Source organism: Haliotis asinina, chromosome 10 (genome assembly GCF_037392515.1).
Source record: "Haliotis asinina isolate JCU_RB_2024 chromosome 10, JCU_Hal_asi_v2, whole genome shotgun sequence".
Lineage (NCBI taxonomy): Eukaryota > Metazoa > Mollusca > Gastropoda > Lepetellida > Haliotidae > Haliotis > Haliotis asinina.
The window spans coordinates 5,050,725-6,204,157 of NC_090289.1; the positions used below are offsets into that span (position 1 = coordinate 5,050,725).

General features: G+C 38.8%; 23 protein-coding genes and 1 long non-coding RNA gene across 45 annotated transcripts; 11 read left to right on the forward strand and 13 right to left on the reverse strand.

Moving 5' to 3' along the window:
• Window positions 1-35,045: 35,045 nt before the first annotated feature.
• LOC137298455 (NGFI-A-binding protein 1-like) lies at window positions 35,046-99,042 on the forward strand. 2 transcript variants are annotated; one of them, XM_067830725.1, is made up of 12 exons: window positions 35,046-35,135; window positions 65,621-65,737; window positions 81,412-81,549; window positions 82,756-83,000; window positions 83,995-84,201; window positions 85,432-85,551; window positions 86,032-86,165; window positions 87,242-87,280; window positions 89,099-89,210; window positions 90,100-90,305; window positions 91,700-91,758; window positions 93,291-99,042. In XM_067830725.1, exons 2-12 carry the CDS (start codon window positions 65,638-65,640, stop codon window positions 93,881-93,883), a joined length of 1,953 nt encoding a protein of 650 aa, XP_067686826.1. In that variant the 5' UTR covers window positions 35,046-35,135; window positions 65,621-65,637; the 3' UTR covers window positions 93,884-99,042. The 2 variants fall into 2 exon arrangements, with proteins under 2 accessions (XP_067686826.1, XP_067686825.1); XM_067830724.1 differs by lacking the exon at window positions 35,046-35,135 and adding an exon at window positions 51,777-52,040 and having other exon boundaries at window positions 93,291-94,930.
• A 3,082-nt stretch (window positions 99,043-102,124) lies between these two features.
• On the reverse strand, window positions 102,125-153,619 carry LOC137298454 (signal transducer and activator of transcription 5A-like). Its single transcript, XM_067830723.1, has 22 exons — window positions 153,506-153,619; window positions 149,774-149,937; window positions 148,267-148,423; window positions 147,394-147,483; window positions 146,313-146,402; window positions 145,598-145,679; window positions 144,694-144,827; window positions 143,596-143,747; window positions 139,665-139,826; window positions 139,042-139,176; window positions 138,752-138,887; window positions 138,344-138,385; window positions 138,128-138,208; window positions 135,470-135,562; window positions 134,218-134,406; window positions 133,697-133,791; window positions 133,420-133,559; window positions 132,081-132,227; window positions 131,692-131,746; window positions 107,968-108,102; window positions 106,863-107,008; window positions 102,125-105,815 (listed from the first exon to the last, which is right to left on the reverse strand). Exons 2-21 carry the CDS (start codon window positions 149,896-149,898, stop codon window positions 106,876-106,878), a joined length of 2,373 nt encoding a protein of 790 aa, XP_067686824.1. The 5' UTR covers window positions 149,899-149,937; window positions 153,506-153,619; the 3' UTR covers window positions 102,125-105,815; window positions 106,863-106,875.
• On the reverse strand, window positions 117,196-118,254 carry LOC137297730 (histamine H2 receptor-like). The gene has a single exon (XM_067829673.1). It carries the CDS (start codon window positions 118,252-118,254, stop codon window positions 117,196-117,198), a length of 1,059 nt encoding a protein of 352 aa, XP_067685774.1.
• Window positions 153,620-154,142: 523 nt separating the features above from the next.
• On the forward strand, window positions 154,143-202,737 carry LOC137298457 (uncharacterized). The gene is made up of 16 exons (XM_067830727.1): window positions 154,143-154,248; window positions 163,947-164,204; window positions 169,666-169,788; window positions 170,707-170,785; window positions 172,767-172,914; window positions 173,567-173,705; window positions 174,004-174,159; window positions 175,856-175,925; window positions 179,344-179,450; window positions 183,637-183,726; window positions 184,355-184,384; window positions 184,689-184,909; window positions 185,125-185,200; window positions 185,816-185,893; window positions 186,280-186,312; window positions 202,472-202,737. Exons 2-16 carry the CDS (start codon window positions 164,106-164,108, stop codon window positions 202,661-202,663), a joined length of 1,641 nt encoding a protein of 546 aa, XP_067686828.1. The 5' UTR covers window positions 154,143-154,248; window positions 163,947-164,105; the 3' UTR covers window positions 202,664-202,737.
• An 11,726-nt stretch (window positions 202,738-214,463) lies between these two features.
• Window positions 214,464-261,683, reverse strand: LOC137254679 (uncharacterized). Of its 6 annotated transcripts, none has more exons than XM_067792527.1 (13): window positions 261,502-261,660; window positions 251,835-251,889; window positions 238,810-238,962; window positions 231,776-231,858; window positions 230,613-230,724; window positions 229,447-229,566; window positions 227,454-227,480; window positions 225,910-225,933; window positions 223,655-223,763; window positions 223,150-223,268; window positions 222,768-222,911; window positions 221,579-221,704; window positions 217,965-221,166 (listed from the first exon to the last, which is right to left on the reverse strand). In XM_067792527.1, the coding sequence occupies exons 2-13, from the start codon at window positions 251,851-251,853 to the stop codon at window positions 220,430-220,432; spliced, it is 1,773 nt and encodes a 590-aa protein (XP_067648628.1). In that variant the 5' UTR covers window positions 251,854-251,889; window positions 261,502-261,660; the 3' UTR covers window positions 217,965-220,429. The 6 variants fall into 6 exon arrangements, with proteins under 6 accessions (XP_067648630.1, XP_067648628.1, XP_067648629.1 ...); XM_067792524.1 differs by lacking the exon at window positions 261,502-261,660 and adding an exon at window positions 257,074-257,143 and having other exon boundaries at window positions 217,971-221,166; XM_067792528.1 differs by lacking the exon at window positions 227,454-227,480 and having other exon boundaries at window positions 261,502-261,683.
• Window positions 261,684-269,732: 8,049 nt separating this feature from the next.
• Window positions 269,733-273,339, reverse strand: LOC137298459 (heterogeneous nuclear ribonucleoprotein A1-like). Of its 3 annotated transcripts, none has more exons than XM_067830728.1 (9): window positions 272,948-273,339; window positions 272,174-272,472; window positions 271,947-272,067; window positions 271,491-271,698; window positions 271,241-271,345; window positions 270,972-271,052; window positions 270,626-270,865; window positions 270,414-270,499; window positions 269,733-270,208 (listed from the first exon to the last, which is right to left on the reverse strand). In XM_067830728.1, the coding sequence occupies exons 1-8, from the start codon at window positions 272,957-272,959 to the stop codon at window positions 270,441-270,443; spliced, it is 1,125 nt and encodes a 374-aa protein (XP_067686829.1). In that variant the 5' UTR covers window positions 272,960-273,339; the 3' UTR covers window positions 269,733-270,208; window positions 270,414-270,440. The 3 variants fall into 3 exon arrangements, with proteins under 3 accessions (XP_067686829.1, XP_067686831.1, XP_067686830.1); XM_067830730.1 differs by having other exon boundaries at window positions 270,665-270,865; window positions 272,948-273,266; XM_067830729.1 differs by having other exon boundaries at window positions 271,250-271,345; window positions 272,948-273,057.
• On the forward strand, window positions 273,249-282,746 carry LOC137298460 (chromobox protein homolog 1-like). 4 transcript variants are annotated; one of them, XM_067830731.1, is made up of 6 exons: window positions 273,261-273,350; window positions 274,484-274,545; window positions 278,227-278,389; window positions 278,806-278,977; window positions 279,949-280,049; window positions 280,678-282,746. In XM_067830731.1, the coding sequence occupies exons 2-6, from the start codon at window positions 274,539-274,541 to the stop codon at window positions 280,829-280,831; spliced, it is 597 nt and encodes a 198-aa protein (XP_067686832.1). In that variant the 5' UTR covers window positions 273,261-273,350; window positions 274,484-274,538; the 3' UTR covers window positions 280,832-282,746. The 4 variants fall into 4 exon arrangements, with proteins under 4 accessions (XP_067686834.1, XP_067686832.1, XP_067686833.1 ...); XM_067830732.1 differs by having other exon boundaries at window positions 273,273-273,350; window positions 278,806-278,962; XM_067830733.1 differs by lacking the exon at window positions 274,484-274,545 and having other exon boundaries at window positions 273,249-273,350.
• An 8,171-nt stretch (window positions 282,747-290,917) lies between these two features.
• Window positions 290,918-302,450, reverse strand: LOC137298988 (heme transporter hrg1-B-like). The gene is made up of 3 exons (XM_067831449.1): window positions 302,312-302,450; window positions 298,256-298,423; window positions 290,918-297,096 (listed from the first exon to the last, which is right to left on the reverse strand). The coding sequence occupies exons 1-3, from the start codon at window positions 302,448-302,450 to the stop codon at window positions 296,918-296,920; spliced, it is 486 nt and encodes a 161-aa protein (XP_067687550.1). The 3' UTR covers window positions 290,918-296,917.
• Window positions 302,451-304,163: 1,713 nt separating this feature from the next.
• LOC137298453 (double-stranded RNA-specific editase 1-like) lies at window positions 304,164-495,126 on the forward strand. Its single transcript, XM_067830722.1, has 5 exons — window positions 304,164-304,324; window positions 313,023-313,340; window positions 462,597-463,481; window positions 471,843-472,508; window positions 491,360-495,126. Exons 1-5 carry the CDS (start codon window positions 304,273-304,275, stop codon window positions 491,878-491,880), a joined length of 2,442 nt encoding a protein of 813 aa, XP_067686823.1. The 5' UTR covers window positions 304,164-304,272; the 3' UTR covers window positions 491,881-495,126.
• A 4,823-nt stretch (window positions 495,127-499,949) lies between these two features.
• Window positions 499,950-534,084, reverse strand: LOC137298402 (WD repeat-containing protein 37-like). 3 transcript variants are annotated; one of them, XM_067830662.1, is made up of 12 exons: window positions 534,008-534,025; window positions 531,648-531,679; window positions 526,620-526,921; window positions 516,689-516,759; window positions 515,535-515,642; window positions 514,587-514,772; window positions 513,187-513,371; window positions 512,324-512,384; window positions 512,001-512,186; window positions 509,078-509,216; window positions 508,288-508,422; window positions 499,950-505,282 (listed from the first exon to the last, which is right to left on the reverse strand). In XM_067830662.1, exons 3-12 carry the CDS (start codon window positions 526,772-526,774, stop codon window positions 505,045-505,047), a joined length of 1,464 nt encoding a protein of 487 aa, XP_067686763.1. In that variant the 5' UTR covers window positions 526,775-526,921; window positions 531,648-531,679; window positions 534,008-534,025; the 3' UTR covers window positions 499,950-505,044. The 3 variants fall into 3 exon arrangements, with proteins under 3 accessions (XP_067686763.1, XP_067686762.1, XP_067686764.1); XM_067830661.1 differs by lacking the exon at window positions 531,648-531,679 and having other exon boundaries at window positions 534,008-534,084; XM_067830663.1 differs by lacking the exon at window positions 531,648-531,679 and having other exon boundaries at window positions 526,620-526,916; window positions 534,008-534,075.
• Window positions 534,085-587,140: 53,056 nt separating this feature from the next.
• LOC137298330 (uncharacterized) lies at window positions 587,141-618,160 on the reverse strand. Its single transcript, XM_067830541.1, has 13 exons — window positions 618,103-618,160; window positions 605,419-605,541; window positions 604,804-604,874; window positions 603,548-603,602; window positions 598,835-598,948; window positions 598,533-598,598; window positions 597,849-597,958; window positions 597,326-597,395; window positions 595,820-595,949; window positions 590,986-591,043; window positions 590,684-590,755; window positions 588,264-588,408; window positions 587,141-587,797 (listed from the first exon to the last, which is right to left on the reverse strand). The coding sequence occupies exons 2-13, from the start codon at window positions 605,496-605,498 to the stop codon at window positions 587,686-587,688; spliced, it is 1,083 nt and encodes a 360-aa protein (XP_067686642.1). The 5' UTR covers window positions 605,499-605,541; window positions 618,103-618,160; the 3' UTR covers window positions 587,141-587,685.
• A 200-nt stretch (window positions 618,161-618,360) lies between these two features.
• Window positions 618,361-622,079, forward strand: LOC137297792 (uncharacterized). The gene is made up of 3 exons (XR_010957700.1): window positions 618,361-618,474; window positions 620,564-620,690; window positions 621,136-622,079. It is a non-coding gene; the product is annotated as an uncharacterized lncRNA (long non-coding RNA).
• Window positions 622,080-624,402: 2,323 nt separating this feature from the next.
• LOC137297610 (INO80 complex subunit D-like) lies at window positions 624,403-642,700 on the reverse strand. The gene is made up of 11 exons (XM_067829476.1): window positions 642,101-642,700; window positions 639,847-640,120; window positions 638,415-639,595; window positions 635,324-635,429; window positions 634,473-634,703; window positions 634,083-634,186; window positions 632,591-632,724; window positions 631,112-631,286; window positions 630,184-630,516; window positions 629,785-629,898; window positions 624,403-629,146 (listed from the first exon to the last, which is right to left on the reverse strand). Exons 2-11 carry the CDS (start codon window positions 640,083-640,085, stop codon window positions 628,077-628,079), a joined length of 3,687 nt encoding a protein of 1,228 aa, XP_067685577.1. The 5' UTR covers window positions 640,086-640,120; window positions 642,101-642,700; the 3' UTR covers window positions 624,403-628,076.
• A 5,883-nt stretch (window positions 642,701-648,583) lies between these two features.
• Window positions 648,584-662,706, reverse strand: LOC137298843 (uncharacterized). The gene is made up of 10 exons (XM_067831166.1): window positions 662,420-662,706; window positions 658,052-658,161; window positions 657,728-657,802; window positions 656,744-656,807; window positions 654,445-654,536; window positions 653,257-653,375; window positions 653,044-653,136; window positions 652,350-652,462; window positions 651,638-651,715; window positions 648,584-651,478 (listed from the first exon to the last, which is right to left on the reverse strand). Exons 1-10 carry the CDS (start codon window positions 662,552-662,554, stop codon window positions 651,353-651,355), a joined length of 1,005 nt encoding a protein of 334 aa, XP_067687267.1. The 5' UTR covers window positions 662,555-662,706; the 3' UTR covers window positions 648,584-651,352.
• A 9,896-nt stretch (window positions 662,707-672,602) lies between these two features.
• Window positions 672,603-692,688, forward strand: LOC137299203 (activin receptor type-2B-like). Its single transcript, XM_067831791.1, has 5 exons — window positions 672,603-672,891; window positions 679,019-680,067; window positions 681,130-681,268; window positions 683,172-683,299; window positions 684,036-692,688. Exons 1-5 carry the CDS (start codon window positions 672,843-672,845, stop codon window positions 684,234-684,236), a joined length of 1,566 nt encoding a protein of 521 aa, XP_067687892.1. The 5' UTR covers window positions 672,603-672,842; the 3' UTR covers window positions 684,237-692,688.
• A 5,306-nt stretch (window positions 692,689-697,994) lies between these two features.
• On the forward strand, window positions 697,995-702,489 carry LOC137297663 (uncharacterized). The gene is made up of 4 exons (XM_067829570.1): window positions 697,995-698,139; window positions 698,256-698,561; window positions 699,427-699,608; window positions 699,813-702,489. Exons 2-4 carry the CDS (start codon window positions 698,483-698,485, stop codon window positions 700,302-700,304), a joined length of 753 nt encoding a protein of 250 aa, XP_067685671.1. The 5' UTR covers window positions 697,995-698,139; window positions 698,256-698,482; the 3' UTR covers window positions 700,305-702,489.
• A 2,580-nt stretch (window positions 702,490-705,069) lies between these two features.
• On the reverse strand, window positions 705,070-825,670 carry LOC137299201 (zinc finger protein GLI4-like). 5 transcript variants are annotated; one of them, XM_067831788.1, is made up of 19 exons: window positions 825,600-825,670; window positions 805,105-805,247; window positions 766,719-766,826; window positions 732,043-732,291; window positions 727,387-727,504; window positions 726,288-726,463; window positions 725,864-725,992; window positions 725,120-725,323; window positions 724,415-724,611; window positions 723,844-723,958; window positions 722,678-722,823; window positions 719,642-719,791; window positions 714,316-714,480; window positions 713,680-713,847; window positions 713,449-713,544; window positions 712,856-713,056; window positions 712,197-712,338; window positions 711,130-711,225; window positions 705,070-710,933 (listed from the first exon to the last, which is right to left on the reverse strand). In XM_067831788.1, the coding sequence occupies exons 3-19, from the start codon at window positions 766,795-766,797 to the stop codon at window positions 708,682-708,684; spliced, it is 4,683 nt and encodes a 1,560-aa protein (XP_067687889.1). In that variant the 5' UTR covers window positions 766,798-766,826; window positions 805,105-805,247; window positions 825,600-825,670; the 3' UTR covers window positions 705,070-708,681. The 5 variants fall into 5 exon arrangements, with proteins under 5 accessions (XP_067687889.1, XP_067687886.1, XP_067687888.1 ...); XM_067831785.1 differs by having other exon boundaries at window positions 722,678-722,826; XM_067831787.1 differs by lacking the exons at window positions 805,105-805,247; window positions 825,600-825,670 and adding an exon at window positions 796,577-796,655 and having other exon boundaries at window positions 722,678-722,826.
• Window positions 825,671-850,190: 24,520 nt separating this feature from the next.
• Window positions 850,191-859,265, reverse strand: LOC137297836 (adhesive plaque matrix protein-like). The gene is made up of 3 exons (XM_067829799.1): window positions 859,248-859,265; window positions 852,262-852,471; window positions 850,191-852,170 (listed from the first exon to the last, which is right to left on the reverse strand). Exons 1-3 carry the CDS (start codon window positions 859,263-859,265, stop codon window positions 850,191-850,193), a joined length of 2,208 nt encoding a protein of 735 aa, XP_067685900.1.
• Window positions 859,266-864,145: 4,880 nt separating this feature from the next.
• LOC137297791 (tetraspanin-13-like) lies at window positions 864,146-880,208 on the reverse strand. Of its 2 annotated transcripts, XM_067829741.1 has the most exons (6): window positions 880,066-880,208; window positions 877,041-877,208; window positions 876,185-876,403; window positions 873,847-874,017; window positions 870,309-870,414; window positions 864,146-865,952 (listed from the first exon to the last, which is right to left on the reverse strand). In XM_067829741.1, the coding sequence occupies exons 1-5, from the start codon at window positions 880,126-880,128 to the stop codon at window positions 870,340-870,342; spliced, it is 696 nt and encodes a 231-aa protein (XP_067685842.1). In that variant the 5' UTR covers window positions 880,129-880,208; the 3' UTR covers window positions 864,146-865,952; window positions 870,309-870,339. The 2 variants fall into 2 exon arrangements, with proteins under 2 accessions (XP_067685842.1, XP_067685841.1); XM_067829740.1 differs by lacking the exon at window positions 870,309-870,414 and having other exon boundaries at window positions 864,148-865,952.
• Window positions 880,209-881,670: 1,462 nt separating this feature from the next.
• LOC137297623 (serine-rich adhesin for platelets-like) lies at window positions 881,671-1,004,262 on the forward strand. Of its 3 annotated transcripts, none has more exons than XM_067829497.1 (9): window positions 881,671-881,745; window positions 893,110-893,196; window positions 936,858-938,580; window positions 988,914-989,449; window positions 997,592-997,697; window positions 998,593-998,684; window positions 999,377-999,523; window positions 999,994-1,000,072; window positions 1,000,718-1,004,262. In XM_067829497.1, exons 3-9 carry the CDS (start codon window positions 936,912-936,914, stop codon window positions 1,000,909-1,000,911), a joined length of 2,823 nt encoding a protein of 940 aa, XP_067685598.1. In that variant the 5' UTR covers window positions 881,671-881,745; window positions 893,110-893,196; window positions 936,858-936,911; the 3' UTR covers window positions 1,000,912-1,004,262. The 3 variants fall into 3 exon arrangements, with proteins under 3 accessions (XP_067685598.1, XP_067685599.1, XP_067685597.1); XM_067829498.1 differs by lacking the exons at window positions 881,671-881,745; window positions 893,110-893,196 and adding exons at window positions 925,571-926,082; window positions 931,841-931,937; XM_067829496.1 differs by lacking the exons at window positions 881,671-881,745; window positions 893,110-893,196 and adding an exon at window positions 925,742-926,082.
• Window positions 1,004,263-1,021,746: 17,484 nt separating this feature from the next.
• On the forward strand, window positions 1,021,747-1,034,759 carry LOC137299159 (arsenite methyltransferase-like). Of its 2 annotated transcripts, none has more exons than XM_067831711.1 (10): window positions 1,021,747-1,021,889; window positions 1,025,318-1,025,478; window positions 1,026,115-1,026,265; window positions 1,028,718-1,028,848; window positions 1,029,636-1,029,705; window positions 1,030,901-1,030,982; window positions 1,032,001-1,032,129; window positions 1,032,501-1,032,643; window positions 1,033,272-1,033,382; window positions 1,034,107-1,034,759. In XM_067831711.1, exons 2-10 carry the CDS (start codon window positions 1,025,336-1,025,338, stop codon window positions 1,034,182-1,034,184), a joined length of 1,038 nt encoding a protein of 345 aa, XP_067687812.1. In that variant the 5' UTR covers window positions 1,021,747-1,021,889; window positions 1,025,318-1,025,335; the 3' UTR covers window positions 1,034,185-1,034,759. The 2 variants fall into 2 exon arrangements, with proteins under 2 accessions (XP_067687812.1, XP_067687813.1); XM_067831712.1 differs by lacking the exon at window positions 1,021,747-1,021,889 and adding an exon at window positions 1,023,716-1,023,857.
• Window positions 1,034,760-1,047,370: 12,611 nt separating this feature from the next.
• Window positions 1,047,371-1,066,464, forward strand: LOC137299158 (arsenite methyltransferase-like). Its single transcript, XM_067831710.1, has 10 exons — window positions 1,047,371-1,047,543; window positions 1,048,498-1,048,658; window positions 1,048,805-1,048,955; window positions 1,049,261-1,049,391; window positions 1,052,408-1,052,477; window positions 1,053,145-1,053,226; window positions 1,054,675-1,054,803; window positions 1,064,091-1,064,233; window positions 1,064,783-1,064,893; window positions 1,065,545-1,066,464. The coding sequence occupies exons 2-10, from the start codon at window positions 1,048,516-1,048,518 to the stop codon at window positions 1,065,620-1,065,622; spliced, it is 1,038 nt and encodes a 345-aa protein (XP_067687811.1). The 5' UTR covers window positions 1,047,371-1,047,543; window positions 1,048,498-1,048,515; the 3' UTR covers window positions 1,065,623-1,066,464.
• Window positions 1,066,465-1,069,308: 2,844 nt separating this feature from the next.
• Window positions 1,069,309-1,086,600, forward strand: LOC137299160 (arsenite methyltransferase-like). Its single transcript, XM_067831713.1, has 10 exons — window positions 1,069,309-1,069,523; window positions 1,078,541-1,078,696; window positions 1,082,016-1,082,166; window positions 1,082,556-1,082,686; window positions 1,082,940-1,083,009; window positions 1,083,336-1,083,417; window positions 1,084,352-1,084,480; window positions 1,084,963-1,085,093; window positions 1,085,264-1,085,374; window positions 1,086,146-1,086,600. The coding sequence occupies exons 2-10, from the start codon at window positions 1,078,551-1,078,553 to the stop codon at window positions 1,086,221-1,086,223; spliced, it is 1,029 nt and encodes a 342-aa protein (XP_067687814.1). The 5' UTR covers window positions 1,069,309-1,069,523; window positions 1,078,541-1,078,550; the 3' UTR covers window positions 1,086,224-1,086,600.
• A 5,611-nt stretch (window positions 1,086,601-1,092,211) lies between these two features.
• LOC137298229 (arsenite methyltransferase-like) lies at window positions 1,092,212-1,105,810 on the reverse strand. Its single transcript, XM_067830401.1, has 10 exons — window positions 1,105,691-1,105,810; window positions 1,103,547-1,104,618; window positions 1,102,693-1,102,843; window positions 1,102,159-1,102,289; window positions 1,100,330-1,100,399; window positions 1,099,722-1,099,803; window positions 1,098,537-1,098,665; window positions 1,097,733-1,097,875; window positions 1,092,745-1,092,855; window positions 1,092,212-1,092,374 (listed from the first exon to the last, which is right to left on the reverse strand). The coding sequence occupies exons 2-10, from the start codon at window positions 1,103,687-1,103,689 to the stop codon at window positions 1,092,288-1,092,290; spliced, it is 1,047 nt and encodes a 348-aa protein (XP_067686502.1). The 5' UTR covers window positions 1,103,690-1,104,618; window positions 1,105,691-1,105,810; the 3' UTR covers window positions 1,092,212-1,092,287.
• Window positions 1,105,811-1,153,433: the final 47,623 nt, after the last annotated feature.

Sequence of the window (1,153,433 nt, forward strand, 5' to 3'; positions counted from 1 at the left end):
CAATCTCCGTTAGTTTCCGTACAGGGAAACAGCTGTGATGTGAACGAAGTGATAAGCGGAAGCGACACACCTTCCCCTCCACGACAGAGGAAAGTCATTGCACAGTATAGTCACAGTGTCATACAAAGTCCTTTACAAGGGTCTCGTCAGTGTATTGGTTACATTTTAATGCCAAGAAAATAGAAATACTTCAAAGGCAATGAAGCTCACCTGCACTTTATTGATATCATTCAAGTTAACTGCAGTGAGACAGATATAGATAATTACATAATTCCTGTCGTTCACTTACTCATTATGCGCAGATCAACCGTACAATCGGCTTCAGTTCAATTAGCTTGTGATGCCACGACCACAATAGGTCCTATGTTATTTAAACTAGAAGCAAAAAAAAACCAAAAAACAAAAAACAAAGAAAGAAAGAAAAAAGAACAACCTCTGTATCCTAGTTTATAATATAGGAAAATTGGTTAAAACCCACAGAGCATAGAAGCATGAAGTACTTGTATTGAAAAGATCAAAATCTCAACGAAATCAAGGTTTGCTGAAAAGAAACAGGTGCCCGACGTAGGATGGGGTAGCAAAACATTGTAACGGACAATTAGCACCAGTTTAATGACACGTCGTTGTCTCACCTTGATAGTGTTTATGCCAACCTTTAATACAGATTACGGACAAACTATCCGACGCATCAGTCAGTAGACAATTCACCATTCTTCTTGGACGTCTTGGGTCAGTTCCCATCGGTTGGCTGGATGGTTGTCGAGCACATGACGTCCCAGGGGGTTCTTTGGTGGGGACATGGCTAGTGAGTCCTGGCCCCGACAACACGGTGAACATACCTTGTTCATTTCATGCAGTTTCTCCACAGAATGGCCTGTGGCGTTCAGGCGATGGCATACAGATAATGGACATCTGGTGGCGCTGTTGTATAATTGGTATGACAGTTAGACTAAGAATGTTACCCATGTGACCTGCCAAATCTCCGTTACCTATGACCCGTGGAAGAATGGTCCCCTGACTATGGTACCCTTCCGCCATACATCACAATTTCTCACCCCCAAATCCCCCGTTCGTTCTAACCCGTGAACATCCGGAGTAGAAGTCTTCACTAACCCATGCTTGTCGTAAGAGGCAACTAACGGGATCGGGTGGTGCCCTCGTATAAATCATTGATCATGCTGTTGATCAGTGGATTGTCTGGTCCAGACTCGATTATTTAGACTGACGACATACAGCAGGAATTTTGCTTGGTGCGGCGTAACACAAGCAATCAACCAACGCCATACGTTCTCCCCACCAGGGGGTGGATTTGTGCATTTTCTGGCAAATCAAAACTTGCCGTGGACTTGCATCAGCCTCACTTGCGTTTTTTAGATTAAATTGTGGTGTAGTTTCTGTTGATCTGTTGACAGACATTATAGCTGTATAATACATCTTTTGGACATACCTTTTGTAGTTTTAGTACCATGGTTCATGATCAGTTCGTGGTTCTTCGAGTTCAATATGTCTTCTGGTATCACATGTCTTGTCGTTACTTCCTGGCTGAAAAAACAGCTCTTCACACTGCATTGTTTGGTGGTTATGAGATTTCGTTTTACTAAGTTAAACCAAGTTTTGTTGTTTTGTTTTAGTCCCAGCGTCCTATGTTGTTTGTCGTTGTTCTATACCGCATTGAACAACGCCCTCACGTCATACGATGACGTCGTTAGCTGTGTATATCAGTATGTAGGCATACAGGAATTGAAGCTTTAGGAAAGAATCGGTTTTGAGCATCAGAATTGGAAGCTACTGTTTGGCAATGATATCAATGAGTATAGTTTCCCGATAATCCTCTCATGCCTGTTATAACATAGCTCATTACAGATGTGAGAACGTGTTTTATCACCAATTTCGCTGGTGAAACTGTTCCTGTTCGCTGAGCGCAACTAATTAGTTAGTAAACGAATAAAAGTTTATTCGTGTCTGTGCATTAAGCATTAAATTATTACCTAGAATCTTGCTCCAGAAACACGCAAAGCCAAGAAAGGAAATGTTTCTGCTCCAACACTGTGTCCATACTGGCAGTGTGCGCTGACGTCACAAAGTGGGGTACCAGTCACTCAGTCGACAAAGAAGTATTCATTTATCGTAGGTTCGAATCCAAGGGAATGAGCTGGGTTCGATTTCGATTCCCCACTTAGATACAGCGCGTGACGCTCATTTCTTGTGTCCGCAGTTATACTGTTGGAATATTGCTAAAGACGGTGTAGACTATACTCACTCCTTTGCCGTTCCCAGAATGTCATCTTATATGCAAAAGAAAAGAATTACCATTCACAAGTACAGTAGCACTGTTATTCAGATGTATTCACCTTTTAATCCGTTATAATGATATGCCTGTATTTTGTTATAGAACGACATTGAAAGTGAAAAAAACGATGATTGAAAGATACGAACACAATCTTAACACGTTGCATTCAGGATGAAAATCAAATTCTGAACCTTAATCCAATGTACGTATGACATAGGCTACAAAATATACACATATTTAACCATATTTTTAAATTATTTTTTAATCAAATTTCAAGAAAAAATGTAAAATGTTACTATATGCCAGCTGGTCCCTACAACAAGAACTTCCAGATTCAGGACCACAGACCCTTTATGGCAGGGTATCTGTTGTTTAATTTTCTACAGAATATATGAAACGCCTCGTTACAAAACAGAAATCAAATTTCCCGTCTACGCTGAAGGCCGAATGCCATTTTAATTAGCGAGTCCCCTTTTTTGTGCTTTTTCCCTTAATCATTGTAATTTTCCGACTGGATAAGGTTTTCTAATAATACTGCGAAAATTCAGTTTGGTCCACTTTTTTGTATGTAAGGAAAGAATCTAATTAATTCCAAACAAAAAAATCTTTGGCATTTTTTGTATCCATTATTAAGATCATACTCTTCACAAGACTCTTTTTTACCGCATAATTCGATATTAGGTATCAGAAGCAAGGAGTTATTACTAATCAATTTTTTCCTGGATTAATCATAGTTATCATGAATACACATAACATGATCCTTGCAATAAGCGCTAAGCAATATAGTCACTTTAGTGATTTACTAGGGTTACAGCATATCTGTATTTACGTGGAGGAACATTCGTGCTTTCGCGACAGCAACGATTAGAAATTTTATCTTCAGACATTTATGACCTTTAAACGAAACCCAGTATTTTCCTTTTAAAAATAATTTGAAACCATGTTTTTATGGCACCTTAACCGTCACTGCAGAGAGTTGGTGAGTTTAACTGTTAAAGAACACCATAATCAGATTGAAAATTGTCTTATTTTGACTTGTGACATGAAAGTTAACTCTGGAATTGCAATCCAAATCATGGATTTAAAACATATTTAAATATTACCTGTACATTCAAACTGTACTATCAAATCAACTCCAGGAAATCAGTTTCATAATCAGAAATATATATTTTTGAGACACTAACTTTTTACATATATTTTTATCGTCATACAGTGGCCAGCCATTACTCTGGATAACAGAACAACAGCGAGTGAGTTTAGTTTTACGCTTCACTCAGAAATGTTGCAGCTGTATGTTCCAGTCTGATATAATCGAGTCTGGACCAGACTCTCCAGTGATCGACAGCATGAGCAGTTGGGATACGATGAAATGAGTGAACAAAGTCAACGAGCCTTTAGTCACCTCTTGCGAGAAGCATGGGTTACTATGGATCAATTCCATTCCGGATCCGCACGGATCCGAACAATTTAGAAATATATGATACCAGTGTTTGCGACACTTTTATTTAGCAGCTGGCTCCCAGGGCCTGCTGCTACCAGCAAGCTTTAACATGTACAGGCCCTGAATGAATATGTATTTGGTCAAGGTCAAAGTCAAACCAATAAAAACAAAAGAGCCTACTTTGTACACAGTTTCGCACTGTTTCTAAACATTCTAGGGTGTAGGAAAGTTCAGACTGTGGATCTACGGGTGTTCAGTTTGTGGGTCTTGGAGAGTTCAGAGAAATGGCCGAACCCCCATAGCACTCACTCCTCCCACCCCTGCCTAACTAGGCGGACACATGTTAGACATGTCCAAATTAGGGAAGCACATTTTCTCTCACTCTCTTATTATTTATTACCATTTCGAATGACGAATTAAACCCCGTATCAATCACAGATCGATTATCTCAGCGCTGTAGTTGGCAAACAGTCGACCTGTTAACCCTATTTACCAGTCATCAATAAGCCTCGCTTAACGCCGGATCTGTTTGAAGGGAGCGGCAGGGGGCTCGGTGAAAAATCCCCAAATGATGATGTTTTAAAAGAATTTATCAGTGATACACACTTATCGTTCGATACATCTATACACCTCTCCTATACCACCATGAACTCATTCTCTTATGTACTGCGCAGTAATATTCTGCCCCTCTCATACATACACAAACGCGCGCACGGACACACATACCGCACATGCACACGTAAACGCACATAGACAACTTTACAACCCAATAACACATCACACCCGCTCAAATTCATATATTCATCTATACCTCTTGCTTCACCGACTCTCATTCACATTTATCCCACTCAACTCTACCACCTCCACGGGCGTACCTGCCATAACTTAGTCAGAAAAGCCCACGCTTACACACAGTTAGTGTTGGCTTGACAGGCCCTCAATAGCCCACACACATCCCGCTCTATCCCACCCCCTCTCATCCACATACATCACACTCTACCCCAACCCCTCTCATCCACATACACCACACTCTGCCTCACCCTCTCTCATCCACATACATCACGCTCTGCCTCACCCCGTCTCATCCACATACACCACACTCTACCCCACCCCCTCTCATCCACATACATCCCACTCTACCCCACCCCTCTCATCCACATACATCTCACTCTGCCTCACCCCCTCTCATCCACATACATCCCGCTCTACCCCACCCCCTCTCATCCACATACATCCCGCTCTACCCCTCCCCCTCTCATCCACATACATCCCACTCTACCCCACCCCTCTCATCCACATGCACCCTCTCTACCCCACACCCTCTCATCCACATACATCTCGCTCTACCCCACCCCCTCTCATCCACACACATCCCACTCTACCCCACCCCCTCTCATCCACATACATCCCACTCTGCCTCACCCTCTCTCATCCACATACATCACACTCTGCCTCACCCCCTCACATCCACACACACCACACTCTACCCCACTCCCTCTCATCCACATACATCCAGCCCTACCCCACCCCTCTCATCCACATACATCATACTCTACCCCACCCCCTCTCATCCACATGCATCCCACTCTACCCCACCCCCTCTCATCCACTTACATCACACTCTACCTCACCCCTTCTCATCCACATACATCACGCTCTACCTCACCCCCTCTCATCCACATACATCACACTCTACCCCACCCCCTCTCATCCACATACATTCCGCTCTACCCCACCCCTTCTCATCCACATACATCACACTCTACCCCACCCCCTCTCATCCACATACATCACACTCTACCTCACCCCCTCTCATCCACATACATCACACTCTACCCCACCCCCTCTCATCCACTTACATCACACTCTACCTCACCCCCTCTCATCCACATACATCACACTCTACCCCACCCCCTCTCATCCACATACATCACACTCTACCCCATTCCCTCTCATCCACATACATCCAGCTCTACCCCACCCCCTCTCATCCACATACATCACTCTCTACCCCACCCCTTCTCATCCACATACATCACGCTCTACCTCACCCCCTCTCATCTACATACATCCAGCCCTACCCCACCCCTCTCATCTACATACATCCCACTCTACCCCACCCCTATCATCCACATACACCCTCTCTACCCCACCCCCTCTCATCCACATACATCCCGCTCTACCTCACCCACTCTCATCCACATACATCCCGCTCTACTTCACCCCCTCTCATCCACATACATCCCACCCTGCCCCACCCCCTCTCATCCACATACATCCCACTCTACCCCACCCACCCCCTCATCCACTTACATCATGCTCTACCCCACCCCCTCTCATCCACTTACATCCCACTCTACCCCACTCAACCCCTCATCCACTTACATCCCGCTCTACCCCACCCCCTCTCATCCACATACATCATGCTCTACCCCACCCCCTCTCATCCACATGCATCCCACTCTACCCCACTCCCTCTCATCCACATACATCACACTCTACCTCACCCCCTCTCATCCACATACATCACACTCTACCTCACCCCCTATCATCCACATACATCACACTCTACCCCACCCCCTCTCATCCACATACATCACACTCTACCTCACCCCCTCTCATCCACATACATCCCGCTCTACCCCACCCCCTCTCATCCACATACATCCCGCTCTACCCCACCCCCTCTCATCCACATACATCACACTCTACCCCACCCCCTCTCATCCACATACATCACTCTCTACCCCACCCCCTCTCATCCACATACATAACACTCTACCCCACCCTCTCTCATCCACATACATCCAGCCCTACCCCACCCCTCTCATCCACATACATCACACTCTACCCCACTCCCTCTCATCCACATGCATCCCGCCTACCCCACCCTCTCATCCACATACACCACACTCTACCCCACCCCCTCTCATCCACTTATATCCCACTCTACCCCACCCCCTCTCATCCACATACATCACACTCTACCTCACCCCCTCTCATCTACATACATCCCACTCTACCCCACCCCCTCTCATCTACATACATCCCACTCTACCCCAACCCCTCTCATCCACATACATCCAGCCCTACCCCACCCCTCTCATCTACATACATCACACTCTACCCCACCCCCTCTCATCCACTTATATCCCACTCTACCCCACCCCCTCTCATCCACTTATATCCCACTCTACCCCACCCCCTCTCATCCACATACATCACACTCTACCCCACCCCCTCTCATCTACATACATCCCACTCTACCCCACCCCCTCTCATCTACATACATCCCGCTCTACCCCACCCCCTCTCATCCACATACATCCAGCCCTACCCCACCCCTCTCATCTACATACATCACGCTCTACCCCACCCCCTCCCATCTACATACATCCCACTCTACCCACCCGCTCTCATCCACATACATCCAGCCCTACCCCACCCCCTCTCATCTACATACATCACACTCTACCCCACCCCCTCTCATCCACTTATATCCCACTCTACCCCACCCCCTCTCATCCACATACATCACACTCTACCCCACCCCCTCTCATCTACATACATCCCACTCTACCCCACCCCCTCTCATCTACATACATCCCGCTCTACCCCACCCCCTCTCATCCACATACATCCAGCCCTACCCCACCCCTCTCATCTACATACATCACGCTCTACCCCACCCCCTCTCATCTACATACATCCCACTCTACCCCACCCGCTCTCATCCACATACATCCAGCCCTACCCCACCCCTCTCATCTACATACATCACACTCTACACCACCCCCTCTCATCCACATACATCCCACTCTACCCCACCCCCTCTCATCCACATACACCCTCTTTTCCCAGCCCCCTCTTATCTGTATTATCCTTTCTACCCAGCACCCTCTCATCCACATACATCCCACTCTATCCCACCCCTCTCATTCCATATATTCCACTCTACCTCACCCCTCTCATCCACATACATCCCACTCTACCTCACCCCCTCTCATCCACATACATCACTCTCTACCCCGCCCCCTCTCATCCACATATATCACACTCTACCTCACCCCATTTCATCCACATACATCCCGCTCTACCCCACCCCCTCTCATCTACATACATCCCACTCTACCCCACCCCCTCTCATCCACATATATCACACTCTACCTCATCCCATTTCATCCACATACATCCCGCTCTACCCCACCCCCTCTCATCTACATACATCACACTCTACCCCACCCCCTCTCATCCACATACATCCAGCCCTACCCCACCCCTCTCATCTACATACATCCCACTCTACCCCACCCCCTCTCGTCTACATACATCCCACTCTACCCCACCCGCTCTCATCCACATACATCCAGCCCTACCCCACCCCTCTCATCTACATACATCACACTCTACACCACCCCCTCTCATCCACTTCCATCCCACTCTACCCCACCCACTCTCATCCACATACACCCTCTTTACCCAGCCCCCTCTCATCTATATTATCCTTTCTACCCAGCCCCCTCTCATCCACATACATCACACTCTACCCCACCCCTCTCATTCCATATATTTCACTCTACCTCACCCCTCTCATCCACATGCATCACACTCTACCCCACCCCCTCTCATCCACATATATCACACTCTACCTCACCCCATTTCATCCACATACATCCCGCTCTACCCCACCCCCTCTCATCTACATACATCCCACTCTACCCCACCCCCTCTCATCCACATACATCCTCTCTACCTACCCCTCTCTCATCCACGTACATCCCACTCTACCTCACCTCCTCTCATCCACATACATCCACTCTACCCACCCCGCTCTCATCCACATACATCCCACTCTACCCCACCCCCTCTCATCCACATACATCCTCTCTAGTCAGCCCCCTCTCATCTACATTATCCTCTCTACCCAGCCCCCTCTCATCCACATACATCACACTCTACCCCACCCCCTCTCATCCACATACATCACGCTCTACCTCACCCCCTATCATCCACATGCATCCCACTCTACACCACCCCCTCTCATCTACATACATCCCACTCTACCCCACCCCCTCTCATCCACATACATCCAGCCCTACCCCACCCCTCTCATCTACATACATCACACTCTACCCCACCCCCTCTCATCTACATACATTCCACTCTACCCCACCCGCTCTCATCCACTTATATCCCACTCTACCCCACCCCCTCTCATCTACATACATCACACTCTACCCCACCCCCTCTCATCCACTTACATCCCACTCTACCCCACCCCCTCTCATCCACATACATCACACTCTACTCACCCCCTCTCATCCACAAACATCACTCTCTACCCCACCCCCTCTCATCCACATATATCACACTCTACCTCACCCCATTTCATCCACATACATCCCGCTCTACCCCACCCCCTCTCATCTACATACATCCCACTCTACCCCACCCCCTCTCATCCACATATATCACACTCTACCTCACCCCATTTCATCCACATACATCCCGCTCTACCCCACCCCCTCTCATCTACATACATCCCACTCTACCCCACCCCCTCTCATCCACATACATCACACTCTACTCACCCCCTCTCATCTACATACATCCCACTCTACCCCACCCCCTCTCATCTACATACATCCCACTCTACCCCACCCCCTCTCATCCACATACATCCAGCCCTACCCCACCCCTCTCATCTACATACATCACACTCTACCCCACCCCCTCTCATCTACATACATCCCACTCTACCCCACCCGCTCTCATCCACATACATCCAGCCCTACCCCACCCCTCTCATCTACATACATCACACTCTACACCACCCCCTCTCATCCACTTCCATCCCACTCTACCCCACCCACTCTCATCCACATACACCCTCTTTACCCAGCCCCCTCTCATCTATAATATCCTTTCTACCCAGCCCCCTCTCATCCACATACATCCCACTCTACCCCACCCCTCTCATTCCATATATTCCACTCTACCTCACCCCTCTCATCCACATACATCCCACTCTACATCACCCCCTCTCATCCACATACATCACACTCTACCCCACCCCCTCTCATCCACATATATCACACTGTACCTCACCCCATTTCATCCACATACATCCCGCTCTACCCCACCCCCTCTCATCTACATACATCCCACTCTACCCCACCCGCTCTCATCCACATACATCCAGCCCTACCCCACCCCTCTCATCTACATACATCACACTCTACACCACCCCCTCTCATCCACTTCCATCCCACTCTACCCCACCCACTCTCATCCACATACACCCTCTTTTCCCAGTCCCCTCTCATCTATGTTATCCTTTCTACCCAGCCCCCTCTCATCCACATACATCCCACTCTATCCCACCCCTCTCATTCCATATATTCCACTCTACCTCACCCCTCTCATCCACATACATCCCACTCTACCCCACCCACTCTCATCCACATACACCCTCTTTTCCCAGTCCCCTCTCATCTATATTATCCTTTCTACCCAGCCCCCTCTCATCCACATACATCCCACTCTACATCACCCCCTCTCATCCACATGCATCACTCTCTACCCCACCCCCTCTCATCCACATATATCACACTCTACCTCACCCCATTTCATCCACATACATCCCGCTCTACACCACCCCCTCTCATCCACTTACATCCCACTCTACCCCACCCACTCTCATCCACATACACCCTCTTTACCCAGTGGCCTCTCATCTATATTATCCTTTCTACCCAGCCCCCTCTCATCCACATACATCCCACTCTATCCCACCCCTCTCATTCCATATATTCCACTCTACCTCACCCCTCTCATCCACATACATCCCACTCTACATCACCCCCTCTCATCCACATGCATCACTCTCTACCCCACCCCCTCTCATCCACATATATCACACTCTACCTCACCCCATTTCATCCACATACATCCCGCTCTACCCCACCCCCTCTCATCTACATACATCCCACTCTACCCCACCCCCTCTCATCCACATACATCCAGCCCTACCCCACCCCTCTCATCTACATACATCACACTCTACACCACCCCCTCTCATCCACTTACATCCCACTCTACCCCACCCACTCTCATCCACATACACCCTCTTTTCCCAGTCCCCTCTCATCTATATTATCCTTTCTACCCAGCCCCCTCTCATCCACATACATCCCACTCTATCCCACCCCTCTCATTCCATATATTCCACTCTACCTCACCCCTCTCATCCACATACATCCCACTCTACATCACCCCCTCTCATCCACATGCATCACTCTCTACCCCACCCCCTCTCATCCACATATATCACACTCTACCTCACCCCATTTCATCCACATACATCCCGCTCTACCCCACCCCCTCTCATCTACATACATCCCACTCTACCCCACCCCCTCTCATCCACATACATCCAGCCCTACCCCACCCCTCTCATCTACATACATCACACTCTACCCCACCCCCTCTCATCTACATACATCCCACTCTACCCCACCCGCTCTCATCCACATACATCCCGCTCTACCCCACCCCCTCTCATCTACATACATCCCACTCTACCCACCCGCTCTCATCCACATACATCCAGCCCTACCCCACCCCCTCTCATCTACATACATCACACTCTACCCCACCCCCTCTCATCCACTTATATCCCACTCTACCCCACCCCCTCTCATCCACATACATCACACTCTACCCCACCCCCTCTCATCTACATACATCCCACTCTACCCCACCCCCTCTCATCTACATACATCCCGCTCTACCCCACCCCCTCTCATCCACATACATCCAGCCCTACCCCACCCCTCTCATCTACATACATCACGCTCTACCCCACCCCCTCTCATCTACATACATCCCACTCTACCCCACCCGCTCTCATCCACATACATCCAGCCCTACCCCACCCCTCTCATCTACATACATCACACTCTACACCACCCCCTCTCATCCACATACATCCCACTCTACCCCACCCCCTCTCATCCACATACACCCTCTTTTCCCAGCCCCCTCTTATCTGTATTATCCTTTCTACCCAGCACCCTCTCATCCACATACATCCCACTCTATCCCACCCCTCTCATTCCATATATTCCACTCTACCTCACCCCTCTCATCCACATACATCCCACTCTACCTCACCCCATCTCATCCACATACATCACTCTCTACCCCGCCCCCTCTCATCCACATATATCACACTCTACCTCACCCCATTTCATCCACATACATCCCGCTCTACCCCACCCCCTCTCATCTACATACATCCCACTCTACCCCACCCCCTCTCATCCACATATATCACACTCTACCTCATCCCATTTCATCCACATACATCCCGCTCTACCCCACCCCCTCTCATCTACATACATCACACTCTACCCCACCCCCTCTCATCCACATACATCCAGCCCTACCCCACCCCTCTCATCTACATACATCCCACTCTACCCCACCCCCTCTCGTCTACATACATCCCACTCTACCCCACCCGCTCTCATCCACATACATCCAGCCCTACCCCACCCCTCTCATCTACATACATCACACTCTACACCACCCCCTCTCATCCACTTCCATCCCACTCTACCCCACCCACTCTCATCCACATACACCCTCTTTACCCAGCCCCCTCTCATCTATATTATCCTTTCTACCCAGCCCCCTCTCATCCACATACATCACACTCTACCCCACCCCTCTCATTCCATATATTTCACTCTACCTCACCCCTCTCATCCACATGCATCACACTCTACCCCACCCCCTCTCATCCACATATATCACACTCTACCTCACCCCATTTCATCCACATACATCCCGCTCTACCCCACCCCCTCTCATCTACATACATCCCACTCTACCCCACCCCCTCTCATCCACATACATCCTCTCTACCTACCCCTCTCTCATCCACGTACATCCCACTCTACCTCACCTCCTCTCATCCACATACATCCACTCTACCCACCCCGCTCTCATCCACATACATCCCACTCTACCCCACCCCCTCTCATCCACATACATCCTCTCTAGTCAGCCCCCTCTCATCTACATTATCCTCTCTACCCAGCCCCCTCTCATCCACATACATCACACTCTACCCCACCCCCTCTCATCCACATACATCACGCTCTACCTCACCCCCTATCATCCACATGCATCCCACTCTACACCACCCCCTCTCATCTACATACATCCCACTCTACCCCACCCCCTCTCATCCACATACATCCAGCCCTACCCCACCCCTCTCATCTACATACATCACACTCTACCCCACCCCCTCTCATCTACATACATTCCACTCTACCCCACCCGCTCTCATCCACTTATATCCCACTCTACCCCACCCCCTCTCATCTACATACATCACACTCTACCCCACCCCCTCTCATCCACTTACATCCCACTCTACCCCACCCCCTCTCATCCACATACATCACACTCTACTCACCCCCTCTCATCCACAAACATCACTCTCTACCCCACCCCCTCTCATCCACATATATCACACTCTACCTCACCCCATTTCATCCACATACATCCCGCTCTACCCCACCCCCTCTCATCTACATACATCCCACTCTACCCCACCCCCTCTCATCCACATATATCACACTCTACCTCACCCCATTTCATCCACATACATCCCGCTCTACCCCACCCCCTCTCATCTACATACATCCCACTCTACCCCACCCCCTCTCATCCACATACATCACACTCTACTCACCCCCTCTCATCTACATACATCCCACTCTACCCCACCCCCTCTCATCTACATACATCCCACTCTACCCCACCCCCTCTCATCCACATACATCCAGCCCTACCCCACCCCTCTCATCTACATACATCACACTCTACCCCACCCCCTCTCATCTACATACATCCCACTCTACCCCACCCGCTCTCATCCACATACATCCAGCCCTACCCCACCCCTCTCATCTACATACATCACACTCTACACCACCCCCTCTCATCCACTTCCATCCCACTCTACCCCACCCACTCTCATCCACATACACCCTCTTTACCCAGCCCCCTCTCATCTATAATATCCTTTCTACCCAGCCCCCTCTCATCCACATACATCCCACTCTACCCCACCCCTCTCATTCCATATATTCCACTCTACCTCACCCCTCTCATCCACATACATCCCACTCTACATCACCCCCTCTCATCCACATACATCACACTCTACCCCACCCCCTCTCATCCACATATATCACACTGTACCTCACCCCATTTCATCCACATACATCCCGCTCTACCCCACCCCCTCTCATCTACATACATCCCACTCTACCCCACCCGCTCTCATCCACATACATCCAGCCCTACCCCACCCCTCTCATCTACATACATCACACTCTACACCACCCCCTCTCATCCACTTCCATCCCACTCTACCCCACCCACTCTCATCCACATACACCCTCTTTTCCCAGTCCCCTCTCATCTATGTTATCCTTTCTACCCAGCCCCCTCTCATCCACATACATCCCACTCTATCCCACCCCTCTCATTCCATATATTCCACTCTACCTCACCCCTCTCATCCACATACATCCCACTCTACCCCACCCACTCTCATCCACATACACCCTCTTTTCCCAGTCCCCTCTCATCTATATTATCCTTTCTACCCAGCCCCCTCTCATCCACATACATCCCACTCTACATCACCCCCTCTCATCCACATGCATCACTCTCTACCCCACCCCCTCTCATCCACATATATCACACTCTACCTCACCCCATTTCATCCACATACATCCCGCTCTACACCACCCCCTCTCATCCACTTACATCCCACTCTACCCCACCCACTCTCATCCACATACACCCTCTTTACCCAGTGGCCTCTCATCTATATTATCCTTTCTACCCAGCCCCCTCTCATCCACATACATCCCACTCTATCCCACCCCTCTCATTCCATATATTCCACTCTACCTCACCCCTCTCATCCACATACATCCCACTCTACATCACCCCCTCTCATCCACATGCATCACTCTCTACCCCACCCCCTCTCATCCACATATATCACACTCTACCTCACCCCATTTCATCCACATACATCCCGCTCTACCCCACCCCCTCTCATCTACATACATCCCACTCTACCCCACCCCCTCTCATCCACATACATCCAGCCCTACCCCACCCCTCTCATCTACATACATCACACTCTACACCACCCCCTCTCATCCACTTACATCCCACTCTACCCCACCCACTCTCATCCACATACACCCTCTTTTCCCAGTCCCCTCTCATCTATATTATCCTTTCTACCCAGCCCCCTCTCATCCACATACATCCCACTCTATCCCACCCCTCTCATTCCATATATTCCACTCTACCTCACCCCTCTCATCCACATACATCCCACTCTACATCACCCCCTCTCATCCACATGCATCACTCTCTACCCCACCCCCTCTCATCCACATATATCACACTCTACCTCACCCCATTTCATCCACATACATCCCGCTCTACCCCACCCCCTCTCATCTACATACATCCCACTCTACCCCACCCCCTCTCATCCACATACATCCAGCCCTACCCCACCCCTCTCATCTACATACATCACACTCTACCCCACCCCCTCTCATCTACATACATCCCACTCTACCCCACCCGCTCTCATCCACATACATCACACTCTACCCCACCCCTCTCATCTACATACATCACACTCTACACCACCCCCTCTCTTCCACTTACATCCCACTCTACCCCACCCACTCTCATCCACATACACCCTCTTTACCCAGCCCCCTCTCATCTATATTATCCTTTCTACCCAGCCCCCTCTCATCCTCATACATCACACTCTACCCCACCCCTCTCATTCCATATATTCCACTCTACCTCACCCCTCTCATCCACATACATCACACTCTACCCCACCCCCTCTCATCCACATATATCACGCTCTACCTCACCCCATTTCATCCACATACATCCCGCTCTACCCCACCCCATTTCATCCACATACATCCCGCTCTACCCCACCCCCTCTCATCTACATACATCCCGCTCTACCCCACCCCCTCTCATCTACATACATCCTCTCTACCTACCCCCCTCTCATCCACGTACATCCCACTCTACCTCACCTCCTCTCATCCACATACATCCTCTCTACCCCACCCACTCTAATCCACATACACCCTCTCTACCCAGCCACGTCTCGTCCACATACATCCCACTCTACCCCACCCCATCTCACCCACATACATCCTCTCTAGTCAGCCCCCTCTCATCTGCATTATCCTCTCTACCCAGCCCCCTCTCATCCACATACATCACACTCTACCCCACCCCCTCTCATCCACATACATCACGCTCTACCTCACCCCCTATCATCCACATGCATCCCACTCTACACCACCCCCTCTCATCCACATACATCCTCTCTAGCCAGCCCCCTCTCATCCACATACATCCCGCTCTACCTCACCCCTTCTCACCCACATACGTCCTCTCTAGCCAGTCCCCTCTCATCCACGTACATCCCACTCTACCCCACCCTCTCTCACCCATATACATCCTCTCTTCCCAGCCCCCTCTCATCTACATACATCCCCTGAACCCTACACCCTCAATCCTTGCTCATACACCCTTACACCTCTCTTGCACATACCCATCCCAACCACTTTCTTACCCATACCCTGTATAACACATACCCTGTATAACACATACCCTGTATAACATATACCCCCATCTCCACTTTCCGGACTGAGAACCACGCATCACAATAAGCTGCACCAAGCTACCCGCACACGGGCCTGGCAACAACCCTCCACTCGCACACAGAAAACCCATCCAGCGGCACAACCTACTTGAATTTAACCTTCTCTTCTCCAAGTTTAGTTTGATCCGAAACCCGTTTAAACCAGTAGTGTAGAAAATATGTACTGGAGTGCAAACAAATACTATTTAATGAATGCGCACATAATTACTCTGTTAAACGTAGTTTTTGTATAGCTTGCCCTTGCAGCGTACTGCGGTGGTCCGATCTGGGACCTCCTCGTCCTCCGTGCAAGGACTGCTAATACCGTGTAGCTGTTTAACATGCACCGCCTACATGTTTGTTAATATTTGTGACAATTGCAGCGGTGGATTTTTTTCCCTCTGTTGCCAACTTCCCATGACAACTGCCATCGAGATCAAGCAACGCATTAGGATATTTATTCTCATTCCAGATTGCTCAATCCGGAACCGGTTTAGCTAGAAGCAAAAAATGCCATAAAAAGTTAAGGTTTGTTCTGAAAACGGGTTGAAAAACTGAAAAATCAATACTGGCATTCGGGTTAAAAACGCCATGTGCTTCCTTGGCGAATCGCAATCTAGCATACCAGCTTCCAAGCATTCGCCCTTTCTGAAAAATAATGTAATTATAGCTAAAATAGAGGTTTTATGACAAAACATGGATATGACGATTGCAGTTTCAGCCTGCATTTGAAATTGGAGCGATTAGGGAGGAATATGTACTGCCATACAACACAACGTGTCACGTAATTTACATCGGACTAGCATGCGCAAAAGTGCTTGTTATGCCGTACATTTCATAGCAAATATTTCATCATGGAAATCGGCTGGTACTTTGCTACATTAATGTCCATAAAAGCGATTATTCGGATTTGCAGTGCACATGAAATGAGGTTGATTTCTTCAAAGTGTTCATAAAACCCCCAAACATTAAGCGATATTTCTATAAATTACGATTGTAGGAAAACTTAACCTGCTTACAACATCTAACAAATTCGGTTGCACTTGTGTAATTAATTTAATTGTGAAAATAACAATTGGAGCTCATTTACATAATTAATTTATCTTGCAGCTCTGTTTAGCTAGTAAGTGTCCCGTCCTCACATTCGTGCTCCGAGTAAAGCGCTGTTTGTCTTTCACCCTGGTGTTTATGCTCGCAGTTCTGAATTTCTACGTTTAAAATTGTTAAAGATTTTCATGTTCTTTTAAGATCAGCATGTTGGCGCGCCCTAACAAGGTAAATCGCATTATAAACGGGTCCATACGGCGATGAGATAGTTAAATAGTTGAGTCAAAGAATTTCAAGAAATCGATGCCTATGTATTAATATTCATCAGTGCTGTATCCCTAGGCCTGGATGCTATGAGGCTTTGAACAAGCGGGAATGGGTTTATTTTGTGCAGTTTTATCTGTCGCCAGTGCACAACACTTAACGTCACACCCGGTACAATTCGAGAGTGAAAGAGGAAGTTTATTGGTTCAGTTTTCGGTAAACTTATTTCAACTGTATTTAGGGACACAAAACACTGAGTTATTAAAGAAAAAATACCAAAAAACAGAGATCTAGGATAGGACGCGTTACCTTTGGATTTAAACATTTCCCAAAACACATGTTGAACAACAAAGGTTTTGCAACGTAACCTGTTAATCCACATACGTCGCTTTCTGTATAATACGATCCCCTCCACACGCGCAGTATACTGACCTAGAGTCAACCCTTTCTTGTTGTATCCATTTACACTGGTAGACGCACTCTCTACTGGACCATAGAGGCAGTGTTCGGATCACCGTATCGTGGGCAGATGATTATATGCAATTATTGCTGAAAACAATAACCGTACTGACTGTGGAGTGTCCGCACAAATTTGTTGATCGAGTCATTTGTTCAGCGGGGATATTCGCTGCTTCAAGCTACTTTCCCTCCTCTGGTCCCAGCAACCCATGCTTCACGTAATAAGCGACTGATGAATCGGATGGTCAGGCAGGCTCGCGGACATGGGGGATATTCCTGATCGTATCCCACTTGCGTAGACCGATACACATTAGGTTAGATCGGTCCAGACGCGATTATTCACAGACATGTAGCTACGATATTTGGCTTTTTACAGCTTTTGAAAAGAAAAACAAAAAGAAAACAGAACGTGAATCTTATCTAGGGACTCCGGATCAGGTTATGGGGTATCTTAACAACATAGAGGGCTTAATCCTGAAAACATGCATTCACCTGTAAGACAGGCAAAGCCTGGCCCGAATAACCTTCTACAGAAGTCTACTGGTTTAGTCAGGGTACATCGTTTTCCTCATTACTCCTGACTGGTCTTCCACAACTTTACACCCCTGCGACAACCAGTGGACCCTGCCACCGGAGGTCACGACCTCAACGCGTTGAGTTGTGAGCCATTGTTTCACAAAACATCACTTGCAACACGAACCTAATAACCCGCGTATATAGCTAGTTCTGAAATCAGTCACCGTCCCTTGACATTCATGACAAGCGTATACTTTACATCAAGTTGATTCTGCGTTTTACCTTATTGTACTCAAAGGCTAAAGTATCAGAGTTAAACCTTTACTGCCTCAAATTTAATGTTAGCACATGGAAAGAAGGTTCAAGGAATGGTAATGATCAAAATATGCAAATGAGACATGATCACCGACGAATGCGTCCATCTTGTGCATTTATGCAGGCCTGGCATCGCTGAACGTCGACGTAGGTTCTGGGGAGATCACACTATATCCCAGGACGGATATGGGCTGTTCCAGAATTCAGATGACGTCGTGAACGTCGCTCCACTTCACCCCAAATCTGGAATTTTTGGAACTCTGAGGACAGTTTATAACTTTATTGCCTCGCTGGAAACGAAGCCATATATACCAAATGATGTGTCTATAGGCGTTGTATCGGCGTCACGTTGCATGGCGTCACGTGTAAAGAATACCTATAGCATTTCATCTGTCATTTGGCGCCGAGGTGTGGCTTTTCTGCCTCTTTTTCAAGAACAATGAATAAACGTGTTTTTCTGAATCCTACAGTTTACAAGAAGGAAGTGTCCTGTTGTCTGTGCCTTCTACACTGATGACTAGTTATACGTCACGTTTCTTGAAATTTCGTGCAATTCGAACACCAATTATTTGATTGCGTTTCTCTTTCTCTGGATAAAGTCCATAAATTCATTCACAAGATTACAAAACATCCATATCACAATAACTTTTGCCGCTGTATATTCATTAAAATAATAAACACTCATTAATGACAAAACCTTATATGACATTCATTTTTGGAAATAATCCAGCAGTATCTTGTCTTGAAAGGTCATTATCATGTAAAAGTGAAATTAATAATGGTTTACAAAGAATGTGATATCGATAAGATTAAGAGCGTCTGTTCACTGATGTAGTCTGGCTATCCACGTCGATGTTCATCAGCGGCCTGGGTTTGCAAGTAAGAAACTGAATGGCATTCTCTACTACTAGACCACGACCACGACGACGTACAGATAACCTAAAAATATAAACCAATGATTGACAGCATGAGCAAAACCGTTGGGTACGGTGGATCACAAAGCACTTTGGTGCCAAGACAACCTTTGTGCTATGACTACAGTGTCTATGTTAAGGTATAGGAGTTACGGCACCTTTGCGTTAAAATCACTTTGTACAACGTCACCCTGGGCCTCCTTTCACAAAACACTAAGTTGACCGTGAGTCACTTACGTAACGTCAGTTAATGTTAAAGAATGGGAGTTAAGGTTACCCTTAGTAAAGGCTGCTTCGTCAAAGGAGCCCCAGAGTGTTGAGGCCACTGGAATGACATTCATCATAAATCATGCAGAGTTTGTGTAAGTGCAAAACTTACAACCCTGTGGCCCCACATTCCGGATCCTGCAGCCTCACTGAAATCAAAACACATTTGCATATTCCTTTCTCAGAAGTGTCACTGCAAACGGCGTATTTAGACCTACTTGTGAGTTTTGTAACTGATTTGTTATTATATTTTCTTTTCAAATTAAACCTGTTTGTCTAGTGAGTTTTGTCTTGAGAGCATGACACAAGTAATAAAAGCGTGCATCTCATTCCAAGTGCGTGAGATTTGGCAGGTATGAGAGTTGGCAGGTTTGAGAATGGGACTTTCTGTCCCGAATGTCCTTGCATGATTGCATGTTCAGAAGTCATTTACTTTACGCTTGGTTTGGACTGTCTGAAATTGTGACTGATCAGACTATTGGGTAGATGTTCATGGTTCAAATCAGTGATTGCCTGGTCCAAACTCTGTTATTCGCAGACCGCCGTCATATGTATGGAATATGGCTGAGTTTAACAAGAAGACAACATGCACACAATGGACTAATGGTTTGCTCAGCTCGGGACTTTATGACGATTACTTTGGCCAACCTGAGTCGTATGGTGCCGTAGGTGTAGATTTCTGGACGTTGATTGGAATAATGCATAGATGTGATCGAGCATATTGGACGTTGATTGAAAAAAATGCATAGATATAATTGAGCATTTTGAACGTTTCAAGTGATTGGCCGCAGACATGCCTTTACTGTTCTTAGCGTAAATATTGACTGGAAGAATGCATGCTGGATGTTTTAACTGGGCGAGCTAACGAGAAGCTCAGGTTTAGAGTATTTCATGATCAAGTCGCTTGTCTATATCGTGTTTTACCTACAACAGAAATAATGCATAGCTTTGTTAAAGTTTATCACAGAAAAACACATATCTAAGATACAGACTATCTAATGATTCAGTTACTCTACATATTCATACTTTCTGTCTGTAGATCATGATAGAGCAACGTCTAATGAACTACTTTTGACTAAGGACGTTTACCTCCCTTATCTGTTCCACAGCCCTATGTTCGTTTGTTTGAATCCGATATTCTTATAATTCTTGGTTTGTTAAAACCATGCTGCGCGTTTATCGAATAGTGATCACCAACAATAATCACTGTTCGATAGTGTTTCCTCAACATGACAAAGATACAATAGCACAATGGTGATTTCAGTGTCCTCTTGGGCGACGCCAGGCAACAAAGTGACACATGCTAATTTATGAAAATTATGTGTGTGGCAGGTGATTCTGGATCCGTATGACGTCGTTGCTGATTTTCAGTTATCCATTCATAACTTCGACCGCTCTTTTCCGTTTTTCGGTTGCAGATAAATCTGTTCCGGGACTTTTAATTCTTTAGCCTGTGAAGAGAAATTGATATTTCCAATCGGTTTGAGCGCCTCTTGGTTATAATTAGATATAACAGCTAGTAGTTTTTTTGAGTTACACAGAAAATGTAGAGACATAGGCTGGGTTCCGGATCGTATATCGCAGTCTCCCCTTAACATGACACCGTCTTCTATTCAACTAAGATTGTCATACCTCAACTATGATTGTCTATCAGTTCCTTCAACAAACGTGTCGTAGTCAATGTTCGTCATATACCGTATTCAAACCAATATAAGTCACTATGACGACCGCATAGGCTTTATATTAGTTTCAGAAGATTGCAACAAAGTGCATCAACATACTTACACAAATGGTTGAATGTGTTGTTCAACACAGCCATAGGCCATAGGGAAAATAAGACTGTTACGGTTTAAAGATGTCGCCATGATTCTGGACCTTCTTGCCCAAGTCATATGTTAAGGTAGGTTGTTGGGTGACAATGGTCAGAGCAGACCATGCAGAGAACTCGTCCCAAGTAGCCATGTTGCCTGGCTGTGTCTAAATGTTCCCTTTTCGGGGCAATAAATATTGTTTCGATCCAATAAATGAGACCAACATATCTTCAAGGACACAATGCGAGGTAGCTCATTGGGTAAAGCGCATGTCACGGAATGTTGAAAGAAAGTTATTTCCCCGGATGCATTCACTACAGATATAGTCTTAAATGTATGTTTAGTTGCTGAATATGCGATTAAGCTTAAGAGCATCGAGTTAAATGACTATTCTAGTTATTATGAATCACATTTGACTGTTTATTGCTTCATACGTTAACGCAGAACACATTCTAATTAATGTTTGAATCGATGTTTGATAAGACAATTTGTAAATGTCGTTATTGTAAAGTTGATGTAGATAATACATGTGCTACATTATTCAGTGTTTGGAAATAACGTACAGTGTTCATGGCCTCTATTCTGTTGAATCATGGGTAAATGATGAGGTTTCATCATGTGACCTTTGGCAAGAGTACCCAGTAGGGTGTGTTGGAAAGACGTGTTGTGCTTTCAAGTACGCTTTTCATCGAGGTTTCACCATCAAACGCCTGATTAAGTCATTTCAGAAATGATATACAGTGGAAGCATCGGGATTGAAGAAATAATCCAGTTTAGAAAGCGTGTCGGACAGTAGAACTGATGATAAATGGACCAGCCACAAACGGGGCTGAGTGTTTATGCTAGTGTTGATGACTTGCCAGATTGAACAGATGCCGGTTTGGACAGTTTTCCCTGTGGTATACTTCACATAGTAACTACCTCAATATGACACATCGCTTGTCAACATGTGGGACTTACTACCCTTTAACATGGTTGTTGGGAGTTTTCGCACATTCTTACTCGAAAATGTTTTGATGCCAATTTTGTGAATTAAAGTGCTGCAAATCAAGAATTCTCCTTTTATGAAAACCCGGTGACACCACTGACTTACGGTGACCCGTAAATGTTCTGATTGAAACTGAACTATGGGGTCGTGAGGGAACTTGTCATGCGTTGCTTGTCGTAAGAAATAAAACTTTAATTTCTTAATAGAATCTATGAAAAATAGCTAACATTATTAGAATGTATTTTCGTATCTTATATATCACGTATTAGGAATTAATATCATATCAGACAAGCACTAGGCAAAAGTAATGCGTATATCGTCAGTGTAATGATCTCTTTACCAGATATTGGTATGTTTGATGATATGAGGCTTAACGAGTACTTCTATTCTTTGCTCGAAACTGTGGAGGACTAATAGGCTCAGTGAACTGTCGCTTTCATGACATAGTGCCAGTTGTGTGAGCCATATCTCTTTTATGACATAGTGCCAGTTGTGTGAGCCATATCTCTTTTATGACATAGTGCCAGGTGTGTGAGCCATATCTCTTTTATGACATAGTGCCAGTTGTGTGAGCCATATCTCTTTTATGACATAGTGCCAGTTGTGTGAGCCATATCTCTTTTATGACATAGTGCCAGGTGTGTGAGTCATATCTCTTTCCCTAACTATTTACGCGTTTTATCATTTTGGGAGCGCAATGCAAAAAATATGAAGCCAGTAAACATCACAGTCATGTTGGGAGACTACTAACATACGTTCCGGATAGGTAATTCCACTAGTCCATTTATCGGATGTAAATACCAGGTGTATCGAATCATATCAGGTTACCTGATCGTAATATCATGTGTATCGGATCGTAACACTATGTTATCGGGTCGTACTATCAGGTGTATGGAATCGTAATAATGGGTTTATCAGGTTTATCGGATCGTAACACCAGATTTATCTGATCGTACTACAAGGTGATCGGGTCGTAACACGCGGGGTATTGGAAGATGACATTCCTGCCACTATCAATCACTTGACATACCCCGTCCCTAGATATTCACGCTTTCCACTCACAGGTTGTGTGCTTGGTTCTACCAAAAGTTGGTCCATACGGTTCCAGACCATCTAACAACGTCCTAATCTGGTTGTTCAGCATACCGCTGAGCTCATGTTGGTTGCTTACGTTACTTCGAAATAAGATGTTTAGGTTTGTTACTTACCTGAAAGTGTTTTGATTTCTTACGCTTCAATATGATTGTTATCTTTTCTGAAAGGGCGTTGATAGTTCATGCTCTTACCCATAAACCCATAAACCAATAAACCTATACCCATAAACCCACACCTATACTCGAGCCCATACACATACCCATATTCATACCCATAGCCATAAACCCATAAACCAATACTCATACCCAGGCCCATAAACCCAGACCAATGTCCATATTCATACCAATAGACCCATGAACCAAAACCTATAAACCAATACTCATACCCAGGCCCATAAACCCAGACCCAAACCCATATTCATACCAAAAGGCCTATACCTATAGACCCATACCATGCCCATGACCAAATACCCATAAACCCATAACCCATAAACCCACACCTATAAACCATACCCATGCCCATAGACCCAGACCCACATTCATACCCAAACCAATAAACCCATACCGTAAACCAATATACCCAAACCAATAAACCCATACCGTAAACCAATATACCCAAACCAATAAACCCATACCGTAAACCAATAAACCCAAACCAATAAACCCATAGCGTAAACCAATATACCCAAACCAATAAACCCATACCATAAACCAATATACCCAAACCAATAAACCCATACCGTAAACCAATATACCCAAACCAATAAACCCATAGCGTAAACCAATATACCCAAACCAATAAACCCATAGCGTAAACCAATATACCCAAACCAATAAACCCATAGCGTAAACCAATATACCCAAACCAATAAACCCATACCGTAAACCAGTATACCCAAACCATTAAATCCATACCGTAAACCAATATACCCAAACCAGTAAACCCATACCGTAAACCAATATACCCAAACCAATAAACCCATACCGTAAACCAATATACCCAAACCAATGCTCATGTTATTGATCACTGGATTGTCTGGTCCAGACTCGATTATTTACAGACCGTCGCCATATAGCTGGAATATTGCTAAGTGCGACGTAAAACTAAACTCACTCACTCACTCTATAAAAAGTTAATGTCCATAGTCGTATGTCAATTTTCATGTCATATTCATGTCATATCTATAGCAATTTCATAGCCATTATCCATATCATAGCTATTTCTCTTTCATATCCATTTCATACCCATGTCATATCTATATCCATTTCATACCCATGTCATATCTATATCCATTTCATACCCATGTCATATCTATATCCATTTCATACCCATGTCATATCTATATCCGTTTCATACCCATGTCATATCTATATCCGTTTCATACCCATGTCATATCTGTATCCATTTCATACCCATGTCATATCTATATCCATTTCATACCCATGTCATATCTCTATCCTTTTCATACCCATGTCATATCTATATCCTTTTCATACTCAATATCTATATCCATTACATACCCATGTCATATCTATATCCTTTTCATACCCATGTCATATCTATATCCTTTTCATACTCAATATCTATATCCTTTTCATACTCAATATCTATATCCATTTCATACCCATTTCATATCTATATCCTCTTCATACCCATGTCATATCTATATCCTTTTCATACCCATGTCATATCTGTATCCATTTCATACCCATGTCATATCTATATCCATTTCATACCCATGTAATATCTACATCCTTTTCATACCCATTTTATATCTATATCCTCTTCATACCCATGTCATATCTATATCCTTTTCATACCCATTTTATATCTATATCCTCTTCATACCCATGTCATATCTATATCCTCTTCATACCCATGTCATATCTATATCCTTTTCATACCCATGTCATATCTATATCCTTTTCATACCCGTGTCGTATCTATATCCTTTTCATACCCATGTTATATCTATATCCTTTTCATACCTATGTCATATCTATATCCATTTCATACCCATATCGAACGTGCAACTAACTGATAAGTACTGTTTAAATTCTTCTCATTACTGATGTGGACCTCGTGAACATAATAGAAAACACGCATCGAACGATGTTTTCCAGTTTCAAGCTGTTTATTTGCACGCTTCAAAAACTCTCGGTGAAGATATTTCTATGTGTACCCTACAGCCTAACTTTAAAAGAAACTAAAAGTTATAAAAATGATAAACGTGAAACCTCACCTTCAACAGATCGACAGAGTAAAACACAATGTTTGCATCACGTAACATTATGACTGTAATACTGTTTTTTGCGTTGTTTCTTAATATGTTCGAGAACATATTTGATCCTAATGAAATTACAAAAGCGTAGCAGCAGGAGAAAAAAATAATATTGCGTTCAAACAGACAGAAAAAATGCTCCTTCAGACAAAAGCCTATAAGCGTATGGAAAAATTAGAATTTGAAATGCGACCCCTGTTAGGTAATAACATTTGTTGAAAATGATTTCAGAAAGATAAGAAGTAGAGTTTGTCAAACAAAACAATCAGGGTTTTTTCGTGATTTATTCCTCAGGGCAAAACGGTACACAAACATCGTGCATCATTTTCAAAATTGGCACGATATTCAATACTAACGTTTATGCCATGTCATGTCATGCTATGCTGTGCTATCGTCTTGTAAGTCATATATCATATCGTATTACAGAGCCAGTTGTCTACCATTATAACACTGCTTTCATTATATGATTGAAACAGGCAGTAATGTCGACTTCCGAGTGTGAACGCGTTTTATTTTTACACTTTTAGAAATATTCCAGCAATATCACGGCGGTAGACATTGTACCCATGTGGGGAATCGAACCGGGGTCTTCGGCATGACGAGCGAACGCTTAAACCACTAGGCTACTCCACCACCGTAACAAGTGGTGTCTGTTTTCGATGGTTACAAGAGTAACACAGATAGTCCTGGAAACAGTCTAATAGTTTGAATGCATTTGTATGCATCGGGGGGCTTCAGTTTCAACAACACAAGAAGGGTTGAGTCCTTGGGCGTGCCAGGAACCTATCATCGTGGGTTCAAATCCCGGGTGGCCATGTAGGCTAGTCCCTTTATCTAAGCTCGGTGGTACCGACACTTTGACACGCAGAAATATTTGTCAAAGAGGGGTTGAATTAACGGCACAGGTCGATCGAATTTGTCATTACTGAAGACTTGCTCACCTATTTGACCTAATATCTATCAACCTAATATTGACTTAATATTTTGTCAGTATATGAACAATATCTATCCACAGTCAACATTTGGACAATACGTTTTCATATTGTTAGTATATGAACAATAGTTATCTGTGTTGTCAGAACATGAGCACTATCTACATACTTTCTCAGCATATCAACAATATTTATCTGCCCCGTCGGATTATGAACAACATCTATCGAAGTTATCAGCATATGATCAGTATCTAGTAACCTTTTCTTTGGCACACACACATACACACACACACATACACACACACACATACACATACATACACACACACACACATACACGCACACACATACACGCACACACATACACGCACACACATACACGCACACACATACACACACACACATACACACACATACACATACACACATACACATACACACACACACATACACACACACATACACACACACACATACACGCACACACATACACACACACACATACACACACACATACACACACATACACATACACACATACACATACACACACACACATACACACACACACATACACACACACACATACACGCACACACATACACGCACACACATACACGCACACACATACACACACACACATACACACACATACACATACACACATACACATACACACACACACATACACGCACACACATACACGCACACACATACACACACACACATACACACACACACATACACACACACACATACACGCACACACATACACACACACACATACACACACACACATACACACACATACACATACACACACACACATACACGCACACACATACACACACATACACACACACACATACACACACACATACACACACACATACACGCACACACATACACGCACACACATACACGCACGCTCGCGCATGTATGCACGCACACACATACACGCACACACATACACGCACGCTCGCGCATGTATGCACGCACACACACATACACGCACACACATACACGCACACACACACACATACACGCACACACACACACGCACACATACACGCACACACATACACGCACACACACACATACACGCACACACATACACGCACACACACACACATACACGCACACACACATACACACACACACATACACGCACGCTCGCGCATGTATGCACGCACACACACATACACGCACACACATACACGCACGCTCGCGCATGTATGCACGCACACACACATACACACACACACATACACGCACGCTCGCGCATGTATGCACGCACACACACATACACACACACACATACACGCACGCTCGCGCATGTATGCACGCACACACACATACACGCACGCTCGCGCATGTATGCACGCACACACACATACACACACACACATACACGCACGCTCGCGCATGTATGCACGCACACACACATACACACACACATACACGCACCCTCGCGCATGTATGCACGCACACACACATACACACACACATACACGCACGCTCGCGCATGTATGCACGCACACACACATACACACACACACATATATATATTGTTTGTATATGGACAATGTTTACAGATTTTATCCGTATGGGGACAATATCTATATATTTTGTATCGATAATTTCTATATCGTTATCAGTATATTGACAATGGCTTAATACTTTATCAGTATATAGACAATATCTGTGTTATCAGTAGATGGACAATATCTATCTGTTTGGTCAGTATATGGAGAATATCTATCTATTATGTCAGTATATGGACAATATATGTATATTTTGTCATTATGTGGACAATATCTACGTTTTCGGCATATGAGCACATGGGTTTTTAAAGGTCATACTCACAGTGGCTCGGGGTGAATGCCCATGGTTGCCGACATCACAACCTTGATGCCCACTCTATTCAATGAACTGATTGGCTTTTCAAGTAGCGCTGTCCAGATCATCAGCGTCTTCTCAAATACGTACTTGTGCTGTTTTACGTTGTTTAATATTTACAACCATTCTGTTAATTGCAACCATTCGTATTTCCATGTCGGGTTGTCTTGACCGGGAACTACATAAAACATTAAACAGTTTATTTTTAAGATGTCAATTCCAATGTCACGTGACATGGCAAGAAGAGGCATTATTCCCAAATTGACCAAAATAATGGAAACGGTTATTTCATAGCTCCCAGAAAAGGCTGAATTATAGAATTAATATACGTAACGCGTTTTCCATGGAAACCGTTAGAAGGCCTTTCACTGAAGTTTGAATGTGTTTAGCTGTAGACGGTGATGTGCTTATTGGAGACTTGGTACGTCTCCTCCTAGTTCTACAGTAAACATGAACGTATATCTCTCTAAACCCTACCTCGTCTTGTATATATCTAAACATGGTCCATGGGTGTAACTAAAAATACAAAGTGCCCACTTTAATTTCCTTGTTAAAACGTTTTCTTAATGCATGTAATACGACCACCCCATCCCTGAGTTGGAATTGGTCGTAAAGCTTAATGGGTGGGGTGGTCAGGTTGGTCAACAGTGTGTCACTGTGCCAGGGTGGCGTAATCCGATCGGACAAATACGTATAATCCGTATACGTTTAACTTCACATACTACTCTAGATTCTGATGTATAGCTAAAAATTATTCTATACGTCCTGGGTTATAACTAAACATTATTCTGTAAGTTCTTGTGTCTAACTAAGCTGTTGGTGTGTAACTATATAATACTGCTGGTACTGGAGTATAACTAAACATTCATCTATAAGATCCAGTGCTTTACTAAACATGCTTCCCTAGGTTCGGGCACATCAGTGAACACACCTCTGAAAGTTGTGGTACATAGTTTACTTAACCTAGGCATAATACTGTAAGTGTATAACTAAACATTAGTCTGCGGATCCTGGTGTGGGACTAAACATACTTCCGTCGGTTCTGGTGCATTATTAAAGCTTACATCTACGTACTACGCAGGTTCTGGTATACGATGAAAGATTATTCTGAAGTAAAGTTAAACGAAGGTCTGCAAGTTCTGGGCCCCGTTTCACAAAGCTCTCTTAAGCCTAAGATCTCGTAGCTTTTGTCGTAGCATCCGCATCTCATGTGCTACAGTATAGGAGGCACAATGGCTCCGAAAATACTTACGAGATCTTAGGCTTGCGAGAGTTTTGTGAAACGGACCCCTGGTACATAGCTGAACATGACTTCCTGTGTGTAGCTAAACATAAACGTTATTTTGTGGTTTCTGGTGTAAGCTAAACAGGTGTCTATTGCTTCTGGTGTAAGCTAAACAGGTGTCTGTTGCTTCTGGTGTAAGCTAAACAGGCGTCTATTGCTTCTAGTGTAAGCTCAACAGGTGCCCATTGCTTCTGGTGTAACCTAAACTTCAGAGTCCTGGTGTTCAACATATTTCTGTTCGTATTGGTAACAGCTAAACATATACATCTGTCGCTAAATATATTTCTGTGGTATCAGGGGTGTAACTAATGATATTTCTGTTTTCTTTTCTGCATGTCTGTGTTCGTTCTGGTAAACAGCTAAACATATTTCTGTTGCTCAACATATTTCTGTTCACTGTTGTAACCTGCTAATCATATTTCTTTTGCCCAGCATATTTTTGTTCCATCTAGTGTGTAGCTAAGCATATTTCTGTTGGTTAGTATATTTGCTGAACACATTTCTGTTCGTTCTTCTAGCCATATTTTTGTTGCTCAACAGAGTTCTGTGGTATCTGGAGTGCAGGTAATCATACGTCCATGGCTTCCGGTACACCGCTAAACACACCCCTTTAGCGTCTGTGTACACCATAGCTTATGACAGACAAGGTGACTGGATGAATCTCAGCACATATTCATCGACGTATCCTCTAAACTGACATCAGACTACATTTCTTGTTCGATGGTATATCAGGATGCAGGTCGAGGCGAACTCGAGACATGTTTGCGCGTAGACACAGCAGTTCGTGGAGATATATTGCTTGGGGTCGGGTGCTTTACGATGGGGCGGTGACCCATGCCTCAGTGAGCTGCTTGACCTTGAGTGGGAGGTGCTTTCCCTCGATTATCCACTCTGCAATGTACCTGTTATGTAACATACTAGAATGGGTTTCTCATGCGCTGGATAACCGAGGTCAGGGCTTGAAACGAAGGTAGATATTCGTTCACAAGACATCCTCGATGCAAAATCGAGGTTACACTTTAATGGTGGAATTCTAGACAGCGTCAGTTTCATATTGCGCCGGCGTCGTCTCCCGGAGTATGGTTACCCAACATGATACGCAGGTGCCCATGCGATATTGTTGACTTGGGGACACATGTGTTCTATGTTCAGGGTTCAGGGTTCATGAAAGGTCATGTATATATTTAATGTGAACATTGACATGCTCCTTAGGGCCACACTGTTATGGTACATCCATGGCGGTGGTTGTATCACCCGGTGTACTGATTCATTTTTAACTATCGATTAATCAGTGAACATTCGTCGGTTTCTCTGTACCGGATCAGATTCGACAATTACAATACACATAAGAACACACGCGTCCCTGGTTCGAATCCCTATGTAAGTACATTATGTGCTGTCCTTTTCTGATGATTGGATACTATGTGTGACACACGGCTCCACAGGAGTTTGGGGTGTGCAAGGGAGCGCAACACCTTTTTGTCCTGAAAGCTTATTAAATGCCCTTTGAAAGCCTCGTGAAAAAGGAGAAAATAAACTGTGCATCCCCTCACCACCATCCTTTTTAAAAAAAGATGCATCTGGATGTAATAATAATAGCCTTTTTTCTATGTGGGGAACCCGATTTTTTGTTCGAACACTTTAACCACTAGGCCAACTCACATCATCAATTTCATGTGGTTGTGGATAAACAAACATATGGATTGATAGCAGGGTGCACATCTGGGTATATTTGATGTTTCCCAGCCTGGTCAAATTGGCAAAGACGTTCTTCACTAGACACCCAGACTCGAACATCGTCTCATATTTGGGTAGTACGTTTCTTCAAGTGTCTGGGCGGTTGGGTAGCCTAGTGGTTAAAGCGTTCGCTCTTTACGTCGAATACCGGGTTCGATTCCTCGCATGGGTACAGAAATTGAAACCCATTTCTGGTGTCTCCCGTCATGATATTGTTGGAATATTGCTAAAAGCGATGAAAAATCAAATTAACTCACTCACTCACGCAACCAGTGTGTGTTATCTGGAAATGGTGTCAAATGTCATGCTACACCAAACTCCAAACTCCAGCAGAAAATGTTCCAAATATGTCCGCATGCGAAACTAAACCGGTGTCGTGCTCCACATACCGACATATAACTTCGGATAAACGTGATATCACTTATAAAAAGCGAATTTCCGGTTAATGTTCTGTACTCAAAGTATGTCAAACTAAAAAATAGCATCACATATAGAATAATCTTGTATCGTGCGTGTTCGGCACTCAGACGTTGCCTACCTAAACACCACATCGCCATTTGTTTCAAATCGAACATGTAATAAGCATGTGTTGTTATAAAGAGTCTATACTGTTCAAACTAAGAGGTCGGTTTACAGTTCTTATCGAAGATCCGCTTCAGAATACCCGTATATCCGGGTTTGGTTAGGTCTTCAGTAACCCATGCTTGTCATAAGAGGCGGCTGACGGGATCGGGTGGTGAGGCTCGCTGATTTGGATGACATATATGGCATCGTATCATTGTTGCGTAGATCGATGTCATACTGTTGATCACTGGATTGTCGGGCCCAGACTCGATTACTCACAGACCGACAACTTACACATGTAAGGAAAACTTCTCACTCCGACACCTCGACATCCTGACAGCCGTAACTGGTGACGCTATCGACCAGTACATTCGTTTGTATACTGAACGCTGTCAGAACCGAAACACCCTATTAGCCATAATCGAATGGTGAATATCCTCCACCACGTCAACAGATGATGTTGGGTATCCAATGGTTAAAGCGTTCGAAAACACGGGTTCGATCCCCACACTGGAGAAAGTGTGTGGAGCCTATAACGTCACATTGCCGAAAACTTAGCACGCTCGACTAACTCACTCACTCACTCACAGAGAGGCTGGAATTTGTGCCAAGACTTAAAGGGCGGATTAATAAGGGAACAAAGGCAGTGATTATGATCCGTAATTTCAGCTTATCAAAGTGTAGTCTGTTACGATGCTGGTCGATATAGGGCACTCGGGGAAACCTATGCCCGCTGTGCGAATTCGCAGCACGATTTACCTCCCGATGTGACTTGCTTATTAACACGCGTGCATTTATTAAATGGTTTATTTTCACCTGTAAGTTGACTGCAACGACAGTTATTTCTTCCAGTACATTTATCCTCATTTCATTGTGTCTTATCTGAATATTGTCTGACAAAGTTAAAAATCTGTCTGTTAATTCTTGCTTGTCATGGAAAACCACTGCATGGGAATAGTGGTTTTGCAAAACGTTGCGAATCTAACAAGTGGCCAGAGTTCCCTGTGGTCCAAGCGATCATCATGTCGATTTTATGCTACATATCACGTCGGTTACATATTTTCCTTTTTCTCTCACTTTTTAGAAGAAGGCAACTTTTTTACTTATTTGATTTTTTTAACAATTTGGGAGTGGACTCTAGATACACAGAGGCGGTCGCCCTGCACGTGTGTTCGGCGTTTGCCCGATATTCCCCGATGGGTATTCCTTCAGATCTCAAAACCGTGTACACAAGCGAAAGGAAAGTATTTTCTTGTTAGCTTTTTTTCTTGTGAGAGGATGAACAAAATTCGAAAAATCTTTTATTTATTTGCCCGTGGTATTGAGCGCTCGTGCCCCTGTGCGAGCTGTGGCTCTCACTCTCATCTCATCCGCTTTGCCGGTCGTCAGCTGGGCTGGCTCTGAATAATGTATGCAATCCCGGGGGTGAGAGCTTCATGGACCCTGGGTTTAGAAGCACTATGTCGTACAATACTCTCTATAGAAAACTCGTCTCTGGCGTTGAAATCAGGGATGTTACCACAGGCAGCAGTGTGTTTATGTCTGGGAGAGGCCTCCCTCACGGACCCACTCCCGCCTCTGATACACGAGACAAAAATCAATACCTTGCCGGCCCCGCGTGACAAATTATTTCTGGGTCTGGCGTATGCAGGCAGCCCTAATCACTGCCCGACCCTCCCCCAGCTTGGAGTATATCCAAGCCTCACCGACGGGCGGCACGGTCAAAATTGAAAATCAACAGGGGTGATAGCACGAAATGGGAACCAACAGGCAACGCCCCCCTCACCCCCTGTTCTTTCTACCTTTTGGACACACCTGTCCCAAACACGACAGTGGGGACCGTAAAACCGTCACCGCCAGTCCCTTGGTTGATTAATCGCTAGGTAAGTTTGTCACGCCAGGCCGAGACCCCTGGTGGAGCATATACTTCCCTGCTTTGTTATTTATATAGTGGAGGCACGAATACACCGCCACGCCCTCCGGGGGGAAACCTACGTCACTTGCCTAGGCCGTGCTACCCACGTTCACGTGGGTCAAATCGCATTCACGTGGGTCGGCTGCCCAATCACGGCAGGGACAGGCGCGCGTGACGCAGGCACGCGGAGAACCTTATATGGAAATCTACCCAGCCGCCCCCCACCCAACATAACGTGTTAGGGACGGGACGACAACCAGTACTCCCACAGGCCCATCAACCCTGGTGTAAAAACTGGTTGATTTTAGTCATTGACTAGGTAAGTAGTATATATTTCTGACTCCTATCATGTCACACATATCAGTGTGCTTATGAATATCGTGGACGCGTGTGTACAGCGGCCGTGCCTGTCCCCGCGATAATCTAGCCCCAGGGTCAGGCAAGCGATATGGCGACGACCAACACACTACCAGCAATGGCGGACTCGCTAACAAAAATTGGCTCACATTCATAATCTTTCTTGAGCGTTTTCTCTCTGTTTGTGAATGAAAAGTATTAATGTCTGGTCATCCCTGGTTTGTTTACATTGTCTTTAGCGTGTGTTGGTAAGTATTTTGCACGACTGACTCGAAAATATTCGCCAGCGAGTGAAATGTGGGTGTGGGTCCGTGACTATGTCGCGACCATGCAGAGAAGCATTTAGTCCAATGTGTGGACGACGCGAAATAGGGAAGTATATTTACTGTCTGCCTAGGTCGAAGTTGTGTATCAATGCTTGGACTTTCACATGACCCTCTCATATTGTTAGTTTCGCCTTCGAATCTTTCCGCGGAACGTAAACAAATCAGAACGCACCCGGAAATAAACTGCAATATTGACTGCTGCGCGAATGTTGCATGAGATATATAGTGTATATTGCTCAACCACTATGGCGTTTCATTGCCAAATAAAAATGAAAACTTGTTTTGGTGTTTGAGTTTTCAATGAGTTTTCGTGAAACCGTTGAATTATCTCGTAAACGCTAAACCGAGTGGGTTCAATCGGTGTTGTCACCAGCATGCGTTTCCAAAGATGCAATGTTTTTATTTAGAAACAGGAATGTCCAATGGCTTTGCGATGATTTGTGACGTCATAGCACAATTCTTCAGGCCCAACTGGAAGTGGTTTCGGGTGCTCTCTGTGGCATATACACATCTAAATCATAAAACTTTCGTGAACTACATCCTTTATTTTTTGCATTTCTTTGAACCTCTTTTACATATAAATTTTGGGATTTTAGAAGGTACGATGTTACACAGGTCTAAGTGGTACCTGGGCCTGTGTTCCCTAATGTTGTGCAAGGAATGCTGATGAGAATATTTATTTTAATTGATTGAACATATATATTCTGATTGTGAATATTTTTAGGCTTATCTCAGTTCTCAGAATGCATTAAATTTTACTATTGTCTCTTTAACATTTTACTAAAAGGTCTTTTTGATAGCAAAGATAAGCATGTTCACGCATAGCTTCACACTGAGGATGGGTTCTTTTACATTTCAGTGTGTATTTGCTAAATGATAAGAAAAACTCAGCAAATTCTCAATTTTCAATGTTATTATACATGTTTAATTAAATTTTTAATTTACATGAAATGAAATAACGCATGGTCTGTTAGGCTCTAAGTATTTCATGTGACTAATTTAAATTTTCAGAATTACTATTTTTAGATAAGTTATTTTGGAATTTATGTCTTTGAATTTGCAATGGTTTTGTTTACGGTTTTGTTAGTCTGGTATTGTCAGTGTATCAGTGATTGCCACAGTATATGACAACGAAAATGACACACATCGTTGTGTGTCTGTGCAAAATTAGTGGTCGAGATGTAAATGTAGGGTGGGAGAGCATTCAGTGAATGTTGTTGGATTTTTTATACCAGATTGTAATACAGTCAGATTTGAAATCAATTACATCATTAATAATTACAAGGAAAATGACAGCTGAATTTCTTAATCAATTTCCTTAAAATTTAAGGCATAATGTGGAAGGAAAATTTGTTAAAATAATACAGATCTTGACATCTAAAAATATGTCATACCCCAATATATATATCTATATGTATATATGAATTAGAATGTTTCTGAAACAATTATTTCTATATTGCTTGATATAATATATCAGAGTTCAGTTCATTTTCAAGGAATTTGTCGTGATATTCAAGTTCACAAATACGAACAGTAATGGTGAAAGTGACCAGCCACCATCAATCACATCAATTCGCCAGCCCACATTACAGCAAATGACCGATGAATGTGAAGATGCACTTGAAGATCTCCCTCTTGTCTCCCCCACTTCTGTACCCCACTCCTCTCTAAAGATGATGGCTGTCTGTGGGAACCTTCTGTTGTCTTTTTCCATAATTGTTTACTTTCCCATACAAGTTATTTGTTTTGCTCTCTGGCCTGACATGGAGGTATGCTGGGGTTTCTTACTTGCTTCTTTTCATTGTCTTTGTAGCCCCTTCGCCAAATTTTACGCGATACTCTCTGCCGATTATTTTGTGATTCCATGTTGCCAGCTCGCAAAGGATGCAATATCATGCTGTAAATATTGGCAACTAACACACAGTTTTCCGGCCTCAGTGAAGTAAATATTAGTTTTGATGTTGAGCTCACAATATTACTGATATCCCCATTCTGTTCGGGGGGGGGTTCACAAGTCTAGGTGTTGGTGGAACCGTAAATCTCAATTTTGAGAAACATTGTGTTGGGATGGTTGTAACAAGATGGTGATGATGTGGCCGACAGGTTGTTGGATGAAGGGTGTGCAGGTCATTGTCGGTTTTTTTCTGTCTATGTCTTTTGAGAAAGTAGACGTAAAACAAATTGTCAAGATGTTGGCCTCTTATATATCCTCGGACTGACATGAATTACATTTGGAAGTAAGTGGGTTGATGTATTTTCTGCAAGTGTTATGGGTTTACCCTTATAATAGATTGGGAATAGTTGTCAGTTTAATTTTATATTAATGCAAATCCAAGTGTAGTTGTTGATTTAATGTTATCACAGACTAGGAGAAGGGTAGTTGTCAGTTTAGCCTTATATTATAACAGATTAGGAGTTGTTGTCAGTTTTAACTTTATAACACACTGGGAGTAGTTGTCAGTTTAACCTTATTTTATGGCAGACTGGGAGTAGTTGTCAGGTTTACCTTATCTTATAACTGATTTGGAGTAGTTGTAGTTTAACCTTATATTATAACAGGCTGGGAGCAGCTATAAGTGAAGAACCACCACCTAGGCATTTAACTTAGCAAACCTTTTCTAATGTATTTGACTAAAAGAGACACTAGAGATATTTAGCTGAATGTGCAGGAGGCATTAAGTGAATAGTTGTTGGTTTTGTTGCTTGTCTGGACCTGTTTCATTAGACTGGTTATAGACTGAAACACTTTTATTGGCAAATAAGGATAAGTTGAGCACCGCACTGACATTTTACCCATGATAGTATTATGAGGGCTTGCCATTGTGAGCGAACCTACCCCAGATTTTCCGCGATCAAGTGTACTTGCTATACCGACAATGTTACTGCACATGCACTAGCCTGCATCTGCTCTACAAACCAAATGGGTATACTCACTGCTGTTCACTGCCTACTTATCGTAAAGGCATTCTTTGCATGGGTCCTTGTCCTTGTTTGCCAGTAGGGTAGATTTATGTCTGTAAATAACAGGGGGTTAGACATTTCCTTCTAGTTGTATATACCAGCAAAATGACAGTATTGCACCATTTAGGAGCTAAACTGAAGACATGAATGCTGTGTGTCAGGCATGGCAGCAACAAGTACCATAGTTTATTGCTCATGTCTTCCACCACTGGTTTGCTCATGTTGATGAGGTGTAGCTGCAATTGTGCTGTCTGCTTTTGCCTGTAGTGACCCAGTGACTTCTGTGAGTGGCATATTGAGAAGTTAGGTTACTTGACTATAATAGAAGAATCTGTATCGAAAGGTCGTATAAGTCAAATATAGAAGTTGTGCATCCATAAAGTTTGTCCTTACCTATGTAGTGATCATGAACTACCCAGTTATTACATGTTATATATTGTTATATATTGGTCTGTTGTCATGTATCTTTAATACACTGATTATTCTGGAATATGGACCTTCTAGCGCTTTTCAAATCTCTCTGTACTTCTGGCAATGTCTAAATATAGCTCACCACTTCCCATACAGAAGCTACAGGTACAATATGTAACACTCAAAAGACTATTTCACAATGTATAACACTGCCTCATAACATTGGGAAAGAGGTAATGAAGTATTTAATTTATTTATTAGATATATGACATCTTGGTCGAATACACCTCCTGGTTCAGAACCTCAGGACTGATGCACACAAGGCTTATCTCACTTAGGTACACAGTTAATTCTGTTTTCATAGGGGGACACATGTGTTGAAGGAAAGGCATGTTTTTTCAATTTATTCAAAATTACAAATTTCGGCACCTGGTACACCACATTACAGATCCTACCTGGGTAACTTTTATTTTGTGTGAAATTTTACAGGATTGGTGAGGGTGTAAATGGGGTAGCCAAACAGTTTGAATCATATTATCATTTAGGGCTTCTTCAAGGGTTTCAGGGAAAATGTGGACAGAAAACATTAATAAGAGCTGGTGTACATTGTTAGCAGGGGAGACTAAATATTGCACTGTACTTTACTTTCATGTACCAACATGACCCCACCCTTGAGATGAGACAAGGTTGTCATCTGAACTTGGAAAGGTCTACTCGATACTAGGACTTATCTATAGGCATAAGGTGGGAAGGGGGCTTGTTGGGTGTGGTCAGGGGGAGGGGGTGAGACTGGGTGGAGGGGGATAAGAACGCATAAGTCGACTGCAATCAAAGGACTAGGTAACTGCTGAAGCCATTGTTCTATATACCGGTAGTCGACCAGGGCCTTTATGTCACAAAGACCTAACTAAGCTCATTAAGTCTTACACATCCCTCATTATAAGGCTAGTAATTAACGTATATATTTTTCTCACCTGATTTAATTTTTTCCAGGCAAATGTAAAATTTCAAAGGTTATCCTTTGGTTCTGAATCCAAGATAGAGCAGTGTTTTGATACTTCTTGGAAGAATGTTTGAAAGTTCTTGCCATAGGTGTTGGTGTTATAATGAGGGCGTGTTATATGAACACTGACATACCACATCCAGCAAACTCTTGGGGCAGTTCATTTTTTGCATATTCTATTTACATATTTTTTATTTTTAGGTATTTTGTGTATCACCAGCTGGTTCTCTTCACGTGTAATTTGAATTATAACTATTCAAAGTATACAATTGTCAATAGCTGAACACCTTTGGAATCAGTTATCTACTTCACACGATGTGTCACAAGTTATTTTTTAATTGGGAAAGTAGTGTTTATTGATTGTTTAATTTATTTAGTTGCGTAGAATCTGCACATGATTGCCTTTGTCTAAGTGTGTGTAGTGTTTAATTGTTTATTTATCTTACTGTCCTATGTATCGATTCTCTATGACATTGATTCTCACACTGAGCAAGATTTCCCAGACATAAATCTAAGCTGAAACACCTGTAGTGCTCCCACTGTAGGAGCTACATACTTGTCCGTCCCTGTCGGGAGATAGGTAAACTTTATCTACCTGTAGCCAGTCATGCATTGAGCTGGCCCCACCCCTAGAGAAAGTCCTGCTTTGTGTGCGTGACCCCCTGGTTTGTGGAGTGTAGAGGAGCGGCTGTCAGGTCAGCGCTTACTGCATGTCACAGCCCTTTGAGACACTTGTAGTACACAATCAGACTGGTTTCTAATGCCCATTGTTGAGAAGGAAATGTTTTTGTGTTTGAAGAGATATTTTGCAGTATTTTTGTCCCTTTCCTCTAAGAAATGGGTTGAATGCTTTCAGTTCAAGTTACTTGTGGTGAACAAGTTAAGTTCAGAGAAAAGTCCAAGTATTGAGGAATGGGATGATTCGCTTAATTTGGGGGAATCTGTTTTTAATAAATATCTTTCCAGATGTTTGGTGTTAATGTTCTGACTGCATATATTTCAAGTTGACTGTGACAGATTTTATTGCTTAGTTTGTACTGAGGAGATTCACACAGAATTATTAGTGTTGATTCTAGCAAGGAGAGATCACTGGATACACAGTATTCTGGAATCCACCTGTAGTGGGGACAATACAACAGACATGAGTTAACATTTACCTTCTCATACATTACCTTCAATACGTGCTGAAGATAATATCGATAGATGTTCTTTTTTCTTTCTTTTTTTCTATCACTTATTTTGACTTTAGGCTTAAAGTGAGTGACTCCTTGCATGATTTATAGACGTAACTGGTTCAATGAATTGTCGTGGTGGATGGGACCTCTTAATGAATTAGATCCAGACTTGGACATGAAAAGCAAGGACGTAAACCACTGGGCTACCCTCCAGCCCCACAATTTGATATTCATTTACTGCTTAGTACATTTCAGATCTTCTTTTTTTTTGCAGCAGTGAAGCATGTTTTACAAACATTTCTGATGGTTTCAATATTTCATTTCATCTCAGCATAAGTCTTGAAAGCAGTCAGACGTTTGTATCTTGAGCAGGAGTGTTTGACAAACACAAGAAATATAAAAAAAATGTAAGATACACATGTTGTATGGAATGTCGTTCGGTTTGATACACTTTGTATAACCAGGAGTAAACAATCCTGTATTAAAGTTTCTTCAGAAAACAGTTTTATCAGGCAATGTTGCCATGGTTTCTCTAGTTCCTTCTTGAGATAAAGTGACCATATCTTACAATCATGCTATATTAAGACAAGCAGGCCTGGGTACTGGGAAGACAACATACTGCTAGTGTGGTGTTAGGGAGTTAAGCAATGACATTTTTTATATATCTTAGTTTTAGAGGTGATGACCAGGTCATGTAGGTATGTCAGTCGTTGTTCAAGGTAGGGTGGCCATTTTAGTGGCTATTTCAGAATAATTGTGATACATGATTAAAATGATTATTACAATTCAATTACAGTTATAGTGATGCTACGTTTGTTGCATGATTCACACTCGTGTTTTAATGTAAATGACTGTTCATTGCTGGAAAAAATTAAGATATATGATTCAGATTTTTACAGCAAAATTATTTATGTTGATATTTTTGCAATGCTAATCTTGCATCATTGCAGCATGCATTTTATAAGTGATTTTAAGGAGTATTTTTTAACTCGTTAGATTTCTAGTTGAGTTCTCTGTTTGGAGGAATGTCTTGTCTCCACACTACTTGCGTACTAACGCAGTATGTTTTATGTTGACAGATGCTCACTTCCAACATTCCAGCATTTAACGTTTAGTTTTTGACTTAAATATATGCAAATGACACTGTGACTAATAATCAGTGTTTTGAACAAGATTTACTGAACATTAATAATAATTAACCTCTGAATATTGCTAAACCCTTCAAAACTTTGAGTTGTGTTTGACATCACTGTGAAATCTTGTAGTTGCCTGTCAGAACAGGTGGCATTTTTATTTATTTATAATATGTATCTGCTAGTTTACAAGCAAGATTCATCAATAGTTCATTTGTGCATTACTACATGTATATGTCAGAACGAAGAAGTGTCTGAGAGTTATCAAATGTCTGAACTGAGGGAGTCTCTTTCTGGATAATTGTGAAATAACTTGAGGGCAGATAAAGTTGATATTACAACAGTTGTGACTGTCTAGACACTCACTGTGTAAGATAAAATAGGGTCAAACAAGGCAGTTTCAGCTTTCAGGTCTCAAGTTGGTATTTATACATAACTGAAAAACAATACATCCATTGATTTTTGATGTCAGTAAAAATCCTCTTGCAAAAACTCATGTGGGTTATGAGTGATTAAGTTGCCATTATGATATATTATGTATACCACTTTGAAATGCAGTAAAGCGTTTGTTCTAGATATCAATAGCAACGTATTCATGACTCTAAGTGTATTATTCATGTGCATTTTTATCTTCACAAGGAAAATAAAATTATGAAATTTGACTGTTCACAAAGATTACGTTCCCATAGTGACTTGCACAAAACCAAGTTATCAGTAAGGCCGGCCCATTGGACACAATGGGTTAGACAAAGTCCGTTTGATCTGAGTGGACCTTTAATCCCTGTGGGGTCAGCGACAAGGGTCACCCATCCCCAGGGTGAGGCCTCATAGCATGCTATTATTATCAGAATAAGGCATAGTGCAGGCCTAGGGCTATTGTCCTCTGCAGTTGGTAACAACACCTTGTCCTTTCTTCCCATCCCCTCCCCCCTCTCCCCTGTGACTTCTCCCCCCATCTGCTTTACATGCCCCTTCCCCACCTCCACGTGGCCACAGTGGAGAGCTAGTATTGCCATGCTATGTGTACAGGTATATAGATAAAGCTCTGTGACTAGAACTGTGTCTGTACCTTTATTACTACCCTGTCTTGTTACCTGTATCACAACCCAGTCTCATAACCTAGTCTTGTTACCTGTATCACTAAACAATCTTGTTACCTGTATCACTAAACAATCTTGTTACCTGTATCACTACCCAATCTTGTTACCTGTTTCACTACCCAGTCTAATTACCTGTATCACTACCCTTAATCTTTGTTACCTGTTTCACTACCCTGAATCTTGTTACTGCATCACTACCCTGAATCTTGTTACCTGTATCACTACCCTGAATCTTGTTACTGGTTTCACTACCCAGTCTAGTTACCTGTATCACTATCCTGAATCTTGTTACCTTTTTCACTACCCAGTCTAGTTACCTGTATCACTACCCTTAATCTTTGTTACCCGTTTCACTACCCTTAATCTTGTTACTTGCATCACTACCCTGAATCTTGTTACCTTTTTCACTACCCTGAATCTTGTTACCTGTATCACTTCTTGTCTCACTAGTCAGTCATTAATATATCTGATGGAGGAACTCACTCACTCACTCACTTGCAATAGTACATGACAGTTTGAAGTCAACCCTATGCTGATCACTGCCTGTTAAGTTCAAGAATACACCTTGTATACAAGGCAGACAGATGAAGTACTCTTTGTGAACTAGGCAACAATAGAAATTCAAAACTTTTTTACTTTTGCCATTAGAAAAAAACATGAGAATATGTTCTCTTTAAACAGAATCCCAATAAAATTCCAATATAGTATCCAGTTTATTTTGTTCCTGAGATGACCTATTTGTTGTCCAGCCATTGTGTTGTCAAAGTTGCTATGTGCTTGCAGTGACGGGGCAGTGCAGTAAAGAATTTGCTTCTCACGCTGAAGACCTGGGTTCGATTCCCCACATGAGTACAATGTGTTAAGCCCATTTCAAGTGTCCCATGCTATGATACTGCTTAAACATTGCTAAAAGCAGCATTAAAGCAAACTCACTCACTTACTCACTTGCAGTAAAAGACTAAGGTATGGCATCATCCATGATGTCTGTGTGACATGACCATCTAATTCTGATGTGTTTAAAAAAGACAGCAGCATCTGTTGCCATATTTTTCTCTTGATGTACTGTGCGCATACCATTATAGAAATCGTGTGCTGATACGAGGTATTGATCATCAAGACATATGTTGACAAATGTGTGATCGTGCACAACTGTGGCAAGCCATGTCACCTGTGCTGCACAAGTTTAAGCAGGGTAGAAATATATGTCATCATGTGTATACAATGTGTATTGTCGTTCTGACAAAATCATCCTTACAATATGAATGTCTTCAGCTTACTAACATACTACTGACTTACTAAACTTTCTTATGAATTTGTTTTTCTTTTTCTTACTGAGATATTTGAATATGAAAAGTATGTCACATTTTGAAATGTTACCTTTTCTGGTCATTTGGCTTACTTTTGAAACAGTCCTATGAAATGTTTAATATGACAGACTAAGTCGATATTTGAGTTTGGCCATGGTTTAGGCTACTGGAGTCGCTGTGACTCCTTAGGTGGTAAAATATGAAGTCACTCAGCTGATCTCGCTGTGGGAACAGTAAACAAAAAACTGGATATCATATCGACGAAAACAGGCTCGAGGTCAAAGAAAATGTCATTTCTATTTCTCGGCAAAACTTGCATTTAAGATATCATCTCATAAAAATATAATGATGAAATGGAATGCAAATTCAAGTGCATGAATGAAAAACTAGTTGTCATTTAATTTGGAACTGTGTAGTTTTAAAAAGTAGATTTAATGTGATAAGAACTTTACCATAAACATTATTTGGTTTTGCTGTATAATATAACAAAATATTTGAAAAAGATGTTTCAAAAAGGGTTCCCATCAAAAGATATTAGTTTGTCCTATGAAATATATATTCAAAGCTACAGAAACAGTAAAGTTCAAATCAATATCAGAAATATTTCAACAGAGGGGATTTGGAAGTGTTCACCTGACCCTTAAAGCATATGTAGGTAAGTTTGTAGTGTAGCAAGAGTTGTCTACCTTTATCATTTGCCTTGCTAGATTATCTACGTCTAGTTTGTATCTTCTGTTTCTAAAAACTGAATTGGCATCCTTCCCAGTCAAATTAAAGAGAAGTATCATTGAGCTTTTGGGATAATGTCTTGAGTCTTATCAAATATGATCATTTAGGTACCCTCTTTGGCTGTAAGGTATACCTTAATGGTTTTAGATAGGAATTCAATAGAATGATGGTAATTAAAATTGCTTTGAAAACTTTTTAAATGGGAAACGTTATATGAAATCATATCATGAAATCATGCTGAAGAATTAGTCTGATACTTTAAACTCATTTTCAAAAATGTTTGGCATCTTTTAATATTTGAAATATTAGAATTATGTTCTAAATATCATATTCCATGGTATATCTGAAAGACATCAATTGCAAGAATTATATTACAATAATATGTATTGCTTTAATCAAATGTGTTTGCCAAAGTGTATCAAATGTTTCTGTGAATTTAACATATCAGTAATGGTAACCCATGCAATACTGTATTGTTATGTATAAATTTTCTTATTAGCTTATATGGTTTACAAACTCTTGATATTTAAATAATCTTTTCTGAAAATGAAGTTTTCTAATGAAAGTTGATTTTTTGTCAAGCGAAATACGTATATTTGCTACTAATGAAGCTTCCCTAACACAAAATCACACCAGATTATATCTTGAAAGAGTAAAACACAACAAATTGAAAGTCCTAGAAAAACAGTCTTAACAGTGTGTATCTTTATTATGTTAAGCAGAAAATACAAATATCCTTTGCACATAAAAAAATGACACTGGCCTATTTTTGAATTATTTATTTTTGTTGACTTGAAGGAGCACATTCCAAAATGAAATCCTTTTCATATTCCATAGAATACATACGGATTATTTCTGATTGAAGAGCAAAGACATTTGTAGCTGTGCCAGAGTGTTTAACAAGGAAAACAGATTCCCACCAAGTAACGGCCCAAGCCCACCTTCAGCACCTGAAACCCTTAGGGACCTGGGAAAGTTGAAGAGTCTGGCCTGTATTGTTTGCCAGAGCAATTTGGTTGACAGTTTATACTCTCTGAAAACTCTGGTGGTGTGGAGAGCTACACATTCTGTGGACAGTGGTTGAGTGGTGGTCAAGTAGTGGCCGTAGAAGTGGAAGTGTTTATGAACATATTAGCCATGGTGTGAGATTGTTTCAGTCATGGTATTAAATACACTCACTTTGGAGAGGTAGTTTTGTTTTGATGTTCTGTGATAGTGATAATTTCTTGTATAAATAATGCATTGATTTTTTTTTACCATGTTGAATGAAAATGCTGAAAGGCTTCAGAGCATATGAATGTTGGGGTGTATGGGGGTTTTTTTGTTGAGGGAAGGGGGTTCAGCATTCATTTTTTCCACGTTCAGTCTTTATCTTCATAATCCCTTCATAAAAAATAACTACTGATGATTGCTGAAAGAAAACAAAGTCATGTTAGTGAGAAGGATTTTTTTTTAGAAACAGCCAAAGTTAAGTTTTGTGTGCAGTAGCCATAAATAAACATGGCCGATTTCGATTGTTTTATCATGAACAGAATCTAGGCCTGAATGTCAATATTTCATGGTGTTTTTAAAAAGGGCTTTGACACTTCAAAAGGTATGAATACATTAAAAAGAGGAGCTATGCTATATGTATTCAACTTCCCTGTAGTCATTTACAATTTTTGATGCACCTTTCTCCAATGACAATGTTATTTCCTCCAACAAAGTGGGTGTGGCAGACAAGTGATTTCAGTGGCCATAGTTTGCAGTCTGCGCAAAAGGAGAAATTTGTCTACTTTCATCTGAATGTAATTAACATCCATAACTGAGAAATTTGTGCTCTGTGATGTCTGTGATATTTCATCTTCTTATTTTGAATACTTTGTTATTGTGAATGCTTTGTTCATTTATTCCCAAAATTATCATAGTAAAGTAATACTGGCTAATCTATGTTTGTTGTTTGAAAAAAAAGTTGTACCATGGTTGATGACCTTTTGTCATATTCTATCGAGCATTTTGGGTTCTCTCTCCGTCATGAAATCAGCAATAGGATATAATCTGACAGCAGAGGTGATGACAATATTGAGTAATCTATTGTTCATGGCATCAGAGATGATGACAATATAGAGTGATCTATTGTTCATGACATCAGAGATGATGACAATATAGAGTAATCTATTGTTCATGACTTCAAAGATGACGACAATATGGAGTAATCTATTGTTCATGACATCAGAGATGATGACAATATGGAGTAATATATTGTTCATGGCATCAGAGATGATGACAATATAGAGTGATCTATTGTTCATGACATCAGAGATGATGACAATATAGAGTAATCTATTGTTCATGACATCAAAGATGATGACAATATAGAGTAATCTATTGTTCATGACATCAAATATGATGACAATATGGAGTAATCTATTGTTCATGGCATCAGAGATGATGACAATATGGAGTGATCTATTGTTCATGGCATCAGAGATGATGACAATATAGAGTGATCTATTGTTCATGACATCAGTGAGTGAGTGAGTTTAGTTTTACGCCACACCCAGCAATATTACAGCTATATGGCGGCGGTCTGTAAATAATCGAGTCTGGACCAGACAATCCAGTGATCAACAACATGAGCATCGATCTGCGCAATTGGGAACCGATGACATGTGTCAACCAAGTCAGCGAGCCTGACCACCCGATCCCGTTAGTTGCCTCTTACGACAAGCTGAGTCGCCTTTTTATGGCAAACATGGGTTGCTGAAGGCCTATTCTACCCCGGGACCTTCACAGGTCTTCATGACATCAAAGATGATGACAATATGGAGTGATCTATTGTTCATGACATCAAAGATGATGACAATATAGAGTAATCTATTGTTCATGGCATCAGAGATGATGACAATATGGAGTGATATATTGTTCAGGGCATCAGAGATGATGACAATATGGAGTGATCTATTGTTCATGGCATCAGAGATGATGACAATATGGAGTGATCTATTGTTCATGGCATCAGAGATGATGACAATATAGAGTGATCTATTGTTCATGGCATCAGAGATGATGACAATATAGAGTGATCTATTGTTCATGGCATCAGAGATGATGACAATATGGAGTGATCTATTGTTCATGGCATCAGAGATGATGACAATATAGAGTAATCTATTGTTCATGACATCTGAAATCATGACAGTATTGTGTTAATCATGATGTCAGATATCACAAAAGTAAGATGTTATCTTTGTTCAGTACATCAGAGATCACTAAACATGAAACAGCTTCTTCATGGTTCAGACTAAAATAATATATTCTACTAAATTACTGTACTGCAGGTAATCACTTGACCCATACATAAGTATGCTTTAATAATATGTTCATAAATTAATTTTAAATGTATGTTCAATGCAACAAGGCCCATGATATTTGAACAGCCTATCTTCAACTTATTAAATCTGGTTGTCTCAAGAAATTACTGGTCTAAAACAGATTTTGTTTAAAGTTGATTAAAAACAGGTTTTCCAAAGTGAAAAATGTATTTAATTTTAATGAACCCAGACCCTTAATTTTATTTCCAAACCGATGCTTTCTTAGAGCAACCTTCTGAAAATATCATTTTTCTTTGTTCTCGCAGCTATGGTTCGCATTTGCTTTATTGGACAACATATAACTTTTCTCATTCAGTCATGGTTTGGAATCATCTTAAGTTCTGCAATTGGCTATGCAGAATTATGTGACTTGGGCATACCAGGATCCTATGTTGTGTCTTGGTTTGTCAGCACTGTGCCTTTTCTTGTAGGTATCACAAGTTGTAAACAAGTAGCACATCCTTCTCATCTTCCACCCCAAGCAGACACACTGTTCTTTCCTCTGTTAAAAATCCATGTTATGTTCCATATGACAAAATAAAATATTTAAAAAAAATTGACTGTATCATATGACTGGCATTTGAATACTGATGCATTATCATATCATCAGTTCATCATGTCACATGATGAATATTGATGTATTTGGGGGTAGCCTATTGGTATATATGACTTAAATATATGATGCACATGTATTGTTTTAACATTGTGATACATATGTAGGTTTTTATGTCAGCCTCAGGTGACATATTTGGTAAGGTGTGTCACCTGAATGCAAAACAGTGTGGAAATTGTACTTTATACATAAAACAACAATTCAGATTAGGTAATGGCATTACATGCTGACCTGTAGAGGTGGGTACCTTTGTCTTTAGTACTTAATTGTCAAAGGGTTTCGATACCTGTAGAGGTGGGTACCTTTGTCCTTTCACTTGTTAGCCAAAGCATGCCAATACCATTACAGGTGGTACCTTTGTCTTTAGTACTTAATTGTCAAAGGGTTTCGATACCTGTAGAGGTGGGTACCTTTGTCCTTTCACTTGTTTGTCAAAGGGTCTTGATACCCTCAATTCTGGCTTGTCAATCTAGGAACCTTAATACCTGTAGAGCTCTGTCTCCTTGATTCTGAATTGTTAAGCCAGGAACCTCAACTGCTGTAAGGGTGTTTCTGCTCCATAGTGAATTCTATGGAATGTTGGCAAATATACTGTCTTGCAATATATTGCTATATGGGTACCCATATTGTGATACATATGTGTATGTGTAGATTTTTATTCAAGCCATAAAGACAGTCACAAAAAATTCAAATTAAATATTGCAATACTTATACTTTGAAAAATGTATTGTGGTATACAAATATACTGGTAATACTGTACAGTGCTAGTACAAACCATTACCACTGTGATGTTCTGTGGATAAACAACACAGATGAACACAAGAAGGTAGGATTTGGGCACTTGTTGCATCAAGCTATTGAACCAAACGTGCAGAAATTGTCAAGAAGTCATAAGATGTCTTCGTTCACTTCATAAATGAGATATGTCTTTGTACATGTCAATACATGCAGTAGAAACCTGTGTATTAATGTAAAGCTTTGAAATGGAAATCAAACCGCAGTTTTGTGGTTGTTTGAACAAATCTTTGACACAAAGCGATTTCTGTAGTAAATTAAAACAGTACAAAAGTTTATTAAAAACCTGAATCTTGTTGTTTTTCTTATTGATTTGCAGTTTTAGCTATTTTTTTTGTCATGACAGAAGTTCAAACATTTAAGTATGAGAAAGGAAAAATACTAGTCAGCCATGTTACAAAGTCTAGTAATTTTAATGTATTTTTCAGTTTTCCAGAAATTCAATTATTGATTTGTCCATGAGGTCAAACTGAGGGCCTGTCCAGCACCTCCTGTCAAATTTTGTCAGTACAACCCACCTTACATTATATAATCATTCCAATCCCAAACGTTCCGGATAGACATGGTGCTTTTTCTTTTGTCATTGTTTCCCTGTTGCCAAGTAACACTGGCTTAAAGAAACTGAAGCATGAGAGTATTTTAACTATCAGTATATTTATAACAATAACTTGGGGAATTAATTTTCTCTGTCCATTTTCTTTTTGTGTTACAAATAATTTAGTTTACATTGAAACAATAGGTTTTTAATTTTCTTTAAATGTTATGTACAATTTCAACAAATTCCAACAAATTTCAACTAATGGTATTAAACCAAACTTTTCAACTGAATTAGGATTCGTTGACTATCTAACATTTCCAAGTAGAACATATCATCTATGCACCTTAAAAAATGTCTTTTTTCTGATGCAATAAGTTAAAAAACAGTGCAACAGACTTTAACATGCAAATGGACATAATTATTGTGGAACCTACCATTGATCACTGCTAAAGAAGTTAAAATGTGGAATGAGGTAATTACTGTATACAGGTTGGTGAATAACATATCAAATATTCTCATAGAGGCACTTGAAAACCTACATTTAAAGGATGTCATCAAACAGTAAATGTATCCCTGGGTTTTTTTTATACTATACAATGAATTATGTAAATTACCCGCCAATCATTCCTTATATGTACATACAGTTGTGGGGTTTATTCAGTAGGCCTGAATGATGCATAATTCATTTTCCAAGTTGCTGTAGCAGTTTGATTTATGCTTTCATAATGCGCTGGCAAAATGTGTTATATAATTGAGCAAAAACATTCATGGACATAATTCATCATACGATTCTGTTTCTTGGTTGAACATGCAGTGCATTTAAATTGAGTGTCATTTTGTTGGAGTTGTGAAAAACCGAACTGGGTCTTTATACATGCTGATGCAATTTAACTCGTTGCTTTGGACCGCTCGAGGGAAAAGTCTCAAATGCTGTGTTTATCTGGGAACAAATCTCTTAAAATTCGAGAAAGGGGAGTAAAAAAGTTGTCTATCTCTAAGGGGCCCAAGTTACCAAACTAGTTTGCTGGCAGATATGCAAGGCAGCCTTTTTTTCCATCTTCCTTTGAAATAGCAGTTGCGCATCATGAATACATTTAGCTTAACCAGAGCCATAACTGCAGTGGATTTTTTTGGGGTGTCTGACTTACGCTAAAAACTTTTGTCGGTCATATGATAGTAGAGCCATAAGTGATGGCGGAGCGCAACGGTGGAGCTCCAAGTGCCAGGCCGGACCATGGGTGCGGGACCCCCCCAGAACGGGATAGCTGGCACCCCCTGGGGAACCCCTTACCCCCAGGATTGTTAGAAGAATGGCGGAAGACACACGGACATATCCCATCTCTGCCTGCATACTGGGCGCAGCAGCAACAGTTTAATGGCCCAGTTGAATTCCGGCCCGACTGGAATGCACTGCAATACACTGGTGAGCGAACTCGTTGCATATGTATAGTGTTGATCAACTCGCCAATTTAATCTACGGGTAAATTCATGATTTCTCTCTTTCAATCATTCAAGGACCGTAGCCCATCTCACTGTGGGACCAGTGAGTCCATGTCTATGTAACAATGCTTGTTGAAGGACTTATATTGTGGGGGGTAATTGTGCGTTGTTTGCAAGCACGCCAGGCTTCAGCAAGTTTTCACTGACTCCTATCTGTCAGCTGAAATCAATATGTGAGGCAGTTTTTAATCATTTCTCAATTTCTTGTGAGTAATTTGTGCAGTGGGCTATCATTTATCAGAAAGGATGCCTTACTTGTATGTTGAGATGTACGGGTATCGTTTCTCTTGGAAGGCACAGATGTTTGTCTCTTATTGAAACTATCCTCAAGTTTGCAAGGTGAAGAAAAGGATTGTCTCCCTTTGTTTTTGATCATTGAATGTTCATCATTTGAAAGCTCAGAATTATTTGTCAGTTCTTTCACATAAAGATACATAGTAATTGTTACAGAGTAAACTTTAACATTTGTTTGTTGATGATTTTCACAAAATGTGTAAGTTTCAAATTTTACCCGCAGCATCCTTGAATTTTGTATAACATTTTATTCCTCATGCCTGAAAGTTAATTGCAGGAATTAATTAAAGTTAATTTGATTATGATCCTCATCTCTGGTCATTAGTGTTGGTCATTTGCAGACTTTGTATTAACATGTCTACTAAGATTGAGGATGGTAATTGACTCAGATTGGTGTTGAGAGTTTTAGCTGGAATACCAAGCATGTACAGCCCTACAGTAGTATGACCTGGTTAAACTAAATTATCTAAAACTTCAGGACAGGTTGAACTTCAGTTGTATGAGGAGACATTGAAAACAAATAAACTCTGAAATATGTTCAGAGGTAAACTATTTATTATATTCAAAGGGAAGGCTCACTATTTGGTTGAACATAGTGAATGGATAGCTGAGATAAGGCAGAATAACCCAAACAAAACACCAACAGTCAGAGAGGTTTGATGATTTAAGAGGGTATAAAACTTCTAAATATGTCACAGAACTGAAGACAAGTAGTGTTGAACTCTTTGTAACAGCTTAAGTAGCCCAGGTCCAAATAAACCATTGCCCCTCACACAAATATGAGCCCTTTTAGAAGCACTTTTTTTCAAGAATTCTGGAGAATGAGCATCATCGTTTTTGTCATAAGAAGTATGTTTCCTAGCAACCCCATGTTGATTCTAGACAACAATAAACTGTAAGAGGGAGTGAGGTAAGATTTTATGTCAAATTGGCAGTATTTCGCCACGTATGTTTGTCGTATGATTTAACTATTATGTACATTCTAAGGAAGAGGTTTTGTCATAACTCAATGCATTTGACAGGCTGGATGAGTTCAGAACTCCCCAGGGAGTTAAGCTGGTCAAAAGAATGCGAGGAAAAAAGACATCTGTCGATAAAGGGAACACTTCGATAAAGGGAACACTCCGGTGCCTGGAGCATGTACTAGGTACATGGATATGTATGCTATGTAACGATAATAACAATAATTATAACAGTTATAATAATAATAATACATTTGTATATCTGTCGCTTTGTTGATATAACACAAATTTCTGAAATGGCATTAAAGTATTTTTAATTTTTATTACTGTTATCAAATGGATTGGTGGTCAGGGTCTGTATGTGGGATGACTGTCCTCAAGGATCAGTCTCAATCACTGGATTGTCTTGTCTATATTCAAATAATATGCATCCTACATTTAGCCTTCATTTGGTGTAAGATGTCTAGCAGACAATCTGCAAAGCAAGAACATCGTTTGATGCTTTTTTGAACAAAGTCATTTTGTTGTGGAAACCTGTAGCTATCATTACTTTTTAATTTTGTTTGATCTCAAGCAGTCAACAGTAAGTACAATGTTATCCTTGTCTTGGGATTTTGTCATAAGTGTGTATCATTTCTGTAGTTGCTAATCAAGTCAAGTAAGTTTGGAAATTACATAGGTCTCCCAAGAAAGCGAATACTTGTCAGAAACTTTTTAAAACTTTCTTGAATTCAAGCTCAGGCAAGTTAGATTAGAAATGCGATTATCAGTAAAGTGAATCCCAAAAAATGTTTAAAACTTTCATGCTTCAAAAATAGTACAATTCCTCTCTGAACACATGAGACCAAGGAGAGTTTTATCAAGAGATAAACCAGTTTCATTCTGTATTTGAATCTAGCCTAGCATGAAAATTAACTAACCATATCCTGGTATGTATGTAAAATCTGATTTATAATTTGTGTCCCTGCTGTAGGTCACGGTGACCTAGACGAAATGATAGGAAGAAAAAAACCGGCCTGGTGCACCCCAGCTGAAGTTCATGCCCAGCTAGGTCACTGTGACCCAGCTTCATAATGCATGTTTTATAAGTTCTTGTTGAAGCATGGAGAACAAGAAAAAATTGCCTGTAGAGCTGGCCTATATCAAAGTTTCCTCACAATAGACGTACAAAGAGGAGTTTTTTTACACGCTTTCAAGCTGCATGCATTAGTCAATTGAGCTGAGGTTGTTAGTTAATATGTATGTTATTGTTATCTTCCCAGTCCATGGCTTTAGGAAGGGTCTATAACTACGTAGTTCAAGAATTAATTCTAAAGTTCTTTTTTATATAGCTGGTACTTGTATAGTTTTATACAGTTGGTTGTTGTATAGTTTTATGAAGTTGGTAGTTGTATAGTTTTATACAGTTGGTAGTTGTTTAGTTTTATACAGTTGGTAGTTGTATAGTTTTATACAGTTGGTAGTAGTATAGTTGTAAGGTGATGTAACATTTTTTATCAACTTTTTACAGCATATTCACCGGCATTGAGTTTCAGTATTACATTTTTCGTTTGTCTCAACATGTAGAAAAATACTCCATGGTCTTCAATGAATTCTGTGTGTCACCATCATGATAATTATAAGTTGCTACTGCTTTTTGTTTATTTTTGCAAGTTGTTGCCATGATATGTCTCTATGTATTTGTCAAATGGTACCAGGTAGATTTTTTTATGTTGTGGAAAACTGGTTTCAGTGAATGCTGTCAGTGTTTGGATGTATTATCACAAAAGTGTTAGGTAGCTCTTTATTGCAGAAAACTGTGTTAGGAAGCTCTTTATCTTGGAAAAGTGTGTTAGGAAGTTCTTCATCTCAGAAAAGTGTGTTAGGAACCTCTTTATCTCAGAAAAGTGTGTTAGGAAGTTCTTTATCTTAGAAAAGAGTGTTAGGAAGTTATTTATCTTAGAAAAGTGTGTTAGGAACCTCTTTATCTCAGGAAGTTTGTTAGGAAGTTCTTTATCTTAGAAAAGTGTGTTAGGAAGCTCTTTATCTTAGAAACGTGTGTTAGGAAGCTCTTTATCTTAGAAAAGTGTGTTGGGAAGCTCTTTGGGGAAGCTCTTTAATATTATATTAAAACTGTCTGTGAGGAGGCACTTTACATTTGATTTGTGTGTGAGGAAACTAATTATGTTAAAATTGAGAGCCTTCTTTATTGAAATGTGTGTGAGGAAGCTCTTTATGTGAAAGATTTCACTGAAAATAGTATTTTGTAATAGTTTACTGGTCAAACAGTCCAAGACACAAAATTGTTGTGCAGAGATGAAGGCCTCACAGCTCCGAAACATAGTCATTGATTGCTGAGACATGGCTGAACTACTGGTCAACAGGATGTTATGTTGTTCTAACTCTGTCTCTCACACTCTCACTCTCGCTCTCACTTGACTCGTGAAGGTCCCGGGGTAGAATAGGCTTTCAGCAACCCATGCTCGCCAAAAAAGCCGACTATGCTTGTCACAAGAGGCATCTAACGGGATCAGGTGGTCAGGCTTACTGACTTGGTTTACACATGTCATTGGTTCCCAACTGCGCAGACTGATGCTCATGTTGTTGGTCACAGGATTGTCTGGTCCAGACTCGATTATTCACAGACCGCCCCCATATAACTGGAATATTGCTGAGTGCAGCGTAAAACTAAACTCACTCACTCACTCTTACTCACTAATATTCTTTCATTTTCCTTTACACACTCTTTCACCTCCTATCACTCGCACTCACTTATTCACACGCTTTCACTCTTTCTTTCACACATTCTTTCACTTCCTCATTTACTGTCATTCACACTCTCACCTTTACACTTCCTTTTTTGCTCTCAGTAACACTTTCACTCCCTGTCACTCTCAGTCACTCACTCTTTCACTCTCACTAACACTTTCACTCCATCAAACTCACTCACTCACTTTCACTTCTTCTTTCACTCTAACACTTTTACTCCCTGTCACTCTAACAAACATGTTCACTCCCTGTCACTCTCTCTCACTAACACTTTCATTCCCCTCACTCTCACTCACTAACACCACTTCCTGTCACTCTCACGAACACTTTCACTTCTTCTTTCTCTCACTCACTCTTTCACTTCTTTCACTCTATTTCACTCACACTCTTTCACTCATTTGCTTTCTCTTTTACTCACTCACTCACCAATCCCATGTTAACCTTCAAGGCCATGACACGGGTCTGGAGTAGTCGCCACAAGACCCAACCCATGTCGGGAAAGTTTTTTCTTTTTTTGTTTCAATCCCTTCTGTTCGAGATAACATGGCTCTTATCAGTTCTGTAATACCAAGCAGCCAGCGAAGGTGCACATTATAAGACACTCTGTTTTGGGATGAATCCACAAGACATTTGTAAGTTGTCATTCTTTTGAAAAATATATTATGTATGATGGAGGTGTTTTCTGTTTCTGTAGCAATATCAGAACATGTTGTCTGTCATGCTGTAGTGAGGAATGGCAAGCAGGCTGATACTGAGTAATTTAGGTAACATTTAGAGAATGATGTACCTGTAACAAGGAATTACAAATTACCTTTCTCTGACTAAATGAACTGTCACAGCAGAACCACGATGTAGTGACATGCTGACAAGGGTGATATTGCTATAGGCCACCTGTAAACGGTGTAACAAATTGTCTTGAACTGCACAATCACCATGAAGCAGTTAGTATAATGTTTCCTGGGAATTATCGAAAACTATGTTACCGATCCTCATTCCTAGTGTATCCAGCGTGGAGATGAAACACAACTACTGTTATCAGAGTCGGGATGCTGGAATATATAAAAACCTTGGAATAAACAGATTTATGCTTAATTTCTGATTCAAACAATGCACAATTAACAAACTTTCATGGCATGTTAAATGAAAACCAAATAAAACTAGTTATTAAATGTTTTTTATCAAATATACTTATGGAAAAAAGAAACTGCATGACATAAAATTGCATACAATAAAAGTTATTTGTAAAGTTAAAACACTAACCATTCATAAACATATATCAAAGCACTGTGCATGAAATTTGATGTCAGGTGGCACATGCACTTTGTGCCCAATGAACTTACTAACTTTTGCTTTTTAACACCCGAAGTTCACACACCTGATATTGAAAATTGGAGAACGATAGATTATTCTCAAACCTTTGAATTTTGTGGGAAGCATATTAATTTCAATGCCATGGCTTACAGGAAATCAGTCTCCCTTCGCAGTGGGTATGCTGGAGACTGGAATGGTCCGAAATGAAGTGGCCAAGGATTTTGGTGTCCACAAACACATGATCTCATCCCTAGAGAGATATTTCAAATATTATGGCAACATGAGTGACTTTACTCAGACTGGCCATCCATGCATGGCATCACATCAGTAAGTCAACCACATCTAAGGAATATATTCCAGATTGTCGCTTTTAGGTCCTATCAGTTCCACAACTATACCGAAGCGATTGAGCGAGCACAACATCTGATTCCATCAGCCAGCAATACCTCCAATTTTGTTCCAATATCACCTACAGGCACATCTTGCCTGGTTCAGACAGCATCTACAGCACATGAGACGGGATTTGGGTGGTGTTTTGTTCCCTGATGAGACAAAGTTTCTTCTTGACAGCTCAGACAACAGGGCAAAAGGTGTACAGATGGCGATGCTGAACAGTATGCTGAATGCTGAACAGTTGTTCAACATTGACAGTTTGGTAGAGAAAGTGTTATGGTGTGGGACATCACATCTCATGGTCGAACACAACTTGTCATTGTCAAATGATAATTTGACTGCAATACAAGAGCAAGCTTTGGGTCAGACATGGAACATCACACTCCAAGCTTTCTTCAGTCACTTAGTGTCATCTGTGCATCGTCATTGTGAAACCTGCATCAATGGTGGACACATACACCATGCTGAATACATGAACTGACACTTGACACTACATCGCTTCAAGGGTATCTCAAAAAGCCTCGTGTCAAATCGTACATGTTACTGTGTTTTTTAGTTAAAAATATTGAATAACATCAAATGATGCAGTTACTGTATTCTAGTATACTGTCCCATGAGACAATAATGACATACATTGTATGTTTTGTTAAGCCGCCATGCCATGCCATGCCATGCCATTAAAATATGAATATATAAAAAATGTCCATGAGTCATGGATTGGATTTAATTTGGTTTAGTTTCTTATAGTTTTTGAGATGATCTTCCTGCATTGGTGATGGTTGGTAAAGAGTACACTGTCAGACAGATTGATTGAAGCATGGTGTTTTAAACTTTTCTCTGCATTGTCCTGTCAGAAATTTCCTTTGAAGTTTTTAACTCATTTGATAAGGCCTAAGTCATGGTGACATGATAATCATGCTGTCCTGGAGTCAGGTTATCATTCAAAGTACTCTCAGGGTTGCCTCCCTTAGCCACAGTAGAATCTGCTAGTTGTGTATTGTGTTTTATCACAATTGGTGAACTATGTGAAGGCATAGTACAGTGTGTTTTAACAGAGTTGGTGAAGAATAATACAGTCACGGTATAGTGTTTTGTCACGGTTGTGAAGTATGTTCCTGTCATGGTACAGTCTGTTTTATCACAGTTGTGAAGTATGTTCCAGTCATGGTACAGTCTGTTTTATCACAGTTGTGAAGTATGTTCCAGTCATGGTACAGTCTGTTTTATCACAGTTGTGAAGTATGTTCCAGTCATGGTACAGTCTGTTTTATCACAGTTGTGAAGTATGTTCCAGTCATGGTACAGTCTGTTTTATCACAGTTGGTGAAGTATGTTCCAGTCATGGTACAGTCTGTTTTATCACAGTTGTGAAGTATGTTCCAGTCATGGTACAGTCTGTTTTATCACAGTTGGTGAAGTATGTTACATAGTACAGTGTGTCATCTAGTTGTGGGGCAAGAAGGAATTAATTATTACCTTTCTGAGATATAATTACAGATCTTGGGGAGAATGTAAGATTGGTGGCATTTTTACCTCTCCCTTTCTGTTCTAACTGCCATGTTTGAAAAATGGAAAACCATCTAGCAACTTGCAATACAGTGTAAAGCAAGCTGTTTGATCTTGAGGCTGGCACAATGAAATATTTAATGATTTTTATTGCATTAATTAAATTTGAATTTCTGGGACCTGTTTTATGTCCTGTTTCAGGAGTACTGAATAACCTTTGATGTTAGTCGCACACCTTTCTACTGTGGGCTTTACATGATCCCATTTCCTCTTAGTATCCCTCAACCCCCTCAAACCATCTCAAACCCCCAAGTGTGCCTGTACCAGATTTTTGTCTCCCAAGCCACACAATTTCATTATGAACTGTTTAACAATATCATCATGACTGCTATTGTATAATCTGTCTATGAATGATTTTATATCTAGTTGGAAAAAAAACACTGTTTGTGTTTCTATGAAATACGCTGGGATTATGTGCACAAAAGCTTGGCCCTAATCCATCCTCCATGATATCAGAGGCTACAGTCAGCTTTCAGATTTTAAATCATTCATATCCAACTCCATGTAAATTTCTTTAAAAAACCCTTTGTGAACATGTCAGCTTCAGATCTGTAGCCATTTCATATAAATCTTCCAGCAATATTTACAACGCTATGTAAAAGCTAATATGTGACTGGAGACTGTTTGTTTATTTCACTATGGAATATTCCTTGTTTTATTGAGTCCCTGTAGAAAATTCATTGGCATTACTATGCAGTGTCCCATGCCATGATGTGCATGTCGTATACAGTCATCAACCTTCACCACCTGACCCATTTAGATGCCTCATACTTCATGCGTAGGTTGTTGCTGGTGTAGACCTATATTGTAACCCAGAATTTCATCTTGGGGAGGGGATGGTGACTGAAACATCCCAGAATTTCATCTTAGGGAGGGGAATGGTGTCAGAACCATCCCAGAATTTCATCTTAGGAGGGGGATGATGTCAGAAATATCCCAGAATTTCATCTTAGGAGGGGGATGATGTCAGAAGCATCCCAGAATGTCATCTTAGGGAGGGGAATGGTGTCAGAAACATCCCAGAATTTCCTCTCAAGGAGGGAGTGGTGTCAGAAACATCCCAGAATCTCCTCTCAAGGATGAGTATGGTGACAGAAACATCCCCGAATGTCATCTTTGGAGGGGGATGGTGACAGAAACATCCCAGAATTTCCTCTCAAGGAGGGAGTGGTGTCAGAAACATCCCAGAATTTCATCTTAGGAGGGGGATAGTGACAGAAACATCCCAGAATGTCATCTTAGGGATGGGGATGTTGACAGAAACATCCCAGAATGTCATCTTAGGAGGAGGATGGTGACCGAAACATCCCAGAATTTCCTCTCAAGGAGGGAGTGGTGTCAGAAACATCCCGGAATTTCATCTTAGGAGGGGGATAGTGACAGAAACATCCCAGAATGTCATCTTAGGGATGGGGATGTTGACAGAAACATCCCAGAATGTCATCTTAGGAGGAGGATGGTGACCGAAACATCTCAGAATTTCATCTTAGGGATGGGGATGTTGACAGAAACATCCCAGAATGTCATCTTAGGAGGAGGATGGTGACAGAAACATCCCAGAATGTCATCTTAGGAGGAGGATAGTGACAGAAACATCCCAGAATGTCATCTTAGGGATGGGGATGTTGACAGAAACATCCCAGAATGTCATCTTAGGAGGAGGATGGTGACAGAAACATCCCAGATTTTCACCTTAGGTATTCCATATCTCTAAGATTTTGTCTGGGCAAAGCATGAAGGACTTTACATTTTGTTTTTGAGAGTTGTCCTTTCCTTTTCCTCCTAGATTATTTTCTCAGAATGTAGAGTGCAAAGTTTTCATGAACGAAGGAGAAGACCTTTTTTACCTTTTATAGTTGACAATTGTAATTCTTATGCATGTAAACTCCTCCCTGGAAATCATATGTAGAAGCTGGCAGTGATGGGATGAGCACTTGGCTCATGTCAACATTTATTTAGTTTTTCATTGATGTTGTCATACTGCTAGATCTATAGTTATGGTGGTATCGGGTAATGATGTTTCTACATGTCCTTCACTGTGTGAGTCTCACACTGTGTCATTGTAAGCTCAGTCTCTACCCTTCAAACTACCATCTCCCTGTCCCACACCCTCCATTAGTGTAATGGCACACTAGCAGGCTGGCTCTGTGGCCCTGCTCATGTTGAGTGTCGTCCCAAATGTCTGGATCCATCTTCACCCAAATTCTGTCCCTAGGTTTGTTGGCATTCTGGTGGGTTATGGTGAAGTGGTGACCCCAGCTTTATTTTGGACACTATACCTTGTGATGTTTCTAGAATACCATTCAAGCTGGTCTTGCTCACTCACTCACTTTTGCAAGATGCAGCTTGAAGCTGCCAGGTTTCCTGCAACCATGGATGGTTTCCATTACATTCCCTGCTTCTGCCATTTTGGTTTATTCAACCTTCGAACTGAATGACAACTACTGTCAACTGACAATATTACATTCCATAAGTTACTGATCTTTTTGAGGAAATATGTTGCGTTTTTGTAATGATAACGTGATATCATCTGGAGTTGTTCCCTTGATAATAGAGTAGATTTGAATGGGCACAGTATTGCTTCCATGGTTTACTTTGATTATATCATTGTTGAGATACAGATTTGTTTCAGGAAAAGTTTTGGCACTTGATGAATCAGCCCTTTAGTTCTGTCTTGAATTAACGCTTGTATAACAAACAATACCCTCTTGTGACCTCTCAGATTGCCCTGGTTGTCAAGTCCTATCAGTGATAGAAAGTCTTGTATTGAGAAAAGCCATGCTTGAGAATTAAAGAAGTTGTCATATATATGTACTTGTTCTATCTGACTTAAAAAATGCCATTCAAAAAAGAGGTCCTGTATCATAAGGTGTAATTAGGTCAGAGATAAACATGGTGGTATGATACTGACTGTTTTATATTATCAAATCTCAAACCTCAACCTTGGTAACATCACAACCTGAGTTGATGGGAAAGTGATATGATCAAGGAGATTTTTCTGGAGTTCCTTACTCTCCCCCAGGGTATCAGGACCAGCAGAGTCATCTGCAGGAGAACATTCATCAGGCCTCAGAGGCATTTGTTGCAGCACACCTTAAACAATGCCGGGAATATCTCATTGTGCTGAATTATCATGAGCCTACACCATCACCCAAGACACAGAGATCTTCCTTCTAACCACATACAGTTTCGTCATCCCAAGAGACATGTCCTATCAAGTCCATCCTTAGTATCCACCCTTATACATTACAACATTCATCCTTCTCTTCAAAGACACACCCTTGCCTTAAGGGAGTTACACCAGCCTTTATCTCCGCTCCCCCTACCCTGTCCTAAGGTAGTTATTCCAACCCCCAACCCACCCCTGTCCTAGGGGAATTATACCAACCCCAACCCCAACCCCTGTCCTAAGGGAATTATACCAAATCCCAACCCCAACCTGTCCTAAGGGAGTTATACCAAATCCCAACACCATCCCTGTCCTAAGGGAATTATACCAAATCCCAACCCCAATCCCAATCCCACCCTTTCTCCCAGTGCCTCCCCTGTCCTAAGGGGGTTATGCCACCCTCTCTCCCCAATGCCACCCCTGTCCAAAGGGGTTTATACCAACCTCTCTCCCTAATGTCACCCCTGTCCTAAGGGATTTATACCACCCCCCAACCTCTCTGTCGCAAGGGAGTTACACCAACCTCTCTCCCCATCCCCCTGAAGGAGTTATACGAACCTCCATTCCCTGCCTACTCTCAATGTTACCTTCTTTAACAAACCGTGTTACTCTCACCCCAGCCCTGCTCACTCACATACTGGAAATATTTAATCTTTTATCCCTCACAAGGAACCCATCAACGCAGGAACACCAACAATCAAAACAGGTAGCCCTCAGAAATGGGATATGAATTGATGAGATCTGTGCTCATGAGAGCTGAAATAAGAAATATGATATCCTTCAATGTGAATAATTTGTTGCATGTACATCACCAATAACCAATACAAAAGATTACACAATCTCAATATGGTGTTTTGCTAAGTTCGCAAGTACCGGTGATATTGATTCAGCCTGGGATCTTATGTTCACAGCTGTGGCTTTGATGTGTTTGTGGGGTGGGGCAGGAGAGAGGAGGGATGGGAGTAGCTGTGTCAGTATCCCATCACTTCAGATGTAGACAGTGAATAGCTGTCCTGAATTATTACATAAATTTCACTGTTAAATTGTTTGACATGTTTTTAATTGCAATTTGAAAACGATTCTTTTCATGAGTTGTCAAAAACTAATTAGTTTCGACCCAGATAGGGATGATTTATGTGTGTAATATACATGGTTTAACATGTATGATTGAATAAAGGTTATCTCACATATGTTCAAAAGTAAATAAATACGCATATGAAATATATAATTTATGGAAATTTTGATGTCATTTAACATTAACAGAGAAATGCTCATTATAAACATAACAATTTCAGGGCTTTTTGTCTTCTTCTCAGTTAGAGTTACACAAGGCCTAACTGGCATTTGAGTGGCTGAGAGATTTATAAGAAACAGTAATATGGGGCCATTTACATCCAAGATTAAAAATACTTAATCATTCTTGTGAATAATTAAAATTTAAAAGCCTATTTTCAGTATTTAGATTAGGTCTAATGTTCAGAAATGGAAAAAAAACAGTTATGGCAATGCTGGTGTTTCTTATTTGCTGGCAGGCCTACAATTTACTAATTCCCAGAATGAGTATCTGGGACCTTAGTAACAGGGGCCTTAACATGGTGATTATATTTTTAGCTCTGAGTCATCAATATTTATTCAGTATCCATGGCAATGGTATTTGTTTTTCCTTTTCAAGATAATTTGAATCCGTTTTTGCCCAGGGAAGCCTGGCACTTGTTAATCAGCATTCAAGGAAAGAATTTGAAATAGCGTTTTTCATTTCACTTTATGAAACATTTCATCAAAGTAAATGAGAAATGTTTGTAATTTGAATCAAAATATCAAGGTCCTGTTCTGCAGTTGCTTTTTTCCTGAAATCCATAAAACCTGCACTCAGTAACAATACCTTATTTGATAAAATATGATACTTGCATTTTTGCTTGCGTGTTACGAAACCTGTCCTTAGAAGTGGAGTTAGTGGTCTTGTGTTCTTGTTTTTTCAAAATATGTTTCTATTCAGAAAGGTATCTTGGGTAATGGGATAGGATCCACTTTAGGTAATTTTACAAGTAAAATTCATTGCATTGAAAATATATCTCTTACTTTTGAAATAACTTGAAAACAGAGCTTGAAAAAAGTGTTGACATATCACATAAGTTCATGCAATGAAAATCTGAAGCATTTTTTTTAAAACATGAAGATAGAGTTTAAGAGATGCATCCTTGACGCACACCACTTTTAATGCCATATGCAACATCTGGCTGCTTCAAATAGTGTCCATATCAAATAATTATACTTTAACACACACAAAAAACCATGAAAGAGCTCAGGAGGCTGACATAAGCCCATGATTATTGCTGTAGTTTCATACCGAATCTACAGTAAACATAACTGTACCTTTCAAAAATCTTGGAATAGTTCCCAGTTAATTTATCTCCTATGTGATATTTGTGACTGATAGTAATGAGAATGCAGGATTTACAAAGCTAGCTAACTGGTGTACATGGTGTGGCTACTTCCCTGTTGGTCAAGGGGCCTGTCCGTCTGCCCATCCCTGAGCTCTTGCAGCGACATGACTAGGGGTCTGTATATGAACAGTGGGGGCCCGGGCCGACCCCTGTGGAGGTACGCCTGGGTATTTGGCAACTAATCTTGAGGGGAGAAGGCAGGCTGTTTTTGTTTGAACTTTCTTAAAGCTTTGTCAGGAAGCCAGCTAGTGTGTGTGTCTCTCTTTGTGGCTTGCATTCCTGTGTGTGTCGCCAACTGGCCATGTGTTTACCCTGGGATGTCAGGCTGTGGGGGAGCCGGGGCCCTCTAGGCTGTCACCGGCATTAGATCGGTAGGGAGGCACGTCACCGTGTCATTCCTCCGTCCGGTGCCGCTCCCTCACTTTGATGACGGGGGACAGGCCGCAGTCAATGCTTGGCACATCGTCACAGTCTCCAACCACACCAGCAATTCTATCTACACTCCTACCGTTACAATGTGTTTCCATGTTGGCCGAAACTTCGTCCATGTATACTGATCCACATCAGTTCCAAATTTGTGCTCAGCCTAAAGTGACTTCTTTCTTGGAAATTTCAGGGAACTTTTCGGTTGCTATGGCAACCACGCAACCTTCAAATGCCTCGGAATGGCAGCTATATCGGGTGCTACAGCGGGCAAACCTACTACAGTATTACGACACATTCATAGCGCAAGGTGAGTGGTCGAAACGTTTGTCTGTCAACAATTTGCATATCATTTGCATATCACACTTTTGCCCCTATTCATGTTTGTTTTCTTAGCCTTCTGCAAGGCTCATCACCTTAGTGTAGAATTGATTTGTAATTATTTTTTGTCTTAAATACAAAAGATTCAAATGTTCTTCACAGAGGATGACATAAAAAAATCTACAGTTTAAAATTTTTCAGAGGAGTTTTTTAGTTGCTTCAGTGTGACTACCAGGCCATTGAGGCCCGTATGATGCGTGCCCTTGTACCTTGAAGAACAAATAAATGAACACATTTACATTTGTCACTGTTCAGATTCAGTGTTAAAAAAAAATGCTTTTGTGAAAATGTGATGCATTCTACTGGTAGCTTAAGCATTTCAGCTGTGAAACTATGTTAGATAAGTGACAAGTCCCATGGTTTTGGTGAACACACTGAAGATTTAATACCAGGAAATGACTTCAAATTTACGTAGACACGACAAACTGATCAAAAGACAAGCAGTGTTGAAAAAAACACTTTTTACTTCTAATCTTCATTTTGAATAAGGAACTGTCTCTATTTGACCAATATGAGGTCGTCAGTGTGTGAAGGCACGGACAGTGCCTGCTTTGTGAAGCCATGGACAGTGCCTGCTAGCATACGTATCTTTCATCCCTGCCACTGTGAGAATGGAGGCCAAAGTTAGTAAAGATTTTCTGTTTCCGCAAATATGCCAGATCTTTAAAAAATGGCCAAGATTGCAAATAATACCAAGATGCAAACATTGATTAATTCTTTGATTTCATTCCTGCCTCCGTAGCTCTGTCCATCCATCTTCAGTCACTTTATTTCCATAGAATGAAAAATAGGATGAAATTTTAAGAAGGATGTCCTTTGCCTGAGTTCATTTGAGCTGGAAATGACTTGGCTCCCTTGAATGAGGCGAAAGCTCTGGGAGGATAGATCTGCTTTTTCCAAGGTAGAGCCAGGGTTCTTTTGTCATCCGAAGAACTAGTGTTACAGGTTGAAGAGATACATTCTTCATCAGTGTTGCATATCATGAAGCAGTGTCACACTGTGATGTTCATTACGTTATGTGTACTTCGTAGCATTGCTACTGCATCTCATGTACCAATGTTACATCTGACAACAATGTCACTTTGTGTACATGACAATACATTATTACATTGTGTATAACTTGTAACATTGTAGGTATGTACAGTATCTTTAATTATTGCTCTCAGTGTTGTCACATTGGTGATTTATGTTACATTGTATATATCATGAACCAATGTTAGTTTGTTCGAAGACTATTAAATCGTGTATATCATGTAACCATGTTACTTTGTATGTTGTAACACTGGTTAACAGTGTATATCATGTAACCGTGTTACTTTGTATGTTGTAACACTGGTAAACCGTGTATATCATGTAACTGTGTTACTTTGCATGTTGTAACACAGGTAAGCTGTGTATATCATGTAACACTTTTACCTTGTATATAGGTTGTAACAATGTTACATTGTATATATCATGAACCAGTGTTATATTGCATGTTGTAACACAGGTAAGCTGTGTATATCATGTAACACTTTTACCTTGTATATAGGTTGTAACAATGTTACATTGTATATATCATGAACCAGTGTTATATTGCATGTTGTAACACAGGTAAGCTGTGTATATCATGTAACAATGTTACTTATTTCAGACTGGATGTCATATGAAGGGTAAATGTGAAATATTTCACCATTAGAACATTGAGAGAGCACAGTACGACAATGATGGATGATATAAAAGAAGTGCTGAGCAGCTTCTACACTTTGAACCTTTGTTGTATGACAGTGTCATGATGCATTGCACACAGTGTTGTGTTATGTTGCAGTGTCATCAAGCAACTGCTCCATCATGCAGCAATGTGATATTGTCATGCAACTTGAGTACGCACTTGACAATGTAACAAAAGTGCAATATTGCATGTTACATAATGTTACATTGTGTTACAGTTTCACACTGTTGTAGTGGGATGTGGCCTTTTCAACAAAACAAAAGTGCAATATTGCATGTTACATAATGTTACATTGTGTTACAGTTTCACACTGTTGTAGTGGGACGTTGCCTTTTCAATTTAAGTATATATATACTGTTTCAATTTTAAATTGAATAATGCATCACTGTTACCATGGCATGTTACATTGTTACATAAAGTTACTGTTTCACATTGAATCATTGAGGGGGTAGGCTAGTGATTAAAACATGCTAAAGACCTCTGTTCTTGTCCTCACATGGGTACAGCGTGCAATGCCCATTTGTGGCGTCCCCAGCCATGGTATTGCTGAAATACTGCCAATATAGCCATAAAACCATTCTCGCTCATTGAATCATTGCATACTTTAGCCTTGCAATGGCAGAAACATTTCAATTTCAAATTGTCACATTGCAACTGACGTATATGCAAGGGGGGTTTCACATCAAGGTTCAGTGAAGTGAATGTTTCTGAGTTTTACCTCTGGACACAGACATCATTGGACCGACCATCTGTGTCACAGTGTATCAATCCCAACACTTTTGTTGTCAGCAGAAGCCATGGAAGCAAGCTCCATGATTACTCACTCATATTAAAGGACACTGACAGTTAATTGCAACTTACGATGTTATGCTATGCCAAAAGTCTGGACTCTCTAATTTGTCAGTATATGGCTTAGGTTCAGACTTACTAATTACTGGCCCCAGTATCAATGCCATGATTGAATACTATTCTGATAATTTGATTTTTTAGAAATATCTGGAAAACAGAAATACGTTTCTAGTACAGCCAAGGATTAGTTGTCATAAGTGTCTCTTAGTAGAGATGCATGAAACAGAATCAGCTGATGTGACCTAACTTGGACTTAATGATGTGAATAAAGATGGATTCATTGAGTGGTTCACATCTTTGGCTCTTAACATGTAAAATGATTTTAGTGTGAAGTGTTTATGGTTTAACAGTAACTTTTAAGAGTGTTTTTAACAGTTGTTTGAATACTTCAGCCTTAAAACACTTTAAATGTTTCCGAAAGATTGATTTGTTTGTTGTGCTCTGATGAGTGAAGGTCAAGTGATCATCACAGATGCTTGTAGGTTTTCTCCCCATGGATTTCATTCTCCCCGTGAATTTAGATTTGTGGTTCTGGTTCCAAGCAGTAGAGTGGAATGTTTTCTTGGTTTCATGGCCATGACATTAACATTACCATTTACTGAATGAAAAAACAATCAATATCTGAAATATTACTGTCATATCTGGATGTCTTTAAGCAGCATACCTCACTGCTGAGTGTCCACAATGTGTTTGTGTGCTTATCAGAGCATACCCATCCTTTGGGGTTTACCAAATGTCTGAGATCGACGTTATTTTCAGGATTCCCTGACACTGGCCTGATATTTCAGAAACACTGTCCCAGATGGTATTTAATCTAACTCACTCACTCACTCACATGTAAACATCTATGAATAGACGTATATGATGGATCACCTTGCTGTTGTATCACCATCTTTTGAAGACTTCTCTCCTTGCTATTTTGGCGCTAATATTTTGCAGCTGTGGCATTATATGCAGTGATTGAGGTTGACAGGTATTTTTGGGTTATCACCAGTCAGAACATATTGGTTATCAGTAGTATCCACACAGTCTATACTCACTCACTCACTCACTCACTCACTCACTCTCACACATCACACATCACAACACACATGTCCTCAAATGGTCATACTCAGTGACTTGTTGGATGATATACTTTGAGTCTGTGCTCTTTATATCAATCACTAGACTGACTCCAGACACCGTTATGTAGTATCTACCATCTTTAAACTGGTATACATTTTGCTGAAAGTGTCTTTAACAACAACAGTCTTTTGGAGTGGAGGGGAGAAATTTGGTGGTGTATTGGTTGATGGCGTGCACCCACTCAGTGCAGGTGATGAGCCGATAATATGACAGGTCAGAGAGGTTTTGTTTCATGGTTACTTGTTGTTATTCTTACCAAATCCTTACATGTTGTCTAGCACTTCACTACAAATACCCAAAACTGCTGATGCTATCGCTCTACTTTGTGCTGTACTTTTTCTGTATTTATTGGGAAATAAATGTTTGGAAACGGTTTCTGAGCCACCTTACAGGTTTTAGACTGTGATTATCAGCCAGTGAGCTTGATGAAAGATATTCTGGAGGGAATGCATGCATAACTTCATCTGACGAGTTCTGGGAACTTATCACTTGTTTGAATTCCAGGTTCATCCCAAGTATTTTCTTTGGTTTGTCAACACCATGGAATTTTGCTCGTTCACACTCACTCGCTCACTTGCTCACTTGCTCGCATTCACTCACTAACATGTTCACTTGCTTGCGACTTGTGAAGGTTGCAGGGTAGAATAAGCCTTCAGCAACCCATGCTTGCCATAACAGGTGACTATTCTTGTTGTAAGGGGCGACTAACAGGATCGGATGGTCAGTCTCGCTGACGTGGATGATACATGTCATCAGTTCCCAATTGCGCAGGTCGATGCCCGTGCTGTTGACCACTGGATTGTCTGGTCCAGACTCAATTATGTACAGACTGTCGCCATATAGCTGGAATATTGCTGAGTGCAGCTTAAAACTGGACTCACTCATTCACACTGTCTCTCACTTGCTCACTTTCTCTCATTCACTCACTTGCTCACTCGTTCACACTAACTTGTTTTTACTCACTTTCTCTTATCCACTCACTTGCTCACTCATTCACACTCACTCACTCATTCACATCCACTCACTCGCTCTGTCTGGTGGAAGAGATCTCCACACAAGATGATAAATGGGCAGCCTTCATATGCATGAGTGTTTTATCCCCAAGATTAAATAATGCTAATACATGTAACACATGACTCCCACACAGACCTTGCCAGTGGCTTGTAATGTGGGAGCCATGTTTCTCAAATTTACTTTTAGAGGTAATTAGTTTCTCAAAATTACTAATGTAGATTTTCAAAATTCAATTTTCAAAAATGCTAATATGTACATGGATACATTTTTTTCTTAAAGTACTTGTGAACATAAGACAATGAATGTAAATATTGGGGAACCATTTGCATTTTATAGCCCCAGAATCGCCAGTTGATGTTTCTATGTTTTTCAGGTGCATGTTCTTAGCTGACCTGAAACATTGCATGAACTTATATTGTTTAGAGCATCCGTCATTAACTTTTGATATGTTTGACAACTTTAGGTAACAAATTCAGCAGAAACTCTGTCTTGCCTCTTCATTTCAAGGCATCATTTTAAATTTTATTATGGTAATGTTTGATTAAAATAAGATATAAAATATGTTCTTCAAAATTCATAGAGCCATAGTCTCAAAACTTGATGTAAAACAGTCACTATCTGTGGTACTGAAAGATCCACAATGAACACGTGTTCCATTCATTGAGGGATATATCGCACCTTTTTGTTTGAGAAGTCCACAATGAAGTGAGTTTGAACACACATGTTCCATTCATTCAGGGATGTATTTCACCTTTTTAGACTTTGTCAGTTTGGACCCTGCTCTTCATTTCTCTCAAAATTCTGAACAGGTTCATGAGTATCAGCTTAGAAAAGATGACTCCATCAGTCTAGCTTCATACTCATGTATCCATGATCTTGAATTTGTTAAAGAGCTTTGAATCTGCTTTTAATAAGGCCACCAGAGTGTCGATGTTGGAAAACGTGTCAATTGCCACTGCTTGCCCCGTTCTGCTCTTAATATGGTGTAAGTCTCTGATTGTGAAAATATAGTGTAAGTCTCTCATTGTCCAAATGGACTAAAACTCTCTGATTGTCAACGTCAACTGTAAGTCTGTGATTGTCAAAATGGAGTTGTGGGTCTGTACGTGTCTTTTCCAGACTGAGGAAGCAGAACTATGGCATGTTTTGTTCTCTTAAAGGTGATATCATATTTTGTTCAAATCATTATTGGTTATGTTTCGAGTTTTTATGAAACAGTTTGAAAATACCCTTTTGTAAGAAGTTTATATGGCTCTGAGCTGAAGCTTTATTATAAAGTAAATTTAATTATACATTCAATCTTACAGATTTAGAAATGTAGGGGAAAGTGATTGACATGTTTGTTTATCCTTTAGCAGATCATTGTTTTAAGTGGCTGGCTTTGTTGTCTTGAACAGTTAGCTACGTGTCCAGGCAGGGTAGAGTTTTGTGACATATTATTTCACCTCCAACTATGATAACTATGGTTACGCATGGAGGATCTGCTCTTAACACCTCTTGACCTGCACGTGTTAGCATCTTATCATATAAAAGATGATGGTTTTATGAGCTACAGGTTACTCTGAATGTCCGTGCAGCTTCTTCCGACATAACCACTTCGAGTGGAAACGGTAGTTTACATGTGTCTTGTGGATAACTTGCATTTGATTACGATTGTTTGTGTGTGTCTTGTGAATAGGTTGTCATATTTACTTCTAATTGGTGGTCGTTGTGTGAAATGAACCAGTCATTCCAACCAACCCACAAGGAAAAGGGGAGCGGGCATTGTGTCCTTGTAGAATATTAAACTGGTTTAATTCACTGAGGATCATTCTGATTTCTTGCTTCATAATTCTTGAATTTTGTCCTCGGTGACTTTCAAGCATGAAAAAAGACTGTTTTATAATCTCAGGTGAATGTCGTAGTATTTTACCTTTAGGGTAAATTGCAAATTGGGTCTCAAGGGAGGTGATTTTCTTTTCATTCTTAAGCAGAGATAGAGAGATTGCAATATAATTTTTCCTGATAATATTGATGTGTAAATTTGAAAAATCTATGCATATACTTAAGGACAACACCAGTGTGTCTGATGTACTGTGTGTCTGATGTATTCTGTGTCTGATGTATCATGTGTCTGAAGTATTGTGTGTCTGATGTATTGTAGACCAAAGTCAAGGCTCCAACTCCACTGTCAGCTGTAGAATTCATAAAAATGTCAGAAGATAGTTCTTTCAGATGTTTAATATATCAGATGTTAAAGGCTGCAAAAAATGCCTGTTATGTTGATGAAAATGTTTTATATTGGAAGTAATAAAGGGAATCATATGCTTATAGACACAATGGTCCACAAACAGCTTGTTAGAAACTAGTAAGAAATAATAATTAAGATAATCAATTCAACAATGTTTTGTAACATGACATTAGTTTGAGGAAAACATGTTTAACAGATAATTAATGTTGTACGATCATAATTTTTCTTTTCCTCCAGAAAACTTTGAAATTTACTGACTTTCCTACGACTAAGAAGAGGTGATTGACAGTTACATAGCAGTGCATGTTACATGGTGCCCCTGTTATAGCAGACAGTGGTTCCAGACAAGAAGTGGGGCTGATTTGTTGGGAGGTCCGGTATTGACCATATGGCGACTTTGGTAACAGTAATACTGTTTAAGGGGATGTTCAACCCCAGACTTGCCCACTATTTTAAACTCTGACCCTAGACTGGGTCCTTGGTAGATGAAAGTGACCAAGACTAACTCCAACACTTCTTGTACTTAGGTATTGAACACTTAGTCTCTGAATATATATAATGTGATAGAACAAACAATTCCTTCAGTAAGATTGAGGTTCAGACGTCATTAAATGTAGACTTGTTAAATTTAGGACTTTAGCATTGTAGAAGTGGCAGAGCAGAAGGGAAAATAATATGGTTTGGGACTGTGAGGCTACTCTGTCCATTATACAGGAAAGTGATGGAGGTGGCTATCACAGTGCCAGAATTGAGGCTCAACCCCCAAACTGACTCACTATGTCTTGTGGAGTAGGCCTGGATGACCTCATTTAGATTAACCACACAGAAATTAGCAGCCACATTCCACAGGGTAGTTGTTTATTTTCCAACTGTTGGAGCTGATGTTGTGTTTGGCTGACTGACCCCACATTGTACAGAAAAACATGGAGGACAGACAGTATTCAGACTGTAAAAACATGGAAGGTGAATGCAAGATATTTTCTCAGTTATGTATATGTCCCAGATAAAATAACTACCATGGTTATCTCCTCTTTGATGCACTTGCAGATGTTGATGGTGAAGTTGGTGAAAAGAATGTTGTTTTTAATTTTCTCTGTGAAATGAATTGAATATTTGTAGTCAAGTTGTTTTTGAATGCAACATCCCAATGGTGACTGTATTTTGGAGGTGTTATGCTTTTTCTTGATTTTCTTTTAGATATTTTTCATTGTGAAATTCCTTGGAAGCCATTTACTTTAGTGGTGATGTGACAAAATGAAACTGATTCCTGAATGTCAACAAAATCATGCATATTTGAAGAAATCCTTTGACAGTGTTTAGAATGTTTGCCCAGCATTTTTATCCTTTTCTGTAGGTGAAAATGCTTTTCCACATTTTGCGCAAAACTATTACTCTAAACCTACAACAAATACACCTGGAAACGATGAACAATTCACATGTCTTGAAAGATAAGATTTCCACATGTTTCATCTTTGCCACGTTTCTCAGTTCACAACCAGAATATCTACTAACTTATGGATTTTACATTCAAAGATGCTCATGAAAAATGTATAACAGAAATAAATATGAGTACAAAATAACCCAGAGCAGTTAATTCCTTCCAGGATGCCTTCATGCTGGAAAATGTATGTATTCCAGAATGTTGCTTGAGAGTTCGTTTGGATGTTTATGAAAACTTCAGCTGAAAACGTAAAAAAATAAAGCATTTCACAGGATGAGTGGAAGCATGTGTCATTTGGTGTACACCTTGCTTGAAAAACTCTGGTTTTGATCGTAAGATTAAAACCTTTAAATAACAACACAAGACCATTTGATATTATGGTCTTTTAATTTGTTGAGCTTCGCAGAACTAACATGATGCTTTGATAAAAACTTCACATCTCATTTGTGAAAAAGCCTATGCGGAATATTTGTTGTGGAGAACACTGAAACAGATCAGGTTTTAAATATTTCAGTTTTTTCAAGAAAAGCGAAGTCCAGAAGATTAAGTAAAGAAAATAAATATCTTGTGTTCTTTTTACAATCATAATAGCCTTTCAGAAAGATATTGTATACGGCACTGTAGTATTTCCTGCCTCAGTGTAACATTTTCCTGAGTTTTACTGGAGAAATATTGACCCATCAATTCTTGTAATAAAATTCCTTGAAAACTTTTCAGAGAGAGATGATTTAATGGAATTATTTAAAGTTACCTTGAAATAATAATCTGGATTGAAACTAATAGTTTGTTTGATTAATGATTTCACCCTGAAAACATCACTGCATGCATATGAGGGTTTGTTGACGTTTTACTGCCAAACAGTGACGCAGCGTTCCGCAAATGCGTTCTTGTTACAGCTGCATCAAAATGCAGCCTGGTTTGGAAATGGGATGAAAAAATTAAAAAAGGTGGGGGGAAAAAAGATGGAGGTCCCCAGCAAAATAGTTATGAGCTGGATACGAGATGGTGCCAGAATCTAAGAGGTCTTTTTATGTTGCAGGCTGTCGGTCCGGGAATCGTGCATGATAAATGCAGGCAGAGTCTTATGTAATACAGGCTGCCTCTCTATAACAACGAGAACGGGATTCAATTAGTTCACTTCCCTTTCATGAAATGACCTCGACAAGATCAATGAAGTTATGTTTTGTTAAATGGAATTGTTTCTAAGTTGAGGTTTTTCTAGGTGTCATAAAGCGCAGTGCATTACGCGAAGGGGCGTTTTATACGGGGCCTTCTGCACATGCTCTGCACATCTTCAGTGCAGCCATTTTGCGAATTTGTAATTGCAGGTTTTTCCTCAAATTCATCATCTTCACTTAAAGTGCAGTGTTTTACAAGTGTTTTTTGACACATTTTGAAATTTTGACTTTAATGAAGAACACACGGTTCCGTTGTGATGATTTTCAAATTCCCTCATCTTGATTTGAAATGAAATTTTCAGTTCCTATTAGGCGAAGATCACAGTGACATGTTGTAAAACACGGAAAGCTGGCTTTTTGCTTCCACTTTCAGCCTATCAACTGAGCTGTCTTTTTCCATCCGACATCAACTTTTGGATGCATATGCATAAATTCATTACTGGTACATGGCTGCATCACACAAGCATGAAATGTGAATGTTTTGCCCTGTAAATTACTAGAAATATTAGGATTAGCGTGGATTAAGTTCTGTGCTTCTGCACATTCGTTCTCTCATCATAAGTTTAATATTTTTAGCTTGATTATCAGAGCACGATGACATTTTAAGCTCAAACCTTGCTGCATTGTCATCTTTGAGAAATTAACATTTTGTTAACTATAAAACACAGTACTTGAAATTGTTTAATTTAAACAAACGCAATGTTTAGCTGTTCCAAGAGGGTAAAGTAAGATTGGAATGGTTCTTTCATTTATAATTGGCCATGGAGTGAAGCTGATGTTTTATGGCGAGGCCGTTGAAACAAGTTTATGACCTCTTCTAGGTTATAGTTTGAATTTTATAATAAAATGATTGTGGAAAATTTAACTGGCTTTCAAATTTTTAACAGGGAAATGTATGCCACCAAGAGCTGACAATGAGATCAAGAGATGTGCTATTTTTGTGTGCAGTGCAAACGATCAAGGATGTTTAAAGTGACTTAAACAGCATGGCTTGTTCAATCTTCTAATTCTTTCTGTAAAGCAGGATTCATGTTAAGATTGTGTGGTTAAGATACGGGTTGTTAAAGGACTGTCAGTTTGTAGGTACTTTATAGAAGTGTTTTTGTAGTGTGCATTATTGAAGTGGGCTTTCTTCCTCCAGGATTATTGAAGTCTATATGTAAACTTTATGCTCCTGCAAATGTTTTTTTATAGTCAATGACCTGATTTCACTGTTAATGGCCATGGCTTGTTATTCTAACCAGTTTCAGTTTTATTCACAAATGGAGTATAATGTTTAGTCAGTTTTGATAGGTAGCTAGATTTCGGAAAATGCTGCTCAATAATTTGATATTATGTTGTTCCACACTTAGAAATAATGCTGACAGATCACAAGTGGAGTTCACAAACTTTACCCAGAATCAAACTCAAGACTGCAAAATAATAAACTGACACTTCATTCACCAGGCAACCAAGTAACCAACTCACTGATGATAATGACAGACGAGTGAGAGTGGCAAGGAGAAAATTTACACCATCATTAGTGGCCAAGTGGCCAAATAAATGAATGACCACTTGTCTCAGACATCAGACTTCTAGTTCAGGGTAGATTTTAATGGAATCTGAATATTGTCGTTTGTTTTCAGTTTGTATGATCATCCCAGAAACAATTCAGGGGTTAAATCCTATATCACCACAGTTGTGTTTCAAGGTTTACCTGAGTGTAGTGTAGTGTAGTGTAGTGTAGTGTAGTGTAGTGTAGTGTAGTGTAGTGTAGTGTAGTGTAGTGTAGTGTAGTGTAGTGTAGTGTAGTGTAGTGTAGTGGTGTAGTGTAGTTTATGCTACTCAGAAATATTCCAGCCATATGGCTTCGGTCTGTAAATAATCAAGTGTGGCCCAGAGAATCCAGTGATCAACATCATGAGCATCGATCTGCGCAATTGCGAACCAATGACATTTGTCCAAGAAGTCAGCGAGTCTGACCACCCAATCCCATTAGTCGCCTCTTACGACTAGCATAATCACCTTTTGTGGCAAGCATGGGTTGCTGAAGGCCTATTCTACCCCGGGACCTTCACGGGTCCGTACACTAAGTTGGCTCAGTGTAACAGAACCGGAATAGCATTCAAAGCACTATAAAACCTAACTCACTCACTCACTCACTCACTCACTCACTCTTCAGTGTACAAAAAGGAAAAATATATAAGCAAGTTCCAGACCTTGTGAACAATGTCACTTCACCTATTCTGAAAGGTGCTCAAGTTGGGTCAGATAAGCCTGTGGTCAAATAATGTGAGCATAGGCTGGTTGTAACACCTCTAGTCAAGTAAGAATATCAGTGGGCTACCTCTGTGGTCCACCTGTCAGGAGAACACACAGTTGATGTTTCATTCCCAGCATTGTCATACCAAACAAGGCTTAAAAGATGGCACTTGTTTCACTGTTTGGTGCATTCTAAGGGATACACCATCAACTGGCTGAGCCCAGGACTAATATGCGTGTTGACTGAAGATAGCTATCCGAATTGGGTTTCAGCTTATATTATGCCAAGATAGATGTGGTAAGAATATGCCTGGTCATAGATGGATCCAGAGGGGGTGCAAGAGTGAGACGTTTTTTCTAAATGACCATGGCAACTCGGATGAAAATGTAGTGTGCCCCCACCCCCCTCAAAATGCTATATCTGCTCCTGCTGGAACTCAGGTTAAAAGACTCACAAGAGTTTCATGTTGGGGATAGATCTCCTTCCCATAAGGTGATAGTGTTGCTACCTGTGTTTTCTTGCTGATTGACCTTACTGATTGTGTCATGTCTTTGTGGCATGGGATGTTTCAGTCTTGTACACACAGATCTGTGTCACAAACACACCATTCACTCAATTGTAACACCTTGGTCTGATTCCATGTATACAGGAACAGTCTGGCAGGTTATGAAAATTACTTAGTATCCTTTTGATCTCACAAAATCATGATATCAAACATATATCTAACATGTAATCCAGTCTCTCAGTTACTGCAGCACCAAGGTCATATTACAGACCTTATTGTCTTTGAGACACACTACTTAGGGCCATGTTCTGCATTCTAGCCTTCTGTGCCCAATTTGTCACAAAATTGAATATATCATATCGTGCAACTGACATATATGCTTAATTAAACATCAAGAAACAGTTCTGCATAAAAAGCAGGCCCTTTGTCGGACAATTTGTCACAGTTTTCTTTCATATTTGAATATGCTACCCATAATTCATCTCCATATTACCAGAGTAGGGAATACATTAATTGAGCCCACCACTTCTTCAACTCGGTCGGTATCTGATGTACAAACGTGTCAACTCTGGACATTGCAAATCAGATTCTTGAAGCATGTTGTTGGTGTGTACCCACATAACTGTTCACAATATTTCCGGTTTCAGGAAATAACCTTTGTTTGTTTGATGTTATTGTGAAAACCCATCTGAGTATGATTGAAGACAGCTACCTCCTCCTCATCCTCATATATTGGATAAGTGATTTGGAACTCTGTCAGATTTTCTGTTGCTGTATTGGTGAGAGTAGCTGCATCTCGACCCCCAAATTATGGCGCTGTAGATGTGCCAGTTTCTGGCGTATCCTGCCATCATGATGTAATGTTGCCTGGGGCGGTGGGATAGCCTAGTGGTTAAAGCGTTTGCTTATCATACCAAAGACACTGGTTTGATTGTCCACATAGGTACATTATGTGAAGCACGTGTCTGGTGTTGTCTACCATAATATTGCAATATTGCTACAAGCAGCGTAAAACTAACTCACTGTAATATTGCTGAATATGGCCTTAAATTTCTTCTTCTCACTCTCAGTCTCTCTCTGGAGAGGTGGCAAGTCTTTGATATTAGTTTATTGTGCCCTTCAGACTGACAGCCATTTGTGACTGCTACTTGTCTCTAGAATACAAAAAAATGTAAATCATTTTGAAAAGAATGGTAGAGAGCATGAGGAATTTGCTTTGAAAATACATTTAAAATGTGTTTGTTTTTTTCTGCACATTATCTTCTGATTGCTGAGTGCTATCATTCTCATACTTGCTGCAGTCAAAAAATGATATGTCATTACAATCAGAAAGATTCATGTTTAGTTGTATAAATTTCTGAATGTCAGATTGAATCTTGCCCATGCACATCCAAGCCTGCACCCACTTTGACCTGTGAGTTCTTGGTGTTCTCATGAACAGCAGACTTGAGTCTGGTTAAACATGGGTGGGAGGGAAAAGATGCAAGTGAGAGAGAATATACTTGCAAGAAGTATAATATGACAGTGATTGAAGGAAATATAAGGTTGATATCATTGAGTGAGTGAGTTTAGTTTCACTATGCTTTAAGCTACATTCCAGCAATGTCACATCAGAGGACACCCAAAATGGGCTTCACACATTGTACCCATGTGGGGGATCAAACCCAGGTCTTAGGTGTATTGAGCCAACACTTTAACCACAAGGCTACACAAATGCCCCTAGTATCAAAGAGGTTACTAGGAGGGATGAACACAAGAAAGAGAGGATTAACACAAGTGAGAGAGGGAAGATAGAATGAACACAAGTAAGAGATGGAATGGACACAACTGAGAAGGAATGAAAAGTAATAGAGGTGGAGGGCAAGGATGAATACAAGAAAGACAGATAAGAGGATTACAAGACAGAATGAACACAAATGAGAGAAAAGAGGATTACAAAACAGAATGAACACAAGTGAGAGAAAATAGGATTACAAGACAGAATGAACACAAGTGAGAGAAAAGAGGATTACAAGACAGAATGAACATTAGAGAAAATAGGACTACAAGACAGAATGAACACAAGTGAGATACAATAAACACAAGGGAGGTAGGATGAACACAAGTGAAAGAAGATGAACTCGAGGGAGAGAGGTAGAGAAGATGAACACAAGTGAAAGATGATGAGCTCGACGGAGAGAAGTAGAAAAGATGATCACAAGGGACAGAGTAACCGTAGTCCAGACCTTCTTTGTCTGTGAACACACTAGATAAAGTGTGTGGGTATACGAGCCAGTGGTTATGTGTCTACTCTACACACAACGCTGAGTGCAATATGAGGCTGGTCACCAGACCGAACACAGTCACTCCCACTTTGAAAAAAAATGAAAAACTCCATAGGTTTCTATTGTCATACCTACAACATCTTTAAGCAGTTCGTGTATGTTAATAGTGTTTGCGCTTGACTGATGCAGATACTTTTTTATAAGATTTGCCGAAGGTAAATTGTGATTCATGGAGCATGATGTACGCGGTGACATTGAAGGGCTTTTTCACATGCCAAATTTTACTATCATCAAAATATATATTAGGAATGTTGAAGTATTCAAATTGCTGGGTGTGATAACTCTTTCACTGGAATTGCATCTAAATACTGAGGCAGATCAAACGTAAAACCTGTCTTTAAAGCCTGACTGATATACCTGCCGATTAGGTGATACTGTAGTAGTAGTAGTGTACACTATTTGTATTTAGCTATCACAAAATGTAAATTAACACTCCTTTAGAAATCAATCATCACTCACTGGCAGTGTGGATTGCCACAGCTGGGATTGTTAAACGTCTAGTATTTCAACATTCCAAGGGGTGGTGGGGTAGCCTAGTGGTTAGAGCATTCACACATCACGCTGAAGACCCGGGTTCAATTCCCAGCACGAGTACAGTGTGTGAAGCCCATTTCTGATGTTACCCACTTTGATATTGTTGGAAGATCGCTAAAGGCGGTGTAAAACTAAACTCACTCACAAGCAATTGTGATTGTTAAAACATCGCATTAACCCAGCAGAATTATTATGTTATCAGCCGTTTGTTTATCTCTCGTTGACTTGATATTTACAACCTGGTGTGATAAAACTTTGTCTCAGACATGAAACAATATTCGCTCACTCTCATTAATAATTTGGACTTATTTGACCCCCTGTGGTGGGACATTATTTTGCATTCATTTTTAAGATTCCCATGACCAGGTGTCATTGAGACGCCAACAACACAATTGTTTAATCATCGATTGTTAACAATGTTTATATTTTAATTACTTGTTATGTAACCAGGTGGTGATGATGTACAACAGCTGTGTGAGGCCGGTGAGGAGGAATTTCTGGAGATAATGGCCTTGGTGGGGATGGCATCCAAGCCGCTCCATGTCCGACGCCTTCAGAAGGCACTACAGGAATGGGTGGCCAATCCAGGTAAGATAAACACAGTTTCAGTATTGATTTTAATATTTTTATGTTTATAGTGATATGAACAGAAACTTCGTGATGCAAAGGGTGCACTATGTTTTGATGTTTTTCCTTAATGTGATCACAAAACATCAATGCCGGCTGAAAGTGGTGAAACAAACCACATGCCATCTGTTGCCGTATTGGTGACCTTTACCATAGAGAAATCAAGAGAAGGTATCTCTTCATGAAGATAGGGACGAGAGACATTGTTGCAGCATGTCAGTCAGTTTCTTTTGTTGTGGAGTGGGCTCTGTGTGCCTTCTTGTGTGTTCATGTGTGGTTTGTAGCAGAAATGTGGAAAGTGTTACCCATCACTTTCATTTCATTTTCGGTAAAAATGTCTGTGTAACTTTAGCCCATCCACAAGACAGAGAGAAATATGTCAGTGAAACAGATTTTCTCTTTATGCAGCCTTATACTCATGTCACAGAGCTGCACCTATAGACTGACTGGAACAGTAATTGAAGTCAAGAGACTAATGCATGCATTATTTATTTTGTAGTTGGAGGATAAATATCTGAAAACTAAAAGAATCCTAAGATAACTTGCATTTAATATGAAAAAACAGATCCATGTGTAAATAGGTTGGTTTGTATCAGGAAAGATTCTTATGAATTGATTACTCCTGTATTTTTCAATGTTGGTTATCTCTGACAGTAATGAAAAATATTTGAAAGCAAGTTTGACATCTATCCTGTGCCTTAAATAGTTTGGAGAGTCCTTGAAAAGATTTCTGAATATCACTTCATCTTTTGGGACAAAATAATGAAGACTCCACTTTTTCCAAATCCAAGCCTCTCTCTTGTAAAGGTGCTCTTTATCACTAAACCTTCTCATGAACTCTGTCTTGCACAGGTGCATGTCATCACTAAACCTTCTCATGAACTCTGTCTTGCACAGGTGCATGTCATCACTAAACCTTCTCATGAACTCTGTCTTGCACAGGTGCATGTCATCACTAAACCTTCTCATGAACTCTGTCTTGCACAGGTGCATGTCATCACTAAACCTTCTCATGAACTCTGTCTTGCACAGGTGCATGTCATCACTGAACCTTCTCATGAACTCTGTCTTGCACAGGTGCATGTCATCACTGAACCTTCTCATGAACTCTGTCTTGCACAGGTGCATGTCATCACTAAACCTTCTCATGAACTCTGTCTTGCACAGGTGCATTCCAGGGACCAGGAACAACTCAATCTTCGAGCCCCGCCCCCGGGAGTATCACTGCGGTGGTGCGGGACCAGAACCTCGGCTACATTCATTCCACACCCCCTACATCTGTGGTGAACGCTCCTACATGGAACCCTCAACCAGCTCCTAGGAGTGTCAGCCCTGCGGCACCGGCTCCCGATGCCCCCAGTCCCTCCTCTGGGTCTCCACAGAGTGACATGAAGGATATACCTGTCACAATGGTAAGTCACCAATATGTGGTATGTACTTGGTGTGTTGGTGTTTCAACCCAATACTACAGTGAAGCGTTATTCTTTACAAAATGTTTCTGTTGAGATTGGTCTTCAGTAACCCATGCTTGTGATGAGAGGCAATTGATGGTATTGGGTGCTTAGGCTTGCTGGCTCGGCTGACATATGTCATTGTATCCAAAGTGCAAAGCTAATGATGTTGATCACTGGATTGTCTGGTCCAGACTATTTACAGACCACCATCTTATAGCTGCAGTATTACTGAGTGCGGCATTTAATAACAACCAAAGCAAATATTTTCACCTTGAAATATAGATCGTGAACATACACAGATTTGTTGTGTGATGGTGTACAAGGTGGACATGTATACATGGGGAGACATGGCAGTGTCATGGATCCACTGATACAAAAAGCCCAATGGCTTCATCTTTGGACCACTATGAACTGATACCTTTCTGAGATCTCTGTGGTAGCAGTTCCCAGCTCTGCTGACAGAAAGCATGGTTCAGTTCCACATGCTGGCATACTCTGACACCCTTTCTGGTACATCCCTTCATGCTGTCTCCAGTTCCCTGATGAGATTGCTATGTAAGCCCTTTACAACACTTTAAACCCTAAAAACCTTTCTTACAGTCTGAGGAGGCAATGAGACATACAACAGTTAACTAGGAATGTCATATCAACTAGAACTTCTTCATCCTTTGGTTAATAAATACCTTGACATAGATTCAGGTCTGAGAATTCAGAGCAGAAAAGGTCACCATTTTCGAATGGTTTACTGACCAACTCATATTCATGTTTTCTTGTAGTATATGACATGTCATATTGTTTGTCACCACACTCTGACAATGTGGCCTGTTGCTGATACTATCAGCCACTGGTTTGGCAGGCACAGATTACTTTACTACAAATTCATTATGAATTTAGTTAAGATCCATTCATAATTCAGTGACATTTTAATTAGTTAATCCTATGTTTATTTCAGAGTGGTCTCCAAGACGACCTTGGTTTAAACATGTGCGGTTATCCCATGCAAACAAGTCAACATTCCTCGTCCCCCTTGCCAACACCCGTCCTCGTTGAGAGTCAGATTCAGTCCATTGCAGAGGCTGCTGCTCAACTCTCGAAGGAGTTACCTCCCTTTGATGCTAAAGAACTCAATATGAAGAAACAGATTAATCGTGAAATACAAGTGAGTTCTTGAGTAACTGGTGCATGATTATTGATTATGTTGGGTAAAGTTGACCAGTATTTGCAATTGGCAATTCCTCGAAATTTAATGACAGAAAGACTTGCTGTGGTTTTTAACAAATTTTCTTGAAGTCTGTTTAATGAGGTTTTAAAAAATGTGATTTATTGCCATTTGTCTTGGAAAAAAATGAAAGAGTGGATGTTAAACAGCTCTGATGGGATGGTTTTTTTGCTCGAACTTCATTTGGTGATGTTGGTAATACCAGGTTTGTAATGTGCTTATTTTTCTATTTACCATAATTAATTAAATACGTTCCGTGTAATTTGAGTGTTTTCTGTAGTCAAAGTTGCCAAAAGCGTTGCATATATGGCTTAAGGAGTTTTTTCTTGCATCCTTAGTAAAACTTCCAAATCTGTTTATTTGTTCAGTGTCATATTTTAAGAGCAAAAGTTTCCATCAAAACAAAATGCATTGCATGTTTTTTTATTTTGGTTTGGAAAGTCAGGCCCCACTAAGTAGATTTTTTATGTGGAAGTGGAATATGAATGACTGTAGGTAAAAATGCATCCATGCTTATCAGTTGATATAGGTTGGGGGAGGTTTATAATGTTCATCCTGATGTGTTTGTAAGTTTTGGGGGAAATTGTATTAGTTGTTGATTTTCAGTTCACCCTATAATGGCATAAATAACATCATAAAAATATCTATATGATCAAAAAGGAGCAGAAAAGGTCAATTATGACTGTTAAGCCATCAGTAGGTGGGTACCTGGTAGGTTGAAATTGTGGTTATGAGCTTTTAACACCTCACAGGCAGCTTGGGGTTGTATATTCTCCACAGAGAGGCCCATGAAGATCCGGGGTAGAATGGCCATTTGTTTGTCTTATGAGGCAACTAATGGGATCAGGTGGTCAGACTCACTGCCTTGGTTGACACATGTCATCAGTTCCGAACTGCGCAGATCGATGCTCATGCTGGTGACCTCTGGACTATCTGGTCCAGACTCGATTATTTACAGACCGCCGCCATATGGCTGGAATATTGCTGAGTACAGCATAAAACGAAACTCACTCGCTCACCCCATAGAGATGAGTAAAATAATCATGTTTCAGTTGTTCCATCGATATGATGGAAAAGGTATGTGTCAGTTTGAGCATGGAAATATGGCGCAGTATAAATGTATTGCTTTTGATAACTGCACAGGTTACTGAATGATGCATTTTATTGCAGTCTGTGATGCAACTGACAGACGACGACCCGTCGCGACTGGATGAACTTAGGAAGTATGCAGCCATATATGGTCGCTTTGACTCCAAGAGGAAAAATGATAGGCCGATGTCATTACACGAGGTAAGGTTCCACCATTGTAAGCATAGTCTATGGGAGACAACTCTTGCTGAAATGCACCGCAATATAGTTCCCAATTGACTGTACGAAGGAAATATGTCTGAGAATAGTTCACAGGTCCTTATGGGCTCCATGTAAGTAAACCATGAAAATTGGGTCCCCAGTCGGCTTGAGTTCCATGTAAGTAAACCCTGAAAAATAGGTCTCCACTCTGCGTGAGGTCCATGTGAGAAAACCCTGATAAATAGGTCCCTAGTCAGCTTGAGTTCCATGTAAGAAAACCGTGAAGAATAGGTCTCCTGTATGTGTGAGACCCATGTGAGAACTTCCTAAAGAATAGGTGATCAGTCTGCGTGAGGCCGATGTGAGAACACCGGGATGGAAAGCCCCCAGTCCTTACACTAGTGTGCAGTGCAAGTGGCTGTATTGTAAGATTAACTCCTTCACTGAACCAAACACTGACCCTGTTTTTTGTCTTTTCAGATATCAGTTAATGAGGCCGCTGCCCAGTTATGTCGCCATATACCTACATTACTGACTCGTAGAGAAGACTTATTTCCACTGGCAAGACAAGTTGTTCGTGACAGTGGTTACCAATATTCAAAAGGGCATTCCAGGTAATTGGCATGAGATGTTTCTCTATCTTTTGGAAGTATTCCTTGTTATCTCCCCTGAATATAGTCATCTCTATAGAACAGTTTTCATTGGCTCGTTTTTGAGGCACATTCTTTCCATTGGTCTGTGATATAAATAAATGTAACTGCTGGCTTTTTGAGGAAAATTGTTTTATATATCCATGGTTTTAATTTATCCTGTATCTGTATGTTCACAATATTTGGCTAATCCAACATTCTCAGGATATTAACAATTATCAAAAGTGAGAGCATCAATTGTTTTTCTTGATTTTGCATTGATTCAGAATGAGGTATCAAATGTTATTCAGGGGAGATAATTCTGTAGTAATAAAATATCCACTAGTCAATGTAGTCATAGAAATGTGTGCTGTTATAGTATAAGTATAGATACTTATATTTTTGTGTTAAGTGAAAGTTTTGTTATTCCAGATGCCTATATAAATGAATTTCTTTTCATGTACAATTCCACAAAATAAGCACACCAACAAAGATGTTGTTTGTGGTTTTGATACATTGTTATAGTAGAATATGAGAGCTGGTTAATAATTTTTCAACTCAAAATAGATGTTGTCTATTATAACTTACTCCGTAGTACTCAGTTCAAACTTTTGACCGACTTTAGAGATTTGTGTAAGATGTTTTAATGGAAATAGAATGATGTTCCGAGGATGCATCATGCTTTGGTTGCTTTGATTAAAGTTAATCATTAAGGTACTAGTCCAATGCTATTTGTCTTCACACAATCTATGAGTATGTATGGGCACTTCCAAATATGGTCATTTCTCTTACATAGTCAGTGGAGTCAATCCACCCAATCGTTATGGTGTACCATTTCAGTAAGCGTTGCAAGATTAACATTTGTCTGTTTTTATGAATTTGCTGTCCTAAATTTCCCTTTCAAAAAAACCCCAAGAATTTACAGTCATTGGCTCTTGTTATAAAATTGTTCACATTCATGTCAAATGTGGGGTGAAATTTTGGGGGATATATTGTGTTTTGTAAATTGTGTAACTCTGTTTTCCTTAGCCGAGACTGAGCTCTATTTCCGAACTTTTCAGTGTTGTGAAGAGTGAAATATTGGACCCTAGAGAGTTAAAGTAAGTGGAACAACTCCTACACTATTTGAATACTGGGATGGATGGGCCAGTCAAATTCTTCTCTCTCACATATGCATGAGACATTCTCCTTGAGCAGCTATTCCTTATGGAGCAGCTTTGTTTAATGTGTTCTTACTGTTTTCGTGGTTAACTTTCGCTTAAACATTTGAGTTTGGTACCTGCTTATATCTTCTTCATGTCTCGATTTTAATCTGTAATTCTGTCATGATTTTGCCTTTATTTGATATCGGTTGCAGTATGAGGTATTGTTTGTTAATGTTGGGGTCATTTGCGGTAATTGTGCATTGAATTTCAGAATAATGTCATATTTCATTATAATTCCATATCATAAAACCACTGGGGCTTTGTTTGACATACATATGTCGTGAATGTCTTCACTAACCTCCTCTGTTGATAGCACCCAACTAACTTTACAACTGCACGCTATATCAACGTAGAAAAATTAAATATACCCAGGCTGTTCAGTTCATATAAACTGGATGGTTTTGGAACTAATCTAAGAATGGCATACAAGCATGTCTTAGTTGAACTGCATTCAAAATTTGAGATGCACATATTAAGTATTTTGATATTTTATCATTTAGTGAAATTGCTCAATAACTGAAAAATCTCCGAATGTCGGTCAAAGGTTATTAGCTTGCATCATGTTTCATTGGTTTTTGTTTTCTCACACACTACATAGCAGCTCTGAGTGGAATAGACTGTGCATTGATACAGAGTTGTCTCCCTTCCGAATAAGTTATCTCCCTTGACAATTTTCTGACTTTGAATTTTATCAGTTGCAAACTGTCAGAAACTAACTGTGCCTAAAGAATGAATAATATCCTTAACTATAGCAATGTTCAATGTCATTGTAATGTGGAGTTAATCCATTGGATACTTTTCTGTGTATGCACTCTTTTTTCCATTCTATTTTTCGTTCAATTTTCTTTCATTCTTCAGTATTTCAATCCAAAAGGAGAATGAAAATTTTGCAAGATCTTTTTATTTTTTGGATTGCATGTAACGACATAAAGTGTGAATTTTTCATTTTCAAAGATATCATTTTGGTATGGGACGACAATCTTTAGTGGAGGTCAAATAACGCTAACTGATATCAGTTTCAAGTTTGCTTTCATAATGGCTTTCATGATCTTAAGGTTACTTGAAATACACATGAAGATGCATTGAACTGAAATTATTAATTTGTTGATTCATTTAATTTAATGCAAAGTGACTAGTCTATAGATCACATGTGTGTTCTTTAAGGTTATTTATTTATGTGAGGCTTTCAGTAATTATGTGGACGGACGATTTCTTGCTGTTTCTGCTATTACCATGAGATTGGGTCATTTTGTCACAGAAATGCTCCTGTAATGTAAATTATTTCACTAGAAAATGACTGAGTAAAATTTGAAATGACCATCATTATGATTACAGGAATATGAGCTAAATTGCTTCGCTTCATTTCAGGCTGTGTTTATTTGATTTGATTTTGGGAGACCAGAATTGAACCTAAAACATTTGCCTCTAGTTTCAGACTAGCTGGGCCTTCCTGAAAACTGAATATCTGAAAAATTTAATAATTATATTGTTTATTCTAGTTCAGCCAACAACATAGGACAAAAGTTTCGTTTTCATATTTGATATGTTTTAATAGTTTCACTGAGGGAAAAACATTGAGTGAAAGCCTGTGAAAGGAAACGTGACAGTTACAGTAGTGTTTATTTGACCCCTGCCAATATGACCGATGGATTAGCCTAATGGAGGCCAACCGGTGACGAGACGGTTGATGCATGTCTAAATACTCCTTCTTAGGGCTGCCGATGTAGTTGTGTCAAAGAAGCCACGAGTTGATCCTGTTTTCCAGAGAATGCACGACGCCAACCCCAAAACAGTGAAAGCAGAGCTTGACAAGATTCATAGAGAGGTGAGAGCTATTCCCTTTAAGAGCAGCTTTTGTAACACTGCCTTTGTAAACTTTCAACTTTTGATTGCGTAGGTCACTTGTATGTAAACATGAGCGTTATCCATTTGGTTAGGTCAAGGAAGAGTCTAGAAACTTCTGACTCTACTCATGATTAGATCTTTATGCATACATTGGTTATGATGTCAAGAAAATGTCAGAATGTAATGTTGAATTACGTAAGACTTCAGTCTGTGATTCCTTTATCTCAGGCAAAGTGTAAAATTTGTGTACGAACCCCAATGTCAAACAATGTCACACCCAGGTAGACATCCTATAAAAATAGAACCCAGTATGACATCTTAATGTGATGTCATTGAGGATACTGTACAATTTAGTTTCACTTAAAGTCAAACTCCCTCCACCTTCCATCTGGTCTGTCAACAGCTAAAAATATGAACTATGCAACAGCAATCATGATAAACACACCCCATCACCTACTAAGACCAAGATCAAACAAATCTAACATACCACAGGTCAGAACATCCAGTATACCCTACCATGCATCACAGTCTGACATGATCTTATGTATCATTAGAATGTTGTATTCTGTCAGTTGTTTAGCAAATGAATGATTAAAGATTTTCTGAAATGGGCTTTAATCTTCTGTGAGTCAATTGTCAACCGATTGACCACAGTGGCTTTAACATTCATGCCGTCGGTAGTCTGTCAACTGGCTATCAGGGTTGTCTTAAAAATCTTGCAGTTGATTGTCAACTGGCTATCAGAATTGGCTAGAACAGTCTTGTAGTTAACTGACCGCCACTTTGTTGTCAGTATTGATGAGGAAGCAATCAGCAAACTTCCACATTCTGCAAGTTTACTGTGAATCCTGTTTGTTTGTATTTTGCAGGAGAGAATGAATTGCATCAACCAGGACATGAAACGAATTAAGGATCGACAAGAGGCCATAAAAACTGAGATTGTAACAGCCCGTGACACACAAAACAGCCCTCTAGTGCAGAAGCTCCAGCAAGAACTAGAGACATTAACAGCCCAGCAACTTGCTCTTCTTACAGAACAAGGCGAGATTCTACGTAAACAGAAGCGTTCAGAAAGGTGGGTGTAGTTGACATCATATGACATTATTGTTAGATTAACCTTTACAATAATACAGTATTAAGGATTTTAGATAGCTGACAGGATGGTATAGTGGGCCACTCAGAAAATAGCAGCTGTAGGTCTGTTGGTAATCTTGCTTGCTCCATTGCATTTCATGTTACACAATGCAAATCTACTGGATGCAGGCAAAATTATATTAGCACCATGGCTGCTTTGGCTGTAAGTAATGCTCTTTGTCACAGATCTACTTGCCATCAATCATTGAGGGTCATGATACATAAAGGCTAATTTCCCAACATTGCTTTTGCTGTCAACCCCAATATTGCCTCACCCAAACATTTTGAGTGAAAAAGGTTTTATTCTGCTTTTAGCATTACACCAGAAATGGGCTTCACATGTTGTGTCCTTGTTGGGAATCAAGCCAGCACTTCTGTATGACAAGCAAACACTTAACCAACAAGGCTACCCCACCATGCAACCCAGACATAAATGCTTTAAATTGCTATAAGACTGTGATACTCACTTCAATACAGTTTTTTAGAAAAAAAAAACATTATTGCCTTATGCTCATATAGATTTCTTTTAGCCCTTGGAATGGTAGTGCACTGTATGACTTAAGGGATTTTTATTCCAGCATATGAATCATGTTGATCAAAGCCATGTCGGTATAATTCCACTTTATTCATTTTCAGAGTTTCATGTCTTTTGTTTAACAGCCCATGCTGCTCGAGTTTAGAAACACGTTTTTGAGATACTTGAGCACTATTGCTAGTGCTCAGGAAGTTTTTGTCACAAGAAAATAATTGATTACTACAATGAACCATGTCTGAGTAACTTGAATCAAAGTGTTTGATTCTGGCTTATTAGACCTTTGATATTTCTGTGAACAAGATCATAAATATCATTTCATATTAGTTGTAATATGTTTCTTTCTAAGTTTAGAAGAGGTATTTTGAAGCAAGTAATATCCTCTATTAGTTCATCTCAATATCGATCATGTAAAAACATTAATGAAAAATGTGTTTCTTGGAAATATCGAGCAATAAAGTTTGAGAGAACTTTCCTTTCAAAGAACTGACCTATAATACTGGTTGAAGAAAGTATTATATTGCTGTAATAATGATTCGTAATTATGATATGATATATTTTTGAGTGTTTCATTAGTTTATCGCAGTGGTAAAATGAGAATTTCATCTGTCTACAGATATTGTTTTCATAAAGTGATCTGTTTTGCCAATTTGAAACAATTAGTCTCAAATTTGTATTGAAGGCAAATACTTAAGCTAATTAGTGGCATAATTACTGTCATCATCATTGACTTGAGTGCTCAGATAGCTAGTCACTAATTATATTACCAATAATGAAAATTGATTTTTGTTTTATCGTCACAGGTATCTTATGACGAAGCCAGAAAGGCCATGCGGGCAGTATGGCGATGATGATTTCACAGGTGAGTTTTTACATAATGGAAATCATGGTTACAGTTTTTTTTAAACAGACATATCAGACTTGTAATCATGTTTGAAAACAGTGGGAACCTATTAATACAAAAACCTCCTCAAAGTGGACAGTCCTTACAGTAAATTATGCAAATCAGATTCACAGTTTTCCAGATTTGTACATAGATCCGTTTATCATGGCAACTATATTTCCTTCACAGTTTTCCTCTTTTTTTGCCTATGATATTCACTGTCAGTGTAATTGTTACCAATTCATTTCTCTTGCCCAAGAACTTTCTGGTTTCACAGTCATATTCTCATTATCAGGGTGCCTTTGTACAAAACAACCTTATTGGTATGGCAGTCATAAATCAATGTTAAGGTATAAGACTTATGATCACCTTAGTGCTAAGACTATCTTAAGTCTGTGTTCAGGTATGAGACTTATGATCACCTTAGTGCTAAGACTACCTAAAGTCTATGTTCAGGTATGAGACTTGCGATCACCTTGGTACTAAGACTACCTTAAGTCTGTGTTGAGGTATGAGAGTTACGATCACCTTAGTGCGAAGACTACCTAAAATCTATGTTCAGGTATGGGACTTACGGTCACCTTGGTACTAAGACTACCTTGAGTCTGTGTTGAGGTATGAGAGTTACGATCACCTTGGTACTAAGACTACCTTAAGTCTGTGTTGAGGTATGAGAGTTACGATCACCATGGTACTAAGACTACCTTAAGTCTGTGTTGAGGTATGAGAGTTACAATCACCTCAGTACTAAGACTACCTTAAGTCTGTGTTGAGGTATGAGAGTTACGATCACCTTGGTACTAAGACTACCTTGAGTCTGTGTTGAGGTATGAGAGTTACGATCACCTTGGTACTAAGACTACCTTAAGTCTGTGTTGAGGTATGAGAGTTACAATCACCTCAGTACTAAGACTACCTTAAGTCTGTGTTGAGGTATGAGAGTTACGATCACCTTGGTACTAAGACTACCTTAAGTCTGTGTTGAGGTACGAGAGTTACGATCACTTTAGTGCTAAGACTACCTTGAGTCTGTGTTGAGGTATGGGAGTTACGATCACCTTAGTGTTAAGACTACCTTAAGTCTGTGTTGAGGTATGAGAGTTACGATCACCTTAGTGCTAAGACTACCTTGAGTCTGTGTTGAGGTATGGGAGTTACGATCACCTTAGTGCTAAGACTACCTTAAGTCTGTGTTGAGGTATGAGAGTTACGATCACCTTAGTGCTAAGACTACCTTGAGTCTGTGTTGAGGTATGGGAGTTAAAATGACCTTAAGAATGCAAGGATTGCATTGTACAATGTCACCCAGGACTTATACTCTTGTACCATTACTTGCCTTGACTGACCTGTAACTGGAATATTGCTCTGATGATCATGGTCTCATGTGTCGTCTGCATGACGCAGCCACAGACGCACCAAATGTGTAATAATAACCTTTAAATCCTCTTTCCCCTCACTTTGTCCATTTACCCATGAATGTCCTCATTTTAATAATGCATGTTTTACTTCAGATTCTTCCAACTTTCCAAGTGGCAACTCTTCCCCAATGAACTCACAAGACGGAACTGAACTGGACTTTACAAAAGTAGCAGTTTATGCAGCAAATTTCCGTTCTTCAACTGCTCAAAAGTTCATGCAAGAGACCTTGTTTGATGAGGGTTTGAGAATTGCTCAACAGTATGGCATGGCTGATTTTGCAGAGGAGTTAAAGGAACTGAAATCTAGAAAAATTCCCAAAGAAAATGGTCAAGATTCAGATTCAGAAATGTCAGACACTGCGAGTGAGAGTGGGCAGAATGGACGGAAGAGAAAACATTCTGACTCTGAAACCCTTCCCGAAGAAAGGAATGGGAAAAGGGAAAAAGATGATTTGTCATCAGATGTGAAACTTCAGCATAACAATAACGAGGCCGACATTGCTCAAGCTCCAAAGTCTGCTGGCTTCGATACATCCCAGCAAAATTCCCTGCAGTCCACTTCAAGTGAAGAAAGTGATGACGACAATGAGGCTGATTCCATAAAAGGGAAGAAGGGCTATTTAGCACGACCGAATCACAATGGAATCAGAAACGAAATTTCTGAACCTCTGCAAAATGGGGACTGACATACGCTTCTTGCAAGACAATACAATGGCTGTGGCGTTAAAATTATCTGTGAATGTGTGTGTCGTATGTGAAAGCTGGAAAAGCAATTCTGTGAAATCTACATTGAAATGTCACGTTGTTTTCGCCAAGAATGTGACTATTCCATCGTCAGATCAGAATAGGTACTTTTTTCAACCAAGTCCAAGACTTGTTTCTGATTAGTCAGATTCTTGGCGAGACTGTTGTACTCAGTTTGTGATTGGTCCGTCGAACAGACCGCTGTTTAACTTTATTTTGTCACCTTTGACTCCTGGGAGACACTAAATCTAAGGGGAGACAACTCTGACAGGAAGGCGTAGATATTAGCCAATCACCCAATGCTGTTTCTGTACAAGTTGCCTCTCCTGTGATGGAGTCGAGATCATTGTCATCAGTGGCTTTATTATTACTCAGACATTTTTGCTTCCACCGTTACAATTTAAAAAGTTGTAAAAGCCTTCACCATCTGTTGCCAAACTCATTAGTTACCATGGAAACAGTACCCTCATCCATGCTATTACCAATTTCACACTTTTTAGTTACCTTTGTGATAAAATGTTTCATGAGATAATTCATTAAATAAAACAGTGTAAGTTGAAACATGATGCTGAAATCCAATACCATGAAATATGTTTTCAGGTAAATACTAATCTACAAAGATGTTTCAAATCAGTTTAAAGATGGTACAGTTATTTCCATCTGAAAGGTTTATGTCTTCACACGAAATATATTTTCAGGTAAATACTGTTTTACACTGGTGTTTCAAATCAGTTTAAGGTGGTACAGTTATTTTCTTCACATGAAATATGTTTTCAGGTCAGTACTATTCTACGTAAGTGTTTAAAGGTGGTATGGTTATTTCCAAATGAAATTTTTACATATAAGATGCAGTAAAAGAGAGGGATCAGAACAGTAAGGGATTAAATGAGGGATAAATATATCTCTATAAGAGAAACAAAAGGTATCAAACTTGACAACACAAAGATTTGAATGTAAACCAAAAATACATCATTTTGAGAGATTTAATATTAAGGAAGAAAATTGACAGAGATGGTGAGGTTCTGTTTCCATGGTTACAGTTGCTGCTGCTTGTGGCTTCCTCACGTCTCTCCTCTGCAATGGAGAACTTGTCCTGCTCTGGGCATACATGCGTATGTGCGTCGTGCAATGTGTTGTCGTGTATTTATTTGGAGAAACAGACAGTTTTTTGTCTTGCCGTTGTACATAGTTATTTATTTTCATTATTGAGATCATGTAGTTAGCTTGGCCTAGCAAGCAGAATCGAGATGAAGAATCATGGTTCAAATTATGGCCTTCCTTCCTGTTGGTCTGTTCACTCAAGTGTTGTTACAACAACTGTTTCCAAGAGACTTCTTGCAGCAGAGTTGTCTTGTTCTATTTCATGCTTGTCTTGTATACTCTATCACATGTATAGTAGACACTGGAATAATATTTGGCCATTTTCACAAAACAGTCAAACTTAAGCACTGAAATTATGCATGGGGAGAAAACATGGAAACAGTTCAACTGAAAATGGTATTTACTATCAGAATTTGAATTGTATTGACTTATTTTGTTAAACAGTTGTGAGAGTGGGAAAATCTAGAAAAATGTCAGTGAATTTATGAAGTTGTAAGTATGATAGCCTTAGAAACTGACCCAAAAGTACTCAGAAATCTCAGCCAAAAAACATAAAGGTTTTAAGAAGTATTCTTCTGGTGTACAGAACATGACACAAACATGCAATATTTCTAACCTGAAGTCATCAAGACATGTACACTGAATGGAATTAAATTCAAAAGAGCGGAACAGCCATTTATCACTTTTGTTCATATCAACTATGTTATTGCTGATGTTAATTTGAATTCTGAGGGTATTCAGTTTACTGTAGTTATCTTCATGAATATTACAAGAAGAGAAATGTAATGGTGAATTTTTTCATCTTTGACACTGACTCTGGTTGAAATACTTTGGGATGTCTACGGCAGCTATCATGATGGTGTGTAGGTTAGATGATGTCACTTTATGTCACACCATCCATCTTCCAGCCCCTCTCACTCCTCTCATAGACGTACTGAACCAAATCTACATGGGTTTGCGGAAACACACAGAGTTTATGGCCAGACAACTGTATGATTTATTTTGATGAGATGCAAAAATATGGTTCCGATTATTCAACCAAACTCTTATGGTGGTGTCTTCAGCAAACTGATCTCTTTGTCTTCTGGCAAACAATGGATATTTTTTCAGAACAGTAAGAAAAGTGCATTTGTCTGGCAAGGAAAGATTTGATTAATTATGATGACAACATCTATCTTTCTAAGCGTAATTTAACAAAATAAACAGGAGAAGTGTCAAAACTTGAAACATTCTGAATACATCAGCTTTATTTATTTAAAACTAAAACTTGCTTTGCGCTTATATTATGATTTTCATGGCTTTGTTCCTAGATGAAATATGGGAAGTGTTTCTGGTGTTTTGAAGAAACACAGATACTCAATACTATAGTCTCCCCACAGTGATTACACTCCGACATAATCGATTGGTGAAAACCACCTAAACAGTGAACTAGGACTGGAACCAGGATGTCCCACACTATCACCAGTACTAGAAAGCAATGATAGAGACATTTTGTCACTTTAGCTTCCAATCAAAGTTATTTGTCAGGATATTTTATCAAATATACATTTGTGACGTATGGGCTTATATCACTTCATATCACAAGCTAAGACCGCATCATGTCAAAACACTTAAATATGCTTTAAAAAACAGTTGTCAAAATGCTTAAATGTCATTAAATAGAGACAGAAGGCATTAGCCATTGTTTTCAGTCGTCATACAGTGGTGGCCCACATGCACAGTGTGTAAATCTATTTTTTGTCACCATTTCTGGTGATTTTGCAAACCTATTTCTAACAGCAGGCACACTCAGTCAAAGAATGCGAGAACCTCAGACTCTGCCTGAATCAGTTCTGTTGACAGGTTCCTTTGTTATTATGTCGACAGTAGTAACAACTAGACACAGGTCTGAGACTGGACCGTATTTCATCTGTACATTACGATATTAACTTCATGCAAGTGATTTTGTGAACATTTTGCAGTTACGAGGAGTGATAAATGCCTATATTCCCAACATATCAACACTAAATAACACAGGGGAAGCTGAAGACAAGAATCAGTCAAATTTCACACTGAACATTTAAAATCTGTTCAAAGGGTTTATATTTTCGTCATATTTGACTTAAACCTAACTTTTCAGACAAAGCTGTCTCTATATTTCTTTTTGGTATGTGATAGTTGTCTTTTAATCCCATGATCAGGTATGGAAGTGTATGAATATGTTGTTTATGAAGAAACCATGTGACCACAGATCGTCATGATATATATATTATATATACACACTGTGAAATAGTTGAAGCAACAAAAAAACATTACATTCCACAAGTGTTTGTCTGTTGTTATAGTTGTATATCCTTGAATAAATTCTTCATTGTAAGATGAAATCTTCAAAAATCAGTTTTAAACTGAGTAGTGGTAGAATTATATTGGAGTATAATTACCTCCCTTCAAGTTAACAAATTCAAATTTGTGGTTAGTGGGTGTTTCTTGCATTAGTGTGATTCAAGTGTTTTAAACTTCTTACATGTTCACGTTTGTAGGTTACTGATGGACAACATATGTAGCCAATAAAATCACAGCAAACATTCTCCAATGCCAAATCAAAATATCAGGAAGTAAAGAGTAGGTCCATCTTTGCCATGTGATACAGATTTTATCAGCCTACTTTCAGCAGGCATCTTAGTCCTACAATCATACAAGTGCTATGTGATATGTTTTGTCATATTGAGTCAAAATCAGCAATTTGAAAACTGTTTCAGACCGTAATAGATGATTTATGAGGACAATTTTTGAACATTAGTTGCCCTTCTTGAACTCATGCTTCCAAGAAAAGTAAAGGACCTCCTATTCTTTCATATTACTATACTACATGTAACACTATGACAGATTAACTATGGTAAGAGAATGCAATATGAAAGAATCAGGTGGTTCTTATCATGAACAATATAACAACTAAAATCGAAATGGAATCTTTGCCAAAGTTTGCTTGTCTCAGTGAAACCCACAGTTTCCATAAAAACACAACTTGTGGCTGTATCAAGAGAGGTGGTCGTGTTCGTCCCCAGTTGGGTATTAAGCCAGTCAGCCCTGACTTGTGTAAAACCCAAGAAGAGGCAGATAAAACCACATATATTCTCATGGCACTACTATGATGAATTTATCTTGCCATGTTCCATTTTGTCACTGTGAAAACTGAAGCTTATTGAAAATTTATAGAAAAAAGTTGTTCCACTGAGCTGAAGTTTACTGGTGTTTTGTCAAGTGACTAGCTGACATTTTTTACTTCATGGCGGTATAAAGAATGTATTCTCCCACTTGGAAAACCATGAGCAGCTTGTTTTCTTTGTCTGGGTAGGAAGGTTTATTTCACCCTGTCTAATCATATATCTTTTTCCTCCCATGCATGGGATATGTGATGTTTTGAAGAAGTAAGATCTCAGCATGAACACTGACTTTAAAATAACGATCTTTCATCATTTGTGGACAAAATGGAAAATCTAACAAATACTTTACTGTGATTATACATCATGTTTGAGTTGAAGCTGTGATTTTTCCAGTTTCAGGTTACATTTATTTAAATTTATACTGTCCATATACGAAAACGGATATTTTTTTCTGACTCACCCACTAATCAAACATCTATCCAAAACTATTGAATAGATTTAGTTTTGTGCAGGGACTCTGATACACTTTTTGTTAAATTTGATTTAATTGTTGACTGATGCAGTTCCAGACAGCACCGACATTACCTCTTATGCATTTAGTTAAACTAACATTTGAAGTGTATGCACTTTTTGGAATGAGAATCAAGTAATTTATCCAATGGCCATTTCATTTGCCTTAGAGTCATATTATATTGTAAATAACATGTGGCAATCAATATTCTTGACTTTTGTTACTCTCAGTATGGAAGGATGAGAACCTGTTCTTGTGGGAAATATTCTGTTTTTTTAAATGTTTTTGTTAAGTCTTGTTCAATTCTCATGTACTTGATTCTGAAAATAAAGTACAGTTACAATGATCATTGTTTCATGTTGGTGAAAAGAGGTTTAGCATCGTTGACAAAACTGATGCACTTATACATACTTGCATATACTTCTCATCAAAAGCTTTGACTCCCTGTCTATATGTTATGTGTGGTTACATGAAAGATTGATTACTCCTCAAATATGCATGTGAACAGCTTTTTATCCCCCCGGCATGTAATGCAGGGGGGATATAGTCGACGCGTCTGTCCGTCCGTAATCATTTTGTTTCCGGAGCATAACTCAGAAACCATTCAATATTTTCAGACCAAACGTAATAGATATAGTAATCTCAGCCCATAGTTGTGCCTTTTGCTATTTACAGATTTTTGGCATTTATATTTTTGTTGTTTTTCCATGGCACATTTTGGTGTTAGTCTTTGGTGGGGTGGTCTTCGTTTCTGGAGCAGAACTCAAAAACTGTTCAATATCTTTCTGCAAAACTTGGTATATATATCAATCAGAACCTAAAGTGGTGCCTTTTGCTATGTACAGGTTTATGTGATTTATTATTTTCTTGGTTTCCATGGAAATGTTTCAGACATAGTCTCAAAAAGTGAGAGGTATGTTTCGTTTCCGGAGCAGAACTCAAAAGCCGTTCAACATTTTTCTGCAAAACTTGGTAGATATATCAGTCAGAAGCTGAAGTGGTGCCCTTTGCTATGTACAGGTTTTACATGCCAGGGGGGATATAGTCGCTGCCTCGTCTGTCCGTCCGTCCGTAATCATTTTGTTTCCGGAGCATAACTCAGAAACCATTCAATATTTTTAGACCAAACTTGAGAGATCTAATGATCTCAACCTATAGTTTTGCCTTTTGCTGGTTACAGAGTTTTGGCATTTTTATTTTTTTTCGTTTTTCCATGGAACATTTTGATGTTAGTCGAAATGGTGGGGCAGGCTTCGTTTCCGGAGCATAACTCAAAAACCGTTTAATATTTTTCTGCAAAACTTGGTAGATATGTGTGGCAGACCCCAAAGTGGTACCTTTTGCTATGTACAGGTTTTTGTGATTTATTATTTTCTTGGTTTCCATCGAAATGTTTCAGACTTAGTCTCAAAATGGAGGAATGGGCTTCATTTCCGGAGCAGAACTCAAAAACCCTTCAATATGTTTCTGTAAAACTTGGTAGATATGTGTGGCAGGACCCAAAGTGGTGCCTTTTGCTATTTACAGGTTTTTATGATGTATTATTATTATTCTTTGAACATGTTGCTGACTTTGTTTCTGGAGCACTACTCGAAAACCATTTCATACATTTCAAAAGACCTTGGCAGATATACAAGATTTTTTCTGATTACAGATATATGGCATTTATATTTTTCATGAATTCCATGGAAACAATTCAGACTTGGTCTAAAAACACAATAAGTAATTGTCGGATGATTTGTCCTTTCAAATATGTGGGGGCCGGTGGGGGATATGTCATCTTCTGATGACTCTTGTTGTGATTTATTATTTTCTGGGTTTCCATGGAAACGTTTCAGACATAGTCTCAAAAGTGAGAGGTGTGTTTCGTTTCCAGAGCAGAACTCAAAAGCCGTTCAATATTTTTCTGCAAAACTTGGTAGATATATCAGTCAGAAGCTGAAGTGGTGCCTTTTGCTACTTACAGGTTTTTGAGATTTTTTATTTTCTGGGTTTCCATGGAAACGTCTCGGACATAGTCTCAAAAGTGAGAGGTGTGTTTCGTTTCCGGAGCAGAACTCAAAAGCCGTTCAATATTTTTCTGCAAAACTTGGTAGATATATCAGTCAGAAGCTGAAGTGGTGCCTTCTGCTATATACAGGTGTTTGTGATTATTTTCTCGGTTTCCATGGAAATGTTTCGGACCTAGTCTTAAATTGGAAGGATGGGCTTCATTTCCGGAGCATAACTCAAAACCATTTCTTATCTTTCAACAGATCTTAGCAGATATATGAAACAGATCTTGAAATTATGACTTTGCTGGTTACAGATATATGGCATTTATAATTTTCATGAATTGCAAGGAAACAATTCAAACTTAATCTAAGAAAACAATGAGTAACTCTCAAATTATTTGTCCTTTCAAACATGGGGGGGCGGGGGGGTTATCTTCTGATGACTCGTGTTAGAATTTTAAGAATTCTCCAATTTGTCACTAGTTCATTAATGACAATATTCTATTGAAATGTATGAATTTATTTACAACACATTAGTTCATGTGTAAACAATACCTGTAAATAGAATGGAGTATTTAGCAAAATTTAGTTTATAACAGTTACCTCAAGTAAGTGGCTATCGAGTCTAAACTTTTGATGGGAAGTATTGTTCATACGTGCATGCATATGCAGCTGTACTCATTAATCCTGGTTTTATCATGCTAGACCACCAGTTAGAATAATATGGACATTTAATAGATACAAGTCAGTACGGTTGTCATATTATAAGTTATCACATCGTGTCTTGGGAAATACGGGGTTTTATCAGTCCCAAGTAAGGTTGTATACAACCTTGTCGATGCACGCTTTTCTCCCTTTGCGTCGTCACCGAGGCGTAGCGGGGTGATATGACTTTCGCAGCGGATCGTGATGGATGTACATGGTATTTTATCACGTCACGTGGACCAATCAAAACTCGACATTCTTACATGAGGCTAGATAACCTCAAATATCACAATGCTGTCTCTTTCTCCATCCCATGGAAATGGTTCTCGTTTTATACACTTCCTACCATGCACCAGGCAGGGCAACAAGAACTAGTATCATTTAACATTTTCAAGGCCAAGGTATCAATTGACCTCCTCTCAGACACCACCCGAAGTTAGTGCAGTGTGCACTTTCTCTAGGAAACTCGAAATGTGTTTGCAAATCTCTAGGAAGCTATCAAAACATTGTATCCTTTTGGAGATATTATTCTATTTTTTGTGCCTGTTCCAGTTCTTGAATGCCTTCAAGAAGATGGCTCTTAATCGGAACTGGTCCAACAGCCCAGTTCGAAGTGTCAACAGTTTGAAAGGTCTATTAAAACACAGTTATTCTTCAGTTCTTTCTTATGATGGGGTTAGAACAGGTCCCGAAACGCTGTACTCCAAAATGAAACAAGAAAGATGTAACCCAGAAATAAAATCTCTGTTTATTCAAACTTGATTTTTATGGGATCCATAAAGATGAGGGCCAGGAAGGTGGTTGTCAAAATGGTGAAGGATATTTGTCAGATGGCTCTTCCTGTTCAGGGTCCCCTCAACTGTCATGAAGTCCAGTTTAGAATCATATATGATACCTTGCCACTATGGCTGCAACAATTCGGTTTGATTCATCAAAAGTCAAATTGAACACCTTTGTTTTGATTTTTGATAACCATTATCACTATTTTGATTTGATATTTAAATACCTATTTCCACAAAGCTAGAACATAATTTTGACGACAACTCGAGCAGTTTTGTGTGCTGAAATAAGGGAAACTGGTGATTGGTTGATGCTGGGCTTAGTATCCAACGAGACTTTGGAGTTTTGGAGGTACATCAAATCTGATGTTTTTACATGTATGAAGAATCAAGTAGAAAATGATTGGGTCCAACATGACAAATAAAATCAAATCGAGGTCTGGTTGAATCGTTGAAGCCCTACTCATCACGCCTTGTCAAAACCACCAGCAAATGGCACTGAAGGATAAATGTTCAGATCATCATATGTCATATTATGACATATATAGACAAGCTGATAGTAGTAAGTTATAGGTAAGAGGAACTGACTTTTGTTGGAACATTGGATTTTCCTCCAAGATTGCAAGTTCCAGTTCTAATTCCAGGTGAATTAAAAGCTCTCAGCTATGTCTAGGTAACATCTTTGTCGGGTGAACTTGCTTGAAATCCAGCGGCGCAGTGCATGTCAGTGCACAGTGCATGTTGAATGGGTAACTCCAGTATTCTATGCCTCCTATAACAACCCTGAATCTTGTTAACGGAGAAAATATGGACTGTGCTAATACCACTCTGTTCCCATGTACAATACGTCAAGGAATTTGCTCTCTTTTTTTTCAACAATTTTATTTAATAGATACAAGTCAGTAGGGTTGTCATATCATCAAATATCACAATGCTGTTTCTTTCTCCATCCCAAGTCCACTATAATGTCAAACCATATCGTTACCATGGTTATTGTGGCAGGGCAGCACCAACTCCTGATGAAAGGTGTAGACATCACCTGAAGCATATCTGCTATACTCAAACATCTAGGCACTGTCCAATGCTAAGATAGGTCAAAAGCCTTTGTAGAAACAATTCTTCAACTTGAAACTCCTAATTCGATATGAAAGTATGCAATAACAATGTTATCACCATGCACCTATATCTGTAACATACCCTTCTGCATTACATGCAAATACTGACATGCTGAGAAATAAAAGTGTCAGTAGACATGTTGCCATACCAGCTTGTGAGAAACAAACACAAGATTTCTTGGTTAAATGGCATGATATAGGATAAAACTGAAAGCGAGATTGTGTGTCAGACACAATGGCATGAAGTTGAAACAAGGGAGACAACTCTGCACCTTCACAGTTGCCACCCACTTGATTTCTCACAGAGTTCAGTCAGTTCACAGTAATCCATGTACCTTCTTGCATCCTTTACTGAGTATATACAATTTTATTCAGATTAACAAATGACAAAGTTTGTCATTTACATCTGGGTCTGAACTCCCATCCAGATTGCAGCAGACCACAAGATACCTGTAAATGTACCAACAGAGTCCTTCCTGGAAACCCAGGTGAAACTGAAGTGAGTGACTGGGAGTCACTTAGTTACAGGTATCTTTGTCTCACATTGTTGGATTCTCATATGTTTACAGGTCAAGCTGGAATCCATGGAGAAGAATAATTGCCACCATCACATGGTGTAACATTTATGTGAGTAATTGGGATAACAAACTGTACGCGCACATGAACAAGTTTGGTAATCAAAATGGCAAAAATGTGTAGAGTCAGCCCACAGTTGGAACTCCTACTGTGTGACGAACTCATAAGTAGTTGCATTACTGACAAGAATTTCAGACAACACCTGCATAAATCTGTACATTCTTGTCTTGTTTCTACAAAAATATCCATGGCCAAGGTTATTTTACATAATGGATACCATGTTTAGTTAACATGTGTATACATTAACAAATACTATTTCACAAAACTAATCCCAAAATGTTATTTTACAAAGTAATAATTGAACTGCACTCAAAACTGTTGTTGGTAACCAGTTTCATATTCGCTTTGCATGTGTCATTCATGGCCATATAACACCAGCAAATGGCTCTAAACGATGTACACACATAATAATACCCAACACGATTGATATGGATAAATCAATAACCAATCAATAATCATGTACAAGTGAATAGAAAGACGGTGAAGGTTACAGATATATTATATATATGTTGTACCTAAAACACTCTATGGAATGCTAGCCAAATCAATATTTTCAGTTCCATAATGTCAGACTCACTATCAATTCCTTCAACTGTTTCACGCTGATGATAAGATCAGTATACACTGGAATGAAAAATAACTGTTGTCTAGTGACAGTCTTGCAATGCTGATACGCAAAACACATTGATGAATAATAAGAACTAAAAACTGTTTTAAATATACTTTTAAGTCTGTTTAACAGCAAGTAGCAAACTAAATCAACAAGCAAAACAAGTACACTGTAACAAGGGAGAGCACTCTGCTTGTTTCCAGATCTCAAGCAAGAGCAAAACAATCCAAATGAAATGTGAATATAAATCTGTGAATGAAAATAATTGTTAAAATGTCAAACAAGCATGATAAAAGATATTTGCAGGCTTTTGTTTATTTTTATTATAGCAAACTCCAAAGCCTGCATTCTGGAAAAAATGCAAATAGACAAAGAATAAGAACATTTTCAACTTTAACGAATGTTGGTGAATTTGGCATTCAACAAAACATGTATTTTACAATTCATTACAAAGCCTAGTCTTAACATGAAACAGTTCTGTCATGAAGCAAGCTTTCTGGCCATTCAGGACCAGATGTCCCCTTTCATAAACTGTAGACAGGAGGTGACAATATATTTAAACCGAAGAACAAGCTTCATCAAAATATGACATAGTAATTTTCTGTACACAAAGAGAAGCAATAACTATGAGGATCTTAATCATGAAATGAGTTTGCCATATTTGTATGTACAATACAACAGGTTACATGAGTTTGTGCCTCAAGAATATTGTCTATTGAAGTCCTCCTACCTCCAGATGGACCGTTAGTCTCACTTGAAGCTTTGAACAAAGATCCTTTAATTGACCAAAAGGGTGAGAACAATTGTTGTTTCTACATGAAAGACACCCCAAAACATGTTTTGACACACAGACTGACAACTACAACTGAAATATGCCTGACTATGGCAAAATTCAGACCTTCTTGATCATCAGCTGTCATACAATGTGCATTCAACTAGAGGCCAGACATTCTGTGACTCTACAGACAATCCTGCATGTTAACATGTCACCTGATTTACCCTTTCATTACCAGACTGCGATTCTTATGTACAGAGGGAAACAAATTAGCTGTTGTGTTGGTATTCTGGCCAGACAGGACAATGAACGTCCACTTGATTGTTAGTATCAAGCTGTAGTACAAGAGGCAAAGTCCAATGTGAAACAAGCGGAGTACCCTTGATACTGAACATGCGATTGGTTAAACGATGAATCAAAAGAGGTTGAAAACTGTTTCAGGGGAGATAATTCTGTTACAAGCTGAAGTGTACTTGGTAGAAGCTGCAGCCCATCTAGCAGTCACCTGTAAGAGAATCAATATGGCGCTAGAAAAATTGGCCCATTACAAAACACAGCCTTTCTCAATTCTACAGACGACCATACTTTGTGTTCTGCTTGTGTCAGGTACATTTTCTAATATTAATTGCTGATATATACACCCATCAGAAGTTTAGACTCACTAATGTCAATTTCTGTCAACTGTTCTAAACCAGAATTTACAAAATATTCCAAACTGTTTAAAGGTTCTGTTATTTGAAGGTTTAGATACTGTTCAAAAAGTGTTGAAAGATCTGAAATCTGAAAATTAGAATTGTGGAAAATGGCAGTCTTCAGACTCGATTAAAAGCTGCTAAGTTCCTGTAGTGTCCTTATCTCAAGTCTTATTCCATAGGAATGAGATAAGGACAAAACCTTATGGGCGAACAACTTCTTTATTTGGGTGGAGTGACGTTTCAATACAGCTTCTTGTATCGTTGTCAAGCAAGTAAGAGGCCTCCTACTTGCTTGACAACGATACAAGAAGCTGTATCGAAAGGCGCTCCGCCCAAATAAAGAAGTTGTTCATCCATAAAGTTTTGTGCTTATCTTATTCACCAACTTCTAAACATGCCTCTCAAAGAAGTTGTCCACTGGCATGGTTCATCAGCCTGAAAAGACTGACAGCCAAATACCCAAGTCCTTGTTGTAACCGTCCTGGATGTGCACTGATGATCTGATCCATTTACTTGATCCATGTTTCTGGACAAGATTTGCTAAGTAGGCCTCGGGAACTTTAACCTCATGAATTACTCCATTGCAGCTTGTGTACTGTTACATGTAACCTTATCAAGTGTGTGAGTTGGGTGCATGATGACATGAGGAATTTGAACTCTGTTTATTGATCCAACGCAACTTGTGTCCTGTTACTTGTAACTGTAGCATCAAAACACTTCCCACTGACACCACAGTTTGTAAATTCAGATATATACTCTGGACCAGAGTCAAACCTGCCGCTATCGTCAACACAGAGAGCTGTTAATTCTACTCCTTCCCCATCCTCAGGGCTAAGATTGTTGTTATGGCTCCTCACCTGCAATGCTGGTTCACGTAGTGGGAATGTGACTGTTGGTCAGCAGCTCATTCACATTGATCTGCCCAAAGTCATCAGGATAATTGTAGTCCATGTCACCCATGAGGAAGTCATCCAGTTGAATGTGATTTGTATCAGCTGTCATCCTAGGAAACAAACAAGGTAATTATTGCCTGAAATGAGGGAGTTTCACACCAAGTTATAATCAAGGTCACAGTGGTCAGTTACAGACATGAAAATATATATTTAGAAAGCCCACACATACCACTCATCTTCATAAAAATAGAGACTTGAGAACTCGGAGACAATGGAGCTATAGTAAAACATATTATGCTTAAGATGACTGCAGAGTTATCCTACAGAGCTATGAGCAATCACTGAGCTATGATATGATCACTGAGCTGCAACATGACCACTGAGCTATGACAAGATCTCTGAGCCATGATATGATCCCTAAGCCATGATTATGATTCCTAAGCCATGATTATGATCCCTGAGCTATGATATGATCACTGAGCTATGATGCCTGAGCTATGACAAGACCTCTAAGCCATGATATGATCCCTAAGCCATGAGTATGATCCCTGAGCTATGATATGATCCATGAGCTATGACATGATCCATGAGTTATGATATGATCCCCGAGCTATGACGTGATCCATGAGTTATGATATGACCTCTGAGCCATGACATGATGCATGAGCTATGACATGACCACAAAGTTATGATATGATCCTTAAGATTTATGTCTACTGATCTAAAATATGACCACTGATCTTTGACATGTTTCCTGAACTAAGACATGACAAATGAGATATGATATGTCTATGGATGTAGGACATGACTACTGAGCTATGACATGTCTATTGGTAGGTATATGACCCCGAGCTATATGTCTATGGATCTAGAAAATAACTGAGCCATGATATGTCTGTGGATCTATGACATCACTAATGAGATGTATGTCTATCGATATAGGATAAGAGTAGTCAGCTATATGTCTACTGATCTAAGATATGATCATTGAGCCTAAACCACAGAGCTATGACCATCAATGTGTCCACGGATGTACAGGGATGTAGTAAAGCACAGTAGCGGAACTTACTCCTCCATGTTCTGCTGTGTGCTGTGGACTGAGCCCGGACTCCGGTCATAGACGGTTGTGGCAGGGGAGAGTGGAGACATTAACTGGGGGGTCTGCGGGTTGTCATAGTTCATTGGAGCACCATAGGGAACCGGACTGAAACAGAACCAGAAAATATTAAAAAATTCTAGAAAGATAGTCAATAGATACATGGCTATCTGTATTAGGTTAGACTTTTCTATACCTGTTGCACTTAATATGGTCTAGTTAAGAATCCTGATTGACAGACAGGCAATGAAAGAGTCCTGTAAGTTCAAACTATGGGTCGAAGTAAAAATTTGTTTAATGTATGATCCTGTGACATCGGTGTTGTTTTAAGGGATTAAGAAAGAATGGAGACAAAGGATCTCATGAAAATGCATTCAGAAAGACAGCAGATCAGTCTCAACAGCGAACAACCTAATCTCCAAAATACCTGGAGACCACATCCATGGACCTGTACATAACGAAGTCAAGATGGATGTTTTGACTGTACCAAAAATACTGACTGTCCCCACACAAACCTCGGGGTTGACATTGCAGTCTCAACAAGGATGTGGGGAAACAATATCCCAACCTTTCCTGGAAGACAAAGTTCTTGGAGGGTGAACAAGTACTGAATGAGGCAAAGATGATTCAGAACAATGTTGGCCAAAGATGAAATACACAGATTTTGGAGAGACGACTACCCGGTAGACAATGGTAGATACCTTGTAGCTCAAGCTTGCAAATAACGACCTGACATTGATGGAGTATCTGGACAATGCCTCCTATTCTGTGAAGTTGTTGAGCTCATGATTCTTGGTTCTGGTATATCTGTGTTGCTTGTATGCTCTCATTTCCCCCAATATGTATTGCATTATTTAGTTCAATTCACAAGGAAAAAGTCATTTGCTTCATCTATTCTTGTCTGAAATCGCTTCCAGGTGAACTTTGTTCGTTTTGCCAACATTGTTATGCTGTTTGACCCAGGACTTTAAACTTTTAACATACACACATCTGTTAATGAATGTACTCATCTTGTTTCTTGGATTACAGAACCAATCAAATGTGCTCTATGGAACTGAGGTTGTTACAATACTGAATGACTGAGTGAGGTTAGTTTTACACCACACTGTGCAATATTCCCGCAAAAATGGCAGATGTCTGTAAATAATAAAGTCTGGAAAAGTCAATCTGGTGATCAAAAGCATGAGCATTGCTCTACACAACTGGAATATAATGATGTGCGGGTCAACCCAAATCAATTCTACCCTAGATCTTCACAGGTAACAACACTGAATGAATACTCTGATAAACTCTGAATGAATAAACTACGACTACACACTTTCAGTATGTGATCAAGACTACAACAAGTCAAACTTTCTTACTTCTTACTTTCGCTATAACTGAAGGTAAAAAGTCCTAAAAAATCTAACAAAATAGACAGTAATTTCTAACAAAACGATTGTCACAAGGACCACCATCGACACCACCAACCTACAAGAGATGGATCAGTCGGAGACTGTTGATAGAAGAAAAGTTCACTTCAATCTAGTGTATGTGTGTACTGTATACCATACAGAAAAATTATGAGGTTTTTCAAACAACAATGGTGTAACATGTCAAGGGGAGGTAACTCTATCAGTTAGGAGGGAGGCATACCACTAGGGACAGCTATGACTTAGTGTTAAAACTTTCATTTCATTTTCTGTATGTGTCTGTGGGACCACAGAATTAAGGCATGCTGTAATTTTATGTGATCAAGACTACAAGTAGTCAGACTTCCATGTTTTACAGGAAGTCAGAGTTGCTAAGTTGATTAGAGTGTTATCCATTAGGTGCCTAATGCTTACAGTGTGGACTTGAATCCCAGACAGGATTCAACCTTCCAAAAAGTATTAGAATCTGTACTGAAAAGTCTGTTCCCAAAAACGCTACAATTCTGAATGTCAAAAATAAGTAATGTTTTTTTTTCGTAATTAATATTTTATTTCTGAGTCCCTTTTACATGTAGAACAGATACTCTAGGTAGAAGCAATACTACACCAGAGATGAAAGGGCAGATGTTACATAAATAAGTTCTGTTACTGAGGTTCATATTAAGGTATGATGGTATGGACTCAGAACATTTAAAAAAATGAACACTCACACCATACATACTGTAAATCATGAAATTAATGCGAGCATTTTATTAATGCGAAAAATGCGTCTGTACATGTGTCGCATTATCAAAATGACGCATTTCAGTCTGGGGGTGTACTTTTGAATAAACATCAGACAACGGATATCTCTTCTTGTCTTTATCATGTTTTATTGTCTTCAATACAATCAATACAGAATGAAACAACAATTTAGTCATCTTGTATAACATTAATTGACAAGCGAGCACTCGTTTCATTGACACTACTTGTTCATCGGCAGAAGCAGAAGTGTTGACACTACACACTACACCAGTCAATACAGGTCACTTCCTTATTACAGGTATAACATGTCAGTTATCACTGGTTACAGTAATCACTGTCAATTATTCAAAGTCATTGAAGCACATCAGCCAGACCGGACATTCTCCAGCCATGCAGGATCATTTCGTGATCTTTGCTCACCTTTGCAATCGCGGCCTCCATCCATTTGGCATGCAGAGGCTTCATCACACTTATTCGTAAGTCCACATGTGTGTCCTTTTTGGAACCTGTCAAACTGTCTGACACCTTGTTGGTGTACCAATTAATGAATTGGTTCTTCATGGCCACCTTGAATTCACCATTCACCGACAAATCCATGGGCTGTAACTCTCCTGTGCATCCTGCGGGCACAAATCTTACTTCAAAATGGTTTTTTTTCAATCGATCCAGGACATTTTCACGCCTGTGCGCTGCAAAGACATCAAAAATCAATAACGATTTTTGTCTCACTCCAAGTCCAAGTTGTTTTTTTACTTTTTTTGTGTGTGGGATTAGCACATTGTCTATGTAGGTAAGCATAGTTTCCTCTGTGCTCCAATGATTGGCCGAATGAGTCATGTGCCACTCCTCTGGAAAGTTGTGATTGGCCTGACACTTGTTTGTGGTACCCTGGTAAATAACTTGCTGGGGGAGTAAGATCCCTGAAGCGGAACTGCCAAGGACCATGGTGATTTCCCGTTTGTCTTCCACTCCGGCTACGTCCACTTGTTTTGCATTGACAATTCCACCCGCCGCTCTGATCTCCTTCACGTGTTCATATACAAGTCTGTCCAACTCCCCTAGCAGTAATGGACAGCCACGTGACTTATGGTCAAGTTTGGTGATGTCTTCATTAGGCTTCACTTTACTCTTTGCAACGATGTATGCTTTCTTCATAACACGAATGGCACTTTCCCCTAAACTAACATCTAACACCTTACTAAAGTGCTCCGCTGCACATGTGTTGCCATGGTCCACTGCATACTTGGCAATCTTGGCTCTTGTCTCTGGTGAATAGTGGTTGTTGATTCTTTTCCTCTTCACACCTCTGCGAGATGTAACAGCATCTGGGTTGTACTCAGATATCTTCATGATTTCTTTGTTGGCTGACTCCATTCGCGAGGCTTTTTCAGGTGTCTTGGCTGTCGCGGGGTCTGGAAGGCCAACAGGCTGGTGCTTGGTCATGGTAACGAACTTCAGCATGATTTTGCCATTGTGACATTGCACAATTACCGAGGTTTTTTATATGTTAACATGTGTCACCTCAAATTAATTTGAGCAAATCCTTTCTACAGAAGTCTTTCAAGTCGGATTACATTTTTAATTGTTGTCATAAGACAAGTAGTAGCAAGCAATCATGTGATCAAACATGGCAGCGTAATCAAAACATCGTCAGCTCCATTCCATTCTAAGCTTAACAAGTTCAATTCAGGTCACTACTAGTGTGTGGTAATAAGAAATGAACTTCAAAGAATCAGGGTGTCGCATTTTCTGATCAAAACAGCTACCTGACGCATTTTAGACAAGACCTTTGCACTCGCATTAAATTCACGCGTTAATTTCATGATTTACAGTATTCATTCACATAAAACATAGACACTTCAAAACATAACTATAAGTAGTCAAGAGTGGTAGTACTCATTAGATCAAGATTACTTAACTTCTGAAATTGACATTAGCTAGTTCATAGGACAGCATCCAATTTGTTTTGAACTTGGCATGTTGTTTTATGCTATTAAATTGGGTACACCAGTTCATGAGATATTGCATAAACATGACTGTGTAAAGTGTCATGTTGACCTTGAAAATAAGTCAATGACAACAAATCAACTGACGTCTGGGTAACTGCCATGTAAACATGTGTTCTATGTTGTCCATACAAAATAGTTATGAGAGGTTTTCAACAGCTATGATGTGATGTGACAGCTAAGGGAGATAACTGCATAATGCTTTAAGAATACCACTCGGGATAGCTATGACTCAGTTAAAATTTTCATTTCCATTCTGTATGTGCCTATGGAATCCACAGGAGAAAGGCAACCATAATACAGAGGAAATGTTTACACCATAATTAGACAGGTTCTGTTATTAAGTCATGAAATGATTCAGACTGTTTTAATATATAAAATATATTAAAACATATAAAATATGTTTTCCATTTAGATTCATTTGTGATGTTTAACAGCTGTCTTATCCATGAGAGCTTCAACAAATTTACATAGGAAAAACCTTCAACTAGACCAAGACCACCCTCTTTAACAGATTTACACACATAACAGTTCGATCTTGACTGGTTTCCTGCTCCAGAGACATTTGAACATGATATTCAGCTCCATCTGGAAATGACCTGGAAGGCCAAGGAGATCAGGAATAGATAATTCAATTTTGACATCAATAGAACCTTGACAACAGCAATTCCACCGAGTAGTGATTCTTTTCATCCATGTGTTCATAATGATGGATTATCTGTCCCAAGTGAATCAAATCTTGTGATACACTTAGAGACATTCAGTTCTATGTGATCAAATGTTTTCCACCCAAAGACCAAGTGAAATAAATAAATCAGGATGTCTGCAACCCAGATCTTGATGTGAGCAGTGTTTCAAACCACAAAATTACCAAACAACTCGTCAGCGAAAGTTCACTATTGTATGGAAACAATTTATGCTGGGAAGTGCCGTCTGATTCTCTACAATACGTTTGGATGAAACTTCTTTCCTCAACGACCGGCAAGACAGACTTGCATATAACAAATGTTCCATGGGTTGGCCCTGTGGACAAAGCATTCACTCATCACGCCAAGGACACAGACATGATTCCACACCTGGTAAAATGTGTGAAGCCCATTTCTGGTGTCTCCCCCAACCCCACCCTCCCCCAGTGATACTGCTGGAATACTGTTAAAGCAGCATGAAACCACAGTTAATATGTTCTGTGAATAAACTCTTCTCCATTAAACGAGGCAATCTATGGATATGAAGTCGTTATAGCACTGAATCCTATTTACAGATGTACTTGGAAATCAGTGTCTGTTGGGAGAATGATCAATTTGAGCTCAAGGCAAAGGTTGAAGATACTCATCAAGATGAACAAAAGTACAAGAGGTTATCTGTCTTCAGGGAGACATTCCAATAACTTGACCTTGGCAATCTGCTTCCCACAGCTTGAATAGTGGGCTATAAAATATATCAATAAAAATAAAATGGAAAACACAGCCAAGCTCGCACTTCAGACAAATTGGCACTTCTGAAAAACAATCTTTAAAATGCCATATGTACAAACTGCTAAGGGTAGCATATAACTGTGAACAAACCGTATGATCTTTTAAAAAAACATTCCAACATGCAGAACAAGATCAATATTTGAATAACCATGCCATTTAGAATATGGCTATATTATTTGACATATTTAGTGCTCAGGCTGTTCATAAAATTAAAAAGAAGAAGAAGACAAAGTCATCAATACCCTCCACAACAGCAAAGTATCCTTCATGAATATGTCAACAAATTCTGATTATGCCAAATGATTTTTGTGTATACAAGAAAAGTGGGAGGAGAGTAATGAAAAGTTTTTAAAGTTCTTCTTTGGAAAAGAGCACTACCACCAATTTTAGTTCAAGTCAAACTTGTTACCATGGAAACACAGAACAAGAGTCATCAGAAGATGACATATCCCCCCAGCCCCCACATGTTTGAAAGGACAAATTATCTGAGAGTTACTCATTGTTTTTCTAGACTAAGTTTGAATTGTTTCCATGGAATTCATGAAAATTATAAATGCCATATATCTGTAACCAGCCAAGTCACAATTTCAAGATCTGTCTCATATATCTGCTAAGACCTGTTGAAAGATATGAAATGGTTTTCGAGTTGTGCTCTGGGAATGAAGTCCACCCCTCCATTTTGAGACTAAGTCCGAAACATCTCCATGGAAACCAAGAAAATAATACATAACAAAAACCTTTAAAAAAAAGGCACCGATCTGGGGTCTGCCACACATATCTAGAAAGTTTTACTAACAGACATTAAGATGTTTTTGAGTCCTGTCACTTTTCAGACTAGATCCAAAACGTTTCCATGGTAACCAAGAAAATAATAAATGACAAGATCCTGTACATAGCAAAAGGCACCATGTCAGGTTCTGATTGATATATCTACCAAGTTTTGCAGAAAAATATTGAATGGTTTTTGAGTTCTGCTCTGGAAATGAAGCCCATCCCTCCATTTTGAGACTAAGTCTGAAACGTTTCCATGGAAACCGAGAAAATAATAAAGCACAAAAACCTGTATATAGCAAAAGGCACCACTTTGGGGTCTGCAACACATATCTGCCACGTTTTACAAACAGATATTAAGACGTTTTTGAATTCTGCTCTGGAAACGAAGCCCATCCCTCCATTTGGAGACTATGTCTGAAATGTTTCCATGGAAACCAAGAAAATAATAAATCACAAAAACCTGTATATAGCAAAAGGCACCACTTCAGCTTCTGACTGATATATCTACCAAGTTTTGCAGACAATTATTGAACGGCTTTTGAGTTCTGCTCCGGAAATGAAACACACCTCTCACTTTTGAGGCTAAGTCCGAAACGTTTCCATGGAAACCAAGAAAATAATAAAGCACAAAAACCTGTACATAGCAAAAGGCACCATGTCAGGTTCTGACTGATATATCTACCAGGTTTTGCAGAAAACTATCGAACGGTTTTTGAGTTCTGCTCCAGAAACGAAGCCCATCCCACCATAAGACTAACACCAAAATGTTCCATCGAAAAACAAAAAAAATATAAATGCCAAAAATCTGTAGATAGCAAAAGGCACAACCATAGGCTGAGATTACTACGTCTATCAAGTTTCGTCTAAAAATAATGAACGGTTTCTGAGTTCTGCTCCGGAAACAAAATGATTACGGACGGACGGACGGACGGACGGACGGACGGACGGACGGACGGACGGACGGACGAGGTGTCGACTATATCCCCCCTGCATTACATGCCGGGTGGATAAAAATACTTTAGTCATAATTACAAAACTATCAAAATGCACCAGTACACCACCAGAACAATCTATGAGTCATGTTTGGCGAAGAAACAGTGAATGGTTTTAGAATTCAACTCTGGAAAAGAGCACTACCACCAATTTCTGTCCACATCAAACTTGTTGACATGGAAACATCAAAAATATTTCATTAAGTATACCCAAACTACCAAAAGGCACCAGTACACCAGCAGATCTATCTGTGTGGTGAAGAAATATTTGATGGTTTTTAAATTTCTGCTCCAGAAAAGATATATGTGCACAGACTAATGCACTAAGGACGGAAGGATGGAGCGCATTTTAATAACCCCTCCTGCAAAACTCATTGTAGGGGATAAAGATGACCAGAAAGGGAATGTAATTAGGAAAATGTTTAAAATTATACAAAACAGTCAATCTACAGGTATCACTTCAACATCGCAGGAAGACCTGAAATACTGAGTGTACCCATGTGTGTACCCTACATGTTTGTCAATCTACTGAGAAGAATTAGCTGTATATACATAAACAGACTCCTACAAAATACACCAGAAGGGATTTTGCATACTATATATGTACTATTTATGCATACCTTCTCCTTGAAGAACGAACAAACCTCAGAGTTTAGTGTCAAAACATATGAGAAAAAGTAATATATATCCATATAGATGAAACATCTGCAAAGAAATGGAATAAATTGTCATATTTTCACATAACATCTACTCCTCATCTGTTTCCTCCTTGATGTCATCACTGACTGTGTTTTATCAATGTTGTATAGTCAATATCCCCTGCTTTTTTAAATGTATATTTGTGAATGAAAAGGATTTGCCACAAGTTATCTAACTCAGAGATGTCTTTTGGGAAATGAAAATGATATTCCATGGCAGATGCTGTCATACAAATCCACACATAGGTAAACAACACCAAACAACACTGTGTCCTACCGTTAGTTTTTCTGTTTCCGGGGCAGTTTGAGCAATCCATCACATCTTTCTTTCTCCTTTACAAACTCAGTTTATGACATCTAATAACTGCTCCTGAATTCCATGAAGTATGCAGTCCTTACATCACAACATAACACTTTCAAAGACCATGAACAAAATGTTTGTAAAATTTAACAAGAAAACAGGTCAACAATCCTTTAACAAAATGTTTGTACAGTCAAACAAGAAAATAATTCACCAGTCTTGCACTGATTAACGCACCTGTATAAAAAATGCAGACAAATGATGACACTTTGTAAACTATACCCTGAAGAAACTGTTTTAACAATGAAAATACTTAGACACATAAGGAAATTATTTACTGCAAGATTTTCGCTGTCCTTTACTCTATAGATTTCACCACTACTATGCAATCAAGAATTCTTTATATCTGATCACATGACCGTATCTAACATTGCAGAGGCCAATAGTCTGACCCAAGTGTGCAGCATATGCCAGTAAACATTCCCCATATTGATTTTTCCAAATTATATCACAGTTACACTTGTTTCAGATCAAGTGAATCATATATTGTGGATAAATAGGAGGGGGCTTCATTGCTTAGGCTACATTACTGAAAGCAATGTTAATTAATCATAAAGAAACAGTCACTGAAATATATCAGATTTTCCCCAATTTGTATACAAACAACACTTTATATGGAACCCTAGATGAATCCCTAGTCCATAGAACAGCTGGGATGTCCCACTTCGCTTAAACAACAGTGTTGTACTAGTTGGAAAGACAAGAAGTACTTTCAGACCAAGTGTATCAAACCTTGTCTTTAACAACTGTCAGATGCCAGATCAGGAGATATCCTGAACAGTTTTTGGAAAGCAGTTTTAAAACTGCTGTGACTGAGGGCGTAGATTATAGGATTTAAAACTGAGTTTGTAAATGCCAGGTAAAGCACCACATCCATTGCATAGCCTGGTTCACATGCCTCACAGAAGATGAAGACGAGTATTAGGATTGAAAATGGAAGCCATGCAAGCAGAAAGCAGCTGAATACAATTATGATAGTCTTGGTCGTCTGTATCCGTAGTGTGGAACTCCGTCTCCGTCGGTTACCAGAAGACAAGAAGGTCTGTGTCTGATGGTGATGCTTCATGTCCAAGGCTCTCGATATTAGGAAAATTCTCAGATGGAAATATGCCAAGCATGTACATGTAACTAAAGCCCCCACTATCACTGAAAGAAGCAGGAATGTTTTGTCGAAAACTTTGTAATAAATACACTCATCAAAGCCAGAGTTCATTGCAAAATAGGACAAGGCTGTAGTTAGCAAACTGATCGTCCATACCACTGCAATCACCACAGGTGGTAGGTGTGGTTTCAAGGAAATAATCCGGTGGTGCCAAAAAGGATAGCATATCGCCAAATAGTGATCAAATGTAACGACAGTCAAATTCAAGACGGAGGCTGTGACAACCATGAGACAACTCAATAAAGCTAAGTAACACAATGTCTCATTGTAAAACAGGGTGGGCACCAACACACATGTAATGTACAGTGGAATCGTCACAGTTCCTTGCAGCAGGTCGGCAACTGACAGAGAAACCAACAATATATGTCGAAACTGTTGCAGGAAATGAAATTTGCCAACAGCCAGGATGACCACCGTGTTCCCTGCAATGATGCCAAGTGCCAGAATGACCAGATACAGAATGGACAGCACTTTAACAAGTGTGAAATCCTCCATGTTGTTTGAATTTGTACTGTTCATCACCAACAGATGATTTCGGTCACCTTTAAACCCAGACACATTTGTGGAAGTCATGAAGGTGTTCACCAAAACTTGGGTATAATTTGAATCAAGTCCATGAAAAGTCTTCCACAGCATCTTGACAGGGACACAGGTGTTAGGTTTCGTCAGTTGTAAACTTCCTCCAGTGTTAGTAATAGGTTCTGTCTCTCACAATCCATGTTCCCATAACAGTAATGACGTGTTGCATGTGCAGCTACAAGAGGGCCAACGTCATGGCTCTCCACAATAAACCCAATTATCCTGCTAAGATAGTTCTACAACATGACAGCAGTTGTGTTCTGACCAATTGGAGGGATCTTCTGCGAGTATTGATCTACATGAACATAGCCTGCTGACTCTCAGACAGGGAATACGATATCCATCATTGCTGGCTGCTTTGTCATGTAAGGACACCCAGCTAGTTGGAGATCCCCATTCAGTGTGTAATAATTCCAGACAATACTGTAAATGAACTATATATGTCTAAAGTTCTGCAGTTTCTACTGCCATGAAACTTTAAGAACAACAAAGTAATGAATCATGTATCTACGCATAGGTCCTTAAGATAGCATCTAGCAGTCTATTTCAGCATGAATCTCAGTTGGTTACACAACGCCACATTCAGAAAAATGCAAGTTACACAAGAACATCAATTAACATGATTTATCGTTTGAGAAGGCAGTGAAACCCGTATTTGTATGGTTTGATAAAGAAATATTAAAATATTATGCAATTTCAGAATTCATTGCATTTTCATTTTCTAATTGTAAGTATGCAAGTTTTCATTCTTTATGGTCATTTCTTCCATTCTTTCCTCATACATGAATGCCATTTCCTGACTAGCTTAAGTGAACTTCTATTATTTTCAATGTACCCCACTTACAAATGAGGTACAGTTCAATGTACCCCGCTGCCAATGTCAACTCATTCTGTACTTCAAGGTGGTACTAGTTCATCTCAAACAACACTGAATCATGTAAAATGCATGGAAATCTCTTATTTTGAGAATGCAGTGATAGTACAAAAAGATCTACCTCGTATACCGATAAATAAATTTTGCCAAAATGTTTAAATTTGTCCCTGTGAATATTTAGAAGGGAAATTACACTGCAGCGACTTTTCTAAGATAACACCTGCAGGAAAAAACAGCAAGATGCCAGATTCAAATTGTTTGATTCACACAGGTTGACTGAAGTGTATCAACAGTTTGAAATTAACATTGAGGTGTTTGGTAAGATAAATACATTGTTCGGTGGTCCCTCAGGGCTCATGGGTTAATGTACCCTTGACCTTTGTTCATGTAACCCTTGCCCTTTGGGCTCAGGGTATCCATGGTACATCAACCCATGCCCACCTCGTGACCAGTGAACAGCTTATAATGTACACAAAATATATTGTCATCAACACTATTCACAGTACATTTAAAATACTATCTGAAACACGAACATACTGTAGTGGAAATTGTAACATAAAAACGGAAATTAAAAGAGAACATTAAAAAATCATTTATAGTTTGTTTTCAACACCATATGCAGTAATACTCAAACCACTTCTGACCATAATGAACTACAAGGGGTTTGAGATATTAGTTCAATTTACATTTTGTTTCTTATATATGTTTTCTTTCAGATATGTCTGCAGTCATAAATCAAAGAAAAATAAACAGTAATTGCTGCATATGTTTTCAATGTTTACTCCACAATTATATTAGTCCAGTCAGATAAGAATAATTTCATTGTTAATCAGGTTGTACTGTCACACCTCATTGTGTCAACATGAGTCATTGCTAATGATTTGTCCATGGCTTCAGCTATTAGTCAGCTACACTGAAGGGGATTACTCTTGGCTTTACAGTAATCAGTTGTGATCGGCTTGTCAGGAAGCAAATATCAGTTGTACAATATGTGCTATGCTCTCAGATGTAGAAAGAATGTCATAGAGAATACATTATCCATAGCAGACAAATTGAGGATCTTGTAACAGTTTGTTAAGCATGTTTATTTTATCTGTTTCTATGGATCATATTTCTGTGCTTTGTTCTGTCTGTTTGCTCCATTGATCTTCACTTTGTGTGTTGTTCTGTTTGATGTATCAATCCCCATTCTGTTTTGTTCTGTCTGTTTGCTGTATCCATGTTCACTGTGTTGTTCTGTTTGATCCACTGATCTTCACTGTTTTGTTCTGCTTGCTCCATTAATCTTCATGAAATTTTGTTCTCTGTTTGCTCCATTGATCTTCACTATGTGTTTTGTTCTGTTTGTTTGTTCCATCGACCTTTACTCTATATTTTATGCTGTTTGTTCGCTCCATCGATCTTCATGCCATTTTGCTCTGTCTGTTTACTCCATATATCTTCACTGTCGGTTTTGTTCTGTCTGCTACATCATCTCTACTCTGTATTTTCTGCAGTCTGCTGCTCCATCAATTTTTACTCTGTTTATGCCTACTCTATTGATCTTCATTCTGTAATTTGTTTACTTGATGTTTACATACATAATTCTGTATGTTTGATCTACTGATCTTCACTGTTTTGTTCTATCAATCTTCACTGTTTTGTTCTATTCATCTTCACTGTTTTGTTCTTTCATTCACTTTACTGATCTTCACACATTTTTTTTCTGTTTATGCCTACTCTATTCAGCTTCACTCTGTACTTTGTTCTGTCTATGTTTGATCTATGGTTCTTCACTCTGTTTTGCTCTTTGTTTGTTCTGTCCTCCCTTTATCCAAGTCCATTCTGTATGTGTTATGTAGTATGTGGTAGGGGACTGTAAATAATCTAGTCTGGATCAAACAATTCAGTGACTGAAATATCAGACAATATGTCTGCCCTGACAGATCCAGCAGATCCAGAGATGCCAAACCCGAAGTGTTGCAAATAGTAGTTTCAAGGATCAAAATTAGTAGCTTGACCATAAAATTAGCAGTCAACTAAATACTTATCATGATGGTTTCTGAGAAACATAATATGACACTAATCATGAGCAGATTTCTAAATTATCAGCATTACATCTTTCTAGCTGCTTCTTTCTGGCAAAAATGCATTAAATGGAAAACACGTTTTTGTTCTTAGATCTGAACTGTAATGAATTTTCTTCAATTTTCATAGAATTTCTGGTGCACTTGTAGTAGCAAAAATGTGAGGCTAAAATCTTCAGTGACTATGATAAAACATGTGCTTAAAGCTAAATGTGGAGTAAACCCCTACCCACTCAGTCATATTAGCTTAACATACAAGCCAAAGTAAAACAGACCATGGTTTTACTTCTAGCAATAATGCTGCATTTGACACTGGAATTAGCGTCAACACATGTGGAGAATCAATCCTGGTCTACATAACCACTTTAACCATGTTTCAGCACTGTCTTCAAATACATGATTACAGCTACAGATTATGTCATGACGTCATTATGTTATGACATCACAATGCGAGAGTACACAAAGAGCTTAATGACATTACATTAGCAGTTATAGTGACAGTGGTAACGATGAATATATAACTTGTATACACTGTGAACCTATTAAGGATGACAGAACTATCATTTGAAAGAACAGGAATACGTTAAATATCTTTTCTTGTTCCCTATTTGTCAATGTAAGTGCCAAAGGGGGTGAACCTTGCTTTTAAAATGTTTTTACTCCAAAAAGCACTCGATTTGTACAACAAAATGAAACACACACACACCTCCCAAAACCCCGAATCCACAACCCATGAGATTGCTGAGGCCAGTGACCAACATTTTACAGGTTGGTCCTTCCAGAGTAATCATTTATTTGTTTTGGTGAAATTCACTTCAAAATCCAAGAAGCCTCTTACTGTTTTTGAGAGACTACACAAAATGCATTGTTTCACTATATGCTCTAATTAACCCTACGAATTGCAAGATTTACAAAACTATAGTTGTAAACTAGGTACAAACAACATAAACTTGGAGGCAGAATATAAACATATTCCTCTTGTCACAACTTAGTTCTTTCAGTTTCAATGAGCTTCTTAAACAGATTCAGCAACCCATGCTTGCCATAAAGGGCGACTATGCTTGTCGTAAGAGGCGACTAATGGGATCGGGTGGTCAGGCTCGCTGACTTGGTTGATACATGTCATCGGTTCCCAATTGCGCAGATCGATGCTCATGTTGTTGATCACTGGATTGTCTGGTCCGGACTTGATTATTTACAGACCGCCGAGTCCGGACCACACAATCCAGTGATCAACAACATGACCATCCATCTGTGCACTTGGGAACCAATGACATGTGTCAACCAAGTCAGCAAGCCTGATCACCTGATCCTGTTAGTCGCCTCTTACGACAAACACAGTCGCCTTTTATGGCAAACATGGGTTGCTGAAGGCCTATTCTACCCCAGAACCTTCACGGGGTAACGTGTTGTAACGTGTCATGTTTGTAACACAGTCTAAGTAAACTTATCCTCAGTACTTTTCGTTACTGAGTCTAACAAAACCTTATGGGAGGTCGAGTCAGGTAACCTTTGAGATTGACCAATCAGAACAGAGCTTACCAAATTGTGAAAGTGGATATTTGCACATATTTTATCACAAAAAGATTCGTACCCGAATGATTCCCAATGCTGTTTAGCGTATGCTCACTTCCGGGTGATGCACACGGCGTATGTACAACCATGACAACGGTGAGTAAACAGTCGCTGAAAATAGTGTTTTTGGCAGTATTCAAGCATGTCATCTTGCGGAAATATTCGCTAACGGTAACCATGTCAACAGAAACCCCAAAGCGTATATACTGCAGGTCAAATAACTGTTACATGCGGGTTTTTGTTTGTGGAGTGATCTGTGTCAGTGACCTGAATAATGTGAAAGTCCCTCCGATCACTCTGATAGTAGCCGTTGTCTGATTGGTTGAATCTATTTAACCGTCTCGCGTTTGATTGGACGGTCATTGGTCGCTCAGAGGTTACCTGACGCGACCTTCTACTAGGATTTGTTAGACTCAGTGGTGGAGTGTAACAAAATACACTGAGACTATGTTTACTTAGACTGGTTTGTAACATGTACATTCTCTTACAGAGTTTAGTGATTGAGTGGGTTAGATCATCTTGTTCCCTCGGTCCAACTGAACTTATTTAATTTTGTTATTATTTCCACTGATAATCTGATCAGGGAAAACTGTAAACAAACTGAAACCTGATGGACACTGACCAGTTAAAAATATATAAATCATTCACTCAGTTGTAAATAGCTCTCATCCAATATCATACTGATTCAGCAATCATACTGTAATTTTGTTTGACCTGGTCAGTGAATACTTTTATCATTGTCATGTCTTTAGCTTTATAATCTTCCATATCACATGACTCTTTTGGGGGATATATCCTCATAAGCAATACTTATGTTTCTTAAATTAGCTCCATATAATTTTTGTAACAAATGATAATGAATACCAACAGAACTTGAAGAAGTGTACTGATAAAAGATAATGATGACATATTGCCAGCTAAAATATCGCAGGTTGTCAATGTCCAGCAAGCAACAATGTAGACAGACTAAGATGAGATCAACAGATACGGCAAGCGAAATGTGCTCGGTCTGCTTTGGATGTTAGTTAATTAAGCCTTAGAATCCTATTAAACATTCCAACAATATCTCTGCAGCCTATAAAAAGATATGTCTAAACCAGACAATTCAATAATCAATATTAATAGTAAAGATCCAATTTGTGGAGTGATAAGCATTTGGCCAAGTCATCAAGCCTGACGACCAAATCTCATTAGTACCTTAATACTGTGGAACCCCAAATGTTCATGAAGGCCTCCGAGCCATGTGAACCCCACGCCTAAATCAGTCAGTTTTAATATGCTAAAACACAGATGTTATCTACCAAAGTATTACTTGACAAAGTAGAAAAATTTGAGCTGATCAGCAATGGACTGAGACAGACAGGCAGATAGTGAGTGAGTGAGCGTGTTCTTACAAAGGCTTTTAGCAGTATTCCAGCAATGTGCCCATACAGGGAATTAAACCTGGATCTTCAGTATGACCAGTGAACGCTTCAACCACTAGGTTGCCCTACAGCCCGACAGGCAGACACAAAGACATGCACAAACATCATGTTTCAGTGAGCAAGTGAAGGAGTAAGTGAGTGAGTGTACATTTATGCTGCTTTTAGCAAAATTCCCGCAATCTCACGGCAGAGAACACCAGAAATGGGCTTCACACATTGTATCCATGTGGGGACTCCTTGGCGTGACAAGGAAACGCCTTAACCATGCCGTCCTCTGTGTTAAAATGAAACAAGAGCAATATTATGAAATGAAAAACAACAAACCCCCCCAAAAACATGAGAAAAAACATGCAAACTGCTCATGTGTCTGAAAGAATGCATCAGACAATCACACAGGTCACAAAGTACTATTTCATAAGTTCTTTGCCACACTGAAAAACCTACAAGAGCCTTTTAGACTAACTGTCCCTGGAAATGACTTCTCATTATGAGAAAGATGGAACCTCATGTCAGTTCTCGTGTATGGCCTCCTGACTTCATTTATGTCTGTCCAAGTGACACGTAGAAGTAACAACTTGAACACTATCATGTCCAACCTCAACCAGCAGTGACAGGTATTAGTTCAATGACAGATGGCTGGAGGGATTTGACGCCTTTTAGTTGGAAATGATATCACTGTGTGATAATTACATGAAGATTACCTGCCTGTGATAACAGCTCCAAAATAAATCAATAATCCTTGACAAATAGTGAATTTAAATGCTGAATATGGCCATGGTTTGAAACATTTTGTCAGAATTGTGCATGTTATGAAATAAATAGCTGATTTGCTGAGTTAGAGAATGTTTTTGATGGGTTTGGGGTGAGGGGTGGGGGTAAGGGGGAAGATGGGTTTGTGGTGAGGGGCGGGGGTAAAGGGCAGATGGGTTTGTGGTGACGGGTGGGGGTGAGGGATAGATGGGTTTGTGGTGAGGGGCTGGAGGTAAAGAGCAGATGGGTTTGTGGTGATGGGTGGGGGTGAGGAGTAGATGGGTTTATGGTGATGGGTGGGGGTAAGGGATAGATGGGTTTGTGGTGAGGGGTGGAGGTAAGGGGCAGATGGGTTTGTGGTGAGGGGTAGGCGTGAGGGGTAAATGGGTTTGCAGTGAGGGGTGGGGGTGAGGGATAGATGGGTTTATGGTGATGGGTGGGGGTAAGGGGTAGATGGGATTGTAGTGAGGGGTGGAAGTAAGGGGCAGACGGGGTTATGGTGAGGGGTGGAGGTAAAGGGGTTATGGTGAGGGTGTACGGTGGCCAAGTTGTGGTGGACGTCATGGGGTGGAGTTGAGATAAGGTTTGGCATGACTGTTGTTTAAGTGAATGGATTGTGTGTTCAGGCTGTGTTCCATTATGTTGGCTTTCATTTAGAATTTGGTCAGTGCCCAAACGTCTAGCCATTCCATGCATGAAATAGAAGTGATAGCCCCCATTCTGCTGTCCATTCAAGTTCACTAATTTTACTGCTGGGAGCATCGATTAGGTCTGACGAAATTAAATATCTCTCTTGGCTTGTTTGCAACTAACTGGAGGCCTCTAGCATTCATTGACAAAATAATAAACCCATCCATTGTCATACATTGTTTCACTAATAATACCAATAAATCTACACTCGTCTTGTGTGCAGTGAAGTTGAAAAATCTTGCAGCATACAGATGCCGAGTAGAAGTGTGAAGAAAAGAAGGAAGTTGGTAGCAAATGAGAAATGAGAGGAGATAAAAATAAAATGGTTACCTGAAAGCCACCCAACTGCATTACATAAAGGGCCAAGAGGTAGAGCATACAAATGAAATGTAAATATACATTATACAACTTAACATATGGATTAAAACTTAGCATTTCTAAGTCACCATATTGCTATGTATAACAGAGAAACTTGTAGAAATTTAGAATCTGGTCATCCCTTCGAACCACTCATACTATCATAGTATGGTCTGAACAGTTATCTGACTTGGGTCTTTACAAAGTGCTGATGTCTCTGAGTCTAGTTAATGATGTACGGGCAAAGAAGACCTATGTTAACTGGAGCCAAATTGAGCCCTAGAGGTAAGGACCTGATCAGAGTGTCCACTGATAAAGATATGCACTTCACTGTGACAATTTGCCCAATCATTTTCACATCAGACAGTTTCCTTTCCTGTGATCATAGTGGAGTATCTGAATGATGTGTGAAGAGCAGCTCCTGCAACTAGTATTGAAGGGATACTTGTTTCCACCATACCAAAACATGAGCTGGTTAATTCACACACATGAAAGAGACACATCTTGTGATCATTTCCAGATCATGGCTTCTTTCATCAAATCAAACAATATCAACAAAAACGACAGTATGCCACAACATTTGAATTATTTTGCCAGGTCAATGATGTTAGATATCCTATCTATTCCACTCACTATCATAATACTGATCAATACAGCTGGTGTCAAAGTTGATACAGATCATTAGACTCTAAATTATAGAATAATTTAATCAAAGACAAAACATTTGTTTTAAAGCACCGCTTTCCTTCTTTATAAGGATCAAGTGGAGTGCTTCTGTACTTCATGTTTTCCACCTAAAGCAGAAGGTAACTGATGATAACAGCAAATTATGTAAATAAATACGTAACATTAAGTAGTATGCACATAATTGTAACATGACAGAATCAAGCAATTTTCATACAGGGTTGTTAAATTCAAACATCATTCAAAATTTGTGTGTACCAATACCATTAATTGAACCACAGGTACACAACTTCAAATTGAATCTCATGTACATCACAAAGACAACAACTCTTTTGAGCCACAATCAACAATATGCAATTATCAATTAAGTGAAAGGTGCAATTTCAAAATGATTACAATTGTCAACTTAATGCAAGGACCAAGTCCCTACAGTGTCAAAATATTGCAGCTGTCAAGCATGGGCAACCATCACCTAGCAACTAGGCCACCTTACTGCTAGCCGACAGTGTCAGCTAAACCCTGATGCTTACAAGTACAAAACTTAATTGTAAAAAGAGTATGAATTTATCTTATCTGATTCTTGACTCTTTTAACACAATCCTTTACATGTGTTAACTCACATTGACACTCAAAAAGTCTAGGGTGACAGTTTTAGCTTATCAAGGATATTATCAGCTTTGCTACTACATGCCAGATGCCAAATGGAAGGTCTAATATTAACAAAATTTTATGAAATTTTTGTAAAAATGAAGAGTATGTTTATTGCATTTTCTACAAAATGCAATTAAAACTTAATTAACTTGGTTCTGAATTAAGATTTAACACCTCAATAACATCTCTAAGATTTGGTCTTATGGAAGAGTAGACAAGATTAGTCAAGCCACTTGTCAGAAAACCTGAACATTTAGGACTTTAGTTAAGACACAGAGGACCATCTGAATGTATTGAAGTAGTACAGCTCTGAAAATCCCCAGTCAGTTAAATCAGATCCATTAACAAGCACTGACCCAGTTTCTCCAACTGTACAAAGGCGACCAAACTTTTCTGTTCCATGTAATGCAATTATATTTAAATTGCTTTTCCTTGGGTGCAATCCTAATAAAGACTGTAATTGTTCAAACTGACTTATCACTTATCACTATTTCTGTATAATTAACTGTTAATTATTGTTTGATGAACTTGATAAGGATGTGTTGTCAAAACTAGTGTTTCAGAGCTGTTCTTTTCAATAACCGGCCACATTATAATAATATAAAACATGGACAACTTTGCTATGTAACCCAGAACTTATCCTTTTTTCAGAAAAATGAATGACATAGTTAGTAATTCTACAGTTTCCTTAAAAGTTCCACCCATACTTTCAGACATTGAGAAAGTGATACAGTAAATTGCAAATGATGCACATTAATTTGACATTGCCATGGTCTGGCTGGTGTATTCACCCGTGGTGTTTGACGACTATCACACCTTCCCCACCGGCAGAGTTGAAAGCATTTAAGTACCTAATTACATGAGATTGGAACAGAACCAGACCTATGTATTTTCTGACTAAGCCAATACAAATGTATCTAATCTCCCTTGATATAAAATCAATCTGCTTCAGACATGTAACTGATTCTCCAATTACGGCTTGTGGTCATGAAACAATCACACAAATCCTCACCAGTATATCTGAAATAGATCATACTATTAAAGGGTCCAGCAAAGTGTGTCAGCAGAGTCATCACTAATGGCAGATGAAATTCCTGTCAATGTCTATTATGACACTGTCATTGTTCCAGATTCTGGGCTTTTTGACCAAATTGCAGCGCTATGTAACTTGTACTTAGCTAATACAAAGCTTGTAAAACTAATGCTCGAAATATACACAATCCTCATCAAATAATTAGGGTTGTTTGTTTGCTTGTTGGACGTTTAATCTGCCTTCAGTAGTATTCAACTTTTCAAGGCAGTCAATAATAGAATCTGGACCAGAAAACCTAGTGACCAATACCATGAGCATCATTCCACACCATACTGACTCTGATGACACACAAGCAAACAGACCACCCAATCCCTAAGGTTGCCACATCAACTCACATATCACAACAGAAATGTTCACTAACTCCTTGCATCTCACTAGACCTCTGTCTCCTGATATAAGCCCCCTACTTCCCAAGTGTCCCTTCAGTCACATACTACCAGCATGGATGGTAGGGACAATTATCACAGGAAACAACAAGTGATGAGTACTGCTCGTGTTATTTCCCTACAACTAATGTTTTACAACTTGAGTTATACTGGTTAAGTACATCAGAGCCATACATGCTGTGCTGCTGCTGCCACTATATTCTGCATGTAATTTACTCATTCCCCCATTTCCAACCCACGAAGAAGTAAAAAAAACAACATCACCTGTGTAGAAGAGGGTTTTTACGCCAATAAACACCATATTCAATAATGATGTTTTAATCCTTTCTATCCCACAGCACAATCACTGTACCAGATAAACTAAAAATGCTTTATGGTTCAACTTCTTTATTATACAAGGTCACAACGTTTCAAGACAGATCCTAGTCTCTTCTTCAGGTGAAGTGAGGGTAAAACTAATGGGTTGTAGTATATATACACATAACAGTAGACCGATAACAATGGGTAACAATATATACAGGTTTTCCCATTGCAAGATATACATTGTTACCCATTGTTATCGGTCTACTCTTATGTGTATATATACCATAAAGCATCTTTAATTTGATTTCTCCAACTTCTAAATGCCTTTGAAACAACTTGTAACAGATAACTCGTGATGGTCCCAGGGTAGAATAGGCCTTCAACCCATGCTTGCCATAAAAGGCGACTGTGCTTGTCGTAAGAGGCGACTAACAGGATTGGGTGGTCAGGCTCGCTAACTTGGTTGACACATGTCATCAGTACCCTACTGAGCAGACCGATGCTCATTTTGTTGATCACTGGATTGTCTGGTCCAGACTAAATTTTTTACAGACTGCCGCCATATAGCTGGAATATTGCTGAGTGTGGTGTAAAACTAAACTCACTCACTCATCGTACCAAATACAAAAGAATTAGCATGCCAACAAATCTTTAAATAAATTTGTCATTTAATTAGATAATTTCATTAGATAATTAAAAATATTGTTCATGTTCATTGTATCCCAGGCATTATACTTTCAATCTTCTCCATAGATTTTAATCACTACTGCTTACAAATTACATCTAAATCATGTGTGAATAACACACCTTTGTTTAAAGTAACCAGACTCATACCACTACTAGATTTTAGCTGACAGAAAATGGTTGCATTTATCAAACTACTATGCTTGACTCAACTGTCGTATTTGTGGCAGATTAACTTTTATGTTAACAAACCTTTGATGATTATGAGCCAAATGTTTATGACAAACATTTTCTGACCATCAGGCATACCATACTAACAGTGATGTAGGATCTGTCTCGAAACGTTGTGACCCTGTATAATAAAGAAGTTGAACCATAAAGCACTTTCAGTTTGATTCCTCCAACTTCTAAATGCCTTGAAACAACTTATACGACATCATCATGGAGATGAGGCAGTCTCAGCGCTCAACCGATTGACCAACTTCATCAAAACTGAACTCATATAGACCAAAACAGAACAAAAATCACCAAAATAGGGAAATAAACTTCCCAAACTACTACAATACCCTCTAAAACCAAAACAAACCCACTGTAACGGAAAACTAATTGTTTGAAATAGAAACAAAACTCACACATAGGCTACCACAGCACCCGAGAATGGTGGCCAAGTGTACAAAAAGGCAGTCATAGCATCCTGAATCAGCATAAATATCATCGAAGATGGCAGTGAGGATGCCAAGGCAGTCATAGCATCCCGAAGCAAAGATGGCAGTGAGGATGGGGAGAAGAATAGACTGTGGTGAATAATGCAATATGCCACCATGAGTCTAATCTTTAAAATATGATATAGGGATATAGCACATGGACCCCCTCCTGCATTAATCTTCAAACCAATGTTCATACTTCTCAGTGTCAAGCTTGTGATTCAGCAAAATTTGGTCACCCAAACAGACTGGTGTCTGTGTAATCCCCCAATGTAGGCAATCAGCAAATTTGAAGATACTGAGTAAAAACAGTTTATGAGATATCACATTAATGAGAATTGGGATGTATGTACAAATGGACGCAGCTGAATACATAGTTCCTCGTTCTACACTGCAGCTGAAGACAAATATGAGAGTCATTAGAAGATGACATATCCCCCTGACACCCACATATTTGAAAGGGCAAATCATCTGACAGTTACTTTATGTTTGTGTAGACTACGTCTGAACTGTTTCCATGGAACTAATGAAAAATATAAATGCCATATATCTGCAAACAGCAAAAGGTACCACTTCAAGATCTGTCTAACATATCTGCCAAGATCTGTTGAAAGATACCAAATGGTCTTCGAGTTGTGCTCTGGAAACGAAGCCTATCCTTCCATTTTGAGACTAAGTCCGAATTGTTTCAATGGAAACCGGGAAAAACTAACAAGAGTAATCAGAAGATGACATATCCCCCCGGACCCCACATATTTGAAAGGACAAATCATGTGACAGTTACTTGATGTTTTCTTAGATTAAGTTTGAAACATTCCACGGAAGTCATGAAAAGTATAAATGCCACATATCTGTAAACACCATTACATGCCGGGAGTATAATAAGGCATACTCATCTGTGATGTTGTTAACTGTGTTCAGGTGCACCCATGTAACATAACCAACTGTCCAGATTATCTGGACATGAATCAGTGTGCTGAGGTTAGTGTTGCTTGGAACAAACACATATTATTTAATCACAGATTGGTAGCTCATCACTATTCCCGGAGGACAGCCTGCATTAATGCAAGTTGTGGCACTTTTGCGGCACACACTAGCATGGGTCTTGTGCTCATGGGTCTTTCACATTCATGGAGATTCTGGAATTGAAGCCCATTATCATATCCTGGAACATCTAAGTTCCAGAACTCTGCACACCAAGTTTTAAGAAACCAGGACCACCATCGGCCCACTGAAGGTAAGAAGGTACTCACATGACATTGACCAGGGTGGGTTTGATGTAGCCATCTACAGCAGAACTAGGCTGCTCTGGAACACAAACACAACATGTAACTGTCAGGTTCAGTACTCCCCTGGGAGTTTAGAATAATAACTGTATTCACTTAGACACAGACTTTTGTGGTATTTATTATTCAATCATATTGTCATTATTCATCATCATCATCATCATCATCATCATCATCATCATGAATGAGATCTGCTATATTTAGCCTAACAATGGGTGAAACATTTCTACCTGAATATAACAGGTGCAGCAAAACCACTGGGCTAACCCACTCTATGGTCACACCATGGTAAGTGTGCTACAACACTGTTCACCATTACTTGATGGTTATTCCAACAAGGATTGAGTTGTGGTTACCTGGATTTGACACATAATACTTGGAGAAGGCCTGATTCTTCGGTATGTCTGGATACAGGTAGGCCAAGTTGCTGAGGTCCTTGATTCTGTCGGCCAGACCTCGGATGGAGAAGTCTTTTGATGTGAATGGAGCCAAGTTCCACACCTCTGATATGAGAAAGTCATACATATAACATTTCCAGCATGTCCTGGTAATGTCAGTTTGTTTGATTAAATATATAGAGCATCATACTAGAGCATTTAGTAGGATAAAAACATCCTGTTATTCACACTCATTTCTTCCTCACTCTGGTTGAATGAGTGAGTGTGTTGAGTTTTGCGCTGCTCTCAGCTGTATTCCAGCCATATGGCAGCGGTCTGTAAATAATTGAGCATGGACCAGAAAATCCAGTGATCAACAGCATGAGCATTTATCTACACAACTGGGAAGCGATGAAATGCATCAACCAGGTCAATGAGCCTGATCACCAGTTCCCATTAATGCCTCTTACAAGTATAGGTTACTAAAAGATCAATCCTAACACAGATCTTCACAGGGCTAATGCATAAATATGTCATTGTAGGAGAGAAGTAAGTTCAGAGAACTGGATCTTTCTTTCCTACCATGACACCTTCGAGTTTAATACGTAAGGTCAATTCTGATGTTCTATAATAATTACATTATCTATTCATGACACAGACTGTTTTCACGTCACTACCAGTACCAAAACTACCACAACTGCACAAGGAGGGTATCACACATGTATACACGAGAACGTATTCCTCCACCTGACATCATTAAACAAGTGCAAGGTTTTGATCAAGAAAGAAACAAAACAGAATACCCTTTGTCACAAAACAACAAAAATGTTTCAAAGATTTCATTTTGAACAATCTTTAGAGATCACACCATCTTTCAAATGTTTCTGATCTAAGTACTGGCAATAGATCTGGTTGTCATGTTATACAGAAATGGGAGGGTGATATAGATATCGATTGCTGTATTACATGGCTGTACTCTATCTTAAGATAAAATGGGTATGCAAGAACAACAAAGAACTTATGGCAACTGTCAAATGTTGGGTATTTTCATACCACTGGAGACTCAACATGTGAGTAGGAACTGTTGCAGAAGGCATTTTTGTATAAAAAAAGAAATAGCAATTTTTTCACAAGAGGTACAAAAGAGAAAAACACCAGCATTCAAAGACGACATTATCATTCTGGCCAGAAGTGACAGAAGTGTTGAGTCATGAACGTCTGATTTCAGGTTCTAGATACTGCAGGTGTCACATCTGCATGAGAGTTGAGCTACAAAGGTTTGCGCATAGTTGACTAAGTGTTGGTGCAACAAACTTACCAAGCTTGCCGTTGTCTGCTACCCAGGCAATTGTGATGCCACCCATCTCAGAATCACTATATCGCAGGAGGAATGTTCCATTGGGCTTTGTGAGGAGCCATTCCTGGGCCTCGAACTTGCTGATGAAGCCGATAATTGATCTGGAAACAACAAAACAAGACATATCATCCTCAAATAATATTTTCTCCTCCACTCCTATATTGTACAAACACCTGCGCTCTCATGTTGTAAGCTTTCTGCACATTCATACATTGCATGTCACATGTCCAGTACCTACCCATCATTCCACGGCGCCTTCAGGTGCTCCTTCGTCAGTTTCAGTACTGCGTAGAACCACTCCCAGAAGGTGAAGTTCCTTCCTGGCAATGCCTCCTGGGTAAAGATGCAAACCAATGACAAGAACATACTCCATATTATTGGGTATTGATCAGAAGTCAGCACACTCAACCATCCTTCATGTCATATAATGATACAAAACTCATCTGATCCTCATCATTGCATGTTTGTGGCAAGTTTTGGGAACTGAGGACGGACACCAATCAACAAATTATTCTACCAGGAATCATTGATTTTGCCAAAGTTGACATGGGCCCCTCAAAGTCAATATTTACCTAGGCCTCTCAAAGTCAAAACATACCTGGGCCCCACAAAGTCAAACCTTACCTGTGCCCTCAAAACCAAAACATTACCTGGGCCCCTGAAAGTCAAAGTTTACCTGGACCCTGGAATTCAGCTTTCTTACATTGATATTGGAAAGCGTCCAAGTACTAAGGTAACTAGTGAAAGAGTGACCCTGACCTTGTTAAAATGTGCCCAAGACACTTGCATGCTGGTGTAGTCATCACTCTGTCCCAGGATCTTGCTGGCCAGGTACTTCATGTTGTTGTCAGTCAGCCCTCTGCCAGTAGCAGCCTTGAACTTCACGTTCAATTGTTCAGCCAACAAAGGCCAAGGTACCGATTCTGGTACCTCAAATGGATTGCGCCCCTGGAGTAAAGCACTCATGAGGTTTGAACACGCTAATGTTCTATCAAATGACTTCAATAGACTATGCTTTTCTTTCGTTTACACTTATTGTTGAAGTTGGCAATATTCCAACTCAACACAGCCATGATGTACTGGAATCTGGGTCTGGCCAGTCACACTTCAAGCTGAAGACATGAGCACCATCTCTCACCACAGAGATCTGATCACACAACTATGCAAGTCTGAATTCTCAACTTAACTTATTCACAATTACACCACAAAACGGTGCCAGAAACCTGTCTCCATGGTTACCATAGACAAAAATGGTAGACAACTGTTTCTAGTTCGCTAGTGTTCTTCATAACACTTTTTGTGCATTATATTTCTTACATGAATTCAATTCAAGTCATTGTTTGCTATTCTACTGACTTACCAAACATTTTCATTTGTTTACATCAGCATCAAAGTCCCTCCCACTAATGTGGTAATGTTTTTTGATTGGCTGATAACAGAATGGATGGCAAATGTGTTTCATTATTGCCCAGAACGATGTCACTGATTTTGTGTCACACAGTCAGTGAGTGTGTTTAGTTTTACAATGCACTCAACAGTATTCCAGCTGTATGGTGGCTGTACATTATCAAGTCTGGACCAAACAATCCAGTGATCAACAGCATGAGCATTGATCTGCGCTACTGGGAACTGATGACATGTTCAGCCAAGTCTGCAAGCCTGATCACCCAATCCCATTAGTTGCCTCTTACAACAAGCATAGTCACCTGTTGTGGCAAGCACCATTCTACTCTGGATCTTCATGGTTCCAGTGAAGATCTTATTGTTGAAGCATTCATACAAACCTACAGCAATTTGTTTGTGGCAGTTATGGAGTTTCATACATCAAAACTGTTTTTTTTTTCTAAACATCCAAAAGGAAAAGAGATCAATTCTTAATTTAAAAAACATTGAGCTAAACATTTTACGGAATTAAATATGAAAAGTTTCAAAACAAAAACAAAGCTTTCTTGTTCATAGTGTCCATAGATGCACATCAAATGGGAAATAACTCTTTGATTTGTCAACTTACAGGTGCAGAGAAAGCATTGTCCCACAAGATGGTTGCTAAGGCATTGCATTCCTGGTTACCATGGACAGTCACCACAACAGGTAATGACAATGTCTGAAACAAAACAATTGCAGGTAAGTTACAGGTAAATTGCAGGTAGTTATTGTGCACAATGACCTGTTAAATACATCAGTGTACAGACTTCATTGATACCCATTTATTGCTGGTTGACAGTAAGGACGGCTCTTGCTACAGGAGCTTATATAAGGAGATATTAGTTAAAAATGAAACATACAGCTTTATGGATTACAATTTCTTGTTTATTACGTTGAGCGACGTTTCGATGTAGATTCTTACATCGTTTTCAAGCTAAATGTGAATAGAGTAAACAAGTGGTACATAACTGGAAGAGGCCAGTAGGGAACGAAAACAACAAAGAGCACTAATGATAAAGCCAATGACGAGTGGGATTAAGTAGTAACAATAAGCAGACACAATGCCTAGATAGTCTATGGTTTGATTAGTTCTTCATAGGCCAATGGCATGTAGTATATCCATGGTCTCTATTGATCAAAGAATTATTGATATATGAATTACCACATTCACAGTTGATCTTTTAAATCACTCCTTTTGGGGGGATGCATGCTAGAGGGTGGGTTACAGCCATTGGCTTATAGGATGGTCATGACGGTTGGTGAGCCAGAGAAGATGGTGTTGATGCCTGCTTGGTGTTTTAGGAGCCTGCTGATTTGATCACAGGTCTAGCCAATATAAGGAACGGTAATTCTAATGGGGACAGTTTCTTTCTTGGTCAGTTTGGGTTTGTCCTAGAGTGTGGTGGAGATGGTCCTCTTGATTAGGTTAGATGGATACTAGCTGAAGTTGGTGAAGACATGTTGTAAGTGGCTGAGTTCCTGTTCTAGGTCATCACTGCTGGAACAAATATTCTTGGTGCGTCCTGTCAGGGTTGAAATGACACCAGACTTGATTTTAGGAGGGGTGGTTGGAGCTGAAGTGAATGTTCTCGTCAGAGTGGGTGGGTTTCCTGTAGACTGTGGTTTTGATCTTCTTGTTGCAGGGGTGTTGAGGTGCTGGAGTAGTGAGGTGGGATCTTGGTCTTTCCTGAGGATAACAAAGGTATCATCCACCTTCCTATACCAGCAGACAGGATGGATGGGGAGGAGGCCAGGGTGTTTTCTTCAAAATGGGTCATGTAGATTTCAGTGAGAATAGGGGAAAGAGGGGATCCCATGGGGAGACAGTGGATCTGTCCAAAAATGTTGTCTCCCTAGGTGAAGTAGGCAGACATTATACAGGATTTGGTGAAGCTGATGATGGAGTCTATGGAGAGGTTGTTGTCAAGGGGTTGGTCCAGGGTGGAGATACACTGACAGAGGATTTGTAGCGCTTCTTCGGTAGGGACGTTGGTAAAGAGGTGAAGAACATCCTAGCAGATCATATAGTCAGGTTCAGTGATGCTGCTTATCTTTTGGCAGAAATCTGTGGAGTCTTTGATGTAGGAGTTAGCTGTTTTGCCTTGAGGGGACAGTATTTGGGTGAGGTACTGGGCGATGCTGTAGAAAACTGTGTCCCTTGAACATATGAGTAGTCTGGGCTTGATTGGGTCTTTGTGAATCTTAATGGTGGCATGGGCGTAGGGAGGTTTTGGGTGCAAGGAAGATGATACTGTTCATGAAGTTCATGATACTGTTGGGTGGTAATCTCAAAGGTGTCTTTCAGGCATTTCAATGTGGACCTGTGTTGGTGCTGAAGTGAGCTGGTGGGATCTTTCTTGAGTTTTCTCTAGGTGGTGGGGTCAGTGAGCATCTTGTTGACCAACTCAGTCCCTTGTCGGCTGGGACCATGGCAATGTCTGGGTCTTGATTGAGGTCCTTCAAGTCTAGTTTCCCCAATGTAGTGTCATATAACTCACTTTAGATCAGTGTGTGAAAGGACCTCTGCTGTACTGGTGGTCGTGTCAATATTTATGGAACAATCTGCCTGCAGCACTTGGTTGGCACAAGCCAACCTGACACTTTGGGGCTAAAATTTAATATGTAAATAAAAACTAATACAGTGAGTGAGTATAGGTTCATGCCACTTTCAGCAGTATCTCAGCAATGTCATGGCAGGGGACATCAGTAATGGACTTCCCACATTGTACTCATGTAGGATAACGAACCAGGGTCTCTGGCGTTACGAGTGAAGGCTGTAACCATTAAGCTATCCCACTGCCCCCCAAGTTACAATATGGGGGTTTTTATGATCTGCATTATCACCTATATGTGAGAAGAACTTCCGTTGATTGTACCGAACAGACATGATAACACAGCCATGAAAGAGTGAGTGTTTGAGTGTGTGCGTGAGTGAGCAAGTGAATGAGGCTTGAATCGATGCAGATATTTACCACTTAAAACCAACTGACGTAGAAATGGTGTCCTGTGTACTGTTGAACTAACTTTTGGTTCTACATCTACTGAATCAGTCAGAAGCTGCACTGTTAGACATGTGAGAAAGCGAACTACAATGTGTTCAGACCTTACGTCCACTAGAGACCATGCTAACAAACATCACATACACTGCTTGGTATAAATTATTGAACTTGACATGTAAACATGTTTGGTGGGGATCAAACATAACTTGTAGAACACTGTTCTCTCCAGAAACATAGATACTCACCCATACTTGAAACACAAGTTCATTGCCTCCGACGTTAAAGTCTGACTGGAACAGGATGCAGAACTTCTCCTCTGTTACTGCCTGAAGAAGATATAACAGGTGTAGACTGTGGAGTTAGTTTGATGCCACTCTGCAATATTTCAGCTATAGCTACTCATTTAGGTTCACAGTTTCATCAGTTACGCTTTCCTTCCAAAATGAAAGATGGCTTCTTACCTCAGTACCTTTCCTATCTGCCCTCTTAATTTTCTTCAGTTGCTGAAAGCAAAATGTCATCATTATGCACAGGATTTGTTTTTTGTCATCTTTATCCGAATCATTATTACAAGCAAAACCTAACTATGACTATCATTCCAAGACATCACCATGGCAACCATCAGCATTCCAAGACATCACCATGGCAACCAACACCATTCCAAGACATGACCAAGAAATCACTAGGATAATTTTCAGCATAGTCAGTTTGATTTAATCAAAAAAAAGCAGATGATGAAGAAAGGTCAGTTCTCCATGTTTCTGAAGGTCAAGTCACCATTTCCCTCCCAGTCAACACACTAAATTTCTCAGTGTCAAGTCACCATGTGCTTGACGGGTAACTCACTGGGTTTCTGAAGGTCAACTCACCATGTTTCTGAAGGTAATACTGAGCTGACCAGAACTAGACTGGTACTCCATTGTCCCAACATTGTTCAGTATCTCCCCACTCGTCTCATTCTTCGCCTTTACATCACTCTTCAGCAAGTCCTGAGCTTGCTTCTCACTGGAAAAAAAGAGTTCATACCCTGAGTTTTAATATACTTTCTCAATTCTCATCTTGTCACAAACAAATCATTCATATCATGTGCTTATTTGAAGCTAGGTGTAAAGATAAACTCACACCTCTTTAACGTAACGCTGTCAGATATACTCCTTACCTGATAATGGTTGCTTTCACTTGCGGAGGGTTCATATGGACGTTGAGTTTTCCTCCAACCAAGAGACGAACTGTAGCAGCAAATCGAGCATCTTTCTTTAATACTTGGGGAGGCTGTGTTTCCACTATAAACGTGCTGCAAAATGGATTTTTTAGAGGAAAAGTAGTAACTTTCATGCAATGTAAGATGAAAATATATTTATATCAAAGGTATATCTATTTGCCATTTCATCAGTACGATTTTGCAGCAAATGCACTATCATATCTGTCATTCAAATCTTAAGACTCATACCAATAACCCAGTTACTTATCACTCTAAACAAGCCAAAAATTTATTGCATACTTTCACTAGTACACAAAAATGATCAGCTACAAAGTTATGACTACAGAAGTGCAAAGTGATTATCAACAAAAAAATGTTATGAAGCCTGTGTGCATACTGCTGGCCTCAGTTTGTCTAGGTTTAACCCTGCTACTACAAAGTCCAGATTTCACTGCAAGTCAATACTGTACAACTCTGAAGTCACATAAAAGTCAAGTTGCCGTCTTTCCTTTCCCATGGGATCCACAGCTTTGTAAATCTGGAAATCAAGCGACAAGAGTAACCCTTTGATGTCAACCTACCTGGTCACAAGTGAGGACAATAGTCCAGTAATGTTGTCATTGAGCTCCGGGAGTAGGTTCTTGGTCCCTGGAGGAAGGTCGATTGGAAGCTGTGCTCTCAACAAGTTCACTTTTTTTATTTGTTGCCGATTCTGCCATATGAGGTCTGCCAACAGTTCACACCTGGTCAACATGGAAAAACATTTATTACCTTCTAGGTGTGACCCAAGCTATTAATCAGTAATTCATGTCACTATAAGTAAAGTCTGGACACACCAGACAGTGATATAATATCCCACACCTAAGAGTAGAATAACATGCAATAAACCATGTCACTATAAGTAAAGTCTGGACACACCAGACAATGATATAATATCCCACACCTAAGAGTAGAATAACACGCAATAAACCATGTCACTATAAGTAAAGTCTGGACACACCAGACAGTGATATAATATCCCACACCTAAGAGTAGAATAACACACAATAAACCATGTCACTATAAGTAAAGTCTGGACACACCAGACAATGATATAATATCCCACACCTAAGAGTAGAATAACATGCAATAAACCATGTCACTATAAGTAAAGTCTGGACACACCAGACAGTGATATAATATCCCACACCTAAGAGTAGAATAACACACAATAAACCATGTCACTATAAGTAAAGTCTGGACACACCAGACAATGATATAATATCCCACACCTAAGAGTAGAATAACATGCAATAAACCATGTCACTATAAGTAAAGTCTGGACACACCAGACAATGATATAATATCCCACACCTAAGAGTAGAATAACATGCAATAAACCATGTCACTATAAGTAAAGTCTGGACACACCAGACAGTGATATAATATCCCACACCTAAGAGTAGAATAACATGCAATAAACCATGTCACTATAAGTAAAGTCTGGACACACCAGACAATGATATAATATCCCACACCTAAGAGTAGAATAACATGCAATAAACCATGTCACTATAAGTAAAGTCTGGACACACCAGACAGTGATATAATATCCCACACCTAAGAGTAGAATAACACACAATAAACCATGTCACTATAAGTAAAGTCTGGACACACCAGACAGTGATATAATATCCCACACCTAAGAGTAGAATAACACACAATAAACCATGTCACTATAAGTAAAGTCTGGACACACCAGACAATGATATAATATCCCACACCTAAGAGTAGAATAACATGCAATAAACCATGTCACTATAAGTAAAGTCTGGACACACCAGACAGTGATATAATATCCCACACCTAAGAGTAGAATAACACACAATAAACCATGTCACTATAAGTAAAGTCTGGACACACCAGACAGTGATATAATATCCCACACCTAAGAGTAGAATAACACACAATAAACCATGTCACTATAAGTAAAGTCTGGACACACCAGACAATGATATAATATCCCACATCTAAGGGTAGAATAACATGCAATAAACCATGTCACTATAAGTAAAGTCTGGACACACCAGACAATGATATAATATCCCACATCTAAGGGTAGAATAACACACAATAAACCATGTCACTATAAGTAAAGTCTGGACACACCAGACAATGATATAATATCCCACATCTAAGGGTAGAATAACATGCAATAAACCATGTCATCAAATCTGACCCCTAGTCATCACTTATGACCAACACTGGTTATTGGTGACATATTGTAACCCAGAATAGTTCCCACATATGACCCAAGTGTCAGTTGTTGGTTCCCTATTCAGTTGTCAGTTACTTATTCTAACATGGAATCATGTGATGAGTCACGTGACTTTGTATCACTTACGACCAACACTGGTTATTGGTGACATATTGTAACCCAAAATTCTCAGAAACACCTGATATGGTACGCTGTAGAGAACAACTTGGCCCCTTAATAGCTGATGTTTGTTGAAAACGCGACAAAACAGATTGGGTAGCCAGACTTGGTGATTGCTATCTCAACCCTAGTTGCCACATATGACCCAAGTGTCAGTTGTTGGTTACCTTTTCAGTTGTCAGTTACTTATTCTAACATGGAATCATGTGATGAGTCATGTGACTTTGTAGTGACACTGTCGCTACCTTCAGTCATGCTCAGAGTCAAGTGTTTTAATATGAGTTTTCTCAATTTATATACTATCGACAAAAAAGTAAGGGAACTAAGAAATTGAATGCAGCAAACTTGGAGGTGAAAGGGTGCATTACCATAGCATTGCACCCAAACACAAAATCCAATGACAATGAAATTCCACATGATGCTGTCTTTACCAACACGTGATGAAAGTGCACACAGACGTTAACTTCTGTAAACATATTGGAGAAATCATGATCACTAATGCAATAGAGTTGAACACATGCTGGAAAATGCCTCCGAGGCAGTGAGTGAGTGAGTGAGTTTGGTTTTACGCCGCTTTTAGCAATATTCCAGCAACATCACGGCAGGGGACACCACAAAATGGGCCTCACACATTGTACCCATGTGGGGAATCGAATCTGGGTCTTCGGCGAGACGAGCGAACGCTTTAACCACTAGGCTACCCCACCACCACCCTCTGAGGCAGTACCTCAATGAACAACCACAATGTATGTGTGTGTGTGTGTGTGTCTGTCTGTGTGTGTGTGTGTGTCTGTGTGTGTCTGTGCGTGCTTGCGTGCGTGCGTGTGTGCGTGCGTCTGTCTGTTAATTACATTACATTACTCACATTAATGGCCCCACGAAAAAAATTCATATCACCATCTGCATCAACAGGGAATTCCATGCATGCACTCACTGGGCGACGAATTCCACACTCAACCATTTAAAAACAGATCTACCAAGCATGTCTGAAAGCAAGGCGGCTCTTCAAGGGTGTTAAACTTACAGCTCACCATAGGTGCCAAAGTTTGGCATGGGCTAGACAGCATCACAGACATGCTTTGCTCCACTGGCATTACACCATGTTCTCAGATGAGCCCAGTTTTTGTCTCAGATTCGCAAATGGCAGAAAACGTGGTTGGTGCTGTACCAGTGAGCAGTATGCCAGAGCGGCAATTACTGATCATGATCGATATGGGGCGTGGCAGTGTCATGGTGTGGGATGAGGTTACACATTACAGGCGATCAGATCTGGTCATCATTAATGAATCTTTGACTGGTCAGTAATACGTTGAAGAAATTTTGTGTCGTGTAGTGGCTAGAATCATCAGTAGGAATTTTGAATTCCAAGGTGATAAAGCCAGACCAGATCGGGCCCAAATTGTCACAGCTTATCTTTAACAAGAGGGCATACAGACACTGGACTGGATGTCAAAGTCCCCACACCTGTCCCCAATTGAACATCTATGGGACATTCTCAGTCTAAGGCTGTACACATGAGACCCTGCACCCATCAACCTGGCCCAGCTTGGTGCAGCTCTTCAGGAGGAATGGCGGGCAATGTCAAGGGTAACAACCTGGAAATTAATGACCAGTATGCCATCAAGGTGTCGTGAATGTGTTGCCCAAGATGGTGGACACACCTGATATTGAACTTCACACCCATATTTGATTTAGTGGACATTCAGAGCATCTTCACATTCACTGTCATTTCATCAGTTCCCTTACTTTTTGTCTGTAGTACATGTTGATTGTGAGCGGGGAGTACTTAGAGTAGAGATTAGGCATATGTTCAAATATATTATGCGATTGTTATTTGAAATTCAAATAAATGTTTGTAACATTCATTTTTGCTGGATCATAACTGGTCACTAATGATGCAAGTTTAACAAGCCCAGAATTTTCACTGTGAACCTGTAACTGAAACACCAGATGTAGAGTAGAGACCGAGGACACTGTACCTTAAAACACAATATGGGTTGTCGCGCGCCATATCAACCACAGACTAAAACAGACATAGAGCTGGAATGCTGAACACTGAATCACAAACCAAAAATGAAAGACTATTATCAACTGACCATTTCTGCAGTGTCTCAAGCCCTTCATTGAGAGGGGCGCCATTGCCAGCCTGCTGCTGCTGCCTCTTCCACTGAATGAGTTCCGTGTCAAGCACCTGCTTCTGCAACTCCTGCAGACCCAGCAGGGTTTGATGGTAGTACATGGCGATCTCCTGCAGCCACATAACATGGGACAGTGAATACTGGGATAAAAGATACTTTTATTTCATATCCACATTAGCAGATGAATGAATGGGTTGTTGCTTCTGATAATATGGATCATGTCGGTTAAACATATGGACCATCTCTATGAAAAATATGGACCATATCTGATGGCCATCTTAAGTAGTTTGGGGGACCATGTCTGTTTAACCTATGGACCATATCTGATGGCCATCTTAAGTAGTTTGGGGGACCATGTCTGTTTAACCTATGGACCATATCTGATGGCCATCTTAAGTAGTTTGGGGGACCATGTCTGTTTAACCTATGGACCATATCTGATGGCCATCTTAAGTAGTTTGGGGGACCATGTCTGTTTAACCTATGGACCATATCTGATGGCCATCTTAAGTAGTTTGGGGGACCATGTCTGTTTAACCTATGGACCATATCTGATGGCCATCTTAAGTAGTTTGGGGGACCATGTCTGTTTAACCTATGGACCATATCTGATGGCCATCTTAAGTAGTTTGGGGGACCATGTCTGTTTAACCTATGGACCATATCTGATGGCCATCTTAAGTAGTTTGGGGGACCATGTCTGTTTAACCTATGGACCATATCTGCAGAATGCATGGACCATAACCAATGTTTGTATGGACCATTATTTAGATATGTAAGGACCATGTCTGTTAAATTCAGATCTCTGATATATGAAACATGTCTGTTGAATGTATGGACCATCTTTGTTGAATGTAAGGAGCTTTAACTATTGAATATAATTGAGCATCCATGATAACGCATTGACACAATTCAGATGAATTTCATACCCTATTTGAATGAATGGACCCTCTATGCTGGATACATGGATCATCCCTAGTGTATGAGTGAGGTTCTGTTGTATGTACTTCCCATTCAATGTTTGGCCAGTCACTGTTGAATGGACACATGACTCACAATTCTGTGCTGTAACAGCTCCTGTGCTTTCTGCGTCAACTGCACCTCCACCTTCTCCTTCTCCTTCTGCATCAACGTCTCCTTGCTGACAATCTCTGGTGTCCGGGGCTGGGTCTGCAGCTGCTGGATCTGAGCTGAAACCATTAACAGATATGACTTCACAGATGAAGTTCTTCTATCACATGCTTCAAACAGGAAAGCAGACAATCTTTTCATAGGTTAGAAACCAACAACGTATTCTCCACTGTATGTCTAAATGAAATCTCACTCTGTAAGTCTGAAACCAATAATAATTGCAAAGTTCACAGCGAACAGTGGATGAACAAATAGGTTTGCATGAAGGGCATACTACATGCGGATCAAATGCTGACTGCTGTAATTTACACTGAGAACCCAATTTCATCAAAATAGACCAAGTCTAAGTTGACCCCAAAAATGTGTAAAAAACACAATAAAATTTACAAATTTTATATAAAAACAATAGTAATTACGATCCCAAAACCGAATACGACATAATTTAGATTATTTAGATAGACCCAAAATTATGCAAAAATTTATCGCCATATTGTGACCCAAAGTGCCTCTAACCGTCCTCATCGGGTGATGAAGGAGAGTGTGGCAAGTATGGGTGGTCATGTGACTGTAATGGCAGGAAAGGGAGGCTTCCAGAGGGTGAATGTATGGTACATCCACTTCAGTTAAAAGGGAACTTCAAGGGATTTCAAGCGTTCCACTATCTTTTCACAGAGGGAGTAGATAAGCATAGTACGCATGAATCAGCATGAGGAAATATAAAACATCTCACCAACAAAGCTTCATGATTTTATGACATTCTTATCAAAACTGAGCTGCAGACAACTGAGATTCTGAATTCCCCTTAATCTACAATGGAGAAAGAACTCACCAGTTATTTTGAGGCTGTCTTGATACTGAATTATAAAGGACTCCTGTTCAGACTGTAAGTGTTTCAACGTCTGTTCACTTGTCTGAAAAGAAACATTGCTTTTCAACAGCATACCCTGCAATCTTGTTTTTTATCTAGAAGTTGTGTATAAGATATGAATTAACAAACCCATGTGTAACCAAACCTAAGTCTAGTAAAGTGGAACAGAGATAACTGGCAATTTAATTACAGGACAAAGACATTTTTGATGAGCATAAGGATTTTCCTCGGTTACATCTTCTTTCTATTCTTGAGTTCCGCCTGTAGTTCTCCCTGTAGTTCTACGTGATGATGGGGCTAGAAAAAGCCCTGAAACGTACACCAGAATAGACAGAAGATGCAACCCAGAAAAATCTATATGTTCATCAAATAGCATCCTCTTAAATGCCAGTCAAACATCTAGAGACATTTTGTCCAGCTTTCTTCAGTATTCAGAACTAACTGTTCTCTTATTGTCACCAATTTGTTGTCTCACAGTGTTGAAAAAAAAAGATGAGTTATATGCTACAGTTTACCTGATTAAGGATTGTATGAAAACATAACCAAACTCATACATGTTTTTACGGCAATCTAAGTTAGAATCAATTTTGAAGGTTTATACTTGGAGGTCACTTAAATGTCTGGTAGCTTCAAAATCAGCGATATACAGTATATGTCTATCTGTGCATGGGCATACCTGAGTTCTCTGTACTTGTTCCTCTAGCTTCAGTTCTATCTGAGCGCCTACAGACGGCATCATCGGAGTGGCATCTATTTTCTGTTCAGGCTGAAAACACAGCATCATACTCTCTTGATAAGGGACCGTACATAATGTATAGCTTAGGGGTGGTGATTGTTAGGGTGGGTGGGGATATCATCTCATTTTGTTTTTCACTCTGTACATGCTTCTTTTCCCCCCTACACCCCCACCCAACAAATACATTATGAACTGTTCCTTACTACTTATCTCATGAAGTGGTTTCAGAACTTCAGCTTTTTTAAATCTATGTCATGGAAACCGAGAAAATAACAAAGCACAAAAACCTGTAAATACCAAAAGGCACCACATTAAGGTCTGCCACAAATATCTACCAACTTTTACTGAGGGATATTAAGAAGTTTTTGAGTTCTGCTCCGGAACAAAACACACCTCTCACTTTTGAGACTAAGTCCAAAATGTTTCCATGGAAACCGAGAAAATAAGAAATCCCAAAAGCCTGTACATAGCAAAAGGCACCACTTTAGGTTCTGATTGATAGATGTAACAAGTTTTGCAGAAAATTATTGAATGGTTTTTGAGTTCTGCTCCGGAAACGAAGCCCTCCATTTTGAGACTAAGTCCGAAACGTTTCCATTGCAACTGAGAAAATAATACATCATAAAAACCTAAAAGTAGCAAAAGGCACCTTTTCAGGCTATGATTGATATATCTACCAAGTTTTGCAGAAAATATTGAATAGTTTTTTATGCTAACACCAAAATGTTCCATGGAAAAACCAAAAAAATAAAAATGCCCAAACTCTAGAAATATCTATCAAGTTTGGTCTGAAAATATTGAATAGTTTCTGAGTTATACTCCGGAAACAAAGTGATGACGGACAGACGAGGCGTTGACTATATCACCCGCATTACATGCCGGGGGGATAAAAAAAAATGAAAATGGTGCAAAACACATCTGTTTTATCTATTAAAATGAGCTCTATTCAAAACAACACAACTTAATGACGGAATGGGTTGCTTTAAAGATGGGTCAAGGTGAGATTATTCTTGACACTCACTGCTTTAGCTTGCTCAATGAGCTTTTTCTCCATCTGAAGGCAGTTCTTGATGACTCGGACTAACTGGAAGGGGTTCTGTTCATACGTTTGCTGAAAACAATTTGATTCCATTATGAACGTTCAGAACACATCACAATGATTTGTGCATACATGTTTGTCGTACAGTCCATTTGGCTCAAAAGCGGACCAATGAATTCCAAATCAACTCAAAAACTAATGAAGATATAATCTTCAATGAAACACTGATCATAAATGAAAACATCAGACCAGCTCTACGTTTTTTTGCAGAATTTAAGTCCTGAAAATAAAAACTATGTGCTACAAGAGATAACGGCAGGGAAAGGGACAAAACACAGTTCTAACAGGATGAGATTATTTATTTATCAGTGTTCACATTAACGCAGAAACCTGTGTTATATTTAAGCCTGCACTCATACATAACCTACTGCAATCACTGTTTGTTTGTTTGTTTGTTCGTGAGTGAGTGCGTGAGAGAGAGAGAGTGAGTGAGTGAGGTTTTACTGTGTTTTTAGTAATATTCCAGCAACATGATCAGTATGAGAACACCAGAAATAGGAAACACAGGAAATCAGCTAGTCTGTCTCACTGAACCATATTACTTTCCCTACTTCCAAGAGCTCTCTGCAATACTTAATCCCTAGATAAACTAAGTCTGTATTTCCTTAGTAATCTCTGGTCTCCCTGGGACACCTTTTCAATGTACATGGGTTTGTTAGTATCAAATCAATATACATTCAGAGACTAGGCGCTCCTCTATAAATCAGCATAACAAGTAAACACTTTAACTGCTAGGCTACCCCACCACCCCAAAAGAGATAAATTGTCACACAACATCAGGGTAGTCTGTGTTACCTTGAATGTTGCTGTTGCCTCCTGCAGCTTGAGTCTGATTGGGAAGAACTGGTCACCGTCAAACTCCTGTACTTTATTGGCCAGGTTGGTGACCAGCTGTTCCAGGAGGGTGCTGGCCACACCCTCATGCTGGGCATTCTCCAGATCGATATTCATCCTGAAACAGATCATTCACTGTGAAACCCTTGGGAGGCACTAGAAGTAGGTTTCACTTTTACAAACATTGATATCAGTATTACCAACATGGGTTTTGCTATTACCAAAATGGGTTTCACTGTTACCAACATGGACTTCACCATTGCCAACATGGTTTTCACAATTATTATTACGGGTTTTGTTATTACTAAAATGGGTTTCCCATTACCAACATGGGTATCACTAATACCAACATGAGCTTAACTAGTACCAACATGGGCTTCACTGCTACCAACATGGGTTTCACCGTCACCAACATAACATGGGTTTCACTATTTCCAACATGGGTTTCACTGTCACCAACATGGGCCTTACTGTTATCAGCATGGGGGAAAAGAGGGAAGTAGAAGAATGAGGAGAGCACCAGAAATGGACTTGACCCACTGTTTCAAAATAATCAAACCTAGTCTTCACCATGACCAGCTTATGCTTTAATCATTAGGCTACCCCACCATCCCACTATATTTCAGTGAGTGAGCAGCTGCGTATGGTTTTATGTCACTTTTAGCAAGGTTCCAGCAATATTACCGCAGCAGGCTTCACACACTTCATTTGAGAAGGAAACCTGAAGTGATGCTGGTTTCAAATACTAATCAATTTGGCGAAACCTATGGCCTGAGATTCAACCCCATAAGCATGTACTTCTCTGCACACTGACCCGTGAAGGTCCCAGGGTAGAATAGGCCTTCCGCAACCCATGTTTGCCATAAAAGGCGACTAAGTTTGTCGTAAGAGGCGACTAACGGGATCAGGTGGTCAGGCTCGCTGACTTGGTTGACACATGTCATCGGTTCCAAATTGCGCAGATCGATGCTCATGTTGTTCATCACTGGATTGTCTGGTCCAGACTCGATTATTTACAGACCGCCGCCATATAGCTGGAATATTGCTGAGTGCGGCATAAAACTAAACTCACTCACTCACTCTCTGCACACTGAAGTTCAGCGCCTTAGATGACCAAAGAAAGTACCCTCCTCCATCAACTCCCCCTGCAACATGTCATATTTGGAATTTCACTTCCTTACTAAAGTACAAATTCTAGTACTGTTTTGGGTTGGGTCCCATCCGGGAATTCGAACCAGCACAAACAATAGTGGAAGTTGTGCTGGGCGGATGACTTAGGCGCCTGACTCTGAGGGTGTGGGTTCGAATCCCAGATGAGACTCAACTCAAGATGAGACTCAACTCAAGAAAGTACTCGAATTTGTACTTTACAAAGGAAGTGAAATCCCAAATATGACATATGTTGCATTTGACCATTTTCTAAATGGCATTGTGTAATCATCCCCTGCAACAGCAATGAATGGCTTACCATGGCTGGTCCTCTATCCACTGAGCCAAGAAGTGTCTGACCTCGATGGGGAACTGACTGGAGTAGATGGACTGGATCTGCTGAGTTGCCTGAGGGTACTGTTGAATGGTAGCCCACTGGGCCATGATGGATGACAACTGTTTATGCTGTCTCCTTCAGTGTAGCTGTACATGCAGAATTTACACTTACATTAAAAAAAACCAAGTGCTGTCATGCATACATAAGACAGAATCCTTATACTCTACTGCTTACCTACTTCAAAGTAAAAGGTATCTGGAAAATCCAAGTAAATATCATACCCGAAGAATATTAATTGCTCAAAATGTGACACAACTTCCTCACAAAACCCCAACAATGACCATCAACTAATTCAAAATTTCAAAACTGCCACACCCTTTGGGTGCAGTGTACAACTTTACAACCAGCTTCATGAGTTCCCTCTTCCAAACAAGTTCAAGGGTTTGAACATAACAATGATTTACATAAAGCATATAGAAACATAGTGCAAGGATTTTTGCCAGGAAAACGTTTTCAACAAGTACATTTTTTTGTATTTTGTCTCATTTTCCCAACAATAGTGATGTTGTTCAGCTCCAGTCTGGATCTGTTATTTAAATGCTCGAACCTATTTACCCATGACCAAAACTTAGCAAACAAAATTTGGTTACTCAACATCTTTATCTTTGATATATGAATGAGTGAGTGAGTGAGTGAGTTTAGTTTTACGCTGCTTTTATCAATATTCCAGCAATATCACGGTGGGGGACACCACAAAATGGGCTTCACACATTGTACCCATGTGGGGAATCGAACCCGGGTCTTCAGCGTGACAAGCGAACACTATAACCACTAGGCTACCCCACCGCCCCTCTTTGATATATGAAGAGTCATCTGCTGTTAATCTTAAATAATACTTTTTCTACATGCAGTAACAGCAAGTTCTTGACCTTCTGGTCATCTTTCCAAAATCTAATTAATGATAATATTATGTCAGGAAACATGTTGTTAGTGCATCTAACACACTGATTGCCTGTTAGGAGCATACTCTTCGTATCAATGTCTGTTCAAATTTGCCACTACTTGTAGCTACATTTGACATGTTGGTCAAATAGGCACATGAAACAAAAGTTCCCTGACATTCTTTGTTTGCCCTGACACATAAAACCTGGGTATTTGACGAACAAATTATCTCACATATGCAGCGAATATAAAAGTCTGCAGCACAGTACTACTGGATCCTTACTTCAGATATTCCAAACTTGCTGCTGTTTAAAACTACTTAGTTTATTGTTAGATAGTTAACTGCTTGGTCCTGATTAAATACCTGACTGCTTTACCTCATTGATGAAAGCTCCATACTGAAGTTGACTCCAAAAAAGATGATCATGACGCCTCCTCCTAACACCAGGGAGTCATGATGATGACTCCTCATAACACCAGGGAGTCATGATGATGACTCCTCATAACACCAGGAAGTCATGATGACTCCTCCTCATAACACCAGGGAGTCATGATGACCCCTAAATTTTCATGTCTAGGGCACACACTGTTGTTACCACCAGGAGATAACTGTTTCTTGTTTGCAAACATATGAAACCTGTTTTAAAATACCACAGATACAGCTACAAGATAACTCAAGGTGGTAACCATGAACAGACATAGATACGTGCATACTCATGGAGGCAGTCAACATGTTAATCATTACCACTACTAGATAGATAGAGATAAAATGTGCAAAATATATTCAAAGATATGTATTCATTGTATGATGGTGATTTGAGAAAGTATATTGAGTATACTGATGTAAACAAATATTACACTGTGGAAATAAAGATGTTAAGAAAAATCAACTAAAAAAATCCTTTACACCTGACATATGCATAAAGAGTCCATTTAATCATAAATTATCTAGTGTAACCTTGAAACATGACCTAATTACACAATGTTCAAGACCTTAAATTTCAGAGCCACTGATAACTTACATAAACCTTTCTTGTTGGTTGTGAACTAAGGTACTATAAGGTTTATCTGGGTAATCAATATATTTTCTCTAAGAATTGGCTATCCTGATATTAATAACTCTGCATACCATCCTTTTGCTGGTGACACCTGTTTTGTTAGTGACAACCGAGAGTTAGTTGCTTTGACTGGATTTTAATGAGTAGTCCAAGAGATCGCTGGTTACATGCTGACACATGGTGGGTACGCCACAACCTTGACGTCATTCACATTAGCATACATCAGGGGAGGTTACTCCTGAAATGGGTCGTCTGGAACACTGATGCACTTAACATTACAACACCAAAACATTAATGCAGTGTTTAATTCTGCTCTTATGACCATGAGTCAAAATGACTCACTACAACTTCATACCCTGAGTCAAATTTGACTCAAACCAATATAGTTTGCTCTGACCTTTTATGAAAAACAGTTTGACATTCAACGACCTGTGAAGGTCCAGGGGTAGAATAGGCCTTCAGCAACCCACGCTTGCCACAAAAGGTGACTAAGCTTGTCGTAAGAGGCGACTAAAGGGATCGGGTGGTCAGGCTCGCTGACTTGGTTGACGAATGTCATCGGTTCCCAATTGTGCAGATCAACGCTCATGTTGTTGATCACTGGATTGTCTGGTCCAGACTCGATTATTTAGAGACCGCCACCATATAGCTGGAATATTGCTGAGTGCGGCGATACAAATCGATTTTCTGTCATCCGCACTTCCTTTTGAGGCAGAATATATTGTGATTTCTGTGAATGGTATGGATTGAAGTTATTCACTATTCAGTACTGTTGTTGGAGGAATCATCAGCAACAACTATGAACATGATGAAATTAAGCAATTGATTGAATAAAATCTTCATGTCTGCATTCCACCTCACTCCATGCATGTACTTCAGTTTACCATGTTCATGAGGGTACATTTTTCACTCCAATCGTGATAGCGCCAATTTCACATTATTCTCAACTATTCATAGACCGCTACTTGTTATCCCCAGCTGCTCCACATACACTTGTGCTACTTCCTTCTTCATGCATACACTCATACTTTATAGATATAGATAGACATGTTTTTGACAACCTCAACAAGCAGTCCCCTGTTTGGGGATCTATTTCATTTGGTTCCACGGTTCCACCAGTGGATCTAATGCAAGCTACGGATCCTGATCAACCAAATATATGCAAGCTACAGATTCTAATCAACCAAATATATATATATATGTCACCAGGAATTAATGTATTCCTGGAATAAACCTCAGCATCCCCAGGTAGAACGATTTTAGTAAGACAATAACAAAATACAATTTAACTCTAGTTTTATAAAACCTAGCAGAGTCAAGGGCTTGTACATGATAAACATGACCCAGCCGTGAACGCATGGTGCGACTTGTTGGAGAATATCCCCCAAGAGTCATTTTGTCGGGGGGAGTATTAGTGTTGTTTATCCATCTGTGTCGCGGTGTCAACAGCAGCCTCTTCGTGCAACCTTCGCAAAAACAGTCAGCTCTGTTGTTCGAGGCGTGGGGCAATGATACATTACATGGAGGTACGGACACACGTATCAAACAAACACGTACCTACAAACGAATCGACTCAGGACAGGACATGGTGTTGTGGACTACGACCACACCATGTTTTGCAATTGACGTCCATCGTATCGGTATACGAGCCATAACATTTCCACAACATCACACAAATAATAGCTTATCAACAAGCGGATGTTAAAATACGCACCTGTTCCGCAACAAACTCTTGGGCACCTACAACTTGCGCTGCTCGGACGCGCTTTCTCTAAGTTCGTGGAACTGCTCGGGGTCGGGGGAAGTCTTTCCAGGAATTGACAAAAATAGAAAGGGGGTTATTTGTGAACGTAAATGTGATTGGACTGCTTTCCCGATATTTTGGGAATTCCCCTTTCTGTGACCAATGAAAACTCGCGTTTTGTATTAATTATGGGAAATTCCAGTCACTATTTAGAAGATGGAGTTTCGCTCTTTCAGTTGGGAAAATGATTTCCTGGATTTTCCAGTCACTGACAAAAGCGAAAAAAGCAAGTACATAACCTTGGCGCCAATTCAAACCAAAGATGGAAAATGTGGAGTCACGGTCGAGGATCGTATGTCGTAAACAAACGACAGGTGCTCGATGACCGGTGAAACGGTAAAATGTGTCGTCATCGAGACTTGATAATAAAGGTCATTATGTAATAATATCAAAAACATGATCACGTCTTGATCACGAATCATCCCCTTGTGAAGAGTTTTCGTAAACACATCATGAGGCTCTGCTAAAATGTTGTTAATTACATATATATAATACCCAGGATAGGGTGACAATTTTGGGGATGTGTAGTCGAAGGCGCACCGTCTTGAAGATGACACAGGTAGCGGGGATGTGTCACAGGTCATGATGAGAAAGGGCTGTTGACTTTATGGTATCCGGATGTTTACCGTATATTCAGCCATTTTATTATTGTGGTAAACATAATATACACCTTTAAGCCCAGAGGAACTTGTTTTGTATGAATCAATCTGTTAGTTATCAATATCATGGATATCATGTGAGATACTCAAATTTAAAGGGCTCTGATGCAGAGCAATTTCCGTGGACTGGTTTATACTTTTGTTATTGTTTTTCTCCCTTGAGTACCTGGATGATATCCAGAATTTGTGACTGGTTCGTGACCTCAGCTGCGCACTCCGTATGCGCAACTGAGAGTTTAATTCTAGACAGATCAACTAAGGTGAAGTCATTTTTACTTCATTACAAATGTATTATGAAAACAAATTAAACACTTTAAAGGTTAATCATCTGTCAATGGTGGAAATGGTAAAAAACTATTAGGATGGAAAAATAACGAAGCAAATGTACGTCTCTATATTTTGTCTCATAACCCTAATTAGTTAGTAGTCATATTTCTATGATTTTGAAAATTGATAAAAGAACACACGGTCTGCTTATACTTATAGTAAATTTCTAACATGACTGTAACATTTAAACATTGTATAGGCTGCCAATGTGGATCCTATTTCACACACATACGCGATCTAGTGTGTGTTTTCTGTCATATAGATTCTTCTGAATGCTGCAACAAATAAATTAAAACAAAATGCAAATAATGAATATAATTTTATAGCAACAATGCCAGGCTACTACCTTTTTCAGGAATGTATCCATCAATATCCACATAAAAGAACGATATTCCATTCATTTGAAGCTTGTAAATAATCCTACTCTGTCATGTTTCTTACAACAGTCTAATATGCAAAAAAGTAACACATCGTTTCACGTCTTTCACATTGGTGAAAACGTCATAAACGTCTCATTGGTCAACCAAGATAGCACACCTGGCAACTAATTGTATGATGTCCGCCTTTCTAAGTAATTTAGTTCACCAATAATGAGCAATCAATCAATCAACGAGATGGTGGTTAATTCTTTGAAGGGAGGATATTGTTTTTACATTTGCACTTTACGACAGGGTGTAGTCAGTATAGATTAGTACATCTACACACACTGCCTCTTGACAAATCCGCTGTTAATGATAAAAGTAATTAATCAATCAGTGTGTTATCGGTTAATCCTTTGATCGAGGTTTGTTTTTGTAATTCAGCTGATAAACCCTCTTGCATCACTTACATGCACATATTACATAACATACAATACATTTGCCACTACTGACCTTAATTTATAATGTTGAGTATTTACTCCAGACAGGAGGAATGCCAAATGGGAACCTTTGTTGAGTAACCTGAGTGGTGTTACCACCAATTATACCTGTTATTAATTCATTAACTGACCACCAAGAGAATGATGACAAATAACACGTATAGGTTTACACCATCAAACGTGAGTTACAAGGAAGATGTAATCTCTGTGTCGCATGCAGCTTGAAAACACTTATGGACCGAAACTGTACATAAGAAATACATACAGGCAATGGCTGTGTACTTGGGTAAATAGATGTAATCAGTATTTTTACGTAAGGAAATTTTCAGATTTCTCTACCAATGGCAAAGTCATTGTTTTTAGTTTACAATTTCAAATAAATCAACTCTGTGTTTTTGTTATCATAGATAATAAGCCAGGGTAGCTACCATAGCTACCAAAATTTACGTATGATATTTTCTATCACAGCTGGGCCAACTCTCAAAACTATCTAAATATATAGCTTTTGCAATCTTTTGGACTGAAACAAATGGCTTGCTACTTGCCTGTAGACATCATATTTTCACATATCATTATTAAATATTGAGGTACAAAACACAGAAATAGGATCAAATTGGATCAGTCACTATACCATCCAAGCATCCGAAAAAAAACTACACTACTGGGATATTTTGTTATGATCAAACAAGGAATACCATGGATATTTTTAAATAATGGCATATGATGGGCATCCGGCCTCTTGACTGTTTAGGTGAAGAAATTCTGCTAAGACGGACCGGAGCCCAGTCCTTTTGTCCGTCACGTCACGGTCGAGGGAGCGGGCGCTGACCAATTTGCAGTTTGGTTTCGTAATTTGACCGTTGGCGAGAAACATTATTCGCTCCACATCAGTGCCCCTTTAACAAACTTGCACAGTGGGCCATATCAGTGGCTTGTTAGTTTTAGTGAGTGAGTTTAGTTTTAGGCCGCACTCAGCAATATTCCAGCTATATGGCGGCGATCTGCCAATAATCAAGTCTGTACCAGACAATTTATTAGTATTAGCTATTGATTACATATATTCCTGTAGTCTGACAAAAAAGAGACAGTTTAGGGGACATAGGTGCAGTTAAAATTTGTAATAGACCTACACAGGTCTGATTTTTTTAAAAATTCCAACTCATATTTTTTTGTTTTTCCAATTTAAGTGACGTATATACATAGATGTTTTAATGTAAGTAGTTATAACTGAGTGCATGTTGACATAATGTTTAATGTCACTGATGTTAAGTTTTCAGGGAATACTGCTTATTTCGTTTTTGTGTGGGTCTGACATTTCGAAACAACTGTAATTAGTAGATTAGTTTGAAAAGTGACATTTTGTCTTCAGTGTGAGATACAAGTCATGACTACCACTAGTTAATACAGCTGGCCAAACCATATAGATACTATCTGTGTGGTTTCAGACTTGACTTCCTTGTGTTGAAGGCTTTGTTTCTCTGAGAGGTCATTTGAAGCTTTTCTCATCATCATTCTTATTGGACAAGATTTGTAAAGAATAAGTAAACTGCACTGTTATCTCGGTAACCCTTTTTACATGGCTGATATACTGAAGACATTTTGTCAGACTGACTACATATTACATGTTAATCATGAGTGGTGATGATGTGATGACAGTGATGACTATTGACACTACAGGAAGTACCTGTGACAACGGAGGTACAATGTAACTAGGAGATAAAACATACTGTGTTGGAAAATCAGGGGTATATAACAGAATTATAATAACTCTGAATAGGGTGTGGTTTTTAGTAAAAAATTTAGAGCTGTTGAAACTTCCGCTGTGCACACTGACAGGTAAAGACAGCTGGAGTAATGGTGCTCTCGCTATCCTTATTAATCTTTAATAATGAATGCCTCTGGGAGAAAATCAAGTGGCAAAGAAGGTACAGGGGATGGTCAGGTCGGGAGGGTGATATAGAGCTGACTGTGGCCTGTGAGATTCAAGAGGATCAAACTAACTCTTCTCAGCATGATTCACCCCCCCCCACCATAATGGCAGCCAACGTCGAAAAGTTTGAAGAGTTTCTGGATAAACAGACAGAAAAAATACGTGAAAAAATAACTATGGAGATAAGGAAAGTGTTGGACTGAGTTGATGTTGAAGAAGGCCTACGATCCCATGAAAAGGACATAACCAATCTGAAAGCAAGCATGGAAATGGAAAACACTCTTAGAGAGGAGATTGCCATGTGTAGTCAAAGATGGCTGCAAATTTCATGCTATTCACGCTGAAGAAATTGACTGATCTATAGTATAACAGAATCTACTGGTGAAGATGTTGTGAAGAAAATCAGGGATTTTCTGAAGACTTCCTTGATGTTAATTGAAAACGCAGTCGATTCTATGCTGTTCATCAATGCCCACAGCAATTACCGCGGATGCCTCGCCCTGACGGACACATGGCACTGGGTCCTACCCTTATCATTGTGGAGTTTGTTTCAATGTTTTGACAGAAACATTTTGCTATTTGCTGCCCCCCAAAAAACTGAGGAATTCTAAGCAAAGCATGGTAACAGATTTACCCGGTATCCTAAAAGAGAAAAGAGCAAATCTACTGACAAAAGTCAAGGAACTACGACAGACTGGCATGATTGCTTGTGTCCAGGAATCTAACTCCGACATCTGTATCATTACCAAAAAGTCTCCTAAGGACAAGTGGACAAAATTCGAACATTAGATTCAGAGATTGTAGATAAATCTGCAATTTCCCCAAGTTTCGCGGAATGGAATCTTGGTCCTTGGTTTTCCTTTCTTGTGATTTCTTTGACCGTATGTTAAACTTGGAAAATTCAACCAAAAATAGCATTTTTTGCTTTTCATGATAAATTGTTGAAACATGTTGGCTACAATTCTGCTAAGTGAAAGGCTTTTGAGATCTACTAGATCTAATGCTTAGATATTACTTGCCAGCCACCAAAGACAGTGGCAATGAAATGGAATGCACTTTTGTCTTGAAAATACAGAAGAAGGATTTTGTGCTGATCTTGTGATTTCTTGGAATATTCAACCAAAGATGTATGTTCTACTTTCCCTGTTAAAATAGTAAAATAATTCTATTTGCTGTAGTTTTGCTCTATCGAGGGCTTGACCTGCTCACATGTGAACATACTACTTGCAAGCCACGAATGACAGTGGAAATGAAACAATATGTACAGTCATCTGGAAAAAACACTATTATAGCTTTGTGCATATGAATATCCACCTTAATATCTCAGTATCCGGAGAATTTCGTTTGCATTAATATAATATTGTGCTTTCATTTGTATTTCTACGTTAATTAATTCCGTCAATTCGTAGTGTAGTTATCTCCCTTTACGTCTGAACTCAAAGGGAATTTTCTGATTGTTGCTATAACAATATGTGAAAAACAATTAACGCTGGTGAATCTTTACGGGCCTAACGAGCATTGTCCGAATTGTTATATTTCCATACTTATACAAGCTTTAATCTTTGACAATGCACATTTCATTTTTGGTGGTGACTGGAATCTTGTTTTAAACCCAGATGTTGATGTTTATAATTATGTTAATGTCAATATTCCAAATGCTTAGGAGCAAGTATTGATTGATGAGCTTAATCTAATTGATATAAGGATAGATCACAATCTATTAAATTCACTTGGCATAGAAAAAATCCTCTTGAACAAGCTCGGCTAGACTTCTTTCTCGTGTCTGAATCTCTGTTCCCTTAAGTTCAGTCTACAGGTATCAGCGTTGGCTACAGAACAGACCATTCACTTACAGATGTTTAATTTAGTTTCTGTGATCAGGAAAAATGAAGTTCATATCGGAAATTTCTACTACTGAAAGATTATGTTTGGACTGTAAAAGAAGTGATTTCAAACGTGATTAAGCAATATCCTGCACTTGTTAACAGTATTGATAGCTTAAATAAAGTACCTACCTGTGACATTCAATTTAGAATAAGTGATCATCTGTTTCTAGAAACTCTCTTAATGGAAATAAGATGAAAATCAATATCCTACTCTTCATACATGAAAAACAAAAACTCCAAGAAAGAACATGACTTGACTGTAGAAATTGGAAATTTAGAAAACTCAATCCTACCATCTCAAGATGTAGAAATTTTTTATGCTAAGAGAAATAGAGTTGGAATGTTTGAGAAAAAGGGATATGGAAGGGATATTTGTTAGATCAAGGGTCGAATGGATCGATGAGGAAGAGAAAGTTATTTCTAGTTAGAGTAAGAACAGCAGACATCAGTCACAAAGTCCGACAGCAAATCAACCATCCATGATCACATCCAGTCTAACCGCAATCACCTCATTAAGTGGGCCGACATCACCATCCTGGCCAACAACCAAAAGGACTTCACCAAATGCAAACTCACTGAAGCCATTCATATCAAACGCCACAAGCCCACCATCAACCGAGATCAAGGATATTACATTCCATCAGCTTATGGTGCACACCTCCAGCCCAATCAACTGTATACATTCTCTGCCTTGTTTAACTATCCCTTACATCTGTACATTGTTGACTTCTACTCCCTACCCCATTGTCTACCCACTGGCTTCATCAGCTCAGTCCTCACCCTATTGTGTTAATTACCTTGTTATCTTGTTGTCTTTGTTAGCCTCACTATATATACTTTGCCGACACTGTATGTTTCATTCCCGCCTGACAACAGTGCAAGAATCTGTACCGAAACATCGCACTATCGTAATAAAGAACTTGTTATCCATAAAGTTTGTCAACATTTGACATGTGTTAAGTGACGATTTATTGGTCTTGGGTAAAGCTGCTTCTGATTCTCTAGAAGGTTACATCACTTATGACGAATTATTGAAGTCTTTGGAAAGCATGAAAGACAACGAAAGTGCTGGTATAGATGGTTTTACTGCAGAATTCTTCAAGATGTTTTGTATTGATATGGGTTATTTTGTGTTGCAGTCAATCAATAGTGCTATCGTCATTGGCGAGATATCCATTACACAAAAATTAGGTGTTATTACTTGGATACCTAAGGGTGATAAACCTAAGCGTTTTCTCACAAATTTGGAGGCCCCTTTCCTTACTTAATGTAGTTTACCAAATGGCTTCTTCATGCATTGCAGAGAGGCTTAAACAAGTTTTACCGATTCTAATTAATAATGAGCAAACTGGATTTATGTCCAGTAGATATATTGGTGACAACATAAGAATTGTTTATGATACTTTAGTTTTTACAGAATCACAAAGTATTTCAGGTATGTTATTTAGAGTTGATTTTTTTAAAGCATTTGATTCTGTTTCATGGACTTTTATGTAGAAAACATTATCTTTCTTCAGCTTTGGACCTTTTATAAGAAGATGGATTGAATTTTTTTATAAGAATATTAAATCTTGTATTACTATAAATAGCAAAATGTCCTCCTCTTTTAAAGTTCTAAGGGGCTGTAGACCCCCTGTCACCGTATATTTTTTTGCTGTGTGTGGAAATATTGGTTGGCATGGTGTGTGAAAATAAGGATATAAAGGGCATACATGTAAACAATACAGAGTATTTAATTTCACGGTATGCAGATAATACTGCCTTTCTTCTTGATGGGAGCAAACGTTCTCTTCAAAGATGGGAACAAACGTTCTCTTCAAGCTGTTGTTGAATCACTGGACGTCTTTGATAGTATATCAGGTGTGGAGCTTAATAATGATAAATCCCAGGTGATACGGATTGGCAGTATGAAAAACAGTGCAAAAAGATATTTATCTCATTTAAAACGTCAGTGGAACCCCTCAACATTCAAGGTTTTAGGTGTTACTCTTAGCACGGATATTTCAGATATTGTTCATTACAATTTTAGCTCAATACTTTTTTAATTAAAACAGGTGATAATAAATGGATAAACAGAATCGTAACCCCGCTTGGAAAGATTGCTTTGATCAAATTGCTACTTATTTCCAATCTTAATTGTCTTTTTCTAACTCTACCTAATCCTCCTGGTGTTTTTTCTGAAGGAACTTAACAAAATGTTATTTGAGCTTGTGTGGAATCAAAAACCTGACAGGATAAAGAGAGAAACATTGTTTAGACCAGTTAAAGAGGGTGGATTGGGCATGATTAATATATTTGAATATGTCAGAGCTTTGAAGGTGACTTGGATGAAGAAACTAGTTACTAAGAATCCAAAGTGGAAATATATTTTAAATGCTAGCTATTCCAATGTAGCAAATTTGATAGGCATGGCAAAGAATTTTTGAAAGAAATAGTAATCTCAAAAATCCTTTCTGGATTGCTTGTTTTAATGCTTTTTATGATTTTTCAAGTAAAATTAAACCTGATAATTTTGATGATTTCCTGTCTGATCATACATTTTATATTAGCAGTATCATTGTAGATAAGAAAATTATTTTCTATGAAGAGTGGTTCCAAAAAGGTATGTCTCAAATTTGTGATCTTGTTGATGAAAATGGCAGTTGTCTGTCTCTGGTTGATTTTAAAGAAAGGTATCAGATGAATGTGTGTTTTTTTAGAATATTATGGTGTCATTAACTCTATAAGAAAATATTTTGCTGGCTTGCCAATAGTGAAAGAAAACACTGGACTGTGTGCAGGAAATACTCCACTTGCACAGCTGTTGCTTTCAATCAACAAAGGCTCTAAAACCTATCACTATATCCTCTGTCCTTCAAACAGGACACCAAGAGCACAGTTAAAGTGGCAAGAAAATTTCCAGTGTGGTCTTGACTGGAACTGTATTTTCCTAAAATCGTTTAAATCAACACAAGACACCAAACTGAGATGGTTTCAGTACAGGATACATTTTAACTACCAAAACATTTCTTAAAAAAATAAAAATTAAAGATTCAGATTTATGTTCATTCTGTAATGAAGAAAAGGAATCTATTTGCTACTTGTCTTTGGAATGTGAATTTGTGCATATCTTTTGGTCAAAATTTTTATCATGGTTAACAGAAGGTTGTGATCACATACATAATCTCACACTCACTATGGAACTGATAATATTTGGCTGTAAGAAAAATGTTTTTACTGACCCTGTTTTTGACTTGTTCATATGACTGGTAAAATACTACTTGTAACAATGCAAGCTCAATTCTGCTTTACCAAATGTTGCTCAATTCAGACGGGAGCAGAAATTGAGTTATAGTATTGAAAAATGTATTTTCTTTAACAAAACCTGTGAAGCTGAATTTTATTCTAAATGGCGTTTATATCATGACTTATTTAAAGATGACTGAACTAATTATATTCTGTATTAATATGTTTGATAATTAAAGGTCTTGTGTTTGTGTGGATGGTGAGTGAATGGATTGTCTTGATTTAGTTAAAAAAAATGCACCTGTATCCCATTACATTACTCTATATTCTGTGAGTGAGCAGTCCCCAGGATGCTTTGTTTTTTTCTTGTAATAGGGATTCAGAAATAAAATTTAAATTAAAAAAAAATTAGAGCTGTTATAATTTCATTAGATACCTCTGATTTTCCAACTCAGTATGTTTGTCATCCATTCTACCATAACTGCATTACTAAGATTTAAAACAGTACATACTGTGTTGGAAAATTAGAGGTAAATAACATGATTATATACTTCTGAATGACTTTGATTAGCCAATCAAAATCCAGTATTTCTTGAAGTCATGGTAGAGTACCTGTTACACTAGCTGTACAACTAGTCCTGACACTAGCCATATGACTAGTCATGGCACTAGAGGGAGGTGTGACATTAGGACTGTAACTAGTCATGACACAAGAGCATTTAGGACACTAGCTTTGTGACTAGTCATGACACAAGATCAAGGGTGATACTAGCACTGTGACTAGTCATGACACTAGAGCAGATGTTACACTAGCACTGTGACTAGCCATGACACTAGAGCACTAGGACTCTAGCACTGTGACTAGTCATGACAAATGAGATCGAAAGCGTGATACTAACACAATGTCTAGTCATTTCACAAGAGCAGATGATGTGACACTAGCTTTGTAACTAGTCATGATACTAGAGCAGGTAGGACACTAGCACTAGCTTGAAAACGGTATAAGAATCCATACCGAAACGTCTCCATTGTGAAAATAAAGAAGTTGATCATCCATAAAACTTGTTCCTTCACCTTTAGCACTTTAACTAGTCATGACACTAGAGGAGTAGGTGAGACACATTCAATATGGCTAGTCATGACACTAGCATTATCTAGTCATTACACTAAGACACTAGAGGAAGTGACTTCAGAAAAGGGCACCTGTCATAACAGTAATGCTTTAGCATGCATATAATTAGTTCAGTCTTGCTTTACTGTGACTCAAAACATTGCAATAGGAAGGTAATAACCAATGGGGAAATTATTGTTAACACAAATACCAGAAATATGGCAATACCTGTAATACACCATGCAGCAATAGATGCCGTGGGGATCATATTAAATCTGAACTTAGTTTGTGCTTTGTTCCATTCACAGCTGTTGCAGCAGGTATATTTAATACATGACCATATGTCCATTACAGATGAGACAAGCACCTGTTCTATTAAAGTAACAGCAGCATGGGTGGCTACAACTGAAAACTGTCTGGCCTCTACCTTGTGACAGTTACGTAAGTCAAATGTCGTTATCTGGGCCTCGTTGAGGTGGCGACCCTGAGAACGCTACAAGGAGAATACATTTAATGTGGAGCATCACAGTATGTTTGAATGATTGTCTGACAATGGCAGAAGAGGAGTCCGAGCCACTGATACACTCCCAATCAAGGGAGGAGGTGCAAGGTGTAAGTGCAGCATCACTGGAATATGCATGAGTAGATAAGCAGCATGGAGGCACTACTAACCCTGCACCTAACCCTCAGTTTAAAGTGCATGGACAGGTCACAGGCCAGCCAACAGCACATTGGACTGTTTTTCTCTGTATCATTAACAGTGCTTACATTTTGTTTTGTTTGTAGAATTGCTTGTTTATGAGTTTTATGATTTGCTGTTACATGGCTTGAATTTGTTTGCATGTTTTTGCAATGTTTATAGTACTACCTCTTTCTTGGCACAAATATTATTTCAAATAACTTTTTCTGTAACCTGAATTTGCTATACAATAATTTTACATTTATGTTCCAATTTTGAATATCATGGTGATGTGTAACAATTTAAATAATAAATTTATAGGTGGAATTGTTGTGACAATGACTTACTTGACTTATGCCTTTTCACTCATGGTAGAGCATATGTCACAAACAGACATCTCACTTGGTTTTAGGCATGTTGTACAATGGTGCTCTATGAGTAACAGGCTTTAGTCATCCTCTCCATGGTTGTACTTTGCTGTGTTTATGTTTGTGTCTTATATTTAAAAACTAACGTGACAAAAAGCCACAGTTGTGTTTCTTTTGCTGTTCAGTATGTTATTTTGATATATACTTTGCAGCAGTACCAATATTGCCATAGCAGACATATGTCTCCATTGAAGATGCAACATACTGATGTTAATTTATAATACACTTACAGCACACCTGAACACCACTAACAAACTACAACACACCTGAACACACCATTGATAAACAACTGTGTGTTACATACTCATTTTCCATGAACCTGGAAACAGGTGTCACATCTCTCTCTCTCTCTCTTTCTCTCTCTCTCTCACGCACGCACACACACGCACACACACACACACACACACATACACACACACACAGTGCTTCCCTAGGCTAGAGATATGTATGGACAGCTATTTACTATAAATACATCACCTGAAATGGAGGTCACTGGTTTACAATTTCTCGTAGTAGAGCCACCAAATGAGAGAAAGACAAGTGTATCTATGTTGTTTACCAATACTTCCTTCTTATAATATGGCTCAGTGGCCAACCAGTATTATTATAGATCTATTTGGTATTCATTTTCAATCCCTTTAAAATTTGTGCTTGGCAACTGAGTTGATTGTCATTATTTTGGCGAAGATTGATGGTTTATGCAATTAATCTTGCAACAGATGTGTCAGAAATTGTGTGTAGTATAAACGAACTTGTGGAGATCAGGATTAGAACTGACCTTCAACAACCCATTCTTGTCATTAGTGGGCCACTAGCGAGATCGGGTTGTTGGATTTGCTGACTTGGATGACACATATCGTATCCCACTTACATTGATGAATGCTCATGATATCAATCACTGGATAGTGTGGTCCAGACTTAGTTATTGCAGACTGATGTCCTATGGCTGGAGCACTGCTGAGTGCAATGTTAAACAATAAAGAAACAAACCAATCACATAAACATTAGCAAAATATCCTGCCAGTGATCACCAAACACTTTGTACATTTGCCATAGATATAAATGCATATGACATGATGCAGAGGATATGCAATGAATGACATAACACATGTACTACGCCATTCGTTGTTTCTTAGTGCAGTATGTCATTATGTACTCAGGGGAACAAGCTCATTAATCTCAGAATGTTGTTCATTGGCATGTGGAATTGTTTGGTGGATTTTGTGTGTTGTGATGTTTTTTTGTCACACTGAGCGGTGGGGTAGTCTAATAGATAGAGTGTTCATCCAGCTCGACTCCCCACATGGCTGTAATGTATGAAACCTATTTCTAGTGTTCCCTGCTGCAGAGTTGCTGGAATATTGCAAAAGGTGGTATAAAACCCATACTTACTTACTTATATACTATAGCTTCCAACTGTTTTTTTTTTTACTTTTATTGGTGACATGTTGTAATGTAAATATTGAAAAAATACTCTTATTGCACTGACTGGAGTAAAATTTCATGTTCAAACCTGAGGAAATATTTGTCATTCAATTTCACGTTATTCAATGCAGTTCCATATGGCTGTTCAAATGTAAACAGCAGGCCTAGGACATTTACATGCAGCAGGGTCTCAGAAACTGGTAAATATGAACACCCCAGGATGTTACATAAAACACTTCTTACACTGAAAACCCTTAAAATATTCCTAATTATGAAATTTAATTTAATTGGAGAACTAAGAATTTTAAGACAACACATAGAGGGCAAGTAACGGTTGTCTTGCTCGATGTAGAAATGAGAATACTACAACATAGGGAACAAACTGCGAAACTTTTAAAGAGGCACTGATGCAGAGCGAATAATGTTTCTCGGCGACGGTCTAATTACAAAACCAAACTGCAAATTGGTCAGCGCCCGCTCCTTCGACCATGATGGACAAAGGGACTAGGCTCCTGTCCATATTAGCAGAATTTCACCACCTAAACAGTCAGGAGGCTGGATGGATATCATATGCCATTATTTAAAAATATCCATGGTATTCCTTGTCTGATCGTAACAAAATATCCCAGCAGTGTAGTTTTTTTTCGGATGCTTGGATGGTATAGTGACTGATCCAATTTGATCCTATTTCTGTGTTTTTTACCTCAATATTAAATCATGTTATGCAAAAATATGATGTCTACAGGCATGTAGCAAGCCATTAGTTTCGGTCTGAAAGATTGCAAAGCTTTATATTCAGATAGGTTTGAGTGTTGGCCCAGCTGTGATAGCAAATATCATACGTAAATTTTGGTAGCTATGGTAGCTACCCTGGTTTTTTGTCTATGATAATAGAAACACACAGTTGATTTATTTGAATTCTTAAACTAAAAACAATTCTAAGGCGGTACACCATTGCTGTCCTGCGTATCTGCCAATTTCTGGGTTTTTTTCCTACCGTTTCATGCATATTTTTTATCTGTACATAAGCCAATACAACCCTTATCTGGAGCCCTGCATCAATGAAGACTTAGAACAACACTTAAACTTCACCTTTCTCATTCGAAACAAGCCCCAGTGAATGTGTAAATCTCGAGGTGCATGCCATCATGTAAAATACTGTTGAATTATGTTTAAGGGTGTCATAACGCAGCTGTATGACACATGGCTTGAACGGTAATTGGACTGAAGCATGTAGGTTATGTTCATGATACTGGCATTGTATCAAGAATGGGCTTTTGAAGTTAGTGAGGCTACGAACATTTCAAGAATAGCTAGCAAGGTCTACAGCAAATGTATCTGTTTTATCTATTATTGCCACACATAGCAGTAATTCAGTTAAATGATGGCAGTCTTCCAATAATTTAGACACAACAAGAACAACAAATTACTGGTATCATGTGCAACATCCTAGGTAGGGTGCACAGACAGTCATGGTTACCAGTTTAGACATCATTGCTGAACATAGCCCAGACAGTTGGATATTATATGTGTCTTGTAACCAATCATTCTCCACTAGCTCTGTAGGTGTTCAATGAAAAACTGAATAACTTTCAAAGCTCTAAAATGCTAAAACATATCATATGCTTCTGTTACGACCGGACTTACATCACAAAGGCAAGAGACAATAACTTTCAAGAACATCTAGTTTTAATGTTTGAGTGTTTCTGCTGCATAATACAGAGATCATCTGAAGTTTTTCTATGTTGCCTCTTTAGTGGTGTTGATATTCTATGGGGTGTTAAGTTACGAACATGAACATATTATACACGCCAGCATTACATGTGACAAAGTTCCAGACATGTTCACCGATGGAAGTTTTCATGTTGACAAGTGGACAAAATTCACAGCCTCTTGAGTGTCCATTCCCAAACAATGTCTTTATCAAACACTGAAATACATCAACACAAGATTTTATCAACACATATTTCACAGTAACCTTTCAGTAATTTATTGTTAATAAATCTATAAACATGTAAACCTGTAAACTTGAGATTTATGCTACATTTCCTGAACACTCTCATGACTGCGAGAATAGTTCAGCTTCACATGTCCGGGACCCGTAAACGAACCCACAAACTATGGTATCATCCAACATGGGACTGAATGGTATGTGCAGTTATTGTAGAGACCCAAATAAGCTACATATGTGTATAGAAAGTTTCAAATTATGCATTGAAAAGTAATTGTTGCGGAACAGTTATGCATTTAAAATGTTAGATACGCAAAAAGTTGAAAACATATGCATATGGGATATATTTATATAATCGCTTGTGTAATGAAAATGACATCAGTTGCTATCAAGTAGTACCATTAGTACAGGACTAGCTTTGTACTGTCTGTATAGGATGAGTGATTTTTTATGAATCATTTCTGATATAATTTAGTTAGTTTTGCTCAGGTATGACATAAGACAGTACATACTTGCTTACTCAACTATGTGTACATAAGTGAGTAAAATCACTGAAATGACCATGTATTTGAAAGAAGTGAGAAACGTAAAATAATATACCCACTGAGCATGTATAATACCTGCTCCAAAAACATACATTAGGCTCAGTACCCACATGAGCTAAATGTTATCTAAAGCTGTATTATTAAGAATGACCATGCCTGTGGTTACCTGTGAGATAGTGATTGACACAGATACACAATTTCGGTTGTTTTGAATCCTTTTCAAGAGATGGAGTAGTATACAGAATGGGAATCCTGGACTGCAGAGTCAAATTGCCTGCAAATTTGCAGGGGAAAAAGAGGTGCAGTAAATCTGAGACTCATTTGAGTCGCATTTTTATCGTCTAGGAGAAATGTAGATAAAAGTGCAATTAGATTAGATTAGATTAATTAAAGATATTGTAGGTATATGGAATAGAAGTAACCAAAATGCCAGGAACCAAACTATTGCATGAAGCCTATGCCGAGATTCGATCAGGTCGTTTGCCCCTTTAGGAAGTGAAGAGGAAATATCACATATTGCAAGCCAGATCTGAGGTGAACTACAAACAAAGACAACTAATAGTCAAATTTTGTAGCATTTTTAATTACATGAATTGTGAGAATTATTTTCATAATTTTTGTCATGCCACCTGGGCACCCTGAAAATATTTATTGTATGGTAGGTCAATAGTTACCTTATCAAGGCACGGAAACTACGCATTAGTTCCTGGTTTTGAACTGGTTTAATCTACAGCCATGCAAATAGCAAATGCTGAATTCCTGATTTCCTTGATCACTATCACACATAGTTATAACAGGACATATCCACACTGCATCATAATGAGGATGTCATACAAGTGCTAATGTTGAGATAAAGGCTGATGTTAAAATGCATCAGGAATGCAACTGTTGCAAGCCCTGCTTCCAAAAATATATCAGTATCAAATACAAACTCAGAGTTTTGTTTTTCATGCCACATTTTGTTACAAATAGTTCAACATAAAAAGAAGTAATTATTCAATCCTGTAGTGTACAACACTAACATGAACCAAACCCTGTGTTGTAGGCTGGCTTCAGCTTCAAGAAACTATGGACCTTTACAGGACCAGGCTTCTTGATGAGCATTGCTTATCTGGATCCTGGGAATATCGAGTCTGACTTGCAGTCAGGAGCCATTGCTAAGTACAAGGTAATTATTGTTTTTTTAATTCAATGGTTTTGTTGTCCAAAAGTCCCTGTTTTGAGGATTGAGGATCACATTCAGGGCAAGGAGGATTCTTATTTGTAAGTTACGAATTCTAACGGGCAGACAATGTTACTTTTTCTTTAAAAAAAATAGAAAGAAATCCATTCACTTTGACAATCATGCTAGTGCTAGATGATTTCATAGAGGATATAACTTCATATGTCATATTTGGGATTTCACTTTCTTAGTAAAGTACAAATTCTAGTACTTTTTTCGGTTGAGTCCCATCCAGGATTCGAACCCGCACCCTCAGAGTCAGGCACCTAATCGCCAGCACACAAAGTCAGCCGCCTAGCCCGCTCAGCGGATGGGACTCAACCGAAAAAAGTACTAGAATTTGTACTTTACTAAGAAAGTGAAATCCCAAATATGACATATGTTGCATTTGACCACTTTCTAAATGGCATCGTGTAATCACAGGATATAACTTCATCTGCAGAAAGGATTGCATTGTGTTAACGGAACAGTTTCTAAACATCTTGAAATTGTGAGAAAATAGTCATTACAGGCATGGATGAAGCATTTGAATCATATATTAATGTCACTGGTGTGGTAGATGTGTGGGTAAAGCCCCAAAGACTTGGGACTTCCAGTGAGTCAGCCTTTACTTGGGTTATCTTCCTTTATGTAAGTAGAGCATGCACAGGGTTGGTTTATTGATGATTGCAGTCAAACAAAATTAAATATCCGGTTGAACATGGTTAGGAATGTATGGGTTAAGGATGGAAGAGGTGGGGAAGCATGTAAGACGATAATGAGGAGGAAGTGTTGTCAAGGCTCTAATTCATCATTCACTCACTCACTCACTCACTCTCTCCAGCATTCCCTACCACACAGACCTAGTGTGTTTTGTTGTTACAGCTGCTGTGGGTGTTGATGTGGGCAACAGTGATGGGGTTGGTGCTGCAGCTGCTGGCGGCCAGACTAGGATGTGTGACAGGCAAGATACTTCTTGTCCCAGTGTTAGTCTATTCTACAAAAGCTTTAGGGGTATTTGCTGTAAAACCAAATTCAAAAGCAAAATAATTCATCCTTTTTAAGTGACATTATGTAGAAGTTTGAGAACAATATATGGACAAGCTTTTTGGATGAACATCTTCTTTATTCAGATGGTGTAACATTTTGATACAGATTCTTGTATCATTGTCAGGCAAGTATTTGTCAAGCAAGAATCTGTATCAAAACATCGCATCATCTGAATGGAGAAGTTGTTCATCCATAAAGCTGGCCCATTTATTATTATTTATGTGAGAAATAAATAAATCTACCTGCACATACTATAAGATGTGCTGTTTTCAAGATGGTAATGAAGTTTCCAAGCAGAGAAGTGATGACTCTATCGTCTTTGCTAAGTCAGACAAGTCCATGGTATAACAATGGAGGTGATGGGGTTCCATGAACATCAGTATATGTGTGTGTATATACAGTATGGTTCAAAATTATTGAGAATAGCTAAAGCATTTCATATTATTAAACGAGAACAAATCAGATAAAATTGAATGTATTGTGAACGTGAACTGACCTTTTCATGTTGTGTAGGTAACAATTTAATATTTTATCAAGTCTCCTTGAGCTTCACGGCACAGTCTAAGACGGGTAGGCATACTTCCTATCAGAGAGGTTAGTGTCTCGTGAGTTATGCTGTCCCAGTATCGGACCACTTCTCTCTTCATGTCTACAATTTTTGTCAACCCCTTTTGATTCACACATTCCTTCATCATCCCCCAAATGTTCTCAATGGGATTTAAGTCAGGACTATATGCAGGAAATGGTAATGCAGTCACATTTTTCTCCTGAAACCACTGCTTGGCATGTTTTGCGGTGTGTTTAGGATCATTATCTTGCTGCAAAATCCAGTCATTTCCATAAAACACATGTGCACTTGGAAGCAGAAAATTATCTAATATGTTAGTGTAGCGTTGACTTGTCAGATTTCCCTCAAACACACACAGCGGGGTCGTTCCTAATAAGGATATCCCTCCCCATACATGAAACTTTGGGCTGTATTTAGGTCGTCGATACAACGGTGCTGACGCAGACTTTGTCCATATTTTCACATTATTGGGATATACCGATATTGAGCTTTCATCAGTAAAAATCACATTTTCCCATTCAAAGTTTTCATGTGCCAAACACCACTCAACACGCCTGTCTTTATGTTCTTGTTTCATGAGAGGAGAAGGAATTCCAGTCTTTTTCTCCCATCCAAGATCAATCAAATTTCTTCTAACTGTAGATTTTGATACAACTGTTGATCCCCTTTCTATCATTTCATACCTGATGTTGGAGATGCTTGCCCTTTGCTTTTTAGACGCTAAAATTCCCAGCCGGACGCGATCTGAGAAGTCCAATTTTCTGGGTCTCCCTGCTCCTTTCTGGTGCCCAAAATCCTTTCCCTCTTTAAAATTCTTCCTAATCCTATACACAGTAGAAAGAGGAGTTCCTGTTCTCTTTGCCAATGTATTTACATCATCAATTCCTTGATTACACAACTCAAAAATCAACCTTCTTTTATCTTCAGCAGACATTGTTGACAGTGCTGAGGAAAATGACGTCTGCTACAAATTCAGGGGAGGTAACTAATTGTACTATACTCAGTAGGCCAAGATGAGTTACCTCCCTTATACCATTACTTAGTTTTAAGTATCAGTGAATCAGTTGAGGTGTTAGGATAGCTCAAAGTAAGAAGAAAAATTCTCAATAATTATGAACCAGACTATATATATTATCAGAAAGGGAAGTGGAGTATATAGGAAAAAATTCAAGAATAACCTTCCAGAATATTGCATGTGTATGTATTCAACAAAGAGCTGGAGGCAATAGTACTCAAAAGAAAAACTCACTACCCTCACAAAAGAGGCATTGCCCAAGTTGCAAGCATATTTTATGTCCACTTAAACTATGTCCTGTGTACTTTTTAGGAATGAACTTGGCCGAGGTTTGTCGACATGAATACCCTAAAGCTCCACGTATTGTGTTGTGGTTGATGACAGAGCTGGCTATCATAGGAAGTGACATTCAGGAGGTCATTGGATCCGCCATTGCCATCAACCTTCTGTCCAATCACATGCAAGTGTCATTTATTTTTCCATATCCTGATGCTATATGCTTGTTGCCCTTCCCTTTGATGGTTTTCATGGAAAACTTGGAACCCTTTGCTCCCTGAAGCCAATGTAAAATCTCTCATAGGCAAGTTGCCTCCCCTTTCCCTGCCATTAGTGTCTCACGTGACCTGAACACTGGCTTGCGCTTGTCTGTTTCGTTGGTTTTCCTGGGTCCGTCTTACAGGTTATATCCTTTATAATTTTGGTCAGATTTTCAGTCTGGATAAGTATATGTTAATATTATCATAGAAATACATCCTGCTATATTAGATATCACATGACAGAACACCTTGCATAAGTTGGAGAAAGCAATGTGCAGTAATGTGCCTCATAATCAGTTAATCTATTGCCTATGGGTTGCCAGTATCTTTCCATCAGTCCTTTCAGATGTTATCTGTCCATCCTTCTGTCATTCATGCTGGTTATTACTCATCAGTTCTTAAAAAATCTGCTCTTTGACCCAATGTAAATTTATGAACAGCTCTACCTTTCTCCCAGAAATCGTTAAAAGATCAATGTGGAGAGTTGCTTGTCTAAAGAACAATATGTTTGTGTCATTAGTTCATAGTGGGGAATATTCTTCCTAAGTGAGAGTTATGTTATGCGACTGTGTACAGAATCCCCATCTGGGCAGGTGTGTTGATCACTGGTGTGGACACCTTCACATTCCTCCTCCTGGAGAATGCTGGGCTCCGCAAACTTGAGGCACTGTTTGGAGTTTTCATCACAACAATGGCAGTTGCCTTCCTGTACATGGCAAGTAAAGTCCATTTGAGTCAACATCTCAATGAATTATAATGTAACTCAAAAACAAATAATTCTAAATGACTGAAACCAACACCAAATTCAATAGGAAATTTTGTTCTAATTTTGTCAACAGTGAAAAAATTGTTTAACAAACCATCATTGTTCTCACTCAATATGTCAAGATTTGTGACAAAGGTGTAGTGACAGCTCAAGAGGCACTTCAGATGCTGATTTCATTGGTAAGGCATGGTATCAAAAGTCATCACAGTGTGTTGGAGGTATTTGTCTCACTCACTCACTCTTGCAGTACATTAAGGTCAAGCCAGACCAACTAGCCATCCTGCAAGGTCTCTGGTTTCCATGGTGCCAAGACTGTGACAAGAATGCCATCCAACAGCTTGTGGGCATTGTTGGTGCCATTATCATGCCACACAACATCTACCTGCACAGCGCTCTAGTACTGGTTAGTAGCATGTATCAGAATGGATCATTAACGTTCAGTATCCATTCATGTTCTCATTCTAGCATTTTTGTTTTGACATAGCCTTTCTTTCGGAAGTACAGTGCACTCTGTCCAACTCAGACTCGGCCTTTCTCGGATTGCTCTAGTTCCAGCCTGAACTTACAGTCCCGATGTGATCCTTCTTTGTTGTCATAATGATATAGCTCTGTATCTTGGACTCTCATTATTTCAGATTTCAGACCATAGTGTCAGCCAGAAAAAGTAGTTACATATGAATACATTACTATATAATCCAGACTGAGGAACAAGTCTGCTTGGCCATTAAACTTCGAATAAACAACCTGTTGAATGGTTTGTGTAATTTGGCTAGTGGTCAACGCTTATGTACCTTTGGTGTGATTAACACTAATTTGTATACCAAAATTGAGATGTTCATGTAAGCGGCCTTCAGACACATTGTGATTGATGGTGCACTAATCGATCAAATAATCAGTTTATTGATAGTTGTCTAACATGTTGACCAGGGAAAATTTGAGTCTTCAGGAAGGAAATTTCTGTTTCTCAGACTGGTGTTTAGGTCAGACTTTTTAGTCAGTCCCAAGTAAGTCTGAATTAGACAGAGTGCACTATATAGAGAATTTTCAAAATAGATGTCTTGGCCCCATTGCACAAAGGTGATGTTAGCCCAAGACTTTGATGAGCCTGAAGCAAGATATGTGAGTTTCAGTGACCTGAGTGCTACAATCACATTGTGGCTTCTTCATTTTGGTGCCCAGTTTTCTGGACTATAACATCTACAGTCAGTTTTAGTCAAAAGTGGACTGATGAATTGCAATCTAACTCAACAGCAATATATAATACTTAATGAAATGCTGATCATAATCAAAACGTCCCTGGTACGTCACAGGTTAGTCCAAGTACCTAGGACTCAGTACCCGAAGATCAGACATTGGTAAACCACAAGGTCATGTATCATTGCTTATACCGTTGATCTTTGGTTTCTCTGATCCAGGCTCGAACACAGTTGATGCCACATTGATGAGACATTTAATGCCTGCATAAGATAACAGTTGCCTTCTCATTCCAAATGGCTTCCAAGTAACTGTTGTCCCCGGCAACCTGTGCTTGATACAAGAAGTTGCTGAATGAATCAGATGGTCAGACTCAATGAGTTAATGGGTTAATATCATGTATGCTGGGACATTGCTTAAAATATCAGTCACCAGATTAAGTGGTCTGAATTCATTGATCACAGACTGCTGTTATATAGCTGGAATATTGCTGCAAACACCAGTAAACAACAAACACTGGAAGCTTTCTAAGCTTGACCTTGCAAATGCATGTCTTTGTGTAAATGAAACGTTTCCTTTCTGATTTTTCATGATAGTGATACACAACTGGTTCTCCAAATTGCATTGTACAGGGTAATTTACATCTAATGTTTTTGTTTCACATATTTGTGAAAATTGTAATGGACATATGTTCTTGAAATCTGCAACCCTGTATTTGTGTGCACTTTTTTTCCACCATATGCATAATAATTGTATTTTACAGTCTTCAGTGATGTTTCTGTGAAAAGCCAGAGTAATATGCAGGAGTTTATGTTCTAGTGTTGATCCTATTGCTGGACCATTTCAGGCAAGTGAGTGTAACATCCTCATTGTTCTCACAGCCCTGTACGTACATTTCATTCCAGTCCCGAAGTATAGATCGAAGCAAGAGAAACAGCGTGAAGGAGGCCAATATGTATTATGCTATTGAATCAGGTAAGTTTAATCCTTATGGGTTGATAAAAGGAAATATTAATCATATCTTAAACTATATCACAACAGGAAAGCATTTTGTGTTTGTTGACTGTCAGGTCAGTGTTTGACGTGTCAGGCATGATCCGACAAGGCAAAAACATCCAATGGAGGAACTGAGCTCAAAGCTGAATTCACCATCGGAAGCTATTTCCGTTTGCAAACTGAGTTAGTGTTGGATTAGTGTCAAGTCTGTCCAATGTGTGTCAGATTTATGTCATGCAACAATCGGACATGATGGCAATCTGATCAGTATCTGATGATTAACAGTCAACTGACGCTCGTCTCCCTGCAATAATCTGCCATCTGCTCGACGCTGCCCATCACCAATTCAGTTCTTATCGGAGGGCAACATGACATGTAGCAATCTGGAAGTGTCAGATTTGTGTCAGGTCACCCTTGAATTACAATTGGACCTCAGTCGCTTCAGTTGGATGCCGCCGTTGAATATGGCGGACAGACATCACACCGCTACCAGTCTTTTATCTGATTAACCCAGATTTTACCAAAAAGGGGGAACACCCAAAAAAGATGTGGGGTGAATTTTCTGCGGAACTCATCAGTACGGTGAAATTTTCACAAAATTGGCATTAGATGGGCTTCAGATGAGGTTCCAGTGGTCAGTTGAATGGGGGCATTACCAACTGAGCTATGTCAACTCTGACTGATGCACAATGCGCAAATTTAGCTAGTCATTCTGGTGACATCACGGAAATGAAGAGAAAGAGTCTAAATAGGTTATGGACAATTACGAAGGTTATGGGTAGACTTGGTGTATCATGATTTTAATCTACAGACGGTTGCCTAATGGCCCCAATACCATTTGGCACATTCGTCCTGGTCTGTAATCTATAAGATACAATGTACATGGTGTGAAATGATCCGATATGTCTTGAACTTGAGACGGTTGTTAACGTCAGGCATCAGACGTCGATTTCACACTGCATGCATGAATGATGTGCGTGTAAAAATATCATTGGGTGTTTTTTTGACAGAAGTGTTTTGCAGGGAATAAGGTAAGGATAATGTTGATCGCGCTGAGGAATGAGTGAGACATGGGCATGTCTAGTGATGGCACAAGGGTGAGTTTGAATCATTTTTTGAACATATGCAGTAGTGAAAGTGGCTGGAGTTCAAGTTCCAGGCCAATTTCCGTTAGCCCAAAATTTGACATTAAAACATTTCATGGTGTATTTAACTTTTGACATATTTTATCCCTCATTTTTGTGTGCATAAAGTATTAAAATGCAAAAGGAAAACAAATGGTACACATGCACTATACTGAACATCTACCTACTATATATTGGATTAGGTCCCTTACCTTAAGCCTATACCCTAAACCTAAACTAAACCTAAACCTATGCCAAAACCCTAAACCCCAAACCCACACCCTGAGCCTAAGCCTAAGCCTCAGCCTAAGTAAACTTAGTCTCAGCACTTTTCGTTACACTTCACTACTGAGTCTAAAAAAAACTTATGGGAGGTCACATCAGGTAACAAAGCTTTGAGATTGACCAATCAGAACACAGCTTACCAAATCGCAAAAGTGCACATCCGCACATACCTTTTTAACTTTTTTTACCTCGAAAAGATTCGTACTCGAATGAATCTGAATGCTATATAGCATACACTCACTTCTGGGTGATGCACACTGTAGGTACAACCTTGACAACGGTGAGTAAACAGTCGCTGAAAATGGTGTTTTGGGCAATATTCAAGGATGTCATCTTATCTAATGGTAACCATGTCAACAGAAACCCAAAAGCGTATATACTGCAGGTCAAATAACTGTGTTATATGCAGATTTTTGTTTATGGAGATCTGTGTCTGTGACCTGAATATTTTGAAAGTCCCTCCGATCCCTAAATAGTAGCCGTTGTCTGATTGGTTAAATCTACTTGACGGTCTCTTGTTTGATTGGACGGTCATTGGTCGCTCAAAGGTTACCTGACACAACCTTCTACTACGTTTTGTTAGAGTCAGTGGTGGAGTGTAACGAAAATACACTGAGACTAAGTTTACTTAGACTGGCCTAAACCTAAACCTAAACCTAAACCATAACCAGTTGAAATAATTATAATAAATAGAATACATTGACCAAACTGGCACAAAAATGGCTGACGTGTTCAGTGCAATGCATTCCTAATTCTTTGAAATATAAATACTAATAAACTCCATTTCAGTGTAATGATGAAAATTACTGAATTAAAAAGTTATATTTCTATATTAGTTTACATTTGTAATTCATCTGGTCCAAACAGTTACGTTTAAATCGAAATATAGAATATATTCAGATTATTTAAATTGACCAAAACTGCAAAAAGTAGAAATTGACAGAATGTGACCAATATATCGCATTCTGACTATATTTAAAAAATACAATATATAAAAAATACACAAAATATAACAATTCAGCACCTCTTATTACAAAGAAATATGAGTGTACTGGTCATAAAGCAAAATATTTTAAACTGGTGCTTGAGGAAAATTGGGCATCCGCCAATGAAGAAATACTGGAAACTCACAACATTGTTGGGATTCTGCATTGACATAGCTGGCAGAGATATAATGAAACATGAGTGAGCAGAGCTTATACACTGAGCTTGACGACCTTCTTGCTATGCCGGCGTCATAGGGCACTGTTTCGTGAACATACTTTTGAACAAAATCGCCAACAATTACATAAAAGGGTATTATGACGTCTTTTTAAAGTTAGTGGTGCTGTATTCTAAAGGTAGACCCTCACACCCCTAGATTAGGCTTTCTCACCTATTTGCAGACCCGTGAAGGTCCCGGGGTAGAATAGGCCTTCAGCAACCCATAAAAGGTGACTGTGCTTGACGTAAAAGTCGACTAACGGGATCGGGTGGTCAGACTCGCTGCCTTGGTTGACATATGTCATCGGTTCCCAATTATGCAGATCGATGCTCATGTTGTTGATCACTGGATTGTCTGGTCCAGAGTCGATTATTTACAGACCGCCGCCATATAGCTGGAATATTGCTGAGTGCGGCGTAAAACTAAACTCACTCACTCACTCACTATTTGCATGCCCATGGCCAAATGATGGAAGAAACATTATTCTCTTACAGTGTTTTAATGTCAAAGCAAGCACAATGATTCTCTTTGTGTAGTGAGAATAGAGATCAAGATCAAGATTAAGGATGGCTTTAATTGTGCACTGGGGACTGCAGTTGTTTAAGAGGTTCTGTGTTATGTATCAGAAGTGAAGACCGATATTGTAACTTGTTCACTTGTCCCTCGTTTACCATGGATTGAGGTATCTCAGGCTCAGGTAACATAAACAAACATTGAGGGTACCTCAACCCTTATCTTACAAATGACAAATGTACAAATTCATGTCTTATTCTATTTCTTTCAGCCATTGCTCTGTTTGTGTCCTTCCTCATCAACCTCTTTGTGGTGGCCGTTTTTGCAGCAGCCTTCTCTGAACCCAAATATGCTGCTAGTGCAAGTCTACGCAAGGCTGTAAGTACTTCGTCTAGGGACATACTTGTTTAATGGTTTATTGTCCCTTGCCATGCATTTAGCATAAAGCAAGGGGATAAAGTATTAGGATCCAGCCATCCGTTCCAGCCAGGTCTAATGACCTTGACCTTCATTTCAAGATCACAAGGGGACTTTAACATTTTATCCGTGTCAGCAAGATATCTCAAGTACCATTCTCTGGATATTTTTCACATTCGACGCCAAGCGTATATTTCATACACCATGACATTGATGTCAAGGTCAAAGTGAATCTTGAAAATATTTGTTTGTTTGAACAATTACAGAACATATCAAGTGAGGTTGACAGGTCATAACTACGACTATTAATTTTATTGCTTTTTAAGTTTGATTTGATAAATTGCGATAGTGGATTATGTCAGCTAAGTGACAATGCTTGTATGTATGCTCCCACTCAAGGAGGTCATCTCTGTCGTCTATGTCCTCGCGTCGCAGTCTGGAAAGGGATCCACCTATGCACTCTTTGAGTGCGTGCACTCGCAGGTCTACTCATGAGCGCAGACGATCCTCATCAGTCTCCCCAGTACGTCAAAGGTGCCGTCTGCACTTGTCGTCCCCTTTAGACTCGGACTCACATAGGAAGTATCATCGGCAAGTGAAAATTTGACAAGGCCCTTACATCGAGCCCCTTGGTCAGCGCCTACAGTTTTTGATGGGAAAATTGAAGAGGTAGCTAGTTCGGTCACCCAAGATTCAAGAGAGGTCATGATGATCAAGTCCACTGACACTTTGACAATGGTGCTCAAGCAAACAACTCAGCGTTACACTAACAAGCCCAAGTTCTCCAGAGGGGCAAGAGACAAGAAGTTTAATACTTGTCGAGGCAAGTCTTCTTCTTTTCGCCACCCCTGTGGAGGAAATAGGCACTCTCAGATGTCAGGCTATCCGTCCAAGGACGTTGAAAGAGGTAAACATTGAAGATCAGGTTTAGAACGACTGAAGTCTTCCACCTCCACCCATTGCTGTACAACCGTCTCAAGTGGGTGGACGTCTTCAACTCTGCTGGAGGAATTGGGGAATTCTCAACGCTGAGTACGTCACGAAGATCAACTAGACGAATTGACCAAAGCTATAGGAAAGCTGATACAGAAGGGAGCAGTAGAAGTATTACAGCCACAGAGTCTAACGCCAGGCTTGTACTCCCCAATTTCTCTGGTACCCAAGACGAATTCCAAAGACTAGGCTTATATACAACATGAAGGAATTCAACTAGAAGTTTCTATGGAAACCAGAGCACTTCAGAATGATCTTCCACAACTAAGGCTCCTCATCCAACAAGCACACTATCTCATCAGCATCGATCTACAGGATGCATATCTACACATCCTGATACTCTGAGAATCCAGGAAATATCTACCCTTCCTTTTCAACAGTCAGCATTACCAATGGACAGTTCTACCGTTTGAAATATCTTCAGCCCCGTGGCTATTTACTTGGGTCACCAAACCCAGTGTCAATTATCTACACCTGAGAGGGCTAAGCAGCGCTTTTTACCTGGATGACAGCGTACAAGCCCATCAAGAGTAAGGTGAACTCAGAATGTAGTTAGACTTCACCATCAGGCTACTGACACAAATGGGAAGGTTAGTAAATCACTTGAAGCTAGCTCTACAACTACCAGATTGGAAGAATCTTCTCATCCATCCACTCACCAAACAGGTGCACGGCAATCCATCTGCCTTCTGACTTCACATATGGACCATATTAAAGCCTGTTTAAAACACAGAGGATACTCCACAAGGGCAGACACCTTTACGGAAATCCACTCATACCTTATGTGATGACAACTGGAAACGGTTTGAGACATATGCCAGGAAGAAAGGATTCGTGGCTATGAAGGCTACCCATCCTCAAATAGCGGATCATCTATGTCATTTACAACATTCCAGAAGTCTGAAAGGTTCTACATCATCTACATACTAAGTGGAATTCACCTCAGTCATCACAATGAAAACAGGGATCAAGTTGACTAGAGTGCCTGAGCTACTTTCCCCATTACGCTCCTTCAAGTTGGAAGACCAACAACGCATGTTTAGAACTCCAACTTGGGATGTAAACATCGTACTCCAACATCTCACAAGTGATGTGTACAAGCCACTAGAAAGGACCTCATTTGAACTGCTGACTCAGAAGACGCTGTTTCTGCTTGCCTTGGCTACAGCTGCACGAATGTCAGAAATTCATGCTCTCAACTTCAGTTGCACAAGATTTGATTCATTTCATCAAAAGACGGTACATCTTGGTCTAAGATGGGATTTTATTGCAAAGACTCAACTGCCAGGTCAACCGGATAGACAATTCCACATACCCCCATTATCCTCAGTTTAAAGGCCTCATGATACTCAAGACCTATCATAATGCCCAATCAGAGCGGTGAAGATATATCTCTCACGTACCAAGTCTAGAAGACTACGTTTCAAGCGCCTATTTATCCCTACATCTACTTAGACACCTACGGAAGTATCCTGCAATACTACCTCAGTGTGGATCAGAGCTGTTAAACTGAGGGCCTACAAAGCAGCAGGAATGGAACCTCCAACCCACATGAAGTCAGAGTTTTGGCCTCTGCACCAGATCTGCATGGGAATTGCTCACTATCAACTATAATGGAGGGCTGCTTCTGGAGATCAAACACGGTGCTTGCCAATCATTATCTATGAGACATAGCCATAGAGGCTGTCACCAGCATTCATCAGTTTGGGATTCTTGTTGTTGCACTGCAACTAACGGTTCCTCAAAGGCACTGAGTTTACTCACCCATTTATCACGTGACTTGTGGAGACCAAGACACTATACAGAGTATAATGGTCAAGAGTCCAGACGCACGTCTCAAACAGACTAGCATGAGTGATTATGACTCGTAATGAAGATACTTGTGCATGAAGAAGGGTCGCAACTAGTCTTGATTATAATCTTGACATTCAGTTGCATTAGATACTAGATACTAATCTAGATAGCATCACATTCCAGTCAATGAAGCCTTCTTCAGAAGAGAAGGTCGACTGGATGTGATCCACTCAGAAAATTACAGATGCATATTGGAAGAACAGGACCAAATTATCGTCGCTACAGGTTCCCGTTAAGGAGGGAATATGCACTCTCTGATTTGTCTATATGCAAGGCACGACTCAGCTTACTTTAAATTCAGGGTTGGCATCCCTGCGATGATGATCGATGGCAAAGCCAGTGGCAGACTAGACATTGGAGGTTACCTGTAATACATAGTACCATATAACCATCCAAAGTTACTGACACTGCTGAGGTCGAAACAACATATCAGGAGGATGTCTGTTGTGTAGAAACGTCTGTTCTTTGTTTTTCTTTTTCCTCTTTACCCATCATTGCATGCAGATCAAATATACCATTCAAAACATGTAGGGAATATTCCACTTTGTGAGCATACCACTAGCCAGTGCCAATGCATATATCAATACATAAGAAACATTTCCAAAGGAATGGAATAAATTATCACATTTTCCCTCAATTTCTCTTCATCATCTACTTCCTCCTTGGCTTCATCATTTGTATTTTATCAGTCTTGTGAATCCAATATCCCTACCTTTTTTGAGTGGTATATAATGTTGCAGAAACTCATCAGGTGAGCCACAGAGTATTTGTGCTCTCATATTTGTGAAATCTGTTATGAGGGAGATTTTTGGTCAGATAGAGATCTATTTCCTTAGTACTGGGGTAGAGGTTATCTGAATTTCCTTCAGTAAAATAATTTTAGGTGATTTTAATAAACAGGATGCCTCGTAGTCATTCCCAGAGAATGTGCAACCATCTCCATTTCCTGTTTGAGAAAGAGTTGTGTTCTCACACATCACCAGCATTGTGAATTGTCCTGAAGTAAGACTGAATGTTGAACTATTCCAGATTACCTTCATTTTCAATTGTCACGACCTAAGATTGAATATTATGCCCCTCCATATGTTATTCACTTTGTACAGGCTCCACCATTAAAACTTGAGAGTCCCTAATCCACAACTCAAGGATATCAATGTAGTAATCTACACTGAGCTTTTGAAATGGTCCCTGGACGAATTACTCACTCACTCACTCACTCACTCACTCACTCTGACTCACTCACTCACTCACTCGCTCACGGAAGTTCACTTTATTCACACTATGCACCTCTTGTTTCCAGGGTGATTGGATTGCCGAGAACTATGGTCTTGGTATGAAGATAGTCTGGGGTATTGGGCTGTTAGCTGCAGGGCAGAGCTCCACCATGACTGTGAGTCTGTAATTGTTGTCACAGTATATAGGAATACTCTATATATTGAAATTAATGTAGTGCAAGTCCTTGCACACCTTTTATAAACTTGAAAATAATAGGCGTTAACAAACTTGATCAATAGAACTGTGAAATTTGTGATGAAATAACAGACATGATATTTTCCTAATACTGTTGTAGTTAGTAATATTTCTTCGTATATATTCATTTTTGCCAGTTTGATAGTATGTCTCCTTGTATTAGGCATTGCATTCTGTGCCAAGATTAAGATATACCTACCTTCTGTTTTTTTCTGCAATGTTCACATTTCAAAACTACAAACTGAAAACACATTAGGTTTTCTCTTTGATGACTCATTACATCATACCTACTAAAGTAAGTATCTACAAGCTCATATTACAGTTTAGATTCATGTCACTAAAAAGTGTTATAGAATTGTTCTTCTGAAACTTGAATGAGAAAGAAATTTCAGGCAAGAGAACTATACTCCATGTTCTGTGGAATCCTGTACTATTTAGACACAAATACCATAACATGGAGTTGTATTTTGAAAAATGGGGGGAAATTGTTAAAACATCACCAAATCCGCATTGATATATGATTTACACTGCCTTGATTCCTATTTCAGGGTACTTATGCTGGACAGTTTGTGATGGAGGTAAGAAATGGTCTACCGAGAGAACTATGTCCATCCACTGCCCATATTAACAGGCGTCCAATCAGGTTGGGATTTACCAGGGATATATATTTTCAGTCAAAATCAAACTGAAGATGATATTGAAAAGTAATCAAGCTGTTGTTCGTCAAGTTGTGTAAATACTGCTGTTGAAAAATGTGTATTATTAACTGGTGAGTCGATACACTACCTATGAAATGTTCAGGTGTAAATTTGCAGTGCATCGTTTCATCAAATAGGTGTGTATATTTATAGCCTGAATATTATATTGTTTGCTTTTTGGTAGGGATTTTTGGACATTCGTTGGGCAAAATGGAAGCGGGTGCTGGTGACTCGTTGCATAGCAATGGTGCCCACAATCGCCGTAGCCTTGCTGGCCACCACTGAGCTGGACCAACTCAACAACTGGCTCAATGTCCTGCAGAGTGTACAGCTACCATTTGCGTTATTACCTGTCCTGCATTTCACCAGCAGCACCAGGATCATGGGAAGTTTCAAGAATGGGAGGTAACTGAAATAAGATACTCACTGGTATAGTGAGCTCTCAACTAGTACTTCTGACATATTTCCTAAACAGCTTTCTCTTGTTTCATGCAGATTTCAAACAAAATGTTGAAGTTGTGGAAACGTTTGCTCAAATTAATGTTTGGAAGTAATGTATATATACATTTGTTATGTCCATGAATATTTTGTTCATGATCATGAAATCTTGTTTGTTGAAGATTGCTGCAAATGGTTGTGTGGATACTGGCATTGTTGGTGATGGGCATTAACCTATATCTCATCTACTTGTTTGTGGTAAGTAGAACATGAATACAACGCATTGCCCAGCTGTAATAGGGTTGGCATATATGATCATGTTATTATACAAATAAACAGTAGCATAATTTTAAAGTGTTGAAATGTATTCTTGTAACCCATTCATAATAACATGTGAAGTTCACAATTTTACATTATTCTTGTGAAGTATATATGCATTTTCAAGTGGAAGAAATATATTTTAGACACCCTGTGCACCATTACATTGGTCAAATAGGTAATACTATAATTTTAGGAAACTGCCATATAATTCGATTAGCTGAGGCACATCTAGTCTGTCGCACAGTCCCTGAACCACATTATTTTCCCTCTCTGCGATGCTAGGGCCCAGATGAAGCATTGGTCTACATTTCCTCAGTTCTGATTCTCTGGTATCCCTAGGGCTCCTTTTCAGTTTAAATGGGTTAATTTGATACTATCAAAATTATGTATATTCAGATACTAAGCATTGGTCTAATGTAAGGTGGCTTATGGTGCACCTAACAAGTTCATTTATAGAAGTGTTGGCAGTTCTTCTCAGTAGGGGAATGATATGTGAGGGAAACATCTGATTTTCCAATGCAGCTTATATATACATGTATTTCCTATTTCCAGGGCACTAACCAGAACTGGTATATCTATATTGTGGTTGCTGTAGCAATCCTGGTGTATCTGACATATGTCCTGTATTTGGTAAGTGTTGAACTGCACTGTACCCTATAGGTGGCTTCTGTACTGGTATAATCACTGTCTCCTGGACTGACTTGAATGTAGACTTCAGTCCCTGACTCTACAGATCATTGAGAACAGCTTTTCATTAACATATTTGGATATCTTTTTTCTGTTTTCAAGCAACTGAAACAAACTGTGTAACATTGGTTTTTCTTAACTTTAAAAAAAAATCCCGACAAGATCTGTAAATTCTGTAAAAATATTATTGCAAGTTTTGCCGAGCACAAGAGAGTATATGATTATTATCATATAATCATTTTATAACTAATGAGTTTCCTGCCCAATCACAAAATGTATGTTTCTGCATTTGTGCTAATTAAATTAATCTTCAGCCTTTTTCTTTTCAGGCTTTAGGATTACGACTATATTCAAAGCTGAAAGTAAGTTTTTCGTCAGTATATGGGATCAGTTGTTAAATGACCTTTATAAGGGAAACCAGTGCTGAATGTGTGCTGATGATGAGGCTCCTCACTCTTTGAAGTATGAGTATGAGTCCACGATGGTGCTTCTACCCAAATAGTATTGACTTTAACCTAGGTCTATTTTGAAACCTTCAGAAGTATGGCAAGTAATAGCAAGTACTTGCTGTTGTATCTGTTTAGGACAATGCTAAAAATAGTAAAGTACAAATTCTCCTTTTGAATGGCAAGAAATGTCAGTTTTAGAAGTTGGGGAAAACTTTAAATTGTCCTTTGAAACTGGTCAGACACATACCAAAGTCTGAAAACTATGGCCTCATACACTCTTTCATGTACAAGGTCAGAACTTGCTTCTTTCATGTAGAAACAAAAGACGAACACACAACCTAATGCTTGTACATTAAATTCTGTAATAAGTAAGGTACATACAAGTGCTGGTTGTATGGACTAGTTCTCCTTCACATAAACACATCCAACATTTGTCTAGCACACCTCAGTGGCTGACTGTGTGCAGTACTAAACTTGCTCACTCAGAAGCGCTGGCCATAGCTGGTGGAACTCATGTCATGTGTTACTCTGGTGTTCACATTCATGCAGTCTAGTTGTGGATATCACCATTTCAGCTATTGGTATGCCCTTCAATATTGAGATAAGGGTGATAACTGCAGTCTAGTTGTTGATATCACCATTTCAGCTATTGGTATGCCCTTCAATATTGAGATAAGGGTGATAACTGCAGTCTAGTTGTGGATATCACCATTTCAGCTATTGGTATGCCCTTCAATATTGAGATAAGGGTGATAACTGCAGTCTAGTTGTGGATATCACCATTTCAGCTATTGGTATGTCCTTCAATATTGAGATAAGGGTGATAACTGTAGTCTAGTTGTGGATATCACCATTTCAGCTATTGGTATGCCCTTCAATATTGAGATAAGGGTGATAACTGTAGTCTAGTTGTGGATATCACCATTTCAGCTATTGGTATGCCCTTCAATATTGAGATAAGGGTGATAACTGCAGTCTAGTTGTGGATATCACCATTTCAGCTATTGGTATGCCCTTCAATATTGAGATATGGGTGATAACTGCAGTCTAGTTGTTGATATCACCATTTCAGCTATTGGTATGCCCTTCAATATTGAGATAAGAGTGATAACTGCAGTCTAGTTGTGGATATCACCATTTCAGCTATTGGTATGCCCTTCAATATTGAGATAAGGGTGATAACTGTAGTCTAATTGTGGATATCACAATGTCAGCTATTGCTGTGCTCTTCAATATTGAGATAAGGGTGATAACTGCAGTCTAATTGTGGATATCACCATTTCATCTATTGCTTTGTTCTTCAACATTGAGATAATGGTATTATAGCTAAAATGGATAGAATTATCATTAAAATGACCGCGCGTTATCAGAAATGAGCGGTCCACTGTAACTTGATAATGCCCGCAAAATGCTTGACGACGGGCCATTATCAAGCCCGTTGTTAGGTGACGTTATAAGTAGCTCAGCTGTTGAGGTTCAATCACCTACGGCTCGATTGAACTTGGGTTCATTATTGACCATATATTTGGCTCACATTCATAGCATGTGCCAGTGCCATTATGCACTTTCCTGCCTGTGCCAACCGTAACAATTGTACCATATCATTTGCAGTCTGCCAATGATAATGCCCTGAAAAATAGCGTTACCCTTATAATAACTGCAGTCTAGTGACCAATATCAGATTCTTTTTCAGAAGAAGTCCTCCTTGGGGTACATATATAGCATTAAAATGTCCATTTAAAAATGCCTACGACAGTTGTAACAATATTGAATAAATATTTTACAAAACAAAAAACTCGTTTTTGTCTTGTGAGACCACCCCTACAGGGCCCCCACTCGGGCCCCTTAACAGCCAAGAGCAGGTAACTCTCGCTGCGTACCTCATACCTCACTTTTCATGCTGTCGTCATTGAGGACAGTCGTCCATCAGCAAGCTCTCATACTTAGAGAACCTACGAATTGAAGAGAATGAGTGAGAAAGCTACGAAAACCGTATGTATGGTTCCTTTTTAACGCACGGGCGGTATTAGGAATGCATATTTCACTCTTTTTCATTCATGAAATGTTGTAACTTTCCGTGGCTACCGTGGTCTTCAGCCATGTGGCTGACAAGATGGCGGGCGGCACGTACCTGGTGGTTATTTCTTCTGCCTATTCTTTTAGGTGGTTTTAAATACAAACCGGATATTTGTATGGTTTTTTACCTTTCTTTTCCATGGTAAAAAAAAAAAAAAAAAAAAAAATCCTTATATGCTATTGTATGTTTTCATAAATAGCTTTCTTATTATTTAACGGTTAAATATCGCCAGTGCGTATTATTGTTTCTGTTAAATACTCATGTGTTTGTTGGATTAACGGGCCTTGCTAATAATCATAGCACGGTTCGGTTTTTTCCAGTTCAAGGGGTGTGCTACTTGTAACGCAAGACTCCCCCCGAGGGATAAGCATATTCTGTGCCTGCGTTGCTTGGCGGAGGAAGCTCACGACGAGCAAGGATGCGCCGTATGTCAGGACTTTTCCCCCAGGGCTCAAAAATCCCGTCATGCAGACTTGATCTTTTATAGATCTTTGATCCAGGCGGGGGGGGATATTTGGGCTCAGGAGCCGCCTTCAAAAAAAGCTAAAAAAGATATTAAGAAGGCGTCTTCGGCTTCAGTCTCGGGGGGGGATACGGCAAAACCAGCGAAGGGTACTTCGGTTCCACCTCCAGCGGTGGCTTCTACCTCCGCAGCACCTCCCACTGAACCCTCGCAACCGTTAACATTTGATTTACTGTCGTCTTTGTTGCAGCAGCAAATGGCGTCGGTGCATACCCTGATTTCGGATGCGATGTCCGGTCTCCGTCAGGAGATCGGCGTTCGTCCGGAGTCGGGTGTGTATCCGGCTTCGGCTTCCGTGGGACTCCCCAGCCACGCTTCTGGCGCCGGTGTGGGGACTTCCATTAGGGGTGCGCAGGAACCGACTTTAGAGTCGGTTGCCAGCCACTCCGAGGTTGCCAGTGTTGGTCATGGGACCATGCCTATGTTGGGAGCGTTGCCGGCGATCCGCCACCCAGACTCAGTCTCGGGCGTCGGGTCTATGGCGTCGGGCCGCTCGGCTCTGCTCGGGCCTTTCTCTCTTTCGGATGTTCCCTCGACCGATCCCCCGGAGCTATCCTTAGATGACAGATCTGAGGTGTCACTCATGGGGGATCGCGCCGAGGAGATAATGGAGGAGGGGGAGGACCGGGGTGGGCCGAGTGAGTTTTCGTTTTCGCTCGGCGCCTCGCTGAGGCAGGTACGGGAGCGTATTGCTTCTGTCCTGCCGCAGGTCGTGGTTGCTTCGGCGACACCTGACCCCGAGGAATTCCGACTGCCGGGTGAGGCTTTTGCCCCAGCCAAGGTGGTGGATTCTCGGTTGCGCATCCTCCCTTCTATATTGTCAGAAGTGATTAACCCTCTTTTAACGGGAGCGCGGTCACGCTTCGATTTGCCGGAGCTAGACCGACGTTACCTTATGGGTGATCTTGACTTGTATAACCCTCCAGTGGTCGACGACTGTATCTATGCGTCGGTCGCCCTGGGGGGTTCCTCTGGCAGCTCCTTAGCTTCGGCTAAGCAAGGACGCCGCCTGCCTCCGTTCACCTCTAACGTTACTGCCCTCAAATCGGCTTATAGGTCGTTTGAGGAGCAGTACCGAAATGCAGCTCAGTGCCTGAAAGTCACAATACACGCCGCATATACTTCGGTATTGCAGCGTCGGCTTGTTGACGGCGGCGGTGTTGAGGAGGAGTGTGTTTCCCCTACGCTCGCTCAACAGCTTACGGAGGTGCAGTCACATCTGGCGCGGGACTCGATCAGGTCCTCGGCGTGTCAGATGATGTCTGCAGTTATGGGCCTCCGTAGACTGTGGCTGTCCGTGGCACGGTATTCGCCGGCCACTCAGCAAGCGCTACTTTCACTGCCATTCCGGATGGGATCTACTCTCTTCCCGGGAGCGGCATCAGTAGTCCGGGAGGCCGCGGAGGCTGTGTCTACATTCAAGGAGTCTAAACCCTTGTTAGAACAGCCTCACACTTCTCGTGCGCGTCCCCCGGTGCTTTCCTCCGCTTATCCTTCGGCTCCGGCCAAGGACTCTGCTAAGTGGGCACAGCCCTTGCAGGCGCGGAAGGGTAAGGGTAGGGGCAAGGGCAAGGCTGCGGCGCCCCAGCATCCTTTTCCGAGGAAAGGGAAGTCGGCCCCGGCTTCCCAGTAAGTCATCCTCCGGAGCCCTTGCAAGTGAACCCGAATCAAGCAGTCGGAGCACTGCCGACGTCGGGCATTCATTGCCTTCTGCCAAACCTTCCTGTGGGTGGCCGCCTTTCCCACTTCCTGTCGGATTGGGAAAAGGTAACCTCCAACCCCTGGGTCCTATCCACACTCAGGGACGGCCACTTACCACTATGGAAGAGAGACCCGCCTCCCTTTTCCGGAATTCGGCGCACTCCTGTGCCGGTAGTTCCGGAGAAAGCCGAGGTTCTCCGCGCCGAGGTTCAGTCTTTACTGGACAAGGCGGCCATCGAGGTGGTTCCAGGGGGCCAGGAACAAGAGGGATTTTACTCCACTTATTTCCTGGTCACCAAAAAGGACGGAGGGTTCAGACCGATTCTCAATCTCAAACGGCTGAACACTATGCTGCAGGTACCGTCATTCAAGATGGAGACACTACGGTCAGTGATCTCATCTGTAGAAAGAGGCGACTGGCTTACGTCCATCGACCTCAAGGATGCGTACCTGCATGTTCCGATGCATCCCGAGTTCAGGAAGTACCTGCGGTTCTCCTTCGACGGGGTATGCTATCAGTTTCGGGTGCTTCCCTTCGGCATCGCTACGGCTCCGAGGGTATTCACCAAGCTTATGTTAATCCCAGCGCAAGTGGCCAGGTCACAGGGCAGGTGTTGTCACCCGTACCTGGACGATTGGCTTATACGAGCACTTGCCACTCACTTGAGTCGAGACGCAACATTCGCCATAATGTGTATTCTCACCAGGTTGGGCTGGATTATCAATCTCAAGAAGTCAGACCTAGTTCCTACACAGGATCTGATCTTCTTAGGCGCTCGGTTCGACACAGCGAGAGGCGTAGTCTCCCTCTCGCCGGATCGGATCTCCAAAGTTCAGAGAGTTGTTATGCAATTCCTCGAGTCCCCCTCGGCTTCGGCTCGGGTTTGGCTCCAGTTGCTAGGCAACATGGCAGCGACGGTGGACGTTGTTTGGAGGGCGCGGTTGAGGATGCGACCTATTCAGTACGCCTTGGCGCGAATGTGGTCCCACGGCAGGAGTTACGAGATGATTCTCCTCACTCCGGAGTGGCTCCTTCCTCATTTACGGTGGTGGACAGTGGTAGGGAATCTATCCAGGGGGTTACACCTGGACGCTCCCTCACCAACCCTTTCAATTCAGACGGACGCTTCCCTCACAGGGTGGGGTGGCGTGCTGGGCGCCCATTCAGTTTCGGGCCTATGGTTACGGCACGAAACGCGCCTGCACATCAATGTGCTCGAATTGAGAGCTGTCCGGCTAGTGTTCCAACACTTTCGGGAGACGGTTCGAGGCTGTGTGGTACGTCTAGAGATGGACAACCAGACGGCAATGACCTATATCCTGAAACAGGGCGGTACGGTTTCTCCGTCCCTCCTAGAGGAGGCGTGGCACTTTCTACAGTGGTGCGACCGGTTCAATGTTCGGGTGTGTCCCGTGTATCTCCCCGGGGTGGACAATGTTCGAGCAGACGCGCTCTCTCGACGTGTCCTAGCTCCTCACGAGTGGATGTTGCATCGGGAGATATTCGGGATTATCTCCCGGTTGTTCGGATCGTTCCAGGTGGATCTGTTTGCCTCTGGGGGGACGAACCAGATTCCGGTGTTTTGTTCTCGGATACCGGATCCGAGAGCCATCGCTCAGGACGCTTTCCAGCTCGATTGGACGGACAGGGTATTGTGGGCGTTCCCACCTCTGCCGCTGATTCCCAGGGTCCTCTCGCAGCTTGCCACCCAACCAGCTCGACTGTTAGTGCTTCTTGCTCCTCTTTGGTCGTCTCAAAGCTGGTTTCCGGTAATGATGAGGTTTCTGGCATTGCCTCCTGTCCTTTTACCCTTTCGACCGGACTTACTATCCCAGAACGGAGCGCCGCACCCGAATCCCAGGATTCAGTGGGTGGCCTGGCCACTGTCAGGAATCGCCTCCAAGCGAGCGGAATTTCTGCACCAGTTGCAGACACAATTCTGGCTTCGCGGAGGGATTCGACAAACGTTCAATATGAGGATAGATGGGCCTGTTATGCGCGCTGGTGTGTCAACAGGGGGATTCTTGATCCCTTTTCTTCAACTCTAGTTGAAGTACTGGAATTTTTGCAGTCCCGGTTAGAGTCAGGCCTAGCCGCCTCTACTATTCGGGGCTATTCCACGGCCATTTCGGCATTCCATATTCCTGTTGACGGTGCTCTCTTGGGGCAGCACCCTCTTGTTCAGCGTTTTTTAGCGGGTGTGGATAGGATCCGTCCGACTGTCCGGCGGATTAGTCCCCCGTGGGACTTGTCAGTCGTTCTTGACTGGTTGTCCGGTCCTCTTTTTCACGAGCTATCGTCTCTTTCTCTCCAGCTGTTAACGTGGAGGGCTGCCTTTCTTGTGGCGGTAACGTCTGGCAGGCGGGTAGGTGACATTCATGCAATGTCAGCGGATCCTGCTTTGACCGTCTTTCACAAAGACAGGGTCAGTATTAGACTGCCGGATTCTTACCGTCCTAAGATCGCAGGCGCTTTTCATGTTACAGCGCCTATCGAGCTCCCTAAGCTCATGCAGCCTCCCTCGCCCGGTACCTCTCTTCGACGTGCTCACGTCTTAGATGTCCGTAAGACCCTTAGGGCTTATATCAAACGAACTGCTGATATCCGAAAAGATAACCAGTTGTTTTGTTGTTATGGCGGGGGAAGAGCTGGTCTGCCGGCGAACAAGCAAACCATATCTAGGTGGCTTGTCTCTGCCATTTGTATGGCATATACTCATAAAGGGTTACCTATCCCTAATGGGTTAAAGGCTCATTCTGTTAGGGCAGTGGCTACGTCACAGGCTTATGCCGCGGCTCTGCCCATTGAGGAGATCTGCTCTGCGGCTATTTGGAGCCGACCGAGCACGTTTATCCGTCACTACCAACTGGACAAACATTCACGGGAACGTGCTCGGTTTGGCCATACAGTTCTCACCAGTGGGCAGAGTCGTGATTCCCCTAGCTGAATGAGCGTCGGAGATCTCGACTTTGTTTATCATGAGGTGGTGGGGTTTTCACGAAACATTTCTTGTTATATTGGTGACGGATATCCCCTGGTGGTGGTGGTGTTTTTATATATATATATATAAAAAAAAAAAAAAAAAACACACAAAGAGAAACTACCTATAGACGGTTTTTTCACTATTAGCGTCGACATACGCTCATATTTACTCTTGCACTGTTATTCCCGGCACTACTTCGCTGGTTTGGGGGAATATTTACAGTGAATGGCATGAGGTGTGGTCATATGTCAATCACCTTTGCTGGGTTATTATCGATTGGCTCTTTCGGCCTTATGTTGCCCCGCCCCCGCCTGATTGACATCAGCGGCTTGGTGATTGGGTAAGTGTATTTCTCTATCTCTCGCAGCTTCGGCAGTGTATGAGAGTGTGTGTAGGGTACACATCAGCAGACAGAATGCCGCTCCCGACTCACGTTCGTTGGGAGTCTGTCTTATGCTATATATGTACCCCAAGGAGGACTTCTTCTGAAAAAGAATTATACAAACCTGTAGAGGTTATGAATTCTTTGAAGAATGTCCTCCTTGGGGTACGGCCACCCGCCTCCCCACATTCTGTCTGACAATCTCAGCATGAAAAGTGAGGTATGAGGTACGCAGCGAGAGTTACCTGCTCTTGGCTGTTAAGGGGCCCGAGTGGGGGCCCTGTAGGGGTGGTCTCACAAGACAAAAACGAGTTTTTTGTTTTGTAAAATATTTATTCAATATTGTTACAACTGTCGTAGGCATTTTTAAATGGACATTTTAATGCTATATATGTACCCCAAGGAGGACATTCTTCAAAGAATTCATAACCTCTACAGGTTTGTATAAATTTCATCTATTGGTGTGCTTTTCAACATTGAGGGGCACCCGTGGCGAGCCACCTCCTCGTGGTGGGTGCTGGGTAACGCCAAGAGCTCGCCGACATCCCCGTAGTGGACCCGGGGGGATATTTGGTCCACCAACCCGTTTGCCGTGGGTTGCAGCCCTGTGTCAGCGGAGGAGGGGATCCTGGTGGTTGAGGGCAATAGGAGCTTGCAACCGTGTTCCTGTTGCTCAATACACCACTTCGGCCCTGACTTCGCCTAGACGGGTGGTCGAATAGGCCCGGTTCGACCAATCGGCTGGTCATGCCAAGCCCTGTGCATGGGGTATTATTATATTTATCAATGCACATATATCATTTGGAATCGTTGTAAATATGGACTTGGCTTTATAATCTAAAACATTTTGAATTTGAAGTATGTTGTTCTGTAATTTGCCTAGAGTCCTATGCCAGAAGGTGGTGGCTCATGGGCCAATCTGGTAGAATTATTTATCTCTTAATTCTTCTGCTGGAGTATATCATCCAGGTATCCTTGGTGCTGCAAGCTGGAGGCCCGCTTGCTTTAGCATTGTCCTTGTGATACTCCGTGGTGGGTGAGGAGCTCGGATGATGAATCATATGACACCAATCTTGGCTTATGAAATACCCCCCAGAAATAACAAACGTCCACTTGAAATTGATCCCATTGATACTTCTCATAGACCGTCTCTATCGATTGAGTATTGGCCACGTTTCCTCGTTATTGAGACTCCGGACAAGACACCATTGAAGTTGAACCCTTTCGCAGTGTCTAAGGGCATTCAAGGTATTGCTGGGGATGTTAAGAACATTAGACGCTTGCGTTCGGGTGCACTGCTAATTGAGTGTGGCAAGAAACAGCAGACAACCAATCTGATGAACATTGAATCTTTTGTGGGCATTCTGGTCACGGTCTCTGCTCACAAGACCTTGAACACAAGTAAAGGTATCGTCAGAGATCGTGATCGGTTGTTTGCTGACATGTCCGAGCTTGATATAGCATGCGAAATGAAGGATCAAGGTGTGCTGTATGTGAAGCGCTTTTCCACCCGAAAAAAACAATGAAACAATCCAAACAAATACCTATCTGTTTTCTTTTTCATTGCCAAATGCTCCTAAATCAGTAAAGGCGGGTTACTGCAATATCCAAGTTGAAACCTACATCCCCAACCCGCTCAGGTGTTTTAAATGTCAGAAATATGGACACGGTGTATCTACCTGCACATTGTCTGTTGTGTGTGCTCACTGTGGTGAGAAGACACACACAACAGAAGATTGTGACAGTGACTTTAAAAAATGCACTAACTGCTCAGGCGACCATTCATCTTCGTCAAAACAGTGTCTAATATGGAAAGAGCAAATGGCGATTAACAAAATAAAGTTCACCCAAAATATCTCTTTTTCTGAGGCAAAGAAACTGGTAAAGAGATCTGACCTTCTAGAAAGTTATGCTACAGTAGCAAAATCATCATCTGAATCCAGCTCTAAAATAACAAAATCATCCACAGGATGCCAAACTACCTTGACTTGGGTCAGTTCCGACTCCCCACAGGTTTTATACCCTGCTATATCATCCCAGACTGAGGAATCACTTCCTACTACATCAAAGTCCTCTGATCATAAGTCATCTTCACAGTCACGCTCTGAGTCTCATTCAACAGCTGATAGACAACAAATTGTTAAAACTAAACCCAAACCTAAGTCTGATGCTTCAAAACAACAAAGTGGCAGAGCTCCTAAGGGGTCACAAAATAAAATTCAATTGTTTAATAAATATGGGTCTCTTGAAGATATGGACATTTCTGAAAACGTCCATTTTAGGGCACATAGCTTGTCGCCCTCAAAAAGAGTGCGGGGTAGATCCCAAAAAAATCCCCCCAAAAGATAGTTTATTCCAATAATATTGTACAATGGAACTGCAGAGGATTGAGGACTAATTTACATGAATTACAGCTTCATCATTTTAATGCATATCATTGTTTTTCACCTCTGGGTGATAGGGCCACTGGCGGATCATCCATTCTAGTCAAACAAAACGTTATTCAAAGCCCTGTTTCACTTAATACTAATATGCAGGCTGTTGCAGTGAGAATTACTTTACATGTAGCGTTTACGCTATGCTCTCTTTATATTTCACCATCTTCGGCTTTTGCCAAAACAGATCTTCAAGCTCTATATGATCAGTCCCGAAGCCCTGTATTATAATGGGAGATTTAAATGGCCACAACCCACTCTGGGGTAGTGTAAATACAAACACTAGAGGTAAATTGTTGGAGGACTTTTGTTCTGACAATGATTTATGTATTTATAATGATGGTTCCAACACATATTTACACCCTGGTACAGGGACTTATTCTGCTCTCGACTTGTCACTTACAAATTCAGAACTATTAAATGAATTTGAATGGTCAGTCCACGATGACCTCTGTGGAAGTGACCATTTTCCTACTATATTAAAAGCTGTAACTCCATCTGATGTTCCTCCATCATCAAGGCGGAATTTTACAAAGGCTAACTGGACTTTATATGAAACACTGTGTGCAGAAAAACTTAAACCCCGAACTTTTTATTGACGTTCCTGATGCTATTAAATGTTTTTCTGATGAACTGAATTCCATAGCTGATGAGTGTATACCAAATTCTTCTGTAGTTTCACACATAAGAAAACCATGGTTCAACGATGAGTGCAAACAAGCTAGGAAGGCAAGGAAAAAGGCAGAACAATATTTCCGTCGCCATCCTATGGTACATAATTTAAATAAATTTAAAATTTTAAATGCTAAAGCGTGGCGTACTTTTAAACAAAACAAACGCCAATCTTGGCAAAATTATGTGTCCAAAATAATTCTCGGACACCCATGTCCAAGGTATGGAACATGGTCCAGAAAATCAAAGGTAAAGGTACTAAATCTACTGTCCATCATCTCAAACATGGAGATCAATTGCTTACTGATAAATCAGATATTGCTAATAAACTAGGTGAAACCCTTGCTAAACACTCTTCCTCTTCAAATTATGTTCCAAAATTCCAACAATATCAAAAACAAGAAGAAAAGAAAACTATTAATTTCAATTCTGATAATGGGGAAGATTATAATGAAACGTTTTCTATTCATGAACTCCATACTGCTCTTGATCAAGCTCATGACACTGCTACTGGAGCTGATAACATACATTATCAACTCCTGAAGCACTTACCAGAATCCTGCCTAGAAACTCTTCTCAATATTTTTTATGATATTTGGACATCGGGTAACTTTCCTCCCTCATGGCGTGACGCCATAGTAGTACCCATACCTAAACCTGGACGTGATCATACGGATCCATCCAATTATCGTCCGATTTCATTAACTAGCTGTGTTTGCAAGACCATGGAACGCATGATAAATAATCGACTAGTTTGGTACTTGGAAACAAATAACCTTATAACTGATATACAGTGTGGTTTCCGTAAAAACAGAAGTACTGTCGATCACTTAGTGTGTTTAGAATCATTTGTTAAAAATGCACTATTTAATAAACAACATGCTGTGTCTATCTTTTTTGATCTAGAAAAAGCATATGACACAACCTGGAAATATGGTATTTTAAGAGACCTACATGACTTCGGCTTGCGAGGTCGTTTACCTCAATTTATAGCAATTTTTTTAAATGACAGACAGTTTCAAGTTCGAGTGGGTTCTACCCTGTCTGATCATTACAATCAGGATCAGGGTGTTCCACAAGGCAGTATTTTGTCTGTCACACTTTTTAGCATAAAGATAAACAGTTTATCAAAAGTTTTAAACGATTTAATTGATGGATCGTTATTTGTGGATGATTTTAATATTTCTTGTCATGGGAAAAATATGCATACTATTGAACGGCAACTGCAGTTGTGTTTAAACAAAATAAATAAATGGTGTCTTGAAAACGGCTTTAAATTTACTAAATCCAAATCTAACTGTATACATTTTTGCAGAAAATATAAACCACATAAGGACCCTGAACTATCTCTAGATGGCACTCCCATCAAAGTTGTAAAGGAGGCCAAGTTCTTGGGCCTAATCTTTGATTCCCATTTAACATTTCTGCCCCAACTCAAAGTGGGGAGGGGATCAAGCAACCCTCTTACACCTGTATCGATCACTCGTACGTTCGAAACTCGATTATGGTTCCATCGTATATGGTGGAGCCTGCAACAGCAACCTTAAACTTCTTGATTCTGTCCACCATCAAGGCTTAAGACTTTGCCTTGGGTCTTTCAGAACTTCACCTATTGATAGTCTCTACGTTGAGGCCGATGAACCATCTCTTACTCAACGTCGTATAAAATTGTCTTTACAATACATTGCTAAATTATATTCTAATGAATCTAACCCTGGCTATAACTGTGTGTTCAATCCCCTTTATGAGGATTTGTATAGCAAAAAGTCTTCTCTTGTTCCACCTCTTGGGCACAGAATTAAACCATTTATTTCTTCTGCCGGTATTGAGCTGGAAAGTATATCGCCTTCCTGTCTTCTTTCTTCTCTTCCTTGGCAGTTGGTTAGGCCACAAGTTGACCTAACATTAACATCCTTTAAAAAATCAGAAACAAATGACTTACAATATAAACAAGAATATCATCAATTAAAGCATAAATATAGCATTTACAAACCCTTATTTACAGATGGGTCCAAGGACGGTGGCGCAGTGGCTTGTGCCACTGTCATTGGATCCAGAACAATGTCTTCTAGATTACCAGATAATAGTTCTATTTTTACAGCAGAAGCTAACGCCATATTAACAGCTCTCAAATATATTCAAAGACACCCGAAACGTAAACAATATATAATCTATTCCGATTCTCTTTCTTGCCTTCAGGCTATTAAAAATATTTCTTGCAAACATCCACTTTTAATAGAAATTATTGAATTGTATAATGATCTTGCTACTGGCCAATATGACATCATCTTTTGTTGGTTACCCAGCCATGTAGGCATTTCTGGTAACACATTGGCTGACCTTGCTGCTAAAGCAGCACTCAACAAATCTGTGACACCACTTCTTATTCCTTATAGTGATTACAAAGCCACCATTAGATCTTATATCTGTGATCTGATGCAAAAGAAGTGGGACACCCAAGTGGGTATCAATAAATTACATGAGACAAAACCTTACATTGGTTATACCCACTTGGGTTGTCAGTCCAGATTTGAAGAGGTTATTTTATGACGATGTCGTGTTGGCCACACTCGATACACTCATGCATACCTGTTAAAAGGTGAAGATCCTCCATTTTGTATCCCTTGTGATGAGAGAGTCACGGTCAAGCATATTCTGCTTGACTGTGTTGAATTCTCCATCACAAGGGATAAGTATTTTACAGTTAAAACAATTAAGGATCTTTTTACCAGCGTTAATTCTCATTTAATTATAGTTTTTTTAAAAGAAATTGATTTTTTGGTTGAATTTTGAATAATATGTTTCTGTAAATAGATGTATTTTAATGATTATAGTTTGAATTAGTAACTTGAATTGTTAGTGGCTGTACCCTCAAAGGGGGTTGAAATATTGTAAAATTATTGTCCTCCTGAGTCCACAAACACAAACATACAAAGTAAATTCTAAATTTCCACGTTTTTAATGGTAGTATAAGTGTATTTTTATTGTATGGCTAGATTTCCGAAATTGCTGACGGCTGAGGGGATGATGTAAATCCAGCTAGGGTCCATGCAGGTAGCAAAAGTACTGTAAGTCCCCATGGTCCCTAGTATGGTGATCTACCTTCAGTTGTTGGCAATCTATAGCCCGGTTTTATATTGTATTGTCCTCTATAGATAAATTGTTTTAGGCATAGCTACTAGTTTTACATTCATTTCTGTGATGTTCTAGTTGTTTTACTGTCCTTCGTCGACTGATTGTTATAATACTCATATATTCCATTTTAATGTTCCTTTCCCGTCATGATATGGCTGAAATATTGCCGATGTGACATTAAATTTTAACTTACTCACTCACTCACTCACTCACTCAACATTGAGGTAAGGGAGATAGCTGACGTACTATTGTTGCCCTGACCAAACAAACTGCTCCTTTGTCAGGTTTCTACTATTATTTGCTTATACCAAGGCTAGGAAACCTGCATACTATTTGATATTGTTTCCTTTGCACTTATATTTTCATGCTCTATTTCTAAAGTAAGGAATTAAGTTTACAATCTTCATAATGCTAAGGTTGCCTTTTTTTCAAATCAAGGCCCATGTGCTGAAGAAAAATATTCAGTTTTATGAATCCAAGGGGTCCAGGCTAACTAAGATATATCATGTCCTGCTTATCATTTCTCTAAAATGATAATGTAGCAGTATTGCAGGAACGTTTGGATTGAAAAATCAGTTTTCTTGTACGTTTGGTGTCAGGGGATCACATGAAACATGTGACCGTCTGCCAGCTATGTTTGCTCCCAGCAGGTGACCTTGACAGATATGTTCCTGATGAAAGACAATCACCCATTCCCTCACCCACGCATGCTAGCGTTACAAGGAAACAGAATACCTGTCTCATATCCAGGTCACTTGGATAAAAATGGTTGGGTGTCTGTATAGAAGTAATATGCACTTCAAGGAGGAAATATGAACAGGCATTAAATTCAGTATTTCCTAGTTAAAGCTTTTCAAACATTGATCTATTTGACCAGCATTGCAAACTCCCACCTGTTGAGGGTGGTCTGTTTTGTGACCGGAGAAGCAGTTTTAGAAAGTTGCATGCCTGATGGTCTTGGACAAATCTGACTTTAAGTATAAGGACTAAATTGATTTTAAAACATTAACCAGTTTCTTTCGTTTTATCTTACTATTTTCCTTAATCCAGAAAATTCTGGACTGTCAACATTCCAACCAGTCCGGTAACTTTTCAGATTTACTAGATCAGTTGTCTGGCTGAAATTTTGGAGAGTTTCCAACACTGTGTTTAACTATCTGTTTCGGAGCACTGGAGACCCTTTTGATTGAGATGCCTCATTGGTTAGCAATGATTGGAGTAATGTCCCTTTGTGTGTAAGGATTTGATGATTATGTTTGAGTCTCAAACTCTTCAAAGTATGGTCTATGGTTCTTCACCAAAACGGGAAACAGACTTGAGGTTTCTCTCCTCTATTAAGCTGACCTACATATTGTGAGACACTTGAAATACCATTCAAAGCCTTGTAGAATTCATAGCTTCCTCAGTGAAGATATGACAAAACTCCCAAGAGTTAACAGATGTTGAACAGTTTGTCATCCTCCTTTGTCATCTCTTTCCTCAAATACTGTCTAGATGTTAGAGAGGTGAAGTGGCATGGTTCAGAGTTGAGGTCAAGGTTAAAGCACTTATAGAGCATGCTGCATGTTCTACCCTAGACCAACGCCAGTATGATATTGCTAGCCATTTGAGATACCATGCACTAGACAAATATGGCTACCCATCTCAGACTCAGTATTCTGACACAAAGTCAAAAACTTGTTGGATGTGATGTGTTTTCATGCTCTTTAGTGCCAAGCACCATGCACAGTGAAAAGCACCATTTGTAATGTTTTTTTTTTCATGTTATGTGTCTGATGATCAAACCATCAATCATCTGGACCTGGTTGTATCAAGCTTTATAATAAAGCTTTAAGCATTAATTTTACTATAATTAGTTAATCATTGATTATCTTCAGTTGCATGAAACCCTTAATAAATAACGGTTTATACAACCAGGTTTTATAAAACACTTGATTAACTAATCACACATTAAGAATTAATCAATGGTTAGTGTTTAATTGATGATTACATAATTACGTGTTGAATACAGCCGGGTCCTGCTCCTCAAATGATGTCTACTCTGGCCATTGGACCAAAGAGATAATTCTGTTGGATAGAGAACACAACATTTCCATGTTGGCATGTGATGTGAATTCCAAGAAGGTGTTGTCAGATTCTTTCATTGTCTCTTATCTGTTCCAGATGATGTTGATGTCCAAATTAGGCATAAGTACAGAGACATGTATGAATGAGCAGCTTCAACGGGAGAGTCTCCATTATCCAATTAGAAGCCTCAATGAAGACACAGATTACAGGATGGGTGATGGAGTAACCAGTGAGAATGATCCTTCAAAAGAGGGCGGAGTCAGATCATACGGTTATGGGTCTTTTTGATATTTGCCAACTCTGATGAATTTTGTTTATAACCATTTAGAGAATATACAGAAAACATATATCTTTACATATCACTATACTGTTTGTTTTTTATCCCCCTGACATGTATGCAGGGAGATATAGTCGTCGCCTTGTCTATCTATCCATCCAACCATAATCATTTTGTTTCTGGAGCATAACTCGAAAACTGTTCAATATTTTTACACCAAAATTAGTAGATATAATGAATTGGACCTATGGTTGTGCATTTTGCTGTTTACAGATTTTTGGCATTTTTTTTTCTTTCTTTTTTTCTTTTTTTGTTTCCATGGAAATGTTTTGGTCTTAGTCTTTTGGGAGGGGTGGGCTTTGTTTCCAGAGCAAGACTAAAAAAACATTAAATATTTTTCTGAAAAACATGGTAGCTATATCATTCAGAACCTAAAGTGGTGCCTTTTGCTATTTACAGGTTTTTGTGATTTATTATTTTCTCGGTTTCCATGAAAACGATTTTAATCTCAAAAGGGAGAGGTGTGTTTTGTTTCCAGAGCACAACTTGAAAACTTTTTAATATTTCTCAGCAATACTTGTCAGATGTGTGAGGCAGATCTCAGCGTGTCATTTTTATTTTTGTGAGTTTCCTTGGTAACGATTTGGACTTAGTCTCAGAAGGGAAGGATGGGCTTCGTTTCTGGAGCACAACTCGAAACCTTCTTAATATCTTCCAGCAAAACTTGGCAGATATGTGAGGCAGACCCTAAAGTGGTGCCTTTTGCTGTTTTGCAGATTTTGGTGATTTATCATTTTCTGGGTTTCCATGGAAACGATTCGGACTTAGTCTCAAAAGGGAGGGATGGGCTTTGTTTCTGGAGCACAACTTGGGAGCTTCTTGATATCTTTAAGTAGATCTTTTCAGATATATGAGACAGATCTTGAAGTGGTGCCTTTTACTATTTACAGATTTTGGTCATTTTTATTTTTCTTAGTTTCTATGGAAACGATTTGTACTTTGTCTCAAAAGGGACGGATGGACACCGTTTCTGGAGCACAACTTGAAAACTTCTGAATATCTTTCAGCAAAGCTTGGCAAATATGTGAGCTAGATCCCAAAGTGATGCCGTTTGCTATTTACAAATTTTGATCATTTTTATTTTTCCTTCGTTTCCAGGGAAACGATTTGGACTTTGTCTCAGAATGGGTGGAATGGGCTTCGTTTCCAGGGCACAACTCAAAAAATATTTGATATCTTTTAACAAATCTTGGCAGATATGTGAGAAAGATCCTGAAGTGGTGCCTTTTGCTGTATACAGATGTATGGCATTTATATTTTTTATGATTTCCATGGAAATCATGCAAACTTAGTCTAAAAAAAACATCAAGTAACTCTCAGATAATTTGCCCTTTGAAATATGTTAGGGCTGGGGGGATATGTCAGTAACTCTCACATGATTTGTCCTTTTAGATATGTGTCGGCCGGGGGATATGTCATTTTCTGATGACTCTTGTATAGAAATGTGAATATATCAATTTAATTTCAAGTTTGCACAGATGTTATTTTCACAGGTAAGCACCTGTGCAAAATAAATGAGATGAGCCTTGGTAAACAACTAGACACAAGTTTAAAAATAACTATTGTCTTGTGGTCTTGTGAAGAAGAGGGTTAGAATTATTCATCAACCCAGCCTAGGTAACAAGCAGGATTGGGTGGTGAAGCTTGCTGACTTGGTTTGTTCATCATATCCCAAGTGCCTTGATCAATACTTACAAAGTCAAACACTGGATTGTCTGGACCAGACTCTACAGAATCTGCAGAAACCATCATATAGCTGAAATATTGTTGATTGTAGGGTTTGACAACAAATGAAAAGATGAATTCTGTCTGTCTCATTTTTTTTTTTTTTTCAATCATATTTGTTGGTATGTATGATTGTGTATAGTGTAGCATAGAGCTCATGGCATATCATGGGTAGACCATTTCTATCTGTTAATGCTGCTACTTAAACACAACAAACACTGAAGCAGTGTCACTAAGCAATACAATGTATGTTTCCCACTGGTCCATAGAAAAAAGCTCAGACAGTGTACCATGATATTTGTCAAACACTGAATGTTTTGATAACCTGTGTGTGTATAATGTGTTCAAATACTGGAAAATGTTTGATATTTCAGTAAGCGATATATCACAAGTTTTATTGGTGGTTTTGTGAGCTGCATGACATTACAGATCTGATGATGAAGCCTGCTCCCTGCAGTTGTAATAGTGAAATCAGATTGTGGCTGATTTTTCTATGGTACTAAATCCATTGTAACATAGAAATATTGTACACAGTCAAAACCAATCAGTGCCAGTCCCAGCCTAGTAACAGTAATGAGTCCACCTTTAAGAACGATGGTGTCTTTCCCTCCCTCTAATTACCCCACGATATTATTGGAGTATTGCAAAATGCAGCACTAAACCATGATCTTTCTTTCACTTAAGAGCAGCATATTTTCCCCATTTTATCTTACATTACTTTTAACCTTGTATTAGTTTGTAAATATTTATGAACAGATTTCTCAACTTCTTAAAATACACAGTTATTTGTGTTTCATGGGCATTTAGTGATGGAATTTGTTCCAAAGACTTTTACTAATCACGCAGACAGCTAGTATCTACAGAGTCATCATTACGGCTGAAGGGACTATTGTCAACAGTGGTATAACTGACATACCAGTATCCTTGTATACAGAAATAAGACCAGCCAGAGTGCAGAACGCTGTCCTAGGATTAGTCCATTCCACATTGTGAAGTGGGCTTAACCAGAATCTTAGCACAGAACATTTTCTCCAGTTTTTTAATTGGAACAATCATATTGTTGAATGGCATGAATTCCAACACACTATATAAAAAGCTCACACACATAGTGAGGTACCTACAGTGATCATATGTTCTCAGATGTATGTCAGGATGCAACAGCAGTTGAAATCAGCTGTACAAGAACAGTAACATCACTGGTTCCAGTTTCCGGTTTATGAACATGGGCCTGTTCACCTCGTAAGGTATTGGGTTTTGTTCTGTATTCTGATTCCAGAGTAAATGTCAGGACATAGAAATGTATACATAATCTACCATGTCTTTGTATTAGTTTTAATATGCTTTGAAGTATTTTTAAATACTTTTAAGTATTTCAAAATATTTTACAAAGCAGAAGTGTGATGGTTGTTCATCATGTCTGTGATTTATGAAAACTATCAAATTGATAATTATGCACGTCAGGTTTGCTCAAGTTTAGTTTGTTAGATATCAGTAGATTAAATGAATGGATTTGTACCCAGCCTAACTGTGATACTTCTTCCAGTGATCAGTCCACGTATTGTGATATAAAACTGCATTCCCTATATGAGGGGCTATCCACAATCTTTGAGCCTACAATACTTCTGATATTTGCATGATAAAAATAACTATATGATATTGAAGAATGATTTATGTCATTCATATAAACAAAATAGTGACCTGCACATGTCACTTATTTCCAGTTATGTGACATCTAATAACCCGCTTCAAGACTTGGGACAAAACAAATAGCCCCCCACGCATTCTATGTACAAAACACATAACCACCACCACCCCCTACCCCACCTGGTACTGGTGAATCAAGGGTGATATCAACAGCTTTTGTCCATGTAGAAAATAGCTGACCCCCCCTAAAATATCTGTACAAAACAGCTGACCCCCCCTATATTCTGTGGACTAAATGAATGACCCCCCTGAAAATCCTCGTCCCCCCGGTAATAAATTATGAACTTTTTGATAGCCCCTCATACATCTGTAAGTTACTGTTAAACAGAGTCTAGATTATGTATTAGCTTGATGCTATGGTATTTATTCTGATCTGTTATTCTTTTCCTAAAATCTATATTGGGTAAAAGTCAAAATACTTTGTATCTGTTCTAGGGCTGGCTGAAGAAATTGATCATCAGAAATATGACAACTGGGAAAAATTATTGATGATTAGCAATATGAAAACTATATCAGCAATTTTATTCTACATATATATACTCTTGAATGAAATGAAGTTTTAATTTGCTCAGACAATACTGAAGAGTTAAGTCTTCATTCATCGGCTGCTTCTAAGTTTTATTTGGGACTGTATATTTTTTAGTTATCCCAGCCTTGTTATGTCAAAACTCACAAGTAATATGAATTACACTGATTTTTTTTAATTTGTTTTAATTTGTTTTGGCATTTTGCTCCAAGTTACAAGATACACTGCTATTTACTGATGATTGATCAATATTCAGTTTATGATTATGTTTATTGTTTACACAATCATATTCTAAACACAGGAGTTCAACATTTTTAGAAATGTTTTGATAGTTTGTAGGAAAATGTTTTTACACCTAAAGAATTAATTTTTTACCCAACATCAATTTGTTGAAGTGGCCTCTAACAGAGATATGATAGTGTAAATATTCCAGGTTATTAACATATATGGATCGGCAATCAAGGATTTGGTAGTGATTTTATTCTGGGAGAGTTGCGAGGATGATGACTGGCATTTAGTCTATTTCCTACCTCTTTGAAAAAGGAATCCTACTTAAATCTGTAATAAGGATTGTTCTGGACTTTGTTTAGATATTATTGATGTTATTTATTATATTGATGTTATTTTTCTCATATATGTGTTTCGATTGGATGAGTGTTAAGCCAACAACCTTCTCCTCTGCCCCAGATTTCCCGAAACAAGCTAAAGTCTGTGTTTTGACTTAAGTCTGAGATTTTTCTCAAATTTGAGAAAACGCATTGCACAGAATGAACTGAAATCGAAAAAACTCAAACTACAGGAAACAGTTGAGTTCTGTGGATAGATTACTTAAGTTGTTTGGGTTTTTATATTAAAAAATGCTGTTGAGTTAAAAATTCAGCTGTTTCAAATTGTGAAATTCAGGTTGAGATTTGAGTAAAAACTTAAGTTTGTTTCAAGAAATCAGGGCCTGGGAAGTTCCATGATTTGTGCCAGTGAAACACATTTCTTGTGTTTAATAGAATTATATGAAGTGTGGATGAATCCATGTACATTGTATGATTTTAGTTTGATATTTGAACTAGCTTCACCAGTTCACACCAGCTGATAGTTTGTATCTCATATATTTTTTAAGCATTCTCGACTGTATCCACAGAAACGAAATAGGGATGACATGGATTTAACTATGCTAGTTTATTTAAAGAAGCAAACATGACTCATTCAGAAGTACTGATAGCCATGCATTATGAGGTCACATGACATTAACAAATGCTGTAATTATTAAAAATATGACGTGCAATCCTCAAGAAGTCATTAAAGTGTCTATATCCATGCACAATATCCATATTTGATGTAAACACCACCAGCTGTCATAAAATCCTTAACAATGTCATCCTCGCTGACTGTGTCAGGGGCTTAATTTGATATTATGGTATTATATCAAGATGTATCAAGATTTTGTATTGGAGGATCTGTGGCATATTCAGAAACCCATGATGCCCCAAACATGCTTAATGGGAGTTGTGACTGCCTCTTGATGTAATAAATCTCCAACAGCATATGCAGACTATGGCCTGGTATTGTCAACCATAAAGGCTGGCCTTGTGAAGTGTGAGAACAGTTCAGTGGAAAACGATGCCTGCTTGATGACAGGTACCCATATTGCTTGTGATCCTCGCCTGTGAACATAGCATGTGCATATGAAATCACTGCATGGTTTAACTGAAGGGTAAAAATAATCATACAACATAGTTATGATATGAATGTGAATATCTGTATGAGGATAACAATCTCATAGGCATTGTGATATTTTTTCCCATGTGTATACATATATACATGTATTTATGCAATCAGATTTACATGTAATCTTTTACGCGCTAGATATTTCCTGTTTCAGATGCGAGTGTTAATCATTTAATAATTTCCATGCCTGACATACACTGTCAAATCTAGATACTGAAAAAAGAACTTCTTGACATGCATTTGATAATAATCTATTATTTTCATCAATATTGCTTTGTGGTACTATGATGTTATGTAATAATTGGTCATATAGCAACAAATCATTGCAGATATATCACTTGGACAGATTGGCCCGCAAGGAACAATTATGGCCTATGAAAATGTGATGTCATATAACAGTCAACTATTGCATATGTTTTCTTGGTGACATGATCAAATCAAGATATACAGAAGGCAAATGTTGTTCCTTGCAAATGCTGTTTGCACATTTATCTTTCTCTTTTTTGTATATTTAATTTTTCCTTCATTTTGCATCATGAATACAGTTCATGTTCTTCAAAAGTCTTGAAAATGTCCAGATTTTTAATGTCATTACAGGTTTTAGTCAGTCAGAATTTCAAATTATATTTAGTTTTAATGCTATTTGATGACACTGTGGAGAGAGTATTACATACATTAAGGCTATCGTACACCAGTCACTAATTCAGAAGTAACCACAAATTACACAACATTCAGGCAAAAGTACACCATACAAATGAGGATACGAAACACTCCTCACTCCAAGTACTAACCGTCACACAATTCTCCTCATTCCTACTGCTACTTGTCACACAACTGTCCTCACTCCAAGTATTACTTGTCACTAAACTCTCTCCTCACTCCAAGTACTGTCACACAACTCTCCTAATTCCTACAACTACTTGTCACACAACTGTCCTCACTCCAAGTATTACTTGTCACACAACTCTCTCCTCACTCCAAGTAATGTTACACAACTCTCCGCATTCCTACTACTACTTGTCACACAACTCTCCTCACTCCAAGTACTACTTGTGACACTAACTCCCTCCTCACTCCAAGTACTACTTGCCACACAACTTTCACCACATTCCAAGTACTACTTGTCACACACACACAACTCTCTCCTCACTCCAAGTACTAGTTCCCACACAACTTTCACCACATTCCAAGTACTACTTGTCACACAACTCTCCTCACTCCAACTTCCTAATCCACTCCACTGTTGACACTACTAGACACATCAACAAGTAGTTTGCAGATTCTGTTTTCTCGAGGCAATATATTCTGAGCCATTTTTATCAGTTACATAACATGGATGTCAAGGTTTGGTTTGAAAAAGAAAAAGACCAAAAAAGTTTTCCTTGCTAAGATAATATTCAACATTAATTCTGAGTAACATATCTCATAATCTCGCCACATACCTTTTGTTAGTAAGCTCTGAATTGAACAAAATAATTTTTGCTTCTCATAGATAAAAATAATTGTCAGTTTGGTTATGCTGATCACATATATAGTTTTTCAATTAAGAGCAGTCATTTCTGTGTCATAAGTTTTCTAATACTCTTTCATATTCAAATTTACCATAGAAAACATACATTTCACATGTAGTTCTGGGTTTTCAAAATCTATTTTCTTTAACTTTGGTGTACAATCATGAAATACCTCACTTCCTACATCTAACTTTCTACATGTATTTTACAGCGCTACAGCGTTTCTAAGCCAGTGATCAAATGTAGAGTAATGACAGGTCGTAACGTTATGAACACTTTGTGGATGGGGCCCAGATGTTTCATGTTGTTATACGGAGTAGTCAGAAAAGGTGTTCTTTAGTGGAGTGTTGGTGTGAATATGACTTGTCTTTGTTCTTCAGACTATTGTATTGCTGGCACATCAATCATGACGTGACTTGCAGGATATTTACGTCTGATATTCTCCTAGTTCCGCTGTGCCATACCCTTATACATGATATATTTACTAGAATGTAAAAGTATATTTTCTTGTGTACTTATGACTTTGTTTTCTTTCCCCTATAAATTGAAACTGATGTTAGGTTCAGGGTTGGTGTTGGCTAGAAACAAGGGTTGGGTTTTAGTCTTGCCTATCCTCAAGCGCGGTGACATAGAAGGTAATGTCTGTGTAACTCTCTATTCCTAAAACAATTATGGAGCTGAGGCCCATTAGGTTTATGGAATATTGGGTTACAAGGATATTACCCAACTTAAATTGTATTCAAAGTATTGTCAGTATTTCTGTTGTAAAAATTAAATGTCAGACTAAATCGAACGTTCACACTGTTACATTTGAAACTAGTACACATCGCTCCATTCGTGATAAATAATGGAACCAGCAGACTATGGAATGACGTCACAAAGATATTTTAAGTGTCTTGCCAAGTCACAAGGGTAGACTTGCCTGGTTATGCCACAACAATAATGACTTGTGTTGTCTGGCTGTGGCAAGTGGCAAACAATCCTCCACATCCTACTTTCCAGACCTGCATGACTATCACCATGTTTGCTGAAATAGTTGCCTGGTTAGGACCAGCGTGTTGAGATCGTGATGGTCGTTACTCCATGTCCTCCACATCCTACTTTCCAGACCTGCATGACTATCACCATGTTTGCTGAAATAGTTGCCTGGTTAGGACCAGCATGTAGAGATCGTGATGGTCGTTACTCCATGTCCTCCACATCCTACTTTCGAGAACTGCATGACTATCACCATGTTTGCTGAAATAGTTGCCTGGTTAGGACCAGCATGTAGAGATCGTGATGGTCGTTACTCCATGTCCTCCACATCCTACTTTCCAGACCTGCATGACTATCACCATGTTTGCTGAAATAGTTGCCTGGTTAGGACCAGCATGTAGAGATCGTGATGGTCGTTACTCCATGTCCTCCACATCCTACTTTCGAGAACTGCATGACTATCACCATGTTTGCTGAAATAGTTGCCTGGTTAGGACCAGCATGTAGAGATCGTGATGGTCGTTACTCCATGTCACCATGACATTGCTGGCTGACATTGGTTCCTCCCTCACAAATGTAAATGACCATGATGATTACAACATAACAATATATACTCAAACACAAGCTGAACTTGAATGTCACCCGTCCTGACTTACTCCATCAGCTGTATTGTATATGCCTGGGTGAGGTGCCAGCTGTTGGATGCCTGACCTCAGCAGATAATCCGAATATGCTCACCAGCTATCAACCATTTTGTCCCCTCCATAACCAGTACAGTTTGCTGGGACTACACAACTCAGAATGCCCTTTGGTGTAGTGATTAAGGAAACTGACCCAGGTATCACATAAGATGGAATTGAGAAAGCTGTATTTATCAATATGCTTGTTAAAAAAATACATGTGTAGATGTGCATGATTATATGCAATTATCTTTACTAATGCTGGGTAAAACCCACTAATGGATGACCTCACATACATACCAGAAATTTTTTTTTTTTTTTTTTTTTTCATTTTGTTTGCATATTTAAAAAAATTGCATCCTGTTTTGGCGTTATTTCCGTTTCCACAGAATCATACTCCCACATAAATACAGAAACTGAAATTATTCAGGAAATATTCATGAATAATTTGGTTTGTAAAAACATGCTGACAGTAACTTAGTTCCTTTCTCTTGCTTTCTCTGTCTCTTTGTATCTTTGGGTAGCTGATTGGTTAAAGTGCTTACTTGTAGTGACAAAGACCTTGGTTCGATTCCTCACTAGGACAGTGTGAGGAACTGGTGATCTCCAACTCTGATATTGCAGAAGCTCCCTTAATTTTTACATAACCTTGACCTCCACACTCACTCTTAAAATAACCTTGACCTTGTCATCTAGAGGTACAACCCATTTTCCTACCCCAGCCATGAAATATCAGCCATGTTAGTCATCAAAGTTATATCAATGTAACAAATATATATTTCTCAAATATGGAAGTTTGAAATATGACAAAATTTGCAATACCTTTTAATGTGTACAAATATAATGAAAACTTTATTGGACATTGTTTGGGTTATAGCAGGAAATATTTGGGTGACCTTTTTTGAGACATGTAAAACAGATCTGCTCTCAGTGTCACAGTCAGATGTCATAAACAGGAAGGTGCATCTGGACTGAATGCAGGTCATGCAACGTTTCCTTTCCCAGTGCAGCTCACAGGGAACAGGCAACAAATATCGAGGAATATTATAAAAGAATGTCACATAAATCTCCATGTTTTCTTCATGTCATATTTATGATAGTTGTGAGAAGTCAACATACAGCTCACAGGGAACAGGCGACAAATATTGAGGAATACATATCAGAGAATGTCACAAAAATCGCCACATTTTCTCCATGTGATGTTTTTGGCAGCTGTCAGAAGTGTGTTTGTAATCACCAGGTACTGTAGCTCACCTAGATACGAAGAGGGCGTGAATGTGCTTATACACCACTTTCAGCAATATTCCAAATATCACAGTGAGGGGGGCATGGCGGGGGGTAGACACCAGAAATTGTCTTCACACATGGAATCAATCCCGGGACTTCAAAGTGACTACCATTAGGCTACCCCACTGCTCCAGATATGAAGACAGCACTGACATGCCATGAACTTAACAGAATTTGCCGTCAACATTTTCTTCACAAATACATGTGCTGACAACAGTAACATCAAAATCAGATGACTTCATATATGATGTGATTATAAGAGAATATACATGCCAAAGTTGGGATCCTCAATTTCAAAGTGAAGTATGTCTTCTGAGTGAGCACAGGACCATGATAAAGAAGTCAAGTGAACATAATGAAAAATCCCTGGGACATACCTTTAGTAAAGAAATAATTTAAAAAATCAAGTAACGAAGTTAATGCATTTGAAAAAATACATTCAATATGGCTGATGTGGTGGCAAGGTCCCGGGGTAGAATAGGCCTTCAGCAACCCATGCTTGCCATAAAAGGTGACTATGCTTGTCGTAAGAGGCGACTAACGGGATCGGGTGGTCAGACTAGCTGACTTGGTTGACACATGCCATCGGTTCCCCATTGCGCAGATTGATGCTCATGTTGTTGATCACTGGATTGTCTGGTCCAGACTCGATTATTTACAGACCGTCGCCATATAGCTGGAATATTGCTAAGTGTGACGTAAAACTAAACTCACTCACTCACTCACTGATGTGGTGGCCACATTAAAATGGATTCTGAACTCTGGAACAAATGATAATGACTTTACTCAATCAGATGTTTTTAATATTCACAGTGTGAATACATACATCTTGAGAGAATTCAATGCTGTATTCAGCAGCACTACATCCACACAATGGCACTTAGTAAACAGTTAAGTCTGGCCATGCCAACCACAGACCTGTATTGTCAGCAAAGATACATGCCATATAGGAACACAAGGCATGTATCATGTCACAAGGTATTATGCAATCCGTAGAGTCAGGTTTTGTGACTGGCATCATTTGTCTAGAACTTGTCTGGGATTCAAATTGATACCAAAGATTCCCACAGGATCTGACCAGCATATGATGCCAAACACCAATATTCTTAAATGGAATTCCCACAGGATTTGACCAGCATATGATGTCAAACACCAATATCCTTACATGGAATTCCCACAGGATTTGACCAGCTTATGTTGAGAAACACCAATATCCTTACATGGAATTCCCACAGGATTTGACCAGCATATGATGCCAAACACCAATATCCTTACATGGAATTCCCACTTGATTTGACCAGCATATGTTGCTAAGGGCCCATATTTTAACCTGTGATACCCACAAGATTTAGTCAGAACAGATTGCTGTGGATCTGTTCATACCTCAGCAACTCCATGAGGTATTTTCTCACCTTGGATCTTTTGTCAGTGTATCAGTTGAGTACCTAAGGTGATCTGGATGCTGGTAGCATGTCACTGTGAACTGTTGCTCAAATTATCACGTCACTAGTTATCCCAGACATGACGTCTCACAGGCTTTAATGAAATGGCTTGAAAACTTCGGACTGTGGCACGATTTGTGTTCTAGTACAATCAGCAAACAATACACAACACTTCACACCATTCACAAGTTATTTATTGCCCATGAAGCAAGTATTTCTTATTAAGGTAGGTCGACAGTGTCTGGAACCTGGCTTTACTTCAAATAAATCTCAAGCCAACGCTCATTTTGCTGCAGCAAACGGACTTGCAAGCCAACCTCGGATGATCTGGATCAGTCTATATTTAGACAACTATGTGTCTACTGCCTACTCCATTAACAGGAATAGATTTCCAACACAACCACTAACCAAAACAGGACATACTGGTTCTACAAGGTCTTCTACTGTCTAACAATGGTTTCTTTCTTGTGGAAAGAATAACACACACCTATGGTGTGCAGTCCCAGCCCTTCATCTTCAAGTGGATTCTACTAGTATTATCTCTTGGACAAAAAAAAAAAAAAAACACTTCTCAGAAGCTGGCTTACAGTGCTGTTATGGGCAGTCGTGAAAGAAATTGCTTCAACTAAAACTGTCTTGAAATATACTGTAATGGTGTAAGGAATATGTCTTGGTGTAACAAAAGCTAGCATGTGAGGAGTATCTAATCTAGAGAATGGTCAAAAATAATCAGCTGCTCATAGTATTACCAGTACTGAAAAATAATATTGAAAACAGTTTCACATTTTGTTATTTGTTATTCAGTGACTATCTACAAAGAATCAGGCAAATTATTGATATATTCAAAGAAAACAAGACATAGGTACAACTCATTTGTTGACTTATGCTTTGAAAGTGAAAAAATTGTTTACAATAAATTGCTTCTCAGCCAATGCAAGTACCACTTAAGGCAACATGGCAGCCATATTTTGACGGAAGCTCCAAAAATAGATTATTCACTCCATATTAACCTAATTGCTCTGAAACTACCTACCTGACAACAACCTTTCAACTACTCTTAAGTAATGTGTCAGGCTTGAATTTTACTTTTTTTCTAGTGTATGTTTCTCAATTGTTTTACTGAAATCAGATGATCCCTGGAAATACAGTAAATCATTCATGTGATTTCAATAAAAAATACCCTCATAATTTCTTTAAAGCATCTTAGACACCTATTTCAGCAAATACCAAACCGGATCTTCAGTGTGACAAGCTATCAAACACGATATTTCTTTTCCCCCTATAATAAATGGTCTGTTTCTTGAGTAAAAGGATACACTCTATGACTTCACCTGTGAACCAATATAATTACACATTTTTTTCTCAGTTATATCAAAGTCAACATAAGACATGCAAAACATTGATAGTACTTGTCTGCTATTACATGAATGAAATGTAAACATATATGTAGAAAATTCGTACAATGGAGTAAACATCTGTAAATATAACACATGACAGTCTACATCTAAAAATTAACTCAAACTAAAAATACACAAAATATTGAACTCTGTCCCAAAGCAATCTATACAAAATACACAAATCTGCTGCACGCCTGTAAAGCACTTATTCCAAACACTGAAAGCACAGATAACAAACTGATGAAAACTAGCAATAACAGATACACTGGCTAAATATCACTACACTGAAAACTCCCTGACTTCCAGCAAAGAAAAGCAACAAACAAGATTCAAAGACTTGTGAATAATGTCGGTTAATACAAACTACACTTCCAGGGAGCATAAGTTAAATTTCCTTGAGATCGAATTTTGTCTCATGAATTAAATTCACGATGTAGACAATCACTGGACCACCTTATTTTGTGTTCATTGATAATCTGTCACAGCAAGGTGGTATGTTTGAGTCTTCAACACTATGAAGTCAGGGAAGCAGGGAGCTTTCAAACAAGCAGCTACAAATATGACAATAAATAAAACTGATGAAATAGTTACACACCTTTAAAACATCAAATACTGAATTATGATTGGGCAAGTCATCGTAAGAGCACTTATGAAATAGTCAATAAATAGGAATTGTATTATGATAGAATCAGAACAATTATTGCTATGGAAAATGTTTTTATCTCTCACTTTTGGTTTCTAGACAAATATGTCTGCATATCAGAGTCTGACTGCAACAATGCCTGGTTCATTTACCATGTCCCACACTAAAAGTTAGAAAGCCATCAGCGGCCATTTATGACATACTGGTACATGTCATTACAGTAATGTCATTGCACTATTGAATAATTCAGTTACATCACATCTTGTATCAGAAGATGACTATGTATACCGTGTAAAACAGGGAAGATATGAAATCAGATTTGCCTCTCCCTGTTTCCCACCCAGAGATATGTGAAAGATCTTTTAACACATACAAACACTGCATAACGACAAGCCTCATGCACATCAGTAAAAAATATTGACTTGCAGAAACGATAAGGACAGTGTTTGTATAATACAGATAGTATAACAAATATACCGGATGCTAAATGTCCTATATCATCAAAAACCATAATCTATATATACACAAGATATCTGCATATATAATGGATGGCCAGGGAGGACAATACCCAATCTTGGGATGGACAATTTATATAAATAGTACAGAATATCCTCTGTTTCAAAAAATAGTAAGAGTGTTTTATTTAAAGCACAAAAGGTGGACAGATAACCATGATTGTTTGAGGGACATTTCAAAATATAGCTCACTGACATTGAAAAGAATCTATAATTTAAGTGATCACCTAATTAAGCTCCTAGTACACATTAGCTTCAGCAAAATATGTAGCTCAGTAACCACAGTAACAAATTTAAATTGCTTGAATAAACTCAACCAGATATACACTGAGATCAGCAGAATATATTTTCCTAACAACAGGAACACAAGAGTAACAGGCATGTTTAACCAGAAACAAAATCATTGCTGGACAGTTATAGCACAAATAAAATTAACAATTGTCCAAAATATATATCTCTGAAAACACAACCAGCTGGAGACATGAAGGTAAGATAACAACAGAATTAGAATTTATTGAGGGAACAAATTTACTTGTACTCACCAGAAAAATGACAAATGACAATCTTAACTTGTTCTGACAAAGCCAGAAAGAATGTTGTCTCTGACTTAGGAAAATTTAACAATAAGGACAAAATTTGGTGCTCGAAGAAAGATGTGTTACAGCATTAGAAACAGTTTTCCTAAATACTGGGTACGAAACAATTCATATGTGGTTGAGGAAAGTGCAAAGACACTGTTCACTGTTTTATCACTGTTCAACTTCAACCAAAGAGAAAATTTGTGAAACATTTTCGGACTTTTTTTATATCGCCATTCATTATTGTCTTTTCAATTACTTCATGAACCAATATTCTTAACTGTTTCAAGGTCAAGGTCATATAAAGATTATATGTAACCATAATAATTTTCAATATGTAAAAAGAATGAAAAAATGCAGACATCAAAGGAAGACTTGACCCAAAACATGTACGTTACAAACACTCAAATATCACTGCCACTCAACAATATACAGAGAAGCGTCAACATTAATAAATGATTGCCATATATTTAATACAATGAAAGTTATCAGCCACAAGGATCAATTTAATAGAAAAATGATAAAAATGTTATACAGATAATTATTTTTTTCTTTTTTGAATTTAATAAATCTGATTAGGTGTATGCATCCAGTAACAGGGAACAGATGTGATTCACATGATATCTGTTGGGACTATATTCTGGCACATTATGGTTTAGAATTACAAAAGACACACAACGGTTTTGTCAGCTTCTCTCACAAGGTTAACATCTAATAATAAAACTGTGAACAGTGTGACACAAAAAACAACATTATCCTTGAGCTTCTTTCTAGTTGGCACTGGGGCTTCCAACCATACCACACACAAGAGTCGTCGTAACACTGATCACAACAAGGACTAGCCAGTAGGTTATATTGACAAGTCAGTGTAGTTTTACGCTGTTTTTAGCAATATTCCATCAATATGGGAAAACTCAGCATGGTGGGAGAACACCAGAAGTTGGCTTCCCACTCTGTACTCACGTGGGGGATCAAACCCATGTCTTCAGTGTGATGGTGAACACTTTAACCACTAGGCTACCCAACCACCCCTTGTTAACTACAGATATAATAACATTGATTGTGACAATGTGTAGTCTGTTATACTGAAGGCTTCAAAAGGGTTTGCACAAGTGCATTAAAAGGACTTCCAGTTGTACAGAACCTTCTTGTACCAATCATAAGACTACAATTTCAACATGTGCAACATTCAGCTCAATGCTACACATGTAATGGAGAACCATATTGTAAAAAGACTGTGAAGGACAGACGATGAAAGTAAAACAGATTTAAACAATTTGCCATAAAGTTGTAAAAGTACTTTAGAGTTGGAATGGTTTATTAATGTAACTGAATTTCTGAGAAAAGTATAAGATCATGACAAGTGTTCTCAGTTTAAATATCAGACCTAATGGTGAGCAACTCAATAAAGCTGAAACTACATAACAATATTTCCACCAGATATATATATCTCTCAAGTCGCAGAAATAGACAATTTGACCAGGCAGAACTTTACCAGAATAGAATTCAATCAAAGCTTACTTTGTAACTATGTTTTCCCTGTTAAACACCCAAGTGAGAACAGCTACTTAAATCTTGACAAGGGAGATAATCAGGAAACCCAAGAATGAAACCAGCAAGGGGAAGGACAGACCAACAACTTAACCTCGGGGCTAAAATCAGACTCTCCTAGTGTCTAAGGTAGTCTTCCTTTTTGGTGTCACTTACATATCACTGCGAAGGGTTTGATGTGTGGTGAAACTACTAGATCATATGTTTTCATATTTTATCATGTATTCTCTCTCACATGAATGACCATCTACAGGGTTTATACTGGGTATATTTATCTGAACCCATTCTCAAAATACAGAAACAGTATCACTTAACAAAGAATGGATGCTTTCAACATTACACAATCTGGAAAATATGACATGAGAAGCTGACAGTCAAGGCATACCGCATACACACAAGCAGAATGTGCTCTTCCTAGTTGTACACCCAAGCATTTAAGTCAGTAAGATAAAAAAAATAGAGCACTTATGATGGGATTATTACTGGGATTAAATGTACAATGCATAGGTGACTGTGAAAGGCAGGGAATGATGGAATGTTAATGGTAGGGATGATCTGGTAAAATACATGGGTGCTTTGGCAAGATCATGCAGGCTATTAATGAACAGTATACACATATATCTACCCAAAACAATTTATCTACCAAATATGATGCCAGAATAGGGAAATATTACAGATTTAAGTAGGCATTAAGTTTGAATTTGTTTCTTGATTGTACATGAAATGAATAGAAATTGCAAAAAAGGCAACATCAGTACTTTGTTTCATACATATTTTTGTAACAAAAAAAAAAAAAGGGGAATTATCATGATATGTAACCTGTACATCATACAGTCACTCACTGAAAACTGCCTTGGAAGACAAAGTACTGACTTGTCCATCTTGAAAATTGAACAGGTGCTTCAACCAAATTACTGGTAAATATAGATATTGCTGACACTGGAATAGTCAGTTCATTGACTTGTACAACAGAGGTTATTTTGTGGGTTTCTCTGTGTATTTTTTTTTTTTCATTTAAAAACCCCATTTACATATCATTCAAATTGCAATACTTGACTGACCTTTTCGGACTGAGTCAGTTTAGTTTTACACCGTTTTAGCAATATTCCAGCAATATTCCAGCAATATCACGGTGGGGGACACCAGAAATGGGCTTCACTTTTAATACCCATGTAGGGAATCAAACCCAGGTCTTAAACATGACAAGTGAACGCTTTAACCATTGGGCTACCCCACTGACACTGTACGAAGCATTTGCTCAGAAACTTCATGCCATGGTTAAAGGGAAACAACTTATTTTCATCTTTCATCTTTCTATTATGCAAAAAATCTTAAACATAGCCACATGAATACATCATGTAATAAAAAACTCGCCAAAGCACCAATTTTCACCAAATTCGAGTAATAAGGTAATTGTTATTCTATGATTGCATGTTATGATTGATCAAGGGTAAGCACCTACAGATCATCAAGTTGGCGATTTTTCAACGATTTAATGATGGTCTTAACAACGGCAGCTGCAGCCAGGGAGGAGTATGGCGCCCATTCCTTTCCTTTCGACCCATCTCGGTAATCAGCGATTCCCCGGACAAACATGAAACTTTCCTTCACATTTCCACAGATTGAATCTAAAACTTGATCAAATTCTGTATCAAAAGCGCAAATGCCATACTTTGTTGCAAAGTCTAATTTGGTGGAATCGTTCCTCACAACACGGGCACCCGATCCAAACACTCCAAAATGCAATTTTGGTACGTCGTGACGAGCAATGACGCCATCTGTTGGTTCTGGGTGCTGGACTTCTATGACCTGACCTTCACCTACGTTGATGTACAGACGGTCAGAAGAAGGTGCTGGGCGGGCAAAGTTGGCTTCTTGAGCCATCAGGAGCTCTTGACCTTCTCGTATGTAATCCTCCCATGGGGCATAATCAGGGTTAGTGTGTAGGGATTCTTCAATGCACTCAGCAATTCTTTGTAGGACCATGTCCCTAGGAGCCCAGTTCTTGAGGTTGTAGTGGACTTGTTGCTCACGATCCTGCACAATCTTCTCACAGTAGTAATAGATGTAGCCCTTGTCATTTCTACGGGAGATTATGACATCGCCCAGACGGATGTGTTTGCTGTAGTCAGTAACATGTGGCACACCGCCAGCAACACCCACAACAAACACGTGTTCAATGTTCTGGAATGATCCTGCAAACAACAGATGAGGATTCAGGATAAACTGAACATTTATACTCAGTAAGTTCCCTTGGGTAATACAAAAAGGTCAACATGGTCTTCACACATTTAAGTTTTCAGTGAGGATATAAACATAGCGCACATATGCACAAAAGTACATGATCAAAGTGCTTTTTCCGCCCCTACCCCACCCCACCCCACCCACACTCTCAATCATTGGATTTCTATCTCAAAAGCACATCATATTATCAATCTCAATTCCCTGGGGATCATACAACTCTAGCAGCCACTAGCAGCCACTTTATTACATCTTTTCTATCCTTACCCTTATGTTACCCCCTGATAATTTCTATATGACCTCCTGTACCTTCCAGGCCAAGTCATAACAAACTTGTGTACATTGTATTCAAACTTGTACACTCACCAAGAAGTCTGGTCGTGGAATTTCCTGAAGAAATCTGAGCAGCCCTGAAATGTCCTATAGCTGGAAGTTTAGTGGACACCACCTTGTGCTCTCCAATATACCCAATTGTGTATACGTTGGATTCACCTGACAAGAGAAACTTCAATAAAAACACATGGAAAAATGCCACAGTAAGAACATAGGAACTTATTTGCACAATTTAATCTTCAGTTTTGTCTGCAGAGAAGTTCTTAGGTAATATGCACACCTGTACTGACTCTTAACTGTCTTCCGTATGGTGTTGCCATATTTGAAATAGACCTTTTCAATTCTTAATCAACACAACTGGTGTTCTACAACCTAAGCTGATGGAAAAACCTGACCAATGTGATCAGTTGGTCAGGCTCAGTGTCTTATTCTCACTGTAAAGGTTGTCACTTGTGATGTTAGCCATTAAATTGTCTGGTGAAGACTTATTATTTATAGACTGCAGTCATATGGCTAGGAAGCTACAGACTGGCATTAAATGTTGGATCAAGAAGGAATTATTATAATACTCAGTACTGACTAAACCTCAGTTTATGAAACAATACACAAGTCAATCGTTGTATCTACATGCACAACAACACTAAGCAGAACAGATGTATTTTACATGTAAGTCATGTACGGATGTTGAAACATGTTCAATGATTGTCGAATTTGCTGAAGGAACACAATGAATTTTCTGGACTGAGCACAAAACTTAGAATATGTTGGGTGATTTTCCCCCAAATATTGAAAACCCATAAAGAAGTGTAATATATTTGGATCCACACTCTACCCAAGAAAACATCCTAAGTGAAATTCCATTCAAACTGGTTTCACAACAAAACCCTTCACATATTAAACTGTAGCCTTTGTTGCTGATTGGTCTTTCTTGTCCTACTACCTGTTGACAAGAGTTTGGGAATTGTCTTTCCCTGATTAACCATACAATGGGTACAAAAGACCCATAACCTGTACTGTGTCAGAGTGACCACCCCCAGTACTGACCTTCAGTCTAGTACTTCACGATTAACCATACAATGGGTACAAGAGTCCCATAACCTGTGCTGTGTCCGAGTGACCACCCCCGTACTGACCTTCAGTCTTGTACTTCACGATTAACCATACAATGGGTACAAGAGTCCCGTAACCTGTGGAGTGTCCGAGTGACCACCCCCGTACTGACCTTCAGTCTTGTACTTCACGTAGGTGGTCTTGTTCTCCATCATGGCGTCAATGGCAAGTTTCTCACAGTACATAGCAGTAATGATGGCGATGGTGGGCTGCTGGCCGGAGGCAATGGTGGGCATCTGTTTCACCATCTTCACCTCTACAACACATAGGCATGCCATAGGCACATGGTTTTGAATCATCAATAAATCCCATGCAATCAAGTTAAACAGACGAAAATCTAATGTATTATCTTTTTAAGTCATTTCCTTTTCTAATCAGCTAAGGTTGGACAAGTAAAACTTTCTTCCTAGAATTAATGTAAGAAAGTCAAGGTATGTTACTGTGTAACTTTCAGAAATGTTCATGAAGCACAACACTAGCAGCTGGTCTCTCACCTGTCTTTGTATCAAGCACCTGTCTGACAATTCCTCCATTTTCCATCTCCTTCACAAGCTCCTTATCATACAGACTTTTCAGTTGCTCTGTGACCATAACCTCTTCTGAGGCTGTGATTCTGAAAACAGATTCAGTGAAACATATCATAGCTTAAAGTCTGCTGATGGCTTATGTCAGGTGACAGCATGACTCGGAACAGCAGCCAGACCATAAGTCTTGTGTTTCCTGAAGACTGTTGTATATCCTGGGTGGATAATACATTTGACATTAACATTGCCATGGTGTGAATCTTGAGTCACACACTGAGATACCTTTCATAATAAACACATAACTCATTCTTGTGGCATCGGTTCAAGCTCTAAAGACTTGAGAAGCGTCAATCTAGGAATCACACCCACAATCACCAAAGACTTCTGGCAACCTTAAGACAAATAAACAACTTTAACTCCGAGAATCCAAGGCTCCGGTCAACAGAACATGGCATCAATATGGATCTCCACCCACCTGACAAGGTCCTCCACAGCCAAGACGTTGGGGTAGGCAGATTCCAGCACTGTAAGAATCTTCTCACGAACAATCTCCTCCTTCGGTCTTGTGTCTTCTTTCATCAGACCTGCAACAATGGAAATACAACTGACTCCTTTGCTGAACAGCCAGACTGAACACAGGACTTATATCCCGAAACTCCCCAAATCCTGATTCGTATGCTGCTTCTGCACCAAGGCCTGGAAGTATATATAGTGCTTCAACATTTGTCAGCTAATTAGAACCTAAAGTCACACAGGCTACGAATGCTTTGAGGAATGGAATAAAAGACCTAACCAAAGTGATAAACTCAGATATACATGCATACACATGTCCAGTTGTAATGAATGAAATACAAAATGATGATTTGATCGCATAACTCCACCATTATGATGCATCCAAGACAACATAGCAAACAGATCACATAGAAGGTGGCGATTCAGTCATTATGATGGCCTGTATGAACAGTTTACACATTTACTTCATCTAACAGTCATATATTTATCTTACTTCCCTAATTTCCTTAATAAAATCTGCAATATTCAATCGATGCACTTTAACAACACTGAACATGCCACCAAACAGCCCACACCAAACCAGGTTCAACTACACTAAATCAGAATCACATGCTCCCCAAGCGAGGACTGTATGGAAACAATTCAAACGGACATGTTTTAAAAACACATCCATCCAGTAATTAAAACTGACCACAATTGTAAGTATTTTGTGCTGTCATTTTTATCACCATAATGTATACTTGTGTGTGCACTGATATTTTCAAGTAGGTGACATTTGATGCGGAATGGAGGGTTGATGTGTTCTTGTGCTCTGAAAAATCGCCAGACAAGCTGGACAGAATTATCTTTCTTTTTTTTCAGTGTAGTTTAATGGCCAGACTGTACCCCTGTGTACACGGAATGGCTGTTGATAGGCTAGATATTCCTTTTTTTCAAAAAACAGTGTTGTTATAGAAGTTTATGGGAAAACATTTGTTGTCGTGTAACCACCAGATTGCCAACTACTTGCATCACAAGAGTTACCTCCCCTCACCTAACATCCTATTTCATTTAAAACAAACACTGCTTCTTGCATTATTTCAACAGTGTAATAATGATGTACAGGCAGTACCCTTGGTGTCAAGGTGAGTGAAGAGGTGGAGGTGTATGCTGTAAAAATATTCCAGCACTACACAAGACCTGACTCAACAAGCAACAGATGCTGATGGTACAATGGCTTCTCCTTAAGCTGATGATACCATGACTTGAAGTCACATCCTTGCCATCTCATCCCCATAGAAATCTGACACAGTAATCAGAGGGAGTGCTGCTCTACCATGTCAAAAATAGCAAGACTGTGCTTCGGGATCTGTACCAGAAATATGTGAAATGTGTTTCAGTATCTGTACCAGGAACACAAGGAATGTTCTCCAGTATCTCTACCAGAAACAGAAAGAATGTGCTTCAGGATCTGTACATGAAGCACAAGGAATGTCCTGCAAAGTCTGTACTAGAAATACCAGGAATGTGCTTCAGGATCTGTACTTGTAGCACAAGGAATGTCCTTCAGTATATGTACCAGAAACACAAGGAATGTGCTTCAGGATCTGTACCAGAAACACAACGAATGAGCCTTAGAAAGTGTACTGTTCTTCAGGAAGTGTAACAGCCTGGGATATTAAAAGTGACTGCAATATGATGACCAACAATTAATACATACCATTACACACTGATCATGAATAAATTTTTGGAGTTTGGATGTTGACACACAACACAGCAAAAAGCATGATCTTCCAAGCCGCTTGCCTGTTGCATTTCTAGAGTCTTGCACGCGTTCTGGTCACACATCTCTCATAATGCCACAAAACATGTACAAGGTCAGTGATCAAGTCAAAAAAACAGCAAACCCCTAACAAAACAAAGGAACTGAAAAGCCAAACAAAACAAACTCCCACCTCAACATAATAACATGCAACTGTCATGCAAACTGATTTAACACAGGGAACTGTTGTGGCTGTTACAACTGAAAAGGAAACAGTTTTGAAAATAAAGAAAAAAATATATCTAAAGTATACACAAAAAAAAATGTGATATCAACAAAGAGACTGGTTTTGTCTAACCAAAAGGCTTCTTGTAACCATGGTAACAGTGCAAAGTAGACACGAGAGTAGACAGTGCAGACTCCTCACACCACAACGATCCACACACCAACAACAACACCAAACAGGAGATACTTACCAAACCCATCAAACCCATCTTCTCCTATGCAGCAGAGGAAACGATCTCAGTATTAGACAGAGTGATACATACTGTAGTCAACTTATTTCACCAACCGACACAATGTATTTAAAAAACAAAATAATGTAATCTGTAATGAAAGTAATAATGCATTTGAAGGCAATACAAAAAATGCTACAATTAAAAGTTGCGTTTCTTCACATATGACTACTTATCTAACTTTAGAATTGTGACTACATAATTTTGTTGCAGTTCTTAACTCACAACACAAATCTTGGAAATAGTATAATGCAGGCCACACACATGCACAAGAAACTGTCTGGAGGTCAAATAGAAAACATGACACTCCAAATGGGTGTACAGTCATAGGTATACCCAGACGCGAACCAACAAGGGAGACAACTACGAAGGAATCAGATCATTAGGTACCAAACCAGTACTATCACATCATAGAATATTCTTGTTTTATACCATAGTAAATAAATATGGAAGTTCATAATAGAAAATAAAATAAAAATAAAAACACCAATTAAATCTAATTAGTCACCAATCATGATATATCACCAAATATGCCAAGTTGTAATAAGTAACTGGTGGAATTAGGTTCACAGTATTCAATAACCACCAAATAATACACACTTATTAATAGTAAACAATACCTGCATAACTGTCGCTTCGGATCCTTAACAAATTGTGTCAGTACACCATCCATTTTCATATGATAATAAACAGCATCATAAAACTAAAATGTTGGCAATGGTGCTCGTGCAATAATTCAAAATCAGATGTTTATGTGAGTTTACACTGCAATCAGCCATATTCCAGATTTCATCCAATTGGACTACTGAAATTAGTCATTCTCTCATGAACCTTCACAGTAATGCACAACCTCTACCAGTGTGAACTGAAGACACCCATATTCTTGCAAAAGCAAATGATTTCAGACTACAAGGCGAGTTGTGAACAGGGCACATGCAGACGGTTGACTCTGTACTACAAAGGATACACACAGTTCCATTTCTTTATGTTTTAAAATATTAGCAAACTATCCCTTGGATTCAAAATTGATGAGCTCACCAAAATCTGTGATAAAACAATACAAAACCCACAATGAATGAATGAATGAATGAATGAATGAATGAATGAATGAATGAATGAATGAATGAATGAATATTCAGACCTACCAGGCACAACACCCAAATGTGCATTAACTGTTTCGCAGACTCTCATCACTAAACCATGCACTAAATATCAACAGTGCAACAAATGTTATCACAACCAGGTTTCAATCAATCAAATCTTCAGAAAAACAAGGACATAATTATCAGTTTATCGAAAGACAAGATGTTTATGTCAAAAATCAACCCAATAAAAAATTCACATGTAAACAATTTCATGTTGTCCAATTCTGAAACATTATTCACCTGTTTTTTCTTCAAAAACGAATGTTTTGAACTCAATATAGTAGCCATTATTAATAGCACCTGGTTGCAATAAAAACAAGTTAGCAAGACAATGTTTGTTTAGTGGATCCCTTCACCTACCTAGCTGGTCCAGCGAGATTGTCCTGCCTTAGTGGCAGAAGCAAACAAAGAGAGAAATACAGGTCAACTTGCAGTCTCAGAATTCAAGAGTTACTCCCCCTTATGGGAGAAACTATGGCAGTGCAAACTTAATTCTACACTACTCAAAAGAAGGTACAGACCACCCAATACTTGCGCATTTCTATATTTGATCACTCATGGCATGACAGAGTAACAATAGCAATGAAAATGAATCAGGTGGTATTCCTTTGAGAACTGAGATAGGTACTTTGTTTCTACATGATAGTCATGCCTTAAGTACTGCCAGAAATAGAATAAAACTGTTTTTCGACTGTTCCGTTGTATTCCTCAAATTTACACAACAGCAAATAAGATATGTCGAAATCCTATTTTCTCACTTCGGCCTAACTGGGCATTCAGTGGGATGCATAAGAGAATATCCAGAAAAGCATGGGGTCATCTCAAAGATACTTATGCCATCTACTGATTAACATCTTACATGTCGTTCTTCAGGAAGTTAATGTTGAGACTGGATATTATTTGTAAATTGTCATCATACGCTGAGCATTTCCCCAGTTCAATTACCCTAAAGGGTTATCATATTGTAGTTGATAACTGTATCCCCCAGTCTGACCCCAACCCATCGTCTGCGACAACAGGGCTGGTTTTGCTTTCGCGACGACCCCCTCCTACCTGCTTCTCTTTATAGTGATAGTGAGACTCCATGGCAGCTATGTCCTTAATGGTTTCAGCATGAAAATTTTTTTTTTTTTAGGACAGCTATCGTTTATGATGAAGCTAAGTCTAATCTAAAAATGGGCATTTAAAAAGTGTCCTTCTTAATAAAATATCATCGCACTGTTCCAAATAAAATGCTTCCAACTTTGAAAAAAATCTGCATTGCTAATTTCTGAACTTATTTCTCCTCAGTAAAGTCCTTTATTCACGGTTTCTATCTCCCTACCACTGGAACTGTAGGTAGGATGAACTTAGTTTAACAGATATATCACACTTTCACATATCAACTACATAAATACGTGAGATAAAGTTAAAAAAAAGCAAACGTTTATTCTATTTCCGACAGTACTTTAGGTAAAGAAGACAGTAGGACACGTTCAAGATACACAAAGTGACAGATATTTTGAGTAAAGACAACACTGCCAAAAAGCAATATAAAGAATCAATTTCTAAGAAGTATTTTGTATGCTGAAAAGAAAAATATCAAATCATTCTCAGGTAACAGTAAGGAAATACTGGTGGTAGGCAATCCACACTTGATACCTTTTAAATCAAAATGACTGTGCTATGACAAGATTGTCTTTAGTGTTCTTCCGGTGCCTGAGAAGTAAGATTTTGTTTACTCCAAACAATTATTCTTTCAGAAACAAAATATTGTCTTTTAGAATAAACAGTAAATGTTCACAGTATCCATGCATTAACATTGTGACCCCTACACCTAGGTTATTTTCTGTAATGATAAAGGACTGATTTTTCCAAGATGCCTGCTACTAGTAGTTAAGTACCGTAACACCCTGATATAACGAGACAGTCAGTAGTGATGTGGAGCAGACGGACTACATCATGTCAACAGGAATCAAGTGTTTGAATCTGGCCCTTCTGAAGCTTCTTGCATACGAACAAATGTTCCTTCTATACCATAATTTGCTGAAAGCACACCCACCTGCTACTTCTGTAACATTCCTGTTGCATTCAACCCTTCAACTTGTCCTGGACCAACCTCATGAACTACCCTGTTTACAATGCAGTACACCCTTGACCTTATTAGGGTTCACACACATCTATGCTACTTTCCTGAGATGTTTATCAAACCATCCCTCATTCCTGTTATCCCCATCAAGTATCTCTTGGCTGATAGACACAAATAAATGACCAGAGAGAGTTTCAAGGAAACCCCCAATTTCGAACATCATCAAGTCTTGTCTATCCTCAGCAACTACCATGGGTACAGCCACTGGCCTGTGTGTGTGCCTACCTGGGGTCATTGGGGCCTCTCCTTCATCCAACTTCTCAATCTCCAGGTCCACCTTCCTGGCCATGCGGAACTTATCACCCTGCATCTGCTTCATACACTTCTTGATGAACCCAATATAATCTGCCAACAAACAAACAAACACACACGGTTTTACATATTGGCAGGGTATGATGAATTTCAGTTATATCACTCCTTTTTCTATATTATCACTGTTTCAGTTGTATCATTCCATCTATATTATTTTTTCAGTTGTATCACTTGCATCGATATTATTCAGTTATATCACTCTTTCATTGATATTATTCAGTTACATCACTCCCTCGTCAATAATCTCTGAATACATTCCTTTCTACGTCAAGTTATAATGATCTTTCATGAATTTTTACCAATCAAACAACTAATCAGAAAGCAGCACTAGTTTCAACTTGCGATTACCATTTAAGGCTTTGCTATTAAACACTTCAATAAATAATTTCAAACCTGACCAAAAGAAAGGTTGACAAGTCAGCATCACACTAATGCAATAATTTGACAGAAACAGCTGTACAGCCTGTTACTGTCATTCAGAATACCCATGATGTAGAAAACATATTCCAAATGTTATTTTCCCAACCTGGTAAGCACAGTACCGATTGGCAGGATCAAAATTTTACTTGAACATGTTCTGTGATAGAACATCCTCAGGTGTTTAATGAGCAGTATTCAGAAATAAGATCTGCTTAATGCAGTCACTGATGAACCAGATGAAACTTCATTAAAAACAAAACTGCAGGCATTAATGAAAGAAAGAGAGACCTCAACAGTTAATACGCTGATCCACAAGATACACTATGATTCAAACTGACACTGATCGGGTGACAAAGAGACTAGCAGGTAACCTGAGGTCACACAGAGGTCACTGTTAACCTTAGTAATTTTTCAACAGAAATATATGATTTGTAACACAAAACATTTTTATAGAAAAATGTTACCACTTCACTTGGAATATTTCGGGAGAATTAACAGTTAGCTAATGACAAATGTTTCTGCAGGAACTGGCTTGCAATGTGTTAAAATGTCACCTGAATTACGAGAAACAGAAACATTAATCCCTGGATTTGTGTTTCAAATAAGCTCAGTTGCAATGTTCCCTCTAACAATGCAAGTTACACAGCCACACATCTAACCTCGAGGGAAGTTCTCAGGTCGGACAAGCTCTTTGAAGAAGTCATAGGCTGTTGTCACTTGATGATAGTAATCTGTGTTTTCTTGGTACCAGAACTTCAGTTTCCGACTTTCCTGAAAGATGAGTAACAATGGTTAGGGTTATATCTTGTAAGGCTGTACATATCTTAGTCTGTATACCGTGCATACCATGCTTCTTCATTCTGACATAAAATGATACACAGTGTTCTTCTCTCAATTTCACATGCTACTGAGGAAACGTTTGCCCCCATGAGGTAGGTAAAAAGTACTCTTGCACTATATGGAAAAGAAAAGTTCAGCCTAATTATTTTCACCCAATTTGAAAAAGAAAGGAAGAAGAGTTAGTGAAGTCGAACAGCTCGAATAATTTAAAGATTATTGCTCAGTGATCTAAATGTAAAAATCATCAGTAAAAAACTTACATTTAGCGAAAAAACCTTCATAAATTTAGATTTTTATTCTTTTTTTCTACTCATGCACACTCTTGCTGGTTACAACTTAGAAACATCATCAAGGCAAACATGGATTTGATGTCATAATCATCAGTTTCAGGAAGATAGTATTGCCACAAGTGTGTAAAAAATCTACATACACATTTTAAACCATGGAATGGCAGTAGTCATACTGAGGCAATTATCAAAGTAACACAACATGCAATAAAAAAATATGCACCAGCAAACAAAAGACAACAATAATAAATATTGTAATTAAGCTACAGCCTATCAGGAAATAGAAGTGAAACTGTGAAATCTGATTTTTACCCACTTTCAGTTAGTGTTTACCAGTTTCTACATCAATAAAACTTGTAATGCGACATGCCGTCTGAAACACTGTAAGTCAATGTCTGGATCATGGGTCTCGGAAACAGTGTACAACATAGTTTTACCATATCATCACACTAATACCACCAAGGTTATACACCTCAAACCGACATGCTTAATAGGGTATGACATGAGCATACAAAATCTTCACACAGTATATTCTGTTTCTTATGACTGAAATTTACATTTTCAAAGCGCTACGATAGTCTTAAGTTAATGTTAATGAACGGCACTAACGGCTATCTCGGTGCTTAGAAGAGCATGGAAAATCTAGGCCCATCAGTGTAAAATAACAAGAATTGTTATTAATTGTAAGTTTTTACCACATAATGCTGCCCCGTCTTCTGATCCACCAAGAAGCACATGAACCCCAGTTGTAGCTGAGGCTTGCCGAACAAGTCTTCACCTGGAACACATCATACTTTCATTCACTATCATCGTAACACAGGAATAGAGTAGTTAGCATACTATCACTATTTGATATAACCAGTGTGAACTGTGGGCTGGCAGTGTAACAATGGCTTATAACGTTGTAATGATGCAAACCAGTATCAAAACTACTGTCATAAAACAAACAAGTATTATTTGATCTGTTCAGAGGAGTGATGATTATGCTTTTATGCTTTCAGCAGCTTCACAGCTATATCACAGCAGTGGACACCACAAATGGGCCTCACACAGTCACTTTGGCATGATAAGGCTCCATAAAAAAATTCAATGTTTCTCGGGCACATTTTTTCAAAAGAGGGAGGTAGCCCCAATTTTTGCATAGTTTTGACAGAAAAGAAGTGACGAGGGAGTCACGTATTTTTATTTTTTTCTCTCAGAAATACAGCTTGGAAAATTTAGCCATGTGTTGAGAAGTTGTAGATTCAGTCGTTCTTACCAACACTCACCCTTATAGTGAACCAATGGATGATTGGGACAAAATTATTTTTTTTAAATGGCAATAACAAATGGTTACATGCACAAATAAAAGTGACACGCCAATACCCTAGAAACACTTCAGTTTTTTTTGATTTAGCCTAAGTGAATGCTGTAACCACTTGGCTATCCTACTCAGTTTCAGAAATCATGGAGAACTCCATACAACAAGCAGCATGAAGCCAGCAAGTCAAAGCTTTACATCACAGCTTCACAGTTACAAAGTGAGTGAGTGAGTGTATGTTGGGTTACATCCTGCCAGCAACTTTACCACAATCAAAGGCATGTGTTGAAACAAACCGATGGCTGATAATATGAGCAAATAATAAATCTGGTTTTCAAGAACAAAGACTGAGATTTGATACTTACAGTTACAGTTAAATAGCTAACAAAATGCCTGAAAATGTCTTGAAGTGATCTTACATAACACTGAGGGTGACCAATTCAGCACACTGAGGGTGATCAATTCAGCACAGAAGCCATTAAAGGGAGATAACACTGGATCACTTCATTACAAAACATTCTTTCACTTGACGACATGGGACAAACATGCTAGGTGAACAATCCTTCAACACCATCAGAAAAGCCATGTTTAACACTGATTCAAAGTTAATTATCCCCTTGCATCTTGCAAAGCAATCTATTATTACATAAATTCTTTGGTAAAAATGCAAGAATTTTGATTATGAATAGTGAGTCTTTGCTCAATCTCAACTGGCAAATCTCTCTTTAATCTCTTTCATAAAAATAACAATAAAATCAATACTTCTCATTCAATTACATTCCTACATGACGTTGGCTGCAGTATCTCAAATTAGGTTTTGTCAAATCACATGTTCTCTACTCAGGTTTTCTAATCATCTGTCAAGTTTCTTTGTTTGATTACTAATTAAAGACTTCATCTATTAGCAATTTACAGGAAGACTGGGTCAAAAATCAATACGGCATAAACAGTTGTCAAACAAATGTAATCTGAGTGGCAACCTGATGGTAATTTGCCTGCAATGAAGAGTGCACTGTGTTCATGCCGACATCAGATTGTGTGCAAGCGTCTATTACAAAGTAGTATGACTGAGGCATATTAAACTGCCATTGATTTGTCAAATATCCCTGCGAACATGATTGCTTTTAACTATTCATGGCAGCAGACATACTATTATCCTCAAACCTGTCAATAATGGTCATAGGATTAAAGAATCCTGATGCATTTACGCATTGGTTAAGTACCATTTACTTGACCACCAATTTCCATTTCTTTCACTACATATAGAGCATGTGTTTGCAAACAAAGTATAACGTAAGGAATGCCATCATCCTTACCTCCTCAGTAAACCAATACCAGTACAATAATCAACTGTAGTATAATTCAACTATTTCAAGAATCAGAAACATGGAACACAAAGTGCATTTGAGATTTGATGTACTCACTAACACATAGCCAAAAAAGACCAAATAAATGAAATGAGAGATAAAGAGAATGTGTGTACATGCGGTTATTCTTCCAACATTGGTAATACTAATCTTCAAATGTCAGCATAGCAATGGCCCTGACCAACACTCTGCCCCAAGACTACAGAAGCCAACATTGTTACCACCCAGTCCTGAATCGTCATTCCTCTAGTGGGCATTCCCATGGATTCACGCAACCCTCAATCATTTTTCATCATATTCATCACTGGATTGCATCTGTATGCAACTGTCTACAGACTACCATCATATAGCGGAGCTATTTCTGAATGGAGAATTGCACAAGAAGCAAGACACACTGCAGCAGCAACTGGTTGTACAACTAGTCTCAGATCCTCCATCATCCAGCAGCTTGGCTGGTGGATGACTAGCACCAGCTTGTGCGAGAGTAGGAGCACAACGGTGCTACTCCCCTGACAGTGCCTGAACTCCGCTTCACTCCACATGTGCAGACCTGGTTACACCCAATCAATAGGTTCTGCATTATCTCTCATCTTCATTAGCAAATTAGCCATCAACCAACCGGAAGATGTGGAACAGATCTGCAAGTAATTCCTTAGAGGCTACGAGGCAGGGATCTGGGCAAATCTATTACATGATTACTTTCCCATAGTTCCATTAAATCAATGTGCTTTATGAATGAGACTTTGTGCTGTATTCTGACAGAAGGGTTTTTCTTCGTAATACTGTAAAAACTGTAAAGAGCTAATGAGAAAAGGGTGTTTTACGTTGTAACCAAAGCTGTGATCAATACATCATCAATGTCAATGTGTAATAAACATTGCACCCTCACACCTTTTTCATTCCCAGGAATTAACAATGTATTTGCAAATAGGAACCAAAGGGTTAAACATAAAGATATATTCTGCAAATTTAAATCAAATGATGCTGAAAATATCCTTAGCTATCTACCAACTACTTCATAGTGAAATGTTTATTTCTAATTTGTCCCATCCGCACTGTGTATATCTGAGAAACTTCCCAGGAAAGTAGCACAACAAACAAGTACATCTCCTGAGGTTAGAGAGTAAGTGAGGGAAGTGGGTATGACAAATGTTCCTTTTTTCGAGGATATTTCTCATGCATCATGGTAATCCAGATCACTGTGGACAGACAGACAGACAGACAGACAGACAAGGTTATGGTGCTCAGAAAATTGAGGAAACATAATTACAACAACTTTGGGACTTGAGCACATGTTTACTGGATTCCTGCATCTTTAATGTAAGAAGCTAACCAGTTTCAGTGCCAGGAAGATTAGTGATGTAATTTCACTGGGATGTTGAGGTACAGATGATGTTACAGATACAATCTATCCTCAGTTGCATTTCTTGTGAATGTGTGTTTTGAACAATGACTATGCTTCTCAATGGTAATGAATCTCCTGCATGTATGAGGGCCCTGGTACGAGGAGGCTGATGATGGCTGATAGCGCGAGGCAATCAGGGCAATCAATACAATCAGGTATACACCAAACATGCCTTGAGATTCTGTCCAGCTTGATCATGTCAACTATTGACCCAAGTGACTGTAGGCTACCTCACCAATCTCCATTACAGCAGAATGGGCTGTTTGTCAGGAACATGCACCATTGGCAAATACAAAAAACTTTAATGAATGTTTTTGCATAAATGTGATATGTGCAAATATTTCCACAAGTCCATGGCATGGGTTCCATTTCCATGGTCAGGAGAAAATGAAAACTACAGAAGATGCTAACACTATTGCATGATAGTGTCACATAAATGCTTATTCACTGTTAATTCACTGTGCAGTAAATGCAGGAGCATATGATACAGTTACACGGAAACCCCAATCACAGCAACCACCTTGGTTTGATAAGGACTGTAGTCAATTAAAAACGAGGAAATATTTTCTACTAAACAAATTTAGACGATTTAAATGTGACTTAAACTTAAACTCATATGTGGATGCCAAAACGGAATATAAAAAATGTTGTGAAATGAAGAAACGTTTTCATAGTATCAAAATATGTGATGATATAAAGAAGTCTGCCGAGCTTGGAGACTGTAAGAGTTTTTGGAAGACATTAAAGAAAGCAATACATGGGAATGCTCCAAGTTGTTCGATATCTCCTGATATTTGGTACAATTACTTCAACAATTTGCTAAATCCGAAAGGTGAATATGCTGATGTAAACGATTTTGACTGTTTTATCTCCAAATTTATAAATTCACATTTGTGTGAACATTGTAATGATTTGCCTATCACCGATGATCTTTTTGTCAGGTGAAATAACTGATAGAGAAAGAGTAGATGCTTTGAAAAGTTTAAAAAGTGGTAAATCTGCAGGTCAGGATGGTTTACCCCCAGAATTTATTAAGATGTCGGGAAATATTATTATACCTTATTTGAAACTTCTTTTTGATAGGGTCTTAAATACTGGCGATTTTCCAGAATCATGGAATATAGGCATGGTTTTGCCTTTGTATAAGTCTGGGTTAACGTTCCGACCCCAACAATTATAGAGGTATTTCTATTCTGAAGGTCACAGGTAAATTGTTCACTATTGTTATAGAAAAGCATCTTAGAATTTGGTTAGATATAAATGATCTTTTATCAGAATGTCAAGCTGGTTTTCGCCAAAATTACTCGACAGTTGATAATCTATTCATATTGCAAGCATTGTGTACAAAATATTTATGCAAGCCGTGAGGTAGGGTAGATTCTATTGTGCATTTACTGACTTTAAAAAAGCTTTTGATTACGTTGATAGAAAGAAATTGTTATATGCACTGCTTACTAAAGGTTGTCATGGAAAATTGCTTAACGTCATTCGCAATATGTATTCTTCTGTAAAAGCTTGTATTAAAACTTCATCTGGTAGAACAAAAGGGTTTTCCACTTCTAGTGGCGTGAGACAAGGTTGCATTTTAAGCCCAGCCCTATTTATCTTGTTCATTAATGAACTCGGAGCAGAAGTATATAAAGCGTGTAGTTATGGTGTATTTGTGACACAGGATATTGTTGATTTAATGTTACTTCTTTTTGCTGATGATGTAGCCATGTTTTCATATACTGTCAGTGGCCTGCAGAAACAATTAAACGTGCTGTCCTCTTTTTGTAAGAAATGGGGTTTGGAAGTCAACTTACAAAAAACAAATGTCACTGTATTTAGAAATGGCAGTAAAATTGCTCAGCATGAACACTGGACATACGATGGTGTTCCCTTAGAAATTAAGACATTATAAGTATTTAGGATTATTCATTTCTTCTAGGCTATCATGGTCAGTATCTTGTAAGCAATTAGCATGTCAAGTGTCCAAAGCTCTTATTCCAGTTTATACACTTTTTCAAAAAATTGTAAATGTTCCATTTCCTACAGCGTGTTCTATTTTTGATGGGAAAATTGCGCCGATTTTGTTATACGGGTCAGAGATATGGGGTACAAAATATTGTGAGGCAATAGAGAAAGTTCAGTCATCATACTTTAAACGCTTTTTACGGGTTGGGAAATTTGCTTCAAATAAGGCCATCTTAGGCGATATAGGGCGCTATCCTCTTTTCATTCTCAGCCAAGTTAGAGTGGTCAAATATTGGTGTAAATTACTAAAGATGGAACGACATCGATATCCTTATCATTGTTATAATGTATTAAAAACTCTAGATGAAAATGGTAAGACCAGTTGTAACTGGGTTTCAAATGTTAGAACTTTGCTGTTCACTTGTGGGTATTCTTTTGTCTCGATTGAGCAAGACTTCGGTGATGAAGAGCTATTTCTATCCTCAACAAAGATTGCAAGATATGTATTATCAAAATTGGCACAATAGTATTTCATCTTCATCCTTTTTATGTCATTATCAATCGATAAAATCAGCTATAGAGCCAGAAAAATATTTAACATTTTTAGAAAACAAGGATTTGATGATAAGAGCCATGTGTAAATTTAGACTTTCCCTACACAATTTCAATGTCAATTTTTCCAGAAGGCATAAACAAGAAGATATTGAGCTAATTACATGTGCAAACTGTAAACTGGGTTGTATTGAAGATGAATTTCATGTACTATTAGTCTGCGATAAATATAAAGATCTGAGAGAGAGATATATTCCACATATTAAACATGTCCATAAAAACAATATGTTAATGGTACATTTACTAACATCTCAAAATCCTCTTCTTATACATTCAGTTGCAACTTTGTTAAAACATATATTTATTGCTAGATAATTATTTTAATTTGTGTTCACGTGACATTATAAATGCAGTATATCTCAACTGTAAATTGGGCCATAAGCCTGTATATTACCGAATAAAACTGTCTGTCTGATAGTGTCACAGTCTTGTATTCAAAGCAAACAGATACATAGAAATACACCAAAACTCCTTAAATAACACAAGTCATCCACACGATGTCATCAGAGACATATAATGATAAAAACGAATGAGCATGATAACTTACCCTGTCAGATCAATGTGTACTACATCTTAACGATGAGGCTTTGTGCAATCATCCCAAACTGCCACAGATTGGAATCTGTCTCTTTGACATGTGCGAAAAGTGAACTAGTGGTGTATGAAGGCCTCTTTGTTATACGGTCACAGATATGAGCAGGTTTTTCAAAGTGACTTCCCTTACAAATTTATCTTTCTCCTTCAGGGAAACCTTTTCTGCTTTGACTCCAAACAGCATTACACCAGCATTCATATTAAGTAGTTCACCTTTTTCAACCTAAATGCTAATTTACCAATGATCTTGTTTCAGAAGCTTGTTGTTTAAGACAACATTCATCATTATTCTTGCTACATGATTGTGGCGAGTAAACCAGTGGTTGAGGTTGTGAGCAAACACACACACCACTGTGGCACAATATTGAACGCTTGAACAATCCCCTGGGTGGTACCACCTGATCCTCAAAAGTCATACAATGTGACTGAGGAACCCTTCTCCATTGAAATCTTTGGGTTCCTTGACAAGACACAAATCCATGTGCAGGATCTCACCTGCAACATCCTGTTTCTTGTTGATGACGATTCCTTTGTGCTGACCTCCAGCAACATGGGCAACTTGTGGTGACGATGAATCATTGACCTTTTTATTCCTCTCCATTTTGATATAAGTGGCCTTGCCCTTCTTTGAAGGTGTCATCACGATTTCTGGAATAACAATTGTAAGCATATAAATTACAGCAACCTCTGTATATAACATTACCATAACAGTTGTCACAAAATGTCTTGTAGGTCAAGGTCATCTTTGTATATTTTAGCTGAGATGCATATAACGAAGTACAGTTGAACTAAATTTAGTAGTTCTTTTCAGTAGTTACAACTGCAGCTTTTTATATTGATTTGACATTTCTGCCATCTTTTACTAGGGAAATGTTCTAAGGAACTTCGGACAATGCACATACAAATCTGTTTTGGATACTACAGCAGCACAGTGACTGGGTGAGTGAATGTTGCTTTATGGCACTATTCAGCAACATCACAAGAGTCTATATACAACCACTCAGGTAAACATGAGATGGAAAGCAGGACCACTGATTCACAACAAGGACCAAACATCATCCAGGATACAGAATCCTCACTGCCATCATCAGACACGAGTCTAAAGTATAGTTCTATGCAGTACCCACCCATCCAGTAATATCTTGGCCGAGACACTTGACATGGGCTTCACACACTGTACTCATGGAAAATCAACTGTTTTAACCAATAGGCTACCCCATTGCCCCACTTTATGAATAAATACTAAGGACCTTCCATAAGTCCATGTTTCCATGATTAGTTCCTCTTGTTGATGGCTATGTATAAACTCCTGTTGTCTGGTGCCAGGTCCTTTCAGTATGCAGCTGCTACCCTTAGAAACTGACTGCCTCTTGACCTAAAACTAGTACTAACTCTGCCACTCTTCAAAAACACACTCAAAAAACACCTCTTTCAACCATATGTTTCATAAATCCATGTATTTTCTTGTACATATGAACTGTGACTTGTCAGCTCTATGTCCCTGTGTGGTGGAAGAGCAGCGATATGTAAATACTCATATTAGTTTTGTTCCCACTGGTTGAAAAAGGTGCCTGGCAAACACCAAAGATGACGGATGTTGTCCAATAGCATAATCCCAGCATACCTACACCCAGCTGAATTCATTAAAACTTTTCAACTCCAAACAGGAGTTAAAAAATCCCATTGCCCCACACCCGAGACAATTCAGTTGTCATTTCAGGCAATAAAATAATGGTATCTTACTTGTCTGTGGGTTACTAGAAAATTTCCACTTATGGTTTCAAACTGCAAATAAATTTGAATTTCTTTTCCTGTCTGCTCTAAATGTAACCATTAAATTTCACAATTATAATAATGTAGAGTTGTCTTTCTTTGCTATTTATTACTTTTCGATAGATAGTCCAGGAAACATCAACATCAAATACCATGTTGATTAATTCTTTCATATTTACATCATCATGTTTGTGTCATAAAATCAGGACACGTGGAAACCTAGTCAGGACAAGTTACTTTCTTAAAATCACTTGCCCTGTGGCAAGTGGCTTTTACAAAAAAATGTTTAACCCCTGCCAAACAATCACACCTTGCTTAACGTTCAACCTATTCTGTCAACCTTACAACATCTGTCAATCTATGACCTAGAGCACCAAACCTAGAAAAACAATATTTCAGATTAGCGATGCTGGACTTAGACAGCTTAGCCAATCAGACGAGTAGCACAGATATGAAAATGCCTTGCTTCTGACTGGATGAAGGGTCTGTAATAACTTCTTCAGAATGACTTTCACTGTGCCAATAATGGAACTATTTTGGCAGGGTTTGCCGGGGCACTATGTTCGTGCTGATTTTGCATCTGCAGGATCATCAGTATTGATCAGAATGTGGAAATGAAGATATCAGAGATGAGGAGGATGCAGGCTAACGTCTAGATGATATTTGCTCATGGTGAGATAACAAGGTAATGTTGCAAGGACCTGAAGCCCGATCTATATATAGATCTGCAGTTCCACTAACAATACCACATGGACAACATACTGAATCCAGAGTTCCCTTCTATCCTATAGTCACTCACGGGCCTATACAGCTATCACCAATGTCCTTGCACAATACTCATTCAAGAGTCAACCTATGACCTTATCAGAAAACATTGATCGTATTTGCAAGCTACAATTGTCAAAAGAAACTTAAGGACAACCCAATTAGCTTTTTCATATGAATCATTCATGTTTTTGTTTATTGTATATTGTATATATTTGCATAGCACCAATATCAAGCTCAGTCTAGCTAAGGCAATTTAGTTTTCTCGATCACTGGATGTCAATATCAAACAGCAAAATGTATTATTAATCTCAACTCCCTGGCATCATACAACTCTTGGAACCACTAGACGTGCCAAGTTAATGTGGCTTTGCCATCTTTTGTTGCATCATGTTGAATGATGCAATTATCAATATTGAGGGCATCTGATGAATCAAATTTGGACGAGATGAACCAATGATTGAAATTATGGCAGTCTTACGCATTGTGGGAGTATGCAATGAACCAAGCTGCCATGTCTGTTCCATGAAGCTGCTTCTTCCTACCAGAATACAGTCATCCCTCGCAAGAACGCACTTCGCGATACCGCTGATTCGGCTAAACCGTGGGGTAATCCATGGCTCCCATAAAAATATTTGAACTGCAATCACACCCCTTCAGGAAATTACCTCATCAACAAATCTGCCGCTGAGCTCTTATAAATTATGTCAACTAGTTAAATTCAGTCCCGCGTTTATCGTACATATCCATTGTGTTTCAGTTGCTTAAAACATGATGGGTTTTCTCAATAATAATCACAACAACATCGTAGTAGTAAGTAGTAAGTAGACAAGACATGCTATCAGTTGAGTTATGACGAGTACTTACAATGTTTGCTGTGATGCAACTCTCCGCACTCTAGCGCGGTAAAACACATTCATCCCAGAACGTATGGTGTCAGAAATTCAATCCCAATTTTATTTATTAAAACAGTTGACAGAAACAACGGAAACACAATGAGAGAATGGCATTACCTCATTCCATACGCATACAACTTTCGCTTACCACATTTTTGAGGATCCGTTTTTCGTGCCTACCAAGCACCAATTTCACGTTACTCTTAGCAATCACTAACAGATTACAGTCTTGTAATCCATGGACTCAGAGCTCCACGTTATTTACTCACTCAAATCACTTTCAAAGACTAAATGGCCAACATTTTGGTTTTTTTTCACAATCAGAGTTGCAAGTACCGTGGGAAGTCAGAGGTGACTTGTCAAACTGTCTCCTACGTAAAATGTATCCAGACTGGTAACAGCTTGTGTTCATTGTTATATTAAATACGGTTGCAGAAAACATGCCTTATATACTAGCCAGATAGCAAAGTAAAATAATCTGTCACAATAACAGCTTAATATGTAAAATATACTGATAATGGAATAGAAGTTCCTTGATGTAATATTATGGGATCGTTTTTACCTGAATCACCGGTACCTTTGACCAAAACATCTGTGCACAGCTGATCGCTATTTCCGGCTTAGTTGAATAACAGCAAAGAAGTATATTCATGTGAATATACATCTTTGATAACAGGTAGCATAACAGGAACAACAATTAAATTATCATGTCTAGTGATTTTGGGTTGCAAGTTTTAGCAGTTTTGTTATGTCCTTGGAAAATATGATCTTACTTGGCCTCTGTTCCACATTATCTGTGGACCAAAAGACCCGCGTTATGGCGAGGGGTGACAGTACATTGCTGGAGCCCAGTTTTAACCCTTACCCCAGACGGGGCACACTGAAATAAATGCTTCAAAAACTACAAGATACTGAAAATGGTCTCACATTCTAACTTTTGTTGCAAAAAGATCCAGCTTAACCATACTGCAATATCATTCTCACATTATGCTATTGCACTGCATGATAAATCAGTTTATGTAGAGATATCCTACCCTTAGAACAGGCAAGTATAGATATCGGTACTGTATACAGGTCTTTTTTTTGTTCTGACAATTTCTAAAATACAGGAAATTTGACATAAAATAATGATCATTTTGCCCAATTATTTCATCTAACTAACTGTGCTGGAGCATTTTAACTTGTCAATATGTATCCATTAGATCACTGATCTTACAATGAGAGGTTCATACAGTGTGTGAAATCAACCTTAACATTTATTATGCTTGTTGGATGTGCCACCATGTGTGTCAATAGTTTTGTACCCAAAGGACCCTCATTATAAAGCTATGTACTGTTGTTCATCATTCTATCAACATGTCTGGCGATGTGATGACAGAAAGTGATCCACTTTTCAAGGCAGTGTTCTAATTCTGTAGTTTAGTTTTGCAATGAAATGTATTAATCACATTTAATCCTAAACAAAGGCAATCCCATATTATAACAACAGAGCATAATCTTTTACTATGAGTGCTATTTTAAGGTGACATGTAAAAGTCTTTCATTTCACCAAATATGTACAAACTGTGAATTTAAATTTGTGCAAGCAAGTGAATCAATAGAGTTTGAAACCTGGAGCATTCCCTCTCTATAACACAAATAGCCAATCCTTGATTACACAAATGTTTCTGGGTGAGACTGTTTCATTTTTCAAAACATGTGCAAATTGATACACCAAACATGCCATAGCATGCAAACAGAACAGCAGACACTGTAGGGAGGCTTGCGCTATAATGAGGTAGCAAGGTGTATCGCTGTTACAGGATGTGACATTTGTAGCCTGGAGACATTTTACTAGCTGTTATGATAAAGACATGGGTCATTGACTTCACGTCTGGATCAAGGACACAAGAAAACAACTTCTCTTCAACACTGCAATACAAATAAGCCTGTTAAAGTTTACTTAAATCCACTTGACTGAGTCATGCGTCAGCTAGTGTAAAGGAGCTTAAAACCATAAATATGATAAGCGGTTAACACTGGTTTCCAAATCGTATTTATTACATTTTAACCATCTTAACATGATTCACTGATGTAAAATTTGACAATGACAAAAAACTTAATGTCTGTTACAAGTGTTCATTCTCCAGGTGGCATCAAATGTCCTGTTTTTCCTACATACCATTAGCATCTCGATGTTCATGTTAACTGCATAAAATGAATCTGCATTCATTATCTAAGGTTTTACCTTGACTCATAAATATTGCATCCCAGGAACCTCTATTATCCTTGCAGGTAATACAAAGTGATTGATTGGTTGGTTGGTTGGTTGGTTGGTTGGTTGGTTGGTTGGTTGGTTGGTTGGTTGGTTGGTTGGTTGGTTGGTTGGTTGGTTGGTTGGTTGGTTGGTTGAGTGAGTGAGTGAGTGAGTGAGTGAGTGAGTGAGTGAGTGAGTGAGTGAGAGAGTGAGTGAGTGAGTGAGTGAGTGAGTGAGTGAGTGAGTGAGTGAGTGAGTGAGTGATATGGCGGCGGTCTGTAAACAATGGAGCCAGGACCAGACAATCCAGTGATCAACAACATGAACATCAATCTGCGCAATTGGGAACCGATGACATGTGTCAACCAAGTCAGCGAGCCTGACCACCCGATCCAGTTAGTCAGGTAATACAAAGGTCCTGTGAAGCAACAGTTTAGAGCACTTCATGCTGGGAAATCTTCTTTAGACCCTGAATGAATCTCTGATCATGCGGACTGATGAAGCACATTTGTGTTACATTATGCCCTAATTATCCATCATGCATCTGTTAAGATGGACACTGCATCCAGAACCATGGTAAGACTTACATGAAGACATCAATAAATAAGGCTTCAGAGGGCAGTGCTGGCACAGGTACTACAGAAATGTACCCAAAGCTACATTTCTATATACAGAACAAAAACCCCCAAAGAACCAGGTTCAAGTTATAGCTATCTTTCGCCTTATTACCATGGATATTATGCATCATGGATTTTTCATCACTAAGTGCATCGCATTTCTTATGTACAGGGGCAGTGGGGTAGCCTAGTGGTTAGAGAGTTTGCTTGTCACGCCAAAGACCCAGGTTTGATTCCCCACATGGGTACATGTGAAGGCCATTTCTGGTGTCCCTGCCATGATATTGCTGGAATAGTGCTAGAAGTAGTGTAAAGCCATACTCACTCACTCCTAGACAACTAACACTCTCGAATGCATCTCATAACAGTTCCAATCAATAAGTGGTGTGGGGTAGACTCATACGCAAGTAGATTTTTGTATTCTGATTTTGGCCAGAGTAAGTTTCTGCATACAAAAACGTACTTGGGGTACATGTCTGTGGTACCTGTGACTGTAAGACCCTTTCAGCAATAAATAAGCATAAACTTCAAAACAATGAAATTTAAGATAATACATTGGTACATTAAATGTTAAAATAATCTCCACTAAAACACACTGATGACTTCTTCACAGGATTCTAATAGTACACTATGGTATTGATAGAGCATGACCTTTAGATATTATTGATATTTGCAAGGTTTACACAGCTATAAATATCCCATTCACAGCATAGAAATTGTATCCTTTGTGACATAAGTATGGGAACATTCAGTTAGAAGAACAATCTATACATGTAAGATATAGCTACATGGACTGGGTGATCAGGCTTGATGACATGATGGGATAGCATGCCATGTCTTCCTTTCTCAGCTACATAACTTGATGTGGTGACGCCTGTCACTGGATCATTTGGCTACCATTCAGTTATTTAAGAGGCTGTGGCCACACATTTTGAAGACAGGTTATTGGGGGTGAACAACAAACAAAACAACCTACACAAATCTGCTATTTACCAGGTCACCTTCTCTAACTATATTCCTGGTTGTACATGGTCATCTGGTAGCCATGGTTACTGTCAAAATGCAGGCACATCTGGTAGTCAGAGTTACTGTTAGAATACTGATATATATGACAGTGATTGTTATTGTCAAGCAGCATTTGAAACAATTGCCAGCTCAGGGTCCCAGCGCTGGTTGTTTTTGTATGGGGGTCTGTTTTTGTATGGGGGTCGGTAGTTTCAAATATCTGCATGCCCTTATGACCTTCAGTAAATTATCCGTCATGTATAATTGGAATCTCACCCCTGTTTTTTTTTTGTTTGTTTCATTCATTTTAAAGCCTGCAGGCCAACTTGCAAAATACAGTAAAGAACTTGTAAACACTGCTGTCACGTGATCAGGTGGTCAGGCTCGCTGACTTGGTTGACACATGTAACTGTATCCCAGTTGCACAGATCGATGTTTATCTTGTTTATCACTGGAATGTCTGGTCTAACACCGATTATCTACAGACTGTCATGATACAGCTGGAATACTGCTCAGTGTCGTTTAAAAGTAAACTCACTCACTTGTTCATACTTATTGCCACAGCATAGGTACATCTGATAGTTATAGACAGATATTGCTTAACACCTTTTAGGAACAATAGTACTCTGAAGTATTTTCAAATGAATTCATGTCAAGAATCGCAATAAATGTGTTCCTGTCTTACTTAACATTAATACAAACCATATCATACAGTGTTTTATATTGTCATTCATCATAATAAATAACCTGGAACCATTCACTTTGTTTCCAAGGTGATGTCCACAAATGATTTCTATCCCTCATGAATGTACACTGATTGAACAGCTGTTATTTCTGATTTGACTTTGAAATATGGTTCAGCATTATGCCATCCAAGTTAACCAAACCAGGCCAGTTATCAGGCCAGAAGGCAACATATTAGTTAGCTGTTTAACACAATACTCAACAATTCTCCAACGACATTATAGTGGTCTGTAAATAATCAGGACCAGACCTTTGTGTTGATATCGTGAGCATCGATATAGGAAACAGGGATATGATGACATGCATCATCCACATCAGTGAGTCAACCAGATCTAGTCTGTCTCACAGCCTCTGAACCACATTGTTTTCCCCACTGCCTAGCCCTCCCTGCAATATAGTGAGTCTCACAGCCTCTGAACCACATTGTTTTCCCCACTGCCTAGCCCTCCCTGCAATATAGTGAGTCTCACAGCCTCTGAACCACATTGTTTTCCCCACTGCCTAGCCCTCCCTGCAATATAGTGAGTCTCACAGCCTCTGAACCACATTGTTTTCCCCACTGCCTAGCCCTCCCTGCAATATAGTGAGTCTCACAGCCTCTGAACCACATTGTTTTCCCCACTGCCTAGCCCTCCCTGCAATACAGTGAGTCTCACAGTCTCTGAACCACATTGTTTTCCCCACTGCCTAGCCCTCCCTGCAATATAGTGAGTCTCACAGTCTCTGAACCACACTGTTTTCCCCACTGCCTAGCCCTCCCTGCAATATAGTGAGTCTCACAGCCTCTGAACCACATTGTTTTCCCCACTGCCTAGCCCTCCCTGCAATATAGTGAGTCTCACAGCCTCTGAACCACATTGTTTTCCCCACTGCCTAGCCCTCCCTGCAATATAGTGAGTCTCACAGTCTCTGAACCACATTGTTTTCCCCACTGCCTAGCCCTCCCTGCAATATAGTGAGTCTCACAGTCTCTGAACCACATTGTTTTCCCCACTGCCTAGCCGTCCCTGCAATATAGTGAGTCTCACAACCTCTGAACCACATTGTTTTCCCCACTGCCTAGCCCTCCTTGCAATATAGTGAGTCTCACAGCCTCTGAACCACATTGTTTTCCCCATTGCCTAGCCCTCCCTGCAATATAGTGAGTCTCACAGTCCCTGAACCACATTGTTTTCCCCACTGCCTAGCCCTCCCTTCAATATAGTGAATTTCACAACCTCTGAACCACATTGTTTTCCCCACTGCCTAGCCCTCCCTGCAATATAGTGAGTCTCACAGCCTCTGAACCACATTGTTTTCCCCACTGCCTAGCCCTCCCTGCAATATAGTGAGTCTCACAGTCCCTGAACCACATTGTTTTCCCCACTGCCTAGCCCTCCCTGCAATATAGTGAGTCTCACAGTCTCTGAACCACATTGTTTTCCCCACTGCCTAGCCGTCCCTGCAATATAGTGAGTCTCACAGCCTCTGAACCACATTGTTTTCCCCACTGCCTAGCCCTCCCTGCAATATAGTGAGTCTCACAGCCTCTGAACCACATTGTTTTCCCCACTGCCCAGCCCTCCCTGCAATATAGTGAGTCTCACAGCCTCTGAACCACATTGTTTTCCCCACTGTCTAGCCCTCCCTGCAATATAGTGAGTCTCACAGCCTCTGAACCACATTGTTTTCCCCACTGCCTAGCCCTCCCTGCAATATAGTGAGTCTCACAGCCTCTGAACCACATTGTTTTCCCCACTGCCCAGCCCTCCCTGCAATATAGTGAGTCTCACAGCCTCTGAACCACATTGTTTTCCCCACTGCCTAGCCCTCTCTGCAATATAGTCTGTCTCACAGCCCCTGAACCACATTATTTTCCCTAGAGCCTAGCCCTCCCTGCAATATAGTGAGTCTCACAGTCCCTGAACCACATTATTTTCCCTTAAGCCTAAACCTCCCTGTAATGCTAAAGCCCTAAATGAAGCAAGTTTAGACTTCCCTTGGTTCGGATCCTCTGGTTTCCATGGGGCTCCTTTTCAATTGAAATGGGTTCATTTGTTATAACCAAAATCATATATATTCAGAGACTAAGCATTAATCTACACCCAATCCAGCTAGTTGTTTCTGGGGCTGAACACCAGGTCTAACCCACATCTTCATGTGTCAAAAGGCAATATGGTACACTATTTACTCAAGAATGTACACAATTCCATTTTTAAACTGACTTTTACCTGCCCTCCCTTCTCCACCAAGGCTGATGCATTTACCTGGGAGAGGGTTGTAAATGTTTAAGGGATGGATATGTTGAAGTTTAATGTTAAAGTATTGGCAAGGCAACACTACCATGTCAGGCTAACAGGCTGACTGACCTCCAATAAATCAAATATGTGTGTCAAGTCTCCGGTTCACTGCAAGGCTTACTGACTGCACTTTTATGACACATCATATTGGATACTCCAACGTTCTAGGTCATGTGGTTTCTGTTTCACTTTAGATTTACCAAAGCATGTACAGCAATTCTGACTCAGAATACAGCTACTTAACAAGGCTAGAGCTCCACTACAACTGAACTTTGACTGCCTTTCACATAAAGCATCAGAAACTGTGATCACTGTATCAATCGAAAACCAAGACCTAACCATAATCCAGAAACAAATGAATACAAAGGCCATCTTCCAGAGTCTCAATGGACACTATGTTAACTGAATCAGTGTGCTACATAGAGAGAGTCTCTCTCTCTCTCTCTCTCCATCTGTGTGTGTGTGCGTGCATGTTCGCACATGCGTCTGTTTGTCTCTGCATGTGTGTTTGAGTGTGTTTATCTGGACCAGACAATCCAGTGACTGACATCATGAACATGTACTTACGTAGCTACCACACAATGACATGCATCAGCAAGTCTGACAGCCCTCCGAGTTGTCAGACACAATGAGTATCATAGTTTATTATCTTCTTTCATCATCACAAATAAACTCCCCGCAATGGAAGGGACATGACCACAGTGTCCAGAGTGTGCAGTCCATGCTCAATTGACTTATACAAGTCATTAAGGTAAAAATTAATACTTTAAATTATAATTTCTAAAGATAATAAATAACTGGGGGTCCTTAGACTATCTGCTTATCCAGACTTGGTCCTTCGAAGGATAGAAATACTATACAACCATTGTTTCAGCATTCAGTACAGCCTTGAAGCAAGGCTAACACTCCATACACAGGCGGCAGTGATGAGGCTCTGGTATTGCTCACTGTGGCTAAACAATGTCAGCTCACTTCTGGCCTGATGTATTGACATTCCCGTCTGACACACTTGGCTTGTGTTTGTTGCACCCTTGATTTATATAGTGTCGAGACTGTGTTTAATTAGGCCTTGCTCAGTATATATGTCCATGTCAACAGTCTGCATCACTTATTGATCTCCGCTGTGTGGTAAAGCATCCACACAGCTGTGACAGGAGTCTCCAGGTTATCACTGTCAAATCTTCTCACCATTCACACTATGCTTGCTTAACATTTTATGTTACATCACTGTACATCAGGATAACGTGTAAAGAACGCTTGAAAGGAAGCACAAGGTTTACCTTGAGTCCTGTATTTTAGGATCCCTGGGACACATACTTATGATTTTCAGGGGTCCTTGACAACAAAATGGAAGTCCCAGACACTTAAATTTTATAAGTAGTACTGTTATTGTATTGTGTATCAGGATCAACACATTAACTGTTACAGTAATGAAATAGCAAATGATACCATAACCTCGCTAGTATCTAAACTCTGCGATAACTTCATTGAAAGTTTTACTGAAGTATTTGAACTTTTTCTGTGTCCCTGAGGATGCGCGGATATATTTTGTTGAGTCATTAGTCAATTTTTATGATAGGATGCAGAAATTCCTGTCTTGTAAATCCCTAAAGCATACTGTTTCCTGTGAACACCTGACGTGCCTTTGCATGTATTTCTGACATAGGATACAGTCACCATGTCACAAACACTACTTATCACCACTATTTCATAGTAATTTATATACCTGTTTAAGATTTTGGAATTTAAGTGTTTAAATTCTTGTGTTCTTCTAGCAGAGATTTGCTAATGGCTTTGGAAATTGGTTAATTATGTATCATTTTGAGTGCTAATGGACACAGGATCATTATCAAAGGAAGGATTCAAACCAAATATCGAAATTAACAAACACTAATAGGCTAAATGTGATTAAACTTCATAATACCATTTAATTTTATAATATAAAGGGCAAGTTTTTTACAATGTCATGTTACAGATGATTTACATCAGGAAAGAAAATGAAAATGCTCACATACTTATTATATCATTTAACATGTTCAGTTAAGGTTGTGAGAAAGAAAAAAACACAGATTTTGTAACTATTTTTATGCTTTTCCATATTAACATTTCATTAAGCCTGCAGCTTAAAATCTTTTGAAATCATTTGCTTGTGCTTTAAAAAGTTGAGTTCCAAACCTACAAACTCAAAATAGAATCCTGCACCTCCAAAAGTTTCACTATTTTCTACTGTCATAGAACTGATTTTAAAATCTGTTACCTAAGAAGCCCAAATGGAGCCACACACACAGGTCAGCCAGAGTGAACGTATAACCTTGAAAAGTGGTTGTTAACATATTTATGTTTGTAGTATGGTAAAGTTGGTCAGCTGATGGTAATGTAGTGCCCAAATTTAACGTGACTCACCGATCACTGTCCATCATCACTATATATCAACTGTCTCACCTGGTGTGGAAGACACCTGGGTTATCCCTCCACCAATTTGATGTCATCTACCATCTCACCATCTACCAAACTTACAATCTACCAACTTGGGTTGGTTTAGATTTGTACAAATCTTTACGAATGAGTTTTAGTCATAATTATTTCATTATAGAAATGACAAGAAGTTGTTCCTATCAAAGACTGGCCTCTGTTTATTTATCTAGGCTTGGCTCTTAAAAGGATCAAAATTACCTTACATCCTGGGACTTACTCAGTACAGATTTGGAGCTAGGGCTCACAAACTGGGTACATCTGGGACTAATGATCATATCATTCTGCTCTGCCTCTAGGAAGCATCTAAGGATCAAGACGTTACATTACTGAAGACATCAAGACATCATTTATATACACAGGCCACACCACTGATAAGAATGACTTGTCAAAAACTATTTTGTCTTAAAGGTTTGTTCATTGACTAACATTAAAACTGTTTTACAATTTCTTCAAATAATTGGAATTTATGTTTTCGATAAAACCTGTTCCTTTCCCATATAAATGAGGGAACTAACTTTTCTCAAACAAAAGGTTCCTTTCCAACAGCATCCCTCTTCAAAATGAAAATTCTCAAAGAATAAACATCATGATTGAAATGAATAAGGTACCATATGAGAGAACACATGTTAATGTATACTCTACCTGTGGGTGAAAATATGAGAGTATACAAGAAAAACAGGTACTGTCATGTGTTCCCTTATTTGTTTCCATCAGTATATTATAATCCTACCTTCTTCTTCTGACGCCATTGTGACAACCTGCTTCTCCTGGTTTTCTCGATAAATCTGGAACAAGAAATCAAATCAGAGTTATGTAAGCTGAAACAGAAACAAGGATCCTATTGTCAACATAGCACATGACACTTGCTTAGTCCTGATTTTTACATGAGTAATACCTACAAATATACATACATTGCTGTGTACATGATGTAAAACTCTACTTCATGTCCTATCTCCTGATGGCACAGTGGACACCACTGGCCCCCATTCTGATGCCTGTGAACCCCAAAACTTTGGCACATAAGTGAAATAATTTTTAATTATCTTGAATTTCCTTCAAAATAAAAAAATTCCCCAAAACTGTTACATGTGGCCACAGGGTAGAAAAAGTAACAAAAACAGAAACATTTCCTTGTATCAAAATGGAGCATTGATATTGTAATTGGATGTAATTATTTATAGGCACAACACTTTGCCAGTGATAAAAATACCAGTACAAAGGTCACAGCTCACAATGGCAACCTACACAGATCCTTCCTTGTGGAATTTCAGCCAAAAAGAGCTAAAAATGGACATGACCTAATATGGCCATGTAGTGTCACGTGCCTGGTGTAGGTCTTGACTGTACTAACTAAAGGGTGGGTGATACAACCAGATAACTGGTACATTGCAATTCGATTTCAAATACAATATATTGTGATACACTTTTTGCAATTAATAGCCAATTCTGTGACTATGATCAATTATTTTCATGATGACATATTTCCTTTACATCATTATTCATCAATAGTTTTGAGAATGGTTATTGGCCATATAATTGCACTTTTTCTCAAGTACCAAGTCTTCAATTTGGAAACATTTTTAACTGATCCTTTGTACAATCACATCAGAGTCCTAATGGGCCATCAGGGCTGTGTATTGGCAACAAAACTGTACTGCAATATATTGCGATATTGGCACCCCTATTATGATACACACTGTGACATATTGGGACCTTAAGTATTTGACAGTGAGTGGCACCAGTTGTGCATGTCAATCATATTTCTACACTCTAAGTCCCGAAATACATATTTTATGGTTCTGTAACAGCAATATCAAAATTAGGGTGCATTATCATGGATACTACATTTTTTATACAATTTATGGTTTTTACAGTATGCAGTTTTCTCAGTGAATAACGAAGGAAAACATCTGTTGTGAATAAGAGTATATTTTAGTGTATATTTTATTTGAAACCATAAAGATTATCACAAAAACTTCTGATATGTTCTGTAGCCAATATAAACCACTTCTTAGAAAAAATATTGCAATATGTATCATTTAAAAAGCGTGATATACTGGTAATACCATGCAGCCCTAGCAGCCATGCAGTGGCATTGTTTCAAAAGAAAAGAAACAATAATTTTACTACCTTAGCCATGTGTTACACTTTCACAAAATATATTGCAATACATATTCTGATATGTATTGGCATTATTCTAATGCATATCGCAATACGAAAATGTTGGTAATACCCTAGTAGTAGTACTGTCATGCTAAAACTACACTGTTGTATTACCACAGTCTCTCCTCATAGTCTCCATAGTCATTATTCTACATATGATTTTCTTGAATTGTTATAATGTACATCATTTATATGTGAAATGTATGTGTATACTTCTATATCTTTGTACCTACTGTGAATATGTTATAGAATATTGCCACTGTTCCTTCATGGAATGCTATGCAATATAGGTCTTATGTTATCTCTTGTTATGTTACATGTAAGCATATTCAAAGTTTGACCAGCTGCAGCAGATTGTTTGGGTTCAGGGTTTTATGGAATGATGCAGACAGCACTATTTTATTTTCCATGTCTTTCCGAAAATAACAAAGTCTTGAAAGGAGTAAGCAGATCTGAAATATGAGCATGGGATTTATAACAGCATCAGTGCAATAGGATAAAACTTTCATAACATGATCTAGAACGCATAAGATGATTTTGAGAACAAAGAGATCTTGCAATAGTTAATCTGTGAAATTTGTTTGACTTTAGACAGGTATTGAATGAGCATATACTCCACATAACAGGATGATGACCAATACCCCACATACTCCACATTGTGTGCATATCTACGTGCATTCCAAACATCAACAAGTTACTGTGAGTCTGTGTTTTTTATGTCACATATCAATATTATCATAATAAGTCTGATAAACAAAGTGACAATGAAAGCCCAAAGTTTATGGCATCGTGTGGACTAGGTAAACAAATCATGCTATTCCCAGCTGGAAGCATCATCAACCATGTGGCTCAACATGGGGGGGCTGCCAATTTCCTATGCTAAGCAGTTTAATGTAAATGTTGAGAATCACATACTGGCTTTAGTACATCAAACCATAGTAGCCAATCTTCCCATTCCAGCTGAAATACCTGGAGCTCTCTTTTCCACATGTTGAGAATTACAGGTGATGAAGAAACCCATATTCAAGAGGATATCAATATCAGCACTCAATCCTAGTGCAGATATGGTAGAGCAAAACTGGGTTTTGACCAGGACATCCAAACATATTTATCACTGTATGAACCAAGGGAGTAAGTGAACAAAATGCCATCATCATCAATCTTATTTTCAGCTGAAAACTTGATATTGTGTCATGGGAAGCTTCAGATGATTCACAGAATAGATCAATTTGAAATATACTTGGTGGAAATCTAATGATCAGGACTCCGATTGCAATCTCTACCCTGACATACACACAATGAAATATAATGATGCAAAATATATTTTTCACTGTTTCATGAGAGAGATAATTCATTATTTTCAGCTTCTAGAATAAGCAAACATTAAATTCATTTAAGGGAATGTATTTTTGGGGTAATAAACTTTCCATGAATTGCTTATTCCTGATTTTGAAAAGACTTAAATAAATGACCCATGAAACATTGAGAACTGTTTTGCATCACTACACGTCATTATCTGATATTCAGGTAAAACTGTATCCTTAGTGTATCCACTTGTATTCTGGCCTTCAGAATACAAGTACAGCACTGCTATTTATTTCCGCCAAAATGGACTGAACTATAATTAACTTTCCAGTATCTCTTTGACGGGGCATGAACGATTTACTTATCATCATTACAAAAACACCTGATACTGTCTGCATGAAGTGAGTATCAGTCTATCTGTGATTGACCTAACAGCCTTGTATTACATTCTAGTAACAGACTGGGACAGAAGATAGAATGATAATGACATTATTTGTAGGGGCAGACAGCTGCCGACAAATTATCCATCAACATAAACACATCCTGATAAATCCCAACAAGATACAAATGCTGCATACCTCAGGAGACTGTATAAAACTGGGTCTGTGTAAACTTGACTGACGTACATTCTGTACATGACAAAAAGTTTATTCTAAAAATGTCACATTCAAGAATTTACTTCATGTTGCATTAATGAAAACATTTGATTACACTAAATTATTGGCACCATAATGGGACCCTTATGGTGCCAATGACAAACATATTCTGTGTTTCCAAAGTGTGAGTGAGTCCTACAGCAATATTCAAGAAATATCACAGTAGAAAAGGGCTTCTCACACATTTTCCCCACTGCCTTGTGTTTCTAAAGAACATTCTCCTGAAAATGTAAACTGGGAAAAGAGATTTTCCTTCCCAAGTCATGCATTTGCTGATTATGCTATGAAGATTTAACGCAGAGCAAAAGATCAAAGAAAACATGGTCACTAATGGAATTCGATCAAAAGTGAACCAAAAATGTCAGATATGCACAACAGGATTTGCTTTCACTGATATAACATCACTCTCATCCATGACACACATGTACTTTTATAGACTTCAGGGTGTCACACATATCAAATGCCTTCATTGACTAAGTAGGCTTACAGTCCAGTCATTAATGAGTTAGACTTAATTCTGCTTTGTATTCCAACTGTATATAAGAGTAATCCATTTATACTCTAACATGTCAGCTTGATGTGGGATGAAAGCCCAACTAATACAGGTGTCAGATGATTCCACTTCGGTGAGACCAGGGAGAATATGGTGCTGACATACTGAGTCACATAGGAGCAAACTCAGCATTAAAGCTTTCTGGCATGCCCAAGGAAGTGAACATGTACAGGTACTAGCAAAACCTCATTAACCTGTACCCATATCTTCTCCCCCAAATGCTGCTAACTCTTCCTACCTACATGCTTGGATTCCTCAGGAATGGGCAAAGTTAGAGAATGGGGAACTCCCTATAAGCACAATAGACTGTGTTTGTCAACAGTCATTCATGTGTTCCTTTGTATGCATACAGTGAAGTGACACATCACACCTACATGAAGGGGTGATAGGTCTGAGATGAAACAAACAGGGTCTCTTAATGAGCATTCAGGAAGCTCTGTATTGACCCTTATCGCCGTCAGACCAGTCACTGCATATACATGTATGTTTGTCCATTAGATGTTTAGAGGTTGGTTCAAGAACAGAGATTTCTCCAGGATTCTGAAGTAAAGCCCTTCATAAGTAAATTAAGGAAACTCTTTAATTTATCCATAATAAGCTTCTTCTAAACATTCAAACTCTATGTTTATCATTATTCAATAAAATCATGTAACTCTAAACATTAAAGCCTCCTATCCTGTATTAATCTTGCTAGCAGTGAGAGGGTGAGTGAGATTAGTCTTATACCAATTTTAGAAATGTTCCAGCAATATCATAGTGATTTGCTATCAGTGTAATATATGTGGCATATACAAAATCAAAACATGACCCATAGCCTGAAATAGAAAGGCAAGACTGTGACATACAGGACCTCTAATTTGAGACATTTTACTACCAGGTAATACTTGAAGCAAACTAGGCACTAAAGTCAGCCTCTATTACCAGTTGGATAAATCCCTGTACATGATACCTTTGAAACGTTATCATGATGGTGGGTTTGAGTCACACTGCATGCAAAAGTCATGAAAATATGATTTGCTAATTTCTTTAAAAAATCACACTGTTTCAAACTGAATCAAAAGAGAAAATATTGATTTAGATACAATGGATTCCCCAAAGCTTAACAAGTTTCAGGATTCTAAACACAATGACATCTACAGAATTCCTAAAATACTTCAGGAATAGATCTAAAATAGCTCTACAAATGAATGAATACTAATAACCACATGATTGATGACTGTGTAGCCACTCAAGGCTTACACTAAGTTACAGGAACAAAAACAAGAGATCAATGGACATGTGAGATAGCTTACAAATGCTTGTGGAGCCTCAAGCATAGATCCAGTTGACATCATGGCTGTTGTTTCTAATGAGGGTGTTTTAATGTCAGAACCACTCGTCCCCCTGGCCTATCACAGGAAACAGTAATGGCCCTTAGGTCAGGAACAGGAAGCTGAGGGGTGGGATGGGACAGTCCAACATGACAACATGGCCTTCATCCCCCTGTACATTGACAGACCCTACATCACCGGAATAAGGATGTGATCAAGCCTATCTCAAAATAATGGCCCGATTGTTTCACTTCCTACTGGGTTCTGTAATAATGGAGATTCCTCCCACTATCAATTGTGCATGCCAAGCCTTGCTGTTAAAGTTCATCATCAGATCAGTCTCACAATAACTGCTTTGAATTGTTTATCAAAATGTTATCAGTCCTACAAATATTGTATCATGAAATTGGTTATTTTCTAAAAAGTCACATCTGTGATGAGCTGAATATCTGTGTGACGTGTATTACAACAGGACCACTATCATGTGTTTTTAAGATTGGATTAAAAGACAGTCGGTCTGCTCACCATGAAAATGGGATTATTTCCAAAGACATCGTGTCTCTGATATGACTGCATGTATGGGAAAACAATGCTAACAGCAGCCAGGCTAAAGTCATATCTGCCATGTGTTTTTCCAGAATGGGTCAGTGTCTCTATACCTAACATTATTGCTGTCGACCTCTCTAATGCTGTTGAAGTTTTAACAGTATTTCCCTAATTGTTAAAGACCATGTCAACAAAATCTCTGCTCCTTATTTTGTGTGAGCCAGGAACTGAATCATAAACTTCAATGCAAAGAAAATGGGCAAATGTTATAAAATACAACAGCTCATTATCTAATTTATGGTGAAACGACATTCAGAGTGTTCACTGATAATTCAAAACTAACTATTCGCTGGCACAAAACATTCAACAGTCAAAACCTAAGCACTGTATTTAGTGTTGCTACACACATAAATAGTCATGTCTTTACCCAAATCCTTACAATGCATCTGCCAATATCTTGTTTTAATGTTAACAAGTTAAGCCATCTTTGATTCATTTCCTTTAGCACATACCCAATGCCCAATTTTACACTCAACCAGTGCCCACTGCCCCATTCATTAAACTGATAAAGTAAAGGTTGTTGAATACTATTCTCAGCAATACTTCAGCTACACAACAACAAGCAGTTAATAATCTGGGCTAGAAAAAAATGGTTACACAGACAATGGCCAGGTACCCACAGTCCATAGCAACAAACTACTCTCTGGTCAAGGCTTTTGACTGACATGTTGCACTGACACTTTTGCTGCCAAAACACTCAAAAGAGACAATCCATTCAGGGAAAAAGAGCCCAATTGTCTTTTCAATTAGTTTTCAAACCTATATTTGCATTTGTTCATCAAAGACACTGTTTTCATATCTTTTATCGTTTATACTTCTTCTCACTGAAAATTCTTCTGATTAACTTTTTTTAACCAGCACAATCTCAAGTTAATTACAGATTGATGCTTCCAACAATCCAGTGTATATGTAACTGGGACTAATGCTCTTGGCCTCTTGGCAATAGTATCACAGTTGTATTTAGTAGAAATGTCATCATTAACATCTGTGATATCAATCACTTGAATGAATAGTTCACTAATCCATGTGGTGGTGTGCTCAATCAGGATGAAAACAAAGCTTTGGCAACAAATGAGTCCAGAATATTATCATGCAAGAAAAAAAGACTGATGAATCTTGTATGCACCTTTTTAATGGCCATCTGATTGGAGTTCACCAGCAACCTACCCATAATCCAATAACATATCTTATAAAAACCCTGTAGAGGGAACCATTTGTCTAACATCAAGACTGTATGCATCCTATGGGTGGGATTCACATTACACCTGTATGTCCCAAGTTAAGACCTGGGCCAATCCACTCAGTAAACAAACGTCTCGGTGACTTTTCACTTTAATGGTCTGCTGTGAAAACACCATTTAGTATGTTGTCATACTTTCCTGAATAGGAAAATAGAACAGACATCTGAAACATAGCCTTCCTAAATATTCATTAATTCATGTCAAATTAATTTTTCTGAGACTGGTGTAATTTCCACAAACTGTGAAGCTATTTCCACACATCATGCAGTGTACACATTTCCACCACACAGCATTATTTCCAGATCTTTCTAAAGCATGGAACAAGTGACTGGGCAATAATGAAATGACTGACACCACAGTGCAAGGAAATAATTTAGCATTAAAGGTCACATGCAACGTAAAACACAACTTTGCGGATTCTGGTACCTTTCGGTATGCATTTACCGAAACAAATCATAAAAAATGCCAATTCAACCTATAAAGTTGAAAAAAAACGTGATGAAAAAAAAGCCCGCGAAATCGGAGTTCAAACGTTTCACTAAATTCCCCCCAGCGCTGGGGGGAAAACTGGTTTCAACAGCTGTGCTGCGCTGCGCCGGTGACGCATGCGCAGTGAATAGGTTCGCGGAGCTCGAAACAGTATGCATGCCCAGCGTCTGAGGTTGTGAGCAGTAGTCTAATCTTGGTTGTGTACACAAACAATTAAATAATCTTCTCGTTACGTTAAAAAAATCTTGTTGATTGTGGTAAGCAGTCTCTGTCACAGAGAAAGCTCAGTGTCTGGTTTATTCACACCTATATGTCTGCCTGCCTGTCTGCTAAAGACAATATGCAATACACAGCTTCAATCATTGACCACGTGCAATTTGAACTTAACACCTATCAGACTATACGACATAAAGAAAATAAGTTGAATTATGACTCGTGCACCCGAGTCCCGTGTCTGCCACATTATGTAATTAGGCACGTGTGATACACATGACATGTTTTTATGTCTGTGGGTTGCAGACATACTACATTCATTTTTTTCGGATGACTGGATCTGACGGAAACTGGTGCAAACTCTTGTCAGTTTCAAGTCATGCTTTGTACTTGGACGAATGACAGATTCCAGCCACGCAGTAGTTGACCATCTCTATTGACATGATTTTTAATTGGATCGAGCGCAAATTCAGAGAACATGTATTTTCCAAACCCAACATCTCTCTGTACATTCTTCATGGATAACGACTTCTTTTAGTGTATATGATTTTGTTTGACAACAGTATATGAATCCACACTGAAACGATGCATCAAGTACACAAAAAGAAGTTGTTATCCATACAGAATCTTACTTTCTTGTTACTGGCTATACTTCTAAAATGCCCATCAAACAGCTCATCTTTCTGTACACATAATGAACCCTCAGCATATCAGCAAATGAAACAGCCAATCGGAAACCGTCCTTACACTTGAGTGCATATCCACCCGCTATGACTGGGTTCGGTCTCCCGCAGCTTTCGTTTCGAGGGAAGTGAGCCCAAGTACAAAATATTGCACTTTTGAATCGCGATTGTACGCTTATAATTTTGTTTATTCGTTTTTTTAAAAGCAGCAATGTATATTATATGTCATGAATAAGTGATAAATGTGTTTTAATAATGTTTGATTTTTTGGTTGCATGTGACCTTTAAACAAGAACTAATGTGTTCCGTAAGACTTCTGCCAATATCACCCTCTAAATTTAAACTGCAAAAGTAAATTACGAGTGATATTTTTAGAAGCTGAATATGTCTCTTAATATTGCTAAGATACAATTAAAACATGTTAAAACTCATCCTTGTCAGATGAGGAATATATATTCTGGTGATATCATATGGGTAGAAGTCTTCCCATGGGTTCTTGATGTATTTAAAGGCTAGTAGGGTGTCACAATAATGTTTTCACATGAGTTGTTCAATTTACGTAAGAAATGTGGATACTCCAATAATTCAAAACAAAACACATGATTAGTTTTCCATCTGTCATGTAACAATACTAAACATGTACAGTTTTAAAACAGTAGATTCAAGTCCCATGCATAACCATATGCACCAGTACCTCTGAGAACAATGACCGCCCCATAATTGGGTGTGTCTTCAGGTGCACAGGCTCCTATATTATACATATGACTCCATACGTTAACTGACATTCATAGAAATAAACTCTGCGACATCGAATCGGCATAAAAAAATGCCCTCAACAGACCGGGAGGATGTTGGAAACTACCTTTCTGGGAAATTAATTTTGATAACCGCGTATCTGCTTACATACTCACCTGAGAATTTTCGGAAACGATTTCGACGATACAATTCAACTCGACGAAAAAAACGCTCAGCAACTATTATATAGACAATCTAGGAGTTCTAAGTTACGGTCATATTATTTCCGCACAACTGGATATAAAGGAACGTCGACACAATCATCTGTTGATCTCAACATGTCAATCCGAAGCTAATATAGGAACTGGGAGTTCAAACCTGTTAGCTGTTTCGATTCATTTGCCCAGCAGATCCAGCATGATCCGTGCAAAACTACACTTTACCTGTAGACGTCTGCGAGCCGGGACCGGTGTAGACTTTTTGAACAAGTACAATGTCCGTGCTGACTCAAATCCTAACTATTCCGCTCCGCGCCCACAGGTGACAACAGTCATCAAACCTCAGCCGCCATTAACGGTAGCGTAGGCATGCGTACACTCAACGCGGAAGCAGGTGCCCGTCACGTGACGTTTGTAGTCGCTGTAGCTCTTCACGCGGACCGTTTGAAAACACGTTATTTCACACATAATGAATATAATCTACTATCTGAAACCCAAATACACACGCAAATGTCACTCCCATGAGTATATCATGTAAGTACAAGTGAAAAATAACGCTTTTACAAGATCAGAATACAAGGGGCGAGTAGATTTGTAGTATGTGCAGTATTAATGCACATTGCACTGTGTATCTTCTTTAAATTTGTCTGGATGAAAGGGTCTTACAACAGACAAGTAAGAACATATCTGTTGCGGCAAATATGTTCCGCACGTGCAAATGGAAACACATGAAAAGAGTATCAGTGAGTTAAAGCAGGGAGACTATATATACAATATATACATACATATATAAAACGAAATGTTAGGGTGTATTTGGGGTGTGTGAAAAATAAGACATATCGCCTATCTGATCTGATCCGCCATTGATGATTGTGATGCTTGTGGGCTATTGTTCCATAACTTCTTTCTTTCTTGTTGATCTTACTACAAATGTATTTGACAAAACTGGAAAAGTGTTAAGGGCCCTTTGTGACAGTTTAACACTTTCTGTTTTTGAGGGGTGTGTGACAGTGTCAGTGAACATTCTGTTAATGTCCATTCTATTCCCCATATGGAATAAGATATCTCAATTATTTATTAATGTAAACAAAAATGTCTCAAAGTAGATTTTTTAAAAAGGACAGCTGGAGTTACCACGTGTTCTCGCGATATACTTTTGCGTTCTTTGACATGTTTTGAGAGGGAAGGTCGTGGTGTATCATTTATTCTTTCATTCATTCACCTATTTTCTTTTATTGTTTCTTTCATTCATTCACATAATTCTTGCTCTTATTTCTTACTATAATTCATTCATTCATTGTAAATTTCCAACTGAAGTTCCGTTAAACACAGCTGAAGTAGCGCCGGGAACGAGCCAAGTCACTGTGTGCTTTAATTAGTACAAATGGTAAAGAATGCAAGCGAGTGACCTATCCCTGTTGTAGATTATCCCTGGCTAAAAGCAACCAACGTGCTGAAATGACAGCGACGGGTTTTACACCTTACTTTCCGAATGAACAGAAATACAGACACTAATCAAGCGATTACTAAAGAAGTTATCAGCTTCTAATAAATGCCACTTGAAGAAGTGTTGCCATCATTTGCGAAAAGCGACTAACACCAGTAGAATAGAGTTTGTGGCCACATGTGTCTACAAAATTTACTGTCGGCAATAGAGAAACAAATTGGTAGGTTACTGTATCCCTAAATTTACACAATTGCAAAAGCAAACATCGAATTAAATGGTCGTTAAGTTTGATGCGTGAAGCATGTTTACTTGTAAAATCGGGCAAAAGTTTGAAAAAAAAAAGATTTTGAAAACAGTGGATCAGACTATAATTGGCAATTAGGTAGCTCGGTCGGGTAAGTATGACGACGGACCGACGGACACAGGTTCACTCCCAGTTTTGGCAGTGAGTTTTGACACCGCGGTAACGAACTACAATAGTTGTCCCAGTTTGGGCAGTTTATGACTCACACCGAACAATTAGCCCCATGACACCTCGTTAAGGAGTCTTACTTGATTTAATCAGCTTCAATGAAGAAGAGAACAGAATAACAAAAATGTTTATTGGTGATGATTAGTTTATTCGCAATGCATTTGGGAAGTATTTCTAATGTTCCACCAATTCCATGGAATTGTGCCATTCTCTTATTCATTTTCCGTGTGAGGTAGCGATAGCCATCCAAAAGCATGTCGGCACCTTGCTTTCTTCCATCCAGGATCTGCCCTTTCTCTTCCATAGGTGTAACAACAAATTCAGCTTCAAATCTATGCATACTCTAAATAAAACATCCTTATTTTTTTAAAGTTCGTTACTTTTACAAACATCCTCAGTGCCTGATTGATCCTAATTATCGCTGTAGCAAAACAGTAACCACCTTCCTGACGAGACCTAATTGATCTGAATTTACTAGCCTACTCAACATCCTCAGTGCCTAACTGATCCTAACTGTTCCGGTTACTGACGAGACTTGATTGATCTTAAGTGGTCACACCAGTTGTCACAGCTTTGGCAGTGAGCTACAGCACCTGCATGGACCAGTGCACAACAGACTGCTGAAAATGGGAGTATACCCATGAAATGCATGAACTGCTATTAGACTCAAGGGGTCATCTCAAAGATATTTTATGCTTCTACCTGTGTTTTCAATATGTCTCATCTACTGATTAACATTTAAGTGTTTCTCTTTCATGAAGTTTATGTTGAGATATGTAAAAGATGGGACTTGATATGCATAGAAAAGCTAAGATCTGCCATCGTATATATTAAATGTCTAAAAATATATGGTGGCATGACAATCAGAAGATCAACAGGACTGAATTTTATCTGTAAGTTGTTACGACATTCCGTTTACTTCCCATGGTAGCATCTGGAGCTGCTCATTTGTGACGTCATTCTGACCTTACTTCACAATATGATTTGAATGACGTCACCGCTGTTGATGACGCAACAAAATTTCGATGTTTCTACTCAATACGCAGTGAATAGTCGAATGGTCTTGCCGGAATCAAATCCCATTTGATCATGTTTTTCAACCAATCAGATTACAGAACACAGTGACTTTTGGTTTACAATTCCCCATAAGGATTAAATTTTCTTAAAGGCATGAATTTTATGGATGTCAACTTCTCTCTTGCGATGGCCCGACCCTAACCATGTCCGCATATCCTAGTTTTGCTTTTGTTTTTATGGTGAGTTCGTGAGTGAGTTTCAATGGTACACTTTGAAGCTACATCCTTAATTTTTTCAGTACTAAAGTTATTATTTGTACGTTAGCTATCCGCAGTTTATATTGAAGCTAAGCCTATTTTTTAAAATGAGTATTTAAATCGTGCATGTTTTTTGTCATAAACTCTTAAAAAAATTAGGAGATCATTTTATTTATTTGCGATTAAAATATTTAGGGGATTTATCGGAGTCAATCAATGTTGATATGAAATTACTGAATGTTTCTATGTGATTTCTCGACCTTGAAAAAACGTCAAAATCAAGAATGGGACCCCATACACGTGTATGGGGCTAATGTGTTGCGCGCGTGCATATTATGCGTTGTGTTTAGGAGTGGTAATAGAGGGAAATGGGGGTGCGTTCACAAGATGTCTGTCCTTGAAACTTTTGTTAACGGTTACACTTCCTACCCAGAGTGAAAGTTCACTATCCCCTACTTTTTTAACAGTATACAATATCATCGCACACTAATTGCATAAAGCCAGTACATGGTCTGTTCCAAATAGGTCGCCTTAAATTTGGGGGAAAACGTAATGCTCATTTCTGCACTAATATTTACTCGGTGAAGTCCTTTTACCTTTCCTCTCAACCACCTAGGCTACTTAGACCGAACATACAGTTTAACAGATTTTTCACACCTTCACATATTAAATACATACATTGTAGACGTCAATGCGAAAAAGGCACTTCCGAGAGGGCTTTAATGTTCTGATAAAATGCTTTCCCAGTGCTTATGTTTTACAAATGTACTCTTATATCAAATTCAGATTATTGGTAATTGCACTGGAAAGGGATATGTTCGGGGCATTTCTAGCTTGTAGCGTAAGAAGTTGCTGTAAATACATCGACCGTGTAAGAAGTTACTAACTTGCAGTTGTACTGGGTCAGGCGAGTCCACTTAATTCCACTGTCTCTTGACTGTGTACATAATAGTAAGGCTCTGTTGAGCAAGACTCTAATGTCGGGTTACATGACAGTTTGGATTAAGCGCCTTATCACTGACATCAGTGTCTTGTGCAGGCGTTAAGATGGCAGTTTCTCCTATAGATGAAATGGAACAAAGCCTCCACAAGAAACGAAATTAACAGAAATTCAGGATAAAGACCATTGACGTGAGTTTGAAAGGTGTCTGTGGGTGAAAACTGGAGGAAATATAAATGTGAGAACAGGAACGTTTAGGACAGGATAAAGATGTGGCATTGACTCCATCACTTCAACAACACAAGCAGATGTCTCTTGGGAAACGTAATGAAATATCATACACCGCACCTACAGTCCATTGACAATACAGAGATAGGTTGTACGCCAGACAAAAATAACAACATCAATACTTTAACTCAGTGGGGTGTTTATTGTGCAGGAGACCCGTGAAGGTCCCGGGGTGGAATAGGCCTTCATCAACCCATGCTTGCCATAAAAGGCGATTCAGCTTGTCGTAAGAGGCGACTAACGGGTCGGATGGTCAGACTCGCTGACTTGGTTGACACATGTCATCGGTTCCCAACTGCGCAGATCGATGCTCATGTTATTGGTCACTGGACTGTCTGGTCCAAACTCGATTATTTACAGACCGCCGCCATACAGATGGAATATTGCGGAGTGCGGTGTAAAACTAAACTCACTCACTATTGTGCAGGACTAACCTTCGTCGGATTGTATGGACACTTGTTATATGTACTTAAGTAATCTATAATGTGCCAGTGTGTTTAGGGTTCAGTCTAGAGCAAAACCTTTTGCTGATGTGGCGCACAGTTTTGGCAAGGTGCACTTCTACAACTCTTAAAACGTGAATTCATGTTTGTGACATTTTATCGGTATTGAAGTGGACGCGGGCATTTAGCGATGCACCAATCATGGGAATCGAAAAAATGTCGACGGCCCACTACAGCGGGGTAGTGTCTGCAATTGAAGAAAGTATGGCAGGACAGAGACACCCACAACCAAAACAGGAAGAATGCTGCTAGAGAAACGAATGGACGCTCTCACAATTAATCCACTTAAGTAAGGATGTTGTTCTGCACCGGTCTCGAGCAGACAACCGAGTGAATGACATACTGGGCGCCATGTTCCTCTCAACTTGAGCATGATGAAATACTAATAACCTGTTGATGATAAATAACGTACTAGTATTCATCAAGGATCGAAGTAAGTTTAAGTGCTTTCTTTCCTATCCGGACCCCCAAGGTCAATACGATCGGATATCGGGGAGCAAAAAAAAAGAGCAAGATTATTTTTGTATATGCGGAGTGCATACTTCCTGAAACGTCAATAAAATATCAGGTTCACCTGAAAGTTTTTCTGCATCCTCGTGGCCAAAACTTCCTAGTTTTGCAATCCACACCAGCCGTGTATATCAATGGGAGGTGTTCATGTGTTTGAATACGTATAAAAACCTGCAGTGTGTGCGATCCCTAACATAACGCGGTTTGCGTTTCCATGACCATGTTTGAGTGTAACAGTTGTGTCAGGTAAGCTAGCAAAGGAGATGTGTGATGTGACAAGCTGTCTGCTGTGTGACAACCTCAGTAATCATATTTAGGCATCATAAAGGACCTTTGGGCAAACATTCTCTACCAGAATCCTTATGGGTGTAGCTGGACTAAAACTAGCACACAATACAGAGTGTGCAGACTTTTAAAAGTTGGCAATATTTCCACCATCAATTAATTCTAAATACACTTGCCCCTTAAAAACTAGCTTGTCAGGTCGCCATGCCTCACTGCATCTACAGAAGCCTCTTGCCTAAAACTCACGATCTCGGGCAGGTTCAAGGTTTCAAGTTGTACAAAGCTCAAGACCATCCAATGAGGACAAAATCATTCAATTATCTACAAATATAACCTACATCAAACTGCCTTGGTGCATGTGTGGCAGGCGATATTCAGCAACATTCCATAATGATTACTTTCCGTGAAACAACACAACATAAGATATTATAGCACTCGTGTTTATTGACTTATACACAAACTGAAAGTTCCTGGTGTCTAGGAACTACATTGCACTGCATCTGGCCCTTGGAAACTGAAAGAAAATACAGACAACATTAACATAATGCAGAGGCATATTTCTAGGTGCTTGCCTGGTTATCACATTACCCTCAAGATTCAAAAGTACAGCCGAGGAAAGATAATATACATAACTCTTCATGAGGACATTTCTCCAAAACACTCAAGGATAAATAAAAAAGTGAAACGTTTCATGGGCATCAGTGCGTCACTTATTTGTGGATGTATAATTTATTTTAATGCCATAAATTATTTACTCTGTCGTCTCCACAAATGTCCATGTGTCCACTACAAGAATGAGTGCATCTACAACTCATTAACACGTGCTGAACTTCCCATGATGTATTTCAGACAGAAAAAAGTAAGTGTCCTGATATATCTTACGTACCACTGATGCAGGGATTTTTCTTCTGTGGTTCTTTCCCCATTCAGTCCTTTCATCAATCTAAACACATAATGATAGGTGAAAGAAAACGTGGGGGGGGGGGGGGGGGGGGTAGAGAGAGAGAGAGAGAGAGAAACATCACTAAGTTTAGTTTTAGACTGCACTCAATATTACAACTACATGGCAGCTATCTACAGTCCTGACCAGACAATCCAATGTGCAACAGGAGGACCGATCATAACAGCCCTTTTTTATTGCAGCTGTTCCAAGTCAGACCGATGTATTAGACCAAGATCTGCAGCATATCTGCTGTGGACTTTCATTCCAGGGCACCTGTACTACAAACTGGGTTCAATTGAAAGCGAAGGACTAAAATTACCCTTAAATAAGGACAAGTGCTTAACAGAAGTAAGACATGGCCATAAAACCTTAACGAACACAATCAGAAAAATGATGCATTATGATACATCACAGAATATGTGAAAGAATCTATGCAACATGTTTCTACTGAACTTTGCACTAAAAGGTTACAAGAGCACGCACTTTCACTCTGCACAGCCTCAAACATTCATGATACAGCCTGCCTTTCACCAACAGTTTGCCACCACTTGGAGTGAGAATACAACAATGTTACATGTTGAATTTCTTAACTTTTTGTGTTTGATCATTCAGCATCAGATCTTATTGAGTCAAGGTTTCAGCACCATGTGATTTATAGATGCTTTGTGCACTTATCCCTATTTTGAGTTATGGAATCATTTCTTCTCATCTCAAACGGACTGTACACATTTTCACTACCTTATGACATCGGACTGGCACGGATTACGAGCAAGGAGCCACATATCCTTGGTCCATTTGAACCTGTACAAAAATCCAAAACTACTGATCAACAAGTAATCTGTACCTTACGATGCACATGTGCACAGATGTTGCTACTTTTACTTCAAGATATCTTTGAAATATTCACTACCCATGGGACTATGTTAGATATGATTCTTACTACCATGTACGTTTCTAGTTGTCAGCTTTAGTATGTAGTAGTTGTATTGAAGAATGTTGAGCAGAACTTTCAACTTACCTCCACCTACAAGGATTACTAGGGACATCGTACTCGGGACCTGTACTATTAAATGGACTAACACCACATTCAGCAAGTTCTCTTCACAAACTATTCCAAGATTCAACAAACATGTTTTGTAAAGCATGCAAAGGTTTATGGGCAGTAACATATTTTTTCGAGTAAAAATTTCAAATATATTGACTAGCATCTGAAGACACAAGGAGTGATCATGAAAGCATGTGATAGGGCAAACTAGCCTTTACGAAATAGTTAGGTCCAACTAATTTGGCATCACAGGAGGTCCTACAATGACAATGTACCTCATTTAAGTGAAATTCAGATCCATTTGAATTGTTTATTTCCATCCTTTCCCATCTACTATAACATGATCAATCCTATAGCTCAAAAAGCCATCATCAGCAAAGTCTTATCATACATTATAATTTCCTATCTTGGAATTCATAATGTCTTGAGTATGTATTAACAATTTATAAATTTTAAATTCAATTCTAAATTAAAACAAATTTGTAACATTTGCTGAGTAACCAAGCAAATAACTTAATAAAGTCTAAGTGATACTAAATGGCAATAACTGTCAATACATTCTCTTCATACTAAGATAAGACTTTCGATTTGTCTACAGGTTTGCTTGTCCTCATTTGCTTTCAGACATTCAAGCAATTAACTCCAAACATTTGCCCTACCAATCAACACAGAACAAATCTTCCAGAGTATGGAACTTCATGGGGAAGTTGTCAAAGTTTCTGGCAACTTAGGAAAATGAGACTTAGTGGCATATTTCTATACAAATTTATTCTCATGATGATACCAAACATACAATGATGTTACAATACGACACGGACAGAATATAAAATATGACAACGTCAGTGTGACATGAAATGAAGTTAAAACATAACAGGATCTTTGAAGACGACATCTATGTACAAGAGCTGGTTGGTAGTTTCCTGTGGGCTCGATGGGAAGAATATATCCAATAACCTGCAGTCGTAGGTTAATATCAGCTAGACTCCAACTCCTTCCTTCTATATATCTTCTTAGATTATCTACGTAGATGTGTAAGAGTCCTTTGAAGTCTATTTTAGAGCCCAGGGCACTTACTCAGGTTCATTCATGGCTACCTGTCACCCTAATGCCCTGATAAGGGCATCTAGTTCACTTTGTAGACTGGTTGCTAAGGTAACTGGTAGCTATGGATACTCGATATCTGCCTGTCTGCATTTCTTGTGATATTTTCACTCACTGAGCCTACCTATATATATTTAAGAGAACAAAATACCTAGTTATTAGGGCATAGCAAAAGCATACATTCATGGTAATTGTAGAACAAGTGATTTAAACTAGACACTGTTATTTGATTGATCTTCAAGAAAAGCTACAGAAGTAACTTTGGAATTGATTCTTTTTATAACTCATTTAATTAGATCATCATGAGATTAACATTTCCAAGTACTTACAGAAAATCCATGTTGTCTAAATACTGTTCAGCGCCTGTTGTAGCCACCACCGTAGCCACCACCACCTCCTCCACTCCCGTAAGAGCCTGAAACAGCACCAAAAACGATATCACTTCCATTCTTGGAAAAACAAAAGAATTTCTAAGAAACGATCCACAAAATCCTTTAAACACTATGCGTTTCGAAGTGACTTAAGGTCAAACTAAACTAACCCCCATATGGTCCCGATCCTCTTTGTGAATAGTTTCCACCTTTCATCACGCCACCTCCATACGATGAGCCATAGTTGGAGCCAAAGTTCGAGTTGTCTCCCCATCCATTTCCTCCCTGGTTGCCCCCATAGCCGCCTCCATTGTTGTAATCATTGTAGCCGCCTTGGTTCCAGTTGTCGCTGCCATAACCTCCACCATAGCCTCCACTCTGCTGGTTGTAACCGCCACCATAGCCTCCACCTGAAATGGAAACGTGTCCATGACTAGCATTCTCTAAAAGAAATTGGATCTCATAATTGTTAATGTTTAGTTCCCCTTACAGTTACATTAATGTAGAAAAGAATACCTTGGTTGTAGCCATTTCCATAGTTATCACCATAGCCACCGCCACCACCATAGCCGCCACCTTGTTGGTAGCCACCACGACCTGCAATATATTAAATTGTTTTACATGTATATGTGCCAATAGTATCAACATGTAATTCTGACAAAGGCCAAGGAAAGCAAGTCTGAGAAGGGCACAGTTCTAACATTGTCTTAAAGTTCAGTCAAAACTGTAGAAATCACACTTCGACCTTTCATAAGAAGAGTTTAATGCCAAAATAACAATCTCACCACCACGACCTCCGCGGCCACCTCCACGGGCTCCACCTTGGTTCTCACGAGATGTTGCCTTCTTAACTTCAACTTGACGGCCATTTACTTCATGGTACTTCTTCACTGTAACAAATAGTCTCTTTGATTATCGTAGATAAATTGGGTCTCATATTTCATTAGACAAGAAACTGCTAATGTGCATCTTAATTCTGTTGTATGAAGTATCTGTACAAGCTTTTAATTCTGAAGATGTTTCTCCATTACTTACGGACAGCTTTGTCAACACAGTCATGGTCATCATATGAAATGAAACAGAAGCCCTTTGGTTTTCCTGTTGTCTTGTCCATGATGAAATCAACTGATGTTACTTCACCAAACTCTGAGAAGACATCTTTCAACATTTCCTCTGTGAACTCTTCTTTGATTCCACCTACGAACATCTTCTTGACAGATTGTTGAGAGGAGCCACCCCCATCCTTTGAAAATAATTGAACAAAAATGTTATGAGATACATTCACAACCTGCCATCAATCTACCTCTATGCAGATACACAGAAAATGGGGGAATGGTTTTAAACACTAGCCATAAACAAATCAGAGCATGACTAATCCAGAAAAAAAACAGTTCTTGTTCAGAAAGTAAACTGTTTAAGACATAAGGGCTCAAACATGACAGCAGCTGACAATGCGTAGATCAGTAAAACTGCAACAGAACAACAACATACCTCCCTGGGCATAGCACGCTTTGTTTCCACTTCTCGGTTGTCAATGATATGAGGTCTGTGGTTCTGGGCAGCATCAATTTCAGCAGCTGCCTTGTATGTGATGAAGCCAAATCCCCTCGATCTGTCAGCAAAATATACAAAATCAAAGAAATGGTTGGACATCCGATGTTCATGTTGTCTTGCTTATAAAAAAAAACCTACTACAATTATATAACAATTGTACTTACCGCTTTGTAGTTGGGTCCTTCATTACAACACAGTCTACAACTTCGCCCCATTCTTCAAAATGTGCCTTCAAACTTTCGTCCGTTGTCTCGTAACTGAGGCCACCAATGAAGAGCTTTCTGAACTGCTCATCTTCAGGGTCGGTTGGGTGCTCGCGGGGGTTTCTCCTCCCACCACCACGGCCGCCGCCTCCCCCATAGCCACCGCCGCCGCCGTATCCGCCGCCACCACCACCGAAACCTCCTCCCCCATAGCCTCCGCCGCCACGGCCTCTTCCTCCTCCCCGACCTCTACCTCCAAACTTTAACAAAGAAAAACATTTTGATAAAAAGCAAAATGTACACACAATCAAATGGCGAGTTCAAAACTAAGAATGAAATGGTGATAGTGAGAAGTGAGGACACAAGCTGCAACAAGGAAGAACCAAAGTATCAACGCAACGCGCACATGCGCCCTTTGTTCTTGATCACGTGTTCTTACTAATTTCCACTTGCAAATGTGCGTACAACTTAACATTACACAAACAGCGTATCTGTAAAAGATATACGTACAATACTAAATAAGTGCACAACAAATTAAGGGTTGGGAGACATTAATTTTTTACCAACAGCGCAAAATCTAATGTAGGTCATGAAAGGAAGCCATTTTGCTTGCGCTTTCCTGCGAACAAAGGCCGGAAAGCGGGTCCGGGTAAAAACGCAAATTAACCTTGCATTCTTCATGTAAAAGGCACAAAATGTTAATAAAAGTGGTCACTAAAGCTCAAAGATACTTACACCGCCAGACATTTTCCACAGATGCTTGTTACAAACGAGTTTTTTCAGCTCAGAGAACCGCTCTTACTGCTCCCTACACGTGCCCGGTTTGAAATGGCAGAGGAGTGGTCACGTGATCGATGATGTCATCTAGAATCAACATAAATTGGCTTTTTTCCACCGAGTGTTTCTTAGCAAATACCAGACCTTTCATTATACTTATATCACATATTTCTTACATCTCTGGACATAAATTACAGGTTATTTCCAGAAATGAAACTTTAGTTCATATCACGAAAAAAGCCGAGGTGTTTTCCCGCGTAAAACATCGCCAAAATTTCCCGGATGTGTGTCTCGCGCTTGCGCAGATAGTTAAAGGAAATCGCGGCATTTCAGCTTTGAGGGAAAGTAACGTCTCAAGCATGTAAGTTTGAAGTCAATTGAAGGAGAACTAGATTGAGCCTAATTTCTGGAATGAAAATAATTCAATTCCAAGAATTCATTCTCTCAGATTTTGATTTTTTTAAACATACTTTTAAGGCATAGGTACTGAATTTGCATGCTTTTTGTGTTACATCTCGCACAAAATGGCGCCTCACGTTGTCAACAAAATAGCCGGTTTTCAGCAGTATTGAATGAAAACGTTTCGAATCAAAAGGAAATCAGGGAAGTTCACAAATAGTGTCTGTATGTTAGCCGTAATTTCAATTATGTGCATCGGTGGTATTCTTGAGATGTTCCTTACCCAATACAAGAGTTCATAATTTTGTGACGAGTGTTTGACAATGAAGGATCATTACATGAAAGTAGCCAGCATACAACTGTTAACCGGCCATAACTCTGTCTGTCTTAAATGAAGTAATTTTAATATAGTCAATTATTAATAGATATCGATTTTGTATGGACTAGTGAACCATTCATAAGTGATAAAACAATGAAACAAACAGAAGCCGACTTACTGACAGCTTCAAAACACATGACATTTACGTTTTCTCAACTCAAAGGTTGGTTCAATTGTAATAACTTACAACATAGCTAAGTATACTATGCAGCCATGCAAAGATGTTATAGATTGTTTCATTTCAGCGACATTAAAGTAGTGTCGTTTGTTATTTTGAAACGTTATCAAAGAACTCTATATGAAATAGTTCCAATGTTTTGTGATCTGGAAGTCACTAACAGGTCTAACAAGTGTTATTTAAGTTGCCTCACCACAGTTCAGACTATGAACAATCTGTAGGACTTGAATTAACTTATTTCTGGAACATGTAATCAACAACACTGCCACAAGCAGAGGCTGAAGATTCTTTAGCTTATAAGTTCATTGTACAGTGTTTGCAGCTAAGGGGAGTTGAGAGCATTTGGTCTCATGAAGTGCAATCTGATTTGAACCTTCACTAGTTTTACAACCCTGACACTCTTTCAGTTGGAATAGTGATGAATACAGAGCTCATATTTAGATTTTCTTTCATTTTTTTGGTCATGTTTTCTTTATTCTTATTACCATATTGACTGTTGAATAATCTGCTTGTTACTGATATTTCTCTTCCAAACCAGAACAACAACTGAGACCAGAATCCTTTCAACACTCCAGTAACCAAGAAACATCAATATGGCAGGTGAATGATGATAATCAGGCAGACATGGGTCTTTCAGTTCCATGTTTGTTATATTTAATAAGGCCATCAAATATCTGAACAAGATATGGAGTAATTAATTTATGAGAAGTGTGTTTCTAACTAAAATTATATAAGAGTCATCTAAGGATTCCAAAATATCTTTGTCTAAATTTGAAAATGCTACAAATTGCGTGTTTAAAACACTGCATTGGTGGTGGTATTGTTATAAGGAACAATCACAGCAAATACCAAACACATTATTTAAGTTGGAGGAATTATCTCCCTTGAAGAAGCAGGGTTATGTTACTGGATCTTTTTGACACTAGCGTAAAGCCTCCATTATTTATCAAGTATCGGTTGAAATTCTTGCCATTTATGACATGCAGTGCAGTGTTCACGAATAGTGTCTGACCCTCTGACAAATCTGGCAGATTCGCCAGTGGTCAGATAGAAATCACCAAACTGCCAGCCCCAGTCTGACTGAATATTTCACAATGTCTTTGTGTGAAGTTATTTGCAGCATCTGACACTTGTTTGCTGTTCTGAAATGTTATGTTTGTTATCATATAATGTTAATAATTTCAATGCCAATTATAAGAAATGTTAAATCTGAAATGTTTCTTTAACTTTATTCTTTGGGTCCTGTGACTTTTCAGTTGGTCAGACAGACATCTGAAACTTACAGGACCCAATGTCCTGTTACTTTGAAACACCATTGTGAACACTGGCAGTGCAATTTTCAGTCTTAATAATAAAAGAGGTAATTTACATAGTGAACAAAACTAAAGGGGTAGCGGGGATTTGAACAAACCATATGCCCATTGCTCGAGGTTCTGGAAACCTTTACTAACCCCATATCTTTGGAAGGATGCAATTGTTCAATACAAACCATATAGAGAAACAAGAAAATACGCTTCACCTCTTCTGGTAGTCTAAGAACAGCCAGTATTCTAGTACATTGTATTGCTACTATGCAGTCTTCATAATTATTTAAATGTGTTGTAGTGTTAACTTTTTTAGACCCCCCATCAAAGCTTCATTAGGAATTTAAAGAAATGTCTGGCAAATCGTGCTTCGTGTCAAGCAGCGATGTAAGAACAGGTGTTATAAACATTTGGACCTAATGACGTTATGTTAGTATCATCAGCGATAGTGATATTGACTTGCAGAACAAGTTTCTTATCCTTATATTTCTTTATATGTTAAACTTTGAGGAAAAAATGTTAGATACATGCCATTTCCTCCCCAGTTGTAGTGTTAGGTAGAGATGAGCAATAACGAAGTAATATCAGTAAGGATACATGGTATCCAGGTAGAGTTAGGCATGAGATTGTTGTGAAAACTTGTTTGACTGTTGCTTGGATTTAAACATGGCTTGAGAGAATTATTTACACACTTCTTAGAGTTCTCAAAAATTAATAAGAAATTTACAAAGATGTAAACTGGCATCATTGTTACCTCTATAGAAATTCATATTTAGCATATTGAAATGTGTTCCTGCATGAGCTTGGAAATATTCAGTCATTACATAGTATTTTGGCTGATTTGGGAAGTCAAAATTTGTTTTCCTTTGTTTTTGAGATATGCCTTTAACATGAAAGCAACTGCTGAAACAAGGATGTTGGTAACAGTATCTAATTCCTATCCAGGTAAAAATGCTCTATACTGAACATTGACTTGTTAGCATAACATATACAATCCACTACATGAACGGTGCCTTATCAAGTTTTTTTTTTGTAGAATAGCTCGTCTTTTCTATGTACCCCAGCATTTGTGTAGTATCAATCTGAACTTGAATCCAACACTTGTTGGTCATAAGAGGCAAATTGATGTGATTGACAATATAAATGTGGATAGTCATTGATTTCTATATTTGAGTGTCCCTTTTACTCCTAATTTTCAGGAGTCCTGGACAACAAAATTGAGGTCCCAGACTTTTAAGTATTATATTGAGACAATGTTGTAACAGTATTGTAATTCACTTATTGTTGTTGTATTTGTATTCTGATCATCACATTGTAATAGCAATTTTAAAAAGTCAAATGGCGTCATAACCCAGCTAGTAGCAGATTCGGTTATTACTTGAAAGAATTATTTTTTTTAAAAACATATTGACTTTTTCTGCATCCTAAAGAATATTGTTGCATCCATTGTTAATTTTTATAGGATGCAGGAGTTCACATCACGTAAATCCTTGGATAGTTGTTAAAAATGTAAATCACTAGACTTCCTTGTTCTGACTTGATCTACATGTCACTCACATGTATACTACTCATCAAAAGGTTTACACTTGCTTACATAACACTGTTATGTATGTATATATGGTTACAAGTAGGGTAAATTTCTGCATTAGCTTGGGAGAAACAGTTGCAAACATCAAGATTAATTATAAGAGAATCTTGCCTCAGTTTAGTGAAGAGCATATGCAAATGTTGTGCATGTGACCAGCTACGTTCTAAAGTTTTGATAAAAATTCACCAATTTTTCTCTTAGTTACATCATTTATTGAACGCATCTTTTCAATGATACAAATTTATTTTACAATACATCAGTTCGTGTATAAACAGTATGTAAACTTCAAACACTGTGGATTATTTTGCAAATCTGTTTCAGACCAGTTGCTTGAAGTAAATAGTTACATTTACAAGAGAAAGTCTAATTTCTTACTTGGCAGGGTTGCTAGATTATTGCTGGATGCAGTAGCACTCAGCCCATTAATAAGAAGCTGATTATCAAGTGGTAACAATGTGAAACCTAATTTCCAGTCAGATAACAGGAAATTTTGTCAGTGAGAGCACCTAACAATGTGAAAGTGAAAAAAGCAGGGCAGTGTGGTGACCTAGTGTTGGAAGTGTTTGTTATGCCAAGGGCCTGGTTTCGACTCCCCACATGGATACAATGTGTGAAGCCCCTGCTGAGATATTGCTGTAATGTTGCTATAAGCGGCATAAAATCATTATTCAATAATAAATTGTGTTGATGTAGATTTCTGGAGATAACTTGCAAATCGTTGTACCCAGCTGTGTTGTTACACTCTGATTTGTCTGGACCAGGCTGCCTTTATGTAGCTGGATTCTAGCTATAGCTTACTATCTTAAACAGCTAAATCATCTCCTTTCTTTATGTTTATTGTATTCATGTTCATGTCCATGTCAGCCCTGTTTTACATACATTTTCAAAACACCATACAGGTGATAAACATTAAAAAAAACATCAGACTGTGTAGAGCATTGCTTGTTGCTCAAATGTTGCCATTAGTTTGTCAGAGTTTGATACCATACAGGCTGTCAAGATAAGTCGATTTTCTGAAGTAAATATTATAAATCACTGAAGTCAATCTCATCTCAATTATCTACCACCTGGAGAGCTTTCTTCAGCAAGCCATTCTTCTTGAAATTTGCAAGTAATCTAATCAGGAATTTAGAAAGACCTCACTTGGATTACCTCAAATCTAAAGGGGAAGTGGGGGTAGCTCAAGTAGTCATGCCAGTGACCCAAGTTGGATCCTCACATGGGTACACCGTGTGAAGCCCTTTTCTGGTGCCCACCACGATGATATTGCTGGAATAATACTAAATGCGACATGAAACCAAACTCATTTAACTCCAAAGTTGGATCAGCTGTCTGAAAGAATAGTAATATTCCACTTGGTTAACAGAGTTTGTTGTATGGATGTTGCAGCACCATTAACAGCAATGAGTAAGAAAACAAAGAAGGATGTTGGAGAAGACGGTATTGATGCTGAGGAGGAAGAGGAGGAGGAGTACACTGTGGAGAAGGTTGTGGATGGGAGAATGAGGAACGGAAAGAAGGAATACCTTCTCAAGTGGAAGGGGTATCCGGAGTAAGTACTCTGCTGCAATCAGCTAGCATTACATATATGTCTTTGTTGTAATTAATTAGATATTTAGAAGATAGGCTTAGAATTTGGCTTAAGCAACCCTGGCTTATCATAACAGACAGTTATGATTGTCAGACATGTTGATTTAATAGATGGTTTTGTACCGAACCTGAGTAGATTGTAGTTCAGGATGTCAATCACTAGGTTTCATTCCCTACATGGCTACGATGTGTTAAGCCCAATTCTGGTGTTCACTTCCTTTCTCTATTCTCTCCCTCCTCTTTCTCCCCACCCCTCCCCCTTTTTACTTTCCTTGCTCGCTCTGTTATTGCTGGAATAATACTAAACTAACTTCATGCCAACATTCACTCATTTTCTCTCCAGTGTGCCATTGATTTTATGGAGTGTACCCATTTCAGCTCTGAAAATACATGGGAACCTGAAGAAAACCTAGATTGTCCTGACCTGATAGCGGACTATGAAGACAAGAGGAAAAAGAAAGAACAAGAAAAGAAAAGGAAACAAGCCAATGGAATGGATGACGGTTCATCTAAGAAGAAGAAGAAAGTAGCTGAAGTAAAAACGGCTCCCGTATGTTTTGTTAAAGTGCTATAATGGTGTTATGATAATAATAATAATACATTTACATGACATATAATATCCAACATATGCCCCTTAATGGTGCTATAAATACATGAGAAAGGAGGATATCTACTGAATAAAAACTTTCTAATTTGGAAGCTATCCAACTCTGTAATGTAAAGGTCAGATGCAACATAAAACACAACTTTTCAGATTCTGATATCTTTCAGAATGGACTCAGAGAAATGAGTCACCCAAAATGCAAATTCAACTCATAAAGTTGGAAAATAACACAAGAAAAATCCGCTTAATCAAAGTTGAAACCATTCACTAATTTTCCCTCAGCTCTTGGTGGGGGCGGGGACAGTGGTATCAACAGCTGTGCTGCACTGCGTTCATAGCATACATAGTGATTATGTTTGTGTGGCTTGAACGGGGAAGGCGAGTCATACAAACACAATAAGTGAGGCTTGGAAGGATTATTGCTATGGTCGAATTAGAAGAACAAGGTGTTTCTTGAGGTTACAAACATCTTGGGTCAGCAGTAATAAATATACACTACTCCCATATATGCAGATATGCAAACCAAATTTTCAAGAAAGTGTAGTATTGGAAATACGAATTTCATTTGCTCAGCTTGAAAACTAAAATGTTTTGATACACGTTTATGGAAACATAGAAAATGTTGATTGTGACAAGCTGTCTCTGTAACTGACAAAACTTGACACCTATGTGTCTGCCTGCTAATGACACAATGCAGTATGACTGACCTCGTGCAATTTCATCCATGTCAAACATGGTTTGGGGGTTGGTGTTTTCATCATTTGTGGATGTGACCTTTAACCTTTAAGCTGCCAGATTTTGCCCTGATTACCCGCACAGTAGCTAAATTTGGAATCTTGAATAAGTCCCTGATATCTTATGACAAAGACCCTCAATTGCCACAGAGATGCATTAAGTATAATCCTTGTTTCTTGCAGGAAGATGACAATAAACCTCGAGGCTTCGACCGTGGGTTACAGCCAGAGAGAATTATAGGAGCAACCGACAGTAGTGGGGAGCTTATGTTCCTAATGAAATGGTAAGCGTATGATAACTATGGAATACTAAGTGATGTAGGTTCGAATGCAAGTGGTTGATCAGTCTTGCAAGAGGTCTTTGGTGCCTGCTTACTACCTCCCACCCAAGCAGTTTCCATGTACGAGGTAGATCTGAGGTGGAAGTACCCAGTGGTAATATGGTTTCATTTGAATAGGACCTGTAGTCCACTGGGTCAAATGACTGTTTAAAAACTTTGTCACACGTAAAATGTCCCATCTTTGACCACACATAATTTTCTGTGTATGAATAGATAAGGTGGTCAGGCTCTACAGACTGTATGTCTTTAGTGAATGCATTTTAGTTCAGGCACAGTATTGTCTTATCTAAATTTGATTACTTGCATGTCACTCTCATAGCCAGGCGCCAGCAACGTTTCTGTGATCTCCAGTTCTGGACAAAGAGTCTGAATTTTACTCCCTAAAGATTTGTAAAGTTGATTTGATAAAAGTTGTGATGTTACTACAGTGGCTTTGGATTGAGTATAGGTACCATCAACCAATGCTCATTGTTAAGGTCAACTAAATGAATCTGGCATCTGACTGTTAATTTTATTAATTGTCATTGCACAAAGGTGGTATTGATGTCAGTGTCTTTGGGTTCTTTTACAGGAAAGACAGTGATGAGGCAGATTTAGTTCCTGCGAGGCAGGCAAACGTGAAGTGTCCACAGATAGTTATTGCTTTTTACGAGGAGCGTCTCACTTGGCATACACATAATGACAACGATGATGACGAGAAAGGAAAAGATGAAAACAAGTCTTAAAACGACAGTTGAAGACAGTCATTGTTTTATCAAACTCATTGTGTATAAACATCGTTTCCATGGATACTAAACATCACCATGGGGAAAGAGGGAATGTATTTTATCATGGATCTGTTTGCCCCATCAGCTGTCGTCATTATTAACGTGGACGATATTTTCACGGATCGTGACAAAAGGTGAAACCTGCAGTGTGGGAGTAAGCTCCTAATCCAGGGAAGTCAAGATGGATTCTCTCAGTATTTCTGTGGATCTTAGCATCATTTGTCACAACCAAAGAAATCAAACTGTCAAAGTAGTTTTCTATTAGCACATTGTGGACAGTCATGAAAACAACTTAGGGCATTCAAGATGGAAATTGTTGGCTTTGACGGTTATAATTGTATTTTTTTAATTTTGACCAATCTGGTAGCATTTTGTCCCGTACAGTGTTTTAATGGTGTTCAAAACGTTTTCCTTTTCTTTTCTTTTTTTTTTTTCTTTTCTTTTTTTTTTTCCGTGACATTGTCAAGCTGGGAGAATGTTTTAAATTCTTATGACAAATGAACCCACCAGTACTGTGAAGAACTCAAATCATGTCATAGAATGCTGGTTTGTTTATACATCATTCAGATTGTAAAGAAAGTGCTAATATGTATCACATGTTCCATCATTCATTGAAATCGGTAACCTGTTTCAACTTTCTGCAGATATCTTGTGAGAAGGTCAGGCGTTCATGGCAGCTGAGATGCTGCAGTTCAAGTGTACTCTAAGTTACTGACCAATTTAAGTTTGATTCTCTTGTATGGATCCTGTTGTCCTGATTATGTTTTGCGGCAATGTTTAAGTGGTAAGGAGTATTAGTTGATATCCTGAAAACATTAATCATACAGTATTCAAGTATTTGGAGACGTAATATTAGACCACGCTGTCAGTTCTATTGTTGATATGAATTGGTTTTCAAGTCTATTCCAGATTGTCTTTTCTTTCTTATCGCTACCATTCATGTAAGCTTCACAATTATGAGTTCTTGTATTTGAGTTTGTCAGTATATCTTGTTTTTTATCATGTAAAATGTCACATACCTTTCACGTTGTCAAAGACTTGTATGTCTCAATCATCTCTGCAGGCATTTGGTACCCTTGGTGATCTTGAAGTTCTTCCCAGATGGCAAAACCGCCTGGGTCTTATGATTTTATCACTGGTCAATTACAGTTGGCCGAACTTGATTGACTTAGATGAACCATTTTGGAGAAGCAGGTTGGACTCAATTAGCATGCATGGTGTATAGAAACTAGAACAACTTCATTGGGATGTTAATAGTGCATCAGGTGTTTGGACTTGGTTAATACAAAAGTTAAAGACAACTCTTGACACACCGAATCTGTTGACATACCAGTAGCATCCATTCATGTGGTGCATTATTTACATTCCAGATCAGATCATAAATTTTAAACTAAAGTGTAGCCTGTTTGTGTACCTGGCCCTCACCATCTTTGTACATTTTTTAGAATGGAAATTTGAAAAACAATAAGCTTCTGAATAAATATGAAATATGAATTATTGTGTCTGTTTTCTAAGAGTGAGGAATTCTCAAAACAGGCTGTGAAAGCAAGCACCTGCAGCTTCAAAATGTTTAAATTGTAAGTTTAAATATCTGCCAACTGAAGAAAGAAGCAATGGGGCTATTATTACACGAATTCTTAACCATTTGGCTCATTGACAACATAGGTTACAGAAACCTTTTGAATAATGTGAATGTATGGTTGTGTTCAGATAGGTGTTTGTGATTAATAACACATTATTTAATGTGTCCCTTTCACTACACAGCTGACTTACAGGTTTCCACTGTTCATTGGAATAATAAATGGAGGTGTCGATTTCTCAAACTAAACTAGCATTTACATTGTGGATATGTGAATAAATGCCAAAGTGACAATTACTTTGTTTTATGGTATGTCATATCAGCTGATCCTATACTGATGGAAGAGGGAGGACATCAGTTTGTCCCTCTATGAGTCTCATTACTGACTCATAATGGAAAGCCTTCCTCTATGGCCACATAGCATGACCCATGTTAGTGTTGCGAAACTTGGGGTGCAATCTGGAATGTTTGCAGGTTATCTCCAGAAATTCAAGAAAGCTGTATAATGGTCCAGCTTGCCATTGTCCTCTGTAGTTATCTTAACGTACAAAATGGTAACAGATTTGTAGCTCCACAAAATAAGTTTTTATTATATACATTTGATCTAACAGACAAACACATTCGTAGCGGTATTGCTGCAGTTGAGTGAGTGAGTTTAGTTTTACGCTGCTCTCAGCAATTTGGCAGTGGACTGTTGAGTCATGTTTGGACCAGAAAATCCTGCAATCAAAAGCATGATCATCAATCTGCAAAATTGTCAACCACGTCAGTCAGCATATTCACTGCGGTCTGACGGCGGCTAGGAAGATCAAACATTGACAGGCAGAAAGATATAAACTCCAGTGAATGAATGTGCATGTGTCCATGTCGAACATGGCAACTAGCCTTTATATGTACTTTAAGTCATTTCCCGAAAGTGCGAGCACCTACGGTCATTGCCAACATCGTAGAACGCCCCAGAATAACCTCCTGGAAGTAAACAAATAGGAAGTCAAGGGCAGATAATTCCCAGACAAGCCAAAATCATCAAAATGTTGACCATCTTTAAAACGAAATGAGATCCATCATAATTATTATTCAAAACACTAAGCGTTGTGACCCAATAATAATTATTACTGAATTAATAACAAAATAAACAGAAAATACACACTCGTATCACTCTCCCCCTTGAGGAAAAGAAAGTTTCGCAGAAACTTTCTTTTACAATCATAGCAATAATAACATAATAACATGACATGTAACACTATGAGTAATATGAGAAACTTCTTCCAGAATTACTATGACAAAATGCAGATACATGCATACATTCAGCATCAGCAAGTCATTGTACACTTATAACCTGGAAAGTGCATCAGCACAAACATTGTCTTTGCCTTTCGTTTGATCACAAGATTGAACCCTTGTAAGGTCAAATTCCACCTCATAAACTTCAATTGGCAAAGTGGTGGTACCAAGGTATACTTCAAAATGCTGTAAAGGTAACAAAAAAACTAATGTCTCTTTCTCAATGGTTGAATAATTTCTTTGGTGCTTGTCAAATTTCTTGGAAAAATATCAAACTGGATGTTCAATTCCTGAATCATCCTCTCGAATCAGGACAGCATCTGCACCAACATCAATTGCATCAATTTTCAACTTTAATGCTTTCTCAAAATTTGGTGCCTGCAATACTGGAGAATTCATGAGTATGGCTTTGACTTTTTCAAGTGCTGTCTGACAATTGCTATCCTACTGGAATTTTACCTTTTCCCCAAGAGGTTGGTAAGTGGAGATAAAACATCTGAGAAGTTTTGACAAAACTTTCTGTAATAGCCAGTCGTACCCAAGAATCTCATGAGTTCTCTCTTAAATTGAGGTACTGGAAAATGTACAATTGCTTCAACTTTAGCATGAACTGGTTGTACCTGGCCGTGCCCTACAACATGTCCTAAAAATTCAACTTGTGCCTTCCTGAATTCACACTTGGCAAGACTCACAGTCAACTTTGCCTCAGGCAGTCTTTCGAACAAAGCACGAGTCCTTTTCAGATGGTCCTCCCACTCCATGTCATAATCAATGACATCATCCATGTAAGCCTCGGCACGATCAAGGCCTGATGTGACATTGTTGACGAGTCTCTGGAACGTCGCTGGAGCATTCTTCAGACCAAACGGCATCACTTTGTATTGATACAGTCCATCTACTGTAGCGAATGCTGATATTTTCTTTGCACGGTCTGTGAGAGGAATCTGTCAGCAGCCCTTCAGTAAGTCAAACTTACTAATATATTTAGCTTGACCAATGCGATCAATGCAATCGTCCACTCTCGGAATAGAATACGAGTAAGTTCGTGAGAGCGCATTGACAGCTTTCATGTCAGCACAGCAGCGCCAACCACCTCCATTCTTCGGCACAAGAACACACGGACTGTCGCTGGGTTCAATAATGTCATTGACCAGCATGTATTTCACCTCCTTCCGCAGAATTTCACATTTCACTGGATTCATCCTACATGAGTGTTGTTTTACAGGCACAGCATCATCTACATCTATATCATGGCTAAGAACATCAGTTCGACCAGGCACATCAGGAAATAAGTGAGAGAACTCATGAATCAAATCTGACATTTGAACTTTCTGCTCAGGGGATAAATGTGATAGTTTCTCATCAAGGTGAGCTAACACATCAGAATTTCTCAGCTTTGGTGAAACATTATCACTAAGATCATCAAACTTCACATTGCTAACACAATCATCAATGTTGTCAACATTTTCACAATTGTCTTTAGTACAATCAGTTACTGGGGAGAGTGTGGCAATACAATTGACATGTTTGGTTTCTAACCTGTCATGATATGTCTTAATCATGTTGACATGACACAATCTCTTCTGTTTACAACGACCAGGCATCAGGACAACACAGTCTGTGTCGCTAACCTTTTTGTCAACAACATATGGTTCTTGATATCTTGCTCTCAGTGGCTGACCAGGAATGGAAAGCAAAACTAACACTTTCTCACCACAAGGGAAATTTCTCTCTCTTGACTTTCTGTCAATTTCTTAGCTTCATTTTTTCTTGTGAAACTTTCAAGTTCTTTCTGGCCAACTCACCTGCTTTTGATAGTCTGTCCCTAAATGTAGACACATAGTTTAAGAGATTGATCTAAGGTCTGTCATTGAGCCATTGTTCTTTTAAGTGTTTTAGTGGACCACGCACACTGTGACCAAATACAAGTTCAAAGGGGTTAAACCCTAAACTTTCCTGAACTGACTCTCTGACAGCAAACAACAACAAATGCACACCCTCATCCCAATCTTTCTCTGTCTCAAAACAATAAGTTTTGATCATATTTTTCAAAGTTTGATGAAACCTTTCTAAAGCTCCCTGTGACTCTGGATGATAAGCACTAGACTTAACTTGCTTTAATACCTAACTGATACATAGCTTGTTGAAACACCTTAGTCATACAATTTGAGCCCTGATCAGACTGAACAACAACTGGCAAACCAAATAAGATTAAAAACTTGATCAAAGCCTTGACAATTGCAGGAGCAACTATCCTACGAAGCGGAATTGCTTCAGGAAATCTGGTAGAAGCACACATGATTGTGAGTAAATACTAATTACCAGACTTAGTCTTAGGTAGTGGACCAACACAATAAATAATAACTCTACTGAAAGGTTCCTCAAAAGCCGTTATTGGAGCAGAAGGAATTCTCTGATTTGGTTTCCCAACAATTTGGCATGTATGACAGGTCTTGCAAAATTCAGCCACATCTTGTCTCAAAGTGGGCCAAAGAAATGCGCCAAAATTTTCTCACAAGGTTTGTTTACACCCAAATGACCTGCCATGGGACTTTCATGTGCTAATGGAAGTACATGTTTTCGAAATAATTTTGGTACCATGCTTTGCTGGTACAGTTTCCATTCATCCTCTGCAGGAACATCCGGCGACCTATATTTCCTCATCAGAACACCATCCTCGTAGTAATAACAAACTGGAACCTTGCTAACCTCCTCAAAAGAAACAGCCTTACTAGCCAACTTCTGCACATCAACATCCTCAAACTGTGCACTAATAAGCTGCACTCTGGAAAGAATGTGTTCACCACCTGACAAACTATCAGACTTATCAAGAAGTCCTGAAGAGCTACTACTCTTTGAAGATAAGTCATCTGTCTCTACCTCACACAAAGAATGATCCATGAATGTACCTGACAAATCATAAATGGTATCATTCTGTAAAGAAGTCTTGGAAGAAATGCCTACTGATCAACAAATCGACACCCGGAACTGGGAGAGAGAGTCAAGAACACCAACTTTCACCTCAACTGAAATCAGATTTGAAGTCAAATTAACAAAATGGAGAGGAGCAGAAGAATTGCCACCTATACCCTGAAGCAAAACATCTGAGTTAGCTGAAGACTCATCTGAAAAAGGCAAAATATCCTTCAAAATAATAATGGGCCGTGGGGTAGAATTATCTCTGTGACACAGAACCCTTATAAACAAAGGGCAAAAACTCCTTCCGAACTACAGAATCTGGTGACTTACTCTCACAAACAAAACTCTCCTCAGAACCACCTGGAAAGAAAGGCTTAGGATGGTGATGGACACAAAAGCATTTGGGGAACCTGTAGCCTGATTTCTAAACTGGAGTTTGTAACATGCAGAAATCAAATGACCTGGCTTCTTACAATATGCACGAACAGGATCAGAACCACTGGTAGTGGCTGAAAAGTAAGTGACTGCTTGCCACTAGAATTTGAACCTGTTCTAACACCACTGGAGACTTAAAAGAACTCTTGTGAGTCAGTGAGTCAAACAATAATCATCTGCCAATATTGCTGCCTTATGTAAGTCATCAATCTTTGAACACTGCTTGAAATCTTCCATCAACACTAACACAAACTATCAAAATCTGTGACCTCCTTAGACCCACACCACCTATCCAAACAATGTTTCCTTTTCTCGAGCAAACTCTACAAAAGTCTCATTTCTGAATTTCTGATGATAAACCTCAGGCACTAACTCATAAGCTTTCAAAAGTGTATTCTTGACAAGTTCATAATCTGAGCTTTGATGTACTGACAAGGCTGAATAAGCATCCTGAGCTTTACCCTTCAAAACAGTTTGCAATAACATAGTCCATGACTCTCTAGGCCACTTGAGATTTTCAGCAACTTCATCAAAATGTAGAAAATATTTGTCGACTTCTTTCTCATTAAAAGGGGTTACAAGCCTAGCATGCCTTGCAATGTCAAAAGAGGAAGAATCTAAGGGCTGAGAAGGGTTTTCAAGTTTTTTCAGAGCAATTTCTCTATCAACTTGCAATTTCTTCAATTGTATTTCTTTTTCCATATCAAACTTCATTTCCATCCTTTTCAATTCTTCCTGTTTTCTATTTTCCTCTTTTTGAATCTGAAACTGAATTTCAAGTTTCTTTATTTCCAACTGATCTGAACCTTCCTCTGGCACCATTTCCAAAATATCATCTTCAAAAATTCCCTCATCAATATAGTGAGTGATTCAACACAATTTTCAAAATCTGAAATTTCCTCATTGCAGGTTTGGCATCAAGTTTGAGATGTGAAGAAATTTGCAAGAAATTTGATTTCCTCCACTGACTAATTGTCTCAGAGTCAGGGGACAATACAAACTTCTCAAGTTCAAACACCATTTTGCTGGTTCCACAATTAACTAATTGTTGCAAAAATGCAAAAATGTGAAAAATATTTCACAAAAGGTCTCATATGTCAAATGAATTCTATCCCAGGCAAGCCCCCAATTTTGTTACAGTTAAGAATTTAGTGTGCCAAAAGGTGCAAGAAATCTCCTGTGAACCAGCAAAACAGAACGACAAGTTAAAAATATTCAAATACTGTATTAAGGCAATGAGAGCAAGTTATAAAAAGTCACAAGTCAATATCATAATATCTATTTCAAATACAATACAAGTGAGACAAAATCTAAGGCAATGGGTCACAAAATATATTGTACAGCAAACTCACCAAAAGTCTTAGTGTGAGAGAAAAACAGTCCTGCAGAATGTAACAAGTGGTCTGACGGCGTCAAGGAATATCAAACATTGACAGGCAGAAAGATATAAACTCCAGTGATGAATGTGCATGTGTCCGTGTCGAACGTGGCAACTAGCCTTTATATACACTTTTGGTAATTTCCCGAAAGTGCGAGCACCTGCGACCATCGCCAACACCGTAGAATGCCCCAGAATAACCTCCTGGAAGTAAAGAAATTGGAAGTCAAGGGCAGGTAATTCCCAGACAAGCCTTCCTGGACAATGGTCTTCCCTGCAAAGATGTATGAAGGACCTCCCACATTATACACCAGTGTCCGACTGGCATCCCTGTACAAGGCAGTGCTAACTCTGTGGATACCATCTGTTAACTGGCACCATGAATTAACTGAGGTAAAATGTGCTGACTGTGTTATTTTTTAACTGTGATGTACTGAGGTACAATGTCTTAAGTTTGTGGTACCAAGTATTCACTGTGTCATCACTTATTAACTTAGTACCTTGTGCTGACTATGTGGTACAATGTGTCACCACTTGTTGACATGATGGTACCATTTATTGACTGTTGGTACCATTTCTTAACTCAGTTCATTGACTTAAATATGTGATACCATGAGTTGACCGTGTCACTTGCTAAATTGGTACCATGTGTTAACAGTGTGGTACCATGTGGCGATTGAGTTGCCATTTGTTAGCCATTGAATGTTACATGGTAACTATGTACCATATTTTGACTATATGGTACCATCCATTGAATGTCACATGGCAACTCTGTACCATATTTTGACTATGTGGTACCATTCACTGAATGTCACTGTTTGTTAACTCAGTACCAAGTGCCGGCTATGAGGTACCATTCATTGAATGTCACTATCTGTCAACTCAGTACCATTCATTGTCCATGTGGTACAGTACCTTACACTGAATGCAATCATGTGTTAACTCAGTACCATGTGTTGACTATGTGGTACAGTACCTTACACTGAATGCAATCATGTGCTAACTCAGTACCATGTGTTGACCATGTGGTACAGTACCTTACACTGAATGCAATCATGTGTTAACTCAGTACCATGTGTTGACTATGTGGTACAGTACCTTACACTGAATGCAATCATGTGATAACTCAGTACCATGTGTTGACTATGTGGTACAGTACCTTACACTGAATGCAATCATGTGTTAACTCAGTACCATGTGTTGACTATGTGGTACAGTACCTTACACTGAATGCCATCACATGTTAATTCAGTACCATGTGTTGACTATGTGGTACAGTACCTTTCACTGAATGCCATCACATGTTAACTCAGTACCATGCATTGACTATGTGGTACCTTTCACTAAATGTCATCACATGTTAACTCTATTGGTACCATCTATTAACTGTGTGGCACCATGTGCTGACTGTGGTATCATGTATTGACTTTATGAAAGGCTGATGCTGAAAACAAGGATGAAATCTGGACATCCCAAATCAAATATATCACATCTCTGTTCCAGGATGATAAATAATATTGATCCATTCACCACTTCAAATCACAGGAAAATAATAACAGGAACTCTGATTTTGAGTCGTCCAATACTTCCTCTGTCTTGTTATCTGTACTGTCTCAAACACAAAAAAACAGCTTCCCATGTCTATATACTCAAGACATCTTTTCAAGTCCATCTATTTTGAATGTAGACTTCTGCTTAACAATATTCTAGAAAGGTAGTTTTGAGACTGTAATGGTTCATCTGCAATAAAGCCTTGTGATGTCTGGGTCAGGCTATCTGCATAGCTATGTGTATGGAGACACAATAATCCCAGTCACAAATGTGGATGATACATTTAATTTCACATGGGTTTTAATTTTTCCCAGCAACATTTCTTACTGTCAATTAAGAAATGCATCTGAAAATATACTGATATGTGTAAAGCCAACTGAACATGGATCAGTCATTTAACTGCATAAATGAAAGGCACTGAACAGTTCTGCATTTTGTGGAAAGTCATTGACATACTGGGTTTGATCTACAGTCACAAGCCATTTCCGTTCCTGCTCCTGACATTGTGTTCAGTGTCACATACTAGACATTGTCCTAATTCACATTTTCTGATGTGATGAAAATAATGATACCTAAAATGTGATTGAGGTGCAAAGTTAGAAAAATGTATGTCTGGCATACACTGAGAGGTATCAACTGAACATGTCCTTCCTGATTGAACCCTCCCACCATCTTTGTGTATCCTGAACACTACAGGTGATTTACTAAATGTAATCACTAAGTCAGCACAATAACACTACTAGCCGACAGTTTCACCACAACTGACTAAACACGAATTATCAGATGACAAAATGCATCCCTCCTTTAGCAGGATGGTAAATAGTCTTGACAGTCAAACAGTTGAATTGGTAAGTAGTCTTGACAGTCAAACAGTCGAATGAAGAGACAAAACCCAAAGTGAGATTCCTATTGCATATATTTGTGTATAAATAACAGATAAACAATGTGGGTCAAAACTTCAATGATGCTCCATTGATACAATTCCTTTCAGACCAGTCACACAAATATTTTCTTTGTAATTCAAGGAATAAGGAAAGCAAGTCCAGTTTTCACAAATTTGAATAACAGTTGTAAGCTTCAATCTTACAGTCATCATCACAGCACATAGTAAAACACAGAAAAATGCCAAACCTTTGACTGAAAACTACAACAGAGAAATATAAAACACACTCTTGAGTGTGAAATTAATATTGCCATTAATGTTAGACTATTGATAAATGGTTCAGGACTATCGGTCATACAGACAATCAGGCATTTGGACCCTTAAAATTATAATCACAACAGCCAGTACACCACAACACTATCCCAGTCAATCAAAGAGGTAGAACTTACATTTACGTATAAGGTTCAAGTTAACCTGTGTGTTGTAAGGGAGACAACTCTTTCTCCACTAGAAAATGACAATACAGGTAGCAGCAAAAAGGACAATGCAGTAATAGGATTATGCACTTAAGACATTGAACTTCATACAACCTACAAACTGTTAAACATCTGTCAGTACTACCTAGAATTAAATTATTAATAAGTTCAATGTAAGCAGTAAACAAAATATATACTAGACACATTAACTCATAAGAGGAATACAATGTACCTCATTCACATGCTTACAAATTCTTTCATTGTCATAAATTAATTAAATAGATATTTCTGATTATCTTTTCATTTCTGAAATCATATACTTTTATTAATTAATCAAGCAGGTGACTTGATTAATGTATTGTCATGGCTGCTTTTACACACATCTTTAAACACAGAATTAATAACTGTCTGTTCACCGACAATGTTTGTTTAATTTTTACATCAGCATATAGAAAGTCTGTACACACAATTCAAACAAAATCAATATATATGATTAAATAGAATGAAAAGAACACAACATAAATATGTCACTTGGCATTTACTTGAAAGCGGATGCAAATGTGTATCAAACAGCAAAAGAATTAAGCAAAATGCGGAGCACAATATCATAAAATAAGTACAAACCAGAAAACATTGTTTTAGAAACTTCGAAAGCTTGCACAAGATCACATCATTTGACTATGTTCTTCCCATCAGAAACAATACAGCAAAGTCATATTCTTTGAAACTTCTAAACAAAGTGGTCATCATTCATTCATTCATTCTAACAAAGAATGCTTCAGCTCTTTCTCTTATTAATAACGTTATTTTGTAAAACCCACATTTCGGTAATAATTGATTTTGCGAGATGATTACATCATCTGACTAAGTTCTCCTTATCACAAACAATACAGCAAAGTCATATTTTTCAAATTTCTTAAAATGAACTTAAAAAGAATAATGGAAAGTGCCATTCAAAGTCTTAACCTTCCTCAATAACAGTCCTACATTCATGGAAGCAAACAAAGTAATGTACATGATTTCAGTGAGATATACTAACAAACAGAAACATATTTATCTTGACAGGCAATAAGGCATGACTGAGCAGGTAGCAAAACTTCTGAAACTGTAAACATCAATTTGGACTTGCCAATTTCTAGAATGCTGGTCAAACAATTCATAAATATCACATGTTGTAAAACAATAAAGAATTAGAAAGTAAACACATACATGGGTAAGTGTCTAGTTTTTCATGCAGATTTGATTTAGTGATACATTGCTGAAGTTCTCAAACCAACACGTAACCAATGTTTATGCCATTGTAATTATACTCCTCCGTATTGTAGCAAAACAACAGAACGTGCCAATTGCTTCACCCATTCTTTGTTTTCTAAATGTCAGTGCTTCTGCATATTTGTTTTTACTAGAGGTGCATATTTCCACACCAAGGAACCGGGAATCCTAACATTTCTAGAGGACATGAGGTACCAGCTGTAGCTGGGATGCCATCCGAAGTAAATTGGAAAGAAACAAGATGTTGGTGTCTTGCTAAAACTTTAATTTTTGATAAAAAAATATCCCACAAACATACACAATATAAAATGGAGTAAACAAATATAATATTTGCAATACAAAAAGCTATTGACTCAATTTATCATTTGTAGGATTTTGTTCCTGAATAACTCCTTGAAGGATGTAGCCATCATGAATTTCAGCAATATCACTATAATGACACCTTACGTCAGATACCATAACAAGCATATCAGTGAAAAAAAAATGACATGAGATAGTTCTGATATAAAAAGTGAAAGAGAATGTTAGAATAACACAAACATAACAGTAACTAAAACTATTGTGCTATTATGGCCTCATCAAGCTCACACCCCAGAATGACATATCAGTTCATCCCTTTGTTATGCATGGCTCCAGATAATTTCTCAACATCAGGAGTACCTGCTTCTTATTTTTACAAAAATAGGAGTGCAGGAAAAACTAGAGCACCTTAAGAGTCCTGAATTCCCGGAATTCTTTCGAGTCTGACTATGACAAGGTGAACGTGTGATGCTAGTGAGCAGTCTGTTTATTATATGTACTGCAATACAACATCTAAACATAAGTTTTAAGTTTTCCATCATTCAAACAACAGAATAGTAAATTGGAAATTCAGCCCATGAGTGCCAAATTTGGGCAATTCTGTGCAACAAAAGACACATTGGTCTGGCCTGTCGAAATACTGAACACAACCTGAAAGTGAAAACAATTCACAACACTTGGGAATAAGTGGGCAACATGGTAGGAACAACAACAGTCCAGAAACAATGTCTGCAAGTTCAACCATGGGCTAGTAATATCACCTACAGCAGTGTGACAGAAGGAAAAGTCATAAAAATCAACTCCCTCACATACATTAAGTACATGTCTTGTAAACGTAAACTCACTCGACTGAGTGAGTGGGCTTTGGGTGGGCGAGTGAGGGAGGGAGGGAGGGAGCTGAAGATAAGATATCATAAAAATAACAAGAGTCATCAGAAGATGACATATCCCCCCCGGCCCCCACATGTTTGAAAGGACAAATCATCAGACAGTTACTCATTGTTTTTTTAGACTAAGTTTGAATTGTTTCCATGGAATTCATGAAAATTATAAATGTGCCATATATCTGTAACCAGCAAAGTCACAATTTCAAGATCTGTCTCATATATCTGCCAAGATCTGTTGAAAGATATGAAATGGTTTTCGATTTGTCCTCTGGGAACGAAGCCCACCCCTCCATTTTCAGACTAAGTCCAAAACGTTTCCATGGAAACCAAGAAAATAATAAATCACAAAAACCTTTAAAAACCAAAAGGCACCACTTTGGGGTCTGCCACACATATCTAGAAAGTTTTACTGACAGATATTATGATGTTTTTGAGTTCTGCTCTGGAAATGAAACACACCTCTCACTTTTCAGACAAGGTCAAAAACATTTCCATGGGAAGAAAACAATAAATCACAAGATCCTGCACATACAAAAAAGGAACCACTATAGGTTCTGATTGATATATCTACCCAGTTTTGGAGAAAAATATTGAATGGTTTTGAGTTCTGCTCCGGAAACAAAGTCCATTACTCTGAAGTCTGAAACGCTTCCATGGAAACCGAGAAAATAATATATCATAAAAACCTGTAGAGGGCAATAGGCACCACTTTGGGCTCTGCAACACATATCTGCCACGTTTTATGGACAGATATTAAGAAGTTCTTGAGTTCTGCTCTGGAAACGAAACACACCTCTCACTTTTCAGACTAAGTCTGAAACGTTTCCATGGAAACCGAGAAAATAATAAATCACAAAAACCTGTACATAGCAAAAGGCACCACTTCAGCTTCTGACTGATATATCTACCACGTTTTGCAGAAAAATATTGAACGGCTTTTGAGTTCTGCTCCGGAAACAAAGCCCACCCCACCATAACACCAAAATGTTCCATGGAAAAACAAAAAAAAATATAAATGCCAAAAATCTGTAAATAGCAAAAGGCACAACCATAGGCTGAGATTACTATATCCAGCAAGTTTGGGCTAAAAATATTGAATGTTTTTTTGAGTTATGCTCTGGAAACAAAATAATTACGGACCGACAGACGAGGCGTCAACTATATCCCCCCCGCATTACATGCTGGGGGGATAGACAGATTTCTCCCACTTCAAACTGAAAATTACCCCCTAATGTTTCTTTCAGTCCAGAAAACGATCACATGTGCATTAATTTTGATATAATGAAAACAAATGTTCAAATGGTCAGTCTAAGACTGAACAGATAACACAATTCTGTGCAAATGAACATGAAAACAGATAACAAGAAACCTTTGTTGTCTGAAAGACAAACTCCTTAAGCTCTGAGTACACTTGCATTGAACAGCTGTGGTGAAGACCGAGTGCCAAGAGATCTCCCCTGGGTTTTGTTTGACGATTACACTCCTGGGATATTTAGCCAAGTACAACAACTGACCTAGCCTATCTGAGTGGTTGAATTTGTGTTGAACACATCATAGTATGTACAGTGAAAACCCTTCACCTTCTAGTGTAATCCATTTCAAGTTTAATGAATTGTAGCTACAGGGTAATGTCCCCTTGTCACCAGGTGACTAAAGATCTAACAACTCCACTATGAGGTTAATGTAGGGCATATACAAATATTGGGTAAACTATAGCTACATTTCTCCCAAATATCATACCACACACCCAGTTGACGTATTAACTGTAATATTCATTGTAATAATATAATATAATATATGTTTTGATCTTGGGAACAGTATCAAATCTTTACTACGGTGATCAGTGAGGTCATTACTCTCAAAACAAATATCACAGGAGGATCCATGGGGAGTGCAGGGGTGCGCACCCTTCCTTTTATCCTGAAAGTTTATTAAATGATAATTGAAAATGGGTGAAACTGTAGTGTACACTCCCTCTTTCTAAAGTGTGTGCAGCCATCCTTCCTCTAAAAGCTGTATCTGGCTCTGAATATATACTAATTCTTGCCTTTTTGCCTTATCTTCCATTTTGCTTTTCATCCTTGGATGAAAAAGAGACCAATTCAAGTAAAATACATTCTTTCAACATTCAAAATTAATAAATATTGTACTCTAATGATCACAGACAAAAAACAGACTTCATTAATTGAGATCCTATTTCATGAGTTGCAACAGTGATTACATGACTATATGTGGGCATTCCAGGCCCCATTTGTCTGGAATACGAAGGTCCCTGTTTGTTTTGTGTGTTTATTTGTTGTCTAACACCGTACTCAGCAATATTCCAGCTATGTAATGGTGGACTAGAAATAATCAATCTGTACCAGAAAATCCAGTGATGAACATCTTGAGCATCCATTTGTACAGCTGGGATATGATGACATGTGTCAACTAAGTCAGAGAGCGTGACCACCTGACCCCATCACTTAAATACTTTACATGTGTTAGTACATGTATTACAAATCAAATACATAAAGAGAACAAGGCCTGTATTCATAACTTATAGAACCTCTTCCACTTTCTTTCATTCATCTGTCTCAATAATCTCACATCAAAACATAAAATGGAAGACAATATATCATCATAATATAACGTAATCTCGGATGTCTAAACTATCACTCATGAAACAACATGTAAAGTAAACACAGAAGTAAAACACTTCACCAAGACAACGAATGGTCACCTTTGCAACTACTTCTATATATTTGGTAAAGATAAAGTGCCTACATTGAGAAAAACAATCATACACTGAAGACAACATTATTATTATTACTTCAGGTAATGTCAGAGTCTTAGTGATTATGGTTTCTTTCAAACAGGCAGCTGTATGATATTGTACAATCAATAATCTGAATCCTCAAATCAAATACTTCCAAAAGATATAAAAGTAAACACATGCAAAGATCTATGGCAGGAACTACTAGAAATTTAGCAACCATTAACATGAGAATAACTGATCTGAATCTGTTCCCATTTCACTGTGTTGCATATAGGGCATCTTGAGCATGTTTTGTTAACGTAGAAGAGTTGTGTCCCTTGGTTCAATTGTCAGAATAGTAGCCATGGATGTTGTCTTTGGGATCTTGAGGGAGGATGGTGTAGATGTCGCCGTACAATCGTTTGTATGAGCGGGAGAAGTAGAAGAGTAGGAAGCCCCATTTCCACGTCATGAAGCACCACACTGCTGTCAGGTAGTAGCCATTGCCATACACGATCAGACCTGAACAAAGAAACAATCCAATCTTGATGACACCAACAGGATGTGAGTGAGTGAGCTTTGCTTTACTCCGCTTTTAGCAATATTTCAGCAATATCACAGATAAGGACCCAAGTGGCCATTGGTGCGATAAGCAAACGCTTTAGTCCACACCAACAGGATGTGAGTGAGATTAATTTAACTCCACTTTTTAGCACAATTTAAAGCCTTGGTCAATTGCCTTTCTGCCAACAGCTATCTTCCTCAGTGACACAAACAGTAAAGATACACAGTATCAAAGAATACTTTCAATGAAGCTTTCTGGATAAGAATAATAGTATTAATACTCACCAGTTACATTAAAATCAGGCCTTAGCACTGGCTACTGTGCAAAAAGTAATGGCAGAAGGTGGCTCATCTTACCATGGGGTACGACAACTGACTATTTAGTGATGTTTTGGGATAGTGGTGTTCCCATTAATTGAAATAATCAAAGATTGGTCGCAGTGACTAAACAACCAAGCAGTTGAACGCATTTTCTCATTATCGAACACAAAACAATTTTGGAGCTACTGTTTTGGTCTTTGAAACACATGGCCATGGAACATATCTTCGAAGCTGTCAGGTCTGAAAACTTGTTCAGTTCTTAGAAAACACACTTCACTGACACAACATTTCTTCAAGACCCCAGGAAGTTTGTGTTCATGATATATTGGTCATAACTTTTAATAAGCAAGCCGCATCATGTTATACATATGTACAATAACAGCTTAGAAAGGAAAATCTGAAAAATGATGCTAACCAATTTTATCGATGACTGTTCATTTGTAATGAATCTATCATCAATTGTGAGATTCAACCAATTCCCAACACTGTTTGGGCAGGCTGCCAGGGAGAGATGAAGACAAATTTAGCTATTCAAGTTTTATCATTTGAAGGGATGATTCCCCTCCTTACCAACTGTGAACGTTAATGGATATATACTGTATGTTCTGTATAAATCAGTACCTGAATTAGTAAATGAATAAATTAAACAATTCAACAAACACAAATACGTTTTGAAGGTCAAGTGCACCAGTGATTTCAAAAAAATATCCAGACAAGATCCTCAGGACTTACTTTGCACCATGTCACAAAAAGATGGACGGATATACTTCTTCATATAAGTAAACATGTTTCTTACCCTGGCCCATGGTGACAGCCAGTGTGATGTAGGCCACGAAGCCACAGACCCCTGCAAGCTGTATGAAGCATCCTAGTAACATCCAGTACTTCAGTCTGTAGGGAAATGTCTGCCATACCTTCCTGGTGTACTGCATGTGGATGAACAGAGTCAGTGCTGCTCCAATACCTAGAAGCAGAGGAATGTGTCAGTGAGCTGGCTGTTGTCAACAGTAAGTCAATTGTTCAACATCTCACATCAGTGTGGGAGTTGAGTTCACAGGAACACCATCCATAATGACAATAACAATAATTTTCAAGCCACATCTAGGATTCAATAGATCCTGGCATACCTAAGGGAACTAACTCTGTCTATCAAAATCTGGTGACAAAGTTGGATAAGGTTTTATGATGGCACATTCACATATTTAGCAGACCTGTTAAACCCAGTGACAGTTTGACCAACTTATTCATTGGATCACTTGTCCACAGACTAACAACTCTATAGATCTATTACTGATGTTAAGCTATCATTAGAAAACAATTCACACTTAATAACACTACATTAAATCATCTTGAAAATGTGATAACAATTAATGCTCATGAATGGCTGTTTTCCAAAAAATATTTGTCACAGACAAAATGATAATGTAGACTAAATCATTGGTCAAAAAGCCTGGGTCTTCCACTTTGACAGTTGACATAGTTCTGTAGCCAATACATTAACTACAACTGGAGTCACTTGAGGTATAAGGTTTAGGCAAGGATACTCTGAATGTGGGTGTGTCATATTTTGAAGAGCATAAAACACTCACACTTTCTGCAATCTGTTAAACTTGACAGTTATGTATGACAGATGTTTTGGGATCAAAACCCAAATTACAAACTAACATGCATACCTCACCCCAACCTAAACATCTCCTGGGTATACATTCCGATAAGTCTCCACTATACCCTGGATGCATCTTTATTACTTTGCTGGTTCCACATTCTTACAGTAGCCAGTCAGCTAAGCCACCTTTACAACCGAACTTGCCAGAATTTATTACCTCCCTTAGCCAGCCTTTCATCCCATCAGGTGTGTACACTGGCAAGTAGAGCGAACCAATCACAGATCACTTTCACTTTATAAACTATCTAACCGGTTAAACTTGGCAACACAAACCAAGAGCTTCTCTGAAAGAGCTAGAAGGAGTTCCTGTGCACATGTTTTAAAGTTTCGGACCTACTACTACTCTTCTACTTCTCCTGCTCATACACACGATTGTACGGTGACATCTACACCATCCTCCCTCAAGATCCCAAAGACATGCTCAAAATGTTGGCATGATTTTCCCCAAACCTGAGTCACACTGTGAACAAACCTTTGCAGCTGCAACTGCTATCTTTGCTGACAGTGGCAAGCTCAGTTGTAAGGGTGACTTAGCTGACTGGCTACTGTGAGAATGCAGAGCCAGCAAAGGGAGGTAAAAGAATTATTGGGCCATTGATGCATCCAGGGTACAGTGGAGATTTATCCTAACCCTGGTGATATCAAGGATGACCTAACCCCAAATATACATTCAATAAACTAGAACAGGTATCTCAGTGTAAAGGGTTTTTGACGATGTAAGACAAAAATGTAATTATAATCTTTAAAGGGGCACTAATGCGGAGCATTTTCCGTGGACTGGTGTAAACTTTTGTTATTGTTTTTCTCCCGTGAGTACCCGGATGATATCCCAGAATTCGTGACTGGTTCGTGACCTCTGCTGCGCAGTCCGTAGGTGCAACTGATAGTTTAATTATAGACAGATCAACTGAGGTGAAGTCATTTTTTACTTCATTACAAATGTATTATGAAAACAAATGAAACACTTTGAAGGTTAATCATCTGCCAGTGGTAGAAATGGTAAAAAAACTATTAGGACGGAAAAATAACGAAGCCAATGTACGTCTCTATATTTTGCCTCATTGTCATATTTGTATGATTCTGAAAATAAATAAAAGAACACACGATCTGCTTATACTCATAGTAAATTTCTAACATAACAGCAACATTTATACATTGTATAGATTGCCATTGTGGATCCTATTTCACACACATACGCGATCTAGTGTCTCTTTTCTGTCATACAGATTCTGCTGAATGCTACAACAAATAAATTAAAACAAAATGCAAATAATGAATGTAAAACAGACTAATTTTATAGGAACAATGTCAGGCTACTACCTTGTTCAGGAGTGTATCCATCAATATCCACGTAAAAGAAACCATATTCCATTCATCTGCAGCTGGTAAATAATCCTGCTCTGTGTCGCGTGTCTTGCAACTGTCTCATTTGCGAAAAAGTAACATATCGTTTCACGTCTTTCGTTGGTGAAAACCAGATAAACCTCTCATTGGTCTCCCAAGATAGCACACCTGGCAACTAATTGTATGATGTCCACTATTCTAAGTAATTTAGTTAACCAATAATGAGCAATCAGTCAATCAACGCAAGGGTGGTTAATTCTTTGAAGGGAGGATGTTGTTTTTGCACTCACACTTTACGACAGGGTGTTGTCATCTACACACTCTGCCTTTTGACAAATCCGCTAGAAGATAAGAGTAATTAATCAATCAGTGTGTTATCAGTTAATCCTTTGATCGATGTTTGCTTTTGTAACTCAGCTGATAAAACCTCTTGCATGACTTACATGCACATATTACATAACATACAATACATTTGCCATTACAGACCTTAATTTATAATGTTGAGTATTTACTCCAGACAGGAGAAATGCCAAATGGGAACCTTTGTTGAGTAACCGAAGTGGTGTTACTACTAATTATACTTGTTAAAAAATCATTAATTGACCATCCAGGGAATGATGACAAATAACACGTGTATTTACACCATCAAGCGCGAGTTACAGCAAGGAAGATGTAATCTCTGTGTCGCATGCAGCCTGAAAACACTTATGGGCCGAAACTGTTTTGAGGATACCAACGGAATTTCGTTACATAAGGAATACACACTGGCATTTGATGTGTACTTTGGTAAATAGGTGAAATAAGGGGTTTTTCACGTAAGAAAATTTTCAGATTTCTCTACCAAAGGCAAAGTCATCGTTTTTTTGTTTACGAATTCAAATAAATCAACTGTGTGTTTTTATTATCATAAATAAGAAACCATTGTAGCTACCATAGCTACCAAAATTTACGTATGATATTTGCTATCACAGCTCAACCAACACTCAAAACTACCTAAATATAAAGCTTTGCAATCTTCCGTACTGAAACAAATGGCTTGCTACGTGCCTGTAGACATCATATTTTCATGTAACATGATTAAATATCGAGGTTAAAACGCAGAAATAGGATCAAATTGGATCAGTAACTATACCATCCAAGCATCCGAAAAGTACTACACTGCTGGGATATTTGGTTACGATCGGACAAGGAATACCATAGATATTTTTAAACAAATGGCATATGATAGGCATCCGGCCTCCTGACTGTTTAGGTGAAAAAATTCTGCTAATATGGACAGTAGCCCAGTTCCTTTGTCCGTCACGGTCGAAGGAGCCGGCGCTGACCAAATTGCGGTTTGGTTTCGTAACTAGACCGTTGGCGAGAAACATTATTCGCTCCGCATCAGTGCCCCTTTAACATCATTTAAAGTTCTGATTTTACAAACCTATTCATCTATTTCACACAAAAATATCAACGCCAGGGGTGTTGTGTTTATGTTATTACTGCTAAAGTACCAATATCGCTGCAATTGTTTCGCGAGTGGGCTGCGTTTGTTTACATTTGAGATGCAATTCCTTCAAATTTGCCGTAATTCCTTGGGGGTGGGGGGCTGATTTCGACTCAGAGTAAACAAGATTTTTTCAACCTCATAATTAGTCATCGTTGAGTTACCAAAGCATGATGGCGTCTTTCATGAAGTTTAAATAAGAGAGTAGTATTAGTCCCACAGAGTGATAGGTTCAAACAGTGTTCAGACGTTAGTCCATATTGTCAAATCAATTTGTTGACATGTTGACATTGTTGTACCCGACTGAGTTCAAAATATGTAACGAAATCATGGCCCGATGACAACCAACATACCTGACAGCAAACCCCACAATGCCACGTTCCAGTTCTTATAGTGGAGTCCAAATGTGAGAAATATGGACACACCAATTAAAATTCCAATAATACTAAAGCTAAATCTTGCTTTGATTCCGCATTCGCTGGGGGCGGCCATGTTGGAGAATGTGAAGTTATAATGTACTATTTACCTAGCAACTGTTAGAGAACAAAGACAAAAGTTTTTATGGATCAGGTGATGAAGAAGTAAGAGCATACTTCGAAACGTGGTGACTCTTCACAATAAAGAAGTTGACATCCATAAAAAGTCTTGTCTTTATGTGTATCACCTCTTAATGCCCTTCAAAGACTCTGTTAGAGAATACCTTCTTTCCCGAAATGAACTCTACAGGTAATGTATACTTTAGATGCACGTCCTTGTTAATTGTTAGAAATTCACCTAACATGTTGAATTTACATATAGTTTCTCACAACAGAATTTACAACCTGAGTACAGAATTAAAACATCCAAGGGCATGTAAGTACAATTAATTTATTGCTCACGAAGAATTATACGTTTTTTTTGTGTGGGAGATTACCCACCTGACCCCCACCCTCAACACACCCCACTTTAAAAATTCCCGGATCCGCCTTTAAAGTTATATACATTGTAAATAATACTACTAACAATTTTATTTTCTCTGGCAGTGTCCATGCCACAGTGGAAGTAGGTAGGTGCAGTTTCCATTCCTTTGCTGGACAGTGACGAAATGTCGTTGTTTAAACAGATAGGTTTTGTCTCCATCATGCTAAATACTAGTTATTGAATATAAGGTTGCATGATTAGTTAATTTACATACATGGCCGGTTGATGTGGGCAACACACATGATTGAGAATCTTTACCTATGACTTGTATTCTGTATAGTCCATGCAAGAGCTTGATTGGTTGTCTATAAGGTAGGTGTCAAGCATGAGTGGTTTGGTTGTCTGTAAGGTAGGTGTCAAGCATGAGTGGTTTGGTTGTCTATAAGGTAGGTGTCAAGCATGAGTGGTTTGGTTGTCTATAAGGTAGGTGTCAAGCATGAGAGGTTAGTTTAGGATCATACGTGATTGGTTAGTCTAGTAAATCGACCGTGATTGGTGAAGTAAGGATTGTGTTTGTTGTGATTAGAAAACGGAAAAACTATGACTGTGTATACATCTCAACAGATTATGGCAAAATGCATTTAGACATTCCAGTTTTGGCTCACATTCCGTGTTCAAGTCTGTGTAAATTTGCGGTGCATCGACGGATCGTGAAATCGTGAGGTAACAATTTTTGTTGACAATTACTCCATGGAAAGGTGTCCCTGTTTGTAATTTGTGAAAGGAATGGTTATACACTACTCAAAGGGAGTCGACGAACACAAGATTTTGCTATAGCTACCAGTTGGAGCTGCAATTCCTAAGTTACAAATCGTGTGTCTTCTTTAACTTGTTTTGGGTAGAATATAAGACACCTAGAACCTTGCAGACAGTATCTAAAAGCTGTGTCAAAACACTACTGATCTTGACACGATCAGGCTAAAACGGTCTGGTGCCAAAGAGAGACTAATAGCGTCACAACAAACGCGCCAGCTGTGAAGAGAAACAACCAGTGTGTTATCATCGGGGTCGCGAGATAAAAAAAAGTGTGTTTGTTTACCAGATCGTCATCAATGCTTATCTTTGGGAGATGGGTCGATACTCCAACCTGGAGCTTGTTAGCAAGATACAGTTTAAATAAACAGGTTAGTTAAGTGCATAATCGGACACGTTTGCAACCTTTAAAGCGAAAATGTATTTATATCGTCTTTATTTCGGGGAGACCAGTTGCAGTGCTCCAGCGATTCAAACTCTTGGAGAGAGTTGTCAAGATAGTAGAATATAGAGCCGCACGCTGAACTTCCGCTAGTTTGAAGCACGGCCGGAATAAGTCATTCCAAGTTTCTCTTTCTGTTTTTATCATTATCTCGTTACAATGGACAACATCGAACGAGGAGAATCTTCACTTACTTCTGGGGGCACCAGAGGTTTGTTTTCATGTAGACCGTTGTTATTTGTTTAGGGGGTTGATGGAAAGAGAGTGTCAGACACACTATCCATTCCTTGGTCTTGCATTCACTCATCATTATTCCCTTTTACATGATCGAAGACTTAACAGGATTGAATGATATTTGTAGGCACACTATTTCCGTTTTAATCGAAATCCAAGACCTGTCATTAATACTAGTCCAGTGTTTAACATCTCAGTGATTTTTGACATCACTAGGAGAGAACTAGAGTAGACACGATCAGATTCAGAGAAGCTCCTTAATCTGTTATAGTTTAGTTGACATTGCATGTAAAAGTGTGAAACACAAGATGATCTAAGTTTATTTTGAGAAGTGTCTTACACATATAAGCAGCTCTTTCTCTAAAATCTGACCCAGATGAGAAGATTTTAATAAATGTTTTTAGACCAAGATATTTTCAAGATGACTAATTTTGCATGTGGTTAGTTAAAGCTTTTTAAAGACATTTCATAGATAAATATCAGTGTTTCATTTGATACCATTATTATCAGTGACCACGATGAATACTTATGTACTATATGTCATTAAATACATGTGAAGTGAGCAGTCCCACATCGAGGATACACGTCTTACGTTCACAAAGTGAATGACACTGTCTTCTAATCCACCATGGCACCATTTATATCATCCTTTTATAATGGTTGAAATTGTTGTTATATATGTTTCATTAGCTTAATTCCTATTGTTAGTATAACAGAATCAAGTTATAGAGGCTAATAAACTTACAGTTTGATATCAAAGTCTTCTGACGTCAGTGAAATCAAATGTTGTTTGATGATTTTGTTCTTTCTTTTCTTTGCAATATCCTCTTTACAATAGGATGACTGATTCCTAAAACTGACCCTGAATCATATCTGTCTTTAACAAGTTATTTTTTTAACAAATTAAGCTACAATTGTCGTTCATTGTACACTGATGAATAATTAAGTCCATGTTGCTGTCATGTGCACCAAATTAACTATTTTAAATTCCTCTGTGATATTTTAAAGATGCATATATATTTGCCTAAAAATGTTATGGTTCTTTTGAACATGTGAAACAGTGAAAATGCTGCTATGAAGACACCAATTTTCTTCTGTTCTATCAATGTAAGCAGAATTCTTGAAGAATAGAATAATTTTGTTTGTTGAAGGATATATGTTAATGTCCCACTGCACTCTGAAGTGAACAAATAATCTTATAGAGGCTGATGATGCTATAATACATGTGCTTATGCAAGCCTCACAACCACTGTTTTCCATCCAACCAATGTGCTCTTTATATCCAGTTCCTCTAGACAAACTGATGTGTTTGTTATTGAAATGACTTGATCTGATCATCAAGTTCACCAGTGCATCTATCAGTCTTTGGGTGTTCACTTCGTGAATCACAGCCGTGAGACTTAGTTGGAAGCCTCTTGGATTATTTATTGCAACCTGTGCTTGTGCAAAGATTGACAAAATAGATTGGACAATCAGCCTTGGTTGCATTGCATCGCATACCAACACACCACAGACTTAGCTGGAATATTGCTTTGTGTGATGTTAAGCAGTTAACCAAGAAATTACAACCACTGTCATAATATATGAGTACAAACTAAATTAACATTTAATAGTATTTAATATCTTCTGTTGATCTTTCTTCACAATGTCACTGGATTATCTGGTCCATATTGAATTATTTTCAGACAGCTGTTAATTTGATGGAATATTGCTGAGTGTAGTGTTAATCAACAAATATACAACTGGCCTAACAACTGTTAGGGCAATCTTGTGATTAACAGATCGGTTTGTGACAGGAATACAGGTTTAATTCCTTTACATTATGTGAACATGTTGTTAGTTTCACCTACCACATGGGTGTGACAGTGTTAAAAGTAACATATAACTTTATTCACATGTCAACGCTAGAAACGCTTTTGAAAAAGATCAGGCTGATATCACAATGTTCAGACAATGGATTATCTCCCTTTGACTAATAACTGAATTCAAATCTCCATTGAACTGATCATTTTTTCTTCTTTCTTGTTTTTGAACATGTATGAGATAAAGTAAAAAAAACTGTTTGATTACTTGACTTTTGACTAGTGTTCAGGTATGACATATTGTTCTTTAGATTTCCAACCATCTGTTCTCTGTATGTATGTGAAAGGTTTTTGTTAACAATCCCAAGTGTGTCTATATATTTTTATTATACTGACTTTTCCTGTTTACATCATGTACACTAAGGCTTTCATAGGTCAGCTGACATGGTAGAGTGAATGTGTGCAAGAATTAGCCTGTGACCAGTTGCCCAAAGTGTCCAACTGCAGCTGTGTCGTTTTGTCATCTCAGACTGTCTTGTAGTGCTTGATTATTGTTTCTAGACTGCTGGACTATGTGAACCCCATTAATCTTTGACTTTGACCACATGGGCAATGACAAGGACATAATGCTTACTCTAATGCAAGGTCTAAATACCGAACCTTCATCATTTTGATTTCTGCCTGTTCATTGACATTAACTTGAACTTTACATAACATAGTCATGATAACTGGATGTTCTCTGCTTTTGTTGAATATGATGAATAATTATTTCTGTCATTTATCTGTGTGAAAGGTTCTGGCCATGGCTACACAAGGGAAATCATATTTAAAAAGTCAGGAGGCTGAAAGTGTCATATGTATGTATGACTTGGTAAGATCTGATTTCACTGTTTTGGCATCAACGGCAGATTGCACGTTCACCGAGACTGCTGTTTTTCTCAGCCAATTGAGCATTTCAGCTGACTTGAGATGTCTTTTTTGGGTGACAAGGACAGGAAATTGAAAAGAAATTGCAGTTTGCCATTTTGAACATTAAGTTGAATTCTGTTGGCCAGAATTGCTGTGCTTCAACAGTGTTGGCATCAAGTAGTGTTGTTGCGTATAACCCAGCCCAGTAATGCATTGTGGGTAAGGAAGTTACATTTCAATGCTTTGTTGTCCATGATGCATCACTAGGTTAGATTATTTGCACCAATATTCTGATGCGAAATGCTGTCCCATATGTTTTCACAAATCTTTGTTAGATCAAATGGACTTCAAAGTGACAAGGTGAACCCTTATACATTAAAGGGAGACAGAGGGCCGTTATATTATTTTTCCTCAGTAAATCAGACAATGCTGTCAGAGAACAGAAACATTATCAGAACACAGTTCTAACATAGAGCAAGTATTAATTCACAGTCTTAAGGTGCCATCTTAGGATAGAGCCAGTCACCATATTCTCTTAAAACAGAACCAGTATCATTGCTTAGTGTTAGATCAGGACCATTATCAGTGTATAGGACATTAAGAGTGCACAGTGTAAGGATGAGGCCAGTAAAAGGCTAGGGAAAGTGCACAATCTGAGGCAGAGGCTTGGGAGAGTGCACAATCTAAGGCAGAGGCTAGGAGAGTGCACAATCTGAGGCAGAGGCTTGGGAGAGTGCACAATCTAAGGCAGAGGCTAGGAGAGTGCACAATCTGAGGCAGAGGCTTGGGAGAGTGCACAATCTAAGGCAGAGGCTAGGAGAGTGCACAATCTGAGGCAGAGGCTAGTAAGAGTGGACAGTCTAAGGATGAGTTGAATAATAGTGCACAGTCTAAGGGTGAGGCACAGTCTAGGGGCAGTAATATTAGTGCATAGTCTAGTGATAGAGCCATTATCAATACACAATCTAAGGACAACGCTAGTAACAGTGCACAGGCTAGGGCAGAGGCTAGTAACAGTGAAGCGAATAATAGTGCACAGTTTGAGGGTGAGGCACAGTCTGAGGGCAATAATGATAGTGCATAGTAGTCTTAGCACAAGTATGAATGCAGTCTTGGCACAGAACCAATAACAGCGACGTTTTAGACTGGAACTAGCATTAATGTAGAATCTGATGCTTATTACAAACATTTGAAGTCTTATTCTGGTGAACTTAGAAAGGACATTCCTTGGTTTATTGTGTCTTAATTAAAATTGATAAGAATTTAGGGATTACTATTTTGTACTCCCTGAAATAGACAGAAAACACCCAAAAATATTATGGCAGTGTCTAGTGATGAGTTTGAGGTAAGTTGCTCTCTCCATTCACCTGTAATTAATGCTAACCCACGCTTCCTCCTGATTGTTCTTAGATCTTGAAATAATCCCATCAGTCAACTTAAATTTTATCAGTATAATGAACCCGATCCTCTCGACTCTATCATGTTTAATCACAGCAAATGTCCAATCACGTCTCAATGTAAATGGCAAGCTAGATTGGTTGAGATTTTTGATGGAAACTCATTCACTTGTTAAGTGCAGCCATTTGCATTGAGATAGCATTTCAAGTCCATTTGGGTAACAGTGTTTGTGACCCGCTCAGCAGAAGTCAAGACTTGTAGAAACAGTCGATGCAGCTTCGTTCAGATATCTGTTGGTTTCATGGCGCGGAGGAACAGGCTGAAACACAGAGATCTGAGGGAAGAGGGCATTTCTGTGGATCATACTTTGTTTTAGTAGATTAGAACATGTGGAAAAGTATGGTCATGGAATGCTTAAACTACACAAGATTAAGTTGAAATGATTTCTTTTAATGTAAATGTTTGCCAGGGCGAGTTTCTTTCACAATGTCAGGTGTTCCATGAGGGTTGACACCTTTGTGGGCAAGCAAGATATTGATAAAACCTTAGACTGATGAACAACAGATGAAACAGTTTGTAATCACAATGCATTTTCATGTATTGAAGTGTAATGGAACTTTTTTGAAATTCATAATCTGTGTAAAATGCTCTCTTTATGTATCTGTATAATTTTTTGTCAAAACCTATCTGAATTTTACCTTTGGAATTGTCATGGACTCACCTCTTTCTGCAATTTGACATAGTTGGGTTTTTTTGCAAGTCATTAGAAAGCATATTGTGTGAAATCTTATTCTCTTGTAATGTCAGAAGGTTGGTGCTTGATCAAATCTGGTACACAGGCAGTGGGGTAGCCCATTAGTGACTATGATATTAGTTTGACACAGCAAAACCCAGGGTGTTCATTCCACACGTGTGTACTCTGTGTGAAGACTATTTCTGGTGTACTCTGTCCTTATAATGTCATTATTGCTGAAAGTGGGGTAGAATCATACTAATTAGATATTTATGAATTTTTGTCTTTTGAATGAAGACAGCTAATGATTAACAGTAGTATTTCAATGTATTGTTTGTTTTGATACATAGTCTTGATGTTCAGTATCAGTGTTTTAACTTATCTTTGATATATTGATATTGTCAGTGAATGAATAGTCCCAGGCACTGTACATATCATGTGTGAGCCAGGCAAACCAGGGTCGATCACATAACAAATATTTTAAACTATATTGTGTGGCAAAATGTTCTATCACAAAACAGTTTATGTAACTCATTGTTCTTACCTCGTGTGTACCTAGCATGTATATAAACATGGCTGGTTAGGACCACCAGACTATCAGCAGTATCCTGTAGATTAAAACAGGATGTCTTAAAACATGTTTTTCAATCCCACTATACAGTAGAAGCTACTGGCAAATAAGTCCAAGTTTAACAGCTGCCTGACAATTAACAGGTATTAGGATGTATGAGTACCGCTCACTGGCACTTGCCATAGTGACGAAAGGGGCCCCAGATTGTCTATGAATAAGTGTAGCACATGGGTGAAGCACATGGCCTGTCTCAGCACAGAATCTCAGCACTCAGCTACATGTACTGTCCCTTTCACAAACCTTTGCTCATTGCAGTGCTCCAACTACTTTTCATAAACATGTTCTCTGCCCCAGCCCAACTTATCCTTGTTTGCCGGTACGTAGTTTAAACGTCTTCAGGGATTGGGAAAGAGAAATTTGATAATGGTCCATTTTCAGGATTATTAGCCATTTTCTGAATTTGGAATGGGCCCATTGCCCTTGTGTCAATAGTAAACATAAAAATTTTAATGTGCAAAATGGCCCATGGCCCCAGCCTTTCCTAATGCCTGCATCTTAGATAGAGAAAAAGTGAGCAAGTGAGTATGGCTCACACTGCTTTTAGCTATACTCCAGCAATATCAGGGCAGGGGACACCAGAAATGGACTTCACACATTGTACCCATGTGGAGAATTGCACCTGGGTTTTGGGCATGGCAAACAAATCTTAACTACTATGCTACCCCTCAAAGTGAATGAATTTGATTGCAAACTTAATTCCAATTAACATGTTTCATTCCAAGATAGCGTAACAACAGGATGAACTTGTGTAATTCAATACATGTTTGTTGGTCATGGTTGGATTGAATCATAGATTACTTGGATTATGATTCTTGGAATGTTGAAAACATGCACATGCTTGGTGTCACCAGAGTAGTTAACGATACGCATCTTCATCGCTTGGGAATTTTTTAACAGCTCGATTCATGAAGTGTTAACTTGTCAATGTATGTGGTAGCAGACATTTCGGTAAATGTTTAGATATGGCATTTATCATTTTATAGGAGAAACTAGAAGGTAACGTTAACTTCAATCCAAATTGTATAGATGGAGGTGATTATTTTGAGAAATGGGTTTCTTATACTTACCAACTGAACCTTGTACAGATAGCAAAATATTTGCAATGTGAGGGAGATAGTATCATGTGAAGGTTATGTGGAAGGTTTCAAATGTAAATATTAATATATCCTCCGTAAATAATATCCCACGTAGGTAAACACTCACTTCCGGAATGTAAGAACCACCTTATGTTTTACATGACTGCTGGATGTTGAGCATCAGGAACAAAAATATCATGTTGCGTGTTTATGCTGGTATCAGACAAAATAATTTATGTTAAAAGAAAAAGAACCAAGACAGCAAAATGAATTGCTCCTGTGTACTAATGCAGCTGCAGCAGTTCACTGTTGTGTTCGTTACGTGGCCAGAAAACAGTGCCGATTGAAACTCCAGAATCATTCTGAGAATCTTGTGGGTTTGACATCACTATGCCCTGATCATAGTTTCCACCAAAACTGCAGCAGGCTTTCCTGTCACTTTGCTGTACAATGAGCTAGTGAGGAAGTATGGTTTTACGTCGCTCTTGGCAATATTCCAGCATTATCATGATGGGGACACCAGAAATATGTTTCAGTAGAACTTTCACACACTGTACCCATGTGGAAATAGAACCTGTTTTTTTAGCAAGATGAGCAGACATTTAATCATTGTGCTACCCTGCCACTGTAATGTCTATGAGTTATGATATCATTGTCTGATTGCTATGTTTTAGACAGGTTAAATTGTGCTGCTGTGCTTAAGCTTTGATTGTTTTGTTGTCAGTAGAGTGGTCTAGTGGTTAAATGTTCACTTGTTCCTGTAAATGCCTGAGTTCGTGTCTCAGCTTGTATGAGGTTTACATGGTCTCCATCATGCTGCTGCTGCTGCTATACTATTGCTGAGAGCAGCTTACTCTAAAGTGGTCTTGACACGGCAAGTTAAAGCTTGACAACAAAAGAACATTCCATGAACATTCCAACAACTGTCCACCAACAACATTTTCAGAGTTGTCACACTGTTGTCAAGAAATAGGATAGGTTTCTATTCCCACCAACTTTTCCATCAAACTTTCTGTGTTATCAAACTTGTGTTGTTCAGAAACAACCAATCACATTCATTGATTCAATGAAATTGTCATGTGACCGCACTGATAGAGACGTCTTAAATGGCATGAAAGTTTGACAACATGTGTTTGACATGCAAAAGCATGAGTGACAACTTTTAAACTTTCAACAGCAGGTGTTGTCAAACTTTGTTTTCCGTGTAGAGACTGTTAAACACTGTTGGTGAATGTATGTGCAGATGAGTAATGAATCTCAACAGTGGGAATAGTTGCTCACAATATCGATCACTGGATTGTCTGGTCCTAACTCAGTTATTTACAGGCTGCTGAAGTAGTTCTAGGTGATTCATGAAAGAACTAACCAAAAAAAACTTTCAATTCAATTATTATAGTAAGTCACGCCTACTGTAAGCTATTATTGTTCGATGCTTCCAGGATTGATCATCAGTTTGACCAGCTTGACGTTCAGTCACATATTTGTAACTCTGGCAATAAACAAATTAGTCACAGCTGTTGCTACATGCTCTGAAAATTATGTTATAAACTATGCATCAATTTCTGGTACCATGTCTGAATGTTGGACCTTGTTGGATAATTCAGTGTAGAAGCATTCCATGAGTGTACTTATTCACTGACCATGACATATCTTGTGTATACCACGCCTGATATGTGGTTGATTTGGACCACTTACCCATCCCTTTGTTTTCCCATGAATACTATCAGTGATTCTGTGTACTTCACATCACTGATACTAATAATGCCTTTCTAATCCTTTCAGGAAGTTTGCCATTTGGTGTAGGAATTTCAAGCTATTATTGTTCGGACAGTCGTCATCTTATGGGTTTTGGAATATGTGAATCCTAAGGGAAACAAATGCATATTGTTTAAATTGTTCAGTGAAAAATGTTGATGTAACCAGGTGACCTATTGTTTTAGTAGTTTGTTTTGTATTTTTAATGAGGCAAACATTTTGATGTTAAATCATGGGATATTCTGTGAAGAATTTTTTTATATATTTTTTTTTGTGTGGAAAAGGTGTGAAGTTTTGTAGTTCCAAATGAAGAATTCATAGAGATATTGGAGATACAGGTCAGGGATTACAAATGTCTTCCGTTTCTACAGATCAACAGCCCCAAGGAGATGACCAGAGAGCTGCTATTAATGCCCTGATAGAACAGTGCAGAAATACAGCAGGCCCTGAGCCAAAGCTGATGATTTCAAACAAACATCCTGTCATGCTGTTGAATGAGATGAGAAGAGATGCTGTGTACCAACTGACAGCGGAAAAGGGAGACAATCTTCTCAGGATCTTTGAGATGACACTGAGCGTTGCTGACAAGAATTTTGTTGGATCAGGACTGACCAAGAAGACCGCCAAGCAAGATGCAGCAGAGAAGGCCTTGAAAGAGATGTACAACATTCTCTACGTTCCAGATGAAGGTATGTACCAAAGGTTATCTCCCCTTGTTTACAGTCATGTCACTTGAAGTGTGGTCTGTCATGTTTACCAGTATATGTGTCAATATGGACAGCTCCCCTGCTTAACATGAAGAGTTGCTTCCCTTGGACATACCATGATCCTCTGGTTGTGGTTTCAGAGCAAAGATTCTTATCTTCTTAGGTTTATCAGCTCCTGCTTGTATGGCTTACCATAGTGGTGAATGTGTATCCTGTGTCACTGCACTGTTAATATAATCGAATTTCTTGTCAAGTGTTAAAAACAAGTTCATCTTCCCTATAAAGAGATGGTTTATACAACTCCAGAAATTGTATGTTTAGAGAGAGGTGACATGTTGGCTTGTGCTGGTTTTGTGGTTTTCTGAACACAACACTGGGCTAGCAGCATCTAGTAAAACTCTGCCGAGTTGACAGCTGTTGGAGTATTACATGGCCAGACACTAGTCAAGAGCCTGAGCGTATTACAGTTGTGGCTCTGTGTCATAAGGTCAGCTAATAATAACTGTCCGTATGGTGACACTATACTCCACTGAAAACAATGTCCTAATGAGTCTTGACACAGACATGATTTTACTGGTTAATCTGGATATTTGTTCACATTCATCATTTATAAAGTAAATCACTAGAAACAGCATCTTCATGTGCCAATATTTCCAGTTTAGTAATGCATCCTAGTTGAATCATCCAGTTCTATCCTGAAGGTTATCAGTAATGGTGTGACTGAAAAACTACAATGATATATCCAGTAATCTTGTTTGGAAACAAAGTGAATATTTACTTCATTGATGATTTATGTATATATTTCTGCAAATTCTGACCAGTATAATAAATGCATACTTATAATGCGCCTGTTCCACACCCTAAGGCATGCTCAAAGCATATTTACAGTTGAAATAATTAGTAGTATGCTGTGAAAAAGTGAGTTTTAAGTCTGGACTTAAAAATGTCAATTGTGTTCGAGCTTTTAATGGTCCAAGGGAGAGAGTTCCAAAGCACAGCTGCAGAGTACGAGAATGACCAGTAGCCAAAGGATTTCAGTTTGTAGGGTGGGATGACCAGTAGATCTTGAGTGTTTGAGCGCAAGTTGCGTGCGGGGACATACGGATGTAGCAGTTCAGACAGGTAGGAGGGAGCCAATCCTTGGAGGCACTTGTATGTCAAATAGAGGATCTTGAAGTCAATTCTGGCCTTTACTGGTAGCCAATGCAAATCTTTCAGCACAGGTGTTATACGGGAACGTTTAGAAGTCTTGCTGATGATGCGGGCAGAAGTGTTTTGTATCTTTTGAAGTTTCTCGAGGAGTGTAGAACTGAGGCCTGAAAGGATGCTATTGCAGTAATCAAGCCTTGATGTAACAAGAGCTCGAACAAGGGCTTCAGTTGCAGCAGTTGTTAGGTATTGCCGGATGTTACCAATGGATTTCAGGTGAAAGTAGCAGATCCTGCTCAAATGATTAACATGAGAATCCAGAGTCAAAGAAGAGTCAATGTAGACACCCAAGTCCTTAACAACATCAGAGAACTTGATGTCTGTATCTGCAACTTTAAGGAAATCGGTTTTGACTTTGTTGAGTTGTTGCTTTGTACCAACGAGAACTGCTTCTGTTTTAGTGTCATTGAGTTTAAGCATATTTGTAGTCATCCAGCACTTGATGTCCTGTGTACATTTAGCTAAACAGTGAAGAGATGTGGAGAGATCTGACAGACAGAAGGCTTTCAGGAGCTGAGTGTCATCAGCATAGGTGTGGTGAGAAACTGTGTGGCTTTTAGTAATCATTCAGACATATCCAGTATACAATACTGGATATACAAACAGGACCAGACCAAGGACTGACCCCTGTGGCACACCACATGTGATTGCAGCGCCTTTAGATCTCTCACTACCAATGACAACAGATTGCTGTCGGTCGGACAGATAAGATGATACCCATTGAAGGGCATGACCTTCAAGTCCGTACTGTTTTTTAAGCCTAGACAGGAGTCTATGGTGGTCAATTGTGTCGAAGGCCGCAGACAGGTCCAGCAACACTAGAACAGCAATCCTACCGTCATCGACAGCACAACAGAGCTCATTTGTCACCTGCAGTAGTGCAGTCTCTGTACTATAGTATGTTGATTTTGTTAGTTTATTGTTATGGTTGTTCGAAGTGGTTGTGACCATCGCCATATAGCTGGAATATTGCTGAGTGAGGCGTAAAACTAAAATCACTCACTCACTCACTCACTTGAACTGGTTGTCCCTTTTTTACATGATAATGCTGCTATACAGATTTGCAGATATACAAATTAATATACTGGCCATTCTTTATAAGAATGCTTGTCGTAAGAGGCGACTAACGGGATCGGGTGGTCAGGCTCGCTGACTTGGCTGACACATGTCATCGGTTCCCAATTGCGCAGATCGATGTTCATGTTGTTGGTCACTGGATTGTCTGGTCCAGACTCGATTATTTACAGACCGCCGCCATATAGCTGGAATATTGCTGAGTGCGGCGTAAAACTAAACTCACTCACTCACTCTTTATAAGAAACACAGTTTAACCATAAGATTACATTTTACATGTTCCATGCTTACTACTGTTTACAAGCTAAGAGGCTGATGTTGAAAATGGCAAAATCTCAGCATTTTGATATGGAAATATGGAGTATGTCACCACTGATCAAGTCTAAAAAGGCTGTTGGAGATTTGGACATTAGTTAGTTCATGTTTATGTATTATTTGTCCAAAAGCAAATGGAAGATGGTGTTCACACTACTGTTTTCATCCTACGTAACATACCATTCCAAGCACCCTTGTATCTTCAAACATCCCATGTGTATCTTGTGAAGGCATCTTTGTTCCTTTTGCATCAGATTGGGTGATGATAGTGAGGTTATCTGTCTCCATTTCCTGTTGATCATAAACTCTTGGATGATGCAGAACAAGGGAGATAATTCATCACATCTTATCATCTGACAGAGATATGGCATGAGCAACTGAACTGCAAACTATTCCACTTCTAACACAGAGATTAATTGATGTGGAGAATGATTCTGTAAACATTTCTACTTGACCTTTGTTTAACAGCCTGTTACATTTAGTCTCTGGTGATATCTGCCAGAACCTGAGTTTGCATGAATAATATTTTAGCAAATCTTACGATTTTACTGATTCTGTCACACCTATTTAGCATCATTCCTTGGATAATGTAGGATTTGTGTCAAGAAATATAATTATGACATTTTGATTTACTATTACAAGTCTGCTGATAGATTATGGTATGATGAATGAGCAGAAAGTTGATTAAATGTGGAGAATTATGAACTAGGAGTGACTGTAAGGTTCAAATATAAGATTTTATGGTAGTGAACAAACTTTGTTCTAATGACAGAAATTAAACACACTTCTGTGACATGACAGTTGTATGCACCATCAACATGGTGTTGTTAGTGATAAATGTCAATAATATATTTGGTGAATTACCATGGTACATAGGTCATGTGTTTGCCTGTTGTGAATGTTCACACTTGTCATAAGCTCTGTCTTGGACTCACAAGGTAGGCCCAATTTTTTGGCCCACCTTAAGAAATGAGCACTAGGATATCATTGTGGTCAGAAGCAGGCAGCAGGGTAGCCTTGTGGTGAGAAGCAGGCAGTATGGTAGCCTTGTATTCAGAAGCATGCAGTATGGTAGCCTTATGTTCAGAAGCAGGCAGTAGGGTAGCCTTGAGTTCAGAAGCAGGCATAGGGTAGCCTCGTATTCAGAAGCAGGCAGTAGAGTAGCCTTGTGTTCAGAAGCAGTCAGTAGGGTAGCCTTGTGTTCAGAAGGAAGCTGTATGGTAGCCTTGTGTTCAGAAGGAAGCTGTATGGTAGCCTTGTGTTCAGAAGGAAGCTGTATGGTAGCCTTGTATTCAGGAGGAAGTAGTATGGTAGCCTTCTGTTCAGAAGGAAGCTGTATGGTAGCCTTGTGTTCAGAAGCAGTCAGTAGGGTAGCCTTGTGCTAAGAAGGAAGCTGTATGGTAGCCTTGTATTCAGAAGGAAGCTGTATGGTAGCCTTGTATTCAGAAGGAAGCAGTATGGTAGCCTTGTGTTCAGAAGGAAGCTGTAGGGTAGCCTTGTGTACAGAAGCAGTCAGTAGGGTAGCCTTGTGCTAAGAAGGAAGCTGTATGGTAGCCTTGTATTCAGGAGGAAGCTGTATGGTAGCCTTGTATTCAGAAGGAATCTGTAGGGTAGCCTTGTGTTCAGAAGGAAGCTGTATGGTAGCATTGTGTTCAGAAGGAAGCTGTATGGTAGCCTTGAGTTCATAAGCAGGCAGTATGGTAGCCTTGTATTCAGGAGGAAGCAGTATGGTAGCCTTGTGTTCAGAAGGAATCTGTAGGGTAGCCCTGTGTTCAGAAGCAGGCAGTATGGTAGCCTTGTGTTCATAAGCAGGCAGTATGGTAGCCTTGTGTTCAGAAGGAAGCTGTATGGTAGCCTTGTGTTCAGAAGCAGGCAGTAGGGTAGCCTTGTGTTCAGAAGGAAGCTGTAGGGTAAGCATCTGTTTAAAAACACTGCTCAAGCATCCTGGTACCTAGAAGCTTGTGCATGTCATGCTTAACCCTGTACATGTGTACTGAAAGAATCTCCAGATCTCGTACTATTTGCTGATGGTTTTATGTATATATGTTATTTTTCACAGTGGAGTACATGCTATGCACAGCCATGATATCATTATGTAATCATGTGAGATCACCAGCCTGTAAGTTAGTGTATGATTCCTTGATGTAATGGTGTGTGTGTGTGTGCATTATGTGTACATTACATGTTTGAAAGATGCCTGTCACTATGAAAAGTTGACGTAGTGAACATTATTGATTTCAATTTGCAGCATTCCATATGGGTTATAATAAGTGCTTACAAAATCAATGGTAGGTGGATTGTGCATTTTTTAAAGCTCACACAAGTTCAATTTGTTCTCATTCAGTGAACAAACCTAGCTCAAACAGAAATATACCTAAACGTCCTTGTACTACCTAGATGCAAGTAGTTCCTGCTGTCATTTTTGGAATACAGTCAAAAATATATACCATTACCAGAATATTGTGCAGATATTGCAGAGGATGCTCACAAAGGTTACTTACAGGCTTGTCTGGTTCTTGGAACAAGGTGTGGGGTTCCCATCAGTATAAGACTGGTAGTCTTAGACTGTTAAAACTCAAGGTGGAAAGGCCAATAAAATTTATTTCAGTGGTAAAAGATTACCCCATCTTCTTTCGTTTAAAGTCCATTTTTTTGGGGGGGGGGTTATATTTTGATGAATAGTACCAACAACCTCTTATTTTCTTCAGCAATAAAATTGAAATATTAGAATTGAAGAATACTGCTGTTAAAGATTCTATAACAGTCCAGCAGACGTCGATAGAATGTGTATCTGGTTGGTAATGAAATTACATATTATAAATAAGTACCATGCAAGGAGATTTGGGGTCATCATTACTGAAAATGGAGGTCATGTGAGAACCAGTTACAGCTGAATATTGGATTGACTTATTTTCTGCAATTTACTCATCACATCAGGACCAGTGATGTAGGGCTGCAATTGGTCAGGGTGAGCAGGTTGGCCTCTGGAGAATTCACCAGTGCAAAGACAGCAGACGTAATGAATGATAGGATGTTGCTGCAGCGGTGATCTGGAAACGAGCGATCTGTAATTATCAGTGGCGTAATGTTCTGTTATCTTCAGTTTGATAAGACTGAAGAGGAAAATGTGCAATGATCAGTTCTCTTGAGGAAAACGGTATGGAAGTATGTCCAAGAAAAGATAACCCAAGCATCACCTGACATTTCCTGAGCAGCTAAGACAACAGAAAAGGATATTGTTAAGTAGCTGGCATTTGTGGGAGATGTCCCAAGCATGGTGTTATCACAGCAATTGAGATTTGGTCATGCCAGCTGCAATAATCTATTATGGAGGACGAAGAATATGTCAGATGGGCGATGTTCCACAGCTTCACCTTTCAGTCAGGTGCAGGGCTTGTGTGTGTGCTGGGGTAATGATGGCAGACCATTTGCTGGAAAGATGTGATTGGTGAACAGAAAATGGAATGGAAGAGAGATAGAGTTGTATGGAACAGCACTTGTTGTAATGTGTTAGTGAAGTACAGATGGTAGACAGGGATGGTAGAGAGATAGGGTTGTATGGATCAGCACTGGTTGTGATGTGTTAGTGAAGTACAGATGGTAGACGGCGATGGTAGAGAGATAGGGTTGTATGGATTATCACTGGTTGTGATGTGTTAGTGAAGTACAGATGTAGACGGGGATGGTAGAGAGATAGGGTTGTATGGATCATCACTGGTTGTGATGTGTTAGTGAAGTACAGATGGTAGATGGGGATGGTAGAGAGATAGGGTTGTATGGAACAGCAGTGGTTGTAATATTTTAGGTGTAGATGGTTGATAGAGAGGTAGGGTTGTATGGATCAGCACTGGTTGTAATATTTCAGGTGTAGATGATTGATAGAGAGATAGGGTTGTAGGGGCAGTATGGTATCTTTATGATTAAAGTGTTTGCTTGTTATGCTGAAGACCCAGATTCGATTCCCCACATTGGTACAGTGTGGGAAAACCCCACTGTATTATTGCTGGAATGCTGCTTAAAGCGACGTAAAACTACTCACTCACTCAGCGAGATATGGTTGTAATGTTGTTACTGGCTGTTATGTGTTAGTGAGGTACAGATGGTGAACAGAGGATAGAGAGATAGGGTTGAACAGGCCAGCATTGTCATACTCTATATGTTGATTTTACTGTCTGTTGGCCTAACTGTTCCCGCTCTTCCCTAAGTACCCTATACCAAGCTGCAGTTGTCAAGATGAATGTTCACTGAGCCAAACATGTGTCACATGGCCAAGGATGAGCTGCTGGCCACAAACTAGACTAATTGCTTTGTCTCTGAATTTATTATTTTGATTGTGACAAACCCATTTAAATTGGAAAGAAGACCAAGGGAGACTTGAGATTCAGAACCTGAGAAAATACAGACTTGCCTCATTTAGGACTTTAGCATCACAGAGAGGGCATAGCAGTAGGGAAAATAATGTGGTTCTGTGCGACAGACTCTCTGCAAACCTGAAGGCACAGCTTGGCTGATTGTAGCAAGACTGAGTATTTAGCTGGTTAAGTGGTAACCTCAATACATTCATCAATGTAGCAGAGATAACAGTGAATTGTACCAGTCATGTCCAGTCAGATTTCATTACTGGCCAATCTTGAAATTGGTGTGCTTTGGATGGAAACATGTCACTGGTAGAATGACCACGTTGATTGCTTTTCATAACTTTTTCATAACAGACGTGGAATACTGGAGTAATTTATGAAGCCTAGTATGAGGTGAGCATAGATTTTCGGTCATAGATGCTGTTTGCTTCTGTGGCATAAAATGGGATTGAGATTAACAAAAACACTGCATCCAGGATGCCTCAAATATGAAATTGCTTTTAATCTTAACACATATGTTCGCAGGTATTGGATATTGAGTACATAATCCATCACAGATCTCCCACACTTGAAAATGAGGTGGAATATGGATGGCTTCATGTGAGAATGTTGACCAAAGTCGATACACAAAATAGTCAACAATAACAAGACTGTCAGTCAGTGCTAAGGGAAATGTTGCTGCATGTTGTGCTTTTCCAGTACATAAAGATAGAGCTACATCGAACCCTATGAAAAACGGATACAAACATGTGGAGATGGAATGTCTGCTTCATGTAGCTGGGTTATTTCACATCCTGGAACCTGAATCTGGAAAACAGCAGCCTTTTGATATCTGTTCACCTGCTGAAACTTGTTGCTCAAAGTTCATTGTTTTCTCAGTGTGTGTCCTTTGGCACATCTACCATGATCAGATTATGATTACTGGGGACATGTTTCAGACAAACACCACATGAGGTGCAGACTGAATAACCTTCAAGGACTATCCATTATGAAGTCATCATCTCCCCACTGTAAAAAGTGTGTGAGACTATGTGTGATCTGACATTGCCAGAGAGTTAACATTAGCAATACTGTCACTGAGGCAGCACAGTGGATCAAGTGCATGCTTGTCTCCTGGAGACCTGGGTTCGATGCTCTGTACAGATTGAATTCAGGGTGCCGTCACTGCAGTATGGTAGGAATGTTAAGAGCATGACCACACTGACTCAATGATGAAGGAGCAAGCATATGCTCCCAAATGTTGTTGGGCAGTGGGGTAGCCTAGTGGTTAAGGCGTTCGCTTGTCACGCCGAAGACCCGGGTTTGGTTCCCCACATGGGTACAATGTGAGAAGCCCATTTTCTGGTGTCCCCTGCCGTGATATTGCTGGAATATTGCTAAGAGACTAAACTCACTCACTCACTCACTCATTCCCAAATGTTGTGTTATGCACAATAAAGAAGTTGACATCAATAAATCTGGCTTTTCTCACACTGACTCAAGATAAGCGCCATCAAATACAGGACATTTTCACAGGCATTTTCCCACCTTGTAAGCGATACAGTTACCATCGTTATTTAACAGGTCACCAGATAAGAAGAAAGACATATTCAAGATACACCCATTGTCAGCTTCAAAGATGGAGTTCAGCTGCATCTAGAATAAACCATTTTATAGCTATATCGACTGTTGTTTATCATGTAGTACATCAGCATGGGCATGGTTCACTCATGAATTACATTTAATTTGGCTGTATTTTTTCCATCACCTTCACCTTGGTTTTTTCATTGTATTTTCATGGTCATCCATGTTCAGTAACAACACTCAGTGTGACAGGCATGAACAACATATTAGTCAGCGTTTAATGACTGGTTGATGGCTGTTGGTCTTCCTTCTTACCAGACACAGCTAGATGGATGACACTGCAGTAATAAAGCTGATGATAACTCACACTGAAAAGGATTTCTGAAAATGTGGAATTGGAAGAACTTGCAAATACTTCTCCTGCTGCTTATGCTGTTAGAGTGGTCTGGACTCATTTTCTATACACGCTGTTGTGACAGCTCCATTGGCACTCGTGATGTAAGACAACCTTCACTCTCTCAATCTCTCCAGTATTCATCCATATTTAAGGGTCAGAGATACTAAATGAAGTGACCTATTGCTCCACACACAGACAGTAAGTGTCGTGATGGAATCACAATATTTTTCTTGTACATGCTTTTTCGATGTTCTTTTTACATAAAGCTTTGCAAAACATGACCTGTACATCATCAAACTACCTCTAAGCCTGCAATGTTTACGTTGGAATTTATTCAGTTTATTTATGTTACTACCTGATTTTTTATTGGGAAGACATGTAGTTTATTTGTACAGGAGAGACAGTATTTACATGCTGCAAGGCCTTCTCGGTCCACTGTCTTACCATTGGAGCTCTCCCACAGGGCTGGTAGTATGTTTTGCATCCAGTTCTGTAATTGAACATAAGAGTTAGATCCAGAGGAGCAGGTGCAGAGTTTATCAAAGAGGCTTAGAACACTGCATGACAAGTTGTGGACAAATCCTTCCCGAGTCCAGCATGAGACAACGGTTTGAAAAAGAGTGTGCTAGTTTTCTCCAGGTTTACTGGATGGTGGTGTCAGTGCAAGGAGATACTGGCTACATTAGGTTGCAGTGCAGATTGTTTGAAGGTCTTGCAGATGTAAACATCTGCACTGGTTTGTTTAAAATACTGTCTCAGTGTAATTAGTATATAATCAACGCCAAACACAGAGCACAGTGGTCTGAAATATGAGCAGAAGTCGATGCACTTCACTGTTATTGAGTATATACAGTTTTGAGAGAAAAAATAGACAATTTTTTATTCCACATCATGATTGATTAATTGACATAGATTTCTGAAAATTGGCACAGATTGATGAAAATTGGCACTCATGCAGACAATGCATTGTTAAATTGTTCACAATAAGTCAGTAGCCAATCAGTCCACCATTTCACTCCAAACACTGTTCAGTCCTGCGAGGCATGGAATTTACAATATGGTCTGAAAGTTACAGAGGTAGATCATGCCACTTTTCATGAATCACTTGTTTCCAGTCTGCAGTGTCTTGTGGCACCAAGTTTTCCGCTATGTCCTTGATGATTTGAAATTCCACTACCTGAATGCAGTTCCGACAAAGCCAAGCTTTGATGTGGGCAGACATGTAAACGTAGACATTTTCTTGTTGCATTACATAGAGAGAATTCCTCTCTGTCTGATATTTGAATCTAGTACTACGTCTTGAAAATCCTCACAGTACTTCCTCGAATCAATGTGGCCTGTAATTTCCAGAAGCCGCATTTACCCAAATTTCCCAATCCCTCCCCACACCATTACAGAAGGTCAGAACTTTGGGCATATTTTTCGCATATTCCATTTCAAAACCACCTTTTCCTTGTAAAATGGGAACTTCGATTCATCCTTAAGTACCCAGTTTGAAAAGACTGTGTCCCTATTTCACTCACACCACTTCCGTCTTTTCTGCTTGTGCTCTTGCGTCATCAACAGAACCTTTTTTCAGCACTGTCTTCACGATACCTGATTCTTTTGAACTCTGCCTTACAGTCCATTCGGATTCTCTAGTACTCCCCAAAGCCGTGGCTAGCTCACCCAGTTGTTTAGCCAAGCAGTTTGGATGCACCGTCGCCAGTTGGGCGAGTTGTCACCTGTCATTTCCACCAAGTTTATGACAACGTCCCGATCCCAACTTGTACTGAAAACTGCTAGCAGCTTGAAATCTGGCAAAGGGTGCTCCAAGGAAGCCCCAATATTTTCTGTAACTTCTGAACTGACTTACACCCCACTTCACATAAAGCGAGAAGTTGACATGTCGCATCAGATTTCAACTTGACGTCAGTTACTAAGACGTCATCTGCTACAGCGCCATCACGTGACATGACCCAACAATAATGCTGAGAATGTCATACTGCTGTCAGTGGAGCAAAATATTACCCAAACAAGTTCGAATTCACCATGCAGCGACAAAAAACTTTATGCAAGTGTCTCTTTGTTTTGGCTCAGAGCAATATATATAGATGTATTGTGGCGTTAAGTCCTCAAGAGGAGGGCTGCAAAGAATACACTATGTGGCGACTATGATATGTATCACAAATATCTCAAAGGCCTACAGATCAGTTAACTGAATGTGTCAGTGAATCTTAACAGCTTCACACCCAAGACAAACCAGCAATTGTTATGATGAACAAAGATCCATACCATTTGGCAGCAATGTCTGTCACCAACCCCAACTCAGCAGGCTATTAAATCACCCTTTTATTTCTTCTTGTATAACCATGAGAAGAATAGTCTGCAATATCGAAGGGATGTAAACATTTTTAATATTCCTGCTGGTTGAATAAGTCTGAAACCAACAAATGTTTTGATAAAACCTTTTTTCATTTGTACATGTAGGATGGAAATAAGCTCCTTTTTTTCGAAATGTTGTGCATGCTATAAATATGATTTATCAGAATGTACATGTCAAATGCCACAAAAATTAAATTCTGTAAAATTAATGTCTACTCATAATATCTCCAGAACTTGCATGAAAAACATTCTAGTTTAGTTAATGATATGGTAATAATGTTTTCCTATATTACACACAAGTAAAAACATATTATTCAAGTTGAATCGAGTCATTGAAAACAACCAGCACATGAATGATAAATGTCTTGGAATGATAAATGTTTGTGATCTTTGTCCAATATTGCGCTGAGTCTGGCCTCTGCTGCAGACGGGCCAGGTGGAACCGATTTGGTCTTGATATCGCCAAACAGGCAGGCATTCCTTCCACCCTGATAAAACATGTCTCTGTAAATACCAGCGTCAGACTGATAAAATTACAATGTCTAAGGTGCAAGATTAATGCTCTAACATTACAGATATGAGGCTTTTTTCCCATGTATACTGCTTTCCCTTGATTGGAAGGAGTGCCGTTCCTCAGGATGGGTAATAGATTCAGATCTTATTAAAAGGATTGGAGTTATGGATTCAGCCGCTGATGTGGCAAATGATAGAATGTGTTTTTGTTGGATCCTTAGTCAAGTGGTGAACCTTCAAAAACGACTGCACAAAGGAAGATTCAGTGGCTTCCCAAAATAAGACTTCTGCATGCCGGGGTATCTGCTTCTATTGAAAACTTATATCTCTGAATCTTACGGCTAGAAATTCTTGGATAAATCAGAGTGTTTCTGTAAAGAGATACTAAGGTGTAGTGCTGGAGTTCTGCTGGATGATAACCCCACTTATGGTACTAGCTCCAGTCAGAAAGGGGATTCGGCTACAATGCAGATTTTGCATGTAAAACAGTTTGATTTGATGCATTTGAATTTTTTCTAGAATATTCTGCAAGGTGCTAGTTCGTGCCTTCTCAAATTATGTGAGATATTAATCATCACAGTGCAAAGTACTGTACCTCATGGCAATGGTAGGTGACTTGAATCCCAGAATCCCACAGCTTGTGGTGCTTCTTCACATGCTGGCATGCTACCAGTGTGTTAAGACTTTACCAAAGACTATGGCCTTACTGTCACAGTTGGTTCACTGTCACATGACTAAAAGTGTTCTTATTGGTATAAGTGGGTAATTGCTAATTACGCAGTGGTCCATAAACTGTATTAATATGTTTGCCATATTTAGACCCAGATATCCAGATTTTTAAGATATAAGCCAAAGTTGCCTAGTTTGGGTTGTCATGTGGGTAAGGTGTTTCCTCATCACCATCTTGGCCTTTGTTCTGTTGTAACATTGGATGTGTGAAATGGATGTGTGAAGTCCATTTTGTAATGTTGCAGAAATGTTTCTGAAAGCTGTGTAAAACTATGTGTGCTCTTTCGAGTTAATTAATGTGTGCGGAAATTCTCCTAAGGTATTTTTGCCTCTTGTAGTAGGCATGCCAACATACATGTGTCAAGTTTGAGAGCCTGAGAATGTTTTGGTGGTGGTGGTACCCTACAAATACAACAGCAGTAGACAAGTGTGAAGTTTGACAAACTGAGAACACCTTGTAGTGATAGACGCAATGGCGCAATTTCGCAATGGCGTCAAGCAACATTCAATGCCCTTCTTTGCCTTACTGGGTACATAACTCATGTTACAAATATATTTTACTGATAACCCTGACTCTTACACAATAATAAATTTATTTTCGTGCTAGCCAAGGTACGATTTGTCTTGGTAACCTTGACAACAGGTGTGCCTGCTTGTCAGTTGTCAGATTTCTGAACCATGTTCAAAGGCTTCAGTAGATTGCTTGTGTGATTTATTAGCCTGAAACACCCAATTTGTATTTGTTTTAGATAGAGGCCATACATGTTGTAGATCATTTATTGAGATCAGGCAACATGGGTGTTGTGGTTGCTGACAGAGCAACCGACTGAACAGTCATTAGAAAAGTGTCATTTTACAGTGAATACTGCTAGTTATGTAAAGGTGGGTTCCAGCTGTTTTTTATTTCTGTACCCCACGGATGTAATCCAACAAGTTCAAAGTACCTCATGTTTGTGATCCCTCAAGCCACCAGTACCTCTGCATGTGATCCAGCAAGCCCCCCCACACACACACATTACCACTGGATGTGATCCATTACCTGTAGATGTGATCTGACAAGTCCCTGTTTATCTCTGGATGTGATCCAACAAGCCCCCAGATACTGCTAGATGTGATCTAACAATTTACTAGTACTACCTGAATGTGATCCAACAAGCACCCAGATACTGCTAGATGTGATCTAACAATTTACTAGTACTACCTGAATGTGATCCAACAAGCCCCCAGGTACTGCTAGATGTGATCTAACAGTTACCTAGTACTGCCAGGTTGTGATACAACAAGCCCCCAGGTACTGCTAGATGTGATCTAACAGTTACCTAGTACTGCCAGGTTGTGATACAACAAGCCCCCAGGTACTGCTAGATGTGATCTAACAGTTACCTAGTACTGCCAGGATGTGATCCAACAAGCCCCCAGGTACTGCTAGATGTGATCTAACAGTTACCTAGTACTGCCAGGTTGTGATACAACAAGCCCCCAGGTACTGCTAGATGTGATCTAACAGTTACCTAGTACTGCCAGGTTGTGATACAACAAGCCCCCAGGTACTGCTAGATGTGATCTAACAGTTACCTAGTACTGCCAGGTTGTGATACAACAAGCCCCCAGGTACTGCTAGATGTGATCTAACAGTTACCTAGTACTGCCAGGTTGTGATACAACAAGCCCCCAGGTACTGCTAGATGTGATCTAACAGTTACCTAGTACTGCCAGGTTGTGATACAACAAGCCCCCAGGTACTGCTAGATGTGATCTAACAGTTACCTAGTACTGCCAGGTTTTGTATAATTAGTATACATCCATCAACTCAACATTTAGTACAGCATTGGAGCATAGCTATCACATGTGTGATCCTACAAGTCCCTAGTTACCTGTGGTCGGGTTCTGTCACGTTCCTATTAGCATGGCTGTACTGATATTGGTGCACTATAACCCAGGAGTTCCACAGGTTTCTGTCTTGCTGACGATACATCTATGAAAGACTTTGTCCATTGTGAAAATAAACATTTGCTTGTTATCTATACTCAAACTTCCCAAGGAATTATTCACATAATGTTTCTCTTTGTGATACTTGATACGCTCTGATGAAATGCTTGCTTTGAATGAAATACATCATTAGCAGCTTTTGACCCTTAATTCAGAGACTGTTCGTATAGCGGAATGTTTATTTGAAACATATGCAGTATTCACTGTAATTAGTAATTATTCCATATAACTCTCAATCCTGCTGCATAATGCACATATGAAGAGGAGCCAATCAGAACTGCTCTCTGGGAATGTTGGGCAGCAAAACATGCACTCTGTCTGTGAGAGAGGTAGCCTAGCAGTTAAACCATCTGCTCTTGGTGCCAAGGATTGAGTCTTGTCATGTGTGAAATCTTAATCTGTTGCTAACTGTAGCATCATGTGATCTTTGCTGAGTGAATGAGAGAAGTTTAAATCGTTGTAGCACTATCATGGCAAGTGACACAAGAACTGAATCCAGGTTTTCAGTGTGATAAGCAAACTCTTGAACCACTTGGCTATGCCTCCACCTTTGCTGACTGACCACCCCTTTGATGATCTTTACACTAATGTTATGTAAGAAAATAATGAAATCTTTCTTCATGTTTGTCCAAATCTCACTGATTTGTATTATTGATCCGTAGTATATTGCTATGACTGTAAGATTGCAGTCTGTAACAGGAAGTAACAGTTTGATAGTTCTTTTCATGTTACCCGTATTCGGACAGGGTACTAATAGTTTATGCATCCTCTCTTTACGCTGAAGACCCAGGTTCAATTGCCCATATAGGTACAATGTGTGAAGCCCTTTTCTGGTATCTTCTGCCCTGGTATTGCTGGAGTAAAAGCGCTGTTTAACCATACTCACTCACTCACTTGAATATTTTGGAAACCCCAATCATGCAGGTCTTGAAGTTCAGACAGTTCAGTTTTACCACCTACATCCTCTGAAACATCACTACAAATTGTTAGGGTTTTTATTGTGCTGTAGTTCACATTCCTGATCTATTCTGTAAACTAATAACATGCTTTTGATGCTGTTGATGAACAGGTGCCCTGTGGCTGGATTAATAATATGGAAGAATGTCCAATAGAAAAGTCATAGACAAGTCACTATGTAACACTTTCTTGCAACATCATTGCAAATCAACTATGTATTCTGTTCAGGCTACTATTCATTGCAAGTTTTGATGGACATATCATCAACATGTCAGATGTTTTGTATATAGTGAGTGAGTTAGTTTAGTTTTAAGCCGCACTCAGCAATATTCCAGCTATATGGCAGTGATCTGTAAATAATCGAGTCTGGACCAGACAATCCAGTGACCAACAACATGAGCATCAATCTGCGCAATTGGGAACCGGTGACATGTGTCAACCAAGTCAGCAAGTCTGACACCCTGATCCTGTTAGTCGCCTCTTATGACAAGCATAGTCGCCTTTTATGGCATTTTATGTACAATGAATTCTGGTATGACCATTATGTCAAGGTCGTAAATTTGCATGTTCAAATATTAAAATGGATTTTATTAACATGAGCCTTTACCCCTCCTCTCAACATTTCTTAGCACCCATGGTATTTATTTTGAATATGTCAACTGACAAACATTCACATGCATTTCAAACTCAAGCAAGAAATAAACACCCAAGTTATGACAGAAAGTGTCCTCGGTCACTATAGGAGCAAACCTCAAGTCCTGTATCATGCATTATGTCTTGATTCTCTTCACCAGAGTTTACTATGTTGTCCATCTTAGCCATCATCAGTGATACTTCCTAATTTGATTTCCTAGACCATGTCAGACAGTTGTAGATAAACTGATAATGCAGAAACAGAACCTTTGCTTTGGTGTCTAAACTGTCACGTGCAACTTCAAAGGATTCCTGCAAGTAAAATCGGTTCGGTAATTGTACTGTATGTCGAGAAACTGACAAAATTCCTGATCGTAACCTACAGAAGATGTGGTGTTAATCCCTGAGGATTAAATCTGACTGTACAAAGAATGTTGATTAAGAAAATATTATTGCTGAAATCACACACGGAGACATTGCAGTAATATTATTTTTAGCTTCGTATAATTGTTGTTATACAATCGAAACAGCAATCCCCCTACTCTTTAATTTGTGAGGGGAGACACTCATCTGTGGCCCATGTGCCTGGGGTAATGCTAAGCTTCCTGTCTCAGTATTTATAAATTTGTATAGCAGCTTCCAAAACATAAATGAAACAACTCTGGAATGGAGACTAGTTTCTTTGAAGGTTGTTCCCTTATGTTTCTTCATTTGTAGAAATTGTTGATCTTTTCTTGGCTGATCTTTTTCATGTGTTTGAATTTGTCTATTCAAGGACATGAAGTTAACAAAAAAATATATTAGCATTGGCTTATGTATAGAGTTACTGTTCTTCAACATACACTGTTTGTTTCCCCAGACAGTGTTTATTATTGTCTGCAGTGGGAAAAATGGTGATGATTATACAATTTATGTTGAATGCACAATGTATCTTTGTGTGCTTATAATGAGTGAAAGCCTGTAGCTTCTGTATCTTACAGGAACATCATGGACGTATGTCACGTTGGCAGCTGTAGGCGAACAAGATTTATCTTATACATCATGTCAGACAGTTTGATAAATGGATGTGACTAGAGGAATAACTTATGTTTGAGATATGTTACCAGGCCAAATACTTACGAATGTGATACGATTCATACACATTACTCTTATTTCATAAGTTTATATTTAGCCATTTTGCAGATTAATCACAACCTGAACAAATGGCTATGAATTCAGAGATTGAAGATAGAACATAACATGGAAGAAACATATCTGCTTGATGCAGTGTGAATGTTATCTTTTTAATAGCCACCCTGGAAATACTACAAAAAAAATCTGCATAATCAATTACTGCATAGTTTCAGTTAATTTTCTCATATTTTGACATCAACATGTCTTCTAATATGAAGCATGTGATAACAGGGTTATAAACTAATCATGTATCTTGGCCTTCTATCAGTATACAGTATTGTTTCACCAGTTTGTTGGAAAACTGGTAGAGAAGGAATTTTATTTATTCACTTTGGCTCAACTGATCCATCTGAGAATTTGAACCTTGGAACCCCTAAATCTTTACCTGTTGACCTAAGGGCAAATCCTGTTGGCATGTAAAATTCATTTTTAGTTTTAAGTCATTCAGTGATTAAATTATTTCTTAGACTTGAATTATAAATGAAACTATCAACAAGCTACAGAGGAAGTCATTAAGGAGATAATTAAGTCTTCCTGTCACTTAAATTCAAAATGTTTTTCAGTGGAACCAGAATTGTAACAGTAAATGTATCTTTATCAACATGAAAAATTTTCCTTAATGAGAAAGGAGACATATTTCGGTCAACCTTGAGCATAAACATTTTTTATTTTGGTGTGTGGCAAAAAATAAATTAGAAATAAATTGAATTATTTCTTGTTAACTTTAATGGTTCTCATACAGGTTTTGACTTGTCCTTTTTACTGTTCTGCTTCACCAAGAAGTTAGTTGTAGTAATTACCAACAATGATCAGCATTCAGATGAAGTGTTACACTGATTATTCCTAGAGGCCAGTCATTGGTTCACAGAAGCCATGTTGGATGAGTTGAGGTGGAGAAGTGGAGGGTCATACTAGTGACTTGGTTGGTTAAGATGCATCCTTCCAACAACACTGGTACTATGACCACAAAGTGCTGTTTAGAAGTGGTTAAATGTGACATGTTTAGGATTACAATTTTACAATATTGGCACTTTGATGCATGATTTGATGGAGGAGAATCTGTTGAATCTTCGATTGTCCCAACTTAACTAAAGTACCAGAATCTGTATTTACTGGGAAAATCACAAATATGACATGTTAGCACTGATACTATCTCTAACTGTTTCTGTCATGGTATTGCCGAAACATTGCCGATGTGACATTAATTATTAGCTCACTCTGTTTCCTGCTAGAACATGATTTGTTGACAGGCCCTTGTTATACTGCTTAGTGAGTGTGATTGGTAAGTGGATAGCGATCACAATCCATGTTGTGCACTGGAGTCTCCCCATGGAAGATGTCTGTCCATGTGTCCTGTCTCAGCAGCTTCAACAAGTGTCAGTTACTGTCATCCTTTCTATCTAACTTCATATCATGTTTGTGAGATACTTTCTGTTACTGAGTTGGTTCGATCTCCAGTCTTCTGGACATTTTTTGTCAAGCATGTTCTCAGATAATATGTTGATTGTTTCAATCTTGGCCTTCTGCTCTTGCGTCTGGTGTCAGAACTGCTCTCAGTCTGGACCAATGAGGCTTTACATGCTTGATAACACCTTTAATATGAAAGGGTGTTGTCATAATGATTGCAAACAGTCTGTTCAGAGTAGTCTACCATAACAGAGCCAGGATCTACTGCTCATGGCACTAAATCCTTCACTTCTCAGTTACAATCCTTGGTTTGCTTCCTACCTATGCTGATCAGGAAAGGCTAAATCTACACACACTGCATCACTAGTCTTTCCTCCTACATCTAATTGACACACTTTTGAAGCTTTGCTCACAGCAGCTCATAACTAAATAACACTTGATAAATATTTTCGAAGGTCTGGGTTAGCGTTGGTCTGAAGTAACCCATGTTTGTCCTCTGTGAAGGTCTGGGTTAGCGTTGGTCTGTAGTATCCCATGCTTGTCTCCTGCGAAGGTCTGGGTTAGCACTGGTCTGTAGTATCCCATACTTGTCTCCTGCGAAGGTCTGGGTTAGCACTGGTCTGTAGTATCCCATACTTGTCTCCTGCGAAGGTCTGGGTTAGCACTGGTCTGTAGTAACCCATGCTTGTCTCCTGTGAAGGTCTGGTTTAGCACTGGTCTGTAGTATCCCATACTTGTCTCCTGCGAAGGTCTGGGTTAGCACTGGTCTGTAGTAACCCATGCTTGTCTCCTGCGAAGGTCTGGTTTAGCACTGGTCTGTAGTATCCCATGCTTGTCTCCTGTGAAGGTCTGGTTTAGCACTGGTCTGTAGTATCCCATGCTTGTCTCCTGTGAAGGTCCGGGTTAGCACTGGTCTGTAGTAACCCATGCTTGTCTCCTGTGAAGGTCTGGGTTAGCACTGGTCTGTAGTAACCCATGCTTGTCTCCTGTGAAGGTCTGGGTTAGCATTGGTCTGTAGTATCCCATGCTTGTCTCCTGTGAAGGTCCGGGTTAGCATTGGTCTGTAGTATCCCATGCTTGTCTCCTGTGAAGGTTCGGGTTAGCATTGGTCTGTAGTATCCCATGCTTGTCTCCTGCGAAGGTCCGGGTTAGCACTGGTCTGTAGTATCCCATGCTTGTTTCCTGTGAAGGTCTGGGTTAGCATTGGTCTGTAGTAACCCATGCTTGTCTCCTGTGAAGGTCCGGGTTAGCATTGGTCTGTAGTAACCCATGCTTGTCTCCTGTGAAGGTCTGGGTTAGCATTGGTCTGTAGTATCCCATGCTTGTCTCCTGTGAAGGTTCGGGTCAGCATTGGTCTGTAGTAACCCATGCTTGTCTCCTGTGAAGGTCTGGGTTAGCACTGGTCTGTAGTAACCCATGCTTGTCTCCTGTGAAGGTTCGGGTTAGCATTGGTCTGTAGTATCCCATGCTTGTCTCCTGTGAAGGTCTGGGTTAGCATTGGTCTGTAGTATCCCATGCTTGTCTCCTGTGAAGGTTCGGGTTAGCATTGGTCTGTAGTATCCCATGCTTGTCTCCTGTGAAGGTCTGGGTTAGCACTGGTCTGTAGTAACCCATGCTTGTCTCCTGTGAAGGTCTGGGTTAGCATTGGTCTGTAGTATCCCATGCTTGTCTCCTGTGAAGGTCCGGGTTGGCATTGGTCTGTAGTATCCCATGCTTGTCTCCTGTGAAGGTTCGGGTTAGCATTGGTCTGTAGTATCCCATGCTTGTCTCCTGCGAAGGTCCGGGTTAGCACTGGTCTGTAGTATCCCATGCTTGTTTCCTGTGAAGGTCTGGGTTAGCATTGGTCTGTAGTAACCCATGCTTGTCTCCTGTGAAGGTCCGGGTTAGCATTGGTCTGTAGTAACCCATGCTTGTCTCCTGTGAAGGTCTGGGTTAGCATTGGTCTGTAGTATCCCATGCTTGTCTCCTGTGAAGGTTCGGGTTAGCATTGGTCTGTAGTAACCCATGCTTGTCTCCTGTGAAGGTCTGGGTTAGCACTGGTCTGTAGTAACCCATGCTTGTCTCCTGTGAAGGTTCGGGTTAGCATTGGTCTGTAGTATCCCATGCTTGTCTCCTGTGAAGGTCTGGGTTAGCACTGGTCTTTAGTAACCCATGCTTGTCTCCTGTGAAGGTCTGGGTTAGCACTGGTCTGTAGTAACCCATGCTTGTCTCCTGTGAAGGTCTGGTTTAGCATTGGTCTTTAGTAACCCATGCTTGTCCTGAGAGAGGCCTAAGTGGATTGGATAGTGTGTAACACAAAGTTATGTCTCTTTTCATTTGACCTTTTCTGTATCAAAGCCAAATAAATAGTAATCACAAATTCAACCAAAAAGTATTATACGTGGCCTTGGACATTTTTTCTTTAGATCAGTTCCAAGTTAATGGGTGTGGCAGTCTGTGCAGACCTGATCATGCTTAATACTCCTAAGGAAAAACATCAGTGTTCATTTTAGAATCTATAAATATTTTACTGCAAAATGACATGAACCGCAACTGATGCATTTCTTTGATCTTTGGTCTAGCATTTTTTGTGCTATGGTTTTTGCACCTGGGTGTTGCAAATGAACATACTTGATAATGAAACGGACCTGCCCTTCCAGTTTTCATGGCAAGAAAGAGCTCAACAATAATGGATTCTGTTTTCTTTACAATGTCACTACCGGTAAAGTGCATTCAGGTTTCTCATTAGAAAGCAGAGCTGCTGATTAATATATGAAAAAAAGAGAATGCGGTCTGCTTCTTTGGAAATAGGTTTGAGCCCGCCTTGTTAAGGCTGCTGAAGATTACTTGCATGCTCTACTTGTCATTTTGTTATTTAAGCCTAAATGATGATGAGGCATTGGCAGGAGGTGTTGGTGGTTATATTTTATTATGAACACTGTTTAAATGATTTTTGAAATATGGAGGACATTAAGAGGTTGTAATTGAAGAAAATGGACCAGAAGTGATTCTGTGAGATAATGTCAGGCAAACTTCAAGTTAATTAAGTTTGAAAATATCATTGATTTAAGCAAGAAGGCATTCAGTATATGCTCCATGTTGTACACTATATTGCAGAACAACAAATGGATGCTGGACGGTTTGAAAGAAGCATGTACCAGTATGGCTCTATTTTAGTGTACAAGAACGAGGGAGAACAAATATTCTGCAGTAATGTCTGAAAATAAATATTTTCAGAGGTATTTAAGAAATTGAGAAAGATTAAGATGCAGAATTTCACAAAAACAAAGAAGGTGGAGTGGTTACGGATCATATAGAATCTGTAGTTTTGTGTTTATGAAGACATGTGAATAGTTAACAGGTTATCAATATCTGAATGTCAAAAAGATATGAATATTTAAAGCATCATGTAAGTGAGGTTAAGTAAGAAACATCCTGCTCCCGAGTAAATAGACCCATGAATGTCGGGGTTAGAATTGGTGTTCAGCAACCCGTGCTTGCAGTGAGAGATAACTAACAGGAATTGGTGTTCTGGCTTGCTGAGTCAGTTAACATGCTTCATCATATCTCAATTGACTAGATCAGTGCTCATGCAGTTGATCACGGAATTGTCTGGTCAAGACGCAGTTATTTGCAGACTTCCGTCATATAGCTAGAATATTGTTGAAAACAGCATTAAACAACAAATCAACCAACCAGAGTAAATATTTGTTGGAGCTCTTGTCATTACTATAAGAAAGATCAGAAGCATAAATATTCAAGATGTGTACACAATACCAGGCATTGTTCTATAGGAAGGAATAATACATTTGAGGACACACAAGCATGTCCAACAAATAATGTATAATTAATTAGATCAGTGATTGTTGTCATTTTAGAACTGATTGATCTTGGGTATTTTTCAGTGTTATTATTTCAACCTCATCCAATCTTCTGATTGTGGTATGTTAGTTTCAATAATTAGTCCAAACAAACTCTAATTTTGCTCAGGAGTGTCATGACAATGAATAATGAATGCTAGGGTCATTTCTATGTTGTTGATATTGTGTGATAAATCCTATAAACAACATCCAAAATTAATCAGTTGAGAGAAAGTTACTGTACAATGGACAACTTTGTAATCAACTGTCAAGAGAGGAATAGATTCAGAGATCATAGGAATTGATATAAAGCATTATCAGTGAATTTCAAATAACAGTGGCAATCTTGAGAGCAAAATTCAACATGGCCGACACCTACCAGCTTACACTGTGATAAAAAGTTAATGTTAACAAGGAATGTTTCCTGGATTGAGGGCTTTTGTAATTTTTTCTTTCAGTTTTTTGGTTTATGTGTTTTTGTTTTGTTTTTTGTTTTAGTTTTGTGTGTTTTTTCTGTTTGATCAAAGTTTGGCTTCTGGGAATAGAAAATTATGATTCTTTTATGCTTGATAATTTTCTTCTCTGACACTGATATCTGATAAGAAATATCATTTTCATATATCTTCTCCATGGCACAGTTTGAATGAGATATAGTTCATGTTAGTATGCTACAGATAGTGGTTTATGAAATATGGTTTCTGTTAGTATGCTGCTGATAGTAATTTTGTCATGTTTTCACTTTCACTTGGGTGGGAAATATGTCGATTTCTGTTTCATTTGAATTTCCTTGTATGTTTAACTATTTGAATAGTGAAACGTTTCAAATGTGGTGAATCTTTACAACTTATGTAGCAATAATACTGCATCAGTACCATGAATGGTACATCAGTAATTGGCTTCATATACTGAACACGTCACTTTGGAAATGAATTAACCACAATAACCTTTACCATACGACTGACTACCACACTGTCTCTCCCTCAGTGGCAAGGGAAACAGTCATGTCGGAGTAGTCTTTACTTCCTTGATGTCACGCCATCAAAGGTTTAACATGTGCTTCAAACTGATACATCTAAAGCTATTAGCATTTGATTCAAAATCTGACAGTTGTAAAGACAATGACTTTGTCTATTTTCTTTGTGTTCAGTCTTAAAAACTCTTAGCTGAAGTAAAGGAAAAGCTGTCTCCAACATGCCTGTTCCGTCTGTTCATATGTTGACACATCAAGCATTTTCTTTTGATGTGTAAATGCTTTTATTTTTCCAAATTAGATACATGTTTATGCTCAATCGCGCAAGATCTATTCATAGTGTCAATTCATCCTTGTATCACCAATAGAGACGGACATTCCACATGAGGTTGTGAGGACATGCTGCTTTGTACATGTCCTTATTGTATGCTCAGAGTACATTGTGGATATGTCTTTATAGGAAAGAGTTATACTCTGAGGACATTGTGGAAATGTTAGAGATAGTTATACTCTGAGGACATTGTGGTCACATCTTTATTAGAGAGAGTTACTCTCTGAGGATGTGGTCATGTGTTTATTGGAGAGTTATACTCTGAGGACATTGTGGTCACATCTTTATTAGAGAGAGTTACTCTCTGAGGATGTGGTCATGTGTTTATTGGAGAGTTATACTCTGAAGACATTATGATCTTGTCTTTATTGGAGAGAGTTACACACTGAGGACATTGTGGTCGTGTCTTTATTGGAGAGAGTTACACACTGAGGACATTGTGGTCGTGTCTTTATTGGAGAGTTACACACTGAGGACATTGTGGTCGTGTCTTTATTGGAGAGAGTTACACACTGAGGACATTGTGGTCATGTCTTTATAAGAGAGAATTATACTCTGAGGACATTGTGGTCATGTCTTTATAAGAGAGAGTTATACTCTGAGGACATTGTGGCCGTGTCTTTATTGGAGAGAGTTACACACTGAGGACATTGTGGTCGTGTCTTTATTGGAGAGAGTTACACACTGAGGACATTGTGGTCATGTCTTTATAAGAGAGAATTATACTCTGAGGACATTGTGGTCAAATCTTTATTAGAAAGAGTTATACTCTGACAACATTGTGGTCGTGTCTTTATTGGAGAGAGTTATACTCTGAGGACATTGTGGACATGTTTGTATTGGAGAGAGTTATACCCTGAGGACAATGTGGACGTTTTTATTGGAGAGAGTTATACCCAAAGGACTTTGTGGACGTGTTTTTATTGGAGAGAGTTATTTTGTGAGGAAATTGTGGACATGTTTTTATTGCAGAGAGTTATACCTGAGGACATTGTGGAAATGTTTTTCTTGGAGAGAGTTATACCCTGAGCGCATTGTGGAGATGTTTTATTGGAGAGAGTTATACTCTGAGGACATTGTTGACATATTTTTATTGGAGAGAGTTATACTTTGAGGACATTTTGGACATGTTTTTATTGGAGAGAGTTATACTCTGAGGACATCGTGTCAGTATATAAAATGTGCAACAAGCTTGTCAATTTGCTGAGTTCTCGATGTTAAGAAAGACATGCCAAATTGTGAGGCTGCCATCAAATGCTGCCAGGTGTTGGGTGATTGTGTCACCACACACAGATTTACACAGGATCCGTCATTTCATGCTAAATATGTTGTTTTTGAGTGCAAAGAGAACATTGTTGAAGCCTATACATATTAAATTAGGTGATTGGACATCTACCTTGATTCCAAGGATTTTCCATGACACAACTTGTTTCATAAGGATTTCTTCCTCAGAAGCGATCATTATGACAACAAGCAATTTTGACAGAATTGTCTATGAAAACAAGTTGTATCTTGGAGAATAAGCAAAGTAGGTGACAATATTAAATGATTATGAAAACCTATAGCTTTCATTCTTCAAAACAAGGTCCATGATTGCAAGTTTAGACAAACCTATAAGCAAGACATTCTACCACCAGACATGTACATGTATACTACAGCAACCCACATTGGTATGCCTCATATTACATCACTGAGGCACGCCCCTCTGATTTGTTGAAATTTTGTTCACAGGACAGAATTGTGCACTGTTGTCAAGAAGGTTGATTTATGGTAATTAATTAGTTTTAATGATGGGGTTTCATTTATAACAATGTCAATAAATAATTTATGTATTTGTACCCTCCTAGATAGTATGTGATCTTTAAAATTTGTGTTTGAAAATATGAATTTTTAACAACATTTTGTTGGAAATATTACTTGAGAATTGCTTGATGAAAAGCTTTGAAGTACCATCTTTGTGTGGAATGATCTTACTAAGAACTAAAGAAATTTTATTGACAGTTTTGGAACCAGGCAGTAGTACCAGTATTTTAAGGGGCTGTCCAGTTGGCTGAAATGTATTTACTGAAAGGAAAACTTGAGGTGAATGAATGAATCTTTTGTTTGTGCAAAAAAAAAAAAAATACTTTACGCACACATATGCAGGGCACTGAACATTTATTATAGATTCCTGCAACTGGTGCTCTTTTACAGACTAGGTTCCCATGGGAATGTAAAAGTTAGCGTTAATAGCTATTTTGTGTGATGGCCATAAGAAATTTCAGAATGTACAGAAACTGGTAGATATTTGTGGCCTGTGTGACATTTATTGGCACACATCTGCATGTTTGCTAATTGTCATTGATCAAAATGTTGACCAAACACTAAAACTTTTGTTTGATGTATTTATGAAGATGGTGATGTTGTTTAAGGTATTGATTAAGATGGTGATGTTGTTTAAGGTATTTATTAAGATGGTGATGTTGTTTAAGGTATTTATGAAGATGGTGATGTTGTTTAAGGTATTTATTAAGATGGTGATGTTGTTTAAGGTATTTATTAAGATGGTGATGTGGAATGTGTTAACAATAACATAGATTTCAGTTAGTTTCTTGAATTTGGAGAATGGCACCATGGTTTGACAGAGACCTCAGACTTTAGAATACTATGCCATAGTTTGATAGAGATCCCAGTTGGTATTGTGCCATGGTTTAAAAGAGATCCCAGACTTTTCAGTATGATGCCATGATTTGAGAGAGTTCTCCCCATTTCCAGTGTCCTTCACCATGATATTAATGGAATATTTCCCCAAACAGCATAAAATTCCACTCACTCACTCACTCACTCACTCACTGATAGAGATCCCAGACTTTGAAGTATGAGGCCATGGTTTGATGGAGGTCCAAGTGTATTATTGTTTGCTGTTTCTTGACCAGTCAATGTAACCTTCAGTCTTAGCACATTATGTATAAACAACTTGATAACGCTATGTTGATTTATCATAGGAAGGTACTTTCTGGGTTACTTTCACTAGTAAAGCACCTTCCATAATTCTGGTGACATCCTTTTACATTGGAAGATCGGGCAGTATTTTCCTTGAATTATGCATTCTGAGAAGTCATTGTAACTGACTGGCTTGTAGTCTCTGTTACCAGGTAAACTAGAAGAATGGTTACAAACGCCTCACACTCACTGAAAGCCTTCTTTGGCATCACATTCTATATAAGTGCTGCCATCTCAGTCAGCGGAATTTAGTTGATTAAAGACACAAATTAAACTCGGGCAGTTCCTTAGTTGAGTTAATCCCAAGTTACAGAAAGGGTTGATGGTAGGGTAAATTATGTTATTAACCTTGGGATCGGATTTAATCTCTTGAGGCACATGTCTTTTAGTCTGGAGTTCATGACCTCAGGGACCTGGACACTTCATGAATGGAATACAGTGCAGATCAAAAGTAAATGCCTGTCAGGGATTCATGAGGAATGCAACAAACATGTTTCTGTAGTTGTTATGCATGCTTTAACTTGAATCATCTTCGTGGTGTATGGAAGAAAGGAGCTTAGAGATTTTCTTCCTTTTCAAATCAAAGAAATTTGACTTGGCAAAATATTGAAGTATTGAAGATTTGCTTTTGAATTTTCTGTCATCAAAGACAAATGTATTCAGTTTAGCTGATCAGGTGTCAGACTGAATTAATGTCTAGGCCTGTGACTTGTAAGTAATTGGTAAACCAGTGGTTGATAGGATGAACAACAGACAAGAAATGTCTAGCTATGAAGGTGGTTCAACCTGGTCACTTATGGCCTGTAAAAAGGTATTAGGTACCACCATGAAACTGCGCTGTGTGTTGATGTAGGTGGGTTTGTCTATTCAAGGAACATTAATAGTATTTCTCAGCTACAACACGGTGGAAACATTGACCGGTGTGGTTAAAGCACTTGCTTATCACACTGAAGATCCAAGTTTGATTCCTCACATGGATACAATGTGTGAAGCTCATTGATATTGCTGAAATATTTATGAAAGTGGTGTGAAACCATACACACTTACTGGCTTACTTACAAAACATTGGCTGAAGGTCAGGGATGCAAGTATTGGAGTAAATGTCATTGGCTGAAGGTCACTCAGGGTTGCAAGTACTGGAGTGAAGGTCATTAGCTGAAGGTCAGATTGGTCAGGGATGCAAGTACTGGAGTGAATGTCATTGGATTATGTGGAGTGAAGAGTGGATAGTGTGTGATTTACCTCTGCAAAGAAAGTGGTATCCCATTTCAGGTCAGTACTGTATCTGGCCATATGAGCATCTCTGACCTTAGCAAATGATTTCCATTGTTTAGGTTAACTGTAACAAACATGAGCCCTTATTATGATAGGATTCATTCCTATCAGCTGCAAATAAGTGATAACAGTGTTACAGAGGGCAGCGATTCCCTTGGAGGTGGTCTCACTTTTACTTCTGTGTTTGTGGATTTTCTCCTGATCAGCTGCAAATGGCTGCTAACAGTGTTACAGGAGAGGGTTGGCAATGTCGGGGGAGAGGGTCTCTCTTTGACTTCTACTTTCCTGGCACTTTCCTGTCTTCAACAAAATAGATTACAACCAACCACTTTCTGTGTGATGTGGTATAATCAACTCTTATGAATGTTGTGGACAAACACCAGAAGAGCTATGAACTAATGGGCTACTTATGTGGCTCTGATAGCTGAGCTTGTATAAGAAATGGCTGTACTTGATGGGCAATTATTGCTGGCTGTTTAGATAGCCAAACATTGCTGATACCAAAATAGGTGGACGCAGTAATAAAATGTCAGATTAACCAAAATTATATTTGCTGTTATCAAGTGACAATTAAAATTGTGATTCGCTTAACTCAGAATTGATTGGTTGCCGATGTAGTGAGGACAACAGATAGCTAATAGAATCTTTAATTACACGATTAGTCATGGTGTGTGAGTTTGTGAGGGTCATATTGTCTGACCTTTACAAAACTATGTGACACAATACAGCATTCATATACCAGTCATCCAAAAAGCTGTGTGTTGTCTGAACTTCACAAAATATATATTGGGCCAAAACAATGGTGAAAGTAATTATTTATATTTGTAATTTTAAGGTTGTCATTTCTTCTTTGAAGAAATAGAGTGGATTCCAAATGAGCTTTTTGAGAATGATCTTTTTAGCTTTTCCTTATTGATCCTTTCCTTGCAGTGTCCAAGAATCATGAATGTCAATAATCATGAATTTGTTCAAATTTCAAAACACTGGCAATTCTGTTACAGATGTGAGAACACCTTAACTAAAACAGGATGGAATGACTCTTTCACAGAGCTTGGTAACATGACCCTTTGCCATCATGGCATCACAAGACATAGACACAGTAGTCATCTTCAGACTTTCTCAGAGCATGGTCAGATGTGATCCTTTGTCATCACATGATAATAAGACACAGACAAAGTGGTCATCTTATTGACTCTTTCACAGAATATGGTCACATGCCTCTATGTCATGATGTGATCACAAGATTTAGGTACATAAGTTATTAGTACATGACAATATGCCCCTTTGTTAACACACCAACAAGTGAGTCATTGGCCCTACTTTATCAGAATTACATGCAATCCAGGAAAGTTGTCAGTAATCAGCGGTGTAAGAGCTGCAATCCTGACATTTATCAGTACTTGATGTAAGCCATTTGTCCGCGAGGGCAACAGATCGTGCCATGTGCCTGTATGGCCTTGTCTGGCAGCCAACTTCAGTGTCAGCCTATTGATTCCTGATCAGTATCCTTTAGTGCTGGTTGACATTCAAAGTAAATATCAGTTAATCTTCTCAGGATGTATAACAGTTAGGGTTGTATGTTTGTAGATCTGTGTATGGAGGTTTGTGTGTGGACATATGTTTAAGTTACTGTAAGGTCCAGTAACTGTCGGATCTGTAGATATATACTGATCAGAATTGATGTTCAGCAGACCATTGTTTGTAGTGAGCAGATGGTCAGACATGTGAAGCATGTCACCATGTCCCAATTTTGTAGATCAATGCTTTTAATGTCAGTCACTGGTTTGTTTGACCCTGACTCCATTATGTTTACCGACTGAAGTCATAAGTATTGAATACTGAGCTCTAAACAAATAGAGGAATCATTCTTGTAGAAATATTGTCAAAAGATTGTCACTGATATGGCAGAAATATGCAATCATTCAGGGATGTTCCTCTGTTGCACCATCCAGTAGGGAACCAAGGATACAGGTATTCAGTCAAGAGCAAATGAGTATTTCATGGATTCTGAGGCTTGAGAACAACTCCATTGCTCATGTGGAGTTTGTATTTACTTTACTCCTCCGTTACCTCCTGGGATATTTAATCATGGGTTTCATATCCAAGTTTGACATGATTATGTTTCTAAGTTTGTCAGAACCATCCTGGTGCTTGTTAGCTTCAGAAATTGCCAGTCGCATGAGACCTGCATCATTGAATGCATTCCTCTTACATAAGACAATGTGATCTGGGCCCTGATCCACAAAGCAATCGTAGCAATAAGGTGATCGTAACTGTCATACTTTAACATTGATTTACAACAGTCATAGCGCTACAATCGCTTTGAGGAATGAGGCCCTGATGTTACCTGAAAACTGTTCAAAGCAGTGTTAAACCCAACTCACTCACTCACTCCACTGGCTCACTTCATTGGTTTTAGGACAAAATCAAAATAGGGTGAGTTGTACATACATTGTTGATGTAATCCTTGTTCTGGTTTGTGATAAAGTTATCACAGGGATAAGATAGGTCTGTGTGTTGGTTCTGCAGGGCAGAAGAGATTCAGCACAGTAAACCAATGCAGTGTGTATTTCCTCATGTGCTCAGTTATTACGGTAAATATGGTGGAGCATACGCTGCCAGCAGCATTGCTCAGAATATTTACTGAATCATTAAGTATTTCTGTCCTAAGTGTGCAGATGCAGATAAATATTCAAGTATTTTCTAGGAACAGCTCTCCTATCAAGTATTTTTTAGGAACAGCATGCCTTATCAAGTATTTTTTTAATGACAGTTCACCTTAACAAGTATTTTTAGGGACAGCTAGCTTTATTGTGTTTTGTCAGAAGTTGCTGTTTAAACTAATAGCAATTGCTGTAGAGACCTGTAGAAGTGAATGAAGTCAGTATCATCCATATTTGCTCTGTATGGTGTGTATTTCTTTTAACTCTTACTCTGCATAAATTGATCATTCTCACCTGATTTTCACTGACAGTGATTCTGAATTATGCCAACCACTTCACACGATGTCTGCAGTGATTTGTAGGCAGTGATTTGAAAGGGTGGCGAGCTTATTTGAAAGTCATATGAGCTTATATCAGGTTGTACATATGAATATTCATGAACCTAGATGGACAGAACTCCATAAAAAAGTGTCTTTTATGTTTTAAGATCAATACTACTTTCTTCATAATGTACATATTCCAACTAACAAAACATAACAAATAAATTTGGGATCCATGTTTCGTCCTATCACATTTCAAACTGATGTCTGTGTATTCAAGAGCTGTGCACTTGCTCTAGTTAGCGATTCATCTGAAATAAAATTATTGATTTTCAATGTAATGCTGGACAATCAGTCTTTCATCTTGCAGTAAATTTTTGTGAAGGGTTTCATAAATTTATACTTTACAGGAAATAACATGAGAGTTGCAGACAACTGAAGTTCAGACTGTTGGTATTCTGTAGGAATATAACATATGATAACTTGTGAAATGTACTTTTCCATTTCTATCTTTGTCAGGATTTTGATATTATTAATGTTGTCAATTTGGGAATTTGGTAGAGCATTAATTCAGCATTAGACAGTCGGAACATCCAGTCTTCCTACTTCTCCAGCACCTGTTGTTTCAGGTTTAAAATCATCCGTGCATCCTCATTGGTCAGTCAGTCAAAATTAGGGGAGTATCTCTAATAATGGAGAGAATTGTTGTTAAAAAATTTTGTTGACGTGAACATTTTTCACTTCGTGCTGAATTGCTGGATCAATTGGTAAACTATTTAAAAGAAAAATGGTGGAATTGATTAGATGATTAATTGGTGAACATAACTGGAAATTGGTGAACTAATTAGCAAAGTGACTAAACTGTACTACTAAAGATTGTCTGAGAGCATTCAGTGTCGCAGCTTAACGGATGCTGCTGCTGTTGCTGCTACTGCTGTTGCTGTCGGGTTCATTGATCAATGATTGCCCAATTATTTTCTTAATGTTTGACTTTGTTGTCCTCACACGAGGGAGACTACGTGTGGATTGGATATAATTAAAGTCATTGAACATGTCTGCATTATTGATTAACCAGCTGAGATGTGTTTACATGGAGCCTGATTAAGATGACATTATCTCCCATTATGGTGTTGATTAGCCTTCTGGCTACATGTCAACAAGCACCTGCTTTGTAATATGGGAAATTTCAGGAGGACTTCACCTGATTTGTTTTGGGAGAAGCTAATGAACCATTGGGACAAAAATTATTTTCTACATTTTTTTATATGTTTGGTTGATTTAGTTATTACTCATTATTGTATTTCTTTCAGCAGCTGAGATTAGGACTGTGCAATATAACTGGTTTACCGTTATTTACCAGTTCAGATATGAAAATGATGTGAATTACAATATGCTGATCGAAAACCAGTATTTTGACATGCATTTGGAAAATTACTTAACACTCGGAAATCTTCGGATATTTCACACCTAAAGTCATGTGAATGTTGTAAAATGGTGACCCTCCAACAACGAACAATTTATTGTGGTGCCAAATACAATGGCTTAAGTATGGCAGCATTTGGGGTTGAAAAAGTTCATGGTAAGGGGAACTTTTGATGAGAGTCATGATTAAAAGTTTTTGTTAAAGCTTAATCAGTCATAGTGACTTTGTATTGTTTTTGCTTTATAAGTCAAGCATTAGCTCAATTTACATAGTTGCTTGTTTAAAATAAAAGTCTTGCAATGTACTGCAATACTTATCACAATATATGCTTTTGCATCACAATATATCACAGTGTGGAAATTCCCTGCAATACCCACCCCAAGGGGAGATTCACAGGGGTGTAAAAGTTTGTGATAGTTCTAATTCACAGCTAGTACTAGCTAGAACCTAATCATTCTTCACACTTGTTCCTGCTGTCTGGCTCCAACTCAAAGACCACTGGGAGAATCCTTGACACTGAATACATGGAATAGCTCAACTGTTTCAGTGTGTTGAATGAGGACGTTCTTATGGATACACAACTTCTTTATTCTGGCCACAGTTTGATATAGATGCTAATGTAACTGTCAAGCGTTATCTCTCCAACATTTAGATGGCTAGTCACAGATATCATGGTGTGTTGTAGCTAGTGTATGATGATAGACAACTTCTCCTAAACTTGTCAGAAGTGTTAAAACAAGAGGAATTGATTTCTGGTGAACAGGCAATATAATATGTCCAACCACATGGACAACTGATCAATTTTAAATCCAGAAAACAAAGTTTGTTATTGGTCATATTTTTATATTTTCATGTGTCATTTTCAATACAGCAATGTAATTAGACTTCCATTAGTGGAAAATGGATATGAATCTTTTGGAAAAAGTTTGTGTTATGTTTTAGATGTTTTATGATTTGACATGATTCTGCCCTTGCTTACTCTGGCCCCCCCACTGAATCAATTCCTTTAGGTGCATCAGCTGCCATGGCAGTCAGTATGCCAGGAAGATTCATTTGAACTTTTTAAAATGTTATATTATGGACAAGGAATACAGGGGCAATATTTTTGTAACCCAGATGGGAGTTTCTCACTATATATTAGATATCGAACCTTGGACTATAGAGGATAGTGGGTCACATGGGATATAAGATCTCGTACTCTCATCTCCCCATCCTTCAGTCTTGCTGTGTCCTACACATCAGTGTCTAGCTGGTAGTCAAGCACCTGTTTGACATCACAACTGGAACCTGAAGGTGATACAGCTGGTAAAGAATCTTATGTCACATGTGACCCACTATCCCCTAGTCCTAGGTTCAATAGGTGGCTATGAAAGGCAGGAACATTCAAGGAAGGATATCTAAATAATTACTACTTCAGCCCAAGTAGAATGGCCCATAGTCAAGTCAGACATTTTGAAAAATTATGTAAAGAACTGTAAATAGCTGTTCAAGTCCAACCTGTACAGCCCAAGAATGTTCTTGTCACAGATTCATAATCATATCAGTTTATTGTTATGGCCATGAATAGTTCTTTCTGTATGTAGTAATACGGAGGAACTGTTTTTAAATATTTAAATGATGTTCTGTTTTCAGACATTTTTCACCTTTGTTCCCTGTTTGTATACGTACGTCCTTTAGACACATTAATTATACTGAAAAATAAGGAACTTATGTTTTCTAGTCAGCATAATTGTTTTAATTTAGTGAAAATCAGAGAGAAATGGTATATTACAAAATACAAAATTTGTATCCCACAGTGGTATTCATATAAGCTTATTTTTGTTTACAATCCAGTTCCTTTCATTGGAAATAAATATGTTCAAGTCACATGAGTGTTTGGGTGAAATTGCTTTTTATTCATATACCTCTGCATAAACTGTGAAAAGGCATATCCTTGTGATTCACAGGAAGGCATGTGATGTGTTCAGATAACTTGTCCGTTTATAAATAGTTACATCCTCAACTACCTCTCTCCAGAGTGAAAAATTGAAAAAGAATGCATGTTTTCCTCAACAATTTCATATTGGTCAAGTCCTTTTTGAGATTATCTACAGCAATCTGTGATTGGTAAAGCAACAATGAGAAAAGTAGATAAAACCAAGAGCTGTTAAGCCCAGATAGTTAAGCACCAAGTACCAGCAATCTGCCATGGGAGCCCTTCAATTGATTATGTATAATTACAAGTAGACAAGCACCTGCCAAGTGGAGGAGCAATGATGAGGAGCAGGTACCCTTTCAATATTGATAATTCCCATGTCCAATCCGAGCTGACAAATAATACTTTGTCTTGACCTCTTATTATGTCCTGCAGGAATTGGTCAGCTCACACTGGAGTGGTCAGTTTTATCTTTGTTAGTCTCTAATTCAAGAGCTGGGAATGATATATGGTATCTGTTCGGTAGAGGAGGTGGTTCTAAGCATTGGAGGCCATTATTAGGTATTCTAAGTAGCAATGAGTGTTCACACGTTTTGGTAATTTCTACTGGCTCAAGTGTTTTAGGAAATACTTGTGGACAATTATTTTGGAAACGTTCCTGGTTGATGAAATATGTATTGTTTCCTGGAGGAGATTATTTCTTGGCCATCTGTCAATATTGGGTATGAAGTGTTGGTTCTACTGATGTGTTGCAGGTGTGATATGGTAAGGTCAGAGTATGCTAAATGAATTCTATAATGAGGGAACAGTTGGTAATAAATAAATAAACATACCTTTTGAAGCTCTTCGCCAGTCTAGTACATATTACAAAATCACCTTTTGTTTGAGGTAGGTGAGTTTTGTGATTGATCTTTGTCACAATCCCACATTGCTGAAGGAGGAAAGAAAAAATGGAGGTTACTGTCAGGTTAATTTGTTTCAAAAGTAAACTTTTACAAAACAAAAACAAATATGCTGAAAAAAAAAAGTGAATATGTAGATTTTTTCGAGATGTCTAATTGTTTTAATTTAGCTGAATGGACTATAGAAAGAAATGTTATCTTACAGAATGCAAACTTTGCCCAAGGGTTTTTAATAGTAACTTTAAAAAAAACACAGAATTTACTCAAGGATAAATGATGGGAATTTTAGTAAATAGGGCTGAGGTGGATGGGTAGCCCAGTGGTTAAAATGTTCGCTCGTCATGCTGAAAATCCGGGTTTGAATCCCTACATAAGTAGTATGTGTGAAGCCCATTTCTGGTGTGCCCCTCTGTGATATTCCTGGAATATTGCTTACAGCGGCTGCAAACCATACTCACTCACTTCGAGATGGGCTTGGTAATTTCCAAATATGGGATATATACAGGGTTAGGATTGGTACATTTACCCAGGGGAAGCAAATGATTGTTGTTTGTAAAACATGGACATCAACTCAATTCAGGTGAAGATACCTAAATGGAATGGGATGGTAAGGAATGTACCCAGTAATGATTCTTAACAAAATGTCGAGTTTATCAAATGGTAAATACAGTACACTCTGTTTATCTCGGACTCAGTCTTTCTTGGATTGCTGTAAAAAGCGGACTGAACATACGAGTCCTGACGTAATCCCTCGTTGTTATAATGAAATAGCTGTATTTCTCGGACTTGCATTATTTCGGATTTTGGACCAAGGTAACGGCCTGAAAGGTAGTTAAACATAGAAAAATTGTTTTTTAATTCAGACAGAGCATAATGTCCGTCTGGCCAGTAAGCCTTGAATAAACAACCTGTGGATTGGTTTTGGATATTTTGTCTTATTTACTGATCAGGAAGTCCGCTTGGCCATTACATTTTGAGTAAACAACATGTTGTGAATTGTGACTCTGACATTCCAACAGTGTACTCAGAAAGTAAAGACTGGGAAGCGGAAATATTGGATAAACTGCATGGTTGTAATGAGGACAATGAAGAATGTGACGAAGAGGGTGACAATGACACTGAAGAAAGTGATTCAGTAGGCAGCAACCTCACATATCCAAAGGTTCTAGAAATGCTTAGGGAAATAAAACATTTTGCCATGGTGCAGACCTCATTGGAACTGTTGAATCCCGTGGCTGCACTCGAATCCACTACAGAAACTCTCATACTCAAACAGTCAATTAGCCATCAGTCACAGTCGTTGATAACTGATTTTTTAAGAAAATAAGCTTTGGTATCATAAATGAATGAATGTATGTAAACAAACAAATGACTATGTCAGTAAGTGTTTCGTCTTTCTATGTGTGATTATCGAAGGGATATAACTCCATTTCAGTCGGTTGCAAACCAGTCCAAATTAAACAGAGTGCACTGTAGTGAAACAAGAAGACATGAAGCAACATGATAAGATCATCACTTTATATAATCTGGTCGTTAATACTCCAACAGGGAAGCTAGAGGGAGATCACAATGTAACATTGACAAAAACAGACGTTATCGTTGCCATTGGTCTCTCTTGCAGACCTTGAACTGAGAAATGCGGACTTGACACTACACATGCATCTGATGAGCACATTGCATGATAAACCTCTGTTTCTGCTTCCTTCGCTGCTAATAGTGCAGTTCTACATCAGTGGGGATATTATTGAAGAATAATGGTCAGTTTGGAAATGATTGTTGAGAGCTTCTCAGATCCAGGTGTCTGTAGCTGGCAGTTTGATACATGGGAGCACGGGAAATGTGGCAGTTACCTGCAGCTGCAAGGAATAGTTTTGAAAATAGTGGAATTTGTGTTGTTCTCTTTAAACCTTGATTAATATAGATGAAGATTATTGACATTTTTAAATTTACAAACCTACAGGTGTCCATTCGTCATTCTTTGGTAGTGAATATTCAAGGCAGCCTATATTTTTTAAATGTGAGAATTTGAAAATATGAAAAATAGTTTTGGGAAAAGATTTTTGTTTTACAGGAAATGATAAAACTGAGAAAACTACAAAGTCCCTTTAATCCAATAAGGACAGTTGAATGAAAATTGTGCTGTAATTATTGATGCATCTGAAGTTGATAAGCCATATGGCAAGATGCATGTTCGATATATTTGTCGCATCATATGGAAAGTTCGAGTTGGAATCCCGAAGTGGCTACAATATATGTACAACTAAAAGCTGTGTAAAACCATACAGGTTAACTTTAACTCTACAATTTAGCCATAAACTGTAGCAGAGACAAACATACACTGGATTTACACAACTCCAGGGACATAGATTGAGAATTTTGCTTCAAGACTCCTTGCCAAATTGAAAACTCTGTGGAATATTGTGGATCTATTCTTAGAGACATAGGTACCATTTGAAGCAAGATAATGAATATTTATTGTCATCATCTCCTTAAGCAAGTGTGCACACAGATCTGTTTATGCATCAGTTGGGTTGTAGTTACATTGTTGTAAGAAGCAGACGACTAGTGAGAAATGGCCAATCTCACACAGTGTGAATGATGTGTTCTTCATCTGGCTCCAACTTTCAGCCAAAGACATGCAGGGCAATGGGATTTACATGCTGTGCAAATAATAGAGTCGTGAGGATGAAATTGAACTTTATCTAGACTCTAGCGGAATAATTATCGTTTTTGGTATGTGCACTGACATTCTCCCCATCATCTTGCTCTTGGTTCCTGATCTTCTACCATGTAATCTCAGGACCCTGCAGAGTGTGAGGCTGGCAAACAGTAGGAACCTTCTGTACAAATTTCCTGTCAAAGGAAATTACAAGATACTTCTTTAGTAGCTTCTATTTGTACAACTTCGAGGATACTTTAGTTTCACTGTTGTTGTGCCTGCATTCCTTGGACATCTCACTGTTGTAATGTCTTCTTAAGCTCTGATTTTCGCCAACAACATCTACATAAAGTTTGTTCAGATCAAAGATGAACTTGAGAACTTGCAAATGTTGAAGGTGGCCATAAATACTGATAGAAGGCTCTGATGCTCGGTATAGGTTTGGAGGGAACTGTATTTATATTATTACTGCAGTTTGGATGAACCTTTAAGAATTTTGTTTGCATGTAATTTCAGAAAGAAAGCAATAATACTGTCATGTTCAGCACCAAAAAATAACTGTTATCTATAGCTTGATATATGTTTGGGAACAACCATAATTATGTATGTGATCAGTTTTGTGCTGTCTCTTTTGCGTGATGTGTTGCTTACATGACATATACAGATATGGTGTCTCATTTGTCTTTATAATCAAAAGTAGTAATGACAAGATTTCAAAATCATTTACATTTGTCTGTCAGTGAATGTCCAAATGTGTAAAATTAGTTTATTTCTGTTCACACAGTGTTATAAAAGCTTCTGCATTGCATGATGGATAAATAGTAACTGTTAGGCTGCCTTTAGACTAATCAGAATGCTTTCTGCAATTTCAGTCTATAATTATGCAAGGTTATGGTAAGTGGGGCTCATTCTGGCGTCAGGCACCTCACAGCCTGTCTGATTTGAAGGAAGTAATGTCTTGATTGGCTTGAAAAACTTCACAATCCCAGTGGATTTGATGTCTGCTGATCCTTGATGGTGATCAATTTTCTTAAAGTCATAATTTGCAAGTCTTTTCAAACAAAACAATTCTTTGGCAGACGCAAATATTTTAATGACTTTGAAATACCTTATGAATATGCAGTATCATATGAAAAACTATGCAAGTTTTAATCAATTATCTGATGCTGTGAATTTTATGTAACTCTGATGGTTGTGTTTTGAATGAATTTTGGCCAAGATTGTGTCAACTGAGGTGAGATGTGGAAAAATGTATGTGATTTTGTGATTTAAAGAACAGCTGGTTATGATAACTCACCATCACAGGCTGAGATGACCTTGCAGTGCTATTCATAGACTAATGCTTAGTCTCTGAATATATATATAATTTTGATAGTAACAAACAAACCCATTTTAATTGAAAAAGAGCCCCAGGGAGACAAGAGATTCAGAACCTAAATCTGTGTAATCTCACAGTGTTCTGTCAACCTGGATAAACAGGAAGCTAGCTCAGGAATACTTGAATAAAGTCTCATACGAATGCTGTATACAGAACTTCATAAGTCTCATAGTCTGGACAGCTTTGTGGCTGCTGTGGAATATCCTGTGATTTCCCTTTGATGGTTGATGGCTGTAGAAGTACATTGAGATATGATGAGATATGATGATGCAGTTTAAATCTAGAGTCTGTCGCATGTTATGATGGAGATGTATAGCTGCTCCACTGCAAGCACAGATGTGGAATTCTTTAAAAGAAGGATGGTGTATTTGTAAACTTGAATGTCTGAGATGAGGGGGAAGGTGATGTGTTATGTGAAGTTGGGATAATCCCTGTTTCACATCTGCGAAGATTTGGTTCGAGTCAGTAACTTCAGAAACATTTTCAAGGTTCACAAGATATATTAGTTAGACTTTATAACTTAAACTTAGGAGAACAGAATAAAAGATACACTCTGCAGAAATGTTTATTACTTCCACCCATTTAATATGGCAGAAACTGGACCCTCGTTTTATCAAACAGGTTGCATCAGTTGTACAACTTCCAGCCTTGTTTCCATACTTAGACATTGTTTCACTGATAGAAGGGACACATAGATTAATGCCATACTGCAATGCCATTGAGAACATTGAGGCAGACGCTGGAGGATCATGAAGAACGCCCTCTATGATCTCCCCGTGCAGATGCCTTACATGCCAACATGTGAGCCCCATCATTCCAGTCTGTTTCAGTCTGTTCCAGGTCACAGACCTGCCCACCCTACATGTAACGTTTTGAATAATACACCTTGGAATACTCCATCAGGTGGTAGCTAAGGTTTAACAGGCCTTCAGTTTCTGTCTGTCAAATTGTTCTTCTGAAAAAGCCTCAGAGATTAATCTTTCTTGAAAAGGCTTCAAACCTTGATAAAATGACATGGAACGGCCTTGGACTTGGCAACCAGTCTTTTCTCTGCTGTATATAAATATTCAGAGAAAAACTACCAACAAACAAGGAAAGTACAAATGATCTGCCCAGGAAATTCTCTTTGAAGCACTTTGAAAGTTCCAAGCTGAACTTTGTGAACTTTCAGTAACTATTCCTGAGGGCTTTATGATCAATATTCTGAGTTACTAGTGTGTTTTTTCTTTATATAATAGAATTTTTGTTGAATCCATACCTTGAGTGAAGACACTGCCTAGTCTGATGCTTTAATGATAGCACATAAAATCATGATGAGAAGGTCTCACCGTCATGGTGAGAAGGTGCTCTTATGTCACATTGCTGAGGCCACTTTACAAACAATATAATACTTCTTCCAACTTGCAGAAACAACTCAAAACTACAAAAAATATTTTCTTGCTTATCCTTGTAGTCAGGGGTAGTACGTTGCAATTAGTTTTTCTACCAGATAAGGCATTATGACTACATGAGTAAAGGTAACACAGTGTATTTTACTTTATTGATAAGCGACAGTGAAACATTGTAATAAATGTATTGGGATGGACATTATGTTTGACAAAATATAGTCTTGGCTTCTGTCAAATTCTTTGCTATTTTTCAGTGCCTGAGGTTTTGCATGGTCCTGCCCTTGATGGTGTGGGGCATTTATATGGGTCTGGTGAAATGGTGGCTGTACGCATATAACTTTGTTCACAAATTATTGGTATATGACAATAATCAATATTTTCATTTTCCTACAACAGCCAATGACTCGTACAGTCAGCCAGACAAGTCTTTGGTTGGTGACATGAGCAGTGATCCACACTGGCAGGTCTTATGACACACAGTCAACCGGTTGACACATTGTAACCACCTGATCGGCATTTCATTTGGTTGGTATGACAGGCATCGGTGCTGCTGACTTCATCTCCCTTTGCACAGGGGAGCCAGGGTCTGGACAGCAATCATGGGCTGCCTTGTGAATAAATATATATGTATATATGTCCATGTGTGTGTGTGCATCTGTGTAATACTGATGTCTCAAAGCTGTGGGTCTTCCATGGACTTCAAATCACTCATCATTATGAAGGATAACTATTTACTGCTATTGTAGGGTACAAGTAAACTGTTCTTCCATTAAGAAAAGAGGGGGCAATGGTGTAGCCTTGTGGTTCACTTGTTCACTTGTCATTCCAAAGACGCTGGTTTGATTCCCCACTTTGGTACAACCCATGCTTGCCATAAAAGGCAACTATGCTTGTCATAAGAGGCAACTAACGGGATCGGGTGGTCAGGCTTGGTGACTTGGTTGACACATGTCATTGGTTCCCAAATGCACAGATTGATGCTCATGCTGTTGATCACTGGATTGTCTCGTTCAGACTCGATTATTTACAGACCGCCACCATATGGCTTGAATATTGCTGAGTGCGACATAAAACTAAACTCACCAACTCACATACAATGTGTGAAGCCCATGATACTGTGGGAATATTGCTGAAAGTGGAACAAAACTAAACTTGTCACTCACTTACTCCTTTAAGAAACTGATATACTGGTTGTTACTCTGTGTTCCAGATGCAGGTGTAAGTGGTAACATGAACATGGATATCCACACATATCCACACATATCCACACATCCACACATATCCATACACTGGGTTGTCCAAGTCATCAACCTGACACCCTAGCCAACTACCTCACTTACTGAACTGTGTAGATTCATGTTCATGATGTTGTCACTGGATTGTCTTGTCCAGACCCAAGTTACAGACCACTGTCATAAATGTGGACTCTTGCTGAGCAATAAAGAAACAAAGTATAGGTGGCCTTGTTGTCTAAGGTGTTCCAATTACTTAAAATTATCAAAGATTTGTTGCTGTGACCAAAACAGTTGATCACAATTTCTCATAATTGCACAGAAACCATTTTGGAACAACTGTGTTAGTGAACATAGAGAATTTTCTAGGTTTTATCTTCTTTTTATTCTTGGATAAAAAAATTAAATAAAGTGAAACCAAGAAAATTTTCTGTGTTCATCAAATGGCATCTTCTAAAATGCCAATCAAGCATCTACTGTGTAGTGTTGGAAACACTTGACAGTGGATCACACCCTAGAAGTTGTTAGGGCCTGAAAACATGTTCAGTTTGTAGAAATCTCACTTTACTTACTGAAAAGTCATGACTGAATATTTCTTGAAGACTCCCGGGAATTTTGTGTTCCTGATATATAATTCATTACTTTAAAGTAGCAGGGTGCATCATTTCACATTAGCTATGAAATTGCCAATGCAGTCTGCACAGTTCCTGTGTTGAAAAAAAAAAAAACCAAAAAAAAAAAACCCAGAAATTCATGTTATATCCTGGGGTCACCTGTTTTCACTCAGATAAGAGACAAGTGCTCATAAAATATAGACAAGTAACAGAATAAGCGTTTGATCATACCCTCTAGGTAATATGATGTACTAGCTTTCTTATCATTGATTGCTGTGACACAAAATGAAGTGAAAGTCAGTTTCGTACTCTTGGGAGGACTCCAAGCTGCCATGATACTTTGACGTTACCTATTTTCACTCACCTCATTGGTTGGCTATTTATGTTATGCCAGGGAATTCCTATCATGAAGAGAAATTAATGAACTTGAATTGAGGTGGCAGACAAAGTATCACTTGGAAATTTGACACGTCTAAACTGTTTTAATACATAGTTTACTGTCTTGGTGATCTCTGTTAAAAATAAAAACCTTGTTTCGATAACTCAGCATTTTGTTACTTGAACAGCAGTGGTACGATGTTTGTTTGCAGACAAGCTCCCGGTGACGTCACATGTCGTCAAGTCTCATTGGTTTCAGGATTTAAATTTGGCAGAAGGAAAATAGGGCTTCGGTGGAAATGAGTGTTGGTATCATATTTATCAATGACACAGATCAGGTTTTTTATGGTTGGTCACTATGTATGAACCAGACATCAATTGTGAGATTTCAACCAGTTCTCCACACCAGTGCAGGAAGCTATAATTGTGAGTGTTAATCCTAATTAGCCTCAAATGTTTCTTGGTTCATTAGTACCTCATCTGTACTTGTTGAAATAACACTTAATCTGAGACCTGCTTCACTTGGACTCTCCTCCTATATGCTGTGATGTAAATGAAATGTTGTTAAAAGTGTCATTTAGAGGCATCAAACTTTTCTTTGACAGATGTACCCATGGAAACGTAATCTTTAACTTGGTATGTGTTTCTTAAAATGTCTGCAAGATAAACCGTTGTAGTAAAAATGATGCCTCAGGTGTAAATACAATCTTCAGATGATCTTGAAACTTTTTGAAGGGAACCTAGACTAATCAAATTGAGAAGACTTCGAAAATTGAATTATCTCAGAATTTCGCTAAATTTTGAAGTAAGATGGATAACATGATTTTTTGTTAAAAGTCTGTTTTGGATTAGTAAACCAATTTCTTCAACACTTTGGCAGTCATTGAAAGAATTCAACTTGTCAGTTCACTTTCTCTTTAAGACATCCAAAGGGAAAAATCTATGTTCTTTTAAGATGGATTTAATTGAAAAAAACTGAGAAACCTTCCACTGTGCAAAAACATCTAGTCAATAGCCAAGATGGTTGAGGTGATGATTTTGTCTTTATTAAGATAATATCAGTTGGAGAGTGTGTTGCTGATGTTGGAGGCCACAGTGAATGGTTAGGTGCCACCAGATAATACTGCAGGAACTGTTTTGACGATGTTCTTGTGTCTTTTAAGAGTTTTCTCCTATTAAACAGTAACTTACTACACATTGCCTACACCAAGGGACCTGTGTATTCGCAACATTAGAGTAACTTTAATTACTGGTAGTCAGTTTTCTTTCAGTTTATGTGCAAGTCTGCCTCTAATTCAAATGCATAAATAGGTCCATTCTGCTAGGAGTGGTTTAATGTAGAGGGTATTGATCAATATCAAATTAGTGTCCTGATATAATGTATTAAATTCACAAACTATATAACAAGCTAAGCTTGGAAATAAAAAAAATGTTTCTTCAAACATTGTATTGTTTTTTTTGTGATGACTCAGTAAGAGTTTACTTAAGCTCACCTGTAAATGTAAGTATTCATAAAATGCTTAAATATCTGTGGCCTGTTTGATATTTCTTTGCTTATGATTCATACAAGGACAGGCATTGGTTGGGCATGATAGAGTAACACGACTCTTTGTTTCCTTTATCACTAACATGCACTTGCAGAGGGACCCTGTTTTGAAGGTTAGATAGTCCTTTGTTTATATACATTATGAGACTGTTTATGGAAAACCCTTTTTCCTGAGAATGGATTTTGAACACTACCTTGAGAACTGTAAAACTGGAGAGATAAATTTTCCTGAACAAATTAGAGGCTTTTTCTGATTGGAGAGATTTGAATAGGAGGTCCATCGGTTGAAGCCGTAAAAGATTCTATACATCATGCTTTAGTTCTATAGAGTTTCATCCTGATTTACAGGCTCTAATCCAACTAGGTTTCAATTTATTTATCATGGATTTATTGCACTAGTCTAATATGCAATTTCAAAAAGTTGGACAAGTTATTTTGTGTCCAGTCTACTGCAGTGAGATAAAAGAAGGGAATGATGATTCCCATCATTTCAGTGCACAATAAAATATATGTCATGTTTAAAGTGGGTTGTGTTAATTTTTCATTAAGAATGTGAGGTTCCAATTTTGTCTCGTAGAGACTGACATTGGACAGATGGATATAGTGTTGTGTCCCTTAGCTTCCTCAAGATCTGTTTACAGGTTTAAATCCAATATAAGCACTATTAATGTTCCGCTTCATACTGATGCTCATTAACTGTATAACAGTGCTCTGTTGACTTACCTCCCAATGAAACCATGTGGCTGAGGAGGATGAGCACATTCTGCCTTGTGTGTGGCAGAATTCACACACATCTGCAGAGCTAAGGCAGCATATGGAGCACATGGTACATTGTGTTGGTCATATGTTTTGTTGCTGATGCATAAAATATGGAAACATCTCTCTTCAACACTGTTTGGAATCTTTACTAAGTCCTTTTATGATGGAACTCTCGAGCCACTGCTGAGCTAGACTTATTACAGCCTTTGAAGTCTTCCAGGAAGGAATATCTTGATAGTACTGTAGAAGATCTGGCATGTAGACAACAAAGGGTGGAGCTGGTGAAATATTGCTTGACATGAAGGGAAAGTTGACTGTGGGAACATTGAAGTCATCTCACTTGTCATACAGTTTTTAGTAAAGAATGGTGAGTGGCAAGAAGCAACTTCTTAGTAAGTTAGGATTTCTTATAAAGGTGGACATCATTCTGGTCTCATATCAAAGATACTGGCAGTGTAATTGGGAAGGTTCTGTTGTTTGGTGAAGATTTTGCCTGGTCGGTGTGTGCTTCACTCAGATAATCTGCCTCTCGGAGATTCTGTGCTCGGGAGCTCCAGCAGTTCATGGTATTGTTAGGTGAATGGGCATTTTTCTTGCCTGAAGTATCTCAACTTTGATATTTAGTTTTTGTATGAGTTCACCATGATGTGTATAATAGGCCTTCATGATTGTACAGATTTGCTGAGTGGGCTTGTAAACAGCAAACAAATATATACATGTGGTCTGTAATCCTTCTGAAACTAGTGCTTCAAAAATCATTGCAAACATCTTTTTAACACCAGGGAATAATCACATTTCATTTGTGGAGACAATTAGGTCCGCTGTATTTTCATCATCAGTTGGAAATACCAGTCTCACTTGTAGATATCCTCTCTGTTGCTTTTAGCAAAGTCAATTTAGTTAAAAAAAAACCACTTCAAAAGCTTGTGATATTCACATTAACATATTGTATAGTGCATAATGGTGTGCTGTTTTCCTATCCTTGACAAGCAGACAGGCAAACTTGTATATGTTAATGTGGAGAAGTGAAGCCTAGGTAGGGCTATTTTGGAGGATAAATTTGGTTGACAGTGAAAAGTTAATCATATTGTTTTCAATTTATGGAAAAGCATGTTGCCTTGATTCTTTTCTTGACAATACTTTGTTGCTTTTGATGCAGTGCTAAATGTGAAGCAGATAGGTTTGGTTGCCCTGGTGACAGAAACAAAGTTTTGTAAAAAAGTACTTTGTTAGAGGGGAAAAGTTAGCAATTACATCTAAGGTAAGACTTTGAAAACAAAAGCTGTTACTGATTCTGCTGTACTATGTACTGTGGAGCTATGACAGAATGACTGTGACAAATGTACTGTGGAGGGATGGCAGAATGACTGTGACAAATGTAAGAGTGTATGGGTTTATTAAGATTGATTTCATATTGCAACAATGTGAATGTTTTATGAATTTCTATAAAACTGTATATATGTCTCTCTCACACACACACACACACACACACACACACACACACACACACACACACACGCACACGATTATCTCAAGATTGATACCTTTTTGCAACAAAGTGAATGTTTTATGAGTTCCGATTGAACTTTATGATGTCAAATGCAGATGGTTTTGCAGTACACAAAAAATCATCTTTCATGTGGGGAAAGAAGTTTGGCTGAATCGAATATAAAGGCAGTGTTTTATTGTCATCTGTTCCACAAGAGAAACCTTAGTTTGAAGGAGGTCTGAAACTCTCCATGATAGATTGTATGCAATATTCCTTGGGTTTGCTGACAAGCACAACAAGGCAAAAATCTATATCTGCTACATGTGTAACACAAGTTTGTCATTTCTTAGTGACATGACCAAAAAAACTAGTAGCAGGCTGAGTCACTTTCAAAGCTAGGCAGCATTTAGATTGTTCAAAATCATATTACAATGAACGTTCTGGAAGTAAGGTGGAGAAGTAATTTGCCTCATTGAAATGAATTCTGCTTCAGGGCAAGTAGAAATAATTGATATTGTTAGACTGAACTTTACATCTTGTGGACTTAGGAACAAGGCTTTGATTTCCTGTCATATCTGAATTTGATACAGAGCATTGTCATATCAAAGCTTGAATTTAGAATCCAACATAATTATGTCAACCATTAACGGTTATTTTCAGGCTTGAAAGAAAGGTCACCTATATTTCTTTGTACTAACATACATATGATCTTGGAAAGCTGAACACTTGGTTTCAGTACTGTCCATCTAAGTCAGAGGTTTCAAAGCAATACTTTCATCCATGTTTTTGTAGTGAAGCATTTGGTTCTCTCTTGTTCCTTGAGGGTACTTCACAGTCTTCACAGTGAATAAAGTTGCTACAATTTTCTTCATTGTTTGGGATCACAAGCTCATGTGTGTTTAGTCAGTCAGCTCACCTTTCACAAGAAGCCTGAGTATTTGTTGCCATTGTGTGATGTGATTGTAATGAGAAGCATTTTTAACAGCTGTGACAAGATAGCCACTATCAGGAGGTTTAAAGATCAAGTAATGCGTGCCAACAGAAATTGATAGTAATTTGTTCTTATGTTTGACATGTTCTATTCATGTTGGATGCAGTTTGACTACATTTGGGACTGACAGTATAATTGCAAGTTTCAATATTATTTGTATAATTTTACCTAAACTCTATAAAATATCAGTCTGAAATGATATTCTGCTTTGAAATTGAATTTCACAACAGTCAAGTTACAACCAAGATTTTTCTCATAAGCTGTTATCTCCCCTTGTATCCTTAAATTCAAAATGACAACCACTGACTATGGTGACCTTGACATGTAAATATAGGATAGGATCTTCCCATTCAACCTGTGTTAGTCACTGTCAAACACTTTAGCTTCCAGTGTTTTGTAGCCAATACTGCTACATGGATGCCTTGCCTTGTATAGTGATATACTTGCAGTACATTTGTCTATAGACAACCCTACTCAGCAGGTTACTTGTTAGATCACTTAGTTTTGGTACAGGCAGTCATGATAGTACTCCCCCAAGTCAGTTCAACCCGTGAAGGTCCCAGCGTAGAATAGGCCTGCAGCAACCCATGCTTGCCATAAAAGGCGACTATGCTTGTCGTAAGAGGCAACTAACGGGATCGGGTGGTCAGGCTCGGTGACTTGGTTGACACATGTCATCAGTTCCCATTGGTACAGATCGATGTTCATGTTGTTGATCACTGGATTGTCTTGTCCAGACTCGATTATTTACAGACCGCCGCCATATGGCTGGAATATTGCTGAATGTGGCGTAAAATTAAACTCACTCACTCACCCAAGCCTATTCACCCACAACATTGTTATCATCTGTTGATATCTAGATTCTCTGGTCCAGATAATTTGCAGAACAGTGCTAACATAGCTGGAATATTGCGTTTAACAACAAACCAAACTAAATTGTTTCTTGGGCCTCAGTCCTCTTGAAGCATGTCTAACATGTATGACCTGATGCAGGTGCCTTTGTTGGGTACTCAGAATGTTAATGTGACTGTTTACCAATAAGCTTTTCACAGGTAAAGTCAGTTGGGTACTTCCCAGGGAGCTGAGAATGGCCTTCAAGTAAACACAGATCTTTGGAATGGAGTCAAAATAATGTAGCACTAAATTCCACTGAATAAGAGAAGTGATAATATCCTATATCCTAGTCCCATGTGGAGATGTGATTGTATTGTGACACGAAGATGTACATTAAGGGTCGTGGCATGGTGTGGCTAGTATATATGACCTTGAATACTGTTATTTTAAACATGAATAGTTGCATATCTGATGTGAAATCTTGTGTGGAGACTTCTGTTCAAGAAGTGACTGACACTATCCCGATGCTCATGATATAAAAACATTAAAGAAGCAAGTCATCATCTAAGTCAGCTCATTCCCAGGCCCAAGGAAACCAGCAAGTGTAATAAATGTAATTAATCAATTTGATTGCAAGATGGATTAAGGCGTATCTGTTTATTTTACTCCCGCTGAGTTTTGAGGAAGACAGTACACCTCTTTTTCAGTAATGATGGGAACAAACTGCTTGTGGATAAAATGTAAGCATGTTAAGGGTAATTGTTTTTAAGTGAACTCATGTATGTAACACAAATATCCAGCTTTTCAACTCTTCTTAGATTCATTTGTCAGCTGGAAAGGGTGCTGAAATTTCAAAATATTAGTGCAGGATGTGTTAATATGTAGGATGTTTCTAATTTTAAACAAATATACCGTGGTGGTAGATTTTCAAAGAGAGAAATATATATCACTTGAATTGGACTACAGAACATGGAATCATGATTCACACATCAGAATCCCTTCCTGTGGAACGTGTGTTACTGGCATGGTTGTGTCATAGCTGAGTTTCAGTGCATGTGAAGTGCACAAGTGTCAAGACAGTTATGCCAAGGAATACCAAATTTTTGAATGTTGAATTTTGTTTGTTCTACAAGTGGAAAAGTATTGGTCAAAAGGTTTTCATATTTGGAGAACAGCTAAGTTTTCTATAGGAAAAGCTGGAGTGCCATGTTGGGTTCCAGTGTTTTGAAAGAACTCATCAGTTTACATATTTGGAACCTTTCAATTTTTGTTCATCCAGTAACTTTTGACATAGTTTAATGGATTTTCTGATTATGTGTTTTCAGTATCGATAATAGATAATAGATAATAGATAATAATAATAATAATAATAGATAATAGAAGTGCAAAGGTTTGATATGTTTTGATATTTGTTGTTTATCAAGAATTATCAAGAAGTATCAAGAAGTACATTTCTTGAACGTTGAGAGAGAAATTCGCTCATGGAATTTGCTCAGCCAATAACTTTACAAGCATTTAATGGATTGTTGTCTGATTTGGGTTATGGCCTCTTTGTTAATGGGAAAGGTGCTGTTTATAGTAATTTGTTTTGTCAATAATGATCATTATTATTTGTTGTAGAGCTGAAGTAAGTCATGGTCGAGAGTATAAGTGAGGCTTGCTCAAGTTTTGTTTGTTTCAGATGTGGGGAGCCTTGTCATTCTCAGAGATACATGACATAGGAACCTCCAGTATTTTTTTGTTGATTGATTTTTTTCTGTCTAGATTTGAGACATGTCATTCACTGCAACTGATATCTTTCAACCTTCACTGTCAGCCATAGTGAGTTAACCTTCCATCTCAAGTTAGGTGTAACAGACAACTAGTATTTATGATGAAATTTGTGGGAGTCACTTACATTTCTTGTGTAAGTTCAATGATTACAAAGTTCTTCTGGTAGAAAATGTCAAGTATGTACACATCTGCTGTCATATCCACTCATGATGGAATCCAAGACTACAGTAATCTTGGTTTGCAGCATGTAAATATAAAAAAAATGGTTCTAGAGAAAGTCATTCTTTTCAAATAAATGTTCTTATCAAAACAAGGTGGAATTGCGATTTCGGTAAAAAGGTTTTGCGATAGCATGTTTTGAATTCCTACATTATGGCTTCCGTTCAGTTAACACTTTCCATGTTGTAGTTTGTATTCAGCTGCTTGGAGGGAATGTTACTCTAGATACATGCCATTATTTTCAAGTGATAAATTCTGTTCTTTCCTTTTAAGTATTTATATGATTAAACTGTTCCCTGAACTGTTCTTTGAACTGTTCTTTATGCTGTTCTGTAAACTGTCCTCTGTTCACTCAGAAGCCAAGTTGTTGTAGGTGTGGAAGAATGGCCATGATGGACGCCTGATGTAGAGTTCCTTGTTTTCAGCGGCTCTGTTAAATTGGAAACCATTATCATCTGCCCACTAGATCTTACATGCTCACGTACCATCGGTCTCTGACTGTGTCGTCTTTACATCCAGTGGTGTCTGTCTGTTCACTACATGCCTGCAGGTTATCTCTTTGTATTTTGACCGTCTGCTCTCAAACTACTGTTAAAGGCCTGTTAATCTACAATCCTGTGTGAATGATTTCACTATGTTGTCTATAAAACAAATAGCTTCAAGAAATTTGATTCCATGAAAATTTGGTATTTGTCTTGTAAGCAAGTTCTTCATGGATCACAGTGACATCTGGTATTCAGCAAGTTTCTGAATAACACTGACATAATTTTTGGCACGTATTGTTTTTTTTATCCAGCCACAATGTTTGATTAAATATACTAACTGAATTGTTGCTTTTTGCATTCTTCAGCAGCAGTGTTCAGAAATCTATTAATGTCAGAAATACTTCTTTCAAATGTGCTGATATATGTCTAAAAATGTAGTCAGAATTGAGTTTGAAGCATGTGCTCGATATTTTACAGTATGTAACATTGCAACCAAACTCTGAAGTTCAGTGCTTCTAGCAGGCTCATCATCTTTGATACAGTTTGAACATGTATTATTTTTTTTATTAGTGCCAAATTATCTGTTACTCACTGAAGATATCTGTACCAAAAGAAAGTACAGGTTTTATAAGATTCTTTCTTTAGTATTCAAGGTAGGTGAACTGTAAATCCTCATTCTGATGTTCTGTAAATCTTTGAAAGAAATACATGACATGTCTCAAAGTTTGAAAAGTATCCTTTTGAAAATGAAAACCCCACCCTTACGCACTAAACATTTTACGTAAGGTGGTTCTTGTGAAATGTATTTAGTTCTGCCATCAGTGAGGATTCAGTGTTGCCACAGAAATCCCCATTAATCAAACTCCACAGCAAAAAAAAAGTCAACAGTTATTTGAATCGTTATATTAAAAGACTCAAAGTCTGAAATGTTCTTAAACAGAGAATTTGCAATGATTATGCATGAAGCTGTTTTGACAAACTTTAATTTGCTGTAAATCCATTGGGTATCAAACAGGGTGTTTCTCATGACATTCTTGATTAACTGCTGTATTGTCAAGAATTTCCTAAATCCTCTGTACGATTAATTTGCACCATTCAATTACTCTGTGCCATCTTCCATGAAAGATCAATAGAACTGTGCCTGACTTGAATTTCTGACCCATATGAAGGTGGTTTGGTGTTTACTAGTTTTTGGAAGATAGTTTCTTTTGCTTTAGCAAACTATGGAGTGCAACTTAGGAAGAAAGTGGAGATGATCTTGGAGCTTCCTGTGTTGCCGTATTAACTCTACAAAGATGGTCTGAGCACATATTGAGAATAATACATGAACTTGGAGAAATTGCTTGTAATGTGTCCTGAGTAAATAAAAAAATATGGACTGTGTTTGTGATGTCATCAATAATGGATAGTGTCATCCTGCATTATTTTCTGACAATGGTCATCTTTGCAAACATGGAAAACAGTGGTACATTAGCACAATAAACCAGCTGTCGTAAAGTTATCATGTTCTTTGACCATAATTTTATTACTTGGGTGGGTTTTTTTTAAATTTTCTTGTGTTCTGTAACATTAGAAAATCAGCGACTTATGAGTGTTGGATGCTGTTGAAGTTTTTACTGCCACTTCAAGTGAAACCACCTTCCATTTTGACAGTTCAATAAAAGCAAGAAAATTATTGATGTAATAGTAAGAAATTTTCCCCAAAAGAAAGTCAGTATGTATGATTCTGGCAACATCATAAGTATGTATATTTTAATCACTACTAAGTATGTGTTTTTAAGTCGCTACTTGGCAAACTTTCCTATTCGTGAAGTTTGGTATCAGCCATTGGAATGTCACTATGTCTGTTATAGCTGTGCTGCCTTTTTCAGTGTGGCCAAAATATCATCCCACCCAGACAGTTGATTTCAGAGGAAGTGGTTGTCTGTTTCTACAGTGAAGAGTAAATTAATGAATTACAAAATCCCCATTTAATCATGAGAAATCAATTACAGTGTTGCATGGATGTTCAGATTTCTCAAACAGCACAATGAAAGGCCATGCCCAGATTAAGGATCGTCTTTCATTGCTCCCACTTTTTTTCAAATGAATCAACCTTTTTTTTAGGCATTAGTGGGTATTAGGAGACAGTCCTTTGTGTGACATACAATGATCACTTTGGTACAGTATGCTCTCCACAAATAGCTGCAAAATTGCTGATGCAGTGTTAAGCAATTTTCACTCACTGGGTACAACATGTGAAACCCATTTTTGGTTTCTGCATGGTCAGATGGTGGGAATATTGCTGAATGGGATGTCAACATTTCATTCAAACTTTTTAGTGGTGTACAAATGGTCTTTCCGGAGTAGAAGTGGGCAGATCACTTTGATACATAGCTTGATTTTTCTTGGAAGACCAGTGTGTTTGTGGAGAAAAAGGGGCAGATCATATGATTCATCACCTGTGTTTGTGGAGTAGAAGGGGGCAGATCACTTGATGCATCACCAGTGTTAGTGGAGTAGAAGAGGGCACATCACTTGATGCATCACCAGCTTTAGTGAAGTAGGCTAAGCACTTGATGCATCACCAGCTTTAGTGAAGTAGGCTAAGCACTTGATGCATCGCCAGTGTTAGTGGAGTAGAAGAGGGCAGATCACTTGATGCATCACCAGCTTTAGTGAAGTAGGCTAAGCACTTGGTGCATCACCAGTGTTAGTGGAGTAGAAGAGGCGTAAGCGCTTGTTCATGCTGTCTGTCACTGGTTTCCATTGACTAGCTCTGATTACTGACACTGCATTGACATAGTTGGAATATACTGTGCAGAGCTGTGTCCTTTGTACAGGCCACAATCCCCTTGTAGGTTCAAAGACTGGCTGGCCACCATTCTGTTCCTGGATAGACAAGACTTTATCCTAACTCATGAGTTTAACTGAAGCGATAAATGTCTGAGACTCTTTGACTATAGGTCTCGCTTCCAACATTGAGTTGACAACTGGTGATAAAAGTGGGATACTGTTTCAAGATGTGTTAACCTAACTCAATGTCATGATGTGTGAAACAACCTGAAATTGGTTACTGTAGTTTTGCATTATTACTGTTTTTTCATACAGGACAAAATTGATGTATATTCTGACATATGTGCCCTATTTGGTGTCTTCAAATAGTGCAGTCTTGTTGGGAGATCAGTCTGATTAATCAGACAAGCAACAAACATTCTGCTCATGTTACACATTCTTTATGACTGTTTCCCTTCGCGCCTGTGTAGCATCATTCTATCAATATTAATCTGACAATTATCTCTGCAGTTGAGACATAAGTACAGCAAACAGCTTATAAAAGTGAAATTTGCCATCCAGCCATTGATCAGTAGGTCGAGAGGTCGGTTAAAAACCAATAGTTGGAAGACAATTTCTTCTTTATTGTTAGCTGCATCAAGTCTGAGTTGGGAAATCGTCCAACGCACCACAAATAGACACACTATAAAGGAAATACAGTCCAAAGTGACTTAAACCACACTCACCTTGTCACTCTCTTCATATCTGGCTTATATGCTTTAATAGCAGTACAATAATGTTGTGTATTACCTGTTAAAGCTTCATAGCAGTACAGTAATATTGTTAAGTACTGTCACATGACACTTAAAGGGACATATTATTGTCATTAAAGTATCAGCATACAGTTGTGAAATTGCTGAAAAATTTGGTCTTATGGTCACAATGAATGTTTTAATGTGACACTAGATCGAGTGTTTTCTGGTATTAAAGAATGCTTTTATAGTGTATTTAAGTTGATAGTATTTATGCCCAAACTGTTTTCAACGTCATTAGCATGACTTTAGTTTAGATACTTGTTATTATTTTGTATAGTTTTCAATTGATATGGTCTTTGTATGTGTAGGGACAGTGGGATAGCCTGGTGCTGGTTTGTTACTCTGAAGACATGAGTTTGACTTCCCACATAGGTACAATGTGTGAGGCCCATTTCTGGTTTCCCCCTCCATAATATTGCTGAAATACGCATAACTCACTCACTCACTCACTCACTCACTCACTGCTTCATACAAGCACTATTTAGAGCACAACTTATAATCAGACTACTGATAACCAGTCCCTGTTTCTTGCAGTCTGTGCTCTAATTCCATTCCCTTATGGGGTCCATATACATCTTGGTGCACACATGGCACGGAAGGTCTAGGAAAATAATTAAAGTTAGGGCAAATTAATATTGGAAATATGTAGCATTAACAATTCTTGTACATCCAGAACTGATGAGGTTACACTATGAGATCTAGAAAGACCATTAGTACCATGGAGATTATATCAATGTTAGTATCAGAGACTCCTATTGATTACATACCGGTTATGAGGCTGAGATTAGATCCTGTTTTGAATAGAGATTGAAAAGGAAATCAGTATAATTTCAGGGATCTTCAAGCCCACTTTGTAGTCTTTTTAGGGTCAGTGTCTCCATATGCCAAAGATTAGCTGAAGAACTTCTGTGAAAAGACTTGAGAATTCCATGATTTTAACTGATGTGTTTTCATGGAGCATGAACTCTTTTAATCTATCATAACAGAAAGTGTTCTCCCAGCTGATGAATTAACACATTTGGTATGTTTTAAAAAAAGTAATGTTATTCATGTCTAAATGGAAGCAAAACTCATCAGAATTAGCTTTGAACTTCTGATGAAAAGCTCCTCTTGTGCTTCAACCCTTCTTGGTAAAATCATTACAGGGCCGTACCAGAAGTCTGAAAAACATTGATTCAATTATCCGAAAAGGTGACAAATTAGTTGAATACTAAGCCATGGTATGTAATTTGTGTCAGTTGAAGGCTGTTGCTGACCTTATTACTTAGAAGTTGACAAGTTGTGAGAGAATTAGCATCTGTGAAGCTTCCTGTGGGACTGTCTGCCATTTTTGTCATTAAAGATTAAACATCCCAGATGTCTGACTCGTGTGCTCATGGGATAATTTGTCTTCAAAATAATCTCATTTGAACTGAAAGTTAAAGAAGATGCATTGTTTCAGATGGATAGAACTTATGACATACCAACAGTTTTTGCTAAAAACTCCTGATCCATTAGAAGACCTTATTACCCAGGTATTTGATGCTGATGTCCCTAAAGAAAGAAAGTCCCTAAATTACTATTCAAGGCCCTTATTTCTCAACTGGGATTCAATGACAATTAGAACCATTTACATATTCCTTAAATCACTTTCTATCGGTGTGTGCTGAACCATTTTAATGGCTGTCCCTGCCGAGGAGATCAAAATGAAAAAAATGTCTGTAAGTTTAAGTCTGGCTAATGTTACTAACTCAAGAAACAAGGCATATTTCAGGTCAAAGGTCACATGGCCAATTTGTAATCCAATTGGTTCTGTAATTCATTCTGTGGTGGTTGTTTTTAGCTATATGCCTACACTGTTAAGTACAGTAATCACATTAGGATTGAAACTTGGACATTTTCTAGACTGAAATATCAAATTAGATACAGGCGTTTCTGTGTTAAGACCAACACAGACAATGAAATTTGAGTGTGCTTGGGCGTATTAGAATCACTGATGGTGGCATGTCCCCATCAGACAGGCCTGCAAGCTAACTGAGGGGATGTGTGCTGTAATTTGCTGCTTATTTCTTACATCATTAACCCCCTGGGATTACAAAGCTTGAGAAGCTAATTACAGCCAAGGGAGTTATTCTGGACACAGACAATTAGACAGAAGCTTCGGTTTGGAACTTATTAGTCACTGCTGAAGGGAATGATATTAGGAGTGCTACTATACAGATGCTGTGGCACTGAAGAACAGAAATCTGTCAGACGTGATTCCATAAATGAGCAGCTTCATCTGGTGTTCTTTCTTTGTTGGCCTGTCTGTCTGGTCTTGTTCCTGGTGGTGTTCAGTGGAGTTGTTTGTGGTCTAGGATATGATTGTGAAGCTTTTGGACCCAATTCCTTGACATGGCCATTTTTGGCTTAGCTTTATGTAGAGGTAAAGTTCAGATGTAGAGGAAGTGTTACCTATTCCCACATTGGCACATTTGAAATGCATCTACAGTCATGGTTCTGTTTGTGAATTCTAATAGCACAAAATACATCATTTCAACTTCAGTGAGGGACCTTTTTAATACTAGTATTTAGAAATGTGAATGTATGTAGGACTGAATTGATGGCAGTGTTGATTTTATACTGTTTCATGCCACACTGGTCACAGGCTAGTTATACATCCTGTCAAAGATCAGAGAGCAAGAGCTCTCGCAAAGGTTGGTTACTCTCTTTTTGTCCAAAGTGGTAACAATGTAGCCTTTATCTCTTTCAGTGTTCATTACAGGCCATTATATGATTAGAAAAGTGTTAAAAAGTCACTGACACTCATCCACTGACCCTTTGACCTTGATAATGGTGTTGGAATCTACACTGAAATGTTGATCAATGCAATAAAAAAATGTTATCCATAAAGTGCCATTCTTCAAATGTTGACTCATCAAGTTCTAGCATGCTGATCCAACAATTAATATGTGATGCCTTTGTCATGATCTCTGTACTTCTGTTATGACAATGCTGATTGTTTCCGTGTTGGAATGTCTGCTGAAGGCCATTATGCTTGCCAGGAGGCCCAAAAGAGAGACACTCTAGCAGTATTCTTATGAACTTTTGCAATTACATGTATGGCTTAAAGATTTCATAGGTTTTCCTTGCATTTTTATGTCTTTAAGGAATAGATTTCTTTTCTTTTTTATTCATGAAACTTCTAAGCTCCTTCAAGACTTTCTTGTTGCTGCTATGGTATGTTTATGGATTCCTCCACGAGGAACGGTGAAGAACCATTTAAATACACATTGTAGCAAGAAATACTGTCAGTAGTCTTGTAATCTTTATTTCAAGACTTGATGTAACAGGGATGGTTTGATTGATTCCTTATACCAAGACTTTACTTTTTAGAAACTACCGAGTTATCTATTTAGAACTTCTGGAAACTTCCCTGGAGAGTTGAGCAAAGAACTGGGTGTGTGATAGGAGGTGTTGGAGAACGGCATATTCTATACAGTTGCATATTATGTTCAAGAGAGCATGGTCATACGAGACTCATAAAAATATGATGGTGTGATGATAAGCTTATACTTTGACAGTGCAGGAAATGTGCAGGAATGAATATGTTAAAATATAAGCCAACAGTAACCAATATCCTATTCACTTGAGCTTGTCTTCATAAGGAGACGGTAGGGTAGCCTACTAGTTAAAGCATTTGCATGTCATGCCGAAGACCCAGGTTCGATTCCCCATGTGGGATCAATGTGTCATGCCCATTTCTGGTGTGTCTTGCTGTGATATTGCTGTAATGTTGCTAAAAGTAGCATAAAACTAATGCACTCACTTATTTTTATAACCAGTATATGAAAAATTATGACTCCAGATTACTAGATGAGTAGCTAAAGTTACGGGGTGACTAATGGGGTTGGGTGGCAAGACATGTATGTTTGTTTGTGACGTCATTGTGTGGTAATTACATACACTGATGATCATAATGTGAATCAGCAGACGCACTTGTTTTCAACATATCATTTGTTTGAATAGCATTCTAAAAATTGGTGGTAAAGAGATGACAAAACTTCATTGGTCTGGAGACAAAAACAGTTGGAACACAGATCCACCACTTGGGGAAACAATCAAATCGATCAGTTGTGTGCAGGTTTTGCCTGGGTTAAGGTCTGACTTGAGTCTAGATGTCGGTTAAGTTCAGGTTTCACTGGCATTCAGGTATTGGTTAGGTTATGAGTCAGGTTACTGTTTGTCATGATTTGTACCATTAGCTTGTCCAGGTAGGATACAGACATATTGTTAAATAGAATTTCATAGTTGATCCAAATATAAGTAGCATGGATCTAGCTGCAATAGAGCTAGATACTAGTAGACTGTGTGGATGACAAAATTTAAAGGTATCACAGCAAGTTACTTAACACATTCACATTGGTTATAATAGTTTTGTTGTTTGAATTATTTCATTCGTCTAACCAAGAGAATCACTTTTAGTTCAACAAAAAACATCATAAGTTTAGTAAGTTTAGTTTTCAATTCCACTGCACAACATTTATGGTTGATCAACTTCTTTATTTTCTCAATGGTGACTTTTCGTTGGTATAGATATGTACATCGTTTTCAAACAAAAGAATCTATACTGAAATGTCGCCATTGTGAAAAAAAGTAGTTGATCATCCAATAAAATCGGTCATCTTGACATGACATATCAGAAATATTGCCTATTACAATGGAAGCTGTCTTACTTGGACCCTAAGTAACTCAGTTTTCTTTATAATTCGGACTGAATTGTTGGTCGCGGCAAAAGTTAAATAAGTTATCATTACATATAGGCTAACTAATTCGGATTTCATGTAACTCGGATTTCGGACTGAAATCTCTGCCCTTCAACATCTCTAATTAACTCGAACTAGCGGGACTGCCTGAGGCTGAAGTGCTTTGTAGTTAGCCGATTACCGACTTCAAATGGATTATCAGGTGTGGTGGTAACCAATTAACAAAAGGAATTAACAAAGCAGTTCAGCAAGCTGACACAACTCACTCAGTGTCATTTTGATGGTATGCGATTTTGTTATAAAAAGATGATACTCCAGTAATTTCTCATCAGTGTCAAAATGGTTGAACCACCAACCGAAGCGGAGACGTCCAAATGCAGCCCTTACCTTGACTGACAAGATCAAGTTGATCAACCATGCCGAGAGGCTACCGGCAGTGAAGCAGAAGGACCTTGCAGAAAAGTATAAAATAAGAAAACAGACAGTCTTGGACATTCTAAGAAGACGGGAGTATTACCGCGAGCAGTTCGAGACGAATGTCAACGGCGACTCAAAAAGACGACGCAACGGAAAGTTTGCCGAGATCAGCGTAATGCTACATGACTGTTTTTCTTGTGTGCAAAGCAAGAATATGCCACTTTCCGGGCCAATTCTAAAAGAGCAGGCGCTTCAGTTTTCTGTTGAACTTGGTGTTGGCGACTTCAAGGCTTCAGACGGATGGTTTTCTAGCTGGAAACAACGATACAACACAAAACAGTTCAGTGTTAGTGGTGAGAGTGCTCGTGTTGACAGTGATGTGCCTGACAGCATCAAGGACCGCCTTCCGACTATCATTGGAGATTATCGTATGGAGGATGTTTTCAGTTCTGATGAAACTGGATTGTTTTTCCATGCTCTACCCGACAAGACTCTGCCAGATAAACACTACCCATCAAATGGAGGCAAAGTTTCTAAGGAACGACTGACTGTTCTTTTGTGCTGCAGTGCAATGGGAGAAAAGCTGACACCTCTTGTAATCGGTAAGGTGGAAAATCCCGGGTGCTTTAAAAACGTTAAGTCCCTCCCCGTGACCTGGGCAGCCAATAAGAAGGCTTGGATGAACCAGTCATTGTTTGCAGACTGGTTAGGAGAAATTAATCGCCAGATGAGGAAGCAGCGACGCAAGATTCTTCTGTTCATAGACAATGCGCCTTCCCATGGACGTGACTTTAGTTACAGTAATGTGAGTGTGAAATTTCTGCCTGCAAACACAACATCTGTTTTGCAACCGCTTGATCAAGGTATCATTCGTGCTTTCAAAGCAAGGTACAGGCGACACATGTTGAAGGCATTGTTGGCTAGGATTGACAAGAGTGAAAATGTAAGGGAAGTTTGTAAATCATTGACGGTGTTAGATGCGGTAAATTGGATTAAGATTGCTTGGTCTGAGACAACTGTGGCGACATTTGTTAAGTGTTTTACTGCATGTGGTTTCATTACCCCAATGATGAAGGCGACTCAGGTGACAGTGAGGAAGACGATATCCCCTTGGCCAAGCTGATATCCTCCATGAGTTCAGATGTGACTGAGGATGAGTATGTGACTTTTGACAATGACATTCCAATGGAAAATCCATCAGATAAAGATTGGGAATGTGAAATGATTGCTTCACATGTGATTGTGACTAAGAGTGAGACACTGCCTGATGATGATGACGATCAGCCTGAGGAGCCCGATAACACAATGCCGAATGTATCCCATGTTGCTGTGCTTGAGATGCTACAAAAAATCAAGTATTTTGCTCAGACCCATGATGACAGGATGCTGCAATGCGCTTTGTCGTTAGAAACAGTGATGCAAAACTTTGTACTGAATCAGCGTTTCGCACAACACAATCAAACCAACCTGAGGGACTTTTTCTGCAAGTAAAGCATGGCCATGCTGTCAATCAAACCATTCAATAAATAAGTTAATCTATGTTTACTTGTTCATTTGTTCATTTATTCATTTGCTTGTGTCTTTCATCATAAAAGTACTGTGCATGTGTATCTCCTGGTCAAGGGAGCTAACTCTTGGCTCTCACCAGTTCAATTTGGACTCCTCGTAATTCGGACACAAAAGTTGAGTCCGAATTAGACAGCTTCCACTGTACAATTTTAACAGAAGGATACAATGAGCACTGACCTAACAGTTGTATTATCATGTATGATTGCTGACCACTAGCGCTTTTCATTGTGAGTGAAGGGGCCCAAGGATGTCTGTGATCAAGTGTAGAATATTACCAACTTTCTAGACTGAACACTTTAGAGCCTTGCTCATTAGTTTGCTTATGGCCATGTACCAACTTATCTGTGCGGGTCCAACTTATCCTTGTTTGCCAGTAAGTGGTGTCATGACCAGTGGTGTCTGCCATGTTCTGAGTTCTGTTGACTGTAGTTTCCATGTAGAATTTTTTGTGTAAAAACTTGCATGTGGTGGGTTCTTTGCTTCAAACATGATGATAAGGATAAGTATTTTATAAGTATTTATTTATATTATCAGCAGGTTGGGTAAAGTGTATCGCTATTATGTGAATAATTATTAGTCAAGCAAGGAGATTGTTGATCACTGTTGAAAATATTGTTTACTTTATACACTATTGAGTACTTTCTTTTGTTTCAGGTAAGTGTCATGTGACCACTCTTCCTTGTACAGTTGCAGACATTGATGCCGGGAGGAAACATCTGTAGATTGTATTCAAGATGAGGTCTTCATTAGCTGCATTGTACACAGAATTCAAATTGAGAAGGTTGGATGTAAATTAAGGGGAGAAAAATGTTAAATTGTTGACTTGAAAGTTGGAACTTCAGTGTGACCGTGTTTTTTATATCCAGGTAACTTGAAACCTTTGCAGTAGGGAATAAAGGCCATAGTTGGCTTGTATTGAGTGAAAGGCAGTTACCTGCACTATGTGAGGTTTGATAGCAGTGGGACCACCTCCATGGTCTTGTGGATGGAGCGCCTTCCCAGATGGGGGCAGTAGGGTAGCCTAATGCTTGAAACATTTGCTTGTCATGCTGAAGACCCAGGCTCAGTTCCCCACATAGGCAATATGTGTTAAGTCAATTTCCTGCTGGAATATCGACAAAAAGGACCTCATTCATATGACACATTCACTTGCCCATACTCCTACCCAGATGTTGGCAGATCCTCATCCTCATAGTCCTTGAAGACTGTCAGAGGTCTGATACTTCGCTACTGGCATGGCAGCCCTCTGTTAATGAATCTTGGACATGTTTTTTATTACAAACAGTTCAAGCCACTTCTTAATGCTGAAAAGTATCTATGTTATGATTCTTCATCATTTGCAAGCAGTCCTTTCACCAGTTAGATGGTCTTATTTAAAACAGGTTGGAAATGGAAACATTTAAAATAGGAAAAGGCTGTGCTGTTGCTATTGTAAACCATAGGTGTTAGTCCATAGAGAGAATGGACTGCATGTATGTTCTTATCTGTGAAATTTATTCAACACAAAGAAACACATATTGCTGAGTATGCTACAAAACCATATACAGCTTTCACTTAAGTAGAACAATAATCCTGATATTATCAAACCTGTTGCTATATACCTTTATTGTATCAGAAATATTTAAGTCCCAAATAGTTGATAAATAAGGAAGTAAATTATCATGTATTTTCTGGGTCTGTCTGTCTGGTGGAAAAAGTGGTCACAGATCAGGTTTGGGGTGAAAACATCCATGTTTGCCATATTGGGGTCTCATGGTTATTAGGTGTGAGACTGACGGCAAGTCTTAAACTTTCCAACAGTTTACTGTCCAATAGTTGTTATTTCAGTTCCTCTAACAGTCTGTTGCCAGTCGAAGTCTGTTCCCAGTACGAGTCTGTCTAAACATAGCCCCCCAGTTTGAGGTTGATAAGACAGGCTTTATGCCTATCTGATAATCATAAGAAAGTGAATGTGAAAAATGGTTCAGATCTGTGGATCAGAAAGTGTTGAGTTCACTGCCAATGCCATTTATGTGCTGGTCCCACACTGGCCAGCACCTGATAAAGTTCAAACAGACAAGATATCAATGATCTTCATTTTCCAACAGCGACCTGCCCTGTTTGTTTTGGGCGAGTGGCAAATGTTCACACAGATGATGTGGAAGGATTTGTTCAACTTCTCACATGTTTTCACAGATAAGCTCTAGAATTGGGGGCCATGAAGTTTGAGATTGGAAGAATGTGAAAGAAGATCTTTGTGAACTGTTAGGGCTGGATAAACTTGGTAATCAAATGCCGTAAGACTTTTTCACAGTGCATTGTTAACTTCTGATTAAGACACAAGTATTGCCAACTTTATGCCTCAATATAATTTTGTTTTGTCACAGGGCCAATAATGAACCAGTGTAAACACTTTGAAAGATATTCGTATTCACTAACTCCTTGTCTGCGAAGTCCCCTACATATGTGGGTGTTATTCCGGATAATGATGATGGTGATGACGACAACAACATCTATTTTATTTGATTGCCATACTTCAAAAATTTTTTAACGCTTTAAGTTAGCCTTGTTAGGTTTGTGTGTATTTTACTTCAATATTTCCTGCTTTGCTACATGGAGGTCTAACAGCAGTAGGGAGACTTCAGGAACAAGAAATACCGATGAGGTTGAGGTCCTTACAGCATCAGCACCACGTTACATCATTACTTGGTGAAGACCTTCAGCCTTATGTCATCAATCAAATGCTTTCCTCATTTGTAACACACATTTCATGATGTACTTAAGTGTTGAAGGTTCCATGGAATAAGTTGCTGGAACCAGACATGAGTCAGTGTAGGCTTTTCCCTGCATCAGGTCCTGGTGACGTGATCTGGTAGATGTACCACCCCTGAAGGTACTGGCTAGAATAGGCCTTAAGCCACCCATGCTTGCCATAAAAGGCGACTGTTCTTGCATAAGAGGTGACTAACAGGATCAAGTGGTGAAGCTTGCTGTATTGGTTGACACGTCATCAGTTTCCAGTTGCGTAGATTGATGCTTTTGCTCTTGATCACTGGATTGTTTTGTTCAGACTCGATTATTTACAGACCTCTGCTATATAGCTGGAATATTGCTGAGTGAGCGTAAAACTGGTGTTTTTTTCCCGTCTGTAAACATACCCATATACCTCAATCACTTCCTCACACACTCACACACACTCACCCGAGGCCATCCAGACACTTCTATTAATACTGAGCTAGTAAACATAACTGCTCGCTCACCCACTCACGTTTCTCACTCACTCACTCACTCACTCACTCACTCACTCACTCACTCACTCACTCACTCACTCACTCACTAGGGCAGCCAGACACACTTCTATCTATTAAAACTGCATGAGCCTGTAAACATAACTGCTCACTCACTCACTCAACCACAGACGCACTTCCATCTTTATGTACTGAAAGCATCTGTGCATGTAACCACTCACTCACTCATTCCTACAAGTGACAATGACACACTTTCAATGTCGGTATGTATGCCATTGGGTTGAGTACATTCAGGTTTAGTTGCGCTGGTTCCCAGTCGGCATGTAAAGTTGTGTGAGACTGCAGGGTGATTATGTAAGGCTATAGGACGGCCCATAGAGCACGTCCCCATGTGCAGTGTTTAGTCTATTGATCTGGTGCTGATACAGAAGTCTTCAAGCCCATAGACCTGCTCCTCCTCCATCGGAGAGAGACACAATTACCGTATTTACCATATATTACATCCTAAACTTGTTGACGCACACTTAGGATCTAGTAGTATTTCATCTGTGAGAATGTTTTGATAAGCTGGGATACTGGCTGAGGCAGTGATGATATATTCATATAGCTGTAACTGTGTAAAAGTCTGTAAAAAATATGGCCTGCCACTGTGAGCTAAGAATGTGAAGGTTTTGCCAGTTATCAGCTGTAGACACCCACCTCTTCATGGCTCTTCCTCATCATTTGTTGCCTCAGCTGTCTGAGCTATTCCAAAAGAAAGTGAATGTCTCAGACGAGGGTGAGTGAATCTAGTTTTACTCTGCCTTTTGCAGTATTCCTATAATATCATGGCGAAGGACACCAGAATAAGGCTTCACACATCATACCCATTTGGGAAATCAAGCCCAGGTCTTCAGTGAGACCAACGAATGCTTTAATACTAGGCCACCCTACCACCTTCTTAGACTAGAAGTAGAGGCACTTTCACTCTAAACATACAGAAGATTGAGTCGTACATAAGAGTTTGGTATGAGTTTATTAGGGGATGATGTCATCTCATGTGTATTCTTGTGGATATTTTACACACATTGTTTCTAGCGTCATCTACAAATAAAACGGATGTTTTGTGTTGCATCATTTTTTTCATCATTTGGATGTATTCTAGACTCGACATTTTGACACAAAACTCTTCACAACCTTCATCGATATATCATATTCTGCCCAGGATTCTTAATTGTGATATCCTGCTTGCTTGAGGCTGAATATGTTAAATGCGGTAGAAACCAGGCCTACAGTGTGTGGGTGTTTCCCCAACTGACTGAGATCGAGTTCACTTTCAAATGACAAAAAGTCAAATCAGGTCGCAAGATCTTGTTTGTTGAGTTTAGAATTCATCATTAGTTATGGTGAAACTTGTCTTACTCAGTTTGGGCGTCTGTTAAACCACTTGTATTTCTTTGTACTCTTAGCACAAGTAATGAACTGGTCTTGTCATGTACTGTGTAGAGAGTGAAGAAAGTCGAACACCACTTTCAGGCTATTGCAGCCTATTTCCTCCTATGTTATACCAGTCTTGTTCTCATTCATGAATAGCTGTAAGGTGGCCTAGTGGTTAACGAGTTCGCTCAGCACGCTACCAGTGTTAAATCCTCCACCTTTGTACCATACTTATGTGAAGCTAATTCCTGGTGTCCTCTGGTGTGAAATATTTCAGAAATATTTTTACAAATGGTGTATAACTACACTTCCTCTTTTTAAAGAAGTACTCTTTCTGTTTATCTGTAAATGTCCTTGAAGTTTTTGAAGATACTTCTTGGTGACAATAATGTGAAATTACAGCTTGCACCCCATCACTGGCTGGAAAACTTTGTCTTGTAACCTTTCTGTATGCCTTGTAACCTAATAATGCCTTGCCCGTCAAAATTATGGAGGAAGGTTTAATTATAGTGGTGTCCAATGAGCTGGTGGGAATTGTAGTGCGAAAAGTTTGGGGTATAGGTTTCAGGTTTATTCCTTAATATAGATTTTTTCTTGGGAACATGTATTTCTGGATTATATGAAGAAATAGGTCCCCTTGTGGTTTTCGTTGTTTTTCTCAGTGGCTTACTAGTATCTGCTTATGTGTCATTTTACTGCAGTTTGAGGAAATGCCACTAAATGCAGATTTAAAAGTATTGATAAATGTTTTTAATAATTTGTTGAATAAAACATTTAAAAACATTATTTTGAAATGACAAATAGAGAATAGGCCCTTATGTTGTGTTTACACAGTGATCCTTACACAGGATTTCTATATTAGAAGAAACCCTTACACCGTAGTCTCTTGGGGATTCTATGTAAGAAGAGTTTCTTACACAGGGTTCCCTTAGGGATTCTGTGTTAGACGAGGCCCTTACACGATGGGACCCTTGAAGATCCTGGGGTAGAATAGGCCTTCAGCAACCCATGCCTGCCATAAAAGACTACTATGCTTGTCGTAGGAGGTGACTAACGGGATCGGGTGGTCAGGCTCGCTGACTTGGTTGACACATGTCATCGGTTCCCAATTGTGCAGATCAATGTTCATGTTGCTGATCACTGGATTTTCTGGTCCAGACTCGATTATTTACAGACCGCTGCCATATAGCTGGAATATTGCTAAGTGCGGCGTAAAGCTAAACTCACTCACTCACTCACTCACTCACTCACTCACTCACTCACTCACTCACTCACTCACTCACTCACCGTACATGGTGGTCCCTTAGAGATTCTATGTTAGACGAGGCCCTTACACAGTGATTCCTTTGAGATTCTATATCAAAAGAGATCTTTACACAGAGTTCCCTAAGGGATTCTATGTTAGAAGAGCTTGTTTCACTGTGGTCCTTTGGGAATTCTATAGGATTCTATGTTAGAATAGGCCCTTGCACTGTGGTTTGTTAAGGATTTCACAAGAGAATAAGTCCATTAACAGTAGTCACATGGTGGAACACTTGTCTACATGGTGATCCCAGAAGGGCTCCACTCCATGTTACAATATTCACCTTAAGTCAGAGTTGACCGGAATAGGTCATGTTCTCTCATTCAACACACTGGATTCCATTTTTGCACCAGTTAGGTTGATTGTTATTCATGCTTTTAGTCCCTAGTTTGTCCTGACAATAAAACACATTCACTATCTCCTATCTGGATGGAGTTATTATTGAATCCAGAAGGTTGTAGAGTTCACCTAATGTATGGGGCTGACTTGCTGTCATGTTGTCTCATCATATACATCAGGACCACCAATACGTCCCAATATTGTCCAAGGGGCTTACTTCAAGAAAACCTATGTCTTTGAGGCTAAAGATGTGTTGAAAGGGTGACTACTTACACTGAAAGAGGTTTCTGTCGTCAGTTGTAGTTGGCAATTCCTACAGTTGTTGAAGCAAACATGATCTCGTGGCAGTATGAGAGACCTTGTGTGCCAGTCTCCTCCTACTGTCTACCCTGGTTGAGTGTTCAATGGTTATTACTGCCATCATCAGCTCAGGATGAGGTGAGGAATCTAGTTTGGTGAGAGGTAACTACTGATGCTGTCTTGTCCTGGATGGTCGGCCTTTCTTCTTGAGTTCGAAGTCATCTGATGGATGTGTGAGTGGCCTGTCTGTACAGAGGAAGTAGCCACCCTATGTGTTATCTGAGACTTGTTGCCAAGAGTTTCTTGTTCCTTGGTATTTATGGTAACATTCAGTACTTAATCAATATGACATTTCGTTTTAGCTGTCTCCTGTCATATGGGGCACAACTTTTATGACTTGGTGCAACTAGAGTTGCTAGACTTAATGGTTTCCAGCATGTCTGTCATACAGACAGGAGACAGACTTGTGTAATGAATTGATTAACAAAGATGGCATCTGAACGTTAGATGAGTGTGAAGCTTCTCTTGCCATGGTTGCCATTATATCACATTGGCTTTCTTTTTCAGGACATTTTAGATCCATTTTCAGATTTGTGTGATAAAGAAGTTCTGATAATAAAATGTACCTCCCAATCCAGAGTTCTATAGTGAATCCTGGGTAATCTGTAACTTTATTATTATTTCATCGCAGGTAGAATTCATCCATCATAATGAATGTGACTTGCTGTTGATGATCATGAGTTGACTTCTTTTGACCTTGTTAATTGAAACTGGGTACAAGTGGTACCTACTAATGTATCTGACTCCCTATCTGTAACCATGAGGTGACTCCTCACCTATGACCTTGTGTAGGAAATCTTATCTTTGCAATTACACTTTCTTATTAAAGTACAGATTCCAGTCCTATGCAGCTTTGGAACCCATGTTCAGACACATAATCGACAGTGTACTTAACTGAGACAACATGATCCCAAATGAAATGAGTTCATCACCGTGTGTCCAACCTAAAAGGTATCTGGAGTTTATGCGACCTCCCTGAACTGTTCCAGCCAGCAGGACTCTCTGGCAGCCTACTTGACTTAGCATGGATTCCTTCAGAACCTGTTTTAAGAAAGCAGAGACACTGACTTTTTCCTCTTTAGTAATAAGCTTTTCTTGCCACCCAGGTGTGTTAGCCCTGTGAGTGGTTATTGTGATAACTTTGTACATGACATCAACATTGGATTCTGTTTCTTCCTGTACCCATCATCCTGAACTTACTCCAGATTGTCTGATATGAACTCTCAAGTGTTTAATATTTTAGGACACAGTAGGATCACCCTTATCTCCACAAATGACTGGTTTTATCAGATTTGTACTGAGTATGTGCAGGAACCCTGGTCTTTTAATGTTATCTTTTGTCAAAAGAAAGTATTTTTGTATATTTGCCAACCTTTGTACCTGTACATTTTTAAATTCTTTACTGCTGAGATCAGACCAGTTATATTTCTTATTTTGCAGGTCTGCCTGTCATATGTTTTCAAGAATAAGAAGAAAAAGAAAAATTAAATGTCCTCACCCAAATATACAATCCTAATGTTTTTATTGGTTACAATGTAAACTTACAGGAATTTTTTTTTTTTTTTCAGATTATTTTTTGCTCCATGTACACTTTATACGTTTCCAAAAGTAAAATACTTGTAGTATTTAGAAGGAATATTACTTTGACTGATGATTTTATTGACCTTTTCCCTGCAGCCATTAGGTTTTCTGAAGATCAACATCCTTAAAACAAGAAATAAAATTGATGTGGTCTGTACATCCAATCTAACGCCTTGTGGTGGCAACATGACATCATGGTTGGGCCAGGTTGTTACTTGCTTGGAGTAGAGGGCACAAAGTTCTATAAGAAGTTTGTGTGATGCAGTGTCGTCACATACTGAGGTACCTGGTGGGTATCTCATGTCAGAAAGTTGTCTGCCAATCACAACATGCTCACCCAACACATTGACAGTTGTACAGAGCACTTTCTGATCTGACGTCTAGGTTAAATTCAGAAAATATTGTTTGAAGACGAGACAATTAACAAAAAGAACATTCCAATCCGGTATCTAAATACAGATGTTATCTTTGAGACTTAATCTCTGGAAATTCTTAACGAACGACGTGTATTTTGGCTTCCCACATTTTACTCCTTGTGCCATAAATTTAGTGTCAGTAAATAGGTACAAGCTGCATTATTTTACCTCCCTCGAAATGATGCAGCCACGATACCAAACTCAGTCAAGGCTGGTGGATGTGCACTCATGTGTAACGACGCCTTGTCATTGACCACTGGTTCATTTGCTGACACACTTAGCTGGCTCTTTGTTCATGGCTTATAAGCCCTATAGGTGTTAATTTCAAATTGCAAATGCAAATTTCAAATTCAGTAATTGAAGTCAGTAATTGAAGTGTATTGAATTTTGTCATTAGCATACAGGCAGGCAGGCAGACATATAGGTGTCAATAAACCAGACATTGAGTTTTCTCAGTGACAGAGTCTGCTTATCACAATCAACATGCTTTTTTAAGTAACCAGTAGATTATTTACTTGTTTGTGTACACAACCATGGTTAGACTTCTGCTCACAACCTCATACTAAGGGGCAGGCATACCATTTCAAACTCCATGAACCTACTCACTATGCATGTGTTATGAACGCAGCACAGCATAGCTTTTGAAACCACTTTTCCCCCCAAATTAGTGAATCATCTGAACTCCAATTTCATGGGCTTTTGTTTTTCATCGCATTTTGTTTTTCCACTTTATAGGTTGAATTGGCATATTTGATGATTTGTTTTGGTAAGATATCAGAATCTGAAAAGTGTTTTACATTGCATGTGACCTTTAACCATCAGCACCCAAAAAATGCTGAGTGTTATGGAAATGATCCTGTATTAGTATGTATGGTACCAGAATCCATGTGTTGAAGGACTGAAAGGTGCATGTGATTGGCTATGATGCTTGGTGGGCTGGCACTATACCAGGGAGATCAGTAACATCTTTCCCCAGTGTTGCTTCAGGCTTTCCTCCCAAATTATACTTTTTCGGGACAATGAGTAACACATGCAGGTTTAAGCAATTGTCATGTTTTTTTGCAACTTCGATCAATCTTCAGTAAAACGCAGTGCTTCAGTTATCAATGCTTGTCTAAAACCTGCCTTTTTCTTCAAATCAATCTGTCCAACACTCTTTCTTCTGAAAATACTTCAAGTGCAAAAACATTATTCCCAATCCATCCAAACACATGTCGTGGACCTCGCATCAGTTTGGGGTGATTCTTGCACCAAGTGTGTAACTCAAACAACAGCCAAATTAATTCTTCTGCCAGTCACATTTGAAGCCTAACCTGACTACTCCATCTCTACAGCTAGACAGACAGAACACATGCATTTAGAAGAGACACTGCCGTTAGTTTCACTTCCACCAGTCTTTGTCCAACATGTGGACACAAATCTCTTAAGTACATCAAGTACATTGTTAAGTCTCCCCTGAAAGCAATTCCACTTGTCAAACAACAGACTTTCCAAGCACCTCTGTAACATCATCTGTCACTCTGTCCAAATACATTCATGGCAAAGTTTTCTCATTTTAGCAGAATCATTTTAGCAGAAAACAAACTAAGTCATGATTCATCGAAGCATGACCATCATCATATTTCTTTGACAGTTTTATTTTTCAAACAACCAAGGCTTTCAAACTCTTCATCGATGCAACTGTTCCTGAAGCACAGAACCAACACATCCTGTTGCCATTTCCACAACTCCTCTCAACTAAACTGTGGCAAATGCCAAATGGCTGATTCATTCTCCATAGCTACCAGGGGATTCATTATCTTCAAAAAAAGGAGCACTTTAATGTAAAAATCGATAAGTTCTTTACTTATTGTCCAGTATCTGGGATCTTCCATGTTTGCCCATTACCTCAAGGACCATGAAGAGCGTCACACAAGAGTCCTTGCACTACAATACACAGTACATACGGAGGACTAGTGTGAAACTTGTTTAATGGTTAATCAATATTCTTCGGTTGTTGTGTTGTTACTTTGTGGGGAATGGGATAATTTTTCCAGTATGAAACATGATAACACTGATGAAAATGTCAAAGCTTTTCCGGGGTAGTTGAAGAAGGACCACTGGTTAAATATCCAGCAGACGCAGGAAAAACCAAGGTTGGTAGAGTTGTGTGGTTGACATAAACTGGGTTTTCAGGAAGTGATGAGTTACTCACACTCGGTTGGTTCTGACAGGAACATTGACAGTCAGTGGAATTACTTTTGACCTCCATTTTAGTTATGAGGTGCTATTACAGGATTTAACATAATGTGAAACATTTGTCCTTTCTACAAAATAGCTGCACTTTACAAATGTTTAGAAGGTTACCATCAAGAATCAACAGATTTGGTAGAAATGCATCAAGACTGAATAAAATGTATTTGACAAACGTTGCCAGACATGGTAAGAGAGAATGGACACAATCCCAGACACCCTGTGTTGAGGCTGGCCAGTAGTACTAGGAGACTGTGGACACCAAGACATGACACCCTGTGTTGAGGCTGTGTTCAAACTTCCTTCAGTGTGGCCAAAGTTTGGAGCCAATTACCCAGCTTGAAAACGGCTTTTATGTTTTTATGTTTAATCAATCATTTATATATTATTCAATCATGTGTATGTGTTTTTCAGATATGAATTACATTGTATTCAATACAGACTTCTTGAAATCCTCAGGCTGAACATAATATTTTTCAGACTTCTTTAGTTGATGGCTAAATGTCATCATTACGCTTGTCTTGTTATCTGTCTTACAAGTGACATGTTTCTTGTGATGTGCAATCTGTTTTTTAACGGATTTCTTTCACAAGATATTTATTTATACAGATTCTTTTAACTCAGTTCATGATCAATAAGCCATTTTCTTCCTCAGCTAGGATGCCAAGCTTGTGGCGAGATGAGCCGCCTAACTGATGGTTAATCCACCAGGGCAAGTGTGCCCATCATTCAGTGTGCTTTTCCTTTAGTTCATTAAGGCGCAGAACCATGTATTAGAAAGTGAAGCCAAAGATTTGAGAACTTATTTACTCTGCAAAGCTTGCTCTGCACCTCTTACCCTGATGGGCCAATCAGATCTTGTGTTTCATTTCCCACACCAAGGCTATCAGGCTAATGAGGAGTTGTAAGCTTGATACTATCGGCTTGTTGACTATTCATTATCGGAAGTCAGTACTAAGCCTGTCTTGTAACTGTCCCATCCTGAACTGACCCGCAGAACAGCTGGTCAGTTATTTCTAGTCTTTGATGGTTTGGATAATTAAAGAGGTAGCTCATGTTTCTTGCTTGGTGTTGAGGTTGAGTCATTCTGTTGGAAAATCAGATCTTTAGATTCTGTTCTCACAGACATATTTTAATCAACAGGATATTTTGCACCTTTTGTCTTGTAATGGTTTTGTGTGTGTTGTAAGCAATATTTTTGAATTTTGGACATGTTTCCTAGTAAGTAAGGAATAAAGGGAATAAAATGCAGGGACAAACAGAAGATCTGTTTATCTCCATCTGTCGTCATAGAGCAGAATCTGAATTTCCTGGCTGTGCTCCCACATCTATACAAGCACTCTAGATGTCCATTATAATTGAAAGCAGCATTGAATCCTCTCTCACTCACTCATTTTTTGCTAGGGATGCTTTGATAGTACGAAACATTTATTGTGTGATTGATGGATGTTGGGTGGGACATGCTTACCCTTGTTATGAACACCTGGTGTCATTGATGATTTTCTCTGAACCATTATCTAATTTTTACAGCCTTTTCCCTTCTCAATCCATCAAATATGTTCAGACATGTAATCCAGACTAGTTATTCTCTGACGCACATGTATTGTTAAGGAGCATTAGCTAATAATGACTGTCTGAGAAAAGTTTGTTGTTTCACTGAATGTACAGAAAACTCTAGTGTTGAATATTTTTTTTTTTACTTTTTTTCTTGTAATTCATAAAAAAATTTAAAAGAATGAAAATAATTTCAATGAAAAGTAAAGTTTATTTCATACAAAATTATGTGGTTTATATTCTTTGAGTGTCTTTCAACTTTTAAGTGTATGAGATAATAGTCTACTATTCTAGTCTAATTCAATAAAAAGTTTCACTGTCCACATTATTTTGAATGATGGCCCAGAGCATCTGAGTAGTCTCGGAGGTGACTTCTTACCAAAACGTCACACAGAAATAACCCCTAAGGTATAATGGAAAAATTCCCCATTTTATATCATTGTCAAGGTGGAAAAAGAACTTGCCAATTTAGTTGGGTTTTTTTCCCAGGTCTTCTCTGCTTGTTTTATATGTTTTCAGTATATTTGTTGAGTCTCTCTGTCTCTCCCAGACAATCTGCCTAAGGTGTTAACAGTAATAATAGTTGCCAAGGTATATCCCCCAATGGACCCTGTTTGGAATTGGCCTTCAGCAGCTCATGTATGTTCTTAGACACCAGAAAGGTAGTCAGATGTAAGGTATTGTTTGATGGGTGTCGTCGTATTCCATTGGCGTAGTTATTCTTGATTCCTGGCTAGTCAAAGACTAGAAATCTGCTCATGGGGCTAGAGTCACTTTTAATTCCCAACACTGACAAATGTGTGAGGCTGATTTTGTTTTTTGTTTTTCCTTGTACTGGTGAAATATTTCGCTAACACTGGCATAAACAGATTCACTCACTCACTTGCTCATTCGCATCCAGGGAAAGGGTAGACATTTCTACTGATAGACTAAAGTGAATATGTTGCTATAATTGAAACTGAAACATTGTGTTGCTTCTGACTTACCTGAGATGAAGTGAACACATAAGATTTCTTCCCTTAGGTACATTCGAGGATAAAAGTTACCAGTATGTAATATTTCATTAGGAAATCAACAAATTGACTGAAATGCCAATGTTACCATGGTGATGAGGGAGATGATTCTCCAAAAGCCCAGTACAGACGGTGAAGCCCATCCAATTTCCTCTAACTAAGAAGGGGGGGGGGGAAGTCCTGCACAGGTCAGCAGAAGATATTGCCTTTGTCAAATTGTTTGGGCAAACCAGAAAAATCAATGTACAGATGCGCCTTGTAGCAGCAGACGACATTGTTGAGGTGTATCCTTACGGACATTTCTATGATGAACTATTCACACACACAAAAATAGAAGTTATGTACAATGAACAATAATAGTTCACAGTGTTTGCCTTCATGAAAATTGAAGAGTCATCGTGACTCCCTGGTATCATGATAAGAAGTCATGGACATGTTTCGTCCAGTCAACTACAGTTTGGAACAAATATCAAAACAACCACTGTATTGTTTAATAATTGACAAAAAGCCAAGTCAGGCTGTCAAGTGTTTAATCAGCACTAAGTAGTTAACTGGCAAACTGAAACTGAACTAAGGCCGAGTAGCATTGCATCAACAATTAATGACACAAGGCTCCTAGAGTCACTGCGTATTTAAGATCATTTGTGTGTGAAATATGTAGCTTTTCTGCAGCATGGCATGAGTTTGTGATCAGAAGTTGGGATGTGTTCAGCGCTGCTCTGAACTCTGTTCCAGTTATGTGATTGTATGCCAGCTTCACATGGGAGGTGAACATGAACAGGTCTTCCACATATATTCCTTTTCTTTGACCAGTTTCCTCCACTTGTACCACCTTGAAGTTCTTCAACGTTTTCCCAAGGGCAATCCTTGCAGGTTTTGAGAAATATCTGTTTTATATAACCTGTGTTTTCAGGGAATGGCCTACGTACTAAGCTCACTTGCTGTAATAGAACAAAAATAATATTCAAAGGTGACATTAAAATCAGTCCAATCACTCTTGGAAAATATTTGACAACATATCTAGTCTTCTGTGGACAAATATAGTAATAGCGTAGCTACGTTTACTGCTCTCCTAATGATGATCACAATTAAGTAAGGTTCTACAATTGTAGGAATCATACTACTCAGATCAGTATAAGGAGAATGAGACTTTTGTTTTTTTGGATGACTACAGTTAGACTGATGGGTTGGTTTTGCAACACTCCAGCTTTCTGTTGTGGCTGTCCTTGAGTTGGTTTGAGTAGTATATTTTGGAATATTTTATATAGTATTGTCTATTCTGTAAAAGTAATCACTTTTACTCACAGATTTGATCAACCTCTTCTAGCAGGATATAGTTATCCTGCTGGCAAATATATATATAAATATATATGTAAGTCAGACGAAACTGAAGGCACCAACATAAAAGCTTTGAATTGTCTATTTAAAGCCACAAAATGATGACAGTATATAGAAAATATGTATGTACCCAGCCTTTACATCAAAGATGACAGTAAGCTCCCAACAATCTTAGGCAATGGGGTTTGACTGTAGTCTTCGATAAAACAGGCAATATTGGATACATTAAACGTTCACTTCATTTGTTGTCATGGCAACATATCGTCCTCCAAGTGATATGCAACTGTTATTGTTTGTTTTTGCAATTGAAAGTATTTTTATCTGCTTATTTGATATCAAGTTTGAAATTTGAAATCATCAGTTGATGTTGCTGGTTTCTCATGGAAATTACATGCCAGGCATTTAATACTTGGACACTATTGAATTCTGCTTGAAGTGAGAAGTCATGTTGATGAACAACCACACGTATGTTCAGGTGTATTTTCCTCATGTGAACTTGCTGCTTGTTTTATTAGCAATTGTTCAGAAGGCTAGTAACAGCCATGGTCTGTCTGTCACCATTATCTCTAATGAATTACTGTGAAAGTCCACAAGCTTGACATCGTGTTCAGTGGTGGTTCAATCTGCAGGGAGACGATCATACATAAGGTTACTATACTGACACAAATGCCAGAAGAATTAATTAGCTTGGTGATAATCACTTGGGAGTTAACTGATTATGAATAGTAGGCCTCGTTGTAGTAAGCTGTTTGGCTGCAGGACAGCGCAGATTACAAAATGGTAATCTGAATATGCCATGGGACAAATATTGTTTTAATTGTTCAGCTGATATGCAAGTTGAAGCATGTGTGTATCAGCCTTTGTGTAGGTCTGATAACATTCCTTAAACAACCCCAACATTTCTCAGGTTATCACAGCACTCACAGCACATTTCCACATTTTTATTGGCAGAAAAAGGGATTCTGACTAATACAGTGTAATTGTTGAGATGACTTTTTGCCAATTTGTTAGTAAAACGAGAATTTAGGAACTGTTTGTAATTGTCCAGGAATTTGCAGCAATACTCATCCTCTGTAGATTGTCTGATAGAGGTGTTTTGATGCCCCCCCCCCAAGCTGCCGACTTGACAGGGAGGTAACGATCCTAATTGCCAATGTCCTAATGGAACGTTCAAACTAGGGGCTTCCCTGTGGTTTCAGACCTTGTTCAATCAGATCCAGATCTTGAGGTTAAAACCAACAGGAAAAGGGTGGCCAATAGAATTCATGGTGTTTTGAGATTTTGCCTTTCTGTGCCAGATTGCGTATCTTTTTGGTATTTTGGAATTTAAACACTATTGGCAGATTTGCAATGAGCCTGCTCTGTGTGATGTAATGTTGATGTGTAACACTAAATCTGTCTCTGTACTTTAAACAGTTACATTAACTGGATATATCCAGGATGGTAAGGCATTTGTAGAATGTATTGTGACATCATTCCAAATGGATGCTGTTTTTCTGACTGTGTTATACGATGCTTCAAAATGTCCCTTTGAATTTGGTCAGATTGGAAAATAGAAGTGGAAATGTTCTTGCTGGCTTTGATCTTTCAAACCACAGCAGTCAACAAACACCCATTACAGTAATTGGTAGCTCCAAACAATGTAAGGTACAGATGACATGGGTGATCCCTATAGATGACCTCCACTGGTGACCTTCCACAGGTGACTTGTTTATTAGCTCATGCTGTCAAGTACTAGTTTGCATGGTCCAACCTCAACCACCTACTACCATGATATATCTGTAATATTCTGAGCATCCTCATTTCAGTTGCTGCACAGAAAACTCTTCTTGGGTGATGGGGTGGTGGGGTAGCCCAGTGTTCATGAATGGTGTGTCTAAGTAACAGGACATTGGGTCATGACTCACTGAAAATCCACAGGATCCCATAACACAAAAATTCAACACATATTTCAGATTTAACATTTCTTATATTAAGTTATAATTAACACTTAGAATATTAACAAACGTAAAAGGTATTAGCAGCAAACATGTGCAACATGTCACATATGACAACTTTAGTGGAAGATGGCAAATTGTAGACTACCACTGGACTGAGGGCGAATTTGCTGGATTTGTCAGAGGGTCAGACATTATTTGTGAACACTGGGTAGCCTGCTGGTTAAAGCATTTGCTCATTATGCAGAATACCCAGGTTCAATATTACCCACATAGGGACAATGTGTGATGCCCATTTCTGGTGTCCCCTCCATGATGTTTTGCTGGAATATTGCTACAAGAAGCATAAAACTAAACTCACTGGCTCCTCTTGGGTGACATGAATCAGATGGTCAGACTAATGGCTTGGTTGACTAGTATCGTACAGCAAGAATATGGTGTTTTTCGGCCTCAAAGAATAATCAGGCATTTAGTTATTGACTATGCCTAGGTTTCTTCCTCTTCAATGTATTGCAGCCAACACATAACTCAGTTGCATGATTAGCTGTGTTTTTACAGCTCCTCATGCTCTGTTGTTCCTTCTGTCAGTACCAGACCATTTATCTGTGCAAATCTGCACTCACAACTAAATGCTATTTATTCGGTGCAACCCAGAGATCATCCAAATTTATATGTTAAAAAAGGAAACAGGAAAGAAACAACTTGATTTATTCCCATATTTAGAATATTCATGGTGTTTGGGTACGGCTCCCATAGATCATATAACAGGAGTTCTGTAATGTATTAGTCACAATACACACACCACTGGGGCTGTAAGTGTCCTACGTTTCAGACATTAGTAGGGTTTATGAGGGTGTGTATACTCAAATGGAATTTATTCCTGTCTGTTGAACCCCAGCATGGATTCCATAGAGAGAATGGTCTCATGTTTTCTGCTTGGAAATAGGTAGAGATCTGGGTGGGACACAGTGACTGATAGATCGCATGATGGATTGTGCTGCACAGTATTATAATTGTTTCACATATCAGTTTAGATTTATGCCAGTGGGATACACATAAGCAATGAATGCTATATTTGCTAGTGACTACACAGGAAGACCTGTTGGTTGAAATCTAGTGTATAGAACTGTCATCAGCTGTTTCCAAGACCCATGGGAATAAATCAGAAAAGTGTCCAAGACAGGTCAAGAATGATTTGGCAAGCTAAGCTTGCTTCAACTCTAAAATCCAGGAAGTTCCATCAGATGTTGTTTTATCTTTCATTTCATTTCATAGTTTTGTTTGTTCATTCATTTGTTGATACATTCATTTGTTCATTCGTCTGTTTGTCCACCCATCTGTTCATTTGTTTATATTACCCAGGTTTTCATTTTCATCATCATGCTCATACTCTTGACCACTTGTTTCCCTGAACAACAGGTGAGATGACATGGTATGGTTCTGACATAAAACAACATTCACTTCTTAGATGCATAAGACCTCTACCTTAAGCCAATACAACACATTCATAAGGTGCAACATGCAAACAAGGGATTGTTGAGTACAACCTATCCTACTCTTTATGATTTTTTAGATGAACAAAACTGCCTCATTTATTGCATGATTGCAGCCCTTTGAGCAGCAAATTCTCTGATTCTGAAGTATGTGCTAAACAGTTGTAGTGGAATAATTGTTGAGTCATGGCCAATGTACTGTTTGCATTTTCTGGCAGGAGTTAGTTCTACAAGATGTACAAGTTGTTCTGCATGATCCAGTACAGAATGTGAAAAAAGTCAAATATGAAGAGGAAAGAAGCTCTCTGTAAATGTTGGTTTAATTATCATATGCATGACTCACGTTTCAAAGAGATGAAACATTTTTGTAGATCCGAGGAAAAGTTGGCAAAGAGGTAATTTCTAAATCCCTGATGAAGGAATGTATATTTTGTTGCAGAGTATGTATGTAAGAGCCAGAATGTATGGTTAATCAGCTTCAGGCATGTGTTACAAAACCGACAGGGTATACTATGTTCTTCACTGATTTGGTGATGTAATTTTGCTTGTTTGGTCAGACTAGTAACCATCTTCCTTTTCTATCCCTTAGGCTTCTAGTATTAGGCTGACAAGACTGACAAGACGAACTCCACAGGAGCATATCTATCTATCTGTCTGTCTGTCTGTCTGTCTGTCACCAAGCTCTTTCAATCATTCTCACAAACTCAATCATAAAAATAGACATTTTCTAATGTATTGGAGAACATATACCATCTTCCTGTCAGAGATGTTCTCAATGTTTAATCAGTTTGATATTTGCTATTTATGGAATGCTTAGAATTATTGGCATGCTTAATGTTTAATGAACACGGAATAATCCAGCTGATGTGTGTTGAATACCTGATATTTATAGATTTACATTTACACTGTTGTGCTGTTTTAGTGACTATCTAAGTGGCCTTTCTGTCAAGTCATTATAATCACACACTATGGAGGTGGATGGCTTTCTGAGCTATTCCAAGACAGATATCTATTTGTTCTTGCAGCAAATTGCTACAATCAAATGTTGTAGACAATTCCTGGTATTTAATTGCTAAGAAACCTATTAATATATCTCAAACACACATTCTAAATGTCATGGTTTCTGTTGCCACAGAAACTAATCATTGTTATGGAAACATAAAAATCCTCAGTCTTTATTGGAGTTTATTTCTGCTTTCTCTTTTGATTTACTTGATTTGGGGTTCTTTCATCATAGAAATGTTGCAAGTGAATTTTTTACAATGAGTACAATGAAATCATATCAAACAAACGATTAAATGATAGTTAAGTGAAGTGAGTTGAAAGTAAAAGACATTACTGGATAAATATATTTTTAATGACATGTTTCGCTTTTATCAGACATTATTAAACATTGTGTTGTAGTCTAGTGGTTAAAGCATTCGCTTGTCACACCCAAACCTTGGGTTTGATTCCCCACATGGGTACAATGTGTGAAGCCCAATAGTGGTGTTCCTGGACCTGATATTGCTAAAAGCAGCATAAAACCAAACTCACACACTCACTTACTGTTAGATATTGCTGTATGATGTAGTGGTGAATCAGGTGGCCTTTGTTCTGGCTGTCAACAGTGAAACTAAAATGGCTGTCAGCAGTACGGTGTTGCGTCTACATTATTCAACAAGTAAAGTGACATCTACTCATGCACTCACTCAAGTAAGATGGATGCACATGCTTATGAATACTGCTCAAAACAAATGAGAGAACTGCTGATTTTTCATAATGTTTTTGTAATGAATAGTCATTAGAAATTAACAAGAACCTAATTCTTTCATAACTTGAAATAGGGGAGTGTTCTTAAACTTATTTTGAGTAGAATGTATCAGTTTAAGATACTGAGTAAGAAAGAAAGTGATGTGAAAGTGATGTGTAAACATCAGTTTGTTACTTATATCGCTCATAGTCCAATAAAATTCTGAAATGTGCTTATAACACTGAGCCATATTTCGACATGTAGACTTCAGATATTTGTCACAGACTATGTATGGACATGTTTCAGGTTAATTTGCTCATGGGCTGCATGCGTCAAGGTTTCAATATATTCATCAGCTGCATTGCCCCTGGCTTACAAAATAACATCCTGTTGCAAAATGCATTCAAGTGCCTTTTCAGATATTCAATTTGTATTTTAGGCGAAAAGTTAACATTGTATGTTTGTTACATGTATTTTCTATGTAAATTTCAAGGTTGGGAATAGCTACCTCATTTATCTCTGATGGAAGGTGATGACAGGTGTCACCCTAAAGGCTCATGGGAAATCATCAAGCTTGGGTACTTTGTGCACGAGACTGTAATAGTAACAGATATTTTCTCTACGCAAGAATATAAAGAATTTGTTCAACTAATCAGTTTTTCTACAATACGGTGCATGTGTGGTTGACAGTAGATAACAATGGAATCTGTGTGAAATATTTATTTATTCCCAGACTTCTGTAATATGCATGGAACTTACACCTGATTGGTGCTGATCGGGGACATGATGGAGACTCATTGCAGTGATTCGTCATCTTGATGTGGAGATATTGATTGATTGGTTCCGGAGTGATCAGATATCCTGAGTTTTTATCTTTTTCAGTATTGTTCTATACAAGATTATAGTTATGTTTTCAGTGGTGTATAAATGATTAATTCGATATATAGCTTTATGTCATTAATTGAGAAAGGCTGTTAAAGATCTTATCCTTCAACGGATGTTATATTATTCTATATCGAATTCACATTAAACTGTACCATTTGTATTCGTGTCTAGATCATGTTCCAGTTGTCAAAATATTTATGCTGTTGTTCAGCCAGTGGAACTATTTGTTCATTAAGAAGCCTATCTTATGATCAGTACAGTCTGTTTACATATTGATCTAATTTTCTTTTGTTGATATATTTTAGAACTTGCCCAAATTGCCATCAGTATTACTGTTTTTTGGATGATGGTGTCATGTTTTAAGAGGAAACATCAATGCCACAGGATTGGCCAGGTGACAACACATAAGCAACTAACGTGATTGTTGTATTTACGGCATGGCATAGATGAAGTATTATTGTAGAAATAATGATTTCCAATACCGCTTCCTGCATGAATAATCCGCACAGGATATGAACTTAACACCTTGATGATATGGTGTCACTGATGACAGTTCACCATTGATTGTGAGATTGTCAGGTGTGAATGCCAGTCAGATTTTGTGCGCAGATAATTTTGGTATCTTCCTACACCATTTTTGTTCAGCAGACCAGCATGGTTATTTGGGGGAAAATGGGTCTTGGATCAGTCTTGGATTTGAACAGGATCAGAAGTGGATCACAAAGTGACAATGCAAAGTACCAATCCACAACATGAATATATATCTAACTGTAAGTTGTGTTTTGCAGGTTTCTTAACAAAGCATCAGTTCTAACACTGGAAGTCTGTTGAATGTGGGAATGTTGTGTGCCTGACACTATTTAAACCCATGAAGATGCCCAATCACAAAACCATATCATTGTAATATCTGACATTTGTACCATTCAAGGGTTTGCTAGCATGCATCAGAGACACAGTGTGTAGAGTGTATAGCTGTTCTCTTGATGCCTGAACTTGGTTCCCATTGCTCATACTCCTACATTCCTATCACTGTGATGTACGTAAATAGACCGTGATCATGATCCACAGTTCCTGTTGTCAGCTGTTCAGGACTTTCAGTTCTAAATATTGGGTAGCAAAGTGGTTCAAGCATTTACTTTTCGTACCCTAAACTTCAGTTTGATTCCCAACATTGGTACAGTGTGTGGAGCATATTACTGATCACCTTGCTGAGGAGTAGCTTGAATATTGCTAAAAGGGCCAAAATACTGTACTTGTTCATTTCCTCACCAACTCAAGATCTGTAATCAAACACTGCTGTGTTATTATATGAAAGAGATCTTCATCATTGGTCTTTCTGTCACTTGGACAAAAGAGATGGTTTCTGAATCATAAACTGTAATCCTGCATCAAACACCTCACGCTCCAGCACTGCAGTGACTTCACTCCATGGGGTCTGTGATTACAAGACATGTAGCTGAAGGCATGGTCTGAAAACCCTCACTCCCTCTGTAATCAAGAACAATCCTGGCATGTCTCAGTGTCAATGAATTGTTAACAGGTTTCATTTGCAAACACAATAACATCTTGCTCTTTTTCAGCCAATATCTTCCATTTTGTTGCCGTGGAAGCTAACTCCATAAAATTAGCGCCTCTTCTGTATTATGTGAGCAAACTTCTCCCATCCCCTGGTTCATCTGATCATACATATGGACTCGGGTGTGAAATTGCTGAAATTGTCTTGACTTTTCGTCACTCCTTTCTGAGGCAAGAGAAACAAAAATTCTCTTGGCTGGGCTGACCAATTACTAGTGTCAGTAGTTTGATTCCATTAAGGCATAAATCCATTGTCCATCCATGAAGATTTGCCATGCAGGTGACAGTGCTTTGGGCAATGTAGAGGAAGATTTTCATGTCCATTGAAGGGCTGAGAAGATCCTGTAAAGGCTGCCTGCGGCTATCACTTGATTGAATTGCCATCCTGGATAGCGACCCAAGTTGCTGTAAGCCGATCTCATCGTATTTGAATATCTAACATATAATCATGAAATGGCTGAAGCCTTATTGGGCAACTACTTTGAAAGGCTTAACGCATTTTCGAAAATCGTGTACAGTCTGCTGGCCTGAGGTTTATTCAATTGGTAACGAAATCAAACTGATCGCTGTGTCAACAACTGTAAGGGGTTCTGCAGTGTTGTAAAAGTTTGTGTTAATGTAAATGGAATGGCATATCGTTCAAATACAGATAAGGGGCAGTGGGGTAGCCTAGTTATTCAAGCATTAGATTGTCACACCGAAGACCCTGGTTTGATTCCCTGCATGAGTAATGCGTGTGAAGCCCATTTCTGATGTCCCCTTTTGTGATATTGCTGGAATATTGCTAAAAGTGGTGTAAAACTAAACTCACATGTAATCGTGTACCAGTTGTATATAACGATGGTCATGAAGTTGATCACTCGATTGCCTGGTACAGACATGATTATTTACAGACTGCTGGAGTATTGCTCAAGGCAGCAATATACAACATACCATCCAACCAATGTTACACTTTGAGGATCACTGTTTGTCTCCAACATCAATCCTCATACACCTCCAGTAACATCACTGTTTGCCTGAGCATATAATCATATTAGTTTCACACTAAAACAGTCATTGTTTTGATTTAATTTACATCATCATGCTTTATCAACTCAATGAGTTGCAGCATATTTGAGTATTTGTGGATCTTCGGTTTCTAAACCATGATCTAGAGGCAGTTGACATGAAACCTAACGAGGAATGCATAATAGCACATACACCCTTCATGGCACTGCAAACCTTTTACAGCAAATATGGCTTACTGATGTGTTTCAGTCTGTCATTGTGCAACAAGTGGCACAAACTGCAAGTTATAGAAAAATGAATAGATTATGGCTGAGGTTAAGTTATACTGTGTCACATATTGACAACCTGCAGCTTTCCAGTCAGCAGCAGAGTGCAAGAGGTTTAATCTACCACTTACAATTCATGATCTTCCTGGTGGGGTATAAGGGATTTATTCTCCGAGTCAGGAATGTACTTCCCTTCCAGGGTGCATGTGTAGTATTTGATCAGGATCATGTGAATCAATCAGATCTCAACATTCTGACATGAAGTGAGATAACAGATCTGCAAATCTTATTGTAGTGGATTGATAACTGACATTATGTAGATTTAAATCATTTTGTACCAACCTTTACGTCAAAGCTGTGAACTGCATGTAGCTTCTACTTTGTTAGGACGTAAGTTGAAGTGGGTGAAGCCACTGCTGTTCAGAGTGATGCCTCATGGGTAACAGATCATTTCACCTCAAACACATTCACCCCAAGTCGTTTCATTGGGTTGTTTCAACCCCAATATTAGTTGTTTCACCCCAGCAAAAAAACATTATTATCAACTATAAAATTGTTTCAGTATTCAGTTTATCAGTTAAATTTACTCATTGGATATTTAGAAGGTATCAATTAAACATTATTTTCAAGTTCTGTGTGCTAGCATGCATGCACAATTCTTATCAAACAGTTGTTACGACTAAATATTACATGTAGCTCATATTCTGTGTTTCACTCAACAGTCCCTCTTGACATGCCCTTACTCTCATCTTGCAGCTGAGGCAATCCTCCAAACATGCAGTCACAATGGCAGAAATTCATGTGTAGTGTCTAACTCAGTGTCGACTTAGTTGAATGTTTATTCAAGTTTTAAGCATTTTGGGATGAAATGAGATGAGATTTCAGATGGAGTCTGGTGAGCCATCTCAACACAGACACAGTAGCATTCACCTGGTTGTTGTAAAACATTGCTGAATTAGGATTAACACATTTCAGCATTGATATTATTCTTCATGTATACTCATTTAGTTAAGGTGAAACAACTGTTGGTTAGTTGTGAAATGACCCCTAATATGGGATGAATTGACCTAGTTTGGAATTGGGATGAAACAACCCAGATGAAATGACTGAGGAGACTTTTGGTGAAATGACCCAGAATCTCTGTTAGTCACCAGGATCTGCTTGACTGTGGATTAAATCTTGCAGTTGTCAGTTACGATCTGTAATCTGACGGAACCATACTAGTACTGGCTTGTGACAGAAACATTCATCCTTAGCTAAACCACAAACCTGAAGCACAGGCAGAGGAACCTCACTACTCTCGAGAGAAAACATTTAGCCAAATCGAAGGTGGTTCCATCAGATGCTTTTATAAGAATTCAAACAAGGTAAACACTCGACTGTGAACACATAAGGAAATGCTACATCAAGCAGAATTCAGCTGTATCGTACTGCTTTGTAATGCAGGAGACTGAAGAAGAGGTTTTTATTTGTACAGAATAAGGTTGATCTTCTTGTATTGAGATGTTTAAGTCCACTTGATACAGATTCAGAGCTCTTATTATGTGTAAATCTAATTATACTCTTTGTTGATGGAGTCAAATTTGTTCAATTTCCTTGCCAGTAAAATGATAAACTGTGACAACTTGAATAACTTTGGAAAATAAACTGATTAAAACTGCTGTAGGAGATTACAGATTTTTTCAAGGAGGTAATTGCTCAGAAATGTGTGAATACCCGACACATTTCTACAAGGAGCTTTTGGTAATGAGATATGGATATTTCTTCCGATCACTGATCACTGAGCATATTTGTCTTGGGATGCTTCTTTGAAGTGTCAGTTGAAGTGTCTAGATTGACATTGATTCATTCATAGAAGCTGTGGTGAGTTTTGTGAGACATTTTTTAAAGGATATTTGGGTCTTTCTTTCCCTCATGGCAAGAGGATTTTGGAATATGGCTTATTCATAGAATCTCATTTTTATCAAAGTTTTTAATTTTGTTTATGCCAATCAAGACATGTTATTGTTAAGTGTTGCTGATAGCATTAAATACTGGCTTACAACCTGTCAGATAGCTCATCTCCAGCTTCGGGGATCCTGTGTTTACTCAAGAATTGACTTAATTGTTGAAAATTTAAATCATGTTACAACAAGATCATCGTTCAAAACTGCATTAAATCCAACTTCTTTATGATCAGCATTGCAGAGTTCACTCTGGGTGGCGCCGTCAAGCAATTGGCGCACATTCAGATTTGAAATCGCACGCATTGAAATTGCAGAGAGGGCATGATGGCGTCCAGTGTTTGAATTAATTCCAGTCGTATAAACAACATAATGTATCTCAGTACTAAATCAATAGGATTTGTTTTTCTTGTAATCTTATTCAAACTTCAAATCATACATTCCCAAATAATGTTTGAAGTACTGTACCATTAGAACACCTTCTATGTGTCTGTGAATGAAGATATCGTTGTTTAGTAATATTCATCTTTATATAGAGACACATGTTCTTGTATAGCAATGCATCATTGTATTGTAATCTTCTTAATATAGACAATAATTACACCTCCGTGGAGAACATGAAACAATGTCTGGTTCCTACACCAACAAGCTTTTTAGCCAACTTCAGTGAAAGGTCCTTTAACCAGTTGGAGCCAGCCAGGTGGTGATGAGAGTCCGAGGATACAATGAAAAAGTTTGCATTGTTCAAGTGAGGTGATCTTTCTTTTTTAAATTACGCTTCTAGATTTAAATCAGAACTGTTCCTAGTGCTAATGACTGGCATTTTGAGACAATGTATGATGTAAGACATAAACAATGGTCTGTCAGATTTTCTAAATGTTCCTTTTTCAGAGGATTGAGTGGGCCAAGGGACCCACCATTTTTTTTCAAATCTAGAATGGGTTCTGAACATGCTACAAGTGTGATATATTTCTTTCTCTTGTTAAGGTTTTGCTTCCTATGAGGTCATTGTAAGTTATGTACTTGGATGTCACCCAGAATTTTACAAAGTGCATTTGTGTGTTTAAGGGAAAGTGTTTAATTCTTTCTGTTTTGTAATTGAACCCTTTCGAAGGCATGTGTGACTGGACCCTGACTGGAGAGATGTGAAGTATGTAGAACTATGTGTATATATTATATTTCATTAAAATACAGAAGGAAATTGTCATTTTGCCAAGTGTCATCCTTTGGCACTGAATACTAAACTATTTGAAGAAGTGTTTGGTATGATACAATTGGGATAAAGATTTATAGGTTAGTTGTGACTTCACACTGACTTAATTATACACATGCATATCAGCTGCATCTGTGAAGGTGTGGATTGTACTCAGTCGTCAGTGACACATGGATTGTGTACAAAGAATTGCTCACTTGTTTGATGTTTATCATCATATTCCCAGCAGTTACACTTATGCTCATGATATTAATCCCTAGATTATCTGCTCATTTACTCACCAGCATCATTTAGCTGAACAATGGAAACAACAAACACAAAATATCATCTTTTTTGTTGTGATGAATAAATGCAGTTTTGATTAGATTACTGAACTCTGCCTTCATCCAGTGTGTAAACAAAAGAAGATGCCAGAAACTCAGATAGGTATATATCACTTTTTACTGATTTTCTCGCAGTGGTATTTTTAGAAGGACATATTGTACATATTGCCTTATGAATCTCATATCTGATAACAATGGTATATACTTCATTACAATGTGAACATTGTTTAATCTCAAGGCTTCCAGATTAGCTAGGAGAATTTGTGAAGTAGGTAATAAATGGCTCTATTGATTCATAAAGTTGACTTAAATAAAGTCTGGAAAGGAATAATAGAATGATATTGTTTCTCTTTTCCCATGGGTGAAGTTGTTCAGTGCATTTATAACGCAAGTTCACTGCTGTGTGTGGTTTGCATTGCTAATAATTAACGCTACCACACCAGCACAATGAGAGGGACATATGAGGGGCTGAACCACTAGCTGTCTCAGAGGGGAATGGAGAAATGCCATCAAATGTAGGATTTAATGTTTGTGATGCAACCAATAAGGTTTTTACTGCTCCTAGCAATTATCAAGTGGATGTTTATTCCAACCCTTCCATCATTTCAAACCGAGGAAATGTGACCTTTGGAATTGAATGGTACATGGAGTTACCTCCCTTTGTGGTTACAATGTCTGAAGCCTTAGGGGCAGGTATTGTTTAATTGTCTCACCCATTCTTTTTATGTTGAAAACTGCATTAAAAAATGCAGCAAAAATTAAGATATGGAGCATTGTTGTGTGTGTCATGATCACTTATTTCTTTCAGAATATCTGATGATGCATTAGGAATATCAACTCTGGTTGTGCAACTCTTGACACTTCATGCACCAAGCTAAAGGATAGTGTGCTTCTTTGTCACACTTGCAATACTGTTTGGTTTCCTTCATCTGTGTTCTATTGCTAAAAGCTGTGTAAAACTAAGCTCGGTCACTCAAATGTGTCTATTCTGCCATAACTTATGAATGAATTTACTAAGCTGTTCACAAATATCACAATCTCTTGCACTCAACACTCATTTAGAGCCTCTGTGCTGCTATAGTATACAAAACAATAAAATCCCACTGCATTGATAAAGTTCACCTAGCACCTACTATTGATCACAGAGCCAGCCACATACAAATGAACATTTGTTGAATTTCCAACATGCATTATATAGTACCTACCATGACAGCAGAATGTTTGTCAAATCATTTTGCACAATATGTGATTGTTATCAACATTCATTTCAATGTACCAGACATGGCAGAATATGATATTTCCATACTCTGTAGGTTTCTTCATATAGTTGATTAATCTATATTTATCAGTGGCAATTAAAGCTCATGTATTATTCAACATCATTGTTGAGCTGCCTGATTAGGAAGTGTTTAGTTGACAGGAAATACTGCTGGAAGGGACCTGATATTAATGTGACACCGCCCCCGAGATAGTCCAAGTCAGAAACTGTACTCTTGTAAAGAGAACACAGTGAAGATGTAATAAATGAACTATTGATCATCAATTTATACTTTTAATTATGTTTTGTTTAGGGAATTCCATTTACAAAAGTATTCCATATGTACTTAGAAACAAGCATTTATTTCACTATTACCATAGTCCACACATAGGTGTTATTTCCTATTTCACTGGCCTAATTCAGGTAAAAATATAGATTAAATTTTAACTCACTAAATTTGTAAGTACAACCAAACATTTACAAAACTGTTTTTCACCTTCAGCTGGTTCTTTTCACTCAAAAATGTATGAGTTTTTGGGGGATGGCATTAACCCTTTACACCTTGACATCTTTTTATTACTCTTCTTTCACTGCTGCCCCTTGGCATATTGACCATCATGCTGAGCAAGAAATTAATTTGTCTAGCCCAGTCAACTGGTTGCACAATAAATTTCTATCATGCAGTGAATTTCTTTCACAATGAATCTGAAGCAGTGTCTATACATTCACTCAGTGTCAACATCGATGCTGCACCTGCCATACAGGACTGCACATAGTGGAAATAAATCACAACTTTTATGATGAGCTGGAGCACACAACTCGGTCAAATGAGAGACTGGGCTTGAAGGTTTATGGCTTAAGTGGCCCAATATGATCATTCCAGCCCCCAACCTATATAAACTAATTAACATGCTGTGGTGTTTGTTTTTCATTAACTGGTCAGACCTTGCAGTGAAATTAATCAGCTACATTCTTTGATGTATGCGCTGTTTCGACCAACAGACTCTCACTGTCAAGGCATTGGAATTTGTAAGGTTCTCTTGTAAGGTGGTAATAAAAAACTGGTTCTCAAACTTAGTTGGTTTTGTCTTTAAACAGGATATATTCACAAACATAAACATCAGAGAATGCTTTTGTGATACACATTTGCTATCCCCCGCTGCACGTTTAACAGGAAGCCAAGCATTTAGAATTAGGCTTCCTCCGTCATGGACGTATGAATTGGAATATCTTAAGAACCATTGACTGGATTCTTTTCATATTTTGTATCAAGGTTCATCACAGTATAAGAAAGGTCCCAATCAGTTTAGTGACCTTGACCTTCATTTCAAGGTCACAAGGGGACTTTAATTTGTGAGCGAGATATCTCAAGAACCATTTTCTGGATTTTCTTCCTGTTTGACACTAAGCTTCGTCTAAGGAAGTGACCTGTGAAGGTCCCAGGGTAGAATAATCCTTCAACAACAAATATTTGCATGTTTTGACAGCTACAGAGCACGGTATCAAGAGAAATTGACTGGTCATGGTTTAGTTATCATTTTACTTTATCTAAAACTTTCATTACTTTTTAAGTTTAATTTAATAATTTGTGGCCTGGGATTATGTCACCTTAGTGACAATGCTGGTTTTATGTGAATTAATGTATATTGTCCGTGTGTTATCTAATACCATGAAGCATGATGGTAATTGTATTTTTACGTCATCACAGGGGCATGGGGTAGCCTGATGGTTCAAACATTCGCTTGTCACACTGAGCACCCAGTTTTGATCCTCACAAGGGTACAATGTGTGAAGTGAAATTTTTGTTGTTCCTTGCTGTGATATCGCTGAAATATTGCTGAGAGCAGCATGAAACCACAATCACTCACTATCATGGGACACAAGTGAAGCATCATGGGTATTGTATCATAGTACTCGTGGTACACCACTGAATCATGATTTACTACAGTGCAAATGTCCAGGACTCGTAGCCAAGTGCGATATCATGTCAGGTTTTAGAAGAGCTTGAACTGACAAGACAGCCATGGAAGGTTCTTTAAAGGGAATGGGTTGCTTGAGTGGCCGAAAAGTCCTTGAAATCCACTGACAGTCCTTAGGAATGCTTGAAGTTCAAGGAGAGAGCACATGATTCATGTTGGGAATGGCTGCAGAAAGATGTCTACTGCCCTGTGTTTGCTCCGCAATCACGAGTCATTTCGGTCAATCTGGGAAATGAACTTTGAGTTTTCAGTGCCATCATTTCTGAAGCTCTTGCACTGAGATGAGTAACCTGCTAATAGGAATGCTCTTAGATGAAGTGTTTCCGATAAAATGTTCTTAATGTATTTGCAATATTGTCTCCTGGAAAGTGCAGATTGTCAACCTTTTCTACAGATGGTGACACCCACCCATCATTTGAGCTGCAGGCCAGCGTGATACTGATGAAATACTGTATACTTTATCATACTGATGAATTACTGTATACTTTATCATACTGATGAATTACTGTATACTTTATCATAGTGATGAATTACTGTATACTTTATCATACTGATGAATTACTGTATACTTTATCATACTGATGAAATATTCTACACTTCACCATACTGTTGAAATACTGTATACTTTTCATACTGATGAATTACTGTATACTTTATCATACTGATGAAATATTCTACACTTCACCATACTGTTGAAATACTGTATACTTTTCATACTGATGAATTACTGTATACTTTATCATACTGATGAATTACTGTATACTTTATCATACTGTTGAAATACTGTATACTTTTCATACTGATGAATTACTGTATACTTTATCATACTGATGAATTACTGTATACTTTATCATACTGTTGAAATACTGTATACTTTTCATACTGATGAAGTACTCTATACTTTATCATACTGATGAAATGCTGTAGACTTTATCATACTGATAAAAAACTGAATACTTAATCATACTGATGAAGTACTGTATACTTTATCTTAACCGAAAAGAACCAAGTATTCTAGTTCAGTATATCCATAGTTCATTGCAGGGAGAGAGTATTGCTCAACGCCACAGCATCTATTTGTTGTGAGAAAATATCAGGTTTTACAGTAAATGTTCATGAAACAAAGGTTGTGCTCTTTGTCATGGCCAAATATCAATTAGGAAAAATTAATACAGTACATGACGTTAAATAAAAACATTTCGCATAATACTGACTAAAAATCCATTTTCAAAAAGACACCTTCTCCCCAAACAAGAAAAAATATTTTTCTCTGATTTTCCATGTCTCGAGATTTGAATGGTGTAGGGAATTCCATTGTTTTGCTTGCAGTGACATGCTTCAACTGTATTTTGAATATATTGTTGAGTTTCGGAGTAGTTTAATGTTGACAGCCAGGATGTTCTGTTGACTGATCAGTAAAATCCCTACTTGGCTCATGTGCTGGTCTCTTCCATTGTCAGTCATCATTGTTTCCTCTCTGGCAGACTGTCCAGGAACTTCTTTACCATGTTACAAAAAATACTGTTACAATGTTTTCAAATTGTGTTTTTGGATGGATAGATCACCTTGGAATTTACTTTCATTTGATCAAGATTTTGTTTTTCATAATAATAGAAACTTGTTAGAATTGGTATGATATGATTTTGATATTATTATCAGTATTTCAAGAAGTATCAATACTGGATGTCCTATGTTTAAATGTGAATAGTGGGATCATGATTCAGACTATTGAAAATTAGACATAACAACAACTGGAGGAATGTTATCTTCTTAATGTATATTAGTATTACATTGATGTACCTTGACATGAACTGAAATAATGGTGAGTGAACTCACTCACTCACTCACTCATGTTTCTTGTCATCTGCCAAGTATACACATCAGTCTACTAAGTTCTACCTTTCATTTAAAGTCCAATTCTACCTACTAAAGCTGTATAATGACCCAGCTCCAGACCTCATTGCATATACAACCAATTAACAGTCAACTTGTTTCAGTTTATGTCGGGAAGGATTTGAGGAGTTAAGGTGATAAATTGTAATGTAGAAGATGATGTTTTACTACAATCCTATCATCTGATGTGTTTATATTGGTCACTGATTCTAAAAGAACTGCTAATTTTAGACTCCACTGGTCTCAAACACTCCTAATTACCTCTATTGGCATCTTTGCATTCATTTTCTTCATGAAATTCTTGATAAGATTCCATTGCTGAGCAGCAAGATTATGTCCAATAAGATTCTGCTGGTGGAATAAAACAAATATTTACCTGTTGGAGCGTGGCCTGAAGATGAACCAGACCTACTTTTGTGAAGCTTGTATTTCCAACAGCTTCTAAACTCAGTCATGCTTCAGTTACAGTCCCACAGCTAGAACCAGTTTCATTCTGAAAACCTGTCCTCTTCTTGAGAAATAAGGAACAGAATTGCCATTAAGTAACATTAAAACCACACCAACAAGTCCCAGCAAATCTCCACGGAGACTTGAAGGAAATGTGCAATATTGCGCATCATATTTCACACCAGTTGCAGCTTGTGAATACCACATCTATCGCATCAACATTAGCAGGCTTATGAAAAAGACAGCTACGACCCACCCATCTGCATTATCCGATCACAAACCTAAACTGTAGGCAGGCCAGTTGTTAAGAAAGGGCCCACTGATTGTAAAGCACTACCACTCAATCAAGGAGTTCAGTAGCTAGCAGTGAGAGTGTTGTGAGCCCAGTGAGGCAGTCTGTACTCAGCTCTCTGTTGGTCCACGACCCACACGCCTGCTCCTTCTCTACTGAGCACATGCTGGTGTAGGAACACTGCAGAGAGAAGGAATCGGAGAATTACATCAAGGATTCTACCTAGTGTTCCGATCTCACCTGCCCAGGAAGGATTATCGGTCTGCTGACAGACGAGGATCCGTGTGGTGCTGTACACACTGGTTGTCATTCAGTGTTAGGGATATATACCGAGCTTGTTTCACCTCAGGAACGTGATGCCGGTTGGGTGCACTTGGTGAGTATTGGTGTGTCATTATTTGCATTAACTTACAGTTAAGACACTGGCACAATATCCCTAGGAATACAATATTGCAGCTGGATGTACTGTATGTACATTACTATTTCCTCATGTTTCAAGGATATTTGACAAATACATGCTGTGCTGTATCAGTTATAGATTTTGGAAGATGTTTTGTTAAGTTTTATCATTTTGAAACATGGACAACTCAACCCACAAGTCTTTGATGAAACAATCCTGTCTTTGGAGGAAATTCAGCTTGCAGCTCTGCTTGTTGTGTATTTGTAATTGTGAAAGGCTTCTACACGAGTTTAGTCTGATTTATGAATTGTTGGTTGTTGATGTAATTTGTCACCCTGAGAAGCTGCGAGACTGCCTTTCAAGTGCCTCACCTCAGAGTAAGCTAAGGAGATAGTAAAAGTTTCTGAACTCAACCAATTTCATTTTGTTTTCATAATCAAACGCATGCAACCCTTTTCTGTGATCCTCAACACTGGCATATTTGTTGATAGTAAACCCTTCACCTGAAGAGTAAGTGAGAGTAAAGTTGTGAAACTCTTTAATGCTGGTGTTTAAAACACTTTGTTGCATTGTGGCCTACAATACATTCAAGGCATTCAGGCCCTCAACTTAAAATGATTCTTTTAAAAACTCTTTTTATTAAATATGCAGTTCAATTATTACAACAGAACTTAGAAAAATGTTTATTGTGAGGGTTTAAGTTTCTGTAATTTTGAATTATTTTTATTAGATAAAAACCGAGGCTATTTAATATGGTCATGTGATAATGTAGATGGATGTGGTGTGAGTATTGTGCACGATATTAATTCTTTAGAGTGGAAGTGTGGTTCACAGATCAGTATATCTACAGAATATTTCACCTGGTGTCAATTACAGCTTTAACTCCTCAATCCCAGTTTTCCATGGCAACATTATTTTCTGTTTAAAATATATTTGACTTTGAATGTTATCTATCCTCTTTGTCAGTCAAATGAAAAAAATGAAAAATTTGTCAGTTGTTATTAGATACTTATGTTTGAGGTTGTAAGCCACTTGAAGCCCACATTCTCTGCTATATTTATGATGTTTTTAAATGTGGTCACAAATCTGCCTGTTTCATGCAAATACATGCAGTGGACAATAAATCCCATTTGTGTTCCTGAGATGGTCCCTGAAAGATATCATGGCTAGTACCTGTAATAAACTGACTAGAAGGACATTTCCTCTAGGAACTTTACAATGCTGTCATTTGAGATAAATGGAGACTCTTGAATACTAACTATTGAGACTTACAGTAGTACAGAAGCCCATTACTGTCCATGTACAATGAACATAACCTGGCTCACAGCACATGTTGCCATGTACAAACATGTCTCCGTGTTCAATCATTAATAATTAAGCACATAAAGAATGCTTCTATGAATTTTTAAAATTTTGTCAAAACGATCAGTATTAATATTGATCATTTAACAGAAATGCTTGCATGCAATCGAATTATTCAAGGCTGTTATGAATAGATGCATATGTGTCAGAATAATTATGATAAATATCTGCAGGATACATTTTTTCCTGATGGTATATGTAGACATATGGATTGGTTAAAATGGTCAGTAGTTGTAATTTTTTAAATATTACAGAATTCTCGGGTTATCGCCTTGATTTTTAACAAAAGGTTGAACACAACCCCTTAACTTCCTATCTGAACATTAGAGATACCTTTGCAGCCAACTGAAATTCTGAATGGGTGTCTAAGTATGACAACTTATTGACTGACGTTAGTGTTTAAGAATAACATTGATGTTTCTCACACCCTTATCTTGCCTGAAAATAGGTATGTGCTTATTGCAGTGAACAAATTTCGCAGAAGTGGAACTTTTTGTACATCTCGGAACAAATTGCTGTCTGTCATTGGTGCTTGAAAAGATTGTCACGATTCTCTAACACAGACTAATAGATGCCTGTTAGTAATGGATATTATTGAGATTTTCCTTGTGAAGATCAGCAATAACCAGTATGGTATTTGAAGTCAGTATTTTCCTTAATCACATTTGACGTCCTGTGTTTTCACACATTTTGAAGTGAAGTCTACAAATAACAAACACATACATTCCCCAAGAGCAGATTTTACAATGGGCAAGTCTGTTTAATGCAACCCACTTTGTAGACAATCAAGGAACACAACAAATTATCTGTAAATGTTTAGTAGGCTTGCAAGTTTTCTTCTTAATAAAGGAAACACAGATTTTTCTGAGTAACACAGCTAAAACATGAACTGAGAATAACAGGACACTTAATCCTGCCTGACATCCAGTGTTTTTCCAACATGTGTGAAAGGGCACTTTGAATGTTATTACACAGTTCATACACTTCGTCAGGGTGAAAAAAACCTGAGATTCACCAAGAGCAGCTCAAGAATTAATACATTTTATACCTTAATCTAGAGGGGCAACCAGTATTTTCCATATGTGTTTGGAAGAATGTCCATGTTTGAATAGGGCTATACACCCAAGAAACTTGTTCTTAATGCAAAATATAGAAAATCCCCTTGAATAAATAACGTGTTTAAGTGATCTGATGTTTTTGGTTTAATCCAGAAGGACAATCAGTGTTATCAGACTGATTGAAAAGGTCGTCCTTCTTTGGATAAATCTCTGTCCAATGTCTCTGGACACTGATGATGAACAATGATCAAAATTCACTGGCATAAAAACAAATATTGATATTTAAGTGATTTATTCCTTAATCTAACAGGACAGCTAGTGTTTTCTCTCATGTGGTTTAAATATAACAATGTTCAACAGATGCTTTAGTGTTAAAGAATAATAAAAAAAAGATACCACTCACGTAAATTAGCAAAAACAGCTATTGCTATTGAAGCTGATTATTGGTTAATCCAGAGCAACCATTTCTGTCACAGACGTGTTTGAAATGCTGTTATAGTTTGAATAAAGCCATATACTACACATGCTTTATCTTTTGGCCAAGAAGTGCTGTTGAAGGCCTGGCACAAAGACTGTGGAGTATTGATTGTAAAGTCCTGTGTACGTACAAGAAGTGAGGCTGCATTAGTCTCACTTCCTCTTTATTGGAGGGAAAGAGGAGCCAAGATGTTGTCGTTGTTGTGGACTTCCCTATGATGTATTTGATCTTCGGTTGCCTTTGTGTTATCTTTGAAGGTGTAAGGTCAGGGTGCTCCACCATCTGAATCCAGATTGAAATCCAATTTTCTTCTTGTCAGCATTAGGTCCTTGGTAGATCACTTCACCATTTTGGATGTTTTCCTTGGTGCGTGTAAACTTGGTAACATCAGGCTGATAATGGTGGGCCTGGAGTCAGTCAGTGTGCGGTGGGAAGCAGTTGGTTGTTGTTAGTGTAGCATTAAACAGATGGTCAGCAGGAACAGGCCTATTGCAGTGTCATTAGGTCTGTAGCCTGGTAATGGGACAGATATTGTTTATATTGTTTTTGTAACTTAAGTGTTATGTTTGCTTTCCACCTTGAACTGTTAGTCTTCTTGATGAAAGAAATTAAAATATTTTGGATGAACATCCAAGATTGACTCGGGTCAGTTATTTTGTAAACCTGTGGGATCATTTGATTGTTTGTTGTTTGATACTGTATTCCACCTGTACGAAGTCAGACTTTAGATGAAAGCATCTGGGCTAGACAATCCAATAATTAACATTAGCAGGAATCCCCCTCAATTAGGTAGTGACACGCCTGTTTCATAGATCTCTCCTCGTCAAACACACTTGACTCACAGATCTCACCTTGTCAGACACACCTGACTCACAGATCTTACTTCATCAAACACATCTGACTCACAGATCTCACCTTGTCAAACATACTTGACTCACAGTTCTGACCTCGTCATACACACCTGACTCAAAGATCTTGCTTCATCAAACACATCTTACTCACAGATCTCGCTTCATCAAACACACCTGACTCACAGCTCTGACCTCGTCATACACACCTGACTCACAGATCTTACTTCATCAAACACATCTTACTCACAGATCTCGCTTCATCAAACACACCTGACTCACAGTTCTCACCTTGTCAAACATACTTCACTCACAGCTCTGACCTCGTCATACACACCTGACTCACAGATCTTACTTCAACAAACACACCTGACTCACAGATCTCACCTCATGAGTGAAGCATCGACTGCTGGTGATTGTGGCATGAAACTCTGAAATCTTTTGTACCAAAAGCAAATACAGTTCACAGTATTTGTTAAATGTTATGAATATATTCATCCTGGGGTGTCCTAGTTTCCATCAAACCTCTCTGGAGAACGTGACATTATAATCAGGACATTTAAACTAATTGGGATCTGAAATGTTCATAATAACAAAGGGCATGCTGCAACTGATTATTCCTGGCCACAAAACCTAAGAATATTTTGAAATATGAGTTTGTTTTTTTGGTGGGGTGAGAATACTCTTCAGATCATCCCTTAAGTTCCATCATCACGATATGGCTGTAATATTGCCGATGTGATGTTAAATATGAACTCACTCACTCAAGTTATGACTGTGTGCAATGAATGCCTCTACCTCACAGTGAGTACACACATGCAGAGAGAAAGACTCTCATACACTGAAACAAACACACACATGCACTGAACTAAACCCCATCCTCCAAACAGCCATACATCCCTCTGTCAGTTTAATAATCTTGAACATAATGTTAAACCCCATTTCGTCTCATCTCACTGGTGTGCACTAACTCATTCAAGCATGTTACACATTAGACAGTTTTAGCACAAGCGTTACTATAGGGGTGTAAAAACTATAAAAGCTATGGTAAACACAGCTGTGACAATCTTGGCAATAGTATAGGACTCTAATTCTTGCCATGTTTAAATTGGTATCATAGATGTTCTGGATGAAAGGTTAAACGTCAGTGAGATTTGTTTTGCCATCAGCAGGATTTCAGGCTCTGACAGCTCTGTGGCATGTTTTGAGAATCCTCAGTTTAAACTCTAAACCAGTCAGCCCTGCTAATGTCAGATCTATCAGGCAGCTGAGCATGAGTGTAGGACACTGTGGAGGACCCACCCTGGAAGTCTAGGATAGTGTGTGGTAAACAGACACCCCCTGACACCCGATGAGGAGACCTCCAAGCCAGCCATGCCCCCAGGGTCACCCCTGGAGTGCAGTCTTGAAAAGCTATCGTTGATGCACATGCCAATACTGACAACAGCAGTGGTACCTGTGCATCTTCCCACCAGGAGGTGAGGGAGCAGTTATTGTGAGAGCAGCATGGGTAAAAGGTGCACCTTCCAACCCAACACTGAGTTGCAATTGGTACACTAGGAAACGTCAGTTGTGTCTGATGTACAGTTGCTGTCTACCTTAAGGTGCTAATGGTAGTACTCAAGGAAACGTCAGTTGTGTCTGATGTACAGTTGCTGTCTACCTTAAGGTGCTAATGGTAGTGCTCAAGGAAAAGTCAGTTGTGTCTGATGTACAGTTGCTGTCTACCTTAAGGTGCTAATGGTAGTACTCAAGGAAAAGTCAGTTGTGTCTGATGTACAGTTGTTGTCTACCTTAAGGTGCTAATGGTATTACTCAAGGAAAAGTCAGTTGTGTCTGATGTACATTTGCTGTCTACCTAAACGTGCTAATGGTAGTGCTCAAGGAAAAGTCAGTTGTGTCTGATGTACAGTTGCTGTCTACCTTAAGGTGCTAATGGTAGTACTCAAGGAAACGTCAGTTGTGTCTGATGTACAGTTGCTGTCTACCTTAAGGTGCTAATGGTAGTACTCAAGGAAAAGTCAGTTGTGTCTGATGTACATTTGCTGTCTACCTAAACGTGCTAATGGTAGTGCTCAAGGAAAAGTCAATTGTGTCTGATGTACATTTGCTGTCTACCTTAAGGTGCTAATGGTAGTACACAAGGAAAAGTCAGTTGTGTCTGATGTACAGTTGCTGTCTACCTTAAGGTGCTAATGGTATTACTCAAGGAAAAGTCTGTTGTGTCTGATGTACAGTTGGTGTCTACCTTAAGGTGCTAATGGTAGTACTCAAGGAAACGTCAGTTGTGTCTGATATACAGTTGCTGTCTACCTTAAGGTGCTAATGGTAGTACTCAAGGAAAAGTCTGTTGTGTCTGATATACAGTTGCTGTCTACCTTAAGGTGCTAATGGTAGTACTCAAGGAAAAGTCAGTTGTCTCTGATGTACAGTTGGTGTCTATCATAAGGTGCTAATGGTAGTACACAAGGAAAAGTCTGTTGTGTCTGATGTACATTTGCTGTCTACCTTAAGGTGCTAATGGTAGTACTCAAGGAAAAGTCTGTTGTGTCTGATATACAGTTGCTGTCTACCTTAAGGTGCTAATGGTAGTACTCAAGGAAAAGTCAGTTGTGTCTGATGTACAGTTGCTGTCTACCTTAAGGTGCTAATGGTAGTACACAAGGAAAAGTCTGTTGTGTCTGATATACATTTGCTGTCTACCTTAAGGTGCTAATGGTAGTACTCAAGGAAAAGTCAGTTGTGTCTGATGTACATTTGCTGTCTACCTTAAGGTGCTAATGGTAGTACACAAGGAAAAGTCAATTGTGTCTGATATACAGTTGCTGTCTACCTTAAGGTGCTAATGGTAGTACTCAAGGAAAAGTCTGTTGTGTCTGATGTACAGTTGCTGTCTATCTTAAGGTGCTAATGGTAGTACACAAGAAAAAGTCTGTTGTCTCTGAGGTACAGTTGGTGTCTATCATAAAGGTGCGAATGGTAGTACACAAGGAAAAGTCTGTTGTGTCTGATGTACATTTGCTGTCTACCTTAAGGTGCTAATGGTAGTACTCAAGGAAAAGTCTGTTGTGTCTGATATACAGTTGCTGTCTACCTTAAGGTGCTAATGGTAGTACTCAAGGAAAAGTCAGTTGTGTCTGATGTACAGTTGCTGTCTACCTTAAGGTGCTAATGGTAGTACACAAGGAAAAGTCTGTTGTGTCTGATATACATTTGCTGTCTACCTTAAGGTGCTAATGGTAGTACTCAAGGAAAAGTCAGTTGCTGTCTGATGTACAGTTGCTGTCTACCTTAAGGTGCTAATGGTATTACTCAAGGAAAAGTCAGTTGTGTCTGATGTACAGTTGCTGTCTACCTTAAGGTGCTAATGGTAGTACTCAAGGAAAAGTCAGTTGTGTCTGATGTACATTTGCTGTCTACCTAAACGTGCTAATGGTAGTACACAAGGAAAAGTCAATTGTGTCTGATGTACATTTGCTGTCTACCTTAAGGTGCTAATGGTAGTACTCAAGGAAAAGTCTGTTGTGTCTGATGTACAGTTGCTGTCTATCTTAAGGTGCTAATGGTAGTACACAAGAAAAAGTCTGTTGTCTCTGAGGTACAGTTGGTGTCTATCATAAAGGTGCGAATGGTAGTACACAAGGAAAAGTCAGTTGTGTCTGATGTACATTTGCTGTCTACCTTAAGGTGCTAATGGTAGTACTCAAGGAAACGTCAGTTGTGTCTGATGTACAGTTGGTGTCTATCTTAAGGTGCTAATGGTAGTACACAAGAAAAAGTCTGTTGTCTCTGATGTACAGTTGGTGTCTGTCATAAAGGTGCTAATGGTAGTACTCAAGGAAAAGTCAGTTGTGTCTGATATACAGTTGGTGTCTATCTTAAGGTGCTAATGGTAGTACACAAGGAAAAGTCTGTTGTCTCTGATGTACAGTTGGTGTCTATCTTAAGGTGCTAATGGTAGTACTCAAGGAAAAGTCAGTTGTGTCTGATATACAGTTGGTGTCTATCTTAAGGTGCTAATGGTAGTACACAAGGAAAAGTCTGTTGTCTCTGATGTACAGTTGGTGTCTACCTTAAGGTGCTAATGGTAGTACACAAGAAAAAGTCTGTTGTCTCTGATGTACAGTTGGTGTCTACCTTAAGGTGCTAATGGTAGTACTCAAGGAAAAGTCTGTTGTGTCTGATGTACAGTTGGTGTCTACCTTAAGGTGCTAATGGTAGTACACAAGAAAAAGTCTGTTGTCTCTGATGTACAGTTGGTGTCTACCTTAAGGTGCTAATGGTAGTACTCAAGGAAAAGTCTGTTGTGTCTGATGTACAGTTGCTGTCTACCTTAAGGTGCTAATGGTAGTACACAAGAAAAAGTCTGTTGTCTCTGATGTACAGTTGGTGTCTATCTTAAGGTGCTAATGGTAGTACTCAAGGAAAAGTCTGTTGTCTCTGATGTACAGTTGGTGTCTACCTTAAGGTGCTAATGGTAGTACTCAAGGAAAAGTCTGTTGTGTCTGAGGTACAGTTGGTGTCTATCATAAAGGTGCTAATGGTAGTACACAAGAAAAAGTCTGTTGTCTCTGATGTACAGTTGGTGTCTATCTTAAGGTGCTAATGGTAGTACACAAGAAAAAGTCTGTTGTCTCTGATGTACAGTTGGTGTCTACCTTAAGGTGCTAATGGTAGTACTCAAGGAAAAGTCTGTTGTGTCTGAGGTACAGTTGGTGTCTATCATAAAGGTGCTAATGGTAGTACACTAGGAAACGTCAGTTGTGTCTGATGTACAGTTGCTGTCTACCTTAAGGTGCTAATGGTAGTACTCAAGGAAACGTCAGTTGTGTCTGATGTACAGTTGCTGTCTACCTTAAGGTGCTAATGGTAGTACACAAGAAAAAGTCTGTTGTCTCTGATGTACAGTTGGTGTCTATCTTAAGGTGCTAATGGTCGTACTCAAGGAAAAGTCTGTTGTGTCTGATATACAGTTGGTGTCTATCTTAAGGTGCTAATGGTAGTACACAAGGAAAAGTCTGTTGTGTCTGATGTACATTTGCTGTCTACCTTAAGGTGCTAATGGTAGTACACAAGAAAAAGTCTGTTGTGTCTGATGTACAGTTGGTGTCTATCTTAAGGTGCTAATGGTAGTACACAAGGAAAAGTCTGTTGTGTCTGAGGTACAGTTGGTGTCTATCATAAAGGTGCTAATGGTAGTACACAAGGAAAAGTCTGTTGTGTCTGATATACAGTTGGTGTCTATCTTAAGGTGCTAATGGTAGTAGACAAGAAAAAGTCTGTTGTCTCTGAGGTACAGTTGGTGTCTGTCATAAAGGTGCTAATGGTAGTACACAAGGAAAAGTCTGTTGTGTCTGATATACAGTTGGTGTCTATCTTAAGGTGCTAATGGTAGTACTCAAGGAAAAGTCTGTTGTGTCTGATGTACAGTTGGTGTCTACCTTAAGGTGCTAATGGTAGTACACAAGGAAAAGTCTGTTGTGTCTGATGTACAGTTGGTGTCTACCTTGAGGTGCTAATGGTAGTACTCAAGGAAAAGTCTGTTGTGTCTGATATACAGTTGGTGTCTACCTTAAGGTGCTAATGGTAGTACACAAGGAAAAGTCTGTTGTCTCTGATGTACAGTTGGTGTCTACCTTAAGGTGCTAATGGTAGTACTCAAGGAAAAGTCAGTTGTGTCTGATGTACATTTGCTGTCTACCTTAAGGTGCTAATGGTAGTACACAAGGAAAAGTCTGTTGTCTCTGATGTACATTTGCTGTCTACCTTAAGGTGCTAATGGTAGTACTCAAGGAAACGTCAGTTGTGTCTGATGTACAGTTGGTGTCTACCTTAAGGTGCTAATGGTAGTACTCAAGGAAAAGTCTGTTGTGTCTGATGTACAGTTGCTGTCTACCTTAAGGTGCTAATGGTAGTACACAAGGAAAAGTCTGTTGTGTCTGAGGTACAGTTGGTGTCTATCTTAAGGTGCTAATGGTAGTACACAAGGAAAAGTCTGTTGTGTCTGATGTACATTTGCTGTCTACCTTAAGGTGCTAATGGTAGTACACAAGGAAAAGTCTGTTGTACATTTGCTGTCTACCTTAAGGTGTTAATGGTAGTACTCAAGGAAACGTCAGTTGTGTCTGATGTACAGTTGGTGTCTATCTTAAGGTGCTAATGGTAGTACACAAGGAAAAGTCTGTTGTCTCTGATGTACAGTTGGTGTCTACCTTAAGGTGCTAATGGTCGTACTCAAGGAAAAGTCTGTTGTGTCTGATGTACAGTTGCTGTCTACCTTAAGGTGCTAATGGTAGTACACAAGGAAAAGTCAGTTGTGTCTGATGTACATTTGCTGTCTACCTTAAGGTGCTAATGGTAGTACACAAGGAAAAGGCGACTACCAACTAGTCTCTGAAATGAGCATATTTAACAGCAAAATCTCATACTAAAAAAAGATAATATATATCGAAAAGGAGGCCTGAGATATTCTTCTATGCTGTGGAAATCTAGACATTTTCTTGACTTGTGTGGGCTTTTCTTGTGTGTACTTGCTTCAGGGTGTGTATGACAGACTAAGGGAAAAGTCACTAGTGTCTGATACACAGTTGCCATCTATTTAAAGATACTAATGGTAGCACGCAATCAAATTTCGTTGTTCTTGCTACGAAGTTGCAGTTACATGATGGTAATACCAGCAGTCCACAAGCAAAAGCTGCTCCAGCTACAGTTGCTGTCTACATAATGATAAAAGTGGTGAACAAGGAAAAGTCACTAGTCCAGGTAGGCACTTGCTAGCTACCGGCCTAATAGTGTAAAGTAGTGGTTGCCATCTACACAACGGTAATTATGGGGGATGTCATGATACATAAGGTTCATGAATCGATACATATCATGATACCCATGTCACTATTTGATACGTCCCGTATCACGATACCTATTTTTGTGACATTATTACATAAATATAGGTATATTATTTCTTATTAATGAGAAGATCAGCGTTTTTTTTATTTTCAGAGATAAAAAGGTTCTAATTTCCTATTTTTGTGCATGAAAAATAGTCATTTATAAGTCTCATGCATAAAAAAAAATGCAAAATGTAAATGATACATAAACATATGTACACGTAATACTTTCAGAACTAAATATCGATAAAGCTGTGATGGTATCGATAGTTGTATCATCTTAGAAATAGTATTGATGCATCGATATATCATGGCATCCATAGTAATAACAGTAGTCGACAAACAAAAGGTAGTCCATGAACAGTCACTATCTACCTGTTGGTAAAAGTGGTAGTTCACAAGAAAATGTCATTTGTCCTTATTATTTGACTGTCACAGGCAAGCAAATATAAATCCCAGGCAATATTATGAGAACAGCAGTGGTCTGTATTGCATGTCACTGTTTGAAGCCAGACCAGGGCTAGAAATGCTAGAGAATTCTTCATGTACTGGGATTTGATCCATTAGAACACAGCTCCCTGTAACAGTTGGTGGTCCCTAGATTTCTGAGTCTTGTTGGAAAACAGTGAGGGATTAACTGAAGATGAGTTGCTGTTTGAGAAAATATTTTCCCTAGGTATCATGGGGGTTGCTGATTTCTGGATAGTTTATCATCCCCCACAGAGTAATTAATGCTGTTCAAGTTGTCTGATATGTTATTTATTTAATTGTATCATACTGTGGTAAATGCAAACAGGTACTGACATGGTTTTTTGTTATTATTTTCAGTTGTACTTGTGTTATGCATGCAATGGTACATGATGATTTGTACAGTCAGCAACAATGCAGGAATAGCAAATAAGATTTTTAGTATGAAAGAATGGGCCGTACTAATCAGTGTTTAATGATTGAACAGTGAACTAAACCACAACACTCTGATCCAGGTCTTGGGTTATAGTCACCAAGTCCACTTTTGTCCTTGAGTACAAGGAGCAGATGCAGGTCTCAGGTTATAGTCACCAAGTCCTCTTTTGTCCCCTAGTACATGGAGCAGGGGCTCAAGGGGTCTGTTTGGTTGCAGATTCTCCTCTGGGAAATCAGATTTCAATCAAGTTTGTTGATTAAGACTTCCAAATAAATGAAATATTTGGAATTAATTTGTTCAGAAATTTCAAATTTGGGGGGTTCTCATGGAATGCTGAATTTGAACTGAACGGCAAAGTCCTATATATTTTCAAACATATGCGGTATATATGCTGTATATACACTACTGTTAAAGAACTACCTGTTGGTTAGAACTGTTCTTCAGCAACCCATGATTGTCATAAGAGTGACTAACAGGATTCCGTGGTCAGCCTTACTGATTTGGTTGACGTGTATCACCCTATCCCAGATGCATAGATCAATGATCATGCTATTGATGACTGCATTGTGTGGTTCAGACTTGATTATTAACAGACTCTGCCATATATCTGGAATATTACACAGTAAGGGCTGTAAACAACAGTTAAAGAACACACAAAATGAAGTGTGTATGTTATGGTGCCTACAGCTATGACAGGTTATCTATAGCTGTATGGTGTGTGGGTATTCTGTAACCTGTATGGCGTAGTGCAGTTGGCTACGCCAGACCTGACTGCCTACATGCCATGGTGTAGATGACAGATGAACAAGCAGGGTAAGTGTAATACAACGGCCCTATATCCTACTTTCTCACCATGTGATGTAACAATCTGATTGACAGACATGGATTCCAAATCAATATCAGTCAGTGTACTGTCCCGTTCATGAGATTATGTGAATCGTATCATGTTTTGCTCACTATGTCCGCTTACACAATATTGATTGTCCACTGTCCAGGAAATTAGCCTTTCACAATAATACCTCCAGACATGTACTCTTAATGTTTAATGCGCAGTGCTTAGTGCTCAATAAGCTTTGGACACATGCTCTGGTTATGGCTTGTCTTTACTTTTTGTTAGTGGCCATTATTTTACGTGAATCAATCATAAAGATATTTTGATTCACCTCGACTGAATCGAAGACAGGAAGCTTTTAGTATTGAATCTGTGGGATGAGACTGAGCAAGAAATTGATGTGACTCTCTTCTTTGGTGCCGCCATGCATGACAATATGCGTGTTACCTCCTGGAATTTGTGACAGGTAGTGGGGATGTGGTTGAAAGGATTATTGGTTTATTGGAACAAAGGCAGTCAATTTCAGGACAAGAGACTTCTTGGTTGTGTTTAGATACACAGTGTTAAGGTTTGACAGCTTTGAGTTTATTCATTGTAACTAAATATACAGAGGTAAATAGCTGAACTGAGAGGAAGACTCTGAGAGTTAGTGAGACTAGGCTCTGTATAGTGGTCAGATTGGATTGGTTCAAAATAGATGCAATATGTCTATGGGATATTGCTTTTGAGACATTACTCTGTATGCATTGCTCCATTAACCTGCACTTATGTCAATGTGGATATCTTCTGTATTACTAAGGTTTCACTTCATATTAGTCCATCTGTCAGTTCATATTAATCACCTCTGGTTATCCCATAGTTTCTCTGTAGCTGCTGTCAGCTGGAGGTGATGGTTCCACAATGTAATGTAGACTAGTGTAGCTTGCTGTTTTCGCAGTGAACCGAATGAAGTCATGATGAAAGTTTCAAATAGTCATGTTTAAACATGACTTGGTTCAGTCAAATCCCAGACACTCAATCTGTTGCAGTATTTAATTAGATGGCTGGTTATTGGTATGTGCGATTCCACCAGACTTCAGCAGACGCACTATTTATGACCATGAATAAACTCTCTCCCCCATTAACAGACTTCCTTATCGGGACCTTTTTATCGTTCTTATTGCTTAGAGTTACATGCTGTGCGATTCATTCCGATGAAATCCAGGAGTGGGAGGACCTAGGATACAGTTATCAGAGGCCCCAGAGGATTTCTTCAACTTTCCCATCCCATATGCTGTCACACCACACACTTTTATCAAGTGTTGAAGGTCCATAAACATTCCTTAATGCTATACAGTAGGAAATCTCCCATGAATTCCCAAACCTTATATTCACATTTTGCTGAGTGTAATTAAATTGTCATTTAGATGCATTTATATTTAATTATTTGCTTTCCAAATTTTGTGTAATATCCACTATCATGTGTTCCTTTTGGGGTAAAGGCCCTGTGGTTAAAGAGTTGTCACGCTGAAGTCCCACCGTTGATCCCCTCCTGACTTCAATGTGTAAAGCCATATCTGGTGTCCCTTGTTGTGATTCTGATAAAGTATTTTTGAAAGGGATGTAAAAACATGCTCCATCCCTGGAGCTCTATTAGTATGTGAAAATCTTTTCAACAGGATCAAGTGAAGAAACTGCTCTCTACCTAAAAACAAGCACCAGTTTGTTTTTTTTATTAAATGCTGAATCAGTTTCTGTATAATAGATGTATTGTTATTGGACTGAAATAAGTAGTTGGCCAAGTTGGGTTTGATCATCATTGTAGTTGAAAGACAATGTGGAATATCACAACATCCCGCCTGTGGTTGTACCCTTCTCATTGAAGACTTCCAGCAATATGCCTGCATAATCATCTCCTTTGAGGGCTGATCAACTTGATCTGGCTCCTGTTAAAATGGTTAAGTCGACCTGCATGTTTTTTAAGCGTTGGTTCCAAGAAATATTTTATTCTTTGCGTTGAGAAATATCGTCTGACAGCACAGGTAATCAATTGTTGTTGAAAGAAGTTTGTTTCTTGGATAAAAAATGTCTTGGTTTTAAATTAGTGTAAACAGTTGAGTGTTTACAGACAGGTGGATTGCCTGCTGCCATTGCCACCAGCGATCAGTGTCTGTTGTGGCAGACTTGATGACCTTGGCCATAGAACAGTTGATGCAGGCAGGAGTACTGTGACAGTGTGGAAGGATTCTGTATGGAAGCTTGTCAGTGCTACTGTTGGCTGGGGAGGTAGCCGAGTGGTTGTAGCATTTGCTCCTCATGCTAAGGACCAGGTTTGATTCCTCACATGGCTCAATGTCATGTTTGTCGCTTCGCTATGCATGCTCTTTAGCCTATGTTGGAATAGAAGTAGGTGGAGAATCCATGGGTATTCCAGTAGTATTTGTCTGCAGCATTCATTGAATGAAGTCATACAACATGATTGAGAGGGTGCCAGCTGGGTCCAATGGCAAGGATTCTTTGTCATAATATCGATCACTGTTTCTTGTTGTGTAGAATCCATTATGACCAGATTGATATCATGCAGTTGTTGATTGAAGCATCAATTATCATATATACAAATCATTTAGTTTATTGTTTTGGGTATGGAGGCACAGTTCAGATGTCATTATGAGATATCCTTGGCTGACTGACTGACTGTCTGTCTGACTGACCAACATCGGTGTGTCATGCAATTTTCTGGTCAAAATCTCCAATATGACTTGATACACTCACACTCGCTCATGGCCTGGGTCCCTTGTCCTACATGGCTACCATAATGAAGTCTCGTCGTCCCCCAGTCATATTGGTGCAAAGATGACCCAAAACACTTCTCACTCCGTGTGGTCAACATGATGAATGTTGGTTAGATTCTTTGTAGGAACCAGTAAGATTATTGAGGCAGCTGAATCGTCAGTCGTAGCTGTAAAGAGAGCTCTGTTAAGTCTTAAGTTGTAGACAAGACACTGACATGCAAGCCACGGTGATCCGGCTTCCTGTTGAAAGTTGGTAATCTGGGCTGCTTGATCCTCCGATGGGAGTTGGTTTGTCATTATTGAGAAATGTTTGAGAGTAGTTGATGTTTATTTGGTAGACAGGTAGATTATAGCCTTACATGGGGACATTTCGAAACCAGGATACTGAGCGTCTGTCCCAGTAATAAATTCTGTCAGGGCTGGTGAGAATCTAAAACGTCAATCTAATGGACAATATTGGTAAAGGTTGGCATGTTGTGGCTCCCTAGTTTGGTGTGGAAGTAGACTAGGGTCTTACAGAGGATGATGTTGATCCAGGCAGGCGATGATGGACTGCAGGGAGAGACAGTTGTAACTAGGTGTGTGTCACTCATGGACATGATGGAGGAAATATTGAATTTGGTTGATGCTCACTTGGGAGACAGGTAGAATGCAGTCCAACTAGCACAGGTTATTCGGACTAAGCGTCGGATGTTATTTGAAAATGTGGTTTTATCAATTTATTGATTGCTATTATGGAAAGTCCCCCATGGGATGGCCATCTGAGAGATCAGCTTCAAGATGGTGTCAGTTGGTGCTTGTTTGTTATCTGACTGGGTCAGTAGCTTGTCGTTGATGGTGGATGACTAGGGGAGTATCTGAGAGGGTGATAGAAACTGAGTTTATCAGATGTGTAAGCAACTCTGTGATAATATTGATGGGATGCTAGTAGCTCAAGGGTAGACACAGTTGTCTTAAGTTTTCACAATTAGCTGAGCAGAGTTGTATTCCATTAGTCATACCAGAAACCTTTATCCTTGAATTCTGTTCCCGAAAACTCCCAAATCATTCTTTCTGGTATTACCCCTTACTCCTGGTTTGTACGAAGGGGGTATCCGTCAAGGACCTGCCTCCAGCTTCACTCCCAGTCCACCTGACTTACTATGAAAGTGCTGAATTACAAGTCAGAGTTGTGTTAGAACTAGCTCACTAAAGTTAGTCAAGTTCTTCGAGTCAAGGAAAACTCTTTCATAAATTCTACCAGCTCTCATTGCCTAATTCAAACTTTCTGAAGTTTTCTTTGCTGCAGATGTTACTGACGATTATTGAGTCGGAACACTACTGACATGAAACACTAGCTCAGTTTCATTGCAATTAGTTACTGGTAACAAATATTGATTTCACCATGAGAATCCTGTGCTCCCAAACCATTACAGTTGTAGGACCAATGCTTCACCCCAGACTTACCATTGCTATGGTGCCAGAGGCACTTTATGCAAGTAGGCTCAACATTGGAAGAGGACCTGGTCTGAAAAAGCTTAATACTCAGGAATCACTGTGCAATTTCCTATAAGACATATCAATACAGTGCTCAGGCTGGCGAAATCATGGACTATCAAAGAGATCTGGAAGCATACCATCGAGTGGTCAATACTGCGATCACAAAGGAAACTATCCCATTCTGGCTCCAATGACAGGTACATTAGTATTATGGAAAGATATGTCAATAGTGGTGGGGTTTCTAGAGCTGCTGGTGGATCTGTAGGCGACTCTGTTTCATGGTTATTGGTGTCAGGCCCTGTGATTGATGGGGTCGGACAGCTTCAGACCTTCTTCCTTGTCTGTAATGTTACTGGGGCAAGTAGTGGGAGGCTGACTTTTGTTTGTGGATGGGATGTGGAAAAAATGTTGACGTTTTCATTACTTCACTCTCTTTTTGATCTTAACAAATTTATCAACATTGTATCAAAGGGATAACATGTAATCTTTCAATTGTGTGACTGCAGAAATAAATAATTTGTACGAGGTGGCAGGTTTGAGGTTGAGTCCTGCACTAGTTTTGACTGAAGACTTGAATAGCAATGATATATTATGTGAAATAAAAATGGTTTTTGCTTGAATAAGTAGCTCTTTCTGAATACACAGCACTGATTTAATGGTGAATGGCACTGATATCATGGAAACTGGTGTATATGAGAATGTTTCTGTGGACGAGTAACACCTGATGTACATCAGAGGTCTGTTACACGCAGTGTGGAGATGAAGGCTGGTATTTGGCCCTTTGCTGTTGTATTATGTAAAGCTTGCCCTTGAGAATCTTATAGTAGTGGAAGTTCATCTTCAATTAAGTGTCTCAGACTGCATCCACCCTCCCTGTGAGTTGATCTAACTGGGGCAGATAAGGTCAGTGACTGGAACAGTTGGGCTGTCTCTGCTGGATGCTTCAGTTGGTAAGGCATTCACTTTCTAAGTATATCTAATATGTAAACATATTTATCTGATTTACATATCTGAAGTGGGCCAAAAACTGAGCTGCAAATCATAGCCATAGTCTGAGTGTGAACTTCAGACTTCTCCATTTTGTAGATGGCAACACTAGCAAATCACATGACTAATTTCAAGTAAAGTTCATGAAAATGTGATCCAACACACAAAACATCATATTATACATTGCTTTCTTTGCTTGTTGTTAGCACCCCAGTGTTGTCCAACTCACTCACTCACTCACTCACTCACTCACTCACTCACTCTAAAACCGATATAAGGGATGGTAGTCGGAACCAGACAATGATTGATGTCATCAGTATCAGTGTATGTGACTGCGATGCTGTGGAGTTCATGAACTAAGTCTGCAAGTTTTAAAACCCGATCACATTAGTTCTCCCGAATAACAGCCATGAGATTCAGAGGAATATTTCTGACTCCAAAATCTCTTGAAAAGATACAAAACTGCATGCAAGGCATGCCATACTAGCACCATGTGCTTGTTACCTTGTTTTTCAATCAGCACTTGTACAGTTCCATGTTTTGGAGTACTACTGCCCCAACAGATAATGCAGAAATAGCATGTGTTGGGTGAATCAGGATCATATTGTCTTATCCCATGAGTAGTGGAATGATATGGACCTCCTGGTAATGGTGTGATTCATTTACATACCTTCCTGCTTGACATAAATTCCTGTTTTTGTTGTAATCACGCTGTAAAATGTATAGATTTTTCAATCGACATCCTCTTCTAATAACAATAATACGTATGTCTCTTATGATGTAAAGAACTTTCTCCAGCGGCAGCAATATTGACATTGCATGGTATGGTGGACATGCTGAGTGATATGGAGACCATGCAGGCAGGCTTGTCTGCCTTTGCCAGTGACACTGATCAAGCAATATAGTCTCACTCACTCACTCACCCACTCACTCACTCACTCACTCACTCACTGGCAAGGTGTTAACATGATGCTGTGACAAACTCAAGAGCCCACTTTCTTCAATAGACTTGTTCAGATATAGTCTCTCCTTTCTTGGATGTTCTTAATCTGATAATGGTAATGCTTCATTTTAGGAACACCAACAAATACATATAATTCTTTCTAATCCTTCAAGCAAAATCTTGCTTTTGTTTAAAGCCTTAAAGTAAACTTTGTCAAGTAGAGACATGTGAGAGTTAAGGCATGGTAGGTTTTGTGTGATAAATTCTCCTGCTGTTTACTCTGAAGTTGTAGATAAACGTCATTCCTTCTAAACACTAAGTGATATATTGATCGTGGATGATTTAGGTAGTTTTCTAGACGTTTTAATGGCTAATTTATATGCTGTATTCAGCTGGCAGTGATGCTCCATGGGGTGTTCAGAGGACACCGGCATCTAAATTGTGCCTTGTTTCATGGTGATTTCTTGAAGGATGTCCCTGCTGGTTATGCTTGGGATGGTTATTCATGTATGTGACAACTCCATTCAGCTGTCAGGGATAACCTACCATATTGGGCTCCTGTCTTGACCTCCATTGAAAGTTCAGTATTTGAATATGCCCCCTTGGTTCTCTGCAGCTTTGCCGTCCCCGTTATTTCTCTTATGGTTTTCTCTGGTACCCTGCCCAGGGATGTTGAGATTCTCCACTCATGTATAGGGGCTTCAGCTTATCCCTGTCCTGTCTGTATGGAGTGACACCTTTGACATTTTAGGGCTGGTAATAGATCCCATTTAGGTTGTCATTGGTACCTGTTGTTATGTCTACGATTTTCTGTGGCTCTTTGGAGGTTATGTAAGAGTATATCGTGTTTTGGGTTTGAAATGGTGTCTTATTTTCAGGGTTGAATTAATTCCTTTTTGGGTGTTAATTGGACCCCCACTGTTCATATCAGGGTCTCGTTTCCCTGAATATGCTCAAATATACTCTCAGCATGGTCTTCCTGCCTGAGGCAGACCTCACCACACCCCAGCATGTTAGACCTCAATGATATGCCTGAATTTTGCAATGGGGTTTGTAAACTATGATGTCATAGTATGCTCTTCCAATTCAGTTGCGAACTAATCACAGGTTGACTATTGCATCAGTACAGATATGTGTCCTGAAAAACTTCAGATCACAGATAAATTCATTATTGTAAGAAAAACTTCAATATTTGAACTTCTCATGTTCAGTTTAAACACCATTGCCGTGAATATTTTCATGTGTTTGTTCAGAACTTTAACAGCTTTAGTATTGAAGTGCAGTGTCAACGAATTGAGTGATAAAGAAATCACAGCGAGACTGCAATTATGTCACATGTCTCATTCAAGGGCATTCAACTTCAGAATAACTCCAACAAGTCTATTTATACTCAAATGTAGCACAAAGACACACCCTTCATGAACATTTGAAATTCTTCACCTTGTTTATGAATTTATGTCAAGAAAGAAAAAGATTAAATTTATTCTAAAATTCCTTTTAAGTGCCAGTAATAGGGCATGTGCACTGTTTATTTACCTAGGCTAAAGCAATAAATCTGGGGATTCACTGTTGTCTTTCATAACAAAGCTCCTACTCCATCTAAATGTTTTTTTGCCATTAAATTTGATAATTTCATGTGTTTTGGTGAAGTTTCATCCGTGTTATGTTATATGAACCCTGTTTGGTTATTATTGTGAATTATATACCTCTGACAACGCCTTTGTGTTGGAGAAGGGTGATGTGGGAGATTAATGAATAAAGGGGAAAGGAGTGTGCATGTAAATATACAACATTGTTACAAAACTTTGAACTTTAAAATTTATGGTTGACAGCAGTGTATGATTATAAAAATAGAAATATTTGAACATTATAATTAATGTCATGAGGTTAAGAACTATGTGACACTTTTTTGTTTCCTGTCTTGAAAGATTCTGTTACCTTATGTTTTTGCGAGGGTGTTTTTTGTTGCTTCATGAGAAGCTGTTATTGTCATGCCTTGAATGCCTGGCAAGCCTTCCATTTCCTGTGAAAGGTTTGTGATACTGAGATGGGACTGGCCTCCTTACACTTTGTCTCAGACAGAACAGCCAGACATGATTCCCAATGATTTCAGGACCATGCTGTTGACTTGAGCAGCTGCTAACGTCGCTGGGAGAATAATGACAAACTCCTACACTTGGATGTAAATATGTCTATGTAGGTATAGAAAGTATTATTTAATATGCCAGTCCATATTGTAACCTTCTCAAGCATGACTGTTCCCAGTGGTGTGTACCAACCGCATCAAGGTTAATGTGATTCATTGAAAATGAAATATGACACCTTTATTTCAATTTCCAATTACCATTAATTCTACTTCGATATTTGAATACCTATTTAAATTATTTCCACTTAGCCAGAGCATAATTTTGATTCCAAGTGAGGCTCAGTTGGTTTGTGCCAGACTATTTATCAAGTGAGAATTGCTGTTAGTAGACATCGCCAAATTGATGATAGATTTCATGCAAAAATGCTGAAACTGATAGTTAAATGAAATTTGAAATTTTTATTTGTATGAAGAATTGAATCCACAATGATCATCAAATCAAGGGTTCAATATTGAAAATCAAATGGAATCGAGGTGTGTGTGAATTGTTGCAGCCCTGTACAAAACATGCCACTCTGTTGTTAACAATCATACACTTCCTCCTCTCCACCATGTCCCAGGCTGTAAACAGAAGGCTAGCACCTACCCTGTTCTCAACCACCACCTCACATTTCTACCCATACGCCTGCTGGTGACCTCACACCTCACACCCATCACTATAAAAGTCGCTTTCAGCATATGGTATGGACATTCCTTTGGTTTCAGTGTGATCAGCAGTTTGCTGTCTTGTGCTTATTCTCTTGAAAAAATAAACAGTAAAATTAAATAATTGACAACCTGATATGATAGTTTTTGTGTGGACTTTTTGTAAGTAATGTACACAACATGACCTACTGACTACAATGCATGTATATTCAGCGAGCTATTTCTGTGATTCATGAGTCCAGAATACACTGAGAACTATGACATGTTGCATGGTTAGTTCCAAGATGGCCTTCTCCTAGCCTGCACACAGATCCTGAACCAGGTTATTTTCCCGACTACCCAGCCCTCTCTGCAATGCTAAAGTCTTAAATTAAGCAAGTCAAGATTTCCTCAGGTTCTGAATCTTTGGTCTCCCTGGGGCTCCTTTTTGATTTGTATGTCTTAGTTTGTTACTATCAAAATTATATATATTCAGAGACTAAGCATTAGTCTAGCCTTAGCCTAATGACTGTAGACACTCTAGTTATATGACAGATGTCATTACATCAGGCTGCGATAGCATGCCATGGTTAAGAGATATTAAGGACCTCTGTACCTCCAGTAGATAGTCTGTTGGACCTTGGAAACTCTGGCAATGCCAGATGTATTTGTTTATGTTCTGGATGAAATGGTGTTAAGTGTTACTAGTGTATAACATCATCAAGGAAGATGACATGTGGTTGTAATGCGTGGCAGTAAATATTAATCTTCCTGACACACTGCTTGCAGTTAGCTTTGACCTGAAGATATCATCCATTTATTTACTTTTCTCATCAATGTTATGTTGGTTAAGAAAAACATCTGGCCATTTACAAACAGAGCTTGTTTGTAAGTAAAAGATTATCCAAGTTTTTAGAAAAATATTAAGTTGTTATTGAAGGAGGTTTTGTGTTTTGAGAAGAATAATGTATGTGTTTTGTGAGCATTAAACTGTTTTTATAAGAAATAATATCTGCTTGAAACACAGTATATATGACTCCAAGTGCATCCAGAGCTTGAAAAACTGATTTTCATACCATATTGAAAAAGAAATTATTTACAAAACTCTGATTCCTGCATTGATTTCTCCTTGAGAAAAAGCAGAAATATCGTGTGGAAATTTGTCACAAAATGAAAGTTTTGGGAAACTTCTTAAGATGAAGAATACAATGAGAACTTATTCAATAGCAGCCAGTTAACTGCTGCAAAGGGCTGATGATTTATTGGAAAAAGTTATTTGGTTGGGCAAAATATGAGAAAATATTATTTTTGTCAGTTTAACTTTTGGATAAATGAAAAAGTATTGTCAAATGAAAGGAAAAATATTATTTAATTTAGAATGCTAATAAGCTGTGCTGTCATCCCATGATGTATTTAGAAATAGTTCATGTGCAGATCCAGACTGTTGGTGGAGAGCCATGTGATTTTTTTCATTGAATGTCTAGTTCAGTGTATTGATTTTAAGAGCTATCAGAGTTTGTTGTATATTTTCATTACAGCTGAAATAAATCATGTTAGATTTGACATTATCTCACATGATCTGAGACAAGATATTACAAATAACACACCAGGAAGGATATAAGTGAAGATAACATCCCAAATTAGACATCATGACAACCCAAGTTACATAGAAGAACATTAATGCCTATCACACCTTTGACTGAGTGTTGGATTCTGACTGGTTTAGAGACACATGCTGGCTTTTTACGTTTAACATATTATTTCTTTTCTTCCCTAATCAAACTGTTGAATTGTTGCCTTTGCATTTTCTTTGCATGTTCAAGACAATTTTGTAAGTTAACTTAAGATGATTTTCTTCCATTTGACACAACATCGTAGTGCTAAGTCAATTGTAACTCCATTGCTCAAATATAAACTTACTGTTCCAGTGGAAAGATTACTTTTAGCTTCAAGCTGAAGATATTTATCACTTCTCTGGAAGGGAATAGAGCAAGGGGAAATAATTCCCTGTGTGTTTTCTGGCATCCACTGCTCATCAGTGATGGTGAAAACTGAAAGAAGTGGATAAATTGATGACCAATTCCAACATGTCCAACACAAGCCTGCAATATAACTAGGTTTGCTCACAAATTAATGTGTTGTCCACCAATTCTTTAGGTGACCTGGGTTGATGTTCCCTCAGTCTTTGTTTATTACCACAGACAGATTGTTAAATCACTGTGTTTACAGTTTACTGGGGTATCCTACAGGTTAATGTGTTGACTCATCATGCTCAATGCTCTGGATTGATTCCCCTCTTTGGTACAATGCATGAAGATGTTGTCTCCAGATAGCACTGTAAAACCTTACTCACTTACTTAAAGTTTTTGCCCCGAAGACCATTGGACAGCTTATTGCGTGCTGGCTGGAAAAGTATTACATTTAGCATGCAATATGAGATATTCTGCATTGCCATGTGACTTAAGTTGCCAAATACTCAGAGAGATGTTATTTAACTCTGTGGCCAGATAGTTTCCCAAGTGGCAAAGGAAATATATTTTTTTAAATCAACAAGCTGAGACAATTCTTCTGTTTCTTCATGTGATGTAAAAAAACACCATACTTTTAACACATAATTACATAAACTCTGTATTCAGTAGAGAATACTTTCATCTTTACATCAACAATCCACCTGATTATTTTGTGAAAAAAGTTCACAAGAAATACTTTTTCTGGCTTGACTATTGTATCATGTTGCAGTTGTCATGTCATCATGTGGTGTTCACAATTATTAGTTCTCTGTGTTGTCTTATCAGCTGCGCAGTAATTCAGCTGCGGTGCCATAAAAAGGATGTTTATTTAGAACAAAGAGACCCAATTCCAGTAGACAGGGTGAACTATGTCTTTATGGCCCCTGGGACATTGGTGTTTTAATTGTTCCTTTCGTAACATTACCAGCAAGGCTGTGTATATCTTCTTAAGTAGGGGTGCAGAAAATGATTTTGCCCTTGATAACTGAAGAGTAGTTGTGTTTAATTTGTTGTATTGTACTTTCATTTGAGTTTAGTGTAATAAATCAAGTAGAAAAAAATGGGTCCTTGTGCTTTTCAGAATAACGACCCTATTAATCTTCCCTTTAAACATTGTGTTGTGTACAGTTATCTGCTATCATTATGTTCCTAGAATTGGTGTTTACTGTGAGATTCACCCATTCCAAAGCTTTAGTTATGTTATGTACTTAATTTGTCCAGAGTCTGTCATCATTATATTCCGGGGAATTGTTGTTGTAGTAAAACTCAGCACTGAATATGCACTGAGTAATAGGGAGATAGTTTATTGCTTCAAAGAATACTCCCCATAGAATTTTATATGTCATCATGCAAATCAAATATTCCATTATATCAGTCTGTTTTACTCCTAGTGTCAATGCTCTTTTTTCTATGAAGACTTTCTTGCCATCAATGTTTTACTTGTCTCTTTCATTTCCTCTAATGTCTCTGAGGTGAAACAATTTGGAATTTCTAAAGATATTTTCTGACATTTTCAATGCAAAACTGAATATAATCTCTCTAATTTTCCTCAGACAGTTTGAACATACATGTCCTCACGGCTATCACAGACAAATCGAAACTTCAGGACAATTTTAACGCTTTTGAGGCTAAAAATAAATATAATTGCTTCGCTGCATTGTCTGGACAAGCCTATGAAGCTTTGGGGTGAGAGATGCCTAGTTTCTTGTGTTCGAATGTCAAACAATCGTCATTATTGAATGTAATTCAAAGAATATAACGATCACATCTGGAGTGTAAGGTACATGAAACCTCTCGTAACAAGATGGACGAGAGGATACCAGACTGGTGCCACACACCAATCAGAGGAGCCAGGAATCCATTTCCCAACACGTTCACAGAACAATCTGCTGATTGGAAAGTCCTCTGGTAACCAGATTAATAGCCAGTAATTATTATGAATTAACTGTGAAAAACGTTAATTATAGTGTGAAAGAGCAAACCAAGTGTACACTAATTCTCATGGGGACAAAAAGCGACCTTGTTTTCCACAGCATGCACAGAAGTGGCTGTTTCCCACCTTGGACATACACAGATACTGTTGCCAGGAGAATACTATTCCAGTCAACTTTATTAGATTGTTGCCAGTGATAAAAAGCAAATCATTGTTTGAAATCATTTAACAAATCTTTAATTTTGAAAAGCACTCTTTCAATTGACCACTATTACTCTGATGTGCAAGTAGTTCATTGCTCTTGAAACATTCATATCAAGAAAAAAAGGAATAATTTTTGCAGCCAAATAGAATGAATCTGGATTTTAAGTGACGACACTTGTCAGAACAAAGTGACCCAGTTGGGAATCAGAAGATGGTATCAGTGTCCAAATGTCAGAGGACCGAGCATGCAGGTGATGCATCTGGCAACCTTTGGTCTGAAGAAGTGCCTGAATGGCTATCTTATGCAAAAAGGCTGTATGATCAGGAATCATTCCCTCATGGGACGTGATGTAAGTCTAGCCAAGGCTATTGTAGTCAAGATGGTGGTCCATCAGAATGACAATATAGACTCAAAAGCCATTGGGTGAAGCTGTTGACAGAGGGGAAGATGTGAAAGTGTGACCTGCTGGTTGATGACCTGTTCCATGGGACTAGGCCTTTGAAGGATGACACAGTTTCGACAGTCTGAGAATGTCGCTGGAGATCTATATCTCCTCAGATATGCACAGGACATATAGACGGCTATGTAATAGGATTAAAACTCATCCGAACATTGACACATGGGGAGTAGACCTCTGTGGAATGTGATTATGTTACAGTCAAGAGATGGGTTCGGGGATGGGTGGGGTTTGTCTGGGTCATTTCACCAAGCTTGGGCAAGTATTTGTGTTTATGACTATGGGGAAAACAGTTTCATCGCTGTGAGTCTGTGTTTGTCACACTCTGCAGCTACAGACATAAGTATGATTGTACTAAAATTTGTCCCAGTTAAGTGAGCATGTGACTTCTCCCATGTGGGTGGTGCATAGCTCTCTTGAACACTGATGTACAGTGTAATAGTTACAGAAAACAGATGGAAAATATTTGTAAGTTTTGTTATCAAGTTTAGAAACCGAGTAAATATCTTAACCTCTAAACAGTGTTACATTTTCACATTTTCCAAAAATTGGCATGGAATATGACATAAAGGGAAATGACAGGTTACACTGGTGCACCTTGCCAATCAAACGTGAATGCATTCACTCTATCAAACACCAGTTTAAGGAACTCAGTTGCACAGACATATCTGTTCTCACAGCTTCACTCTTTCTATTGCCATCTCTTCCTGACTGAGCTGTCGTAGCCTAGTGGTTAAAGCGTTTATTTGTGACACTGGACACCATGGTTTGATTACTGACATGGATACAGTTTGCAAGGCCCATTTCTGCTTTCCTACCATGATACTACAGGAATACTGCTAACAACAGTGTACAGCCATACCACTCATATTCACTCACTCCTGTTTGGAAGAATAGAACTGTGAACAAATGATGAGTGATTCACATAGCAAAACGACATACAATGATTCTAAGTTGTTTCAGACAGGGAACATTCCTGGATAATGAGACAGTTGTTTGTTATTACTGTTATCACATGTAGCTTTGATGTATGACTCAACTCTAACTACACTCTAGTAAAGTAACATGTGTTCCGTCATGTCTTACTGGGAATACTAGCCCAGCATTCATGTTAACAAAGTCTCAAGTACTTGCAAAAAGTTCGAACCCTGGATGTTGCTGTGGCTGTATCTCCTGTGTACTATTTACACATGAGTGACATATTCACAGTATTGTGAGAACATCCCAGTAGGTGGCGCTGCATGGAGATAAACATCTCATGGCTCTGTACAGACAGGTGTGGAGAGTAGGTGCATTGAGGCATGCTAGTACAGTATTACACCTCTTAGTTCATGTGCACTCAAGGTGCAGGCAGGCTCCATCAAGAAAGATAACACAATTTGTGTTTCAGGATTGTCTGTAGCAGCTTCTGGAGACATGTCATGGGTTTGAATCCCAGTTTTACTTGATACGTGTTTCCTGTTTGTCTGCTCCACACCACGGTCATGGGTATGCACCAATGTAGTGATTGTTTAGGAATTACGTTGTGCTCAACACACGGGCAGTGGGGTAGCCTTGTGATTAAAGTGTTCACTCATCATGCCGAAGACCCAGGTTCAATTCCCCATTTCTGGGAACCCCTGCTTTAATGTTGCTGGAATATCGCTAAAACTACACTTACTTATTTTGCTTAATTCAAGTCACCTGATTTTGCGTCATATTACTGATATACTTTCCAAGGCTGTGTTACAACCAAACATGTTAGCTCACTCTCACTCACTCACTCACTCACTCACTCACTCACTCACTCACTCACTCACTCAGTGTTTTGGAGGATCCACTTGTGTGTTGAGTAAATGAAACAAAGTCAAGGTCACTTTAATGGTGGGGGTGACTTCATCTCTTATCTGTATAGTTGATTAGTATATGACACATGTATGGTTTTGGTGAGTTGGATATTTGCAAGTTGACCCAAGATAACCTGAACCCATCTACTGCCTTGCCATCTCTGCAGTGCTAAAGCCCTATATGAAGAAGTCTCAGTTTCTGAATCTCAGGTCTTCATGAGGTTCCTTTCCAATTTAAATGGGTTTTTATGTTACAATCATATATATATATATATGTTTGGGTGGGAAGTCTGTCAGGGCAGACTAGTAAACACCACCTCTGATCTATAACCTGTGCTCACACAATCTCACCCAAGTGTCATTGGATGCCATATGCCTTAGCATAAGTCAATAAAACTATAAAACTCTCAGTCTTTATTGATGTGGGTCATATATGACAAGACACTTGTGTTAGATTCTATTTATAGTCAATCCTCAAACCTTCGAAGTTTGTAAACAATAATGTGCAATTTTATTTGCTGCAGAATCTCCAATGATATATTACTATGAGTAGTAAGAATTGGCCTGTCTTTTGGCAAAGGGATTTTCTGCACATTCCATTTTATTTCCACACCACTTCTCTTCACCTTAGTCATTTATTCCTTTTGAAAACCAAGCTTCAGTTCCCCAGACGATTGTAACTGTGTGGTAAAAACTCACTCACTCACTCACTCACTCACTCACTCACTCACTCACTCACTCACTCACTCACTCACTCACTGAGGTTAGCCCAAATCCATCTTGTGCGTTCAATCACACTTCCTTCATTCGCCAGCCGATGATCAGGCCCTTGATGCTGTCGAGTGGCTTGTGGGATGCCATTAATAATGTCATCAAGATACATGTATCATCTTCATCCAATAATAACTTGAGATCACAAATGCTGATTTGGGATAATAGTGAGAGGAAGCCAGATAATTATAGTGCTCATGTTCTTTTGTAGTGTTTCTGTTGTGTTCTGCTATTTCGGGACATTGATGATTTTTCTGCCCTGAATGAGTCCTGCAAGAAGACACCATGATCGGGATTAATCACAAATATTCTGTTTGATGGTTTTGTTATTGATTTAATCGCAGAGAATGAAATAATATACACATGGTCCAAAACGTTTAAGAACATCTGATTATTTCAGGTTGTTCTTGAACTGAGTTTTATTTGAACTGAGTTTTATTTGTATGAAATAATTGATATAACATGTGTAAAAGTTATGCTAAACATATAGGAATATTTCCAGAACAAGAGACACTCAGATGATTTTCTAGGCTCAAAAATGGCTTCTGCCTATGGCCAGTGTCTCTAGTCATAGAACACTGTGTGTAAAGTTGTTTGATCGAGGCTGCATGTTTTCACAAATCACCTGTATCATCATTAACTTTGTCGTTATAAAAATTATGTATTTGAGAGTCATGTATACTGACGGTAGAGGCGACTGAGCGAAGATGGCAACTCGGTGTCATGGTTGATAGTCTCAGAGTCAGACCACTCTTTCTCAAGGTCAAGCAACTACTTATGACAGTCTATGTGTTCACAGAACTAGTGTTTATTTTGTGATGAAATTCAGCTGCCTGGGTTTATGAACATACAAAGAAAATGCTCTGTTCCTTGACTCATGTAAAGTGCGACTGCTTTTGACATAGTAGCAAGGGTTAATGTTGCTACTATCTTGCCTCACTGTGTCGGGAGAGGTCTGTCAATTGAATGTCATGGTTCTGTTTGTGTAAGATCACATTTAGCCCTTTTGCATTTTAGAATATGAACAACTTTGTTGAATATATTAAGTTTGTTTTCTTTAGTTCATGCAAACAGTTTAGTTCTTTAGCCAGATGCCTGACTCCTATAAACTTCATTCATTCTTCTAGCCCAGCAGAAAAATGTCCATACATGCCTACACACAACTTTAATGTCAGTGATGATTAGATCCCTGCTCAGATTCATATTCCTTGGATGGCATGAATGTTATTTTGAAAGGTGTATTGATTTTTGTATGATAAAATGACAAATGGTTTTGTTAACTTTTTTATGAATTTAACATCTGAAAGGTTTGCCATGAGTACCAGGAACGTGATGCATAGTGGTACTTGTAAATACAGCCTCCCCTTGATCCAGATTGGTGCTTGTAAATACAGCCTCCCCTTCATCCAAATTGGTGTTTGTAAATACAGCCTCCCCTTCATCCAGATTGGTGCTTGTAAATACAGCCTCCCCGTGATCCAGATTGGTGTTTGAAGATACAGCCTCCCCGTGATCCAGATTGGTACTTGTAAATACAGCCTCCCCTTCATCCAAATTGGTACTTGTAAATACAGCCTCCCCTTGATCCAGATTGGTGCAGACGTAAAAAAAATAGCTATGTTTTCTACTTTACTGGTAAACCATTGCAGAGCAGACACACTTGGATTATTGGAGCTATCAACCATTCAATGTTTCACAATATTGTACAATATTTGATGTATTAGTCAATTCCATTCTTTCTCAGCAACATTTTATGAATTTCTTGTCTGGTTTTTAAGAAAATTGATTGATTTGTCATGTGTGCCGTTGTTAGATTTTCCCCAAATCTATAGAAATGCTTTATCATCTTCATACATTTGCTTTGTGTGATTACACAACATGAGTTGTGTTGCTCTATTTTGATAAAATTGCAGTATTTCATACCTTAAAAGATTGGATTTTCTCAATTTCAAAATCCTAATATTTCATTACCATGACGCTTAGATTTTCTCGTTCTTACAATTCTTTTGATTCAACATTATGAAGTAGCTCAGTGTTAAATCAATCTGAAGATTAAAGATCGTGAAATATTGTCATGGATCCATCCCGAAGCTGTGTGTGATGCAATTTACTAGGGAACATACTGATTACTGACTGCAGCTCGAGATCTCTAATTTGATTAAGTGATGAGTCTCTGTCAGTGGTAAGAAAGCTTCCTATGATAACTGGCTTGATGTGGATCCATACACAGTTATTAGCTGCCAGATATTGCAGTGCTCACTTTGATGATATGCTTGTGGTTCCATGCTGCTGTAAGGACGACATAATCTGATGGTTCAGCTGCACAATCAACAATTATCACACATTTATTGTATTTTTTTTATCCTTAATTTTATTGGTATTGATCTGTGCTTTTGAGTTTGTATTTGTTTGTCAGGTTTTGCTTCTGAAGTCATTTGGAATCAGGTCAGTGTTGGTCCATGCTTGTTGGAGCTGATATTAAGGATCTTGTGACAATGCTAGATGACTTTAGTGTCACTGGACAAGGTGGGTGGGATCAGTGCAAATGTGAATCATGGGTTTGACAGGTCCACATATTTTTCAGTTGCCTTCATTTTATAGTTAAGGTATCATTAAGTGTGGCTTTGACAAACAGCTTTACACATTCTGGCATGGATTTTGAGTCATGCATAGAATTAGAAGTTTTGTGGGCCGTCCAAGTCATTGTCTCTCGTAATAAGAATAATGCTTGCTAGATGGAGGGGATGAGGGTAGCCTAGTACTTAAGCAGTGTTTGCCCTGGATATGACAATTTAGTAGCCATTATGACACCCTGGTGTCATGAGGAGTCATGGAGTCAACTTCAGTATGGAACTTTCATCAAGATATCAATTGTGATTGTTTAATAACGATAAAAAAGCAGGTCAGTTATTTCATCAACAGTTAACAGGCAAGCAACAAGCTAAGCAGTTTTGAACCACAGCAAATATCAAGATTAGAGCATCTAAACTTAGGGCTCAGTAGCATTGTGGCAACAATGATGCAATCTTTTATATTCACTGTGTATTTGATATAATTTGCACGGCAAATATGCAGGTTTTTCCGTCAGGGCAAATGTTTAAAGTGTTTGCTCATCACGCTGAAGGCCTGGGTTTTATTCCCAACAAGGGTTCAAAGTGTGAAGCTCATTTGTGATGTCTCCAGCCATGATATTGCTGGAAGTTTGCTGGAAGAGAAGCAGCATGAAACTAACTTCTAGATCTCTCACTCACAACAGTTGGAGCTTTGCATCCTTTTTAGCCATCTTGATGCACATTTGTGTAGATTCCAGTTGGTCCGTCAGTTTTTTGGAGATCCTGTAGTTTGTTGTAAAGCATCCCTTATATTATTGTTTATCAGTCAGTGATGACTGACACCAAATGTCTACACTACAGTCTGCCAATGTTAAAAACTTGTTTTGTTTGATTTGAGAGAATTTTAGGAACATGGATATTGCCAAGGCATTGATAGACAAGTATACCCTCAGAACTCTGTGGTCTGATTTAGGTGAGTTAATTTGTTTTTATGGACAGTGGATTGTATGTTCTTCATTAATTTTGACACACTCCGTTTCTGTGCCTTTGTACTCAAGTATGTTAATAAGACTGTTACAGTCTCTGTTGGCTTGTTTGGTTTGTAATACTGGATCTGATGTTTGGTATATTTCCATGGTATTTTTTGCCATGTACTTTGAGGTTTACCTCTCAAGTCATATGCAGCTGTGCATTTCTATGCATCTCACATACAGGACGTGAGTTATCATTTAAATCTTCTGTCCATAGTTTTAGAAAACATATTAGATGCAGAGAATACAAACATTCATTGAGAATAACCTTAAGAATTTAACACTATGCAAAACTTGCCCCATGGCTAGAGAAGCCATCAGACAGGTTGTGCAAGACTTGGCCAACACAGTCCTGGATCAAATAGGGGAAGTGTAGTTATCTAGCATGGAATTGTTTGGCCTACTCATCACTAATTTCCACATAATAGATTCTGGGTCATCTCTGTTGAAAAAACATGATTAACTGGGCGTGAAAGCACTGACACTAGGCTTGTAAGGAGGGTAATAAGCTAAGTAACAAGATCTTATCACATTTGACATTTTTGGTGGGCGTCAGTGACACGCCTGGTGAAAGCTCACTGCAGATTCCAGGGTGTAATATACATGTTATCCCATGGGAGGTTTCAGCAAGCTGTCAACACTGGTGTTTATTTCAAGGGCAATTGGCATGATTTACACACTTCTGAAACCTTAAACCATGTGAATTCATAAAGACTTTGTGAATATTGAAAGGGTTAAAAAAGAGAAACAATCAGAAAATCTGATGTTACAACAATTTTCTTTATTATAATTTTCTAAATTATTTGGATTGTTGTAAAATCAACCACAGTCTTTTCTCTTTTTTTTATTTTACTTTGGATCAGGAAGTTATGATTGATTGGTGGTGTTATTTATGATTTGCCTAGAATGTCATAATCAGTATATAAGAACTTTTTGATTCTCCCCTCTCAGAAAACTTGCAAACTTAGTATATGTTCCCTGTTCCACTCTCTGGTCAGACCGATTTACTTGTGTATCTTCAGTACTTGTTAATAACAACAGGTTATATCTGAGGAGGGCCACTTACACCATCTAGTTCCACAGGAACAGATATTGAATTTTGACAAATGGTTGAAAACTCTCAGGCTTGCTTGTAGGCCAAGCTAATATTTCACATGATCTCAAGAGATTTACCATAATGATTCAACCAATATGAGAAATAAAATGAATAATGATTTTCCTGATAAGAAGCAGGATTTCGATGATAACAGATTTGGCTGGCTGATAATTACTTTTCTTGGAGACTCGTCAGGCACAGCAAGTAAGCAGCACGCGTTGCCATTATCGCAATCATACCAGTTCAAGATTGCTAGTTTTTTCCTGGCGCAGGAATATTATGAATGATGATGGAATGATGTCTTTGAATCTGTACACACTCATGTAATAAAAAATATTCAGTTAAAACTTTTTGTTCCATCATATTTTTGTAATCCTCAGTACTTCTTGTAAAGGGGGTCTCATTTCAACATGTCTTTATAAGCATGTATTGTGTGCTCTGCTTTGATAGTGGAATAGCTGCACATATTTCCATGAAACCCTTTCTCTCACTCGCTAGTTAGGTGTGGAAAACCTCAGAATTTTTAACATGAAGTGAAAAAGTCTGGATTGACAGGGCAGTTCTTGTTATCTACTTTTCCATGTATAATTGAATAATTTGTCATAAAGACTTGAGAGGAATTACATAAAGAAACCCCTCTTTTCCATTGACATATTTTATGAAAGATTTTGATTTGTCACGGTGTTCCAGCATCATGTATAATCATTCATCTTGCCTCACTGGGATCTCTGAAGCAAGTCAGGGCCGGTAGGATAGCCTTGTGGTTAAAGTGTTCACTTGTCAAGTAAAGACCCAGGTTGGATTCTCTTCATGGATACAATGTCTGAAGCCCATTTCTTGTGTCCCCAACTGTGATACCTCTGGAATATTGCTAACAGTGTCGTAAAACCAAACTCACATAGTGTTGTGATGAAAGATGCCAGGTAATGGTTGGTGCTCATGCACTCTCCCACCAGCTTGTCTGGCTCAGACACAGGTTATACTTGCAAGCAGTATGTAACTGGAAGATGTGCTGCCATAACAGTCACACTACATCAGTTTAATATATTGGGTAAGTGAGTGAGATGAAGTTAAAGCTGCATTGGCCTTGTTTCAGTTATATAGCGACGAGATCAGTCACTACATTGAAACCATATTCTCTGACACAGACTCTGAAAGTAAAATCTTTGAAATTTCCCAACCAAGGCTACAGTATGTTTGCAAATCATCCTTTCAACCATTCATGGGGGAAATAGTACAAATGTTAATATTTTCCCCATCAGCAAGAAACAGAACTACACCCTACTACTTTCTGTGGGAGAAGCCAACACTTTGATTAAAGACTTGGTAAAAGGTTTCATTTTGTCATCAAAGATACAGATACAAACAGCAATTCATTTAAACGCATCAAAAGGCACTTTCTGCCTCGATGTATGCATGTTGTTTTTCACAAATTGCAAAAAAACGTCAGGTAGATATTATTCCTAAGTAACATAAACGTCTGGGCAGTATCAAATGGAGAATATTAAATATACATGGGCCCATGTGTTAACACCTGTATCAGCGGTGTGGAAGCCAAATATTTGCCAAAGCGGCCCATCTCGTCATGAACCTGATAGAGGTAATGACCCAGGAAGTTGTTTAGTGGCTTGCACAAGGGGAGGTAATCAGATTCATGGCTTGGAGGCCGTAGGGAGCAGTGCCATGTGTTTGTAGTAGAAATGTGTCTTACAGCTTGATAAAGACCGTGATTAACTTGGACTTAGTGTTTAGGGTTCAAATAGTGTGTAAAGGCTTACAGGTAATTACTCTCAGTCTATTTGGAGAAATATAGAGTTCCAAGATAATGTGACATCATCCAGGCAGAATTCTTTTCAACAAACAGTTGTCTTGAAAGAAAAGTTCATGTTTAGCTCATGGTATTCAAAACTGAAAGTATATGTGTATAATTATTTGAAAAGCTCTTCTGGTTGAAATCTGGTGAATTTTACAGCATTTCTCTGTTTACATTGTGAATAAATACAGTCGTTACTAGTGCTCTGTTGCAAAAACAGTTGGAGTGTGTGAGCCAGAAAGTGTTTGTGTCATGCCAACATGATGTTGATGGAACATTACTGACAGAGGCATTGAACAGTATTCTGTAAACTCTTGAAGGATTTCATGTGAAACTACGCTCATTATGACACTCTGTATATACCACTCACGGGCTGTGTGTTAGTTTTGTGTATGTCACAACTGTTTCAGTGTACAGAGAACAGTTTTCAAACCAGAAATACTATGACCTCGGAAAGTCCTATGACATTTAACAAGCATTCCATAACATTTGTTCTGACTTGAAACTTGCCTATCTAACATTGACTTTTGTGCTGATCACAAAAACGTAAATGCCTGTGATTGTTTGGCTGGTTATGATTACAAGAGGCTATATTATGTGATTACGTCGTCCTCCTTGAGCTCAGATGATAGTGATACTGCGTTTAGCTTGGCCTGTGTTGTGAGTGTGGTGTAGACAGTGAGCTGGGGAGATCCAGACTACACTGGTGGTGGGATCTAGCCAGATGGCTTGTACAATTTACCAGGCTATTGAAAACTCCTCCACAAATACACTCTGAAGTTGAACTGGGAGAAGGTAGGTGAAGGAGGTTTGGTTATGTTTACCTTTGTTGCGACTCCATTGGTGATTTTATTTGCTGTGATTTATCAATCAGGCTCCACTCTCCTGTGATGTATTGGTGCAATCAGCTACACAGTTATATAGCTACACAGAGCTTTTTCTGGATATCGTAGCTCATGTTTGCAGGCCAGGTGTGAAGTCTTAAGCATGTAGTGTTAAGCTTGTGTGTGATTGCCACTACTTCTTTGTGACAAAAGGGGAATGGATCATGCTTGTTGATGACATTGATGGCGATTTAATTGTGTGCTGAAGATGTAAGTGTGGCATGAACTTACTTCTTTGATGGCATTCTTCATGGTGGCATAGATGTATGTGCTGAAGATATTCAGGTAGAATGGCTGCTGGCATTCTGTAGAATAATTGTACAAGTTGAAGGTGTGAAGGTGGAATGTAACTTGTAGGATGGTATTTTCTTCACAGTGGCATTGGCATTTTGTGACATACATTTTGTGGCATTTTACTTTTCAGATGGTATGCTCAGTTATGAACAAGGAGTTTGCTGATGGCTTTCTGACATGGTGTATGTGTAGTCTCAATAATGAATATTAAAATCTCAACTGTTCAATCTAGCCTAAGATCCAAATCACAACAATATGAATCTCATTCATCTGAGCACCGACACCAGTGACCCATGACCTTTAATTACACAGGTGAATAGGTTGAAAGTGATATTCTTGTCTTGGATAAAAAGACTCACAAATCATGAAGGGTAAGATCAGTACTTCTGAACAAAATGGTTTTGCCACCAATTTGCTGCCAATTTCAAGCCATGTTGATTATGTTTTTTTGGGTTTTTCATGCACACTGACTCTTTCAAGATTACAATCTGCTGATTTTATCACCCCCTCTTGACAGCTTTATTCTCGGGGGAATATGATACTATAAGGAACATGTGCCCGTGTAATAGGTGCAGATTAGCTTGTAATTAAGACAATGTGACTTCAAGAGTTGACAAGATTTGCACAGGACACTGCTGGTGGGGAAGTTTAGGCACAAATTGTTCTCCAGCTTGATTTGAAAATTTGTCCTGATGTATTGTGTGCTGGTGTAGTTGACAGAAGATTGTCCTGAATGACCTTCAGAGTTATGGTATGTTCAGAAATATTGTCTCCAGCAGGTTAGGAGGGCCTTGGCTGTTGATTGCAATTCTGTCAGTTTTTGTGATTTACTTAAGGTCTTTGTTTGAAGAAATTCATTTTACATTTTCTATGTCATCCATCATGTACTCTATATGATGAAACCTTTAGGGTTTATAGAACAATAGCAGACAGCCAACTACCCACAACCCACAGCTCACAGCCCACTGTCTACATGTGGGAACCCTAGCCCCTGATCATGCCTTAGCTCAAGGGAGAAATAGTTTGTTGACGGGTGTACCGTAATACAAATTATGCTTAATACAAATATTTTGGTTACTGTGGTTACAGATTTTAAAAAATGACAATAATTGAAAGTAGCTATATCCTTAGTTTGTGTCAGATGATATTGTTAGATCTTCATTTGGTCTCTGTCTTGACACTGAATAATGTCTGTCATATTTCATTTTTCATGAAGTTGTCAACTGAAATTCACAAGCCTACTGAACTAAACACCTGCAAGTGAACACTGCACTGCCAGACCCAGAAAGTCATGCTGACAGCCAATAAACAACAGTTTCCCTCCACTGAAACAAAAAGCTGTTTGTCTGGGCTGCTCATAATGAATATAGTTTTCCATTGGTGCATTGCTCCCTTGGGGTTATGATTGCAGGTATCTCATAATTAATTCACCGAGGAACTCACAGGTACTAAAAGCAGGTGTACTTTGTGTGGTTCTTTATGTTGAAGTCATGCCATGTCAGTCTGTGATGCATAATAATCAGCTACATTTACAGAAATTATGTAAACACATGGTTGTTAGCTGTCTGTACAAAGATAAAGGAGCTGTCTGTACATAGATAAAGGATAATCAACTTCATGCCGGAAGATACATGATAATTAACTGCTTTATCAGATATCATCACTGCATGTTCAATGCACTCGATAATCAGTGCATGTACAATGACACTATATATACTTATGATATCTAATTGTCACTAATAGACAGTATGAGCCTTGGAGTTCAAAGACTGGTTTCCTGTCTAGCAGAATTTCATAGATGAAGATTTAGCTGCCCATTGGTGAGTTTCACAGACTCCCAGCTGTCAAACATGTTCCCACCTCATGGAGGAACCAGCTGAAATCAACATGAATATGCACCCTCGGGAATGTAAGACTTGGAGATACAGTTACAGACACTGACCATGCTATGCCTGTCCAGTCAATCATCCTCCATCCTGTTCACATATGCTACGTCTGCCAAACATAACCCAACCATGACCTGCAATATACTTTCAGAAACATGTATTGTACTGAATAACTGTAGATCTTTTAAAGTTGTGAGCATTGGTATTTTTCCATTGGTGTCCTATTCTTCCTTGAATTTTTTGAATTTTTCAAATACTGGTGGTATTCTCACTTTTCAACTGAGCAGCTGCTTTCTGTTGAGCAGAACTTGTTTCTTACTTTACTATGAAAGTCAACATTGTTGCCTTCAGGATACTGCTATGCTTGTTTGTACAAGTGAAACAGTCAGTATTCAGATGGAACTCTGCAATGCCTTTAAGAATGCTTGATTCTGATTGGCCAAAACTGCATCAAAATCAAATATGTAATTTCAGTGAATGTGCCCAGATGAACAGCCCTGCACACACAGAGGAATACCTGTGAATACATTGATCAATCAACAGCTACATTTAAGACATTTGACAGGACTGCAGATAACCTATCAATATCAGAACATTGTTACGATAGTGTGTTAAAGGTTGCATGAAATTCAATCAACTCTAGGAAGAAAAGATGGATTAAATGACTCAAGAAAAAGTTCTTTTTTTTTTTTATTTTTATCTCATGTTAGAAATTATTCATGTTTATAGTTTGACTTAATGTTGAAGAAACGATTTTCAAAACACTTGGCCTAATGAAATGCAAAAGATGACACCATGATTGAATGAATATTTGAATATATATTGAACAGAGATCAACTACATTAGAAAACTTATGTTGACATGAAAAATGTTCAGCAAGTCAGTCATGCAATAATCCAATCAAAATGAAGTTCTTGCATGCCAGAAAGAAGAGAAGAATACACTGACATTGGATTGACAGACATTTGCATTGACTGCAGTTTCTTTATGCTATCATCTTGTGTTGCTCCATTCAATGTTGTATTTTTCAATACACCCATTCATCTAATGCTGTCCTAGAAACAGGTGATAGTTGAATATACTCAACGTTCATCTTTATTCAAGGAAGTTGGGACTGGCTGAAGAATGACTGACACAAAGTCCGGTCAGTGTGACATAACAATTGTCAATACACCGGATATCAGTACCTTCAGATTCAGAAAGACATTAGGTCTAAAGTATCTGCATTTTCAGAAAATGTAGGGGATGTTTTGGATGTTAATATTTATGAAATCATGTTGCACATAAAGGCCAGACTTCAAGCTCACCTTTACATTAAGCAGCATCACTGTTTTCAACATTGACTGTTACTAAAGCTAGGTTTGTCAGTTATGATGTCTCAGAATTAGCATAATAATTATTAATGTATCGGGTCTGATGATTAGATTGTGATCATGTTTACAGGATAATAGTTATAGTATATCAGTTGTGATGACTGGATTGTGATAATGGTAGACAGTGGATTGTGATAATGGTAGACAGTGGATTGTGATAATGGTAGACAGTGGATTGTGATAATGGTAGACAGTGGATTGTGATAATAGTTACAGTATGTCAGTTGTGGTGACATTTGCATTGTGATAAAGGTAGACAGTGGATTGTTATAATTTTTACAAAATGTCAGTTGTATTGTTAGTGGATTGTGATAATGCTTACAGTATGTCAGTTTTAATGACAATGTAATGCAGCATTAAATAGTATTCACTCACATGCAAAAGATAGGACAATTTCGTAGTTTTAGTAGTATTGTTTTGTTTCATGAGCAAGTTAGGACAGATGGAATCACTTAATAGTCAGCAGCGAGCACTGACCATGGGGGCCTGTTTCAGTGGGTGGGCTGTAGCAGTACTGTCGAGCACTGACCATGGGGACCTGTTTCAGTGGGTGGGCTGTAGCAGTACTGTCGAGCACTGACCATGGGGGACTGTTTCATTGGGTGGGCTGTAGCAGTACTGTCGAGCACTGACCATGGGGGACTGTAGTAGTACTGTCGAGCATTTGGCCATGGGGGCCTGTTTCATTGGGCGGGCTGTAGCAGTACTGTCGAGCACTGACCATGGGGGACTGTACCAGTACTGTCGAGCATTTGGCCATGGGGGCCTGTTTCATTGGGTGGGCTGTAGCAGTACTGTCGAGTTGTGACCATGGGGGACTGTAGTAGTACTGTCGAGCATTGGCCATCGGGGCCTGTTTCATTGGGTGGGCTGTAGCAATACTGTCGAGCATTGGCCATGGGGAGCTGTAGCAGTACTGTTGGGCATTGGCCATGGGGGACTGTAGCAGTACTGTCGAGCATTGGCCATGAGGAGCCTGTTTTATGGGGACTGTAGCAGTACTATCGAGCATTGGCCATGGGGAGCCTGTTTTATGGCAGACTGTAGCAGTACTGTCAGTACTCATGTTTGTTATGATATTGGTGATGCTGTGCACAGTGAGTGACGTTGGCTCTCAACAGATAACATGTGACAGTTCTGTCAGCTCATCTACAGCTGATCCATGTCACGTTACAAATATGCATCAGATTTATTTCCAGAGGTAAGTAAACAAGATAACCACTGACGTCAGTGGGTTGAGTCCCCTTTGGACATTATTAAATTCGTAGTCCAGTTTGTTGAAGCTTAACATTAACTGGTTGGTATAGACTGACATCAGGTTAGATAAGAGAACAGTTGGTCTGGGAATGTGGTTAAGGGACTTGAATGAAATTCATTATCTTGTGCCATTATGAAGATGGCAAACTAGTCAAATATGACATTTTCACAGCAAACCTTTTTTCGTTTGATTGATGGTACTACAATGTGTCCTGCTGTGAGGAAGGCAGGGTAAGTGAGTGAGTATGTTTAGTCACTGCTTTAAGCAACATTATGGATAGAAACTCCAGAAATAGGCTTTATACATTGTACCCATGTGGAGAATCGAACACAGGCCATTGGCATGACATGCAAACACTTTAACTACTGTGCTACCCCACCACTCTGAAGAAGGTAGAAAACACCAGATTGGGGTATCAGAGGTTAACTGTAGTCATGTGATGAAAGTAAATCTATACATGTATGTTAATTTTAGTTGTTTTTATTTATTTGCATTCCTGAAGCAACCTATTCTTGACATAAGTGAGAGTCTCCTTATTTGCCAATGACTTTATTAAGAATGAACCATATAACAGGGTAATTTGAATTCCTAATAAATTTTGTTGAATTTGAATTCCTAATACATTTTGTTGAGATCTAATTCACTAAGAATTGTTGTCTGTCACTACAATTGACTTAGTGAGAATCCTTCCAATTGGCTGATCCTTAAATCTTCATCAGATCCAAATTGCAGTTCTGAATAATTGTGTAAATAGATTGTGCCTCTTTTAGCCTAAACTCTTATTTGTTTAGTTTTCATTAATTTCCATGGTTCTTCCTTAACCCCAAATCTCTGGACTTGGAAGACAATGCAACCATGGCTCCCTTCTCAGAGATCAGAGGATGTCTCCCATTGATTGGCAACTAATTCCAGTCACATGTTCGATTACCTTCCCCCAAAAATGTGTTTTCTGAAAATAGAGTGTCCCATTTGCCCAGGACTATCATGGAGAAGGGGACGATCTAAGGGATTGCATTCTGGATGTTAGTTAAGGTCCCAGGAGGCTGTCCTTATTGACTGAAGAAATCCATCTTATTTGCAAAAAAACTCTTTGCAATGCTGAAATGACTTGGGTTGACTCCCAGCGTTAAGTGTAACCTAATCGCGGAGAGAGATTCATAAGCGCAGTGACAATTGGATTCACGATGGCTTGTTAATGAGAGCTGTATTAGGCTTATTTACTTGCATTACGTTTTCATTGCTCAACCCGCCTAGTTTCATCATTTCCATGCATAGGAATTTGTCCAGAAAGGAATTAAGATGGAGAGGACTGGTACAGCAATTCCAGTCCAGTCCCCAGTTAAAATTATATCTCACTTCTGTGCACTTGTCAAATTAACATCACTATTAGTGGAAGGCACCAGTTTGACATGAGACAAGTATGAGCTAAAAAGAAATGTATGCATTTGTGCTAAATTTATCAATTAGTGTGATGAGTTTAAGAACACATCACTTACATAGAAGTTTATAAGAATGCGTCACCAATACAAAAATTGATGAAAGTTAATTAGAAACCCATTTTCTTCAAATATTTACACTTTGGAACCATGTTCCTGTTCTGATGGTAAATGGCTGTTTTCAGCCCTACACGGCAATGGTAGGACTCTGGTGAACCCTTGTAGCCGTGAATGTGTTCAGAAAACATGACATGTTGGGGGTGAAGTCATGGTCATACAGGGAATGAGGTGCTTGTCTAGTAGAGCAGGCCTGATCCAGGACACACGTCTTGCAGGTCAATAGGCCATAAGTCCAAGTCCTTGTAGCATCAGGCTCAAGTAGGGACCCAGAGGCCAACAAGGAGCCCATATTAGCTGGATGGGGGCTTTTAAGGGAGACTCTAATCACATCTAATTTGATGTGTTGTCTTGTCCAATTTGATGCTCATGCCTGCCATAGTTGCCGAATGGGGTTGCTTATATTGATTTCATGTATTGTATTATATGGTTGGGGTTGATAGATGTCATGCTTGCTGTGGTTGGGGTTGATAGATGTCATGCCTGTCATGGTAGGGGTTGATAGAAGACATGCTTGCTGTGGTTGGGGTTGATAAATGTCATGCTTGCTGTGGTTGGGGTTGATAAATGTCATGCTTGCTGTGGTTGGGGTTGATAAATGTCATGCCTTGGGTTGATAGATGTCATGCTTGCTGTGGTTGGGGTTGATAAATGTCATGCTTGCTGTGGTTGGGGTTGATAAATGTCGTGCTTGCTGTGGTTGGGGTTAATAAATGTCATGCTTGCTGTGGTTGGGGTTGATAAATGTCATGCCTTGGGTTGATAAATGTCATGCTTGCTGTGGTTGGGGTTGATAAATGTCATGCCTTGGGTTGATAGATGTCATGCTTGCTGTGGTTGGGGTTGATAAATGTCATGCTTGCTGTGGTTGGGGTTGATAAATGTCATGCCTTGGGTTGATAAATGTCATGCTTGCTGTGGTTGGGGTTGATAAATGTCATGCCTTGGGTTGATAGATGTCATGCTTGCTGTGGTTGGGGTTGATAAATGTCATGCTTGCTGTGGCTGGGGTTGATAGATGTCATGCTTGCTGTGGTTGGGGTTGATAAATGTCATGCTTGCTGTGGTTGGGGTTGATAGATGTCATGCTTGCTGTGGTTGGGGTTAATAGGTGTCATGCTTGCTGTGGTTGGGGTTGATAAATGTCATGCTTGCTGTGGTTGGGGTTGATAAATGTCATGCCTTGGGTTGATAGATGTCATGCTTGCTGTGGTTGGGGTTGATAAATGTCATGCCTTGGGTTGATAGATATCATGCCTGTCATGATTGGGGTTGATAGATTGCTACCTCTCAACATGTCTCCGATCTGAGACTATACTGCTGTTTTACTGTTGACTTTTGTATTCAAAATCTGAGCTTGTTTTAAATATGGTTCACATGGTGTAAGGAGACATTTAGCGACACATCTTATTTGCTCAGAAGTTGATACACTTTTACCAACAGAACTGAGAACCAGACTCGTTGACTGCACCAGTTGTTTCAGAGATGTCCCTGCATGTATGCCAACCAAGGGTTGATACTGAGGGCATCCACTGTAGTTTACCCAACTGCTGTCACAGGGTTAAAACTCAGTTAGATCGTCCATCATATGGTAGACAAAGACATTGAGAGGAAATGTCTCCCAAAATAGTCCTCCATCATGTTTCTCCTGTGCACAGTACAACATCTCAAGAGTTGCAAGGACAGTATGTGTGCTTTAGCATTAGAGGGAGGGCTTGGCTGTGGGAAAGTACGTTTGACTGAGATAGACCATGTGTTGGGTTGCAGACACTAGTCCTGAGACAGTGCAGGCTGTATCAGTCAATACATTGTATCATTGTAGGATCATTCAGTGTGCTGTTTAAGATTGAAAATGCAGTGTCCAAGTGTGCAGTTAATCTTGATTTGAACTTCAAAACTTGCAACCAGGCACTGTTGACCTTAGCCAGTAAGATTTAGGTGAGAAGACTGACAAGGGGATTTATGTGTGCTTAACATTGTTATGTATGAAGCAGAGATGCTACCAGCTTCCAGGTGTGCAGCTGGGTAGTCAGACGGTCTCCTTTTGTGAATAATAGTTGCCATCAGAATAAATTTTAAATGTATTGTTATCTGGAATATGTCTGTTTAAATGTTTAATTATTTCATCCGTTGATGTGCAGCATCATTCTCTCCTGTGTGGTCTGGCTCAGAAATGTCAAGAAAATGGCATATATCCATCCTTCTCAAACACTGGCGATTTTGAGTGATAATAAAGATGATATGTGTTGTCACATATTAGTGAAATCCACCCATCAGTGTACTGGCAATTCAACACCTACAGTGCCATAAAAAGAGCAAGCTTTCTGTTTTTCCTTATGGAGCATACAACATTCCAATTTTTTTTTAAATTATTTTTATTTTTTATTTTTTTCTGGTCCAGATTTGATATTGATGTACCACCATATGGCTGAAACAAACACTGAATACCTACTGCTGAAGTGTTTCCCCACATGCTCCCTCTCAGACATTCACATAAGTAATCATATTAATATCTCTGCATCAGCAGTGAAAGAGTTAATACATACCTATCACCAACAAGAACTGCTCTTCCAAAAGAATAATAGCAGCATTGTGCTTCTTACTGCTATCTGTAAATACCAGTTGACATGAACATATATCAGCATCCAAGTAATGTCTGAAAAACACTTGAGCAGTGAAAGGGTGTATAGACAATTGTCATGGCCAAAGTGAGTAGTAAGTGTATTAAGAACATGATATTTCCCTCTCCTTGAGAAGCAGCATGGTAAGCACATGGTGCATTGCAGCACTTCAGGGAGATGCATGTACTCGGCCCATGCACAAAGATTGCATTCCACAACATGTGATATGCAAACATATCTTGCAATCAAAGCCTGAGGAAATGAATTCCTTACAGGATGGTTTATGTTGCCCAGTACAAACATCCACGTCAGTGAGAGGTTGTTACGTGTGGGAAATGAAAGTACTACTTGTAACTTTCGTAGATGTCCAGTTTAGAAAATCTGGGTGTGTGTTTATATGGTGTGCATATTGCTGAAGTCCTGTTTATATTTTCTGGGTTTGTGTCATCAGCATGCATGTGTAACAAATGTGACTGTCAGATGGGCTGTTTCATGTAATGGATGTGCTTCATGTGAAGACAGTGAGAAGAACTGTGTTACTTATTGCAGTTAGAAGGGCTGTTGCATGTAAGGCAGTCAAAAGGGCAATGTCCAGTATGAAGGCAGTCAGAAGGGTTGTGCTTTGGTTATATTCATGCAATTTTCTAAATATAAACCACACAAACCACTACCTGAACGTATCTGTTAATGTAAATTTAGAGAAGACTTGTACAGCAAGTTTTAATAAGATTGATGTACAATCACAGTGTGTTATTTCTGATGTATGCTGTACTAGTTGTAGTTGCCGAACTGCAGCCACCCAGCAAATAACATACAGCTTCAGAGATGATCTATGAATTTTAACCCTGCACTATGTTGTAACTGGAGGTGGACTTGCTCTACAGGATCTGATTTTTTTTTGATTGATGTGATTTCACACTTGTTTGCCTGCTTATTGCATCACTGACATTCAGAGGCCACCTTAACATAGCTGAGAGAATGCTGTCTGAAGTATATGTTTATACTTGGCACTCTACCTGACACAACTGTTCACCTGACACGGGTACTGCAAAGCGGTTTTAGATTCAAAAATAAATGTCACGGTTAGATTCAACAATCAAATTTTTTTTACTATATTCAACAATCAATTTTGTGATATTCACTAACCAATGTGGCAGTGGGGTAGCAAAGTTCATCACATTTTGTATCAATTTTGTTTTGATTCTTTTGTATGGAAGTACAAATTAAGCCCATTTATGATGTTCCCTGCCATGATATTCTTAGAGATGTACTGAATGTCATAAAACAGTCCTCATTCACTCACACATTAATGAATGTTTTAAATGAGGGGCCCTTGTTTGTTCCTTGTTCGTATGTGAATGTATGGACCCTTAAATGTTTCTGTTATATTTTCAAACTCTGCTTAAAACATGTTGTTACAAATTATATGAACTCGGTTTCATCATATCAATTGCTAGACTTGTCTTGATGAGATAATCAGTAGATAAGGCAGTTCTCCTGGGATTTAGAACCTGTTTGTTCTAATTAGCAGTCGGTCTGGTGTAAACTGATGCTCCATAACCCCACCAGTTATACCATGTTGTATAAGGGTATATAGCATGATCAATATCAGACTGGTTTGAGAGCAAAGCGTCTTCGGGTTCGACTTATGACAAGCCTTCGTGGCTAAGTTTTCTGATCTCCTCCACGACTGAAAAGTCTTAATTAAATTTCAGACCATCGACTTATATCTTTGGATCTTTAGTCATTGCAATGACTAATGAGTTTATAACATTCCAATAATAATGTTCATATTTCAAACCAGATAAAGAGCACACAACCATGCATCATGTCGGCCCGGATAAGCAAGGGAGATAACTGTCCTCTTGACAGTATTTGTAGTTCTGGTATTCACAAATCAAATTATTAGGAGTTTGTTTTCGCTAACTGTGATGGTCGTAATGTGATCAACAAGGAATGTGAAGTTCCATTAGTGAGAAGACATCTTCCACAATATGTCATCGTACTAACAGTTGATGCTGGGGAGACATTGGTCATGCCCACTTGTCAATAAGTGACGGTAGTGCAAAAACTTGCTTACTGTTTTTGTGTGGTGTCAGTGGCAGTTGTATGACAAGGAGTTCCGATGTCGTGTTGTTACTGACGATGTGGCTTCAACAGCAGTTGCCTACTTTCACAGAGTTGGCAGAGTGGGATGTGGATCCTGCCGTGGATCTGTAGATTGGGGGTTTGTATGTTTTAATATCATCCTGTTGTAATACTGGTCTGCTCATATACAGGAATGATTTATGCTTTTTTAATGATTTTGTCTGGAGTACTGACTTTTAGATTAGTAAAATTAGACCTGGGTACTTGTTTGGACATGTAGAATGGTGGCTTGTATCATGGTATGTCATTCCTGTTTGCAGTACTACTTGAATGCACAGAGTAAATGTATCTTATTGATTACTTCTCTCTGGACCATTGGATTTGGAAACAAATTCAAATGTATACAAAAGTGCCTTGTTTCTTTGGAATAGTGACTTGCATACTTAGCTCATTTGACCTGTTGGGTTAGCCTAGTGGTCAAAGCTTTTGCTCGTCATACCAAAGACCTGGGTTTCATTCCCACGTTGTTACAATGTAAGAAACCCATTTCTGGTATCCCCATCTGTGATATTGCTGGAATATTGCTAAAAGCGAAATAAACCTGTACTCACTTATTTGATCTGGGTAACTGTTTGGATATGTGGAATTGTTGTATGTATGCTTGGAATAGAATTGGATGTGACTTGGATGCGTGGAAAAATAGAATAGTGCTTTGTGTAAAATTTGCAAGACCATATATTGTTTAAAACAGTGTTATGCCAAACGCACACATTGGGAACTCAATGTTCCTCATTTCAGACATCACCTTGCTTGTTAAAAGATGGAATCCTCTGTTGTATCAACATGCAATATAAATATGTCTGTTTTAGACTGGTTTTGTTGCCATTAAAACTGAGGTGTTTTGGAAGCATGTATCAATATCTTTTTGATTAGATGCTTAGTTGCTTCAGACGTACTTCAAAGGTCATATGCAGCAATATGACATGCAGCAGTATTAGCAACAAATCGCCTACAAATACATTTTGACATGTTTCAGAACAATTGTCTGTAAGCGCCTTGACCACAAGATAAACATAGAAATGTAATCAGTCCTATAAGTGCCAAGATCAGATTCTGTGACACTGAAGATATAAATTTTCAGAAACTGAAAGAAATTAATCAGTGATAGTCTGTCAATGTGTGATTGAAGGTCTTCTTACTGGATCTATGACAACATTTTGGAAGTGGAGACAGCGAAATTGGACTCCAAACACAATACACCATCTTCATCATTACTGACATTTCATTGGAACGCAATTGTGCAATGATAACGCCAAGTGAAAAGGCTCATCCGACCAAGGACATTTTTTACATGCGATTGATCCATTGTGAATGAATATGTGATCTGACTGACAGCTGCTGCACTTGTGAGATGATTTCTTTATCAAAAAGACATGGGGGTTTTTTCATGAAAGACAAAGGCATGAAGGGTGTAAATAAACTTGGATTCTCCTGAGATGACAACATTTGAATCTGAGTCTGTCATTAGTCAGTTGAGGGAATTGTCAAGAAAAGAATCAGTATCGATTGTCTTGAAATTACATTCAAAACAGTGTCGCATCTCCAGGGCGTATTTTTAGGATAACTCATACCCTAGGGTGATTTAATTCTGAGGTTAATGGTGGTGAGCTCCTTACCTTGTACAGGCAATGTATGATGTCTCGTCATCTAAGAGTCATTGACATTAGAAATGTTAAAAAGGACTGTGAGGAATTTGTTTAAATTGTTGATGGACCTAGTTGTGCCAGGAGTCTATTATGATGAGTTTGAATCCCATTTTTGGCCTGATTATGATTTTTGGATTATTTGCACAATACCTGACTGAGTTGAACCAGTATGGAAGATATCTAATATCTGAATCACTTTAAATCATTGGTAAATCTCGGGATGGTGGGGTGGCCCAGTGGTTGAAGTGTTTGCTTGTCATGCCTAAGGCCTGGGTTCGATTTCCCACAGGGTACAATGTGTGAAGCCCATTTCTGGTGTCCCCTGCTAAATATGGCGTAACACCTAACTTCCTCATTTACTGGTAAACCTGACTGACATGTTGAGTCTTTTCACTTTCATTAAAACATGGAGTAAAATATTTAAGTCCTAAAATCCAAGATTACAGTCCCCAGCCTTGTTTTGCATATTCATCAATAAAACTTATTTAAACAAAACAAAGCAATTGAATGAAATACTGTCTTACCAATGTATACACCCATTGTGTATATTCAGTTAACTACAGTCGATAATACAATGCATTGAACGAGCGGCACTGCACAACAGCTGGCAATGACACACGTTAGGGGACCAGCGACTCTGCATGCCAGTGATCTAACTAAATTAGATTTGTTGCAGCTCTGAACTACGAGGCATGTCTCAGTTTCCTGAGAGTTAGATTACCACTGTATGCGCAAGACTTTGCAGGAAGCAAATGAGGTTAACCGATGAAGAAATTATCCATCCTTGTAATGGCTGAAGCCGAGACCATGACTTAGCGATTGTAAAGAAGATCTGCCTCCGGTAGTGGCACATTGACAGCAATATACCCAGTCCTTAGTAAATACTTCCACATTAACCCAGAAATATTTGGTGTCGTCTGGATCATGTCTCTCTTATGTTGAATCCGTTATTTCTGGAACTGAGCCGACCATGGGCTTGAAGACTAATGTCAGTCTTAAGGTTCCAAATTGTCTGAGAGACTGCACGATGGAAATACCACCACTTTAATCTCTGATTGATTACAAAGTTTAGTGCTTGCTTTTATTCTCTGACCTGAACTAGTGCCTGTATGTAGTTGTCAGGCCTTCATGTAGAATTTACTAAAGAAACATGACTACTATTTTCATCGTGTAGACGCTTAGAGACATTGATTTCTTTTTTAAATCTGTGATTAGTGTACTTTTTTCATTACTTCTCATCAAAGTGTTTTCTTGTAGTTAATGCTTTGTAATGTATGGTGAAATATGTTTTATGAAAAATTGAGATGAGAAGTTTTGTTGAGATCCTTTTGGAGAAAAGAGCCATCAGTTCTGTAATTTAAGTCACGTCAAACCCGTTTTTCAATATTTTGTTTGTCTTTATGCCATTACTCATTCTTCCTGATTGCTGAATCTGAATGCAGTGTATAATTAGAGGAACACAAGTTTTCTTCCTTAATCTTGTAATCTGATTTTGAAGATGGTTTCCATGGAAACAGGATTGTTTAGATACACAGGGCTTCTCTTTACTGGGGTCTTTGATTTCTACACATTTCCAACTGTTTCTTAGGTAATACATTCAGATAAACGATTGTATTGATCAATCCAAGATACAGCCATTTTAATTTCAGTATCTTGCATGGACATATCTTTTCAGTCAATGCAATCTATTTCTGTATTTCTGTTGACAATTTAACGAACAAAATGGATTGTGAACTATATGAGACTTCAATACACAGTGATGGCAGATACTAACATAATGCCAAAGATGAGGACTGTTCTTGTGCTAAGTGTATTGTGTCCGGGGGTTTTACTGACTAAGGCCCCTGCAACTCTGTTTCATAGTTTTCTGTATTCATACAAGGAAACATATCCAATATTGCAGGGTCTAATCATTATGAAACTAACCTGAACTTCATGATCTTTTCATATTCCTGGATATGGTGTGATATAAATTAGACTTGGGGACCAAAGCAACATTGCTCCACAATGACTACAACCTAGTCATCTGATGCCAATTTTTGTTAAGAATTCTCAGAATTATCAGATTCATGGCTGTTCCTTCCTTGTAATTAACGTTGCGTTGATTGGCAACGCCATTAATAGTACCTGTGACAGAGCCTCAATCAACAATTCCATTTTGTTTCTTTCCCAGAAAGAAACGTAATAAAGTTTTCTGTTTCTGTCAGCCTTCAATCATGACCTATTGTCCCTGGTTGAGCTTGTGCCATGTGCAGGTGTTTTCAGCCGATCACTTGTCACGTACCCAACAACCAGCATGTATTAACAAAGCACCAGCAGTTCAAATTAACTTCACTGATAAGAGATGACTGATGTATTTTCTGAATATTGTACAGGAATGCCACAAGGGTGTGTCCCAGATTGAACAGTGAATGTGCTTCATACATGAATATATATCTATATCTGCATCTGGCCGCGACTGTCTTGTTTACTTCATAACATCTTGGATATTTCTATATCTCACAGACATTTATAGATCATCAGTCTGTATTTTCAAGTCGGGGGGAAAGAAGTTTCAGCTGATGAAGAGCCTGAATAGTTGAAAGATGAGCAGTGGTGGAAGAAATAGACATAAAGTAGATCAAGTGAGAATAATGACTTGGTCTAACTGTTCCATGACTATGAGGCATCCTCAGGTTGCAGTGTTGATCAGCTGAATCACTGTAATGAGTCTTGACCTCTGTAGAAAAGCGTATGATAGTTGAAGTTCGTCAAGACCTTTGTGTACGACTCGTCTTTAACCCATCTGCTCAATCCACTTCACTCTGCTGCTAATGCAATTACAAAAAAAGAACAAATGGAACCAATTCATTTAATTCCTGGAGACTCCTCAAAGTTCATTTTAACGAGGTAATTGACTTTGTGAAGACATTTTTGGATAATCATTATCTTCCCATCTGTATTTAAGGTCTGTGTTCTTGTGGAAGAACAGACCCATCGTTTGGGGTTCTTTTGTGTTTAACGTAGTCAGCATGTTTTCAAGGTTGAAATTTTTACTTTGATAGCTCACAGAAGTTAACAATATGCAATAGTTTTTAATCTATGATTTTCTATTGGATCAAATTTATCTTGGAAATCAGAAAACATCATCACATCGTCTTGAGGTACTTGTCTGACCTTAGCTGTCTTTTAAATGGAGTTAGGGGCTGGGATAGCCTAATGGTTACAGCATTCACTTGTCATGCCAGACCCAAGTTCAGTTCCCCACATTGCTACATAAACCTGATATTGCTAAAAGGGATGTAAAATCCATGCTCTCTCACTAATAGGTAGATCATCTGCATGAAAGCTGAACATCAGTTTGAACCCTGGGCACATGATACCAACACGTCTTACGAGATGGAACTTGTTGTCTCCCTGCCTGCTGCTTACCATTATGGGACTGATCAGTCTAGAGTCAGTGTAATGTCAAGTCTTAGTAGACTAGAACAATAAATCATGAATTAAGACAGGCATGCACATGCTCTAACATTGACTACTGTTCTGTCAATCCCCCATTCACTTCACCATGAGTATTTGACACTTTCATTGTAATTGACATAGGCTAATGTTTAACTCTGAATATATTAAATTCTGATAGAACAAATAATTCCACTGAGATTTATAAGAAAACCCAGTGAAGTAGGAGACTTTCTTCATTAAACGTTTTGGCATTTCAGAAACAATTTGGATAGAAGGTAAAATAATGTGGTTCAGGGATGGGGAAACACACTATCCTTGCCCACCCCCTACAGTAATATTCCAGTTGGTAAATGGAGATTTCTCTTCTTTACCATAGACTTGTCACCATGTGCCAAGGATCACCACTGTACAGAATGATATTATTGTTGTTTGAAACTCCAAAGACCAAACATTTCTTTCAATGGAAAGTATGTCAGACCTAGCTTCACTATTTTGAAGGACTGAAAATATTGAATAGTGACTGAAAATTTTATTTTGGTAAATTGATCCTTCCAGTTATGTTTTCCTGTGGTAAGGAACAGACTTGACAAGGTTAAAGGACAACATTTTTTTTGTTCCACAATCATAACATGATTCAGTAGTGTATGATATTCAAAAGGAGCTTTGAAAATCAAGATAGACATTGGTAGGGGAAGTATTATCAGTCTGATAAGTACATTACACGAACTATTATCATGAAGAACAAGGCCAAGAATACAATAATCTTGTGCTTTTCTGCTGCATTGGCAAACACATCAGTAACTATACTCATTAACAGCAATAGACAAGGTTTATAGTGTCTTTAGCTGGGGTTAAATCTTTGAGGTCTAGAGCTTAATTGTAAGTGAAAGTGGACCTGAGCTTGGTGATGTTGTTCACCATGGAAGATTTACTGGCTTGTTTAATGTGGTCAACAAGCTAGAACTGAGACTCCTGGGATTGGAGAGACAAGACACACAGATTGCAGGATTACCTTTCAAGTTGATAATGTTCCATCATGGGAAATATTTAGCATATTTGTGTTGTATGTAGGAGAAATGCATCAAAGCTAAGCCAATATCTGTTTTCAATTAAAAAAAAACAAACAAAAAAACATTTGCTGAAATGTGACAATATTTGGCAAAAGTAATTTGCACAGGGTCTTCAAGACTCTCTACTGCTGTATCTCGCTTTATCTATTTCCCGATCAACATCAGTTTCAGATTTTAACAGATGCAGTTCTTGTTAGAAGCAGTGCAAGCCTGTTTGAACCTTCTGACTATTAAAACACTATTGTCTTATAGTAGAATATATTAAGTTTTGAAGTGTTGTTTCACAGATCTATGTATTTATTTACATTGTGTTTGCAAGTGATATGTATCAGATCATGAAATGACTGTCCTGACCTCTGTTCTTTTTGTGTTTAAGGATGATTCTATCTCCCTTGGGTCATGATTAGATTGGTTGTGTGTTTGGATTTTGAAAATATCATCTAGACGCTTATAGTAAGCTCTTAGGCTGAGTGGAAAGCTAGTCACTATGTGAATGTTAATGTCAGATTCGAAAAGACATCCCACAGGATCTTGATGAAGGCCATCGTACCTTCTGCTTCACATTTGATAAGCTTTTAAGTACTCTTCGATGTCTTTAGGTCTGCCTTCACAACAAACATTTGAATTTCTTTATCTCTTTAAATGGACACTTTATCGTCAGAGGATTTGAGTTCAGATTCAAATTGGGACTTCCTTCAAGATTAGGTCTTGCACAGCTCCTGTTCTGATCCTTACTTTAAGTCAACGTCAACTTTAATTGCCATCTTAGGTGAGGAATCATTTGTGTGCTGTTGCTTTGTTCTGCTTACACATACTTGGTGGAGCTGTAGTTCAGACAAGAACAGCATATCTCTTTCTTGTACAGTGGGTAGGTTGAAGAATGATTTTGTGAAACTGGTATGGGTTTTCTGGTTAACATTTCAAGAAGTTTCTTTGTTTTGGTTCTAGCATAGTCATTTTACGTTGATAATTGTTAGATCTGAAATGTGTGAATTGAGAAATAAGTGTTTATGTGATTCATTTTGCTGCAGGATAATTAAAACACGAAGCTTTTCTTACTCAACCCAGTGTGCAACACAAACAAAGTTTGTGTTATGGAAAACTACAAAGTGCAGTTTTGTGACCTTGATCTTTCGACAGTAAACAAGTGGTGTTAGTTTCTGTTGACCAGGATTTCATGACAGTGAACTAGGGCATGGGAAACTGCAGACAAAATAGACTTTGACTCTGGACATAGATGTCAACACTGTTTACATGTTCTGACTGTAATGCTAGACGAATGTCTCATTGTTGAATCTCTTCTGCAGATGCTGTAGGGAAGAAGGCCAAGAAAAGGACAGCTCAGGAGGTGGGTGGGCTAGAGGAAGACAACAGCAAGGAGGAAGAGAGTTCAGTAAAAGCAGAGGAAGGACAAGAAGCTGGGGAGGAGGCAGCTGAGTCACAGACAGACGCAGACGGCGACGACAAGATGCTGGGGAAGAAGAGAGCCTTCCCCACACATGGGGCAAATGGACACATGCTCAAGGCCAAGAAACGAAAAATGCATGGACCTCCCACACCTAAAAATGCCCTGATGCAGCTGAACGAACTGAAACCAGGACTGACATTCCAGTTTGTTTCTCAGACTGGTCCTGTGCATGCACCGGTGTTCACAATGTCCGTCGAGGTGAATGGGCAAGTGTTCGATGGAGCAGGGACCACAAAGAAAAAGGCCAAACTGTTGGCTGCTGAGAAAGCTTTGGGATCATTTGTGCAGTTTCCTAATGCTTCTGAGGCACATCAAGCTATGGGGAGACAGATCACCAATGCAGATTTCACGTCAGACAGTGCGGACACTGATGTCAATTTGTTTAACAACTTTGAAGGTGAGAAGGGCAAAGTGATTGAGACCATGGATACAGCACCTACTGCTGTCCAGAATGGCTCCAGTCATCCGCCTGGACGGAAGGCAGCTGTTCCTTCTCAACCTACTGGAAAGAATCCTGTAATGATTCTGAATGAACTCCGACCAGGCCTGAAGTATGACTTTGTATCCGAGACAGGCGAGAGTCACTCCAAGTGTTTTGTGATGTCAGTGACAGTAGACAGTGAAACATTTCAAGGATCTGGACGCAACAAGAAGCTGGCAAAGGCTCGGGCAGCACAAGCCGCACTGACCAAAATCTTCAACCTTGAGTTCAGCCATGCTCCTGGTAGGTACTTTTTTGTAATTTTTTATGTATTGTGTTAAACGTGGTTATCTGATTGCCTTGATGCCATCTTGAAACGCATCATCCCATTGGGCCTGTACAGTGACATCATGTTTTCTGATAGCTATAAACAGAATATGGCCTATCAGACCGAGTCATGGTCAAGATCAAGGTCGTCAGTTGTGACAAGGGTCTGACTGCATTGTATAAATCTACGTAAACTAATTATGGCAGTAAGATGTACGTGTCTCAGAAAGAAGTGCGACATGCACAGACAGGTGCCATTGATTCCATTTGTTTTAGGGTTATACAAGAAATTTAGTTAGTTTGCAGGACAAGATCAACAAATCATGAGCTTCAGAAGGCCTTTGCCCCCAAAGTACTGCTCCTTTTATATAATCTGTCTCAAGTTGAAGGTAAATGTATTGCCTCGAATTGTGTGCAAAGTCATACAGAGGCACATACAGCAAGCATTGTTGAAGTTATCCTGAAATGAACATAGTGTTTTGACCTTGTTTCACCCCTACCCTTCCATGTAGTGTTAAAATCCTTCAGTGATATTATATACCTTCATGCCATTTGTTTCGCATGACAAGCCAATAAGCAATACTGTTACGTTACTTTTGGCAAAATTGTGTACCAAGTCATGAGCAAGTCAGATGACTTCAGCGATACTTACTATAAACCACTTTTTATACTGTATGTCAACATAATGTCTTTACAATGGAAACAGCATCATAAAGCTTTAATGGTAACAGGTCAAATTGTTCCACAAATGAAAAATATCCAGGAAAAACAATCAGCTGTGCCAAAGAGAGATTATCGTTATAACTACTTTTTTAAAAGTAAAAGCAGCAGTTACAAAGATATGAGATTGGAATAAAATATTCCTAAATACACATGAATAGTTCAAGACATGATTTCTTGAAATCATTCACCAAACTTTGATTATTATTTGATTGGGTAGTGTTTAACTGAATCTACCATAGATAATTTTTGTACAGCTGATTTCTATTTTGAACTAATTTTATAAGAAAATACACACAGCATTTTTGCATAGCAGCACAGAAATACAATGTAAATTGTAGATAATCACTGTCAGTGATGCTTCATTTCAGATTTAAAGCCTTAAATGTTCGATTTTTAAATCACCTATTTGTTCAAGAGGAACAAAAGTTTTGGTATTTTTTTGAAGTTTGAATCTCCTAGTAGGCTGTGTGCACACATTACTGAATAAAAGCATGTGTTATGCAAATATGCAAATCATCAACACCAAAGAGGTATTTGAACCTTGGGATGACACTGTCTTAGTAATGCACTAATTCTAGTACTTTTGTTAGGTTGAGTCCACCCTGGATTGGAACACGCACTTTCAGTATCAGGCACATAATAACGAGCACACCGTGTCACCCATCTAACCCACTCGGCCACTGTTTCTTCCACAGAAATAGAACTCGGACAACTGGTAGTCTAGATCAAATATGTTGCGTCCCTCAAATGCTGCTGTCAGTATGAAACTTGAACATAAATTGAACATGAGTATGAGAATTATAAGCCTAGATTTTAATGGTTTCTAAAATCTTTAAAAATTGCAATACAAAAATATGATGAATTAAACTACATCTGACTACTGGCAGCATGATGCGCAGTTTCCACTGAAGGCCAATTTGACTTCAACCAGAGCACAACTGCGTCTCAAGTACCATCTGTTTACAGAAAACAATTGCTTTTTTGGCACAGAGTTTAACAACTGTTAAGCTTTTTCCACACTGGAACGCAAACTTGATATTCCGATGAAATATGTCTCTCAGAAGGCCAGACAGGTTTACGAGCACGTCCAAATTGAAGATATTCTGTTGCCTCATGGGAAGCATAATGTTGTGTGAGAGTTGCCCGTTTTGGGGTTGTGAATACAGTTATTGACAACTTCGGTAATCATGTATGATGAACGTATAGACCAGACTCGACATAGCTGCACCGATAGCCATAAGAAGAGATTGAAATTACAGATGTCCTGCTCTGACCATATGGCCTTTGTGGTTTACTTCAGCTTCCTGATGGGGAAGATGTAGATAGATGTTGTACAGTCAGTATTGGTATTTTATTGTCGCTCAGGTGCCCAATCCAGAACATTGCAATCATAATCCTAATAAAACCAAAATTGTGCAAAGATTGCGCTTATCAAACCAGTGCATTAGGGCCAAAAATATGATTATTTCACCATTATTAAATGGATGGATGGATCATTTAGTATTGTCATCAAGATACCTGTATCCCTTTGGAATAGTTTCAGCACCCAATTTCAAGTTTAGCATTTGAATCGTGGCTGCTTTTCTATTGGGATTTTGTAACTTTGGTTGATATTTATTTTATTGAAATCTTCTGTACATTTTTCCCTTCAAAATGATCTTAGATCAAGAATGAATTCTGTTTGGTGAATATTTATGTGACAAAGTCTTGAGTGGATTTAAAATAGTTGTCATTAAGTGCAGGAGTTGTGCTCATGTTAAACGCTTTTGATGGTCCATATGTTGTGGAAAACTTTGAATGGTTTCTCCATATCTACACAATGGAGAGCGATACAAGAGTCAGATATGGCTTTCAGTTAATCTAGAAGTAATTTTCGGTTTAAGTAGACTGGAAGTACCATGGTCATTAAATCCACATAAACCAACCAATTAAAATGGGATTTATAAACATTAAGAAAAAGTAATTTCCCTGAAGTGACACTGCCTAATTGCCATGACAACAGGATTCCTGGGAGCGTTGTCCACATTGTATGGATTTTCATCTATTGGCTTGGCAGTTGAATCATGGTTGCCATCTATTAAGCAGTCTTGATAGATTAGGTTCTGATTTCACCTTTCATTACCTCCCTTTGATCTTTTGTAATTTGAACAACTGAGGCTGTTCTTGCAGTTCGATGGAATCTGAGCTTTTTGTCTTGATAGCGACTAATGATCATAAGAATATTTGTATATAGATTGAGTTTCGTCAAAATGTCATCTTTCAGGAGAATGGATAGGAGAACTACTGTATTCTATGTTACATTTGATTCTGATGAAGTTATTCCATGAGTGATGTTGGTTTAGAATTTCATGAAATATTAAACCAGAGACTGCTTGTCAAAATCAATAAGTGTCCAGATTTTTCTTGTCACGAGAATGTAGGTCTATATCATGTGAGTGTAATCTTGGTAAGTGTAATGTTAGCTTGTGATTTATGGAGAAGAAATTCTTATGTCACTATGCCTAGAACACCACACTAGTTCCATTCTTTCTGGACATAAACCCAATAAGTCACTTTTTTAACAACTTGTCGGCTTACTGGTCTACATCACTGACGGCCAGATTTGATGATATTGGTGGAAATCCCAAAATGAATTCCAACCTTGATCATGTATTTGTCGGCATCATGCCAGTGTACCTGATATTCCCCAAGATGTGTATGGAGATCTGCATGTCCTAGGTTCAAAATCCAAATTTCCACCTGTTTTAGACCCTGATATCTGGTAAGTCCATGCCGAAAGGATTAACTGGAGTGGTCCGTGCTTACTGAAGTGTACAGCAACTCTTTTTTTCTCTCATTCTATGTTTCACTTTTTCTCACATTCTCTTGCTCTTCTTCCCTCCATCCACCCATCTCCTCATGTTCATCTTACTGACTGCAACAAAATCCACTTGTCCTTGTCCATCTTCATACTCTGCACCATGTTTATTCCAGTTTGTAGTCACTAAAAAGCGTAACCTTTCTGCAACAGAATGATAATAGTCTTGACACATGCTGAGAGTGGCTCCCTACTTTCAAGGTTTGCACAAGTTGGATTAAGTCTTTAGTTAAATCTTGACTTGAATAAGGTCTTAAATTTTGATAAAATCAACTTAAATTTAGCAGCCTTAATCAACTCTGCTTTTTGATAAATATGTTAGAATATGGTTTTATTCTGGTAGTTGTGTGATGGCATGATGTTGCAAAAGAAAACTTGATGTACGGCTGTATTAGACAGTTTCAAAAGGCACATGGCTGTTACTTTGGGCCTTAAAAAGTGTGATCATAACTTAAAATGGTCTTAGAAAGGACAGTTTTTGTGGCTAAAACTTTATAAGAAGCATGGATACTTTGTCATGTTCAAGGAGGCATTGACCGCGTACTGTAACCTACATCATGTTACTTCATGCATGACAAGTTATGCTTGGAACATTTCCTTTCTTCCGATGAAAGATCAAAATATTTCGAGCAGTTCATATGGTGGTTTGAAATCAATTCAATTATTTAATCAGACAACAAAGTTAGAAATGAAAGGTGATAAATTGTACTTGAATCATGTTTTCCAGTGTTATTCTCTGGAGATTCTCAATCAGCTGGAGATCAGTCATCTTAATGTCTATTTCACATTTGAAATATTGTCAAGGCAGTTATTATGTCTCTGCTGCCTGGGTGATTCTGCCGTTCAGCATGATGTCACTGAGTCTAATAACACAATGCCAAGGTGGTGTGTTGCTGTCTTTTCTGGCACATGTGATACTAGTAGCCTAGTGGTTAAAGCGTTCGCTCGTCACACCAAAAACGGGTTCCATTCTCCACTTGGGTACAATGTGTGAAGCCCATTTTCTGGTGTCGCCTGCCATGATATTGCTGGAATATTGCTAAAAGTGGCATAAAACTAAACTGACTCATTCACTCACCCAACAAATCTATGTGCATCTCTCCTTGTGTCCCATGTGCATTCAAATGATCCTGAGTCTTGGTAGTATATTGTTTTCTTGGTCTCCAACCAAATATGGATTTTAAAAGTGTGAAAATTACTGTGGTATTATTTTAAAACATCAGGGACAGTGCAATGTTATTCATAGTGTGAGAGAGGAACACGACTGATCTCAGTACATGGTCTTATTAAAGGATATTGAATAAAACATGCTTTAATTTCAACTCAGAATGAGGGAGTCAAAGGTTCTGTACAGATCAATTTTAGTTCAAGTGCATTTTAAATATATCTGCAAGGCCTGTATTGAATTCTCTGCTTTTGAACAAATTGTCCACATTTCATCATTTAAGAGTAATGGTTCCAAGTACCCTTAGCGGTACTAAAGCTTGGTCCCTGGTACAGGGAGTAATGAAGTCACTTCCCCAGTGGGGATTGATATCCATATTGCATGCGTTACAGACTTTCTTGTCAAATATAGCCCTCCAGGGAGTCTATGATCATAATAGCTGGCTCTAGCTGGAATTGGGTAGTCTTAGGATATGTCAGCTATTTTGAAACTGTTTTCGTTGCTTCAGTCTTTTCCATTTTCTATGGTTTTTCATTAAGTGATGAAGTAATGCAGAATGAGATGTCATTTGGGAGCTGCATTGTTTCCAGGATAGTGCAGTAGTTAGTTTAGCAACATTGTTTTATTTGCTTCAATGTTTTCAATTTAAAATGATTTTAATCATGCTGTAGTCTTTCTTTTCTTTTTATCAAGATTTTACATTTACTTGCTGTCAGTCCTTTTGCTGCTTGTCAAATGCTTGATTACTGGATCTTTGGGATTCTTAGATTCAGATGATTTGACAGCAAACCTTCAACACCCATGTATTTGGGTGTGATAGTTGAAGCCCATTCCAGAAGGTTTCTAACTGGAAAATTGGTATACAGTGATTTACACTTATTCACTCACTCACTCACTCACTCACTAGACTGACAACTAGTCTCTGAAATGAACATATTTTACTGCAAAAAGTTCATATTGAAAAAAATATATAATAAAAGGAAATGGAGCCCTGAGACTTCCTTCATTTTGAGAAGCTAGGGGAATCTAGACTTGCCCCATTTTCTAGACTTACGTGGGCTTTCTTGGATATATTTGCTTCAGGTCTGTACGACAGACTACTCACTCACTTTTTGGAAAGGTTTTGGAAAAAGGAGAATTTACCTGTCGTCATCTGGAGCCCGTCATGTTGATCACCTTCACAACAGAGTACTGTGGGCTTCACCTTCCTACAAGCTTAGAAAATCTCTGAACAAATTCTGTAGTTTCATCAGTGCAAATTTGTTGGCTTCTTGCTAAATAAGGAAATCTCTTTCGAATTTTCAATAGTTGATGCTAAAATCAATTTATCTTGACTCTGAGGCTGCTTTGGTTGACTGACTACTATCAAAGAATGATTTATGTGTAGGTCTCAAGTCTTATCCATGACTGACTCAGATCCTCTTGATGCAAGTTAAATTACTGTGAAGGGAGAGAGTTCTTGTTCATAAAAAAAACCAAAGCCACTCAACAGGACGAGATAGTTACATCAGAAATGTAGGAGGTGTTTCTGGCATGAACATGAACCAAACAATACTTTCCATACAGTGGGTCTTTCTAGACAAAAACTGATGTAGTTCAACAACATATTCATAAAGTGTTTTAAGAGAGATACTTACTGTACAGCTCTATTGTGATGTTGGATCATTGTTCCAGAACCTGTTATTGTTGTGTGAGTTTTTTTAGCAATAGTCAAGATGTAGCAAGGTGTAGACACTAGACATGGACTTAACACAGTGTCTTCAGCAAACAATTGAATCAGGGGATGCTGTCTTGAAGGAACTTTTACAAAGGCAATCCCTACCTCCAATTCTTTAACATTGCACTAAGGTTGCCTTAGTGACTTCCGATCATCTTACAGTCACCTTAGCACTAAGTACAACAGTGCCCTGATCCTAAGATATGAAGCCTACCACTCCTACCTAGGGAGAACTGACTACTGTAGAGTTATTGTTATACACGTTATTGTGATACGTAGGATGTCACTGAAAATTTTAATGTCTTGATTTTATTTAAATCTACTGTTGGAGGGGGTTGCACTCCGCTCTCCACCATTATGGGTGATTCTGATCCAGTCCAATCCTCTGCTCTTCTCTGATCTGCTTTGTTCTGTCCTCTCTTCATTTTGGGTTTTGCTGATGAACTCCACTATACCTCTTCAACTTGGTGCTGCTCTGCTCTGATCTGCTCCATTTTGACCCACACTTCACTCCATTCTGCTCTATTCCATGCTACTCCATTCTGATCTACTCTTCTCCACACTGCTCTTATCCATTGCTTGCTGATTTCTTTCACTGCATTCTGATGCACTCCATGCTGCCTATCTCCCCTGCACAGCTCTGCTCCATTCGTCTTCTTAACTTTTCTTCGATCTGCTCCTCTGAACTGCTTCACACCACACCACACCGAAACACTCATCCACCTTACGATTGGATGAACAAAACTGCAGCAATCAGTGTTAAATGTCCCATACAATGTTTTCATCAGCCAGTACTAATAGGTCAGATGTGTCGTCATGTCCTCTTCTAATCTGTGCGATGTTCATTACCCAGAAGCTAAATGAAGCTGTGCTGATGTGATTGTGAATTATACAGCAATGTGATTATGATGCTAAGCTGTTGTGATTATCAAGCCTCTGGTTAAATGTGGCAGTTACAGCCAAGTTGAAAGCACATCAGTACCTTGTGTGAACAATTCCTGATAAACGTCTTCCTGGCCTTTGATTTTTCTTGTAATAATTTCCAAATTTAATTTTTTAGAGTAAACTTATTTCATGTGTTGTTAACTACACTGATGTCCATTGGAAGCAGATTGACCAAACTTGGAAAAGCCCCTTTCCTTCTGTGCAGATGCCTTACTGCATTTTGTTACTGCTTATGAGTCGGCACATCAGCAAAATCTGTGTTTCATAATGACTATGTCACAGTTAATTTTTGTTTTATCATCACATGTAGTAAAGAAACTTTTGGAATGAATGTGGACTGTAAGCAAGTAACATGTTAACCATTATTATATTTTGGTTCTGGGCATGTTGCTCCCTAGTACCACTCGATTGTCTCCCATGCATGCAGGGTCATGAAGCAAAATAGACTCGTGTGTCATAAAGGCATTTTTATCAAATCTTCTAGCTACCCTAGCCACATATAATCAGCAAAATATTGAGTCTAAAAAGCATTTTTCAAGGCAGCCTCTAAGAAGTGGTGTGTTACATTGCCTTGTCAGGCTTTGCAATCCAGATGTTATGTGTCAGCTCTATTTCCAGACATAACCAAACTCCTTTGCCTTGTAGTTTCACCTGAAAATCACTAGTTCCCCCTCTTTCCTTAGGTTCAACCTCACTAATAAGAGATTTAGCACATAAACTTCGATTCAAGACTATTTCTTGGCTTGTGAATTTGGGTAGGAGCAAATCTAAAGTGGCAAATGGATTTCTGGTATTCTTCCTGACAGTGAGAAATTGTTCCCTGGATTACATAGAGTGGGTTTGTCACATCTGACAGGTAATGCAGAATATAGTTACGTGCAGAAGCACCACTGACTATTGATCCTTGTGTCATGAACTTTTCTGTTACAGGTACACTACCAGTTCCTCGTGATGGTGCTCTTCAAGTGCCCCAAATCCTGGCGGATGTTGTATCCAAGCTTGTTCTGGACAAGTTCAGTGAACTGACCGATGGCTTCACCAGCCAGTACGCCCGTCGGAAAGTCCTTGCTGGCTTTGTGATGACTCAGGGTCCAGAGACAGACAATGCTCAGGTGATCTGTGTCACAACCGGCACCAAGTGCATCAATGGGGAATACATGAGCAGTCAGGGCCAGGCAGTCAATGACTGTCATGCAGAGATCATGGCCAGGAGGTCTTTATTGAGGTTCCTGTACTCCCAGTTAGAAATGCATCTTGGTTCTGACCCTGTGGCAGAGGGGTCCATATTTGTCAAGAAGGAAAATGGAGGCTATAGTTTGAAGGAGAACATTCAGTTCCATCTGTACATAAGCACAGCTCCTTGTGGTGACTCCCGGATATTTTCCCCCCATGAGAAGGAGGCAGAGTTGGCTGACAGACACCCCAACAGGAAGGCTCGAGGACAGCTGAGGACAAAGATCGAGTCCGGGGAGGGGACGATCCCAGTGAAGACGTCAGGGGCGATCCAGACCTGGGATGGAGTACTGCAAGGGGAACGTCTGCTCACCATGTCCTGTAGTGACAAGATTGCCAGGTGGAATGTCCTTGGTGTTCAAGGTGAGTAGATCGTCATAATGATCTTTGTCCTGTAGTAAGAGAATCACTAGATAGAACATCCTTGATTGGTGTTCAAGGTGAGTGAAGGTCAGAGTTCTCTTGGTAAATCTAGTCTCTTGGTAAATTTTTATTTCAATGTCAGTCTGAATAACACAACTGGCAGAATATATTCTAATAAGTTTTAAAATTACAATCTGATGCTATACATATAGAAACATTCCATCACATGTAGGGTAGGGTAGTTTTACTACATGGTAGCAAAATGATATACACTGTGTGCAGCTGTGGGTTATCCCAATGGTCAGTGGTCATGCCAAAGAACTGGATTCATTTCCCGACAACCACTCATACAGCATCATTTCTGGTGTCAAACACCTTTCCATCATATGGTTTAAAAGCCACATGGATGTCATGCATGAACAACAAAGCAAACCTTAAAATTTTAAGACCCATGAAGGTCGGGGTAGAACAGGCCTTCAGCAACCCAGGCTTGCCATGAAAGGTGACTATGCTTGTCGTATTAGGCAACTAATGGGATCAGGTGGTCAGGCTCGCTGATTTGGTTGACACATGTCATCAGTTTGCAGTTGTGCGGATTGATGCTCATGTTGTTGATCACTGGATTGTCTTCTCCAGACACGATTATTTACACACCGCCGCCATATAGCTGGAATATTGTTGAGCGCGGTGTAAAACTAAGATCCCTCACTCACTTTTAGTTTTAAAAGAAGCCAGGACTGATCTCTGGTCATCAGAAGGTACACTGTTTGGGAATGTCTGGAAATGTCAGAATTATCCTAGTAATTGCTTCAAATTAAGGTTCCTTTATTTAAAGGTGGGAGAATCCTTCATATATCTTCTTCCAATTTCTGATAAGGGAACTCTTGAGTGAGATGTTACACTTTGTGTAAATCACACATATGGGAACTACATCAGCATCTGCATGCACATCATCTACTGCACCAAGATATGGTTAATGGACCTATCTCTCCATGTCCTCCTAGTAATGCAAACAGTTGTTCGGCTTATAGGATCTTTTTTAGCAGCTAATGCTTCTGTCGAATCGTGAAGACGCACCCTTTTTCGTTATCATTCACACCTGCTGTGAGGGAAGATTCCTACGAACATTTTTTATTGGATTAATGGAAGTAAATTTGCTACATGTGTTTGCTTAGACGGGGCTGTTTGTTAGATCAACTCACGGTCACGTCTGGATCTGACACTTCAATTATTGTTAGGAAATTATCATTATGGTATTCCCTCAGGGAGGTAAACTGAACAGCTGAAGGCTTAATGGTTGCATTTTAAATGGGAGGTTCTTAAGTTGTGTCAATTATTTGCCTGCAGATGATTCTGGGTTCGTTTGATTTTGCCAAGAAGGTAAATTTATTAATTGGCTTTTAGACACTATTTGTTGAAATACATAGTGCTCAAAAGGAAAGAAGTGTAATTATATTACATTTGTTTGCATTCCGTGCTTGAAGTTTATTGGATTTGTGTCTTGCATTGGTATCAATTGGTGGGAAAGAATTAATGAAGTAATTATATTCATATTGATTGGAAATGTATCAAGATTGAATTTGGAAAAATGTTTTGTGTACAGTGTAGGATAAAAAGATTTTCATGAGCTGGAGATCACAGGGGTCTTACATGAAAAGCTAACAGACCTTTTCTCAACATCTATAGAACAGGCAGAAATAGTCAGGAGGATGAAATTATATCTGTTGGTGTTGAATGTTCTCCTCTGCCATTGCACTGAGAATATTGGCTTCACTGTTTCCCATGCTACAACAAATTACCATTGTTAACTTGAAAAAATCATAATGGCTGCCACAGCAGGATTGCTTTTAAGAATGAGAATCAACGATATATTTCAGAAAGCAATCATAGTGTGTAATAAGAATGTTCAACTAAACAGCATCTTATTTTAAAAGTATAAGCTCCAGATTGATCAAAAATATCATCTGACATTCAGTCACAGCACATGTCTGACGTCATTGTGTCTACAGTGACGGGCCTGAATGTATAGTTAAGGTAGATACAGGATCATTGAGATCCATCCATTCTTTGGGCTGTACAAGATACCTTCATTTTGGTTGAATGCTACTTGCCTTACAACTGTCAGTATTTTCTAGGACCAGTTCCATGGTGTAGTGGTTAGAGCATCCACCTATAGAGAATGGAAGGTTGCGGGTTCGAATTCCAGCCACATCGTACCAAATGATATTAAAATATGGTACTTGCCTGGCACTTGGCATTAATGGGTACAAGGACTGGTCAGTTCAGAGTCAGTATGATGTGTCAGAGTGGACTATTTATGCTTAAGCGTGGCATGGTAATTCAGTGTGCTAGCACTATAAAACCAGCTTAAATCTGGAATAGTACAAGCAGCCACGTATACACATGCACATTCTCATATGAGCAAAATATTCTCAAAAGCAATGTTGAACCACATTTCACCTCACTGGTAGTCTCTAGCAAACTAATTCTGAAACTACACTTGTTATTAGTAAATAGGTATGGCACAAATTCCTTAATTTCAATAGAAGTCAAGAAGTATTGATTTGTGCAAGTAATAAGTATGATAAGGACTATGGGTATAGTTCATATCTGTACTGAGAAGTCAGCCATTATTACTGATATTAACACAAAGTGACATTGTTAACACTGAAGATGAGGAATTATTACTTCTGACTTGAGAGTGGATTAGTTGGGTTGTAATGAATGTCAGCCCACTCTTCTCACACTTCCTTTGACAGACAGTACCAGTGTCATTAGAGGTAATTAGGTCATATGACTGTCATATTAACATTGGCAGAGAATAGAATCAACTTGAAAATTATCGACAAATTTCAGCCAGGTACCACCTCTCAAATCCCCAGAAAGACCAGAGTTGTCCATGGATGTAAGACAGTCACATAATGAGCTTTAACAAACTCCCCTTGAGGGCTGTTTGAGAGAAATTTGCCTGGCTGAAACGTGTCTTGGGTGATTTCCCCTGAGGAGTAATGTGGTAGAACCTCCATATATTAACAGTATGGGTGATTCATGGGGTGAGGGCTGCAAGATTCAATGAAAAAATCATGGAATCAAATGACGTAGCTGCTCTTATCTATTCCCTCTCCATAAAACTGCCTGTTTGTCTCAGTCTTCCTAGATTCATACTTGAGGTTATTTTATGTTTTATGCATGCGTTGTCATTTCTCATCAGTTTGTAATAATAAAAGTTTCTGTTATGGGAGAATTTAATCTTTGTGATTCCACTTGGTGGATTTATGTCCCGATACTATCTACATTTTTAATTATACTTGATGTGCAGTGCCATGTTAAATATCAACATCTGGATGATATGAAGTGTTCTCCTCTACATGCTGTGTTAAGGCCCCAACTGTGCTTGAGACCAAGCGTTTCCAAGTGGAGCACCTAGAGAAGCAGAAGTACTTCTGCTGCTAGCAGATCACCCTACATGGGCAATCAATTGTTGTATCAAAACGATACCTCCAACATTTTGGGGCATAAATAAGGTATTTGTGGTAGGTAATTTGTCTGCAGCACAATTATGATCATGGTGAATGTTTCTGTGATATGAGTTGTTATTGATTTGCCAAGAGGCTTAGACTGTGTAGACTAACTATACATGGGTGTAAGTATATACATTGTATTGAAGGCCCTGTCTAACATGCTGGCAACACACACACTTCTACAGTCTGGTATCTTGTCACTACTGATACTGATACATTGTTGACAGTACTAATACTGATACTTTGTTGACAGTGCTGATACCAATACTTTGTTGACAGTACTGATACATTGTTGTCATTACAGATACTGATACATTGTTGACTATGCTGATACATTGTTGACAGTACCAGTGCTCATACATTGTTGACAGCACTGATACATTGTTGACAGTACTGGTACTGATACATTGTTGACAGCACTGATACATTGTTGACAGTACTGATACATTGTTGACAGTACCAGTGCTCATACATTGTTGACAGCACTGATACATTGTTGACAGCACTGATACATTGTTGACAGTACTGATACATTGTTGACAGTACTGGTACTGATACATTGTTGACAGTATTGATGCATTGTTGGCTTTACTTATGCTAATACATTGTTGACTGTACAGATACTGATTAATTGTTGACAGTACTACAACTAATACATTGTTGGCAGTACTGATACAGATACATTGTTAGCAACACTGCTTCTGATAGCAGAAGTTGATGATACTCCTACTCATAAAATAATAAATGATACTGCAACTTTTTGATCCAAAACTGCTAAATGTGTTAAAGTCTAGTTCACTAACTGCATATTACCTCTAACACTGCTTCCTACACAGTAAGTCTGTACAAGAGTGTGCATGCGTTATTTCCTTCAGAAATTATCCTTGAAGGTTGTAATTTTGTAGATCAATTTAATGTACCGGTTTACATTTAATGTCAGTGAAGCATGGCAGAACACAATGCAGTAATATGTTTCTTGAAACATGGTGTAGCTGTGAGTTCTTGTTGTCTCTGTGATCTATATTCTACATCAGCAGCAGCATCTGCTGCCTAGAGAGATATGAGCTACTCAGTACACTTACTGTTGATAAATACACCCCTCTATTACGACAGAGTTTGTTTGTACTCACCAAACTAAACTATGTCACATACATTGTGTTTTAGGTGTGATGGCTGAAAAAAGAGGTTCTGGTGTGTTGGTTATGTGTGTAGGATTTTGTATTAATGTTGTATTATTTGTACTTGTAGCAACAAACTAGTTGACCTTCTGAAGGGAATATTGCTACTCTGCTGTTTATGATTGGAGGGATATTTTTAAAATAAATGAAGTTTAAAAAAATGGGATTATACCATATAAGCAGGCATGGGTCACATCATACTGTGTATCAAAGAATAGTAAGACGTCCGTTTCTTGTGACAGGATACAAGGGTTAGTTATGCAATGTTTCCTAAGTGTAACAAGAGCAGGTGTCAGACACCAATTTCATGATGACAGGTTTAATGATTCAGTATTCAAGAGGTTTGTCAGGATCCATTTTATTTTTAAACGTAGTAGATGTTACAGTAAACAGATGTTAAGTTGTTGTAGGTGGACAGCTTGATACGAATCATAATACTACAAAGATTTCTTTGCTGAAGATGTTTTTAGTCTATTAGTCTAATAACAAGAGATCTACACAGCTGCCTAACAAGAGTCCAGGGGTGATCGCCCATGTGGAAGTACTGCTTCTCGGACAACTTTTAATATCAATTTGCATGACATTCGCAACATGGAATCAGAACATTTTGGAAAGAAACCAAAAGCTGACAATTTCTTATGAATTATTTATGATTCAATTTTCCGTCTTGGCAAATTCCATTCAGTCCCTTGGGAATATTTGAATTGGATGTAGTCTTTTGCAAGATGGCTGGTCCCCCATGCCTACACATGGAGGTTTTTGGCTGATATATGATGTATGAAGCAACCATATAGGAAAATGGTTAGATATTACCCAGAGATAAACATTTCCTGTTGACTGTGGTAACTACATCTAGGCAACTACTTCTTAGGGGCATTCCACAGAGCACAACTTGAAACAGGTCCCTAGGAGTTGACGGAGTAATGCAGCTATTCAATATTGTATCTTTACACAGGGCCTAGGATACAATGCATTCAATTATGAGCCCGAGCCCAAGATACATACAATACATTACAAGGTAAATTTTGAACATTCTCTGAACTCTTCCCTGTCCAGACTCATGCAGACCACCAACAAGGATTTTTGGGCTTGATTACTTTAGAAGTGTCTTCATATTCCAGGTTGGCTTAAAGATCCTGGGAGATTTCCAAACACTGCAGAAGAGCATTCCTTGTATTGCTGGAATGATTTAAAAGTTACGTCAATAAACTGAAGTGTAATTCATCTTAGGAAATGATTGGGGGAAACTGTTAAAGTGTCCTTTATAATGCCTGATAAACTTTCCCACAGTTGTGAAATAAATGTCTAAAACCTGATTGTCTAAAGACCATCATTTGTGTTGAAATGGGAAAATAAAATTCCAAAATAAGATGTAAACTGTTCATCTGCAAGTACGTCACTCAGTGTATCATGCTCTGACGGCTTTCCAAGCCTCTTATGACCTTTTTGCTGAATATTTTAGTGCATTTGACATCAGTTGTCAGTCACTTCAGCCAGATTTGTTGATTCATTGAAACTGCACTTAGCAATATTTCAGTGTTTGGACAATATTGCTTGTGATGCATCATAGCAATCAGAAAGGAACAGTCCAGTAGCCCTGTGGTTAAAGCATTCACTTGTGATCCCAAAGACTCGGGTTCCATTCCTCACATGAGTTTAATGTGTATAGCCCGTTTCTGGTGTCCCCTGCCATGGTGTTGCTGGAATAGTGCTAAAAGCGGCTTCAAACTAAACTCTTTCACTCACTGCAGCAGAAAATCCTGTGATGTATGGGCGACAATCTGCACTCCCAGGGTACATTCAAAAACTATCAAACATGTCACTAAGCATCACGATATTATTTCAGATGCCTCTCACTATCAGCAGTGGTTGCTGGGGATGTATTCTAACCTAGAATCTCTGGGTATTAGAAGGAAGACGTCAAAGATCAATAATCATATACTTTTTGAGTGTCATAAAATGAAATCTGTGAAATTCCATTGATATTGTCAGTGAAACGTTAGATGTGTTTTATGGGAAGGAGTGAATCTAGTGTAATTTACGTTTCGTGAGAAGACACGGCAAAATGTCATGGTTATTAGGATCACTTGTTCCCAGACTAAGTCTCCTTTGTCCAGAGGAATAAAGTTTCTATCACTGAACAGAAGCATCATTTGAGCATTCTCAATAAAAAAAAAAAAAGAGCCGAAAGAATTTCACACAGAAATTATTTGTAATCTCTAAACTGATGAAATAATGAAGCGACATGGAATTACTGCGGCATCCATCTTTTCTCCAGCTTTGACAAGATTGGAACATTGTGTTCTGCTGAGTAGAATTAAGTGAGCCAAAGTGCGGCTAGCCAGTGGAAGCTGGTGGCGAAACTGCTTAGTATGGTACTGAATCAACTCTTTATTCTGTCATTACTTCACTGAAACTTGTTTTAAGTAATGACAGTTTGATGCTTTCACAGGAAACTTTTTTTTATGTTTTCCGCAAACCTTCTTTCGTGTGTACTGACATAATGTTTTGGTTTTTTTATCCTTGAAGTTCTTGTCTTAGAGATGTGATGATAGATGCAATTTTAGCGATTCTGATGTGTTTGGAGAGATATTGTGAGGCAGCCATCAAGTCATAGTGAACCATGAGGTTTTGGCGCTTCATTTTGAATATCGATATTTTTGTGGGCTGAGAAATTGATTTCTTAACATCATAAAAACTGTGGAGACTGATCATTTCTGACACTTGTGTAATGATTCAAAGTTTGTCTTAAAGGGAAAATGAAGAATATCAGAGACCAGGGTATGCATGGAGGTCAATAAAACATGATTATTTTCAGATAATTTTCACACTTACATTATTTTTATGAGGTATTCAAATGATAGTTCAGTTGTGTATGTACTAAATTTGTCTTAGGTTTTGCTTTGTGGGATGTGTATGATCTTATGTGGTAGTGTAGTTATTGAAATATTTCCTCACCAGTCCATCTGATTTGATTTCCCACATTGCTAGAATACTGCTTAAAGCTATGTGAAACCTAACTCACACCGAGAAATGGGTGTTCGTTTAATTCATGATCTGAACTTACTGAACTTGTCGATATTGCATTTGGTAGTTAGATCCAATAATCTGATAAAGAAAGACATTATCTTGAGCTGTTTGACAGGTAAATTTGATAAATTACATAAACAAGATCTAATAGCCCCATTCAAGTCTGGAAAATGGATTTCACTTATTACATGCAAGGGGCTCCTCGAATTTTAAGGGTGCTTTCATCCAAATGGGGATCTGAATCAAGATGTCTGCTCTTGTGGATGCAAAAATGGTAGACAGGATTACTTTGTCAACCAGGGGATTTCAACCAAATTCGTTGACTAAAAACATTGACTGAAGGTGTATTTCTTTACACCGAAGGTTAAGTCAGGGATTTTACAACAGCATTAGTTGATCCAAACCAAGATGTCTGCCACATGGGCAGACGGATGATAGATCATGTCTATGAATACAAATTGGTCAGTTAATGCTTGGCTGTCATAAACAGTTGGTAGAACAAATCTCTGTGTTGCTTGGGTGTTTATTAACTGTTCCATGCCCCGCTGCTGATGCTGATGGATTGTGCATCTGTGGTAGGATGTCATGCAGATAGTCATGTCACTTGTCTTCACTGTTGTTTATGGTTTTTTGGCTTAGAGTTTGTTAGAAGTTATTGATTTGTTAGTGGAATCTCTTCACTTTCTGCAAAGTTTTCTGTCCTGTTTGAGTTTGTCTGAAGTAACAATCAAACTGTTGTTTATTGGCACAGCTCCAGTGTTTGTCTCTTTGATGTCAAATAGAGATAAACCAGAAGGTCAGCGGGTTCATCTTCCACCGCATCAGCAACATACATTAAAACATGGCACCTCTTGTTACCCTCTCTGATGCTAACCGTCATGGTGATAGTACAATGTCTGATCTTAAACGTCAACTGGTTGACTTGGTACCTGGAGTTGAAACAAGGACTTTTCTTTGGCTTGGCACCAATGTGCTCAGGCAACAACAAGATGACTTGGCACCAGGTACTCAAATAACCCGTCATCAGAGCACCAAGAGATACTAACAACTGACAGGCCCGGCACCAGGTGTTCAAAGAAAGACCCATCACCTTGGCACCAAGGGATACTAACAACTTGTTGGACTAGCACCAGGTGTTCAAGCAAAGACTCTTCAGCTTGGCATTAATGGGCTCAAACAACTGGTTGGCCTGGCTGATGGTATTAAAACCAGCACAGGTCAGCTTGGTAAGCAAACAGGGACGGATAAGCTTCAGACAAGGACTGTTAGATTCAGAATCGGTATTCTGTGGCTGAGTTGGATTTCTCTGTTAAACTTAGGAATGGTATCTCTGTGAACAAGCTTTATAAAACTATTACTAGCCGACAGGAAATAACAGATAAACGTCTGATTGATTTTCTATGTGTACAATTAAGTGGTGTGGATTTCAGGAAAGAAAGTTTTCCCATGGCATCTGATTAAAGTAAGAAGATATACTTAATTGCAAAACCAACAAGGATATCAAGGGAGGCTGCCAGAATATCAAACGAGACTGCTAGAACATGGAGGGAACGATCTTTGAGCAAGATAATGCAGTGAATGTCTGCGGTTGAAAGATATCTTGCAAGCAATGAGAATTGTATGATGAGGCAGATGGGGAGGGTGTCAAGGAAAAGGGCGATGTCAGATAATGAGGATGGCTAAATGAGGGGAAGACAGACAAAATAACTCATCCAACAGACTTCTCCTTGTACCAATGACCACAACTACCCCATGACGAGAAAATGTCTTAGATGGGTGATGAGACACGACCTTTGACATTTGGCAAAATTAAATTTGTGCTGCAGAAAGGAAAGGTGGCTTGATTAGCCTGCAAGGAGTGGATATCAGAAGATACTGATTGATTTGTGAGATCTCCTTACCACTGTGCCACTTCTCATATCACACCATTGTCCAACTTCTGGTACTGGCATGAAGGGGTAGTGTCACAAGCAACGTTGGCCATTTTTCGGGGTTGGTGTTCATGATATACGGGTATTGAAGAGGTTTTGGCTTTGACTGTTATAAAACCAAGCATGTGTGGTTCAGGTCATTTATGACCCTCTTTGTAAACTCAAAATATATGATGTTAACATGTTAATTGTTACCCTAGTAACAGAAAGATAATCCCTCAACCAGAGGTTCTGTCTACATGAATAAATAGCATCCACTACTTCGGTAAGTCTGGAATACTCATATAAGTAGCTTTAAACACAACTCCTACAACGCAAGTCAGTCAGTGCAGTTATTCAATTGATGTTATTATGAGGTACATCCTCAAAACTGGTATATATATTTTGCTCCCATAATACTGTCATTCCTCTCTATAAGGCTGGCTTCAAGCTCCATGTATGATATCAGTATCAGACAATATGTTATTCCTAATATGGCATTTTTGTGACACCATATTTCTGTGTGTATTTCTTATGTGCTTTAGTATGAAACAACATGAATTCAAAATCCCTTGGCCTTATAGATGCTGAATCTTTTTGGAGAAAATCTGTTACAATTAAATGGTTATATTGTCTTAGACAGTTTATGTGGACTGTGTATATGTGTCAGTTCTTTGTTGCTGTGAGCTGTAGCATACTTGCAGGTTATATATGTCAGAAATTCCTTGGGGGAGATGTGTTGTGGGAGATACCAATACTGTAAATCATGAAATTAATGCGAACATTTTATTAATGCGAAAAATGCGTCTGTACATGTGTCGCATTATTAACGCATTTCAGTCTGGGGGGTGTACTTTTGAATAAACGGAAATCTCTTCCTTTCATTGACACTACTTAATACCTATTGACATTATTCATCGGCAAATTTTGTCACTAAGCAGAAGTGTTGACACTACACCAGACAACACAGGTCACTTCCTCATTATGGGTATCGCAAGTCAGTTATCTCTGGTTACAATAATCACTGTCAATTGTTCAAAGTCATTGAGGCACATCAGCCAGACCGGACATTCTCCAGCCACGCAGGATCGTTTAGTGATCTTTGCTCACCTTTGCAATTGCGGCCTCCATCCATTTGGCATGTAGAGGCTTCATCACACTTATTCGTAAATCGACAAGTCCTTTTTGGAACCTGTGAAATTGTCTGACACTTTATTGGCATACCAATTAATAAATTGGTTCTTCATGGCCACCTTGAATTCACCATCAATTGTTGTCATAAGACAAGTAGTAGCAAGCAATCACGTGATCAAACATGGCAGCGTAATCAAAACATCGTCAGCTCCATTCCATTCAATGCTTAACTAGTTCAATTCAGGTAACTAGTGTGTGGTAATAAGAAATGAAAAGAAAATGAACAACAAAGAATCAGGGTGTCGCATTTTCTGATCAACACAGCTTCCTGAGCTCGCATTAATTTCATAACGCATTTTAGACAAGACCTTTGCACTCGCATTAAATTCATGACGCATTAATTTCATGATTTACAGTATTTACTACAGCATTAGATGTCATTATAAAACTATATAGTATCTTTTGAAGTGATCCCTAGGAATAATCTTTGTGTTATGATCAGTTTGAAGCACATAATAACGTTTTGATAAAGTATGACGTATTGGAATTGGAGAAGAATGCGACCTATCTAGATAGGAATATGAAGGTTTTCTTGCCAGAACATTCTCTTGCCAGTATGTCAGCCATGGGTGTAAATTCCACAGCATGTTGATTCACCGAATATCACATGTCAAATTCATTTCATAGCCTTCAATTATACAAGTTGTGTATCATTTTCTCATGAGAACAAAACAAGCTAATGTCTCTATCCCACGATATAAGCTTTCCCTTAAAATATTGGTTTCTTGACTGAAGGTCGTTTGTGCCAAGAAGTGTGTGTTTTATGACGCAATCAATATTTTAAGAGGTTTATCAGGGACTGTTTTGTTCCCCGTTCATGTTCATAAGCAGCGGTTATGAGCAGTTTCTTCGGACTATTACAATACTGAGCAGCCATGGAACATGTTATGCATTATAAAATCATTATTCACATTGATAATAGAATTTGTAAATGGCACAAGAACGATTGTCTATTAGCAAGGGGGTCAATACTCGCTCCATGATGATAGTAGTGTCAGTGGGTGTCGTGAAACCAGGGAACAGTCTTGGGGAAGTTTAGTTCAAGTACAGACACATGACATTTGTCAAACGTGTTTCATGTGTAAAGGGTACTGCTAATGTTTTCATTCTTAAACTAAGTATGACATGGTTCTGCGTAGAATAGTTGTTCAGAAACCCATGCTTGCCATGAAAGGTGACTATGCTTGTCATGAGAGGCGATCATCAGGATGGGGTAGTCAGGCTCGTTAACCTTGTGGACACATGTCATTGGTTCCCAATTGGGCAGATCAATGCTCATGTTGTTGGTCACTGGATTGTGTGGTCCAGTCTCAATCAATTACAGACCGCTACCATATAGCTGGAATACTGCAGAGTATGGCGTGAAACTGAAGTCACTCATGTTATTGTATCTATATTGTGTAGATCAGTGTTCATGTTGTTGATCACTGGATTGTCTGATCCAGATATGATTATTTACAAACCACCACCACACAGCTGGAATATTCCGGAGTGCAGTGCAAAAGTAACTCACTCGTATAAACATTCATGTGGGTATATGGATTCAATCAGGAGTTGGATTCAGTCAGGAGTTTATGTACACACTGTGTGTAACTGTAGATAGGTTGAAGTGTTAGGATCAGAAGAAAGCACACAGACTTAAGAAGTATTTTTCTAGTCATTAGACTTCACATCATGTCACTTAAGGTGAACAAACAAGAGATAACATACCTTGTCAATCAAAATGTGAAATTTACGACTAAACTTCCCTAGGCATGTGGATTTACTGTTTCAGACATATCACTTGTTATGCTATGGTACTAAATCAGGGATTAAGTCAGTATTTGTCTTGTAGACTCATAAACAGAAACAGCAATCGGATGTACACACATACACAATCTACGGGTGATTCATTTAGTTACGACATACCTAATAGTTCATTGTTTAAGTGGTCAGGAAAAATGGTATCTGAAACATTATTTTAGTAGGAATACTTTATCCTAGCGCCATGTTTTACTACAGCTTTTTATCTAGCTAAGGACATCCATGTCCAGAGTCTTGTACTTTTCACATACGCAACAGTTTGATGAGTAAGTGTTTGTGTCCTTGTGACCAAACTATTTCCATCCTGTTATTATAACATGTTGACAGTCAGACGGCAGCTGTACGACAGTCAGACAACAGCTGTATGACAGTCAGACGGCAGCTGTATGACAGTCAGGTGGCAGCTGTATGACAGTCAGACGGCAGCTGTGTGACAGTCAGGCGGCAGCTGTGTGACAGTCAGGCGGCAGCTGTGTGACAGTCAGACAACAGCTGTATGACAGTCAGGCGGCAGCTGTATGACAGTCAGGCGGCAGCTGTATGACAGTCAGACGGCAGCTGTATGACAGTCAAAGTAGTGCAGATATGTTATATATGATGCATGTATATCCATTCTGTTTAGCGGGGCTGGTTTGAAGGCATCGATGGTGGTATGATTATAGCTGGTGTGAATAATAGTGACTTGGTTCTTTCACATTATATGGATGGAATGGGGTAAATTTCAGTTGTAGTATCAGAGGAACACACATTCCTTGAAATTCACTTAAATGTTGTTGATTGCATTGTAATCTAATATTACAAATTTCAAATGTAAGTCCAGATATACCATAATCAAATTTTTTTTAATCAAACTTCTTGTATCAGTCAACACAGAAATCTTGCATTAGATTGCTGATGACACATCGTAAAGAATATATATGATGGTGGTCTAGTTTATTTATAGATGTAGCTTTTTGATGCCATTTTGGATGTAGTTATTTCCTCAAAGTAACTGATGAAATGGATTTAATTACAGTCAAATACTGTCATGTTTCTTTAAAATGGGGATAATGATCACCTGTCAACCGTTTGGTTGAGCCAGGAACATTCACATCTAGTTTTTCATGTGTAGGTGTTCATGAAAGAGAGATAATTAAAGAGGCATTTCTGACTGAAGAACATCAGTTCTATTTCACCAAACCATATCGGGTGTAGTGATCCCATGGTCCTGACAGTCAGGACATTGACATATCCAGTTTGTGGGAACTGATTCAGGAGTAGAGTCTATAATGATAGTGACTTTTCCTGGACTTAACGCCTGACATGCTTGACAGCTAACATATGACTGACAGAGCTTTAAAACTGTGTATTATTATTATTTAAGATAGTCAACCTTAATAGTTGCGTTTTTGGTCGGTTTGTGTTAAATCCGTCCCTTTTCCAAACCTTAGACCCATCATTTCCACTCTGTCTTGTCTTCAAATAAAAATTGTTCCTGGTACCTGTCCTAATCCTGCCAGGATCGGGTGGTCAGGCTCGCTGACTTGGTTGACACATGTCATCGGTTCCAGTTGTGCAGATCGATGCTCATGATGTTGATCACAGGATTGTCTGGTCCAGACTTGATTATATACAGACCTCCGCCATATAGCTGGAATATTGCTGAGTGCTGTGTAAAACTAAACTCATTCACTCACTCACTGTGTTAGACTGTGCCTAGGTGAACGTGATGGCTAGTGGATTAGATGGTCAGTGTGTATGTGGATTGCATGTTATGCCCAAACAGTGAGGCATGCAGAGTTTTGTGTTTCCACAGAACAGTCTATTCCTTGCTTTCAGACCTTTATGATATAACTGCATAAAGGCTGAGCTTAATATTGTACCACTAATGCAAATGAGAGCAAACTGACTACAGTAGCCCAGAGCTACAGACAGAACACATAACACAATCAGTCCTTGATCTCAGTCACAAAGAAACCATTGCTGGTATTCAGAAGTTCAACCTTACATGGAATGGCAAACCCAGTAGTTAGTCTCTATTAATTTCATTATGGTGTGGCATTGATTGTGTGCATTTAGATATTGATGAGGAAATAGACAAGATTGGATTGGCTTTTGAGTTGAAACAGTTTCCGGGATCTTGAAGAATAGGTCTGAATTGTGCAAGTGAAAGCTGATCCTGTACATCTGTTAGCCTGCCTTAACAGATAAAAACTACACACACCATGGTCAGAAAAGGAAATCCTGATCAAAATCGACCAGGAACTCATGTGAAGTGATGGATGCACTTCTGGCGAAGATCATAAGAAGTAGAACAGAAATAGATGTATAATCTTAATCGCTGGATAAAATGGATAGGAATCTGTTTTGACTCGGCAGCCATCATTCCTGATAGGGAGAGATCATTTGATTGATCTCGTCAGCAGAAGAGAAACTGTGTTTTTATACCAGGACAATATCTGGTAGAGGATATGAAGGTGTTTTATGTTAGGGTTCCGTGAGCGAGGTTTCCGACAGGATTGACTCTAACCACAGAATTGTCGGTTGTTAATCTTTGTCAATCTTAGTATTCCTGCTAACATGCTGGAGGTTTCAATGAACACAATGGATGCTCTAATCAGGTGATGTGTCTTCTGCACCAACTTGTGTGATGGAAACTGAAAGCAGTGATCTTTGTTTGCCCATAGTCTGTATGATAGTGAAGATGAAACATCTTATAGGTCAAGGTTAAAAAAGTGATTTTAGACAACTGTCAACATGTCAAGTAGTGCTAAAAAATGATTGCAAAGAGTTTAAAGAATTCTATGAAATCAATGGAGACAAGCAATATGACATATAATTTAGTTCTTGCCAAATAGAGGATATGTAAGATTTACATTTATGTGTAAACACGTATTGGAGTGATTATAGCTGTTGTGGACCTGACAATTGGCACATGTTAGAATGTATGAGTACTGTCCACTGGCACTTGCCATTGTGAGTCAAGGGGCACCAGGCTGTCCACGAGTGTAGTGCAGTGGATGAAGCATGAGAAACTTATGAGCAAGGTGTGTGCAGCTACACATGGAATTAGTTTCATCATGCACTGCTCATTGCTGTGCACCGCCTACTTCTCGTAGACGTGTTCTTTGCGCCTGTCCAACTTATCCTTATTTGCCAGTAGTTCCAAATCAGATAGGAGCTCTAATTTACTCCTTGAAGAAGCTGTGAATGGTGTTGTGACTGTTGGTGTAGATGTTAGATATACATCAGCTACAGATAGTAAATGATTATCCAGAGGATGATCCCTTTAACAGTGAGTGTATAGTCACAGAATAGGTGAACCAAGGCTTGAACTACCCCAGTATTGATATGTGTGATCAAGTGATATGTCAGTCTTTACCACTTTTGTCCTGACAGCAGTCTCTGACAGTTCAGGACCAATTAAGTACTTAGAATTACAAATTGATCTAATGGAGAAAAGGTCCAGTACCTTGTGTGTGTCAATGTAAAGTAAATATCTCTGTGCTATCTATGTTCGTTGTGCTCAGTACAAAATAGCTGTGTCAGTCTAGCACTTTACTTCTGATCGGCTATGTTTGATTATTTTCATTTCAAATGTCGGATCATAAATGCTGTTTAGCAATTATTGGAAGTACATCATTGTTGTCAACATCTGTTTTTCATCTCTGTAAAAAGATATATGATTTGTGCATGATACATTAGGCAGGATAGGTATATCATGCTTCATTAGCTGTAACGACATGATATAATTAGTTGCCATTGATCAGATGTATTTCAGATGTTAGGTTAGATATCATGTTGGTTTTAGGAGTCTTTATGATAAATGTCAACCCAGTGATTCTGGACTGTCTGAGTTCATGTTCTTCTGTTTATGTGAATGATCCATCATATTGAGAAACATACACTGGCTGTGTGATGATGTTATAGAATACATTTATCATCTGTGGACAAACATGGAATCTATAGAGACATTTTTTTTTTTTGACGAAAGACAGGTCAGTGTCAAAAAAACACCCCAAAGATGGTGCTAAGTAGGTAAAGGTTTATTTGACTGGTTTCGGGAGGCTATAATTTTGTGTTTGAATGTTACTTCAGGTGCGTCATGGTTCCTGGTTTGTCAAGATATTTCTTCAGTCAGTCTTACCGCTGTATTTTTGTAAGCAGCTTGGTGAATTTTCAAATCTGATAAAAGTGCAGCTTGTTTTACATGTTTTGGAGGGCTTGGCCTGATGGTTAAAATGTCCTTCTGGAATATAAGGTTGAAGGCAGTGAGGTACATTTGGTGAATCTGTCATGTGAGGAGATGGATAGTCCAGTGGTTAAAGCTTTAGCTTGTCATGCCAAAGACTCTGGTTCAGTTCCCCTCATGGGAACAAAGTGTGAAGCCTATTTCTGTTGTCCCCTCTTGGAATATTGCTGGTATGTTGCTAAAAGTTGTATCAAACCTAATCTGCTCACTAGCACATTTCATGTAGCCCCTGCTACTGTTAGATTTATTAATTTTGTGGAATTCTCTTAAATGTATTTGATTCATACATGCATATTACAAATAACTCATACATGATATTGGGTTGGACTATAAATAGCCTGTCCCTGAAAAGTTCTGACAAGGCCATTTACACACACTGTCCAATTATCCACAAAGTCTGAATGTAAACATTATTTATTTCAACAGTCAATCACTGAATATTTTCATGACATGGGAGTTTGATTGGTCAATTGACTTGGAGCTTTCTGAAAGCGTTATGTTTGAGCAAGGAGTAAAGAGTGTGGTAGAAATTAAGTTATATAGGGAGTTTTGTTTGTTGTTTTGATGTGTTTCTGACAGGTATGTTTATAAGGCACACTTTGTCTGCATTAGGAAGATATAGATAGCCCAGTTTTGACATGTTTATCGTGAGCAAATTAGTTGTCGTCAATTAGAGAAGATCAGTCAATTTGTTCAGGAGAATATATATGACTTTCCTCAGACTTCAAATGGATTGGGAATTAGAAACAAACTGAACTGTCAGCATATGCAGGCTTGATCTTCTGCTTGTAGTTTTAAAAACATTATTTTCATAAATGCAGTTGCAATGAAGTGAAAGAGGATTTAAAGTTCCATTCAAGATAAGTGCACTGACATTGCAGCATGCATGCATCTCTGTACTTTAGCTTGCAGTCCTCTTGTCTGTGATCAGTGATGGTGGCTTCATCACCAGGCTTAATGGCAGTTGGCTACCCTAGTGGCTAAGTGCGTGTGTGAGTTTAGTTTTAAGCTGTTTTTAGCAATATTCCCACAATGTCACAGGAACACCAGAAATGGGCTTCACAGATAGTACCCATGTGGGGAATCAAACCCGAGTCCTTAGCAAGGTGAGCGAATGGTTGACCGCTTGGCTACCCTGCCATGCCCTAATGATTAAGCGTTCAACCATAACACTATAAACCCGGGGTTAATTCCCCACATGAGTAAAGTGTGAGAAGTCCATTCCTGATGGCCATTGCATGATGTTGAGATATTGTGAAAAAAAGGCGTGAAACCTCACTCACTCACTCACTCACTCACTCTATGATTTGTCTTCCCCTACTTATTGTTATGCATAGAAAGCTTTTCTAACTATGTTCCACCTTGGAATAGACTGGTCAGTTGAATATAAATGTCCAGAGGACATTGTCTGTTATCTGTTATCAGATTCGCTCAATAAATATGAAAGTCAGGATACACAAACCCAGATATATATATGATGCGTACATATCCATGCTCATAAGAAAGCTCAAGGTGCAAACATATTCTTACCCAAGATAACAAGGCTGCCTGTTAGGGGCTTCAAGGTTTTAGTCACATGACCCACAGAGTACCCCTTTCCTGCTGGATGGACAGAAGCAATTTTGAACTAACTCACTTGTGTTAGGTTAGACTACATGTATTACATGCTTCATTGTGGGACTGGACCGAAGTCCTAGAAACTCTCACTGGAGTCAAGCTGCCAAACATGGTCACCCATCCAGTACTCTCCGTGCTCAGTTTTGCTTAACTTCAACTGATTTGTGACCTGAGCTCAAAACACAGAACCACGCACCACCACAATTGTATCATGCTGCCATGTTCATTACATGGCTCTCTGTGTATGTTAGATCATGCAAGAAAACAGGTTGTGCAACCTAACATGAAATGTGTGAAGTGTTTGCCCTGATGCATGTTTGAACAAACTCTACCATGTTGTTGAATGTGATGTAAATGATTGTTTCAGGGTCCCTCCTCAGTCACTTTGTGGAGCCCATCTACATTGACAGCATCGTCCTTGGCAGCCTGTACCATGGTGACCATCTCTCCCGCGCTGTCTACGCACGCATCAACAACATCGAGAACATTTACATGCCTTTCATGCTCAATAGGCCTTTCCTCAGTGGTATCTCCAACCCAGAATCACGGCAGCCTGGGAAGGCACCCAACTTCAGCGTCAACTGGTGCCATGGCGATGAGGGCTTAGAGGTGATCAACGCTACGACAGGGAAGACAGAACAAGGCCCAATGTCTCGTGTGTGCAAGCAGTCATTGTTTCAACATTTTGACAAACTCTTTGGCCAGATTTCCTCGGTGACGAGTCAAACCATCACAACACGTCCAAAGTTGTATTCTGAGGCCAAGGCAGGTGTTATGGACTATCAACTGGCTAAGCAGCAGCTATTCAAAGCATTCCAGAAGAGTGGGCTGGGGAGCTGGGTAACAAAACCCATTGAGCTTGACCAGTTTGAGCTTATTTCAAGTTGAGTTACCTCCCTTCATGAATGTGATTATCTCCCTTCCTGGTGAGATACATGCCACTGTTTAAGCTCAAACATGCTGATTGTACTGAAAGAAATGATTAGTTTTGAACTAAATTTAGAGCTATATTTGAGACTTGAGATATGTGTTCATGTAATTGTGAGAGTAAAACTTAGTTTTCTTTCTTCTCTTTCTAACTACATTGTCTGTAGAAATATCAGATGCTTCTTGTAAATGATATGAAATGGAAATCCAGTATGGGGAATGTGACAGAGGAACTGTACTAGTGTATAGTATCATGCAAGCTGAAAAGGGGTCTGTAGAAAGTCGTTACAGACACATGTTCGCTCAGGTTGTCACATTTTAAATCTATACAGGCTCTCCTTGGTATTTTTAGATACTCGTTTTGGGCTAACACTGTGCTTGCATTGGTTTCACACTGAACTTGAATGTGGATTTCATGTTTTCCTTTCTATATTTTTGAACTTTGTGATTTTAAACACTGTCTATGCAGTGAACGTTTTGTTACAACCTTGTCTTAATACTTTTATTTAACTGTGTTCTTTTTTTTTCTTTTTTTTAATTTTGTTTCATCTGTTATTCTGTTACTAATGATGTACAAAATCAAGAATCATGATAAGGAATTAGTTGTACAAATACATGCTAATATGACCCTTTTGATTGATCCAGTACTGACAGTTTAATGTTTCACTCAGTGTGTGCTGATGTCTCGAAACACTTTAAAAACAGGACTTATCAAAAATTAGTGAATAATTCCTAAACCAAATATTTTGCAGATGAGAAGAGAGAAAAACAAACAATCAAATACTTCTGTCAGTATCTTAGCCTTCTCTCTCAGCACATAACATTGTATGTCTGGTCATTCCCATGGGTTTCAGGGATGGCGATTTTCCTCTGATTCTTGGTTTTCTGCTGGTATTATCTCAAAATGATCAATGTTGTGAACTGTCTGAACCCCCATTCGTTGACTCAATATTAAGTTTTCAGCTGCAAACCAAATTCCTGTTGCCATCCCTGGTGTTTAGACAGTAATGTGGCTATGAGTGAAGATATACTGCTACAGATGGAAAGTTGATGTTTCCTGGGTTCTCATCTTTTCTGAAGGACAAGCACTTGTCATTTCATCTTAAATCAAATTTTCCTCATGATAAGTACAAATGAATACATGACATGTTTAATAGGTAACAACTTCTTTTTGTTCTTTATGCGACATTTAAGTGCTAATTTTTGCTGCTTCACCTGATGTATTCATGTTCAATTCTAAATGCCTTTCAAGAACATTAGTACCTATGTTTCCTTGTCTGTATGTGCAGATCTTGCGGGAAGCACATGGCTCACTACAGCCATAGATCACTGTCACCTCCAACAATGCGTCTGTGATGCAGTCTATGACATTGTGAATCTTTGATCCGTCACAGATGTCAGTGTTTTTCTCAAGTTAAGAAACAAATTAGTTGTGGAAAACTTATCTGGAAATTGTCACTTGTCATTGATTAAGGAAATTGTCAAATTTTATATAAAAATCAAATTCACTTTTTGTCTTCTGTGGTGGTATGTTACTGGTCATGAATGCACATTTTGTTTACTTGCAAATCCTGACACATTTCTATGAAATGATGGCAGGAGACACCGGGGAGTGTGGGTCCATTGGTTAGTTTTGGCTGAACATTCAGCATTACATGGTATTTGCTCACACAGTTTACATTTGTTTGGGGTTTTTTTTATAAGTTAGTGTGTTTACTTTGTGTAGTTCCTAGTACTGGGCAGATATCTGACAAGACAAGGTGGCTTCTTGTATCAATACTGGAGTTAAGTCATCCCTCTCTGGGCTGATGAAGGAACCTTATGTTTATAAGCAACAGACCATATCATTGCTGTTCCACAATGCAAACTTCTTCTTGCAGAGTTCTCTCCTCCTTCCCTGCCACGATCCACTTACATTAACTTGGGTGGTACCAGAATGGTAAAAGTCTGGGTGGGGCTTCCATCTTGGAGTGAGATTAAAACCATAGCAGTGATGCTAGACTACTTATGGCTCATTGAAGTACAGTTTCAAGTGCAGTTGCACCTAGTCTGCTACCATGGCTGTGGAATATCTGTTTACCAACAAATTCTCTTTTGAACTTCAGAGAGCTCAATTCCTCTTCAGTGGAAAAAAATAATAAATTAACTGAAATTTATTGTGTAATACTAGAATTAAAACCTTACCAGTTTAACACGGCTAGCAGATGTAAAATGCATTTTGATGTCAGTAATACTGACTATCAAGTTCATTAGAGGATGAAGAGGCCTTCAAGGCTGAACTCTTTCTAACAACACACTCTATTCTGATGCATGTATGGATTTCAAACTCAATATAGAGTTGGAGCATCAGAAGAATAAAATTTGTATTTTGTGTACAAACAAATGTAGAGTTAAGTCATGCTGATTACAGACATTTTTAAACAGGAGCTGTTCAGTTAGCAAATCAAAATTTTTATATACTTGTTTTTGATGTCATGATAAATTTTAACTCACTCTTATGTACCTGTGAATATTTCACTTAAATACTTCATTGGAAGCTGCAAGCGAGGTTTGCTTGTCAGATGTTGCTAGGATATATATTTCACATGTGTAAATTGTCCATCAAAAACTCTGTACATGCTGTCATCAATCATCCAGTGCTGCCTGAAGCAGATGACAACAAAGTTGTTTGCACCTTTGCTGATGTTTATTCATGACTTCAGGCAGATTGTTTCACTTACGGAAGTTTTTAATGAATTCTTAATCATGTGTACACTTACTTCAGAGAACAATAACATTTGAAACATATATTCTGTAATGAAGAAGACTTTTTGTGTGTGTTCTCAGAGACTAGTCATCTATGATGAACTGCAAAAGGGGATGTCTTTGATCTACTAATGTAATACACATCACGACCTTCATGCTTTCACAACCCTCCCTGTAAAGACAAAATTATTCAATACCTCTTCATATTGTATTAAAAGATGTCCACTGTTTTGTAACCCTTACTTGGACACTGTCATGTTTCTTAATGATGGCCCTACCCATCAAAGATGACTAGTCTCATTATTCAGGTACTGTGTCCGGTTTAACAGAAACTCATAACATACCTTCACCTGTGACGGCCTCACTGACATCATGTCACTAGATCATACCCTCAAATATTCCTGTTGATCACCAACATTTGTTAACTTGAAGCTTCATATGAATAAACTCCTTGCAGTTCTACACTGTTGTCATTATGATGGCTGAAATAGAACATCAGTTGAAGTGGGTCATTGAAGTAGTTCGTGTGAAGACATTTCAAGTTGCACATTCCTTGTCCTGTTTTAATGCAGTGTTTAGTTGCAACTAGCAGAATCAACGTAAGCTGCTCTCATGAGTATTCTTACATGAATTCCTCGGCATGTCAACTTAGTGACAACTACTGACTTGTCTCACAGCACAGGTTGCTGGCATATAACTGACACATTCCACTAAGGTTCTACAAGTTATGTTGCTGTAGTATGTCAATTGTCGATAGTATTTCCCTGAACAGGAAACACCCTCTGTCCTTCAGTCATCAGAATCTCACAGAACAGGTGTACACCAGAGATGTGGCATCAACAACAGACATACAATGAACAGAATGCACTGTATCACTGGGAACTCTCCAGTCACAAGTTTTGTGGACAAGCATTGAAATTGAAAACTTCTTCAGAAGTTAACTTTAGTGCTAAGATGAAACCCCTATTTCATATCTTTTTAGGAGACCGTAGGGTAGCCTAGTGGTTAAAGCATTTGCTCCCCACATGGAAGGACTGACTGGTTTTCATTCCGCACATGGGTACAATGTGTGGAGCTCATTTCTGGAGTCACCTGCCGTGATGTTACGGGAATATTGCTAAATCGGCATAAAACTAGTCTCACTCACTCATATATTTTGAATGTTTTGTATAATTGGACCATAGCAGAAACTTTGACATAATCACGGAGTGATTAGTAAAAATGATCTGAGCTGCCTGAGTTCATACCCACAGGCTATCACAATTCCTGTTCCATAACTGACGTTCCTTCATTTTATCTGACCAGAATGAGGCCACTGGCAAAGAAGCAACACCCAGGAGTGTTTGGTTCAAATGACCTGGGCTGTATTCCACAAAGACATCATTACAGTCTGAGAACCATAACTTCTGTTCTTCATTAGACTTAATACATTTGTGTGTCATCAAAACCAGGAGGAGACCCTTGGGAAAGAAAGAACACCCATGAAACATGGTTTTACAAGACTTGCAAACCCATGTCCAGTACCCATTAAAGTAGAAAATGGACACGCAAAAATATCTTGCGACAGGGAGGGGGAGGGAAGGCACGGCACATTATTAGTCATTGTACCAACACATGTGACTTTGCTGAGGGTTTGATTGTTTCTTTCAGAGCAGTAACATGCATCACTTCACCCACGATCAATGATTTATTCCAGACTCTAAAGAAATTGTCAAAACATACAGTTTTTAATATTGTTACTTCACAGTACCCTCATCTGAAACGAGTCTTTAAACTAATACTTGGGGGTCCCTAGAACCCCATGTCTGTGAATTGAGGTAAACCACTGCATGAAATGTTTGGGTCAAATGTAAATTCAAAGCATACTGTCCTCCCAAGTGAAACCAGATTTCAAGGAGCACCGTCTTGACACTTACCTGTGCAAGTGAGAGGAATGTTTCCAGTGGTTTGAAAACATGGGTTCAGCCATATCATTGCAGGGACATCAATGTTCACACATTCTTAGGATTGAGTGATTGTGTTTTTCGACAGTAAGATGGCACTGACAACAAGATCAGTGGAGTAATAGTATGGTAAAAAGTCTGGTTTGTTTCCCCACACATTTTGCCCCTAACTTTAGACTGTTTTAAGTCAGATAGCAATGCTCGCAAGATATCAAGCAGTCATTACATGATAAGCAGTGTATCAAAGTTGTGTGAACAATCAGGCCCTGATTTCTTTAAACAAACTTTAGTCTGATTTAAGACTTATAAGTTTTGGGCTTTTACTCAAATTAGAAAAATGCATTTTCCAGAAAGAACTGAAATTGATATTAAACTTGGTTTGATGGATAGTTTACTTAAGTTGTTTGAGTTTTTAATCCCCTTGGCATATAATGGGAGGTGGGGGTATAGTCATTGTCTCTGTCTGTCTGTCCATAATCATTTTGTTTCCGGAGCAGAACTCAAAAACCGTTCAATATTTTTAGACCAAAACTGGCAGACATTGCAAACTGAAGCTAAGGTTGTGCCTTCTGCTGTTTACATTAGCATTTTTATTTTTCTTGGTTTCCATGGAAATTTGGTCTAATGGGAGGGGTGGGTTTCACTTCCGGAGCACAACTCAAAAACCATTCAATATTTTTCTGCAAAACTCGGTAGATATATCAGTCAGAACCTGAAGTGGTGCCTTTTGCAATTTATAAGCTTTTGCGATTTATAAATAATAAATTTCCATGGAAATGTAGTCTCAAAAGGGAGGGATGGACTCTGTTTTTCGAAGCATAACTCAAAAACCATTTTGATATCTTTCAACAGAACTTAGCAGATATATGAGGCATATCTTTAAGTGGTGCCTTTAGCATTTTTTTTTTCATTATTTCCATGAAAATGATTCAAATTTGGTCAAAAGCATGAGTCATCACAAGATGACATATCCCCCCCGCCCCAGCCCCCACATATTTGAAAGGACAAATCAGCTGACAGTTACTTATTGTGTTTTTAGACCATGTCTGAATTGTTTCCATGGAATTCATGAAAAATATAAATGCCATGTATCTGTAATCAGAAAAAGTCACCATTTCAAGATCTGTCTCATGTATGTGCCAAGATCTTTTGAAAGATATGAAATGGTTTTCAAGTTGTGCTGCTCCAGAAACAAAGTCTGCAACGTGTTCATGGAACTGAAACAATAATTAATCACAAAAACCTGTGAATACCAAAAAGGCACCACTTTGGGGTCTGCCACACATATCTACCAAGTTTCACTTACAAATATTAAAAAGTTTATGAGTTCTGCTCCAGTAACGAAACACACCTCTCACTTTTGAGTCTAAGTCTGAAACATTGCCATGGAAACTGAGAAACTAGGAAATCACAAAATCCTATAACTAGCAGAAGGCACCACTTTAGGTTGCAATTGATATATCTACCAAGTTTTGCAGAAAAATATTGAACGGTTTTTGAGTTGTGCCCAACGAAGCCCATCTCTCAAATTTGAGACCAAGTCCAAAACGTTTCCATGGAAACCGAGAAAATAATATATCACAAAAACATGTAAGTACCAAAAGGCACCACTTTAGGTTCTGACTGATGTATGTACAATGTAATAAGTTTTGCAGAAAAATATTGAATGGTTTTTGAGTTATGCTCCGGAAACGAAGCCCACCCCACCATTAGACTAACACCAAAATGTTCCATGGAAAAACAGCAAAAATAAAAATGCCAAAAATCTGTAAATAGCAAAAGGCACAACTATAGGTTGAGATTATTATATCTATCAAGTTTGGTCTAAAAATATTGAACGGTTTCTGAGTTATGCTCCAGAAACAAAATGATTACGGACGGACAGACGAGGCGTTGACTATCTCCCCCCGCATTACATGCCGGGGGGATAAAAACGTCAACTGACTGTCACATGATTTGTTCTATCAACTATATGGAAGGGCCCTAGGGGATGTGAGTTGAGTTTAAAATTCAGCTGTTTCAAATTATCTGACAAATCTCAGTCCGGAATGTGAGCAAAATTTGAATATGAACTTAAGTTTGTTTTGAGAAATTGGGCCCAGAACTTGGAACAAAGAAGGCTCGTTGCAATGTTGCCCAATATCATCCATAAACATTCTACAGATTCCATCACTATTGGAATTTCAATATGGCCAACAGGAGGTTACCTTTGACTTAAAAGTAAGATCTTCTCCAGATCTAGAAGAGCTGGAAGCCTAATCTTGTTGATTTCCATACGTTCAAGACAGTGATATCTAGTGATGAAGGGATGATCTGGGTATTGGGGTAGTGGGTATTCCATCAGTATTTAAGATCACATAGGGAGACAAATCAAAGATAATAAAAATCATCAGTTAAGAAAACAGGATAATCAGATGCTTGAACCCAAGGTGCAGAACTTTATACTACAAATTACAACAAAATGGAGAAAACATGTGGAAAAGATAACTTTACACCCTATTATTCTACAGAACCTGCTAGAAAAGCATCATAAGGAAGACTGCGGGTACAAAACATCAATTGCATGTTGAGAACAGAGGAAGAGCAACACTCTTCTTTCTGTCCTTAGTTGGCAAATGGCCAACAAACCCAATTTGACAATAATAATGCTTAGCACATGTTCAAACATTCAAATAACGCAGACTGACTTACATTTTCATAGTCTCTAAACAAATGTCCCTTCCATGTCAGACTCATCTAACATATCAGTATCAGGGTGTCGAACTGACTGACCTCTTGCCACATGCTGCAAAGTCACATTTGACTGCAAGGTCAGTACATATGGCTGCAGATCAAGTCTTCAAAACAAACATGCAGCATCTGTAAAGCCAAGCAAATTTACCAAAATAAAAGCATCACTAATAAAATTCTGACATCACTGACAGCAACAGATTTGTTGTGGAAAATTGTGGATGAAGTTGAATGATAAATGTCTTCAGTGTTAAGTGCTTTACGTCAGACTGTTTGCTGCTCACCAATGCCAGGAGACAGTATCCTGTCTAGACACAGACTGGATACAGGCACCAGACCAGAAACACCAGTTCAACATGAAATGGAGACTTGTTCCTTGGTCTTGCATCCACTTCAATTCATGTCTACACCTTGCAGTTAATGTTCAGACATTTTGTTTCTGTGTAAGTTGGACAATTATTATCTGCTGGATGAACACAGGTCATTATTGATCTTTTATTATTGTGTTAAATGTATACAGTAAACAGCAGCCAAAAGGTGACTTTTCTCAGACGTAAATTTGAAAAAATTTCAAATACCGTCAATCGGATAAGGTGCCACTAATGTCTGGCAAGGTGGTACCAAAACTCATGACTGACACTTTCAGCAACATTCCAGCAATATCACAGCTGAGGACACAATAAATGGGCTTAAAACATTGTTCCCATGTCGGGAATCAAAATCAAGTCAGACAACCATTATCTTGGTGCAGGTATATTCAATTCCAGTTGTTCCACATCACTTTGAAAACAGAAATATCTGTGTTTCATCAAAATATTACTAAAACAATTAAAAGAAATATGAAATAAGGCATCATTGACATTTGTCCAGGTGAATATTTATATTTATTCAATGACTGATCATTAAAAGTCCTAACTGTTTGCAGAGCCTGTCAATATTGTTATTCTATTGACATGTTTCATCCACTGATCTGACAATCAAACAATATACTACTGTATTTCCAAGGAAACAAATGTATTTATTCCCAACAAGACAAACTGTACATGATTCCATCATCTACCACTGTAATATTGCTATCAAATCACTCAACAATCTGAGATCAGAAAATGGATATTTCAGGACAAATCACAACTCTCTGTATTCTAAAACTGTTTCTGTGCCAACACCAGCACACCTGTACAGTTACATTAGTAGGACAAGGATGTCAGTCAACTACAGAACATGGACAAACTAGGAACACATGTAGTCAGTAGGAACACTGCATAAGCAAAGAAAATCATACAACACAATAATTCAGTCATCTTGGATGTAACAAGACCAAGGACCTAAAATGTTTTAATAAAAACTGAGTATCAGCATTATTGGAGCAATAGTCATTCCTGATTTCAAAATGTAATGCAAGTTATTTCTCTTGTTAAGCCAAGTTGTCTCCCCTTCAATTGTACATACTGATTCACCAACACATTGTTAAGAACCTCATACTATGTCATACAATAGGGCTCCAGATAATGTTTCAGGAATATGTACTCCTAATTGTTTTAATGTAGGAGTACTGGAAAAACTAAGAGTATATTTACTGAATGGAAATTAATGGAGTGATCTTGTGTGTCATTTTCATAAACAACATTGCTGCTTTTGTGTAAACAGGTCATTGAACAATAAAACAGTATTTTACATATAAATACATCAGTTAACGAGTCTAAGACTACATACCATTACTGTGGTTCGTATCTGCTACGTTTTCTAAATTATTTCCTTCCGTATGTTGCACACTTTTTATCTGCCCTTATCTGATAAAGCTTTGGATATACACATGCAACTTTTTGACATTATTAATTATGAAATTCACATCACAAACAATTTATCCCAACCAATTCTGCAACTGTTAGTCATAGTGGTCCCCAATATATTTTCACTGAAGCAGTTGTTTCATTGGAAACTTGAATTCATTTGCACTCAACACCTAACTGAGGATGTGAGGGTGCTGTAGTCAAAACATCAGTTCAGGCAGTGTAAGGGAGATAACTTTTAATACTCTGTGGCTGAGGTCTGAATCGCAACTCTATGCATATATACAGTGAAACCTGATAATTCTGGATATTACGCTCCACTGCATATACAGATTTCTGGATTAATGATTGGGGCCTCCGTTCACAACACACTAAATTTAACCAACCTTAGTGCAATGCGACATTGGTAGCCAAAGTTAACCTTAGCAAAAGTTGCTTTGTGAAAGGACCCCCTGTACTCTGTAGTGCCCATGAACTAGATCCTAACAGTACAGCCACTGTGAGACCAATCTGTACACCGGATGACTAATAAAAATATATACCTTAACAAGCACTTCTCGGAGAGCTGACTACACCTGTGTAGAAATAAATGTGTCTGTATGACTAGTGACTGAAGGAAGAAACACACACTACACTGCCGAGATAATCATTTAATGAGTAACCTCCATGTTTGAAGTGGGAAGTACGGTCACTACACACCAACTGTTACTAACATGTAGGGGTGCAATGGTACGCCATACAACGGTTGAGTATGTATCACGGTACACAGCCCTTGGTTCAGTTCATTAACAATTAAATTTGATAGGATTAATGTTTTCGTCAAAAGGCACTGTCGGTATGGTTCAACTTCTGAGAAGATATATCTTCATGAAATTGGGAACCAAACGAAAGGGCCTTTACATGATCATCCAATCGAATTAGCATGAGTTGTTGAATATAGCAACTCAGAAATGTCAGAAACGGTAGCTCCACAAAGATGTCATTTTGTATCAAATTCCACGAAACATTTGTCATGACATTCCGAAAGTAATGTGCATAAGGTGAGCAAGATGATAGTTTCAGGACGTAAACTCAACCATACTTTCAAGGTGTATTTTGGTGTACTAATCTGAAAACAACATGTTTTAGTGTATTCATACCGTTTCAGCCCTACTAACATGGGGCCTGTTTCACAAAGAGAAGTACAACACGTGACACTTCTAAACATAAGTCCTAATGCTGCAATCACTCTCTGACACAGGGCCCATAATGGAACATACTGGTAGAGACTGAAAAAAAAAACCATATGAGTATTTCCAAGATAAATATTTACAAAGATTTTTGTTCCTAAACCCTGAGTATTTCATATGAGAAATATAAAGATGTACATTTGTAAGTCATGATACTGAGTGACTGATATCCGGAACTGAAGAAAGAGTATTGGACACCAAGATTTTATTCTGAAGTACAGAAATAGATCACTGACAATCCTCTTTAATCACAGGGGCTAATTCAACTGCTGGTACCTCGGATCGTGGCTTGCAGAAACAGCAGAGGGTTTCTGTGGCTAGTAAGTACATATGCTCATACATACAAAAAATATCTTCAGGTGCAATTTTAAACATCATAAAGTCTTACTTTCAGAGAAACAATGGATTTGCATGATTTCAGATATATATACTTGATTTTCCTGTTGACTTAAGTCTTCATTCAATGAGTGTAGGATACGGTCTCGTGACTTCTAGTATCACTCACCATGTGGAATATCTAGACTGCAATCACTTGACATACTTCAGTTCATTTAGTCAACTCTACAATCACAAGGTGAGGCAGTATGAATGTGCTGCTGCAGTTGTATCACTGTAAAGAACAGGTTTGTGAAACTGTACCTATTTCCAAACCCATGAAGATCCAGGTAAGAATTGGTCTTAAGTAACTGACACTTGTCGTAACAGATGACTCATGGGTTGGCAGGCTTGCTGACTTTGTTCTCATATGTCATTGTATCCCAACAGCGTAGAACAATGCTTGTGATGATCACTGGACTGTCTGGCACAGACACAATTATTCTGATTGTGGCATTAATTAACAGACAAACAAGCCAGCCAACATACCTATTTCAAAATCAAAGTGTGACCTTTGGCAGGAACAGTTCACAAAGGATCTATCCTACTTGTTAAAGACCCTCTTGACATGTCAGGGTACTGAGTACTTTAGACCTGTTATTGTCTTCAAGACAAGTAGTCTTGTTACCAGTAGTGTGAACGTTTTCATGAATCCACCCCTGTAACAACTATATACTATGACAGGACACTACTTAGAAGAACAAGCAATGAGTCAGTGTAAAACAACCCTGTACTATTTCCATAATAAATATTCATAAGACTTAGGAACTAACTGACCTATAAATTCAAGCTAAAAATAAACAATAAATATTAGCACTTATTAATTTACAAAATGAAAGGTAAAATGGCTGAACCGTCAACTGAGTGTAACATGCAGAACTGACATATAAACACAGACGTAACTGGAGAAACAACAAACACCTTAAGAATGTAAACAAACTACAAAACCTACCAAACACAAACACCAACATCATAGTATGTTTGTTAACAATGTGTACAAACTGTTTGACTTGGCCAAGTGATGAGGTAAGAGAAGCACTTTCTCAACCATCATACACAATACTCAATCTTCCTCAACCCAACATTGTCATTCCCAATACCAATCAACCACGAAGAGACCCCACCATTTTAAATATGTTACAGGCTAAAATATTAGGCTGGTTACACTATTAAGGATTTCAACACAAAACATCTGAATTTGGGTTGAGACCTTGATAAATTCAGACCTTACACTCAGATTCAACCTCTATCTGAAAGTCAAGGAACCCCACATCAGATACATCAGATGACCGTATTAATTATCCAATCAGCACTCTGGCCATAATTTCTCTGTCAGCCAACTAATTAACTTTCAGAATTCTGTATTTTGACAATGAAACAAAAGGTGCAGGTCTGCACTACATTGTGCCACAATTTATATGCAACAATTTCCATCATACACTTTTGTAACATCGTACAGGAGTGCAGCTATAAAACTACATTAAAGAAGATGTCATCCAAACACCATGTGATCTCTCAACTTTTACAGAATGCCCCTCATGCTGTCTTCATGTGCTGCACAGTTTCATGTGGTTGCTTTGGCTCAAAGTGGGAATATCTGTGGTCTGTGCAGGTTTTCTTTAGCCTTGACCAAACATACCAAATCAAGAACAGAGGTGATAAAAAATCAGATTTGAGAAAGTTGACTTCTGCTTGACTGAGTCTGATGAGAGCCTATTGAGGGTTTTTGAGATGAAAGGTAATGGACTGGAGTAAAATATCCAACTTTGATTAAATTACACCAACCCTAACTCATGGGGTAAAAGAACATATTCAGAAAAAAATCAAAATACGGTGTAAAGAGTGCCATTTAGCAAACTAACATTATCTCTCCATTGTAGTTTCTGGTTTTACTATGGTTGGTATAATAATTCAATAGAACATGCATAGAACAATATGCATAGAGCCAAATAAATCATTATGTAGCCCCAATTAACAAAATGTACACAACAGTAATTGTAAATTGATCTCACTTATATTTTCAATTCTTAGTTCAGTCTCTATGATATATTATTCTTTACAGAATCACATTCTAAAAAATGTTGACTGTGCAAAATTCAAACAATGCCAATGCAAGGGATAATATTTACAATAGATCTGCTTGGCAGCTATCTCTGTTGTCATGTTAGGGTATTCACTAGCCATGTAGGATGTAATTCTGAGAATACAACTTTGGGCCTCCTTAAATTCCCATTTCTGTTCAGTATCTATCATGATAAGTCCACGAAGGATGCAGAGTGTACACAGAGCATGCAGGCCATGACACAGGGGAGACTACTCCTTGGTCTGACAGTTGATGTGCCACCCAAACACCTGTCTGTCGAAGCCACAGGAAAACAGATTGCACGTCTGGTTGTCATCTGCGAAGGTCACAGAGCACACCATGCGTGAGTGACCTTGCCTGTTGCTGCGAGGGAGGCGTCCAACGCGAACACCGCTGATGTCAAACAGTCGAATGTGTCTGTTATCATGAGGGATGGCGATGATGTTCTGGGCTTGGGACACAGCCAGCCTGAAATAAATACACACTCAGAATCTCATTTCCTGGAAATAAATAACCTATTGGTAAATATTTCAGATTGGTAATCAGGCACCAGGGATTGAAAGTATACAGGTAAACGTTAATTAAGCACCACCTTACATGCTATATGCCTGTATTGTCTGTACATCCCACATATCGCAGACATCAAATGTCTAAGACAGAAGATACACATGCTCAATACACATTGGCATGCATGACACTGGGTTATCATGTCATATCAGTTTGGATCTCAATCACACCATTAATTATATACTGTTAGCCAATTGGTACGCAACGCGTGCAAACTGAAGACGTCCAAGAAAAACCAGTGACCCATGCTAAAGACCTCCGTAGACAATGGCATGTGGGCATCACACTGTCCATGAATACTGTCCAAAAGAGGTTAAGAGCTGCAGGATAGTGTGCATGTAGACCAGTCAACCGTCCATTTCTCAGAGAGAGACACATGCAAGAATGCCTGGCATGGTGCAGGTTAAAGCAAAACCACAATCTCAGATACTGGCACAGGGTCCACTGGTCTCACGAAAGTCGTTACCTTCTGCATGCCACTGACAGCCGCAGTCATGTCAGGCACTGGCCATGAAGCTTATAACCCAGAAATGATTGAACCAACAGTCCCCTTTGGTGGTGGCTCAGTGATAGTGTGGGGTTGTGTGTCCCATGACTGCAAGCTGGACCTAATCACAATACTGGGAATGTTAAACGGCCACCATTATCAACGTCACATCTTGGATGGTGCCATAATACCCCATTTTGACAATCACACACTTGCCAGTCATCCCCTATTCATGGATGATAATGCCAGTCCTTATCATGCCGGAGCAGTAGTTGATCATTTGAGGATCAGTGTTATTGACACTATTCCATGACCTGCAAAAACCCTGGATCCTATTCCCATAGAACATTTATGGGATTATCTTAGGCGCCAAGTGAGGGCCAGAGATCCTCCTGTGCAGAATGTGGATGAACTACAACAGGCTCTTCACGAGAAGTGGCAGAGACTCCTGATGATTAGGATCAGACGTCACATTTCAAGCAGAAGGCGTGTTGAAAATGTGATTCGTATGAGAGGTGGATACCCCTGACACTGACTAAACAGTTTCCACGGATAGCCCTGATGACCACAAGCACATTCAAGTTGAACATTTGACATTGCAGACACTAGTATGGACTGGACAATGATACTTTTCAGACTAAGTGAAATGGTCCTTTTGACATTTATTGACATAACTCCAATAAATTGGTATCAATGATAATCATCAGCTTCATTATTTGTGCAGTGATAGTGCAGGACATCCCTTCAGCAAAATCATTCCTCTTTTACATTGAGTCATACAGGACTTGTCATGATTTGAATGTTGAACTTTTCTGAAAAAGAGGGTGGTGCTTAATTAATGTTTAGATGTATATTTTAAAACATTCTAATGCAAATGATTCTGATACATAAGTGATCAAAACTTCTTTTCAATTTCTTTTTCTTATGTGGCAGATTGTCCAATTTCCTTATTCCATCAATCTGTTGCATGCTTGATAGTATCAGTCAGTCTGTCATATACTTGTAAACAGCCAAGTCAGTCCATCACATACCTGTTAATGTCAGTCAGTCTGTCACATACAGTCATCCCTCGCCATAATGTGGGTCTTGGGGCCCACGGATGACCTCACGCGTTATTAGACATCTGCGTTATAGTACCTATTACATAATGTGGAACAAAGGCCGAGTAAGACATAACAAAACTGCTATTTCGTGAATTGTGTCCAGTCAAAAATATATTGTATCATTGAAGCTGAAAATAAACAAACTTTGAAATGAAAATATATATGTACGGGAAACTTACAATAAAAAATCACTAGACATGATAACTTGATTGTTGTACCAGTTATGCTACCTGTTATCAAAGACGTATATTCACGTGAATGTACGTCTTTGCATTTATTCAACTAAGCCAGAAATAGCGATCAGCTGTGCACAGATGTTTTGGTCCAGTGTACCAGTGATACAGGTAAAAACGATCCGATAATATTACATCAAAGAACTTCTATTCCATTATCAGAATATTTTACATATTAAGCTGTTATTGTGACAGATTATTTACATTGCTATCTGGCTAGTATGTAATGTGAGTTTTCTGCAAACATATTTAACATAACAATAAACACAGGCTGTTACATGTCTGGATACAATTTACGTAGGAGACAGTTTGACAAGTCACTGCTGACTTCCCGCGATACTTGCAACTTCGACTGTAAAAAAACCAAAATTTTGCCCATTTAATTGTTGAAACTGACTTCAATGAGTCAATAACGCGGGTCTCGGAATCCATGGATTACAAGATGTAATCTGTTGGTGACTGCTAAGAATAATGTGAAATTGGTGCTATCAGGGTAGGCGCGAAAAATGTACCCTCACGAATGAGGTAAGCGGAAGTTGTACACGTATGGAATGAGGTAATGCCATTCTCTTACTGTGTTTCAGTTGTTTCTGTCAACAGTTTTAATAAATAAAATTGGGGTTGAATTAAATCAAATAAAATGTGGTTTCTGACACCATACGTTCTGGGATGACTGTGTCTTACAGCGTTAAAGCGCGGTGTGTTGCATCACAGGAAACACTGTAAGTACTCGTCGTAACTCGACTGATAGCATGTCTTGTCTTTCATGAGTTACTACTAGAATGTTGGTATGATTATTATTGAGAAAACCCTGCATGTTTTGAGCATCTGAAACACAATGGATATGTACAATAAACACTGTCAGTTGCCATCCACACTGAATTTCACTAATTTACAGAATTTATAAGAACGCAACAGCAGATTTGTTGATGAGCTATTTTCAATTTCGTGAAGGGGTGTGATTGCAGTTCAACCTTTTTATGGGAGCCACGTATTACCCCGCGGTTTCACCAAATCCGCTTATCGCAAAGCGCGTTATTGCGAGGGATGACTGTATCTCCTAATGATCCATTAGTTACATACTTGTTAATGGCGGAGTCAGTCTTGATGATAGATAGTGGAGAGCGCATGTTACGGAGATCCCAAACTTTGACCGTTCTGTCATCACTGCCAGACACCACTTTGTCCCCTCCAGCAAACACAGCTGATGTGACTGGTCTGGAAAACAAACAACATAACCTTACATTCTATTCCCCACCCACACCCCATGGGTACAGTGAACATTTATGTGGACAGAGTGCTGGCAGGTTTTGTCATGCCAATATTATACACAATAAATGCATCTGACATTTCATTTTAAGCTAAGACAGATAAAAGTATATCATTAGGGGTATACTGACGCAACGTGTCCTGCAGCAGTTGGATACATCCAAGTCAAGGTTATAAATACAGGTGTTGACAATTAACTCATAAAAATCCCAAACATTACAAGGAGAGTGAGAGGCTAAAACACAGTACTGGACAGCATTTCAGAAAAGCTGCTGCATTTAGCACTGACAAAAAAAAAAAAACAATCAAGGATTTAACACAACAAAATCAACAGTCATAGTATCAAAGCTGACAAAAACAACAAGAAAGGAGTCAGCTCTAACAAAAACTAATCATCAACAATTTAGTGCTAACAGTATTAAGAATCAAGGATTTAACACTGACAAAACCAACAATCAAGGATTTAACACTGACAAAACCAACAATCAAGGATTTACTGCTGACAAAACCAGCAACCAAGGATTTACTGCTGACAAAACCAAGAACCAAGGATTTAGTTCAGACAAACTGTGCAATCATCAAAAGTCTCCAATCTAAGACTTACTGTGTATGTCCCTGGAAAACATTCACTTGCATGGCAGAGTCACGGAAATCCCAGAGCCGGAAGGTGGTATCCTTGGATGATGTGACCACCAGTCTCTGGCTTGGGTGTGCTCGGACCTCATTCAGTTCCTGGATGTGTCCTGCCATCACAACAGAACATCAGTCACTGTGACAATGTTGTGATGTGACACTCGCATATATTCCAATCATATCATGATGGCTGCAATCAGGGCAGTCAATCTAGAGGGTGATAGCATGAGCAACATTATCGGGGACCTTTGGCTGTGTGGGTAAATGACATCTCAGTCAGATCTCACAAGACTCATTTGTATGTTGGTACAAATGTCTTTGGCTTGCCTTGAACAATGCTCTACACCACTACAAACATCATAATATGAGGTCATTTCAGCTTTGATATGCAACAATTAATGATCTGGAGCCTAAAGTCATGAATATCAAACATTTACCTCTCAGATATACGTACCATGCGCATAGGTACTGACAACTGCAACTGAGACAAATCTGGGATTTAAACCACTGCTGATTGCGGCAGATATCCCTACCTGTTCCAGGTGTGTCCTGCTCCCTGCTGACAACCTACACCTGAGCCCAGTGTATCCCATCCATGCTGACAACCCATACCTGACCCAGGTGTACCTCAATCCATGCTGATTATAACTACTTTATCCAGGTGTCCCCCACTCCCTGCTGATGACCCATGCCCTGAGCCCAGTGTATCCCAATCCATGCTTAAAATCACTACCTGATCTAGGTGTATCCCACTCCTTCCTGACAACCCATACCTGAGACTGGTGTATCCCAATCCATGCTGACAACCCCAACTTGACCCAGGTGTATTCCAATCCATGCTGACAATCCCAACTTGACCCAGGTGTATTCCAATCCATGCTGACAACCCCAACTTGACCCAGGTGCATCCCAATCCATGCTGACAATCCCAACCTGACCCAGGTGTATTCCAATCCATGCTGACAATCCCAACTTGACCCAGGTGTATTCCAATCCATGCTGACAACCCCAACTTGACCAAGGTGTATTCCAATCCATGCTGACAATCCCAACCTGACCCAGGTGTATTCCAATCCATGCTGACAATCCCAACTTGACCCAGGTGTATTCCAATCCATGCTGACAATCCCAACTTGACCCAGGTGTATTCCAATCCATGCTGACAATCCCAACTTGACCCAGGTGTATTCCAATCCATGCTGACAACCCCAACTTGACCCAGGTGTATTCCAATCCATGCTGACAATCCCAACTTGACCCAGGTGTATTCCAATCCATGCTGACAACCCCAACTTGACCCAGGTGTATTCCAATCCATGCTGACAACCCCAACTTGACCCAGGTGCATCCCAATCCATGCTGACAATCCCAACTTGACCCAGGTGTATTCCAATCCATGCTGACAATCAAAAACCTGACCCAGGGGCATCCCAATCCATGCTGACAACCCCAACTTGACCCAGGTGTATTCCAATCCATGCTGACAACCCCAACTTGACCCAGGTGCATCCCAATCCATGCTGACAACCCCAAGTTGACCCAGGTGTATTCCAATCCATGCTGACAATCCCAACCTGACCCAGGTGCATCCCAATCCATGCTGACAATCCCAACTTCACCCAGGTGTATTCCAATCCATGCTGACAATCCCAACCTGACCCAGGTGCATCCCAATCCATGCTGACAACCCCAACTTGACCCAGGTGTATTCCAATCCATGCTGACAACCCCAACTTGACCCAGGTGCATCCCAATCCATGCTGACAATCCCAACTTGACCAAGGTGTATTCCAATCCATGCTGACAATCCCAACTTGACCCAGGTGTATTCCAATCCATGCTGACAATCCCAACCTGACCCAGGTGCATCCCAATCCATGCTGACAACCCCAACTTGACCCAGGTGCATCCCAATCCATGCTGACAACCCCAACTTGACCCAGGTGCATCCCAATCCATGCTGACAATCCCAACTTGACCCAGGTGTATTCCAATCCATGCTGACAATCCCAACCTGACCCAGGTGCATCCCAATCCATGCTGACAACCCCAACTTGACCCAGGTGCATCCCAATCCATGCTGACAACCCCAACCTGACCCAGGTGTATTCCAATCCATGCTGACAATCCCAACTTGACCCAGGTGCATCCCAATCCATGCTGACAACCCCAACTTGACCCAGGTGTATTCCAATCCATGCTGACAACCCCAACCTGACCCAGGTGTATTCCAATCCATGCTGACAATCCCAACCTGACCCAGGTGCATCCCAATCCATGCTGACAACCCCAACTTGACCCAGGTGCATCCCAATCCATGCTGACAACCCCAACTTGACCCAGGTGCATCCCAATCCATGCTGACAACCCCAACTTGACCCAGGTGTATTCCAATCCATGCTGACAACCCCAACTTGACCCAGGTGCATCCCAATCCATGCTGACAATCCCAACTTCACCCAGGTGTATTCCAATCCATGCTGACAATCCCAACCTGACCCAGGTGCATCCCAATCCATGCTGACAACCCCAACTTGACCCAGGTGTATTCCAATCCATGCTGACAACCCCAACTTGACCCAGGTGTATTCCAATCCATGCTGACAATCCCAACCTGACCCAGGTGCATCCCAATCCATGCTGACTATTCATATCTGACCCAAGTGTATCCCAGTCCATGCTGACAATCCCTACCTGGCCCATATGTATCCCAATCCACGCTGATGAACCCTACCTGACTCAAGTATATCCCAATCCATGTTGATAAACCACACCTGACACAGGAGTATCCCAATCTATGCTGAAGATCCATACCTGACACAGGTGTATTCCAATCCATGCGGACTATCCCTACCTGATCCAGGTGTATCCCACTCCCTGCTGACAGCCCCTACCTGACAGAGTGCTGATCTGTTCCCCTGTCTCCGCATCATACAAGATGGCCAACCTATCCCATGATGCACTGATGACCTGAGCTCCTCCCACCATCCAGTCAGCAGCAATAACAACATCAGTGTGTCCTGTGAGCTCCACCTGTGGTGTGCGGAGTTTGTTGCTCTCCTGTGCCAGATCAGCACCATCTAGGGGCAGACAGAACATGAAATCATTATTACAACATGAATCAAGCCATCAGCCAGTGGATGCCTGACACAATGTTCATTAATCTGACTAGACAGTGTATAGTAAAGCAGTGGTCCAAGACCAGTAAATAACCTACCATCACCAACATCTTCCTTCTCCGACCCGTCAATCTCATCTTCTCCCGAGGAGTGGGATTTCTGTAACAAACAGTAACAAAGTCGACAATTAAGGTACATGACAGAGGCAATGCTAAAAGTTACCGATTCCCCAGTGTTTGTTTGTTTGTTTGCTGTGAAACACTGCACTCGACTATATTCCAGCTACATAGTGTTCTGTAATAATTAGGTCTGCAGCACACAATCCAGTGATCAACAGCATGGGCATCAATCTAAGCAAGCAATAACTAATAGCAAGCATAGGTTGTTGAAGACCAATCCTAGCTACAGTGGCAGCTCTCAAAACCGGCAGCTGTCAAATCTGGCAAGTTGTCAACACAGCAGAAAATCTCAGTCCCATCCGTGGCTTATACAGTTACAATCAGTTCTACAATCAAGCACACTGTCTAAAGTGGATTATTTCTTCAGTCCCCATGAGTGCCGGCTTAGACAGCTTCCACTGTAAGATCTTCATAGGCAACTCTTCAGATGGGCGAGGTCAAACAGAGTTTAACATTGTGACCAAAATCATGAAATTTTTGTGTCTTCAAAAGAAAGCATGTCTACACACCACTATTTCAGCATGATGAGAAACTACAGGTCTACACACAATTATTTCAGCGTGAGGGGAAACTACAGGTCTACACACAACTATCTCAGCGTGAGGGGAAACTACACGTCTCCTCACCACTATTTCAGCGTGAGGGGAAACTACACGTCTACATACCACTATTTCAGCGTGAGGAGAAACCACAGGTCTAAACACCACTATTTCAGCGTGAGGGAAAACTACAGGTCTACACAACACTATTTCAGCATGAGTGGGAACTACATGTCCACATACCACTATTTCAGCATGAGTGGGCAGCGTGACCACAGCTCTCCAGATATGTGCAGTCTCATCTCCCGACGCTGTCAACACAAGGTCCTGGCTAGGGTGGAAGCGGATGGAATTGACCGACCCCTGGTGACCGGCATACTGGAGCAAGCATTGACCAGTCTCCACTGAGAATATGCGGGCTCGGTGGTCTGGAAACAACACCATTTGTATGTATAGGTTAGCAATTGTCAATTTAGTTATGAAGTGAACACTGACAATAAACAGAATGTAAAGCATTGTTTACTTTCCTAATTTGTTGTGTGTTGCGGTTAGCACTGTTTCCAGTTTACTTTCCTAATTTGTTGTGTGTTGCGTTTAGCACTGTTTCCAGAGAATGAATGTGCTGATTTTTTTTTTCACTTGTTTGAACATTTCTATTACATGTGCCGGGGTTACTATATGAAGGTAACAAGTTTACTTCCTACGTGCTTTAAATTTTAATTTCCATTCTCCAACAGCTTTCTTACAGAGGGAATTTTCGGACATTGTTTCAAGGCGAAACAAGTCAACTCAAAACCTGCATTTGCTGTCCAAATAACACACCTGTACATGTTATTGTATGTTACATCACACATAAATGTTGCTGTCTGACTGGCTGAACGCTTTTCTATTATTTTCAGTGCACCCCATGTACAAGCGAGGTGTACTGCAATACACCCAACTGCCAATAACAACTCATTCAGTGGTAGTTATCTTGAATACCATTGCATGATGCATGGAAATTACCAATGTTCAACAAATGCAAATGGATGGAAAGAAGATAACTCTAAATCTGTTTTTTGTGTGTCGTTCACCATATCTAGTGATGGCTACGAAAAAATTTGCCTCGCATTCCAGTAAAATAAATTTTGACAAAACGTTCAAATCTAGTCCCTGTGAATATTAAGAAGGGAAATTTCATCGCAGCGACCTTACAAACAACAGCAAGTTGCAAGATACGAATCGTTTGATTCACACAGGTTTCCTGAAGTCTACGATCCAATACTCATGCTTCAAACAGTTCAAAATGAACATTGAGGAGTTCAGTAAGATAAATACGTTGTTCACTGGTCCCTCAGGGACCATGGGTTGAGGTACCCTCAATGTTTGTTTATCTTCCCCTCACCCTTCATGCTCAACAAACATTGACGGTACTTCAACCCATGCCCCCCTTGTGACCAGTGAACAACTTACAATATCACACAAGCACCTGTTATGTCCATAACACATATGCACTTACTGTCCAAATAGCACACCTGTACTTGCTATCACATATCACAAATGCACAGGGTTTATGCCTATAACAAGCCTGCACTTGTCTTGATAAAACACCTACACTTGCTATCATTTATCACACATGTGACCCTGTCTTGCCAATAACGCACCTGCGCTTGCTGTCCCTATGACCTGATGGCCAGACTTGGACACGCTGACCTCCCATACTCCGTCCCGATGACCCCTGTAGACACGCACCAGGTTGTAGGCAGCTGAGGGTGCTCTGAAGCTGGAGACAATCTTACTGGTGGACGCCTTGTATGTCGTCTTGATCTTCTGGGAAATCTGGCTGGCAGCTGTAGTAGATATTTACATGTTTATACGTGGTACAAGGTTATGAATGAGTGAAGTTGAGATTCATGTTAATAAGAGTAGTTTCCATTTGTCAAACCCATACTGAATATGTTGGGAAATACTTGACATAGCAGTCTAGAACGTCCTGTCCTACTGACACTCCACTACCAGGTTTCTAACCTGTCCAAGACATTTGAAACATCTGTAATAGCATATCATTCTAATTTTAATCTCAAAATATTATTGGTATCAAAGTTTGTCACCTTCCGGAATAGAAAGGCATACAAATGTCTACAGCAGCATACTAGTCAATGTGGGAAATTGAACTCAGTTCTACAGCTTGAGTGTGTGAGTGAGGAAGTTTAGTTTTAAGCCACACTCAGCAATATTCCAGCTATATGGCAGTGGTCTGTAAATAATCGAGTCTGGGTCGGACAATCCAGTGATCAACAGCATGAACATTGATCTGTGCAAGTAGGAATCAACAACATGTGTCAACCAAGTCAGCAATCCTGACCACCCGATCCCGTTAGTCACCTCTTATAGTCGCCTTTTATGGCAAGCATGGGCTGCTGAGGCCTTTTCTACCCTCGATTTTGATAGCTGAATACTTTAATAATTAGTCTGCCCTGGCCTACCCTAATAGTCTACTATTTGTTGACCATGCATTAACCATTAGCCACATTGTTGCAACCATTAGCCAATCACTAACAGCCATTAGCCAATCATTAACAACCATTAGCCAGTGTGATTCGTCAACTTACATCTCTTTGGTTTAGTGCTTCCATCAGTTTCTTGGACCTCTGCTGCTGGCTTATCAGAGCTGGCGTATGCTTCAAGTCTCTCATTCAGGGATTCCACTCTCTCTTGTACTGTCAAACCAATTGTAGCAGAAAATCAGCAACAACAAACCAGATGTCGAGAGCATCATGATGACCAGCACAGAGACAAACGTCAGATGCATCAACAACATTTAGCATATAGGTGCAACTAAGAGAAATCATACAGACACAGGTCCGAAATCTTTTTTAAATATATGCATGAACTCCTGCCTCTCTCAGAGATTTTGTGCATGGTTCGTGCTGCCAAGTTTAATCAGTCAGATAATTTAAAAATCAAAAGTGTGTTGTAATTGGCTTGCTCAACTTCCCAGTGTATACACCTGATTGGAAAAACATCCAGTCAAGGGAGGTAACAGATTTATCGGGCTTAGCCGTAGATGCATCCAGGGTATAGTGGAGAATTATCAGAACATATACCCTTGAGATATCGAGGATGGGGTGCAATTATGCAACCACATCAGCTTTATGCAAGCAATTGACATTGGACATCTGTTTAAAGCTGGCAAAGAGGCATTTCACTGCCTAACTGAATTACAAACTCTACAGTCATATGTTTGTTTGTATCGAATAGTTATTGCTAATCAACAACAAGAAAGTAACCATCCGCTTCTTTGTTGTTTAATGCTGTGCTCAGCAATATTTCATCCATACAGCGACAGGCTATAAATAATCAAGTCCCGACCAGACAAGCCAGTGATCAACAGCATGAGCATCTATGTATCCAGTTGGGATATAATGATGACATGTCAACCAAGTTAACGAGTCTGACCACCAGATACTGCTCTCGCCTCTTAAAACAAATATTAATTATTGAAAATCAATTCTAACTCGGATCTTCAAAGGTAGGGAGTAATCATTACATGGCGTAAGTAAAATATGTCCATTCATCAAATGATGAACCCATTTTCTATTAGAGTCAAAAGTCTTTCTGAGGAGTGGCTGCTGTCCTGTTTTCAGACTAAATATCCCAGTGCCAGTTAAAGTTGGGGTTGTATCGAAGGTTCAGCATCTCATATTGGAAATGTGACATAAACAAGACTCAACAACCTGTCAATTTACCCCAACCTGTCACTTACATGCAATATTGGCAGCATAGAGATTTTCAAATTCCTTTTCAATCTGCCCAAACAGATCATACAATCTGTCCCTGAAAAATAAGAATTTTCATTAAGTTTATATCAGCAGCTTTATCAATTAGAGACATATATTGTGCAAAGATTCAACAAGAATCAATTACTACTAATAAGTACCATTCTCATTTTATCCACACAACCTTAAAAAGGAGTCGGAATATGATGCAAAAATGAAGAATTGTACAAAATATGTTGGTAGGTTGTTGTCATGACTTGAAGAGTAGATAGGGCCTGATATATTTTTTACTTAGTTAAACTAATTTTGAAAATTTTAGAGAGTGTAAAATGAACCTTATGAGCCCAATAAACATTTTATTCTATATTCTATAAAAGAACATGAGTCTAATCCATACAGCTCATCAGAACAGTGGCAATGTAACGTAATCACCCACATGACTGCACAGACCCAGATAACTCACAGTCATGTTGCTCACGGCAGGAATAAATCAATTGTAATAAGTCCACTAATAACAGTTCCTCTCTTTAGCACTTTCTCAGGCTTGATTAAGATCCTCATGACTGACAGACCAGTTTGTTTTGTTGTCATAGTGACCAGTACTACATATCCTGATACTATTATATCTTCGTTCGTTGATATTTAGTTTGCAGGTGCTCCATCATTTCTGTTCATGATTCTTAGATCAACAATACGATATTGTCAGACAGAAACATATCATACTATTTGTTACACAGTGTTTTGAAAGGGTGGACGGGCCGTAAGACCCTTGTAATTTACTATTTCCTGAGGTACAGTCCCATATGGCAACACAGTATCATACAGTGATAAATGACTTATGAAACAATACATTGTTTTACAGCTTGTGTCACAATGCATACCATGCATTACAAATTCTGCTGGTTTAAAACCATGTATAATAACAGTGAGTTTTCAAGAACCAGTCTAAGCAGATTGTCCTGTATTTAATGGCTGGCTAGGAATTAAAGGGTCATCAGGATACAAATCGTATCACACCCATATTATTCAAATACATATCCTACATAAAATAAATGCACTGCATCAGGATACAAATCTTATCACACCCATATTATTCCAATACATATCCTACATGAAATAAATGCATTGCATCAGGATACAAATCATATCACACCTGTATTATTCCGATACATATCCTACGTGAAACAAGAAAATAATACATCCAGAAACCTTTAAAAACCAAAAGGAACCACATTGGGGTCTGCCAATTTATCTGCCAAGTTTTATTAACAGATATTAAGAAGTTTTTGAGTTCTGCTCTGGAAATGAAACACACCTCTCACTTTTCAGACTAGGTCCAAAATGTCTGAAATGTTTCCATGGAAACCAAGAAAACAATAAATCACAAGATCCTGTACATAGCAAAAGGCACCACTTTAGGTTATCTACCAAGTTTTGCAGACAAATATCGAATGGTTTTTGAGTTCTGCTCCAGAAACGAAGTCCATCCCTCTGTTTTGAGACTAAGTCTGAAATGTTTCCATGGAAACCGAGAAAATGATAAGTCACAAAAACCTATAAATACCAAAAGGCTACACTCTGGGGTCTGCCACACATCTACTAGGTTTTACTGACAGATATTTAGAAGTTTTTGAGTTCTGCTCCAGAAACGAAACACATTTCTCACATTTGAGATTAAGTCCAAAATGTTTCCATGGAGACCAAGATAATAGTAAATCACAAAAACCTGTAAATACCAAAAGTCACCACTACAGGTTCAGAATCATATATCTACCAAGTATTGCAGAAAAATATTGAATGGTTTTTGAGTTCTGCTCCAGAAATGAAGCCCATCCCTCTGTTTTGAGACTAAGTCCAAAACGTTTCCATGGAAACCAAGAAAATCTGAAATTTCAAAAACCTGTAAATAGTAAAAGGCTCCACTTCAACTTCTGACTGATATGTCTACCAAGTATTGCAGAAAAATATTGAACGGTTTTTCCTCTGGAAACAAAGCCCACCCTACCAAAAGACTAACACCAAAATGTTCCATGGAGAAATAAAAATAACATAAATGCCAAAAATCAGTAAATAGCAAAAGGCACAACCATAGACTGAGATTATTATATCTCTTAAGTTTGGTCTAAAAATCTTGAATGGTTTCTGAGTTATGCTCCAGAAACAAAACGATTACGGACGGACGGACGGACGGACGGACAAGGCGTCGACTATATCCACCCACATTACATGCCAGGGGGATAATAAATGCATTGCATCAGGATACAAATCGTATCACACCCATATTATACCGATACATATCCTACATCAAATAAATGCATTGCATCAGGATACAAATCGTATCACACCCATATTGTTCCCATACATATCCTACATGAAATAAATGCATTGTATCAGGATACAAATCATATCACACCCATATTATTCCGATACATATCCTATCGTGGCCTAATTACATCTGAACTGACCACCCAGTCCTCTAGTTACATCAAACACGCATCATCAGTTGGGAACCTATTCTAACCCTGGACCTTATTCAACAGAACTTCAGCACTTCCTGATGCTCCAGTGTGTTAGGTTAGCAGGTGAAAACAAGGGCACATAACCACATCTTCAGGCTACCTAGCATGATTACACATCACGACAACAGGGTCTTAATAAGAATTGGCTATTACACCTCACAGGTCAAAATGAAAAACAAGTCTACTGTGAACTGCAGTTTATGGGTCAAATGAAGCTAGTTTTGAACAGGTGATTATTTGAAGTCAAGTTTTTGAACAAAAGAAAATTAATGATTTTTTTTATTATTTTAACAAATCAAAATTGTGACTGTGGCAAATCGTTTCTATTTCAAATGTTTATACCACTGAAGGGAGAAAGGAAGTGATGATTTTGATAGAAACAGTGTACAGCCCTAAACCTTTTTTATGTATTGCACCTTTTAGATATTGTAGGATCAGAAAACCAGTTCATTTCCCCAATCTGTTAAGTGATGCTCTGATTGGCCAAATGGAAGGTCATTTCGCTGTGAACCACAGAGATCTTATTTCACTGCACTGTTTCAGAATCAATGTTTGTGCCTGGCATAACTTAAATGCCAGGGGTTCTAGTGTCTCTGCTAAAAAAATCACTTAAATTTAGGTCAATCTTGAGTTCATAAAACTTTCAGAGCTCCAGTTTTTAAGACAATTTAATATCAGCAGTTGTACAAGCAGTGCCCCACTGCATGAAACAGCCAACATAATGACCACTTGAAATAACACTAGCAACACTATCCCCAGAAATAATTAGAAAGAAAAAAACAGATTTCATTAGAACACTCCATTTATCACCATAACCATACTTCATAGCTTGCTCAGGGTGAATCACTGGCCTTCAGCCACAAGTGTCACCTTGAAATTTCCTCCATGGAGTCTTCACCGGACATAGGCGCCAATGTCATTAATAACATTAATCCCACAGGTAATTAATCAGATTAACCATTGTTGATGTACAGTGGTAGTCATGGGTTACTATTTTTTACTGACTGGTGTCCAAGACATAATTCACCCATCATTCATACAAGTTCTTGTTCTGTGTGAATTGATATGTGATTACATATACTATACAACTAGAAGAATGGTGATTATCATATTTCATGCTGGGATATAGATATCTTCCCACTTATGAAAGAGTTAGATATCAAGTTGCAGAGTGTTTCAAGTGTGGAAGGTCACAAGTGGATATTGGACAATCACATCAGTCAGCAATGTTCCAGTTAGGATTCCTACACATGGAACCTCAAGAACTGAACACAACCACACACATCTGGAAGTCAAGCTCATATAGAATGAACTTATCATATGAATAGTAACAGCGAAATAACTGGAGTAATTATTTAGAAAGCAGTTTCCTATGATGGTTCTAGAATGCTATCAGAATCTACATTAAAGCATTGCCTTGCAGGCCTATGTGTGAAATCTTGTTTTTTTCAACTGGTTCAAAATAATAATTCAATTATGCTTGCATTTCATTAGTGTTTTATTTACTTCAATCACTTGAAAGAACGTTTCTTCTGTGGCTTAAATTCCAAGGTTAAGACATCACTGAGACCCTTTCCATAATTTTTACCATGACATGGTAAACTAAAATTATAACAAACTTATAAACAAAACTAAATTTAGTTCACCACAGTCAAAGATTGTTTCAGCTAAAATGGGTCCAAGAATCAAAGACAATAGTTTATATCTCTCAGCCTGAAAAAAAAATAATTGGTCATCATAAATGTAATACTACAGCATGCATGAATGTTGAAAAGCAATCTCTTTTACATTGCAAATAATGAAACAAACAAGAGTTTATGAGTTACTGTTGCAGTCAAATAAAGCAGTGTACTCTTGAAAATAGCCTTAAAAATGTGGAGAAGGAGTCAGGCTAATGAAGATTAAATATATTTGGATGAGAAAATGTTTAACAATGGCAGGATTATAAGGCTGATGCCCTGCGAATAAACAATTGTTAATACTGCTAAAAGTTTACCTGCATCAGTTAATCCCCTCATTTGCAGGTTCCCATTTGCATTCATTCACAGTCCATCAGAAAGCTATACAATTCTATCCTGATCACCACATTCAAAAACACCTCATTTCTGCTCATGTTCCCAAGTAACCAACATTTTACCCATCACTATTAAGATGTTTACCTCATAAAACATTATACATGTAAAACTCCCTACCTAAACCATTCATGTTTCAATGACATATTTCTTAGTTTAATCACAGAATTTTGCAAGAGGGAAAAAAAATATCATATTGATTCAATATTACTATGATTACTAGTTTCAAATTTTACCAATAAATTATTTTCAACCTCACAGAATTGGTCTTTTCTTGAAATAACAGGCAATACAATTTTGTAAACAACCATTGTGGATTGAAAATGCCTACAGTGCAAGAGGACAATATTTTTATTTTAAAGGAAGCAAGTCCTAGAAGCTGACAACTACAATGAAGAGTGCTATTGCACTTACACTCAAGCGATGCCACTAAAACCCATGGATTTATCAACAGCAAAGGGGCACAACTCTGCATGATGACGATGGATGAGTTTGCTGGAGGTAGGTATACTCAAGCAAAAATAGTAACAATGTTAAATGACAAGCTAACAACTGTGACACCACCAGCAACCATGACACCACAGACGGCAACAGTTCAGTCTGTATCAAACCAGCAACCATGGCCAAACCAACAACTGTGACACAACCGGGAACCATGGCCAAACCAGCAACCATGACACGACAGATGGCAACAGTTTAACCTGTACCAAACCACCAACCATGGCCAAACCAACAACTGTGACACAACCAGGAACCATGGCCAAACCACCAACCATGACATGACAGACGTCAACAATACAACATGTACCAAACAAGGACATTTATGTTTCTGTCAACACAGTCCTGCATCAAATCCACCGGGAGGTACAACACAATCATCCATGTTTATCAACGGTTGGAACCGTGAATTATACATGGGACAATCTGTAGAAGTGGGCTAGCTGTATGTAGACACAATAGTGTGGACACAAGTGAGAGTCTCACATTCATCATAAATCTGCAGCTAGATTTCCCACTTTAAATGCAGTATGCAAGAATTAAATTAAGCTATATACTAGGTCATTGTTGGAGCCAGAAGCATGTGCTGGTCATATGTGGGGCATCTGAAGGGTTTGTTGTTCACACTATGTGACTTTGTTCATAGCTTAGCATCACGCTCCAATCACTGAGCTGTATGGTTCACACTTGATTACGTGAAACAGACTCCAACACACCTTGAATATTTGAGTGCTGTGTTAGACAACACACAAGCAAACCAACCATTCATATTTTAAAGAACCAATTAATATTTTGGCAATTCAAATTTATTTAGCACACTGTATGCAACTTATTTGAAGCACCATAGTTTGGGGATTTCTTATGCCTGATTTGTGGATGTTATTTTATGCCTAGAAATTTTGCAGGGAATTTAAAGCATCAACATATGGGTCCAAATAAAACTTCTGGTGAATGAATGCTAATTCTCAAACACTTAAAACATAAAAATATGTAAATATTGAATAAATAATGTTTGTCAACTTGGAATGTAAAGAATGTGCAGTTCAATTTAAAAGAAAAATACAAATATATGAAAGGCAGCACATCAAGATTTTATGAGTTTACAAACAAAGTAAAAAAACATCTCAAGCCTTTAGTAAAACAGCCATTTACAAGTAAATTATTTACCCAAATGCAAAGAAATGTTATTGTATGCTTGAAAGTAGGGGAATGTCAGCGTAAAGTTGTGAGCACACAATGCCTCCCTGTTTTCAGCCCAAATGTCACTTGTCAGAACTATAGGTGATCTAAAGTCTCTCTACCTCACAAAATTCTGTTTTTCAAACAAAAACAATCTGAACATGCATTTTGAAAACATTTCCGTTGAAACAAAAACAATTTTGGCACAACATTTTACACACCAATAAAGAATGGTTTTCAAAAAGACATGTTTCCTGTTGAAATGACCTTTTCCAAAGACAAGAAATTATTTGTCTTAAGAAAAACATACCTTGTGAGATGAAGCAGATTCAGTCAGAATAACACACAGACAGAACAGTAAGCAAGGCATGACCAAGGACACTAGGGTGTACCTAATTCTTCATGAATTTCTACTGATCTTTAGTTTGGCACTAAACAAAAGAGCCATCTTGACATAACCGACTAGCACAAGACAGACTGCAGACATTCAGGTACAGAAAATCAGTCAATGGCAAAGCATGGTAAGAATATTTCTTACACATCCATGGGTGAGAAACAAATGTGAGAAAACTGGTAACACACATGTGCGAGAGTGATTTCTCATCCTGTGATTGGCTACTCCACGGTGACAGACTACTTTCCTGATTACAATTCACTGATAAGTTACTTAAGCTTCTTCTGAACAGGAACCTGTTACCTGTGCCAAAAACTACAACCTTTAGGCCTACCCATTATTTCCGGATTGAAACAAAAACAGATATTTATGCAATGAAAAACAACTGGAATAAATATAACATGAATCTAGTAATTTTCTATTTGATTTTATTAAAATTTATGTTCATGAATAAAGGGTTTGAAAAATCAGTGATACCTATGTAAACAATTATGTGAAAATTGCCGTTCGACATAAAGGCTGGGATTTCTTTCGAATCTTCAACATATATAACATTGGTACTTTTACTGGAGAGATGTGACAAGTGTCATGTATCATCCTGTAAAACATACTTGACATGATAACATCAATAGTGACATCTATTTGCCTTGTGGTTTCTTTGATAAATTGATGAAGATGACATTTTTCACTGATAAACATGCTGATTCTTTCGATAAAGATCCACTCCCAGCTCCAAGCTACTATATGATTACTATGTTATCAAATTCACTCATGACAATCAGAACCAAGTGAGTGAGTGAGTTTAGTTTTACGTCGCACTTAGCAATATTCCAGCTATATGGCGACGGTCTGTAAATAATCGAGTCTGGACCAGACAATCCAGTGATCAACAACATGAGCATCGATCTGCGCAATGGGGAACCGATGACGTGTGTCAACCAAGTCAGCTAGTCTGACCACCCGATCCCGTTAGTCGCCTCTTACGACAAGCATAGTCACCTTTTATGGCAAGCATGGGTTGCTGAAGGCCTATTCTACCCCGGGACCTTTACGGGTATCAGAACCAAGACACACATGTTGAAACAATGTACTACATGGAATGTTTGCAAGGCCTCATGAGTGCAAATGGCAACACACGTCCTTTCAACCGAACATGTATAGGAACAGTTGATCTACATATAAGCCATTGTTTAAGATATTATTCTGATACAAGAAAATGTAGTGTTCATGTCTTTATAACATGCATGATGTAATCAACTCTCATTTCACACTGGCAACTCTGTAAATTCTGTAACATTCCATGTTGCAGTTTCTGGCTGTGGCGATGAAGACTAATGTCCCATCGATAGTGAATGTTGCCTCAGCAATGTCGCACTCAAGCACACTGGTTGCATCTTACTATACACATTCAATAATTTTGACTCAGTTAATGGAAGAACATTGAACATAAACAAGTACACAAGTACAAATCCCCAGTGTACAGTGATATCCAAAACATTCTTCCGATGTTGACAACCACCAAACAATAATGATGACATCACACACTCAAATATTTCATGCTTGCATGAAATATGTGGCAACTTCATAGTTTTAGAGTGTTTAATTATTTTTCAGTAATCGTCTCTAATTGGCATTGTCACTAATGCGCTGATGACATGAAGATGAGACAGAAACATTTTGGTGGTGGGTCAAGTTGAGTATGAGTGGTGGTTAAGAAGCCAAGTGCCGCCACTCATTCATTCACAAGACAAGCGAACGCTTTAACCACTAGGCTACCTCATCACCCAACCACTTATGCGACCTGTATCAACATCAGTATTGTGGGACAAAGCTAGAAACAGTATCAAGTTGAACCAGGATTCCAAACTATGATGAGTTTCATGAACAATCAGTAATCATGGTAAGGGACTTATGACAATAAATAAATTTCTTTCAGAAAACCCCAACTGTTCAAGTCATTGAGATCAAAATCATACTAACAGACAGCCTTAAATCTGAATCATGTAGAATTTAAGTTTTCAGCCTGCAAACAGTGATCGACATTATGAGCATTGATCCAAGCTATCAGACAGTGATGGCACACATCAGCCTGTCATAAGGCCAGACAACACAGCATTGTGTCAGACCTAACCCAAAACAGCATTGTGTCAGACCTAATCCAACATAACATTGTGCCAGACCTAACTCAACACAGCATTGTGTCAGACCTAACCCAACACAGCACTGTGTCAGACCTAACTCAATACAGCATTATGTCAGACCTAATTCATCACAGCAATGTGTCGGAACTTACCCAGCATAGTATTGTGTCAAACCTAACTCATCACAGCATTGTGTCAGACCTAACACTCATCATAGCACTGTATCAGACCTGACCCAACACAGCACTGTGTCAGATCTAACTCAACACAGCATGGTGTCAGACCTAACCCAACACGGCACCGTCAGACCTATCTCAACACAGCACTGTGTCAGACCTAACCCAACAAAGCATTCTGTCAGACCTAACTCAACACAGCATTGTGTCAGACCTAACTCAACGTAGCATTGTGTCAGAATTAACTCAACAAAGCATTCTGTAAGACCTAACTTAACACAGCATGGTGTCAAACCTAACTCGGCACAACATTGTGTCAAAGCTAACTCAACAAAGCACTGTGCCACAGCTAACTCAACAAAGCACTGTGTCACAGGTATCTCAACATAGCATTGTGTCTCACTGTCTGGGCTAACACAACTTTATATTGACCTAGAAACTCCAGAGTCTACTAATTAGCTCTTAACAACATTTAGAAATTTATTTACTCTAGTCAGAGTGAGTGAGTGAGTGAGTTGAGTTTTACGCCGCACTCAGCAATATTACAGCTATATGGCGGCGGTCTGTAAATAATCGAGTCTGGACCAGACAATCCAGTGATCAACAACATGAGCATCGATCTGCGCAATTGGGAACCGATGACATGCGTCAACCAAGTCAGCAAGTCTGACCACCCGATCCCGTTAGTCGTCTCTTACGACAAGCTGAGTCGCCTTTTATGGCAAGCATGGGTTGCTGAAGGCCTATTCTACCCCGGGACCTTCACGAGTTACTCTAGTCAGAGATCCAAAAGACATTTATTAGCTTCAGGTTTCAGACCAGAGCGCAAGTCAGATCTAATAGGACAAACATGCATCCTCAACATCCTCATGCATAAAAATATTTGAAACAATTAGAAACATCACATAAAATCATAAAATATATTAAAAAGTCATTAACCTGGCTGGAGCTGGCATCAAAGCATCTGTGTCAATGTCATCCCGGTAACGACTCATCCCGCCAACAGGCCTACCCTCGTCAGTGTGACTCCTGTGCCTTCTGATCATACGAACTCCTTTGGTCTTTGTAGCTTTCACAATGCTATCTGTGGGCATGTTTCACAGGTGCCGGAACCCGCGACAACACACACACAGACCAAAACAGCTTCTGATTGGATGATTATTAATTCATGAATATCAGTTCTTCCTCAATCAACTATAAGAGCAGTACGCAGGTCGACCAAGGTATTCGTCTCAGCTGTTCTGGAATAAAGAATCAATGACATCAGAGAAGCAATAACAGTCAAAGCATGAGCTTGTCAAAAGACTTGCTAGATGTAAAAGAATGAAAAAAGCTATGACAGGGAAATCTATAACCTTAGCTGGCTTTGTTGACAATTTTCACTCCTAACAACAGCAATTACCTACATGTCTTGTGTTAAATTGCAGCTTCAACAGTACTGCTTAGTTTCCCATTGAGGTCCTCTATAAAGACCACTGTCATAACTTGAATAGAACTTCCCCATTAACATTTCAGCATCAATACTGTTGAAGAAATCAATGTGGCCTACCAATAAAATCAGTATTACTTAGACATATAAGTGCTACTTCCGTGACAACTGTGAGGGCACAATGTCAACACTAGCATCCCAGAGATGGACATTATTGATTTATTGCTGTAAGAGGATGTGCCACCATTTTCAAACAAACCTGAATTGTGTTAACCCTTATACTTTGAACCAATTTCTGCAAACATGACTGAGTGAAATAGATTATGACCACATCAAATTGACCTGAATCTACTGGCAAAGAAAGATAAGTTGGACTGCAGTAGTGAATGTGTTTCAGAGAATTAAGTGGTGCTTGGTGATGAGCAAACCCTTTTGATTTATGAAAAGGAGAGAAGATGAACACTAGTGCAAGTGCAGAGCATGATGATGAAATTGATTCTACACATCTTGCTCATAAGACTCTAACTGGCGTAGCAACTACTCTTGATCATGGACAACCATTGGCCCCTTCGCTCACAAAGGCAAACATCAGTGGGAGGCACTCACACATGCTAATAAGGGTCAATAGTCAAGTTGTGCTCAACTTATCCTTGTTTGCCAGTAAGCAACAAGGGTTTATGGGAAGCTTCAATCTTCACATGACATGATAGTATTGATACAAGGACTTGAGCTATAGTAGCATGTTTTGTTCTGGATATCACAAAGATATATGAACATGAGTCAGTTTAAATGTTTCACAAAATGGACAGGGTCCATGACGTATCAAAATGGAAAAATAATAAGAATGTGCAGTAACTGCAGAAAAAGGCTGAACACCAATATATTTCTATTTCTAATAAGTGTAGGAGGGAGATCCTTCACGACCATCCCTCTCCTGTAAGGAATGTGCCATCAGCACCACCAGAAATGATCAAGAGAATCCACAGTATGGTGATGATGGCCACTGAATGACTGAGCAGCAGGCATTCCATTATCACAGAAACTTTTGCAATAAACAAAGTATCAGGTTGTTGGGTTCCAAAGCTACCTACATCCAATAAAAAAAAGCACCAGTCACATATCTCACCGTATCAATGAATCATGCTGAATGTATGCAAAATATATTCAGTTTCTTAATTTATGAACTCACATGAAGTAGGTAGTAGAGAATTATTCCCCATTTCCTTGGTGAATCAGTCAGTATCAGTACAGTGTCATAAACTGCTGACATAACATTACTGTTTAAGCATGACTGAGCATTATTCCATTTATATGACATCAGTCTGTAAGTCTCAACCAGTCTGAGCAGTGATCCACACCATCAGGCTATGATCAACGAAGTCAGGTAATTCAAACCTGGTAATTCAAACCTGGAATCCCAACGGAACTATCTGAATGTGAGATGAAGGTATGCATGTCATGGTGTTTAACCCATGATATGTCTGCATAATGGCCTCACAGGTGAGTGTACCATGCATTGATCCATTATCACACAACCTCTAGTTTCATTTAACCTACATTACTAGTAAATTCAATTAAACACTAAAAGTTGTCAAACAAGAAGGCTTCTGGATGGAAATAGAAACTGATATGCCGGACCAGCCGAGTATTGACAATTTCCAACATACTGCTGCTAACTTATCCGTCTCACAATGGTTATTTTAGTTTGCAATCAACTGGGTCCACACACATGCTGAGTCAACAAATTCAGACATGCACCTATATAGAGTTCCACCAGCAAATAGAGAAAGTGAGTGAGTAACTTATGTGATATGGCATTACACATATAGGCATTGATATATGACAGAGACATCATTAATTCTATGACCATGGAGAACTTTATTGATATCATCTTCTTTTCATTCCCTGATACAATGTTGTAGAGCTTGTTCTTGCCCCATCATCAGGTAAAACTAATGAACAGTCAATATTCTTTCCTGGTCTCATAAATATCAAGACAATGGTGTTCAACTGTATATCAAACTACATGCACATGCTGAAAATGTCGAAACATAATGATAAATGGCATCAAAGCCTCATGATCCTAAAATACATGTAACATTATTCATCATCACTGCTGAGCATATTCTGCCTACTCAAGTCTCAAATCAGACCTTTTAATACAATTTCATATCTGTCTTTCCCTCAGCAGAAGAGCACTTTTTTTAACATATACATAACATGTCATTTCACACACTATCTATATATAATTCATAGTGAAGGAGAAGTTCTATTCCATGTCTTTTTAATCCTTGACATACAATTAATGACATGTTTACTATAATTTAGAAACAGCTGGAACAATTCATTAGTACTTAACTAAAATAAGAAAACAAAATTAATACTTTGTTTCTTTCAAAGTAGCAGGTAACTTCCATTTCCATATTCAAAACAGAAAGACGCCCAAATTTCAAATAAAGAAACCTACAACATTCATTCATGTACTTGAAGTTTTTACACAAAAACAAGGAAAACATTATCCAGATAAAAGCAAAAACTGATATAACCCAAAATTACATCTGACAAACAAATGAGTGAGTGAGTGAGTGAGTTTAGTTTTACGTCGCACTTAGCAATATTCCAGCTATATGGCGACGGTCTGTAAATAATCGAGTCTGGACCAGACAATCCAGTGATCAACAACATGAGCATCGATCTGCGCAATGGGGAACCGATGACATGTGTCAACCAAGTCAGCTAGTCTGACCACCCGATCCCGTTAGTCGCCTCTTACGACAAGCATAGTCGCCTTTTATGGCAAGCATGGGTTGCTGAAGGCCTATTCTACCCCGGGACCTTCACGGGTCGACAAACAAATGAAGATGACATACTTGCTCACATGAACATATTTATACTGCAAACTTGGAAATGTTCATGTCATCTACAACCAATGTAATAAAGGTATGTTTCAATATTTCAGAAATGCAAACTGTTTCAAATACAATCACAGATTCTTCAGACTGAGTGAGTGAGTGAGTTTATGCCACTTTAATCAGTATTCCATCAATATCATGGACGCTAGAAATGGATTTCACAAATTGTACCCTTGTGTGGAATTGAACTCAGGTCGTTGACATGATGAAAAAACACTTTAACCACTAGGCTACCCCACCATTCCAGATTCTTCAGAGCAAAAGTAGAAAGTAAAGAAAAAAATGTCCCTGTCTACTCATTTGATAATTAAAAAAAACATTAGCAACAACAAAAATCTTTGATGGCTTAATGTGACTAATTAAATAGATGTTTGCACAGTCGGGACCAGGTACAAGAGGCATTTACCATCATGTAGACTGCTTCATGCCAAGAAACAAACATGCATCACTCAATAATTAACAGTCGAGATGGGATCAACTTATGACATCACCATAGGAACAGGGTAACAGATTGCACACTCTAAAGGAATACAACCCATAAAAGCAAGGATTTATATAGATTTTCTCAGACATATTTGAGAAGACAAAATATCCCACATTGAGAACAAAACAGCTGTCTCCAAAATGATTCACCTTTCATGGAGAACAGGTTTGAACTTGTAATATATTTTTTTATTAAGAAAAAAAATACATGTACCTAACATGAAAATATACCAAATAACACAAAGGGCAAACATTTTGCTGTCTTGTGCTTTACATTTTGTAAGGCGAAAGAAGCTAGTTGTTTCTTCAAGACATTATATCTGATTGTTTCAGTGTTAACGGCACTATGTCACACAGTCTGACAAATATGGGTCTATAGTATATACATTGGGGCATATGCACTCACTTTAACTTCCTTCTGATGCAACAGAAGACTTATAATCCCTTATGACTTCACTGAAATGGATAATTGAAACTTCAAGGTGACTGGCCTCCAAACAGAGAACTCTTGCCATATATGGAATGTAAACAATTGCTCCATACATCAAAAACTGTCACATGCAGTGTTAGTGGTGTTTGCCAAACTGGTTTCAATCACAACTTCTGTGTAGGATATTGGTAAGAGTGCTCCAAGGGACATAACTCTATGTGGTTTACTTGAAATAATATCTGGTCGGTAGAGGGCGTGAGAGTCAATTTAATGCAAAATAGCATCTCAATTCATTCAGTTCACCACTAGACAAAATACACAAGCCAATCAAAGGGTTGTTTTTTCAAGAGTTATTGGCAATGCTCAGTCAAGATTATAAAGCAATGTCGACACTTTGGTCCAAAATAAAAAATAATGAGTCCAAGATACAAAGCTTTTTCATTATGACAACAAAGAAGGACCACATTGGAACCATAAGTTCAGTCAGCTTATACAGCAATCCGAGAAAGACGAGTCCAAGTTGGACAGAGTGCAATGTGCAAAGATAAGGAAGACAAGAACACCCTCCACTCTTCAGCCAAAACCAAAGTATTGGACAGAATTAACTTTCCCTATAAGGCAAGATTTTCCTAGGACAATAATTAATCATGCTGTGACATCGTCAACAATTATTTTTATTCATCAGATGAAAGGCTGAGAGAGTTTAGATTTACCTTTCTTCAGTAATATTCCAGCAATACCATGGCTGTGGGGTAACAGAAATGGGATTAACATATTGGACCCTTGTGAGTAATTGAACCCAGGTCTTTGGTGTGATGAGCGAACACCTAACTACTGGGCTACCCGCCACCCCTACGTTAACAGCATGAAGGTAGGTATGAAAACTCCTGTCTTTCTGTAAGCATCAGTGGCATTTTTGGACAGTTTGTGATGATGGAACAAAGATTTCCAAGGGAGAAACCTTTCAGAAATCTTTGAACCACAGGTACTGACAACTTTTACGATCCAGAACAAACCCACATTCCCATTTAACCATCCTGTACCTGGACAGAGTAGAAGAAAGGTTAACCAGCTAACGCAACTAATGATATAGGCTTGAAAATGTAGACTGCAAGTGGCAAAGCAGGCAACAGGGGTCCTGTTTCTCAAAGCCCTCATAAGTCTAGGATCTTGTAACGTTTCTCGTAATATTCATACCTGCTATTCTGTAACACAGGAAGTATGAATGCCACGAGAAACTTAACGAGAACATTGGCTTACAAGAGCTTTGTGAAATAGGGCCCTGGTTCCCCAGAGCCCACCGTGGCATTAGAAAACACACAGCTTGACACCTCTACACTTTACAATTGGTATCTGACCAGAATTGCTAGTAGGTAGCAAGATGTTTCAGCTGCTTCTGGTGCCATAGAAAGACTATTACACAGTGGTAATGAGGATGGGATCCTGAGATAGAAGACAGGTGGATGTTTGCATACGCTGGTGGACAGTTATTGTAATGACGTCTTTTCGGACAGTCATATCAACACACAAGCCACCCTTTTTATTTCCCGGGTTCACATTGCAGCCATTAACCCCTAGACCTATTCCTGATGTTGGTGCGAAATATAAACACCGAGTATTGATTTACATTAACATGTCACCAACAAATACAATTTTGGCATAAAGGAAAGAACAAAATAAGGGAAGAACTCATACTACCTAGAAAAAACAACTGGTCTATCAAAAAATTTCAAGTAAGCATTCTTTCCATCATAGAGATTTGGGGATAAATCTCTTACTTTGCAGGCAGCCTTTCAATATTTCAATACTATGTCAAACTATGCCATAGTCAAGGTGACTGGATTCCATGTTACTGACACTGAAGGGGTCGTCGGTACAGCCACTACAGAAATGTACCCCTTTCTGTATACAGAAGTGTACCCAAAGTGCCAAAGAAAATGTACAGAATTGTACCCTAGGACGATCCCATTCTGCGTCGCGATCAGCGCTGAACCTGTATCTTGAACACATACTTTTATTCCTGCCTGTCAAACCACGGAACAACAGCAACAACAATATACCTTCCTTCGGCTGTCAGTCGTAAAATATTAGCTCCATATTTGATTGCCTTAGAATGCAAGGCGAATAAAACGATTTTTGATGTCCAACAAGCGCTCAAGGTCAGGCGATCTGGAACAACACCATAAACCAGTTTCGGTTTCGGCTTGAGAGAAGTGGACTCGTCTGCTGTTTAGGTTTCTGTATACAGGAAGGTACCTGGGGTACATTTCTGCAGTACCTGTGCCGACAACAACCCCCTTCTGTGTCAACACAACATTGAAGTTGGTTCATAACTTGCATTCTGACTAGAATGTTCAAATTAGAGTACAATTTGTGTAGCCAATATTACATGGAAATGGAAACCAAGTAATTTGCCATTCCATGAACAACAGGATGAGTTTAACAAAATGTGAGTCCTGTAAATAGTGAGGATGCAAATAAACTCATGCAGTCGTGAGCTTCCTGCATATCTGTAGTACATGGTGCTTACTGTTGGAAATCTCTGGTGTTCGATTCAACATGTATTATACAGAGAGGCACATTTTCACAAGCACATGCCTTGACACTGATGCACTGATGCTACAAGAATTGTGGTTAGTCATGACGTTTAAGATGACACATTCAATTTTGCCAGGCATATCATTGAAGACCAAAACATCAATGTGTTCAAACTACGAGGAAACAGTTACATGATAATTTATTCACAACCTAACAGATCGGCGATGGATCCTTCGATGTCACTCGAATTAAAGAAGATTACACAGGTTCACCTTTATATTCTATGTAGTATGTATGTTTTATGACTAACTTCCTTAAGTAAAGACTTGCATCCCATGCAATGTACTGAGTAATGAGTACACACTGAAATCCACATGCGGTTTCCGAGTCAGAAATAGGAATCGTGTGTTCCTCACCTTGATTTCATAATGCCACGAACTATCGCATTCGCAAGACACGACTCAGAGTAACATGTAATATTGCACTGGGTCTACACACATCAAGGGCTTTACAGTGATAAAAGAGTTATAATCACCTAAATCACTTCGTTTTCCTTATTTTCTTGCAGATGACATTTTCTGTCATGACACTGAGCAAATAAGGGAGGTAATGCTGAAGGAATTGCGGTAGGCATACCGCTAGTCAATTTTTATTGCCGTCAATAGCCTAACAGTTCGTCTCAGAAATGAACGTAAGGGCACCACAAACGTATGTTACAGAAAAAGAAAGTTTCTTAATTCTTATAAAATGCAATAAAGAGGAAGACAGATATTTCATGACACTATGGTAACCTAGATTTGCTACACATTGTAGACATATATGGGCTATTTGACGTATATTTGTTTCAGAGTCTGTATAACGGACTAACAGGTCAAGAAATGTATACCATGTAGCATTTGAAACATCAAACGTGTTATATGCAAAAATACAAAATGTAAAGACTGTTTTTCATTACTTTTCTATTTCTAATACTACGTTTGATTGTGTCAAATTGTCTCTTATTCTGTGGAAGCGTTTTATTTTCCAGCAGGACCACGACCCAAAACATTGTTCAAAGCATTCGCGGGCCTAGTTTCGGACCCCAAATATGACATTATTAGATTGGCCAAGCTACAGCCATGACCGAAATCCAACAGAAAATGTTTGGGAGTTTATGAAGGAAAGTGTCAATAAGAGAAATCTAGGCCGATATTGGGGCAGCATGGACCATGACTTTGTAACTTCTTTGATCAGTAGTATGCCCCGATGAACCCTGTGTTGCTGCCCATGGTGACTTGACAAAATACTAACTGTTCTGTCTTTTAATTTGGAGTTATGTTTTGGTCAATAACTTCTGGTCATACTATAACTAGGGACCTACTCTCATCCGTACGTGAACCTGGCGCAGGAAACTCGAGGTTGATAGAATGAGCAAAAGTACTCGTCGAAAGGTTGTGATGTGACGCTGTACAGATCTGACATTGTAAAACATCTTTTAAATTATTCTTCCCCAAATATGTGTACTAATTGCACCATTCGACAGATTTTCCTGTTGATTCTCCGCTGTATGCACTGCATCTTTCAGACTTCAATGTATAGTTGACAGAACATACTTCCTTTCAGTCTCATCTCTGATCACCTGTCACAGTCCATATCCAGTCAGTTTATAGTCCTAGTGATGTAAGTGTTATGGATAGATTAATTGTTTTCAACTTTATACATATGGTTGTTTCTGAGCTTGTGCCAGTATCCGTGCCGTTACCATGGCTGCGCGTGTATTCTACCTTCACTGCTGATTACCACATCCATTACACGCAGGTTGTGTAAATAAATACCCCAAATGTGAGAGGCACTTAACAGCATCTTGTTCTTTAACCTCACATGCAAACTCATGTCCGTTATGTTGTGGAAAGCATGACATAGCACGATCTACTTTGATGTATAAGCAGACTTTGCAAAACTATGAATCATGGATCAAGCAGAAACGCCTCTACAGGTTTGTACTTGAAGAATGAACATGAAGTGAGTGTGTTTGTGCGTGTGTGCGCGCGTGCGTGTGTGCGTGGTGTCTGGTGTCTGGTTGTGTAATATCATCCTTCAGTAGAATCACATGTGACATAAAAGTTTGATTTCTAATTGAGGGTAGACTGGCAACTAGTCTCTGAAATGAACATATTTTACAGTCAAAATCAGTTAGAAATCTAGACTTATTGGGCTTTCTTCTATATATTTGCTTCAGGGTGTGTATGACAGACTATCATTGAGGGATAAAAACACAGACGGATGCAGGACAAATAGGGTTACTGCTTTGTGAGTGAGTTAAACGCACCTTTAAAGAGTTCCAGTAGTGTTGTGAGGGAGAGGCTAGTGTGTTTCAACTTTGTCTCAATGTCGCAGAGCCATACCATTTTCCCTTCCATGCATCTTCATGCTTTGTTTGTTTGTTGTTAACGCCTCACTCAGCACTGTTCTAACCATATGCAGTGGTTTGTATATAAAAACCTGTGGAAAAGACAGTTCAGTGGTCAACAGCATGAGCATCAGTCTACACAGTTGGGATACGATGATGTGTCAACCAAGTGAGCCAGTCTGCCCCCCTGACCTTCTTAGTCATGACAAGCATGGGCTGCTGAAGACAAATTGTAGCTGGTATCTTCATGGGTGGCAGGTGGACAGAGAACCTGAAGAAATTTTGACTTACTTCATGTAGACTGTGCTAGGTCAAACAGATAATATTAATTGGACTGCAGGACAGACTTCCTTGGTATGTGCATTGTGCAATAGATCCGTTATAAAATGCTCAATTCACACCTTTTCATGCACAATGGCGCAGTTATTACTAACATGTAACAGTGTGACTCATCAATGCTCGAAGAATCGTGCATTCTGCAAATGGTTCCCCAGTTATTCCTGATAAAACTCTCTGCTTCCTAATGGCCCATCTTGCATGGGGGGCAATGGGGCATCCTAATGGTTCCTCACACTACAGACAGAGGTTTGGTTCCCCACAAGGTTACAATATGTGAAGCCCATTTCAGTTGTCACCTATAGTGATATTGTTTGAATATTGCTAAAAGCAAGGTAAAACAATACTTACTCACTCACCCCCTCACAGTGACAATTTATGGGAGATCACACTATCAGAGAGGCTATATTGATGACATTGACAAGGGAAGATTGAGGTCACTGGTAGGTGCGTTTGGGTGAGGTGTTTTGAACCTTGAACCATTGTAAAAGTGTCAAGCGCGTTTCAACTCAGTTTTGACGCAGACCGGAGGGTGACTTGGTATAAGTATTAAAAATTGTGCAGATACCTCATGATCAAACATTACCAAAGTAATGCTATTATATGAATAGCTCTCTGTCTGGTGTCTTGCATGACAAGATATGTGGGCATCATTACAGCCATATGATTTAGTTTGGTTTGTTGTTTTACACCACATTCAGCAATGTTCCAGCTATATCATGGCAGTCTGTAAATAACTGAATCTGGACCAAACAATCCAGTGATCGACAGAATGACCATCAATTGGGATACGATGACATGTTTCAACTCAGTCAGATCCATGATGAGGTAAGGGCTGTGGTAATACTACGTTTGATTGTGTCAAATTGTCTCTTGTTCTGTGGAAGCGTTTTATTTTCCAGCAGGACCACGACCCAAAACATTGTTCAAAGCATTCGCGGGCCTAGTTTCGGACCCCAAATATGACATTATTAGATTGGCCAAGCTACAGCCATGACCGAAATCCAACAGAAAATGTTTGGGAGTTTATGAAGGAAAGTGTCAATAAGAGAAATCTAGGCCGATATTGGGGCAGCATGGACCATGACTTTGTAACTTCTTTGATCAGTAGTATGCCCCTATGAACCCTGTGTTGCTGCCCATGGTGACTTGACAAAATACTAACTGTTCTGTCTTTTAATTTGGAGTTATGTTTTGGTCAATAACTTCTGGTCATACTATAACTAGGGACCTACTCTCATCCGTACGTGAACCTGGCGCAGGAAACTCGAGGTTGATAGAATGAGCAAAAGTACTCGTCGAAAGGTTGTGATGTGACGCTGTACAGATCTGACATTGTAAAACATCTTTTAAATTATTCTTCCCCAAATATGTGTACTAATTGCACCATTCGACAGATTTTCCTGTTGATTCTCCGCTGTATGCACTGCATCTTTCAGACTTCAATGTATAGTTGACAGAACATACTTCCTTTCAGTCTCATCTCTGATCACCTGTCACAGTCCATATCCAGTCAGTTTATAGTCCTAGTGATGTAAGTGTTATGGATAGATTAATTGTTTTCAACTTTATACATATGGTTGTTTCTGAGCTTGTGCCAGTATCCGTGCCGTTACCATGGCTGCGCGTGTATTCTACCTTCACTGCTGATTACCACATCCATTACACGCAGGTTGTGTAAATAAATACCCCAAATGTGAGAGGCACTTAACAGCATCTTGTTCTTTAACCTCACATGCAAACTCATGTCCGTTTTGTTGTGGAAAGCATGACATAGCACGATCTACTTTGATGTATAAGCAGACTTTGCAAAACTATGAATCATGGATCAAGCAGAAACGCCTCTACAGGTTTGTACTTGAAGAATGAACATGAAGTGAGTGTGTTTGTGCGTGTGTGCGCGCGTGCGTGTGTGCGTGGTGTCTGGTGTCTGGTTGTGTAATATCATCCTTCAGTAGAATCACATGTGACATAAAAGTTTGATTTCTAATTGAGGGTAGACTGGCAACTAGTCTCTGAAATGAACATATTTTACAGTCAAAATCAGTTAGAAATCTAGACTTATTGGGCTTTCTTCTATATATTTGCTTCAGGGTGTGTATGACAGACTATCATTGAGGGATAAAAACACAGACGGATGCAGGACAAATAGGGTTACTACTTTGTGAGTGAGTTAAACGCACCTTTAAAGAGTTCCAGTAGTGTTGTGAGGGAGAGGCTAGTGTGTTTCAACTTTGTCTCAATGTCGCAGAGCCATACCATTTTCCCTTCCATGCATCTTCATGCTTTGTTTGTTTGTTGTTAACGCCTCACTCAGCACTGTTCTAACCATATGCAGTGGTTTGTATATAAAAACCTGTGGAAAAGACAGTTCAGTGGTCAACAGCATGAGCATCAGTCTACACAGTTGGGATACGATGATGTGTCAGCCAAGTGAGCCAGTCTGCCCCCCTGACCTTCTTAGTCATGACAAGCATGGGCTGCTGAAGACAAATTGTAGCTGGTATCTTCATGGGTGGCAGGTGGACAGAGAACCTGAAGAAATTTTGACTTACTTCATGTAGACTGTGCTAGGTCAAACAGATAATATTAATTGGACTGCAGGACAGACTTCCTTGGTATGTGCATTGTGCAATAGATCCGTTATAAAATGCTCAATTCACACCTTTTCATGCACAATGGCGCAGTTATTACTAACATGTAACAGTGTGACTCATCAATGCTCGAAGAATCGTGCATTCTGCAAATGGTTCCCCAGTTATTCCTGATAAAACTCTCTGCTTCCTAATGGCCCATCTTGCATGGGGGGCAATGGGGCATCCTAATGGTTCCTCACACTACAGACAGAGGTTTGGTTCCCCACAAGGTTACAATATGTGAAGCCCATTTCAGTTGTCACCTATAGTGATATTGTTTGAATATTGCTAAAAGCAAGGTAAAACAATACTTACTCACTCACCCCCTCACAGTGACAATTTATGGGAGATCACACTATCAGAGAGGCTATATTGGTGACATTGACAAGGGAAGATGGAGGTCACTGGTAGGTGCGTTTGGGTGAGGTGTTTTGAACCTTGAACCATTGTAAAAGTGTCAAGCGCGTTTCAACTCAGTTTTGACGCAGACCGGAGGGTGACTTGGTATAAGTATTAAAAATTGTGCAGATACCTCATGATCAAACATTACCAAAGTAATGCTATTATATGAATAGCTCTCTGTCTGGTGTCTTGCATGACAAGATATGTGGGCATCATTACAGCCATATGATTTAGTTTGGTTTGTTGTTTTACACCACATTCAGCAATGTTCCAGCTATATCATGGCAGTCTGTAAATAACTGAATCTGGACCAAACAATCCAGTGATCGACAGAATGACCATCAATTGGGATACGATGACATGTTTCAACTCAGTCAGATCCATGATGAGGTAAGGGCTGTGGTAATACTACGTTTGATTGTGTCAAATTGTCTCTTGTTCTGTGGAAGCGTTTTATTTTCCAGCAGGACCACGACCCAAAACATTGTTCAAAGCATTCGCGGGCCTAGTTTCGGACCCCAAATATGACATTATTAGATTGGCCAAGCTACAGCCATGACCGAAATCCAACAGAAAATGTTTGGGAGTTTATGAAGGAAAGTGTCAATAAGAGAAATCTAGGCCGATATTGGGGCAGCATGGACCATGACTTTGTAACTTCTTTGATCAGTAGTATGCCCCTATGAACCCTGTGTTGCTGCCCATGGTGACTTGACAAAATACTAACTGTTCTGTCTTTTAATTTGGAGTTATGTTTTGGTCAATAACTTCTGGTCATACTATAACTAGGGACCTACTCTCATCCGTACGTGAACCTGGCGCAGGAAACTCGAGGTTGATAGAATGAGCAAAAGTACTCGTCGAAAGGTTGTGATGTGACGCTGTACAGATCTGACATTGTAAAACATCTTTTAAATTATTCTTCCCCAAATATGTGTACTAATTGCACCATTCGACAGATTTTCCTGTTGATTCTCCGCTGTATGCACTGCATCTTTCAGACTTCAATGTATAGTTGACAGAACATACTTCCTTTCAGTCTCATCTCTGATCACCTGTCACAGTCCATATCCAGTCAGTTTATAGTCCTAGTGATGTAAGTGTTATGGATAGATTAATTGTTTTCAACTTTATACATATGGTTGTTTCTGAGCTTGTGCCAGTATCCGTGCCGTTACCATGGCTGCGCGTGTATTCTACCTTCACTGCTGATTACCACATCCATTACACGCAGGTTGTGTAAATAAATACCCCAAATGTGAGAGGCACTTAACAGCATCTTGTTCTTTAACCTCACATGCAAACTCATGTCCGTTATGTTGTGGAAAGCATGACATAGCACGATCTACTTTGATGTATAAGCAGACTTTGCAAAACTATGAATCATGGATCAAGCAGAAACGCCTCTACAGGTTTGTACTTGAAGAATGAACATGAAGTGAGTGTGTTTGTGCGTGTGTGCGCGCGTGCGTGTGTGCGTGGTGTCTGGTGTCTGGTTGTGTAATATCATCCTTCAGTAGAATCACATGTGACATAAAAGTTTGATTTCTAATTGAGGGTAGACTGGCAACTAGTCTCTGAAATGAACATATTTTACAGTCAAAATCAGTTAGAAATCTAGACTTATTGGGCTTTCTTCTATATATTTGCTTCAGGGTGTGTATGACAGACTATCATTGAGGGATAAAAACACAGACGGATGCAGGACAAATAGGGTTACTACTTTGTGAGTGAGTTAAACGCACCTTTAAAGAGTTCCAGTAGTGTTGTGAGGGAGAGGCTAGTGTGTTTCAACTTTGTCTCAATGTCGCAGAGCCATACCATTTTCCCTTCCATGCATCTTCATGCTTTGTTTGTTTGTTGTTAACGCCTCACTCAGCACTGTTCTAACCATATGCAGTGGTTTGTATATAAAAACCTGTGGAAAAGACAGTTCAGTGGTCAACAGCATGAGCATCAGTCTACACAGTTGGGATACGATGATGTGTCAACCAAGTGAGCCAGTCTGCCCCCCTGACCTTCTTAGTCATGACAAGCATGGGCTGCTGAAGACAAATTGTAGCTGGTATCTTCATGGGTGGCAGGTGGACAGAGAACCTGAAGAAATTTTGACTTACTTCATGTAGACTGTGCTAGGTCAAACAGATAATATTAATTGGACTGCAGGACAGACTTCCTTGGTATGTGCATTGTGCAATAGATCCGTTATAAAATGCTCAATTCACACCTTTTCATGCACAATGGCGCAGTTATTACTAACATGTAACAGTGTGACTCATCAATGCTCGAAGAATCGTGCATTCTGCAAATGGTTCCCCAGTTATTCCTGATAAAACTCTCTGCTTCCTAATGGCCCATCTTGCATGGGGGGCAATGGGGCATCCTAATGGTTCCTCACACTACAGACAGAGGTTTGGTTCCCCACAAGGTTACAATATGTGAAGCCCATTTCAGTTGTCACCTATAGTGATATTGTTTGAATATTGCTAAAAGCAAGGTAAAACAATACTTACTCACTCACCCCCTCACAGTGACAATTTATGGGAGATCACACTATCAGAGAGGCTATATTGGTGACATTGACAAGGGAAGATGGAGGTCACTGGTAGGTGCGTTTGGGTGAGGTGTTTTGAACCTTGAACCATTGTAAAAGTGTCAAGCGCGTTTCAACTCAGTTTTGACGCAGACCGGAGGGTGACTTGGTATAAGTATTAAAAATTGTGCAGATACCTCATGATCAAACATTACCAAAGTAATGCTATTATATGAATAGCTCTCTGTCTGGTGTCTTGCATGACAAGATATGTGGGCATCATTACAGCCATATGATTTAGTTTGGTTTGTTGTTTTACACCACATTCAGCAATGTTCCAGCTATATCATGGCAGTCTGTAAATAACTGAATCTGGACCAAACAATCCAGTGATCGACAGAATGACCATCAATTGGGATACGATGACATGTTTCAACTCAGTCAGATCCATGATGAGGTAAGGGCTGTGGTAATACTACGTTTGATTGTGTCAAATTGTCTCTTGTTCTGTGGAAGCGTTTTATTTTCCAGCAGGACCACGACCCAAAACATTGTTCAAAGCATTCGCGGGCCTAGTTTCGGACCCCAAATATGACATTATTAGATTGGCCAAGCTACAGCCATGACCGAAATCCAACAGAAAATGTTTGGGAGTTTATGAAGGAAAGTGTCAATAAGAGAAATCTAGGCCGATATTGGGGCAGCATGGATCATGACTTTGTAACTTCTTTGATCAGTAGTATGCCCCTATGAACCCTGTGTTGCTGCCCATGGTGACTTGACAAAATACTAACTGTTCTGTCTTTTAATTTGGAGTTATGTTTTGGTCAATAACTTCTGGTCATACTATAACTAGGGACCTACTCTCATCCGTACGTGAACCTGGCGCAGGAAACTCGAGGTTGATAGAATGAGCAAAAGTACTCGTCGAAAGGTTGTGATGTGACGCTGTACAGATCTGACATTGTAAAACATCTTTTAAATTATTCTTCCCCAAATATGTGTACTAATTGCACCATTCGACAGATTTTCCTGTTGATTCTCCGCTGTATGCACTGCATCTTTCAGACTTCAATGTATAGTTGACAGAACATACTTCCTTTCAGTCTCATCTCTGATCACCTGTCACAGTCCATATCCAGTCAGTTTATAGTCCTAGTGATGTAAGTGTTATGGATAGATTAATTGTTTTCAACTTTATACATATGGTTGTTTCTGAGCTTGTGCCAGTATCCGTGCCGTTACCATGGCTGCGCGTGTATTCTACCTTCACTGCTGATTACCACATCCATTACACGCAGGTTGTGTAAATAAATACCCCAAATGTGAGAGGCACTTAACAGCATCTTGTTCTTTAACCTCACATGCAAACTCATGTCCGTTATGTTGTGGAAAGCATGACATAGCACGATCTACTTTGATGTATAAGCAGACTTTGCAAAACTATGAATCATGGATCAAGCAGAAACGCCTCTACAGGTTTGTACTTGAAGAATGAACATGAAGTGAGTGTGTTTGTGCGTGTGTGCGCGCGTGCGTGTGTGCGTGGTGTCTGGTGTCTGGTTGTGTAATATCATCCTTCAGTAGAATCACATGTGACATAAAAGTTTGATTTCTAATTGAGGGTAGACTGGCAACTAGTCTCTGAAATGAACATATTTTACAGTCAAAATCAGTTAGAAATCTAGACTTATTGGGCTTTCTTCTATATATTTGCTTCAGGGTGTGTATGACAGACTATCATTGAGGGATAAAAACACAGACGGATGCAGGACAAATAGGGTTACTACTTTGTGAGTGAGTTAAACGCACCTTTAAAGAGTTCCAGTAGTGTTGTGAGGGAGAGGCTAGTGTGTTTCAACTTTGTCTCAATGTCGCAGAGCCATACCATTTTCCCTTCCATGCATCTTCATGCTTTGTTTGTTTGTTGTTAACGCCTCACTCAGCACTGTTCTAACCATATGCAGTGGTTTGTATATAAAAACCTGTGGAAAAGACAGTTCAGTGGTCAACAGCATGAGCATCAGTCTACACAGTTGGGATACGATGATGTGTCAACCAAGTGAGCCAGTCTGCCCCCCTGACCTTCTTAGTCATGACAAGCATGGGCTGCTGAAGACAAATTGTAGCTGGTATCTTCATGGGTGGCAGGTGGACAGAGAACCTGAAGAAATTTTGACTTACTTCATGTAGACTGTGCTAGGTCAAACAGATAATATTAATTGGACTGCAGGACAGACTTCCTTGGTATGTGCATTGTGCAATAGATCCGTTATAAAATGCTCAATTCACACCTTTTCATGCACAATGGCGCAGTTATTACTAACATGTAACAGTGTGACTCATCAATGCTCGAAGAATCGTGCATTCTGCAAATGGTTCCCCAGTTATTCCTGATAAAACTCTCTGCTTCCTAATGGCCCATCTTGCATGGGGGGCAATGGGGCATCCTAATGGTTCCTCACACTACAGACAGAGGTTTGGTTCCCCACAAGGTTACAATATGTGAAGCCCATTTCAGTTGTCACCTATAGTGATATTGTTTGAATATTGCTAAAAGCAAGGTAAAACAATACTTACTCACTCACCCCCTCACAGTGACAATTTATGGGAGATCACACTATCAGAGAGGCTATATTGGTGACATTGACAAGGGAAGATGGAGGTCACTGGTAGGTGCGTTTGGGTGAGGTGTTTTGAACCTTGAACCATTGTAAAAGTGTCAAGCGCGTTTCAACTCAGTTTTGACGCAGACCGGAGGGTGACTTGGTATAAGTATTAAAAATTGTGCAGATACCTCATGATCAAACATTACCAAAGTAATGCTATTATATGAATAGCTCTCTGTCTGGTGTCTTGCATGACAAGATATGTGGGCATCATTACAGCCATATGATTTAGTTTGGTTTGTTGTTTTACACCACATTCAGCAATGTTCCAGCTATATCATGGCAGTCTGTAAATAACTGAATCTGGACCAAACAATCCAGTGATCGACAGAATGACCATCAATTGGGATACGATGACATGTTTCAACTCAGTCAGATCCATGATGAGGTAAGGGCTGTGGTAATACTACGTTTGATTGTGTCAAATTGTCTCTTGTTCTGTGGAAGCGTTTTATTTTCCAGCAGGACCACGACCCAAAACATTGTTCAAAGCATTCGCGGGCCTAGTTTCGGACCCCAAATATGACATTATTAGATTGGCCAAGCTACAGCCATGACCGAAATCCAACAGAAAATGTTTGGGAGTTTATGAAGGAAAGTGTCAATAAGAGAAATCTAGGCCGATATTGGGGCAGCATGGACCATGACTTTGTAACTTCTTTGATCAGTAGTATGCCCCTATGAACCCTGTGTTGCTGCCCATGGTGACTTGACAAAATACTAACTGTTCTGTCTTTTAATTTGGAGTTATGTTTTGGTCAATAACTTCTGGTCATACTATAACTAGGGACCTACTCTCATCCGTACGTGAACCTGGCGCAGGAAACTCGAGGTTGATAGAATGAGCAAAAGTACTCGTCGAAAGGTTGTGATGTGACGCTGTACAGATCTGACATTGTAAAACATCTTTTAAATTATTCTTCCCCAAATATGTGTACTAATTGCACCATTCGACAGATTTTCCTGTTGATTCTCCGCTGTATGCACTGCATCTTTCAGACTTCAATGTATAGTTGACAGAACATACTTCCTTTCAGTCTCATCTCTGATCACCTGTCACAGTCCATATCCAGTCAGTTTATAGTCCTAGTGATGTAAGTGTTATGGATAGATTAATTGTTTTCAACTTTATACATATGGTTGTTTCTGAGCTTGTGCCAGTATCCGTGCCGTTACCATGGCTGCGCGTGTATTCTACCTTCACTGCTGATTACCACATCCATTACACGCAGGTTGTGTAAATAAATACCCCAAATGTGAGAGGCACTTAACAGCATCTTGTTCTTTAACCTCACATCCAAACTCATGTCCGTTATGTTGTGGAAAGCATGACATAGCACGATCTACTTTGATGTATAAGCAGACTTTGCAAAACTATGAATCATGGATCAAGCAGAAACGCCTCTACAGGTTTGTACTTGAAGAATGAACATGAAGTGAGTGTGTTTGTGCGTGTGTGCGCGCGTGCGTGTGTGCGTGGTGTCTGGTGTCTGGTTGTGTAATATCATCCTTCAGTAGAATCACATGTGACATAAAAGTTTGATTTCTAATTGAGGGTAGACTGGCAACTAGTCTCTGAAATGAACATATTTTACAGTCAAAATCAGTTAGAAATCTAGACTTATTGGGCTTTCTTCTATATATTTGCTTCAGGGTGTGTATGACAGACTATCATTGAGGGATAAAAACACAGACGGATGCAGGACAAATAGGGTTACTACTTTGTGAGTGAGTTAAACGCACCTTTAAAGAGTTCCAGTAGTGTTGTGAGGGAGAGGCTAGTGTGTTTCAACTTTGTCTCAATGTCGCAGAGCCATACCATTTTCCCTTCCATGCATCTTCATGCTTTGTTTGTTTGTTGTTAACGCCTCACTCAGCACTGTTCTAACCATATGCAGTGGTTTGTATATAAAAACCTGTGGAAAAGACAGTTCAGTGGTCAACAGCATGAGCATCAGTCTACACAGTTGGGATACGATGATGTGTCAACCAAGTGAGCCAGTCTGCCCCCCTGACCTTCTTAGTCATGACAAGCATGGGCTGCTGAAGACAAATTGTAGCTGGTATCTTCATGGGTGGCAGGTGGACAGAGAACCTGAAGAAATTTTGACTTACTTCATGTAGACTGTGCTAGGTCAAACAGATAATATTAATTGGACTGCAGGACAGACTTCCTTGGTATGTGCATTGTGCAATAGATCCGTTATAAAATGCTCAATTCACACCTTTTCATGCACAATGGCGCAGTTATTACTAACATGTAACAGTGTGACTCATCAATGCTCGAAGAATCGTGCATTCTGCAAATGGTTCCCCAGTTATTCCTGATAAAACTCTCTGCTTCCTAATGGCCCATCTTGCATGGGGGGCAATGGGGCATCCTAATGGTTCCTCACACTACAGACAGAGGTTTGGTTCCCCACAAGGTTACAATATGTGAAGCCCATTTCAGTTGTCACCTATAGTGATATTGTTTGAATATTGCTAAAAGCAAGGTAAAACAATACTTACTCACTCACCCCCTCACAGTGACAATTTATGGGAGATCACACTATCAGAGAGGCTATATTGGTGACATTGACAAGGGAAGATGGAGGTCACTGGTAGGTGCGTTTGGGTGAGGTGTTTTGAACCTTGAACCATTGTAAAAGTGTCAAGCGCGTTTCAACTCAGTTTTGACGCAGACCGGAGGGTGACTTGGTATAAGTATTAAAAATTGTGCAGATACCTCATGATCAAACATTACCAAAGTAATGCTATTATATGAATAGCTCTCTGTCTGGTGTCTTGCATGACAAGATATGTGGGCATCATTACAGCCATATGATTTAGTTTGGTTTGTTGTTTTACACCACATTCAGCAATGTTCCAGCTATATCATGGCAGTCTGTAAATAACTGAATCTGGACCAAACAATCCAGTGATCGACAGAATGACCATCAATTGGGATACGATGACATGTTTCAACTCAGTCAGATCCATGATGAGGTAAGGGCTGTGGTAATACTACGTTTGATTGTGTCAAATTGTCTCTTGTTCTGTGGAAGCGTTTTATTTTCCAGCAGGACCACGACCCAAAACATTGTTCAAAGCATTCGCGGGCCTAGTTTCGGACCCCAAATATGACATTATTAGATTGGCCAAGCTACAGCCATGACCGAAATCCAACAGAAAATGTTTGGGAGTTTATGAAGGAAAGTGTCAATAAGAGAAATCTAGGCCGATATTGGGGCAGCATGGACCATGACTTTGTAACTTCTTTGATCAGTAGTATGCCCCTATGAACCCTGTGTTGCTGCCCATGGTGACTTGACAAAATACTAACTGTTCTGTCTTTTAATTTGGAGTTATGTTTTGGTCAATAACTTCTGGTCATACTATAACTAGGGACCTACTCTCATCCGTACGTGAACCTGGCGCAGGAAACTCGAGGTTGATAGAATGAGCAAAAGTACTCGTCGAAAGGTTGTGATGTGACGCTGTACAGATCTGACATTGTAAAACATCTTTTAAATTATTCTTCCCCAAATATGTGTACTAATTGCACCATTCGACAGATTTTCCTGTTGATTCTCCGCTGTATGCACTGCATCTTTCAGACTTCAATGTATAGTTGACAGAACATACTTCCTTTCAGTCTCATCTCTGATCACCTGTCACAGTCCATATCCAGTCAGTTTATAGTCCTAGTGATGTAAGTGTTATGGATAGATTAATTGTTTTCAACTTTATACATATGGTTGTTTCTGAGCTTGTGCCAGTATCCGTGCCGTTACCATGGCTGCGCGTGTATTCTACCTTCACTGCTGATTACCACATCCATTACACGCAGGTTGTGTAAATAAATACCCCAAATGTGAGAGGCACTTAACAGCATCTTGTTCTTTAACCTCACATGCAAACTCATGTCCGTTATGTTGTGGAAAGCATGACATAGCACGATCTACTTTGATGTATAAGCAGACTTTGCAAAACTATGAATCATGGATCAAGCAGAAACGCCTCTACAGGTTTGTACTTGAAGAATGAACATGAAGTGAGTGTGTTTGTGCGTGTGTGCGCGCGTGCGTGTGTGCGTGGTGTCTGGTGTCTGGTTGTGTAATATCATCCTTCAGTAGAATCACATGTGACATAAAAGTTTGATTTCTAATTGAGGGTAGACTGGCAACTAGTCTCTGAAATGAACATATTTTACAGTCAAAATCAGTTAGAAATCTAGACTTATTGGGCTTTCTTCTATATATTTGCTTCAGGGTGTGTATGACAGACTATCATTGAGGGATAAAAACACAGACGGATGCAGGACAAATAGGGTTACTACTTTGTGAGTGAGTTAAACGCACCTTTAAAGAGTTCCAGTAGTGTTGTGAGGGAGAGGCTAGTGTGTTTCAACTTTGTCTCAATGTCGCAGAGCCATACCATTTTCCCTTCCATGCATCTTCATGCTTTGTTTGTTTGTTGTTAACGCCTCACTCAGCACTGTTCTAACCATATGCAGTGGTTTGTATATAAAAACCTGTGGAAAAGACAGTTCAGTGGTCAACAGCATGAGCATCAGTCTACACAGTTGGGATACGATGATGTGTCAACCAAGTGAGCCAGTCTGCCCCCCTGACCTTCTTAGTCATGACAAGCATGGGCTGCTGAAGACAAATTGTAGCTGGTATCTTCATGGGTGGCAGGTGGACAGAGAACCTGAAGAAATTTTGACTTACTTCATGTAGACTGTGCTAGGTCAAACAGATAATATTAATTGGACTGCAGGACAGACTTCCTTGGTATGTGCATTGTGCAATAGATCCGTTATAAAATGCTCAATTCACACCTTTTCATGCACAATGGCGCAGTTATTACTAACATGTAACAGTGTGACTCATCAATGCTCGAAGAATCGTGCATTCTGCAAATGGTTCCCCAGTTATTCCTGATAAAACTCTCTGCTTCCTAATGGCCCATCTTGCATGGGGGGCAATGGGGCATCCTAATGGTTCCTCACACTACAGACAGAGGTTTGGTTCCCCACAAGGTTACAATATGTGAAGCCCATTTCAGTTGTCACCTATAGTGATATTGTTTGAATATTGCTAAAAGCAAGGTAAAACAATACTTACTCACTCACCCCCTCACAGTGACAATTTATGGGAGATCACACTATCAGAGAGGCTATATTGGTGACATTGACAAGGGAAGATGGAGGTCACTGGTAGGTGCGTTTGGGTGAGGTGTTTTGAACCTTGAACCATTGTAAAAGTGTCAAGCGCGTTTCAACTCAGTTTTGACGCAGACCGGAGGGTGACTTGGTATAAGTATTAAAAATTGTGCAGATACCTCATGATCAAACATTACCAAAGTAATGCTATTATATGAATAGCTCTCTGTCTGGTGTCTTGCATGACAAGATATGTGGGCATCATTACAGCCATATGATTTAGTTTGGTTTGTTGTTTTACACCACATTCAGCAATGTTCCAGCTATATCATGGCAGTCTGTAAATAACTGAATCTGGACCAAACAATCCAGTGATCGACAGAATGACCATCAATTGGGATACGATGACATGTTTCAACTCAGTCAGATCCATGATGAGGTAAGGGCTGTGGTAATACTACGTTTGATTGTGTCAAATTGTCTCTTGTTCTGTGGAAGCGTTTTATTTTCCAGCAGGACCACGACCCAAAACATTGTTCAAAGCATTCGCGGGCCTAGTTTCGGACCCCAAATATGACATTATTAGATTGGCCAAGCTACAGCCATGACCGAAATCCAACAGAAAATATTTGGGAGTTTATGAAGGAAAGTGTCAATAAGAGAAATCTAGGCCGATATTGGGGCAGCATGGACCATGACTTTGTAACTTCTTTGATCAGTAGTATGCCCCGATGAACCCTGTGTTGCTGCCCATGGTGACTTGACAAAATACTAACTGTTCTGTCTTTTAATTTGGAGTTATGTTTTGGTCAATAACTTCTGGTCATACTATAACTAGGGACCTACTCTCATCCGTACGTGAACCTGGCGCAGGAAACTCGAGGTTGATAGAATGAGCAAAAGTACTCGTCGAAAGGTTGTGATGTGACGCTGTACAGATCTGACATTGTAAAACATCTTTTAAATTATTCTTCCCCAAATATGTGTACTAATTGCACCATTCGACAGATTTTCCTGTTGATTCTCCGCTGTATGCACTGCATCTTTCAGACTTCAATGTATAGTTGACAGAACATACTTCCTTTCAGTCTCATCTCTGATCACCTGTCACAGTCCATATCCAGTCAGTTTATAGTCCTAGTGATGTAAGTGTTATGGATAGATTAATTGTTTTCAACTTTATACATATGGTTGTTTCTGAGCTTGTGCCAGTATCCGTGCCGTTACCATGGCTGCGCGTGTATTCTACCTTCACTGCTGATTACCACATCCATTACACGCAGGTTGTGTAAATAAATACCCCAAATGTGAGAGGCACTTAACAGCATCTTGTTCTTTAACCTCACATGCAAACTCATGTCCGTTATGTTGTGGAAAGCATGACATAGCACGATCTACTTTGATGTATAAGCAGACTTTGCAAAACTATGAATCATGGATCAAGCAGAAACGCCTCTACAGGTTTGTACTTGAAGAATGAACATGAAGTGAGTGTGTTTGTGCGTGTGTGCGCGCGTGCGTGTGTGCGTGGTGTCTGGTGTCTGGTTGTGTAATATCATCCTTCAGTAGAATCACATGTGACATAAAAGTTTGATTTCTAATTGAGGGTAGACTGGCAACTAGTCTCTGAAATGAACATATTTTACAGTCAAAATCAGTTAGAAATCTAGACTTATTGGGCTTTCTTCTATATATTTGCTTCAGGGTGTGTATGACAGACTATCATTGAGGGATAAAAACACAGACGGATGCAGGACAAATAGGGTTACTGCTTTGTGAGTGAGTTAAACGCACCTTTAAAGAGTTCCAGTAGTGTTGTGAGGGAGAGGCTAGTGTGTTTCAACTTTGTCTCAATGTCGCAGAGCCATACCATTTTCCCTTCCATGCATCTTCATGCTTTGTTTGTTTGTTGTTAACGCCTCACTCAGCACTGTTCTAACCATATGCAGTGGTTTGTATATAAAAACCTGTGGAAAAGACAGTTCAGTGGTCAACAGCATGAGCATCAGTCTACACAGTTGGGATACGATGATGTGTCAACCAAGTGAGCCAGTCTGCCCCCCTGACCTTCTTAGTCATGACAAGCATGGGCTGCTGAAGACAAATTGTAGCTGGTATCTTCATGGGTGGCAGGTGGACAGAGAACCTGAAGAAATTTTGACTTACTTCATGTAGACTGTGCTAGGTCAAACAGATAATATTAATTGGACTGCAGGACAGACTTCCTTGGTATGTGCATTGTGCAATAGATCCGTTATAAAATGCTCAATTCACACCTTTTCATGCACAATGGCGCAGTTATTACTAACATGTAACAGTGTGACTCATCAATGCTCGAAGAATCGTGCATTCTGCAAATGGTTCCCCAGTTATTCCTGATAAAACTCTCTGCTTCCTAATGGCCCATCTTGCATGGGGGGCAATGGGGCATCCTAATGGTTCCTCACACTACAGACAGAGGTTTGGTTCCCCACAAGGTTACAATATGTGAAGCCCATTTCAGTTGTCACCTATAGTGATATTGTTTGAATATTGCTAAAAGCAAGGTAAAACAATACTTACTCACTCACCCCCTCACAGTGACAATTTATGGGAGATCACACTATCAGAGAGGCTATATTGGTGACATTGACAAGGGAAGATGGAGGTCACTGGTAGGTGCGTTTGGGTGAGGTGTTTTGAACCTTGAACCATTGTAAAAGTGTCAAGCGCGTTTCAACTCAGTTTTGACGCAGACCGGAGGGTGACTTGGTATAAGTATTAAAAATTGTGCAGATACCTCATGATCAAACATTACCAAAGTAATGCTATTATATGAATAGCTCTCTGTCTGGTGTCTTGCATGACAAGATATGTGGGCATCATTACAGCCATATGATTTAGTTTGGTTTGTTGTTTTACACCACATTCAGCAATGTTCCAGCTATATCATGGCAGTCTGTAAATAACTGAATCTGGACCAAACAATCCAGTGATCGACAGAATGACCATCAATTGGGATACGATGACATGTTTCAACTCAGTCAGATCCATGATGAGGTAAGGGCTGTGGTAATACTACGTTTGATTGTGTCAAATTGTCTCTTGTTCTGTGGAAGCGTTTTATTTTCCAGCAGGACCACGACCCAAAACATTGTTCAAAGCATTCGCGGGCCTAGTTTCGGACCCCAAATATGACATTATTAGATTGGCCAAGCTACAGCCATGACCGAAATCCAACAGAAAATGTTTGGGAGTTTATGAAGGAAAGTGTCAATAAGAGAAATCTAGGCCGATATTGGGGCAGCATGGACCATGACTTTGTAACTTCTTTGATCAGTAGTATGCCCCTATGAACCCTGTGTTGCTGCCCATGGTGACTTGACAAAATACTAACTGTTCTGTCTTTTAATTTGGAGTTATGTTTTGGTCAATAACTTCTGGTCATACTATAACTAGGGACCTACTCTCATCCGTACGTGAACCTGGCGCAGGAAACTCGAGGTTGATAGAATGAGCAAAAGTACTCGTCGAAAGGTTGTGATGTGACGCTGTACAGATCTGACATTGTAAAACATCTTTTAAATTATTCTTCCCCAAATATGTGTACTAATTGCACCATTCGACAGATTTTCCTGTTGATTCTCCGCTGTATGCACTGCATCTTTCAGACTTCAATGTATAGTTGACAGAACATACTTCCTTTCAGTCTCATCTCTGATCACCTGTCACAGTCCATATCCAGTCAGTTTATAGTCCTAGTGATGTAAGTGTTATGGATAGATTAATTGTTTTCAACTTTATACATATGGTTGTTTCTGAGCTTGTGCCAGTATCCGTGCCGTTACCATGGCTGCGCGTGTATTCTACCTTCACTGCTGATTACCACATCCATTACACGCAGGTTGTGTAAATAAATACCCCAAATGTGAGAGGCACTTAACAGCATCTTGTTCTTTAACCTCACATGCAAACTCATGTCCGTTATGTTGTGGAAAGCATGACATAGCACGATCTACTTTGATGTATAAGCAGACTTTGCAAAACTATGAATCATGGATCAAGCAGAAACGCCTCTACAGGTTTGTACTTGAAGAATGAACATGAAGTGAGTGTGTTTGTGCGTGTGTGCGCGCGTGCGTGTGTGCGTGGTGTCTGGTGTCTGGTTGTGTAATATCATCCTTCAGTAGAATCACATGTGACATAAAAGTTTGATTTCTAATTGAGGGTAGACTGGCAACTAGTCTCTGAAATGAACATATTTTACAGTCAAAATCAGTTAGAAATCTAGACTTATTGGGCTTTCTTCTATATATTTGCTTCAGGGTGTGTATGACAGACTATCATTGAGGGATAAAAACACAGACGGATGCAGGACAAATAGGGTTACTACTTTGTGAGTGAGTTAAACGCACCTTTAAAGAGTTCCAGTAGTGTTGTGAGGGAGAGGCTAGTGTGTTTCAACTTTGTCTCAATGTCGCAGAGCCATACCATTTTCCCTTCCATGCATCTTCATGCTTTGTTTGTTTGTTGTTAACGCCTCACTCAGCACTGTTCTAACCATATGCAGTGGTTTGTATATAAAAACCTGTGGAAAAGACAGTTCAGTGGTCAACAGCATGAGCATCAGTCTACACAGTTGGGATACGATGATGTGTCAACCAAGTGAGCCAGTCTGCCCCCCTGACCTTCTTAGTCATGACAAGCATGGGCTGCTGAAGACAAATTGTAGCTGGTATCTTCATGGGTGGCAGGTGGACAGAGAACCTGAAGAAATTTTGACTTACTTCATGTAGACTGTGCTAGGTCAAACAGATAATATTAATTGGACTGCAGGACAGACTTCCTTGGTATGTGCATTGTGCAATAGATCCGTTATAAAATGCTCAATTCACACCTTTTCATGCACAATGGCGCAGTTATTACTAACATGTAACAGTGTGACTCATCAATGCTCGAAGAATCGTGCATTCTGCAAATGGTTCCCCAGTTATTCCTGATAAAACTCTCTGCTTCCTAATGGCCCATCTTGCATGGGGGGCAATGGGGCATCCTAATGGTTCCTCACACTACAGACAGAGGTTTGGTTCCCCACAAGGTTACAATATGTGAAGCCCATTTCAGTTGTCACCTATAGTGATATTGTTTGAATATTGCTAAAAGCAAGGTAAAACAATACTTACTCACTCACCCCCTCACAGTGACAATTTATGGGAGATCACACTATCAGAGAGGCTATATTGGTGACATTGACAAGGGAAGATGGAGGTCACTGGTAGGTGCGTTTGGGTGAGGTGTTTTGAACCTTGAACCATTGTAAAAGTGTCAAGCGCGTTTCAACTCAGTTTTGACGCAGACCGGAGGGTGACTTGGTATAAGTATTAAAAATTGTGCAGATACCTCATGATCAAACATTACCAAAGTAATGCTATTATATGAATAGCTCTCTGTCTGGTGTCTTGCATGACAAGATATGTGGGCATCATTACAGCCATATGATTTAGTTTGGTTTGTTGTTTTACACCACATTCAGCAATGTTCCAGCTATATCATGGCAGTCTGTAAATAACTGAATCTGGACCAAACAATCCAGTGATCGACAGAATGACCATCAATTGGGATACGATGACATGTTTCAACTCAGTCAGATCCATGATGAGGTAAGGGCTGTGGTAATACTACGTTTGATTGTGTCAAATTGTCTCTTGTTCTGTGGAAGCGTTTTATTTTCCAGCAGGACCACGACCCAAAACATTGTTCAAAGCATTCGCGGGCCTAGTTTCGGACCCCAAATATGACATTATTAGATTGGCCAAGCTACAGCCATGACCGAAATCCAACAGAAAATGTTTGGGAGTTTATGAAGGAAAGTGTCAATAAGAGAAATCTAGGCCGATATTGGGGCAGCATGGACCATGACTTTGTAACTTCTTTGATCAGTAGTATGCCCCGATGAACCCTGTGTTGCTGCCCATGGTGACTTGACAAAATACTAACTGTTCTGTCTTTTAATTTGGAGTTATGTTTTGGTCAATAACTTCTGGTCATACTATAACTAGGGACCTACTCTCATCCGTACGTGAACCTGGCGCAGGAAACTCGAGGTTGATAGAATGAGCAAAAGTACTCGTCGAAAGGTTGTGATGTGACGCTGTACAGATCTGACATTGTAAAACATCTTTTAAATTATTCTTCCCCAAATATGTGTACTAATTGCACCATTCGACAGATTTTCCTGTTGATTCTCCGCTGTATGCACTGCATCTTTCAGACTTCAATGTATAGTTGACAGAACATACTTCCTTTCAGTCTCATCTCTGATCACCTGTCACAGTCCATATCCAGTCAGTTTATAGTCCTAGTGATGTAAGTGTTATGGATAGATTAATTGTTTTCAACTTTATACATATGGTTGTTTCTGAGCTTGTGCCAGTATCCGTGCCGTTACCATGGCTGCGCGTGTATTCTACCTTCACTGCTGATTACCACATCCATTACACGCAGGTTGTGTAAATAAATACCCCAAATGTGAGAGGCACTTAACAGCATCTTGTTCTTTAACCTCACATGCAAACTCATGTCCGTTATGTTGTGGAAAGCATGACATAGCACGATCTACTTTGATGTATAAGCAGACTTTGCAAAACTATGAATCATGGATCAAGCAGAAACGCCTCTACAGGTTTGTACTTGAAGAATGAACATGAAGTGAGTGTGTTTGTGCGTGTGTGCGCGCGTGCGTGTGTGCGTGGTGTCTGGTGTCTGGTTGTGTAATATCATCCTTCAGTAGAATCACATGTGACATAAAAGTTTGATTTCTAATTGAGGGTAGACTGGCAACTAGTCTCTGAAATGAACATATTTTACAGTCAAAATCAGTTAGAAATCTAGACTTATTGGGCTTTCTTCTATATATTTGCTTCAGGGTGTGTATGACAGACTATCATTGAGGGATAAAAACACAGACGGATGCAGGACAAATAGGGTTACTGCTTTGTGAGTGAGTTAAACGCACCTTTAAAGAGTTCCAGTAGTGTTGTGAGGGAGAGGCTAGTGTGTTTCAACTTTGTCTCAATGTCGCAGAGCCATACCATTTTCCCTTCCATGCATCTTCATGCTTTGTTTGTTTGTTGTTAACGCCTCACTCAGCACTGTTCTAACCATATGCAGTGGTTTGTATATAAAAACCTGTGGAAAAGACAGTTCAGTGGTCAACAGCATGAGCATCAGTCTACACAGTTGGGATACGATGATGTGTCAACCAAGTGAGCCAGTCTGCCCCCCTGACCTTCTTAGTCATGACAAGCATGGGCTGCTGAAGACAAATTGTAGCTGGTATCTTCATGGGTGGCAGGTGGACAGAGAACCTGAAGAAATTTTGACTTACTTCATGTAGACTGTGCTAGGTCAAACAGATAATATTAATTGGACTGCAGGACAGACTTCCTTGGTATGTGCATTGTGCAATAGATCCGTTATAAAATGCTCAATTCACACCTTTTCATGCACAATGGCGCAGTTATTACTAACATGTAACAGTGTGACTCATCAATGCTCGAAGAATCGTGCATTCTGCAAATGGTTCCCCAGTTATTCCTGATAAAACTCTCTGCTTCCTAATGGCCCATCTTGCATGGGGGGCAATGGGGCATCCTAATGGTTCCTCACACTACAGACAGAGGTTTGGTTCCCCACAAGGTTACAATATGTGAAGCCCATTTCAGTTGTCACCTATAGTGATATTGTTTGAATATTGCTAAAAGCAAGGTAAAACAATACTTACTCACTCACCCCCTCACAGTGACAATTTATGGGAGATCACACTATCAGAGAGGCTATATTGGTGACATTGACAAGGGAAGATGGAGGTCACTGGTAGGTGCGTTTGGGTGAGGTGTTTTGAACCTTGAACCATTGTAAAAGTGTCAAGCGCGTTTCAACTCAGTTTTGACGCAGACCGGAGGGTGACTTGGTATAAGTATTAAAAATTGTGCAGATACCTCATGATCAAACATTACCAAAGTAATGCTATTATATGAATAGCTCTCTGTCTGGTGTCTTGCATGACAAGATATGTGGGCATCATTACAGCCATATGATTTAGTTTGGTTTGTTGTTTTACACCACATTCAGCAATGTTCCAGCTATATCATGGCAGTCTGTAAATAACTGAATCTGGACCAAACAATCCAGTGATCGACAGAATGACCATCAATTGGGATACGATGACATGTTTCAACTCAGTCAGATCCATGATGAGGTAAGGGCTGTGGTAATACTACGTTTGATTGTGTCAAATTGTCTCTTGTTCTGTGGAAGCGTTTTATTTTCCAGCAGGACCACGACCCAAAACATTGTTCAAAGCATTCGCGGGCCTAGTTTCGGACCCCAAATATGACATTATTAGATTGGCCAAGCTACAGCCATGACCGAAATCCAACAGAAAATGTTTGGGAGTTTATGAAGGAAAGTGTCAATAAGAGAAATCTAGGCCGATATTGGGGCAGCATGGACCATGACTTTGTAACTTCTTTGATCAGTAGTATGCCCCTATGAACCCTGTGTTGCTGCCCATGGTGACTTGACAAAATACTAACTGTTCTGTCTTTTAATTTGGAGTTATGTTTTGGTCAATAACTTCTGGTCATACTATAACTAGGGACCTACTCTCATCCGTACGTGAACCTGGCGCAGGAAACTCGAGGTTGATAGAATGAGCAAAAGTACTCGTCGAAAGGTTGTGATGTGACGCTGTACAGATCTGACATTGTAAAACATCTTTTAAATTATTCTTCCCCAAATATGTGTACTAATTGCACCATTCGACAGATTTTCCTGTTGATTCTCCGCTGTATGCACTGCATCTTTCAGACTTCAATGTATAGTTGACAGAACATACTTCCTTTCAGTCTCATCTCTGATCACCTGTCACAGTCCATATCCAGTCAGTTTATAGTCCTAGTGATGTAAGTGTTATGGATAGATTAATTGTTTTCAACTTTATACATATGGTTGTTTCTGAGCTTGTGCCAGTATCCGTGCCGTTACCATGGCTGCGCGTGTATTCTACCTTCACTGCTGATTACCACATCCATTACACGCAGGTTGTGTAAATAAATACCCCAAATGTGAGAGGCACTTAACAGCATCTTGTTCTTTAACCTCACATGCAAACTCATGTCCGTTATGTTGTGGAAAGCATGACATAGCACGATCTACTTTGATGTATAAGCAGACTTTGCAAAACTATGAATCATGGATCAAGCAGAAACGCCTCTACAGGTTTGTACTTGAAGAATGAACATGAAGTGAGTGTGTTTGTGCGTGTGTGCGCGCGTGCGTGTGTGCGTGGTGTCTGGTGTCTGGTTGTGTAATATCATCCTTCAGTAGAATCACATGTGACATAAAAGTTTGATTTCTAATTGAGGGTAGACTGGCAACTAGTCTCTGAAATGAACATATTTTACAGTCAAAATCAGTTAGAAATCTAGACTTATTGGGCTTTCTTCTATATATTTGCTTCAGGGTGTGTATGACAGACTATCATTGAGGGATAAAAACACAGACGGATGCAGGACAAATAGGGTTACTGCTTTGTGAGTGAGTTAAACGCACCTTTAAAGAGTTCCAGTAGTGTTGTGAGGGAGAGGCTAGTGTGTTTCAACTTTGTCTCAATGTCGCAGAGCCATACCATTTTCCCTTCCATGCATCTTCATGCTTTGTTTGTTTGTTGTTAACGCCTCACTCAGCACTGTTCTAACCATATGCAGTGGTTTGTATATAAAAACCTGTGGAAAAGACAGTTCAGTGGTCAACAGCATGAGCATCAGTCTACACAGTTGGGATACGATGATGTGTCAACCAAGTGAGCCAGTCTGCCCCCCTGACCTTCTTAGTCATGACAAGCATGGGCTGCTGAAGACAAATTGTAGCTGGTATCTTCATGGGTGGCAGGTGGACAGAGAACCTGAAGAAATTTTGACTTACTTCATGTAGACTGTGCTAGGTCAAACAGATAATATTAATTGGACTGCAGGACAGACTTCCTTGGTATGTGCATTGTGCAATAGATCCGTTATAAAATGCTCAATTCACACCTTTTCATGCACAATGGCGCAGTTATTACTAACATGTAACAGTGTGACTCATCAATGCTCGAAGAATCGTGCATTCTGCAAATGGTTCCCCAGTTATTCCTGATAAAACTCTCTGCTTCCTAATGGCCCATCTTGCATGGGGGGCAATGGGGCATCCTAATGGTTCCTCACACTACAGACAGAGGTTTGGTTCCCCACAAGGTTACAATATGTGAAGCCCATTTCAGTTGTCACCTATAGTGATATTGTTTGAATATTGCTAAAAGCAAGGTAAAACAATACTTACTCACTCACCCCCTCACAGTGACAATTTATGGGAGATCACACTATCAGAGAGGCTATATTGGTGACATTGACAAGGGAAGATGGAGGTCACTGGTAGGTGCGTTTGGGTGAGGTGTTTTGAACCTTGAACCATTGTAAAAGTGTCAAGCGCGTTTCAACTCAGTTTTGACGCAGACCGGAGGGTGACTTGGTATAAGTATTAAAAATTGTGCAGATACCTCATGATCAAACATTACCAAAGTAATGCTATTATATGAATAGCTCTCTGTCTGGTGTCTTGCATGACAAGATATGTGGGCATCATTACAGCCATATGATTTAGTTTGGTTTGTTGTTTTACACCACATTCAGCAATGTTCCAGCTATATCATGGCAGTCTGTAAATAACTGAATCTGGACCAAACAATCCAGTGATCGACAGAATGACCATCAATTGGGATACGATGACATGTTTCAACTCAGTCAGATCCATGATGAGGTAAGGGCTGTGGTAATACTACGTTTGATTGTGTCAAATTGTCTCTTGTTCTGTGGAAGCGTTTTATTTTCCAGCAGGACCACGACCCAAAACATTGTTCAAAGCATTCGCGGGCCTAGTTTCGGACCCCAAATATGACATTATTAGATTGGCCAAGCTACAGCCATGACCGAAATCCAACAGAAAATGTTTGGGAGTTTATGAAGGAAAGTGTCAATAAGAGAAATCTAGGCCGATATTGGGGCAGCATGGACCATGACTTTGTAACTTCTTTGATCAGTAGTATGCCCCTATGAACCCTGTGTTGCTGCCCATGGTGACTTGACAAAATACTAACTGTTCTGTCTTTTAATTTGGAGTTATGTTTTGGTCAATAACTTCTGGTCATACTATAACTAGGGACCTACTCTCATCCGTACGTGAACCTGGCGCAGGAAACTCGAGGTTGATAGAATGAGCAAAAGTACTCGTCGAAAGGTTGTGATGTGACGCTGTACAGATCTGACATTGTAAAACATCTTTTAAATTATTCTTCCCCAAATATGTGTACTAATTGCACCATTCGACAGATTTTCCTGTTGATTCTCCGCTGTATGCACTGCATCTTTCAGACTTCAATGTATAGTTGACAGAACATACTTCCTTTCAGTCTCATCTCTGATCACCTGTCACAGTCCATATCCAGTCAGTTTATAGTCCTAGTGATGTAAGTGTTATGGATAGATTAATTGTTTTCAACTTTATACATATGGTTGTTTCTGAGCTTGTGCCAGTATCCGTGCCGTTACCATGGCTGCGCGTGTATTCTACCTTCACTGCTGATTACCACATCCATTACACGCAGGTTGTGTAAATAAATACCCCAAATGTGAGAGGCACTTAACAGCATCTTGTTCTTTAACCTCACATGCAAACTCATGTCCGTTATGTTGTGGAAAGCATGACATAGCACGATCTACTTTGATGTATAAGCAGACTTTGCAAAACTATGAATCATGGATCAAGCAGAAACGCCTCTACAGGTTTGTACTTGAAGAATGAACATGAAGTGAGTGTGTTTGTGCGTGTGTGCGCGCGTGCGTGTGTGCGTGGTGTCTGGTGTCTGGTTGTGTAATATCATCCTTCAGTAGAATCACATGTGACATAAAAGTTTGATTTCTAATTGAGGGTAGACTGGCAACTAGTCTCTGAAATGAACATATTTTACAGTCAAAATCAGTTAGAAATCTAGACTTATTGGGCTTTCTTCTATATATTTGCTTCAGGGTGTGTATGACAGACTATCATTGAGGGATAAAAACACAGACGGATGCAGGACAAATAGGGTTACTGCTTTGTGAGTGAGTTAAACGCACCTTTAAAGAGTTCCAGTAGTGTTGTGAGGGAGAGGCTAGTGTGTTTCAACTTTGTCTCAATGTCGCAGAGCCATACCATTTTCCCTTCCATGCATCTTCATGCTTTGTTTGTTTGTTGTTAACGCCTCACTCAGCACTGTTCTAACCATATGCAGTGGTTTGTATATAAAAACCTGTGGAAAAGACAGTTCAGTGGTCAACAGCATGAGCATCAGTCTACACAGTTGGGATACGATGATGTGTCAACCAAGTGAGCCAGTCTGCCCCCCTGACCTTCTTAGTCATGACAAGCATGGGCTGCTGAAGACAAATTGTAGCTGGTATCTTCATGGGTGGCAGGTGGACAGAGAACCTGAAGAAATTTTGACTTACTTCATGTAGACTGTGCTAGGTCAAACAGATAATATTAATTGGACTGCAGGACAGACTTCCTTGGTATGTGCATTGTGCAATAGATCCGTTATAAAATGCTCAATTCACACCTTTTCATGCACAATGGCGCAGTTATTACTAACATGTAACAGTGTGACTCATCAATGCTCGAAGAATCGTGCATTCTGCAAATGGTTCCCCAGTTATTCCTGATAAAACTCTCTGCTTCCTAATGGCCCATCTTGCATGGGGGGCAATGGGGCATCCTAATGGTTCCTCACACTACAGACAGAGGTTTGGTTCCCCACAAGGTTACAATATGTGAAGCCCATTTCAGTTGTCACCTATAGTGATATTGTTTGAATATTGCTAAAAGCAAGGTAAAACAATACTTACTCACTCACCCCCTCACAGTGACAATTTATGGGAGATCACACTATCAGAGAGGCTATATTGGTGACACTGACAAGGGAAGATGGAGGTCACTGGTAGGTGCGTTTGGGTGAGGTGTTTTGAACCTTGAACCATTGTAAAAGTGTCAAGCGCGTTTCAACTCAGTTTTGACGCAGACCGGAGGGTGACTTGGTATAAGTATTAAAAATTGTGCAGATACCTCATGATCAAACATTACCAAAGTAATGCTATTATATGAATAGCTCTCTGTCTGGTGTCTTGCATGACAAGATATGTGGGCATCATTACAGCCATATGATTTAGTTTGGTTTGTTGTTTTACACCACATTCAGCAATGTTCCAGCTATATCATGGCAGTCTGTAAATAACTGAATCCGGACCAAACAATCCAGTGATCGACAGAATGACCATCAATTGGGATACGATGACATGTTTCAACTCAGTCAGATCCATGATGAGGTAAGGGCTGTGGTAATACTACGTTTGATTGTGTCAAATTGTCTCTTGTTCTGTGGAAGCGTTTTATTTTCCAGCAGGACCACGACCCAAAACATTGTTCAAAGCATTCGCGGGCCTAGTTTCGGACCCCAAATATGACATTATTAGATTGGCCAAGCTACAGCCATGACCGAAATCCAACAGAAAATGTTTGGGAGTTTATGAAGGAAAGTGTCAATAAGAGAAATCTAGGCCGATATTGGGGCAGCATGGACCATGACTTTGTAACTTCTTTGATCAGTAGTATGCCCCTATGAACCCTGTGTTGCTGCCCATGGTGACTTGACAAAATACTAACTGTTCTGTCTTTTAATTTGGAGTTATGTTTTGGTCAATAACTTCTGGTCATACTATAACTAGGGACCTACTCTCATCCGTACGTGAACCTGGCGCAGGAAACTCGAGGTTGATAGAATGAGCAAAAGTACTCGTCGAAAGGTTGTGATGTGACGCTGTACAGATCTGACATTGTAAAACATCTTTTAAATTATTCTTCCCCAAATATGTGTACTAATTGCACCATTCGACAGATTTTCCTGTTGATTCTCCGCTGTATGCACTGCATCTTTCAGACTTCAATGTATAGTTGACAGAACATACTTCCTTTCAGTCTCATCTCTGATCACCTGTCACAGTCCATATCCAGTCAGTTTATAGTCCTAGTGATGTAAGTGTTATGGATAGATTAATTGTTTTCAACTTTATACATATGGTTGTTTCTGAGCTTGTGCCAGTATCCGTGCCGTTACCATGGCTGCGCGTGTATTCTACCTTCACTGCTGATTACCACATCCATTACACGCAGGTTGTGTAAATAAATACCCCAAATGTGAGAGGCACTTAACAGCATCTTGTTCTTTAACCTCACATGCAAACTCATGTCCGTTATGTTGTGGAAAGCATGACATAGCACGATCTACTTTGATGTATAAGCAGACTTTGCAAAACTATGAATCATGGATCAAGCAGAAACGCCTCTACAGGTTTGTACTTGAAGAATGAACATGAAGTGAGTGTGTTTGTGCGTGTGTGCGCGCGTGCGTGTGTGCGTGGTGTCTGGTGTCTGGTTGTGTAATATCATCCTTCAGTAGAATCACATGTGACATAAAAGTTTGATTTCTAATTGAGGGTAGACTGGCAACTAGTCTCTGAAATGAACATATTTTACAGTCAAAATCAGTTAGAAATCTAGACTTATTGGGCTTTCTTCTATATATTTGCTTCAGGGTGTGTATGACAGACTATCATTGAGGGATAAAAACACAGACGGATGCAGGACAAATAGGGTTACTGCTTTGTGAGTGAGTTAAACGCACCTTTAAAGAGTTCCAGTAGTGTTGTGAGGGAGAGGCTAGTGTGTTTCAACTTTGTCTCAATGTCGCAGAGCCATACCATTTTCCCTTCCATGCATCTTCATGCTTTGTTTGTTTGTTGTTAACGCCTCACTCAGCACTGTTCTAACCATATGCAGTGGTTTGTATATAAAAACCTGTGGAAAAGACAGTTCAGTGGTCAACAGCATGAGCATCAGTCTACACAGTTGGGATACGATGATGTGTCAACCAAGTGAGCCAGTCTGCCCCCCTGACCTTCTTAGTCATGACAAGCATGGGCTGCTGAAGACAAATTGTAGCTGGTATCTTCATGGGTGGCAGGTGGACAGAGAACCTGAAGAAATTTTGACTTACTTCATGTAGACTGTGCTAGGTCAAACAGATAATATTAATTGGACTGCAGGACAGACTTCCTTGGTATGTGCATTGTGCAATAGATCCGTTATAAAATGCTCAATTCACACCTTTTCATGCACAATGGCGCAGTTATTACTAACATGTAACAGTGTGACTCATCAATGCTCGAAGAATCGTGCATTCTGCAAATGGTTCCCCAGTTATTCCTGATAAAACTCTCTGCTTCCTAATGGCCCATCTTGCATGGGGGGCAATGGGGCATCCTAATGGTTCCTCACACTACAGACAGAGGTTTGGTTCCCCACAAGGTTACAATATGTGAAGCCCATTTCAGTTGTCACCTATAGTGATATTGTTTGAATATTGCTAAAAGCAAGGTAAAACAATACTTACTCACTCACCCCCTCACAGTGACAATTTATGGGAGATCACACTATCAGAGAGGCTATATTGGTGACATTGACAAGGGAAGATGGAGGTCACTGGTAGGTGCGTTTGGGTGAGGTGTTTTGAACCTTGAACCATTGTAAAAGTGTCAAGCGCGTTTCAACTCAGTTTTGACGCAGACCGGAGGGTGACTTGGTATAAGTATTAAAAATTGTGCAGATACCTCATGATCAAACATTACCAAAGTAATGCTATTATATGAATAGCTCTCTGTCTGGTGTCTTGCATGACAAGATATGTGGGCATCATTACAGCCATATGATTTAGTTTGGTTTGTTGTTTTACACCACATTCAGCAATGTTCCAGCTATATCATGGCAGTCTGTAAATAACTGAATCTGGACCAAACAATCCAGTGATCGACAGAATGACCATCAATTGGGATACGATGACATGTTTCAACTCAGTCAGATCCATGATGAGGTAAGGGCTGTGGTAATACTACGTTTGATTGTGTCAAATTGTCTCTTGTTCTGTGGAAGCGTTTTATTTTCCAGCAGGACCACGACCCAAAACATTGTTCAAAGCATTCGCGGGCCTAGTTTCGGACCCCAAATATGACATTATTAGATTGGCCAAGCTACAGCCATGACCGAAATCCAACAGAAAATGTTTGGGAGTTTATGAAGGAAAGTGTCAATAAGAGAAATCTAGGCCGATATTGGGGCAGCATGGACCATGACTTTGTAACTTCTTTGATCAGTAGTATGCCCCTATGAACCCTGTGTTGCTGCCCATGGTGACTTGACAAAATACTAACTGTTCTGTCTTTTAATTTGGAGTTATGTTTTGGTCAATAACTTCTGGTCATACTATAACTAGGGACCTACTCTCATCCGTACGTGAACCTGGCGCAGGAAACTCGAGGTTGATAGAATGAGCAAAAGTACTCGTCGAAAGGTTGTGATGTGACGCTGTACAGATCTGACATTGTAAAACATCTTTTAAATTATTCTTCCCCAAATATGTGTACTAATTGCACCATTCGACAGATTTTCCTGTTGATTCTCCGCTGTATGCACTGCATCTTTCAGACTTCAATGTATAGTTGACAGAACATACTTCCTTTCAGTCTCATCTCTGATCACCTGTCACAGTCCATATCCAGTCAGTTTATAGTCCTAGTGATGTAAGTGTTATGGATAGATTAATTGTTTTCAACTTTATACATATGGTTGTTTCTGAGCTTGTGCCAGTATCCGTGCCGTTACCATGGCTGCGCGTGTATTCTACCTTCACTGCTGATTACCACATCCATTACACGCAGGTTGTGTAAATAAATACCCCAAATGTGAGAGGCACTTAACAGCATCTTGTTCTTTAACCTCACATGCAAACTCATGTCCGTTATGTTGTGGAAAGCATGACATAGCACGATCTACTTTGATGTATAAGCAGACTTTGCAAAACTATGAATCATGGATCAAGCAGAAACGCCTCTACAGGTTTGTACTTGAAGAATGAACATGAAGTGAGTGTGTTTGTGCGTGTGTGCGCGCGTGCGTGTGTGCGTGGTGTCTGGTGTCTGGTTGTGTAATATCATCCTTCAGTAGAATCACATGTGACATAAAAGTTTGATTTCTAATTGAGGGTAGACTGGCAACTAGTCTCTGAAATGAACATATTTTACAGTCAAAATCAGTTAGAAATCTAGACTTATTGGGCTTTCTTCTATATATTTGCTTCAGGGTGTGTATGACAGACTATCATTGAGGGATAAAAACACAGACGGATGCAGGACAAATAGGGTTACTGCTTTGTGAGTGAGTTAAACGCACCTTTAAAGAGTTCCAGTAGTGTTGTGAGGGAGAGGCTAGTGTGTTTCAACTTTGTCTCAATGTCGCAGAGCCATACCATTTTCCCTTCCATGCATCTTCATGCTTTGTTTGTTTGTTGTTAACGCCTCACTCAGCACTGTTCTAACCATATGCAGTGGTTTGTATATAAAAACCTGTGGAAAAGACAGTTCAGTGGTCAACAGCATGAGCATCAGTCTACACAGTTGGGATACGATGATGTGTCAACCAAGTGAGCCAGTCTGCCCCCCTGACCTTCTTAGTCATGACAAGCATGGGCTGCTGAAGACAAATTGTAGCTGGTATCTTCATGGGTGGCAGGTGGACAGAGAACCTGAAGAAATTTTGACTTACTTCATGTAGACTGTGCTAGGTCAAACAGATAATATTAATTGGACTGCAGGACAGACTTCCTTGGTATGTGCATTGTGCAATAGATCCGTTATAAAATGCTCAATTCACACCTTTTCATGCACAATGGCGCAGTTATTACTAACATGTAACAGTGTGACTCATCAATGCTCGAAGAATCGTGCATTCTGCAAATGGTTCCCCAGTTATTCCTGATAAAACTCTCTGCTTCCTAATGGCCCATCTTGCATGGGGGGCAATGGGGCATCCTAATGGTTCCTCACACTACAGACAGAGGTTTGGTTCCCCACAAGGTTACAATATGTGAAGCCCATTTCAGTTGTCACCTATAGTGATATTGTTTGAATATTGCTAAAAGCAAGGTAAAACAATACTTACTCACTCACCCCCTCACAGTGACAATTTATGGGAGATCACACTATCAGAGAGGCTATATTGGTGACATTGACAAGGGAAGATGGAGGTCACTGGTAGGTGCGTTTGGGTGAGGTGTTTTGAACCTTGAACCATTGTAAAAGTGTCAAGCGCGTTTCAACTCAGTTTTGACGCAGACCGGAGGGTGACTTGGTATAAGTATTAAAAATTGTGCAGATACCTCATGATCAAACATTACCAAAGTAATGCTATTATATGAATAGCTCTCTGTCTGGTGTCTTGCATGACAAGATATGTGGGCATCATTACAGCCATATGATTTAGTTTGGTTTGTTGTTTTACACCACATTCAGCAATGTTCCAGCTATATCATGGCAGTCTGTAAATAACTGAATCCGGACCAAACAATCCAGTGATCGACAGAATGACCATCAATTGGGATACGATGACATGTTTCAACTCAGTCAGATCCATGATGAGGTAAGGGCTGTGGTAATACTACGTTTGATTGTGTCAAATTGTCTCTTGTTCTGTGGAAGCGTTTTATTTTCCAGCAGGACCACGACCCAAAACATTGTTCAAAGCATTCGCGGGCCTAGTTTCGGACCCCAAATATGACATTATTAGATTGGCCAAGCTACAGCCATGACCGAAATCCAACAGAAAATGTTTGGGAGTTTATGAAGGAAAGTGTCAATAAGAGAAATCTAGGCCGATATTGGGGCAGCATGGACCATGACTTTGTAACTTCTTTGATCAGTAGTATGCCCCTATGAACCCTGTGTTGCTGCCCATGGTGACTTGACAAAATACTAACTGTTCTGTCTTTTAATTTGGAGTTATGTTTTGGTCAATAACTTCTGGTCATACTATAACTAGGGACCTACTCTCATCCGTACGTGAACCTGGCGCAGGAAACTCGAGGTTGATAGAATGAGCAAAAGTACTCGTCGAAAGGTTGTGATGTGACGCTGTACAGATCTGACATTGTAAAACATCTTTTAAATTATTCTTCCCCAAATATGTGTACTAATTGCACCATTCGACAGATTTTCCTGTTGATTCTCCGCTGTATGCACTGCATCTTTCAGACTTCAATGTATAGTTGACAGAACATACTTCCTTTCAGTCTCATCTCTGATCACCTGTCACAGTCCATATCCAGTCAGTTTATAGTCCTAGTGATGTAAGTGTTATGGATAGATTAATTGTTTTCAACTTTATACATATGGTTGTTTCTGAGCTTGTGCCAGTATCCGTGCCGTTACCATGGCTGCGCGTGTATTCTACCTTCACTGCTGATTACCACATCCATTACACGCAGGTTGTGTAAATAAATACCCCAAATGTGAGAGGCACTTAACAGCATCTTGTTCTTTAACCTCACATGCAAACTCATGTCCGTTATGTTGTGGAAAGCATGACATAGCACGATCTACTTTGATGTATAAGCAGACTTTGCAAAACTATGAATCATGGATCAAGCAGAAACGCCTCTACAGGTTTGTACTTGAAGAATGAACATGAAGTGAGTGTGTTTGTGCGTGTGTGCGCGCGTGCGTGTGTGCGTGGTGTCTGGTGTCTGGTTGTGTAATATCATCCTTCAGTAGAATCACATGTGACATAAAAGTTTGATTTCTAATTGAGGGTAGACTGGCAACTAGTCTCTGAAATGAACATATTTTACAGTCAAAATCAGTTAGAAATCTAGACTTATTGGGCTTTCTTCTATATATTTGCTTCAGGGTGTGTATGACAGACTATCATTGAGGGATAAAAACACAGACGGATGCAGGACAAATAGGGTTACTACTTTGTGAGTGAGTTAAACGCACCTTTAAAGAGTTCCAGTAGTGTTGTGAGGGAGAGGCTAGTGTGTTTCAACTTTGTCTCAATGTCGCAGAGCCATACCATTTTCCCTTCCATGCATCTTCATGCTTTGTTTGTTTGTTGTTAACGCCTCACTCAGCACTGTTCTAACCATATGCAGTGGTTTGTATATAAAAACCTGTGGAAAAGACAGTTCAGTGGTCAACAGCATGAGCATCAGTCTACACAGTTGGGATACGATGATGTGTCAACCAAGTGAGCCAGTCTGCCCCCCTGACCTTCTTAGTCATGACAAGCATGGGCTGCTGAAGACAAATTGTAGCTGGTATCTTCATGGGTGGCAGGTGGACAGAGAACCTGAAGAAATTTTGACTTACTTCATGTAGACTGCGCTAGGTCAAACAGATAATATTAATTGGACTGCAGGACAGACTTCCTTGGTATGTGCATTGTGCAATAGATCCGTTATAAAATGCTCAATTCACACCTTTTCATGCACAATGGCGCAGTTATTACTAACATGTAACAGTGTGACTCATCAATGCTCGAAGAATCGTGCATTCTGCAAATGGTTCCCCAGTTATTCCTGATAAAACTCTCTGCTTCCTAATGGCCCATCTTGCATGGGGGGCAATGGGGCATCCTAATGGTTCCTCACACTACAGACAGAGGTTTGGTTCCCCACAAGGTTACAATATGTGAAGCCCATTTCAGTTGTCACCTATAGTGATATTGTTTGAATATTGCTAAAAGCAAGGTAAAACAATACTTACTCACTCACCCCCTCACAGTGACAATTTATGGGAGATCACACTATCAGAGAGGCTATATTGGTGACATTGACAAGGGAAGATGGAGGTCACTGGTAGGTGCGTTTGGGTGAGGTGTTTTGAACCTTGAACCATTGTAAAAGTGTCAAGCGCGTTTCAACTCAGTTTTGACGCAGACCGGAGGGTGACTTGGTATAAGTATTAAAAATTGTGCAGATACCTCATGATCAAACATTACCAAAGTAATGCTATTATATGAATAGCTCTCTGTCTGGTGTCTTGCATGACAAGATATGTGGGCATCATTACAGCCATATGATTTAGTTTGGTTTGTTGTTTTACACCACATTCAGCAATGTTCCAGCTATATCATGGCAGTCTGTAAATAACTGAATCTGGACCAAACAATCCAGTGATCGACAGAATGACCATCAATTGGGATACGATGACATGTTTCAACTCAGTCAGATCCATGATGAGGTAAGGGCTGTGGTAATACTACGTTTGATTGTGTCAAATTGTCTCTTGTTCTGTGGAAGCGTTTTATTTTCCAGCAGGACCACGACCCAAAACATTGTTCAAAGCATTCGCGGGCCTAGTTTCGGACCCCAAATATGACATTATTAGATTGGCCAAGCTACAGCCATGACCGAAATCCAACAGAAAATGTTTGGGAGTTTATGAAGGAAAGTGTCAATAAGAGAAATCTAGGCCGATATTGGGGCAGCATGGACCATGACTTTGTAACTTCTTTGATCAGTAGTATGCCCCGATGAACCCTGTGTTGCTGCCCATGGTGACTTGACAAAATACTAACTGTTCTGTCTTTTAATTTGGAGTTATGTTTTGGTCAATAACTTCTGGTCATACTATAACTAGGGACCTACTCTCATCCGTACGTGAACCTGGCGCAGGAAACTCGAGGTTGATAGAATGAGCAAAAGTACTCGTCGAAAGGTTGTGATGTGACGCTGTACAGATCTGACATTGTAAAACATCTTTTAAATTATTCTTCCCCAAATATGTGTACTAATTGCACCATTCGACAGATTTTCCTGTTGATTCTCCGCTGTATGCACTGCATCTTTCAGACTTCAATGTATAGTTGACAGAACATACTTCCTTTCAGTCTCATCTCTGATCACCTGTCACAGTCCATATCCAGTCAGTTTATAGTCCTAGTGATGTAAGTGTTATGGATAGATTAATTGTTTTCAACTTTATACATATGGTTGTTTCTGAGCTTGTGCCAGTATCCGTGCCGTTACCATGGCTGCGCGTGTATTCTACCTTCACTGCTGATTACCACATCCATTACACGCAGGTTGTGTAAATAAATACCCCAAATGTGAGAGGCACTTAACAGCATCTTGTTCTTTAACCTCACATGCAAACTCATGTCCGTTATGTTGTGGAAAGCATGACATAGCACGATCTACTTTGATGTATAAGCAGACTTTGCAAAACTATGAATCATGGATCAAGCAGAAACGCCTCTACAGGTTTGTACTTGAAGAATGAACATGAAGTGAGTGTGTTTGTGCGTGTGTGCGCGCGTGCGTGTGTGCGTGGTGTCTGGTGTCTGGTTGTGTAATATCATCCTTCAGTAGAATCACATGTGACATAAAAGTTTGATTTCTAATTGAGGGTAGACTGGCAACTAGTCTCTGAAATGAACATATTTTACAGTCAAAATCAGTTAGAAATCTAGACTTATTGGGCTTTCTTCTATATATTTGCTTCAGGGTGTGTATGACAGACTATCATTGAGGGATAAAAACACAGACGGATGCAGGACAAATAGGGTTACTGCTTTGTGAGTGAGTTAAACGCACCTTTAAAGAGTTCCAGTAGTGTTGTGAGGGAGAGGCTAGTGTGTTTCAACTTTGTCTCAATGTCGCAGAGCCATACCATTTTCCCTTCCATGCATCTTCATGCTTTGTTTGTTTGTTGTTAACGCCTCACTCAGCACTGTTCTAACCATATGCAGTGGTTTGTATATAAAAACCTGTGGAAAAGACAGTTCAGTGGTCAACAGCATGAGCATCAGTCTACACAGTTGGGATACGATGGTGTGTCAACCAAGTGAGCCAGTCTGCCCCCCTGACCTTCTTAGTCATGACAAGCATGGGCTGCTGAAGACAAATTGTAGCTGGTATCTTCATGGGTGGCAGGTGGACAGAGAACCTGAAGAAATTTTGACTTACTTCATGTAGACTGTGCTAGGTCAAACAGATAATATTAATTGGACTGCAGGACAGACTTCCTTGGTATGTGCATTGTGCAATAGATCCGTTATAAAATGCTCAATTCACACCTTTTCATGCACAATGGCGCAGTTATTACTAACATGTAACAGTGTGACTCATCAATGCTCGAAGAATCGTGCATTCTGCAAATGGTTCCCCAGTTATTCCTGATAAAACGCTCTGCTTCCTAATGGCCCATCTTGCATGGGGGGCAATGGGGCATCCTAATGGTTCCTCACACTACAGACAGAGGTTTGGTTCCCCACAAGGTTACAATATGTGAAGCCCATTTCAGTTGTCACCTATAGTGATATTGTTTGAATATTGCTAAAAGCAAGGTAAAACAATACTTACTCACTCACCCCCTCACAGTGACAATTTATGGGAGATCACACTATCAGAGAGGCTATATTGGTGACATTGACAAGGGAAGATGGAGGTCACTGGTAGGTGCGTTTGGGTGAGGTGTTTTGAACCTTGAACCATTGTAAAAGTGTCAAGCGCGTTTCAACTCAGTTTTGACGCAGACCGGAGGGTGACTTGGTATAAGTATTAAAAATTGTGCAGATACCTCATGATCAAACATTACCAAAGTAATGCTATTATATGAATAGCTCTCTGTCTGGTGTCTTGCATGACAAGATATGTGGGCATCATTACAGCCATATGATTTAGTTTGGTTTGTTGTTTTACACCACATTCAGCAATGTTCCAGCTATATCATGGCAGTCTGTAAATAACTGAATCTGGACCAAACAATCCAGTGATCGACAGAATGACCATCAATTGGGATACGATGACATGTTTCAACTCAGTCAGATCCATGATGAGGTAAGGGCTGTGGTAATACTACGTTTGATTGTGTCAAATTGTCTCTTGTTCTGTGGAAGCGTTTTATTTTCCAGCAGGACCACGACCCAAAACATTGTTCAAAGCATTCGCGGGCCTAGTTTCGGACCCCAAATATGACATTATTAGATTGGCCAAGCTACAGCCATGACCGAAATCCAACAGAAAATGTTTGGGAGTTTATGAAGGAAAGTGTCAATAAGAGAAATCTAGGCCGATATTGGGGCAGCATGGACCATGACTTTGTAACTTCTTTGATCAGTAGTATGCCCCGATGAACCCTGTGTTGCTGCCCATGGTGACTTGACAAAATACTAACTGTTCTGTCTTTTAATTTGGAGTTATGTTTTGGTCAATAACTTCTGGTCATACTATAACTAGGGACCTACTCTCATCCGTACGTGAACCTGGCGCAGGAAACTCGAGGTTGATAGAATGAGCAAAAGTACTCGTCGAAAGGTTGTGATGTGACGCTGTACAGATCTGACATTGTAAAACATCTTTTAAATTATTCTTCCCCAAATATGTGTACTAATTGCACCATTCGACAGATTTTCCTGTTGATTCTCCGCTGTATGCACTGCATCTTTCAGACTTCAATGTATAGTTGACAGAACATACTTCCTTTCAGTCTCATCTCTGATCACCTGTCACAGTCCATATCCAGTCAGTTTATAGTCCTAGTGATGTAAGTGTTATGGATAGATTAATTGTTTTCAACTTTATACATATGGTTGTTTCTGAGCTTGTGCCAGTATCCGTGCCGTTACCATGGCTGCGCGTGTATTCTACCTTCACTGCTGATTACCACATCCATTACACGCAGGTTGTGTAAATAAATACCCCAAATGTGAGAGGCACTTAACAGCATCTTGTTCTTTAACCTCACATGCAAACTCATGTCCGTTATGTTGTGGAAAGCATGACATAGCACGATCTACTTTGATGTATAAGCAGACTTTGCAAAACTATGAATCATGGATCAAGCAGAAACGCCTCTACAGGTTTGTACTTGAAGAATGAACATGAAGTGAGTGTGTTTGTGCGTGTGTGCGCGCGTGCGTGTGTGCGTGGTGTCTGGTGTCTGGTTGTGTAATATCATCCTTCAGTAGAATCACATGTGACATAAAAGTTTGATTTCTAATTGAGGGTAGACTGGCAACTAGTCTCTGAAATGAACATATTTTACAGTCAAAATCAGTTAGAAATCTAGACTTATTGGGCTTTCTTCTATATATTTGCTTCAGGGTGTGTATGACAGACTATCATTGAGGGATAAAAACACAGACGGATGCAGGACAAATAGGGTTACTGCTTTGTGAGTGAGTTAAACGCACCTTTAAAGAGTTCCAGTAGTGTTGTGAGGGAGAGGCTAGTGTGTTTCAACTTTGTCTCAATGTCGCAGAGCCATACCATTTTCCCTTCCATGCATCTTCATGCTTTGTTTGTTTGTTGTTAACGCCTCACTCAGCACTGTTCTAACCATATGCAGTGGTTTGTATATAAAAACCTGTGGAAAAGACAGTTCAGTGGTCAACAGCATGAGCATCAGTCTACACAGTTGGGATACGATGATGTGTCAACCAAGTGAGCCAGTCTGCCCCCCTGACCTTCTTAGTCATGACAAGCATGGGCTGCTGAAGACAAATTGTAGCTGGTATCTTCATGGGTGGCAGGTGGACAGAGAACCTGAAGAAATTTTGACTTACTTCATGTAGACTGTGCTAGGTCAAACAGATAATATTAATTGGACTGCAGGACAGACTTCCTTGGTATGTGCATTGTGCAATAGATCCGTTATAAAATGCTCAATTCACACCTTTTCATGCACAATGGCGCAGTTATTACTAACATGTAACAGTGTGACTCATCAATGCTCGAAGAATCGTGCATTCTGCAAATGGTTCCCCAGTTATTCCTGATAAAACTCTCTGCTTCCTAATGGCCCATCTTGCATGGGGGGCAATGGGGCATCCTAATGGTTCCTCACACTACAGACAGAGGTTTGGTTCCCCACAAGGTTACAATATGTGAAGCCCATTTCAGTTGTCACCTATAGTGATATTGTTTGAATATTGCTAAAAGCAAGGTAAAACAATACTTACTCACTCACCCCCTCACAGTGACAATTTATGGGAGATCACACTATCAGAGAGGCTATATTGGTGACATTGACAAGGGAAGATGGAGGTCACTGGTAGGTGCGTTTGGGTGAGGTGTTTTGAACCTTGAACCATTGTAAAAGTGTCAAGCGCGTTTCAACTCAGTTTTGACGCAGACCGGAGGGTGACTTGGTATAAGTATTAAAAATTGTGCAGATACCTCATGATCAAACATTACCAAAGTAATGCTATTATATGAATAGCTCTCTGTCTGGTGTCTTGCATGACAAGATATGTGGGCATCATTACAGCCATATGATTTAGTTTGGTTTGTTGTTTTACACCACATTCAGCAATGTTCCAGCTATATCATGGCAGTCTGTAAATAACTGAATCTGGACCAAACAATCCAGTGATCGACAGAATGACCATCAATTGGGATACGATGACATGTTTCAACTCAGTCAGATCCATGATGAGGTAAGGGCTGTGGTAATACTACGTTTGATTGTGTCAAATTGTCTCTTGTTCTGTGGAAGCGTTTTATTTTCCAGCAGGACCACGACCCAAAACATTGTTCAAAGCATTCGCGGGCCTAGTTTCGGACCCCAAATATGACATTATTAGATTGGCCAAGCTACAGCCATGACCGAAATCCAACAGAAAATGTTTGGGAGTTTATGAAGGAAAGTGTCAATAAGAGAAATCTAGGCCGATATTGGGGCAGCATGGACCATGACTTTGTAACTTCTTTGATCAGTAGTATGCCCCGATGAACCCTGTGTTGCTGCCCATGGTGACTTGACAAAATACTAACTGTTCTGTCTTTTAATTTGGAGTTATGTTTTGGTCAATAACTTCTGGTCATACTATAACTAGGGACCTACTCTCATCCGTACGTGAACCTGGCGCAGGAAACTCGAGGTTGATAGAATGAGCAAAAGTACTCGTCGAAAGGTTGTGATGTGACGCTGTACAGATCTGACATTGTAAAACATCTTTTAAATTATTCTTCCCCAAATATGTGTACTAATTGCACCATTCGACAGATTTTCCTGTTGATTCTCCGCTGTATGCACTGCATCTTTCAGACTTCAATGTATAGTTGACAGAACATACTTCCTTTCAGTCTCATCTCTGATCACCTGTCACAGTCCATATCCAGTCAGTTTATAGTCCTAGTGATGTAAGTGTTATGGATAGATTAATTGTTTTCAACTTTATACATATGGTTGTTTCTGAGCTTGTGCCAGTATCCGTGCCGTTACCATGGCTGCGCGTGTATTCTACCTTCACTGCTGATTACCACATCCATTACACGCAGGTTGTGTAAATAAATACCCCAAATGTGAGAGGCACTTAACAGCATCTTGTTCTTTAACCTCACATGCAAACTCATGTCCGTTATGTTGTGGAAAGCATGACATAGCACGATCTACTTTGATGTATAAGCAGACTTTGCAAAACTATGAATCATGGATCAAGCAGAAACGCCTCTACAGGTTTGTACTTGAAGAATGAACATGAAGTGAGTGTGTTTGTGCGTGTGTGCGCGCGTGCGTGTGTGCGTGGTGTCTGGTGTCTGGTTGTGTAATATCATCCTTCAGTAGAATCACATGTGACATAAAAGTTTGATTTCTAATTGAGGGTAGACTGGCAACTAGTCTCTGAAATGAACATATTTTACAGTCAAAATCAGTTAGAAATCTAGACTTATTGGGCTTTCTTCTATATATTTGCTTCAGGGTGTGTATGACAGACTATCATTGAGGGATAAAAACACAGACGGATGCAGGACAAATAGGGTTACTGCTTTGTGAGTGAGTTAAACGCACCTTTAAAGAGTTCCAGTAGTGTTGTGAGGGAGAGGCTAGTGTGTTTCAACTTTGTCTCAATGTCGCAGAGCCATACCATTTTCCCTTCCATGCATCTTCATGCTTTGTTTGTTTGTTGTTAACGCCTCACTCAGCACTGTTCTAACCATATGCAGTGGTTTGTATATAAAAACCTGTGGAAAAGACAGTTCAGTGGTCAACAGCATGAGCATCAGTCTACACAGTTGGGATACGATGGTGTGTCAACCAAGTGAGCCAGTCTGCCCCCCTGACCTTCTTAGTCATGACAAGCATGGGCTGCTGAAGACAAATTGTAGCTGGTATCTTCATGGGTGGCAGGTGGACAGAGAACCTGAAGAAATTTTGACTTACTTCATGTAGACTGTGCTAGGTCAAACAGATAATATTAATTGGACTGCAGGACAGACTTCCTTGGTATGTGCATTGTGCAATAGATCCGTTATAAAATGCTCAATTCACACCTTTTCATGCACAATGGCGCAGTTATTACTAACATGTAACAGTGTGACTCATCAATGCTCGAAGAATCGTGCATTCTGCAAATGGTTCCCCAGTTATTCCTGATAAAACGCTCTGCTTCCTAATGGCCCATCTTGCATGGGGGGCAATGGGGCATCCTAATGGTTCCTCACACTACAGACAGAGGTTTGGTTCCCCACAAGGTTACAATATGTGAAGCCCATTTCAGTTGTCACCTATAGTGATATTGTTTGAATATTGCTAAAAGCAAGGTAAAACAATACTTACTCACTCACCCCCTCACAGTGACAATTTATGGGAGATCACACTATCAGAGAGGCTATATTGGTGACATTGACAAGGGAAGATGGAGGTCACTGGTAGGTGCGTTTGGGTGAGGTGTTTTGAACCTTGAACCATTGTAAAAGTGTCAAGCGCGTTTCAACTCAGTTTTGACGCAGACCGGAGGGTGACTTGGTATAAGTATTAAAAATTGTGCAGATACCTCATGATCAAACATTACCAAAGTAATGCTATTATATGAATAGCTCTCTGTCTGGTGTCTTGCATGACAAGATATGTGGGCATCATTACAGCCATATGATTTAGTTTGGTTTGTTGTTTTACACCACATTCAGCAATGTTCCAGCTATATCATGGCAGTCTGTAAATAACTGAATCTGGACCAAACAATCCAGTGATCGACAGAATGACCATCAATTGGGATACGATGACATGTTTCAACTCAGTCAGATCCATGATGAGGTAAGGGCTGTGGTAATACTACGTTTGATTGTGTCAAATTGTCTCTTGTTCTGTGGAAGCGTTTTATTTTCCAGCAGGACCACGACCCAAAACATTGTTCAAAGCATTCGCGGGCCTAGTTTCGGACCCCAAATATGACATTATTAGATTGGCCAAGCTACAGCCATGACCGAAATCCAACAGAAAATGTTTGGGAGTTTATGAAGGAAAGTGTCAATAAGAGAAATCTAGGCCGATATTGGGGCAGCATGGACCATGACTTTGTAACTTCTTTGATCAGTAGTATGCCCCGATGAACCCTGTGTTGCTGCCCATGGTGACTTGACAAAATACTAACTGTTCTGTCTTTTAATTTGGAGTTATGTTTTGGTCAATAACTTCTGGTCATACTATAACTAGGGACCTACTCTCATCCGTACGTGAACCTGGCGCAGGAAACTCGAGGTTGATAGAATGAGCAAAAGTACTCGTCGAAAGGTTGTGATGTGACGCTGTACAGATCTGACATTGTAAAACATCTTTTAAATTATTCTTCCCCAAATATGTGTACTAATTGCACCATTCGACAGATTTTCCTGTTGATTCTCCGCTGTATGCACTGCATCTTTCAGACTTCAATGTATAGTTGACAGAACATACTTCCTTTCAGTCTCATCTCTGATCACCTGTCACAGTCCATATCCAGTCAGTTTATAGTCCTAGTGATGTAAGTGTTATGGATAGATTAATTGTTTTCAACTTTATACATATGGTTGTTTCTGAGCTTGTGCCAGTATCCGTGCCGTTACCATGGCTGCGCGTGTATTCTACCTTCACTGCTGATTACCACATCCATTACACGCAGGTTGTGTAAATAAATACCCCAAATGTGAGAGGCACTTAACAGCATCTTGTTCTTTAACCTCACATGCAAACTCATGTCCGTTATGTTGTGGAAAGCATGACATAGCACGATCTACTTTGATGTATAAGCAGACTTTGCAAAACTATGAATCATGGATCAAGCAGAAACGCCTCTACAGGTTTGTACTTGAAGAATGAACATGAAGTGAGTGTGTTTGTGCGTGTGTGCGCGCGTGCGTGTGTGCGTGGTGTCTGGTGTCTGGTTGTGTAATATCATCCTTCAGTAGAATCACATGTGACATAAAAGTTTGATTTCTAATTGAGGGTAGACTGGCAACTAGTCTCTGAAATGAACATATTTTACAGTCAAAATCAGTTAGAAATCTAGACTTATTGGGCTTTCTTCTATATATTTGCTTCAGGGTGTGTATGACAGACTATCATTGAGGGATAAAAACACAGACGGATGCAGGACAAATAGGGTTACTGCTTTGTGAGTGAGTTAAACGCACCTTTAAAGAGTTCCAGTAGTGTTGTGAGGGAGAGGCTAGTGTGTTTCAACTTTGTCTCAATGTCGCAGAGCCATACCATTTTCCCTTCCATGCATCTTCATGCTTTGTTTGTTTGTTGTTAACGCCTCACTCAGCACTGTTCTAACCATATGCAGTGGTTTGTATATAAAAACCTGTGGAAAAGACAGTTCAGTGGTCAACAGCATGAGCATCAGTCTACACAGTTGGGATACGATGATGTGTCAACCAAGTGAGCCAGTCTGCCCCCCTGACCTTCTTAGTCATGACAAGCATGGGCTGCTGAAGACAAATTGTAGCTGGTATCTTCATGGGTGGCAGGTGGACAGAGAACCTGAAGAAATTTTGACTTACTTCATGTAGACTGTGCTAGGTCAAACAGATAATATTAATTGGACTGCAGGACAGACTTCCTTGGTATGTGCATTGTGCAATAGATCCGTTATAAAATGCTCAATTCACACCTTTTCATGCACAATGGCGCAGTTATTACTAAAATGTAACAGTGTGACTCATCAATGCTCGAAGAATCGTGCATTCTGCAAATGGTTCCCCAGTTATTCCTGATAAAACTCTCTGCTTCCTAATGGCCCATCTTGCATGGGGGGCAATGGGGCATCCTAATGGTTCCTCACACTACAGACAGAGGTTTGGTTCCCCACAAGGTTACAATATGTGAAGCCCATTTCAGTTGTCACCTATAGTGATATTGTTTGAATATTGCTAAAAGCAAGGTAAAACAATACTTACTCACTCACCCCCTCACAGTGACAATTTATGGGAGATCACACTATCAGAGAGGCTATATTGGTGACATTGACAAGGGAAGATGGAGGTCACTGGTAGGTGCGTTTGGGTGAGGTGTTTTGAACCTTGAACCATTGTAAAAGTGTCAGGCGCGTTTCAACTCAGTTTTGACGCAGACCGGAGGGTGACTTGGTATAAGTATTAAAAATTGTGCAGATACCTCATGATCAAACATTACCAAAGTAATGCTATTATATGAATAGCTCTCTGTCTGGTGTCTTGCATGACAAGATATGTGGGCATCATTACAGCCATATGATTTAGTTTGGTTTGTTGTTTTACACCACATTCAGCAATGTTCCAGCTATATCATGGCAGTCTGTAAATAACTGAATCTGGACCAAACAATCCAGTGATCGACAGAATGACCATCAATTGGGATACGATGACATGTTTCAACTCAGTCAGATCCATGATGAGGTAAGGGCTGTGGTAATACTACGTTTGATTGTGTCAAATTGTCTCTTGTTCTGTGGAAGCGTTTTATTTTCCAGCAGGACCACGACCCAAAACATTGTTCAAAGCATTCGCGGGCCTAGTTTCGGACCCCAAATATGACATTATTAGATTGGCCAAGCTACAGCCATGACCGAAATCCAACAGAAAATGTTTGGGAGTTTATGAAGGAAAGTGTCAATAAGAGAAATCTAGGCCGATATTGGGGCAGCATGGACCATGACTTTGTAACTTCTTTGATCAGTAGTATGCCCCGATGAACCCTGTGTTGCTGCCCATGGTGACTTGACAAAATACTAACTGTTCTGTCTTTTAATTTGGAGTTATGTTTTGGTCAATAACTTCTGGTCATACTATAACTAGGGACCTACTCTCATCCGTACGTGAACCTGGCGCAGGAAACTCGAGGTTGATAGAATGAGCAAAAGTACTCGTCGAAAGGTTGTGATGTGACGCTGTACAGATCTGACATTGTAAAACATCTTTTAAATTATTCTTCCCCAAATATGTGTACTAATTGCACCATTCGACAGATTTTCCTGTTGATTCTCCGCTGTATGCACTGCATCTTTCAGACTTCAATGTATAGTTGACAGAACATACTTCCTTTCAGTCTCATCTCTGATCACCTGTCACAGTCCATATCCAGTCAGTTTATAGTCCTAGTGATGTAAGTGTTATGGATAGATTAATTGTTTTCAACTTTATACATATGGTTGTTTCTGAGCTTGTGCCAGTATCCGTGCCGTTACCATGGCTGCGCGTGTATTCTACCTTCACTGCTGATTACCACATCCATTACACGCAGGTTGTGTAAATAAATACCCCAAATGTGAGAGGCACTTAACAGCATCTTGTTCTTTAACCTCACATGCAAACTCATGTCCGTTATGTTGTGGAAAGCATGACATAGCACGATCTACTTTGATGTATAAGCAGACTTTGCAAAACTATGAATCATGGATCAAGCAGAAACGCCTCTACAGGTTTGTACTTGAAGAATGAACATGAAGTGAGTGTGTTTGTGCGTGTGTGCGCGCGTGCGTGTGTGCGTGGTGTCTGGTGTCTGGTTGTGTAATATCATCCTTCAGTAGAATCACATGTGACATAAAAGTTTGATTTCTAATTGAGGGTAGACTGGCAACTAGTCTCTGAAATGAACATATTTTACAGTCAAAATCAGTTAGAAATCTAGACTTATTGGGCTTTCTTCTATATATTTGCTTCAGGGTGTGTATGACAGACTATCATTGAGGGATAAAAACACAGACGGATGCAGGACAAATAGGGTTACTACTTTGTGAGTGAGTTAAACGCACCTTTAAAGAGTTCCAGTAGTGTTGTGAGGGAGAGGCTAGTGTGTTTCAACTTTGTCTCAATGTCGCAGAGCCATACCATTTTCCCTTCCATGCATCTTCATGCTTTGTTTGTTTGTTGTTAACGCCTCACTCAGCACTGTTCTAACCATATGCAGTGGTTTGTATATAAAAACCTGTGGAAAAGACAGTTCAGTGGTCAACAGCATGAGCATCAGTCTACACAGTTGGGATACGATGATGTGTCAACCAAGTGAGCCAGTCTGCCCCCCTGACCTTCTTAGTCATGACAAGCATGGGCTGCTGAAGACAAATTGTAGCTGGTATCTTCATGGGTGGCAGGTGGACAGAGAACCTGAAGAAATTTTGACTTACTTCATGTAGACTGTGCTAGGTCAAACAGATAATATTAATTGGACTGCAGGACAGACTTCCTTGGTATGTGCATTGTGCAATAGATCCGTTATAAAATGCTCAATTCACACCTTTTCATGCACAATGGCGCAGTTATTACTAACATGTAACAGTGTGACTCATCAATGCTCGAAGAATCGTGCATTCTGCAAATGGTTCCCCAGTTATTCCTGATAAAACTCTCTGCTTCCTAATGGCCCATCTTGCATGGGGGGCAATGGGGCATCCTAATGGTTCCTCACACTACAGACAGAGGTTTGGTTCCCCACAAGGTTACAATATGTGAAGCCCATTTCAGTTGTCACCTATAGTGATATTGTTTGAATATTGCTAAAAGCAAGGTAAAACAATACTTACTCACTCACCCCCTCACAGTGACAATTTATGGGAGATCACACTATCAGAGAGGCTATATTGGTGACATTGACAAGGGAAGATGGAGGTCACTGGTAGGTGCGTTTGGGTGAGGTGTTTTGAACCTTGAACCATTGTAAAAGTGTCAAGCGCGTTTCAACTCAGTTTTGACGCAGACCGGAGGGTGACTTGGTATAAGTATTAAAAATTGTGCAGATACCTCATGATCAAACATTACCAAAGTAATGCTATTATATGAATAGCTCTCTGTCTGGTGTCTTGCATGACAAGATATGTGGGCATCATTACAGCCATATGATTTAGTTTGGTTTGTTGTTTTACACCACATTCAGCAATGTTCCAGCTATATCATGGCAGTCTGTAAATAACTGAATCTGGACCAAACAATCCAGTGATCGACAGAATGACCATCAATTGGGATACGATGACATGTTTCAACTCAGTCAGATCCATGATGAGGTAAGGGCTGTGGTAATACTACGTTTGATTGTGTCAAATTGTCTCTTGTTCTGTGGAAGCGTTTTATTTTCCAGCAGGACCACGACCCAAAACATTGTTCAAAGCATTCGCGGGCCTAGTTTCGGACCCCAAATATGACATTATTAGATTGGCCAAGCTACAGCCATGACCGAAATCCAACAGAAAATGTTTGGGAGTTTATGAAGGAAAGTGTCAATAAGAGAAATCTAGGCCGATATTGGGGCAGCATGGACCATGACTTTGTAACTTCTTTGATCAGTAGTATGCCCCGATGAACCCTGTGTTGCTGCCCATGGTGACTTGACAAAATACTAACTGTTCTGTCTTTTAATTTGGAGTTATGTTTTGGTCAATAACTTCTGGTCATACTATAACTAGGGACCTACTCTCATCCGTACGTGAACCTGGCGCAGGAAACTCGAGGTTGATAGAATGAGCAAAAGTACTCGTCGAAAGGTTGTGATGTGACGCTGTACAGATCTGACATTGTAAAACATCTTTTAAATTATTCTTCCCCAAATATGTGTACTAATTGCACCATTCGACAGATTTTCCTGTTGATTCTCCGCTGTATGCACTGCATCTTTCAGACTTCAATGTATAGTTGACAGAACATACTTCCTTTCAGTCTCATCTCTGATCACCTGTCACAGTCCATATGCAGTCAGTTTATAGTCCTAGTGATGTAAGTGTTATGGATAGATTAATTGTTTTCAACTTTATACATATGGTTGTTTCTGAGCTTGTGCCGTTACCATGACTGCGCGTGTATTCTACCTTCACTGCTGATTACCACATCCATTACACGCAGGTTGTGTAAATAAATACCCCAAATGTGAGAGGCACTTAACAGCATCTTGTTCTTTAACCGCACATGCAAACTCATGTCCGTTATGATGTGGAAAGCATGACATAGCACGATCTGCTTTGATGTATAAGCAGACTTTGCAAAACTATGAATCATGGATCAAGCAGAAACGCCTCTATAGGTTTGTACTTGAAGAATGAACATGAAGTGTGTTTGTGCGTGTGTGCGCGCGTGCGTGTGCGTGTGTGTGCGCGCGTGCGTGTGTGCGTGGTGTCTGGTGTCTGGTTGTGTAATATCATCCTTCAGTAGAATCACATGTGACATAAAAGTTTGATTTCCAATTGAGGGTAGACTGGCAACTAGTCTCTGAAATGAACATATTTTACAGTCAAAAACAGTTAGAAATCTAGACTTAATTGGGCTTTCTTCTATATATTTGCTTCAGGGTGTGTATGACAGACTATCATTGAGGGATAAAAACACAGACGGATGCAGGACAAATAGGGTTACTACCTTGTGAGTGAGTTAAACGCACCTTTAAAGAGTTCCAGTAGTGTTGTGAGGGAGAGGCTAGTGTGTTTCAACTTTGTCTCAATGTCGCAGAGCCATACCATTTTCCCTTCCATGCATCTTCATGCTTTGTTTGTTTGTTGTTAACGCCTCACTCAACAATGTTCTAAGTATATGCAGTGGTTTGTATATAAAAACCTGTGGAAACGACAGTTCAGTGGTCAACAGCATGAGCATCAGTCTACACAGTTGGGATGCGATGAATGACGTGTCAACCAAGTGAGCCAGTCTGCCCCCTGACCTTCTTAGTCATGACAAGCATGGGCTGCTGAAGACAAATTGTAGCTGGTATCTTCATGGGTGGCGGGTGGACAGAGAACCTGAAGAAATTTTGACTTACTTCATGTAGACTGTGCTAGGTCAAACGGATAATATTAATTGGACTGCAGGACAGACTTCCTTGGTATGTGCATTGTGCAATAGATCCGTTATAAAATGCTCAATTCACACCTTTTCATGCACAATGGCGCAGTTATTACTAAAATGTAACAGTGTGACTCAGCAATGCTCGAAGAATCGTACATTCTGCAAATGGTTCCCCATTTCAGTTGTCACCTATAGTGATATTGTTTGAATATGGCTAAAAGCAAGGTAAAACCATACTTACTCACTCACCCCCTCACAGTGACAATTTATGGGAGATCACACTATCAGAGAGGCTATATTGGTGACATTGACAAGGGAAGATGGAGGTCACTGGTAGGTGCGTTTGGGTGAGGTGTTTTGAACCTTGAACCATTGTAAAAGTGTCAAGCGCGTTTCAACTCAGCTTTGACGCAGACCGGAGGGTGACTTGGTATAAGTATTAAAAATTGTGCAGATACCTCATGATCAAACATTACCAAAGTACTGCTATTATATGAATAGCTCTCTGTCTGGTGTCTTGCATGACAAGATATGTGGGCATCATTACAGCCATATGATTTAGTTTGGTTTGTTGTTTTACACCACATTCAGCAATGTTCCAGCTATATCATGGCAGTCTGTAAATAACTGAATCTGGACCAAACAATCCAGTGATCGACAGAATGAGCATCAACTGGGATACGATGACATGTTTCAACTCAGTCAGATCCATGATGAGGTAAGGTCTGTGGTAACGAAATAACACCAGTGCAAACTGGGTTGGAAGCAACTGTCGGGACAGAAAGAGGTGGTCAGCCCTGTGGCTTTCCTGTCAACATGCAAGGGCACCTCAGACATAAGCACCAAGCATCCAAACTGATGGCCTGATGGACTATTTCCTGAATTACAAGTCACTATTCTGCCTTGTCCAGATTTTATCTAATACAAGATAAATCTTATGGGTAACAACTTCTTGAATTTATTTCTGCCACCAGGGCTTGTTCTAGCCCCATCATCAGGTTGAAATGAACACACAACCTGACAGTTCAGTTTATCCTGATGATGGGGCTAGAACAAGCCCCATAATGTCGTGAGAAATAAATTCAACAAGTTGTTATCCATAAGATTTGTCATGTATTACTACACCAGCTTCTAAATGCCTTTGAAGAATCAAAGGTTTTATCTAGCTGGATATTACTTACTACAGCCTAAAAATATACTGACACTCTCTCACCCATCTGCAGTCAAACAAGTTGCCTGAATCCAACAGGACCTGGGTGGTCTATAGGATTATTATAGGATATTATAGGAGCTCATCACCGCAAAAGGTGTTAGAAACATATGAGCCTTGACTGAGCTTGCTTTGCCTGATTATGTTTTCATGGTTTATCAGCCCTGTGTTGGTTCCAGCAAGTAGGTAAAACCCTCCATCACCAACTCAGAGTTCCTTCCAACAGCATATATACACACAATACACTGAAATATGGTTCACACAGTGTAGTAAAACCAAACTCACAGTGTAGCAAACTCACTCTCTTAACAGTCATTAGAAAGAAAAGCCAAAAGCCAAATGTCGTACAATAAATTTATTTGCCTTTTAAATGTCGTACAATAAATTTATTTGCCTTTTCAGTTGTATTCAAATTCAAGAAAAAATAACAAACATTTTGGATGGAATTGATATTTGGACGGAAAGTTAATCAGAACCAAATGCTGTGATTATTACAGATGCATCACTCTTGGTCTCTGATTAACCACAGTGAAAGGTGGATGTTGTGTTCTGGTTTTAGATGCAGCAAACATACACTGATACAGAATCTGCATAAATATATCATGCTGCAACAAATAGTATGTTTATATGTAATATTTACACTGAACGAAGAACATATATCTACACAGACATTTAGCTTTGCATGCCTCGACAATTGCACATCACACATACACACACTGACAATGGTCTGTTGATCACACATAAATACAGGTGAATTCAGTCAAATTCATGCTGAGCAAGTCAGTTCGAGAGATAAGCAGGACAGATATTTCTATCCTGACAATATATTAAAAGATGTGCCTTAAAGCATAACAGTATAATTGTTCCAATCCTTCATATGGCCAATCACACGCTGAAGTGTACTGAGCCTGCAGCTGATGCTATCCCAGAATCCAACTTGTCTTCCTGTGTTTCATTGTCATCATCACCATCATCATGATCATCAGAATCCGAGTCACTAAAATCAGAAGGATTTAGATTTTAGATGAAGTTACACTTGGAAATAAGTTTCTGTGAAATAATATGAGATTGCATATCTTGTCTTTCATGCGACTAAGACTAAATACTGGACTTTGAGTGAGGAAGATTTACTGAGTGTCAGCTTAGAAAGTCTCAAAGTGTAGGTCATTGATGTTTACAACTTTGGGAAAATCAGTGAGTTCAGAACATGACAGACCAACAAATATCGTTCCAACCTGTGATTCAAAGCCTTTGACCATTCCTGGTTTAAATTGAAAGAACACAACATTGCAAGGTAAACTGAGTGCCACCTGTGCCCTTCCAGACGTCTGAAGTCAATAATGATGTACATTAAAAAGAACACTTGGTTGTTACATCTGCACTTCAGGAAAAACTGTAAATTGTTGGATTATTTCTTCATATATCAGATAACTGACTCCTGTTTCCTGTGGCCTACTACTCACCTAGAATCATCATCACTGTCACTGTCATCACTGTCAGCTTCACTGTCTTCATCACTGTCTTCATCACTGTCACCTTCCCCCTCATCATCTTCATCAACACCTTCATCATCAGAATCTGCACTCCCAGACATTTCCTCCTCCTGGTCTACAAACAGATCATGATCTACATAACCACAAGGTCTTCTTATGAGAAGAGAATTTACTATTTCCAGATTTGGAGATATTATTCAGGAGATATATGTGTATATATAAGTATGTGTTCATTGTTGCAGATTTAAACATAGATTTCATACTTACTTCCCTAATTGAAAAGCTTTGGTATTAGATTGAGTGGTGAGTAATGTGTCATTGGCTGAGTCTATTGCTTCAAATAAGTCAAATCTCAATATCTGGAAGGAACTGGGGTAATCTCTTCATTTTAACATTGTTGGTCAGCAACATTTCCAGTTGTAAACAGTGCAGGACTAAGTTCAGCATTAGTTCAAAACTGGGCAGATGGTCACATTCAGGGATAAGTGATGGTAAAGTCTACCCTACATATGCCTTTTCTGAAATGAGTAACTGATTTTGCTAAATAAACACTGCAAAATAGAATGATTTAAGAAAGTGTACCAATATTATATGGCATGAAACTTGTTGACAGTGTAGTTTTCTGTTTTGTCAATACCAGTAACACGTGCATTTACAATGCACTGAACTTGATGGTTAATAGTCATGACATATCACACAGGGTTAATAAACTCAGTTGCCTAAGATCAAAGCACATGAATCACATGTGCTTCACTGTGTGTCAGGAATGGAGTCTTAGAAACTGTCAGGAGTCAAGTTGCCACTCATCCAAGGACTCTCTGTGCCAAACATTGCACCTCTACTCAGCTGAGCTGAGCTGAGCTGAGCTGAGCTGAGCTGAGCTGAGCTGAGCTGAGCTGAGCTGAGCACTATGCACAGGACCAAACACCCCCACATTCATTACTGAGCTCAACAAGAGTATATGTCATGTTTATTTGGATTGAACTTGAAGTTTGGATGACTAACCATATTGAGAACACAACTTAAAAAAACAAAATACCTTGTATGGTTTGGAACATTATACACTGGAAGTTTTCTAAAGCTGCATCGGTTGGGACTAGCAAAAAATGCTGGTATAGAGGGCATGCTGGTTTAGAGGACTTTCCCCTTTCCAACCTGAGAACAATCTTCTGTGTGCCATAATATACGACTGAACAATGTGTGGATAACCATCATACTCGTTTTGAGTAGGCCAAACTCAAAATCTTTTATTAACTGAATTTTCTGTTCAAGAGTTATTTCCAATCTAGCCCATTTGACTTGGTGGATGACTGAGAAACTATGCCACAACAACTGATGTACATGTATTATACAAGTGACAAGAGCTTCTTACCATTCGGCCTTATCCGTACCCATACTCTCTTTATCAGGCAATGTGAATGAGCATAATACCGATGACAATCCACTGTGTTGTTAACACACATTCAGCTAATCAGCCAATGAACAAGAGATCCGAGATACCAGATGCTGGTTTAGAGAGTTCATTACTGTACAATAAGTCAACTGGGCAGTCTTTCTTGTGCCGAAATATGGAATAGACTCAACTTCTAGTGCTGATATTGAAAGCATGCCAGATTGCAGGACAGCTGGTTTTGAGGGCTTCCAATGTACATTAATAAATTAACAAATGATATTGTCTTAACTGCCCCCAAACATATTTGTTTATGTGGGATTAAACAACATGTTCCAAAACTTCAAAGGCTTTTGGTTATTTTAAGAGAAATGTTAAATGTTGAAAAATGTTTGAATGGCATTTAGAAGTGGAACACATTAGAAAAGCAAGATTTATGGATGTCAACTTCTTTATTGTGAATAACACGACATTTTCTATTCTATCCTTGCTTCTTCATAAGGGTGTATGCTTGGTCCTTTATCACCTGATGAAGAACAAAGCATGCACTCCAAAATGTTGCGTCATTCACAATAAAGAAGTTGACATCCATATATCTTGCTGTTGAAAAATTCATTGCATTTGAAAATGAGAGCCTTCATAATCATCACAAAACTGGCTATCTATGTTCCCAACTCAACAATAAACATAGACTCACAATTGGTATGTATTTCTGAATTCTGTTTGTCAAACTCTGAAAATGTGAATAGTTGTGTAACAATGTAGTCTTTGTGACAATAAAAAATAGTTGGAAAAAAACCAACTATCCTTACTAACAGATTAAATTATCAAGTTCTGTCTCATCAAAACAAAGTCTACAAAGATATTTGTCTCTTCTCCATCACATATTGTGATCTAATGTCAACAGCATTACATCTACATCTGCTGCAAATATATGCTGTTTGTCATATCTATACAGAACAAAAACATAATGATATAATTCTGTCCCAGTATTACTTACCTAGTTCTATTTTTTCATCAATCAATGGTTGAAATTTCAGCGCTTCAGCATTGTCAGGTTCATATAGCAAAACTGGAAAGAGATATTTAACGACAACATGTCTTTAACCTGCTTGAAACAAAAATGACTCATATGACATATGACATGATTTGTCAACAGTACCTTTGGTGACAGAGAAAACACTAGATACAATATTTACCTTACCACTAACTAAGAGCTAACAACATATTCCCTTTGAATTGATGGAAAAAACACTAACCACATTATTACTGTGTCCCTACCCTGATGATACTGATACTTACTCATTTTACAGAGCTTCTGGGCATTGAGATAATCCTTCTCCATTAAACAGGTCACAAACTGAAAAAAACAACAAAAAAAACAAAACAAAATAAAGTATAAAAAAATACAAATGAACACAAACAATTTTCATGATGCTGCAAAGCATTTACTCAAAATGTAGGGACAGACTAGAAATTCTTGTCTGCCCCTTTGTATTGAAGCGTAAGCCTGGTATCGTACAACAATTATCATCACCTAGTACAGTCCTCTACACAGCAACTCAGGTACTAGAGGTGGGTAGTGCAGGTAAAGTCATATTGCCATATATTGCGATTCGAAAACATATACTCTGATACATGTTGCAACATATTGCAAGAATATTGCAAGAATATTTGTTGCAACAAAATACTACTTATGATCAATTTAATGCTTGATTTATAAAGCAAAAACAACAAAATCACTATGCTTGATTAAGATTATATACAAGAGTCATCAGAAGATGACATATCCCCCCGGACCCATATATTTGAAAGGCCAAATCATCTGACAGTTACTTAAATCATCTGACATTTTTTTTTCAGACTAAGGTTGAATTGTTTCCATGGAATTCATGAAAAATATAAATGCCATATATCTGTAAACAGCAAAAGGCACCACTTTAAGATCTATCTCATATATCAGCCAAGATCTGATGAAAGATATGAAATGGTTTTTGAGTTTCAAGTGCTCTGGAACAAAGCCCATCAATCCATTCTGAGACGAAGTCAGAATTGTTTCAATGGAAACTGGGAAAAATAAACATGCAAAAACATTGTAAATATCAAAAGGCACCACTTTGTGGTCTGCCTCAAATATCTGCCAAGTTTGGCTAAATGATATTAAATAGTTGTTCTCCAGGAATGAAGTCAATCCATCCGGTTTTTAAGACAAGGTCTGAAACGTTCCATGGAAACCGAGAAAATAATAAATCACAAAAACCTGTAAAAACCTGACTGATATATCTTTGAAGAAAAATGTTGAATGGATTTCGAGTTGTGCTCTGGAAACAAAGCCCATCCCTCCATTTTGAGACTAAGTCCGAAACATTGCCTTGGAAACCGAGAAAATAATAAATCACAAAAACCTGTAAATAACAAAAGGCACCACTATGGGGTCTGCCACATATATCTACCAAGTTTTGCTGAAAGATATTAATAAGTTTTCGATTTGTGCTCTGGAAATGAAACACAACTCTCAGTTTTGAGACAAAGCCTGAATTGTTTCCATGGAAACCGAGAAACAGATAAATCACAAAAACCTGCAAAGAGCAAATGGCACCACTTTGGGGTCTGCCACACAAATCTAACAAGTTTTGAAGAAAAATATTGAATGTTTTTTGAGTTCTGTTCTGGAAATGAAGCCCACCCCACCATTAGACTAACACCAAAATGTTCCATGGAAAAACTTCCAAAAAAAAAAAAAAAATTCCAAAAATCTGTAAATAGCAAAAGGCATAACCACAGGTTCAGATTATTATATCTATCAAGTGTGGTCTAAAAACACTGAACGGTTTCTGAGTTCTGATCTGAAAACAAAATGATTACGGACGGACGGACAGATGAGGCATCAACTATATCCCTCCGACATATAATGCAAAGACTTTCAACTATGTCAAAATGGAAGAAACAAGGAAAAGAACAATTTAACATCAACGTAGCAGATGTACAATACACTCACCCACTGAAAGCCGTCCTTTCCAGCCAATACGGTCACATGACCATCCATGCTTGGCACTCTCTTCGAAATATCATAAGCCTGACACAAGAATTACTGTGAATCCAGCATGCCTGAGAGGGGTGGTTGGGAGGGTTTGACGTCATGAGTCAGGGTAAGAGTCAAATATCAATTTTAATCAGAAAATTGCATATCTTTTCTTATCCTGACTTATGCTTATTATGCTTACAGAATGAGATGGAAATGCTGGATTCTGTTGACTGCCATGTAAGTACGTCCAGTACTTCACCACTGTGGGAACTATAACGGCAATAGTTTGGCCCTGTTCTTCCAATGTTCATTGTTACAATGGGGGAATCACATCTAAAGCAACTGCATGTCAAGATTTCTATCAAGACCAGTTGTGGCCCTTCTTCATGCACAAGTATCTTCATTGTGAGTATGGGGTCATAATCTCTCATGCTAGCCTGGTCAAGACATGTGCATGGACTCTCGACCATTATAATCCACAAAGCATATTGGTCTCCACAAGTCACATTATAAAAGAGTGAGTGCCTTTGTGGAACCGTTAGTTGTTGTGAAACAACAAGTGGCCCAAATTGGTGGATGCCAGTGTCATCCTATGTGGCAATGTCCAAAGGTAGTGGTTGGCAAACACCATATTTGATTTCCCAAAGTTGCCCTCCATTATAGTTGTTAGCGAGCAGTTTCCATTTAGAGCAAGTGTTAATGCCAAGGCTCTCACTTCAGGAGGATTGGAGGTTCAAGTCCTGCTACTTTGTAGGTCCTCAGTATAATGGCTCTCATCCACACTGAGATAGTGTTGCGGGATACTTTCATAGGTATCTCAGTAGATAATGGGATGAACAGGCGCTTGAAACATTGTCTCCTTGTCTTAGTACATTGCAGATATATTTTCAACACTCTGACTGGGCATAAAGACAAGTCATATGTATCATGTGGTCCGATGACTGTAGATAATGCCGGGATGTGGAATTGTCTGTCCGGTTGTCCAGGCAGTAGATTTTTGGCAATGAAATCCCATCACCGTCATAGATGTACAATCTCTTGATAATTGAACTTGAACCATGTCCGATTGAAGTCCAGAGCATGTATTTCATGAATCATCCGTGTCGCTGTTGCTAGGGCGAGCAGAAATAGAGTTTTCTGTGTCAATAATTCAAGCGATGTCCAGCCTAGTGGCTCGTAGATATCACTCATGAGGTGTAGTAGTACAACATTCAAATCCCAAGCCCAAGTCTTTATCTGCATTGTTGGTCTTCCAGCTTCAACAAGAGTAGTAAGGTGAGTAGTTCCGGTACTTTAGTCAGCTTGATCCCTGTTTTCATGGTGATAACAGAGCTGAGTGACACCAAGTATGTCAAGAATGTAGAACCTGTCAGTCCTCTGGTATGTCACAGATCACATAAGTAGTTCGCTACTTGAGGATGTGTGGTATTCATTGCAGTGAAGCCTTTCTTCCTGGTGTATCTTTCAAACCACATCCGTTTATCATCGTAAGAGGTGCAGGTAGATCTATGTAGAGCTAAGATGGCTGCCTTTGCTGCTTCAGAAGAATATCCTCAGTGTTTTAAGCAGGCTTTGATACGTTCAAGACATGAAGCTGAAACGATGTTGGATTGCCGGGCGCTTGTTTGGTGTGTGGATGGATGAGAAGGTTCCTCCACTCTGTCATTTGTAGTGTTGGTTGTCCTAGCTCCGTGATGAGTACTGGGAAACAATCTCTTACAGCTTTCATCTCCAGGTGGTTGATATCTTTGATGCTCGTCCAGATTCCTGCAGCCACCCGCAGCACTACCTTATGACATGGAGATGGTTGTTGTAGACCATCTGTCTAGAATGGTTGTTGCTCTAGCAAATATGTCCCAGTGCTGACATTTGATCAGCAAGTCCACCATAGTAGATATGGTCTCAAGTTATCTGATCTGAGGTGCTGAGGTGTTGAATCAGGAACCGTTGTAATGGGCATAGTTGTAGATGCCCTCGTCTGGTCAAATCCTGCACCGAAATGAGCAGACCGAGTAGACACTGCCACTGTCATAGTGGTAACAGACAGAGTAAAGCTTGTTCTATCATGGCTTGAATTTTGACTCACGGCAGTTCAAAGGAGTGATAAATCGAATCCCAAGGAATTTAAGATCTTGTTGCAGCTCTAATTCTGACTTCCATAGATTCAAACCTTGTCTTGTTACTCATCTTACAGGTGAGAGCTTTGTTTGAGTTTTCCAACAGTGAGACGAGGTCAAACTCGTTTGTAATTCACAAAGTGATCTCTGAGTCAGAGAAGAGGGCTTCCTCCGGTGACGGTGATAGGTAATTTCTATCCCTGTCCATTGAATCCTCTCTGTCCTTCCGTGAATGCATTCATGATGCAATGAATGTCAGCATGATCCTCCTGTCTGTGTGCATCCTTGGAATGTCTGTCATTCTGTGAATGCCTTCACGCATGCCTGCTCGAATCCACATCAAGAGGATGAACGATAATGGGTGCTCCGACGAATGGGGGATGCAGACGATGAACAATTGTGGCTGTAACAGGATCCATGCGTGTAAGCACTCGGCATATCGATGGGAGGAGCTTTATTAAGACTTGAGAAAGCCTACGTTGTTTGTCATTCACATGACTTTCAAGAGTATATAAATATAATGCAAATTCTGGATTCTTAATGCCTTATCGGGACCCAAAGTGCCTCTAACCATCCTCGTCGGGCGTTGAAGGAGAGAGTGACAAGCATGGCTGGTCATGTGACCATATTGGCATGAAAGGGAGGCTTCTGGTGGGTGAGTGTATTGTACATCTGCTTCAATTAGAAAAGAACTTCAATGGAATTTCAAGAGGGAGCAGATAAGCATAATAAGCATGACTAGGGATGAGGAAAAATAAATTAAGAACACAACTTCAAACCATACCTAAGTTATGAAGTTTTTGAAAACCCGTTTTTTTATCAGGGTATCGCACTACGTATCAATTTCACACCTGTGCGACATTCCATCCAAATCTGTGCCCCAAGGGAAATCTCTACAAATTTTCTATTTGAAAAAAATATTTGTTATTTTTCTGCAATCAGTACTAACATGTCGGTACAAATGTATCACAGACACATCACGACCATCACTGACCTCCATAAGCAGCTGATTGGGAGCCTTCCTGTCCTCATCCTCTTCCTCGGAGTCACTGTCATCACTACTCTCCCCCTTCCCACCAGCAGCTCCTGATCCACCATCTTCTTTACTCTCCAAGGTGACTTTTCTACAAACACAGTTCATGGTATCGGATCAGTGTTTGCAATACTTTAATTTGCCAGCTGGCCATCAGGGCATGGTGCCTTTCAAATCTACAGGCCCTGAATGAAATCTGCAGGCGAATTTTGTTAAAGTCAAACCAACAAAAACAAAATACACTACACCATACAGTTTCACATTGTATCTACAGAATCAATTTGCGACTACTATGGCGCAGAGAGAAGTCTGTATTTTCGTAAAAACTGGTGTTGCCATTGACAAATCATGGATGTTAATACAAAAATTAGAAAGATTCTGGTTGACAGATAATTCACTGTAAGACATGAGGGCCTGTGCATATTTGAAACAGCCGTCCCAGTGCAATAACAACCTGCACTGGGCATCTGGGTTGGTGATTTTCTTCGAATGCTGTATGGGATCACCGCAAATGAAAACAGTCATTGCATACAAAGATGGAGAGGTTTGGAGTAGGCTAAAAGATATCATGACAGGTTGCAGAGGAGGTGTTGTGAAAAATAATGACATTTTTGAGGAAGGGCATTAATGACAAATTAGAGTGAAAAAAGTGAATTAGAGTGAAAAGAACCAGAGATGGTAAGATGGTTAAATTGTTATTATTTCACTGCAGAGATCTGTGTGATGTACTTGATACACTGACAGTGCCACAATCGGTTCCATTAGGCTACACCGCCGTTCATAACCATGGATATACAGAATGTCAAGTTACAAGATTTCTCAGGTCAATATTGTGCATGGCCTCCCCGCGCATTCACCTCTGCCAAACACCGTCTCCTCATCAACTGCCTGATGCTTGTGAACATGTGGTTGGGGATTCTGTGACATTGCTCTTGCAAGGCAGCACCAAGTTTCTGCAAGTTCTGGGGTTGTTTCCTAAGACCAGGATGCATCCCAAATGTGCTTTATTAGATTAAGGTCAGGTGGCCCCAATGGCCAGTCCATGATGTTGATTCCAGCGTTTTGAAGGAAACTTCATGCCAACATCATGGTATGTGGCCAAGCATTATCATGCTGGAACTGTAGACCTGGGCCATGAACCGCCATGAAAGGAACGAGTTCTGGTGAGCATCTGGTCATGGTAAGCAGCAGCTGTGAGGTTTCCACAGATGACCAGAAGGCGGGAACGGTTGTTCCCACAGAAAGCACCCTACACCATGCAACTTCCACCCCCAAATCTGTCGACTTCCTGTACAACACATTGTGCATACCGTTCACAAAGACATACTGTCTGATACTAAGTCAGCACTTTATCAGAGGTATGGCCTACCTTCACAGAATCCCATACATGACTTTCATTTAGCATAGAACTAACATACACAGACATACAATTGAGACAATGATTACAAAATGGTATAAACATCTTACTTTGTTTCTTTGCTTTCTGTGCATCTGCCACTGGTTCCAGCTGTTTTTTCTTCATGGTGATGTGAGCAATCTGAACACATGTTTTTAGGAGTTTCAAGGCATGACAAAGTGAGAAAGTCAATACGGAGACAATACTATTTAGCTTGATAACTATGTAAAAATCTACATCAAAATGTTGCTCTATGCAATAAATAATAAGTTGTCATCAAGACAGTTGTATGTTTTATTTTTTACCTTTATAATCACAAATTGCAGAGATGATGAAGTGGATATCAATCCAACAGACATATTGCTTTACCCACAGCAACTTCCCCTCCAACAACTCAGACAAAACTGTCTGCTGGCACTGAGTAAAAACTATGAGTGCACCACACGTGAAAAGGTTTTTACAAGATTTAATCTTTGGGATGGGGCTGCAACAGCCATAGTGACCACCTAATACACATCTTACACTGAGCATAGAGAGCTTTGGTTTGTGTCTGTAACAAGAGATATGAAGGCTAGTAACTGCAGCATAACATACTGTGATGTCTGGATGAGTATGAGAAAGGTATGGATGACTGCTCTTGGGAAATGTTGTCTTTATCTGCAACGTGTAGCTCCTGGAAGTTTTCTGTCAGAGAGCCATTCTTCCTATGAAGATAAATACACAAACAATTTTTAACTCATCTGGTAACAGAAAATCTTTTTATCAAAGCAGTGAAACAGATTAGGCAGAATACAACTGGCTTTCCTTGAGGTGCTTTGGTATCAGTCCTCCCAATGAGCATCAGTTACACTACTTAATTCCCCTTGTTCCTATCCAGCAACTGCACTGCCTTCCAATCAACATCTCTTACACTACTTGGTGCCCTCTATTCCTATCCAGCAATTACATTGCCTTCCATTCAACATCTGTTACACTACTTGGTGCCCTCTACTCTTATCCAGCAACTGTTCTGCCTTTCAGTCAACATAATTTACACTAATTACCTCCCTTTGTTCCCAGTTCTTAGAGTCTGTCTTTTCATGTACCGGTACGTCCATTTGGTTCTTCTCCTTGACTACTTCCTTGATTACAACACTGGCTACTCACTTATATCCCATGGTCCTAAATCTGTGCCTGTACTTCCTTCTAACCAGCTTCAGCTGCTTCAGTTAACATCCTCTACCTCCCCTTGTTCATCTCTGGTATATTAATTCCTTCCAGTTGTGCTTAAATACTTACCTCCCCTTGTTCCTCCTCTGTGACTCTAATTCTTTCCAATCAACATCAGCTACAATAGGGTCATCTCTGTCAAAATAGACATAATAAGACTTGATTGACCTACAAGTGGTATCAACATTATGTTTGATCATAATCGTGTAAGAATTATACATTTGGAAAACAGAATCAATATCTTGAACTAGAGGTCTAGTATCTGAGAAACTCAAATGGATTCTTCAACTCAAAACTATTTCTCCAATGGCGTCAATGAGAAGATCTGGTCCTCCATTGACTGTGCTCTGAGACAACCAGGCTCTGTTTACCTTTCTTCTTTCCGTCTGACGGCCTGCAACGAAATCTGTTTAGTTGGTGTAGGTGTCCGTCGTGTGAGGGAGGAATCTGGTCTTGGAGGAACAGAACCTGCATGGTTTCCACGTCTGTAAGTAACCATTTATCACTTTCAGACATACTGAGTGTGTGATTTTATTAGTTTTATGCTGTACTCAGCAATGTTCCAGCTATAGACCGATTCTATCCTGTTCTTCAGTGGTCTCAGGGATACTGACAACATAATATGGCTGTTATGACAAATTCATCATGATAGGATAACATTGTTCACTATACAGTAAATATCACATACACGCATTCTCATTCAGACGTATTGAAAGGAAACCTATTCTAAAATTATTTTTCATAAATTCTCTTTTACAAATAATTTTGGCAAACTAAGACAGCAAATCTTGACTGAGTTCATGAACATGACAAACAGATAAAGGATTTCATATATATGAGTTACTTACTTTAAATGGATCTGAATATTGGTAAAATATAAGTATTTTAGATATTTACATACTCACCTCTTATCATCATTATGCATACTTGCCTTACTCTTCGAAAACAGACTGCAGAAGTCAAGATCTAAAGCTTGCTAACCTAACACTCACAAAGGTTATTCGATTGAAGACGTACAGATGACCAGCCTCTCATGTGGCCGCTTGGAAAAGTCATTCCTTTTGTTAAGAACGAAGGGTAGAATGATGACAGTGGGGAGGTACAGATGATTCTGGCGGGCTTCAGACTTGATGATAACAGGTAAGTATGTAAATGTCTAAAATACTTACATTTTACCAAAGTTTGTACTAACCTCTTATCATCATTATATGCATTTTATCCGACAGCACTGGAAGGCGGGAAGCTCATCTATATAGCCCAGTGTATCAGACGTATGGAACAGTGATTGCTTAGGGGTCGGCAAGCAAAACAAAGACCATGAAAGTGAAGCCAGTAACGGGAACAATAGGTGAGGCACAATCACGAATGTGATACTATGGTAACGAGGTTCAAACAAGGAAGAGAACAATGCTTTGTACCTTAGTGACTAGAAGGATGGGTCATCTGTTGAGCGACAACAAGAGGTCCAAAATTCTGGAGCCCTTCAACACCCTCGACTGCCACACTGCGAAGGTTGTGGCTAGTGAAAACAGTATTGGAATTCCCAAAACAGCCCTCCATAATCGTAGGAATTGAACAATTCCTATAAAGACAAATAGTGGACGCCAAAGCACAGATTTCATGAGGCTTATTCACCTTGGGAGGAGGTAACCCAGCTGCCTTGTAGGCGCTGAGGTTGGTCGTCCGTAACCAGAGGACCACTGTGCTTCTGTTGACCTCCCCATTGCAGCTTGCTGACAAAGGAATGAAGAGACATTTCCTTGCCTTCTGTCTAGGAGATGTTTTGGAAATGTACTCCCACAAAACTCTCCCCTCATCCCCAACGACAGAGGGGAGAGTTGGGATAGTGAATCTCTGATCTGGTTGCCCTAGTAACGGATTCTTTGCCACGAAATCCATGAAATCCAAGAGTCCCAAATGGATAGCACCATGCCAAGACTGCTCAAAGTGAATTCTCGTGGTGTCTTGGGCGTGAATTTCACAAACTCGCGCAGCTGTGAGCAAAGCTGAAAAGACTGTCTTCGGAGATAGCAGGTCAAAAGACACCGGACCTAAAGGTTCACAGGGGGCACCTCATAAGTGTTACAAAACCATGTTGAGGTCCCAAGCCGGTGGATGACATTTCACCTTCTGGGCCACAAGCTTGAAGGTTTTCAACAGAGCCTGCAACTCAAGGACTCTCGACACCCGTTCATTCAGTTTCACTCCTAGAACTGAGTTGATAGCCAAGAGGTCTGTTGCGATGGTGCCACCTTTAAGTTGACAAGAATTCCGCAGATGCAGGAGAAACTCTGCCAAAACCTGAGGTGAAACTGCCATTGGTCGTACAGAGCAGGGATAAACAGAACCATTCAAACGTAAGCCATTGGTCATCATATAGACCACCTTGTCGAAATTTACAGCACGAAAGATGATTCTTGACATACCAAACAATAACCTTTAGCCCTCAAAGTCCTCTGCAGAAGACTCAAACGCAAAGACTGAACGTCTCCTTTTCTGGGTCAAGTTGGTTGCTGTGAGGATGCCACAGAAGATTTTATTCACCCTTGCAGAAAAATTGGGTTGGCGTTGGCAAGATGTTTTAATTCAGGGAACCAGACCCTCACAGGCCACCAGGGCACGACCAGAAACAGGCAGGAAGACATAGGCATCAACATTCTTCCAAGACAGGGAAAGGGCGTCCACCGCCCATGTGGCTGGATCCAGGACTGGGAATACGTAAATTGGAAGTTGCATATTCTGGCATGTGGTGAACAAGTCTAACGTTGGGACTGGCAAACAAGAGCAAAAGCATCTGGATGAAGCATCCACTCTGTGGAAGATGGTTTGCCAGGTCTGGAGAGGGCATCCGCCAGAATGTTCTTGCAACTTGCAATGTGCCTTGCTCCAACTACAATCAGAGCCCAATCCAGTAGATTGAACAACTGGAACCTCTGATCGAGAAAACACTATAAGCCTGTGGTTTCCTGATCGTGGATCACCCAAACCACCATCACATCGTCCGTGGCAAAAATGGGGTTGGAGATGATGAAGCACTCCTGCCAATGTGACTCTGTGAGGATCACAGCCTGCAGTTCCAGACTGTTGATAAGCCAGTCTTGCTGCTCTGCTAGCCACAGCCCCGGGACCGTGTGGATGCACTGAACTCCCCAACCCTGCTGAATGGCATCCACAAAGAGCTCCAGGTCAGGAGAAAACACGCTCAAAGAGACTCCTGCACAGACGTTCTTGGGGTGAGTCCACCACTGATACTACTGATGTAAAGCAATTCTGGTTGTGAGATCATCTGCTTGTATGAACAGTCTCAAGAATCTTTGGAAAGGATGGAGCATGAGTCTCCCTTGGACTGTGAGGTCCTGTGCCGACGTCAACAGACCGAGAATGGCCTGCCAATCTCTCAACTTGAGGACCTGGGTCAAGCCCTTGTGGACACAGTCCAATATCTTCACCAGTCCGTCGGGAGGGATTCTGAGCCTGTCCTGGTTGGTGAGGAACAAACCTCCTATGAAGAGGACTCTCTGAGAAGGCTCCAGGTGTGACTCCCCCAAATGATCAACCAACCTAGATGAAGGAACAGCTAGAGAGTGTTCTTTCTGTTTGACTAGCCTTTGACAATCCCACTGATTCATAAGGCAGTCGTTTCTATCCCCTGCAGATGAAGGAGTGATCAGAACCGTATTGCAAGTGAACAGCCACAGGGCCCAGAAATTCCAAATGGAAATACCCGAAATTGGAAATGCTGGCCATTGAAATAAAAGGCTGGAATAAAAGGACATGGAGGCATGCACCTGGGATATCTAGGCTGATAAGCCAGTCTCCAGGTGAGATTTTGGACTGAAGCTGGTCCATAGAAACCACGCAAGAATGAGGAGGATCCACAAAGTAAAGATTGTTGAAGACTGCCATATTGAAGATTATTCTCATTTTGTCTGTGTTTTTCTTGTGGATCAGGAAGATCGGTGAGTAAAACCCCGGATTGGTGTTGGGCTCCTGTATACTTTCAACGTCTCGCTTGTTGAGCAGAAATTGAACATTTTCCACTATTTGCTGATGTTTTGACAAGGAATAAACTCTTGACCGTGGCAATGAGGTCATAGGTCATAGGGATCCTCCAGGAATATCAATTTGGGCTGGAAGATCCCCAATCACAAAAGTACATGAAATAGACACTTAAACACAGAGAATGTGTGTCCTAGTGCGACTTGAGACCGTGACACTTTACATAATGAAGTTGGGGCATAAAACATGCTCAAATACAAGCAGGAGAAACATTTATTCATCTGCAGTGAAGGAAAGTATGTAGCAAAAGCAAGGGGTAACATAAACAAACACATCGCAAATACACCCCCACTGGTTTAGCTGACCAGTAAATCACATCGTACCACCATTTTGACAGCACACACAACAAATTGCTGTCAAAAGCAGTATACATAAGAAAAAACAAACAACGAAAAAGATATACGAGGACCCACAGTCCAAAATACCGAAGCATGAACCAAAATTCATGGACTCCACTCAAGAAGAGTGAGAACAGAAAAACTAGTGAGCAAAACAACTGACAAGAACGAAAAACTCAACACTGGTGAGTACATCCTTATTCAAAGTTAGAAACTAAAAAAAAAAATACCAGGTAGTTAACAAACAATAGGAGAAAATATACACCCGCACTCAAAAACTAACTACAGTATTGAGATCTCAGTACATGAATAAGAAAGAATAACTTTTCCACATGGCCATGTGAAAGACTGCGATGATCTTACCAGTCATCCGGATGTCTTCAATCAAACCACCTTTGCAAGTGTTAGGTTAGCAAGTTTTCGTTCTCGATTTCTGCAGTCTGATTTCTAAGAATAAGGCAAGTTTGCATATAATGTTGACAAGAGGTAAATAAAAATTTGTTTTGTCAGTCATCAGAAATAACAGTTTTCCAAAAACTGCTCCTGTCAAAATTATCTTTGGTAGCGACAAATGATATTTGCTTGTGGACTATCACATTTCGCACACTAAAGACTATGTCATCCTGAATTTTACCATTCACAGATAGAGTTTCATTAATTTCAAGCCACAGATGGCCCAATACATACTTGGCACTGCTAGCTTGTCTGTGGTCTCGGTAATGTTCCTTTTTCCTGGATGTTTCTGTCATCACAGAAAATATATTTATTTGAAAATGACACACCATATACTATGGCGAATAAGCTGACCATATAGATAAGCCCACTCCCTAACTTGATCCCTAAGATCAGTGTCAGAATGGTATGTTTCGTGCATGGCCAACTCCAACCACTATGGTTCAGCTCATACCACAAGACATCTGGCAGTTACAGTCTTGGATGTTAAACATAAGTATGGTTGCGGTCAACTCACACCACAAGATTGTGGCTCTCAGTTGGGGGATATAATGACATGTTACAAATGAAACGGAATTCTGCCTCTAATCTCCCACTTCTTGAAACTGCTGGTGCAAACAACAAAACAATAGCAATTGCGCTCATTATAAACAGTACTTGTGTATCGATTGCAGGGCATTGCAAAACAACAGGAAGCAATCACCATATGTGAAGTCAGAGGAAACAGCACATGTCATTTTGCAAATGGCGACCAGACAGGATTGTGACATTTTTTTTTATTATTGTGTGTAAATAGGTGGGTATGAAACTTACTAATGACTAAGAACCAGAAATGAAAACTGTATACTTTGATTTGTATTTTATTGATCATTTAAAACTAAGTGGCTGTAATCGTCGTAGACTTCCAGGCAGGTGTACCGAAATTGTGTCTCATAGATAAGCCAACCCCCTTTAACAGGCTGCCTTTTTTGGTCCTTAAAATTCAACTTATCAACAGTAATATACAGTAAACCACAATACTGAATTCACTAAAACCATCCTGTTATTCACATGACATCACGTAAATGGTGATGTCCTATTGAACTGTTATCAATAATGGGGCAATGTGAAGACATAACATCAACTGACTAATGTGTAATGCCACTCCTATTTTCTTATGAAATCCTGCCATGTTTATATTTCACGCTAATAATCGGCGTCACCACATCTTGAAATCTGCAAATGCATCTGTATCATGGGCCGATGACCTACATTCACATGAATAAAGAAAGAAAAATATCAGATTATTCAATACCAAGTATACACAAGTGCAACTACTGAACAGTTAATGAAACAACAATGTCTATATTTCCAACTGAAAATCAGTTTAAACGCAGGTTCTTTTGTGTTGGAACTCTTGTATGTTGAGACATATTTAGTCAAATGAATCAAGAATTGTTCACAGACATCAACCCTAAATCTATTCTTGACCCTGTAATATAACCTCTCACCTTCTGGTTCCAGGATTTCAAGACTAGATGAATTAGAATTGTTCAAGTGCCGGTTGCCTCCTGATGGTGGTCTGTAAAATACAACATCCAAACAGACTGAATCATCTTGGGGTATTGCCATACAAAGATCTTTTGGCTTCTTTCATCAACATGACACTGTAATCATGCATTTCATGTAAGAGTAACTAACAGAATACACGAATCTGGCATGGAAGGATTCATCGGAAAGTTTTGTTTGGTAAGGAGTCACCACCATGCTAAGAATAAATGCTTACCCACAAAATATACACAATATAGCCATTTTGTCTTATTTGGTAATTTACATGAAATCGTGCTCTTCCAAATGTAAGCATTTTGACTTTCAATAATCTAATCTGGATAAGACATTCCACTGATTAATATTATGAGTAACATCCCCAGTAACATCCCAGTGCCATCTGTGAATGTTGCTACCAAATAAACTAGGTCAACAATCATCCTCTTGTGACAAACATCAATGTCTGAGGATCATTTTGAACTCCATTTGGATGTTTCAACTCAACTCATAATCCTTGTATGGTTATATCACCATTCTCGTAGACAGTTTCAGTTACTTAACGTAAATGTGATACCCACCTTTTGTACAAGACATTGTTTCCTTTTTCTGGTTCCTGATACCTTTTGTTCTGATGACTTGATGTTCGATTTGTTTCCATTCTTGATCAGATGCATAAGAAGTCTGATCTTTGAACTAAAGATCTAGAAAGACAGAAAAAAATGATGCCCCTTGATAACCTTAACAATGAATGATTTTGTTACAAACTTCAGGGATACCCTGGTTAAATGTACAGGAACAGAGGAATATTATAAAATACCTGAATCAGTACAATCACAATGCTACCCAAATTGGGGTACAGTTAGAACTTAGATATGGATTCTGTTAAAAAATGATATAGCAATGAAATATGGGTACAGCTCAATATATTATATAGGTTTATACAAACAGCAGATTTTGATTAAATTGATTGAGAAGTAACCCATTAATGTCAGTTGATCCCAATATTCTTGTAGCATTCTTATAATAGCAATAAGCGTAAATATATGATCTTTGATCCTGCTACATTCACATTTAGATCATGTCCATGCCAGTTGTATAATGTATCCCACAGCTGAATTCAATGTTCTGGTGATTTTGACGATTGCACTGCTAAATCAAGGAAGTAAGTATGCGTTCTGAGGGCACAAACAGTTTCATTGGTAGGATGGATGCCCAGGTGCTGTCATAAGAAGTTTTACTGACAACTGAAATGCGGAAGTTATATAAAAAGCAAATTAACATCAATATTATTTACCCAATATTGTTAATACCACCTCAGATGCATAATCAACTGCTTGTAGAACAAAAATTAGTGGGTGAAATACAGCAAAATCAGACCTCTGCTAGTGACAGGTAATATATAAATAGAGATGTATGTAATCAAAACACTCTCTCACAGTGTGGAGGGAAAAGTATGGGTCATTGTTGAAAAGACATACAAAATACCCAGATGTGGCAAGCAGCTACAGTTTTGCAGATACAATGCCATCAACACCATTTTGGTAAGAGTTCTGACCCTTCCCCATCCCAAATAAGATTTATAAATTAATTTATACTGGAATTATTAAGAAAACCTAAGAGAACAAATTACTAGAGGACTCGCAAAACAAATTAAGTACAGTATGGTTCAAAATTATTGAGAATAGCTAAAGCATTTCATATTATTAAACGAGAACAAATCAGATAAAATTGAATGTATTGTGAACGTGAACTGACCTTTTCATGTTGTGTAGGTAACAATTTAATATTTTATCAAGTCTCCTTGAGCTTCACGGCACAGTCTAAGACGGGTAGGCATACTTCCTATCAGAGAGGTTAGTGTCTCGTGAGTTATGCTGTCCCAGTATCGGACCACTTCTCTCTTCATGTCTACAATTTTTGTCAACCCCTTTTGATTCACACATTCCTTCATCATCCCCCAAATGTTCTCAATGGGATTTAAGTCAGGACTATATGCAGGAAATGGTAATGCAGTCACATTTTTCTCCTGAAACCACTGCTTGGCATGTTTTGCGGTGTGTTTAGGATCATTATCTTGCTGCAAAATCCAGTCATTTCCATAAAACACATGTGCACTTGGAAGGAGAAAATTATCTAATATGTTAGTGTAGCGTTGACTTGTCAGATTTCCCTCAAACACACACAGCGGGGTCGTTCCTAATAAGGATATCCCTCCCCATACATGAAACTTTGGGCTGTATTTAGGTCGTCGATACAACGGTGCTGACGCAGACTTTGTCCATATTTTCACATTATTGGGATATACCGATATTGAGCTTTCATCAGTAAAAATCACATTTTCCCAGTCAAAGTTTTCATGTGCCAAACACCACTCAACACGCCTGTCTTTATGTTCTTGTTTCATGAGAGGAGAAGGAATTCCAGTCTTTTTCTCCCATCCAAGATCAATCAAATTTCTTCTAACTGTAGATTTTGATACAACTGTTGATCCCCTTTCTATCATTTCATACCTGATGTTGGAGATGCTTGCCCTTTGCTTTTTAGACGCTAAAATTCCCAGCCGGACGCGATCTGAGAAGTCCAATTTTCTGGGTCTCCCTGCTCCTTTCTGGTGCCCAAAATCCTTTCCCTCTTTAAAATTCTTCCTAATCCTATACACAGTAGAAAGAGGAGTTCCTGTTCTCTTTGCCAATGTATTTACATCATCAATTCCTTGATTACACAACTCAAAAATCAACCTTCTTTTATCTCCAGCAGACATTGTTGACAGTGCTGAGGAAAATGACGTCTGCTACAAATTCAGGGGAGGTAACTCTAATTGTACTATACTCAGTAGGCCAAGATGAGTTACCTCCCTTATACCATTACTTAGTTTTAAGTATCAGTGAATCAGTTGAGGTGTTAGGATAGCTCAAAGTAAGAAGAAAAATTCTCAATAATTATGAACCAGACTATACAATACATATTCGGTTGAACCAATTGCTTTTGAATGAGGTACTAATGCATTATACAGGACACCAGCCTTCCATATTATTTAGGTGGACCTGATGCTTCTCATATTGAAAATATAAGTATACTGGCATCTCCTATTCTCACGGTACTTATGGATATCGACTGAAAACATAATACAAACAGTTCTTTTCGTAATTGTGTGCTTGTTTTTAAATGAAGAGATTCTCCCTCTAACATCTGCATCTATCAACTGCTTGATCCATCAGGTGCATTATTGCACATGAGCTCGATGAAAAACACGGTCGTCTGCCACTGATTTTTCGAGGCATCTCCCATTCTCATGGCATAACGAGAAAGTAACGTTATTAGGTGTAAGGAAGGGGCGATCACGGCGGAAAATGTGTTTACTGCGAGAATAGGAAACCCGCGAGAATAGGAGACAGCCCTATACTTGTTGATTTTTTTCTTAATGAATAATAAATACCCTCTAGTAATAAGGGGGGACACCTTGCGTACCCTCCTATAATTTAGCGCATCCCAAACGTTCCTGCCGGTATCTGGTATAATGTAGTATTTAATTAAATGATATTAAAGACAAAAAATATGTTTTTGTCTCCCATTGTTGAAAAATCCTAAAACTGCGATATAACAGCTGGCCTAAACAAACTGTCATTTCCGTCATTTCATACAGATTTCTACGCGAATTCATACAGTTTACACATTGGTTTTCAGTTTCATACCTCAGTGCAACGATAGAAATGCACTGTCAATCCTTAACCCCCTGGATGCCAAATTTTGTTTTCAGCTGCACATTTTCGTAAGGTTTGAGAAGTGAACGTTATGCGAGAATTGCGCTCGCGTGGTCCTGGATCTGCGTATGGCTATAAAATTACACATAAATGTAGAATATTTAATTTCCTATCCATTGGTATAAACATATCTGCGACTACCTCAGGGGGTTGAGAAATAGACACTGCTAAATGTTGTCCAAAACTTGTGTGTGTGTTAAAAAACAGTAAATTTCTCCGTTTTTTTATCATGCACTGATAAAAGCACTCTGCCATGATTTTCTTAATTTGTCATCTTTACGTTAAGTGTGAGTGAAGAAAATATAGCTTGATATCTGAACAACATAAGTGTATATGAAATGCATAATGTCATACACACAAAATAAAAAATGACCCGCAATAAATGTCAAAATTCGATTTTCTTCTATGACACCAAACTTCGACAGAGAGGTCATGCACGTATGACCAATAAAGGGGCATAACTCCGCTATGCTTTACATTAAGTCAATGTAACTCATATCACATGGAGAGAATTAGCTGTGGATACGGACAGTATATTTTTGTTATGTTTTGTTCACACTGAACCAAACTATTCCGGTATAAAGTTCCCCATTGTGAGCGGATACCATCTGGGAGTTTTACAATTTATAAGAAAAGATGCCAATGTACAACATCAGAAAGCAGGTAATAGCAATTCGGATGGCCCAATCCGATACATAATTTAGTTCTTAGATTCCCATATTCTCCTGTTTGTGTACATGTATTTTGATTAATTTTGCATCATTATTAACACAGTAACAGACACATTTTCAAATGTAATGAAATAACTGAAAATAATGCGACATTTTAGTTGACGTCATGGTATGTTTTGTGTATTTTGTGACGTCGGCAAAAGATGACACTGGTTTGCTGATTAGTATATATCTAACCTAATTTCCACTCAATGTGTAAAAGATCTCGGCTTCTGTGTCAGAATTCAACACTTTCTAGACAAAACATAAAATGAATGGCTTTACCGCTGAAATAGTGTCCTGAATATATCAACAATTAGACGGTTTTACTACGTATCTTATTGTGAGCAACACGCGCACCTGTCAGGCATCAATTTAGCATAAATTAAAATTTTATAACACCTGAATATTCATTGAATATTCATTTAGAATATACACTTTTCTTCGTATGATTATGTAATTATTTCACTTCATAAGTATGCAATGAAAGGTACAAAGAAATCGCTTTTTCAGTATGGAACTATTAGAATATGGACGTAAGGTTTGTCCAAATAAAGACATGACCTGGTTTATATGTTTTTAAACAATTTTTGTATAAATATTGTTTGAGTTAGCTATTCTGCCATTAAAATATGTTTTAATTGAATTTTAATTGACTTTATTATCTAAAACAATGATAATGAATCATAAAACGATTTTGACAAACTCACACTTGGTCAGTCAATTTTCATAACTGTTTTGTCTATAAAACGACACAAACCAATGCAATGAAGAAGACAATTCTTTTAAACATGTGTGCCCATACATTGCATACAATGTACAAATAATTTTCATTAATATTAACCATATAATTATTATAAGCATGCATGAAAGGTACAAAGAGATCGCTTTTTAGTAACGATCTGTTAGAATATGGACATAAGGTTTGTCTAAATATTCTGTCATCTAAATATGTTTTAATCAAATTTGATCTGACTTTATTATCTAAAACAATAATACTGAAACATAAAACGTTTTTGACAAACTCGCACCTGATCAATCAATTTTCATAATTGTTTTGTCTATAAAAAATGACACAAACCAATGCAATGAACAAGACAGTTCCTTTAATCCTCTCAATGCTGCCGTCGAACCCATTCGACAATAGTGCAGGAAAATGACATCTCCAAATAAAACTTGCAATAATTATTCAACGAGTCGGATTTACATGTCATATGAATTATGGATGGAGTGTACTAATTCTCACCGTTTTAAATATATAATGTTCAATACGTTTATATACCTTAAAACGAAACGCCCGCAAAATAAAAATGAGATCGCCGAATTTCTCGGCACGCAGTCGAAAATAACGGCCATTGTTGACTTCCAGTGCACCACGTCGTGTGGTACCCAGACTAATATTTTCTTCATAATGAAATATTTTTTTGATAGTTTAATCAATATTTTGTGTTCCTTGACAAAGAGGAAGCCCATAAGTTCCCCATTTTCTAAAAATTAGTAACTTTAGGCTCAAATAATTATAAACAAAACCAATCTCAATGTTACATCACCGATTGGACGAACAGGAACGATCATGGCAACGGCGGTAAACAAACAACTCCACATGTATCGTGATGCCGAAGAAAATGGGGTGCAGGTTAAAACATCACCACAGCAAAACGACACCTGGCGAAAACATCACCGTTTGGACAGAACGGAACCTTCCCTTGGCGAAAACGGCTACAAATGTTATGGCGAAAATGTCACCATATACAATTTTAAAAAGGATGAGCATTGATGTGATGACTTTATTGTATTGTGAACTTTGGATAAATAAAAACTTTGGACTTTGTGAAATAAAAACATATATATTAGGTAAGTAGACGTTATTGGATTGTGAACTTTGGATGAACATTGATGTGATCACTTTAGTGTTTCGTAAATAGACTTTGTGAAAACATAGATATTACCTAAATATAAATAAATAATATATCAGGAATATATCAGGTAAGTATGCCCATCAATATATAACATTAACACTCACCAAGCTGCTTGCATCATGTTTAGATAATAAATGCGTCTACTCTGTCGACAATGATTAGCCGTTTTCACCAGTTTGGTGCCGTTTTCACCAAACGATTTTGGTGCCGTTTTGCTGTGGTGCCGTTTTAGCTATAACCCAAGAAAATGTGCCATCCCTTTGACATATCCAACTATTTTATCTGGAATTAATTACACGGTGTGAATAGGTAAATGTTATTGTCTCTGCACAGAAATTGCCAGATTTAGCGATTTTATTTTGATTTTGTTTGATAAACTTTCCAACATTCACAAAGTTGACAGCCGTAGATGACCTGAAAGGGCGTGGCCAAACTCGCGGTCTTTCTAAGTGACACAATACGAAGGATGTTTGAAACTACGTGTTCATAAGCAGAATCTGAACACATATACATTGAAAGAAACCGACTCAATACCTACATAATGCAGATCATGAAACAATATCACAATATTTGTAATTGTACCCACCCTTGATGAAACCGGAAGCACGTACACGGCATGGCACTCGTGGAAGTAAAATATGAACGAGTTGGAAAACGACCATTGATACATTTTCTAAACTGATTCAAATTCCTGTAAGATCCATACTATACACCAGAATTACCTTTCAGTCAACCTCAGTTATTTACTGTTAGTTGTGTTCAATAGCAGTTGTCATTTGTTGCTTGTGTTGTAGTATTTCTCCTCAAGTTAGCCGTCGATGTGTTGATCTTTCGTTTAGCAAATCCGAAGTTGATGATTTTCGTGGTCTATTTTTTTCAAAGAATGTTCTGACACGGGGAGACTTATAAATTGTCAGTGTGTCGTAACAATAACATTATATTGTTCTGTGTATATCGTCACAAGAAGTACAATTTTGATGATTGAAGATGTCATGAAAATATTATTTTTCCTTTTGCAGAAACGAACGAAACCAAAGCTAGTGTGAGAATATAACGTACAGTAAATGTATTTCATAAACATTAATTACTGCTTAGAAAACAACTGTCATCGTCTTTGTGAATCGGTATTTAATTTAGACATTGAAACAGCTAAACATCACATCTTTTGTACACGAATTTGGAGCAAAATTGAAATTATTTTGTTACTCCAAACAGCTGAGCTTTCGGTGTTAATTCTACCTAGTATAATGCAGGTAATGTTTCAGATCAAATTGTTTAACGTGTGTGCATATTTGTATAAAAAAATCATGTCATGTGGCTCACTCCGTGGCTCCATACAGCTTTTAGATATTGCACTAGTGCAATCTGAACTGCAAAATGTACCTCATGTTTATGGCCATACTTTTTACCTACTTGCACACTGTCTATCAACACTCTATGTTCATATTTTACTGTTAAAACAGACTTCATCTGGGAAACAGACTGATGATCCAAACTCTTGGAGCAGTGATTACACTGACAGTGATTGAAAGACAGACTCATTTTTTTCTTGTGATGAAATTTCATGAAGTCATATGAAATTATCATACCAGACCTAGAATAATTTTGTTGTAGTGATGTTTTGAATATGGAATATCAAAACTAAAAGTGACAGATAATTAAGTGTTGAGCAGGAGGTGCAACCTGTGTTAGTCTGTGGCATCAAGGTAATCATGTGGTGGCACCAGGGACAAGTAGATTTCTTTTTTTCCTAATACTGAGCTCTGCAGTGAGTGTTTTTTTGTTGTCCAGTTTGGAGCTACTCATTATGAATTCAATTTAGATCTTTTCATTGCCATATTTATATGACAAAGTCATATATATCAAATGCTTCCAGATCTTAAACGAAAGGCTGCTCAGTCCTTGGCATTTTGTTATTCAAAGAAGACTGGTCTTGATGTTTCTTGTTTTATGATGGTTTAGGCTATTGAACACTAAATAAGTTTAGTACATGTATACCACCATCAGACACTTCAGCAAACAGAGACAATCCTTGAAATTTCAATAGACTCATTTCATATTGTGACATAGCTCCTAAACCCAGGAAAAGACAATAAGGTAGAATAATATATATTTACAGAATATGAAGCCTGTTTACTTTCACCAGAGACAATATAACTTATTATGTGTATATGGTTTCTTTTTTTATCAAATGATAACATTTTCTGATAAATATACTGTTACTGCAAGAACATAAATGACATTAGTCATGTATGATTCAAAATAATTCAGTAAACAAAGTGGTACTGTTGAAAACAAAAATAGCTCATCACCCATTTGTATTTGATTTACATTTTGGCACGATATTATAAAGAAATAAAATACACAAAATAATATGTAACATCTATCCATATATTTTATGGCATACATGTAGTTGTATTAAAGAATTGTGTAAAATTGTCAGTTTTCAACACTACTGAAAGACATTAATTAAAATTTGGTTATGTACACGTTGCTAATGCATTGACAGACTTTAAGTGTCTTTGCCCTTGTCTATTTTGGAGAGAAAAATAATTGTCATATTATTAATATCAATTAACATATGAAAATATATGAAAAGACTTAAAGTTGTAACCAGTTATGAAACATAAGGCATTGACAAATCTATCATAAATATTCAACAAGAACGTTAATTTATTGCATAAAATTATGAATGTAATTCAACTTGCTCTGAATTTTTCCAATCGTAATATGAACGCAATATCTATCAAATCATCTCCGATTTCATGTGAAACTATAACTGAAAATATATTTTAGTTTATAAAACATGTATACTGCAGTTCCTACTACACTAAGTCGTCACAAAAAGAAAAGCATGAATGTTATTTTGAAACACAAATGCCACTCCCATATCCGCGCACCTGTTGTTGAGAATGATGTTTGTAAACGTTTTTGTGTCGGACCATGAGAAAAAAAGAATAAGCTGGGATCAACATGCATCACACTTATATCTTTGCTATCTTTATACTTAGTGGACAATAAAGTAATGTGCCTAATATGAACAAAAATTCAAATAAAGATACTTAAAAACTTGCATGTGCAGTGTTGATCGACTACTGTTTCCGGGTCACGGGAGCATACAAGGTCAAACTGGTTCGGCTATGTGCGAATTATATAGTCAAAAATACACCAAGAAAATTCTATGAGCTCTGATTAATCATTTTAAACAGTTATTTGTGCTAAAGTTGGGTTTGTCAGACGAAATATCTCCAACTTTTCTGTTAATATTCAATTAAGGATTGACTTTGTATTTCTTTCGTTGCATTGAAGTATGAAACTAAAAACCAAGGTGCAAACTTTTGTAAGAATCCGCGGATTCTTACAAAAGTTTGTACCTTGGTTTTTAGTTTCATACTTCAATGCAACGAAAGAAATACAAAGTCAATCCTTATAATTAAATTCAGGAACAAATACTATACCCTGTCAACAATATTTTCTTTAAACGTAATCAAATTCATGGAAACAGATATCTTTGTTACCACCGATTAACATTTTCGGTGTAAGAATTTGGTAATGACGTGACATGACTCACGTGACTCATCTACATAAAATGACACGCCTGCCAAACCATGAGCCAATCAGCATAGAGCACCCCCAAACAGCTGTCAATCAACCAAGCTAACATCGGTCAACGAATCAGAGTGGAACAACTCAACGTGACGCGTCCCAGTATCGGCAAAGTTTCAAGTTCAAACGTTTGAATTACTGCCTGCGAACTGAAAGAGACAGTTTGAAAAGTGAGAAATGGAAATGAAGCCCGATGATATGAAGTTAGTGGAACTGAGATTGTAGTATTTGCGCAAGCAGAAAGAGGCTGTGATGTGACTGGGATTGCGATGCCATGAACTGATGTTCCAACGTGCGCACGCTCTTGTCGAGGCGTTGCAACCTTATTAACGTTCACGGATAATTTTGAGTTGTTTGTTTATGTTAACCACAATGTATCACTTCAATGTTTACCCAAAGTTCATTAAGGTACCCGAGTGCAAGGGAATTCCCCCGCTGTGTAAAGGGATTCCCCGACATTCCTCAGGTCCGAAAGTAGTCCGGTTCGGTGGGCGTGGCTTATTTTTTTCAGATTCATTGGGAAATGAAATCAAAAGAAATGTTCCCAGTTAACCAATCAGATTGCCAGAATTTTAATGAACACAATAAAAATTTAATTATTAACGAATGAATTTCATCAGGCAATCCCTGTCTGTGACATCACATCCGGTGACCTTTGCATTTACTAGAAAACAAGTTAAATTTCACGATCTTAATTTTCGTCTGTCTCTCGTCATACTAAACGGAAAATGATACATGAAACACTTGTAGAATGAGAAATTCTCCCTCTTTCGCCAGGTCATACACAGAAGAGTTCTGTAATCTTTCTTCTGACCAAAAAAGCTATATTTTATGTAGGAGTTGGACGAAGCGCGCCATGTTTGTTTTTCGTACGTGTAACACGATCTAAGACCGTCTTTTTGCGGGTTTGTGCAAAACTAATTGAACCATAACAATTGAAATTTGCACTCATGAATGTTTATAAATCATGTATTTTATTCTGCTATTTTCATGACATGACACGTTTGAATAAACGTAATAGTGCCATCTCAATAAGACCTATCATGACATCGAAAATATGATTTGTTTATGACGAACGTTTTCGATTATTTTTTTTCAGAATTAATTTTTAATTTGTCGTCGTGAGGATATCTGCCGATACAAATATACGAAATTAAAGTCAGATACTTATGAAATATCAGTAGTAAGAATATTGAAATCGGTTTGCGATAATTGGACAATCTATACGGCTCCTAATATAAAACGCATCCGGCTGTCAATCGAGCAGTTCAGTTAAATTCAATAAAATTTTCTTTATTTATGTTTGTCTTGTAATTAATATCTGTACGTTTAAAATTATCTGGATATTTTTTTTATAATAATGTTTATTTTTGTATCTAGTATTAATGAGCTGAATATTTTTTCAGTTGTTCCTTATTTAATGACACACCGACTGTTTGAAATCACCCACCCTCTTATCAGCGCCTTATGCTGAAATTAATTCAGCAGGCTAAAGGTTAAATATGTGTGCCTATAAATTTCATAAAATGTACAAATAATATTTATTAATTTTATCAGTTCTACTTATAAGGTTGAATTAAATCGCTGTTTATTAACCTGTTCATATGAAACTGCAATATTTGTCCCAAAGTATTGAATATTCTACATCATAGGAACTAAAGCACATGTTGCAGTATTGGCTATGTGTGATCTTCCAACACTTGTCTAGAGGCTTAAAATGTGGTAAAGGACACGTAATGAGTCAATTTCCCATGTAAATATTATTCAAACAATCAAAAGCTTTCAAAGAATAAAAACGCATACCTTATATCCACATATGAACATGGATATATACAAATACTGAAATCAGTTTCATGAAAAAATGTCTGAATGATACGCAAAATATACATCACAATACTAAAAGTGCAATCGGACTGATATGGCCATTGTGTTTTCTCTTGTTCAACCGACCTTCACCTCAAAGAAATTGCCTAATATGTGCAACAATGTTGACGTGTGACATCACTACCTATGACTGGTTTCTTTCAAAATGGCAGCTTCGCTGACAAGGGTAGACAGGATTTTATGAGGACTCTTTCCTTGATTCAGGGATCTTTTGTACATAAATGTGAGATGTAAGTAATCAGAATTATTCTGACTATCTGTGCATTGTTATATGTTTTTATAGCTTACATTGTAAAGGACGGAAGAAGCCAGAAATGCTGATGAGTATCGCTCTCATTCTACGTCATTCGTGTGTCAGTTATGGCGTCACGCTGCACTAAAAGTTTGACAGTTTCAAATGAATTATCAAATGATTGCATTGTATTTATTTTTAATTTGCTATTTCTTGCTACGTTACTCTTCTGCTCAATATTCTAAGCCATTGTAAGCAATAATTACATGGCTGGATGCTGGAAAATTTCCGAAAATGCTACGCAGTGTAAAATCAGAATTTTTTTGTTTACATTTCAAACAAGTGCTGTCTTTCGAGCACAGTGTTCGTTTTCATACCTAGTATCTTTTGTTTTGTTTTATCTAGACAGTTGGTATTGGTGACAAAAACCATTTGTAATTTGATTCTAAGATATGAGGGGAATTAAATGATGCATTTCTCGCAGCTGACTATGAAATATAAGCGAAGTAGTAGGCATCTCAATACCAGCAGTCTCGAAACAGGATTTTGTAAACACCATCCAATATGTAAGTGCATTTTCGAAAACATCCCAACCAATTCTGCGTTCATCAGCGACGTTTCAGAATTATCATTACTGGTTACATGAATACTTGATATCAGTGATCAATAATATGCTATTTTTGAGATTCAATACTCACAGTATTTATCCGACTTTCACATTTCCAAACATATAGCAATAACGCTCTGAATCGCGATTTTGGATACGGTGAAAAATGGCGACATTTACGATGAAGCCTATTTTGAAAAGCAATTTTAAGTACTTTAGCGTGGTCTGAGATAATAGTGGATGGTATCAAGAAACAGGGAATTTTCCACAGAATTCAAAACAATGAAGTATATATATGTGCGTGGTATTCAAAGTGAGGGGTGAAGAGAAGGGACATATATGTCCCTGTGGCATCCAGGGGTTAAATCAACGTTCGTGATCATTATTTACATTAAAAGTGGTACATGTTAATTTCAAAGTCAGAAGAAACGGGATTGGTTTACCATAAATTGGGAGTAGTGCACTTTACCTGGCGCACTATGTGTCACTAACATAATTGCCATGATAAACTATTAAAAATCTTAAACACTTGTTATTACCTACCGAAGTTACTACATTTCATCCGCCATATTGTTTGAAAATGGCTTCCGTGAGACGGCGTCTAGCTTTACCTGATACTGAGAAAACGTAAATCTTTAAAAAGAAAATGTTGTTCATTCACATCATCAAGAACAATTCAAATAAAATGGCTATATGGCGGTTTTGTTAATAAAAAGGAACGAATTAGGACAATGTGCTTATTGTGTGAATTTCTCACAACATTGGCTTTGCGTGATCAAGTTAAATGTGAAGGTCATATTTAAACTGATTCTTTGGATGATATGCGTGAAGTGCTTAGCGCTTTTAGTTTGTTTATGTAGACAAGAACCCAGTCAAGGTCATATTTGTCTAAGCGGACTTGCACGTTTCTTCGAGGTAAACTTGATGGTTGATAAGAAACGTAGATATTTCATTTGATGACACACCACAGAAGTAGGCATTTTAAGTTATTATTTTCAGCCCATGTATCCACCCACTAATCAAACGATGCTTGTCAAACAGCATTAGAATATTTTTCACAACAACACATCGATGATTTAGAACCTGTCCACTGTTTCTCAATCTCATTGAAATGGACGCGACATGATTGAAAATATCTTGAGCGACTTGTTAAAAATGTGTAGTTTCTGAATAGGCTTTTCTGCATTTTTGAATGATTGATTCTGTATATGATACCATGTCATCTTTTAGTCAGTGCTAAGGATATGGCTGGCGCTGCACTCAGCAATATTTCAGCTATATGTGGGTGCTAAGAATATGAAGTTGGTGTGATCATACACTAAGCTGTATAAAGGAGACCCTCGACGATCCATATTAGAGTTGATCTTCAGCAAGCCACGTTTGTCATAAGAGGTGACTAACGGAAATGGGTCGTCAGGCTCGCTGACTTGACTGACATGTCATTGTATACCAACTGAACAGATAAATGTTCATTCTGTTGATCATAGGATTGTCTGATACAGACTTGATTATTTACAGACTTCCGCCATATAGCTGGAATCTTACTGAGTGTTGCGTAAAACTAAACTCACTCATAGGGATAAAACTATAACACGGTATGAATTGAAATGCAATATTTTGCCTTCACTTCTGCATGCTGTAATGCAATCGGAAAATTTTTTTTTTCATTTTTGCACTGTAATTTTATTAACCTTTTTAAACTTTTTCTAAAATGTCAAGAAATCAAAGCATTTTGTAACAATCTATGCATTTATTTGCTGGAAGTAAGCTCTCATATGCTGAGCCAAATAGAACTGAACTAAAGGCCTTGTATCTATCATACTGTGGTAAGAGTACACAGTTTCATCAATACTCATTCACCTTGTAAAGAAAGAGGCTTGTATATCTCTATGTTATTTTCAATGACAAGCAATTTTTTTTCTTGAGATAATGATACTTGCAAGTTAAGCTGATTTTCTAATTGCAAGAGTCTTTTTCCTCTTATGTGTGTAGCACAGAATATTCTTTCCTTTGATGACTGTTATGATCTGTTTTTATTGTCAACTGTTTCAAATGTCACTGGCTCAGAAGAGATACAGTACTGGACCCAGATTTTCGAAGCTCTCTTAGCATTAAGATAGTCATAAGTGCCATACATTAACATTAACTTACGACTATCTTACAGGAATGGCAATTTTCCACAAATCCGTGGAAGTCTGCTGATTTAAATGCAAATCGATTGGTCCTGGACCCTGTCAGCCACCTGCAGCCCCCATACCCCCCAGCTGATTTTTGCCACCACTGCTCTTAGCACTAAGAGAGGTACAAAAATCCAGGCCCAGCAGTTTGCATCTCTGATTGGCTTGATATCTTGATGATGTTGAATGTTGTAAGAAGTCTGAATAAATTGTGTTGTCAAGCTTGGTGAGCTGATTGATTGTTTGGCATCATGTCCTTATGCTGAGGATTATTGCTGGTAAGATTGGTTAGAATAATCTCTAAGTAACACCAGTCACTTCTGTTGCAGGTCCACACTTGACTATTTACAGAGTAGAACAGGAATACAGCTTACTGCAGCATTAAGCAACTGCTCTGAATTATTATTTGCAAGTAACAGTTGATATTCCCCAAGATATCTTTAGCTGTGCTTGACTTATTTTATTCTTGAGAAAAATACAATATTTTGAATATGAGGTGATAAGTGAGTTGAAACAAGTGAGTGAGTGAGTTTAGTTTTACGTCGCACTTAGCAATATTCCAGCTATATTTCGACGGTCTGTAAATAATCGAATCTGGACCAGACAATCCAGTGATCAACAACATGAGCATCGATCTGCGCAATGGGGAACCGATGACATGTGTCAACCAAGTCAGCTAGTCTGACCACCCGATCCCGTTAGTCGCCTCTTACGACAAGCATAGTCACCTTTTATGGCAAGAGTTGAAACGAATAAAGTGATAAAGATATTAGTACACATAATAGAGTCAGTGAATTAGGATTGTTAAATATTCCTAATGTTTTCAGAGGATGAGGAAAATAAGGAAACACCTTGTCTATGATGTTCTTCACAAAAGTGTGGTGACAGGATTGATCGGACTGACCGCAATAGGATGTGGACTGCTGACTTGGAGGGGTTACAGATACCTGACATGTGAGTAACCTGCAGTGCTCCACTTTATACAAACTATGTAAGCATCAAACTGAATCTCTTTAGTAGTTACAGATTTTTTAAATAGTCCTTTTTCTTGTGTATCTGGATACCTGGCCAAACTGCTTCACTCAGTAAATGAAGAGACATGCCCTCAGTCATGTTGACTACATCTTTCTTCCCTTGATATTCAGACATAAACTGCATAAGGGCAAAAAGTAGAAATCCAGTAAGAAGACAAAGATCTTTAGTTGAACACTTATGCTACCAGTGCATATAAGTAACAGCAACACGTAAATCATTATGAAACTTGACCTCGTTGCATGTATGCATGTGAACAAGAATTAGACTTCAACATTTGCATGTTTACACCAAATGTAGAGTTATTGGTAAAGTTTTACACAGAACAGAAAAAGAAGAAGAGGAATTTGGGGTATTTCTTTTGCAGATGTTCGGCCGCTTCAGTTGGAAAGGAAACGGATGCTGGCTGAAGAACAGATGAGGATGGAGCAGAATGAAAAGGAGGCGGAGCTGCTACGACGTCAGAAAGAGGCTGAAGCTCTGTAGAGAATAAGAACATCTGAAAGTGTGATAAAAAATTGTAAAAAGACTCTCCCTAGTCTGAACGGTGATGCAACATGACCTAAAAGAATAACAACCAAGAAGACCATACTGTACAGGCGTTAAACAGCAGAACATCTGGCTTGATTTGATTTAGACCTATGGACAAGATTGTAATTCTTCAAGATGACAAGAGGAGTCCATTTTTGTAACAACCTGCATGTTTGTTAAATGCTGAAAATGTCAAAATAATGCATTTAGGGGAGGGCATTAGTTTTTAATGTTGGGTTACACACTTACTTACCCTAATCTCATCAACATGGATAACAAATGAATTGAACTCTTATTTGCATATAGAAATATTTCAGAATGACTAAATGTTATGAAGGAAATCATTAACATCAGTACAGTGTGCAGCTTCACTTTTCGCAAAGTTGACAACTCATATTTTGTTTGTGATTCTGTCTTATGACCCCATCCCTGTCCCTGACACACAGGCCCATCAAAATATTCCTCTTATTCATCCTCAAATTACTGCAGATGCTGGCCAATGGCGACTTGCTGTTTTTTCCAACTCCCTGATCCAACAAATAAAACATATAGATCTTTTGGGTTTCATTTCTATAATTAGGTTTGTATAAGTTTTGTCAGGTCAAGGATCTGGAATGTGTGGACATTGTGTATGTAATGGTTTGAATGCTAGTGATAAACGGAAATCACATGCGAGGAACAGGCACAGAAGAACCTGTTTCTACATGTTATAGTATCAGTGTGTCAGTGCTGCTGTATATGTGAATGTTCAGGAAGGATTAAACTTTTCATCATACTGTAGAAGTTGTCTGTCAGTCTGTGTTAACCATGTCATGATCACAAATAATGGTAATTTAAGACCTTTTTGCTGTGAGCTACTGAAGTACAGGATATGAAAAATCTATAGAGTTTTATGACAAATTTGTTCAGTGATGGCAAGACGAAAATACAACATAAGGGTTTTTGCTTGATGTAGATAAACATACAGGCCACTGAACAATACATGGCAATGTGTAATAGCATAAAATTGGGTTGACCTGATGACGCTGAGTGTTATCATCTCTTTTCTTTTGAATTTGAACAAGAAACAAACTTAGACATTTTAAAATATTAACATTTTCAGTGATTCTGTTTAATGATTTTTTTTTCTAAATTACATGAAAATCATTCACTTCTTGACATCACAGCATCATCACAATATCATGTTTAGTACAAAGGTTATCTTGAAAGACTGTTTAAGCGTACCTGACCTGATAGTCAGTTTTTACATTATGAACATAGATATATGTTTCCTTTGACACTCAGGTTTGCAGTATATTGGGGTGGTGGTGTTGGTGTTCCTGTGTGAAGTGATGACTCCAACTGTGAGGCTTACGAACATACAGTCAGCTCTCATCTATCCGACACTCAATTCGACAATCACGTTAATCCAACCAAAAACTATTACAATGAGAATTGTGTCCATCCACAAAGCTCCAAAAAGGTGCATATTTACTTAAAAAACAAATCACATTTACTCAATTAATTACAATTATGAGAGTACAAAAACATACAAGAATCACTTCAAACCCAGTAGGTATATACAACCTTTTGCACTTGACTCAATTAACTGAACTGGCTTGCATATGATAATTTATTGCGGCACCCAAACTCTACACCAGCATTAGCAAATGTTAAGTGATGCCTATAAAAACATACACTATTACAGCGGTAGTTACATGACTTCCATGTTGAGTGTTTCAAAAAGGTTGGCAACTGTTTGTCAACACAAGAATTACTAAAAACTCAGGCCTACTGAGAAGCATGTATATTTATATATTACAAAGTGTTAATTACCCCATATGGGTAAGAAACTCTGAGTAAACATACTCAATTCTTTAAACTAGTGGGAGAATACAAAATGCTAGTTACTCCTCAAAAAATGCAATTACTTATAACTAAACGGACATGGGAGTAACTACCCTATTGCTTGAAAAATTATCTGGAGCTCAGGATCCAGATCTCTCTCCAGTTGGCAAGAAAATGTTCAGTCAGTCAAAACCAAAACACTAAAGAAAATATTTAAAAGGTTCAACTGGTACACTGTATAGACTTCAGGCTTGACCCATCCATGTTAAAACAAATGTAAAGTCACAATCTGTAGGTCACAAGTACATGTACAACTAAAAGAGTGCAATAGCTGTGCTTGAAGATGTGCGCGAATGGTATGTAAAAGAATTGGAAAACTTCTTAGATTTGCTCATCCATAGTTTGAAGATGTTTTACAGGTATTTACAGTTTTTTCTCCAATCTCCACGATATCCCCCTGATATTTGGAACATTAATGTATTATCAAATTAATAGTAGTGTGGTTATCTTAAGTAATTAGAAACGAACTAGATGGCATGGCAAGATTTTTACCTGATATCACGATTTGACAAAAGTAACCACACATCAAGCGAGAGGCTTGTAAGTTCCCTCAATCATCAAGTAATATGGCTTTATCCCCCTTCTAGCAATATTCCAGAAATATCACAGAAGGGGACACAGAAATGCTCCATAACCAAGGACTGTGTGGTGAGTACGAACTATTTCATAGGTACTGGGATGTAAAATAGAACAATTGTTACCCATATTTCAGAGGGATCGAACATGTGAACTTTGTACCTGCAGGTAAATACCTAATTACCAAACGAGAGATGCTAATAATCCCATATGTTTTTTACGTCTGCTTCATAAAGTACCTAGAGAGCATGTTGAAAAAAGAAAGTTTGTTATTAATGATGCAGATTTTTTACTCAGCTGATTAGAAAAATAGCTTGGTCCAGGGGTTAAAAATGCAAAGGTAGGGGTTGGCCATTACAGGGTTTACAGTTGTCTGGATGCTGCGTAAGCTCTATCACCCCGCAGAATCTCCTTAAATTCATTTTAAAACAGTATACTATGAAGTATAACTGAATAAGTTTTCCTTAGGCTTAGCTGAACAAATCAAACCTTGATAAACTTGTGAGTTAATTTACGTCATACTCACAATAGTGTATACCAAACAGAATTTTGTACACCATAACAGGCAAGCACACACACACTTCTCTCCTCTAAATATGGGTTGTTTCTTAATGAAAGGCAACAAACAAGAAACACTTACTCTCATCATGTATTTATATTTTATTGCATCACAACAGTTATTGAGGAGTGACAGTTCCAATGATACACAAATGTTGTCATATTCGCCCTGGAGATGTGTTGACAACAGCACCACTGATCACACAAGCACAATGATACACACACATCCTTGTCTCTCACACTAATTAATGGTAGATAATAACGTGCATGACCATAATGAGGCTCAGATCATAGAAAATAAACTTTGTACTAATCTAGATAACAAATCTACAACAAAAATATCATACATCAATTTCATAATCATGGCTTACAGCCATTATTTTAACATGCGTTTTATGAACACCATATCATTGCATTACATTAAACAGACATGACTGATGTCACTGAATATTTTAGATATTGCCTCAACTTCTTTGTACCAATGAATGTGTAACTACCCCATTTCTGTAGGACCAGAATTTGTTCAGGGTGTTTCTTGTGAGGAAAAGGAAATATTGGCCATTGAAAACTAAACAACAAAGGTCTATAAATGGACAACAAACAAGTTCATGATTCCACAGCTGAGAGAAGTAAAATCCTATCTGATTTCCTATGCGGATGTAGTGCACTAAACCATTGTTTTAAAAATGCAATGAAATGATGGCTTCTGACATTATGTGAGGAAGTTAAAACTTTAATGAAAATGATACCCAATAACTTGCAATAACTGACAACCATTTGATCAGAATTTTCACTTATTCTCGACTTATTGGTTGAACACTGATATAAGCGCCTACAACAATCTCTACAATTAAAGCAAATTACTGCAAAAATTTGAGGCGGAGGTCTGTTATACTTAAAAGAAAAGCATGTTGAAACTGAAGGAAGTAAAATCTAAAAAAAGAGCGACAACACTATTGTACTGTGAAGAAAAACAAAAGGAGCATGTGCTTTCAAGTTTGAATGTACTTGTCTCAGTTTTTGCAAATGTTCTGGTCATTACCGAAATCCACTGATATTTATGCTAAATGCAAAAGGTGCAATTTATTTGGCAGAAAATGATATCTGCTAACATTATTCAAAGTGTGTATGGCTGTCAACATAAAATATAACAACTGTATGAGTTAAATACAACCCACCTTATCAATGTTGTTTGAAAGTAACAACTATTTGACAGCAAACTTTGAAAGCATTATTTCATATGATGGCCATTTAAAAACCAATATAATGGAACTAGTGACATCTGATAATGATCTTAGTAGAAAAAGACAGCCTGTTAATGATGAATAGAAAACTTGATTACAAACATTATTATATTGAAAAATGGTTATGAAAATTGAACTGTTGTTGCTTCTGATAATTGAGTAGAATACATTACTTATAACATGTCATAAACACATCTAATACCATGATTAGAGAATAAGATTGAAGACATAAATATGGCAAAAAGCCAAATAACCAAACTGCACATTATGTATAATCACAAACCTATCACTTACACTGACAGTTGTTCAAAGATTGGGATACAGTTATCACATCATTGTCATGGATTTTGGAGATCACTTTAGAATTTGGTAGCAAGACAGCTTTAATGAACATTTGATAACAGTAGAACCTAGAGGAATTCTGGTTGCAGCATGTATTTTCCATCATGCATATCAACATTGACAATTTTACTTAGGCGCATACTATTCCTGAACGTAACAAGAATGTATCTATTTCTACGTAATGCCAGACCATTACCGAAACATCATTATTGAGTATTTTTCCAAATAAATCATACTATGTTATCACTCCAACCTATTTTGGTAAAAGAGACAGACCACACGATCATCATCATAATCATATGTCTACAAATGGCACTACTCAAACTAGTTTTTCAAATAGAAATTTTCAACTATGACTTCTACAAACAAATGTAATCTAGGAAACACTGCTACCATTTGATAAATTCATTCACTTCTTAACAACTTTCATTCATGAAACTGATGGGAGCATATGAACAAGATGAAACATTCAATATGAAAATACAGGTCTAAACAACAGATAAAAAATTGTAAATCTGCTTAACTATGGAAGAGATAGAAAGGACAAAAGTCGCTAGAAAAGGTAAAGATTAAACTACACTGAATGCCAAGACAAATATCTTTTGTTATTTGAGAACAGTCAGACCAAAGTAAAAAGTTTCCAAATCAATAGCTTGTATTCACAATCGATAAAATCTGAACAAAGCAAACTTTATAGTTCAGAAAGATAAGCTACTGTAAAATAGGTGTACAATAACATATTCTTGAAAATTAACGAATATTGTTTCTTACGTTTCAAAAAAGATAAGATGTCTCCTTTTTTGTAGCTAATCTTACTCTCAATCTTAATCTATTCCCTCCCCTTATCCACTTTGATATTCAGAGCAAAGTAGAGCACTTACTTGCAATTAAATGAACAAGGATGTAAAGACATGACACATCTAGAATATATAATACTACTTTGTGCTATCTTTGCCATTTCATATCAAACATACTTTAACATCTGTTATAATGAATTGTTTTCCTTCTTCAGCTTGATAATGGTGAACAAGACATACTATTATGAATGTTTACTATCAACATGCACACAAGACAGCAGTGAGAGAATTTATCACATTTCAACACATAGATATTTGACAATATCTCACAAATATCACATGGACTATGATTGACACAAAACATGCATAAATCACTGAATAAATATGTCCAGATATCACTTGATGAAATGCTTTCAGACGACTCTCTCATGAACAGTAAAATGTGAATTACCACTTCAGAACTCCTCAATCAATGCAGCATAAGAACATTTCTCCTTCTTGGCATTCAATGCTGTTTAAACTGTACCGAAATAATATTTAGCGCTAGACATATAGGATGAGTTGTAAATGATTTAAAAGATGAAAGAGTATCAACACTGTTATTAAACGACACTTTACAGTTATTTACAAATCTCGCTATTGTACATCTGTACAACTCTCTTTACAAATCGGTCCACCTTGTATCCTGTACAGTATGTTCAAGCGACTAGAATAAAATTCCTCACAAATATTACTAGAGATCTCTTATATACATACATTCTACCTACAACCACTGAAATTGATATATATGTAACATAAAACAACAACAGTCACAGAACAAGAAAGAAAACATTAATGGCTGCCTTTCTCTTATATTATAATATGGATGGACCACATTATAACAAAATAAATCTGAAAAAATAGGCACAGATGTGTTCTCATTATAGTATCACACCCTCATTTGAGGATTTCATTTTCTACCCGTATAACAAGGACATGCAAGATATCAGTAATCAAAACACTTGGGCTTGTATTGGAGTAGTAAAAAGTTAACCAACTGTGACTGAAACAGATACTTTTCATGCACATAGAAACAGCAAGAAAATGCACAAGCAAAAACAAGGGGAACATACAGGCAATAACGTTCACTGTTTGCATTAGTTGTCTGAAAAATTGTTCCTTATTCAGGTAAAGTAAAAATGTGAGGTTAACAGCTCCAAATTTAGCTACTAATTTACCATTTTGTGCAATCTTAATTTTTCAACTCATAAATTCCTCTTATGATGCAAGAATAAACCAGGAAATGTGACTTTCACTAAATCGAACACTTTCAACACCCAAGTGTTTTGACCAGAAACATCTCTTGATTCCCGCTACAGGCATGAAGCGCACTACTATGACCCATTGCTACTGGAGGTAAATGGGGGCATTCCGGAAGTAAATCCAAATCCCTGGACAGGGGGCCGAATGGCGGGAACCCCTCTGGAATGTGGTAGGGTGGCAACGAAATGTGGGTCCTGCTTGTTAGCAAAGTCTGTCATGTTAGCTTGAGCACTTGTGGGAAACTTCCCAACTGGGTTTGCAATGTTCACTGTCTGTATAAATGGAGCCTGGGCAACTGGTCCTGGGAATCCATTTTGGTAATTGACATTAGTGCTGGACACTGCAGCCTGTGGCCATGGTGGTCGTGCACCGGATAGCTGAGAGGGGATGATAGTTTGTGAGTGGATTGGCTGTTGTTGTGGCAAGTTTGAATGGGGAAGGACATGTGATGAGTCTATATGCAGCTGCCCCACTGAAGCTGGGCTTGCTATTGCCTGTCCTTTGGGAGTCTGCTGAGACATTGCTAACTGTTGAGAAAGTGCTGAATAAGGCAGGTTTCCATGATAACCAGCATGTGCCACACCCTGAGAATTTTGGAAGCCCCGTTGAGGGGCCATCGTTGTCCTATTTGGTAGAGTGGTACCAATGTTCTGAGCACTGACTGTAGTATTCTGGAAACCGGGCGCCAACTGTGCAATGTTTGTAGACTGCCCTACTCCAGAACTATTACCAGAAGTCACAGCGCCATTAAATGGAACGGTCACAGATTGGTTCTGGGAATATGACACACCAGCTTGAAGCCTACTCAATATAGCATTATTGGCAGATGCAGATGCAGTTGTAGAAGTAAAACCAGCGTTTCCTCCAGTACTGAGATTCCGAGACAAAGCATATAGTCCTTCTTGAAGAAGATCTGACGTGACTGATTCTCCTCCTAAACTTGCTTCCACAGCATTATTCTGCATACCATGAGCCAATATAGTCTCTGCAATAGTCTGTAAACTGAGCTCCTCAGTAATTTCACCTTTCACTAACTTCTCAAGAGTGTCTTTGGCTGAATACACATCTTTTGTTGCTGCAGCAAGAGCTCGTTCTAGCTCCTCAGTTTCTTGCAATGTAGGAACAAAATCACCATTTTTACCTGAAATTTACACAAAACATGGACATAAGAGTTGTTTTTAAGAGGCCAAAGTAAATCTCTTATTCTATTACAAATAAGATAATTCACTATTTAAGAAAGATAGCATTACATTGTACAACTAACAAAAAGACATGGTCATCAATATTCCCTACCAGTGTTCTGTTGCTATTTGGTTCCTTTTCAACTCCACAATGACATTCATGTCCTGAAAACCCATATGTTTGACTTCCCTATCTGTAATGTTTTGGGGTTTGTTTTTGAGAAAATCTGTCCCCATTGGCAATACTGTGTCAAGAAACGCATGACAAGGGGAATAACTCTAACACATTATAACATGGTTTCCATTTTCGAACTCCATCAAAGCAAGCATGTCCGGAAAAAAACAATACCATTAGAGATATCATGAACAAAGTCAAGAAACACATGGGCCATAACTCTGTTGTAACCCACCATGGTAACATTGTTTCCATTTTGGTCTCCCTATCTATAACTGTTTTTGAGAAAGTAAGTCCCCATCATCTCAAGCGAACAGACAGTGCTCAAACCACTACCCCACCCAACCCCCACCTCTCCCACTTTGTGGCTGGGAAATAATACAATAACTGCAGAAACCAACAAACCTGAGAAAGTATACAAACCTGAGAAAATATCAAAAGCTTCATCTGGAATTTTGTTGAACACATCCTGAAAGTCCTGTTCTTCTAGAAGTCTGGAGGCCTGCTCCAGAGGCAATTCAAAGGTCTTCTCAATATCTGAATAAAAAAACAAAACAAAAGATGCTAAATGTGCACTTACCATCATTATGCGTGTGCTTCTATGCTAAGAAAAGAAGTATTAAGGATATGAAATTTACAACAGGATATCAGTGAACAACACTTTTAAGTTTAAATGACAAATATATATTGTCGTATTAACCATTTTTAGCTCAAAACAATGATGATTTATTCTGTTCCTAGTCATGTCATTTCATTTATACTCTTGGCCTTTAAGTTTCGGTAAGTTTATTTGTTTTAAAATGAATATGACTGATCCTTCACCTTCTATCCTCCCTGATGCTGGCAACATTTCTTCAAGTGGCACATTACTGAGAGCACCTTCAGGTTCCATTTCCTCTTTGTCTTCCTCCTCTTCCTCCTCTTCCTCCTCGTCATCCTCTTCATCCTTGTCCTCCTCATTCTTTGATGGTTCTTCCGAGTCTTCTGTCTCCATTTTTTCAGCCACTTGTGCTGGCCCTGATGACGAAGATTCTGTGATACAGTGGTCCACTGATGCAGATGTTGATGCGGATTGTTCTTCATCTTTCTCACCATCAGAGCTATCCTCTTCCTCTTTCTCTGCAACAGCCATTGATGGGGCTACTCCTATAGTTGCTGGAAAAGAGGAATTTCATGCTGTAACTTCACGTGTGAAGTGAATGTTGATGTAACAGAAGTTACATGTTGTGAGCCCTAGGCCTTGTTTAACAAACTGCTTACAGGATTACGACCACTGTAAGCCAGTACTGTGAGAGCAGCAAGCACCTTGTCAGAGAAAACCAGGCATTTGTCCTAGAGTCAGATTCTTGTTGTGACCATCATCTGTGACTATTGTCCACCAATATTTAAGTATGAATCTATAAATAAACTTGTAGTAGTCAAGCAAAGTGTGAATACATGTTATCTGTGAACAGCTATGTTGGTATGTGTGTCATCCCTGTTTTAGACAGCATTTTAAGCTGCTAGTCTGCAGACAGTCTCTTGCAAACACTTCCTGATTAGTAACATCAGCCTATTCAAATATATACAGATATATGGAAATTAATGTCAAAATGAAAATGTTGTTAAATTGTTAAATTGTATTTGTCACAGGTTGATACATGGCACTTGGTCACATCCTTATGAGAAACTACTGGAGTTTCAATCTCTTTCCATATTGATCTGTTTCAAGAACCACACACTGAAAGCATTTTAAGAAGGATTTTCCTACCAAATGCACCGGGATCTCCAGTTGGCTCTGCAGGTGGAATGGGCTTCTGTGGACGGATATATCGATTCTTCTTTTTCTTCTTTCCCTTCTTTGGTGGTCGTGTAAGTGCTGGAGGTTTTGTTTTCTTTCTAGGACGTTTCTTGATGTCGATATCTCCTGATTTCTGGTGATTATCCTTAGGGAACAAACATTCTTATATGGAAAAGCTTTCTTTGGAATTCTTCTAGTTTAACTTCAATATACTTATTCCCCATATTCAACAATGTAATACCTATGACAGTAATGAGCATAGCCTCATTGTTTCACATATACATGAGTTAGTCTGAAGCAAAAGTAACAAGAAGACAAAGTCATCAATGTCCCGAGCAGTCACAAAATAGTCTTCATGAATACGTCTACAAGTTATGATTATGTCAAATGTTTTAAAGTGTATTAAGCAAAGTGGACGGAGAGCATTGAAAGGTTAAGTTCTGTTCCATAAAGGAGCAATACAGCAATACCACCTACTTAAGGTGAAGCCAACCTTGTTGCCATGGGAACACAAAAACTATTTTAATTAAAATTCAAAAACTACCAAAAGGCACCAGTTCACCAATAGATATGTGTATGTTCACAATTTGGCAAAGAAACAGAGAACTGTTTAAAGGTTCTGCTCCAGAAGAAATGCACTACCACCAATCTGAGTGAGAGAGTGAGTTTAGTTTTACGCCGCACTCGGCAATATTCCAGCTATAGGGCGGCGGTATGTAAATAATCAAGTCTGGACCAGACAATCCAGTGACCAACAACATGAGCATCAATTTGAACAATTGGGAACTATTTACATGTGTCAACCAAGTCAGTGAGTCTGACCTACCGATCCCATTAGTTGCCTCTTACGACAAGCAGTTGCTTTTTATGGCAAGCATTGCTTGCTGAAGGCCTATTCTACCCCAGTAACTTCACAGGTCACCACAAATCTGAGTAAAACTTGTTGCATGGAAACGCCAAAAAATTTAATTCAGCATACCAAAATTACCAAAATGCACCAGTACACCAGTAGACCGATGTGCCAAGTCTGGTGAAGAAATATTAAACGGTTTTACAGATCTGCTCCAGGGAAGACAAATGTGCATGGACGCACAGACAGACAGAGTTCATTTCAAACCCCCTGCAAAATGCATTGCGGGGAAAAAAAAATATCTCAAACACTTGCATGATTTATCAATGCATCATTATAAAGTAATTTGTTGTAATGATGCATCATAAAAGATATTTGTCCTAATTCTCCTAGCGTAGTTAGTAAATAATAACACCCATGTCATCTAAAAGAAATTAGAGATGGTGTTTACACATGTCAAACAGATGGTGAAGGCTGGAATTCAGTCTAAACTAACTTTACAAAATAAGTTAAAGTAAACTTCTGTCAAAACAAAGTCAAAGAGCTACTATTTTTCACTACAAAACCTTTTTGTATACAGATCAGTTGATTATACTTACAACTTTAGCTCCATGTTCCGCACAGAGAGGTAAGCCATGCCTGATGTCGAAGACTGGAACACAGCACTGTGTATTATCTGCAAACTTGGCTGTGCAGTAATCAAACAGCTGCTGGTCAACATTGTACATGATATCTTAAAATGGTTAAGGAACATACAGACATGCATATGAGTTTTTATTACTGGTAAATTGTAACTTTATGTTCAGATGTAAATTAACATAACTATGTCAAAACATTCATTTGTTAAGTACATATTTAATGGTACTAAATGAAATGTTTCTCAGTCATATGTGTGATGCAAGGAACAATGCTTGTCAACAACTGTAAGTTTCTCTTTATGGAACTAGATGACCTTTACATACATGTATACCAACAAGAAGTATCTAGTACAAAGTCGAAACTGAACAAGTACACTGTTGTAGCAAGTCACAGCTTTTGGTTTGGTTCTTTTTTGAATATACTCAATTTTGTTTGGTTTATCACAGGTAAAAGCTTTAAAATTTGTAAAAAAAAAAATGGTGGTGGGAGAGCTGTCTACCGCGCCAGGATACTAAATTGAACAAGCTTATAGGTGCCAGGATCGAGCCAACCTGTGACTGGGTGTAAAAAACCTTGGAGTCAACTTTGAGTGCAGACACTTTCAGTATTGTCGCAACCCCTAGTGTGCAGTACACAACCCTGCACACATAAAAGAATCCACGAATCCATTAGTAGATGACAGATGGTGGCCACACGAATACATGCAAAACACCTAGATGCAGGTACAGCAACATGCAGTAAACATGAGCAGTTGAACTAACTGGATATCGGCGCTATACAAACATCTAGTTGTATTGTAATGTAAAATTCCACAAGTATATTACGCTGAAGAGCACCTATCAACAGGGATGGCAACAGGTGAAAGTGTTTTCTGCAGAAAATCAGCTGGGGTCTGGGGGCCATGACAAGTATCTAAAGAAGTTACGGTGAAATTCTGAAATTTGACACCCCAAGAGACAGAGATGTGGGTACCTGACGTTGATAAGCAGGACCTTAAATATTTCCTCCCTTGATTTAGACGTACCTCAAGATTGACTGACTTGCATTTCAATATTCAGCAAATCCGTGGAAATCCTCATATCAAGTAAAATATTTTTGCTTCTTAAAAAGCATTTCTATCCTAACACAGCAGTAAGTGTTGAAGAGAGAAAAATGACTATACTTGTCACAATAGGTGACTGGTATAAGCTGCAAGACAAATTGACTTGGATGAAGCATATGTTCCAGTACTCACATCCTGTTTGTGTAGATCAATGTCCATGATGAAGAGGAACACTTTTTACTCATAAACAGTTTCTACATTGCAATAGATGTGACACTCTGTGTCCATGCTAACATCGTCTTATATTGATAATCATTCTGATTTTCCAGATTCTTCGATCAGTTGGTCCATAACTATTGATCGAAACATTACTACAGTACTCAAATGGAGTGCAACTGATGAAAGGATACGCTTTAGACAGTGGTTTGTGTAAGGTAAAGCCCTCTGAAGACATTTGTCATCTTCATCATTCCTATACAGACAGGGTCTACGATCAAGCCCCCGCCGCTTATATCTGAAAAAAAAAAAATTAATAAAAAAGCCAATGTTTGTAATAAAATCTTGGGGAAATAACTATTTCATTCCATATTTGACATTGATGCAAACCTGAAAGTAGATTTTACAGTAAAATCTATAAATATTTTATAAAACTGTGTACAAAGAATATTTCTCTCAAAACCATAATAAAAAAAAATTAGTTTAACATTAATCTAAGCACAATAACATATTTCTTCAACACATTTCATTACTGTTTAAAATTCATCTAACTTGTCTACAATTACATACAAAAAATTACAAACCTGTCTGCCTGTTTCTGTGGAATTTTGAGTATTTCCCACAAAGTTTTCACAGTTGAGACAGGACTTTCACGAGCACTTTTGATTAAAGCTAGAGTAGCTTCATTATCATAGTTCTGCAATGATGTATTGGTACAGGTTGCTTTCCTTGTCTGATAGCACTGACGACGTAACTTGGCTCGCAATAAAGTCAACTTGGTTGCCCGTACATGGATTGGTAGCTCACCCATTTGTCTGAAAAGAAGCAATGCAAAACTATTTATACATAATCTCCTTATGGCTGAAGGCTCCTCAAGTGTAATAACATTGTGTGATACCAGAAATAAAACATGATGGTTTATAGTTATGACCTCACAATGCTGATACTTCTGTCATGATGGTATTAAACCTATGTACAATAAGAAGTTGTGCCTTAAAAAAAGTGTATTCCCAAACAAGCTACACTTGACCATTTTCCAAATTCATGCATTATCTTCAGGAGTGAAGCCCACTTCTAGTGACCAATTTACCGTTGAATACTACAAAATGTGGTGGAAAATCCAACTAATTCACATTTTCTAAGTAAGCTGATTACCTATAAGCCTTTCAAAATTTCATATTCTAGACACATAAATAACTAAATAGATGTCAGAAATACTTCTTTTGGTAAAAAAAAAAATCTCAGAAATCGTAATGGCAGACAGATATATGGCAACAGTGGCTGGATATGTTCACCTACATCCGTTCTGATTCAACCATAATAAACACGTCAAGTCAGAAGGTGTCACTTGTACAACACATAAAATTAAATACAAGCAAACCTGAGTCCAACAGTTTAAAACAACAGAGCACCTTTTTTCATAAATTGAACTTACTCTTCTTCATTATCATCATCAGACGATGCAGAGAACCATCCAGGTTGCCATGGCAACATCTCAACATTTTCATCATCACTCTCATCTTCAGATGAGCTGCACAATCCTACAAATCAACAGAGGATATTAATGAACATGTCATGGCTAGTCAAGGAAACATGTCCTTTCTGAAGAGCATGATGGTCTTCCATAATATACAAGACAAACAGTTAGAAAATATTGAGAAGTGCAAAGGTATATCAAAATATCTTTGAGAAAGTACTTTTCAGGGCATTCTACTGATTGCACTTTACCCAAAACTGAGAAAATCTGAAAAAAAAAATCTATCTTACATCAACTGAGCACTACGTCAATATTTCAATAATGGGCAATGGTGCTCTTAGTTTGAAGTTTTTGTTTTTAGTGTTCATAAAAGGGCAATTATTCACTTAGCTTACAAGAATGAAACAAAACTTGCTACAGTTTTATCTTATGACCTGGTTTTCATGAATGTAATCCTTGACTTTTACAGAAATTATCATATTTTTCTCCAAACGGCACATCCAAGACCTAATATATCTTAATGATGTGGTTATGTCCTTGATAATGCAATTATGATGAAAAACATGGAAAATATATTGAATAATCATATTCAACTGATTCTACATCTCAGTATGGATTTCTACTTTTATTCAAGGTTTTCTCACCAGCTGATAAACAGAAAATAGGTCAGTGAGAATATTCTATTATCTATTATCCAAATCTAAGTTTCAAGGTAGACCGATTGATTCATGTTTAAAGCTGCATTCAGCAATATTCCTGCTATAATGAGGCAGTCTATATAAAGAATGGTGTCTGAACCAGATAATACAGTGATAAAAAAATCCCAGAACAAACAATGTCACTAAGGTGACATAATCTCTTGTCGTAAATTATCAAATCAAACTTAAAAAGGAAGAAGAGTGATATCATAATTTAAGAGGTAGCTAAATGTCAACAAAATGATGACCAGTAAACCTTTCTTGGTATCTTGCTCTGTAGTTTATACTTTCAGGACTCACTCTGACCTTGACATTATTGTTTTAGTGCATGGAATATGCCAAAAATAGTAATAAAGAAATTGCTCATTCAAAAACATTCAAGGGAAGCCTTGAAAGTCTATGAAGAAAATCTATTCTTGAGATATCTCACTGACAATCTTTACACGCAGATTAACGTGATGAAATCATCAGTGTCACTGTGACCTTGAAGTTATGTGAAGGTCACCAAAATTGACTGGACCCTATCCCTTCCCTGGATAAAATGTGATGTTGAATATGAAGAAAATTCAGTGAACGGTTCAGGTAACTGGCTGACACGTTTAACATACAGCTTAATATGCTGAATTCTTCAAAATGTCGCCATGACCGTAAAAATTAAGGGCAGCACACCCAAATCAACTAGGCCTTGTGCCCTCCCTAGATTAAGCTTGGTGTTGAAAATGAAGAAAATCCAGTGACCGGTTCTTCAGATATCCCGCTGAAAAGGCTAACATGCATCTCAATATGCTTAAATCTTCAGTGTCACCATGACCTTGAAAATCATATAAAGGTCACCATGTAAAAATCAACTGGGTCCTGCACTTTCCGTAGATGAAGCTTGGTGTTGAATATGACAAAAATCCAATGACCAGTTCTTCAGATATCTATCTCACTGACAAGGGTAAATGTTAAAAGTCTCTTTGTGACCTTGAAATTAAGGTCAAGGTCAAAAAAAAAACTGACTGGGACCTTTCTTACACAGTGAAGAACCTAGGTACCAATTTACTACCAAATATGAAAAGAATCTAACAGTTTTCAAGATATTCCAATTCTTACATACAGAAGGACAGAGCCTTAGTACAATTATATTGCCCGCTTCGCACTGAACATGTGGGGGGGATAATGAGTACTGATTTACACGTCTGCGATATGATAACATGAGTCAACCATGTCAGCTAGCCTGATCATTACTCGCCTCTTATGACAAGCATGGATCACTCAAGACCAGTTCTAACTCGGACAATCACAGGTAGTCAAGGCAGAAGCCAAAAAGGACTTGCATACACCATAGCATACATAAGAATTTTAAAAAATATTAAAGAGTTGGTGGTATATTAAATTTCAACCAATCCATTTGCTCCACTAAAACAGACTGCAAATTATAATAGATAAACACGCTAATATCTCATGGAAAAGGTTTGTTCTTGTGTCTTCAAATTGACTCATCCTCAGATTCTGTGCAGTGACAGAATCTGTTCAACAAAATAAGCACAACTACAAGCCTGACCATTCTTTAAAATTTTTGTAGTTTATGCACTGACGACATTTGATGACCAATAAGTAATGTATTTAAGGCTCATTCTATTTGATATAAAATGAACCATGACCTGATACATTAACAGATTGAACTGACTTTTAACAAACTCCAGTCCAAATAATCCAGTCACATGGTTAAAACTTCCTACTTCACCAGCCATAATGAAGTCAAATAGTAACAATAAACTGTTAATGGGTAAAAGTTACAGGACATCCTTGCTTGACATGTCACCACTGGTTATGTCACAGTGAAATTAAACATTTATCTTTCCCCATTCACTACACAGTAACCCTCCTATGTGTAACAGTTAAGAAATGGCTTTGCTGTTCACAATATATGACTATAATGCACAAAAAAACCTATGATATGTAGACTTTGGACATATAATACATAAACATAAGGCATATTTTCTTTCTTCATATTGCTATCAGCAGTAAGCTCATTCCATAATTTCTATAGTCAACTTTTCCAAGGAGCCAGACAAATTCAGAAATAGAAAGTAAGGTGATATGAACAGCATATCACATCAAAAACAGACAGCTTGACACATATCTACACAGCAAGAAACATGGCTCAAACAGGAGACTACTTGAATGGCCAGTTGCATAATACAAATCTTCATATGAATTAATTATTTTTATTTTAATACCAGCACATACATGCTATGAAATTGTATACCTCTCCTATGTGTAAAGAGGTAACCCGAATCATTCATCAGGTATTGACAAAATAACTGCACAAAGACTATTATTGGTACTGCACAAAAACTGCTTACCTGAGCTGACGAGATGATGGTTGTACTTTTTCCGCTTTGCGTAACAAGCATAGAAGTTCGTAGCAGAGTTCGTTTTTAACTTAGTTCTTCCAACATTTTCAACATCTTTTAATCGCTGAGGTTTTGTAGATAATACTGGTACACTAGAATCCATTGACACAGTTGGTGGTCTTGGTGGTGCCACATATGGGGGAGGGGGAGGTAAGCGAGGCTCTGGGTTTGGTGCTGGAGGCATCACCATTGAAGTCTGTGGTACAGGTACTGGTACAGGTACAGACACAGGTACAGGTACAGGTACAGAGACCGGTGCAGGTAATGGTGCAGTTGCTGGTTGTTGTTGTACAACAGATGGAATCGGCATCATTGCCGGTGGTGCTGTTAGTGGTGGTGGTGCTGGTAACCGATTTGTCGGACCAGGATATGGAGGTGGTAATATTTGAGGTGAAAGTCTTGCAGCCAGAGCTGATACTGAATAATTAACCTCTGACAATCCTACAGTATTTATTGGTAGGGCATGATGAGTAATGGGTGGCTTGAGTGGAGGATGAGGAGCACCTTCAAGTCTCATGAGAGGGGGAGGATTGACTTGCTGTCCTGTGTTTAAATTCACTGGAGGCTGACTTGCAACAGGAGTAGGATCTGGACTTGGTAATGACACAGGACTCACTGAAGGATTTGAGCCTGACTCCTGAGATTTTCTTAGTTTGTCCTTGATCTTATTTTGTGCAATTTTGGTTTGCAATTTGTTCATTGTTCTTGAACTTCGTATTCGCCCTTTAACTTTAGGCTCAACTTTAGGTTTGATCTTTTCCAGTTTCTCTGCAAGTTCTGGGTAGAGTTTAGCAATTGTAGATCCCCCATCACCTGGAGATTTTGCCCTATTGGGGCTCGGTTGAGGCTGCTTAGGTACCTCAAGAGTCTGTGATGGTTGTGGATTGACGTTGTTGACAACCGGTGTATCCCGCACAGGATCTGGAAATGCGTAGGGATCATCAGGGTCATCCACTGACAGTTGTTTCGTTGAAACATCATTTTTGATTTTGGTGATGTACTTTGACTTGACCCTGTCTTCAAATGATAGTCTGTTGTCATGATGAACAACATTAACATCTTTGTCTTTCTTTGGCTTGCGCTCTTTTCTTGGAAGCATACCAAGCACCTGCATGTGATTGTTGCAGTATCTGGAAGACAAAAAAAATCAAAGGTCATGTACTGACAGCAGTGATGATGAATTATGCCACGTTTTCTGAGAAACTGATGTTTCTGAAAGCCACATTCCAATTGATGTGAAGAACATCTGTAACCCAGACAAATTCATAATTGGACATCTGTGTTACTTTAGACTCATTAATTGTAAAGGTCTTTAAAATTTCAACACCATGCAGGACAAAATCTCAAACAACAATAAAAAATATTATCAAATAAAACTTACAATCTTTCCTCATGTTTCGGAATTGGTTGGGTACACATCTGATTGCTTGACTTGGCCACATATGCACATCTTTTGAATGGTGCAGTTGGATCTTCAAGGATATGCCGTACACAAAATGCGTAGCCATTTAATCTTCTCTGATTGCATAGTTTGGCACTGAAGGAACATAATGGTTTGTTGTCAACTGCAGAATAGTGGATATTCTTGCCTTCATACATCGCATGCAAGGACAGACACATCGGTTAGACTTGCTGAAGGCCTTTACCAAGCCCTCCTGAAAAATAAATATACAGAACAGCTTTCAGAATTATTATCTCAAAGAAAGATCATGACAATTACATAAAATGACGACGGCAACATTCAATGGTTTATCAATGTGCTGACGTCTGGACTAGAATTTAGCTCTGTAGTGACAAGTCAATATCAAAATCATTCACAAGGAGCCGCATTGAGATCCAGTTACTGCTGCTATTCACTACCAAAACAATTGGGCTATTGTTTACAAAACATTTTAGAAAGATATATTAACGAAAATGGACTAATGATTCACATGATATAAGTCTCAGACTTTAGTTCCTTCAAATTTGATGGATTTACAAGGTAGTACTTAAATTCAGGGAAATCACATAAATGATGACTAAAACTTTGGGTATGGTTGTTATCAATTATCCTGTAAATTATCATGTTCACTCAATGATACACATATTTCCTGTTAAATCAGCTATGTACTAGCATTATCAAGCACTGAAGTAACACTGGAATTTTCCTTAATTTGGAGAAATTGAATGAAGAAAGTAGTAACACTTTTAACTTGTATGCTTATTTTTTTGCTATGCCATGTAAGACTATCTCATCTGTACAGCACAGTTGTGCAAAACAATATCTAATGTGTATTTATCAATGTGTACTTACTGCAAGGATAGTATTTACGTACTTATAAGTTTTAATGTGTGCAAAGATGTGTTGATGGAAATTTGAATGGCGTCAATCCACGGAGCCAAGTTGAAAAGGGTTTCATCTTATGATAAGGTAGGAGCTGATAGGTCCGAATGCATAGTAAACTATGCAATGCAAAAACAGCAAGTGTAACTTGTTATCATGTGTTATATTTTATTCACAGTATTAGCAGAAAATATATTTTCTCTATATAATAAAACAGTGGCGAAAATACGCTTTGATTTGTAGCAAAGGCAGCCCAAATTCTGAGTAATAGTGGGTTTTTAATACTTCTGAAACAAGACCATGTTCGTCCTGTTCAAATAAAAAATCTGGTTAAAAGAAATATGAACCTCTATAGCATAATGTTGATAGATTTGATGACATCCAGTCTGTTCAGGCCAGTTTTACATCTGACAAAACTATATCCTGAATTTAAGCAAAACGTTCATGCTAGTAAAGATATATATAGTAACTCCTCACATATTGTCTAGCCATGAGACATAATGAAACCTATTTTATTGGATCAGTGTACATTCGAATATAGTTTCAGTCAAATGTTTATATCACACTATATTTATTCAAACCACAAATTCTCCTCATACTAGACGTAATAAATACTGTTTTCAACATATTCGTCAGAACACAATACTGGAGACATTTTGCACTAATATGAACTCTTCGTTAATTAACATGCCGTTTCGTGTCGTAATCAACATGACAGTACTTTAATGTACAACATCTGGAGATGATGTAGCAACTAAGTAAAGCAATATGATAGAAAACGAACGTCTCATGAAGGATTCAAAAATTATTTTGACCAAAACGTTGGTATCCGAAGCATTTGTTGTCATACGTTCGGGAACGCGGAAGTTGATCTAGAAAGTTAACGATTGCCTATCTGAAGGCACCATTCTACTCCTAAAATCTAAAATATTGAATGCTAGTGATTATCATCAAAGTACGTAATGACACCCATCTGTAATCATTCAGTATCGATAGTAGAAAAATTAACGTTTTTTACCGAAAATCCCTACCCGCAATCGATTCCAAAATTAAACCTTTTAAACCAGTTATTCACCTATTGAAACAAGTATATTAAAAGTTACCTTATTTATCTATATTTCCCGATCCACAAAGATGTTAAATTCGAACTTATTTAATTAAAAACAATAAAATATCGTCAAAAATAGTATTGAAAATATTGTTTGACAGGACACGTTATGACGTCGTTTTCTCCTTAACAGGTGCCCGTTCAGCCTAAAAATTCCGTGTAATCTGTTCTTGAATAAGCCGTGGACCTAAAAACATATCTTACCTTTACATATTTGACAAATCATGCCTGTAAATTCCAATTTAGAAATTATTTTCCATTGCAAATGGCTGCCACAAAATGGCCGACCAAGAGGGCTGCGTGTGAAGTATGCAGATTATTTATTAACAGCGAACAAAGCCCTACTGTAGAGGTGATATGCGGTTCGCAGCATTTCTGTCCTGCTATCGCTCTACCATCTTGGTTTCTCCGGTGCGATTACTTGTCTTAATTGAAGCATGTAACTTAGAGAATGAGTTAAATCTATACAAAATGTCAGAATAAAGCGAAATATATTCTTAGAATTGGTTTAATCATGAGCGCGTATGTATACCATAGATCCTTCCGCACAGAAAATGAAAATTTGGCTATCGCCATCGAAAGCTTCAGGACGCTACGAAATCACACTTACGGCCATGTTGTGACAAATTCAGACCATTATCAATGTCCCCAAACGAATTTTCGTCAGCCATAATTCACGTTAACTAACACAACATGAGGCTGACTAGTCGTAAGTAGTGCCGGTACATGGAAGGCCAGCCCTTGAGCTACAGATCGCAGACCCCACTCTATAACTCAACACTGATCAAATCTAAATATAGTAACATGGCCATGATCGGACATGTCTCACAAAACGCTTAATTTCACCAGTCTAGAAGTGTTTATGAATTTTCATATTCATATATATGATAGAATATGGAATGAATTTTAGCACTGTACCTTTATACTTAAATAATACGAATGCATTTTAATTTGTTGTCACTTTGAAATACACTAAAACTAGGACAACAATCTAGCGAGTGGCAATCGAAGCACAACGTCCATCCAAGTTATTTCATTGGTCAAAGTCACATATTTTCACAAGCTACGCTTTCTGATTGGTTAACTTGCCATGATTTAGTGGCGGGAGAAATGACTTTTGCGTTGGATAAGAGGGTTTGAGCAGTGAAAACACTGAAAAGACATTGAAACTGTATTACGTTGACAGTATTACACTAAGGCACGTTATTATAACATTTTATTCATATATTAAGTAATAATAATTATATTTGTGGGTGAGCTGCGAGCAAGTAAATAAACTATCAGGCAGAAGTGGTAATGGACAACAAATGACACAGTTTGATTTAGCACATCACTGTGTGGACAAAGTTGCGGTATGAATACCGCTGAAATGAAGACTTTGTCTGTTTATCATATATCTGAAACAACCACACAAATTAAGTCATACCAACAGACAGTATCATACGTAGCTATAAAATTATTCTACTTCAATACTATTCTATTTCTTTAGGTAGGCTATTTTCATCCCTTCTAGCAAAAATCAAGTTTCGAGTCAAAACAATATGATGTATATTTCACCATTGAAATCATTTATAATTTACGATCTGCCAAACACGTTGAAATAAACGGTACATTTTCAAATACTTTTCTATTCTGTCTAAGACTCGTGAGGATCCGTGATAGAATATCTAGGTCTTCAGCAAGCCATGCTTGCCACAAAAGGCGACCATGCTTGTAAGAGGGTAGTCAGACGCATTGGTGGTTGACAATAATGTCATCGGTTCTCGGTTGTGCTGATCGATGCTCATGCTGTTGATCACTGGACTTTCTGACCCATGCTCGATTATTCACAAGCCATCGTCATATAGCTGGAATATCGTTATTTCGGTTTGTAGGCCATCGGCCCATGTACAATACATGTGAAAATGTGTACATTTTCGTGGAATAGGAGCAACTTTACAAAGTAATTCAACTGAATGTCTAATGTTGTAACATTTTTTCTGTAAGCAAGACCTTCTTTGTGTAATGAGCAAGACCTTCTTTGATGTAACTGGAACAGTTTACAAGGCTATATCTACAATTACTAGTTAGCATCTGTGATAGTTAGTGACTGTTTGCAAGAATATATCTAACTGCATCATAGGCAGTGCAATCAAAGAAAATATGTATAACGCGTTCTTTCATTCACCCCATCTTAACACATTCTGCAACACGTATCGACATTCACACCTCTTACGTTACACCGTAAAGGGAGGGAATTCAATCTGGGAAGGCAAATATTTCTTCTAACAGTTACTTGGTTGATGAAATTTACATAATATTCAACATTTAAAAGTGACTTAATGTCTCTAAAGTACATCAGATGAGAAGATTTATTTATATTGCCAAAAATATGCTGCTTATCACAATCAATTAGCCTGTTTTTTAAAACTATATATAAACTGAGAAATAAAACAGGCAAGTTTCCAGTAATGGAGTTTTAGCAGATTGCGGTAGGTTAAATATGTATGTTGATTATCATGTCAGATATATAAGATATTGGTGTAAATTATTGAGGATGTCCTAGGGGTCGTTAGCCAAAACAGTTTTACTTTCTCTTGAGGAAGTTAGATTTAGCTGGTAACGGGGGATACTTCTGTTAGAAATTTGTAAAGTTCCTATGGGTTTTGTTTCAGTTAGGATGTCGGTGATATTTCACTGTTTATATGTAGTTTTAAGAAATGACTAATTGATTGTGATAAGCAGCATATTTTTGGTAATATAAATTTATCATCCAAAACTGTGTTTCACATGAGATATCGCTTGTGTAAGATCCTAGGAGATATCGTTTTGACAGTACAGTTTGTACAATGCCCTCATAATGCTATGCCGTCATGAAGTTGACATCGCAAATCTAATGACAATACTGTGTTCAGAGATGTACATTTTTCATTGAAAACTAATGAAGAATGATTTTGGATGATAAGTAGAATTTCACGCTTGTACCTCGGCAAGCCTCCATCGGATATTTGTTACCTTATCAACTCATGCTGATATATTTGATGTCAGTAGACAATTTGGTGAGATTCTCTATACATCCTTGCGAAATAGCAAAGTTTTAAAAATTGTTACAAACCTTACGTTATAATGTGACGTGATTACCCTAAATTGTGCCGTTATCGGAATGTGAAATCGCTCTGTATTTGTAACACATCACATGTTATAATGCACACTCAACTATTTTAAATGTTTAAGCAATACTAAGGCCACGTAAACTATATTCTTTCTCATAATCCCTTTGAGTATGGGTCGGGTGGATTACATTTTCACGTAGTATTTTATGTTATGTTAAAAATCCATGGATTTCTGTAAAAATGTATACCCTTTCTCCGATTGAAGATCAAGTTTTAAAACTTCATTCGCATTTTGAGGGTCAAAGTTGTATTTTCTGTAGTGAACAAAAAAAGAAGAAATCCCAGGCCTAATCATGACCATGAGTATATTTGAATGTAATTATTTAATAAACTCAGCTTGGAAAATGAGTTTAAATTTCCCTAGCATGGGTAGTTGGGAAAGTGGAACAATAATTTAATTTCTAAACATTGTATATGTGATATTGATATCATCATCATGATATCCGTGGCCTTCTCTTGAACAGTATCGCGTCTAATATGTTTGTTACATGAAATTGGAACGTGCTATTCTTATCTATTTCATGGGAATGGAGTTATAACTATATAACTAAATTGGCGGCTACATAACCACCGGTATACGTTCCCAATTCGTCGAACTCAGTACAGTTATTCCCCCAAAACGCCCTGAAATTGGCCAACCTATGAAGTTTATCTTCTAGGTCACCGATGGTCCCCTTTTAATATCGTTTCAACAATCCGTGGACGGACATAATGTGATCAACATGTATGCATCTGCCAAGAAACTAAGACAGTGCGTAATTCACGTAATAAGCCCCTTACACACCGGCAACATGGAATATACGGATTGTTTATTTTTCAGGAAAAAGGAAAGACAGTGGATAACACTCGTAATATGCCCCTGACGTACTGTCAACATGGAATATTCAATTTGTAGAAATTAAACCACCCCTTACCCTCTCCGTTCATGTTAGTGAACGAAGTGGTGCCCAAACCAACGTTATGTGCAACATTTATAGTGGCCGCTACTTATTACACAGTAGGTTTATTTGCTGGTTCCGATCTGTGAAATGAAATTGTTGCTCGCTTATAATCTATCATATCATTCTATATGGTGAGCTACAGGGCATTCGAACTCATTTTTCACAAAGAGACTTTGAATTGTTGATGATAATCGATTGTTGATGATAATCGGAACACGTTAAAGACTACCGGATTGTGTACAGTTCTGTGGTTAATATGTCATGAACCACACTAATCTTTCATACTAGTATAGTTAATATTTTACATGACGCGATTCTTGCATATTACTGTAGTTAATCCGTATGGGAGATTAGGTATATGTTACGAGTGTAACATATATAACATTATGACAGAATCGAGAGTCCCTAAGGACAGATTGCTCGTCACAATTAATATTAACACTCGACAGAATGTCAAAACACCCTTCCTATTTACACACAGCACTTATTTATTGCATCGATCTCTGAAAACATATCAACATTGTAGCCGAAATATCATAGTTTGTGAGCCAAAATATCATGAAACGGTTCTGATGTTAGCTGCAAAATTGTGTACAGTGTTTGGAATAGATGTATCTGTAGGGGATATCCACACTATGCAATATTTAGCGAAAATGTTTTAGAAAATAAGCATTGCAGGTTAAGTATTATATGAGTCTTAAAATACTGAGTGAAACAAATAGGGGAACACCACTTTATGGCATTGTTAATTAATTTATTTTTGGATTCTCAACCACAGGCCTTTCCAAAGCTGGTTATGAAACTGGAAATATTTAAAGAATGAATTTTCATGTGTTCACGTATTTGTTTCTCCTGGTAAATATGGACAGTTTATTGTACAGACATATGTACTAAACCTTTTCATCTACACTACTAGAAAATTTAACACCACCATATTTTCCAATATTTCTATGACACATTAACTGAAGTAAAATAGGAACAATCGAATGTTCCAGAACCGCCCTAGGGTATTAAATGTGGAAGTAGGCAATATCAACTGTATTGCATGTCTAAGTGAAACTCAACACATATTGATATAAACAGTACATAGGGGGCATGTTTCTATAGACCCAGCACCCACAGCTGCAGCCAATGGTGACATGTTTACAAAACACTTGTCAAGTAGTACATGTCAGTAATGATCTGGTTAAAATTTTGTGTATGAAGACGAAACATTTGGATGCTTGACAAATAAGAAACATTTTCCATTTAGTTCAAGATAACTGACACACCAGTGTAACACTGGGGAAGTGTCTTGACAATGTGGCTAATAAAGCAACATGTTTAAGCATCAACCGAAAAAGTGACTTGTTTCTGAATGAGCATGTACATTAGAGAGGTTGCATGTAGCTTCCTTATGTTGTCATGGAGTCACTGAAGTGAGTGGATGAGTTAAAGGTGATGTTTTTAGACATTTACTAGGTTAGAAACACAACATGGATTTGCTAAAGGGAGGCAACTGTGCTAGTGCCTTAAACAATCTGACCACTTTTTTTGACTGGATGCCTATTTAAAAACTATGTTCTACATCTTTCAGTTGGTCACCAAACGATGCTAAGGTGGAGGTGAAACCAGCATTTTCATCTCACTGCTTTGCCATTATGTTGTGGGTATTAGTTATCTCCCTTAAAAGGTAACAGAATATTCCTAGCTGTCCATCCTTCAGATAGCAAGTCAGGTTTTACCCTGCTTTTAGCAATATTCCAGACATGTGTATGCAGGGGACACCAAACAATGGGCTTCACACACTGTACCCATGTGGATCTTTGGCCCTGAGCAAACCCTGTAACCTCTCAGCTTTTCACTGCCCACCTGCTGATAGAATTTGGTGCAAGCTGTAACATAAAAACAAGAACATATTGGATTCACATAACCACACTTTGGTGTATGATTTAGTGTCACTTTAAACAATATTCAAACAATGTCTGAGGAAGATTATTGAAGGTTCATAGGGATGTATGTGCATGTGTGCATGCATGTGTGAATATTTAGCTCTGAGCTTAGCAGTGTGAGTGAATTTAGTTCTACGCTGCTTCTAGCAATATTCCAAGGTCGGGAACGCCAGAAATGGGCGTCACATATTTTACTCGTGTGGAATTGAGCTGTGTCTTCAGCATGACACGTGAACGCTTTCACCACTAGGCTACGCCACTACCCCATAAAGGGATGAAAAAAAAACCCCTTAATGTCCGCAGCCTAGTCAAAACTATGCATGAATGATCTTTATTTATTTTTTACTCACAGTGTGACAAATAGATTCTGCAGCCATTAGCTTCTAATATTTCTATACATTTGTAGCTGTCATATATTCATCAGTGTCTGAACCTCTGCTGTTTGAAAACACACTCAGCAATAATGCAAACACATAACTAAGAGTGTGGACCAGACAAGCCACTGATTGATATCATTGGTATTGATCACTAAGCAATGACATTCAACGAAGGTACATGGCTGGGGGCATAGATGATAACTGACACTTGAGATGAATGAAAATGGAGGGATACCACCTTGTCCCCCTCTCTTGGTGAATTGTACAGTACAACAGTACAACTATACACAGTATAACTATTTATTAAACTCTTATATAAATACAACATCTGTAAAATGTCATAAACATAACCATATTAGACAAAATGTGGTAATGAAGAGCGTCAGGACTTATTGCATGAATCAAGACGGCATAGGCAGATATCACAGTCCCCTATATGTCAAATGCTTAACACCTCCAGAGTGATATGTGATACATGTGGCATAAACCTGCAGCCATCAGGATATATTTGATCAAAGTGCTACCACTCTCTAAATCCTCCCTAAGCTAGACTAACACAGGGCTCCCTCAAGTCTGAAGATTAGCAGTCTCCTAAACTAGACTTGGTCTAAGCTCAGTGGCCCAGACTAGAACAGGCTCCCTGAACTAGACTTGGTCTAAGCTCAATGGCCCAGACTAGAACAGGCTCCCTGAACTAGACTGGAAGAGGATTCCTGTTTTTTATTTGGTTCATGCATATATTTTTCAAAATCAATGCTTACAAAACAAGCAAAGAGTGTATTCAAGGTGTCCTCTTTCACCCAATAAAAACATAGCATATACACTCAGATTCTGAATATATCTACACTACACAATGATTCTTTGTGTACGATTTAACAAAGGTCCAAGATATGTGCAACATATAGTGTGACAGAATCATATATAGTTGCTAGGGTATGATATGACATCCATTGGAACAATGCTTGTAAATGATACAGCTTTTTTCAGTTGTTAGTTTAATGCAAATGCATGTTATTTCTTAAAATTCATATGCAAAGCCAATGAATGTCATGTTTGCAAAATACCTGAAATAAAACCAAGCACATATAACTCTTGGGACAGTGCAATGTTTGTTCTCTTCCTCTATAAATAGATCATGAAATCTGCTAAAAACAGAGCTGGTACACAAATATGGTCTCCTGGACAATTAGTTTGTCATGGAAATGAAAGTTTAGTCCAGTATAGCTGCACTACAGCCCAGTTTATAAACATATTATCAGGTGGTATGAGAGAATACTGTAGTGCATCAAAGTCAATGCAAATGCTGTTTCTACATAACAATATCTTGTATTTTCAGGGTTTGGTCAATATGAACCAGAAAACACCTTGTCATGGTATCAAGACACAAATTTGATCACATAATATCATTCTAAAAATAATTTTGGTTAAAAACATTTTGAAACTCTGAAGAAACTCAAAGCGTGAGCTAAATATCATACTAAATATATCATAATATACCGTCAAATGAATTTCACACAGTTTGTTTACAAAAGCACTTGAGGCACTACTATTTAAACACTCATTAACAGTAGTTCCTGCCAGGAAAATCTCATTTGCATATTTATCCAACATATTGTATATGACTTGCTTATTTCATGTTGTGCTAAGTGAGTTAACTTTATGATGTTTTTAAACACTATTCCAGCAACACACATTATTCCCATGTTCCCATGTGAACAGAACCCAGGCCATTGATATGACAAGCCAATGCTTTAACCACTAAGCTACCCAACCACATCCTCATACGTTAAAGAGACTCTGAAATAACATATCAGTTACATCATAAACTATGCTTGACATATGGACACTGTCAGGCGCGTAACTTTATTCAACTTCGATGATAAATAGACACTTACTTCTAATACATGTGTTTTGTTGTTAAATGTGATGGTTAGTTATATACTGGCCATATGTTGAAGCAAATAAGGCCTGAACCAGTGACTGATAGTTTGGCCCCTGCCATGGTCTGACATGCTGTCAAGTCAGTCATGACGATTGACTACATAATCTAACATCACAAACATGTAGCACCACTGTTACTATTTCACATTGGACAAAACTGGATACAAAACCATTAGCAAACAACATTTCAAGGGATGAAACATAACAAGAGAAAAGCAATCACACAATGAGATTTGTTCCTTTTAATAAAACAGATGATATCTTATGATAAACTCTTCACAACTTTATTCCTCCATTACTCATGAGTCCATACAAGTGGGGGAAGTGAGTTGTGTTTTACTCCGCTTTTAGCAATATTCCACAAAATCACAGATGGTTGAGTTTGTATGAAGGCTTTGTTGTGTAATTGCTATTTTTAACCATGTTTCGAGTCTGTGACCTGACAATGGGAGTTTAGTTTATGTGGCACAAACTGCACCATTTCTCACTTGACAACATGTGCCATGGCCTTGTCGTGTCTATATGGCATCAGACCTCCACGTCAGTTCTATTGCTGCTATAGGCCAAAGGTCAAAGTGAACGTGTATATAACAACTACTGATGAACGCACTGGCCCCAAATGTTCACAGGTGATGGGGGAACATCGTATAAACAGGCCATCAAGCATTGATGACAACAACACTAACACCTGTAATTGTAAATATGTAGAAAGAAATGGCAACAGTCACAGATACAAATATATACATGAATGAGCACAATGGACAGTTGAAAACATATCCAGGTCTACAAAGTAAGAGATGAAAAGAAAAAATGCGTAAACTTGATGCAATGTGGGACTTTTTCTTTCTCATATGATGATTTCATATATTTCAAACTTGATAACACATCATCAGCTGTCCAGTGGGGTGGGTTGGCCAATGCCTCACTGACTATCCAAGTGTAGGCATTGGTCAACACCTGACTGACTATCCAGGTGTGGGTGTTGGCAACACCTTACTACTGACTATCCAGGTGTGGGGGTTGGCCAACACCTCACTGACTATCCAGGGTGTTGGGGTTGGCTGTCCATGTTTGTATGATTTCTAAAAGTACATATGGGTTCTGTACATGTTTCTTACTGTCCAGGTTTGTATGGGTTAAAGTCTGTGCTCTTCATTGAGGCCAGTGTGTGGTTGACCAGTCGGTGGTGAGCTTCGTCTGCCCTTATGGCAAGAATCACATCCTTCATGGTAGCATCAGCCTGAAACGGTCGAGAATGTATGAGGTGTTGTTCGTAACAGTCATGCCAATATTTTTATGTTTGAATGTAAAATACAAAAGGGTAGTAAAGATTTTGCGGTTCATGAAACTATCTGCTACTGGGATCATCACTGTCATTATCACCATTAGAGTTCCTTACCCTTAGTTTCCAGTACCGCACTGCCACATCGGGTGCAGCCTGGGTTTTCCAGTGAGACATTGGACCATTCTCAATGTCCTGCAATCAATAGACTAACATTAGATTTCGGAAATATATGTATCACATTCCGATATCAATCTCTACAAAGTCTATAATCTGAATAGAAGTCGGATCTGAACTTCAGGACTGGAGACAAGGCCATCTTGAGTCATTCTAAAAAAACCCAGATGTCTCATAATACACTAGTTTATTTTTAACCATATTTTTAACAATCACAATACCCCTTTATCTGAACGTTTGGATGTGCATGTGCATGTGCTTGTGTGAGTGTTTGTGCTTGTGTGAGTGTTTGTGCTTGTGTGAGTGTTTGTGCTTGTGTGAGTGTTTGTGATTATGGTTTAACCCAACATTCAACAATACCGCTGCTATATAATGGCTATCTGTAAACAATCCAGTCTGGACCAGACAATCCAGTGATTACTATGACCAACAATCCTTGCCACCATTGTAAACTTGTAAACATTGATCCAGCAGATGGCTGCTGGTGAACATTATAGCCCTATCTACCAGCTGGTGCTCACACTATCAACCTCTATAATCTTGCTCAGGTCTGATCACATACAGGTTGCTCTAATATCACTAGATATCAATTTACTTCACTCTAGGTAGCATAATATATAAAGAGAAAAGACAAATAAAAAGCAGGCCTCACTTCTAGACATTTGGTGTATGTTTTAACAGCCTCCTCTTCCAGGTATCCAACAAAGCGATGACAGAACCGAGGGCTGATGAAGTATGTCAGGCCAAACATCGTCACAAACACCCCTTAAACACATCAGAAGTTTATTAAACACTGAATACACCATAGCTACTAACAGATATTATTATGAAAGCGAGTGAGTTTAGTTTTATGCTGCTGAAACCAATATTCCAGCAATAGCTCAGTGGGTGACACTAGAAATGGGCTTAACCTATTGTACCCAGGTGGGGAATCAAACTCAGGTCCTCAGGTGACGAGCAAATGCTTTAACCACTAGACTACCCCACCATCACTTATTATAATAAGACACACATGAAGCATTATGAAGTAGAGGATGTGTTACAGATATGATAATGATGATCTGACAAATAGGCAAATGTTCCCCAGCAGAGACAACTGTACATCATATATCCTAATGGGCCAATATCATGGTCATATATGGGCATATATAGATGCATATTTATCTGGATTACCTAAATCAATTACCCAGTAAACGATCCTAAATTAGCAAAATTAACATGCATATAAAAGCCATATACTTCTCTTGGATTTCACCATCAAGGGAAACATTTAAAATATCACTTTCATACTTTCCTCACCCACTCAAGATTCAACCTTCTAACCTATCGAAAAAGCTACCACTTACCCTGTGAACCAATGACAGCAAGTCGGAAAAAAACAGATGGTTGTTTCAACTGCAAAGCTGTGAGGAGATGCATTCTTTCATTTTCTGCCTCCTCTGGAATAATATGAAGAAAGACTGGAGTCAGAGAAACATACACTGACTGATGTATAACAATGTGTATTGAAGAAAGGGGGAATTATCAAAAATGGCAGATATAATCCAATGACGTTGTACCTAATAGTGTGTGAATCCATCCATAATCCCTCTGCATCATCCTCAGTGACTTCATGTGCCGCGCCATTGCCGCCACCATCCCAGGAACACCAGCGACAGTCTCTAGGAAACATATTCTTCTGTTTAACATACAATAACAGATTTGTTATTAACACATATTTTGGCATTTGGGACAGTTGTGTTAACATACATTTATTTCATTAATATCATTACAATATTGGTAATAACATGCCAGTAATATCAAGTTGATGAGGTGTCCAGAATATCATGTTTTTACAAGTAATGTTTTCTGATCCTGATGAACCAGTCACTGTGCACATACCAGAGCTTGCATCAGAGGTTGCCAAATCAGTAAATCAGTGTTAACACTTTCAGTTCTCTGTATAATTAAATGATGTACATGTGATTTCTGTACAACATAGGTAATTTTAACGGACCAAATACAAGTGCTAGTAAAAATACCAGAGCCATGATATTGTTGTGAATATTTTGGACACACTGCTGTTTCACAACAAAATGGCATCTACACACAAGAGGAAACATTACAGAAGGAATATTTGTGTTCTGTCTGGATTTCCCATTGTTACCATCAACTTTACATCATGAGTGAGTGTGTGGATGAGTGAGTATGCTTTTACATTGCTTTTAGCAATATTCAAGCAATATTAAGCCAGGTGACACCAGAAAAGTGCTTCACACATTATGCCGATGTAGAGAATTGAACCTGGGTCTTCAGCATGCTTTAACCACTAGGCTACCCCACCACCCATATCATAAGGGATAAAAGATGAACTGACACTCACATTGTGTAGTCTATGAACCAAACATCCCTTTCCTGGCTATTGGTGGAAATAACTTTAAAATTGCTAGTGTTCTCTGGTATAGTGGCATATGTAAAATCATGACTGGGACGTCAGGCAGTGGGTTATTTCCACTCCTGTGAGCATTCAGTGTCTGCTTAGGGTTCAACTGACATGACCTTCTTTGAAGTGGATATGTGTCACAGCATTAAATAAACAATTTCAACAAGATAGATATTAGACTTGTGATTAACTGCACATTCTAATGCTCTTTAATGTCAGTAAGGATCATCAAAACACCATGAAAAATTTGATATCACAACCACCAATCACAAACCAATCCTGAGCTCTCACTCAACTATGGAAGAGATTTGCAATGTGTACTTACGTAAGCCATTTTTTTTCATTCCGCTCTCCAAATATAAACCCAGAGAAGATGTCAAACCCCTTTCTGAATACCTTGACCGTCATAAAGGCCATCTGGATAGATGAACAAAAAGTAGTGTTCAGCTTTGTCTCATGAGTCGTTTACAGTAGGCCGAAGGATCTCATTATTTCATTGTACAGTCTGTTTGATTCCATTTGAGACCGATGAATTGCTCACTAACACAAAATCTAATAATTGCAACAAAACCAAATTTTCCACAGCCACATGAAATCGACAGACCAACTCTGATGATGTGTCTCATAATTTGGGACACCCAAACAAAAAAGTTGTTTAACAAATGATCATCATTTTCTTGTCACCTTTCGCTATTTTGCACGAGGGTGGCCTCTTGCTGGTAGAACAGCCAGGTAGGCAAGGTGCATGTGTGAAATTGACACGTGTGATTTGCTCGGCAAACCGGACATTCGTGATTGCAGTACCTGAAACAATGAGATTATCACACAACGCTAAGTCCATTACTTGCAAAGTATTTAACTTTTTTAAAATGAAGGTGAAAGGGGTAGGTCTCAATATGCTTTGGCTAAGAATCGTATGTGCTGTTGGGATGATGGAAGAAGTTAAAAACTATCTTGAAAAACTGTACCGATTCAACTGAGGGGACTGTCTCAAAACCTACACAATGTGAGAAAGTCGACTCATTTCAACAACAGCTGGTTAAAAACACCATTAAGTGTCTATATAAACAAAATACCTTTGTCTCTCTGCGTATTCTGAAAGAGCATATGGAGACAAATCATTCTTTGGTCATTTCAAAATATTAGTTATGGAAGTTGCTTCACAAATTTGGTTTCCGTTACAAAAAAGTTGGCTCAGAAAATAGACATGCTCTTGCGAGAGGTCTGATATTGTTCGACTAAGAAACCAATACTTATGCACAATTCGAAAGAAACATACAGAGGGTTACGAGCCTGTATATTTGGACGAAACATGGGTAAATGCTTCCCATACCACAGGGACACAAAGGTTCGCTAGCTCCTCTTCAGAGTCCTGTGCCAGAAAATTACCACTTGGCAAGGGAGAGCGACTGATTGTGCTCCAATCAGTCGCTCTGATTGTGCTGGTTGCAAGAGTCGGGGATTCCTACCTGGCTGTTCCCTAGTCTTCAAGGCAAAATCTAAAGACAACCGAGACTATCATACCGAAATGAACAGGATGGTTTTCCTAGAATGGGTACAAAATCAGTTGGTACCAGCACTGCCCCCAAAAAGTCTGATTGTCATGGATAACGCTCCATATCATGCCGTTCAAGTACCTAATACAAAGGCCCCAACATCTAACAGTAAGAAGGCAGACATGCAAAACAAAGCAATATCGTATCCAGAAAAAGCAACCAAACCTGTTCTGTATGACATCATCAAGTCAAATAAAACCACACCTGTCTTTAAGGTTGATGAGTACCTTACAGAACATGGTCATTCAGTTTTGTGATTGCCACCCTATCATTGCGATTTAAATCCAATAGAACTCATTTGGGGTATCATGAAATCGAATGTTGGCAGGCAAAATGTAACATTCAAACTTCGGGATGTACAGACGTTCAACAGTCAATAGACCCATCACCCAGGAAACATGGCAATAGTGCGTTGAGAAAGTTGAGAATGAAATAGAAAGACATTATTGGGAACAAAGTGGACTGGACCATGCCACCATCAAGCCAGTCATCATCAGGGTAGACTCTGATGACAGCTACACCGATTTGGACCGCAGCGTCTTCTGAAAGTGGCAACACTGACTGGTCCCATTGAACATCTCAAGTGGTAACCAGATAACGGCTTTTGAGATGACCCCATCTTCACAACACACGCTTGTTGATTACCTGGCTGTTCTACCTGCAAATGCCTCCCCCCTCGTACAAAATAGCGAAAGGTGACAAGAAATTGATGATCGTTTGTTAAACAACTTCTTTTTTTGGGTGTCCCAGATTATGAGACACATCATCAGAGTTGATCTGTTGATTTCCTATGGCTGCACAGAATTTGGTTTTGTTGCAATTATTAGATTTTGTGTTAGTGAGCAATTCATCGGTCTCAAATGGAATCAAACGGACAGTACATGTATTTCATGTGTAACCTTATTTTGAAAACAGAACTTTTGGCAAGTAATAAACCATAATTAAATGCTTATCAATAATGTTCACATGTATAGTGCTCTGCATAAAACAAGACAAGTTTAGTACAAATATCATTTTGAGTTCTGCCTTTAAAAACAAAGAGGTCTGATCATGGGAGATAACTCTCACCTTCTCCACCTTTCCCTCAGGCTCCTTGTGAGTTATTTTGACCTGATGCAATTGTTCTTCATTCCTGTGAAAGGACAATTATCATGAGCAAACACATCTACACACATGCAAATTAGGGCTTCAGTGATACACAATCACAATCAATGAATGATGAATGTTTAACGTAAACAAGTTGGCGGGAAATTTGGACACCAAGTTAAGCACAGAAAAAAACACCTTTTTCCTGCCCAAAGTCACATTGTGAGTGAGGCACACATAAATATGTTTGTTTGTTCATTAAAGATGCACATAGCAGAATCATGATGCTTTGATGCTCAGACCTTGCATAGAACAAAAGGTTTCCAGTGCATCAAAGACATGACAAGCTTTCATCTTGTATATGGCAAATTTATTAGCTTTATATGTGAACTTTTAGCTTCAACCTTGTTCTGGTTATAAGTCATATGAGTGATGTTCCCAGATGAAGTTACATCAGGATGCTTTAGCCTAGTAAGTAGCGTTTGCTCATCATGCCAAACTCATGGCTTTGATTCCCACAATATGTGACTACTATTTCTGGTTTGATTTAAATAACACTGCATCAATTTTGCTAAAAGCAGCATAAAAACTCACTCTGTCCCACACTATTTCAAAACCCATTCAATAAGGCACAGCATTTCTACACTGTTTTTTTTTCTGCCTTATTAATAACCAACTCAAACCAAAGCATTGAGAGGTCCAAGGTGGATATCTAAACAGGAGGAGATACAATCAATACATGATAATCAACTGAGAGACAGACATTCAGATGGACAACAGTTGAATTCAGTGAGTGAGTGAGTGAGTGAGTGAGTGAGTGAGTGAGTGAGTGAGTGAGTGAGTGAGTGAACAAACGAACATGGTTTTACATGGCTTTTAACAATATTTCAGGAAAATGACGGTAGGGGACACCAGGATTGGGCTTCCTTGTGAAGAATAGCTGGGCTTGGTACAAGGCCTACATACCATATCGGATGGGGCATAGTGTACGTTCCAATGGGAGGTTTCTCTTTCTGGGATAGAGGGTCACTTTTCCCAGACCTGTCAAAATATAGAAGTCACAGTTAAAGAAAAGCTATTAATAGTTACGATATCACTGCAGCAAGTTTTCATTGCACTAAGACATCCACAATATGTGGACTAATGTCCTCTTTCATTCAGAACTCCTTGTGTTATTTGGTTAGGTACACAATTTGTTTCACCTGTCTCATCCTGACATAGAACTTTGACGCCTGATTTGTTGATGGCTTCTCATAACAACATTATTCACATATGTATCACCTTACTCACCTAAAGTGTTCAAGATGAGAGGGATCTGGCATGTTGTCAAATTTTCCTTCCTTGAAATTCTTGATATTATCCTGAACATCTTTGTCTGTTGCCAGGCAACGAGTAAACACCTAAGAGAAAGAAATGCTATTAAAACATATCCAAGATATACTTCCAGAGACATTAAAGTGTTTACAACTGTATAACAACTGACCACATTTACAAAATGATGACATCATGATGTAAAGCTGTACAACAGTTAATGATTATTATAACAGATGCAGAATCAGAAGAACTAAGCCTGAATATCTACTGCAGATACTTCACGCATGCAGTTCAACATAAACATATGAAAATATAACTGATACTCAGTTAAAACTGTAAAACTATAAGACACAGTCTGACGGATTTATATTGAACTGCAAAAGAAATAAATAAATGGAGTCTAATTAAAGTAAGTGTTCATGTTTATGTCTTTACACCAGAAAAAAAGAGATGGGTTCCTTTGGCTGTTCAGTATAGTTTCAACACTGGTCAAGAGCATGCTGATTTTCCATCTGAAATCAGTGAAAAACAGAGAAAACAAACGCTTGGCCTATCTTGTCAGCATTACATCTCATCTCGTGGTGATGGTGTGATTGTCAGGCCACTGCACCACTCCTCAAACTGTCAACTTTGTCATATCACTCAATGAGATATACATGTCACTGGGTCAGAAACATTGTTTTCTTGCACCATAGTGCACTCACAAAGATACGATTACTGTATATCTACTTGAGTGAGTGAGTGAATGGGTGGATGAGTGAGTGAGTGAGTGACTGGGTGGGTGAGTGAGTATGTGGGACTCAAGAAAGGGGTTTCACATATAGTAATCATGTGAAGAATCGAACACAGGTCTTTGGTGCGACAGGTGAACACTTTAACCACTAGGCTACACCACTGCTCCATGACAGTCAGAGAAAATATGTCCCTTTTCTCCATGTCCCACCTTGGGAAATTCATCTCTCCTTTTCCTTCATTAAGACTGACAACCCTCTCAAAATCTGACTAGGCCAGACTAATTCTATTTGTAGTTTTACAAATCTGCCGCTCATATTTTTCTTCAAGTATAAGAAAAATATATCAAAATAAATTTTCCCTGCTCTTAAAATAAAATCCTCATTTTTATTGCCGAAAAATGTAAACTTACAAGAAAATTTTATTTAGATTGTTTTTTTTCCCCTACACACTTCATAAATTGCCAAAAGTAAAATACTTTCAGTATTTAGAAGGAATTTTTCTTTTGATTAGAAATTTTATGTTTATTTTTTCCCTCTTGACTCAAGAATTTCTGAGCACAAAAATATGTAAAACAAGAAATAAAATTGGTCTGGCCAATAACACTGTGTATTTGCCCAACTTAATGATTTGTGAGTAACTACATCCATCACTGGTTGTATATATTAAAAATGTTTGTTTTAAAACTAGTTTTAGGTCTGCCCTACAGGCATAAGGACTTAATCTACTGTTGCCACTACCATGTTTACTACGCTATTGACATTCTGATACATAAAGCTTCAAACCCTGCGCTATTTGACAAAAATTAGACCAACAGTTCATTTCACTCCAATAATATTTGGCAAAACACTTCTAATCTAGTACACTTTACTGTACATTTCACCTAATGATTCAAGTTCATCTTGTTTACAGGACAAATGGTCCAGTATCTCATAACTCGTAACTCAGAGGGCTACCAGAACATAATTTGTCATAAACATAGTCTGTTACATGCATTTCAACGAGTGACTGCGACAAAAAAACAAACATAAGCTCAACTGTGCATCAGTTCATCTATCAATTCTTTGATAACATTTACTGAAAACATTTTGCTGTCATGGGATTGGGTGGTCAGGCTAGCTGACTTGGTTGACACATGTCATCGTATTGCGTAATTGTGTAGATCAATGCTCAGGTTGAAGGCCACTGGATTGCCCAGGTCCAGACTCGATTATTTCAAACTGTTGTGATACACTTGGGATATTGCTGAGTGTTGCATAAAACAAAACTCACTCACTCAAATCATTTGGAATGATATGGCTTGGGATGACGAAAAGAACCTTTTGCTTCCTGGCTTAATAACTTAAATGAGAAATGTACATCACTATTTCTTTTAACAATATTATAAATATTGTTGCCCTTGTGGTGTAATAAATGTTATATCCCCCATTTAGGGCAACTGTGTGATGGAGGCCAGCAAAGGGCTGTATCTTTGAACGCTTTTACAGAGCAGTGGATGTTTAGGCACCTGGATATCGTTATGTGGCAACAGGAAAAGCACAGTGGTTTTGGTGGTTTCACTTGCAATTAGGCTACTGAACCCAGAGCTATTAGACTTTACACCTGCAAATCCCATAGGTGTATTTTCCCAGTAAAACCAAAACCTGCAATTTGTAATGATGCACTGTGCTACCTTTATGGACTGCCACTTTCTAAATACAAAAATACAAATATACATGTATTAATATTCCATGTTTGAATAATACAAGACAAATGCTTAGTTTCTGAATATCTTAATTGAAAAGGAGCCACAGTTATGGGAAATACTGAACCCTGGGGAAATCTAGACTTGATTCATTTAAGGCGTTTACATTGCTGGGAAGGCTAGGCAGTAGGGAAAATAATGTGGTTCAGTGACTGTGAGACAGACTACATTGCAGGCAGGGCTAGGCAGTAAGGAAAATCATGTGGTTCTGGGACTGTGAGACAGGATCTTAAAATACATGTATTAACATGCTATTAAAGAATAATATATGTATTAATGTTAAGTGAATGTCTGATAGTCAAACTGGAGGAGTACAAAGCTACGACTAGTATGACTAACATCTACAGGGATTCAAAATTTTTTTAAAGCAACTTGTCACAGGGCAAGTGACTTCAAGAAAGTAAATTGTCCTGCCTAATTTTCCACCTGTCCTGATTTTATGGCACAATGTTTGATGTTAATGTTTACTGGACTATTTATCGAAGTGTGATAAATTTCAAAGAACAACAGCTCTAAATTACTATTATTGCGAAATGTAATACCTACATTATGAGCAGATATGAAATGAAATCCAAGTTTATTTGCAGTTTGAAATCATAAACGTAAATTATCTAGTAGCCCACGGACGAGTTAGATACCATAATTTGATGGCCCGAAATGAAAACTGACTCGTCCCAGGCATCGGGCCATGGGATTTTTTCACCGCTGATCAGGACTCTGACATGAACATGTTTTACAGCAAACCAGTCCCTAAATCATATTCAGAAATTATAATAAAAAGGAGCCACGAAACTTTCTACAATATCAGGAGATACTGAAACTGTGGTAATGCAGACTTACCACATATGTATATTCTACACTTAGCTGGGCCATATTTGATATGTTTATTTCAGGATCTGTATAAGAGATGGATAGCTTGGGTTTACTTGCAGGCTTCAGATCATGACAAACAACATGAGTGAGTGAGTGAGTGAGTGAGTGAGTGAGTGAGTGAGTGAGTGAGTGAGTGAGTGAGTGAGTGAGTGAGTGAGTGAGTGAGTGAGTTTAGCTTTACACAGCACTCAGCAATATTAGAGGCAGCTGTCTGTGAATAATCGAGTCAAAATAATCAAATGGCAAACATGGGCTGCTGAAGACCTGTTCTACCCCTAATCATTATGGGTCGCAACATGAAGGATATTACATCACACACATATATTTTAGATCTTGGGGACAGACAGATCAAGATTGGTCTATGACAATTATACTCACCCCACTCATCTACCATTCTAAGTAACATTTTTACCTGGCCTTTCCCCCGTCCCCAATACATGTAACATTATTTTTCATGAATCTCACCTCCACCCATTAATAAGTGTCAGTGCATCAAATAATATTCAAATAACATCTTATAACCTTCAATAGTAGATAAAACAGAATAATATGGGGCTCTTAGTCTTTCCAAGTCTCCCATGCCAAAGAGTTGTAAACGTTTGGGCTGTGTCATTTCTTTCTGGACAAACACTCAATCTCATTCCCCTTTTTTCCACCCCTCAGTTTAGTACAAACACCCTACAAACCTCCACCCACCCCCTTCTTATTTTGGGAAAAAATCCCTTTGAAAAGATAACTGATTACAATAGAAATCAACAACAATAACAATAAAGACGATAATCAGCACCACATTAATTTAGATAGTTAATTTTCATTGTCAGGAAGACTGGAAATATCGGATTAACCAGATTGCAGTTTAGACAGGTCACAGGGCACCTGGATTTTCGGGCTCTTATTGTTCGAGGAAACTGTAACATCAACACTAACAGTCCAAAAAAGAATGCAATGTGCATTTTTTCATACTGGCCTAATGGCCATAACTTAATTTCTCTTACCGCAGTTCCTGAAAGACGTTGTTGCTTTGGAACGGTGCCATTGCTGCCGGGGAAACTGTGAGTCCCAAGACTTTTCAACTTCAAGCACTGACTTGCTTGGACATGTCCTTTCATAATCACTCGGATAGCTGTCATCGTTCGTTTTGTCTTGATCGGCAATGACAAATACTGAGTATCACAATATCGTTCAACAATCAAAGACTGACGCTGCTGCTATCAACTTGACATTGTGGAGAACCTCTTGTTATTTATTCCTTAGCTAATTGTCCGCGCATGCGCACGTGGGTAATTTCGTCACGACTGTCCTGATTATATTTATAAATAGCTTTGGTCGCTGAGAAAGGGATTCCCTCAAACACTGGCCTCGTATGGAGTTGATATTTGACACAATGAGTAGTAACATGTGGTATTAACAATATACTTTACTTTTGTTGTGATTAAAGTGTTTTTATAAGGACATATACGTATAGGAAAATGAAAACTAGCAAAAAGTTTCCGTCGTTTCAACCAGATCTGAGCGGTATCCGCTGGCTGAAGAACGTGACCTCACCTCACCTCGTTACAAATGATGCAAGGTCATGGACGATGTCGTCAGGAAATACCCAGGGAATGCAGACGAAAAAAACGTCGAAATTAACATTATTCGATACATTTATGGTACAAATACTGGTTGAGGCATCTGGAAGACGTGATTTATTGTCTGTTCTTAAAGAGGCGTTTGTATATAAACTTTTTTTCAGTTTTGTTTCAAATGTGTCTTCTGGATGTTTCACAACACACATAGCATATTAAACTTGAATTTTAGGGTGAAAGCTCAGGTTAATGGCTCTGTGAAGAAAAACTAAGTAAAACTTGGCGTTGGAAGTAATTAAGTTTCGGCGTTTGTTTCTTTTTGATTGACGGTTGACTGTATTCTAGCCAGACGCTTACTCGAGGATTAACGGTACATATTCGAAGTCCTACCAAGTTGTTAGAAGAGTACTTCCCCCGTCTTTCCCCATTACAAAATGAATTAGATGAATGTATGTTATTTTACGCTGTGTGTATTCATATTCAAGCTACAGCGACGTGCATTCGATCAATTCGGAGACAGCTGACTTGTCATGGTATGGGCGATGATCAACGCCGGCGGACAACAGATTAATTGTTTTTACATTCGCAATATTTTATTGACGATCAGAAAGAAGCATCAAATTCAAAGAAAGTTACTCAGTTTATGGCATCAAGTAAAGGTATACATAGGAGCTACGGGACGGTAAGGTAGCTCAGTGGTTAAAGCGACCCGGATTCGATTTGATGGGTACAGTGTGTGAATCCCATTTCTGGTGTGCCATTCCATCTGTGACATTTTGCTAAAAGCGGCTTAAGACTAATGCCACTCACCATGTCACATGTATACTGGAATATGACAGCACCATCCTTAGCACAGCGAAGAGAAGTAAAACCATGCAGGTACGGATAACGAAAATCGAACAGAAATCGACAGAATACAAAACGTCTTTAGGCGTTTGGCAAGTCAATTTTATGTTATGAAAATACAGATACATTTATTCTTCTACAAATGTAGGTGTAATACTAAGTTAAAGATATCAATTATATTTTCTGAATTAATTGAATAATTGAAAAAGTTTAAAATTCATTTGTGATATTATAAATCACTTACCGGTATCCTAAAATGTCACTGTGACATTAAAAATCTTTCATGATATCTCTAATAAATCATTTATTTGTCCAATTTACCACCTATCCAGGATTTAAATCATTAATGAATAAAGAATGTTACCCGTCCGCTGTTGCCAGAGACTGCTATTCCAATTAAGATCATACGAACTACCACTATATAAGGTAAATACGGGTTGGTATCTGGGAACAAATACCTCTTGAAGTAAGAATATGTTTAATGTGTAACCTACGAGTAATCGAAAACGGATATCATTTCATCCTAGAATGTCTTGCCTACCATAGTCAAGAATAAGATTCTTAATTCCATTGCATTACGTCTGATACCATGCATTATCAGGAAACGTAATACTCTGATAACATCTCAAAAATCTATATCGGGCTCAACATTCGTGCAAAACTGATTAAGGAATCAGCGTATAAACGGAAAGTATTTTAAAATGATTAACTACGGAGTCATGAAAGTGAATTTCTTGTCACCTTGTCGTTGTTATTGAATATGGTTTTGTTTTGTTTTTTAGTTGTTTTTTTTGTTTTTGTTTTTTTTTGTTTTGGGTTTTTTTGGTATTTATTTCTTTTCGCTGGCCTTTATACCGAAAATGTACCCTTCTACTTCATATTTCACTGAATTCAACGTAACAGCAATTCTGACCGTTGCTGGTAAAAAAATCAAATAAATTATTTTGAAGATATTGGTACCTCAGCTTTTGACATTTTAATAGAAGTAAAATGAGATAACGGAAGTATTGTCATCCACCAAAAGAGCGGAAAATGTTTCACAGGTAACGTAAAACACATTCGACTACAAATCCTATAATACTTCCTTTACGGAAAATGACGTCGGAAACTGGTTCAGGAACTGCATGGACAAGAAACGTTGAATGTCGTCCATTTTGGCATGAACGGTCTATATAGCGGAAGACGTGACAGGTAGCAAGACTGGTTTGTGTTTCGTTGAATATTCCAGCTACATACATGGTGGTGGATTGTATGCATAATCGAGTCGAGACCAGACAATCCAGTGAACAATAGCAAGCGCATCGGTCTCGTATTGCAAGGTATCAGGAGTTGAATTTCTGATATCTTAATACACACGTTTTTGAAATATCTTTAAATCCTCTACATGTGTATCATTTATCAATAATGAAAACGCTGACACCTATGTTTTGTCTTACGACATTCTTTTCCAGACACCATTAAAATACGTCAGCGAATATTCATTACTGACGTGTGTGCGTAATCTGCATTTCAAGATTTGTTCAATTTAATTCATGCTAACGCTAATTTATTTCACGATATTTCAAAACAACTGAAGATTATGAAGAATTTCGCATTAAATGTTAAGCGAACGTTATCAAAGATATTATCATAAAAGCGCCGTTAAATAGCGTACAAATAAGCAAACAGGAAGAAAAGAACATCCCCGATTACCCATTTCCTGTCTGCATATATAACAATAAAGTGGATAAATACCAAACGGATAATTGAGGGGAATACAGTAGTAAAGCCATGACGAAGTGCACGTCATTGTATTTTGTGAACACCCGGTTCTCATAGTCTGACCAATGCCACCTGGTATATCAACGGCATGCATGTTTATACGTCTGTCAGTTGATCACTGACTCGCTTGCATGACATATAAATAAACACGTCCATTCTCATTCATCACATGTAAAACAAAAACAGCAGCACGGCTCTGTCCCGTCCGTCAATCAACTAATGTCGGCTTTACAACCATTGCTCATCGCGGAAAATTACCAGACAGAAGGTCCTATAATAACAGAGTGGACAATTAGCTATTGTATTTTGAATTAACTCACCGCATCCTCCCAGATCTGTTCTTAATATGGATACTTTATCACTAGATTAAAATTGACAACAATTTTATACCACATATACATACACATTCAAAGACGTTCAATTATCTGAATAAACCACAATGAAAAATGTTAATGATAGGTTCTTCTGTTCAACTGTAAACTTGCACTGGCTGTATTAGACATATACTGAACAGAAAAAGAAATGCAGAACAGCAAACTAATTTTTTCAGGTTTTAAAATAGAAGACTTAAATATAAACGCTTAATTTTATCAGATTTAATTCTTACGAAAACTGTGTTTCTTTTGCTGTTCAGTAAATTTGTTTCAATGTGTGTCTGATGGTCCACGTTACCGTACACTCGTTATAGATGTGCACAGGTTATGTTAGATATATTTGCTTCGGGGTATTATTATCAAAGCAGTCGGTTCCGTATACTCGTTGCATGGGCTTTATTAGTTATATTGAAGTCGTGGTCAGCGATGGATTGGCATGGTCCTAAAGTTAGCCATCAAATATTTCTCATGAGCGACGCGTGTGAAAAGAAACATATTACATAGGTAAAGACGGACGCCAGTTTTGAAAACGAAGCTGTTTAGAAAGGCTAATACAAATGGCCTTTTCTTCACAATCCTGCAGCACGTGATGTTAAGCTTTAGGAAAAGATTGGGCTCTTTGACGACATTAACTACATATTTACTTAAACATATATATGTTTACATTCAGTCTGTATGTCATCGAATCACAGAACAACGGTGTAGTTGCGACACTGGCAGGAGAATATTTAGTTTACCAGAACTACAAATTCTGCATTAGGTCTAGAAGTAGAGACACTGGAAGTGTTGCGCAAAAGACTGCAGGTCTACCATCAACACTAAGAACAACCCTTTTCAGAGAAAACCACAACCATGCGCCAGGCCCTGCTAAAACAGAAGCAGACAAGTTCCATCAATCCCAAAACTGTACAAGGATGAACTCGCAAATACGTTTTTATCATAATCTCTGAATTTCGTGAAATCCTGTGGATTAGGGAGAGAAAACAGATTTGAATCTGGGAACCTGCAACTAAATCGTTCAATAATGTATAATTATATGCATTTATTTGTTTTCTGCATTTGTATGATCTTTGTTTCATGTTTCTTAATGTGACACCATATACTTATGTACTTCCTTTTTGCTTCAGGTGTGAGAGCGTCGATGTTGCCGTCATCACGAACATCCCAACGATATCATCCGCCAAGTCAGCTATGTATCGAGTCAGACTGAAGGAGAGATCAGCAGTTCCTCGACAACGTTCCAATGTTGATGTGCCCCAGTCTACACCCAAACAACTGCCGGTGAAGACCTCCTAATGGCTTCCGACGGCGGCGACGATGACTAGATCATCAACTTACTACGGACGAGAATTTGCGATTACTAGCAAAAGCTGATGTTCTACGAAGGGACTTTTGAAAATGTCTTTTTGTCTTCTACCAACTATATACCATTGTAGCCTTTGTAGAAGAAAAGGTGTTTCCCCTAGTTTGTGGAGCTTTCTCAGAGCAAGTTAGAGCAGACGTACAATCGTTTCTTCTACTTGATCAACACGTAGGCAAATCAACTTTACCTCCGCCTTGCCCCATCGACATCTTGCGGACTATGAGTTTGCTGCCAAAACTGCCGTGGGAGGAATCATCCCCACGTCTATATTGAAAGGATGTTTCTTTAATTATGGCCAAGCTGTGTGGAAGCATGTGCATATGTGCAGCTTTACCAACGACCACAAGAACAACACTGCGTATAGTTCCTAGTAAGACAGGCAATAGCATTGCATGCCGCTGGTGCCTGCAACATGTTCATCTAGTGAGCGATGTTTGCGACTATATGACAACGTTTTGGGTGGAAGAAAACAACGGTCAGCATTGGTGGAACCATTACGGGGATCATGTACCACCAACCATGTGGAAGAGGGGCACCGAAAGCTGGAGGTTAAAACAGCCGGCTCACATCCGAAATATTTAGATCCAGGGAAATATGCAGGTATACACGGAAACAAGCGTACTGCAGCTTCGAGGTGCTTGTTCCAAACCTCCTCGTAAAGGAGATACCGTCACATGGACAATGCTCTATGTACAGCAAGTCAACGGTGAACAGTTGTAATATGGCACAGCTCCATGCATTGTAGCATCTAGCCAGGTACTGTAGTGATCTTTGAGAAGTCTGTAAATGAGAATTAATGTACAAATGTATTGTATGCAATATGTGTAATAATTGCATGACATGAGGATATAAAAGAGCTATTACAATGTGTAAAATAACTGTGTACTAAGCCATGCAATAAGAAAAGTGAACCATAAAAGGTGCATGTATGCATAAATAAATAAAAAATACATATTTTTTTCCATTTCGTACTTAGTAAGTTATTGTTAAATACTGGGTAAACAACTATCCTCTGGCCGGCTTGGGTGACCAAATATCAGAGGCCGACATGGTTCTGCTTCCCCTATGGAACCAGACGCTGACAACTGGGCCGAAGACAAAAAGCAGTCTAGGTTTTCACAACAGACTGAACCATGAAATTCCACACAGGCATCCGGACATTTGCAGATTCGTAGAAGTCATTAAGAGAACTAAACATGTTGAGAGGGTGAAGATTTCATAAACAGACTTTGATGCTGCATGAAGCAAAAGGCGAGGCTTCTGGGAAAATGACAATCGTCGGTGTTGACCGGGAGACTCTAACAGACTGTTGTATATTGTCCCTGTGGAGACTCAACGAGCTTGGGCAGAAATCACCTCTTCAGTTCTTGGACGCCGTCGGCAATCTGCTCAAGCTGGGATAAGACTGAAACACTGAATTTTAATGAACTGAAACACCTGACAATTGATCCTGCATAAATGACTGTTAACACTGAATGTTAACAATTAATTGTTAGTGTTCATCAATTAATCATGACGACACATTATTGTAAATCGTTATTAAAATCTTTATGATGACAAATGATGATGTCAGTCTTCATTAAAATCATTCTTTCAATCATTTAGTTGTGTGTTGATATGCCTCTTAAGTGGATTAGACCATTATATGGAACAGGTACCAGGCAGGGAATACACAGACCATAAACAACAGACCATAACCTATCTTGTTATAAGCTGTGGGCGTAGTGGCATGTTGGGATAATGGAGGAAACCCCAAATCGGCTAGTATTGGATTAGACTACATGTTTTCTTAAGGCTTCTCAGGCGAGGACGCGGATGTTTGCAATGAACTAACATCTCTTTGTTTTATTAATTAATTATAAAAATTTCTCTTCATATACCTGTGTGCGCGACGATAAATAAAGCAAATAACTAACTAAATACATGTCAATATGCATGACAATATGCATTCTCCCTTTCAAGACCAAGGTCACGTACCCCACAAGTGGTGTGACGATTCATCGATACGCATCAAGGAATCGATCAAAGGCCGCCCTTTTAGTGAATCGATGCACAGTTTTACATTGTCGTTACATATATATCCTGGTACCATACTCCAGATATGTGGGCCACGATAGATCGACGCTTTACGCTGAATATAACCGAATGTCTAGAGTCGCTCAGAATTAATGTTTTTGAGGTTATAAATGAATGAATGTATGTTTATAAGTATCATGACATATAATTAAATTGATCATATTATGTGTTTCAAACGATATTTATTCATTATCAAATGAACGGATTTGTAAACAGGCATTGAGCCTATATAAATACCTCTCCGAATACAATGCGATGGAAAACATTCTGCATGCTGTCATCATTACAGACAAGAGAACACACCATTTGAAGAGTAAAATACTTCGAGAAAAAGACAGTAGTATAATTGATCAAGTAGGTAAAATCGTTGTGTTAAAGTAAATTAGTCACGTACAGATTTTACAATATTTTCATTCATTTCATCAGAATATGAGTAACTTTCACTTCATACAAATTGAATATTAAAACCATTTATGCAATAAAACACTTAGCTTGAATTGTGGTAAAATTTGTTCAGGTAAATAGAAAATGAATGGCATCTTCATAATGATAGCCACTAGAGCAGTTAGGCGTATTTTGAAGAAAACTGTCAAATTTATGTTCTTTTAAGTCACTACAGCCAAGTCTTAACTTACAATGAATTATTTGGTTAAATCTAGATCCAGTGTTTTTGAAGCCATGATGTACACTGGGTGAGACAGTTGGATCAAAGTGTTTCTTGAACGTGGCAATGGAATACTTGCATCATTATCTATCTTGTTCCAGTCCATCACATAAGACGGTAAAAAAAAATTCCGTTACCTTCTTCTCCTCCTCTCACTAGTTAAAACAACAACCTCCAGCTGCTTAATTAACCAGACTCCATTACATAGACACCACCCTCATATAGCTGGAATATTGCTGAGTGCGGCGGAAAACTAAACTCACTCATTCCCAATAAACCACTTAATCCCGTCACAGGGCAGTGAGTACAGCTAACAGAACGGTCGGTCGTGGGGTTAGAGGTGCTAATTAGAAGCTTGTAACAACTGGGGGCCAGCGTGACGGGAGCTAGAGGAATGATGCCGTCCGTACGTCTTAACGGTACTTGGAATGTATTACTCGATCTAGATCCATATGTGGATACTGAGGATATGTTTATTGGAATTAGATCGGATAAATACTTACTTGTTTTATTGTGAAACATTTTATGAAATTCACACATTTGGTGATTTTTGCGACGTTCCCTTAATGATGAAACCCCAGTTTTGGAATGACTAACTCCTCAGACTGACCCACGTATGGTTCCCAAAGCATCCGAGTGAACTTTTTCTAACAATAACTCGTGAGTTTGTGTACAGTTCAAAATATAATCACAATAGTAAAACATTTGGAGAACAAATGAATTATACAGGGTTTGGAGGGTTGTCCTTCCCAGGCGGTATTTAACACAATTGACACAGGATTAAGTTTGGAAGTAATATCACCTATATGTGTATTCCAGTGACAATCGCTTGGTAAAGTCAGCCCCAGATGTTTATGAGTGCCAACAGCTTTCATAGGTATATCGTTCATTATAAGATCTGGAACTGGTGTTACTCTTTCTAGTATAAATGACAGATTCAGTTTTATTGGGATTTACTTTCCATGTGTGGGCCCACCTACCTATTATTTCTAAATTAACACATTGGAAGATAGAGTGAGACCATCATTTATCACATATAACAATGTATCATCGGCAAATAATTTAATATTACACTGTATATCTTCAACAATATCATTGATACAAACCAAAGAGAGTAAAGGTCCCAAGACTGATCCCTGAGGGACGCCAGCTTCAACTGATTTAATGGTTTAGTACATTATATTCTGAGTATGTCTGTAATTGTTGCTAATTCTGATGTACGCTTAAGCAATGAATGTTCACAGAAGGTGGGAAAATTTAACTTAGAAAATATAAATGGGGATAACAAATATATATAAAACCATTCGTAAAATCTGTGTATGAAGTTTTCTTATTTTTGATTGACCATTGAAAAACGCTGGTGGAATTTGATTATAAAGTGGGCCACCCACAAGCGCCGAAAGGTCGCCGACGCTATGTTGAAGCTGACCAGCGCATTGAAAATGTGTCAATGAACTAATGTTTCACTTTACTGAATGCAAATATAGATATAATATCCTTGTATATATTACTCTTTATAAGTGCATTTTATCTAATGCATCAATTTCAATTTTGTTCAAAAGTACAAAGTACAGAGAGTCCAAACATATAATTAATGCATCGGTTTCTCATTGTATCACATGAGATAAATATACAAAGTACATAAATATAGAGTAAACCCATCCAAAACACCTCTTTTATTTGTTGTATGATCCATTGTTTTGATAGCAATAAAATAATAATCTAATAGCTAAGATCACAGTGCTTATCCGTCGAATGCATTTTACTACTCTAAAATCAGATATTCTACGGATCGGTCTGCAACCATACTATGAGGTCAATACGGGTGTTGATTTTTTCTCACATCACGTACACTGTATTAACTGTGCCACGTGTATGTGGAATTTGTCACAACCCCCCTAATGCCATTGTGATAAAATATTGATAAGCATGACATAAATATCTTATGCCCGTCTCAAAACGTACGACCTAGACTCACCATTTTTTTAAACAAAAACACTTTAGTAATATGATGTGTCACATATTATTTTAAAATCAAAAGGAACAAAGTTCAAAATATGTTTACGGGTGTATATTTCAATGAAGTTGATATTCCGTTAGAAATCAAAGTCGTTTCTTAAGAAATACTTTGATTCATTCCATTTAGAGATATGAACAGACCAAATACACATTGTTGTAATTAAATTGATATTTTTCATCAGTTCGGGGAGGATCGGATTATTTAACAAACGGTTTCACCACTGAGGAGTAAATCGACAATAGGCACCGACCTCTCAACTTGCTCAAAGGTCATCTCTCATTGGTTATTAGATACACGTATTTCCTTTTCGTGCCTCACGACGTATAACGATGTCTGACAGTACAATGACATGACTAGGAAGAGAATTTACTAAGACAATTTACGTGATACACTGACACACCACAGTGATTAAATGCATAATTGTAATATGGCCTGATTGTACAAAGTCAATATGTGCGGGTTTCAGGCCAATCAGATTGTCCTTTACAAAATATGCATGGCTTGGCTTTTACATCCGGGCCTCTGTATAGGTGATTATTGGAGTCGGCCATGTTGAATCACCAATAGTGTTTTGAGCTCCCTGTTTCTATGTCATTCAACTATTGTGCAAGTGATTGTGAACGTGCATTGTTGACGATGACGTATTGGACGTTGTTTAACCCGAAAGACGTAGCTGCCATTACCCTGAAGCTGTAGATTCGATTGTTGAGCTCGTCAATTGACGGGCTATCTTCCTACAGGTCAAAATGAAGTTTGGGGTCATGATAATCGCGTTTGCAGTTTCTCAACAAATTTGTAAGTACCCCTAATGAAGAATTTAACTAGTGTTATTTTCTGAAAATACGGTCGCCTCTATGCAAATAATACATTGGATTCATCGACGCCTAAAGCATGTCTGTTGTCGCCATTTAATGGCCTTTGCCTTGTTTCGCTCAGCCCATCCATTTCTAACGCTTTTTTCTGTTGTCATTTGTCAGTAACATGCCGCGACGTGATATCTCCGTTATGTGTACATATCTGTTAACGTCATGGCCTTTTCAATAACTGATGTATAAAATGCTATACCATACACACACAGAAACAACGTTGTACGTTATTACAAAGGATAAAAGTCCTGAAATAGATACCGTTTTATCTCATGATGAATGGCCACTTTGTTCTTGTTGACAAAACAAGTTATGGTACAGTACTAACCAACAGAAAGTAATAGTCAATTATATTGAGAAGTGTTAACGCCGATAATCGTTAATTTGTTTACTGATGCTTTTTAGCGGTGTCTTTCCTTGATTTGTTTTTGTTTACGGACACATTGTCTTTACGTGAATTTTGTGTGCATGGTATGGCTGTAGTTGGAAAGAGTCAAACTTACAAAAGCAAAAATATTTATAAATTATGAAACATATTTGAATTTTTGTTGTATATGTGTGCAGTGCATGCAAAAAGATTACTTATTTCAGCAAGAGACAAATAAAAAAACACTAGAAATGAATTAAGAAGAAATCTCAGCAACGACACTGCAATTGGTATCAGTGTTCACAAAGCTTATGCAAGATAAAATAATTTGTTTTTCTTCTAAATTCAAAGTTGAGCTGATATCGTAACTCATTAACTGATGTAGATGTTACTTATACATTGCAGCTACCTTAGTGACAACTTACGTGTTATTAGCACAGTTTGTATCTGGAAATAATCTTGCCTGGTTTAAAATGTTGAATATTACAAGGGTGTATGCACATCAAATAAAACACTGTGGTTGTGAACACAAGGGGTTGGTCTGAGTTAACCCTTATCATGTACTGCACATGCATTTGTTTCACTTTTCCAACTACTGCACTTACCCCTTGTAATATGAACCAAAAATATCGATTTGAAACTATGATTGATTGTTAAACAGCTTTTATTCAGTGATGAATAAAATTCTGAGATTTAAATGTTCAGTTGGCAAGGTAAAAATGATGATTTCACTTTGTTAGGTTTACTTTTTTGTATAAAGTGAAATTTATCGGGTTTTTTTAAATGTGTGTTTCAAGTCAAGATTATTTGTTACGCATCTTTGTGTTCTAATAATCAAAGCAATGACTATGCTCTTGTCATTTTGTCATATTGCCCTCAGTTGCTCTATAGCTGGAATATTGCTGAGTATGACATAATACTCACTCCCTCCCTCATTCACGTTTTGCCATTGCTAGTTGCCCCAGTTTTTATGAAAGAATAGATCTTACCAAATATGTATTCACCATAACGCAATAAAATCAACTATTTCTTGAATTGTTTGATATATAATATTTTCTGTCTCAAGTTTGAAGTATTGGCTGCAGTTAGGGGAAGTTCATTTGATACCTAAATAAACAGTTTGTGTATGTTTTCAGAGAAGACTTGACTATAGTCTCTGATGGAATATGATGCAACCTGATTGGCTGCATGCCTTCCCAGTGGTATATAAGTGATATCAGATTAAGCATGAGATAATGTGTTTGTTTCATGAATATATTTATGAAGTGGCTTTTCTTCCATTGAAACTACAAACACACCTGTCAAAGCAACATATTTGCTATAGTCATTGTAATGCAGTAACTTTTTGAGCGGTTTGTCAAGGACTGAAGGACTAGTTATAATTTCTGCAGGTTTGTATGAAAATAACCTTCTCGGTTCAAGGATGGTCCTCTGTGTTTTGTATTTTTGACTACTACTAAGAAGAATAGCCCTTGATAGTAAAGTTCAGAATGTTTTGAGGAATTATTGAAGGTCACGTGCAGCGCAAGACACAACTTTACAGATTCTGATGTCTGTCGGTATGAAGTTACTGTAACAAATTATCAAAAATGCTAATTCAACTTTTAGAGGTGAAATATAACATGGTGAAAAAAATTCAAACGATTCACTAATTTCACTCCAGCACTAAGTGAAAAAGTGGTTTCAATATCTTAGCTGCGCCCATAGTGCATGCACAGTGATTAAGTTCACATGGCTTAAACCAGGAGGGTAACTTGTAAAAACACAGTAAGTGATACATGCAAGGATTATCGCTGTTGCAAAGTTTAAGAACAAGAGATGTTTCTTGTGGTTACAAGCATCTTGGGTCAGCAGTAGAAAAAAATGCTTGCAGATTTCAAGAAAGGGTAGGATTAGAAATAACAATTTCATGCTAGAAATTCTCAGTTTAAAGCTTAATGTTTTAATACATGTCTTTGGAAACATAAAAAAATATGTTAATTGTGACCGCAGTCTCTGTCACAGACAAAACTCAATGTCAACACCTATGTGTCTGCCCACCCGTCTGCCAATGACAGTATGCAGTACACAACTTCATTGACCACGTGCAATTTGAACTTCTCCTGTCAGGCTATTCACTATAACAAAATACATCGTTTTATGGCTCGGACACCTGTATTCTGTCACTGTCAGAATGTTGTTATGTCTGTGTGTTTGCAAACAAACTGCATCCACTTTCCTCGGATGACTGAATCAGACGGAAACTGGTGCAAACTAACATTGTCAGTTTCAAGTTTTGCTTTGTACTCAACAAAGACAGTTTCAAGCCATGTAGTAGTTCACATCCCAGTATTTGTTGATTGGAGTGAACACAAATGCAGAGAGCATGTATTTACAAAACCCAACATCCCTATAAACATTCTTTATGGAGAACAACTTCGTCTTTTGTATACACTGTAAAAATGTCTGTTTATATAGAATTAAAAATTAATCGACTTTTTTGTCCTATGTGTTTAAACACTGTTATGTGTTTATTATCTAAAGTCTCTTCATGTTATAAACACACATTTACCAACAAAACAATGGTTTAATTTCTAAATGGTTCGGTTGTTTGACAAATGGCTCACCTTTTTAAAAACAAAACTGTGTTGGGCTGCACGATATAACCGGTTTACCAATATTGCCCGGTTCAGACACGAAGATGGTATGCATTGTGATACATTGATACAATGTATTGCAATACATATCGCAATATATGTTTTTTGCATTGCAATATATCACAATGTGAAAGGTCTCTGCAATACCCACCCCTAAAACCCTGTTTACACTATCACTTGTGTTTAAGGTTTAAACATCTTGCGATTACACAAAACTAAAGAATAAGAATATCTGACACGGTATCTGTAAAAGTGGGAGAGAGATATGGAAAGCACTGGAGACCTTGGTCGTTTGAGCCATATTGCTGTAAATATACCTTTGAAAAGCAAAGGTTAGTAATGATGGACTTGAGTATACTGTCTAACATACTAAGGCTGATAGCATGAGGTAGATGTATTGCAAGTAGGGAGATGTACTTTAAACAAGATACATGTACATGAATATTACCAACACTATGACATAGCTGTGGAAGACAACCCCTTCTATGGACAATGAGACCAGAGAAGGTCCGGGGTGGAATAAGCCTTCAGCAACCTATGCTTTCCATGAAGATGACTTGTCGTAAGAGCCGACTAACATGATTGGTTGGTCAGGTTTGCTGACTTGGTTGACACACGTCATCGAATCCCACATGCACAGATCTATGCTCATGCTGTAGATAACTGGATTGTGTGGTCCAGACTCTATTCTTTACAGACCACTGCCATATAGCAGGAATATCGCTGAGTGCGGCTAAATTTAAACTCACTCACTCACTCACTCACTCACTCACTCACTCACTCACTCACTCACTCACTCACTCACTCACTCACTCACTCACTCACTCACTCACTCACTCACTCGACAGTCCAGGCTGTGACAGAGGCCACAATCCTGATGTGAACAGCTGAATTTGTTACAAAGTAAATAGCTAGCACTAACGTAACATTGAAATGTTTTCATTAATGTGACCTTTAAGTATGAGAGCACATGGGTACCCATCATGTCTAAAAGTGCCTTAATCCGTTGTGAAACGGTTTGTCCTTGGGAACACCAGAAACCTCACGCTTACACGATGGGACAGAACAATGGGTTATATAGTAATCTTTCCTTCGGTAATGGCAGTTTTTCTTCCATTTCTTCTCTTGTATGCATTTTCTTTTTCCATTCACATAAATGATGAAATATCTGCAGTATACAGTATATGTGTTTTGATTATGTATTGTTTTGTGTCTGTGACCTCTAACATGTCATAGTAGAAGTGCGTAAAGATGTTAATTATTTATGAAACAGAAAACAAATTCACAGAAGCTCTCTCAAATGTCTTTTATGTATTTAATTGTTTTTCACTTTACAAGAGAATAACATGGACTCCTTATTCCTCAAATTTTTTACAAAAATACGATTGTTTGCAATTGATGTTTATAATATAAGAGTGATACTTGTTGAGTTGTTATTCAACTGTTTTGCTTGTGACATATCTGACTCACTGACGTATATAATTATATATCTTTATAATCACAGTGGTTTATCATGAACCAGATATGACAAGAAATGTATCTGGCTACTGGTACTTAATAACTAACATTAATGATACGTGTTAACAAGGTAAATAATTAGTAACTTGCAAATAGTGTTTAAAGCAAATGCTCGCCATGCCTTGGTTCAGTTTATCATATGGGTACACTGTGTAAAGTTGTGTTCCTTTCCCTGCCCTGATATTGATGGAATATTGCTAGAAGTTGTGTTAAACATGACTCACTGCTCACTTTAAAACATTGCTTTGACATGGCTAGTCAATAACAAATACATCATGACCATATAACATATCTGTGTCTATGACAGATTCTGTTGGTCATTATACCCCCCGCATGTAATGCAGGGGGACATATAGTCGACGCCTCGTCCGTCCGTCCGTAATCATTTCCAGACTCTGAAACCATTCGATATTTTTAGACCGAACGTGATAATTAGTTAGGTGATAATCTCAACCTTTAGTTGTGCCTTTTGCTCCTTACAGAGTTTTGGCATTTTTATTTTTTCTGTTTTTCCATGGAACATTTTGGTGTTAGTTTAATGGTGGGGTGTGTTTCGTTTCTGGAGCAGAACCCAAAACCGTTCAACATTTTTCTGCAAAACGTGGTAGAAATACCACTCAGAACCTGAAGTGGTGCCTTTTGCTATGTTCAGGTATTTGGGATTTAGCATTTTCTCGGTTTCCATGGAAACGTTTCGGACTTCGTCTCAGATGTGAGAGGTGTTTCGTTTCCAGAGTACATCTCTAAAACTTTGTAATATATGTCAGCAAAACTTGGTAGATATGCGTGGCAGATCCCAAAGTGGTGCCTTTTACTCTTTACAGGTATTATTTTCTTGTTTTCCACAAAAACGTTCCGGAATTAGTCTAAAAATGGAGGGATGGGCTTCATTTCCAGAGCAGAACTTAAAAACTGTTCAATATTCTTCTGCAAAACTTGGTAGAAATATCAGTTTGAACCTGAAGTGGTGCCTTTTGCTATGGACAGCTTCTTGTGATTTATTATTTTCTCTTTTTCAATGGAAACATTTCAGACTTAGTCTCAAAATGGAGGGATAGACTTCGTTTCCGGAGCACAACTTGAAAACCATTTGATATCTTTCAACAGATCTTGGCAGATATATGAGGCAGATCTTGAAGTGGTGCCTTTTGCTGTTTACAGATATATGGCATTTATATTTTTTATGATTTCCATGGAAAACGATTCAAACTTAGTCTGAAAAAAACATCAACGATCAAGTAACCTTCCGATGATTTGTCCTTTCAAATATGTGGGGGCCGGGTGGATATGTCATCTTGTGATGACTTTTGTTTTAAATTTAGTTATGGGGTCATTAATCTTTGGTGTGTTTGTTACGTTTATGATTTCCATGGAAAACGATTCAAACTTAGTCTGAAAAAAACATCAACGATCAAGTAACCTTCCGATGATTTGTCCTTTCAAATATGTGGGGGCCGGGTGGATATGTCATCTTGTGATGACTTTTGTTTTAAATTTAGTTATGGGGTCATTAATCTTCGGTGTGTTTGTTACAGGTGCAGTGGACAGCGAGACAGAGACGACGGGTCGGAAGTGTGCCATGTACAACCATGCATGCACTGGTGACGACTGCCCTACGGAAGAGATCTGCCAGGATCCCAAGGGAGTCACCAAGGTTTCTTTCTGTTACGCCACCTGGATAAACACGTCCAATGAGATTCAACTGGTGATGAAAGGCTGCTGGCTTAATGACTTCAGTTGTACTGGACTTTCTAAATGTGTTCGAACACACACAGTGAAGCATGTGGACTTCTGTTGTTGTGATGGAGACATGTGTAACACAGAGATTGAAGCTAATCCCATTGAGCAACTTCCCATCACTACTACAAGTGAACCAGGCATTGTGAGGAAGACGGGAGATGAACAGCTATTACGAACTATTATGTATTCAATTGTACCAATCATTGGAGTTTGCTTCATCGTTGTGGTTGTATTTTGGATGTGGCGGCGTCATCAACGCAACATCTACATGTACCATCAGCAGCTGCCAACAGTCGATCCAATTTCGGCGACACCATCAGAAATAGCCTTGTGCCCTCTTCAGCTTATAGAGCTCAGGGCAAGGGGGAGGTTTGGTTCAGTGTGGAAAGCTCAGCTACATAACGAAAATGTAGCTGTGAAGATCTTCCCGCTACAAGACAAACACTCTTGGATGACTGAACAAGAGATCTACAATCTGCCGCAGATGAACCATGAAAATGTACTGCACTTCATGGCAGCTGAGAAAAGGGGAGATAATTTAAACATTGAGCTGTGGCTCATCACTGAGTTCCATGAAAAAGGTTCCTTGTGTGATTGCCTGAAAGGACGTGTGTTATCATGGAGTGATTTGTGCAAGATTGCTGAAGGAATGGCAAGAGGCCTCGCCTACCTCCATGATGAAATCCCAAACAACAAGGGAAATGATGCCAAACCAGCCATTGCTCATCGGGATTTCAAGAGCAAAAATGTTTTGTTGAAAAATGATTTGACTGCTTGCATTGCTGACTTTGGCCTTGCTCTTAAATTCGAGCCAGGCAAAAATCCTGGAGAAACCCATGGTCTGGTGAGTGAGAAGGGCTGGGGAGAACTGTGGGTTTTCTTTGTGTTTAAGTTATGTTATTACATAGTTCTTAAAGAATATATTACTCAGTGGTCATAATTTCACAATATTCCAATTGATTACCGAATTGTCTAAGGTGGGGCTTTGCTGAGTTGCATCCCTTGGGCACTCAGAGAGTTGTAACAATCGTGGGTTCACATTGTAACCATGAATTTCTGGGTTTAGAAATGGGTCTTTAAAGACCCATGCTTATTGTAAGAATCAATTAATGAAATTGCAAAGATGGATACTCATGTTGTTGATTGTTATGAGATTCAGACTTGATTTTACCAGTGTGGTAAATGTCTGAGATACTTCGTGACTTCATCACAAATTCAGCTGACAGTGATATCATCCTCTTTCTTGATTGCATGCTCATTTGATTACACACTCACTTGTGTACATCTGATGGAGATTTTTTTTTTAAGTTCAGTCTTTTATGGTAAAACTGTTATTTTATTATCTGGTGGTGTTTCAGTTAATTGAAATAACTAAATGTTGGTTGCAGTGAGTGAACAACTAAGCAGTTGATCACATTTCCTCAATCAAACACAAGCGATTTTGGAATTTTGGAAGTATTTGAAACCCTTAAGGATGGAACATATCTTCAAAGTTGTCAGAGCCTGAAGATGTGTTTATTTCTGAGAAAACTCACTTCACTGCCTGAGAAGTGATTGTTTGTTGGTAATAAAGCAGTCAGGTCATTTATGGCGTTGGACATCATGGTGTGCAGACCATTACTTTGACAAATCCTGTATCTCAGAGTGTCAGGGTAGGTACTTAGCTGGAAATCCTACATAATCCCAATAGTTTTGTCATCAACCTCTGCTTGCTTGGCAGGAGAACTGCATGATGTGGTTCAATGAGTGTTACCATTGCATTCTCTTATTGTATGAGTCATTTCCACTGCTTCCTGAAAAGTGATATAGACTGGATCCAACTTGCTTACTTTCATGGAGCAGCATTTAACAACAAACACAAACTTCAATCAGATGCTTCTGTTAGAGGTTGTCATGTCTGTTTCAGGTGGGCACCAGACGCTACATGGCCCCTGAGATCCTCGAGGGAGCCATTTGTTTCAACAGGGATGCATTTCTCAGGATTGACATGTATGCATGTGGGCTGGTTCTGTGGGAGCTCCTGGCCCGGTGCAATGTTGTAGGAGGTAGGTGTCTGTCACTGTTGTGAGGGGAAGGGGTCAGTGGTAAAAAGTATCTCTCTGTGACATTTTATGCCCATTGATACCTTTATGGAATGGAAATGACATTAAATGCTAAATTTGCACCATTAATGGTGACAAGGTGATGTTTAAAGTACATATCACATGCAGTCCCATCTGTTCGTGGTAGCAGCCATTTAATCATACTGAAGTAGAACTAGGATCAGGGAGCTTGTCAAAAATGGAATCATCGTCTGATATGTCCCAGGGTGGGTGAAAAAATTGAAACAAATAATAGGGTAGTTTAGGAATTAAAAATTAGCTTACCACGCCAAAAACGTTGTTTGATATACCAATTTGAAGCCGTTTTCTGGTGTCCATTATTGTGATATGGAAATATTGCTAAAGTAACATAAATATGTATAGCTGTACTGCATTTTTGTAGAATTTTAATACCTGTTTCTATTTTTCTAACTCATGTGTGCATTATAGAGAAAATGCACTAGATTGTCCCCCGTTCTGTATTGCGGCATTATCATCAAGGTCACCATGACACTTTGACCACTTTTCAGACTTATGTCACATGTAACATTGCACCCATTGAAGGTTCGTGGTAGAATGTCTACTGTGCATGGTGTAAGAAGCGATTAACATGATTGGATGGTCAGGCTCGCTGACTTGGTTGACATGTCATTGATTTCCAGTTGCACAGATAGATTCCCATGCTGTTTATCACTGGACTGTCTGGTCCAGACGTTAGTATTTGCAGACCACCGCCATGTAGTTAAAATATTTGCTGGGTGCAGTGTTGAACTAAACTTGCTCACTCACTCAACAGCCTACATACATTAGATAATAATGCAGACACAGTCATTTCAGGCATCTTGTGTGTGACCAAAACATTCAAAGTGGGGACAGTGTTGTAAATATTTCATTCACCCCTCAGCGGCGGAGAACATTGCAGTATGAGGGGCAAAATCTTGTTACTACTAGTATTTTTGTGATATTAACTTGAAAATTCTAAGGCAAAAATCTACCCAAAGTTTTTCACAAGCTGGACCTTTCAACAAAAATGTGATATTCACCTTCTAAATGTACTTTGCATACAGGACAATTTCTATGAGATCTCTCTGTATCAATCACTGGTTTGGATGATATAGTGTGAGTCAGGTGTTTGACAATAATCAGACTAAACTGACTGAGCTGGTGTGAATCTCCATCCAAACAGAATAGACAGATCAATGCGGTGCTTCACTGTCTGTAATTACTGATATCATGATTAGAAGCAGTAGCAGCTTTTTGCTCTGTGTTTGAAAACTTGAAAGAGCTTCTCAAGCCATGGTAATAACAATGTTAGTGTTTTGGATACTGAAGGATGTTTTAATCAGGGATTGGTATTAGTTGGCGGATCAGCAAAATAATCCATTTGCTGAGTAAATTTAGGGTTTGTATCAGGAACATAAGGTGGGGATAAAGTGGAAACGTTGTTAAGGGTTTTATTTTGCCAATTACCAAACTGTCTAATATGAAACTGCTTCATGTCGGGAATTCAGTCTTTTCATCATATATGTTGAAATGTGTTGCTAAAGGTGGGGTTTAGGTTCCAGTGTCTTCATGTAGTTGATTTATAAGGCTCCCTAATAGATCAAGTGGTCAGGACCTCTGGCTTGGTGGATCTTAAATCTCTGGTTGCTCACAATATAGATCATTGTATAGTCAGGTACGGACTCGATTTTTTTTAAAGGCAACTGTCCTTTTGCTGGAATATTGCTGAGTGTCATGAAACAAAAAAGGGACGACAAGGTGACTTGGTGATTTAAAGCTAGTCGCTTGTATGTGTTATGAGACTTTACCTTGTGGAAGAAACAATTATTACTTACCCTGCTTTCACTCACTCATTGATTTACAGAGGTGGATGAGTACCAGCTGCCATATGAAGAGGAAATAGGTCCTCATCCCAGCCTAGAGGAGATGCAAGACCTTGTCGTCTTGAGGAAGGTCCGGCCTGTCATCAAGGATATTTGGCACTCGCATCCAGTAAGTTGCTTTATAGTGAATTGGAAGATGGGGTGAGGTACACATCCAGCAACTGGCTTTATAGTGAATGCTAAATTGCACCAGGTGAGGTGCTGGTTGTCATTGTAATTAGCAAATGGGGAAGTCTTATGTGTGATTAAGAATAAGTAATGTTATTCATGGCAGCTTTTCTGAAGTTCTGATGCCAAAACACAAATTTGGCCTTAGACTCCAGCTTTTAAGCTGTACCCTTTGTGATGTGTGAATGTGCGAGGAAAGGTACCTACTCTTTTATTATAATGTTGAACAGACCTTGAAGCAGGTTGCTTTACAACAACTCGAGGGTGAGAAAATATGGAATGTACATGTTTTGAACAAAATGAAACCTATTTGATGTAATGTAATGTTCTGTTTTCTAAGTATTTCAACAATATTTCTGCCTTTACAGTGACAAATTCTGAAATTCTGAGACTTTCAGTTTATCTTAAGTATATGGCAACAACAGTTGAAATGTTATGGAGCGCTATGGTATGTATCACCTCACATGAGTATATGATAACTATTCATAAAACCTGAGGAACATTTACTTAAGTTCCAGCATATTTGGTGTATAATATATTTATGATTCATCTCCTTAGCATTTCAACTCAGAATACAGAATGCTTATTGTTCACTGTTTGGAACCTCTTTAAGTATATAATCTAATTATGCCTGTATATTTATGCCTTCTAGAGATTGTGGATGCTTGTCTTTGCAGGGTGTTGCTCAGCTAATCTGTACAATAGAAGAATGTTGGGATCACGATGCTGAAGCACGATTATCGGCAGCAGGCGTGGAGGAACGTATTGCCGTTTTGGCTCGTACCGTGAACATTTCTACCTCTACCAATCACCTCGTTCCTTCTGTAGCCATCATAGGTACAGAGGAAGATATGCCTGCCAAAGACTCAAGTATCTAACTTTTTGAAGCATCTAAGATGATACGGGTGTGCCAAAACATGCGCCTTGGACGGAGGCGAACTGGAGAGAGACCAGAAAGGAAGTGACAGGGGTGAAAGTCCTTGGATTGTGGGTAATCCAGTGAGAGAATTTAATCCTGAAAGTGCTGGGTCGACTACATGCAGTTGAAGCTGGCAGGTTTAGTGCTCTGTGGATAAAATCAGACCATGGTCTTAAATGTGAGTCTTTGGCCATTGACATCGTGGGCAGTTTTCCATTTAATCACTGGATGATGAATTGGACTGTGACAGTGTCTGTAGCCAGTCTTCAGAGGAGAACTGAGGCCAGCCTTGTCATGACTTTATTAGGTTGGAGGACTAAGTGGAGATTTCCTTTTCATCAAGAGTGTTGGCCAATTTTTGAAAAGTAGTGAATCCAAACATAAGAAAAAATTGACATTGAAAAAATCATGTCAAAGTATTGACATTGTCAAGTGAGGGAGAGCAAGCTACAAGTTCATCAATTATGTCTGTAGGAAAGCTTGGGCATGAGCCTTCTGAAATTGTCAAAGTAAGATCAGTGAAGGATACAACTTCTCAGTTATTAGAAGTTAAATCGGAGTATATCCTGGCCATGAAAATGACTCGTATACATTTGAAAACCTTGTCATTGTGAGTCCATATGCCTACAGACATTTTGGAAACACTTTGGAAATCACCTTAATGACAAATGTTGTTGAAACTCCCAATTAACCCTACCTTGATGATCAATAATGATGTGCTTGAGGACATGCGATCAATATTGATGGGCTTACAGCTGTAACAGGGAGACATGATGACAGTGTTAACCCCTTCCATGTGGGACTGCTGATGCTGTGGTCAGCTAGAATGTACCTTGATGAGACATCAACTGGTCAGGGGTTAATACTAAGTTGATCGTTTAAGTGCCATACTCCAGTGATGCTGTAGCTGAATGCTGTTACCATTGGATACTGCTGTTGACTAGTGTATCAGAGATACCGGTAATGTTGCGGAGACTAAGACATTGCAGTCTGGACAACTATATAGTGCTGCTATTTGGGAGCCCTTTTTGAGGCAATCGCTGACTATACCCATGAGAAACTGCAGTCAGTAGGTCGAATAAAATATAACATTATGCTCCCTAAGTCGCTATTTTGTAGTTAAACGTTTAGTGAGCTCAGCAAATCCCGGTCCTTATGTTGAGTCTCTAATCAAAGGAAGAAATCACAGAATGTCATGGTTTGGGTTAGTAGAGAAAAGTAATTACTTGTTCTAGGACACATTGAACTCTTTCTTATTTACTTGCTAACATTAAACTGGCATTTTGAGTTTTTATGCTAAATTATTCAATTTGGGCATTTATGCTAATCTAAAAAAAAATAATTAAAGAACACTTGATTCTGTATGAAGCGTATCATGGCATGGCAGTGTTTACATATGATGATATTTGCATGGAAAGATTAATAATCTTTTGGTTGTTATGAGCAGTTATTTTTGTTAAAGACATCGGTTTGGACTCCGAGGAGCTACTACCTGCAGTTTCTCATGGAGTAAGGTTAAGTGCTCCTAATGCCATCAGGGAATTTCCTTGATCAATGTTTTCTGTGGTAATTGTGTGTACAAAGTAGAATTATGTGCATCTTTTAACCCACAGAATGCTGAGTCGACACTTTAGTTCAGGAGTAATTATTTTAATATGATCTGTCTATAGCTTGAGTTTTCCTATACACTCATAACCTTACATGTGTACATTTAAAGAAATGTATGATGAAATCTATACAATGAAATGTTAATCAAGACAAATTCAGCTCTTCCTTCCGTCAGCAACTTAGGGTTTCCTTTATATGCCTGGATGGTTGTGTAGAATTGGTTGTCACATTAGGATTTTTTAATCTGTTGGTTTTATTCATTTTATGTATTTTTTTAGTCTTTTGAGTGTGCAACTAAAATGGCAGTACCTTGGATGATACACTTGAGAGAACTGTCATATTGAACAGGGACCATCTCAAAAGTTGTTTCTGACATTTAGTCAAAGAAATGTAATTGGAAACAATTGTAGATATTTCTGAAAGTGACTGAACATGATTTTTTGTGACGTTCCTGCTAGTTCTTGCCCTGTTTTGGTAAATGGATATGACTTTTGAGAAGGCCCCCTTACATATTTTGTAAATCTTGTACATATCTTCATGAAATGTGTGTAGTTGGGGAGACTCTGTATGGAGGAATTGTTCTTGCCGTAATTATTGTAGTGATACAAATAAACAAAATGTTTGTCAATTTTTAGAGGGCACATAAGCAACTTGGAATTGGATACTTTTAAAGTGGAAAACTTTATATATTTTTTAATAATCTTTACTTTTAGTGATGTTATCAATCTACAGGTGTTTGAGGGTTACACATATATGTAATCTATATTGCAGATTTTACTGTCTAAAGTCTGTATTCTGTGATAGAAATTGAATTTTATTGAAAGTTACGTTTTTAAGTGGAGACAAAGAACAAACATAAAATTTTGAAGTTTGTTTCTATATTTTGAGTGTTTGTATTATTGGAATAATTATGGTAATTTCTGTTTTGGCCTGAAAAGCACAGAATGCACATCTTGATTTTCAAATTATTGTCTCTTTGTGAAATAGTTCTATGAAGTAAGTTTTCAGCATTTAACGTTTAGGGGTGACCTGCACAGTAATAATTTCATTTTCCAAAATCACAGTCTGAAATCATGATGTGTGTTAAAAATGCTTTTCTGTTTAGCAGATGCAGAAATGAATTGTGAAAAATAGGATATACATTTTGAGTGCTAGAATTCCTCTCAACTCTTTGTATGGATATGTCTGTGTCACTCACTCTGGGTATGTTGTGACCTGGTGTCTTGTTCTATAGCAGTGTTTTCTGAAGATGAAAAACATCCAATCAGGTTTTGCAAAAATTAAACAATGAATTATATGCATTTCCGTCATGACTTATTGTTAGTGGGACGAGATCATCTCACAGCATGTGTTAGATTTGTTCTAGTGTTGTTTTGCATACAAACCTTGTCATTCGGGTTTTCAAGACGAAATACATCAATATTTTGATGACCATATTAGGTAAGGTCCAGTGTTTCTTCAAAAGCTATTCTAACAAATTCTTATTCTGTCGAAGATCAACTCAAATATGTCTTTGTTGCAGTAGTAACTGTTATGCTTAAAGGTACAATGTCACACATTTCAACAATAATTTGACCTATAGTTTACATACTGAGGGCATATGCACTCACTTTGGCTTCTTACTGGTGCAATAAAAAACTCATTATCCCTTACAAATTGCCTGAAAACGATAATTTTAGCTTTGAGGTGAACAGTTCCACACACGTAACACTTGCCATATGTGGAATGTAAGCAGTTGCTCCGTACACAAAAACTGTCTCGTGATGTGGTCGATGTTTGCCGAAGTGGTTTCAATCACATTTTGTGTGGACGATATTCATAAACAGCTCCCCAAGGGGTATAACTCAATTGGGTTAGCTTTAAATATAGTTCTGCTGATAAGAGGTGCAAGAGTCGATTTAATGCAAAATTTCATTATTTCCTTCAAACATTTTGATTTAATACACTAATAAAATATATGGTAGCTTCCCTGGGTAATATTGAGAGAAATGTGTTATGATATTTTAGAAAAGTGTTGCATGACATTGTGCCTTTAAATAAGTTTGTACATATGCCATGAATAGGATCATGTGCAGTATATTTATAGCAGATACACATACAGAGGTACGTGTTCTTAGTTTTATATCAGTTTCCTTACGTTAATCATTGTAAAAATTATTACAAGATAAAAGTCTTAATATTCATTTTGGGACAGACAAAATCTTTTTGTAATGACTGTTATGAAGTTGTTTTTTTTTTGTCTTTTTTCCTTTAATGAAGGAAACAGTTTCTTAGTTTTGTTCTTTTTAAGATCAGAGGATAACATAACAGAATCTATTAAATCTGAAATGGGAAATGCATATGCATCTTGCATGATTTTTGTTGAATATGTTAAGTGATTTCAAGCAATGAGAACATGTACTTCTCTTTGTGGCTTTAACTGTTTATCGGGCATAAGATGGACATTAATTATCAAGGGCTCTTGGCATTGTTTTATTACAAGTGAACAGGTTTCATTACCTTCTGTTTAAGAAACTTTTGTATTCCTACTTGAGAGAAAATTTGATGTTTTAGTAATTGTTTACCACATTGTTCCAGAAGTGTTTCTTTATAAAACTGTAAATTTGTTGCAGGAAAATTCTATTAGCTTGGCACACATTCTTTTTTTGACTAATACTAATTAATTGTGCCAACAATGTAATCTGTGCCTGACAAACATTTAAAGGATCTTTATGGTTCATTTTAAGCACTCATGGCATCAAACTGCTTTAATAAGCCATATCAAAATCAATTGTAATAAAAGTATTTATGTATTTTTATTTTAAGACCAATCTAGTATTGTGTTGATTTAGGAACATGTTTCTAGGGATTACGCAGTGAGATGTGTGTATTTGTGTGTATACTTTGTGTGAGTTAGTGTATATACAGGTAGGAATATTGATTGTCTGCATGGCATCCTTGTTTGATGTAATTAGTGCACAAATAGGATATCAGGCATTGTATTTGTGAAGGATGTATTGCAACGTTTGCACTTTGTCGTTCATGATAGTCTTGAACTGGCAAACATGAAGGCACTTACATGTTTCCAACAGATATCTTTTCATTGTAGTAAGCTATGGACCTGGCCTGCTTGACTGTTTAAACACCTTATCTTATTTGAAACTTGCTTGTCTGAACTGGGATTATGAAACAACACTAAATTTGCTGAGGCTCTAGTTGTCACTGTTATTAGAACCTTTTATTTACATTTCTTTGCTGCCTCGAGATACTGAAAAGTCAGTGAAAATACATTTCTGACAATGGAAATTTAACTGATAGCTTGTTGAATTTTGCAGTAATAGTGAAGCCTCTTCCTCCCTATCTCATTTATCAAAAGTACTGAAGAGAAAGCCACTCCTCGCCCAACTCTTGTCTGTTGTCACATATCTATGTCAAATATCAGCACAGTCAGCAGATATTGACTGAAACATCTCTGTTTCAGGCTATCCCTACAACCTCAACATTGACCCAATCCCTACCTCCTATGCAGCTCTTGCACAATGTTCCTTGGTATTTGTATTTTCTAAGAATAATTGATAGAACCTCAGACCTGTCACCATGAGTGAATGTTCAAGAGATCTGCAGGGTTGTGACACTGTGCTTAAGGGATACAAAGAAAGACTATTTTGAATTAAATTTCTGAAATGTTTTAAATATTAAGCTGCAGATAACCCTCCAGGTGTATGTACATTCCAGGTGTCCCCTGTCGTGGTGTCTCGGTATCAGGTAACTGTTTACAACTGCTAGATGACATATCAAGGTTGGGAGAAGATGATGGGACACTGGCTCTGTCTCCAACAACTTCCTCCATAGGTGCTTTCATGTTTGCATTGTTCGAGACTGTTACTTAAGCCAGTTCCCTCGGGTTCAACACAAGGTACAATTTAAACTCAGGAACATGTTTATTCAGATTTTAGATTTAAATTATGATCTTTGAAGTGTGAATACTGTGCTCTCTTCCCAATCCCCACGATTGCATGGTGTCCCATGCCAAGTCACATGACATAAATGGTCCCTCACTGCAAAACGTCATTGACAATTGTGTTTAACCCTTTTAGAGATACCGTTTGCTCACAGTTAAGCCGCTTTAGTAGCCTCAGTATGAAGGGTTGAGATTTATCAATGCAGGTGTAAAGTGGCAACAGTTAGATATATATCAGAAATAATATATTGTATTGAGTATACCCTGCCATAATGTTTACGTGTGTCCATCACCATAAATCATGATAGGAAATTAAACGAGTAGTGACAAAATGTTTCTTTGGCCTCCATGGTTTTTCTACCTCATTTTCTAATATATATTATGCATGTGTACTGGCTGTTCTTGGCTTTCCTACCACATAAGAAAATGTCATATTTGTTTTATCAAGTATTTAGAGTACCAACTTGAATATCTTATGACAAATTAAACACCCATCCCTGTGACTTTTGCTAGAACCTCAGTGAAATGAGTTCATCATGAGCTTGAAAAATAGTTGATGGTTATTTGTTTTCTTGACTTTCCCCCATAATGTTTTGTTTATCTATTTTCATACCAAATGACCCAGATTATATTTTGATTATTATGGACATCTTGTTAATACAGTTCATTGTGTAGTTGATGTTTTTCTGAACGACTTTGAAGTACTAAATTTGACTTAGAAAATAATCAAAATATTTATTAAATGGGGATTTCTGTTATTTGATATGATGGTTTGGCTTTATTTAAGGTTTGTTGTTTTGTTGTAGTTCAGGGACAGTGGGTTGCATCGTGTGAAGCCCACTTCTGGTGTCCCCTGCTGTGATATTGCTAAAAGTGTCATAAAACCATTCTCAGTCACTAGAAGTTCAGCTGAATCTATTTCATATGAATTTAAAGGAAAATCAGTTTGGAGGGGGTGTTTCACAAGTAACATTCTTTTGTTTGGGCATTCAATCAACTAAGCTAGCAGAGACCTCCTGATCTTGATGATACTTGATGAAACAAATATTTCGGTACACCCAGGTTATTCCTGAAGGGACCTGTTGAGAGATGACAGGAAGTATGGGTTTTCTCCATTGTTATTTGTCAATCTAGACTAGAGTGTAGGGAGGCAATATGAAACACTGATTTTAAACAATCTTGTTATGGACTTGTTTTGATGGAAATCAAAATTGCTATTTGATATCATTGTATGATGTAAGTGTTTTGTCTTCTACAACAGTGGATGTGCTTATCTAGTCTGGGTAATTGTGTTATACATAAACTGTCCGTGGTGTTTATTGCCCTCTGTATGGCTTCTGAAGGGCTGTTCATAGAAGCATTATTATTGTCTTGACAAGTGCATTTTTGATTTGAAACTCTAAACCAAAAAATCAGGAACGAACGTAGATATTGACCTTATTTTCATTGTGTTGACCCTCTACACAGCATGAAACAGGCAAACTGTATGCAATGGTATGTGCCACTTGTTATTATGCGTGAGGAGGCTATATGTATATAGGTGTTTGTACTTTGTTTGTCCTTGTAGTTGGTTGGGCCAGAGTGATCCTATGTTGAAGTTAGTGAGAGAGAGCAAGCCCTTAATGATACAAAAACTGGCAGCATCAACAGAAAACTGGTACTTCACATTTCGTCCAATTATTTGTTTCATTTTGAAATTTTCAATTTAATTGTTTCTTTGATCTGTCTGTGCAGCAATTCTTTGCCATGTTATATAGTTTGTCTTGTCCCATCTTTGAATATTTAGAACATTGTTACAGTTACAAGTACTTGTTTGGAAACTAATGAGAAAGTAAATGGTTAACTTACTGTAGACACTGATAAACGTGTTACCATAGTTACTGCAGTACTTGTTATTTGCTGTTTGATGTTATATAATGGCATGCAATTAGTCATCTGAATCAGGTCAAATTTTTTTCTCTCATTTGAAGTCATTTGTCTCCCATTGTAACACTAACACTGTAGTACGGGACAGTATGTTTAGAGTTGGCATTGACCCACAACTTATTTTATTATAAAACCAAGAAATCCGGGTATTATTGACGATAAGACATTATGAGTTTATGAATTTACAAAGAGGATTTTTTATTAATTATTTCAAATGTGAACAGTCCTACGTTGGAAATTTCCACTCTGGTCCATTTCCTAGACATTGTAGTTACATGGTGGTTGTGTCTCCTCTCAAAATCTCTTCTTTTCATGAACATTGGATTCTACTGTCCCGGTGCAATCTGACATGGAATAACCATGATAACAGCTCCTTAAGATGGATATAGGTTGATAATACCCTGCTGTTAACAAGCCTCCTACAGGGGCGCTCCTACCCAGGAGTCCCTGCTCTTAATACCAGCAACACTGGCAGTCAATGATTTTGCCCACAGTAGAGAAGATTTCTATTTTTATATACATAAACGTGGACAGGATCATTGCCTGAGCTGTCTTGTGTTTTTGTCCTAATGTTCAAAGAGAAGCATTACTCTGGATTGCTCGATCTCAATTCACTTTGACTTTTAAGGTCTGACCTTGACACTTTGTCATTTTCAATATTAAGATTGATATGACCTTGACAGTGAACTTTTGACCTTCAGTATGTTCAGACCTTAAGAATAAGAGTGAATTTTGACCGCTTTAAATCATTAAGATCCTTTCTGTAGAAATTCAACTGAATCTTCAGACTGAGGGTGTTTAATGAATACGCATGTATAAAATGGGCTGATCGAGTTGATGAACGGGTTTCTTGAATGCTTATATGTACGTACAGGTATTTATCTTTAGATTGTCATCAATAAACTACAGTGTTTGTTAATAAACATCAATATGTATAGATGTGCCTTGATTTATTTGCCTCCTGTAAGTATTACGGTTTAGCATAGGCTGATGCTGGGTTCGCTCCTATGTGGCTTGGTTTGTCACCACCTTATCCTCCTATGTCTCAGAAAGTAGTAAACATGTGACACCTGTTTCAGTTGGGACTCTCATTCCACCTGAAGCTAGCTCTTTACAATATAACTGAATTACTGTTATATACAGCTTGAACACAAAGCAGCATTTTCTGGGTCTGACACCCATGACTGAAAGGACCAATGAAGATCCAGGTTAGAACCTTGGTGGTTGGGCAAGCTGAGTTGGTTGACATGTCATTGTATCCAAATTGCATAGATCAATGCTTGTGATATTGATCACTTGATTGCCAGGTCCAGACTCTTATTATTTACAAACCAACACACATAGCTGGAGTAATGCTGAGCATGAAAGGAATCTCCCTTACGATGATATTTGTCTATTGGGATTCTGCTTTAGAATGGGCGTCAGTAGTCAATGTTGGTTGTGGGAGGTCACCGTACAGAGAGTCAAGCTTGTCACGTGGTTGACTGCATAACGTCATACCCATGTACAATGTCCATCACTTGGCCCAAATATGTATAGTATTGTTGCAATGTATACATCCCAGAAGAACAACCTAAAACCGCCATATTAACTGTATAGTCATGATAAAGAAGAGTTAAGTTTACATTTAACACGGTCGGGATGCCTAGGTCAAATCGAAATCTAAATGTGACGATCGGATTCGAATTTCTTAACCGTATGCAGTGGACGTCACTGTTGGGAACAAGCATTGGTGTGGTGTTTTTGCCGTCGGGATCGGTCGCTCACTCAGGCCATGATGGCATTATTGATACCAGTTTACTTGATGTTTTCCCAGTTGAGCGGAGGTAGCGTTCACTAAAGCATGTTTCCGTCCTCATTTGACAGTAGTTTTGATATACGTCATAATACGAAACGCCGATTAATGCCAAAGTAAGTTCAACATGGGTCACATGCATAACCGAATTATTTGAAACGGGTTTTGAAGCTGAAACTACTGGGACCAAAATCTACGCCAGCGACGGCTCCACTCCGGCGCGCGTCCGACTGACAATATTTGGTCTACCGACGTTTAGTTGATAGATTAGGTCATAAAGTTCTACATTGTAGCCGTAATACGTCAGGCAGTATCATGTATTATCTCCCTATCACGAAATGCGCATTGTCTGATAACAAACCCGTGGTATAAAATATTATCTGAGGCCACCATGATAAGTAATATTGAGATAGCGGGTTTTCATTGTCCAACTGTCAACCTGTCAATCATATATCACCTTGCTCATGTGGACGCACATATCTCAGGTGAGGCTACCTGTGATCTTGGAAACGTCAACAACTACGGTCGATGCAGTCACGGCATTGTTCTGGAGGTAGACTGCCTTCGCCTAACGACGTGGCCTGACGTTATCAGCTCAGAAGTGAGATCTTGTAGTGAGTAGATGGTAGTCGGAATGGGGGACTACTTCGTGTGAAATTGACATGCATGTTGACCAGATCCAATTGTGTGAGTACCCGTGAAGATACCGGGTAGAACAGGGCTTCAGCAACCCATGCTTGCCCAAAGGCGACTGACAGGATCGGGTGGTGGCTCGCTGACTGTTGACACAGGATCACTGTGGATCACTGAAATGCGTGGTGAAGATTCGATTATTTACAGACCGCCGCCATATAGCTGAGGTGTTGCGGCGTAAAACTAAACTCACCCTAAACTGTGTGAGACATCACTAAAGCTCTCTTGCAAAGAGCAGGTGGTTTCATACTCCTTGGTGCTTTTCTCTGACCAGTGGATTGTCGCTGGATACAGTCGTGCTAAACAGTATGGCAAGCGGAACCCTTGGAGATAATCTGTAGGGATCATTCCATGACATAATTATCTGCAATTCCTGGTGTTCTCAATCGGTTTTGACTCAGTGACTCCGTTAATGACGTATAGCCTTAAGTATAGATCGTCATATTCAGTATGTCTATCACGGGTTTATCTGGTCCAGACACGATTCTCAAACCGCCATCACATGGTTACATAGTTTTTGAGTGAGTGAATGAGTTTAGTTTAACGCCGCACTCAGCAACATTCGAGATATATGGCGGTGGTCCGTAAATAATCGAGCCTGGACCAGACAATCCAGTGATCAACAGCAAGAGAATCTATCTGCGCAATTGGGAACCGATGACATGTGTCAACCAAGTTGGGGGGCCTGACATCCGATCCCGTTAGTCGCCTTTTTCGGCTAGCATGGGTTGCTGAAGACCTATTCTACCCCGTATCTTCACGGGGCACACTGTCTTTGAGTTTACTTTATCAAATAAACAAAACCCATATGATCTATGAATACCATAATTGTCAACGGGTAACTCGATGTTTTCTACACTGCAAAGTGTGATAGCCAAAGCTAAAATGTTTCAAGTAAACAACTTGATATTTTCCTGAACATCTGTATGTGTTACCAGGCGATGAGTAAATACATGGAATGGAATATATGCCTTCAAAGCATTAAGTTTGTTCCACCCAGTAACATTTTAGCAACACTTGATTCAGAGACAAAGTAACACAAAATGACGCGTGATAATGCCATGAAGCATGGCATCAAGCGCAAAATAATATAGGATCACACTATCAAACAATAGCACATCGTCACGAAACATTAGTAAAACATTATGAGACATTAGTAAGGCATTCTGAGACAATAGTAAAACATTATGAGACATTAGTAAGGCATTCTGAGACAATAGTAAAACATTATGAGACATTAGTAAGGCATTCTGAGACAATAGTAAAACATTATGAGACATTAGTAAGGCATTCTGAGACAATAGTAAAACATTATGAGACATCGGTAAAACATTTAACAGCAGAACATCGAACTTTTGCCAAACACAGTGAAACATGAAACTTTCGTAAAACATTATGAAACGTTACTAAAACATCATGAAACAAGGAAAACTCCAAAGAATTATGAAACATTATAATGAACGTATTTGTCTGGCAAGTACATTCATAGCACAGATGAAGCATGATTCAAAAAAAAAATTCACAGTTATCAAAATAATATTCCTCTTGAACATAAGACAGGTTCAACCTAACAAAATACGGGTGTCCAGATTATATAGAAGAAAGATTTAATCCAGATTCCGGACGTGCCAAGGACATATCCACACCGTCGGCTGGGTAAGTGCCTATATAGGTCGTCACTACGGTTGATCGATATCACTCATGCCCTCATAGAGACCGAGGTTAATCGCTGATTAAGGATAACTCACTCGTCCACTCAAGTTTACATCGTACAATGTGCTACTACAGCAGTGGTTCAGCGCACGTTGTGAATGACAGACTGCATGCCCTAATCTTTCCATGGTCACATGGTATTGTATACAGTGTTTCATCACAGAATATTCTAGCAGTTCCAAGAAGCTACGTACCTATATACTGGTATACCTTGCCCTTGATAGTGTACGTGTCTGTCTGGGGTTTGTTCAAGTCAGTTTCCTGGGAGCTGGAATTCTACATATATACGACAATACCCTACAACAATTAACGTAAATGTAAACTACATGCTGACATGACACAACGTAGTGGTACACACACGACATCGTCTACTGCAGCTGTTGGTAATACATCACAGAGCCTCCTCGTCTGTACAATGGGTATATCGTAGTTTAACCTACCGAGCAGAAGGTAGTGTTGACCAAGGAAGGAAGTGTTGACCAGTTAAGTACCTTTGTAACATTGTGTAAGTATAGCAGTTTCAAGCGCGATTACTTTCTGTTGCCCAGTAGCTTACAGACATGTTATATTTGTATTATTTATATAGAAATAAAGGTATAAGTGTTTCAGTTGTATAGACACCTTGCGAGAGAGAGAGAGAGAGAGAGAGAGAGAGAGAGAGAGAGAGAGAGAGAGGGAGAGAGAGAGTACAGTTTTTAAACTAAACATGTTATGTATAAAAACAACAGATGACATATCTGTCAAATTTATTACAATGCCTCGCTGTATGCCTGGCTCCATCTTCTGCATATCTGTGGGTCAGGCAATACCGTGTATATGGCGGGGCGCCGATGTATGTACATACGTATACATGCTGGAAATATAATCGCAGAAAAATAGAATTATACGTATAGGTTGTTAATTAAGTTACAGTGTGATCGCTTGGTCATATACAGAGTTTAGCCCGAGATTGGGGAAATATTTATTCAACTTGTGCCAGTGTTGTCATAACAAGCCGGGCGGTTAAACGCGACACACACACGACCCTTGCTTCGCGGATTGCCTTACATGGTAGTTCAACATTCTGATCAATTCGTTCCATTCCGGGACAAGGTCGCGGAAAGATGCGAGTGGTGACGATTGGATAGTTGGACGAGACACCGGCCATGAACTGGGTTAAATATATGTATGTAGGTCGCGCGTGATGAAACACCAAGATTCCTTTGGAAGGATATATTATATACCTGCTATGCACGGTTGTTTGTAACATAAAGATACCGATAACATAGGCGATTATTTCCATCTAAGTTTCATGTAGATTCTACACAAACATTTGAATTCATTAAATATACAGACAAAAATATTCATCTTGTTAAAACAACAAGTTATCAGTGACATTTGTAATATGCAATGTAATTTCTGTATGTCAAATTACATTTGCTATAGTTCGACCAACATGTAAACATACCTATACGAACCTATTTACTTATGGATTTTTTTTTTGTACTTTAACTAACACTGTGATTAGCAAAGGTACCTTAGTGCAATGACGCAAGTTGAGTGTTCGGCCCCTTTGATGACCAGGATTGGTATGTGAAGCCTGACTGGCTGTGAATAGCTTGTCAAAGTGAATGTACATAGACCTATGTGTCACATCAGTAAAGTTATTGAGTTGGCACAACGCCATGTCGTCTCATGTTACTTTGTGACACCCTGACCGTGTTTGTTGTTAAAAACTCAAGGCTATTTATTCACCTTCATTAAAATAATGATGAAATATCCCGACATCCTAATGGTTCCGATTGGGGAATATTATTCATATCAGGAAAACTCGACAGAAATCATAGAAACGTTAAACCCCAACGTGGGCGGGCGTGCGTATTCTGCTACAGTGTTCCACAGGTATTAAACAAAAATCTGATAAGATGGCCTACATCTGGGTTGTGTTCGGGAGATCAGGTTCTCAGGGAACCGGAAGCTAAACAAACGCAGAAACACAACACCGGGAATGATGGGATATGAAGTGATGTCATTATTTGGGTTAAAAATAGTGGAACATGTCCAGTCCTCGCTATCTGATTGGCTGTGTCATGTGTAAGTTTCTAAATTTAGGTGTGGTATTGCACCATAAGACAGCAAGCCGGTCGGGAGGTTCCATAGTAGTGTGAATGTGAGCAAAGAGGTGGGACAGAGACCGAAGGACTGAAGGTATGCTGAAAAATAACGAATAAATCAACGTTTTAATCCCGTTAATTTCAACAACAGTTTACTCGACCCATTTTTAATATATAATCATGAAATGCCATGTGTTTTTAACTCCTCAGAGCGCCACAGAAGGCAGCTACGCGCAGGTTATCCATCCTGGAAAGCGGTTTATTCTCCGACGTATCAACGACGTCAACCAACGACTTCGACAAACTGGACACGTTTCTTAAGTCGGCTGACACCATTTCAACGATGCAGGGAGAGGAAAGTTCGGTGTTTGTCCCAACCGGCTCTGAGTTTATTCCCGAAACGCTGGATGAGTTAGTTGACTGGCTGGATCTCGAAAATGATTCGACCAGGAAAGCTAACGAAATCCAGCACTTCCGCACGTTCGGTACAGAAGACAAGTGGCCTATTTAACGAAGGTGAGTCTAATTTAATAACTCAAAATGTTTAACGTCAAACCAATTTCCTGAAGATCATAAGAAAAGTGTCAGAATTTGTGTATAGTATTCCACGCAAACGACCATGAACACAACTGTGTAGGTTTATATTGTTAGGACAGAAGCATCGATTAAATGCAGTCATACAGTTCATTTGGATCGATTTGGTTAAACAAACGTGGTAGATACGGTTAATCGACCAGAGCCAACCTCGGCCGGTTAACCGCCTTGTCACGTGACAAGTGTTTGTCGCGGTTACTTAGTAATCACGTGACAACAACGTATGTTTCCATAAATAGCACTTTACTTGCCGGGTCAGCAAAGGTTGTGCCTCTATTTCCCAGAATTTCGTCATACTCAGATTAGTTGTGCAAGAACTGATAATATATAGTCGCGGGCAAATCAAACCTGACAAACTTCTTGAATGTCTAGGGAAGATAGGCGAGTTAGTGGAGAGTAGGCTTCTTGAGATGAAATTTTACGCTTATTTGGCATCCACTTACCCAACAACATTTCATCACAATTTTGGACTGGTGCGTTTATAATATGTTGGCCCAAAGGGGTATTGAATGTGGAGGAATTTATTGATAATCAGTGGCCTTATAATGTTTGTTTAAATTAATTTCGTTAGTTGTTGTATTTACATGACTTTTTATTAATATCAAAAAGATGTCAGCTCAATTACTCCAGTTATAACATTTTTATGATCAATTCTTTATGAACAGTACTTTTTGTTTATTTTTTAGACGATATTCTGGATTTGTCTTGATGCTTGAGGTTAACCTCCCACTGGAAATCCTAAACATGTATAATCATCATTAAGTGATTGTGTATTTCTTCTTTTCAGGGCCAGCTGATGACTTGAAGTTCAACTTAAAGCCATCAGCTGATGACCTATTGATGTCGATCGACAATGGTAACAATGCATTGATGCTGGGCAGCTTTGACTCAGGGATGCTAAGTTATCTCGATCCACTGGCTGAAGCCAGTCTTGATAGTTTTGTGGATCTTTCTACCTTCCTTGAGGAGGTGAGTTTCACTTGTGTTTTTGTATAACATACTTTGTGTTAACATTAAGATTTGAACATTCATTTATTTTTCAACTTATTTAACTTGGTAAAACAATCAGTTGAGGATTCTTTGACTGACTTTTTAAAATTTTATTTCTCTGTTGATAATATTTATCATTATTCCTAAGCATTGAAAATTTATATGAACAATTTTAATTTTCAGGATAGAACTGTTGAGCCAGTAGATGGTTCTGCAGAAGATATTGATGCCCTAATGGAGAAGACAAAACCAGTTGAGGTTGCTGTGGAACCTGCAGAGCCATCTACGAAGCGCAAGTTTGAAGAGGTTGTGGAGGTTGTAGACGTGGTCAGCATGGAGGAAGAGGTTGTGGCTACAACCCCCGACCATGACTATGTCTGCAAACGTCCCCGGCTGTCGACTTCATCCATTGCGAGTGAAGAATTGGAAACTTTTGGCGCTGCTGCGTCCACAAGTGACATTCCACTTGCACAGAAGTACCGTCAACGCCGCGACAAGAACAATGTTGCTTCACGCAGATCACGTGAAATAAGGAAACAGAAATTTGTTGACATGGAAACCAAAGCAGATGAACTTATTGTTGAAAATGAGAAACTCCGTTTGAAGATTGTGGATTTGGAGAAATTAGCAAAGGACATGAAAGCCATTCTTGTTTCCAAGTTGTCAGGGAAGTAAACATTGACTTGAAGCGTTGTAGACGATGTTTACATTGTTAGCTGACAGCTGAATGCTCAACTGCTGTTGTAGCAACTCAGTCATGTAGAAAGTTGTTTATTTATGATTTGAAGAAGAAACATAAATGTTTCTATGTTAGAGTAGTTCCTTGTTTGAATTTATTTGAAATCCGTACTACTGAAGGATATTGCCATTCATTCTGTATGGGCAGTATGCAGTGGTAGGCTGATGAGGACAAAACTGGTCTAAAATACGCCCTCTATTAACACCACAATCAGATTTGAATATCTGAGTGTCATAAAATTGATGTTGATATAACTATAAGAAATGCATTTTCAAAATATGGTTGTTTGAAATTAGTTTGTTTTAAAAGTCAAAATAAAATTATATAGTCACCTTTGAAGGAAATAAAATTTAACAGCTTGTTTGAAACTTTACCTGGATATTTTTGAAAGTCTTTTTAGACCAGGGGTTGAATTGAGGGTTTCCTTGGTGAGGATATTTCTTTAGTATTACTGAATTTCTATCATGATGAACTGAAACACCATTGACTGAACATATGTTAAATAAAGTCATGTTGCTTGTATGTTAGAAATGAAAACAGAGTGTACATCCCTTAATCTCTTCATAAGACTTTATGTCGGTGGGGTGTCATTGGAAGGAACTTGTACACCCCTTAATCTCTTCATAAGACTTTATGTTGATGGGATGTCTTTCTAATACCAAAATCCTCTTAATCTCTTTGTGAGACTTAAACTGATGGGGATATTAACTCTCAGGAGTTACGTTGTTGATTTATATTTCATGCATTGATCATGTTGATTGTGTGAGGCATGTTACTAATGTATAGTGTTTTATACATATGTGTCAGTGTGCTTACTGACAGATGTGTCAGTGTGTTTACTGACACTACTGAATCACGTCATAGACAAAAAGTACATTGTGTACAAATGCGAAACAAAAAAACCCAAAACATTTAATATGGCAAAGGAGTAATATTTTTCTTAATGTGTTATTGTGCCAATATCATGTATTATTTTTTGTATTTGTGGTGTCAATCATGCCATTGTCCATTGCTGACTATATTTACCTTAAAGTGTTTAGCATTGGAACAGCTGACTATATTTACCTTAAAGGGTTTAGAATACGAACAGAACTTGTCACTATGTGTGGGTATTGATGTGACAAAGTGAAGTGACACATTGCCTTGTACAATATTGACACATTGATGGCATTAGGAGGGATTTATCTAGACCAGATCAAAGACTGATATACATGTAAGGCAGATGTAGTAAATGTCAAAAATATTTCTCGTATGAATTTAAAGCTTTTCATGTAACCAGTGTTAAAGTATAATGACTTGGTCAAGTTGACATATATTTTACTGATAACAGAATCAGTGAAGAGGAAGAAACTGCTTTTTATTGTTTGAGATGCAATTCAGAATATATTATTTAGAAAACATGAAAAAATAACAACCACATTTTTACAGAAAGTGGTATTGTTTTCTCAGGTGAGCTGACGTCATTTTCTTTGATATCCTAGATAAATCTGTGGTTATATAAGAAAATTGATGCTCTTACATTAAGAGCCAAAGATCTTGTAGTGCACTGATGCTTTATGTATACACCATAAGTGGTCCATATGTCATTGATCTTATAGGCATTTTGAAGGGAAATTAGTCAGGGATAAGTATTGATTAAAAATTCAGTATGAACTATTGTGGATATTATACACTTTGGTTGAATGAGGTTGAGAAAAATGGATGCAAACTTAAAAAGATGTGTGAACTTTTGCGAGATCGTGCGTCAGTTTGTTGATGTTTTATCACCATTTCATTCATTTCTATATGGGGGAAAGAAAGGGTTATTTAGGTCTGGGAGAGCAGCTACAGCAATATTTGTGTTTTCAGGAGGCCTATCAGTTAAAAGGTGCCTTATGGATTTGTTTGCCAGAAACATGCTTTGAAAGAACATGTGCTCCCATACATCATTGTAAATCTGTCTTTCATTTTCATCATCATCATCTTGGAAGATACTGCAATATTGTTTTGTTCATCATTGATGCTGTTTATATATTTTCAAAGTGTATGTTAATTTTTTATGTCCTGTTGACTGATGAGAAGTCGCGGTAGGATGCTGTTGACAAACTGTTTTTTACTGGTAAATAAACTTAAGATATTGTATTGATGGCTCGTGTTGTATTTGGACATTGAGAAGCAGATGTGAGTCTGACAGAGTCTGTGGGGTTCCCTTGTAGCAATGTGCGCTACCTGACGGAGGCAGAGGGAGTCCCCTTTTAGCGAGGTACGCTACCTGACGAAGATAGAGGGGTTCCCTTGTAGCGATGTACGCTACCTGATGGAGGCAGAGGGAGTCCCTTTTTAGCGATGTACGCTACCTGACTGAGACAGGTCCCTACAAGGAAATTGTGAAAGGGGTCCCCTTGTAGGGACGTATGCTACCTGCATGAGGCAGAGCGGTTGCCTTGTAGGGACATATGCTGCCTGACAGACACAGGGGTCCCCTTATGGCATTGTACACTATCTGACCAAGAGAGAGGGATCACCTTTTAGCTTTATGATTAATGTTTTCCAAGGCTTTTGGTTAATTCCCAGCATGTGTAGAAGCTCAGTATTTGCTTGATTATTGGTCAGTTAGTGTGTGCGAGGCATATGTACAAACATGATGAGGTGATGTAGAAGCTCAGTATTTGCTTGATTATTGGTCAGTTAGTGTGTGCGAGGCATATGTACAAACATGATGAGGTGATGTAGAAGCTCAGTATTTGCTTGATTATTGGTCAGTTAGTGTGTGCGAGGCATATGTACAAACATGATGAGGTGATGTAGAAGCTCAGTATTTGCTTGATTATTGGTCAGTTAGTGTGTGCGAGAGGCATATGTACAAACATGATGAGGTGATGTAGAAGCTCAGTATTTGCTTGATTATTGGTCAGTTAGTGTGTGCGAGGCATATGTACAAACATGATGAGGTGATGTAGAAGCTCAGTATTTGCTTGATTATTGGTCAGTTAGTGTGTGCGAGAGGCATATGTACAAACATGATGAGGTGATGTAGAAGCTCAGTATTTGCTTGATTATTGGTCAGTTAGTGTGTGCGAGAGGCATATGTACAAACATGATGAGGTGATGTAGAAGCTCAGTATTTGCTTGATTATTGGTCAGTTAGTGTGTGCGAGAGGCATATGTACAAACATGATGAGGTGATGTAGAAGCTCAGTATTTGCTTGATTATTGGCCAGTTAGTTTGTGTGCGAGGCATATGTACAAACATGATGAGGTGATGTTACCCTAATCAACTCATCTGTACAAGTACTTCCTTGTTTGTTTATATGCCTCTTAATGCATGTTCTGTTTGATGGCAGTGAGAGAACCAGCACCGAGATATCACTCATATTGTGATATAGAAAAATTTCTAAATGTCACTCCCAGGACAGCATGGTACACATTGTCAATGGACAGCGGCACCTCACCTTTCCCTCAACAGTCAGCAGATATTCAGTGATGTAGCCAGCACCTCACCTTTCCCTCAACAGTCAGCAGTTATTCAGTGATGTAGCCGGCACCTCACCTTTCCCTCAACAGTCAGCAGTTATTCAGTGATGTAGCCGGCACCTCACCTTTCCCTCAACAGTCAGCAGATATTCAGTGATGTAGCCGGCACCTCACCTTTCCCTCAACAGTCAGCAGTTATTCAGTGATGTAGCCGGCACCTCACCTTTCCCTCAACAGTCAGCAGTTATTCAGTGATGTAGCCGGCACCTCACCTTTCCCTCAACAGTCAGCAGTTATTCAGTGATGTAGCCGGCACCTCACCTTTCCCTCAACAGTCAGCAGTTATTCAGTGATGTAGCCGGCACCTCACCTTTCCCTCAACAGTCAGCAGTTATTCAGTGATGTAGCCGGCACCTCACCTTTCCCTCAACAGTCAGCAGTTATTCAGTGATGTAGCCGGCACCTCACCTTTCCCTCAACAGTCAGCAGTTATTCAGTGATGTAGCCGGCACCTCACCTTTCCCTCAACAGTCAGCAGATATTCAGTGATGTAGCTGGCACCTCACCTTTCCCTCAACAGTCAGCAGATATTCAGTGATGTAGCCGGCACCTCACCTTTCCCTCAACAGTCAGCAGATATTCAGTGATGTAGCCGGCACCTCACCTTTCCCTCAACAGTCAGCAGATATTCAGTGATGTAGCCATAATGGTTAAAAAAACTCACCCTGCAAATTTTGCAGTTCCAGACACTTTCATTCCCTGCTCCACTTCCATCTCTTTCTCCAGTGTTAATGCCTTACATATCAAACCCTGCTTGTTTACTGATCTTCATCAACCAATGCATTTGTGGAAGATGAGCATCAGGCTCAAGTGGTCCAACTCACTCACCTGGTTAATGCATGTCAGAACATGGGTACCTGGTGGGATAAGTCACATTACTATTAACCTTCTAGCACCTCACAGGTAGCTCGGGTTATCAGGGGTAATAATAATAATCATAATGAGATTTTAGTGCTCTGAGCATGCCCCTCTATGGTGCATTAATGGTTATCATCATCATGTCATCATATCCAAGGTGCGTAGAAAGTGGTTGGAAAGTCCGTTCCAAACTTGGTACCAAATCAGACTGCTGTCACAAACAGACAGCTGTTCACTTCATGATGTAGGTTGTGATGGTGGTATATATGTTCAGGTGTAAATCCTTCCCTCCTCCCAGTACAATACCACAAATAACAAAATCCAACTGTCTTGTTTAACAAGCACTTTTTTATTTACATCCTATCACTGTCTACAAAAAATGACATGAGTTACAGGCACCAGATGTGGCTTGATTCTAGGGGTTAGAAAAATAGGTGTATCATACAAAATGTACAATGCACAGAGTATGAAATATATTTCCAACATGGCATGACGTCACTACCGTGCTACACATACTCTCTCTGCTACGTCCGACATCAATGATATATGTAGTATGCGTCTATTATATTATGCATAGTTGTTCAACAACAGTGTGATGAGGGCAATGTGTCAAATCTATATGAACATTTATGAGTATGTAACGTAAGCGGAGGTATCTCCCTTCAAGGATAGCTTGGTTTGAATCTCTATGTTTCCTGTTGATATAGAGATATTCAACACAATCTCAGTTATGCTGTGGGTTAAGCAAAGTCTAAAACAGGGCTTATTCATCCACTGTTTTATATTAATAGCACTTATTTGCATTGAACACATGTATAGCAATTGAGATCTGTACATACACTTTACCCAAATTCCTGAGTTCAGCCTTTTAATGATCTGATCTCTCAGCAAAGGGAGACATCTCAAGTGGATAAAAATGCATCCTTTTTCAGTATGTTCTCAATGATTATGGCAACCAAACTTGCAGTTATAGCTAGCAGATCATCCCCTCTTGCCAAAAACACCGGATAGAATATTTACAGATTTCAGAGCACAAGGATATGCAATAAAATTGAAATATAAATCAGCTGCTGTCAGAATACTCAATATGGTACAGGAAGTAACATTAATAAGATAATCAGTTTGAGAAACATGTTTTCAGCAGACAAAATGATTGTTATAGTGTTTTCTTTATAATTGTACATCATCATTATCTAGTTACTCTCCAGTACAACTGACCAAATCAGAACTTTGCGGTGAGAGTCCATGAAGACATGTATATCAGTACTAAGTCACTTCTAGGGCAGCAGTGTGTGCCTTTCCAGAAAGTCTTCTTGTTCAGAAAAGACTGCTGAGCTGATGGTCTTCATGACTGATTATGTTTCAGCTGATTCGTCAATTTTGATATATGTTATACATATTCTGAACAGCACGGAAACAGTGCTGTCTTTTAAGTACACAGTTCATGTTGATGTGTACAAAAATCATTCTTAGCATTTGATAGACAAAACAAAGACATGTTCTTATTTTAGTTCCTGAATTTCCTGAATTAGTTCTTTTTTTTGTACTTTTTGTGAATCCCTTTTACCTTGACATTTAGGTACTGTGGGAAAATGTTAATCTCATAGATGAAAGGGCTGATCTAGCCATACTTTTGTTTATCTCACAAGACCTGCAGGCATCTATGAGCAGAGCAGGTTGCCTTTGTTACAAAAATACATGTATGTCTTTATTCATGTTTTTGTTAAACATTTGACATCATGATATGTTAAAGAAGGGACAGAAAGATGTCAAATAAACCCATCCAGTTTGCCCAGATGAAAACTACGGGATCTTACATTCTTGAATGAAAAATGATTTTGAATGTATATGGCAGCCTTTTTTTCTGAATCCTGTAAAACACAAATGCTGAAAGTCTTTCATATCTCCAACACCACCAGGTTGTCTTGTATCAGTGTTTAAAAAATCACATTTCTTGACCCAAACTGAGACAGACTTCAGAGCAATGGATTTCTCATAAAAAACACAAGATAAGTGAAACATTCTAGTGGTTTCATATGAAAATTGTTGATCGTGTGTTAAGAGACCAAAGGGAAGTAATTCATTGACACAAACACAATTGCCTCCCTTGGATTATCACATGTAAGTCAGAAATCATTATTTTGAAGACTACTAGTTATGGTTTGATTTGTTTTACTTTTGTAAAGAAAATATTTCACTCAAAATAATAGTGACATCCATAAAAAAGGACTGATTCAATAATGTTTCATTCCTCAAAACTTCTGTCTTGCTTATCTGCAGATCAGCATAGCTATAATATATGGCAAACATTCAGCAGTTTTGTAGGTAAAATCTGTTACTTCACTTTGACAGTGTCGAGGGAAAAATGCCTCAATTCTTCACAAAAACCTTTTTTCATACCACAATGATGCTATAAAATATCAAAATCTTCATAATAAAATTTGAAAATACTTTTTCTCAAAAATGATGTATACATTCTTAAACATGATATGGACAAATCTGTACAAACAAGCATACACTAAAACAAAACAACATTCAGAAAACTATTCATAAGCACTTGATTTTACCTCAAAATAATTTTCTTTTCACAATGGTAACATGTACTTTTTCATTTTACTAATGAGATGTTTTCTGTGATAACGTTCTGAGAAACCTCTTAAATGTTCCGTGATGGTTGATGGTTAATTTTTGTTGACGGAATGCATTGCTAAGCACTTCAAGCTCATACTGATCTCTGCAGTAAAATAAAATACTCCTCTCAGCTAATTATGCAAATATTACGGAGATCAGCACTTCACGACAATATGGAACGTTGGTCATGCCACTCTTTCCCCTAAAAACAATGATAGTTATAAAAACAATCAACCATACCTTCTGACATGAAAATATATCAAAACAAAACAGATATTACAGAAAGCTGTAATGCAATGTCTCCTAATTTGGAGATGTAGGTCTCAAAATGTTTACCTCTAAATATTTCAAACAATGCATACAAAAATTGAACAACTACAACCTTGCTTATTATGCTTTGAAATGAAAGAAAACAATAAAGAAAGTATACATGGATATGAATAACTCTTTATCACAATGATGTTTAACTTCTACCACAAGCACTTGCCATTAAGATCAAAACAATCTTTTGGCATGTAGTCTGAACGAACATATTTTGAATATATTCATGTTAAAACTGACAAATATCATACCTATCATAATGTATGGGATCTGGAGAAATGATCACCCACCAAAGATGAGCAATGACTGCACAAACAGCCTGCCTGTATATATCCACAGATATAATAATGTACTAAAACTGTTATGGTATTAAAGGATAATTCAAAATTTAACCAAAATGATCATTCAGCAAAACCATTCAGTTTAATACTCATTTTGCATTATTTGCTTTATTTATTCAAATTGGTATCAAAAGGTATGGGGTAATCTTTTCTCCAGAGCAGATCATTCTCGTCTTGGGAGTCAGTGTAAGTGCTGACTTACTGCCCCTTGCTATTATACCCTACACAGAAAGAAAGGATGATAACTCGAAATCAATGTTTAATTTAAACACTACATTATCTATTTCCAAAGATCTTAGTCACCTGATTGTGAATCATCTTGAACCTTACCTGAGGTAAATGTGCATGATTCAATGTCACCCACAGTATATTCACTGACAATGATACATGATTCTACATTAAAGCTGTATTCCACCATGGTATGGTGAAACAGCTGTCTCGTACACAGAGTCACTGAAAGAGTCACACTCACAACAATGTTGCAATGTGTCCAGCAAGATGCCTTCTAGGCCGACTCCTTGCTGCACCATAAGCAATAGCACCCATAATGCCACAATAAATGCAAGATAAAAAGGAAAAACATATAACATTTCACGATGTTCCATGTGTGCACCAACATCCAAATCTATATGTATCACTATAGTCTCTGTTACTTCATATTCAAATACTTGTTCTCCTCAGCTAGCGTGGTCAAGACAGAGCTCATATCATTTACCGCCATGTTGTTCATATTGAGCACTGGATTAAACCGAGAGGAATTCTGAGACGCTGACCGGTTTGAGGCTGCTGTTGGACTGAATATATTTTCTTGTGATATTGAGCTTATATTGTCTATGAGATTTTCAGTTGATATTGACGTTAAGTTGTCCATGAAATCTTCAATTGGCGGTGCTGTGGTTTCGGCAGGGTCGGTGCTGCTCGTCACTTGGTTGCACCCTGGGGACATTTCAAGCTGGTTGGGGAAGGGGCCATGGGGCTGTTGGATCTGGCAGCTTGGCCGGGTGTTCTGGGGATTACCCGAGGGGGTATTACTACTGGGTGGATGGGGAAACATCGGGGGTACAGGTTGCTGGGGAAATGGTTGCTGTGTTGGTGGTAGTGGTTGGGGAGCCGGTGGCGGTGGCATGCTGTTCACTACATTGGGCGTGATGTTGCCGTTCATGTTGGTGTTCATGCCATTACCCAAGTTGTCCCCAGGGTACATCTTCTGTTGGTGGAAGTTCTGCTGCATGCCTGACATGCTCTGCATCTGCTGCATTGGACCCTGCTGCATCTGCATCTGCATATTGTTGAACATACCGGGACCGTTCTGCTGCTGCTGCTGCTGCTGCTGTTGCTGCATGAGCTGTTGCTGTCTCAGCAGCCGTGAAGCAGTCTTGGCATTTGGTGGTATCTGTGATTGGCTAATAAGAGGAACCTGCACCTGTGGACTGGCTCGTTCTGGCTTCTGGCGCATGTTCATCTGCATCTGAATCCCATTCTGCATCTGCATTTTGGGCATGTTTGGAGGTGTGGGTGCAAACATTTGAGGAGACTGAGGTGGCAGCATGCTACCTTGACCTTGATTCTGACCTTGACCTTGGTTCATCATAACAGGCCATTGGGTCATATTGTTTCCTTGACCATTATTGCCCATTCTTCCTTGCTGTGGAACATTTTCCGGAATCGTAGTCATGCCCCCTTGCGACATATTTCCCTGCTGCATGTTCTGCTGGCTCATGCCTTGCATTTGCATCGCCTGGGGCGATAGCTGACTTCCAGGAGAATGCTGCATTTGCAGATTTCTCATTTGCATATTCTGCATCTCATTAGTGAAGTTCTGACCCTGGTTCCACCCCTGCTGCATGTTTGGCATCATGCCAGGACCACACTGGCCACCATTATTGAACTGCTGACCATTATTTCCACACATCATGTTAGAGTTCATACCCTGATTGTCATAGAAACCAGACTGCATCTGCATATTGTTGTTATAGGGATGTGGCACTGAGGGTTGCTGGTTTGAGTATTGGTTGTTGGGACTGTGGGTTTGAGATGATGGAAAGTTCCCTTGCATCCGTTGCTCCATGTCTGGTGGATGAGGGTCATACCCTGCATAGCGTTCATTCAGGAACCGCTGCATGTCATCGGGGATAATCATATCCTCATTATCCTCCAGCATCTTTTCTTCCAGAGACTGCTCGTTGTACGTCTCCATGTTGTTTCCAGGAGACCCATATTCTGCATCCTCAGCGACACTGTAGTCAGTAGCGATGCTGCTTCTGGAAGAGTGGAAGGTGTTATTTGACCCACACTTTCCTTGCAGACTCTTCATACTAGGTGGAACTGGAAGAACCTTCATAACATTCAAACTGTGGTAGCGCTGAAGCCGCTTCAGGTCACGGAAATTGTGATCTACAGTCCGTACAGGATCACTGGCTCTCCTGATCTCCCTGTTGGGAATCTCGTGAGGCAGCGGCGTGCGACATGGTGTGCTGGTCCGTGCACCCTCCATCTCCCGTCGTGCAGCAAAGAACCTTGCAATATTCTCATTGCAGTACTTGTTGGCAGGACTTCGAATGGGCATCTGTTGTGACTGCACAACTAAGTTGGGATGGCTTCCTAAGTGGGCCTTCTGCATCATGTTGGCAACGTTTCCGATATTACTGCTCTCACTTGACCTCCTGGAGGCGTGATGGGGCAGATTTCCTGAGATGTCATACTCATACGGAGAGTTGGCGATGCTGAACCGGTTGGATGAGAGCTGCGACGTTTCACTGGACCTCCGACTGGAAAACTGACTACCAAATGGGTAGGGGCTGGTGTCTGACCTCATGCTACTCATGTAGGAACTAAGGGTGCTGGTGTTGCTGTCACGGCGACCACCACCATAGATCATCTGTGTCTGCAGTTCTGTGCGACCTGCAATAAAAAGATGAGACATTAAATTGGATTTATCGTCTAGTATTCACTACCCTGATTCCTATGGATAAGTGTCAATAGAATATACTGAAGGAAATTCCACTACAATTTGCCAGTCTACAAGTTGATGCCATATGAATTTAATGCTCACAGGTAATTTCATAAAAGACAGTCTATTTGCATCAGCTCATCATACCTGCAAGATCAGCAATACGTTTGTGAGGTGGACTTGTTTTAATCTGAGTCATCTTCACATTTAAGTCGTTTGAACTGTTGTTGCAGCGACGACCATCTGCAAAAATACAGGTAATTCTTAAAGTTCTACTATCTACTAAAGTTCATCTTTGAGCAAGAGCATGCTTGTAAAATGCTCTCATGCACTAAGTACTGTATAATGCCTAACCTATGTTTTAAAGTGACGACTACTCCCTGAACTGATATTCCAACCCTGACCCCATCCAATCTAATATTGCCAGCAGCATAGAAACAAGCTGACTGATCCATATGGAGAGACAGATATGACAGAGCACCCGAGAGTACTTACTGGGACTTATTGGAGGCACCCGAGAGAACTTACTGGGACTTATTGGAGGCAGCTGAGGGTAGTTAGTGTGTCTTATTGGAGGAAGCTGGGAGTGCTTAGTGTGTCTTATAGGAGGGATTACTTACTGGGATTTATTGGAGGCAGCTGGGAGTACTTACTGGGACTTATTGGAAGCAGCTGGGATTACTTACTGGGATTTATTGGAGGCAGCTGGGAGTACTTACTGGGACTTATTGGAGGCAGCTGGGATTACTCATGGGGGCTTCTTGGAGGCACCCAAGAGTACTTACTGGGACTTATTGGAGGCATCTGAGAGTACTTACTGGGACTTATTGGAGGCAGCTGGGATTACTCACGGGGACTTCTTGGAGGCACCCAAGAGTACTTACTGGGACTTATTGGAGGCAGCTGGGATTAGTTACTGGGACTTCTTGGAGGCACCCGAGAGTACTTACTGAGACTTATTTGAGGTAGCTGGGCGTAATTACTGGGACTTACTGGAGGCAGCTGGGATTACTTACTGGGACTTATTGGAGGCACCTGAGAGTACTTACTGGGACTTATTTGAGGCAGCCAAGAGTACTTACTGGGACTTATTGGAGGCAGCTGGGATTACTTACTGGCACTTCTTGGAGGCACCCAAGAGTACTTACTGGGACTTCTTGGAGGCAGCTGGGATTACTTACTGAGACTTACTGGAGGCAGCTGAGAGTACTTACTGGGACTTATTGGAGGCAGCTGGGAGTAGACTGACAGAGAGTTGCTTTTGTTGTTGATTCGGCCTTTCATTCGGTTCTGCATCACCTGGCCAGAATTAATCTGGTTGCGACGTACCAGCAGTGACTCAGACCCACCAGGTACCTAGGAACAGAGATACTTATCATTCAGTCATATCCTTAATACTTTGTGGGTGGTGGGGTAGATTAGGGGTAATACTGCTATCACCTAACACCCGTGTTCCATTCCACACATGAAGACGACATCTAGTGATATTTCTCAAATTTGAATTTAAATTACTCACTCACTCTATACTTTTTCATCTATTATGATGGTTCCACCATAATGCTGCAAATATATATCTCCACGAATACATTTGTAGTGTTCCATATCAAATATATAACTCTATTTCAATGATGACATCTCTTTCCAGCTATCTAGCTGCTAGTGTATAATCAGTGATGAGTGTTAGATATTACAGCACCAATAGCATTCAGTATAAAAAATCAGCAGATATATTTCTTAAACAAAATGGCTTTTAAAAAATATGAATACATTGATCAACAGGATTGTAACCTTTAACCAAAAGGCAAAATATTGACACTGTCACAGCCTGAAATCATGAAGGTCCTGTTAAGCCTGTAAATATAGCAGTTCCTACCTCTGCTTCGTCTGGTTCTGGGATATCGACCTCCTCCTCCTCCAGGGAGATGCTCCCAGGGTTCCCTCCTGACGAGGTGATATGCGTTCCTCCACTCAGATGTTCCTCAATAGTGTCAGGCTGGATGTTGTTGGTCACATTGACTTCAGGACTGCTCTGAGGCGATGGGTTGTTTTGAGACACAGATGACCCCACATTATCCTGGAAAATGCATGTTAATTCATCGCATGAAGTAATGTCAGTGTGAAGTGATGGATACCTGGGTCCATGCAAATAGTCACCCCAGTTCCACTCCACTGAAAATTACATGTTGACCTATCGAGAGTGTCCTCTGTTATCCTCATAAATCTGCAATCCCTAACACTGGCACACACTTAAACTCTTTGTGAACAAAGACTTAAGAAGGTTGCGGTACCAACTGTCTTCAGGCTGTTTTGTGAAAACTAACAAAATACTTCCAGATCAGATACTCATGTCAATAGGTCTTTAATCATACGAGCATATCTTGGTCCGCCCCTCTGTTGCTTTACTGGAGATGTAAACGTTGGATACAGCTTTCTGAGTCAGGATACACAAGAGGAGCTAGGGTTTACCTGTGATTTTCTTCGTTCTCCTGGTGCAGACGTCTGTAATGAAGTTACCATGAGACACTCCTCCATCTTTTTACACTGGTCATCATCTTTCTTGTCCTGTAACACAGCAGGCAGATTATTGCAACTCTTACACACAAACAGTCACAGCAAGAACATTCTGTTGTCAGCATTAGGAGTCTTTAAGTGTACATCAAAGTATTGTAGTTCAGGTGAGAAGATTCTGAATCTTACATCATCGGGTTCTTCTTTCTTGGGGTTGCAGCCGGTGATCTGATCATTTCCTTTATGTTTCTTGTTTGCATAAAACTCTGGTCCGTGGACGGTTTTGACGTGTTTCCTCAAGGAGCTGGGATCAGTGTAGCGTTTGGTACAGCCTGCCGCCTTACATACATATGGTTTCTGTCAAAGAATGTAACATAAGTAACACAGTATATCATCCAGTCCAGAACTATATATATCCTCCTACATGTAACTCATAACACAAAGGACTGTGTACTCAAGATGTGAACATCCTGAAGTTCTATATCAATACAGTGCCTTGGATGTTCAGATTAATAGGTTGCCACTATGTCTCTTGCAACCACCACCATCTGGTCAATATGGCACCCCAATCTGCTTTGCAGAGTTGTGTCCCCTCATCATCCCAGGAACCTATGACAAGTGACTATGTCTATCTGCAAAATACCCATGTCCATAGTTTACCATTGTGACAAGTTTCCATGACCAGCATAAATTCAGGCTTTCCTCACATATCAAACTCACACCATGGTTTCGAGACATTTCAGTAATCTTAAATTCTCTTCGAGGAGGTGGTAATCCTGTTCATTTACTCTCTCAAATCAAAATCACCTATACACATATACTCACAGCATTGGAGTGGGTTCTGTTCTGATGCTTAGCCCGGTCAGAAGCGTTACTGAAAGCCTTGGTGCACCCTGGGAACTCGCACATGTAGGGCTTCTCACCCGTATGAGACCGAAGATGAGTTTTAAGGTTTTCAAGTCGTGAATATGCCTTCGAACAGCCTTCAAACTGAAAGTAAAAGACAAAAACAATTGAAACAAATCATATAATAGTTTGTTTCTTTCAAGGAAACAAAATAGTATTAAGAGATTTCCATAACTGCATCAAGCTGACAAGTCACTCTACCAGGAAAAACAGACTTTTTAGATGACAACTAGCCTCCACACATTCCACCCTGACACCATGAATCTTCTAACTGCAAAATATTGCATATCTTTCTGTGTTACTGTATAAAGGGTAAATGTATATCACAAGCTTCCTCATCATTTGCATTGTTGAACTTAGATCTAACCAGAAATATATTCACAAATGATGTCTCTCATGAAAATTGATTGGCAAAACTGACAAAACATTGGAATGATTTTTCTCTCAGACTGCTGTCTCCCCTGTTTCAATACCACAAAATGTCAGTACATGACCATATTTACTCTGTTGTTTAGAACATATATTGCACGCACAATCAGGGACAATCACTCTAGCTCTACCTATCACATATAGAAACTGAGAGACCACCAGCTCAAGTACGAATGTGAGGTGATTGTTTCATAAAGTAAACACTGACGTTACCAGCAAACTACAACATGTGGGTCAAATATTTAGTAAACACCTTATAAAACACATTTCTTCCATGCTGTTTGTATTATTTATGTGCAGAAAGAGTTATTCCACTAACACAAATCTAATCTAACTGGCAAAAATAGCTAAATGCTCAATGAATATATTTTTGACAAATGTTTCAGTTACTGTCATACAATTGAAAGCCAGAATTACTGTAATTAATCACTTCATTATTAATCACGACAGATATCATAATGAAACAATCTCCCAATTCGTTAATTATACAATTAGTAAAAATTGCATTAAACTAAGGGAATATTTAGTCTGAAATTTGAAAAAAAAAAAAATCAATGCTATATTCCAGAAAACTTGTGTGTGAACACTAGAACAAAGTACACCTTCATTGTTCAATGTAGTCAGAGCAAAAATAAGAAATTATGAGATAGGTATTAAATTGCAGGTGAGATCCATTTACCAACAAAGTTGTTCTACAGTTTCATGTCATATCATATTGCATAACAATATTATTGTTACAAATATATATTTATGAACTGTTATTTTCTTTTCACCCATTCCCTCTTCAAATATTAACAACAAACAAAACACTTTAAAACAATAGTTGTCTCTTTCAGATTAGTCTACTTTTGTGTCATTTATAAAAACTCAGATACACTAAAATTCAAAGCATGTCATCCACAAAGTCAATACATACAGACATATATAGACATATTCTTTTAACAGACCGAGTATGTTTACTGCTTAACTGCATGTATGGACTATTTAGGTAGATGACAGCTGTCTGCATCACCTCTTTTGCACTAAAATCAATTACAACTGACACTACAATACAAAATTACTGATGATACAATATTAATCCTAATTTGCTCCAATGATATATTCCCTAAAAGCATGTGAATATTTCCCATAAGACACTTATTCAACTTACCATAATCATGCTGATGTGACATGATGCAAGGAGCCCTTAGTGTCTAACAAATATTATTCCACTGTCGACAAAGTAGAATTAATGCCTAGATTATCTGGCTGAACTTGGATACAAAGAGCTTTGAGCATTTGACAGCTACACTGACATCCCATATCAGTGTCAAAAGGACACTCTCTGATTTCCTTTATTGAAGCTCTGGATAAACACAAAGAACTGAAAAATCAATAGTCATTACAGAGTTGTGTCCCCTTGACCATATGTTGAACAGTCTGTCGCTCTATTAATGCTGATGTCAATGCTCTGATCAAATCAATTACAGTTTTTCATAAAGGGTTGCTTGACAACTGTGTATCCAAATCATTTGCATACATTTGAAATAGATAGTACTTTTTGCAGTTCATTTCTAATGGTCATGTAATGAAACACGTAAATTTCTTTGTTTCAGGCTATGACAACTACATTAAATTTCATGCAATTAAAATTAATTTAAATGAACACTTTACAATTTAAAAAGGGCATTGTTTTCTTTTTGCTGCTGACTTTACTCAAGTACATAATACTATTCTGGTAGAACTCGGTGGATCATACGTAAACAGCATCACAAAAAGAAATGCCTTAAATGATGTTCACTGTAGACTACTACCTGGTACTTTTGAGTATTTGTTTTGCTCAAACTTTTATTTTCAAAATATCATCTGAAATCGTAATGTTATTAATAGATCCACTAATTTTGGCCTTGAACATATGTCCACGTAAAAATATGATCCATATAAACCTTGAATATTCTAGAAGTTTAATGAAATTATATTTCAAACATAACTTTACATAAACCTTCAACTTTGCTCCAAATGAAAAAAAAAAAAAAAAAAATTAATTTAAATTCCATTCAAAACAACAAATGAAATCAAATTCAATTTAAGTTCCATTCAAAACAAAAAATGAAATAAAATTCAATTTAAACCCTAATTAAATTATCAATGTGTGCCAATTGCAAATCCATGAACCTCTGACATTATGGTACTGACATTAAAGCTCAATCCATTTCACCAGTTGAGAAAACATACACACAGTAAAAGCTCAGTGGACGTGAATTTCTGGTGAGCAGCTGAATAAATGCTGCTTGTAATGTGTTTGTATAGTGACATACTAGCCAATTACAGCAGTAGAGGGGTGCCATATCAACTGACACAGGGAAGGGTGTGGTCACACATTTCACACATCCTACACACCTCAGACAAGTGCCAGACCATCTTACATCATGGCTTGGGTAATGCTTGTATTAACTCTTTAAATGTCATAAGCCATGTGGTGGTAAATGTGTCCGTTTCCATTGCTTAACACTTCAAAAACCTACATGAAAACTGTATCCGATATTAATGATTTGTATTATTTCCTGACATCTTGTGGCATCCAGCTATTGCATTAGCATCTGAATGTATGTGACAGATGGTCAAAACTGTAAGGTGATTTTGAAATGAAACATATTTACTATTTTTTCATTCATATGTACAATTCTGACAACTATGTCAATTATAAATATATTAAAAATATCCATTGTGAAATATGCACATTCAAGTATTTTTAAAAATAATTTGTTAATATGCAGAAATTTTTCATTTAAATTGTAAAATAACATTTTTATTCTTAAAAAATGTTCAATTTATTCATATGATTTGGGGCAGCTTGTGCCTACCACACAACTAATTGTCACCTGCTGGGACTATCAGTTGGAAAACTATTAATGGTTGTTATTATTGGCGACTATTCTTGAACAGCTTGGATAACATTTACCAAGAAGATCTCATTATTTCTGTGAGATAACAAACCCCTATCTCTCCACTACATCAGTGAAAGGCACCAGGTGAAGCAGCAGTAGAAATAGGTTGGCGTGATTCGAGACGATAGATGCATTGTTTTTTTGCTGATTAGCAGCAACTATTTCAAGCTGCATGCTGTGAGGGTGTGTGTGAACACACACGTCAGTCTGCCACTAACGACTTTACCTACTGTCATGATAGCAAGATGACTTTATCACCTCTAGGGGTAACAAAAGTCCAGTAACCATACACATGAAATCATCACATTACTCCTGACAATACTGTCATAGTTTCCTAATTTCATCAGTATCACGTATGGTAAAAACACATGAGTGGATGCCACGTTGTGCCCTCTTCATCCTTCCTCTTCAGTGCTGGGCTAATTACTGGTGTTACTCCTTGGAAATGGATTAATTTCCATCATCAGTCTATTCGTCTCAAGAGATGAAGACCTGGCAGCAATATACAACTCTTTGGTTGTTGCTAAATCCAAACTTTGTAATATGTGATGGCCATTAGTTATCTTTTAGGACTGTTTAGTAAAATTCTGCACAAATGTTAATGCTCTAGAAAATTGTGAAACCACTGCCAAATCTCCACTAACTGGGATCGTGTAAAACACATGGAACATAACACAGTAAAATGGTTAATGCCACAACACTTTAGGATAACCACAAGGTGCTTGTTATAATACCAACTGGACCATAATCACAATACATAATCTTTTTTAAGATGTATTCTCCTGATTACATGAGTGAATTTATGTCTAATAAAAGAAGGAAGCCATTAATTGCACATTCTACTGCGGCATACTAATCAATTATCACAACAACATTTTACTCATCACTGACAGTTTTGCTTAAAAAGGCCACAAACAGCATCTGACTTATAACATAACAGAGCCACATAAGGAGTGAATGCCAATTTAATAAGGTATCAAAACATCACAACTTCCATTAGCTAAGTTTTCAAGTAAGTATACAAAACACATGATCGTGTACAGAAGGAGTGAGTGAGTGAGTTAGGTTTTAGTTTTACGCTGCTTTTTAGCAATATTCCAGCAATATCACGGTGGGGAACACAAGAAAATGGGCTTCACACATTGTACCCATGTGGGGAATAGAACCCGGGTCTTCGGTGTGACGATGTACTGAAGGAAGACATACCACCTTGTACTTGATTCAGCTCACATCAAGGTGTAATGAAAACTTGACATAATGCTGCTTGTTTCAATAATTAAAAAAAAGTGTATGTTGATTACATGTAATTTAAGCCAGACTCAGCATGAATCTAGTGAGTCACATGTTTCTATGTATTTAGAAAACATATGGGAGGCTGCCAACCTCCTTCTGGTATGCAGTGTTCTGGGGTCAACTTGAAGGGTCTTCGGGACTCAGTGGTGAGTCGGAACTCAAATAAAAACATACCAGGTATGCAGATACAACCGGTATAAAAATATCAGAGAATGGAGAAGCAATCTATATTCACATTTTAAATAACTGTTTTTGTACTTGTTCTGTAAAGTGGACTGTTTCCTCAATGTTTCTGAGATAAGCATTAAGAAGTATTCAGGAATCTGCTGGGAAGGGGAGGAAACTAGAGAGACACTGGTATTCTGGAACAGTCGCAAAGACATGTAAAATACTGGAGTGAGTGAGTATGGTTTTATGCTGCTTCAAGCAACATTCCCTCGTTATCATGGCATGGGGCACCAGTGACAGGTTTCAAATACTGTACCCATGTGGGGAATCAGACCTGGATCTTCAGTGTGATGAGCAAACACTTTAACCATTAGGCTACCCTCTTGCCCCTACATACTGGAAGACTGAGTATACTGAAGTGCACATACCGTACACTTGTGTGGTTTCTCCCCGGTGTGTCGACGCATATGCACAACCAACATGTACTGAGCCTTGAACGGCTTCTCCTCCCTTGAACACTCCTTCCATCGACACACAAATGATTTCTTGTTGGCCTGGATGTGGTCCTGATTGATATGCTGAAACAATGTGGCAATAACTAGAACAATGTGGCAATAACTAGAACAATGTGGCAATAACTAGAACAATGTGGCAATAACTAGAACAATGTGGCAATACATAAAACAATGTGGCAATACATAAAACAATGTACAGAAAGTACAAAAAAAAACACACATTCACCTACAAACTACTTCAACATAAGAAACACTGATAGAGGCAATACTGTATAACAACACAACATTCTTATCTGTTTCCTAAATGCTTTGCTTCTTCTTTACATTCTATTGGACGTTTTATTTTAGTACAGTCTTTGACAGAAAACCATATCCAACATAATTCTTAAAACATCCAGCTCTGACATTGATGTCTTCATTGACGTGAAGAGAGAGTCACACCTTTAATTGTCATAGACTGGTTCTTGACAGTTTTGCCCAGCTTCATCTTTATTCTGCACTGAACAAGATACTGGTATCCTCTGAATCCTATATATAGCTGATAATCCTACTGAGATTTCTATTTGTCGACCCATATTTTTGTACGACTGAGGCAATAACACATAAATATATTTGTTTACTATATCAATTGAACATATCTGAAAATCCCAGAATCTGTATATGGTCCCACGAGACAATACTTTCTGCATTAAACCATAACCAATAGGTTTCCAGTAGCCACACTGAGAGCTGTGCCACTTAGCTGTAAATGAGATAAGTAGGTCATACAGGGGTTTAAAATACAATTGTAGATTATACCTGCATGTGCATTATGAGACCTCATATATTTTGTTGTACAGGAACTAAACAGCACTGATCTTCCATGGGATTTATCACATAATTTACAGATACTGAACTGTTACCACTGAACTACATTATGGCATACAGACAGCGACAAGCTTTCAAATAATTCATGGATCAATTACTGATCAAAGTGTATCAATATCTTAAAAAGTTGTGTCAGTCTTTGATACCATTTTCAGAAGGGCAAAGGAGAAGAATGCCAAATCCAAACAGCAAGAAGTAGTAAAGCATATCATAATTAATACAATATATATTGTCTCAACAGATTCAGTATGCTACTGAATGATGAAAACATCCACAACACAGAAAGACTACATTCCACAAATTCAAAAGAATATGCATTGTCTGAAGATACCATATCAAACACGCAAACAACCACCCCCGCCATCCCAACCAACACCCGTATGAACTGACTCCTTTGCATTCAATAACGAAAAAGACATAAGTGTTTAAGTAATGGGTGATTATGAAATATACACAAGTATGGTTCGTGAAAACACTATTTATGAGACTATAAAAATGGAGTTCATATGAATGAGTGTAGAGTTCATATGATTGAGTGAGTAGGGTTCTGTGCCATTGTGAACAGTATTCCAGTTCCATCATGACATGTCAACACATCTTGAGCACTTGCTACTCAGGCAACCACATGAGCATAGTGTGGTGCTGATTACTTTGAAACAGGATTCAAACCCACTATCTGAGGATTCTGGCATGCCCAAGGGAGGCAACTCTGTAGTGCAAATTGCAGCACCTCAGACAAACTGGCCTATCAATGGACAACATTAGACTTATAGAGGCCTCCAACTAGCAGACTTCCAAGTGTCAACTGTGTTAAAAGGCTATGAGATATACTCACCTGAAAAACCATGAAACAACATCAGTATTGAACACAGAAGACACGACAGTTTAAGACGACATGTAGATGAGAAACATCATGACTAAATCTTACCCAACACTCCGTGGCTGCATTGAATACACAAAGATCACTGAATTATACTTAATTACCACACTGTTGCATATGTTGTACTTAGTGTAATACATCATGTAGCACCTGTCGCCTATCCATTGCGCCGTATCAATGTGTGGGCGACATACAGCATGACATAGATCATACATTGTAATGCCTCCATTGGAACAGCTGATCACAGCTGTTATACAGAACAATTGTCACGGTCTGTGTGGTACCTGTGTCATGGGGTCAAGATTTGTCCACCAGGTGGAGGTATCACGGGTTGGCTTAGTTTCGAGGTATCGGCACATCTCATTTCTGACCGTCAACAAGTCAAATTTGAGTCCAAGAATTAACTCAGCATTCATTGAGCAATAATTTGTTATATTTGTTATACATTCCTAAAATTGTCCGCATTGACCTTGATGGTGTGTGTATGTGCATGTGAATGTACATGAGTGTCTGAGAGAGAGAGGATGCATACACATGTATAACATACTCTGACATAAGGTACATGTATTTCGTAATGCCATATTGTCACCCTGGAATCACCCACTGACCAACCTCTAGACCAGTCTGTGGTATTTCTAGGAGGCCAGTGTTACAGCTTCTTTAAAAAACATTTCACTGTCATAGAACTTGAAGGTGATGAAAAACAGAAGAAAGACTCAGTAGTTTCTTCTATACATTACCCATGGTCTATTTTCTGAGAAAACATAGCAAAATGTGTATTTCCTTATGTGACATGAAGATATCTGACACCCAATACCTTAGATGTTTGACAATGGTTGTACTCAATTATCAGACTTGGTCAAGCTAGTTAAATCTTGTTCTGTTAATAAATCCACAAACTCCAAAACTCACAACTGTAAATTAAGTCAAGGAATTATGATGAATGGAGACAGACCAAAGCTGACAGCAGAAGGGAAACTCTAAACATGTTTGTTTCCCATTATCTTTCTTCAACCACTGAGAGAAGTCAAATAGTCAGGACTGAGTGGGAATGTGCTCACATCATGATCAGTGACGATGACGATGTGTGATGCTATGAGTGGGTAGTATGGGCCCTAAATTCTAATCCCTATGTATCGAGGATGGCTGGGGGAGATGTGGAGGAGGTACACAAGTCATTGGGTAAATCATTAGACACATACCTTAACAAGTTCATCCTGAGTTTCAAATTCCCGAGAACAATCTACCCAGTGGCAGTGTGTCTCAATAAAATCGGGTTCCCCTTCTTGAGGTATATGTCCATCTTTGTGTAGGCCTTCTCGACGGTCATCTTCTTCATCACAAATATCTTCTGAAATCCCAATTAAATCATTTTATAGGTAAAATACTGTTGTGATTGACTGTTTTTCTCATTCACACAAATGCCCTAATATGTTCCTTATCATCTGTAAGAACCAGAACACCTCTCATCCGTTGACTCCACATGAGGTAGAAGGGCAGCGTGGGTACCTCCTGCAATGTCATGAAAGGTCAGTTGAAGTCAAATGGGATCAAAAGTGTTCATGGGGACTGCACTTTGTAATGGCCACGCACAGACATGCATTGTGGCTGCCTCTGCTAGTTGTAGTCCAGAATAATGCATGTTTTACAGTGCTATCTAGCTGATATACCACAGTCTGACTGATCTTGTTTTCAAGCAGGGCAATCTGTTAATGTTTTCAGGTAGATTCTTCTGGGGGTGAACAATTAACTTTCCATTCCGGTTACCCATGAAAGAATTGGCAATCAAGTTACCACAGTGACTGTTGATTTGCCACAGTGACTGTTGATAATCACTGTTTCTTCACAAGAGACCAGCGTGGCTTATTACTCCTCTCTGCTCTACCTTCTGCGTATATATATATAAGCCTGTGTTGGTTGTAAGAGGTGACAAAATGCTCAGGCTTGGTGACTTGACTGATTGAATTTGTTCAAACCAACTATGATGATGTTAATCTCTGGTCCAGATCTTGATCACAGCAGGAATGCTGCTCAGACAGTATCAAGCCACACTGGTGACCTATGTCCAGTGTCCATGGTTTCACTAGATTACAGGTACCTGTTGTATAACAGTGGCGTCAATGTCCCAAACAAAAATACATTGATATTCATACGTTCACTGTCGCCAGTCTGATGTGCACACCCTGTGGGGATAAATATAAAAATGGGACCCATGTAACCCCTGCTTATGATTTCCGATCATGGTGAGACTCAATTTGGTTCTCTGTATGCAGGTATCATGGTTTTCCATAGACTGCAGTGATGGAACATTGAGTGTTGAAAACATGCACAGGCATGCACTGTATCTCTCTATGTAAGTAGCTCTTACCATGGTACTCCACCTCCTTCTTAATCTTGGACTTGCGTGCCTCGGAGGACGGATCCATGGTGCTGCTGACAACACTGCTGCCGGCATCGCGAGCTGCCGTCGTCGAGATCTGAGACTGTCCACAAACAAACTTTTTATAAAACTTGTTATAATCACAACATTACACATCATTATATACTATTAAAATAAACTAAGATACTCCCAACCTTTCCATGACCACAGACAATCTATCCTGGCTGATGGGCACTCCTGCTTATGTTGTTTGAGTGATAACATATGCAAGGAAGGTCAATTTTATACTATAAAAGAAAAGATTGTCTGACATATTTGGCTACCATTTTGGCTAATATTTGTGAAATATCTATCAGGATTGATTCTGGCTGCTATAAACCACTGATTAATACTGACAGTGTGTATGTGCATAGAACTCTCCCCGTTGTTCATCACATCAACAATGCCAGAAACATGGCAGCAATATGACAAATTGACACGGGACATCACATGGAAAGGACGTGCACAGTTTATATCAACCATCACAGGATAATGTACATGTTAGTTGTTGACTGTTTACCTGTGGGTCAAACTTGGATGGTGGTATGAGTGACTGTGATGATGGGGGTAGGATGGTGTGTCCATGAGGGGGGACCCGCCCCACCATAGGGGGCATCACTGAAGGATAGAAGAAGGGGGAGCCAGGTAGGCTCCCATGGCGGAGATATGGATTCTGTGGTATTGTTTGGTGGGCAGGGCTAGCAGCCCCTAAGGAGGCTGGAACACAGAAACACAAGGTTAAACTGCTGACAATAGTCGAGTGACAACATTTGTTGTAAAGTCTACGCTAGCTCAAACATTGGTGAAAACATTCAACAAGCACCTGTCGTAACAACTGATACCAAAAGATGACAAATTCTCCCATTATTTATACCCACCTCTGCTGATGGATACCATCAGTTCAGTGAAAAAATAGATGCTGTTCAGATGAGTATTTGTTTACGTCTCAAATCATCAGAGAGCACCAGCCCAACACTAGACTGATCTTTTCATACAAGTTTACAAGAATACAAGATCCCAGAAACATTTTCAGCTAAGTTCAACTTGACATGAAACTACCACATAAGAAACAAAATTTGTTAATGATCAAAAGGCAACATTTTCCTACAAGTATTATCTGTAACATCTGTTACAATGATTATTTATTTTTATTTCAAAAGTATGAATTAATTCCCTTCACAGACATAAATTATATAACTTGGTCAATAGTTAGCGTATGTCCCACCTGCAGAGAGATGGCCATAGGAGCCACTTGCAGCACTGGAACTCCGTGAATTGTGATGCAGGAAGGGAGTCAGCTGGAGGGAGCCTTCTGAACTTCGCGTTAAACTCTGAATGTCCAGATAGTCAGAGATCGGAGATTGCGATAAAGCTCTTTTACGATTTCTTCCCCCACCGATACTAGGCCGTGGACTTGTTAGACGAGAACCTGCAAAGATAGCAGATTTTTCAGAACAAAGTTATGACCCAAAAAGATGACATAATTTCTGTTTGTAACAAACATATCAATCCTCCAATATGCCAGCTGGGGTCTGTCCCTAAGTACTGCGGCTAGCAGAAATATTTGAACACTTGGCTGGCTTGCTGTTGTGCATTTACTCCACAAACCTTCCACACTGAAATAGTCTGTGAAATTTATTAATCACTGCTAACTTAGATCCTATCAACAGTTTACGAGAATGCATAAACTTCAGTGAAATGTCTTTCTGAACAAAGAAATATCTCAGCAACAGACATTCACTTTTTGTTCAGATGTTTGAAACAGTGGGTACCAAAAGTGTATATATACTGTCAAGGGTGTTTATATTTTATTTAGTAAAAAAAATGTTTTATTGTTCATGTTTTACAAATATTTAGTACATTAGAGACAAATGAATGCATTAGAGACAAATGAATATGTCAGTATGGAGAATTAACAAGTGTGACATTGTCTTGCAGGCAGAGAGCATTTTGTGGAGGTGGAACTCACTCTCTAGAGATCCTGGCAGTGTGATGCTGCCACTTCCTGGAGTTGGGGGGATCTCTGAGAATATACTCCGCTGGCTGAAGGATGGTGGTGGGTATTCACTGAAGGACCCTGAACCGGGTAGAGGTAGACCTGAACAGACACAAACACATGTCAAAATAACATCCCATGGCCACTGTTAGGGGAAAATCGTTCACCACTCACTCACTCACCAGGTGGACTAGTCATATAATGCTGATGGGGCATGAAGCAAAACTTGTCTCATTCACTCCCATTCTCAAAAGAAAGCCATAACACGAACAGCTAATTCTGACAGGGACAGTACCACAATATTACTCACTCTTTTTCTCACTCACCGGGTAGACTAAACGTGAACAGCTGATGCTGATACTGCATAAAGCAAGATATCACTCAGTCACTCACTCACCAGGTAGACTAGCTGGGCTGAATCTTCGTCCCGAGAAGGGACTCTGGTAAAAGTTTCGTTGTAGCTGCTCCCAGTGTATACGAGACGCCAGGTGAGTGACTGTTTCCCCGCTCATAAGGTGACTTCGCATACTAAGCAATGAAATATCTGATTGGGCGGGACTGGTCGCTTGTAACCTGCAAAGGGAGATAACCATGTAACAGAATTCCACATCTAGTAAGCCTAATTCACCTGAGACACAACAGACTACACTTTTTTACACAATCTTTATCTTAACCTAATTTATTCAGCAAGAGTTATTTAAAACAAACAACATGTCAACCCTCTTGCTGAATTGCCACGGTTGTCCAGATGGGATTTCAATAAAATCACTGTTTGTTCTATGGTAAAAATAATCTGGCTGAAAAACAGTAATAAAGATATAAATACATTTTATTCTGCTCTTTTTAGACAAATGTTTCCAACACATCTTCAGCTGTATTTATAACTAATAATATTGCATCTCTGATGATCTCTTCACAACTATTTGTGGCAAGAACCACAGACTGATCAGAAACACAGATGACTCCGAAAATCATGTTTGTTCCAAAAACACCTCAAATAGCTCAAATAAATTAAAACTCAGCCCAAACACACTACAACTTTACTTATGTACCTAAATCTCACATTAAAGATCTAGAAACATTTTCCAAAAATAAGAAAACAAAAAGTGCAGTTTTTAATCAACATACGATGAAATTCCTATTAAAGGAGGAGAGATGCATATTTCTTCCCAAAGTAACATTAATGATTTTGGAAAGCTACTGACAAATATTTTAGGGCAAATGTCCTGATCAGTAGAAGAAAGAGACAGCAATGTAATCATGTGGACAACCCACACATCAATTGTCTGATTGAGATTTATATTGTATGCAGGTGATCCTCACTGCCAGTGGGTTACAGTAGGTCTTATCCTATTACCAACTGATGATAGGCATTGTGCCTTAACAGAGTGAAATATTGCTTATAATATCGATCACAGGATTGTCTGACTCAGATTGGATCATGTCCATGCGATCCTCATGTAGTTGTAACAGTGGGCTTCAAGCAAAAGTCTTACCCTGGTACAGGCTGATGATACGGACTTGCGGGCGGCCAGTGGTATCTTCCTTCCAATGTGGACACGTTGATGGGGAGGGGTGCATTTATAGGGTATGGCACGTGACTGTAGGGATATCCTGGAACAGTAATGAAAACATTAGAGCCTTGGAGGCATCCAATTTTGTATAAACATCAAGAAACTAAATCAACATCAAATGTCACAAAATCTGATTTATCATACCATACATTCCCAAATATTTGCAAAAAGTATTCCATGTAAACAGTACAAGACTCCAGTGCTCATCAGTGAGTGAGTGAGTGAGTGAGTGAGTGAGTGAGTGAGTGAGTGAGTGAGTGAGTGAGTGAGTAATTGATATGGGTTTAAAATAGCATTGCAGTTATATCACTGCATGTCAGACTAATGCAGGTCGACATCTTAAATCAATGTAGGCATCACATGTTTACTGCCTAGGATGCATTGAATAAGGTAAACCGATAATGCGTGTTACAGAGAGACAAAGATCTCATGGCAATTGATATAAACATCATTGAATGAATCACTGATTATGAAAGTCCAGATAGTAAAGAACATGTTTTATTGTTAGTGTAACAACAGGATTTAATTGTGTAATTCAATACACATTCCTATTTCAGAAGACTGATCACAATGAGAAGATGAAGGTAGGGTGGTGGATTTATATATGTCTGGAACATAACTCTTAGATACTTATTTTAAGGGTCAAGTTAGGACCTCTGCTCATCTATAAGATCAGCTTATCTAGGGTCTTTCAAAATCCTCGACCATCTTTTCATTATCACAACTTCAGCAACACGTATTCAGACAGTGTTAACACTCAGCTTCTGACATTTACCTGTCTGGTATGTAAGAGCCAGCACCCTATATCATAGAGTGATGTTAGCTTTAAGGTCATTTAAGTACAACCTAAGTAGTAATCTTCTAGCCACTATATAACATCAATCTTTACTGAGTACAACCTAGGTAGTATTCTACCAGCCATTGTACAACATCCAACTTGACTAAGTACAACCCGAGTGGTATTCTTCTGGCCACTGTCCAACATCCAACTTTACTGAGTACAACCTAGGTAGTATTCTACCAGCCATTATACAACATCCACTTTGACTAAGTACAACCTAGGTAGTATTCTTGACACCTTTATACACCATCCACCTTGACTAAGTACAACCTAGGTAATATTCTTGATGCCATTATACAACATCCATCTTCACTAAGTACAACCTAGGTAGTATTCTTGATGCCATTATACAACATCCATCTTGACTAAGTACAACCTAGGTAGTATTCTTAACACCATTATACAACATCCATCTTGACTAAGTACTTAGTATTCTTCCAGCCACTGCACAACATCCAACTTTACTGAGTACAACCCAAGTAGTATTCTTCCAGCCACTGCACAACATCCAACTTTACTGAGTACAACCAGAGTAGTATTCTTCCAGCCACTGCACAACATCCACCTTTGCTGAGTACAACCAGAGTAGTATTCTTCTAGCCACTGCACAACATCCAACTTTACTGAGTACAACCAGAGTAGTATTCTTCTAGCCACTGCACAACATCCACCTTTGCTGAGTACAACCAGAGTAGTATTATTCCAGCCACTGCAGAGCATCCACCTTTGCTGAGTAAAACCACAGTAGTATTCTTCTAGCCACTGCACAACATCCAACTTTGCTGAGTACAACCAGAGTAGTATTCTTCTAGCCACTGCACAACATCCAACTTTACTGAGTACAACCAGAGTAGTATTCTTCCAGCCACTGCACAACATCCAACTTTACTGAGTACAACCAGAGTAGTATTCTTCCAGCCACTGCACAACATCCAACTTTACTGAGTACAACCAGAGTAGTATTCTTCTAGCCACTGTACAACATCCAACTTTGCTGAGTACAACCAGAGTAGTATTCTTCCAGCCACTGCACAACATCCACCTTTGCTGAGTACAACCAGAGTAGTATTCTTCCAGCCACTGCACAACATCCAACTTTACTGAGTATAACCCAAGTAGTATTCTTCCAGCCACTGCACAACATCCAACTTTACTGAGTACAACCCAAGTAGTATTCTTCCAGCCACTGCACAACATCCAACTTTGCTGAGTACAACCAGAGTAGTATTCTTCTAGCCACTGTACAACATCCACCTTTGCTGAGTACAACCTAAGCTGCTAGTCCTGTAGTATTCTTCCAGTCACTATACAACATCCAACATTACTGAGTACAACCTAGGTAGTATTCTTGATGCCATTATACAACATCCACCTTGACCAAGTACAACATAGGTAGTATTCTTAACACCATTATACAAGATCCATCTTGACTAAGTACAACCAAGGTCATACCTACAGAACATCCAACTTACCTAGGATTCTTAAAGCCATTATACAACAAACATGCCTGGATACAACCTTGTTAGTCCTGTAGGTACTACCAAGTTTGTACTCCCTAGTTTGGCATGTCATTTGTTGTATCATGCCTTCAAGAATGGATCTATATCAAGATTTAGCCAAATCAGTTCTTGAGTTACTGCTGTGAGTCACAACTATATACAAAATGGCATCAAATGACGTATGTAGAGCATGCCAAAACATACATTATATTCGTTTTGGCAATATTTTGGCTTCAGTTATGCTTTAGTGTCATGGAAGTAGCTTTGGCATGAGTTGAAGCTTGATGGAGAAGCATATACCATCAAGAACGTGATTTTCAACTGATTAAACTGCACCCAGATAACACTTTAATGTGCAATAATGAAAATGTAAACACAAATACTTCACACTTCCGTTTAATACTCTAATAGTTTCATCATTTCAAAAATACTCCCCACTTGTTCACCGACAGTAAAGGCATGTCAACAACGACAAAGTGTAGGATAAACTGTTTATACACCTAGGGCATTACGAGACCAAGAAATGAGGTAAAGCTCAAATCAGCCATTGTTAGCAGATCTGAAACACTTGCACTGTTTCACTGTGGGCATATTGTCAGTCATAACAAGGGTTTCCCTAATCTCAGGAAACTCCAGGCATAACAGGCACTTATCATCAAATTGTTAGGGAATAATAACAATATTCAAATGCAGTGTTCACCTGAGGCCATATGGATTTTCTTGTGAGCTGGCATTAACAGAATTATATCCAAGTTTCAGCAACATGTCAAGGCAGTATGTTGGGCAGTTAATAACTAAGTCATTAGGATACTACAAGTGCTAATATCATATACATAAATCAAGCACTTACTACACATTTCCATACTTGTTCATTATGTACTAGATGAAGATCCATTTTCTTAAAATAAGGCCTTAATCTGGGACTTGGTTATGTATGAATTTCAAAGTGATTTTTGATTCAAATTCTATTGGTCATTAGGACTACTTGAACAGTTTTTAGTTGATAGACTTGCTTCAGTCCAGAATAGACGACAGGAAAAAGTGGACACATTCACAGATCCACAGGTAATCTCTGAGACATGATTGTTCAAACATCCAAGATACACAAAGTTTATAATTATCCAGGACATGTATGAGTACTTTCTTAAAGACTTCACATCATGATAAACCATGCACATACATGCAGAGATCTGGAATATTCCCATGCCTTTTCATAAACACAGACCATCACTTATCCTGGTGGCATTCATAATATTAGTTCTTCCAGGAACAAGTTGGTCTAAACATTCCCACAGACATCAGTTCAGTTTACAAGATGCATGTAGCAGTTGACATTTCTGACTGGAGATTTCTCTTCCAGCAAGTACTGTGGACACACTGCTGGGTTGAAGACATGACACACATGCGTGGTGCATGTGTAAGTCAGGCACCTTGCAAGCAGCTCTGGACCCATCAACATTTTGAGGACGTTTTGAGTACTTCATTCTCCGCTTTGGAAACTGATTTTAAAACTTCAGATGGTGAAACCTGTTTTAATGCTTGACCTAGGTCAAACTGATATTAATACTTGACTTGAAATTCATTCTTTACTATTGAGAATGATTTGTATACTTGAAACGGTGGAATGGATTATAATACTTTAACGTGGAAAGCGATTGAAACATTTGATTAAGGCAACTGTGAGAACCTTGCCTATATCATTCTCTTTATTTACGGAGTAAAGTTTTCCACAGGCATTTAGAAGTTGGACAAACATGAATACAATAAATACATGGTACATTTTGATGGATAAAAACATGGGTTTTTATTTATACAATGTTTCGGAGCTAATTCTTGCTAACGTTTTATGAACAAAAATATGTATGACTGTTGTATAGTAGGTTCCACCTAGTCACCCAGTGTTGGCATGTGGAGCCTTCTTGGGGTTCCCTGACAATGAATAATTGTTGTACAACAGGTACCAGCTCGTCACTCAGTGTTGGCACTGAAAACTTAGTAGGTTCTAGGTACCCTGTCATTATGCACCTGTTTTTTTCCCAGTTAGCATCGACTCACTACTGAACACCAATTTTAGCATTATCTTACACAACAACAAACTGTCCAAATTTACCCTCAAATTGATTTACGTGTTGTTAAAATCTATTCCCCCAGATGTCATGAATTATAACTGTATGTCTGAAACAGACATGTCACGACATGAAAGTCATGAATATGTGATATGTAACCATGGCCACCTACCATAGGGTGAATCAACTAGTCCATTCCGGGGATCCACATAGGGTGGTATTCCTCCAATATATGGCGGTATCCGGGGTTCTACATTGGGGGGAGGCAAGGGTGTGGGTCCTACTCCACGGTCGACAGTCTCCACCGATTGCGACTTGGCCCTGCTAGGGTCCGAAGTGGTCGGCTCCTCATCAACACGAGTGATATGACTGCTTGGGGGACGACTCACCCCGGTACCTCGGCGAATTTTCTGTGAATTTTCTGCAAATAAAAGAGTCAATTTGAAACAAAGATTCCATAAATGGTGATTCTTCTTCAACCTGTGTGTCAGATAGCCTGATTAAGACATCTGTTCTATTACTCTTTGATTCAACTGCCCAGACATTCACAATGCTTGAAATGTTTCTAACAATGGATATCACATGAGTTCAGAATAATGAGCCATTTATTTGTTAACAGGAAAACTCCAGGATTATTAAAAGGCTTTAGATTAAAATGTCAATGCAAGAGAATAACCTCTGAATAATCCAATTAACCAAGTTTCATTGGATATAATTAATGACTGAAAATCAGCACTGACACCAGGTGCTGATGAAACAAGCATGCTCTGCCCTCCTGCTGAACCAGTCACATGAACTGGACAAAAAGTATGTGTCTGAAGCCTAACACAAAAGTGATAGCAAATTATGCTCAAGAGTGCTCTCATTTAAGTCACTTTTATCAAAATCATATCAAGGACACCAGAAATGGACTTCACACATTGTCCCCATGTGGAGAACCAACCCCAGGTCTTTGACATGATGATAATGATGATGATGATGATGATGATGATGATGATGATGATGATGATGATGATGACTCGAAAGTAACTCATTGCAAAGACATAGAGACAGAGAAACACATTCAGCCTGGATTAGAAGTGTCTCACGTCTGACAACCAGATACCTGTTACCTCTTATTCACTTATCTCAGACACATTCTACAACTGTACATCTATTTTTTAACATTGCATCTATGTGCCACAAACACACATGGTTAAGGGAGTCAGCAAAACCAGGCCATAAGGCATCACATTTGAATGACACCACCACGTGCAAAATGGCTTACAACAATATCAGATATCTATAATGCAATACAATATCAGATGTAAAACAATCTTCCATATATACCTGTATGTCTCCACCTGCAGGTGAGAATCCCAATCTGACACCAGTGAGCAAAACAGCACCCTACATATCGGAAATACTTTAGGCTTGGAATTTGGGCTCTTCTGGTCCAGTGCATTGCACATCATGCATTTTATTGAAATTCTTTATTTACAGATATCAAACTGAATCAAATATTTTTCCGGCCTGGTTGCCAGAATTCAGTCATCCAACAATAAGAAAGGTGATGGCCAACAGTGTGAGTCAGAGACACAGGAGGGGCCCCATCACTACACCTGGATATAGTTAATATGTCCATAAAACCTTTCTCACAACTATAATACTTACCAGTATGCAACTAAAAATCCAATCTGCAGGTAACAATATGTATGGGTGTGCCCAACAGATGTGATTTAAAATACTTATTCTTAGCAGACACGAGAAGAAGATATTTTTTTAATAACAATTGCTCTTGGTGATCACCAGATCCTCAGTGTTGTTCCTTGTGTTGTGTTATACACAGATGAATAATGGATTTGTTATGAATAAACCTCCACAGTTAATGCATTTGAAAATACAATTGCAGGTGTTCATACACAAAGCTGAGTTTATTCCAATTCAATTTAGTGACAGTTTTATGCATAAGCGGAAAATGAATCATTCAAGATATTTTACAAATCATTCTTGGTTAAAACATGAGGAAGGCTGCTGTTGATTTTGTCAGCAATTAAAAACAAGAGTCATCAGAAGTTCCCATATCTCCCCAGCCCCAAAATATGTGAAGAACAAATCAACTGACAGTTATTAGAATCTTAAATTCTCATTCTCAATTTCAGTTTATGAAATGGAAGACAAATCTGAGAGAATAAAGGAATGTTTGCATACAATCAACATGAAAGCAGAAACAGTATTGTTTCTTAAATGTGTTTCTTTAATGTGTTTTTTCAATGTGTTTCCTTAATGATGTAGCTGACTATCAAATGTGTCACTGCCACCTTCCTCAATTATTAGCTAGCCACGTTACCTTGAGCAGTAGATACCTACAGGCTCTATGGCAGCAGAGAAATGGTGGTATTCACAGTAGAACAACTTATGGTTTAAAATACTTGTTTTTAGCCAATACAAGAGCAGTTGGCACCTAGTAGTATAAGTTAATGTGTGTGTGTGTGAGTTTTAAATGATAAATGGAAAGAAGACTGCATGGAAAGATGAACAGATGGATGAACGTTTCACCTCCCTACTCGACAGATACACACAGTGACCCTATACATAATTTCAGGCGTTCCAGGACTCCGGTCCATCTGAAGTGTGTTCCTCACACCTGACTGCACCACACCTGTACCCACAGCCCCTCAAACCCACACACAGCTCCACCTTTCCAACTAGTCCTTGTAGCGTGAAATTTAATGTCCTGAAAACTACCCCTCTGCAAAAGTTGATGATCAAGACATGTTCTCCCTGAAAACAGTTGTAGAGTGGATATTGATATTAATGCACTACTATAATGAGAATCGGATATGGATCCCCCAACAACAGTTGTAGAGGTATTGTCTTAGCATGACGGTAAGTAAGTCACAAGGATAAGCCCTCAGTAATAAGCATGTCTGGCTGAAATTTGGGATTAAGGTCTTGCCCTTTTTATTCAGATCAGTGGTTGCTAACCCTGACCTACCACACAGCTGTGTCTAGTTCACTCCCACCCTGCCAGGAAGAAGATGTGTCAAGGGTGAAATCACAGGTTGTGGGGAGTTAAATGACCGACCACCGACACAATAACTGCTTCCTATTGTGAGGACTATTGTGGAAAAACTTTGGAGTCCTACCCTGCCTGGTCAGCTTGTAACCTGACACCCTGGATTGTGCACGGACATCTTCGACATTGTTCCCAGAATTCCAGAGTATTGTCTGACAAACAGTGACATACCATCACCCTGTCGCAGGACTCAGTACTCCAACCTAGTATACACCAGGGCAGATTAGCACCCCCTTGCTGAGAAATCATCCCTGCCTTTTCACTGTGAAGACAATCTGAGTCTCCTCAGACACCAAATTACTCTAATTTGAGCCATGTAGAGAGACCAGGTAAACATGCAACTCTTTGTGTACAAACCTGAGTGAGTAGTGTAAGTCTCCGAAATAACTAGACATGTCCTTTATGAAGATCATGACCAATTTGGAGATTATAGCAGACTATTAAATACACCAGTTTGTCAAAAGCCATTGGACCAGGGTATATAGAATGAAAAGCAAAACCTGATCTGACAAAAGGGCAGGTCTGTAATGGTCTTCCTGTGACACTATTGATAAACTCATAAACGAAGAAAAAAAAAATGAATAATAAGTATGACTCTATATGTGTCACATTTCCAACAAACATAGCAAAATATCATTATAGAATCTGGACATAAAAATGGTTATCAACATCATCTCTTGAAAAACAGTATGAAGTCTTGATTCAGTCTTTTATCCAGCAAGATACTGTATTTGGAAAATAGTATAAAGTCTTAACTCAGCCTACCAGCCTGTAACATCCATGTTTGCAAAACAATATGACGTGTAACTCTTTAACTTCAAAGAACAATATCACCATTTGAAAAACAGTATGATGTGTCACTTAAACCTTTCAATCTGCAGTGTCAACATTTGGGAAACAATATTGAATATTGACCCTCTTTCAAAAAATAATCTTACCATTAAGAAAATAACATAAAATATTACCTTGCTCTTTCAACCAACTAGCTCAGTCACTCAGTTCACGCTATCAATTAAAGCAAAGAAAGTAAGCTAAACCCTTTTTAAAATAAGATCTAATCATCTTCTCCCAGCATGTAAACTACACCCTGGGTCTGTTCATCAACTCTAACAGCTACCTGCAACATTCTAGGCCTGCATACTGTTCCAGGAAGGGGAAACAACCCAGTGTGAACATATGTCCCCTTGATGTACACTCCACCCATTCTATAGACTAGGGATACCTGGTATTTGTCTTGCTGTAACACATGGTTGGGACATGGCCAAGACGACATGTTCCTCAATACTTCCATTTACTGTACAGTCTCCATGAAAGACCGGCATGCAAATGTCATCCATTTACCAGCTTTCTGCGTCGTAAACCTACACCATTTCTGTTAATTAGAAAACTGTATTTATTTTCTTTGGTGAGTGAGTGAGTGAGTGAGTGAGTGAGTGAGTGAGTGAGTGAGTGAGTGAGTGAGTGAGTGAGTGAGTGAGATTTTATGCAATTTTGGTTTGTTGTGTATCGCCACATTCCACAATAGGGCTATATTGCAAAGTCTGGTGAATAATAAAGTCTGATCAACATCATGAACATCAGTCTAGGCATTTGGGAACTGATAACATCTGTTTACCATGTTGGTGAGCCTGACCATCCGATCATGTTGGTCACCTCTTATGACAAGCACAGGTTTCTGAAGACTCATTCTAACCTTCATCTTCATGGTTTATGATTTTTTTGACAATATTCCAGCAACATCACAGCAGTAAATACCAAAAATGTTCCCATGTAGAGACTAGAGCACTGATTTTCAGCATCAAACAAACACTTTACAATCAGGTTATTCCGTAACCTCCTATGATACAGGTAGCTGGCCGACCATAAAAAAGTAAAATTATTAAATCCATTTCAGTAGTTATATATATTTAATTATCGCATATTTATATGTTTACTGATATGAGTACTCAGAGAGGGTGTGAATGTATTAGAAAATGTACAATATGCATATTTTCGAGAGTGGGTATCTGTATTGGAGATCATACAGTTTATCATCCCAAACTGTGTTCTACAAGAGACATTATCTGTGTGAGATCATATGGTATCTCCTAGGAGATATTGTTTTGAGAGCAGATTTTGTACAATGCCCTGGAAATGCTATACCATCAAGAACTTGATGATGTGACAATGCTATGATATTACTGCACTGCAAGTCTAATGGTAGGACAGTGTTGAATCCCATGGATCACTTGACAAGCCTAGGATATATGTAACTTTACCAAGTCGTGTTGGTATAGTTGATGTTTGTAGACACTTGGGTGAGATTCTCTATATATGTATCTACTGGATATGTGTCTGTATTTGAGACAGTACAGTATTGCTTTTTACTAGAGGAAGTGTGCCCACGTTGGAGGCTGTACAGTAATAATATGTGTATTACTAAAAAGGGTGTGCATGAAATGGTGACAGTACGGTATGTGTATTACTAGAGTGTGTGCGCTTGTATTGAAGACAGTACGGTATGTGAGTCAGCAATGATAAGATTAAAGCTGATGCTGATACATCTTTTTTCCATTACTGATCCAGATTGACAAATGATTCGCACTTCCTCCTCCGAATTTATAATTGCATCAAATGAATATACAAAACATTTCCGGCTACTTCCTCCCGGCCCACAATTCCTTACCATCTAGTAACCCAATCTATCAAAGATTGGAATGTAAACCAGAGAATCGCCTCAGAAAACTCTGGGAAATGGTTCCAGTGGCAGTTTGGAGGAGCTAGAATTCTAATCTTGGAAACAGGCAGCATTCAGCTGAGGAGGCTTGTGGTGTATTTACACACATCCACCGTAATTATGCATCGTTTCTGGGTCATCCACAAAAAGTTGTACAAACAAGAATAGTGTTTGAAAATTGCCATAAATATACATACAATGTGTAAACTGTCACCTTTGAGCATGATTTTTGTACAATTATTCTCTGTAGAGACATACACTATACACACTTTCCAGGGCATTCCCAAACGTGTTACACCATGGTTCCAGTTGAGGAATTATGCACATTTTTTAGTTAAGTTCCAGAAACATGATTCTATGTTATATTTTTTCAAGATGTGAAACTTTCTACATCGGATTCTTCTGTTCTAACACTGAACACTATTTCAGTGCTCATGCTGACCTCATAGCACTAAAAAGCCAAACTGATTTTTTTTTCAGATGAAAGGCACTTTTTTCTTTCTTTAGCTGTAAGCAAAAACACAAGATTTAAAAACTGTTAAGGCTTCATAAAAGAATTTCAGTAGCATTCAGTAATGTGCCAACACCTTCCACATCTGTAGAGAGAGCCCCATATTCATGGTAATAAGATAAATGCCTACAGTGTGGTTATATATTCAGTTGGAACATTCACTCAACAGCCCCACAGCCTTCTGTAAATGTTCAGATCTAGCATGACAACCAATGACTGACATCATCACAAAGAAGTAATCCACACTGTGTGTGTTCAGTTCTATAAACTGTGGCCATCCAGTCCACATTCATGCATTAAGACCATCCGATTCTCATTTCCATCAATAGAGGATGAAGCGTATGTCCACCCAAACTCTTATCGACTTCCGTCAAGTCACTTGAATTAGTTAGCAGTCACGGGATACCTTCATACATTCATTTCTGAATGGCTAAAAATCACTATTCCATTGATAACTGAATATAGAGATACAAACCTATATAAAGAGTGGCATATATTCATATACGCCAACATTGGGTAGGATGTAATAGGATTTGTACATATTACATTCAGTATGGGATTATATATTTCATCTGCGGTATATATTTCTTATACAGGAATATATGGTGGTATATATTTCATATGCATTCACGAATCCTCTGGAAAGTCTTGTACTATTGAGGGGTTATGCTCACTGGTCTACAAGTCCGGTAGGTCTGTGCACACAAGTCTCAATGTAAGGACACACAGGGTAAAGAATGTATGTTGGAAGGACGAAGTGTCACATCAACATGTTCCAACAGGTCAAAGAAATAGAAAGATGATGAATGGTTCTGCATTGATGCAAACTAAAGGAAACAAACAAACTGACCCTTTCTGGACAAAGATGCTACTGAACCCATGAACCACTCTATGAGACATTAATCTTTCAGGTTTCACATGAAAGCCTAGAATGGGCAACCCATATCCCATTGTCTATATTTCCAAGAACAAGATATGCTATGTCAGTTCCATGTCTAGTGCAGTGTTGCAAGCCCCAGATATCATTACATGGTAGGTATTTACCTACATCCCACAGTAGGTTATATTAGTGTTTCCCAAGCAGCTGGAGGACTTCAGGCTGTAAGACATCTGCCCAGGAACATCAGTTTCCAAGTGAAAGAGAACTCTTCAGAGTAGGAGATAGAAATCTGCTCTAGTCAGACCAAGAGAGTATCAACAAAGTTTGAAGTCTGGCAGGATAGGCAGTCCAGTTCTGAGAGATTAGCTGGAGAATGGAGTCTACTTGTGGAATTCCACATGATTCATGACATTATCTACCCTTATATTTACATAGCTCACTGAAAGCCCCACTGATACTTGAAACAGTCGCCAGGGGCAACAGCCCAGTCTTCAACTCCTTCAAGATGGCGGCCTGAAGGATGCTGAGAGGAAGGATGCTTGCAAGTTGGGAATGAAAAACAAACATGTTTCGAAAACACATGAGCATATGGGTGTTTTGATTCTGGTTTTATGCTGCTGAAAACCAATAAACTAACCGACCTGTGACACTTTTACATAGAAATGTACCAGTATTTGTCATATTCAAAACTTATCATGGTCACGTTCATTTTCATTAGGGCAGCTGTAACAATACTGAAGCAAGGGAACTAATTTTCAAAAAGAATAAAACATTTGTTCCAGATCTTGCTTCCTTATCAAAAGTAAAGGAAATGTCACACTCAGTTGATTTTATCATTTTCTCAGACATACTTCAAGCAGAATAACCAAAGTAAACCTGACAATATAAATATTCGTATAATCCTGTAACTCATAAAACATATCAAAACTTTCGTATAAATATTTACAGTTTTGAACCTTCAAGATGACAAAGATGAGAAGCAAAATAAGAGTCTAAAACAGTGCAAAATATTCATTATAAAATTGCCACATCAGCACATCACTACTGTGGTAATACAGAAATTACCTTATTATTTCAAAATAATCTGATTGGTTGCTTCAGGAGCCATACATTCAGAGATAAGATATGCAGATGTTACAACCCTAAACCTTCACCCATACAAAACTGACAACATCAAGCCAGCACACCTTTCATTTAAGCTTATAACAATGAGCAAATATTCTCTACTTGGACCTAACAAGCAAACATAAAACTCTGCCTGTTAATTCAATGAAGGGTGTTAACAGGCACACTTCAAGATGATATTATTTCGGCAATTCAGAACTGGATGCAATCGTCACAAAATGGCCTTCATGTCAGGATCTACTTCAGGAAATTGGGTGTGTGGAGGACAACAAAAATCTTATTTTCCTAATGTACCCAAGGACAGTTGGGGCAGGTGAGAGTTGTAGCATCGGAGAAAATGACACTGTATCTTTAATACAAACACTCCCAATGTTCGTGAGCACATATGACTTGTATGTTTAATGTGACCTGTTCTATATGAGCCGTGTGTCAAGCCGTACAAGCCTGGCGTCTGTACCAAGACGTTTGGTGGTACATGTCACTCCTGTATTCATCCTTAATAAATGTGTGGATTTAGATCACAATAAATTATCTATTAGATTTCTATCTAAATCATAAAAAATGTGCAGTTTTTCATACACATATTTTATTAACAAACTGCGATTCAATGTGAAGCATGAATGTAGTTTTGATTATCAGGATGGTGTATTTCATCAGGAAAGGTACAAATTAATTCTAATTTTAGGTACATATGGGTTTGACATGATGTGAGGGAGACAGGGATATAATTTATACAAGAAGTAATTTATTGCAACATTACATATTTTGATCAGCAATCTAAGTTACAGGTATCAGAATTTAACCTTATTCTAAAAATTTCCAAATGAAACATAAATTTATAAGCATTGATAATGAGGCCTATCTTCAAATACTATTTTCCTAAGTCTTCAATACAATCAAAAAAAAAGAGAAATCTGTGATACAAAATTAGACACGATGGACAGAAAAAAGGTGGTGCTTAATATTTAGTAGAATGGCTGTGAGAGTCAACATACATAAAAAACATGTCCTAGTTCTGCAAGTTCACCAGATCAAAAATTAGGTTGGATATCATTTTATAAGCACTGTGACCAGATACTATAGTCTTTTAACAATACAACTAATCACAACACCTTCTGAAATCATATTTGTAAAATGATACCAAAAGAAACCTAAAATTAATTTTTATCACAAATCAATTTAATCTACAAGCAAATTAAGAAATAAAGATACAATTTGCCTTAAATATGAAAAAAAAAACCACTTTAATTCACCCTTTTCAGTGATTTTTAGCAACATGATATGGGTGGCCATGATAATCCCCGAGTAATGAAGACCCTGTCTGGGTTTATCACGCTACTTGTGTGTGCATTGCTTGGCGGAAACAATCAGCATACAAGATCCACCTGATCAGGTTTCTTTGCTCTCTCCCGCCTATTGTGTAAAACGCCTTTTCTGACGTTTGATGGCTGATTTAGGACCTATTTAGCCACGCCACCTAAACCATGTACTTGCTCAGAAGGTGCCGAATCAGTTGGCGTTCATTTATCAGGACTGCAGATATACTTTGAGAAGGACAATAATCGACTGGAGTGACGACAAGCCGCAATTTGGCACTGAATATGTTAGATGTTGTCAGTGATCAAGTTCTGAATAAAGTTGGCACTGATAGCAATACATGTTCACAGAGGTATTCAAGAGATTCGAGATTCTGAATAGACTCTTACCTTTGAAAATAGGTGCCTCCGTTTATCTTGGAATGAGTACAATGGTCTGTCGCTCACAAAACCATATAATATATTTGTCAAGATCAACATGACCAGAATGCATGTACGTCAGGATATGCTACTCACTTCAAATGCCACCAGTAGATAAATGAATGATTACTTAACACATGCACTTTCAAAAGCACTTTTTCATTTGTAAAAATCTTTCTACCCAAAAGTCAAGATATACTGCTGAAAATTATTACTTTACATAAAAGTAAGACATTAATCTGGTAATGTTTAAAAAAAAATGAAATAAAAAAAAACCAAAAAAAACTCCAAATCAATTCTCAATTCAAGCAGAATAAATTGTTCACTAAACCTTCATATCAGAACCAGCTGGCAAAACAGGTTTAAGCATATGTTTGCAGTGTACATGGCTATAATCTGATACTTATGTGTATACACCTATAAACCTAAACACATCTACACTACTAAGTATGACATGATTCCACAAGCACCTTGCGCTTCTCTCTACTCCTATCTAAACATGTATACCACAAAGTAACAACACCTACTGAAACACTTAAGACCACCCCATGTGACACTCCCCCTGGGGTAAGTAATATCCATAACGCCTGCTATACTAGATCTATCTCAGGCCTACCCTGCTCTTTAAGCTGGTTCTGCTCTCTAGCAGATTCCTTCTGCAGTCAATTCAGTCAAAACCAGACTCCCAAAATATACATTCAACCAGATTTTTCTAAATGTGGATTCTGTCAAAAAAAACAACAGACTCCAAAAATACACTTTCAATCACATTCCTTCTACATTTTGTAAAAACCAGACTCCCAAAATACTCATTCAACCAGATTCTTCCTGCAGTGGGATTCCGTCAAAACCAGACTCCCTAATTCAACCAGATTTTTCAAAATGTTACTGTCAAAACCAGTCTCCCAAAATACACATTCAACGAGATTCTTCCTGCAGTGGGATTCAGTCAAAGCTGAACTCCCAAAATACTCATTCAACCAGATTTTTCTAAATGTGACTGTCAAAAACAGCCTCTCAAAATACACATTCAACTCACTGAAGTCTCTGTTAAGGAGTATTTTGCCTTAGACAGGCTCCCACAACACAGTATTTACTATGATAAATAATTTTCCTGACGACCTTATCTGTATACGCTGTATATATCTAGTTCCTGCACTAACCTCACTAATCTGCACCTTGGTCAAAATCAGACTACACATCCCATACTTTCAGAATTTGAATTCAGACAGATTCAAGTGTATCTACATAAAAAAACAACAACATTATTTCTCCTTAACCCTTTCATGTTGGGTCTAAACAGAGATCCTTTCAAAACAACCACAAGCACATACAATATTTTGTTTTAACTCCTCATGTCTTGTATACTGCCTCCAGTAACACAGAAAGTAAATTTTTTACTTTTCTGCAAGTAACCTTTCACAAAAATTGTCTTGTTAAATGTGTTCCTTCTCCTAGCTGCTGGAGAATGTGCCACAGGCTCAATAGGTTACCCTGCTGTATTATGCTGGCATCACAAAGATCAACACCATGTTTGTTGGTGGCTTATCTTTTGAGTGAAAGGTCTTACCACACTTTAACAATTTTGTATCAAGATGATGACAAGAATCACACTCAAACTCCAGGAAACCAGTGTGCAACAGATTCTATGTTAGCCCAATACATCCAAAGACAGTTCTGTTTTCAATAACTATACAGAATAGGGACCCGCGATTTGATGGGACAATTTTCTAACCAAAAACCCCAAACAAAAACACCCAACAAAACAGAGTACATGTAAAGTATCAAATGATGCAAATCCTGTCTCCTTTGGCAAAGCAAAAAAGCCATCATGGCTAAGATAAATTTCAATTTCAATTTCTATCCTGTGTTGACATCTCTGAGGAAAGAGTCAATGATCTTACAAGGTATGTGTGCATGTGTGTGGGGTCATATGTGCATGCATGTAAGAGGACTGACAGATTAACTCCATTAAAACAAGGGGTACTACATCCAGACAAGATGGGACAGAGTTTCATCAGAGACCATGTACCTACGTATGATGCCTGTTTTAATAATGTGGGGCCTTAATCAGATAACAGTCAATATAAATGGGTAGACATGCTACATTCCAATTAGGTGGAAGAATCTGCTAGCAGGACTATGATCTGACTTGAGGCACAGCCTAAGCAAGGTCTGAACCAAGTCTGAATAAGATCTAAACAAGATTTGTGTCAGGATCTGATGATTAAAGGGCAGATCATTCAGGTGTCTCATCATATATCTTTTGAAGGTCTCATGGCGAGATGGTCAACAGACAAGCTAATCGTTCGTTTTCAGGAGAGTGTATAAAGCGTTAAGATAACATTGTGTATTGATATGTTTGTAACGGTAAGGTAATTACATAAGTTATTGTAAGAATGAAAATCTAATGAAAACTATGCGGTCTGTAACACGTTATGAATTGGGTTACATACTATCGTAAACAGTTAACGTTATTGACTATAAGTTTTGTTAATTGTTACAGTCAATCACACATTGCAAGTCACCCCAAGAATAAAGATATGATGTCTCTCTCATACATAGTTCATTCTTTCGTTCATTAGTCATAAATATTTGACAAGGTCTAAACAAAGTCTGAACAAGGTTTGAACAGAATCCAAAGAAGATCTGAACAAGGTCTGAAGTAAGTCTGAACAAAGAGTCGAAACAAGATCTAAACAAGGTTTGAACTGGGTCTAAACAAGATGTTAACAAAGTCTGAACAAAGTCTGAACAAGGTCTGAACAAGGTCTTAAAATCCTAATAATGTCTAAACAAGGACTAAAGAAGGTCACTGTTCTTTACTCAATCAGAATATCCATGCGGTGTTACCTCCTGGCTGCCAGCAGTACTGACCTAACAGTACTTGATTACCAGATGCCAACCACATGGCAAAAGCCAAACATTAGTATGTACTGTAGGTCACACGAAACATCCATGCATTAGTGACATCGATGCTTGGTGCTGACATGAGGGGAATGCGTACACTATAGGTGCCACAGCAACATATACACTACCAGCAGTACCATATAGAGAAGTTAGGTATGCTTACTCTCTGAATACACATAATTTTTACAGTAACAAATAGTGACATTTAAAGTGAAAAGAAGCCTCAGGGAGAACAGAAATGCAGAATCTGAACCTGAGAAAATCTAGACTGCATTCAGGGCTTTAATATTGCAGGAATGGTAAGTGAGATGGGAGAGTAATGTGGTTTAGGGACTGTGAGACAGAAGTAAGCCTCCCCAAGCCACTGTGAAAATTGTGGTGTCCGTTCCTCCTTCCTAATGTGTCTGCAATGTTGTTATGGGCTCGAACCCATATATAACACTACTCACTATCTGTCCACATGCTTTTGATGTATGTACTGCTCTCAGGGGGAGCTGCTGACATATATAGTTTACTACCCACAATACACAAATGGATTCACTGACAGTAATTTTGTTTTTCATGATCACACTTCTTTATACTATCCATACTATTACTCATCGGTTCATTAAGGCATACATATCAGGCTGGCAATGAATACAGAATTTTACACACAAAAAAATCTGGGAGGCAACAGTTTCCTAAATGGACCTATTCTAAAGACCCTGGGCCTTCATTGTTTTATTTAGTTGCATCTTAGTTCCAGTACCACCCGATATTGTCCATATTTTATGTTTTGGGATATGCCACATTTTGCCATTACCTTAATTTGAAAGCAGACTTTTTGTGACAAACTACAAAGTGTTGCTTTTTAAAGAAAAACAAGAATAAGCCAATAAAAGTGACATACCATTCCTATAATTGGATTGGTTAAAATGGGAAAAATATTTCTGCACAACAAGCACTTCTGAAAGCATATCAAGCAGAGATATATTGTGTCACAGCTGTACAAAAACTGAATACTACTACAGAAGGTACCCTTCACATTCTGACACCCATATATTTGAAGCTAGGGAAGAGATAAGATAAAGGGTCTATAGCTAGTTTATATATTCTGATAAATCTGGATGTTTGTTTTGAAACAATATTATCGTTGTTGATTCCAACCACAACTGCAGGTAGTTAATGTTGAGTGATGTCAGACAACACAAGTGCAAGTTAGATCATGTTATCTAAGTTTCAGAAACAACCAAGCCATTGTTCTCACAGATGCTATCACTTGTTTTCTGGAAGATATTATCTGAACTGAAGACAGACGGTTAGTTTCGAATTACAAGCCTGTTTGGGAAAACCACTTATGACCAAATAATGTGGTTGGATTTAGACGAGGTTGGATTTAGATGTTGACTTTTTTAACCATTTCATCATAAACATGGTGTTGACACCACGCCACAACTAAAACAGAAACCATCTTACACAAATCCAAACCATTCCAGGAAAAAAATTCTTTTCATTTCAGAACAGCTTGTACATGCTGGGTTACCCAAAATGCATTTTCTGCTCATGACCTGTTAAAATCGTGATTGTGCTTTTCAAAGAAATCATGAAAAAGGATATCACCTTCTACTTTTAGATCTGTATACACCTTTTCAAACAGAAATTGTTTAGGAAGTACCTTGTAAAAGACAAAATGTGCATTTCCATTCATACTTGAACCTCTGTTTGTTAGAGTTGTTTGTTTCAACAGAAAAATAAAATTAATTTCATAAGCTACTCATGCAATGATGATTTGCCATGGTACAAGAGTAACTGTCCTCAGTGTCTCATCATATTTCAGGATGCGGATTGTCACAAGAATACATCATGGTGACAGTGGTAATCCTACTGGTCAGAGTGTTTGCTGAACATAACAGGTGTTTCCCTGATGGCACCAATGGCCAACATACTTGTCATTGATCTTGTAGGTTTCACAGCATTGTAAGTCACCTTTGTCAGTGCTGAGTGAAAAAACTTTCTTTCAGACAAAACTGATGTCGGAGAATGTTGGAAGTGCTTGTAAATGTCAGATTGGTAACCTTGTTGTTGACAGATGTATACTTGTTAAACCCAAATGTATTTCTTATCTGATGGTAACAGCCTAACCCTATTTGTCCTTGCCTAATGACGCTGTCATTAAGTGTTAAATAGGAATATCCTACATTTTATAACACCAATCTAACCATTATTATTGTCATTGTCCAATAATGATGTTAAATGCTAAACCAACCAACTGGTCATATCCAACTATCCATCATTCATACTAGGCAACTGGTTCCTTAACAGAATAACAACCAATAGCTGCTCTGTATTTTCACTAGTTAAACACTAATGGAATAACAGTTATGTTTTTCACCCAGATATTTTCAGTAGATGGCAATAATAGTAGTATATACTGACAGTTGGTAAGCTGATATCACTCGTATCAGCACAACGATCCCGTATCATCTTCTTTACCTATTCCTGACACTCATTTGTTAACAAATGTTTGGGAATCAAGACAGACTAATAATATTGTCGATAGAAATACAAGTAGATGCTGTTTTCGAGACCTTAAGGTGATCTAAAGCATGTCTGATAATGTCTCTGACATCCCTACACCTTCGGTTACAGAACAATGTCTACAAAGTATCTTGCCTCCTGATGGTATCTCTGTCAAACCCTACATTTCACTGAGTTGTTCTACCTCATTATGCTGCACAGTCAACAAGAATACTACAAAAGTAAGACCTTAAATACAGCTCATATTTTGTTTCATTTACTTCTTCTGTACATATGTTCAGAACATTGCATGTATATTTATACCAACTGATTATATCCTCCGTATTGTCTCTGCTACATATCAGAATATTTTTATAATAAATATGGCTTATCATATTTTAAAACATATTTTGGTTGTCAATATCCATCAAATGCTGATGCAAGCAAACTCTTCTCAAGCAATAAATCTTAATTTCCATAATTTTTATGTGCCTTGAATAAAACAAAATCCATAATACTATCTGAAAATACTGCAGATATTGTAATGATACTAAGCTTTTCAAAGATCTCAAATTTCTCCCAGTGCCACATATTACTCATAAAGATCGAAGAACATTGTTTCAAATCAATCTGTACAACAGCCTGGATTATAGCTTCAATTCAAAATACTTTTTTATCCTTCAAGCAGTGTATTTAAGACAGCAAAATATACAGATGTGATTGTTGTATTGCAATGTTTGGTTTTGAAGCAAATTAACTGATTCACGTTGTCTGTGTCTTCAGGACAAGGTGTTGATATGGAGTATATTCAATGGCTTCTTGGTTATCTTATCACATGTTAACAAGCCTGAGATTGGCATTAATGCAATAAGCGCCACTGAACTGAGCATAAGTGAGCATTAACGACACAAACAAAAGATTATGTGGAACACCCACGTTGATGGCGGTACCCATGTGCATGCCAGACCTGGCTGAAAACATATCAGCAATTATTAGCATTGCATGTTCCCAGATATACCAGTAAGCTCCATTCTGAAAAGCATGAAAAATAATGTTCTAAGGATGTAACTGACATACCACTATATACAGTAACCATAATGGTTTAAATTCTACGTCTGGCAATTAGCTGAAACAGTTCTGAAAAAGTACACCAAAAATTAATGTCTTTATTTGAATGTCATATTGGCATTTGAGTATGGATCTCTGTCATCTTCAAACAAGGATCTGAACTGAACTTTCACAATTACAGTGTAATATAGAAGCGGTCATCCATCAACTGTTTGTCTACTTTGTCATTCACCAACTTCTTAGAAATTCTCACCAACAAGCCCTGATGACACTGATTGTGTAATATCCAACAACTACTGCCCACTTGCCCCTTTTCTCTTCGTTAGATATTATCACATATCAAAGCTGTCAGTTCCTATGAAATATAAAACATCCACATCTAAAGTGCTTCCATTATCCCAAGACAAATATTATCCAAATCAGTAATGACATTAGGGGTTCATGACACGTCTTTTTTCCATGTGGCGATATGTTAACATTTCATGAAGTATTTTAAATGTTTTACATCAAATTGAAGCACAAAATAAACTTCTTTTTTTTTTAAATTTAAAATGTATGGATTAATATATTTAATGATTTGTGGGTCACTGAGCTTGGTTTAATTGATGCATTATACAATCTGTTCTCAAATGATATTTCCAAAAAACTGTGAACATTTAAAGGACATGATAAATTAAAAAAATCATAGTAAGGAAGGGTGTAATACATGCTGGTATAGCTGCAAATTTTTGTTCTCTTACAAGTAAATCATGTCATTGCCAGTTTTCAGTCTTGTCAATCTACTGAAACAGATTACATTGGACAACTGTGGTGAAATAAACAGATCACTTGAAATCAGTTGTGACAACTGCAGATGAAAACTAAGGAGAAATTAACAACTGAACAAATTAGCCAGCATGTCTTGCTTTCATATAAGCAGTTTCTTTCACAGTATCTCTCTAAGCATGTCACAGTATCTCTCTAAACAGAAACTGGGAAACTTGAATGTTTTATGGAATGGGTTTGTTAAGATTTGATCAGTATATTCTACAGAGGTCTTCTATGAGAGCAATAATGAGATATGTCGCCATTACACTGACAACTTATTCCAAGTATCTTTAAGACTGAGCAAAGTAAACAACCAGGCAAAATAAAGTATCTATTTGAAAAAAAACAGATTTGACTAAAACAGTACAAGTATTTATTCAACCACTGCAAACTTAAGTCCATAATACAACTATGATATGTGTATCAGATATAGGCATTACTGTCGATCTTCCTTTTTCTTGTTTCTTTCATTTTATGCGACCATCCAATATAGAGGAATAGTGTGTTTTGCCTGTCATTATATCAGCAAAATCGCAAATTTCCTTTTTTCTCCACAAGATTTAAATACGAAAGTTTTCTTAAGCTCTTGCATTACTTTGTATGTGTGTGGCAAAAAGAACTAAGAATTGCTTCAGGTAATAACTTAAAAAAAGAGGCACACAGTATATTTCATATCCTGGATCATGGATGCTAGGCATGCTTGCCTTCAAGATAATATAACTTGATATAATCTGTTAAAAAATTCAAGACAGCTACGACAAAATACACAAACTCCAACATTTCCATAATCTACGTCTAAAGGACCTATGACAACCTATTTCTGAAAATTCTATTTGATCTCTGCTTTACTTCCGCAGTCTATATTTAGTTTAACTTATTAGCCTGAAAATAAATCCTAACCTTTAAACAGAAAATCCAAGTATAGTTACTATAGGAACTTTAGACTGAAAATTAATGAATAAATGAGCATTACACAGAAGGTGATGAATAAATGAATAAATGAACATTTACCACTATATACAAAAATATCCTAATGAATGCAACATTTTCCATTACAAATCATTCTTGAAAGGGCATGTTTCCCATTAATGAAGCATAATAAAAGACGCTTGTTTTCCATTTCAGGTCTGAAGCAAAGGCTGCATGGGACATTTGCAATACGTACCTAATGGCAGGTGAATGTCAGACATTAATCCATTGTGCTCCTGATCAATCCATCGTGAGAGAGGAAAGAAAGATATTATGGGTGGTCCTTGCGCCTGAGTCACACTTGTCGGCTTGGAGGAATGAGTGGTAGAAAGTATATGTGGTGTTGGTATACTAACTTCTGTTTAGTATCCTGGAGGAATATTAGAGAAGCACTTGAAGATTACTCAATACTGGTGAAAATTCATATCATCAAGACATGGCAAATTGGCCATTTCCTCATTCAGAATGTGTGGGTTTTTTCCAACTGAACTCTTCTGCTTGGTTTATTGTTGAATTAAAGGTATGTTTTACACAGATTTTGCTGAAGATGTTTCTGTCTTCTGTGTTGAAACTGTTGGAATGTGACAAGTTGTCTCAAAATTGAGGCTTCACTCAAATCTCTGAATTTTCTCAAGCCCTCGAAAACTTTTATAAATTTGTTTTGAGGGTAACTTCATTATAATATGTCAAGTGATATGCATGCAGAAGAAAATCCTAGTTCAGTAAAATTATGTTGTTGTGTATCCACAGGATTGAATCCACATTTAACCGCTGTTGATGCCTGTCATTCCCTTGTTATATTGCACAGATCAGATACTATCCACAGAAATCCTAAAATGCACCAAATCTGCAATCCATGAAATCACGGTCGATTTTGAACATCACAAAAACAATAGCGTATCCACAAATCACAGCAAAACTATCACGGCTTCCATCACACTTTCAGGTGAAAAAACACATTGAAAGTGCACAATTCACATCTATTAACAACCATTTCATAATCATACAACACATTAACAGATCACATAATCCACAAAAATCACAACAAGAAGTAGAAAACTCCCCAAAAAGGAGGGAAAAGCACACAATGTGTGTGCACCCACATGCTAGAACTCAGTGGAGTAGCACACGAACTGAATGGTGTGCTAACTTTTGGGGGGCCGAGCTTGCTTATACCACCCAAGTGAAAATTGCCTGTACCTTGTCCTAAGCTGACAGACGGCCACGGAATCTGATCTATCCAACTCGCTGTATCAGTGGGCAAACCTTGCTCTCTCAACCAATCACAAGTTATCACAAACATAGAATAAGTTGTATTTTACGCAGAGGGACCACCCACCTCACACAAACAAATAGGGTCGTGTTGTCAACACTTGAACAGCCCTGGGTTGGTAGCTGACTTTTCAAACCTTGTTCTTTTGCTCACAGATGCATCATGTTGAGGAACATCAGAGCAGCAGTCACAGTGATAATAAGCTAGGTAAGGTCAACAGACAGAGAAGATACCACCCTGATATAACACCCTTGGTGGGATTACAGGCCTGTACAACTAAGCCCGTCTGTACGTCTAGTTCATCTTTGTATACTCTCCTGGTATGACACTGTTGTCAATGCGATGAAGTGGCGTTAGAGAATATTATACAAATTAAATGAGATAAGTTGTACAGAGAGCATGCTTGTGAATAGTACTTGACAGAATTGAGGTAAATTTGCCGACAGAGGCTTGTGAAATCTTTATTACTTTGGGTGTTTTCTCACTAGTGATTATGCGGGTCACATTCAATTAGATCTCACTTAAAGGGACTGTAGGTTGAACCTCTCTATGGCTGAGGTATCAAAGAATACTATCTTGGAATGTGAAGAATGTAAGGACTGAGATGCATTTCAATCTTCTTTACAAGTTCCAGATACTGTACTTCTTATTGGGCATGTGAACATCAAACAAACCAAATATTAAACATACAATATGCCATAACAGACACAACTTCATCATTTCCAGATCAAATTTGAATGAATTTGTGATGATGACTTTATTTGGCACAATAAAGGTCTTTGTTAAACACCATTACAAGTCACTGAAAAAACAAAGCAACCTAATTTTACGAATTATTTTGAAAAACATAAGATACATGAAACATATGAATACACATGGGTAATAATGAGAAAAACACTGGCAAATGCCTGAATGAAATGTACAGTCAAAGATAAACAAAATAAATCTCAAAATCCATATTTAAATAAAAGTCCCTTAAAAACAGATTGGAATGAAACAGTTCAGATCATCTGGCAATGCTTATGTGCTATTCAACAATGTTCAACACCTGACAATGAGCAAATACCAAAATCAAGGTTAATTAAATCCTCTTGAGAGTTATGTCCCTTGGCAGATAACAGTTGTGCAGCAAACAGTTCTGAGACCTTAAACGTTAGAGACACCCTTAGTCTTGCTCCCAGGCCCAAGAAAATAAATTAAATAGGAGCCTTACTCAAGTTTAGAATTATCTGGCAAGTCCAGATTGCCTCCACTTCAGACCAGAAAATCAGGCTAGTTCTGTGTTCCATTTGGAGTTGTTTTGTAGATCAATATATTTTCCTACTGTTAGCTTTATTTCTGAGTCTAAATGTCAGTCTTAGGAACTTTATTTGACCCAATTACCTGTCTGATATTGTTGCTTCTTTGCTAATCCATCATACAAGTGTGTATTATAGGACTAACAAAGGCTTGCTTGACTAAAAATAAATGTACAACACATCAAAGTACCTGTACATGCCTTGTTTCATCCTGTTTTGACAAGAGGGATTCCACATTTGAATATATTTTTGCCTGAAAGAATGTTATGTCAAACCTGTTTAACCTTGGGTGACCACAAAACTAAAGGTGTCCAGCTGGGTGTGGAGTCATCACGCATCACAAGATAAATATCTGTTAATTGAGGTTTGATACACATGTCTACTAATGAAAATTTGTTTACTGAGGTTTGATATACATGTCTACTAAAGATATTTCGTGTATCAAGCACTAATGTACAGAATCAAGTTTCAACTAAACTCAGACAGACCTACATGAATGTTTGGGTAAGAACATGGGATTCCATCAGCTACAGATCAATCAATGCTAGTCTGGTCCCATTGGTGCCATTAGTCCAATCTGGACTGGAGAGGGGATTGTGGGTCATTGGTGATTGTACTTGTTGAGACGGATGAACTTCCCTGCAGCTATAAATAACTCTTGCCAGAATGGAAATCTTAACACTCTGCTCCAGAACAAGAAAACATCACATTATCGTTTATGGACAGTCAGTTGTAAGCTATCCTGTATCATTTCTTTTAAATTGAAAGGCCTGAAATCTGTGGAAGTTAGGCACTTGACCAGAAAACCATACACGATTGCAATCCACTCTTTTAGTCGATCTACATCCATTTAACTCACATGTTGAAACAGTTATAGGAAGAAGTAATTATTTTCAAATCTATTTTTTCAGACTTGGTGGAGGTGGCAAACAGATATTGATTTTATATAATAACATGCACATACATATAATTCAGAAAGTACCCACATTTACAGGTCACATGCAACGTAAAACACAACTTTGCCGATTCTGATACCTTTTGGTATGCACTTACCTAAACAAATCATCAATATACAGTTGAGAAAAGAGGCATGATGAAAAAAAAGTCCACAAAATCAGAGTTCAACGATTCACTAATTTTCCCCCAGTGCTGGCGCAAAAAGTGGTTTCAACATGTATATATGCAATGCACAACTGCAATCATTGACCACACGCAATCTGAAATCGAACTTTTATTGGGCTTATACGCCATAAACAGAGAGTCAGTTAAGTGTATCGGTAAGTGTATGAGTAAGCCAATGAAAAGATTTTGTTACCCTTGAGTGCACACCCAATGGCTGTGACTGAGTTCAGTATCCCGGGTCTTTTGTTTCGAGCATAGTAGACCCACATACAGAATATTGCACTTTTGATTTGCGATTGTACGCTTATAATTGTTTTGTTTTGTGTTGTTTTTTTTATAATCAACAAAGCATATTATGTGTCATGAATAAGTGATAATTGTGTTTTAATTATGTAACCCATAAGAAAATTAATAACGCCATTGCATACTACTGGAGTCCCAATTACTGCTGGGTGAACACAGCTTTTCTTATAAATGTATCTTGCATGCAAATATGAATCAACAAGGACCAGGGCTGAACTGAATCTTCAAAACATTTGGGTTCAAGCTGCAGAACACAGACAACCTTTCTTCAAGAGTTCTTATTCATTGTGACCGACGCTGTTTACCTTCTCTTGAATTCTGATACATTCAGGGGACCACACAACCCAACATGTGTAACTACCTATTAGTAATACTCACCTCAGACCTATTCTATGTCAGTCACTGTAAATTGTCACATGTGAATGCAAAGCAAGCATCAAGGACACTCCAAAACATATCAGGGCAATTTGGACTCTACTGGAGGGAGAGGGGTTGTGTTTAATTGCAGTAGTATTGGGCTGATTTAATAGGATTGACAAATGTTGTTAACATTTTTTGCTGACAAAGGAATCTGTATATAACAAATAATGAGAAAACAGGGAATCCAATCACAGGGTATGACCATGAGAGAGGTTCAACAACCATGAACCACAATTACAGACATACTGTGGGAGGTAAGTCTGAGGAAACAATTGGAAATCCTGTCTAAAAAATTTAATGGAAGGAGATGGGAACTCAATCATCATTCTAAAAAACAGATTCTTTAAAATACAACACTATTCCTGCAGCCACATGTGACCGAGAAACAAACTGAATCCCCATGTTAAATTGTTCTAAACTGACATTCCTCTGAACCTACTTGACAGATAATCCTGCTTCGAGCCATCGGGTTACATTTATCTTGTGATCAAAAGTCATAGTCATAAATATATATTGTTTGAAAAAAACAAAAACAATGTTTAAAAAGCAAAATCTTTACCTCTTTAAAATTTGTCACTAGACTTCCAGGAAGCTGAGACTACTGGAACCTAAGTGCCCCAAATTCCAGTGGTATTCCAAATGCCAACTGGTTCACCTGACCCTGAAGACAATAGGAGAGTGGTTGGAGCCGGTCTCCCCTAGCCTACTTGTCTGGGTTCTGAAGCTGGTAATCAAGGCCATATGGCAGAGGACTGCAGCTTGTTCGGGCTGTTTTTCTAACCCTGCATTTTCCTAGGGCAGTTTGCCATTAGGTGTAGGACAAGGCCTGTGTTTTCACATAATGTCCCCATAAGATGACCTCCATATAGCTTGATAGGAACCCAATGGATGTGGTTGATAAAGAGGCAGCTGGTGGAGAGCATAATATTGTCTGAGGACAGTCAGCATAGGACTCTTTATGGTGTGAGACACAAATCTTGTACCAAACACCAATATTCCATTACACAATAAACTTGTCAGGCTGGAATCCATTAATAAAGAACCAGATTCATTCTGTGAAGGATGTTTATATGTACAAATATGTCTTTCATAGGCATGTGCAAGTTGGAGGAACATGGCAACATCCATAAAACATGTCAATGTCTTCATTTACCGAAGTGATATTATCTGTACCACTGATTAGTGAATCCTAGAAACAGTTTCCCTGGTCAGGTACAAAGTTCTATTTACCACCATAAGTTCCAAGGAAAGCAGTTACCAAAAGGCAACTTGCTAAGAATAAGACAAACATATCCAAGCAAGACCTATCAAATTTGCATGAGTTTCTTTTCGAATACATTTTCCTGAGAGGCATACCAAAACAATATCACAGCAACTGTTTCCCTGTTTCTGATCAAATCCTGCCAAGCAAACATCTAAACCCATTCCTGATACTAATTATTTGCTCTGCAAAAATTCAACATCTGTAATGAAATCAGTCTGAAGTGGGCCCAGCATTCAGCACTCGATGATTGGTTGCAAGGCACACAAGTATCCCCCCTCCCCAACCCATCCCTTGAACAACCCCACCTCCCTATCCTATGCTCCAGTGTGCTACAGAACCTGTGCAGTGGTACTCCAGAACATTATTTCAACCCTTCCCCACTTCCTGTATATTTAACAGCCCATTAAAAGCCTAGTAAGGCACAAAATGTTTAGGTATGTAACATGATACACTTGTGGTTCACTAACTGCCTGAAGACTTCTGAGTGTATTCATATGTTTATTTTCCTGCCCTTCAGCTGACAAGCGCTTCTACTTTCCACGAAAAGCCTTATGCTATGATTGCTATGCTTGGTTGATGAGAAAAATAAATATTACCGAAATCAAACTCTTAACATATCGCTCTGATGTAATATTGGGGGAATTATCTGGAGGCAGTTTATGGGAAAAACAGCAGCATATGCTGAAAGTGAAGATGGGTATATGGTGGGTTCAGAAGTGTTTATCGGCCACAACGGAGTCTGTGAAACCCAAAAGTCGAAAATGACAGGAATATATAGACTTTGATAGACTGGGAAATCAATTTGTCAAATATACAGGTGCAGTATCACTTGTTTATTGCAAAACCTCTATGTGTTGAGATGATTTACTGATAAAACTGAACTAAAGTCGTTGATGTGCCAGGAGATATTCTTCCTTGAAAGATGGCTTCCATGGTTTTGGCCATTTTACACAACTTGAGACATTTTGTTTTCATGTTTTTCCTATTCTCAAGTCGTTAACACAAGACTGGGCATTACTCACAGTTAACATATAGGTTAAACTGTTTGACTCTTGTTAAAACATATCAAACAAACAATATTGTTTGTACAAACATTTATGGTATGCATGGAAAGAAACTTGCCTCTGTTAGATGATATTACTTGAAAAGATCTTTTTCCTATGTATCTGAGCACTACAAACAGGCTAGATAATAAATAAACAATTTTATTTCTTCTTCACTCATGATTCATCCTAATGGGGTGTAAATGGGAAATAAAGTGCTCTTTAGACTAAGTTACTGTCCTGTTGATTGCCATTTCAATAACAAATTCTACAAAAAGTCTCTGAGGAAAAGAAGTATCATACTGAAAAAGCTGAAGGTTAAGTAAAATGTCTTGGGAATTTCAATTTCTAAACAATACGAACAAAAAGAATCCTTAAAATTTGCCTATTAACTCTATTTTCCCCAAATTCTGTACATTTAAAATTTTCAAATAAACAAGGTTTTATTTAAAACACAAACATATTTCAATAATACTTGTAAGCCCTCTTGACTGAAGTAAAAAAATTGCTTGCTTCCCTTCTAAGATCAAGTAGTCTGTATAGATAACTTAATACTTTCATCATACAATTTGTATGATAGATGAAAAACAAGGACAAAAACAGACATATAAAAAGTCAACTTTCAAAAGAATGTAGAGCATATGTCCTATGGTACTACTTCCTATAGTCAGGCGGCATATCGTCTAGGAAATAATACTCATATTCCATACTATATAAGCAGTAAATCAGTATAATTTTCATCACGTGCAACAAAACAATCAGCCAAAGCATTCAGCAACCAATACCAAGTTTCCCCATCTACTGTTCTAAGCATTCATGATGCAGTCCAAGAACACTCTGCATCACCCACCTCACACCTACAAGACATGACATATTTATTGTGCAAAAGTTCCATATAGAAACAGTGACAATATTCTATGAACTACATAAACGAGATATATAGTAAGTCTGAGCAACAATACCCACACTAAGACAAATGTGTGTCATGGCCTAGGACAATCTAGACATCTTCCAGATTTGTTTGAAGATGTCTGTATGACAGCAGATTGGTTCTATTCTATCTGGTTCATTATTTGTAAACAAGAAACTACATGTTTCTGTGGTGGTAAAGTTTTGAAAGTACTAGTAATTGATTTTAGAGGAAAGGACAAAATGTGTAGACTGTCTAACACCTGAATATTTATTACAAGACCTATCCCACACCAAGTTTCCACACCCCTTATCCATGCATCCATTCATTCTGGCCTCGCCTAGTTTTTTCAACCATCCTGCTACAACACATGCTACCCCAATGCACTAGAATTCACCAACTGAACCTCCATAGAAAATACATTTGGGAGCTGCCAAAACTGTGACTTTATTTTGCCACAAAATGTCAAAGTCTCTGATGTATGAGATGAGAGCTGACTGCACACTGATCCCACTACACTCAAGTAATTACATTCATGTGTGCCAATCAAGAGAACTTAACCAATCTTGTCAAAAATAAATTACATAAGAAAGTTAATCATGACTGATATGGATGATATGAAATCCTTGTCATTCTAATAAATCAAGCACATGTTTTAGAACCCTGCTAATGTCTTGGGAAACACACTCTTTTTAAAAGTTATGAACATCCAGTGCCCTGAAAATATAAACTGATAAGATGAGTCTGAAAGATTGAGAATGAGTGAAGATTTTTATATCACTTTCTGCAGCAATAAGAAAGAGTGGGATCTCTGAAATAGATGTCATACATCACACCATGTTGGGGATGGAACCCAGATCCGCAGTACAGTCAGTAAATGCTTTAACCACTAGACTACCTCATCATCTTTTAGAGTCAGAAAAAAATTTATCTCTTAAATATTTTGAATTGTACGATATGGTCATTTCCATCAATAGTTGTCTCCTTTCAAATAGATTTCCTTTTATCTTAATATATCTGACTATTTCTATTATGTCTTTTAAACTGTATAATATGGTGATTTCCAGAAACAGTTCTATCCTTTCAAAACAGATTTATTTCTATCTCAGTACATCCTGTTATGACTCTCTTTCAATATTTATGAATATTTAATCAAAATCAACATTAATTGCTGAGCAAAGGTAAAGTGTTGCATCCATGAATACGGGATTAAGGGAGGACATCCCCTGAATGTTGCAAAAGAGGGGGACCTGACACTGAGCCAAGGGATCACATATTGACTATGGATAGGTATTTATCGTTATTTTGATGCTGTCACGACAATACTTAACTATTCACATGAGTTTTCTTAAATCGCCTTTGGCTCCACACATGTGAAATAAAGGCTCCTCTTTCTTACCTTTCCATGATGTGAAAGCTGCATCACACGGAAATTCCTTAGATCTTGGCCCTCAATTTGGATTGTAGGAGGGGTCTGGCTTATCTACAGGTTCCACTTTCGTGAAACATGTTTTCAAGGGGTAAGAAGAAGACATTACATATTGCTTTGAGAGAATGAAAAAGAGAAAATGACTTCGTCAGTAAAGTCAGTAACTTTGCAGTTAAACATAACTAGACAAGACTGTCTACCATTTCGGTTCTAATTTGTTTTTGCTATTGTATTATATGCAGGAATACAGACTACCATGTGTATTCAAAGCCTGAAATGTCTGTCAGCTGTACAAACATCTGCACGATTTACTGGTGATTTTCGAGAGGAATTCTTGGTTTTATCAAGAGAAATATATTCTAGCATTGTGTAATTTTAATTGTAGGTTTTATTCTTATCAATATATTTGTGTATATTTATTTATAATAAAAATTGAGGTTGTGTGACAGCATTTTGGAGTAATATGTTCACAATGCTACCGCATTCTGAAGTATACCCTTTAGTCAGGCTATATTCTGACTGACATGAGGTCGTGATGTTTTTACCAATCATCAAGTTAAAGAAATTACAAACATTGCCAGGATGCTTAGTATGCAGCACCTGATTGGCTGAACACCTACAGACTATACTGTACATTAATATATGCAAAACAAAAATAGATATAGATATTTGTCGTGAAAGGTGAGAGAATGATGAAACTGGTTTGGTTTAAAAAATAGAAAAGTTTATCAACATCATTAACAGTTCTTGTATACCTATGTTATGAAGATGCATGAGTCGACACAATGTGATAGGTGTGTGGTCATCTGAATATTGAGTGATGGGTCGCGCATTGATTTTTATTTACTGGAGATGTGCATTAATACACGGGAGTCCTGCAATTCTTGACAATGAAATTTCACCCCAAAATTGCACAAACTGTCAAAATGTTATGCAGAAAACAGTTGCAGAGACAATGAAAACTAAAGGGCCAAACATCAGTATGATGCTTTCCTGATGCATCACTATCGAATAACGATTGTTTCATTTTGAGCCATCTTCAAACATAGGTGTATACTTTCTTTTGGACTGCAGTTTATATGTTATATATTTAGCTATGACATTTGAATAAAATCACAAAATATAACTGCAGAAGTTAAAGAAAGATCATGAATGAGAGTTGCTCAAACCGAATCAAAAGGATTATTATATTCTTGGATCAGACAGTGATTCAGTTTGTTAAAAACCAATCATCTAATCACATCATTATAATCTGATACCTTTAAGAAATATAGCTGTCAAAGAGCTAAGGTATACAATCATTCAAATACAAATTTGTGTAAAAAATTTTAAAATCTTCCCGACAATCAATCTCCATCAATCAGATTCCTTTATAAAACAAAGAAACAGCCAACCTGTTATGATGACCATGTTTTCATGGAACATGAGGATACCAAGACAAATCAAATACTGATCAGATGGTAGAGTTAGCAGACTATGAACCAATGTGAGCCTGATATAATGCCATTTAAGAGTCGAGTAGACTATGAACCAATGTGAACCTGATATAGTGCCATTTAAGAGTCGAGTAGACTATGAACCAATGTGAACCTGATATAATGCCATTTAAGAGTCGAGTAGACTATGAACCAATGTGAACCTGATATAATGCCATTTAAGAGTACATCTGAATACAGAAACACAAATTTGAAGCAATTAATGTAGAAGCAGGTTACTGACCTGTTGGTGATCAAATCACAGAGCCCACTCCAGTTGATGATCTCTTACTACCAACACCAGTTGTTAGGAACATTAAATAATTCAGGCTCCTCACAGGGTGCATGCAGCAGAGTGTGCTTGACATAATGAGACTTGAAGCTGCCCCTTTTTCTTTTATCGTCTACAAATTTTCACTAATACATTGTTCTTGGTAGCATCTATAAGAATTATATATTTCTGTGTTGACGACATATGTTTAAATTATGGAATCATAAATGCAAGAAAATACTTATAAATACAAGAATACATAGCCAGTCAAATGCTTCAGATTTACACGCAGTATATCTATTTTATGATAAACTGTTTGAGGCATCTGTGTGAGTTAACTGCCGACTCATCATATTTGACTACAACATGAATCTTGGTAGTTTGTAGTTCTTCATCACATAAAGGATAAAGGAACACATGGCTTTCTCCATTAGTCTGCAGGGGTGAAGGAAATTATGACATCGCCAGGGAGGAAAATCTAACATCAGTTAAAATCTTATGCACCTACATATTATAAGAAAAGGTGAACTAGTCTAGGCAAAGTCAATATTTGTGCAATATGATAGAAAATCAGCACTCAGGTTACGTAAAAAAGGAAGAAAAGAAAGTTTGATGTCAATGCCTAAAGAGAATTTTGGCTCCACAATCTTAACTGCATTACAGAAATGTACCTGTATTTCATATATGTAATGTCAATTTGTTTAATGGATGCATGTAATAGCTGGATGACTGATGAATACTGATATATGTCTATAAAAAGCACTTGAAACAGGACCCAGTTTCTTGTCCTATTAATGCTATAATTCACCACTGAGATACACTCAAAGAAATCTTCTCAATCTTCGCAACATTCCCTATGAGGTGGAAATATGGTGATAACATCAGCAATATACTGAACATCTTTTCTCCACAGCCACTGAGGTGTTACAAACTCCCTACACTGTCATATAGAGGTGTGAAGTTCGCAATGAGTCACATGATTTTCTTTGTCAACTGATGTCACCTTGATAGATGCGGCCATGTTAAAGGCCGTAATTAAATGCCATCCAGAAATTCTGAGAAAATTGCTTGGATAAAGCTCTAGTTTAGTTTAAACAGGGTCATGCACTTTGTTTCCATGGCGATATATTCAAGTTCGCCACAAAAAAAAGTTCCATTTGGAAGTAAACTTCTGAAATTACCTTCATCATATTTCAAACAGATTCTAATGGGGTACATTATATAATCAGATTGAAACCTCTGGCCTCTGACATGCACCATCTTAATCACAAATTAATTGATGAGCATAATTTACTTTAAATTAGCATCCATATTATGTTGATGGACAGCACAACTGTTTTAGCATAGAGCCCATAAGACGTATTGACATTGCAATGATGAAACTAATGTTATACTTGGATATATTCATATTAAGAGTTGGGTAGCCTGGTGGTTGAATCGTTTGCTCATAAGACTGAAGTCCTTGGTTCCATTCCCAACTGGTACAATAAGTGAAGCTCATTTGTGGTGTATTGTTGTATTATTGAAACATTGTTGAAAGTTGTGTGTAGTCATACTTACCAATTAACATTTGACATAGGCACAAACCAGTTTCACAGTTTGACAATTCTATCTTTATATTAGTAATTACACAGCACCCCTTACTTATAATCCTCAACCACACATCAACATTTGTTAATGACAAAGTTCAGGTCAACACTACAACCATCACAACATAACAATGCAGGGCAAGATTGCTATCAAAGCAATAAAACCAGAATATAGAAATTTCGTGGCAATAAATCAGCACGGAGAAAGTAATCAATGTAAAAACAGTACAAAAGATGAAACATATAAGACTGTAAAGCTTGAATGATTTAATTACAAGTAAAGGTATCAGTGCGACCAGACCTCCATGAAGAGATGCTATGTCATGAACTCTGGTGTACCAGGGTATATCTATCTGTGCTGCAATATGTCATAACTTCAAAGCCCTCCATAGGTTTGGTGGCAGAATTCCTTTGCTGTCTCTAGATCCATTCAAAATGTTGGTGTCTATGAGGGCCAGTGTCTGACAGTGAGATGGTCCCTCACACATGGGGACAAACATATCTGTTTCATCTCACTTCTAGTGTCACATCTCCAAAGTCTCACCTGTGTGATATCATCAAATATCTCATCCCAACTGTAGCTTATAATACACTATTAAATGTTTATTGAATAGGGATAGTAGTAACATAGAGCGTGTCTTAAGATGTATATACCCTAGATAGTGTAAAAACTAGGTATAATACATGTATAATCTCTTGAACATCATAGCAGGAGACCCTCAAGTTTGTAAATGGCGTACAAATCTACCAGTGCACAACTCTTCATTTCTGCTGTAAAAATATCTGATTATGTTTATAGAACAGCAACACTATACACTTTGGGGCATGAGATTTAATGTATAACTATTGAATGACACTACAAATTTTTTTGTTACCCATCAACTTGCACTTCGTGCAAACAGTTAAAAAGTCTATAACACATATTTTTCGAAGCGATTGTGTTAACAGACATACATGTTCTTGACTACCTATGAAACAGACAAACAGTATGTGAATCTTCTATTATACTATACATCTTTCTTCTTCAATTTCTATTTCCAATGTTGATTTGGGAATAAACCCTTCTGGACTTGCTTTTCAATAAAACTATACTGGTTTGCTTTAAAAAAATCTACAGACCACAATCATGTAGCTGCTCGTACGGACCCTCTGTGCAGATCAATGCACATGCTGTTGATCACTGGATTGTCTGGTCCAGACTCAATTGTTTACAGACTGCCGCCATATAGCTGGAATATTGCTGAGTGTGACATAAAAGTCAACTTACACATTCTCTCACTGAGATACAAGAAAGCCCATGCAAGTATAAAAAATGTGGGAAGTCTAGATTTCCAAGGCTTCAGGACTCAGGGCTCCTGTTCATTTCATTTCATTTTGCTTCACGTTTTTCAGTACAATATGTTCACGTCAGAGACTAGTTGTTTCACTTTGTCTACAGTCACGGTGAAGGACAACAGGTTTGACATGTGCACCTCACATCTCCACATTGTGTATAATGAGGAGTTAAGATGCAAGTTATGCTGGTACAAAAAAGATAAATCATAGGAGTATGGGTCTCCAAAGTGTAATGTTTTGCAGTGTAATCTTCGACCAGTGATAGATAATGTAAGCATTAACACAATGAATGTGTCACTGTAATTAGCTTTAGGCTTTGTGTATTTTTTTCTTGATAAAAATAACTCCTTTAGACAATTTTGATTTTTGGACAAACTTTTTTTATGGCAATAGAATATCAACTTCTTGTTGTAACTGGTTAAATCTGTCCAGAGGCTTCTTTATAATATCAAAAAACCCCAACATTTTCTATAAAACATTTTTTATTTTAAAAGGTGTTTGTAAGGCTTCAATAATGTAAAGACTAACGTGATCAAAATGATTGAATGCTTGTATTATTGCATCTTGGCATGTTTCTTAAAAATTGATTGTTTTTAACACTGTAGATGACATTAATAAAAGTAATATAGTTCCTACACAGTGCTTGAGATAAAGTCAACTCTCTTTGTAGGAGACCAGGGTTGACTGAAGTGCCATTCAGATGTGGACAGAACAACAGTGACAAGCCATGAAGACAAATCCATTTGTTAACGTCAATTCAAGTGCAACTATCAAAATGCATGCTTCTGCCCAATCACAGCCATGACTATGTCTTCCAGTATGTTTGGTATCATTTCATTGGTTGAGTAAAAGCACTGCGTTGACTCCTTTAATCCATGTTGTTATCGTCACAGAACACATATAATTCATCACACCACATGCAGATGTAGTTTCTCAGTTTACACATTCACAAGTTTTGACATGGCAGATGCAACACTTAACACAATCAAAAAGTCATGCAGCAGCACTTAAGGATACCAGGGAACATATGCATTAAGTTAACTGTCAGACAGAGTGCATGTCACTCATTTGATAATGTCACTTCACGCAAGGGCCATTTAGTTCAAAAATACTCAGCAAAATCTTAAACATTGATTTTCGTCAAATCTTATCATCAAAACATTATCCTCTTCTTAGAATAAAAACTGCCATGGTATTTGATTTGAATGGGCTAGCTTGTGGCAAGATCATAGAACATGACTGTATGAAAAGAAGGTCTGAATGGGCAGGTGGGCAGCTGAGCTCTCAATATATATACCCCACGCTTGTTTAACAAGGAACAGATACACAGCACCCAATAAGTCTCGACTCCCTAAAATCCGCGTATATTGCCTTCAATTGAATTGAAAATGCATACATTCCCCTGGACCAACTGAATACAAGCCATTGGCGAACTCGCTTGAACAAACTGTTACAAAATCCCCTATCCCAACCTCCCCATTCAATAGGGCACGAATTGCGATTGTGTTCACGGGCCATGCTCGCGAACAAGTGATCTTGTTTGCGCGTCTGTTCTGAAAACAGTCTGCAGGAATACGTCATGTTCAAGCCTCATACTGAACAATCAGGGGAAACTATCACATGTTGTAAGGGCCTGTTCCCGTCAACAGCTTCCCACAGGTTATAGGTCATGGTGGCAGGTAGCTAGGACACTTCCCTCGTATCCATTTCACTAAACCGTGCAAATGCCCTTGGATGGGACACACCGATTTGCATGCGTATTTAGATAAACTCCCATGGCTGTCAGTCCACTTGTTTCTCATGTTGGTCTGCTTTAATGCATTCAATGTCCGAGTAATTAAATTACCTGTGTCAAGCAATTCACCTGAGTTGATGACCTCTCACTGACCATCCTCCCATTGACAGGTGAGCTATGTGCTGTCCTCATCAAACAACAATACAAATACACCTGATTGGAATTTTATCATCCGAAAGAACTTCTGATGGGTATGCATGGGTGGTCATGCTCTGTCGCTCTTTACACACCAATGTCTGATTGGTGGGATTAGGATATAATTCTGGCCTTTATTTCCGATGAACGAAGATGGTGACCAGTGGTTTGTGCTAGAAACATCGTCAGGTGTTCTTCTAATTGGGCCTTTTGAAAATCCTTGTTTTGAAGCTATCTAACATCCATATAACACAAACCTCTCAGTGTCAATTAAGGTTTCTCTCTGAACTTTGAGATCATGACCCTGAGATTATGCCAGACATGAAACCTGACCAACAGCATTACTGGATATTGGCCTTTGAGTTATTTGTAGAATGTTTGGCTTCAGTCGGATACATGATTACTGAATCTCCACTAGGTAACATTACCAGCTTCTAGTCCCTTTTACTAACATCTGCATCCATCTAATAACATTTGTCACTATCGGTGAAACTAATGGGTATTCACTGAACATATACAACAAAATATTCACAACAGGGAGGAGCTCTGTAACTTTGTCAGGATCGGCTGGTTGTGTTGTTCGTTTTAATAACACCTGTGTCAAACTAATAGTGTCTGATACTTGTCACTGTCAGTGTAACTAAAGAACATTTCTCCAGTGTGATCACAAAATGGTTGAGCTCTGTAACTGCGTCAGGATCTGCTTGATGGGAATTTTAGATCTGACTTGATTCTGATCCTCCTGTTTATGAGAACCCCATCCATACTACAGGATCACCACAGACACACCCACACTCTGTATCACTTGGGTCTCCTTCCACATCCAGATAAAACATTGTCATTTACCCAACCACTGTTTAAAGTTATGTCCAGTTTATGCACTCATTAATGACATGACATTGCTACTTACCACCATCTTTGAGGGCGTCCCCAGACTCGGAGCTCTCTGCCTCCGACTTGATGTTTGTATTATGTCCCTCATCAGACATGCTGTCATCGGGAGGCTATGTCATCCTATCTACAACACAAAACACAAGCTGTTAAACACTGGTGTTGGGAATTGCTTGAAATCTCAAAAATGATGATTGGTTCATTACCAATGTGCAATCATCAATTGTCAGACTTTCCTACTCAGGTTTGTAGACATTAAAGTATAAGAAGGTTGTCTGGTTTTTTTTAAGAAACTGTGCAATCTAATGTGAAATGGCACAACTTGCTACTTTAAAGTGATGACATATATATCATGAACATAAACCTCCTGGAGTCTTCAAGAAATATTGAGTCATGACATCACAGTAGCTGAAGTGTGTTTTTTAAGAATTAAACATGTTTTCAGGCACTAAAAACTTTTAGATATGTTCCACTGAAAATAATGATCACTGCGATCGATCTTTGATTATTTCAATTAATCAGAACATACTATTACACACCAAGAACACTCATTGCATTACATCTATCACTTAGCAGTGTTCCAGTTACTCAACAGGAGTTTGTAACTAATTAATTAAGTCTGGACAAGTCAATCCAGGGATTGACATCATGAACACTGATCTACAACACTGACATCCATTAGCAACCCTGACTGGTCTGTTCTGCAAGCTACCACTGATGACAATCATCGGTTGTTGATGGCCAAATCTATTCACATAGCATCACCATGACAACTGATTTGAAGAATAGCACATCTTTATCTGCACACACTGTAACCATGACAGAGTGAGCTATAGCACATGTATCTGTACCGTACAACTGTAGATACAGGTGAGCTTTCAACTGTGTCATTAGACATATCTAAAAGAAATATTTCATAAATATTTAATGACAGTCAATCTGCTTTCAAAGTTTATCTTGACAAAATTATTGCCATCACGATTTTTAAAAAATATTTATCACCATTTTTTTAAACAGTGACAGGTATGCGATGTTGCAAAAAGAGCAACTAGGCTATGTAGCTCACCTTTCTGTAATACTGGCATCAAAAAGCCATAATTAAAGGGTAACAAGAACAAGCACAGTTATTAACATCAGAGGGGGAATATTTCATAAATGTTTATTGGTGCCAAAATGTTTTGAGTCTACTGGCCATAACATGGCTCTTATACATATTTCCTCTGCAGTTTGCTGTAACTATATAGACTGTTATTAGCTCAGTCTCCAATAGGAAAAACAATTTGACCAGATTTGGGATTTCGTCCAGTGGCAAAACTTGCACAGTGTGCTTTTGTTTTTTGGACAATAAATTTGGAACTATCTAGCAAACTACATTCATGGACCTTTTTATCTCAGAGCAGCCAGTGGAAAAGTCAGATAAACAAGAAGACTATGTCATCAATATCCCCTGCAAGGGCAAAATACTCTTCATGGATATGTCAATTAACATGTAATTATGATGATGTCAAATGTTTTGGTGTGTACGTGGTTAAGAGGAAGGAGAGTACTAAAGGTTTTTAAGTTCTGCTCAAGAAAGGAACACTACCACCAGATTCAGTTGAAGCCAAACATGGAAAGGAATGGAAGCACAACAAGAAGACAAAGTCATCAGTATCCTCCGCAACTGCAAAATATCCTTTATGAATATGTCTATAAGTTATGCCTATGCCACCTGTTTTGGTCTGTATATAGAAAAGTGGAATGAAAGGTTTTAGAAGTACTGCTCCTGAAAGGAGCACAACCACCAAATTCAGTCAAAGTAGAACTTGTTCCTATGGAAATGCCAAAAATATTTTAAAACTACCAAAAGGCACCAGTACACCACCAGACCAATCTATGTGCCATGTTTGGATTAGAAATAATGAACAGTTTTGAAGCTCTGGTCTGGAAAAGACAAATGTGCATGGACGTATGGATGGACAGATTCACAAATGGACACATGGTGCACATTTTAACAAAAACAGGCCATGCCACAAGCTAAACATTTCTCCATACTTGATAGTCACAACCATTACACAATGAGCTGCAGTATATTTTTGGCCACTGTTATTTGGATGTCCAAGAGTAGGAGACAATTCCAGATGGTACCCTGCTGTAGGTCTCAGTTACATGTCTGAGTCAGGCCAGACTTCCTGTGCCTAATGGCAGCATCAACAACAGGTGGAGGGTGGGATGGGCAAGGTGAGAAGGTACAGCAGGATTATCTGCCCTTGGTTGGAGGTCAGGGCTGCACCTCACACATTAGCCATTGTGGCATTGCTCCTCTCATTGCATAAATACAATAGTGTTTTGGAGGGATCACTGACCACCCAATCTTACAAACCTACTGAGGTGGGAGGACAAGCTGTGTTGTCAACAGCTTCATAATCAGGCATAAAGGAAGGGCTATAGCATAATGAAAACAATCAGGCCTCCTTCATAAATACCATGGAGACTCATATCCTTTGACCCTGATTGTAAAATAATGTTTTATGCGAGGGAGTGCAGAGATTAAGCATGCAAATGATCTGAGTGGATGTTTTGCTGGACATTAGCTTTTTACATCAAGAAAATGGTTTGCAAACTTGTAGGTCAGGTAACACTAGGGAGCCATATTGATGAGAAAGGGTGGGTGATTTGTTTTTCATGGGTCAATAACCTACAGCCCTTGGCATTCTGGAGTCAGTTCGAGTTATCAGCTGAAACAAATTCCACAGGGTATGAAAGATGGAGTAGTGGCAAAATTGTTTGACAAGACAGAAAGTCAAGGGAACACCAGGTGTTTATGAGAAGCAAAACTTTGATTTTGAGGCCTTTCACAAAACTGTATCCTGTAAAGATGCGAAACATCCACATAAATAATCCGTAAATATGGGTTTCAACTCTAACTACCTCACAGATGCATTGTCAAGAGCACTGACACAACTTCCATTCTCATGGTTGACGTGCTTGCTCAGAACTAGTACAAAGCCTGAATGCATTTCATAAACATCAGCCCTGCAAGAGCTGCCTAGATCTCAAGTAGGCTGTGTCACTTGCTGCAGCTAGATCCTAACTAGCATGAGAATCCCTGAAACAGGTATCTGAGGAAATGTCTACTATTACCAAAGAGGACACGACTGTCAGACTCTAGATACACCATCGCAAGGTTTCTATTTAAATGAGATAAAACCCTTAATACACGAAATTTTACATATTCCTGAAACACCATCCAATTGTGAGGCTAAAAACTTCACAAATATTTTTTTTTCTGTAATTGCAGATGCACCTGTGAAATGATTGTTTATGAATGAAAGGGACACTCATACAATGTATCCACTGACAACCTTTCTGTAGTATAAGAGCTCAATATGGTGGTTTAACCTTTTGAATCTCACTCTGCTTCTAGCTATTCCATACAAAAACATACTTTCAACAAATCATTGATGAGTAAAATTTATGTAGATTGCATTAAGCTGTACAAAGAAATGTTTAAACAGGATAAATGTCGACTTATTTGATTCAAAATAAGTGAAACATTGTAGCTTGAGTGTACTACACAATGTCAATATCACCTATCTGTACACATTGCAGTCAGTTTCTAAGATCAACCACTGGAAAGAACGACAGAAAACTGCAAACAATTTAAAACTTACAAACAAGCCTTTGTCAGTAAGTAAAAGGTTAAACCTCCACAGGATTATTCAGATTAAATTAAGTGTGTATTATAGATCGGAGGCTGCTGCTAAAATTTACAGCTGTATACGTCTTTTTGTTAAATTCACGATTAATGTCCTCATCCTGTGCTATCCTGAACAAAGAGTTGCGTACTCAGTGACCGCACCTACAAATACCCCTGTGGCTAAATCACCAATAACCTACCAAACCTCCACCTTTAAAGCAAGCCATGTAGATTGTACAGCAACGCTACCAAAAAACATTCACCAGCAATACAGAAAACACAGTGCGAGAAATACCATTAAAACTTTTTAAACTTTATTTGCTTTGAATTGTTGTGGAATTCTAAACGACCTCCCATGATAAACAGATTGGACACAAATCTCTTGCATAGACAATACTTCAAGCTGTTCATCACAGTGCAACTAACATTAAATGAATCATAGTCGATTAAGGGCATGTGATACTTTGTTATATTTTCCTAAGAACCAGTTTTAACATGGCACACCATATGTTTTACCTGTAATGTACAGAAACAATGAATTCCAAATTTCAGACTGGCGTTATCACCATCTTAAATAAAATAAAAGTAACAAAATCCCTTTGGTCTTCATAAGAAATGTCTGCTAACAGCATTCACTGTACAATTACGATTGTTTGTTAATCACTATCAAGACAGGGAAAGTACATGGTAATTATAACTTCATTCCAAAGATTTATGAAGAGTAAAGGACATCAGTTTTCACCTGCTCATTCTTTCTTAGAGGCTTATTTGATCCTATACAACTCTTTCTTTGCTGAATACATGGTAGATAATGTACAGCTGGTTCTGGGTTCTTAGTGTGATTAAACACACTCGGAAAAAAGCATTTTCTGAGCCTCGCAAAAGGTATTTCTGAAATTACTTTTGTGTGGTGAACACTTTGAGAATTATACATTTAGTCTTTTGTTAGCTGCGTGTGTTGTCTTTTACTAAATCAAGCATACATACTAAATAATTTGTTTACTCTTATTACTATAATTTGTTAGGAGAAAAATGTCAGTAGGACACTTTTAATACATCAGCACATTATAGCATGTTTTTTTTCTGTATTGTTGGCAAAATTCTAAATATCTTTCAGGCATGGTGAATGGCAGTTAGTGAATATCCCCAAAACTGATCTAAACTACTTACATTGTGTCACTTTTTGTGCTTAATTTCTTTATGCAATGAATATTTAATGTAATACAAAATATCTAACAGACACATTATGATTATAAACGGTCATTTAATCAATATGCATCTTTATACTGCAAAAGCACTAATTACACAATGCCATTTAGAAAGTGGACAGATGTAATGTGTAAGTTGTATTTGGGATTATACTTTGTAAAATACAAATTCTAGCACTTTTTGAGTTGAGTCCCTCATGGAATTTGGGACTACACTTTCTTAGTGTGGCATGCAGGGGACTCAGCTTAAAAAGTACAAGAATTTGTAGAAAAATTCAATGAAATACAAAGAAAGTATAATCCCAAATATAACTAATGTTGCAAAAGTACTGTGCCAAATTGTATAGTTAATATGATTACGGATTTTGTCTCATGATATCTTCATCAGTGTCTTGGCATTCTAATAAAATAATAAATTCCTCTACATTAAATTTGACACTTATCATAAAATAAAATATCTTGAAAACATGTGATACATCACTGAAACTGTTATTTCTCTGCATCTGGTACCAGACACTTTTAAACACCATCTAATCAAACAACTTATCATTCTTCTCCCATGAAAACATGTAACTATCTTCCAAAGTAATATAATACATGTTTAACACCACAGATGTGATATAATTTGGCCATTAACATGCCAAATATAAAGTTCAGAAGGATTTTAGGTTTGCACATGAGCCTGTATCTTATGCAAGAGGTACTTATCAAAATCATATATTTTCAGAGACTATGTTTCATGATGTCCAGGTTTGAACTGGGAATTTGCAAAATCATGTTTGTGACAAGAGACATCTAAAAAGGTGGCTCAGAATCGAATTTATGTTTATGGAGGTGAATACTACAACAGTAGTGTCACATTAACAGCCTCCTTTGTGTTTCATTTCTTTAAAAACAATAGCATTAGAATTTACCTGAGAGATTCCAAAGTGGGTGTAAGTGGGAAATGATTGGACACAGTGGCCTTTCAGGACAAATACTTTGTTACTGCATTTATCAATATTCAAGTTATGTGATGGAGGTATGTAAAAATTAGGATCAAACAATCCAATGATTGATATCATGCGCAGTGACAAATACATACATGTGATACATGCATCAAATCGATCAGAGAGCCTGGCGACCCAGTCTTTTGTAGATGTCTCTCATCACAGGCATGGTTTGTTGAACACCAGACCTTACCAGGACATCATGACACGTTTTGATAGAGACAAATTACAATTATATTGAACAGAGCCTCAGTGAAACTGAAAATTCCTGGATTTGATGAAAACCTAGACTTACTTCACTGAGGACTTTTCATCACTGGAAACAAATTGGAAATAACTTAGTTGAGGGACTACGAGACAGACTAGCATGGGTTGAAAAGACCATTTCTTCCACAGAACTTCCATGTGTTTGGAATTGGAGGCTAGGACAAGGACATGGCTTCTATGGTCATCCAGAAATTGCTCAGTTTGCTTTTGTGCTTCCTCACAACCCAGAAACAGGGCTTGGGTTGTTGGTGTAGGATTGTCACCACTAGTGTTCTCATCCAAAAGCTTCATGCTGGGTTTTACTGACAAGTAACACAAACCTCAGATTGAATATCAAACATTACTCCTGTGGTACCATCCTAGTTCTTTCAGATTACAATACAGTAACATCAGTTATTGTAAAATAATTTAAATGCATTTTGGTTGTACTAAAACAGGTTTGGTTGGATGATATATAAGTTAGTCAACAAGAAACACTACAAGGAACATTAGCCTGTTGAACAACCTTGAGCAATCGAGGTTGTACACATGCAACTGTTTTGGTTCTATTGTACCATCCTGCAGTTAATACTCCTGTACATCCACTTCAGGCATCCAATGCTCTAAAACACTTAAATGTGCCATACTTGTGTCCAGATGTCCACCCATAATATCTTGGGATTTGGACCATAAAGCACAGACACCCACTTGATATGGCCATGGTTACCCCTGCACTTCCTGTTGTGCCTAATGACTGTAATTTGTGAAGGATAATGTCTTCCTTATTCCCTACACAATCAGATGGCTCATGTGGCCAGTCAGCTACCATCACTAGTGTAATACAGACCAACAGTGATGTAATTGTGTGTGATAACTACCATTATATCATACAGAGATAATAGCTGTGCTTCACCAATTGATGGTAATCCTGACCATGGATGGTGTGGCACACTGACCAGGTAATCCACCATAGAGTGCACATGCCTCATTGAACAGGCTAATGGCTTACAGGTCCATCAAAACCAGTGCATGTGTAACAGATATGGTTTCATGGATAAAGTCTATGCTTTTTATCTTTGTTTACTTCATCTGGTGAAGGGTTAGCTTCATCTGATTTCGTGTGAGACTGTCTTAAAATTTGGATTTGGACTATTTCAGCTCGCTTTACAAATAATTAGGGGTAATTATGCATCAATACGGGTCACTTTCTTCACAATTTGAATTGTTCAGTATCTGAGGAAACAGAAGTATACTTGTTCAGTGTTACCCTGTTGTATTTGATCTGTATTGGTGTCTGATTCATATAAAAGATTACTAGCAACCAAGAGATGTGAATTTTCTAATCTTAAAATCAGATATGAAATGCTTTTCTTTCATAAAATACAATCTTTTTTTAAAGCTTTCAAATATAAAACATCATTGCAAAAAATTCCAAGTCTTGACTATCCTCAGAAACAAGTTCCTTTTAGATTAAAAGTAACAAATAAGCAAAAAAAGGCAATCAATATAATTTTACATATCAATATACCAAACTATTCCTCCAAGATGGGTGAAAAAGCACCTTTATGTTCCATCATATTATCAATAAACCCTCAACAGAACATAATTAGAAGGTAGAAACAAATATCAGGACTTTATCTACAGTTTCCTTTGTCTAAAAACCTCATCGTGTAATGCCTCCCTGGAAAGTAAGCAATGCATTTTGTAATGGTGCCTGTGGATACATTGAAATCACAAGTCCAGCCCTTACTGCAGGGTAATGACCCTCTAGAACACCTTCAAGCTCTTTTAACACAGGTAGCAAGTGCCATCATGAGTGTTAATGGTTCTTTCATATACTTCACAAACAGTTGCACACTTGGAGAAGGGTTGCCAAAACAAACTAAGATACAATAGCATGAGTATGAATTGGTAATAACAGCATGCTTGTTCCAAGCAAAAAGAGCATAAAATATGCATAAAATTGCTGTCAGCATGAAGCAGCGTAGTGATATATCCCTGCTCAGTCATAAACCATTGATCAGGAATTCACCTTCATGACTTTTATGTGAAATGAAACTTTGACTGCAAGCACGTGTGTTAGTGAAAGAAACCATGGCCAAACTTGATAGATCATCTCCAACCTTGTTGCCACACAAGGTCTGAGGAATTTAACTATCTACTTGCATCGTTTACTTTTTCTGTTCCAGGTTTATCCAACCAAATTTGTCTGGGTCCTGATAACTTCCACTGTGCCCATGGTATCTCAGCCTGCAGACTGAACATTTAACAGAAGAACATCTCATTCCTCCCATCTTGAAAATTTATCATCCTCTTACAAATGTTCATACTCATCAAAGAAAATCAGCAATATTGTTTTGATATCAAGTTGTCTTGCTATTGTAACACTGATCCCTTGGTTTCTTGGCATAGGCTCCATTCTGCTTTGTTTAATTATAGGATTGTTCTAAGAATACAAGATGTCTTCCAAAGAAAAATGGCTGCTCTGGCTTTGTGATTATAGGTCATGTGACAGCACAAAATGAAGACAACAAAATCAGAGATGGACACATGCTTCGTCTGGGAAAATATATAATTTTAGTAGAAACAACTTCATTTAAACTGAAAAGAGAGATTGGAGAATGAGAACCTGGGCAAAAATACACATTTGCCTCATGAAGAGAATGTCTAGTAAAAGATGGGTCCATTGAATGATGCCAAATCTATCTTGAACATGGCTCAAAAATCATGGTCAAACAGTGACTATACAGGAGATATTTAGAAACTGAACATGTCCTGCTTCAAGGGTGGCCACTGTCATGAACTCATGAAAAGACTAGGCAACTGTTCCATATACTGCTTGTGAAAAGATTGAATAATACAGGTCCTTATTTTGCAACTGTTTGTCAATTTAGGAAATATTCTCTCCTTGTCTATCTCACATTGCATCTATGTCTCCATGTACATGTCTGCTATCACATCTATTTATAGTCAAGTCTACAGCCATCTCTCTCCCACTTAGGACATGTTCTCAGTCTCCAGTGTCCTGACAAAAAATCAAAGTGATTTTCCCCTGACCCAAATTAATAACATCTCCACATCTGGAAATATCATCTCCTCAACTCTACATTTAAAGCCAGTATCAGAGATAATCAATTATAAAGAAAGTTCCAAAAACTCTAACATCAACCCTTAAAATAGATTTGATTCCTGTTGTCTGCTTTTTTAACAGTCTTAAAGTCACAGACACCATGTGTGCCAAGCACCTCTCCCTTGCTATGATAATGTACCATCCGGGCAGCCTTGCTGAATCACGCCCCCAGTGTCTAAGGTGACGGGTTTATATGTTACGAGTCATTGTTTTGTAAAGACTGCCGATAAGAGGGAGGCATGCATAACTGCTGAATCCCCTGCACTTGGTACAACCACTGACCTAGCACATACATTCTATAAATAAACTGACGCAGTAAGAAAACAATCTGAAGAACACCAGTTACAGGCTTATAAATAGTTCTTTGAAAGAATTTCGGAGACATTGTGAGCAACAGTCTGCTGAATGAAAATTTAAACAAACTGAGAATCACCATGATAGGTTTAAGCTTGAAATTATGATAACAAATTATGATCATCAATATCCCCTGCAATAGCAAAATATCCTTCATACATAAGTCTACAAGTTTTGATTATGCCAAATGTTTTGATGTGTATATAGAAAAGTAGAAGAAAAGCAATGAAAAGATTTAAAAGTTCTGCTCCCTAAAAGTGCATAAGCACCAATTTCAGTCTAAGTCAAACTTGTTGTGATGGGAACACCAAAATATTTTAAACAGAATTCAAAAATTACCAAAATGAAACCAGTAAACCATTAGGCCAAGGTATGTGCTAAGTTTGCTGAAGAAGTAGTGAACAGGTTTAGAGTTCTGCTCCGGAAAAGAGCACTACCACCAACTTCAGTCGAAGTCAAACTTGTTGCCATGGAAATGCCAAAAATATTTTCTTCAGAAATCCAAAACTACCAAAAGGCACCAGTACACCAGCAGAGCGATCTGTATGCAACATTTGGTGAAGAAATAGTGAACGGTCTTTATTTATTTATTCAATCTTGCATATTAAATTATTTTGGGAACTTGAATGTGAATCCACTTCACATAAATAACCTGAAGCATTATGCTTGTCAGTGGCTAGAAATGACAGTCCTGCCATATAGAAGATCTATGTTGTTATGGAAACTCATCTTCAGGAGTTAGCCTGAACACAATCAAACTAGTGATTAACCAATACTATCACGTACACAAATGTTTCTAATTTACAGCAAAATTACTCTCCAACAAATAAATAAAACTTGACCCTTGCTCAATAAAAAGAACTGCCACAAACTGAAAGACCAAAGACAGACTGGAACACCATAAATAATAGTAGAAGTCCCTATATAGCCTCCAAACACAGGCATTACCAGTGCTGGTATAACACGGTCCAGAATTGGTGGAAAGTTTGTTCAGGGAAACTTAACACTTAAGGTGGATAAACGACAGCTTGTTGACAGCTTTTTACACCTGCACAACATGTCAGTGTTGGCTCGTTACAGGTAGCTGTGTCTCTCTTCAAGTTTGAAGAAAATAATTGGGGATTTAGTGTAGGACAAGGGATGAAGAGGTCACTGATGGCCTTCTACCTGGTGCTAACAGTGTCCCCATGAACTCTAAATGCTCTTTTCAACACTTTATATTTGTTATTACTGGATGCACAAATGCTGATTTAGATACAGAACATGGATTACATTTAGCTAAATGGATCCCTTTCCTGTATCACATACGTTCCATTCAAAGTTTCTTTTTGTTAAAGAAATTAAGATTCTTGTTTCTGTTTCTAAAAACATAACTAACACATATTGCCATTGACACAGGGCATCTCTGGTGAGAGCAGAATCTATTGTATGAATCCAACTATCTAAGTAAGTTGTCAAGAGTCACCATCAAATACTGACAATCACGTTAGTGAAAAGGTGAAATATCCCAAAATGGACTTCTGTATCTGTTCTTCAGGGAAAAAAAAGGAAAACTCTTTGTGATGTCTATAAATCCTTTTTGAAGTTAAATTTTCTATATGTATAAATTTCTTTAAAATGGTTGTCTCAGACATCTACACAGCCTAATCAATGACTTATTATTCACTGAACATTGTACTCTCTACGGTATCATAAAGTATATGTGTATATGTTATATTTTGTCAACATTTCTTACTAAAGACCTTTTCATCATAGCAATGAAAATGTAACAAATGCCTGTCAGTACAAAATATTGTTACTGTCATTACCAAAACATTTATCAGTTGAAAAACATGAGGCACGGTACTAGGAAGACATTATAGCAAATAAAATATATCACCTGAGGTTAGACTTCAACAGCTGGGAAACCTTCTCACACTTGTGAGTATTTTAAAAAACATAAACACTTTCAAAAACATTTATGGACAAAACATAACCAATGATTTCACCATGACAGATTATCATTAAACATCTTTAAAAACATCATTCTTTGAACAAGGGAAAAAATATTTTTAACATGCACTAGTTTTTAAAAAAAAGTACACCACCTGCTAAATGTCAGCAATGATCATGTAGGAACCATGACGAGGTGTGTAAAACTGACAATGTTTCAGTTTCATTTGATGGAGTGATATGTAAATGTTAGCCAGATACAGGCTTTTCTCTTTCAAGGTGTGCTCGTGGAATTCTTCATTCTACTGTAAGGTAAAGTCTATCCAGTGCTTGACAAAACATATCCAACTTGTAAAGTGTGTTCACATCCATGTGTCACTTGAACATGATGGACAAACATTCTCTGTGTTGATTTCCCTAGATATGCTTAGAAATAGTTTACAATTACAACAGGTCAACAGTATAGCTGATGTTTTATTGAAAGGAATAAAGAAAAACATTCACTTGTATTGAAATTTGCATTTGTGAATAGATTGTATCCATGATAAACGGATCAAATTCCTTCATTAACCAGGAATATTATGTTTATCAAATGAATAAATTAGCTTCATATTGTAGACATATTAACCATGTGAAGCTGCTTCTTTATATGGCTATTGTGAAAAAAAAGTCCATGAAGTGTTGTCATCTTTGTAATGACCACCTTCTAGAATGCCACTAAAACAAATCTTGATATGGCAATTCAAAGTAAATGAAGACATATATAAATATGTATGTGTGTATCCATCCACCCATCATCTTCCTTTCACCCCAAAACACGCATGCACGCACGCACGCACGCACGCACGCACGCACGCACGCACGCACGCACGCACGCACGCACGCACACTTATATCATTTTCTGGTTGTCCATATGTTCCATAATGGAATTAGTTGGACTTGCTGATCTTGTTAACTCAAGATGACAGTCATTGGATTGTCTGATCCAGTCTGCTATATTAAATTCTGAATATTGTAGTGAGAAGCAAATGATGACAACAGCCACCTCATTCTGACTGACATCAAAGTGAAGCAAACAATGACCAGCTTCAGCTATACAAAGAGACTGTCTGCACTTAATGGATTGTATTCCATGTAACTAAACGTAAATCTCAGGGCAAATAAGTATGTTTCAAGTTTTCTCTTGTTGCACTAGATTTAATTGTAGGAAACTGTGACATCAAACAGAAACAACAAAATCCTGCATTAGACACCTATGTCAATTGTACAATTCTGGAATTCTGACTGTATCATGAGCATATACTTGTTTTAGAAGTATTTCAGCACAATGTTGTATGTAAAGTCAAATACTTCTGTACCTCTATTGTAATATTTTGTCAAAGACAGAAAAAATGTACTTGAAAAGTAATTTTGTTTATGATTAAACATAAAAACTTAATCGTGTGTTTTCATGTTTTGTTATTCATTTTTTTTCTTTTTGTTTTTCTTTTACATACAAGTCATATTAGTATTAGCTAAGCAAGCCGATCTGTACATGTCTCTATTGATGAATTAGAAATAGAAATCTGAAGTATGAAATTTTATCTTAAATGCATTGTTTCTAACTTCATTACCATGTCTTGACAATATCCTCACATGACTCAAATTGTCCTGTGTATTTTCTTGTGGAGCTATTCACTATGGCCTTTTGAAATATTTCCACATTTCACTGATCAAACAATTCATTACTTTTTGTCATGCATTTCTACGTTTCCACAACTGTCAGCTCACAATAAAAAAAGGCTTGTTGCATGGATACCATGAAATTACATTGCATGTTAAAGACTAACATTAGCAACTTCAAAGAGCAGTTGATCAAATATACTTTCACAGGCCATATTTGTTTGTAAAATGATTTTCTTCTTTAGCACAAAACCTATGTAGAATAATTATTTCACAATGCAGGTAGGTATTTGTCTTAACATGGAGCATAGTATGAAAAAAAAGATTGGGATCATCTAATGTTGTCACAAACTAACCCATCTTCAGGCATACATAACCCAAGTTACAAATCCTATCATTATGCCATTGGGACAGCCTTTCTAACAAAGAGTATGGAACAAAGCTTAGTTCAAGTTATCAAGTACATATTCTATGTGTTCTTTGTACACAGAAAGTCTCACAATTGTGCTGCAGTTGACAAGTGATGGACTTATCTGTAAACACACACAGGATGCACCTGTTAAGATGACAATAATGTTGTCGCAAGAAGGGAATACAGAGACATACACGTGTTCTTGACAGTAGCAACATGTGTCATCTGTCACCTGCATTCAGGAAGTCATCAACCTGCAAACATGGCACACTTCTTCAGGAAAATTGATGACTACACACCACTCTCAAGACATACTTCTTAACTTGCACTCAGTTGCACATCTGTATGGTTCTACATATTGTCTTATTTTTCTCTAAGTATGATTCTAAATGTACAGAAACATTTACATACATGGAAGTGACAAAACCGATGGATGGATGTCAATAGGGAGAAAGATACACTCTCCTTTCTGTGAACACGAGGTATCAATCCCTAAGGCCAGTGCTGTGTAAAGATGTGCCCAACATATATTCAAAACTGTTGTCAATCCTGCTTTTTTCAGAATTTTCTTATGATTACAGAAATGTTTTATAGCTTCTATGTATATTAAGCGTGTATATCCATTTTAAACATAACCAAAAGTGACAAATTCTTTTCCACTTCCACAGTAAATGCTTTCCAAAACATTCACTTGAACAACTCCAACTAGCATGGTCACAAGCCATTCAGTCTAGGCATTTCAATGGTTAAAGGTAAAGAATTCACTTCCTACAATCCTACTATCTTAACAACTCACTAGATATTACTTAAACAATTCACATCCTGCATGTGACTTTTTTCACAGATGTGGTATTGCGAATGTCTGGTACTATTTACAATAGTGTTTGAATGTGGCAGACACTGCTTCAAGTTTCTTCCTACCATTACTACTGTTGTGTACAAAAGTGAAATAAGATTTATGGACAAACTTCATCTATGGACGGCAGTTCTTGTGTCACTGGTCTAAGAAGACAGGAGGGTGAAAGAGTAGGCCATGATGTGCTTGTGTTTGGAACAATGCCCCTTGGCTAATGAAACATTACCTCTCTGTATAAACAACGTCTGTTGACTATCATGTATGATGTAAATAAAAGTTGAGAAAAAAGCTTTAAAAAAAGTAACACTTAGTTGAGTACATTCAGTAGCTAATCTAATATTATACATGTGAAACTGGCAACGTTTTAATGTTTAGTGGTTCATATGGACAGACATGTAGCAGTACTCCATTTAGATCCAGTTTTCTTGGCATTTATCAGCACATGACAACAATACTATATTCCACTAAAACACTGAAGCAAAGCATTGCTTGTGATCATCCTTGTGAGAGGAAATGAATGTAGTATGAAAAATGCTTCAGATCTTCCCAGGAAAAAGCCAAGAAGAAAACACTTCCCTCTAATGAATAGTCAGAGAGAATCCTTAACATTTACTCTCATATTAGTAGTTTTATTTATTATTTTATCTATACATTTGAAACTGTGAAACTCAATGCAGCTGATAAAGAGTTCCACAGCATATTTCTTCTGATACGCTTTCAAATAAATGTCAAACTGACTACAAGTCACATACTGCAATCTATATGATCATTGTTGTGTTATTGTATTAATAACATGAATTTTAACATGTATATGTTAAGCAATATTTCTTATACATCATACTTGCCTCATATGTTAAGATTAACTGATCGACATGCAGCTTGTGTCAGCTATTCAATACATTCTTGACAATGTTCCTTCCATAAACACCTTGTTGTATTTGGTACAGCATTTCCCAAGTAATAACCTCACTGTAACATATGTTGACGTTTATATATGCACATCTCCAAATATTCAACTCATGTAAATACCACTATACAATTTCAAGTGGCAACTTTCTCATACATAACTGAAAATATATTATATATTATTCCATTCTCAACTAATATCGCCAATAATATTCAAGTTCTTTCTCCGAGGTGTAGGAATGTATATAGGATTTGACAGGCATGATTCATTTTCATCTTTTTTAAAGGGGTAACATCAATATTCAAGTTTTTAATCAGAGAATTATATCAAAGAAAATGTACCCTAAGTTAAGACATTAGTTTAAATATACCATTTATGTATGTATAACAATATATCAGAATATCCTCTCACTGATCATAACATACATAAATGTACTAAACTTCATTCACAAGTATCAAAATAAGCATGTTTAGATTCAGATCCCTTAAATTGCATCAACATTTTATTCAATGATATGGTTAATAAACACCTGTTTTAATCAATGCAAAAGAGTTTCGCACAATTAAATAACTTTTTCTGTTATTTGTATAATATTTTATGAGCTTAAATGCAGGCTTCAGTTCTATTTATGGAATAATGGTTTCAACCATTTTTCTCACCTCTTGAAGGATTTCACATTTTTGCAGTCATAATATAGTTTAACAGTGATGCAACATGCAGCTAAACTACATTGATATTTAACTGACATCATTACATTTATCATTTAATAATCATTCAAGTGTTGTAAACCTATATCTGTTAACTGATTCCATTTTAGTTCAAGTTTAACTGGTATGAGACAAATATGGGATTACATGTATGCTCTGTGATATCAGAATTGATCACTGAGATGTACTGAGTTTGAACGTACAACTTACCTAGCACAGGCAATACATCCATGAGAATTCACACATTATTCCTATTGAATTCCCCCATGAGTTATCCATATTAAGTTTCTCCCTCAATGCAGCACAGACTGATATGAATCGGATCTCTCACACCATAATCTGTCAGTCTCTCCAAGCCATCAGATCTCTTGCACTTGGCACTCCTAATACTGACAGTATGATGATAGTATAGACTTTGTCACATGGGTGTCAGATGTCCAGCATCAAACAACAGCAGCAGCAGGAACAACACCTAATTCCCACACACTGGTGTCTTTCTGCTGGTAATGTCCTGGTGGAGCTGGAGCATGTTTTAGTCAACTAGTGCGAAAACTTTGTGCGTCAGCGACTGTCCATCTTCAGTGTGCCCCAGTAATCCAAATGGGGGCCCCTGAATCTGTGTTTTCATTTACAGGGTCAATGGTGGCTTACAGAAGTATTTCCGCGGGACCACAGTGGACCGTGTCGCACATGGATGCTCTAACTATAGACTGCACACACTCCCTACACGCCTTTCAATCTGAGGCTCTCTACTCCTGGGGCACAATATGGACACGGAGTATTGTCAAACAAGATTTTCATACATGGATGCCCGCTCGCCTGCTGACACTCAAGTCATTCCTACCTCTATGTACTAAAGTCACGAAAGGGAATACTTACTTCACCATTTGTATTCAACTCTCATTGAAGTTGAGAACTATAATAGACACCACACAGGCTTTCCCTTGCTGTGTCATATCAAAAGGATAAATAAGAAATAACAGTTTTAAACATAAACCTTTCTATATATTTTCTGTATATATATATATACCACAGAGTCTTCAGAGACCAATGAAATAAGAACCATAAATTCATGTATCTTGATGCTATGACATACTGGAGATGCTATACTTCACTAACACAATTAACTTTAACTAAAATGGGTAATATTCTGAAATATCACATATCCCTTTTGATCTCTTTACAGCCTAATGTCTGAGATGCTCTACTTACTCCAACATTTAAACTGAGTAGTACTCCATCTCTGCCGATACCTATACCCCTTTACCTGTTATACTTTTAATGATCCATTTTTATTTCAACATTAGCTCAAATACCTATTTACCATCTCCACATACACATGCCACCTAATGCTACACACTTTCAGAAACCCACAATCAATTCTGTCAACACTGTCCGCACATGTGTGACATATATACGAAGAACACATGAAATTTGCATCAAATCAACACCTATTAACTATATTGAATATCTTAAAGTCACACTCATATAAGAAAATATTGACAGCAGATCTAAGTTGAAGATGAAATTGCTTCATGACCTATGTTGACTATGCATCCCTCCATCCTCTATCCCTATGAATCTGTACTACAAGCCATGGAGCATGGGGAAACCGAGAAAACTATGGCAGCCAAACCTCTTCTTCGCATACCCTATTCACGAGGGTCGACAAAGCATAGCTGTAAAGCTGGGTCCCAAATACATCCCCGCCAAATTACACAGGGGCATCCCCCTTGCTTTCATCCCTTCCCCTCTCTTGTCTCTCTCTCCTCAAGGCTTCAACTACCTGAGCACTCAAGTGTGGCGGAGAGACCCATGACTCAGAGGTTCCACATGGATGGGTACTAGTGAAGGGGAGGCATTTTAAGGAAAACTGTTTTTCCATGTTTTATGACACATTCTGAATAGCGGAAACAGTGTTGAGTGTTTATTTCTGACATCTTGAAATTAAGCTAGTGGCTAAAGAAGTCAGAGTGGTAGGACACAGGTGGGTCTAAGGATATTTATGGAGTAAAGGGAGGTTCACTTCACACCTGTAAAGTCAATCTGCAACTGAAGTTGAAAAGCACCCCTAAAACACTTTCATAAAATGTGCCTAAAATCATCTTACATATGCATTTTGACTATGCTCTAAAAAAAATGAATAAAATTGCTACGATTAAAACATGTACGATGATTATGTGTGGAATATCGCCACAATTATAACACTTCCTGTGTAGATGTTCTGGACACCAGTTCCTTTACCAATCCATGACATGTTTTCAGAAGCATTCGTGCAGTGAGCAGTTTTACTTTTACAAGGAATAATTCTGAATACCTTTCTTCCCAAAATATAGTCCAGACAAGATGCACTACATGTATCAGTCCAGTGCAATGTGTGAAGCAGTTTGTGGCCAGGACAATGCTAATGTGCCTACAACCATTTTTCTTTGACAATTACGTGTGCATTTTAATTCATAATTGAAATATCTTTCATGAATTTTATTATGTCTAACTAATCATCATTCCTGCAAAAGCCGGTAATATGTAATCCTTGAATGTGTAATCGTGTATAAAAGTAAATTAGAAGTCTAAGAACGGAATTTGTAACAACATGATCACCATCATATTTTGGACAATGTGCTTGTGCTGAAAAGAGTAAAAATTAAAACACTTTAGGTGCAACAAGTGTTTAATAAAGATGCATTGTAAATTGTCATGCAATGCAGTTGAAGTCTCTGAGTGCTAGCTACCTTAGGACATCTTGAAGCATATGATTAAAACAAATGGAAGGTATAGTTTCTTGTATCCTTCAGTATACATTCACTACTGAACATAAACCACACCTGTTTTTTATTTTATGACAGATCTTCTCAGCGTAATAAAACCTTTACGAATTCAGTCACTATCAGGACACTGCTGTTCAAGAATGTCAAACCTTCCACCACAATGACATGTATTCTCTTTCTGTTTTGATAGTTTAATATTTTATGTGATGTTGACAATAAGAAACATAAGCCTCAACAGGCTAACTGTGTGCTCCTCTAAAGTAAAACACTATCTAAATACATGGCCCTAGTCTGACAATGTTCTGTTACATATTCAGACACTACACAGGAAATTCTTTTATCAACTTACGTTATCATATCAAGTAAATCCAATTACTTTAAGTTGGCCCAGGTCATTGCCATTTTTTCACACCCAGGGATTTATGTGCGAAGAAGGCCACATCCCCTTTTCAAAAGGCGACACAGAAATTGTTTATCAAGGGCAAAATTATACTTGACAATTGTCTAGCTGTGAATGGAAGAGTCTGTAGCCAAGATTTTCAATAGACTGGCAGCCAGGCCCTCACAAAAAGATGAACCAAGTTCACGTCAATAATGGTTTGAACTCTCCTGGTACAATCAGTTTGGTAAAGATCTGGCAAGAGGGACAGATACAATTAAAGGCTGAAAAGCATACACAAGCACTATAGAAATTGTCAGATTTCTCAATTTTCTAGTATTTAGAAAATATTTGAAACTCTTTGAAGCTGGAGCTTTTAAAGGACACACTTACAAATCTAATGATCAATTGAATTTGCAGACAGATTGAATGATATTTCACCAACTTTGAAAATTTTAATTAAAAACTAGTATTTATGGAATTTAACAACTTCTGTAAGAAACTTTAACATTAACATTTTAAATATTAACAGTACAGACTGAACCTTCTACAAATAAGAATGAATAAATCCCCTACATCAATATATATCCTCTACTTATTTTACTTTTTACTTTTTTGTGATATAATGTTGCATTATAATGAGTGAGTAAAGCCAAAACTAACATATACAAATCTGAAAAAAAAAAAAATCACTTTTAAACTTATGCATAATGGTTAACTGCATAATTATATTTTCACAAACACACTACTGACTTCATCATGCTGACTTTATATATTTTATTTATGCAGTTTTACTTAATGTTCAGCAACATCTATATGTACTGACCAGCTGTTTCAACTCATTATCTGGAGAGATATTTACAAAAGTAAGTTTTGCTTTTTAGCAATCCAGAATTCTTTGGAAAAAATAATATGTTTAAACCAAATCTGAGAAAACACTTGATAACTGACAATCTGCTGTACAGTTCCAGAACGACAGTCAACAATCAGTGAGAGATTATATGTGTTAAGTTAGGGTGTCAAATACACGACATACAAATATATTCGACAACTCAAATCACTCCAGGATAACGCTAACACTCCAAACAACAATTGAGCATACATCATAAAACAGCATGAGGTTGGTGTTGAAGCTAGCCTGCATGTCGCCAAACATGAAAGGTACATTGCTCTTAAAAGTATTAAAAGATAACCAGATTTTGTTTGGAAGACTTAAATCAACTTTCATGCATCTTGAAATGAAAATGTTGGAAAAAGATAAACACAGATTAAGTTATCTCCTGGCTGTGATTTGTTTATGTTACAATGCTGTCAACAGTTACATAAAGAATGACCCTATCAAATGTCCACTAGTTCTGGTCAAGAGTTTACAAAGATACATTGTCTTTCATACAAACCTTCCCATGCTGCTCTTTCTGTCTTTTGTAAACCACAGTTCCACTCCAGCACAATTACTCCTTGACAGTTGAATACACAACCAATCAGACTATGTCACTTCAATATCTGACCAATCACTGCCCTTCATTGTACTCTGTCCACCCTTGAGAACATTCTTGTGAAAATATTTGTCCTCACCATGTTGGTACTTCAGAATGAGTTCCTCCAGGAGTAAGTCATTGTCATGTGAGGGATCAAGAGAAGCATCTCCAAAGATGCTGATCGAGTCTTCACCTGAGGCTAATGTCCAGTCACCTGTATAGGGGAATATAAGGACCTATCATTGACTTTGGGATTATATACTGGTGATAAGACCTAACAATCTGTCAACTGTTGCAACATGCCTTAAGGTTGAATAACCCGGAGGATCACAGAAAATGATCAACTGTCCACTGATCATTATACTATGAGAATGTACATTTCATTTTGAGAGATAATTGATTGAACTGTGTATTGAATAATCCTTATGGCTTTTATGACTATTGCTGGATATATATTAATAATTCAAGCAGGGATATATCTGAAGTGATTTTAATGACAAGACCATCGTAGATTATGCAACCTAAACATGACAAACATCACATATGCAGTATATTTATTTATAGTCAGACCAAACAAGAATTAACTCTGATTATGTTGTAGATATTGTGTTAGACATTAAACTTACTTTCACACCTGGAATTACAGGTTACTCTATGCATTAATGGTTGATTTCTTCACATTTAGCTAAGTTCAAAAATATTTGTGAGACATGTTAAGAGCTGGTAGATATTAGTTTAATCTAAAACAAGAGCTATTTGAATTGGAAATGTGAACAGCAGCGAAGAAGCAATCTCCACTATGACAGACTCCAACAAAGGCAAACCTCTGCTCACATACTTGTATGATAAAACAGTTACGTTGCAAACAATCACATATAACAGTTGCTCAATTATTCATGTATGTCAAAACCACACTCTTCATAACAAATTTGGAGCATAACACCAAACTGCTGATTAAATTCTTTCCTTAGGCATCTTTTAAAATTCCTGCAAATTGAAAATTCTCGCCAGAAGTGTGAACATGGTCGACTTGGCATCAACTATAACCTTACTACGTATGATGCAACCAATCAGATCACATCAGGTGATGACAGCTACGGTCTTTGTACGAAATCAACACCATCAACATACCTGCTACGTTGATTTCACATCATGAGATTCAATTTCCACTTGAGGGGGCAAATTCATTGGTTCGAAAGTAAAATACAATAGACAAGGCATATCTCCAGGCACTGAGGTCTTCTCATGAGGTTTAATTTTACCCCTAAAACATTGGTATCTTATTTCAAACAACCACCGTGTCCTCAAGATACACAAAGTGAACAGAATACAACTATGTCAGTCATTTACTGTCAGTATTACACAGCTACATACAAATCATCCAACTGTACATGATATTTTGTTTATAAGAAACATTAAAGGGAACTTAATATTGGATAAAAAAGAAGGAATAAACGATAATATTTTGTTTCTATTTTTCTGATTATTTTGTTTCCATGTACATGTTAAAAAATATATAAAATGTGCAAGAACTTGTGCAATTCAGTTAGAAGACTTAATACTAATAATAGAAGTGACAAAACCCTTTCCTCATCCATAAGAAATCTCTTCTGAAAAAATAGTCGACTCTACGTTTATGATTATATCATGAGCATGTATTTGTTTCAGCAGTATTAAACTGTATGATGCTGTTTGTAAACCTATCACATCCGGACTACACAATCCAGTGAAAACAAGCTAGGGAAAAACACTGTCATCCACTCACTCAAGGGGGTGAAATTATCACCTCCTTAAATATGCTACAAAACTCTTTCCATAGTATTAGGAATTCTCTACTAAAAGCCATGACTTCCACATGATTCTGTTTGAATCACAAGCTTGTGCTGACAGCATCAAAGTGTGTTCATGAGTCACTAGAAAACACTAATGACAGGTTTCAGTCATCTCATCATTACTGTTTGTTAATTTTTATGAATGTGGACATGGTTTTATCGCTTCCGGTTATAATTTTTGAAAAAACAAAAGTTTAAGCAATTATTATATATAAGTTAAGAATAGAAATGTTCAATTGTGAAAGACAACAATTTGCAGAATTGTGAACTTTATACAAGGAGAACCTTTTCTAGAGGTGAAGGGTTCCTAACCTGTCATCATCTGTAGCTGAGAGACAAGCAGCTAGACCCTCCTTGGCACATATCCCTAAGTTGCATCCAATAAAAACACTCCTCATCTTGTGCATGAAGTACTTCTTCAAATGTAAGGAACATCCCATCTATTACATTACGACATCCAGCGGAGATTTAGAGTGCTAATTTATCAAATGTGCTCCTCAAGCTTCTTAAAATCACTGAAACATTTCGTCTTTTACATAATGGTGCCCCTTGGAGATTTTAAATGCTTCTTACAATGACTTTGACATAACATCTATTAAATGACAACATTCCTTCCAGTTATATAGTGCTACTTAAGTCGTGTTCTTATAAAAAAATGAAACCGTACAGCATTGTTTAAAGACTGAAGTGCCACTTATCTAATGTTACACTCAAAAAAAACATTGAAACAGTACATCTATGACTTGATGACATTGGTTGGACATTTGAAGCACTGCTTAGACCATGTTCATCTGAAATCATTAAAGTACTGCATCTATGATCTCTTCAAAACTTAACAATCTTCAGGCTACTTCCAAGAGGATACAGAATGACAATGGCCATTTTTGGTCCACAGGATCTGCATAATTTAACCAGTGAGCATATCATTTAGAATATTTACCAAAGATTTTAGATCAGTTCAATTAAAGGAGAACTACGATTCTGCATGTTACCAATTTCATATTTGCAAGTGATGTCAAGGCTAAAGGCACATATGAAATGTGTCGAAAGGCTGACCTTACAGTTTATATGATGCATTCTTCTAGAATTTGGACACGTGCAAGTTCTTGACCAAACCAGCCTTTCTAAGATTGACATAAAACAACAAGCCTAAGCTATACATTTAATGCTTTGGCGTGGACATGGATATAGTTTGATGTTTATTTAGGTCCAAAACCTCTAATAGCAACATGATAAGAGGATAGCTGAAAGCTATTTGACCTGGTCTGACAATGTCAATATGAACATCTTAAGAGTTTTCTGCAACATCAAAATTTGAAAGTTCCTGCATGTTAAAAAGATTCATTATTCTACCTCCTCCAGCCTTTCTCCAGTCTGTATTAAATCATATTCTATCAGTGTATACTCATAGGCTAGTCCAGATACACTGACAGTACAGGGGGGGCCAGTCGCCAGTCTTTTAGAAAGACAACTTGTTCTTGTTATTATATTGGGGTAGCTCAGTAGTTAAAGAGTTCATTGGTCACACTGAAGATCCGGGTTCGATTCCCCGCACAGGTACAGTACTTGAGGCCATTTCTGATGTCCCAGCACTGATATTGCTGGAATATTGCTAAAAACTGCTTAAAAGTATTCACTGACTCACTTGACAATTTGTATACTCTAATAATCAGTTCCTCAAAGAAGTCTAGTGCAAGCCTATATATCTTTCTCCACAGGGTTAACTGAGATGTCAGTAGGCTAGCATCAGGGAGGAACCTGTGCCGTGAAGGAGAGCATGTCTATACAGCCATCTTTACGGCCCTGTTACACAACTCAGGCCTATGTAGGAAGCATCACATTAACAAAGGCAATTTGAGAAAATCGGCTGATCAAAAACAAATCAGCAGGCTCACAGAGGTCGCAGGAGAGAAAGCCTGTTTGCCTGATGACTGCAGATAAAATAATTGAACGCTCTTAGCTCAGAGGCTCCTATGACCAGCCATACTATGGTAAATGAGGCGGAATTTAATCACCAATTGATGAAAAGACTGGCCTCACTAAGTCAGTGGATTCAGAAAAGAAACTACAACTCTCCAAAATGATTTATGGCCCCGGCAATGTATTGCCCTCTTTCAGACTGGGATCAAACCAGCCCAGGAGAAAGGACACCCTGAATAGACTAGGTCCTTGGTATAGATGATACTGATGGGGCCTCACTCAGCTCCCCACAACCCTCTACCAGGTAATCTTGACTTAACCTGGGTGTTGGGGGCGATCTGGAGAGGCAGAGGTGTAAATGAACTGTCTAGTTATTCTGATGATGCTAGCCGATAGAAGCCTCACTACAGCAGAGATTGGGGTATGGAGGAGACAGGGGATTATCAGGAGGGATCAGATAGCATCTCTGACTATTATTTTTAGTTAACATGTGGAATGTAGGCCATGATTGTACAGCCAGGAGAAGAATAGGTAGGTGGAGCAATCAGCTCATCTAGATGCAGCTCAAGGAAAAACACCATACAAAGTTACCCATTTGGGCAAAAATATTGGGGTTCACATTTCAAGAGAAACAGGTATATAGTGAAGAACTGGACCAAAATGCTGTAAGAAAAATGAATCATTTCATTTGAATGATAAAAGTTACTCACAATTCCCTAATTTGACCAAACGTACCTGCATTTTATCAGGTGAAATTTGACCTACATGTATTTTTGTAATTGATTGTCGCTATCAGCAGTGAAGGGAAGACATGCTTGCCTATTCCTAAGTTTAACAATTCAAAATAAAAACATAACTGAATCACTGTATTGATAAATGTTTACAATACTTAACACAGCTGTTTGAATCATTATTGCTGGAAAGTGTGTCTTAAACCCATATTAATATTTGATCAAATGCAGCTATGATCTTAATGAAGTATTCTTGGAATGGCATGTTGATTTGATGATGATGTTATGGATGATAACACAGAGACTATTAGCCCTCGAGATACCACCCTGTCTCATCCCACCTTTGTAGCTGATAACAACAAGGTGACAGTTTTATCAAAAAAACATTGTACTGTCACTTTTCCGACAAGTAGCCATCGACAAGCCGGGATCAACAGAGAGTGGACAGATTTCATTGTGTTTGAGAGCCAGAATTGCCACCAGATAAAAACTTAAGTGTGTTGTGATGACATTTATGCCTTGGCCGCAGGCATAAGATGTGAAGGTTAGATTGGGTGGAAAAAAAATAGTTAACAGAGCCTACTTTTTCAGATGCTTTTTACTAGACAAAGTGAAAAGTTCAGTTTAATTCATGTTACTTTTTATTAGAAGCAGAAATTGTAGAAAGTCAAAGTTTTGTTTACTTGAGTATGAATATGTGCTTCTGATATAAGAAAACCAAAGAACTACATGGGCTTTAAAACAGAAACTGATCTTGAACAGTAAATACCACGAGAAAGACGTTTCCGTGTTTATCATTAATCTTCACCAAAAGCATTTGAGTTGATGATTCTAATGTTAGAACGTTATTCTACATAACTTTCACATAGTGAGGACATCAGGTGTTCTTGTAAGCATAGGAAGTTGTTAATTTGGTTTTATCTTATTAGTATTCAACAACAAAAACATCTGATGAGTAAACTACAAAAATGTATTTCTAAAATAATATAATTTGATCACTGGTTCTGAAAACACAAATCAACAGAGCTCCAGATATTTTTTCAAGCGATTGGGAATTTACTCCCATGTCTGTTTATGTATAAGCAATTGCATTAACTAGCAGTAACAAGCGTTTTGTATACTTCTACTAGTTCAAAGAATCGAGTACTTTTACACAGCGCTTCTTATCTGTACTGGGTAATTGGCACTTTGAGTACATAAAATATACACATTTTTCAAAAGACCTATGTTTTTAGTAATTCTTATATTGCCAAATAGTTGGCAGTCATTTTTAAACACTCAACAAGGAAGTCATGTGACTACTACAGTAAACTCTGCACAGTGGCTACAGCAATAATAGCATTGCTTAACATTTGCTGTAGAGTTCAGGTACCTCGACGAATTGTCATATGCAAGCCAATTTAGCTAACTGAGTAAAGTACACAAGGTATCATAGACCTGTTGGGTTTTAAGTGATTCTTATGCATTTACTGTACTCCCAGATTTGTAATTACTTGAGTAAATGTGACTTTCATTAAGTAAAATACACACTTGCCTTAACTGGAGCTCTGAATCAGTGATGTGCTTGGTCAGTGTCTTTCTAGATACATATGTACCATGAAAAGTTAGTTGTTGTACAACATACGTCATATTTGGGATTTCACTTTCTTAGTAAAGTACAATTTCTAGTACTTTTTTGGGGTGGGGTGGGGTGGGGTTGAGTCAGGCACCTAATTGCTAGCACACAAAGTCAGCCACCTAGCTTTCACAAGCCACCGATTGCCTTTCCATATCCAAAAGAAATCTCTACATACAGCATAGTCCAATTACATAATGAGTGGGTGTACATGAATCAAAGTCACTAAGCGATGATACCAGGTGTTTGTGAAGTAGCCAGAGCACATGCTAACCCACATCCTAACTATTTGACCAAGCTAATACAATTTGATCTACATGTTTCTCAAAGGAAATTGGCAAAATACCCCTGTATAGTGTCTAACATCACAAAATCCCCTTGACTTTAGATACAGTATATCATATAATCCATCCTGCCTTTTTGCATCTTGTAAAATTACTTACATAAAGTGTACAGTGAACTAAAATGGCCTGATGCACTAACCCAAAAAGAATCATTAAAGAGCACAGCACAGGAAAATATGTATATTAATATGATAGTAATTTATAACATTTGTACAACAGCTCCAATACATGGCATATTCAAAGTGTCTATCATTGATATGTCTCAAGTACAGCTAAAGGGTATATAAATAAGATAGTAATTAATACCATTTTTCTTGGGGTTTCGATGATGTACACAAAAAGCCTAACCTTGGTGTGTGAAGCATATCTCCCTATTATAACAGACCTGCTATCATGTAGCTGACATTGTGGCAGTTGTTTATTGTGTAACGCCAGACATATAAAGTTGATCCTTCATTATTGTGTATCACTATGACATATAATAGTAGCATCACTTTTGCCCCGAGACAGAAACCATGCACACTGCCCAAAGTTCAACACTGACAAGCGAGATCATCAAGATTGACAAGTAAAAAAATGTGTGTCAGTTTCAGCAAATCGTGAACTCCATAATAAGAACGCCTAGCAGCAATTCAGGTACACAGTTGCATTCACATAGTTCACCGATTTCACGCAATTCTGTACCGATTTTGAGAAAATGTGGAGAGCTCGTTTCCTCTCTATTATATAGTGGCTTAGGTACGTTTTTGTGACCAGCATGGGAGAGTGATTAATTAGATACAAATGACTGAGTTTGCATCACGTAATGTGACGGAACCATGCAGGTAGCCATTGCGTTATCCCACATAATAGCAGTGTATAGTCACTGCACTCACAGCTTCAATACATGTTGACATTTTCCTTCAACTTGCAGTCTTTCATAAAAAGGGTTGCCAACTCCTGGTCTAAGGCTCATTGCCGTCGCCTAGGCAGCGAAGAACACAGAGTAAGATAGTCGTGTTTTATTACAAAATGTTCATCTGACATCTCAAGGACTTAACAAGTAAACTTTTGCCTTTAACGTGCTTGAATACATGGTTATGTAGCCTATTTATATCCAAGACATCCTTTTCATTTCACAGACTATTCAACATTAATTGAAAATCAGCATGGTTCCAAATGAAATTCATTCTAGAATTTTTACAATGAGTAGCACAAAGCACTAAAATCAATGTAATATGGTTCTGCATAATATGTTCACCATCAAACAAACTCCAGAACACACAGATATTCCACGATGCAAACAACTGTTGGTCAGATGCAACACAATTATGTATGTAATATGCGTTTAGAACTTTGTAGGGAATGGACTTGCTTGCTTTTGATAACAACTTGTTTGTTTATAACAAAGTTTCTCTGAAGCTGCTTGACAATTCACTAGGTGAGCCATCTTTGGATTGTTTGTTTTGTAGGAATCTTGTTCCAACATTGAGGAAGCAGTTATCCATTAAAAATATATTTTGTTTTAATTATAGAACATAGAGCTCTTACCCTTTCAGAAAGATTTAGTTGTGTTCTTACAGAAAGGTAGTGCCAGCAGAGTTACCCTTCTCACAAACGCCTGGTGTCATCACACTTTCTCTATGACTGATTGTCTATCATCTATGCTTACAATTTTCATATCTGATCACTATTGTCCCTCCATACCTCATGAAATCTGATTTGGCAGTTTCGTAACACTGATAACTTTCAGAGTCTAGTGATGTCAGTTATCACTTATGCCAAATCACTTACGTGTTATTCAACATTTGAGTAAGTGAATGATGTTATAGGTTGTAGATTGGGATGCTGCAGTGATTCATTGGTACACGATCAGGTTTTGACAGACCAACCTACAAACCTAAATATGTGCCTGCATGATGATTGCACTATGAAGAACATAAAGACATGAAGGGACAGGTTTATTGTTTACAACAATGAGCTTGTACTTGCACATTAGTGAACTGAGTACATCAGCAGGTTTATTGTTGGAAACGCTGAGGCAAATCTTCCTGTACATATTTCTGCACATTTTATTTTGAAGTGAGACGATAACATGATGAACAGCTTCTTTGTATTCATTCCAAGACATAACTAGACCATGGTTTCACTGTCTCTGACAATGAACTAACTAAATGACAATGATATATGACTATCCCTGAGTCTTTTACCTTGATAATATGACAATAACTGGGGGAAAAAAACATGCTGTCAGAGGGATTTAAACTTGCGAGGTCTACAATGAAAGCTTGTGGATGTAGTCGCCTGCCATGGCAAAACTGAAGACAGTATACACCATTAAGAATGACATGAAGACCAATATGCAGCCATTCTATGAAGTATTTGTGATTTTATTGGTACATCATTCTATAAATTGAACATTTGTGTGATTCACTAAGGCAGGAACACACAAAATACATTCAACTGGGACATGCGATTTTGCAGATTATCCTTTCAATGTGAGAGGTGAGTTGTGCAACCTTAAAGCAATGTGATGTTGGAAGGTTTTACTTGGCAGTTTTACTTTAAGATAAGATGTTTTTGATCTACCACAACCCCATTAAGCTGGTCCTGTCTGCGATAAGCACCAACAAACACTACCACTTATAATAATTTCTTCTTCTGATGCTCTCTGTAGCACTACTTACAGAATAGAAAACATGTCAAGTGTCAACAATCTATTTCAAATATTGTAAAAAGAACAGTTTACCCTGTTATTCATTATCCGGAGAAAGTTAGGCCACTTCCTAGTTCTTGTATTTGTTGATGAAAGGTACTGCCAGAGCCTGTTTTGATTTTCTCAGCTGTTCATATATATATTGGCTTGTGGCACCTGAAGTGGGAACGTAGCCCTCCTCTGATGGTTAGTCACATTAGCTTATTACCCTCACTTCCACTGAATGCAGCCATGCTGATTTCATTTCCCATCAATCATAGAATACAAATTGAAGCACATTCCTTGAAAATTTACACCTCTTTTGAATAAATGTTGTCTGGCAGAATTCAGCTGGAAGATTTATTTCACCCCGAATCAAAATCTTCTTCATAAACAGTCACAACAAAAAGTATGAAACATGGTTGCAGATGCCATTAGAGCTGTTATAAACAGTCCACATAACCAGACACTCTTCCATAACCCTGCAACATACCAAATGTTCCTTGTAATAATCAACAACTGTTGCAGGAACAGCCTGGGGAAACTGTCTCAACTGTTGCAGACATAATTTAAGAAACCGTCTGTACAATCTGAATCTGTTCCAGAATCAGAGCAAGGAACAACTATAAATCTAAATCTGTTCCGGAATCAGAGCAAGGAACAACACTACAGTCTGGACATGAATCAGATATAGCTAAATCTACACTCTGAAACAGAGACAGACAAAGGAATTTTGTCATATTCTGAAACTGTTTCAGAAATATTCCCAAAGAACTGTCACTAAAATCTGAGGCTGTTGCCGAAACAAACCATAGCCAATGCAAATATTAAAAGCAAAAACATGCTCCTTAAACCTTTAGCAGCCAAGTTACGCTGTAAAGTTTTTCTGCTCCCTTAAACTAAACATTAACTCCAACATTTTACTGTGGATGTGTCTGTGTAGAAAGTTTCCAACATCAACTCAACTGATGTACAGATAACACCTCCTTAATTTTAACAAATTTCAAATAATTATATCCTCTTTACTTTCACTTTTTGTCCCGAAAATTATACATTTAATGGGGAGTTTCTTCAGCACCAGTGAAGGGAACTGATATCTAAGGGGAAACACTTATCATAAACTGTGTTCATTCCTTATCTGTGCACTTGGTATACCGCAGCAATCATTACAATCTCAAATATAACATTTGGTCCAAAGCAGGAGCCATGGGGACTTTATTTCCATTATCATCGTTAATGGCATGGCAGTAAGCATAAACATGTAATAGGCTTCATAAACTGTACAGACTAAGTGGAAACCATGTCATTTTCTCCCCCTTTCTTGTCCACTTGCAGACTGACTTGTAAGAACAGGACATTTCTCATAAGCAATAAAATATTCACAAGACCAGGTCTAACAACATATTGATACACTGTAAGTTGTTCACTGGTCGCAAGGGGTATTACTGGTATTATAAGTAATACGCTTTTCAAATGATATATGTTGAAACATTCCTTTCTAAGAACCAGTTTATTGGGTAAAATATATATGAAGTTTTGTGACTATTGCTTTGGTTTAAATCTAGACGGATTGTCATTTTTATTTTATGTTTTCCTTCATTATTTACTTCAAAACATCAGACTTTTACATTCTGCAAATTGTTAAAAAAAGAGATAATAAAATCCATAACTAACCAAGATAATTTTTGGATTGCTGTTAAAAAAAGTCTTTTTTTAGATCCTTATCTAAAAACAGGATCTGCACATACAGTCAGTGTGAATGTGAAACACTTCAGCTCCTAATATATTGCAATCCAGCTTACATGCCAGTACACAGTACCAGTCTACTTGTCACCATAATGGTACAGATTGAACAGTTAGGGCTGGTATGGGCAACTCGGAGCTGCATCTGGGTAGCCATCTCAATACCCGGACCCGTAATGATCATGTGACGTTCTGATTATACAATTTAATATGTTATTCTTTCATGACTCAAAAGTTGTATTGTGTCTGAAGCATAATTAAGCATAATTACAGTCAATTAAGATATTGAAAAAAAAATCAAACATTTAGTCTCTGAGCTGACAAGATATTGCCATTTCTTACAAATGTGATGTAAAAAATTATTATAATTAACATAAGTACCAAGGTAGAACATTTGGACCCAACCTAGCTCAAGAAACAATGCAGCGTATCACAAGCCAATATTTCATTTTGGCTAAGCTAATGTATTCTGCTAGGCAAGAACTTTTAATGTAATTTTTGTGCTTATCTGATGTTCTACCAGGATAAAGAAACTTATTTTAAGAGATGGATACTGTCAGCGTTTTTCTTAGATATAAGCAACATTCTTCAAGTCAATATGCCATATTCTGAATGGGCTCAGTGAATTATTTTTCTACGATATTCTATTTGGTCTAAGTAATATGTTCCTCCATGTCTGTTATTGGTGAAAAAGGCAGACCTAATAAAACTGCTGTCTATGTCTACCTTCAGTGAAATATAACTTCACATTTCACCATTTCAGTCATATGCTGGAAAAGCATGATTATCAAATAGTTCCCAAAATTGGAAGATAATTTTATGCAATATTGCAATGCTTTTAATAAGGATCAACTAAAATATCTACTTTGTGGCTATTTGGCTTACAAGGCAACTCACTGATTAAACAAAATGCCATGATGTATCAAATCCAGCGTCAATGCTTATATTATGCATATTGCACCCATTTCTCCAAATCAGCTAACTACAGGAAACATTACCCATGACCGTATAATACATCCAATATGTTTAGCAGACATCGCACTGGTCCAGCACTAAATGTAGGAAGGATATGTCCCAAGTCGAGACTCCAACCTTCAATACTCTTTACTGCTACAAAAATAAATATGGCGGCCATATGGACATGATAGTCCCTACCTCTTGAAAACATAACTTTTGTATTATTAGTTGAATTTGCAATGACAAAGGGTACACCATGAGACAAAATCATTTAAACAGATATAATAATTTCCATTTTTCAAAGTTTGTCATTATTTCTAGTGTAATGAAAATGCTCCTGTCATCTAAAATCAAAATGGCTGCCATATTGACATCTGCTCTTTGACAAGCAACAAGGGTGTTTATCTGACATGGGAACCTTTCCCCTGATGTAAAACAAAAGCTTGTGAAGGTCATATACATTAGAAGTAAGCTGAGAATGAGAAAAGACTGTTACACAGTATACATCTGCCAATGTTTCTTCATATCAAGGATGCCAGTTTTGAACTTTCTGCAGGTCTTATAGAAATTCATCCTTCAAGAATGTACATCATGATGCATCCTTTCACATAACAGTATAAACTGGATGTTCACAAGAATGTGAATCTTAAATGCATCATACAATTGGAGTTCTGTCATTTTACTAAGACAAATAAAAGATACATGATCGATGTAATGCACACATACATCTTTAACACATTATCATAAGTAATTGCAGTGTTACATCTGAAGTTCAATTTAAAAAAGCATATCCTTCAATACATAATGAGACAGAATGCAATACTTAACACATGGAATATGATAAATAATCAGCAACAGAAAAGGCACTCAAAATGGCTCCTAAATATATGACACAAGGAACAAAGTGACACATTATAATTTTTATGAGGTTTGTAGACAGTGTTCCTTAGTTCCACCCAAACCACTATCTTATTTAATTATTTCAGCATCAACAATGAATTAACATCCATATGAATCTTTTCACATTGTCATTTCTCATGAAATACATGATTTTTGTAAGTAGTCTGCAGATCAAAGAAATGCCTGACTTTCATTTCACAAAATACACATTTGATGTTTTTCAAATTAGTCTGTTTAAGTGAAGGTTAAACTGGATGACTTTCTATTTATACAATACAAATTCTGCAAAGTTTTTGAAAGCAGTTTGCAGGAACATAGGTTAACATGAAGGCTGAAGTAATCAGGACCAGGCTTGTGCACCGACAGGCCTCCCTCCTCCCTCCGCCCAATGCACAAGGCGCAGTCAACGGAAACTTATCACATTCGTTGCCACGCCATGAAAGTGGAGTCTGATCTTCAAAGCCTAGCACAAAACATTTGTGGCACATTTGGAAGGGTTTTATATAGACGACCAAGGCATGTGCCTGTTTTGATGCAATCTGTCGGCAAATGCAAGAGATTCTGCAACATACATGGCGAGAATGCCTGCATAAATACAGAGAAACGAGAGACACGGAAACAATGTGTTTGATGGCATGCTGAATGTTTTCTTACGCTGGTTAGATCCCTACCCTGCTAATATTCCTACAATGTTTTCAGGACATCTGGGAGATCGATGATGCAAGTTCACACCTGGGACATATATACCGTTCCCCTCAGGTGATACTAATTACAGGTATCTCATGGGAACAGAACTTCCTTCTATTCCTTACGTTGCAGTATGTTCCTCTAACTCATACATGTTCATTCATATGTAGAACAACAAACCAGTCATAAACATAACATCATGATTGTGTTAGTATTTATTGTGTCTTTTCACTATAAGTAACTATCTAAACATAATCTCAAACTATTTAGGATACCGTCAAGCTAATTTACCTTTAAGAGAGTAAACAGGGACAGTATTGAGTGAGTATACAAAAAGAAATGTTTACTGACAAATCTTATAAATATGATTATACATTCAGTACTTGTGTAGCTATAGGTTTAAGTGAGTGAGACGGTTAACACTGCTTGGCATGCAATATTACAGTGATATCACAGCATGACAGCAGTGGGAAAAGAGCAGCAAGTGATGCCGGTGGTATCTCAGGTTGACCATTTTCTCCCCCCAAAATGACCATGGGTATGGCGATAACAGACCTTAAAACATAACCTGGATTCCAGGACTGAAACTCACTATCACAGGTCAATCTGCCATACTGAAGGGATGCAACTCAAGAAGGCAGTCATATAATGGTTGTAAAGTTAACCCATCTCACTGATGTATAATGCTTATCTTGAAGACACTGACAATGTTGCTGCATATATGGTATGTAGTATCTAGGATATTACCATCCCGATTTCTGAAATTGTTATGATATAGATCATCTATGAATATTTTCATTACATTGTGTGTTTAGATTTAGATTGTAATTTATAGAATATTGCCACTGTTTCTTTATTGAATGCTATGCACTAAAATATGTTACCTTATTGTACATATGTACTCTGCAGGCATTATAACCCTGCATCTACAGACTAAGTGTGAATCAAATACAGTGAAAGCTGTCTTACTCGGACCCTAAGTAACTTGGTTTTCTATATAATTCGGACCGAATTGTTGGTCCTGGCAGAACTAAGGTATCACTACATATAGGCTAACCAATTCGGACTTCATGTAACTTTTCAGATTTCAGACTAAATCTGCACCCTTCAAGGTAATTTACTATGAAAACATTGCTAATTAACTTGGACTAGCGGGACTGCCTGAGGCGGAAGTGCTTTGTAGTTAGCCGATTACCGACTTCAAACAGATTATCAGGTGTGATGATAACCAATTAACAAGAGGAATTACCAAAGCAGTTCAGCAAGCTGACACGACTCACTCAGTGTCATTTTGATGGTATGCGATTTTGTTATAAAAAGACGATACTCCAGTAATTTCTCATCAGTGACAAAAGGGCTGAACCACCACCGAAGCGGAGACGTCCAAATGCAGCCCTTACCTTGACTGACAAGATCAAGTTGATCAACCATGCAGAGAGGCTACTGGCAGTGAAGCAGAAGGACCTTGCAGAAAAGTATAAAATAAGCAAACAGACAGTCTTGGACAGTCTAAGAAGATGGGAGTTCGAGCAGTTCGAGACAAATGTCAACGGCGACTCAGTCTAAGTAAACTTCGTCTCAGTGTATTTCGTTACACTCCACCACCGAGTCTAAGAAAACCTAGTAAAAGGTTGCGTCAGGTAACCTTTGAGCAACCAATGACGGTCCAACCAAATGCGAGACGGTTAAATAGATTTAACCAATCAGACATCAGCTGCTATTTAGCGATCGGAGGGACTTTCAAAATATTCAGGTCACTGACACATATCTCTCCACAAACAAAAATCAGCATATAACACAGTTATTTGACCTGCAGTATATACGCTTTGGGTTTTCTGTTGACATGGTTACCATTAGCTAATATATCCACAAATTAACATCCTTGAATATTATCAAAAACACTATTTTCAGCGACTGTTTACTCACCGTTGTCGTGGCAGTACGTACGCCGAGTGCATCACCCGGAAGCGATCGTACGCTATATAGCATCCGTAATCGTTCGGGTACGAACCTTTTCGAGATAAAAAGTTCATAAGGGATGTGCGAATGTGCACTTTCGTAATTTGGTAAGCTGTGCTCTGATTGGTCAATCTCAAAGGTTACCTGACAAAACCTCCCATAAGGTTCTGTTAGACTCAGTAGTGGAGTGTAACGAAAAGTAGTGAGGATAAGTTTACTTAGACTGACGGCGACTTGAAAAGACGACACATGGGGAAGTTTGATGAGATTAGCGTAATGCTACATGACTGGTTTTCCCATGTGCGAAGCAAGAATATGCCACTTTCAAGGCCAATTCTAAAAGAGAAGGCGCTTCAGTTTTCTGTGGAACTCGGTGTTAGCGACTTCAAGGCTTCAGATGGATGGTTTTCTAGCTGGAGACATTTATTCATTTATTTGTGTCTTTCATCATAACAGTACTGTGCATGGGTATCTCCTGGTCAAGGGAGCTAACTCTTGACTCTCACCAGTCCAATTCGGACTCCTTGTAATTCGGACACAAAAGTCGGTCCCAGTTGAGACCGAATTCGACAGCTTCTATTGTAGCCACATTGATGCTTCAAATAAATCTGCTACAACCAGTAGCCATCGTCATACATAGCAGGTTACAGCTTTCTAGGGCATGACATAACCAATATCATACCAGGATGAAAACACATTTTCAGTTTGTTAAGGCAAAGACATATTCTTGTTCCTTCAGTACAACCCCTATAAGAGAACATTTTGTTTCTACATGAATGAAATTCCAGTCATTTGAGAAACACTCAGTTCACACTCACAATAATTATAAACTGAAGGACTTTGCTCATGAGAACATATGTTACAGTAGTTAAACACATAAATGTAACCATTACTTAACATCTTGATTTTGGCTTTAATGTTACACATCCATTATCCAATGAAGGTCTGATACCGTGCAGTGTGTTTGATGGTTAGATCTCTTCTGTTATCACTGATTAAAAAAATCAATGTTTTTATGCTATATATCAACTGTCCCAGAGCAAAGTCTAATGGAATAACAGCATTTAGCAGTGACATTGCATTGCTATTCTCTGAAAGTGAAGTATTAAGTGAACAATCCATTCTAATAATTCATCTGACAATAGCAGACAGAACTGAGCTTCTTCCTGCAAAATCAGTGTCAAAAGTACAAAAGATACAATGGCTCTGTGGAATAATGTGTGTTAAATTGACTGTGGAATTGTGTGTGCTAAGATGAATCTGTGTCATTATGTGCGCTAAAATGATTCTGTGTAATTGTGTGTGCTAAAATGATACTGTGTAATAGTGTGTGCTAAAATGATTCTGTGCATTTGTGTGTGCCAAAATGATTCTGTGTAATTGTGTGTGCTAAGATGATTCTGTGTAATAGTGTGTGCTAATATGATTCTGTGTAATTGTGTGTGCTGAGATGAATCTGCGTAATTATGTGTGCTGAGATGAATCTGTGTAATTGTGTGTGCTGAGATGATTCTGTGTAATTATGTGTGCTAAGATGATTCTGTGTAATTATGTGAGATAAAATGATTCTGCGTAAGAGTGTGTGCTAAAATGAATCTGTGTAATTGTGTGCACTAAGATGATTCTGTATACTTGTGTGTGCTAAAATGATTCTGTGTAATTGTGTGCACCAAGATGATCCTGTGTAATTGTGTGTGATAAAATGATTGTGTAATTGTGTGCACTAAGATGATTCTGTATACTTGTGTGTGCTAAAATGATTCTGTGTAATTGTGTGCACCAAGATGATCCTGTGTAATTGTGTGTGATAAAATGATTGTGTAATTGTGTTCACTAAGATGATCCTGTGTAATTGTGTGTGCCAAAATGATTCTGTGTAATTGTGTGTGCTAAGATGATTCTGTGTAATAGTGTGTGCTAAAATGATTCTGTGTAATTGTGTGTGATGAGATGAATATGCGTAATTATGTGTGCTGAGATGAATCTGTGTAATTGTGTGTGCTGAGATGATTCTGTGTAATTATGTGTGCTAAGATGATCCTGTGTAATTATGTGTGCTAAGATTATTCTGTGTAATTATGTGTGCTAAGATGATTCTGTGTAAATATGTGTGCTAAGATGATTCTGTATAATTATATGCGCTAAAATGATTCTGCGTAAGAGTGTGTGCTAAAATGAATCTGTGTAATAATGTGTGCTAAGATGATTCTGTGTAATTGTGTGTGATAAAATGATTCTGCGTAAGAGTGTGTGCTAAAATGATTCTGTGTATTTGTGTGCACTGAGATGATCCTGTGGAATACAGTCCAGAACATGAGAAACACTCTCAGACTTACCACACTGACTTGGTACATCCACGCATATATTTGGATCAACATTGCACAGTGTCCATTAAGTTGTCCCCAATTCCTAGAATGTGTTGTATCACACACAATATTCTGGCACAGTTCCGGTCTCCTGGGAGCTCAGTAACGCTGCTCTGTAAATAAACAAAGATGTGATACAATCCCTTCAAGACGTGTAATTCAAGAGTTCTTAAGTTAAATGCTTCCTTAAAAAGCCTAAGGCTTGTTTTCACATGTGTACATAGCCAAAAACACATCACCAGATAGCTATTGTGATGCAGGATAACATACTAACATTACAGTCTCTGTATCACAGACACATGCCCATGTCATATTCATAGACAAATGTACACTTTAGTGTACCAGAAATTGTAAACAATTTGTTGAATATATATATACTGATTCTTCAAGGACTGCGATGCAAAACTATTTTCATCTCTTATTTTTGTTTTATATTTTTCTTATCATTGATTTCATCACTTTCATGTTACCATCATTCAGAACCAAAAGGAATTTGTTTCTTAAACTTTTCTTGGGCTCAAAATATATTTTTTTGATATGTATCTACATGTTTTTTCAGAAGATGAAGACATTTTAGTGAGTATGGTTTTCTTAGTGCAAATCGTTCCAGTTCGTATTTACAAGGTTATAATAATGTACTGCTGTCATTAGATGTATATTATCGCTAGATTAATATCAATCGCTGGATTATCTGGTCCAACCTATGCTACTATTACATACTGAATATTGCTGAGTGAGGCATTTTAACAACAAAGACAAACAAATATTGGGGACTGTTGGTTGACCTTTGGTCTTACCAACAAGCACAGGACCATGAGATACATGATATTGATCTCACCTGTGTAAACCATTCAGGCTAACGTTTTGTCTGTCCATCTTTGGTGAACAAAGAAGACAACACCAGACTTATGTCTACGAACCAACAAACAGATACACAACAAGTTGACAGGTGCCTCTATTGGGGAAAGACATGCCCACCTTTACATGTACACCTGCTAACATCTGAAGAGTGATTATAAACACTTGCTGATGATCTGGTCAGGTTCATACAATGGAGTCTGCTTTCAGCACAGATTTCTGATGGAAAAGGTTCTGTTGCTTCCATTTACCCTGTTCTTTTTTATTCAGATATTATAAGCTTTACAACAACCTACAAGAAACAAGCAATTATTTAAATGAGATTTTCAGTTTGGCCACACATCAGGCAGCCAAAAGAATAGCTTGAGTGACATTGGAACTGGGACATACAATATGGAACTTACTTTATGGATAACAACTTCTCTATTTCTTCATTCCTTCTTAACAATGGTACAAGAATCTGTATCAAAACATCACACTCACAAAATAAATAAGTTGTTTTCAATGACACATGTTATCATGTAAAAGATTGTATACATTTCTTGGATGAAAAGAAAAGACATTCTGTCACACAAATTTCAAACTGAACACCATGATAATAAATCTCTCACACAAATATCTGCAGTGTTCAAAGGAACCCTTACAATTGTCACACAATTTATTTACCCATTTTGTCCCTCAGATATCTGATAAAGAGAAGACACTAGTAACTGTATAGTTCTCTGCCAATCAGAAGACACTAATAACTATATAGTTCTCTGCCAATCAGAAGACAGTAATAATTGTATAATTCTCTGCTAAAATAAAGACACTAATCATAGTATCATTCTCCAAAGAGAAGACACTAATAATTGTATAGTTCTCTGCCAAACATAAAATACCAGCAGATATTGTTGCACAATTGGCAGCTGTGTGCAGAAGGCATCAACACTTCTCCAGGGTCCAGGTAGAACACACATCTAATGTCAGACAATATGACCTAAGCATTTCTGTTACTGCTTCATCTTTAAGGTGACATAAAAAGATTCTTGCACCCTTTTATACAATTGTTAGGAAATAAGAGAAAATAAAACTGACAGGGGGCACAAAAGTTTCTCTCACATTCATGCCATGAAAGATATCACTAGCACAGATGTCATGTAAGAACTTCAGAATGGATGTGTCAAAAGGACGGTTTATTTATTCCAATAAATCAAGAACATAAAATTTACAAGTAGAACATTTATCCTGTTTGTTACCCATAGATTGAGAGTGGGAAGCATAAACTTAGGCCACAAGTCAAACAGGAGCTGCTGAGGTCTGCAGCCTCGTCCAGTGATAAGACATTTTCACACACTTTTTACTGTTAGCTGAAACTTCACAATCTCACAAAAATATGACAAATACAGTCTTGTAGGGATATAGAGTTTCACAACCACATTTTTAGTCAGTGAGGGAGGATAAGGGCCTTGATACAGGCCCTGTCACTCAGACTCACCAACCATAGCCCAACAGCTCCCAGATAACGTTTCACGCCCATCTCGGCCAATTATTATAGCAAAGTCAAAGTTTTCATCAAGTCAAGATGGAATTAACCCTGAAGATCCCTGTTGAACTAGAAGGGTTTATAAACCTTCTATGCAACTTGCCGCCCCCTTTCATCTCCACTGCCATAGATAAAGTAAGAAATAGTTCAGGAAAAGTCCTACAAAGCTGAGACCTTATCAAAACCAAGCCTGCTGGGCTGTAGCTCAAATAATCTAAAAAGACTGATGGGTTCTGTCCTTAACTCTGATTGATGTTCATGATTTACTCTTTCTGAAGGTTAGGGAAGTGAATATGTGCTGTCCTCCTAACACCAGCAGTGTTAAAGACACGACTTGCTTTGTTAGCAACAAAGATCAGGACTTGATAGCTTCTTACATGAGAAACACAGGCTCCCTACTTTTACAGCAAGGCCACAACAGCATCATATATCTATTGTGTTGTAATACAATGGCAGTATCATACACACTGGCCATGTACTTGATCATTTCACTTCCTCTATATTATATGAATGTTTATCTCTGAATACATATAATTTTAATAGCAACAAATAAACCCATTTAAACTGAAAAGGAGTCCCAGTGAGTTGGGAGATTCAGGTTGACCTGAGGAAATCTTGACTTACTTCATTTAGACCTTTGGCACTGCAGGGCTGGGTTGTAGAGAAAATAATGTGGTTCAGGGACTGTGAGACAGACTACCTCTATTCGACATTACATTGGCTCTGCTTATGCAGAGCTGATATAACTAAATTTATCTTACTTTATACATGAATGTCGCTTTCTGATTGGCTAGACGCTATTCTATTATTTTCAATGTACCCCGCTTACAGGCAATGTATTATTTTCAATGTACACCACTGAGAATTCCGAACTCTTCTCGTGCTTCATGGTAGTACTTTTTTACCTTGAATAACATTGAATCACACACAGAAATTACTGATGTTTTGCGATTGAAAATCGATGGAAGGGTGATAACTCTAAACCTGTTTACCTTGTGTCGTCTGCAAAATGGCGATTCGCCTTGCATTCAACAGAAGTGCTTCAAACATTTCAAAATTAAAACTCAGGAGTTCGGTAAGATAAATACAATGTTCACTGGTCCCTCCGGGGTCCATGGGCTCATGAACCCTCAAGGTTTGTTTATGTTCCCGTGGTCCCTCGCCCTGCAGCTGGAGGTTTGTTTATGTTCCCCTGGTAACTGGCCCTGTGGCTCGGGGAACATAAACAAACCTTGAGGGTACATTGCCCAATGACCAGTGAACAACTTATATTGTGGCTATATAACAACCAGTATACTTCCCCAATTTGTCAAACACAAATAAATTATTCCCTAACTAGGTTCTGCCTCTACAGTATCTGTACTTTTCACTCTTCATATACCAAAATATTAAAAGATCATGCAGTGATTACTTACACATGATTTTGATAGAATATGGAATGTTTGCTGTCAGTTTTTGTATAACACAAACCTTCTATGTAAACTGAATGCCTAGATTGTATTGCCAGTATAACAATAATTCAAACGTGCTTTTGCTTGGCTTATTCCTGGAAGACCTTTCTCTTTCCCTAACACTGAAGACACCAATCATCACACATCCCGACATCGTGATAACCATTAATTATGGCACCTTATCTCATGACCATGCCGATATCAGCATTCGTTAGACATAGTTCCATTGTGCACAGGCCAAATATCTTCACATGGTGCCAGCTAATAAATGTCACATTATGGTATAGTTTCTCCATATATTGTAGAACTCTGTTGAACAAAAAGCCAAAGAATTCTTGAATCTCTGATGTTCCATATCAGCAGCCATGTTTGATGGTACAATATTGCCTTTCTCTATGAAGACACATGCTTTCATAATGAAGCATGTCATTCAGATGCTAACAGACCCTTCACAGCATCACATTCCTATCAGCATGAGAGGTGTTAGGCAATGCCACGGTACTGAACCATGGAATGTCCGGCAGTAAAGACATTATCAGAGGCGTTGCAGCCTCAGAGAATACAACAACATTCCTGGAGATGTTTACACTGGTTACCCTGTCCTGTTCCAAATGTGTTTATGACCAATTAGCACAAGTCTGTTTGTCCTCATGATCACATTCATCCGACCCCTGACCTCAGGCTGGCTTTCATAGCTCCCTTGGGGTCTAAGTGGGCCAGTTAAGACACAGTGACTATTGTTCCCATTCTTTGTACACCTGATTGCTCACTGAACCTTTGATTTTCTTCCTCAAAGAAAATACTAAAGTTTACATTGAATTACAGTAAATATTTTAATTTTTGAACTCTAAGAATGAAGAATACAGCTGATTTGTTCAATACAATTCACAAGATTCTTGAAACATTCTAGTTGGTGAAAGGTTTAACGATGACTGCCATTTAGAAATGCGTATTAATCTTGTAAACATGACAACAAATAATATGAACCAGAACATTATTCAAACCTGTGAAACATTGGGATAGTGCAGAAAAAGATTAGCATTAGACATAGGGGCGGACACAGCTTTTTGAGAACGGGGTAAGGAGCACACTTCATTTTACCTGCTTTCATAGCAGGTCTCTGTATGAAACAAAAATTGTTTGTATCTGAAGGTTTTCATTCCCCCATTATATAAAAAAAAAAGTTTGACCTTTTACGACCAAACATCAAATAAATTTGATGAAAACAATTTTATAAGTTCTAAAATAATGAAGTCGTTCTAAATGTATGAAGGAAAAGATGTGTTTGTTCACCTGAAGATGCTGCACATGAATCTGTAGTGTTGCCTGAATTGTAGACTTGTTATCAAACCCTTATGAATGATAAGGTGATGAGTGTATTCTAGATAAATCCTTAAAACAAGCAAATTTACTTGTGCAGACATTTTACTCAACAACACTGAAGGACACAATATGATCATTATGAACTCAACAAATTATTGCCTTAAAGACTATTAGTAATGTTTTACACTGCAATCTCAACATATCACAATACATTACAGCCATAAGATGAAAGTCTTCATGATCAAGTCTGAACCAGAAAATCCAGTGACTGACATGATGAAAGTTGTTATAGGTAGGTAGAGTAACAGGCATAAATCAAGTGAAGAGAAACCCCAGACCAGATGCCATTATAAACCATTCCCAACCAGTGAACCGTCATGGAACCGTCATACAAATCTAACGAGCCGACAGACCTTTGATAAAATCAGACTTAATCATTCTTACTTTTTTGAAGGACAATGCAACCTCGTATATAACCTGCTTTTCCATTTGAAATTGCAAATGTCATGACACAAATGAACCCAGATCCTAGCATTCATTCCTTAGTCTCCTCCCAATACCTGAAGGATGGCGTGTAGGCTGCCCAGTTTCCTAATGAGCAACTGCCATAAAACCTGGAGACTTGATAACTCATCATACTCCACAGATTAGGTAGTCAAAGCTTTGCTGACTCAGAGATGATTACTGCAGTTCATGTCATCCACATACTTCCTAGTGTTCCTCACTTCACAGAACCTTTCATGCCTTGTAGCATAACTCATGAACTCATGAAAAACTAATCAAGGCTTTAATTGGGTTATTTCGTATCTGCTTCATACCTATTGCAGGAATACTCCTATGTCAACCATCTGCTTCATACCTATTGAAAGAATATCCCCCACGTCAACCATCTGGTTCACACCTAGTGCCATAATATCCCCCTATGTCAAATATTTAGTTCATTCCTACTGCAGGAATACCTCCTATGTCAACCATCTGCTTCATACTTAGTGAAGGAATACCCTCGTGTGAACCATCTCATTTCAAACTTTCAGAGAGACATGGAGGATAACATATGTGCAACCAGGAATGATGGATGTGCTGTCATGAGTATGTTATTTCAGAAAGTTCTGAGCAACTGTTCATAAAAAAACCCCAAATGATCCATAGGAGCAGTCTGGTTGATAACAGTCTGAGGAAAACCTCCTATGTCAATTGTCTTTGTACTTTTTTTTACACCAAACCAAACCTTTGGCTTCTGACTGTCATTAGTTTAAATGGAATACTAACAGCACATATATCCATCAGGACATCATGATCCTACATGATCTTTTCAAACTACTGTCAGAGCCTGATATAAAAATAAATGATTGATTTTGATATTAATAAAGGGTTTACAAACTTCATCAAAAGGTTTGATGGTGATTAAAGGTCACATGCAACCAATCAAATATAATTAAAACACAGTTATCACTTATTTATGATACATAATATGTATTGATGATTAAGAAAAAACAAATAAACAAAATTATAAGCGTATAATTGCAAATCCATAGTGCAAAATTTTGTACTTGGGTTTACCTCCCTTGAAATGAAACATCCGCAATACTGAACCAAGTCAGAGTTGGTGAGTGTGCACTCAAGTGTAACAAGGCCTTTTCATTGGCCACTGGTTCATTTGCAGATACGCTTACCCAGCTCTTTCTTTATCAGCCTGATAGGTGTTAATTTCAGACTGCCTGGCATCAGTTATTGAAGTTGTGCCTTGCATACTGTCATTAGCTGACAGGCAGACATATAGGTGTCAATAAACCAGACATTGAGTTTTCACAATCAACCAGTTTTTTTTTCATGTAACGAGTAGATTATTTACTTGTTCCTGTTCACAACCAAGATTAGACGATTGCTCATGACATCATAGTCTGGGCAGGCATACTGGTTCAAGCTCCACGAACTTATTCAGTGTAAAGACATGAGTGCAGGGCAGCATAGCTGCTGAAACCATGTTTCTCCCACAGCTGGGGGTAAAATTAGTGAATTTTTTTAACTCTGACTTTGTGGGCATTTTTTTCATCGGATTTATTGAAAGGTATCACAATCTGCAAAGTTATGTTTTATGTTGCAGGTCACCTTTAATCCTTAATTGAAATGAACAGTCAAATCACCAGGTTTTGCTTTCTCTTATTTAATTCAGCCTCATTCAGAAGATAAATTTTGTTTCGAATGTTTAGTAACAAAGGCAACTCATAGTCCAGGGTAAGATAGGACGTTTAGATTAAGGACGTTTACATTTGTAGTAGAATTTTTTTTTTTTTTCGAAAAGTATAATTTTTCTTGATTGTGTTTATTACAGTTAAGTCGGAAGTGTTTTTCATAGTTTAATATGTAGAGAGTCCTCTGAGTTGTATACTAAAATTATGGTTGCTTAATATTTATAATGCATTCAATGTCTTTGGGATATACACTCTGTTGATAACGTCATAAAGATATCCCCTTATGCCCATCAAATTCTTAGTGAACTTACGTGTATGTACTGCATCTTAACCAAAATACACATATATTTCTTCTCATGTTCAATGACGAAATAGTATTTCTTGCCTGAAATCATATTGATAATGTCATTATTTGACAGTGTGAAATATTTATCTGAACACACAGTCATGATGCAAAACAATCTATTACACAGGATGGTATTTACAACATTTTAAGTAAATCCAAAGTTTCCAGCAAAGCTTGTTGGTGGGAAGACAGCATTAAAATGTCATATTCCAGACATACCACAGAACATGGCCTTATGGCAGGAACTACCCAAAGACACTGGAAGTGTAATTAACTGTGATAAGACTGATAGAGTGCAGGCATTAAAGGTTGAAATCTGTGATGGACTTGTATTTATCCTGCAGCTAACAAGTCACCCCTGTATAAACTGAACTGGAGGTCTCCCACTGCTAGTGGATATCTGGCCACAAATATACATGAAAAGTCTTTTTGCATTTATGTCAAGTGAAACTGAAAACATGTATGTATGTTTGAGAAGGAGTCACTGAACAAGTGATCCTATGGTTTTAATGCTGTCTGTGGGTCCCAGATAGGGTCCCTCATATTGTAGGAGTCAGTGAGTTAATTTTTAATGTCATTTGTAATATCTCGGCAATATCGTGACGACAAAATAAATATATATTACTAATACTTGTCTAAAACCCTGTCAGTGAAGGACAGTATTGCGTCTAGAATATCACAAATCGATTCAAAATAGTTTGAGTTTAGTTTAAAATGTTAAATCATTTCAAAACAACACAATATAAAATCAGGCTATAGATGGTGAGCAACTGAAGGCAGACCAGCATACGTGGGACTGATATTGGAGGGAAGCATTATTTCTAACAGGATTTTGACCAATTTTGCGGAAACCTTTAGCAAAGATAAAAATGTGGTGCTAACAAACCTGGAAACAACACCAGGATAGGGATCGTATCAGAACACATGATGATAGGCATCTGGCAGGAGAAAGGGACACATTCTCTACAGCTAACATGTACATATCAAGGACATATTTCCCTCGCCAACCCCCCTCCCCATTCTACATCGACACTGACTAAAACAGTTCCCCAAGCTGCCTATTCCGTCTTCTATACACAGTTTCTTCCAGTACTGACTCACTCATGTACCTACTCACAGACCAGTGAAAACCATGGTTAGAACTGGTCTTCAGCAACTGATAACTTGTTGTAAGAGGCAATTAAAGGGATTATGAGGTCAGACTCGCTGACTTGGTTGACATGTCATCATGTCAACTGTGTAGATCAATGTTCATGTTGTTGATCATCCAGATTTGATTATTTACAGACCAGTGCCATCCAAGCAATTTACATTTACATAAAACGAATTGTAGTTATCAGCTATATCCTAAGTAGACTGATTCATACATTAAAATGTCTGTCTTAAAGACGTGTAAAGTCAGCATTTCTACAATTTAATATCTTCAACTGGAACATAAGCAGTGGACATCAGCTCAAAACCATCTGAGACAAAAAACAGTCTTCAAGCAAAACCATATCATTCATATCACCACTTTGTATGATCCCAAGGGAGTTGAGATTGATAATATGATGTGCTGATATCAAATGATTGAGGGAAAAAATACCAATGCCTTCAGCAAGCACTATTTGCATGGATATATGTGCTATATTAATATCCTATAATAATAATAAGGTTACTAATTTTAATGAATTTAGTAGATGAACTTCTTAAAATTGTAACATTACTTAGTCTGTTTCAGAAGATAAGTCAGTCAGCCTAAAACTTCAAAAGTGTGAAAACTCAAATTTTTAAACTTAATGTTTGAAGCAGATGTGCAAAATATTACAAAATTTGACACATCACTGACCAAAACAATGTCAAATGTAGTGTTATTTTTAGAACAGTTAACTTGGCTTTGCATGTGTTTGTGATATATGACAGGAAGAGGACATGGTATCGCCATTAGTTAATGCAATAGTCACTGGATTTTGTTTGGGCAGAGATTTCTTACTGGAGGTGTTCTTTCATTCACTAATTTTCACAGCTTTCACCATCACTGATAAGGCTCTAGGCATTTTGTGTCTATAAAAATGTTTTTTTGGAAAATAGAAAATACATTCCTAGGCATTGTTTTGCACGCTAACCATGTTTCAGATCAAAAGTGTGCAACACACTGCTTCTGACATATTCTGACCGATCAGATAACACAAGTGATTATACCACATGAACAGGTTTTTGCCACACTCAGTGAATTAAACTACCCATGATTTGTAAGAAGTAATTTCGCTGACATTTACAGAGAAAAAATACAAACATATAAAAACACCACTCCCAGTGAGCAAATGACATATCTATTGCCAGAATGGAAGTTTTCTCTTTTAAAAAATTCATATGCCTGATTCAAAAACATAAAAAAAAATTAGTTTACCGTCAGACTGCTCCCAATTTTACAGAAGTTTGCGCTAGCACCATGCTCTGAGAAATGGCTCCCAAATGGCTTCAGTGGCAACCTTAAAAGAAAAACGTCTTGATCATGTTTTATCCAATGACATAAAGCAAGTGAACCGTGGTCCTTTAAGGGGGATTAATGGCTTTCCCTGGGTTTAATGGCAGTTCATATGATTACTTACGCAGGCACAACCATCTTGGAACATTTGATGTTCAAACCAGATGTTGGTTGCACCTTCAATATTCATAACTTGGTACTTGTATAATGGATGAAACTGTTAACCAATGCGAGGAGAGGAGATAATATTTCACGTGAACTGAAGGAACCTTGAAGAGCTGATCAGTAGCTCATGTTCTCCCATAATGTGAACATCAAGATAATGGCGAAACATTGAGGAAATGAAAGTAATTGAAATTGGCCAATAATAACATTGCTGTATCCCATAATAGAAACGTGAAAGAACTTTGCTATGTGCGTAACTTAATCATATTAACATACTGACCATTACCTTTCAAAATTGTACTGGGAATGAACTGGTAAACGTAAATAATCTTAACTAGTGATGTTAAATTGCAAATCTGACGTCTTTACTGACAAAGTCTTCTTCACCTCTTCATTGATGTGAAGCGATACAGTGTCGTTTTCTTACAAGAAAAAAAATGTTTGACGAAAAAGAAACCTGTAGATAAGCTGATCCCCCTTTTACCGACTCATTTTTTGGGTCTTCAACATTCAGCAAATTTACAGTAACACACAGTACATCATGACAATTGTAAAACTGTGAGAAGACTTAATATATTTTGACACAAATACAAAAGGGTAAAAGGGAAAATATCCATAGCATATGGCACATCACATGTGATTTTCACCTCTAAAAAAAGCTACACCCTGAGAGTTTTTAAATTTGAACATAAAAAAACACAAGGAAAATACTGTCATTGCCATCTGTAAAATGTAAAATGGTTTATTAAACCTGGGAAATAAATCTGATACTGTATTTCACACAGATGGTACAGAGAAGACAAAAGGTGAGCACTAAATCTGGCAGCATGTAACCTTCTTAGCCATGACGAAACTGCCAAAGAAATGGCCACAGCTGTCAATGTTGAAGAAATTGTCAGAATGAAATAAATCACTCGTGTTGACACTCTCATGCTCAACAAATCTTAAGACAGAAGGCACACAGCTCAGATACTGCAGATGACGATAATGCAAAAACAAATTCTTCTTGTTTATTTTCCCTTAAACGGCATATATAACTTTTGAGAACACTCCTATATATCATGTATAGCCAAACCAACAACACCACTTTGTTGTTTGTTTGCTAGTTCATTGGTTAACACTGCTCTCAACAATACTCCATCTATTTGGCAGTTGTCTGTAAATGATAAAGTCTGAAACAGACAATCAAGTGATCAACAACATGCCCATCAAATCTGAGTAATTATGATATGATATGTGTCAACCATGTTGGCAAGCTTGACCACCTGATCCTGTTAGTCACCTCTTATGACAAGCTTGAGTTGCTGAAGACCAATTCTAACCAGGCTCTTCAAGGAGTAGACAAGCACAGGTTGCTGAAGACAAACTCAAACATCGATCTTCAAGGAGTAGCAAAGCATTGGTTGCTGAAGACCAATTCTAACCTGGATCTTCATAGGTAAATACCAACAGCAAACACAATGCACCAAAAGATGCTCATATCTACATCCACATACACACACACACCAACATCCACCCCCACAGCAATCACACCCACATGGTCAGATTCCCCACATGGGTACAATGTGTGATGTCAATTTGTTGCGTCCCCAGCTAAAAGCAACTTAACACCTTACCTAGACACTCTTTCAACATCCACATAATCATTCCATCAAAGCAATAGCCAAATATAAGACAATCTTCCTAACCCCCCAAACAAAAATCTCAACATCCTCCCCATCCCTGGCCCATCCTCCCACGTCCGCACATCCTAGAATATCCCACCTGCTACATCTATCCTTCATGATATTTACTTCTTAAACCAAAGAACAGTTTCCCCCTACCATTGAACATGTGGCTATGGTTGAAAGAAGGGACTGTCAAAAACATTTCTGAAACATTAAACTATCAGTACTGTGATTTGTGTGTGACAGCAGTGTATATATACAGGAAGTTACAGCTACTCCACAATAAACGTCCCATCAGTCAGCACTTGTACAACACCAACTTTCATCAAAGGCAATGTCTACAACTTCCAGTTGTCTTTTGGCAGAGATCCACCAAGAAACTCTTTCTTTCAACGTCTTAAGTGAGCCACCAAAAGCAAATTTCTTCAAAATAAATCAGCAACATGAAAAAGCTTTTGTACATTCACAACTTTTAAAAAATGTAACATGAACAAAAACACTTGAAATGTTATCAGATGGACAATAAAACAAATAGAAACTTCTTACAAACCATTTAGAGATACATTTTCAACGAAACTCCAGAATGTCTAAGCCGCAGGAGTATACAATGTTGAGACAAGGATACATAAGGGCTAAGAACAATAGGGTCCAAATGTTCCTCTCCTCCTCCGCCCACTAGCTGCAGGCTCAACATGTTCAAATAAACACGGGTAGCTAAGCATAAGTTACATCAATTATTTCTCACCTTTTCTCAAATATCCAACATCCTAGAAACAATACTGGCCTGGTAATTGTGCAGGAGATGTGTGGCCCATCTGAGTCTGTGTAAACACACATGCTGGAGTTTTCTCTGCACACAAACCAATACTGCACACTGAACATATTAGGTGTATACTGTATATTATTGAAGCATACTTACTTCAGAATAATGCCATTCAGACAATTTCGGGCCTGAATGTATCAAACCTTTCCAAACACCAAGGAATTGTTGTGTGACAGTATCAAATGACATCATCAGTGATTATCTACAAACAACATGTTTATATCTGTCATCAGTAAACAAAATTGATATTTCTTACAGCATGTCCAAAAATGTATCCTCTGGGTTGGTTGGTTTGTTGTTGCAATATTCCAACTATATGGCGTCAGTCTGTGAACAATCAAGGCTGGACCAGGCAATCCGGTTATCAACAGCATCTGAGCATCAATCCATGCAAATGGGATACGTCATAGGTTCATCTGGGCTATTACTCCATCAATTTTATTGTCTTGTCTACTTTTTTTTCAATATGAACATTTACAAAGCAGGGGTGTTCATTAAAACAATACATAGTAATCAGGCAGAAGTGGACAATTTTCATTTCAAGTTTTGAAATCAAATGTTGATGGAATGTAAACTTGTTCAGTGAGTTAATAATAGGCAAGTACTGTATACATTCCTCTAATAATGCAAATGCCTGGTAGCATCTCTCCATGTTGAAGACATATAAAGTCTCATTGTCATAGTAACATCTAATTTGAAATGAAGACCCGGAAGAAATCTAGAGCATTTAGACATGCTTCATTTAGAGCTTTGCCAGGGAGGGCTAGGCAGTAGGGGACATAATGTGGTTTAGGGACTGAATTGCTAGTTCATATACAAAGAATGATTGAAGCAGATGTCAACTGTATGGTATGAAGCATCTATAAGGTTACCAGGAATGTGGTCCAGAGAGACTCTGGCTATCCTTGAAAGTCTCAAAATACATTAATGTCACATGAAATGATAGGGTTTGGTATGAAGATTTACAGGAATATACATCTTTGCATTAGATATTTGTCTTTGTTGCAATATTTGGTCCTACATATATATTTCAAGACCTCTGTTACTATGACAATCTATATAACAAGATGTCTACTATCACCCAATGTTGACATCAATACAGAATCAACACTTGTTTGTATTCCTTTTAGGAAAAGAAGGCTAAAATATGTCATGATCAGATAAAAAAGAACACAGATTTATTTAGATTCTGTTCCAGTTACATCTCCATCAGTGTTTTAAATAACTGGAGCATCTGTTTCAAGAGATTGAATGTCTGAATGTGAGATACATCATGTACTGCTGACGATAATGCTTCAAGTCCTACTCAAATTTCTCCTCACTCGTATGCCATGACAGTGACGCTGACAAAAAATTCAAACCTTTCACCTTCAAAGAGGTTCCAGTTCCGGTTCCTTTTTCCTAAAGGGAGATACTTCTACAGAACACAAGTAGTGAGAAACCCCAATTGTTAGTGTCAGTACTACTGGATCTCTTGCTGTTGGGGAATGCTGTAGCTTATCTTACCTTTGTATTATCATCTATTTTGTTACTCTGTTTCATTACATATAAATTTCATATAAACTATATGTTTATGTAGTTTAAAGAAACTTGACACTGTTTCTGTTTAGAACATTTGAGCAAGAAAATATCTTATCTTACATATGTCCTGTTACTCTCTGTTTCAATATTTATCTTGTTTATGTGGTTAATAGAATATTGTCACTGTTTCTACATGGAATGCTGAAAATATCTTATATCATAAGAGAGTGAATATCTTGCATTTACAGAGGAGTCTGAGATTCTGCATTTCTCATGCAGTTATTGCAATCATCTTACAACTAACAGTTTAAGATGTAATATTCAAATCTCATGATTTGTGATTCAGTGAGAGTCAATCTCTTATGCCAGTATGACATAAGATAAGATAAGATAAGATAAGATAAGATAAGATAAGATAAGATAAGATAAGATAAGATATTGCATAGCATTCCATAAAGAAAAGTGGCAAAATTCTATAAAATATGAATATAAACATAAAAGGTACAAAGATACAGATATACACACAGATGATAATTATCATAACAATTAGTTAGATACTAGGTGTTACATAAACAAGAAATCACATTAACAGGACATATGATATAATTTGCATAATAATGACAGTCAAGAAAACCTTCTATATTTGTTTGAAGATACACATATGGTAACAAATTATTTCTATTCTATTTGGATGATTATTTCTAAACATGAGGTTAAATTTTTCTGTTGTAGTAAAACTGAAATTTATTATTACAATCATCAGTGGAGTTCCAGTCATGCCAACTTACTCCCTTCCATGTTGTTTCTCCAAGGATGATGATGTTTAGACAATTTCAAAATGTGATCTTCAGCCTACAAAAAGCTTGAAGCCCAAACTTACATCTATTTTAGAACTGAAAGTCTGCTGATTGAGAATAGATGACAAACATTGGCACCATTTCAGCACCAAATCACAATTTAAGAGACAGGCCAACATACAATGAACAATGCTGAATGCTTTCAGCTTACACTGGAGAATCTTGTTTCTCAGGCATCAGTAAAACATCTACACATGATAGATTCTATTTCAGCTGTAAACATAAAAAGAAAATTGTGACAGTGATGGAGGACTTTTGATTAAAAAGAGGCTGCCTTCCATTCCTAACCTATAAACTGTAGCTTGACAAGCAATGATAAGAGGTTTCAGTCATGTCTTACAATCACCAATACTGGTAGACTGATGCCTGATCTCTGAAAATATATAATTTTGAATGTTACAAATAAATCCATTTAAAATGAAAAGGAGTCCCGGTCAGATGGGAAATTCCTGAACCTAAAGGAATCTAAACTTGCTGTAGCATTACAAGGGAGAGCAAAGCAGTGATTCTGGGACTGTGAGACAGACTAGTAGCTTTGCAGAATAGTTCACTTCAAAAATGTGTTCAGAGCTTTTGGTAGACTGGCTGCTAGAGCATATGCCAGGAAAGAAAAAAAAGACAGTCAGTAGTCACATCAAAAGATGCTGAAAGATGATACTTTTTGTTTTCCTGCCTACCACTGATCATTAAGGGATCAAACAAGTATTTGTTGGCTTGGAGACATCATTCTGTGTGTGAGCGAGTAATCCATGGCAAACACAAGGTATCTCGGTCAACTAACATTATATTGGTACGACCATCATAAGTGTGGATAAGTAGATTCTGGTGTTCCCCGCCATGACATTGCTGGAATATTGCTAAAAGCAGCACAAAACCATACTTACTACTGGACAAGTAAACTCGGTTACACTCACTAGCACATGTTGATATGTTAAACTCCATTTCACCTTAGCTGTCAGCCAGTGACAGTCATCTTGTGACATGCTACAGGTTTTGGTTGCTCATACAAGAAGATTTGTAGCATAGTGTTATAGTTCCATATACTTTACACCGAGAGTCACTGGAACACTTTAGTCATATGTAGTAGTTGTGCAAGGCCAGCATTCCTTGACTTCAGGGGTTCTTCAAGTGCATGTGTCACATGTCATAGTTCTGTCTGGCGAAATGAACACGTCTCCTAACCAATCTTGTTAACTCTTTTCCAAAAACATGAAGAACATCTCACTCCAATAAAAGCCCCAAAATCCTTTCAATAACCATGGTAAATCTCTGGCAAAAGCTGTGTCCTAGTATCATTTCAGTTATATTATCGGCCAGTGTTTATATATCACTATTAAACACAAAGACATGGCACTTTTATGCATACTTCTTTGAGCAAAAAGAAGCTGTTATCCATAAAGGCGTCATGTCTTCAGAGTTCCAACTTCACAGACATTTCCTTTTCATGTATTGCACATAAAAGGTGATGAATTCTTATTAATTAAAAATACTAAAAACTAAAAGTAGATGTCATTGTACGATTCTGACTTGATGTATCAGTTCATAGAGTGATGATACCAGGTGTTTGTGAATAGGTGAGGTATTTTTTTCTGCACCCAGCACAAACACATGCAATCGCAAGTCAATTGTCCATGGAATATTTAATCAGACTGCACTGGACATGATGGTTTTCACTGATGTGTCAAATTTGGAAACACCACTACCATACCACTTCTCTAAACCTGTACTGAGCCTGAAAATGTTGCAACAACGATCAAACAACTGAGCAAAAGTGTCCTGATGCTCTCTGAATATATTTCAGGAAAAGCAATCTTGACTGTATCCCAAAAGGTATGAAATGGGGACACCAAAGGCTGCAGCTGTTGGACTGCTGCAGGAAATAATAAGAAATAAACCCTACTACACTGAAACAGTATTTCAAACAGGAACTTTGCTGCAGATTTCAGTATGTAAAATTTCTAATGAAACTTGTTAAGAATACTAACATCCATCGACAGTTAGTCGCTTACCTTAATAACACCACATTTTTCTTAATCATAAAATACTGATTTGTGTTTGACTGAATCCGACTTGCCCAGGATTATTTGAATAAAGTCAGAAGAGGAGATATAACACCAAATGAGCCAAGTTCTCTACATGTTCAATTGAACAGAGTCAAGAAATAAACTTCATGCTGATTCAGTCCCCTTTGATGACAGCTCTGGGTGAATGGCATGTACATTCAGAGACAGAGAATAATCAGTCTTGGTTATCACCCATAACAGGTTCCACTGAGTATAACAGCTAAACAGTGGTGAACATTACATGAATGGATCAATAAATATCAGTGATGACACCAAGTGTTTGCAAAAAAGGGAAGCATATTCGGCAACAACCACTCATCTAATGCACAAAAACGTAATTGTTCGTTGCCTAGTGTCAAATTCAGCATAAGTCCTGTGATGCGAGCGCAGCCTGTAAACAATCAAATCTTATATGACCACAGCAGTCAACCCAATGTGACCTAAGAACTATTAAAAGCTGCAGTTCAGCATCCTCAATAATCTCAAGGGTGTAGGTTCTGATAACTCTCCACTATACCCTGGATGCATCTATGGCTCGAACTGTTGATTTTAATACCTCCCTCAATTGGCTTTTTACTAAATCAGATGTCTACACTTGGAAGTTGAGCGTAAGAATCAAAACTCACTACTGCTTTTTAAATTATCTAACCAATTAACATTGGCAACAGAATTGATGCAGAGGTACCTGAACAGGTAGAAGTAGGTCTTGCATATATATTTTAAAACTTTCGCAACTGTCAGTTTGTCTGCATGATTTACCCCAAATTGGAGTCACACTGTGCGGCTGCAACCACTATCTTTGTTGATAGTAGCTGATTGGCTACTGTGAGAATGGGTAGATAGCAAAGGGAGGTAATAAAATTGTGCATCCAGGGTACAGTGTGGCCATGAGTTTTTCACTGCACTCAGCAATATTCCAGCTACTGTAAACTGTCTTACTTTAAATTTTTCGCGAGTGATGGTCACTAAACCTTTTTGCGCCTCCTTACTTTTGCGAGGTGATCTTGTTACAGTCTCTGAATGTTTTTACATGACACGCAGGTGCATGACAATTGAGCTGTTACAAAATAAACAGATTTGCAATGGATCTAACAACAAATTAATGTAATTGATTTCAGAATTTAATCATTTTTAATTAGGTGTCAGAGCAATGAAAATAGAACGTGATTGAGCCATGTTAATATAGATTAGCCCCGCGGTGACACGTGATTGGGCAATGACACCTGTATTGTTTTTGTGTTATTGACTTACCTGAATAGGTAGATGATATATCTATATTATCTCGTGTTTTCATTCTCATGTCATGAAGTCTGACGCGAAGTTCGCGAAAATTTGGCTGTTTACAGTATATGGCTGTAAACAACACACGGGGTATAGTGGAGTGTTATCAGAATGTATACCCTGGAGACTGTCCAGGATCATCCTCGATATCTCCAAGGTCTACGTTCCGAAAAGTCTCCACTATACCCTGGATGCATCTACGGCTCAGCCAGATAAATTTATTACCTCCCTTGGCTGGCTTTTTATCCAATCAGGTGCCTACGCTGGGAATTTGAGCGAACCAATCACAACTTACTTTCGCTTTTGAAATTCTCTAACCGATTAAACTTGGCAAACAAACCATGCGTAGGTTCTCTGAAAGTATTAGATGGATTTCTTGCATATGTTTTAAAAAAGGTTTCGGACCTATAAAGTTGCATGTATGATTTCCCCAAATGGTGAGTCGCACGGCGAGCAAACCTTCGCAGTTGCAACTGCTACCTTTGTTGACACTGGCAAATTCGGTTATAACGGCGACCACTCTGATTGGCTACTGTGAGAAAGCGGAGTCAGCAAAGGGAGGTAATAAAATTATGGGGCCGACCCGTAGATGCGTCCAGGGTATAGTGGAGACTTTTCGGAACGTATACCCTGAGGATATCAAGGATGGTCCAGGATGGAGTTCCAGTCCTGCAGGTCCTGATTAGGCAGGAGGGCTAGGGTGCTGAAAATGTTTTTTTTTCAGTATAATTGACTGCATTTTGGAAGCTTCTGCTGGCAAGTTTATAAAGATTGCTCTTAACAACTGTATTAAAAAAAAAGGACAAAATATGAAAGGGAGGTGAACATCATATAGCCATATATAGAAGGCACTTTTATTGAAAAATGTGAGATTTAGTATTCACTTTGTGAGAAGGTGATTTTCATTAAAGGAATGTGAGCTCACCGAAAAGATGTGAGAGTTGACAGGTTTTTATGTTCATATTTCACAGGTACACATCCCAAGGAATTCTGGGTTACTGTTTAGTTCCAAATCAAAAGCTTCTCTTGCAACAGGGCACTAAATGTTGAGGGTAGTCAAGATCTGTGACTTGGTTCAGTGTCTGTATGTGTTCATGGCATAGACCAATGAAAATAACACCAGTCATTGGATTGTCTGGTCCAGACTTGATTAAGTTGCCTTATATTGCTGAGCACTGTTAAACAAATCAGATGGAGCAATCACTTTAAATTTAAATATTTCTTTAAATTATGCATCTATAGCCAAGTAAATCAATCCTCTTAAAACCATTAAGAAATTGTATACATGAGCAGTGTTTAATTTTGTTCTTAGCTCAGTCAGTTCAGAATGTCTTTGTGGGTTGGGATTATTCCTCTAAATGATAAACTTTTCATATCTTCTATAGACATTATCACTGGCTCTGACAATCTAATCTTGCACAACACATACCATGGCATGAACAAACTGAAACAGATGAAAGTCTGTGACAGCATCAGTGTGTGTGCGTGAGTGTGTGGCTGTGGGCATGCATGTGTGAGCATCCTACACTTCTTGACTTTGATTCCTGCCATTCTTACAATGGCATCGTCACACGCCCTGGCATGTATATCTTATCACCAGCACAAGAACAATGCTCCACCTATAGACATGCAACAACACAGTCTTCACCAACATACAAACAAAATCTGGTGTTTCCCACTTATGTTGCAGCACACACAGGAACATGGAGAGGCCGACATTCACAGCTGGTGCCAGCATACTACAGGAATATATTTCAGAACACCACATTGCCGGCTGAGAAATCCATTTAACTTTCAGTAAGTCAAAAAGATACCCCTAACAGGAGGAGGGGAGGAGTTGCAGCCAGGCAGAGGTTCGAGCTACAGTTTATCAGGTCAACCCTACGCTAAACTTTCACACACATACAGTTAGATTTTCACACTTACCTGGTTTGCAAAGCTTGGGATCGCTGGTGTATCCTAAATCCAAAACATGACTAGTCTGATGTGGTGTAAAAATGGCTACACTGGGTTGTATTTTTGTGTGGAGCACTCGTCAGTGAACTCTAGGCTTACTCCCTTGGGCCAAATTGGTGTCAGATTTCATCCAGTCTAGCATTAGGATGGTTAGCAGCACATCTGATCCCCTTCCTCTCACAGATAGGGGGTTAGGGCGGGGAGGGAGGGGGGCCACTTTCGCATATATCACCACCTGAGATAGGGAGTGGTCCATCGAGGTGACTAACACACTGGATGTGGGTAATTATTTTCTGAACTGACAGAATACACCATTGTATGTTTCTATTCTTAACACAAAGGGACAATATCCAGAACTCATGTCATTAACAGAAAATACAATATGAGCACTGTAAATTAAAGAGAAGCCGTTTCCCAAAGTGTTGTGTAAGTGTTTTAAACATTAGGAAATGAATTAGTTTCCCCTGGGATGGACTGTTATAAATTGATTAACAAAATGATAAAAGAACTGCATTTTATGGTATCAGTGATTCAGGCATTGTCAAATCAAAAGATTGATGACCATTATTTCAGCACCTATCAATTACAAAAAATTTAATTGTTCCTATAGGCCACCTTTAATATAATTGGGGCATGGTTCAAGATGTTAATCCATAATCATTTTGGATGCAGCTATTAAAATAATCAGGTTTATAAATTTATTTTCAACCTAACACAGATTAAGCAAAACAAATAATCCCTGCATGTTTGATGGAATCTGTGACAGAATATTGTCAATGCTATCAATAATCTGCTCCATCACCAATTACATTTTAATTTTTACTAACCTCCAAATATTGGAAAAAAATATGGCCATTTTTCACAATTTTTCCTTGTATTATGTGGGTATAGAACAATATAAAAAAGTTATTTACTGATCATTGTCTGACAATAAATCCAATAGTCACGATAGCTTAGAAATATTTACAAAATTAAAAAAACTGCACAAAGCATGTTCAACTTTTGAAAGCAAACTTTCTGAAATATATACCTTCCTGTTGATCACACCCTTGAACCCTGTTTCCCACAAAGATGAACTTAGGGCTGAATAAAGTTAAAATAACATTTCCCAAGCTAATCACCTAAAGCGCATCTAAAACCCCACTTGTAGGTCTTCAGAGGGTGAAGGGGTCAGCACCTGCTCTCCTCCCTGACCCTGGACCCTTGGTAGGGCAGGAAGTTGTCCCTGGCACAGACATAACAACATGGCGCCCAGTTGGTGGCTGGTCAGCACAGAGGCACAGGTGGAAGACATTTCCACTTTGCTTACACACCAGGAAGACAGTGTTGTAACAAGTGGAGATCCCAGAGAAACAGGAACACATTAGCCCTGACTGGGGGTGTCTTGGTGCTCCATTCACACTAACACAATTCTTCAACACAAGACCATTTTTTAACTTTGTCACATTTTATCAGGGGAGAGGTCATTGGTAACTGGTTCAATTCTGTTTGACAGATGTAACCGGCTCACTTAGTGAGTCCTTCACTGGGTTGGGGGATGTGATATAAATGCATGTTGCACATTCTGTAAAATCACTGGACTTGGATTGGTTAAACAAGTTGGTTCCTCCCTCGGTGCTGGATACATCCTTGGAAGTTAAACTGCCCTGACATTGGATTACAGTGCTGTGTAGCATTACACACTAGAGGAAGAGAATCTGGTTCTACTGGCAACAAACATGTTACTTCATGGGAAGTGAAATTAGTAATTATTTGTGCTTACTGTTATTTTGTTTAGATGTAATACATACACAATACAGTTTCCATTCCAGAAGCATAATGGAGCCGAGGCAGGAAGGAATGAGGCACACTATTTGTAGGGAAAAGAGAGTGACTAGGATACTACCCTACTTAAATTACATTAAAACTACTGCTAATAAGGTAACATAAGATAGAAATATAGATACATAAATGATGTACATTACAACAGCTTGTTATATGCAGTATAGTCACATGGAGGCAATATGAGGCAATACAGAATTCATTTAAAATTATAAATATCATGACATATTGTAGAAATAGTTTCCAGATTTCTGTTTGAAAAAAATTGTTAAAAACTGTTCTTTTCTTGAAAGTGTAGCATATGTTTGAATATGAAAAAACAATGTTTGTAGGAGTGACTCCCTTTGTTTCCTACAAGATATTACACAGCATTGTTAATCTTCTAAGACACTGCATGTTTCACACACACAACGTTCTAGTCAGGTTGCAGGTTTTGTATATTGTCCAGTTTCAGTTTTGAGTTTATGATTACTTGAACATGCTTTTGAAAAATGTGACCTTTTTCACAATGAAATAGATAATTCTCAAGATTAATGAATGACTTGACTAATCTGTATGTTCTTAATTTGTTATCTGATGTGGGAGAATCACTTAATGAAAGCTTGAACATGTTTTCACATTTGGACTGGAGTTTATTTATGGTAATTACAAATGCAATGCATAGAGTAAGAACTATCAAAGTTTGAAACTGGCACACATCACTCCATTCCTGAAAAATATTGGAGCAAACAGACAATGGAATGTCACAAATACAATTTCATTCCATATTAGGATGGTCACTGTGACCATATTATAGATGACATCATAATGACATCATCATTAGAATATATATGTATATATCACCAAGCGACTGAGTAAATTCTACAGAACAGCATAAGCAGCCATAATTCAAAAACAGAACTCAGCAGACATACAAAAACACACCCTCCATTAATAATTAATAATTCAACCCCTGATGATGAAAGGACTTTTGGATGAAGTATCCACTTATAACATACATGCCCACAAGGAAAAGATATTAGTTACTTCATCTTGTAAAAAATGATATCATCATCAAATGCAATTTTTTCATATGGTTTCTAACAACAAGGTATCAGTGTCATTGTCACTGTTCTAACATTCTGCCTTGTCATATGTTATGTAATGTCTTAGCTGTTACTGTCCATCAGTGGGAGTACAAACTGTACATGAACAACAAAATGATCTAATCTTCTTTCTGTCTGTGTTGTAAATCATGTGCATACTACTTGTAATGTCTGGAATCAGCTCCATCAACATACTGAAATATAGACCTCTACTGCCCTAGTTCCACAACATGGTAGATCACTGTGATATATCACTTCTGTATATCACATCCACTGGTAGCCATCAATGTTAACAACAATCTGACAGAAACATCTACCTAGGAGACAATATCTCCCCACATATACCATCTCATTATATACTATCTCATTATATGCATTCTCCTCATAAACAATGTCATTACATACCAGCATGATATAAAGCAAAAGTACACACACAAGATCAAAGGTGTCCATTATATATATAACTCTAATATTGATATTCAACCACAATTTTTTCTAATTTACAATTCTTTGAGATAATACAACTTCAGTTTAAAATAGTCACTTTTGTTTCAAATGTTGAAAATTTGAAATAAATGTCTGATACAAAATGTTACACATTTGTATTTACTAATGCGATTAAACCACAGAGCAAAAACAACTCTCATGTTGTTAAACAATTTCCAATGGAAGAGTTGCTAGTGAATTGATTGATGACAGGGTAAGAAGGTAATAATTGCAAATGCCATTGTATAACATGAAATAACTCCCTGGGGTATAACTGTAATAGTATCACACTATCATCTGTGACAAACACACTGGGGCAGGCAGGAACAGATGGGAATCTCTCAGCGACCCTAGACACACAATAGGAATGTGGCATTAACTTTCTCATTGTCTGCTTAAACTACTTTCTACCTTCTCCTGTGGATACAGATGTACTTAAGTGCACATATTGTAGGATATTTATAAATGGACCATCATGAAAGAACACTAGAATAACCACTCGCCAAACGAACAACACCTAATTGAAAACTCTCTCTTTCTAATTGAATTACTTATCTCTATCTGGTCAACCATTTTATATTCGGTAGGAGGTGTGGTTGGAGAAAGAAGAAGAAAAGCTTTGGTTGCATAAATCGTTCATCTGACAAGACCCCCCCATCCCCCCCAAAAAAAACCCCAAAACAAGCAGGACAAGATTTAATGCCACATGATCAGGAAAAACCTGCTTGTTTGCTTCCTCTGTTTTAAGAAAAGTTCTATGCTCTGAAGTACTGGATGCAAAAGTTTTCTGTCGTTAACATGAATTATTGCCCTTCCTGCTACAATGGTCCAGAACACTGAATAAACGATCTATCCTTAAGATAATTATGAACCAAGAAGATACTCTAAAACTAATAAAGTCTTCTGGGTACCAACTTGTTACATGTTTACATGAAATGCAATGACACAGGCGTGACACAAACTTTATTACAGAGTGTTGCTTCCAAACGCCAACCATGAATACATAAAAACAGGGATGGCAACAGGTGAAAGTGATTTCTGTGGAAAATCTACAAGGGGTCTGAGGACTGGGTCCAGGTTTCACTGATCTGCATTTGCAATTTGCATTGTGGAAAAAATTGCCATCCGTACTTTAAAAAGTCTGCCAATTTTTCTCATATTTCCTGGACATTTTGTTATAAGTTTTACTTTGATTGTTACTTTCTTCAAGCTATTTCCACCTGAATATATTCATAACTTCTTTATCGACATCACTGATCAATGATTCTTGCTGACGGGTCAAACTTTTAGTTTTGGTAGATAAATCACTGAAAGAAACTTTTTCATCATTCATGCTGTCATTTGCATTTACTGATATATGCCTAAAATGGTGATTCTTTTAGGCTGTGTTGACCAAAGTGATCCAATCACATGTTAGCTTAGAAAGCAGTTTGGAAAGAGAAAGCATGTCTTTGTTTACCAATTTTATAATTGATTTTGTGGGATGCAAAATTCCGAAATTTGAGACACAGATGTGGGTACTTGATGCTGATAAATGGGACCTCACCCTCTCTAAATATATTCTCTTTGGATTTAGATGAATCTCAAGATAAACAGATTTGCATGTAAATCTGTGGATTTCTGAGGATCCACAGAAAATTGCCATTCCTCTAAAAATTGTAAAAAAAAAATGAAGGCATTTGATCCATGCAAGATCACTTCTGCATCTAATACTAGTATGAAAGAAAGTTTAATTAAGAATGAGCATAATGTTTAAGGATGACTTTAGAATCTTTGTTGAAATGTTACCTATACAGAATAATGAAGAAAACTGTCCTAATTCTGCATCTCCTCAATGTCTTGAATACCAATCAAAAATGGTTTGAATTATTCAATTTTTATCCTAAATCCAGATCTTAAAAGTGTGGAAATAACAAGGTTGTAATGGGATACAAGCAATCCCATTAACTTCTGAAATATCTTGAAAAGTTCTCCTAAACTTGGCAAAATAATTAAGTCATGAGTGAAAAAAAACCACCATTTAGTGTGTCTCTAAGTTATAAATTTTGTTTGTTTATAACACAACATCCAACAATGTAAATGATTGTCTTTCCACCAGACAATCCTGTGATTGAAATCATCAGCATCAATCTACACAATGGGATTTCATGACATATATCAAACAAGTCAGGGTACTTCATCGTCATATCAACTGCCTCTTGCCACATGCAAGGTGATCTTCATTCGGGAATGAGACCTTATCAAAGATGGAGTCAACCAATCACAAGTGAGGTCATAAAATCACTAAAATGTTACCTTAAAATATCCCTTTCCAGTGAAGACACTTACCGTAGAAATAATATGAAAGTCATGAATTGTAACTATATCTTTCAGAATGACTTATTTGTGGGATATCATTTAGAATAAAAATACATACACTTTTCATTAAAGTTAATAAATCAAACATGTCTTCAGAACCCACAACATATTAGTATCATGTCTGTATTGAAATAACAACACAAGATCGCTGAGATTGTCTATTGAGACATACCTTATGTTTGCAGTTCTGTTGCAATTAAGTGATAAATTCATTTTTACTTGTTTGCATTCATTTCTCAAGAATTATTTAACAAAAAGTATGTGTGCACATTCACTTCAAAACACATATTCATTCGCTCATATTTTGAACATGCATGCACTACTGATAAACCAACCCATAAAGCATAACATCAGAACAGCATTCTCGAGTTCTTGTCCTCATCTTTTTTAACATCTCAGGGACCTTAAAACAGATTTTAAAAATAAGGTTAGTTAAAGTGAGCAAAAAGCTGTGATATATCTGTGACTCCAACCTAGCGAAACTGATTGTGGCAATAAATCCCCCGCCAGCAGCAATAAACCAGGTCCCAAGTCTTCCTGTGCCAACATAACTGCAGACCCCAATGGCTTTGCACTGCTACAGGAACAAATCTCAGCGTGTGTTTTCCCATGCTTTCCTATTGCCATAGCAACTGCAACCAACCAATGAGGGCTTCAGAATCTCTTGCACCTTTCATTCACTTTCTTTGACAGCTGCCATAGGAACTGTTGCTGCCAATAGGAATCCCTCCACCAAATGCTTCATGGTTTCAAGGAATTTTGGGTAGCTTTTTTAAGCCAATGACATCAGTTCTTTGATTGTGGGTCAAAGGTCATGAGGTCATGTGATAAGGCTCCAGTGAACTGATTAATTCCCTCCTGTCTGGAGAACACACATTTTTTTGCCATGACTAGTTTGTTGCTAAAGTCAGGGGGCAAAATGTACCTCAGCGTTAAGGTTTCATCATAAGGCATGAGCATCTGTTAAAGTGTTAATTACTCTTGAAGCTATGGGTCATAAACAATGCTAAGATGTGAAAACATTGAGAGGCTCTGTTAGTAACAAGAAGTCAGATTCCACTCGATTATTTGACCATAGATAACTTCCCAGGATACTGGTAAAATACTTGATACTGCTGTTATCTGAACGATAATATTTTTTCTATTTGATTTGTCAGTCCAGTCTGGAAAGTTTGTTCATATAGGTTAAATGAAGCCTTGAGTACATTTCTTCATCATAAGCACGTGCATATAATCTACACATCTTCAAACACACCTGACATACATAGAAAATACCAGCTCATATCATGGCATGTTGTATTATCATTCCAACTTATTATGTCTGTTTACAAAGTCTATAGAATATTGTCAAAGTTTCTTCAAGGAAAGTTTGTGTAATGAAATATCTTGTACATAATGTTAAGTTCGAGTCCTTGGTAGAAAATGCCTACAAAAAACATCAAAGACTCAACATTCAAAAACATCAGTTGAGGAAATACTTTACTTTTCCTTAAGTAGTCTTTTATTCAAGCACATTTGATGTGTTGGTGAATTGTAAATTGTACCAGTGTTGTACTATGCATGTGTTCTGTGAAGGAGAATACTGTAATCAGTATTATGTGATCTTGTTGCTCTGTTGTGTTGCTCTTATTCTTGGTATTCTCCAACACAGTGCAGCTTCACAGTGCTTATTATGGCATCAAAGGATAGAATCTACATCATGAAACAATAAAGACAAACCATATTTTTTCTGTCATGTATTGCTGCTTAGGAAAGGGTAATATGTTGGTTTCGTAGTTGTTGGATTTCCAGAAGTCATTACTAGAAATTGACAGTCTCAATCACCTGATGAAACATATTCCATAATGTATGCACATCAAAATGGTGATATACATCATAATTACATGACAATCCATCAGAACACCAGGTGTTAATGACAAGGAAAAGCATGGCCTCCTGGTCTGTCCACAGGAAATCACATGATCTGGATTCAACTGGAGGTGTGAATATGCTATTTTAAGGTCATGGAATGTAATAGCATTAGGTATCATGTTACAAATTGGAATGTGCAATGATTCTAGTGCCAAGATTAGTTTTGTGGACAAGACCCCAAAACATAAAGTTTGGATAAACAAGTAATGTTAACAAGTCACATCTTGACACCTGAAATAATATTACACACGAAACTTTAGTTATCAAATGTGCAGCTGAAAAAATAATTACTTGATCTGTTATTGTTCATTTTAAAATAAACACATTCTACACACTGACTAGAATTCATGCAACTACAGAATAGTTAATAAAACATTTAATTACCTCCAGAAAAGTGGTTTAGTGCTTGTAGTGTTATGAAGACGTATCTCCCCAAATAGTTATTGTGAATAAATGATTCATTCTAAAATATACAATATATTCTCTATACTCAAAATATAAAAAAACAAAACAATACTGCTGTGTCAAAATGGATATGTCAAATTGTTGTCAGTGTTGTGACTGAAGTCTATGGACAAGTGATGTCAGTGATGCACATGGCTGAAGTCTATGGACAAGTGATGTCAGTGATGCACATGGCTGAAGTCTATGGACAAGTGATGTCTGTGATGTGATTGGCTGAAGCCTGTGTATAATGGGTGTCATTGCAACAACTGGCTGAAGTCCACTGTCAACAAAAGAGTAAAGACAAAGATCTATATCTGTGCAACAGGGACCTGGAACAACACGTACAAGTCCATCCAATTACCTGCATTGTGAGCAAATTCAGCTGCAAGGATTCTACCAACAACCAAAGTTATTTTAACAATAATTTTTCACTTTAAACAATTTCCAAGGAGGGAAACATTATTAGTTACACAGTGTTAATCTTGGATGGTATATGCTCTATGGGGTGACTGAGTGAGATGAAGCAAGTGAACATTGCAAGCCACTTCAGAAAGCATCAAATCATGTTTATACCTTAAGAAAGAGCAAGAAACTGTTCATCAACATCGTGCTCTGCACTGAAGAAGCACTGAGTAAACATTTCTTGGAGAAAGTGAGTTTTAAGACAACAACACATGACTAAATAATTCTCCATGGTAACTGAAGGCAAAGGGAGGCAATTCTGGTATTTGGTACATCTCCACTAATGAGGCAAAGATACAGAAATAGGCATCATGGATGCCCATAATGAAGCTGGAGATACCTGTGTTACACCTTCACTGATCATGTAAATCCAGGCACAAAGCTAGGCAGGGAGATACCTGTGTTACACCTTCACTGATCATGTAAATCCAGGCACAAAGCTAGGCAGGGAGATACCTGTGTTACACCTTCACTGATCATGTAAATCTAGGCACAAAGCTAGGCAGCGAGATACCTGTGTTACACCTTCACTGATCATGTAAATCCAGGCACAAAGCTAGGCAGGGAGATACCTGTGTTACACCTTCACTGATCATGTAAATCCAGGCACAAAGCTAGGCAGGGAGATACCTGTGTTACACCTTCACTGATCATGTAAATCTAGGCACAAAGCTAGGCAGCGAGATACCTGTGTTACACCTTTACTGATCATGTAAATCCAGGCACAAAGCTAGGCAGGGAGATACCTGTGTTACACCTTCACTGATCATGTAAATCTAGGCACAAAGCTAGGCAGCGAGATACCTGTGTTACACCTTCACTGATCATGTAAATCTAGGCACAAAGCTAGGCAGCGAGATACCTGTGTTACACTTTCACTGATCATGTAAATCCAGGCACAAAGCTAGGCAGGGAGATACCTGCGTTACACCTTCACTGATCATGTAAATCTAGGCACAAAGCTAGGCAGGGAGATACCTGTGTTACACCTTTACTGATCATGTAAATCCAGGCACAAAGCTAGGCAGGGAGATACCTGTGTTACACCTTCACTGATCATGTAAATCTAGGCACAAAGCTAGGCAGCGAGATACCTGTGTTACACCTTTACTGATCATGTAAATCCAGGCACAAAGCTAGGCAGGGAGATACCTGTGTTACACCTTCACTGATCATGTAAATCCAGGCACAAAGCTAGGCAGGGAGATACCTGTGTTACACCTTCACTGATCATGTAAATCCAGGCACAAAGCTAGGCAGGGAGATACCTGTGTTACACCTTCACTGATCATGTAAATCCAGGCACAAAGCTAGGCAGGGAGATACCTGTGTTACACCTTCACTGATCATGTAAATCCAGGCACAAAGCTAGGCAGGGAGATACCTGTGTTACACCTTTACTGATCATGTAAATCCAGGCACAAAGCTAGGCAGGGAGATACCTGTGTTACACCTTTACTGATCATGTAAATCCAGGCACAAAGCTAGGCAGGGAGATACCTGTGTTACACCTTCACTGATCATGTAAATCCAGGCACAAAGCTAGGCAGGGAGATACCTGTGTTACACCTTTACTGATCATGTAAATCCAGGCACAAAGCTAGGCAGGGAGATACCTGTGTTACACCTTCACTGATCATGTAAATCTAGGCACAAAGCTAGGCAGGGAGATACCTGCGTTACACCTTCACTGATCATGTAAATCCAGGCACAAAGCTAGGCAGGGAGATACCTGTGTTACACCTTCACTGATCATGTAAATCTAGGCACAAAGCTAGGCAGGGAGATACCTGTGTTACACCTTCACTGATCATGTAAATCCAGGCACAAAGCTAGGCAGGGAGATACCTGTGTTACACCTTTACTGATCATGTAAATCCAGGCACAAAGCTAGGCAGGGAGATACCTGTGTTACACCTTCACTGATCATGTAAATCCAGGCACAAAGCTAGGCAGGGAGATACCTGTGTTACACCTTTACTGATCATGTAAATCCAGGCACAAAGCTAGGCAGGGAGATACCTGTGTTACACCTTCACTGATCATGTAAATCCAGGCACAAAGCTAGGCAGGGAGATACCTGTGTTACACCTTTACTGATCATGTAAATCCAGGCACAAAGCTAGGCAGGGAGATACCTGTGTTACACCTTCACTGATCATGTAAATCTAGGCACAAAGCTAGGCAGGGAGATACCTGCGTTACACCTTCACTGATCATGTAAATCCAGGCACAAAGCTAGGCAGGGAGATACCTGTGTTACACCTTCACTGATCATGTAAATCTAGGCACAAAGCTAGGCAGGGAGATACCTGTGTTACACCTTCACTGATCATGTAAATCTAGGCACAAAGCTAGGCAGGGAGATACCTGTGTTACACCTTCACTGATCATGTAAATCCAGGCACAAAGCTAGGCAGGGAGATACCTGTGTTACACCTTTACCGATCATGTAAATCCAGGCACAAAGCTAGGCAGGGAGATACCTGTGTTACACCTTGACCGATCATGTAAATCCAGGCACAAAGCTAGGCAGGGAGATACCTGTGTTACACCTTCACTGATCATGTAAATCCAGGCACAAAGCTAGGCAGGGAGATACCTGTGTTACACCTTCACTGATCATGTAAATCCAGGCACAAAGCTAGGCAGGGAGATACCTGTGTTACACCTTCACTGATCATGTAAATCCAGGCACAAAGCTAGGCAGGGAGATACCTGTGTTACACCTTTACTGATCATGTAAATCCAGGCACAAAGCTAGGCAGGGAGATACCTGTGTTACACCTTCACTGATCATGTAAATCCAGGCACAAAGCTAGGCAGCGAGATATCAAAAAAACACTTGGAAGTGTGAACATAACCAGAACTAAAAAAACAAGAGAAGGGGGCCTATCACCAAGGATGTGCTGCAACAATTAGCGGTTTCCTCAAATGTAGTAAAATTTTTATGTGATTATTTCCTTGCTTATCTGCAAATGTCTGTAAAACAAATTAAGTATTCTTCTTATTCTTTATATCTGTTCATAAAAGAAGATTATTCCAATATCTATCAATGATAGTATCACTGCACCATAGTTTGTCATACAGACCCTGAAGCAAATACATCCAAGAAAACCCATACAAGTCTAGAAAATGTGGTAAGTCCATATTTCTACAACTTCAGAGAAAAGCTGTCAGCCTAGACACCACCACTGCTCTTCAACATATAATGTTAATCAATGTTATCAATATTCGGCCTAAAAAATGTGCTGTAGCTCCAGTTACTCAACTGACCCTTGAGTTCTGAATTCTGGTGCTGACCCTATGTCTTTTTAAGTGCTATGGATAAAATAAGCTTTCAGATAGCACTGATGGGCATCGGTCATTCTAAGAGAGAAAGTCGACATGATGAATGCAAGCTTGATTGAATAAACAAATACACATTGATAAGTGTGTTATTAGTTACTAGCAAACAAGGATAGGTTAAGCACCAACACCTGATAATTGATCTGTATTAGCATGTATGCACCAACACCTGATAATTGATCTGTATTAGCATGTATGAGTGCCACCCAAAGGTGCTTGCCATTGTGAGTAAAGGTGTCCCAGTTTGTCTGTGATTAAGTGCAGTGCAATGGGTGAACCTGCTTCTTAAGAGCAAGGTGTGTGGAGCTACCAGCAGAATTGCTTTCATCGTCATGCACAACATTTTTCGTATTTGGACTTTACAGTGTATCACGTGCAGTATCACTGTTCGTCAAGAATAACATCATTATCTATCAAGATATATGTGCCACAAGATCCAGCCAGATCTTCCATAACCTCAACTAGTAACATTCACCATGAACATGGGAAACAGTCAGATCCTCCATAATTTTAACTAGTAACATTCACCATCAACACAGGAACCAGCTGGATCTTCCATAAATGCAACCAATAACATTCACCATCAACACAGGAACCAGTCAGATCCTCCATAATTTTAACTAGTAACATTCACCATCAAGACAGGAACCAGCTGGATCTTCCATAAATGCAACCAATAACATTCACCATCAACACAGGAACCAGTCAGATCCTCCATAATTTTAACTAGTAACATTCACCATCAAGACAGGAACCAGCTGGATCTTCCATAAATGCAACCAATAACATTCACCATCAACACAGGAACCAGTCAGATCCTCCATAATTTTAACTAGTAACATTCACCATCAAGACAGGAACCAGCTGGATCTTCCATAAATGCAACCAATAACATTCACCATCAACACAGGAACCAGTCAGATCCTCCATAATTTTAACTAGTAACATTCACCATCAAGACAGGAACCAGCTGGATCTTCCATAAATGCAACCAATAACATTCACCATCAACACAGGAACCAGTCAGATCCTCCATAATTTTAACTAGTAACATTCACCATCAAGACAGGAACCAGCTGGATCTTCCATAAATGCAACCAATAACATTCACCATCAACACAGGAACCAGTCAGATCCTCCATAATTTTAACTAGTAACATTCACCATCAAGACAGGAACCAGCTGGATCTTCCATAAATGCAACCAATAACATTCACCATCAACACAGGAACCAGTCAGATCCTCCATAATTTTAACTAGTAACATTCACCATCAACACAGGAACCAGCTGGATCTTCCATAAATGCAACCAATAACATTCACCATCAACACAGGAACCAGTCAGATCCTCCATAATTTTAACTAGTAACATTCACCATCAAGACAGGAACCAGCTGGATCTTCCATAAATGCAACCAATAACATTCACCATCAACACAGGAACCAGTCAGATCCTCCATAATCTTAACTAGTAACATTCACCATCAACACAGGAACCAGCTGGATCTTCCATAAATGCAACCAATAACATTCACTATCAACACAGGAACCAGTCAGATCCTCCATAATCTTAACTAGTAACATTCACCATCAAGACAGGAACCAGCTGGATCTTCCATAAATGCAACCAATAACATTCACCATCAACACAGGAACCAGTCAGATCCTCCATAATCTTAACTAGTAACATTCACCATCAACACAGGAACCAGCCTGATCTTCCATAATCTCAACCAGTAACATTCACCATCAACACAACATGGTGTTTAACAAGGTACTTCTTTCAACAACCATTTACCTCTCATAACAGGCACTTAGGTAATGAACGTCTTTTTATTGCTTTCTCTGCAAACATTCCTGGTTTATTTTATGGCACCGCCATCAAGTATACTGCCTCCTGACTAATGGTTTTATTAATAACAATGTGAGCTATGTATGATTCAGTGCCTACTGTCGCATGGCTGCAGAAGGGGAACCAGGGGGGCTCTTGGTTCATCTGTAAGATATAACGTTGGCAGGGTAATATTTCACTGCAATCTTTCCTATCTCAGAGGTCACGCAGAGGAACATAAACAATCGTTCAAAATAAGACTTTTTTAGACTCATTATCAAGAGTTTTGATGCATGTCAGTACATATGAGAATGTGAATTAGAGAAACAGGTTATACTTAAAACAGGAAGATAGTGGGTTGAGGCATTTGGGTGGGTCCTGGGGCTATTTCTTTCCCCAAGGAGGTCAGGAAACAGGTTTCTTATACTTCTGAAGTTTGTTATCATTTCTGAGCCTTGATTGGATGCTTCACACTTATTACCCATACATCAGTGTGATTGGTCACTGAAAGATTGGAACTAAGCCAGTCAGTGAAATCAGTCTCGTCTCTCTGACTCTGTGGAAGGAGTAAAGCTTTATGAACAAAATGTACTACAATCAGTCTAAAGAAATGTTTCCATCCCAATGATTGCTACCTGGCTTTATTACTCTGTCACATATTACAGTATGACCAGAAATTGCTGAGAATTTTAGGAATATGTTTAATTGGATTTCTAGTATAAACAATCTTGGCCAGCTATCAAGTGCTTGGTTTCATTTAAGAGAGGCGGGTGGGGTACAACGAAGTGTCCAGCCTTGTCAATATATATATTGTAGATACTGTGAAGCGTTTAAGTCAGGGGTCATCTTAAAATCTTTATATATAAAAAATCCTCGCAATCCTTGCAATGACACGAGCACCTGTGGTGAGGCGCAGGTAGGCCCAGAAAATTGACTGTTGGTGACAGCAGCTTACTTGGTATTCTTGTTTCTATAAAACAAATGAAGGTGTTTAGAACTCTTAAGGCTGGGTATGATTGATAGAGAATCAGTGACTGTCTACAAGGAGACAAACAGAACTGAGCTGTATGCAATGGATTGTCAGCAAGTCAAGGAATTCCATTATCAATTATGAAACCTGAACAAAAGGACTGAAGGTTGAACTGGTGCTTACAGCATAGACATTTTAACTGTGACTAAGTGATTTTCTCAAATTAAAGTTCTGTGTGGCTGTTTCCTAATATACGGAAATTCTGGACCAAACAAACTGTACTAAGTACCAAAGTACAGGCATATCTGTGTTAGGGGCAACGACCCTCTGTCTATTTGTAGGGAATATGAACAGTGAGTGGTACACAGATATTCTTGAGGGACATGTACTTCCATCTGCTAACATGATCTATGGATTTTTTTGTTATTTTCCAGCAGGACAACGACCAAAAATATTATTCAAAGCATTCACAGGCCTGGTGTTGGACCCAAAATATGACATTCTTAGATTGGCCAAGTCATAGCCTTGACCTAAATCCAACAGAAAACATTTGGGGGCTTATGAAGGAAAGTGTCAATAAGAATAATCTGACAAATATTGCTGAAATGAAAGAAGAGATGGTCCGATATCGGGGTGGCATGGTCCACGACCTTTTAACTTCTTTGATCAGTACTAAGCCCTGCCACATTAAAGCCTGCTTTGGTGACTTGACAAAATACTAACTGTTCACCTGTCTTTGAATCTGGAGTTATGTTCTGCTAATATTCATATTTAATACATGATAAATGAGTAAAAAGATAAAAAACAATTACAATCTTTAAATTCTCAATAATTTCTGGTCATACTGTAACTGAAGTAGTGTATATTTTTAAAGTAACAACTAGTCTCTGAAATGAACATACTTTACTAAAAAAAGTTCATAGTAAAAGAATAAAACATAATGAAAAGGAACTCTGAGACTTTTTTAATTTTCAAACAGTGGAAATCTAGACTTGCCACATTTTCTAGGCTTGTGCAGACTTCCTATGATATGATCAAGGTCTCTAGGAAAGATTAGGTATATTACCTGGCAAGTATATCAACTACTTATGTTGTCTTCAACCAATGAAGATCCTGATGGTGTTCACAGTTACAGTATATATAAACATATAAACATAAAGGATATATGTTATCAATGATTATGATTTGATTACAAAAATATTTTAAATACTTTCATCTGCTTTGCCCAGACAATCTATGTTTTATGGGTGACTTCCTGTCCTGAATGTTGTAAATTTAAATTTATGTAATTCTAAAATTACTTTGCCCTAAAATGCCAGCCTGTAAGCACTTACTTACATAGTAGCATCAAATAAAAGGATTGCCTATGAGCATTTGAGCGAATATTGTGAATATCTGGAGCAATATTCAAGCTGTATCATAGGCAAGCCTGAACCAGTTGGGGCAGTGGGGCAGCCTACCTAGTATTTAGCTAGTTATGCTGAAGACTTAATTTAGGTTTGATTCCCCTCATGGGTACAATAATGTGTGCATGAAGCCCATTTCTGGTGTCCCCTACTGTGATATTGTCAAATTATTGCTAAGAGAGGAGTAAAACTAAACTCACTTACTCACAGATTGTACCAGTCAACCCAGTGGTCGACAGCATGAACAGTGATCAGTCACACACGCTTAACTGTAACAGAGGCAAACCATCTGGTCCCTCACTCACTCCAACAAACATGAGATACTGGGGACCTATTCAGCCCTGGAATTATGCAGGTGTCAATAATTTCTGTGGCTACTTCAGTGTCCATTGCATTTTTATCAAGACCCCTGTTTTTTTTTAAACTGGGCCTCTAAATTAAGTCATGTGAATCAGAAACAGTAGAGGTTTAGTCAGTGCAGAGTTGAAACTTTACACCTGCTGGTATTTGCGCACTTAATATTCACATTGCACATCTGTGTTTTAAGTACACTTTCAACAAAAATATATACATCTAAAAACATCACACCAAAGACAGTGTTACATATATTATGCTCTCAATATGTGGCAAAGGTTAAAAAAAAAATGAATGTTTCAAATTTATAGAGCAATTACAGGGCAGTTCTACAGCTTCACCTTGCCCAAGTTTGTATGGCTCCACTGTCTCTACCTGTATCATTGTGCACACCTGTGCAAGAACCTCACACCTGCATTTTATTCCCCAATAAACTAAAACAACTCAGGCACGATAATGGCAAGTATACCCCGTGGCACGGAAGTTCAAAGCACCAGTGTGATATCATCTAATCCCTATTGTGTAAGTGCCATCACATATTGTCATGTTTTCTGCAATGAGTTTCTCCACAACATTACACTACTTGAATTACTGCTCGTAAACAATGCAGATTTAGAACAGGCAGGATTAATCTTTTCAAAATGTACATTATTCAACATTGATTCACTCTTAATTATTGTTGTATAATGAAGATTAAAGTAATTCCGTGTAAAACAATGTATTTCTGTTAGTTAAAGAATGCAAATAACCAACCATTAGACACTGGAATTGTGTTTTGGCAAAAGTAGGCATATGTAGGCTCTCCATCATTTAGCATTAAAACATCCGAGACAGACTCTTCCAAATCACGAATGACGCAATCAACCAGTCAACCAGTAGTTGGATGAAGCAGTCAAATCCATTATTTATTTTGCAATAGGGTATGTGTAGGCCATCAGCCCATGGTACATTGCTCACTGTCCTTAGTTTGGTTAACACATTCCACAATATAAATATATAACCATACAACATTGCCCACACAATTTCAATTTGCTCACACATTGTGCGCTCGGTGCAATATGTTTCTTAATTTTCTCATTAGTAGACACATATCAATGATCAACAGAATTTCAGTATTTTCTCGCAGATAGTAGAATCACTGCAGCGTGTTTCATAATTTCAACAGTAGTATAGGCCATATTACATATATCAAAGACCACAGTTTCAATACTTGCTCGCACGTAGTACAAATATTTCTGCACATTTCATAATTTCAACACTGGTATTGGCCCATGGTACAATTATCACTGGATCATAATCATGATATTAGGCTGCACGTTGTATTCAACATTAATATTGGACAATAGGAGGTTAAACTTATGAATTGTAGGGTTTATCAAATACTCAACTGTTTACTAAGATTAGTGTAAGCGTTGCATACAAGAAGACAATGAAATTAATTTTCGACAGTACCAGTAAAAGAGAGTGTACAAACCCTTTGATGTCCTGGGATATTACGATACCTTCCTGTTTCAATATTTAAGGAGTGAGAACCAGAAGTTGGATCAAGCAGTCAATGAATGTCACATGTCTGTTGAACCCAGTCAACAAGAAGTTGGATCAAGCAGTCAATGTCACATGTCTGTTGAACCCAGTCAACCAGAAGTTGGATCAAGCAGTCAATGTCACATGTCTGTTGAACCCAGTCAACTAGGATTTGGATGAAGCAGTCAGTGTCACATATCTGTTGAACCCAGTCAACCAGAAGTTGGATCAAGCAGTCAGTGTCACATGTCTGTTGAACCCAGTCAACCAGAAGTTGGATCAAGCAGTCAGTGTCACACGTCTGTTGAACCCAGTTAACCAGAAGTTGGATCAAGCAGTCAATGTCACATGTCTGTTGAACCCAGTCAACCAGAAGTTGGATCAAGCAGTCAATGTCACATGTCTGTTGAACCCAGTCAACCAGAAGTTGGATCAAGCAGTCAGTGTCACACGTCTGTTGAACCCAGTCAACCAGAAGTTGGATGAAGCAGTCAATGTCACATGTCTGTTGAACCCAGTCAACCAGGAGTTGGATGAAGCAGTCAGTGTCACATGTCTGTTGAACCCAGCTAACTAGAAGTTGGATCAAGCAGTCAATGAATGTCACATGTCTGTTGAACCCAGTCAACAAGAAGTTGGATCAAGCAGTCAATGTCACATGTCTGTTGAACCCAGTCAACCAGAAGTTGGATCAAGCAATCAATGTCACATGTCTGTTGAACCCAGTCAACTAGGATTTGGATGAAGCAGTCAGTGTCACATATCTGTTGAACCCAGTCAACCAGAAGTTGGATCAAGCAGTCAGTGTCACACGTCTGTTGAACCCAGTCAACCAGAAGTTGGATCAAGCAGTCAGTGTCACACGTCTGTTGAACCCAGTCAACAAGAAGTTGGATCAAGCAGTCAATGTCACATGTCTGTTGAACCCAGTCAACCAGAAGTTGGATCAAGCAGTCAATGTCACATGTCTGTTGAACCCAGTCAACCAGAAGTTGGATCAAGCAGTCAATGTCACATGTCTGTTGAACCCAGTCAACCAGAAGTTGGATCAAGCAGTCAGTGTCACACGTCTGTTGAACCCAGTCAACCAGGAGTTGGATGAAGCAGTCAATGTCACATTTCTGAAATTCCAGAGATCATCAGCATGAACATCTATTTCCTCAAATGGCATAAGATCACATGAACCCATCAGTTGCCTCTTATGACAAGCAAGGGTTGTTGAAGACCAATTCTAACCAGGATCTTGAACCATGAAGACTCACTGTTCATTGAGGCCTGTCAATACTCATTTCTCTCACTTTGAAGATCAGCTGAAGAAAAAGTTATGTTTTTACAAATCCAGAAACACTTAAATTCCTCCAGAGCTCTTCCATAAGGTAAAAGATTGAGAAATGGACATATCGTATCTATGGCAACAAATTCTTTCACACAGGCATAGTCAGCACCAATATCTTTTGAAAACATAACAATGACTTGAAAGAAAGAAGTTTATCAGTAATTGCCTAATTATGTGTGTGAAAAGCTTCAAAGTGCTATCACACACATTCTTCTAAGTCTTTTTAACAAGCATAATTACCAAGCTGAGAAGTACCTGTGTGATATCCATCTTTATACACTGAGCCGGTAGGTATATCACCTCGTAATCTTACTAATGTTCAATAATGCCTCGAAAATCGAGACTAACTTTCTAAGCGCAAGGTTGAGACAGACATTCGAGATTAAACACAACAAGAAACAATGCCATGAAATGTCTTAAAAGAAGGTGGGCCGTGTTACACTCCTAATAAATCAAGCAGTTGAATTGATAGTTTTGTGTTTATTGTTGTAGGAGAAGCAATAGAGTCGAGGACCTATCCTTGTCTAACTACCACCACACATGCAACAACGCCATATTTTCACATGGCCAGTCACATGAGCAGTCAGTTAGTTATATGACAATAGACAACATGCTCTGTGATCCTATCTTTCATGTTTACGACCAATTTTGTGAATTTGTCACTTAGAGACTTGGTTACCACAGGGTTATGACATGGCCAGCAAAATGGTGGGTGGTGGATGTATCAGATTAGCTGAAATTTTTACATAGCATTGACAAATACTTATGATATATGACTTTCATTCCTTTTTTCTATCACATTTCATCATTCTGTTTTGAATACAATACATGTTTCTTAAACTCCATGGCACTGGAATGAGAACTGTGCAAAGGATATAGTTGTGTTGTATATGCATGCTCATGCAAAGTCTCCATGGATGATAAAGCAAGACACTCATTCAATTCAGCAATACATGTACGTTATGACAAGTGAAAACATCATGAGAATTGTCAGGCTACAGACACACATGCTCAAGACAACAGTGTTCACTATTTTAAGCTAACCTAAAAAAAACCCCAAAGAATTGGGAAAACTTAATAATAAAATAATACGCAGAAATGACAGAGACACACTGAGCAGTCTGGAGTTGGTATGTAAACCATACTCCAGTTCACATTGTAATGAGTTGCACAATTACAATTTGACCTGGGTTGGTACTCTAGCAAAGTCTAAGTTACTTAGGTCAAACAGTATCAAAGATAATTTCACACATACTTCAGTGTTGGTCTGTCTCCTACACCCTAAAGAATATATTACACAGCAGTCCCACTCAAGTCTAGAATTAGTGGGGACCTGTGGAAATCTTGGTTAGAATTGATCTTCAGTAACGCATGTTTACTATAAGAGGAGATCAACGGGTTTGGTGGTCAGGCTCGCTGACTTATTTGACACATGCCATCATATCTCAGCTGCATAGATTGATGTTCATGCTGTTGATCACAGGATTGGCCGGTTCAGATTCCATTCTTTACAGACTGCCATCACATCGCAGAGATATTGCTCAGTGCAGTGTTAAATTAAACTCACTGACTACAATGATTTGGCAAGTATAGACTCCATCAGTGTCACAAATTAAGGATTGTTCTTGGCTCCATTTGAATTTCTTTTGCAGATAAACACATTACTCCACATTTCTCATAATGGTAACTTTCTCCTGCAACTAACTTTGGTTTGTTTACACCAGAAACAAAACGCATGTCAAATTTCATTAAAAGATGTGCCTGAAAGAAGCAGCACTATGGTTGCCATGGCTACAGATGTACACATTAACTGGAACAATTCGGGGAAAACCTCAGACTGACTATCAGTGGACAAACTTCAACTAAAATAATGCTTCTGGTTTTGGAGAAGCAGAAATGGAGTGTTTAACCTTAAACCTTATGAACTTACAATAGAGGGATTACATCATATTTTAATAAATATGCCACGTTTCATTGTGCATGAAGATAATGCTCATTCTAAAAACACTTAATTATTCACTAATCATTAACTCTCATTATCTGGGACCTATCTGTCTGTAAACATTGTAGATCTTTATTGTAGGCTTCAGTCACCTGCATTCCAATTATCAACCTCAAATCTCCAGTTATCATCTCTGATCCTCTGGTCTCCTGACTTCCACATAGTGAGTTCACCATGATCTATGTTCTCTAGTATTCAACACCCTTACATGAGAGTGCAGCTTACCAATCGGTAACAATGTTTTTTGCAGATATTATCCTCACAGCTGATAAGAGCATCTACACTAAATGTCACTGTCCACAGTCACTCAGCTAGTTGACAGATTATCTCTACGCTGTCCATACATGGCAAAGGCCAGTATGATGTATGAGAGCGCCACCTACCTTAGTGTCGAGTTACTGTTGATGGTGGGGTCCCCGGAAGTATCTGGTTACAACTGGGGTCACCCATGTTGCTCCTCTCAAAGTGCTGTTGATGATTGAGAAGCACCTGAATATTCCATGCATAATATGGCTAGTTATACACCATACACATATGTAGAAAGTGTGTTTAATGAGGCAAAAGGTCATATTGTAGCACTTATTAACACATAGTGTACAAATTGGGTTAGATATTGGCATATGCTAAACTGATATGTTTCATAGCTTAGAAAAGTTAATGCTTATATTTAAAACGTCGGGAAGGGTAACAGTATTTTGCTTTGAATGTAGGAACATAAAGTACACCAGTATCATATATCACAGGGGTGCTGTTTTCAGATGATTAGGTCTTGAACATTGTTTAAATGTGTAAGTACTCCGACTATCACAGTAATGGGCTTATTGGGACAATGCCAATATAAGCCGTCAAGTTGAGTTTACCATGTACTTAGCCAGTGATAACACTAATGTTTCACGCACATATTATTATAGTCACTGATCTGTGTTATCACAGGCGACAGATAACACATTCAAAACTAAATAATAATACTTAGTTTATGCATTACCACCAATAAACCAGAGTGGATGAGATAATCATTTGCCAAAAAGAAACACCATCAAAGAAATCCACAATCAACACGGCAATGATAATTTCTTGTAACATAATAATGATGTAGTAAATAATTGTCAAGTTTTTGTCAACATACATCTCATCATCAGTATCAAAACACTTACATCATCCCTGTTTCTCAGAAACGAAGAAGATAAGAAGTCCCATGTTCCGGTTGTGTGTGAGCCAGGTTAACACTGTATAAACACTCTCCACATCTGACTTCACATACTAATGAAAAATAAAACGGAAGTGGAGACTTTTTGTTGAATGTTGTTTACTGTTGAAGAAAAACGCTTCATATCAACAAAATGGTGCTGCACTCATTGCATACCCCAGGTTCTTTGGTTCAAATGAGTACAGGTGCAACTCATGCAAAAGACAGCCACTCTCCTCCAAACCATTCCTTTATCCTCCCTCAATATGCTAATCATAAGTGAATACAATATAACATCTACTGTGTACATACATACTCAAGAATCCTGTACAGTATCTGTTAACTACTAACATATCTTTCTTCATTGATTGGTGCATATGAAATATACAGAGAATATGACAAATAGTCTTGAAATGAAATTTATATTAATTCATAACATCAAATGTGATTAATATATTTACCCATTTCATTGTTTTATGCTTCTAAACTATACAGAGAATGTAAACAATCAGTCTTGAACAGCCTCTAAAAAGCAAGTGGCCTTAGAAAAATATAAGGTAAAAAATATATGTTGTGACCTGTACAATTACAATACATAGTTTCTAGTCATTATGTTTATATGTTTAGGACAAACTTGTTCTCTACAAGTATATGTTGGTGTTCATTATATTCTCTCTGATGTTGCACTACTGTCAGTAAGTGAGACAGACTGTTACATAAAACACTTAGAGTTCAAACACATAACACAACACGCTTTATCATACCATGTTAATACTATTATCAAAGTCACTGTACCTAGGTTGAAATGCACAGAGCTAGGAAGACCAACCATCTTGCAGAGTTTTAGCATCTAATAATGTGAAATTTTCTGTTACCTGATCACTAAAATTTACTAAACTTGAATACATGTATATAGATTATGCATGAATGCGCAAAGTATATACCTACTGTATTGAATTAAATATACATGACTAAAATGAAAGAAAAAAGTGCCCTCTGCAAGACAGTCCCTATCATTCAGCCCTGACAGCTTCTTGATCCGGACCATATCAAGAGGTAAGAAAATATTCCCAATGTGTTCTAATCCTCTTACTAGATACCTGATCCTCCTGTGTGTATTCTTGGAAAAGTTTAATGGAGGGTCCAAGCCCACTGAAAATAATCCTTAGTCCCTTTGAGATAAATACCAAATAAAATGGACGATCACTTGAGTTGTTGGTCATTAGGCTAAGCCAAGGTAAGAATATGTTTCTAGATTATCATCAACAAATTGCCATTGCGTCTTGCTCGCCATCAAGAGAGATCATGCCCCTATTATATACAGCTGTTTGTATGGTGACTTTCAGGAAGCCCATAATTGGAGATGTTGTTACCTTTAATTGGTGTGTTATATTTTCAGGTAATGTCACAGGAAGTCAGACATTTAATTGTTCCTCCATTCCACTATGGTAGCAATTTACATGACATGTTTATATGGGTTTTTTGTTCACATTTATTTGGGTTACATTTATGATGTCTGTCACATCATCAAAACAGTATAGATTTACATGAAGGCTTAGCTGAAGGGTTTGTATCCAGGAACACCGGATACTTTCACGTCTTCTGGGGATTACACAGTGTAGACAGTTCTACTGGACATCGTCATCCTGTTTATGAGTCACAGTCTTTTAACAACAGCAAACACTGACATCTAGACAACTGTCAGTTCTACTCAATGCTTATAATTTGATGTGGTTTAGTAACTGACTGGTGTTTTTACTGCCTTGACTGAAGTTCAATATCTCTTCTGACTGCAATATTTTCTTGTACTTCCTGTCTGGTGAGAGTAATCGGTGTGTTTGCTTTATGAATAACTTAAATGTAGGAACCCCCTCAATCTTTACCTTAAATGTGGGGCCGCCCTTAATCTTTTCCTTAAATGTGGGGCCGCCCTCAATCTTTACCTTAAATGTGGGGCCGCCCTTAATCTTTACCTTAAATGTGGGGCCGCCCTCAATCTTTACCTTAAATGTGGGGCCGCCCTTAATCTTTTCCTTAAATGTGGGTACCCCCAGTAATCTTTAACTTAAATGTAGGAACCCCCTCAATCTTTACCTTAAATGTGGGGCCCCCCTTAATCTTTACCTTAAATGTGGGGCCGCCCTTAATCTTTACCTTAAATGTGGGGCCGCCCTCAATCTTTACCTTAAATGTGGGGCCGCCCTTAATCTTTTCCTTAAATGTGGGGCCCCCCTTAATCTTTACCTTAAATGTGGGGCCGCCCTCAATCTTTACCTTAAATGTGGGGCCGCCCTCAATCTTTACCTTAAATGTGGGGCCGCCCTCAATCTTTACCTTAAATGTGGGGCCGCCCTTAATCTTTTCCTTAAATGTGGGGCCCCCCTTAATCTTTACCTTAAATGTGGGGCCGCCCTCAATCTTTACCTTAAATGTGGGGCCGCCCTCAATCTTTACCTTAAATGTGGGGCCGCCCTCAATCTTTACCTTAAATGTGGGGCCGCCCTCAATCTTTACCTTAAATGTGGGGCCGCCCTCAATCTTTACCTTAAATGTGGGGCCGCCCTCAATCTTTACCTTAAATGTGGGGCCGCCCTCAATCTTTACCTTAAATGTGGGGCCGCCCTTAATCTTTACCTTAAATGTGGGGCCCCCCTTAATCTTTACCTTAAATGTGGGGCCGCCCTTAATCTTTACCTTAAATGTGGGGCCGCCCTCAATCTTTACCTTAAATGTGGGGCCGCCCTTAATCTTTACCTTAAATGTGGGGCCTCCCTCAATCTTTACCTTAAATGTGGGGCCGCCCTCAATCTTTACCTTAAATGTGGGGCCGCCCTCAATCTTTACCTTAAATGTGGGGCCGCCCTCAATCTTTACCTTAAATGTGGGGCCCCCCTTAATCTTTACCTTAAATGTGGGGCCGCCCTTAATCTTTACCTTAAATGTGGGGCCGCCCTTAATCTTTACCTGAAATGTGGGGCCGCCCTCAATCTTTACCTTAAATGTGGGGCCGCCCTTAATCTTTACCTTAAATGTGGGGCCGCCCTTAATCTTTACCTTAAATGTGGGGCCGCCCTTAATCTTTACCTTAAATGTGGGGCCGCCCTTAATCTTTACCTTAAATGTGGGGCCCCCCTTAATCTTTACCTTAAATGTGGGGCCGCCCTCAATCTTTACCTTAAATGTGGGGCCGCCCTTAATCTTTACCTTAAATGTGGGGCCCCCCTTAATCTTTACCTTAAATGTGGGGCCGCCCTTAATCTTTACCTTAAATGTGGGGCCGCCCTTAATCTTTACCTTAAATGTGGGGCCGCCCTTAATCTTTACCTTAAATGTGGGGCCGCCCTTAATCTTTTCCTTAAATGTGGGGCCGCCCTTAATCTTTTCCTTAAATGTGGGGCCGCCCTTAATCTTTACCTTAAATGTGGGGCCCCCCTTAATCTTTACCTTAAATGTGGGGCCGCCCTTAATCTTTACCTTAAATGTGGGGCCCCCCTTAATCTTTACCTTAAATGTGGGGCCGCCCTTAATCTTTTCCTTAAATGTGGGGCCGCCCTCAATCTTTACCTTAAATGTAGGAACCCCCTCAATCTTTACTTTAAATGTGGGGCCGCCCTTAATCTTTACCTTAAATGTGGGGCCCCCCTTAATCTTTACCTTAAATGTGGGGCCGCCCTTAATCTTTACCTTAAATGTGGGGCCGCCCTTAATCTTTTCCTTAAATGTGGGGCCGCCCTCAATCTTTACCTTAAATGTGGGGCCGCCCTCAATCTTTACCTTAAATGTGGGGCCGCCCTTAATCTTTTCCTTAAATGTGGGGCCCCCCTTAATCTTTACCTTAAATGTAGGAACCCCCTCAATCTTTACCTTAAATGTGGGGCCGCCCTTAATCTTTACCTTAAATGTGGGGCCGCCCTTAATCTTTACCTTAAATGTGGGGCCGCCCTTAATCTTTACCTTAAATGTGGGGCCGCCCTCAATCTTTACCTTAAATGTGGGGCCGCCCTTAATCTTTTCCTTAAATGTGGGTACCCCCAGTAATCTTTAACTTAAATGTAGGAACCCCCTCAATCTTTACCTTAAATGTGGGGCCGCCCTCAATCTTTACCTTAAATGTGGGGCCGCCCTTAATCTTTTCCTTAAATGTGGGGCCGCCCTCAATCTTTACCTTAAATGTGGGGCCGCCCTTAATCTTTACCTTAAATGTGGGGCCGCCCTTAATCTTTACCTTAAATGTAGGAACCCCCTCAATCTTTACCTTAAATGTGGGGCCGCCCTTAATCTTTACCTTAAATGTAGGAACCCCCTCAATCTTTACCTTAAATGTAGGAACCCCCTCAATCTTTACCTTAAATGTGGGGCCGCCCTTAATCTTTTCCTTAAATGTGGGTACCCCCAGTAATCTTTAACTTAAATGTAGGAACCCCCATTAGTCTTTAACCATAAATGTAGGGACCTCCTCAATCTTTACCTTAAATGTGGGAACCCTTATTAATTTTCACCTTAGTCATGAAAAATATAAATGCCATATATCTGTAAACAGCAAAAGGCACCACTTCATGATCTGTCTCATACATCTGCCAAGATCTGTTGAAAGATATCAAATGGTTTTCGAGTTGTCCTCTGGAAACGAAGCCTATCCCTCCATTTTGAGACTAAGTCAGAATTGTTTCAATGGAAACCAGGAAAAATAAAAATGCCAAAACAACATGAATTGCAAAAGGCACCACTCTGTGGTCTGCTTCAAATATCTGCCAAAATAGTTTCGACTTGTGCTCTGGAAACGAAGTCCATCCCTCCAATTTGAGACTATGTCTGAAACATTTCCACGGAAACCCAGAAAATTATAAATCACAAAAACATGTAAATAGCAAAAGGCACCATTTTCGGGTCTGCAACATATATCTACCAAGCTTTGCTGACTGATATTAGGAACTTTTTTAGATATGCTCCGGAAACGAAACACACTAATTCAAAGTCCCTTTAAGACACAACCTCAATGGTAATACCAATCTCACACAATCAGTTTGATATGAAATGAAAAGTTCCTTAAAGACTCTAGCAGTCGAACGAAACACCTTTAAAAGAAAAGATATTCCACCAGTTACACAGTGGGCATGGTCATGTGACGTATAATCACATTACATTTATGTCTACACATGAACTTGGTGAAATAAATCTGCACATCCTGGGTAGCTAGCCTTCTTAACAAAATATTGCCATGGAATATAATTCTGTCCTCGTTTCATACGAGTAGGGACACCCAAGAAATTGGCCCAAATGTTTTGTTGGTCGGAGAAATATTTAAATAGGCATGATCTTGCTCTTGTTAATCCATTATGCATATACAGCTGTGAGATAGTTCCATAACCATATAGATGCCCTGAACCAGGATACCCCTATATCACCACGTTAACACTTGCTTATTTAAGACATTTCATCTAACAAGTACTGGTTTTCTGTGGCAACTGGTTCTTCACTTCTCCTTGAATACAGCTGGTATCTGGTGTTCACAATGGCCATTGGGATGTGTGTGAGTGAGTGAGTGAGTGAGTGAGTGAGTGAGTGAGTGAGTGAGTGAGTGAGTGAGTGAGTGAGTGAGTGAGTGAGTGAGTGAGTGAGTGAGTGAGTGAGTGAGTGAGTGAGTGACACCGTACAACACTTTTAGCAATATTCCAGCAGTACTACTTTGGGGACATCAGGGCTTCACACACAGTACCCCCACGGGGAATTGAACCTGGGTCTTCAGTTTGATTGGCGTCCATTTTAACCACAAAGCTACCTACAATAAATGCAATATTTGTTGATAAAACATCAGATATAAATTCTAGCAAAACATCACAATAAGACATAGAAAAAAAGACACAACAAAATTATTGAATTATGTAGACTTTCGTACTAAGCTGGGCCTGTCTGATCAGCGCAGACATTTTCATTCCTTATGATCTGCCTTAAATGTTGATGTACCAAATAAGTCAGAAATGCTGTCTGTAGTCACAGACAGTCGTGACACATAAAACATGACAACCTCACAAACCCCTTACCCTAAAATTATAGACAAACTCATTCATAAGAAGGAATTTCAAAAGCTTTTTAGTGGAAGATAAACCCCATCTCCCCTTAAAGAGAAATTAATGGTCATAACAACTCTCTCTAAATCATGTCTAGCTTTTGAGACATAGACGAAGGTGTGCCTCTATCACATGTTAGGTATTTAACTGGCACTGGGCTCACAAAGGCTTTGCGAATATAACGACACATCCACTGAGATGCTTGCCGCTAAGCTTTTATTTAAACTTGGCCCCATAGTATTAGTTTGCAGCGCACGGTCTGTTTGTCGATCCAATTTTGAGATGCAACGGGGTATCTGTACTGTTTGCATAGCTTAACATACCCCTACTTGAAGCATACAGGTTAGAATCTGACATTACAGTGTATAGGGTATAGAGTGTTGATCTAAGACAGTAGTATAGTGGGCTGCTTTATACAGACCCTTTGAAACTTACACATGAAATCGGAAATGACTTACTCTTAGACTGTGTATTACTCAATTACTGCAGCAAAGTCATCAAAAGAGAGTTAATATTAATCTGTATTACATATTGATACAGACCTTTAAAATCTGCAACCTTACCTTTGAATGCGAGACAGGATGTTTAATATTACAAGTGCCTAGTGTGTGTAAATAAAGGTTGGGTTTCTGAAAGACACAAATGAAAATATGAAATTTATCATTTTTCTATGACCTAGTTCTGTAGAATCTTAATGTTGACATTAGGTGCAATACACAATGCAATGATCAAAACTGTTTGGTATTTCACCTTGCTCTGTTGTTCACCTGAATCCAGAGTGATCTGTTCATATATTCCTCTAAAGGTGTTAAGCATCACTTGTTGCATCCATAATACTGTAGCAAATCTGAGTTTATTTTTATACCTTACTCAGCAATATTCCAACTATATGGTCTGTAAATAATCGAGTCTGGGTCAGACAATCCAGTGATCAGTGTTATAGACATCAATCTACGCAACTGGAATATGATGACATGTGTCAAGTGTGACCACCTGATACAGTCAGTCATCACTTACTACACACATGGGTTCCTGAAGATAAATTAGGAAAATTGTACTGACGGTTATCATCCCTCATTTTCTCTCACCTGCGTATTTGCTCATTTGCCCAATTCAGAGATCCTTAGCATGACATTAGATCCACATCCACATGTAGCACAGATTGTAATAGTGAAGGGGATCATTAGTCAAAGATGAACAAAGTTCCAACAGATCTGCAGTACTAGCTTTGAATACCATTACAAAATTGCATCAGTCAAGTTCACATTATGAACACAAAATGACCATCCGGTTTTCGAGTACATTGCATACAACACAACGATTACTATTCCCATCTTGTCATCCATGTCATATTGCCTTACATATCTGCAGGTGTTGTGTAGCGCTGACCTCAAGTTAAACCTACTTTAATAATAGTCATTTACGTGCAAATTGGATTCCTATGAAACAACCTTTACCCCATATTTTGACCCTTTAACAAGAATCTTGAAAGCTTGGGGAAGGATGACATTTTGAACTGAAACTCTTATATATGAAATTCTAATAAATATGGGAATTTATTTACACCCTTATGTTAGTTTTTAATGACGTTGTATCTGAGTACTTAACAGGGTTCTATTCATGTCCTGCGTACTTTCTGAACTGACCTCCAAATCTTGTATACCATACGGGTATGGCACTCTCGGTGAACCGAACAACACCAATCATAACGGACAATTCCAACCTGGTGCAAGAACTTGTTTTAGTTTAGGGTCACGTAAAATATAATAGAATCGAAAGATAGTTGTTTTTTTTACGTTTTTTTATATATAGATACCTGTATTGGCGCAAGTCAGGTCAATGAAGAGCTAACTGTAGAAAGAAACGTCCAAACTCACAAACTTATATCGTCTGCGTTTTGCAAACCTAGCTTCTCTCGAACTACTTTGTTGAATGTTGTATTGTTTATAAAAATAAATCGTCAAACACAACTGTCGCATTTTCTGGCATGAAAAGCATATAGCCAGACGTATATATTTTCAACTTTGCAAATGAAGCGATGAATCTTAACAAAACTTTTCATACAAGATCAGTTTCTTCCCATTAACTGAAGACACCTTGTTCTCGTGTGTATTGTTGAGATTCTGTACTTACATGGAAGGTCTTCTGGTTGGAACTTACAAATTTAGGAATTGTTACCATGTACAGATCGACTATAGTCATGTGACCACAAATGAACCAATCCAAAACTTGGTACCACTTGATTATGGTATCGTTATGTAAAATGGCGTAGGACATGTCGGAATAACAGGCGGGTATTTTTGAGTTATTGCATTTCTTGTTGCTAAGTAGTTTCATGCTAGTGTCTAAACAAGGTCGTATACTTTTATTGGTATGTTTTCTTCACGTTGGTTGTACATATGTTTGCAAGGAAAAGAAAATCAGTCGATGCTCATGTCATGACAGATGTGCGTTTCTGCTGTGCCAAATCCGTTGTTATATAATTAGTACGTAGTATGTGGTGTATATTTACAGAGTGGACTATCCTCAGTTCAGTGTATGTGAATATAGTCCACAAATTAGTTGTGTCATTGTATTTCGTGAGTAGACCATCACCAATTGGTAGTGTCATTATACACGCCCGTCACGACGCTCGGGTGAATTTGTTACTTTGTACCTACAGTGTGTACGTGCAGGACAGGTTTATACTCTGACAGCACCGCTGAGACGATGCCCCTTTTTATGCTTGTGTATGCTTACCTTTAGATACTTAGATATGAAATGAAGAAAAATGCATTCTTGAGTTACATGGGTGCAAGATATCGACAATACGTAATGTGTCTGTTCACACCTCACAAGGTTGTTAGGCCGTATATACCCTTACCTTCTTATACACCGTTACTGTCCTAGACTATCTCTGAGACCCAGAATATACATGATAACAAATAAGCCCATTTAAATTGAAAAGGAGACCTAGTGAGTTGACAGACTCTTGAACCTGATGAAATGTAGACTTGTTTCATTTAGGCTTAGCATTGAAGGGAGGGCAGTGGGGAAATAATTTGGTTCAGGGACTGAGACAGACTCTTACAGTCCTCATGTTTCACTTTTGTGCATCTGGGATGAGACTTGGAGAAAATGATTCCAGCTGTGGTAGGAATTTCTGTCACTGGAACCAGTTTTGATTAGTAATTTTATTGAATGCTGATGTGAAGAGATCAGTTTGCCATTGAGTGCCATTCAAGTGTTTTACTGAAAAAGACGTCCTCGTGAGTGAAATAGATAATATACCCCGTTATTGCATTCCTGTTTACAGTGGAACCCATTTCTAAGAGTCTAATTATTTTGGCAATATGAAGGTGTCACCTTCCTCATATTCACAAGGTTGAGAGTTCTAAAAAATATATATGATAAATTACTTCGATAAAACCCATGTATATGGAAAAAATCGTCCCAAGAGTAAATGGATGAAGCCACAAAGTGTGAAAAGTGCTTAGGCCTGCTGTGGTTGGTTGACTTTGCCACACTCGGCTATGTTCCAGCTGTTTGACCCACACAAACCACTGACATAAGCAGTTATCCACAAGGTCAGGCAGAGTCTTACGGGGTCAGACATGCTGACTTGAGTGACACGTCTTAGCATCCCATTTGCGTAGATCTGTGTTCATGCTGTTGATCACTGGATTGTATGGTCCAGACTACCCCCACAGCTGGAATATTGTTGAGTGCGGTGTTAATCAACCTACCTGACCAAATGATCCATTAGAAGGCTTGGTATTACCGGTACCCTGGCATAACTTACTCCTGTAAGTTTCTAAACTGTTTGGGCATACCTATTTGTGTGTTAGATACTATGCTTCTATTGTGGATCTCACCACCATGGTGTGGACTATGCAAAGGGTAGTCACATGATTTGCTCGTCTAACTTGATTTAATATGGCCAGTAACAGTACAACAAGTCAGTAATAGAAATAGGCAGTGAGATAGATGGTGTACAAGGCTGGTTCTCTGGGACCTTTACTTTCAGGTATATTTGGGGTGCTTTTCTGGGTTAGTGTTATGGAGAACATTGTAGCCATGAGACGCTTATCTGGACCAGACCATCTGATGTTAAAAAGAAGGGTCTACACTGATGGACTGAGGAACATTTGGCATACAGTTGTATGATGATATTGTGTGATATTGCTGGAGTAGGTACAGTGAGTCAGCGAGATCACAGCAATGATCATTCAAGGTAGTTGAGTAAATAACTGTTATTACATGTCATCCATTATCATCCAACTCTAATTCAATCCCTCATAAAACAAGCAGGCTGGGCTATCAGGTCGTCCACTTCCTGTTTCCTCACAGTCCTCACATGTCTCCATGAAACAAGACGCAAGAATGATGATCAAGAAACAAATTTATTGCACATTCTAGCTCATGGCTTCAATACTGAGTGAGACAAGATTAATATGGAATTGATAAAGAAATCTACAGCAGATACGTCTGTTGCTCAGCATGTCACTTAACTATTCATGTACATAACTACAAGATATGGCAATGTTACACAGATCAGTTCAGGTGATTTTAACTTTGGCTAATCTTAAGCAAAGTCCATCTGCACATAGTTCGTGCTTCCACAAGTACCCACTGTTAAAATGTATTTTGTATTTTACAGTGTATTCCCCTGACTAATCACTACATATTTTAAAGCCATAAAATATACTGCAGCTATTTCAACAATGAGTCTTTCTTATTTCATTTGCAACCCAATTCCAGAATTTTCCTAGGTCTTGTCTACGATGTAGCATTAGGAATTAAAGTGAGAAATAATCACCATCACCATCATAAAATTTTTTCAACTTTACCCTAAAACTGTTGTTGCTATTTTGAGACAATTGACAATTGTCAACCAAACACAGGTATGGAGTTAAGAAACAGACACATGATGGGGAATCAGTGAATTCAGCTCCAAATCGTTTCAGGCAAGGGGATGCAACTCTGCACCATGACTTGCAGAGATTTAGTTGACTCGGTGGCTTGCGTTTCCTATTATACTTACCAGATACATGTCCGGCATAGCTGTCAGTGTTTGCTGTTGTACTGTTAGAACTACAAGGAGATAGTTTGTGAGGAGGGAGCAGCTGCTCATTGAGATTATTTCTATACAAGACTGGCCAGGCCTGCATGTAGCCTCAAAGATGTCATGCCTGCTTCACTCCTTTAACTGTCTTGAAACATAGGCCATAGCTTCTCATGTCATCTAAATCAAACTGAACAGTTATAATCTTATATTTTGTAAACAAGACATTATAGCCTAAAATCGAAAGGTCAGGGAAAAACAGTTAATAAGATTAAGAGAATCCCTTTCCATGCATATTTCCTATAGAAGCAGTTTGAATTGATTTTATGAATTATTTGATTGAAGAATGTCCGTCATTCACAGAATCTTGAAGACATTGATAAGTGAGTCCGCCTGTCATGGAGTAGAATGGGTCTGAAGGAATAGTTCAGCTTCAAAGTGAACAGGAATGTGCTACAAGGAAAAAATTAAAAAAAAAAAAAAAAAAAAATTAAAAAAAAAAGCATCATAAATATACTTGTTTACTTTCAACAAAACCTTTAATGATTTTGTAACTAATTCCATCATGTGTACACCATGTGTCATCATATTGATGGAATACATACAAGGGCAACCACTGGATTATCTGGTGAGGGTTAAGGAGTTCATTTTGGAAAAAACCCCAAAATTCCAGACATCAAAACAAGAACAAAAGACAAAATAGTTAGTGCTCATGTCATGTAGTAACACTGTATAAATGCCTGATGTCCTGAAGCATTTTCTAACAGAAAACCAACAACGCATCACCTTTTGTGGTTTACCTTGATGTGAAAGTGATGACAGCAGTATGGTAGGTAAAGTCGTATCAGGTAATGTTAACAGTATTGGAAATGTTTGAAGCTTGATGCTATGGATGGTTGAAACAATCTTGAACATAACATACAGTGACATATCAAACTAAGGACAACAGTTTTCTAAATGTAACATATTTAAAGCTAACATACACAAAATACCCACATGAAACACTGGCAAATCAAACAGTCACCAATGACAAGACAACTTCTGTAAGAGTAATTAACAGTGTCTCAGGTGTAAGGATGTTATCACTTGGACTTGAATTATATTTATGATTATACTATTGTAAATATTTTACTGTTTATGAATATAACAAGAATCCTGAATGGTGTTTATTGTTACAACTGAGTTGTGATTTATGAATATACAGAAGTAAAATGTCAATATGATGAAGTAAGCAATCATGCATCTTTTCCACTCCTCAAGCTGTTATATTGATACACACATTGTGGACACAGTACACTCATCAATGACATTACATATGTGGTGCTAATACACATCAACAATATGTTTAGTGACTGGTCCCACTGTCTTTTATATAATGGTATGGAATATATAGAATTTCTGTTATACACATTAGTAACCATATATAATGTGTATAGATGGGTGTAAGAATCAAACCATCATGGATTGGGAGTTTTCAAAACTTCACCTCTTGCTGTCACCAATGATGGAATTCATCTCAGAACCAACCAGATACAGAACAATGAATTATACAAAATACATAACCACAAACAGGTAACCCAGACAATTCACTGCAATTTGCAAGAATTAAATGAACATTATGCACTTCCTAAAACAATCCTATCTTAATGTTAGGCACTATACAAAATGTATCACAAGCAACAATGAAAAACATATACTGTACATGATACACCCAAACATACTATGATCAGCTTTTATAAAATACAACAGGAAAACTGTGCCATGAAATGATGAATAATAACTTGAAAGATTATGAACTGCTACATAAAAAACCATCAGTGTGTTAAGTATAAAATTTCATTTGATAAAACTCTCTTTATTTTACCAACGATGATGTTCAACATTGTCAAAGGTAAGTAACTCTGTACATAACCAAATCATCAAAGCAGTTGAAGTGCCATAAAATAGTTTCATATCTCTAAATACACCAGAAAATGTGATGTCTTAGTGTGGAAGACAGAAGCTTCAATAGCATCAAAGACACTCCAAAATACGTATCTCTTTCTGATTTTGAGTTTTCACACTGAAAAATGAAAGCCTTGTGTGAAGATACACAATACTTGGAATGTGGATAACAGCTGATAACATGACAAACATGAATTGACAAAACACTATAATCCATCCCATCTGCAGCAAGTTCAGAGGCATGTTTTCATCATCACCCCCTACAGTCTTCCTACTTTACACTATGAGCTAATCCCAGCACATTCAACTTCCACATACATCTCCACATCAAGCTGGATAATCTGTCTTAGTACCAAATACAATTTTGGTGAAACACATTAAAGGGAATGTACAATTTGGAACCAGCAGAGGCCTAAAGATGAGAAAAAAGACGATACTTATGACTCCTTGGACACACGAAACCTAGCCAACTACATTTAAAGCTTGACATTTCACAACAGAGTGTTGTCTAGGATGGCTGTGTGGAGGTCCAGTCAACAGAGAAACAAGCCCCTTTCAAAAAGTACAACAGATTGACATAAATGACTGAACTATGCATACATGAAAGGGGTTCAAGGACAAACATCCCAGTTTGGAGCACTATAATAAGTTACACAAAATTAAATAACTGGACGTGCAATTAACTGACAAGTTGTTTCCCAGATTATGTTGCAGCATTTTTGTTTTGAATATGCACCAAGATAACCTATACTTTCACTAACGCCTTAACATGTTCTGAAAGAAATTAAGAAAAACATAATAATAAATAATACCTTAAAAAATGAATATCAGTGGTTGACTATCATTGTAAGATATTTGTTGTATGAAGAGCTGAAGCCATTTCAATAGGCATAACATTAGTGATAAATACCTGCCTAAAACAAGAATGCCTAAATTCATGCTTACCCTGACAGCTTCTTAAACATTTTGAACTTAAAATTTTACAGTTTTGTCCCTCTCAAGCATCTGATGAAGAAATGATGTACTTCCATTTCACTGATATAATTTATGATTGCAATATGTCAGAACATCAAATATGTCTTAACATATCCCAAACTGCACATCTTGCAAACTGACTGGTGTCTATTATGCTTTGAAGATGGCTTGAAATGATCTTCACATTCTTTCCTGAAGTCTTCGCTACAGTAGTTCCACCTGAAAAGTTTCTAATTACCTGTGTTAAACTACACCACCTGAACAGGCTGCAGGGAGTATGACATATACCCATGTATTCCATAACATATTCAAATGGTGTATAGAAAACGACACTTGATTCAGTATGACTGAAGAAAATTCACATATAAAAGCTTTGAGTATCCTTCACACCAAAAGTATTAAGCAATATCTACATCCCAAAGTAGAAAGTAAGTAGAAGAGTGTCATGGTTGGGCAACAGTACTGAGTATGGTTGTGTGTCCGAGGGTTCACCTACCTCCTTCCTCTACCCACTACATCAAGCACCATGTCATATTTTGAGTGTTCTTTTCATGTTGATAATACTCTGACAAATACCGTGAAGAAATTAAACATTCAAATATATATGTCTGTCCACAAAGTTACTCAATCACCAAGTAAGTAATTTCATGTCAAAGATGTTCAATTAGAGGCACATTTTTACATAACTAACTTGCTTTCAGTCAACCATTCTGCTTGATGTTACTCCTAACTCTAACATTATAAACTCTGTAGCAGATTCTGTTTATTTCTGAAAAATAATGAAGTAACACTTAAACCCTTAAGTAAAACATAAGATCTCTGATCTTCAAATTGTAACATATGATATCAGCATAATGGATTTTGACTAGGTTTTTTAACTGATCATGGCAGTCTTTTCTTCCTGGTCTGTTTGGAGGGCTACCAAAAATATGTACTATGTATAACACATTCGCCAATGACAATAATTCAGAAACATGTCACTTGCAACACACTCTGTAACCTGGAAACAGACCTGACAAACTGAACCAATCAGGAAATGATAGCCTCAATACTGGCATGATTTCAATAAAGATACACATGAACTATCTCCTTCATGTGAACTTATATTCTCTACTTTAAAAAGCCCAAAGATTTTCTGGAAGCACAACTAAACAAAAGCTATATACAGAGACACTACAAATAACATAAAATCCCTGAAAGTACTGTCACAAGAGATACGTATTTAACAAACAAAATAAAGATATTAAGAAATAACAGACATTGTACCTCCTGATTTCAGATCAATGAATATATGTTCTAACCAATATAAAACTATGTCATTTTCTTGTAAATAGACAATTCTGTCAGTATTATGTAAACACTCTACCTTCAATTTAGCCAAACCACAATATTGGTCATGTTATCATATATACAGTAATACACTGCTTACGTAGATAACACCACAAAGCATCAAATGTGACCGCTGCAAGGATGTGTTACAATGTCAAGCGTGTCACTTCATTATGTCATATTACTAATATATCAATACTCACTATATCAATATATCATATGAAATAGCATTATTATGGACAGAATGTAATACTTATGGTAAATAACTTACAGTTTCTACATAAACAGATTGAAGCACAACAAAAGAAATAGTAACATAAATATACAAAAACAGAATTATCCATGTTCATAGCAAGCAGCACTATAGTCATGCAAAGCAAAAACCCCAAACAAAGCAAGAATTGCAAACTGATGTCCATCGCCATGGGGATAACCATGGTGACACAGTATTTGTATCATGGAAGATTACCCCCTATGTAAATGATCATTTGTCACATAGGAAAACAAACATATTTATAGAATACAGATATATGGATACTGGCAGAAATATAAATAATTTCTCTTTGTCACCCTCTTCTCAATTTGAAATTAAGATAAACAATTTAATATACTCTTAAAAAAGTAGGGGAACTTTTTTTTTTTTTTTTATGATTAAAATATTTAGGAGATTTATCGAAGTCAATCAGTGTTGATATGATATTATTGAATGTTTTGAGAGTGCATCACCATTTGCACTTCCTCACAAGCATAGTTATTTGGAATGTAAACGCATTTGAAAAATGATTGGTGTATAGCATGTAATTTGCATGTATACAATTTTCATTTTAAAACAAATGACTAGAAACAAACAGATGCAAGATGAGTGTCAAAATTAATGTTCTAAGTGATTTCTCAACCTTGAAAAAAACATCAAAATTAAGAATGGGACCCCATGCACATGTATGGGGCTACTGTGATGTGCACGTGCATATCATGCGTTGTGTTTAGGGGTGGTAATAGAGGGAAATGGTGGTCCGTTCATAGGTGTCTGTCCTTGAAATGTTTGTTAACGTTTGCACTTCCTATCCAAATTGAAAGTTCAGGTTCCCCTACTTTTTTTGGAAGAGTATATATAAAATAAGTATGATTCACTGTTTCAAGGCTTCTCAAATTGGCTTCTTACCATCCACACAGAAAATCTGGCAGCATCATGTTTTGACAAAATATTTTAAAGCAACAATTTTTCATATTTGTAAGATTAAACAAATGATACACAGATATAGGCTTTCAACCGACCCAAATCAGACCTCCAAGCTAACACCTTAACCACTGAGTCAATGTAATGATACAGGAATGAAAAAATACATACAAAGAAACTCAGTGATTTGCTGATAGATCCATCTTTGCACACAGGGAATGTACATTGTACACCAAAGAATTGGGAAAGGAATCTGAACATTCATACTATTAGAGACCTCGTATGAAAAAGTCCAACAAACTGTAAGTTTTTTAACAAATATACACCATTAATCGTCTTGGTTAAAGTGGAGATTTATAGTCATATTAATAATGGAGACATAACAAATGCTACACGTTTCTAGATCTTACATACCTACATTGCCATATAGGCTTTAATATAGAAGTGAACACATTTTACTGATGACGATCAATCCTGGTCCACCATGTGCTTGGAAATCCAGATAACCCTCCTGCAATGATTGTGTCACCCTTTATACCACATTCAAATGCATCAAATCAGAAATCCATGTTACCCTTGACCACGGATTGACTCATCCTTTAAACCACATTCAAATGCATCAAACTAGAAATCCAGGTTACCTCCAATGGTTGAGTAACCGTTTATACCGCCCATATTCACCCTTTATACTGCCCATATTCAAATGCATCATCTCAGGGTAACATCCTCAAATGATTGAGTCGCCCTTTATACCACATTCAAATGCATTGACTCAGGAACCCATGTTACCCTAGACCAAGGGCTGACACATCCTTTATATGACATTCAAATGCATCAGTTGCAGCATTTTTTTTCTAAACAATGGAAGATGTACAATACAGTACACTGTACAGGATAAATTTTGAACGGGAATTTTATCTATGAACATAACAGCATTGGAAGAGTCATATATCCTATTGAACAATTTCTTGACCATGACCTTAACTTGAAAATGGAGACAAGGTCATTTTAAAGAGAGAATTTTTCATGGTCTAACAGCCATTTGGACTCTAAACGTTGACCACTGCATCGTTGTATGCAACAATCTTTGATCAATGTCAAGGTCAGGTCAAACAACTAAACTGTACAGATATGAAGAATACACACTTATGTACATAAATGTAACTAGTTAATGATTGTTGCTGTTAAAGAAATGCACTGGGATTGGCTCTGGGGTCCTTCTGATTACGATATCTCATAGCAAGCCACACACCAATAATCTGAAACAAAAACCACACAGGAGTCAGTGAAAAGACACATAGATTTCATCCTGGAAAGAGAACCTACTTATCATAGAAATAATCATATCGCTCGTGTTTTAGTTTCTATTACTAACAAGTGATGCAAGTGCTGCTTTATGCAGCGGCGAAACTTTCTGTAAATATTCATTTTGGGGCCCCCATTTCACTAAAACGGTGATCCCAATTCAGTTTAACATAGACTTACAACAGCTGTAGTGCTACGATCACTTTGTGAAACTGGCCCCTGGACCACGCACGCAGTTGGCTAAAAGCATCAGCCTAACAATGACCCATCCTGACATCCTGATAACCATGCAGTCCTCACCTGCATACCTGACAAGCATGGTAAAGAACACATATTCCACCTGGGATTCACTAACAAGTTCTTACATACTCGCATACATATTTTCCTTACCAAGTTTACCTTCTTTTACAAACATGAGGTTTCCGACAGTAAGCCAGTTAATTTTCTAATGCTGATAAAGGAGATATTTGTCCAGTGCTCTTCAATCTAGTTTCACCTTCAGTTTGTGTCACCTGGGCCAGTAGCATAGTGTCACAGCATTTTATGGACTAATAAGTCATAAACCAGACCAGCTGATGCCCAGCACCTGCTCCCAAACACTATCAGATACCATTTTGTATATGTGTAAAAATCTTACATATTCAGCAAGTTATGTGATGATGATGTTAAATGAACATATGGAAAAGGCTATTATTAGTAGTAATGTTAGTAACAAACACATTTTCCTAAATTCCAAACTCTGAGCCTTGCAGAATTACTTTGAAAGTGTCCAGCGATAGTTACATATCTGCAATGCAATAAAAAATAATGAAAACAAGCATGGGCATGTACTCAATGCATGTCAGTCTTTCAAAAGAAACATCTGCGTTCACTGTAATAAGAGCTCCAGGTATTTGTAATATTGACAGAAGAATGAACTATACACAGGCTGAAGAGGATGTTAGATATCGAGCAGTAGAATCTGAGTATTGACTTGGTTCAAACCGCCAGGAAACTTTAACACTATCCAATACCAGATACTACATAGTTACCTTACCGTCAACACTGGAGTGTTTACAAAGTTTACAATAATCAGATCTAAACAATAACACAACAAAATATGAACTGTCAGGTTCACAGTTAAACACCCAGATGTCTATTGCAATCACTTACAGACTTTTATAGAAGTCAGTCAGGAGCACTTAATATAGTGAATAGTGTCATAAGTATGTACATCTCCATAGCTAAGTACATTACACAATTCAGTTCACAATCACTTTAAAAATAGATGTTAAGTCTAGAACATTGATCATATGACACGTGAGCATCTAGAAATACTCAATGACTTAATGAGCAGCTAAGTCATGTCTTCCCACAGATCACACGAGAGCTGCTAATAATCAGCATTTTGCCCACGAAAGAAACCACAAGGGACTACATGGTGAAGATCCCCGTGGGGCTTGTGTCTCTGCACAACTTGAAACCCTGAACTACATGGAGCAAGGACACTGACAGCATCAGTGAGGGCAAGTCACACACCAGACCCCAACAGGTACAGGTACACATACACAGATGTTACCCAGTCATCAGGGGATCATACAACACAAGGCTGTGTGCTAACATGGTACACACCTGAAACGTTTGGGAGAAAATTCTGGAAAGAGCATCAAACTTCATGACCAAAATGATGTAATGAAATACCACTATCAGCAAGGTCAGGCTTCAGACATATTCAATAAATCCTTAGTTCTGATTAAGAATGAAGTATATTTACTTCTGTGTCAAAGGATAAGTTGTGTCAAAGAAAATGCTTAAAATGACTAAAAAGTAACAAATTCTAACAAATCTAAGTTAGCAGATGCACACATTTGCTATGAGACAGGCACATACAAAGTTTTGTGACAAAATATTACAAACATATTTTCATTGTAAAGATGAAAAAAGAAGAATTACAACAGATAGATGGAAACACAGATAAACTTTTCACTATATCTGTCTGAATGAATGATGCATCGTCAATACTTGGCTGGGTAAGTATACACACCATTTTTCCACCACCTGTGAATACATTTGGCCAATGTGTCACTGTGTCATGACATTTATCCAGTATATTACGCAACAGCAAGGCTCCAACAAAGACTTAATTTACATAACCCAACATTGTTTCCCACTCAACATATGATTTGAAACATGAAACTATCATAGCTTTGTAATATTTGCTCTTCACATTCTTTCAATGTCAGGAGAAGGCAAGTTTATACAAACTTCATGCACTAGAAAGAGATTAACATGAGTTATAGACAGTATCACAGTATCTTGGTCCAATGTATTCGTGGAAAAAAACATGCATACATACCAGCGAAATATTGATTACCATTGATTATGTGTACAATGAAGAGGAAAACAAAGCAGAAACAAACATGATAGAATAAACAGAAAAAACAAACTGAACAATATTGACATGGCTATATGTAATACATAATGGCTTTCACTACATGCATATTTATGCTGATCACATTACTCAAACCAAACCATTGCTGAAGGATAAGAACAGAATAGGATTGTTTTGAATGGATTTTGGTAGTTAGCTTTAAAATCAGTGAGAAGGGTTAAATATTCAAAGCAAAATAACACATCAAAATAAATATTTACGTAAGATCTACCCTATATTAGAAACTTAAAAAGTATGGCAACTTGATGGCAAGCAATGAAAAATAGTTGAGTGATTACATGTTAGTCAGATCCTAGCAGAAGAAGCAATCGTTAGTGTATATCAGACAACTGACTAGAGTCCAATACTGTAAGTACCTGCCACCCCAACAGAAACAGATTGTTCTGTTGCCAAAGTGAGTGAAAACAATGTTTAATTCTCCCCATAGTAATATTCCAGTCTGTCCAGTTGTAAGCCTCACCTAACACACACTGGATTACATATACATGTATTGTATAGTGTGCACCATAATCCAAACGTGGGTCAATCAACACACCCAAACTTACTGCACTTTAGACACATGGCAGCAGGGCATTTCATGATTTGATCAAAGTTCTGTTGGATGTCCTGTGTATAATTTCATTTTGTTTAATTTCCAACTCCAAGAATTTGAACCAGGCTAAAAAGCAGGACCCAAACTCACAAGTAGTCCTTGCTCTGCTTGTGTTTTCTTAATGATGTCATCTGGTCCATTCTACACTTGGTGCAGGACCATCTTCTGTCTTTTACCACATAACAAATCAGCTCAAAATACAGATGATACATCTATATACTTCCTTACAAATATAATGAAGACATACAGCATGGTTTAAGTCTAGTATTCCCAATCTTCTCTCATCAGGTTCATGATTCCACTGAGATATGAAAAGAATACAATTTCACCACTCTATGTATTTGCAATGCCAAGTATGACATGAAAGATCTTCCTAATAATAGATCACAAAAAGGTAATCTGCACAAAGTAAGAGAATCAATTCCTAGCATCCATCACAAAGTATACAAACTGTTCAAACAACTGACCCAAATTATTTTCTATGAAATCAAACTTCATGATAAGAAACCTGTGTAATGTTCTTTTCATAATATACAAGATCTTGCAAAATGCTATTTTAAAATTAAACCCAATTCTAATACTATCTTGTAAGCTTTGAAAATCGCCAAAAACTGCATTGTTGACCCACTGTTCCTCAACTTTTAAGAAATACTGGACCTAGTTTCATTAATCCAAGCCAGTTTTTGTCATAGCAACCTAGTATATGCAAGGAAAACTACTAATTTCTGCTTTTGCCAAAACTCATTTGAATTAAAATATAGTGAGAGAGAGTTTATGCTGCTTTTAGCAATATCGTGGCAGCATACGCCAGAAATGGGCTTAACAAATATTTGAAACTTAGGTTGTGTCTTCAGCATGACAAGCAAATGGTACCCCACCACTCCCAAGTTATATTACAGAAGCACACTGCAAACAAACAGATATCTCCCAGCCCAAGTATACAAAACACAGGACATTGCTTTGTCCTTGTACCAATTTCTCTTTGTAAATTATTGTATTACAAGACTGATAAGTACTACAAAAGTAGCCATGTGATTTCCTTATCAACCATGTACAAAAAACATCCTTGCGAATCTCAATCTGATTTAAACAAACAAACAAATCATATTTTCTTTTGAACTTAATCTGAAAAACCTGAAATTAAATCACAACATTTACCTTTAGCCTTTAGGGCAACAAACAGATATAGAAAAGGTGACTGAGAGAAGGTGCACATATCTGGAACAGGAACAGGAAGCAAGCCCAGCACCTACAGTAACATGCTGTCACGAAGGGGCATACCATTACCATTTAAATCAGTCTAGCCTCTAAAACTAGGTTACAGAAAGGCGCTAGGGTTAGCTCGAGGATCTTTCTGATTGCGATATCGCACTGTGATCCATACGCCAAGAATCTGAAAATGAGGCAAAGCAGACTACTTTGTTAGTATATGTTAGTATTAGGATGTTTCTTGTTTGTTTGATGTTTAACGCCACTGTCAGCGATATTCCAGCTACATGGTAGCAGTCTGCATCAGACAAATAATATAGTCAGACAATTCTGTGACTGACATATTGCATCATCTGTTGCCACAAGGGTACTACCAGGAATTCCCGTATTCAAGCAAAGGGTTTAACTATTGGAAAATGACTCTTCTAGTGTAACATACTATAGGGCTTAAATTTGGAAATGCGCAGAATTTTGATAAAAAGTGAAAGAATCAGGATTTTTAAAAACTCCTTAATCAGGAAACTGGTCTATAAATTCACATGCTGTTTTCAGAGTTCAAAGCTGTGAAAATGTTCAATGAGCATTTCATTACTGAACATGAATGATGAAGTTAACAGTCTATATGATGCAAGACATTACCTTCAGACTACGCTTCATGAAACGTTTAGACCCACTTAACATGTTATACATACAACACACGGTTACAATGAAGATGGATTTCTCCACTGAACCTACGGCAAACTTCATGCAGATGAATTGCTTGAGGATCAAGAATCAAATTGCTGAAAAGCATGTACAAATAACATGCTTGTGAACACCTATGTTTGGGTGTACAATTTTATGAGTAATTTCCCAATTTGATCTGATTTTGATCAGTTACTGAACTCATGATAAAATCTTTCCAACATTACGAATTTGTTTTACAATTTATCAGTTCATGTGCAAACAGTGCCTTTAAACAGTATGGGATAGTTTGCAAAAATTTAGTTTAGAACAACTTCCTTATGTAAGTTGCAATATTTACACTACTGAGTCTAAACTTTTGATGGGAAGTACATCATGACAGTAGTGACTGACTGATATCTGCGGACAGTGACACTACTCAGGGAAAAGTCTGTTTGGAAAGGGACATCACTCTGAAGCTCATGAGCTTGAATACGAAAAGAAATTTTGAATTTTAGCCCATGGGCTAAATTTTGCATGGGCCTAAATACAGGAATTCCTGGTACACCTTGTTTTCAACTAAGTCACTGACTCCAGCCTCCCTATTCATTCAGTCGCCCCTTAGGACAAGCATATGTTGCTGGGGCCCTCACCCAGAATCCCCTACACCACCAGGCCTGGGTAAGGATTTACAATGCAATAATTAAGATAGAGTCCGCATGATAAGTTCAGCTGTCAAAGGGTTCCTGATCAACCTTTTTAACTACCACATATTTATTCACATATTATTATTAAAGTTATTGATAACCTGTTTAATCTACATTTCATTCCTTGGTTCGTGTTTCTTCAGTTTTGTAAACTAATGTGCTTTCTTCCATCTTTGCTGTTTAGGTAGGTTTTGAATACTGTATGTTGGTGTTCTGCTGCAGCAATTAGGTTACTGTAAGCAGGATGTTGAACACTGCAGTAAATGTGTACACATGATACCTGGATGCAGTCAGAAAGAGGAAATATCTGTAATGACATGTCAACAAGTTGAAAAGACTCACAGGGATATTTTCCCCTAACATTCTTTCAAATTATTAAAAAATAGTTTTATTGAAAAAAATACATCAAGTGAGGGTGATTTAGAGTGAGGATTGCAAATAGGCTTGCAATCCTCACTGGAGCAATCTGGAGCACTGTTGTCAGCATAGTTCTTGTTGTACCCTTGAGAGCACCTTGTCTTACAATACTATCTCTGTGAGAGATGTTTGTTAGTATATTTTAGTATGAGTAGGGAGGTGTTCAGATAAGTAATAGTTATGAATAAAGTCATCCATGGTTTATGGCAACCATCAAAAAGTATTTTCAAAAAATGAACCAGCAGCATGTTATGAGAGGTTACTGCTGTTTCATATAACATTATCAATACCAAAGCAGATAGCAAGAGCCATTTGTCAAGTCATCCCTATAATAATAGATTAACTGAACAGGTTTGGACATAAGACATCATCTGAAGTCTCTTACCTTTGATGCAATTGTGATAATCACAGTCCGGTCTGGTAATTGTGTTTGAAATTAGAAGAAGTTTTTGAAGAGTGTGGGTGATTGAATTCTATTTTTTGTTTTGAACTGCATGAATATTCAATGAACTTTATGCTAAATTTGGATTTCTGGTACTCCCAAAACAGTTAAAAACTCCAATGATTTGATTCATCTGATTTGACAGATCCATGCATAAGTGAAGATGCACATATTAGGAAATTGAAGGGATCAGAAGATGAGTTCAATACAACTGGGAATTCTATATAGTAAGTTGAACACAATGAGACTTGAATGGATATCAGACTTGCACTCTTTTCAGACATACACACCTTCACTGATTTCTTCAGAACAATTGACATTTCATGAAGCTATGAATCAGATTGCACTGGTTTTATTTGTACTATTCATTAGTTTGATATTTGAGCAGTACGACACATTTACAATGCCCCTAAACAATAAACATGCAAAGTTAATAGTTTCAGATGCATTTTCTCCCCAAGTAATTGCACTAATATTGCTGTTAAGCCTAATGTACTGCTGTTTCCAACTTATGAGACAATTACAGATAGTAATCTTAATGTTTTGTATACAGGACAACTCTTGCACATATACTAAATTTCTTTGTAATGTAATAGTAACTCAAAGTCGAGAGATATTTTGTCACAAATTTAACATTTTCAAGGAACAAGTTTGTTATCTCTTATCTGTTCACGTAAAATGATGCAATGAATGGTGAATGGATGACTGCCCACAACGTAAGAAGGTTTTCCCCAAACTTCTACAAAACATGGGTTTGTGCATTATACTCAGTGCACACTATACATGCTAAACACAAGAAAGAACAGCACTCATGTAAACACACAATACAGGAGTTTCACTCACATCACTCATTGTCACATCTAAACCTTGACTTGAACTGAGCACCAGACAGTAACCAGGTTGACTTCATCTTTCAGAGGCAAGGGAGATAACAAACAGATGTTTTCAGCTTTGCTGAACAACGCTGAGCTTACTCATTGCATCACATCAACTGACCAACTGACAAGTCAGACTCAAAATTCATATAACTTGCATTTGGTTACACCAATACCGGTGGACCCCATTCAAAACAATCTGAATGGTATTCAAGATCTTTAACATAATTAGTAATAAAAACCACAAAAAGACTAGGAATATGTGAAGGTGCATATGCTCTGCTGATCTCCATGGTAGTTGGCTAGCTTTTCATGAATTTAGCAACACAATTTTGATTGGACTATGCATATACTTGTTAGTCCAGCTAAAATATCACCCTATAATTCAAACCTAGTTTGGCCAGGTGATTAGCCAGTTATCTCCCTTGCCTTGGGAAACTGAGGCAGAGTTTGATATGAAAACCCACAACTGAAGGCAGCACCTAAAACCATCACCAGTGCTCAAAGCTTACCTCTGTAAAGCTGAAAAACAAGCCCACTCCTCCAGTCATAGTGAAGGCAGAGTATATTTCATTCTGAAGCTTGACAAAACAGGTTTCACAGGGACAAGGCGTGCTAGAGTTACTCGTCTTCCCTGTGCAACAGAAGGCATCAGAATGTTCTGGACTGCTGCAGCATGCGCTCTGTAAGAAGACAAAAGCCATGTGTTAAGAAGTGGTGACACAGACAAGAATCTTTTTTCACCATAGTGACACATATTTGCTTTGATTATTGATCACTGGCTGAGCCCTTTATACACGGGAAATGTGAATGGTCACACAGGAGCTGTATATGACATGTCTTGATTTGAATGAGTTTGAATCTAGAGAGTTTAGTTTCCAGTTTGCTTCTGAAATAGGTCTGTCATTAAAATGACAGATATAAAGGTTGGTGTCAGTTTTAACAAATGATAACAAAGGCCTCCATCGTTCAGGGCATTCCATGTCCAACATGTAAAATGAACCTTCACTCCAATGCCTTGTGCTGTGGATCTCAGTACTGAAGACCACTCATATCACTGCCAGACTGTACCAATACAGGACAGTAAGTAATGTGACAGTCAGCAAAGTTCCCACTACAGATGAATAACCTACAAATACAGCTGCTGCATACACCAGTGGTCAATGCAAATAGCAACAAGCATTGTCACTATGGTGACATAATTTGAACATGCAGACCATGTTAAAGTGCAGGTTAACATACTGAAAATCTTCAGTGTTGCTGTGACCTTGAAAATTAAGTGAAGGTCACCAAAAAGTAACTGGACGCTGCACCTTTGATGGATGAAGCTTGATAATATGAAGAAAATCCAGAGAATGGTTCTTGAGGTATCTTGCTGACAAGCATAAGATGCAGATTAACATTACAAGCAAGGTCACCAAAATCAACTGGGCCCTGTGCCTTCCCTATATAAAGCTTGGTGCTGAATATGAAGAAAATCCAGTTCTTGAGATATCTCGCTGACAAGAGCAAAACATATAGACCCCTAGCAACCTTGAAATCATGATCAAGGGCACCAAACCTGGATGGGACCTTCCATATATTGTGATGAACCTAGGTACCAAATATAAAAGAATCTAGGCAATGGTTCTGAAGACAGTCCAAAATTTGTTTGTATGTGCATACTGATAGACCCTAATACTACAACCCCTACTTAGCGCTAAACTTGCAGCAGAGGATAACACCAGTATGAAGCTGCAAATAGAACAAGAGTCATCAGAAGATGACATATCCCCCCCGGCCCCTGCATATTTGAATGGACAAATCAGCTGACAGTTTCTTGATGTTTTCTTAGTAAGTGTGAATTGTTTCCATGGAAGTCATGAAAAATATAAATGCCATATATCTGTAAACAGCAAGAGACAACACTTCAAGATCTGTCTCATATATCTGCCAAGATCTGTTGAAAGATGTGAAATGGTTTTCTAGTTGTGCTCTGGAAATGAAGCCTATCCCTCCATTTTGAGACTAAGTCAGAATTGTTTCCATGGAAACCAGGAAAAATAAAAATGCCAAAACATTGTAAATAGCAAAAGGCACCACTTTTGAGACTAAGTCCCAAACGTTCCCATGGAAACTGAGAAAAAAGTAAATCACAAAAACCTACATATAGCAAAAAGCACCACTTTGGGGTCTGCAACACATATCTGCCAAGTTTTACCAACAGATATTATGAAGTTTTTGAGTTCTGCTCCGGCAACAAAACACACCTCTCACTTTTGAGAGTAAGTCAAAACCGTTTCCATGGAAACTGAGCAAATAATAAATCACCAAAACCTGTACACAGCAAAAGGCACCACCTCAACTTCTGACTGATATATCTACCAAGTTTTGCAGAAACATATTGAACGGTTTTTGACTTCTGCTCTGGAAACGAAGCCCACCCCACCATAAGATTAACACCAAAATGTTCCATGGAAAGACAAAAATAATATAAACGCAAAAAATCTGTAAATAGCAAAAGGCACGACCATAGGCTGAGATTACTATATCTATCCAGTTTGGTCTAAAAATATTGAGGTTTCTGAGTTATGCTCCGGAAACAAAATGATTACGGACGGACGGACGGACAGATGAGGCGTCGGTTATATCCCCCGGCATTACATGCCGGGTGGACAAAAAAAGTACTAGAATTTTACTTTACTAAGAAAGTGAAATCCCAAATATGACATGTGTTGTTGGAATACCTTATGACAATCTGAACATTTGACAAAAAACATGTTTCAATGAGGCAGTATTGATAACCCAATTTTCACATCGATAACAGTTTTTAAAAAAAACTTCTTAAGCAGTTCTGACAATCAAACTTACAGTCTTGCAAGGCGGGTAGCCTAGACGGTCCGTGGAATTCAGCTGTTGATCATTATAACCACAGCAGTTGAAATTTCTCTGGACATCTTCCCGTGTGCTGGCACTGGCCATCATCCAGCCCTGTTTGGCTATGTTCTCTTTCTGCTCTGTGTTTACAGCAAGACAAGCACAGGCTAGGGCAAACTGGATCAAAAACAGCACAAACAGAATGATCATGTACTGGAAACTGTTAAGGTTGGAACACTGACTATAGTCTCTGATGTATCAGCCCTTTCTATGCATTACTGTGTGCATGAGTGAGAATGATTATGGTGTAATGCATGTTCCAGCAGCAAGGGAGATAACAGACAGTGTTAGCTCAGTTTCTGCCTTGTCCAGATTAGTTCGAATTTCAGCAGCCACCAGTGGCTATTACGAGACCCGTCAATGGTATATCCCTCCCACTCATTAATCATGACTTCACTTGCACATGCTTCAAGTAAAATGCCTACGTTGATCTGTTTGACCATCACGATCTCCATATGAGTATAGCCGGTGTTACTCTGCAGTGTGCTTCACAGACCTTGATTTAAAACATGAAAATATTTAGTAATATCAGTTGACACATATTCACACATGGGGCATAAATGCCTATGTGCTGAAGCAGAAGATGACAGCATGAACAATGACTTAAGCAAATGGACATCATATAACCCACCAATGACAAAGTAAAATGGGACTAATCATCTCTGGTGAGTAAGTGAGCAAACCATGATCATAGGTCCCCTCTCCAACATCTTCACTTGTGGACAAATCTTACAATACAAATTGAATATTGTCTACTCATTCCCATGGAAATATCAGTTGCTAAGGATACAAAAAACAGCATAACTTGGTGATGTTTGACAGCTCCGATGAGACCAATCAGTGATATGAAGAAAAGCACAACCCCACATGTTATCAAGCTACCCACCAAAGTGAGGCTTGTAACTATGGCAACCACACGCCCATAAGCAGCTACACCAATTAGGATGAAGGAGATGAGCTGAAATAAAAGAAGCAAATGTTAATTATAGCAAATATTAAGAATGATCATTATTGAAGTAAATACAACTAATATCACCTTATAGCCAAATCACTAAACTCCAAGGACTATTGAAACATGCTTCTGGACTCCATTATATTTCTAACCTCGGACATAAAGGTGATTTTTAACATTTTACATGATTTTTATTTAATTTGAACAGACAATCAATTGTCAACAAGATTAGTAGGGAGAAACAAAGATAAAAAACATTACATATGCTTCTTGTTCGATTTGAGCTTAGGTGAAGTGACTGCCTCTAATTTTTCACACTCACAGTCAAAGAGCCTCTGAATATGTTAAAGCGAGTTCTTTCATGCAACAGCTCTTTAGAATATACAGGTAATTCATTAAGGCTGTAATGTAAGTGTGATTGAGTATGGTTTATGCTGCTTTTAGCAATACTCCAGCAATATTAAGGCAGGGGACATCAGAAATAGGCTTCACATATTATACCCATGTGGGAATTAAAACCAATGCTTCAACCACTAGGCTACACTCCATCCCTGGCTGTGTTTATAATTGCAAAATATGGGAGATACCAGATTCATTCACTGTGATTTATAATTATCTGTCGCCATAAACTTTATCTCGGTTGCAAGTTCTTGTCAGTTATCTAAAGAGACTGAAACTAAATCAGCTTATTTTTTTTCACATAAACTAAACATTCATTGGACAAATGACTTCATATGAGACATTTCAAGGAGAGACAAAAAACACTTTAAAAATAGTTGGTTGCAATAGGCTATCACTATTGTAATAGTATGTTGCAAGAGACTATTGCTATTGCAATAGTTGTTTCCTTGCCCACAGTCACCAGAATAAATAATATAGACTTGTTTTCAGGTTGATGATTGTTGGTCATTTCATTACATGAACTTTGACACGTGTGCACCAAGGTTGACAATGATTGCTGATATCTCGAGGGCCATACATACCTTAGTCAACATGGGTTGCTAGTGACCAAACCAGGTCACTTGTCATGTAGGAATGATCTTTACAACGAATTTAAAAGTTTAGCTTTTTGTCTGCATACAAAGGCTTCAACTTCCTGTTGTATTTATGTCTAAACAGGTGTCCACAATTCATATACTGAGCTTGTCAATAATTGACAAATTTGCTAGGAAAACTGTTGCTTAACAGTTGCTAATTTGGTAAGATAAATTTGAAAACATTATGTTGTCATAGTTTCATTTCTTGCTTGCAAAGTGTTTTACAGGATTGGGTGTGTGTAAAGACTATGTCAACCATTTTCTAACATCTGTGAATTTTGGGGTATTGTAACAGCAATGTTTGTTTTTCAAGAGTATGATAGGAATCTGGGTATACTAAAAGACTATGCCACTTGTTGATAATTCCCTTCACAAAGAGTAAGTTGGAAATGGAGAAGTTCAAAATCTATCTTTGGGTTTCTCACTGGTCTTTTAGGGAGGGAGCATTTAATTATAACTGTATTCTTTAGCAGCTAAGTCTTATTGTTTTTCTAATGTACCATCACTACCTGATCACAGTCCCTGTGGTTTAAACTATGCTCTTATTAGTCTTATATTATCAAAACAGGGTTTCTATAATATAACTTCAGTTCTTTTAAGCAAGGTCAGAAAGACAATATCTCACAGCAATAAAATTTACCTCACTTTGACTTGTACCATGCACTGCCAAAATAATTTGGATTTCACAATATGAGCACAGACGTTACTGATACAAATGAATAAACCTTTTTCTTCTTTTGTGAGACTGACATTTTGAAACAGATCCATTATCATGCTGGGAAGTCAGTATTGTACTTCTGAATTTCTAAAATGCCACTCAAAGACGTTTCACAACATGAATGAAAAAGTGTATCTCTTGTTGAGTATTATTTCATGATCATGGAACTTTCATAACAATCTGTCACTATTTTTACCCATTATTTTAGGTGACAGCCCCTGTCTCTTTGACATTATTTTCAGAACTGCACTGTCTGCATTACATTTAACTTTGAAACACAATGCAACATATGGCTTAAACATGCTAAATGGCCTGGAATGAATAGGATGTTTCATTTAAGTGGAAATTTTAAAAAGTAAAATTATTAAGATCAATTGATTGACATTCTTACGTCACAAGTGAATATAGCAAAGAAATACTGCATCCAGAGTAGTGGTTGGGCAGGATATAGTGTTGACTGAGTTTTGATGGATCACAGTCACACCTGAACATGTCTGTGATCAATGTTAAACAAAAGGTTAATTGTATTAAGGTTGGAGGTTTCATTAAGAGAGGTCTTATAGTTTAAAGATCTGTCCAGTTCAATTTTGGACACAGATAACGAAAACAGTAGGCAAACTCAGCCACTGCACAACCTCATATTATGACCATTATTATCAATTAGTGAACGTTACAATTGTTGAACATATCTCCAATGGTATCATCTATCACAGATAGTTGATCATAATATTTAATGTCATGTCATATGAGCTTTAGTGATCTTTTCATTAACGAAACATCTAAGTGGTTTTTTTTGGTCAATAATTCGTATTCAAGCCGGTCATTCATCAGGTAAATAATACTTTTAAATTATGATTTAATAACGCATTACATACATGTGATGATAATGATGCATCTGAAAATTGAGTGTGGTTAAATGTACAACAGCCACGTCACACAGAATCCCCCAGCAGGTGATTCCAGTGCCAGAATATTAATCATCGGTTACAAACGATCACATGCTGTATGCTTGTTAAATGGCGAAACAGCAACGTGAAAACCGCCACACATCCACATCGCAGTTGCCTCTTGTCTATCAAACGTAACAAAATAAGATTTGGATACTTACTATATAAAGAACATTTAATGCCGCTAGTGCATTTTTCGAGCACGTAAATCCGCCACACACCATATTTTCAGTCTTACTGCGAAATTTATGCACGCGTACACACGATTGATCGAAGTTCTCGCTCACAACATTAATGACAACAGCGGAGTAGAGCCAGGGTTAGTTACGTAAAAAACATAATAGTTCGCGATTGAAGACTAAACTGTAAGCATCACATATTTCTACTATGTTTTATATAGTATCTCTAGCCTTATAACGCAAATACTGATGTTATTTTAATATTACCACATCTGTTTAGTTTCGCATTTCCCCCCTCTAAAACCGGGCAAAACCGGGCCAGTTCGGAATAAATTAATATGACGTTTCCTTTCAGCAGTGTTAATATCCCAAACGAAGGAAGCCTAGATTTCCTCTGGTTCTGAACCGACCTTTCCGTTTAAAAGGAACTGTTTGTTTCTATCAAATATATATATATTGAGAGACAGTATTGGCAGTATTAGTTTCACAGTAAACCGGTTTGTACTGACACACAGGAGGTAGAAACAGTTCTCTGGAAGAGTACAGATTCATGTATCTGGAAATGTTCAAGTTCATGTTGTGTACATGTGAGAGCACAACAGATGTTTCTGCAAAACTCGTGATTTTTGAATGTTAACACTCCTGTCTTGAAATTATACAACCAAACATTCATTGGTTTCATCAAGTTCATGCCTGCTGTGACAATGCCCATCTTACATAGATACCACAGACAGAGTAAACTGACAAAACTGTAAAAATATCCAACACAATTTGCTGATTCTCATGCGCACCTTTCCCTTTTCAGTTTGAGTCAAGAGTCAGATGATACAACAAAAGCTTATCATTGTGTAGATGCATTTTATTGATTCTAAACTACAAGACAAGTTTCACTTGCGGAGCAGTACTCTCTATCTCTCCGAGGTGACTTTATGGGATGAAATCAGTGTCTTGGGAGATAACCACATACACGGTTATAAACAAAAGCCCAGTGGTATTCAATTTTAAGTTGCTACAAAAATGAAGAATATCAGATTTGAATTAATGAAGTAATCGGTACAATCCATAGAAATACTGAATTTAGAAGTAAGTTTTGTTTGTGGAAGCAGAATCACTGGCCACGAATCACTTTGTTTATTTGCAGAAATTATATTTATGGAACATTTAGACTAAAATATGGACAAACATTGCTGGGAAGAGGTCAAAGTGGTTTACGGGGTTGTGGAATGATATTGGCATAATTTATTTGTGTATACATGTGATTATGTTACTCCTAAAGATTACGAGAAATGGCGCAATAAAGTATTAAAAAGTAAGTATATATGATTTTCCGCAAATATATATCTAGAATGTGACCGTTATTGGAAGAATTGTATTTTAGAAGTGTTTAACAGGATGGGTTGACGGGGAAATTGTCAGACATAATATAACAATGTTTTGCCTCAGGTAGAAGGAAAGGGTATCTGGAATAGACATGGCAGCGTAGTATCACATAAGAGTAACCTTTACAACACCAGTGGGAGTATGATATCGTGATCATCGCCCAACACTAATGGTATGGACTGGTTAATACAATCCGAACAATATATTAGACTGGTTTCCGGTACCGGAAGTGGTAAGCAAGGAAACAGCCTTAGTTTGGCGGTCCATACGAAAAGCGTTGCTGTAAGTAAATAATAGATAATTTGACATTTTCGTGTGTCACTTGACACACCGTTTAACATGCCACAAGAAACCGTATGTACTAGTTTGCACAGCTAAACATCTTTGCTCGCATGTTCTCTATACGTTGAACTTGACGTCTGCACTATTGGGCCAATCATCGAAACAAAGAGGTTTTGATTACCAGCTCATGAAAAACCCAACGCGAGCGTAATAAAGCTGGGTCCATTCTGATACTGACAGAGTAATTAAGCGAACACACACTACCGTCTTTACTGTTTGTCGGGTCCACACCCAGGTGACTGGCAACAAAACATAGTTCTATGACAGATTTCTTGCACCACTCACCTTATTCAGTGAGAGTCTGAGAGAGGTCTTTTCTCAAATGCTCACATTGTGGATGTTTAATTATGATGTATCTGTGTATCATGTACATTTTTCCTTTAGATAGGAAACAGAACAGGAGGGTCTAATTCATGATTTTCATAGTGTTTTTGCACAATGATGTAAACATACAACTACTTGTATATGGTATGTGTCAATATAGCTTTAGACATGAAAGGTCAGTCAGCAAATGGAATGAGGTTTTCACATTTTGTGATATTTTCTCAATAAGATTTAAACTGTGAAGGTCCGGGGTAAAATAGGCCTTCAGCAACCCATGCTTGCTATAAAAGGCGACTATGCATGTCGTAAGAGGCAACTAATGGGATCGGGTGGTCAGGCCCGCTTGACACATGTCATCGGTTCCCAGTTGTGCAGATCGATGCTCATGCTGTAGATCACTGGATTGTGTGGTCCAGACTTGATTATTTATAGACCACTGCCATATAACTGGAATATTGCTGAGTGCGGCATAAAACTTAACTCAGTCACTCACTCACTCACTCACTCAATAACACTCAACATTTCATTTATTGAAATGTGTACACTCATAAATAACTGATGAAAAACAATATCGTCAATTGATAGAAATGAACAAAGGAGTCTTTGTGAGATGCGAGATTTTGAGGAAATTTAGACTTGATTCATTTAGGATTTTAGCATTGCAGAAAAGGAAGAGCAGATGGGAAAATAATGTGGGTCAGTGATTGTGAGGCAAGACTAGGTTGGTCATCACATGTTCTGCATTCATGTAATCCAGGCATTGGTAAACACTTGCTTCTGGTCCAAACAATCTAACTATGAGCAATTTGTAAATATTTCTTTCAGAAAAATCCACAAACTTTATTTCATTAAAAATATGACCAAAGCCAGTTAATTATCACAGTGTTTGGCTTCAGTGTGTTGATATCCTGGCCATGGTATTCTTGCTGTATGAAGTCATATTGATTTGGTTTGGGAATCAGGGTGGTGGAGTAGTCTAGTGGGCAGAGCAATGGTCATCATGCCAAATACCCTGGTTTGATTCCTCACATGTGTACAATGTGTGAAGCCCATTTTTGGTGTCTTCCACTGTGATGTTGCTGGAATATTGCTAAAAATGACGTTTAACTACATTCACTGATTTGAGAAATTGAATCATGGATGAACAGAGTGAAGGTATCACATTTATGCATGATGACTTTACACTCATACATGATGAATTAGAAACAACAGAACTGTTGACATATTGGCTGTTTAATCTCTACGTCAGGGCATTTAGTTACCTTGAGGAAGACATCTACTATCATCCTGTTGTTAGAGTGACTTTTCATAACTTTTAGTCCTGCATGTTAATGAACAATTGTTTTCTAAAATAGCGAGGTCTCTAAAGAGGGAGTTCCAGTCATGATACATACTGGTATTTCCAAATTTTGTTTCTACGCAAAGAGTTTGCAGAACTTAAACCATCTGACGCTGATAAAAAAAATATCTTCATAACTGAAAATCACTTTTAATCTAAGCTATTAACGTAATAAGTAAACTGTAAAGTAAAATTACATGTATGATGTTGAATGTCCTTTCAGCAGTGCCATACCATGCTATGTCCACTTTTCTGCTTTGTGTATCTGTAAAGTACCAGAACCTAGATACATGTATTGTCTTGTGCTTATTGAAGACCTCATGATTTGTGATACATCTATATGCTGGGATACTTTGCAGAATCACTGCAGCCTTGTACAGTGTCTGGAGACATATTGTACAAGTGTGTATTGACATACTGACTTTTCAGGGGCAAAGCTAGCTGAGGCAACAGGTTTATTTGAGTTTGTTCTTCATGCATGATATGATAAAGCAGCTCATAAGCATGATAAGGTTTGATTAAGTCTGGTGTAACCGAGGGATTTATCTAAGCAATTCAAGACCAGCACATCTGAATCAAATATCAGTATAAGTCATCAGTATTAGTGCAATGAAAATGTATGGACAACAAAGTTTTATCTTATCTTAAGTTCCAAAATTGGAGTCAGTGTCAGTCAGTGATTTCCTCATACATCTTCCTCTTACAATTAATATGCTTTTTATCCCCCCGGCATGTAATGCGGGGGGATATAGTCGAAGCCTCGTCGGTCCGTCTGTCTGTCCGTCTGTCCGTCCATCTGTCTGTCCGTCCGTCCGTCCGTCCGTCCATAATAATTTTGTTTCTGGAGCATAACTCAGAAACCGTTCAATATTTTTAGACCAAACTTGATAGATATAGTAATCAGCCTTTTGCATTTTACTGACTTTTGGCATTTATAATTTTTTTTGTCTTTCCATGGAACATTTTAGTGTTAGTCTTATGGTGGGGTGGGATTTGTTCCGGAGCAGAATTAAAAAACCGTTCAGTATTTTTTCTGCAAAACTTGGTAGATATATCAATCAGAACCTAAAGTGGTGCCTTTTGCTACTTACAGGCTTTTGTGATTTATTGTTCTATCGGTTTCCGTGGAAATGTTTCAGACATACTCTCAAAAGTGAGAGGTATGTTCTGTTTCCGGAGCAGAACTCAAAAACTTCTTAATATCTGTCAGTGTTACTCAGTAGATATGTGTGGCAGACCCCAAAGTGGTGCCTTTAGCTATTTACAGGTTTTTATGATGTATTATTTTCTTGGTGCCATGAACACGTTGCTGACTTCGTTTCCGGGGCACAACTCGAAAACCGTTTCATATCTTTCAAAAGATCTTGGCAGATAGATGAGACAGATCTTGAAATGGTGACTTTTTTGATTACAGATATATGGCATATATATTTTTCATGAATTCCATGGGAACAATTCAGATTTGGTCTAAAAACACAATAAGTAACTGTCAGATGATATGTCCTTTCAAATATGTGGGGGCCAGGGGGATATGTCATCTTCTGATGACTCTTTCTCTTAAGTGTTATTATTTATCACACTTGTTACAAGTGACTTGTACATTGTATTTCACTAACAGCAGTGTCCTAAAGAGGATGAAAGTGGCTTTAATTCTCAGGGTTTTTTATTAGAAAAATTTAATGCTTTGGGAAAAGATAATGCCAGCATACCAGGTTTTATTTTGAGTCATAAACATAAGTGTCCAGGGGACCCCTAATTATTGGTTTTATGTGTCCTTTGATACAATATGAGTGTCCTGTGAAGTAAAGTGTAAAGGACGACTATGTTTTGAAAATTTCTTCAGAGCCTGGAATGATCATGAGGACTGATGGATGAAATGCATGTTCCTGCTCTGAAAGAAACAACCCAAACACTTAGCGAAGAGATGTATAGCTTGCCATATTTCTAATTTCATGAAACTGATAACCTAAAAAATGAATCATATTTTTAAAACAAATAGTCTTTCTCCAAATACTGTAGCCAGCTGCCACCTTAAATTCCAGATACGAGTCCGACTTAGTAAGAAATACCACCATTATGCATTTATTGGAAAGGAATTCATGAAAATGAATTAAGTATATTATATCCAGTGTTCATGAAATGCGGCCTTCTGGAATCTTACACTAAAAATTCCTTAATGTTCCAAACAATAAATGTCTTCATGAGATAAGAGTTGAATGTAACTTTCATTTACAGTCATGTGTCTCTTTGATATGGACATCAACGTGTCATGGTAACTGAGAAAACGATAGCAGACAAGGTTTACTTGTTTAATGAACTAGTTTTAGGTAAACTTACTTCACTGTGACCACTTGTTTGATGGGCATTCTAGAAGTTCGTGAATCAAAAATGAAACATACTGGGTAGCGACTAGTTATCGCTGCGTACCAGTTATCACCAACACCTGACTGTAGTGCTTGTGCAGACAGCTTTACTTGTACTTCTGTAGTATTTCACACACTGACACATCCACAAAATGATTGCTTGCAATGGTTAAAATTACTGTGAGTATTTCACGTTGTACACATTACAAATTCCCACGGAAGCCGAGACCCAAACATGCCAGGGGTACGTCACGTCACCATTAGTGTGTTGACTTTAAAATTCATAAACGATGAGAATTGAATGAAAATCATCCAGGCTGTGTAGTGAATCTATGACTTGACAATTCAGTCCATAAAAAGTGACGATTTTAATTTTTCTGAACACACCCATAATGCCAACATTCAGTCACTGAACTTTGAATTGACCCAAAGTTCCATCTCCGTTTTATGGACTCGACATGCAGACGATACTGGCAAAATATAACTGTCAGTTTTCACCTTTATCTTTTCATTTTTACCCGAGAATACAAACATTGTGAAAAATGCAAACTACTACTCGAAATGTCAGCTTTCATAAGTTCAACCTGGTGGTGACATCTCCATATTCCCATCAGCTTATATTAGCATCCATCAACATTCACAGTAAGAGCGAGTTTTGTTCTTTTAAATTTCTTTTCTTTTTTAAACAAATTCCAATTATGAAATTTCTTCAGTATGTCAAGGTTTGAAACACAATAGTTTTATTACCAAGTTCACGTCAAATTAGGTGAATAGCATAAAAAATTCAGAAATGGCGATAATTGTTCTTGTTAGTTGATGGGAAAGCACAATATACACTACCACGCTCCCTGTTGACCGCGTTTTGGAGAAAAATGATCGGCAACTGTAAACACGCAGAAAACATCAGTGAATAACTGATCTATCATCAAGACAAATTTTATTTCATTCTGATAAGAACTAATGGAGCAAATCGTTAAAAAGGCTTAAGTACGGCGATAACTGGTCGCTAGCCAGTACAGCTTTATGGATTACAACTTCTTGTTTATTACGTTGAGTGACGTTTCGATGTAGATTTTTATGTCGTTTTCAAGCCAAGTGTGAAAACGATGTAAGAATCTACATCGAAACGTCGCTTAATGTAATAAACAAGAAGTTGTAATCCATAAAGCTGTATGTTTCATTTTTCACTGTGACCAGTCCTTACAGACATTTAGAAGTTAATTGTGAATTTGTTCACAAATTCAAATGTGAAATTTGTTGAACATATTGCCACAGTCACAACATTCCCATGGCACAATAGTACATCCATATAAACGTAATGGATATATACAGAATAGCAATGTACACTATGTTATTAATGTACTGAGCATGACTGAGACACCAGTCATACCTGTTGCTAGATGTCCAGGACATCCTGTATGTCCGTTGTGGTTACATGAACAACAAAACAAACATTCCCGACTGTTGAACCACTATATGTTATGGATTGTAGTTCTCCCATAGGGAAGTGATGACATTGCCTGAGTATTATTGTTATGTCATCATCATGGCCAGATTGTTAGATGATTGTAATTTTGGGAGCAGTGGCACTGAGACTGCCATACACTTGACATTAAAGTCATTTGACTGTAAGATGTATTTCAGTATATGTAAACATAACCTTGTTTATATGGCATTTCCATGTGATGGCTATTGTCATTGCGTGCACAGTCAATAAATCATTGCTTATTGGATGATATATTTACTGAACTGTCAAAGTGACTATTCTAGGAAAGCCATGGTAAGACAGACCGTTTAGTCCCAATGGCTAATTACCCTTTGTACAGGACACATGGTTACAGTTGCTTTATTGCCTATGACCTGCAAAGGTCGGGGATAGAATAGGCCTTCAGCAACCCATGCTTGCTGCTTGAAAGGCAACTATGCTTGTCATAAGAGGCGACTAACAAGATCCGGTGGTCAGGCTCGCTGATTTGGTTGATACTTGTCATTGGTTGCCAACTGCGCAGATTGATCATGTTGATGCTGGTGCTGTTCATAACTGGATTGTATGGCCCAGACCCGATTATTCATAGACTGCCGTCATATTGCTGGAATGTTGCTGAGTGCAGCGTAAAACTCACTCACTCACTCACTCACTCACTCATTCACTGAATTGCCTTTACATCATAATTACCACCATCATGAGAAAATCAAATGAACATTCAACATCTTTCATAAAAAAATTATAGAAGTATCAAGTTAAGAAAAGTAACATTCCAGAAGTTGATGTAGAACGTCAAACTGTCTTTGCAACTGAATAGTTAAGTGATTAGTTTCATGTCTGCTGAAATGTATCAGATTTCATGTAGTCATTGTATTGAAGCTTATCCTGCCAATCAGTGTGAAATATTAATGCTAATTTTCTTTGTTCACTTCTGTTACATAGCTGTCACAGACACAGACCACAAAGGTTGTAGTGAAAAAGGTAAAGCAGCTAAAGTTGCACATGCTAGACTTCATTGCCTTAATTCTGTCAGGGGAATAGCAGCTTTGGTTCTCTACTGGTGACAAAACAGGTAGCAGTTGGATTCAATCATGTAATGGTTTCATGTTCATTGTGCTTTGTTTGACAGATTTATATGTAGCATTGTATGTTTCAACTGACATGCATGTCTCCATGACTATGTTTGCTGTTTTGTTTTGTTATTTGTTTCTTTTCTTCTAAGACCCAAAACTTAGGGTTGTAGTCATGGTAGTGGTGAAGGATAATTTCTGATTTGGGCATATATTTGCCTTGAAACAGTAATCAAGTTTGTTTCAGTATCAAGAATTGTAGGACATATTTTTTAAGACAGTTATAAGTCTGCAGAATAACACATCATCTTGTTTGGGGTTCAAAATTATTTTGGTAACTGTTACAGTGTTTGCTGTATGAAGAGCCCTGCTTCAGTGGGTGCCGCCTGACCAACATCTTGATCAATTTGTAGGTATAGTCTTTGTATAAGGTACTGGTATCCCCTCACAACAACAAACAAGACAGTCTGTATTTCCTGGTTTATATTTAAGATATTTAGCAGAAAACAGCAGAGTGTTTTGGTGTCTACAATGGACAGTTAGCCACTTTGAAGTACCACTTGTCTGAAGTGAGTTGTGCTCTAGTTTGGAATGTCTACTGTTGTCTAGCCTTGTGCCAACCCTATCAGTTTCTCAATGTCATACAACATACACACGATAAACCCTTCTTACAACATGTACAGACTCACCAACTTAAAATAGAAACAGGAAGACATCACATTGAAGATGAAGATGAAAAAAACATGTTTCTACTGTGAAAAGTCAGTACTAATCCATGTAGAAAATGAATACCACTTTGTAATTATTTGTAATGCGTATTCACCATTCAGGATGAATTATTTAGTAAGTTGTTATTATGAAAATCCAACTTGTAAATAATCCCAATATCAATTATCAAAGTTCATATTTTTTGCATTAAAGCACAGAATGTCACTTAAGTATGTGTGATACATATCTTGTAAGTCTTGCATTCATTATATGTTTTGTAAATTGTGTATTTATTGGCCCTGTGGCCTTGAAAACGTCATGAATAAATGCATGACATACAATTTCAACCTTGCATTTCAGATAAAATTTGTTTGAACATTAGATCTGTCAGTTGAATGAAAAAAAGAGTATTTTACTGATCATACAGTCAAACTTGCACCATTGTGTATTTTTTTTGGTTTACAGGCAGCCAGGTGATACTTATGACGTATTTTCTTGCATCATATTTTCCTTTTGTCCTGTCTAGAATCTTATGAAACAATGACATTAACTATATTATACTAACGTTTGAGGTCTCAATTAAATTTTCCTTGATTGATGGGTATATTGTCAGGTATTGATAGGTACAAGATTACAAAATTGCTAGAATAGGTTTCATAGTTGTGTTATGACAATAGTGCTCACTGCTCCCCATACCTGAAACAGCAAAACAGTTACCAGTTGAAGTGTGACACGTGAAGCAGCGACCTGTGCAGGTTTGAACAGATGTTCATTGATCGTGTCTGTTCTGATACTTTACATCAATAGCTGTGACTGACGCTACATAGTTATGACCATAATATTCTCATTCTAACATATCACCTGTGTTTATTTCAGTTTGGGAATTATCATTGCTATTTTGAAGTGTCACTGATTCTAATGGTACGTTTTGCCTTAATAGTGTTTTGGTGATGTGATACACTGAAAATTACACTTTAGTGATAAACTATTTTGCTTATTTACCACTAAACAAGGACTATTAGGGAGGATTGGGGTAAGGGACGCTTGTGCATTGAAGAAACACGGGAGAATTGAACCCAGACGCCCAGTTTGATGAGCTTTAACTTTAACCATAAGGTGGACCTGGAGTGATTGATCGAATAATCATTCAATTGATCAATCTTGCTCGTATCTGCATTTATCAAAGGCCCCAGGAGACTAATCAATATTCATACGAAACATCACATCACACTTTAGAAAGTATGTTTCTTTTTGTTAGCTTTTTCATATCAAGACATTAACAGTTGCCTTGTCAAATTGCAGTGTAAACAACATACTCGGATGTGTCTCTCAGTTGGAAGTATCCTACATTATCTTATGTATCAGTCAGTGCCTGTTTCCTTTGTACAGTGTTATCATTTTATCCTGTTAAAAAGTGTTATTGCCCACATGATTTTGTAGTGGGTTTAATACCGTTTATGTTTGCTGTTGATTATTGATTGATTACTGATCTCCCATTATTGATCTGCATATTGTGAGTGATACCCAACACTGCTACGCCACTGAATGAAGAATGATTCTGTTTCAGTTTTGTATTACCTTTATTCATTAATCTCAGTATGATTACTACTACACAGCTGATATAAGAGTACACAAATGTTTCTGTATATCTAACAAGTCGTGCAGAGAAACATTACCTCAGCTCAGTATCTTCCCAATTAAAACACAATGACAGCTATAAGATGTTTATTGTTACCTGCACCCGGCGCAACCTGTTACCGAAGGTAACCTGCACCAGCCAGTGCAAGCTGTAAATAACGAAATTGCACCCTGGATCAGTAACATGTTTACCCATTGCACAGTGGATCTGATGTCAAGCAGAGGAAACAGATCTTCATGTAAGCGCGTTCATATATCATGCCTTCCAATACATACACTTTTGTAATGTCCTTGGTCTACCACATGCTGACTGTAGTGACGTCTTGGTAGAATGTCCTTGAAGGGTTGTAAAATGCCCACAAGGAGAATACCACTGGCCCCTTCTACACTATGAGTGTATGTCAGGGGCAGCTTCATGGATCAGACATGCTCCGCCTTGTCTGTACAAACATAGTGTCCATAACATCTTTATAGCAGAATGCATTTCTCTCCTCAGTTATTTGTATGATATCATTGGGAATAGAGATGTTTAACCAAACTTTTTATTAAATACATTGGTACATTATGTAAACATATTATTTAGTCCCATTTACCCCATATTCACTCATTATTTATGCTCATGATCCAAGAATCTTATTATTCATGAAAACCAAACAGTGAGTTGTTTTAAGTGAATGAGATATGAAGAAACTTTATTCATGTGCAGTTGCAACCATTATTGTTTGACTCTAATCAGTGTGAGTGGTATATCCCAGATACACCATGTTTCTAGGTTTGTCAGGGCAGTACCTGTTGAGTTTCTGCCCAATAGTCTGAGACCTACATCACCAGCCGACAGTATGTGACATGACTGAAGTAATGTTCACAGTGGTCCTAAACCAACAGAAAGTGAAGCATTTGTCACTTTGAGGAATGAATACCCTTTAACTACACAAGGGTCCAACAATGGTGTTGTGTAATATGTCAGTGCATGAGATGAATGAGTTTCTAGTTAAGTCCAGGTCAGGAATACTAGAAAAACAAACTCCCAAATTATGGTGAATGTAGATAAAATTCTGCTGTATCTAATCACATGGGCTTTACAGAGGTATGCAAATGTGATCTTTCACCTTAGATGTTTTTTGTGCATGTGATGCAGGTATTATCCACTTCAAAACTTGCTCTGCCTTACCTACATCCAGTAATGATTTCTTAGTGTCCCTTACTACTGGTACACTAAAGATTTATGATATTATAATTGATGTGAAACTGCTCATGATAGCATAAAATATGTCACACTATTGAAGTAACATTTTTTAAGTTATCAGCCAGATTCAAGTTATTTTGCTCATGAATGTTTTTCTGGATTAGCATTGGCGCATAGCTGGTTTGGGTAATATAAGTAATTTCAGAAATTGTTCTAAATTTTGTCAACATGATAATTATATGTCTGGCATTAAATATTTGTTTTGAAGCTAGGATATTCTGCAAAGCAAATTAATGGACTAAAGGACTTTGAAACAATATCAAGCATTTAGTATCATGTAAATATTACTCTTCATTGTTAAATAGGTCACTATTTCCATTGATTGCCGTAATTTCACTGTAAATAAATGAATTAGTGTATTGACATAGAAATTATAGACAAGGTATTGTGTTGGCAGTCATATTATTGATATTGAGTATCGAGAATATTGAGGATAAGTCTCTGAAACTAGAAATGTGTGAGGATTAGTTTGTTTTCAATTCATTTCCAGTCATGAAATTGCCAAGAAAATAATATTATTCTCTCTGTTTGTGTCACATATTCCTCACAAATACTGAAATGCTAAACTAAGAGTTTATGGATTATCATACAAAAGTTGATTTTATGCATGCAATTTGATGAATGAAAAGTAAATGTGGTGTGAACTCTGATGTAAATGTCAGCATTTGTATTAAGGAGCACAAGCAAGCTGCAGATGAAAACATAATGTCACTTTGGGTATAATTTTACAGATGACCTAAACAGACACTATATTCAAAGTGGGTTCATTAAAGAAACCACCCACACGACCTATTTTGCCTGCAGGCATTTCTTCACAACTGATATTGATTGTGTTGATATATTTACTGGCTTACTAGAGTGAGACTAGGGGGGTTCCCAGTGAAGACAACACATCCTCAATTTGCTAAATGCTACCAATTTCAGGTGAACTATTTTAGTGACTATGAGGATTATTTCACCAATGTGTGCCTTTCCTCAGATTGTGGTTCTTCTGTTTCTTTGTGGGCTTGATCAGGTGGGATGGGACAAGTTACCTCGAGACTTGTTTGCTTCAAGACAATGCTTGTATTTTTGCAGTGTTTGACATTCTGGGAGCAATCAGTGAATCTTTGCGCTATGTATCTTTACAGGTTGTGATGATACTAGGACTGTTTGAATTGGCTGTCAGGATACATGTATCACCTCTACCGCTTTGAGATGTCAGCCCATATGCCAAGGTAAGATCTTGAGTTGTGATAATATTTTTGGAGATTCTTTAACCATCTTCTGTCCTGACTTTGGTCATCTGCAGATTAGTTATGGAACTTGTTGAGTTGGAAATTGTGGAAGTCTAACATTACTTTCATAATCATTTTGAATTCTTATAATCTGAAACATAATAGTAGATGCTAGTATTGGAATAGCACCTATTACTCGATTTGAAAATGATCCAAACTTTTATTGATCATTTTCAATTTGTGTTGCTGTTAAACAAAAGCAGATTGTATATTGAAAATATATAATTTGCTGACACCGAACTTGCACAATCTTAGAATAACTTTCTTTCCATTAACAGTGTAAGTATATTGATCAATTCTTGCCAATACTGATTTTCTGTATTAGTTATTGTATTTGGGATTGATCCTGACTACTGGTTTGTTGGTCTTTGTTCTGCAGTTTTGAAGTTGGATATCACACTTGTAGTTTTTTGACTGGCGATGGAACTATTTTTTTAAATGGAATTTTTTGTCAGTGATCAAGTAACTCATTAGCTTCTGCTAATAGAAAATAGATCGCAACGTATTAAAGTGCTCAAAGGTGTCATTAGGGTTTAATGGTACAGTATCTACATACTTGAGAGTTTCTATAATTCGTTCAGTCTTTGCATCATGGTTATGAAGATGAACTCTTAGCTTGCACGCTTGCCTGTGTGATTCCACTTTAGAATCGGTCCTTTGTAATATTTGACGTGCAGGTGGATTGGTGCTGAGACTTGGTTGATTGCATGCCACTATATACCCTGATGGCCATTGTCCATAATATCATAGAATCAATCACCTGTTTGCCTGGTCCAGATTAGTTAAAGGTTGTCGTTATATAGGTGACATATTCACTCTCTTACCGTCTGTGGTTTCTATGTATGCCACCACTTTCATTCTCTAAATTTGGTTCATGCAACACTGCAACCGACTAGCACCAGTGAAGGTCCTGTTTAGAATACTGGCCTTCAGTAGCTCATGCTTGTCATAAGAGACGACTTACTGGATTGTGACTAATGAGATGCTGACGTGGTTGACACATGTCACTGGTTCCCTATTGGCCCGGTTGGTGCCCATGCTGTTGATCACTGGATTGTCTGGTCCTTGCTCGATTATTTACAGACTGCAACCATATAGATGGAATATTGCAGAGAGCAACATAAAACTAAAGTCATTCACTCTCTCACTACAACTGGCCAGTCTCCAGTCAAATCTTGGCATGACTTAAGTTAAAATGGACACTGAAACTAAGGTCATTGGTAAGGTTACTGGTCAAGACTATGGCAGGTGAACAGCTGGTTTACTCTGATGTTGTGACCAGGAAAGTTTGTGAAAGTGTTTCCATCTTTAGATCATTGTACTTTGCAGTGTTCTGTAGGTAGCCCAGTGCTTTGTTTGTATGGTAACGAAAGGCATGATTTCAGTTCTGCCATTGTGCAGCAAGACCTTTCTTTGACTTTGTGTTGCTAAATACTGTGAAAAACAACGCAAATTCTTACTGCATTTGTGAGATATCAGATTGATTTTTATCATTTTTTTAAATTTTTTGAATTGCAAATGTAAATGGTGAAATGTGTGATTGGAATTGAGATGCCGGTCTTGGGTGATGCCGGTCTTGGGTGATGCCACTGTCTCGTAACTGATTTTGATATTAAACTTGTAAATTGATCCCATTTTGAGAATGACTTGAATCTTGAATTGAAGAAAGCTTCTCCAGTTTGGTAAAAGAAACAATATTCTGTCTGCACAGCCAGTAGTAATTAGATCATAGCTGCATAATGGAATCTTTTATATGTTTTAGCCAGAAAATGTGTTTGATCAAAGGGATGAAAATAGTTCTGGCTTAGGATTGAGGCCTATACCAATGCTTACTGTATGTGTGAGTAATGGATTGCTGTGTACATTTGTACAGTTTTAGGTATTGAGGAATATTGTGTAGGGACTATCCGAAACAGATACAATTACTTGCAGTATTCATGCGTTGATGAACTAGTGAGGATATACCAATATATCATGCATGTGTTCACTTCACAGATTGATATCATAATAATATAACCTTGATGAGATGTTCTGTCAGGTCTGCAAGGGGTTGACTGGTGTGTGCCTTTGTAGGTAGAAACCGACAATCATGTTTAAATAATAACACTGTCACCCGTTGTCCTGAGGCTGATTGAATTGAGATATGATTCTGTTCACAGCTTGAAAAAATGTTTTTTACTGCATTATGATCCAGTATCTACCCTTTCAAACATATTAATAATGTATTTTCAGCCATTGTTATTTCTATGTGTACCCATGTGACACTTCAGTATACAGAGTATATGATAATAGCACATTTTACAGTTTGATATATTGTGTGATAATTGTTAGAACTAACTGTAATGTTATGAAACATGTATTGATGTGGATTTCGATGGGGATTCAGTAGGAACATTAATTGTGTTGAAATTTCAGTTACTTTTGTGTGCATTTCTAATTTACTATACTTATTACAAGTAACTGATCTAATTTTATGTATCCAGACTGACTCAGGTGAGTGATAGTGATGTTTGTTCTATGTTGATGTCATAAGGAAACATATACTGTCAATCTTTCTAATCTCCATTTTTCCTGACCTTTATGTTACATTGTGGGCTTTCTGGAAGGTTGAATTAATAGGCTGTGGTTGATCCCTGACACACTAACCTGTCTTACCTCTAAACCAGGAAGCCACATTGATCCCTCAGCTCATTTCAGGGCTTTGTTCATCATTTCAGGTGGCCAGTTGTCAGCATGTTAAAAAACACATGGTGTCGCATGTAAGTCTTTAGTGTATGATGGTGAGTGTTAGGATATGCATCACTGCTTTCCTGGCCTGGTCTGATAGATGCAGTGACACATCACACTGATGTATGAATGTGGATAGTACTGGATACATTTTGTTTGTGTCAGGATGAAATAACTGGAATGAGGAAACATCTTGCAATGTATGTAAGTAGATTAACATGAATTTTCATGAAAGCTTAGGAATGGTTGTCTAGAACATTTAACATTACTTTCTGTTGAATTGTTTTGTCTAAAGTTGATTTTGTCTGTGCCTTTTAATAAGTTTGCCAGCTGTAATCATCTGTACATGCGGAGAGAAATGTAATGGAGGTAGGCTGATATTTGTCACAGTCAAGCATGGCTACTCTCTACATCTAAGATGACATTTGACAATGGGCTGTACATTTAGTAACATTTTTGAGTGCATTCTGGCTTTACATACTGCCAGTATATCAGTGACCTGATTTACTGAACCTGTTATATGTCAATACAATGAATGAATGTCAGCCAGAAGATACCATAGGCATAATTGCTCTTTTTGGACAGGTGCACATTGTACTGTAGATGGTTTGAATATTGTTGTATTGCAAATTTTTAATGAGGCGTGTCTCAGTTTCAGTTAGTTGAGTAACATAGTAGAAGATGTTCAAGTTGTAGGGTCCCTAGAATTTGGCATAAATTTGACCGAATCCTTCATAAATCGAAATCAAGGAATATTGAGGTTCTCATTCGTGTATAGATAAATATTGTGTGTGAAAACACATGTTTCTTGTGTATCAAACTTAAGTATGCATAGTCCTTCTATAGGCTGCTTTTGATATGTAATTTCACTAGTAGGCTACAAAAATTGTCTACTGTCTAGATGCTAGTTAATGATGAACATAGTCATCCTACAAGCAAATGTCCATAGTACTTTCTCAAGTCTTCTTCATTAATGTTAATTTCTCATGCTGAAATATGTCAGTAATCTAGGATGATCTTCGCAATTAGCTCTTTTTTGCTCACTCACTCACTTCAGGAAGTTTTGAATGATACTATACTTCAAAAAGACTTGATCTGATCTATGGTGAATGGCCATTTTACTAGGTAGAACCTGAGAAGCCAGCCTTCATCGGTACAATGGTCTGTAATGTCCGCTGTGTATCGATACTTCCTGTGAATATTGTGAAAGGTAGAGGAAGTGGAACTGAGTCAACAGGTGACAACTCAACGACAGCAGCACACCTGAAGGAAACTATTGTGTTAGGCAGAGGAGGGAACTTGGCATTAGCCAAACACACCGATCTCACGTTTCATCATCAAGATAAATAATGCACCTTGTCTTCACTGTTTTGTTAGACTATGTTGCATTCACATTCATCCTAAATTAGATAACAGTTTTTAAATCTTGAGGCCTAGGGAAGTCTTTTTGTGAAATAATTTTATGAAGGTTATTTTTTGAGGTTTGAAGGTATTTTGTTGGTAGGGAGGCTGAATGCTATTTAGTCAGATTTAGATGTTTTCTTATGTAACAACTTTAAAAAACAATGAGGAAAGTAAGGACTAAGATGTAGATTAGTAGTGCAAGTGATTGCCGGTCATACTGCCGCCTCGGTCCAAATCCACACATGGGCACAATGTGTGGAGCAGAATGTATCAACCATGACAATAGACATGCACAAGAGTTATCATCAAGTAGACATCTGGGCTTTGGTGGTATTGACTAATCATGTTTCTCAGGGTATTTATGTTGTAAGATAAGATGTGTTACATAGTCAGAACTATGGTGGAGTGGTTTGCCATTAGGTAGTTGTTTCATTCATTCATGGCCTCCGTAGCCAGGAGACTGAAGGTAATGAAGCAGAAGGTGTGTGTTCAGCTGACCCCACTTCACCAATGGTCATCTTATCCTGTTTGGCCAGTATCAGACATGGAGCTTGTTCCCACAGACCAGAAGCAGATAGTCTGCCAACTGTGATTAGTGCTATCACCATCTACAACCTATACACTGATAACAAAATGGCTCAGTGAGTTAATGTGATTGGGTCTTCACTTCACTTCACCATTTCCAGACCTACTGCCAGTTTCCTTGGTTTCACATTTGTTTTCAAGGGATATGAGCATGCTGACAGGGTACAGTGTGATGGCCTTCCACAAATATATTGGCTCATTTTATAAATCAAAAACACGAAGAGAAATGATTGTTTCTTTCCATGCCACACATGTGATCACTCACTCACTCACTCACTCACTCACTCACTCACTCACTCACTCACTCACTCACTCACTCACTCACTCACTCACTCACTCACTCACTCACTCTTTGTAGCATGTTTATATATCTGGGTAACACCAATCATTGGATGCTACATTTTCTTCAACTTTCCAAGGAAATGCTGAAGTGCTGTGTAAACATTGGCAGGATTTGATTGATGAAAAGGATTATCAGCCTCTGGTGGGAAGCACACCATTCTGAAGGTTAACTGTAGATCAAATGAATAAATCAGTCATGTTTCTTTGGTCAACTTAGAGCCAGTGTCTTTAACATAGACTTCCTGTCGCTAATGCATTTTGTTGCATCGACCGAAATATGATGCTGCGATTTACTTTTATGTGCAGGAGGTGTCCTTCCAGAAGGTAAATCAATAGGTTATTGTGCTAACAGGAAGAGAGTATGAAACAGTGTGCCAATATATTGATTATTGCTTTATCTCATATCTCTCTTGAGGCTGACTAAGGGCTATTGCTTTTCTTGGGCTTCTTGGAGAGACTGCATCTATAGCAAAGGCTAATCGAGTATTTTGTGATGTCAGTTTATGGTGGAACACAATATGGTGGTCAGGAGGTGTAGAAGTGGTAATTGATAATCAATGGCAATGTGATTTGACTGGATTCTCAGGAGGTAACCTTCAGACTTGAGGGCATCTTGATCATCATGTTATTGAAATCAGAGTTCTTTCCTTTTTGTCCTGTCCTGTATTTGCCCAATCACTTATTGCTGATGCAGCATAAATACATGGTTTGTCTTTACAGCTGTGAACACTTGAGGTACATGTACCAATCAGATGGTGCTTGTGTTGAGTATGTTTCATAAGCTGCAGGTGTGGCAGTTTTGATATATTTTTCATGATTTTGTCCTTGACATATGTATATAAATCTTAGTAGACAATCCAGTGATTGACAGTGTGATTTGTAATAATAAGTGCATTTATATAGCACCCTTTATTCAGTCACCAAGTGGTTGCTCATGGCACTGATTCATATATATATATATATACATACATATATAGATATATAGATAGGACTGCAGTTCTCTCTGTGGCCTCCCTTTACAGCATGCATAAACCTCGTATTACCCAGAATGTCATAATTAAATGAAGATACATGTATGGATAGATATATATCAAATACCTTTTATCAGGAAACACAATTTTCCTATAAAACCAAAGCACAGATGTGAGCAGTGTGAACATGCATTTAGAGGTCACACAAAGGCTACAAAATGAACTAGGTAGGAGAACAAGACCACCAACACCTTTGGAAGACAGTCTGTAGTCAATGTTCAGTCCTTGAGGATAAAGAACACTGTTTCATGTATTGTACTACATATTCAGAAGTAAGGTGCTACTTATTTAACTCCCTTTAACCTCAAAATGATAAATTTCAAAATCTTACAACAGAAAAATTTAACCTCGTGTTTACAAATAATCAACTAAATAGTAAGAAATAATTTGTTACCATATGCATAGCTTCAAACAAATATAGAAGATTTCTTGTTTGTCCTAGGCCATTATTACGCACATTATATCATGTCTTGTTAGTGTGATTCATGATATATCTTGTTTATATAACATCAAGCATCTAACTGTTATAAAGATCATCTATGTGTCAAAGAATATTGCCACTGTTCTTATGAAATGCTGTGCAATAAACAATGTTACCTTATGTTTTCAAGCACAGATTCAATATCAGACAAGAGGTCATTGTTATTTCATATTATTATTGAATTAACTTAAACCTACTTGAGGGAATCTGCTTGAACAGGTTTAAACTTCCATATCAAATAACTTGGAATATGTTGTTTTGTGATCAAGTTTAAGGTTAATTTTATAACCATTTTAGTCACAGAAATTGCTGAGGGCATTTGCAAACATAATGTCCTTGCAAATATCCATTTCTTCTGCTAGTAAATGCTTTCAAATATTTAGTTTATGGCTTCACATTGTGGTGCACACTGCCACAGTTGACAATGTTAACTGAAGACAAATGTTGAAATAAACAGCAATATGTCAATTTTTTGCTTATATTGAAGATAGTGGTATGATCAATAAATGTACCATTACAAAGACGTGTAAGTCATGGTGAGTTTAAATGTATCATTAATTATTCTCATGACAAATATTGCCTAAGTCAATATTGTTATGTGATCTTGTACCTTTGAAGTGTCATACAATAACACAATTCACAACACATCTTTGTTGACAGTCATCCTTTTTGCTTGTGCCAGATCTCTTTCATCATCTCCTGTGTGAACTTCAAAGACCATCAGAGTCCTCCTAAGTGCAATGTGAAACAGAACACTATTACCTGTTAAAGACAGTCCAAACACTGTGACAGTTACACAACATGCAGCAGCTGTCAAGTATATATGATGTTCTTAAACATTTACACTCCTCACTGATGATGTAGGCTTTTCCTGGATACATGTTTATTTCAAGGTCAGATATGGATTTCAGAAGGTGGAGTGATATGCAAGTCTCACACTGACAGCATCACATTAATCAATACTGTGATGGTTGAGGTGAGAAATGATCGATCTATATGTATGGAGAGAGACATTTGTGACAGGAGCTGTTACTCTGGAATGTGTGCTGTTCTCCTACAGATCACATTTGTGTAATCATTCATTTCTATTGACCTTGTGCAGTAAAACTTCTGCTACAACATTACAGGTAAGAGTTATGATCGTGACAATACAACTAGTGACTTGGTGATAATGCTGAAATTAAGGAAGTTGTTGTGGCAGTGTTAACAATGTTGGGATGATGGATTCTGTGCAAGAGAGTCGATGAGAAACTGTGTGCTGTTTGTAATTGTTATGTCACAAATTGGAGCAGTGTTTGTTAGATGTTTTAATGGAAAACACAGCATGTTTTAACAGTTAAGTCAGCATACCTATACATTTTCCAACAACAGTGGAAGCTGTAGTCACGATTTTCAAAATCAATAACAGCTTGTCCATAAAAACTGTCAGGTTGCAGTTTGTGTTCTGTACTTGAAGAGCTATTACTTTACACTTTGGTGATGATGACATGTTGTAATTGGAGACATATAGAAATTCAAATTGTGGGTTTTACAATTGTAATTGAACACTGATAAATTCTAAACCTGTTCATGAGTATACAAACTCATCTGGTTCCCGTGAAAATTTGTAAATGTCTTGATAATGCTGCATGATGTGTGTATGTACCACTGCATGATATATGTATGTACCACTGCATGATATACGTATGTACCACTGGATGATATACATATGTACCACTGCTTGATCAGTATTATGTTTAGAGAAAATAACAAATGAGCAGCTTCTAAAATTCTTCAGATGGTGATAAATATTGTTGAATGAACACTCCCCAAGCTCCTATGTGACTTCATCACACTCTAGTAAAGATTCAACTGAAAGTTTCTTTAGCAGCCCATGCTTAGTATGAAAGGTATGGGTGGTCGGTCTCACTGACTTGGTTCATGTGTCGCCTCCTATTTTGATTCTGATTCGAATCACTTGATTGTCTTGTTCAGACAAATGGTTACATATGCATCATTTTTGTTTGAAAATCTCTTGTGGCCCTGATAACATGAAGTCTATGATGCAGTCAGTTAGCATTATGTTTCATTACATATCCTGCTAGCCACAGAAGTTGTCTGGCGAAATTATTGCCTGACTTACAGTAAAACAAATACACTGTATTTCTTTTTGACCGTGTTGACAGACACATCTCTTATTGCATCATCAGGGTAAACAAATGGATAATGGAAAGTCAAAACCTTAATTGTCTGTGCATGCACAATGTGTTTGGTGTACATGTTTTCAGTCAGTCAAAGATATAATGCCAGCACGATTTTCTTATTATCATCCTGCTGACAAAAGCATTCATGTCCATCCCATTACTGTTGTGTACATCAAAGGGACATTCAGGTAAATTGCCTGTTTTATGACATCGATGTGTATTATCATGTCCTCTGTTTGTTAAAACATTGTTAGTGAAAAGTCACAGCATGGTTTATCATACAGAAAATCTAACTCTGTTTTTTGAGATCATTTGAGGTTCATGGATTGTACAAAAGTGACACAATCTTCTATTGCACTCTTTGTGTACAAAGAATGTCATAATTTAGGATTAAACTAACTCCGAATATTTTTCTCCCTTCTGAAGAATCATTCCTAATGAACCTTTTTCTCTGCTCAGAGTTGTGGTGTTGTATTGTCAACAACTCGCAGGGTGGACTTAAGTGGGTGAAATTAGTTCTGTTTCACAAAGCTATCTTAGTGCTATGACTATTTGTAAGATGTAGAGGTATGATTGCTATGAGAAAAGTTATGAGAACTTAGACTTACAAGAACTTTGGGAAACGGGGCTTGTATGGTTGTTGTAAGGGCTGACTTATACTTCATTTAGTTGTGACTTCTTCTGTGTCGTCATGATGAAGTGATGGTGATCGTTGATCATACTTTCTGCTTCACTCGCTCCATATTTCATTTCAAGGCATCCATGGTGCTGCAAGATAATGGGTGTTTTACAACATTCACACACTCACTTTGACTAACAACTTAGTCTCTGAAATGAACATATTTTACTGAAAAAAGTTCATAGTAAAAAAAAATAACATAATGAAATGGAACCCTGAGGTTTTTTATTTTGAGAAGCTAAGGGAATCTAGTCTAGCCACATTTTCTAGACTTGCATGGACTTTCTTGGATATTATTGCTTTAGGGTCTGTACGAGAGACTAACACTGTCACTCACTCTACATGTGTTAAAACCTGTTAGTCCCGTCAGCTATAACAAATCCCATATAAATTATTTCAATTAACAATTTTACAAATTTATTAAACATAGTACACGGTATTGACTTTTAGGTTTACAATTGTTTCCATTCTACCTGTAAACCTTCAAATGTTGGGTTTCATTTCGAATGTAATACACGTCTATTAACTAACCAAACAAATCCTTCTATTTAAGACCACATGCTTTGAATTCATATTTTCCTACTACTACAGTGAGGAAAGCCATTGCACTTGAGGCGAAACAAACTATGGGCCAGATAAGACATGCGGAGGAACATGTCCCAAGTGGCTCTTGAATGAACTTCCACAAGACATGCTATCAGACTTAACATGCTGCAGGTATTTGCTTCAACTGACAAAAATAATTATTTTGGAAAGTCTGAAGCCATGTTCTTGAAGACAAAGAACACTACCTGATGTTTCTAATATTCATGTTCCTAAAAGTGACTTTTATATTTCAAACAGATTTTTTAGGTCATGTCCCCTTAGGCCAAATTGTCGTAGCATATATCTAGCATATATCGTGTTTGACAGCTTGGAAAACCTTTAGCAAACCATGTGAAAAGTTTGATGAAAATTATGGACGGTAATTGCAGTAATTGCAACAGTAATAGTCTTTGTCAGTTGTCAAGAGCTGTCAGTAATGTGGTGTTCTTAAAACAGAGGCCGTGAGTGGCAGATTGTCATGCCTACTACTTTAACCATAAGGCTTAATATTTCACTGAGGGAGGAGGCCAGTATACATCAGTGTTTGAAATTAAGCATGTAAGACAAGAGGTTCATGGCATGTCCCTACCGCTAGTAAGACAGATGGTCTTAGTTGAAAAGTTATGAAAGCTCATGGGTTCTTGGTATATCCCAACTACAAGTAAGGCAGATGGTCTTAGTTTGAAATTAAACATGAAAGACAAGGGATGCTTGGTATATGCCTACTGCTATGAAGACAAATAGTCCGCTAGAATCACATACTTCAACATGATACCTGAAGGATACCAACGTCCCCCTTAATACTGACCTCTGAATCATAATGTAGAATTTAAAACCAGAGGTTGGATCTGCTTTTAGTATCCTGAGATGAATCTTAGTCACAATTCACCAGGAAAAAAGAATGCACTTCATGTCCTCGGTCATGTTGATAATTTACGTCTCAGATGTCTGCTGTGAACAGTGACTTGGTACTAATATTATTTCACTCAATATGCTTGCATGTGAAGATCTAATATATGGACTTGAAATACTTTGCTTATTGTCAACACTGTTTTGGTGAAGGTTCTCCTACGTCAGTCACGCCATTGATGATGTAGGTGCATGCAAGGGTAATCACGGTATATTGGTATGCTTTATAGTACATCTGTGTGAGTATTTGTCATGTTGTCACATATCAATACTGCCAGTTTATTACCTGTTGACTTGACAGGATTTACTGATGACTGTGATTGCTAGTCTGTAGCTACCAGAGGAATACCTTGACGAAGTTGGAGTATATGAAGTAAGTGACAGTTGCTCTCTGTGCGCAGTGTTGCTCATCACAGGGAATGTGAATCAAGGCCAACTCGTACAAATCATTTATCATACTCATATTTGTATTATGTGTGAAAGGAGGAGTTGGCTATGATTTCCCATATATGATGTTGGTCCTGTCATTTGTGCATGCTGGCTGTGTGCTTGAAAGTGCTGTGGCTTCAATATTACTATATGCTACAAATGGTTTATGTTTTACATGATAACCTTCAGCATTCGGGGTATGGATGCAAGTGTCACGTCTTAAGATGGCAGGAATTGTGAGTGATAGAGATTCAGATTCATGGTGAGTGAAATGTTAAAAGTAGTGAACATTAAACATGAAACAAATTCAATTTTCTTCCCAAATATCCAAGCCCAACAAAATGGAATACTGAATGATTACAACGAAGATGTGAACAATAAGATACTGAAATGGGATGTGAAACACAAGTAGATCAAGTAAATGTTCACTTTCTGTGATTTGATCTATTGGCTTGATCATGTTGATAAGTATGATTCATCACAATGTCTACATCCTGCATCATAACTAACATCACTTCCATTAAGTAGTGTTATGTTTTTGTAGAACAACAGCAATTAAAACAAGTATCTATACATCTTTTATAGAATTGTGGAAAGTATGATTAAGAATTCATTAGAATTTTCAACAAGGGCATATTTTCTCTGTTCAGGAGACATCAAGACTGCACTGAGTGAACTATAGATGTGCACACATGTTGTCTAATAAGGAGCCGTGAGTCTAGCTCCGTTATGCTACTGCTGGTTACAACAGATGCAATGCATGATGGGTGTATCGTGTTGAAGGCGAGACAGACCTTGTGCCACACAAATGACATGACTAATTTGTTTTACTTCCTGAAATCTGTTATAATATTTTTGAGATAAAATTATTAAGTGTAATATTGATTAAACTGGTTACAGAGCTTCTTGAGACACTAGTTTGCAGGTCAGCAGCACTGTTGTCTATTGGTTGGAGATATAAAATACAAGATACAAGATATTTTATTGCACAGACATTGCATATAGAAATAGTGACAATATTTCAGAAACTGCTTTAAACAAGATATATAGTAAGTGAAAGTAACAATACATGTCATATTAATACAATTGTGTATAAAGACCTTGGACAATCTAGAGATCCTCTTCAATTGTTTGAAGCTGTATGTATGATAGCAGATTATTTCTATGCTAGCTGGTTCATTGCATGTAAACAGGAAGTAAAATCTTTGTAATATTCAGACTATCTATACAATGTCTGAACAGATCCAGATTATCTGTTCATTATGTACAAACTGCTATGTCATGTGCACAGGCCATTTGTACTTAGTTTGACTATTTGTATGTCGAAAATGTCTATTGATACTCAAAGATTCCTGATTCAAGATCAACTCTGTATACAAGGGCCTAGATTGCCGAAGCTTTCTTAGTGCAAAGATAGTTGTGCCATTCATTAACATTAACTTGTGACTTATCACTATCTTACAGCTAAGGGAGCTTCGAAAATCTAGGCCCTGGTTGGTGTACGTCGACTACGCATATCAGTTCTGATTATATGTACCGGTACTTCAGATGTGTACAGATTCCAATTACATGTACTAAACTAACACCATGACTGTTTGCAAAGATAATTTTAATTAATAATGTTATTTAACATTTCAGATTAATGGTTTGAATTGGCATACTGCAACCAGTTATTGTTACCATCAGGATGTGGCATGAGGGATGTTCTATGACGCCTTATTGTGTGTATAGGTCACCTATCATCTCATGATATTTTAGTGCTTATTTTGAGTACAGCAACAATACTGTTGATGTGGAGACTCAGTGGAACCACGTCCTCACTTCAGCTTTCTCTGAACAAGCCCACATTGGCTTGTGTGGTGTTGGAGAGGTTCAGTTTCTCTCTCTGAAGAATGCCCTCTAGCATGATGTACAACACTATTTTGGAGCTTCCCTGAAACTGCAGGATTTCCTCTGGCCAAGGTTTAGAGTTTATATTTTCTGAAGCAATGTAGGTATGGGCTGTTTCTGGATTCCTGACGGCAGTCATCAATTAGAAATCCCTCTTTAACACTTCTGTCTCGTTAGCTGGTGAAGAGGTCTCTGCCTAAATGCTCTGTCTGATGGTCAGATTTTTCTTTTAAGTCGGAAACATGTCGTCACCTTCACGTGGGAAAAGGTCCTCAGGGTCTGTAGTAGATAAAAACTAGATTGGTCTCTACTCCTGTCCCGCCATATTGATTGGGTTGCGAGCCGGACACTCTTTGCAAATTGGTTAGTTTTGCAGTGTGAGGACAATCCAGAACCCAACTATGAATTCTTGGTTGAAACGAAGTTTAGTTGTGCTACGACTGTGATTTCATAATCAATCATAACTGATGATGTGGTATTTAAAGTCACATTGATTCAAACACAACACAAGTCTGTCACAGGAATGCTTTTTTATGTTATTGTATAATGAGTTTGGAATTTACATGACAATACCCTTTTGGTAGTTGAGGAAACCAAAACTACAAGGCAAGTTGTTGGATTCTGACTATATGATAAGGGTGTGTTTGTGAATCTATCACTGTGTTGGATTCTGACTGTATGACAAGGGTGTGTTTGTGAATCACTCACATGATAATACCAGTGAAGAGGTGAACAGATCTTGATCCCCTAGCTGTCACAAATATATACAAAGGCAAGTCATTTGTATACTTGAAAAGATACAATGCATTGTTTTGTGATTAATTTGATCTTTATCATGACGTAGTTGGTTTTCTGTTGGTTGTTTTCATCCAGGGCCAGCAGAAGTACCACATGCCTTGCAGTTATTAAAAGGTAGAAACCTTATGGGCAGATTAGTCACACAAATTGCTTATAATAAACATAAAGCTGTAAGAAATAACAAGTCATATTAACATACTAGATGCGATGACATGAGCCTCTTTAATTAGTTATTAAAACTGAAGCCAGATAATAAAAATAGTTTAGGTAGAGGCAGATTTTGTCCATGTTACTTTTTAAACCACACTTGATGGCATCTGTTTTAAGTTACTGTTGACAGATCTGCTTCACAAGAAGCATAGCTGCTGTGTTATATACAGTGTATGTCATCAAAGAAATATTAAGAAGGGAACATGCATAGATATTCTTTGACTTCAGGTTCTAGGCTGTACTAAATTTTTTATGACTTAAAGAAAACACAACTATGTAATATCATTTATTGTATATATATGTTTGTTCATATCAACATGACAGAACAGAACTCTTATGTCATGGACTGTTTTGTAGTTTTGATCATTTTGAAAATGTGACGAAGTGGCCAGTTAATTGTTTAACTGTTTAGCCTACATATACAATTGTTGCCTTAATGAGTGAGAATTAAATTCCCTCGGGTTACACATACATGCTCCACCTTTGTTGAAATAAACAAGAACACAGTGAGGTAATTCAGTTCATGATGAGAATCTTTTATGTTTTCCTATCAAAAAGCAATTATTGGGTTGTATTATAAAAGGATGTATTAAGATAGCCTGTGGTCTTGTCAGTGTGACTGTGCCTTTATCTCGTGTTATGCAATGCTACAGACCACATCCCCCTGTTTCCGCTTTCTGATTTACTTTAAACTGTTTTTGATGCTAATGGTATCCTCGTGGTCATTACTGAAGATAGGTCAGAGGAACCTGTCAGGAGCTATTGTTTGTGGGATCAACTGGTTCTTGTTGAAGATCAGTCAAGTGAGTCGATTTTTTCAATCAGTGATGTAGGTGGCAGACAAGGTCGTACTCCTGGTTCACATTGGACACTGGATACTGTCTGTGTTGCATTAATAGGATTAGGAATACCATGTCAGAAGGAGGTATGTGTTGACTATCTGATTCTGTGATGATGCCCATGTTGCTATTGGGAAGATACATGAATCATATTTTTTGAGGGGAGTTTCTGGATATGTTCCTTCTTAGTTTCTTGCTCGTTTGTAGATTCTTGGCATGGATATTGCTTTTAAGATTTGTAAGAGTGTTTGTCCCTAAATACTTAGCTTGTATGATGTAGTATATCGTTTTTAAATCTTATAAGGAACATCACATGGTTTGCAGTGTCAGTTTCTTGGCAGTGTTAAACTTTTAAGAGTCTATTTTGAGGAAATTACAAATAGGAACCATTTGTAGAACATACTTTGATTGGTAAAGCCATTCCTCACTTGGGTACATCCAAACACTTTGTTTGATTTTTTAGTGTGTTTAGACATTAATGATTCAGGACTGCATGGGTGTCCCCAGCGTGTAGAATACTGCAGTTTGCTGTGCAGTGTTGTATTATATTATATTAGAAAAGTGTGATAAGGGTTTGAATCCTGATCTGCCCTGTGTTCTAGGTTTATCGGCAACATTCTGTTGTCACATCATTTGTTGAGTGAGTGAGTGAGTAGCTATGGTTTTTCAAACACTAGACTATTCTGCTGTCCAATTTCACTAAGGACTTTCCTCATTGTAAAGTTGATTTGCAGTATATAACTGTCACATATTGTAGCAGTGTTGAATGTGGTGTTACACCCAGCCTACTTCCTCAATATTGATTCAGACAGGCAACATCTTTCCCATACTTTGTACCAGAAAAGCCTTGCATGACAAGTTACAATACAAGTTGTTAACAGTCCACCTTACAAATGTAATCCAACGAACATGACTTATCCACTCATACTATTCACACATCATGTCTACAAGTTCTGTTGAGGCTTGGATTCAACAACAGATCCATGTAGTTCCTGCCGGAGCATTCTTCTGGTGCCTTCCCTGGCCTGTCCTTCATTCCCCACCCCCCACAGCTCCAATGTCGCCTGTTTGATCTCCAGACATCAGTAAATACAATACACTAGGGGGTGGGGACCAGGAATGCCGTATTTCGATATCAGAGGCTTCACCCCAGTGCTCCACCCTTCCATAGAGGTTCAGGTGAAAGTTGATTGCAGGGTCATGTAGGAAATATTTTTGGTTGTGCTCGTAAACATGAGCAGGCATTCTCACCTATCATACATACTCTTAAAGAAACACAATGGATGGGGCCCTGTTGTAATACATAATGATTTCAAAAAGGTTTGGTTTTGGCTTTGACAATGAATAGCAGATTTAACAAGTACATACAAAGAATCAGTAGTTCTGTGTCAGTGTAGGTGTTGAAGTGTCAAGGTGTAAACTGATTGATTGCTGCTGTGAGGCTTTGGTCTGATGAGTTTACACTAGTATGGCATTATTCCACTGTAAGAAACTTAAATTGTATCACAATATTCAGAATATTTTAGGATAGATGAAGATATGTGTTTTCAGTGTGTTTTAGTATGAATTATCATACCATATTGATCTTACTCATAAGAACAATAAATTGGAAGTCAAAGAGGTATCTTTACTAGCTTCCTCTTTTGCACCAGTCACTGGTTCTCTATGTCTACCTTGTGTTTGAAATTAAGAAGGTTTGCTGAAGTTTATTCCTATGGTATTTCTATGTGAAGTCCACCGTGTAAGATTTAGCATTAGTGTTTGGCCAACACTACTTTGACTTTCATGCTTGTTTTCAAAACTGTTTACCAATGTTAATATGATTCTGCAGTTAAACAAGTTTTGAGTAATTTGTCAAGAGTTAAAAGACCTTGAGTTGCCCAGTTGTCCCAACCTGTGCAGAGCTGCATTCCTTGGGCAGACCAGTTACCAATAAATCATAGTTTGCCATACCCATGCTTGTGGGTGTCAGCAGAGGGATAAATATCTGAGACATTCTTCACTCTGGGCTTCCTAAAAGGTATACTAAAATAAGCCATGATAGAACTGGAATACTGTTCAAAGCAGTGTTACGCTGAACATACTCTGTCACTTATAGGAGCTGACCAATTGTGAATCGGTGTGCCCTAACATTATGGATCAATGCTGATGCTATAAACCACTGGTTTACTTGGCCCAGATTTCATTCCTTCACAGGCCATTCATAATGTATCTTAATATCACAGACTTTGCTAAAAACAACATTCACGAACTCCCTTGTTAAGTCTTGAACAAATACTAAAGGGGGAAATTCTGTTTGATGTAGAAATTACGACAAAAAAGGTAGAAAGTGATGTTACCTTCGGCAAACATTCCGTCTAAGACCAAATAAAAGCTGAAGGTGAATATTTTTTTTTAAACATCCCCCCTTCCAAATGAAAACAAATGTCTAAACCTAGTATATATGTCCATACATTGTCTGGAACAGTGTTTGGAAGGAAAATATTGATGCTGGAAAGGATGTGAAAAACAATAAGCAGACACTATTTATGATTAGTCTGCCAAGATAACATTTTAAATAAGCCAATATGCACCCCGCCCAGAGGCTCTCTTTAGCTGGGCTTTGTAGAAAGTGATCATTACCAGAGGGTTGAGGTCTGGAGATGGGTGTCGAGGCCTGGATATGGGTGTTAGTCTTAATATCTAGGGAGAAATTGCTTGTCAGTTTCATACCTGTCACTGAGGTTGCGTATACCAATTTATACTTAAGTTTCAGTTGAAGAACAGAGTCTGATGGCCTCCAAAAATGATAAAAGTCAGTCAGTGCATCTTTGTCTGTTAAGTCAACAGTAACTTGGAGCTGGGTATGTGAAATGGTAGATAACACTTCTAAAATTACTGGATTGGAATTCTAAAACTTGATTGACATCTTAAAATTAGCTTTCTTTGATTCACCACAAATGACATAAGAAGCAATCGAGCTGATGAAACTGAGAATACATACAATATGGTGATGACACCAGGTGTTGGTTAAAGTGGTAAAAGGGTAGGCATCTTCTGCTTCCTGCAGTAATCCCACTGACGCAGTTTGCTGTGAAGAGTTTGTTACCTGATGCTGCAGAGCAGTGCTCCTGCAAGATGATGGCAGCCTGTAAACAAATACTATTTGATACCACTGTATCTATTTATACAGTGTAAACAACTTAGGAAGCAATGAAAAAATGGAATGATGGAAAGAAAATAATCCTAAATTACAATGCAAGTTTTAGTTGTAATGGCTTGGGATCAGTGGGTTTTCAAGTTCTTGTTTGACAAGATGCTCTTTTCAAAGGATTTACGGGGTGTTTCTTTATGGTTTCTTCTATTTCAATAATCTCTTAACAATGAATGTGTTTTTCCTTCTGGAAAGGTATATTATTTTGCTCATAGGGTATAGGAAGTAGACCACTATATATTGGGTATGCTTCCAAATGTAGCTTCTTTCATTACATGTTATTGCCCAAACAATTAATAGCAGATATAACTAGACCACAAATTATGTTTACTAGACTTGCAAATAACTCCAACATGTGAAATCTGAGGTTAGTGTTCTTCTATGTTCCTTTACATCACTCGCATAGCTGTTATGAAACATTTAAACAAGTCTTTAATGTGACACTTCTTATGTACTCACCCTGCCAATCCATAGACCTCTTACCATAGTGACTTCTGTTGGGAATGCCTGTAGGTTTGATTTTCAATCAGGTATTTGTCTGCACTGGTCTTGTTAATAGGGTTTCACATTATATCGAATTTGAACCTGATTGGATTTGTAATACAGGTGTTTTACTGAATTGATATTCTGGAAACGCGTTGCTTGCCATCTATTGATGGTAGCATGACAGTAGGGGCCTTTCTTCTCACAATTACTGTCATGTTGAAGCAGTGTGGTCTAATTGGTCCTGCCACTCCCCCGACCCCCTTGTCTACCTGCCTTGATCTCATGCAGCTGGTGTTTACCACCTGACAAACCCTGGTATGGCCAAGTTCTACCACAACACCTGATTAGGAGCCCACTGGAAGGCAGGCATCTTCTATTCTACTTTAGTTGCTCAGTTGCCACACACTTGTGAAGGGGTGGGCTGGCTGATGAAGCTAATTGTTGTCATGTCCATGCATACATTAAATTATATAGCATAATTTCAAGCTACAGTGTATCATATATCCTCTGTCTTGCACCAGTTTGGGATCAGTTTATTAAGGGTTGTTCAAAGCTTACCATCAGCCTAAAAAAGTAGGTATCAAAGTTACTTGAAAATTGAATATGATCATCACTGTTTGAAACTGCCCCTGGGCCCTTGAATTGTACTTGAAGTAGGAATGCATTACAATAGGAGTGGAGAGTATGAATAAACATGGGATCATGTGAAGAAGTATCCTAGTGTGTGTCTAGATATGGTACTTGATCATGTGTGTGGATGCTGTGAACTATTTGTAGTGTCATTCTGTTCTCTCCATCTTTTAGGCTTGGTTTGGCTAGGTCTCCAGTACCTCATGCCTTCTGAAAGAGTCCCAACCACGTTATATGTAATAACTACTAATACCCTGCTAGACAGGCTCGCTGTGTGTCAGATAGTTGTGTTTATGCTGTGAACTGCAATGGTGCCTGGTATAAGCACATTTGTGTCAGGCCTTCTTGAAACAGGTGAAATTCTGAATACTGCTTAAAACAATAATCACCAGCTCACTGTCCTCTTGTGTCAGTCCCAACAGTAAGGCTGTCGGGGATTACCTGTCAAGCACCATTTTTTACAGTCAGTCTTTTCTGAGTTGAAAGTGAGACCTGGCATCTGTCCTTTTCGCCTTAGAAAGATGTTGGATTATTTTTGGTCTGTCGAAATGTCAAGTCCAATGAGCATAGCAAGCAAATGGTGATTTAAAGTTTCTTGTCCATGTTTATGGCAAGTTTGTGATTGTGACTATGATTGTCTTGACCACTCAGTACATGAAACTTTGAATTCATGTGATCATTTTAAAAAATCAGTTGTTCAGTAGCTTCATAAATTGACATGATGCCTCAGGATACATCTTTTTTAACCGCAGTCCATGTAGCTTACCTCCACACCAATCACAACAGGATTCCCAACAGTGAGTGAGTAAGTATTGTTTTATGGTGCTTTTAACAATATTCCAGCAATATCATGGTGGGGAACACCAGACATGGGCTTCACATGTTGTACCAATGTAGGGAATTAAAGCCGTGGCTTTGTTGTGCTGAACAAGCACATTTGTCACTAGGTTACTCCACCACCTGCATTTCCAGCAGGTACAGATATATGGGGATCTATATGTTGCTTGAGAATTGTGAAGGAACAATTCGGGATTAGGATGAATGAGAAAGAAATCATCAATTAGCTTCATTGAGGATATGGTCAGCAATTTAAACAACTGATTGAGGATACGTTTTAGAATTGAAAGGGTTGAATGACGATACTCTCAATGACTGTAATGGTTGACTGAGGGTTATTCTTAAACAGGTTGATTAACTATATTATAGTCATTGATTAATTGAGTGTTATTGAGAGGATACAATAATTGATTAAATTGATTGAAAGGATTATGCAATCAAGGATTAAGGAACAAATAAAATAAAATGAATTATTTGATTTTAATGAGGATATAATCATTGAATTGGATTTAAGTGATAATACAATCATGGAATATTGCTGACAATTATGTAAAACCTTACTCCGTGACTGTCAGATTCTCAGTGATATACATGAACATGACTTCCTAAAAGTCATTAAGTTAAGTTTGCATGGTGGTTGTCCCTTATATGGCTCCTCTAGCCTCTTTTCCATCTTTCCTTCTGTTGTTCAACCGACAGCCCTGATTTTCCAAGCCGAGTCATCTTGGCATATGACCAGGTGGTGTTCACTGGTACATGATTAGAATTCCTACTGCCTGTGTTGGAGATGGTCAGCTTCTATTGTCATGTAATGACAATATACATACGCCCATCACAAGCAGCAGCAGCAGCAGCCTGGTCTGTCTGTCATCACCCACCATCAGGCACTGGACAGATGGTGCCTAAGGATGGACATTGATTCCCCTGGAATCACAGTACTGATAAAATGTTCCTGTTGATGTTCAGGGGAAAGGACAAGTAAATCAACTGATAGCACTCCTGTTTCTTCTAAGAATACAAAATGTTTGATATGTTAAGATAACAATCTTATCTGCAATTAAATCTGAAGAAAACTTGAAAATATCTTTCTGTTTCTGCAGTTTTAAGGTGTTGAAATCATGTGGGTTCCTGCTTGAGAGCAGTTAAAGTTATGTATACATCCCATATTATATAAATCACATGTTTAATTTTACTTTCCTCCTTCATCAAGTTGACATGTCATGATACAACTGGAATAATGTTAAAGAAGCATAAATCCAATTCATTCACTATTTTTCACACTATTGTTTCATTGGATGCAACCATAGCAACTTTTCCTTTCTCATTTTCCTTTCCTAGGTCTTTGTCCCTGTCTAACTGCATAGAGCTTTACAGTTTCATTTTCAACATAAACCACTCTGTGCCTATCTGTCAGTAGCATGTTGTATCAGATACCATATAACAAAATTATTATCATTATATGGTCTCTGGTTGTATACAACTGACAGCCTTTAGTTACCCCACTGTTGTTGGTATGGAAGCAGATACTTTCAGCTGTACATGTCATACTTCAGATAATTGAAGGAAGTTGTAGAGTACGATTCCCAGAGTACAAGGGGTTTGCCCTAAACAAATCTCCCATTATCTGTGCTATTTCAATGACAGCTGTTCATACCTATCATTGCATGATCTATATGCAAACAGCTGTGATGACTGGTTCATTTATTTCCTTGTACAAAGCTATCTCGCTCTTGCATCAGCTTACACTCCTACTATGTATACGTCTGTCCTGTAATTGGTACATGTACAAGATGGGAGATCGGGGATCAGTCATGTCATAATTGGGTGTCCTGTATTTGGTACGTGTACAAGATGGGAGATTGGGGATCAGTCATGTAATGTCATAATTGTGTGTCCTGTAATTGGTACATGTGCAAGATGGGAGATCAGGGATCAGTCATGTCATAATTGTGTGTCCTGTAATTGGTACGTGTGCAAGATGGAAGATTGGGGATCAGTCATGTAATGTCATAATTGGGTGTCCTGTAATTGGTACGTGTGCAAGATGGGAGATCAGGGATCAGTCATGTCATAATTGTGTGTCCTGTAATTGGTACATGTGCAAGATGGGAGATCAGGGATCTGTCATGTCATAATTGTGTGTCCTGTAATTGGTACATGTACAAGATGAGAGATTGGGGATCTGTCATGTCATGTCATAATTGTGTGTCCTGTAATTGGTACATGTACAAGATGGGAGATCAGGGATCAGTCATGTCATAATTGTGTGTCCTGTAATTGGTACGTGTGCAAGATGGAAGATTGGGGATCAGTCATGTAATGTCATAATTGGGTGTCCTGTAATTGGTACATGTGCAAGATGGGAGATCAGGGATCAGTCATGTCATAATTGTGTGTCCTGTAATTGGTACATGTGCAAGATGGGAGATCAGGGATCTGTCATGTCATAATTGTGTGTCCTGTAATTGGTACATGTACAAGATGAGAGATCGGGGATCTGTCATGTCATGTCATAATTGTGTGTCCTGTAATTGGTACATGTACAAGATGGGAGATCAGGGATCAGTCATGTCATAATTGTGTGTCCTGTAATTGGTACATGTACAAGATGAGAGATCAGGGATCTGTCATGTCATAATTGTGTGTCCTGTAATTGGTACATGTACAAGATGGGAGATCAGGGATCAGTCATGTAATGTCATAATTGTGTGTCCTGTAATTGGTACATGTGCAAGATGGGAGATCAGGGATCAGTCATGTAATGTCATAATTGTGTGTCCTGTAATTGGTACATGTACAAGATGGGAGATCAGGGATCTGTCATGTCATGTCATAATTGTGTGTCCTGTAATTGGTACATGTACAAGATGAGAGATTGGGGATCTGTCATGTCATGTCATAATTGTGTGTCCTGTAATTGGTACATGTACAAGATGGGAGATCAGGGATCAGTCATGTCATAATTCTATGTCCTGGATGTGCTTCAGTTCTGATGATAATGATCAATGTGATGTATATGATATAATAACTCTTGGCTGAAATTTAACATTGTTTAGAACGTTTACAGAAAATAGTGATGTTTATGAAGGTCTGTCGACATTTACTAGAGCTTTGTTGTTGGTTACACATTTTAACATTAAGTAGAAGGTGACTGAGTCTTTCATTGGATGAAAAAGGTTTCTTACAGTCAGACAACATTAAGAATTAAAAACGTAATTCAAGACATTGGAATCAACAGCATCATGAGTCAGACAGGATTGAAATTCTCAGAAAACTGAAATACATGGAAACTGATGCTTAGAGCATCCTGGAATGCCACTTCACTGTCCACAGTGTACAACCTATGCTTGTGTTTCTTAAAATCATTTGTATTTGGGAAATTTTAAGCTGATATTTAATGCTGTGTGCTGTGTCTGCTTAAGATTGGAAAGATTCTTAGCAGGAGTAGGTTATCACACACATTAACATTTTTTTTTTGAAACCCTGGTGTGTGTGGTGTGACTTATCATTCTCACACTGAACTTCATAAAACACAACTTGCAGGGGAAATGTGGATCTCAGTGGAGCAATTATTGCAGTGAAATTGATAGTAATATTTATCAAAGATTGAAAAATGGACATTTTTCATGGAGTGGTGATTTTTTTATTATCTTACAGAATGTAGTAGAACATTGCTGCTCCACATTCATGTGTTTTAAATGGTCTCTGCCAGCAAAAGTTATCCTTGCTATGTAGTTGAAGCAGATAAACGGTGGAATCTCTGATACCAACGAGAGCTTTGATTCACCTTTCTCTCAGAATCAAACTAGTGGGTGATATGTATGTTACAGGAATGCTACAGATTCTGGATTACACTTATAGAATATTGAACATTTCTACAATAAGCAGTGTTCTAGCTATGCTGGACAAAACTTAACTTCATTATCAAGCACCATCCAAATTAAGCATAGTTATTACACAGCTTCACTGGCACTGATATCCACTTAACTTGTGAACACTTCCTCCCATGTGACCTAGAGCAGCACAGAAGTCTGTTCCCCATGCTGGTACATGTAAACCCTTCAGAACAGGTCCCCAACAGTCAGTGAATGAGGTTCTAGTGGTAAAAGTTATGGTTTCGTTGAATGTATCAATGACAGTACACATTCAGAAATTATAATATTGGTTTAAACTTCTATATTCAACATAGTCATGTTTCTAGGTTTGCGAGCACCTACCATGTGATACATTTACATCACTTTGGTTTTCCTTCCTCTCTGACATGACATGCCATGATGGTACTAAAATACCATGCAAAGCTGCAGATATCACACTCACTAACTCACTGATAATGCACACGTGTTTACTGGTGTATGTGGCTTGTTTTATGAATTCCCCAAATAACTAGCAGCTTTGATAGCTTAATCTGGATCTGGAAGCACCAGCCCCTCCATCGCACGTGATCAGTGCTACCTGAGTGGTGTGCTGTATCAGGGCACACGTTGTGGGTGGCTGGTGCTGATACCACCCTGCTGTTTTCTTAGTAAATATGCTGCCTGTTTGCTGAGTTTTCTACACGTTTTACATTCACCATATCTACTCAGGAGAACCCACATAGGCATGCTTCTTAAAAACTGTATGTTTTCATATGTAGATGTGATTATGTCAGTTGTGACAGACCCACTTCTGAAGTGATACATGGTGGTTTTTGTTTTCTGTTGTGCCAAGATATCAGAGGTTTGAGTGATAGGATATTTAATTCTATATGTTGTTCCCGAGGAAGCCCTGTCCTTCATGTTTCTGTAATCCGAAGTGGGTGTTTTAGTATAATTTGATGAATTTGAGCATGCAAATGGTCAGGGTTCTAATAAGCATTACTGTTTTTCTCTGTCGTAAGAAAAATGGAATTAAATTTACTTTTTATGTAAAATTAAAGAGGATTCAACATGTTCAGTGTGGATTGAGATGCTGTATGTGATTAAAACATAAAATGTTATCCTGTTTCTCAAAATGTTTCTCACTTCATGACTACAATGCTCCTGATATTATTGCTTTAGCGATCAACTTTTTATCCTGGATGCTGAATTATGGCTCTAATCATCATTTTATGTAAAATTTAATATTTTCATATTTTGGTAGAGCGGTTCTTTATAGACAGATCAGTGTGAGTACTAGACTCGGGCTTCAGACTACTTGCTAAAGATAAAGACTGCTACTGCAAACAAAAGTGGTGAAGCAGTACATTCTTACCACAGTATAGTACACCTTCACTATGGCCTGGCTGGGTTTTCTGTGAGAGCTGACCCAGACTGGGAAGCAAAACTCCCACTGTCTGTCACTGTTATGGGCCACTGTGAAGTCATGACTGCAGAAAAACTCAATTGTTCAGGAATGTACACTGGAATGCTGTGTATGAAGGTTTGGGAAAGTTATGGGTCTTACTAACATGATTAGAAATAATGGAAGTTACACATTTGCTGACATTAGGCAGATGTTTTGAATTCAGGAAATGAGTAGAAACTGAAAAGTGTAACACCATGAAATGGAAATGCTATATATCAAGATAACCCTGTCAACAACTCAAGGAAGAGAATTGGTAGATAATTGGATAAAGACAAATGCAATTGCGCTTTCCTCCTGCAGCCGTGCTCAGTTTTATTGGCAAGGCAGCTATGAACTTTCCCTTTCAATTTCTTCAAAGTCTACACTCTGACATTTATCAGATTCATGGACATGTTAGTGTCAGTGAATTAAATACAATGGTTGGTTCAAAGGATTGCAGGTCACCATGCAATGTACCTAAGATTTATTTCTTATGAACAGCCAAAGAACACGTATAGTTTCCAGTAAATCTGACACAGGCTTGACATATGAAATTGAAAGAAAGTGTGTTGCATAGATAAAAGGTTCAAGATATTTATTGTGCAACGTTCCATGTAGAAACAGTGACAATATTCTATGAACTACACTAAACTATACAGAGATAACATTTTATGGATGCAGCCTAATCTTAAATTTGTTCTTAACTGAAGGAATGAGGAGCTGTTTAAGAGTCATTGTAGAAGTTGTAATTAATAGGAATGATTAAAGTCTTTATGGATGATCAACTTCTTTATTGTACAGCTGCAACTTTTCAGTATAGATACTCATGTTGTTTTCAATCATAAATACTTATCATTCCTGATATTGAGGACTCAATTAAAACCTGAAGTATTTCTACTAGTCCAAGTGACTCAGGCCAAGGGTAATAATCAAAAAGTCTTGTGTTCAGTTATCCTTTTTGAATGTATGTAGGTGAACATACTGGTAATAAGCTCAGTGATATAATACTGTTCCCATGTTTTGATTCTATTCAGAAGCCCATCTGTTTATTGCAAGCATTGTATGTCTCTGACACTAGTAATGTTACACATCAAACTGGTGTGTTGAGTAGCCAGCTTGTGTATGAGTCAGTGGGACTGTGCTCACATATATGTGTACTTGTGGGTATCCACATGGATCGGCAGATCAACTTCCAGAGGAGAGTGTTGTTGTGGGCAGAGACACCGAACGAAGCCTTGCTTGTCGGATCTCCTTGCTCTTGCAACTAACAATTTGTTGTATGTCTCCAAAGAATACTTGCGTTTGGCAATACATTTGGTAGCAGTTTCAACTTTTTTACTGTAATAGAAGGTATGTCTGCTATTTCCTAACTTCAGCAAAGTTCAAATGATTAGTCCATCTCAAAAGAATACTTCAGTCATATGCTTGAAGAATGCATTGTGAAACTGTTTTTACTGTTATGAAACACTGTTTAAGAGCGTTTGACATGGCGTACATCATGAGATCCTTGACAGTTTCTTCCATTATATTTTAGTTTAGGGACCCTCAAATCTTCACTTTGTGACAAGGTTAAGTTTGTTTTATGTTTTATGCCTAATTTTTAACATGTATAAGGATGATACCACTGTGCTTCCAAAAGGTGCTGATGCATGGATTTGTATGAAAATTGAAATCAGTTATCAAGTGACCGCCAAGAGAAGAGTAAGATGAGATGCCTACATAATATATCATGATGCTTGTTAAGAAGTTGTTATGATGGAATTCCTCACTGAACACAAGAAAATTTCATTGACATGCTAAGGGGATATTCTGTTCAATGAGCCAAGTCCATAACTAGTTCTGAAAGGTCCCAGTTGGCATGCTATTTAAGACGAACAAGTTTAATAGTTTTTTCATCCTCCTTCATCTTTGCTGCCGACCAATGAGTCAGCCCTACTAGCACCAAAGGCCTTTCCAAGTGCATGTGTGATGGCCTACAGCCATGCTAACCTAGATAAGATCCAATCTACCAAGTGATGAGAGATGCAGGCTATGTAGTAAAAGACATGTCTATTCTTCTTGGAGCACCATTGTGGAGGTGCTTCTGCTGCATTCACACCAAGCTGCCATATGTCCAAAGGTGATGGACTGCTTCAAGTACTTCTGGCATTTAGTACAAGGATACCTCTAGGTTGCTAGTATCAAGTGGTACTTGCCATGTCGCTTGACTGTGGGTTATGTATGTTTACATATGTCCTACACATGAGGTATATTTGAGTTCTCACTGGGTGTATGTGGGATGAGTGATATGTTTATTATGTGGGATGAGGCTATACAAACAGTCATTTGGGAACTGATGTAATATGTATAGTAGAATGAGAGCATCTCTTGGGGACACAGAGCATGACATAGTGGTGATCGGTTGCTTTACTCGGATAGACTTTCTATGGCTGTATATTGTGTGAAGTTTATTTACAGTTAGTGCTTCCAATAAGGTTGCACATTTCTGACTTTATCATGAGCAAATTCTTGTCAAATTGTGCAACCGTGTTTGCGAGGTGATAGCATCTTGCCTCTCACAGCAATCACAAACACATGCTAGGCATGCTAGATGTTACCTGACTAAATCCACTGGAACATATGGTACAAATTGATGTTATGGAGGACATAATTTTGTCACTGATGCAGAGTTTGTTCTCTTCTCATTTTATGTAAGTGATGTATTCCAGTTTTGCAAAACTGTCAGTAGGATTGGTTTCTTAGTTTGCCTTTCCTCTGTTTTACTGATCAGGTCTATTGCTTCATTGCTTCATTTTGTCAGCAGTATAAGCAACAATGAGCTCACCAATGAATGAAATAAAGTCCAGTATATGTTTTTTGAGAATCAGAAACTCACTCCAATAAGCAGTACATTCTTGTTTGAAAATCTGAAATGATAAGACCACAACACAAGCTTACTGTCTTGTTTTCATATGAGAACCTCAGTATCTGAATAGTTTAAATTTTGATGCTGATGTGATATACCTACACTAAAAAAGTCTTATCAACAGCATCAGCCTTGATGAAGATATTTATGGATGTTTTAAAATGTTATCCTGGAAGCAATGATAAGCCTGATGTAAGAGAGATTCCAATAGTAGGGAGAAGAGAAGGTCATACTGATTTGCTAGCCATGTATGAAATGTGTAGCCAAGGTCAGTGTGATTGATCATGTTAACTTTCTTACCTCGGCTGTCAGTTTTATGATGAGGAAATGATAACGTGTCCTTCCTCTTTAATCTCACAGCAAGTTTTCTTCTCTGAAGTCAGGATGAGTCTTAATATCAACGTCAAGCACATATACTAAAGAAAACATTAAGGAACATGCAAAAATATTTTTATGAACTTGTTTGCTGAGTTTTCATGATCCTAAACTTTTATGTTTCTTTAAGTTTGTTTAAAGTTATATTGTTTTTATTTTGTCATAAAATAATGTCCATATCATAATCACATTCTGTAGTACCATTTGTGAAACAGAAAAGAATTAGTTTAAAGTGTATTTGTTCTTGAACATGTGACTATGTAAATAATTTCTAACATATTAGGATGAGAGGGAAAGTGGCCATGTAGAACTTGTGTGAGCAAGCTGATATATATGAATGAGGAAATAGAGAAGGAGAGCGAGGGTCTTCTTGGTGAGGTTCTTAGTGATGATCCTAAAGGATCGAGGTAGAGAAGACAGGCAAATGTGGGAGGGAAGATGGATGAGAGTGCTAAAGAAAATTGGCAGAGTTCCTAGATTGAAAATGTAACAGGAGGGAGGATTAATGGATAGTGCTTGGAGGGAAGTGATGGCAGGGTGTCCAGAAGAATGAAAATGTAGTCTTTGAGGGAGGATGGATAGTGTTTGGAGGGAAGTGATGGCAGGGTGTCCAGTAGAATGAAAATGTAGTCTTTGAGGGAGGATTGATGGATAGTGCTTGGAGGGAAGTGATGGCAGGGTGTCCAGAAGAATGAAAATGTAGTCTTTGAGGGAGGATGGATAGTGTTTGGAGGGAAGTGATGGCAGGGTGTCCAGTAGAATGAAAATGTAGTCTTTGAGGGAGGATTAATGGATAGTGTTTGGAGGGACGTGATGGCAGGGTGTCCAGAAGAGTGAAAATGTAGTCTTTGAGGGAGGATGGATAGTGTTTGGAGGGAAGTGATGGCAGGGTGTCCAGTAGAATGAAAATGTAGTCTTTGAGGGAGGATTAATGGATAGTGTTTGGAGGGAAGTGATGGCAGGGTGTCCAGAAGAGTGAGAATGTAATAGTTGAAGGAGGATTGATGGTCTCGGGATGGATGTGATTGTATCTAGAAGAATGAAGATGTGGTAATGTAACAGAGAAAGTAGGCAAGGTGTCTAGAAGAGTGAGAATGTAATAGGTAAGGGAGGATTGATGATCTCGGGATGGACATGATTGCATCTAGAAGAATGAAGAAGTATCAGTGTAACAGCGAAGGACGGCAAGGTGTCAAGAATTATACAGAAGTATGATGTTAATATGTAGATGAGGTTGAAGTTTGGTTTAGTTGTGTAACACAGCTCTCAGCAGTTTCCCAGCTATATGGTGGTGGTCTGTAAATAATTCAGTTTTGATCAGACAATTCAGTGATCAACACCATTAGCATCGATCTACGCACTTGGGAAATGACAATGTGTCAACAAGGTCTCAGCAAGCCTGACCACCCAGTCTTGTATTTCCTTTTTACCAGGAGCTTGGTATGCTAAAGAGCAATTCTAACCTATATGATTATAGGTAGACGAGGTTGAGTATTGGAATATGGATTGAATGGAATCAGTGTGTTATACTACACAGGTATTTGGATGAGTAAGAATAGATTTGGGTGGGTCCAATGACTTATGTAGAGACAAAATTTGAAAACATTTCTGTATTGATATGTGCAGTACTAGATATAATCTGTGCGGTAGACCTTCATTTCCTGGCAGTACGTACAACAGCTGGCATGTTGACATCAGTTGAAGTACACAGTTATGACTCAAGCATGCAATATACCATATATATAATGTTCTCAACAAGCTCTGTTACTGAGACTTCGATCCTAGTTGTGCGTCTGCCTGAATTGATGTAATTATCCTGCACACAGTTGCCCTCGTTAGACTGGATGAGACTATTTGCAGGGCATAACAGTGTCTTATACTTTCAGAAGTCTGATGCCTTCATTACTGATATATATGCAGTTATATATATATATATATATATATATATGCAATTATCATTATGAGAGTTACGATTGTGTTGTATATTATCAGATGGTAAAGACACCAATATTGAATCTTTTCACCCAATAATTGATCATTCTGAGAATAAGTTAATAGATAAATTGGTGATGGTTTTCATTATTTCACAGCAGAGACCCCCAAATTACTGGAAAGTCAAACTGAAAAATATGGAAGAAATTCCATGTGATGAGTAATACATCTGGTAAAAGATACACCCATTCGTTAATTGTTATTGCCTGTGTGTTTAATGTCAAACTAATGCTGCATGTCTTTGTCAATTCATACTTTTGGGGCATTGGGGTAGAGTACAGTTTAAAATGTCCACTTGTCATTCCAAAGACCTATTCCCCACCCACTCATGGGTACAATGTTTGAAACCCATTTCTGGTGGTCTCTGCCCCCCCCCCCCCCCCCCCACACACACACACACACACACACTTTCATCCTGTGATATTGCTGGATAATTGCTAAAAGGGAGATAAAACTATATTAATACATTTCCTACTTTCAATATTTACCTTGGATCGAGTACCTATAGGTCCAGAAACTAAGAACTGGGTTAGAACTGATCTTCAGTAACTCATGCTTGTTGTGAGAGGTGACTAACAGGATCAGGTGGTTAGGCTTGTGGGCTTGGTTGACACATGTCATAGGTTCCCAGTTGCTTTCTTGAACATTGGATTGTCTGGTCCTAACTTGATTATTTATGGATCACTGCCATATAGTTGGAATATTGCTGATTGTGGTGTAAAACTCACGAAGAAAACTCGCTCACTCACCCAGAAGCTAAATGAGGAAATATAAATAAAACTACATGATAAAACGGCCTTCACAATCTCTTTCTTTGACATTTAACCTATTTGGGTTGTTTACCACAATGTGTAGCTATTTCCATGTTACAGAAATTCACGGTTAATTTATCATGTCACTTTTCATATTGACATACAGTTTTTGTCTATTCGTGGGAAATAACATGTTAAATGGATGGTGCACAAATACACAAATTGTATTGCACAAATACACTTGCACACAATCTTATTGTTTTATTTGAGCCCACTGGGCGACAGGTATGTATTTGGATGTCCACACGCACAGTGATGTACAAGGCTGGAAGTGAGCTGGTCACATACTGTGTGTTTAGACAGTTATTGGGACAGGGATGAGAGAATCAGTTGGTCTGGAGCCAGGTTAACTCACTTTTAGTGATCTGAAGTACCTTATTTCCACTTCACTGGACAGTATTTTGCTGGTGATTTCATGCAGGTGTGAGTGTGAAAAGATGGTTTTGAAAGCAGAGCCCTCTCCACATTGCGGTATCAGACGTAACACAGCTGACCTCACCAGTGAATAGGAAAGTATTTTTAAATATAAATCCATGACAGACGTTATTATGCCTGGTGGGATTGTGCTGGAAGTTTACTTTTTGAAAATGTCTATGGATTTTTCTGTAAAGGATACATGAAGCAGATGGTTTGCTTTGACATTCATGGCTGTGGATGATTTTAGAAATTGAAATAACTGAGTGGATAGAACAGTGCTGCGGATGCACTAATGCAGTAGCTGGGACAGTGGAAGGATGCTCCCCAATAATTGGTTTAGGAAACAGACTATAGTTCTTCTGGCGGGGCTTACACTGTGCTGTGAATTATTCCTGAGGTATGCACTGCCTTGAGTGACACAGAGAAACAGAATCTGCCGACTACCAGAGTAAAGCGCACATCCACGCAGGAAGCTTCTGTCAGAATGCCCCCTCCCCGTGCGTTTGGTTGGGTAGTAGCTTCCTCCCATCATCCACACACCCTAGTCCTATATCTGTGTCTGTAATTGACTACTACTACGCTGCCACCATTCATGAGGCGATGTGCATCCCACATCTGACACCAGTTGGGGAACTGTCCTATATCCTTCAATTACACAGAGAAGGCAGGCAGTAATATAGGAACTAAAGGCATTTATCTTTGTGAGAGTGTTTTACTGCACAATGAGCTATGATCACAGACAGTGAAGGATTACTGGCCAGTCACATCGAGGGATTTCTCAGTAAAGTGAGTATTACTGTTTTAGTCATGGTCCTTTGGGGTATCGCAAGCTATGAATGACTTGATGATTGCAAGTCAACAATTTAGGCTACCACGGATTATGGTGAGCCTGTGTTAGTATTTTCATTGATCTGCACTTTTGTTTATGGTTTGAAGTTCTGTTTCTTCCCGCTAAGTGTACCGGTTTCAGACTTTAATCTTAAAGCGGGAGAGACAATCACAGATAAGCCAAGAGATTTCACCCTTGACCTTTCAAACTGCTGTAATGACTTTTCCAGATCAGATGTGACATCTGCTTTTTAAATTCACTCTGTAATTTAGTTTGAATTCAAAATACATCAGTTGATTTTAGGAAATAATGCTGGATTTGATGAAATGGGTATGACTGCTTTGACACTTGTCAGTATAAGTGAATATTCTGGGTACATTCTTAAAACTGTTTGTCACTTCACTGTTACATTTACCAACCTAAGGGCTTATGTATATTTTACAAGGGATCTAGCATGGCCTTGGAGGTTTAAACCATTTATACTGCGACATTTTGATATTCACAGCTGATGCAGGTTGTCAGAGGAAAACAGAATGTAAATATTCAGTTAGACTTGCACAAGTCTGTAAGGTAGACATAAATAGTTCAAATGAAAATTTCTAAAAAATTAATAATGAATAAGAGACTAAAGTCCTTACTGTCAGCTTATCTAGACATGCCTCTTTGAAGGACAGAATTACCATGTATCCATAGTCTCAGCATTCAGTACAGCCAAGGAGCAAGACTAATATTCAGTCATTGGGTTTGGGTGGAGTTGATAAGATTTTGTTAAATGTGGTCAAGTATGTTGAGGTGTATTTTAATGAATCAGAGGTCTTTTATGTGCAGTCAGTGAGGTCTGGTATGACATAATCTTTTGATGAAAAAAGGCGGCATGTTTTTGTTCATATATTTTTAAATGAAACTCCATGCAGGATGTTGGTTCCCCTTATTGGGTTTCCTTCAACAAATATTTCAGAAATTTTATAGAATTTGTATGAAGCGCCATGGGAAGGCACTTAGACAGGTGCTTCGATCCAGTGCATTCAACATGCTGGAGGAAATGTCAACATGTTTTTGTCATTGTGAGCAAACGTGTTTGTGTATAAACTAGGGATAGAATGTATGTATCAGGATATGAAAGATTCCTGAGGATATAAAAGATCTGTTCTAAATTTGAATAACTGATTAAACTATTTCTTAGCTGAAATTGTGTTTGAACTGATTTTCTCTTCAGTGCATTTGCACTTTGTTGTCTCTTGACTGATCAGTATAATCTATATTGTGTGTTTAATTAATGTCAATTGATAGTCATTAACATACTATATCACATACTATTGATCAGATTTAATACTTAGAAACTGTAAAGGAGGTTCAGATTTGAAATAGTTAAAGCAATTCTAACAATGTGGAAATTGTTATTGCTAAAGCATTTATAACTGATGTCAGGACCTGTGAAAACAAGTGCAGGAATTGGAATGTATGACTTTTGAAACTGACTCCACCCATTAGGAAGGCAGTGGTAGTTTGTCATGAGACATAAGGAAGGGCTGAGCTCAGGAAAGGTTGTGGGCATTTGGAAGCAGCACGGGCGGGACAGATTCCTGCAGCTCTGTCTTGTAATCTCGCTCTCTGATGCACAAGGAGGAAGCATAAGTAAACATGTTTATAGTGTATAAGATATCCTGTGTGTTTGGGTTGCATCAGTCATGGCAGTTTGTGGGAATGGTTTTGTATTCACCTTTCCATGCTTCCTACGTTATATCAGTGGTTGTAGCAAGAGGTGTGAATATGAATGTAGACTGTGTAGATAAGGGATATTTCTGTTTTCACACCCTTGAGTATGGTTTGATAATCCTTGCAGGTTTTGCAAAGCCTGTGGTTATGCATTAAAGTAGGATTGTCTGTTGAAGGAAAACAGTGTCCTGCTGTGCCAAGTGTTTAAATGGCTTTATTTTGTTTAAGAAGAGCTTTTGAAAAACAGTTAAACTTTTAAAAAGGGGTTCTGTTTGGAGATTGACACATTCCTGAAAAAATATCCTCCATTTTGAATAGAGGTTTTATTTGTGTTTTGTGTACGTTTTCAAGTATAGAATCTCAAACATTAGTGATGCTTTGATGTTTTACAACCATCATAACACTTTCCAGCACATTTCTAAGTGTACAAACATAAATGCATGATCTGCTGCTTGCTTGACACTTCTTCTTGACACGAGACACAGATCACAATCAACAGTTGGTTTGCTGCAGTATGAATTACTACCAATGGGGACTTCAGTTTGTATGTTTATTCCTTTTTGTTTATTATCGCCAACTCTTGTATTCATGAAGGATTAATGTGAAAATTAAATGATAAATACAAGTGAGTGACATACATACTGGTTAATATCATGTAACTTTTTCTCAGGACTAACTTTGGTATCAGGGATTGTCTTCCATATTTCTCAGACAATTGATGCATATACCGTTGATCACTGGTTCATTTAATCCAGACTTGATTATTTACAGACCACCATGATATAGCTGTAATATTGCTTAATATGCAATAGTCCCTCAATCGCTCACTCACTCGCTCACTCACTCCCACACTCATTGATGTAACTGAAATAGTGTTCAGTGTAGCATAAAACCCATCTACCTCACTCAGATCACATGTTATTCCATGTTTACCTACATATTCATGATTACTGTAATTGTTTGAAAAGAAATGATCAGTAACATGTCAACAAATGTATTTATTAAGACAGTTTTGTACACAGGATTTGGAGTGGGGTGTTTGTAGTATACATTTCTTGAATGTTGTGACAGATGAATATTGAATGGTGGAAGTGTTTGAGATGGCTATATATACACAGACGACTACACCCTTATGAAGGTATTGATTTCTAGCCTCTGTATCAATAAGGAACTGTAGCCACAGTACAGCACTTCTAAATCACTGCTGGCAAAATATCGAATTTTCAGTATAAATCTGTAGATTTGGGAAATGTATTTTCCTGATAAATTGCAGCTGTTGGAAATACTCTTATTGATTCTGATGGTTAGACATAAGTTGAGAGAATTTACTTGATCTGTCAACCCTGCTCTGTCACTACTTTTCTGGGCTGTAATTGTAAAGTATTACTGGGATATTTTTGCTTTGGTTGTTCAGTAATCAGTGATATTGCTGGGTGGGGATTTCAGAAATGGGCCACTTCTTTGGTGTGGTTCAGTATGAAATTTATATTTGACTGCAAGTTTTGATTATAGCAATTTCAATGGTATGTCAAATAGGAAATGATTGTATACATTTAGGACTTCAAGGATGAATAATCACACAGTTCAAAGGGTACACTTTTACATGTCTAAAGCTTGACTCATGCGACCTGTTAAATGGCTGACTTGACAATATGGTTTGATAATATAATTTGAAACAAAAACAGTATTCTTGCATCGACCTTCATTGTACAATACACACTCAGTGAATCATGTGTCTTTGTCTATTATTCTGTGCCTACATGTCAAAGGCTGTGGGTTGGCGGCATAGTTGGAAAAAACCTGGTTTGATGCCCCATATTGGTTCCATGTGTGAAAACTATTTACCTGTCCTGTGCTGTGATGTGCCTGGACATTGGTGAAAACTGGTGGAAAACAATACTTCATGACATGTGAACAGGGAAGGGAAGAAGTGGTCAGAGAGGTGTTTGCCAGATAATTATTGTTGGGAATTGGTTGAAATGTCATATTTTCCTATCCAAGTTGTTATTGCAGATATGTATAACATGATGCTGCTACTTCAAACTGATAACTAATATATCATGAACATAAACTTTCTTGAGTCTACATCAGTCATGTCTTTTGAGTTTGTGAAATTTCTAAGAAATAAACATGACAGGCCTTGACAACTTCCATTGTGTTTTAAACATTGAAACGGTAGTTCCAAAATCGTTTGAGTTCGAATATGAGAAAATGTGATTGATTGCTTGGTTGTTTGGTCACTGTGACCAATCTTCGATTATTTGGAGTACTTGGAACACCACCACAGATAATACGGAATGAATAGGTACATGGTAAGCCACCCTTTCATTTACAAATTTCATGCATGAAAATTACTTCTTTATGTCAGGAAAAATTGGTGAAACATTTAGAGGTATTAATTCACTCAGGAATACAAGAATTTGGCACGGTAACTTGGAGTGATAGTCCGTAATTAGCAAAATGCTGAAAGTGAGGAAAATGTGTGTTGATTGTCTTGGAAGACAATCTAACGTGTTTGTACTTCAGGTGATAGACCACTAGGTAATGTTGCTTTTAGTCAGGGTAGTCTGATTGAAGTAAATGCCCTTTTGGCCAACCGTTGAGTCGATCAACATCAAGCAAGACATCTTATGTTCCCAGGTATCACAGAAGAAGTGAAGAAAATCTAGATCTTAAATCTATAAAGCATTTAATGTTTACCTTTTTGTCTAAAGACTGTGTTACCATTAAAAATTTTGACCTTGATTTTTCCTTTAGACGGCAATTGTTATATTATATCACCAGAGAAATCAAGAAATACACAGTCAACATTTCAATGAGCTTCAACAGTGTTCTTGTATGGATTGTTGGGGTAAATATGTACAGCTAACACATACAGGATGATTATCAGTATGTTGAAGTCTAGTAACATTCCCTGGCTTAGTTTATCTTCTTCAGCAATTCAAGCAACAATGATTTTTCACAGTTTGATGCCATTCTTCATCACCTGCTTGCTTAGTTGACTGAGCTGCTGGTCTCTTCATTGTTACAGTGGACCTTATTGGCACAAGCAACTAATTATAGTTGTGGCACAGGAACCTTGGTGACAGTTTGTTTGAACATAATATGAGCACATCAGAAGGTCCCTTCATCTCCATTTTGATTTTTTTTTTCCTTTTTGGGGGGTGGGGGAGCATTTTAGGTTTGAGAATAATAATTGTGAATGAACATGTTTGTTCTAAAGTGGTTTCTTAAATCTGCAAAATGCTGGCTTTAGTAATACAAAGAATGGCAAACTTGAACTGAGAAATACATTTTTGTCTTGTCACTAACATAAATATTTTGAAATTTTGATTGTGCAATTTTGAATTTATTCTGAATGAAAAGATTAGGAAATCAAACAATGCTGGAACGTTTATATGGAACCTGCAAGGAATGATGTTATTCTGTTGCAGTTTTTCATAAATTACAATAAAGAATGTAATGCTGTACAAATGTTTTGTGTTAAATGGTGAATATTGATGTTGAAGAAAAATAGCTGTTAGAGCATTCATGGCCACTGTTTATGCAGCATGTTGATAAATGAACAATATTCCAACACCAAACAGTAGAAATGACGTGTCTGTTGTCTGACAGTTCTGTTTGATGTAAATACTGTGTGGGTGCAAACTGTTGTGGGCTGAAAATACCTGCCAAATTTCCACACAATAGCTTCCAGTGTGACTGAGATGGATGTTTCTTAAGGGACACAGGTGGTACTCCAGTTTGCTGGCCATCCTTTATAAGGGTCAGAGACATGTGATCATGGGTTCAAGTTCTGGAATTTCACTGAGTGTATGTCTGGGTTTGTCAACACCATGTCTGTGGGTTTCACCAAAGTCTTGAATGTTTAAGATCTGAATCACCAAGGCTTTCCTCCCATCTTACTTTCCAGTTATGGTAACCCTGCTCACACAGTAATATGTCTTATACAGAACCATGAGTGAGTTTAGTTTTAAGTCGGTTTTGTCGATATTCCAGGTATATGATGGGCTTCACATATTGTACCAACAGAACCAAGAAGTTCGAGCACAGTCAACCCAACTGATACTAGTCATACTGCCTAAAGATTATTAAGGTATCCACTGTTTTGTTTTGTGTTAAGGACAACATTTGGTATCTACCACTAAAGTAAGCCATGCCCTGTTCAAGAAAGAATCTGACAGGTAATTTTCATGAGTTTGTAAAAAATATATTCTGTGAACAAATACAAATAAAATATTTATACCCATGTGCTGAGTTTACTTCATTGGAAAGAGAACCATTGTCATATGATAAATAATATATAAGCTGACTGAAGCAATATATGTCCATTGTTGCAGCTGCATGTATGACTTTTCCGACTGAATAAACTTGCGGCTGGTTATAACTGCCTTCCCCTGGTTCAACTGTGTCAGGAAGGAGTTTACAGTGGAGCAGGGGGGCAACCTTAGACTTCTTTCTTGTGCAGTGAAAAAGTTATTGTCAGAAATCTATATCGTGTAATATATATTTATTCCATGTCACCTGACTTGCCAGCAAAGAAATTATGTTTGCATATTTGCTTCTATAGATCGAAAATACTTTCTGGTTGCAAATGACTTGTGTTGCATTATTGTGCTGCAGTAATGGCACTGTTTTTTTATTATACACTGTTAGTCTACTCCAGACACCAATCTGAATATTGATGTACCACTGGTGTAGAATGGCTGGCTTTGCCTTGACCACCATGTATACTTAATAAAAAATCACTTTTTGTGGGGACTGGGTTGTTTTGTTGCTGAGTAGGTTTGTTGTTTGAGGAAAAGCATTTTGTTTTTCATACTCAACAGTGCTAGGGTTAAACGTCTCCTGAACAGTGAGGTTAACATGCTTGTGTGGAGATCAGAGATTTTGTTGTAAACACTTGATGTTGCCAGAGACAGAAAAGCAGTTGAATACTTGCCAACTTGAAAAAAACCCCAGATGTACCATCTTCAAACTGTCTTCCAAATAGGATTAACTAAAGTGCAAGCTTCAGCTTAGCTCTGTAATTGACTTGCTTCACTCACATGTGCTAACAATGCGATACTCTGATGGCAACAACAACGACCATGCTGACCCCTTGGCCATCGCCCAGGACAAACAAGCATCACCAGGGAATATACTGGCTAGATGCTCAGTGCTTGTTGTCCCAGGTGTATATAGACAGATGCCATTTTCTGAATACTGCTGCTTCTTTACTTTTCAACATACTCTTTTCCTCAAATCATTTCCTGTTATTCTCTTCCATACCAAAGATGGGAAATGAGCACTTCTTGCAATGGAAGCTTTTCTTATGACTGTGTGAACTGTTTTCTTCATGAAGGCTATGCAGTAATCACAAGGTACTGGGAGGTGACAGGTGGGGTGTGTGTGAGTAGGATATTTGGTATTTTCCTGCGTTTGTGTCTAGGATATTTTTAGATTGACGTTTCTTAGAATTCCTGGGCAAAATTGATATGACATCAGTTCGAAGACATTTCTGAACTTTTCCTGCAACAAGAGTGATTCAGATGCCTTTCTTTGTGATGATGATGGACGTGTAATAGCACCATGTTCCATTGACCTAAAATGCTGGTCGATACAAAATGATGTAGCTATCAGCTTGTGTAAACACAGGCAGAAAGTATCTTTAATGGGAAAGATAAAATGAGTAAAAATATTACCTCTTTTCACCCACCTGCCCAGGATTTCATTGTGGCATATATTACAGAGGACTTGTGATGGAACACTGATGAGACTTGCACTGCTTGTTGAGGACAGTTTGTAATTGTGATGGTTATCCCAGTCAGTATCAGTGACATGGCATTTGACTGCATGGAGATGGTTGTTATGGGTTTTTTCAAGGTAGGTTGGGAGAGCTTTATGAGTTATGTTGTAGGATCTGGACTGTTTAGATGATGATTGTGAAGATGTTGTCAATGAGCAACCTTGAAGGTAATATCAATGGCAGTTTTGAAGGTGATATTGATGACCCATTGTGATGGTGGAAACAATGTTGATCTTGAAGGTGCTATCAATTACACATTGGTGATAGTGACGATGATTGTGATTGTGATATTAGTGGTGATTATGATGGTGATGTCAGTGATGACTGTGACAGTGATATTGATTGCAGTTGTGATGGTGATATCAGTGCTAATGTATGTACTAGTGCATGCCACGCTACAGTTTTATCTCACAAGCTGAACCATATGGGTTTTTCTGGGTCAGAATTGATGTTCAGCAGCTAAAGCTGATTATGAGGTGTGGATGCAACTAAAATATCCAGCCTATGGTGTGGTGTGGATTGTTGCTCATAATGTCATTCACTAGATTGTCTGGGCCAGATTAAATCATTTACAGGCTGCCATCGTATACATTGAATAGAGCTCAGTGCATCCTTTACAGTCAAAACACATGAATACCTTGATGTGGTGCTGTGTGACAGTTCCATGAATATTTGGGATCATACGATGATGCAGCATTGTAAGTGACATTGATGTTCAAGATGACATTGATTATGCTGTCAAGCTTGTGGAAGATGATGATCTGTGTAAATGTGTTTGGTATGCTCCTGATCAAGTCAGCTCATTTTCATCATGAAGAGAATCTGATGTACAAGATGATCATTGTTACAATTTCTGATATCAACTGTGAGATTCTTTTCAGTAAATAAATCACCATTACAGACTGAGGATATCCTATAATCTTTTGAATCTCCTGATTTATAGACTTGGACATGTCAGGGGTGTTTTATGACAAGCCTGCTTACCATAATGTTGTGATTATTCTCAGGTGAAAGGAAGCCATGTTAGCAATAAAACACCCCACAGATGCCATTCTTTACCACATCGACCTCAAGCCCAGCCTTTGATTAGCTGTTCTCACCACTTTGATTTTCTGTCCGTTGACTCTTTGAGTTGTTTATGTTAGGTTTGTTTGTAGGAGTATTGGTTACTTGCGTTTGGTTACTTGTCGGAGAATCATGTTCACTCAGTTATTTTTCACTACTGTACAGGGGAGGAGAGTCACATTATTTGTCCTGTGCTTTGTCCTCATTGATTTTCTTGACCCCCATATGTGTCAGAAATGTCAGTGCTTGACCCTTCTGTATTGATTTTTTTTCTGTCCTTGAAAAAGGTTGTCCAAAACCATTTTCTGTTCATTATCTTATCTTTTTGTCAGACAGTACGGAGGAGAAGCTGTGTTTATTAGTTTTACAGTAAGTTTGTTAAGTAGTGAGACGTTTAAAAAACTGGTAGACTTTGTGAAATATACATGTGCAAGGTCAGAAAAGAGCCAGTGAAAGTAAAAATGTTTGTCCAAAGTCAATTTAGACATATTCTGGCATCTCTCTGTTCAGTTGCAGTGATAGTGTAGATATGGCAGTTGTTGTAGCATTGCTGTCAGATCACAGCAGTGAACACCACGAATGGCCATCATGTATGTCTTATTTGGGAATGCCAGTTTTTTCTGAAGTGGTAGTGTTAGGAACACTTTGTGGATTGGGATTGCATTGTAAAAGTTTTATTTTAGATTGTTTAGTCAGTTTTAATTCAAAATGCCTTTTGATGTGATTATAATTTGTTAAATCAGTGACAGGATAGTAGTGTTAGGAACACTTTGTGGATTGGGATTGCATTGTAAAAATTTTATTTTAGATTGTTTAGTCAGTTTTAATTCAAAATGCCTTTTGATATGATTATAATTTGTTAAATCAGTGACAGGATAACTTGATGATGGATAATGTTTCTGTTTTGAATGATTTCATAAGAGATGGTTATTATTGGAATTTAGGGCACTGAGTCAAATGACAGAAGGCTGATGTTCTTTCAGAAGTGGCTTATCATGTTCAAGACTAACACAAGCAAGGTTAACACTGGCGACTTTGGCAGATTTGCCTTCATTAAGGTCTGATTGTCAATTAACATGAAACTGAAGGAAATATGATAAATAACTACATCATTAAACCCTGAAGCAGTTTTTTTCTTGAATGTAATTCTAACATTTCTTGTAATTTATATCTAAGGGTGATCAGGGTATATCCTCTAGGGTGATGTGATTGTCGTGCACTTGTTAAATAAGCTGTTCACAATTGTTAAGATGATACAAACAACACGTGAATAAGTTCCTGGTATTCAGTTCATGACCCAGCTCATCGTTTGTTTCGCTTCATGCAGTATTGATCTAAATGCCATGGAAAGCAACCATTGATCCTGATCACTTTGTAAGGCTCATAGACTTATTGATTATATTTTTGACATGAAAGGTGTTCAGACGGACATGATTCCCAAATGATGAAAGGATTGATTTGACCTGACACATAGCAAACAGGGCATGAAAAACTAACCCAATTTGCACTGAAGCTGATGTTTTTTTTCATTCATTTATCAGTATATTTCATATAGCCAAAATCATAAAATGTCTCATAGGATTGCAATAGAAACTCATTTCAGTCAACTGTTGATTTATTGATATGTATATGAAAACCTAACACAAGTAATTTCCACTAGTTCTATGAATACTTGAACTGTTGATCTGGGTTTTAGTTTTGTCTAGGAGTGGTGCCAGCTTTTTGCCTGTTTGGACATTAGGGACCTAGTTCTCATAGTACCAAGTTTTATTTTAGACAGTTTGACAATGCACTTGATCCACAGGTTAAATTTATGGGTAACCCTGGAATCTAACTGTGCCATAAACATTTGGTTTAACAGGTCTGTTGGCATTCTTTCAAACAGACCCAGTGCCCTGTAATAAGAGTTTTTAAAGAATTTAGCAGCATTACAGAAAATATAGCTGAAGACGACAGTTAGGGCTCATGGTAACAGGCCCTGAGATAATTAACTTGGGTATATACAGGAACTCTTCATCTCCGGGTGGTCCTTGGAATGCTAACAGTACAAGGAATGCTTGGTACTGGGTGTGATCTTCCAGGGTTACTTTGCCCCCATGGTAGGTTTATTGTCATGATGGCTTAAATTGTGGATGTTTGTCTTACTTGTATTCTTTGTTTCAGACAGATCATCCCTGGTAGGATGTATGTTGGAGAGAGTCTGCTGACCAAACAGTAATGGCAACAAGTGGTCCTGTGTCTGTGTTAGATAGTGGTAGAAGAGAAGCTGCAGGAACTTTGAGAGACAGAGTCACCCGGCGACAGAGTCCAGCACGCTGTGCCAGTAGGTCCTCGATTCATGAATTACAACTTAATGAGTTGCAAGTGACTGACTTTGATATAGATTATAGGATTCCACAGCCATACAGGACAAGTTTCAGTGCCACCCATTCTGTTGAGAAGAAGGTAGGACGAAGCAGATCTTTAAGTCCATCATCTAGTCTGAGGTCTGGAAGAAGGCCCAAAGGAGCCAGAAGTAGGTCGAAGAGTCCAAAGAGAGTGACATATGACACAAGAGTCACTGTGCGCCACTCAGATACTGAGGATAGTATGTTCACAGAGCTTTCTAGTCATGAGTTTGAATCAAGTCCACAAAGTTTGACAATCAATTCGCATCCAAATAAACTAAACACTTCAATACGATCTGCTGATTCTGGGATAGATTATTCTTCTCAGCTGCGGGACATCTCTCAACAGATATACAAGATGGATTGGTCACCACATAACACGCTTGATAAATCAAGTCGCCCCTCCCATGGGATTCTCAAGGACAAACAAAATTCAGTAAACGTGTCCCCAGTGTCTCCCATGTCTCCTGTGTCAAATGACAGCCTACAGGTTTCCCCACAGAGTCCAGTATCAGTTGATATTGGAAACAAAGAGAACAGTCCAGATGGTTCAGTGAGTAGAACAGGAGATACTGACAAGAGAAGGATTATCACGAGGGAATACAACTATGACCGGACCATAAGCTACCGGATAGCAGTACAGGAAGAACCGTCAGATGAACTTAAACAAATCGGGGAGGAGATCATTGATGGTAAGTCTCCTGAAGAAAAATGTGTGAGGAAAGAGAGGTCCAATACTCTACCAACTCAGAACCTTGAAAATGGGCAGCTCTCCCCTATGAAGAAGAGTGTCAGCACCAGTATTAGCAACTTCTTTAGGAAGATTTCACCAAGACTTGGAAGAAAAAACAGCAAGGACAGATCAGGCAAGTCCAGCTCAGCTAGTGGGAGTGCACAGAGTCTGACAGTAAGTGATGGAGCCTCAGATGGTCATGAAGGTGACCGCTTCTCTAGGAGCAAAGTCAGGAGGTCATTCATGAAGCTGATTGGTAGATCAAAATCAAGGTCAAAAACCCGTGGAGATTCTGGCCACATTTCACCCAAATCTAAAGAAAGTCATGACTTACCAGATGCAAATCCTGACACAAGTGGTCCTGTCACCCCGAAGCAGCAACAGCTCCCTCAGTCAACCAACAGATTGATGAAATCCATTGAGCGCAACTCTTTGTCAGAGAGAGATGTATATTCAAAGTTCAAAGAGAAGCAGTCACCCAACAGACCAAATGAGGTGAGCCCTGGAGGAGGAAAACCTCTTGCAGTTCGTCCATTGCAAGATTCAGCCAATGAGTCTGGTTACAACAGTTCTAGCATCACTGTGGACAGTGGACATATCTCGGACACAACATATCACCTAGAACAGGACAGGACCAAGCCCAACCCACCCAAGTCGCTTGATGTTATGCCACCAAGGGCAGTCAAGGCACTGCAGACTTCAGTCATCAGCAGCATATCAGGGGATGAGTCCATTGGGGAGTGTTCCCTTGATGTCAACCTCACAGGTAGGTTGCTGCTATTGTACCTGTTGATGTATATGTCATGCATGTACGTCAGGTTTGCAGGAGTAGATCAGTTCCAGGACCATGTACCTGGTCTGTAGTTTTAGGGGTTGGTTGACAGGTAGGTATTCTTATTGTCTCTTTGAAACATTCTTCTCCAAAGGTTGCTAAGTGAGATAAATTGCTCTTTCATTCTGATGTGTTAAGTCTCAGAAACCACTAACACTGTCTTTACCTGCTTAACTCTTACTGGCCATCATCAAAGTAGACACAAATTCTCCTTAGTAGCAAAGAAATGATTGTCTGATTTGATGACAATATCAGTCTCAACATTCATTTCAGAATTCTTTTGCTATGACTGTTGAAGTTCATTGGTTGATGAGATTTATGAGCATCTTATGCAACAAAGAAATCTAAGTGACTCCAGTCCTTTATCCTTATACATAGTTATAGTGACAGAGGTTAGTCATCCTTTATTTTGTGAAACTGATTCCCCACGCTTAGCATTATACTACAGCAAAAGTGACAGAGTGAGAAAACACTTGATTTGAATACTGAATGTAAATGACTCTCTGAACTGCCAGGAATATATCAAGAATCTTAGTACTTCTTGCAGCATGTTGTTTATTTTCCACTGACTATCTGCATGGATGCAGATAAGATACTGTTTTTCACCTTTCCCCACTCATCTCCACTTCATGACGTTTTTCTGTGCTGTTGGTATGTAGATGTGTTTAATCTATAAGTGTTTGTGATAGTCTTTCCATACCAAAATACTGCTATCAAAGAGTACCTGTTTCATTAAAAATGTGAGTAAACGATAAGCCACAAGTGGTTGTGTACTGTAGTGTAAATAAGTGAAAACCTGTAGTTTGTTTTTGTGAGCACCTGACTGGGTAATTACGGTCCAAGGTTTCTCCTTGAGGTGACAGAAATAGATGTTGTTTTCTCTCTTACTGGAACCAATCCAACCTAGTCACAAAAATACTGGAAAGAAACGAAGAATTTGGGTCTGATGTTTAAACCATGCTTTAGCTAGCAATGCAGTACACCTCTGGCCTAGAAAAGCAAAAATATTTGTTATGCTTCCTGGTACTGTGTATGAGGCTTCTCTGTACTGGATGTTTGAACTATCTGGTGCTATACATGTCGGCTTCCTAGTACTGTATGTTTAGACTTACTGATACTATATGTGTAGGCTTCCCAGTACTGTATATTTAGACCTACTGGTACTTTATGTGTAGGCTTCCCAGTACTGTATATTTAGACCTACTGATACTTTATGTGTAGGCTTCCCAGTACTGTATATTTAGACCTACTGGTACTTAATGTGTAGGCTTCCCAGTACTGTTATTTTAGACTTGCTGATGCTATACGTGTAGGCTTCCCAGTACTGTTATTTTAGACTTGCTGATGCTATATGTGTAGGCTTCCCAGTACTGTTATTTTAGACTTGCTGATGCTATATGTGTAGGCTTCCCAGTACTGTTATTTTAGACTTGCTGATGCTATATGTGTAGGTCTTCAGCACTGTATGTTTAGACTGACTGAAGCTATATGTGTAGGCATATGTGTAGGCTTCCCAGTACTGTGTATTTAGACTTCCTGATACTTTATGTGTAGGCTTCCCAGTACTGTATATTTAGACTTACTGATACTTTATGTGTAGGCTTCCCAGTACTGTGTATTTAGACCTACTGATACTTTATGTGTAGGCTTCCCAGTATTGTATATTTAGACTTTCTGATATTTTATGTGTAGGCTTCCCAGTACTGTGTATTTAGACCTACTGATACTTTATGTGTAGGCTTCCCAGTACTGTTATTTTAGACTTACTGAAGCTATATGTGTAGGCTTCCCAGTACTGTATGTTTAGACTTACTGATTCTTTATGTCTAGACTTCCCAGTACTGTATATTTAGACTTTCTGCTACTATGCATTTAGACTTGCCAGTACTGTATATTTAGACTTCATGGTACTATGCATTTAGGCTTCCCAGTACTGTATATTTAGACTTCCTTTTACTATATGTGTGGGCTTCCCAGTACTGTATATTTAGACTTCTTGGCACTATGCAAGTAGGCTTTTCAGTACTGTATATGTAGACTTTCTGATACTATATGTGTAGGCTTCCCAGTACTGTATATTTAGAAGTATATCTTAAGATGCACTCTGTCCATGCACATTTGTCTTTTCCAGAACAGAGCTTTAAACCTGTTCAGTATGTCTTCACCACACTTGACACATAACTGGGTCTGGCAGTGAACCGATGCCTTTAAGTAATTTTGCATTTCTGAGAAAATTTTTTTGTGTGTGTTTCCCTGGCAACTAGTTTGACTTTGAATGAAATTGGTGGTAGTGCTCTTTTCCCCCCGGAACAGAACTTAAAAACCTTTCAATACTCTCGTTCCACTTTGATATAGTCACTGACTTGGTGGACACATATTGTATCCTAATTCATAGATTGAGAGATTATCTGGTCCAGATTCTGTTATTTACAGACTGCTGGAATATTGCTTAATATGGCATAAAACTGAATTCACTCACTGCTACATACATGCCAAAGAAACGTTGTAACTAAGTATTTTTCAGTTGTGGGGGATATTGATGACTTTTTGTCCTCTTGTTCCATTTACTTCAAGTTAACCATTTTGCAATAAATATTTCAAGAGAATCTGCATAGATTTTGTTATATATACACCTCAGGGTGAGATATAACCGCCAGAGTAATTTAGGTGTTGCACATTTTCAGCAAGCTAGTAAAGTGAATTCTTTGGTTAAACATATACTAAAAAACTGAAAACCTGACTTCAGATTTCCATTTTAGTAGGGCCCCATTAGCTGCAAATATCTCATTGATACATTTAATGATGTGTTTTATGATGATGAGATGTTGCTGTTTTGTCCTGTGTACTGTTTCACCTATGAGCACTTTTGAGGGGTATATGTTTTGTTCATACAGAGCGTCCTTCCTCTCCACTGACTAACGTTATCGAGAGGAGGAGATTTCTGCTTTTGCAATTTGAACATTACAGAAAAGTTCATTTGGTGTTTTGAGATTCCCAAACACAAAAGGTGCCAAAATATGTATGGAAATATCAGTATCCTTTCTTTGGATAGATTTGTTTACACAAAAAAATTCCATTCACCATGTTCAGCTTAAATAAATATATTTGTGAGAAAATGAGGGAGAGTATTGTATAAGTCTGTGGTTGTTTGATGAATACATTGTTGCTTTGCATTGTTTGGGGTTGTTTTTATCTCAGATATAAAGCATATTTTTATGGTATGATCTGTTTTGCTTTTAATGTTAAGCGGAACTTGAACGGTTCATTCATAAAATATGGCTTATGAAGGTTAATTGATTTTAATTTTTTAGTCTCTTTGAATGTCCTGGCTTAATAATGTTAATCATATTGCTTAACAATTTGTATAGTGGCTAAATGATAATAAGAAAAAAGGAAGTTATCTTCTTATGTCTGGAACTAAGTATTTATGTAATGCACGCCTTGGGATGGTGCCATCTCATTACATCCTTTGGAGCATGTGTGTTTACATATACCTGATTAATACCGGAAAATATTCATTTGTGTTTATGTTGGGATAAAATTTAAAATTCATAATTTGCTTTTGATTATGATGCAGAAAAGTGATCAAACAAAAGGAATATGTGGAAGTAGACTTAAACAGCCCAATGTTTGATAAAATGTCAGCAGAAGAGCCGGTTACTGTAAGCCAGACAGAATTATCTCCCTTAGTGTACAATTCTTTAAATGTTTTCAGGTACACTTTTCTTGCACTTGTTAAATGTGTGTACGTCTTTGATGGTGACTTGAATTTTTTGTTTCAATGAAGATGTTATGTACAAATTTTCAAACTGACATAGACCTGTGAGATACTGATATTGTTTTGGAAACATTTGGTTATTCAAACTTTGAACAAGAGAGTGACAAGAGAACTTTGCCATCAACCCCCTCAGTCAGTAGTATGTATAAATAAAGCCTCTGAGTAACATTGATGGCGAAATATATGGATGTCAGGTACGCTGCACAAATTATTCAGTTTGTCATCAATTTAGGTTTTAATGAGACTCCGATAGCTTGGTATGTCAGTATCACATGTATCATTTAAGACTCTTTGAACTAGACATGATTTGGAGATTTCACAGTCTGTAATGTCTTTTTGTCATAATTACTTTATAAACACTTATTTCAGGCTTCCTTAATACTGAAACAGACTGTATATGTGAATAACTTCTAAATTGTTTGTCAGTTAAGAAATGAGTGAGAAAAGGGTACCATCCAACAGAGAGAAGCAGTGATTGTGACCTTCACATTTAGTGCTGAAGCCTTGGTAAGACAGATTTAGTAAGGTTAGCCAGAAATAATCCAAGTCATAATGCTGAATGCAACTGAAAATGATGCTGGGATGTTCAAGCTAGTAGAGAGAAGTGGTACAACCATAGTCAAGGAAGGCAGTGAAAATGAACATAGATGGTTCATAGTCTTCTGTTTTATTAAAGGAAAAGGAAGACAATCTTCGATGGACGACACACCAGGCAAGTCTTGTTCTGTTCATCTGGTGGCTGTTGCTTTGGATTTTGTTGTTTGAAATAAGATTGTATTCTTTAATGATATTAGTTTTTCCTGGGAATCAAACATGCTTTTTCTGTATCAACAGTCCATGGGTGATGGTATACTATAATGCAGTGACAATGTAACCTGGTGGATGGGACATGGCTGGGGATTCCCATTTATTTTCAGAACCCTGGATGTTGCCACAGGGATTTACCTAAAACCCAGAGGCTCATATCAGACCCCAGTCTTCAGTAACTGTCTGGCTAGTTTGGCTTAGTTTTATCTAGCTGATAACATGCTCATGGAAACAAATAAGGGAACACATGAAAGTAGAAATGTTCCTTTATTTATTTCCATGTCACCAACAGCGCAATATATACATTGTGAAAAAAACTTAGAACAAATAAAGGAACACTTTTACTTTCATGTGTTCCCTTATTTGTTTCCATGAGTATAATAGGGTTAATAAAGAGGAAGAGCCTTGAATGGTTTGTTTGGCATGTTTGCTTTGAATGTAGTATTAAAAACATTTTCTCCCAATTTTGAAACAAGTAATAGTATCAGTCCTTGTCCTTGTGCATCTGTAAATATATGAAAAACATGGACTTATAAACATATAACATGTAACATGACATAATGAGCATGCATAGAGTGTTTTTGTACATACATTTCTAATGATCAGAAACTGGTAGATATAAATGTGGTAGCACAACAACATTGTCATCTCATATTGAATATTTACTAATAAAATGAACAAAGATTTTATCTATCTTAGGTTAGGTTAGGTAGTGGAGCATGCCTCTGGCGTCGTGGCCCTTGCATGTACCCTCTCGTTTCTCCTCTTGATTATATTGATGAATTGAGCCCATTCATTATTTCTGTTTTCAAGGGCTTCTTTAAGATTGTTGTTGGCTGTTGACCTGATTTCATCATATTCGGGGCATCTGAATAAGATGTGCTCAAGATCTTCCTCTTCTTGATTACAAAATGTGCAAATGGGGTCAGTTGCCAGATGATATTTGGCTAGATAGCTCTGACAGGGAAAGTGGTTCAGTCGGATTCTAGAGATGGTAACTTGATCCGTTCTTTTGATATTTTTGTAGAAAATTCTGTTGGGTTTTTCCTGCAGTTCAAAGTACTTTCGACCTTTGCTGTTATTGAGCCAGATATTTGACCATTTATCACTAGAGGTTTCCTTCACTCTGCATTTCAAACTAGGTAGAGATGACATAGGTTTTAGCAGAGGGCCACACTCAGATGCTTGCTTGGCAAGTTCGTCAGCCTTTACGTTCCCAATAATCCCTACATGGCTTGGGATCCATTGTAGGCAGATGACAGTTTTCAGGGTTTGTAGCAGACTGTTGATGGCTTTGGTTTGATGGTAGTACTCAGTAGGTTTGTATGACAACAGAGTGTGCAGGGATGATAAAGAGTCCGTCAGGATGGTGTAAGGACCGGAGTTGGAAAGATCTTTAATTTCCAGCAAGGCTCTTTCTATTGCTGTAAGTTCTGCACTGAGGATTGAGCAGGGGGTGAGTGGAATGATGACACTACTCTCATCGTCTTGGAGATATATGCCTGCCCCAGCTTTTCCATTGTTTGGATCCAGGGAGCCGTCAGTGTAGATCTTTCTGTATTCTGAATATTTAGTCTGGATTAACTCCAAGGCTAGCATCTTCAACTTGACTGGGTTTTCTGACTTATTGGCTTGTTCTGGAATTGATGTTACTATGGTTGGAGGTTTCCATTGCCATGGTGGTATATCATTCATGATTGCTGTTGGAGAGAAGTTGGGGTCTGACCTAGAAGGGAGATAGATGTTTCTTTCCTTGAGTAGCCTGCTGGATCTTGCATAGAAGGAGTTCTTTGCTTTGTTTTTCTTGAGATGCCCTGGAGAATCTTTTGGAAGGAAGTGATTTTTAATCCTTCTGTTCAGGATAACTGATTCCGAATGGATCTGAAGTGGAGGGATGTTTGCTTCTATCTCAAGTGACCCAACTGGCGTGGTTTTCAGAGCACCAACTATGAGACGGAGAGCACAATTTTGTAAGGTTGAAAGTCTTTTCATTCTCGTTGGGCAGCATGATGACCAGATTTCCATGGCATATGACATCTTACTCCTGATATATGTCAGATAGAATGTTCTTAGGGTGGTAAAATCGGCCCCCCAAGCTTTTGATGAAATGACCTTCATGAGGTTCAGCCTCTTTAGACAGTCATGATGTAACCGGTCAATATGGGCATTCCATGTGAGTTTAGGGTCGAGTGTTAGCCCTAGTATTTTCGGATTTTTGTTGTAGCCTATTGACCGACCAGAGATTTGTATACCAAGTTTGTCAAGTGGCAATACATGTTTTCGTTTTCTGGTGATGACTGTGTATTCTGTCTTATCTTGGGATATCTTTAATTTCCACTTGGTTGCCCAATTGTTTATTGCTTCCATACATTCATTGGCATGCGTCACAATGTGGTTGAGATCTTTGTGAGTGATATATATGGAGCCATCATCAGCATATGTGACTTGTCCCAGTGGCTTTGAAACTACAGATGGTAGATCCTGCATCATGATGTTAAAAAGGATTGGGCTGATTATTGAACCCTGGGGTGTTCCAGTGTTGATGCTGATTAAGTCTGAATACTCATTACCTACTTTGGTTTGGATGTGTCTTTCGCTGAGGAAGCTTCTGATGAATTTAAGAAGTCTGCCACTTATTCCCAGTTCAGCTGCCTTTAAGGTGACTCCATCCCACCACACCTTATCAAATGCACCTTCTAGATCGATCAGGATTATAACCGTGTATTCATTCCTGCTTAATCCTTGATGACATTGTTCAGTTAGCTGCATGAGTGCATCTATGGTACCTGATTTTGGGCGGAAGCCACACTGAGATTTGTGAAAGATCTTTTCTGTCTCCAATTTCCATGTTAATCGTCTGGTGATCATCTTTTCCATGAGTTTACCTAGGCAGGAGGTGAGGGCAGTAGGACGGTATGATTTAATGGCTAGTTTATCTTTGTTTGGTTTTAGAAGAGGAATTATTTGGCTAGTCTTCCATGCTGATGGATAAGTGCCAGAGTCCCAAATCTCATTAAACAGATTGAGTATGATGTCTTTTGCATTTGGTGGTAGGTCCATCAGCATCTGGTTGTGAATTTTATCAGGACCAGCAGCTTTTAGTGTCAGTTCTTTTATGGCAAGGTCCATTTCATGTCTCGTGAAAGGTTGGTCCTCCTCAGCCTCAGAAGAATACAGCAAATCTAGGTTGTCAGCAATATGTTGTTCACTATCAGAAAAGGTACTTTTGTTGAAAATACAATCTTGGTGTCAATCTTGGTGTCAAGATTGATGGCTGTCATGACTGAATCAGTTAACAGCAGCATTTGCAAAATTTGATGCAGATTATGATGCATGACTTCCCTGTTCACTGCTCCTTGCCCCTACCCTGTCAAACAGAATACAATCAGACATGGGGAATATGAGTAAAATAGTCATTCCTCCATTTCCTTGCAAGATTTACCTCCCTTTACTAAGTAACCTGGTTTCAGTGCTATGGCAGTATTACATTTCTTCTCCAAGTGAATAAGAGTGGAGAATGATTCTATTGTTAATGTAACCTGTTTATATGAAATATTTTCTTTCAAGCTAAAATATATTATATATATTTGTATTTTCTATAGCTAATTAATTACTTCAGAGTAATTATTACTTCTTTTCTTAATTAGCTGATTAAATGTTACACCGAATTACCAATGTTACAAAGAAAAATAATTCCCTATTTTCATATGCTAATTTGAAAAAGACAATAATTTTCAAAACATCTTTGAAATATTTCCATTACAGGTACTTAATGGTAGTGTAAAAGTGTTGCTGCAATTTTCATTAAGGAAGTACATAAGACAACTCAATGTCTGTCTTCTTCAGAAACATGAAGATTAGGCATTAGGCTGAAATTTGGCCATCTGTTTGATGGTAATTGAAAGTCATCAAACATACCCAGCGACTAATGTGTTCCTGATTATGTGTGTTTGATGTTCAAATGACCAGGAATGCTTTTCTGCACGCATCAGCCCCCATTTGGAAGAGTGAGCAGATATGTGTTATAACTAATTATGTTAGCACATAATGGTTTGAGATTTCAGATACTTTTGTCACACGCTCTTTGTATTATGTTTTTATTTGTTGTTGATGTTGTTTTCAAAATTGCAGTTGAATCATTCTGCTGTTTTTTGGAATATCTGGTTTCAAGTGAATGTTGGATTATTATCATGCAGAAATAATGATAAATTTTGAAAAAAAAAAATTTAACTCCTTTGCAAATAATTCCCTGTGTAATGAGTGAGTGAGTGAGTTTAGTTTTACACCGCACTCACCATTATTCCAGCTCCATGAAAGCGATCTGTAAATACTTGAGTCTGGAATAGACAATCTGGTGATCAACAGCATGAGCTTTGCTCTGCTCAAGTGGGAACCGATGACATGAGTCAACCAAGTCAGCGAGCTTGACCACCTGATCCCATTAGTTGCCCCTTATGACAAGCATAGTTGCCTTTTATGGCAAGCATGGGCTGCTGAAGGCCGATTCTACCCCACCCTGTGTAATGGTGAAAATAAAATTTACTATTTAGTTTTCAAGTCACATGACTGAAAGTGCAGTGGGAATTAATTTGTGTGGGCACATACTTGAAAGTTGTAAAATAAAGGTGTGTTGCACGTTTGTACTGCAGTACAGCTTGTCACCTGTTGACCTTCTCAACCCATCATGAAGTGCAGCTGATGATTACTTAGAGAAGTGCTGCACAGGTGTAGCCAGCAGGGGAGGGGCTGAACATTGCAGCATAGCATGACAGCTGTATGGGAAGTGCAGTGGCTGAGCTGACAAGATGTGTATCTGGTGGTGCACTTCAGTGGATACTACTAGGTAGGCTAATGCCTAGTCACGGAAATACATAATTTTGATAAAATCACGTAGCTATTTAAAAATGACCCCACTGAGATGGGAGATCTAGAACCTGAGGAAGATCCCGAATTGCTGCTTTTGTGCATTACTGGAGGGGCTGGGCTGGATAGTTAAGGGACTGTGTGACTGACTATTGTTTAGGGAACAGTGGAGAACACTGACATGAAGTGTACTCTGAGATATAAGGCTGAAACTCCAACCTAGTCAATACGTCTGCACCTGAGAGGCATCCCAATATGTGTGAATGCTGACTGGCTGTAATTTAGTTGACAAATGCATAACATGTAACAGCTCACTAGTTTTCAATGACATTGTCATTGACTCCTTTCTGTTTGTATGGAACTCTAATTTGATACAGTTACTTTAACTTGCAAAGCTAAACCTATCAACCTTTTTGGACATGGGGCTCTTATCACTGTCTTTTTGTAGAAAATGTATGGGGCAATAGAGGAAATAGTTTTTTTTGTCCTTATATCCCGTGGAATAGAGGAAATAGTCTTTTTAGCCTCATGTCCCGTGGCTAGTGACATTTTGATGAATACAACTACCGGTAGTGACATTTACTCCACCTTTACCATGCTTTCTTTGCTGATTTCCTTTTTCTACCGAAATGTCTGACTTAATAACTTTCATTCTTTGGAGGATGATTTACTTTGGCTAGTTAATTTCATCTTCACAGTAGCACTTGTATCTAACAGTCATAACTTCTCAAGCTTTAAAGTTTAATACATTATGCATCTTTAGATGCAAGGTAGATTTATACTGTCCAGCATGACCTCTTACTCTTTTGTATAGGAACAAGCCCATATAAGGCTGTTCAAACTTATACCAGTAGACCTGTTTGGGCAGGCAGACAGGACACAGACAATGACACAGTCCAGTGGAAGTGCTCTATAACTTTGAAGCCAATATAGGAAAGTATGAACAAAATAACATTTTCAATTACACTTTGAATCATATATCACACCTGGTTGCTTTTGAGCTTCTGTATTCAGCATACCTGTTAAATAATGTCGATACAATAGGTGAGATTTGGACACAAATTCTCCATATGGTTGTATCTTTGTGGTAGTATGACGTCTGTGTCCTTGTAGATATTTGAGATTCACTTGTATTGTTGCCAAACTTTAAGACTGTATTGTCAGAGAGTGCATCATGAACCATGTTCATTGAATCAATGCTCAATGCTACTTCATGCGAAAAAAATTGTCAGTGTTATTCCAGTTGTCACATACAGAGAGTGACAATTTATCCAAAACTTCACTTCAAAGCATCACTGCAGATATGTTATTGGGTAAATGGAAGTGCTACAGACATAACTCTCAGGTTTTATTGGAAAACGTTGATTCTGCTATGTTGTTGTCTGCCGCAGCATGGATTGGGGTACTATTTATTGAGTGGCATCCATCTGTTGGTCTTACATCTGGTGATTGCAATATCTCATGAACTGTTGTACCCAAAGTCTTCAATTTGGATGACAGCCTACATGGGGTTATAACCCATACTTCAGTCAATTTTGGTGACCTTGACCTTGATTACAAGGTCCACATGATACACTTTTGATCACTTTCAAACTCAAATCGATACCTCATACACTGTTGTCCCTAATATCTTCAAATTTGGTGACCCAGACACCACTTAGTTTGACCACTTTTCAAGTTCTTACTTAACGCAGTGTCTCATGAACAGTTGTACCCAATGCCTTCATTCTCCTTAGCAGTGAGGGACATTGCCATATTAGTGGCAAACACGTGTTTATAACATTAGATCTGGTGGTCAGACTCAGTGACAAATGACTTAGCTGATACAAGTCATAGCACCTCAAAGGCATGGGTTATTTATGATATCAATCTCTGATCCAATTATTGCCAGCTCACTGTCAAGTACTTCTGACAAGTAATGCTGTTAATGAATGAGATGCTCAATGACAGTCTGTGAGGAAATATCAGGAATATAAGGTAATGCTTTTTCTATTTCTTCCATGTCAACATATTTGGTGAAAGTCTTTACGTTAGTTTGTACTGCTGTTTCAAATATGAGGGTTAACTGGTTTGTACAGAACTACACTCTAAAATCTGACAAACGTCTACACAATAGAACAGAATAATTGACAAATGTTACATTGAAACAAACATATCTAGGTTGGTGTAAACATCATTATGGATGTCTGTGCAGTCATGAATATCCAGATTTAATGCACAGTTGAATGTCTTGAAAGCGGCACATGATTAGATCATGAACCTGACATAGTGTTGGAGGCTTGCAGGTAATTTGTTTTTAGACAGGTATCCCATGGCACTTTTCAGGTACATAAAACACAGGTGGCATTGTGAAAGGTCTCTGACTGCATCATGTCTGTTGTGTATACTAGCAGGGACAACCTGTCTTCTCGAAACTGTAATATCACAGCACAACAAGCATGCTATGGTCTTTACAGTAATCAAGGGAGATAACTCTAAATAACACCAAATCACACTTTAGGTGCTGATAGTTCAATACAGTGACCACCTCATTTATCTCCTGCAAATATAAATGAATCAAAATACACATGAAATATCTCTAAATAACACCATTGTTGTATAAGGGTTCTGTGTTTTAATTCTGAGGGTATTTACACAGAATGCATACTCATATAAGTGTTTCATTAACAAGCAAAACATCATCCTTGTGGTACTGAATGGGTATGACAGAATAAACAACTTTGCTGGGCACAACTATTGCACAAGACATCATTACTATATCCAGCCATTTGATGTGATGAATATGTACATACAGTAATACGGTAAGCCTTTTACGTGTAACTGATATCAGTAGACACAGTGGGATATAGTAGATTGTGTTGAATTTTAGAGGCTCAATACATGTAGGGAATGTAGAGAGTGGTGGTTGTGTAGCTGATCTTGTATTTTCTAGGCACCCTTGAAGCGACTGGGGATGTTCTTGAAATAGGGGTTTAATGGATGAAATCTATTCTTGGTTGTTATAGTTGTGATATTGTTTACTTAAAGCTGTATCAGAAATTATATTTATTGTCACCTGATAAGCTTCCCTACAGAAGAACTAGTAGTCCACAAGAAAATGTCTCCGTACATGTGATCTTCCCTGAATTTGTGGTGTTACTTGTTTCAGTTCAGAGTCTCTGACTAATGTTAATAAGGTCACCTGAGGACTCCATGTTTGAACTGGTGCTCAGGTACCAGTACCTATGCAGGTCTCAGTGACTGGAATTCTCTTGTGTCATTGTACGACTGTCTTCATGTAGCTGTCCCATACACTGTTATAGAACAAACATATGTAAAATGAAGCCAGATGTGTCACAGAACCATAGACCATTATTTTTTCCAGACTTCATTCACAGTCAAATGAGGTTTTCAACAGATCCAAAACTACTGGGTATGTGGACAAACATTGACAGTATCCATGATCATTATATTATTAATGTTGGTAAAATCTGGTCAAGTTTCATCATCAATCCTGACCATGGAGCTTTTATACCTGATTGATATTTCAAGAGTACCTGTTTGTGAGTGAATGCGTTTGTAATGAGGGTATTGATTACTAGTGTATAGAAGTTTATTCAAAATTTCACAAATCAATGTCATTATGTATCTGTTGCCAGCTGACACTGCAGAAGAGGTGTGCCTACAACAAAACCAGTAAGCCATTACAAAACATACTTACGAAATTAAATACCAATCAAGAAACATGTACACTGATGATACAATACTACTTCTTTTTGTGATGTAAGCAGGAATCTTAAGTCTTATGAAGAATTATTGTCTACTCTCAGAGAAAGGAGATAATATGACACAATATTATCCCAGCTGTGTTACCTCCCAGTAGAGAGCCCCGTTATGTGTGTTGAAGTAGAACTATATGTATCCCAGTGTGTGCTATCCTGGATATATAACATTCCTGTGTTTAGAAGATAACAACAGGATTAAGACTGACTTTCAGTTGACAGGAGCTTCTCAGACTCAGGTAAAACTTAAGTTTCTTGAACAAATTTGCGTTTTAACATTCCTTAACTTTAAAAAGTCATGGAATTTGACTGTAACCTTTCATGTCTACAGTGGCTATTTGCATTTCTGTTTGTCTTCAGAGTGAAGGTTGAGCCCTCTGCTTCATAATGTGCATCAAGAGATTAAAGTGCTTGTTAAAGTATTTGGATATCAACTTTTTATGTTTTATCTTTTATGTGAATTGAATGTAAATTGAATGTATATGTTTTGTAGTCATACTTCTCCAGACTGACAAATTGTTAATTCGATACTATGACATCTGAGAGATATTTGTGCCTATTCTTTTTTACTTTGCTGAATAGGATTGGCTAAAGAATTGAAATAGATGTACATTAAAACTGAAGAGATGAAACTTGGGAGATTTGGAAGATTTTTTTATGTATTTGGATCATGGTCTGTATGACAAACTAGTCCTCATGAGAATACTTGGTTTATCAGGTTATCCAAGGGTTGATCCATCTGCTCATCACACAGAAAACTGAGGTATAGTTGTGAAGACTCCAAGACCTTCATCATGTTCTTAACACATGTCACAACAAAACACTTACAATTTATGTTTTAAAGCACGGATGTTCAAGAGATGCTGACTTTTTATCCTCAGAGGCTTGTAAGCTATATCATATATCTGGGAGTGATGATATATTATGTATAATTGAGTGACATACAAATTCCTGCTATATTCACTCCTGAGGGACAGGCACGCACCAGTAAGCAGGAGATATTCCCTTTATTTGTTCTCATGGTGCTAATACTGTCAGCAAACCAAGGCTCCAGGCAATGCAGACAGCATCAGTTTAGAATGAAGTTTTAATGAATTTCAAACAGTAGCCTTCATTTAAAGACCCCTGTTTCAAAGGTATGCATGTCATGTTCTTGTGAGAAAAAACAAGATGTGTGGACATTCTTTGGTGAATTTGAGGTTCTCGTGTTTAGGACATACATGTTGGTGGCATTAGGCTTGTTTACTTGTAGGTTTAGCTCAGCATGGGTATTTACCCAGGTGAGGTGTCTATTGGCTGCTCCTGTACCTAAGATAGCCCTGAGAAGCTAACGTGTTGTTTCATGTCCAAAGTCTGTTTATAAACATCAGGGAAATTTAGTGAAAAGTGTGAATGTCACACTGGGAAGTAGACATTTGTGGAAGGTGAAATAGATAATACAAGTTATGTTGAAATATTATGACTTTTAATGTTTAGAGGTTGTGGATTGCTTTGAAAATATTGATTCATAAGGGTTGAGTAGGGGCAATGATGTAGCCTAGTGGTTAAAGTGTTCACTCACCATGCTGAAGACCTAGGTTCAAATCCCCACATGGGTTCAATTTGTGAAGCTGATTTCTGGTGTTTCCTGCTGTGATATTCCTGGAATATTGCTAAAATCGGCATGAAACCAAACTCCGTCACTCACTATGAGTTGAGTAATATAGGTGATTTTGTACCATCTATATACTGAATATTGGGTAATGATATGGTTGTGTTCATATTGTCATAAGTAAAAAGTCAGATATTTGTTGATATGGAAGTTGTTATCATCTGGTACTGTGTTGCAAAGGAGATATTGCTTGTGTGAGGTCATATTATATGTACTAGGAGATATCATTTTGACAGTAGATTTTGTACAATGCCCTGACAATGCTGTGACATCGTGATGTCACAGTGCTGTGACATTGCTGTCTAATAGATGTATACTGTTGAAAGATGTACATTTCTCCTTGAAAACCAATGAAGAATCATTTTTGATGATGAATAGAATCTCACACTTGTGTCTACTGATATCAGTAGACCAACATTGGTTGATATAGACAAAAATATCATGGGCAAGCCTTGGATCTTTGCAACTTTATCAACTCATGTTGATATAATGGATATCAGTAGTCACATGGGTGAGATTCTCTATTTATTGCTATGCCTGCCTTGAAGCTATCTAATGTAACTGTGTGCTAATTGTTGTACTGCCTCATTTGACAGTATTCTAGATGTATGATGGCTGTCAGTTTTCAAATCTGTACCAAACAATCCACCGTTTGATGGTATTCTCAACTGCCACACATCATTAAGATTCAATGACACTCAATCGACATGTCTTCATACCTGACCACAATAAAATACCTCAGTCATATCTATGTCAAACTGAGAATCTTTGCAAACCCAGAATCTCTCCAGAATCTCAAGACTGTAGGAATATTGAAGTCATGCCATGAGTCAGTGGGGTAGGCTAGTGGTTGCTGAAGCCCCCAGTTCGATTCCCCTCATGGATGAAATGTGTTGAGCTCAATTTAGGTGTCCTTAACGTGATATTGCTTGTGTATTGCTAAAAGATGTGTAAAAAAAACCCAGCATTTTCCTAAGTGAGCCTGTGTAACCTGTTGGTATCTGATGAAGATGTTTGACAACAGGCAGTTGACTGAGTGTGGCTAGATATAAGGTTGTAGGTAGGTGTAACTTGGCACACAGTGGTGTGTCTACCTGATGCACATACAGCCAGGCCATAGAAGTCAGGGACAGCTGACATTTTGACAAGGGATTTGTTGTTCTTGTGCTCGCTACTCTGTCTGGGCAGAAACATTCTACATGCTGGTATGTACTTATTTCATCAGTTACCTTTATTTGTTAAGTAATTTTCTTTTCTGTGCTGAATGTTTTTGCCAGCATGTATATAATGTATTCATGATGAGTGACCTGTCAATATTGGAAATGATTGCATTGTATTATTCAATGATTGTCAACAGTCATGTGTCTTGTCGTGACCCACATGCTAGTGGAGTCTTAGACACTTAAATTGTCAAGACAATGAGATGATGGTTAATTCAATTGTTATAAGGTTTTATAGCTAATTGGACTTTTAAGAATTTATGTCAGTTTTATTCATTTAGAAATTGTTTCATTTCAGAATCATAGGTCTCAAGTCTGTCTGTCTGTCCTTGTTACAATTTAATCTTGGCTTTTGAACTAGTATGAATGTGGAGGCTGTAAAGTTAGGGATGGAGTAGGTCCGTTGTATTCAAATACTACAGAAACAAACTTTGAACATTGAGGTGAAGAATTTGCTTCCAGTCTACCAGACTGATCAGTCATGGGTGTGCTACCTATTGGTGTGGTCTTTTGAAGGTGAATAAAGTGAAATGATGATGGTTTCTTGATAACATTGATGATGTGCATTGCTGCTCTTGATTTGAAACTTCAAAGTCTTGACTTGCTGTTGCTGGCTGTACAGATAAAGTGATTTTTTTAAATGGATGCCTTGTCACTTAACACATGAGCTGTTTCACATGAAATTATGGATTGGCGAATTACTTGATCTATAGTCATTGTCTGTTCTCACAGGATGTTGTAAGCTTGAAACCACATATAACTGTTGTGTTGAGGCCAGATGTGACATTTAGTTGAAACAAGTGGTATCCTCTCAACATACTGTCACCAGCAGACCACAACAGCTGGCTGTAGCTACAGGTAACTATTCTGCTGTCTTGGCAAATCACTTCTTGTAGGTTTGCAGTTTGTTAAATGCCATTGTGTTTGTGGACACATAATCAGACTTTGATGTCTGGCCTTTGAGGACTACTAACTGAAACATTTGGCTATCTGCCACATAGACCCAGTATTCTGTTGGTCTATGTCAGTTTGACAGGTAGGTTTAGAGCTAAGCTTATGTGGGACGCTGCCAACGTTGCAACTATCTGAGATTATGTTGTGATATGGAAGGTAAACAGTTTCATCTGAAGTGTAAGTTTCATTGATCGAAAGAGCTTCCTCAGCTGCAGACATTCTTCTCAAAGCTTCAGTAAATTTTCAACTCTTTTGAACCTTTCTGTATGAGGGAATTTCTTAATTCCAGTTCTTTAAAGAGTGTCTGATTGCAGGTCTTGATTTGGAGATAGTGTCAAAACATTGTAACTTTGATACAGTTGGTTGTGGTTTGTTTGGTCTAACCTTTGGTCATGGTGTTGTAATTCTGCTGTTATCAATGAATGGCTAGGGTTGATACAGCTGCACAAAATGTTGGTATCAGCATGCCCATGTTCCTGCACTGTCATCCCATATCTACCGGCTCTCAACATGTATACAACACCACACGGCCCTGTTCTGCCCTATGCTCACATTTCCTGGTTAACTGATCGTAAATCTGAGTCTAATCTTGAAGTGGGTCATGAATCACCACCTACTTGCACTGTATTTGTGTGCAAATTTTTCATCAAGCTTCTGTCAGAACTGAACCTATACCTTCACCATTCTATCATGCTCAGTAGCCAGATTTAGCTGTAATCTTTGTCAAAAGATAAGAAGTTTGTTTATCAGTCTAATCTGCACTTTAGTAAGGCATTCATGGCTGGCACCATGCTTGTCTTACTCCAGGGCAAACTTTGTAGTGTAAGCCAGCGGGTGTTTGTAATCTGTAGCAATTTAATGTTTCAGGAATAATTGGAAGTAGTTGCAAGGGGGAAACGGTAATGAAAACTTAAAAAAATATCATTCTTGAAAGTAAGTAATATATTCAAGCCAAAAACTATAGTTTACAACAGTCAATATTTCAGGTCTTCCCTCTTTGGATATACACAATTACCATCCAAACACACATTATTGAAACCTGGAATTATTGACAGCAGGGTTTTAGTTTCCATATGCTTATGAAATGAACTTCAGTTCATTGTAAACCTCTTTGTGAAATGATCAGTAATTCCTCTCTTACGACACCATGAACAGAAATTCATAAATATTAATGGAATCAGTGTTTAATTTCATGGTGCTTGTTATTCATTAATCTACACATATTTGTATACATTTAATTGGAATGATTAGTGTTTCATATAGGATATGTGAGGATACATCTATGCAATCTAGTAACATTAATTGCATCATAATTTGAGTCACTAATAACAAAAATCAATTCAATTTTCACTTCATATATCTCCAAAGGTCCGCAAAATCTCAACTTATTATTACAAGTATTTAAAAAATATCTTTGCGTTTGGAAAAGGAGAATTGTTTTTCTGTCATAGATTAACATTTCCAGGATTGTCCCCTGGAAAGCCAGACTTTTGTCTTTGGATGCCTTTAACATTTTTTAAACTGTCTGAAACTAGCTGCCTATACCTGCATTTAGCACCAAAGGCCTCTAACGAGAGTTGTATTTATTGCCTCTTCAGAACTGGGGTATTCTGCCAGTGTTGAGGTGTTTGATCATCAAAATCTTGGTTTGATTTCCCATGTGGTAGTTCTTTATATCAAGCCCATTTATGGTGTCGCCATCTGTGTAATCACTGGAATATTGCTCAAACAGGCATACAGCCGTACTTACTGTTTACAATGACCACTGCTGCCACCCAGGTCCTTGTTTAGCTGATACAGCCAATGTGGTTTAGGAGGTGTCTATAGCCAACAAAGGACTTGAAAATACAGGGATCTTATTTCACTTACTGGGATGGTCGTTTTGGGTCCAAAATAGCAGTATTGGTATATGGAATGGATAGAAATATCTTGTCACAGTTTTTTCCACAACTTTATCCTCAAGAATGAATGCTGTGGCTGAATCCAGACAATGAATCGATACCATCCTATTGATGCAGTGGGGCGCCATGAAGAGGGCAGGAAGGCATATGTGAGGTTATTAATAAATAGCCTTGTTCCCTATTGTACGCATAATCAATAAGAAACTCCCCACAACTAATTTACCAAATGTATTGCATTGCACTTTGTGACAGTAATTAGATGTCCTGTGAGATCAAGTAGTAAGGGTATCATAATATTGCTAACTGTAGGATGTCAGTGTGAATATGATGCTGGAAATGGCTACTTCACAGTGGGGTGATGGGGGATAGTTTTGTTTCATCATGGCATTATTGCCATGTTGATCAGGTTTATGCAGTAGTGAGCAATGTATTGGCCATAGAGTGGTTATGCCACTGTGTGGTTAGGAATGAAACAAGTATTCCTGTCATGGATCCTGTGACCATAGGTTGCTGCAGTTTGGGTTTGATGGTAAGCTGCAGCTCCTGGTTACAGATCTTCCTGCAGCCAGCTATACAGATATAAGGTTTGTTCCATCCTGCAGGAATTCAGAGAGTTGGTGCCTCCTGATTGTCAGGTCCAACTAGAACTGTAATGGGGAGGTGATATTTTGTGACCTTGTCTGGTGTCACCACATATCTTTGTTGTGGATTATTGCTCCTGCTATCAACCCTACTGACTTGATTGTTTACAAGCTGGTGTGATATGTCTGAAATACTTGCTGAAGGTGGTTTGATCCATGTCATTGTCCTTATGGCATCTGTAGGTCATTTCATTTTGGCATAACATCATCTTAAAACTAAGACAGCTTTGTTAAACTGACCCCTAGACTGCTGTTCCTCAATATCTGCATTTGCCACCTTTGACATCACCACTGTGACAGAAACCTGTATGGTCAGTCTCAGTCCTACATACCACCACAATGCATAAATCAGTTTAATTGGGACTGACATGAACCATGTCAGTAAGTATATGTTAGTAAACATTCCATAGTAAACATTAGGTAGTGTTCTCCTCTACCTTTGTGTGGAGATAAATCAGCTGCCTGGCCGGTATGATCAGCAGGTGAGATTCCTGTATAGCAGGTTGTCCAGTAGCAATCCCATGTCCTAATCCACTGCTCTGGTAACAAGAAGCTGACAGGCCGTTATATGACTGGGACACAGGTACGGTGATTGTCAGTTTACCTGAGCTATAAGCATTCATGCTTGTCAGTAGTCACTAAGAGTTTACAGAACACTAGTTGTGGCCATTGGTAAAGGTCAGGTAAGTCAGATGTAGAAACTTCTTGTTTAGGCCGAATCCACCTTGATTTGGTCAAATGTTTCTTCAAGTTGTGTTTCAGGTTTTGTTTATGTATTCTTGCTATGTACATCATTTTATGGTTTCAAATGTTATAGTTTTTGTTCACATTGAAATTCATGTCCCTAATAATGTGGTTGAATTGCTTTCATACCACATATCCACTCAGCTTATCACAATTCAACTGGAACATGATTTCTACTGACAGAATCCTGTTCACAAAAATATGCCTGTTTTGTTCGGTAGTAGGTGTGTCAATCTACAGATCTGCACCTGTAAAACCGTCAGCAGGTATGACACTTTCAACTCTATTGTTGAATATATTTAAATGTCAAAACTTCACATTTCGAATTTTCAATCTTCTGAGGCAGTGGATAAAATATGTTTACATTTCATTTTTCTAAATTTTGTAAAATTGAATTTTTCTTGTGGGCCATGTTAGTGAGTGACATTTAGTGGGTGACCTCTCATCAGGGCTGAGTGATATGACAGTTTAATCTATGTGGTTGCCACACTTGTAGCAACAGCTGGACAAGAGACCCTTAGTCATAGCTGCAGAAATCAATCAGTCATCACTTAGCTGCTTCTCATGTCAGAAGCAGTGATCTCATGTGTACATGATGTAAACTAGGGCATTTTTATGCTTGTTGTAACACCCTGTACAGGCATGGAATTGTTATCAACTAACCTGATAGTATTCACGTACAGCTAAAAGTCCTCTAATGTTTAAGATGTTACTTGCTATCGACTAGTATATAACATTTACAAAGCTGATTTTGACTGGTGAAATTTCTGTCCTTTCTCACAGACTAAATGTAGAATCCACCAGAACTGTGTGTATTATGTTTATAGAAATATAACAGTCTTGAACATTAGTCTTAAATGAAAGCATTTTGTCTCCTGCCAAGTGTTTAGCTTGAAGCAGGGATATAGCATTAGACTGTCTGTCTGTATGTACAAATTGGAATGTCTTAAGAACCGTTGACTAGATTCTTTCCATATTTGGTACCTAGGTTCATCCCAGCATAGGAAAGTTTCCAGAATGTTTTCAATAAACAATATCTTTATTTACTAATTTTGTATATTTCATACACTAAGACATATAATAAATAATCGAGTCATGACCTGACAATCCAGAGATCAACAGAACGAGCATTGATCTGCACAGTTGGGAAACCAAGTCCGTGAGCCTGACCACCAGTAGTATAGGGAATGACAGTTCTGGACCACTTTACATATAGGTGTGCTAAAGCTAAGCAAAGCTAAGCAAAGCTAAGCAAATTAGCTTTAGCACACCTATATGTAAAGTGGTCCAGAACTGTCATTCCCTATACTACTCCACCTGATCCCATTAGTCACTTCTTACTGTAAGCATGGACCTGACAATCCAGAGATCAACAGAACGAGCATTGATCTGCACAGTTGGGAAACCAAGTCCGTGAGCCTGACCACCTGATCCCATTAGTCACTTCTTACTGTAAGCATGGATTATTGAAGACTATTCTAACCTAGATCTTCACAGGAGGAAGGTTTAGGAGTTGACCATACTTGAAAAATGAGAGCACTTTTTCAAAACAGGGGTCAAGGAATTAAGGCTAGAAATAGAGAGTTATGTTCTCTGTTAATTGCCATTATTCTTTGAACCTGACAGTTAGAACCACCCATGCAGGAAATGTGAGAGAGTTGTTGTTTTCATCTTTGCTCTGAAGATCTTGGTTTGATTCTGTAAGTATGTGAAGCCCAAAGTGTCCCATTTGATATGCCAGCAGTATTGCTAAAAGGATGCAAAACCCTGCTCACTCACTGAAAGTTTGCATAGACTTTCCACGATTTCTTGGTGTATTTACCATATTCCTGGGATCCTTGTACAGTAAATCATCCAGATGCTGCCCATCCTGAAACTGCAGGCACGCACACATGGCCACTTCCATGCTGTCCATCAGCACTGCCTGCTCATGGTGTAACATTATGTTGGAGAATAATGTAAAAACAGGGACTCATTTAGGATAACCACTGTGACTTGTTGGGAGAATCAGTATTTGCTGATCTGATTGATGAAAGATACTTCTCATGAATAATCAATCTTACTAATCCTGATGAACATCCTCTGGTTTATGATTCAATAACGTTGGGCTGAGTACTGATATGCTATGTCCTGAATGTTGACTGTGTGTTTGGCCTTGTCTTTGAACTCTGCTTCAAACTTGTGTGTATTCGATGGATGGCCCATGTCAAGCCTGCAGTAACCAAGGCTGGCATGTGTGAATAAAGCATTGGATTGTGTTTTGACAAGAAAGAAATCATTTGATGAAAAGCAAATAGAAAATGTCATTGCTGGAAAAGAAGGAGCCCTGATTATCTGCTAAAACAGCAACATTTGGTGTAAAAAGCTCAATAGTTGCAAAGTGTCCATGAATGTGTTGGTCACACATTGCAACAACTCTTAGCTTTCATGAAAAAGAAAATCATACCCTTATGCATTTAACTCATAAATTATCCCCACTGGAATGTATCACCCCAAATCTGACTGAACTTTTTAGCATCAGCCATTTGTCTTCATGTTACTGGTACATGAAGGAATGATTACACTCTGTTTATCAGCAGTCTTGTTATTTCTCAATTACATGTGTTTGGTGCTACACAATTGATATATCTTGCTACATACTTTGATAATTATCATGACTCTTTATGTGTCTCAGTAATGTGAACACATTCCCCAATTGGTGACATGTTACATTGTTATATACCAGATCTGTAACATACCCCAGGAGATCTCTCCCTGGTCCCCCCAGAAGGTACTTTGCCCCCCTGCCCTTTGCCCCCTATCTGATAGAGATGTGGTATGTGGCATCATAAAGCACCTACACAAACATTGTTAGATCCAACAGCCAGACAGACAAGATGAAGTCATCAGCAGGAGCATGTGAATGGCCAGGTCAGTGACCAAGTGCAGATTATGTAACAACCAATAGATCTAGCAGGGAGGGTGCCATGTGAGAAATGAGATAACTTGTTTGTCCTCCCTATGTGAAGCATTCTATAATGTCCATGGACATGTGTTGTTAGGTGTCTTGGTGTCTGGCCAGCTCATGTACATTATGCTGTGATTTAGATCTACATCTTGACCCATCACTTTATGGACAATTATGGATGATGACTTATTACCGGAAAATTGGAAAGATGTAAATGAAATCGTCATACATTTCTATATGTTATGAAGTAGATTAATAAAATTACATATCAAGAATCATGCATTACAAATTGTATTGTATGAAAACTCCCACCTGGGAAATGGAACATATATATTTCATGCAGTGATTAGTATATGGCAAATGGTTTAAGCACTGAATACTTTTTCAAAATTTTCAAAAGCGTGAATAAGACATCTGTGTTATTTCCTTGGCTGATTATCAGTATGGATCCATTTGTATTCTGTAATCTATATTTGCAAAAGCAAATATAAATCTCTGATATATCTTTCATTGATTTACATAGATTACAACAACTGATTCTGTTGATGTTTTTATTGCACAATGTCTGTTACTTAACTCACCAGTGGATAGGTGTTTGCAGTACTACAAATAGAATGTTTGATATCTGTTCAGTACTAGGTTTTAAAAAATCTGACTTGTTTATACTGCATACTAACGTCACCAAATGAGATTAGTCATATCCAAAAATACCAGCAGCATCTTCAGTCAATAGTTCATGAATCATACATTTATTCTGGTGTTTAGTATGTATTCAACAGTATTACAGAGAGGTCCTTATGTGATTTACATGATCTCAATCACTACTCCCAAAATGTTAACATGCACATGTGCACACAGCCTGGTCTCACCTATACAAATACATCTGTATTTCGTTGCCACTTAAAATGCTGTAATATATCATGACTCTGTGTGGGCAGGTATTGTTCCACTCTTCCTCCTGTGAGGGGATCACATGTGCATCTAGTGTGGCAATTATCAGCTTGGGTTACGGGGCCAGTACAGCAAACAACAGACCCCATTACTCCACCACCATAGAGGTCCTCCTCCACTACTACTGCTTCTGCTGCTGCTGATTCTGGTCAATAACCAGCACTATGCATGTTCTATAAATAGCCAGCCACGTAATAACTGCTGGATGTGGACATTTTCCGCAGGATTACTCATGTGCAATGACATCTGTTGAAGCAACCATCCCTGGAAATACCTGAAACATTGTCGTGATTTGGTGGAGGGTTGTGACCTAAGGAGTGGATGAGGCTTTCTTAGTGAGTAAGTGGCAGGAGATTGTGAATGTAGAGCAAACAGCAAGGCCTGACCCCATTTGCTGACCTTCCATTTAGAACTGTCAGTGAACCAAGGGAAGTATGTGCTGACAATAGCCAGTCCATTCACCTCCCTACTACACCAACTGGACAACATTTTACTTCACCAGTGCACAGCATTGTAGCTTAGGATTGTGGAGACCAGGATTTTGGATGTGTAATAGAATGTTGGACTGCTCTAGGAGGAAGGAAGAGGACATGGTGTACACACGTGGAGCGTGATATACAGTGGACTCACAGGCGGGATTGCAGATATCTGGGCTGAGAGTGTAGTGTGTGTGGAAAGATCTACAGATTACACTGATCAGGACTGCCCTAGCTAGTCAGGAGCCCAGACCTCACAGTTTGTGTTGCTCTGTCAATCAGTCAAGGCCTTCATTTGTGTGAGCCTTTGGTGAGAGATCAGCTGCATGTTGCCTGACCTGTCTGTCTCATTTTCGTCTCCAAACTGCATGCTACGTTCCCTAACACACTGACCGGCTCTACAACTAATGGACTAACTTGCACCACTATTTATGGCCCGTGGAACCATAGATAGAAATATGGTCTTGACCAAAGGTATGTTTATAGACAAAAATGTATGTTTTGTTACAAAAAGTGATCCATTCGTCCATCATTACATGTTCAACTATTATGGTGATGTTATTAGCTTCATAGTGTCAGTATTGATAAACAAACGGCTTTGAACAAATACATGTTTCAGAAAATATTCTACAAATATCTGAGAGTAGTTTATTGATTTCAGTGAATTTTTTTGTGTTAATTATGTCATGTTTCATAGGATTACATTTGTGCATATTTACGATATTTGTTCAGGATGTGTTTCAGAAAAAGCAGGTTGGTTTACAGGGTAGGGTGTTGTCACTGACCTCAACAGACCTGAACAAAGAAGGTCACATCCCATATTTCCTGCAGTGATTATTCATCTTGTGCAGCAATTTTGTTTAGACTGTTTTATGCTTGTCATTTGTATGTGCCTCAAGTACAGGTCAGGTAAAGTGTAACTATTCATTCAGCATAACAACGGGACAATGTGAGTTCTTGACATAGGAAAAGTTAATGCAGGTTTGGCCACTTTGTCACAGTCTAGTGAATGTCAGTTTAGAGGTGAATATATTGCTTATGTAAAGTCAACAAACTCCATCCCTGATGCAGGCAAATTGAAAAGACAGGATTAAGAAGATGGGATCATTATCATGAGGTTTATTTCATGGAAACATTAGGTTAAGTCTAATTTATCTCTCTGTATGAATCAATTTGACTTAGTGCTGTGTGGTTCAGACACAAACATCAGTCATTTGTAGACATGATTCCTGGGCTTGACATCAAATCCACGTCAGGTAGTTCTCGCTAAGTCCTGGCTACGAGAAATAGGTTGATGAGTTCATTTCATGATAGTTTGTCATGGTCTAGTTAGTTGTGGCCTGGAAAGTCCTGAAAACTATTGGTTTATGCCGGTCTCATGTTGCTGAGGTTAATGTCTTGCGTACCTGAATTTCAAGTTTTGACTCAGTAAACTCCCATAACCTTTATATTACACTTCAGTGAGCTTAGATATCCAATATGCATTTATGCTTGTTACTAGAGCCAACATGAAAAACGGATCATGATGAAAATATGTCATGGTGTACAAAAAATGTAAATAACGGAGTGGTAAATGGTCTTTTTTTAAAACACGAGCAGTCGGTTACCATGGAAAATTATCTATAGTGTGAATTATTATATAAACAGCTGTGCTAGCAGGAATATCAGTGAGTGAATATCATCTGTTACAGGACAGATTGTTCATGTATGACATTTGCTCTGATCCTGTAAAAGTTGTGAGCAGGTTCACATAATTGAACCAGTTGAGATAATTGCATTAAAATTTTCATTTGATAGACGGAGAAATGTAAATACCAGATTTAAATACAATTGTTTTCAGTTTGGTTCTGTGACCTCCTTCAGTAAACAGTGCCAATCTTGTATATTTGTATTAATGTTAGCTTAAACTTTCCTTCTGAAAGTGTTCTTGACCTCATGCAAATTTTGAATGAATGCAGTGATAAATACAAATAGACATAAATTTTACCCTAAAAGTGTTCAAATGTGTTCAGTTGAACCAACATAATAAAAGTTCATACTTTTCAAATACTACAAGACATTCGAAATTTGCCACTTTTTGAGGGGAAAAAAAGTTTCTCAGGCAGAAGTTTGAGAATCAAAGAATTTCATACTCAGCCTTTAGGTTTTCACTATATTCTTCTGAATGTATTTAATCATACATTTTACAAGTTATGAAATGAATAAGTGGCAAGAAATGAACATCTCCACATTATTATGAAATTATTTGACCATATATTCCATGCAGGTCACTTTAAATATATTTGATAGGCCATCCCTTGCTGATTATTATTGTGTTGGACCATGTATCCCTTAGTCAAACTGAATATTGCATCATGTATACCCTGGTCAAACTGAATATTGGATCATGCATTCCGTGGTCAAACTGGATCTAACTGGATCATGCATCCCCTGGTCAAACTGGATCATACATCCCCTAGTCAAACTGAATATTGGATCATGCATTCCGTGGTCAAACTGGATCTAACTGGATCATGCATCCCCTGGTCAAACTGGATCATGCATCCCCTGGTCAAACTGAATATTGGATCGTGCATTCCCTGGTCAAGCTGGATCTAACTGGATCATGCATCCCCTGGTCAAACTGGATCATACATCCCCTGGTCAAACTGAAGTTTAAAGCATTCACCCCCCTGGCCAGATTAAATATTGAATCATGCATGGGGTTGTTTTACTAGAAACAAGGTATTTTTTGAGCAAATGTTACATGTCGAAACAGTGACAATATTCTGTATTAAATATCTGATCATGCCAGTCAATGTAAACTTGCATTCATGTCATCAAAAATTCACTAGTGGTTAAGGGTGTGTAGATCATACATTGACATAATGTGTTTTACTTCCCAATATTTTCTTTGAAATGGAAATGCTGAAAAACAGACTGCCAAATTCATTGTTTCAAGACTTTCTCAGTGATACTGTATTAAGGTCTAATCAGTGAGAATGCATAATTTTTATGCTTTAATTATAACATTGGCAGCAAACTTCATAAACTGACCAATCAAATTTATCATGTAATGCAACACTATTTTAGTCCTATCAGTGTGGGAAAGCCAGTCAGTTTCAGTCAGATTGGTATCAGTTTGATGATGCTGTGTAGTATTGAACTAGATTATCAAAGCAAATTCAATTAGCTGAAGTGAAAGCTACATGTTGCCATTATTCAAATTCATAGAATTCATGTTTTCAAAAATATTTTAAAATGTTTTTATTAACAATTACACAATATTTCAATGAACATTAGATCATATTGAAACTTTAATATAAAATCAACCAGTGTGATTGATAAGTATTCATTATCCCATTGAAAATATTATTTCTGAATATGAATTAATAGTATATGTTGTGTGCATGGTTATGCAAGAAGTTACACAGGATGGGTGTCAGTAACCTCCAGCAGTAAACATGTACCTACAGCATGTCACAGAGTTACATCACGAGGCAGATCACCCATCAGAAACTGCTACTAACCTATTGCTCCGGGGGAGGAAGTTTCACCTGCTTTAAGTGGAAGGTGTGTTTGATATGCTGAGTGCCAGCTGCAATCCATGGAGTCAGCAGGGCGCGACTCTTGTTTTACACTCCATTCCATAGCACAATGCAAGGGTAAGTAGATTCACCTGGCCCACACAGTTTCAGTCTACTTGATGACAGCAATGCGGTTTTACAGAAAAAAATGGTGTGTTATTAAACTGTGACCATACTCATATCATGTCTAATGAAGGAGAAAAGAGGGCCCTATTGTCTCAGGGTAGCATGACTTGGCTGTGGCTGTTTCATTGATATACAGCACAAGTTTGATAGTGTCAGAACAACTTATTCAGACTTTCCCAGACTTTTTGTCCCAGACTGATTTGTCCTCTGTAGTTAGGAGTTAGTGTTGAAGATTCTTACCACTAAATTGCAGATATATTTTCAGTGGCTGTCATGAGTTCAGTTTAGATGAATTAGAAATTGTTTTACAAATCTAATGCATCTAGTTGACTTTCATATTTAACAGCAGCATTTATATAACAATTAATTATTTTTCACCTAGTTTCAGTTCCTCCACTACTCTATAATCAGTGCATGCATCATTAAATATACTGCTCGAGGCATATACCTATCTCTTCACTGGAACATGTATATGCAAGAGGATATGTCAATCTTACCCACAACCTGTCAAATGTCTGATAAGTATCCTTAAAGAGGGCCAGATGATCAAGGTATTGTGCCCCTCTTGTGGATAGGACTTGGTGATATTGCCATTACTTGTTCAGGAGTTGAGACTTGCAGTGTTGGCCTGGGAACTAGTGAACTATGTTGTGTGTTGAAGGTAGGCAAACATGTTGTAAATGAAGGTGTTTGGTTGGAGAAGGTGGCCCTGCTATTGTCAATGTTATTGTTTGGCTGCTCTGTTTTGTCTCTGGATCTGTTTGACTGATACAAACTTGAATGATTCTTGTTGTGAAACATGGAATCAAACACCCCTACTTGTACTTTTCTCTGTTTCTGAGACTGTTTGAGGCATATTTTAAACATGTTCAATTTTTATGTCACTGACTGAAGAGCAGTTGATAGGTGACCATGAAGATTTACAGTGTATAATTTTGAACACAGACTAATGCAGTTACCATTACTTGTTCATATTCTAAGTAAAGACTGCAGACTGTCATTGTGACTAATGTCAGTTGGTATTTTCTTATCTGTTGTGTTTGTTAGTGTGAAGAGCAATGGATCAATGACATTGAGGATTTTCGTAAACAAGTAAGATGAGTTGCAATCACACCTTAAGGACCAAACATGATAAATACCGGTCATGTAATAACATGTGATCATAAGATTCAACTTATCCTCAAAGCTGCTTTCCTGGCTAACATGTTACAGAAAAATCGTGCTGATTATTTTTGGTGCTTCATGTGAATGTTGCTTTTTTATTGTGCTCATTGACACATATATGGACCTGTTTTATGGATGTACTGGTCCATGGGGTTCTAGCCATCATTGTGATCAAGATGACATTCGTCAATGCCTTCAGGGCAGTTTCCTCAAAGGCTGTTTTTCCCAACCCTGCCTCAATGCTGTGGGCAAGACTCACTGAGTATTAATACAGGATGTGAGTTAGTACATGTGATGAAGAGCCATAATAATCATCATAAAAAACTGAGTTTTACTGTTTCCGTATGTCATGATTTCTCTTTGAAAGAGTATGGGCCATCACATAACAGTTGTCATGTTCCACGTTCAACTGCTCTAGTGGATGTGCAGGCAGTTACTGCATTGGGTAACAAGTGGCAAGCATAGGTTTGAGTTCATGTTGATTCCACAAACTGATGAGGTATAGCCAAACACATGTAATTTATTATGTTGTGTCAAATGTTGATACTGTAGTGGGCAATTTGCCTTTCCTTTCAAACTGCCCACCACATAATTTGTAACCGGCGATAATTCACTGGAATATTTCCATTTCAAATTCATCCATGTATGTTCGATTTTAAGGAATGTTCTCAGTGTATTTTAGAGATGCATGAAAACTTTTGTCAAGTTGCACCAGTGCTTTTTGTGCCACTTGATGTACCAGCCTTCATTGTTGTCTCAAGAGAGTGCAAGAGTCCTCATTACTTCTAGATGAGAAATAGATTGATGTAGTATATATGCGTGAATAGACTGTCTTAGTTAGGCAATAAATAACTGTACATGGCCAATAGAGATATATTGTTTTGAGTGCTGACACCTTGTAAATGAATGAGACCTGCTGTCTCGGTGGAAATTGCTATCGACTAGCCTTCTGCTGTTATTCCCAAGAATCGCTTTTTAAGTTATGGCCAACTAGTCTGAATGATTGAAGGAGAGTGATCACTGATCAATATATTTATAATTATTTTCTTGGAAATTTCAAAACATGGAAATGGATTTGTGAAACTGCTTTCTTGTATCAAATTTGAAAGATCAGGTTATTTTCTTGAGATTTTTAGATAGCTAAGAACATGCCTTGATCTAACATACATAGCATCTGTCTGCATGGTGTTGTATGTTTAAGATGACTAGAATTACATTACGCAAGTAAAACATTTGAAGGTGAAATTTTATACTTTCAAAATGATTTAGAGCTGTGAGTTAGACTTCTGCAGGCTTTGCTGCCTTCAAGACTTCAGTGGTTTTTCAGGAGCTGGTAATGGATCTAGGTCATGTCACTTGTGGAGGTGTTGGGCTTCCTGACATTGTCAGGATCCTGGTTTACAGGACACATGTGACAGGAAACATATCCGTGTGGTTGTTTAGTGAAGGTAGCAAGGGTGCCTGCCTTGTTGTAAAGCTTATTACATAAATAACAGATGTTACAACCGTTCAAATTACAATTGCTGAAAACATTAAAAAAAGGACATCTCGCTATAGTTCTGACATTTATGTTTTTTCGATAAATGAAAATGTGTCTGCTGGATGTAAGTGTGTTGGTTGTCATGGAGACTGTTGGAAGTTCTGTTATTTTCACTTGTGCCCGACAACTGGCACAGTGGTGCCATGCACCTAATAGTGGTAGTCCACAAGAAAATGTTCAAACATACTGGTCTGGTGGTCTTATGCTGATTTTGTAACTTTAAAGCAACTCTTGCAATATTTGTTTGATACAGATAATTATAAACACGGCAGCAAATTCTCCTTATTCCTTATTCTCATTTCTGTCAAACCCTTTGTCGTCCTTTGGTTGATAAACTGCTAAACAACATCATAGATGATCATGTACAGCTAATCCCAGTGCATACCAGTCTACAGTGGTGTATGTTGTCTAATGGTGACTCTGAGGGAGATTCATGCATCAGTCAGAAGTTACATGGTACATACAGCAAATTTAGCCCATTACTCTGGCTGAGTGCCCAGACCTTAACAGGGTAGACATATGATTCATATAATGCCTGTAGTCTTTGGGTTAATCATGAAGGCTTACCGGTACAGGTACCTCATCAGCACAGCATTCTTTAGCTATGAGAGGTCATGGGATCATCAGGGTTGAGATACAGAAACAGTTACATATATAAAGTGCTTGGATAGTGCCTGGAAGGTACTTGAATAGTGTCTGCTTAGTGCTTGGACAAAGGACTAATTGTGAAGACATCTGTCAGCTGTTCCCAGGTGTGTCATAGTACCCTTTTGTTCATCTTGTTGATCACAGGTTCATCTGCCATATTTGTCATTCTTCCCCTTAAAAACGTCCTACTCTTACTCAGCACACCAAGGACAATTGAGGTTTGTTTTCCATGGAGGATCTCTGCAAAAGAAGTTCAGGATGATATTCAAATGTATGCATCAGTGACAAAGTATTGCAAGTGATGCTGCTGTCTTTCTGTGTCACTCTTATTACTTTGCTGCTTGTATCTGGTCATTTGGTAATGAGGATGTATATCTGATACTACAGACAGCAGAAGCAGGAAGGTATGTCACATTAAGTGTTGATTAGAGAGGTCAGTGAAATGAGGGTGAATGTTTCTACCATAATTTTTTTTCAAAGACAAGCACATCTTCACTATTTATCATGATAAACCAGCATGGCCGACATGCAGCATGGCACACTTTTGAAATTAAATTTAGTCGAGCAGAATCTCTTAACCATTAAGACCTTTTTAGAATAATAACATTTCAGTAAATCAATATTTTTGATGCAGGTAGTCCATTACTACCATTCATAGTATGGAAAGGAATTTGCTTTCCTGTGAAAATCCTGTAAAAAGGTTTCTGGCAGTCTCCAGGCATGATGTGAGTGTCAGAATTGCATGGTGCTCATTCCCATCTGTAGGTTTGTGTGAATCATCTCGTGGATTAAAAAAGGAACAGATGAAACCCTATATTTACATAGCTGCACAGGTAAATCACTTAAAAGATATTCTTGTCTGTCAGTGTTGAGCTTCATGCCTGTAAATGCTTATAACTGTCAGAAGCCTGTTTTGCCCTGTAACAGCACACCTTATATCTGCATGGTACAAATTTAGATATTTTGTTCATTTTGTTGTGTTATGTGGCATGTTTTTCTTGCAATTTCACTTTGGAAGTTATAGGTTAAACTTTCTTCACTGTCCTCAGAGTAAGTGTTCAGTTCACTAGCTGGAATGTCCTTTGGGAACTATACAGTTTTCCAGTTTCATTGTTCTTTAGGAAGTATTTGATTTTACTGATGCAGTGTGAAGTTGTCACCCACAATTTTCAGTGTCCTTTAAGTGTTGGACAATGCACTTAGGACATGTTACATGATATGGCTGCTTTGTGCAGTCAGCATTGTGCTGGGTAGGACATTATGATATAAGTAAGCTGGTATGTGGTTATTGATCACCTGATGGTATCACCTGATGGTACAGGAGAAACAGCTGGGATCTCCTTGTGAATATTGCACTATAGGAGCACAGAAAAACAAATTCAATTCAAGCATTATATATGCAGGAATTTCATTCTTAGTTATTATGCTGAGGTCTGAACTTTATTGATGTGCATTATTTTGGTATGAATTAATCATGCAATTCTTCCATAACCGTAAAATATCATCAGGGAAAGAGGTATCTATGTCTGGAGTCTGGAAGAAATGTCTGAACAGAATAGTATCATGTTTGCTTGTGTTGTGATCACAAGTATTCCAAAAAACATTTTCCATATTCCCTGAGATGATTATTCCAAGAAGAATGATTCTTTGGTGAAAAACAAATGAATATGCATCACATAGGAGCATTTTGCAGTGCTAGGTCTTGATCATGGCAGTATGACTTAGACTTATCATAAATCTGTACTATAACATTGGATTACGAATGTAGTGCTATGATGGCTTTGTGGATAGATTCCTGATAGATGATAGAATGCGATGCTGAAAGATAGAATATGAGCTTCTTACCTTGCTGAACAATAGAATATGAGCCTTTGGCGATGATAGATGAATAGATTCATTATTAGATTCCATATGTCAAATTACATATGGGAAAGGATGATTCCTCATATGGAAATGTCCTTATTCATGCTGTGCTAATATTGCACCAACAGTGCCTCAAATTGACAACACATCAGGATAACTCTTGGCAGTGATTGCCTTGTCATTCTAGAAAATATTCATCCATGTAGTATGTCTACAGTGACTGACATGGACTGATACAAGAGAACCATGTGCACATTCAGTTCTACTGACAGATGGCTTGAGGGGAGGTCTATTAGCTAGTTCCACTATTCGTGTGAAAGATCTGATAAGGTGGTATCTAGTGATTTGAACCAAATGATGTTAGGACATTTTCATTCATACTTTTGATAGGAGATTCCCCTATCTAATTAACAAATAGAGAAATGTTATTTTATATATTTTGAACAGCTTGATGTCTAAAAAAATGAACAAATTTGAAAGTGAAGTATGTTTGTCCTCCTTCGCTTCATGTTGCCTTGAAAACTAGAATGCTGTATGTTTATGCCATAGCATGCAGAAGAATCAGCCTTAATGGTTTAACATTGAAGAAAGCCCCAAGATGACATTCTTAATGAAATATATTAGCATGCAGAACATGAAAGAATGGTTAATATGTTTTGTTAAAAGGAAGAGAGATGATGATAGCAGTGCTTGAAGGTTGTCTTTGTTGATGAGTATCTTTGCCAATTGATTGATGTCAGTTAACGAGATGTTTTGTAATCAGTGCAAACAAGACTGTCTCACGTTTGAGCATATTGGCAAGGTTAGCTGTATGACTCATTGGTCCCCTGTTCAGCCGAGATTACAACTGATGGTGGCCTGTAGCCTGTACTGGGGACACTGACACTGCCATTATATAATGAACAGCATATCCACTGCTTCAGGCTTCACTCACATCCTGCATCCATTTCTTATAACAGTATCTCCTTTGGGAGTCAGAGGTAGATTTTACCTGTTCTTGTTACTTAAGCTTACTGGTTTCAGTGTCTGCTCATTGGTAGTATTAGATGAAGCGATACTTCCAAAAGTCAGTTATCAATTTGACCGAAGATTTATTGTGCTAGTCTCATAGGTTGATGCTTATATTATTGATCACCTTGTTTACAGTGACAATGGAACCCCAATAATCAAGAATTAGGATTCACTGTAACATTTTCTATATTTATGAATGATAAACAAGTCATGGTAAGGTGTAATACTGTCTTTTGCATATACACATGTTCCAGAAGCCATCTACAAGGGTTTCCAGGTTATAGAATTTAATTTACTGTACCTGTGTCACTTTGTCCTCACTCCTTTGTTTCATCTTTTATGATGTGGAGTATTAACATAATCACTGATACTGCCACTGCCAGACTATAATTGTTATTGATGTGAGGTGAATAAAATCAACCTTTCAAAAATAGAGGATCTCCCATTGACATGCATTTTGAATGAATACCAACATAATATCTCATGGTAATAACAAAACCTTTAACTTTTGTTATATGAATGATTGTGATGAAATGTTATAGAAACGTGGTATGTTACATAGTGTAAATGTCCATCCAACTAGAAATTGCATAGTGATAATAACAATAATTGACTACATGTATAATTATCTATAACAGATCCGTTAATGTGAAGTGTTAAAGCAGTATTAATCAAATTTCATGTAACATGACAGTTTTTAATTTAGAAAGACAGGATAGAACATATGTAAACTGTTCAATATTAGCTCTTATAACAATGAGACTTTAAAACAGCCATAAAAAACATGAAGATAGTTTGTATTTCATGTTCCGATAACCACTGATTCACTACTAACAGTTCAGTTCTTGTCCCTTTGTTGCAAATCTCATTGCAAAACACCCACCCTGATGTGACAAATCTTTTTGTTGGAGGGGAACTGCTTTGTGTCCTGATTTGCCTCAGCTGATGCAGACAGAAGGCTGAAGGTTATGTAATAATAGACAGTAGAGCAGGCGGGTGATTATGCTATTCAATAAAGACTGTCCCAGATGCAGCCGGGTCTAGGTCTTGCAGCACTTGCCTCTAATTAATGGGGATGCTTCAGTCATACTGAAAGTTGGTGAGTATTGTTGGTGACATGTGCACACTCCGTTATTGCAAGGATCAGGTCTTTTATGTCTAAGTATTGCTTTCAAGATGTTGGTGCAGTTTTTTGGTCAGACATGCACTACCTTGTGTTTGTTAATGAATAGTTGTCTGTTTTGGTGGCACTGATGGAGTGATGTCTGTAGTGTGGCTGAGTTGTGTCCTCTTGTAAGGGGTTGTGGGGTCGCCATGACATGGGCATCAGTAGGCTGTAGGTATATTGTTCACTGGGTGGGTGGTAGTGGGTTGGGTTAACCCTGTATTGGTAGTAGTGGTGGGAGTGTTTTTCTTTCTCTAAGTGCAGCCATTGTTTTGTTTTTGGTTGCTGACAGGAGGCATTTCTGTATTGGGCGGGGAGATGTTTTTGGTTCTGTTGTACATGCAATAGGGTATTTTGTCTTGTTCTTTTTCAGTGGGTGTCACTTTTTGTTGTCGGATGTGTACGAAATATTTACTATCTATTCATGAATCAGAAATGATTACCTGACCAACATATTTCTTTGAAATGAAAATATTTAAAAACTATATTCTTTTAAAATTGTCTTTTAATGTATGAAACAGAAAGATTATATACATTTTCATGGGCTGTAGACTTACCTTAGAGTTTTCAGATATTCTTGTTTCAGGATATTTCTGTTTTGTTTTGATGTACTGAAAATACGTACAAGTGTCTAGATTTTCAAGGTGCTCTTGGTGCTAAAATAGTTGTTGTAAGTGCCATACATTAACTTAAAACTATCTTAGCACTAAGAGGGCCTCAAAAATCTCAGGCCCAGGTATTTAAATTTATCTTTGTCAGTAATTGGATGCTTTTCATTTTATAACAGGTTAGTTGTGTAACGACATCTCCCTTGATTCATCATGGTGGGATAGGTCTGTGTATTTTAGTGGCGCGGGTTAGTTAGATATACAGATTAGTGTTAGTGGCTGCAAATGTCATGTCACTGTTGTGAAATGTCACATGTCTACAGAGTGTGTGGGGGAGGACAGGCTGAAAGGGTGGGGATGTACACCAAAAGGTCTCCATCTGAAATACAGCAAACAATGCTTGTGTAGAAAAGCATGTCATGTAAACATTATATAGAACGCTAACTGGATCTGTGTGTTCTGTTAACAAGATTTTGAGCTAAAACATGGATGATAATTGGATCAATTTATTCATGTAGACAAGTCAGAATAGTTTTTTAGTTTTTATATGTAAATATTAGAAAATTTAGAACTTTCTGTTTTGCATATGTATAAGATAGGTTTTAAAGTTCGTAATCATTACTTACAGTGATTTCAAACTCAGCTTGCTTATGTAAAGTCTAGTTTTTAATGGTCTTCAACACAACTATTTTGGAAATATGAAAATAAATTTTCTTTTGTTGATGTTAACAGTTACTTCAAGAAAGACACTTTATCAGCTGAAGGATTACCCTCAAGGGTAATCAAATAGCATTATTCAGTTACCAGTATTCTGTGTGTGATATTTCCTCAGCTGTCTAGGGCAGATAGTAGTCAGAAAATCATACTTATCAAGTGGAGATGTGTTCCTTATCAATCTTCCACCTGATTACCCACAATAATAAACATAAAAAGTGGGCAGGGATGCAGCTCCACCTGGCTGTAGATGTACAGTGCTACTTAGACACAGATTCTGTTTGATTGCTGCAATGTGAGAACCAAAGCAGGATGTAGTGATCACACCAGGCACATGCAAGTGAGATCAACTTAATGGTGTTCAAGGTTACGAGCACACAAGGGAATGTCACACATCCTTCATTATTCTGATTCTGACTTAAGTTAATATGGTGCTTAAATTTTTCATGCCTGTTTTTACAGTTTTGAGAAGGATGACATTTGTTAGGGGGATTTATTTAAATGGACAGACATGTCACATGTTCAAAGATCCTAACATGGGATACAGTGATATGTTTGTCACAATGTGAAGATTGAATCTGTAATGTTATGTGTTTAGTTGCATGGAACTGTTAGCCTTTTTGCTAGACTATAACTCATCAGTCATTAAGGGTGTGGAGTCAGATGAATCTGTGGTAGTAATAAATGCTCTTATACTGCCTGTGGTGGGTTCTTTCCTATGGAATTATACATACTTACACCACATGACTGGCCCATGCAGGAAATCAGGTTTGTAAGTATAGTACTGTGTTATCTATATTACCTTACTCCCTGCTAATTCAGCTATGAGATCATTCAACATTACCATCGCTCAGCAATACAATAAATGTTTGAGAGCTACACCACCACCCAGTGATCGTCCTGTCAAGCAGTACTGATGGGGGGATATTGTGGGGGGAATACAACTATGGCCACTCACTCTCCCATGCATTATACATGAGATACTACTGAAGTGTATGCTAGTTTTTCAAGTGAATAGTCACAGTGGAAGAAAACCATTTGTCCCAGAAACTCCAGGAACTCTTTCTGTGAGACCAAGACAGACAAAGTGATTTTGATGCAGATTTGGAGTAACATGGGAAGTACAGATAAAGTTTATGCAGTTTTTCCATGTTGTGAGTTGGCCCTGATTTGTGGATTCAGTGAGAGGTAACTGTACATGCTGAGTATGTGATGTTTTATGTTTTGTTCGTAATTCGGGGCAGACCTGTGGTGTTTTGGAGTTGTTTCTTTCTTCTTTGGCTTGCATTTTGGGGAATCCAAAATAAATTTTTAACAGCTGGGCTATGGCAAGGTCTTTCATGTTGTTTTTCAGTATAACTGTGCATCTAGTTGTTGGATCACGGTTGTATTTTAACATGTAAGAGGCTGCTGTTTAGTGGTACTGCTCAGTGGTTATTTGTTTGCTTGTCATACCAAACACCTGTATTTTATTGGAGATAATGGGAAACATGGAAAGTTTGATTTCCAATATTGCAAAACGCAGCATTAAACACCACTTTCTACCTGCATGGTACGCTTTGTCTTTTTCCGAACTCAATGACTCTTTATGTTTTGATTCCAACCTGCCTTGGCTGGTTTGAAAAGTTTAACCAAGAGTCTTATTTATGTACCACCCCAAATCTATGCCAGAATGTACCTAGCTGTGATGGCTCCACTGGATGAGACCCTTGAGGACTCAGTGTAATTGTTCTTGTGCTTATAACACAGTCTGACTGTCTACTCAATTCAGTTTCACATAGGCCTGATTAGCTGTAGTTTTTAAGGTGTGGGATCTTGTATTAGAACACTTCTCCGAGTATGTTATAAATTACATGCAATCTTTGGTGTATCTGAGTCTTTCAGGATTTAACTGTTCTCAGTGTCTCAAAGTTTCATTGATTAGTGTTGACCTTTTTAATGTCATGGAACAGATAATGGCTTTTCTATGCATGTACCTGATTATATGTACACACCATTGGTATTTTTCATTATTATTTTCTTGAGTGATTGATGGATATATTTCCTGTCTTAACGCTATGTCTTTTTTCTGGTATGTTTGGCACTTAGAGTCAGATAACGAACATTGTGTGCTATTAAGCTGCTGTATGGAGAGTTGTTGTACATTATTGACTGGGATGAGAGGAGACTTGGTCAGGGCTGGTAAGGGCATTATCCTCACTTCGACATGTGAATAACCAGGTTGTCGCAACCCAACACAAACGTCTGGCTTCTAGTGAGATTGTAGCTGCTCTGAGAAAGTGAGTAGTATGCAGGATGTAGAAGAGAGAGTACTGTGGTACATGAGACTGGGCCTGGCAAGGCTGGTATACTGGAGAGGAAGGAAGGGGATGTCAGGGTAATCGTTCCAATCACTCTAACCTTTCCTTCACTTCATTCTTGCCAATCCTTGCTGGTCTGTCTGACATGCTGGTTGTGTGATACAACTGTACGCTTCTCGAACTTGTGTAGGTGTTGTAGTAATTCCGGAGAGTCTGGATGTGGACATGTGGAATCTCTTGCTAGGGTATGTGTTTGCATGCAGACTCACTGAACCAGGATGGGTGTATGTACCTATGTAGAGCCCAGTCTTCCGACGCATGAACATCATCTGCTGGAGTTGATGGTGAGGTCAGAATAGATCAAAAGGTGAGAGATTATGAATTGGGATGATGGGGGGCATTATAATACTAAGGGAGTGTGGCATATTTTTGTGTGTAGCGCAGGGTCATATAAAATGTGAATGAAGGGTGTATGTGGAGAGAATCATTCCACTGTGTACGCATAGCAGCTGTAGTCTGGCAGGGTTCAAGAGTTGATGAGATGGAAACACATCTGTATTATTGACTGCCATAGGGTGTACTGTATGGAGCTTCTTCTGTGAATGGTGGCTACAGTTTGATCTTGTACTTCTAACAACTCTTATAGTCAGTTTACTTTTGGAAATACCATTTACGTCCACGATCATGCTCGATGTTTGTTTTTGAGACCAGTACTAAATGTGTATCCTTGATGATGTCTTAAACCACCACTTGTTTTGGTTGTCTACATGCAGCCACAATACTGCTAGAAAATTGCTGACTCTGGGTTAAACCTCATATAACCTTACTGTCATCTTGTGTTGTTTACAATGTTACCAAACAGGCTTACAACTGTGTCTAACTTTTCAAAAATGAAATAATTTTTTAATTGGAAACGTCTCAAAAGTTATCCTACAATCCTTTCATATTACTTTTGTTGATCTGCCATGCCTTCACAGATGTACTGTTTGAACATGAAAGAATCAAGAGTCCTGACTCTTCTAGTGTTGTTTATGGTGTAGATGTTATTTTCTTCAAAATAATACCGTACTCTAAGAAACCTCTGTAACATTAAACTTAACCATTTGTGTCACATAAACAATCAGTAGCACCTAGATTTATGGTTGAATAACTGTATCGATAGATGGTGAGTCATAGTTGTTCTGTGCCTTGATGTCGACACTGTAAGCCCTATACTTGACTGGTTATAGGAAGGGGAGTATAAGGGAGTATAGTGATCTAGGTACATACATATGCTAGCAATTACAGCATATGGACTTGCACTGAAATTTATGTATTTTTATGTGGGAATCAATATTAGAGCTAGAATTTTCATAAGTCATTAAGTGCATGTTGTGGATGGTAATATTATCTTAGCACTAAAATGTGAATAAGGTCGAGGTGTAGTGGTAATCATGTTATTAGGCATGCAAGGGGAAATACTTTTGTTGTTTACCTGAAAATAGTTAAGAAAAGATTCATAACAGTCAACATGAAAGTGTAATTGTCAGCTGCTTCACTGTCCTGACTTGCAGGATGTAGTGACCATTGTCAGTGGAGCTGGGAGTTCTTGTTTGTATCAACCCTTTGTTATTTCTTCTCTGGTCAACTATTTTATCAGACAGTAGACAGATGATTTGAGGTGTACTTTTGTGGACAGTTGGAAGAGGTCTGATGTGACCTGTATACTTTTAGTGATTTGAAATTTCTCTTACTTATTAAGCACATTTTTCTAAGGTTAGTGTAGGTTCCCCACTATGTACACTTGTGTAGGCTCCCCACTATGTACACGTGTGTAGGCTCCCCGCTATGTACACTTGTGTAGGCTGTCCACTATGTACAATAGTAACATTTTATGACTAATGTACAGCAGCTATGCTTATAATAAGGTCTATACTCACTGGAAATGAGTGACTGTACTGGGTTTTATGCAGCTTTAGCAGTATTCAGTTATATGTATTCGGTCACCAGAAATGAACTTTATAAGTTACATTGATGTGGGCAGTCAACCTGTGGCTTCATCATGATGAGTGAACACTTGAACTACTAGCCTACTGCGCCTGCATGTTAGGGCTGAAACTAGTCACAACAAACTTATCTAACATCACTACCCCAAGGAGCTGGAATTCCTTATCCAAATGGATGATAATGCATTTCCAAGTGTGTCCTTTGAAGAGTATATCAGACACATTCAAGGAGGTTTGGGTAAACAGATGACACATAGCTGTCCCTTCAGTCACCTCTATTACTGCTTATTCAGCAGTCATCGAGCTTTACCATACAGGGTAATAAATACCCACCACATTTCAATACAGCCAAGGTTGAAGGATGATTGGGTCAAATATTCACTGTGTTGGTTTTGTTCCACAACTGATTTTACTTGTCCCAGGTACACAACAGTATTGACAGCAGAGGATGGTTCTGCTTGCCGGGTCAAACCGTTTGTCTACACATATAAAAAATACTTGATAGGGATCAACACGTAGGCTGTTGCAGCTAACATTCTTCAGAGGGTAGTCTGGGTGTTGTGTGAATAGCCGACCAGTCTTTCATAATTGACTCATCTAGATGTGTGCTGTTGTGTCTGTTGCCACATTGGAAATGTTTTATGTATGTTTGATACAAATTAGGAGGATGAAATTTTAGCCTATGATGTCAAATTATTGATAGCTCTCTCGGTACAAGAATGTTGTTTTTGTATGGGGTGTCAGTTCTATGTATACCTACCTTCAACCCGACACCTATCCCCAGATATATGACAATGAATAATATGAGACTGTGTAGGTGGATATGAAAAGACTGAATGACACTCACATGATATAGAACATTTTTGAATTTCAAAGAAGGATTGGTCTATTTGCTTTATAGATATCGGCTGTGGTTAGTCATGAGTGCACTTGGTTTGAAGTGTTTTAACAGAATGGAGGTTAAGGAAAGAAACTTGTGGAAATTGTTTGTGGAGGTTTACAAAGAGCAGGTCCATCCATATATTCACAGTGAGTATAAGACTGAAAGCTTGGGTACAGGTACGATCTTGGATTATGGACTGAGACTACAAGCCTGATGTCAGGTTAGTCTGACGACTTGTGTACAGCCTGTGTCTCTCTGGGATATCGCTTTATGTTAGGCCGACATGTCATGATGTAACTGAATAATGTGTTCAAAGCTGTGTAAAACCGGACACACTTAATGAGTTTGTCTGACTGCGTGCTGCTTGTTGGTTGTGCTTAACACCTACATCTGTGTCAGTTCCGTCTCTCCACCACATCAAGCTGACATCCATTGATGTTATGTTTCATTGGAGGAGTAGTACTTTGTAAAAACTTGGCCATCAGTTGTTGTCCAGCAGGGCTAGTTGATTTTTATTGTCCTTAGTAAACACAAGATGATAGAACTCAGTGATACATCAACACCATGCTTATCAAATTGTCTGACCTCATATATAAATAAATGATAGTGGCTCCAGACTGTTTTGTCAAAGATGGAAAAATGAGTTTATTTGTTCATTCACTTGTATGTTTTCAAAGAAATTTGGAAATGATTATAGAGTGATGGTCAGCATTAGATAATAGCAGTGTTATGATGCATGCAGACAGATCATGATTTCATGTTGAGCATCTGTGGATATGATATCCTCAATCATACGAGGTTGTTGTGACATCGTCACACCAGGAATTCGTTTGAACAAGGTTTGTTAGTGGTGTTATATTTAACAAAGGCTATGTCTGAACAAGCAGACAGCAAGAAAACTGAACATGATCATGTTGCCTATCACATTTCCTGCAGTGCTTAAGCTGTGGTTTGTTTAGCAGAAATGATGTACATACTAATTTAAATCACTGATGTATTGCAGTTATTGGTTTTGAAAGCTCCTGATAATTTGCTCATAATTTATGTACAATTCTTGAATATATTTTTACCAATATTTGCCTCTGTCATATTTGAATGTATACTCAGTCCCAGCTGCCTAGCCTTCCCTGCAATGCTAAAGCCCTAAATGAAGCAAGTCGGGGTTCCCCAGATTCAGGTTCCCGAATTTCACAAATCACTGTTGATCCTCTTAATTTAAATGTGTTTATTTGTTACTGTCAAAATTATATATATTCAGAGGCTAAGCATTAGTCTAGTGAACTTATTGTTAACTTCTCTTCAAAACCTAAACCCTGGTTGTCTCCCATGTGGATGTCTTCATCTGGAACTGTGAGAACAGTGATGAGCTTGACCTGATGAGGCAGGTTTTTGATAGTCTAGTCATGTATCTCAGACCATGGCATTAGTTGCGTGTCTATGTTCATGATTTGCATGCATTGGATGAAGCTTTGTGTGCCTCTGTAGAATCTGCTTAGTAAAAGTAGGAAAATCTCGGTGCCAATCTGAGTTGTTTTCATACTTTGCAGTTAGTCAGTCATGCCAGTTTTTGAGTATATTCAGTTATTTTTCATAGCACAGATAAAAACTTTTTTTCATTATTTGCATATATTTTATCATGTTAGTTGTAACATTTTTTCTATTTTACAAACAGGCTTAAATTTCTATAAAAGAACTCTCCAAGCTTTTCAAAACATATGTTTTTGTGTGTTTCCTGCTCATAGCATTCACATTCCTTGACACATTAATTCATGGATACTGAGATCACTTAATCTCATACATAAATATAGGCATGGTCAGATAAGTAAATCAATTACATACCAACCTATCTACCGACATTGTTATCTGTAAGGTTATACTTGTATGCCCACCCTTTGATACAAGATATCTTTCAAGACCAGTGTAAACCAATCAGGAGGCAAAAAAAAGACGGCATGTGACTGCTGGTTGGTTACCAGCCAGCCTGTATCTGCAGTCTGTGTCAAAGACAAACTTTCAGTCTCTGAATATGTACAACTTTGATAGTAACAAGCAAACCCATTTAAAGTAGAAAATAGCCCCAGGGAGACCAAAGAGATACAGAGATTCAGAAAAAGAGGAAATCTGGACTTGCTTCATTAAAGGCATTGCAGGGAGCTCTAAGCAGTAGGAAAAACTATGTAGTTCTGTGAGACTGACTATATGTGTCACCACCAGGTCTTGTATGATGCAGGGGTTTCTCTATGACACACACTGGCTATGGTGGCCTACAGCTCTAATCTTGGATGTCTGTTTCCTGTTATGGTGATAGTATGAGTGATGTTTCATCAGACAGCTCACCAAGAAGTATCAGACAAGCTGACTTAGTTGTGTGTTTTGGCAACTAAACACTTCAACTCTGCATCTCATGATGATACATACCAGTTAACATAATACATGTAATCTACGAGGAGGATATTCCGCACAATCAACCAAGTTATGGGGCCTTAAAAAATTATGTTCTCAGATGTGCACATTCAGTTTCATTGAGTAAGTTTGTTTTACACCACTTTAGCAATATTCCATCAACATAATAGGACACCACCCACACAAGCACCTGTTGATTGATAAGTAAACTAGATCTAGGTCCCACTGTTTACATAGGTTGAGTATTCGTGAATCATGTCATGTAATAAGAAGTCACCCTCACACAGAGCTGTAAGGATTTTGATGCTGTAGGTATTGTGAAAAAGCAGTTGAATGTGTGTAAGCAGTCCTACTCTTGTGAAAGAATCTGTGAAATTTAAAGCATTGCTTGTATCGTGGTACAGAACTTTGAATTGTGATGTATCAAATTGTTTTGGCAGTTTTCCAGGAAATCTTTGAAACATTTTAACAGACTTAAACATAATGAGTATACATTATATTGTGGTTACCATAAAACGAGCCAGACTAATTGTGTTGATAACAGGTATGAAACATGACATTGTTTGTGGTATCTTGAGGCTGTCTTATAAGGAGAAACGTACACCTGACTGCTTCATTATGGCTTACATACTTAGGCTGGTGTGCATGACTGGGCCTGATAGTCTTTAGAACATACCCCAGCTGGAACATCATTGTGGCATAGCTGCTAGTTATCATTTCATCAGTTTGATGTGATGATGGTGGTACCTTTCACCTGTAAGAGGTTGCTTGGTAAGGTGACCTTCTAATGGTGTTTTGAGGATATAGGTAAGCTGCCTTCTCTTAATGTGTGACAGAAATTTGAATTGAATCTGGGGTTTTGTCATAAGACGTTTGCTCCTGTTTGCCTAGACGTAGTGAGACGATGATGATGATGACGACGATGATGATGATGATGATGATGATAATGATGATGATGATGATGATACATTGAAGTATTGTAGTGAATAACAGTTTTTCACTTCAGCTGTTTGTGCTTGTGGTCAGTGCAATATTTTAATAGTATATAAAATAGGCCTCATTTTCAGACCATTACTGGTTTCCTGCAGCTTGCCTCTAGCTGGAGCTATCTTGCTGGAGCTATTTTGTCATGCCACCCATTGTTCCAAAAATAACTACAAAAACAGTATTTTGTGGTATGTCGTTTTCCAGCACTGTGACATAAATGGGTTACCAAGGATACTGTGAAACCATCTGTTAGATGGCATTTCCAGAGTTTCAGTAAATAACTGTGATTACTTCTAGGTAATTCTACCGCATGACATGCCACAATGGTGTGAGGCTTGCCTTTTGGCATTACATAAGGCCACTGTGAGCCATACCTGGTCTGTCCTATGATGGCTTTTAAGACAAAATTGGTATTGATATTTTTTTCCGGAAATTTCAGACATTTCCTAGAAAACTAGACACCAGAAAACAGTTCCAAACCATTGCAGTTTATGTTTACGTAAAAGACTGAAATACATGTTTCATAAATCTGCAAACCTGTGAAATGAAGTCTTTGAAGGGCATTTAGAAGTGAAATGCATAAGGATGAAGGAGTAAGCATTAACTCCGAAACGTTGTGTTCTCATATAAAGAAGTTGATATCCATAAAATCTTCATCCCTGTGAAATGAATAATGTGACTTGGGATTTTTTATAAAAATGTGAAGACGTTAAAGATATTAATTGAGATGTTGTGAAGTTAATTCTCAGTATTTTGGTTGAAACATTCTTTGAGGTTTACAGCGAGAATTTAAAAGAAAGCGGATTTAACTGAGAGGGAAGTCAGCAGAGATGTTAAAGGTTGTGAGTGAAGGATTGATATACACTTGGTTTACTCTACTCACAACACATGAGATCTATAAACATGCATCATCCAAGAATAGGCTGTAGTGAGGCTGTGAGATGCAGTATCCTTGTTTGCTGTACAGATGCAAGAATGATGGTATTGGTTACACTTGTGAAGCTCTACTTAGCTTTCCTCAGCTATATATAAGTGTGCTCCACCAGCTGGCTGGTAGAAGGGCACTCACCATACTGGCATTCTTACAACCAACCAGGAAGACTATTTCATATCCTTTAAAAAGCCACTTCAAATTCATTATTTACATCTAACCAGTTTTAACATTTGTTTTGAGGATTGTTGAAATAAACATTCTTAAACATTTTCCCTGTTTATGTAAAAAGAATCTGTAAATGTTTGGTTTTTATCCCTGTCCATCCATAATCATTTTGTTTCCAGAGCATAACTCAGAAACCGTTCAATATGTTTAGACCAAACTTGATAGATATAATAGTCTCAACCTATAGTTGTGCCTTTTGCCATTTACAGAGTTTTGGCATTTCTTTTTTTCTTGTTTTTCCATGGAACATTTTGGTGTTACTCTAATGGTGGGGTGGGGTGGGCATCATTCAATATTTTTCTGCCAAACTTGGTAGATATGTGTGGCAGACCCCAATGTGGTGCCTTTTGCTATTTACAGGTTTTTGTGATTTATTATTTTCTCGGTTTCCAAGGAAATGTTTCGGACTTTGCCTCAAAATGGGATGGGCATCGATTCCGGAGCAGAACTTTATTTTCTTGGTTTCTATGGAAACATTTCAGACTGAGTCTCAAAATGGAGGGATGGGCTTTGTTTCCAGAGCAGAACTCAAAAGCTGTTCAATATTTTTCTGAAAAACTTGGTAGATGTATCAATCCGAACCTAAAGTGGTGCCTTTTGCTACTTACAGGTTTTTGTGATTTATTATTTTCTGGGTTTCCATGGAAACATTTCAGGCAGTTTCGTTTCCGGAGCAGAACTAAAAAAATTCTTAATATCTGTCAGTAAAACTGGGTAGGTATGTGTGGCAGACCCCAAAGTGGTGCCTATTGGTATTTACAGGTTTTTTTTGTGATTTATTATTTTCTGTTCCATGAACATGTTGTGGACTTCGTTTCCAGAGCACAACTCGCAAACCATTTCACATCTTTCAAAAGATCTTGGCAGATATATGGGACAGATCTTGAAATGGTGACTTTTTCTGATTACAGATAAATGGCATTTATATTTTTCATGAATTCCATGGACACAATTCAGACATGGTCTAAAAACACAATAAGTAACTGTCAGATGACTTGTCCTTTCAAATATTTGGGGGCTTGGGGGATATGTCATCTTCTGATGACTCTTGTTTTCATATGGTATCACACAAAATATGCTAGTACTCATTGAGCTTCATTTGATCCACGACAGCTTTTGCTGAAGCGGACCTGTCAGGCCAGTGTCACACTTCCCACAAGTACCAGGGCATAATCACTGCAAAGCTGTGGACACATTGAGCTATTTGCATGGTCATTATGGAACTGCTAAATACCCATTGTGTGCCCACAAAGCCTTTTGTCCAGTGTACAGGTAGTATTGTTTAGGTTGCACAACAAAGGGCTGTACATGACTGACTGATTATCAGTCCCTCTAAGTATAATCCCCACAGTTGGCCGTGTGAGGGCAGGAGGCCCAGACTTGTCTCAGTGTTTAAGTGTGTATATAACAAGAGGCATGGACCCTGTGGACATACTGTATAGACTAGGAGTAAATACAAGGTGTGCTGAGATGGTGCAATGGGAAGAAGGTACATACCCATATTAGTGCCCTGTGTGCAGGTTGAAAATAATTTCAGATGTGGTATACTGTTTCCAGACATTAATGATAGTATGCAGTTTAAAGCATGTGCAGCTATTGATCTGATTTATACAGTGGCTGGAAGCACTTGGAGTTGTTGATGGAAATGTGGCTCTGTCTATGTTTGAAAGTAGATAAAGAATTTGGGGAAAATTTTTCAAGCTATTCCCCCAGTGTTGTGTAATTTCGAGAAATGCTTGGATATGGATTGATGTAATGTTTGTGTATTATTCATTCAAGAGGAGCAAGGTATAAATAATGACTTGTTGTTTGGTTCTTCCTTCTTATGCATAAGTTCCAGAATTTAGTTTGATGTAGTGCTATAATATTCAGGGTAGGAGTATGTAAGGCTGAACTCAATGTTTATGAGACATCCATGGCTGTTTATCTAGACAGCCGGTAAACAGATTCAGCTTTGTATATTGATAAAAGGAATAGGCATAATGCCAAATGCCTTGTATGTACTGGTGTGTTATTTCATCAATGTTATAATTAAGTGACACACTTGGTATGTTTGTACATTAGCAGATTTGATTTGATTGTCCTGTCTCAGATAACACACATGCTTTAGAAGTACAAATATATGTGAAATATATCTTCAGTGTTTGCATTATTAGATTAAGTGATATTGTGGAAGTTCCCTTTTATGAAAATGCCTTAGTTCAGCAAACAAATGGGAAATGCAGGTCTTCATGATGTGATGGTGTTTTACCTTAAATAGTCCTTATTTCTGTATCTGAGGTCAACTGAGAAAGGTAAAGAAATGGGTGATATCTGGGCCTAAGGAGGAAGTGGTGACAAAACTCTGAAATATTGCCTTGAATATATAATGCTGTGCATGTTGAGTATTCAGCACATTGTTTTCCTTCTGGGATGTGCTGGTAACTGACAACACAGAGTGTTACATGTGTGCTTGAGCCTACTGAATGTCTCCTGGCCTGTCTGGTGACATCACTTGACCCAGCTAATTTTGTCCTCCATCTGGAGGCCATGTAGCATAAGCCACTCCTGACAGATTCCTTCATGAAGAGGCAGGGACAGATCATTACCGTAGTTAACACAACACTACAATTATTTCCCTGTAAGTAGTCAGGCTTAGAATAAGTAAGGATAGGTCTCCAGCAGCAGTGGTTTGGATGGTCAGACTTGTTGTTGATACTGTGCTCTAATACTACAGTTGCATGGAACATTGAATGCCACATCAGTCAGATACACATATGATTTTGTTGCGTCATGATTGGTCAGAAATGATTTAACTAAACATATATCTGCCAGCTAGAACATTGCTAAGTGTTGTTTTAACCAGTTCTTGCAGCAATTAGACTAATATGTTGTTGATGCTTTAATTGATCATAATTATGGATTTTGATAAACCCCCCAAAATACGATAGGTCAGTGAATGTGTTGAATACGGAATGTGTGGCAGTGTCTTGTGACCAGGAAGTGAGAGCAGCTGTTATATCTGTGTATCTAGTGTCTCAAGTATGTAAGTATGCCCACCCTGTTCAGGCTATAGGGATGTAGTGGGCAGTGTCAGACTTCTCACCAGTGTTGGTATATCTGTACAAGGACTTTGTTAAATGAACATGAGATGAACATCTCTGTTACCAGTTTCACTATGATTCAGTGTGGGAAGTTGAGTCAATGTAGTTTCTGTTTTGGTTTTAGATATGCTTGAAAATATTGTGTTATCATCACATAATGCATAATTATGAGTGTTCAAGATACAAGATGTGTAGTTTTGAATGTCAGGTTGAGGAACATCTTGTTTAGACTTGAGTACATGGTTCTCCTTAATTTTAACAACATAGGTACATGGATATCAACAGCAGTTAGTGATTCATTGATCTGATACATTTCAGTATTTGCTTGTTAGAGGTCCTGTTTCTGACTGTATCCTTTCTTCTTCCAGCAAGTGAACCGTCCCTACTCAGCCAGTCTACAAGCTCCAGACAAGCTGTGATAGGCCAGGAGTCTTCGGAAGGGACCATACTTTCGGACACCAGTTCCAGCAACAGAGGCAAGGACAAGGGATCCCTGAACAATGTTCTGACAGAGAGTGACAAGGAGAATGCCATACCTGACCTCAAGTCACCATCACTTACCAACTCCTGGGACCTCTCCCCACAAGACCCAAACCGGAAACCTTCATATTTGAAAATAAGTTGTGCAGTTAGCGGCTATGGCCGATACAGTCAGTACTCTTCCTATAAAAACATAGAGAAGCGTTCCCCTTTTTCTAGTACATCGTCCCTCCGCTCAATCCCAAGTTCACCGGATATGCCGTCCGTACAGAGTCCCAGTGAGGACAGGACTCGTGATGAGTGTTTGCGATCAGCTCTTGGACAGTCACTGCAGAGCCCTCTTGTGGCCAATGGACAATCAACAAAAAATGGAACAATACTAAATGGACATGGCCAAGTGTATCCCACAGGCGATAAAATCAAGGTGGGTTTATGTGGCATATCTCTGCCTGCGTGCTTTCATTTCAGGTTCATCAGTGGATCCCAAAACAGTTTGGATTACTTTCTCTGAAAGGTTTGTACTTTGATGATGATAATGATGATTTTGATGGTGATATTAATGTATAGTATAATCAAGGTGCTCTGACTGACTTGCGTGTGGATTGAACAATCAGGTATCAGTTCACAGCTTTCTTTTGACACCTTGCATTACAAGGATCAGGATGTCTGTTAAAGAGGTTGGATACTGTGGTTTGTGCGCATACAGATACTGTATGCGACGAGATGTGACAGTAGGAGTGAATATTTACGTTACACAGTTATCATCCCTTTATCTTGCCTCTAATCATGCTTCATGATATTTGGGCCACAGAAGCATTCATCCTGAAGTAAACTTGGGCAACAACTATCCCCTCTTATCAAATTTATTTTGGGTATGCTGTATTGATTGTGTATAAAATATCACCATACATATCAAGTAACGTATCAGGGTGGTAATTTGGCAAGTCAGCAAATTGTTTCCCAGTGAGCAGTTATATTGACATTATTGAACAATACCATATATTTGCCATTTGGTTCAGCAAACAGATTCAGTCAATATTTCTGCTGCTGTTACTTCCTCTACTTATAAATCCAGTGTATGAGATGTCCACTACAGGTCTAGCTTTGTGCAATATCAATACCAGCATACCATCTGCACAGCTGAAGCTCATCACTGACTTAAAGTCTCATGACTCAACATAATGGTGGGGACATGTTTAAATTGGAGATAATGTTGATACCCTCTGGTAACATATTTATATTTTTGAATATTAATCTGTAGGACAAGTCATTTTCTGTAAAAAACTGACTGGTTATTCTCTTGCAAAGCACTCAATAACTGTCAGCAATGATTTCTGATGAGAATGAGAGAAGTGTCTGATTAGACATCACTTAGAGAGTATACAGCCATGTGTTTAGTGCTAGGTCAGGTAATGATGTCCATTTATAGAAAATGAGGTAACACAGAATTTTTGCAGCATTTTTATGCAAACGGTACTGGTAACTGTTCACAAACTACTCAAGTTGAGACCATAAATTATAATTTCTACATCAAATAGTCACACAGAACTATCACAGAGTCCCTTCTACAACAGAAATGAGCTAAGCAAATATGTCCACAGTGTTTGATATCAGTTACATCCACCCTGAGTCCCTGCTATCAGGAAGAAAATCACCAGGCCCAGTTTTGCCTGTCATTATCCAGGAAGGGCAGATAACTGAAGACACATTTCCATGACAGGGCTACCATCATAAGTGTATATTGTGTAGTGTGTGTAATAATTAGGTACCAGAATGTTTTCCTGGTTCTCTTACTTCACAGTGAAGTAGGTATTGATTTCCATGGTCAGTATGAATCACAGGAGAAATATGAAGCACTTGCTTTAGCCTGCAGCACAATCTGAAGCATAGTAAACATAGCCAAAGAAAATGCAAGTTGCTGAAACCAAAATGTCAGTCTATGCTAACATTTTGTTAGTCCATCAGCTGAAATTGTCCCTTGGCTTGAGGAGATTCTATCAGGATAATATTGGACTATTTTTAGATGACAGAATGGGAATCAGAATCAAACATTCTTACTGGATAGAGGCTCCATACATGTAGCTGGTGTCGGAGACAGTGTTGTTTTAGGCAGTTAATACGAATCCAACATCACTGATGCAGATATCTGCATCAAATGTGTGTTCATATTAAATAGCATACATCTAGACTTTCTTCAGCACTTTTGACTTATTTATGGAGGTTGGATACAAAACATAAGTATGTCAAGAAATTGCTACATCTGGTATTATTTTGCAGAAATATGTGTCCTGAATCTAATTATGTAGTAAAAATAGCACAGTCACCACGCCATTTGTGTGACAAGCGGCGCCCCCTTGTGGCATTTATATATAAAGTAATATGTCACTAAAGGTTCTCTTAAAAAGAAATTGTTTTCTTTTATTATTCAATATGTGTTTCTTTCAATAAATATATTTCAGTATTGATATGAAATAGAGCAGGAAAATCAATTTTCAAGGATTTGACATATTAGTTAGCTTTCAAAAAACAGGAATAGAGTAATATTCAAAAATATAAATATGTTACCAGAGGGTATCAACATTATCTCCAATTCAAACATGTCCCCACCATTATGTTGAGTCATGAGACTTTAAGTCAGTGATGAGCTTCAGCTGTGCATGTCAAAGAGGGCATGCTGGTATTGATGTTACACAAAGCTAGACCTGTAGTGGACATCTCATACACTGGATTTATAAGTAGAGGAAGTAACAGCAGCAGAAATATTGACTGAATCTGTTTGCTGAACCAAATGGCAAATATATGGTATTGTTCAATAATGTCAATATAACTGCTCACTGGGAAACAATTTGCTGACTTGCCAAATTACCACCCTGATACATTACTTGATATGTATGGTGATATTTTATACACAAGACGTTGATAATTTTGAGTTTTCATTGAGCATTCATATTGATTGTTAATATATAATCATGTATCACATTTAGGAAAGAATGTAAAGATATCATTGATAAAGATGATATAGTTTTGACATATATGCTATTTTCATGACATGCAGTTTCTTTTGATAAAATGAAAATAATTACTGATACTTGCTAGTTTTCTCAGCACATACTCAATACATACATATGAAAATGCTGATTTTATTCAGTTTCTCACTTAATTGTTTATACCTTGTCATAAATATTTGGATACCAAAAAATCTACATATATTTATTCATTTTCAAAATACAATAATGATTTATGTTTTATCAGCATAGGTTTATCCTGTAACAATTATTACAAATTATGCAATGCCATTGCCATGGATATCAGTGTTCAGCTAACTAGAAAGCAGTTCTATCCCAGGATAGTTTGAAAGAATTTAGAGCAAATATTAAATGTATCTGATGGTTTTGAGTTATTTTAGTTCTGCAGCTAAACAAACATTTGCCAACACATTTAAGTGAGCTGTGCAGTCAATCATAGTGCAAGTCAGCTGATGATGCAGGTGTACTGCTGACAGACTGGGTGACTCACACATCATCACACGCCTCCTGGCCTTCAGGCTTGGCATCCCACCTTGTATTTACATGATGTTGCAGTATTATGCTGCACTTAATAACAAAATGTATTACAGGGAAAAATATGTATGAATCTTTAGGTCAAAATCTGTTTGGGTTCTGGGGCTATTTTCACTCAATGCTGTTTTGTCAATTATTACTATCACTCTGAAATGAATTTGGGTGTATACCACCAGTGAAAGAAAACATACATTAATATATATTCATTTATACTGAACTGCTGTGGGACTGACTTACTGAAACATAATGTTGATCACATTTGAATTCAATGTAAGGTGTCACCTATGCCTGAAATGAAATGGTAAAAGAACACTGTATGTTATTCTAAATGTTAGCAAGTAATCATTCAGATCATGCAATGCAAAGTTAGCTGGACACGATGGAGAGGCTTGTCAAATTATTGTTGAAATTTAAAAGTTGCGTAACATGTCTTTCCGTCATCACATGCGAGTTTGAAATCGTCTCTAGCAATCCATATTAATTTTAAGAGGGGCTAATAGCAACAGTGGTGGGTCAAGCATGTCATCATGTCCCAGTTGTTATATTTGTGCTATTCTTGTCAGTCACTAGATTGTCTGGCCCAGGCTACAATATTTACATACTGTCATCATGTTGTAAAAATGTCACTTGATATTGGGCAAAACAAACAAAAATCATGTGATCTATGTTTATTGTTGTGTTTTTATATCACTTTGTCTATTTTTATGCATAGCAAAATGTCTGTAATTTTGTCAAAAACTAATACATGGTTTGAAAATATCTATTGCATATACTTGTATCATTAAGCTGTAACTATTAAGAAATCCTTTCCCTCATGATATCGCTTTCTCATGTACTTAGAATTTGTATTTGTATTATGAACCAGATTAGTGGTAGCTGAATATATTTTCTTAGGTTTCATTTGTATATATTCATTTTTATCGGACAAATGTAGAAGCAGCTGTCGTGACAGTTTTATTATGTTTTTGATGAAATAATTTCCCTTTTGCATGGACCTGTTAGTACACTGATGCTACTGTGAATTAAGTAGTCTGTCATACAGACCCTGAAGCAAATATATCCAAATAGCCCATGCAAGTCTAGAAAATGTGGCAAGTGTAGATTTCCTTAGCTTCTGAAAATGAAGAAAGTTCCATTTCTTTATTTTTTTTTTTTACTATGAACTTTTTTTTTCAGGCAAATATGCTCATTTCAGGGACTAGTTGTTAGTCTATGAATTAAAATACCGGTACTAGAGATGTTGACTTAGTACAGCATCAACACTGCTTATGCAACTGATGTTTTCTCACCTTCCTCAAGTATCCATGGAAACCCGATTTGGTTATTAACCATAACCATGCTATAAAAACATGTAAATGTTACAGATATATTTGTATTCTGATGGTGAGAATAGAAAGGTTATCAAATTCAGTGCAAATTTTCATTACTAGTACATTATGATCATTCAAAAGTCTTTCTGTTAAGAGAACATTGTAATTCCATAAATGCCTGGAAAAGAACAGTGTGTAATTTCTCACCAGACCTTGTGATTCCATGTTTGTCACATGTTATACAACTTGATGAAAGTTAATGAAAACTTGATTGTGTTGGATATTTAACAATGGGGGATTGTCAAAGTTATGTAGGAGTTGTTACACTTAGATATTCTAAGAGTTCAAAGTGATGTGATATAACAATACAGGCACTACAGAAATCAGCCTTCCATCTATCACCAGCTATACAGACAATTAACATAGTTTCCAAACCACATATTATTATGGCAGATGAATACTTCACCTGAGCTTGACTTTCTACTTAGTTCACATATGAGGAGTGTGCACATTTATCATGCTGGAAATCAAACATCAACCAAGGACAATGTGTAGTGGTGGGAGAAAGTGTGTTGAATGAATACCTTTAGGCTTTGATTTCAAGGGGACATAATGGTAGAGATTGGTTGAGTGAGTCAGCAAGGGACTGTATGGAATAATTACCTGTTTTAGCTTAAGTGCAATGCTGTATGGTACAGTACTGTAAGTCTTAACAATGTAGATCCCTATTGTAATGATGACAAGTGGAGGTGAAGCCTGTGTGGCCTGGGATTAGTTGTGCTGCTTTGTGAGGCTACAATGAGTTGATTAAGACACTGAGACACAGTGGGCAAGACAGTATGAAAAATAATGTGGTTCAGGGACTGAGACAGACTACAAGACACTGGTATGCTGAATGTCAGGATCCAGGATTCAGACTGCTCTATACTTATTGATGCAATACTAATCCTTGGTAGTTAAATCAATGATATCTGCACAATATGTCTAAAAATGGCACAGGTCAACATTTTTGCTGTCTCATCAATTTTAGTTGCATCATGATATGCCGACCATGATACCATACTTATCCTAATATTTGTCACAATATGGTGGTGACCGAGTATTTTTTAATACGACCTTTATGACAAGGGTCACTGTTCAATTCCTGGGGAATCAAACCCAATACATGACAAATGAACACAATCACCATGTGGCTGTCTACTCAACCAATCCAGGTCATTTAACCACATCTAGCACTCTATCAGTGTACAGTGCAACAGTGTGTCTAGGCCTGATAGGGAGATAAGGCATGTACCTATGACTCCTATGAGTGTCCCACTAAGGCTGAGAACAACAAGTTTAGGAGTCCCCTACAATGTGACCCTGGGGTCAGTCAAGTCCAAGCACTTGTGATGACTCCTCCTCTTTATTCACAGGCTAATACAAGCACAGGTCATACAACCAGAGAATTTCCTTGATACAACAACCTTTGACCACATTTGATGGAGCATGTTATTTTTGATAATACCATGTGACTGGCATTCTCATATTAAACAGTCATGTGAATAAGCAATCACTGTACTTGCATGTTAAAGATCCATTTGAAATTCAGTGTGTTGATCTAATGTTGGTTGTGTGATTATTGACTGCTAGATTGAACTCATATTTGAACGTAAGTGAATCAAAGCTTGTGATACGCACAGCTGTGTCATGTGATGAAAACAAAACGCTGTTGTGTGGATGGTTGTCTGGAATGTGTGATGTTGACTGGAAATGCCTGCTTGACGCAACATCATGCCGGAAGGGACATTCCAGCAGTGGGATTCTAGCTGTTCACTGTTTCATTTGTGGATAGATTTATGAGTTCAGCTGAGCTGAGCAGACAGATGGGTCTTGTCCACTCAGATGTACAGAATGCTAGCATAAAATGTCCTCCATCCAGGCACCCAATGATATTCATGGTACTAAATTCTGACAAGAGCAGTAAAAATTATGTCATGGAAGTCATCATAACATGATACAGTATATTACCCTGCACCATTTCATTGCAGGTACCCTTATTTGTTAAGCAAAGACCCTTGAAATTAGTGGCTGTGGTTCTCTGGACCCCTAATTTGTGGGTTAATGTTTTAAACCCTGGTCAAAGTCATCATTTTTGTGTAGCATTATTTTTTACTCTTTAATGCATAATTGTATTCTTCAGTTTTGTCAGACTGTAAAATTTGATACATTTGTAATAACATAACTATTTATGTTTTGATGTATGCATAAATTCTCAAGGAACGTCAATTATTAATTATATCATCATGAGATTCTTGAGCTTATTGTTCTTCCTGGTGTCGATTGAGAAAACAGACATTTTCAGTTATAGTATAAAACAGATGCTGCTGTAGAAGGGTGAAAGAGTTATTCCCCTTTTCAGATCAGCCTTTTGTTGATTTTCCTTTTAGTAACAAACAAAACGGGCATTGCGTGAAATGTATTGGAATAGATGTTAAAAATATGTTTGCATTGCACAGGTCCATCCAGTTTGTATATTTTTATGATTTTTTTTAACTAAAAAAATAGGTGTGGCAGAATCTACTATTACATGCGTGGATCTATATTTAAATATTGAAAGTTTTCTCGTGTGACTTCTCATTGCATTCGTGTTTACCGGAGTTAATATCCTTGTACCCAAGCCACCTGGTCATGAATGTGGTTTACTCTCAAATTATGACTCACAGGACTGTTGAAGCATCACCAGTCCCATATCACTAATCAATCAGATTATAGGAGTGTTTGTTACTGATAGTTAAGTTGTCTGGTTATCATACAACTATGATTACTCCGTCAAGGCTGAACAATGCTAGTACTCCGCACACCAAGAGAATTTACTGAGGTAATAATACTCCTTCAAAGAAATGATCTTGTACAGTCTCATACATTACAGATTTACAATAATATACTAAAGAAACAGTGTAAAGATTTAAGAAAGGCATTGGGTCTTGGATGTTTTCCAAAAGTGTATCAGTCAAAGGATACTAATTCTTTAGTTTTTGACAAGAATGAGAAAAAAACCTTAATCACTGCACAGCTTCTAACAAATTGATCACATTTGACCATTTTACGTATAAGATGATTCATACCATCCCTGAGATTCAGAGCGAGTGCCAGACAATGATTCAGTGGCTGGTATGTTTACACATTAGTAGATCATTTATCTAAGTGGTATAATGGGTCAGATGTCACATACACCATGTACTTGTCAACTCGAGACCAAACACTGACACCTGCATGTGAAGCTGTGGCTCTGATCAGCTGCCATGACATCCTCTCACAGTCACCCTGACATCAGGTCACAGCGACATGACAACAAAGAGCTCACGTTAATTGTGTAGTAACAGTAATGTTATTTTAAGATTGTGGTCCATTGTCCATTGTTTTGGCTATATTTTTCGTGAAATATTTTGCACAATATATTTTATTGTTGTGAATTGTGACAAATTAAGAGATGATTAATAATATGAAACTTGTGATGGATCCCTTGTGAAGTTATTCTGTTTTCTCATCAGTATTCTAAAGCTCATTTGAATATTTACATGACTGATGATGTATGTTTAGTGGTACCCCTGTTTATGTTACAGAATCTTTTTTTCTGTTAAAGGCTAACCTCCAGAAGTATATGTGACATGTTGAGAATGAATTGCTTGATGATGCATGTTGTTGGTGTTGCAGGATGGAGAGTACTTTCTGCAGGCCACTCAGCTGGAGGAGGACAGACTTCAGTCGCTGTGTGACCAGGCTGACACAGAGCTCAAGGAGCACATACTGCCAGAGGAAGGTATGCACAATCCTGGAGATTCCTTGCCCACAGTAACCTTACACTGGTTGGGTTGGCTGGCTGGTTCCCTGGTTTGGTTTGATTTGGCTTGTTAGCATACTTTGGCTGTTTTTTGTTCATAATATCAATCACTGGTCCAGATTTCATTGATTACAGGCTGCCATAATTATTCTGAGTGTGGACTTGTCAATCAATAATCAAAATATACAAGCCTAAAGTGACTGTTGAAGGCATGGTTTCTATGGTAGCATTATTAAAACATAATTATGATAATGTTGCAATACAGGTACAGCTATGGAAATACTGTCATGCCCCGTTTTCGCTCACAGCTGTCCAGGCTTGCTTGATCATCCAGATTAATTAATTATAGGGACCCACAAATTGACACGATTCAAAATTAACTCAGTGTCACCTTGCTACTCAGAGCTAGTTAATCTCACGCTTCAAAGACTGCTGACTTCTTTGTTAAGTCACACGAGGCCCTCTGTAATCATGTGTGTGTAAACATACAGGTGCTCAACCATCTGGATATATGAGACAAAAAATGCAGATAATTTAGTGTTTTGTATGTGAAAATGACCGTGCGGATTTCTGGATAGGTGAGTAAGTTTACAATGTTGTGAATTCGTTTTAAGGAATTTTCGTTCAGAAGGTGAGTTTCCCGATATCTGAGGTTCGGATAAACGGGGCACAGCTGTAGTATTGTGATGAGGCACAGGTTTTTCTCAAAAAAAAAGAAGATAATTGATGGTTTCTTTCATCTAAGAGAAAGTGATGCCCAATGAATATTTTAACTTGTCATAAAGTGCACTATGGTTGATTGTTTTGTTGAGGAGTATGACATACAGTTTGACACCTGTATTAACCAGTCAGCATCATCACTCTCTTGTTGCAGTGTCGGGCAGATTGCGAGCAGCTGTTGGCAAGGGCAACTTGTTAGTCACACAGAAGTTTCAGCAGTTCAGGGAGTTGTGTTCACAACACATGGTATGTATCCAGTAAACAGTGGGTGCTGGTCAGTCATAAATCTATGTTACAGTAGGGGAGCTATGATTGTCTTCATGCTGCTAGTTCTTTGTGGAGCAGGGCTCTTATTCCGAAAATGTCAATTTTAGACTTGTGCGAAACAGTATTAGACATGTGTTAGACTTTACAATAAATATGGTTTGAATTTATATTATTTGTTTTGTGAGTTATATCAACATTTTCAAATTAAAAATGGCCAATTACATGTATGTTAAACAGCTAGAATCTATACAGTTTTATTGTATTTTTAGATGAACAGGTTTCATAAGGAAAGATAATCAAAATTAGTTATCATTGTACGAAAGCATTAGCAATGGAACAGTAATTCACTACAGCCAGTAGGTTCCCAGAAACTTGGCCTGATGAAACCTACAGAACAATCATGGGTGGAGAATGTATGCTATGACTTGTCAGTAAAGATAATTTGCCACAAAGTTACCTCTATCAAATTGTAACAGGATAATCCTCAGAGTAATATTGTTCCTTTATGAACTTCAATAGTCACTGGTCGCTGCCTGGTAGATAGGTGTAATGATTATCAAGACTACTATGTAAAACTGTATTGATTTAAACTTCATCAGAGAGGAAATCGCAAAGAGATGTTTGAGATGTGGTCCTTGTGGTTAAGTCAGTTATCATGTTTAACCCGACAGTACCCCAAGGCAGGTGAAAAGGAGACAAAGTGGGAGGATCTTCAAGGATTCTGGGATATGATCAAGATACAGGTGGATAGTGTAGACGACCTGTTTGCTGAGATTGCCCTTATGCGACAGAATGGGTGGAAGGAGATTCCACGACAGGTGAGTTGCCTCATTCATAGCCAAATACATGGAAACAAACCAGTGGAGTTTTCAAATCTCATGTTGATATAACATATCCTTGATGGAATTCCAGGTTACAATTAGTGCCTAGATTTTTCTGCTATGAAGCATGGCTCACTGCTCATGTTTTAATTCACTGTTTGTTGAATATGTACTGGCCTATGTGGCACAATTTGAATATTGATGAGTGTATGTTAGACAATAACCTGGCGCCAACTATTCAGACCTGTGATAGATATAAACTTCATACTGCGTGTTGTAGTTTCTTTGTTATGTATTTACAAGTGTTTCACAGCAAGCTCAATACTGAGGAATCACTTGTGTAATGTAGTCTGTATTTATATGTTCATGTGTAAAATAGTTTCTGTGAGTCTGGTAATATGTTTAAGAGAATACTCTCTTAGTGGAAACATTTGTTTCCTGTCTAATAGAGATAATGTAATTTTCAGCCATCACGAAGAAGCTCTGCAAGTTCTAGTCCAAAGTCTGGCAGTTTGTCTCAGGGAAGCACACCCTGTCACACACCAGGTATTGAGGCCTCCGTGTCAATAATAATACATGTATATAACCCTTTCTTGAACACTCTATGAGAATAGGTGAGGAGTTTGTCCCCAAATATATGAGGGAATTTGTACTTGACTATCTCCTGGATCAGAGTAACTCAAACAGACCAGGTGCTTCATAGCATTTTTCAGGCATAGTAACACACATGACATTAGAGCGTGATATTTATGTAGATGATGATTTCTTATGTGATCAGTAATCACAGCCCTGCAATTCATCCAACAGAGTTGTATCCCTTTGGCACCTTAGAAACCTGTGATCACATTTCCACGGATCAGGTTTCTAGTGCATGTTCCTGGACTTAAGTTCACTGAAATGATATACATTGTAGAACAGTGTCATTTGAACCATGTTAACTCACTAGAACAGTCATGCTCCTCAAGTTCTTAGGAGGATTGTGTTGCTTTTTTTTTCATTTGGTTATCATCAGTTTCTAGTTCTTGTATGTAGCAGTTTATGTATCTAATCTTGTACAAACAACTTTAGTCAATTATGTATGTAGTTATTTCATTTGTATGGGTCTCTAAGTGTTGGACAAGTGTGCTATAAGAGTGTACTATAAGAGACTAACATGTGAAAATGTAAACAATTTGTATTTTGGTTTTGTAGGATCAAAACGGAAAGGGTTGAAAACAAAAGACACACCTGAGTCTTCCCCAGAGAGAGTACAGAAGGCACGTCTTGCCGCAAAAGCTAGAGATGACGCAAGGAAGAAGATGCTGGCTGAGAAGAGGGCTGCGATGAAACAGCAGCAGGCGAACCAGGAAGTAGAAATCTACATGCCCGAAAACACAAAAAAATGACAAGAAGAGTAACTGTTTCCTGTTGAGATTATTGTGTACATCAACAACTACTTCATATGTATAGTAACCAAATATAAGAGACTTCCAAACAAGATGGCATTTATATAGGATATGCGTATCATAGGTATAGTGTATACTTATTGACAAGTACATTCATACCAAGTGCAATCATATTTCATGTCTTGCCTAGTCACCATCTGGCAACCCTTACTTCCACGTTTCGTGCCTTTTTTTCGTTGACAATTGTAGATAGTTGACTTTGTGGAGTAAGGGTAGCTGGGATTGAAATGGTTAGGTGAAAATCGCTCATGATCTTATGGGCCAAAAGCCTCTGGTGGATGCTGAAATCACAGAATCAACACCATATTCATATTTTCAGAGTTGTTCCATATCCACAAAATTATTTTTCAAATATTGATAGGATCATGAGTGTGTACTTGATTGGGTACAAGTGTGTTATGATACAAAAATCATTGTTCTTTTGTCTTTGTACTCTTGTGAAAATGAACTTTTGTATTTGAGAGGCTTTTGGCTCAAAAGTCAATCATTAACATTTACTTGCGATGGTGCGTTTCTGTGTGCATATATTTGGTTTAATTGTCTTAAGTCAATTTTTGAAGGTGCACATTGTGGAACTTTGTTAGCGACATATGCAATCTGCTGAATATGCTTACCTGAAATATGCCTTGTTATTATTATTATTATGATGTGTATTTTTTTGCATTTGTTATAGCAGTATTCAAACTTAGTAATGATGGTGAATAATTATATTGTTACAGATTTCTAGTTGGTCAGTAGAATCGACTATCCTGAATGGGAAGCATTAGTTTTCATCATGTAAATACATGACTAAAGTTATCCTAAAGGGCACAATACTAATGATGTTGACGTAATAAGTTAATTATTCCAGTTTATGCCAGCCCAGCTCCCTTAATAAATTTATTGTCCTGAAATATCAAGAACAAGAAAAGTCTGTTTGTGTGTTACCAAATATCTGTAATTAATGATATATGCCATAACATTGTTATAGGTGCATGGGTATACAGGAATGTACATACATATCTTGAACAGGTTCGTAACAAAAATTACATGAAGAAATAACCTACCCACTGCCTCACATTTGAAAACATACTGGATGAATATGTAAGAAGTATTTGTGTTGCCTAATGAAAGATGCACGTGCCTTTGCACTGAAAGCATTTTTACTTGATGGAGTGTTCTTAAAGGCAATATTTTCCAATATATACCACTGTCACATACACAATTTATCTGGACAATATGACCGCAACTTTTGTGTAATGTTTTTCCACTCTTGTCACCTAACATACAGTGATTGGGCTATATATCAACACTATTTATTTAGGATATTTTAAGGTTATGTTAGCGCAATATTTCATTTGAAGAAATGAGTGTCTTTTGGTTATTGTTTTGTATTTGTAGACATATTTTCATGTACTTCCTCTATTTATTGTGCAAGTGTTGATACAATGAAATAATTTATGCCAGTATAGGCAATGATTATTTAAAGGTGCTCTTACATCTCAAGATTATCTCAATAATTCCCATCATATTATTGTCTTGTTCAACTGTAGTCATAAGAAATTCTCTGTTACTGTTCTGTGTTACCTCCCGTTGATCGGTTTCCTTACACAGTGTTACTTACCTCCCTTTGATAATTGTTAGTTTCAAAATTCATGATATTCTTTATTAAGACAGTTGTTGGTATCATATTACAGTTGATAAGAATCATATCATTTACACGGAGAGAGTGGAAACTAAAGTTTAAAGAAATTTCAAATCAAAAATCAAAATTTCAATGAAACCTTGTTGACTGAGCACAAAGGACAGCTGTATTGTGTTTCAGGAATTGTGTGGTTGTGTCATTAAATTGGCAGCAGTGATGTGATGGAAATTGTGTAGATAAGCTCAGAGAAAATCAATATCATGTACGTATCCTGAATTTTCACGTAAAATGTACATATATTTTCATTATGAGCTTATATCCCTTCCAGTTTGCACATACTGGGACCTAAACCAGTCAATATATTTATGATACTTTGATGTCTCAGTTTCATACAAAAGTGGAGTGACAAAAGGGCTTGTCAAGCACATAGATTGTACTAGCAAATGAAACTCCTCAGTTCATGTTATTAATTGCAATTTACATCACTGTTAATGATTAATGTATTATGTGTTTGGTTTGGGGACATTCAGATTGCGATTTGACCATTGATAATTGACAAGTCCAACTGAAAAATACATTTTTAATGCAAGGAAGATATCAGTGCTTTTAAGAAGCCAAAGAACATTATAACATTAAAGAACATTGTAACATTGCATGCATACAGCTTTGACACAACATGCCAAATTGTTCTTTGCTTCCAGACAGAGAGACTATTATTTTTCTGCATGAAATACTAGTACCTTGAACCTGGATGAGAAACAGTTAAACGATACATGTTTCTTTATTTTTCTATTCCAAAAGTTTTTCTATGTTTATTATGAAAATAGGTTTTGTAGTAAAGTCATAAAATATCCCAGTTTGACTGACACTTAATTATCCCACCTATATACATTAAAATGGTGATCACAGGATATGCCTGTGATGCTGACAAGGACAAACGCCAGTATGGAATGTATTACTAACAGGTACAGCTTGTGAACCATCCTTACTGTCAGAGATCTGGAATATCTAAAATAATGTGTCTTGAATATGTGACCAAATTTTGTACAGTGATGTTAAAGTGGTTTACAGGTACTACTAGACATACAGAAAGTAGATTCTTGTATTGTTAATCAGTGTTTGTGACATGTGGCTTTGTTAATCTACAGATGATTTCTTTGCCTAATTTGTTACCGACATGGTAAAATTTGTTGACAAGCATTTCCACACTTTAGTGGCATGGGGTCATTTTTTTAGCCTGAACATTATCAAGTTTGTGAAAATAATGGTTATTACTGAAAACTGTCAAATCTATCCAGTACATGCCAGAAACATGCATTTAGTTTTGACAGTTTCGGTCATCAGCCTGAATATCTGAATTCATTGTTGGATGAATCCTTGCCTTATAATTGTACAGTGAATTCTTTTCAGCAAGGGTTTTGAATCCCTGAGGGAAAGATGCACATTTCCTTTGTTTATTTGATTCACAAGTTCACATTGCAAGCTTTGACAGTAACATTTATGATTACGTTTGAGGAGTAAACTGTAAAACTTGGATGACAATACAAGATCAATTAAAGGCCTTGGAAACAAAGTAATGACATACAGTATTTTGCTAATGAATCTCCAAGCTTTTAATATTGTGCAGTTTGATATGCATGTCAGAATAAAGTGAAATGAGAAAAGAGCTGAATGGGCCTTTGTGATATGTTGTCAGTGGGACATTGGATGTGTGAGGTTTATCAGCATTGCCAGCAGAATTGCTGGAGGACAGCTTAGTGGCACAATGCTTGCTGAGTGGGTCAATTTTTAGACTATCAACATTATCAACATGAGCGCAAGAAGTTTCACACTAGTTTCTGTCAGCATAATGAATCTTGGGCCACTCTCTAACCCCCACCCTCAAGAGTCAGACCCCTAATCGCCAGCACACAAAGGCAGCCACCTAATCTGCTCAGCCATAGCAACTTCTACAGAAGTTCTCATAAGTGTAAATTGGAATGGCTCCAACGGCCGAAGGCATTGATGACACTAGTCTACCAGTTGTCTGACTTCTGTTTTTCTGGAAGTCGTGGCTGAGCAGGCTAGCCAGCTGACTTTGTGTGCTGGCGATTAGGTGCCTGATTCTGAGGGTACGTGTTCAAATCTCGGATGGGATTCAATAGAAAAAGTAGTAAAGTTTGTACTTTACTATGAAAGTGTAATAATAATAATAATAATAATAATAAATGCATACTTAAAATGCGCCTGTTCCACACCCTAAGGCATGCTCAAAGCGCTACAAAATATATACAATGGAATATTTACAGCTGAAATAATTAGTAGTATGCTGTGAAAAAGTGAGTTTTAAGTCTGGACTTAAAAATGTCAATTGTGTTCGAGCTTTTAATGGCCCAAGGGAGAGAGTTCCAAAGCACAGGTGCAGAGTACGAGAATGACCGGTAGCCGAAGGATTTCAGTTTGTAGGGTGGGATGACCAGTAGATCTTGAGTGTTTGAGCGCAAGTTGCGTGCAGGGACATACGGATGTAGCAGTTCAGACAGGTAGGAGGAAGCCAATCCATGGAGGCACTTGTATGTCAGAGGATCTTGAAGTCAATCCTGGACTTAACTGGTAGCCAATGTAATCCCAAATATGACATGTTACATTCATAAACTGTTCACTATGAATCTCATATTCCATCCCAAATAGTATTTCCATTTCCTCCTTTAGAAGTTAATCCAGTGTTTTGGCTATTATGTTACAAGAGGAATGGCCTATGTGAGTGGGTAATCATACCACTTGTCTTATGAAGAAACTGAATTGCTTTGGACTCCAAACCAAATATATCACCAAGCCCAAACTCATCTTTATTAAACTTAGGGGGTGTTTTCAAACCTGAATTTTATCGTACTGCAGTTTCTTCATTGGGAGCCATGCACCAAAATTGGGTGAGTAACATTGTAAAACTGCTTTCTGGTTGTTGAGAATTACACTCACATGTCAATAATCTTTCAATACAAAAAGAAAACACGACAAGCCAGATGAACCAGCTTTCCATATGTAGGAAACGATCAAAACAGTTTCTCAACAGCAGCCACGTCAGTAGTTCAAAATCAAGGTGATCTGTAGTTCTGCCAGTATCCAAACTGACTCCAGGCATTGCAGAAAACACATGCACTCTCCAGCAGCCTGCCATTGCCTCATCAGTTTCTGCTGTCAGGGAAAGAGTGAGTGAAGCTACCTTATAATATCTCTCGCCTATTACGTTTGAGACAAGCTTCCGCTCAATCTGCGCAGTAAATATATCCAATACACAATATACAAGTGACTCACACTATGTCAAGGACTTTCATTATATTAACAGACATTGAGTGTTCACGTGAAGAGAAGCTTCACATAAAGTATTTGAGACAAGTTGAATTGAAACATACATTCACAGGATTTGCTTGCATTGTTGCAATGTCAGAAACGCAAATTCTGTTGTGTTAAAAGATATCATTTTTCAACTTCGCCCACCAAGGTCCCACACTACAAACATTCAGTTAGGATTAAATCGTTGACTGATACTATTTGCAGAGTGCACAAACTGAAAAGTGATGACTGACAGTGACAGATACTTAGTGGACAGACCTAAGATGAACACAATCATACTTTTCTAGGTTCCATGGATAACATCAATAATGTATGGCATAAACAGTAGAGGCCCTGTCCCACTCCACCGCGGGACAACCGCTGCTACATAGTTGTTTTAGACCTGTCCTGGGCTAACGTTAAGTCTCTGAATACATATTATCTTGTCAATTAAGAGACCCGGTCACACACATGGCTGAAGATGGTATTGTCTTCATCAGATACTAAAGTGTAGAAACTGGAACACTCCACTTGACCCGTGGCAGTTGTTGAAGACTTGTTTTGTCTTGACAGCGTTGTCATATCTCCGTCCATGATGTGTAAGGCAGGTGTCGTGATTAATCGATTTAATAGGCAGATTATGTTATTTATCGTTACCATAGTTACTGGGACTAATGTTCTATCATTTTTCTATGATTCTGTGAACATTAACCGTTCATATATGTAAATATTTGGATTGTGTTTCGAGTTTGACTTACATGTTACATGCATTGTGCACATATTGCCAGAACACCACAGACAGCGAAGCACTCGTGTAAGTCAGAATCAAGCATTTACCCAGTTACCTGGTTTGCTTGTTTGTTTTTTAAAAAGTAATCCCCAAACACTTGGTGTGTCCTTTCTTTGGTACTCAACCACTCACTCTTTGGTACGTCAGTTTATTATTACTAGTGTCAGTGTTTGAAAACATGTTTATAATGATTAATTTTTAAACTCATCCTGTCTCGACGTTTAGATACAGGTTTTTGTATGGTTTTCAAGTGTAAATGATACTGGGAGAGAACAGGCGTATATATATATATATATATATATATATATATATATATATATATATATATATATATATATATATATATATATATATATATATACTGGGAGAGAACAGGCGTATATATATATATATATATATACAACTAAAAACTAATTAACAAGTGATGATAACAAAAAGGGGGTAACAATGGATACAAGGAAAAACATAGAAGCCAGGGAATACAAGTTAACAATATGATGATAACAAAGTAAGCCAGTGAGGTACACAGAGTGGATTGTTACCCCCTTTTTTGTTATCATCACTTGTTAATTAGTTTTCCGTTGTTTATAAATCGCCTTTTCTCTCCCAGTATCATTTACACTTGAAAACGATACAAGAACCTGTATCGAAAAGTCGTGTTCTAGTATTAAAGAAGTTGTCATACATATACACTTATTCTCTTTGACTTCCAACTTCTAAAAGATGCCACTCAAAAAGTTATCCTATCTCACGTTATCAGGCCCCCCTAAGTAATTGAAGGAATTACAGCAAATTTGAAGGAATTGCATCTCAAATGGATACAAACGCAGCCCACTCGCGAAACAATTGCAGCGATATCGGTAGTTTAGCGGTAATAATGGAAACACATCGGCCCTATCGGAAGCAATGTCGGTAATACTGGAAACACGCTCGGCCATCTTCGGAGATTTTTCGGTCGCGAGCGGAAACTCACGCAGCAAAACATGGCGTCGTGGGAAGAAACACCCGTCTCGGTGAGTTGTGTTTTTAGTTCCCACTATTACATTTTTATACCTATCCATCTTTGACAACCCGTGTTGAATGCGTTTAGGTATGAGGTGTTGTCGGGACAATAGCTTATGTTTTTAGGAAAAGATTGCCACTGCAGAACAGTGTCACAAGTCATGCCCCTGGAGATTGTTTACACCTGAACATCGAAGTCGTGCCGATGATTACGAACATCATGAACGTGCGCCATGAAGAAGTTTATGAGCCATAATTTTTCTTTCTATGAAGTGCAATTGACAAATTTAAACACATTTTACAAAAAAAAATGATGTTATATCTAGCGCACGTTCGTAATTATCGGCACGACTTCGATGTTCAGATGTAAACAACCTCCAGGGGCATGACTTGTGACACTCTTCTAGAGTGACTATCTTTTCCTAAAAACATAAGCTATTGCCCCGACAAACACCTCATACCTAAACGCATTCAACACGGGTGGTCAAAGATGGATAAGTATAACAATGTAATCGTAGAAACTAAAAACAAATCTCACCGAGACGGGCGCTTCTTCCAACGACGCCATGTTTTGCTGCGTGAGTTTCCGCTCGCGACCGAAAAATCTCCGAAGATGGCCGATCGTGTTTCCAGTATTACCGACATTGCTTCCGATAGGGCCGATGTGTTTCTGTTATTACCGCTAAACTACCGATATCGCTGCAATTGTTTCGCGAGTGGGCTGCGTTTGTTTACATTTGAGATGCAATTCCTTCAAATTTGCTGAAATTCCTTCAATTACTAAGGGGGGCCTGCGCAAGAGATCGGGAATGTCAGCCACCTTCGCTCCGGACAGAGACCTTGTTACGATCCCTACTTTCTCCGTGTAATGTCCAACATACTTCAACAATGAGTCGCCAACAAGTAATGCAGACATTTTCAGGTCATACGACTTGAAAACAGTTTTATAGGGATACATTTGGAGAAGGTTACGTGAGACACTGAGGGTTTGTGAAAACATACTTCTCCCACGGCCCATTTTAAATGCTTTTATTGTCAGCTGTATGTGTGTTCAGGAAAGCAAGTTTGTCTGAAAGGCTGGAACTTTACAACATCCGGATACAGCATCTCCGAGTAGCCTTAAGCTTTGTGTTGCAAAGCTCATGCAGAGAAAACAAATTTCTCCTAGTCCGTAGGTGGACAACCTAGAGACGTATTGGATGTGTTTTCATAGTTTCGTATGTTGAAATTACGTAACCATAATATGTCATACTCAAATTCCGTAAGATGTCTCGTGTTACCTGTCTTCTGATAGGTATTAAGTTTCTGATATGTTTAAATCATGCCATAACTAGGCTCACTCGTCTATATGTATCTGTGATAGTATTCATTGATGTCTATGCTATAAAAATGTCCGGGAAAGTTCTATATTCTTAACCATTGAAAAACATTATATCTTCTACTATTTTTTCAGTTTATTATATGAGTACATGTTTATAAATATATAGTGAAACAAATGTCTCATTTTAGTATTTGTAATTTAGTCAGTTATTGTGAAAAACATTATAAAGAAATGGTGTAGTAATCAATAACTCTGAAGGTCCCTGACATGTAATTAAGGGCAACAGTATGTTGGTTGAATCACAACACCTAGCTGATTGCAATTAGACAATGGTAATTAAGCAAGCTGGATGCAGGTGTAATTAACAGGTCCAACAAGTTCATTAGCCCGCGCAGTGCAGACCAAACACTGGGCGTCAATTTAAGCAAGGTGCTTGCTTCAAATACCCCTTTTTGAGACTCTATAAAGAACTAGTAAGGCAGATATAATACTATTCTATGGATGTAAACATTAATCAGCATACGTGTGAGGTTTAAGCTGTTCTTGAGAGAACGGGCCGAGTCGGGTTCTCTTTAAACAACGTGTTTGTTTCCAGTACAACCATCTGAAACTCTATAAAGCGATATGTAGGTAGATATGATACTAACCTATGGACAAAAATGGAATTTAAGATACATCTATGGGGCGTAAGATGCCTTACATTTGACGGCCAGAGAAAGTCCTGAGTGTCTTTGTTGAGAATATATGGAAGAGAGTGCTGCACTTTCAGCAACGTTTTTTCCCCATCAAATACTTCGAATTCAAATTCAAAGAATTAGTTAAGTAGATATAATAATATTCTATGTATATAAACACTAATCATTATCCATGCTTGGGGTTTGAGCTGTTTTTGAGTGCTCGGGCCAAGTCGGGCCGAACAGAGACTTAACACTTTTGATAGAGGCTATGTTGAGAATAAAGGGACCGGTTATCTTTACATGGTGCATTTCATTGCATCACAAATGAGGCTTTAGGCAGATGTAATACCAATCGATAGATTTCAACATATGTCTGGATACATGTATCAGGTTTAAGCTGCTTTAGTGAGCTCTGGCCAAGCCGGACCGAAAGCTTGTGATACTGTCTTTATTGAGAATGTATAGAAAATAGAGTTGACTTTAAGCAACGTGTTTGTTTCAAATACAACGCTTTGAAACTCTGTAAAGCCGTATTTAGGTAGATATGATACTAAACTACGGATTTAAATAAAATTTAAGATACATCTGTGAGGTGTAAGGTGCTTTTGAGAGGTCGGGCCAAGAGACTTAACACTTTTGGTCGAGGCTATGTTTGAAAGACAGGTAATTCACTTTAAGTTAAGGGACCGGTTATCTTTGCATGTTGCATTTTGTAACACTACAATGTGATGTTTAGGTAGACATGATACCAATCTATGGATTTAAATACACTTCAAGATCCATTTGAGAGATGAAAGATGCTTCTGACGGAACTGACGGCACGCAAAGCCGGACCGAACGCTTGTGATACAGTGTGTATGTTGAGACTATATAGAAAAAGAGTGCTGCGCTTTGAGGAAACGTGTTTGCACATGTGTTATTTAGGTAGATATTATTGCATTTTGTCTGTCATGTATACTTGTAAATTTAAGCATTTGCATACTCTGAGGCTATTGGATTTTTGCTGGATTTATGCGTTTTAGAATACAGTGGCAATACGTACGATTTTTGCCCGTGCGAATGCATTCCTCCTTTCTTTTAATCCTTTACAACATATTACAAAAAGTTGTGGTTTAATATACATGTCCTTTAACACATTTATAATCATGTCACAGTTGCCCACTGGCTCTCACCAATGCCCGCTCCTCTTTAACATAAACATCCTCTGCTGATTCAGCATGAGGCAATAAAGGTTAATTAATTAGGAAACCCCAAATGTCTTAATTAAGGAAAGAAAAGCTGTCAAAACACTGTCAGTTCCTGCCCAGAACCCCAGGATGTCACACCTGACGCGCTAAAAGAAGTAAGTAACTTTCTCACACAGACATATCAAGGACAACACATAACAACAAGACAATGTCTTTTCTCTGGGACTCTCGGTATGTTATCAGTTTTTCATCGTTAACTATACATTTTCAACCAAACCATACTTGGAATTCTATCTACCCAAATGCGCAGATTTCGTTTTAATATTCAGCAATCCATTTTTAGTAGTACCCGGTGGCCCGGCCCGACTTATGGGCCATCCCCTTCCTGGCCTCTGACCACCCGACCTCTGCCCCTGCAATAGACACCTGTCAATCATTTTTCTCGTGCAGTCGACTCAGCTGATCACGTGACGACTTGTACTTGTCATGCTCTTTCTGGTTACACCACAGTGTGGACGCGTGTTGTCTCTGTGAAGACACAGGCGCCCACAGCGGGTCCGAAAACTCGATAAACTAAGTCCCGGTTTACTATCCACCCCCTTACTATACAACCTGCAAAGGTGCATCACCAAATCACGCGACGTGATCGAAAACAGGACAATTTCGCACTCTTCATTGAATATATCTTATTTCAAAAGTTTCACGAGTAACAGAAGCTTCTGTCCACATTTCCGATATGTGTGGGAGGCATGTACACAGGCCTTTCGACTTGCTGTGCCTTAAGTATACAAAACTAGGTCGTCAAAACTAGGTCCGGGGATCTGATTGGCTAACACAGTTGAGTACAAAACACACTCCAGTTTTTTCACCCACGTGAAGTTTTAGTTTGCATTATTAACCAATCAGATTCCCGGAGGTCTTAAGCATGTCGCTGACGATCTTGTTTTGTATACTTCTGGCACAGCAACTCGGTCTTTAGCGATTTAATAAAAAACAGTGGAAGGAACGTCCTAGGTTGAGCTAACTCAAGGGGAATTAGGCGTTGCATTTTGCCGAACCGCTCCCTGCGAACAAACAGTTTGTTGACCTCCGTGTCGAACACTGCCCCGATGAACTGAAGGTGTCGAGTAGGAATCAGTTCCGACTTCTGCCGATTAACTAACCAGCCTAACTGGTGAAGTAGCTGCATTGTGAACCCCATGTGACGCAGGAGAAGAGCAGAATCGGCCTGGGCTTAAATGCAGCCGTCGATGTACGCTCCGAAGACTATCCCCTTGCGATGCAGAAAGCTGGTGATTGGCTTCATAACCCATGTGAATAGCCAGGGGGCTGAAGAAATTCTAAACGGGAGCACCCGCCACTGATAGTGGGTGTCCTCGAAAACAAACCGAAGAAACTTGCTATGAGTTAGGAAGATCGGGATGTGCAGATATGCATCCTGCAGGTCGAGACTGACCATGTAATCCCCCGGCTTGATGATTGTTCATAATAGGGCTACTGCCACCATCTAGAAGTGAGGTGGAGCCTGGAGATACCTCTTGTTGAATACCTAGATGTTGAAAATTAGCCTCAACTTGTCGGAATCCTTCTTCGGGACTAGTAAAATCAGTGAATAAATCCCGGATCGACTGGAACCAGTCCAAGGGACTCTATTACAAGCTTCTGGAGTAACGTATCGGTTGTGGTTCTCAAGACATCCAGTTGCTGAACTGGATATGTTTTGTGTTCTGGTAACCGGGTTAAGGGAGGATTCCCCACAACCGGGAGTTGAAAACCCTTGGACAGAGAGGTTAACTCATAAGGGTCTGCCAGAATGGTCCAATCTGGTGCATAAATTCCAAGTCTTCCATCTACTGGTGAAGACTGGATAAGCACGACTGGGGGCGGAAGTATCCAGTCATGCTCTGATGTCATGCAGTCACTGCTTATACGACTTGCTGTTGGAGGACTGCTCGGAAATGCCTGATGGCCTCGGAGCACCAGAGGCGCGACGCTGACGATTGGCACAACCTCTGCTTCCTCTCCCCAACAGCGAACTATCATCATCCACAGGTGGAGAAACGATCAGAGATGAAAATCCGTGCACATGCGTAGACACTAGGCTGAACCGGGGTGCCCGAAAACTGTCCTTTATCCTCCTCAGGTTAGCAAACGCCGTGTCAAGTGCTAATATGGCCTTGGGGGAAAAGTAATATAACCAAAATCCCCCGTCTTCATAGAGAACGTTGATAACATGTCTACAGGTGAAACGCTTCACTGTTGTTGCAAATTGTCAGGAATCCACACCAGTAAAGTACCGAATTGATGCTGACATCTGAACTCGCCGAGCCGTGAGATGAGGGAGACGGGGTGACAAACCGACAAACACCTACCGAGTTATGAATCGCTAAAGAAGAGGGTAATGTAACAGAAGCGTCAGGTGCTTGCTGCTGCATCGCCACAGCTACGCGCACCATAAACGCATCAAAATCCATGGGTTGCGATGTTACCGTCTCCGGTACTGGCGCCCAGGAGACCGTCAAAGGTAGGTCTTAATAAAGGCGTCGATGTAAACTGCAGACGAACGAACCAGTCACGCCTGAGTAACCAGTAGAGCAAGTTACTAACGGTGCCCTGACAGCTGCAATCAATACACGTGGAGTAACACAAGGGACACACTCCTAACCACCTCTCTGCCGACTGTATGTGCACTAAGAACCGACATGGGAAATAACCACTTTGTGATCAAACAGTGAACCGAAGTCACCCTGAGTAAGCGCCACATCGAGCCCATACTGCTGTTGAGAGAGTGAAGCAATATGGTTGATGAAGCACTGAACCAAGACTGTCCTGTGGTTGTGGAAGCGCCGCTTCAGAGCGAACTGCCGACCGTAAGTGGTTGGGTGAAAGCCACATCCAAACGAAGCTGTTGCTGAGGGCGCATCACTTCAGAGTGAATTGAAGGCTCTGGTTGTGATAAATCCACCATGCGTGGTTGTGACGACGATTCACCCGCGTCCTGCGAGGCCTCTGAATTACTAGGACAAAACAATCGTCTCAAATTCTCACTCAGGTATGAGTCCGAGGAGTCATTCAAAAAAGCTTCATCTGCTGATTTCAAAGATGACCGTCTAGCAACTAATTCGTGGGTCTACTGTCGTCAGCTCAGGCTTTAACTCTCAGAAGTCAGCTTCAACTCTGGCAATTGCAAGTGTTTCTAGCTCCACATATCAGAAGGGGCATTCCGTCTGCACTGATCACACTACCCATGGAGCTTCACTGTCATCTACTGTGGTGGATGCAAGAGTTGAATGTTTGCGGCAAAGTTTGTTTAGAGCCATTTGTGCTCTCTCACCACCTGTACGTGGATGCGTCTCTACACAGACAGGGAGCTCACATTCTCGATCAGCAAGTGGCAGGACAGTGGTAATCTAGGCCATCAGTCATTGACAGGAACAACTACAGAGGACGTCCCTTATGGTTCGATCGGACAATGCTGTGGTCATGTGGCACATCAATCAGGTCAATCATATTCCAGGGGTCAAGAATGTCATCGCAGACTCTCTGTCACGTCCGAAGCATCCATCCCCAACGGAGTGGAAATTGCACGCAGAGGTGTTCAGGACTGTTTGCCTTCTATTGACGAAGCCGACAGTAGACCTATTTGCCACCAGATTCAACCATCAGCTGCACCTGTTCGTGTCTCCGATCCCGCACCCGTTGGCTTGGAAAAAAGACGCTCTCGCAATTGCATGAGATGGTCTCAATGCATACGCGTTTCCACTATCGGCCCTTCTTGCACGTGTGCTTCTCAAGCTGCGTACAACTCGGCAGATGACACTGCTTTTTGTCGCGCCCTACTGACTGGTGAGGAGTTGATTCGTAGATCTTCTTGAGCTAGCCGAACCAGATCCAGTGCCACTTCCTGACCAATTCGACCTACCGGTTCATCCGCACTCCGATCAACTACATTGGTCTCCACTAACACTTCATCCGCATGTTTACATCTGTTGTTAACTGCCAAGGGTTATTCTTTGTGTGTTGGGACTGCTATCACAACAGCGCATCATATTTCCACGAGATCTATCTACGATGACAAGTGGAAGAAATTTGAATCATACCACAGAATGAAAGGCATAATGTCTCCCACTACGGCATCGCCTGAGGTGGTTGCAGAGTACCTTCAGTACCTTCGATCCACTAGGAAGCTGAAGGGTTCTACGCTATCTACTTACCTAGCCGCGTTTAACACAGTTATTGCGTCGGCGTTGGGTGTGAAGATATCTACTGTCCCAGAGCTCCAGTCTCTCTTGAGATCGTATAAACTTGCCTCCGGCTTTAGATCTTTCCGTTGTACTTGCTCATCTCACATCGAGTAAGTATGAGCCCCTGAATCAGTAAGATTTTGAGCATGTCACATTGAAGACCTTTTTCCTTTTAGCCTTGGCTACAGCTGCGCATATTTCCGAGTTACATGCTCTAGATGTGTCTCGAAATGCTAGAGTGTTCCTTGGTTTGCGGCAGGACTTTCTTGCCAAGAATCAACTGCCAGGACAGCCAGATCGTACCTTCAGTATTCCTCCGCTGTCATCCATTTTGGGTCTAGAAGACACCGAAGATCTATCCTTGTGCCCTGTGTGGGCATTGAGGATATATGTAGCTGCCTCTAAGGAACGACGCAGACTGCGTAAGAGACTGTTTATTCCACTTTTGATGACTTCTACTGCAGAAGTGTCTCGTACAACTCTAGCCTTTTGGTTGAAGTCCACAATTTTACGGGCGTAATAGCTTTGCGAATCTTCCACCACTGTCATCAGCAAGGCCTCATGAGATGTGGGTGCTCGCTTCCACCATGTCACTCCTTCACTTCAAGCCATAATGGAAGGATGTTTCTGGAAGTCTGATACCGTGTTTGCAGCTCACTACCATCACGATATATCGGTCATGGATGTGGAGGGTCTCCATCAGTTTCGTCCTCCATCAGTTTCGTCCTTTGGTCTTGGCGCAGCAGGTGTCGTCGACCCGTCTATGCAGATGAAGCAATTCCTCGTGTTCAGTTTTGCTATGTACACAATAAAGATATCAATGTTATCCATATCTTATGTATTTTTACATATGGGCGAGATCATTCTCACCTATGGAACTAGGGCCTACTACACTGTCATACTCATGGTTAGACAGACTGAACAGCCAGTCTTGTGCGCAGGCAGAGATGATCGACACTATTCTGACTAACCTCTACTCGCTGAGCAATTACGTCAGTGAAGCATTGAATTTCTAATTACCTAATGGTTTTCGAAGCGTTACGCTCCTACGTCCTTTCTCAACTTCGGTAAGTTGGGGAGATGGGTACAGAACGTTAAACTAGTTGAGCAACAGAGCTACTCCTTCTTTCATGGCCCTCTGGGCGGGTGTCCGTAGGGGGTAGTACCGAAGCAGAGACGTGCCAGATCACTGGGGTCACCTGATAAATCGCGGGGCGGCGAGGCCTACTTGCCAAAATGCGTCCTTTTGCTCACATTAATTTGCGAGCGCCCACTCCCTAGAGTTTTTGCGCTGTGTAAGCCAAGGGGTTTATTGAAGCAACCCACCACAAGTATGGAGTAGCTTATCGGGAGTTGGTGCTTCTCCTGGCCTCCTTGTGGAATGCATCCTCGCGTGTGGAGTATGTCAGAGGGTATTCTGCAGCCCTCGGGTAGCTCCAAGACGAGAATGACAAGTACAAGTCGTCACGTGATCAGCTGAGATGGCTTCACGAGCAAGATGATTGACAGGTGTCTATGGCGGGGGCAGAGGTCGAGTGGTCAGAGGCCAGGCAGATTTGATTCAACTTAGGTGAAAGCACGTTTCCACACATGGTCGAAGTGAGGAAGAGAGATGCATTACGTGAGATAGAATAACTTTTTGAGTCCCATAGGTATAAAAATATACAATTTATAGTTAAAATTTCCAATTTCATTAAGATAGATATTAACTACATCAAGTACAAACTAGCCACCAGCACTGTTTCTATTGACTGTTTTAAGTATGCAGTCCCAAATTAATCAACTTATTCTCACGTAACACATAGTGTTTCTTAAACCATAGTATACAGCTAGCTACCAGTATAAAGTTGTAAAGGTTGTATGTATCGCAGACTATCGACTCGATATTGTCACTTCCATTCATATTTGTCTTGCATATAGAAACATGATCGTATCCAACGTAGCAAGCGTGTCTAACCCTAATATATGTGATGAAATGTGTCAGGAAGAGATACGTAATTTAAGACATGAAAAGAGTGAGTGAGTGAGTGAGTTTTAGTTTTACGCCACACTCAGCAATATTCCAGCTATATGGCGGCGGTCTGTAAATAATCGAGTCTGGACCAGACAATCCAGTGATCAACAACATGAGCATCGATCTGCGTAATTGGGACCGATGACATGTGTCAACCAAGTCAGCGAGCCTGACCACCTGATCCCGTTAGTCGCCTCTTACAACAAGCTGAGTCGCCTTTTATGGCAAGCATGGGTTGCTGAAGGCCTATTCTACCCCGGGACCTTCACGGGTGACATGAAAAGAAAGCTCATGAGCTGAATAGTTTCTTTCAGAGCGACTCAGTCTCTTACTTGCAGGGGTTACATAAGCATAAAGAAAAAAGTACACCGAAATATGTAGCTATGAAAGTACTTCAAATATAGCCATACAATTTTTGTTGAGTGAAATAGTAAACATGGCATGTATGGAGCAACATACACGAATAACACTGTCACAATGCTTATCGTGCGAGCATGAGATGTACAGGAAGCAAGGTGCCCGCTCATGCAACGCATTTCAGTATCTTAAGTTGATTTGAGAGTCAAACCACATAGCAAAGAAACATTGTATGGTTCTACTGAGGTATCGATACGTTTGTGGATATAATGGGACCACGGCAAGTATCCGAATCCAAACGATGGCAGATTATTGGAATGAGGAATGCAGGCCTGTCATACCGTGAAATTTCACGAAGAATTGGACACCATTTTAGCACTGTAAGCCGCATGGTGAAGAAGCATCAACAAACGAATGACGCCAAAGACCTGAAACGTACAGGACGACCCATTGCACATCCAGACGAGAAGATGCAGTCATAAGGCACGTACGGCGATCCCCATTTAAAAACGACATGATTGGTTACCAGTCGACCAAGACTGTTCACAATCGTCTCAGAGCAGCTGGATACCGGGCACGACGACCCATCAAGAGACCTTTGCTGCACATAAGGCAACTCGTTTGGCTTGGTGTCGCGATCGTCCGAGTTGGAACTTGGCGTCATGGAGACGGATCCATTGGTCTGACGAGAGCCGCCTTCTTTTGCACGTCAGTGATGGTCGGTCAAGGGTTTGGAGATAGCCAGGGACAGTATATGCTCAAAGGAACATCCAGGAAGCTGTGCCATTTGGGGGTGAATCCATAATGATGTGGGGGTGCGTGTCTCATGACTGTAAACTGGAACTACAAAAAGATCGTCACTGCAAAAGAGCGTCATGAGTCATGATTCTAGAGGTTGTTTACGTCTGAACATCGGAAGTCTCCGGGGGCATGACTTATGACGCTCTTCGCGAGTGGGCTGCGTTTGTTTACATTTGAGATGGAATTTCTTCAAATTTGCCATAATTCCTTCAATTACTTAGAGAGGCCTGGGGTTGTTGTTCCACATTTTGGCAATCACCCACTTAAGACAAGACTAGTTTACATGGATGATAATGCCCAACCACACAGATCTCGAGCGTCATTGACATCACTACCCTTCCTTGGCCCGCTCGTAGCCAGGATGTGAAACCCATCGAGCATATGTGGGGCATTCTTGGTCATAGAGTACGGTTCAAAATCTGGCACAGTTGGAACAGGCGCTGCACGAGGAATCCAACGTCTGATCCAGTGTATGAGGAGAAGGATGAATGCCATGATTGCTGCCGCTGGGGGATACACACGATATTGACTGTGTAGGAACTGTGATGATTACCCTTGGATAAGAGACAATTTGCAGTTTGAAGTCCGAGCTAGCATTTCCGCTACAACCATAGTTAATTGTATAGCAATATTTATGAAAACTAGCCTTGTTTTGTTACAAAGATGAAATGCATTAAATGTCTCAATTTGAAAAATTTGACTTGTTATTCAGATTCATTGAAGATGATGAGGTTAACTGAAAATATTTTGTCTTGTCTTTTATGCGCGAAATAACCACATTTCGAGTTTACACATGACTACTATGTTGAAAAAACTAATGTGTTGCAATACTTTTTTCTTTATGCATATTTTGGTTGTCCACCCTGCACCTGGAAGAATATGGCACTCAACCCCTGGCCACTGGCCAATCTAGGTTCATTCAGCATTTCCTAGTACTGGTGGCATAGAGATTCATTGCTTCAGTGTTGAAATTTGAGCCGGTAGGAGCTGGCCAGTATTGTGCATTGTCAGTTATTTTGAAACAATGTACCCACGTAGCGAAATTTCATTTTGAAGAACTAGCACTTCTTGGTCTCCAGTTTAAGTGCACAGTCTTGCTTATCCAAGAAATACAGCAACATATAAGTTCCCATAAACACAGGTACATTGTCATTATATCTTGTTTCAGGTACAATCAACATGAGGCAAGATGCTGAATGTTTATTGTTAATTCATCTGTCCATGACGTTTGCACGAACATAGCTGTGATATGGAAACTTGTATTTAATGGTTTCCAGTGCAAAGTCTGTACACGATTCTTGGAAATAGACTAACAACCAGAGACAACAGCACCAGTGTCCACCAAAGCTCGAACTGGAAATGGGATGACCTAAAAGTCGGGCCAAGAAAAGTCGGGCCGGGCCGGGCCACCGGGTACTACTAAAACTGGATTGCTGAATATTAAAACGAAACCTGCGCATTTGGGTAGATAGAATTCCAGGTATGGTTTGGTTGAAATGTATAGTTAACGATGCAAAACCAACATTGATAACATACCGAGAGTCCCAGAGAAAAGACATCGTCTTGTTGTGATGTGTTGTCCTTGATATGTCTATGCGAGGTTACTTACTTCTCTTAGCATGTGAGATGTGACATCCTGGGATCCTGGGCAGGAACTGACAGAGGTTACTTACTTCTCTTAGCATGTGAGATGTGACATCCTGGGATCCTGGGCAGGAACTGACAGAGGTTACTTACTTCTCTTAGCATGTGAGATGTGACATCCTGGGATCCTGGGCAGGAACTGACAGAGGTTACTTACTTCTCTTAGCATGTGAGATGTGACATCCTGGGATCCTGGGCAGGAACTGACAGAGGTTACTTACTTCTCTTAGCATGTGAGATGTGACATCCTGGGATCCTGGGCAGGAACTGACAGAGGTTACTTACTTCTCTTAGCATGTGAGATGTGACATCCTGGGATCCTGGGCAGGAACTGACAGAGGTTACTTACTTCTCTTAGCATGTGAGATGTGACATCCTGGGATCCTGGGCAGGAACTGACAGTGTTTTGACAGCTTTTCTTTCCTTAATCAAAACAGTTTGGGTTTCCTAATTAACCTTTATTGTCTCATGTTGAATCAGTGCAGAATGTTTATGTTAAAGAGGAGTGGCCATTGACGAGAGCCAATGGGCAACTATGACATATTGTAAATATGTGTTAAAAGAAATTGTTGATTTCAACTTTTGTGGATTCATCAACCAGCCAATTTCTTTACACCTGGCGCGCCCAATAAAGCCAAATGGTTGTCCCTTTCTCCAAACCTGGCTAGGGTTAAAGGGCGCCGGAGATGGCCCAGTGTCACTCAGCACCCACCATTATGTCTGCGGTGGCCACATCAATAACAATAGACAGGATCCTGTGATTCTGGCTGTTGTCCATGTCCAGCTTTGGGTTGGGATGGTGGAGTGAGCTATGGCACATATGAAACTTATGGTATAGAAGCTGGTTCCTTGCTGTTGGATTGCTTTTTTGAGGTGGGTGAAACGATGACCCATTCCGTTCCCCACACTAAATGTTTTCCCTCCTCCATGAAGTTGGAAACCTGTTGTCCGAATTCCTCTTTTGTGGAAGGCAAGTGGTGGCTGAGCGGGTCAAGTTACTGACTTTGTGTGCTGGCGATTAGATGCCTGACACTGAGAGTGGTTCGAATCCCGGATGGGACTGAACACACCAACGAACTAGAATCTACTTTACTGAGAAAGTGTAAACCCAAATATAAGATATATTACATTTGACCACATTCTAAATGCCATTGTATTCAAGTACTTGAGGTGAATTTTGATACTACATTAAGTTAGTCATTAACCCTATTAAAACATCTGCTTTATTCTAGTCAACTCAGAGAAAGTACTCATGGAATCATAGAGAGAACAGGTGGGTCGAGAGTGGGATGGGATGGTTCCCCTCCTCCCTCCTCTTCTCTAAGTCGCACCGCCACCCACCCACCCCAACCACCACCGCCACACAGACAGAGACAGAGAGACAGAGAGACAGACACAGACACAGACACAGACACAGACACAGACACAGACACAGACACAGGCAGACAGGCAGACAGACAGACAGACAGACCGACACACACACACACACACACACACACACACACACACACACACACACACACACACACACACACACACACACACACACACACACACACACACACACACACACACACACCGCTGTATCCGCCCCTGGAGAGAGTTATGTAAACTAACGCACGTATGTGGACTTCAATGTCTCTCCGCCTCTGACAAAATCCTTATTTACAGCTGTAGTTGATACAACACAGGTCTTTTGGTGATGTCAGTGTGAAACTTATGACACATAATTTTATTACTTTTATAAACGATCAGGTACTGCCATAACGCATTTAAATACTCGGGATTATTTTGATTGAAACACCTCAACCTTTACGTGCATTCTGATTGGTTTGTTTCTTAGTGGGACGAGTAGTGGCGAGTGGCGGAGGTGGCTTAACTGGGTTTCAAAGGTCCAGTCTCCGAGATACACTGCCCGGACAGACGGTTCCTTCGAGCTGGACGCGTAAGTTATGTAACCTTTTGGGTTTGCATTTCACTTTTGAGCTATATTCAAGCATGTGCTTTTCAGTTCTTAAAGGACTCCATGAGTTGTTTTTTTTCTTGCCCAGGAGTTTTTTTCTCCGTGGTTACAACATACAATGCCTTAGTAAAGCCTTTTCATTGTAGACAGGTGGAGAATATTTGAAAGCGTTTTTGTGAAGAGTACTTTTCGTCAAGCTGGATGGCCTCAAGTTTTAGCATGATTACTACTGGAGAATTATTCCATAGTTCATTTGCATGCCCCAGACTGATTTTTCAGAGATTTCAGGATATGGAAATGAGGGGTTTGTTGCTTAGACTTGTAACCTACACCCTTGCAAATGTGTGTCAGTGTTTATGTATAATATATGTTCTTCAGTGGACAGTAATTACGTGTACGTATTATTTTTGTAGCAATGAACTTCACTTAATGTATTCAAAACAGGTAAACTGCTGACATTACAAAAAAATACTTGGGATCTGTTATCGTATATGACTCTTGTTTATTAGTTTCCGTCGATGACGTTAAGGCAATGGCATTACTTCCACTTAAACCTGGCATGAAGCCTCAAGGGATAAATGTCAGGTGTTGTTCAGTAATGTTTACTGCTGTCAGGTTTAATAAAGGGTCAAGGACTGTCTCTTTTGTTATCACACTCCTGCCTGTGCTACCTGCAAAACGTGACGTCACTGTGCGGCAGCCAGGTACTCAGATTCACAATATGTGCACAATGTGCTGTCACTCATGATTATTCATGACGCTAGACCAAGGACACTGTTTTTTATTAGATAAAGGAGGATTGCATTTGTGTGCATAACTACAACCTATGGATGCGTTTTTCTCATACGAACCAGTAAAAAGCACACAATATACCCATTCCAATCTCACTTGAAACAGATCATAATTCACGCTATCACTAGCAAGGATGTGTGGTCTTCTGATTGGGTCAGGTATAGAGATCAGGTTATAGATCGGTTCAAGAGAAGGAACACGGGACGCAGAGAGGCCTTGGGTAGGTGACCGCGGTTGGCAGCTTGACTCCTGAGAATTTCTAGGACTTCACATCCCCTCACGATCAGGTCTCACACAAACTAACAAAACTCCTCTAAATAAATTTTGTATTGTGTATTTCTATTGCGCTTATCGTTGAACTAAATGTCTTCAAAGCGAGGACACCTTTTTTCAGTTGCTTCCATCAGACTTCATATCCCCTCCTGGGAGCCGTTGTACAAACGACCTTGGCGCTAAGGTGACCGTAACTCTCATAACTTAACATAGACTTAAGGTGGTCTTATCGCTGTGGTTGTTTCGTACAACAACACTCTGTTCCACAACGAAGCACATGTTATACTTGTGATCCCACCTTAGACATGTGAGTTTGTCTGTGATCTGACCGACAGACCACGGGAAGCATAACCAAGACACTCCATGCACGTCTGTAATACCAACACGTCTAGTTTAATGTATTTTGTCCAAATAAAGACAGTCGTTGGCTCCTAATTATTATACATGTATCTTGTTTAAACACTTCCGAAGCCCTTTTCTGTAGAATATGTTTATTTTAGAGACTAGATGTGAGTCTACTCTTGTGGATTTGTGTCCAAGGCCGAGAAAGGCCGTAAAGATCTGAAATCGGATCCAGTTATAGCTGAAAAAAGCCTTTGTGAGAGCTGCGTCATCATGGATACATTACCTTTCTTACAATTAGGAAAATATCTTTCAGATACGTTTACAGGTCCCTGTCATTTCATGCTCAAAGTATTTTTATTTCACAATGTTCCGGTGGACCAGGGGGAGTTTGTATGATCGCGATGTTGTGTCAAGAATTGCTGCGTAATGCAACACTCCCATGTTGTCTCCTGCATCTATCTCACGCTTTGAAGTTATACATGGCCCCTTTCGTACAATATTCGTGCGAATCCCTGAGAAACTTACATCGTGAAGATCCAGGTAAGAATAGGTCTTGGACGCCCAACTCTTATCTGCGACTGAGGGGGATCATATATCGGCTGTCAGATTTACATACAGACCCAATGTTGGCCACCCTTCTTCACTGCCAGTGTCACGGAGATGATGCAAAGTCGACTTCGAGTAATGGCTCTGTCTAATGCATTACAGAACTGACAAACTGGGTGAAGCAAGGTTGACTTCGAGTAACTACTCTATTGTGCACTATAAAACTGGCATGCTTGCAGCCACTACCTAGGGTGACAATATGTTCTTCAAACAACTTCCTGTCTTGATATCAGATGGTGAGATATGCTGTCGCACTCATCGAGCTCTTCCCAACCCTCATTCTGAAGTAACGTTTTAAACTGTCGATAATACCACTGAGTTAGACCCTATGTTCATGTGTGTGTTTGGAATTAATTTGCTGATTAGGTCTGACAGGCATATTCAGAAAATTAATTCCAAGCACACATTTGAACTTTAGATCCTCCTGACAGGCTGACCTACTCAGAAAATTGATTCCAAACACACACGAACTTTGGGTTCCAGATCATTAGTTTCAGTTCTTTACTACACTCCATGCTTCATTTTGTGTTCATTTTTATTGTTAACAGAATTATTTTATGAAATATTAACACTGACTGTCTCATTATGTCTGTTCCAAACCATTCACTCAGTCAATGTCATCTTGAAACAATTAGTGCACGTGGCAGCCTGCTCACTGACCACTGTGGACCTCTGCGTTGGGCAGTACATGTTAAACTTTGGCTGTCACCGGCTATTCTCACTACTCGTCGGCACTCTTCCACTTACAATCCAAAATGGCTGCACCGGATGTATTCTTTTCTTAACAATTAAAAAACAAACTTTCCTCTCTCTGTCTACACTGTTGGGGTGACAACATCCTCATCCAACCTGTGGATTGTGTTTTAGCTGTCTTCAGAGCTGTGCTGTCACAACTTGTAACATGTAACGAGTTTCTAAAAATGTATCACTACTGTTTTTGTGTGTTGCATCATCTTTGACTGCTGCAGATTTCGCGCATTAGCTCCTTTGCCTATCTCCTTTTCGTGAGACAAACGTGTGACGTCACGTAATACTTCAGCAGGTCTCACACAAACTAACACAACTCCTCTAAACATATTTTGTATTGTGTATAGCGCTTATAGTTGAACTAAATGTTTTCAGAGCGAGGGCAACTTTCTTCAGTTGTTCCATCAGACGGATGTCGTCCTCTATCCTTTACACGAAGTTTGAAAGTCTTGAACTGAAAAATATAAAACAGACTTGCAAGAATAAACATGTCTTGTGAGATAATAGACATGTAAGGTTAAACATGTCTTGTGAAATATAAACATTTTTACAAACTAGAAAGAGGGTTTTGATCTTTTGGGGGGTCTACATCTTGAGTGCTGCTTCCGACAGTGTAATCTTTCAATCAGCCTGACGCTTCTTTATAGGACACACTGCTATACAAGATGGCCGAGATCAACGCCTACGTAAAAGACTTCTACAACTCCACTGCCATCAAATGTGACTTCATCTGCAAGGTAAATGACTGGGACCTTACACCTGACATCAAGAAGATCGTGTCTGAGCTTCACCCAGAGACGATGAGGAGGTATGTGAGATGATATCGTCTTGAGCTGGTTAACTACTGATTGAAACTGTCTTTGAAGCAGAGGATTGACAGGTTTAACATTGAGGAGGGTGGTCAGTTGGTCTGTAAATTTCCAGTTTTCAATAACACATACCGTTATAAAATATTGGTAAAACTTTGTCCAATTTTCCCGTGTTGATACAATTATAGAAATAAAGTTGAGGATTTCTGGACGAAATACATCTGATACCTGACATGACACATGACATGATCCCGAGTCCGCGGGTAAATGAAATGCGTGATGTACACACATTCTGTCCAGTGGATGAACAAGGGGGTGTCTGTTGGAGGGGAGTAATAATAATAATAATATTATTATTATTATAAAAGCAGAGGTCAATATTTCACGTTCGTAATGCCTACCTCATATATTCAACAAAAACCAAGTGACAGGTCTAGTTATTTATGAGCGTAATGAATCTTCTCTAATTAACGATGGCTTGTAGTACTAATGGTTGCCGCTTGGGCATATCTAGTTACTAGGTTAATGGAATTCCTGAAGTACTGTTTAAACTGCATAAAACCTCACTGTTGTAACAGAAGATGGGACTGACGATACATTTAAGGCTGTAAATAAGAACGACTACTTATCATCAGGTATTACGGTTCCGGGCTTATCATTCCCGAAGGCATTGAAGGAAAGCGTATCCTTGACATTGGCTGTGGATCCGGCAGCCTCGTTTTCATCCTCAGCAAGTTAGTTGGACCAACCGGAAGTGTTGTTGGCATGGATATAACCCCAAATCTGGTAAGTACAACTTGACAGAGCGATTATTTCATGGAAATGTTGACACCAATGCTCACAGTCGAAATGTAGAGCCTATGTAAACAGAAAAAAACTATTTTTGAAAACAACAGCAGGGGAAATTGTAACTGCAGCAAAAAGTAAATCATGCAAAGAGTTCCCAAAGTCAATGAAGAAGTATTGTAACACTACCAGCTTACAAACATCACCCCAAGTAACTGGTAGAAACACTTTAGTAACCTCTTCAACCCGCAAACAGACTGCACACAGTTTGATAGACATGTGCGAACATTCATTGGAAACCATGATGTTTTTAGTTGTGAACAATGTAGAGATTGTGACGATATCTTGGGTGACGAGATCTGAAATGATGAAATTTTGAACGCAGTTAAGAAACTGAAAAATGGTAAATCTCGGAGGGTTGATGGTATTTCGACGGAGGCCATTAAGGAAACCTGTTCGATATTAATACCCTTCCGTAAACGTCTTTTCAACGAGATTCTCAACACTGGTAATTTTCCAGATTCTTGGATCTTTGGTCTTATCGCTCCGTTACATAAAGGAAATTGATCTACTGGATGTAATTAGCAAAGTATTCACAAGTATTATAGAAACACGTATACAACTTTGGGCCTCAACACAGGATGTAATATCAGAGTCTCAAGCAGGGTTTAGACAAGACTACAGTCCTATTGACCAAACATTTGTATTAAACGCGATTATTCACAAGTACCTACATAAGGAAAAAAACTTTAAAAAAATATTTATATTCTTTGAGCTCAAAAAAGCTTTCGATACTGTTGACAGAAATAAGTTTCTAAATATATATACTTCTCAACAATGGCCGACATGGTAAAAGTGGCACTGTTTTACATTCAGTGTATACTCATACAAAAGCCAGTGTTAGATGCACTAAGTACAGTATGTCTGAAATATTGACCCAAGACCTGGAATACGACAAGGTTGTATAGAGGCGCTTTTATTGATGAGGCTGTAAATGCACTCAATGTCAGTTCTTCTGTTTGCGGATGAGGTCACTATATTTGGAGACAGCGTTATGAACCTACAGAAATAGATTGATACCTTAGGACAATATTGTACGAAATGGGTATTATCAGTTAATACAAATAAGACAAAGGTTATAGTTATTTTTAAAAGAAATCATAGAATAGCAGAATCAAATGGAAACTAGAAACTGTCTCCTATTATAAGAATCTGGGATTAACGTTGTCTTGTAGCAATGTATTCACAAAAGCTTGTGATGCTTTGTGTAATTGTTTCCTATTAAGAAATTCATGTACAGATATAAAAGTCCGTTGGATATATCTTTCAAAGTCTTTGATTGTTAAATCCAACCTATGTTATTATGAGGAGCAGAAATCCGGGGAACTGTTATGCGCCATGGCATAGAAGAAATCTCTTCAAAATTTTGTATAAACATTCTTAGCGTTGGTTATCGCACACCGATTCAGCTGAATGTGCTAGATACCCTTTACGGGTAAACTATATGTCATGAGTCTCGTTTCGTTCTCGTTACGTCTGCTTCGGCAACCAGACAATCGTTACTCACATTGCTCTTATGATATGTTGAAACGTTTAAACGACAATGCGGATGATAACTGGACAATACGATCAAAGTTATTTCAATATGGCTTTGGCTATGTATACGTATGTATATACCAGAATGTTCGAAACTGCGAATTGTTTTTAAGTATTTTTGTATAATGTTGTAAAGACATGTATTATCAAGAATGGACACAAGATATGAGGAACTCAGAATCATTGTACGTACCCTGCCTTCTAATCTGATATTGTTCCAGAATTGTTTTTGATTGTTGTCTCTTCGCAACATCTGCACAGATCTTTAACAAAATTCAGATGCGGTTCCACCAACCTGAAAATAATTTCATATAGTGTAGCCATGTGTGGTTATTGTAAAAGTGTACCAGAAGATGAGTACTATGTGTTAAGGAAATGTCCTTTATATGCATCGGCAAGAACCCACCGCATATCAAGCATCTGTATTATGAACCCAAATAAAGAAAAAAATGTTCATCTTCTAAATGCTAACCATAATGTTTTACTCCGTCTAGCAAAACCATGTCCATGCGCTATGTAAAAATCTAATTCCAGATGTAATTTTGTACTATTGGCCTCATGGCCACATATACAAAATAAACCTGTCTGTTTGTCTCCTCACAATCTTGTGCTTATTCCTCATCTTAACTAACCCGCTGAACTCATGTCAGAACGGGAACTAGCCCGAAAAAAACACACTTAGGACTGTCCGAAAAAGTGTTTTATATAATTGTGTTTTATCTGATTCTTTAAAACCGCCAAAATGCGTGTAAGACGGATATCTTTCTGTTTAGTTCCAGTCTGTTGAGACTGATCATTGAATCACACTGGAAGTTCCTCTGGCACAGCAAAATATAATCTAAACTACTTCTTTCAGATTACCGAGTGTAAGAACAGAGAGGACTATCACCGCGACAAATGGGGATACGACAAGAAAAACACAGAGTTCTTCGAAGGCAACGCCGAGGACATTTCGAACTTGGCGGATCAGAGTTTTGACATCGTTGTGTGAGTGGAGCTAACATTTACTAGACAGCGGTATTCCCACCTGTTAGTGTGGATTAGCGCTAGTTCCAGAACGTGTTGTAAAGGATTGTCACAGAAGGTCAAATAACTCTGAACTATTCCGAAACACTGATCTCTGCTTTTGCATGTTTATTGTTTTGTTGTTTAACTCACAGTCTAAATTCAAAACCAGACTGACAGTTAATACTACAGAATTGTTAATACTAGTCACAAGTATATACGTTATTTCATGTTCATGAGTTGAGAATGTCTGGGCGTTGACGTAATGCGAGAATATACCCGCTCTATGGCGGCGGCCTGTAAATAATCGAGTCTGGACCAGACAATCATGAAGCAAGCCAGAAGCATGAGCTTCGACCGCCAACATATAGCTGGAATAAATACAGTTTACAATTATCTCAATTGATTATTTTTCATATTCAACACCCATCTCTGTATGCGCAACACATATGAATACTTACTGACAACTTAAAGACTGGAGCGATAGAAAATAGCACAGACCAGACAACGTCTGCTTCAGCTTTAACTATAGGGCTAGTTTAGGAATGCCTTGTCATTGTCAAGTTTACTGCGTTCATTTACTGTGTTCTGGAAAATAATGTCCTATACAAACGAGTGGTCGAAATACAAATACGATATACGTGTGAGATACGAAGATTCATTTCAAGTTCGTTTGTTTTATATGCGATGATTGCATGTGTGTCTTTTCGGAATGATCAACTGAGGCAACTTCTTTGTATATGATACTCCTCTTCAAATTTCCTTTCAGGTCCAATGGTGTGTTATGCTTGGTACCCAACAAAGTCAACGCGTTCGCCGAGGCCTTCAGGTTATTGAAAGTAAGAGAGATAGAGTTTCAACTCACCACCTGACTTAACTCTTGTACTTTAAAATCAACTGACGTCCGTTCCCCCCGCTATCTTTTAAATCAATTTAAGACCGTGCTTTTTCCAATCCTTGGCAAACAGCCTACAGCCATCTCACTTCCTAAACTAACCTTCCCTTAGTTTTAAATCAAGTCACAACTCTCTTACATATTCTCATACTTTGATATACATTCACTATTGCCATACTTCCTTCAACACTTTAGAAGTTGACTATTTAAAGCGTCTGTCCGCTAAAATTTTGTTGCGTTATAATACACTTGATTAAGTCCATAGCGTCTTGTTTTCGGCCAAACATCCTCTTGTCAAGAAAGGATGAGGGTTCGACTTTTTATTACATTTTAATGGCCGCATTAGGAAAAAAATTGATTTATAAATTGAAAGTATTAAATCGCGAGTTCGTGGAATTGGCTCGCTTGGCAAGATGTGTACTATACCAACCCACACACAACACAACACCTGAGTAAAATAAACAGCAGTCACAGGATCATTTTACATGATAATCCGATAGTAATCAATCAGCTTTCAAAGAACACAAACATCATACGTAGATTCGTCATACATACTACACTGATCACGACACACATTCAAAAGTATACAACGTAATGACATTGTTAAATATTCTACACATCAAGCCAGTGGGCGTTCATACAATCTACATTGTACACAGTTACAAAACAGCATAGTGTTCACAACTTAATACAACAGATGAAATTTGAATAGATGAATACAATAGATGACTGTCATCCGCATTATGTACTTATTCCAGCTATCGCCGATAATCGCGTTTACAGATAAAACTTACGATAAGGTTATTGTGAACTTGAGATTATGTCTTTTAGATGCACCAAGGCATCGATGGCCAGTCGTGAGTATGCCACGAGGGTATACGTGGCACGCGCGTTGTTTCACCAGCGTGAACTACAAACAGCCGTAAGGACAGATACATTGCACCTTGGTTCTTTTAGCTTTAGAGATACTGGTCATGGATTAAGTCCGATACTTGTTATCATTTTGGCTCTTGACAGGTTTACCACTGAGGAACGTGGTCAGTTGGTCTGTAAATTTCCAGTTTTCAATAACACATACCGTTATAAAATATTGGTGAAACTGTCCAATTTCCCCGTGTTAATAAAAGTAAATCTTTCAGCCCGATGGCGAATTCTACCTGAACGACGTGTACGGTGAGACATCGCCACCTCCGGAGATACAAAGCGACCTCAAAGCTTGGGGTGAGACTGTATGATATGTTATGTTCATTTAATCATCTTCAGGGAGAAAAACACATTTTCTCCAAAGCGTGCCACAGGGCACCATACAGATAAATTAAGTGTGGTCATACCTTCTGATGATTCTAAATAAGCTTTGAGACTGGGAGTGCCACAGTTTGATGTGGAAAAATGGGTGCTGAATCCTTAGCGTTGGTCAAAGGTATCGTATTTTCCATAAATTAAATTGAAAGGAACAGAATATCAATATCTGGTTTAACCTCCGCAAACATACCTGACCCTCCACCACATCAACTGTATCAGACGTTGGATTTGGCGTCCTGCGTTCTGTTCTTGGTGGATGGTTTGTTCTAGTGTATAAACACACACATCTACAGACACATACACGCGCGCGCGCACACACACACACACACACACACATTCTTCATGGAGGGTAGGGGGCCAGGTATGTTATTAAAATTGCGGAGGTTGGACCATATATATGGTAGGGGGCCAGGTATGTTATTAAAATTGCGGAGGTTGGACCATATATATATATGGTCCAACCTCCGCAATTTTAATAACATACCTGGCCCCCTACCCTCCATGAAGAATGGAACTACCTGGGCATACAGCGATGTGAAAATTTCACTTATGTTGAAGTAAGATGTATTTATTTGAAAATGCCAATGCAATAAAATTAGAAACTGACATGAAATGCTGTCGATTTGGTTCCACCAAGGTGTGTCAATATGTAACAGCTGGTGTTTTAGTGTTAAACGTTATGCTACTTCCATTTCACCTTTCCCTACAACTTATAACTTGCCCGGAGTTTCGTTATCTTATTACATTGTGTAACGAACCTTGGCTGTGTAGATATTGTTATTATATGTTATTAGGAGAGGTATTAACGTAACTTATTACTTGTTTACCAATCCACTTCACGTTTGCTGTGAACTATGTTGTTTTAGTTATATCGCGAGCCAACGCGCTGAGGTGCTTCAGGATGTTAAGGTGTTATGATATGCTATATATCCCACAGACTTGGGTCTGACTGGGTCCCAGCGTCCGGGTGAATTGCTCGCCTCGGCCAAGAAAGCAGGATTCACCACTCCCTACCTTACTTGTGTCAGCCCTGTCAATGTCAGTGAGGCTTACAAGGCAAAGTTGCGTAAGTAACCACATACTATAACTATTGACAGACTGGTCAACCTGTGCATGAAGTGTTCAAGGTTAGCTATTGCACGCATGGCAATCATGCTGCTCTTGCAACAAGCTGATGATTTCCCCGTGTCCATGTATATCTCACGTCTTTCAGAAAAGAGCATAGATTACAGTGTTTCGTCTGCTGTTGTACCGCTCACCGTTTAGGAATACCCGGCGTCATCATTGTTTTGTTGCGAAACCTAACATAAATTCTCAGAATTTCTCCTTACTGTGGAGGAGGCATTACTTACTGTTAGATTACATACGCCGCTTCCCCATATAGCACTGGTCACGAGTAGTAACTGAGTAAACAAGTGATGTTTTGTTAATGCTCAGCGGGAAGGAGGTATGCCTGCGCGGGCAACCGGATGTACCGTTTGGGAAGCGAAAGTAACAGAGGGCCGGCTTCGGTGACATACAAAGGCAACATCAAAGGTCATGAGTCAGAGTTCAGGTGGGACGTCAATTTGACCTTTAAGGTGAGCTATGAGGTGGTTGGCTGATGTTTCCTCAGCATTTTTTAGCTGGAACTTTGCCTTCTTAATTATAAAGTCATAAGTATCGATCTCCGCATGAAATGTTCAGGTGGGACGTCAATTTGACCTTTAAGGTGAGCCATGTTCCTCCTAGAACTTTTAAAGTCTGGGATAGAAACGCCAGCCATTGATTTCCTATGAATCGATTTCCGCACGAAATGAGTAAACCTAATGAGCGAATTTTACCACCCAAACCCGTTCGTGGCATCATGGCGTATCAGGGGTGCTGAAGAATCTCCGAGGGAGTATAATGGTAGTGGTGAAAAGAATTGTTGACCACCGATACATATGATCCGCAAACATTTACCTCTGGCGTGCAGATGGTGAACTGGGTATTTGATGGCTTGAATTAAATGATTCATGTTATCAAACAGTCTTGCCGAAAGGTTGTGTTTAAAGTTTCTTAGTTTCTAACATAAGACTGTCAAACCTCAAACTCGTTGCATATAGATTTACTGCCTTTTACCGCCTTTTATCTCGTGAATTATACTTTTGTTGTCTTCTTGTGTCATACTTATAGCATCAGGAATGGACCATTGTTATTATTCTCATAAAAACCCTTCCCTTTCAGTGTGGGAAGACAGTTACAGTGGACGGTGAACTTGCTACAGTTCTAGCCAGAACTCGCTACAGTACGTTCTTCGACCTGGCGGACGCCCCCGGACCGGTCAACACTCAGCGTGTAAGTTCAACAGAACCTTGGGAATCGGACCCGGGCCTTCGGCGTGACGAGAGAACGCTTTAACCACTACCCCACCTCCACGGGTGGTTTAGAATAATGCTTAATGTTGTAGCTCTGTTGTACTCGCCACACACGTTCCCTTGTGACTGCAGAAGCACATCTTTGTGTGAAGATCTCTCTTCCTTTGGAACATCTGATTGGTGGTTTGAATCCCAGAATCATTCAGATTATTTGCTCTCAGTATCGTTCCGATATTCGGAATTTTTGTCGCAATGGAGAAGCGTCTAGGTTCTAATCACACAAAAGGGTTCAGATAATTTTTCTGATGAAATATCAGCCCTGCTGCTAACGTGTGAAACATGCAGAGCTTACATCAACGCGCTCTGTAAACGAAAATCACTCCAAATACCTTTGTAGATCTGCCACCCGTGAAGATCCGTGTGGGAAATGATCATTAGCAACTCATGCTTGTCGCACAAGACGACTAAACGGTGCTCAGGCTTGCCGGCGTGGTTGACACATGTCATCGTGTCCCAATTGTGTAGACAGATGCTCATGTTGTTGATCACTGAATTGTCTGGTCCAGACTCGATCATTTACAGACCATCGTTATATATTCCTGAGTGCAATGCCAAACATCAAACCAAACAACCTTTGTGGACCTCTTTATAGCAGCACAACTGCAACTAGTACTCGTAACATCGGTACACATGTCTTATTTCAGGGCCAGAACCCCTTTATGTACTTGGACCAGTTAGAAACCGGGGGTAAGAGTCTTCCCCACATCTACACGGTGGAGTAAGAGGCTACTTACAATGGTGCGATGTAGTGAAGAAACACGTCAGTGTTGTTACTCGCCACTGCTACTAAGGAACTTTAGAACACTAGTAACCAGCTTTTTGTAATGGAATACTAAAATACGACCACGATCACGGGTCCCGCAGGATGGTTGCCGTTGGGACACCGGATATTGTATTACGAAATACTTACGTTGGGACAACGGAGATTGTATTAAGAAATACTTTCACTTTCTCATTCAAACGCCAAACTTTGTTTACAACTTGTGTCCTCAATAAAAAATTAGTTATTGAAACTCGATAGTCACATGTCAGTTTTGACCAACGTCTAGGGCCTGGACATCATGTTTCGCCAGATCATTTTAAGGGCCGAGTCAGTGGGAATCATGGCTGGAATTCTGCTCTATTAGTACCTAACATTGTTAGTTGCAGATGAGAAATACTTATATTTTGTTCAGTGGTAAAGTGTCCGCAATCCTAGTGCTTTGTATATGGAGCGCATGTCTCAATCAAGAAACATTTCGTTAATGGTTTTGTAACCTGCAACATATATTTTACAATTAAACTGACATTAAACAAGTGTCTTGGTCTTCTTTAGCAGTCGACTTTATGATGGACGTAATGTTCAGTGTCCAGCGTCGGTTACGATTCTGAGCAACATATGCTATTGGACATCATCTCTGATCGGGAATATTTAAGTGAGTGAGTTCTAAAGGTCTGACTCAAGTTTGAACCGCATTCCAGTCTAGACGTCCACAGACTGCACACGGGAAACATCTTTGTGATGAACTGGGAAGAGCCAAGGGGTCAAAATGAAATAAATAATAAATACAAAATGATGATAATACACAAACCAGTCAAAAGTGCATAGTGGGTCACACAGTGAGGCAGGCGAGGGGACAGGACATCAGTAGCGCGTGTGAAATAAATCATAAATACAAAATGATGATAATACACAAACCAGTCAAAAGTGCACAGTGAGTCACACAATGAGACAAGCGAGGGGACAGGTCATCAGTAGCGCGTGTGACCACCCTGAGCAATCATAAAAGACAACACACCTCTGCTCATTGCTATCAGCAATCAGCGGATGACGCCACTGGGAATAATTTTCCGTAAGTCCAAGGGAGTCTGTTCAAGTTCCTGCCGGTTTGGTGGTCCACTCTGTCTCTGCCGACGAGCATGATGATCCCAGAGATGTTATATGGGCTTCGTGTCTGGGAACGCGATGGTCAAGACAAACGTTGTGCGGGATTTCGCGAATTTTGGCCTTACGGTGTCGTGCTGCTAAAAAGACTTCTCTTGGCTGTTGTCGAATAAAGGGCTACACAAAAGATCTCAACACGCCATCCTTGTATCAGGCATTCAGATGTCCTCGAATAATAACCAATCGTGTTGTTCTCTGGCAACAAATACCACCCATGCCATGACGCCTTGCCCATCGTACGTACTTCTTGAAATCCCGTGTCTGCCATCGTTTCTGAACCAGCTGAACCGACCTTTATCTGTAAGGAGTACTCTTTACCAGTCACGTCGCTGCCACCGACAAATGGTTTGTGTTCATTGCTTTTCCGGTCGTGACGGGTCAAGACCTTTCTACGAAAGGCTCGTATATCAGACATGCATTGTCGCCGATGGCTGTACGTCTGGTGATGGTGTTGGGGCTCATGGGATACGATGACAGTTCCACACATGTACGCACGCTAGCAGAATAAACAACGTTATGCCATTAACAACTGTTAGTTAACACTGAACGTCAACCGGGGAAGTAGGTCGACACTATATCTGTATTTTAAATTTTCAAAGTACCTTAGTTTGGGTTGTAGAGGAGTGATCTCCAAACTGGGAATAATCAGCTATACGGGTACCGTACATTATTAAGTGCAAGGGAGGTCCATTATATGTGTATTTTAATTAGTAGTCATAATGGGAGTAGTCATAATGGGAAGATACCATAACCTCGAGCCGTGCTTTATGCGACGCATATTGGCTAAACCAGTCGTCTCGTTGAACTTGCGTAGGTCCTGGTATATTCGTGGTGGTTTTTTTTGTCTCCGTATGCGTCCTCATGAATGGGTATTCATACCATAAACTGTGTTTTTCCCATTTTGAAATATGCAGTTTCCTGACGGCTGCTTTGTTGTCGGGCCCATGCTGTATTTTGGCGCGTGTTATTGCTTGGATTGGAACCTGTACCAGAGTTGATGGTTCTCGTATACAGTTACAAAGTGATAATGTTTCCCGGTAGTTCATAACAAATCTAAACGTGTTTACAGTGCAGAGACATGAACTTGTTTACAATGCGAGAGACATAATCGTGTTGACAGTGCGAGAGATGTAAAGGTGTTGAAAGTGTCAGGGAAATCTACGTGTTTACAGTGTTAGAGACATAAACTTGTTTAGAGTCATGGACGTGTTCACAGTGCTAGATACATAAACTTGTTAGAGTCATGGACGTGTTGATAGTGCTAGAGACATAAACTTGTTTAGAGTCATGGACGTGTTCACAGTGCTAGAGACATAAACTTGTTTAGAGTCATGGACGTGTTCATAGTGCTAGAGACATAAACTTGTTTAGAGTCATGAGAACGTGTTCACAGTGTTAGAGACATGAATTTGTTTAGAGTCATGGACGTGAGTGAGTGAGTGAGTTTAGTTTTACGTCGCACTTAGCAATATTCCAGCTATATGGCGACGGTCTGTAAATAATCGAGTCTGGACAAGACAATCCAGTGATCAATAACATGAGCATCGATCTGCGCAATGGGGAACCGATGACATGTGTCAACCAAGTCAGCTAGTCTGACCACCCGATCCCGTTAGTCGCCTCTTACGACAAGCATAGTCACCTTTTATGGCAAGCATGGGTTGCTGAAGGCCTATTCTACCCAAAGACCTTCACGGGTCAGAGTCATGGACGTGTTCACAGTGCTAGAGACATAAACTTGTTTAGAGTCATGGACGTGTTTACAGTGCTAGAGACATAAACTTGTGTACAAAGAACGCGTTTGAAGTGGGTTATGTGTCAGTACATATTGGACGTTTCTTTTCATGACAGTTACTGGCAGCAGGTTGAAGCGCTTATATAATGATAAAGGTGAAGGAGATCATGAAGGAGTATGTACGTAAGACATACATTGTTTACAGTGGGTGGGACATGAATATGTTTACAGTGCTTGAGGGGTGAGCTTTTTACATTGCGTTTTGAATGATCTTGTTTTGTGTGCGTGAGACATGAACGTGTTGACAGTGCGTGAGGCATGAGCTTGTTTTCAGTCCGTGAGATATATACCTCTTAAGAGAGAGAGAGGGGGAGAGAGAGAGAGGGAGAGAGAGCGAGCGAGAGAGAGACACAGAGAGAGAGACACAGAGAGAGAGAGAGAGAGAGTATGCAGTGTCTCGCCTTGTATTTGTCAGTATGGAGTCCGCGCTTGCCTTTTGAATACTGCGTAGTATGGAATCCGAGAAGGGACATTGTCGCGTTGTCGCCCTCTCAAAAACAAGAAAAATGAGGCAAAAATTAACCAAAGCGCGATAGTGCGACAACGGGAGATTTCGCCTGTTTGTCGCACTGTCGCGTGTCGCGTGTCGCGTGTCGCGTGTCGCGTTTCGAATAACATTTTCTCTGTTCCTCCAAAGTGCGACACGCGACATAGCGACACTTTTCAAGGTCAAAATATGTCGCGTTGTCGCGTTGTCGCCCTATCTACGATGTGTAAAAAAACCTAAACATTTACTAAAACGCGACACACGACAATGCGACACATTGACATGTCGCATTGTCGCGTTGTCGCCCTTTTCGATTACCGATGCGCATGTGTAGAAAGTCATTTATAGTACGCATGCGCAGGAAAAGTTAAACTCTATTTCACACTTCAGTGGTCCCTTTGCTACTTCCAATGTTTTATAAAATGAAGTACTGCTTGAAATGGCAGCTGGACTGCTTTTCTTGAACTTAAAGCAAATCTTCATTGTTGGTTTGAAAATTATTTTATAATATATAAATGTATTTAGTGAATGAAGTGTGTTTTAGCAGCAAGACAAATATTTGCGCAACTATTCATTGTAATCAGGGCGCACGTTTGCCTTGTCATTCAAGACGGGGCAATTTGCTGTGCAGATTAATGTCTCTTTGTCACGCCAGATAGTTATTATCATACGTTCGAATACCAGCACCATACACATTAATCACTTTGAACATTTCGCCGATATCTAGATGACAGGTTGTGAAAAACTGAAATATTGTTAAAATTCAAGCCACATCGGCAGAAACATCAGGTGATGTCCTCGAATGGGTCACTATGTTCCATAATGTGGCTTCTGACACAGTTTCATCGTACAGTCCTGTCCGACGCTGATGAATTTGTCTGAGATCTGCCTCTGTTCAGCCAGCAGTGGATGGATACCAAGTAGAATGAGATATCACGTAACCATCCGACACCTCAAAGACAGTTTAGGTCGGCTTTGAACGTGATAATGGGAAAACGCCATACAAATAGACTGTTATCATTGTGATATACCATACCAAGAAATAAACGCATAGACGAGAAATCTGTTGAGAAAAGTTTCAGACGTGTATAACTCGTCCATAAATAGACTTTAGTGCATGAATTTTACATCAGGAATGAGTGCATGTGCTTTAGAAGAAGGTAATGTCTATAAAACAAATAATATACTTCTAGACAGCGAAGACGTTGATGACGACGTAGCACGACCCTGACTTCGGGTTGTCTGGTTCTCTAACGAATCTCTCTCAGCCTGTTCCGTACAGTTTGACCTGACATCCTCTGAAGCCCAGGTGTCCTGGCTGTTGTGCTCTCACCCGTGGGAGTACCATAACGCAACTGTAGTACCTGCATGTACCTATTTGAGCTGCAGTGGTAACTCTAGGTCGGCACAGTGTAAAGTATGGAATGGATTTTGGAATGGAATTTGGATTGGAATGATGGAATGAAATTTGGAATGGAGTTTGGAGTGACACAAATTTGCTCTTTGTAAACAAGTCTTCATTCAAATATGCTGAGACAGTTTATTGACAGCTGGTCACTGATAGGAGCTAGAAGACATGAGTGTCAGCTTCTCTCTTCAGCCATGGCCCATCCACCACATGCTCGAAGGCACATGACAAGTTTAAATAATACTTTCCAGGTTATGTAGATAATAAGAACAAGATGTCCAAAATTAAAATGGTTTACATATAGTGTATGTGATTATTATGTTAGGCTTTTAAGTGGACATAGTGGAAAATAAAACAGTTGAGGGACTGTGAGACAGGCTGTTGCCACAACTCTGTTTGCTACTAGCCTTATCGTCCATCTGGAGGGGTGTAAGCGGGAGGGAAAGTGTCTCCTGAACTGGTTTGGAGACCGTCACAACTCTGGTTTGTTTAGTGTAAGATGAGTATATTCCATTTATTTCCATTCCAAATTCCATTCCATCATTCCAATCCAAACTCCATTCCAAAATCCATTCCATACTTTACACTGTGCCCTGTAGGTCTGCCTGAAAGGGGGCTGTGATTTCTTATATGTGTTTGGCTGCAACGAACTGCAAGTCATTATATCTTGTTCAGACTAACATTCAGACGCCTGGCAACAGAAGAGTTGTAAAAATACAAATCGCCTATGCGTTTCTTTTGGAGGGATGGTTTATTAGAAACGATGAAATAGCTTGGCAGTGTTGCGTACCCTTGAAGTGCCAGAAACTAACTCTCCCCTCCTCCCTCCTCCCTCCTCCTACTCTACGACGCTCCACTCCATTCCACACCGCACCTCTCCTCTCCCCTCCTCCTCCTTCACTCCTCCTGCGCTCCGTTCTACTCCGCTCCACCTTGCCCACTCCTCTCCGCTTCGCTCCACACCACTCCTCACTCCTCCACCGCTGCACTCTCTCAACGTTTGGGAAGCTTCGCAAATTAGCAAGGTATTTCAATACAATAATGTGTTTTTATGTCTGTTTTTAGTTCTATTTGAATCCTGTCTTATTAACCCTGCACTTGAGATAATTCACAATATATCTTATACTTTTCTCATATGGATACTTGATCAAGCGATACTTATGTACTTGTATCGTTTCAAACATGCACCTACTGAATCATAATATTCTTCAGCAAAATGGACAGTTTGAATACGCCATTCCATTAACCACGCACCCTTAACCCACACACTACACGGCAACATGGATGTTCATGTATCATTGTTCTGAGTTCGAATCACGGGTATCTCAGCTCTTAAAAAGCATATAAAAATAGTCATGCTTGTGACAGTTTTTGGATTCCGCCGTAACTAATAAAACGCGACACCCGACAATGCGACAACGCGACATTTTCACGAAATGTCGCATTGTCGCTCGTCGCGCTTTGTTAAAAATTTGACCAATGTATGTATTGTAGCTTAATGACTAAAATGCGACACGCGAAAATGCGACAACGCGACATTTCGTCAAAATGTCGCGTTGTCGCATTGTCGCGTGTCGCGTTTTCGTTAATATCTTATAATACATACTGTAGTCAATATTTTAACAAAACGCGACGCGCGACAGTGCGACAATGCGACATTTCATAAAAATTTCATTAGTTACGGCGGAGTGTAAAGAAAAAATTATCACAAGCGTGGTTGAGTGTCGTTGCTTAACGGAATGGTTCTATTCAGAGTGACCCTTTTGCTGAAATTTGTTTTTGATATAGCAGCCGTAGGTTTGAAACGATACAAGTACATGTATATCGCTGGATGTAGTATCCGTATTAAATAATTATGAGGCATATTGTGAATCAGGCTATGTGCAGGATTGATAATATAGGATTCAAACAGAAATTAAAACGGGCATCACAATACATCATTGTAATGAAATACCGTTCTATTTATACCAATAAACCTTGGGTGAGTGGAGTAGAGCGGCGAGAAGAGTGAGAGGAGTGATGGAGGGAAAGCTGGTTTCTGGCACTACAAGTGTACGCAACTCTACCAAGTGATGTCATTGTTTCTAATATCCTACAGCTAACAGTCCATTCGTAAGGCGTTTTCCCATTATCACGTTCAAAGCCGACCTAAACTGCCATTGAGGTGACGGATGGTTAAGTGATATCTCTTTCTACTTGGTATCCATCCACTGCTGGCTGAACAGAGGCAGATCTCAGACAAATTCATCAGCGTCGGACAGGACTGTACCACGAAACTGTCAGAAGCCACATTATGGAACATAGTGACCCATTCGAGGACATCACCTGATGAATTTGCCGATGTGGCTTGAATTTTAACAATATTTCAGTTTTTCACAACCTGTAATCACAACCTGTCATCGAAATCTCCACAGTGATTAATGTGTATGGTGCTGGTATTCGAACGTATGATAATAACTATCTGGCGTGACTAAGAGACTAACTCTGCTCAGCAAATTGCCCCGCCTTGAATGACAGGGGTACAGTGCGCCGTGATTACAATGAATAGTTGCGCTACTAATTCGTTTTGCTGCTAGAACGCACTTGACTGGCTAAATACATTTGCAATATCTAAAACAATAAAGAAAGATTTGCATTAAGTTCAAGAAGAGAAGGCCCATTGCCATTTCGAGAACTACTTCATTTTTAGAAACCATTGGAGGTAACGAAAGACCAGTGAAGTCTGGAATAGAGTATAAGATTTTCTGCGCATGCGTAGATTAATTGACTTTCTACACATGCGCACCGGTAACGAAAAGGGCGACAACGCGACAATGCGAAATACATTTTGTCGCATTGTAGCGTTTCAGTCAATTTGTTAAATGCATACTATGGTTAATATTTTAATAAAGTGCGACACGCGACAGTGCGACATCGCGACATTTTGATGAAATGTCGCGTTGTTGCATTGTCGCGTGTCGCGTTTTAGTGAATTCTTACATATCTTAGAGAGGGCGACAATGCGACAACGCGACATATTTTGACCTTGAAAAGTGTCGCTATGTTGCGTGTCGCACTTTGGAGGAACAGAGAAAATGTTATTTGAAACGCGACACGCGACATCTCGACAATGCGACAAACAGGAGAAATGTCGCATTGTCGCATTGTCGCGCTTTGGTTAATTTTTGCCTCATTTGTCTTGTTTTTGAGAGGGCGACAACGCGACAATGCGACAATGCGACAACGCGACAATGTCCCTTCTCGGATTCCATAGCAATGCGTGACTACGACATTTCATCAAAATTTTATTAGTTACGGTGGAATGTTAAAAAAAAGACTATGACAAGCATGATTATTTTTCGATATTTTTAAATGGTTCAGATAGACAGGGATCGAAATCAGAGCAATAATAAATGAACGTACATCTAACCGTGAAGTCCAGAGTGGTTGAGTGTCGTTGCTTAACGGAATGGTTCTATTCAGAGTGACCCTTTTGCTGAAATTTGTTTTTGATATTGCAGCCGTAAGTTTGAAACGATACAAGTACATGTATATCGCTGGATCTAGTATCTGTATGAAAAAATTATGAGGCATATTGTGAATCAGGCTGTGTGCAGGATTAATAATATAGGATTCAAACAGAAATTAAAACGGGCATCACAATACATCATTGTAATGAAATACCGTTCTATTTATACCAATAAACCTTGGGTGAGTGGAGTAGAGCGGCGAGAAGAGTGAGAGGAGTGATGGAGGGAAAGCTGGTTTCTGGCACTACAAGTGTACGCAACTCTACCAAGTGATGTCATTGTTTCTAATATCCTACAGCTAACAGTCCATTCGTAAGGCGTTTTCCCATTATCACGTTCAAAGCCGACCTAAACTGCCATTGAGGTGACGGATGGTTAAGTGATATCTCATTCTACTTGGTATCCATCCACTGCTGGCTGAACAGAGGCAGATCTCAGACAAATTCATCAGCGTCGGACAGGACTGTACCACGAAACTGTCAGAAGCCACATTATGGAACATAGTGACCCATTCGAGGACATCACCTGATGAATTTGCCGATGTGGCTTGAATTTTAACAATATTTCAGTTTTTCACAACCTGTAATCACAACCTGTCATCGAAATCTCCACAGTGATTAATGTGTATGGTGCTGGTATTCGAACGTATGATAATAACTATCTGGCGTGACTAAGAGACTAACTCTGCTCAGCAAATTGCCCCGCCTTGAATGACAGGGGTACAGTGCGCCGTGATTACAATGAATAGTTGCGCTACTAATTCGTTTTGCTGCTAGAACGCACTTGACTGGCTAAATACATTTGCAATATGTAAAACAATAAAGAAAGATTTGCATTAAGTTCAAGAAGAGAAGGCCCATTGCCATTTCGAGAACTACTTCATTTTTAGAAACCATTGGAGGTAACGAAAGACCAGTGAAGTCTGGAATAGAGTATAAGATTTTCTGCGCATGCGTAGATTAATTGACTTTCTACACATGCGCACCGGTAACGAAAAGGGCGACAACGCGACAATGCGAAATACATTTTGTCGCATTGTAGCGTTTCAGTCAATTTGTTAAATGCATACTATGGTTAATATTTTAATAAAGTGCGACACGCGACAGTGCGACATCGCGACATTTTGATGAAATGTCGCGTTGTTGCATTGTCGCGTGTCGCGTTTTAGTGAATTCTTACATATCTTAGAGAGGGCGACAATGCGACAACGCGACATATTTTGACCTTGAAAAGTGTCGCTATGTTGCGTGTCGCACTTTGGAGGAACAGAGAAAATGTTATTTGAAACGTGACACGCGACATCTCGACAATGCGACAAACAGGAGAAATGTCGCATTGTCGCATTGTCGCGCTTTGGTTAATTTTTGCCTCATTTGTCTTGTTTTTGAGAGGGCGACAACGCGACAATGCGACAATGCGACAACGCGACAATGTCCCTTCTCGGATTCCATAGCAATGCGTGACTACGACATTTCATCAAAATTTTATTAGTTACGGTGGAATGTTAAAAAAAAGACTATGACAAGCATGATTATTTTTCGATATTTTTAAATGGTTCAGATAGACAGGGATCGAAATCAGAGCAATAATAAATGAACGTACATCTAACCGTGAAGTCCAGAGTGGTTGAGTGTCGTTGCTTAACGGAATGGTTCTATTCAGAGTGACCCTTTTGCTGAAATTTGTTTTTGATATAGCAGCCGTAAGTTTGAAACGATACAAGTACATGTATATCGCTGGATCTAGTATCTGTATGAAAAAATTATGAGGCATATTGTGAATCAGGCTGTGTGCAGGATTAATAATATAGGATTCAAACAGAAATTAAAACGGGCATCACAATACATCATTGTAATGAAATACCGTTCTATTTATACCAATAAACCTTGGGTGAGTGGAGTAGAGCGGCGAGAAGAGTGAGAGGAGTGATGGAGGGAAAGCTGGTTTCTGGCACTACAAGTGTACGCAACTCTACCAAGTGATGTCATTGTTTCTAATATCCTACAGCTAACAGTCCATTCGTAAGGCGTTTTCCCATTATCACGTTCAAAGCCGACCTAAACTGCCATTGAGGTGACGGATGGTTAAGTGATATCTCATTCTACTTGGTATCCATCCACTGCTGGCTGAACAGAGGCAGATCTCAGACAAATTCATCAGCGTCGGACAGGACTGTACCACGAAACTGTCAGAAGCCACATTATGGAACATAGTGACCCATTCGAGGACATCACCTGATGAATTTGCCGATGTGGCTTGAATTTTAACAATATTTCAGTTTTTCACAACCTGTAATCACAACCTGTCATCGAAATCTCCACAGTGATTAATGTGTATGGTGCTGGTATTCGAACGTATGATAATAACTATCTGGCGTGACTAAGAGACTAACTCTGCTCAGCAAATTGCCCCGCCTTGAATGACAGGGGTACAGTGCGCCGTGATTACAATGAATAGTTGCGCTACTAATTCGTTTTGCTGCTAGAACGCACTTGACTGGCTAAATACATTTGCAATATGTAAAACAATAAAGAAAGATTTGCATTAAGTTCAAGAAGAGAAGGCCCATTGCCATTTCGAGAACTACTTCATTTTTAGAAACCATTGGAGGTAACGAAAGACCAGTGAAGTCTGGAATAGAGTATAAGATTTTCTGCGCATGCGTAGATTAATTGACTTTCTACACATGCGCACCGGTAACGAAAAGGGCGACAACGCGACAATGCGAAATACATTTTGTCGCATTGTAGCGTTTCAGTCAATTTGTTAAATGCATACTATGGTTAATATTTTAATAAAGTGCGACACGCGACAGTGCGACATCGCGACATTTTGATGAAATGTCGCGTTGTTGCATTGTCGCGTGTCGCGTTTTAGTGAATTCTTACATATCTTAGAGAGGGCGACAATGCGACAACGCGACATATTTTGACCTTGAAAAGTGTCGCTATGTTGCGTGTCGCACTTTGGAGGAACAGAGAAAATGTTATTTGAAACGCGACACGCGACATCTCGACAATGCGACAAACAGGAGAAATGTCGCATTGTCGCATTGTCGCGCTTTGGTTAATTTTTGCCTCATTTGTCTTGTTTTTGAGAGGGCGACAACGCGACAATGCGACAACGCGACAACGCTACAATGTCCCTTCTCGGATTCCATAGCAATGCGTGACTACGACATTTCATCAAAATTTTATTAGTTACGGTGGAATGTTAAAAAAAAGACTATGACAAGCATGATTATTTTTCGATATTTTTAAATGGTTCAGATAGACAGGGATCGAAATCAGAGCAATAATAAATGAACGTACATCTAACCGTGAAGTCCAGAGTGGTTGAGTGTCGTTGCTTAACGGAATGGTTCTATTCAGAGTGACCCTTTTGCTGAAATTTGTTTTTGATATAGCAGCCGTAAGTTTGAAACGATACAAGTACATGTATATCGCTGGATCTAGTATCTGTATGAAAAAATTATGAGGCATATTGTGAATCAGGCTGTGTGCAGGATTAATAATATAGGATTCAAACAGAAATTAAAACGGGCATCACAATACATCATTGTAATGAAATACCGTTCTATTTATACCAATAAACCTTGGGTGAGTAGAGTAGAGCGGCGAGAAGAGTGAGAGGAGTGATGGAGGGAAAGCTGGTTTCTGGCACTACAAGTGTACGCAACTCTACCAAGTGATGTCATTGTTTCTAATATCCTACAGCTAACAGTCCATTCGTAAGGCGTTTTCCCATTATCACGTTCAAAGCCGACCTAAACTGCCATTGAGGTGACGGATGGTTAAGTGATATCTCATTCTACTTGGTATCCATCCACTGCTGGCTGAACAGAGGCAGATCTCAGACAAATTCATCAGCGTCGGACAGGACTGTACCACGAAACTGTCAGAAGCCACATTATGGAACATAGTGACCCATTCGAGGACATCACCTGATGAATTTGCCGATGTGGCTTGAATTTTAACAATATTTCAGTTTTTCACAACCTGTAATCACAACCTGTCATCGAAATCTCCACAGTGATTAATGTGTATGGTGCTGGTATTCGAACGTATGATAATAACTATCTGGCGTGACTAAGAGACTAACTCTGCTCAGCAAATTGCCCCGCCTTGAATGACAGGGGTACAGTGCGCCGTGATTACAATGAATAGTTGCGCTACTAATTCGTTTTGCTGCTAGAACGCACTTGACTGGCTAAATACATTTGCAATATCTAAAACAATAAAGAAAGATTTGCATTACGTTCAAGAAGAGAAGGCCCATTGCCATTTCGAGGACTACTTCATTTTAGAAACCATTGGAGGTAACGAAAGACCAGTGAAGTCTGGAATAGAGTATAAGATTTTCTGCGCATGCGTAGATTAATTGACTTTCTACACATGCGCACCGGTAACGAAAAGGGCGACAACGCGACAATGCGAAATACATTTTGTCGCATTGTAGCGTTTCAGTCAATTTGTTAAATGCATACTATGGTTAATATTTTAATAAAGCGCGACACGCGTTTTAGTGAATTCTTACATATCTTAGAGAGGGCGACAATGCGACAACGCGACATATTTTGACCTTGAAAAGTGTCGCTATGTCGCGTGTCGCACTTTGGAGGAACAGAGAAAATGTTATTCGAAACGTGACACGCGACTCGCGACATCGCGACAATGCGACAAACAGGCGAAATATCGCATTGTCGCGCATTGGTTAATTTCCCCCTCATTTTGCTTGTTTTTGAGAGGGCGACAACGCGACAATGCCCCTTCTCGGATTCCATAGTTTGTTGTGAACCTATCCGTCAAGCGTGATCGCTGTGTGGAGGACGTCGCTGTCTAGTCAGTGTAGTGTGGCATATCGCGCGGACCGGCAGGACATAGGAGCTGGGCAGGTAACTCCAGGTGCACCCAGGAACCGCCCTACGTTCAAAACACATACATTGGAACTCTACCAAGGTACGATATATACCGCAGATGTGGATTAAAAGAAATCTATGACGCCAGTCTGTTTTAAACTGTATTTAGTCAGCAACTTCCACTGACATGTATCAATGTACTTGCAAACGCTTTACCTGAGACCATATACACTCAAGTGAATAGAAGTAAAACTGGTTTGCGAACCAGTGTTACAATGCAGATCTGTACTTCCTGTATTTTGCCTTTTATGTTATCAACGGAAGTGCCCCAAATACTAACCTTTCGATTGTCAAACATACTATCATTGCGTCGATAATATCGTTTATTTTTTACCATCGATTAATTTGCTGTCGGAGACTCAACAATTGCAATCCATCGATATTTCGATGCATCGTTAAACTACTATTCACTACTGTCTTTTGGTATTGTACTATGTTTGACTGGTGTAATTTGCGCCCTTGCTCCCAAATTAGCCCCCTTTCCCTTCTCCGTTTCATGAGACAAACGTATAACGTCACAGTGATAATTCAATAGGTCTCACAAACTAACCTAACTGCATGAAACTGAATTGGTATTTTGTATTTCTTTTGTGCTTATCGTTTGAACTAAATGTCTTCACAGTGAGGGCAACAATTCCTTCTATTGAACTGAGTTTAAAATATCAGCCAAATTTTAATTTTCATTCATGTCAAAAAAGTGAGAGAATGTTTTACGCTGCTTTTAGCAATATTCCAGCATTATCACGGCGGGGGACACCAGAAATGTTCCTATATGGGGAATAGAACTCGGGACCTTGGCGCGACGAGTGAACGCTTTAACTACCATAATACCCCACCGTCCCTTGTGGAATTAAACTTTCTTCTCAAACCGTGCAGAGGGGTTTAACCTATTTCCACAGTGTCATCTGCAATGTCTGAAAATCGCTGACCTCTTCACGCATTACACCAACTTCCACTTGGTTCTAGCTGTTCAGATGAATCAGCTTCTTTTTAGGACACACTGCTATACAAGATGGCCGAGATCAACGCCTACGTAAAGGACTTCTACAACTCCACTGCCATCAAATGTGACTTCATCTGCAAGGTAAATGACTGGGACCTTACGCCTGACGTCAAGAAGATCGTGTCTGAGCTTCATCCAGAGACGATGAGGAGGTATGTGAGATGACATTGTCCTTAGCTGGTTAACATACTGATTGGAACCGCGCCTGCGTAATTGTTTCTGTCACGAGGGCTACGTATGGTGGGGCAACGTATGCATCTCTTTGGTACATTACTGGTTTTATTATAATTATTTCAAGGTATTACGGTTCCGGGCTTATCATTCCCGAAGGCATTGAAGGAAAGCGTATCCTTGACATTGGCTGTGGGTCTGGCAGCCTCGTTTTCATCCTCAGCAAGTTAGTTGGACCAACCGGAAGTGTTGTTGGCATGGATTTAACACCAAATCTGGTAAGTACAAAGAGTCAGAACGATCATTTAATTAAAATGTAGAAATGGATTTGTTGATCAATATATGTCTACAATTCTCAATTTCAAAACTAACCAGCAATCACATGACTGAACCTCAGGCCATAGCTGCAACTAGCACAGGACAAATCTCCTCATTCGAAAAAGTGTTGTATATAATCGTGTTTTATCTGATTCTTTAACTCGGGTAGTTAGTCTGTTCAGTTCAAGTCCGCTGAGACTGACCATTGAGGCACACTGGAAGTTTCTCTGGCACAGCTAAATGTAATCTAAACTACTTCTTTCAGATTACCGAGTGCAAGAACAGGGAGGACTACCACCGCTACAAATGGGGATACGACAAGAAAAACACTGAGTTCTTCGAAGGCAACGCCGAGGACATTTCGAACATGGAGGATCAGAGTTTTGACATCGTTGTGTGAGTGGAGTTAACATTTACTAGACAGTGATATTCCCACTGTCAGTGGGCATTAGCGCTAGTTCCAGAACGTGCTGTAAAGGATTGTCACAGAAGGTCTAATAACTCAAAACTATTCCCAAACACTGATCTCTGCTTTTGCATGCGTATTGTTTTGTTGTTTAACTCACACTCTAAATGATACATTCAGAACCAGACTGACAGGTAATACTACTGGATTGTTGATGCTAGTCACAAGTATATATGTTATTTCATGTTCATGAGTTGAGAATGTCGTTGACGTAATGCAAGGAATGACACGGGTATTCTATAGCAATTTCGCATATGTCGTTATGTAGTACATCACTGTGTGTCTTTATCAGTATGGTTATCGTATCCTAATTGCATTGATCGATGCTCATGCTGTTAATCACTGAATTGCCTGGTCCAGACTCGATTATTTACAGATAGTCGACATAAGGCTGGAATATACAGCTGGCGTAAAACTAAACTTTCTCACTCTCACTGACGTTTTAGGACGATTACAACACAATTCCAGCAATTTCACACCAGACATTGTCTTTACATATGGTATCCGTGTTAAGAATCGATCAGAGGCCTTTCGTTTGAGTAGCAAAGTTAAACACTCTACACAGCTTGTTGCTAGCTTGGCCGTGCCTGTCTGTACACCCCTCGAGATGGTTCTCTAGTGTACGTTATTGTATTCATTAACATTTATGTATATGGTTTCGGCCATTATAATTGTTGTTTAGCATTTTGAGACAAAAACACATCAGACGATTAAAACCTCTCAACGGGTTTTACTTTTAGAATAGCTCCCACCCTCTCTGTGCTTCGCCCTCGAAACTGTCAAGCTGGTCAACGCGACCTTGTTTGCTAAATCTGAACGCAACGCTCTGCTGCACAAATCTACTTCTAAAATATGACATATCTTCATACATTCCGAAAGTTTTCCACTGTTAGAGGATGAGACCTAATATGACCTCTGTCAACACTCATATGATCGTTTAGCCAGGTCGGCTGGAGGTCGTGTTGAGTTCATGGCTCTTTGACTTTCACGAAGACGAGCAACTTCAGACATCCGGGCACTTTGTTTTGAACAAACCGACAGCCCGATTCGTCCATCAACGCTTAAAGCACACTGGTTGCCCGTCTCACTGTCCCTGAACCACAATATTTTGCTGACTGCCAGTTCTTCTCTTTGTTACTATCAAAATTACATATATTCAGAGACTTAGTCTAGCACATAGGCAGCTTTAATCCGAAGCTATACTGGGTGCTAAGCCCACCGGTCTATTTTAATCCTAACCTTTAAAGCGGCAAGTCTAGATAAGTGACCTTATTCCCCGCAACAACGAATGCATACTGTGCTATGGTAGCCGCACGGGCTATTTATTTATTTATTTATTTATTTATTTATGTACGCACGCAAGGACTCTCACGCACATGCAGATTCATATGCGCACTGAAAACTAAAGTAATGTAAATTAACATGATTGCTTTTCAATCAATTATTTGTCCTATTACAAAGGTTTGGACAAAATATAAATGCATTATACGTATGAGATATGAACATTTGTTTCAAATTCGTTAGTTATGCACTGAACAGCAAAAGAAACCAAGAAGTTTGCCAGATATGTTTCATCGTAATATTAAATTTTTCTTCACTTTCTATATTTTAGCTAGACCTCGTTCGTAGCCAGTGTTCAAGAAAATTTGGTTTCAGATTCTATAGTTGATAGACCCGTCAAAACTCAGTTACTAGAGAAATAATTGGACGGGGGTTTCGTGCGTATCGTATGGCCCGAATCATTCGCTGTTCGATAGTAGCGACATGCCACGGTTATCAAGGGAACAGAGGGACCAAGCTTTAGGAAGATTGAATGCTGTCCAGACTGCAGGACATGTTGCAAATTATTTTTCTGTTCGAACAATATACCGCCCGTGACAACGTTGAGGTAAAATCGGCACATTGTGCGCCATGAACCTGCACAATCGTTTTGCTAGGGCTACGGAAACTGCACGGACAACCACATGCAATCACAAGAAACCAATCAGCGACGACAGTGTGATGATGCCTTTTAGCCAGAGAAACGTCAGATGACACAGGCCTTACCGAGGTTCGATCCTCACTGTTCGACATCGTCGTGCTCGTCTTCCGTAGGCCACACGTATCGGAAGTGGCGTCACGGGGTGTGGCGAACTGTACAAAGCTGGTAATGCGTCTCGATGGCAGATGGCAGAGTAAGGGTGTGGCGTCGAGGTGGGGAGCGTTTTTCATATGAGTGTGGCCTGGAAAGAGACTCGTGTGGAGCATAATGGTGTGGGGCGCTGTTCCTCTCAGTCACAAAGTAGGCCCTATGGTGTCCAGAATATTGGTTCTGGTACTGGGGTTTATGCACCCGCTACATTGACCAAGCGCTAAGACCCATCGTTGTGCCACATTTTGGTCGTAATGCACACCACATGTTCCACCAGGTCAAGGCCCGTGGCCATACTGCCAGAGCAACTGGAGACTTTCTCCGTCAACACGACATACTACTTACTTCCGAGAGAATATTTGTGGGACGATTTTCAGAGGAGGATTTAACATGTGCGACCAAGGCCGACAACTGCAGCTGAACTCTCAGACGTACCACCAAGTTTCTGCGGCCTTCATCAACCGTCTCATCCACTCCATGTGCAGACTCTGCAATGCTGTTGTTATCGCTCAAGGAGCCCATACTGGTGATTGAATTCCGGATCACACTGTCACGTCACCTGTCATCATTTTTACTTGTAATTGTCTGAAGTTCCTTTTTAAGTACTGATGATGTCAATTTTGAACTTTTTCCAACAATTATTATGTTATTTACGAAATTATTATGAAATTAGCAATTTCCGAAAGGGGAGTGTCGTTTTTTTACGGTTCAGTGTATCTCCGAGAATTGCATGTGTGTCTTTTCGAAATGATCAGCTGAGGCAACCAACCCTTCATCGATTTGAATATGATACTTATCTCCAAATGTTCTTTCAGGTCCAATGGTGCTTTTTGTTTGATACCCAACAAAGACAACGCGTTCGCCGAGGCCTTCAGGTTATTGAAAGTAAGATGGATTCTTTCACGACCAACCTAAGTCCTGTACTTTAAAATCGACTCACATCTGTTCTTCTCTCTGTTCTTTAAATCGACTCACGTCCGTCCTTCTCCCTATCCTTTAAATCCAGTTTACAACAGTTCTTCCTCTAATGCGTGACAATTTAGTTTAGTGCAGCATATATAAATTTCTGGAATTTTAATTTTCAAATTTTGCTCATTTGTGAAGAATCATCTTACCTACAATCATGCCATTTCTGTAATTATCCGTTGCTTATTTTTCGAATGTCAACAATTTACTCAATATATGTAGAGAACACTGAAGTCCTTTAGCATGGCAGGGTGTGTATTGTACTTTGTGGAACCACATGTAACTTGATAAATGTGATATCATTAGTTAAATAGTGGTCGGAGAATTGAACTAAAATTATGTGCGCAGTGCAGAGATGATTTCAAATTTACCTGTCAAATTTGACAAATATACATCCTAAACTCACTTTATGAAAATTATTTAAGCGAAAATGAAATATGACAAGCGGAGAAAGAATAAACTATTCATTTCATTGTGTCACACCCTAGTACAGGATCCGGGTTCCTTACGCCTATGAAACAGTAAAACAAGCGGGTTGGGGAAAGTTTATTTAACCTGTTTCGTAAATTGAAAGTACGTCTTTCAGCCCGATGGAGAATTCTACCTGAACGACGTGTACGGTGAGACACCAGCCCCTCCAGAGATGACTAGCGACCTTAAGGCTTGGGGTGAGACTGTTTAATATAAAATGTTCATTTAATAAACTTCAGGGAGAGAAACGCCGTTTTTCGAAGTGTGCCACTGGGCACCAGATATATAATTTGGGTGTGCCTTTGTGAAAATGACTGTCCATACCCTCTGATAATCCAACTTAAAACATCACAATATTTGCAGTATCTGTTGTGTAGATAATTAGTAAACATCACGTAAATCTGTTGTGCAGTGGAGAAGCCTAGTGGTTATAGCGTTTGCTCGTCGCGTCGATGGCCCCGCTTCGAGTCCCCATATGGGTACAATGTGTGAAGCCCATTTCTGCTCATTTCAGTCATGATATTGCTGGAATATTAAAAAATCCAACATCTCATTCACTGCAAATCTATAAACTTGAGAGCTTGGTGTCCTGGACACCACTGAGACCGCTCACTTGCCCCGGAGCTATACACTGGTATTCAAAACGGTCTCACCCATGTTAAGCTTTGAGATTAAAAGTGCCACAGATAAAGCGAGTCAGAGTGCAAACGGAGGTGCTGAATCATTTGTGGTGGTCAAATTTATCTCATTTTCTTTTAAATTGAATCGACTGGCGCACAATATCTAGTGTAATCTTCGCCAAGTGCAATACCACCCCTGACCCTCGTCCTCATTGTCTGTATCAGACGTTGAATTTGACCTTGAAACATTGCCTTCCATCCTCCATGGAAGGTTTCTTCCAAATCTGAATACATGTGATTGAGTACTGGCGTACTGTACTCACAGGCGTGTTGTCAGATTCATAATCTCCCAAATATAATCTAGCGGACAGAGGTCTAGATCGAAGAAGAGTTGCTACCGACCTTTGCCGTTGTGTTGGTTAAAGATAATGTAACGCGCAATATCTACTTCTATTAAAAAAGGATATGATTTATTTAGTGCAGTTGAAATTTCCAATGCAGCGACATTAGTGTTAAAGGTTCCATGTATTTATTGATAAATCAGGATGTTTCACAGGTCTGTGCAAATATGTAACACATACCTGGCTCTAGGGTTGCTTAGATGTTTTTGCTGTTATCCGGAGCTGCATTAACTCAAGTTATTAGTTATATGCCCATCCCATGAAGATTCGGGTTAGAATTGGTCTTCAGTAACCCAAACTTGTCGTAAGAGGCGACTAACGGGATAGGGTAGTCAGGCTCGCTGACTTGGTTGACACTTGTCATCGTATCGATAATTCAGATCGATGCTCATGTTGCTGATCGGTGGATTGTGTATTTACAAACGACAATTTACAAACATCCGCCACACAACTGGGATATTGCTGTGAGGACAGTGTTAAACAACAAATAAACCAACCAAGTTGTTTACCAATCCAATTCACATTTTCTGTGACATATAATTTCACGAGGCAACCAACAAGAAGTATTTCCTGGTAACGCACTGAGGTGTTTGAGAATATTAAGGTGTGCTGTATCTTCCGCAGACTTGGGTCTGACTGGGTCCCAGCTTCCGGATGAATTCCTCGCCTCGGCCAAGAAAGCAGGATTCACCACTCCCTACCTCACTTGTGTCGGACCTGTCAATGTCAGTGAGGCTTATAAGGCAAAGTTGCGTAAGTAATCTCATACTGACCATGGCTACTGCCAAATTGGTCAAAGTAACCGAGATGTTCAAGACCAAGGTGTTTCTAGATGTCCTTGTAAGTGTCATTTCCGGAACTCACCTTTCCACGATTACATCATTGTTTATTGCGAATCCTAACACATATATTCTCAGAACTGTAGGCTGCATTGACTAACATATATTCTCATAACTGTAGGCTGCATTGACTAACACATATATTCTCATAACTGTAGGCTGCATTGACTAACATATATTCTCATAACTGTAGGCTGCACTGACTAACACATATATTCTCATAACTGTAGGCTGCACTGACTAACACATATATTCTCATAACTGCAGGCTGCACTGACTAACACATACATTCTCATAACTGTAGGCTGCACTGCCGAACATATATTCTCAGAACTGTAGGCTGCACTGACTAACACATATATTCTCATAACTGCAGGCTGCACTGACTAACACATACATTCTCATAACTGTAGGCTGCACTGCCGAACATATATTCTCAGAACTGTAGGCTGCACTGACTAACACATATATTCTCGTAACTGTAGGCTGCACTGACTAACACATATATTCTCATAACTGTAGGCTGCACTGACTAACACATACATTCTCATAACTGTAGGCTGCACTGACTAACACATATATTCTCATAACTGTAGGCTGCACTGACTAACACATATATTCTCATAACTGTAGGCTGCACTGGCTAACTTATATTCTCATAACTGTAGGCTGCACTGACTAACACATATATTCTCAGAACTGAAGGCTGCACTGACTAACACATATATTCTCATAACTGTAGGCTGCACTGACTAACACATATATTCTCATAACTGTAGGCTGCACTGACTAACACATATATTCTCATAACTGCAGGCTGCATTGCCGAACATATATTCTCAGAACTGTAGGCTGCACTGACTAACACATATATTCTCATAACTGTAGGCTGCACTGACTAACACATACATTCTCATAACTGTAGGCTGCACTGCCTAAAATATATTCTCATAACTGTAGGCTGCACTGACTAACACATATATTCTCAGAACTGTAGGCTGCACTGACTAACACATATATTCTCAGAACTGTAGGCTGCACTGACTAACACATATATTCTCATAACTGTAAGCTGCACTGCCTAACATATATTCTCAGAACTGTAGGCTGCACTGACTAACACATATATTCTCATAACTGTAGGCTGCACTGACTAACACATATATTCTCATAACTGTAGGCTGCATTGACTGACACATACATTCTCAGAACTGTAGGCTGCACTGACTAACACATATATTCTCATAACTGTAGGCTGCACTGACTAACACATATATTCTCATAACTGTAGGCTGCACTGACTAACACATATATTCTCATAACTGCAGGCTGCACTGCCGAACATATATTCTCAGAACTGTTGGCTGCACTGACTAACACATATATTCTCAAAACTGTAGGCTGCACTGACTAACACATATATTCTCAAAACTGTAGGCTGCACTGACTAAAATATATTCTCATAACTGTAGGCTGCACTGACTAACACATATATTCTCATAACTGTAGGCTGCACTGCCGAAAATATATTCTCAGAACTGTAGGCTGCACTGACTAACACATATATTCTCATAACTGTAGGCTGCACTGACTAACACATATATTCCCAGAACTGTAGGCTGCACTGCCTAAAATATATTCTCAGAACTGTAGGCTCCACTGACTAACACATATATTCTCATAACTGTAGGCTGCACTGACTAACACATATATTCTCATAACTGTAGGCTGCACTGCCTAACATATATTCTCAGAACTGTAGGCTGCACTGACTAACACATATATTCTCAGAACTGTAGGCTGCACTGACTAACACATATATTCTCATAACTGTAGGCTGCACTGACTAACACATATATTCTCAGAACTGTAGGCTGCACTGGCTAACATATATTCTCAGAACTGTAGGCTGCACTGACTAACACATATATTCTCATAACTGTAGGCTGCACTGACTAACACATATATTCTCATAACTGTAGGCTGCACTGACTAACACATATATTCTCATAACTGCAGGCTGCACTGCCGAACAAATATTCTCAGAACTGTTGGCTGCACTGACTAACACATATATTCTCATAACTGTAGGCTGCACTGACTAACACATATATTCTCAGAACTGAAGGCTGCACTGACTAACACATATATTCTCATAACTGTAGGCTGCACTGACTAACACATATATTCTCATAACTGTAGGCTGCACTGACTAACACATATATTCTCATAACTGCAGGCTGCACTGCCGAACATATATTCTCATAACTGTAGGCTGCACTGACTAACACATATATTCTCATAACTGTAGGCTGCACTGACTAACATATATATTCTCATAACTGTAGGCTGCACTGACTAACACATATATTCTCAGAACTGAAGGCTGCACTGACTAACACATATATTCTCATAACTGTAGGCTGCACTGACTAACACATATATTCTCATAACTGTAGGCTGCACTGACTAACACATATATTCTCATAACTGCAGGCTGCACTGCCGAACATATATTCTCAGAACTGTAGGCTGCACTGACTAACACATATATTCTCATAACTGTAGGCTGCACTGACTAACACATACATTCTCATAACTGTAGGCTGCACTGCCTAAAATATATTCTCATAACTGTAGGCTGCACTGACTAACACATATATTCTCAGAACTGTAGGCTGCACTGACTAACACATATATTCTCAGAACTGTAGGCTGCACTGACTAACACATATATTCTCATAACTGTAAGCTGCACTGCCTAACATATATTCTCAGAACTGTAGGCTGCACTGACTAACACATATATTCTCATAACTGTAGGCTGCACTGACTAACACATATATTCTCATAACTGTAGGCTGCATTGACTGACACATACATTCTCAGAACTGTAGGCTGCACTGACTAACACATATATTCTCATAACTGTAGGCTGCACTGACTAACACATATATTCTCATAACTGTAGGCTGCACTGACTAACACATATATTCTCATAACTGCAGGCTGCACTGCCGAACATATATTCTCAGAACTGTTGGCTGCACTGACTAACACATATATTCTCAAAACTGTAGGCTGCACTGACTAACACATATATTCTCAAAACTGTAGGCTGCACTGACTAAAATATATTCTCATAACTGTAGGCTGCACTGACTAACACATATATTCTCATAACTGTAGGCTGCACTGCCGAAAATATATTCTCAGAAGTGTAGGCTGCACTGACTAACACATATATTCTCATAACTGTAGGCTGCACTGACTAACACATATATTCCCAGAACTGTAGGCTGCACTGCCTAAAATATATTCTCAGAACTGTAGGCTCCACTGACTAACACATATATTCTCATAACTGTAGGCTGCACTGACTAACACATATATTCTCATAACTGTAGGCTGCACTGCCTAACATATATTCTCAGAACTGTAGGCTGCACTGACTAACACATATATTCTCAGAACTGTAGGCTGCACTGACTAACACATATATTCTCATAACTGTAGGCTGCACTGACTAACACATATATTCTCAGAACTGTAGGCTGCACTGGCGAACATATATTCTCAGAACTGTAGGCTGCACTGACTAACACATATATTCTCATAACTGTAGGCTGCACTGACTAACACATATATTCTCATAACTGTAGGCTGCACTGACTAACACATATATTCTCATAACTGCAGGCTGCACTGCCGAACAAATATTCTCAGAACTGTTGGCTGCACTGACTAACACATATATTCTCATAACTGTAGGCTGCACTGACTAACACATATATTCTCAGAACTGAAGGCTGCACTGACTAACACATATATTCTCATAACTGTAGGCTGCACTGACTAACACATATATTCTCATAACTGTAGGCTGCACTGACTAACACATGTATTCTCATAACTGCAGGCTGCACTGCCGAACATATATTCTCATAACTGTAGGCTGCACTGACTAACACATATATTCTCATAACTGTAGGCTGCACTGACTAACACATATATTCTCATAACTGTAGGCTGCACTGGCTAACTTATATTCTCATAACTGTAGGCTGCACTGACTAACACATATATTCTCAGAACTGAAGGCTGCACTGACTAACACATATATTCTCATAACTGTAGGCTGCACTGACTAACACATATATTCTCATAACTGTAGGCTGCACTGACTAACACATATATTCTCATAACTGCAGGCTGCACTGCCGAACAAATATTCTCAGAACTGTAGGCTGCACTGACTAACACATATATTCTCATAACTGTAGGCTGCACTGACTAACACATACATTCTCATAACTGTAGGCTGCACTGCCTAAAATATATTCTCATAACTGTAGGCTGCACTGACTAACACATATATTCTCAGAACTGTAGGCTGCACTGACTAACACATATATTCTCAGAACTGTAGGCTGCACTGACTAACACATATATTCTCATAACTGTAAGCTGCACTGCCTAACATATATTCTCAGAACTGTAGGCTGCACTGACTAACACATATATTCTCATAACTGTAGGCTGCACTGACTAACACATATATTCTCATAACTGTAGGCTGCATTGACTGACACATACATTCTCAGAACTGTAGGCTGCACTGACTAACACATATATTCTCATAACTGTAGGCTGCACTGACTAACACATATATTCTCATAACTGTAGGCTGCACTGACTAACACATATATTCTCATAACTGCAGGCTGCACTGCCGAACATATATTCTCAGAACTGTTGGCTGCACTGACTAACACATATATTCTCAAAACTGTAGGCTGCACTGACTAACACATATATTCTCAAAACTGTAGGCTGCACTGACTAAAATATATTCTCATAACTGTAGGCTGCACTGACTAACACATATATTCTCATAACTGTAGGCTGCACTGCCGAAAATATATTCTCAGAACTGTAGGCTGCACTGACTAACACATATATTCTCATAACTGTAGGCTGCACTGACTAACACATATATTCCCAGAACTGTAGGCTGCACTGCCTAAAATATATTCTCAGAACTGTAGGCTCCACTGACTAACACATATATTCTCAGAACTGTAGGCTGCACTGACTAACACATATATTCTCATAACTGTAGGCTGCACTGACTAACACATATATTCTCATAACTGTAGGCTGCACTGACTAACACATATATTCTCATAACTGTAGGCTGCACTGACTAACACATATATTCTCATAACTGCAGGCTGCACTGCCGAACATACATTCTCAGAACTGTAGGCTGCACTGACTAACACATATATTCTCAGAACTGTAGGCTGCACTGCCTAAAATATGTTCTCAGAACTGTAGGCTGCACTGACTAACACATATATTCTCATAACTGTAGGCTGCACTGCCTAACATATATTCTCAGAACTGTAGGCTGCACTGACTAACACATATATTCTCAGAACTGTAGGCTGCACTGACTAACACATATATTCTCATAACTGTAGGCTGCACTGCCTAACAGATATTCTCAGAACTGTAGGCTGCACTGACTGACACATATATTCTCAGAACTGTAGGCTGCACTGGCTAACATATATTCTCATAACTCTAGGCTGCACTGACTAACACATATATTCTCAGAACTGTAGGCTGCACAGCCTAAAATATATTCTCATAACTGTAGGCTGCACTGACTAACACATATATTCTCATAACTGTAGGCTGCACTGACTAACACATATATTCTCATAACTGTAGGCTGCACTGACTAACACATATATTCTCATAACTGTAGGCTGCACTGACTAACACATATATTCTCATAACTGTAGGCTGCACTGACTAACACATATATTCTCATAACTGTAGGCTGCACTGACTAACACATATATTCTCATAACTGTAGGCTGCACTGACTAACACATATATTCTCATAACTGTAGGCTGCACTGGCTAACATATATTCTCATAACTGTAGGCTGCACTGACTAACACATATATTCTCATAACTGTAGGCTGCACTGACTAACACATATATTCTCAGAACTGTAGGCTGCACTGACTAACACATATATTCTCATAACTGTAGGCTGCACTGACTAACACATATATTCTCATAACTGCAGGCTGCACTGCCGAACATATATTCTCAGAACTGTAGGCTGCACTGACTAACACATATATTCTCAGAACTGTAGGCTGCACTGCCTAAAACATATTCTGATAACTGTAGGCTGCACTGACTAACACATATATTCTCAGAACTGTAGGTTGCACTGACTAACACATATATTCTCAGAACTGTAGGCTGCACTGCCTAACATATTTTCTCAGAACTGTAGGCTGCACTGACTAACACATATATTCTCATAACTGTAGGCTGCACTGGCTAACATATATTCTCATAACTGTAGGCTGCACTGACTAACACATATATTCTCATAACTGTAGGCTGCACTGACTAACACATATATTCTCATAACTGCAGGCTGCACTGCCGAACATATATTCTCAGAACTGTAGGCTGCACTGACTAACACATATATTCTCAGAACTGTAGGCTGCACTGACTAACACATACATTCTCAGAACTGTAGGCTGCACTGACTAACACATATATTCTCATAACTGCAGGCTGCACTGCCGAACATATATTCTCAGAACTGTTGGCTGCACTGACTAACACATATATTCTCATAACTGTAGGCTGCACTGACTAACACATATATTCTCATAACTGTAGGCTGCACTGACTAACACATATATTCTCATAACTGTAGGCTGCACTGGCTAACATATATTCTCATAACTGTAGGCTGCACTGACTAACACATATATTCTCATAACTGTAGGCTGCACTGACTAACACATGTATTCTCATAACTGTAGGCTGCACTGACTAACACATATATTCTCAGAACTGTTGGCTGCACTGACTAACACATATATTCTCAGAACTCTAGGCTGCACTGACTAAAATATATTCTCATAACTGTAGGCTGCACTGACTAACACATATATTCTCATAAGTGCAGGCTGCACTGCCGAACATATATTCTCAGAACTGTTGGCTGCACTGACTAACACATATATTCTCAGAACTCTAGGCTGCACTGACTAAAATATATTCTCATAACTGTAGGCTGCACTGACTAACACATATATTCTCAGAACTGTAGGCTGCACTGACTAACACATATATTCTCAGAACTGTAGGCTGCACTGACTAACACATATATTCTCATAACTGTAGGCTGCACTGCCTAACATATATTCTCAGAACTGTAGGCTGCACTGACTAACACATATATTCTCATAACTGTAGGCTGCACTGACTAACACATATATTCTCATAACTGTAGGCTGCATTGACTGACACATATGTTCTCAGAACTGTAGGCTGCACTGGCTAACATATATTCTCATAACTGTAGGCTGCACTGACTAACACATATATTCTCATAACTGTAGGCTGCACTGACTAACACATATATTCTCATAACTGTAGGCTGCACTGACTAACACATACATTCTCATAGCTGCAGGCTGCACTGCCGAACATATATTCTCAGAACTGTTGGCTGCACTGACTAACACATATATTCTCATAACTGTAGGCTGCACTGACTAACACATATATTCTCATAACTGTAGGCTGCACTGACTAACACATATATTCTCATAACTGTAGGCTGCACTGCCTAACATATATTCTCAGAACTGTAGGCTGCACTGACTAACACATATATTCTCATGACTGTAGGCTGCACTGACTAACACATATATTTTCAGAACTGTAGGCTGCATTGACTGACACATATATTCTCAGAACTGTAGGCTGCACTGCCTAACATATATTCTCAGAACTCTAGGCTGCACTGACTAACACATATATTCTCATAACTGTAGGCTGCACTGGCTAACATATATTCTCATAACTGTAGGCTGCACTGACTAACACATATATTCTCAGAACTGTAGGCTGCACTGCCGAACATATATTCTCAGAACTGTAGGCTGCACTGACTAACACATATATTCTCATAACTGTAGGCTGCACTGACTAACACATATATTCTCATAACTGTAGGCTGCACTGGCTAACATATATTCTCATAACTGTAGGCTGCACTGGCTAACATATATTCTCATAACTGTAGGCTGCACTGACTAACACATATATTCTCATAACTGTAGGCTGCACTGGCTAACATATATTCTCATAACTGTAGGCTGCACTGGCTAACATATATTCTCAGAACTGTAGGCTGCACTGACTAACACATATATTCTCATGACTGTAGGCTGCACTGACTAACACATATATTTTCATAACTGTAGGCTGCATTGACTGACACATATATTCTCAGAACTGTAGGCTGCACTGCCGAACATATATTCTCAGAACTCTAGGCTGCACTGACTAACACATATATTCTCATAACTGTAGGCTGCACTGACTAACACATATATTCTCATAACTGTAGGCTGCACTGACTAACACATATATTCTCATAACTGCAGGCTGCACTGCCGAACATATTTTCTCAGAACTGTAGGCTGCACTGACTAACACATATATTCTCATAACTGTAGGCTGCACTGACTAACACATATATTCTCATAACTGTAGGCTGCACTGACTAACACATATATTCTCATAACTGTAGGCTGCACTGCCGAACATATATTCTCAGAACTGTAGGCTGCAATAACTAACGCATACATTCTCAGAATTGCAGATTGCTATGATTAACACATATATTCTCAGAATTGTACGCTTCAATGACTGACACATATATTCTCAGAATTGTAGGCTGTAATGAATTTCTTCTCGCTGTGCGGCCCCAGGCTGTCTTTTCATGGTGTTACCGGAACTGCAGGATATGCTTACCCTTTCAGGGAACACTTGGTGTCATTACTGATTCTAACTGATTCAGTCATGTAATCATGACAACTATTTCCCCCCTTAACACCAAACGGTATTAAGTTCTGAGGATAATTAATGCGGAGTATTCCTTCGCACCACAAATGCTTATGGGAATGGTTTTGTCGTTTTTGTTAAATGACATATCATTTTGTTAATTTTGTCATATCAGCGAATTGTTATTATTGCATAATTTCAAGGAGCCGTTTGTGTCACCTCACAGACGTTCCACTGGTAGTTTATAGCAATGCACAGTCACATTCTGTAAATAAGTGCGTTTTGTTAATGCTCAGCGGGAAGAAGGTATGTTTGCGCGGGCAACCGGATGTACCGTTTGGGAAGCGGAAGTAACAGAGGGCCGGCTTCGGTGACATACAAAGGCAGCATCAAAGGTCATGAGTCAGAGTTCAGGTTGGACGTCAATTTGACCTTTAAGGTGAGTTATGAGGTGGTTGGCTGATGTGTCCTCAGCATTTTTTACCTGGAACTTCGCCTTTTTAATTATAAAGTCATTAGTATCGATCTCCGCATGAAATGGTCAGCCTAATGACCGAGCCTCACCATCCTATCCCCTTAGTTGCCTCTTGGCACACGAGGGCTACTGAGGAATCCGAATCATCGAGGTAGTATGATAGTAGTGGTAAAAAGAACTGTTGACCTCCAGTACATTAATCGCAAACGTTTACCCTTTCCACTGTCAGTGAAGGTGGTGAATTGGAACGCTTGATATTCGGGGTAACCGTATAGTCTGATGAACTGAATTCAGTGTTACAACTTAGTATCAAGCTGTCTTACTGCAAGGTTGTGTTAAAAAGTTTGTAAGTCTCTAACATAAGACTGACAACTCTCATCTCCTTTATATGTTAATTCTTGTTGATATTTCGTGGAGTATGCCTCGTTCGCTTCCAGTATCCTGCAAATAGTATCAGGAAAGCACTTTTGAAATCACTCCAATACTTTCATTGAAAAACCCCTTCCCTTTCAGAGTGGGAAGACAGTTACAGTGGACGGTGAACTTGCTACAGTTCTAGCCAGAACTCGCTACAACGCGTTCTTTGACCTGATGGACGCACCCGGATCAGTCAGCACTCAGCGTGTAAGTTCATGTTTCTCACTCGCTGGGAACTAACATTTAAATTACATTTGTGACGTCATTCCATTGTCTGCTCATTCCATTCCTTTTCAGGAATGGAGCGATGTGAAGCAGTTTTAAATTAAAGACTTCATTTTGTAATTTTGACATCAACTTTTGATAACAGAAATATTCCCAATACTTTAAATGCAATTTTAAGAAGGGTAATATCTTCGTAACTCTCCCTTCCTTAAAAATAATGTGTCTATGCTCCATTATTTGTAAGGAATGGAGAGTTACGAAGATATTACTCGGCCTTACCTTTTACGCAAGAGTTCGAGTCGGATGGCTGAAGTTGTGGATGCGGTCACTGCTGATAAAGCCAGTCCGCGTCCCGTACAGTCCAGTGCACTGACTGCATGGGGCGTGCGAGTAACGGAATCGGGTGATCAGGCTCGCTGACTTTGTTTACACATGTCACCGTATGCCAGTAGTGTAGATCGATGCTCATACTGTTGATCCCCGGCTTATCTCATCCTATTTACAGACCCGCGCCATACAACTGGGATATTGACGTGATTTAAACAACAAACCAACCTTCGTGGACGTGTCCTCTTTAATAGCGGCACAACTGCGACTAGTACTCGTAACATCAGTACACATATGTTATTTCAGGGCCAAAACCCCTTCACCTACCTGGACCAGTTAGAAACCGAGGGCAAGACTCTTCCCCATATCTACACGGTGGAGTAAGAGGCTACATACGAAATATGTCAGTCCCTCGTTGCACGTCGCTGCCTCTAAGGAACTGTAGAACACTTGTAACTAGTTCTTTATATTGGAATACTAACATAAGACCTCAGGTCCCATCAATCCAAGTGTGTGTTGCCTTTGGGACGCCGGATATTATGTCTATAAATACTAACGATGGGGTAATGGGTATTATATTGATATATAAACACATTCTGACTCTGAGTATTGAATCAAGACATACGTACGTTGGGACACTGGATATTGTATTACGAAATACTTACATTTGGGCATTGGGCATTGTATTACGGTATCTTTCATTTGGGACACTGGAAATTGTATTGAGAAATACGTATGTTGGGACACAGGATATTATACTAAGAAATATTTACGTTGGGTACTGGATATTTTATCAAGAAAAACGCTTTCTCATCCGAACGCCCACTTGGATGGACAGCGGAGTTCAATGAATGATTAGGATAGTAACTACACATACGGACATGCATCTCAATTGATAATGTCATGAATCAGTTTTGACCAATGTCTAGGGTCGGGATATGGTGTGGGAATCATGGTTGGAAGTCTTTTCTATTATTACCAATTGTGATAATTTTTGAAAGTAGTATTGTCAGTACAAATGCTTTCATACATATATTTTGTTCACTGAAGGTAAAGTGTCAGCAATTCAACTGGGATGGAGATCCCGTGTCTTGTATAGACCGCATTTCACGATCCAATTATCTCGTTGTTAATATTCCCGTCAGTTGTTTTGGTTTTGTTAATGTCGTACCAACTGTATATGGAGCCACATGTTTTTTAACAATTAAACTGAAATTTAGAAACAGTATTCCTCTTTTTTGATTGTGTTTAACACAGACAACTGTCTTGACCTGTTTGTTAATAGCCGCAAATTCATCATTCGAATGGTTGTGAAAACAGTCACCGTTATGATGGACTCTCAGTCCAAGTAAACTTACCCTCAGTACTTTTCGTTACACTCCACTACTGAGTCTAACGAAACCTTATGGAAGGTCGCATCAGGTAACCTTTTAGACTGACCAATCAGAACACAGCTTACCAAATCGCAAAAGTGGACATTCGCAGATACCTTCTGAACTTTTTTTCTCGAAAAGATTTTTACTCGAACGATTCCGAATCCTATTTAGCGTACGCTCGCTTCCGGGTGATGCACACGGCATACGTACAACCATGACAACGGAGAGTAAAATAGTGAAAATAGTGTTTTGGATGTTATCTTGCGGAAATAATAGCTAATGGTAACCATGCCAACAGAAAGCCCAACGCGTATATACTGCAGGTCAAATAACGGTGTTATATGCGGATTTTTGTTTGTGGAGAGATCTGTGTCAGTGACCTGAATATTTTGAAAGTTTGAAAGTCCCACCGATCCCTGAATAGTAGCCGTAGTCTGATTGGTTAAATCTATTTAACCGTCTCGCGTTTCATTGGACGGCCATTTGTCGCTCAAAGGTTACCTGACGCGACCTTCTACTAGGTTTTGTTAGACTCAGTGGTGGAATGTAACGAAATACACTGAGACTAAGTTTACTTAGACTGGATGGGTTCTATATTCATTGACGTTCATTGCCGCCATATAGCTGGACTATTGCTGAGTGCGGCGTAAAACTCACTCACTCACTGACTCCAACGTCGGCCATGTTAACGACTAGGAACTTCATGTGTTGCCGGGCACCATTCGTGATCCGGAATGTTCAAGTGAGTCAATCCTAAAGGTCTTACTCAACTTTGAACGGCATTCCGACTGGAGTAAGCTTGATGTGAGAAGAAAACCCGAAGTTATGCGAGTCAAAGAGTATAAATGAAAACATTTCCTCTTTGTTTCTTATTTATTTACTCTTAACTGCTAGGAAAGCTCCAAATGTTAAATATAACGTTCAGACAATAGTAAAATTTCTTAGCAGCAAATAACTTCACCCTGTTGAGACGTGAAAATGACGCATCACAACGTCAGGCCACAACGTTGTGACAAGTTAAGGGGAACTCACACAATAACGTTGTAATAACGAAAGCATAACGTTGTGACGTTGCGTCAACGCGAAACTGTGACGCTGTGACAGCGTGAAATTGTCAGCTGGTTGTGCATATTTGACTTTTCTAGCCATGAACGTTAGTGGGAACAGGTTGAAGCTCTCGTAAAATGGCACGTGTTGTTGTTCATGGTATTTGAACTGTCACGTTAGTACCTACTGGTGTATAAAGCGTATCTTCGAATGTTCAACTGAAACATTTGTGAGAATACGCATGTATAATGTTGAGTAGTCATGGTCAAGAAGGTGCACATATATTACTTCCATGTTTGAACTATTTATTGTGGTATTGTGCCCATGGTCGCTAGTATGGTGACCTATCCTCAGGAATTGGCTATCTATAGCTCATTTTCAGTGTATTGTCCTAATTACTTTTCTCCTTTTAAAGATATCTGTTAGCTAGTTTTAACCCAGATAATCAGAGTGGTTTTACTGTCCTTGGTCGACAGGGGTTTGTATATTTCATGTCTGTATTATGAATTCAGAACTAGTTTTAGTTACGATGGCTGAAATCTTCACTCACCCACTCTCTTACTCACTGTGGTATTGTGAAGTTAATATAACCCGCTACTTTTGAGAGAGAACTTCACGTGACCTCGAAACTGACGTTCCGGAACAGGGTACGTTTAGATACATAAAGTCGAGTTTACACAACATAAGTACAATGAAACAGATGCGTGAATAAATAAAAAAATCCACATGTCATTATCAGGTGATTCAGCAACACTACGATTCATTAAACTAAAAGTAGGAGCATCATTAGCAGGTCTCCCCGTACCTGTTAACATAACTGTGTGTAAAATTGACAAATATCTCAACCTTGTTATCCACCTCGAGCTGATACCCTGTAACAGGTGCGCTTGTATTCACACGGATGACTTTTAGTTTTTTTTGTTTCAGAATGTGCATTTCCAGTTACCTGGATACTTTAAAAGCAATTAGACTGTGACAACAATTCGATGATCACAGCATCTAAACATCAGATTAACCCAGTTCTCTGCACACTGTGCTGAGGTGTGTCTAGCTACACCCCAGCAGTGTTTAGGTGGAATATTAACAGGAAAAACTGGACAAAGGTTTGCCAATATTTATAGAAATATCACAGACAACTGGCCATATACAGTGGGTACAACCTCAAAAGTGTGTCAAAGTGCCTCAACATATCTGGTGAATATAAGTACAATTTAGTTAGTTAGGGTTTCATAACTGAGCTTGGCCTTACTTCCAGAATCCGGGTAGACTAGCTATTTAGCTTACTCCAGATCCTTAAAACCCCTCTATGTGTCTACCATTAATCTTCTATCTATGATTTCCCATGTTCTACGTCTATACAAAGAGGTTGCAAGTGCAGTGATCAACATGGATTTCAAGTGTTCTCGTGTTTTATTCTTTCATCTTTGTCTGCAATTCATCCTTGTGAGTAGTAACAAGTGTTCTCGTGTTTTATTCTTTCATCTTTGTCTGCAATCCATCCCTGTGAGTAGTAACAAGTGTTTTCATGTTTTATTCTTTCATCTTTGTCTGCAATTCATCCTTGTGAGTTGTAACAGGTGTCCTGGATGAGTTTGTAGCGCGGCCCAACAAGTGGATCTAAGTTACGTTGCCCCTTGGGTCCCATATATCTAACGGTCGTTTTCTGCACTGCGTGTAAGACCACCTTACCTCGAGGAGAGCTGTGACCTACTATGCCTGGCTGCAGCAGCAATATTATAGTTGCTATCCGAGTGAAGCTAGCGTCTAGAGCATACCGCGCGGACCAGGAGGACACAGAAGGTAACGCCAGGCACACCTCGGAACCGCCCTACGTTTAAACCACAAAAATATTGGAACTCAAGGTAAGATATAATACCGCAGATGTGTATGACAATAGGTTTCTCAAGTTTGCGTGAAAAATCTTCAACCCCACCACACCCTACACTCCACACCCTCTCTCTCCTCCCACACTCTTCTCCCTCACCCCGACTTAGCTGAACCTGCATGTACACAGCACAGACATCTTCTGTGTGTACGGTGTCCTAACTGCCATCGCGTGGCGCGTTATAAAAGAACGACGGGTCGTCTACGACGCCGCATAAAAATAGACTACGTCGACATCGACGTCGTGCAGAAAGTAAAAACAAACACTCACCAGATTATAAAAGTGAGATCAAAAGATGCTACAAACCATCTAAGTTAATTGCCTTTTCACACACTTACTAAGCTTTGTTTTACGTTTTAGTCATATCTGCCCACTTACACAGCACAATAATGCGCAATTTGCAAAGTTAACCCAGATTCAGTGTGGTCTCAGATGCAAGAATTATATGACATTGTGGTATCATTAATTATGATTACCAAGATAATGATTACATCACACTTCCATGATGACTGTGACTTGAAACCTGTTTTACGTGTATGCATATATGTATTCAATACAAAAAAAACTATTTGAAAGTCTATCTTGACCTAATGTGGTCCTACAAGAAACAATTATTTGGTGATGTGGTATTATTAATCAGATATCACCACTACTCAGATTACGATCATTATACAAAGTGCACCTCATATGCAAGTCAACCTTGACCTATTGTGGTCAAACACTGAATAATTATGTGATGATGTACTATTAAATTGCCTGTTATATGTAAGTCTACCTAGACCACTATGGTCGTACATGGAACAATTATAGGGTGATGCACATTTATTAATCAGAAATTGTCAATAGTGAGATAGTGATCACTGTACATTTCCATGATGACAGTGACTTGAAACCTGTTTGTATGTATACAGGTATGTATTCGATAAGGATTATATCTATATCTAGACCTACTGTGGAATGATCATATGATGATGTACCATTATTGATCACATATTTCACCACTGAACACCTTCATGATGACGGCAATTTAAATGTTGTATGCATGTGTGTATGTTCGTATGTATGCATGTGCGTATTCAGGAAGTGTCTGATGTATGTAACATGTATCTCATGGAAATAATAACTTATATAGGCATATCACACTGTTTTGGTATGGCTATAGGCGCGTCATTTACATGAGTGTGTCAGTGGGCAATTATGACATGGTTATATATGTCAAAAGAAATGTATTCAATCACAACCTTTCACAAACACACACACACATACACACACTCACACACACACGCATGCGCTCACACACAAACACAGACACAGAGAGTATTTCAAGCAAACATGTTGCTCGAAGTGAAATCCCATTTTTTCTATATGAGGGGATGTCAAAAAGGAGTGAGCCTAATTATAACTTCGATGCTCAATGTTTGTAAAGTTTCCATTTTATTGTGATAGGAGCCATGAACAAAGCCATATCCAAAGTTTCACATATGTGGGTAATGTGACTCACGTGATATGAGTCATCACAACATATTGGGGTATAATATTTGTAAAATGATTGCAGAAAATGAAAGTGATATGTCAATTAGTACCTCTTGGATAACGGTTTGTCCTCAGATAATATTATATAAAATATGTTCAGAATGGTATGAAATGCATTCCCGTCATAACCAACAGCCAAATATCTGGAATGCTTGATGTAGATTTAGACAGGGCCTGTTTTTAAAGACACCCCCACTTTGATCTTTCACAAACATTGTGTCCAGATATTCATGCAGGCACTGTTTACAACATATTTGGAGCTGACACATGTGTGACCATTCAGCTATTTAGCTTAAACCGTTGGCATCATGTATGAATAGTGAAAACATTAGAATCAGGTATATCCTAATGATTACGTCATCTGGAAGGGGTAGTGTCTCAAAACAATCTCTTTCAGTAAACATGAAAGAAGAAGTCATTTCAAACAAGCGATTGTAGTTTCAAATGGCCTTTTTATGCACTTTAATATATGTTGGATTTTAACTGACCTCTACCTACCTCAAACACACAAAGTGTTTCTTGCATATTCTGTTTCCTGAAGTTTGTGATGCATTTATTGCAGATTTTGCGGTTTTGTGTGTGGGTACCAAGATCAAAAGTCCAAACAAAATGGGGATCGTAATGCTGGAACACAGCAAACCAATTTGTTTGAGGTTGACAGATGTCGAAAAATAAACATAAAAACAGCTGCATTTTTATCATTATCTTGGGGAGGTTCAATATTTTTTAACCTCCTTTTCTCCCCTCGTATATCCTCAACAAACACACTGCGTTACAAGCATTCGGTCCCACTTGGCTCGGGTCGTCAATAACACCTAACTAATCAAAGGTGTATCTTTAATTGAGCCTAAATCCGTAGACTAGTATTATATCTACCTACATATCACATTGTGATGCTACAAAATGCCCCATAACTGATTTGTTAAAGTGAAGCCCTAGTCTGTCCACCCTTAAAATAGCCTCAGTCAAAAGTGTTCAGTCTGTCCGGCCTGTCTTATCCCGGGCTAATGAAAGAAACTTAAACCTCACACATGTATTTTGAAATGTGTTTAAATCCATAGACCAGATTATATCTATAAGGGCCACATTGTGATATTACAAAGAAAACTGGTTAGTTAGGGTGACGCCCTGATTGGTCCGACTTGACCGGACTGTCAAAAAATACGTAAACCTCATACATATATCTTGAAGCCTCACAGATGAATCCTAGATTCTGTTTACATCCACTGAATATACTTATATCTATCTAAATACCACTTTATAGAGCGATGTGTAGTCAGTCTGACTGTGCCTAGGCTAATCAAGGGAATAGAATTGCACCATGTATCTGGCATGCGTAATTTGCCCCAATGTTAATTGTATTCAAGTAGGCTTTGTGTTTCAATCAACATATCCCATTGCACCCCACATTCTCTTAATTAGTTTGGTGGTTTCAATGTATTTGAATAGTCTACCTTTACAGTTTTTTGGAACATTGTAAGAAAATATACAATGAACACCATGTGGATGATCTGGGGAAAAAAACGAAGAAATTGACGTTTTAGATTGTGATGAAAATGTATTAAACAGAGACATAACTCTGATGGCATATCACATTCCATTAGGAGTCTTGAGCATAACTCAGAATCAGCATCCGACAGACTTGAGAATGAATATGTTACTGATTCGGTCGATGTCCTGGGAAATTTATTTGTCGATTTTTTTCAATTTAAAATTATTTTCAGGAATATTACCTGACGCTTGGCTTTTGCTTCTATACGCCTCAAATACAAAGGCAAGGTACCAGATCCGACCCTGACGCTCACAGGCAATACTTAGCTGCTTTGGGAAACTTTTCGCCATCATTCTCAGTAAACAATATTTTGAACTCAGCCCTGGGATTTAGAAACAGTTACTGTACAACTGATAATATCATTGTCTTGGTTATCATCATTCAGATTTGTAAACGAGGTAAGAGAAAATTACATTGCTTTTATTGATTTCTCAAAAGCCTTCGACGGTTTAAGGCATAAAGTACTAAATGGGTGATGTTAAGGGTAAATTTGTCCAGTTACTCCAAAATGCACATGCAAATATATGGCCATGTGTGTCTATAAACGGTGCCGTATCACAGTAATTTCCTTGCGTGCTAGTTCTGTTACTTTGTGTCTTCATCAATGATCTTAAAGCAATGCTAATGAAATACGAATGTAAGGTTGTTACAATTGGCGATACGAACAATTTACATGTGCATTTATGTATTGTTTCTTAACCCTTCTCTATGCAGACGACAGGGTACTACATTCTGATTTTGATACTGAACTTCAGCAAACGTTAGAGTCCTATAGAAACTATTGCAATGCCTTGAAAGTGGATGTCAACCTGAATAAAATACAGTTCTTATCTTTTGAAGCCGTCCGTCCAAAAACTGTACATAGTTTATGTATTTATTTGGAAAACACCGAACTTGAGATCGTAGATAATTCCACATACTTAGATGGTATATTCAGCAGAAACAGGAACTCCAGGTCAGCAATTAATTTTTTATCAGAGGTTCTAAAACCATGTTCTGTCTTTGAAAGAAACCTAGAAAGTATAATATTCCTCTGGATTGTTTACTGAAGGCTTTGTCACCGATATCATTATATGGCTGAGCCTACGAAATTATGAATATAATTGTGAAGCATCCATTCCCAATTCCTTTGGATTAGACATTGAAACTCCAAGTTTATGGTTTATGGGGACTTAAGTAGGATGCCCTCACTGAGTTATGCAGCCCAACGGGTAGCTAGTTTCTGCCGTTAACTCTGTAAACCTGGACCTCCTCCAAGCTTGCTAACTTGGAATCTGTATCTATTAATGAACACAATGTCTTTACAAACAATGTATGGCAAATACTTAACCTCTCTGGCCTATCCTATGTATTTCGTGACCAACTAAGTGTTTCAGGCCAACGGCTAACAGACTCTACAAGATCAGTTCTGTCAAAACTTCGTCGACAGAAGCCCCAAAGAGTTCTTGACAAATTCTTGAAAATATTTCTTCATTTGATAGCTATAGTCTCCTGCCTAAACATATATGTTTATCTCTCCTGAAATACAGAGCTTGTAACCATAACCTGCCTGTCGGGGTTGGCCGTTGGATAACCATAGAGAGAGAAGTTAGGACATGTAAACTGTGTGTGTCGCTGTAGCCGATGAAGTTCACTTCCTATTTAAATGTGAGGCTTTTTATGAATGCAGATCCATGTTGTCATGGTGTGACATGTCATGGTTATATGAACTGAGTTTACAAAGGTATTAAAACACACTCTTTGACAGCCGTGGGCATAAATCTGATTTATTCAACACAGGATCAGGGGAAGATTGGTTTCACCGTGAGAGCATTATCACAACGTGGCGATGCGGTAAACCGTTTCAGATCCTGTTTCAGCTTCAACCGTTTCAATCCTGTTTTCCCAAACACACATACAGAAAATGAAAGTATTAAATAGAGTGGAGGGAGAACTCTTTTCAGCATTAAATCAAGTGTCTCACCTCGCCTTCTCTAAATGTATCCCTATAAACCTCGGGTAAAAAGTTGGGTAGTGATGATCTGTTCCAAGCCATCTATTATGCAAATGACTACAGTATTTGTTGACAAAAGGTTGGTGAAATATATCGGACGTACAGGTATTAGCAGGCGTCCCTCAAAGATCACTATTAGAAACCCTAATATTCATGATATATATTGATGATATTGTAGATGATATTGATAGTAATATTAGACATTTCACAGATGACATGTTTCAACAATGACCTTCATAAATTTCAAATTGGGCCAAAATATGGAAGGTTTCATTCAATCCTAACAAAATGAAATAAATACAGTTTATTAGAAAACTAAAACATGAAACCTGGTCTACAATGAACGTTGTGAAAATTCAAGACAATAACAGAAAATTAAAAGCATCTAGACCTGACCCATCAAAATAACTGTTACTGTTCACATAAAGAACAGTTATAAAGAACTATTGATTAACTGCTTAAGAAGTTTGAAACATCGACTATCGCGTAAATGTTTAGAAGGTATTTATAAATCTTTCATCTTACCTATTTTGTTATTATTACGGTCACAAGGGGGACAGCTGTACCTAAGAACAGTCCATTTTACTACTACAGGAACAATATCAAGAACACTGACTTTCTTGGGTGGTATTTGTTTGGATATAGAAATAAAAACATTTTCGGGTCGACAGAAATGTTTGTAGAGAGTTTAGACGTAACCTTGGTCGGTCTCGTTCAGATGCCGATAACCCCTAAATATAGATAGACGTCGCCCGTCTAGAACACCATACATCTAGGACTGCTTAGATTAAACTATCTCTTACGCCCTGAATATGGATACATATTTATGACAACACTAACTCCATTTAGACTGAAAAGGAGTCACAGTCAGATATTCAGATTCTGAACCTGAGAAAATCTAGACCTGCCTCATCCAGAGACAGAAAGAGTTGAGCGAAATCGGAAATATTGATGTTCAAGGCCTGTGAAACTACGTGCTGGGGTCTTATCACCTTAATAGTAAAGCCTCTTTTACATGGACGCAATTTACTTACGTAAGCAATTTAAATACACTGACATAACCAAATGTAAATTTACATCATGTTCACATGTTGTTTTCGCCAGGTATAAGTAAACATAATCTCGTGATTAGAATAACTGAATTGTCTTCATTTGAGACAATGTGTTTGAGGAAACTGCTCATGCATAAACGGAGGAGAGATTTCCTATACTGTCAGTAAGGGTTTAGCAGTTATGGATTTGTCAGTATGAGAGAGAAGTATGGAGTAGAGAACGATCTCGCCACTGATCGTCTCAAACCATGACACTGGTCTTTGATAAAGCCTCATGGATAGAGAACACTCGGGTGAATAGAGGCATTTCTGTTCTTTGCAAAGAACTACTGTCATGTTTCCCCGCAATGGATATTCATGTAACCTCTGAAACCAGTGGACACTGCAGTCTATTTGCTTGCTTCCTCTGCAGAGCATAGAACTACTGCTAATCTCTTTGGGGTAGAAGATTCCACAGTTCACAACTGCAATGCCTGCAATACGATGTTCGAAAACGTGCTAACAAAATATGTGAAGTTTCAAGAAGGAGATGACCTGAGACATGTGAGTCAGGCCTTTGAAGAGAAAGTAAATGTGCACAAAACAGGTTGAAGACTTGAAAGTAATAAAATAACTTTCCTGAATCATCAAAAGAGACATCTGATTGTTCAGTAGATATTTGTTGTATACAGGTGTGAATAGTCCTACAATGACTCTATCAAACACCTGTGTGACTTCATTTCACAGAGGGCAATGACCTTGAGCTGACCTCACGGTCATGTTCGTATTTTCAGATCAGGTGCATAGCAACCGGAAGACATCATGGAATAAGATAGATGAACTGGTTCCATCCGGTTTCCTTTATAAAAACCCTTCATTTCAGATCATGCATCAATTTTATCCCTGAATACACAGGCGACATCCAGGGTCTCTCTCACGGTTGTGGATGGAAGCCGTTCACAGTGATATTCTGAGGAAGAACCACTCTTGTCTTGTGCAAGCTATACAGCATGTCGCAAACTGGTAGTGTTTGAAGTCCTTACCATATTTATGAAGGCCGAGACTATTGAGACATCCCAAGTTTACACCCTCCTCTGTACTGGAGGAATGAGAAGAGATACGAGCCATGACATTGCTGAGAATAGAGACTCCCAAGTGACAAGTCACTGACTGGTCTACAGGGTCATCATTGTCATATAAACTTGGGCAATTGCGTATTTGTTCCAAGATGTGGAATGGAGAACTGGGAATTCACGTTGCAGCAAGTCAGGAACACTGTACAGTTTGAGACGAACCCAACAGTTAGTGAAACTGACCATGAAGATGTTAGTAGTATCATTCTCTGGGATAAATTCAGTGTCATGATGATGCAGTCCACGAGAGGGTAGCATCTAGACCTTGGCAATGCCAAAATACCAATCCTAGGATTTGAAATTCCTGGTTATCATTTGAGGATGCCAAAGTGCATGCTGACCATATTTGTTGACAAAAGGGTACAAGGGTGAAATCATAACAAAGAATGTCCTCATCAACCCCTGCCTCATGAAATAACTTGCAAGCATTGGTACGTCCACCGAAAACGAATCTCTTCGTTCCTGAAGATCTAAGGTGGACACAAACATTTTTAGTTCAGGTTTAGTTTTCAGTTTTTGCCTGAACTGATGTTCCCACATGATTACTAACTTGTAACCCTTCTCTTTGATAGATGCGTTTCTCTTCATGCTTAAACCATACAGCTCACTTACTGACTGCTTGGTGTGAGGCAGTCATGTGTTGTGCCTGTCATGAGGATAACGTGTTGGACATCCATGACAGAGACAACCATCAAACTGGTAGACAGTGTTGCTGTCCCTGAGATCAGATATTCCCCTTCATTCAATACGTGTTGAATGTGATTGTGTTGGGTGCGGATCAACATTTCCAGCCACTGTATGGAGATCCGACTATATTGATCCTAGTGTATCCATCTCCAGGGACCTTGGCAATGGGGCTAGGAAGGCTCTCTTTCGCATGAATGACAGCCCCCACATTCTGTAGTCAACCACTGACCAGGTCTTGATGTTCATGCACTTTGGCAGGCAGCCACGAAGAGTCACAATTCCTTGCCAAAGTAATTTAACATGAGTGTATTCAGTCAAGAAGTACAATAGTAATGTGCTCTGTAAGGTTTGAACATCGGACCGACAATAGGCTTCCATTTCTTGAGCAAAGTTAATGATGTTGTCCTTTTGTTCTGCATGCCACTTCTGCCTTATGTAGACATGCTGTTCACCCCACAGAAAGAAGCCTCTACATACTGCTGATTGGCAGAACTGTTGAGATGATAAGGGAAATGGCCTTTCTTTAGCTCTTCCAGACGAAACATCTTGGGAAGATTGGCCAGGTTAGAGCCGAAGAAAGACAAACTCTCCAACATTCGAATGTTCAGATCACGGGGGATATGCATGTACATGAGTTTGGATCCATTGTACACCATGTTGTCAGGAAGCATACTATTTTGGATGAGATATTCCAGAGGAAAGTATCGTCCCTTCCTAATCCTTGAAATTGTAAGCATACACCCAAAAAAATTGAGCTTTTGTGGAAAGCCATTTACAGAATAGTGTCGTTGTGTATGGGCCTTTTAACTTGACATGTGCTTGACCATGGAGGCATCTTGAAACAACTGAATGTCTTATGCTTATTACGTACAAATTAATCTAGGCCAGATTCACTGTCCATCTTGCTATGAAAGTAACGTTACGCTCTCTCTCTCTCTCTCTCTCTCTCTCTCTCTGTCTGTCTCTCTCCCTCTCTCCTTTCTCTCTCTCTCTTTTAATGTTTATTTAGGACAATACAACTTTTGATTTTTGGCATAAAGATTCTTACGGGGCCTTTTTCAACAGCTAATTGCAAATGGCAGACGAGTCGGCTACCAACGTGAGAAATTTCTACAATGAGACGTCTGTCAAACTGTCGTTCACATGTGCTGTCAACGACCAGGACTTCACCCCAGCCATCCAAGAAATCGTCTCCAAACTACATCCCGAGACTATGAAAAGGTAAAATTGAATCATATGACAAGTTGTTATGACTGATTAGGACAAAATAGCATAGCATAGCATAGCATAGCATAGCATAGCATAGCATAGCATAGCATAGCATAGCATAGCATAGCATAGCATAGCATAGCATAACATAGTACAGTATACTATGGTATAGTGTGGTATGGTGTAGTATAGTATAGTACGCTCGTATTGTATAATATGTCAGTAACAACTTTGTAATACTCCAGAAACGTATTGATGACCTATATTTGAGGAATGTGTCGCCTGTTACGTTATCTCAGGACCATGTGGTTGTATGTGGTTTCACGAACCGCACTGTCTGATAAACAATCTGACATGTAGTACAAATTGTCGAGTCTGAGGGACATATCACATATTATGTCTATTCCCTTCATCATTGTTACAGTAATACATATCATGACATCTGTATCTTTTCTTTCTTCGCCTCTTCACCAGCCTAAGTAATATTAAGCTCAGTATTATTCGTGACACTGTTTATACTGAGTCCAACAAACCCAAACGATGTCGGCTTGTGGAAATATTTACTTTAGCTAATAGTAAGCATGTCTTCACAACTCTCTGAGCGTATACACTACAAGTCAAATAGCTGTGTTTTATGCGGATTTTCGTTGTTGAGAGTGGGGAAGTAGCAGTGGTTAAATACGCCCTGCCGTGTCGCATTCAAAAGGACGATTATACGTCGCTCAAAGGTTAGCAGACGCGACCTTGTGCTAGGGTAGTGACGACGTATAATGAGACTTGACTGATCCCAAAAACTTCCGCCCTATCACATGTCTAAATACTCAATACAAATTATTCACAGGGTGTTTGACAAACCTCGTGTCATCTTACTGCTCTTCCAATGAGATAATTTACAGAGAGCAGAAGGGGGCGAGAAAGGGATGTTGGGGGTGCAAGGATCAACTTCTTGTACAGAAAATGATTTTGGAAGAGGCAAAGACATACCACCGCAACCTCTCCATGTGCTGGATAGACTACAAAAAAGCATATGACTCTGTCCCTCACGAATGGATTCTGAAGTCTCTTCAGTGTATTGACCTCCCTGAGCGACTACTTGATTTACTCAAGTCTTTAATGAGTTGCTGGTCGACTCAGCTTGAGATGCACTCGCAAGGAGAGGTGCAGACTTCAGAATCTATCCCAATCAGAAGGGGAATTTTCCAGGGGGACTCCTTCAGTCCTTTGCTTTTTTGTCTTTCTCTAAATCATTTGAGTTTTTTGCTCAACAGGGAGGAAGGGTACCATCCCGGGCCTCCTCAGCACAGATCCCCAACACCTCTTACTCATCTCCTCTATATGGATGACATCGAGCTCCTTGCCAAAGGAGATACCAATTTGAAAGAACAGGTTCTCCTTGTCGAGTCCTTCTCTAATGATATTGGCATGGCATTTGGACTCGACAAATGTAATACTCTTCATCTGAAACGTGGCAAGGTAACTAATGATGGATCGGTCCAGTTACAAGGGGGAGGAGTTATTGAGCATCTTGTGGAAGATCAGGCCTACACGTATCTTGGAATGCAAGTTCGAGACAAGCTCCAGAATGCCCAGATTCAAGATAAACTTCGGGCCGAGTATAAATCTCGTTTAAAGAAAATCTGGAGTTCAGAGCTAAATGCTCGAAACAAGGTCAAAGCCACCAATACTTTTGCTGTGTCAGTCCTCTCCTATTCCTTTGGAGTAGTTGATTGGACAAAACAAGACATCCAGGGTCTTGACCGCCTGACCAGAAGGATCATGTCTGATAACAGAGCACACCACCCTCGTTCCTCTCTTAATCGTTTATACATGCCAATCAATTCGGGAGGACGGGGTTTGATTAATGTGGAAGCTCTTCATGGTAGAATTCTATTGTGTACTTTTGCACATCTTTATTTATCAGATGATTCTCTGGTGATGCACGTCAAGACTCATGATGAAAGCAAGGAATTCCACAGTTATTTTAAGCGTGCTTAGGTTGTTGGACACAATCTGAAATTGGAAGTTGATTTTGTTGATGGTGATGTACTGCTGGACGGTACAGTGATGGGAGTAAACCAGGTGAAGTCCTTCACCAAGTCTGCCCAGAGTCGGTCCTTTGTGGAGAAGCTGTCTGAGAAGCCATTGCATCGTGTGTATATGCAGAGCGTGGAACAGAACAGCAATCCAACCGACTCCTTCGCCTGGATAAAGTCGGCTGGTCTTAAATGTGAAACTGAGGGCTTCCTTTTTGCTGCTCAGGACCAGTCACTTCCCACCCGCAATCGCCAGAATGTGATTCTTAAAGAAAATATTAATATGAAGTGTCGTCTTTGCAATCAATTTACAGAGACTGTCCAACACATTGTCAGTGGATGCCCTTCCTTGGCACAAACAGCATATCTTAAAAGACATGATGGCATGGCTCACTGCTTTTATTATCGTCTCCGCCATGCCTGTGGCTTTGACTCCGAGGTCCATCCATGGTACGACCCTGAGCATGTCCAGGGCATCCTGGAAAATGACAGCTACAAACTTCTCTGGAATAGGCCAATATACAGCCTGAGACGAATTTCAGCCAACAAACCTGATCTTGTCCTTTTTGATAAAGCCAATGAAATTATTTATATCAAAGAATTTTCTGTCCCTTTTGACAGCAATGTGACTGGCAAGATTCAGGAAAAGCATGATAAATATGCGGACCTCGCCTTTGAAATGTCTCGACTGCATCCCAAGTACACTGTCGTCAGGCTCCCCATTGTTCTCGGTGCCCTTGGTTTGGTACCTGCTGATCTCTTGGCGCAGATCAGAAGAGTGCCCGGGTTCTCCACCGGGAGCACAGCCCTTCTGACAATCTGGGTAATGCAGAAGGCTGCAGTGTTGGGGAGCCTCCATATTCTCCGGAAAGTTCTTGGTGGGTTCGACTAGGCAGTGTTTCCTGGGAGAAGTCCCATTCGCTGTCTGGGCTGCGTGTAGAGGGGGCGAGGGCCATGAGCTGATGATGAGCTTGACCAGCCTGACTGTGCCAGGATCACCCAAACCCTCTCTGCTGCATTTCATTTCTAATCTGTAAAAAATAACAATAATAACAAATGATCTGTGTGTTTCGTTTGAAATCATAACCACGATTGTTGATACTGATCTCTGAACCTTACCTTCCGGGTAGCACTTCCCATAGTCAGAGACCATCATGACGTCCACATTTTCTCCCACATTAACTTGCTTACGCAAACCAATGACGTCGGCTTCAGGTGTTCCAAGCTCCCCGATAGCCCGAAGTCGACTTCTCATGTTTGAAGTTCAGTCACACCTCGTGGCTCGAATTATCTTGCAGGTACTATGGCTCAGGATTCGTCTTTCCTGGGCACCTTGACGGCCTGAATATCTTGGACATAGGCTGTGGATCCGGAAGCCTCGTTTTCATTCTGAGCAAACTGGTTGGTCCAACTGGGCACGTGGTTGGTGTGGACTTCGCCGATAATTTGGTTGGTGCTCCATTGGGAACATTTCACAAACCTCGAATGATTTCACTTAACATAAGCACTTAAACTTACTGTTTACACGAACGAAAATAGGGCCACTTATGGGACAAGTCGGACACCAGACACCAATTGGAGCATTAGACACCAAGTGGACAATAGACGCTAGGTGGGGCACTAGACACCAAGAAGGGTACTACACAGCAAGTGGGTTACTAAATACCAAGTGATGCACTAGACCCCAACTGAACCAAGTGGTTCGCTAGACTCCAAGTGTGGCACTAGACACCAAGTGGGACTCTAGACACCAAGTGGGACAGAAAACACGAAATTGTTGGTGCCTCTTCATCCCCTCACAGAACTCAGTCCTGTAATTTACGACCCACCTGTTCCAGATAGCGGAGGGCAAGGCGAGGGAGGACTACCATCGTCAAGCCTGGGGATACGAGAAGGCCAACACTGAGTTCTTCAATGGAAATGCCGAAAATCTTGCAAATCTCAAAGACAAAACGTTCGACGTAATAGTGTGAGTATCCAGTAAGTCAGCGGCAGTCGTAGTGAATGTAATTGATATTGTAGTAGAAGAAGCAAGAGAAGTTGAGAAGGAAGTAGAAAAATGGTAAGGAGTAGAAGTATTTGTATTTGTATCAGTACTGTCGAATACAACGAACATATAAACTCTGCTGATGCGATCACTACCAGATATTTGCAGTTGATTCACAGAGACTCCATACAATTCATCATGATATACCTGCACTGTGTGTTTGTCTTTCATCCAGTTCGAATGGTGTCTTTTGCCTGACATCGGACAAGGACAAAGTATTTGCTGAAGCATACAGACTGTTGAAGGTAATGAGAGAGAGAGAGAGAGAGAGAGAGAGAGAGAGAGAGAGAGAGAGAGAGAGAGAGAGAGAGAGAGAGAGAGAGAGAGAGAGAGAGAGAGAGAGAGAGAGAGAGAGAGAGAGAGAGAGAGAGAGATTATTTTATTACAATTATTGTCATGTCACTCCAAATTCATGTCAAGTTTTCATCTCCAATTTTTCACCAAACCACCTTTTTCCTGCTGACGTGTCCGGGAGTGAGTGGTATTTGGTCACATGTTTCTTTAACTATTTCGTCTTCTTAGTGTGACTGGATGATCATCTTTAATAACATTATCTTGTACGCTTGTGCAGGATGGAGGAGAGTTGTACTTGAGCGACGTTTACGCGAACAAAAGCGCACCGGCTGAGTTGAAGGACGACGTAACATGCTATGGTACGACACGTGCCTTCTGTGTGATCCACTTAGACCATTATCGTATAGCCAACAAAAAGTATTCTTTTAATGACCAGTAATGCGATGAGTTACTGCACATGAGTAACTGTAAGATGGGATAATGGATAGAGCATGCGCATGTGGAGTCACAGGTCAGTGGTTTGAATCCAGGCCAGTAGATATAAGTTACCCACTCTCTTTAGGAGTGAAAATTGGAGTATCATTTAGAATTACTGCTATTATAGTTGGTATGTATGTAGTACACATGCAGTTAGTCACCAACCATCTATTACCACCTCTGTTTTATTTCTCCTTGCGGATTCAGATGTAAGAGTTACCGCTAAAAAGCAATAACATTCTGTCTATAACATCAGATGCACATTCCCAGGCCAAAATGTAGTAACTAGGAATGATTATTACAGCATTGCTTGTGGAATGTAAAAGGTTGTATAAGGTTGGTTTAGGGAGTACCATTTGGAAACCGATAGCATTCCAGACATTTCATTCTATACACATTTCACTTCCCAGTCCAAATGCAGTAACCAGGAGTTATTGTTTACAGTACTCTTCGTGGAATGTAAGTCACTGTCAGAAAACAACGACATTCCATTCTGCTCCTTGAGGAATCTGTTGCTCCTCAGGAATTTGAGGAGTCGTAGGAGCTCCCATAGGAAAACCATAGCATTCCAGACATTCCATTCTGTCCGCAGCTCGGTAACTTATATCTACTCAGGCCTGCGTACAAAATCAATAGACATTAAACCATTGTACTCGATTGTACCCTAGGCGCTTGACTAGGCATAAAACAGGTACTGACCTGCTCAGCTTTCAGGGACTATCTGAGTGCAGTCTAGTACAAGCTTCTGCAAACGTACCTTAACCACGACGTTAAACCCCGTTTCACAACTACAACACTTGTGCTTTCCGTTGACAGTATTCGGACTGACCAGCTCCCAGCTTGTGAAAGAGTTCCACGAATCAGCCCAGAAAGCTGGCTTCACCACCCCTGTACTCACTGGAGTGGGACCTGTCTACCTCAGCCCCAGCTATCAGGAGAAGCTACGTCAGTACACTGCGCCTTCTATCGAAGAGTGCACATTTTAGTATCATTTTAGAGACTGTAGATTCTTGCAAGTACTCATTCACTGGCCTGCTTATGGCCTCTACCGAAATTTCATATTAGAATACATACTTGATACTCTTTATTCATCTTCCTTATTCATGAAGGTTGCTGATAATCTAGTGGATACTTTCATGAACTATCAAGTATCGTTGCATGTATAAAATCAGTATTCGCCTCAAGGTGTTTTAGGATCTTGTTGTAAGTGCTTTCCTCGTGGTTCACACCGATGTCTCTATCTAATGTAAGGCGCACACCATAAATAAAACGCCAATGTTACCTAGGTTGTTAAGAAAGAATCGTGGACCTGCCTATTGAATCACTTTCGAGAAAAAAAACCCAATATAACCGAACTGAGTAAAAGCTAATTTCAGGAGCTCTAAAATAAGGAACTCACTTTATCATTGCTTTGCATGCATTTACAGGCGGAAGCAGATACTGTTGTGCCCGGACCCGGATGTTCCGCCTGCCACCTAGCGGCAAGAGAGGCCCTGCAAAGGTTACTTACACAGGCGGGGAAGAAGAATTGAAGTGGGATATAAATTTGACATTTAAGGTTTGAATTCAACTTCAGCAGCTGTTATCAATGTTAGTTTGAGGAATGCAATATTGTGTGTTTCAAACGGACAAGGCAATGGTTGTGACGAAACCATCTTGATTAATCGAAGTGTGTTACCAAACAAATGCCAAATAATTTAAATTAAATATAACTGTTTCATTTCACAGTCGGGGGTACCAGTTCCCGTGGACGGGGAACTAGCTTCCATCTTGTCCAGCAGCCGTTACGGGAGTTTCTTTGACTTTGCCGACAGTGATGACACAACGGTCAATACGAGGGTAAGCTGCTGGAAGTAATGCTGGAGTATACGAGCACCGTTATTGGTTACCGAATTTCACCAAATAAATAAAACGGAAAACTACAAAAACAAAAAGTACATGCTATGCTATACGCTGTATTGTTTATTTTGTGCTTTTCAACTAAAAAGACACTTTATACTTAGGTAAGGTTACAGACAATTGATACTTAGGTAAGGTTACAGACTGACAATTGATACTTAGGTAAGGTTACAGACAGACAACTGATGCTGAGGAAAGGTTACAGACAGACAATTGATGCTGGGTTAAGGTTACAGACAGGCACTTGATACTTAGGTTAGGTTACAGACAGACACTTGATACTAAGGAAAGGTTACAGGCAGACCCTTGGCACTTTGGTACGGTTACAGACAGACACTTGACGCTTAAGTAAGGTTACTTCACGGGTATATCAACAAGGGTATCTTATCCCAATGTAGGCTAAACGCTAAATTCAACTTAAAGTCTGAGTGACCCTACGAAATATATGGAAACAACAAAACAACACTTTCTATGAATGTAGATGTAGTCAGGTGTTCTTGCAATGGAGGGTTCTATACCGAGTAAATATACTCGACTTGAGCTGTATACATTACAAGGAATATGTGAAACCAGGGATTTCACGTAATCCCTAAAAGCGTCAGTAATATTACCCATTCTGACCTGTGTCTGATGCTCTGCCGATGATGGCAGTAAAGGAACTGCTTGACCTGGACATGTAGGTGTACGTACATCTGTTGTGATATATTCCAGGGACAGTGTCCATTTGACTTCCTCGATCAGCTGACTGCCCAGGGCGTTACACTGCCATACGTTTACAAGGTAGAGTGACCAAGCGACAGTCACCATGTCACTATAATGTCGTGTCTGATGCTGCAGACGTGGCTTTCGGGATCCTCGGCCTCAACATACTCATCGACTCCTTGTTGGAGAAGACACCTCACTGAATGTCTCTTACATTTATCATTTCCTTCCCATCAATTCTCATGTAGCCTTAACACATAATCAGACCGATGTTTGTTGTGTATCAGTATTAATATGCATGTAAATGTACTTGAATTAATGCGTGGCCTCAGTGTGATTCGAGGTAGTCATCAGCCTGGTTATTTGCCTTTCACACTACGGCCTATTCACTCTGCCACACACAAAAGGCAAAACAAGGAAACAGGTCCAGCTAAGGTCTGACATTAAACATGGTTCTAGATCCATTTAGATTATGTCCTTTTTTTGTATATATACATTTTAACTAAGTTTTCTGGCAATGAAAGTTCGTCTAATCATGGTGGACCAAATTGATGCCATCCTCTCCTCTAAAACGATCTGGCGCCCAACTGTTTTACAACAACCTACGCCGTTTGGCCCCCATCGAAGCCAGTGAATAACACGCTACATAAACCGTTATTACATATATACAGCATACGTTAAATGATTGCTAAATCTATTCAGTTGTCAAGGTAGGTTTTTATACCGTTTTTATACCATCAGAGTCCACACTATAAACTATGGTTGTTGTAGTTGCTGTTAGTCTAGTGGTCCGTTTTCAATGAACACAGTCCATTTTCAGGTATTGCATTGCCTTGAATTATCTAACATGAAACCTTACCCTGGACAATACTGAAAATTAAGGTGACAGCGTTATGCCAGAGTAGGAAATGACGGTGTTCCCGTGCTGGCGTTGAACGTTTGGTCATATCAAACAGAGGTCAAAACACCTTAACTGTGGAAAACGAAAAATCGTAATAATAATATAAATAATAAGATACAGATATTGTTGGCGTTCCAAAGTTATCAAGGTTGGAAGAGGTTCACTTGCCGCAACGATGACCCACGCTTCCATGTATTAAATCGCGAGTTTGGGGAATTGTCTCGCTTGGCAAGAGGTATGACTATACCAACCCAAACACAACACAACACCTGAGTAAAACAAACAGGGAGTTTAATACCCGCAATCCCAGGATCATGGGCTACATGATCATTAGAAAATGGCATGGGTACAATTATTATAGTGATCAATCAGCTTTCAAAAACATAAACATCATACGTAGATTCGTTATACATACTACACGACACACATTCAAAAGTATACAGCGCTATGTCATTGTTAAATACTCTACCAATCAAGCCAGAAGGCGTTTACACTATCTACATTGTACACAGTTACAAAACAGCAAGTATTCACACGTAATGCAATAGATAAAATTTACTAGACAGCCACCCCCTGATTTGTGACTGCCATTCGTACTTTATACCTATTCCAGCTATCGCAGATAATCTTACGATAAAACTTACGATAATGCTGTTATTGTGACCTTCAGATTATGTCATATAGACAGTCGTAAAGACAGATACATGCATTGTACCTTGGCTCTGTTAGCTTTAAGATAAAGTCCGATACTCGTTATCACTGTGACCCTCGACAGGCTTAACATTGAGGATCGTGGTCAGTTGGTCTGTAAATTTCCAGTTTTCAATAAAACATAACGTTATAAAATATTGGTAAAACTTTGCTCAATTTTCCCGTGCTAATGGTATCCCCCTGTTCTCTTAAAATTTCGTCCGAAATTTATGAACAAAGCAACATCAAAACATTTGTATTGTCCATCATGAGGTTCTGAGTAACCGATTCACTTGACCAGATCGTATGTTTACCCTGTGACATGCATTAACGCAATACAGCTTTTCAACTGGGTAGTACTGGTCACAAACTTTGGGTATCAGTGTTATCGAGTCACGTTCGTAGTCTGAGAGAGTATATAATAGTGCTTTGGATCTGAATGTAGCATTCTCACAACAGGATCTTAGAAGTTGGGAGCCAAGACACATCAAGGATTGCAGATGTTGTGATCCGCTCTAAACGAAGTAAGAACATGAAGAGAAGGAAATGAATCAACTTCAAAAGACTATGCTGATATATAATGAAAAACTCATTCAAGTGAATTTGGCTGGGCGACATCTCTGCGAATCATATATTGTGCGTCAGGGACCCGCATATGCATATTTCTGTCAGCATCATGATTAACAGTAAAGTGGACGAACGATGTAGTGCTGGATGTACAGTCTCTACTAAGTAGCTCGTGGACTATACCAAGCAGTGGGTCTTCACAATATGTGTTTACGTTTACATGTAGCTAATGATAAAGAACGAATATGTCATTTTCACAATGAGTACTTATAAATTTGATGCTCACATGTTAAAAAAGAACGATATGAAAATGTAAGCATTAAATTGTAAGGTATTGAATAACTTCTTGAAAGCTATTACAAAGTACGAGAAAAGTCCTTGAAACCGGGAGTCTGGTTTGTATGGGAAGACTCGGATCCCGCAGATAACGTTGATCTGCACTAAATGCGTTCATGGCGTAGGGCGTAGAAAGTAACCATATCGTACCGTAGAGAATCATACCGCAGAGTATGAACCTAGCCGAATTCAACAACTTAATCTGATAAAAATGTGTGTCTGATAACATCACATAGACTGCAATACGTACTCAGTATATGAAACCATGACAAACGTGAACACGACGAATCAGTGACCGGAGAAGATACAACATAACTACTAACATACCTCACATACCCAAGAACGTCCTTGAAAAGTTCCACGTACACAGTTCACGTTGAGAGTCACAAACAAAGTTCACAGATACTGGCACAAACATCGGAAGAAACTTACTGATGAATCTTGAGGTATGCCGAGGTTGACTTGATCTTGAAAGTTGGTTCACTCACTTGATTGCTGGGTCCAGACAGATTTGTCGATGTCCTGATAGTTGGTGAAAGGCTGACATGTTGATGCTCACAGTTTCTGCCTCTGGTCTCCTGCTTCTGTGGTGCATGATGACGGCCTCCGTGACGCTGCCTTTGTCGTCCTTCATGTCAACTACTTGTGCTTTACTGCGAAGTGGACAGTGTAGGGAGTAATTTCCCACATATAGTGCCTGAAGGAGTACCTATAGCGTTGGTGCCCGGAACACTGGTTTGTGGGATCCTCCAGTTGCTCGTCTGTTCCATCCGGTTCTGTGGTGGAATGAGGGGGTCGTCTGTGGATGCGTCGTCTGGGTCCTGTGTCCGGTGTTGTCATGTGTGTGGGTTGGTGAGCCGTCATGGCTACTTTTGGTCCTCTGTCGCTTATCAAGAGCGAGCTGAAGTTTCAACTCGTTCAGCAGAGGTACCAGTGGCGCAACCAACCCACACAACACACAGGACTGAATCCTTTTACTAGAAAGCCACCCCCTGATTTGTGACGGCCATCGTTATTTTATACCTATTCCAGCTTTCGAAGATAATCGCGTTAACAGATAAATCTTATAAATCTTATTATGTCATATAGATGGACCAAGGCATCGATGGCCAGTCTTGAGTATGCTATGAGGGTATACATGGCACGCACGTGATTTGACCAGCGTGAACCACAAACAGCCGCAAAGACAGATACATGCATTGTACCTAGGCTCTGTTAGCTTTAGAGATACTGGACACGGATTAAGTCCGATACTCGTTATCACTGTGACCCCTGACAGGTTTAACATTGAGGATCGTGGTCAGTTGGTCTGTAAATTTCCAGTTTTCAATAAAACATACCGTTGTAAAATATTGGTTAAACTTTGCTCAGTTTTCCCGTGTTAATACATGCGTGGTGATCCATGCGGGGATACCGGTGGGCACACTTGCACAAAGCAGTCTTAGCGCTACAATGATTGTTACTCAAATACTCCAACATAGGCTTAAGCTACAAATAGGACAAATTGTTATGGATAACAACTTCTTTATTGCGTGATTGCGACGTTTCGGTACAGATTCTTGTACCGTTGTCATTATGGATAAGAACCTCTTTATTGCGTGATTGCGCAAGTTGTTATCCATATGAATTTGTCCTATGTGTACACCTCAACTTCTAAAATGCCACTCAAACAAGTTATAGGCTTAAGGTAGTTGTAGATAGCGCCAAGATCGCTTGGTGCAAGTGGGCCCTGGGTATTTGCTAAAACAACATGATAGCACCTTATTATGCTGAAAGAAACTCTCGAGGAGGTTGTATGTGACGCGAAGGATTCCCAGAAGACAGTATAAGAAGAACAGAAAATCTCCAAAAGACTGTATGACAAGAAGGATGACAAGTCGGATAAGTGCAAGTTTCCAGTGGCAAAACTTTCCTTCTTGTCAGACATTATGAGGTCCAACCAATCGCCCTCTTTAAACAAATGTCACAAGTCTCCAGTTGAAAAACTGTTTAGTCAAAATTTTGCAATAACAAACCACAGGCCCACCTATATGTAAATAGAAAACCCAACACTGATTGCTTTGGGGCAGATGAATGGTTCTGTGATGCACAGGTGACGTTGTTCGTATTAAATGTAATCAACACGTGTTGTTTCTGGATATACAAACGTGTTCTCTATGCTGTGCCCGTTTTATATATCACGACCTGCATGTGTGCCGTAGCACAACGTAATGAACAGTTTTCAATTAACAGTTTCTCACACCAAATCAACATTGTACAATATTTAGCTTGCTTTTATAATCCCAACTCTTCACGACTGAAACGAACATATTGTTTTCTTTGCCGTGATACGGTACCCCTACCCCTTCTCCATCCCTCTGGTCACGCAATAGTTTGAAATGGCGGAGGAGACAGTGTTTACATTTTGCGAAAGTTTAAAATTTGACTTGTAAGTGGAAAATACTTCACTGGCTGTCGAATCAGAACCCTCCAGAATAGAAGAATAGACCTAAGACCTGTAACGTATCAAAAACTGTTGATTTTTACGTTAGGCGAGTGTCGGTCGTGCTTTCATGTACCCCATCATGCGACGAAAGACTGACAGTGCTGCTTTGTCAAAATGTGGGACTCCTTGAAACTTTGGATTCCTTGAAACTTTGTTCTTATCATTCGGGGATGGATTGAGGCCAAGCTTTTTTCAGTGTACGAACACAGTGACTGCCTTTCGGGAAGAGCAGAACTCTGGTGATTCAATTTTGAACATATATTATTGTGAACGATGCACAGCGAAACATGATGGAGTATGAGTAGAATAAATTTGGCGTTTCGCCAGACCGTAATCTTGCGAATTTCCCAGTCAAACGGAAACAAATATACCATTTTCCAGGTAGGTAAATGTTTACTAGCATTTTCCTGCACAATTTTGTATTTGTGCAAGGCATTCTGACATATATGTTAGACGTTGTTTATGTTATGGGCTGTGTGTTCTAAATGAATATGTTTTATAATATAGGGTAATATGATAGTGAAATTCTCAGATAAGTGTGGAGGAAAAAATCATATAATTGTATTTTTTCAGTTTTAATAAATGTTCTATTTAATTCCATGATGTCTATTGTATTGATATCAGCCATGTTAGTGGTCAAGCTGAAGTAGTACGGCATTGTTGTATATACACGCGTAGTGAAGCGTCGTGAAATCTGACGCATTTTCAATTCAAAATTGTGAATTGCATTTGTAGAAAGTTTCCGCGTGAAAATCCACTGAGCTGTTGTTATGATCCGCCATCATTGTGGTCAAACGGAAGTAGTTCTCACAATAACACTTGTTAATGCGCGGTGAAACGGATTAAAATCAGATGAGCATCAATCCAAAATTGATACCGTCTGATTTTTCTGAACAACCAATCAGAATCCAGTATTTTCTTTAGTCATGGTAGAATGTTGCTTATAATTACCGCGTCATGCCATTGTTGGTCCAACATAGTTTTATCAGGAATTGTATGCTCTCCACTGGTGTTCGTACTATGAACCATTAGTCCCGAAAATACAATGTAAAGAATAAACGAACAAGTAAGACAAATATTGAATGAAAACCCGAAAAATGATTCAACCAACGTTTATTGGATGGACCGTGTGGCACAGACTGAAATCAAGTTTTCCAGGTAGGGTTCTGACATCACTGGTATAGCCCCATAGTGAAGATACAAGGGATATGTTTACCTTGGGATGACAGCTGGTCCAGGTAAACAAAGGGGTTCTGACACTGAAACATAAGGGTAAACCGTCGCCACATCGCTTCTTTCACATCGAACAAAGGGTGATCGTGGAGCAGCAGTATATGTCTACACTGGACAGACACAGCAATGGTTGCCTTCATTTCAATAATTCAGATACATTAAAGTCCCGTGGCAGGGATATTTTTAGTGTTTTCAGATAGAGTCGACAGTTTGAATATTTATTTACGTTTGCAACATATCGTAAAATTTGTATAATGTCTATATGTATGAGTTTTTCCCGATTGTTCAATGTAGTGAACAGTGAACTTTAACAATTAGTTCCTCAATAGCACGTGGGAAATAAAGTCATTCACCCACCAGATCCTAACACTAAATATCATATGGAGAAGAACTTACCCGCCTTGTTTCGACATGAAGGGAAGTGCCTTCAAAGTCAAAGAATTTCCTGTAGCGAGTACTGGCCAAGATAGTTGCCAGTTCCCCGTCCACTTGTACTGCTTCACCAGTCTGAAATATAGAATGACCATTTTCTGTTGCTAACATGTAAAATGCACTGATGCAGCGGCAATATTGACATCAGAAATTAAAAGTCTATGCTAAGATCAAACAGATATGACGAGCGAACTCTCCGACCAACAGACTTCCCTTTTAAGAAGACAATTTTACTAAAGAAGTTAATATGCTCCACAAAGCGGATTCATTACGACAGTGGTTGGAATAGTTCTGACATATCAAGCTGTATCTCTAAGTTAACCAGTGGTTAATTTGAGAGTAATGTTAATATGACGTCCTGCCCGCTACAAGATATACTACTTGAGTTAAGAACTGGATATATGCTAGTGATAAATGTTCTGTAATCACTTCATCAAAACACACGATATTTTGCACTTTGAGGGACTCTAAATGACTGTGGACCATATATCCAGAACTGGATATATGTTAGTGATAATGCTCTGTAAACACTCCATCAAAACACACGATATTTTGCACTTTGAGGGACTCTAAATGACTGTGGACCATATATCCAGAACTGGATATATGCTAGTGATAATGCTCTGTAAACACTCCATCAAAACACACGATATTTTGCACTTTGAGGCACTCTAAATGACTGTGGACCATATATCCAGAACTGGATATATGTTAGTGATAATGCTCTGTAAGCACTCCATCAAAACACACGATATTTTGCACTTTGAGGGACTCTAAATGACTGTGGACCATATATCCAGAACTGGATATATGTTAGTGACAATGCTCTGTAAACACTCCATCAAAACACACGATAGTTTGCACTTTGAGGGACTCTAAATGACTGTGGACCATATATCCAGAACTGGATATATGTTAGTGATAATGCTCTGTAAACGCTCCATCAAAACACACGATATTTTGCACTTTGAGGGACTCTAAATGACCGTGGACCATATATCCAGAACTGGATATATGCTAGTGATAATGCTCTGTAAACACTCCATCAAAACACACGATATTTTGCACTTTGACGCACTCTAAATGACTGTGGACCATATATCCAGAACTGGATATATGTTAGTGATAATGCTCTGTAAGCACTCCATCAAAACACACGATATTTTGCACTTTGAGGGACTCTAAATGACTGTGGACCATATATCCAGAACTGGATATATGTTAGTGACAATGCTCTGTAAACACTCCATCAAAACACACGATAGTTTGCACTTTGAGGGACTCTAAATCACTGTTGACCATCATTTCAGTGTACAATTCTACCGCAGTGATATATAGTAAGTTGTAAGATTGTATTCCTTGACACTGTATGAACCGGAAAGGAGGTGTCCGCAACGCACGGAGGATCTTCTGGTTACAAAATATACAAAATACCGCCCAATAATTGTGACTCTTACGTGAAAACTTGAGCATATAACGCCCATTTTTCATTGGCTTCCAGCAAAAGAACGCCTTTCCTACAAAGTCCTGTGCCTTGCATGCAAATGCATTCGTAGTGATGCACCAGAATGTCTGTGTGAGCTACTGCAGCTTTATAGACCACTTAGAACACTCAGATCTCAAGCACATCTCCGTGTCCTGAAAACTAAGACTACAAGCTATGGGTATCGCTCTTTCTCCTACACGACAGCGACAAAATTGAATCAACTTCATCAACATTCAAATTCTTCAGAACCATTCTGAAGATCCAGCTTTTCTTAACTAGATTTTTAATTAATGAGCGCTTCGAGCATGCAATGAGCGTGGAGTATTCGCGCAATTTAAATGCACTATTACTGTTACTACAGGAATTGTGAAAACTGGCAGAGGTTGCTGTGCTGAGGCCAAGCTTCATAGTATTTGATGGGTAGATGACGGAACCGATACCAACAATACCAAATGTTTGATTATCGACTCTATTCGGTAGCATAGCCTCGGTTGATCTGACACAAGCTCTACGAATCAATCTAAAAAAAGAAACAAATTTCGGCCAGTTTTCATCAGGCTTCTCGAAATTCCTACGGGACGGACGGTTAGAAATCGTCATCATGCAGTTCATTCCTGTGCTCGACTGCCACTTGACCCGTACAAATCTTCATACTGGCCAGATGATGTCGACCATATTCGAATGAATGAAAGAATAAATGATACACCGCGGCCTTCCCTCCCAAAACATGTTAAAAAACGCAAAAGTACGCCCACAAAGCGTTCTAAAACACGTTTCCAGTTTTGTCAAATAATAAGATCAACAAGAAAAAAAGAAGTTATTGAACTATCACCCTCAAGCATCAATGGCGAATCAGATCAGATTGGCAATATGTCATATTTTTCTCACACCTCAAATACACACTAACATTCTTTTTTTTTATATTATGAAACCATCACTATTACTTGCAAACACATTTCACCTGATAGCATATTCCCCTCATATGAATTAAAGGTGCATGTGAAAGATGTTTTTGAGGAAGTAACTAGGAATACTCAAACAACGGCGAGTAGCATTTCAATGGAGAAATGTCATATTTTTCACACATCTCAAACACACCCTAACAATTTTTTAAGTCATGAAACTGTCACTATTACTTGCAAATACCTTTCAACTAAAGGTATGTTCTCCTTCTAAAAATTAAAAGAATGTGTGAAAGATGTTTTTATCGGCGCAATTTAATCTATCTTCGTGGTGAATCGAGAATAGAAGCCAGTGAGCTATAACTTACCAACTTGAAACTTTACTACAAATCTACTGTCCTAATACGGACACTAATACCAATTATTTGACTTAAACTGAAGTGACAAAATAGTTAACCTGTCTTCTACACGTTGGATTTCAGATGTTACAACACTCATGTAACTTAATCAGCTGTTGAAAATAAACCGGGCTCAATCTTAAATCTTAAGACGACCATATTGGCTACTCTGGTTACGTAACGATCCGAGACATACGTTCAGTGGCTTTTCCAGGAGTTTCTTCTCCCCCTCTATATAGGCTCCCTGCTATGGACAAGCAAACTCTACTCCAAATTGTGCGAGGAAAGGTAAAAATACTGACGTCCTTTCTTTCATCATTTGTTGTGTATATATGGTGAAACAGTCCCATTTTTTATGACGTCATCAAACACCTGCGTAACCTCACCGTGACCTTGGAAAACGCTTGGTTTATGAACGAAAAAGCACCGGCGTGACCTCATCCGTCTAGACACCCAGTCTAGATCTACAGTCGAAGTTGGTGACTCACCACCCCTTGGGTAACGGCCCCTATTATATGGTCTCTGGTAACACTGGGAACGGCCTCGTACGCATACACTCAGTGCTGTCTCTCGTCAGTGTAACAGTCGACAGAAACATGATAGCCCCTCCTCGCTAGAGCAATGTGGGTCATCACATGTTTGAATGCAGCCTAGCATTGCTTTAAGCCGATCCTAGAGGTTAAACTCGTTGAAACTCGTTATTGTATGACAATACTGTCTAGTTAGTCTAACGCGGGGTAGTGCATGAACGGTTTGTGATAAAACGTATTAGAGACTTGCGCCAGTCTACCCAAGACTTATCGGCGCTAATATGTGGTGGTAGACTAACAGCTAGTCTCTGAAATGAACATATTTTACTGTAAAAACGTTCATAGTGAAAAAAAAATAATATAATGAAATGGAGCCCTGAGACTTGCCACATTTTCTAGACTTGCGTGGGCTGTCTTGGATATATATACTTCAGGGTCTGTACGACAGACTAATGTGGCGGTGACTGAGATTTGCTTTCAAAGCATTCTACAGGCAAGCAGATGTTACTTTGTAAATGTTCTGTGATTTGTTATTTCAAAGATATGGTTTACAGTGCATGTTCAAAGCAATGCATGTGCGCAATCAACTGTAATGTAATGCCGTGAAAATATAAACAGTTTTTATTCTGGTGGTGTTTAATCTAGCAAAAAGTTCATTATCACTGGTCAGATGTATTTTACTATTTACGTCAGTGAAAAAGTAAGTGGGATGACATCAGTGTGCGAATACGGAAACATTTCCAGTGACATGCACAGCAAGTCATGCCTACCAAGTTCCATTAACACTGCATGCAAAGCACCTTCCACTAAACGCCGATCCTATCAGGTGTTGACGGTATTTTTACCATCACATTTACATAGAAATTGATAACTAGTGGAAACGTATTTTATCCACTACCAGGCTCTCTGCTGCACCTGATAAATCGAGTGCAGATAACACAAGTAGAGTTTGAAATACGGGAGGTTATCAATGTGTAATCAACATTTTGAAGAACATTGTATTTTTGAAATGTCCATAGATACATGAAGTCTGTGACGAAGGCAGTTATTAATATTGGGATCTCTTGTTTATGTAGAAGAAGCTTAGCACGCACATGCACGCACAAATACACACACACAGATACTGGCCAAAATGGAATTTGCAATAAGACGTGCCAAATGTAAATAGCATATGTCATACTTATGTTATATTAAACTATGTGCAATTTAATGATCACACAACACGTAGTACTCGCGTCCTCTAGTGTCATGTGGCCAGTGTGGATCCTTGCCCATTTAGAGATTACCGACACACAACCAGAATGTGTTGGATGCGCCGTTTTTCACCATGCAACGAATATATGTCCATAACCAATCTCTGATTGTATGACTATAATCTAAGCATTTAGAGTTTTAACGCGAACTGAAATACACCAGTGAGGTGCAAACATCTGGTGCCTTGGGGATGTCAAACTACTGACTATCTGTCCTGTACATAAATCTCACATAGATCCAAGAGGACGTCCTCGTTGTCCATTATGCCATGTATAATGATGCGTATTTTACTGTTTGTCCTGGACACGGAAACACTATGTGTACATGTGTGCATATCAAACACGTACACATATGACGAAAGGTTTTGTATCACACCTCTCACCTTAAAGGTAATATTGACGTCCCATTTCAACTCCGACTTGCACCCTTTGATGTTTCCTTTGTACGTCACAGAAGCTGCTCCCCTGTCACTTCCGCTTCCCAAACGAAACATCCGGTTGCTCGCGCAAAGGTACCTTCTTCCGGCTGATGATGTAAACGTTGAAACGTTCATCTGAGTTACCACACGAAACTACTCCCACCACTATTACTAACACTACTACAACTACCACCACCAGTACTACCATCACCACCACCACTACCACCACTACTACCACCACTACCACCACTACTACCACTACTACAACTACCACCACCACTACTACCATCACCACCACCACTACCACCACTACTACCACTACTACAACTACCACCACCACTACTACCATCACCACCACCACCACCACCACCACCACTACCACCACTACAACCACCACTACCACTACTACAACTACCACCACCACTACTACCATCACCACCACCACCACCACCACCACCACCACTACTACTACTACCACCACCACCATCACTACCACCACCACCACCAACACTACCACCACTACCACCACTACCACCACTACTACCACCACTACCACTACTACAACTACCACCACCACTACTACCATCACCACTACCACCACCACCACCACTACCACCACTACCACTACTACCACTACTACTACTACCACCACCACCACCACCACCACAACTACCACCACCACTACTAGTGCTAAGGTAATGCACATTATGTAATTCTTCTGGGCTACAAGACTGAAGACAGTGATGCCAGAGTAACATTACTACTCACGTAGTGATTGCTTGAAACTGTCGATCATGTCGAGAGGTGCGACGGAAGTGAGGTGTGGCTGGGTGAACCACACTTTCTTGGCCGAGGACAACAACTCTCTTGGCAGCTGGGAGCCAGTCACAGCCCAGTCTACAACGACATCGAACCACTCACTCACACAAAGAAGAATGAAACAAAGGTCCTTTGGAATCTTAAACGTTTCACCTACAAAATTGGGTGCGGTGAAATATTCATGTCACAACTTTCCCTGACAACCAAAATGAACCAATCGTAAAGTCAAAAGGATATTTACACGTGTCACCACTTGTTCCAATACTACTGATCAATGATAATGTGTTGGTAAGTTGTCTAACGCTGCTCTCAGCAATGTTCCAGTTAAAGGTAGGCTCTCTGCAATAATCATGTCTGGCCCAGACAATCCAGTGATCAATAGCACGAGCAACGATCTTTACAACTGAAATACGATGACATGTGTCAATGAAGTCAGCTATCCTGACCACCCGATCCAGTTAGTCGCCTCTTACGTCAATCATGGGTTGCTGAAGATCAGTTCTAACGGAGCTCTTCACGGGTTGTGATCGGATTTGAAGAGACCGCAAGAAATTGTTACGAGAGTGTATTTTCTGTAAATTGTATTATTAATTATGTCATAATTATTATTGGCTCACAACGTTATTGTTTTGAATAATAATTATTATGGGCCACATTTCGTATCAAAAATGGTTAGTGCCATTAGTATTTTATCGGCAGTCCTTTACGGTAGTTCTTTAGACTTACCTCCCTTTGAAAAAAATGTAAACACGAGACAACTACTGTTTCAGAGCATTCCACGTTAGTGGCGATGGTCTTATGAGCTCGGACTTTCAGGATATGACTGAATGTATATATGAGGCCTGTTATCGTGTTGTCGACACGGAAGTACACGGAAATACACACAGATGACTGGAGTGTATCTGCCAATATCCGTCAACGCCTGATCTACGTAACTGCGGCCTGACATGATGCTTGTTCTGCGACGCGTCTCAACAACCGGGTGGTCAGGTTCGATAATCAAGTTGACTGTGTATCATGATAAATCAATCAGTCAGCTTACTTACAGGCCATTGTCTTAATTCTGGAATACTTGTCAGGCGTTTCACAACAGACAAAACTATACTGTTACACACTGACAGCACGCTACCTCACCCCAAAATTTCAGATCATCCTTCAGCTCGGCGGGGGCAGGTTTTTCAGCGTAGATGTCATTCAAGTAGAACTCACCACCATCCTGAATCAGCAAACAATGGAAGTTAGTATTTTGAAGCCTTATTCCTCCACTGGGGTCCAGACATTTCACTTTTGTGGCTGGTCAATGATAAACTGAGAGATGTGAATGCTGAACTGCCATACACAATTCTACAACAATACTTTCGAACCAAGCAATGGTTGTTTCCTCATCATCTTTAGGGATGTCAGTGTAATAAATAGTACAAAATATGTGTATGTGATTGTATTGCTCATAAAGCGATTGAACTTTATGGTAAACAATGAGGACAAAACCCAAACATGTATTCAGATCAAAGGTTTGATCCTTGAATTCGATCATTTAACTTTGAATATGAGGCTCCACCGATGCCATATCACCGAACAGCTGAATATCCATTCAGAGATTTTACAATTTTCAAATTCGAAATTTTACGCATTCTACGTTCGAAAATATAACAAATGTATGTAAAAATACCTTGCTTGGTATTCAAGGGGGTAAATTTGACAATTGTGGTTTAGGTTTCATATATTGTGTATTTAATACTTACCTTTATCAATCTGAAGGCTTCGGCAAACGCTTTGGACTTGTCTGGTATCAAGCAAAACACGCCATTGGATCTGTTAATGTTTAAATTGTTAACAAATACAGATCGATCTCTTGAAGTAACGATTGATGTTGCTTGTCGTGTCTGCAGCCAAGATATGTCACATGTTTACTCAAAATTCGTATATCTGCTCAATCCGGTCGAAATATTTGATCGAGCAAAATGTATTCTGATTATAAAATCCGATCTAATGATGATCTGACTTTTCAACTTTCGCTTAACCAAATACTATTCGTTGCATTTCATACTCTGCAGGATTTGTTAATGGCCACATGCATCGCAGGTTTTACAAAGCAACAAAATATATGCGTTAATATACTGTAACGCAAAAGAAACGGCACTTGAGCTTGACGTTGATCTCTCGTTAACCTCGCATATTTCCTGTGTTCAGAAAACAAGTAAACGATTGCCATGAATGCTGGCAGTTTATGCCTGGATGCATGAATGGTGCACGTGCATATCGATTTCAATGTTATGTCTGTGTGATTTCTTCCCTTTCCATAAACAAAAACATTTCCAACCTCAATCTCAAATAATACTTTATTGGGCAATACAGACTATACGACCACGATTTATGTTTTCCTCAAATTTGACTTCCGGTGTTGATTTGAAAAAAGATGCTTTTCACAAAAATATATAAAATAAGTGATGTAGATTGAGAGGTTCTATTTGAGCACATAAACATGGCAACGTGCAGTCGTTTCTCATAAACAGTTTATCACAGATCAGGTTTTGTTAGACTCAATGTAGGAGTGTAACAAATAACACTGGGGCTAAGATTACTTACACTGATCACAGATCAAATATAAATGACGAACACGTATTAAGATGAGAGAGGTTGGTAATATATATTAGGTTATTCAAATGAAAGCGAGAACATACCTCAGAACCTTTAAATATATCAGTAATTTCTGTAGTTCTGTATATATGTAATAATCAGCAAGAAAGCTAGCCCAATTACCCGCATACTCTGTATATTGAAAGGCAGCCAAATACCCAGATCATGATTAATAAATGAGCACGAAAACGCAAATTAAAATGAAGCATGATTGTATCGGATATTATTATTGTTCCTGAAGCCTCATTTCAAAATCAGCTAGGTTGACTGCATAACGTTTTTGAAAGCTTTAGTAAGTCACTTGATATAACACCGATCATATAAATGAACAAAATATTTTCAGAAATATTTATGGCAGTCAAAGTGTGAGTTCATATGAGAGAGGGTAAAAAGGTCTTAATTCTAACACTTTCTTGTTACCAGTATGTGACGGTAGGGCCTCAGCGATAGATTGAAGTTTTTCTCGCTGTTTAAGCCATATGCACAAATATTCAGCCATTTCATGTCAAGTCGGGACCAGAGAATCCAGTGACTGACATCATGAGCATCTATTGACGCAGCTAGTGTAAGATGATGTATCACAACAACCCCCCACCTCCACACACACACGCACGTACGAACGCACGCACACACACACACACCTCTTACGACAAGCATGGGTCACTGAAGGCCGATTTTAACCCGGAACTTCACGGATACGGTGTCTACTTTGTAACAGGTGACCGAGAGCAAGTGCTCGGCAATATCAGACTCGTGCAGATGTTCGTGCAGACAGTGAAGACGGTGAACAGTCACGCTGATAGAGAGTATGGTGATAATAATAACATCCCAACATGTTCAGACTATAGGTGATTTGTGGTTATCTCCACGGGGCAATCATGTGTTACTTTTCAGTCTGAGGAAAGTGATAAGTGAGAATGCATGTTTTACTCACACAATGATATCAAAGCTTTGATCTTCCAGCTGGGAAATGTCCTCGGCGTTGCCTTCGAAGAACTCTGTATTTTTCTTGTCGTATCCCCATTTGTCGCGGTGATAGTCCTCTCTGTTCTTACACTCGGTAATCTGATAATACAAAATGGCAATACTCAATTTAGATTGTTGCATTGATTATTATTATCATAACTAGAGATGGTTTACGTTGTTCTACGAATGTGCCAGCCTTGTGGAACCAGGACTGTTATAGCCACTTCAAGGAACTACGACTTACAATGAATATATTTGTGTTTTGTGCTATTCATCCGAATGAGTAATTCGTCTTACAGAGAAATAAGCCAATGTGAAGTATATATATCGACTCTGGTATTACGGATGTGGATAAACGGAGATACACAACATGCTATAAAATTGTTGCAAACATACAACCGTGTCTGGGAACATTAATGTCACATCTGGTTGTGCATTCATAACATATTACTTAACCCACATCCTTCTATACGATGGATGCTTGTGTGCTGTTGACACTTACGAGTTTAGGTGAAATGTCCACACCAACTACACTTCCGGTTGGACCAACTAATTTACTGAGAACGAAAACGAGGCTGCCTGATCCACATCCAATGTCAAGGATACGTTTCCCTTCAATACCTTCAGGGGTGTTGAGTCCACAGCCGTAGTACCTGAAAGAAAGAATGTGCGTCCAGTTACAAGAGTAGAGGGAGAATTGCGCTCTCAACCCCTACACCTCACAGACATGAGACACAGACCTACACTTCACAGATACGACATATGAGACACAGACCTACACTTCCCAGACATGAGACACAGACCTACACCACAAAGACACAGGATTATATTTCACAGACATGAGACTCAGACCTACACCACAAAGACACAGAATTACACTTCACACACATGCGGCACAGACCTACACCGCAAAAACAAAGGATTATGCTTCACAGACATGAGACACAGACCTACACCACACATACACTGGATTACACTTCACAGACATGAGACACAGACCTACACTTCACAGACATGAGACACAGGCCTACACTTCACAGACATGGGACACGGGCCTACACTTCACAGACAAGAGACACAGACCTACACTTCACAGATATGAGACACAGGTTTACACTTCACAGACATGAGACACAGACCTACACCACAAAGACACAGGTTTACACTTCACAGCCATGAGACTCAGACCTACACCACAAAGACACAGGATTAAACTTCACAGACATGAGACACAGACCTACACCACAAAGACACAAGATTATACTTCACAGACTTGAGACACAGACCATGTCCCGACAGAGGGAACATCACGCTCTCATCTCACACATAGGCAACACATTACAACTAAGGTATTACCTCTTCATCGTCTCAGGGTGGATCTGGGAGACGATGCTCTTGATGTCGGGCGTGAGGTTCCAGTTGTTGACAGTGCAGATGAAGTCGCACTTTACAGCAGTAGAATCATAGAGGTCTCTCAAAAAGCCGTGAATTTCGCTCATCCTTTCTGGTAGGACTTTTCCTCAAATACAGTATTAGCTGTTAGGGTGGGCTGTTTGTATAAATACACTTTAACCGCCAAGGATCAAAATACGCTATGTAGGTATAAACTGCTGTAACCGCCGAGGTTTATAATACGGTATACACGCTCAAACTGTACTTTAACCGCCGAGGTTTATAATACAGTATACAAGCTCAAACTGTGCTTTAACCGCCGATGGTAATACTGCAGATCAAGAAGAGCACTTTACGTCAACCAGTTCCGCTGATGTGTCTTCTTTCCTGAAGCGAGTCTGCTGTCGTCAGCTGCTCTAGCAAATACAGTGAGACTTTATAACTCCACACAGGTATCAGTTGCTTCAGCTCAGTTTCATCGATGCATCTGCTACATCGAACACTGCGCAACATCTGGGGTGTTTTTGGTTCAAGCTTACAATTCCCTACATGATACACATTGCATAAAGACTGTACACTGATGTTCAACTAAAAACGGAAAAATGTGTTCACATGAATTATCAGAGTACCTGACATGCAGACAAAGGTTTATACTTCTATGGAGTACATACATGACACAATGCTGCTATGAGTCGTATTGGCGACGTAGCGGCTACAAAAAAGACACTCAAAAAACAAATAAACCAACAAACAAAAAAGGACCGCATGAATACTAGAGGTGAACAAGATCACAAATTTGTCAGAGCGTTACCACAGTAAACAGTTGAAACAGACATTCAAAACAAAACCTTCATACTAAACGATCAATATATTTTCTTGTAGTTTACCTTATTTCAGATATGCAAAATCACTTTCTTAGATGCAGTATTGAAAACCTCAGAGGCGTTTATATGAAATCCGGTGAATCAGTACAAAATCGCACACCCCAAAGGAAGTTAGGCCTGTGACAAGCAGTACGTTAAGGGGAATCCTGTCCCTGCAATGAAAATGATTCTATAACGATGTCCTATGCGGCACCTTCGGATCACAATTATATCGCGGCATGGGCGGTGGGATAACCTAGTGGTTAAAGCGTTCGCTCGTCACGATGAAGACCCAAGTTCGATTCCCACATGGACAATGTGAAACCAAACTCACTTACTCATCGTGGCGACGAGACTTAATGGGGGCATAGTTTTCTTTCGGCATTTCATGGAACGTATTAAATACTTGTTAATTCCTTCTTTTCTGAACTAGATCTGACATAAATGACAAGCCCATATACACGGCCATGTATTAATTGACTTCTCAATAGCAGATTAAACTGCAGACTGTTTAGAATGTTCCCCCATCACAGGGGTTCCACTAGCTGCTTTACAATAAGTTTTAAAAATTAAAATCTAGACTTTTGCAATCGTATATTGTTTTTACGATTAAGATATAGTTATAATCTGAATCTTTAGAATCAATATACGACTGCATCAGTCCAGACTTTCATTTTAAACAAAATATTATCCAAACAGTGATTCGAACCTCTATGTTCTAATAGCAACATCAATAAGAAGCCAGAGAATGTCAGTGTTAGTCATAGACAGGTATAGATGACATTCACGGCCGTTGGTTGCCTGTTAATGCGTTTAATAAAATGCAAAGTTAATATGACAGTCTTAGCCTCTGACGTAATACAGGAACCATCAGTTAATGACAGTGACAAGATATCATCATGAGGCGATGTGATTCGTAAGCAGTATTCCAGCACTAGTCAGCATCAAGGTTCATATAATATCATGCTCCAGAAGGCCAAGAGAATCAGCCCGATTAGCCCACGAGCAACCATTTTCGAGACAGAATATAGTTGAAGAGTATTATCACCTGGCTGAACAAGTAAAGTGCTGTCTTGGACCGTTTGGACTACTAATGCCTACAGGGACAAATAGCTACAGGGAATAATAGCTACAAAAATTGCTGTGACAGCCAACGCGTGGACTGTACCGGTTAGTGTGCACTAATGCCTACAATGGGATTAGCGGAGTGGAGGACAAAGCTCACTTAGCGCAGGCTATACTCACTCATCTCACATCTCACACAGTCGAACATCCTCGATATCTCCAGGGTATACGCTCCGATAAGTCTCCACTATACCCTGGACGCATCTACGGCTCTGCCAGATAAAATTCTTACCTCCCTTTGCTGGCTCCGCCTTCTCACAGTAGCCAATCAGCTAGGCCGCCGTTATAACACAGCTTGCCAGTCAACAAAGGTAGCGGTCGCAACTGCGAAGGTTTGCCCACAGTGCGTCCCAGATTTTAGGGAAATCATACAAACAAATTGACAGGTCCGAAACTTTAAATCAGCATATGCAAGAACGCCTTCTACCTCTTCCAGAGAACCTCTGCATGGTTTCTGTTGCCAAGTATAATCGGTTAGATAATTCAAAAAACGAAAGTAAGTTGTGATTGGTTCGCTCAACTTCCCAGCGTAGACACCTGACAGGATGAAAAGACAGTCAAGGGAGGTAATAAATTAATCTGGCAGAGCCGTAGATGCGTCCAGGATATAGTGGAGACTTATCGGAACGTATACCCTGGAGATATCGAGGATGACAGTCGAAGGGTAGAAAACATACTGAGGGATAAAACAAGGTGAGAAGGAAATGTTTAATTTATTGAGAGAGATTGTTCTTATTGAGAAGGAAATGTATTTACTTAAAATGCTTGTAATCAAAAGCTTCTTTGCTAACCATGGCAAACCCAAAGAAAGTCGACTACTTCACATCACAGAAAGGAGGACAGCAGATACTACTAGATTGATACAGATACAGACTCAAGAACCAACGACAGACCTGTATACAATGGAAGTGTGTTCATGGCTGCCTTGGTAAGTGTCCACCTCTCTGGACTTCACTCTCTGGAGGAAGGTTCAGGCTCTCGGCTTCAGTGAAGCCAAACCAGCAGGATTCTGAAGTCAGCAGTTGGGTGCAAAGAACAGCAGCACTTCCCCTCCTTCCAGTGGCTATGGCTCAAGACACCTGGATCGAGATCATGAATGACGCCCCTGCCATTGCACAGAGGGAGGCCTTCCACGACTACGTCACCAGCACCTGGGAGGATGACCATGCCAAGTTCCTAGCCTGAATATGGAACCACCACGAGACGCAAGGCCCGAGGAACAACAACCATCTCGAGGGTTGGCATTCCCACCTCAACAAGACTGTGCAAAGGGCTCACCCTAACATTTTCGCTTTTGTTAAAGTGCAGCAGAAGTTGGAGAAAACTGAGAGAAACAAGGTGGTGCAGATGCCGCACGGTGCCCGTCCCCCACCCCACCAATTAATAATTCAATAATATGTAATGTAGTATAATTTTGTGTGAAGAAATGAAAGTGATATGATTAAGCCTTATAAAATGTCATTTAATGTCTGTGTTATGTATTCCCCGTAGGCATTAGTGCACAATGAAGTGGGACCTACCACTTCAGTGAAATGGTAGAGGCAGTATAATTTGTGACCATTGGTACGTAAAATTGTTTATTTAAGACTGTATCTATTTGTCCCTGTAGGCATTAGTAGACGCCACCGTCTTGGCCATCCCTGGAACAAGTGCCCCTCACCACCACACTCCCGTCGTCTACCGGCACATGGACGCAAACAGGGAGCGCAGTTAAATGTCACATGCAACCAAAAAATCAAACATAATTAAAACACAATTATCACTTATTCATGACGTATAATATACACTGCTGCAAATAAGCAAAATTATAAGCGTACAATCGCGATTCAAAAGTGCAATCATTTGCTCATACGCTGAAGGCTCATTATGTGTACAGAAAGATGATCTGCTTGATGGGCATTTTAGAAGCATGGTGAGTCACAAGAAAGTAAGATTCTTTATGGGTACAACTTTTTTTTATTGTACTTGATGCGTATTTTCAGTATGGATTCATATACCGTTGTCAAACAGGATCATATAAACTAGAAGAAGTTGTTATCCATAACGAATGTGTATAGAGATGTTGGGTTTTGTAAATACATTTATCACTGAATTTGCGTTCGATCCAATCAAAACTCATCTCAGTAGAGAAGGTGAACTACTGTGTGGCTGTGTCTTTCGTCCAAGTACAAAGGAGGACTTGACACTGACAAGAGTTTGCACCAGTTTCCGTCAGATCCAGTCAGCCGAGAAAAATGGATGTAGTTTGTTTGCAACCCACAAACATAAAAAAACATGTCATAGATAGATAGATAGATAGGATATTTATATAGCGCACATATCCACGCACTAGTGCATGCTCAAGGCGCTGGTATTTTCCCCTCGATCACTGGATGTCAATCTCAACAGCACATCGTATTTCAATCTCAACTCCCTGGGGAGTATACAACTCCTACTGCCACCAGACGCACCGAGTTTATTGTGGCTCTCATCCTAACGAGGTACTCAATTGACAGCTGGGTGGATTGGGGCACACAGTCACAGCACTTTGTCCAAGTTTACTGCAAGTTGCTGTACCCGCAACTAGGTGTATGCACGTGTTCATATGGCCATCTTCTGGTCATATACCAACGGATTCGTGGGTTCTTTTAGGTGCACGGGGTTGTGTACTGTACACTAAGGGTTGTGACAACACTGAAAGAGTCTGCACACAAAGTTGACAAGGTTTTTACACCCGGCCACAGGTGGGCTCGATCCCGAAACCGAAACCTCGCTGGATCACTAGTTTCCGTGCAGCGTGACGTCATCGCTGACGCAAAGTCACGCAGAACGACAACGGTACTTATCAGTGTTTCTGGCCTCTTCTGTTATTTACTTTTAAAACGATAAAAAACATATAACAATACTCAGAAAGTCAGAATCATTCTGATTACTTACATCTCATATTTATGTACAAACGATCCCTGAATCAAGAAGAGTCTAGTGTACCCTCGTCAGCGAAGCCGTCATTTTCAAAGAAATCGTTAATCTGTAGTGACGTCATGTCAACGTTGTTGCACATATTAGGCAATTTCTTTGAGGTGAAAGTCGGCTGAACAAGAGTAAACACAAAAAACTTTTTAGCTGATAATATTTACATGTGAAATAAAGTGTCCCATACCACATGTTAAGTCTGCACACAAGTGTTTAAAGAAGTTCACACGCAGCCATTACAGCCACATGTACTTTAGTTTCCGTGATGTACAATGTTCAGTACGTTGAGACCAATATTGTAGTTTCATATGAACAGTTCAATAAACAGCGATTTAATTCAATCTTATAAGTAAAACTGATAATATTAATAAAAATGATTCATACATTTTATTAAATGCATAAGCACACATATATATTTATATATTTATAGACAAAACAATTATGAAAATTGATTGAGCAGGTGCGAGTTTGTCAAAACCGTATTAGGATAATACAATCTATTCGAATTCAATCATAACACATTGTGATGGCAGGATATCTAACTCAAACAATATTTATACGAAAATCGTTGAAAAATATATATCAGACCTTACGTCCATATTCTGAGAGTTGCATACATGGGAGAGAAACAGTTACATAATTATAAGAGAAAGGTTTAGATCCTAAATAATCCTTCAATGAATATTCAGGTTTTGTAAAATATAATTTTCATTTACGCAAAATTGATGCCCGACGGATGCACGTGTTAGATATATACTAATCGGCAAACCAATGTCGTCTTTTTCCGACGTGACAAAATGCACAAAGCATGCCAGGACGTAACTAAAGTCCTCCGAAAGATAATGAGGTAGCCGGTCACGTGGTAGCATGACGTCATACCCGAGAGTCACTACATCAGCACAGGGAAAGTACAGTGGTACAGAGCATGTTCGCTTACTCAGGTCTGCCTCTAGTTTAGCAAATAAATCAGTCCAGGACGCCAAACCTGGATTTGGATGACATATTAGGTACAGTCCGACTTGAATATTGACGACGATTCCACCAGTTGACAACATACAGTTGTGGGACCATCCCGACCCTTACTCCGTTTTGAATAGACTAACTACTGCATATCGGTATGCAAGCATCTTGCCTATACTATCTGTTCATTGAAATCCGTTCAGATACACAATTTATTTTTCAGATATGGATATATTGAGCTTGAGGTAAACATCTACATCGGGATTGTAAACAGTAAATATACTAAGCATCAAAAGAAACGTCAGGTTGGTAGTTTCCTTACTGCGACCATAAAACTGAAAACTTAGCAAATGTTGTGATTGTATTTTTTGGTCAGAAAATCAAGCTTTACGTGACAAAAACCATTTGTCTCCAAACACAAATTCGAATTTCAATATTTATGTGCTGTCTCTTACCGCCACCTTCATATGTTGCAACTCATTCGTCCATACTCTAACCCCTCCCAGTTCCTCCACACACACAAACACACATACGCACGCACGCACGGGCGCTCTCTCTCTCTCGCGTGCACACACACATACTTCTAGGGAAATAGATGACTTGGCTCTACGAGTAACAGTTACTGTGGCTATGAAAATATATCTCTGATCGAAAACAGAACATGAGCACAAATTATGACGTACTTTTACATCAGCTGTTTCTGTATACAGCTAAGCTACTAGAATGTTCTTGTTGCTCCAAAAACAATTACATCTAAAACTCAACCAACATCGCATCCGGAATGCCCCCCTCTCGGTCTCTGTCCCAAGGTGACATTTCCGTTCAACCGGAAGCTGACAGGGGTAATGGGGCGAAGAACGGTCTGACTTATGAGAGATTGTTTACTTTCAGAACTCACTACCACGACTGGCACTTAAAATGTTTAATAAAACATATTACACGTGAGAAATTATTAAACATGGGGTAGGAAATCTGAGAGCACAACCAAGTGAGGAAATGGGAGTGTACCTTTGATGGTGACGATATTTTATTTTGACATGAAAAATATTTTTCGATCCGAAGCGAGGGAAGTACGCTTCCAGTCTTACCTCGCTTCGCTCGCATATAAGGAGACTTGTCATATTCTCTATGTTGCGGAACCCCATTTGCGCTACAGTTTGCCTGTGTTTCAACATTGCGACATTTAAAATATTCTGTCCAAACAAAGCAATGCAATTACGCAATACCAAAGAGCTTGATGTATGTAATCCCTGTTCTACACGACTGAAAACCATCCTAACTGTTTTCTTTGCCGTGTCACTCTACCACTCTGGCCACACAGGGGGAATTGTCTGTTTCCTTGGATGTAGTTGCGCGACAGTTCGAAATGGCAGACGAGACGGTGTTTACATTTTGAGAAAGGTTGAAATTTGAATAGACAGTGGAAATACTTGACAGGCTGTAGAATCTGAATCTTGAGGATCGAAAAATAGATCCTTTTCTGATCGACCTACGGCCTCTTTTATCAAACTTATGAAAAAAGACTGTTGATTTTCATGACCGAGGAGTGTCGCTCACGCCTTCACGTACGTGTCTCCATCTCCATGCGACGGGAGAGCGACAGTGCTGCTTTGTGTAGATCTGCATTCCTTGGAACATTGTTTTCATCACCTAGGACTGGATTATGGCTAACCTTGTTTCAAAGTATTACGAACATAGATCTCCAGCAGTAACAGTCTTGCGGGTATGATAGCAGAGAGTAGATTTCTGGTGGTTCAACTTCTGACATCAATTTTTGAAAGATGCAACAGGACATGATAGAGGAGATCTTTATTATAAGTGGCATAAATTCGGCGTTTCGCCAGACCGTTATCATGTGATTTTCCCATTCTAAATGGAAATAAATATACCATTTACCAGGCAAAACAGCGTTTACTCACGGTATTTTTACAAGGCTTTGGGATTTATAAGTTAGATGTTTGTTTATGTTTGTGATTGTATTGTACTTGAGGTAATATCAGGTAATACGATAGTGAGTTTCCCTTATTATATTCGCGGAAGAAAAATCACATAACTGCATTTTTTCAAATTTTAATAAATGTTTTGAACGCATTTACATCATGTCTGTTGTGTTGATATTAGCTGAAATAGTGCGGCAGTATTGTATACGTGCGCAGTGAAGCGCAGTGAAATCAGACGCATTTCAATCCACATTGATACCGTCTGATTTTATTGATTGACCAATCAAATTCAAGGATTTTACGTAGCCATGGCAGAATTAGGAGATAAACGTATTGTGTTGGGAAATTAGATGAATGTTATGCAGACTTGATAGTCTCAAAATTTCATTTAAAACCGAGTGCATCACCATTTGCACTTCCTTACAACCATAGTTATTTGGAATGTAGTCGCTTTTGAAAGGTGATTGGTGTGTGGCATGTAATTTGCATGTATACGATTTTCATTTTAAAATAAACGACTAGAAACCAGCACCAACAAATGTGTGATGCAAGATGAGTGTCAAAATTAATGTTCTAAGTGATTTGTCGACCTTCTTGAAAAAACATCAAAATCAAGAATGGGACATCATGCACGTGTATGGGGCTACTGCGTTGTGCACGTACATACCATGCGTTGTGTTTAGGGGTGGTAATAGAGGGAAATGGTGGTGCGTTCATAAGATGTCTGTCCTTGAAACGTTTGTTAACGTTTACACTTCCTATCCAAATTGAAAGTTCAATATCCCCTATTTTTAGTACATGTTAGATATTGTTTATGTTAGGGGCTGTGTATTGTAACTGGATATTTTTCTTAATAGAAGGTAATATGATAGTGAAATTCCCAGGAGGAAAAATAACACAACTGTATTTTTTAGTTTTAATAAATGTTTCGTCAGCATTTCAGTCACGATGACATCAGTCATGTTGGCAGTTAAGCTGAAGTAGTGTGGCAGTGTTGTATATACATGCGTAGGGAATCAGACGAATTGTATATGTGGAAAATTCCAAAGTTTGAGTCAAAATCCATGGAGTTGTTCAAATTGTTTTGATCTGCCATCATTACGGTCAAAGGGAAGTAGTTCTCACAATAGGACTTGATAATGCGAGATGAAACGGCCTAAAATCAGATAAGTGTCAATCCAGAGTTGATGCTGTCTGCTTTTTCTGAACGACCAATCAGATTCCAGTATTTTCTTGAGTCATGGTAGAATGTTTATAACACACGCAAAAGTTTAGGACAACACTTAGCAGTGTCTATCTCCCAAACCCCTGAGGCGGTCGCAGTTATATTTATACCAACCGACAGGAAGTTAAATAATCTACATTTCTGTGTAGTTTTATAACCGTACGCAGATTCAGGACCAAGCGCAACGTTGCACAACGTTCACTTTTCAAACCTCATGAATACGTGCGCCTGACAAAATCGGCATCTTTAAATGTCTGCTGTCAATGTCGTAGAGGCATTCTGTACCGCAGTGATCAATAATTCCTCATTTATTTGTGTTCTTGGCATCGTACACGTCTGAAATAACATAATTGTGGCCAAAAGATGTATATATCCCAGACAAACGGGAGAAGGAGATTTCCCAGTGTGTCAACGCGACGAGCAGCAAAAATAGCTTTTTTTCACAATTCAAAAGTTTTGGCGCCGATGCGCTGCTTGAATGGGGTGGCATAAACTTGATATAACTGCAATATTTTCGGAAATGACGTGATGCGCAGCGCTGCATGCGCTTCTTGTATGGACGACCGCCTTTATAGTACCTGATTATCTCGTGATAATACCTGTATACCTGGACATTTCGACATAATACCTGGCTCCTTCAGAAAAATATCTGAATATCTCGAGAACTTATCTTGATTCTACGACATAATACCTGAAGGCCACAACTGTTCTTGAGGCATCATCTGACTCTCTGTACAGTTTCCGAATCTATTACACACAGATACATTATTCTACTTCTAAGTGTATCCGGCCATCAACGGGGAGTTACCTATCAGTTCCCATTACACAGTATACTGTTTCAGGTTATAGGTATTGCGTTAACTTGTTTGCTCATTCACCTATACGATCATCCATACCTGTATAAGCAGCGCAATTCGGTGACATCCAACCTCCTGTCACATATGCTCTTGCTCGAATATCGGTTTATGAGGGTAACAGCATTCACAGCTGTTGTAAAGCCTCACGACGTTTTATGGAAGGCATGTGGATCAACCTTTGCAAGAGGAAGGGTGTCGAATGCCAAGAGCTGACACACAGCTGGAACCTCAGCCAGGGCGTCCCGCGACAACGTCAGCACAAGTCCACCACAGGCCTAAATAAATAAAGAAGAGATTCCCCACGGTTTCCAAAGATATTGAGCCGTCAAATACTACCCATCAGAAGTTTAGACTCGCTAGTGTAAATGTAGTCACTTACTCCAGTCAGTTGTTCTAAACTAGATCTTGCAAATATGCCATACTGTTTCAAGGCACTGTTTACACACGAAATGGTGTATATTAAAACAAATATGTAATGTTGTAAAGATTATTGTCATGAGTTTGATGTATTCAATTTGCGGGATTCATTGTAATTCAACATCGGCAAATTTAGTTTAAAATCGATGGCGTCAGGTTATTAGGCCATCATTTTCAAGTATGTCGCACACTATTCGACAAGGTTAACTATTCGACGGAGCGCTACCTCATCGTTAACAACCACTCTCAACGAACTTGGAACTGCGATGCGGGAAGAGTGGAATAGAATGAGAAAAGCTGACATTCGACTCCAGCATGGTCAAAAGAATAGAGGTGGATTAACGCGGTATTATACTGAGTTTCACTTGATGACCCCATGGACCTTAAGTCAGTCATATGACATCCATGGTCATGTGACGTCCAGCGACTACAGCAAGTCTTCAGCCGATGTCCCTGCTACATTGTTAAAGTATTTAACCGATTAAAGATATAAAATATGAATAGTCGTGAAACATTTCCACTGATTATTATCACTGATATTTATACCAGTACTGCTACATCTCAAGGTTCCACTACACTAAATCAGAATCACATGCTCTCTGAGCGACTACAACCATCTGTAGAGATAGAGACATGTGATAGCTGTGACTGGGTGAAATAATGTAAGATTTTTGTGTTTTTAAAGAGCACATCCATCCAGAACCAGTCCACAAATGACCACAATTTTAAGTATTTAGTGCCGTCATTCACCTTGATATATGCATATAGTGTGTGACTGGTATTTTCCGGTGGGCGACATTTTTTGCGGAACTAGAGGTTGATGTGTTCACGTTCATGTGCTCGGAAAATTAGCAGGATGCTTAGCTGCAATTTATGTTTTTATGGTAGTTTGAAGGTCAAACTGTACCACAGCCTCCCTGGCTGATGTTTAGAAAATCGGCGTATGCTGTATCCGATTACAATTTGTGTTATGTAACCTCTGAGACGTGGCTATGATGATTTTACTGACGTTTCACATCACATATGCCGCAGTCTTTCGTGCGGACATAAAATGATCATAAAAGTTGACGCGAATGTTAAAGAAATTATAACGTACCTACTGGAAATGGGGGGAAAACGTTACATTTATATGGCAATTTAATGAAATATAGGATCATGTCTCCCACCATAGTATATGAATATAAAAGCGAAACGACCAAATTGTTGATTCTATTTTATTTGCACTGTCGTAGGATTCGTTAAATGATGAGGTAAATGCAGTAGGCGAGTAAACAAGAAAGGAAACAAGGGAACAGAATACCAAAGAAAAACAACAAAGTGTAAGTATTACTTAACAATGTCTACATCCCATATACCATTGTTACTATAATGATTTTACTAGGCGAAGGGACTAACAGATTAGTTTTATATACATGTAGCTGACAACACATGTGATGAAAGAAATCTACGACTGATAACTTACGGCACATCAACTAAACATTATCATAGATTCCCGTTAACGTAGATAGCTTTACTCTGTGTACAAAACATAGCTTTATATACCCATGTATTAGTATCTTTACTGAATGGAAGGTGTGTGACACTTCAGTCCCAGCAGATTAAAACTCAGTAACAAAACCTGGCAATTTACTTCATAGATCACGTTTCTCTTGACACCAACTTATATCAATCTTCCGTCACTGTAGTAAACAGTTAACAAATACTTAGGCTAAGATAAGCGTAACTGTCTGTTAATATGTCTACATTCCTTCCATGACTAACCGCTCGGTGTATTTCCTAAATCCGATTCTTGATGTCACGGGCCCTAAAATTTACCCGATGTCACGGTCCCAAGACGTTAATCGATCTTTACTCCATGTAGCAGCACCATATGTTACTAAATGTCACGTTTCTTAGACGTTACTCGGTTCAACAGCCCCTAGACGTTACTCGACGTGACGGTCCCTTGACGTTACTCGATGTCACGGTCCCTTGACGTTACTCGATGTCACGGTCCCTTGACGTTACTTGTTGGTAACGGTCCCTTGACGTTACTCGATGCCACCAGCCGTAGATGTTACTCTATATCACATTTTCTGTATGTTACTCAGTGTGACGGTCTCTAGACGTTATTCGATGTGTATTTCCCTTGACGGTACTCGATCTGACCTTCCATAGACGTTACTCGATGTGACGGCTCCTTAACGTTACTCTTTATGAAGGTACTAGATGTTATTCCATGTTACCTTCCCTAGATGTTACTCGATGTTACCTTCCCTAGACGTTACCCCATGTCACCTTCCCTAGATGTTACTCCATGTCACCTTCCCTAGATGTTACTCCATGTTACCTTCCCTAGATGTCACTCGATGTTACCTTCCCTAGATGTTACTCCGTGTCACCTTCCCTAGATGTTACTCCATGTCACCTTCCCTAGATGTTACTCGATGTTACCTTCCCTACATGTTACTCCATGTCACCTTCCCTAGATGTTACTCCATGTTACCTTCCCTAGATGTTACTCCATGTCACCTTCCCTAGATGTCACTCGATGTTACCTTCCCTAGATGTTACTCCATGTCACCTTCCCTAGATGTTACTCCATGTCACCTTCCCTAGATGTTACTCGATGTCACGGCCCCTAGATGTTACTCCATGTCACCTTCCCTAGATGTTACTCGATGTTACGGCCCCTAGATGGTACTCCATGTCACCTTCCCTAGATGTTACTCCATGTTACGGCCTTTAGATGGTACTCCATGTCACATTCCCTAGATGTTACTCGATGTTACGGCCCCTAGATATTAGTCCATGTCACCTTCCCTAGATGTCACTCGATGTTACGGCCTCTAGATGTTATTCGATGTCACCTTCCCTAGATGTTATTCGATGTTGCCTTCCCTAGATGGTACTCCATGTCACCTTCCCTAGATGTTACTCAATGTTACGGCCCCTTGATGTTACTCCATGTCACCTTCCCTAGATGTCACTAGATGTTACCTTCCCTAGATGTTACTCGATGTTACGGCCCCTTAGATGTTGTTCAATGTTACCTTCCCTAGATGTTACTCGATGTTACCTTCCCTACATGTTGCTCCATGTAACCTTCCCTAGATGTTACTCCATGTCACCTTCCCTAGATGTTACTCCATGTCACCTTCCCTAGATGTCACTCGATGTTACCTTCCCTAGATGTTACTCAATGTCACCTTCCCTAGATGTTACTTGACGTTACCTTCCATAGATGTTACTCGATGTTACCTTCCCTAGATGTTACTCCATGTCACCTTCCCTAGATGTTACTCGATGTTACGGCCCCTGGATGTCACTCCATGTCACCTTCCCTAGATGTTACTCGATGTCACCTTCCCTAGATGTTATTCGATGTCACCTTCCCTAGATGTTATTCGATGTTACCTTCCCTACATGTTACTCCATGTCACCTTCCCTAGATGTTACTCGATGTTACGGCCCCTAGATGTTACTCGATGTCACCTTCCCTAGATGTTACTCGATGTCACCTTCCCTAGATGTTGCTCGATGTTACGGCCCCTGGATGTTACTCCATGTCACCTTCCCTAGATGTCACTCGATGTTACGGCCCCTAGATGTTACTCCATGCTACCTTCCCTAGATGTTACTCCATGTTACCTTCCCTAGATGTTGCTCGATGTTACCTTCCCTAGATGTTGCTCGATGTTACCTTCCCTAGATGTTACTCCATGTCACCTTCCCTAGATGTTACTCGATGTTACGGCCCCTTGATGTTACTCCATGTCACCTTCCCTAGATGTCACTCGATGTTACCTTCCCTAGATGTTACTCGATGTTACCTTCCCTAGATGTTGCTCGATGTTACCTTCCCTAGATGTTACTCCATGTCACCTTCCCTAGATGTTACTCGATGTTACGGCCCCTTGATGTTACTCCATGTCACCTTCTCTAGATGTTGCTCGATGTCACCTTCCCTAGATGTTGCTCGATGTTACGGCCCCTGGATGTTACTCGATGTCACCTTCCCTAGATGTTACTCGATGTTACGGCCCCTAGATGTTACTCCATGCTACCTTCCCTAGATGTTACTCGATGTTACGGCCCCTAGATATTAGTCCATGTCACCTTCCCTAGATGTCACTCGATGTTACCTTCCCTAGATGTTACTCGATGTTACCTTCCCTAGATTTTGCTCGATGTTACCTTCCCTAGATGGTACTCCATGTCACCTTCCCTGGATGTCACTGGATGTAACTGTCGCTAGTCGTTGCTTATGTTTGGTAACAATAATTCACCTTTCAATGTTGTATGTGATAGTGGCATGAAGCTTGTGCTTTCGACCTTACATTTGCAAGTATTTGCAGCGTTTTGATAACGTTAGTAGGTTTTTGGTCAAATTCAACATTCATGTGTACACTTCCCATCAGTTTAGTTTCGTGTTATGATGGATTTCCTTCAATAAGTTGGGCTCGTTGTGTCGTCTCACGTGAGATGGGATGTTTTTAATGTGAATTTTAATGTCTCCACCCAATGTTCGTGCTTGATGAGTGTGTGTGTGTGCGGTTTTTACCTGGTAAACAGCATGGGGTCGTCATGGACGGGATGGGACAACTAGCACGTAGTCCCCAACCACATGACGACAATAAGGAAGCGATTATGTAACGCTTAATCATTATTCATGTTTGGCAGAAAGGTCATAAAAACATATACACACGTGAAGACGGGGATTTTGAACAGCTTAACTCTCATTGTAAAGAAGCGAGGGAACACGGTAGAGTCAGTCGCCTAGACCAAACACTGCGGTCACGAGAATGTATGGATGGTGGGAGAAGGTGTAAGGGTAGATGTTGCTGCGTTGGATGAGGTAAGGTCGGTGGTTAGCTGTGGATGGTTGGGGCCGAGTCAGTGGGTGGCTGGTGTCAGTGGTTGGTCATAATGAGCGGTGTATGGTCATAATGGATGGTTGGGGTGAATGGTGAATGTTTGGGGTGGATGGGTGGGTGAGTGGTGGATGGTTGGGGTAGATGGCTGGGGTGAGTGGTGGACGGTTGGGGTGGATGGCTTGAGTGTGTGGTTGATGTTTGGGGTGGATGGCTGGGGTGGGTGGTAGATGGTTGTGGTCGATGGCTTGGGTGAGTGGTGGGTGGTTGTTTGGATGGCTTGGGTGAGTGGTGGATGGTTGGGTTAGATGACTGGGGTGAATGGTGGATGGTTGGGGTAGATGACTGGGGTGAGTGGTGAATGGTTTGGGTGGATGGCTAGGGTGAGTAGTGGATGGCTGGGATTGATGGCCGGGGTGGGTGGTGGATGGTTGTGGTTGATGGCTTGGGTGAGTGGTGGATGGTTGGGGTTGATGGCTTGGGTGAGTGATGGATGGTTGGGTGGATGGCTGGGGTGAGTGGTGGATGGTTGAGTGGATGGCTGGGGTGAGTGATGGATGGTTGGGGTAGATGACTGGGGTGAGTGGTAGATGGTTGTGGTTGATGGCTTGGGTGAGTGATGGATGGTTGGGTGGATGGCTGGGGTGAGTGGTGGATGGTTGAGTGGATGGCTGGGGTGAGTGATGGATGGTTGGGGTAGATGACTGGGGTGAATGGTGGATGGTTGGGGTTGATGGCTGGGGTGAGTGGTGAATGGTTGGTTGGATGGCTGGGGCGAGTGGTGGATGGTTGGGGTAGATGACTGGGGTGAGTGGTGGATGGTTGGGTAGATGGCTGGGGTGAGTGGTGGATGGTTGGTTGGATGGCTGGGGTGAGTGGTGGGTGTTTGGGTGGATGGCTGGGGTGAGTAGTGGATGGTTGGATGGATGGCTGGGAAGAGTGGTGGACGGTTGGGGTCGACGGTCGGGGTTAGTGGTGGACGGTTGTTTGAGTGAGCGGTGGGCGGCGATGAGTGGAGGGTAGAGGTAAATGGCTGTTTGTTTATTAGTTAACGCCGTGCTCAGAAATGCTTCAGTTGCGTGGCGGCTGACAGCATCGATCTTCATATACATGCATCAACCAAGTCAGCGAACCTGACTTGCAATAGTCGTGGGGCTAAAGGTACCCAGATTGAATGTGTCACTCAGTAATCTGATCGACATCGTGCGCAACTTACGTGGATTTATGCTCCTGTTATCAATCACTGGATTATCTGGCCTCAATACACATTATGCAAACCCCCATCTTATACTGAAATAATGCTGAATGCAGCATTAATAAACAACGTAAGAAACCCCAACGAATTAAACATTTCAATAACAATTTCTTAACATTTCAATTTCCTAACATTTCAATGTAGATGTACTGGCAATACTAACCTGAGTCAACTTCCCGTCTTCATGCATTACCATATGACTGTACAATATAATTGCATTTATCTAAGTATATGTCAGTATATCTCACCATGTAATTTGCGGCGAAGCCTCGCCCTTCTCTACCACGTCCCAAACCTGTGATGGTGGACTAGACTGGAGGCAATTTTATTTCTAACTCACGATGCCATATCTGTGCGCGGGGGTCTTCATAAAGCCCTAATTTGCATTGCTTCAGTCGGGGCGGTGGGGTAGCCTGGTGGGTAAAGCGTTCACTCTTCACGAAGAAGACTTGGGTTCGATTCCCCACATGGGTACAATGTGTGAAGCCCGTTTCTGGTGTCTCCCTCCGTAATATTGCTAAAAGCTGCGTAAAACTAAACTCACTCACTCACTGATGTAGTCTATCCTCCTATATCAATCTGACACTTCCTGGTGTAACTGGAATGCGGTTTAAACAACCCCACTCACTCACTCCATCCAGTTTCTGTGATGGCGTGCAAGCGCTTTAACAACTAAGCCACCCCGCAGCCCTAATCCAGTCATACATGTGTGTGACCGTGGGTTATGGCCGTCATGTTTAATATACTGAAGGGCAAAAGAAACTGAAAACTCAGAGAACTGTAGTCTTCTTCCAACAGTTAAGACGGAACTTGTTGCGCGGTGATTATGGGTAGTAATAAACTGGTTCAGTAAAGACTGGGGTAAGAAATAACTTTGTAACCACATGTCTTCTGCTTGAAACCCCCCACAAGTATTGATTTTCAAAGAAAGAGTTACGTAATATACGATTGTTACGGAATATCACTTTCCCTTCACGTTGTTTCTTCGATTTGTTGCAAAACAAACACTATCTATAAAAGTAACTATGACAGAAATATGTCTTGAGTTTTGAAGAAGCACCTCTACATTTTAGTGTGTGGATATGATATGGTTCAGATATTTTCATTTCAAAATAAAGAATCTCCACACATCAGCTCACATCCTCCGTAGCTACATAACAGCGGGCGAACGTTTAATCCCACTTTGGTTGGTCCATAGTTAATGTTTGCGAATCCTATTCTTGCAGCTAAATCTTCAATTGCAAGGCCGTTAAAGGTCAATATAAGCAATATTTCCCTAGAATTGTAAAAAAGGCGTGTCGAGACGTAAAATGCCCTCTGATGCTAAAACAAATGTTAGAAATAACAAAAATCTTCAGAAACACTAAATAAATACAATTCTCTTAATCACAAGGGAAAATTCCTAGAATTTAAGAGACTTCAGTTTTTTCACTGCCAACGCGTCTTTTTCTAACAAGTGTCGCATTTAATCGCTATCTTGAGAGACGAGCAAACTAATAAAAACAATGAACAATTTGACAAGAACACGAAACTAACAATGTGGTGATTTTGTCCTGTCTCATTAAACGTTTGTTTAGCCTTGAAACTCACGGCGTCAAATAATGTACACTGGGCCTGGGAGAGAGGGTCACCCAAGTATTTATAAAGTGCCTGTTTCTATTTGTCTGATTGGTCAACAAATTGATTACTCCTCACATCATTTAGCAGCGCTGTCAAGAGTTCATCCGGCTCAAGACCTGTAAATCAACTTGCGTAATTGGGTTCGAACTTACGCAAAAGACCTTTTAGACTTAATGAAAACAATGGTATTTTGACTACTCGTAACCTTTAAACATGAACTTTAAAAAGTCACATCGCGTTTTAAATGTGAAAAAACCCCAGAAATTTGTTTAGCAATGTGTTTAAAGGTACTATCGTTAACGTTATAACATCTCACGGAGATGTCGGGAAGGCACATGGTAAAAGTGTTCGCTCGATTCGCAGAATGGTTCGAATCTCCATATGGGTACAATGTGTGATGGCTATTTCTTTGCTGTTCCCCGCGAGATACAGCTCGAATGTTACTATAAGAGACGAAAACATTTTTCAGCTGGAATTGTATATGACTAAACGCCGCACAAAACATACTCACCCATTATCTCATACGACCGACATTACTGACAACACTGTATTTTATGAAATGAAATATTGCATTGTATGAAAGATAATTCATTGTATTAATATTTGATGAGGAAAGAAGTTTTTATAGACACAGAGATGTCGAACATATTCCCAAAGGCCCCTAGGGCATGCAACTTCTTTCCCAATTTAATGAATTGTGAATGAATTATTTGTTCTTCTGGCAAGGATTGTTAAAGGATCAAGACATGCGACCTTTTCAAATGGGAGAAAGTGAATCGTGAACAAGTAGGTTTTGATTACGAATACATAGAAAAAACTCCATGTAGTGAGGATGGTCCCAGGCTACATATACCATTATGAGAGTTGTTTTACGCCGCACTCAATATTCCAGCAATTTGACAGTGGTCTGTAAATAATCAAGTCTGGACCAGATAATCCAGTTATCAACACGATGAGTATCAATCTAGGATGATCATTTGTGAAGTTCATTCCGCTGGTCGCGTCTTACGACAAGCATGGGTTATTGAAGACCAGTTCTAACCCGGATCTCAACGGGTGGCTGGTTTTTAGAGCTCACCAAATGTGCAGGGTGGTAGGAGTTAATGATGGTTGATGGCGTGTCAACTGACACCGACATTTTGGATGGGTGCACTTAATTCTAATCACTGTCGTGCCAAGACATTTCCCCCATCATATAGAAGGAATAATTCTTAGAAGCTCGCGTTTGATTATTTGTAGCTCACTTTATCTTTCTCAGTTGGGAGTAGGACGACCCTTTCTGCTTAAGCACTTATACATTCGTGCTCCTTAGAAGTGTCTTAGGATCCTTAGCATTTCCATGTGGGATCCCAGACTTGCGTCAGTAACAATGTGCAGTGTGTATTTCCAGCATGCAAGGTAGCTCAGAAAACTCATCATTTGGCCCTTGGTTACTCAAGGCAATGCCAATGCTCACGGAGGTGGTAAACGTCTGCGACTGGTGTCAATTTGTTCTTTACTCTCACATCAAGCGGCAATACTGTTCATATCAGCGTTAACCCAAACTAAATACTCACGCAACCTTCTCCGGGGATAGAAATTAGGACTAGACGTCAAGCCTGAGCCAGTTTTGTTAATGTTAGATGTATCCGAAGGGTTAGTTCAATTTCAAACATTTTGGGAAGGTTGTAAATTATATGCTTTATCTACTGCTATTTGGGCCAGTAAGCGTTCATGGTTTATTAATCTCGTTTCTATCGTTAACCTTTCGGTTGATTGTTTCGGCACACACCGTAAAACGCTGTCATGACCATCGGAAACACCCAAGAAACAATCCATTCGAAATAACCGTAAATTAATTCAAGAGACATTGCAAAGTGACGGTTGACTTTCAAGTGAAGGTTAGAATACTCGTCCGATGGTTCAGCTACATAGCAACACCATGTCCAGAGAGGCCAACAACACACAAACCCGCCATTCTCACCTCAACATTAACTGATCGAAAAGTTCATTTATTACCCGAAATCTTCAGCAAATGTATCCCCTCCCTGTTGTAAAACAGTTTGACAAATCAGGTCAGGAGCTACAGGAAGTATGGCGCGATGCCTGCGCGTGCAGCCTCTTGAGTGTTGTTTTTATACAAACACGTTGATTACGAAAAGCTGAAGGTGCCTGGACAACGAAACGAATCTCTAAATATCCCTCGTTCAAACAAAGTGCATGTACTCCCAATTCAAACTTTGAAAGAAACCACCAACAGTAAATAGAATTAAACACGCTTCACAGGCTGGTCGTGATTCTGCTCTGTTTGGGATCATCAGATTGTGAAGTGTTTGATATTAACAGATTACTGTCATAGGTTCGAACTAATATATGGAGGACTTAGTAAGGCGAAGGCATCATACATAAACATTTATAATGCAAAGATGTGAACTTGAAATTGTTATTAAAAATGATGGCATGTTTGTAGTTTTTATGTCGTCTTCCAAAGACACATGAAGTGTGAAATTCACAGAGCTGAATATATTGGATTAGTTGAGTAAATTTGTTTCCATTCAAACATTCTTGCACTGTCACCCATGGGCTGAACTGGAGAAGATACATCGTACATTGTTGTATCTAGTGTTTAAAGGTGGAAAAGGTTGCATTCTGAAAAAATATGCTCAATACCCTCTATGAAGATGTGATTGTTCAGCACGGGGTTTTCATAGACATGTATACGCTTATATGTTAGACAACCGGCTTTGCTCGAATAACTTTGTTATCTCACTGGACCTATAAGTGTAACATTGTGAATTTTCTTTAATGCAGTGACATACTATGGTTAAATGGTGGGTGGACGTGGAGGGAACTGAGTTTAAAGCTGTTCAGATATGACCAGTCAGCTCAATGTCCTACTGTAGAAAATGAGACCAGACGTAATCGTTTACCACAACCATAGTTGATGAACGAAAACCAAATTGAAGTTTGAAATCAGAAAAGAACAAGCAACATTCCTGTCGAAACAACAATGCATGTCAACACAAAGTCATGCGTTTTATTAAAAAGAAACTTGGTTCCAGTATAACAGTAAATGACACAGTTGGGATTTTATGACTTCTCACACGAACCTAAGATCATTGCTTTAAACGCGCATCAACAAATAGGACGATTCATAGAAATATGGAGGTCTGAATTCACTCACTCGAATTTTACATTCAATCATTCTGTTTGTGTAAGTGGGGAAATGGTTGATACACCTGACAGCAATCTCAACAATACCCAATCACCCTATTCTTTGGAGAAACGATATATGTATGTTTGTATACAACACACCTTAGTCAAGGTGGACATCGTACACGATTTCATCCTATAAACTTCCTAATTTTACCATGCAATAACAAAACATAGGCATAGGGTAATTGTATGGGTTCGTACACCCTTTCCAAATATTGATACCCCAGTTACTTAAAGTCATCCGTCATGGACATTTATCTCTATTGCGTGAATAGGGCATCAAAACGTGGCCTGTGTTGCTAGACACGTCGTTGACTCGAAGCATGAGGCTGAGTTAAGGGTAGTCGTTGTTTCTGTATATTTGTTACTATCATTAGCTAACATGTAAATGTGGCAGAGAGGTGTGAAGAGTCCTGTTTTCAGAATCTATATTACAATGGTGTGGACATCCAATACGACTGCCTCACACTAAACTGCCAAAATAAAATAGACTAACACTTTGCGCGGAGAGAACACTCTCTGCTTTGCTTTAATGTATTTTCATTCGATAAAGACTACAGATGCGTTTTTAGTCGATTAGGCAACCCTTAATAAATATCTCAAGACGAAGGGTGACTTACGCACTCGAGTGGATCCTGGTGATCAGTAGAGTGAGCGAGTCTAGTTTTACGCCTTTTTCAGCAATATTTTATTTCAGCAGTATCATGACGGTTGATACCAGAAAATAGCTACACACATTGTACCCAAGTAGGGAATCGAAACTGGATCTTGGGCGTGAAAAGCGAACGCTTTAACCACCAGGCTACCCCTGTGACTACTGGAGCACTTGTAACACCAGAAACAATACACAAAACTGCACAACAATATCAATGATATGATAAGTCTCCACATCCCATCTCCCTTTTTCTGTCACGAGATTCTTTCCAAAATAGGACAGTTCGTCAACCTGAACACTCCACACGGGTACAATGTGTGAAGCCCACTTCTGGTGTCCCCCGCTGTGATATGACTTGAATATTGCTCAAAACAATTACTCTTCACAATTATACTTTTTTCTACTTGATTTGCAAAAGAACCAGTCTATTGTACGGTTACGACTATTTCATGACTACTTATATATGATTCCGTATCAAAAAGGGAGAAGGTGATCGCTCCCTGCCCTACGGGTGACCTCCGTCACAAACACATGTCAAGGCAAGTCAATTATTCAATAATACATGGGAACATCCTGCTTTATGACGGCGTAATACCTGATGGTATTATCAGAACACTGACGCCGGGTCCTTTCTTCATCCTGTGGTGATATAACGTGTCTTCACGCATGCACCTATTACCTCTTACACTTTTATTCAACTTGATCTTAATACTAACTAGTTGGACTAGTCCATCCAGAGTACTTGAAGTAAGGGACAGGGGATTACCTGTGCACTGGACCATATATTTTGGTGTTTTAGTCTGTAGACGTTTTGGCTGGACACCTTCACGCACAGGGTGCCTCGTGTACAGCTGTGGTAGTAACAACAGCCGAAGTAGACGAAACATTGGTAATAGCAGTGGCAGCACAACTGGAGACCAAACAGTAGCATCATTGTCTTAAAACAGTAGCAGGAGGAGGGCCATTGTCTGCAGTTTTAACAGGATCTCAAGTAATAATAGTAACAGTAGCAACACTATTAGTAGTAACATGGGAAGCAACATCTTCAGTAGTAACAGGATATGAAGTAATAAAGGTAACAATAGCAGCAGCAGTAGCGGAAGTAGCAACAGTATCTACAGTAGTAACAAGACATCAGATACTGGAGTACAAGCAGCAGTAACAACAGCAGCAGGAGTAGCATGAGGAGGAGGACGAGAACCATCATCTACTTCTTTCTTATTTCAGGTTTCTTCCTGAAATAAAAAGGATCGATCTGAAATGAAGGGAATAGCCATGATTCTGACTGAGGGTCGTTGACTGAGGGTCAGCGTGTCAGTGTACCGTGGGTACATGCGAATGTCGCCGTTCTCTGTTCCCGTGACACGAGTCGCCCCGGAGTCTTCTATCTTCGCAATGCCTCCAGTACTGGGTATTACACTGTTTGTTTTTGTAATTTCTGGGTGTGAAGAAGATAATCTTTCGTCACCTAAACACTATGTGTTCGCCATGGGGTCAGGGCTGGTCCATGGCTGACATTTGTTACTGTCTCATTCTCTCTCTGCGTCCTCTGTAGCTTGCGGAGAGTTTGATTGAGAAGTATTCCATTTGATGAAGTCACTGAGCGTAGGATTGCCACATCTCTGTAACTAGGAATGGTTTCTTTGAAGTCTTCCAGTAGATATAACTGGAATTGGTAACAGCGAGGTCGAGTCATGAGTAATATCAGTTTTACGTGGTAGCAGCAGAAACTGTGTAGCTCTACAAGTAGCAGCAGAAACTGTGTAGCTTTACAAGAAACAGCTGGAACTGTGTAGCTCAATAAGTACCAACAGACACTGTGTAGCATTACGTGTAGCAGCAGAAACTGTAGCTCTAAAAATACCAGCAGAAACTGTGTAGCTTTACAAGTAGCAATAGAAGACTGTAGCTTTACAAGTAACAATAGACACTTTGTAGCTTTAGAAGCAGCAGAAGAAACTGTGTAGCTTTACAAGTTGCAGCAGAAACTGAATAGCATAACAAGTAGCAACAGAAAGATTGTATCTTTACAAGTAGCAACAGAAACTGTGTATCTATAAATGTAGCAGCAGAAACGGTAGTTCTAACAGTAGCAACAGAAATTGTGTAGCTTTAAAATTAGCAGCATAAAGTGAGTAGCTTTACAGGTATCCATCAAAATTGTGTAGCTTTACAAGTATCAATAGAAGCTGTGTAGCTTTACAAGGAACAATAGACACCGCATAGCTCTACAAGTAGCAATAGAAACTGTGTCGCTTTACAAGTAGCAGTAGAAAGAGTGTAGCTTTAGAAAGAGAAGCTGAAACAATGTAGCTTGTTAACAGTGGTGCTGTATGAATATTAGTAGAAACAGTGTAGCTCTAAAAGTAGAAATTCAAACACCCTAGCTAATGACATAATGGCTCCTTTAGTTCAAAGTAGAACAATATCAACACAGCTTGTCCTTCCGCCGATTTGTAACAGTGAAATACTATAGCTAGAAACAATATTTGGAAACAGTGGACCAACAAATAAGATATATATAACTTCGATCTTAGGATTATTGTATTTGAGTAACGACTGGCAGGCATGTGTAGATGACCCCTGCTGTAGAGCTCGTCCGTTAGCTTATAGTGACACAGGTTAACATCAATACTCCACTCTTCCATATCTCCTGATTGCGAGCTGTCAGGAACGTACCATCTTTTAAAGCATTTTGTGGTGATTAAGTGAATAATTACTCATCAAATATACTGCAAGGTGTTATTATAACCTTGTTAAAAATATGACCCGGCCCAACGTTATTCATAAAGAGTGGATAACCTTATTTAAAGACCTTAATGGATCATCACTAGGTGTGCTGCACCATTCGCAGGATTATTTTATCATCTATCATTTAACTTCTGAAATTTATGCATAAAGGTCAGATTCATCGGAGATAATTCGTAATTTGTTACAAACATGTGTCAGCCTCGTTTCAAAGAGTAAGACTTCACCATTGATATATGGGTTGTGAAGGCTTCGTAACCACGTAGAGGCGGAGCGGGGGCCCATGTCGGTGTTGACACAGATGGTTAAGGGCAGGGGAATATGCTTGCAGTATATCATTCACACTGTGAACTACATCCCTATGTGAAAGTATAGTATTCGTTAAAGTACAAGGCGGACTGGGCTCATTCAACTGTCGCTGTGGGGAGTTCTACCGCTAAATGTGCCAGAAATTTCTGAGGTTCGGATATCAGATTTTCCTGACTAGGTTTATCAGTATTAGATCGAGGATGTATTGAAGTGATACAAGTCAAACTCCTAAATCACGTAGCAATTGGTTGATACTTAGTGATGTAACAGAAATACGGTTCAAAGCGGTATTGTACCTAACTCCAACACTTACTAATTCCGAGTTGGATTTTTCTTCAATACTTTATGTGTCCTTTTCACAATTGAAATCATTTCAAAACATCCATCATATCTTCAAGTGGATGAAATTAGTCACCCAGCAGAGTTGTGAATGATAGTTAGAAGCGATACACATAAAGGCAAGAACTTCATTATTTCATCTGCTTCACTTAGGCGAATGATGACAGAGTAAGAACCCACTCCAACGCTTAACAAAGAGTGACAAATTCATATTATAATCTACAAAGAAAATATTAAAATATAAACCGTTAATACTAGACCATGCCTGGTCTTGAGGTATCTTCCGAAACTAACACCAAAATGTGTTATGACACATAGGACACACACACCAACAGTACCAACATTCACAATGATAATTGTGATATCACGTGTTGAAAGATCAGTCATTTAAACTAGTCATTTATGTATGTTTCTAGAAGTCTGCTCAAAGCGATAGATACTAATTTACATTACGTCGCTTTAATGCATTAAATGAAACATATAGTGATAAACTGATAGTATATATCTGTTGTGCATGTGAAAAAACTTAAATTTCCCGAAAAAGTGATGGTTATTTTACATTTCCCCTCCACTCCCGCTTTTGTATACTAGGGAAAGATGCCATCGGTACAGGGTGATACGCAGTGTATATCAGGTATCGTTAGAATTACCAATACACAGCTGGTCACCACTTCAGGACTGGTATGTTTTCTTGTAACTCTATTGTAACATTATAGGACAATACTTTCATTGAATACATGACGTAATTACAGTGTTTTTTTTCCTCTTGGCCAAATCGCATATTGACTGTTGACCTTTAACTCCCAAATTCCAATAATCCCAAATTCGGACGTTCAAAGTGTATCTTCTGACACCAGAGTAGCTTGAACAGTGATTCACCTAAGAAAAAAAGTATTTCGAAAATTTGATCAAATTCAGTCACGATTTCGACTCAAGGTTAAAAGATCAAAGTTTAGTTCCAAATTTTCAAACTTTCGTATTCAGGAAAAAAAAAGATTCTGTTTTTCTTAATCCACGTCGTGTAGTTTATTTAAGCACCTGTGGGTGACTACAAATCACCAAATTGCAAAATTTTAAACAAAATCTCCTAAGATTCTTGCAGCAAGTTTATCGAACGAGGAAATCTCGTTTAAATTCTTAAATTTGTCTAAACCTGATCTCTTGATTTGTGTAAGATTTTTAGAAAGCATTGTTTTGAAATCCTCGGCCTAGCAAACAAGTGATGTTTTCGCGAAACATTTAAACTGCAGAAAGCTAACATGTAAAGCAACAAGACGGGGCCTTGGCGAGGTAAAGAATCAATAAATGTATGGGCACAGACAAGTTTTCTGCTCGTCAAATATTTCGCCCTCTATTGATCTGGGACAGTTAAAATACTTTAAAAGTGTCGCTGACACTCATTAGAACATCTCATAACAGTAAAAATATGAAAATGAAATCCACACGAGAACACAAATAACGGTTCTCGTCATCTCGAAACGTTCACTACAGTGGAACCCTGCTTAACAAGATATTAGTCTTCCAGCGAAAACAACCCAAAACAACACACCAGCACTTAAAGTTTTCGGATAAAAATATATCCATTATCGACGCGATATTTGAATGCTCACGACTAACTATTGTTAATAATGCTTTAATGGCATGTTATTTGAATTAGTTACTATTAAAATATGATCTTGAAAAAGTATTGATTTTTTGTGGTAATCATTATTATTAATATCATCACATAAATTCATGATGCTATGAAAATTGTTAGCTTTAATTGTCATTATCTACCACAGGTGTTTGCTAGGAAGGCTAGTCGAGATCATATCTGCTGTATACTCAGAGGTGACATTTGGGATAAAATGTGGAACGATGACAAATTATACATAAATGTAATTATTTTATCACTATACAAATATGATTATGAAATATTAATGTACTACATTGTTCATTATCAACAGTAACGACAACAATCTAATGACTGTATTATAAGGCCTAACACACTCTCAAATATCGGATGTGTCTCCTATTTGGCATTCAAACAAACTTGTAAATATTAAGACATGCTTTTCGGCTTTCCATGCACTCAATATACCCCAACATCCCTTTCAAGACAATGTAAGCCCAAGTCATACAATTACCCACGCACACACATGTATATGACGCGTACCCATCTTTATCGTTATACCAACTGCAAGGACAAGAAAATGTACCCGATAGCAGAAAATGCACAATAAAAGACTTCATCGCCTTTAAATGATGCGTGAAAGAAAAGCAAGATTTATGGACGTTAACTTACCCACCAACTGTATTCGTGAGTAACACGACATTTCGGAGTCTTACCTTTCTTATGAATTCCACTTGTCAATGCCATTCAAGGATTTCAGGTGTGAAAGGAAGAAGACCGAGGTTGTTTTGGGTGTAATTCATAGTTGAAAGAACTGTGTTTGTAAGCTTGGCTACGTGTATATAACTATCACTTATTTCTGTTGCAGTTTGTACATCGTAATCCGTGGCTAGGTAATTTTGTGTTAATATGAACTGGTTCGTGACTACTCGTGTTTAGATATGAAGTTACTACGAAATGTCCTCTACAACGTTGAAAATGTTGTATATTTGTGTCGACGTAATCAAATTCATTGACTCAAAGACAAAATGCCTATATATCCATCATGATCAGTACATGAAGCTGTGTATTAAGCGAGTTTGTGTGATGAATATTTAAGACATTTAAATAAATTTGTATGACAACAAACCAGAGCACCATATAAAGTGTTCCATGAGCGTTGTATATCCTTAGAATGATATGTCGTATATAATGATTAACATTAACATTATAATTAACGTTTGATCCCCGTTTAAAAAATCTTATCCGCGAAGATTAGAAGGTTATAATTGGTCTTATGCTGGTCGTAAGAGGTGACTGAGGGGATCCCAACTGCGGAAATTGTTAATCACTGGATTGTCTGGTCTAAATTCAACTATTTCTAGACCGCTGTCACATAGCTGGAATATTGCTGTGTGTGGTTGAAAACTAAACTCACTCACTCCCTCCCTCAGATAATTGTTCTATATACCAGGGTGGCTGCATGAAAAGTTCTGAGGGTAAGTCCGAAATATGTACTGTTCACTCTAAACATTTCAATTTTTCTCATCAAAGTGATAATGTATTCTGTGCTGCAGGAAATGGACAAAACGGACTACCACACTGTATCTCCTTTGTAAATAGTCATCTGTAATAGCCATCCAGCCAATCATCGTGGCTACTTTAGGGGATGATTATCCTTCCGTTGTAACTTTGACAGCGGAGTTCAAAGGGGAAAGAGAGCTTCGAAGATGATCCATAGTCAGGAATACCTTCAACTGTCGCCCAAAAGGAAAAAGCTGAAGGAGACGGCGATATGGCCATGGATGACCGACGATTCATTGAACGTGACAAAGCCAACATAGAAGGTATCTCTCACGACATGGTGAAAATCATCCAGAAGAACTAACTGGGGCGTGTCAGAGCTTCAGACCACTAGCTTCCGAAGTCTCTCATACCTGATCCGAAAGTCTTCAGGTTCGTAATCTCTCGTGCGACTTGACGTCGACGGTGGTTTGGACAGAGAGCCATCAGAGCGTAGCCACGTATGCATTTTAGATGGATACTGCCAGGCTCCTTCAGTTTATCCCTCTTACGCCCTTCGGCGTGTAGGGCAGCAAAAGCACAATGAAAAGATGGCTACTCTTGTCTGTTCTGGGCTAGGTGCTGTATTGTACCCTAGCTAGATGTGGTTTAGGGTCTTCCGAGTTCTCTTCACTGTGCGTCGCCAGGTGTTCTTTTTCCTTCCTTGCTTCTTGGGTCCATTGTAAAGCTGTGGGTGTAATACTACTGGGCTCCTTCCTGAGAACATGGTCAATCCACCTCCGTCCTCTTCTGGTTAAGATGGAACTTATACTGTTAGCAGTTGCCGGTTTGAGATTTTGTAGGACCAGACGATTTCAGGTTCCCTCGTCTCCTGAGTTGGCAGAAATAAGTGTCGGAATCAGTAGCCCAGTGGTATTACACCCACAGCTGTACAATGGACCCCAGAAGCAAGGAAGGCCAAAGAACTCGGAAGACCCGAAACCACATCTAGCTAGGGTACAATACAGCACAGACAAGAGTAGCGATCTTTTTCACTGTCAGAGTCTCGGAATCATACCATTCTACCATTCATACTCCCTATTTTGTTGACAAAAATGCAAATTGTACGCGGAAGTTATATATACACGCTATATAACAATAAAGGAGTAGTTCTTGTTTGTTTTCAAGGTCTATATTGGCTGTTTCTTTTGCAACAACGTTATGCAGCTATAATATATATATATATCTCCATACAGATGAAACATTTCCAAAGGAATGGAATAGATTGTCACATTTCCTCTTATTTTTTTCTTCATCGTCTGTTTCCTCCATGACTTCATCATTTGCAGTTTATCAATCTTGTAATTCCAATATCCCCTATCTTTTTCAACGGTATACTCTGGAGTCAGGACGCGATTGACAACATAAGCATAGATCAGCAGTCAGTCACGGAATCTAGCAATATAGATTACTTAGGATCTACATACTTAGCCTGAATACTAGGTAGAACGGTATAAAATCATTATAGACTCTTTCCTGGTCACTCTAGTACTCTGAAGGTATTCACTACAACACTCCAAAGAAACAGGCTTAGTGTCTAGTATGCTTATTACATACACCACAATGAGTGAGTGAGTTTTGTTTCCGCCACTTTTAACGACATTCAAGCAATACCCGGAGACGCCAGGAACACCTCACACATTGTACCCATCTGAGGAATCGAATCCGGGTCTTCGGCGTGACGAGCAAACGCTTTAACCACTAGGCTACCTCACCGCCCTATATTCACGACCAATCGTAATACATGTGTTTTGTTTCTGCGTACAGTGTTCACCGCCACACTACATAGATAACAAGGCAACTTATAAATCGTATACGATCTATACAAGTCTACAAGTATGAGAAGAAGCCTTTTCAACAATACTCAAACCGCTAATGCCATGAGTCTACATATGTTCTATCACTAGCTCTAGTACATCATTAATCCCAGTTTGTATGAACTATATTTATCACGACCCCTCATTCACTACCCATATCTACATCCAAACACCAGTATCAAGACGTGTGTGTATCAAGCCCCGACACACGACGCTATTACCGGACATATATTTGTCCTCTAAGATACAGGACATGGTTATAAGGGCGAAAATAGGAATGTCCAGCACATACACCATTTATTTAATTTAATTGTGGGTGGGAGAAGGTGGAACAAATTAATGATTGGGACAGACAGGCTGATTCAAATGGTGAAATTTCTTTTTGTACATCTTAATGTCAACTCTGTGTTAGTGAATCTGGTAACCGACAGTTGCATGAAGCATGTCGACAATGGTGTGGTTTAGGTGACGATCGCGTGGATAATTCAAGCATTTGTTTATGTTTTGTGCCGTACGCTACTACCAATCTGAGCAGCCTGAACGTGTAGGATTAATGACAACTTCTGTAGAGAAAGCGCCATTCACAAATAACTTTTCTTCAGTCGTGTCCGGTAAGATAGGACTCTATATTTTTTCTTTGTTCACAAATAGTATACCCCAGACAAAATTAAATATATGAACTCAAGTCCATATGTCAACCTTGCCGTCGTTAACATTACAATATCCAAAAGTTGAGTAAGTGAGTTTAGTTTTACGCCGCACTCAGAAATATTCCAGCCATATGGCGGCGGTCTGTAAATAATCAAGTCTTGACCAGACAATCCAGTGACCAACAACATCAGCATCGATCTAAGCAATTGGGAACCGATGACATGTGTCCACCAAGTCAGTGAGCATGATCACCCGTTCTCATTAGTAGCCTCTTAGGACAAGCACAGTCGCCTTTTATGGCAAGCACCGGTTGCTGAAGCCCTATGCTACTCCGGGGTCTTCACTGGCCATATCCAAAAAGACACTTAAGATGCTACAGAAGAGAAATAAAGAATAAATTGTTGTAATATAACAAAATCAATCCCGAAAGTCGTTTCTTTCACTTTCTTGACAGCATTAACTGCTTTAATTTGAAACAAATCCGGTGTTTGTAACTTCTTTGTGCGGTATAGATTGTAATTGGTATGCTGTCTACACGGAGGCATGACAGTTGCTAGCATTACAACAGATACAGTTTAAATCTGTGATTCAACTCATTGATTCTTGTTCGACTCTTCAAGAATTACCCACAGTTTCCCAATACAACTTAGGGAAGTTGGGGCAGATTAGCGGTCCGGTGATCACGCTCAATGCACGAGTTCGATTCCCCGCATTGTATCAGGCCCATTTCTAGTGTCCTCAGTCGTGATATTGCTGGAATTTTGCTTAAAGGGGCATAGAATTCTGCACTCACTCCCTACGCGACTAGATCGGATTCACCCTGTTCACAGCATAGGGGTTGGAGCACCTGATCTTTGTGACATTCAAAGGTGTGGTATTTCATGTTGAAATTTAGTAACCCTGCAAAATGAAAATAATGTACTCTTGACAACTTGAAATAGTTGGTTTTGAAAAAAAAAGTCAAAAACAATAATATGATAATATGACAGCTATACAATGTGAAGCATTTCTTCTTATGAGTGGCCTTGGGGAATATGTTTTCTTGCCTATTTTGTCCTCAGCAAACTCTACGCCATATTAGTATATAATGAGGGAATTCAGGAAAATTCAATTTATTTATTTCAACTGAGATATTATCACTTGCCCTCGGTAACAGTCTTAATCACAAGAGAACATGATATTATGTTTCTGCCTTGCAGCAAACATGCTTGTACATCACAACGAGGCTGATGCCTGCAGTGAAACTCGTTGTCGCCTCACCACTAGGGGGCCAGTTCACCGTGTCGGCTGTGAGATAGGTGTGCACTATACGAGCTAGTACAATGACAACTTGAAATATCTGTAGCTAACATACTTGTGAGCCGGTCTCAACACTGAAAATACTGAATATCGATTTTGGTGTACATATATTTACAGTTATGGGAAATGCCTTAACCAAAGGACGGGTGACTAATATGTTTTGTATATTGCTAAAGAATCACAACTTAGAGATATGTGTTTACTGACTGTGGATGCTTAGATGTTAGCAGACAAACCAGTGGTTCATTCTGGAGTCGTAGAAGGGTACAGGTGACCATCATACCGTATATCAATATTTGTTAATGATTGGGTCTTATCAGATAAACCTGTGGTTCATGGCATTTGGCGGATCTCAATGACGACAGACTTAGTTCATCAATATTGCTGGGCATATATGCACGTAGTTTTTTGTAAAACAAACAAACAAACGAACGAATGTTACCCTGTGTCACTGATACAAATCTATTTACTAGTTTTAAACTGCCATTGTCTCAGAGAGCATTAACACAAGTTTAGGAATTAGCATCCAGGATGATGAAAGAGGTAAAGCCATTGGTGGTAATCGCCATTTTAAACAATAACTCAGTGGCAGTGGGAAGTTATACATGTAGTTCGATTCTCTGCATGAAAGTTTCCTCAGAAGCTTAACAAAAGTATCTTACAAGATGATTTCTGTTGGTAATTTAATCCATGTATACCTCTACATGGTAATTCTTCGGAAGCTTAACAAAAGTATCTTACAAGATGATTTCTGTTGGTAATTTAATCCATGTATACCTCTACATGGTAATTCTTCGGAAGCTTAACAAAAGTATCTTACAAGATGATTTCTGTTGGTAATTTAATCCATGTATACCTCTACATGGTAATTCTTCGGAAGCTTAACAAAAGTATCTTACAAGATGATTTCTGTTGGTAATTTAATCCATGTATACCTCTACATGGTAATTCTTAGGAAGCTTAACAAATAAATCATTCCTTTACAAAGAATACAGATGGATGTACTTCAGCGTTAAAGCAATGAAAAATATAAACATCTAGAGAAGACATAATTTCCATTTTACATCACAAAACCAGTACACGCGTGTTTACACAGAATGTTAAAAACCCATTACAGTATCACTTTGTTTAGTACAAACATGCGATGCTCGGACCCTTTTCCGTCACTTTAAGATCCTTTTGAAGTGGATAGTTTCAAGATGTAATACAAACAGAGTCTCGCGTAAGTGTCAACGGGGATTATGGTATTCGAAACACAGACATACTTCGATAACTGCCTGCAGTCAGTGTTTGTACATTTTATTTACAAATATGTTCAAACTAAGCCTTTCATACTAGGTGATTAAGCCGAAAGTTGCCCCCACGTGACCGCTAAGATGGCTGAAAAAAATCAACCCACGACCAAACCACACCGACCTTAAGCACAACACAGCGTTCAGTTCCTTTCAAAACCACGTTAATATGTAAACTCCTAACTTTTGATCCTCGGGTCAACAAGGAGAGCCACTGAAACATAGCCAGATGTTGATGAAGGTTGTAACTCTCGTCTCGCGGTTTCCGAGAACATGCGATATTTTGTTTATAATCGACAGGCGTCTTCCTAATAGTCAAACATGAAACTTGCTCTATTTTCGACAGTCGCAGCGCCTACGCGCTACAGACGCTACAGATAGCTGAACTTGCGCGAACATCCATGATTAGAATACTCGCGTGTGGCATTACCTTGGAGAACCAATCACGAATGCTGTTACAAATGAGCCGGAACATACCGAATCATCCCACCCTGGTGTAATGAAACCGCTACAGTGAATTAAATATACAGCAGGAGACAGCGGTTATAAATGGCACGCTGCTAGCATCCCATGGGAAATGGTGTCATTGTGGCAAGAGTTGAACATCAGCCAATTAATCCTACAACCTGGTTAGTAGCATGACAATTCAACACATATATAAAAACGCAGTGTCTCCAGTTGTTTGTCAAAGATCATTCGACAACAAGCCATGCCTTAAATACCAACGGTATCTTAGATACCTCGCTGTTTTAATGTCGAGTTGAAGCAGTAAGCTATCTAAGATGGCGCATATGACTTGGGGATTTTGAATTAAATCTGTCCTATCCCGCAATATATACACTTTTTGTTTGAGAGTACATATGTACACAAAGCCATATGCTGAAGCCAACGCGGAAACATTACATATTGTGAAAGAGGTTATATACATTTCGTCAGATCATAATAAGAGGGTGATCCAGGGTGGTTAAACAGATTTTTAAATGTTTCTCCATATGGGCGGCAAACCTTACGCGTCAAAAGTCATAGTAGTACAGTTGAAGCCCTCCAAACCGGCATCAGGCAAAAATGCAGGTGTGGAGGGCGTGCCTGTTAAGAGAACTCTGCCCCTTTCAATCATCTCAGGATGATCTCTCGCATGTCATAAGACACGATTGAACAACGCGTTGATAGTCACCATATTCGAATGTAGGAGCATGTCGAATTGGAGGGCTTTCAAGAACTTCCACCGTGTATTGCCTTTCGCAATAACCATGGAGTCTGGTGCTTGGAGTTCAGGGTGCTTGGTCAAACTTCGAATATGCACCCATTAGTTCATGGACTTCACACCCGGAATGACATACCCACTACACACTATGACGGTCTGCTCCTGGGTAGATTCCATTCCTATCATATTCTTACTGGGCAATTTATTGTATCTTGGCAACCACACTGACCCTCAGAGCAAAACCATCGAACCCAATCAAGTTTCTCGCATTATTTCAATTGCTTCCTCGTGCGATGGAAGATTCAACGGACCACAAGATTGTAAAATACACTACAAACTGGACACCTATCCACTCGTCAAGCGATCAGTGTTAATAGTTTTCGTCACACTTTAAATGCTTAGTGTGGCCGTCTTGTAATTTTCCACCCAAGCCGATGCTTTTGTATTCTTATACCTGGGTGGTTGAAGAAGATTGAAGAAGTTACAAGTTACATGGAGAACGATTTAAATGACACTATCATCAGTGTGGCGTGAATGGTATGTGCAACCTTAACAAATGAAAGTTACAAATGACTCAAGCGAGAGGAACAATATTCGTAACATTGATAATCAGAGCCCATTAAGCCAGTCACACAGCTGAAAAAAAGCACCCATTGTCATTTATCCATGTATCACCCGCATGTCAGTGTCGTCTGCCTGCCCCGCTTTAGGCGGGACAGTCACGGTTTCCACGGGCAGCACGTGCAGTCATGGGAATGTCTGTCTATGCGTTTGCAGCCTCCCCGCAGGCGCAAGTCAACACGATAGGGCGGATCATGTTCCAGAAATCGTTAGGACGGACCCCCGACTCAGACCATAGTGATCTTCCCCTGATCTTAAAACACTGCCTTATGTGTGATTGGGCTTATGTAAATTGAAAGGTCAAAGAGATGAACCTGCAGGGGAATGTCGGTATAATAAAAAGGTTAAGATGTTGCAGATCTGATTACGGTTAAGCTTCTTGTTTTGATACAAGTCATTAAAATGTTCAGGGTCTTTAGTCATTACCCGGCAATGTAAGCTGCAGCGATGGGGTATGTACCCCCTGTGAGGCTGTGGCAATTATATTCTCCTCTATTCTGGATGGTCCTCCCATGGTGTTTAACAAGGTAGTTTCAAAATACTTCAAGTATGACATCAACATGTGTACATTGTAAGGTGTGTTAACATGCTTTCTACATCAGCTAACGTATCAAACTATGCGTTTGTTGTCTTTATGTTTGTTTGTTTATCTTTTCGTCATTCATCGTGGACAGTATTACAGCCACATGACGGCGGCTGGTAAACAATCGCGTCTGGGCCAGGCAATCCTGTGGTTAACATCACGTGCATCGATCTACGCAAATGGGAAGCGATGAAAGCCATCAACCAAGTAGATGTAAGGACGAGCTATTGTGGGTACTCTGGTTTGTGGGACTCGTACGGTTGCCAGATCTCCAGTTAATGCCACGCACTAATGTTGTGACGAAATCTCCATTTTATCTGCTACCTTGTGGAGCCAGTCACTATTATACCAATGTCCCCATTTTCTCATTTTCAAATGGCTGTAGTACATAAAGCCTGGTTGGTGCTAAAAGCGACGTAAGACCTTATATCGCATTGGGACCTGGCTAATTTTTGCTTCATGATGTGTAAGGAACGCCAGTTGAATAAACGTCCTGTCAATGAAAGCAGCAATGTACATAGCTTTAAAGACTGATCAGGTACTAGAAGCATAGAGACACCAATGCAGTAAGACGGTCGTGACTCTTACAAACGTAACGTTCGTTAAAAGTTAAAGGGCCCTTCTCCACGAAACAGTCGTTGCCTTAAGATCGCATAACCGGTACGTTGTAAGCGCGATTCAGCATTTTGGAAGAGCGGAGCACTCTCCATTGACAAGATAGATTAATACGAAGGGTCTCCAAATTGTATTAATCCTTCCCACCTCATACGTTATAAACATTGATTATGTTATGCAGCTGTACTGACGTATAAACTCCGACAGATAAACCTACACGTACGCATACAAGAAAACGGGCACCGTACAATTTACAAGAACAACGTTTCATTCATATATCGTCATTTTAGACAAGAAACAACCAAACTGAAGATAGATTGGATTACAGGCCCACATCGCGCTGCTAATATCTTTATCCGGGTGCTTGATGCAGCTACACTTCCGGTAGGACCGCAGCAGCACAAATACATCTCCATTTTGTTTTCACACTTTACAAGATTTACTTTATCAGATAGAAAGCGCAGTGGGTAGTCACGTGGCTGAGAACAATGTGGTCTTATTGGGGTATTATTCTCTGTAAAAGAGGGCAGTGAAATATATGCCGGCCATACATCCCAAATAATACTCATTTGAATCCAATTATTTGAAATGAACATATATCGCTATTTAATAATCGGGTTGGATTTGCCCCATACAAATTCGCTCCAGCCATGCAAGGATTAACAGAGAGCGATTTTGCGTGACGAATTACAGAGTGCAAACAATAAGAGGTAAAATTTGTTGTCGTGTCAGGTAGGTGCAGATTTAATGCAGATGAAACGAGAAAGAATATGCCGCTAAATACCCAACATCGGCTAATTCAGATGACAAAACAGATTGATTTTATGTACACGGCTGTTATGAATATAGAGTTTGGATTCTAATAAAAATCCAATATTAATCAAGGGGGATGACTGTTCTTTGCCAGACGAGAATTGCCTGATCCACTCGGGCGTGGCGACTATTACACTAATATGTTTGGTCCGCTTCTGTACTTTGATACACCGTTCAAAACTTTAAAAAAACATAACGTTTTGTCGTGACATCTTAAAAGCAATCGTAAATGGCTGTAAACCCTAACGCTATATTGAGTTTATGACAATATTTCTATTAGGTGCGGCGTTTCTTAATGCATCGGGAAGAAACGATTCTTCGATAAAACCAAAATTCACATTTCATTTCTTATATGTGAATTTTATTATCAAACATCTGATGTCGGAAAACGCATGACCTAACCGGGAAGAGAAACAATTTAACAAACTACAAATGTTTTATCTGATCGCTGAAATGTCACGTACTCAAGCGTTAAGTCTCAACGCCCATCTAAAAGGTCTCTAAACGTTCAAACACCTTGATGATAACCTGATCTGATTGACTAGCTATCAAATATTTCTAATTATCCTTACTTTGCTTTCAATATTGATTCTGAGCGCGCATAATCACGACACGCACGTGCCAACACGTGACCAATCAGTCCATTATTAACCTTGAATGCCAACTAACCCATGTCAAGGGATTCAAATGTCTTGAACGAACAAAGGTGCTTTGTAATCAGAATTGACTCAAATATTGCTTCAATAACAGAGACGCGAATGTGGCTGGTTTCGCTCTGCTGCAAGGATTATGTCACTGGCTTGTAATGTCCTTGATGTGTAATACTATGTTTCTGTTCTGTTTCTGCACGTGAACTGAGGTGCGATATTACTACGTCAGTTTGGTTTTTAAAGCACCTTTAATATAGTCCATCAATACAGAAATTAGGGATACAAAGTATTCCCCATTGCACCCTCTTGGGACTCGAACCCAGATTCATGTTGAGAGGAGACACTGGTCAGAATACGTACAGGTGTCTGGGAAGGCCGTGTTTGTGTCCCCAAGATTCGAGTTCATGCAGAGTTAAAAAGCTTAAGTCATATTCCAGCAACATCACGGTGGGGCACTCCACAAATCGGCTTAACACATTGTACCCATGTAGGGAATCGAATCCGAGTCTTCAGCGTAATGAGCGAACGTTTTAACCACTAGGCTACCCCTCCGCTCACTACGATTTGAACACGTACATATGTGTTGGAAGGTCGTGTGGGTGTCACTGAGGCCTTGACACGTACAGGGGCTTTCGAAGGTAGTTTTGGTGTCACTAAAATCTGGACATGTCACTGAGATCAGGACACGTCGTAGGACATTTGAAAGTCGTGTTGGTGTCACTAAGATCTGGTCACGTACAGGGGCCTTTGAGTGAGTGAGTGAGTTTAGTTTTACGCCGCACTCAGCCATATGCAAGTTCTATGGTGGCTGTCTGTAAATGATCGAGTCTGGACCAGGCAATCCAGTGATCAACAACATGAGCATCGATGTGCGCAATTGGGAACCGATGACATGTGTCAGCGAGCCTGACAACCCGATCCCTTTTACGACAGTCATACTCGCCTTTCATGGCAAGCATGGGTTGCTGAAGGCCTTTTCTACCCCGGGACCTTCAGAAGCCGTTGGACGTCGTGTTGGTGTCACTAAGGTCTGGACACGATAGGGGCCTTTAAAGGTCGTGTTTGGACCACTAAGATCTGGACATGTGCAGGGGGCTTTGAAGGTCATGTTGGTGTCACTGGGTATCTTGGAAATCTTTGTGGGTGTTACTGAAGGTAGGTGAGATACATGAATAATGGTGTCATCGGTGTGGCATCGTCTTTGTATCCAGCAATGTCATGAAATGTGATATGTTGATGGAAGAGTCATAATCTTCCAACGCAGCCAAATGCCTCGTCGTTTCATGAGCACAAAACTGTATTAACAGGAACCATACTGCCCATCCATAAAATATACTAGCCAAACAAATATGGCATTACATATTTCCTAGAATCGGTCACAGTCTGTGAATGACGATCACACAGTAGATTGTTGCTCTATTCATAGTTCACAAGTAATGAAAATACATCGACTGTGCGGGGATGAATCAGGGACAGACTGAACACCATTGGAGGTGGCTGAGTATGATTTTAAGCAGCCTTTAGCAATGTTCCAGCAATATGGCGGGGACACAAGCCATAACCGACATAGTATAGCAGTGTTCACGATGGTGTTTCAAAGTAACAGGACATTGGGTCCTGTTAGTTTCAGATGTCGTCTGACATACTGAAAATTCACAGGACCCACAGAATTAAGTTAAACAAACATTTTAGATTCAACATTTCTTGTAATTGGCATTGAAATCATTTACATTATATGATAACAAGCGTAAGATTTTATAAACAGCAAACAAGTGTCACATGCCACAAATAACAACTTCTCACAAAGACATTGTGAAATATTCAGTCAGACACTGGGGCTGGCGGGTTGGTGATTTCTGTCTGACCACTGGCGAATCTGCCAGATTTGTCAGAGGGTCAGACACTATTCGTGACCACTGGTATAGTATATTACTTGTAGTCGGGTCATCGGCGTGACGAACTGTCCCTGTCCAGTCGCACCATCTACGACGGGAGAGGGTTGCAGCTTAGAAGTCTCTTCTCGAAAAGACAGCGTGATAGATGAAACGTCTAAACAGTCCAGTTTCTCTACAACAAGATAGTTAAATATGCCACTATACATGTCAAATACAGACTGACGCTGAGCATTTCCTGGAGGTCTTTGGGGCCAATTTAATGAGTCCCCAGTTTGGAAACACAAAAACACTCTACACGTTGACAAAATCATTGCTCGAATAAAATACTGGTTGTCTATGGAAAGTATTTTCTGAATTTCGTTTCAGAACGGCGTTCATCTTTTCATCACAACGATGTTTTGTTTGTTAGTTGTTTAAGGCCACACTCAGGAATATTCCAGCTATATAAGAATAATCGATTCTGGACCAGATCATCCGGTGACTGACACAATAAACATCGATATACGTATCAGGGATACGATGATAGTGCCAACCAAGTTGGCAAACCCGACTATCCGATGCTGTTAGTTGTCGCTTATCACATGCGGGGACAGTGGGTAACCCTAGTCTTCATCTGAAGACATGGATGTGTAGAAGGCTATTTTCTGACGTGCTCACCGAGGAATATTGCTACAAGTTGCGTAAAACTAAACCCGCTTCCTCTCCGCAAACATGTGCTGCTGAAGACCAGTTCTAAAACGGGCCTTTTGTGTGTATTATGACGACGGACTCCAGAAATGCCCACGTGGTCAGTTGTATCGGACCAACCATGTGACGAGCGAACCAGGCTAGCTCACTACTCTGTTGCTATAGCCGTTATGTGGTGGCGAGTTGTCCTCTGCTTAGAGTTCAGGTCACAATCAAGTGAAGTTGAGCAACGTTGGGCGCGGAGGGTCTTGGGCGGGTGACTGTGTATGACACCTTAACTTCTGAAAGTTTCTTGGACTTGAGTCCTGCCCCAGAACAAAGCACATGTGATTAATGTAGTCTCACCTTAGGCAAGTGTACAAAATAGCCTCTGTTCTCCCTGCAGAAGATGGGTACCGGTAAAATAAGTCGTGAAACTATTAACCTATCGATAATAGGCACCTTCAGTTATTGGGGTATTATGATCAGATTGTACGCTTTGGGCAGCAAATGTAGCCAGGTAAAGACGCGTAATGAATATTGTCATTATTATAGAGACTCACTATTCAAACATGGATACATGTGGATTGTCTCTTGAGAGATTTATTTTCAGTTTGCAAGATCCGATTTACTGTCGAAACAATGCAACATTTACTCAAATAGTCAAATCAAACCTTTCTCAAACACACGTCCAGTAATGACGTCATGTGTCAGCTGGGCTCCTCACCTCGCGCGGCCAGCTGGTCAACACATGATGGACAATGTCCAGACTCAGGTGCCCGGGGGCTCGTAATTGTGGAATTAAAATAGAGCTTAGAACTGATTGTGTCTGTATTTGAACTGACCAGTGGTGCTCCAGGACACTGTATGCGGTTACTGTAAGGGACATATGGGTTACATACGACACAACCCTCCATGGGCTACTGGAAAATGCCTGTGTATAAACGATACCATTGATACATTAACGGAAGCAAGTCACGACTATGACAATATCGGAAATAGTAGTTTAGCATTTGCTTCAAGCTATTGCTATCCCTACCCTCCTCAAATACTTGTCATGAATACTGAGCATGATCGGCTGTTAACTCGTTGTAATTAACACGTGAGATCATGAGATTGAGAGGCATATGGAAGGTGGTATTCAAGTAAAAGACAAATATTATTGGATGTCAACATCTTTATTGAAAACACAACGTTTCTGAGCTATTCTCTGTCCCTTCGTTATTCACCTGACTAAGGGGCAAGGAATAGTCCAGAAACTTTGAGAAAAGCTGACGTCGATAACATTTTATCTTTTACAAGCTCACTCTTATTAAATACTTCAAACAAGATAAGTATATTCTTACCCGGGGTGCTTTTCATTTCATATATATAAGAAAGAAAGATAAAGTTTTAAGAAAGATAGTTTTAATGGATGTCGACTTCCTTCTTATGAACTAGACAGCGTTTCGTGATATAAACTCACTCCTTCATCAGGTGAACACACTGATGAAGTCACCTGATGAAGGAGTAAGGATATATTCTGCAACCTTGAGTTCCTCATGACAAGGAGTGAACACCCCTTTCCTTGTGTGTATCGCTTTTAAACGTCATTCAAAGAACCGATGATTCGGGATTATCTGAAATAACTGTTTTACTCGTCTGCCTTCTCAAGAATGTCGAACTTGAAACGTCCACAGAAACCTGCAGCTGCTTTACTAAACTCAAACACAAGTAGTCATATATCCGTGTTTTATATTAGATAATTGGTAACGTTACATGTAGGTAATATGATCCCATCATTCACGTTATGCAATATACTTGAAAACTATCAAACAATGTATCTTGTTAGCCTGTATTTGTGATGGTCCCGATGTAGCCAGTATTTGATACTTTCAGTAAATCATGAACACAAACTCCTGATTTTGTCGAAGTCGTGTCGTGGATGCTCCTTAGGGACATGGGCTTGTTTTTGTCGCTTTTTTGCCATTCATATACCCAGCTACATTAACTCTGAGTCCAGACCCTGGAAGATCAGGGCTGGTATTGGTCTTCAGTCACCCTTCCGTTCCATAAGACGCGACTCGCATGCTCACTTGGCTGATGCTTGCCAGCATATTCCAGTTGAGCAGATTCGTGCTCATAACGTCAATCATTGGATTATCTGGTTCAGTCTTTATTATGTACAGACAACCGCCACATAACTGGGGTATATTACCTTGGTGCGTTAGACAGCAAACTAACACCGAATCTGATATCTGTGTCCACGCAGTTATGCATTGGTGACGATATACACTGCGAGGAACTGAGGAAACATTCAAGAGCAAGAGCCATGATGGCGTATCGTGGTTATCATCATGATACGCATACCTTCATGCTAATCTTTACATTTAATGGCAGAAACAGTGACGATTATATTCATTGTAAAGCCCGAATGTAAATAGCAACAATATTGCAAATAAAAGCGATGTTTACTGCTGTGTTACTGTTTCGTGAATATGCCCACTCAAAGAATATGCCGTCATGCCATCGGCGCGGTTGTTAACCATCCATTATTTTGTTTGTGCCTCACGCTCTGAAGAGTTCCGTGAAAGGGGAGACCATCGAGAAGGAGGGACACATCTGTTGGCAAGAGATGATTAACTCAAATTGCCCTCTTGTGATCAGTGGTGAACGCACGATGAGGTGTCGAAAACCAACGTTCGTTGTGAAGACAACGAGCAATCGTCAACCAGAGTTTACGTAACAAAGATTTCTGCTCCGTCTTTACTATCGTAAGGGTACTTAAACCGCATCATTTTCTGCATGAAAAACAATTGATGGTGCAATAAAACTTATCTTAACCAATTGGCACCAGTCTGCTGGAGGTGATTACTCAACGGACCTAACTTCCAGACATCTCGTCGTTTTTAAGAACGTGTTTCGTATCGAACTGTAGTTTTGATCTCGGTAGTGATATTATGAATCCTGGAACTTACGCAATAATGATTAAATATGAGTAAAAGTTTTAATGTATATCATAAAACTTTCAAGACAATGCAGATAGCGCATTACATCAGGATATATTCTCCCAAAACAGTTTGAATGGTGGTTTAGTGATGGTGTACTGTACGTGCAAGCATTAAAAAATCCCATTTTAGCCAATAAGCACCAACATTTGCAAAACACAAGAGTAAAGACATGATATCTGTGACAGTGACCTTGTGATAACTGCATAACAAATATATATCTAATTACTGTAGTAATTAGATATATGTGTGGTTTTGTTTATGCTGTCTGCATTTTGTTTGGTAACATGTGATGTCAGTTGCCAAAATCATATTTACTTCATACTGCTTCCATGCATAAAAAACTTCAATTACTGACAAACGTAATTTTTGATAAACTGTATTCATGATTCATGGATCTTGTATGCCGTGATCCCAATGCATAATGAGTGTGTTTGCCACAGTTTCATAGGTTTGAAATGTAAGATTACAGTCTCTCAAAACAGCTTTTCTCTGCTACTGACTCCATTTCTGCATCAGAATATTTCACATATTCTGTGTTGATAATAGATGACCGAAGGTATAATCATTTAGTTCATTATTCGAAAGATTTCTTTGATTGGACGAAAGAGGAGGAAGCAGCAGAGAATTGCTCATATACAATGCCTATTAACATTGAGTGACATCAGATTTGATCACTTAGTATTAGTATTGTCACGATTAATTTACATAATCGAGGATTGGTCACAGCGATCAAACGACCGAGCAATCGATCACATTTTCTCATAATCGAACATAAACATTTTTGCCACTACTGTTTTAGTCTTTGAAACAACTGACGGCGTAACATATATTAGAAAGTTGTCAGTGCCTGAAAGCTTGTTTAATTCTGAGAAAACTCACTTCACTAATTGAAACGTCGTGACTGAATATTCCTTGAAGACTCCGCCTATGTTTTTCATAAAGAATGTAGGCATCCGTTGATGCTAGTAGGTATGCACTACACAAGCGGTACTTTAAACAAACCATAAATAAAGGTCGTACTTGATGCAAAGTGCAATGAATGTTTATTGAAACTACGTAATTTACATATTTCTTAAACATGAATCACTCGAACGCCATAAACTAACGTAAAGTGGGATGTTAAATAATATTTGTATTAATATATTTTGAACATGGAGTAACATGTTTTGCAGCGTGGAGTAATACACTTCTGTTTAGAATGTGTCATCTTTACTCGTTTCCAGTTGTACTAATAAGAAATCACCTCAAGGAAACTTTGTCTCACGAAAAGACAAAACTAGCCGCGCGATCGGTGATGTAGTTCATTTCGGGAGAACTGTAATGCCAGTCATGGGGTTCACTAACATTCTAACATCTGAATAGCGCATGGAGCTTGCACTCCTTGCTGTGACTTACAATCTGCCGGGGTGGCGTGTGTAAACCATCGTGATGAGCACAGTACAGTTCTCCCAAGGATAAACACTGATGGGTCTGTATTTGTGGGCCTCGTCTCACAAAGTCATCGTAGTTCTGAAGACTGTCGTACTTCCTATATAGTCCTAGGCCAAATGTTAGAAAAGTCCCTGTCTTTTAGGATCTCTCAGCAGCAGTAAACGTGTTATTCAGTAAATTAGTATGACACCTCCCACCCGCCAAAAATTCTTGTTGATGTGGAACTAGCAACAGGAGATATCAGGTTACTAAAAACTAACTGGGTTCAGTCCACTGTTGAAACAGTGTCTACATGTTCATAAACAAACTGCTTGAGAATTGATCACATTGTCTAATGTGTGGTGACAAGCACTGGTGTTCAGCATGGTCAAGATATGCAGTATGGGTGATAAGGCTGGGTGTATCATATTGCCTGATTTTCATGATATCTCTACATTTGGCCTAGGAGTATATACTGCAACACAGACTTGCGACAGTCGTAGCGAGACGACAGCATTGTTTCTACTCAGTTTGACAATTTGAGACAGATAGATTTATACCTCAACTGCATTTTTAAAATAAAGAAACCCAAACAACTTACGTCTACCCTTCAAACTCAAATTATCTACAATGTTTGGGGTTACTATCAATTCTAGTTTATTCTGGGAAGTGCATTTTTCTGTGTTTTCCCAAATTTGGGTAAACTCCAACTCAAAACTCAGACTTAAGTTTGTTTCGAAAAATTGGGGCCTTGTTCTGAACGAAGTACAAGTGTATTTCACTCCAATGAGATTGTGCAATGCACTAAGGTCGTCCTAATATCTCCAACAATGAATTCGATGACGCCTGTTACAGACACAAAACCCTTTTGTAATGTATGTACATGAAGAATTCTGGAGACTTTACATGCATACCTAACCTGACGTTAATTTGGAGTTAGCTTGTAATACACTGATCAGTGTTGTGTGGTTTACGTGGGTAACACGACCCTTGCAGTGTCTATGTCACATGGTATTAGATCATTTCCGTTCGGCTAGCGTACATGTGGTAAGGATTTCATTTACCTATAAATACAAAACTGTACTGAAGCAAAGTTCGGTGTGTTTTGTTTCCTATGCATGTATATGAGGGCACGGAGGTTGAGAAAGAGTGTAGATCGGAGAGAGAAAGAGAGGGAGAGTAGTGAGAATCCAGATGAGAGAGAGAGAGAGAGAGAGAGAGAGAGAGAGAGAGAGAGAGAGAGAGAGCGACGGGAACGTGAGTGTGTGTGTTATAGAATGATAGAATGGAACAGCTGGCTCTAGGCAAGGGTTACAGGAAGAATAAGACAACAGTGTTTGTATCAAAATTCTCAAATCTGTTGGCTTTTTTATTACTCCATTTAAAAAGTGCCATGTCTCACTGTGTGTTCAGTGTCTCCATTCTGGTTGGAGATCAGAACAAATCCATACTGTCCAGAGTGCCATAACAAACAAGCCTGTCAATATCCCAGGTATCTCACACTTGTGATTAGTTCAAGACATATATCTTAATAGTGAGGTTCGTTTTTCAGATTATGGAATTTATAATAGTGAACACAATACGTGAATAACCATGGTTCACTGAAAAATGTATAACTGCTAGACATTTCTATTGGATCCGCAGTCTCATATATAGGTGCAACGAGTGCTTAAATATGTAAAAGCGCCTACATGACATACCGGTAATACACAGATTTCCAGGTCAGTTGTGCTATCGGCCGGACATGTGCTGTCCATCTGTATATCACTGTGACTAGGATTGTTTAAAGTAACAGAGGGCAATTCGTTTGTTAATATTTCAAGCAAATAACCCGACGCTTTGTCACGTCGATAAAGCCAGGAACTCGTTGGATTTATGCAATGTAGACGCTTTGTCGTAGACAATGTTATACTGGAGGACTTGCTTTTGTGAATAAACATAAACAAATGATATGCTTTCAAAAAGAGAGAAGAAATGTCAAATTTATCATTTAAGCATAGAAACGATGCTTGATATCCGGCCTTTTGTGAGATAGGCAGGAAAGGGTAGGTTTTCTTTTGATGATATTGTATTTTTACAACACTGAATCTGAAAGAGGTTTGTACTTCATTTCACGATAAAATTACCGTCAAATCTTTCCTGCAACAGGAATAAATAAACCTACATTTCAAAACTAGGAAATTTATTTTCTGAAGTTTTCGAAGTACATGAGGCGGGACAACTTAGATAAGATGAGATCTATCTATTGACAATTTATTTGTTTACAGTATGTGGTATTTTTGGAAGTAATTTATGAAACATTCAGAAAAACAAATGCAATACCTGAAGCTTAAGTAGATTTAAGCTGACAGTTATGCAAAAATATATGGTTGGTTTTTTTTAGAAAATATATGGTTTTCATAACTAAGGACATTCATGATGAACTATACAGACAATCATGATCAAACACTGAAATTGTCAATGTTATTTGCATAAATATTTGAATATATATAATCGGTTTCTTACTCAAATATGTACTTGAAAATAAATAGGCGACAACATATTTGATAGCATGAATAGCATTTGTCGTTACTGGTAAATGATTTCTTTCCAAGAAAGAAGAACGTTAATCGATCATGACGCAAGACACTGACTGACACTGAGATTCACTCAAAGTGATGCTACTGGTGTATTTGTTGTGTTGGAATTCGCATTACTGTCGTTGATGTCATGGTTTAACGCCCCACACTCGTGTGTTTTACAGAAAAAAGGAAATATTTCAAAACCTATGTACTATCCATCAAAAGTTTAGATTCACTAGTGTAAACAGAACCACTTACGTCAGTTAACTGGTCAAAACTAGATTTTGCAAAATATTTAAAACTGTTTAAAGGTATTGTTTATAGATAAACTGATAAACTGTAAACTAAATGATAACACGCAGAGCAAATTGGCTAATTCCTAACACATTTTTACACTAAAACGCAGTTGTTCACATGCACCGTATCTGCACATGCCTTTCTGCAATTTGATTTATGATCCTCGGGCAATTCTTCTGCATAAAGTTTGGAGTTGGTTCCCTAAAGTTAGTGGGAAAATATGTCTTCGATGTAACAATATATATTTACATAATATATGATGTATGCTTTAAGTGAGTTTAAACTGTCGATAGGTAGTATATCTTAACATAAATGTTACATGAGTCTCAATACAGAAGACATTAACTGGGTCTTTTAATCACATCGTAACTCTGTTACATTAATTAAACTATGAATGATTTTCCAAAAAGACCCAAACGTTTCTTTGGAATCAGCATTTTATGGTGTTTTAACAAGCCACGTGCGTACTGTTCATATGTGTTTACATCAGACTCCTCTGTACGTCCTATTCATTATCAAGGTGACGTAGACAAGCCCACAAGGAACACAGTGTTCTCTTTCTGTACATTTAAGTGTATTCCAAGAACGCTGGGCAAGTGAAGTCATCTGGTATTCTGGCAAGACCTGAATTCATTGCCACTATTCTGAGTGTCGGAAAATCCTTTACTCTTTAGCAGGGGCGACGAAAATGTCTTTGAAGAGAATGGGTTGTTTGGTAAACTGTTAAAATAATCAGAGCAAGCAAAGCTATTATCCTTCATCTGTCTTAGGACCACTTGACAGTTAAATGCCAGAATTCTGGTGTTGACAACCCTGGATTAAAGGAAGGTGGTGTATATGTTAACCCACTATGTATAACAGAGCTGGTGAGCTGACTTATCTTAGCTTAAGGTTGTTTTTCAATTGCTAAATATGTGTTTAAAATGAATATAAGATAATTAATGAATAAATAATCTTATATATTACATGATGAATAAATAATTTTTGTTCATTCAGTTTGTATGTTTATGTGTAAATAAGAGGTGTTACATTCCACCTGTTGGTGAGCTGTCTCCTATATATATATATAAGATGTTGTATTTTGAGCAGTTTAATGGATTTTAATTGTGTGAATACTATTTCCATATTGAGATATATCAAACTATTTTTCTTTACCCACATATTTTGTTTTATTTTCATAATGCTACATGTTAATTGTCTTTTCATGTACGATATTCTAAATCTGGAATGTAAGCATTTATTTCGTTCTGATTCAAATATTTCGTATATACGTGTCCTACTTAATTCACATTCCCCTTAAACATTAACGATACAAAATATTATAATTCTTATAGTACACGTTTCCAAGCTAAGTAAACATATTTGAAACACTGCTGATATGTGGAAACGAGCTGGAACTGCATCTCCTACATTTTCGCACTGTGAGACGTTTCACAGAACATATATTCCTTCAGTGTTGACGATTCGTGAGGAAACCATTACTGTGACGCGCTTAACGAGTTGGCGTATTACAGATTTCAGGTAAAAACCAAGCCATACATTTATGGTGGATAGACTTGGGTCAATAGTAAATTACGTAAGTATTGTCGTCCTATTTGACGAATGTAACTTTTCTTGGGAAACACTTCTTAGCCGTCGAGTAGGATACTTCCCTTTTCGCAAGCACCTGGTAGTGTAACTGTTTGTAAGTGATATATACGCACATGTCCTCGATATTGTCGGAATCGTACAAGGGACCTTTAATGATTACAGATAGCCGTGTGTCGTTTTTTGTTTGTAAGTGGCCTACGAACATCACTCCAGCACCAAACTTTTGCTTTGTCATACAGAAAAGCGTCCACGAGAAAGGTTTAACGTATGACGACTCACTCTTCACTGAGCAAGCATATATTATAATAGATCATCTTTATCGTTTCCTTCATGAAAGATCTAATTAAAAACCAATTATAACGCATAATTAAAGCGGCAAAGTCCTATGCATGTTCATAAAAAGTGTGCGATTACGTGTTCCCGACTATAT

Bases quoted from the DNA above. Each gene is read 5' to 3' on its own strand.
- LOC137298459 (XM_067830728.1), bottom strand. The intron at 272,068-272,173 runs GTAAGTACAATT...TTTTGCTGACAG, and splicing joins AAGGACCCAACTACAAAGCG to ATCGAGGGGATTTGGCTTCA. The intron at 271,053-271,240 runs GTGAGATTGTTA...AATATATTGCAG, and splicing joins TGGCCGCGGAGGTCGTGGTG to GTCGTGGTGGCTACCAACAA.
- LOC137298453 (XM_067830722.1), top strand. From the start codon at position 304,273: ATGGACAACATCGAACGAGGAGAATCTTCACTTACTTCTGGGGGCACC. The intron at 463,482-471,842 runs GTAGGTACTTTT...TTTCTGTTACAG, and splicing joins TGAGTTCAGCCATGCTCCTG to GTACACTACCAGTTCCTCGT. The intron at 472,509-491,359 runs GTGAGTAGATCG...TGATTGTTTCAG, and splicing joins GAATGTCCTTGGTGTTCAAG to GGTCCCTCCTCAGTCACTTT.
- LOC137299201 (XM_067831785.1), bottom strand. From the start codon at position 766,797: ATGTCTGATGAGGGACATAATACAAACATCAAGTCGGAGGCAGAGAGC. The intron at 726,464-727,386 runs GTAAGACTTTTG...CTCCCTTTGCAG, and splicing joins TATCATCAGCCTGTACCAGG to GTTACAAGCGACCAGTCCCG. The intron at 712,339-712,855 runs GTAGGAACTGCT...CTCTGTTCCTAG, and splicing joins CAGAACCAGACGAAGCAGAG to GTACCTGGTGGGTCTGAGTC.
- LOC137298402 (XM_067830661.1), bottom strand. From the start codon at position 526,774: ATGCCCACAGATAGCATTGTGAAAGCTACAAAGACCAAAGGAGTTCGT. The intron at 514,773-515,534 runs GTAAGTTGACGA...TATCTACTACAG, and splicing joins AAGCACTAAACCAAAGAGAT to CTGCCAGCCAGATTTCCCAG. The intron at 513,372-514,586 runs GTGCGTTATTGG...TGTTGTTTCCAG, and splicing joins CATAGGGACAGCAAGCGCAG to ACCACCGAGCCCGCATATTC.
- LOC137299159 (XM_067831711.1), top strand. From the start codon at position 1,025,336: ATGGCCGAGATCAACGCCTACGTAAAAGACTTCTACAACTCCACTGCC. The intron at 1,026,266-1,028,717 runs GTAAGTACAACT...TACTTCTTTCAG, and splicing joins TGGATATAACCCCAAATCTG to ATTACCGAGTGTAAGAACAG. The intron at 1,032,130-1,032,500 runs GTAAGTAACCAC...GTTAATGCTCAG, and splicing joins GGCTTACAAGGCAAAGTTGC to CGGGAAGGAGGTATGCCTGC.
- LOC137297791 (XM_067829741.1), bottom strand. From the start codon at position 880,128: ATGGTGTGTGGCGGATTTACGTGCTCGAAAAATGCACTAGCGGCATTA. The intron at 877,209-880,065 runs GTAAGTATCCAA...CTTTTATTTCAG, and splicing joins CATTAAATGTTCTTTATATA to CTCATCTCCTTCATCCTAAT. The intron at 874,018-876,184 runs GTAAGTTTGATT...GTCTTCTTACAG, and splicing joins GCTACCCGCCTTGCAAGACT to AGCGCATGCTGCAGCAGTCC.
- LOC137299160 (XM_067831713.1), top strand. From the start codon at position 1,078,551: ATGGCAGACGAGTCGGCTACCAACGTGAGAAATTTCTACAATGAGACG. The intron at 1,083,418-1,084,351 runs GTACGACACGTG...TTCCGTTGACAG, and splicing joins GGACGACGTAACATGCTATG to TATTCGGACTGACCAGCTCC. The intron at 1,085,375-1,086,145 runs GTAAGCTGCTGG...GATATATTCCAG, and splicing joins ACACAACGGTCAATACGAGG to GGACAGTGTCCATTTGACTT.
- LOC137298843 (XM_067831166.1), bottom strand. From the start codon at position 662,554: ATGACAGCTATCCGAGTGATTATGAAAGGACATGTCCAAGCAAGTCAG. The intron at 653,376-654,444 runs GTAAGTACACAT...TATGTTAAACAG, and splicing joins AATGAAAAAAAATGGCTTAC to AAGAATATGTTTCCTAGAGA. The intron at 651,716-652,349 runs GTGAGGCCTGCT...TATTGATTGCAG, and splicing joins CATACACCAAATGTCTAGAA to GACATTGAGAATGGTCCAAT.
- LOC137298454 (XM_067830723.1), bottom strand. From the start codon at position 149,898: ATGGCCCAGTGGGCTACCATTCAACAGTACCCTCAGGCAACTCAGCAG. The intron at 139,827-143,595 runs GTCAGTTGATAA...CATGTTGACCAG, and splicing joins CTTGAGACACTGCAGAAATG to GTGTGAACTGTTGGCAGACC. The intron at 108,103-131,691 runs GTGAGTACCTTC...GTTCTGTTTCAG, and splicing joins CCCACCCTGGTCAATGTCAT to TCCGGTTCCCTATGGTGCTC.
- LOC137298330 (XM_067830541.1), bottom strand. From the start codon at position 605,498: ATGGAAACAAATCGAACATCAAGTCATCAGAACAAAAGGTATCAGGAA. The intron at 603,603-604,803 runs GTGAGAGGTTAT...CTGTGATGACAG, and splicing joins TGAAATCCTGGAACCAGAAG to AAACATCCAGGAAAAAGGAA. The intron at 597,959-598,532 runs GTAAGTATTTAA...TTATCTTCATAG, and splicing joins CAGAGGAGGAACAAGGGGAG to GAAGAATGGCTCTCTGACAG.
- LOC137297836 (XM_067829799.1), bottom strand. The intron at 852,171-852,261 runs GTAAAGATTGAG...CCCACATTTAAG, and splicing joins AGGGCGGCCCCACATTTAAG to GAAAAGATTAAGGGCGGCCC.
- LOC137298988 (XM_067831449.1), bottom strand. From the start codon at position 302,450: ATGGCCGCCCCCAGCGAATGCGGAATCAAAGCAAGATTTAGCTTTAGT. The intron at 298,424-302,311 runs GTATGTTGGTTG...CTCTGCTTCTAG, and splicing joins ATTGTGGGGTTTGCTGTCAG to GTATTGGAGCAGCACTGACT. The intron at 297,097-298,255 runs GTAAGAAACATG...TTCTTTGTTCAG, and splicing joins GGCTGTCACCATGGGCCAGG to GTCTGATCGTGTATGGCAAT.
- LOC137299203 (XM_067831791.1), top strand. From the start codon at position 672,843: ATGAAGTTTGGGGTCATGATAATCGCGTTTGCAGTTTCTCAACAAATT. The intron at 680,068-681,129 runs GTGAGTGAGAAG...TGTCTGTTTCAG, and splicing joins CTGGAGAAACCCATGGTCTG to GTGGGCACCAGACGCTACAT. The intron at 681,269-683,171 runs GTAGGTGTCTGT...ATTGATTTACAG, and splicing joins CCGGTGCAATGTTGTAGGAG to AGGTGGATGAGTACCAGCTG.
- LOC137297663 (XM_067829570.1), top strand. From the start codon at position 698,483: ATGATTCGACCAGGAAAGCTAACGAAATCCAGCACTTCCGCACGTTCG. The intron at 698,562-699,426 runs GTGAGTCTAATT...TCTTCTTTTCAG, and splicing joins AAGTGGCCTATTTAACGAAG to GGCCAGCTGATGACTTGAAG. The intron at 699,609-699,812 runs GTGAGTTTCACT...TTTAATTTTCAG, and splicing joins TTTCTACCTTCCTTGAGGAG to GATAGAACTGTTGAGCCAGT.
- LOC137254679 (XM_067792524.1), bottom strand. From the start codon at position 257,115: ATGATGTCAACTGGATCTATGCTTGAGGCTCCACAAGCATTT. The intron at 251,890-257,073 runs GTAAGCTATCTC...TTCTTGTTCCAG, and splicing joins TTGAGGCTCCACAAGCATTT to ATTTATCGAGAAAACCAGGA. The intron at 229,567-230,612 runs GTTAGATGTGTG...GTTTGTTGGCAG, and splicing joins ACCTGAGAACTTCCCTCGAG to ATTATATTGGGTTCATCAAG.
- LOC137299158 (XM_067831710.1), top strand. From the start codon at position 1,048,516: ATGGCCGAGATCAACGCCTACGTAAAGGACTTCTACAACTCCACTGCC. The intron at 1,048,956-1,049,260 runs GTAAGTACAAAG...TACTTCTTTCAG, and splicing joins TGGATTTAACACCAAATCTG to ATTACCGAGTGCAAGAACAG. The intron at 1,064,234-1,064,782 runs GTGAGTTATGAG...CTTCCCTTTCAG, and splicing joins ACGTCAATTTGACCTTTAAG to AGTGGGAAGACAGTTACAGT.
- LOC137297730 (XM_067829673.1), bottom strand. From the start codon at position 118,254: ATGCTGTGGAAGACTTTTCATGGACTTGATTCAAATTATACCCAAGTT.
- LOC137298457 (XM_067830727.1), top strand. From the start codon at position 164,106: ATGTGGAGCATCACAGTATGTTTGAATGATTGTCTGACAATGGCAGAA. The intron at 185,201-185,815 runs GTAAGTAGAACA...TCCTATTTCCAG, and splicing joins ATCTCATCTACTTGTTTGTG to GGCACTAACCAGAACTGGTA. The intron at 186,313-202,471 runs GTAAGTTTTTCG...TATCTGTTCCAG, and splicing joins GACTATATTCAAAGCTGAAA to ATGATGTTGATGTCCAAATT.
- LOC137298229 (XM_067830401.1), bottom strand. From the start codon at position 1,103,689: ATGAGCGAAATTCACGGCTTTTTGAGAGACCTCTATGATTCTACTGCT. The intron at 1,100,400-1,102,158 runs GTGAGTAAAACA...AAACATTAACAG, and splicing joins CAAAGCTTTGATATCATTGT to ATCCAATGGCGTGTTTTGCT. The intron at 1,092,375-1,092,744 runs GTAAGTTCTTCT...CTTATGTTTCAG, and splicing joins TTCATGTCGAAACAAGGCGG to TGTCAGAACCCCTTTGTTTA.
- LOC137298460 (XM_067830731.1), top strand. The intron at 278,390-278,805 runs GTAAGTACTCTG...TACCCATTTCAG, and splicing joins AAGTGGAAGGGGTATCCGGA to CTCTGAAAATACATGGGAAC. The intron at 280,050-280,677 runs GTAAGCGTATGA...GTTCTTTTACAG, and splicing joins CTTATGTTCCTAATGAAATG to GAAAGACAGTGATGAGGCAG.
- LOC137298455 (XM_067830724.1), top strand. From the start codon at position 51,809: ATGGCGGAGCGCAACGGTGGAGCTCCAAGTGCCAGGCCGGACCATGGG. The intron at 52,041-65,620 runs GTGAGCGAACTC...TGGAAATTTCAG, and splicing joins GAATGCACTGCAATACACTG to GGAACTTTTCGGTTGCTATG. The intron at 84,202-85,431 runs GTGAGTTCTTGA...ATTTTATTGCAG, and splicing joins AGATTAATCGTGAAATACAA to TCTGTGATGCAACTGACAGA.
- LOC137297623 (XM_067829497.1), top strand. From the start codon at position 936,912: ATGGCAACAAGTGGTCCTGTGTCTGTGTTAGATAGTGGTAGAAGAGAA. The intron at 989,450-997,591 runs GTGGGTTTATGT...TTGGTGTTGCAG, and splicing joins CCACAGGCGATAAAATCAAG to GATGGAGAGTACTTTCTGCA. The intron at 1,000,073-1,000,717 runs GTATTGAGGCCT...TTGGTTTTGTAG, and splicing joins CACACCCTGTCACACACCAG to GATCAAAACGGAAAGGGTTG.
- LOC137297610 (XM_067829476.1), bottom strand. From the start codon at position 640,085: ATGTGTCTGTCCTTGCATGCGATGTATGAAGGCAAGAATATCCACTAT. The intron at 634,704-635,323 runs GTAAGTTCAATT...GCTTCTTTTCAG, and splicing joins GATGATGATAATGAAGAAGA to ACAAATGGGTGAGCTACCAA. The intron at 629,147-629,784 runs GTTTGTATACTT...TGTAAATTTCAG, and splicing joins AGCTTTTGATATTTTCTCAG to GTAAAAATGGTGATTTTGTT.